This window comes from Megascapheus bottae, chromosome 16 (genome assembly GCF_031878675.1).
Source record: "Megascapheus bottae isolate mThoBot1 chromosome 16, mThoBot2.hap1, whole genome shotgun sequence".
Lineage (NCBI taxonomy): Eukaryota > Metazoa > Chordata > Mammalia > Rodentia > Geomyidae > Megascapheus > Megascapheus bottae.
In genome coordinates, this window is record NC_143524.1 from 15,519,359 (window position 1) to 16,400,128 (window position 880,770).

At 36.7% G+C, this 880,770-nt stretch overlaps 2 long non-coding RNA genes and 2 pseudogenes across 2 annotated transcripts; 3 read left to right on the forward strand and 1 right to left on the reverse strand.

The window, feature by feature from the left end:
- The first annotated feature begins 116,135 nt into the window (after positions 1-116,135).
- On the forward strand, positions 116,136-742,851 carry LOC150052943 (uncharacterized). The gene is made up of 4 exons (XR_016538137.1): positions 116,136-116,221; positions 219,625-219,715; positions 729,453-729,558; positions 742,742-742,851. It is a non-coding gene; the product is annotated as an uncharacterized LOC150052943 (long non-coding RNA).
- Positions 158,094-158,195, forward strand: LOC150052944 (U2 spliceosomal RNA; annotated as a pseudogene).
- Positions 626,658-628,305, forward strand: LOC150052945 (uncharacterized). Its single transcript, XR_016538136.1, has 2 exons — positions 626,658-626,991; positions 628,174-628,305. It is a non-coding gene; the product is annotated as an uncharacterized LOC150052945 (long non-coding RNA).
- A 99,508-nt stretch (positions 742,852-842,359) lies between the features above and the next one.
- Positions 842,360-842,822, reverse strand: LOC150052946 (adenosine 5'-monophosphoramidase HINT1 pseudogene; annotated as a pseudogene).
- Positions 842,823-880,770: the final 37,948 nt, after the last annotated feature.

An 880,770-nucleotide genomic window follows, 5' to 3' on the forward strand; every position in this document is an offset into this window, starting at 1 on the left:
TGTTGAGTTTTTGCCTGGGTGATCTGTCCATAGGTGAGAGTGGTGTGTTAAAATCACCAACAGTCACTGTGTTTCGATCTATGTATGGTTTCAGTGAAAGTAAAGTTTGCTTGATGAAGTTCAGAGCTCCGGGATTGGGTGTGTATATATTTAGGATTGTTATGTCTTCCTGGAGGAAAGATCCCTTTAGTAGTATGTAGTAACCTTCTTTGTCTTTTCTCACTAATTTTAGTTTGAAGTCTATTTTATCTCATATGAGGATGGCAACTCCAGCCTGTTTATGGGGGCAGTTAGCTTGATAGAGTTTATTCCAACCTCTCACTTTCAAAAGATGATTGTTTTTGGGGGGTAAGATGTGTCCTGGAAGACAGCAGAACGATGGATCTTGCTTTTTGATCCAACTAGACAGTCTATGTCGTTTAATTGGAGAGTTAAGTCCATTGATATTGAGAGTTAGGACTGAGAGATATTTATTAGTTCCTACCATTTTTAAAAGCTTTTATTAGGGCCTGTGTCTTGACAGTTCTTGTGGTCCTTAGATGGTATGCTGTTTAGGTGCCATTTCTTTCCCTATATTGCATTTATTTTCATTTTCTGTGTATAGAACATCTTTGAGAATTCTCTGAAGTGTTGGTTTTGTTGCTACATATTGTTGCAGCTTTTCCCTGGAATGGAATGTTTTTATTTTTCCCTCAGTTATGAATGAGAGCTTAGCTGGGTACAGTATTCTTGGTTGGTAGTTATTTGACTTCAGGGCATGACATATGCTTCCAGTCACTTCTTGCTTGCATGGTCTCTGCTGAGAAATCCGGGGTTATTCTGATTGGTTTTCCTTTATAGGTTACTGAACCCTTTTCCCTGGCTGCCTTTAGGATCCTTTCTTTGGTTTCTATTGATCCAATTCGGATTATGATGTGGCGGTGGGATGTTCTTTTCTGGTCAGGTCTGTTTGGGGTTGTAAAAGTGTCTTGTATCTGGATGGGCTGCCCTTCTGGATATTTGGGAAATTCTCTGAGATGATTCCCTGAAGTATATTTCCAATACCATTGACCTCTTTCTCCAGACCCTCCTCAATACCAATTAGCCTTAAATTAGGCTTCCTAATTTTATCTTGGACTTCCTGAAGCGCTCTCTCATATTTCCTAGATTTGGATTGACTCATTTTCTGTTCTTTCTCTATAACAACTAAATTATCTTCAGCCCCGGAAATTCTCTCCTCTGCATTGTCTAACCTGCTATCAAAGCTATCTACTTTATTTTTCATCTCCCTTGCTTCTAATTGCTCATTTTTGTTGCCTGGCATCTCTTCTTTTAGATCATGTATGGATTTCTTTAGCTCCTTGATTTCCATTTGAGTGGTTAGCTCAGTAGCTTTTTTTTCTTTGAACATTTCCTGGAGTTCGGTCACCTTTTTATTTGTGGATTCTATGAATTCATCCATTTTTCTTTGAAAAACCTTTATTATGGCCTCCTTTATGGCTTCTTCTTTTTCACTTATCACCTTGTTTATGGTTTCCTCTTGTTTAGCTATTGCTTCCTCCCTTTTCTCTTTTTTTATATTTTCACATTTTTGATTAATGATGTTTATCAATTGCATTTGTATAGCACTTGGAAGACTCTCCTCTAGGTTTGCCAGAGACTGCTCCATTGTCTGTTTATATTGGGTGGGGGATGTTGTTTCTTGATTTGACATTTTTCTTGAGTTTCTTGTTCTGCCCATTTGAAAATGGGAGCAAGATTAATACTAAACACGATTGTAGTTTTTCAGATATAACCAACCTAGATCTCTGTAGCTGGTAGACACTAGATGTTCACAAGTTTTGATTGGTGTTATCACTCTTTCTTTTTGTGCAGTTACCGACCAGTCTAATACAACCACTGATAAGCGATTTATACCCAAAACAATAAGCCTCTCAATCCAATCCCTATTGTCTTTAAGTCCCTGTGAGCCTAGAGTATAATTGAACACCTTGATATACAGTATTGCTCAACAGCCATCAAGTGTAGGTCCATGCATTTAAGGGTTTAAAAACAAACAGAGGACCAGAGATAGAAAAATAGAATGAGAGAGGTCAGGGGAGGTACAAGAGGATTAATGTAGGAGTTGAAAATTATTATAGTAATGAAGAAAAGGTATAGTGTAAGGATATCTGACCTAAGTTGGTAAGTAGGTAGCGTATTTGAGTACAAAGTTTGGAAAGTATTAGAATAAAACTTATGTGTTGCTGCATGACTAGCTCTTAGCCCAACCAGTGGCCTCACAGTGGGCCACAGGATGGATCTGCGAGCTTCAATCTGAGCGCGCTAGGCAGACGTTTTCCTGTGCTGCTTCCAGGAGTGGCCCCCAGCCAAGGGTCTGAGGTTTGAGAGTTTCCAGGGGCTCTCAGCAGGACCAGCAGGAGACCGCTTTGTTCCCAGGGGTGGTGCCCAGCTGAGGACATGGGCTCCAAGGGCGGAGCCGTGCCTTTTTGGTTCTCAGAAGGGGAGCTTGGCTGCTGGTCGGCCCTTCAGATCCCTGCTGTGATTCCACTGCTTTGTCAGAGAGTCTGTGACTGTTGGGCGCCCCTCGGTGCTGTCTTGCTCAGGATTCCCAGCTGGAGGATGCCCCTCTCAAGAACTGAGGGGGGACAGATGCTGGCTCCTATTTTCCTGCACACCCCACCTGCTGTTGTAAGCTAAGGTCCCAGCGCCCTCCAGTCTCCAGATCCAGTGGCCTGGGAGAGGAGCCTGGTGGGCGGGTGGGAGCTGGGACAGTTCCACCTCCCCTGGTGTGGTCCTGAGTCTTAGTATAGCCCGCCTGTCAGTCTCCAGTCAGAGTGCTGGGGCTTAGGTAGCCCACCTGTCAATCTCCAGTCAATGGCCTCAGGGAGGGGGCTGTTGAGGGAAGGGACAGGATTCTAAATTCCCTGCCCCCCTGCTCCTGCCAGTCTTGCTCGGGTGGGCTGAAGGGGTCTGAGTTAAGTTCTATTGCTTGGCACTGCTCTGCTTTCCCGATGTGTTTGGGGACCAGCTGTGTTACTCATGCCTCTGCGTCCATCTGCGGGTGTTCCAAGGTGGTGGGGAGTCTTTCACTCCCCTCAGGTCTCCTCCGCCGCATGTGGTCTGCGTCTGGGTTCAGCTGCTTGGTGTTCTGGTTCTGAGTCCTGGTTCTGCTGCTTCTGCAGCTCGCTGGCCCAGTCCAATGCTGGTTTCTGCGGGTTGGGGCTGCCCGGCCTAGCGCCCTCCGCCATGGCTTTTTGCGGAGCCCGCGGGGAGGGGTGGGGGAGGCATCCTCACTTTCCGAATTCTTTGAGAAAGTTGGATGTGAGCTTTATCTGGATTTCTTTTCTGGTTTGAGTCCTTCTCCGTTGCTTTTTGAGTTTGTTGTTGTGGATTTCTTAAGGTAGTTTGCTCGTGGGACTCCCTGGTTCTCTCTTTTTTTGTGAGAGAGAGCTAGGCAGCGTCCCTATTGTCTCGGGGCCATCTTCTGTTCCTCCTCTTATATGTATTTTTCCTTATAAATTTTGTTGTCAGATTTAGTCATCAGATTAGTACTGAAGGCCTTCATTCTCTACAACATTTTATAGGACTTTGTTTACTGTTGTTACTGTATTTTTTACATAGGTGGATGAATTTCTTCATCCTCAGTGAAGATAAGGTATGTCCACCCTCTACTGACAACTGTTTTTATTGGTATTATCTTCTTGGCAACTATAAGCTTCTGAGTTATTATGTCCTTCAGTAAACTGAAATTTAAATTAAAGTAATTGAACACCAGTTGTGTTAGTTTCTTTTAGGTAGAACTGGGATTGGAACTCTGCTTGCTAGGCTACTTCAATAGCCATTGTGGTCCTCTCCTAAAAAAATCGTCCTTTTCAACCTTTTGATTTAGTAGGTGGTGAAAACTGAAGTGCAAATTGCAATGGTTGCCTAACAACTTATGTAGAAGTAGAAGATTCTCTCTCTCTCTCTCTCTCTCTCTCTCTCTCTCTCTCTCTCTCTCTCTCTCTCTCTCTCTCTCTCTCTTGATCAGATGCTTTCTTGCTATTTCATTGTATTGCTAGACCTTGTTACTTCCACTGCAGTGCTGGTCATCATACCTGGCAGTACTTAGCAACAAAGTTGTTTCATCTGTGTAATCTTTGGAATACCAAGGACTTATGGGCACCAACCAATCTGTCTTTTCCTGCCTTTGCTTTTGTTGGCACTGAGATGTAAACTCAGGGCTTCATGCTTGACAGGCTGGTAGTTGACTGCCTGAAGCCACACTTTTATCCATTTTTTTCCTCTCTGATTGATTAGTCTTGCATTTTGCCAACAATGGCGTGTATTGTAATCTTCCTATTTATGTTTCCTTTAATAGAGAATGGTCGACATGTGACACTATACTCAGAGTAATCTGTTGAAATGGGGTCTCTTGAATTTCTTTTTTTTCCATATATTTTTATTGTAATTAATAGACGGGTTACATTATATTTGCCAGATAGAAGGTGCATTAATTCACATACATTGATACCCTTTCTCATGTCTTGGTCCCCATTTCCCTCCACCCCAACCCCACCCCTCATCTTGTTTTCCCCCCTTCTCTATCCAATTTCAAATAACCAAATACAAATATATCTGATATATCAGATAACAAAGTGAGATACTGTAACAACATGAGATAACCAAGGGACAGCAAAAGAGATGAGAGGTAACATAGTACATTAAGGACAACAATCACTCTTTCTATGGCTTTTGTTTCTATATCCTAGAGGTCCTTTCATTTAACATCATACTATGTATCTAGGTTTTGCTCTATTGCAAATCTCTGCTTTGAGAGCCCAAGGTTTCTACTGATTATGACGAATGAGGGAAACCATTGATCCTATGTTCCTTTGAGTCTGGCTTACTTCACTTAATATGATTTTTTCTAAGTCTTTCCATTTCCTAACAAATGGGGCGATGTCATTCTTTCTGACAGCCGCATAGAATTCCATTGTGTACAAATACACATCTTGTTGATCCACTCATCAACTGAGGGACATCTGGGTTCCATATCTTTGTTATGGTAAATAGTGCTACAATGAACATCGTTGTGCTAGTGGATTTAGTATGTCCTTGTTTCTGGACAATTGGGTAAATGCCTAGTAGTGGAATTGCTGTGTCCTAGGGGAACTCTATGTTTAGTCTTTTGAGGAACTGCCATACTGCTTTCCATAGTGGTTGAACAAGTTGATCCCTCCTGGCCACATCCCCTCCAGCATCTGTTGTTATTAGTTTTCTTGATCCTGGCCATTCTAACTGGAGTGAGATGGAATCTTAGAGTTGTTTTGATTTGCATTTCTGTTATGACCAGAGATGTTGAGCATTTCTTCATGTGTCTATAGGCCATTTTTGTTTCTTCTTCAGAGAAGACTCTGTTAAGTCTTTGGCCCATCTTTTAATGGGATGGTTGTTTCTTTGGAGATTAGTTTTGGAGTGATTCAATTTTTTGAGCTGTTGATATATTTTAGATATGAGGCCTTTGTCCATTATATGGTTAGTGAAGATCTCCCATTCTGTAGGCTTCCTAATTAATTTACTAGCTATGTCCTTTGCCATACAGAAGCTCTGCAGTTTAATGCAATCCCACTAGATACCTTAGCCGGAAATCTGGCCCCAGCGCTGCTGAAGTCCGTCCCCTGCTCTGAGCTACAGACCTGGTAAACAAAGCCACCTGCAAATCTTTCAGCTTTGTTTTACCAATCAAGCAATCTGATCCAAAAAACTGCAAAGCCAAATCACAAGAGAAAAAGACTTTTTGAAGTGTGTGGATCCCGAATTTAGTGGAGACACAAGTTTCCTATCCTGCCCCCCCAAAAAACTGAATACCTTTTTTTTTGTTCTTCTACCCTTTTCATTTGCATTTTCAGTTGTTCTTATTTTCTCTTTGCCATTTTACCTACACCTTTTTTTTCTAATGTTATGATTCATTCCTTTTTTTTCTCCTTCCTTTTCCTGCATTCCTTCTGTCACTGTGGTTGTTCCTAGAAACACAGTGACAGCTCTGGATACAGTCTGAATAAAAATGATATCTATATTGAATATTGATACAGTCACCTGCTTTTTAATCTCCTGGTTCTCAACCCTAGTATCTCTTGGGTAAAAACTCACAATAGTGAGGAACCTTCCCCCACCTTTTTTTTTGATGTGTTTTGTTTTGTTTTATTTTGTTGTTGTTTTATTTCTTTTTTCTTTTTAAAATTTGTATCATTGAAATCTCCTATATCTGCCTCCCTCTTTTCTCTATATATTCTTCTTATTACTCTTCTTATTTTCATAAGTTTTATCTAAGTTCTTCTAAACTTTTTACTTAAATATTCTACCTGTCTATCAACTTAGGTCAGTTAACCTTACACTATACCTTTTCTTCATTACTATAATAATCTTACACTCCTGCATTATTCTTTTCCTACTCCCTTGTTGTCTTTCATATTATTTTTCTATCTCTGGTCCTCTGTTCATCCTTCAACTCTTATAATGCATGGATCTACATTTGATGGCTGTTGAGCAATGCTGTGTATCTAAGTGTTCAATTATACTCTAGGTCCAGAGGGACTTAAATACAATAGAGATTGGATTGAGGGGCTTATTATTTTGGTCATAAATCTGTAATCTGTGGTTGTATTAGATTTGTATGTAAGTGCACAAAAAGAAAGAGAGAGTGATATTACTAATCTAAAAGTGTGAACATCTATTGTCAGCCAACTAAAAAGATCTAGGTTGGTTATATCTAAAAAATTATAATCTTGTTTAGTATTAATCTTGAATTTCTTTTTAACTTGATCTAGTCTGGAACCATGATGCCCCTGATTTCAGCCTCCTATGCATCTGGGATGACACACATGCATTATCATATCTGGATGACAATGTGTCTTCATGTATAATCTACTCAGGATTGTATCTTATAGTCATCCTCCTTGTTAGAAAATTTCAAGACCTTTTTTCTGATTTCATTGTTCTTCCCATTCTTTCCTTCCAGGCTCCCATTCAAATCAAGGGAAAAAAGGTAAATTTTATCACCTGGTCTTATTTCTCTTTGTTTCTTAGTTCTCCCTTTTATCTTTGATTCCCCAAGAAAGACTTGACCTCTCTTGATACATAGAATTGGGAAGCAACTTATTTTTTTCTTCAGCTATAGTGGAAGTTCTTAGCTCTTGGGCTTATCCACAGTTCAGCTATTCTTATAATTAAATACCATTATTTTTCATTTTCTTTTCTCTTTTTTTCATTTTTTTTTGCATTTGGGCCATTTTATGCTGTCCTCATTTAAAAATATGTTTTCCTGGGATTATTGCTTTTATAATATCCCTCTGTGCTTCCCAAAGTCACTGTATTTTTTTCTTTGTAATTCTTTTTCTAATCAGAAATATCTTTTCTATACTTAAGCTGCTGTTTCTGCTAAGCTTTCCACTGCACAAAGTAGTACTTAACAAAAGAAGGACACTTTCAACACTTCATTTTGGTTTTTCTGTATCTTTGTTGGCCTGAGAAGTGCTCTACTGAGCCACTGCTTTCAATGACACCCCCTGCCCCACATCAGCCAGTGGATTTTTCTAGAGATGTCTTACCTCCTGCCAGGGTTCTCTGGACTGTGATCCATCTATTTTAGGTTTCCTGTGGTAGCTATGTTGAGAGACATGCCATCATCTCTTGCTATAGGTTGTGGAAGGTCTTGAAAACTTTCCTGCCCAAGTAGCTAGGATTACATGTGCAAGCCACCAATTCAGCTCCAATGGACAGCAGTTCTGTGTGTGTGTGTGTGTGTGTGTGTGTGTGTGTGTGTGTGTGTGTTTGATCTGGGTTGACCTGGGGTTTGTTGTCCTTGGGGCTTAGATGATACCCTTGACCCCTTTTTGGTCAAGGCTAGCAGGTTATCTCTTGAGCCACAACTTAACTTCTTATCTTTTTGGAGTATTTAGACGCATGAGTCTTACTGACTTTCCTGCCTGAGCTGACTTCAAGCTGTGGCCCTCAGATTTCAGCCTTCTATGTAGCTAGGATTACAGAGGTGAGCTACCACGCCTAGCCTTCCAACAGTGCATTATTAAACTCTGCAACATTTGCTGAAATCTACTTCTAACTTCTAAAGGTGGCTGTCCTTTTCCCAAAGATTTCCATCGTAAACCATTAATTCAGGAAAACGTGTAGTAAGCTTTGACTTATTACTAAGAATACTTTATTTTATGTAGAATTTTATAGTGTGAATTGTGTCATAATAAAAATAATAAAGTAGTGTGGTAAGCATATGCAAATCATATCTGTACATACTTGGATACATAAATTGGAAATTATGTTTGTAATTTGCTATAAAAATGCATTACCAATCATTCTTCTGGCAAGTTCATGGAACAATTTTTTTAAGGAATATTTTCACCACCACACAAACATTACTGCTGTTTCCTTTCCTCTGTTCCAGGAGGCCAGTTTTTATCTATGCCTTCAGATTTTTTGAAATGAAATTGTTGCAAGATCTATCTGAAACAGAATATTCTGATCATAGTTTTTCATGTAGTACCCACGAAAAGAAAGTACAAAGAATAAAAAGATAAGAAAACCTCAAAAATTCTGTGGTGGGTTTTGACTAATTGTCTTCAAGGAAAAATATCTCTCAATGCATAAATCAAGCAAAAAAGTCTGGTTATTTTAATGACAGAAGTCTTCACCAATAATTCATTTAAATATTTCTGTATGTATTTAAGGATTTGGAGCTGTATGTACAATCACTATCAAGCGAGGAGGTCATGGTAGACACTGAAGTTTAGGTAAATCTGTAACCAGAGGAACCTTGAGAAAATGTCTTCTCCAGCCCATATTCCAATAAGCCTCTCAATCTTCTGTGTTTGTGAACATGGTTTAATATAATGTTATTTGTTTAATATAATGCTATTTGCTATTTGACTAGAGGACTTGAAGAGACACAATTAGCCATGAAATACCATTTGATTTAAGATCCTAGTGCTAGGCAACTGCTGTTTTATTCTTTTACTGTAACTAAAGGTGCATTCATACAATGTGAATGTTTTATATGGAATTTCCCTGATGGCTCCATTCTCAAGGAGTTTGCAGTTTCTATGTGTGCCCTGAGTATGGCTTGTGGCATTTCATAGAGTTCTAACTTCAAGTGATCATATTTCTCATAGAGAACCAAAATATGTTCAAAACATTTATCCCCTGCATTAAAACTCCTCTAAGCCTTAAAAAAAGCAACTTAGAAGTCCTTTAAATAGCCCTGTGGAGATCTGGGTTTCAGAAAATTATGATCAAGGAAAATGCAACTAAGTGTCGAGTATAAAGTTGTAAATTTCTTATCAGAGGCACCACTTCAATGCAGCTTCTATTCAGAAATAACTTGCATCTTGCAGGATCAGGAGAGACCAAGTGAAAGTTAGACTGTTTGAAGTGGGTTTTCAATAGATTGATAGTGACAGTTAATGATGAACTGGAGACAGTGTTCTGCTACATTCTAGGAGGTAGGGATGTAGTGGTGAGGAGCATGAAGGTTCGTCTCTCAGCAGCTTTGCATTGAGTGTATTTGGACATTGGTATGTGTCTTATTTTGTTCATAGGAAGATTCTAAGGCACAACAAGGGAGTAAAGATATGCACAAGATTTTTAAATCTTAATAATTTATGCAATATAAATTGACAAAAATGTATTTATGTATTATGGACAAAGTATCTTTGCGAACATGTATGCATGTATTCCAGTGTTTAACACAACTAATTGACTTTACCTAATGAATGTTTTGCTTTTGTGATGAGGACACTTAAAAGTCTACATTTTAAAAGTAGTGTGAAAGTGTACAATGTGTTGTTAGAAAATATCACCATTTTATACAACAGACTCCTTGAACTTATTCCTATCTAAAATTTTGTGTGCGTCTACTGCCTCACCCAGCTGCTCATGTACATGAATTCAGTGTCAAAGGTAGAGAAATGACCTAAAACAACTTAACATTTACTTAAAGTCAAACTATTAGTGAGTAGGAAAGTCAATATTCAAACGAAGGGCTGCTTGACTAAGGGGCTTGAAATCATTAATCTTTGAAATGAGACATTTACTTTGAAATTAGCATTTCTTATTAATCAGTCATCTATTTTTTAAATTATGTTTTTAGTCTCTTTAAGTACTTGTACAAAGGAGTTGCTACTTAACAAATAAGTTTATAAATATACTGCATTTTGATTAATGTCACCGTGTTCATCATGTTCCCCTATCGCTTGCAATCTAACCTCTCCTGTCAGTTTTCTTAATTTCATAGGATATGCCTCTCCTCTCTTCATTCATCTAACCTTCTCCCCTTAAGCACCCTATCCTAGCACCATTCACGTACCAGTTTCCTGGAATATAAATTCATTCTCCCAAGAATTGACACTTTGAATTCCATCTGTTTTATTCAAGGTATCTTTCAATCTCTGTGGCAAGTCCAATGAAAATGCAGAAGTCTGATATGATACTATTTATACATTCACATATTTTAAAGAGAATCCATAAAGTAAGGCTGCACAGTTTGTATAAATACACATAAAGAATGTTTGACATGTTGAAGCATAACTCCTTTGTACAATTACAATAAAGACAATAAAAATATAATTTCAAATAAAGAATGTCTGGAAAGACACAGAAGAAAGTGGTAACATGGGTTACATTTGAGGGAGGAATAAAGATGTGCAGCAAAGTCTTAAAACAATTTGTGTCTAATGTTTTAATCATTGGAATATATGTATGTATTATTTGTATAATTAAAATTTAATTTTAACATGAATATTCTAACCATAAAATGACTTCTAATATAAATGAACATGATGCAAGGAATTTGAATTAAGTAAATGAAGAAACTGGATGAGTTTATGGAAATTACTTAAAATAAATTTACTAAGTGCAAGGTATAATTTTGTCTCCTCCCCCTCCCACCATGCCATGATTGGTTAATAAAGTTCTTTGAAAAAAAAAGTCAGGCAAGTTCCCATTCACAACTCCATAAGATATAAAAAGTTAGGCAGACCTAGATTTTTGAGTCGTACCAAACATAGGTGGGTAGCTTGAGAGGGTAGTCAATAGCAGGAGATGGCGTTCAACATGCCTGTTCTTGAAAGAGTGGTGTCACTAAAAGTCAACCTTCTATAGATGAAAGAGGAACGTGAGCTCAGGCATGCATTTGAGGCTCTCTTCTGTTGATCCTCCTTACTGAGAACCTCCACGGGAAACCACTGGCTTTATTCATGTCCCTACAGCAAATCAAAGCTGAAGTCACAGTCAGCTCCTGCTAAGCCATCTTGTTTAGAACCCATTAGCTTTTCAGGCTGGCTTAAACTGACAAGACTGAATGACTTACTCACTAGATAACTAGCCAATCAACTACTCACCCACTGGACTAATAAGCCAACTAACTAATTAGATTTGTTCATAGCTACTTATCTCTTCTTAATTTTATGTTTCAGCTTAAATTGCACTTTTCCCAAAAGGTCATCTGTATTCACCACCATGCAAAGTAGATTGGCTGTTCTTTTTTTTTTTTTTTTTTTTTTGTATAGAGGAATCACCATTACATTCACCAGACAGTGGGTACATCACCACTCATACATTGACACCCCCTCTCATGTTTCTGTCCCCATTTCCCTCCCCCACCCTTTCCCAATCATCTTGTTTCCCTCCTTCCCTTTCCTATTTCAAATAAACAAATAAATGTGTACATATAATATAACAGGTAACAAAGTCTGATACTGTAACAATATGAGATTAACCAAAGGGCAACAAAAGAGAAGAGAAGTAACATAGTACATTAAGGACAACAATCACATAATACAAAGCTCTCCTTTCCACATCCTGAAGATCCTTTCATTTAGCCTCATCCTATATGCTAGGAGAGTCCTAGGTTTGTACTAATTATTACAGATGAGGGAAACCATTGAGCCTATGTTCCTTTGAGTCTGGCTTACTTCACTTAATATGATTTTTTCCAAGTCTTTCTATTTCCTTATAAATGAGGCAATGGCATTCTTTTTGATGGCAGCATAGAATTCAATTGTGTATAAGTACCACATCTTCTTGATCCATTCCGAGGATCAAGATGATCCTGAGGATGCCCTACTGAGGGGCATTTGGGTTGGTTCCATATCTTTGCTATGGTAAATAGTGCTGCAATGAACATTGTTGTGCTAGTGGATTTAGTATGTTCTTGTTTCTGGACCATTGGGTAAATGCCAAGTAGTGGAATTGCTGGGTCACAGGGGAGCTCTATGTTTAGTCTTTTGAGGAAAAGCCATACTGCTTTCCATAGTGGTTGGGCTGTTCTTTCTTGTGTAGCCATATTTCTCTATCTTCTACACTTCCCTCTCTAAGGTCCATGCTGGATGTACATCTAAAAAACTATATCACTTTAGACCTGTTGTACTTCAAATATGTGTGTAATAAATTCATCATCTAATTTTTGCTAATATTTCTTAAGAAGGAGGTGTATGCATATGTGTTAGCATTTCTGTGTGTATATGTGTGCTAGTCTTGGGTGTTGAAATTAGGGCCTGAGCACTGTTCATGAGCTTTTTGTGCTCACGATTAGCACTGTACCATTTGTGTCACAGCTTCACTTCCAGCTTTTATGTTGGTTAATTGGAGATCAGGGTCTCATAGGCTTTGAGGTCTGGGATGGTTTAGAACTGCAATCCTCAGATCTCAGACTCTTGAAAGTAGCTAGGATTACATGCATGAGCCACCGTGGTTGGCTCACACCTTTTGCTTTGACTAATACTGAACTCTTTCCCACTCTGCTTAGTAGCTCTGGCCTGATTGGAATTTCTGCAATGATATCACAAAACAGATATCAATTTGGCTTGCTCAAGTTAAGGCAAGTCTTTTGATATTATAAGCGCTGTTTACTGGGTCCTGGGAGGTAGACAATGGGATGTTTTAAATGAAGTTCATAAAAATAAGCACAAATGCTGATATTCAGCAGTCCCTCGTTATACTGCTGTTCAGTATCTGTTCTAGTTAAGTCCCTTCTCATCACCACATCAACCCATATCTGAAAAGAGCTTTAGTATGGAGACAGAGAAGGTAGTAAAACATGCAGCTTTGTTAATCATGATCTCAGTTTTTGTCATTGGGTTTTGTATACATCATCATTTGATTGGCATTTTTGGCATTTACCTAGATATTCTTAGACCTAGAAACCCAGAATACTCTTGGTGCCTAAGGTATTATTACTTAAAATTATGAGCATCTTCCCAAACTCACCATCTATAGATGTACAAGGAGCAAAAGAATGTAGCAGTTAAAAGCCCAGCTTCCTGGAGCCTCGTTCTTTGTGCCTTCTCTGGTTTTCTCATTTAGGTTAGTTGTGTATCTTTATCTTCTTCACCATTGCTATCTATACAATGTGGAATACATAGTATACTACTTCATAAAGTAAAAGAAATTAAATTAATATGTAAAGAGAGCTTTAGGAGATTGCCTAGCAACCTTGTTTTAGACAATTTTAAAAATTGGGCACTGAATCAAATTATGTAGGTACTACAGGATAATGTATTTGCAAAGAAATAGATGAACCTGAAAAAAACTTCACGGTAAATGAAGTCAGGCCCGGAGAGACAAAGGATGTATATTTTCTCTTGTATAATCTAGAACTAATTTATTTTTTATTTTTTGATTGGTTTTTATTTATTTATTTATTTATTTTTTAAAAATATTTTTATTGTAATTTATAAAAGGGCTATATGATATTTGCCAGATAGAAGGTGCATTAATTCACATACATTGATTATGTAGGTACTACAGGATAATGTATTTGCAAAGAAATAGATGAACCTGAAAAAAACTTCACGGTAAATGAAGTCAGGCCCGGAGAGACAAAGGATGTATATTTTCTCTTGTATAATCTAGAACTAATTTATTTTTTATTTTTTGATTGGTTTTTATTTATTTATTTATTTATTTTTTAAAAATATTTTTATTGTAATTTATAAAAGGGCTATATGATATTTGCCAGATAGAAGGTGCATTAATTCACATACATTGATACCCTTTCACATGTCTTGGTCCCCATTACCCTCCCTCCCATCCCCCCATCTTGGTTTTCTCCCCTTCCCTATCCAATTTCAAGTAACCAAATACAAATATATCCAATATATCAGATAACAAAGTGAGATACTGTAACAATATGAGATAAATGTACAACGAAACAAGGTTTTATGCAAATATACATGAATGTATTAACCCAAATGTGGTATTTGCAGAGAGAATTCAAATGGAGTAATTCCTTAGAAAAACTAACTTTCAGTCCAACAAAATAAATACCAGGAGCCTGGTACTTGAAAGGTGTGGAAAAGGTCAAGGGGAGGGAGGTAAACAAATAAAAAGAGGACGAGAGTGAAAAGAGAGAGAGAAAGCAGTTAGAGTATTCCACGCATATTCTACAAAATAGAGAAAAATAATGATGAAAGGGTTGACAGCAATCAGGATATACTGCATTCATAAACTGATTTATGGAATGGTAATTACTTTGTACAACTATTTTATAACAATTAAAGTATGATTTAAAAAAGAACCAATTCTTCCCAGATGCAATGATACAATGGTAAGACAGTACAAAGATACCATTTCATACATTGTAGAACATTAAAGTACTTCAATTTACTAATGAGAATACAAAAAATATAATTATAATTCTTAGTCACCTCTTAATAGAAGTCAAGAAGGTCTTAGTGATTTTGTACTGGATTTTTTTTTTTGCCTGTATTAGAATTTGAATGGAAGGCCTTGTACTTGCTTGGTTTGAGCTCAACTACTGCTTGAGCTGTGCTGCCAACTCAGTTTTTTTTTTTTGCATTATTTTGGAGATAGAGTCTCAGATTTTTTTTTGTTCCGGGGCTGGCCATTCATATCCTCCGCTCTCAGCTTTCTGAGTAGCTACAATTACAAGTATGTGTTTCAAGCACCTGGATTTTAGTCTTTTTTTTTTTGCCAGTCCTGGGGCTTGAAGTCATGGCCTGAATACTCTCTCAAGGCTAGCGCTCCACCATTTGAGCCACAGCACCCCTTCTGGGTTTCTTTTTTTATTTTCTGTGATACGGAGGAATTGAAATCAGGTCTCCTTGTATGCTAGGCAAGCACTCTATCACTAGGCCAAACTCTTGGCCCCTGGCTTTTGTTCTTAAAGATTTTACTCTAAATCTGTAAACTATATTTTTCAAACTCTGGATTACCTTCCAAATAAAAATAAAAGCTGAGGCTGGGATTTTGGCTTAGTGGTAGAGTGCTTGCCTAGCATGAACAAAGACCCGGGTTCGATTCATGGGTACCATATACATAGAAAAGCTGGATGTGGTGTTGTGGCTCAAGTGGTAGAGATCTAGTCTTCAGAAAGCCCAAGGACAGTGCTCAGACCCTGAGTTCAAGCCCCAGGACCTGCAAAAAAAAAAAGCCACTCTTAAGGAAAATGACACAGAAGAGGAACTCAGGCCAAATTCACAAGATACCATACTAAGTGCAGATTTTTTGGCTTTAAATCTGGAGCTCAGAATTTATCATTTTCACGTTCCCCCCACACCCCCAAGGGTCTTTTACCAACGTCCTAAAGAAATCCATTTATGTACAGATAGGTTAACCCTTACTTTTCCTGTTAATTGCTTTACTCTTAAAATATGAGAAAAATTAATTAACTGTACTGATGGAGAAGAAAAGCTAATAACAATTTTAATGAGTGTGACTTTAGCAGGATTTGCAATAACTCTTAAAAGATGGTGAACTCACTTCTTTTTTACTTGACTCTCTTACCTTCTCTTAATGGCCCTAAGTGCTCATTAGAAGTGATTAATTGTCTCCTGTAAGGCTTATCTCTAAATCATCCTCTTATCTTAAAACCAACTATGACCATAAGGCTCTTGGTTTGATCCCTAGTGCTCCAAATAAAACCAAATTAAACTTTTAGATGGAAATCAAGACCTATGTAAAGAAACAACAGTAATGAAAAAGAGAAGTGGAAACCTTGGGCTCTCCTAGCACAGATTTGCAATATAACAAAACCATATAGTATGATGCTAAATGAAAGGACCTCCAGGATATAGAAACAAAAGCCATATTATGAGTGATGGTTGTCCTTAATGTACTATGTTATCTCTCATCTCTTTTGCTGTACCTTGGCTATCTCATATTGTTACAGTGGTTCATCTTGTTATCTGATATGTTGTATATATGCATTTTGGTATTTGAAATTGGATAGGAAAGGGGGGAAATCAGGATGAGGGGCTGGGGTAGAGGGAGGAAAATGGGGACCAAGACATGAGAAAGAGTATCAATGTTTGTGAAGTGATGCACCTTCTATCTGGTGAGTATAATGTAACTCTTCTATTAATTACAATTACAATAAAATATATGGAAGAAAGAGAAGTAGGTGGGTAAATTACAGAAAAATCATAAAATGAATTTATACACCCATGTATAGAAATGAATGATAAGAAAACAATGTGAAGATTACAAGTAGAAGTATACTTTGTAAGTAATTGTAAACAAACTGGTATATTATTTAAAATCAAAATGTGATACATGGAGGCAATAATCAGGAAAGTAACTCCTTTCACAATAGCCTCAAAGAAAATAAAGTACCTAGGAATTAGCTTAACTAAGAATGTAAAGGACCTTTTTGATGAAAACTTTAAAACCCTAAAAAAGGAAATTAAAGCAGAACTAAGGAAATGGAAAAACCTCCCACGCTCCTGGATTGGAAGAATCAACATTGTGAAAATGACAATCTTGCCAAGGGCTATCTACAAATTCAACGCAATACCCATCAATATCCCAATGGCATTCTTTCAAGAAATAGAAGAGGCAATCCAAAATTTCATATGGAATAATAAAAGACCCCGTATAGCAAAAACACTTCTTAGCAGAAAGAACAGCGCTGGAGGAATCTCAATACCAAACTTTAGACTCTATTACAGAGCTATAGTCATCAAAACAGCTTGGTACTGGCACAAGAACAGGCCTGACGACCAATGGAATAGAACTGAGGACCCAGGTATTAAACCACAGACCTATGGCCACCTATTCTTTGACAAGGGAGCCAAAAAAATAGAATGGAAGAAAGACAGCCTCTTCAACAAGTTGTGCTGGCAGAACTGGTTAAGCACCTGCAGAAAACTAAAGTTGGATCCTTCTTTGTCACCTTGCACTAGAATTAACTCCAAATGGATCAAAGACCTGGAGGTAAAAGCTGACACACTGAAAACTTTACAGGAAGGAATAGGAGATACACTAGGCCTCCTTGGCACAGGTAGAAACTTTCTTAATAAGGACCAAGAATCACAACAAATCAGAGAAAGGCTGGATAAGTGGGACTGCATTAAACTGCAGAGCTTTTGTATGGCAAAGGACATAGCTAGCAAATTAATTAGGAAGCCTACAGAATGGGAGAAGATCTTCACCAACCAAACAACAAAGGCCTCATATCTAAAATATATCAACAACTCAAAAAACTGAATCACTCCAAAACTAATCTCCAAAGTAACAACCATCCCATTAAAAAATGGGCCAAAGACTTAAAGAGAGTCTTCTCTGAAGAAGAAACAAAAATGGCCTATAGACACATGAAGAAATGCTCAACATCTCTGATCATAAAAGAAATGCAAATCAAAACAACTCTAAGATTCCACCTCACTCCAGTTAGAATGGCCAGGATCAGGAAAACGAATAATAACAGATGCTGGAGGGGATGTGGCCAGGAGGGATCACTACTACACTCTTGGTGGGAGTGCAAACTTGTTCAACCACTATGGAAAGTAGTGTGGCAGTGCTAAACATAGAACTCCCCTATGAACCAGCAATTCCACTACTTGGCATTTACCCAACCATCCAGAAACAAGGGCATACTAAATCCACTAGCACAACAATGTTCATTGCAGCACTATTCACCATAGCAAAGATATGGAACCAACCTAGATGTCCCTCAGTTGATGAGTGGATCAACAAGTTGTGGTATTTGTACACAATGGAATTCTATGCTGCTGTCATAGAATGACATCGCCCCATTTGTTAGGAAATGGAAAGACTTAGAAAAAATCATATTAAGTGAAGTAAGCCAGACTCAAAGGAACTTAGGCTCAATGGTTTCCCTCATTCGTCATAATCAGTAGAAACCTTGGGCTCTACTAGCAGAGATTTGCAATAGAGCAAAATCTTGACACATAGGCCATATTGTATGAAGGTAACTGAAAGGACCTCCAGGATATTGAAACAAAAGCCATATAACGAATGATTGTTGTCCTTAATGTACTATGTTGTCCCTCATCTCCTTTGCTGTCCCTTGGTTATCTCATATTGTTACAGTATCTCACTTTGTTATCTGATATATTGAATTTATTTGTATTTGGTTATTTGAAATTTGATAGGGAAGGGGGGAAAACCAAGACAGGTGGGGGCGCTGGGGGGGAGGGTAATGGGTGCCAAGACATGTGAAAGGGTATCAATGTATGTGAATTAATGCACCTTCTATCTGGCAAATATCATGTAACCCTTTTACTAATTACAATAAACAATTAAAAATTAAAAACAAACAAACACACAAACAAAATGTGATACATGGAAGTCAGATCTTTTAAATCCTCCAGAAACTATTAACAATTAGGCCATTAACTTTCCACCACCGAAGCTTAGTCTTTAGCTCCCATTTTCCTACATGGGGAACAGAAACTATTCTTTTCTCAATTTCTTCCTTAATTCTATTTTTCAAAAAACAAATCAGGGCCAAAACCAAAACCAAAACAAAGTAAAAAAAAAGTAACAACCCCCCACAAGTTTTATCTAATAAAACCTTCATAGTTAAAACACATTGTTTAAATATGTCTTACTTAATGAAAAAAAAACTGGAGAAAAATTAAAAATAGGCAACAATCAGCACAAAAATGGCACAGTATATTGGACATGGTCAATCATATGCATAAATATTTTAATATAAATGAACAAATCACTTCAACTAAAGAATCAAGATTCTGAAATTATATAAAAATAAAACCCAACTATACACTATGTACAATTAAAAAAATGAATCCTACACTATCCAAGGACTATAAATTATAAACCTATGGTCAAGTATATTTATATTACAAGAAATATTCCTCAGAATAAGAATTATTATCAGATATTATGAGGAATATTTTGTAATGATAACATGGATAATTTATTAGGATAAAACAACATGAAACACGTGGGACCAGTCAGCAATTTAAAATACATGAACATAGGAATGCTGTTGGCTCATGCTTGTAATTCTAGAAACTCAGGAGACTGAGATCTGAGGATCATGGTTCATGCACTAGTCCTGTAGGAAAGCTTGTGAGATGGTTTTCTCCAAGGAGACAGAAAAAATTGGAAGTGGAGCTGTGGATTAAGTGATAGAACCCAGTCTACAGCAAAAACAGCTAAAGGAAAGTACTGTAACAATAAAACCAAGAAGCAAAACCATTGGGAATAAAAGGACAAATAGATTGCAGTAGCAGATTTAGTATTATTCTCTTGATAAGTCATGTGATAAATATGTAAAGGATTTGAAAGATTCTGCCAGTCTATCCAACCTAGCAAGTATTGGTAGGACACCTTACCTGACAGCTACAACATACACATCATTTGTTGAAATCCTATAAAAGATATATTAGAAAATAAGATCATTTACTGAACCATAAAGCAAGTTTAAATAAATTTAAAACTATTAATATAAGGTAGATTAGGTTATCTAATGACAACTGAAGGAACATGAAAATTAAATATTCAAAATACATCTTGAAAATCTCCAAGTATTTCTAAATTATAAACAGACTGCTAAATAACTCAAATAAGCAGTCATAAGGAAAACAAGGAAACGTTTTTAATCTGATTAAAAATTAAAATGCACCATATCAAAGTTTGCAGGTTGTAGCTCCGCAGCTTTTGCAAGACAGATTGTATCTGCAAACATTTACAGCCAAAAGAAAGAAATGTTAAAAATCAATGTTAAAACCTTTTCCCCTAAAAGGTTTCATAGCATATTAAACACAAAATTTCAAGAAGTTAAATAATACAGATAAGAGTAAATATAATAGTTCAAGAGTAGTTTCAAGGGAAAATAATTGAACTTCAAATTCAAAATATTCCCATAACAAAAATTTTGAGCCTAGATAAATTTAAATATAGGAGTAGAAAACAATGCCAATTTCTTACCACATTGTATTGGTTAGTATAACACTGATATCCAAACTAGATATTATGGTAAGAAAATCACATTATAGGATGATATTCTTCAGATGTTCAGGTGCAAAGCCCTAAGTAGTACTTAGCAAATTCGATCCAGGAAGACATAAAAAAGGGTAATATGTAAATCTCAAATGGTCTTTTACCCAAGTCATTCAAGACTTGTTTAACTTTTTCTTTTCTTTTTTTTTTTTGCCAGTCCCAGGGCTTGAACTCAGGGCCTGCTGCACTATCCTTGGGTTTCTCAAGGCTAGCACTCTTCCACTTGAGCCACAGCATCACTTCTAGCTTTTTCTGTGTGTATGGTACTGAGGAATCAAACCAGGGCTTCATGCTTTCAAGGCAATTACTCTACCACCAGGCCACGCTTCCAGCCCTATGCAGTGAATCAAGAAAAATTGGTGAAATTTTCATTGTTTCTTGTGTTTAAAGTTCATCAAATTTCCTGAATCTATGATTTAAATTGTGAAAAATTTTGGCTATTATTTCTTTAAAAATTTGGGTTTCCCCCCTCTATTTTTCTTTTCCTCTGGATTCTTATATACAAACATGTCAGCATGCTTTTATGTTGTATTTTTCTGTAGCTCATGGAAGCTCTGTTCACTCATTTTTTTATCCTTTTTTCCCCTCTGCGTTTCATTTTGAATGGCCTTCTACTTATTGCCATATCTTTTTTGTTTTTGCCGGGTCTAGGTCTTTGAACTCGGGGTATGAGCACTGTCCTTTGGATTTCTCAAGGCTAGCACTCTACCACTTGAGTCACAGCACCACTTCCGGCTTTTTCCATGTATGTGTATGCATCCGAGGATGCATGCTAAGCAAACACTCTACCACTAGGCCAAACTCCTAGCCTTATTGCTATATCTTTAAGAGCAGTAATTATTCTTCTATAATGTGTAAATATTATTAATCCTATCAAGTATTTATATTTAAGATATTGTGAACAGACAAGGTAGTTCAGGTGTTTAATTCTGACTAATTGCAAAATTACAATTCAAGTTTAGCCCATGCAAAAAGCATTGAGAGGCTGGGTGCTGGTGGTTCACACCTACAATCCTAGCTACTCAGGAGGGGTAAGATCGGATGATTGCCATTTAAAGTCAGCCTGCAAGAAAGTCTGTGAGATTCTTATCCAATTAACCCCAGAAAACAGGAAGTGAGGAAGTGATGCTGTGACTCAAATTGTTAGAGTGCTAGCCTTCAGTGATAAAGCTCAGAGACAAAGCCCAGGCCCCAAGTTCAAGCCCCTTGACTGACAAAGAAAGGAGATGGAATGGGGGGGAGAGATGTGTGTGTGCGCGTGTGTGCGTGTGTGTGTGTGTGTGTGTGTGTGTGTGTGTGTGTGTGTGTGTGTGAGAGAGAGAGAGAGAGAGAGAGAGAGAGAGAGAGAGAGAGAGAGAGAGAGAGAGAGAGAGAGAGAGAGACTCCCATCTTAACCAATGAGCTGGGCATATACACATGTTTTTGTCATCATAGTTTCTCCAAAAGTATAATTGGAACAAATTAATTATTATCCAGGAATGTGGTTTAAATGGTGGAGTGCCTGACTTTTAAGTGGGAGTAAGGAGAGGAGCTGAGTTTAATCTTTACCACCAGCAGGAAAATAAAAACATGATTATAAAATTTTGCCTGTTATGCTTCTTCTAAGAATTCTTGAACTTTACTGGGATATTATAGATTCTCCTGTCACCCCTTTTAAAAAATATACCAGGGACCTAACCTGCCTATTTTTCAATGCATAATAACTAGTGTTCCATATGGGTTGTCTTTTTTCTTTTTAGTTTTATATGGTACAAAAATAAGTATGTTTCATATCCATTTATGGATAAAAGCATAGGTAAAAGTGTCTTTCAACTAGATTTGTTGAGAAAGGTGTTAAATTATGATAATGGATGATTGGGTAAATGCCAAGTAGTGGAATTGCTGGGTCATAGGGGAGCTCTATGTTTAGTCTTTTGAGGAACTGCCATACTGCTTTCCATAGTGGTTGAACTCCCACCAACAGTGTAGTAGTGATCCCTCCTGGCCACATCCCCTCCAGCATCTGTTGTTATTAGTTTTCTTGATCCTGGCCATTCTAACTGGAGTGGAATCTTAGAGTTGTTTTGATTTGCATTTCTTTTATGACCAGAGATGTTGAGCATTTCTTCATGTGTCTATAGGCCATTTTTGTTTCTTCTTCAGAGAAGACTCTCTTTGAGTCTTTGGCCCATCTTTTAATGGGATGGTTGTTACTTTGGGGATTAGTTTTGGATTGATTCAATTTTTTGAGGTGTTGATATATTTTAGATATGAGGCGTGAGCCACCGTGCTTGGCTTTGTTTTCCCTTTATATAGGATTTTTATTTTAACAAAAAGCCTCATTCCTATATTATGGGGGTAGGTGTTGATAAAAAGATTTTATTTTGCTCCTCATGAATGTTCGGTATTGGAGTTATTCTGTCAGGAAATACGTACTGGTGAGCTAGAATCTTAATGACTAAGTTATATGCCCCTATGTCTCTTCTTTTCCCTAACAATGGAAAAATGTGTGTATCAAGCCTTCCAGAACAAAGGTTCAACAGTGGAAATAATACCTTCCTTCTATGATAAATTGGAAATCCATAAGAATTGACTTACGTTTTCCATTTTTCTCCTAGACAAAGGACATCTTACAGGCATCACTTTAGATCTCTGTGATGATCATGTGTTAGGTCTTCAAATGTGTGTGTGTGTGTGTGTGTGTGTGTGTGTGTGTGTGTGTGTGTGTGTGTGTGTGTGTTTAACTCCCCTAAAGAATTCTGGGTGGGAGTAAGAATCTGATAGAATTCTCATCCATCCACATCTCAGACTTTGCCTAACTTTAGAAGTCAACTGTCTTTCTGACACCTTTCACAGCCCTTACATAACTTATGATCTGACTGATGATGAAAAGAAGCAACTGTGCAGACAAAGACTTTTGGGCTCTAGGCATTGACTGGCTGCCTCAGAGTCTCCTTTCAATCTTGGCACCTTTCAGGGTTTTGTTTGGTGTTGATACAGCTTTTCAGAGACTTAATAGCCTTTCAGGACCTGGTGTAAGGAAAGGGACATGGCTGGGATTGATTACATGTGAGCTGGCTGGACTCAAAGTCACTGCAAAACCTTCTGCCTCACTTAGCAGTTTAACCCTTTGTAGTAAATAACATCCTCACCTCTCAATGGAATTACAAGTAATGTCTATACCAGTTGCATGCTGTTATAGATAAAGAGAGATGTGGATGTTTTTATAGTTGGCTATGACAATTGTTGCTTTTCCTCTGTGAACTTTGAGAGTTTTTTTTTAACATAGATAAGAGAATTCAGTGGGTTAAAATCACAGTGGGGTAAATTCAGGAGGTGCTACTGTTTCAGGGCTTTAACTTTATACCTCCCTGAATTCAGGACTCTTGCTATGGATCTTATTTCACCACAATGATGCTTTTTCATTTCTTCCATCTCTTGCTTCCTAACAGCTCTGTCCACATTTGCCACCCAATCTTAATTACCCAGAGCAGCAACTGACAAATGGAGAGAGTAATGGGTAATATTTCTTTTTCTTTCCTGCTTTCCTTAGTATCTGAAAAGACTTGCTATTTCAGGTAGATTTTAGTAACTTTATGTTTCAAGTACTGGGATTTTGTGGTTTGCTGTTATATACCTGACAGGGTAAATCTTTGTAGCAACTGTACGTGTTGAATAACATTGCTTTGTTGGTAAAAACTCCATATGATACATCAGGACTGTTGTCTTCCTATATAGGAGAGAGATATTTCTAGAAAAACTGAGGGTTGTAAAGAAATGCAGACTCTTAGAATAGAGGAGATCTTGTGCAGAAAGAGGAGACACATTTTCTTTCAGTGATTGTGCTGCTAGAATTCATATTGCATATAAAATAAGTTCTTGGGATCAATGAGTACAACAGTGTAAGAATAGTCAACTTCAGACTGCAAATTAATAACAATGCTGACTATGAAGAAAACTTATTAAAATTCAGAACATGAAGTAGATCAAAATGCAGCATTTAAGCAGGTTAATAATCCTATTTGAGAAAGTAATCATTGTAGAAAATAGAAATAAACAAAATGAGCTTATGCAGGATCTCTCAATGTCCCTACTAAAAAAGAGAGCATGATTCTTTCTTCCAGGTTGGTAAGTAAATTATTGAGTAGTTTGGTTCACACATGGATATATGCTCATCAAATTTTAGTGAGGTCAAGAATCCACTTAGAGATGCAGGAACATTTAATATTGACTTTCTAAAAGGAAGAAAAATCCAAGATGGGTGTGGGGTGTGGGGGGGGGAGGGAAATGGGTACCAAGACATGTGAAAGGGTATCAATGTATGTGAATTAATGCACCTTCTATCTGGCAAATACCATGTAACCCTTTTACTAATTACAATAAAAAAATAAATAAAAGGAAGAAAAATTTCTTGCAAACTATATTACTTAGTTGCACTGTGCATGTGTTCATATATCTGTCTCAGAGACACTATACCTTTCAGCATGTTCAACAGGGTGGGAATCTCTTCTAGAGATCTGTCCCCTCTCCTGAGTTCACCTGTGAACATCTATCATCTGTCCAGTGCTGAACATCTCTCATAATCATCGAGATACTGTGGCTCTGTTCTAGTAATAGTAAAATGAGAATGTTTGCATCGGACCTTGTTACTTTCCCTGTATTACCCTGGACTAATAGCAATTGATTTTCTGCTTGTTTTTGCAAAGATTTCTGTATAAATTCTTTGTTCTTCCACCTCTAGGTTCTCAAAGAGAGAGGGCTTCTGAAAGAGATGTTGGATTTTGCTGAATAAAGCAAAATCTCCAAATAACATTCCTATTATTTAGGAAACTCATGCATTAGTAACAAGAGGAAAAAATTCTAGATTGAGGATCCTTTTTGAAATAAAATAGGAAACAAATATATGTCCATGCAGGACAGAAAACTTCCTCCAACAATGTGCCTGACAAGTGATGAGCCAGCTTTTACCTCTTTCTTTGCATTAATCAGTTGCTTCTTGCCCCTGACTCCATCTAGACTAGGACTGGACAATCTAATTATTGTCACACATTATGTGATCAAAGCAGGTGTCAAAAGAGTTGAGGACAGGGACATGGAGAAATTCTTTGCATGTTCCACAGGTCCTGAATAGTGCATGTTGCGCCGAGAATTCTCAGTAACTGTGTGTTGAGCTATTGAATAAATGCTATTTAGGTATGCTCTGCTCCTAGTTCCTTTGTATTATTATTATTATTATTATTATTATTATTATTATTATTGTAACCTAGTTGTACAGAACAGTTTCATTGTGCTATTTCCATACAAAACTATGATGTACTCTGACCACTTATACTTCTTCTATTACTCTTTCTTAACCCTCCTCCCTCTACTTTCAAACCGGTCTTAATGGCCTTCATTGTGTTGTTTTCACACAATATAAAAATTCTAATCGAAGACCTGAAACTTGTAAACCACTATAGGAAAACATAGGAGAAACATTTTGAGATAGATATAAAGGCAATGACTTCCCAGACTCCAATTGCTCAGAAATAAGAACAAGTATTGACAAATGGGATTGCATTTAAAGTTAAAAACTTCTGCTTTTTTTCTGACGAGAACGAAGAGGCAACACACAAAATGGGAGAAAAATCTTCTCATTGGATGAAGGATTCATATGGAAAATAAATCAAAAGCTCAAAAATCAAATGCCAAAAGAACAAATAACATTATTTCTAAATGGGCAAATAATTTAAGTGGTTCTCAAGAGAAGCACAAATAACAAATAAATACATGAAGAAATGTTCAAGGTACTCACCCAGAAAGGAAATGAAAATCAAAACTATTCTAGGGTCGCATATCACCCCAGAATAAATGGCTACCATCAAGTAAACAACAACGCATGCTGATGAGAACTGAGGAAAAAAGGATGCTTGAGTATCACTGAGGAAAATGTAAATGAATACCACTACTATAGAAGTAAGTCTGTCACCATAATTCTTAACTCTCATTCCTGCTTCTCAGTATTACAGTTTGTCATTCTTCAGCCATATGTAGGCAGATTTAAACTTTATTGTGGACAAGCTAAATATCTATTTCCCTTAGTTGTGCTTAAGGTGATTTTTCACTCCATTATGGTCACTTTCACTTGAAAACATTAAAGAGAAAAAATGGAGCACAGGCTTGTAGTCACAGTAAATGAGATAATCCATTAGCAGTAGATATAAGGAAGTTTAAAAGAGAAGAGGGAAATCTTAATGTAAGAGCAAATGGCTTGAAAACAAATATGCTAACTGGTAAATAGAAAAAGGTATGAAATTAACAACAGGCCCAGACTGTATATTTGGATGTTCATTAAGAATTTGTTGTAACATCTCATAAAATTATGCACATAGACTTTAATAAAATTATGTTAGCTAAAAGCAGAATCCATTGTCTCAAAAATCACTTGAAAAGTGTTAAGAAATGGTAATGAGAAGACGCAGTCTTTCAGATTAGGGCTGTATCTCAAGCCACAGGGAAGTATCTGAGTGAAATTCTATAAAGTTCTGTGCACAGCTTTGTGAATGTTGGAAGGGAGGCAGGGAGGGGATAGGGCAAGAGAAAGGGGGACAAAAACATGAGAAGAGGGGTATCAAGGTTCGGGAAGTAATGCACCCATTACCTGATGAATGTAACTGTAACTCATCTATACATTATCCCAACAATAAAATATAATTTAAAAAAGAAGTTGAAAACAAAGGTCAAGTAAATGTTCTTTAAGAGCTGGAAGATACAACAGGATGGATACTAGTGAGTCAAGATCAAAACAGAAAGCCTTATTACAAATAATTCACACTTGCCTTAAGGTTTTCATCCTGTGCCTAGGACTCAGCACCTTCCCTGCTGGCTGTAGTGCTGGTTAATAAGATATCTAGTCAATAAACAGTATGAACTTGTGTGTTAAGAGTCTGACTCAGACTGATCACAGCCTCTTACACGCAAGTCAGTATTTGATCTGGTGCCTCTGGTTAATCTTAAATCTCATTCTAAAAATTAAAATCAATAGTAATAATTAGGAAAACATACCAGAGTTTTCTTCCCTAGACCCTAATGTATTCTTTAGAGTCTTATAAAATCTTTATGGCTTTGATTTGCTTTATTCAATGTGCACCTAAACCTCTTAAGACTCCTCTCAACTCTTATTTATAATGAGAAAGCATTACAAGTAAGAGCCCATCTCAGTGTCAAAAGGCAGTTAGTTGCCTTCTTTATATTTATTTGTACTTGGAAGCAATCCTGTATTTGAAGTTTTCACATTTGTCTTTCAGAGGTGCTGGCTTCCATGAATCTATGTTTTGGAGAATTACCTTGTAGCTATAATTACATGATGTTACATCTGTCTAAAATGCTTGAAAAATTTCCATCATTCAACTTGTGGTGTTCACTGTCTAAGATGACCCAATGAAGATGCTCAGATTAGAACATACTTGAAATAAAAGGAATGGCTCTGTTGGGTCATGGAACAATGCACACACTCTCCCCCCCCCCTCTCTCTTCCATTGTCTTGGAAACACTGTATGTCTCCTATACATCATTCATTGTAAGCACCTCCTAGGTGCTTTAGGGACCAGATAAGTAGTTGTAGGCTCTTAAATTCTGAGGAGAAAATAAGAAAACTTCCTCCATTTTTAAAGTCTATCATTTAACCAAAATCCACATGATAAAATATCTGTGTGTGTGTGTGTGTGTGTGTGTGTGCGCATGTATGTATGAGTTTAAGCATTGAAGTATTCTCTTGTCACAGAGCTGAAGTTGCATGTCATGTGGGATTCCAGCAGACTTCCATGTGCTGCTCAAATAAGAGTATTGCTGAGTACATCTGAGAAGTAAGTCCTGACAGTGGAATGCATTTTGGCAAGTAAAATATAAAGAGCACTGTATATTATAGAGGCTAAGCTAAGCTGTGTGCGTACTAAAACAAAAGAGGGACTTGCCTTATGAGTTTTGTTGTTGTTTATTTTTCCCCTGGGTTCCTAACTATTCATGAGTTTGATTACGATAGAAACCTGTTTAATTCAAATTATAATGCAAAGCCAAAGGACAACTGAGTTCATAAAGCAGTGACAATAATGTGTTCTCTTGTTTTTGAATATGCATATATTTAAAATTGTCATTTGTATTTTAATCTCCCTGAATTTATCATCCAAAATCCTATCTTGGAAGCAGGTGATTCCATATCTATAATCCTAGCTACCCAGGAAGCTGAAATCTGAACATTGGGGTTCAGAGCCAGCCCAGAAGGGAAAGTCTGTAAGACTCTTATCTCAAATTAACCACCAAAAGCTGAAAATAGAGCTACAGAACAAGTGGTAGCATTCTAGAGAAAAAAAAAAACTCAGGCGCAATACCCTGAGTTCAAGCCCCAGAATTAGCTACATGCAATTTTTTTTTTTAATCTTAGTATTCGTAACTGAGAACTATGCATTTGAACTCCAAGGAGTTAAGACACTCAACAAAGTGAGGTGTTGAAAGTCAAAGGATTCTCAGAGGTAGGGTTTACTGTGTCTTTGGCAACATTAAGAGTGCCTTGTGCCTTTGGACTGTAAGAGATACAAACAGGATCTTCAGGGAGATACAAGTCTACCAGATGTCTCGGCGTTCCATAGGGGACACAGTGATATTTGCTAATGAGTGAAGCGTATTGAGCATTAATTAAAGGGCCTGCTGTATGTACTTAGGCTAATGCAGATATTCTCATACTGCAGAAGAGAACATATGCTGTACAGGGACCAAGGGGAAAGAGCCTGGGCTGATGGTCTCTGAAGACAAAAAAGGACACTCATTCTGCTCAGGCAGCTGCCTCCTTCATGCCAGGGCAGACATGCCTCATGGTATTACTGGAGAGAAGCACAGGCACCGATGACAGAGTAACAGAATCTTCCATTGCCATTCAATGCTCAAATACTTGCCCCAACATTGACCTTAAATTTTGTTCTGTCTTCTGTATTTCTTTATGACTATGATAGCTGAAAAACTTTACTGCTGTAAGAAATGAGAGGTGAGTGACCAGGATAGACTCCAGGTGCTATTGGGAGCCAGACTTACAGGGCTGCTCCAATCAGGAGTGGAGGCAGTAGTACTGGAATTTAAACAAAATTTGAAGGGGTCACAGTACTTGGATTGTGGGAATTCAGGGGTGGGTAGAGTCAGTTATGAGAAAAAAGTGTTCTGGAGGTGTTCTGTTGGCTACAGGAACTGGGGGGAGTGAGTTGCAACTGGGGCAGGAGTTTGTGTCGCACAATACAATACAGCATTAGGGAAATAGAAAACTTAGCAGATTTTTGTAAACATTGGAGACACAGGGTGAGCACTTAATCCACAAGCTGACTGAGACCCTAGAACTTCCACTGTCTTAACTCAGAACCCAAAAGCCCATAACTATTTATTTCAACTAGTTCTTTGAAAAGTTTTTATTGTTGTTTTGTTTTTTATTTTTTGGTGTTGGGGCTTGCATTCTGGGCTTGGACACTGTCCCTGAGCCCTCCAGCTCAAGGCTAGCGCTCTACCATTTGAGCTACAGTGCCGTTTCTGGTTTTCTGGTGGTTAATTGGAGATAGGAATCTCATGACTTTCATCCCGAGGCTGGCTTTGAACCTTGATCCTCAGATCTCAGCCTCCTGTGTAGCTAGGATTATAGGCGTGAGTCACTGATGCCTGGCTGAAAGATGTTTTCTTTCTTTGCTGGTCCTGGGGCTGGAACTCATGGCTTCAGATAACACTCTATCATTTGGGCCACAGCATCGCTTCAGGCTTTTTCTCAGTAGTTTACTGGAGATTAGAATCTCAACTTTCCTCTGGGGGCTGGCTTCAAATTGAGATCCTCAGATTTCAGCTTCCTGAATAGCTATGATTACAGGTGTGAGCCACTGGTGCCTGACTTTTTTTTTTTTTGCCAGTCCTGGGCTTGAGCTCAGGTCCTGAGCACTGTCCTTGGACTTTCTCAAGGCTAGATCTCTACCACTTGAGCCTCAGTACCACTTCCAGCTTTTTTCTATGTATGTGGTTCTGAGGAATCAAAACCTGGTCTTCGTGCATGCTAGGCAATCACTCTACCACCAGGCCAAACTCCCGGCCCTGTTTTGTTTTTTAAAATCATTTTTAAGTGATTGTATAAAAGGGTTTCATTTCAACATGTCAGTTTGTGATTACAATGCATTCTGACCAATGTCACCCTTTGAAAGGTGCCTTAATAAATATTCAATTGCTTGTTTATATCTGAATGAATTTTCTAGACAGTAAGGTCCATGTAGTTATCTTATTCATCATTATTCTCTCACCTACCACAGTGCCTGGCTCATAATAAGTCAATTTATCTAAGGGTCAAAGTCAACGAGAATTAAGTTGCCCTTAATCTTTTCATGAACACATATCTACCACTTCCTAGCCTTTATACTGGCAGTTATAGAATCTAATCCTCTGCTTTCTTATCAGATTCCCTTCCTCTTTTCCTCCCTCCCTCCCTCCCTCCTCCTCCTCTTTGTGTCTCTCTCCTCCCTCCCTCCCTCCCTCCCTCCCTCCCTCCCTCCCTTCCTTCCTTCCTTGCTTCTTTCCTTACTTGCTCACTGACTTGCTCAGAAAAATTCAGTGCAGCTCATGGGCTCAAATGTCAGTTCATTGTCACTTGATTCCATTGCTGTGGTCTTGTGGTCTAGGTTGAGATGGAACATCATAGGAGAAGGATGTGGTGGACTGTAGCTTCTCATCTCATGGCAGCCAGGAAGGGGAGGGAGGGAGGGAGGGAGGGAGGGAGGGAGAGAGAGAGAGAGAGAGAGAGAGAGAGAGAGAGAGAGAGAGAGAGAGAGAGAGAGAGAGAGAGAGAGAGGAAGAAGAAGAAGAAGAAGAAGAAGAAGAAGAAGAAGAAGAAGAAGAAGAAGAAGAAGAAGAAGAAGAAGAAGAAGGGAGGGAGAGAGGGAGGGAGAGAGGGAGAGAGGGAGGGAGGGAGAGAGGGAGGGAGGGAGGGAGAAAGAGAGAGAGAGACATAGGAAGAAAGGAAGAGGAGGAAGAGGAGGAGGAAGAGAAAGAGAAGGGGAAGAAGAGGAGAGAAGAGAGAAAATGAGGAGAGAGAGGAGAAAGTTGTCTTCTGTTAGAAACTTATGGTGTTTATGAACCCCTAGTTCTCTGAAACAGTTTTTGTCATTTGGTGGTTACTTGATTAGCATTTGGCGGATGGAGTCGTGATTGAATGTATCTTCTGTTTGGGTAGTGTGCAAAGCATTGTACACTTCAACTAATGAGTATATAGAGCAAGGATCTTCAGCCTTATACAGTGGTTGAGAGAAGGCTGCTTCATGTGGTCAAAGAAGTGTCAGAGCTGGGATTTGAGCCCAGCTGAATCAGACATCTTGCCATACTCATCCTCAGCTTTGGTACCATTCAGCCAAGTGAGCTCTTCTAATAGTAAAGGCATCAGGGCACCTGAACATCAGGGAACAGGTGGGTTACATTGCTATTTGTTTAATCTATTTATTTGTGGAGTTGGAATTCAAGGCCTCCTTTTCTGTGTTTCTCTGTGGCAAACACTGAACTAACACTGATCTATCCATATTTCATTGATCTTTCCTCTCTCTCTGTTTTTCTCTCTTCTTAGGCAAGTTGAAGATTTTCTTTTTCTTTTTTAAAAATCATTATTGCTGAGTTGATATATAAAGGGGTGGCAGTTACATGAATCTAGGTTCAATTCTTTTTGAACCATGTCTCCCCCTTCCTCACTCTCTCCCAGTTTTTTCCCTCCCATTCCTACCCACAAGATGTACAGTTCATTTTCCACATACTGTTGAGTGAGCATCTATGCAAGATTTGTTTACCCGCTGTTCCACCTTCTCTGAGCCCCTGTTACCTGCCCAAATACAAATAAACTAATAAGACAAAAGGAAAAGCAAACAAATGCAGAAACAATGGCAACTAAAAACCATCTCTTGTTTCCTTTCCTTGGAGTTCATTACACAGAAAATCAACCCAGATATCCCTTGGTGGACAAATGGATCAGGAAAATGGGGTATATATGCACTATGGAATGCTACTCATCCATCAGAAAGGATGGTATTGGTACCACTCATAAGGAAACAGAAAGACTTGAAAATTATATTAAGTGAAGTAAGAGCCAAAGAAACATAGGCTGTATGTTTCCTCTCATTTGTGGCGACTAGAATGTGCCTATAAATCTACAAGTAAACACACTGAAAAATTAATACACATATATGTGTGTATATACATATGTATGCACCATGTTGGGGGCTTGATAAATTACACACACACACACACACACACACACACACACACACACATATCTATCTATCTATCTATCTATCTATCTATCTATCTATCTATCTATCTACCTACCTATACTTGGACATGATAAATTATGTGGGATTCTAGTCATTCACATACCAAGGCCAAAGGAGGATAATGCTCAAAATGCATGAGAATGGTTGATAAAGTCTCAATGGCTGTGTGCATATGATCCTATAAAATTATATTCTGTGAAATGAACTCCCACTCCCCTCCTTTTTTAACAGAAGACACTGAGTCTTAGAGACATTAAATTCTTGCCTAAAGAATAGCACAAAAAATTCAAAACCAGAGAACAATTTGGCTGCAGTGACCTATTCCAGTATTTCCTTTGGAATATTGACTGACGTGGTCACATATGCTTCAGGAGACATGGAGGATTGTTTTTGCTGGTTTTTTTTTTAATTCTGGATATTTGTTGGGGAGGTGGCACCCTCGGGGCAGTGAGGGCTGGCATTTGCCTACCCACAGTCCACACACAGATGTTACCTTGCTTTCCTGGACTGGTGAATAGTGAGGATACATTATCAGAGCTAATAAGACTCAAATGAAGAAAACTGGTGAAGTGAAACCCTGTAAATTGGTTTGTGTGCTTCCTCTGTCTCGCTTAGTACCTGATGCTGGGGATTTTCAGCCTTGTCCAGCCAGGCTACAAGGGAAAGGATTAGCAGAAATAGCTCCCTTGGTGGTGATAAGGGTGCAGCCAGATGCTTCCACGGCCCATTTATTAACATGACCAGAATTCAAATCTACAAGAGAAGAAAAATCTTCTATTTCCTCTTGAGAACTCTGCTTTGCTTCAGAAAAAAAAGTGTGATTGAAATTACTTTTCTCTCTCTCTGTCTCTTTCTGTTTTGTTCTTTTCTTAACGCTTCTGTCTTACTCTGTTTGGGTTGCTATAACGGAATACCATAGATGGATGGCTTACAAACAGCAAGAAATTGCATCCTCACTGTTCTCAAAGCTGGAAAGTCCCAAATCAAGGCCAGTTCATGGTTCGGTGAGGATCCATTTATGGTTCCTTGACAACTTCTTCATGGTATGTTCTCACCAGGGTAGGAAGACGAGAGGTATAGTGCTCAGCTGTGTTTTATAGACGCCTTAGCCTCATTCATGAAGGTTCTGATTCCAGGATAAAAATTACTTCCCCAAAGCCTGCCTACCTCATGTCATTTTCTTCATGATTAGGTCTCAGAATATGAATTTTGTGTCACAGCAGCTTCCTTCTGTCAAGTTGGGTTTGTTCTGGTCTTCCTGAGCCTTTTGCCTTTTGATGAATCTAAGTGTGAATGCAAGGAGACAAACATTCTTGGCTTCCCTCAAGGGACATTAGGATTTGGTGGAAAACCAAATTTTCTTGATTCCCATCTTAGCTTTTCTGTAGTCTTGGTTGAATATTTGATTCATCCCTAATCTCTAGATCTTATAGATTGTTATGGTTTACATAAACTGAAAATCTTCCAGGATTTTGAATGTTCAAATATGATCCCCATTTTGAGATAGTATGGTGGTAAAGAAACTTCTTCTGCTTGTAGTGTTTAGAGATTAGCTGGTAAAAAGTGGTTAGAGTTAGGAAACATTGTTAGAGCAGAGCTCCCATTGTTAAATACTGATGGCTTTATAAGAAGAAGACAAGTCAGGCAGACATTCACATAGTCCACTCAGAGGTCAAAGGTCTTTGTCAACCAAATCCTGTCTCTCCATAGCTATGCCTGAGAGAGGTGTCTGATAAAGTAGAAAGTTGTGTAAATTCACAATACTCTTAATTTTTCAACATTTTATTCCATCCTCTGTGTGAACTTTTTGTCAGTGGAGACAAGTGGCAGGCTGTTGATCATATTGAAGAAGAAGTAGGGGAGGGATTTTTGTTTTAATAGACTGAAATTTATTGAACAAAAAAACAAATGTAAAAGAAAAAACACACTCTCCTGATTAGTTGAGAATGGGCAATGAGATTGAGCCTTAACTTCTCGGATCTTAGGTACAGGCTATAGTTTTGGTGAGCCAGAGGGGAGTAAAGATAATCTTTGACCCAACTAACTCTTTAAGTGTTTTAAATAAAAATTGGATAGTTTTTTTAAATTTTTTCTCTCTCCTCCCTCTGTTTGCTCACCTCCACCTTCCCCCATCTCTCCTCTCCCTTTCTCTACCTCCTTCCTTTTCAGGTCATTGATTATATTGGATTAGGATGCTATTCTTTATTTAATTTATTCATAATTACCTCACAGAAGCCCTCTCTCTAAATATTATCACAATGTGGGTTAGAACTTCAGTTTTAAGAGAACATAATTTGGTCCATCATAGGCTGTCTTGAATACTGAAATGAATTGGCATATCAATCAACTTAATTGGCCTAACTAAGCAATTGTATAGAGACATATAGCTTCAACTCAGAAACTCAGAATCCTTTTTTTTTTTTGCCAGTCCTGGGCTTGAGCTCAGGGCCTGAGCACTGTCCTTGGACTTTCTGAAGGCTAGAGCTCTACCACCTGAGCCTCAGCACCACTTTGGCTTTTTTTTCTATGTATGTGCTACCGAGGAATCGAACCTGGGTCTTTGTGCATGCTAGGCAAGCACTCTACCACTAGGCCAAACTCCTGGCCCCTCAGAATCCTTTAGACCAAAGCTCATTGTGGACTGGATCTCCCAAACCCTTGAGTTCCATCAGAAATTAGAGATATTTATTTTCTTGGGGAGTGGATATCTGGCCTTCCTAACAGAGGGGAATGCTGACATCAAGGAATTTGGAATTAGTCTTGAGCTACTTTTTGTCATCTCAAACAATAGGGACCCTTAGCTGTATCTTATGGGGGAAGTGTTCAGTCCTCTTTGATTCAAGATAGAAGTGCCTTACTTGGGCTACATAGCAGGGTCTCTAATTGGTAGGAAATTGTTCATACTTTCACATAATTTTCATTGACCAGCTATTTGGGGAGAGATCATGGCATAGTGGTTAAGAACATAGAACCAAACTGCCTGAGTTGAAATCATAAATTCACAATTACCAAGTGAGAAAGTCATCTCTTTTCTCTAGGTCTTGGTTTCTACAAATGAATGTAAGAATAGTCAATCTGTATTAAGGAGGAGGCATCAGGATGAAATGATATTAATAAATACATAACCTTTAGAAGTGTATGTTATTTAATATCTGTTTAATCAATGTCAGTTGATAGTAATAAATTATTAGAACAGACCAGTTATTTTTTTTCCAGTCCTGGGCTTGAGCTCAGGGTTTGAGCACTGTCCTCGATCTTTCTCACAGCTAGAGCTCTACCACTTGAGCCACAGCACCACTTCTGGCTTTTTTCTATTTATGTGGTACAGAGGAATCAAACTCCGGGTCTTTGTGCATGCTAGGCAAGCACACTACCCCTGGGCCAAACTCCTGGACCCAGACCAGTTATTTGTAAGTATAATATCATTTGTATGTGTTGGCTTGTTGTTATTAGGCTCAAATGTAAGCTGAGAGTAGTAGTGTATGCCTATAATCATAGATTTTAGGAGGTTGTGATTTCAAAGACAGGGTGGGCTATATTGCAAGATCTTGTCTGAGAGAGAGAAAGAAAAGAAAGAAAGAAGGAAAGAAAAAGGAAGGAAAGGAAGGAAAAACTAATAAACATGTGAAGAGTTACTTATGACATATGATGTAGTAGAAAGAATGCTGGCCCAAAGATATATTTGACTGCATTCTTAGAACTGTGCTGTGTTATTTGATGTGACAACTAGACTTTGAAATGGGATTATTGTGTATTGGCCAAGTGAATTCCATCACGCACACAAGTCCTTAAAAATTGAGGATGCTTCCTGGGTATAATGAGAAAAGTAAGGAGCAACTGAAGATGGGTCAAAAAGATAACAAGGAGCTTAACCAGTTCTGCCAGCACCACTTGTTGAAGAGGCTGTCTTTCTTCCATTCTATTTTTTTGACTCCCTTATCAAAGATTAGGTGGCCATAGGTCTGTAGGTTAATATCTGGGTCCTCAGTTCTATTCCATTGATCTTCAGGCCTGTTCTTGTGCCAGTACCAAGCTGTTTTGATTATTATAGCTCTGTAATAGAGTCTAAAGTTTGGTATTGAAATTCCTCCAGCGCTGTTCTTTCTGCTAAGATTGTTTTTGCTATACGGGGTCTTTTATTATTCCATATGAAATTTTGGATTGCCTCTTCTATTTCTTTAAAGAATGACATTGGGATATTGATAGGTATTGCATTGAATTTGTAGATAGCCCTTGGCAAGATTGTCATTTTCGTGATGTTAATTCTTCCAATCCAGGAGCATGGGAGATTTTTCCATTTCCTCAGTTCTGCTATAATTTCCTTTTTCAGGGTTTTAAAGTTTTCATCAAAAAGGTCCTTTGCTTTTCTAAAATGCGAATAATTGTTTATTCTAGTTACCATTTTTTTTTTTACTTTAACCACTGCATGGCGCTACAGCATGGGCTGGCCTTATTAGTGAGCAACTATGTGATGTCTGTCTCAGTTATTTATCATTATAACTTGACAATGTGAAAACAACTCCATGAAATCAGCATGAATACAAATGATATCCTGAAAGGGTTCTAGAGATGATCTACAATAAGCATAAATATTATTTTTATTATTAAAGGAGGATGCAAAATTAAATAATTCTCAAAAAGAATTCATGGTCCCATGAGAATACAGTTTTTATTCTAATAGCTTGAGAAATAATGTGTAGTTACTACACTTTTATCTTTATTTGCAGATAATTTGTTTCTCTTTGTAAATCCCTGTTCACTCTCCCTTTTAACCTCAGACCATTCACTTATTCCTAAGAAAGTTTGATGAAATTTCTGGTGGCTCATGCCTAGAATTCTACCTACTCAGGAGGCTGAGATCTTAGGACCACGGTAAGCCATTCTTGGAGATTCTAATCTCCAATTAACCAGCAAAGAGGCAATGTAAAGGTGTGGTTCAAATGATAGAATGCCAACCTTGAGTGAAAAAGTCAAGTAAGGGTATGAGCATTTGAGGTTAAGTCCCAGTACCAGCAGAGAAGAAGAGCAACAACAGAAAGAGGAAGGAAGGAAGGAAGGAAGAAGGAAGGAAGGAAGGAAGGAAGGAAGGAAGGAAGGAAGAAAAGAAGGAGGGAAGGAAGGGAAGGAAGGAAGGAAGGGAAGAAATGAAGAAAGAAAGAAAGAAAAGAAAGAAAGAAGAGAGGACTAGATAAAGGAAGGAAGGAAGGAAGGAAGGAAGGAAGGAAAGAAGGAAAGATGATGAGTGGTCAAAGCTATGGATGTTTGAAAGACGAGGCCAGGTGGCTAGGTAAGAAAGAGGGAAGGAAACAGAAAGGTATGGAGAGGTAGGGAAGGAAGAAGGGAGGGAGGGAGGAATAGAGGGAGGGAGAGAGAGAGAGAGAGAGAGAGAGAGAGAGAGAGAGAGAGAGAGAGACAGAGAGAGAGACAGAGAGAGAGACAGAGAGAGAGACAGAGACAGACAGAGACAGACAGAGACAGACACAGAGAGAGACAGAGAGAGAGACAGAGAGAGAGAGAGAGAGAGAGAGAGAGAGAGAGAGAGAGAGAGAGAGAGAGAATGCTTCAGTGACACAGAGGGAAGGTAACTAGCTGTGAAGCCAGGAGAGACCCATCATCAGAAACCTAATCAGCTGACACTTCCATTTTAGATTTCCCAGTGACCAACTAGAAGGGACACCTTTCTGTTGTTTAAGTCACCCAGTCTGAGATACTTTGTTATGACAGCTGAGTTAATGAAGTTATGACAATTATTTTGCATTTCAAAGACAGTCCATAAATGTCTATGGGAAGAAATGGAAGATGAGAATCTCTCCAAGATCATTTTCAGTCTTTGCACATTCTTCTATACCATGACACACTAGGAAGGCTTTGAAGTAGCAAACCCATAAACTAACTTCTGAGAGTTCTCATGAACATATTATTGAAGTACCTGTTTCTTGCTCTGTTCCAGCCACTTTGGTTTTATTTTATCTTGCTTTGAGAACTGATTAGAAATACTCTTGCTTCATATCTTCTCTTTGCCTAAAATGCCCTTACCCTAGGGGAATCTGACTCCTTACGTAAAGTCCTTACAAGGGCATTCCTTTTTCTATACCCATACTACTTGAAATTATGTTCCGAATCCAACTATTCTTTCTCTTCACACTTAATAACCCCTATCTCTGTCTAGTAAACTGTATATTTTTATTTCTTATAGTGTTTATTACCTGTTTCTTCTCAACAGTATGTATACTCAAAAAGCCATCTGTCCACTGTTCCTGTGCCTAGGACCTTGAACAGGCGCTGAGAGATGGTGGTGTATTTAGTGGGTTTTAGTAGAATATGTTCAGTTCTAGGCTCATGTGGTTTTTTATGTGGAATTTCTCGTTAAACTATCATTATAACGTTGTGAAGTGGATTCATTTTTATGATTATCTCAATTTTACAAATTGGGAAATTGAGAGTTGGAGAAATTAAGTAGCTTATCTCCACTCCCACTGCTTTCAGAACACAGCACCAGATTTCAAACCTAAGAAGTCTATTTTCAGAGCCCATACTTTACCCACATGTAATATTTCTAATCCTTATTTTTTGTGGTTACTTGCTGATAAATAACTGGCTTATATGTGTATATATTTATTTATTTATTTATGGACACATTTGCTGTGCATAAGTAAAACTCAGCTGTAGAGGCCTATACAGGCAAGAAGTTTTTTTTTTTTTTCTTGTTTGCTGAGAAAGTCTGGCTGGAGATCTTTCAAGTAAAGACTCGGGTTCCTCTAGTTCACTTTCTGAGCAGTTGGAGTTCTGTAGCTACCTGTGGACATTTAGCCCACATATCAGGAAGGAAGAGGATTGATAAAAGACAAAATATATTGGCATATATCTTCCATTTATATATAAATGTGTGTGTGTGTGTGAATAAAATCTGAGTGCAAATGGATCACATCTGTAATTCTAGCTACTCAAAAGACTGAGAATTGAGGAACATAGTTCAAAGGCAGTCAGGGCAGAAAAATCCATGAAATTCTTAATGCCAATTACCCAGCAGAAAAGCTAGATGTGGAGGTGTGGCTCAATTGATAAAGTGCCAGTCTTGAGCAAAAAAGCCAAATAAAGGATCCAAGAATAGACCTCCATATACATCTCAATGTCTATGAAAACAAAAACATTGAGTAATGTCAGCAAGGTAGAGTGCACAGACAGCATATATTTATAGTTATGTTTACTATGCTCTTATAAAACTCATTAAGACCTTTGTATTAGAGTGCTTTGCCTTGAAATTATCAGAAGGCCTAAGTCTAGTTGGTGTAAAGCATTAGGAAATACATTAATCTCACACAAGGATGTCCACAGGTAGGAAAGATTACAAAGATGGCTAACTCAGGGGTTCAAGAACGTCTTCCAGAATTGGGCTATTTCTTCTCACTTTTGCTGCAGTTGGCAGTGTCTTTGTCCTTAAACTGAAGACAGCCAGCTGCAGTGGTTCCAGAAGTCAGAGTCACACACTAAGCATGTGCTGCAAGTAAATAGACTCTTTTTTTTTTTTTTTTTTTTTTTTTTTTTTTTTTTTTTTACAGATTGACTTTTCTGGAAGCTTTTTAGTGGACTTCTCATGTCTTGGCCAGGATTATGTCACGTGCCCATTCACAATGAAGCAAACTTGAAGTCCCTAACGTTGATGGCCATACTTGAAGCTCCTGGATGAAAGGAACTGAGAAGAGGCTGTTAGGAGGAAAAGAGAGGAGAATAGAAATTAGATAAATAGCCATTCATATCTGCCAAAATAAGAATCATTCTAATCACTGGCGTTTGGTTCTTTCTTTTTTCAGATGGTTTTTGAATAATGATTTCCTTGACATTTGTGAGACATGTTTCTAAAAATTCTAAAACTTTTAGAATCTGAAGCTTGAATTAATTTCAAATTCTATCTCTCATAGCATCTTTGCACTTTCCTAGCATATTTCATTTTGGGGTGAAAACCGGAAGATTGAAAGAAACTTACAGCCCTTCCCGGGAGGAGCAAGGCAATTTATTTATGCATTCATGTCCTTGCAACTCAAGATTGTTTCTGTGTTAGTCCTTCCATTATGCTCTCTTTATGTGAGGGAGGTCGTCAGAATGATCCATCATTGCAGCATCAGATTCTCCAAGACAACTCCATATAACCTGAAATATTTTTCAGGGAAATTGATTTCCCAATTTATATTTCATGGTTGACTGGTCTTGCTGTTTATAAACAAATGGCATGAATAATTTAGGTGAAGATTTACTGTGAGTTGCAGATATCATTCTTGGTGTTTTTCTTTTGTAAAAGTTGCTTAAAAATAGTATTATCAAGGAAATAGTATTGTCAAAATCAGATCAGAGACTATTGGAGGTTGGTGCAGATTTTGCTATGTTTGGTAACAGCTCATACCAGGCTTAGGAGCATTGGAGGTTAAATATAAATGGATGAAAAAGTGTGTTCTATGACTCGAGGTAAGCATTGTCCTACACTCTTTGACGCACATTGTATAACAAGCTGGAATATCTCATTTTATGCAGATGAAGAAAATGTAGTTCAGAGAAGTTTAAAGAATTTGACCTTTGATGATGATAATAAAGTACAGATTCAAACCAGGCACTGGTGGCTCATGCCTGTACTCCCAGCTACTCAGGTGGCTGAGATCTGAGAATCGCAGTACAATACCAGCCCCAGCACAAAAATCCTTGAGACTCTAATCTCCAATAACCACCAGAAAACTGGAAGTGGCGTTGTGCTTCAAGTGGTAGTGTTAGCCTGGAGCTGAAGAGGTCAGGAATGGTGCCCAGTCCAGAGTTAAAGCCCCATAACAACAACAACAACACAAAAACCAAAAAAACACAAACACAAAATCAAATAAACAAAAAAATTCAGCAGCATTTGCCATATCTGGTGTAATTGCCACACTACTGAGCAAGATTGCTCTTTATTTGTGCAGGCTCTTGCTGAAGCAAAAACACTTCATTATGGAAAGTATAACAGCTAATAATTCCCTTGGCTACGAATGACTAAGTCTTGTTTTCTTGGTCTGTTGGCCTATTTTAAAATGTTCATCAAATATTCATGAGATACCTACTCTGTGCAAACTCTGGACCATAACAGCTACCATGTTTTTGGTGGTCAGTAGAGCTGCTGAACAAACATTTTTGTTTCCTTTCTATACTTCCCTTCTACATAACCCTCTGTGGTTGAGACAATTTGTGTGATTAGTCATTGACTATGAGCAGTTATGACATATGCCACTTCCTGATGAGGCTTTTAATTGCTGGTGAGAAACTCTGGCATGACAACTGGAAACATTTGAGTTAGCATTTGCTCCATTAATCTGAGTCCCTGGATGACAGTGAGCAAAGCTCCCTGGCCTATGTGATATGTACTTGTAGTGTGAGAAAAAAATCAGTTCTAATTATGTCTAGCTACTGTGACTGAGGAGGGGTGGTTGATTATTATAGTAACTAGATCCGAGTGGATATTGAGAAGTTGTTATATACTAGTCTAAGTAAGTAAATGCACTTCAAGAGATGACATAGTTATCCCCATTTTACACTGTAGAAAACTGGGCCTTAGAGGGTTTAAGTGGCTTATATAAGGATATTCAGACCATCTAAACCTTCTGAGATCAACTTCTGAACTTGGACTCATTAAAATATATGAAACTGAAATTCTTCACTTTAGCTTTTTTTCTTTTTTAACTAACCAAAGACATTTGTCACCTTTTCCTTTCTCTTCAATGCACAGTGAACTCTTTTTGGGTCAGATTTATGTTATTACTGAAAATGGGAGTGAATACTTATTTCAGGATTACCATTGCTTAATTAGATAGGGGAAGTTGGTATCAGGCTGAGGCCAATGGCGTGGATGAACCTGGGAGAGAGTATGCTAAGTGAAACAAGCCAGGCTCCAAAAGAAAACTAGTATTTGACTTCATTTATGTACAGAAAGTGAAAAGGTCAGACTCACAAAAATAGATCAGAAGGACAGTTATAAGTGTCTATGGAAAGGAGATGGAGAAAGAAGAGATGTTGGTCTAAGATCAAAAAGTTTCAATTAAGGAATTAAGTGGCAGTTAAATATTGTACTACAGTAATGGGCATAGTTGCTAGGAATATGTTTCAAAATCATTAAAAGGAGCAGATTTTCAGTATTTCACCAATTGAAATGCCTCTACCAACAAAAAGATAAAGAAACTAGGTGATAGAACTGTATACTTGACAATTCTTCAATGAACACAAACATCAGAATATTCCATTGCATCCCATAAATATATAATTATTATTTGCTGATTTAAAGTAACATGTAAAAGAACAAAATGCTACTAGCACCCACTAGCATTACCTAGTTCAAACTGAGTAGTATGTTTTACTCTGAGAAATTATCCTTTCACGTAGGTAAAGAAGCTGAGGTTCAGAGAGCTTTATAGAAATCTGATTTAAGATAGTGATAACTAACTTCAAGCAAAATGCTGGTAATTATTCACAACACCATGCAGCAAATTTTAAACACACAGAGAAGGTGTCATTTCTACTGCATTGGAGATTTGAAGATTCTAGCAAGTCTTCTCTAGAATAAAGTCCCTATAAGAGTCACTGTGATTCTCAAGGGTTCCACTGTCAAATTAATTTGGCAAGTAAAGCATATTAAGTCACCACTTTTGGAGACTCACAATGCATATTAGCATAATTAAATCCCTAAGAAGTTCTCCAGTTAATAAATCTATTTAACTTTGTGTAGCATAAAGTCCCTCAAATTTATTTCACTACTAAACACTCCTACTAAATTCTGCCAGAGATTTTAATCATACCCCTAAATAAGCACTTTTATTTGAACCCCTGAGAGATTCTCTAATAGAAATTAAGTCTAGAAGTTAATTCTATGTTGAAATCAAATATGAAATGAATGGATGTTTGTTTCTTCCTTGGTGAGTTCATACAGCAAGAATTTTACCCACATGGCCTTGGTTCATATATTGTATTTCTTATGGGGAGTTAAAAAGACATCACTGTGTTTCTTGTGTGTCTTTTGTTTTACTGCTAACCAAAGACAGTTCCTGATTTTGCTTTTTTCTTTTCTACTATCTTAACATACACATCCTTGCTTCCTATGGTTTCTGGTTCAAGATAGAGAATCTGACCAATCTTGGCAAATAGAAACTTCCCTAAATGTTATTGGAGATTTTGTTTTGCCCAAATTGTGTTAGGATCTGTACTGGGCTGCCAGCAATCACAATGTGTATGCACATGGACAAAGCATAAGAACAGATCACTGGTGACAAGACTTGAGTCTATGAGTTCTATACAGTTTCAAGACACATGTGTTATGGAAGATCTGGTTATGAGCAAACACTTTTTCTCTGTTCCTCTTCTTTTTCTTCTCTTCTTCCATTTCTTTCTCAATCCCAGCATCCCTCTTCCTTTATCCCCTTCTCTGTCTCTTCTCCCTGTCTTCCTTCCCTTTTCAGTAGTTTGAGTATCCTGCTGAAATTACTAAAGAAAAGGTTACTAATTAACATTAATTAGTAACCATCTTCTTAAACTCAGAAAACTCTGAATCCCTCCAAATCCCTGCCTCTCATACCGCCAAAGTGCTGAATAGTAGTGGATGTGCTTAGACGTGCTATGTAAGCTAGAAATTCTTCATAGAATCCATGAGTCAGTCCACTTTTCCAATGTAGTAGTAGCAGAACTAACACAGTTTCTGGATATGATTAAAAACATATCCAGGGTAGCAGGAGTTTGGCCTAGTGGTAGAGTGCTTGCCTAGCATGAACAAAGACGCAGGTTTGATTCCTCAGTACCACATACATAGAAAAAAGCCAGAAGTGGTGCTGTAACTCAAGTGGTAGAGCTCCAGCCTTGAGAAAGACCAAGGCAGTGCTCAGGTCCTGAGTTCAAGGTCCACTATTGGCAAAAAAAAAAGAAAGAAAGAAACATATTCAGGGAATATTTATTGGTAAATCTAAAGAATACAAGTAGTTACATCTTTAAAGGAACACTTTTTACTGTCCATACTTGTCATGAAATATCTGCCAGAAACTTGGAATTCACAAAACAGCAACAAAAAAGGAGCTCATACTCTGAAAGGGTGAGTTCTGGAAACAAATATAGAAAAGAAAATTCTTAGAAGGAATATACTGATTGGAAGAACGAAGAATTTGTAATATTTATGGATGCAAGAGTGCACAGTAAATACAGTAGAGCCCCAAATCTGAAACCCTACAAACTATATTTCAATGGAGAACCCAATCAAACATTCAAACGTTTTCACATAAAATTATATATTTATGTTGTTTCTCTAAATGTTTGAAAATATGGGCTCGTGTGTCCCATGGAAACAAAGTTCAAGAGTTGAGTGACAGCTCTGCCTTCTGAGTGGTATGAAAACATGTTCATGCCAATTTGGCCCAGTTTTTCCCACATGCTATCCACTTACTTCAAGTGTCACCTGGAGTCTCCTAAAGGTATTTGTCTTTGTGATTTTGACATCTAGGAAGCAGATAAGGAATCCCATACTCTACCTGTTCATCCAAATACCTTTTGAAGGATACTTTGTATAGAAACAGAAAAGATAGAGAAGTGGCTTGATAATTCATTCAGAGAAAGTATATCAGACTCTATTTTCTTTTCCATTAAGCCTCATCTGGAAAAGAGAGATGTGATGGTTCAATTCTAGGCAAAGCCAGTGCTCTTATGTGTGGACAGTTGAGTTGAATAGCTGTTCTAATCATACAGATCTCTTTAATCTGCTCCCTTCAGGGTAGATGATTAAATGGACTGGAACCCAGCATGGAGTAATTGAACAGTCTAACCCAAAGTCAGGAATCTGATGCTTGTATCTTAGTTTTATGATTAAATAGTTGGGTGTGTTTTGTGACTTTTTATTCCTATTCTATTTACTAATTTTGAGGTGGGATGGCATGGGGCTTGAATTCAGAACCTTATCTTTTTCATTCAGTCCTGATTATCATTTTAGCCACAGGTCCATATTCAATTTTTTTTCTGGTTAATTGGAGAAAAGACTTTTCCAAGACTTTTCCTGCGTGAGCTGACTTGGAACTTTAATTCTCAAATCTCAGCCTCCTGGGGTAGCTAGGATAACAGAAATGAGCCATCAGCACCTAACTTACTATTTTATATAATGAAATATTTAGATTAAATACTCTTATTTCAAGTTCCAAGAAGTTCAACATGGTATGTAATCTTCTAGCAACACACCCTCTGGAATCAAGGATTTAAATTCTACTTATCCCACCTATTACTCATATGTCTCTAGGTACATTCTCAAACTCCCTAAGTGTCAATTGCCCCATATTTATGATAACTGAGTGAAGATGTCATAAAGTAGAAGAGAAGGTCCCTGAAAGGTATTAACACCATGCCTGGCATAGTAAGCATTCAATAGGTAATGATTTCTATAGAATTACACATGATTGCTTCTTTTTTTTTTAATGTCTGTGCTCCTATGTATTTCTAATGGTTCTCTGCTTCTTTGTCACACACGTGCTTTACTGGTGAGCAAATTGATAGCATGGAGTCTGAAGCAGGAGACCGAAGTCTTTCCTTTGAAAGTACATTGATTTATTATGAGAGAGAATTTAAAATTTAATAGAGTTAATGGCTGGTCTTAGTGGCAGTAATTCAAATAACTGAAAGGCCTTTTGATAGGCTCTTTGGCTTGTGTAGCTATCTCCAGAGTCTAGCATTTGCCTCTACACAGAGAATGATGAATAGCTGCTCCCTGGCTAAGTTTTTTACCGCCTACTGGAAGGTTAATTTTCATAACAACTGGTGGTTGTTGAGTACTTAACTGGGTCCAACAATCAGTATTAAATGTGTACAATTGTTCTTCTATGTCCTTAGGTTGTACAGTAGTAGTTTCAACCAACTGCTGATACCAGATATTTATTGTAGAATTCATATCTGTACAGGCAGTATTTCTTGTCTTGCTGAACAACCCACTATGAACCCTATTCACATAGAATTTGTATTGTCTGGGTATTATAAGGAGCCTTTAGGTGTTTTAAAGTGGATGGGAGGTTATATGCAAATTATATGTAAATATTATATCATTTGTAGGGAGACTCAAGCACCTACAGACTTAGGTATTTGCTAGGGTCTTAGAAACAATCCTTCATGATATGGAAGAATACTTGTAGAGGCACTATTCTGGTACTATTTCCCTTCACTGTACTCATTGTACTCATTGAAGGCCTAGAAATGTAATTCACTCAAGGTCACCCAACAGGTGAACAGCCAAGTTACAACAGAGGTCCACAGATGGCTTTCAGTCCCTTGCTACTTCCTGATGGAGCAGTTCTCTTTGACCCATAGACAGATGAGGTGGTGGAATGAGTTTTTCCTCCATTACTAGACTGCTGGATGATTATAGCTATTGGAGCTTCTGTCCCTGGAAAGCCAATGCCATTCATGTGAGTTTTTTTACATTAGTAACTATTAAGATTTTGGTTCAGTAGTCTACCAGACTGATGGTTTATCTCTTGTGATTTGAGCAGTATCTAGGAATTGTTGGGGCCCCAATTATGTTCCTAGTAGTGAGGTTATGGATAGTGACAGGGACGGTATGGTGCTCTACTTTAAAAGTATGCTGTCAGGCAGATATTTGAAAGCAGATGAATGGCTTCAAAATGCCATAGTCAGCTCCGCTGAGTTGTATGAAGAAATAATCTCTTCTCCCTTCCTCCCTCCTTCCCTCCCCACCTCTCTCCTTTCTTCCTTCCCTCTTTTCTTTCTCCTTTCCTCTTAAGTACTCTTTGGCTTTTAAGACAGCTTGTATGCTAGGCTAGGTGGTGCTTGCCTTTAATCTCAGAAATCATGGCGGTAAGAGGAGAATCACAGTTTGAGACCATCTAGGTAAGAAAATTAGTGAAGCCCTATTTCAAAGTATACTATGTGGGGTAGCAGACAGCAGTGATTCCAGGAAGGAACAGAAAGACTATGGCCCAAGGCTAGCCAGGACAAAAGTATGCTACCCTATCTGAGGAAAACAAACAACCCCCCCCCAAAAAAGGTGAGGGATATAGCTTATGTGGTAAGGTGTGATGCTCTGGGTTCAAATCCTAGTCTGGCAATCTTGTGATACATCTAGAGAGGATCAGTTATGACACATAGGAATGAGGGAAAGCTGGCTTCTCTCCTGCCAGCATCTAACTGGTTCTGTTTTTGTATCTGGCTGGGTACCATTTCGCTTCCATTTGCATTATCCAAAGCTTCTCAATATGCTTGACCTGATGGAGGATGCCCATTAGCTTCGGAGATAGCTACCCTGTCCCTCTCTTCAACTCTATTTAATGAACAAGTATATCTTATTTGTGTGACATTTAATTTTATACAATGTTAATTTAAGAAATGGATTAGTACAGTGGATATATTAATGGCTATGTTCTCTTCAATCTATTACAGAGCTGTCGGTTTATCCCTGAGAAAATATTGCTGGTCCCGATCCATTGCTCAATAAGAGTAATTTTGCATAGCCCTGGGTATGCCCTTGTTTTGTCAAGGCAACATTACAGACATTCTTTATTTTCTCAAAGTCCAGATTGGGTTGTTTAGGGAATACAGCTGATGCAGATAGCTTAAAAAGAAGAAAGGAAGTGGTGAGAAGATATAGAGATAGACATAGACATAGATGTAGACATGTTTCTATCTCTCCTGGCATTATCTATCATTATTTGTATCATTGGGGCCATCTTTTGGGTAGAGGGTATTCTTCTCTTCGTGTATTTGTTTCTTTGTTTGTGGGTTTTCCCCCATTGTCTTTTTGATCCTCACTTGACAGTATGTTGAAGAATGATACTTCCAAGTTCATAGTTCATGATTCTCATTACTCTTTGAAAGACCCTTACCATTCTCTTCATTTATCTCCCCACTTCTATCTCTCCTCCCTCCCTCCATTCCCCTCCCTGCAAATAGCAATCATTCTTACTCTTCAATTCACACTACTTTGCTGTGCACAGTTATCTTTTAAAATATGCATTGCTATTCTATGTATGTGTAATTTTATTTTGGGGGGAAGACAAATTAATTGTATAGGGGTGGACATTACAGAATATATTCATCATAACTAGAAAGCTAAGAACAAATTAGGTCTTGTTTTTAATCTGAGTCAGATATTCTTTTCAAAATCAGTGTGGCTAATTTTAAGATCTATTTATGTTGCCACATGAACATTAATATCTCTCTATGTCTATATCTATGCCTACATCTATCTTTATATCTTCTAACCACTTCCTTTTTTCTTAAGATCTATCGCAATTTCTGTGTGTGTGTGTGTGTATGTGTGTGTGTGTGTGTGTGTGTGTGTGTGTGTGTGTGTGATGACAGTGAGACTCATACTCAGGGCCTTGAATTATCATTTGGCTATTTTTCCCAAGGTTGGCATTATACCACCTGAGCCATACCACTTGAGCCACCCCGCTACCTCTTTCGGTGATAGTTTTCTGCCTGGGTTGACTTCAAACCATGAGTCTCTGATCTCAGCCTGTTGAGTGGCTAGGATTACAGGTATGTGCCATCTCTGCATCACTCCTTGAATGCTGTAAAAGGAAGCAGTGGAAGCTGGCACATGCAGTCACTCTGATCACTCAGCTTGCTCATGCTAGGTTGACATGGGGATTGAATGGTGATATGCTGACCCTGGGAAGGCCCTGTTGTGTTTTATGCCAAGGCCTGATTTTATGACATGAGAGCAGGGGAATTTAAGAATAAATGTCTTGCAAGTCCTAGGGGCATGTTTTTTTTAATGGTGAGGTGACAGCAAAATTTTACTCTATCATGGAAGCGATAGAAAATAAAATCCTTATGGTGAGGGAAGGCCTCATTTTCTTTATCAGTAATATGGAAATAGTAATAGTATTTACATCATGGGTTGCTGAGGTTAATGTGAGATAATTTATGAAATCTGTTTAGTACTGTGCCTGACACATTGATAAATGGCTTGCAATTAATATTGTAACTCTAAGCCCTGCGTTCCATTCACATTCCAATGCACTGCCTTACAGCCGGAAGAGCTGCTCTTTTATTAATGTGGACATTACATGGGTTATCTGAAAAATATGGGATAAAACTAGGGATGGATGATGATACTTAATTGTGAGCCAACATACTCATGCTTCATATGCAACCAACCGTGAACACTGAGCTTCTGACCACAGCTTACAATTGTAATCAAATACAACAAAAATCTCATCTCTCCATCAATATTCACAATTGTTCCTGTGTTGCATGGGCATTACACATAAATGGTACGCAGATACACATCACCTAGCCATTATTACTCTTACCGGCAGGAATACACAGAGGGCTTCCTACAAGGGGGTTATGGAGGGTGATATTTGAGGTCCCATATTAAGGCCCAGAGGCTGGGCAGTGAGAGAAACTGATGGCTCTGGATTCTTTTGTGTTCTCAGTGATAGTTGCCCAGCGAGTTCCTTTCAGTTTATGCCCTGCTTGGGTGTGTTAGGGAGTTTCCTATTGCTCTAGCAGATATCCAAGATAATCAATGTATGTAGAGAGAAAGGGTTATCTTGACTTAAGATTTGGGGAAATTTCAGTCCATGGTAAGTTGACTCTATTGCTACTGGACACATGACAAGCCACATATCTTGGTGGGGAGGAACAAAATAAAGCAAAAGAAAGGAGAGGAAAGGGTCAATCTATCCCCTTCAAGTTCATTCATGTTCTTTGGACCTCCTACTAGGTATCACCTAGGAAAGATTTCAGCAGCTCTCAATAGCTCCATGCCAAGCTCCAGATCATTACCATGTTGTACTTTAGGAGACACTCAAGACCTAAACTATAGAATCAAGACAGCAAGGTCTGGAGTCTTGGGTGCAAATTTTACCCTCTGGGACTTGTTCAGCAAAAACTTTTAAACCGCTGAAGCCAAGTCATGTTTTGCTGAGCCTGATGGTTTGTTTTTTTTTTGTCTTTGGCTTGACATTACTGCCCCTCAGGCGTTTGCATTATGATGCTGAGGCTATTCTGTAATGAAATACATGCCATTCTGTAATGAAACAGTATTGGCATGTGATCACAATCACTGGTTTACCCATTCCTTTGTGGTTGTTCTGACTCACTCCACAATAGCAGACCGAAGAAGCCATGTCAGGAATTTCATGGTGGGTAAAGTCTGAACTCTTTCCTATCTTGATATGTTCATAAAGAATTTTCTTTAGCTCTGTATAGCACACTCTCTGTGGATGAATAGTAGAGCATTAGAGCAGTTCAAAGGAATGGCAGGGAGTGTGCTCAGAAGTCAGTGAAGCTGAGTCACTGGCTTGCAGCTAGCTTTCTGTGTGTCTTCAAGTTCCCATCTCCTCCTCTGTAAATCAGAAAATAAAGGATGGTGTCTGTGTCACAATGTCCTTCTGAAGAATTAAATGATAATGTGTGCTAGGTGCTTAATCAAGCCTAGAGTTTGGGAAGAATTAGACATATATTAGCTATTTATTAGAGCCAAAAGATTGATCAGTAACTGAGGATGAAAAGTAGAGCACTGCGAGTGAGGTATAAAATAATTCTAGGACATTATCTGTGTGTTGGGAAAGCAGGTTGTAATTAATTATATAAGAATGATTTGGGGTGGGGAGGGCTTAGGTTGTTAGAGGTGAATTATGTTCATGTATTTCCCAGGACCCTGGCCTTGGCCTGGTTTTATGAAGTTCCTGGAGATATCAGGCTCTCTTTCATGTCCTCTGGCATGGGACTTGTATGGGGCCCGTGGCTTATTCTCAATCAACAGAGGATGTCTTCTGTCCTGTATCTGTGGGGCTCTGGTCAGATCGGATCCCCCTGAATGCCAGCCTGTTATCACATCCACAGCCATTCACTTCGGGAACTGGAAGAGGTGAGAACTGCTGCTGCTGTGTTTCAGGTGGGGAAGTTAATGTGTGTCCAGTGTTTGCCCTCACAGGTGTTGAAAGTCTGATCTGGGAAGTGTTTGACAAGATGGGAAATGAGAAATTAAAGTTCCATATTAGTAATGCTCCCTTCCATTTTGAGTGGCTCTGAAATCACTTTCTGCCCATCTCACTCCCAGAGTCACAAAGGCTTGTGCAGTTGCTGATGAAGCAGTGGAAAACCAGGTAGCTTAGTCCGCTGCCTGGAGGGATTTAACTATTGATTTGCCACTTGTGATTTCCTACATGGCCACACTTAGTATACAGAGCATTAACATTTAACCTGTGGTTGTTTGTCCCATAGGACTCACCTACGTCTCTGTAGAAGCAAGCCACTTAGCTAGGCTGCTGCCACTGAACCTTTTGTGAGCACTGACTCTTCTATACATTGGGTGGAGCACTTGTGTCCTGGTGGAAGTGCAGTGTAATCCTAACATCTATCAAGTTATCATTTGTTGAATGAAGGCTGGTAAAACTACAAATGCATCAGATGTAGTCGCTGTGTCTATGGACTTTGGAGTGTGGGGGCAGCATCTTGGGCTCTTTCTAGGATGGCAAAATCTGAATTTGTACAGCAGTTCACCACATGTTAAAAAATATACATTGGGGCCGGGAGTTTGGCCTAGTGGTAGAGTGCTTGCCTAGCATGCATGAAGACCCGGGTTCGATTCCTCGGTACCACATACATAGAAAAAAGCTGGAAGTGGTGCTGAGGCTCAAGTGGTAGAGCTCTAGCCTTGAGAAAGTCCAAGGACAGTGCTCAGACCCTGAGCCCAAGCCCAGGACTGGCAAAAAATAAATAAATAAATAAATTTAAAAATATATATATATATATACATTGAAGTTTAAAAACCACCACTTAAAGAGATATACTTGTCAAAACTTCAGTTAGGGGAACGGAAGCCATGCTATGCATTTTGAATAGGAAATATTAAATAAAGGGAATTAAAAGATTTCACTACCATTAATCAGACTGGGGAGTAAAAGCCAGCAAGGCCATCTACACTTTCAAGAATTTTAAAAGTATGGATATTATAGGTAAGCTACTGTCACTTAGGCCAGCAGCCTGCAGCTTCTAAGCATGAAATAGTCAAATGAAACCCCAGCAAATGAAACTCTAGCAAAACTGGTGCCTGATCTAAGGCACACAAGCCTATATCAGCACTGGCTTCGCCTTCTTTCCTTCCTTCTGGTATTTCACATTAGGGTCTCTTATTGGCTATATTCTACTGGGACTGATCACCAAGGATTTCTGGGCAACTTAATTGCTAACTCTTCATCCTAAAGTATAGAGGAAAGGGTATCATGGAAAATGAACATGTCATATCTTACATACTGGCTAAAACATAGGCCTCTATTAGATAAAATAATAACCATGAACAGTCGAGAACAGAATTCTTGAAAAAGATATATAGGTAGTAATAATGTGTACAAAGTGATCTTGGTAATTTACTCCATCATCATCATCATCATCATCATCATCATCATCATCATCATCACAATAATGTTTCTAGCAAAGAAAAGCCTGGTTCTGCTATGAGCCCTTCTCATTGCTTGGGCACTATGGTATACCTCCTTTGCTTTTGAGCCAGATCTTTAAAAACATTTTTTCCTTGGGTTCCTGTGTCTTCACTTTGTCTTCATGCTTCCCTCTTTTTATTATATTGTGGTCTTTAGTGTCAGATCAACCGAGCTACTTTCCTATAGAGCTCAGCATAGTTGTCTGTGTACAATCTCTTGAGGTTTGGTTGGATTCTCACAGACACTCCCTACCTGGACCACATAAAGTATATCCATATGTATAGGTCTCTGCTCATTGGGTTATAGCTAAATGAGCAACCAGGAAGGGGAGATTTAAAACCAACTTCTCTGATCCCATGTATAGAGGTTAATCCATGGGGAGGGAGAGATTATCTGTAATTGTTAAACAAGTTCTACAGGTAATTCTAACATGACCCAAATCACTGATGAATAGGAATCTATAACAGTAAATGCTCAGGGAATTTTCCCCATAATGAATGTCTTCTGTGATTATGATAGACATGACTTTTAAAAACTCCCTACCTTTAGCTCTAATAGTAGATTTTTAAGCCAAGAGAAGCATTCTCTACTCCTTGGGAATTTTCTACCTGTTTTCTTTTACTTCTTTGCTTTTTATTGCCACCTCAGCGCTCGTCAAGTTGCCAATACCTACTTTAATAACATTAAACAAGTTCAATAACATTCAACATCATTCAAGAAGTACTGAGTTCTACATTGAATTACTTTTATAGACATAGATATAAAAGTCCTGTTTCTGAGCTGGGTCTGGGGGCTCACAACTGTAATCCTAGCTACTCAAGAGGCTGAGAGTGGAGGATGGAGGTTCAAAGCCAGCTAGGAGACTCTTGTCTCCAATAAACCATCAGAAATCCACACATGGCTCTGTGGCTCAAGAGATAGAGCAGTAGCTTTGAGCTTCAGAACTCTGGGACAAGGCCCAGGCCTAGAGTTCAAAGTTCATTACACATTCCCCACCCCCCAAAAATAGTCTTGTTTCTGAGTCTGTGTGACTAAATGCTTCTGATAACTTGGGGCAGCAGGGATGGGGTGGGGGAACAGGGTCTTCTCATTCTAGCACCTTCTGTTGGAGAAGACATTTGATTAAAGATGGGCAAAATTTGCTCTTTTGGAAATCTGAAATAAATCACATAGGTTGATGTAGTTGGTTAGAATTTGTCTGGTACTTCATATTATGTGGGGTGTAGCTTTGAAGTCCTGGAATCCCAGACTCTTACAACTGGAAATGTCAAATGTGGTACTTCATTAAATAAAAGATAGCATCAATTATAACACTACAATATAGAAAAGTATAATTTGCTTCCTCCATTACAGAATAAAAATAAGTTCGACTATTTTATGCTTAACGAAAGAGCTGTGTTAGACTCCATTGACCATAATTGTTTTTCTATATATCATGCTATCACATTTTCCTATTTTTTGTAAATAGGAAAATATAAGTAAAATGAACTTTTAATGTGTTCTTAAAACTTCATGGTTAAATTCCAACTCTTTGAAACCTGGTGCCAGTGGCTCATACCTGTAATCCTAGCTGCTCTGGAGGCTGAGATCTGAGGATCATAGTTCAAAGCCAGCCTGGGCATGAAAGTTCATGAAACATTTATCTCCAATTAACCACCAGAAAACCAGAAGTGGTGCTCTGGCTCAAGTAGTAGAGCACTAGCCTTGAGCTGGAGAGCTTAGGGACAGCGCCCAGGCCCAGAGTTCAAGCCCCATAACTGACAAAACACACACACACACACACATCACACACACACACATCACACACACACACACAGACACACACACACACAAACATGCACACCTAAAACAAAAACCAACAACAACAACTTCCATCTCTTTGAAATCACTTTTTGTGGTTAGACTACTTGCACAAAGACTTCTGGTGATATTTCAGATTTTCCTCTAAGGTAATGACACCAGGTTTACAACTTGGGGCTGTGTTTCTCCATATGAATATTCTAGTCCCAACTTGGTTTTTATCAACTGCATCATTTATCATTGAAATTAATCAATTCATGAGAATCAAAACAGATAGGAACCTGGGAAATGTGAGATTTAGATCCCATGAAATATGATTTCACTTAGGAAGGAAGCTGAACTGGTGGGGGCAGAGGGCAAGGACCTTAGGAGGAGTGACAGTTCATAAGGCTTGAGGAGAGAGACTGAAGGCCTTCCAGTTCCGATGAGGATGGGGAGAACTCTCCTTGTCCTCTTTAGGATGCTGCTGCCTCTGCTATAAGATACACTTCTCTCTCTTCAAGCTTTTGAGTGGGGCTTTTTTTTTCCTTCCTACAATTAAAAATCCATGACTAAGATACCCTGGAGGAGTTTGTGCCTATTGGGGAATGTGAGCATGTAAACAGAGACAATTACAACGGTGCACGATTTGTTCCTTGAAGAGGATTGTGTACCAAATCCTGTGGGAGAGCACAGGGCGGGCTCATTCACATTCACCCGCCCATGTGTTTCTGAGCTGGGGACCTGCTTCATTCACATATTTCACCAGTGATGCTCATTAAGACGCAAGGCATTGCAGAAATGAAGCGATGATGTTACACTGTAGAATTCTAAAGAGGCTGTCAACTAAGGTCTAGGCTGGTGTATCAGTGCTGAGTCAGGGGCTCAGTCCTGGCTCCATTTATTTTTGGTAGGTCATGGGACTTGAACTCTGCCTGGGCTCTGTTCCTGAACTCTTCAGCTCAAGGCTACCACCCTACCTTTGAGCAGAGCCCCACTCCCATTTTCTAGAGGTTAATTGGAGATAAGAGTCTCAGGTCCTTCTGTGCCTGGGTTGCCTTTGAACCTTGATCCTTAGATCTTAGCCACCTGAGTAGCCAGTGTTACAGATGTGAACTACCACACCTGGCTTCTCTGGATCCCTTTTTATGACTGGTCCCTTTTTTAAAAAAATATGGTTGCTTTTTAAAGCCCTTGTCCTGGGTTCCTCTGGCTTTTCTTAGTCTCTCTGCTTAGTTTCCCTCCTCTGCTTTAGCTCACCCTCCATTCTGCAGAAATCATTCTTCACTGTGTTGGTAAAGGCCCCATTTTCTCTTCCCTTCATTGCTGTCTTCTACCCATTCTGTCTCTATGCAGATCAGAAAAAGCCTCCCCAGCACACTTCATCCCTCACTTTGACAAGAAGCATTTCCTAAATGTACCACTCTGATCTATAGCAACTTTCTCTGAACAATTTTCCTTGTCCAAATCATGCTTAATTATTTTAATGTCATTTTAATGCTATTTGTCCTGATTAGATATTCCATTCTTTGAAGCTTGTACCATGTCCTAATATTTTTGTTCTACACACGAATACTAAGCTATAGCTTAGACACAGAGCCCAGTGATGTGCTAGAATAAAGAAATGTGAGTGAGCAAGAAAAAGATAGTTCAATAATAGGTATATTTCGTCTACATGGTTGAAGTAGAGGTAGCACCATAATGAATCATGATCAGGATCTTGCCATAGTGGTACTCAAGGCTAAGGAAAGTTTGGCTGGCTGGCATCTGCTCTGCCAACATTACTCCAACACTAAACAACCAGTACCCCAGGAAGGCCAGCTCAGGGGCCACAGACAAGGTACACTTGCATCAACATGAGGCTGTTTGTTCTGCTGCTTTTCTTTTCTTTTTTTTCTGTTTTGATCATCAGCTCCACAGAAGCATTGTGTTGTTCACAAAACAACAAAAAGGCTGCCTAGGCTAGCAGCACTAAATTGATTTTCTGATTCTACCCATCACCTTTTCGTGGTCTCTAAAGAGAGCTCAGGGCTTTTGAAAGCACTCTATGTGACATGCTGCCAAGTCAGGGAAGATGGAATAATTGTGGACCTAAACCTTCGCCCCAGATCACAGCAATGTCAACAGAATTCAGCACAACAACAATGTCCTTGTGAGTGAGAGTGGGAGATGCTCTGAAGTCTCAGGGAAAGCACTGCCAAGGGTCAGAGTGGCTTCTTAGAGACCCTGGCTGAACTTTTGCTATGCTCAATTCAGGAACCTTCAGATAATTCATACTTCAAGGCACGCCTGGCTAGCTACCCCTACCGTATAGGTAGGAAAAGGACGCTCTGGGATTTGTGGGAGTTGGTTCCAAACTATCAGGTGGTAAACTCAGGATTTGAACCAAGGTCTGCCTGGTTGCAAATGCTCCTCTTTCTGTTTTAGAATCTATTTCCTATCAGCCCCTTTTTCTTATCACAGAAGCCACATACCCTAGCTTTACTCTTAAATGACACTTGTGGTGCCAATAGTGTGTTCTTTCTAGCTTCCTTGTACCAGGGCTGAGAAAAGCCAAACAAGTAGCTACGGATTATGCAATTTAATGCGAAATGGAAGGCTAGGATTCTGTTCCCAGACAGTATCTTAAGGCATTTGGTTCAGTGTATTTAAACTTAGATTGCAAGCAAGAGGGAAACATTTTTAGAAGAAATGGGTGAATGGATCTTTTTATTGTTTTCCTTTTAGGCCATGGTATTACCAGTTTTTAGGGATACCAAAACAAAGTGGCTAAAATTATTAAGTAAGTTGAGAAAAGCTTGGGGTGAGTTTTCCCAGTTCAAACACAAAACTTTTTGGTTATGATATGATAATGAGAATTCCTTAGACAAATGGAACTAATACAGATGTATATGTGTGTGCACACATATAGACATACAAACACACACACACACACACACACACACACACACAGGAAGAAAAAAAGTGATCATCTTGAAGGAGTTGACTCAAGATTATGGAGGCTGGCAGGTCTGAACTCTGCAGGATAAGCTAGAAGGCTGTCAATTCATTGAGGAAATAATATTATAGCCCAAGTATAAAAGTAGTCTAAATGCAGAATTCCTGTTTGTTTTGGTTATCTCAGACCTTCTTCTTGGTTTTTTGTTTTGTTTTGTTTTTTATAAAACCAACTGATTGGATTGGGCCTACCAATACTATGACAAGTAATCTGATTTACTCAAAGTCTATGGGTTTAAATTTATATCTCATCTAAAAAAATGTCTTCAGAGTCACATTTAGATATTTAGAGGTTTGATCCTCTTCCTGGGAACTACAGCCTAGCCATGCTGCCACTTAAAATTTACCCCCACACAATGTGAATATTCCCAAGGAAACTTTAAACACCTACACCTTGTTTTCTTATCTATTAAATGAGGATACCAGTGTGCCTTCAGTTCTTATGCCTCTTCAATAAGCTCATGCGTATACTTTCCAGAATGTTGGCAAATGGCAAGCACTTAATGAAGTTCAGCTAATACCATTGCAGTGAGATGAGGAGCTTCCCTTAATACTGTCTAGTTAAAAATCTAAGATGCATAAAGAATTTTATGGATTGCCTTGAAAATGTCCTGTTGCTGCTTTGTAGGAACATTGAAAATGACCATTTATTAAAGGAAAAATGAGCAGAGCCAAGGGAGGGATGGAGGTTAAGCCATGAGTGGAGCAGAAATAGTTGAGGGTTTTCAGCCTCTGTTGGACACTTCCCATTAGAGTGTCACCATTTATCACATCCTATTTACTTACCAACAGAGCTGTTTCTCCAGGGTATTTTCTGGGAAATTCACATGTAAATCTCAGTGAAGGGTTCCTTTCACTCAGCTCCCAAATGTCAAAGCCATTGGAATGCTCAGGAGGCCAAACTTTCTTAAAGTTCAGAGCAATTTTGGTCTCTATGCTTAAATTTAGAGAATACAGGCTGACTCCGTTTCAAGGATGAACATGAGTGTTGTGTAGGTATAGAATGCAGGCTTTGGAGCCAGTGTGCTGAGTTTCAAGTCTTGGATGTGTTGAGACTTCTTAGGCAACTTACATCACACCTAAGAGTCTTACCTCAACAAAAACATATTATAGAACCACATGAGGGGTATAGGTATTGCTATTGTTTGAATCTTGCTTTTCTTTCAAAGACTCATGAGTTAAAGGCTTAGTTTCCTGGCTAGGACTCTTGGGCATTAATGGAGCCTTTGGGAGATTGGAATTAGTGAAAAAGGTTTTGTAAGGTGCATCAGAAAGGAAACCTTCCACATGATTCAGACAGAAAAGTTTATTGGAGGGGGTGGGGGAGAGCAAACTGCCACCTCAGAGGAGATGGAGGCATGTGGAGATGGAGAGGAAGGAAAAACAGAAAAGAGGTCCTAGGTTGAAAGGAATTCAGATTTCTATCCTGGCTGTAGGCTAATTCAACCCCAAACTTGGTGTGATCTAGGAGATAGACAAAAGCCTATAGAAATTGTAAGTTATTTACTGCTTACCTCTACTTCCTAAGATAAGGAAGTCATTTATCACTTGAATTAGACTGTATCACATGACTGGTATTTGAGACTTCAAGAATATGGTGACCTCACTTTCTACATATATGACCTATATCCTGCTCAATAATCACCTTATATAAAGGACCTTGGGCACCTAAAGTTGGCAGAAGGCTTCAGGCCCCTGGTGCCCCAAACCTCAATTCCAAGGTCCAGAGTGCCTTACTGCGTTGTTCTGGGTCACAGCAGGTAGCAGGTTATGACACTCACTGATGTACGAATGTATAGTTCTTTGTTACTAGGGGAAGTGGACAGATGCAAAAATTTTAGGAGCCAGGGCTGTTTGTGTATAATTTTAAGGACCATGTAGGGCTTCTGATCTACAAAATTCCTCAGAATTTGAAGAGTGAGAATCACTACAGGAAAGCCTCTCAACACCATGGATTTTCATGCAAACTACTGGGAAAAGGCGAATGGGACTTAATGAAAAGTGAAAATTATAGGCTGTTCTCAGAAATACTGTTTTGCAGATGAAGTACATAATTAAAAATTAATAACAAGTTTAGTATTTTCAGGTAGACCTTTGAGGAATCAGCACCAACAAAATTATAAAGATTTATGGGTATTATAAAAGTTGTTGGAAAAGAGTTTTGTTGAAGTGATTAAAACACTTATTTTCTTTAGTAGGTTAAACATTCCCTTTGAGATCTTGTTTAAAACTTGAAATTTGCTGAACAAAAGAATTTTGAAGAAACGAATGCTGAGTGAAGCCATGAGACCAAAGTGGAAATAACTTGAGACTTTAGCATTTTTGGAAGTGAATAAGGAAAGTGGCCAGGGGCCTCTTGATGCTATATTTAAAATAGCACTCATTCCACGTATTTATAGTATGGTACTCTGATCTTATTTATGTCAGGTGACTCCAAATACAATATTTTTTCTCAGTCTCTCCAGAGAGTATATCCCTTGTTTTCTGCAAGCATGGTAGAAGATTAGTACTTGGCTGGTGGAATTGGAGGGTGTTTACTTTTTACTTTTTAATATTTCTTTGTAACTGTGTTCAAGCAATTTGCTTTCTGAACTGCATGAACTTCCTTCTTTAAAATGAGAGAGTATTTCTAATTCTTGGTCATTTTTTATCTAGTTTGTTTTAGATTCAGTTGGATTCCAAGAGAGTTAACCACATAGTCCCTTTACCATATTTCACAATTCTGTATCTTTTCTTTTCCTTTTGTCCCTATGACTGTTAGATTGAAAAAACAACATCTACTTTATTCATAATGTCTTTCAGTGGTAAACTAGAACTTGTCACTAATGTTTTACATCTCATCACCTAATTTGTAAATGTCTTTCTAGATTTTAATATTCAAGGCTACACATCAAATTTGATGTTACACAAAAGTTTCCCAATAAGACATGAGTCATGTACGTAATTCGTGTGCTTGCTACATTTTTATATACAAGTTATTCCCATTCTTGCAGTTATGAAAAGTAATGTAGTATGGTAGCTGCATCTTTGTGAATGTAATCATGTCTGTGGAATGCAATATAACACCTCAGAGATATTTGGTGCATGTGTGGGACGGAGTGTTTTTAATCTGTGCTCTTGGATCCCCTAGAGATGGTCAATTATTCCTTTTTGTCAGTGAAAGAAGTTGGATGAGAGTTTAAGAATCATGACTCTTTGGGATATGAGAATTCACAAACATACAGAAAGTTAATCACACAATTGAAGTCTTGAGACCTAGCTCTAAGTCTTCTTATAAACATTGACACAAGCTATATAAAACCAGGAAGCATTAGATAAGAACATGAGTGTGCTTTTCCTGATGTAAAGTGGATCAGATTAGTGAATAACTGAATCTTATTCAGACTTGATTTCATGAATCAAAGTGGTGTGTGCCCAATGATTTACCCATCTTTACATGAACTATTTTTATTAACATTTCTTATATGGCAGACATTCTTCTGGAATCAATCTCCAAAGTTAAATAGGCCACATTTGGTCCACAATTGCATGGAGTATACTACTTTAATAAGACAGAATCTGAGAAGTAGAGAAAATTTTAGCTGATACATAAGAATTCACTGGTTATGAGATTGAGAACCTCTTGTATGAAAATCCCAAATCTTAAAATCTCTAGAACCCTACACTTTGGCTGTTGGGAAAATGCCACAGGGATGAACAGCACACCAAAAAAGTGTTTCATGAATAAAAATCATAACAGAATTATACAAAATTACCTTCAGGCATTGAGCACAAGGCGCAAGTGGAACATGAATGAGTTCTATGTTTTGACTTAAATTCCATTCCTACTGCCAATATTTATAGATATTGAGAAATTCCACATGTGAAACACTCCTAGATACTCAACATGTGGGTTTGAAGAATTTAAGACAATTTTCTGAGATTCAGAATTGACAAATGGCCTAGCTCTGTTCATCCTAATTTCCCATGGACATGAAGAACCACTGTCCCAAACAACCTCTCCATCCCTGGGTGTAAGCAACCACTTATCAGCAGATAAAATGGACTCAATCCACTGGAAGAGATAGTTGTGCTTCTCAGTTTCCACAAATTTAATACATAAGTACCTGGAGGTACTATTTAAATACAGTGATTTTTTTTTGTGTGGGTCATAGGGCTTCAACTTAGCCTGGGCTCTTTAGCTCAAGGTGGCCACCCTACCCTTGAGCCAAGCCCCTGTTTTCTAGGGGATAATTGGAGATAAGAGTGTCAGGTCCTTTTGTGCCCAGGCTGGCTTTGAACCTTGATCCTTACATCTCAGCCTCCTGAATAGCTAGGATTACAAGTGTAATCCACCACATCTGGCAATACAGTGAAATTTTTATGCTGTAAACTCTGCCTTTCAAATGAGACACAAAGGAAAGACCAGCTTCTCTTTGGAAAAGGTCCATGGCTAGTCCTTGAACCAATGTTAACTGGAAAGAATTAAGACCTTAAGAGAAAAAAATATATCATTTTGCTTTCTTTTCCACATAATGGAGAGATAGGATTTAGTCCTACATATATTTGACTCCAATACTTCTTCCTGTATATTAAGATCATAGATGACTCAGAGACTAGGTGAGAATTCAAGGACCTTAGAAATATGGGGGTGGGGGTGGAGGGGATCTGAAAGATGAAATGCGCTACCTGATAGAGTTTCTATTCCTTATTTTGTCATCAAAGAGCAAATGGATACACTTTACCCCTTCATTATGCCTCTAAAGGCTTTTAAAATTGTTTCGCTTGTCATATTCATCAAGAAACTGGGAAAATAGGGTTGAGCTCATTTTTTCTGTTAAGTACGCAGCTGGCTCAAATTGAGAGTATTTGTCAATGGGTCATTGTGATTTGAAAGTAGGGAGAAAAGACATTTTTTGAGAAGTCATGCTGTGGTACTTAGAAATTTCATTAAATCCTTGGATAGTAGAATCAAGTATGCTTATTAAATATCCCAATTGACAGCAAGTTGGATGTGTTGACTAATGCCTTGGAAACAGGATTGAAATTGAAAATGACTTTAACAATTTGACGAAGTTGGAAGATAGAGGAAGGGTGAAATTCAATAGCTAGAAAAATTAATGGTGGAAAGAAACATCAATATGCTCGAATGTTTCATTAAATCTTTCAAATGAAGAATATAAGAGCTGCTGGCCCTTGGGAATATTGCTGCTGATTGTTATTAAAAGTCACATCCTGAGTTTTCTAGGAGATAACAATAGAAATCAGTGGAGGAATCATTGATTTTTCTCATGCTTGTGTGAAAGACTTGGTTGATTTAAACATTGGCATAGATTGCTTTGCTTTCCATGGCAACATGTGACTGAGTTATGGTTAACAAAGTCTATCTAGTCATGGTATTTAAGTTGGATTATTTTCTCTCTTGCTCTGTCTCCTGTTTTTTTTTTCTTTCTCTATCTCCCTCTGTCTCTCCATCACTTGATTTCTTTATTGCAATCTCTCTTTCTCTCTCTCTCTCTACCTCTCTCTGTCTCTTGCTCTCTCTGTTGCTGTCTCTCTCTTACTTTATCTTCATCATTGTCTCTATCTCTGTTTCTTTGTGTCTCTTTTTTTAAATGATTTTTATTGTGATTAATAGAAGAGATACATGATATTCACCAGATAGAAGGTGCATAACTTCACAAACACTGATACCCTTTCTCATGACATGGTCCCCATTTCCCTCCCACCCTCCTCCTGCTTATCTTGATTTCCTCCCTTCCCTGTCCAATTTCAAATAACCAATTAAGCACATATAAAATATATCAGATAACAAGGAGAAAAATTATAACAGTATGAGATAACCAAGGGATGGCAAAAGAGATGAGCGATAATATAGTACATTAAGGATCACAGTCACTCATTATATGGCTCTTTGTGTCTCTTTTTCTTTGTCTGTCTGTCTCTCCTCTCACATGATTCATTGGCCTAAAAACTGTAGATAAGTTCCTAAACCACAGGCATAATCTTCCCTTTTCCATTTATGAAATGGACTCCCTTATTTGGCTACCTGAATGTTTCAGAATTCTGGATAGGAGGTGGGAAGGTTCATTCCTATATAAAATTAGAGTGACATATTAATGTAGCATGAAATGGGATCATCTTGTTCAACTCTTGCTTTTTGAAGTACTTTGCTATTTTTCATTGGAGGTAGTATGTGGGGTTTATTTTTTTTGCTATAATTCATTTTGGGGGTCATTTCAGGTTTGAAGACTAATGGACACTTATGGCAGCCTGTCTGTGTGTGTTCCAAACACAGATGCCTTTGGGAAATTGCTCGTGGAAAGAGGGGTCATTGTACTTAAAGGCTTTAAAATAGCACAGTGTGACAAGTTGAATGGAATTGAATGGAAACTTTAACCTCCAGAAAGTGTCAAAGTTTCCTATAGGACATGATCTGCAGTCCTTTGAGAACTGCCTGGTTGTCCAATGTTAGAAGGCATACCCCTTCATCTCAGAAACACAAAATCTATGTTTGTGTTTGTGAGATGAGAGACTCCTGTGAGCAAAGAGAGCAAAGTGAGCTCGGGTTTTGCGTTTAAAAGCAGACATGGTATAGTGTTAAGAGCAGAAGTGAAGGGACAGAATCTTTGCAGAATTACCATGGCATGTGCCTCTCACCTAGATCTATCTACTGTTATTATTTTCATCTTTCCATTATTACTTCTCTCCATACTTTTTCCCTACCATTTTGTTTCTCTATACCCACATATACCTGTGTTTGTTTTATATTACTGTCACAAATACCTGAGATTGTCTGTTTATAAGTAACCAGGTTTATTTGGGCTCATAGTATTGTGAGGTTGCAGTCTATAATTGGTTGGCCCTATTGCTTTTATGAGCTGGTGGTGCCAGTATGTCATGGTGGCAGTACTTGGAAAAACCATTTTACTTTATCACTGCGACATAAAGACATAAAGAGGAGAGAGAAAGAGAGCGAGAGCGAGAGCGAGAGCGAGAGAGAGAGAGAGAGAGAGAGAGAGAGAGAGAGAGAGAGAGAGAGACAGACAGACTATGGTCTGCTCCATTTGAGGGGCACACCCTTCATGACCTAAACTTCCTTTACAAGGTCCCACCTCCTAAATAATTCATAACCTTTCCACAGTGCCACAGATTGGTAAGCAAGCCTTGAACACGTGGGCTTTAGGGAATATTGAAGATTCACATTCTAGTATGTATGTGTGTGTGTGTGTGTGTGTGTGTGTTTGTGTGTATGTATGTGTGTGTGTGTTGTGTATATATTTGTGTTGATAGTAAGCTACAGACAACTTGGCATAAATGCTTCAGCAACTATCTTCTACAAATATTCTTATGTAGCTACAATACAGTGATGGCACTCAGGGAATTTTTTTTGACAGTCCTAGGACTTGAACTCAGGGCCTAGGTACTGTCCATGTGCTTTCTCAAGGCTAGTACTCTCCCACTTGCGTCAATGCACCATTTCCAGCTTTTTCTATGTATGTGGAACCAGGGTCTTCTTGCATTCTAGGCAAACACTCTACCACTAGGCCAAACTCCTGCACCCTGCACACAAGGAATTTATCAGTGATATAAACCTGAAAATTTCTTCAAGTATTTCAATATTGGTTTTTAGACTTTGTCTTTGATATAAGATCCAGTGCAGTGTCACGCTTGATTCTTTATCCTTTAAGCCTCTTTAAGTACTGTCATTCCCAAATATTTTCTTATATTTCAGGACTATGATTTGTTTGAAGAGCCAAAGCTGATTGTTGACTGGATGTCTTGATCTGAGACATAAGCATTAGATTTATTTTTAAATCACTAGGCTCAAGTTCATTTATATGTAATTATAGCTGATTAACACAAGATACTAGTTTGTATCATAAAGAAATTGAAGGTTATAATAAAGTCAGACAGTTGAACTGAACCATCTACTTCAAGGAAGTATCCTAAAAATGAAATTAGGAATAGGTGGATGGAGCCAGCTGCAGTGGTGGCTCATGCCTCTAATCCTATCTACTAAGGAGGCTGAGATGTGAGGATCAAGGTTCAAAGGCAGCCCAGGCACAAAAGGACCTGAGGCTCTTATCTCCAATTAAGCTCTAGAAAATGGGGAATTGGGGCTTGGATCAAAGGTAGGGTGGCTGGCTGCCTTGAGCAAGAGCTCAGGGACAACAGCCAGGCCCAGAGGTAGGGCAGTAGCCTTGAGCTGAAGAGCTCAAGGAAAGCTCCCAGGTAGAATTCAAGCCCCATGACCCACCAAAAAAAAAAGAATAGGTGGAGTGGAAAATGAGGGATATCCAGAACATGAGAGGCAACAGATAGTTTTATTGAGATTGAAGCAAATTATGAAAATAAACTTTGTTTCAAAGTGTTTGGAAACTGTAGGGACCTACTACTAAGAAAATTGTGGGAGACTATGATGAAAAGCTTTAAACCAGAATTGCTATTAGTTATATATTTCAAGTTGTGAAAAGCATTGATAACTTGGATATAGATAGTTTACCTAGATTTCTAAAAACATTACAAATAACTAGAAACCTGAATCTTTAGATTGCATTTTAATTAAAAATATTATACTGGGGCCTTATGCTAGTGGCTCACATCTGTAATCCTAGCTATTCAGAAGACTGAGATCTAAGATTTGAGGGTTCAAGCCAGCCTGGGCAAAGAAGTCCATGATACTCAGATTAAACTTCAGAAAAGCCAGAAATAGAGCTGTAATTCAAGTGGTAGAGTGCTAGCCTTGAGTTCAAAAGTTCAGAGTAAAAGGGCAGGCCTTCAGTTCTAGCCACAGGATTGGTGTTTCATTTGCATCCCCCACCCCACTACACAGATCATACGGGCATAAAATATGGCCTTTATGATTATGCAAAAAAAGCATCAAAGATGAAGACCAGGGTAACCTTTGAGAGACAAGAAGCCATTGTGACTTCTGCTAGAAACAGCTCAGTCGTGAGAGGGTCTGATGTAATTAATTCTTGTTTACAAGATATTCTTCCACACTAGACATTTTAGTTTTTGGCTTTTCTTTTGATTGTAGTAAAGTTAATTCCAAAAGGCATTGTCAAATAGACCAGTGCCATCTTGTTTAATGACATTGTCGATTTCCAAAAATTTCCCCTCTGTTTTAATGATTTATTATTTAGAATCTTCCAAATCAACTCCTTTGTTCATACTATGAGTTATTTCCTTATGAAATAATAATAAAAATGACATCCATAGTCTTTTTTTTTGTCACCTGTGGGACTTGAACTCTGGGCCTGAGTGTTGTCCATGAGCTCTTCAGTTCACGGTACTGCCCTACCGTTTGAGCCACAGCACTACTTCCAGTTTTCTGGTGGTTAGTTGAAGGTAAGAGTCTCCTGGACTTTAGTTCCTGGGCTGGCTTTGAACAGTGATCCTCAGATCTCAGCCTCCTGAGTAGCTAGGATTACAGGCATGAGACACCATGCCCAGCCTAACATCAGTAGTCATTAAGGATCAAATACGATGCTGATGAAAAATCTATACAGTTCTTGTAAATAGCAACACCTATTGCTATTTATGCCATGCATTTGTAGAATATTACTGACTTGTATACTGAGTATGGGTGAAGATACAGAGTCTTGAACACTGATAGTTCCTTGACTTCAGGGACTTTATAGTTTGGTAGTTATTATTCGTTCAACAAGTATATACTAAACAACTTAATGGGAGGTTTCAGTTCACTGACTAGAACTTCAAAGTGGCTTCTAGAGACTGAAAAGGGAGTCAATATACTACAAAGTTTCACTAGGGAATATTTTTTCTTCAAGAAGAGAAGGAAAAAAATGTAAAAAGCCTAATCTAGTGTGGACTCCATATGTAAAACTGCTGAGATTCCTCCTCTATATGCACAATTTTTCTCTTTCTTTTAATTTTTGCTCCGTCTTATCTAAGTGTGTGCAAGTAGTCCTCTTCATATTATAGTAGAGATGGCTGAAGTAGCGGTAGCAAATCTAATATTATTTGAAAAAAACATTTTCCCACATTCCCCTCAGACTCCATGCAGTAATATAAATCTCTGATAATGTGTTCAGGTTAGCAGAGTTACTTAAAAGAGTGGACAGTCTGGGTGGCACATTTATTAACATCATATATAACTGGGCTGTAACTATATGGGAACTTTCTATTTTGTCAGAAAGGTGGGGGGAGTGTGCTGCTGAGCTTTATGAGGCTGGCTCTGGACTGGTGAGGTGAGTTATGGACTCAAATAGCTATTGTGTATCATAAGCTGGAAGCTAATAAACCATCTTTAAACAGTACACTGTCTCTCCATTAGAAGAAATGAATCTATTATTTCCCGACTTAGGAATGGCATAATAACGATGCTCCTAAAAAATATAAAACCTCACACAAATAAAAAATCAAATGGAAGGTCTTGGAAAAGAAAAATCATGTTATGTGAAATATACCAAACCCATATAGATAAAGGATGTATGTTTTCTTCCATATGTAGAAGCTAGAATTTATAAACATATAAATAAATACTGTGAGGTGATATTCTAACCTACCTAAGTGTATCGATGGAAATATGGCAGATTCAGGGGACAACTCAATTGATACAACTCATTAGAAAGGCTAATTCATGGTCCAATAAAGCTGAGGGTAGACGAATGAAGACAGGAAGAAAATGCAGTCATAAAATTCACTGCATAGGGCTGGGAGCATGGCCTGGTGGTAGCATGAAGCCCTGGATTTGATTCCTTGGTACCATCTACACAGAAAAAGCTGGAAGTGGTGCTGTGACTCAAGTGGTAGAGCACTAGCCTTGAGAAAACCCAAGGACAGTGCCCAGACCCTGAGTTCAAGTCTCAGTACTGACAAAAAAATAATTCACTTTATCATCTATCAAATTAGGAAAATTGAAGGAAGGGATGGAGAGTGACGCAAGGAGTGACAGGGATCAAGGCTGTTTGTATTTATTGAATAGAAACCCTTCATAGAACTACTTAACAATAAAAATAAAATAACAAAGAAACAAGACCAATGTTGTTAAAGAAAAAAAAAGATTCTGAAAAACTGAGCAGCTTCTGGCTTTCATTTAAAAGAAGTGGCTCTGGCTGTGTGGATGTGGGGCTAGACATTGCAGGAAGAAGGAATTTCTTTGGTGCTGGCAGGAGCTGATGCAGTGTATCAATGAGCTACTTGTGATGACACATGGTCATTTTTGTTCTCAATGGTACACTGCTGGTGGGAGTGTTAAAATGGTTCAACCACTCTGGAAAGCAGTATGGCAGTTCCTCCAGAATTGGGTCCTCTAGGACCCAGCAATCCCACTCCTGGACATTTACTCAAATATCCAGAAACAAGGGAATACTAAAGCTATCAGCACAATCATGTTTATTGCAGCATTCTTAATCATAGCTAAGATATGGAACCAACCCAGATGCCCCTCAGTAGATGAATGGATCAAGAAGATGTGATATGTATACACAATGGAATTCTATGCTGCCATCAGAAAGAATGACAATGCCCTATTTGTAAGGACATGGAAAGACTTGGAAAAAAATCATATTAAGTAAACCAGATCCAAAGGAACATAGGCTCCCTCATCTGTAACCATTAGGATTATTACATCTAGGATTCTCTAGCAGAGGACCACAATAATTTCAAAGCTATGCTCATATGGCCATATAAAATGAGGCTAAGCAAAATGAACTCCAGGATATGGAAGCAAGAGGTTTATCTTTGTGATTGTTGTTCTAATAGTACTAGGTAAAGTTATTTCTTTTCTCTTTTTTTCTCCTTATGGTTTATCTCATGTTGTTACTGTATATGATGTTGGTACCTGTTATATTGTATAGATGTTTATTTAAAAAAGGGAAGGGAAGGGAAAAATAAGATGATTGGGAGGGGATGGGGGAAGGAAATTAGGAGAAAAATATGGGAAGGGGTATCAATCAATGTTCAAGAAGTAATGTACCCACTACCTGATGAATGGAACTGTAACCCCTCCATGTATCACCCCAACCATAAAAATACCATAGCAATTGGTAACAATAACCTTTGACAATAAAAGCAAATTGAAAACAGAAAGTTGGTTATAGTATCTTAATGAATGGAAGCAGTAGCCTTCATGAGGTCATGTAGCCCTTATGACAGCCCATCACTGTCTTCCAATGACCAGATTACAGAGCTATCTTCTTCCCTGGACCATGAAGTGGGACCTATATATATATGCTTTGAGGGTATGGACTGAGCCATATTCATCTCTGTTTCATATTCTCCTACAACTTATCATGTCGAGGCTCATGCTTGTAAATGCTAGTCATTCAGGAAGATGAATTATGAGGATTATGGTTCAAAGTTAACGTGGGAAGGAAAATATATGAGACTTCAATTAAGTTCCAGAAAAAAAAGTCAGAAGTGGCACTGCGGCTCAAGAGGTAGATTGCCAGCCTTGAGGGGAAAAAGCTAAGGGACAGCAGTTGGGCCCTGAGTTTAAGCTCCAATTCTGGCATCAAAGATTGTAATTTATCCTAAATGTGCTTTTAAATTTTTCTCTCACCTCCTCCTCCCTGTGGTGACTCTGCCCATTACACACATTACCCAACCCTAATTCTACTACAGTCTATCTTGCCCATCATAGGGGAAACATAAATATGCATTGGTATGAATTGATTCAAATTAGATGTACATTTTATCAGAAGAACATTTACAAAGAGGGAGGCCAGGACTCTTGTCTTTGAAGGCATCAGAAAGGAAGTTGCTGATCGTTAGTTTCTGTAATAGTAAGTACAACTAATAAAAGCATCCTTAGGGGCCGGGAGTTTGGCCTAGTGGTTAAAATGCTTGCCTAGCATGCATGAAGACCCAGGTTCGATTCCTTGGTACCACAAACATAGAAAAAAAAAGCCATAAGTGGTGCTGAGGCTCAAGTCCAAGGACAGTGCTCAGACCCTGAGCTCAAACCCAGGACTGGCAAAAAAAAAAAAAAAAAAAAAAAAAAATCCTTAATAAAGTGACCTTTACATGCCATTAGTCGATGACTTAGAAGAGGAAACTTGGGGCATCTCTAAGTGAAAGTTAGCTATACGGACATGTTCTTGGAGTCTCTTCTCTTTGTAGTGTACAAGTTTCAGATAACTTGCTTTTCCCCCAACCCCGTACCAGACGATGGCATGATATTATGCTACATGAAATGGCCAATATACTAAAAAATATAATAAGGAGGTTTAGTTAATATCAAAGATGGATTCTTTGTATTATAAAAGTACCTCCAAGAAATTCTTTTAGATAATTCCCATAGCATATTTGCAATATGGCTTAACACAGTTTAAACGTACAAACCATGGCCTCCATCCAACTTATCAAGCAACTTCTAAGATTTTTTTTCTCACAGTGTAATCCCTATGTAGTTTGCAATCATTCAAGTAATAAAGAACTATAACTATAACTTAGACTTGATTCCAAACCTACTGGTCCCGTTGCTAGCCTTGTAACCTGTGGTTGAAAAGTCTACATCATGGTAGAACTCAGAATCACTCCAAAAATATTGCCTTCATCACCATTGACCAGATCTAGTACAAATGCATAAGATCATCTGTGGGTGATGTTGAACATTGTCTAAATGTGCTTCAGAATATTAAAAAGTGTCCCTGATCCTGGTGATAAAATGTGTCATGGCAGAGAGACATAACATCTCAGGGAGTTATGGAGAATGCATTTTAATGTTAGACTTTGGTATGGGAGAAACATTTGATGAATTTATTCACAATGTTTTTGTGATGAATTTGTCTCTTCTGTTGAAACTTCTTTGCTTTCTGCCTTGTGGGTTTTTTTTCCCTTTCTACTTTTTAGATCAGATCACAAGTTCTAAGCAGTTGACAACTGTGTTCTTTTCTAGAAACAAAGACACATGGTGAGGTTCTCATGCTAACAGGAGTTGTAGCAGCATTTCTTTGGTCAGAATGCACAGGGAGGCTCTCCTATGATGGATCCATCAAAACTTATTTGAAAGTCTCTTTAAAAGAAAGGCTGTGAGTTTTTATTTACTTTTTGTTTGGCTGGGGATATTCTGAAACAGCTCATGCTTTGAGTTCTGTCAGGTTGGGAATGAACAATTTTTCCTCACCATCAGATGCTAGAGTTCAAGCTGTAATCCAATATCTGGATGTTCTTTCTTTGACTCCATGGGGATAGAACAGAGTCTCTAGAAGGCTAAGGAGCTCTTTTTAGAGCTCTGACTTTGTTCTAATTTAAAAGTGAAGAGTCAACATAATAGTAGATGTCAAAGTGATGGACAAAAGTGATTGCAGCAGGTAGATGCAGCTTCTTTTGATATCAGGGAAGGGATCCACTAGGGGTAAGTTCTGTGGTGGGTAGAGAGAGAGAGAGATGAAGGTAGGAATGACATGTGAACCCTTGCATAGCCCCAGGGTAATAGCTGTGTGTATCTTGAGCCGTGTCCCCACATTTAAAAATTTTTTATTTTGTTTTGGGGGTATTCTGGCCTTGAACTCAGAATCTTATCTCTGACTCATGAGTAACAAGGATAACAGGCATGCACCACCATGCCTGGTAAATTTCCAGACTCTTATGTGTCACTCAGGAAGTGAGAGAGTCCCCCAGCCCCCCACTCTACTGGCTGAAATGAAACTTTCATCTGGTGAAAAATATTCAATTAAAATAAATATTCAAATGGGAATTTGTCTTGCCTTAGTATTGTGGAAGAAACATTATATGTACCACAAATATCTTTGTGAAGTATCCAGTAGATGCCTCAAAATGATAACCAAATGATAGCTCTTAGTTTTCTTAATTAGAAAATTGCCCCCAGAGAACTAAATTCTTTCATACAATTAAGATTAAAATGCTTTCTTATAAAGTTGTTACAAGAATTCAAAGGTTAGAAATAGCTATAAAAGTGATTGATGTAATGTCAACATATAAAATTATGCAATTCAACATATCTATGCATAGTTATTTTTATTATATTTTTATTTGGTGGCTGATTCATAAAGTATGGAAGAATACTCTATAATAAATCATGCTCTGCAGCTTATTTTGCATCCTAAATGAATTGTCAACATGAAAATCTGATGAACATAGTGATTGTATTTTTTTTTTCTTTAGCTGGGCAACTCATAAGTGTTTTATTTCCTAGATGTCTGCATTTTCTCTTAGTAAAGGTTTCTGGCTTTCTTTTTTGTATTGGGGAAGTAGGATCTTGGGTTTTTTTTTTAATGGTTTTCATGAACATATTGTGTACTAAAACACACTTCACAAAAACAGCAAGTCTTTTTCCTTAATCCAAATAATCGGTTTCTATAGACCGAGTTAATAAAACTTGGATAGAGTTCCTGCCAAAATCTTGTTGCTTTCTAGAAAAAAATAAACTTGAACTGTGGAAACCCTGGATGTGGTATTGACTTTTTCTAGAACTCAATGGATACTATAGGTTGGGGATAGTGATTTTTTTTTTTTTGCCAGCCCTCGCTTGCGCTCAGGGCCTGAGTACTATCCTTGGACTTTCTCAAGGCTGGAGCTCTACCACTTGAGCCTCAACACCACTTCCAGCTTTTGTCTATGTATGTGGTACTGAAGAATTGAACCTGGGTCTTCGTGCATGCTAGGCAAGCACTCTACCAATAGGCCAAACTTCTAGACCCCAGTGATAATTTTTCTTTCTTTCTTTTTTTTTATTATTTTTTGGTAGTGGTTTTGGGCTTGAACTCAGGACCTGGGTGCTGTCTCTGAGCTCGAGGCTAGTATTCTACCGCTTGTGCCAATTTATGGCTTTTAGTGCTTATTTGAAGATGAGTCTCATGGATCTTCTTGCCTGGGGCTGACTCATTGAACCTTGATTCTCAGATCTCATCCAATTGAGTACTTAGGATTATAGGGATGAACCATTGGCATTTGGCATCTTCAAACATTTTTAAAAGTAAGCTAGAAACTTATGAAAACATAAGACAAAAAGAGATCGGAGCCATACAGATCAAGGGATGCTTGCTTGCTTGCTTGCTTGCTTGCTTGCTTGCTTGCTTGATTTATTTATTTATTTATTTATTTATTTATTTATTTATTTATTGCCAGTCCCAGGGCTTGAACTCAGGCCTGAGCACTGTTCTTGGGATTGCTCAAGGCTAGAGCTCTACCACTTGAGCCTCAGTACCACTTCTGGCTTTTTTCTATGTATGTGATACCAAGGAATTGAACCCGGGTCTTCGTGCATGCTAGGCAAGCACTCTACCAAGAGACCAAACTTCTGGCCATGAAGTTTATTTTATTTGTTTGCTTGCTTATTTATTTATTTATTTATTTATTTATTTATTTATTTATTTATTATTTATTGTCGGTTGTGGGGATGAAACTCTGGCCTGGGCACTGTTCCTGAGCTCTTCAGCTACCACCCTACCCCTTGAGCCACAGCACCACTTTCGATTTCCTAGTAGTTAATTACTACCAAATGGTTTCTGACCTGTTTCCTGCCTTGTTTTCCAGGTTTTCAAGAAATAAGCAAAACACTAATTAGGCAGGAGGGGAAATTTTGGTGGTTTTCAGGGTTCAAAGGAGCCCCCAGAGACAGCCTTGCATGGCACTCTGAAGTCCTGATCTCAGGTATCATCCTGATGCATCCACCATTTCTCGCTCAATAAAGCATCTTTTCCATTCCCAATCATAAGTTGAGTGGTCTCATTATTTGCTAATTCAGAGCCCATAACAGATATACGGAATCTATGGAATCTGTCTATTTATCTATGACTTTTTGTCTTCTCTATTCTCCCATTTTTCTTTCTTCCTTCTCTTCTTCATGGTTAGTTACTAAGATATGGGATAATTGTATCTAAGTATATGCTGGTTTTTGTATTTAATTGTTTAAGTAGTTGTAAAGGAGATGCCACAACAAAGCAGGTTATATATACAGTGCATTTTGATCGTGTCAATTCCCTCAACACTTTCACCAACCTTCAAACCACCCCTCTCATTACTTTTCTTAATTTTGTAGTACATACACTGAATTCTTGGCTGCATTCTTCTTTCCTTCCCCTCCTCATTCATTTGTCCCCTTCATTTTATATTATATATTATATGTGTGTGTGTTTAAAGATATACTATATGTAGTGTATTACATTATATCTTATATATACTATATGTGCTATATGGTATATATAAGATATACTACATACTATATAGAATACTATATATATTGGATCTGATTTTGGAGATAGAATCTTCTTATATATCCCAGGTTTTACTTGTGCAGAATTTACTATGTATTGCCTACTGGCCTCAAAGTTTTGATTCTCCTGCTATAGCCTCCCAACTGTTGGGATTACAAGTATATGTCATCATCAGTATTAATTTTTTATAAGAATTAAAAATATATCCCCAAGGAACCTATTTTTCTTTCGGTCTGGCTTATTTCACTTATTATGATTTTTCCAAGTCTTTCCATTTCCTTCCAAATGGGGCAATGCCATTATTTCCCACCTTTGTAACAATTACCATATTTTAGGATTCTCCTAGCAGGGATCATAATAGCTCAAAAGCATATTTATATATGTCCATATTGGATGAGGCTAAGCGAAATGAACTCTAGGATATGGAAGCAAGAGGTTTATCTTTGTGATTGTTGTTCATAATGTACTATGTGAAGTTAATTTCTTTTTTCATATATTTTTTATTGTAATTAATACAAGGGTTACATGATATTTGCCAGATAGATGGTGCATTAATTCCCATACATTGATACCCTTTCACATGTCTTGGTCCCCATTTCCCTCTCCCCCACCCCTCATCTTGTTTTCCCCCCTTCCCTATCCAATTTCAAATAACCAAATACAAATATATCCGATATATCAGGTAACAAAGTGAGATACTGTAACAATATGAGATAACCAAGGCACAGCAAAAGAGATGAAAGATAACATAGTACCTTAAGAACAACAATCATTCATTATATGTCTTCTGTTTCTATATCCTAGAGGTCCTTTCATTCAGCGTCCTACTATATGGCCTTTTGTATCAAGGTTTTGCTCTATTGCAAATCTCTGCTAGGAGACCCCAAGGTTTCTACTGATTACGACAAATGAGGGAAACCATTGAGCCTAAGTTCCTTTGAGTCTGGCTTACTTCACTTAATATGATCTTTTCTAAGTCTTTCCATTTCCTAACAATGTCATTCTTTCTGACAGCAGCATAGAATTCCATTGTGTACAAATACCACGTCTTGTTGATCCACTCATCAACTGAGGGACATCTAGGTTGGTTCCATATCTTTGCTATGGTAAATAGTGCTGCAATGAACATTGTTGTGCTGGTGGATTTAGTATGTTCTCGTTCCTGGATGATTGGGTAAATGCCAAGTAGTGGAATTGCTGGGTCATAGGGGAGCTCTATGTTTAGTGAAGTTAATTTCTTTTCTTTTCTTTTCCCCTTAAGGTTTATCTCATAATGTTACTGTATCTGACTTTGGTACCCGGTATATTGTATATATGTTTATTTGCCAAAGGGAAGGTAAGGGAAAAACAAGATGAGTGGGAGGGGGTGGGTGGGGAGAAAGTAGAAGAAAAACATGGGAAGGGGTAACATGTTCAAGAATTAATGCACCTATCACCTGATGAATGTAACTGTAACCCCTCTGAACATCACCCCCAAAATAAAATAAAATTTATATATATATATATATATATTCCCAATGTGTTAAGTCAATTTATATTACCAAAATCATCATATGCATAGGAATTTACTTTCTTTTTTTTTTGGCAGTCCTGGGGCTTGAACTCAGATCCTGGGCACTGTACTTGGACTGTTTTGCTCAAGACTAGTGCTCTGCCACTTGAGGCAGAGCACACTTGAGGATTTTTCTATTTGTTTGCTTTTTGTTTTGTTTTGTTTTTGTTTTTTTATTCTTCTTTTTGCCTGTCCTGGGTTTAGGCTCAGGGCCTGAGCACTGTCCTTGGGTTTTCTCAAGGCTAGCGCTCTACCACTTGAGCCACAGTACCACTTCTGGCTTTTTTCTGTGTATGTGGTACCGAGGAATTGAACCCAGGTATTTGTGCATGCTAGGCAAGCACTCTACCCCTAGGCCAAACTCTTGGCCCAGGAATTTTCTTTTTTTACTATTCCTTGTCATTGACTTTTCAAATATTTATCAGTCTATTTTTCTTTTTATTTTGGAGGGGGCTTTGAAGGAGCTGTCACATAAGTTTGCATTTACATTTCTCTCAGTACTAGTGGCACTGTATATTTTGGCTAATTTTAGTTCTTTAAGCTACTTCTTTGTAGAATTTTTACATTGTTCCCTTCTCATGTGTTCTTTAACATACTAAAAATTTGTAGCTATTTAAATCATAGCTTCTTGATGTCAAAACCTTTGGCTTTCTAGAAACACTATTACCTTATTTGTCATTTACAATTTAATTCTGTTTAAACATTTTATAAATAAATTAAGTTTAAAATGCTCTATTGTCTTCTGTTTAAAGCAGCACATCTTATCCCACTATACTGTGAATGAGTCTGCATACATACACTAATAAAGAAATAAGTAATACTGGACACCAGTAGCTCATGCCTATAATCCTAGCCATTCAGGAGGCTGAGATCCAAGGTTCACAATTCAAAGCCAGCCCTGGCAGAAAAGTCTCCATGAGGCCCTTATTTCCAATTAGCCACTCAAAACCAAGAAGTGGTACTATGCCTCAAATGGTAGAATGCTAGCGGTGTGCATGAAGAGGCTCAGTCAGGGACCACGCCATTGTCCCAAGTTTAAGCCCCACACAGACAAAAAGAAAGAAAAAAGAAATAAGTAAGTACATTTATATTAATTTTCTGTATTTTAGTTTAATGCTTTGATATTTAATTTCAGGGATCATTAGATAGAGTTTTTACTATGGTATATTTATTATGAGCACAAAATACATTTCAAGAGGCAATGAAACAGCAGGAAGAGTTGGTGTGCTCAAGACAAAGAGAAGCATTGTCATTCCTTGGATGTTGAGATTCCCTTAACACCTAGGTGTTAAAGCTGTGTGTTAAGCCCAATGGGGTTCACCTGGTGGTAAGGGTGGTGAGTTCTTTTAGAGGTGGGCCTTGCAGGAGGCTTTCAGTTCATTAGGCTTGTGCTCTCAAAGGGCATTTGTTGTTTTATCCTCTAAGTTTTACTGTTCAACATGTCCCAGCCCCAATGTGCTGCCTCAGCATGAGCTCAAAATAATGGGGCCAACTGATCAAAGACTGGAACCTGCAAAACCATAAGACGAACTTTTCTCTTTATAAATTATGTAAGTATTTTGTTATAGTAATGGAAAACTGACAAATACAAATATCTCAGTACTTTGTCTTTACACACAATCAATGTCACAGATCTATATGAATGGCTTACAGAGTGGATATTTGAGTTTGAACTTTTCTTTTTTTTAATGTTTAGCTTTTAATGTACTTCCTATATATTTGGTTTCAAACAGATAATTCAATATCTGAACACTGTTCATACTGTTTAATATGCTTATCTTTTAATATTGGAAAACTCAAGCTGAACTAACTATCATTGTATTTGAACTATTTCTTTTTTCTGACTTGATGTCAGTATTGGATAATTGAAATGACTTATATTTCTCTTTAAAGCCTTTCATTATTATAGGAGTAGGGTGGAAAGTTATTAGTTGCAGCAAGACTGTCTAGAAGAGAATGCTGTCAAGCTATAAGATGTCAGATTCAGGCATATCTTGGTGTTCAGTCTCTGCACTGTGGGCTTTTTTTTCTGACAGAATTTGACCTTGTCAGAGATGAGATTAAACTTCAACTCGTGTGTGTGTGTGTGTGTGTGTGTGTGTGTGTGTACACGCACATACCAGTTCTGGGATTTGAACTCAGAGCCTCACTGTCTCTGAGCCTTTTTGGTCAAGGCTAACACTCTATCATTTGATCTACAGCTCTGCTTTTGGCTTTATGTGATTAAATGGTGATGAGTCTCACAGGCTTTCCTGCTTTGGATGGTTTCAAATTGTGGTCCTAGATTTTAGTCTCTTGAGTAGCTAGTATTATAGGTATGAGCCACCGGTGTTTGTCTTTAAACTTTAACTCTTACTAATTTCCAATTTCCTTTATTTGTCGGAGTTGTTATGTGAGTTCGTTGTTCAGTACTCCTCTCATCATTCTTGGCAAACATGTAGAAGTTTGTGTCTTCTAATTCTAGAGGAAGAAGGGATAACATTGGAATGGATTCATAGGAATGTGGGGAAAGAAAGAAAAGATGAAGGCCACTCTTTAAATAAGTAAAAGTTCTGCTATTTCTAAAGGAAAGATGATCAAACATTGAAAATGTTGTGGGTATGCTCTAATATGTAATGGAAGGTGCAAGGAAAATATTCTAGATGTTAGACTTCTGTGGTCCTTTAGTAAAGATGATAAAATACGAGCTGGAATAAATTGGAATTTATTGACTAGGAAGCATGTGCCCAGGTTAGGGTTGTCAACTCTTGAGCAGAGGCCTCAGAGAGTGTATAAAGACACTATGAGAATGAGGCTCGGGAACATGCCAGAAGAATGGTTACTGATCATCAGTAAGGGGAAATATTTTGAATTGCCCTGGAAGAGGTACAGAGAAAAATGAAGCGATAATTGAAATTTGTCTAAGGCTGGGAGCTGGTGGCTATACTGTAATTTTACCTACTGAGGAGACGAAGATCTGAACGTTGCCAGGCCAGGCAAGAAAGTTTGTGAGAGACTTATTTCCAATAAAGGACTCGAAGATAAAGAGAAAAGTGGCTCAAGTGATAGAGCACTAACTGTGAATCAGAGAAGCTCAGGGACAGTGGCAAGGTCCTAAATTCAAACTCTTGGACCAGCACACACACACACACACACACACACACACACACACACACACACACACACACACACACACAATTATAAAGAAATTGATCTATAATATGAGATCAGAAGACCCAGCAGAGGATTATAGTTCATAGAAAGTCTCAGGTACTACCATTCTCCAAGACCATCATCCCTATACAGGTGTTAGGGGCACCAGATGCTTTAGGAAAGCCAGTGGTGGCTCTTTTCCACAGAGTGATGTGGAAAAGTTTGACACAGCCTTGGGTTTCCTCTTATCCACAGGATGAGGCATCCCAGAACTTTACAGATCCCAGGCAGTGGGGCCTAATGATCTGGTATTAGAAGATCACAAATGTAACTGGTTGGCAGGATGGCAGGAAGGTCTTGACGCCCAGTTACTTACCCATATGACCAAGAAGATATGGGTCTGCTGTGTTTAAAGAGATCGCCGGTATTAAGTATAGGATGCTTAACATCCATAACAAGAGCATGTAACACGGGGGTTACAGAATGCTGACGGCTCCAAGCAAAAGTCATAATAATCTTGCTTGGTCTCAGACTTAAGTCACTTTTTATGTATAGAGTCACTGAGGCATAAGGTGACCAGTTCTCTATGAGGAAAGTTCTGAAATATTGTCCAAGAATTTATTATTTAGAATTTATTCTAAGTAAGAATTTATTCTTAAAGTAGTTCCTGGAAGGACTTTGTGTCCATTCTCTATTTCCATGTGTGTCAGTAGGCTGGGTAACTGGTCTGAGGTGATAGTGCTGTCTGAACGTGGAAATGTCAGTAGCAAAAGGGAGGCAGTAAATGGAGTCTGGGCTATGGAGTCTGTTCACAGTGAGACTTCACAGTGCCCATGGACAAACCTTAGGGTCATCCTTTATTTCCCCTAGAGACAAGTGTATATTGGAATTTATGTATCTGGCATACGTGAATTATGAAGGAAAGGGCCAATGGGAACCTGTAAAACCTTTTGATTAAACAATATTTTAAAGTAATAATTAGAGAAGTGATTCCACAGACATGAGAGGCTCTGGATTGACATGATAGGGGGTTCTCTTTCTGGGTATCATTTTCACTTTTTCCAGTTTTAAGCAGACAAATGGGCATGTACAGATGGGCATGGTTGGAGGAGCCCAGGTCTAGCACAAACCAGTGTGAATTCATTTACTATTCCTGGTGGATTTTTCTCCTCTCCTTTTCATACACCACATCTCCTGAGTCCTCACCCTGGACATGGCTTGCTGATTCTGAAGTGAGACCACATGGATTCTTGTGGTAGATGCTAAGCCTGAGAAATGACTGTGATTTCCTCTGTGGATGTATGCTATTGAGGGCTCTGTCCCTGAAGAAAAAAAAAAGAAAAAGAAAAAAGAAATAAAAGGAACGGAAACAGCTCAATTAGCAATTGTTTTGAGCATTCATTTTTGGACCCAGGGATATTTGGCTAATTTTACAGTTGGCATTAGCTGAAGTCATTACTGAATGTCTCCCACATAAATTATGGCATATTCAAAATGTGAAAATTCTCATTTCGGCTGTAGCAACTCAAGTGGAAAACCGAAAATCCCCAAACAGAAAATTAGCAAACATTTGTTCTGTCACAAGCATGTGGTGTTCTTTTCTCCTCCTGAACAAAATTATATCCTGGCCTTCTCTAGCCAAATGCATGCAACTATTTTACAACCTCCCAGGGGAAAGCATCCGATGTCTACCAACGAGCTGATTATTCAATCAAGAAAGACAAGGGCTTAAGTAAGAGAGATAAAAAATGTCTTCGGGAAGAGTCACTGGGGACACCAGGACTTGGATAGCTCTTCACATAACTCAGCCCTACTCCATATTTCAAGCATCACTGACACTGGGACCACAAAGCCAAGGGGGATTTGTAAATGCTGATGCTACACTAGCTCATGCTGTGGTCCTATGTCGGCATCACAATTCATTTAGTGACTTCATATGACTTGGTCTGAACCAAGATTGTGGACCAGGAGGATACTTCTGAATAACAGGTCCCCTCCCCACCCTGCCTTTTCACTCCTTAGATTGTGTTGTTGCTTTTTTCTTTTTCTTGTGTGTCTGCCAATACTAGATCTTGAAATAGGGACCTTGAACTCTGGCTTGATATTGTTTTCATTCAAAGGTGGTGCTCTATCACTTGAGCCGCATCTCTACTTCTGGATTTGGCCAATCAAGTTGAATAAAAGAGTCTCATAGACTTTCAGCCCAGACTGGCTTTTAACCATGATCCTCAGAGCTCAGCCTTCTGAGTAGTTAGGATTACAGCCATGAGCTACCAATGCTTGGCTTTGTTGTATATTTTAAATAGCTCCATATAATACTAGCTCTCTTCTTTCTTTTCTGAAATAAGGACATACCTTCTATCATTTTTTCTTTCTCCCAATGATTATGGTTAATATTTAAAATAAAAAGAAGTTGATGCTTGTCTTTATATTTAAAAATTAATTTTTTGAAGAACAACATTCAAAGGTAGTGTGTGTGTGTGTGTGTGTGTGTGTGTGTGTGTGTGTGTGTGTATGTGTGTGTGTGTGGTAAGAAGCCATTTTTAATTCTTGAGCATGAAAACCCAAACTTATGCCTTGCAGTGTAAGTGTAGGGTCAATTGAGAAGAAGTAAGAGTATCTCAATTTTTTCTTTTTTTTTTTTTGCCAGTCCTGGGCTTGAGCTTAGCACCTGAGCACTGTCCTTGGACTTTCTCAAGGCTAAAGCTCTACCAGTTGAGCCTCAGCACCACTTCTGGCTTTTTTCTGTGTTTGTGGTACCAAGGAATCGAACCCCGGTCTTTGTGCATGCTAGGCAAGCACTCTACCACTGGGCCAAATTCCTGGCCCCAAATATCTCAATTTTTGAAGTCAGATTAGGGCTGACCTGCTGGCAAGAAACTCAAAAAAAAATAATGATATAAATTCCAGTGACTGTGTTCCTTCAGTGCTGTAATCTCCAGTTATGAAGAAATTGATGATGATGATGATCATGATGATGATGATCATGATGATGATGATAATACACTTCAACACCTTTTTGGAGAGAAGTTGTAGGCAGAAATAACCTGTACTCAGATCTTGGGAGAAGCCCTGAAAAGTGAGCCAAGATTTAGATTAGAGATAGAGTAACCCTTTGTAGAAAGAACAACACTCTATCTAGTAATTAGAGGTTCCAAAGGAAGACTTTTGAACATTCCTTCTGCCTCAGGATAGAGAAGAGAAGTAACCACACACTTCTATAGGGCAGGGAAAAGAAGTAATCAAGAAAGACTGGCAGTCCTGATGGAGCTAGATGGGAAAGAATCAAAGCCTTCCAGCAGGAGAGCATGAAACTTTAAGAGTGAGGTAGACAGAGGAGACTCTTGTTCCCCCTTTCCCTCCCACTTCTTAAAGGTGCATAAGCACCATCCCCTACAAAGTCCTTAAAGAGCTGACAGTCCAAAACTGCCTAACCTTAAACCTAAATTGACTGAATTTATCCCAGAATTGACTGAGTATACCTGGAAATCACTAGATAAAATTTCTATTACTAAATAAAAAAGGAGATATTTGGGTCAGAAAGTAAGTGCACTGGTCGGAAAAAAGTATGTGAGAAAATTGGATTTTATTTTTCATATTTGTATTTGTGGCATTTGAGACTGACAATCATTTGAATTGGGTTTAATATTCATATGAATATTCTTATTCATGGCTGAAATTGGCACATCCTTCTAAAAGCCTTCTCATTCTCTCCACCCCAAGGCAGCAGTTCAATTTCCTCTGCACTCTGGGATACTCCATGATTCAATTTACATTCCTTTTACGGTGTTTATCACTTCTCATCTTCTGCTGTGGCAAGTTATATGTATATATTATAAGTGCATCATTTACGCATTATAGAGTAGATTATTTAGAGGCTGAGCTATTGATAAATGGTGAACCCCGTCATATCTGTACATTTTCTTGTTTTTTTTAAAACTCTGCTTTTGTGTTTTTCCCTTTCCTCAATACTAGAGTTATAGTGGTTCTCAATACTAGAATTGTATTAGAAACATCTAAATTTGGGGGGGGGAGGGGCTTGAACTCTGGGTCTGGGCGTTTTGTCTCTGAGCTTTTCAGCTCAAGGCTACTGCCCTGGCCCTTGAGTCACAGTGCCATTTCCAGTTTTCTAATGGTTAATTGGATATAAAAATCTCACGAGCTTTAGTGCCTGAGCTGGCTTTGTACCTCGATCCTCAGATCTCAGCCTCCTGATTAGGTAGAATTACAGGCATGAGCCACTGGCTTAGATTATTTTTAATTAGAAAAATACTTAAGGCACTAGTACATCTGGAACCAAATAAATCAGTGTTCTAGGCATTCTATTTCTCTCTTTCCTGGCTACAGCTTCCCTTACTTCCTTTCTCATGGCTCAGTCTTTGTCTCGGTCTCTTTCTGTCCCTGTCTTTCCCTTTTCTCTGCAGCCCCGAGAGTAGCCATCTGACACCATCCTGTCTGCTACTTCATCTCTGTCCATTGTTCTTGTGATGACATGGTCTAATGCCTACCCTATCAGCATTTTAGACAAGACAGCCAGCAAAAGATTCAATATTGAGTTGCATTTGATGGAGGAGCTTCTGAGTATTTTTGACTTTCTTGTTCTCTTATTGCTTGAGGTCACCACAGGCAGAGTAGGAATAACATTTTTGCACAATAACTACAGACGTTGGATGAAAGAATTATGTTAGGCTACAAATTCATAGTGACTGTCCCGTGAAAGACATGAAGGAAGGGGACTGCAGTTTATAATTAATAGAAGCAACCATTAAACCAGTTCAGTTTCAGGGATTATTTCTTCTACTGATTCTTCTTTTAGTGTCAGGATCCATACTTCTGGGAAGACACACCAATAATTTCTTTTTGTCTCTGACTAGTCAGAATTGGGTACTTGTTAGATCTCTATGAAATATGAGCCTTTAGTGGCTATAGAATATCTAGTTCCTTATGTCCTTATGTCCTTATATCCAAGTTGGGTGAGGGGGATAAGTGCTCGTGAGATGAGGGGAGGGATAGTGAGCTATAAAGGAAAGAGGGAGGAAAGATGACAAAATAGGTAGGGAAAAATAAATAAAACACCTTTATCCTCATGGACATAATACTTTGATTCTAGCCACCCCCCACCCATTCTTCCTGATCGCTGCATCTTGGGAATCAATATAAAATCTCATCGTTTAGTACTTTGTTACATGCCTCTTTGTGGGATCCTACAGCACCCTAGGCTTTTCTATGTGTTGTGGGTCTAGGTATTCTAGAATCTTTCATGTCAGGTATTAATTGAGTGGTTTTTGAGCACATGAGAGTCTACTTGTGAAATCAAGTTTCTTCAGTGGTCAGATTGGGAAGGTCGAGTTTTCCACCATGTGACCTGGAGATCTCCCTGTTTCCCTTTGCTGATGGAGCCGAGCCTCCCTCCCATAGATTTGGCGATGTGCTGGATATGGGCAATGCCACAGGCTTCAACAAAGCTCATTTCTTCTTAGCATATTTTAAAAAGGGTTCATTTTTATTATCCTGAAAGGAGTTTCAATCCAACATGTCAGTTTGTAATTATAATGCATCTTTATCAGTGTCATCCCTTTCATCATTCTCTCCATATCTCTCCTCACTTATCCTGAATTTATTCAATTTTATTTATTTATTTATTTACTCACTCATTCATTCAGTTATGTTTGTTGGTTGTTGGGCTTAAACTCAGGGCCTGGGTGCCATCCCTGAGCCTCTTTGTGTTCAAGACTAGCACTCTACCTCTTGAACCACAGCACCACTTCCACTTTTCTGGTGGTTCATTAGAGATAAGAGTCTCATGGACTTTTTTGACTGGACTGGGTTTGAGTCACAATCCTCAGATCTCAGCCTGTTGTGTAGTTAGGATTACAGGCATGAGCTACTGGTGCCTAGCCACACAATTTAATTTATACATTGACTAAAAAGGTTGCATTATGGATTCTGATATTTGCTTTCTGTGTGTGTGTGTGTGTGTGTGTGTGTGTGTGTGTGTGTGTGTGTGCGTGCACGTATGTGCATGCTCCTGTGTATGTGCACATGCATGTATGTTCTGGTTTTCTATTCTTTCACAGAAATGCAGAGTTTTTATGTTAAAATCATTTATATTTTGTGCTGAACACAATCCTAACCCCATTGGGGTTGATTTTTATCAATGGAGTTAACTTAAACCACTAAACAATTGGCAAACTAAGTGACCGTTGGTGCCAACTACTTGTGGAAATTTTATTGGAGTAAAGCTGTAGTTCCCTTAGCATATTTTTTTCAATTATAAACACACTGCTGGGTATATCTTATTTTAATTGACCGGGGTCTCTTATTTTCAGTCTCCAAGCACATCTGGAAAGAATTATGCAGTTAAACAGCATAGTTTAAATTTATAAGGAAATGTGTCAAAATCATCCAGCCTATCATGAGATGCTTCATTCACAGTGTGGATGTTGGCAGTTTTTAAGCTCAAGTATTTTCTCAGTGACAGATCTGTGTCTGGGACTGTGTGTAGTGGATACTCTAGCCTCCACCTACAGAGTGTTTAAAGGGCATTTTCCTTCATTATGTGGCTTCAAGATCCAGATCCCTTTGAGTTATACACCTGTCCCTCTAGACAACATTCTCACTGCTTGGAGCAACATGGCATGGCAAGCAGCCTGAGGTGTGGTTGAGTTAGACTTGGGGAAGTAAAGCTAGAATGATTTCAACCTAGGCTGATTCAGACATAAAAGTAACCTCTACCTCAGCAGAACACTGGTGACTCAGGAGGCCCAGGTCTAAAAATCATGTTTTCAAAGCCTGTCTGGGCAGGAATGTCCATGAGATTCTTATCTCCAGTAAACTTCTCAGAAAAGGCCAGAAGTGGTGATGTTCCTCAAGCAGGAGAATGATAGCCTTGAGCCAAAGAAGCTCAGGGACAGGGACCAGGACCAACATGCACATACACACAAATGAAGAACCTGTCTCGAAATTAACCAATGTGAGGGGACTGCAGGTATGACACACGTAGTGGGGTGCCTGCCCAGCAAATACAAGGCCCCAAATTTAATCTCCCCTAGTATCTTTAAAACAAAGCCATTGTTGACTTATTGTCAACTTAAAAAGGATTTTTGGTCCTATACTTCATTCAGTGTAATGTATCTGCAAGAGTTAGGTGACTCATGCCTGTTAATCCTAGCTACTCAGGAGGCTGAGATCTGAAGTTCAAAGCCAGCTGAGATCAGGGTTCAAAGCCAGCCTGGATGCTAAAGACTGGTGAGACTCTTATCTCCAATTAACCACTAGAAAATGAGAGGTGGTGTGGTGGCCCAAGGGGCAGGGTGGTGGCCTTGAGCTGAAGAGTTGCAGGATAGTGCTCAGGCCCAGAGTCCAAACCCTATGACCAAAAAAAAAAGTTAATTGTATGGCAATGGCATCTTTTATTTTTTGAAGGTATAAAAAAGAAATAAACTCCAAAATATTGATGTGGAGTTACATATCTGATAAAAGCCATTTATAAGATCAAATACCAAAGAATATAATCCATGGACAGTTTGTGGGCGTTCCAAGGAGACTTTGACTGAAAACATTTGTTGTATAATGGAGTGACTTCAGTGCTTGGTAGTCATAACAGAGGTGACTTCCCTACGCAAGTAATTCCTTAGTTTGCCATTTAAAAGAAATTTTCTTGAATTGATGTGAAATGCGCAAAGAAAAGGCTCACATGTTTTCAATGTCAGTCCTGTCTCGATTTCTACGACTTTATTATTCTTGGACTACTGTCAGGGTCAATGTCAAGTAACTACTTTGAACTTAATTTCTTATTCCTCAACAGGCAACCCCTTGTGGATGATTCTAACATCATTGATTAATTGATTCTATTTGACAGCCAGACAATGTAGTTCTTCTCTCAAGGAAGTTAACTGAGGGTGGAAGTAGGTTACAGCAATTTTTGTAGCATCAGAATTGGAAAAAGTATCCATGAATTTAGCCCCTTCACTATACAGGATGCTAGAGACATCATCATCATTTCTCTCTTCTTTTCACCAGCCAATTCAAAGATGAGCAATTATAAGCTGGGCACAGTGGCTCATGCCTATAATCCTAGCTACTCAGGAGGCTGAGATCTGAGGATATAGGTTCAAAGCCAGCGCAGGCACAAAAGAACCTGAGACTCTTATCTCCAATTAACCTCTAAAAAATGGGAAGTGAGGCTTGGTTCAAGGTTAAGGCAGTAGCCTGGAGCTGAAGAGCTCAGGGACAATGCCCAGGTCCAGAGTTCAAGCCTCATGACCCTCCCCTGCCCCCACACACAAAATAATAAAATAAAAAGAAAGATGAGCAATTGTGAGGGAGTAAAGTACCAAAAGGCCTTTCAGAGACACATGACTGGAACAAGTATTACAGAGGAGAACTTTAAATGTAGAAAAGAAGTTTTTTTTCTAAACCATGAACATGGCTGTCTCTTCACTTCCATAAATCTGCTGTGGTTGGGACAGAATAAGGACTGGGTGTGTGAAGTCTGCCTTTGCAAGTGTCCCCTGACATTACCATCATTTTACTGCCCTAGTGCTGAGATCATGGAAGGCCAAATTAGTAAATGACTATAGAGGAGAGAGAGACAATAAAGAAGGCAACTTGACTTACCTGGAATATATAATGTGCGACACATATGTGATCAATGCCATTGAAGACTAGCTGGTTCTTCTAAGAGTCATGGGGATAAATATGCATAGTAAGCTTCTGTGGTTGCTAGTACCATGACAGGGTTTCCATCACTCAGTAAGTTTCTCCATCCAATAACGTCCTCTGCCCCAATAATGCCTTATCACCTGGGATAGAGCTCGTTCATACGGTGCAGCATGCTGTGTTTTTTTTAACTTTAAAAAGTGTTCTAAGGTCCATTTAAATGGCCTAAATATACGAATTTTTAAATATAATATTTATATTTTTGTGAGTAGAATTTTGGAAGCTGGAAAAATGTGATGCTATTTGTTGCCCTTGGTTATTCTGGATTCTTGTCCCATTAGGGTGTGAGGGAAAAAAAGGTTTATTCATTATACAGTATGTGTGTGTATGTGTGTACAGTGTTCTTCTATTCCTACTAATAATGTTATAGATTGCAGTGATTTTGGTCATCATTTCTAGGTAATGAGATTAGAAGAAATTTATTTCTTTCTTTTTAAAAAATATATTTCTAATTTTTTTTGTTGCTCATGGGTCTTGGAATCTGGGCCTGGGTGCTGTCCCTGAACTCTTCAGCTCAAGGCTACCACCTTACCCCTTGAGCCACAGCACCACTTCTGGTTTTCTGGTGGTTAATTGGAGATAAAAGTCTTCACGGACTTTAGTGCCTGGGCTGGCTTTGGACTTTGATCCTCAGATCTCAGCCTCTTGAGTAGCCAGGATTACAGGCGTAAGCCACTGAGAGCTGGTTATTTCTGTTTTTTTTTTAATTCTTCTTTTACAACAATAATCTGATGTTTTCAACACACAAAAATTAGGGCTGCTAATGGCTCATGCCTATAATCCTAGCTACTCAGTAGGTTGTGATTTGAAAATTGGAAGAAAAAGCCAGCCCAAGCAGTTAAGTCTCTGAGATTCTTATCTCCAATAAACTCCCCAAAAAGTAGAAGTAGAGCTGTGCTGTGGCTCAAGTGTTATAGTGGTATATTGTTGAGAAAAATCTCTAGGGAGAGTGTCCAGGTCCTCACTTCAAGCCCTCTACTGGCACAGAATAAAAAAAAAATCCTCCAAATGAAACAACAACAAAAGCCCAATTGTTTTGAAAGGGTCTTATTATCGCTCTGAATTTCAGCTTGGAATAGAATCTGATTTTTCTAAGGTTATATTTGGATTTCCAACTTATTCCTATTATTATTAGGCTTGAACTTGAGGTCTAGATGCTGTCCTCAAGCTCCTTTTGGCTCAAGGTATCAAGGCTAGTATTCTACCACTTTGAGCCACAGCTTCACTTCTGGTTTTTACGGGTTAATTGGAGAAAAGAGTCTCATGAACTTCCCTGCCTGGGCTGACTTCAAACTGTGGTCCTCAGATGTCAGCCCCCTCAGTAGCTTGGATTACTGTGATGAGCCATCAGGGCCTGGCTGATTTCCCACTCCTGTTTGCTGTGTTTATTACACCATGACAAACAGGCCTCATTATAATAAAGAGATCAAACAAAAATCTTCCTAATGTCCACTTCCCTTAGGGACCTTTTAGGCCAGGGCTATACCATGGGCTGTTCCAAAGCCTTATCAAGATTGGTTCATTTGCATTTTATGGCATTTATGAATTCAAGATTGGGGGAGAGGGATATGGAGGAGGGCAGTTAAAGGATCCAGAGCATCTTAGGTATATAAAAAGTCTGACCTTCTCTTAGCTTACTCACAAGCTTATGTTCTTTTTCTGTTGTTGTTGGTTTTAAAGCTATTATTTCTCCGAATACATTCATATGTACCAAGAAAGCTTTTTAGAATTCAGACTCTACTGTGAGCAGAAAGAACATTTACATGTAACACCAGCTCAGACACTTCTTCTAATTCATGTGAAGGTCATTGTAGGAGAACAGCAGAGTTTGTATTCAGCTGCGGTCCTCACTGGTGCTTGTGAAGGTGGCTTTATAATTTCATGGCCCTGCCACTTATCAGGAAGGCTTACTGGGGTTCTTACAGAGAAGGCACTGTGAGGCTTGAGGGAAAGGTGAGCCCAAGGTTGGCAGTTAGACTTCTTCTTGTCAAAGAATTGTTGCTGATTGGGCAGGAATGGGCCACACCTAGGCTAAATGCCACTACTGCTGGCAGGCATTGCTAATTGATTTTTTGGCTGTGCTTGTATGTAGTCTCTGCACCCTTGTCACATTGCCTTAGGAAGTTACAACTAATTTATTACATGCATCCCTCAACAGGTTGAAACATACCGTTACCCCTGGAGACAAAGCAGAATGGCCATGGCAGCAGAAAGTGCTTAGCTCAGTCTCTGCATACCTTCCTATAACTCCATAGCCACCAGGTTTCATTTCGTGTCATCATTCCACATTTTCAATCTTTTTTGACTGTGATCCAGTTTCTCTGGGTTTTCATTAGTTCATTTCGTGAAGAAATGGGTACAAATCTTTAATGATGTGAGAAACACCCGATGATAACAAAATGATAAACCACTGATAAAAGAGCTGGATTCTTACCTCCCTCAACCTCAAAAAACTATCCCATTCAAGAGAACTGAAAGCAAAAATAGTTTGAATCCACATGGAAAGTGATGCATTTATGCCCATCTGATCAGATCTGATCCATGGATTAACATTTGGTAGTCATTTGATGGAAGATTTTGTTGCCATATACTTTTTCTTTTCTTAAAAGCTTTGCTTTCCTGTGGATTTCAGGAGTTATGCCATCTCGCTTCATTTATGACCCATTCATAGCATTGAGTGTTTCTACATTCCTTCACGCTAAGAAAGTACAGATAATCCTTCTCCTTCTCCATTTAGTTTTCAAACTTTAGGCAGATCTTGAGTATTTTTCCTTGGGAAGGTTTGCTAAGCTCTCAACCTTACTACTTTACACATACACATGACACTGATGGGTGAAAGACCCATCTGTGGGCTGAAGGTTCTAGTCTTGAGATATCTTCTGGATTTGCAGACACCTCAGCTGCAGTGTATCATATTAGTTTCATCCTTTAGCTCAAGGCATCAGTGTGGCTTGTCAAATGGTTTTCCTTTCAAATTACTACAGGGAATAGGAAACTGCAATGATCTTAAATAACGAAATAATAAGAAGTACAAAACTCCTTGACATAAGTTTCAGGGTGTCAGGATTAAAAACAAATTTAAACCAGAACCGATGAAATAGTCTGCCAGTTTTTGCAAATCATATATATTTTTCTCCTTTCAACCTTTTTATTTTGTCTTCCTTGATATTGCTGACCACTAAATACACACACACACACACACACACACACACACACACACACACACACACACACACTTTCATATTGGCTGCTAAACCATGAGAGAAGAGATCCAAATTTTTCTTCTCAGGGGATAGATCAAGTATTATTAAAGATACTGACAGCAAAAATGGTAATTTGAGCCTCAGAGATCCAGGTTGGAAAAGAATAATTTAAGTTGTGTTTCTGTTGTCGGCATAATGCTAAATCACAGTGAGTCCTTTCATTTGTTAGGCATGTTTTCGGTCTTGGATAAGAGCAAGTCTATCAGGGTAGATATGTTTTCCCTTTTTCCCTGATTTACAAATAACATTTTGATTTTTAGAAATCTAGGACCAATAAAAAGCCTTTCAAGCTCCAATATGAACACTTTGACTATTCTTGGACCACCTCGGAATAAAGCAGAGGAAGCAGGGAGAGGAAAGGGTGAGGGTGAACTTAAAAGCAGGATTCACAGTTGGAAAATGACAGTCACTTTTTCTTGCCTTTCATTTTCAGAAAGCCACAATCAATAACCCACTTGTATCTGCACCAAGGGGCATAGAAGCAGAGAATCCAATACAATGTATTAAAACCTTTAAATGTAAAGCACAGAGGCAGATAGATATATTCTTGACATCCAATTTCTTGCATCAAAACAATGATTCCAAATCTCATGGGGGAAGTAGGGAGTGATTCTGAAGCAGAAGGATTTTCTTTCAGGTTTAGCATTATCTTTTGGGCTCTCCGAATTTTATATTTTCTTTTTACAATTGTTTTCTTCTCGGTTGTTTGTGAACAATAATAATGATCTTGGAAATCAGTTAGACTACTTTTAAAAAAATGTTATCATGGCAGAACTGGACCTAGAAATGTTCTGCTGTGTCTTTGTCCAGATTCAGCCTTGAAGTAAATCTCTTTTCTTCTGAACAGGTTCACATGACATCATCACTGTGGAAAATTAATGCCTTTTATATTTTAGAATTAGAGGAACTGAGCCCTGAAAAGCAAATGAGCCTGTCTTAGTAGGATATGGTATTTCTTATAGGTTCAAACATTTCTTGATTCATTAGTTTATAGTATTCTGAACTGAACATTTTCTAAGACCGAAAAATCCCCATGGTTTAAGAAAGTTAGGGGAAAAAAGAAAGCAAAAATAACACAGGTGTGGCAAGGAAAACAACACATAGACATCATGAGTAAGCACTCTACTTTTGATGATGTCAAGAGTTGTTTGTGATGCTTAGAAAAATTTAATTTGTTCTGAGTAACAAGATACTATTTTTCCTTTTGACATTTAAACCAATCCATTTCAGTAATGCTGATGTATTTTATGCTACCATCCTATTTTGAGTATGAGTCAATGAGACCACCTGATGTTCATAAGATAGACAGATAACTATCTTTAAAATAAAGCAAATTTTACTGATAAATTGCCTTTAACTCATTTCTCTCGGTCTCTACCACTTTGGCCTTTACTGTGATTCTATCCTATCCTATCACATAAAATACTGGCATTGCTGCATATTATGGTAGCTTTCTTCTTTGGCAAAATTGGAGGAATCGAGGTATTACTAATGAAACAATTGAACCATCCAATTTGCTTTCCTTTTCCATGTTCAATTTTGATTAAGATCCTTGACCTGTGGTTGTCAGCCAAAGAGAATAAACCATAGAAACAAGCCAGAAGAAAGCCATAATCCAGAAGAGATCAAAACAGACCAGAAAAAACATCTACCACCACTTAATCTGTGAACATAGCAACCCAGCTAAAAGTTGAGGCTGCCAAGAACTGACTTGAGAGCCTGTTGACTGCTCTCTTCATAGACAGAGTGCTACAGATGAACAATCCTCAGCCTTTGTTACCATACTCCTTGCATTTCCTCCACTGCTTGCCTGTAGACTGCTTGCTATGAAACAAAGTTCCTAACTCCAGGGAAGTGCTTTACTCCCTCTGAAGCTAGAATCCAAAGAAGAAAAGGCTCTACCTGAGCCCTACAGACCCCTCACGTCTCTGTACTGTCCTCTTTTGTTATCCGAAGTGAGATGCTACTCCCTTGAACTAAGAGCAGGGAGTCCCTGGAAAACCAGATTTTATCATACTTCCTTGTTAGTGTCACATGGTCTCCAGGGCACAATCTGAGCAAAGTTTTCTAAAGACATAATCATGTCACCTGCCAGAGTTTGGATACTTTCTGACACTTTTTAATGCTTCCTTCAGCCATCCCTACTTCTTGAATACAAATATGAATGATGAATCTTTTATTTATGTGAAAGGCAACGTTGACATCTTAACTCTTCTGGAGTAGCTTTGGGACAGGACTGACAAGGCTCAGTAAAATATCTGTTTTTTCCTCTTGAGAATCAGGAACTTTTTCTTTGTATGTAAAGTTCCTTTGTAAATTCTCCTGTGGCAATTTTTGTGGCAAGGAAATGTCACTTTTGCAGGAAAAGATGAGTAAAGTTCTTGTGTATAGTTATCTTTTAAATGTCAGAGTTTTAAAAATATCAAAGACAAACAAGTAATTGGAGGGAAAGAGAAACTTAGAAAACTTAGAAAGCCTGCAGAATGTTGAAATGGTTTCATTGCAAGTTAAGGTTTTGTCTTCCTGTCTTATTGTTGAGTCTGGCTGTATCAGACTTGTCTCTGAAAAGCAGACTGGGGCATGCAATATGAAAAGAAATTCATTGTATCTATATCTGTAGGGTCATAAACAACAAGATTTTCAGATTATATTTGGAAATAATTCAGTTATTAGATCCCTATATATTTTCTATCTTTTCATGGCTGTACCTGTGTGCATACACATACTTTTAAACATGTGCCCGTGCGCACGCATGCACAAACACACACACACACACACACACACACACACACACACACACACATTCAGAGGCAGGCTTTCTAGTTCTAGCAAAATGTCTGAAGAAAAAAATGACCTTGCAAACAGATGGCAAGGAGAATATGTAAATTGTAAATGGGATACTGAATCTAGACCCAAGCCAGAATGGGCAATATGTTTTTTGTCTATGTTTTTTGGTCAGTTAATCCTCTTTTGTAGTTATTCATTTCATAACGGAAAAGACTCAGAAGCAGCAGCAGCTCAGGGTTAAACAATGAAATATTTTCAGGAAGCAGCACAGCTTTCAATTAGCAACTGTTGTCCACACTTAGCAAATATCAGCATACTATTTATTATCTATTTAACACCAGTAACTGCCAAGTGTCATAGAATACCTGCTTTATCCCAGTTGCATGTCTGTGAAGTGGCTTATAAGTGAGAGTAAAAAAGGGAAAAATATAAGTCAGAGAGAAAAAAGGGAAATACTTTGGGGAGAAAGCTGAAATAGTTTTGCCAGGTTCAATAATGCATGATACAGTACTGTTGATTCTGGCTATGTTAGAAGTGTCTTGAGGATAAAGATCTTGATGAGAAGGATCTGTTTCTAGGAAATAATGAGTCTTAAGTCTATATGATAAAGTAAAAGTGGACCTCAAAGTCAGACACCCCAGAGATATGAATGTATTGATTCATAATTCGTATGGCTCCATAGGAACGGACTAACCTGAATTCTTGATATTGCAGAAGTTTTGAGCAACTTTTATTCACAACTTAGTTTGACATAGGTATCTGGAGAGCATTTCTCAGCTCCTATCTCACTGCACAGATTGATACACTCCTAGCTCTGTCCGTAAATACTTTGTGCTTAGACCTAGCATCATGTTTATCAAAGGAGCTGATGTTTTTACTCTCATACCATCAAAACACACTTCAGATTTCTCTCCTTTTCTGACTAGGAATCACCCATTTTAGCCTTGGAGGTGGAAGGGGCAGTTTTTTTTATCCTTTAAGACTTCAGCATGATAATATCCAAATTTGATTTACACTCTTCTTCAACCTCCTTCTATTCATCCCACTCCCTGCAATTTTCCCTGCAAAAAGGACCCCATAAAATTCTGGCTTCTCTGCATCCTAGGTACACAGTCTCAATTAACTTCTCTGAACTTCCCTCTCTCACATCCAGATGCCCATAGAAGTATAAATGTACAAATAAAATGTGATATATACAATGTTGTATTATTCATCCTGAGTAAAGGATGCTGGCATGTACTACAGCATGGATGAAATTCAGCCATGATATACTAAATAAAATAGACTAGACATAAAAGAGAAATACTGTATTACTCCGGTTAAGGATAATGAGAGTAAGGACATTCCTGGAGACAGAAAGTAGAACAGTGATTCTGCACATAGATGATGATGATATTTCCACAATTAAACAAACATGCTTAATGTCAATAAATTATACATTTCAAATGGCTGTCATGGTAAATTTTGTATTTTGTGTATCTTTCCATGGTAAAAATTATAGCATTAGAGTGACATGAATGAAGTTCTATACAACGAACAAGACATAAATTTTTGCTAGGAAAGCACCAATAGTAACCTGAAAAGGTATTATTTAAACAAAATTTTGAAAAATTACAAGGATTTTAAAAAAATCAGCTTAATTTGGATCTAGTGATTGCAAAGCTGAGTAAAATTGTGCACTTACTTAGTGGAAGTTGAAAGCTGGCCCCAAATTCATTTTTATATTCAACAAAAAATACTAAATATGGGGAAATTTTATTAGCCATTGGAGATTCTGTGGGGAAAAGCCCCAGATCTCTACCATATAACCTGGGGTTCTATTTAATGAGAGGGTTTACTAGGAAGAAAACTGAATTCAAATGTGCAAATGGAAGCTGGCATTGAATGCAAGCTTAAAGAAATTGAGATTGACAGAAACACTGAGATGACACTTTTGATTATCCCATAAAGTATAAATTAGCCAGATAAGGCTATAGGAATACCAGTTAGGAAGTGACCCAGTGGAAAGTGATGAAAAGTTGGTTTAAGGAAACAGTGGAGGAATAGAGAGGAAAGGATTTGAAAGGTGCAAATCCAGCAGGAATGCCACAGGGACAGGAAGAGAGGGCTTTACAGGAAAACAATGCAGATACATTTTAGCATGGTTGCTTGAGAAGAATCAGGAGTGTAGCCATCAAGTATAGTAATTCCTTTGGAAGTCCAACAAGATCATGAAAGAAAGCTAAATGGTATCAAAGAAACAGTAACATGAAACCTTTTTTTTTAAAAAATCATTTAGCATGATGATACTATCCAGAAGTTCATTCATAGCATTCTGCATCTTTTATTTCTTTCTTTATTCTCTGCTAATCCTCAGGACCTGAACACTATTCCTGAGTATTTTTAGTTAATGCTAGTGCTCTACAACTTGAGCCACAGATCCATTTTCAGTTTTTGGTGGTTAATTGGAGATAAGAGTCTCACAGACTTTCCTGCCAAGGCTAGATTTGAACTTTGGTCCTCAGATCACAGCTTCCTGAGTAGCTAGCATTACTGGCATGAGCCACTGGTGCCTAGTTTCAAGTTCTATATTTTAACAACCAACTACTTCTTGTAGGAAAGTATTATTTGTTTGGCTTTTTGACATTTTTTTGATTCTCTCATTATATTTTTGGCAATGTTTTGGAAGTTTAACTAAGAGTTGTATTTGATGAGGATAATTTGGTCTAATTATTTGAGCTATTTGATGACTCATTGGACCAGTGCAGTGAGGTCATATTCTCATGAATATGACAGATAAATCAGAGAAGTGAATTAGGCTCCTGCATGATAATTGGGTGATTTCTTTGCTTCAACTCTGGGCAAATGTTTTAGATAAGTAAATAGTGAATTCAGCTCTGTTTATGGTCTCACACAATCACTTGCTTAATGATTTAACAGCCATGCTCAACAATTGAGCCTTTTAAAGAAGCCATGTAAGATGAATGTTAATACAGTCTTATAATTGCCTTTTCAAATGTTAGGGAAAATGCTGATTAAAGTTTGCATTATGGTTCCTAGTAGAGCTTGGTAGAAATTAAAAATATATTTATAAATATTTTAATATCATAAGCCACATCTCAGCAATCAATTTGAACACCAGAATGAATATGGCCTCCATTACTTTAAAGGTTCATCGTTTATTTAAAAATGTCCTTGGAATGTCACCTCCTCATATCCATTTCTTCTGCTCTTGTACAGTATGTCTCTATAGCTAGTGGATAATTATGGTGCCTTTAGCTCTCTGGGTACTGGGTAAATGTTAATTGCTGGGAGCTGTTATTCTGCTGGCTCTGACTTACTAAAAATGAACACCAAATGCTAAAGTCAAGAAACCTGATTTTGATCTTGATTTTGCCTTTGTTTGACCTTGAGGGTATGATATAAATCAAGGGCATTTAAAAAACTGTAAGACCATAAAATCTCTCCGACAGGGCACCAAACTGGGTGTATTGTACCTATCAATAGGGTGGCATAGCAAATTGATGCTGAAAAATTCAAAACAACTTCTCAGAAATCACTGGATCTAGCAGACTTAGCCTCCCCATTATTGGAGGCTTTTGTATTCCCAGTGTGTGCATCTCATCATCTTCTCCCTGTACTGATCTGATCTTCATGCAACCATGACTCAGAGGCCTTAGTGTTACCCAGTGGTTAAGAGCCTAGGATGAGAAGTACAATCCTCCATTGGTTGCTTGATGTGAAATGCTATTTTACTTACTATATACATGTCAGTGGGAAGGCTAGCTATTCAGTGTCTCAGTTTTGTTGTCTGTGGAATAGATATAACCAAAGAACTCTTATGTGATTGAAATGAAGATTAAACAGCATTATTTGTGTAGAATTCTTCATGTATCTGAAACAGAGTCTTTTTTTTTTTTTGCCAGTCCTGGAGCTTGAAATCAGGGCCTGGGCACTGTCCTTGAGCGTTCTTAAGGCTAGCTCTCTGCCACTTGAACCACAGCATGACTTCCAGCTTGTTCTGGACATACGGTACCAAGGAATCAAACCCAGGGTTTTGTTTATGCAAGGCAAGCACTCTCACTAGGCCACATTCCCGGCCCCCAGAGCAGTATTTCTTAATCTGTTTTTTTTTTTTTTCCCCATGATGGCGGTGATGAGGAGAACAAAAAAGGGGAGAAGTGAAAAAAAGAAGATTGGGCTTGTTACTAACTACATATCTTAACTATTATCTCTATGGATTCCTCAGATCTGTCCTAGTTTTATCTTGCCTTCACTTCAAACAGAGCTCTTCTAGGTTTGATCTTTCTTGACTTGGAATATGGTTCAATTTAATATACGTGAACTGTTTCAAAAAATAAAATCATACATCCATGTGGCTTAATGACAGTTATTTTTACTTTTAAAAATATTTTTATTACCTTCTAGTAGGCATAAAAAGGAGTTGCCATTCCTCAAAGCAGTTAGCGAATACCATGAATCTTGATCAATGTCATCCCTTTCAACATTCTCACCCAATCCTCCCAAAACATGCCTTCTGTCACTTTTCTTAACCTTTTAGGATATGTATTGATTTTCTTTGCCACTTAGCAAAGCCGTTTATGTATAAAATGCATCTTGTGCTTTATCATCCTTTCAACATCTACACCACCCTTTGACCCCCCCGAACTTGTTTTTCTTGATTCTGTTGTCTCTGCAATGAATTGTGGACTGCACTCTCCTTTCTTCCCCCTTCATTCATTTATCCCTCTATATATTTTCCTTCCCTTTCTCTTTCAAGTACTCATTTCCTGATGGTAATTTTGCTGGGCTTTAACTTAATCAGTCTAAATATTGTGATATTTGAGCTCTCCATAGACTCTTCAGTTAATTCATTTGTAACCACTTGCATACAACCAGTATGTTTACTTACACATTTATATTCTCCCATTCTGTTTTCTTCTTGTTTAGCTTATTAGCTATGTTCTTTGCTGTGCAGAAACATCTAAGTTTGATGTGATCCCATTTATAAAGTTTTCTTTGAATGTTATGTTGCTGGATTTTGACCTAGGAAGTTTCAACATGTACCTGCAAAGTGTTTCCATTACCCCTTCTTGTAATAGTTTCCTGTTTTAAGTTTTATATTAAGGTTCATTTGAATGGATGATGCAAGCTGATTATATATACATATATATATATACACATATATATGGATCTAGCGTTAGTTTTCTGTATGTGGATCACTTTTTTTTGAAGAAGCTGTTTTTCTTCCAGCCAATGCTTTTGGGTCCCTTGTTGAATATTAGATGGCCACATATCTATGGATTCATTTCTGGGTCTTCTATTTCTGTTTCATTGGTCTTAAGCTATAGCTTTGAAATTTGGTATTGTTATTCCCCCAACACTATTGTTCCTGCTAAGGATTGATTTTTCTATTCAGGATCTTTTGTATTTTTTTTTGTTTGGTCAGTCCTTTTTTTGAACTCAGGGCCTCGGCATGATCCTTGGGCTTTCTCAAGGCTATAGCTCTACTATTTAAGCCACAGCACCACTTCTGGCTTTTTCTTTTTTTTCATATATTTTTTATTGTAATTAATAGAATGGTTACATTATATTCACCAGATAGAAGGTGCATTACTTCACATACATTGATACCCATTCTCATGTCTTGGTCCCCATGTCCCCCTCCACCCCTCATCTTGTTTTCCTCCCTTCCCTATCTGATTTCAAATAACCAAATATGCATATATACAATATATCAGATAACCAGGTGAAATACTGTAACAATATGAGATAGCCAAGGGACAGCAAAAGAGATAAAAGATAACATAGTATATTAAGGACAACAATCACTCATTATATGGCTTTTGTTTCTATATCCTGGAGGTCCTTTCATTTAGCATCATCCTATATGGCCTTATGTATCTAGGTTTTGTTCTATTGTTAATCTCTGCTAGGAGAGACCAAGGTTTCTACTGATTATGACAAATGAGGGAAATCATTGAGCCTATGTTCCTTTGAGTCTGGCTTACTTTACTTAATACGATTTTTTCTAAGTCTTTCCATTTCTTTACAAATGGGGCAATATCATTCTGATAGCAGCATAGAATTCCATTGTGTAGAAGTACCACATCTTGTTAATCCACTCATCAACTGGGGGGCATCTAGGTTGGTTCCATATCTTTGCTATGGTAAATAGTGAAACAGAAATCCTTTTAAAAATCCTTCTTGCATTTTCCATTCTCCAGGGACAAGCAATTTCAATCATTGAAGATGAAATTCTTCATTTACTTCCATATCTGTAAGCAGAATGCTTTTATTGAAGTTTACTAATATTCCATTTTCAGGCATACTCTCCCTATTCCCAAAATGAATGATGAATACTCAATTGTCTTTGAACATCTCCACCCTACCATTATGTGCAGATTTCTTATGTCTACATTGGCTCTAACAAGATTGATTAGAATTGTACTTACTGTCACTATTTGGTATTAACAATGCACAGTCATTATTCAGTATTTTCTCTTCTATGAGTATGTAAATTATACATATAGATAAACTCTATAATATATGTGGCTTCTCCTCTTTTTTTGCCCAACTACTTTGAGTCTTTTTGTCTTTTTTTTAGATGTTGTTACACATATTTCTTTTCTAAGACCATATAGAGATTTCATCTTACTTTCTAATATTATCAAAAAAATTCTGAATATGTTCAAGTATAGAGTTTTAACTTATTCATCTTTTTCCCTAACATATTTTTATCAAAATCCTTGAACCAAAGAAGTTTTAATATCATTATTGAATGATCATCCTGCTTCCTTGTCACCTTGGGACAGTATGAGCTAATAAATTGTTGTTTTGGTTTCTCTTGCATCCTTTTCCTGTTTTATCTCCCCATTTTTGTGAAAAGTGATCTCTAGTCATTTCCTACTAGAGGAATGAAGCATAGGAATTTTTTTGAGAATTTGTACGTCCAGAAACAGCTCCACAACAGCTATACATAACTGATAGCTTGGCAGATAGATCATGCAATTCTTGGTGTGAAGTTAATTTTCCTCAGAATTTGAAAGATTGTTCTTTCTTGGGGAAGGGAGGGAATCCTAATATTGATAAAAATCCCAATGTTGAAGCTGTAAGTTCTAGAATCTTCACAGGAAAATTCCTTATTTTTCCTTTCTGGAAAACTTCTGGATGTTTTTCTTATTCTCTGCGTTCTCAAACTTGATAGGTCACAGAATGGGCCTACTTCCAATAACTATGTCACAGAATAATCAATTACTCTGTAAGAATTTATTTTCTCTTATGTTGGTATTCCAGGCAATTTTTCTTCATTCATTCAGTTGATGATTCTCTCTCTGTTTCATTTTCTCTCCACTCCCCCACTTTTCCTCTTTTTGAAGCATCTATTACATTGAAATTGAGGCTACACTATATTTCCCATGGTTTTAACATTTGTTTTTCTTTCTATTTCCTTCTGTTTGTGCTTCGTTTTCAATGTTAGTGATTTCATGGAGTTGGCTTAAGATCTCCTATAATATTTTTATTTTCAAAGCTCTTCATTTTAACAGTATTCTTCTCCTTTGTACCACATTTCTGGATTCATCAATGAAATACTAATTTTTCTGAATTCAGAATTTAAATACTGGGCCTTTGTTCCATTGTTTAGTAGCTTAGCATCGACTTACATTATCATTTCCTATTCTTTCTCCAAGTATTTCATTTCTTCCTGTTTGTTTTGATCTTTCAATTATTATGTTATTTTGAAGGCATATAATTCATCAATAATTATTGTCTGCATGCTCATGTCTAGGACTAAAACATTTAGAAGTTTCCTTGTTATACCCCTCTTCTTGCTAGATATTGAAGTAGGTGTGAATGCATGTTCAAACTGAAATAATGGGGTGGTCTTTTTCTCTTGGAATACAGAATCAGGATACCAAGAAACATGAACATGCTGTATGGATGAAATCCTTTGGCTTTTGTATTTGTCTACATCAGTAATCAACTTGAAAATGATGCAACTACAGGGCGAGATGAATGGCGTCAACACACATCAATGAGTAGGAATCACAGGGTCTTAAGGGGGTGAAAGAGAGAGAGAAGAACCTTAACATTTGATGATGACTTTTCAGATGGTGATTCCCATGTTTGGGATATACTTTCTTTCCTTCTATAAGATGACCATGCATCCTTACAACAGATTTCTCTTTACAGAGTTTACTAGAATGGATTTTGAATTGATTGACTCCTGAAACAGAAATCTGAAACAGTAATAATGATAGTATTATAACATGTGATATATTAACACATAATAAACTTGATGTTTCAAAGTAAGTATGGAGCCTTTGCATTACATGTGTCAGGCATTGCACCACTGCATTTAATCTTCTCAACAACTGTATAAGATACTGCCACTACTATGTCCATTTTATAGTACAGAAGTTAGGTATAATTAAAGACATTACTAAGCTTACCTACTATCAAATCATCAAAGTAACAAAGCTAAATTTTAAATGGAGGCAATTTATTTTTAGTGTCTAATGATAAGTATCAAGATACACCAACTTTAAGAGTGGTAGTCTTATAGACTGGTATTCAGTAAATGTTAGAAACAAACTCACTTAATTTCATTTGACTATCCTAACATACACCAGCTTGTTGAATTGAACATCTATTAAGATAATTTAAATGTTTTAAAATTCAGTAGTCTTATTTCCCCAAGCTAGCTACTTGTATGTGGCAGAATTGGAGTATGTCACAGTTGGACATTTTTGGTCCTCTTCACTGTTGCTTTCTTTATACTGGGTAGATAGTATTACTTTCTAGATTATGACATAATTGTCACATCATTTATAGCCTTTTTATCCATATTCATAGGTGAATTCAGGTAGCTATATATTAGATTGCTACCTGCTTGACAATAGTAAGCAAGTGACAAACTAAAGAGAGACTGTCAAATATGAATTGGCTTTTCAGCCTTTTTCAGAAGCTGCTGTACCTGGCTTTGGCACAAGATCTGAGGCAAAAGAGGCAAGGTTGATGGTTATGGGGTGATTACTAAGAGAACTTAACCTGTCTTCAGAGTGCTTAATGTCAGGAAGAGAGACAACTAGCATTCCATGGAGGAATCTTTGTTACTCTCATTAGATTTCAGAGAGCATCACAATATAGGTATTATGTGAATAAACTTGTATTGTAGGCAGGGTGGGTATTAATCCTAGGTTGATTACATATTCATTTCATAACCTTGAATTTGTTTCTTATGTACTGAGCTTCATTTCTCTCATAAAATGGAGGTCAAATAAAGTGTGTTGTATTCTTTAGAATTCTTGAGTGGATTAAAAGTGATAATAGAATTATATTGAAAACTTCGGGGCACTTAGCAAGGCATCATTAAATGTTAGCTATTATTGATGACACTATTTGGATACAAACAATAAGGGTCTTTGGAAGAGGTAGAATCCCATCCCTTTCTATTTTCTTTTACTTTCCACAAAGGGCTTCGTCCTCCTCCCCCATCTACCAACATCCTCAGCAACATGGCTTTGACCTTTTCTTAATAAGATAATTTTATTCTTTGACATTAGCCTCAGGTATATGCTGAAACTTCTTCTGAAATGAAAGCTTGATTACAACCATTATCAGTATCTTAGGCTCTACATCATCTTTGAATAATTATGCCTCCGGGGACCTAATTGATTACTTTGTAGATTTACTGAGGTTTATAATAAAGGTAAGAGTATGCCAATGCTGCTCTGGTTTTACAGGTCTGTGGTGTCAGGTGGGAAGGAGGAAGACTATGTTTAAATGTGTGTGTGTGTGTGTGTGTGTGTGTGTGTGTGTGTGTGTGTGTGTGTGTTGATAATGGGGCTTGATTTCTGGGCCTGAGTGCTATTCCTTAGCATTTTTTGCTCAAGGCTGGTGCTCTACTGCTTGGATCACAACTCCACGTTCAGTTTTTTTGTGTTTAATTGGAGATAAGAGTCTCAAGGATTTTCCTTATTCATCTATCTTAGCCTCTTTAGTAGCTAGGATTACATTTGTTAGCCCCAATGCCTAGTTTTGTTTAACTAGCCATCTTCTTCCACCCCCACCCCCTGGACTTTATGTCAAAGTCTTTCTGTCATATATAAGGTAAGGATACAATTTCTGGGAGAAAGGTAGTATCCAGTCTTGAAATGGAAGTCATTAACTCATAGAATGTGAGAACTGGAAAGGAGGACATTTAAGATCATTGTCCTTTGAATTCCTGTGTTGAATGAATGTGCGATAAGATTGATTATCAAAGGCGTAGATGGTTGAATGTTATCAGTCTATTTTTTCTTTCTTTCTTTTTTTTGTGTGCTTTTACCCTCTGTGTTTTCTGCCTGATGTGTGTGGGTTCAGGAAACGACTTCTATTTGCAATATAACTGCTTTATCATCCTGAGCCTATTAGCCCTCTTCTGTTCTATCCAAATCTTTTTGAGAGATTAGTATAAAAATTCCCATTAAATCTTATTTTCATTCAAGTAGAATAGTTTAACATGGCTGAAGAGAATCCTCACTCTGTAATTATGCCAAGCTCAGATTAATAATATGAAACCCTTTTAGATTAATACAAGTTTTTTGGCTCCCTTCCTATGAAGAGTTAAATTGAGGAAGAAAAGATTAAGTTTTAAGAAAATGATCATTACATACTATCCTGATTTTTAGGCAATGAGAAGAAACTTGAAGCTTCAGACTACCACAGCGTTTTCTTCTTGTTAGTGAACACACTGTGACTGATTCTCGTATCCTACTCTGTTATATTCCCTTGGTGGGGAACAGAGTAGAAATTTATGGCTTACTATACACACTGATGTGTGGGTGGCCCTGGAAGACTTTTTTAATAGAGATGAACTTGACTTGACAATGTTTTCTTTACAGTTTGAGAACTCTCTATTCTGTACTGTTAGATCTCAGATAAAAAAAAAATCAGTTGCAAGAACCTCTTCACACATCTTCTGTTTGACTCCACATGGTTATAGTCTTGTCTGTATCAGATATGTTTGACCTTCATTTATACAAAGGAAATAAGTCAGCTTCAAAAGTCACAATGACAGCTGAACATTAAAACAATTTCAAGGCATTCTGATGTGCCGAGCAAAAGGAAAGTGATTGAAGGAAGAATTTGTCAGGGACTGACAATGGCAACAAAGTCTCAGGGACTGACTTTGCCAAGTAAGAATTACAACAGCTTTGTGTTGAACTGTTCAAGTAAAAGTCCATATGTTATTCATTGCTCAGGTTCAGGGAGACAGGAGATTATTGTTCATGCTCTATTTCTATATGCAAGGGGACGTTTGTTTTGCCCATCATTACTCTTTTCCAAATTATTGATTATAATCATGTCATTTTTGCTTTAAAAGCAAAGATAAATTGATACAGTACTAAATTATCTTAAATAAAAAATAGAGGTTGAAATTTGATATTCTATATTTGTCTACATGTACTACATGTAGGCGTTTTTTGATTCTTTGTTTTGTGCCAGTACTGGGGCTTGAACTCAGGGACTAGACACTGTGTTTTTAGCATTTTTGCTCAAGGCTAATGATCTCCTACTTGAGTTACAGCTTCATCTTTTTGCTGGTTAACTGGAGATCTGTGTTTCATAGGCTTTTCTGCCTGAGCTGGCTTTGAACCATGATCCTCAGATCTCAGCTTTCTGAATAGCTAGTATTACAGTCATGAGCCACCAGTACGTAGATATCTATATGCCATTTTTCGATATGCTTTTTAATAATGCATACTTATCTCTTTATCTGTTTGCATATCTAACCACAAATATCACAAATTCATATCTAGATTAGAGATATGCATGTGTTCATATCTAACCCTATAGCTGTATCTGAACATATAACACACGTGTACACATGTGCACACGCACACACACACACACACACACCTCACACACAAAATATAAACAGAGCCAAAGAGAACTAAGGCAATCCAGACTGGCTGTGCTAAATCTGAGGTTTTAAATCTGGATAGTCAAGTGACTTGAAATGTTATCTTTTTCCAAATGAATATGATGAGACTTTTCGTTTTAATTTGACAATGAGGTGGGAAGTTCTTTCAGGTAGCGTACACCTCCGTTTTAACCCTATTTTATTCCTCTTACTAACTTTAAACCTTGTGAGCCTCAGATTGCAGGTACATAAACTGGAGATATCGATCATACTAAGGTTGTTTTACATTTCAGAATGACATGCTATGATCCAGATGGAATGAGGAAGGATGGAATACAGAACAGCCAGAAAGGAATCTATGCAAGTCTGCTGATCAGGTGGACTTTCTTCCATTTTCTCCAAACTCATTTCTCATTCTTGCTATTGCTAGTCTTCCCGTCCACTTTGTCCCCGCTTTAGTCTTGCCTGGGGCTTCACATCTTAAGAGCACACTACTTTTTCCCCAGATGATTGGACATCCATTTAAGAAGCAGGAGACTCAATGGCTCACTCAATAAAAGGCTGTTGAATGGGCCAGGAGTTTGGCCTAGTGGTTAAAGTGCTTGCCTAGCATGCACGAAGACCAGGGTTCAATTCCTTGGTACCACATATGTAGAAAAAAGCCAGAAGTGGTGCTGAGGCTCAAGTGGTAGAGCTCTAGCCTTGAGAAAGTCCAAGGACAGTGCTCAAGCCTTGAGCTCAAGCCCAGGACTGGTAAAAAAAAAAAGGCTGTTGAAGAAGACAATGTAGTTAGAAAAGCAAACATTAATAGACAGTAAGACGGACCCCTTTAAAAAAGCCCAAATTTCACTTTGAATCAAAGCTGAGGCAGAGAGGGCAGCTGTGAAAATAATTCCAGCTGATAGCAAACTGCAAAGGCATTATTCTGCTCATCAGAATAATTTAAGTGTATGTTTAGAAGTTTAATTAAATAAGAAGCAAGAATGTCCTTTGTGTCAACACATGAAGGTTTGAAATTTGCTTTTACCTTCCCTTTTGGCACAATGCCTGTCCATTCTATATTAAATTAGCGTAACCATTATTAAAAAGCTGTCTTCTTTGGAATAAACCAATTTCTCTAATAGTTCCAGGGTTAAGGAAATATCCAAGAATATGGACTTTCATTTCAGGAGGGGAAGTATATGCTCCTAGTTTTAAGAGAGGGAGTCTGGTTGTCGTATCCCTTTGAGAGTAAATGAACACTCAGAACACTCAAAAACTCAGACAGATAGAAGGTAGAAGGATTGCATGCAATCCAAGCTACTCAGAAGGCTGAGATCTGAGGATCATGAATTGAAGCCAATCCAGGAAGGAAAGCCTGTAAGACTCTTATTTCCAATTAACAACAAAAGGCTGAAAGTGAAACTGTGGCTTCAGAGGTAGAATGTTACCCAGGAGCAAAAAAGCTCAGGGATAGTGCCTAGGACCTTGATTCAAGCTTCACTACTGGCCTAGCAATGAAAGAAAAAAGAAAAAAGACACCAAGTAAGACTACCATCTTTCACTTTGTCTAGTACACATGTGCCAAAATTTTGCCCTTTTATATAGAACTTGATTAGTGATTTCCCTTATTGCTCCCTCAAAGGAATTTTTGATCAATTAGGTCATTTTTTCTTTGTAGTGCTTGAACTTGAGGTCTGAGTGCTATCTCTGAGCTCTTTTGCTCAAAGCAAGCACTTTAATGCTTTGGGCCACCGGTTCCAATTCTGGTTTTGAGTGGTTAATTAGAGCTGGCTTTGAACCACAATCCTCAGATTTCAGCTTCCTGAGTAGCTAGGATTATAGGCATGAGTCACAGCGACTGGCTCAATTTTTTATTTGTGTAGCCACAAATTACAAGATTCAATCCTTTTAATAGCTGAATAGTCTTACATTGTACACATACATCCCTTTTATTTTTAATATTTTATTTATCCTTTGGTAGACATTTAGGCTGATTCTGTATATTGACTATTGTGACTAGTGCTCCAATAAACATGGAACTAGAAAACAGGTCTTTGAATGTTGAGTTGGTAGGTATGTCAATTGGCATGATTTAATCTTTATAAAATATATATGAATGCATAACCAGCATCATACCATACCCCATTAATACATATAATTTTATCTGCCCATTTAAAGCAAAAACTTTAGTAACAGAACAGATCTCTCTATCCCAAAATACCTGAGTGTGTGTGTGTTCTTTCAGTGAGAATCAGTAGCTCTGCAGCCATTGTCTCTGTCACAAGAAAAAAAACATCTTGTGCCACGCACAGTCTTTTTTCCTTGATCGTCTTTGACAAGGTTGTCTTTTTCCCCAAGACAATCAAAGAAAGAAGTTCATTGGAGCCATTTTTGGCTTGCTTTTACTGTTTCTGGGAAACTTGTAGGTTTCACAGTGAGAATAAAAATGTAACTTGTATTTAGAGTCATACCTGCTTCCATGACAACCAGCACCATAGCATGAGATCAGGGCTCAGCACTGGTGAGCAAGGTTCATGAGTGTGGGCATGTAGGTGGGTGTCCAGAGGTTGGGGGCGGCATGGTAAGAGGGTACGCTTCTTTGAGCTTTTCTTGTGGGTGGAATCAATTTATATTCTAGTTTCTGGAACTAGCAACTTCTATTCATAAAATGGATATTAATTCATTTTCTTCCTATTAGAGAATTGTATAGGAAAAAGGGGAGACCAGGAGACCTTGTTAAGAATTCAAGTCATGGCATAATGACTTGAATGCCAACCAATTTCACAGGCTGGCTTATGGTAAGGAAGATATAAATTGCAAGGGTAAAACATTTGAAAAAGCATCTGATACACAACATACATGTGGACTACTTCAGTTATTTGTTTTTCCAATCATCTGTCATCTTCGTCACAGACCCTGGACTGTCATTTTGACCTCCATAATATAGATGGCCACTCTTCCACTTTCTTTTGCAAAGCTGGCAGCAGAGAGTCCCAGGTTTCAAACATCATTTTTTTTCTATCTCAAGACAAGCACATGGGCCCTTTGTCTTTTACATGCTTTACTGCTTATCCTTGGAAAGAGGCAAGAAAAATACACATGACGAACTAGCATAGATTTAGGGATATTACACAATATGGGGAGTCCTATCCTTGGGTGAACAGTCCCTAAATCCCCTCTTTATTGTAAGAAATCCCTAGTTAGGCCTCTGCTCTTTAGTTTCACTGCTGCTCCTGGAATTCAGATAACTAAGCCTGTTGATAGTCAGGCTTGAAGCAATCCAGGTGTTCCAGCAGATGAATTCTTGGCTACCTGTGCCCAGAACATTCTTTGTATTTCTAAGCCCTGTATGATTTTCAACTGGGCTGGATTCTTAAATTTCTCACTATCTGAGTCATGCTAATGTTGTTCTTCCTGCTTCTTTGGGAAACTTCCTTTTTTTCTCCTTCATTTGTAACCTAGCTGCGACGCATTGTTCAAAGTTCAAAGGAAGTCACCTATATCATGATGCTTCCTCAAAATTTCAGCCTTATTAAATGTAATTCTTAGTATTCATTACATACAATACTACTGTCTGCTTCTGGTTAAATCTAAAATCAATCTTAGTTCTGAAACCCTGTAAGATTTAGCATTTTTTCCGTATGAGTTCATTATATAATAAGAGTGAATATTTATATTGTATTATATGTTTTGTTTTCCTCAAAACCTTGGCATTTTTGAGCTTACATTTTTTTTCTTTTTAGAATCCTTATCCAACCAAGCAGAATGATTATTTTTATTTCTAGTTGACAAAGAAGTCAAGTTCCAAGAAATGTGTTTTATGTTTATGGGGTATGGTATGTGTGTGTGTATATGTGTATATATGTATACTCACAGGTGTGTGTGGGGGTGTGTGTGAAAATAACTTGAGTAAGATCCTGTAATGAATCTAATGTCAAGCTGGATCTGAAGTGAAGTTTGCTTTTCTTCCCACCATCATTTTCTCTTGAGATCCTCTTACCCATTTCCTATGCTACTGTGTCCTTTGTATTTCAGTCTGGGAATATGATTTGTTCCAAATGACTCCCCCTTCTAGACTGACACACCCCTACAGGGGAAGGTTATGATCTATGGGCTTTGAAGTCCCATGACAATTAACATAGAAACTGTTGTGTTTTTCTAATGAAAACTTTGTTCCATATTAAATTGGTGCCATCAGGAATATGCATCCCTAATTTTAGACAGTAGATGAATGTAAGCTTTATGGTTGCACTCACAAAATATAAACTTCTCTGAAATAAAAGGAGCTTTTTGGAGGCAATAATAGCAGTTCTTACCTTACTTGTTGATTAGAGACATTTGTACTTTAGGATAAAGTGGTCGAGGCATTCTGGCTGTGTTAGAGTTACAGTCGCACAATATTTTTAAGTTTAACACAGAACATTTGGCTAAAATTATGCATTTTGACATGAGAACATGATGAACAGAGAGTTACCTGTACCACAGACTGCCACTGAGCATACATCAGTCTAATGGAAAACTTGACACTCCCATCCATTGAGAGTTTACCTGGGCTAGGCCGTTGGGCTGTCAAAACATCAGTATTGGAGTTTCATCTTGGGAGGTCAAGTGTAAATTTAAAATCGTCCTTCTTGGAAAGGGAAGAAATTCTCTTCCTCTCAGAGTTTTTCTAGACTAATTTCTTTAGAAAATTCATAATTTATATCTTTATCTCTTTGAAATATACTTAAATCTTATAAAGAGCTAAGTCCCTTCATAGTTGTACAAATTAAAATTACCTTTCTGAAGGATCTAGGATCTACCTACTAAATATATAAAGAAAAAACATCCCTCAGTGTCTTAGGAAAGAGAGGAGCTTAAGTTGAATGATAGGTGTCTCACTTCCAGTTACAAAATGACTGATTAGAAACCTGAGTTTATATTTCCTTTAGATAAAGCAAATTAGCTAGTGGGAATATTCACTCTTACAAACCAAAGGAATTTAAAGTGAATTGTAAGTGCAAATGGAATTGTCATGTCTTGATGCCTGAGGACTATTTATTTGTTTTTTTTTTCCCCTCTCCTACTGGGGCTTGAAATCAGGGCTTCTAGCTCTTGCTTCTTTTTTCCTCCCTTCTTTTTCTTAGTTATTGGAGATAATAGTCTCAGACAGACTTTCCTTTCCCAAAATGGCTTCTAACTGTGAACTTCCAATTCTAAGTAGCAAGGAGTGACCCACCAGTTGCCTGGCATTATTGTTTATTTTGAGAACAAGTATGTAATGGATTATATCTGGTTGACTATATAAGAGGGACATATTTTATTTTTTTTTCAATTCTTGGGATCTCTTGGTGGATTTTCTGTGGTGTGTGTTACATACTGATTGTAACTACTCAAAACAATATTTTAAAATAATACTACTTTCTACTAGAAGTTTCGTTCTTGGGAGAAAACTTCATTCTTAATTATATTTGCTGACTCTATGTATGTGAACCTTAAATAAGCAAAAATTTGTAGACAGAATACTTGTATGGAAAATTTGACATTTCAAGGTCCTTCCAAAGTTTTAGTACCTTAAAGGATTTTACAGTATCTTCTATCCATATTTTTGTATGCCGATAAAGCACTGAAAATACTATTTAATACCACCACAAGGCCCTTGATTAATAATACTTCATTTAATTTGTCTCATCTAATATAGCTAACTTGCCACAAAATCACCACAGAAAATCATACCATGTGGATGTTGATTTGTTGTTTACAGGATAAGTAGCCCTTGTTTGAAGACTGAAACTGGGACAAGGTCAGTGCTTCAAATCCCATTGTTATGTTTACAGAGAAAGTTGCAGTATTAGCTACAAACACAATCATCCCTTCTACCTCTACTGATAAACCTGAAGAAGAATCATTTGGGTTCAAGGATCCTCAAATTGAGATCAGCTCTATAATCTTGGCCCTATCTTAGATATGGTTTCTTTCAAGAGAAGAGAGAATAATATCCAATCTGCTTATTTTTTCCTGTTTCTCCCATGAACAAACATTATTTCTTTTAAAGATATTTTTGGAGGCACAGTAGCATATCTTATACTTCCTATAGCTTTTAGTTCCTTGATGGATCCACTACCCCATCATCATCCATTTAATGACCAAAAGGATAGTAGAGAAAGCTCAAGCTGCGAGCGCTTTTTGAATTGTTGGCTAATTGTCAAACACAAACTCCACGAAGCCACAGACACATAAAACCTGAAAGTCAGGGCTAATATTCCTAAACTCTGATCCTGAGAATAGAGAGCTTGCACAGACTGGATGGAACAAAGAAGTCCTTTTTAGGACTGTGAAGTAGGTCTGACAAGAAGCAAAAGGAATTATGAGTTGCAAGTGGTTGCTTTCATTGACTTACCACAAACTGGTAGTAAGCTATAAGCTTTGAAGATGTCTCTTACATGTCTATCCTCTACTATGTTTTGCCATGAAATTATGTTTTCAATCAAATTTCATGACCAAGGGGAAAAAATGAAATGAAACAAAAGAGAGCATATTGCAGGTCAAAACTCATTGCATTCAGGACAACTGGGCTAAGAGAGGGTCAAACGCATCTGGACAATTTACAAATGAGATGACACTATGAAACTTGGGCACAATAATCTTGATTAGTGATCACAGCTGCTCAGCATACAGAACTGTCTTCATCTGTCTCCATTTCAAGCTTATTGTTGCTTTCCTCAAGTCAGGATGTCTCATCATTGAGTTCTTCAGTCCTGTTTACAAGTAGCAAAGGGGCAAATCTAACATCTATACATTCTCAAATGGCCAGCTCACATTTGATTTTTTTAAGGCTTCAACAACATTGCATCAGTTTTCTGATCGTGCTGATTCCTCTTCTCTCCTCTGCCTTAGCAACTTTCTTGATGATATTGTAAACATTGAGATAAATTCATAATAGGAGTCTCTGCACATATTTACTCCTAAGAATCCAGGGTAAAAGAATGCCAGAGTGTGTCTGAACTTAAAACTAGATGGGCAGGCACAGCGGCTCATGCCTGTAATTCTAGCTACTCAAGAGGATGCGATCTGAGGATTGCAGTTCAAAGACAGGCTGGGCACTAAAGACCAGAAAACTCTTATCCCAAATTAACCACTAGAAAACTGGAAGTGGTGCTGAGGCTCAAGGGGTAAGGCTGAAGAGCTCAGGGACAGTGCCCAGGCCTAAAGTCCAAGCCCCACGACTAACAAAAACGAAAACAAAAAAGCAAAAAACAAAAAAAATGAGATAGGCCTGACTTTATGTAACATTTTTTTTCAGGTCTTTCCATGTCTTGACAATATCATTTTGTAGCAAGCTATATTATATTATATACATAATATAAAATATCATTCTTTCTACTGGATGAGTAAAATTCATATATCTACTATATTTTCTTGATCCATCTATCTAATGAGGGGCATCTGTGTTAATTCCATATTTTGACTATAATGAATCATGCCACAATTGACTTGGTTTTCTGGTGGCTTTAACTGTATCCTGGTTTGTAATCTTTTGGGTAAATGCCCAGGAGTAAAATTGCTAGACCACAGGGTAGTTCTGTATTTAATTCTTGTGGAACCTCCACACTGATTACTACAGTGTTTGGACAAGTTTGTGTTCTCACCAGCCATGTATTAGGGTTCCGTTTAGGTGAATCCTCCCCACATTTATTATTGTTTGTTTTCTTGATGGTGGCCAACATCTAACGGGGCTGAGGTGGAATCTCAGATGTTTTAATTTGCGATTCCTTTATGAGCATAGTTGTTGAGCATTTTCTTCATATAAATCAGGCCCATAAAAACAAAAAGATCTATGTTTTCCCTTATATGTAGAAATTAGAGCTGTAAACTTATAAGAAAATATGTTTGTTGGTATGCAATTATATATAAAGGTATTAAATGAAATACCATAGATGTAAGGGAGGTCTCAAGTAGTGTAATTCCATAGAAAGGCAATATCAGAGTTCAGCAAAATGAAACACCAAAAAGCATTGAGAGGAGTGGGTTCAGTTCAAGGAGAAAAGGGTAGAAGAATGAATAGTAGAAGAGAGAGAGAATGCAATCAAGAGTCCAATGTATATCCTACAAACATTAAAAAGAGTGAGGGAAAGAGTGGGTTGGGAGGATGGAAGGAGAATGTGACGTTGATCAAGATATACTCATAAACTGCTTTGGTAAATGGCAACTCCTTTATACAGCAACATAAAGATATTATTAAAAAGAAAAGAAAAACTAGATTGGTATGGATACTGTTAGGAAAATGGAAAAGGAATAGTCTGTAGACTTGATTGTCAACAGTCTAGGATTGTTTATTGCCAGCGAGAGGCACAGAACTTCCTGCACGTTTGGAGGTTGTGTCAGAGACTGAATTTGGAGCCAGGTTTATATGGGTCTTAGGGAAACAAAGGAGTAAAAGATAGGCTGTAATTACTTGAGGAGCTAGGGATGAGTACTTTTGGTTAGGTCCAGAATGGAATGCCCTGCCTGGGGTGACAGGAACTTTCCACAAAGCCTAGGCTGGAATAATGTGCCTGTGGACAGCACAGCCAAGCCTGTTTGTGTGCACCTGGTGTCTTACTGAACCTTGGGGAATGAGTCAGGCCTTTGTGTTCCATCTTTAAATACACAAAAATATTGGGCTGAGATGGGAGAGGCAAATGCTTCAGATAAAAATTCCAGCTTTACATGAAATTGGATAAGCTCTCTGTAATGGCAGAGAGCTAAAGGAGTTTATTCCAATTGGTGATACACAAGTATGAAAACATCTAATTCCCCTTGTTCCCCTCCTCCTTCCATTCCTCCTCATTTTTCTTCTTTTGTGTCAGTACTAGGACTGGGATTCAGACTTTTTGCTCAAGGCTCATGGTGTGCCTTGTAAACTACATCTCTAATAAATATATATATATACACACACATATATATTCATATATATGCTAATTTTAGACCAGAGTCTCATGAAATTTTCTTCCAGGTCTGGTCTTGAACCACAGTCTTTTTGTTCTTAGCCTCCATTATAGCTAGAATTACACAAGCGGCCCATTAGTGTCTGCACAGAATGAGAGATTTCTAAACAAAATATAGGATTATTGTGCAGCATACTCAGAGGGCTCTAAGGAGAAAAGAGGCACAAGAGGCTAAAGAGAAACATCTCAATCTAACAATAAAAGAAGTTGACCAGACAAATCACTGTACAGAAAACTTAAAGAAAAAAGCCATTGAATGTGAAAAATGCCTGTTATCAATAGTCTCCAGGAGGATGCAAATTAGACTCCAATGAGGTATAATTTAGTCCCATTGAGAGTGATGAAAAGAAAATGATTAATGATTTCATGGACTGTACCCTGGAACCACAGGCGTTCTCCGAGATGGTGTGCAAATACATGGAATGACTTGGGAAGCAATTGACAACCCCTGCTGAAAGAGTGCCTATCCTATGACTGATGTATAACGTGTTCATTGAAGCATTGCTTGTAATGCAGAAAAAAATTATAGATAACATACATGTCCATCAAAAGAATCAAAGATAAATCAATTTTAGGATATTCCTATAACAGAAACTTTCACACTGATGAAAATTAATGAACTGGAGATAAATGTATTCATATGAATAAATCGCAAAAACTTAAAGCTAAGTAAAGAAAGCTAATTGGCAAAGAATAATTTCATGATAGTTAAGGTCCTCTAAAATGCAGGCATGGAGACAAGATTAAATGTACAAGACATATACCGTGGGGTGGGGCAGACTCTTAGAAATCAGAAAGAGGAAGTGGAAGGTTAACCGCTGGACCAATGTGCAGCTGACACCTCGATGGAGGCACCAGACAGAGTTCAGGAGTCAAAGCCATCCACTTGCAAGGCTGCACTTGTATTAGAAGTTCTTGCTCTCAGTTATTGGCTAGAAGCAGTCTGTTGGAAGCTGGGCGGAAGGCAGGGATGGAACAGGTAGCAGATATGGCAGTTGGGCAGTTATGCTTACTACCGCCTGTCACTAGGAGATGGAAGTCAGCCAAGGTGAGGTTCATATAGGGTCTGGAAGCCATGATACAGACTTTACTACTTATTCATGCTTGGAAAACATATATAGTTACTGTAGAGGTCATGTCTAGTGGGGTTACCGTTATTTAGGTGAGGTAATGAATGAGTGTATTCTTTATGAACCATGTAACCCCTTTCATTGCTCTTCCCAGTTTTTCCCTCCCATCCCCATCCACAAGTTGTATAGCTCATGGTCTGCACAGCTTCTAGTGAATACCAAGGCTGCATTTGCTCTCCTTTTGTCCCCACTTTTCTGTGCTTCCCATTTACCCTCTCAAAGGCAAACTAACATAGGAGATAAAAGGAAAACAACAAGCACAACAACAACTACAAAACCTCTCGTTTCCATTTCTTGGGGTTCATTTTGTAAAACATTATTATGTGACATACACGTAGCTATTGAGCCTCTGTGATCTGCTCTAGGCATAGGCTCCTTTCATCTCACTGTGTAACTGTTGGCTAACTTTTTTTTTTTTACTGCCCACCTGTTTTTATTTTTCATTTATATATAGTTCCTTCTTAGATAAAATTGAGATAACACAAAATTAACCATTTTAACTATAAAAAGTGACATTTAGGATATTTACAATGCTGCACAGCCAACACAGTTATCCTGCCAGTTTCCTAAGTATTTTCATCACCCCAAAAGAAGATACCATGCCTTTTTCTTCTTTTTTCAATTTTTTAAAAGCACTTTATTAAAATGTTTCTCACAAACTAGGAGAGATCTTGTTTGCCAGTAACAGAAAAATCCTATTGTCCATAATAAAAAGCACCCAAGAGAATGTGGTACAGCTCATGCTCTCCAGTTCTCAGAGCTCTGGAGACCACGCAGTCCAGGCAGTCGTGTGGCGGCGCCCAACACACGAGCAGGGCCTCACCAATCCTTCATATCTCCTGCAGTCACACACGTCACTACTCCTGTTCTCTACTTTCTGTTGTATAATTTTATGCATATAAACAAAACCATACAGTATTTTACTATGTGTCTGTCTTCTTCCACACCATAATACTTTGAGGTTCATGTATACTGCAATACATGTCAGCGCTTCATTCCTTTTTATGGACAAATAACATTCCATTGTCTGTATATATCACATTTCAGATATTTGGCTTCTTTCTATCTTTTGGCTATTGTATGGAGCTGCTATGAATATTCATGCAAATTTATTTAAATGCCTGTGTTCTCTTCCTGTCAAAAATATTCATGACTATCTTTGTGACTGTTGTTCTTCATGCACTGTGTGAAGTTATTTCTTTTCTTCTTTTCCCCCTTATGGTTTATCTCATGTTGTTACTGTATCTGACTTTGGTATTTGGTATATTATGTATAAGTTTATTTGTTTATTTGAAATAGGTATTTGTTTATTTGAAATAGGTATTTTTATTAATATATGAATGCTAGTGGTAGTATGTTACAGAGATATCTAATTTCAATAGATCTCGTTTGCAACCAGGAAAGAGAATTTAACTTGACATCTAAGCTTTAGCCAATTTAACTAAGAGAATTGAACCGAGAATCTGAACTCTCACCAATGATGGGTGAGTCATAATAAGGTATCATATGTTGCAGTGGAAATAACAACATAAATCTTTTATTGTTCTTAGTATGTGCCTGGAATTTTTGAATTACTTGTGTAATTTTTCTCTCACTTTTAGAAGCTAAAGTTATTTCCTAATTTTGAACATAAAGATACAAAGAGTTAATAAAAATCAAATAAGCCTCTACCATAGAGATATACCCTCAGCCCTATTTCTTCAACTAGTTTTTGTTTTGTTTATTTTGAAGGTCTTGTTATTATATTTCTTAAATATTTAAGAAACATTCCATGGATGACAGATGCCTTTTACATTTTGAAATGACACACTGTACCTGATTATATTCTTTCCTCTGTATCAGTTTTGTTTGAGAAATTTAACTGTCATTTGCTCCATATGATCTATTCTTTTTTTTTTTACCAGTCTTGGGGCTTGAACTCAGAGCCTGAGCACTGTGCTTGGGTTTTCTCAAGGCTAGAACTCTACCAGTTGAGCCACAGAATCATTTCTAGTTTTTTGTGTGTAAGTGGTACCGAAGACTCAAACCTGGATCTTGGTGCATGCTAGGCAAGCACTCTACCACTAGGCCAAACCCCCATCTGATGTATTCATTATTCATACTTTTAATTCCATTTTTTCTTGTAGAAAATATAAAATTTTCTATAGTTTTAAAAATCCACTTTTAAAGCATCCAGCTTTACAATCCAATGCAGAGTCCCCTCTTTTTCAATTTGGAGGCTTAAACCATTCTTACTTAATTTTATATTTAGTTTGATCATTAATTAATACAGTTAAGCTCAAGTCATTATTGTACTATCAGCTCTTATTTAACCTGTTCTGAATTTGTTCATCTTTTTTAAAAAATCAATTTGTAGCTTTTGTTGATTTACTTGTTTCAGTGTGTATAGAATACATCTTTAATTTATTTCAGTGCATTTTCAAGGACTTATTACACTCTTATATAGTGTAGATGAAACAGACAGAAATTTTACTTCCATTTCGTCCACTCAGATTTTGTGCTATTTGGGTCATACATTTTACTTTTCTGTTTTAATCCCGTAGGATATTATTATTCTTCTTCAATAAAAGATTTAAAATAAGAGAAACTTAATATGTACTCACTTAATAAAACTGTCTCTAGCACTCTTAACACATGTTAAGTCACACTTTTGTTAGAGTTTTCTATTTTTGCCTCAGAACATTTTAAAATCATACATTCATGGTGTGAGTCTATTGGTGATGAATTGTTTTGACTTTTAAATAAAAATGTGTCCTTTTGTTGTTTATGAAAGATTATTTTAAATTTTTCACAAGGAATAAAATAATCAGTTGACAGGAGCTTTTTCCATTTTCCTTTCAGTAATGTACAGTTGATATTTTTCTGTCTAATTATGGGCTACTGTTTCTTGCTTCTTTGTATGCCTGTTGGTTTTTTTTATTGAATGATAGGTGTTGTGGTTTTACATTGTTATGTGCTGAATATTTTTGATTCTTTATTAATATTCTTGAGTTTTGTTGTGAAATGTAGTTAATTGACCTTAAAATAGTATCATCCCATCAAGATTTTCTGCAGTGGGTTTGTTAGCAAGGCTAGGGCAATTTCTATTCCAGAACTAATTCTGCTTCATTATTAAATCAATGCTGTTTTGAATACTTTATCCTATGCCTGGTTAGTTATGGGATTTCTTTTTTCCTTCATGCTCTGCTCTTTGGAGTTGAAAGGGGTTCTTTTGCCTGAACTTGTATAGTTTCCTGTATTAGTTAGGACTCATTTAAAGAATTGCACTGTCTCCAAATTTCTGAAATGTTCTCTGAAAAGGTTTCTCCTTGCTAGTACTCTACTCAGTGAATTCTAGCCTTGTTGACAATTCTGAACTCCTGCCTTTCTCCTTCACTTAGAGAGAATCCTTGTTCTGAAACCTGAAGTCTTTCTCAAGGCAGTAAGCCAGACAACCATAGGTCTTATTTAGTTATTTTATTTATTTTCCTTTTCTCTGTGATGTTCCATGTTCAATATCTGAAAATCTTACTTCAGTTGTTTCTCTTTAGATTCCTTACAGGATTTGAAATCTCACAGGCATTGTGGCCTTCTTATCCCAGTGTCCTCTTCTATTAACCAGTCACTCTGAGTCCAGACTATCTGTGAGGCTCATCTCTGTCTTCACAATGACTAATACAGTACTTGTATTCCAAGGGCAACTTTTTTTGTATTGTGCCTGAATAAATGTATTCTTTTGATAGTTTGTACATTTTATTGCACACAATAACAGGTCTCATTATATCTTCACATACAATGTATTTTGATCATATTTATCACCTCATTACTCTCTCCTCCTTCATCTGCTCCCTCTACTACACTAAAATTGTGACTTTTTTCTTTTTAAAAATTCTTCCCTCTCTTTGGAATTTCTCATAATTACTCAATTTGTTTCTTCATTAAAATCTCCAAGAAAAATTGGATAGAAATAAGTAAAGTTTCGGGTTTAGAAGGATCAGAAGTGTTTAAGATGTAGTCATGATTCAGTCCCAGGTAGCAGCACATGTGCTGGGCATGCAGGTGGAAATATAAGAGTTTGAAAGTTACAGTAGCAGGTATGCTACAGCAATGGGTAGGCTTATTAGTGGAAATTATAGTACAGGTATACTATTAACTCTTACATCTCTGGAAATATATTTGGGAATTACTCTGTAGATAGCCTTTGCGTATGAATACAAATATATCCAGATATCATCTTGCCTTGTGATAGCCTACATATTCCCTCAGGCAGGGACACAACTATGCTTGATTATTGGGGAGAGACAAATTAGTGTTTAGTGAGAGAGAACTCTATTGGGAATTTCTGCTTGCATGTGGATTTAGCAAGGTGTATAGAAGATTGCTTGGGTTGTGGGGAAGTATCTCTGGCTGGTGGTAGATTCATCTGGGAGAAGAATTTCACACAATACAATGTGGTATATGTGTTTGTGTACCTAGTGTGAATGAATAAACCTCTGATGAAAAAACTATTGTTTAAGTTTATTCTGAAGTTTTTGGTGCCAAGAATAAGAATAGCATAGAATAGCATAGAAGTTAAACAAATGAGTCTTTACTTAAGATGGTCTAAGTAGGAATATTGATTCTAAACCTCACCCCACTGGGAAAGTTACTTAACTTTTTTCTTACCTCACTTTTCCTCATCATTTTCTCATGATTAAAATGGAATTAATATGAGCAATTCATCAGGATTTTATGTGATAATAAATATAAGCCACTTATAATAGAACTATGGGAATCATAGGTATCTTACATATTTAGTCATTATTCTTAACACTTGGAGAGGCTGAGAGAGGGGAAATGGAGATTATGTACAGATATCCAAAACGATAGTCACACATAGAGTTTCCCACTTATTCATTTCTTAGTGTGCCTTTAGCAGTACAAGTTGTTAGAGGCAATGTCCTAAAATCATGTAAAAGATTAAGGCTTTCAGAGATGTGGAAATGTTTGGTATGGCTACCTTTGCATTGGAGCCTCAGTTTCCTTTCTTTCTTGACAGGATTACTAAACTTTCCTCTTCGTCTTCCCTCACAAGGTTGTCACAAGATGGAACACTTTATAAATTATGGAGTGCTATGGCTGTCTCATATCCTTTTTGGGAGCAGCTCTGTATAAATTATAAATAAAAAGCACTATGCAAATAGAAGGAATTATTACTGTTGTATATTCTGGATGTGCCATTTTGATATATGCATCCACTTAAAATTGCTGTGTTTGTTGGTGTAGGGGGAAAAAACCTCCAGTGTTGAAGGATTATGTGTGTTATGTGTTGCTTGAGAGAATGAAATACACATATATTGAAAAATGTAATGCCTTGTGACAAGTTGATTGTCTCTTGGAAGGAAAAGGAAAAGAAATGTCTTGAGTTATCCTGAATACCAAATCATCTCACAGAGTCTACTGGAATACCTAAGTAAAACTGACTGAAATCATAGCAGCCATTCATCAGTCCTAAGAGGCGTGACCAAATATGAATATATAATATAGGTTGATTGCAAGATCAGTTCTTCCAATCCAGAATTGTCTTGGAAAGATAATTTCAGGTTTATGTGTAGTTATCATTTTCTCATTAAAAATAGTGATAATGTCATGGTGTACAAGTTTTGACTATGTAAGGACTATATTCTAGCTGTCTCCCTTTCTGACTTAGGTTTAAGAGTTAGAGAGGCCTTAGAGATATTATTTTTTTTTTGATGAGAGCTGGTTTTGTGAGAGGCCTCAATTATTTTATTACTAAATCCCATATTCACATAATCAGTTTATTTTATTATTAAATCCCCTATGTCCAGATTTAGTATATTAAGTCTGTCTTGTTTGGTTCTTACTTAATCCAGGATTTATTTTCCCTCCTGCTTTACGGTAGTAATTTGCAATCTTGCCATTCTGGGCAGTTTTTAGCATTCTCAACAATTGTGCTGTCTCTTCTTATGAATTTGCTGTTCCTCTGCCTGAAACAATCACTCTTGAAGCACAGCCTTCACTTTTCCCCAGTAAGGCTCATACATTCATGAGCAGGAGTCCCACAAGATGGCTGTTACCAGTGAGGTGGATAAGAGCTGAGTCTTAATTTCTTGGTTCTTTTGGGGAATGCCAGCATCTAATAAATCAGATAAAGAAAGGGGATGCTCTCCACATGTCCACAAAATTTTTTCCAAAATGCTAATCAGATTAAGTGTTTTTGTCTCTTCAAGGGAGGATTGTATCAGATACCTAGAGAGTTATACTAATTAAGCTTATCCCTCATAGAATAAACAAACACCAAACAAAAAGCAAAGTAACAAGGAGGAAAGAAGCATTACCTATTTAACACAAATCCATCTGCCAGTATATTTCTCGTGGGAGCATGGCATATTTTTTTTGCCATTTCTAATGGATTTTGTTTTTCTTAAGTCTTGGCTGTGTGATTGGTTTACTAAGGAGTAAACCGTGACACCATCACGTCTTGCAGATATCAAGATTCTAGAAAAGGAAAAGAAAATCTTATAGGCCAGGTTTTTTTTTTTTAAAAAACAAAACAACAAAACCCTTTCTGCAACTCTCTGTGGGTTCTTTTACCATAATAGGAAACTTAAGATCATAATTATATATGTATATGTATACCTATATATGTATATACCTAGGTATACATGTATATATATTTACATATGTACATAATATGAATATATATGTATGCATATATGTATAAATATCTATATATCCATATAAATATACATATGTACCTATACATATATATGTGTATAGGTACACATTTATATATATGAATCATAACTCAAAAAATAAACTTGCTCTGATTTGGTCTTTATTGTGACAACGGAATAAAATTAAGTCATAAAATGGAAAACTGAGTTCTTCTTACAGCTATTTTCTGACCCTGGATGTTTATGGATAGTGTATTGGTGCCCACATTCCTTTACAGTTGTATACTTTTGTTTATTGATAGTGTAGATGATTCACAGAGATAGGAACCTCTATTTGTATACTTCAGTGTCTACTCTATGTACTATCCATGGGTTCAGAAAGTCTTTTGACAAAATGGTAGAACAATCATAATTTATTTTCCAGTATGTTGGATTTCTTCCTTTTCTTCTCTTTCTTTCAGTTGCTTAGATGTCTCACTCAGGTGAGGTCACATGATATACACAAACATTAATACTTCCTGGTTGCTCTCAGGATGTGGCCAATGAGAAGATATCAAAATATATCTTATTACTTACTAAGAGGTCATCTAGGGTTAGCTATGTCTGTAACTCAAGGTCATTCCTTTTTATTTTTTTTGCCAGTCCTGGGCTTGAACTCAAGGCCTGAGCACTGTCCTTGGGTTTCTGAAGGCTAGAGTTCTACTACTTGAGCCACAGCACCACTTCTGGTGGTTTTTTTTTTTTTTCTATGTGTGTGGTACTGAGGAATTGAACCTTGGGTCTTCGTGCATGCTAGATAAGCACTCTACCACTAGGCCAAACTCCTGGCCCAAGATCTTTGCTTTTCTTAAGGTATCCTGATCTTCCTGAGTCACATTCTGAATTATTTAAATGCCCTTTCCTATTTTGAATACTTTTGGCTAAGAAGGAATCATAACTCTCTGGCTTCAGGTTCCTCTCCTCTCCCTATGGTTCACTACTATCTTCGTAATTAGTTCCTATGTAAATCCCCACTTCCTAATACAAGTGTTTTATCTATTTCTGCTTGGAATATCAAAGGGGATACTTTTATGCAAGATAACAAAATTATGAAAAAATATATTCATGCCAGAATAGTTTTCTCCTGATTTGATTTTTTCTGTGGTTTCATAACCAGCTCATGAGATTGGAAAGTCAGGTGACATTATCCCCATTGTGTGGAGAGAATCAGCAGTGGGATAAGACAATTTATATCCAGGGTCACATAACAAATAGTTACCTTTGAGTCTATGCTTTTGGATTCCAATTGATGTGTATGTGTTGATTTTATCTTCTTTTATATGAAAATGAACTAACTTGATTAGAGCCATTCTATTTTGCTTTTTCTCATTTTTCTCTAAACCAATAGATAGTTCTTACAGGAATAGATAAAAAACAGAACTAGGAACAACAGGCTTGTGCTATTACCTAGAGATTAGAGAGGGGAAAAAAACGTGTTAACAAATAACGTAATTTAGCTTTTGCATATGAATAATTACCTTTGATAAATTGCAAAAAATGAGGAAAATTTATTATGAACATGTTTGCACACCTTAGATCAACAAACAGTTCAGTATGATTTATGTAGTTGGGATAGGCTAAAACCTCACTAGTATAATAGCTGAGTCATTTGTCTTTGCAAGTATCTTGTTATTGGCAATCAATAACACACTGAGATGACTGATGGCTTTGTTTCCTTGCGGTACCTCGGCTGGTCTAAATTATTTATTTGACATATTGCCTCCCAGCAGATATAAGGAAAGCAATGATAATATGTTTGCATTGCTTAGATCTATATCAGAGGAGGGGAAAATGGGCGTATTCTTCTCTTAACCCTGATCTGTGCACATTATATAGGCAAGGATATGTTTTGTACAATTGTTCTATCCTTAGCTACTTAGGTGGAAATGAATGAGGAAATGATGTTTATGAAGTGCTAGTCGGGTTTTCAAAGTGCTAAGTTAACATGGCCTCAACTTCATTATTATTAGGAATACTATTCCCAGGCACACATCCTTTCTCCTCCCAGCCACTATGAATGTATGTGGGCTCAAGAGATCCCACAGGCTGCTGTGAGTTATCTGCTAGGATGAGTTTCTTTCCCAATAGACAAGAAGAGCTTTGAAGACACAGACTTGGGGTCATTTATCTTGGGAATTCTAATGTCTGGCACAGAGTCTGACTTACAATAGTCATTCACTTAGTAAGTATAGGTGACTGAAAGACAGAAACAAATGAATCAGGCAAAAAAAAAACCCAAATAGCATTTCTCTATGTTTTCAAGTTATTAACAGAAGCAGGCAAGAATGTTCATGAAAGAAGGAGAAGGGGAAAAAAGAAGAAAGGGATAGCTACAGGAGGTATGACTGTCTAGGAGATGCAGGGACATTCATTAAGGCAGGAGGTGAATAGAATTGGAGTGGTATGGCCTTAGGTAGTTGTAGGACTCCACACACCTCTTCCTTTGGGACTCTCTGAATTAAGTGTGGCCATGCGGCTTGCTTTGGCCAATGTCAGTGATGTCAATGTGATGCTTCTCTTTTCCAGGAGGAAGTTTTATAAATCAGTACAGGGTTTTCTACTCCAATTCCCCACTTCCTTGGCAACTGGGGACATTAAGAAGAGAAGGCTGTATAAGCCTGGGCTTCTAGACCAGGGCCTTTCTGCTGATTTGTGAAAGCTGCACCACCCATAGAGAAACCCTATCTTTATTCTGATTTTCCTTCTCAATTTCTTCCTTCTTCATTTTAATTGATGTAATAGTGACACCATATTTGTGAGGCACAGTATAACAACTTGGCACATGTTTATAATATGCAGTGATCATATCATCATATCAGGATAATTAGTATTTCCTTCTCTTTAAACATTTAGCATATCTTTTGGTGAAGCTTTCAGAAAATACAATTCCATGGGGCCGGGAGTTTGGCCTAGTGGTGGAGTGCTTGCCTAGCATGCATGAAGACCCGGGTTCAATTCTTTGGTACCACATACGTAGAAAAAAGCCGGAAGTGGTGCTGAGGCTCAAGTGGTAGAGCTCTAGCCTTGAGAAAGTCCAAGGACAGTGCTCAGGCCCTGAGCTCAAGCCCAGGACTGGCAAAAAAAAAAAAAGAAAATACAATTCCAGGCATGGTAACACTATGGAGGGGGAGGCAGGGGATTAGTATATATACATATATATGTGTGTGTATACATATATACACACATGTACATGTACATGCATGTACATATATACATATGTATATATACTTACATATTTCTAATATATATGCATATATTGTGTGTGTATTCACATATATATTTCTTTCTTGTTGTATGTAAGCTGTAATTATTCTTTTTGCTATGGAACACTAGAGTTAATTCTTTATAGAGCACTATTGGCCCCTGTTATCCAGCTCTTTCCATTCTCCCTTCTTATTTTTCCACCTATCCTTTTATACTCACTAGTCTTTTCTTTCTAATAAAGTGAACTCCTTTAAGGACCCTCGGTATTTTAAAGGTGAATCTATTCTTGAAAATTATGCTCAAACTTTTCAGTGCACATAGTATGGTGTTTCCTTGTCCATTTGTTTAGGGGGGGAGGGGGCGGGTGTCAGCATTGCAACCAGATAGAAGTTTCTGGAACCCAGTTGAACTGATTAGGGAAAACATTAGTGGTTACATTGCTTTCCTCCCTTGGTAGGATAACCTTGGGCTTCGAATTACAGTGATTGAATGTGAATGAGATCTGGGACTTTTTATTTTTATTTACTTTTCCTGTTCAAATGAAATGAATATGCATTGTACCAGGAAGGCAGACAGGGCTATTACCAGTGCAGCTGAGAGCAATTAGTTCTTATTTGCTTAACACCGTTTCTTAATGTGCAATTGTAAAACTTTTCACAGGATGTTTTAAATGTAATCAATTTTTCATTGCTGTTCCTAATAATTCAAAGAGCCTGACATTTGCAATCAAGCCAACTGTGGTCGATACCCATTTTCTCTTAGTTAAATAGGAATTTAACTCAAGGACAGAAGTGGTGGCTACTGGAATGGATTCAGGGTATTATTATTTTGTGAGAGCTTGCACCCAAATTTAGGGGGTTTGTGGAAGAGACTGGTGTTAGTACCAGCTGAACAGGGATCTGGTGTTGGTCCCCTCAGAATTTCCAAGCTGGCCCTACTAACCGCTTTTCGGTGAAACAGTTTCCTCCTTAGTAAAATGAGTTTCTTTCATTGGGTTGTGCTAGGATAAAATGAAATAATGAATTGTGAATCAAGACACATTTTGTAGTACATAATAATTCAACCCCAACCAAAGTTAGAAGGGAATTCAGGGGTTCCCATTGGAAGCACCTGTGTCCTTAAGTGATGTCATGATACTGTACTCTTTGTATCTTTGTGCATTGGCATCATTTTTTTGTTTTTAGGAGCAGATTCTAAAGAAAGGACAATAGGTTGAGAGCCATAAAGAAAAATAAGAGTATTTCAGGGTTGGTTTGGGGGAGAATAGATGCAGAAAAGAATAAGCACATGAAGTAGCTCCTCCGCTTTTTCTCTTTTAAAATTTCTCTTTTATATTGAGCTGTGGTTTGAATGCAGAGCCTAGGGCTTGCTGGGCTTGTTTGCTTGGCTGCCCCTCCTCCCACCCCCTAGCCTAGAATTTTGCTAGTTCTTTTGGGTTTGGAGAATTCTGCCTGGCTTTCAATTGCTATCATCTGTATTTGAGTCTCCTGAGTAGCTAGGATTATGGGTGTGATCCAGTAGTATCTGGCTCTGATTCCTTTTTCTACAGCTCTCATAGGCTTTTCTTCTCACTGCTTTTTAAACACATCTTTTCATCATATTCTACGACAGCAATGGGCAGCTCCTAGCCAGCAAGAGGTGGTAACTGGTTGGCTGCCCGTGTTTGTAAAGTGAAATTTTATTGGAATGTAACCACTGCACTTGTTCGTTTATGTGCTGTCTATGACTGCTTCTGTGGTCACAGAGTTTCTTCGATAGTTGTACTAGAGACTGTGTAGCCATGAAGGTGAGGGACTGACTGTCAAGCTACTCATAGAGAAAGCTTTCTGACATTTTCTTTTCACTTTTTAAAAGTTATCTTTAAGCAGTTTGAAGGAAGGGGACTCACTTCAACATGTGTCACCCTTTTCAATGTTCTCCCTCATCGCTTCCAATCCCAACCATCTCAAATTCCCTGGTTCCATTTGCACACATTTACATTGCATATTATGACTATACTAACCTACCCTTCTTTCCATTCACCTGCTCCTTTCCCTCAAACTCCCCTCCTCTCACTGGCATATACCACATTTTAGACAATATAACTGGCATTTAAACAATATGACCCATCTATACCGTATTTTAGATAATATGACTCTCTACATATATATGTATATAATCTCTCTCTACAGTATACATTTATATAGATAGATGATAGATAAGTAGGATATACAGATAGATAGATAGATAGATAGATAGATAGATAGATAGATCTATAGATATATAGCTAGATAGGATATATATTTTCTTATATATATATATGCTTAAGACTATTAGTTTTCAAAATGGCTTGTTTACCAGGTGGTTGGCAAGGTTACTCACTACGAAAACAAGGAAATTATATATATATATATATATATATATATATATATCCACTTGTATTCTTACTCACGTTGTCTAAAATGTCTAAACATCATTTGATAAAAGGAAGTTACATCTATGCACATGTGTATAGGTGTGTGTTTATGGACAGTTTCAAAGTACAGTGGCTTGACTTGACTTTCGGCTTTACTTGGTGAATCTTACCCTTTCTAGGTCCAGTGATTGTAGTACTGTCTTCTCAAGCCAGGCAGCACAGCAAGCTGCAGCTCCCAAGGAGCCAGTGAATCATGAGCTGGACCACTGAGACTCTGCACTGTGCTGTGCTGCTGAGTTATCTTTGGCAGCTTAGGTGTGCTAAGTGTACTTTACAACTTATGTTTAGCTTGGGATAGATAGGTTTACAAGTATGTATATCAAGGGTCTATCTCTATATCAGTTCGATCCCTTACCTATTTAGGTAGTATCTCTTTATGTACCATATATCATTCATCATTAATTATCCAATCTATCTTATCTATCTATCTATCTATCTATCAATCTATCTATCTATCTATCTATCTATCTATCTATCTATCTATCTATCATTTATCCATATAAATGCATGCAGAGGAGGCAAGGAAGACAGAGGCAGACACAGAGAGACAGAGACAAAAGCAGAGTGAAACTAACAATTGTATACAGATTATTATATGTGCCCTGCAGATTTATGTACTGCTAAATCTACAACTGTCAGGTCTACAACTGTTATGTTATGCATCATGATAAAGTTTTGTGAAGACGTCACTTTAGAAGAATGTACCTTATACTTAAGTCATTCTGTCCCCTTGTAACACAACTCTTGAGGTATTTCTGCTCCTATGTAGATCTGAATCTCTTATTATGAACAAAGATTTATATTATACATAAATGTTCATTTAAAGAAAGATGTAAAATATGATAAAAATTCAACAGAAGAAAAGAATAAGGAAAACTTGCTGGGACTCTGAAGCAAGACACATTGTTAGAAACTTCAAAAAGAATAAGCAATCAAATCTGCCTTATTTCTGAATTTTAAAAGAGAATGGAATTTCTCTTCATCATTTGTCTTGCTCAGGATTTGAACAAATACAGGATTTCTGGGAGCAATTATTGACTTTTTGGTATTTATAGAAAAATGACACATGTTCTGCCAAAAGTGAGGTGAATTCTATAAATTTGAAGTCCTGGTGAATCTGCTACCAGAATGATGTGTAAAATATGCTAATGTTGATGAATAAGAAACAGACATGTAAATGAGGTACTGAAGGGAAACAGTAAGTAGACTCTACAAGCAACAGGAACAACTTCAGCTTGATTCTGCTGGGACAGGAGGGGCTGAACCTAGAAACCTTTTTGGCTTCCTCAGGTCGATGTACCCACAGACCAAGAAGCTGCCATTGGCCACAAAGAAGGTGTGTGCGTGGAAGGGAGGTGTTCATGGCATTCTGGCAATCTGGTAACTTTTGCTGTAGAATTTTCAGCATGGATATGTTGGATTTCTCCCTCATGTTAAAAACATAGGAAGGAGGCCGGGAGCTTAGCCTAGTGGTAGAGTGCGTGCCTAGCATACACAAAGACCTGGGTTCAATTCCTCGGTCCACAAACATAGAAAAAAGCCAGAAGTGGTGCTGTGGCTCAAGTGGTAGAGCTCTAGCCTTAAGAAAAAGTCCAGGGACAGTGCTCAGGCCCTGAGTTCAAGCCCCACAACTGGCAAAAATAAAACCATAGGGAGGAAGGGTGAGAAAAGCTAGTCATCCTTATGAATGACTATTATGTAAAAGTTGGACTATATCACTTGAGGACAGGGATGCAAAAATGGAAGAGAAAGATAGAAAAGGTAACATTGGTCAAGATACATTGTACTCATAATATGACTTATGAAATTGTATATTTTATATAATATATTGTACACAACTATACACATGTATACATACATAAATGCATATATGATATATAGTACAACACACACACACCTCCCTACACACAGGTAAGTTGTGCTCAGTGACTCATGTGAGAAACCCTATCTATTCAGAAGGCAGAGATTCGAAACATGGTGTGTGGAGGACAATCTGGGCCATGTCAGTACCGTTACTGGGAATGGTGGCCATGTCATCTCAGCTATATGAGCAGAGTAAGTTGGAGGCTCATGAGGGTGGACAGAGGCAGTGACACTAGACTCTACATGTATATGTGTATATGTGTGTCTGCACATGTATGCTTCATAAACATGTATACACAAAAAAACGGTGTATGCATCTGAGGAAGTATCTTGCTGTGTTATTGCTATATGGTAAAGGTTTTAAAGAAATGTAGATTGCCTCAGGAGTTGGGAGAAAAGATGGATATACTAAATTTTCACTCTTAAGATGAGAAGTTTCTGGAGCCTCTTAAGGTATATTACATTGACTCTGACCAAGTCTGGTGTAGGTGTTACCCTTAAGACTTCTCACTAGACAAGAAGAAAGACTGGACAAGTAAAGTGGATCTTGTACTGATTATACTGAAAGGACTGGAAAAAAACAAAAAGTTTGTCCTTGAGGAAATGATATTCCAGGCACTTTGCTATCACGGGCCATTTTCCTTTAGCAAAGCTATACCCTGGATCATTAGCCTACTAAAGTCTTGTGGTACTGTAAATCAGAGTCAGGTTGGTCAGGCTTGACCCAAAAGTGCTAGTAGGTCTGCTTAGAGGCAGTAGCCCTGGAAGAGCACCCAGGTTTGATGCCTCTTCCTCAAACAATAGTGGTATAGGATATAACCTGGAATCTGAGTAAATGGTTTGCTTGTTTCTGCAGACAAAATCCTGTGCATCAACCTCAGATCTGATCACTGACATAATGATGATTTAAAATCCAGTATCTTTAGCTTCTTGACCTATTCATCCTTAACCAATATACTAGCTTTATAACTAGTCATATGCATAATTTTCTTACAACAAAGTGTGATCCTTAGTATGGAGTACTTACTGGATGAGTAGATTTCCAGGATTCAGAATAACTTCCAGCTATACATGTTTGGTAAATGATTTCTTTTATTTGACAGCATATCACAATTTCTCTCTTTATACCTCATGTGGCTAGACTTAAAAGTGTATTTTTTCTAAGAGTACCTTTCCTTATGATCAGTTTGTGAAAAGCAGTGTTCTGGAGATCAGACTAGAAGAATCAGCCTCTATTATATCTTGCTAAAAGCTCTGAGAAGTCCTTTGGGAAAGCATCTGGCGTTGCCTCTCTAAATTATGCTTTTTCAAATATACCGGACAAAAGAATTTCTAATGTAAGCATGGTATCTATTATATTATTGGCAAAATTAGATTTTAATGTACTATAGAAATTTCTGCCTTATGTGACAATATTTATAATTACCAGATAACTGATGGTCAAATAGTTCTTATGTTTATTGACTCTTTTGTTGTTCTTAGGTAGTTTTCAACCTTTGGCACCTAAGAACAGACAAATGATATGCTGAAAAATTGAAGCAAATTCTATGCTTAAAAATGAAAACTCGTCAACTGGGCATGGAAGCTCACACCTGTAATCCTGGCTTCTCAGGAGGCTGAGATCTGAGGATCAAGGTTCAAAGCCAGCCCAGGCACCAAAGAACCCAAGACTCTTATCTCCAATTAACCACTAGAAAATTGGCTTGTGGCTCCAGGGGTAGGGCGGTAGCCTTGAGCTGAAGAGATCAGGGACAATGCCCAGGCCCAGAGTTCAAGCCCCATGACCAAAACAAAGAAAGAAGGAAAGAAAAAACAAAACAACAACAATAACAAAACCAGAAAACCAAAAAATAATTCATATTAAACATTCATGGAAAAATGCCCAAGAGTTGATGAGAGTGATAAATGGTATGGTATTCAGATAATAAGGATGAATGAAATACAGACCACAGAATGTGGGAATTTTGTTCTCTCTGATACACTAGACCAGGCTTATGGCTGGCTGGGGCACTTGTTGGATAAAGTAAGGCAGTAAAATGCCACTGACCCAAAAGAGTTAATGGTCTCAACAAATAACAGATGACAAGGAAGAATGAGTTCGTGGTTATCCACAAAGATGTGCCTGCCCCATAAAGCTGTTGCATAGACCTGTGAGATGCTCTTGAAATAGCTCCTCACATGGAACAAGTGCTCCAACTTGCTATTTTTTTGCTACTGTGGTTTTATGCTTGCTACTATGTGAAGTGGGAGGCAGTCACAATGACTAAGACTCCTCACCTGCTCTTAAGCTCTCAGATTAAGATGAGTGTACCACAACAACTAAAGGTGAGAAATAGGACCATGGAAGAATGTAGGAAAGGGGTTGCACGATGCTTACCAGAGAGTGATTCCCAGGATCAAAGAGATGTGGGTTCAGATTTTGGCTCTGCTACTTGCAGGAGCTGAGGTAAATGACCACATCCAGGCCTTCTTTAATTATGTGAAAAGTGGGATCATATTGTAGTAATGATTAAAAACACTAGCTATTATTCTTATCACTGTTATTCATGATCATCATTGTTATTATTAAACTAGCACAGAGGGAAGTAGAGGCAGAGCTTTGTGGAGGAGACACCGTCAGATGTGGTCTACCCACTTACTCTGGGGAGGCCTTTCTAGCAGGTGCCTTTCTAGCTGGATGCTGACTGCATGGAGGGCAGAACTCAATGAAAACTCAGCTTGGTGACTGAATGAGGGGTTGGTAAGTCCTCCTCTTTCCCTTTGTGAGGAGACTCACTTAGAGCAGGGCTTGTACGAGTACTTGCTTCTGGCTTAGAAGGTTGACAGGAAGGAGTGAGGGATTTTTTTCTGCTTTCTTTGAATGGAGCTGCCATAAAAAGATCACTCGAGGTGTGAGAGGTGTGCTGTGACTCTTCTCTTGTGATTCCATGGAGAGGTCTCAACTTTCATTTTGTGCTATAGATTGAGCCTTGGTGGAGGTCTTCTCCAAACCTAAACGTTATCCCAGGCTGCCAATAGAAGACAGGCCCTCAAGAGATGTGAGCTCTGGAGAGTGGTCCATACTTGAGATCTGAGTGGTTCAGGCTAACTCGATTACATTGGTCTCACTCAGCTATTCCACAATCATCTCTCAACCCGGAGGTTCTTTGCTTGATCACATTTGTGTAAGACACCATATTCATAACTTCTGTGAGTCATACATGACATTTTGAGATGTAAGCAATCTTTATTCATTTGTATTACAGAGTTCTTGCTCTTAAAATATTCATAACCTGGTGGGTTGTCCATTTACTTGATGGACTGCAGTAGGTTGGTGGGAATCATGGCTGAGAAACATAAAACAAAGGAGAGAAGCATAACCCAATGTAGAGTTAGGGCTAGTTCATCAGAATTATATTCAAAAGAGCATGTAGATATGGGAAAGTCAAAACTGAATACTGGGTGCAGACATGGAATAGTAGCAAGAGTAAAAGCTTATCTGCCTATGGTTTCTCTATCCATCTCCTTCGTTTTTACCTCATTGACTTTTGCTCCTTTTCTTTCTTCAGTTTGTAATGCCTTTCTTCATGCTCTACTTGCCCTTGAATGTCCCTTGAGGGAGTTTATATCCGTACTTTATTCAGTGAATCACCATAGGTATTCATCGCTACTTCCCTCAACTCAGTTTTACTTCAATATGCACGCTAGTGGCTCAAAAATGCTTGTTAAAATTTTATTCTCCTTTTCCATTTTGACCTTCTGATTAGAATCAATAGGAGTCTGTGTCTGTTCCTGCTTACTCCATACCTCTGGCCAACTGTTTACTCCAACACTAGGAACATAATACACTATTAGCAAATACCTGGCAGACAATTGCATGGAAAACAGTGCATCTAAATTCAATTTTATGTTAGTTTCTCTGGCTCCAGTCAGACTTAGGATACCTGGATAAACATGATACATTGATGTTTCAAATGCCATTTTTAGAAAAGAATACAGTCAAACTGTTCACCCAATTTATTAAAAAGTGACTATTATAATACATATAATAGACAACAGCCAAGACTATGTGCTTTATGGATAAGGATTCATTATACCTGAGGTTGATTCAAGAGCAACCTTAGAAGTGTGTGAATTCGCTAATGGGTCGTAGAGATACACAGGGGATAGATGACGGAGAGTTGGTTGCAAGGAGAACACATATCTATAGCTATCATTATTCATCCTTACCTAGATGTGTTAATCAGCTTTGCATCACTAAAACAAATACCTAATCCAACACACTCACCTAAGGTTTTGCTCATGGTTTCTGAGGGTTTTAACCCTACCATTTATTGGCTCAGTTACTCAGGGGACGAGGTGATGTGTTATTTGCGGGGAGGGGGGGAGGTATGGTAAAGAAAAAATTATTCATGTCAGACCCAGGAAATGAAAGAGAGGAAGAGACCAAGGTCCCACAGACCCTTCCAAAGGTACCTCCCTAGGGACCCCAAAATCTTCCTGTAAGGCCTCATCTCCTCCTAAGATTTCTGTTACCTCCAGATAGCACCTGACTCGAGAGCAAGCCTTTGCCACATGAATTTTGGTGGACCCATATGATTTAAATGCTATCTCGGTGATTTAAAACTCAAATATCAAATAAAAGCCCATTGAGAAGATCTTGCGTGGAAAGAATTAAACATTTTAATTATGTACAGCATGACATAATTTCCATCGATGTGAGATCACAGTTTTATTGTCCTTACTACTAATGTGTGTCTCAATCTGCCAAAAAAAAATCTTTCCTATCAAATATGCTATGGTGGATAAAATAAGATTCTTATTCCATCCCCAATAAATTACTATTTAGGGAAGCTTTTGAAATCAAATAGTGCTTGTGATAAATTTTTCTCTGCTTGGCTTAAAAGTTTTCTTTATTTTTAGATCAGTATAATCAGTGTGTTCTGGCAGTGTCTTGTGAATTGGGGCTGTTACAGTCTTTGAGACTAACAAAAATATCACTTCCTCTTCTGACCATTTCTTGCAGGCTGTGCCCACTCACAGAGTCTAACTTGCTTAGGTCTTCTTATTTTCTGAAAGAAATAAGAAACCAGGCAAAACATTCAGCGGTTGTAGCTCAGATAATCACTTAGAAATCAGTATCACTCTTGCCTGTTTCTCATTTACTCTGATATTTTTTTTTTGCCAGTGTTCCTGTGGTTCCTACAAAAATATGCTAGACGATATTTGCTTTCCTGTGTAAAACTACCTGGATCAATTCCATCATAACTGGTTTCTCCCTTTATCCATCATTAATGGATGATCAAGAAATCAAGTAAATCTAGGCACTGGTGGTTCACCTCTGTAATCTTAGCAATGTAGGAAGCTGATATCTGAGGATTATGGTTTAAAGCCAGAGTTGGCAGGAAAGTCCCTGGAACTCTTATTTCTAGTATACTACTCAGAAAAAGCTAAAAGTGGCACTGTGGCTCAAATGTTAGAGCACTAATCTTGAGCACAAAGAGGCTCAGGCATCGTGCCCAGGCCCTAAATTCAATCCCCAGGACTGGATTGGGTGTGGGAGTAGGGGTTTGAAAGAATTCAAGCGACTAACTTATTCAGATAATTGAAATTGAGTCTCAGTACTTCATGAAATGTCTTACAAAATGAGAAAACCAAAGAATTTTTTCACTATGATCTATTGGGTATGCATTTTTGATGCTATTTCACAGATATCCAGCTTACTTGTCTTGAATAATTAGAAGCTACTTAACTCTATGATCTCTCCCATGAAATCTAACTCTTCTTGTTCCTTATTTAGTGAATGATTTCATCATCAATCCAATTGTCCAGTCCAGAATTCTGGCATTAATCCTTGCTCGCTGCCTCTCCCGTTTTCCTCACATTCAAAACAATACCCTGTCATGCTGATTTGCCTTCTGAATGTGTCTTGATTTTCTCATCTTATCTTTCATGTTGACCTTTCCAGAAAAAAAGGGTGGTTATTTTGGTCATAACCACAATTTCTTTTCTTCAATCCACTCCTTACTAGTCAGTCAGAGTGACCTTTAAACATATTCTAATTACGAGAACATTTCGCCTACAAATAGACAATGACGTTCAGCTGCTTTCAGGATAAAAGAAAAAAATGCTAACATGGTTTACACTGATGTGCATAGTCTGAGAGCCTCCCCAGTTATGACATGAAGTTAGTCTCCTCGCTCTGTCTGCTACCACTACAGCTTGCTCTAGCCACATGTGGGTAGTGCTTCGTAGTTACTGTTCTTTCTCTCCTGGCTCCTCAACCAAAGTATATTATCTTTTTAGTGCTCGTGGCAAGTGATATCCTTTCTATCCTTCTCATTGTTTCTTATCCTTGTGCCTTCATCATTTGCTTGCAGAGAAATCCCCAAGTCACTGAGTGAATCTAACCTTCCCATGGCTAGCAGAATATAGTGAGTTGTTTCATAGCACTTGTTAGAGTCGACGTTTTAGATTGCCTTGTCCAAATGTGTAACTCATGTCAGTTTTTTTCCCCTTAAATAAACTATAAGTTCCCTGAGACCAGGGCTGTCTCATCACTGTTTCTCCACAGTTTGATATAGAATAGAAATGGAATGGATGAATGAATGTCCCTTACTGAGTCTAAATGATTCATGTCTGAAGAAAAATAGGCTTTATTTGAGATAGTGATTAAAAAAAAACCATCTCTCGGTAGTTTGGAAGAACAAAATCACATGTAACAATATGAAGGGGAAGGGATGGCAGAGTGACTTGCAGTTCAAAACTTAGTAGAAAGAAAGGAAGAAAGAAAGAAGGAAGGAAGGAGGAGGAAGAGGAGAAGGGGAAAAAAGGAAGGAAGGAAGGAAGGAAGGAAGGAAGGAAGGAAGGAAGGAAGGAAGGAAATAGGGAGGCAAGAAGAAAGAAGGAGAAAAAGAAAGAAAGGGAATGAAATAGAGGGAGGAAGAAAGAGAGCAAAACAAGAGAGAAAGAGAAAGAGAGAAGAGTTAGGATTGAAGGAGGAAGGAAGAAAGAAAAAAGTGAAAAAAGAGAAAGGAAAGAAAGAAAGAAAGAAAGAAAGAAAAGGAATTTCAAATGCATTTCTAAAGGTATCCTTAAAAAGTGGTTAAAATAACAGAGACACTACAAAATAGGTGAAGTGCAGGGTTTTTTTCTTTTCTTTTTTGATATTTTTTTATTGTAATTAATAAAAGGGTTACATGATATTTGCCAGATACAAGGTGCATTAATTCACATACATTGATACCTTGGCTCTCCTAGCAGAGATTTGCAATAGAGCAAAACCTTGCTACATAAGGCCATATAGTATGACGCTAATTGAAAGGACCTCTAGGATATAGAAACAAAAGCCATATAATGAATGATTGTTGTCCTTAAGGTACTATATTATCTCTCAGCTTTTTTGCTGTCCCTTGGTTATCTCATATTGTTATAGTATCTCACTTTGTTATCTGATATATCAGATATATTTATAATGGGGAAGTGCAGGTTTAATGAAGACACCAGCACATATAAAAATGCTGAAATGTTGTAGGCTCCAGGAGGTGTACTCTAACTAGAAGATCCCTTCAGGCTAAAGTTCTGCCTGAGTCAGATCATAAGATCCTTGGGAGAGGCTGGAGAAATGCACTTACAATAAAGAGGGGTCCCAGGCAAGTTCTATTTAGCTACTGGGTCAGTAGAGCACAGTGCTGAGAGGAGAGTTCTGACGGATTTCTGCTGCTTTTCTGTTCTTCGAATCTCCTTTTAGTCCCTCTTGTTGGCCAACTGACTTGGACCCACAGAGATACAGGTGATGGTGGTGCTGGCAAGTTGGCAATGGAGAGTGCAACCCACAGCAGATACTGATCGATTCCATTCCAGAACTTTCTCAGAGAATACCAATTTGATGCAGAACTGAACGAAAACTGTAGTCATGGAATTCACTCCAGAATATACCTCTTTACCCTTGAGGTTTCAAATTGTAACAAAAATGAGTTTAATTACCAGAGGTAGAGCCTAAGTCTTCTCATCTTTGGTGATTGTTTTCAAATAAACATGGAGGATGTGAGACTGAAAGGGCCATGAGAAAGTAATGAGCCCGACTGTTCTTGTAACTACATTAAAACGTGTAGTCTCTTTGGTTTAGAGTTTCCCTATTTATAAAAGAAATGAAATTCCTCTCCCCCCATGGTGCCACAAGGGTAATAACTATAGTGTTTGTTTATGAGATGTTTATCATGGATCATGCCTAGAGGGCTGGGTGCATTAACTCTTATCCATACAATCTCCCACAGAGAAGAGACTACAGAAGCAATAATGGAACTTTGGCTTGTTATGAGATTTAAATGAGATATTTAAATGTGGTTTGCATACATTTGCCTAAGACCAAGATATTTGCAGACATTTGCCTAAGACTTGCTCTAATGTTATATGACCAATAAAGGGAAATATAAGGTTTGATATTTTATTCATCATAGAGATATGTATAAAAGTATTTCATAAGGTATAAAATCTTTATAAATAAGGGACACAAGTAAAAAAAAACAAGGAATAAAATTACAAATGTTAACCTTTAGGTTTTCACTTATTATCAATCACTGCTAACACTGTAGAAGGGTTGACAATGAATAAAAAGGACAGCATGCAACTCTAATCTTTTTGTTGGATTTTCACTTTTCAAAGTATTTTATTTGTTGTTGTTGTTTTTGGTTGTGGGACTTGAACTCTGGACCTAGGTGTTGTCCCTGAGCTCTTCAGTTCATGGCTAGCATTCTACCACTTGAACCACAGTGCTATTTCCTCAAAGTATTATCATGTGTATAATCTTATTTTATCTTCTTAACAACTCCTTAAGATTATTTGGCTAATAATTATCATTATGGATACATAAATTGAACTATATATGGTATGTTTACAATGTTTAGGCAATTTTCATTCTCCAGTATAGTCATGAGGTTTTCTTCTACAGATATAAGTAGGAAATCCTAATTAATGTAATCAAGTATCTTGACAATTGGCATAAGTATTATAATCTTGCAAGTCAGGACTGAATAATTCTAAGCTATTATTATTTCCATTATCTTCTGTTGCTTAAGTCTCATCATTAACCAAAGGCACAGCTTCTACTGGACCATTGTACACTTGACTCTTCTAAACAAGTATTCTAGTCCATTTTTAATGAAAAAATACTTTAGTTTTAGTAAATACTATGGAATTGATTAATAAAAAAGAGAATTGTCATCTATATTATATCTATGTGTCATTTAACAGTTTTGTAAAAAAGGCAAAGATCATTCAAATATTGTCATGCTTCTTTTTCGTCAATGAAGCCTAGGTACTACAACTTTAGTGATTTAATGTTTGCTTTTACTTACTTATCCTTTTGGCTCCTAAAAGGATCCTGTTGTATTTCTTTGTTTCTGTATGTGTGTATTCACATATAAATGTACATCAAATCAGACTTTAAACATGCCTATTTTTTTCAAAGTCAAGGCATGAAAGATTACAACAGATTAAACTGGTGATTATCTCTGCTTTCTGTCATGGGAACCAAAATTTTTAAACATCCACAGTTTCTTCCTACCTAAACTTGCACCTTTAAACTTGCTGAACAATTTACCTCAATAATATCCTTTGATTCCGAGTTCCATAGATTAATTTTCACATTATATAAAGATCATTTTTTTAATCTAAATGCTGCCTTAGTCTTGTATTATGGGACAAGTTTAATCGGATCATGGCATTAGTTTTTTTTTATATCATTCTCATTATTTCATATATCTTTATCTCATCTTCTCTTATTATTCCCCTTTCAGAGTCTCCTAAATCATGTGCTACATGCACAAAGTATTTCAAAAATTCCTTGAAAAGCTAAATTGCTCTGGGTTTAGAAATTGAGATAAATACTATTAATAGCAGCTTCTCCATGTCATAAGGAAGTCTACCTTAAGTATGAGCACACATACAATAGGAAGAACTTAAAGTCACAGCATTTGAGTTAGAAGTGAGTGCAGAGGCTCTTTCAAGCAGATATGATTCAAAGAAAATGTTTGGCTCTGAAAAATAGAGTCATTGGTGTCCAGTGGTGGAGTTGTTTTGGTACGAAGATGGTAAAGGCAGATACCCTCACAATGAAGAGAGCTACTAGGATTGAAAGAGAGTGGATTCTAGGATTATGCTTTTACAGCATGTTCTAGAGAAGTCATGCTACTTTACAAAGGGGAGTTAACAAGAAGACCTTGAAGAAGATAGAAGGCACCCATGGCACCTCTTGAACATACTTTATTATTTCATAGACAAAATGTTTTAAATATTGGGTTTTGATCATTTACTGATTTACCTAAAAGGACTGCCAAATACTTTTTAAATGTGATCTATCCAATTTCAATTACTTTCCTTCCTGCCCTCAAAAACTTAGTCCCTCCCTCCCTTCTCCCTCCCTCCTTCCTTCCTTCCTTCCTTCCTTCCTTCCTTCCTTCCTTCCTTCTTCCTTCCCTGTCTCCCTTGCTTCCTTCCTTTCTCCTTCCTTTACTCCTTTCTTTATGGATCTGAACATTGAGGAGCAATAGTGCTGGTGACTCAGTAAAGGGTATCAGAAACCAGTTGGAATGTCAAAGTACCAATGAACAAAAATAATCACTTGGTGCTGGCCATGGGTGGCTCATGCTTATAATCCTAGCTACTCAGGAGCCTAAAATCTGACAAGGGTAGTTTGAAACCAGCCTAAGGAGGAAAGTTTAAGAGACTCATATCTCCAGTTAGCCACCCAAAAATAAAAAAAGCTGAAAGTGAAGTTGTGGTAGAGTGGTAGCCTTAAGCAAGAAAGCTCAGGGAGAGTGCCTAGGCCCTGTGTTCAAGTCCCCTGGAGTAGTGCGTGTGCACACACACAACGCACATACATACACATATGCACACACACACACACACACACACACACACACACACACACACACGCATGCACGCACGCACACAAATTACAAAGTACAAGAAGAAGCCTGGGAGCTACACTGTGATTTGGTGGCAGAGAGTAACTCATGTTAATTTCCCAGATTTGATCATTGCAGTTCTATCAGATAACCTCTTTCTAGCATATTCTATTTTATTCAGAGGTATTGAAGCATCATGTGAGCAATCTCTCACATAGAAGGAAATTCTCTTTGTAAATCTTATGAAAATATGAGTTTTCTCAGAAAAAATAGCTGAATTATTGTAACTGTTTTATTTTCAGTGTATAGGTTATTTGTCACTGTCTGTTTACCTTTTAGTAAAGAGAATGATCTGGAATTGGGGAACAGAGATGTAAATAAACAAAGAAATGGTTAAGTGTCTCTAGGCCAGAATGAATTAGAAAATAGAAGTCTGAAAGATACATTTGCAGAGTCACTGTCTGTAAACTCCCAGGACTTGAAGTGAAGCCAGAAGAAGAAGAGTAGGGAGATCATTCTCCCCTAGTGGATTTGGAAACTACTAGCCTCTAAGTGAGATGCTTATTTCAAGCAGAGTTTTGACACAGATTATTAAAGATATAGCCCGAGGCATTTAGAAATGACTGTAGATGTTGTTTTGAGCCACTTGCACTAACTTAAGCAAGTGATGCTTTTCTTTTCTCTCTTTTTTTATGCATGTAGTTTGTAGATCTTCTTGGAGATTTTTATACTCACTGAGGAGATGCACTGTTTATTAACAAATTCTGTCATAATTAATCTGCATGAAAAAGACTCTTAGATAGTCTTCTTCATGTTAGATGAGTTATGTACCATCAAAGAGAAATACTCTGCAGAGATAAAGCATGGTTAGCAATAATTGTTAAGGGCAGAGAGTGTGGGGGCAAGAACAGAGCAACGGAAGGAAAGAAATGAAGAAAGGAGGGGATGTCAGCAATTGTGTTTGAGTATATCCAGGGCATTCATCTTTCTGCTTTCTCAAGAAAATCATTGGCATCATTCTCCAGCTTTTTCTTTCTTTTTTTTTTTTTTTTACCATATTTATTTGTTTTGTAGACCTGAGAATGGAACACACAGGGCCTTGTACTTGCTAAGCAAGTGCTCTTCCACCGAGCCAAATCTTCATATCCTATCCTCAGCCCCTCTAATTTTAAGACCTGGTAAGAAAAATATCCTTCTAAATCATATTGAAATTAGGTTGTCATGGTATTTTTTTCCTATAAAAATTGTCTTCTAGCCAGGCAAGGTGTAGCAAGCCTGTGACTCCCACTAAACTACTGAAGAGAATGAGTTAGGAAGATTTAAATTCTAGGCCATTCTGGGTGACATAGAGATACCCTGTTAGATGTAAGTTGTTTCCTAAGCTGAGAGCCAGTGTCTAATGCTACTCTAATCCTAGCTACTCAGGAGACTGAGATGTGAGGATCAAGACTCAAAGTCAGCTGAAGGGAGGAAAATCCATGAGATTTATCTCCAATTAAGTACCCCAAAATGCTGGAAGTAGAGTTTTGACACAAGTGGTAGTGTGCTATCCTTGAGCAGAAAAGCACCCAGGCCCCGAGTTCAAAATCCAGGACCAGCACATACACATACAAAAAGTTGTTTGGGATCATCTGTTTGGTTTCCTGACCCTATTCTACTCTGTAGCATTCTTGTTTTTTTTTAAGTGAGGCAACTGAATGATCTTGCCAAAATGAAAATAATGTTATGACTTCCTGTTGTCCTTGGAATAAAGTCCAAATTTACTAACCCAGACATGTGTAGGTTGCTGACCCTGCATACCCTTTTGAATTCATTTGGTAACTTCCACTTCTTAATAAAGTCCAGCTATTTATTGTCTTCAACTCCCGAAGCATGCCTAAGTCATCCTTGTATAGGCTTTGGAATTGCCTCATGCACTTCAGCATGTGACTTGTTTCTCTCTCTCTCTCTCTCTCTCTCTCTCTCTCTCTCTCTCTCTCTCTCTCTCTCTCTCTCTCTCTCTCTCTCTCTCTCTATTTTCAGGCAACCATTCAAACATCATTCATCAGCAGGTCTGCCTTAACCACCCAAATTAAAATAGTTCCACTTAGTAGGCTGTGACACACAACAATTGTTTCTATAATTGCTATGTCCCCGGGGTCTGGAAAAAAATGCCTGACACAAAAGTGTATAATAGGTGTTGCTGAATTATTCCTAGTAGTGTCTGATTTCATTACACTGTGTTCCTCAGGTATATGATCAGTGCTTCTTTGTTTTTTTCTCTGTAAATATAAGAAAAATAGGTATACATAAATATAAAAATACGTAGGCTAAAATATCTACTGTTGTTTTTCAACTTTTTAAGTATGCACAGACATTGGACAATTTTATATAAAGATGAAAGGATGGACTTGTTATTGATCACTAAAAAAAAAGAGATAAGTTCATAGACATAAGGTAATAGCTAAGTGGTAGAGTTGGAACTTGCATGTGTGAGGTTCCAGAGTGAATCTTCACTGTGTGTGATGCATGTGCACATACACACACATACACACACACGCACGCAGGCTTACATAGATTAGTAGAAAGTGAGGAAAGCTGAAAGTCATCATATATTAGAGTGAGGAAAATTTAAGAGAAGATTTAAGGTTTAAGGGAAAACGTTGAGGTTTGACTCAGACTAGCAATAGTTAGATTGTCACCAGAAGCACTATTTCTCTAGCTCTGAGCTAATCTGAGATCTCCCTGTACCAGCTAACCAGGACACACCTGGATGTCTCTTTCATAAATTCACCTTATTGAGTTTTCTTTTTCCCTTGTGAGTGTTTAACCCTGTGAACCTACAGTGTTCCTTTGAGATTTTTGTATGAGACATGTTACCCTAAATTATAGATTAAGTATATCATAATGTTCCATTTCTTATTTGTTTGCAGCCTATATAATTCACTTCTACACATCCAGAGTTACCTGCTACCTCTCTGAATTTCTCTGATTCCCAGATTCCAAATGGATTCATCACATCCCAGTGCTGATAGTTTCCTCTAATTTCTCTAAGAGATAAAATAGCCAACAAGAGGAAGGACTGACTCTCAGGACTATGTTCCTGGGACAATGAGACTTTTACAAGTCTCAGCCTCTTGAGCTTCTGGAACTCAGCTGCCTTATTTATTTTATACCTAAACAATATAAAACATATGAAGGACTAGATGAATGATCTACTTTAAAAAGTATTGTCTTATTTCCATGCACATGCTAAGCCAAAGAAAACATTTCTTGACAGAGTTGAAAATTGATTGATGTAGCCTTCTAGTGTTCTTTAAAGTAAACCAATTCAAGTTAAAAAAAAAGTAAGTCTGAAACTACAAGTCAAAATAGGAACTGGTTAATTGGTCGGAATATTAAGCCTCATCAGAATATTATTGAGGGAGATTGTGGAAGAGAACTTTGGCTGTTGACTACAGGATGGATTGGGTGTGCCAGTGAAGAAAGTAGGCAAAGAAGCCAGTCTAGAGGCCATGTCAGTCATTCTGATGGTGGATGAGTGATGATAGTTGCTTGGATAGTTTTGGTAGAGCTGGGCGAGGGTATTTCCAGGAGGGCTGGTTCAGAGAGACTGTGAGAGCCGTGTACAAAGTAAAATGGATGTATGTTTTCTCTTTGCCTCCTATTCTATCTTGCACTCCCAATATATTCTGACACCTGAAGGTCTATCTTTATTTAGGCAAATGAAAAGAGCAAATACTTTTAATAATCAGAACTCCATGGTCCGTTTAGGAAAGCCAACGAATTATCTGAATGACATCAAATCTTGTGTGTATACCCTTTTATTAGGAATAAAGTCCACAATTTTTTAAATTGTAGCTGCAAAGACTAGTCTTTGAAAGAGAAACTATTAAAAGATTTTATCATCTCATTATCATGCAAATTTTCCGTGTAATAAATCATCCCCAAACAGAGTGGCTTAAATTCCCCCTAGTCATTCTCATTTACAAGCTTGTGTTGAACCAGACATGCTATCCATTGGGATTGGATGTTTTTCTACTGCAGGTCATAGGTTCAAGTCACATTCATTCCTTGTGTCGCACACAGGTTGTGAGTATGGTGAGCCCCTAGAGCTATGCCGTTTCTATGGTGATACTAGAACACAAGATTGGAAGTTCATCCTTACAGACACACTTCAGGCTTCTGCTGACATTCCGTTGATGAGAGGTAAGGCACATTGCTTCTTATAGTAGGAGACACTGTAAATCACATGGCAAAGAGCAATAAGATCTTTTTTTTCCATATAATTTTTATTGTAATTAATTGAAGGGTTACATTCTTGACGTTTTGTTTCCCTTTCAAAACTCATACCTTCATTGAAGTCAATTTGGCATTTTTCTGGAGACTGGATACTCTTTGTAGCCATTGTTTGCCTGGTCTTTGTCTTTGAACTCTTCCTCAGGTAGGAATCTGATCATTGAATGTGGCTTGAAGAGAACTAATTTGAGACCTGGAGATTTATCACTCTAAATAAACCTAACTCACTATCTACCCTCAGGACATATAAGATGGAAGCATCTCATTTGTGCTTCCTTCTGACAGTTTATGTTAATGCCTGGGAGAAAAAATAATTCAATAAAGCCAATGTACAACAAATCTGGAGAGACATGTATCTTCCCCTTGCAATGTTATTTCAGCTGTCTAAAAACTAGATAACTCAGAGCTAATGTGAAATGGTCTCCACATTCAGAATGCATTCTCTCTTACTCCAGCTTCAACACATTCCAAGCAAGAACTATCTTATCCTGCATCTTTTGAATCGAAATGCATTATGAGATGATTTTCATAGAAAATCAACTAGTGAATCTCCACTCTTGTCTCTGTCTGCCAGTGAGATTTTAAAGCCCATTTGTGGGATCAGGGTTCACCTGTTATCACATCCAGTGAAACTTCCATCAAACATAGGAAAGCCTCTTAGTTTCTGATGTATTTAAAAACATTTTATTTCCATGTCAGAACCTTTTAGAAAGAAGTAGTTTTGCTTTCATTAAAACACATGCAGATCTTATTTTTTTTTCTTTCTCACCAGGGCAAAGATTGAAGCAATCTGTAATTAATGTCTGATAGGATTTTTAAACAGACACTTAGAACAGTAAAAATAAAAGTTACACTTATGTATGTGCCTCCTTTAATTGAAGATCTTGGACAGTCTTGCAAATATTGCTAGAATGCTACAACAGTTCTGTGTTGACCCATTAAGGGATATGAAGGTCAGTCTATCAGTACCTTAGCGGCTTTCCTGATAGTCTCAAGTTAATCAATAATTAATCTTGGATGTTTAAGGTATATTTTTATTTTGTAGCAGAGGATTCACCTGTGTGACCTCTTTGCCTCTCTTCCAATTTAGACCAAACTGAGTTGACTTAATTAAATGGGATTCTTTTTCTTTCTTCAAAGTTATCTGTGTCTAGGGAAAATGGATATAAGTGTATGTCTGCCTATTGATTTCTTTCCTTGTTGAATTTGTGAAGGGAGAAATATCCTATAAGAGCTTCCTTTAGCATAGGAGTAAAGGAACAACCTAATTTCAAAGGCATCAAAACATAGGAGATAAATATGGGGCTCAGACTGGTATTTGTATCCTGACTTCCTGGTTTGCTTGCTCTGTGACTTTGGGGTTCAGGAGTAAACTTAGTTGGATGTAAAGGGTTTTGTGGGGATCCTGGCAAATTATGCCTATGTCATCTCCAATTCCTGTCATAAAGCAAGGATTTATATGTCTGTATCTGCTGTCCTTGTTTTCCTCTTCAGAAACTAGAGGGTATGACTAAAAAGATAAGTGAAATATTGGTTTGACTTGCTGAACCAACATAAGAGCAAATATACTCTATCCAAAGACTTGGTGCACCTTCTAGCTCAGGTGGCATTTATTAATGGTAGCCTAAGGAGGTGACAACCTTAAAGGAACTGGTCAATAAGTGCTTTGTTTCCAAGGTCTAGCACATAGCTTTTCTTTATTACTTCTATTTTATTTATCTTGTAGGTTGTAGGCTCCATCCTGGGTGCACTGAGAAATAACAAAGGTATTTTTTTTTTTAGAAAGATAAAAAGAAACCAAGGGTGTGGCCAGAATTTCATTCTTTGCTGAGTAGCTGAACATCTGTTCTTTAGTGTCCATCAGATGTGAGAGAAGGGACAGAAGATGATGCTGGTGACATGTATATGAGATGCAAGGCTCTCAGAGACTATTCTGAGAAATCTGAGAAATGTTTAGTAGACGAATAAGAGGCACACTCCACATTCTTGCTTGTGTTATTGTTTTCATTGGTAGGTGAGAACAGATGAGCAACATGGTATTGCAGGATGCTTGTTGGACAAGTTATAAAAATAATAGTTTAGGGGCCAGGAGTTTAGCCTAGTGGTAGAGTGTTTGCCTAGCATGCACAAAGACCTGGGTTCAATTCCTCAGTACCATATACGTAGAAAAAAGCCGGAAGTGGTGCTGAGGCTCAAGTGGTAGAGCTCTGGCTTTGGGAAAATCCAAGGACAGTGCTTAGACCCTGAGCTCAACCCCAGGATTGGCAAAAAAAAAACCCCAAAAAACAAAAAAACAGCAATAGAATAGAGGCAGAAGGGGATTGATGTTAGTAATATCTGTCTATAGCTAAGTCTGTCAATCAATATATCTCAAAGACGTGCCCATTAATTAGACTTCCATTCTCAAGAAAATAGAACATCCTCTCATTTGTAGAGCATGAGGGGGCAGTTTTAGTAGTCAAGAAACATGAAAGAATCATGAGAGCCAAGCACCAGTGCCTCAAGCCTATAATCTTAGCTACTCAGGAGGCTGAGCTCTGAGGATCATGGTTCAAAGCCAGCCTAGGCGCAAAAGTCTGTGAGACTCTTATCTCCAATTAGCCACCAGAAAACCAGAAGTTGGAGCTGTGACTCAAATGGTAGAGAGACAGCACTGAGCTGAAGAGCTCAGGGATAGCACCCAGAGTTCAAGCCCCACAACCAACCAAAAAAGAAAAAAGAAAACAACAACAACAACAACAACAACAAAACCCACGAGATTAGTATAGGGCACTACCAAGGCTTTTTTTTAAAAAACAATCCTATTAACATCTTTTCAATATTGAACTTATCATCAATTACTTTTCAAGTACCTCTGACTATTTTTCAAGTCTTAAGTTAGTGGCACACATTAAATAAGATGAATGAAATACTTAGGATTTTATCTTCAATCTGTATGTGTTTGACTCACTTACCTGTTTTTGAAGTGGATCTTATCACAGCCAGCCAGAGAAGCTGGTGTTCAAATATCTTGAAAGCTTGAAAAAAATATAGGTGTTGACTTTGGAGAAACAGAGTGAGTGAGAGCAAAAAGTGGATTACTGTTATTTAGAGCTATGGCAGATTTTCTGTTTTCTAGCGAGTTTCTCAGAAAGCCATATTTGGAATGCTGAACCTTTCTGGAAATACCCATTGAATATGGCTTCCTAATGTAGTGTGGGGAGTTTCTAACTTCCTGTTTGCTTGGAAAGTTCAGTATAGGACACACGGGTAATTAGAAATGGAAGCTTTTAGGCAGGCTGTTTCGTGGGTGGCATTAAGGAAGCATTTGGACAGAGGGCAGGGGTATGTCTCATATCAAGGAATGTGTCTGGAGTGCTCAGCCACAAAGCAGCTATTTGCCATTGGGCTTAATACCTGCTGTGAGCTTCCCAATGGTTCCTCTTCATAGTTTCTCATTAGGTTTCCTTCCTCTTTTCTGCCCTTGACTCCATGAATGTGATAGGTGGGTACTTGGTAAATAATTAGCTTCAGAGTCATGAAAGGAAATTCTACCCAAGAAGGATCAAAAAGCAGTCCCCCAAAGATATTGCATATTAGCATCTTGGGCTGTTTTGTTGAGAAAGAAAGGAATGGTTTTAGTTCTGATAGGATAGATTTTTTTTTCATGCTTCAGGAAATATGTGTGTGTATATCTATCTGAATTCATTCTCAGAAAAGATTTCTAAATAATGTATTTTTCATGTAGGATCAAAAGGCTGCAGTTTTACATTGTTTTACATTTTGACTGGAACACTTGAGGGTTTTTTTTTTTTTTTTTTAACAGCCTATGACAGAAATATTATCCTAGGTCAGCAAAAAAGAAAAGGTCAGAATGAGTAAAGTGGGTCGCCTCAGGTGGTGGGTGACAGGATTGCCATTGGAATTTGTTTTCAGTCAAAGGTCAGGATCCAAAAACCATGCTACAAGATGGGTGCTGGTGGCTCAGGCCTATAATCCTAGCTACTCAGGAGTTGAGATTTTAAGATTATACTTCAGAGCCAGCCTGGGCACGAAAGTCCATGAGACTTATATCCAGTTAACCACCAGAAAACCAGAAATGGTGCTGTGGCTCAAGTGGTAGAGCACTATCCCTGAGCTGAAGAGCTTAGGGACAGTGCCCAGGCCTAGAGTTTAAGTGACACGACTGAGCAAAACACATACAACCCGCCCCCCCCACCCAAAACAACCCAAAACAGTGATACACTAGACACTTACATACTACTTGAACAAAACAAATCTGTGAATCACAGAGGACAGCACCCCTACTTGTGCGAATTTCTTTTGAAAAGAATAATAATTTTTCTTAACAATAGTTCCATTAGCCTCTGATTTTATTTTTAGGGCAATGATTACTTTTAAGCATGGATACATGAAATGGTCTTAGGGCTCCACTGACCATACTCCCTGGGATTACTAAATTACTGTGTGTGTGTGTGTGTGTGTGTGTGTGTGTGTGTGTGTGATGGGCAGAGTCACTGCAGGTCTATAGGATTTCTTAGAGGATGCAGGTATATTATGTCTGATGATTCTACAAATTGTGAGATCTGAGTTCCTGTCACCATTGCTTATTTGGGTATATTTTTAGGCAAGCTAATTCACCAAGTGCCAACAGACAGACCTCACTGATCCTCACTGATTCCAGTCCTATTATGTCAGGATCACACTGCTATAAATTCATTTGATTCACAGAATTTCCTTAGCCTCTTTTCCAAATATGGCCACTGGGAGGTTAAGATTTTAGGAACAAAGTCTTATCCAATATGGATTCTACTTAATAAAGCCCAGATCAAAGTTCACTTCATGTGTGATTTTAAAGGCATTGCTTTCAAAAGGAAGGAAAATATGTCCTTTGGTCAACATCATGGGTTGCTATCTTCATCATCTTTATTACAAGCAGATAAGATAAACTGTATCTGCAGCAGTCATCAATGTTTGTAAGGACTCTATTTTGTCTTGGGGTCATAGTTATAGCCCTTTTTGTGAACTGATGTCAAGTGAATGTCAGAAGGAGCTAATGAATTGTGACCACAGGGCTGTCTGGTAGGGAGAGAGTTGGTGGACTCCAGCTATGCACTCTCCTAATGACAGCAAACCTTTGATCCCAGAAACATCGCATACAATTTGTCAGAACCCTCAAATTTGATCTCATGAGTGACTTGCATCATTTTGGCTGGGGAACCTTCTTATCTTTATCTGGGCTTGGTCATTGTGGGTCTCCATTTTTCCTTTAGTTTTACATCATACTCTCCTTTCTGTCTCTTTCGGTTTCAAGTGAAATTTGTAGTCTTGTCTGAAGCTACCAGCTCACTTCACAGATGGTGAATTGCAGTTGAGAGTAATGGGCCCATTCTGCTCAGCCCAGAGAGTATATTAGTGTCTTATAGCCTATAACTGCAGAACATTATACATCGTTCACACTGCTCCAAGGTCATCTGTAGGGCTTCCTCTCCCTCCCCTAAATCATTTCCTTCCATTCCTCTCTCTGCCTCCATCAGATCTGAATTATGCCAGAGTCATGAGACCAGTAGGAGCTAGTCTTGGGACTATAGTGCAATGAGTCTTTGTTACTGGTCTGGGTCAGTTTTGCTCCAACTAACTGAGCCAACTGCCTGAACACTTGAAAGGGAACTCAGTGAAACTGTAGAGCCAAATACTACCACTAAGAGCTCCCGGGTCTGCTCACAGAGGGAGTGTCAGCCCTGTGCTCCAGGAGGTATCGTTTCAAACAGAAAAATCAGAAATCTAGCAGCTGGTACAGTGTGTTAGAAAAGCATGAGAAATATTAGTTACTGTGTGGACAACATGGTACTGCCAATTCAGATGCTACATTCTGATCTTAATCCTAATTAAATTGGGCAATATATATGAATATGCCTGGATTAATAGTTTGCCACACAATAATGTAGATGATATCTTTTTTTTCCTTTACCTTTTTCTTCCTGCTCTGTCTTCTTCCCTCTCTTCCTCCCTCCTTCCCTTCCTCCCTGCTTCCTTCTCTCATTTTCTTCCTTCCTCCCTCCTTCCTTCCTCCCTCCTTCCTTCCTTTCTCCCCTCCCTCCCTCCTTCCTTCCTTCCTTCCTTCCTACCTTCCCTCCCTCCCTCCTTCCTGTTTTCCTTCCTCTTCTCCCCACTTCCTTCCTTCTTTCTCACTCTCCTTTCTTCCCTTCCTTCTTTCCCTTTTCCCTCCCTCCCTTTTTCCTTCCCTCTTTCCTTTCTTCCTCCCTCTCTCCCTCCCTCCCTCCCTCCCTCCCCCATCCCTTCCTTCCTTCCTTTCTTCCTTCCTTCCATCTCAATGTCTCCTTTTCTTTCTCCTTTTCTCTCCTCACATTCCTGAGCTGCCCCACTGATTAAGAGACACAAAGTGCCAGAAAAGTCTTTGATTCTATTCCTTAATTGAGACATAGCTGGATATTTTCAAATTTATGTTTATGCTTTATTTTTTATATCTTTGACATACTTTCATAGGAGGACCTGACAAACATTTGGGAAATATTTTGAAATTTGACTGGTTAAGATACCATGCTATGATGTGGTCAAACCACAGGAAGACCTTGGCCCAACTTCAGTATGGAGGGTAGTTTTTCCTTTCATGTTCCAGGCTGGGATTCTGTCACTCTGAAGAGCATGGAAAAGCAGAACAAAGCAACCCACAGTGAGAGCATCCTCTGTGGTCCCTGAGTATAATAGTGCATTCCACTCCTGAGAAAACTGAAGGAGGTTGTACTAAGAAGAATCTGTAGGTCTCTCTCTTGCACTATTAGAGTGTTTGAGGATTTAGGGATTCCTGTAAGTAACATTCAATCCTTGGGCACTGCAAAATAATGTATCTCAAAAGTTTACTCTTATACAAGAGGGTTTGAAGGATCTGATCTCATGTGGAAGTATACTGACCTTGTGTGTGTGTGTGTGTGTGTGTGTGTGTGTGTGTGTGTGTCTGCATAATGGTGTAGTTATTATTACTTGTTTTCTAATTGCAGGGCTATGATCTCCAGTATATTGTACTACACACTTTTGATAGTAGGTGTAAGTAAGTAGGCCTTGGTGTTTGATATGCTTCTTAGTTGGAAAATCAAGTTAGGACTTGCCATTAGTTGATACCACATACTTTCTAAGTGACATTAAGGACACAGGACACTAAAGTTCTGACAGGTTCTGGCTGATAATGTTAGAGCTCCTCTCTGTACTTGGAACGTGACTCTTACAGAGCCCAGCTTGGGTTTTGCTGATGCCTATAGCTGCCTTCTCCTCCCTTTCCTTCTACTTCCTCAGTGTTTCCTTCCTCCCATCTCCCTCCTATCTCTTTTGGGAGCAGCACCAGCTTTAAGCTGCCTGAAATTGATAGAGACATTTAAACAGGAGCAAGATCTGCAAATAATTTGTCTCCTGACACTGCCCGTCAGCTGAATTGGGCCTAACAGGTAACCCTGTGAAACTTCTTTTGTCTACCAGGAGGGTGGGAGGGGTCATAATCTCACTTGTTAGGGTTTTTGCCCTATCAGCTTCAATTAAGCTGAAACTGGAACACGTTTATTTTATTTGTCTGTGTAACTTTGCTAGTACAGTAGAGTATAGGAAGCCAGCAGTCAGAGTTCAGACTTCTGGGCAGAGGCAGCTACATAGCTTAGCATTCAGAAAAGCCCTGGGGTTGGTCTGAACATTTTGCTGTTGATGTCTTTTTATTTTATTTTATTATTTTTTTCTGTAGTCGTGGTTATATAGAGGGGTTACAGTTGCATTCGCCAGATTTAATGTTGATATCTTGAAATTATTAGCCATGTTTGAAGAAAGTAAGCAATGCTTTCAATTGAAACAGATTCTGTAAACTACATTGACTTTCTTGCTTCAGTAAATTTGGATGCTTTGTTCACCCAGGGTGCAGTTTTTCTTTTCTTTCATTTTCCCCCTCTCCTCTCCTCTCCTCTCCTCTTCCTTCCTTCCTTCCTTCCTTCCTTCCTTCCTTCCTTCCTTCCTTCCTTCCTTTCTCTTCCTCCTGCCCTCCCTTCCCTTCCTCCCTATCCTACGGAAGACAAAGCACTTTCTCCTTGAAATAAGAATGTTGATTGTCTATTCCCATGGGAGAGACAAGACGGGAGGGAGGATGAACAACCTGAAGGAAAACTGTCAGTAAAGATAAAATACTCTTAATCTGTTGAAATTCAGCTATGTATTTGCCATTTTATAAGTATTATGTTATATTTATATCATTACTTCCTCAAAAAAGTAACTCAAATGGTACAGCACCAGCCTTTTATTTCATAAAAGTCATGAAAGTTCAGTAAGCTTGAGTCCAGGCCCTGTTATTGTCACAAAAAGAAAAATTAAAGAAATAAAGGAAAGGAAAGAAATATGAAAGAAGGCTAAGTAACAGTTACATACCCAGTAAATGTGATGGATCTATATCATTTTATCCTTAAATGTAGGCAAAAACACTTTCTTATGAATACAACAGGTTATTTAAGACAAAGAGGGGTAAAATGATAGTATAGAAAAGAAGTAGGGAATTGAGAATGGTGTAGCTTTAAAATCTTAATTTTGAGATGGTTGAATAAGTCAGATTATGACCCAAAAATTGGTTGTAAAAAGACCGGTGGAAGTGGGACAAAATTGTTAACAGTGGATTCAACATTCAAGAGTAAGTGCAAGATGTGTGTTTGGTTACTTCTTCAAAGTAGGCAAAACACTGACTTTAAAATTTGTGGGTCCCCTATCCACACCAGCTGTTCAAGGTAAATCTGAAAGAGTGAAGATGGAGAGACTCCTTATAAAGAATCCAGGTCGGGGGTGGGTGGAGAACAAAGTTCAGGGAAAATGTTTTGGTGTATTGTGAATCCTGCCACATCCCTCGGAATAAGATGGGAAAGACCCTCTCTGAATCTCAGATATTATGACTGGTTTCAACAGTCAGCACTGAAGGGCTATATTCTTTGATTAGGGAACACAGAGACTTGCTGCTTGAAACTGCCTGAGAAGCCTCAAAGGCAAGAGGCTAGTCATCCACCTTTGAGGTGGGAAAAAGTTACCTAACTACAGCATAGCCACTGTCCTATAATCTCAAATTATTAAGCCTGAATATCTTATGTGCAACATAGGCAAAATTACTAAATCTGAACATCCAACATGCAAATACTGTATCTTGTGCTTGAGTGGTAAGCTTGCCACCAGGGAAGATATCTGCTCTTGCTCCTCATAGACACAAAAAGTAATTGACAATGTGAAGTTGCACATATGTTAGCTTAGTTATGATAATCATTTCACAGACGGGCTCATATAAAATTAATTTGTGTGCCTGGCATCTACTTAACTTTTTCTTTGTGAGTCTTATTTCTGTAAGTCAGATAAAGTTGTGGATAAGAACACCTCAGTAGAGAATGGTAAGCTTTGGAGAAATTCATGAAAGTATCTGGAAGATATTTAAGTCATCAAGAGAATACAGAGGGCACAGAAAGAACCCACCAGGGTGCCAGCAAAAGGTCATGCTTTCCACCTCACTCATTTCTTCTCCCTCCTCAACATAGGCTGGGAAGAAAATCAACCAAGCTTTTTTTTTTTCTCTCTGACATTCAAGTGCCTAACCAAAGGGGAGTAGGCAGTTTGAAAATTGCGTGTCATTTTGACTGTTAGGTTAGGAATATTAACTTCTGGTATGTTGAAAGATGGAGAGAAAAGTCTCAGGATCCCATCGGAGAACTATGATCTTAGAAGCAATTCAAAACACTCCCTTTTGTGTACGGTAAGTTGGATCGTATGGTGAGTACCTCCCTGACTCATTCTCAGCACCCTGCTGGCTGATGAGGCATGCACCTTAACTATGGCAGGTGCTGAGGATGTGCAGGGCCAGTCTGTATTGATCGCATAGGCAGTGGGTGGTGTTTGCAAAGTACTGTGAAAGGCGTATGTGGGAGTCTAGGCTGGTAGCCAACAAGGTAGTTTATTACTTAACTTGAGGGTAGAGTACAGTGATGAGTCTCTGGGAACTCGTTTCCTGCAGTAGAGTCTTTTGGTAGGTAGCCCATCGTGATACCATTTACCAGATTGGCATTCCCAGTCTCTGGTTATTGGAAATATTGTCTGGTAAAAGTTCACACTGGCTTTGACTTCCTGAAAACATATTGGCTGTTATAAGACTGTTTAGTAATGTATAGAGCATACCCTGATCTCATAAGTCATTTCTATATGCAATATTCCCCAAGGAAAGGTTTCAAAGACCTAGCCACCTTGCTTCAAAGTCAAACAGCTTTCCAGACCTGTATAAATTCTAGAGTTCTTCAGTTTAATTCTAGATTTCAACAAAATCCTCTAGAGTCCTTTTCCTTTTTTGAATTTTTAATTTTATTGTCAGGTCAGGGTGATGAATAGAGGGGCCATAGTTACATATGTAAGGAAGTTAAGTATATTTCTTTTTTTGTGTGAGTCATGGGACTTGAACTCTGGGCCTGGGCATTGTACCTGAGTTCTTCAGCTCAAGGCTACTGACCTACCCCTTAAGCCACAGCCCACTTACCATTTTTAAGTGATTAATTGGACATAAGAGTCTTAGGGCTTTTAGTGCCCAGGCTGGCTTTGAACTGTGACACTCAGTTCTCAGCCTACTGAGTAGCTAGGATTACAGGTGTGAGCCACTGAGCCAATAAGTATGTTTCTTCTTGAACATTGTTACCTCCTTCCACATTTTTCCTCCCACAAAGGCAGACCCAGAGAAACAAAAGTTGCTGTTTCCCTCACTTGTGTCTATATAGATCTGAGTAAACATACTGGGTGGTACCCAAGTGATTGCAGATGAATTAACTACAGTACAATAGAATCTATGGAGAGGTCTTTTTAATTTTGAGCTCAATTTGAAACCAAGATTTATTTTTTCTCTGTCTATCTATCTATCTATCTATCTATCTATCTATCTATCCATCTATGTTTTTCTACACACCTATCCATCCATTCATCCATTCTTCCTTTCACCCATCTACCCATATATACATACATACTTACCCACCTATATAATTACTCAGCTTATTCATCCACTTATTCAACTAACCATATTTCCAATTATGTTTATTTTGAAAAAAAAACACATTTCATTCAATTGCATTCCTGGGCAAAAGATGATAAACCAGCATATAGTAAAGCCACCAGTATAACCATGCTTATTGCACCACTATTCACTGTAGCCAAAGCATGAAGTCAGATGCCCCTCAGTGGATAAATGGCTCAATAAAATGTGATATATATAGACAGATATAGATAGATATACATATACACATATGCACAATGGAACTTTACTCATCCATCAGAAAGAATGATATTGTACCATTTGTAAAGAAATACAAAGACTTGGAAAAATGTTAAAAATTATGAAGTCAGGCTCAGAGATAGAAAAGATGCATGTTTCCCTTTATATTGAGAAATATAAAGGTCATCTGACTCTGAAACACAGGAAAGAGGTAATAAAGTAAAGATAAAGGAGATGTCAATAAGGGAATAAAGCCCCTTCAGAGATGAAAATTCAAAAACAGTCCAAGTTGGATAAACTATGCTAATTATTTCCTAACACGCCACTCCATTTATGAGGTATTTTCTCCTCCTCATTTTATTCATTGTACACACATTTTCCTCCATCAGATTAGTTTAGGGGATACTTCTCTGTCTGGTATAGGTCCCCTCAGTCCCACAGTTTGACTTTGGATTATGCTCCTTTGTGGCTTCCTTTACTTTGATTTTCTCCATAGTGCTTTTTTAAAAAACATTTTTCTCTATTTTTAATTCTCTGTCTACAAGTAATTTTAGCTAAGTGGAGACTTGATTTTCTATACCTCGTGTCACTATATTTCAACCTTAGCTAAGTTCCAAGTGCCTAATGTAGTCATTATGTGTTGAATGAATTAAAAAACTAGGGGAAAACATGAGGAAACCTGAGTAGTTAGTGATAAAGAAAAGGCAAAGGATACCGGCAAATCACTACACTTTCTTTTGTTCTTTATTTTTCAATTTAAATTTTATCATAAAGGTGATGCAGAAAGGAGTTACAGTTGCATAAGTCAGATAATGGGACACTTCTTTATGAACAGTATCATCCCCTCCCTCAATTTTCCCTCTTGTCTCCCCAAGTTAGATAGCTCATTTCTAGCATAGTGTCTAATAAGTACCACTGCTGAACTGGTTCATCCTCTGTCCCATCATTTCTGTGGGTCCCCTTCCCATCTCCAAATCAGATACATTTATAGACACGACTAAAGGTACAGAAATTTTTTTTTAAAAAAGTGATAAAAAGGAATTAACTGAAGGACAACAAGAGAAAAAAATAATTGCACATAGCACAATAATAAACTTCCTGTTTACACTTCTTGGAGTTCATTGCAATAAGTGTCATTTTATATGGTCATACACACATGGCTATATTGCTTCTTGGCCTTTTGGCTTAGGATCAAGTATAGTATCTGTTCCTATCAGTTTAACCACTAAATTTTCTAAGGAATCCACTTTCTTATTAGGAATATAAATATGTTCAGTAGTGATATTTAGGTTTGATAGTGAGTTCTACTCTAGCAACTATTTGACTTCTGCATTGCAGTAAATATTTTTAATTTGGTGAGAGGCTCATTCTCTTCCTGTCTACCTAGATGCTTCCTCTGATTTTTAAATGGGTGTTGCCTGAGTCCAGAAAGTATTGCATCTCTGTCTCTTGCAAGTCCTTGTTTCTTTTCTGTTTGATGAGACATTCTGAGCCTAGTGTGGTTAAGACTCACAGGCCTGGGAATACCCTAAATACATGTCAGCAGGTGTTGAGAGGCTGCGGATGAGAAAGTGCCATCACTTTCTTGGTAATTGGAACAAGGCAGAGGACAGTGCACACAGCGATTTGACAAAGGATTAACCTGTCTCCTCCACTGTAAAGCAGTAATGGGATCATTTGTTACTCACGGTACTGCTTGTCACCACATGATAGGGGTAACAGTTTCTAGCACAATGTCCCAGGATCCCCTGACCAAAGAACGGAAAAATGGAGATGTAAAGGATGGAGATGTAAAGGCATGACCTAGAAATTGATCTATTCATAGGACACACTTCAAAGTTCCTTGGTGGTGTTTTGCTCTAGCCACAGACATGAGTACAGCCCAGGTGTTTAGTGGCTCATTAAATTCTAGGTAGATAAAAAAAAAAAAGATGAAAAACCGACTCAAGTCACACCTTTCATTTCATCTCCCTTTTTGTCTGGGTGTCATGGTCATTTATGATTGGGAAAAACTTGAGCATATTTGCTTTGTAAGGTAACAGTGAATTAAGAATACTGGCAGAATCCAATGTAATTTATTTTTTCCCTCCTAGAATTGAACCTGTTACTATAGCAATTGAATCAGGGCCTCCTGGAAATTGGTAATCATGACACATGATTGATTAAATATGAATATTCCTATATAATGTGGTCTCTTTTTGCTTTTACATTGCTACAAGCTAACAATGGTTACCTTTTCAAATATTTTTAAAAATACTTAAAAATCCACATATAAAAAGTATTCGTTACATTACCTGCTAGCTTTCTTTTCCTTCCTTTCTTCCTTTCTTTTCTTTTTCTTTCTTCCTTTCTTTCTTTTTTTCTTCTGTACTTGCTTTTTTTGTCAGCCTTGGGGATTGATTTCAGGGTTTGGGTCCTGTCCCTGAGCTTTTGTGCTCAAGGCTAATGGTCTATCACTTTGAGCCATAATGTAATTTCTGGATTTTCAGTAAATTGGAGATAAGAATCTCTTGGACTTTCCTGTTCTGGCTGGCTTTGAATGGTGATCATTCTATCTCAGTTTCTAAATCATTAGGATTATAGGCCCGAGTCACCAATGCCCAGAGTATGGTAGCATTTTAAATTAGCATATGTTAGTGGTACAAGGGGATTTCATTGTAATATTTTTACTCATGCAAAAACTCTACTCCAATTAAACCTCCTCTTTCTCTTTCTCCCTCTCCCTCCCTCTTTCACCCTCCCCTCGCCCGCACCTCAGTTTTTAATAGGTTTTATTGTTCTATGTTTATAGTTACTTATACAGTACAAAGGCAATATTATGAATCACTTTTTTTAAAAAAAGAATGGTAATAAAGGTTACTTACAACCTTTGGTAAGGTTGTTGCTCTATAATCACATGCATATGAAAGAAAATAATTCTAAGTGTGGTAATATGGTAGTGAGTTTTCCTGGTATACAGATGAAAAATTGAGACTCAGACTGTATATTTACCCACATATCCCTACTAGCCCTAGTTCTGTGTGGTATCTTAAATTCAGAGCTTAGGCACTTAATTCCAGCTTTCCCTTGTTTGTAAGTCTTTAGTGTTTTATAGTTGTTTTAAACAGGATGATCTACCATGTTTTGACCAAGAATAGAGAGTTAGAACATGTGTATTTCACGGTTTATCTTGCTTTCTTACTATTGTCTCCTTGATTTTAGAACCTTCTGGATTGCTTTTCTCTTTCACTTTCTGTCAGGTAGAAAGTTTTAAAAAAAGGTTAGTTTATTATAGCCTCCACATTTCAATCCTCACTTTCTTTTAAAACCCAGTTTCCAAATACATGCTTTATGTTATGTAATGAGAGTGTCTGAATTTCAAAATGCAGCTTCTTGACCAGTTCTTCCCTTGGAAACAAATGAATATTTATGTACTTTGAAAATGTCAACTTCCAGAATTGATGAAATCGTCAGTTTCTCTTAGATTTCTTTTAACACGTATGAATCATTCCTGAAGCTGCCTGATTTTTTAAGTGAGAAATGCTATAATAGAGAAGATAAATTCCATTATCCATCTACCTAATCTCTCCCCCCCCCCCTCTCTCTCTCTCTCTCTCTCTCTCTTTCTCTCTCTATTGTATATGAATGGTAGTTGGAATTAAAGATATTGTGCATGAGTGCTAATACACATAATCAATTATTTTTAAACACTTAACAAATTAAATATGGTAGAGCACAGTGTGGGCCGTTGTGATACACAGTCAAAACAACATAGAACATGCTTGATTCTTGAGAGAAAATGATCCATTTCATACAGAGACCAAGTTAATATAAGAAAGTGAGCAGAATAATTTAAGATTCAAATGAGTTAGGAACCAAAGACTTTGACAAAAGGCTGAGGAATTTCTCCTCTTTTTAATATTCTTTTTCAAATTGTAAGTAATAGAAGGGTTACAGTTATATTTACCAGATAGAAGGTACATTACTTCACAAACATTGATATCCCTTCTCATGTTTTTGTTCCCATTTCCCTACCCCCATGCCCTCCCCACATCTTGTTTTCCTCCTATCCCTATCCTATTTCAAATAAACAAATAAACACATATACAATATACCAGATAACAAGGTAAGATACTGTAACAATATGAGATAACCAAGGGAAAACAGAGATGAGAAATAACATTGTACATTATTAAAAATGGTGAAAATGTGATTGTATTTCCAGACTAGTTGGACCTGTGGGAATTTATGGGTAATAGTTTCTATTTTCTAATGACATATGAAATAAGGTCATCAACATAAAAGAGAACTGAGCAAAGAGGAGAAAATGTTAAGATAATAAAAAGATAAAAATAATAGTTACACAGGGAGTTCTATGTTTAGATTTTTGTGGAATCTCCAAATTGCTTTCCAGAATGATTGTACCAGTTTATATTCCCCACTAACAATGAATTAGAATTTCTTTTCTCACACATCTGTGCTAGCATTTGTTCTTATTCGTATTCTTGATAATGGCCATTCTAACTGGGGTGTTGTGGAATCTCAATGCTATTTTGATTTGCATTTCCTTTATGTCCAGAGATGTTGAGCATTTCTTCATGTGTCTATTGGTCATTTTTACTCCTAAGAACTTTCTATCTAGCCTGCGTTCCCATTTATTAATTGGATTGTTTATTTTTTAAGGGTTTAGTTTCGTTAGTTCTTTATGTATTCTGGATAGTAAGCAATTGTTTGACGTATAGCTGGCAAAGATCTTCTCCCATTCTGTTGGCTGTCTTTTATCTTGTTAACTCTGTCTTTTGTCATGCAGAAACAACTGAGTTTGATATGATCCCATTTGTCAATTCTCCACTTAATTTGTTGAGCCCCTGAAACTTTACTCAGAAAATTCTTCCCTGTGCCGGAAAGTTTGAATGTTTCTCTTATTCCTTCCTGTAGTAGTTTCAAAGTTTCAGGTCTTAGTTTGAGATCTTTCATATTTTTTAATAGATCCAGCAATATTATTCTTGGATATCTATCCAAAGGATTGTTAATCAGAGTACAGTAAAGTCACTTGCACAGCCATGCTCCTTGCTCTTGTATTTACCAGAACCAAGGCATGGAAATAGCCCATATACCCATCAATGGCCAAATGAACCAAGAAAATGTGGTATACATAACACAATAGAATTTTTAACTCATACATTAGGAAGAATTCCATTATATCATTTGAAATAAGTAATGGGCGAAAATCATAAAGTGAAGCTGAGTCCATAGAGGCAAAGAGCACATATTTTCTCACAAATTTGGAAGTTAGATCTAATTTATAAATAAACACATACTGGATCATATTTGAGTGCACACAAATGTACTAACTGAAACATGGTATATACAAGGGAGAATTCAAATGGCATAACTCCGTAGAAAAATTAACTCATAATCCCACAAAATGAATGACAAGAAACTGGTACTTGAAGTATATGTGGGAGTGGTCAAGGGAAGGGGTAGACAAAAGAAGAGAGGGATGAGGGGAGAATTGCATGGGATATGTAATGCATATCCCATGAGACTAGGAAAACTGAGGAGGGAGCTAGGGTTGGGATAAATGAGGGAGAATGAGAAAAGGGGTGACATAGATCAAGAGGCAATGAATGGAAACATGTTGAATAAGAACTACTTTGTACAACTACTTAAAAATAATTTAAAAAGAAATAATAATTACAGGTGCTAAGAACGCAAGGACATCCAATACACCGTCTGAATTTGATGCTATTTAAGATCTTCCTGAGTTCTAGATGCTATTCTTTTATTCATCTATAGGATATAGGGATGAATACTTTCTAGTCATTACCATTTGAAGTGTGACTGTTTCCAGAAGTGTGACTGTTTCCAGTTTTCTCTACTCTATCGAGACATCTCCTGTGTCCTTGAAGATCTGGATGGCTTGTCATTTTTGACTCATCATTTTTTCCCTTAATCTTTCTAACTCAATGAATAGAGAAAATGGATTGCTTTGTAACACTCTGTAAGTGTTCCATTCATTATCCTATCTCTTTCTTCCGATTCTGTTTCTTCACATTTGACTATTTCTTGAAGCATGTGAAAATGAGATGTTAAACAAATGTATTTCAAAAGATGCTAAAGAACTCAATTAAAAATACACGCACACATGAAAGAACAGTAGCTACAATTCAGTAGTAGAAAGGGGTACAGACATTATTACAAATGGGCTTTTACTTATCCCACCATTTATTTTCATGATATTTAGGGAATTGAAAACTGCGGGCCTTTAGGTCAATCTTTTCTGGCTTTGGGATAAACATAAAATTTTGCTTCTTTGGCTTAATTATTTAAAAACTATTAAATCCTGACTTGTTAGATCTTTGGGACTAGCTATCTATGAACGAACCCCCTATTTCATATGTGAGAAAACCAATAACCAAAAAAGTCATATGATTTACCAGTCATGTGCTTTATCTAAGCAATGTATGAGTTAGAACTGGAACTCTTAATTTCCCATTTTCTAAATGGATGCATTTTCCAAGACAGTGACTTACTCTGAAGGCCAGGGGTACTTGCAAAAGAACTGTTCTGTGACACAAAAGATGCTATCTTTAGGTGGTACAAGAGATATATTGGTGCCATCTTGTCTTTTCTATTAGCCCCGATGTGTTATTCATTTAATTTGCTCAGTCTACTACTCCATCAGCTTTATCCTATGGTGAAGTTGGCCCATTTATCCCCGTTTAAAATTTAATCAGATGTTTCACTGCTCATCAACATTTTAACAGGACCATTTAGAGCCTGAGAAACTCCACACATCGCGACTTAATTACTGCTCGTTGACAGATGTAACTTTCACCGTCCTCTTTTCCCTCTCTTATTCAGTTGCCCAGACTTGGAGAAGAAATGTGCTCTTTAAATAAGCTTTAAAGAAGAAATACAATCAGAGATTAATAGAGACAAGGAGGCTCCATGTTTCTGCCTGATTGGAATCTAATCACTTTGGGAAGTTAAAGGTTGTGTCTAGTATCTCGTCAAAACATGAAGCTCATTCTCTATCTTTTTTTTTTTTTTCGTCTTTCCACCAAGCTTGGGAAACAGAAGAGTCTCAGAATAGATGGCAGGGATCCCACATCTGCCATGCTTGTCATTCTTTTCTTAGGCTACTCTCTGCCCAGGCTTGTTCCTTACTGAACTGTGAAATTGGAACTGCAAGAGGAATGTTGCATTTCCATTGCCAGTGCTCCTCTTGTAATGGAACACAGTGAAGGGCAACTGCCTTTGGAGCTGGAAAAAGAGACATGGCAGATGACAGACATTCTTGGCATGCAACAATAGGCTCAAATTATTCCGTATTATCAAATCCCAGTTTTTTCCAATCATGCACAAATCGTGCCCCCCCCCCATAATCATATAAACAGTATTTTCAAGAATACTATAAACATTATTGCATGCTCAGGGCATACAAGACTTCATTTCAAATGGAATTAACATGCGACTTAAATGTTCTTTGAAATTAAAAGTCTTTATTTTTTTTCTTTGAAATTTGCACAAAGAACAGAACTATATGCAATGCTTTAGAAGCACATAGGAATGTCAGATCTTTGGCACTGTTAGATTGAACAAGATGAAATTTACACAGACTGGTTCTAATGTATAGTATCAGTTATGTAGTGCTACAATAATGCTGCATAGCAAATGATCATAAAATTTCAGTGGCCTTGAACAAAAAAAACATGTGAACCTCAGCTGCTCCAACCTGGCTTGCTTGGGTACCTGAAGTCACATACAGTTTGTGGGTGGTTTTGCTGGTTTTGGCAGGATTTTCTCACATGTCTGGAGGTCACTAGAAGGTGGAATTGGCCAGGATGACAAGAGTAATTTGGCTTTGCTCCACATGCCTTTCATTTCTTTTTTGTATCAGAAGAGCTTAGTCATGTTTTATGGATGTGGCAAAGGGCAAGGGAACCTGTGGGAAAACACAAACATTTTTTGTCCCAGCATCTTCCAATTCGTGTCTATTTAAATGCATTCAGCAAAAGTAGGTCACATAGACATCTCCAAAGATGAAATAACCGTATCAGTTATCTAAGTACAACGGAGCAGTTGTACTTAGATGGAAGAGTTAAGAGAATTGGAGCAGAGAATATGAGAAAGCCAGTATACCTAAGGCTGAAAGACTGAATGGATCCCACCTAATATTAAGAGCAAAACAAGATATTTGCTCTTCTTTTTTTATTGAACAATGTCTTGGAGAACCTTGACAGTGCAATAAGGCAAGAAAAAAAAGGCAAATGTATTGAGAAGATAGAAGCAAATCCATCTTTTCTTATGGTCGAAAGAGAGAATGTGGAGGAATATATTGATGTGGTAGTTGGTGAAAAGACTCAGTAAGATTAAAATATGAAATTGATTGCGTATACTGTCATTAAAATTTGGAATGAAATTATACAAACAATACTTAGGTATAGACTTTGATGTATAAAGTTGTATTAAGATAAAGTTCTGAATAGATGGAGGGTTATATACTGACCTCAGAACAAAAAGATCAGTATTAATAGGGTAGCATAATTTCTCTCATGATTGGTCACTAGATTTGAAGCTATCCACATCAAAGTTTTAGCAGAATTACTTTTTCTTTTTCAAAAATTATTTTAAGAATTTAGTCACATTTTGTCATATAAATAATGGGATTTATTTATTGTCAGTCCTGGGCCTTAAACTCAGGGCCTGAGCACAGTCCTTGGGCTCTCTCAAGTCTTGAGCTCTACCACTTCCAGTTTTTTTTCTTTTTTTTCATATATTTTTATTGTAATTAATAGAAGGATTACATTATATTCTCCAGATAGAAGGTACATTAATTCACATACATTGATACCCTTTCTCATGTCTTGGTCCCCATTTCCCTCCCCCGCCCCCACCCCTCATCTTGTTTTCCCCCCTTCCCTATCCAATTTCAAATAACCAAATACAAATATATCAGATAACAAAGCGAGATATGAGATAACCAAGGAACAGCAAAACAGATGAGAGATAACATAGTACATTAAGGACAACAATCATTCATTATATGGCTTTTGTTTCTATATCCTAGAGGTCCTTTCATTTAGAGTCATACTATATGGCCTTATGCGTCTAGGTTTTGCTTTATTGCAACTCTCTGCTAGGAGAGTCCAAGGTTCCTACTGATTATGACAAATGAGGGAAACCATTGAGCCTAAGTTCCTTTGAGTCTGGCTTACTTCACTTAATATCATCTTTTCTAAGTCTTTCCATTTCCTAACAAATGGGGTGATGTCATTCTTTCTGACAGCAGCATAGAATTCCATTGTGTACAAATACCACATCTGGTTGATCCACTCATCAAGTGAGGGACATCTGGGTTGGTTCCATATCTTTGCTATGGTAAATAGTGCTGCAATGAACATTGTTGTGTTAGTAGATTTATTATGTCCTTCTTTGTGGACAATTGGGTAAATGCCATGTAGTGGAATTGCTGGGTCATAGGGGAGCTCTATGTTTAGTCTTTTGAGGAACTGCCATACCGCTTTCCATAGTGGTTGAACGATTTGCACTCGCACCAACAGTGTAGTAGTGATCCCTCCTGGCCACATCCCCTCCAGCACCTGTTGTTATTAATTTTCTTGATCCTGGCCATTCTAACTGGAGTGAGGTGGAATCTTAGAATTGTTTTGATTTGCATTTCTTTTATGACCAGAGATGTTGAGCATTTCTTCGTGTGTCTATAGGCCATTTTTGTTTCTTTTTCAGAGAAGACTCTCTTTAAGTCTTTGGCCCATCTTTTAATGGGATGGTTGTTTCTTTGGAGATTAGTTCTGGGGTGATTCAATTTTTGAGCTGTTGATATATTTTTTTTTATGTGTATGGTACCAAGGACTCGAACCCTGTTCTTTGTACATGCTAGGCAAGCAACTCTACCACTAGGCCAAACTACCAGCTCTTATTTTTTTAATTTAATTTTGTTGTCAAGGTGATATACAGAGTGATTACAGTGTGATTACAATTATATACCTAAGTAATGAGTACATTTATTGTTCAATATTATTACCTTCTTCCTCATTTTCTCCTACTTGCCTCTTCTGTCAACCCCTTCCCCCGAAGTTACAATTTTCTTTTTTGTCATGGAGCCTGAAGTAGGCCTGGGCTGGCTCTGTCCCCGATCCCTTCATCTCAAGGCTACCCCCCTACCCCTGGGACTGGGAGTTGTCAGTGAGCTCTTCAGCTCAAGGATACCCCCCTACTTTTGAGCCAAGCCCCACTTCCCATTTTCTAGAGGTTAATTGGAGAAAGGAGTCTCAGATCCTTTTGTGCCGGGTTGGCTTTGAACCTTGATCCTCAGATCTCAGCCTCCTGAATAGCTAGGATTACAGGCGTGAGCCACCATGCATGGCATAAAATTTATTTTTAACATATTGTCTTATGAGTAGAACTATCCTTACCATTTAGGAGGGGAGGTGGGAACAACAAAATGGTAAGGATAGTTCTACTCAAGGTTCAAAGCCAACCCGGTACAAAAGGATCCATCCAAGACACAAATCCAGTGACAACCAACAGGATAAACCAAAGGGGAAAAAACTGAAAGAAAAAAGAAATAATTTTACACAGTACATTAAAAACAACAATAATAAAGGGAAATTTCTTCTTTTCATATCTTGGAATTCATCTTATATGATCATATATACTTAGCTATTGAGCTATTGTGATCCTCTGCTAGGAGTATCATAAACATACACCAATTATTACCAATGAGGGAAATCATGGAGTCTACATTACTCTGGATCTGGATTACTTTACTTAATATGATTTTTTCCAAGTCCTTCCATCTCCTTACGAATGGGGTGATGCCATGCATTCTGATTGAATCATAGAGTTCTATTTTTTAAGAAAATATATTTATTGTATTTAAGTAGTTGCATAAATGAGTTGCCATTTAACAAAGCAGTATGTGTATACAAGTCATCTTGACTGGTTTCACCCCTTCCACTCTTTTCCCCACCTCTTTGCCTCACCCCTTCCCTTATTTTCTTATTTGACTACATTTTCCTTACTCCTCACCTACCTTCATCTATCCTTCTTCTCTTGGCCTCATTCCCCTCTACCCTTGTCTTGAAAGTAGCCATTTCCTGGAAGTTATTTTGTTGGACTTTGACTTAGTCTTTTTAGAGAATTATACTATTTGAACTATCCGTATTGTATACTAAACTTCCATTAATTCATACCAAACAGTATGTTCACTGTTAGACTTGTAGTTGCATTCTAGCCACCTCAACTGAGAGAAATCATGAAACCTTGAAAAATTGGTCATAAGGTTTATATGGACTTGAAGGTATCCAGAGTAAGCAAAACAGCTTTGGAAAAAGGAAAGTTGGGGTCTTAATATTCCTGATCTTCCAAGTAATTTCAGAGCTATAGAAATTAAGATGGTATGTTTCTAATCAGTCTTTTGATTGGCATAATCTTTATGTACATTTATGCTACAATGTGACATTTTGATTCATGTATATATTGGGCAATGATAATTGCCAGGATAATTGTCAGCATAATTAGCATACCAATCACCTTGCATTTTTGTTGTTTCTTTATGGTGAGTACTCTGAAATTTCTCTCGTTTAAATCTTCGAGCTATACAGTACATGATTGCTAGCTGTCTTCACCCTACTGAGCAAAACAAGATTTCTTGTTGGTGACTATGATATTGTACTGACTGCCGAACATTTTCCTACCTCTATTCCCTCCATTTTCTGGTACTATTCTTACTTTGTAAGATTCAACCTGTGAGTGAGTTCATGTGATGTCCATCTGTGCCATATGATTCCAGTGCCTGTCATCCTACTTCAAATAATATCTTCCATTATATCCATCCATGTTGTTATGAAGAGCAAGACTATACATTCTTATGACTGAAGAGCATTTTGTTGTGTATATATACCTCATGTTCTTCACCCATTTGTCCACTGATAGATGTGTGTGTGTGTGTGTGTGTGTGTGTGTGTGTGTGTGTGTGTGTGTGTGTGTATGGACTGGACTGGTTCTGAGCTTAAATTTAGCCCTGGATATTATCCTTGGATGTTGAACCACACAATGGAGATAAGAGTCTCACAAAATTTGCAGCCCTGGGCTGGCTTTGAACTGTAATATGCAGATTTCAATACCAGAGAACCTAGGATTCCATAGCCTGGCTATTGTGAATGCATGCTGCAATGAACACAGGAACCCAGCTGTCTCCTTCAAGCACACTGGCTTTATTTCTTCTGAGTATATGGTTTTGACAGAACACTAGGCATACAGGTTGGTGGAACAGAATTGAGAATCCAAAAATAGACCTCAGCTCATAATGGTCAATTGATTTCTGACCGTCGCCATCTGGAGGCAGATGGGCCTCTTCCTAGGAGGGCTGTGGGGGAGGATGGCACTCTACAGACATATCAAGAAACATCTGAGGGGAAAGGAACTCCTGAGAAAAGTTGGTCAAACATCCATTATTTTCTCCAGTGCAAACTTCTAGCCATCATCAAGTCTATTGGCTGGCTTGAGTGAGTCCATAAGAGTGGGCTGAGATTGACAATGGTAAGAGTGAGGTGCAGGGGGGAAGTTTCTGCTGGAGCTTTGAGGGATTTGAATTTCTCCCCAGCACCTGGGGAAGGGCCAGTGGGACCTGAGAGCTGCTATCATTGGAACATCAAAATCAGAATCCAACTCTTGATGACAAATGTAGCAATAATTCAGCACGGAGAGAATTGTGTTTTTAATAAGTATCCCTGGAATAACTGGCTATTCACATTAATAAATGAATCTTGACCCGTTTGTATCAGCTGATAGAAAAGAATGAATGGAGATTAGTTCACACGAAGTGTGTTAAAGAGTAGAAACAAATAAGAGATCTATTGTTCAATATGGTGAGTAAAGTTAAGAAAAGTAGGATGTATTATGGGAAATTGCAAGTAGATTATGGAGTTCACACTATGAAAATATGTGTGAGATGATGCATAAGTTAATCACCTCTTTATCATTTCACAAAGTGATAGAGAACGTGTTCTTGCCTGTGTGAGAATTGAGATTTTTCTGGTTCCTATGCTAATATTCTTACCACTATACAACCAGATTATTATACTTCAAATAAAAATGCCAACACGCCAGGTGCTGGTGGCTGATGTTTGTAATCCTAGCTGTTAAAAAGGCTGAGATCTGAGGGTCTTGGATCGAATTCAGCCTAGATTAGAAAGTTTGTGAGACTCTTATCTCCCAATTAAGCACTAAAAATGCTGGAAGTGGAGCTGTGGCTCATGTGATTAAAGTAATAACTTTGAGCACAAAAGCACAGGCCCTGTCAGCATCATTGAATGTATTATCTACCTATTAGAAAGAAGATTCTCCTGGAGGAGATTGGTATTAGTGCCTTACATTCTACTGCCTTGTATTCATTCTAGTCAATATGTGTGGTGTTCAAAGGAACTCACATTTTCAGGCAGACATTCTTATTTTGTTTGAGAAGAGGTAGAAAGTACCTGAGTAGGAGATTGAAATAACTCCTGATAGTAAAACAGAACGACAACCTTATAGAATTTGATTCTGTTTTTAATATTTTATAACAAGACCCACTTTGCTTCAAATAAGTGGTGGTTCATATGGTGCTAAGATGAATTTCTTTCATAAAGGTTCTTACTCTTTAAGAAATATGGACACAGCCATAAAAACAATTCAGTATTTTACCTCATTGCCTTCTTTTTTCAGCTGGAAATAAATTGCTGGCTGAGCCTCAATACACCCATAACAGGTAGTGGGAAAACTCTCCATCAATGAGGAGATTTATCTTTGGTAGGCCGAGAAGCATTCCTTTATACAATAAATACTAGAGCTGCAAGATATGGGCCAATGAGGAATGCATTGCCTATAAAGAGGCATTCATCAGGACAATGGTCAGTATCAATTTTCAGAAATGGAGAATTCCATAAACCATACTCGATTCTTGAATTTTTTTTATATGCTACTTTTAACAGGGACCTGCTTCATACTTTATTTCCTTCCATAAATTTATCCTGTAATCCCTAGAGATTTGGTCCACAACACATCTCTTTATCTTATGTGGAAGACTGATAATGTGTAACATAATCTACATTTGGGTCATTTGATTTAGTTAAGTTAGAAATTTTCACTTTATTTGATATTTTTTACCTGACAGGTTATTATTCAACAGCAAGGAATTTCCCAGCAATCTTTTTTTTTTTTAACAAATAGGTCTTTCTTTCTTTCTTTCTTTCTTTCTTTCTTTCTTTCTTTCTTTCTTTCTTCCTTCCTTCCTTCCTTTCTTTCTTTCTTTCTTTCTTTCTTTCTTTCTTTCTTTCTTTCTTTCTTTCTTTCTTTCTTTCTTTCTTCCTGCCTTCCTGCCTTCCTGCCTTTCTTTCTTTCTTTCTTTCTTTCTTTCTTTCTTTCTTTCTTTCTTTCTTTCTTTCTTTCTTTCTTTCTTTCTTTCTTTCTTTCTTTCTTGCCAGTCCTGGGCTTAAGCTCAGGGCCTGAGCACTATCCTTGGACTTTCTCAAGGCTAGAGCTCTACCACTTGAGCTTCAGCACCACTTCCAGCTTTTTTCTATGTATGTGGTACCGAGGAATCGAACCTGGGTCTTTGTGCATGCTAGGCCAAACTTCCGGCCCCATCTCTTAGGTAATCTTTTGGAACATACTGAATGCAAAGAAGAGAGTCAGTAATTAGTTTCTGATAATTTTTTGGAACTTGCTGTTCTTTGCCTACATGATGGTTGAGTTGTTTATCTAAGTAATAATTTGAAAAAAATATTCACTGACAGCTAGTGGCTTGTGCCTATAATCCTAACTACTCTGGAGACTGAAATTTGATGATTGCAACAGAACCAGACTGTGCAGGAAAACCCATGAGACTAATCCCCAATTATCCACCAATGAGCCAAAGTGGAGCTCAAGTGGTAGGGCAGCCTGGAGCTAACATGTTAAGGGACAGTGCTTATCAAATACTGAGTTCGAGCTCTAGTACTTCCCCCAACATGCACAAATGTTACTATTGGTTATAGATTCATATAATTCTTCCTTCTCCTGTAGCTCAATCCTTTTTCCTTCTTGACACCATAGAAAGATTTTTTTTTTTCTGGAGAGTTGTGTATAGATTTTGTATTCCGTCTTTGGTGGTTTGCTCATTTCAGCAACATAAGAAGCCTAAATAGTGAAAGATTCAGTTCTCACTAAGAGCTGTATTTGGACTCATCACCTTTCCTGTGCCTTCTTTACTCTGAAATTGAAACTGTAGGACATCAGTATATTTTTTGCTAATCAATTGCTTAACTTTTCTAGGAATAGAAATGCTTGGATTTCTACAAATATAATTCTATAAAATGCAATTCCTGATTGCAATTAGGAAATAGTAACTTCCGGTCCAGTAGTAAATTGACTTATTGTATGGATTGACTTTAATCAACAAATATTTACTGGGTAACTTCTATGATTTTTGTCTAGTAGATTCATGTAAGCAAGGGAGAACTAATGTTTACCCAGAACTAAAACCCACTGAAAACTAATTATGTACTTAACACTGTTTAGAAATGTAAATGCCACATTTCATTTAATCTTCACAGGAATATTGAAGCAGATATTGTTATTACCTATAATTTATGAATAAAAGAATTGTGACTGAAATAGGATAGACCATCATCCTAGCTCATTCTTGTATAATAATTGGAACTTGAACACACACCTATATTAATCTAGATTCTGAATGAGTCTGATCAGAATCTTAAATGCTGTGCTAGCATCAGAGTGGAGAGGCTTTTCTTTTGCATGGGGTTTGAATTCATTGTCTCACACTTGCTTGGCAGAGTCTCTACCACTAAGTCACACAGAAACACCCCCCCTCCCTTTTTGTACACAGGGTTATTTTTATGTTACAGTTTTGTTTTCCTTCCAGGAATGCACCTGGATTGTAATTCACTTATTTTAATTTCCCTAAAATAGTTGGAATGACAGGTACGCCCTCTCTCTCTCTCTCTCTCTCTCTCTCTCTCTCTCTCTCTCTCTCTCTCTCTCTCTCTCTCTCTCTCTCTCTCTCTCTCTCTCCATGAGACCCTCATCCCTAAATCTTTTCTAGCCGGCCTGTTTCAGAACTATGATCCTCTTGGTGTTACCTCCCATCACTGGGGTTACAAGCTTCTGGTATAGCTGAGAGATTTGATGGGTCTGACAACACTGTCAGGTTTCATTCTGCAGTAGGGTTAGGAAACCTAGGTTTTATCCTCTATTTCCAGGTAATTGGAAACTTACTTGGTATTTAGTGTATGTTCAACAAATGCTAGCTGAATGAATGCATGTGTGAGAAGGAGAGGCTCTGCCTTGGGGTTTGTCCTCTGCCCTTGCATGCCTTCTCCTTTCATTTGTTAAAATGCAGATGATAAGGCAGAAGTGCTAAGAAGGACAAAGAGGATCAAATAGCCAAGTTAAAATGTTTTTCTGCAAACACTAATAACCTAACATCAGCATGAAAGTGCCAGTCCTCCTAACAGATAATTTTCTCCTCTCCCAAAGCGTATAATTATTTATGAAATGAAGGACAAAGGCATTTTATAGCATTTCCATGATAGGAAAAAAAAATCATGTATCAGAGGGCATAATGAAGTTTTAGATAATAGAGTTTGCCTTTATATGCCAATCTCTATCTTGCAACATACATTCTTAATGAAGGAAAAAGATCAACAAGCCACAAACAGATCTTTCTGTGAGAGATAACATAATTAGGAATTGCAAAAGAAAAGAGGAGGAGAAAATGGCTCCAACAAACTGGAACAATTGCAAGCCTTATGGGGGAATCAATAAAATCAAACCTACTCTTAAAGACAACAAGTCTAGTCAGGCATTGTTATAGACAATCTGATCATTATAAAGAAATCACAGTCTGGAAGATGAGAGTGGAATTATATAAAGCCACATACCTCAAAGGCTCAAAAGAAGCACTTGGGAATCAGCTTTTATACCTTGCAAGGATGTGACCTCAGTAAACATATGCAGTGACATATGCAGAGGTTCCCTGGAAGAATGGGTTCAGAAGAGAATCAACAGCAATTGGGATTCACACCTTTCAACCATGATACTGGTTAGTCATTTCATTCTTATTCATCTGTCAATAATGCTGAGTTACAATTGCAGGCATAAGAATGTGCTAGCAATAAGGGTGGGAAAAACTGCCCTCAAATACTTCTCCCTTTCAGTCTTAGCCATTAGGAGTCAAATCTATTACTACTTCTTCTGGAAGACTCTCCCTAATAGTTGAATAAGAATGGATTGCTCCCATTTGGCAGGGAGAGGTGGACAGCAGTTTTATGTGATTATAAATCCTGTGAATATCTTACAGTGGTCAAATCTCTGTGCTTTCTTATGGCTGTCTCATCAGATAAACCAGATTTTTATTCACAAAGTCAGCTCTGAAGTAAGTGGTCAAAGAAAACACTCTCTGGATGAATAAATTAAAGGAATATTTACCTAACCTCCTAGCTCTCACTTGTTGATACTATTTATGAGATGGGATGTGTATCACTGGCTCACTCACACATTCATTCATTAACAAGTCTTTGTTGAGAGTCCATCTTATCTCAGGCATGGTGCTAGAGACGTGGAATATGGAGATAAGACATGACAACTCTAGAGATCTCTGTTGGAGAAACTGGAGAAATTAATCAAAATATTAGCCTACATAAAAAATTTAATTCTGCAGATTCTGTTTTCTACAACTAAAAATATTACTGATGTGTTATTTCCAAATGGGTCAAAGATCACAAAATGTTTACAAATTCTCTGACATGGAAAGAAAGGGAAAAATAAATGTGAAAATAAAATTCCATGCCTAACTCCACAACTGAATCCTTCTGAAGATCTGTATTCCATGGTTGAAAGCCTTCTGCATTCTCCCCATGAACAATTGCTATCAATTTCTTTCTCATCCTTTGGGTTCAGTAAAAACAGACCACATATTAATAAATTATTCTCTCACACATTTCTCCCTTTTCCTTCTACAGTAGTTAATTCTTTAAGTCTAATCAACTGTAAGTTCACTGAACATCTAGCTTGTGAGACACAATAATCAGGACATTTTGTCCAACTGACAAGTTTGATGAGGACTATAATTCTTTCAGTGGCTATCTTGTATACCTCTCATTAATATTTGATGAGTGAATGTATTTCTAAATACATTGGCCCTGACGTTATTTTGTTTTGTTTTGTCCCTCCACGTTCTCATGCATGAACACACGTGTAAATGACAAGCATCTGTGTGGCCAGGAAAGCAATTTAGCCATTTCTTAGGCCTAGCAATGCCAAGAGCAGTGGGTGTTTCGGATACCATCTTTTTTCAGTTGATTTCAACTTCTCTTTTCTTTCCTGCAGAGTCTAGCTCCAGATGTTGCTCTAATGTGTAACTCACCCAGGCATAAATACCCCTTATTATGATAAAATTCTGCCAGCCGCAGTGCTTACCTGGCTTTTCCTACTACAGTATGATAACTAAATACACCCTGCAATTCTGCCATTGGGATCATTTAATCCCTTCATTATAACATCCGGAGTAAAATTGTTTAATTGGGCCTTTACAAATACTTTATTTTAATTGCCAACATTTGAATGCATGTATACTACAAGTAGATGACATTCAATATACTCATTTTACCTGATATTGTGGTATATACCTTTGAGGTTGAAATTCACCCATTTTCATTATTCTGGAAGATAGAATGTATTATTTGTCATTTCACTTAGAAGTAAACTCATAAAACAAGATATTGGGGTAGGGGTGAAGGGAGGGAAATGGGGATAAAAACATGAGAAAGGGACATCAATGTGTGAGAAGTAATGCACCTACTACCTAATGAATGTAACTGTAACCCTTTTATACATTACCTCAACAATAAAATAAAATAAGTAAACTAATGCTTTGGGTGTTATTCTCAAGGTAAGAAGAATGAGCAAATGAAAGAACTGAATACTCTGGCCTTAACATTCAGGCTTTGAAGCATGATATTTTATTGCCTCCTACCTGAGACAATACGTGCACACCTTTAGATGAAATTCACTGCAGTTCTCTACTTAAAACTATTAGCGGATTCCCTAGAGGTAGCATCTCTAATCACTCCATATTTGACTTGGTCTCATCAGAATTACTGGTATATATTTTAGGGTACTTTTTATAGTTTATAGTGAACTTTTGTTATTATCCATATATAACTTTTCTCTAAGTGATCTATCAGCTATTATCCTTATCAACTGGTTTCTATGAAAATTGGTTATTTCTTTTACTAAATTCTTTTTTTTTTTTATGGAGGGGGTCATGGGGCTTGAACTCTAGCCTGGGCGCTGTCCCTGGGCTCTACAGCTCAAGGGTACTACCCCACTCTTTAGTCAAGCCCCATTTCCCATTTCCTAGTGATTAATTGAAGATAAGAGTCTCATAGGTTTGTATTACACAGGCTGGCTTTGAACCATGATCCTTAGATCTCAGCCTCCTGAATAGCTAGGATTACAGGCATGAGCCACTGCTTCTGGCTCTCTTACTATACTCTTGTCCCTAACTATTCATCATGGGGATGCTTTAATTGTCACAAATCATGACAAACGTGTGGCCAAAAGCAGTACAACTTTGTTTGACATGGGTCACACAAGGTTATAATCAAGGTGTCAAAAGAGCTGTGATCCTTCTGGAGAGACTCAAGTGGGTGCTTCTCTCCCTTTCCAGTTTCTAGAAGTAGCTACATTGTTCAGCGCATGACTTTTTCCATCAGAAGTCTATGTTACTCAGCTAAGCTTTCTGCATTCCCTGTCACTGTGGGACTGATTTTCACAGTTTATTGGAGTTATATAGACTTGCCTGCCCCAGCTACCTTCCAACAGAGATCCTCAGTTCTAAGCCTCCTGAGTAGCTAGAAATACAGGCTTACACTACAGATGCCTGGCTAATTGGATAAATTTTAACTTTCAATAAATTTTTCATCCTGTCCCTTTTCTCTCTCTTCCTTGTACCCCTCCCCCACTCTCCTCCTGAGGTGTGTTACCCACCAGAATTAAGTCTAACCCCAGAATACTACTGTGTGAGTAGGAAGAGGCATGAGACTCAAAATCCTTTTATTTATTTTAGTTCTGGAGTATTTACTCCAGAACTAAAATAAGTATCTGTCTAATTGGCTTCAAGTTTTTGCTGTCATCCTACATGATATTTTGTCACATGATTTGCCTTTAGTACTAGTGAGACACATTTTCTTTTCTTCTCTTTTCTTTCTTATTCCTTCCTTCCTTCCTTCTTTCCTTCCTTCCTTCCTTCCTTCTTTCCTTCCTTCCTTCCTTCCTTCCTCTTTCATTTTTTTTCTCTCTCCTTCCTTTCTTCTTTCCTCCCTCCCTCTCTCCCTCTCCCTCTTTCTTTTTTCTTTCTTTCCCTCTCTTTTTTCTTTCTTCCTTTCCTTCCTTCTCCCCCTCCCTCCCTTCCTCCCTTCATCTCTTCTAATTTCTCTCCTTTCTTCCTTCCTGTCTCTCTCCTCATTTACTCTTTCTCTTTCAGTCGTTATTTTTCATCTCTTCCTTATCTCCAACTTCAATGAGTTTTTTTTTGTTACTTGCTTGCAAAGAAGGTTCATTGAAGTGCCAAACTTCTATTTTCATATCGCCACTATTTTTTTTAAAAAAATGCTTGTTTTATTTTCTCTTTTGAAAATATTTTATTTTTTGTTGGTGGTTGTAAGGCTTGAACTCAGGATCAGGGAACTATACCTGAACTCTTTTACTCAAGGATAGTGCTCTACCACTATGAACCACAGCTCCATTTCCAGTTTTCAATTATTAATTAGTGACAAGAGTCTCACTGGGACTTTCTTGCCTGAGCTGGCATTCAGCCATGATCCTCAGATTTTAGCCTCCTTAATAGCTAGGATTACAGGCATGAGCCACTGACACCAAATTTTCAACAAATATCTTAAAAAATGAAGTGGCTACCTGTTGATAACCAAAAACTGCATATAGTTACAAGGGGATTTAAATTTTTTTTATTGTTGGAGTAGTGTATAGAGGGGTTACAGTTACATTTGCCAATTAGTAGGGACATTACTTCTCACACATTGATACCACTTCTCATGTTTTTGTCCCCCTTTCCCTTCTCCCACCCCTTCCCAATCATCTTGATTTCCCCCCTTCCCTTTCCTATTTTAAATAAACAAATAACTATATATGCGATATACCAGGAAACAAAGTCAGATACAAGAACAATATGAGATTAACCAAAGGGCAACAAAAGAGAAGAGAAATAACATAGTTAAGAACAACAGTCGCATGAGATACAGCACTTGTTTCCATATCTTAGAGATCCTTTCATTTAGTTTCACCCTGTATTACCTTATGTACCTAGGCTGTGAGCTATTGTATTCCTCTGCTAGGAGAGTTCTAGATGTGTACTAATGATTACAAATGAGGGAAACCATTGAGCCTATGTTCCTTTGGATCTGGCTTACTTCACTTAATATGATTTTTTTTCAAGTCTTTCCATTTCCTTAAAAATGGGGAGATGTCATTCTTTCTGAGGTGATTGGTTTTGTATACATTCTTTTTTTAAAATCTTTTATTGTAATTAATAAAAGGGTTACATGATATTTGCTAGATAGAAGGTGCATTAATTCACATATATTGATACCCTTTCACATATCTTGGTCCCCATTACCGTCCCCTCCAGCCCCCGCTCCCATCTTGGTTTTCCCCCCTTCCCTATCCAATTTCAAATAACCAAATACAAATAAATCCAATATATCAGATAACAAAGTGAGATACTGTAACAATATGAGATAACCAAGGGATAGCAAAAGAGATGAGAGATAACATAGTACATTAAGGACAACAATCATTCATTGTATGGCTTTTGTTTCAATATCCTGGAGGTCTTTTCAATTAGCTTCATAGTATATGGCCTTATGTATCAAGGTTTTGCTCTATTGCAGATCTCTGCTAGTAGAGCCCAAGGTTTCTACTGATTATGACAAATGAGGGGAACCATTGAGCCTAATTTCCTTTGAGTCTGGCTTACTTCACTTAATATGATTTTTTCTAAGACTTTCCATTTCCTAACAAATGGGGCGATGTCATTTTTTCTGACAGCAGCATAGAATTCCATTGTGTACATTCTTTGAACTAGATATTACAGAAACTCAAAGACATACTGCATTGCTAAAACTCAATATATAGTTCTAGCCCTGCCCTTCAAAGTTCTGCATAGTTCTATAAACATATGTACTGCTTTTCCTGCTCTTTCATGTTAGCCAAATTTAAAAACAAAAATATTTTAGTAAATATGTCTTGCTTCATGCAATACTTCCCAGACAAAAGCCATCAGTGCTCTAAAATACTTGTGGTAACTCATATTTTTTCTCCAGAAAAGCAGATAATTTTATTTGAACACTATAAACTCTTGAGATTATTTGGACTTTTCTTCCTTATTTCTATATAATTAGTTCCAAGAATGCTTACCCAACTATACAGTATAAAACTGGCATATGCTAACCTTTTATTACTATTTACGGCTGACAACAATTACTTACTTATGCTGTCAAGAGAATTCTATAATAATAAGTTTAAAAGGTGAATGTGACATGAATGCGGATGGAGGTAATTAAAAGCAAATTTGCAGGCTGTCACCCAATATATTGGCTTTCATACAAATATATTTATTTTCAAAATTCCATTGAAAATATATAAAAGCTATGTTTTCTATCATCATTGTTTATCAACAGATGGCTTCATTTATAGTATAGTAAATGTTAGGATACTGTACTATTTGAAACTTAACTTGAGACAAAGAATAAGCCTGTCAATTATGAGTAAGTGAATTGAACTATAACAGCTTAATTAATTGAAAAAATCAGTGGTCTGGTGAGTCAGGAAAAACTGCAAACACTTTCTATTTTCTTGGCTCCTGATAGGATGTTATGTCAATTTTGGATCTGAAACAGATACAGATTCCAATTCTTTATCTACCATCAGCCAGCTGAGTGATGATGATGACGTATTAGTTTTTTTTATCTACAATATGAATTTCAAACTGCTTCTTTTATAGAATCAATAAAGATTAAAGTAAGAAAGGTTTTTCTTCCTCCTGACCTCTTTCTTTTTTGAGATAAGTCCCAGGCTGCCTTGAACTCATTATACTGCTTAGATTGTTACTGTACTTGTGATTCTCCTTTCTCATGTGTTGGTATTACAAGCATGTGTCATTCTGACTGCTTTCTGAAACATACTGGCAAAGCACAGGCACTGTAAATGTTTGGTTTCCTTTGCTCTACTCTATTCTTTTCCATGTATGATATCTATAACTGACAAAAGTAAACAAAGATAGTAGTCAGAAGCTCACTGCCATGATTTCCTAGGAAAATATTAAATTGGTGCAAAGAGGCATAAGGAAACTTTCTAGGATTGATGGGAATACTTTACATCTTGGCTGGAAAAATGCTTATGCAGGTATATACACTTGTCAAAAACTTGTCAATATATTAGTCTGTAGGAGTGAGTTTTACTGTTTGTAAATTGCTCTTTAAAAGGTGAAAAATAAAAATGCAGAGAAAAATGCAGAATGAAACATTAAAGAAGAAACATTTGTTTCTTCTGAATGGTCTGGAAAAGCTTTTTAAGGTTGTTCCATAGGAACAAAATTTTATTCTGTTTGATACCTATATATTACATTGATATATTTACTATATTCTATATATTTATTGTATATATTTATATATATAATATATATTTGTTGTTAAAAAAGTATATTATATAGTTTTTATATATATTAAATAAGCTATGTTATATATTACATGATCACATAATATAGTTACAAATAAGGTATTTAGATAATTATAGAAATAATATATGGATACATCAATATACTGATATAAATATATTTGTATCAATATGGATGAACAAATATAGCTTTATATTTGTTATGTAATTAGATCCTGTATTAGATTCTGTAGCTGTGAGACTTATAGAGCTGAAGAAAGACTTGTAGCAAGGAGCTTCCCTTCCCCTGTGGTTGTAATGCTGCTCATGGGCCATGGAGTCTTCCATCAGCTCCTTCTGTACCTGTCATTCAATCACATCTAACAGTACCTAAGTACTTTTGTTTTATTTATATTTATTTATTTTCCTACTTACTTTTTTATTTATTGCCAGTCTTGGGGCTTGAATTTAGGGCCTGGGCACTGTCTTGAGTTTTCTCAAGACTAGTGCTCTACCACTTGAGCCACAGCACCACTTCCAGCTTTTTCTGAGTATGTGGTACCGAGGAATCAAACCCAGGGTTTTGTGCATGCTAGGCATGCAGTCTACCACTAGGCCACACTCCTGGCCCAACTCAAGTACTTTTGAAGATGCTTCCTTCTATTAACTTACTATGAGCATTTGCTACTAAAACCCTTTCTGAAGATTACTTTACTAGAACTATATTCCATTGCATAGTATATAGTCGTTTAGCCATCCATTCTGCAACTCTAGGTGTTTAGATGGTGTTCATTTATTAATATTTATGAAGAATTGTGATAAGCAGCTTTGTCCTATAATTTCCAAGTTTTGATCAAGGTCACACATGCGCACATCTTGGAGAGGCTAAACACTTATGCAGACATAGTGAAGAAAAAAACAAAACCATTTTTCTGTGCACTATCTTTCTTCTTCATTATTGCCAAGTTGTATCTTTTGGAAACAGTCACTTTCTACCTGTAGCTTGTCATTTTAGCATTTACTTCCATGCTTTTAATTAATGTGCTTATTTCAGCACCTACTGATAATTTTGAACTGTTGTCAGCTTTATTAATAATCCCTTGGTCTTTAGCCTCGTGTACAAGGTTTCAATGCTTGAGAAGAGTGAATTTTGAATAGGATTGGTTGAATTCCCATGATGGAAAATGAGATTGATTTATCTTTTATATTGCTCCTTGCAGTGTATGATACATACCTTACCTATGCATCATCTCAATAGAACCGGGAAGGTCTCGAATCCATTAAATAATACTTTGTCTCTCTTTGAAAGGGTGACTGTGGCTAACAGCAGGAGTTTAAAATTCCTCAATCTTGTAATTAAGTACTATCATAATGTAATCTTAATGATACTTGAAGTTTCATTATGACTTTTGACATGTATGAACATATTTAAAGCTATTACGTATTGACAGATAAATCAGTTTTTATAGTTTTGTATGACCTCAGACTTTCTGATTGGCATTCCATAAAAAAAGAGTTGGCTTTCATCAGGGTTTTCCATGGCTGGAGTACAGCTTTGAAGCTTCATTTATATGAATAGAACAAAGGGCAGGGGAAAAAACGACCATAACCTTACAGGTATGTTAGTATGTATATATATATGTATATGTGCATACGTGTATGTATATATGCTGTGCTTTTAATGTGTTCTTTCAAAACGTGTTGAAAAGCCATCATTGTAACATTACTAGGATATGAAGGCTGAAAAAGTACTTAGGCCATGAGTGCTCTGATTATGAGTGGATTTATGTGGTCATTTTCCCATTATCATGGCATTATGTTCATTTCTGTGGGAGTGGCTTCCTTATAAATGGCTGAGCATGCTCCCTAATTGCATGTTGTCTCTTTCTTTCACCCTCTCTCACCCTTCCATCTTCTTAGAAATTGTATTGAAGGCCTTCACAAATGCAAGCCTCTCAGCTTTCTGAGAAATAATTCTGCTCCATATTAAAAAAAAGTAACCCAGATTCCATGTGTTTTGTCACAGTAAAAAGATGGGTTTCCCTTAAAATAATTAAAACCATATATGACAAACCTACCACCAGTATTATACTAAATGGAGAAAGACTGGAACCATTTACCTAAAAATCAGGATCTAGACAGGGATGCCCACTCTCTCCACTTCTCTTCAATATAGTGCCTGGAACCCTTAGCCAGAGCAATAAGGAAAGAAAAGGACATCAAAGGGATCCACATGGGGAAAGAAGAAATTAAACTATCCCTATTCTCAGATGACATGATCCTCTATCTGAGTGATCCAATAAGCTCCACTCCCCAACTCCTAGAACTAATAAATCACTTTAACAAAGTGGCAGGATACAAAATTAACCTGAAAAAATCAGTAGCCTTCTTGTATGCCAACAGTACGCAAACAGAAGGCCAAATCAAGAAAATTATCCCAATTGCAATAGCCCCCAAAAGAATAAAATACTTACGAATTAACTTAACCAAAGATGTGAAGAAATTATTTTATGAAAACTATGAAAGCCTAATGAAAGAAATTAAAGATGACACCAGGAAATGGAAAGACACAGTCATGGGTAGGGAGAACCAATATAGTGAAAATGGCCATACTGCCAAAATTGATATACAAATTCAATGCAATCCCCATCAAAATCCCAAAGACATTCTTTACTGATATAGAAGATATAATCCAAAGGTTCATATGGAACAAGAAAAGACCTAGAATAGCCAAAAGAATTCTAGGCAAAAAGAGCAATGCAGGTTGTATTACAATACCAGACTTCAAACTATGCTATAGAGCCATAATAACAAAAGCAGCATGGTATTGACACAAAACAGACCAGAAGATCAGTGAAACAGAATAGAAAATCCAGAAATAGAACCACATACCTATAGTCAACATACAAACCCTCAGCCTAATTTCAATTATAGTCTAAAATCTAAGTGCCAGTGATTGTATATAGAGATTCCCGAATACTTTTGTTAAACATGTCATTTGAAATATCATATAAAAATCAATGTTTATAAATTATTTAATAAAATAGTTCCAAAGAAAATGGATTAAGGGAGTCCATATACATAGTCTATGAACATATGTGTCGATGTACCTGGTCAACTTTGACCTTGGCAAGTTAATCATTTTTCATATGGTTACTGTCTGAATGTCTTCTTCTGAAACTTGAAATCCAGTGTTTAGGCAATTGGAAGTAAACTATGACAGCTTAGAGCCCAGGAAGAAACTTGATAATTCTGTGGTTCTTGGGCTTTATTTAATTTATTTATTTTTATTTTTTATCAGTCCTGGGGCTTGAACTCGAGGCTTGAGCATTGTCCTTGGACAGAGCTCTACCACTTGAGCCACCACACCACTTCTGACTTTTTTCTATGTATGTGATACGGAGGAACTGAACCTGGGTCTTTGTGCATGCTAGGCAAGCACTCTACCACTAGGCCAAACTCCCAGCCTGCTGGGCTTTATTTTAGAGCTGTATAAACCCTGAGGACTCTGGACATTTCACCATGATACTAAAGACACACATAGGTTTAGGGAGCAGAGAAGCTGAAGGAAAATTCAAGGGAAGGTAGAGTGAATGAGATGAAGTTTTGGATCTGACACACCTATGTGTGTGAAAACTGGCCGTGGTTTCTACAGCTGAGAGACAGCACCAAGGGTGTCCTTCAGTGAAGCTGTCTCACCAGCACAGGACCAGGGTGCTGTTCTGACTCAGGCTTTGAACTGAGTTGTGGGGAGGTTTGTGTTAGATGAATTTTGAGACAAGCATTGCTAACAAAGTTTGTTTGGAAAAACCCCAAACAAACAAACAAAAAGAGCCAGCAGATCGCATGAAAAGAGACCATGAAAACTTAACAGAAAGAGTAAGATTAGCTTGTTAGACAGGATATTTTTGAAATGGTATCTTAAGTGCAGCAGTGACACAATGGATAAGGGGACAATTTTAAAGTGAAAATAAAAGCTAGTTGTTTATTAAAAGAAAACTAGTAGCATGTGTGTTACTGTTCTTCTGTCCTTCAAATCTTCAACAAGACCTTCCTTTGTGTCCCACCACTTCCTCCCAACTAGAAACATAGAGGAAAAAGATGTGTGGGAATGCTGAATTTCCAGACACTTAAGATAGTTGATACATCATAGAACCAGGTATTCTTTTCCTTATGAGGTGATTTGACTCCAGCCTTTGCTCCAGGACTACAAGCTGAGATAATAGCTCCCTGTGTGTTCGAGAGCCAAGACACTGGAAGTTATTTCAGGTGCTGAGTGTGATGTATTGGGGACTATATTATCCAGGACTTAGCTATCTTCTCTGCTTTGCAGTTACAAAATCCAAAAGATCTATGTGATGTACTGCCTTTGAGAAAACAATGCTAAAGACAACAACAAAAATTATTTTCTTGATGCTTCTTTCATTAAGGAGAGCATGCTGCTAAAAACTCATTTATAACATCAAATTGTAAGACATCCTGAATGGGAAATTGTTTTTGTTGTTGTTGTTGTTGTTGTTGTTGTTGCTTTGGTTGGTCATGGGGCTTGAACTCTGGCCTGGGCTCTGTCCCTAAGCTCTTCAGCTCAAGGCTAGCACTCTACCACTTGAGCCACAGCACCACTTATGGTTTTCTGGTGATTAATTGGAGGTGTCTCATGGGCTTTAGTGCCTGGGCTGGCTTTGGGCTGTGATACTTATATCTCAGCCTCCTGAGTAGCTAGGATTATGAGTGTGAGCTACCGGCACCCTGTTTTGTTTTTTTTTTCATATATTTTTGTTGTAATTAATAGAAGGCTTACATGATAGTTGCCAGATAGATGGTGCATTAATTCCCATACATTGATACCCTTTCACATGTCTTTCATGGTCCCCATTTTCCTCTTATGTTATCTCTCATCTCTTTTGCTGTCCCTTGGTTATCTCATATTGTTACAGTATCTCACTTTGTTACCTGATATATCGGATATATTTGTATTTGGGTTATTTGAAATTGGATAGGGAACGGGGGAAAACAAGATGGGGGGGTGGGGGGAGGGAAATGGGGACCGGCACCCTGTTTTATGTATAACTTTACTTAGTCTTCAAAACACAGGAGATACTTGTGCATGTGTCTCATTAATGAGAAACCATAGCTGGTCAGTTCTGACTACCCACATCCAATAAGTGTTAGGTTAGAACCAAGGTTGAAGTCAAGATTTTGGCCCATGTGATATGAGTGCATGTTTTGCTTATGGGAATAAAATGACTGTCCAAAAGAAATGTACTTATTACCTGGCTTATGTAATGCAACCCCTTTGTACATCACCTTTACAGTAAAAATAAATTAAAAATAAATACAGTCCATTTCTATTGTCATAAAACTTTGTTTTGCTCATCCTGAGGCTTGAATTCAGGTCTTGGGCACTAGAGCTTTTTTTTTTTTTTTGCTCTAGGCTGGTACTTGACTATTTGAACCAAGCTCCGTTTCCCTCTTGTAAGTGCTTAATTGGAGATGAGCCTCATAAACCACAATCCTCACATCTCAAGCCTCCTGAGTACCAACGATTATAGATCTGAGTCACTGGCACTCAGTCTTCCAAATTGCTTTTCAAGTTAATTCATTTAGTCAAGTCTTTAGTGGAGCCTTTTAATGGATTACACCCCCATTGTTTAGGAACCAAGAGAGACTATACATTTGCACCACACAATATCATGAATCCAAATTTTTCTTATACTGTCTTGGCTGGTATTAAGAATTAACACAGATGAAACTATCAGAAATTTCATAACATTTCATTCTTTCAGACATAAGTTGAATGGAGAAGTGTGGACATGATTGCCCTTCGTGTTTGTAGGGAAGAACCCTGCTTTAAGAACTCATGGGATACTTGAAATTGTAACCATCTGGGCTCTCCAACAATATCTTTCTTCCTTTCAGCCTTCTTCAGACCATTGAAGGAGCTTCTATCTCTATGTGCAGCAACACACAATAGAAGTAGAAGTAACAGAGAAGTAGCATAGAGATTAGAATTTGGGGGGTTTAGAGTCAGGATGACCTCAGGTAATAAAACAAAAAAAATCTATTACTAATTAGCTGTATAACTGATTTTATAATTTGCTAAGCTGTTTGCTCATCTATTAAGAAATTGATAATGCTGGCTGCCTCGTAAATTTGTTGTTGGAATTCTGTGACCTAATACATGAAAAAAAATGTAATGCAATAAGTGACAAATAATAAGCAGGATCACTAGAGCTGTCATTGTCATTGTCAACATTAATGCTATCATCATGTACTATCAGAAAAACTATCTTGAAGAAAGAATGAGGTCCCTTAGCTCCAAATGAGCTTTGCTGATTAGGACTTGCCTTTGTAGTATGTCATCTAGACCCATTCATAGAATACACCCAGGTTGAGTAACAGACGAGTATTTCTTCTGTGGTGGTCAAAACACTGGTCTTGATTATTTTAAAGATGATGAGTCCTATGGTTAGTTGATCCTCAGGCATAAAATAAATGTCTCATTTTGAACAATGGAGAGAATCCATTTGTTTACTCAAAATATATTTGTGGAGTGCTATTATGGGTTTAAAATATATGATACATGAATCTGTGGTAGGTTCCTCAGTTAAAAGACAAAACTCTACAACCTGAAGCCATTTTCATGCATACGGGAAAGTAGACAATATATCAAAAATAATAAGCTGTATGGCATGGCAGATAGTTGTGTGTCAGGAAAAAAATGAAAATGCATGAAGTGATAGGGAGTTTTGTGGAAAGTCAGATGTACTCACAGTATCAAATAAAATCGTAATATTGTTTAAAAGGCTTTAAGTTTTTTTATGCAGCTTAAAATACCACAGCCACGATGTTAAATAGGTGACAGTGTGACAATCTGGACTTGAGGAGATGCATCAGGGCTGGGGAAATACATCAACATATACTTGGCATTTAGAACATGGCATTCAATGAAGGAGCCATACAAAGAGAGGCAGATGAAAAAGACAAGATGTTCAAGAGATGAGATTTAGGATATTTCAGTATTTAGACGTCAAGTTGGTGAGGAATCAGTAAAGAATTCTGAAACTCATAGAAATAGGAGGAAAAGTTCAGGTTCGTGGGATTTAGGGAGTCAAGTGAAAAATAGATTTTAAGGAACAAGGACTATCTTCTGAATTTATGAAATGTGAAGGTTTTTGTTGGTCTCTATAATACTAAATGAATTGGAAGCTGATTTTTTTTGGTGGGAGGGGAACATTATGCTGATTTTATCCCATTCTGTTGTAGGATGGCAGGTGGGCATGTTGAATGAACTAAGTCCTAAGTCAGAGGCAGAAATAGGGTCATGGCATCTGACTTGTCCAGCCATATTGATAAAGTAATGAGAAATTAGCCCAGAGGAACTCACTGATGAATGAGAGCTAAGATAGTTTCAATAATCACACAAACATTCTACATCATATCCTGAAAAGTTAATGATAGTGCAAAATACACTTTTCCTTATTGGCTAATATGTGGAATGTTTATACAAATTACTATTTATTCTTTTATTTAAAGGTATAGCCTATATATGTAATGCAAGATAGAGTGCTTTTCAGTCTATTAGGAGTGAATCTATCTCCCTTTATGTCTTCCCAAAGCAATTCTCTTTGCTTCTCATCTCATCAAACAGCTATCTCGGTAGTTTTGTTTATTAAATGAATTAGTGAATAGAAAAGAATGTGGCTACTTATTTTTTTACCTCTGAGACAATACGAGCCTTTCATTTATTCCATTTATTGAGTTTCATTGAGTAATATAACTTGGGATTTTTCAACAAAGCGGATTGGATGTCCCTATGCTTCCTGTAACATAGAGATTTGAAAGAAAATCAGTTCTCTTACAGTTTGGATTATACCTGAGATATGATTTCTTTCATTTCCTTGTATGGCAAATTGTTTGTGTTTAGGAATTTAGAAAAGACAATTTAGATAATTCTTCCTAATTCTCAGCCTATTTCTGGGTCCCTGACAATTGATTCTCATGATATATAACTTTCATTGTGAGTGAAATTGGTGATAGAACTTCACCATGGGCATTCTCTGCAATTGGATTACTTGTGGAGGTATTGCTGGGATCAGATTCCAAGGCAGAAGGATATAATCATATTATTAGCAAGGGGATGAGGATCCCAAGGTGTTAGTGGAGCTGCAAAAGGCTTCTGATTACAGTATTCAGGCAGATGACAACTTTAGCAAACAGCTCCTTTTCTTCTTTTAGTCAATGTACACTTTGCACGTACAATAAATGTACTGCCTTATTCTCCATAAAGGTACCACTCTGTATTCTTCCTAGTAATGCTTTTACTATCCATTCACCACTTGAGGAGCAATGTCTGCAAAAATAATCCCACAATATGTTTTGTGAGCTCAGTCTCATAAATTTGAAAATGTAACTGTGAGATTTTTTTTCTTTGCTATTATGAACAATGTGACCTGGGCTGGATGCTGGCTCTTTCAGAGACTCACTGCATTTACTTATAAAATGAAAATAACATGTGTTTCCCATAGGGGGGTACACAAAATACTTTACCTTCAATAGGTATTTTTCACAAATGGTAGAACTCCTTCCTAAAATATTGTATTTGTTCTCAATTACATTGCAAGTAGCAGACTCAAATATAAAATCATGAGCAAAAATACAAATCCTCTTTTAAAGGATTTGTCTTACCTGCAGTCCTTTAAAATACTACGTGCTAGAAACATTTGGTCTAAGAACATTATTTATGTAATGTAGGGTGGGATCTGCTTTGAGGATAAGATTATTGGAAGCAATCCTTACTTTACATGCTTGGAAGCTTTTCCACTGACCCCACAATCACCATCAACACCTCTCCCCATATCTCTTCTCAGAAAACTTTTGGTCTTATGGTTGTCTTTAGGGTTCTGCAGAGAACCATTCTTCAAGGATATCATGATGGATGCTAGTGTTATCTGTTCATGCACAACAAATCTTTCTCTTGCTCACCCATGAGGGGATATATTTGGACACAGGTACAGGCCCTATCTTTCTTCTGGCCACCAGGGATACTAAATAGTGATCCTTCTCAGATAGACTAGATTCTCTCTCTATTCTCATCACTTCCCTAGCTCTGGCCTCTTAGGACTTCCTATTTCCTACCTATATCTTGAATTGCTCCCAGTCTCCCATGTTCATGTCCTTTAACCCTTTACACTAGAGCTTCCCATACTCCCAACCTTACTGTGTGTCTCATTTCCTTTTTCTTCTTAGTGGAGCCTCTGATTCTAGCCAAGAAGTACTTGAGCTTATATCATGACTGAGCTCAGAGTAGAGTCAAGGTGGTAAAACTCAAAAAGAAGATTGCTTAGGTTGAGTTGATTCCTAAGTGACATCTCCAAACAAGCATATCATAAAATATCTGGGTAAATAATCTGTGTGTGTATATGTGTACATGTGCTGGGCTCTGTCTCTGAATTTATTGCTTAAAGATAGTTCTTTATCTCTTGGTTTAGAGCTTCACTTCTGGCTTGTTTTTTTTGTGGGGATGGGGTCATGGGGAATGTATGGTACTCTTGAACTTTCTTGCCTTGGCTGGTTTTGAGCCATGATTCTCATTCTCATGTTTCCAAATAAGCATGAGCCACCAGCATGAAGCAATGTAAATAATCTTAAATGACTCCTTTCCCTATCGATAAGACGATCATTTTCAAGACTCAAAGTATGTCTAATGTGCTATTACAAAACATGTAGAGAATAACAAGGCTGTTTTTCTGACACACTGAGAGTAGATGGTTTTGTGTCATAACTCACCTTTGTCATCACCATGTCTTATATTTCCTAGCCTTCTATTGTATATCACTGGTTCATGCGTCTGCTTTTGTGCCAGTAGTATGCTGATGTTGTCACATATGGCTCTATAGAATAATGTGAAGTCTGAGAAGACAAGGATGCCCACTCTCTCCACCCCTCTTTAACATAGTATTAGAATTCCTAGCCAGTGCAATAAAGCAAGAAGCAAGCATAAAGGGGATCCAAATAGGGAAAGAGGAAGTAAAACTCTCCCTCTTTGCAGATGACATGATTCTGTATTTAAATAATCCTATAGACTCCACTCCCAAGCTGCTTGAGTGATTCAAAACTTTGGAAAGGTAGCCGGGTATAAAATTAACCCTCAAAAATCAACTGCCTTCTTCTATGCCAACAGTGAGAGGAACAAGGCAACAATCAGGAAAGAAACTTTTTGCAATGGCCTCAAAGAAAATAAAGTACCTAGGAATTAACAACTAAGAATGTAAAGGACCTTTCTGATGAAAACTTTAAAACCCTGAAAAAAGAAATTAAAGAAGAACTGAGGAAATGGAAAAACCTCCCATGCTCCTGGATTGGAAGAATTAACATCATGAAAATGTCAATCTTGCCAAGGGCTATCTACAAATTCAACGCAATACCCATCAATATCCCAATGTCATTCTTTAAAGAAATAGAAGAGGCAATCCAAAATTTCATATGGAATAATAAAAGACCCCGTACAGCAATATCAATTCTTAGAACAGCACTGGAAGATTTTCAATACCAAACTTTAGACTCTATTACAGAGCTATAATAATCAAAACAGCTTGGTACTGGCACAAGAACAGATCTGAAGACCAATGGAATAGAACTGAGGACCCAGATATTAACCCACAGACCTATAGCCACTTAATCTTTAATAAGGGAGCAAAAAAATTAGAATAAAAGAATGACAGTCTCTTCAACAAGTGGTGCTGGCAGAACTGGTTAAGCACCTGCAGAAAACTAAAGTTGGATCCTTCTTTGCCCCCTGCACCAGGATTAACTTCAAATGGATCAAAGACCTCAAGGTAGAAGCAGATACACTGAAAACTTTATAAGAAGGAACAGGAGATACACTAGGTCTCCTTGGCACAGGTTGAAACTTTCTTAACAAGGAACAAGAAATACAACAAATCAGAGAAAGTCTGGATAAGTGGGACTGCATTAGACTGCAGAGCTTCTGTATGGCAAAGGACATAGCTAGCAAATTAACTAGAAAGCCTACAGAGTGGGAGAAGGTAGATCTTCACTAACCATACAACAGACAAAGGCCTCATATCTAAAATATATCAACAGCTCAAAAAATTGAATCACTCCAAAACTAATCTCTGAAGAAACAACCATCTCATCAAAAGGTGGGCCAAGACTTAAAGAGAGTCTTCTCTGAAGAAGAAATAAGAATGGCCTATGGACACATGAAGTAATGCTTGACCTCTCTAGTTATAAAAGAAATGCAAATCAAAACAACTCTAAGATTCCACCTCACTCCAGTTAGAATGGCCAGGATCAAGAAATCTAATAATAACAGATGCTGGAGGGGATGTGGGCAGGAGGGATCACTACTATACTGTTGGTGGGAGTGCAAACTTGTTCAACCACTATGGAAAGCGGTATGGAAGTTCCTCAGAAGACCAATCATAGAGCTCCCCTATGACCCAGTAATTCTACTCCTTGGCATTTACCCAATTGTTATCTGATATATTGTATGTATGCATACTGGGTTATTTGAAATCAGATAGTGAAGGGGGGAAAAGAAGATCAGGGGCAAGGGTTGGGGTAGGGAAATGGGGACTAAGACATGAGAAAGGGTATCAATGTATGTGATGTAATGTACCCTCTATCTGGTGAATATAATGTAATTCTTCTTTTAATCACAATAAAAATATATAGAAAAAAGAATAATGTGAAGTCTGGTAAAATAACATGTTCAACTTGTTCTTTTTGCTCAAGGTGATTATGACTATTCAGTGTATTTTGTACTTCTATAAAAATTTTAGGGTTGGGACTGGGAGCGTGGCCTAGTGGTAGAGTGCTTTCCTAGCAGGCATGAAGCCCTGGTTCGATTTCTTGCTATCTCGTACACAGAAAAAACTGGAAGTGGCACTGTGGATCAAATGGTAGATCATTAGCCTTGAGAAAGCCCAAGGACAGTGCCCAGGCCCTGAGCTCAAGTCCCAGGTCTGGCAAAAAAAAAAGAAAAAAGAAAAAGGAAAAGAAAATTGAGGGTTGCTTTTCCTATCTGTGAAATAATGCCATTGGAAATTTGTTTGTGATTACAATTTTATCTATAAATTACTGTTGGTAGTATAGTCAGCCTGCCCAATTCATAGATTTGTTCTGCACATTTTTCTTGTGCGTCTGTGCACAGTTGTCTGGGCACATGCTCTAGTACTGGATCTTGAACTGGAGACCTGGCCACTGGACATGAAGCTTACTTGCTCAAGGCTAGTGCTCTAACATTTCAATCACATGTCCATGTTTTGGCTTTTTGCTTTTTGCTGGTAAATTGGTGATGTGAGGTTCCCTGAATCTCCTGCCCAGCCCCTGTCTTTGAACCATGGTCCTTAGATCTCAATCCCCATTCCGCTAAGATTGCAGGTGTCATTCACTGGCACTTAGCTGCTATTATACACACCTTTCATTGAACCTGTTAAGAAGGATACATTTTAAAACTCAAGCTAAATGTAAAGTCTGAAATCTTATATTCCCACATGAACAGGTAGAATTATGCCTCTCAGCTGAGGCAGGAAGCTTTGTCTTATTATCTTTTATTGGGGGGGGCATTATGTGTGATCTGCCGAGAGCTCTCTTTCCCTCAATTTGAAAACATGCCTCCCTAAAAATAAACGCTAGTCCAAAATCAGGGTAATGGCTAATGTGCTTAATTTAAGTGAAAATACATTTAAATTTGTGGAAAGGACATTATCATTAACAGAAAGTTGGGCAATATTTTGGGAAAAATAAATGATACATCCCAGTACAGCACTGGACTATGCATTCTGAGCACCCATGGTTTTGCGTACATGGAAGTATCCTTGGAACCAAATACAGTGGATAATAAGGGCCTATTTAATAACCATTCTCAGAGTATTAATTCTGTTGGTTCACCAACAGAAATGATTTTTCTCTCTTCAAGAATCTCAAAGGGGTATCAATGTGTGAGATGGAATGCACCTACTACCCGACGAATGTAACTGTAACTCCTCTATACATTATCCTAATAATAAAAAAGAATTAAAAAGAATCTCACTCTTTGAAACAAGTATTTCATGTCTTCAGCTAGTTTTATTTCTAGGTATTTTTGTGATTAGAACGGATGGGATCGTTTTGCTAGGGTATTTATCAGCCGAGCCATGGTTGGAATATAGATAAGCTATAAACTTTTGTAGGTTGTACTTTATACTTGCTCTAGATTATTTAATCAGACCTAAGAATTGTTTTGTGAATAGGTAATATAGACTGGAGCCAAATGGTGTGGATATCTGGTTAATTCTGACTTTATATCAGTGGGTGCCCATTGAAACAAGCCCTCTGGTATTTTCATGACATAGAGCCTTTCAGGAGCTTCTATGAAACTGGGAAGTATCTGCCCAGGATTCATCCCACCTTTGCCTCCATTGTTTCTTTTGTGGGTCATGGGGCTTGTACTCAGCCTGGGCCCTGTCCCTGAGCTCTTTAGCTCATGGCTACCACCCTACCCTTGAGCCAAGCCCCACTTTCCATTTTCTAAAGGTAAATTGGTGATAAGAGTCTCATGTCCTCTTGTGCTGGGGCTGGCTTTGAACCTTGATCCTCAACTCTCAGCTTCCTGAGTAGCTAGGATTACAGGTGTGAGCCACTGAACCTGGCTGCCTCCATTGTTAACTATCAAAGTGTACCCAGATATTTTTAGGAATTAAAAAGAAAAACCAGGTTGTTTTACTTCTTTTTCTTTTTTTGCCATTTCAAGTCAGCATCTTTCCACAGCAGTGAAAAGCCAGCAGAGCTAAGAGGACTCCGGTAATTACTTTCCTAATTGGTTGTGCTGTGTTCTGGGCTCTCATTCGTTTCTACACTACAGTCTAAGAACAAGCCCCAGATGGTTCTTCTAAAACTAACCTTTGTGCTCCAGGCATTGGACCATCCATCTGGCATCTTATGAGTATTAATAGTTTTTCACCTGAGCCCTTGAAGTCAGGAATGGAAATGTACTTGTTTCATGGGTTCCTGAGTTGCCAAGAAATAAATCATTGGTGAAACAATAGTGCCTTTTTCCAAAGACAGCTATCCCTGGCTGCTTAGGATTATGCTACCATCCTTGTTTCATAATGCTTTGCAAAAATCTGAAGATTTATCAGGGCACTTTTTAGATACCTTCACTTTTACTTTTCATTCCTTTGCATTCCATTGAATTATAAATGGTTCTTGACATAGGATGGTTTGACCTATGATTTTTTTTTGCTTTACAATGATGTGGAATATACATGCAGAAGTCCTACTTTGAAATTTGATATTATTCTGTGTTAGAAGCATGCTGTGTGATGCGTTCCCTTGAACCCAAGCTACAGGTTCTAATCTAGCAGGTGATCCTCAAGGCAAATGACTGATACTTTATAATGCATTGAGTGGCTGAGCTGTGGTGTGCAGAATGTTGTACACTTGAAACGTATTTTCAATTTATTATATTTTTAGGCTACAACGAGACTATAGATCTCACAATGTGTTTTCTTTATGAACATCTGTATTTGCGTATTGTACTGCCAGTCACAACAACAAAGCATTTCAGCACAAGTATGTACATTACATCACACTTGATAATGATCAAAAATAATGATGTTGCTGACCTGTGTATGCTGACAGGCATTTTAGGGAAGTCCTCCGTATGAATTCATTCCCATGTAATAGTGTGATAGCATGCCATTAGTTACAGCAGTAACTAATGTGTTTATTGACTTTTTTTTCTTTTTGAATCCTATTGATTAAACCTAGGATCTCTAGCCTGCAAGCCAATTGCCCTCTGATTTGAGCCGTGCCGGAGTCACTTTCATTGCATTTTGTTTTGGGGAGAGACTCTTGTCAACTTTGTTTAGTCTAACCTCAAATTTGTAATCTTGCCTTTCGCCCTCCATTAGCTGGGATTACAGAGTACAGCGTGTACTGCATCGCTTGTTTGCATCATCTTTTCTTACAGTTGATTTAATCTTCTCTTACTTTGTTCCTCCTGATTCTTGAAGCAGTGTGCAATGATAGTTTATAGCATCTAAATGAGCATAGGATATTCACACAGTCACAAAGTTATTTAATGATGCGTTTTCCAAAATGCCACACAGAATGAAGCAACATGTGGACATCTCTCCTGTACCTCTCAGCAATATTTCTGCTCTACACAGAGCAGGTCCAGACTGGAGGGTGATCAAAGTGAAACTAGAGCATTGTTTTCTACATTGTTGTTATTAAAATCCATAGCAGTAGCTGTTGTTCCAGCAATTTCATATCGTCTTGTGATAACTTATGAGTCTTTTGAATCCAACTTTGCCTTGAAGTAAAGAGAAAAGAACAGGACTCAAATTAAATGTCAGTGGAATAAAAGACATGAGGGGGGAGGGGGAACACCATTTTACAAGTCACAGAAGGATTACAGTGAACATAAGAACAAACAACAAAAACCATGGGGTGGGGTGGAAGGAGGGAGGGAAATAAAGATGAAGGCAAACATAGAACATGCACTCCAACTAAATATTTTGTATATTTTCATGCTCTCAAACTTATTATTTAAAAATGATTTATTCCTTAAAGAATTTTTATTCCTTGAAGAATTTTGTACATCAGAAATCTCTAAAGTTTTTAATCACACATCAGTAGTACAGAAGTTGAAAAGTTTATTATAATACATGGATATATTTTGTATTGACTCATAGTTTGCACTGCTCTGTCAGTAATAGACCCCCCACTGAGTATATATTAAATATTAGCAAAATACATTTTTCTTTCCTGTCCTTTCACATATAAATAAACATTGGACTATCGGACTAATTCTAATAATATGTAATCACATCCTGCTGACTAACTTTGTGTTCCATGACACTATTTCTATAACAATCTTATTAGGTTTAGGTAATTTGATTTTATTTGCCCATTGTCCATATATGTGTAGATGTATGTGTATATGTATATGTATTACATAGACACATATACATATATAATGTGTGTGTGTGTGTGTGTGTGTGTGTGTGTGTGTGTGTTTCCAGGCCTTACTATCACTTAGTTGCTGCCAAGCTCCTCATGCCATCTCAATGAAGTTGAGATGAAGATCTTGATGAATGCAGAAGGTGTGAAGTAGTGAGATGGTTTCTATGGATTTATGAGTTACGTTCGGCTCTTCCTTCATGCATAGCCTTCCAAGGGCCAGTTACTGAAAGCCTTTTCTGTTTTCTTGAGCAAGGCTAAATGGAGACCATTGCTTGAAGACTAATCATCAGCTCTCCTAGTGTTTCTCAGGAACTGGTTGTAAATGACTCAATGAATAAACACACTAAAGCAAAACCATGAATTTTTTTTTGGTAGGTTCATATAGCAGACCGTAAAAAAAAAAAAAAACCCATATACTTGGCTAGCAGTAAAATCTATCAAAGTTTTTCAACAGCCCCATATTTTTTACATTCCTTCGCTGCCACCGGCAGATGCCTGTACATATGTTCCTTGATTTTATGGGTGCATTACAACAGCATCAAAGCTGTTGTAACATTGCAGACACGTTTTTATGGGGAGTGATTTCAGCCTCATGCCATCCGGCTGGCCCACCCCAGCCTTCTGTTACAGGAAAGGAATAGCAAAGACACTTAATGACGGGGATAAAGAGTGACAAAAAGGGTGGGTGGCTGAAGACATTTTCCTTCCTCTTTGTTAGAGCAAGGAACTAGAAGATTACATTTCTTCATAGCTCATCTGGGCAACCACTTTCTTCCAGATGGCCTAAGAGCCAAAAGTCAATGCACCCTCATATCTGCAAGGAAATGATATCCCCGAGGAAGCAATTTGTAAGCTCCATAGTGACAGCAGGACACGTGTATGTGGTTAGGTGATGTGCTGACATTCCCATAGGGTGACCGTGATAATTATATCATTCCTAACATTGCAGGTAATAATTATGTCATTAGTATGAATCATTTAGGCTGTAACGGTGAGGGAAATAGTCCCAAGAGGATTGCAAGTAGGGACTCATTCTTTTTCTTTCATTTTCCCATAGATCTAGATAGCAAATGGTATGGAGGCCCTTTGTCTCCCCAGCCAGAAGGTCTACCAGCGTGATTTTCCTCTAGCTTCCAGACTTGTCTTTGCTGACTACACAGGGAAGTGAATGGCACATGTCTCCCCTCTTGCTCCTGAGAAATAAGTGCCAGGCTGGGATATAGGAAGGACTAGGGAGGAAGCTTGCACCAGGTATGAGAAAGAACACACATGATGACCACCTGATGGAGTCAAAGAGAGAAACTCAGGTCACCATGTGAAGGCTTAAACAAGGACTCTATAAAATGTCACAGGGGAGCCTCAGATTACATTTTCACTTGAAAGTTTGCAAATCTCTGGGTTTCAATGTACATTAGGTCTATGTTGTGAAAGTCATTTTCTTAACGATGATCTGGATTTGAACTAACCATTGGGGATGTTAACTAGGCATTTGCCTACCAACTTCACAGTGAGTGAGTGCATTTTTGGCATATTATCTTAGTCAATGTCTAGTGTTTCAGGCTCCCCGTGCTAAGGCAGAGTCTTGTGTAATTTGCTTAACTTCTTGATGTAAATCAATTTTGAACATCTTGGACTGGAAAAAAAAGCCCTGAATCAGTTGATGTTATAAAGGATGTCAAAAAAAATTCCCCCATGCAACCCTCATCCCCTTTACAGATGGGAAAGCCGGGCCAGAGAGGGAGACAGAGAAGTGATTTGCACAAGGTATAACAGAAATGAAAGGGCAGAAGTGAAAACTGTGTTTTCAGAGTTTGAATCTTCAACTGGAAAGTAAGTGTTTTTAACCCAAACTCTGTTACTTCTTGACAAAGCCATCAGGCAATCAGTCCTTGGAAGGATGTATGCAAGGCACTTATGTCTTAAGGCACTTTTCCATGAACAATGTTGATGATATGTTTTTTTAAATCGTTATTATGAAAGTCATATACAGAGGTATTATAGTTACACGAGTCAGGTAAAGAGTTTGTTTCTTTCTGGACCGTAGTTCTGATGGATTTTGCATAATGATGTTAACCTCTTCCTCATGATACACTGTGTGTGGGCTCATGGCAGTTCTGTTCCTGCTCCTATCAGTGCTGCTGAGGAGATCACGTGACTTGGAACATGTTTCTTCCACTTAGGCTCCATAGTATTCTTTCCACACTGCCTCCGCGCTGCCCAGAACACTTGACTCCTTTCTACAAGACCGTAACACCTGTTATCTCATGAACTGCTGTTGCTGGCCTTTAGGACAACAATCACAGAACCACAGGGGTTCTGCATCATGGTACTTTTCATTATCTTAGGTCACTGTCTCAGGAACATTAGTGACATTAGTATGGAAAGTAGTCGTTATGTGAACTCTTTTGGTATCATGTTTAATTATCCTTTGTAATTTGTCTTCTCTTTATTTTTTTTATTTTTATTTTTGTGCAAGCAGTGAATTTTTTATTTGACAACCATCACCTAAATTTATGGAAGTGTCATAGGAACATGATGTATTTGAATGGCAATTTGGATTTCAACAAGGGTTTCTCAGAGGTTATCCTTTTTTGAACTGATATACAGGAACCCTGACAGGTACAATCTGAGACCCTACACATCTCAATACCCAAGTGTGGTCCTGGTCAGGAATTAGGGAGGGATCTTAGGCCATTAACGACACCGAATTTCACAAGACCAGTGAATTTTTCATTATGCCCAATGCATACTTGTGGGACCCATAAGGGGATTTAACCTACCCTGCAGAAATAGAATTACCAGCAGGCTCTGAGCCTTCAGTACAGCATCTAAGCAACAACAGACTGCCTTCATTGATATGTTGACAATGGTGTCAGATGTCTGAAACATAACCTGTGTCGAGACATTTCATGGAACTCATACCTGCTGACAACTGGACTTCCTGAAAAGGCAAGATGGTATGTCTCTTCAGGCTCTTGCTCAAAATGTCTTGTACTATATGCTGTATGTATTCTAGTACACATACACACATTGCCCAAAGATATGGTTTCAATCTTCATAATGAACGGGGCATCCGTGCAGATGGTGTTAGTTGGTACCACTAATGAAGCTATCTTGCACTTTGAATATTCTTTTCATAGTCCTGCTTATGGTGGTACCAATGAGGGTCTTAGAAATCATGCATATCCATGTTTGTAATGACAGCGAAGCAGAGAATTTCAAAGATTAATGTACATTTGTACTGAAAGTACTGTGTCGCATCTCAGCCCAGAAACACTCAGCAAAGGTGGACTGTTCTAAAGCACATCTGTTGTCAGGCTAAAAGCACAACGGGAAAGAAACTGACCTGCACTAAGTAGAGCCCCTATGTATTCGGCAAAATTTACCATCTCCATTGTGCTGAACCAATACTTTCATGAAGGATCTGATAGTCCATTCCTTCTCAATTTTGATGAGGAATCCACTTTGATTACACAAAAAAATTAATGAGAATCTTTCCACTCATATTCATAGCTGTTCTACATAAAGGAGGGTGCCACAATTCTGCTGAGATAACAGTTTCATGAATTCCATGGTGACTTCCAGTTCCCTCCCGAACTAATAACATGGGTGAATGAGAGCTATATGTGGCTCCTTTGAATAGGATTCTGGCCACCTGTTCAAAGAGATTTGGGAATGAGGAGCTAAATTGTCCCAAATGTCCAACTTCATTCTCTGGCAGAGGATTGGCTGTTGTTCTGTTGTCTAGGCTGCTGCCAGTACAGAATATGTAGATATTTCCCTGTAGACTACTGGTTCCACACCATGCCAAGCCATGATTGCATCATGATAGAGTTCACCCATCGGGCTGCACTTGCTGATCAGACTATCGGAGGAATCCCACAAGTACTGCTCATAGTAAAACCCAAGGAACCTTGGTGGCAAAAAAGGGTCATTCCCAGAAGGAATCACATTTTAACCATGAAAATTAGAGAACCAACGAAGATCAAATTTTCCTTGGTGAACACTAAACTTCTCAAATGCACTTGTGATGAGTATTTTCCCATCTCTGAACTTCCAAAACCTTATTCAATGTCTTTTAACTGCGAAGAGTAATCCATTGCACCAAAGGAGTGCAAAGGAATACCAGTAGAAGAAGAATGTGGTGCAATTTAGACATATGCTACAATGGAAACTAGACTGAGCATGTAAGGCATGATGAGAGAGTCTTGGGTTACTGTGAGTGTACTCTACCTTAAGCACTTTGTAGAAATACCTGTGCATGGTCAAACACAAAAACTTTCCTTTCCCCTTGAGAGCCGTGTACTGGTCAGATTCTCACCACTTAGCTGTAACCTGTCATGGAAGTGCAACTTTTCACTACACTCAATCAATTTTGGATACCATTTTCTGTCAGGTGTTTCCTTGCAGTTAAGTGTCACAAGCAGTCATACACAGAGTGGGGATTATCAATCTCTCATGCAAAGTTCAACAGAGTTATGCATGACAAATATTAGGCCAGAAATGTTTCTCAGACTGTTGACAACTTTCCGAAGAAGGAATTGAGAGGACATGAGTTGCAACAATGTTCTCATTTAGAAGAATAGGGTTGAAACTGCCTGTGGATACTCAAATACAAACCTGACTGCACTGGAAAGAATAGAGTGGTTGTCTTCCCTAAGAGAAACCTAGGCACTTCCTTATGTTCACCATCAGGTTTTCCTTACCTGTATTTTCCCAGTCAAACTAAAAGGGGTAATGTAAAGGCCCCTGGGTTCTGTGATGAGGATTCAGGGCGAGCAAGGTATTTTCCAAAGAAATTGGTGAGAGTTGACAACATAAATGAAAATCTATTCATGTCCTGAGAGTCATAATACATTTAATGTTGTAACTCATTAAAACTGAAGTAAATGAACCAATGTACTTTGCCTGATGAATCATTTCCTCTACATAGATGTATCTCAGGAAACTTTCTAGCTATTCCTCAATTCCTTTTGCTTTTGCTTGAGGAATTCCCTGTGCCCCAAATGAAACTTGGGCTAGGATGTTTCAAGCATTCTTTATCCCAGTCTTCAGCACAGAAAGGAAATTGCCCTGTGGTTCCAGACCACTCATCATGAATCTCGGTGGGAATGATGTTCACCCGGTTGTCTTCAACAGATGGTTTGTCCATACAAATTGCCATATGGCAACTGAGTTGATCACGGGGAATAAGGTGGCGAGCATTGAAGGGACAAGTAGCTAGTTTGGCAGCTATATCAAGATGATTCTTTTTGCATTTTACAAGGTGGTATGGGAATCTGCAAGACCTGATCATGTGGGTTTGATCATAGGGGCACTGCAATAACCTTTCAGGATCCACAGATTCACCTTCTTCCATTCTGACAGGCAGAGTATTCTCCCCAATCCAGTGAACCTAGCAGTGTGGGATCCCTTCTTCAATGGGAAGGCAGTAGCTCTTCTCTTTATTTTCTTAGGTGGTTCTGGGGTTTGAGCTCATGATCTTGCACTTGCTAAGCAAGCTCTCAACTAACAGCCCTTCTATTTTGTCATTTATTTACTTCCTAGAGGAAATTTTCTAAACTTCATAGTTCATAAATTTATACTCAGTATCATCTTACGGTGTCTGTTTCTGCCACCAGCACCTTAGTAGAAATTTAGAATTAGGAGATTCTGTTTCCCCCGCCCCCCAATAATATTGTACTGAGGTAAAGCAAAACATAAATTTGTTAATTTGGCAACATTATGGACAATTCAAGAGACAGGTTCTGTCTTTCTTTTTAATTTGGTAAGCCACATTTCTAGACTTTGTAATAAAAATTTACGTTTCATATATTTTCCCTTTGGCAAATGAGGAACATGAAACTTAGTATACGTGAATTAATTATATAAATTTTCATGGATAAGTAATAGCAGAGTCAAGATTCCAATTCTTTCATCTTTTTTCTGCACCATGTGCCTGGGCTATCCATGATGTTATGATAGCATAACATACCTGCACATATCATACTGCACATTTGTTAGGCTTCGAAGTAGTTATCTCAGGAACCCGGTCCAAGTCCATTTTGTAGATTAAGAAACTGAGGCTGTACAAATACCACATCTTGTTGATCCACTCATCAACTGAGGGACATCTAGGTTGGTTCCATGTCTTTGCTATGGTAAATAGTGCTGCAATGAACATTGTTGTGCTAGTGGATTTAGTATGTCCTTGTTTCTGGATGATTGGGTAAATGCCAAGTAGTGGAATTGCTGGGTCATAGGGGAGCTCTATGTTTAGTCTTTTGAGGAACTGCCATACTGCTTTCCATAGTGGTTGTATTTGTGCACAATGGAATTCTATGCTGCTGTCAGAAAGAACGACATCATCCCACTTGTTAGGAAATGGAAAGACTTAGAAAAAATCATATTAAGTGAAGTAAGCCAGACTCAAAGGAACTTAGGCTCAATGGTTTCCCTCATTTGTCATAATCAGTAGAAACCTTGGGCTCTCCTAGTAGAAATTTGCAATAGAGCAAAACCTTGATACATAAAGCCATATAGTATGATGCTAAATGAAAGCATCTCTAGGATATAGAAACATAAGCCATATAATGAATGATTGTTGTCCTTAAGGTACTATGTTTTCTCTCATCTCTTTTGCTGTCCCTTGATTATCTCATATTGTTACAGTATCTCACTTTGTTACCTGATATATCAGATATATTTGTATTTGGTTATTTGAAATTGGATAGGGAAGGGGGAAAAACAAGATGAGGGTGGGGGTGAGGGGGAGGGAAATGGGGACCAAGACATGTGAAAGGGTATCAATGTATGTGAATTAATGCACCTTCTGTCTGGCAAATATCATGTAACCCTTCTATTAATTACAATAAAAATACATGAAAAACAAAACCACATATAAAAAAAGCAACTGAGGCTGGGAGAGGTTAAGTGATCCATTAAATATATGCCTGATACGTTGCTAAGCAGAGGTTCAAATTCTAGCTGGCTTGTATTCAAACTCCAAATTCTTTCTATCTTTGCCCACCCATGACTTTTTAGTGAAATGTAGTTGTTGATTAACTGTTCTATCATGCTGTCAAATCTCAATTACTTGCTTATGAACTTTTTTTGCTAATGGTTCTTTTTCAAGTTCATTTTTTCTCAAAATATTTCTGCTCTTTCAGTGGTAGAGAATAAAAGAATAAGAAAAGATTTGGGACAGTCCCGCCAGAAGCAATATAGCAACCAACAAAAGATGTGACTGAGATTTCTAATTTTTTTTCAAGTTTTGCCAGATGGAGACAGGATTAGGTCTTGTTCTAAATGACTTACTAGATTAGTGTTATGACACATGATGAGTGTAAGCCATAGGGGGAAAAATATTTTAGATGCGTATAAGGAAAGATTTCTAAAAGTCCCAGCTGTCTAAATATAGCCTGGGCTGTCTTATAATGTGAGAATATTCAGTAGCAGTGGAATGACCTCTTGGCAGGGTTTATCTAGATGGGATCAGATGACATTTAAGGTCCTTGAAACTGGATGATTCTCTGACAGGACTTGGCATTCCTGCATACTCAACCCTGGATTCTTGCCTGCTAGTTCTGCCTGTCTGGGATGGGTTCCCAAGCAGTTGGCACAGGTAGCTTTGCAATGTGGAGAGCCAGGAAGGGAAGGTCTCCATCTCAGTCTTGATAAACTCTGGGAATGCCAGTCCACATCCCAGGGAGATGAAGCATATCAGGGCCAAGTATCATTACTGGGTTTTTGTCAAAGTCCTACAGGAAGGGTGAAAGAGAATGAAATTTGCAAAAATTCTTTCCATTTGTGTTTCCCGGTATCTTTGTGTTACAGTAATTGGAAAAAAAACTTAATGAGGTTGTTATTTTGAAAGAGCACAAAAGTGTTAATACTTCACATTTTGAGAAAGGTTACTATATGCAGTATGGATAGTTTTTTGAATCATTTAAATGGACGTCATTATGATAATGCTAAGATAGTAGTGCTTATTATTGGGAGATTGTTCTATTATTTATATGTATATTATTGCCATTTTATGGGTTAACAATTAAAATGTAGAAAGCTTAAAAAACAAAGTCACAGCTACAAAATGGCCATATTACTGATCAAATATACATTTATTTGGTATCACACAATGTTTGTTCTTACTTTTCTTTTGTTGCTGATAGTTTTTATATTCATATTTAGGATCCCCTTTATATAATAGTGTTTGTTAATATTTTTCTGTCGCTAAGCTGAATCTTCTGTTTTTTTTTCTTTTCTTTTATAAGATGTTCAAAAGGAGCACAGATGATCCTTTCTGGGTAGATTTTGCAAGCCTGTGAACTCTCCATCAGTAGAATGGGAAGAGAGCACTAGATTCAACACTGACCTTCGTTCACTGACATTGTGTTCTTCTCAATTAATTTACTTATCTTTAAACAAAAAGAGTGTTTCATTTTCCATCCTGGCAAGCCAAGCTTGTGGCGAGTACTTGGGTGGGAAGGATATCTTGGAAGTAAACCAAGGAAGCAGATATCAAGGAGAATGGAAGGAAGGTCAAGATCAAGATACATGATTATAAAGCTTACTGGTCTAGGTAACTTTTGGAGTCTCAGACAGCATGCCAAATGCCTCTGAGAATGGAAATATGGCACACTAGAGTGCTTACCCCCTCCACTCTTGGATCTGTTTGGTGGGAGTTATCCATGGGATTTTCTTGACTGCTCAGAAAAATGGCTTGCCTCAGCAATTGACAATGCAAAGGGAGCTTGGGCATTTCCAGAACCATCCACAATAGTTGTAGCTAAAATCATAGATGATATATTCTTTAAAAGAAATCATTCAATACATAGTATATAAATACCTTTGTCAGGTTTTTTTTTCAGTGTGAAAATTGACGTCTGAAAAAAATAACTGTTTTACTTAAGACTCCCTGATGAGTTAGTAAACCTCGAGTTGAGCCATATACTCTGTAGCCTTGGTACAGCATGGTCCTTTTCTGAGCTGATACTATTAATGGCTAATGAATGACCATTTCTTTCTGGTAATAATCTTGCAGTCTAAAGATGGGTATTTCCAGTAGCTTTACTGAGCCTTTTCAAAAGTTATCCCATACAACTACATGATTGTCTTTTTGTAAGTCAACAAGAAAGGAGTTATCCAAATAGTATTTTTCCCAAGGGTCTACAGTAAGAAGTTTCAGGGTAGTAATGAAAGAGGCCAGGCAATGCCTTCTTGAGAACTGGGACTATTTCACACTGTTCATTTCTATGCCTTATCATCCTTTCACACTGCCACTGCCAATTGCATTTGCATGCATCCATCTTACACAAAAGGCTCCAAGAGTGACGGGGGAGGAATTGCCAGAACATGAAATCCAATAAGGACACCGAGTTCCATCTTCTGAACTAAGGAGTGCGGTAATTAAAGCAGTATTTACAATGCAATAAAGGCAGAGCTAATTACTGGCAAATGAGAGCAAGACAATGCACTTTCCCAGTGAAACTAGACTGGGATCAGCCTTTGTTGTAAATCCTCTAAATGTCTCCTTCATTAATTATGAGCCTCATAATCCCCTCCATGGCAATATTTGCTTAATTTATAGCTACTCGATGACAAAGGATTAATAAAAAAAAACTGATGTGGGAGGAATAGACAGGGCTCAGAACAACTCTTAGGCCCTGGGACTTCTCACACAGGAGGAAAGACCTGAAAGAGAAGCAAAGGGAATAATTGGGAAAAACTTAAATGAAAACGAAGGCATTTATTTTAGCATACAGTGATACTTGATCCTTTGTCAAGGGACACAGGGTTTGGGTATCTAGAGAAAAATAAGATGTGACATGATGGAAGGTCTCTTTTCCTTTCTTTCTTTCTTTTTTTCTTTCTTTCTTTCTTTCTTTCTTTCTTTCTTTCTTTCTTTCTTTCTTTCTTTCTTTCTTTCTTTCTTTCTTTCTTTGCCAGTCCTGGGCTTGAGCTCAGGGCCTGAGCACTGTCTTTGGGTTTTCTCAAGGCTAGATCTCTACCACTTGAGCCTCAGCACCACTTCCAGCTTTTTTCTATGTATGTGGGACCAAGGAATCAAACCCAGGTCTTCGTGCATGCTAGGCAAGCACTCTACCACTAGGCCAAACTCCAGGTCCCTCCATATCTTTATTACTAAAAACTAGAACTTGGATTTGGGGCCTCCATGAGTGGAGCTATCACTCATACCACTATCACTGTTACCTAAGGAGAGTGCCCATTGCACGGGCTGTGAATTAGTTGAACCACAGATGATCAGGGTAGGTCAGAAATGTTTGCTGTGAAATAAGATACTGGGCTTTGTACAGATGCATGAAATTGTCAAGTATTTTTCTCTTTGCCCTCTTCCACATCTTCACAATCTCAACCTTCCCCTACCCCCCTTTATCTATGGGTTGTACAATTTGAATTCAGGGCCTGGGCTCAGTTGCTGAGCTCTTTTTGCTCAAGGCTAGCACTCTCTCACTTTGTGTCACACCAGTCCTGATTTTCTGGTGGTTAACTGAAGATAGGAGTCTTACAGACTTTCCTGCCCAGGCTGGCTCTGAACTGTGATCCTCAGATCTCAGCCTCCAGAGTAGCTAAGAGTACAAATGTGAGCCCTTGGTACCTGGCTCTCTCTTATCTTTTGTGACAATTTTTTTTTAGAAAATATGAAGCTCTGATTAATGTTAACATTGAGGGAATGTTATAGTTTTCACAACACATCATTTGGGAATGTAATGTGGTGGTCAGAGGAACTAGGGATGGTAGGTCTGCATCCGAAAACAATCATAGGTCTGTATAGAAATGACAATTAATTACCATGCCCTTATTTTTCAGTGGAGGAATATCTTGAGTTTTTTTTTTTCTAGACAGGAGCATGGCATTAGATTCTTGATCTCATTCCACTAAAACTCAGATCAATTCTCCATCCCATGTGACAATAGCAATATATCTTACAGCTTCTTTATGTCTCTAAAGCCTACTCTTCACACCTCTACCCAGGAATGATTAGTATCTCTCAGGGCTGAGATTCACTGCATTATCCAGCCCAGTCTAACAATCTTGCTGGAGCTCCAGTGGAAAAGACTGTGGCTCTAGGCAGGTTTCCTAATGATGGGCCACAAAGCTCAGTGCCAATGAAGTTCCTCTACTTACATTTCACCCTAGATTACAATCAGAAGATAACATTCTTGCAGTAATATCTTTACCAGGTCAAAGTGTAAGGAGGTTTTCTTGCCTGTGTGCTTTGACAAATCACATGACTGGTGTCTTGCCTGTCCCCTACTAATTAGTGCAGATTAGCCCCCTGATATACAAATGGGAGAACAACTGTCTGGAATACAGCAGCTGGGAGGGACAGATTCCTCACATTTCTGAGAGTGGCTTGATTACAGTATGATGATGTACAGTGTGGGTTTCTAATTTCTAAAATGAGATTGTTTGCTCAAGGCTAGGTGAGTCACAGGTGGCCTTTCTCCAGTAGTTCCATTTGCCAAGCTGTTTTTGTTATTGGTCCTGGGGCTTGAATCCAGGCCCTGGGCATTATCCCTGAGCTTTTTCCACTCAAGGCTAGCATTCTACAACCTTGAGCACAGCATCACTTCCATCACTTCCAGTTTTCTGGTGGTTAATTGGAGAAGAGCATCTCATTGACTTTCCTGCCTGAGGTGGTTTGGAATTGCAATCCTCAGATCTCAACCTCATGAGTACCTGGGATTATAGGTATAAGCTACTGGCTCCCAGCTCTCTGCTTCTCTCTCTCTCTTCTCTCTCTCTCTCTCTCTCTCCTCTCCTCTCTCTCTCTCTCCCTCCCTCTCTCTCTCTCTCCTCTCTCTCTCTCCTCTCTCTCTCTCTCTCTCTCTCTTCTCTCTCTCTCCTCTCCTCTCTCTCTCTTCTCTCTCTCTCTCTCTCTCTCCCCTCCCTCCCTCCCTCCCTCCCTCTCTCTCTCTCTCTCTCCTCCCTCCCTCCCTCCCTCCCTCTCTCTCTCCTCTCTCTCTCTCTCTCTCTCTCTCTCTCTCTCTCTCTCTCTCTCTCTCTCTCTCTCTCTCTCTCTCTCTCTCTTCTCTTGTGTTTTGGAGTTTGATCACAATGAACTTGAAACATCTTTTCTTTTTCTTTTTCTCTGAATCTCAAGCATGAAAAAATTCTTGCCTTGTGGGGTGTGGGAGATGATTCCCTATACATGAAGCAGTCTTGCCAAGTAAGCCTAGAATGTACGCTAGTTACTATTCACTGTGGACTGTGGACTGCTATATGTGTGGGAGGTAAGATGAGCATTTTCCTTTCTTCTCATTGAATGAAGTGAAGATCACTCCTTTTCTCTCCAAGCCAGCATCTTTCTCCATGGGGCTTGAAACCCCATAGATTACAAGTGGGCTGCATGTCATGTGGGTTAAACCTAAGGCTACCCTAATCCCAGGTCTGTTTTGCCCAGTTCTTATCTTTAGAGGGAGGTATTTGAACCCTAAGAGGACCTTCCTTTTTCTCTGTAATATTAAGCGCTCTAAATGAGTCTGAAAAATTGTAGGCATTAAGCACACAAAAAGGGAATTGTATGCCACTCAGGCTCCATGTTCCATATAAGTAGCTTTTCTGTGTAAGGTTTGTCCTCAGGATGGCATGCAGTTGACGATGTTTATCATCCTTAATTTGAGTTCCTTAATTCTCTTCACTTTCCCTGTTTGGGAAAGTGAGGCACTCCCAAATAATCCCTTCTTATTAACTTGATCACATTTCTTACTTGGCCATCTTTTTTGATTAGGTAAAACCTGCTTTCATTACTATTTAAGAGGAAATACATAGTTCATGACGACAGAAATTGTGATAGTGTATCAGGGTTCACTATAAGAGATGCCTTTGGCCATTAAGAACCAATATGAAGCTGCTGGGATGCTCAGTTACAAATAGGGACAGACCAGTGTGATGCAGATACATGAAAGCATTGATAACTCCAGGGAAACCACACATACTATGAACCCAAATTGGCTATAAGCAAACCCTGAACAGTAAACCAGAGGAGGAAAAGAAGTAACAGTGATAGGATCTGTGTAGCTCCTCAGGGAATTGTGGTGCTTAGCAGATCCACAATTCAGTATCTAAAACCCTTGAGGCAATGTACTCTGGAACTCAACATCCTTCAGATGTTAGGAAGGTGTTAAAGTACATATCTTGCCTCTACACATTATGTAACACCCTCAGAGAGGTCTAGGGCAGGACCCCATTATGAGACATTTTTGTCAGCAAAGTGGATAAATATTCACACCAAAGTGAGTACAAAAAAGATTAAAAATAACTAAGTCAGTCTAGGTCAGATTTTTTTCCCACTAAATGAGATCAAGCCAGGTTATATTTTTTGACATCAAATGAGTTAATAAAATACTTTGGGCTTTAAGAACTTTTGTATTTTTGCATTGCTAATAGTAGACTGTGAGCCTGAATTCAAAAGCAAACAAATATGAAATCTGGGTCCTGCTACAAGTCAACAAAACGAATGATTCTCACATTCTGTTATCCTTGCTCCCAGAAAAATATTTGGTGAAAAATATTTGTTCTTTTGGATGGCTGAAACAACTTCAGTTTTCAGTGTGAATGAGTTATCACACACACACACACACACTCACACACTCACACACACACACGCACACATGAAGATTAAAAAAATGAGTCCTATCCTTTTCTGAATGGTTACCTCTCTTCCAAATTCTTAAAATGAAGTAATGAAACAGATGTTTAGTACCACACGCCAGCCGTTAATCAACAGAAGTGCTGATAATTTTACCTTTTCCTCCTGACTTAGCTCTACAATATTACTACCCTTTTGTACTTTTGGATATTAAAATCATATTAATAATCAAGAACTATATTAATCTGTCTGAAAGTTAAATAATGCAGTGCCACATTTTCAGGCTAGTGGCAGCCAATGGGTATAATTTACTGAGCACAAGCTTAGCTCCTTTCTTCTCTGGAGAATCAAGACTGTTTTCATTTTTCTTTCTTTTTTTTAGAGTAATTATCATTATGATGTCTCAGCATATGTCATAAAAGTCAGTGCCATTTGGCTGAGTAGCCCTTTTAAGTTATGTATTGAAGTTATAGGAGTGAACTCACCAGAGGCAGGGTATAAAGGCTATCTTTTTGGAGTAGATATCTCCTTCCTTTCCATGGGGTTCTATTTGGGGTGCTTAGAAATAAAGGTCAGAAAAATTCTCACACACTAAGTTTGGGGAATTCTCTTCTGTGGTGCTTCCTGTCTAAGTATCTTCGGGTAATTTACCTTTAGGGACTTGGTGTTTCTACCTGCTGGAGAGAGAAATGGTTTCCCTTTCTTGAATTTTCAACTGTATTGAGAAGTTGAAAGTAGTATTTCCTGAGAACTTCTCTTCATGTATGAAGTCAGTTGTATATACTGGAGAAATTTAGGCATCTCCTCTGCTATTCATGTCTAGGGCCCCCTTCCCAGGTAATGTAAAAGCTGGAGTTCTGAGGTGTTGATTTGATTAAATGTGCCAGTTGGCTGACTTCCGTTCTTCCACATAGCACATTCCTGAAGACTTTAGTGCAAGTTGACTTCCTTAGCACAGTTTACCTTTTCTGTTGTTATTCAATCATATTCGTTCCTTGTGACCTGCAACAGCTGTTCTTTCACCAATTACGCCATTTCTTCCTGATAAATTAAAAACAATTCTAATTAAGTGCAATAATGAAACTATCAATCTATGTTACTGAGGCAGAGCTGTAATGTAATTAGTTATTGATACCACAATGCAGGGTTTTGTTAGAATGAGAGTAGAATGGGTGGCTAACTCTCAGATTCTTGCAAAACAATTAGTCATGGGTGGATATACATATGTAATTTATCTGGTTGTTTTCTCAAAGGACATTTGTTTGGTTAATATGATCCACTGGAGAAGTATAATATTTTTCTGTACTATTACACAATGATTCTCAATATTACTAATGAAGTTTATTTCTTTCACATAACCTTAGGAATAATTAATTTTTAGGAAAAAACAAGTAGAGAAACTCATAGAAAGTATGGAGATATAATTAAATGTTTTGTTGTTTGGATTCTTCTAAATTATTATTAATTTTGTGTATTTCTTTCTTGATACTCATTGGATCCAGGTACTATTTAAAAATTACTTAGTAACTGCTTACTTTACACGCTTTGTTTAGAGTAACGGTATAAAGCAGCTGAATATATTTCCCCAGCACTTTATTAAAATGGAACACTTTATTAAAAACTATATATATGAACATTCTTTTAACAAGTAAAAACCACATTCATTGAATGTCTGAACATTGAAAAACAATCTGCAAAATCTGCATTCACATTGTGTGCCACCATATCCCTTGAATAAATAACAAATGTTTCTTGAATCTCTAGCTAACATGAACGAAATTAGTTTATTTTTCAGACAAAGGTAAGATTGTGTGACTGTTTAGTTTTTCAGTAACTCTAAGTGTTCTGCATTGTAAACATTTAACTTAACCAGTGAATGAATTTTTAAAAGGGTCCTTATAAGTTATGGCTCTTCAGGAGAGTGAGAAAGATTCTTGAATCAGCCAACCAGCAACAGTTCTTAGTCAGCGTCCTTTTTCGGGCTGTCTAAAATTCTGCCCTGCTCCTTGCAAGGAATCATATGTCTCATGAAAACCGACTGCTGAACTACCAGTGTTTCCATTTTCACGATCATATGTTGGTCTTCAGCTCCTGTGTGTCCTTGTGCATGTGAATTCTGGTGTCAATATTGAGTTTATTACGTTAGTAGCAGGTGTACCTACTACTGCAAGTTTCTTGGCTTTTGGGGAACATAGGCTGCTTACAGGTAAAAGGGGACCAACATATAACCACTGCTGGGGGCATGTTGATGAATGTTCACTACACAGAGGCAGGCAAGAAGCTTACAGACTTGACATGCTTGACAAATTTTTAAAAAACAGAATAGAAAATTGACCAATTTAGGAATTAAAACTCATCAAGTTATCCATCATCCTCCCAGATGACTGAAAATTTAGATTTTCATTGAAAATGGTAGAAATAAAGGATTTTGTCAATCGACATTCCTGGATTATATAATGTAAGAAACACACAGATGACAGTTTCCTGGTGAGGAATCTATAAACTGTAATAGGAAGAAAGTACTAAGACTTCTTTGGTTTGGATAGGATGGAGTTAGAAAGGAGGATGAAACAACTTAAGTTACACGACTTAACCAGCTATCCCAGGGCAAAGTCAGAACGACCAGTGATTAGCACAACATTGATTTCATAGAAGGAAAAGTTTCATTGTTTAGCAGTGAGCTCTATTGAAGAAGACCAAGATTTATCAACATGTGTCAGGCTGTACTATGATGCCTATAGAAGAATATGCAGCAGGGAAAAATGCCTTTGTTGCAAGTCTCTCTATTTAAAAGGGATTTAAAGTTCTATAGGATTGCTGGATGGCAAAGAGATCAGCAAAATCAGAGAGCATTATTCCAATTTATGCTAATTTCTTCTACCTAACCTCAACTTTATGCTAATTTTCTCCCATATAACCTCACAGACATTTTCCCCCTATTTCTTGGTGAAGTTATAAAATATGTGTTTTCACTCCTCCTAATAATTCTATTCTCTTGAACTTCTTTTTATTCAAACAGTGAGGGTATCCTGAGCAATTGCCTTGAGAAATGGATGTGACAAACCAGAAAGAAGAAAAAAATAACCGCTAATCTCTTCCTAGATTTAACCCACCAAGAGAGCACTAAACTTAGACAATGATGTTTGGGGAAATAGGATGAGACTGATGAAAAATACTTTTACCTCTCTAACACATTCTGCCCCTTCTATTGCTATGGCCATATTTCCTCCAGCAGACTTTTACCCAACCTGAACTCTAGCAAGCAGCAAGATCACCAGAAAAGGGTGCCTGTTGAATCCATGTGTTCTCTCCAAAGTCTCAGAGGCCCAGAGTGCAGGGAGACTAGAGAGATTCCCACACATGGACTTGCCACCTTGTCTCATATAGTCTGTGCAAACTCTACTCGTCACTTGAAAGCTTACCCAGGGAGATAATCTCTTGAGATTTCAAGGTATCATATAAGCTATGAAAGATAAGTTACACTTTTTTATATAAGTAAACAGTGTTCATTCACAGGAAAGTGGAAGGAATTGTTCTTGTGGCCTTTGTTTTTAGTTAAAATGTGCTCAGTTATTTTGTGGAACACAACTGTATTTACATGCCACTTACAGAACTAAGGATTCTAAATAGATAATGATATTTCTTCTTTACTCTATACACTTCCATGCAAGAGATGCAACTTATTTTTATGAAAGGGAATAAATCCAACAGCAAGTGGATTTAATGACCTATATGGTTAGAATTTCTAGGATCATTATCATTGACCTTTTGTTTTCTACTTTTGTCTTAGTAATTGCGCACACATGTATGTAGTATTTTTCTTCTATATGAGATGAAGGTAAAATAATAAATATCATCACATTTTAAAAATAGGAAACTTCACTATAGATGTGGAAGATACCCATGCATTCAGCCATTTACTTACTTGGGAAGCAGGCATCAATGAAAGCCAGGAATAATATACAAGTGGTTATTCTTATATTATTTCTTCATATAAAGCTGTTTTTAATTCTGATTTTCTTGTATATACAACCAGTTCTTGTGTTTGAGAAGCATTTTTTTCTAGAATGTAGTCATTTCATCTTAGCTCAGAGGTCTTGCAAGGTATTTATCTCTGTCTCTGCCTTTTTCTGTGAGTTTGTATGTGTGCTTCTCTCTTCATTCTAGAATTTAATCGCTGACTACAAAAGTAAACCTACAAACAAATTTAAAAACTGTCTAATTTGCTGAGGTAAAAGCCACTTTTAATTTAAAAATCTTCTCATCTTATGCTACCTTTCTGTTGCAAGCTGAGTAAGATAAATATGAAAACAACAAAAATCTCTTGGTGTTGCCAGCTGCATAAAATACTGAGATCAAGAAAAATAGGAATTTCCTTCTCTCCATACAACTAAATTTTCCTTGTATTCCTAATTTTATCAATATATTTAAGAGATATTAATTCAGTTAATGAACTCATTTATATGTAGGAATGAATTTGAATTTACACGAAGGACAAATTTCTTCTTTGAAGTCAGAGAAGCAATGGCATTAACTTTTACAAGTTACTTCTAATCCAACATCCTTTCACCAGTTTAAAAAGCTTTCTCTTTCCATTCAGGTTTACCCTGAATGGAGAAAACACCCAAACATTTTTTTCTATTCATCTAAGATTTATGGAACACCCAGTATCTACAAGCTACTATATGTCCTGCCTTAGATACAAGGATAAACAAAATCCCTTTCCTCAAGGAGGCTGCATTCTTGTAGAGAAGATAAAACTTATACACACGTAACAAAATCCACGTAGAAAATGATAAATTTAGCACGAAAAGTGCAGATAAATTGTCATGGGCATGAAAGTCTGGGGAGATTGCAGAACATAACAAGGTTTTAAAGTGTTATTCATTTGTAAACATCTCTCACAGGTGGGCTCGTGGCAATAATGCCCAGAGACTATTATTAACACTTTACCTGGAAGGCACCATTTTCGTATCTTGGGCCTGTTTGTGCTCTGCTAGAACATGGAGAATACCAACAAAAAGGAATTACACTATGGTAAGCACCATGTGAGCCGGTAGACAAATAACTTGGTGGTACACTGAATGACAAATCTCTCTTCCAAATGCAACTACCTTAAGAGGAAAATTTTATAATGTGCTCGTGAGATGAAAATTTGATTGTCTCCCTTTGCTTGTTGAGCTTAAGGAGTTGGGACGCTTGGCACTGAAGACCCTGAAAGCAAAGGGTATTTGAAACACACACAGAAAGAAAGCCCTCTCCATCAGGAGACAGATGGCATGATTTGCTTTAATGGGCCATGTGTTCCTGTCTGGCCTAAGTCCGACAATATAAGCTCTCTAGGCTCATTGGTTTATCCTGAAAAAGCATTTTCTTTTCTTGTAAAAAAAAGACTCTGGGCTGAAAACTCAAGCTTAGTTTCTATCGTATGTACTCATTACAGGTAAGATTAACTCAATACTACATAAGGCAAACTTTACTCAATCAGAAAAATTATGAGTAAGAATTGATTTACTTATGTAACTCAAAAGGCCATTGTACACCCATGAATATATACAGATACAGGGTCTCAAAAATTATCACCCACTCTCATGGTGGTCTCTAACTCTCAGCAAATTGGCTCCTTGGTACCCTTCCCATGTCTATGACACTTGAGCCACTTGCAACAGCAAGGGAATGCTTTCTTTTGATTGCTGGTACCAGGTAACATATCCTCCAATCTGAATGAGGAATAACATTCCATCTAAAAGTTTATTGACAGAGAATAGGAAAAGATTTTTAGTCAGAAAAAAAACAACAAAAAAACCCCACTGTATCACAGTGCTTTAGAAGTCTTGCTACATTTTATTTAATATCAGATGCTTATCCAATTGCTAGAAGACCCCAAGATCTATCTGTGCCAAGTAGTTAAGAACAATAAACCTCACAACTTGGAATGTAGACTATGTGTGTGTATGCTCATGGATGTGTGTATACACAGAATGGGAACAAGGAAATAGAGACACATATTTATTAGGAAAATCTGACCATCAGCAAATATATTGAATAACTGAGCCAGCAGCCACTGGAGAATGTATGTAACCCTAGTAGTTTGAGATGCCAGTCTGTGCAAACACCTCAGCAGAACTCAGGGCATAGCTGGATGCAGTGGTATGTGACTACCATCCTGAGGTATGTGGATGAAGGCAGGCTTAGGCAGAAAAGCTTTTGAGACTCCATTTTCATGGAGGGAAATTGGATATAATAGAAATGACTCATTCCATCAATAGCAGGGAACCAGAAGTAGATACGTTGCAGTTCAGGAAAACACGCAAGTGAGAAATGAGACTGTATCTTAAAAAAATAACCAGCAAAAATCAAGACTAGAGGTATGATTCAAGTGGCAGAACACCATGTAAGCACATGGCTTACAGTCCAAATTCCAGTTCATAAAAATCATCCTGAAATACCAAAGAAGTTTATGAGCCCTGCTTAAGACCTTAATATAGTCAATAATCTCTTCTGAGACTTACATAATGATTTGGGGGGTCAAAATATTGTTAAGTATGATGTACATAAACCATTTATTTTGATGGTACAATATATTCATGGATATAAGCAATTTATGATTTAGGAAATAGTGATAAACAGAGTTGCTTCTCCCACTGCCCTTGGGATATAAGGAGTGTCTGTGAACAACATAAAATCAAAGCAGTGTGTTTCGCTTTGAAAAGCCATTATTCTCTTCAAATCACAATTTTGCATGGCTGTTTGGAGTAGGCACAAGCAAGACTGCTTTGGTTCACGTCTCCTACCATTTCATTGTAATTCTATCTCATAGCTTCTAGATTTTCTTTTGATGTTTTCCCTTTCTAATTTGTAAATGTGGGTACTGAAGGAGATCCCAGTGTTAATAGGGGCATTCATTGTTCCTGATGTCTAAGGAGCTTCTGCAAACCTAAACTGCTTCGGAGAGGAGAATCCTCATGTCAGAAAGACAGCTAGGAGTATGATCACTCAGGGTACTGAAGACCAAGCTGACAGTGTAGTGACACTTGTGTATGTTATAATAATATTAAGATGGTGGTGACCAAGGTAAAACAATCCGATGATCTTTCAACTTCTTTGGACACAGGTTCAGGTGAGAAAAATGACACTCTGTCTCTTCAAATCTTCCCAGAATCAGGGAAGTATGCCAGGAAAAGTTGAAGTCCTGTGTGTACTCCTTTGCCTTCCGGTCCATAGGTCTGCCCAGGGGTTCCCTCTCCTGGCTCTCTCTGGTGTCACCTTCTTTGGCTCTTCCTGCTCTGCCTCTTGGCAGGTGGTGGAAATCAATAGGCAATAATAGGTGGGAAATGGTTGTGTTCCTTGGAGGAATTTCTGAGATAAACGGGAGGCCTTGTAGTTATTATATGACTAATGAATGCTGTTTTCCCTCACTGCACTCAGATATAGGCAGTGTTATTGAACCTGGCCTTGGCCAACTGTGGTATTGATTTTCTTTGCTGATTTCAAATTCCCTTCTCAAGGAACCTTAACTAAAGACTTGAAATAGGGAAACCAATTCAAATTAGACAAAGTGTGCACTGAATTTCAGACCTAGATTTTAATGGATGGCTTTGGGTAAATGCTTAGGTTGGCCTTTTCTAATATGTATTTATATTTTGTATAGAATTTTTGGTCTTCTTTTTACTGCAAAGAGTACCTGAATAAGGCTATATTAATATGTGGCCATTCTTCCTGATCTTTTGTATACGCTTAAAAAGTAATTACCATTGTATATTCTGTTGCTATAGAGTCACTTGTTGTGGACATTTAATAGAAATGGAATCATGCACCATGTGTTTTTCATGTTTCACTTTTTTTGTTACAAAATATGTTATCAATCAGCTCTTTAGTATGATTTCTACATTTGAATGGCTTGTGACAAAACCCTAAAATTATGACTAAATTTTCTATTTTCTTGGCTCTCACGCACATTGGAAGGCTTTTCACTGTTTATATTTTAGGCTTTTTAATTATTATTGTAAAGATAATACCCAGTTATATAAGCCGAGAAAGAATACATTTCTTTTTGGACACTGTCACCCCTTCACTCACTTTCCCAGTTTTTCCTTCCCATCCTCACCCACAAGTTGTATAGTTCACTTACAACATAGTGTTAAGTGTGTAACCACTGCTGCATTTCTTCCTCTTTAGCCTTTCCATTTCTGTGCCCCTGCCCTGCCAAAGAGAGAGATATGCAAACAAGAAAGTTGGAGAAAAAAAACTTGGGAAGGTGTAACAATGTTCAAGAAGTAATGTACCCATTAACTTATGAATGTAACTGCAACCCCTGTGAATATCACCCGAAGAATAAAATAAAAATAAAAAATAACAGCAACAAAACCCTCTTGTTTCCATTTCCTGGAGTTCATTTCAATAACTATTATTTTATATGATCAGATGCACATAGGTTTTGTATTTTTCTCATAAAAATATCTTCTTTTGGTCACACTGTGTGCGAATGCAGAGGCCTGTGTAATTATGGCCTGGTGTGTGTGTGTGTGTGTGTGTGTGTGTGTGTGTGTACCATCTAATGTGTTTACTTGTAAATTTATAGGCACAATCTAGCTACTTCAAATGAGGGAAACCTTATAACCTATGTCTCTCTGGTTCTGGCTTATTGAACTTACATTTCCCCCCAAGTCTTTCTATTTCCATTCCTTCTGAGGTCTTATCCTGATGTATGATGGAAAGGGCTCTCACATGTGAACACCTATTTTCCGTGGGTTCTTCTTTTGTTGCTAGCAGAAATTTTCTTGTGTTTGAATTATTTTTAAAGGAACCATTTTAGTTTCTAATCTAAAGATTCCTAGAGATGTGGTGCAATGAGTTTCTCCTTTCTTATATCTCTGACTTTTACAGAACCTGTGGACATGGTTGAATCTCCTCTTGACAATGAGAAGGCTAGAATCTGTCTAGGGAGTCAGGGGTCTCTGTCTCTAATGACAGAAATCTCCAACGTCACTTGATGGGGGGGGGCGGAAATACAACTACTCACCATGTGCATTGTTGCTAAGCCACTGGCTTCAGAAATCAGCCATCTTACTTCACCAATTGGTATTTATGTTATCTTAATCAGTCAGCTAGAAAGTCAGACACTTTTAAGTAGTAACTCAGTAAAAGCTTGAGACCAAAATACAAAATCTATTGAACGACACTGGCATGCTTGCTCATGTACAGAACTAATAAAGATAATGTTTGTGGTAGTCCCTAATATTAATATGTGGTAGTCTAATATTAATATGTATTTACACTCTGGTGGGTACAGTGTGAAGAACTTTACACACAGTGGTTGCATGAGAATGTAGAATGACACATGACCATCCAATAACATTTCATTACTGATCTCAAACCTAATAAGAGTTTTCCCCAATTTCATAGTGACTGGAGAGTTTGCAGAGATGGAAGTAATCATCGATCTAAATTCCGTGCTGAGATCGTGCAAGTAGAAATCCTGGCCAATCTGTGAATAGTAAGTAGCAAGAATGGGGGGGGGGGAAACAAACATTTTATTGTTTTAAATCACCTTCGTATGCATTTGTTTAGTAAGAGATTTGCATCTGCATCCTAAGTAATTTTATCCCTACTGATTCAGTCAAGTGGAAATCAGACATGCAGCAAAGTAATATAGATAATGTGGTCCTAGAGCTTGATTTCCTAACTACTATTCCCATGGTCTTACCTTAATATAAGTAGCCTCTGTCTCCACATTTAAAGATAACATTATTAGAGCTCTGAGAACTTGCAGTCTTGGTTAATTTCTTAAATCTATGTCTTGAACACGGTTCCACGATGCCAAATTTTCTTCTATAATGCCTATCTAAAAATATTATGTAGGCTCTATTCTTGACCTTGTTGTGTGAGTTATTCTGTAACAGAATTAAGTGCATTGCAGTATAGCAAAACACATAAAGGAATATCTCCTTGGTTGTGTATGTGGAATATTTTGCAGAGGAAGTGGAGTTTGTCACACACACATATACATACATAGAGGTGGAGGCAGAATTTTAAGAGTTCCTGAGTTTTCTAGTGTATGTTATTGTTATAATCTCCTTCTATTGAATATGGATGGGCCTGTGCATGTGATGCATATTTCTTCCTTGCTTAAGGTTAGTTACATGGCACAGGTAAAAGGATTTTGAAGGTATAACCATGGGCTTTAAATCAATGGGATGAGTATTCTTGATTGGATGAAGGGTGGGAGTGTTTGGGCAATATGGATGAACAGGAATCTAATCTGCACTCCACGGCTGGTAAGTCTTGCGTTGAACCAGGATGAAATGGCAGACCTCGTGCAACTGCATTGTCGCCCTTCCAGGTGAGTTCCTTTAGCATTTAGAACTGATTCTACTGCACAAGGACTTCTGAGTTCTCCATTCTAAGTCTACTTCCCAAAGAAGAAAACATAGAAAAACTTCACCAAGTCCCCCTCTCCCTGCCCACCCTGGCCCAGCTATGCAAAGAGGGAATGAATTTTTTTTTCCTGAAATCTTCTACTCCTTTTAGAGTATCTCTTTGGCAGAGTTGGGATGTTTCTGCCTTGAAATTTCTATTTGCATTTTGCTTTTCCTTATGGCACTAGCAGCTTTCTAAAAATAGGATTGATGTCTGGTCTATATCCACATAGCCTCTAGTTCCTAGTCTTTTCTATTTCTTGCACGTATCACAAAATATCTGCTGAGCCAACAAATTTAATCTAGGTTGCAACTTGAATTGTCATCCCAGATCCCAGGATAATCTCAATAATCGTATGATTATGGAACACCCAGAGAGTAGCAACCTATTTAAAGAAGATAGTGTATCTGCACAGATTAAAACTAGGGTTTCAAGCTTGATTACTTCCACAAGTGAAAAGCTAAAGCTAACAGGGATGGTAAAACAAATCTAGGACAACAGGTTACTGTTGGAGTGTGAGAGGAGAGGGCTACTATCCAGATAGTATCAGTTACTGCTGTATGAGCTTTTGGTTGTCAGGTACTCCAGATTTTTCAAATTTGAGACCATGAGAAATTTTCAGTACTTTCAAGCACATGCAAGCCAAGCTAAAACCTCCCCCCTGCCTTCCTACTGATAAATTTGAATTTAATCTAAGTGGGGACGCAAGTGTACAGCTCTTGGAAAGGCATTCTTGAGCTCAGTCACTGCCAATTTTCTGAGTTATATGTATTTGTCTAAAAAGTTGTAGGTCCTGAACAAATAACAGACTATGTGTATGTGTTGGATTCTTTTTTTCTTTCTTTTTAAAATTCATTTACTTCATTGTTATCATAGAGGTCATATACAGATGGATTCCAATTCCATAAGTCACATTATGATTATATTCCCTTCTGTACAGTATTGTCTGTTTCCTATAGTGAAAAAGGATGCTGATGAAAGTGGAGGTCATTTTTACTCAGTTATGTTGTTATATTTTTCATTGAGAGAAACAACTGAAGGAGAATAGCTGTGTGCACTGTACAGCATTTGGATAGTAATTTCCAGAATGTTTAAAGAATATCACAGGAACGATGCCACACAACTCTAAGACAATTGTTATTGCTTTGATGCTTCTCTTTTTATTTCTTCCTCACTGCTAACATGGGCCTGCAGAGTGGCTGGCTTATCACAGTCTTGCTGTTTATTGAAAAAGGCAGCCAGATAATTTTGTGCCAGTATCATTTCATTTATATTTCTAGGCTATAAAAATAGATACTCTAGACCCAAGCCCAAATCCTTTCTCATATAGAGAGCACTAGATCTCATTTCCCTCCCATCTTCTGTATCTCAAGTAAATATGGATTAAATAAGAGCCCAGGCCCTAAATTTCTTTTGTTATTTTTAAGGCATGAAGTAGATTATTATGCATGGGTAAGAAAATTAAAGGCGAGGCCTGTGTGTGAATACATGGCCACTTAAAGATGGCATTTCTTATGAAGGATACATGTGTATGTGTATGTGTACATAGCTCCTTGTTGCAAATGCAAGAAAATCTAGTAGTCTTTCCTACAAAATGCTAGAAAATTCTAGTGTTTTGCTGGTGGATAATTTAACTGTTCAAGTTTCCTTTTGTTCATTGAGGAGAGAATTATTAGGTTAGTGTCTTATTTTCTTAGCTTGAAGCTTTAGAATGAACTTAAGCAACTAAGAAATGAGACTGATGACTTACTGTGATAAAGCTGTCTGTACAAAAGCAGTGAAAAATTTCCAATATAAGGTATGTAATTATTTTATACAAAGAAAAAATCACATATTATTATGAGCTGTGAACATTTGTATGGATTTAGGCTCTGGCTTATGAGTATCAGTTTGGGGAAGAGGACAGCAATTAGAGGTAAAGAATCTTCTTTAAAATCAATTTTAATCATGTGCCTATTTAAACTAAGGTGTTTTTCTCTCGACCGTAAGTACATAAGAGCAAAATTCAATAAACAAAATAAACTTAATGTATTATTATCTGAAGATATTCTTACACTCTACATCTTGCTTTACAACTGGGGATTTGGTTTCAATCAATAGTCTTGAGAAATCTTTTCTTTTGTAAATTGTTTAAAGGTATTAATTCAACTAGCAAAATTTTAACTCATATCATAAAGTTATTGACTCCCATCTAGTAACTGTGCTAAATGGCCTTACTTATTTTGTATACAACTTTATTGATTTTGAAGAAAAGATACACAAATGTCTATGAAATAGATCTATACATGTTATTTAAAAACTGTCTATTGAAAAGCACCAGGCATTTTCTCTCAGTGCAGTTTTGGTGGGGTCATGGCCTCCATTTTAGAAAGTGGGAGAGAAAATTGGCTTCCAGAAAGAGTGGAAGCAAGTATTTCAGACCAGATGAGAGATAGAATCCCTGAGCTCACTACCCTTTCCCCCACTCAGGTCAACATACTTTCTACCTCTGTGGTTCTTTAAAGCAGCATGGATGGTACAATAATGTTCCTTTTAGAAAAAAAATAGTCTATTTCCTTAATATTTTTCAGAAAATAGGAAGTGAAGAGAGGGATGATTTTACTTCAGATTATCTTCGACCAGTGTTCTTATCCTATCTCCAAGTTTTTGTTGCTTATACACACAATGTTGAGACACTCTGTTTAAATTTTCTATATACTTTATAGTTTATTCTAAGGTAGCTTTTTTGTCTTGGCTAGATTATGACAATTGTTTCTAGGATCCCTTAGATATCAAATTCTGAGAATGTTAAAAGTTGCTCACATAAAATGGTATGGTATTTGCATGGAAGGTATAAACATCTGCAAGTGTATTTTAAATCATTTCTACATAATTTACAATACTACAATGTAAGTACTATGAAACTAGTCATTATATTAAAGAATACTAAAATGAGAAAGCCTATATGTTTTTTCATATTTTTTATTGTAATTAATAGAAGGGTTACATGATATTTGCCAGATAGATGGTGCATTAATTCCCATACATTGATACCCTTTCACATGTCTTCATCCCCATTTCCCTCCCCCCCACCCTCACCCCTCATCTTGTTTTCCCCCGTTCCCTATCCAATTTCAAATAACCAAATACAAATATATCCGATGCCTATATGTTTTGTACATGTATATTTTCAGTACAGGCACAGTCAGATTTCTCTTTGTGTTTCATGTGCAATTAATTCAACCTAGAAGTTGGAAATAATGAGGAAGGTGGTGATTCAAAATCACCAGAAGCCTTTCAAGAGCTTTTTCCATGGATGAATGGGATTTCTGTAGTAAACATCAACAGAAACTTTGTTATAACAATTGCCTTGGCCCTGAACTAAGGTGCTTAAATCATTGAAGCTTGTTTGATCTCATCTACAGCTCCCTCAAATAGCCTGGGTCCTTTCTTCATCTTTTCCATGGAAAAAGCAAAGCCCCTTCTCAGGTCTTTCCTGCTAAGCTTTGTCCTGGTTCATCATTAGAAGCCACTTTCTACCTGGATCATAACTCTGAAATACCTTTCTCCAGGAACCCGGGACCTAAGCACAATACGTCTCCAATTTTCTCATCAAAGTACCCTTATATAAAAAGGAGAGTGAACATATATTTCTAACTTGAATGACACAAGATAATTGTGATATCTGAATGTATATTCAAAGTCTTATTTTGAAAAATATATTGCAATTCATCTTATAAACACATCACAAGGTAACACTTACATTCCTGTAGCATATACTGTGGTGCATAATTTTAATATTTGACACAGTTGGGTACTTTTGCATGAGACATTGCTATGGATAATAATGTAATTCTTATATCACATACATTTAATCTCCAAGCAATTGAATAATAATGATTTTTCAGGACACTATATTAACTTTACCCAGTGCTTTTGTGTGTGTATAGATGCTCTCTTTCCTAGCTTTGTATCCACAACTACTCAGAAACATAAGGAATTCCTGATGAGATAACATGTCTTCTCAGGCATTCTGGTTAGTTACCTCAATCACTTTAGATACTTTCTCAGAGATCAGAGCTTTTTACATTCTTAGTATAGTTTTTCCTTTAAATATAATACCTCCATTTCATCTTGTTCCTTTTTTAAAATGTCCATAAAGAGCAACAGAATAAATTCACAATTAGAAGTGCTGTCAAATATAATTTCCCCGGTACTGTAAGGCATAAAAAAGAATATAGACCACAGCTGTTTGAAAGGGATTGGGGGGTTATTTTCTCTTTTTATCAACTGTACAGAGGTTAGAATTTCATACAGAATAGGACAATAATTCTAGCAAACATTAATGTATAGATAAACCAATATTGATTATTTAGAGTAAAAATATTTTATAGGAGGCAGTAATAATCTTTCTTAGGACCTTGGCAGGAAAACGCAGTCATAAAAGTGGAACAAATTACTATGATTTAATCACTTGGTAAATATGATTAGTGACAGAGAGCAGCATATTTCTACTAAATCTAGAACATGTGAGTGATTTGGTAATGATAAATCATAGAGGAATGCGACGGGAACCATTGCTGTCCAAACAGCTATGATCCCTTCCTGATCTCCTTATGCTCCTTTATTATATATGAGTCTATTTAAAATGTCCTCTGCACAGGAAACTATACATTTTATTTGACAGTATTTGGGGCTTCACACCTACTCAGCTTGCTCAGTACTCAATTGGTCCTTGACCACTTGCACCACAACTCCAACTCAACTCCTTTGCTATTTTTTTTGATAAACAAAAATTTCACAGGCTTTTCTTCCTAGACTGGATCTGAGTGGTGACCCTCCAGAGCTCAACCTCTTGGGTAGCTAGAACAACAGGCATGAACCCTTAGGGTTCATCTAAGCAAAACCTGTACATTTGAAGGGGCTAATTGGATTCTGAAATATCTGTTTAAAAGCCTTACTTATCTGGACTGCTCACATTGCTGGTGATTTTCATGGAACCCACGTAAGACTCTGGTTGGCTTTACTCCTGGGGTTGGGAGCAGGGGAGAGGGACATCCAGGGCCTGCCTTTTGGCTCCAACATCATGGCTTTATGAAATACCAATGTGCTTTGAGATGATATTAGTTATGAATTGTAAAAAGTGGCAAAAATAATGGGTGCTTGTGACACGGAATAAGTGTAGGAAGGTCATAGGTTAAATACATCCAGTACTTTACTGAGGCTTCATGAAATGGAAGCAAAACTACAGATGCATGGCTACAGGGAAAATGAGGACATCAAGAAACCCACTGGAGAACAACAGGAGATGGTTAGCAATGCCATGAAATTCTGGTACACTGGGAATGCAGGGAAAGGAAGATATTCCTCCTGGGGCTATAAATAAAGAATATAGATTCTTAGTGTATTCCACAAGCACCGAATCTAGCACCTTGCAAACACAATGGATTTTCAGACATTTTCTATTTTCTGCTAGCTTTATACAGAAAATATATCAATCTGAAGTAGAGAAACTAGGCTTGTCATAGAGCTTCTCCTCTAAACCATAGCATGGCAACGCTGAACAATTGCCTTCAATAAGAAAAGTAACCCAGTTGCGTTGTTTTTACTAAAATATACTATGGAGTCTCTCCTAAGCAATTCTAAAATTTGAAAAATATTTTTGCATTTATATCTCCTTTGACCCAATTTACAATTGACTAGAAAACACTGAGACAGATTAAACCTCAGCAAACCATATGACAATGTTTTAATACTGATTTATACTCATGACATATGCACATACTTACATTACAACAGCACATACAAGCAAGGACAAGATGCTAAGAAAAATATTAGTAAATTGCATCATGGTCATCTTATGATAATACTTTTTAAAAAACCATGTATTCATTTGCAGTAAACTTGGCCTTGTTCTTATTTGTAAAATGACCCTACACCAGATTGAAGCACAATCCAATTGTAGAGATCTAAGAATACTAGTCCAAGTTCCACTCAGAAAAATAGGACCAACAGGAAATAGAAATTAACCATTTCATGCTTAGATATAGGCTTATGTGATTTTGGGGACTGGCTAGGGAAGCATGAAATCACAGAGTAGGCAGCAAGCCAGAGTAGGCTGCAGGCAGGCAGAGTAGGACTCTCAGAATGGCCTGAATCTTCTGTCTGTAGGTGGATTTTCTTCAGTAGTTTCTTCAGCCCTCTTGACTTTGATTTTCCATGGACATAATGAGTTCAGTTCAAATGATCTTCTTACTTTTGGTCAACTGGTTATGGACTTCAGTTGCCAAATAGCTTCAGAGCAAAACTTCCACAGATGACTGACAAGGAAATGAGGGGACACAGCCCATTTATTTGGACACATCAAAAATCCATCAGACTGATCCTTTTAGGTTACTAGAAAAGGCAAGTAAATGTGACTTTTCAGGTTGTTTTTCCTGTACCTGCACAAATTTTCTATTGTAGGATTTCATAAAATTGCTGAAATTAGGACCCATCAATTATAACTATTTGATGCTTCCTAGATGTTTTTCCCCTAATCCTCCTACATCATATATGAATATTTTTATAATTATTATTATTTCAGTAAAAACCTATAATAATTTTGAGACTTGTCTCTTGTTATCTTTTTTTCTTAAAGAAGAAGCCAGAGATGTGGCCCAGACTCTTAAATTGGGCCTCAAGGGAATCCTCCACGGTGTGGCTAATAGAATAGATTTTGCAAGATACAAATAGGAAATCAACAGGGGCTCTTTTCCTTGTGTCCTGTATGGCCTTGGGTAAATCACTAAAACTTCTAGAATTCTACATTTGCTCACCAAGTGTTAATATACAACCTCTAAATTGCAACGTGGATTGGATGATGTCTTAGATGAGATTTCCTGTAGTAATAAAGCATGAGACAAGGGCAGGAATATAGGTAGATGATTTCTTTTTCAGAGCTGATTGCAAGGAATAGAGCAGTGGAGGTTGACCTAAGGGAAGAGACCATGCTAGCCCACGGTAGATTGGTGTGCGCACACCTATCAAGGCCAGCTGGGACTTCATCCCATCAAAGGTTTGTTTTCTGTTTTAAAGTAGGGAGTAGTTAGCTTTTACACTCCCACCTCACACTGGCAGTGGACGAACCAGTCTTTTCCCATTTCCGGGTTCTAAGAGCAGGGGTGACGAAGAGGTTTACCTGAGGTAGTCAGAGAATCTCACAAAGACAGCCAGTGTTGTTGCATGATTTGTTGCATAAGGCCAGGCTGAGGCTATATCTGTGTGTATCTACTTATTTCAGTAAATGATGGAAAAATATGGAGAAACAAAGCAATTTCCAATACAGAAATACTGGTTCTTTAATGGCTTTAAATTATACCTCAGCCACAAACTGGTTGTCACATATAATAATTTAGTTTCTTTCTGGTTAAGTTTCTTGACTGCAATGTGAGGATAACATTGCCTGTTTGTGGGTTATTGAAAGAACTAAAGAATGTCTCTTGTGTAATGTATATCAATAAGCATTCGCCAGTTTTTATTTTGCTTTGTTTCTGTTATTAGAGTTTAGAATATGATTTCAATTCCATTTTGAATTTGCCTTGGTGTACAATGTCTAAGTCATTTCTTCTAAGAATGTTAGTTGCCACTTTGATAAACCGACTATTTTGTTTCTAGAAGAGTTCTAGGATTCAGTGTCTCTGTATCAGTCATGAATTTTATCCTGTATCTTGATACCCATGGACTTTTCTTTGATGTTTCTACTGAGCCAGCTTTCATTTTCTGATACTGTACATGCTCCCATTTTTTAAAAAAAATATTTTACACCCAATAAAATTATAAAAAATTTATCTATACAATCCCTTAAAGAAAAATGTCTGCCTTTTAACAATACAGTTTCTATGCCATTTGGCTTGAGAGCCCAACAATAAACAAAACAATACTTCCAATTCCTTTCTGATCTTGAAGCAACCACATCTCAAACTGTGTTTACATACACAAATGGATCCAGTTTGTCTCTGTTTAGATTAAGCAAGATGCCAACCTGGCACCACTCACAACAAGAAATTATAAAGCAATGTTTGACCTTGTGAGAGAATCAGCCTTTCTACAACAGGGTTAGTCAGTGGCTTTTTCCTAAAAGAGAAACAAGAAATAGGGCATCAGTAATCATTCTTTACATAGCCTTCAGAAACCTTGAAGACCTAGCTGTGATGTTTGGTTTAATAAAGCAAAGGCACCAGCTTAGCTAAAGGGAGATGGGTAGAAATGTCAGCAAAGGTGATGGAAAATGACAAGTTTAAACTTCAAAATAAAACAGATGTTAGAAAATGTCACCTCTACAAGTAATTGATTGTCAGTATGTAGTTCTGCTTGGCACATTGAGTCAGTTTGTTTCCACCCTCGCTGAAGTTACGAACATTTCAGAGTAAATTTGCATTATTGTGACAAAGTATGTATCTGAATTTTTATTATTATTTTCTGCTACATGCAGAAAATAAATTGAGTCAATAAAAGGCTATTATTAGCTTTTTAAAGTATATATATTATATTTATTTTTTTGCCAGTCCAGGGGTTTGAGCTCAGAGCCTGATCACTGTCCTTGGGTTTTTCTCAAGGCTAGAGCCACAGCACCATATCTGGCTTTTTCTATGTATTCGGTACTGAGGAATTGAAACTGGGTCTTTGTGCATGCTAGGCAAGTACTCTACCTCTAGGCCAAACCCCCGGCCCTATTATGAGCTTTTAATCCTCAATTCTCATTGCAGCACTGTGTGAAGAAAATGTCTGTCTTTAGCAAAACAAAGATTGTCTTTGCTTGCTTTTCAGTGTAGTTTGGGGCCTTTCTATCCATCACAGCATGATGGAACCAATGTAGACCTGGCTAAGCCAAGGCATTGATGTGAAAATTCTAGAATGAGGTCCAGGGATTACTTGAAGAGGCCTTGACCATCCTTGTTAGGGTAAGAACTTTCATCCTACTGTCTCTGCCAAAGTTTTTAGGATGCATAACCTTCCCTAAGGGGTGGTCTTTGTCAGTCTAGATATGAGCATGGAGAATAGATTAAGAAAAAGCTTTCTTTTGATGAATCAAGAACCATGCATCAACAAGCCCTAATAATAGTAATCATGTTTAATAGCACTTAAACATTAAGTCTTAAGGACCGGGAGTTTGGCCTAGTGTAGAGTGCTTGCCTAGAATGCACGAAGACCCAGGTTCGATTCCTCAGTACCACATACATAGAAAAAAGCCAGAAGTGGTGCTAAGGCTCAAGTGGTAGAGCTCTACCCTTGAGAAGGTCCAAGGACAGTGCTCAGGCACTGAGCTCAAGCCCAAGACTGGCAAAAAACAAAACAAAACAAACAAAAAAAACAAAACAAAAAAACAAAAAAAAATTAAGTCTTAAATCTATTATATGCCAATATCCTATAAGAAGGGGGCTACTGTGCTTCCTCTGTAGTAAAAATAAAACAAATCAAAACATTAAGCTTCTTAATATTAAGATGCTTGCACTCCATTTGAGCTGTTTTGTGATCAATTGAGAATTTGGGCTAAGATATCTAAATTCAGTCCTGTTTTCTAAACTCTACTGAGCACTGAACATCTTTGCTTCCAGCCACAACAAAGATCTCAGTCTCCTAATATATGTCTTTCTACCTCCTTGGGGTCTGCTTTCTCTGCTGGTCTCCTGACTTGCAGAAGTGACTGTCTTTCATTAGCTCTCAAAATGTCTGCAAAATATCGCCTCTTCTTGTATTCTTTTCCTTTGTCCACAATTTAGGTTTTACATTCTATGTGTGCCTACAGAGTCCCACACTATATTCCAATGGTATTGATTTCTTTTGGGGGGTTCCCATTGCCATTCTGAGCTCTACAGAGTGGGGAGACTTGAACAACTTATCTTTTGAGCTCAATCTCCAGATCATGCATCACAGAATTTTTGGCGCATGAATTAGCAACACATAGTCAGTCTCATCATTTCATGTGGACTTTCTTTACTATTTGTGGAATATCTCAATTGATATTAACATCCACAATCTATATCTATATGTTATCTATGTAAGTAATATGTTTATTCTTTTTGTAATTTTGTGGCTATCTTGATCATTTAATGATTTTGGCTAGTTGCAAACAGAGCATGTGGAAAAACATATGACTAAAAATGGAGAATTATCTGCTTACGTTGAGATGTGGAATCGTGGAGGAAAGAATAGAACAATTTTACCTTTCTTCTTTTTCTATGCGGACATCTTAGCTGCTTTATTTCCTACTTATTCCAACTCTTCTCCTTCCTTGAGACTTCCATTGTTCATCCACATGAAGATACCTCCTTGATGAAGGGATGTCACACTGGTCATTATCACACTGTATTATTGGTTATCTTTGGTGAATATCATTGGTTAGTAATTGCTGTCACTCCTGGAAGTCAGAAATGTCCCAGCAAGAAGTACATGGAGTTATTGACTATTTGTGACTAAAGCTATTATTCAGAGATCTTCATGATCTCATGGTTGATAGAGTCCCAGGAAACACTAGAAAGTAAGTAGCCACTGCATATCATCTCCCCGCCTGCATTCATTAGTTCTTTTTTTTTTTTTCCAATGATGGGACTTGAATTTGGGGCCTGGGTCTTGTTCCTGACCTCTTCAGCTCAAGGTCTACCCCTTAATCCACAGTGCCACTTCCCATTTTCTGGTGATTAATTGGATATAAGAGTCTCACAGACTTTTTAGTGCCAGGTCTGGCTTTGAACCCTGATCCTTAGTTCTCAGCCTCCTGAGTAGCTAGGATTACAGGCATGAGCCACTGTACCCAGCTCATTAATTATTTTTAAGTTTATTTTTAAATTATCTTTGAATCATCATACAAATAGAATTCAACAATATACCTTGATCATGTAATACTTTGATTTATGTTTTCATTGATGTTCATCTGAGTTGGAACTATTCTTGAAACTGAATATGTTCTTCATCAAATTTCATGTAGATGGCAGGAAAAAGATCCCTATTTGCTACGCCTATATTTTATAAGTACACAACATATGTTTGAACAAATACACAACAGATGAAAAGTTAACTAAAACCTGCATCCATTTAATGACATTTATGAATTATGTCTAAGATTTTTTTCTATTGATTGGCAAAACAGTTTCATACAGATGGGTGTATTTTTTCCAAGTATTCAAGGAGTGTTCAGTTTTTAGGTATGCAATTACCACACTGAAAGCAGGGCACAACATCTGGAGTGAGGAAAAGAGCTACAGTGAACAGAAATAGAAGCTCATTTATTTCCAAGCTGGAAGGTGGTCAAAGGAAAGTACAACATTCACACCTGGGTGTGCAAATCAATACCTATTACTCTCCATTCAAAGTGCTGGCAGTCTCTCTTGCCAGGTTTTCCTGAATGTTGTAGGAAACACCTTTTCCTGTAGGCTTTTGGTATTATTATTACAGCTATATAACCAAGTACTTAATATCTAAGGGTACAATAAGAAACTCTCAAAAGAATTTTTACTAACTATATATGTTTTGAGTCAAGTCATAAAATATACTCTCATATCATCCAATCATCACTTCTGTTGCTGGCAGTCTAACCTCTGCCTTGGGAAACACTTTACTAGAAATCACTACTGTCGTTGCGTTTAGGGACTAATGATTGAATTGGCAGGCCTTATGGGTAGACTATAAGTTATAGGAAACTAGATAAAGGTGTAAGTAATGCTATTCACTTCGGGGGATACCTTGCTAAAGGTTAGGGGCCTCTGACAGGAAAAGCAACTGTCAAGGTTCTTGTCTACTTTTATTAAAAACTAGTTGTCAAACCCTGAAGGACATCTTTCCTTTCTTTTGTCAAAATAAAGCTGAATTCCTTTATGATCCATGTTTTACTTGTGTCTCCAGAGCTGGCTGTTGTTTAATTATGTATTGCCTAAATATTATCTTGACAGCATAAATAATATATAGGCAATTGGCCTGGGGTATTTGCTGAGACTGGAAAGGTAATATTGATCAGAACTTCCACTGCATCTACATTGTCCTAAAGTTTTATTACATACTTGATGGATTCCAGGAAGTAAATGGCTCCTTTCTCCTGATTACTTGGAGTTGGAGTTCAGGCTACATATATATTGCATATATTTTATATAAAAATTATGCATAGGATTACAAACTCTCTCTATATGTATTTATGGAGAAATTATGGGAAATACAGCAACTCATGGAAAGAAATGGAAGTTGCCCATAAATTCATTACCCCATGCAAACATTTTGTAACCGTTATTCAATATTCATTCATTTATCAAATATTTACTGAATACCTATTGTATACAGGCATTCCTCCAGGTGTTGGAAATGCATTAGAGGTCCAAACAGAAAAAAAAATGCCCTTGTCCTCTTGGATATTATAGTTTAGGGACAGTGAATCAATAAACAAATAAGTAAACCTTGAGGCTGCTGAAGATTAGCCACTTGGACATTTCCATGGATATAATTCTTTGTCTTGTGACTTCCTTTGGTATTGGTGTTTGAACTTGGGACCTGTGCTTGTGGGGCAAGGGCTTTATCCTTTGATCCATGCCCCTGACATTTATTGCTTTTGATATCTTTCACATAGAACCTTATACTTTTTCCCCTTGGACTCAGACCACAATCCTCCTATTTATACATTTCTAAGAGCTGATGATAAATAACTCACATGCCCAGCTGTTCTCCTGAGATAGAATCTTTGCTTACTTGTTTGCCTAGAATGAATTGGAGCTATGATCTTCCTGGTATATCTCCCAAAGCTGGCATTACAGGCATGGGCCACCCATCCTGGTTATCCTCATTTCTAAGTGGGTTGAAAGAACATGAGACATGGAAAATTGTTGAGGGAGAGAGAGATAAAGGTATTTATGCTTGCTAGTCTATAGACTCACTTAAGGTTCAGTTCCCATTCAGCATCAATAATTATAGCTTTCTTTCCTGCTTCTGTTATCAGCTCTCTTCTAGTACACATTCATGCCAAGGATAATATTGGCTTCATCATTGTTGCTTATCCTGAGATGAGGTTAAGATTGTGTTTTGTTTTCTCCAGTCACTCTGCTCAAACCCTTGTATATGATCTTTCCATTGACTTTTCTCAATCACCACATTCCGCCAGCCATCTGTTATGGTCCAGGTCCTTGATGGATATGTTTGCTATGCCACAGTTATAAATGCAAAGGCTGAAAAATAAAGGGAAAGGCATTGAAAACTTTTGAGAAGAGCATGGAACTTTAGATAGGGTGTTGAGGTTAAGCTTCAATTGAATTTTCTGCAAGATCTTCTTAAGGAAGCATGTGGACACTAGGTGGGGAGGAGAGAGAGAGAGACAGAATGGTAGAGAGACAGAGACAGAGACACACAGAAAGAGACACAGAGAGAAATATCTTGCCAAAACTGAATCAAAGTCGTTTTGGCACATGGTGTTCAGCAATTTTATGGTGCAGGACCAATAAAATCACATCAAAATTGCTTGTATTACTTGACTGCAATGAGTATGGAACTTCATTTAAGTTTATCACATGCTTTATTTAATTGACTCTTGATTTTAGATAATTAGTTTGACTTTAAAACTGCATTACAACTGAATCCTGTTAACAGTCTCTACTTGCTGAAAGCATTTTAATGATTTTTCCAGGCCTAGGTCACCTTTCAGGAATTTCTAGTCCCGTCTTTCATAAGATGTCAGGAGGAGCTTTGTTCTGGGGACAGGTAGCATCCATCTTTAGAACATGCTCATCACTGATGTGCAAAGCGAAAAAATTTTGCAGGTCAGTGTAAGGCATATAGCTGTGTTTAGTAACAAGAATTAATATATGGAATAGAGAAATATAGCAGAAGTTACTACCTCTTTGCTTGTTCTAAGCTAGTGGAAGACTAGTTCTTATAGCTGAAACTTCCTTTACCAGATTAAATCCTTGCCTGCTCCACAAGCACCCTCTCCTGAAAACTGGTCAGAAACAGGAGAGACTCTGGACTCATCAACTCTCCTATTTCATTGGCTAAGCTCTTTTTCTTGAAGTGCGGAGCACAAAGATTTTGTCAGCAGGCATGCGTGTACAGGTGACTGAATTGGGGCTAAGAAGGGCTTGGCTGGAGGCTGTGTTTGGAGTCTTGAGTGAAGATTGAGAGCAAGGCATTGATTTGCCTAATTCTGTGAGTCTTACTGAGCTACCTCAGGTTTTCTTTTTTTCTTTTCTTTTTTCCCAGTCCTGGGCCTGAGCTCAGGGCCTGAGTGCTGTCCTTGGTTTTTTTTCTCAAGGCTAGAGCTCTACCACTGTAGCTACAGCACCACTTACGGCTTTTTCTACGTATGTGGTACCGAGGAATTGAACCCAGGTATTCGTGCAAGCTAGGCAAGCACTCTACCACTAGGCCAAACTCCCGGCCGTACCTCAGGTTTTCTGCTGGCCTCTGAACATAGGAATTTTCCAGAGTCAAGTTGTCACTGAAGTAAAGTTTTATCAGAGGCCTGAGTCTCCCACCCTCTAATTTTTTTCTATGACAGATACTCTGGCACTGTTTTGTTTGGGGAAATAAAGAATTAAATAATTAAGAAAGTAACCTTCTAAAAATAGATATTCAGCAAATATTAGTTAAAATTTAATCCCTAAAGATTGTAGGCACTTTATAGTTGATGTTTTCCCTCTCTGTCTCCTTCTCTGAAGTTTTTTTCTGTTTGTTTGTTTTGGGTTATTTTCCTTAGTGGTGTGGTACGGAAAAAAGGGGGCTCAAAAAGTCATTAGAAGTCAACCCAAAGTGAAGAGACAAACTCCCACGGTTACTTTGGCTTTTAAAAGTTCTATTTTCTCTTGTCTTTCTTCATATCTCAGTCACACCTCTAGAGGCTCCAAATGCCAACATAAATATAAACACCAGTCACTAAGTTTCTCAGGCACTGACACAGAATGAATCAACAATGGCAAAACTTGCACAGTTCAGACCCAAGGAGGCTTCCTTGTTAAGCCAAGTTTGGATCAGAAGTTTTTCTCTCTGAGGAGACTTACCATTTCTTTCCTACTATGGAGTGGGTTGTTATGACAGCTCTGGGGTATACAGTTCATGCAATCATGAAATCCCCTATTCTCACAAGTGATATCTTTGCAAATGTTCTTATTGCCTGTTTATAAATAAAGAAGCTGGGATGCAAGGAAACCCAGAATTACACAAGTCTTAAATGTTGAGACTAATTCATACACCTGGATGTTCACAGCATTCTTCATGATGGCCTTGTGTGTATTTAATCCCTGCCCTACTGAAATGTTCCACAGAAAAGTGGAGAGGAAGAGGGAAATCTACCTTATAAGTGAGTAATGTCATTTTGATGGAAATACAGAGACCTCGAAAATAAAATTGTGTCAAGTGAAATAAATCAAGCTCAGAGAGACTTCCATTGGTGGAAGTTAAATTGTAAATATATATGCAAAAATATACAGGATCATGTGTATATGTACACAAACATGTTAACTAAAGCCTGGTGCATTACACTGGATTCCAGTGTAACACCTTTGACCAACTAACTTAACATTTTAAGCAAATGAATTCCAGAAAGGTGGAGTTTGTGTTGTTTGGACAGTTGTGAGATCAATGGAGGAGTAGATAAATGGAAAGGGGGAATGACAGCAAATACAGTTATAACATTCATGGTACATATGTGAAAGTATAACCAGGTAAATTAAGGAGACAGATGGGTGGATTGAGAGAGATGGGGGGAGAAGGATGAAAAGGATGACTAAGATGCATTGTACTCACAAACTGATAGGATGTATTGAAAAGCCCTTTGTAAAAGTACTTAAGGGTAATTTAAAAAAATAATAAAAGCTAATCACACATTCCATATATTCTTCATTATGAATGTTCTTTATTCATAATGAAATAGTTTCAAGAAGTTTCTAAGTCAAGATGTCTAGGTCTGCTTTTCTTGCAGCATACCTGGGTGGGGGTGGCAGGAGGAGGGAAGAAGGAAAAACAGTTCAGTGACCTTGAATCTTAACATTGTATGCCTATGCTCCCACATTATTTGGAGTTCATCTTCAGAGACTAAAATTGCAGACTTATTATGTCATTACACTAAATTGCTGAAATACTTTTACTTTGCTGAATGCTTATCTGTGGTTACATCTTTCCACAGGCTTTCTATCCTCTCACCACCACTCCCTACATATGCTTATACATTTTACTTGTTCAATTCCTTGTAGTTCTCAGTTCAGGTCACCTTGCTTAGTGGAGTACATATCTTCTCTCAGCATTTGTAACACTGAACTCATGTTGCCTGTGGTAGCTTTTGTCCATCATTGATGGAAGGGTCTATTGTCCATATTTCCCACGACATTGGATATATATACAATGAGAGATATAATCTGACATGTGTACTGCTGTAATCCTGAGAATCAAACACAGGACTCAGGCAGAAACAGATGCCTGGTAAATCTTTCTAGAATGAATGGAAGGCCTGCTGTGAGTGAATGAGTCACCAGAATAAGTGAATTACTCCTTTGTGCAGTTAAAGAGTGGAGCATAAGAAAAGAAAGGGAAAGCCAACTGCTGTTTGCAGACTGATATCACAAATGTACTCCATTTTTTTTTTGTAACCACTGTTGTGTAATCCTATCTTCCTGACTATAAATGAGATCTGTAACTTGTTTCAGATGATGAAAGGCAATGGATGGTCCCCTTGAAAAACCACTCCTGTGCTATGTTCCTTTGATGAGACTCCTCATTGTATTGCATCTAGAGTTGGGGTGAAGTAAGTGGCCAGGTTGGATAGGTGAACTATAAGTGGGCCTCCAGTAACTGCAGGGAGTTTCAACACGGACATCAGCTTCTAGTCAACAGACAGGAATAGTCCACAGTGTCTGCTGGAATTGACCCCAGCTGAAAACCTATTCCCAGCCTTGAACTGAGCTCTCAGTAAGCCATGCACACACTAGTAACATTGATTAGGAGATAATAGATGTGCTGTTTGAGATAATAAATTCAATAGGAAACTACTATCATTCCCTCCAGAGAACTGTTCTGCCACTATTACATTTCTGTTGATATCACACTCCCATCGTACATCCTTTCTACATAGTGACTTCTGAATCATCCAGTTTCTAAGCCACTGTGCTGAGCAGATATGTCTTGGATTTTTTTTTATACTCTTCTAAGACTTAGATGCTGCCCTGAATCATTCAAAAGAGTGAATGATAAATTAATAATGGCTTACAAGTTGTTGAGAGGTTTCTTGTTTGAATACAGAACCTTGTGCTTTCCATCATTACTTTTGTGTTTCCCCAATCCCTCAGCCCTTTCTTCTCTTGTTATTTTTCCAAAAGTTCTTACAGTTTATGCCAAGCCTGCCTAGACAGTGATATTTCTATTTAACCTCCCAAATAGTTGGAATGAAAAAGGCATATACTACTGTAGCCATGCTTTTATTGGTTGAGACGATGAACTTTTTGTCACAGGACTATACATGTGAGTCATGGTGTCTGGCTTGTTTATGTGTTTGGGGGTATGGTTTAGCATATGCTAGTTTTGAACCCACAATCCTCTCACCTAAGCATCCTGAGTGTTTACTACCATAACTGGCTTAACTAAGGGCTTTTAATGGCAAGTTTGAAACTAATTTTATGACTTAATTTATTTAGTTTACTTAATACTAAACACACAGCTACAAAATGAATGCCATTTGTATGTCCCATCATACAGACAGGGAATAGAAGCTCACAGTACATTTTGAAGGACAAATAAGTCAACTTGGGTTTGGAGACATGGCTTAATTGGTAGAGCTCTAATCAGGAGCAAAAGCATCGAGTACTGAATTTGAGTTCTAGACTTGGCCCTAAAAACAAGGCACAAACAAACAAACAGCAACAGCAACAAAAACTCGCCACCATCAGATGTTGGATTCCAGAAGATGTTATATGCTTACTTCAAACATTCTTTCTCTCTCTTGTGGGTGAATTTAGGAAACCTCTTTCTTTTGATGACACAGCAAGTTTACAATAACTTTATAATCTGAATCCAATATTTCATCTACTTTTTAAAACCTGACCAATTTTACCTGTAAATCTTAGCTTTCCATACACAAAAGAATTCATTGAAGAAAGTGAAGCTAAAACTTAAAAAAAAAATGAAATCAAAAGCACAGAATTTTGTTTTCTCTAATAAGGGACAAATTTGTTTTCATCACAAGAACACAGCTTCTGTGTTTTCATTTTGGGAAAACAAATATTTTCATGCATTTCGCTGTGTATTTTTTTACCCAATTATTTATTCTCCTGACTTTAGGAGACATGGTACAACACGCTCAAAGGAAAATGTGAGGCAGAAGCAAGCTGGCAATATTTTACAGGAATTATTAAAGGAGACCAGCTGGAACTAGGAAATTTTGAGCAGATTAATCTTTTTTTTTTCCAAGTGATTCCTTGTATTTTCCAATACCTGGGTTAGAGATCTATTTGTTCAACAGTATTAATACAGGGAGTTAAGCAGGCTCTTCCTTTGAGTCTCTGAGAAGCAATACATTTCTTTGTTTACCCATTGTGCAATTAATTCAGGCCTTAATTGCAGCTGGTAAGGGGTAGAGCATTAAAAATAAAAGCTTAAATGATTCTGGGATCTTGAATTTAGTACTGATAAAAGAGCTGTCTCTCCTTCTCTCCATTTTCTCCCATTGCATCTCATCTCTAATAAATCACAGGAGTGGGACCTGGCCCCTTGGTTGAGAGCAATGCCTAAAATGCATGCTGTAGGTACCTCATAAAGAAGCACTGAGCTGAGGACTTCCATTGTTGGTAATGATATAAAATGTATGTTTTCCTGTGAACTGATGCCTGCCCCCCTTTTTTCTGGCCTTAGTCTTCTCCCTTAGACTCACAGCGTAAATAGGTTTTCTGTAGTATTCTTGGACATAAGGCCCAGGAAACCTGTCACTCTTATCCTAATAAAAGAATTCTCATAAAAATCCTATGCTATCCTCCTATCTTAATAAAAATCACATCGTATTTCCTGAAATCATGAGGGTAGACAATTGATTAAAAAAACAATTCCTGAGGGTCTTCTATTCAGTCACCACCCCTTTCAGTCACCTATCTTGCATTTTTTCCCATTACTCTTTCCTAGCTGGATGCATGATGATCTTTCGCACTGCTTTACCTGAAGGCCTACACAACCTGAATTTCTTCTGATTTTGCAATCCTTCTTCCCTGCTCTGTGTGTGTGTGTGTGTGTGTGTGTGTGTGTGTGTAATCAATAGCTAAGTGGCACACAAGTTTGAAAGCTCATTTCTATTCCTTTTCCTAAAGACAGATGCACAAAAGGAATGGGTGGTAATCTGAGGTGACTTTGATACTACCTTCTCCAGAAGGAAGAGACTAATGTAGACCTCTTTATGATGACCCTTTGTTTGACTTCTTCCTCTTTCCTGTCTTGTTTCCACACTTGATTTGATTTTGGGAACACACATTGTGTGTGTGTGTGTGTGTGTGTGTGTGTGTGTGTGTGTGTGTGTGTTGGCACTGGGGTTTCAACTTGGGGCCTCAGTCTCTCGATTCACCTTTTTTTTTTTTTTTGCTTAAGACTGCTAATGTTCCAGTTGGGCCAAGTCTTCTGGCTTTTTTCCAATTAATTGGAGACAAGAGTCTCTGCCCTGGTTGGCTTTGATCCTAGTCTTCAGATCTCATCTTCCTCAGTAACTAGGATTAAGACAGGGTTGACTGGCAGCACATTTCCTTGTTTCATAATTCCCTTCTGAAGCGTCCACCCAAAAGAGCCATCCACTCCTGAACTCAGCCTGTAACTTCTGCCCAGTCACATTCAATATTTTAATGCTCACAAAAATCCTCTGTAACAAATGTCAGACAAACAAATCAATTTACAAAACTAATTAGTCAATTTTCCCAAACAGCTAGTAAATGTTACAGGCCTGAATCGAACCTTTATTTGTGACCTTAACAGCTGCTCACTGAACCTTGTGACACCTACCTCTCAACAATGAAAGGCTGGTATTAAGAGTCAAGAGTTTCCACATAAAACAGTAACCACAGAATTGATTTACAAGTAAGACACCTGAATTCCCACCAGCCTTTTCCTCAGTGTGCGAGTTAGAGGAGGTCCTTTGTTTCTTTAAGCATTTGCTTATTTTTTATTGCAACAGAGCAACTGCTACCTGTTTTTAATATCCGCAACTAATACCTGGCAAAATTAGACTCAGATAATACGATAAAGTGTGGATTGTTTGGTAATTGTAGAGAAATGGAGGAGAGAATTTAAGCTTTAGATAGGGATTTAATGTTTGATTTAATCAGTGGCTAGTAGTATAGTTTGGGGCAAAAGAATTTACTTCTGTGAACAATGCTGGTGGTTTCTATAAAGTGGAAATAATCCTGCCTTTTCATAAACATGTTCAGATTCGATGAGATGAGCACTCCATACATTCTGTCATGCATGTCATCTGTGCTGAGTGTCCACACAAGGTAGGGAACTGGAAAAATGTTCGTTATTTCCACTTTCTTCATTATATGGATATACAAATTCATACCACCTAGAATTGTCTTCCTCCCCCCCCCCACTTGCTTACTAAGTAGGTGTGTGTGTGTATGTGTGTGTGTGTGTGTGTGTGTATGTATGCATGTTTGTGTATGTGTGTTTCTGACAGCACATATTTTCTCAGTGCATATTTTGATTAAGTTTGCCTTTGCTTTTATCAGTTGGGGCACTTTGATCTGCACTGTCTTTTTATGTATATTTTATTCCTGATCCATGTCAGGAACCTTATGCAAATCCCTTGCTTGTTAGGTCTTTCTTCTTCATTTCTCTGTTCAGATCTGAACCTTTCTATAAACTTATGGTGTTGTTGTTGTTGCTTGCTAGCTTCTCTTAATATCTATTTGTTTTTGGTTAAGCACTAAGAATAAAATGTATGTTCAGTGTGAGTGTGTGTGTGTGTGTATGGGAGGCAAGTAGCAGTGACTCAACATGATTACTGTCAAATACTACATATTTAACACCAGTCTCCACAGGCCAAAACCAGCTCTCTGGGAAGCATTGAATCTATATTCCAACAGGGTGACTGAAAGACTCTTCACATTTCTCATTTACAAGCAGAAAAGCTCACTGAAGGCAAGAGACTAGTGAAGACCCAGGCTCAGCACTTACTGAAATCAGATCTGAACCCTTACCAATAAGCTTTTCATTAGACAAATAACATATAAAATTCTTGTAATAAGAATTTTAAAAATAGTTGGTACTAAAATTGTATAATCTTGTTTCTTCTTCCTTTTTATCAATAGCTCAAGCTTTCTAAGGACATCGCTGTGGTTCAGTTACATTTTTGGTCCTTTAGTTCCTCCAGTTATCACCTTTGCTAAGAATTATGCAGATTCAGAGAAGAAAGCTGGTCTTTAACACAGTCCTACCTTGGTTTCTTGGTCATGTAAATTTGGAAGTTTATTTTGTCTTCTGGTTTATTCATTCATAAGCCCAGAATGGTATCTATCTAGAAGAGTTATTGAGAAGGAAATTTTATAATAGGGGGAAATAATAGCAGGAAATACAAGTAAGCACTTTGGGGTGCTTATTGAAGTATAGATACACACACGCACACACACACACATATATATATATATATATATATACATACATACATACACACATATAAACTGAAATATGGTAGACTCAAGAACTCCAATCATGTGATTCCTTACAAGGGCTAACTCACAATCCAACAAAATAAATACCAGGAAACATGTACTGAAAGGGGGGAGGTAAGACCAAAGGGAGGGGGTAGATGAGTGAAAAAAGGAAGTGAGAATGCTGCTGAAAAATTCAAGAATGTAATTACAAAATGAAGAAACTTGAGGAAAGGGGGGCTTGGAAAGGATAGGGAAACTAATGATGGATCAAGATGTATTCGGTTCATAAGCTGCTCTGTTAAATGATAACATCTTTGTATGACTACTTAATAATAATAATAATAATAATAATAATAAAAGAATGTTACACCTTTCTTCAAGTTACAGATGGTATTTGCTCTCTGTGGTAGTGAGGATGCTGATAGACATTCTAGAGATAGATAAGCTGTCTAGAGGAGGTTTTCAGAATGCACTGAACCATATGAGAATTAGACTTATTTTATGCTTAGGTAAATGGGCTGCTTTACCTTACAACAGTAATATTAAGATTAGGGAAGGCCATCTCTCTGACTTTTTTCATCTTCTGGATAAATACAATGAGAAGTAAAAGGTGTCCACAGGCTGCTTCTTTGTTTTTGGGTTCTAGGAGCTCAGGAACATGTTTCTTTTTTCTTCTTCAATATTTTTTTTATCATCTTTAAGTACTTGTATAAAGGAGTTGCTATTCAACAGAGCAGCTTATGAATCCAGTGTGTCTTGATCAATACCATCCCTTTACATGTTCAAACCTACTCCTCCTAACCCATACATTCCCTCACTTTTCCTAAGTGTCAGCATGTATATGTATATGTATGTATATATATGTATATATTTGCCATTTAACAAAGCAGTTAATATATACAATGTATCTTGAACTGTTTCATCCCTTCAACATCTTTATCTCTTCCCACCCACTCCTTCCCTTAGACAGTTGCTTGGTACATACAATGAACTCTTGACTGCATTGTCTCTTTTCTTTCTGTTCATTCCTCTACTCCTTGCCCATTACCCCTACCCCTTGCAAGTACCCATTTTCTTTTTGTGATTTTGTTGGGCTTTGACTTAGTCTTTCTAAAGAATTATACTATTTGAGCTCTCCATAGAGTTTATTATACTTCAGTTAATTGATTTATAATCACTTGCATACTACCCACTGTGTTTATATGTAGATCTATAGGCCCATTCTAGCTCCCGACAAATGAGGGAAACCCTGCAACCTGTGTTTATCTGGGTCTGCTTTACCTCTATTTCTACAATGATGAGTTCCTAGTCTTTAGAAAGGAAATGGAAAGACTATGAGGTTGTCTTTGTAGAAAGTGGGTGAGGAGGCTATCCTTGAAGAGCGTTATTCTTGTCAATGTCACACTGCCTCAGTCGCTGTTATCCAAATATACCTCAGTACAAAATAACTGAGGTATTGAAGTTGTTTTGTATGGATCATCTATTATATGCAGAAAATTGATCTTTATGCTTTACAAGCATTATTGTACTTAACTTTTATTGTCATTTCATCATTGTTGCTGCTGCTGTTGTTGTTTGCATTTTGCTAGTTCTGGGGCTTAAACTCAAGATGTCTTTTGCTCAAGGCTAGTTCTCTACCACTGAGCCACAGCAGTACTTGTGACTTTTTCTGAGTAGTTTATTACAGAACAGTGTTTCATAGACAGCTGCTCCAGCTGGTGTTGAACCACAGTTCTCAGATCTCCGTTTCCTGAGTAGTTACGATTACAGATATGAACCACCAGTGCCCAGCCTTATCACAGTTTTGAATTAAGCATTATATCTGCGTTTAGCAGATAAGAAAAAAGGGAAGGGGTTCAAAATATTGTTTTCTCCAAAGTGCCAGATAACAAAGTATATATGACTTTGCATACCAGGAAAGATGTCACTTGCAACTACTTAGTGTTGCCCCCTAAAATCTCTAAGTGTGTATGGCTATATTTTAATTTGGTTTTCAAAAACAAGGAAGTGATTGATTTGGCTCACAATTTTAATTTTGCAGTAGGCTCAGGGTAAAAGCAGTATTTGAAGTAAAATTTGTCTTTACATCTATGTACTTTCTACTGATTTCTACCATCTCCTTAATAAGTTAGATAAGAAATGTTGCCCCATGATGGACTCAATGTCTTAAATTTTGAGGAGAACCCATAGCTTATGAAGTGTTACTGTGTTGTACTGAGAAGTTCCTTGATTTAGAGGTTTGCGGCTGAGAAGTGGCTTGTCTCTGGGAGGTCTTACAAGGGTGGTCATATTAAACAATGTGAAGTGTTGACATCAATGAATCAGATACATGGATTTTGCTAGGTCCTAGAACCCCATTTAAATTCATTGCTGGATCCATTCGTTGATGAGGTCAGAGCCTTCGTGATCCAATCACTTTCTCAAGACTGCTACCTCTGAACTTTGTAGCACTGGAGACCAAGGTATCTACATAAAAGCTCAAGGAACACTCTAAGCTACACAGAATGGGTTAGATTAGGTTAGTATCTTAATAATGACGTTGGCAAGAACAGTTGGTATTTTTGAGCCCTTCCCTTTACTGTGACAAGACTCAAGCAAACACGTAGCATCCCTTAGGCTCTCTCAACATTAGATAAACCATTCTGCTCTTCTGTATTTCAAAGTTAAACTCAAAACATCTAGAGAAAAAGATATCTTGTCTAATCTTACAGTTGCTACGTGGTCAGACTGTGTTTGAAACCTCAATTTTATCATCCATCTTTATAATAAGGAGAATAATATCCTCTTCCTCTATGACAAATGTGTCCCATAAGTGGTAAGATATGTAAAGTCACCTGGAAGACTACAAACATCACAGAAGTGATAGCTAATCATTATTATTCATCTCTCCCAATGTCAGGTTTTATAGCTACAAAATTTATTCTACTTAATCACTTTACATGGTAATTCAAAATATTTATGTGTAGTAGGGACACAGTCATGAGAACAAACAGTGCTGGATATGCCTGTGAATAGCAATGTTTGGGAAAAAACACAACACAGAGCTGAGAGCCTGGGAGGGGGAGCTATGTATCTTATGATGTCTGTGAACAGGTGCTTGGGCTGTAACTATTGGAATGGGCATCATTTTTCAAGTGTCTGGCCCAATCCCTACACAGGTCTCAAGACCTAAGGAAATGGGAAGGATGAACTTGTGTGGCTTTTCCTTTTTTAAAAAAAAAAGATAGAAAATTGCTGTATCACATGCTAGGTGTTACTGATGTTCTATTATGCTTTCTCAATCCAGGGAAGATCCAGATATATTTTTTTAATGGGAGAATTCAGATTGATATATTTTTGCTTAAAATTTATACCATATAACACTTGATTATGAAACAAATTCAGATTTACAAAGTGAATCACAGCTTTATTTAATGCTACTGGGGATGCAATTCAAGACCTTAGGAACACTAGGCAAATGTTCTGCCACCTAAATTATGCCCTCAGCCAGCCATTTGATTTGTATTTTGTTTTTGAGATCCAGTCTTGCTAAATTTGCTCAGACTAGCCTCACATTTATTCTCCTCCCTCTGTCTCCTAAGTAGCTGGGATTCATTGATGTGAACCACTAGGTCCAGTTACATGGTAGGTTATTTGGTTAATTCACAGACTTCTAGGTTATTGATTGATATTAGGAAAATCTCTCTCTCTCTCTCTCTCTCTCTCTCTCTCTCTCTCTCTCTCTCTCTCTCTCTCTCTCTCTCTCTCTCTCTCTCTCCCTCATGCACATGTACACACATACACACACAATTTCACCACTCCTGATGGCTTTTCAACACAATGGCCAGATTTCACTTTTCACTTTCTCCCTTCCATGTTTCCTTTGATCTCTCTCACTCGGGTATTCTGTCTTCTGCACTGCATCTGCTGTCTCTTTTTCTTAATATATTTTTTATTTTAATTAATAGAAGGATTACATGACATTTGCCAGATAGATGGTGCATTAATTCCCATACATTGATACCCTTTCACATGTCTTGGTCCCCATTACCCTCCCCCATCCCCCACCCCTCATCTTGTTTTCCCCCCTTCCCTATTCAATTTCAATAACCAAATACAAATATATCTGATATATCAGGTAACAAAGTGAGATACTGTAACAATATGAGATTACCAAGGGACAGCAAAAGAGATGAGAGATAATATAGTACCTTAAGACCAACAATCATTCATTATATGGCTTATGTTTCTATATCCTAGAGATCCTTTCATTTAGCGTCCTACTATATGGCCTTTTGTATCAAGGTTTTGCTCTATTGCAAATCTCGGCTAGGAGAGCCCAAGGTTTCTACTGATTATGACAAATGAGGGAAACCATTGAGCCTAAGTCAGTCCCCTGCGCCGCCTGCAGACCTGGTAAACAAAGCCACCCACGGATCTTTCAGCTTTGTTTTACCAAACAAGCAATCTCATCCGAAAAACCGCAAAGCCAAATCACAAGAGGAAAAGACTTTTGAAGTATTTAGATCCCGAATTTAGTGGAGACACAAGTTTCCTATCCTGCCCCCCCACCAAAAAAAAACTGAAGAATACCCTTTTTTAAATTTTGTACCCCATTTCATTTGCATTTTTAAATGTTCTTATTTTTCTCTTTGCCATTTAACCTACACCTTTTTTTCTAATGTTATGATTCATTTCTTTTTTTTTCTTTTTTTCTTTTTTTTCTCCTCTCTTTTCCTACAATCCTGCTGTTCCTAGAAATGCAGTGACAGCTCTGGGTACAGTTTGAATAAAAACGATATCCATATTGATACAGTCACCTGCTTTTTAAACTCCGGGTTCTCAACCCTAGTATGTCTTGGGTAAGCACTCAGAACAGTGAGGAATCTCCCCCCACCTTTTTTCTTTTTTTTTGTTTTTGTTTTTGTTTTGTGTGTGTGTGTGTGTGTGTGTGTGTGTGTGTGTGTGTGTGTGTGTGTGTGTTCTGTTTTTTTTTTTTAATTTTGTTGCTGTTTTGTTTCTTTTTATTCTTTCTTAAATTGGTATCATTGAAATCTCCTATATCAACCTCTCTCTTTTCTCTACATATTCTTCTTATTACTCTTCTTATTTTGATAAGTTTTATCTAAGTTCATCTAAACTTTCTACACAAATATTCTACCTGTCTAACACCTTAGGTCAGTTATCCTTACACGATACCCTTTCTTCATTACTATAATATTCTTACACTTCTGTATTATTCTTTTCCTACCTCCCTTGTCGTCTTTCATATTATTTTTCTATCTCTGGTCCTCTGTTCATCCTTCAACTCTTATAATGCATGGATCTACATTTGATGGTTGTTGAGCAATGCTGTGTATCTAGGTGTTTAATTATACTCTAGGTACAGAGGGACTTAAATACAATAGAGATTGGATTGAGGGGCTTATTGTCTTGGTCATAAATGTACAAAAAGAAAGAGAGAGTGTTATTACCAGTCTAAAAGAGCTAATATCTATTGTCAGCCAACTAAAAAGGTCTAGGTTGGTTATACCTGAAAAATTATAATCTTGTTTAGTATTAATCTTGCTCCCATCCTCAAATGGGCAGAACAAGAAACTCAAGAAAAATGTCAAATCAAGGAATAGCATCTCCCACCCAACAAAAACAGGCAATGGAGCAGTCAGTGGCAAATCTAGAGGAGAGCCTTCCAAGTGCTATACAAATGCAATTGATAAACATCATTAATGAAAAATGTGAAAACATAAAGAAAGAGATAAGGGAGGAAGCCATAGCTAAACAAGAGGAAACCATAAACAAGGTGTTATGTGAAAAAGGGGAAGCCATAAAGGAGGCCATAATAAAGGTTTTTCAAAGAAAAATGGACGAATTCATAGAATCCACCAACAAAAAGGTGACTGAACTCCAACAAATGTCCAAAGAGAATAAAGTTGCTGAGCTAACTACTCAAATGGAAATCAAGGAGCTAAAGAAATCCATACATGATCTAAAACAAGAGATGCAAGGCATCAAAAATGAGCAATTAGAAGCAAGGGAGATGAAGAATAAAGTAGATAGTTTTGATAGCAGGTTAGACAATGCAGAAGAGAGAATTTCCGGGGTTGAAGATAATTTAGTTGTTATAGAAAAAGAACAGAAAATGCATCTGCTGTCTCTTGTTTTGAGATGAACTCTGCTAGAAAGGTAGCAGTCATGGTAAAAGATTAGAGTCCTCTTCTCAGTTGCTTCAAGAGCAGAGAAGGTACTTCTCATTCTAGTTTTTGAATGGGTTTATCTTTCTAGTGTCAGGTACCATTCATTTGCCATTGCTCCTCTTACTGAACAACCTCCTACATGTGGAAATTAACTTACATATTACTTTTTGCATGAGGTCTTTCCATAACTCCAACCACTACAACCTACCAACCTGATTTTCCCCCTTCTATTTTCACAGTGTTCTAGATGCTTATTTATATCATTTATGCTTATTGTATTTGTTAGCTCACTTGTGTACCTTCCCACTAAAATATGAGCTTGGGAGAATGATTCCCCCTCTGGATATGTCATGGTCTGATAAGTCACCATAACTTTCCATCAGCTATTTCCTTCTCCTCAAATACCCTTTTCTTCCTGAAGTGCTCTTTTAGCACAGGTAAATGCTGATCATTTTTTTTCAAGCTTTTTATTTTATTTTATTTATTTTTTTTGCATTTTTTATTGTAATTAGTAAAAGGGTTACATGATATTTGCCAGATAGAAGGTGCATTAATTCACGTACATTGATACCCTTTCACATGTCTTGGTACCCATTTCCCTCCCCCCCACACCCCCCACCCGTCTTGGTTTTCCCCCCTTTCCTATCAAATTTCAAATAACCAAATACAAATAAATTCAATATATCAATGCTGATCATCTTTGAGGTCTTCTCATATAGTGTCTTTTTCATGAAACTTTCTATGAAGTTATTGTACTGGTCCGGTTCCCTAAACCTATACTATCATAATGCGACTCTGGCTCAGAATATCTACTGTGACATTGTGCCTGTACAATACTGCCTCCTTTACCAGACTGTTATCTTCTTGGTAATCAGGAAGATTCTTGAAGATTCTCTGTAATATCAGCATTAAGTAATATGCCTTGGACAAGATAGACTTTTCATATGTATTGATGTATGCATATACGTACATATGTAGATATCATAGTTTATACTCATATTGAATGAATATACACAAATGCATATGTACATTGAAGAAAGGAAAGAAGGAAGATGAGAGGAAGGAAAAAGGGAAGAATATAAAAGGAAGGAAGTTATTTCTTGGTGATACACTTATTTTTTTTTACCTATGTTTTGTTTAAATTTCTAGAGTTATTCCGTATCCTATCTATCTGACTCCTCATTCAGTAGGACTGCTACTTATTTTTCCTTTGAAGACCCTTAAATTGCTTGGACTTTTTTGCTTCCTCATTGTCTAGTAATTTATTATGAGATACTCTGGACGTGTTTTATCTAGTCAGACAGTTTCTGACCGAATGATTTTTCATTTTCTCATGGTCTGAGTCTATTGTCTTTTTCTTTTATATGTGTTTACAGCATGTGTCATTATGTTATACACTGAAAATACAAAGATGAATGAGAGCTTATGGCAACTATTAATGTATTCATAGACAAGGACAAGGGTCTCACATAGAAACAGTTAACCTCATTCTAGAATAATTCAGTATTTTCTCAGGAATCTGCTTAAGGAAGGAGATACCTATGTGATACAAAATATATTAGAAGAGTCTTAAGTAGAAAGGTCTAAATAGAGTAAATTCTAACTCCCATGAGTAAGAATATATCAAAGGTACCTATCAAAGCTACAGTATTTAGAAAAATAATCTGAACAAGCAATTGGTAATTTTTGAAAGGGACATATAAAGTGTACATGTAAACACATTATGTTAATAAATGGCTTGGTGGCTTTGGAAAGTGAAAAGCCACTTAACATTTTTGAGAAAACAGCACCATGATCAAAATACCTCTTTAATTTTTTAAAATTTATTTTTATTTTTTCAGAATTAGGATTTGAACTCGGGACCTTGCACTTACTAGGCAGGCACTCTACCTCTCAGGCCACATAAACATCACAAAATAAGATGTGAAGGGATTGAAGATAAAGTACATGTTGGTATTGCTGCAGATGGAGGCAGTAGATTACTGTGAGGTGAAAAGAGACTAATGATGGGTTTAGAAACTGCTGTAGCAGTGATCACTCTCTCCTTTAATTTTTATTACATTTCATAGCTCTTCAGGGACTGAACTTACATTGCAGTTTTGCTACATTGTTATGTTTCCAATTATACTGCCAGCTCTTTGAAAATGGGAATGTTGCTCATTGTTTGCATTCTCTGGAGCCTAGTACAGAGTCAAGTTTAAAGTGGGTTCTAAAGATATACTTATTGGGGCCGGGAGTTTAAATGCTTGCCTAGCATGCATGATGACCAGGGCTCCCGATCCTGGGTACCACAAACATAGGAAAAGCCAGAAGAGGTGCTGTTGCTCAAGTGATAGAGCTCTGGCCTTGATAAAGCCAAAGGATGTTGTTCAGGCCCTGAGTTCAAGCCCTAAGACTGACATAAAAGCCAGCAAGCAAGCAAGCAAGATACATTTATTGAACAGAGACAAAAATCGATGGAGTAGTAGAGCCATGATTTAATGATTCCAGCAAAGTAGTCACAAACACCCAGATATCTTGAAAGTCCCTAGCATTTGTTCAAATCTTGAATATCGTACAAAAATGGGTCATCTCAGTGTATGTTTTCATTCTTACTTTCTGAACTGCATAGATGTGTACAAGCTCCTCTCTTACTTGAGACTATGCTTTCCTTTCCTTTCTTATTCTCATTATGGAAATGAAAAGGAACAATGTCTACAAAAGCACTTAACTCATTACTCATATCAAGTGTGACCTCATTAAGTATTATAACCTTATATGTTTACAGGAGGCTGCTAATGGCAGAGCAGGCAGGAAATAGTCTCTGGCCTTTTCTCATCCCTTTATTCTGCCATGCATTTCTTTTTCAGTTGCAAAGATTGATATATTCCTATTAGGCACTAAGGACTAAGAATGAAAGAAGTGTTTTTGAGTGTATCCTACTCAAAGAAAAACTCACCATGTCAAGAAGGATATTAGGAAAATATAGTCACCACACATTAGGATTCAAAAGATAGTATTTTGAGGGTATCATCTTAAAGCATACCAATACAGTAAGAAGGACCACTGCTAGTCCAAAAATTATGAGTAATTCACTTAGCTGGTGTCTCAAGTGCAAGGAAGAATTGTCACAAGGACAGAGAAGTCAGGAAAGTCAAGATGAAGTGGTTTTGACCTTGTTTCCTAGCTATATGGCATTTCTCTATGGCACAGCTTCTTTTATCACAAATATCTTTTTTACTTATGTCTAATTCTTTAGGTTCCTTTTAATTCTTGCTACTGTAAGTAATAAACATCACAAGATATGTATATGATTCTCAGAGAGCAATGGTTGCCCAGATTAGAACTGCTTGTTCTTTGCTGAAGTCAGGGTTCCTCTTCAGGTTCACGTTTTCAACAGGAAAAAGACCCGTACTGTGACTGATTTGAGTTAACTTGTAATACTCATCACTCACATGCGTTCTTTGGGAACAGAATGAGGAGACGCTCTCGCTGGTGGTGTTAAATATATTCATCTGTTGGGTTGAACACGGGAGGCCTGGATGCTGATTGTGTAAAGAGAATTTGAATAGCATGAAAAGATCATTGCTATCAAAGGGCTTCTCTGAATACTGAGAGCCATTAAAAATTAAAGTGATGGGTTTTTTGAACCTTAATTTTCTTTTTTTTTTAAAAAAATTTCCCTTTGCTTGGTTGTTGGTGGCTCACACCTGTAACCCAAGCTAATCAGAAGGGTGAGATTTGAGGATCATGACTCAAAGCCAGCCCAGGCAGGAAAAATCATGAGACTCATGCCCAATAAACTACTCAGAAAATGAACAAAACAAACCAACAGAGGCAGTAGCACTGTGACTCAAGTGGTAGAAGAGTAGCCTTTATCAAAAGAAGCTCAGGGACAGTGCCCAGGCCTCGCATTCAAGCCCAAAGATAGGCGCTATATATATATATATATATATATATATATATATATATATATATATATATATACACACATGTATGTGTATACATATATATGTGCATGTATATTTGTGTGTACATGCATATGAATGTACACACATATATATGTACACATATATGTATACATAAAAGAGTAAAAATTCCTCTAAATTTGTTATTCTTTATTATTAAAGATGGGGATGACTTTTTATGGCCTCTTGCTTCCTCCTGTAAACCCTCCATGATGTCATAGTTTGGCCCACCAGGCCATTCTCCCTGCTTTAATTTGGAAGTCTTTTTGATGAGTTACTATGATCATTAAATGGACCTTTTGTGATAAACCTTTGGTTTATCTGAGGTATTTTTTTTTTATCAGCATGAGTGATTCAAGAAAGCAGGACGGGATGACAGTGGTGGGGGGTAGACATGCCACATTCCCTCACTGATTTTCCCATCCCAGAAAAGGACATCATCTCCTCCCTGATCACACCACATCTGCTTCACATCTGTCATCTTTGCAAAATGGCTTTTAGAATAGGTGGAATAGGTGATACAGTTATTCTCTGGTCACCAGTGCCAGTATTTCTGAATATGCTTGAATTAGTGTTAGGTAATTACATGTTTCAGGTTGCCCTTCCAGATGGCCTGTAGAAGAACATGAAGGTACTAATCATACTGACATCTAATTGGTGAATCCTATTATGGATCACAAAGATGTACAATGAAGAACAAGGAAAAATAATGTAAGGAATCAATAATAAAAATATTTAATAGGGCCAGGAGTTTAACCTAGTGGTAGAATGCTTGCCTAGCATGCATGAAGACCTGGGTTTGATTCCTCGGTACTACATTCATAGCAAAAAGAAAAGCCAGAAATAGTGCTATGGCTCAAGTGGTAGAGGGCTAGCCTTGAGAAAGCCTAAGGACAGTGCCCAGACCCTGAATTCAAGCCTCAGGACTGGCAATATATATATATATATATGTATATATATACATATATATACACACACACACACACACACACACACACACACACACACACACACACACACAAATTTGTTACCTAATCTAAAATCCAAAAATGCATTTCCTCTCATACTTATTACCTTTCTTTCCATTACTATGGATCAGATGCAAAGGGAATTCAAAAATTCCTCTGAAACATACAGAAAACTCTTCAAAATCAGCACTTGCCTGTATTTCCCCAGAGAAATGCAAACCTTCCCTTTCAGTTCCAGTAATGCTGAATTGTTGTTGTCTGCGTACTGTCTCCTTTACAAATTCCTCTACTGTATGAATACTATTTTATCTTATTCTATTGTAAAGGTGATGTACAGAAGAGCAACAGTTATGTAAGTAAGGTAATGAGTACATTTCTTATCGTATAGTGTTTTTCGCTCGCTCCATCGGTTTCTCCCACTTTTCTTTCTCCGACTCCCCCCGCAACAAGTTGTAAAGTTCATTTCCAACATAGTGTCTTGTGAGGGCTGCTGTTGCATTGATTCACCCTTTGTCATTTGTCTCACCATTTTGTTATTCCCCTTCCTTTACCCAAGTCAGATAAATGTATATACAAGACACAGAGTATCAGAATTACCTGACAGCAGGGTATAAAGCAAAGGAAAAATAAATGAAAAAAAAACAAGGCATAACTTCACACAGTACATTAAAAACAACAAAACAAAGTCACTTTGGTTCCATATTTTGGTATTCATTTCACTTAGCATCATCATTCTATATCATCATGCGTACACAGTGATTGAGCCTCTGCTAGGACAATCCTAGACATATATTAATTACTACAAATGATGGAAATCATGGGGCCTGTGCTTCTTTTGATCAGATTTAACTCATCTTTCTGTGCTTCCTTATCTCCTTCCTGTCACTCCTGGGCCCCCCTCTCCTTCCAAGCCATCAGACAAAGATAAAATAGGCTGCCATACACGTTTGTTGATTGAACAAAGAGGTATAATGATGTTTGACGGTATCTCTTTGAGAAAAAGAAAAAAGAGCAAACAAACAAAAGGGAGTTGGTATAGTGGGCCATTTGCACTACCTGTTTAGTAGGGTTGTTAAGAGAATCAAATGAGTCCAGTCATACAGTGCTCCTATGTGAGCTGTAAAACACTGGATCACAAGGAGAGAGCATTATTAGGCATATGTACTCTACGAGTGTCTTACAGATTGCAGTCACCTGTTGTGAGGAAATTTGTCTTTTAAGCCAAAGCTGAAACTGTAGGGACCTCAGAGGCTCTAGAAACAGTGAAGTATCTGCTATTGCTGCCCCTCTTTGGCTCAGGTTTTCATTCACTGTGTACATTTGCTGCTGGGAGCTATGTTGCTGCTATTCTTGCTGTCTTCTGGGATAGAGCAGCCACCTTGTTGTACTGGGCCAGACACCTTCTTTCACGAGCTGTGGGTGGCTCTCTGGAGTGTTGCCTTTGGTTGCCCAGAGCTCTGATTCTGTCTGTGTCATGTGTGAGAAGCATTTATGTGTTATGTCGTTTCACTATGGATACTTGGTCTGATCACTTTGATAAAAACAAACAAAAATAAAAACAGAAAAACAATAAGGCCCGCACTGAAATAGAACAGAGCTGAATAGACATTTATCTTTCCACGGGTAAATCAATGAGTAATTTTCTGCTTTGAATGGTATAGTTAACACTCTGTCTGGAGAAATGCTGTCAAGCACGTCCTCTTCCAAGGTGGCTTTAATAAAGAGATGTCGTAAAAATCAAAACAAATATGCCAAAACACTCATTTCAGACATTCTAGAATCTGGAGTAGCTGTTTCTCACTGACCTGGTCCTGCTGTGTAGTCCTCTTGGAATTGTGCTCACAATATACGTTGTGCTGGCAGGCAGCATGTGCAAATGTCAGTGATGGAGGAATGCAGACAGATATAGAGAATCCAAAGCTCTCTCTTCTATTGTATGTCAGACTAGATTATAGACACATGTCAACTTGTCCACCATTGACCTACTGCTTGGAGCAAAGGAGAGAAGAGAAGTCCACAGAAATAGATGGAACTATGCCTAGCCATGCTTCCTGGGGAGTAAAGAGTAGAAGAGTCCATAGTGGAATCTCATTCAACATCTGAGATGTTTCACTCTTCAGCTAAAAAAAAAAAATACCTGGTTTCAAAGTCTGTCTTGATTACAACTTCTGTTTAAGCATTGTTATCACACCTCATTATCAGACAGAAGAAGAAAAGAAAAAGAAGGAGGAGGAGGAGGAAGAGGAGGAGAAGCAGGAGGAGGAGGAGGAGGAGGAAGAGAAAAAAAAGACTCTCAGAGAGTTTGCAGAACTTGTTCATATTCAGAGTGGAGATGGCATCCTCTGTTTGTGACCTTGTGACCTTCCTAGGGGACAAGCAGCGGTCAGGCAAGCAGGCAAGGGAAATTTTATCAATAAGGCCCAAATGGGAGACTTATTAGTGGTCCTAGAACCTTGAAGGAGCACTTACATATCCTTGAGAGAAACTCAGACTTTAGCTTTTGACCCCCAAACTTTGAATTTTGGTCTGCATTCAATGTGATCAAGCCCAGAAGTTATTTCCTTTGGTTGTCTTGGCGCTTCAAGCTGTACAAATACGAGCTTGGCCTTCATCTTGTCCCGGATCTTTGAACAATATGACCCGATCATATATGAGAGAGAGAGAGAGAGAGAGAGAGAGAGAGAGAGAGAGAGAGAGAGAGAGAGAGAGAGAGAGAGGGAGGGAAGGGAGGGAGGGAGGGAGGGAGAGAGAGAGAGAGAGAGAGAGAGAGAGAGAGAGAGAGAGAGAGAGAGAGAGAGAGAGAGAGAGAGAGAGAGAGAGAGAGAATGCTTGGGTGGTCAGGAGCTGGTTTATCTCCAGACGATCTCACGGGAACCCCTTGTCCGTGCAGGGCTCAGTTGGGGCACTGGGCTGGCAGGACGACACATTCTGCTGGTCCAAACACCCAGGATGATGGCCCGGTGCCTTGGTAACCCAGGCCCTGTTCTATCCATCCATCAGGTGGCTGGAACAGAGTCGGTCTCCGGGACCTGAACGGGCCTGTGGACTGTCCGGCGGCAGTTCTGCGAGTGGCCTGTAGATGGCGGTGTTGCACCGAGAACCTCCCTTGCAGACTTGGTGATGGGGTACCAGAGCATCCAGCTGTGGCCTGCTGAGTCTGAACTCTGTGAATCTGGCTTTCTAAGTTCCTCTGCTTGGTCCTAACCCAGCAGTTTCCTCTCCTGGGTCTCCGACTTTGCCCATCATTCTCCCCCGTCCCCCCCCCCTGCTAGAGCCAAGGTGGAAAAGGAGGGGAGCGCTCTCCCTTCCCCTCTACGTCCTTCCTACTCTCTTTTCCTTCGCAGAGGTGCTGTGATTAATGGCAGCTCCAGTGAACAATTGAGAGGGAGAAGGGGGGACTGGCGAAGCAGAAGCGGTTAGATTAAATGTAACTGGGCGCCGAACCTCTTTAGTGAGAGCATCCTTGCAAATTTGTTTTCCCTTCCTTCCCTCCCCCCACCCCCACCCCCAGCCCCACCCCGTGCAGGCTGGAGGCAGGCACAGTGACTTCATTAATCAAGGCGCTTCAAGGGGGCTGATGAATTTTAACAGCAAACTGTCACTTACAATCCTTTACCGTCTCATGTATCCCTGAGCACTGGTTATTTCGTCCTCACCAATTAATCAAGGCAGCCACAAAGCCACCCTGGAGTTTATTAGCAGAAAACAGGCTGTCTCTTCCGCAGAGACAGGCTTTGTCGTTGCTCTTTCAAATGTTAAGAGTTTCCTTCCTTCCTTCCTTCCTTCCTTCCTTCCTTCCTTCCTTCCTTCCTTCCTTCCTTCCTTCCTTCCTTCCTCCCTCCCCCCTCCCTCCCTCCCTTTCTCTCTTCCTTTCTCCCTTCCTCTCTTCCTTCCCCCCTTCGCCCCTCCCTTCTTTCCTTCTTTTGTTCCATTCACTCCTTCCTCCTCCTTTCCTATTGTTTTGTTGCTGTTGAGAGACACATGCCCAGTCACCGACATACAAATGTCAGGCTCCCTAAGACCTTTCCAGTCTTTGAATCCTATTACACTTGTTTGCTGAGGCCAGAGTTCCACCAGTACTTTGAATGAATGGCTGAGGGAAATGAACTGGAAAAAGGGAACCTCTGCCTTTGCAATACTTCTAAACCAGACTGCATAGCAGAATTAAGTTAGAGAGATTTGCAAAAAAAAAAAAAAAAAAAAAAAAAAAAAAAAAATCCATGCCCTTGGGTTGCCTTCAACACGAATTATTAGGGATTTTTTTTTTTTAGTTTATTGTCTAGGCATGGATATATTAGAAGTTTTTCCTGTCCAGTTTAAGCCTGGATTGACAAGATATCCAAGAATCCCTTGCTCACCTGGAGTGAGTAAACTCATCCATAAAATAAGTGATGGATATGTAATAACTAAGTTTTTAGCTGTTGCATGGTTTGAGGAGCTGTGCTGGTTAAAGCAACAATGTCAATTCAGAGGTTTAGTGATACTCCAGTGATGATTCAGTGATATCATCTGCCCCTCTCTTTACCACCCCAGACAGAAAAGCCGTGGTAGACAGATATTTGCATGTTGTGTTCATTCAAGGAAGATTTATTGATCTTTGTCCTCTGAGCCAGATTAGTGCTCTGACGTCTTGATCCTTCTTCATATTCAACAAATACACACATTTTGTTTCAGTAAAGTTTTGGTGACTTCAATGAAGAAAGAATGCCATGACAGGATTTGACACAGAATCTTGCCTCTGAGTTCCCGGGACAGGCGGGGGGGGGGGGGGGGGGGGGGGGGGGGGGGGGGGGGGGGGGGGGGGGGAATCTCTCCAGGAAGTGACATTTCCAGGGAGACCTGGAGCATTGATAGAAATAGCCTGGCAGGAAATGGAATGGGGAGAGGAAGAGGCTACAGGCACAGCAGAAAAATCTTTGCAAAAAGTCAGTAGGAAAGGTAGCTTATTGTAGGTATTGAAAGGAGACCTAGGGGGAGAATGATGGATTTAGAGGTAAGAGGTAGGTAAGGACCGGATTACATGGCCTTTATAGGTCATTTTGTGACTTTATCTGAAAATTAAAGGTAGAGCTATTGCATAATTTTAAAAAGAGGAAGTTAAATACTTACACTGGTGCTTTAGAAAAATATTATTTAGGAGAAGAATTGTAGAATGGCAAAATAAAAGCCTACAAAATTTATTCTTTTATAAATGGAGCAAAAGCACAGATTGTTGAGATCATGCTGCTGCTGTCTTTTCTTCTTCTCCTCCTCCTCCTTCTTCTCCTCGTCCTCCTCCTTCTTCTTTTTCCTCTTCCTCTTCTTCTTCTTTTTCTCTCTTTCTCTCTACTGTTTCTCTCTCTTTCTCCTTCAGAATTCTGGAAATTAAGTAAAGACAGAATAATTAGAGGATGAGTTATTTAATAAAAAAATTGCTGAAATCAGTAAGAATAGTGTTTTTTTGTTTGATGCTTTGTCCCTTCCAGTCTTTCATATACCATGTCCCAGGTATTCAAACAAGAGTAAATTAATATATAAAAATGTATCTTATATCCATCTTTTTATTACAGATCTGTTCACAATAGTCAAACTGTGAAATCAAAGTACTGATTTCAAACAATGAATAAATAAGATACAATTTTACACACATAAATGCCCCATAAAGCATTATTCAGCCACAAATAGAAATGAAATTATATCATTTGTAATAAAAATAGATTAAATCGAAGATTCTAATTTTGAGTAAGATAAGGCAAGCTCAAAAGGCCAAATTTCAGCTCAGTGCTAGTGGCTCACATCTGTAATCCTAGCTACTCAGGAGGATGAGATCTCTGGATCATAGCTCAAAGCCAGCTTGGGCAGTAAAGTCCCAGTGAGACTCGTATCTCCAATTAACCATTTAAAAATGGAAGTGGTGTTGTAGCTCAAGTGGTAGAGCATTAGCCTTGACCACAAATTGGCTCAGGGACAGCTCCCAGGCCCTGAATTCAAACCCCACAACCAACAAAAAGAAAAGACCTAGTTGCATGGGCTTTTACTCATACATACATACATACATACATACATACATACATGCCTACACACACACACACATATACACACTATTGGAAAGAGTAGATGGAGAAAAAAATTATAGAAGATGAATAGTATTAAAATGCATTGTGTCTTTTTAAAGATGACATAAGGAAATTCACTGAATGTTACTGAACAATATGTGTCAGGGAGTTCAGGAGAGAGCAATAATGGAGTTTAATCTGATTAAATATAAACGCATCTGAAATACCATGATGGAAAGGCCTTATGCAATTAATATACCCTAAAAACTGAAGAAAATAATGTCAGGAAGAAAACCAGGCTCTGTTGGAATAAAGGACCAGAGGGAGAGGGCGTCCCAGTGAGAGTGAGTGAGAGAAAATGTACAAATGAAGACTGATCAGGAGTGGCTAAATTTGGTCAGGTTGCATTGAATATGTGTAGAAATGGAACCTTCCTCATGTATCTAATATGTGGTTATAAAAACATGTTAAAATCATAATGCAAAATATAGAACACGTATAATAGCATCTTATTTCTTATAAAATGAGCACATAGATTATGTATTATGAGAATACTTTATTTCTGTAAATTCACAGATGGAGTTAGGGTAATGCCAAGCAATAGATGCTTCCCAGGATTGATATTGGAAATTAGAGGGGGTGGAAATGGTGAAGGTCCTTTTTTCCCCTGCTATCTCTGTATATTTCTATAGTGTTTGAAATTTTATGAACAAGATTGTATATTTTTTCTGCATTAGAAAACAAAAATATTTAAATGTGAAATAAGAAGAAGAGAAGAAACATGATTTGGTTTTATTATTCTGCCTGGTTGAGGGGAATAGATTGCAAAAGAAAGCAACTCTGAAGATTAGAGTGAAATAAAAGATGAATGGAAATGGAGTATCAGTGACATGGGGTTTCTATAATGCGCATCAAATATTGTAAGACGGCTGAAGAAGACCCAGTCAAAAACAGAGAAAGCAGGCTGAAACATTTACTTGAAAAAAATAGTCATCTGAAACTGCCTCAATTGTTAAAGAAATTTAAAGACATGTAGAATTCAAGTATCTCCAACTGTGATGTGATTCAACATTTTCATACCTTGACATATTTATATTCACCTGCTGAAAGACAAAGAGAAGTGGTGAGGGGAAAAATGAGATTTCCTGTGTAAAAGGTGGATCCTCAGAAAGAGTAACAATTGATAATCAGCAGATGACATGAAGTTCTAAAAGCAGATAGATGCGTAGAACAGAGAAAAGCATCTATCCATAAATGCTTACATTTATATTTGCCAGTTTTTGACAGACAACCCAAAAATGATATCCCAGTCTTCTAGACAATTGGATGCTGGATCAATTGAATATGTCGGAAATGATGGAGTTAAAGCTTCACACCATATTCAGGACAAATTTTCAAAAAAAAATGGGTTGGTTTTTGGGGTGACACTGTGAGGAAATTGAATGCTTGAACATTTTTTAAAGGCATTGGAAAATGACATAACCACTTTGGAAAATGGTTAGTACCTCAGCAAGTTGAATAGAGTGACCTCTCTGTGTAATTCCACTCTTAAGTATACACCCATGATAAAGAAGAACATATGTCCAGGGCATAGAACCCTTCTATCTACCAGACAAAGATTTTCTACTCACTAAGAGATGAGCAAAATGTGACTCATTCATACCAGAGAACATTATTTGAGAACTTAAAGAACTGATGAACAGGTCTACACTAAAATACAGATCACTCTTGAAAATGGCATGTTACGTTAAAGAGGACAGTCACAACCATAGCCCATTTAGTCCAGCATAGACCAATGGAAATTATAGATTGTCCAAGCCTGCATAGAGTGATGGCTGAAGTGATGGATGAGGGAGAGGAAATTTCTGTTGGAGGTGATAAAAGCTGTGCTAAAATTATAAGGGCTGAAGAAATTTTTAAATTTGATTTGCTTTCCAGTACATCCCAAGTCATAATTAAACAATATCTGCTGCATAATAGGTGCTTCATCAATATTTATTGAATGAAGATGTATTACTTCTATGTCCAAATATTAGTATTTATGGAAGAATGCAATGAAATTTATTCTGGAATGTAGACTTAAAATTTGATCTCCAGTTTTATTTTGGGAAACACAAGAGAAGAACTGGAGACGAATTGGATGATTTGCTTTTTGTATGTTGTTTGCAGCAGGGTGTGGGGCATTGAATTAGGGCCACGTGTGCTTGTTTTGCTTGTGGCCCTACCATTTGAGCTAGCTCAGCTAGTTTGACCTGGGTATTTTAGAGATGGGGTTTCATATGCTTTTCTGCCCAGGATGCCCTTGGACTCTAACCTTTCTCTTGTCCATATCAGATTATTCCAGGCTAGCATGGTTTATATGTTACTTTAGGTGTACAAAAGACTTTTCTTAGGATTGGAGTGACATGACAAAGAGAATAAAATAATGTGAGTTATATTTGTTGGAAATTTCTTAATTACAAGTTGTCATAACTAAATTTGTGTTCACCATTAATCCCGGAGGAATGATAAATGATCCATTGGGCAAGCAGGCCTCAGAAATATCTTAATCAGTACCTTAAATGCTTTCAAGAACTTCTTAATTGTTTACCTCCTCTCCTTTTTTTTTTAAAAGTGTTTTAGGGAGATATTCTTCATTCTTTCCTTTCCATTTTGCTTTATTTACCTCATGGGAAACCTCCTTGTGGACAAATCACAAAATTCATATTTTATGGGTTTATTTTTCTCTCTGCAAAACATAATTTCAGTGAAATTATTCTGAGAGTCTCTTTGATTCAAATACTCTAGATTGACAGGAAATATCTAATCATACTGGCTGCCTACCTTTGTAACGTGTGGTGGGGTGATTTGTGCACAAAAACAGCTGCTCCTGTTGAAAGCCGTAGATGGAAGCTCACCTTTCCTACACATATAAGGGCTGTTTAGATGAATCAGTGTGCATTCTACCTGGAACCTATAATCACATATGTGTATTCTCAGAAAAAGATCAAATGCTAATTGAGAAAAGTATGAATTTATCATCAATAAATCTATGTAGGAGGATTGCTAAAACATGAAGCTATTGTTGGCTGCTGATGTGAAATTGAAGTGCCATGAAAGGTTGATATTAAGTCAGTAATCATGTAAAGTTGTATTTTTAGGAAAAGAGAAAGGACCTAGTTTTCCAGTGATTCCCCCATAATGTGTTTGTGTCCTTTATAATCCTGAAAATGGGGAAGAAGCTTCTCAAATAGCTTCTGTTTCAATATATTTTCATCCTATTAAATTTATTTTCTATAATGAAAAGAAATAGCAACATCAATTTATTTTCTGCAATGAAAAGAAATAACAAAAAACAAACTGCTATTTACTGCTATCGCATGTGTGCCCCCCTCTCTCTCACACACACAAACACAAACACACACACACACACACACACACACACACACACACACACACACGACCCCTACAAATAAAAAGATATAATCCTTCCTTCCATGAGAACTGTTACCACAAAACAACATTGTATTTTACGTATTCCTTTGAAACTTGATTTTCTTTTATAATACTATGTCACAGTTATCCCACCAAGTCATTAATTATAAGTCAGAGCATTCTTTCAGGGAACTGCAAACTATTTCACAGTGAAAAAGCACTGTAATTTATTTAACTACTCATTGATTATGTTAGTCATATCCTTCTCAGGTTTTCAAATTTGCAAATAAAGATCCACTTTTTTTTTTTACTATGGCTTAGTAACTTTATTTTAACAAAATAAATCCTTAAACTTCCCCTCCCCATATCAAATGTAACGATTTCAAATCTTAATGGATATACCATTAGACATTTTACTGAAAGGTTGCTGAGATTCATTTTCATGCCAATAGTCTACAAGAATACTCTCTTCTCCATGTCACCAAAGATGTGGTGCTGTTTTCTTTTAATAAGTGGAAATGAAATTTTGTTACTACTTTGCTCTGGTGAGTTGAAATTTTCTTCTGTGAATTCACATTCCTTTTTTTGTATTAACCTACATTAATTGTACATAGGGAGATTTTATTGTTGCATTTCCATATATTTATGGTATGTTCTAATCAATGTCTCCTCTATTTCAGTCTCCTCTCTCCTTCAGTTCCTTCCATATTCTTTTATAATCTGTCAATGAATGTCATTGTCTTTGTTCATGACTTCTCTTATCTATTTCTTAAGACTTTTCTCTATTCTTATATAGATAGATTTTTTGTTTCTTTTGTTCCATGAAAATGTATATAAACATATAGAAAGCATTCAAATTATAGATACATAGCAATAAAGGTATGTATGTATAAGTATGCATAGGTATGTTTTTTACTTAGAGTCTTCAAGGTTTTAGCAAGAAATGAACAAATGTAGCTTAACAGAAGCTCTCACTTACAGAATATACATACAAATTTAATAAATAAGAATTGTGAGCTAATTATCTATTAAGTGAATTGTTTTGTTTTGTTTTACTTTCATAGATTTTTGTTTGCTTGGTTTGTTATTTTAGTGGTTTCCTTCTCTTGAGATACAAAGATTACGGTGAATTCTTACCTGAAAATGCTAGGAAATTCCCTGTGTAATACAACTCAGTCATTGTCTGGTAGAACAAAGAAACAAAATAATAAAATAACTTGTCTTTGTCTTTGGTATTGAAGAACAGATGAAAAGCTGCTGAGAAGAACAAGAGAAATATGACTCAGCCTTTCCACTGGCTTCTGCTTTGATATGTATTTCTTCCCATGTTTTCATGAAAAGAGCTATTCTGATTAACTGGCAGTGTAAAGTACTAATCCTTTAGGCTCTGAAAGACAGAATAGGCCAACGAGCTCATGAGTTGAAGGTGTGGATATCCAATCTGAGAATGATTGAATCATGAACATGAAAATCCCATCAATACATTAGTGTATTGATGAGTTTAAAGCCTAATAGACTTGAAGTTAGGGCCTGGTTGGAAGAAATAAGCCAATGGAAGCATGTCTTCTGAAGGTATGTTGTACCTCCCCTTTTCCTGCTTTTCTCTTTGCTTTCTGGTCACCATGAGGTAAGCAGATTCACTTCTTCACAGGCTCAGTATTCTTTCTCACTTTGTCCCAGGAATAAAAGAGCCAAGGAAGCATGACTAAAACTTATAATACTGTAAGAAAAATAAATAATACCTCTTTTATTTTGGTTTTATTGAACATTTTTTCACAACAACAGCAATAACCAAAAAAAAACTCTAATAGACTCCATGATTAAAAATAAAACAAAATAGTAGCATTGTGATACAGCACAAAAGAGACCAATAGACTAAGTAGAAAAGAAAAAAAACATAAAAAAGAAATGAATGCAGTCTTTATAGTAATAGGGAACCAAGTATTTCCAAAAAAAATCTGTAAGGAATGAAGATAATTTATGGACAGTAAATGTTGTATGTGAGAAAACATTGCAAACTCCAGTCCTAAGGAAACATATTTTGCTACAGTCTTATCCTTTAGAAGAAAAATGCTGCAAGAAGCAATGTTAGTCTTAAAATTTCTTCACTCTATGTACTTTGACCAGGCACATTACAGAAAAACTAATAGGAACTGAATTCCAAATGTTTGAATCAAGCTTTTATGACTTTCTTATCCACCAACTTCAAGTCATTTAAGGACAACACGGTATTTCTCAGAAGAATGGTCTAAGATTCAAGACTAATGGAAAGCAGAACTTAAAGCAGAATTAATGCATCTCAAAGATGAGTCCGGTTTTAATGATGACCAATCTTAAAGATATTTCTCAAGCTTTCATTTGAATTATGAGTTAATTCTGTACATGTGTATCTATAAAATGTACTCATTCAGTCTCTTAGAGGCTCCATTTTTTTTTTTTTTTTGCCAGTCCTGGGCTTGGGCTCAGGGCCTGAGCACTGTCCTTGGACTTTCTCAAGACTAGCACTCTACCACTTGAGCCTCAGCACCACTTTCGGCTTTTTGCTATGTATGTGGTACCGAGGAATCGAATCCGGGTCTTCGTGCATGCTAGGCAAGCACTCTACCACTAGGCCGAACTCCAGGCCCAGGGGCTCCATTTTTTAGGTAGCCTTTTAGGCATAGTGTTTTCTATCTCTGTAGGACATTTTACCATAAGTTACTGTAGGTAGCAGATGGAAATGGTTGAATTTCTTGTGGGTCTTTGGTCATAATGCAGAGCATTTTGGAAGTGGAGGAAACGTAATGTGATGGGAGATTTTTTTCTATGAAGAATCATATGTCTCTCATTTTTGTCTATTTTATCATAGCCTCAAAGAATTTGTGTTGTAGCTGCCAAGATTTCTTTTGAATCTTTGAAATAGTGGCTAACACCTCCTTGGAGTTTTGTCTGATTCCTCTATTGCCATTACCCAGAACAAGCAGATCAGACATTATAATGTTTAACTTAGTGCAATAGCTTCTCTTATCCTTTTTTGGTTTTATCCTGGGATAGGTAATAGAAATCTTGAATGTTCCTTCTTTTGGTGTGCTATTCAAGCTGTGTAAGACGTTCCATTGTAAGAATCCTCTTAGAATTTTTGCCAGGCCTGGGGCTTAATCTCAGGATCTAGGCACTGTCCTTGGGCTTTCCATCTACCAGTTGAGCTACAGCACCACTTCTGGCTTTTTCTGTGTATGTGGTCCTGAGGAATCGAACCCAGGGCTTCATGCATGGTAGACAAGCACTCTACCACTAGGCTACACTCTCAGCCTTTAGGAGACCAACTCCTGCCACAGCAGATTCCTTAAGGCAGTACCTTATTGTTTCAATGCATCTTAAGACAAGCTTGAGGAACCATTCCTGTTCCTCAGGATGTCATACACAACTCATAAATATTTCCATATACTTTGGGGGTGTTTTGTGTGTGGATGGGTGATATTGTCACTGTAAATATATGAACCAAATTTTGATGGGAGATATAACTTCAACGAGGTGAGAATTCAGAATTTAAGTGAGAACCTATGAAAACTTGAATGGCAGAGACAGCATTAGGATAAAGAAGTGCAAGGACTTCTGAAAACCTTTTTTTTTTTTGACTAAGGGTGGTATTTTCCCTTTAGGTACACAGAAAGTCATACAGACCTTAAACAACTTTTTATCATTTACATTTGATTCTCCTCTGCCAGGAACCTTCCCTTGCCCCCACTCTACCATGTTGCGCTCACACAGATCCCTCTAAGTTGGATCACAGCTCTGATCCTATTGTAATTGTCCTGTCTTTCTATAGGTATCAAGGCAGCTCAGTGAGGAAGATGGGGTCTGACACAGTGTTGGCATTTCATAAATCTCTATCAGACCAGTAAATGAGAGAGCATGCACTGTGAGATACTGTGACAGATGGGTGTAAATAAAACCTCCAAGGCTTACAAGAGTCTAAGCATCACACAAGTACTGCCAAAGGTCAGGGACCGAACAGGAGGATTTCCTTTAATTACTGCGGTAACTCCCGAGAAGAATGATCAGACCATCTTCATGGTAATGATGTGGAAAATGGAAAGGGGCATATCAATTGAAAAAGGAAAATAGTACCAAATTAGCTCCAAAAGAAAGCTAACTGGAGAGAGGAAAGCAAGTTGACCCTGGAACAAAAGGATTAAACTCACTGGAGTACAGAGCAAGTCCTATGGCTTCATACAGGGATATTGCAATTTTTTTTCCATTTTCTTTTTTCCCATATAGTTTTTATTATAATTAATAGAAGGGTTACATTATATTCGCGCTTTTCCATTTTCTTAAATTCTACTTTAAGCCTGGACTGGTATCTGTTTAGTTCAAGTATTATTTATTATTTGGTACCCTAAACACACACACACACACACACACACACACACACACACACACACACACACACTCACTCACACAAAGCGTTGAATAATACAGGAATGGAAAATTACATAAAACTGAAGTTTCTGATTCAAATATGGTTTTTGCCTTTTTTTTTTGTCATGGGCCTTAAACTCTGAGCCTGGGCATTGTCCAGGCTCTTTTGCTCAAATCTACCACCCTACCCCTTGAGCCACAGCACCACTTCCAGTTTTATAGCAGTAAATTGGAGATGAGTCTCATGAACTTTAGTACCCAGGCTGGCTTTGAACCAAGATTCTCAGATTTCAGCCTCCTGAGTAGCTAGGATTACAAACATGCACCTCCGTGCCTGGCATTTTGCTTTGTTTTGTTATGTCTCTAACTTCAGATCTCTTGGACACTCAAAAATAATAGAATGGAAGAAAGATAGCCTCTTCAACAAGTGGTGCTGGAAGAACTGGTTAAGCACCTGCAGAAAACTAAAGTTGGATCCTTCTTTGTCACCCTGTACTAGAATTAACTCCAAATGGATCAAAGACCTGGAGGTAAAAGCCGACACTCTGAAAACTTTACAAGAAGGAATAGGAGATACACTAGACCTCCTTGGCACAGGTCGAAACTTTCTTAATAAGGACCAAGAATCACAACAAATCAGAGAATGGCTGGATAAGTGGGACTGCATTAAACTGCAGAGCTTTTGTATGGCAAAGGACATAGTCAGTAAACTAATTAGGAAGCCTACAGAGCGGGAGAAGATCTTCACCAACCATACAACAGACAAAGGTCTTATATCTAAAATATATCAACAGCTCAAAAAATTGAATCAATCCAAAACTAATCTCTAAAGTAACAACCATCCCATTAAAAGATGGGCCAAAGACTTAAAGAGAGTCTTCTCTGAAGAAGAAACAAAAATGGCCTATAGACACATGAAGAAATGCTCAACATCTCTGGTCATAAAAGAAATGCAAATCAAAACAACTCTAAGATTCCACCTCACTCCAGTTAGAATGGCCAGGATCAAGAAAACTAATAACAACAGATGCTGGAGGGGATGTGGCCAGGAGGGATCACTACTACACTGTTGGTGGGAGTGCAAACTCCTTCAACCACTATGGAAAGCAGTATGGCAGTTCCTCAAAAGACTAAACATAGAGCTCCCCTATGACCCAGCAATTCCACTACTTGGCATTTACCCAATCATCCAGAAACAAGAACATACTAAATCCACCAGCACAACAATGTTCATTGCAGCACTATTTACCATAGCAAAGACATGGAACCAACCTAGATGTCCCTTACTTGATGAGTGGATCAACAAGATGTGGTATTTGTACACAATGGAATTCTATGCTGCTGTCAGAAAGAATGACATTGCCCCATTTGTTAGGAAATGGAAAGACTTAGAAAAGATCATATTAAGTGAAGTAAGCCAGACTCAAAGGAACTTAGGCTCAATGGTTTCCCTCAATTTTCATAATCAGTAGAAACCTTGGGCTCTCCTAGCAGAGATTTGCAAGAGAGCAAAACCTTGATATATAAGGCCATACAGTGTGATGCTAAATGAAAGGACCTCTAGAATATAAAAACAAAAGCCATATAATGAGTGATTGTTGTCCTTAATGTACTATGTTATCTCTCATCTCTTTTGCTGTCCCTTGGTTATCTCATATTGTTACAGTATCTCACTTTGTTACCTGATATATCGGATATATTTGTATTTGGCTATTTGAAATTGGATAGGGAATGGGGAAAACAAGATGAGGGGTAGGGATGGGGGGGAGGGAAATGGGGACCAAGACATGTGAAAGGGTATCAATGTATGGGAATTAATGCACCATCTATCTGGCAAATATCATGTAATCATTCTATTAATTACAATAAAAATATATGAAAAAAATAATGTTATAAAAGTATTACTTTAAATTCTGTCCAATTATAAAATTCCACACAAGTTATGGCATTTACCAGGATTGTCTTATTGGCTTGGTGATGATGTAACAGAGAGCAATTTTTCCCCTCTAACTCACCATAATTTTGCTTCAACTATGCAACATGTTTGCTTGACTATATAGACCCACCATGGAGTTGCAATGATTGGAATGATGATAAAAACATAGACCTGAGCATGTTGTAGGCATATGCACTGGTCTTTGTGTGTATGTTCTTGATAATTTATGAGTTAACGATTTCTACAAAGTTTTCAAGTTACAACGTGCTGCTCATGTCATCCCTTAAAGTATTATCAAATGTATTAGCTATTGGTATGACGTATTACCAATAGCTATACTTTAGAGAGGAGCACCACGGGACCAGTAGATACCATCATGAAGCTAGGTAATTTGATCAAGCTGTATCTAAAGACTGAACCTAGATTCTCTGGCTTCTCTCCTGAAATTGTTTCTCTAACTTCAGAATATTGCTACAGGAAAGATGTTACACATAATACATTATAAAATCTCTGAGTAGTCCTATGACATAGTTTAGAATAAATCTCACTGTCCATAAGAAAAAGATTGTGAACTAAAAGTAAAATGTGCCCTGGCTCGTAGAAATATAAAGTAAATAAGATGGGAATCTACACAAGCCTAACTCCAAAGCCTTCCATAACGGCCTCTTTTCCTATGTGCTGTGGGCAATGCATATCAAAACCGTTTTAGGAAATTTATATTTATATCTATATTACACTAGGGTAAAAAAATTATGAACTCAAATTTTTTCTTGGTATATTTTGATGAAGCCTTTCTGAGCATGCATTAGACATGGTAACCTATCTATTTATCTCTGTACTTTCACAAAGCAGAGATATCTAAACCTAATTTAGAAATACATAAAAGTAATGTCTGTACCATAAGGATATGTAATATTTTATATTTAGGGGATGCATCATTCCTCTCAGGAAAAATCTGCAGGTATATATGATTGTGAAATATGATAATGTTTTCTAGTCTAATGTTTTTTTTATATCCTGCTGCCTTAATGCTGATGGTCTATCATATGCTTATAAATAGTCCACGAACTAAAATTCTTAACTATGTAGTTGTTGTGATGTCCCATTCTCCCTTTGTTAAATGTCAAGCTACCTGATTAAAATTACTTGTGAGTGATTTGTTAAATTCACTTATTATGTTTGGTGAGGTTCAGGACCATTATATCCAAATTCAGTGGTTTCTAAATTCCATACACAGTATTTATTTTTTGCATTCCTAGGCCTTTTCCTGTATACTCACTTAACTTCTTTCATCTTTTCTCAGAATATCATTGAACAACAACAGATATTACCCAGAGGGAAAAGTGACATCTTTTTCTTTACTTTTGGATCTTGGGCTTGAGTTCAGGGCCTAAGCACTGTCCTTGGACTTTCACAGGCTAGAGCTCTACCATGTGAACCTCGGCACCACTTCTGGCTTTTTTTTCTATGTAGACATAGAATCTTGTGTCTTCGTGCATGCTAGGCAAGCACTCTACCACTAGGTCAAACTCCCAGCCCCCAGTTTGTCTTTTTAAAAGTAGAAAAGATATTAATATATTTTTCAAGAAAAACAATGAGCTGATGAAAATCCATTTTGTGTCTCTAGATATACATTCTAGGAATCTCTTCCAGTTTATTAAAAGATGGGATATAAACTCACAATTGTCCAAAATTTTGCAGAAAATGAAGAAGTTTGTGCAGTGCTCAAATATAAGTTGATAGCATGTTGATAAATGAAACCATTAAATGTAGCAAAATTATGATGAGAGGAGTTACTTATCCATCTTAAGAGTCACTTTTTGCTCCCTCATTGGATACAGGTGCAAATATGAATTTATATTCCAGTGGTATTCTGCAATTGCATATACAAGTGTAACTTATTTCTGTGGCTGCTTCCTGAGGAGTTCGCTGCATATGCACCTGTACTCCCCCAAATGTGCATGCTTCTACACACAAGCTGGGATGTAGCTCAGTGGTAAAGTGCTTCTACACACAAGCTGAGCTGGGATGTAGCTCAGTGGCAAAGTGCTTGCCTAGAAAGTGCAGTATCCTGGGTTTCATTCCCAGTTCCAGAAAAGAAAAGATAAATTATGCTTTTTCTTTTTCTTTCTTTCTTTTGGGAGAAGGATTGCAGTTTCTATTAGAGACACAAAAGGTGTGTCGCTTATATATACTTAAGGAATTGTTGCTCTTTTGCTAAATATTTTCTCCTATTTTATAAAACAAATCAGAATTCAAGTACATGGTAGCTGACATAATCAACAAGAAAGAAAGAAAAGCTGCCTAATTTCTAAATGTTTTGAAAGCCTAGACAAATCAATAACTTCCTGATAAAACTTCCCAAAATTGATAGATAATTTTCAGTTTACAGCTACAAAATTTGAACACTGTTTCTTTGGAAGCCACCCAGAATCAAAGAAGCCTGGATTTTCAGAGATGGCTCTCAGGGTTCATTTAGAAAAGTAGATAGCCTAGATTCTCCTCTGTAAGAAGCACAGCACAAGCATGTTCTCAAAGTATCATAAAAGCATCCAATAGATAAAACGCACTAGAGAGAAACTGCTTTGATTAAAGTTGCATGAGACTTTACACTGTCCCTTCTCAGACTCCTTTTACATCTCTCATAGAGTAGAGATGGTCACCCCAAATTTTATTTCTTCTATAATCAGTGCTTTGTGCTGATTATAGATTTTTCAGTGTTTTGTTAGTCAGTATCCAAGTGAGAATTATTGTCCTATAACTTATTTTCTTACCTTTATTATTTATTTGTTTTATTACTTTTTCTGGCAGGGGTTTTAGGGGGAGACACTGTTGTTAAATAGCCAGGAAGGCTTCAAACTCAAAGTTCTCCTACCTCAGCCTCTCAGTCCTAGGGTTACGACTGTGTGCCATCCCATATGAATGTTATTTCACAGAAGTCCTAATGGAGAGTTAGAAATTAGAGCTTTTTGTTGAGAAAATGTTGTTCCTGTTGGTCTAATGCTGTGAATATTGTCTCTGGTGTTAACCAAATTTGGGGTAGAATCCAAGCTCGGTCAGTCACTTACCAACTGTGAAGTCTCAGAAAAGTCCCCACAGTTCTTCTGCTTCAGCTTTCTTCTCTTGGGATTATGATTAAAAAGAAAGCCATTACAGTGATGATTATGATTTTAGCAATGGTGAGGGAGATAATAATAATAAAAGCAGTAAAAATGGTAATACATATCCGCAGGGTTGCTGCGACATATAAATGAAAGAGCTTGCCTGAAAGGTCGTTTTCTTAATGACCTTAATTCGACTGTGATAACCCTTCCTTACTGAAAAGCTATTACATGTAAATATAGTTCTATTTGTTTTAATGGGGAAATTATGATCCTTTTCATTCTCATCTAAGAAAGACTATTTTCAAAGATAAGAAAAATACATTAATTGCACAGTGAAAATGAGTTTGTAGAGGTGATCAAAAATGATTTGAAAGTAGAGTAACAGTGTTTGCACGTACAATTGAGTATAACAAAGGTTTAGTATTCACCAAAGACTTTAAGGGGAGAGATAATGTAAACAAAAATAAGGAGAACTGTTCTTTCATGGTACATCATATTTAAGTCATTATCTTCCATCAATTTTCAACCTTTTGGGGCTTATGACTGTCCTGGGTTTTAAACTGTACTCAATAAATTTTCATCACAGAAAAACTATTTCAACCAAATAGCAGCTACAACCATTGTTGTTTATTAATTTCCAGTTCTTCCTGCTATTCCTTGCAGAACTGATACAAAACCACCCAAACTTTTATTACCTCTATCATCAGCTATCTATTATTATTTTAGTGTTTGTTAGTGATTATTTTAGTATAAAAGTATGAGTATGTCAAGTGCCTCTGATAACACAACTAGAAACTTGAGGTCCTGGTTAATTTTCTAGTATGTTTCTTTGAATTGATCGAATAGCTTTGAAATACATGTGAACAGCCTGCACACATTGCTTATAGAAGTGTTGTAGGTACTGCTCCTTTGAGGTCTTCCTTGGCCAAAAAAAAATGTGGTAAAGCAAAGTCATTTAAGTTCATTCCAAATGCAACTCTATTCAATTGATTCTTTATGATAGTCTCTACCCGTAGACTTCAATGTGTAGTAAATTGGTAAAGATTTCTTCACCTGGAGCTATCATGTTGAAATAGTACCTTCTATACTATATTTATATAAGGTGTTTTAGGAAATAAATAGAATCCTCATACTGAAAACAACAGAATTGTTTTGAAAAACAACCAATATGAGTTCTCACAACACGACTTTTTTCTTTCCTAGACAGTCATTATCTGTAGGAAAGGTTGTATTTAGCAGACTATACTATGCGGGTAGGAACTTAATTCAACTTGTTTTTGTTGTCTGGAAAAAATTTTCTGTTCTATTTTTTCTTCACACATGACTTCTATCTCCAGATACTATTTTTAAAACTCCCACTGGCAGAACACCTCACAAAGGAACTGCGATTTCTATCAACTGCCAAACATGCTTCAGAATCAAGCAAAAAAAAAAAAAATCCAACCCAAGAACAACAATGTCCTTTACCTCTGCAAGACTCAGCCTGACTTCAAAATTACATCTAAGATGTGTAATTTTCCTGGGAGAATGAAAAATAGTTCATTGGCATGTCATACTCTTTCCTAACATCTCTGTGAAGTATAATATGGAATATGTACTATCATTTCTGAAGAAGAGACCCAGCAAATGAGCTGTCTGAGGTTGACAAAAGCTAAATCCCAATAATGTCACTTCCTGTCCTGGTTACCTTGTTTCTTTGTATATGTTCTTCTCAGAAAAATACACGGAAATAGTGAGATTCAGAAAAAAATAGATATCTCTCCTCATTGGTGTTCTCGGCCTTAAAAATGAAACAAAACAAAAACAAAAGAAAGTTATTTTCTCGGTGTCTTTAAGTGTCTTTTTGAGAGTCTCTCAGTAGATAAAGAATAGCAATTTGTTCATTTGGAATTCTTACCATAGTATATTTGTAGTCCTGTATAAAGAAGAGTCTGTACTTAAAGATTGTACTTGTTAGTCAGTTACATTCCAGGGTACATTGATCTATCTAGCAGTGGCTCGTTTCTGCTCTTGTATGGAAAATGGTGTTTGGGAAGTCCTTGGGGCTAAAGATTGGTAGTATGAAACTTGTCATAGCAGCTGTGAGAATGTGTTTGTGGATTCTGATTTTAGGTGGCAGAATATACTGGTTTAGGTAGCTCAAGGATTGTAGCAATACAGTCTGAAATGCTTCTGTGTGTTTGAGCCTAGAGTATGATTTCTATGCACTACTTGAAATTCTTCAAGGTGTTTGAGCCCTGACCACAATTCTTAGGCACTGCTTCCAGCCAGTGGTTCAGCACACATGGACACTTAAGCAACTTTTGTATGGAGGACACTTGCCTCCTCTTCCAAGCGTGGTTTGGGAACTTCGGCTTGAGGGTTTTACCAAACACATCTTCATAGACTTCTTCAAGAAGTCTACAATGTCTTGAAACTCTTTCCTTTTCTTTCTCCCTCACTTTGAGGCAGAATTCCAGCCCACCGAGAATCACCCCTATCTTAGTGGTGTCAAGCAAGATATTAAACTGGGCATACAGAAGGAAGACTTTATTCCAAAAGAGTATTGCAGTGAGGGGGTGGGGTGGGCCTATTGACATGATGACTCTTTGATCATCAAAGCTGGAAGATCAGAATAGAAAAGAAGACTTGATGATGGGTGTATTCTAGTGCTCAAAACTGAGCTAAAGCCAAGCACTGGTGGCTCATGCTTGTAATCTTAGCCTTTGAGGAGACTGGGTCTCTTCTGAAGATCACTGTTCAAAGTCAGCCTGGGCAGAAAAGCCAGTGAGACTCTTTCTCCAATTAATCACAGAAAGAGCTAGAAGTGGTGCTGTGGCCCAAGTAGTAGAGTGCTAGCAAAAAAAATGCTCTGAGGCAGCAACCAAGCCTGGAGGACCAGAAAAAAAATATCGAGCCTAAGTGGAGAGACCTGGAAGAAAGAACTTTATTAAAATTCAATGATGTCAAACAAGAAAACATTTTAGCCAGTTGGATAGTGGTAACAAACAGTTTAACTAATAATTTATCATATAAATTATAGAAATTTTGTCTTGCTTTGTCATTGGTGAACAAATTAGTGTAAGTCAACAGGGTCAGTAGTTTTCCTTTGCAGAGTCTAATTCTTGGGATAGAAAACAGGAAGAATGATTCCGAGTATCATTCCTTTTCAAACAGAGAAGATTCAAGTAAGGAGTAGAGTTCGGATTTATTTTGTCCTCTTGTAATTTTGTGTCACATTTAGAGATTTTCCTATAAAATGACCTTTTGGGGGGAATTTGTGGTCCTTTCTCAGCTTTAATATTTCTTTTTTTTTTCTTTTCTTTTTTTTTTTGGCCAGTCCTGGGGCTTGAACTCATGATCTGAGCACTGTCCTTGGGCTTTCTCAAGGCTATACCTCTACCATTTGAGTCACTGCACCACTTCCTGCTTTTTTTTTAATGTATGTGGTACCAAGGAATCAAGCCTGGGCATTTGTGCATGCTAGGTAAGCACTCTTTCATTAGGCCCTCAGCTTTAATATTTCTAAAACTTATTTCAAAACTAGTATTAAGATCAATGGAATAGTGCTCATTTCATCCTGGACATCAAAGCATGGAGAATATAAAGATGGATATTGGCAGAACTGGGGTTCAAACTCAGAGCCACCCCCACTTACTACGTATGCCTGCTATCTCATGAACCACATCTTCAGCAGTGTTTTGCCTTTTGTTAATTTTTCTGGTAAAGTCTCACATTTTTGCCCATGGCTGACCTTTGACCATGACTGTGCTGTGGCCTCCTGCATAGCTGAAAACACACAAATGGACCATCATACTGTGCTTGTTGATTAATTAACATGGAGTCTTACTAACTTTTTTGTTCAGGTTACCATTGAACTGTGAACTTTCTGATGTCCACCTTCTGTGTATCTGGGATTACCATTATAAACCAATGTACCCAGTTCCTTAGAGGAATTGTCTAAAATTCATAACATCTTATTGTTCAACTATAGCTTGTAGTAGCTGATACAACTAGAAAAAAAAGAGCAATATAACTCTTCTTTGTAAGAATGTTATTGAAAATACAAGCTGTTAATTCAACATGAACATATGAGACTGTAATGGACAAGTAAAATCAGAAGAACTAATAAGAGGGAAGAGGAATTTATTTGATTTTAACCAACAGATGTTGCATTGTCTTTTTAATTCATTTATTTATTTTTGTATTTATTTTTATCCTGCTAGGAAACTTAATGCAAAAAAAAAATACAGTCCATCTATTTTTTTTCTGCCAGTCCTGGGCTTGAGCTCAGGGTCTGAGCACTGTCCTTGGACTTTCTCAAGGCTAGAGTTTTACCATTTGAGCCTCAGCACCACTTCCAGCCTTTTTTCTATGTATGTGGTACCAAGGAATCGAACCCAGGTCTTCGTGCATGCAAGGCAAGCACTCTACCACTAGGCCAAATTCCCGGTCCTACAGTCCATCTATTACAAATGTGTTTTCCTTTTGATCTCCTGAGGCTTTTACTTACCTTTTAGCAAGTGTCATGGAGTACTTATACTATGGAAATTCCTTTGAGCTGAGCCCTATTGGTACTATCAGTGAACACAACCTGACCTAACTGGCTTTGATTTTGCTATGTTCCAAGTCATTGCACACCTGTTCCCCTCTACTTCTGAGACTATTTCAGGATAGTAAATGAATTACCATCCCATGCTCTCGATATTTGTGTTATGATGAGTTTAGCTCATGATATCAAGGAATGTAATGATTGTATCCCAAATGTAATAAATATATCCTATCTAATATTCTTCTTCTTAGGTAAGTCAGATGTTAATTCCACAAGCTCTGCAATGTTCAGGTTAAGGTTAGGTCTCAGCAGGAAGAAGAAAGTGGGGTGTTCACTGATTATAGACTATAGGAAATGTTAAAAGATGAAACATAGAATTTTCCCCACCACGAACAAACCAACAACAGACAATGAGCATAGTTGATTAGTAAATGTATTCATGGTAGAACTTAGTCCAGAAGTTATATGTAAATAGTAATTGATCTGAGGTTCTTACATTCTTTGGCTTTTCCAAGATGTGGTTTAGGACAATATCAGAATATGAAACCTTTAAATATAAACACATGGTAAATAAATGTCTGCATGTGTACATTTGTATACACATATGCATTAAACATATGGAGAAAATTTTAACAAAGGATAATTTATTTCTCATTAGTCCTACTAGCATCATCTCTATTGCCAACTGCAAAGAAGTAGTATCTAGCAGTATAGTGATATCTTCAAACCCACCCACTTAAAACTCATAAAGAAATAAAAAAAGTACTAAGAATATTCTTCTATCTTTTCTCTATTTTAAATCTCATTGACTAAAAAGTACTTAACAATGATTTCCTCAAAAGATCTCATGTTTCACATGGTTTTTCTGGAGTCCTTATCTATTGTTCAAGTATTGATGTATGTAAAACAGGTGAAGAGTCTGAGTTGGATCAAATGGTAGACTCACTTAGGAATGGCCAGGCACTACTTCTCTTCCCCTTATGTCTTGACATAAAACTGAAGGAAAGAGAGAGATTCATTCCTATGTAGCATTAGAGTACTGGCTTTGAAAAGAGTTCCACAAGATAGGTTTACCCACAAGAAAACCTTTATGGAATATTTTTATATCCCCACCAATCACTTAGAAAACAGAATTTTGAGAATTTTCTGCTAAGAGAAGTATTATTTTTAGGTGGTCTTTTCTACAGTTTGTGGTATTCCAGTGTGCTATGTCTTTTACTTATTACCTCCAGTTCATCTTAACATGTTCTTATTTGTACTTAAAATTAATTTACAAAAAGATAAAGGTAGCCAATGGTTGATTTCTACTTGAGTATGTTGCTTTTTAGTGAAGTCTTATCATGAAGGAAAACATTGGCTGGCCGGCTCATAGCCAGTTTGCAGTTGTATTTCACTGAGAACTAAGTCTGCCGTAAGAGCACCATTATCCAAATATACTTTAATCCTGAGCAAGAATCTCATTTTAAGTCAGTCCTCTTTGAATGTTGGGCCTAGAAGTGGAAGATAGGCATATCTATGGACGTCTGTAAAATGTTAGGCAGCTGTTTTCCTAGTGTCATACATTTACTGCAGTTTTAATCTTCTAAAAATGACAATGGGAAATTTCTAATCATAGAAATGCCCCCTTTGTTTACATCATCTTGCCTGAAATACAGCTGGATCTCCCACAACTGACAGTGATGTTGCTTGATCTTTGCCTCTGCTGTTCTTCTAACTTGCTTGGGGAATGCTTCTATGACTTCTTCACAACTTCCCATTTAAACTTCATTAGAAAGATAGATACTGTTGTCTGCTGGGGATGCCCCGGTTTAAGTGTGTCTCTTGTGACACCCTTGCTCATTCTAAGAGTCACTGTCACAGTATCATAAACTCCAGTGGTCATTACATTTTAACCTCATTATAAGAGGATTTGTGAGAAGATGTCATCAGAGGTATTCTGCCTGGCTTTCTACGTTTTACTAGTAGCAAAAGGCGTTGGGAAAATAGAATGATCACAGAGGAACATTGAATTAGTTCAGTGAAAGGGGAAAAACTATTATCTAAAAGGTCAAATGGAAGCCAAGAAGTAGGAACACAAATTTATGGCAGAAAGCAGGCCACAAGGCTCTGTGGTTCTGATGAGATTTTTGTCTTAGGACCATTAGTTCTTCTCCTGCATTATGATTTTGAACAAGGCCATTCTCTATTCCTTGGAGTCCACTCTCCATCGGAGTGAAGAGTTAGAATTCAGCTGAATGTTAATTGAGGCAGAGGGCTTATGAGTCTCTTATATCTTCATTTCTGCATGTGTTCTAGATCACATATATAATTTGACACTTCTTTCTCTGTATGCTGCTGTGTATTGCAGCTGTATAACTCTCTAATTTCTGAAAAATAGACAGTGTCCTTATATTATTATTAATTATTATTATTATATTTTAAAAAGGAATCTCAGAACTACATGTACCACTGTAGCAATATATTCTTCATGGAAGCATAAAGAGGAAAAGAACAGCACCAGCGGTACTTAGGAACTTTCAACATTTTCACCTTTATCAGCTCATGTTATATAAAAATGCCTAAGTGGAACCTTAATTATGCACTCAGATGATACTAAATTTGGATCACTGCAAACTCAGGGAAGGAAAGCAGAATGATACTTGCAGAGAGAGAGGAGATTTAACTATGTGGGTGGGAAAAACCAAGAGACAAAATCACTCCAGAAAAAGTGGTATTGTCCATTTGTAAGGAAATGGAAAGACTTGGGGAAAAATTCATGTGAAGTGAAGTAAGCCAGATCCAAAGAAACATAGGCTCCATGGTCTCCCTCATTTATAACAATTAGTATATGTCTAGGATTCTCCTAACAGAGGATCATAATAGCGCAAAAGCTATGTACATATGTTCATTTAGAATGATGCTAAGCAAAATAAACTCCAGGATATGGAAACAAGAGGTTTATCTTTGTGATTGTTGCTCTTACTGTACTGTATGAAGCTATTTCTTATTTTCCCCTTATGGTTTAATCTCATGTTGTTACTGTATCAGAGTGTGGTACCTGGTATATTATTTATACATTTATTTGTTTATTTGAAAAAGGGCAGATAAGGGAAAAACAAGATGAGTGGGAAGGAGTGAGGAGATGGAAAGGGGGAGAAAAACATGGGAAAGGGTAACAATGTTCAAGAAGTAACATACCCACTACCTGATGAATCTAACTGTAACCCCTCTGTACATCACCCCAGCAATAAAATTTAATAAAGGAAAAAAAGAATAAGTGGTATTGTAAACTGTCCTGTTCCTCCAGGCTTATGTACAGATGGGGGTTTCTGTGCATTCCTGTTTTATTAGATTAACTGAAACACACAAAATAAGGTCAGTTTGATCATCACAATCTAGGTTACCTTTTACTTTTGCATAGGTGCGGTGATTTGGCCTTAAAAAATGCCTATATCAATTTTTTTGAAAAGGCCTGCTTTTTTTTCTTATAAAATGAAGAAATAGCATAAATTTTAAAAGGCTCTGCATCTTTTAAGTGACCATGAATAAATATCTGAGTCATGTTTTCTTTTCTTTTTCTATGAAAACTGAAGTATAGGACCCGAAGCCACTTGAAAACAAATAGAAAATTAACTAAAATTTTTCTATTAATATTCTTATTATTCCAGAAAGTGGCCCTCATGAATTCTCTATATCACTTCATTTTTGAAAATGAAATTGGATTTGTCTAGGTTCAAATCACAATAATGACCTCAGCCAACAGGCTCCTCTGTCTTTGAGGTGCATGCCATCTGTAGATGAGGATACACTTTTGAAGATTAGTATGGAAGACATGGATCCCAAAGTAAATAACCGTAAGTTGATCTTGATTTACCCAATGGTAAGGAAATCTTGCTGAGAGGAGGGAACCTTTATATAGTAGGGGATTCACCAAGGCACCCATTACCTGGAACTGAAGGGAGATAAATGCTTAAAAATAAGCATGCTTCTAGGACAATAAATTCACAGATAGACTGATTCATTTGACCCTGGAGGGAACCACCCACAATGCATTCGATATTCTTATCTCTGAGTCATAGTCTAATAAGGTTAGGAGATTAGAGAGCTTGTCTTAAATCTGTAATTACTGAAAAAAAAATTCAGCATCCTGGGCAGTCACATCTTCCCCCATCTTCCCCCATCTTGACATCCAATTCTGGAAAAAAAGGGAAAAGAGTGGTCTACTGTAGCAGTGGGCAATAGCTTTGAGGGGCCCATAGTTATAGACAGGAGGCTTGAATCTATATATTAATTAAACATTTGCTATTGGGTGAGTAGGAATGAGGCAGTCCCTTTAATAGACTAAGGGAACTCTGGGGGGAGAATGAGTTTGGGGATTTAAACTGGCCTATTTGCTCCAACAATGTACAGTCAGCTTGGAAGGAGACACTGCTTTTGTTGTATGTTTATCCAATTATTCACTAATGCTAATTAGCCCTGTGATGTTTCACCACTGGGTTTTTTTTTCTTGCTGTTACCTGAATAATAAAGATGAGATTAAAAAAAGAGCCATCAGATATCCAGGTGTTTGCTCTATTCCAGGCATCTGGAAATTAGGTTAGCCAAGGCCAATAGCACAGAACTAATGAAAGAAGATAAATTTTAAAAGTTCATTAGAATGAATGCTTAGATAGCATTAATGACTTTCAATTGCTCAGTATAATCCATGCCTTTATTACCTCAGTTGACTTCCATGTGAGAGCATCACAAACACATGATATTATGCATGACGTCTTTGTGTTTTTTATTTTAAAGGCAACTTTCAGTTAAAAGAATAATAGAGAGTAAAGATTGTGACAGTATTCCTCCTCTTCATTTTCCCATATAACGAACAATCTTTCAGCACCTCATTTAACCAGGTAATGTAATTCAGATCTCATGAAAGTAAGCAGAGAGTATAAAGAGAATAGGAAAGGACAGGCCACTGGTTAAGGCTGGCTGTTGTTGGCAATAAGGAAAACAAAATGGAAATGCAAGCCAAGTAGAAGAATAGACCAAACATGTTTTCTTTCTCCTTCCTTCCTTCCTTCCTTCCTTCCTTCCTTCCTTCCTTCCTTCCTTCCTTTCTTTCTTCCTTGGGTGGTGATATTCGCTTTCATATTTCTCTCCACTTTTATCCTGGCTTGGGATTATAGGACTTGTAAATATTATTAAATTGGTAAAGGGCCAAGCAAAGATAAGAGAAAGCAAGAAAAGATGAATATATGCTGGAGAGACGAGAGGAGATATTAGAGTAGACTGTTCTTTAGAAATGAATCACAATCTTCTGGGCCTTTCCTCTGAGACTTGAGAGAAATTAGTAAAATTGAACAGTCATATAATTGATATGAAAGGGAATGGGGGGTTTTAACCACACTGGCCTTGATTTGGAGGTATAGCGTGTATAAAGAAAGGGGCTGAGAAAGGAGCAAATGGCTAGTAGAGAAACATTTCCCTGGCAACAAGGAAGATGCAAAGTGACTGTGCTTGGTGGAAGAATAGTCAAGGTATTTTTGGTATTCTGGAAAATGGAAGTTTCCAGTCAACACATGAGATTTCTGAAAAGTAATTGGTGTAGATTTGGTTTTTTTGTTGCCAAATAATGTAGAGGAAAGCCTAACCAGGAGATACAACTTCATCTAGTGCTAAGGATAATTAGTGACCATAGTTATCTGATGTCATGATCTTAAACTTTGATGTTCATGTAGGAATGTTTAGGACAGAGACTTTTGCAGGTCTCCAAGCTGCTTGCTTTGCGTAAGTGGCATTTTGAAATTCTCACATTCTGAGAACATGAGAATGAGAACTGGGCAAGCAGGCTTTCTTTGGGAGATGATTGTGTGTGTGTGTGTGTGTGTGTGTGTGTGTGTGTGTGTGTGTGTGTGTGTGTGTCTGTGTCTGTGTCTGTGTGTGTCTGTGTGTGTGTGTTACTAGGAATTGAACCCAAAGCTTCATGCAGGAGACAAGCACTCTACCACTTGAGATGGACACTTTTCCCCACACGTCAGCCGGCTTGTTTTTGAGTTAGGCACCTGCTAGCTTTATATCACCTGGCCTTGAACTCCTGATTCTGTAGCCTTTGCATCCCAAATAGATGGGATATATGAAGTATGTCACCATACTTCTCAGTAGGTTCTTCATGATGGTAAGTCATTGTGGATTGAGTCCATTGTCTTAACCCACACCAACACCAAGACCAACAATGATGTAATAATAAAAATAATAAGTTATATGTTTTACTTCATAAGCTATCATTTGAATAGCTGATTCGGAAGCTGTTTTAGCCTCCTAAGTCTTTGGTGGCATATTAAATCATGATTTTAATTATCCATTCGCTTTCCAGTTTCTTCAGTCTAATTCCATTATTATAATTAAGGTGTTGTAGGGGTTCCCATTTCATAAGTCAGGTCATGAGTTCACTTTCTTTTTGGACCATTTAAACCATGTCTCAGACTTCTTGTTTTCTAGGTTCCTGGCTGCTTCCGCTTTTGTGTGTCTCCTCATTCTCTATTTTCCTTTCCCTACTCATTGGTACATAGCTACCGAACCCCCTTCTGTCTGCAAGAGGGATAAGAGTGAGGAATGATGTCTCTGTTGAGTACATGGGATACCTTTTCCAAGCAGGTCAGATCTGTAGATGTGGTGATGATGATGATAATGATGAAGGGAATAGTGGAGATACTTGGGGCTCAAGAGTATATGGGAGGTACCAGTAACACATCTAAATACTGTGATCTTTGAGGCTGAGATCTGAGGATTGTGGTTTGAAACTAGCCTGGGCAAGAAAGTTTGGGAAATGCTTCTCTTAATGAACTCCAAAAGAGCCAGATGTAGAATTGTGGCTCAAGTTGAGCCTAAAAGCTCAGGGACAGTGTCCAGCCCCAGAGTTCAAACCCCAGAACCAGCAAAATAAATATACAAATATATGTCATATATAATTTTACCTTTATGTATCTGTGTCTCTATCTATATACCTATTCATCTATTGGTTGGCTATCATCTTTCTATCCCATCTATCAGTGTGTTGGTCTATGTACATGTAGACATGCATATCCACATATTTATGTCTATGTACATATATACATTTACATATATGTACACATATGCATGTGTGTGCCTAAAACCTTGAAGTTGTGGAACTGTTTGGATAGATGCAAGGGAGCTGGAAGAAAAAGAGGATGTTGGAAGCTGAAAAACATTGAAGGACTTTGAACATATACATGAAGATGTTGCAAGGACACTCACTATATCTATTGAACAATAGGGAGGTAGAGAGATAGGAAAGAGACTTTGCTTATCATCTTTTAAATCCTAGAAGGATAAATGTCCCTAGTGGCCTTGATAATAATATTGGCTCCATTAATTACAAACCCAGGAAGTAGTACTATTTCTACTCATCTTTGAAACCTAACTGAAATGACTTAATCTATATATTAAGTAATAAAATTCTGATAACAAAATGTTCTTTGTATGTTTAGATGGGACAATACATTATGTTTTAAGGCATTGCCATTGTAAAAAGCCAGTGCATTATATTGAAGGCATTACTATTATAAAAAAAAAAGCCAGGCAATTCTTGTTAGAAAATTGATTGTGACCATTTGACAGCTAAAGAGCTAAATGTAACTGTTGGGGTATGAAATATTATCTATCAATGTCTTCAATAGCATCAGTTCTGGTCATTGAAGCTTCAGAGATAAATTATGTTTTACTGGTACTTTTGTTGACTAATTCTGAAGCTCTCTCTACTGATAAAGAACTGCAACTTAATTTTCATACCAGCAATACTTCTTCACTCCATCCCAAAGTCAAAAAAAACAAGTAGGGTGATCCTGGCATGATTTGGGTTCAAGAAAAGCCAACATTATTTCAGTTCTCAAGACTGATGACAGTAGAATTTATAGAAAAGGTATCAAAGTTACACGGAGAGTTACATTGTTTACCTGGTTTCATTACTGAAAGCAAGAAAAAATGAAAGTATTCAGTTTAGTAAGATATAGACATTCCAGTGTTCCTTCTATGACACTGCATCCTACAGAGGACAGAAAATGGACACACTGGAATCATGGCTTTAAACCATATTAGATAGAGAATCTGATCACAAAGACTGAAGAGTTTCTAGGTTTTAGTGAGTGACATGAATTTGGAATATGAAGGAATAATACCCATTTTTCTAGGGCATAATTTTCTTATATTAAAAAGAGAGAAATATTATATTAAAAATAAAGAAGTTCATATTTACCATACTGAAAAAACTATGATTAGAAAATTATAGAAGGTCTAAGAGTTTGCTACTCATTGGAAATGCACAAAGCTCGTGCAAACTTTATGTGTTTGATAATTAGTATTGGGGGCTTATTACTTAAAACAAGTTTTAGTCTCAGTGTTAGGAAAATTAATCATAATAGGAAAAGTCATTGGCCCTGAAGAGCTTGCATGCTGGTAGGGAGAGAGTCAATGTTATTATTCAAAGATTTAATTTCAATTATAAATAAGTTTGGGGAAAATAAAACAAATTGATTTAAACAGGATCATTCACTTAAGTAAGAGAGGTTTTTTTTTTTAATGAGATGGTAACAATAGAGATACAAATTAAACTATTGAGTAAATTTTGCCATTGTTTTAAACCAGAAATCCCTCTAGCAAATGCAATATGCCTGGGGCAGGTAGATATGTGGTGTGCATTAGGAATTGCAAATAAATAGCTTGATGACATAACCAAATCCGGATATTACAAAAAATAGTATAAATTAATTCTGTGGTATGTCATAGAAAGGTGAGGAATTAGTCAGAAGGTAATCTGAATAACACTTGTGATAAGATCTTTTCCTTATTCTCTTATCTCTGCAATAACCAGGATCTAGATCATTTATCTCTTTAATTTCTGCCCTTCTAGAGTGTAGTCTGAGACACAGGTAGATAGTTGTGAAGACCAGAGGCTTTGAGCCAAACTTCACCAAAAAATAAAATTAATCATATAATTCCAATCCTATCATTTTTCACACATTCCACATTAAAGGACATCAGCCATTCCTCCTGTAGACTTTTCCCTTGGACTATGGCTTCTTCTCTGTTAACCTCATTCTTACCTTAGGTATCCAGCCAGGTCAGACTACTTGCTGTTTTCTAGAATGTGATAGTCGCCACATTTAAAAAATCTGTGCTCTCTTATCTTTTTGTTCACTTTATTGATGTAGTTTGGGAAGAGCTAAGATTGGTTTCCCTGTCAGGGCTTTGTCTTGAATCTCATGCTGTTTCTACAGCACTTAACATGTATCAGTGAAATTCCTTTTGATTCTTCCATTCCCTAGTAGACTGTGAGATCCCTGAGAATATGGGTCATGTTTATGTTTCCCTGTGTGCTCAGTGCCCAGCACCAGGTTCTGTTATATCTTTCCCAAAGTAACACATTTGAAGCATATTATAGAAAAAATATTTAAACACTAGAATGTTTATTTAAAGCAGTTGATCATGTTAGTCCATTTATCTTTCCCTTTCTGCTTTACAAATCAACTGTCATGTTTAATTGTCCAAGTGAGTAATCAACAACCCTGGTATGAAATAGACCAATGAAAAATTCTACTAGTATCTAAAAACACAGATGACAAAATGCTAACTATGGAGAAATATGACAGAAACAACACACATGTCTGAAATCACATATTTCAGAAGTGACATGTGTCAGAAAATGACATGTATGTAAGAAACTACATGTATATCAGAAATGACAGTGAGGATATGGAGTGAAGCTATGTCAGTAAGGATATGGAAAATGGGGAATCTTCATACACTGCTAATGAGAATGTAAACTTGTGTATTCACTATGGAGAATAGTAAAGAGGTTCTACAAAAATTAAAAATAGATCTAACACATGGTCCAGTAGTCCCACGAGAATATATTAAAAAAATGAAATCAGTGTGTCAGAGAGACATCTGTATTCCCATGTTTACTGCAGCACATTTCATGTGGAATCAATCCACATGCCTGTCAATGAATGAATGGATGAAGAAAATGCGAATGTGTGTGTGTGTGTGTGTGTGTGTGTGTGTGTGTACTTTAATGAAAACAAAGCATACCTTGCCTTAGCATTTTAAATGTATAACATAGGTCTTAGGTAATCCATCAGAAATATTTCCTTCACTCACATAAATACCTTTAGAATAAGTAAAGCTAAGAAAATTCTCATCCCTAATCTGCCATCTTTTGGGTTTACATTATTTCTTCTGATCATTAAATACTACTTATTTCTGTTTGTAAAACAAAGTACAAAACAAGAGAATTGAGAGACAACTGTAGCTATTTTCTAGTGCTCATTGAAACCCGTGAGGTAGAATTTGCCCTTGTACAATGAGATCCAATGAGGTCCAAGAGAATAAACATTTTGCTCAGCAGCTAATTGAAGAGAGAGGTAGGACCAAAACCAACTCTGATAGTCACTGAACTTCTTTTTACTCTACCATGTTCCATCATTAATATTTGACCTAATTAAAAAGGTTCCTATTACAGTACCACATGAAATGAGCACCAGCACCTAATTAACTACATTGTCTGAATGTCAGAGATTGCTTGTTTAGAAAATTTGCAGAACTAGATTATGGGTATAAGCTTAATTCCTCAAAATTGTGTGGGAATGCTGTTTAAAAGAAAATAAATGCCTAGCCTGCACAGAGCCCTGGTAACAACTCCTCCAGACCACATACACAGAAAAAGCCAGAAGTGGTGCTGTGATGGAAGTCATAGAGCACTAGCTCAAGGACAGTGCCCAGGCCCTGAGAGTTCAAGTCCCAGGACTTGGCAAACAACAACAGGAACAAAAAAACAGACTTAGAAACATAATGTATGCATTATTTACAGGAGAAATACAATTAACTTATTTGAAACAAAGTTTTCTTTCTAATTATTTCTTCAAAATAAGGGAATGTATGACTGTCTTTGCTGCTAGTTCATTCACATTGGTCAGTGATATAATGGCCCAAAGTTCAGTTCTTGAATTGGAAGCTGTCAGTGAGGACTCTAATAGCTAACACGTTTTTGTTCTTTATTTATACTACTTATTGTGCTTGAATTTCAGTGTATTCTTTTCATATAGGTGCTCTCAGTCATTTTCTATAAATAAACAAGAATTTAAGAGTTATAAGCAAAGTAGAAGCAGGAGGAACATAGTTCCAACTTGGGCCCAAATGAACACATAAGCCCAGATCTCAAAAATAGCTAAACCACTATGTACATATGGCCATATAGGATGAGGCTAAGCCAAATGAATTCTGGGATAGGAAAACAAGAGGTTTATCTTTGTGATAGCTGTTCCTAATTTCATATGTGAAGTTATTTCTTTTCTCTTTTTTCCCCTTATGCTTTATCTCATATTGTTATTGTATTTGACTTTTGTTACCTTGTATCTTGTATATACATTTGTTTATTTGAAATAGGGAAGGGAAAAGGAAAAACAAGATGATTTGGAGGGGGTCAGGGGAGAGAAAGTGGGAGAAAAACATGAAAAGGGGTATCAATATTTGAGAAGTAATGTACTCAATACCCGATGAATATGACTGTATCCCCTCTATATTTTACCCCGACAATGAAATCGTGATTGTTGTCCTTAACGTACTATGTTATCTCCAATCTCGTTTGCTGTCCCTTGGTTATCTCATATTGTTACAGTATTTCACCCTGTTATCTGATATATTGTATATATGTTTATTTGGTTATTTGAAATAGGATAGGGAAGGGGAGAAAACAAGATGCGGGCGGGGGTGGGAGGAGGGAAATGGGGACCAAAACATGAGAAAGAGCATCAATGTTTGTAAAGTAATGCAACTTCTACCTGGTGAATATAATGTAACCCTTCTATTAATTATAATAAAATATATGAAAAAAATAAAAAGTAGCTAAAGTAGAAAAATCTGGGAGCATGGCTTAAGACATAAAGTCTCTGTCTATCAAGTAAGAGACATTAAGTTCAATCCTCATACCAATTACAAAAAAAGAAAGAAAGAACAAACAAATAAAAGACAAGGAAAGAGGAAAAAAAGTTCCAATTTAAATCCATATGTTTTGGATCAGGAATCCTGGGTTCCAATTTAACTTTATTACTGGTTATCATTCTTCCAGGTCAGTATTTTGAGGCTGTGAAAGTTTAGGCAACTACCTTTCTGTCTCTGGGAAGAGTTTGCTCTGCTTTTTCTCCTGTATTAAAGGGATTGGATTATAAAAATGATGTCTGAAGCTTCTTGCAATTGAGGAATTAAATGATTGAAATTTTAGAAATGAGAGCTCACAGCAGGATGTTTTAATTTTCTATTATCACCGTGGTATAAATATCAGTACTTAGTGCAGCATAATACTTTCAAATTAGGTTTTGTTTTACTTAATATTTCAAAACTATCATTTCCTATAGCATTCTATCAGAATTCAGATCAGATTTTCTTAACCCCAAATGAAGATTGACTGCCAAGCATGCAAATATGTCTATGGAATCATAGGACAGGATGTTTAAAGTGAAAACTGCCCTCTAAAGCAGGCATTCTGTTCTACGTTTTGCTAATTGTAGAAAGTGAGTCCTCAGAAGGGCAATGGAAGATGTAGAAAATCACTTCCATTGATTTCTTACCTGAGATGGCAGTATTTCCTAAGTAACATGTTTTATTTTCTAGATTCCTTGACTCACCAGAACCTTCCTTTGTGGGTTGGAGAAAAATGGTTATTGTATTGTGTTTGTCAACTTTCTACTGGTATGAAAAAATACTTGAAAGAAATCATCTTCCTTTCCCTTTTTTTTGGATTTTGATCTCATGGGGCAGGATTTGTCTGTGGCTGCTTTCTGGGGCTACTTTCAGGCTTATGGTGAGGTAAAACATGGTAGAATCAATCACATAGAAGAGAAAAGCTGCTCACTGTCCTTAAATGTCTCCATTACTAAACTATAAAATGATACAAAATTATTTCTGTCCTTATTTGATGATCATGACTATTAAGTGTGTATAAGTCCTACCCATAATGGTTCTTTTTTTTTCCCCAAGAGTTCCTGAGTATACAAGGACCATCCATGCACTCAGCTAACATGCTGGCCTCCCAATGCTTGGAATAAAGTAGGTGCTATGTCTGACTTTAATATCTATTGAATTAAGAACATGATGACAGACCACTATTAAAGCATCAATTTAAACTATGCCAGAGCCAGCGTTCTAACCAAGATGCTACCTGCATTTTTGTCCACAGGAAAGAATAATCAGACTGCTTTCAGATGGCCAAAGTTGAATGGGTGGGTATAATAAAAAAATACAGCAATTATAGCCTCAGGACTAGAAATAGTTAGCTGGACTTTCATTAAAAAAGAAAACATTTAGCCACCAAACATTATATTTGAAAAAAAATAGTCATAATTTGTAATAAAAAAATCAAACAAATTGAAATGTAAGAAAAACTACCATGCATGAAAACATTAAGAGTGGGAAAAAAGCTCAGGGTAAAGGAAATATTTGTGAATAAGAATATTTGATAAGGAATTGGTATGAAGGCCTTATAGGCAGAACTAAAAAAAATCTGCTAATTCAGGAAGGAACAAGGCAGATATTCAAATGGGTAATAGAAAAATGAATGATGCTCAATAAAATTAATCATTAGGGAGCTACAAGCCAGGATCTCAATGAGATTCTGCCTCTGACCCATTACTATAGTTAACAATAAAACATTAAAATAAGAATAAACACTCAGAAGATAGCAAATATTTGGGAAGAAACTTGAACTCTCACATACTATAGGTGACAATATAAAATGGTACAGCTTTGGTGAAAAAGAGTTGCACCTATTGCTTTATGAATTAATTATATAATCAACATATCCAGCAATTCTGGTACATTCCCCAAAGTACTGAAACCAAAGTCTTTGGGGGAAGATATCTGGATGTCCACCCTCACGGAAGCACTTATCACAATAACTAAAATGCAGAAACAATCCATATTTCCAAAGATAGTAAATACATGAACGTATAGCATCATATGTCATCCAACATTAAACATATATACTTATACACATACATACACACATATCTACACAATGGAATGTCACTCAGATTTTTAAATGAATGCAATTCTGACATGTCATAATATGCATGAACATGTTTTGTGAGACAAATATTTCATGTTTCTCCTTAAATATAGTACATGAAATTGTCAAACCTACAGACACAAGAAGAAAAATAGTAGTTGCCAGTGGTAGGAGGAATGGATGGGGAGCTATTTTTATATTCTAGCTGAATTTTTATTTTTTCAAGATGAGATGCGTTTAGAAGATGGATGGTGGTGATAGCTGTACAATGATCTGAATACAATGATTGCAGTGGTAAAAATGTTCATTGTCAAAAATTTTATTGTGTGTTTTATCACTGTAAAATAAATGTTGAAATTGCACCAGCAAGTGTTTTTAAAAGTGCTGTAAGAAGAATATTCACTTAGCATGTTAGCAATGTGTTTCACTACATCCAGTATGAAACTTACCAAATTTATCCTTATTGTGTAAGGTTGAATAACTCCTCCGGTCTTGAGAAAAGATGATGAAAATGGCAGAGAATTTATTATGTAGAGCCCATTAGGTAGTGAGAAAATGTTATATTTAAAATGAGCTCTTCCCTTCATGAGAATCAAAGGGGCAGAAAATGGTGTTGGTATCCTCACTTCACGGGAGTGTTTAAAATCTTTTAAAGTCTCCTTTCAACGCTATGAAGGTAATGTCTATACTGTAGAAATACTGGAACATTCATCTTATTTTTTTCATGATATCTGTCTCCTTTATCTATTTATCTATCATCCATTTATCAATCTATCTACCTCCCTCTATGACTATATCAGGGTGCTTATGTCTTATGGGTATAATCCTAGCTATTCAGGAGGATAAAACCCTAGAAAAGGATGGCTTGCAGCCAGATAGAGCGAAAAAGGCCTGTAAGATGCCATCTCCGGTGAATGAGCGAAGCGCTGTACAGCACATGTGGCTCAAGTGGTAGAGCACTATCTGTGAGCAATATAAGCTAGCATGCCAGATCTTTAGTTCAAGTCCCAGTGCATGAATACGTTAGAAAGAGCAAGAGCAAGAGCAAGAACAAATGAGAGAGAGAGAGTGTGTGAGAGAGAGAGCCATGAAGATGATCTAGACAGAGAAAGAGAGAGAGCTTCAGCGCTCTCTCTAGGCTATAAAATTGGTGCAGAAGCATACGAGCTAGGAAACCAGAAAGACGATCAGTAGAATACAACTGAACTTAAAAGTTGCCATTGTCATATCAGTGAAGGGCTAAAGCAATCATGTAGGGAGGTGGGCTGTATTTTTGGTGATAGCTGGTGTGATGATGGTAGAATCATGTTTGGGGTTGGCTGTAAATGGATTTTGCTGGTTGCGGGTGGTTGATCTTGATCTTCTGCTTCCTAGGATTGAGACATCTTTAGGAGTATATGCCTCTGTGTGTGTGTGTGTGTGTGTGTGTGTGTGTGTGTGTGTGTGTGTGTGTGTATGAAGGTATTTCCAGGGATGATTAACTAAATGAAGAGACCCATCTTGATCTTGAATGTGTGTAGAACCATCAAGCAGACTGAGAGTTTGAATGGAGTAAAGAGGAAGCAGAAGGAAGCCTGCAAGCATCGTCACATACTTATTTTTTTTTCCTGGCTGCCATGATGTAAATAGCTTTGGCCATACTCTCACTGCCTCGGCGGGTGTTCTGCCAAATCCTGGCATGGCAACAATGAAACCAGCTAACCCTGGACTGAAACTTCTGAAGCTCTGAGCTGAAAAGAAATCATTCCTCCCTTAGTTATTTGTCACAGACACAAAAACAAAGTCTGACTGACACACTGGTCTTGATTCATTCCTGGTAGTAGCCTTGACCAGGGTCATTTGAATTTTCAGAGAAAACAAAATGCCAAAGTATGGCAATGAGGATTGTGAAAAAACAAATTTTACCAGAGAGCTATCTTCCCAATAGCTGGAATAGGTGCTGGAATTTCACCTATGAATGGTCAGCTGCCCTACCTGTGGTTGCCAGATCTTAAAATTATAGGGGAGTCTCTGAATTTCTTACTAAACAGGGATGCTCCAGCAGAAAGCTGACATCTCTTTAGGTCCACTTCCTTTCTGCTTTACAGTGGCCTTACTTTAAGGAAAACAAAGCCAAGGTCTAAGAGGTTGCTCAGCTGTTTAGGTATGCACATGTTAAAGGCTTTCAGACATAACAAGTTAAATTCATCCTCCCAAATGAGTTCTGAGAGATCCTTGGAAATATGAGTGATACATGGTTCTATAACTCACTAGGGCATCCAAATTCATTTGTAAGCGTGATGTCCAATAACAAAACTTAGAGTAGGTGGAAGGGGAGTGAAATGAAACCAGGGGATTCCCGCCTGACATCTTCATATTTTCAATCATTTGTTGACTCTGAAAGAGAAAGATCTACGTGGGAACAAAGCAGTAGGTGGTTGGGTCATGAGCGGAATGCATATTTGGAAAGAGTACATATGCTGGAATCAGAAAGCTTTGGTTTGCATCCACATGTACAATCTATGATAAGATACTCACTGGACAAGAGTGAACATAAAATGGAAATGAAAACATCATAGAATGTTGACGGGAATTAGTTCTATTATGCATTCAGGCTTTTTCCTGTCACTTAGTGTGTGCTTAATGCATGCTATTGTTTTTTGCTATTCCTGACTTCAATTTTTTTTCTTAATTAATTCTCAAATTTACATTAATTCCTTCACTTGCTTCTTGCTCTCTTCTCCTCTCCTATTGCCCCCATCCCTCCTACCACAAACCATGAAATAGAAACCAGAGCCATCCCCAGTGCTAGAGGATAAATCAGCATATTTTAGCATAAGTATAAATGTTAACTAATTCCTCAGACTGATTAAGGCTCATGTTTTGGGACAGTCTACAGGGACACAAAGCCTGCCTTTGGTCTGTAGAATGTGGATAACTGCTTTCAGCAGTGGAAGGAATTTGCATACACTGTGCCAGGAAAAAGATTTCCTCATCCCTAGAATGGTGAGCCAGGATTTCCAATGGCTCATCTTCTCCCCACACAGGTAAATGAAACCAATCACAGTTTTCCGAAGCATTTGTTTCTTCTTTTCCTTTCTTTCTTTTCTCATTACCATGTTTTAATTCTGCCCTTTGATTAACTTGACACTCAAATGTCAAAAAGATTAAGGTCATTTCTAACATTTTTTTTCCAAATTGGCACCCAATGAGAATGAAAAAGAGAAGACAGGACAAAAGAATCATCTGCTCATCCTTCCTTCTCAGTGGTAAATCACTGTTAGACTCAGCAGAGTGGCCTTGAAATCATAGCCTTTGAAGTCACAGAGAACTAGATTCTGATGCTACCACCTTGAAATCATGTGAGAAGTTGTATAGGCTTCTATGTGTATATCTTCAACTGTTAACTCAACATTAGTACACCCAGTGAAAGAGGTACATTGAGGAGGGGCAGGCATAGGGTAATGTAATTATTCTCAAATGAACCCTAAATGCTTACATTTTCTACAAGTTGTGTGATTGGTTCTGTTGTCTATCTAGAATTGAGAACCTGTGTACTAGGTATAAGTAAAGTTAATTACTTTGTACTATATTTCTATGTGAGTTAACGTGTTAAATCCTAAATACTCAGGAAGCTCAAATCTGAGAGTCTTGGTTTGAAGACTAGCATAGGCAAATAAATCTGAGAGCTTTTTTTTTTTTCCTGCTAGTCCTGATGCTTGAACTCAGGGCCTGAGCACTGTCCTTGGACTTTCTCAAAGCTAGTACTCTAACACTTGAGCCACTGCACCACTTCAGATTTTTTTCCTATGTATGTGATACCAAGGAATCAAACCTTGATCTTTGCGCATGCTAGGCAAGCACTCTACCACTATGCCAAACTCCCGTCCCCCAGCAAAAAGCTTTAAGTGGGGATATGGCCTAAATGGTAGAGTGCTAGTCTTAAATAAAACAGATAAGCAGGAGTATAAAACCTTGAGATAGAACCTTAGTACTGAACACGCACACACACACACACACACAATTACATATCACCCATCTCACACGTTTGTGTGGCATATTTAGATATATTTCAATATACCTTGAAGCTAATATACCCTGCCCTTTATCTTTATAACTTCCTGACACATGGTCATCCAACTTTTGCTGTAAATGCCCTCAATGATTCAACATCTACTGTTCTGTCACAATTATTTTATTTCCTCTAATTTGTAATTTGGCTAGGGAGCTTTTCAGATCCTCAGAGGAAGTTGAATCCCATTTCTGCAAGTCAACGTTTGTAAATTTAAAGATAGCACTATGATCCTTTTGAGACATCTCTTCAGTAAGCCACAAGTAATTTCCAAGTGGGCCGATTGTCAGACCTCTGAGAATTTCATGAACTACATACAGCTTTCTGTTCCTGTTGACTCAGAATCTCTACAGTAGATCCCTGGAGTCCATGATGTTAATAATTTCTTTCCATGATTCTGAGCATAGGGAATCTTTGCTTCCAAAGATCCTGGTTTGTAACAGGAGTAATGTCTGCATTCAAGGCGCATTTGGCCATGGATGGAGATATTTTTGATTGTTGCAACTCCAGGAGACTACTGCTGGCATTTAATGAACTCAAGTCAATAAGTCATAAGACATTAACATTTCATAGCAATTAACCAGTTCAAAATGTCAGAGAGGCTTAGGTTCAAATCTTTCTTGTTTCTATGACATTGCTTTGGATTCCTTTGCCAAAGGTCATGGTTCACCTTTGGCCCACTGTGTAAATGTCTCTCAATGGAGTCATTTTGCAGCCTTTACAGTAAGAAAAAGATGTCTCTAAATTTCCATAGATCTTCTTATTTCAGGAGAAGATCCAAAATTAGTTATATCAAGGCAAACTCCAAACTCAAGTGGGACACATCTATAAGGATATAAGCTTTTAAAGCACATGGCAGAGTTAACTTCAATTGCCCTCCACCCATCACAATTTTGTTGAGCTTGTGTTCTTGTGACGTTTAGAACCCTAAGTGAAATACAGATGGAGGAAGTTTGTGATGTGATAGAGAAGAAAAACAATATATTGGATTACATTGAATTGATATATTGAACATATTAAAGACTTGGTATTCTCAACAGAGTGAAGTATATCCTGTTATGAAGTGGTGTTCTGTGGAAAGTATTGAGAACTGAGGTTTCTTTTTATAAATATTTGGTATCTTTAGTGTTATGGTGAAAAACGAGGGCTGGTTATAGTTACATTAGTAAGGTAGTGAGTAGATTTCTTTTTAAACACTGTTAACCTCTCCCTCTTATTCTCCCACTTACTCCTTCCCACTCCCTCCTGCCTAATTTGTAAAGTTCACTTCCAACATAGTGTCTTGTATCATTGATATATTAGTTCATCCTCTGTCCTGCTTTTTTTTTTATCAGTCCTGGGAACTGAACTCAGGGCCCATGGGTTTTCAAGGCTAGCACTCTACCGCTTGAGCCACAGTACCATTTCCAGCTTATGTATTTATGTGGTACCAAGGAATCGAACCCGGGTCTTTGTGCATGCTAGGCAAGCACTCTACCACTAGGCCAAACTCCCGGCCCCTGTCCTGCTATTTCTGTGATTCCTTTTCCTTTCCACAGATTAGATAAACTTATACACAAGACAAATGACACAGAAGACAAAAAACAAACAAACAAACAAAATAACTGCATAAGGACATAATAAGGACCTCTTGTTTCCAATTACTGGTATTGACTTTGCTACACTTCATAAACTATGGTTCCAAACACTGAGTGACTGGGTGCTGAGAGTGTCAGAATGTTCAGAGAAACTTGAAGAGTTCATTGACTTATCTTGGCATAAAGCGTTCCATTTCTTTCTTACTTTTTCTATTTCCATTATCTTTGCCTCCTGTTGTCCTCCTCCTTTATTCTCTTCATATTTCCCTTCCTTGCCTTTCCTTCTTTTACCTCTTTCCTGTCTTCTCTTCTTTCCCATTTGTTTATTGCATCCACAGAAAAAATCAGAAAAAGGACATTCGTACTTAAATATAAGGATCTCCCTTGATGTTAGTAATTTGGTACTATGTTCTGTTGCAAAGACATCTTCTGAAATTAGAGACTTTGTTCTCCCTTTGTAAGAGCTGATATTAGAGGTTGTTGTCTTTCTCTAGAATTTATAGTCCCTCTTAAATATTGAAATCCATTGTGATATTTGGTCAGGGTTGTTCAGGTAAATCACATATAGAAGAGAAAGGAAAACTATAGGAATGAGAGACTTAATGTATAAATGGACAGTGTCCAACCCATGCATAAAAATAAGATTCTGACCATGACTTTTGCCCCTGTTTCTAATTTAGAACAACCAGACTAAGCATGACTATTTAGCTAATACATAGAGGTAGCTTCTTAATCTATCTATAGCTTTGGCATGCTAGCGACCTCAAATTTAGCACACATATGAAACCTTTTCTTTTCTCCACTACAAAACTCTCTCTGTCCTCTGGCTGTCTTTGAGTGTCCACCAAGAATGTCATTATTATGATCAACTTCTTGGGTAGGAGACACTCCCAATAAAGTTTCTGGTTATTCTCATTTGATTAGTTTTTCCCCTTGTTTCCAAGGAATTTAATTTTTAGACAATATTTTTCCTATTATTTCATTTAATCCTGTCACATTAGAAGAAAATAAAACTCAACCCACAGGGTAAAAAAATGAATATTTCTAGCAACTAGGAATATATTTAAGCATTTATGGTTAATCAACAGTCCCTCTAGAATTTGAACCCCGGGTATATGACCTCCTTCTTTCCTCAAAAGATTCATCTCATGTATTTCATTTTCTGTCTTCTAACTTCTGGATTAGTATCATGTTTTTGTTTCATCCATATTCCTGAGATTTGAGGTTTGGGCTGACTTTCTTGCTGAAGATCTTAGATTCCTTATCCTCTCTTAAATCTTACCCTGTACCCCACAGACATGCTAAAGCCCAGACTTTCTTGGGGAAGCCATAGATAACACCCAATAATAGACATAGCCTGTCTGTAGGGAGAGGTGGGACAGATTTGCATTTACTGCCAAGGGAAACAAAGTGAAAGCTCTTAGCTGGGAATAGGTTGTTCAAGTCAGTAATCCTACCTACTTTGAAGGCTGAGAAATGGAGAATTGCATTTCTTTCTTTTTTTTTTTTTTTTTTTTTTGCCAGTCCTGGGCTTGAGCTCAGGGCCTGAGCACTGTCCTTGGACTTTCTCAAGGCTAGAGCTCTACCACTTGAGCCTCAGCACCCCTTCTGACTTTTTTCTATGTATGTGGTACCGAGGAATCGAACCTGGGTCTTCATGCATGCTAGGCAAGCACTCTACCACTAGGCCAAACTCCCGGCCCCGAGAATTGCATTTCAACAGCTAGCCTTGATGGGAAAGTCTATGAGACTATGTCTTCAAAATAACCAACAAAAAACAAGGCTGGAGGACTGATCTAAGTGGTAGAGTAACACCAGAGTAAGCACAAGGCTCTGAGTTCAAACACTAGTACTGCCAAAATATGAAAAACATTCGTGCCCTTGGAAGCTGTTTCACATGTACACATAGGGGTACATTTGCCCATGTATTTTTCTTTGATTATTTGAGGCCATCCTTCTTTAGTCATCTGAGGCCATTTGAGATGAGGAAGCTTTCTCTATAAAACTATTTTTAGTTTGTTGCCTGAAGTGATGTTACAAGTTATACATATATATGTATTATTATATGTATATGTATATATACATATTATATGTATTATATATGTACATATATACATATGTATACCTATATACATATTATATGTACATATATATACATATACATTATATGTATATATGTGTGTATATATATATATATATTACCATTTCACTTTGATCATTCTCCACCTACCACACTTTGCTGAGCTCATTCTCCCATCATATTAAAATTGCCGAATAACATATGCAACTGGGAAAGTCATAATGAGACAGAGAAGAGGTGAGCAGAATGCAACATCAACGGTAAGGTTGAGACCATGGCAGCCAGCAATGAGAGGAAACCAAAGTCTGTAGAATTCAGAAGTGAGCAGTGTCCAGCAATGTCAAATAAATAGGCAATGGGTCACAAAAAATTGGGAAAGACTTAGAGACAATGACTCTACACAGAGGCTCTTAGAAGAAATTTCCTTCTTCATCTGCGATAATGATATGGAAATGTCTCTGTTTAGTGAGACACTCCTGCTGCGGAAGAGAAGGGAGATGGAGAACATTCTGAAAGATTACAGTCCTTCAGTTGATAGCCTGATGGTGCTCCCTGAACTCATTACAGTGCAGCAATTTTGCCCTTTAAAGTTTTTTTTTTTCCAGTGCTGATGGCTAAACTTGACCTTTTTTAGTTAGAGTACATGAAGTTGCCAGGACTCTACTGCTGTTGACTTAAAGCAATGGCAGAGATGGGATTTAAAAAAAAAATAATAATAATAGCAATCGATGTGCCTTTAATCATTTTGCATTCTACAAGCCTACGCAATAAAAAATGCTATCAGTCTTCAGGAAAAGCACACCCTGGAAAGAGGTACTACATTAAGAAGTAAATATCACTGGTTTTATTGGGTGCCAACTTTTGTTACAGCCTAGTTCTAGAATCGACTTCACAGAATAACACTCTGCAAGGTCCCAAACAAGGCATGTCTGCTAAAGGAAGTCAGCTGCTTTGATGGATTTCAGATGCTGAGCTTCTCGCTCTGGTGCTGTCTGGAGGAATTTTCTTTTCTTTCACACAATCAGCAGAAATGAGAGGGAAAGTCAGACTCATAGTATTTAAAAAGAAAAGTGCAATGGAGTAGCGACTTCCCTGTACCTGAAGATTTGTGTATTCTCCCTTTCTCTATTATCTATGACTCTTTTCCTTTAATCAATGGTTATGTGAAGTCTTCCTTCCACATAGAAAGATTATGATTTTGAGGCCTAATCCAGGAGAGTATTTGAAGACCACAAATCACTCCCTTAGACTACACAAGTTAGAAATCATTGAACTTAGAAATAATTGAACTTCTATTTGAGTAAAAGAACAACAGAAAAATAGTAAAGGGGAAAAGGAAGAAAAAATACAATAATTGTTTAATATACAAAGGTTATTTCTTTCATTTTCTATTGATGAATTTGTTCAGAAAGGGGAAACATAAATGAGGCCTATTAGATCTTAGTAATAATGAAAGATGTAGCTGGCATTTAAATGGTAAGTCTCTTCTATGGAATTCTAGCTACCCTTGAGTTTACACATGGCTGGCAACACAGTTAAAACGTTCAATTTTCACTCTATTAAAAAGTAAACAGGAATTATCACTACCCTCCAAATGGGGTGACAGCATATGCTGTTTGAGGCCAAATCCTCCAACTCCAGAAAATACAGGGGCTATAAATGTTTACTTTATTTGGCCTTTCAAATGGAATAGTTTGAAGAAAACAAACAGCAAATGTACAATTGCAAAGAGAAATTACCATTTTGCTTGAAAGAAATGGCAATTAACAATGATGACAATGTGATTTATACTAATTGAGATTAAGTCAGACAAAATGGCAACATTAGTAATCATTTGAAGTGCTGTATTACTCATTATACACTGCTTTGTAAACATCTCTCTCGAAATTAAAAAGTAATTAGTAGCATTTTAGTCATTTAATTCAGTCTAATTAGGATTTTCAAAAATCTACAGACCTGCTGTTGAAAGCTTTATTTTTTTTTTCATTTTGAATTGAAAAAACACATTCCTTGAGAAGGAGGCAATGTCTGGTGTTGCTGACTTTCTCAATCATCACTCTCCCCCAAAAAGGAGAAAAATCATATAATTAGAAGTAATAAGTAGATAGCTACATAAACTGGGCTAAATTTAAAAATAATCAATTCAACATAATTCAAGAAAGATACATTTAACAGGAATTTCTTTTTATTTTTGTTTTTCTGCCATTTTCTCTTTATTGTGAAAGAGGAAAGCATGTTTTGTTAGTTGCTAATAGGAATGGAATATATACACATATATGTTTATTATTGGTCTAGTCTAGCAAATTTTCAAAATATGTCTAAAGGTAAAATGTTTTTCTGGGTGCATTTTAGGATACAGACAATTAAACTTATCACTGGAATATACATTTGGTGCAATAAGACTCAGACTTTGTAAGAAAGAGTGCCTCTGGTTCAGCAAATACCTGCTGGCTATGTATTTTTTTTATTTAATGGTAGTGCTTATGCTGAAAGTCTTAGTTGCTGGATATATTAATTTCTTATGTCTGTGGTGACTAGTTTACTTGCTTTAAAAAAACAAATTTATTCATTCCGTCCTACTGGTCAGAAGTTCTAGATAGGTCTTCATAACTTCAGGAACATTCAAGGTATAGCCATAGTTGTGTCCTTTATGAAGACTGGTAGAAAATTGATTTTCTTAACTTTTCTGTTCTGTATAAGTTGCTTGTAGTTTTTGTTTGCTTGTTATTCACCCTTGGCTTAGTGGCCTCATTCTTTCTATAAAATCAAGGTCTTCGGATATTCTCTTTTTCTATTATTCTATTATTCTCTTTTATTGCCACCTCTCCTTTTCTGATTCTCACTGTCTTTCCCTCTTCAGTTGCATAGGATCCTTGCGTACTAATAATTAACCTACCTGTGACCTTGATTTCCACTCATAATATATTCACAGCTATAAAGAAATAAGATGAAAATATCTTTGTTCCACCTACCACAGTGTGATCTGTTGCTATTAGGTATAGGCTAGGCAAAGCAGGAATTCTTAGGTCCTGTTCAGATAAAAAGCTATGTGTATGTATCTCAGAATTTTCCAGGAATGCTGTAGCAAATGCTCTTTAAGACGATGGCAAATGCCAGGAGCCGATGGCTCATGCCTGTAATCCTAACTACTCAAGTGGCTGAGATCTGGGGTTGTGAATTTAACTACCAGGACAGCCAGAAGTAGAATGTGGTTCAATTGACAGGGTGCTAGCTTTCAGCAGAAAAGCTCAGAGTCAGTGCTGAAGCTCTGAGTTCAAGCCCTTGGAGCACAACCAAAAAAAAAAATAGTAAGTGAAATAAACAAAACAAGAATACAAACAAAAACAATTTGGACTTTTGCTCCAAACATCTCTGTTTCAAGGTGTGTTTTAGGGAACAGTGACCTTTTCCTTCACTAACTAAGATAAAGTAGGTTCAGGCCAAAGTATTCCTCTTGTCTTTTTGTTTTGGATATTTTTTATTGTAATTAATAAAAAGATTACATGATATTTGCCAGATAGAAGGGATTCCTCTGTCTTTATGTACTACCTAACTATGTGTAAATCTACATTCTCCTTGCTCTAGATTTTGGAGTTACAGCAGTGAGTACAATAGCCAAACACATCTTATCCTCAAAGACACACAACAAACAATGTGACTATAAAATTGTAAGATGGTGATGGGGTACTTGAACATACCAAATGGAAATAAAGATAAAAATCTACAATGAAGGCACGTTGATGATTTTTTAATGGGATGTTCAGGAAAGGCTTTACTGAAAAGTTGACTTGTGAAAAGATCATGAAGAAGTGTTAAGAGTCAGGGGAGCACAGCCTAAAAAGGAACAAGTACAGAGGCTCTGATGATGGTGCTTACATGGCATAGTCATAGAGAGGGAAGACTCACAGCAAATGAGTCAGAACCAAAATGAAAAAAATCCTTTGCTTTTATTCCAATTGAAACAGGAAAGAGGAGGCACATTTCCTCAATAGAATGGCAGAGCAACATCATTGGCCCTAGGTTTCAAAAGAATGGCTTTAGCCATTCTGATGGGAAAGGGAGCTGAAATGACAGTATGAAAGTGGGCTGATAATTAAATAATAATGTCTTGAGAAAGGGGGAGGTGTGAAGCAGTAGTTACAAAGATATCAGACAGAAGGGAACAAATAGCAAGGGCAGGCCATAGGTTGAAGGAAAAGGATCAGAATGGAGCTAACACATGATTAATTATTCATTCACTTGTAAAAGGAGCCAGAAAAACCTGACCAGGTTTGATTAGTATTTTCCTCTCTGAGGGTTAACTAGCAGAAGAAATGGTATATAATACCTGGGAAAAGACAACAAACAAACAAAAAAGATACTACAACAAATCTGTAGAACTTACTCAGATATTTCCCTGCTATAGTCTATCGTCTTTCAGTTGCCTCCCTGGAGGACCAAAACATTACATGCAAGATTGTGTGAGATTGATTGATATTATTTACAAAAAGAAATGCATAGAAGTCAGAATGAACCCAGGACTTTCAAAACTATGTCTTTTTTGTCAGATATATTCACTTACCATTTCTGTCAGCATCATTCATCAGTAACATTAATGTTAAAAATGTGGTAAATACTATCTTTTTCCATATGGGATATTTCTTTGCAAGTATTATTATTAAATCTTCTTTGGGTTGAAATAAACTGAAACAAGAAAAATATATCACCTGGCAAGTCAGGTGTGCTTGGATTTGAATACATGCAACATACCTCTCTCCAATGACCAGCATAACATCTAGGAGGTATGATAAGTTTTAAATTTGGTTTTGTTGTTGTTTACAGCACATTGCATTGTAGTTCTGTGTATGCCTTTAGTGTACAGGCTGCATTCAGTACACTAATCGGTGTTGTTAGAATTGAGATTAGAGTGGTCTGAACTCTGTTCTTATGTGGCTTGGATAAATATTAAAAGAGGTGGGACAAGTGAGATTCATTCATCTGAAGCTCCAAAACGGTAAGATGGCGTTCCTCCCATCACTGTGTCAGAAAGCATACCGTATGATGTGCTTGAACATAAACTTAGATCTTGTTTTTTTTTGCCAGTCCTGGGCTTGAGCTCAGGGCCTGAGCACTGTTCTTGGACTTTCTCAAGGCTAGAGGTCTACTACTTGAGCCTCAGCACCACTTCTGGCTTTTTTTCTGTTTGTGTTATCAAGAAATGGAACCTGGGTCTTTGTGCATGCTGGGCAAGCACTCTACCAGTAGGCCAAACTCCTTTCAATCTGAATCATTTCCCTCCTACTTACTCTTTTGAGGAATGCTTCGTGTCTCACAGACAATCTAGGGTCTCACCATTTCTGTTACTTTCTTCACATTAATGAGGACAGAGGTGAAAGTCCCTCTAGAGAGGAAGGGAAAAGAATTCCTCTTTTTATTTTTTCTTGCAGTTAGGATAAGGCCCTCTTTTTAACTTCTGACTTACGTTTGGAATACAAATCAAGAGAGGAAGGCTGCTCACAGAATTCCTGCCTTATCTTCCTTACTTGTCAAGGATTTCTCCTCACGTCCTTTTCTTGACCTGGTTCCCTAAGCTCTCTCTTTAACCAGGAATTCTCCATTGTTCCTTGAGACTGAAAATAGACCTAACTTCTTCCATTGGATCCTAGAATTTTCTTCACACCATCAAGGTGTGACACTAATTTGAACCATTCAATGGGTTTCCCTGTGTCTTTCCTGCTTGTTGATACCTACCCTACTAGGCATTGCCTGAGGATGGAACTAGGATCTCCTAGTAACTTAGTAGTACCATATATACTTTCAATATAAGTGTTCATAACATAGTCAATGTAATGCTCACTGGTTTCTTTATTGCTTTAGTTTTAATAAGACTGCTTGTTAACTTGGATGCCAATTTTATTACCTTGTTGGTGGTAACACAATAGCTAAGAATGAATATCCTCTACATATGCAACTTCCACAAGTGTGGTACTTAACTTCTCCTGATAAATCAATAGTAACCTCTTGAATTTCGTTAATAGTAAAAATGAGAGAAGGGACAACATCAGAGATGAAATTGAAGGGATTTGCTGTAACTGATGAGTAGAAAAGCCTATGAACAGTTTAATCTAGGTAGAATAGATTTTAAGGATCATGAGGAGAGACACCGAGAGTTGAGGAGTGAAGGAATAATTTGGTTATTTCAACAAAGGGAGGCACAGATGTTCCAGACAACAGCTAGTATACCAGAGTGAGCATGTGTGTTTAAAAATGAGATTATCTTAATAGATCTTCCTTTAACTTGTTTACTCACATTGTTGTATACGTATATGTTTACACACACACACACACACACACACACACACACACACACTTCCTTTCTAAAGGTTATTCATGAAAAGTAATGAGATTTTCACTTTCTAACAAACATTTCGTCAGCAAGCATTTTTTCTCAGTTTTCATATTTCTGTGAGTAAGTCAGTAGAATTGACATTGCTTTGTCTGGTGAAAATATACAATGTAATGTTATGGATTTTGAGGGAAAAAAAACTTTGGCAGTTAGTGTCCTCACCAATTTGTTATATGAATTCCTTTCACCTTCAAGAAGATATTTCATTGTTGCTTTAATTTACATGAATTTTTAAAGTGAAGTTAAAGATCATGCTTCCATCTTATTTTATCTTCTACGATAAAATCCATTTACCCTTTGGGTTTTGACAAGTTCTACCATCTACAAATGGTTTACCTCTAATAAAGTAAGAATTATTTTGTCTTTTATGACAAAAATATTTCCTTAGCCTCTGACTAGGGAATATTTTATAGCCTCTGACTTTATTGCCTTATTTAATCACATTTAAAATTGCTTTCTTTGCAGTATTTGCATCTACTAACACAAAAAATTGACTCCAAGAACATGGAACTATTCTCTAGTATTTTGTTCTAGTGTTTTTAAGGATTTATATTTTTCCCTTTTGAATTCTATGTGGGAGTATGGCTGAAAGTTGGCTTCTAGGATAGCTTAAATGGACTCTGTATTGGACAAGGCAGGTTTCAGAGTTTAATCAGGAGCTAAGTGGACTACCTGATGGAGAAGACTGAATCTGATGTTAAGGTAGTTTAGATTGATTTCTGAAAAAACAACAACAGCAGCAACAAAAAGAAAAAGCATGCTCTGGTACAAATCATGACCAGGAGCCTGTTTGCTAGATTTTTTTTTTAATTTGAACTAGCTTAAAGCTATAAATTATTTCACAGTTGTTAGATTTTCAGTATATGGTTGCAAGAACTTGGAACAAAAAACACACACACAAAAGAAATCTATCTCAAGCCAGATCCCATTTTTGTTTAGTCCAGAAATTATGCTGTTGGGTTTTTTAAACTTTCTCTCTTTGAATAGTGATTTTCAGTATAATTTTGAGTGACTGAACCAGTGTCTTGTTTCTGGATCTGCTTCTTAGATTGAGCCCCGAGAATGTTCCCTCTCCAAGTACCCTTTGAATCCATTTCAAGGGCTTTTTATGCCCTTGATGAAACTGTGGCTTTAGATCGCTAGAGGCTCTGAAGAATCAATGGCTATTTGCACAGTGTCTAGTTCATCTCAGCTGTTGTGAATGATTCTTGTTTGTGCTTCAAGTTTTGCGAACGACTTCAGAATCCCTCTGGGCTGAGAAGGGCTAGCGTAATAGAAGAAGATATCAGTGACAATAGTAATAACTTTTTATTTATCAAACACCTTGCTTGCAAGGGAGCTTGAAGTGCCTTATGGATATTATCTCATGAATCCTCCAGATATTCCTGTGAGGATAGAAGTGACGATTCTGCCATCCTGGAGTGTCAGGCAGAGAAAATGGTTATGTAGAGATGAAGAACACACTACAGTGTTTAACAGAGACTAAAGGTAGCACCAAATCTAGTGGTCGTGTGGTGTATTGTGATAGGCAGTGCAAAAGCCATCTTCTCAATGATGATGATGATGATAGTTAATATTAATTGAATGTTTAATAAGTGTCAAGTACTTTTTCAAGTATTTTGCTCATATGAGGGAATTAAACATTCCCAACATTGTAATAGGACTGCTAATCTCATTAAAAGCCTTTTTACATACTAGGAAGTTTGTAGACACAAGTGATTTGTTCAGAGACACAGAACTAGTAAATTGCAATCCAATAATCAAACCTAAATAGTTTAACCCCCAAAGCTTTTAATTGTTTACTGTGACTGGAGAGGGAATTGCGCTTTTTAAAAATATGTAGTATTTGCTTTGTATTGTGTACACTCTCTTTTATACTCTTGTATGGACAGAAGGAAGAACTATACGGTACTGCATGTTTGATACAGGTAGATTTTCTTACTTGATATCTCCAACAAATTTTCAGGTAGGTAATAATATTGTCAGTTTTGCTAATGACGACCTGTTGATTTAGGCCATGGAGCAGAATGTAATAGAAGAGGTCAGGTCAAGACAAACCAGGACCACTCGCCCCCGACTAATATTGTACTTACCAGTTATATGTCTTAGGTAAGAGGGAAACGATGCATCAGCACAAAGAGCAAGAGAGGAAAAAGGAGAGATGGAAGGAGAGTTGTCAGGGTGAAAGGGCTGGCATTATGCAGCAGAGTTTGGGAGTGAGAGAATAGACTTTGAGCTTGGCAATGATCAATAATGGTAGATGAGAAGTCCGGAAGGCTAAGGACTACAGAGTGACCTTTTGACAGGTAAATTGTCATTGGGTGCTTAAATGAATCAATAGAATGATAGGGAAAAGTCAGGTTGAACTGAATTTCATATAGAATTAGAGAAAATAGATCAAGCCATTCCATATAAAATCTAAAATAGATTGAACATTTCTAAGTATTCGAACCTGTGACATATATATTATATATATATAGTCATTATAATTTTTATTTTGCTTTTTGTTTTGCAGTGGTCTTTTTTAGAGATTCTATTATTATTATCACTATTTGGGAAACAAAAGGCCACATGTTGATAGTCATTGATATGAGTTAATATTTAGGAAAGCTAGGATTCAATTAGAGTCTCACTGATTTTAAAAACCATATCATTTTCCACCTTACATTTCAGAAGATACAGACTCCTTTTTGTTGAAGCCTGACTGAGCTGCATTCTTTCACAACTCTTTGGTATTTACTAGTCATCCTTACGAAAGGATGACACCCTCCTGTTTCTTAGATATAGGCCCTATCCATGTAATTTGTATTGGCCATTAATATGGACACAAACACAACATACATGTGTGTGTTATATTATGTACATATATGTACACACATGTGTATGCATAATACATATATATATAACTTTCAGATAGCACCTTGATAAAGATAATTGGAGCAGAGTGAACCCAGACTTTAATTGGTTTGTGGATAAAAAATAAGTTATTGAATCAACATAAAAGTATTTAATTTTGCCATTATTTGTAACTACAGCAAAATATTTATTTGAGGTTTTCTTTGTTATTGTCCTATAGCCTATCTTTTCCAATTGATTAAAAGAAGGCAAAAAGTGTAAGCCACAAGTGCAGACAATAACAAGGCATTAACTGTGTCTTCTCATTGCAAAATCAATTAGGAAAATACTGAAGCCTAATATCTGAAGGAAAGATCCTTAGTATGGTCATGTACAAACACAGGAGAGTATAACCGAGAATATCCCCAGGGCAATTCAAGAATGTGAAACTGTATGACTCTGATATGGATTACTTATGTCTCATATACAATATGTACACAGAAAAAAAAATTAAATGAGAAGAATGTGAAGTTTGTCATATGCGTACTATTAGAATAAGGGAAGGAGATTGGAAAAGGTGAAGAAAGGTGAATATGTTCAAAATATCAGGTATATGTAAAAATGGAGCAAGAAAACTTTTGGGGATTGGTTTGGCAAGGGAGCAAAGGGAATATGGTGCAGTGGTAAAGGGTGTGAATCTGAGCCACATAAAATATTAGTGTGTATGAGCATATCAAAAATGAAAGCACATTGTAGAATTAAATGATGCCAATAAAATATGTGAGGGGAAAGTAAGGGAGGATTGTGGGAAAAGTAGGGTTGTGGCAGCCTCATGGGAAAACACACAGGTAGGAAATAAGATTATATTGAGATACAGAGCTCAGGGAAATAGAGGGTAGTAATTGGACAGCTGAAAATTGATCCTTCTTCGTCTCTCTATCTGAAGTTACAAGTGTTTCCTATCTTTGTCCTTTAGTGTGATGATAGTGTGCTATTGCTTCCATCATTATCATGGCTCGTAATGCATAAGGATTTTAGGTGTTAGGAGCCTCGTGAAGATTCATGAATTTTCTTATTTCAAACAGAAACAGACAATTTTTTTCTAAGCAAAAAATAGACATGGTGATTCTCAAAGAGTGATGGAAGGACACTAAAGTCTCCATAATCTTTGTCAAAAGGTGGCTCCATAGGGTCAAAGGATTTTTGATACTACTGAGACATTCCTTGCCTTTGTATTCTCATACTCACACAACCTTATGAGGAGTGGTTGTGTGAGTATGAGAAGCATTTCACAGAAGTCACACAATATGCTTTTCATTGGCATAAAATGCATGAAGAGGCAGATATCAAAATTAAATTGACTTCAGGAGTATGAGAAATTAAAAGGAATTCTGAGTAATTACTTCTTTGGTCTTCAAAAACATGCTAATTTCATAAATGTATTTAGTTTGCATAAATGTAACTCATATTTCTACTAGCTTTCAATGGATACCTTATTGATAATTTAGATGAATTTATAAATACTAAAATTTTAGGTTAATTTTAATATAGTGAACTACTGCGCAGTAAGTCATACAATCAAGAGACTTTGGAGGAATCTTTTTATATTCTTAGGAAGATAAGGACTTTGAGAATGCACAAGGAACTAAAGTAAGAATCACTGTAAAATCAACACTTATTAAGTTGTAGGACTGGTTGAACATTAGGCATGTCTTCAACCAAAGTAAATATATACATAAACAAATAATGCATAGTAGGTCCTAAATCAATATAGTTATGTATGCTTTATATGATCACTTATTTAAAAATCAGAGGTGTTGAATTGTACCTGTAGTGAATGACATTATACCATTAAAATTCTTGAATTTGTCTTTTACACAAAATGTTCTCAAGACATAATTCTTGAACAAACTTCATGAATATTTAAAAATCCATGGTGTGAAAAAAAACTGCTGTATTGGGTTAACCTGAGATAGTATATGAAGCATGCTGATGAGGTAAATTTTTAGATTGATCACAGTGGGATGGATCCTTATGTCTACATAATATAAACCAGAGCTAACTGAGACAAAGTCTGGTCTTCATAAATAAAAGTTTGTGATATGATGTCTACAATTGGAGGATAAGCTTACCTTCACTTTTATTTCATGGCAATAGATTAGCAAAGAAAATTATGGTTTAAAAACATACCAACTTCAGGGCTAATTTTTTCCCAGATCTCTGGAATTATTGAGAAATGCATACATTTAGTTTTCAACTAGAAAAGATTTCCTTTTTGTGCTTTTTCACCTAGGGCGTATATAAAGAGAAATGAACACAAAGAGGTAGGAATGTTACTTAAGGACCAAGGAAAGATCTCTGAAGTTTAAAAGCAACATCTTAGTATTATTGAAAGGAGTTGAAAACTGTTTTGGATCAGGTACTCTAGAAACTTGTAAATCTTTCATGAACATTTGATGGATTCATAAATGACCTCAATCTCTCCTCTTTTTATCTCTCTTACCATCATTTTATCACACATTTGCATACCCCACTTGCTTGTGATTTCAGAGCCATCTCCAATGTGTCAGATAATTTGAAGCCTTTTATAATTTAAATTTTCCAAGTTCTACAAGGTAGAATTGGTCATGGAATTTCTGCCATGCCTTGGAGAAATTGCCTTTATTTGGTTACCCACATGATATATTTTAATATATTGTGCTAGGCAATGTTCAACATGTTTGTTTTAATAAGACTCTTTCTACTTACATTCAAAAAGTTATGCCAAAAAATATGCTGCTATTAAGTGATATAGTTTTATATAAAACTTGTATCTCAAGCATTTAAGCAGCAGCAAAAATTTAATAGGTGATTGGTATGTTTTATTAAATAAATGTAATCATGGCCACCTTCTGGAGATGCACTCTTGACTCTAACCTGTGTTGTTTAGTTGCTATGCAACTCATACGAGTGAAAAATGTCTCATTTATAGTTCAGTTTCCATGTTCATAAATAAATATAATACTTTTCTCCCTGTCTATGTCTGGGGCTGGTTTGAGGCCCTTTGAAAATATTCTCAAAGGACTTTTTAAAATCCTAAACTACAGAGTGATTGTAAAGATTTTTTTGGTAGTTGTTAAGGATTTTTTTTATTGATATACCAACAGTGAATCACCAGTGAATTACCTTTCTTTTAGGGATTGATTACTGCTTGAGCACTTTTAAGCTAAGCACTTTGTGGAGAGAACTAATTCTCAGTAAACTACTGGCATGTGAAAATAGATATATTTCATAGTAACATGCATTTGCACTAACACAGTTTTGATCACCTTTACCCAAATTAGCCAACACACCCATTAAATGTTCACTGCTACAGGCTCACTAACAGATATAAACTTTGTGGACTCACCACTGCCTTTGTTTAGAGGCAACAGGATATAATTGAAGGGAGGTGATTTCTCTTAATTGCCTCAGGGAGAGAGAAATAAGGAACACAATTCCATTTACAATAGCTAAAACAATTCTACTTAGGAATAAATTTAGCTTGAGAGGTAAAAGACCTCTACAATGGAAACTATAAAAACTCAGGAAGAGAAAGGGAAGAAAACACTAGAAGATGGAAAGATGAGCCAGCAGAATTAACATTGTGAAAAAGACAATGCAGTTAAAAGTCACCGAGATATTGAGTGCAATTACCATTCTAAAAAAACCTCCAGATTTATTTTTTATGGAAATAGAAAAGTCACTTTCATAATTTATAGGGAAGCATGAATGACCCCTGATAGCAAAGGTAATCCTGGGTAAAAACAAGCAATGCTGGTGCTATCACAATATCTGCTTTCAAATTACACTGTGAAGTCATAATGGCAAAAGGCATAGTGCTAGCATAAAAACATTGGCTCTAGGCCAATGGACTACTAGAATCAGAATAAACCCTCACTATATCCATATGAATTTTGACAAAAGATCCATAAACTTACACTGGAAAAAAAGAACGAAATGATGCTGGAAAGACTAGGTAGCCATACCAAGAAAACTGTATCAGTTTAAATGGATTGCATAGCATCCTGTATGATCTGAAAGCTTTGAAAGTGATATAGAAAAATACGTGAAGTTATAGGAACAGATATCTACTTCATGGCTAAAACTCAGAAGACAAAAGCAAGAATTAGCAAATGGGATTGCACAAGAAAACTCTTTGTATATCAGCAGAAAGAGAATGAAGAGACAACACACAGGCTGAGAGAAAAATATCTGAATGCAGATTCATAGAGAATATGTAGAATCCTATCTTAAAAGTTAAACAAGAAAAGAAGAAATAAACCAGTTAATAAATAAACAAGGGAATTGGCTAGGTCTCAGAAGAAAGAACACAAATTGCTGCTAATCACAGGAAGAAACATTTAACCTTGCTAGTCATATAGGAGATGCAAATCAAAACTATAGTGTGATTCAATCTCATCTCAGTTAAAAAGCAAAGGATGAACCAATGTAACAGCAATACCTGACACTATGTTAGAAGAGAACTTTACAATTTAAGAGGAAGGGAAGCCAGGGGGAAGGAAAGTGGGAGAAGAAATGTACTCATTACCTTACTTATGTAACTGTAATGCTTTCAGACATCATCCTTACAATAAAAATAAAATACAATCCTTCTTAGATGAAGAAAAAAGTCTTTATCTCTTTTGTTGTCCCCTCGTTATTTTCATATTGTTACAGTATCTTACCTTTTTATCTGGTATATTTATTTGAAATAGGAAAGGGCAGGGGGGGAAGACAAGATGAGGGGAAAGGGTGGGAGGAGGGAAATGGGGACAAAACATGAGGAGTATTAATGTGTGTGAAGTAATACATCTTCTTTCTGGCAAATATAACTGTAACCCTTCTATCAATTACAATAAAAATATATGAAAAAAGTACTGGTGACAACGTAAATCCAAAATGAATACTGTTCCACATTGTTAGTTTAACCACTAGGAAATCTGGATGGCAATTCCTTGAAAAAGTAAAAGTAGAATTACTTGGGCCGGGAGTTTGGCCTAGTGGTAGAGTGCTTGCCTAGCATGCACGAAGACCCGGGTTTAACTCCTCGGTACCACATACATAACAAAAAGCTGGAAGTAATGCTGAGGCTCAAGTGGTAGAGCTCTAGCCTTGAGAAAGTCCAAGGACAGCGCTCAGGCCCTGAGCTCAAGCCCAGGACTGGCAAAAAAAAAAAAGTAGAATTACTTTATGATTACTTTATGATACTGTTACAGCATTCCTGGGCATCTATTCAGACTGTAGGGAATATACAGCAGAAATATGTGTACACTCATGTCTATCAAAAGATCACTAATCTATGCATTATTCACAATAGTCAAGCTATGGAATCAGCATAGGTAGGACATGTGATTAATATCTCACCTGTGTTTTTATATGTATTACTCACTCATGAACAAGACTGAAATTATTTGACCTGTAGGAAAACTGATGGATTGGAAATCATATTAAGATTAGCCGAACTCCTAAAGCCAAATATCCAAATAACATATAGTTTTCTTTCTATGCAGAATCTGAATCTAAAATTCTAGTAAAGTAATGGGACATGACTGGAGAAGGATTGTGTGGCGGTAGAAACTAGTAGGAGGGGAAGAGGAAAAGGAAAGCTCATCTATCTATCATCTATCTATCTATGTATCTATCTATCTATCTGTCTGTCTGTCTGTCTGTCTGTCTATCTGTCTGTCTGTCTATCCATCCATCTAATAGCATAATGAAACTGAATAAGTGTAGTTTGAAAGGGGAAACAGTAGGAAAAGGGGCTAAGAGAGAGTATCCCAGAGAATTTTATCAGAATATATTGTACACAGCATGAACTAAGACAGTGACCCCTTATATATAATTCATTTATGTTAATTTAAAAAACAATTCCTTCATGGAGATTTTTTGGAAGTCTGTCAAGGACTGTGCTGAGATTCTTGTTTTCCCCCTCGATAATAATAATTATAGTGGTGGACATAAGGAACGTTCAAGACAATAATGTGGAAATGTACCTTGTGCCATGTATTGTGAGAAATGCTAGGGCAATTGGGAGCAAGATTGCATATCATATCATTTGATTGAGCAAAGGGTCTTCTTTCCTTGGCTTTTTCTTGTCTCCTTGGAATTGTCAGGGTTGATATAATCCTGACTAATGAGCAATATTCAAGCGAATAGTCCCATAACCATAGCCACAGCACAAACTGAATTCACTTGCTATTTCATGTTTCAGAGTTGCCAAATATTTTTTCTTCTGTATTTTTACATGCATTTGTGTTTATATTCTTTTTCTTTTTGTTAAGCCATTTTTAGTATAAATAAATAGACTCTCCTATGTTCCCGTATAACCATCTCAGGAACTTGCTTGAGTGCACTGTACTTTCCCTTGAGATTACTGAGGGCTTTATAATTTCAGAGAATGATATAACCTCTTCTGGATCAAGTAGGTTAATGCCTTTAGGAGGCATTCCTCAGTATCTTAAAGCCATGATGTATTTGTTGGAAGAGATGGAAACACAGTTGTAACTGCATTTGGCATTAAAAGGGATTTACTGGATCAGATATCTGGAAAGGGAACTGGCACGTAAATTTCAGCCAGGGCCCAATCCAGGGGCTTAACTGATATTATCAGGACACTCCCTCTCTATCTCAAAAAAGTAAAGAAAGAAGAGGAAAGAGAATCTCTCATGAATAATAGGCAGGATAACTCCAGATGCCATGAACCTACGTCTTATCAGATGAGTAACATAGTGGAAGACAGGTTTGGTTTTTGTTTTGGTTTGGTTTGGTTTTTTGTTTTGCACATTCTATGAAGAATTCATATAGCAATTTGTTTTATATAGATAGATTGTATCTATTCTGGGTTTACGGAATATTCAGATAGGTTAAAGCCTACATTTATCCATATTCTCTAGGGTTATCTCCAAGCCAACATCTGAGAATGAGTTTCCCCTTGGAAATAAAGACCAGGAAACAAGTGTCCTTAACATGGTCAAAGCAAGAGATGGTGTTGAACATCTGTGGTAAAATTATATCCTGTATTTTAAAAGCACATTCAGAGTTCCTGAGTCAGGCAACTTTTCTAAAAAAGTCATAATGTTAGAATACTACCTGAGGCATATAAAACAAGTTCATATTTTAAAGATAAAGATACATAGAAGAGTAGAGAATTACTGTAAGTTTTTCTTAACTTTCTCCATGCAGTTTTACTGTTGTTTCTGCTTTAAAAATATACAAGTAAGGCTGGGCATGGTGACTCACGCCTATAATCCTAGCTACTCAGGAAGCTGAGATCTGAGGAGAACAGTTCAAAGCCAGCCCAGGCACTAAAGTCCACTGGGCTCTTATCTCCAAGTAATCACTAGAAAACAGTAAGTGCGGCTGTGGCTCAAAGTGTAGGGTGGTAGCTTTGAGCAGAAGAGCTCAGGGACAACCCCCAGGCCCAGGGATAGGGAAGGAGCCTTGCTTAAGAGCTCAGGGACAGCGCCCAGGCCCAGAGCTCAAGCCCTATGATCCCCCCCCCCCAAAAAAAAACATAGAAATACCTTTGCTTGATAAAAAAACACACTGGGGCATGATAAAGTATACAGGTCTTTAAGTATGCACATATGATGAGACCAATGGAGAATATTTTTAGGAGAGAAACACAAAGATGAAATACATATGTGCATCTGGACATAGAAAATATTTATCAAAATGAGCTCTATGAAATGGAAACAAGAAAAAATTTTCCCTTGTTGATATTTTTGTTTTTTGTTTTTTCATTTGTCTTATTGTTTATCTTTCTTAGGGAGGAAATGAGGTACAGAAATGGAGAGAGGGCCGGGCAGGTTGGCTCATGCCTGTAATCCTAAGCAACTCAGAAAGCTGAGTTCTGAGGACAGCAGTTCAAAGCCAGCCTGGCCACTAAAGAACTAAAGAACAGGAGATTCTTATCTCCAGTTAGCTATAAGAAAACAGGAAGTGGGGCTGTGGCTCAAGGGTAGGGCGGTAGCCTTGAGCTGAAGAGCCCAGGCCCAGAGTTCAAGCCCCATCACACACACACACACACACACACACACACACCGCATGCATGCACACACACAAAAGAAGTGGAGAGGGAAAGGGGAACAAATGCTGCAGAGCTACTCACTAGACACTGTACTGAAATTTAACCATATAACTTATGGGTGGAGGCAGGAGGGAAAAACTGGAGAGAGGGAGGGAAGGTGTGACAGTGTCCAAAAACAAAGATATTATTTATCTTATGTATGTAACTAGAATCCTCTGTACATCACTTTTGTAATAACAATAAAAATGAATGAAATAAAAATATCAAGATAGTCATTAGTCAGCAGCAGAGGATATATACACAAAGTTCAATCCTGCCTTCATTTTTTTTCCTACTGTGGATCAAACCTCTAGCCCTGCATATGCTAAGTTGTTTCAACTATGGCCCAGTCCCAACTGCTGCTGCTGCTGCTGCTGCTGCTATTTCTTCTTCTTCTTCTTCTTCTTCTTCTTCTTCTTCTTCTTCTTCTTCTTCTTCTTCTTCTTCTTCTTCTTCTTCTTCTCCTTCTCCTTCTCCTCCTCCTCCTCCTCCTCCTCCTCCTCCTCCTCCTCCTCCTCCTCCTCCTCCTCCTCCTCTTCCTCCTCCTTCTCCTTCTCCTTCTCCTCCTCCTTCTCCTCCTCCTTCTCCTCCTTCTCCTCCTCTTCTTCCTCCTCCTCCTCCTCCTTCTTGTTCTTCTTCCTCTCCCTCCTCCTCCTCCTCCTTCTCCTCCTTCTTTTTCTTTGCATATAACCTAATAGTACAGAGATGTTTCCTTGTGATATTTCCATATATTCAAATAATTTATTTGATCAAAATGACCATTTCTGTGATTCTTAACCCTTAATCTAGTAATTTTAAAGTTTTTAGTGATTTTATTATGTCATTTGTATCCATCACTCTGTCTATTATTTATCATCAATCTTTCTATTGATCGATCCATCTTACTCTGGACATATTCACTCACATAAAAATCTCCTATTCCCTCTTCTATACTGTTGGTATTTCTTCGCAAATGTTTAAAAAGAAACATGTTATTTTTGCCTTTAGATTTCTATTCCTCATATGAGTGAAAACATACAATATTTTATCTTTCTGCTTTTGTCCTGTCTCATCTCATGCAATACAATGGTATCTAGTTCCATCCATTTTTATTGAAAATGTCATAATTGTATTTTTCTTTATGGCTCAATAATACTTTACTATGTATATGTCACATATTGTTAATCTATCAGTTTGCTGTTAGGCATTATTACATTCATGGTTTTACCACAGTTACAGTAAAAATGAGAAATAAAAGTAAAAAACCTCACTACTAAAGAATGGACTCTATTTTAATATTTCTATAACTGCCTGAAGGAAAATGTATTTTACAATATCCATTCAGTTCACCTGGTTTTAAATGGCTTGTTTTTTTAACCTCTTTAGCTAGTTATAAAATTATAGTTGTTAAACTTCAATTCGTCCTTCAATTTTTTTTCCTTGCTGTGAAAACACATTTGAAATTTATCTCAATTCGATATCTGGGCTCGACATTCTTCCTTGTTATATGGGAAATCATATTGAGTCGTGCTATCTTTTCAATGCCTACCTACCTTTGGCTGACCAAACCCTGGTAGGAAAAAAAAATCCTACAGGTAAGTCACACTGGTAGGTGCTGCTGTCTAGTCTCTTCAGCGTCTTTGTCATTTTGGGGAGACTCCCTCTAGGTTTTATCACTCTCTTATACACTGTTTCCTGATTGTCTACTGTCTGACAAGAACTCTGCTTGAACCACAATGAGCCTTTCCTTTTAAAGAGATACAGCCTAGTCTAGTGGGTAAGGAAGATGTAAAACACATTGCCACAGGTCATAGATACAGGTGAATCAATGACGGTGACACATATGGTAAAGGAAATGTTAGGGGATGCCATGAGAGGATTTTTCTCAAGAATAGACAGCAGGAAAGATAATTCCAGAGGATCACAATGTTCTTCTTTTTCATAATGGCTGTCCAAAACAGCCAAAGAAAAGTCTGTCAGCTAGTCATTATGAAATTATATCTTACATGCATTTTCATTTGTTACCATTTATTTTTGTCTTTTATCCTTTTGATATTCCTATAATGTGTAAGGGTTTCATATAACTTCTATCCAGTCTCCACGCCAGCTATCAGCAGTACAATATCAGAATCAGAACAATTGGGATACGGAAGCTTAAACCAGTATAATAAAGACTCTTTTGTAGCCAAAGCCATTCCTCCATGTCCTCACACATTCCTAACTCCTAGACACTGCTATCCTGCATTTGAAGAAAGTTCTGATAACTGGGTTATTATATAAATAGAAGCATACAGTTTACTACATTAAGGTTTACAGTTTTTCAATAAGTATCTTTCTCTGCAGGGTCACTCAGGTTGTTGCATTTGTTAAGCATTTTCTAATTTTGTTTATGGATGGGTAATATTTATGGTTGGGAAGTATCATAGTTGATTTGATTACTCATCCATTGAGAAACAGCTAGGTTGTCTCCAGATCTGAGCTATTATGAATAAAGCTATACATTCATGTACAGATTTTGTATAAGCATAAGCTTTCATTTTTCTAGAATAAATGCTCATAAGTGCAATTGCTGGATTATCTGCTTAAACAAGTTTTGGAGATAGTGATTGTGGTAATAATACTAAAGAAAATATATGTTTTTTCTCAATTCTATGCTACCCATAACATATTATTTAGAAAAAATAGCACACTTTATACTTAACTATAATGCCATTTTGCCATAACTTTCTTAAATTTAGACAGTCAAGAAAAGAAAAATTGTTGCCCTGGTTTGATGCATTTGTCAATCTTCATGCATAAAGAATTCTCCATGTCCCATGTCAGTCTATCAATTTGATACAAATGTACATGGAGTTGTAAGGGGTGCTAAGTATCAACAGCAATATCTAGCATTTCTGCCAAACTAGTATCATAGACCCAATCTCAAGAATTTAGATAACAAGTAAATGGGGATTTTGTGTTTATTGACATGATGCATTTAACTGTGGAGTTCTATTTGGAAAAAATTTGAGTGAGAATTCTGCTCAACAACTAACTTACAATGTTCTGAAAACATTGGCAATCATCCCTTGAAAACTCCTATGAAACTGGTGCTGGTGGCTCATGACTGTAATCCTAACTACGTAGGAGGCTGGGATTTGAGGATCTCCATTCAAAACCAGCCCATGCGGAAAAGTCTGTGAGACTCTTATTTCCAAAAATTTATTCAGAAAAAGTCAGAATTGGTGCTGTGGTTCAAGGCATAGAGCTCTAGCCTTGAGAGTAAAAAAAAGCTTAGGGACCATGCCCAAGCCCTGAATTTATGACCCATACCTGACAAGAAAAACAAATAACAAAAACTCCTTAGAACTGGCTGAAGAATCAAGCCACTTCACATTGCTGTTATGAAACAGAATGAGTCACCAGCACCCATTTTCCTGTTATCATACATAGTATTTTATCCATCAGGATAGCTCTTAAAATGGTCTAGTTTCTCCAGCCATTTTATTGGGAATTTTTTTTTTTTTTTTTGTCGGTCATGGGGCTTAGACTCTGGGGCTGGGCATTGTCCCTGAGCTTTTCAGCTCAAAGCTACTGCCCTACAGTTGAACCACAGCACCATTTCTGATTTTTTCTAGGGGTTAATTGGAGATAAGAGTCTCATGGACTTCAGTGCCCAGGCTGGCTTTGAACTGAGTTCCTCAGAGCTCAGCCACCTGAGTAACTAGGATTGCAGGCATGAGCCACTGTGCCGGGCTGGGAATGTTTATTTTCTAACATTATAATGTGTGTTATTTCTACATTATAGACCCAATACTTATTCACTATAGAAATTTTGTAAATATGAAGAGGAATGTAAAACTGTAATAATTTTATCCTTATAATAATTCTTAGAGTACACCAAAATTTTATATCTAGTCTTAGCTACAGACAGCTACATAATGATTTGATATTCAATGATTTCTTCATTAGCTTCTTAAAACTCTCCTCTCTCTCTGTATCTCCATATATATATGCATATATGTATATATATTACTTCAGGGGACATACATATGTATTAGATATACATATATAAACCAATACTGATTCTCACATATTTCTTTCCATACTGAGATTAACTTATCACAGCAAAGTACCTATCTGTTGGTGTCATAATGCTTAATGCAAACAAGTTATGACAATCCTTTCTTTGTTTTCTGCATCTTCTTGTGACAGGGAATGGCCTGGTAACCCATGTTAAATTATAATTCCTACCATAGGAAGGGAGGGGGATATTTCTCAGAGGGTAAAATCTATTTTCCTGATAAAAACCTGAGAGCTCTATAAGAATACATACATTTTTCTAGCTTCCCAGCTTAAACCTGGATATCTGGGGCTGTCTTGAATACCTAGTAAAGATGAGATGGCAACAACAGAAGAACAGGAAAAAGAGAATTTCAGACTTGCCAACCTTGACATCTTTGAGCTTCTGAATAGAAGCCAGAGTTTCCTGCCTCCACAATCTTTTTCAAGAGAGAAGAAAAGGCCTTACATGTTTAATCCACTGTGAGTGAGGCATTCCTCCCTGGTACACCTGCTTTCCTAGCTGCCTGCCTTCCCTTTCATAGCTTAAATTCCAGACATACTGAGCCAGACTCTCTTCTGCCTCTAAGGTTCTGCTCACGAGGGGGGCCTCTGAATAGGACATGCTTTTTCTCCTTGATCATGTAGCTTTTAGAATAAGGTAAAATGTAATTTTCCATGTAACTATTTTGATTCTACATTTAATTCTCTGTCTCTGTAGGTTTGGAAATGCTTCCCTTTTTGGTCCTTATTATATCCTATATATTTCTCTACCATTGTGCCTGCTGCAGCTGCATTTGTTTTGTACCTGGATCACTGTGAACTTAGTTATCTGGCGTATTTCTTAATATTTCATTTTTTATTAGCTTCCCCTGGATTCATTTTTAAGCAGATTTCCTACCTAAATGTCCTTTACCAACACTAAATTTTAATACTATCAATATACCACATATTGGTTTGTGCATTGAAGGTATTTCTGTACTGTTGCATAAAAACAGCAGTTTTTTTTTCTACCACAAGAACTTGTTTTTGTCCACTTTAGACAATGGTGCTCCTGCCGAGAATGCATGTTTCAGCACATGGCCTGAATCATAGTTATCATTCTGTAGACATTTGGTGAATTAATAAAATACTTTCGACTTTTAGAAAGTTTGAGGCAATAGCTTTATTTGCATTGGTTGAAACAGTTCAAAAAATAATAAATAAACTTTCCTAATTTAGTTTTGCAACCTAACCTTTCATAGATGTGTAGAATTACAAGTTTGTAAAGGAATTTGTCAAAATAGGAACGTGAGAAAAAACAAAAGTTTATTAGCATACCTTTATAAGAGTGTCAGAAAGCAGCTAGATTAAAAAGCATGGCATTCTGACACAGAGTGAATGGAGCTGCTGCCCTCCACTTGACTGTATTTAGTTGATTATGTTCCTTTTTTCCGATCTGATGACTGGCTGTCATTGTTTCTGACCATAATTTGAATGGCATATGTACAAAGAATGCCCCCTTTCAGAAAACATTTATATACTTGTACAACTTTCAGTTCAGTATGTTAAGAGCTCACATTTGGCACATATATTCCAACTGCCCCATTTTGCCATCTGACTTATTTCTGTATTCTATGTGGCCTGATTTGGCTCACTTCCACATCTCTTCTGGCCCTGGTTACTTCTACATGTGTCATGTCTCATGGTATGGGGCCTTTCCACTGGCTCCTTAGTTCTTTGGATATCTTTCAGCTGTAGGAATCCATTGTCCTAATCAGGATTCCTTCTGTCAGATATTTCAGGTAGTATGCCCTCCCATTGGCTAAGAAGGAATGCTTCTAGTGTGATATTGATTAAATAATTGAGTGTCATTTTGGCTTCAGGCACAGCTTGATGGAGAATCTCAAAAAGTATCACTAATATCTAGTCTCTGTCTTTCATGTTGGTCATATTCTCAGATTTGCCCTCCTTGGCTTACAATGATCTCACTGACTATTTCTTACCTGTGGATTTCTTATTTGATGGAACTGAGTGTAGGACTTTGTTCTACCAGATGAATTTATATCTTGTCTTATTTTAATGCTGGGGTCATAAGATGATCTCTGGATAAATACCCACATCTTGGCAGTAAAAAAAAAAATCACAGTGTCATCAAAGATGTAGAGTGGGGCAGATTTGAATGGGTGGGGATTATGGAATACTATTGAGATGCAATTCAGGATGCAAATTAAAAAGACAACTTTTGGAGTTTTAAGGGTTATTTAAACTGGGAAGTGTTATGAGGTGGATTTTGTAACTGAAATTCATATATTAAATTCCTAACTCCAGTATTATTTATATTTGGAGATAAGCTCTCTCAAGTTGTAAGTAAGGGGGGAGGTCATTTTAACTCCATATGACCAGTGTGATTCTGAGAAGAAGAGATTTGGATGCAGACACACCCAGCCTGAAGGAGGATCCTGTGTAGATACAGGGAGAAGTCAGTTACCCGCATCTGAGAAGAAAGGCCTAATGAGAATCATCTCTGCAGATACCTTAATCTTGAATTTGTAGCTTTACAACAGTGAGAAAATACATTTCTGTTGTTTAAGCCACCTAGTCTGTAGTATTTTGTAATGGCAGCCTAAGCAGACTGATACAGTCTTACAGAGAAGGGAACACACTCCGGGGAGGAGGGAAAGCATGCTTTCACAGTATAGAATTAATTTTCCTCTTTACTGTGTGAGAAATAAGGAGACATTAACTATGATTCAGTGGTGATCTTGGCCAAGGGAGGTGATTGCAGTGGGATATGTTCTCTCCAATTTTTGCTCCAAGCTATTCTCCTTGCAAAGATAAATTGACATTTAAGGCCTTTTCTGAGGTGAATTGTTATGATGAATTTTGACACCTCAATTCACTTAAATTGGAGTCCCTTTTAATGCAGCCAGAAAAGTGGAGATTCTTTTTGGTCAGCTTTTCTTTTATAATCTCTGAAAGGTTGAAATGGCTGTTTTGGAGAGTAGGTACCACTGCCAGTTTTAAGGGTAAGACCTCTAGTTTTATAGCTAAGAATGGATGAAGGGATTCCTACTTAAAACTGAAGACTAGAGATATAGGAGGAAGAGCCTCTCCTGAAATGTTAGAAATTGTCCTGGCAATTTTCTTTAGTGTGCCCATTCAATGGAAATCTATATTCCTAAATTTTTTTCTTTTGAGTCTTCTCTAGGAATTGTGGCTGGTAAAAGGTACTCACTTCAATTTTCATGGTAAAGAACTTATTTGATATTGGTCTGTTTTCCAACTGGTTATGTAATTACCTTAAAGCTTTTTCTTCCTTATTAGTCTGTAAAACTGTAATACAACTCTCTTGATGGACTGAATTCTTTTTTTTTTTTTTTTTTGCCAGTCTTGGGTTTGAGCTCAGGGCACTGAGCACTGTCCTTGGACTTTTTCAAGGCTAGCACTCTACCACTTGAGCCTCAGCACCACTTCCGGCTTTTTGCTATGTATGTGGGGTACCGAGGAATCGAACCCGGGTCTTCGTGCATGCTAGGCAAGCACTTTAACCACTAGGTCAAACTCCCGGCCCCGATGGACTGAATTCTTATAAGGATGAAATTTGACAGTTTTCCCAAACCTGTAATGTAAAACTTGGCTATGGTTCTCAGATGCTGTTCGAATCAAATGGTGGTTAATACAAGAGCCTAGGATGGCATAGACAATTTGGGTCACCGTGGTGAATGGAAACGTGTGTTTTTAATTTCGCTAGCCTGGGGGTGCTCATGAAACATGCACTTACATCTAGAAGGAAGTCTGTTTCCTTTCAGTATAAAACAGTCCACAGCTATCATTTCAAGGGCTGAGTAAAATAAAGCTACTATAGGCCCATGCTTGATATGACATTGGTTGGTTTTGTTTATTTTATTAGTGGTTGTTGTCCTGAATTCCAATTATTTTTTGGCAGTGCTCAGGTGTGAACTGAGGGCCTTGCATTTCCTAGACTGGCACTCTACTAGTTGAGACATGTCTTCCATTCTCTATTTTTTTTTATTAATTGGAGGTAGAGTTGAGCAAACCTTTTCTTTTGGGGGAGGCCTTGAAGAACTTTCAGATCTCAGATTCCTGAGTAGCTCGGATTATAGGTATGAATCACTAGAGTCTAGATTGAATTGTCTACTTCTTAACTATTTTCCTTGCAAATCCAGAAGGTTTTCTTCCAGGAACTTTGACCAGTCTGCCACTTCTAATGGAGTAGCATTTTGAAAGTCTCAGTTCTGTTTCTTGCTAGCTTTGATGATTTGAACTACTTATGGCTATATACTTTTTTTAAAAAAAATATTTTCTTTCTTTTTAATATATTGAATTGTATTTGAATGTAGTGTAATTCTAATCAAGAATTAGCTGGGTGTGGTGGCTCAGACCTGTAATCCTAGCTACTCAGGAGTCTGAGATCTGAGGATCGCAATTCAAAACCAGCCCTAAAGTCTGTGAGACTCTTATCTCCAATTAACCACTAGAAAACTGGAAGTGGCACTGAGGCTCCAGGGGTAGGGCAATAGCCTTGAGCTGAAGAGCTCAGGGACAGTTCCTATGCTCAGAGTTCAAGCCCCATGACTTACAAAATAAATAGTCTTGGTACTAAATTTAGGACAGCTTGGACAAAGAGGAAAAAAAATGACTTAGAATTCTTTAGTTCTGAGTTTAGTGATACTGTATTAGAAATATAAACAGAAAACAGGAGTGTTAAAAATAATTTTGACTAATGTAAAACTACAGAGAAGGATTAGCCAGATGTCTAGTCCTTGAAAGTCTGAGAAGTAGCATACTGCATATATAGAAAATATCTGCTATGTTTTCTATAGAGTATGCATCGGGGGTAGGTGGGAGGGAGGGGATAGGAGAGCTCCAATCAGTTGTTTTATAGAAATGAGTTTGTGAAGTCTTTCTTTTCTAAATTCCAGTTTCTTGATTCATTCATAGTAAGTCCAAGCCAAGGATCTGGGGCTTTTCTGGGTCATACTGCAACACCTTACTTCACAGTGCTGAAGGATTCCACCTTAGTGGACATGTTGGCATTCAATGAATGACCATGTGGATGCAAGACATTGAAAGGATGATGATGATGAAAGAGGCATTAGTTAATATGTTTATCTTGCAAGCCATTTAATAGTCTGGTATAGCAAAGGGTTAAATCCAAGGTGTTTTTTTTTTTTTTCAATTAGGAAGAATCACATAATTTCTTCCACTTCACTTTCTTACCTGTAATTGGTTCTTTCCTGGTTATAGGATCCCACCTCATTCTAACTCCAGTGGTCATGACATCTGTCTTGAAGTTGCTGAGTCTCCCAATTAAAATGGCAGAGATGCAGAGTCCCCACACCTGATTGGGAAAAATAGAGGGTGATAGGACCCACGACTGACAACTTGTCAAATACTGTTTTGGCCATTCAATTAGACCTTTAGAAATGATGACTAATTTTTCTTAAGGAAAATAAGGAGGTATGAGCTTACCCCACCCAGCACCATTCTCTTCATACTGTAGTTTCTGGCTGATTCCATTCAAGTGTAGATATGTAGGGCTCATGTTAGGTAGTATTATCTGTTCTAATCTTAAAATACAGAAGGTCAACTATACATCTGATCCACTTCATATACTTGAGACCTCCAGCATACTGGTGCCATGAATATAAAGATGCTCAATAAATGTTTATTGAGTAAACCATTAGATAAAAATTTTTCAAAGGGCAAATGAACCCCTGCAGAAGCAAATATTTTCAAAGCACATTAAGTACAGGTTACTTCCTATTTTTATTTCCACAATGTCAAATATTCAGAAGTGTATGGTTTAAGTGGCTTTCTTTCCTTTTTGTTTCTTTATTCACACAATAGACATAATAGATTTCAGGCTTCTGTTTTCAACATGGAAAATTTCAGAGTATTCTACTAATAAATCCTGTGAAAGGTTTTGACCATTATGGCTTTTCAAAGCTTCCACACAAAGAAACTCTGTTAAGACCAGGCCATAAATAAGACCTCAGTGCTAAAGCAGGGGAAGGCCCTGTATATCTAAACCCATTAAATGAATCATTTATTTTGTTACTCATCTGTCATGTTTTGAAGGTCACATAACAATACTTATTTCCTACAGCCCATCAGCAAGCTGTAGAATCAGAGACTGAACCTAGTCCTTGAGTCAAATACTTGAGAAGGATAATTGTATTTCCAGGACTAATACTTGCAGTTGTGTTCACTGAGTAAAATCAAACCTCCTGACTTGGGAAGGCATAACAATACCTACAAGAGGAAAAAAAGGATTTCACCATATTTCATCTCACCTCTGAATAGTTATGTCATATTGAAATATTTCTGCAACATCATTAGCTCTTTTCTTTCCTATCTCCGTATATGTGGACAAGAGAATTTCTCAAGAAGAGCCAATGTGCATGACAGTCAGAATGTGTCTGTTAATATAATGGATTTGAGATTAAAAGTCCAGTTAACCACTTATATGCTGGCTGTCACTAGACAAATGGCTTAAACTCTCTAGATCTCTTTTTTTCTGATCTCCAATTCAGGCTGTTTACAAAAAATGTTATGAAGATTCACTGATTCAACACATGTACAATGTGATTTCCCACACTGCCTGGTACAGAATACTCAGTGCACATTAACACTCACAATGTTTCCATTTTTCCTTATAGCTGGAGTTACTGAGGGTTAGAATCCACCCCTGAGCTATGCAAGAAATCGCTTCAGATGAGCCTTGCTTCTCTTATTGCTTAATGGTCTTTTTACTCTTTTGAACTCTTACAACAGTATTTATAAAATTTTTAAAGAGCACAGATATTATGGACATAGCTCAACTGAGTTTAGCATAGACATACACCTGTATTTAAACATCGTTCTAAGATATCAAGTAATTCCAACCTCCAAAGTTTCCTTGCTCTCTCTTTTTAGCTAGTAATTCCATGACCTGTTACATCCTTTGCAGCTCACAGTCAAACAGGAAATACTTGACTCTTTTAATAAATGATCTAATAATTAAGAGTGAAAATGAAGTTTCATGCAAAGCATGGAACCTTTCTAAGTGTGGGAGCTCCTAGGAAGCTAGGAACTAGGATGATATTTCCTCCCACAAGGATTAAGTACTATTTCAAATCTTTTGCCATCAGTTAAGTGAACTTCCTATAAATGGAATGATCCAACACATACACATTTGTTTCTAAATCCTTCATCAAAACACTTGAGATTTATGCATAATGTGGCCTCTTTCAGTAGATTTTATTTTTCTTGCTCTGCATAATACATTGTATAAATATATTCAGTCTGTGTCCTTCAGATGGATATTTAGATGTTTTCTGTTCTTTTCTGTTTATAAATACACATATATGACATGCACATGTATACACATATACACATGTATACATATATTGACATAGGCATTTATTTCTATTGAGCATATACTTATCCCTTGAGCCACAGTGCACTACTTCCAGTTTTCTGGTGGTTAACTGGAGATAAGAGACTCATGAACTTTTTAGTGCCTGGGTTAGCTTTGAACCGTAATCCTCAGATCTCAGCTTCCTGAGTAGCTAGGATTACAGATGTGAGCCACCACACCCAGCTTCAGTATCTACCTTGATTGAAGTGAATTTGATGTTATTAACAAACTATTCTGACATCTCATGTAAACTGAATATCAGAAAAATGTAAATAAAAGCACAATGAAATCACATTAAACATTCATCAACAGGACAGAAATTTCCATATTACTCATAAGGATGCAAAAGAATAACAATTCTTCATGCCAAAGAGAGTGCAGATGGGCCCCACGGTTTCTAGGTCAGCATTTGGCTGCTTCGAGGACACAAAGTTTGAATTGGATTCCTCATTTTCTAATATTTTCTATATGCTGCATCAGCCATTTGTAGTAAGAGTTAAGTTTCTGGTTGTATTCATCAGCTCTCTGTCAACGTAGTGAGTACCTGAGATAATCAGTTTAGGAGATGAAAGTGTGTAGAGTTTGGTTTTAAGAGATTTTAGTCTCTGATCCACAGGCCTGATTTGCTCTGGACATGCAAAAGCACATCATGAAAAGAGAGTGGTAGTGCAATAGAACAGCATCTTACATGGCCAAGTAGTGCAAAAGAGAAAAGCAAACAAAGGAATGGGGACCACAATTTTCATGAAAAATATATCCCAATTACCTAAAGACCTCCCCTGCTAAGCCCTGCCTGTTAAAAACCTTAACACCCCCCCCCCCACATACACACAATAGTGCCAGGATGAAACCAAGCAATTAACCCATAGGTTTGGGGAACATCTGAAATGTAAGCTATAGCTTTGGTGCTGATACCGAGATTCCAACCTGACACAGTGGTACATAGCCAATAAAAAGCCACTTCCATGTAACATCTGATCTCCCATCTGGCAGGCAAGAGGTGTACTTCTAGGCCATAGTTGTTGATGACACAGCAAAATACTGAGAATCATCTTTCATTTTTTAAGGTTTTGCTGGCAGTTTGCTGGAGACAGGCTGGGAAAAGAAACACAGGAACTTGGTATCCACAGAGACAAGGTAGACAGACTCACACAGTAAGGTTCCTAGCACAGGTTACTAATAGAGTATGGGGCTCATGGGGCTTACTGATTTCCAAGTGTGAGCCTTAACAATTTCTTGAAGCATTTTTAAGAAAATTTTGGACATCTCTGCACAGAAGGTCTGCATCAGAACCTGAACACTTTACAGCTTGTGTAATGATGCAAGAGCAGGGTATCTGTTGCCCAAACTGTAAATACTAGCTGAACCTGTTTCATTCAGCCAGTTGCTTGGTTGTGGGCCTTGAACTCAGGGCTCTGCAGCTCAAAGCTACTGCCCTACCCCTTGAGCCACAGCACCACTTCACGTTTTCTAGTGATTCATTTGACATAAGAGTCATTAGTGCCCGGGCTGGCTTTGAACCATGATCCTCAGATCCTCAGATCTCAGCCTCCTGAGTAGCTAGGATTACAGGCGTGAGCCACCACACCCAGCTCCTGAACACAGATTTTTATTTTAGCCAACCATTTGTCAACTCCTCCTCCCCAAATGGTTTTTTACCATTTTCTTAATCTCTGTGAATGTCTCAAGTTACAGTTTTAAGAGTAGAGTGATGCCATCATTGTCCCAACAGGGTAAAATCCAAGGCTTTGACCTTCTCTTTAGTAGGATTTGCTTCTTTGACATGAGTTTCTTTTGAAAAAAAAAATGGCTGACTTCCTAAGCTAATCACCATGACCTTGATCCTCTGGGGTGCCTTTGACAGAGTTAGTAATGGTGAAGACATGTCTACTGACATATTTCCTTTGGGCCAGTTCCTCTGCAAATATATCTTTATTTAATGTTTGCAGTAACTTTGAGGAACTTGGTGCTTCAGTTATGCTTACTTTATAAATGAGAAATCAAACACTCAGAGTAGTCTGGTGACTTGGCTAATTAAAGTTATAATAAGTAGTGGATGATTTCTATTAGGCCTTGTGGTATCCCCTTGTAATCCCAGAGGTAGCATGTTGTATATTTGATCACGGTCTTTTATTGATCAGATGGAAAATATTTGATGTGGCAATTGTGGGATTGTGAAGGAAAGAGTCACTACTCGTTCCTACAGAGCCAAAGTGGTTTTCTTTAAAGTTCAATATCCATGGATGTAGACATATAAGAAGCAGGGGTTATTTCATAATCAATCTTCCTTACAGTGCCAGAATACACTGGGTCGTTCTTCTTTTGTTTTCCTGATGCCCACAGCAGGTTGACCAGAATGAATAGATAATTACTCAGGCTGTTACAAACATCCCAATCAATTCATGATCACTTTATTAAGTGAAACAGGTCCTTTTATTCCATTTCTGATACTGCCTGTTAATAGAATAATCTCAAAGCTATTAGCATTTAAAGAGGAATTAGACAAAGATGTCCTGAATTGTCCTTTCTCCTAGCTCTTGGTGCTCATGGGATCCTTGCTTTAGTTAATTAGCCTGAAATGAATATTAAATGCATTGATCTCTATCAACCATATTATGAGAAGAAAGCTTTTGTTAAAGTCACTCCAATTTCAGTCTTAGGTAGCTTATACCTAAAATGCAGAACAAGGACAAGGGCAATGAAAATGTTTCAGAAATTAAAATACACACACACACACACACACACACACACACACACACACTAGCAAGAGAGTGAGATGAGTTTCTGCTTTCATTTTTAATGCCCTTGTATAAGTCCTAAATGTCTATGGTTTAGCTTTATTTTCATAGGAACTACCCAGAAATAAAAAATCTCTTTTTCTTCAAGAAAAACATGTGAAAGGGTATCAATGTATGTGAATTAATGCACCTTCTCTCTGGCAGATATCATGTAACCCTTATATTAATTACAAGAAAAATGTATGAAAAAAAAGAAAAAAGTTATTAAGTCACAGTTATTGTGTCTCATGATGTGACATTTGGGAGGAAATATTCTCTTCTGGAAATAGAGTACTGGGTTCAAATATTCAGTGAGAAACACTATACTAACAAGACCTTCAGCAAATAATCTTCTTAAAACTCAATGCACAACCTTGAATATAAACAAAAATATTTAACATATTTCCTATGGAGAATATATTGTGTTACATTAAATACAATGAGTCGAATGTTATTGGCTAATACTAATAATGAAGACTGGACCAGGAGACCTAGAACATATTATCAAAAGGCAACAGGTTTTATTTTTTCTTGTCAATCAAATATCAAAGTACTCTAAGTGGGCCAGGAGTTTGGCCTAGTGGTTAAAGTGCTTGCCTAGCATGCACGAAGGCCCGGGTTCAATTCCTTGGTACCATATACATAGAAAAAAAAAAAAGCTGGAAGTGGTGCTGAGGCTCAAGTGGTAGAGCTCTAACATTGAGAAAGTCCAAGGACAGTGCTCAGGCCCTGAGCTCAAGCCCAGGACTGACAAAGTACTCCAAGTGACAAGAGAATATTTTGACATGTTTTTGTTCCTTTAAGGGACAATGAGACACAGTTTATAATAAAGCATAAATTTAAATCTACATTCTGTCCTGGATCTAATGTAGGTAGGGTTCATTGGTTAAGCTCTTTGAAATTCAACATCACCTATAAAATGGAAGTGGCTGAGATAATGTTCATGAAATGCTCAGTACAAACATTATATTGAGTTTTTGAGGCTTTGGCGATCTTCTAATTTTTTTCGGGACCAGGCATTAATATTCCTTCTACTTGATAGAATTGGAGAGACATCAGGGGAAGGGTAAGAGAATGATGAGGGACAAAGAAGCCAAGGAGCTATGTGGAGAAAAAGGCTGATGGATAATTATGGCAAAGGAGAGGAAGTTAAGACTACACTTGATTTTTAATTCTGGTTTCTTTTACTTTTGCAAACCACTCTGACACCCTACTGGGTAGTACTGAGCAGATAATTCCTCAATTGTTGAGAAATTTGAAGCTGCTTCTTAAGGAAAAACCAATCAACATACTAAAAAGCCATGGATGTTCTTTTGGAATCATTTCTGTAATTCTTGCCATTAGGATTAGATTGCATAAGTTTCTTTTCTGCCTTCTAACTCACTCCTGGAGGGAGTTGGCGGGGGAGCGTTTTTTCTGCAATTGGAAGTGTTGGAAGTGAAATGAAGGAAGAGAGTAGTATTCTATATATGCTTTTGTTCTGAGATGGGAAAAATACCTTCCTAATCACCGATGATGCATTTGGGCTCTGCCTCTACAGATTATGCCTCTTTAAGCTTCCAGCCAGGCAAAGCCACATTGGGGAGGGAAATTGGGGGGAAGGGAGAAACTTCTCTCTAGACATTTTGAGTTGGATTCTTGCACTTCTCTGAGCTTCTCAATCCTCACACTACTGCCTAGATAGAGCCCGGCAGGGATTCTGAACCTTCCTGCAGGAGACGCAGGGCCTCTGAAGATCCTCTTTAATTCCCCTCATCATTTGAGTCACACGCATCTCCTTCACAATAAGGCAGCTGCACTAGTAGTGGCCTTGTCACCATGACAACCGGCACACGCTGAGGATTAGGCAGACTGCACAGAAGGAGGTCCATTCTTAGGCTCTCCTGCTGGCAGTGCTACTGCTATATAATCCTTCCCATAGCTACAGCTGCTGTCTTGGTGGCCTTGTACTTCTACTTCTGGGACAGGGGTAATGGGGTAGAGGTGGATCTGGGGCTTAAATAAAATTCCAAAAGGAGATCACATGGGATGGAGGGAAAGTTTTCTAGGCTTTAGGGACACAGAGGGTCACCTTTCTTTTCCTGTTAGCACTATCTGAACTGTAGCTTTTTTTTTTCTTTTTTAAATATATGAGGTGCTTTCTTTACAAGCAGGAAGAAAAAAAGGCAATTTAATTAATTATTGAGTTTGGTTTCCTGATGCTTAATAAGCACTTGTGTGACAGACCTGCACCTCCCAAACATCACTGTCAAGGAAATACACAAGCCTGAGACAGTATAGCAGAGTGAAAAATTGGGAAGTTGTTGAATAGCAAGAGACAAGATCTGATGTCAGGTGAGCTTTGTCATTTCCTGAACTTGTCTCTCATATTAGGCACTTATTCCTAACCAACAGATCTATGACTAATTTGCTGATAGGGTAAAGAGAAAGTAATAAATGTATTGTGCCAATAAATGCATTCCCAAGCAACATATGCAATAAATCTAGATGACTACAATCTGAATAAATGATGAATGATAGCTTTAATTACCACTGATAGAGAAGCACCAACAAATCAGGTTTAAGGTTTTGAGCATCTTTGATGTTGAAATACTGAACATGGAATTGAAAACGTTTCTCCAGTTTCCTGAAGCAGATAGTTGAATCCTCAGACTGGCAGTTGTTTTCTTAAGTTTACCACCTGTGCATAGCATCAGCTTCACGTATGTGTGTTGTGGGGGATCGTGGCGGGGGGAGGTCTTAAGAGACAAATTATTTGATACCACCCAAGATCTAGTGGCAGACAGTAGCAGTGGAAGTTAGGAATCTGTGTTCTAAACATGACTCACTTAGTTTGAGAACTGATGGCTCCCATGAAAGTATAGCATGTTCTGTGGGACTGACAAACAAATTTTATCCAAAAAATAAAGAAAGAAAGAGCTCCATCAGGGATCAGTTAAGGAGGCTTGAGGCCTCATTGTGTCCTTCTATCTTAGACAATTTTCCATTTTGCAAAATAATGCCTACAGATGAGTTATGTAGAAAGAAAGGAGGTTTATTTGGCTAAGAGTTTTGGAGTCTGGACATCCAAACAGCATGCTATCAGACCTCTGAGGAAGGCCTTGAAGAGGGTGGAATCAGTGTGGGAAGGCATGCCAGAGTGATCCCACAATGAGACAGAATGCAGGCAAGGGATAGAAAAGCCTTGCTTCACTCTTACAGAAGTTTGCTTTCTCAGGAACTAACTGGGGTTTCCATAAAAATGCATAAAACACTACCTTCATTATTAGCCCAGAATACCCTTCTATTCCATCATCATCATCACCATCATCATCATCATCATCATCATCATCATCATCATCATCATCAACAACAATATTATCTAATATCAGAATGCTTCCCAAAGATGATTCCTTAAGAGGGAGTAGTACAAGATGCCTGTTGACCAGTTCTTCAAATTGAATAGAGATATACATCCAGAAAAGAAGCAACCTCCTCAACTGGGAATGCCATTTAGAGCCCTAGGGCCCATTCTATAAATCAAGTCAACATGAAAACTTTTGGGGACCAGTTTTTCTTTTTTCTTTTTTTTTTGCCTATGTATTCTTGATCTATTTTAGTGAAAGACAATGGGAGAGTAGGAGGAGGCGAAAGAAACGTTGAACATTAGAATTATTTATCCAAAATGATGAAATAGTAATTGAAGCAATCATGCTTGAAGTTTATAGAAGCAGATTTTAAACAAGCAGATAATAAACACATACTGGGTAAAGGAAGAAGCTTAGTTTTCTCTGTGTATTTGAGTTTAATCAAAGTTTTAGCTAAAGGCAATTAAGATAGATTTCTTACATCTACAAATTATAGAGTATAAAGATCATCCCTCCATTGTTTGAGCATGGCACAGTCAACTCAATTTTTCTTTTTTTTATGTTTTAAATTTAATTTTATTGTCATGGTAATTCACAAATTGGTTACAGTTGCATATGTAATGAGTACATTTCTTGTTAAACATTGTTATCATCTCCCATGTTTTTCTTCTCTTCCCCAATCTCTCCCACCATCCCTATCTCCCTGGTGTAAAGTTTATTTCCAACATACTGCCTTGTGAGTATTTCTGTTGCATTGGTTTACCCTTTGTCCTTTGTTTTCCCATTTTCTTTTTCCAGATTTTTTTCCACTTAAAATGATACATTTGGATAAAAGGAACCTATCATATAAACAATATAATCTCTGCTTTCTGACACAAATGAGTATTTAAAAATAATTATAAAAGAGTAATTTAACTTATTAGGCATTTGATGATTTAAAAATTGCTCTTATTGAGGCCGGGAGTTTGGCCTAGTAGTAGAGTGTTTGCCTAGCATGCAGGAAGATCCAGGTTTGATTCCTCGGTGCCATATACATAGAAAAAAGCTGGAAGTAGTGATGAAGCTAAGTGGTAGAGCTCTAGCCTTGAGAAAGTCCAAGGAGAGTGCTCAGGCCCAGGACTGGCAAAAAAAATGCTCTTATTATTATTATTATTATTATTATTGTCTTATTATTATCTTATTATTATTCTGATGTTCTAATTAATTTGAAATATTAAATTCATAAAAATATTCAAATGATAAATCTGTACTATGTCTTAGCCAAGAAAACTATAGCTGTCTGCTTTTCAAAATACTCTCTGTGTTTTATATAATTTACTTACAGTTTTATCTTAACAAGTAAAATATTCACTTAATTGGTAGATTGATTGCAAGATTCTCATCTTGGAAGTATGTTAGTTCAGACTTTGTAACTTATACTTCATACATAGCTTTGTCATTGTGTTTCTAAACCCCAGACATTTTACTTCTTGTTGGTTTTCTAGATATGATCTTATTTTTTTTTTCTGGGGATGGTCTTAGACTGAGAATGTTCTGTCTTGGTGTAGTTGGGACCTCAGTTGTATATCACTATTCTGGCTTATTGATTGAGATGGGGTCTTGCTAAATTTCGATTGGGCTGGCCCTGAATCAAAATCTTCCTGGTATCTGTCTTCCAAGTAGTTGGGATTCCATAATGAGTTCTACTGTGATTCACTTTTTAAAATGTGTTTTTTAAATATACAATTTAAATTAAATAAATAATACAAGCACTTTAGAGCAATAAAGAAAGGTGTTACATAAATAAATTTCATAATGTTGGGAGTTTTTATCTGTAAATCTACCACTCCTTCCAAAGGAACCTAATTTTGTTCAACCTTCCTTCATATATTGAGTCCATGTGTCACAAGATACTGATGTGTGACATGATTTTGTGACATCTGGATCCCATAATAACAATGATTGTTAAAGTTCTGGACTTTGAAGACCAGGTGCATATCAAAATTAATTTTGGCAATCCTTCATTATTGTCAACACTTAAAATAATCAGCAATGCAATCCAATATGACCTTTATTTCTTTGGACTACTATGTCCAAAAGAAACATTGAAAATCTTGAAATGTATAAGGTCAAAACACAAGAGCTTTTCCTCTCACATTCTGTATACATTTGATGCTATCTGAAAGACCCTTTTGAGATCTCTTCACAAATTTTGAAGATTAAAATTTCAATCATCCAAGTAAACTATTGGTTTCAGAATCATGACTTCTGTATACAGTTATTGTTTTGTTACAACTTCTTGCAGAAGTACTACAGAAGAGAAATGTGGAGGTTTGGATGCTTTGCTCCCATGTAAAACATCTAAAATAAAACGCATGCCTCTCCATATTAGGAGGTGAGATGAGTGTATCTTTCACTAGTTAAAAAATTCACTTTTCCATAGAAAATATAGTTCTCAATTCTCTATTGGACAGGACATGCTCACAATTCAATTTTTTTAATGGACTAATACAATCACAAAGCCACAAACAACTGAACCAATGGCAGGCAAGCTTTCAACATTTCTTTTTAAACGGGAGGTATGAGTCTATGCCATAGCAAATGATCCATACAAAGAAGCTCATTGGGAGAGAATCTTAAGTCCAAATCTGATAATACCTTATTTCTGTATTTTCTGTTCCTATCAGAATACTTGGAGCAGTGATGTGGTTAAATGATTACATGTGTGCATTTATCACAAATACCTGTGATATAATATAATATTATTATGTATTCCTAATCAGAATAATTGAGATATAACATTGGTTAAGGTCTCACTTTTCACTAGAATGAAAATTTGATATTATTCTTTCATAACATCCAAACTTTCATAACATACGAGTCAGATACTGTCAATCCTCCATAGTGTCTTCCTTGGCTCACTACTTTATTTATTTATTTTTTATTTATATTAGAGGGGTTACAGTTACATTCACAAGATAATAGGTGCATTACTTCTCACACATTGATATCCCTTCTCATGATTTTGTCCCCTTTTTCCTCCCGCACTGCTCCCAATCATCTTGTTTTCACCCCCTTCCTTTTTCTATTTCCTATAATCAAATAAACATATATAAAATATGCCAGGTAACAAAGTCAAATATAGTAACAATATGAGATTAGCCAAAAAGCAACAAAAGAGATGAAAATAGCATGACATTAAGAACATCAGTCACAGAAGATAAAGCTCTTGTTTCCATATCCTTTCATTTAGCCTCATCCTATATGGCCTTATGTGTCTAGGTTTTGAGCTATTGTAATCCTCTGCTAGGAGAGGCCAAGGTTTGTACTAATTATTACAAATGAGGGAAACCATTAAGCCTATATTCCTTTGGGTCTGGCTTACTTCACTTCATATGATTTTTTCCAAGTCTTTCCATTTCCTTGTAAATGGGGCGATGTCATTCTTTCTGATGGTAGCATAGAATTCCATTGTGCATAAATACATCTTTTTTATCTGTCTATGATTTTGATACATATTTCTGAAAGACTCATGTTTAAAACATGAATGGGAGCTGGAGAAACTTTCAGGAGAAGGGGTCCGCTGGGAGGCATTTAGGTCATTGGGAGGTGTGTTCCTGAGGGGATTATGGGACTCAGGTCTCTGCCTTTCTCTTTTACTTTCTTTTCATAAGTTGAGTAGTTTTTGATTTGCCATGCACTTTGCAGCATGATGATGGGCTGGCATCCAACACGACATAATATGTTAGGACAATTTAGTGATGAATTAGACTTTTTGAAAGGCCCAGATGAAGGGCCAAATAATCCTTTTGTCTTTGGATCATTAATCAATGATATAGGGTATCTCCTAAGTATAGATGTGGATACATCATTGTACATTTCTGTATAAAGACAGAATTTTCAAGAGGCATGCATGTCTCACTCTCCTTAAAACTAAACAGCCCAATCACTTTGCCACAGAATGCCTTATTTTTTCCTATTGCATGGAACATCTTACAGCACATTATATATGTATATCCTTTTTTTGTGTGTGTGTTTATTGTTTGTTTGTTTTCCCTCCATATTGTAGAGTCGATACTCTATAAAGTCAGGAGTCGTTATTATCTGCTTTGTTTAAAAATTGTTTCAGTAGAATAACTGTAACACAGTAGAGAAAATAAGTATATGCCAAATGACTGCATGAGGAAATCAGTGAAAGGTGGATAGTGCAGTCACTCAATGAACCTCGTCTAGCTATCTTTTCTAAATGTTGGCAGTAATTAGTTCATAGAAGACTGGAAAAAAAGTTTTAGAAATGAATTCTTCATTGAAGATATATGACTCGGAAGAATGGATATTTTGACCTATTGCCCATAAAGAAAAGATGATATTCCCATTTTGAGGGGAAAAAGCTATTTGGTTACCATCAATAGTGATTGGCTCGAAGAAATCTTTAGTGTGGAGCTGACATTTACCTTTGAAAGGTGCTGCCAAGCTTTCATTGGGATTCAAGGGAAGATGTGCCTATAAAAGGCATCTAATAAAGAAATTTCCCAGTAAAATGCTCACTGGAGACTCGGAGTCTTCAAGACCTCATTAAAGTGTTATGCATGCAATATGCTTCTTCACTGCTTGGGTCGCTTTGCTGCCAAAGTACATCAGTAGGAAAACTGATAAATCTTACTTTTTCCTCTTTCTATCTTAACGTAGGTCTATTAGGAAGAATGTCCTGCATCCAATGCTGATCCGGTTAGTCTAAGAGGCCATGATAGTACATTCAAAGGAAACCACAGCAGCTCTTCTCATGTAGAGTCTTTCTGAGATGTGAATACTGGGGACCTTGGGTCCTTGGGATACTTTTGTTACCAAAGAAACTGAGTGTCTTTCAAGTGTGGTTATACTGAAAGGAGGAACAGTGTTGGGGAGCCATTGTTAAACCCTCCTAGACCAAATGTGCACAGCTTTCAAGTTATAACTGTGTATTTGAAAATCTAAAGGCTGTCTCCACAGGCCTTTGTATTAGAAACCTTCTATAATAGATGGATCAGTGGGAGGTTTTGGAACCTATGTGGATTGTGCACACATGAAATAGGCCAGACCCCACCAGGGGAATAAAAAGAAGTGTAAACCGTCCATATACTTGTTAGGGTTGTTGGGGGTAGGAAACAGAGAGAGATACTCAACTATTTCAGAGGACTAAATCAGAAAAGCAAACACAAGGACATAAAATATTATTAATTAAAGAGAAGGAAAGTTATTTAATTAGCATGCCAGCTCTTTGGATATTTCTCTTGTTGTGGTCATGGTAGTGGTGGTGGTAGTGATAAAAATAAGGGTGTTGCACACAATTAGTCAAGCATATAACCACTGGGCTTCATCCCCTGTCCCAGATATGTGATTTCTTATAGAAAAATCCATTTGATATAATTATTCAATGTCATTTTCTTAAAGATGAAAATATGGGTTGAAGTTTAGTTGTGTAAAAAGCATTTCTATTGCAGTCATCTGTGCATTTCAGTATCTGGGGAACATTGGCAAAAAATAAAATAAAAATCCATTACCCAATCTAAGCTGTCTTGATAAAGCCCCAACTGGAATAGCTATTATCATATGTATATATGTATATATATATATATTTCTCATTTGCTTTTCACATTTTATTTATGTATTTTAACATTCAGAAGGCATTCTCAAGACCTAAAGTTGCTTGGGAAAAAATAAACTCTTTCTTAAACACTTACTGTAGGTCAGAATCTTTTCTAAATGATGAAGATTTTATTTTGTAAAATTTCTATGGGTTTAAGGAAGCTGGTCTCAATGATCTGTAAGACAAATTTTTGTATTTCTTTTATTTTCTTTCAATGTTTTATGTTAAACTAGTTATACAAAGGAGCTGTCATTTAACAAAGCAGGTATGAATACATGCATCTTGATTAATGTCACCACTTTCAACATTTTAGCCCATTCCTCCTACCCCACCCCTTCCCTCACTCTTCTTAATTTTGTAGGATATATATTGAATTAGTGACTGCACCCTCCCTGCTTCTTTCCTTTACTCATCTCTCCCTTCCCCATCGATCCCACTGTACCCTTTTCAAATACCCATTTCCTGGGATTGGTTTTGTTGAACTCTGATGTTGCTTTTCCAAGAAATTATAATGAGTACTCCCTTGGATCCATATTTTAGTTAATACATTTCTAGACACTTGAATACCACCCACCATATTTATTTATGTGTTTTCAAACTAATTCTTGCTTCCACAGATACAGGAAAACACGCAGCCTTTGTCTCTCTGGGCCTGATTTCTTTTAACACTTTTAACATATGTTTTCCCTTAACATTTTTCCATTTCTGTGCAAATGATAACAATGTGAAACTATAGAAAGAGTTTAAAAAGCAACTAATAAATGAAATAATGAGCTAATGAGTAAATTGGCAGGCGAAAAAATAAAAATGGCCAATAGATACATGATTAAATGTTGAACATCTCTGGACATAAAAGAAATGCAAATCTAAACAATGCTGAAATTCTACCTCATCCCAGTTAAAATACAGTTGTCACAATTGTGGACAAAAGGGTATCCTAATATATTGTTGATAGGAATATAAATTGTTCAACCATTCTAGAAAACAGTATGGAGGTTCCTCAAAACACTAAACACTCCTCAGTATTTTTCCAAAAGATTATAATCCAAGGCATGGTTTTACAGTTTCTAACAGAGCTAGCAAGTATAAAGTCAACTGTTCTGAGTGCTATAACTAGGCTCCTTGACTTTGGCACATTCATACTGTACAATATGAAAATAAATTTATTGCCTGATAATAGAACCAGGCTGTCATTTTATCCCAATAGGAAGTGGAAAAGTAACACAGTAACATTAAAGTTAAAATAAAATGTTCTCCTATATCAACAGATCAGAATAAAAAAAAACCTAGATGTTTATGTGAAAACCTACACAAATATATCTTTATGTAGTCATTAGTATGAATGAAGAGTTTCACAATCTTTTTTTTCTCAAATTTTCATGTGCATGATGTAACAAAATTTTTAAATGGATTCAAATATCTCTATCACATTCCAACGAATTAGCCCATTTTCTGTTAATATAATGAAACACTAAGAAATGGATAAAGAAAAGAGGTTTGTTGAGATCATAGCTTTGGGGGCAAAAAACAAAATCCAAAAATCAAGCTGATATCTCTGCCAAGGCACTCCCTGGATGGATTACCTCATGGCTGATGGCTGTGACAAGGAGAAATTACTTGCGTAGACAGAAAGCCAGAGGAGAACTCTATTTTTACAACTTAGTCTCACAAGAACTACCCTTAGGTTCCTTGGTACTACTAGTATTCCTTCTGAGTTTCCAATAATGGATCGACTTTTACTAGATTCCACCTCTTAATTAATATCATTAGAACCAACATTGCTTAACTCTACCATTGCTTAACATTGCCATACCAAAGATTAAGCTTCCAACATAAAAACTCTTGTAAGGCACACTGAAGTTCTACTTGAGGCTTAGCACATAGTGTTGGATCGTATTTCTTATTTTGTTAGGAATTATAGCCGATATACAGAACTCCAAACAAATGGTTTCCTCCAGAAAATAAAATAATGAAATACCTTTATTCTCTTGATATACCCTGGTAATATTGCTTTCTACACAGTCCCACATCGTAATTAAAAAAACTGAAGATAGTTAAAATTTTATAATGACATCATTGTTGGTAATTGTGATTTAAGTTTATCTATGCAATAACAATTAAAAATAATCTCAGAATTTTAATTTGCATTTTTTCGATTATTTGGGAAACTGAGAAATGACCTGTATATCACTTTAGGGATTTTTAAGTTGTTACTACTGAGGAGTTATGCAGAGGGGTTACAATGCCTAAGTGAGGCGATGGGTGTAATTCTCCTTGGTCTTTGAGCAATGATCTGTATATACACTTAGGATTTTGTTTTTTTTAATCATGAAATTAAGTGGCATATAAAGACTTGCTTTTTTAAATTACTTCCACTATTCACAAAAGATAGACCGATGTCAAAATATGCCTAATTTTACGTATGTATTTTAAAATTTATATAATTTTATAAAAATGTACTCTGCAAGTATAACTTTTAATATGTGTGTGTATTTTTCACTTGTAGGAAAGAAAGTATCATTATAGAGTCATAAAACTTCAACTGCTCCTTTTCCCTGAAAGGATACTAAAAATTCTAATGACAATGACTTTAGCATATACTACTTTTTAATTCTTTCCTAATTTACTTAAATGAGATAATCTATCATATACCCTTTAACTCTAAAAGTTCCAATAACTCTGTGAAACAATTATCTTTGTCTAATTAATGAATTGTGGTTAGAGTTCCACTCACTTCCTATGAAGAACTCCTCTAAACGAGAAGGATAAAAACAGATAATAAGTGCACCTTCTTCTGCACTATTGTTTACAGTACATTATGGTCTGCATCAGACCTGAGACAGGGAGTCAGGATTAAGTCTATACCATACTCCTGGTTTTTGGCCCCTCTCTCGACATGTTGGTAACAGCAGCTGTCAGCTGGGGATCTAATATTTCATTGAAGGCAGTTTGGGATTTCCTAAATTCATGTGAAATTATGCCCAGGGAATCTGTGTGTATGGTGTTTAATCCATCAAAGGCTATAGGGGCAACTCCAGAAGGGGAAATACCAACTGAAGCTGAGCCCTTTGATTTTATCTGTAAGCACAACTTTACTTGGCCACATTTCAAAATATATGTGGAGCAGCACACAGGCCAGAAAATGTTATGATAGCAGGGGAAGCCGCGGGATCGTGGGTGCTTGCTTCTCCTTTATCCTTCATGGTAGATTTTCTTTGACATTATTAAAGGTCTTAGCACCCAAATACCATCCAAAAGATAGAAGGTCTGAGAACTGATACTCCATACAGATATAAGTTCATTTTTTTCTTATCACCCTTTCACTAATTGGAGAGTTATGGCCACAACATGGAACTTATGTATTAAAGTCTTAAACTTTTCCGCAGCTTTAGTCAGTATCTTTCACACATATATGCAACATATCTGTGACAAAGTCTCTTACTTTTGAAATAAAGAGATAAATTAAATCACAATATTTTTTCCTGTTGTCGAATTTGGAGCTTTTGCAGTAATATTCCATTATGTACCTGATGCTGCAATAACATCTTTCAGGCTCAAGTGGGGAAATATGAAGAACATTTTAAGACACATACCCTGATATGCTGGACTTTTTTTTTTTTTTTGCTCAGTCATGAGGCTTGAACTTGGCCTGGGCACTGTCCCCGAGCTCTTCAGCTTAAGGCTACCACCCTACCCCTCGGCCTGGGCACTGTCTCTGAGCTCTTCAGCTCCAGGCTGCGGACCTACCCTTGGAGCTAAGCCCCACTTTCCGTTTAGAGGTTAATTGGAGATAAAGAGTCTCAGGTCATCTTGTCCCTGGGCTGGCTTTGAACCTTGATCCTCAGAGCTCAGCTTTCTGACTAGCACTGCCCCCCAGCTTATGCTTGAACTTTTTACCAACTTTCCTCCCCCTTCAGTCTATCATACATTCAGATAAAGACACAAGGGCAAGAGGTAGAGTAGACTGTCTACATAGTGGCTCTGCTAACTGCAGTGTACTCAGTGACTATATAAGGAAAGGGAAGCACACAGTATACAGATGCTGGAAAGAGAGGACAGTCAGCTTGAAGTCATGTAGAACTAAGCTTCAGACTCCATCCCAGCATTGCTTACTGTTTTGCTTTAAAAAAGAAAAGAAAAAAACCTTGGAACTTTTAAGGTTGAGCTTGTCTCTTTAAAGAAAAAGAAAAGTAGTAATTAGAGCCAGTAGTTAATTGGGCAAGGGGTTCAGAATGAACTGCACAAGTTGTTACAAGTACTCTGATATGTAATAAACACTAAAATGGTAGGCAATATAGAGATAAGATGGAGAAAAAGGACAAACATGGGAGCATTTGAAATTAGAGAATAGTTTGTGTATGTGTTTGTATGTATGTATTTGTGTGTGTGTGTGCGCGCACATGCACGTGCACGTGTAAGTTGAACCAAGAAATCAGTAAAATAGGATGCTATGTTTGTATACAATTTGCATCATGGAGATTAATGTTCTTATGAGCTCAAAATGAGAGGGATGAAAATATATCAGTGTGTGTGTGTGTGTGTGTGTGTGTGTGTGTATGTGTGTGTGTGTAAGTAAGAAATAGCTGAATGCTTTTCCAGACATACATATCAAGCTATAATATCTAAAATGATTTATTCTATTCACATATGGCACAAAGTTCAAAATTGTCCCATCCATTTGTTCTATTCACATATGGCACAAAGTTCAAAATTGTCCCATCCAGTGGGACGTCAACTAGGGCCAAAAACCTGGAGGGAGGAATGAAAGGGACAGGAGACACGAAGAAGGCAGCAAGACAAGCATCCTGATCAAGCGGCAGATTTTATTTTTCACACAGGGGTTTATATGCCTCTTCAGGAGAGGCAGGAGGGGTTGGGGTATAGGAACCGCTTGGGGTATGGGATCCGGTAGTAGGATGTTTGCTCCTGCTCTGGGTAGAGGCCAGGTGGTAGGATGTTTGCATATCAACACAAGCAGGCATGTGTTGGTTAGTGATCTAATTACAAGATGCAGGCACATTCTTACACTAAGAATTCAGGGAGGGGGAGAATGTCTCTGACATCTCCTCCTTTCATCTTAAAATAAGTGAGGGGTGAGGATTTAGGCAATACCGATGGCTGTTTAGGCCGTCTCCTTGCAGTCTTAGCTGCACCTCCCGCAGATGCCTGCACCTGTCAACTGCAGGTGCGTATCCCTCGGGTGGGGATTACGGTTCCTCTGGGGGCTCCATAGTCCTCATACCCATTTAGCATCTCCCACGTCTAGGCTGTTCAGCACTGGATGGAAAATTCACCCATCCAGTGTCACCATAATGGCTACAACCACCTAGGGGACTTTGAGTATAGCACAGAATGTCCCATCACCAAGAGTTTTTGGTTGCAGTCCTCTCAGGAAAAAGCTGTGCGGTGGTGGTGGAATCAGGCAGGGCAGAATATGTGGCATCAGCTTCATCTCTCAGGAACTCTAATGGAATGTCACACCTACTGCTGGATTGCCTGCAAATTTCTGCGCAAACTCAAGGAAGGCCCTTTGCCTTCAGGCCTCCTTTTAGAAGAAGCAGGGTTGTTTGTTTTTTTTTTTTCCCCCCTGCAGTTTAGGTTACTGCCTATAACTCCAATAACAGTTTAAACTCCAATACATTTTTCCTTAGTGCAAGAACTACAATCATCAGTGCACCAAAAGTACAGACTTAGTTTCCTTCTTTTTCTAAAATACATCCAATTGCAATCCAGTAGCATGAAACCAAATCATACAGAGATAAACTTTTAAACACTCTTTTCCCCAATTTAATACATTTTTAGTGGCAGTTTAAGAAATACTAGTTACATCACCCACATTTTATTATCAGATTTCCAGTGTCAGTTTGCAAGGAAAAAGATAGGATGAAGATGGTCCACTCTGCCGATCTGACCAGGTTTAAATGAACAGCCTTTATGCAAGCTTACTTTTTTTTTTTTCACCATGCGTGGACCCTCCCTAGGGCCTGTCCCACCATGGAAACCCAGAGCTGCACCTTTGCCCATTCACCTCTCACCCCCCAAAGATGGCCACCCAGGACTATCCTAAGTTTTCCCATCCTTTCTCTTGACATTTGACTACCTAAACAGTTTTAAAAGACAGGCAAAGTTTTTGACATTGATAAACAAATTCACATTTAAATCTCTAATACATGTCTCCAAACTTTAAGGAAATAAATTCCAAATTCCCTAATGCCTCTGTGCTGAACAGGATACAATGTTTACAATGTAAACAGCTGTATGCATTGCAATACCAGATTTTTAAAATGCAGATTGCAGGATCTTTAGAAAAATACTTTTTACCAGTTTCTCTTTAACACAATGTAATAATCCTTTGAGACATAGGAAACATTTAAACCTAATACTTTTCTTGAAGTTTAAACTTAGAATTACCCAACTGCCTTTGTGTTTAAGTATAAATTTATCCATTGTTTTACATAGCATGCTGACAATTTAACCTTGAACAATGTTCACTCATACCCATTCACACACACATTCATACTCAAAGATCTTAAAGCGTGCAAAATTAATATCGGCCATTCATATTCCGGAAATTTTAGTATCAAGAGGTTTTTTTGCTAATCTTATTCTTGCGGGTGACAACCAAGTTTTAAAACAAAGCTTTTTAACAAAGCGACTAGTTGAAATTTATTTTTTCAGAGCTAGTTCCTGATATTAGACATATTACCATAATACCTTTTACAGATGAAAGTTGGGTGAGAGTCTTAAACTTAGGAGAACTAAGACTGAAGTTTGTGTCCTGCCACCAACTGTCTCCAGACTGTCACTGCAGCAGGTTGTAGGAAAAAGGAAACTAGAAGCCTGCAGCTGCTTTGTCTGGCCTCTGCTCACCTCAACTGATTGGGAGGGGCCTTCACAGGCCCGAGTGGGGCCAAAACTTTTACTTCCCAGAAATATTCAAATAAGGACAACACGAACAAGACAGAGAAGCAGAGACTTTAAAGAGACTCCTAAACTTTTGATGGCCTGCCTGGCCTTAAACTACCAGCTGGCAGACGGAGGCCATCCTAACATACCTACAAAAGGCTCTGAAATAAAATCAGACATTGACATATAACAAGAAAATTGGACTCAATCAGATACACTTAACACACAAAAACATGAATTCAGCTATTTTTAGATTTAGACATGTCTTGCTGTTGGGACTCTCAGGAATGCCCTGTTACCCACAAGAAACTCAGAAAGGGGGTCAAGGCGTCCCTTGACCACCTAGGCCTTAGAGAGCATGCTGCGTTCAGCCTTCTTTTCTCTCTGTTTTAGGCCCACAGTGCACTTTCTTAAAAACAAAACAAAACAAAACACAGACAGGGGGTCGGCTGACACTTACCTCCGGAGGCCTTTGCTTTTCACCTGGGCATCTTTTACAAAAAAAGTTGTTAAAGGAAAACCACTGTTTCTAGGGGAAAAAAAGCAATCTTTTATCTCAATAGCATAAATATACAAATTATTAGGAATTGATGAAAGATTTGGGAGCCCTGGTTGGGTGGTTCCCATGAGCATATTTACTGCGGGGAGATCATGAAGAAACCTGTATTTGAAACTTGTATTTGCCTGATCCTTATTAATTTTAGTAGCTCCAATTGTTTTTCCGGCCAATAGGCCACTGTTCCCCATGCGATAAGACTGTGGCCTCTAGAATTGGGGGAGTAGTTCTATGCCAATTTTTTTCATAACTAATGCAGTCATCATAGAATGTCACAACATCCATATCTTGTCTCTCCCTAGAGATTATAAGGCAGGTCCTCTTTAAGAGCAGTGGCTGGATGGCTCTGGCCAGAACAAGGGGCTTGCCAATTGCTAAGATACTGCTAGGCCAGCTGCACCCAGGAGCTGGGGCTTGCAGTGGTTTCTAGGAGCTGGGAATTTAAGGCCTGAGAGGCAGGCGATTGTAGCTCCTCAGGGACAGGGTGTGGAGGCAGTCCTGCTGTAAGCTTGCCGGGGGAGGAGGGGTCAGAGTCTCCTCGCAGAATATCATTGAGGGGCAAAAAGATATTATTAGGCAATTTTAAATAAGGCTTGAGCCATGGAATATCTAAGGGTATGGAGGCAGTCAACACGAAATTGACTTTATCAGGAGCTATTTGCAAGCCAAGGCTAAGAAAGGCTTTAGAAAGTAGATCTGGCCTGTCCTGAGCCACCAACAAAATATCATCAGGGTGTAGGGGAATTGTAAAAAAGGCAATCTTTAAGATCAATGATCATTTTATCCACATAAAAACAATTCCTTGTCAAACCCATTTGGTAAAGGCTATTTACAGTATACATGGCCAAGCATGCACTATGCTGCATTTTCAAGCAGAAAATGTTCCTTATTTGACCACAATTGCAATAATTACATGAAAATTCTTATAAAAACATGAATCTTCTTAATAAACAATCTCCAACTCTTTGCCATTTAACCTCATTAATTGTTCCCTCCTTGAGGAACCAAGGACATAATTCTCCTAGGTAATCAAAAAACACCTTTGAATCTTTCTTTTTAACCCAAGTTCCTCGTGTCTTGAGAGCCGATGAACAATTCCTGTGATGATGATGCCTGTCCCATGGTCAGTCACTTACCTTGCACCCTCTTCACTCTCAGCGTTGACCGAGATGTCCCGGGTGGGCCACTCTGAGCTGGTCACACAATCACTTGGATCCAAGTTTTCCAGGAAGACAGCGTTCCTCAGCCTTGCAGGCACTCGAGCCCCACGTTGGGCGCCATTTGTCCCATCCTGTGGGACGTCAACTAGGGCCAAGAACCTAGAGGGAGGAATGAAAGGGAGAGGAGACACGAAGAAGGAAGCAAGACAAGCATCCTGATCAAGCTGCAAACTTTATTTTTTACACAGGGGTTTATATGCCTCTTCAGGAGAGGCAGGAGGGGGTTGGGGTATAGGAACCGCTCGGGGTAGGGGGTCCTGTAGTAGGATGTTTGCTCCTGCTCCTGGTAGAGGCCAGGTGGTAGGATGTTTGCATATCAACAGAAGCAGGCATGTGTTGGTTAGTGACCTAATTACAAGATTCAGGCACATTCTTACACTAAGAATTCAGGGAGGGGGAGAATGTCTCCAACACAAAATCACCTGCAATTATAAAGAATTTCTAAGTGTGTGGTGTGTGTGTGTGTGTGTTATGTTAAATGTTGAAGGATACTGCTGTTATTATGTCTAAAAGGCATAACATTGAAATAAATACATGCTTGTGAAATGTGTTCTTTCCTTTGATAGTGTTTGGTTTTATGTCATTGTTCCATATATAACAATTCATATATAACAAGATGGCATTGTGCATTATTGGGGGTTAGGGCAATAACAATGAAAATAAAAAATGTAAAATAAGTGTAGCCTTTTTCTTGTAATGGAACTCTTTCTTTAGTTCTTCCAAATCACTAAAATATCAGTTCTGATGGTAAAGTACTTTGTATTTTTATAGGCTCTCAAGTTCACACTTTTATTTCTCCATTTTTATGTGACTTTTTTTGGGACAATTCTGAAGAGAGGTAGAGACAAAAGAAGGGAAAGAATTGTACTTGAAATTGTGTAGTCAAAAAGACTGGTGTTCGAATCCTAGTTTGGATACACATTCATGAATACCTACATGCCCATATGTACATAAAATGGTACATCAAGTACTTAGTTTTTTCTAAGTACTTTATACATGTTATCTTAAACTTAAGGATATACTGGCTTTATCTGATTCATTTATTGCAAGATGGTACCTTTCAAGGGAAATAACACACTTGACAAATATCTTATTTCTTGACTAATCCCTTATACATAAGAGATCCATAACCATAAAGCATTAATGCCTATGTAATATACCTACATTTTATGGAAACTCCTTCATAGTTATAGGTGATTTTGAACTGAGCACATCATGCATTTAAATAAAAGTCAATGAAACTTATGGAGGGTTAGTAACTTTTTCTTCTGTATTCATTAAAAATTTTTAATTTTATTTTCCTGATGCAGAAATTCTGCCATTCTCTAAAGGTAGATCAATTTCTAGGTCTCTAAATCCATGGCCTTTTTACAACTCCAGAAAAAGGCTCCTGTTAAAAGAGTTGCCTGGCCAGAGAAAACATTTTTTCTTGTTTCTTAATGGGAAAGCAAGCCTGCTGATTAGAACAGAGTAATAGTTTGAAAAGCTTCCTCTTGACAGAGCATTTGCTTTTTCATTTGAATTACTCCCCAAAGAAATCCTTTAAATTTCCAGGTACAAGGCTCCCGAGAGCCCCTTCCACAGCCTCCATTCAGTTCCTACAATGCTCATCATTTGCAAACTTGTAAGACTTACCAAATTCATTTAGTAGATCCCCAGGGATTTCTTGCTTCACCATAATTCTTTGTTCTATATTATGATCAAAAGAATCTTTGCCCTCAGATAAATCAAAAAGAGAAGCTCTTAACTACAGAGATGAATTTTTTTCTGATGAGATGGAACGTTAGAATAAAAATGTATTATATTATTGTTATTATTACTATTAGAACTGGAATAGAGGTGGGGTTTATGGCTCATTAGTTTAAAACAAGAACAATACCCAATCGATATCTGACTTTCCCATGGGGGAATAAATGCTATTTCCAGCAACTCTATTTTGTAATATTTTAGGGTTCTTTCTTACATTAATGCAATTGCATCATTTTAATTTAATTTAAAAATTATCTTTATGTAGTTGTATAAAAAATTCTATTCAGCATATCAGTTTATGAGTACATTGCATCTTGATTAATGTCAACCCTTTCCATTTGTTCTCCCAAACTCTTCCAGCCCTACCATTCCCCAATTACCTTTTTCCATTTTAAGGGACAGTTTTTCTCATTTTAAAGTGGTGACACAGTTCAAAAAGAAATGTAGTTATTACCAGACTTAAATAACTGTAACCCCTATGTACATCACCTTTACCATAAAATTAGCTTCAAACTTTATTTTTAATTTAAATTTTATCGAATAGGTGTTGTACCCACAGTTCCTTCCCTTGTTGCTTCCCTCCTCTCCCGTAAGTTCATTTCCAATGTAGTATCTAATGAGTATCACTGTTGAATTAGTTTGCCTTTTTCACACCATTTCTTTGCTTACTCTTTTCCTTCCACAAATCATGTGCGCTTATATACAAGATACAGGATAGAGAAATAGAAAAAAAGTCACAACAGGAAATAAACTAAAGGAAAAAATGAAATAAAAAAGAAATAAATGCAAACAGTAGAACAAAAGAACCTCTTGTTTCCATTTCTTGGAGTTCATTTCAACAAGCATCATTTTATATGATCATATACACATAGTTTTTGAGCCCTTATGATCTCATAAGAGTGGTCTTCTTTCTTCTAGCTAAGTGAGAATGCTTAATTATTTAATCTTTTACTCTCCATTGAATTAACTTTTAGATTTATAGACATATTCTAGTTATTACAAATGGGGGAAATAATGCAACCTATGTTTCTTTGGGTCTGGCTTACTTCGCTTAATATGTTTTTCCAAGTGTTTTCATTTTCTTACCAATGGGGCAATGTCATTCTTTCTGCAGGAAGCACAGAATTCCATTGTGTATAAGTACCACATTTTCTTGATCCATTTTCCCACTGAGGATCATCTGGGTTGATTCTATATCTTAGCCATGGTAAATAATGCTGCAATGAACATCATTCTGCTAGTGGCTTTAATATAGGCTGGTTTGTGATCATTTGAGTGGGATTGCTGGATAATAGGGGAGAGCTATATTTAGTCTTTTGAGAAACCTGCATACTGCTTTCCAGAGTAGTTGAACAGATTTATGTTTTTTTAAAATTATTATAAAAGTGATGTACAAAGGGGTAATGAGTTCATTTCTTTTCGAACGGTGTCACCTCTTTCCTTATTTTCTCCCAGGTTTTCCCTCCTGACACCTGTCTTCCAAATCTCAAATTCTTATCTAAAAGTAACTCTCCTTTTCCTTCCTTTATGTGAAACACTCCTCTTTCCATTAGGTCATCTGACACAGGCAAACGTGGTGCTAAAGTATGGCCTCTCCTCTACACAGCTTCCTTCACTGTGGTTGTAACCTTCTATAGTGGAGTGAAAGGTAGAAGTACATATGTAACTCCTTACTCCTCCATTCCAGGCAGATTAAGGCTACTTTACTACCTTGTTGACTATTGGTGGGGTAGGCATGGTTGTAACCTCTCATCAAAAGTTCTCAAGTCCAAGCAAGCCTACATGACATTGGGTCCCTCATGAAGCTCAGACCCTGTGTTCTGCTGTTGCTGGCATGACATCTTTCTCTGATGTGCATTCGGCCTTGCCTCACACCCCACGGTTCTCTAAAAGCACCTATCTGGGTGGTCTCATGTCTGGTGCCTGGGGAACTGGTAGAATGGGTCTTCTGTACTTGAATCTTGTATCATGTCATTCCTCTGGCTTTTCCTTTGCTCTGGGCAGGTCAGACAGACCGCTAGATGCCTGGTTTAGCAGTGCTATTCTCTCTTTGTTTCCTAACAAATTGCCATAAATGAGGACAGATTAATACAGCAGAAATTCCCAAGGCTAGCAGTACAAGATCAAGGTCATGATAGGTGAATCTCTCTCTCCCTCTCCCCGCCTGTTTCTCTCTGAAACTTCCTTTCCTACCTATTCTTAGCTTCTGATGGTAGCTGTTGATCCTTATGTTGCAGCTACAATCTACTTCACCTAACTTAACTACTATAATTACATTTTGGCTGGCAATGAGTTCTAAATAAGAGCACTTTATGAGGTGCAAGGAATGAAGATTTTGTATATATTATAGGAGAGGACATAATTTTCCTTTCAGGTATTCTTGTACTGTCTTTGAAAATACGAAGCAGTTCTGGTTTCATGACCCCATCTTCTCCCAAATAAGTATGAGGAGGAAAAGAATATCTTCATGGTAATATTCAAATAAATTTTTCTTCATTTCAAGCTCTTTTTTTCAGGCATGGATGGGTAGTAAGAAGATGGTAGCTGTAGCTGTTGAAATAATACTTCTTCACAAAGCCTGAAGAGATATGAATAACCTAACAGCTCACAGATCTACTTACTGATGTCTTCTGGTTTTATCTGCTGAAATGGGTTTTAGCGTTAATATAAAGAAACAGCAAAAAAATTCTATCCAGTATTTCACAGCATCTTCTTAGATTAATATATTTATATAGATCAGAATGATGGTGATAGTGATATTAATGATGCTTAATATGTGTACATTTACTATTACAATGTTTTGGGGGTCAGGGTGCTTGAACTCTGGGTCTGGGTGCTGTCCCTGAGCTCTTCAGCTCAAGGCTACTACCCTACCCCTTGAGCCACAGCTCCATTTCCAGTTTTCTGGTGGTTAATTGGAGATAAGGGTCTCATGGTCATTAGTGTCCAGGCTGGCTTTGAACCTCAAGCCTCAGATCTCAGCCTCCTGAGTAGCTAGGATTACAGGTGTCAGCCACTGCACCTAGATTACTATTCTAATTTTTGAAGCAAGATTTTAAACTTTTTTTACATTTTCCCTTTGAACTAATTTTAGCCTTACAAAAAATAATAAACATAGATTACATTGCTTGCCATCTCTTTTACCTTTACCATGATCAGTCAACTTACTTTATTTCTCCTTTTCCTTTGGCTCTTTGAGCATTCCTTGCTAATTTACATGTGGCTTGGAGGAGGTAGGCTAACAGAGGAAGGGAAATACCTTACAGAATTATTAGAAGACCTTCCTAAGAGTTTGATAGTTATAGAGTATGGTTTGTTCTTATCACCATTATTATTTGATAATGATGCAATTATTTCACACTTTACATCAGTATTCACATATATTTAAAATAAAAATGCTTATCCTCAACAAATCTATTTTACAATATAAATGAAATGGCAGAACAGGAGGCTTCATAGTTACAAAGAGACAAGTTGACTCTATAATACCTATGAAAGTTGCCACTTGTTTATTTTTAGTAGGTATAGATATTCAACTTTCACATTCTTCAAGTTACCTGTACAGAGAGCAGTGAAGAAAAGAAATTAATTATATGTCAGTGTCTTCTGACAAATACCATTTCTAAACCTTTTGTTTCTTAAAGTTGACTTTAGATAATATTTTATTTTTTATACTTCAAGCCAATTGTCCACTGCCAGAACTCCTAGGAAGATGTACCAGCAGCAGTGTTGTGTGTGTGTGTGTGTGTGTGTGTGTGCCATGTGCATGCTAGAAAATGCCAGGAAGTACCCTAAATACTTTCCCTAGATGTGGACAATGTCATCCTTTGAGTGTAACTGTCCAGACAAGTTGACACGTTTATTATCTGCTTTTCCATTCTCATTACTTGCCTTCTCCTTCATCTTCCCGTTTTTCATCTAGCATTGGCTAGCTGACGACCTTTTTAAACTTTGGCATAGGCATATCGGAAATGGTAGGTTCAGGCTCCAGGTCCAGGTTGCTGGGCTTCTACATGTCAAATCCAACCACTTGCTCCTACATACTAGATAGTGGTCATGGTTATGGCAATGATGAAGGGAAGAGAAAAAGGATAGCCATATAAAGATAGCCCTTCAGTCATCTTCAAAGATATAGACATGAGGAACAGGCTTAAATAGATTAATATCTGGGGTCAAGTGGAGAGAGTTATGAATAAGTATTAAATAGCCTCAGTTGCATCTGTGTTCAGTTGGTCAGGGATGGCACCAGGTAATCTGTTTGAGGATTAGTTCAGTGAGGACTGGTTGACTATTTATCTCAGTCTTTGTTCTATGAAATACTTTCAATTTTTATTGTATAATACTTTCTCAGTTCAGAAAGTATCAAGGAGAATGATCTTTGATGCAGATACCATTAAATTAATAGACTTTCCTGACATAGCCAATGAATGAAGTGCAAAGACATTTTGTATTGCCAGTGTTTGCTCTACTTGGCAAAAATGTAGAACACTTGGAAAGAGTTTTGGTGGATAAAATAAAAAAATAACTCTCTAAAGCAGTTTAAAAACCAAGTAAAGGAAAAACAAGAAACTGATTTTATTCTTCTCCTTTGGTATTTATTTTTCATTTGACATTTCTGAGAATTGAACAAAGGACCTATCCATGTTAGGTTAGCACTGTGTCACTGAGCTACATTCCCTTCCCAAATTACCATATTTCTCATTCCCTCTTATTCAGTCTTGCAAGAAATAACCCCTGTGTTCCCTGACTTCCTATAGCTTTGATAATTGCTGAAATCAGATTTCCTACCTGTACTGGGCATTTTTGAAAGGGTCTTATAAATCTCTTCTTGATGATTACACATATAGGTTTTTGAGTGATTAATATGTGCTAGGTATTGTATTAAGAAGCTTATGTTCGGGTGAATATCTGTCTGTCTATGTATTTATCTGAAGTAAGGTGGCTGACCCTAAGTAAGGAAACTGAGTCACTGTCATGCCAGTGCCTGGCCAAGTGCTGGGGGAATCTTGACTTCTCAGCTATCCTGGTGCCTCTTGCTGAGTGGAGGGAATTCTCCACCCATTGCTGGAAAGCCTAATGGTGAAAAAAAAAAAAGGCTATTCTTTAAATTCAATGTTGAGCCTCCGAGGGAACAGGAAGGCTTGTACTTAGGAGAACACAAAGCTTTATGTGGAGATTAAGGTCTGGCCTCTTCACCTCTTGGTTAGGGAAGGTAAATTCCCCTCCCCACAGGTGGAACCTGCATCCCTGCAGACAGGGGCGGGCCCTTGTCTGATAGGTTACTAGACCTGTCAGTCCAGTACTTGAAGCTGGGAGTCTCCTGTGACCCTGTCCCCCTGCCCCTGAGTCTATTTAGGCCTGAACCAGCTTAGGCTCCTGGAAAGCCTGCCATGTGTCTCCATGTTCACATCCTGTGTCCTATCTTTTGGCTGTTTTCTGGTCACCATGGTGTCCCAGTTTAGCTTTCCATCAAAGCTGAATTGGCTTGTTGGTATTTTGTCTGTTGTTTCTGTCATCTCTGGCTTGGTTCCTGACAGTATTGAATATGTTTTCTGCCTGCTGGTCTTGGAGAGGATAGTCTGCTATGCAGTCACTGGCCCTTTAATAAAGACGCCAAGGTTCGAACTGGCAAAGAGTGGCTTCTGTATATTCTGTATATTATTCTTGCCTTATTACATATCTATCTATTTATTTATATCACATTAGTTTACTGTTCACAATATGTTTTTTTTTTCAAATTTAAAGAAGGAAAACTGAGGCAAAGGTTAGTCGAATAACTTCCTTTCTCATAATATAAGTGTAAGAGGCAGGTTAAAACACGTTTTTTGGTTAGTTTCTGTCACTTAACTAAAGCTCCTCAACTTTATATCTCTGCCCTTTGATCTATTTTATGCTGCAGTCACTTTACAATCACCTTGGCCCTCAGGAAAGAAAATTCAGTGATAAGTTCCTTGTATGGGAGGCAAACTCCCCTGCAAACAGGCAATGTCTTACCATCCTAAAGGAAACAGTCAAAGGTACAGGCTACTTGTCCCAATAGTAAAGTGATGACAACATCTCTAGAACTCCACCAGATACAGACAGAAACTCATGGTCAGTCAGGCTGTACCTATAACTTGAGACTATTTGAAAAGAGCATGGCTTTCTCACCCTTGCTTCCAGTTTTTCCTATTCTATCTGAATCCAGTGTAGGTGCCTCTGAAGAAGTACTGGCTCTGGTATTTTCCCATACTGCCTTGTAATAAATCTTCCTCTGTTCTTCTCAGGTCTCTTTATTTGGCATATGGAGATCTGGAATCTTAAAACAGATTTCATCAATGGTAGAGAAAAGATTCAGACTCAGGATATAAAACTCCTGGCTGTCATCTGGACTCCTAGATTTCTAACATTCATGATGCACACACTTCTAATCAGAGGCATTTAAAAGCCACCCAGTGTAAGCAATAAGCTGATCGTTTCTAAAATGAAATCAGATTCCTGCACACACACACACACACACACACACACACACACACACATACACACACACACACACGCGCGCGCGCGTGTGCGTATGCTCCTTTTAACTTTGGGAGAGATGACTAATGATTTATCTATCTCTTACACTGGACTTATTTTATCTTCTACTAGGAAACAAAGCTTCCCACTGCCCTTCATTTAAGAGAAAAGGAGGAAGAGTTATTCTGTCCGAGGTCCCTATGTATTAGTTATATATGTCCTTGGGATGCCTTCAAAGTGTCTGAGCTTCAATTTCATTTTCCTTAAGGCAGGTAACTTTATTCCCTGAAGGTGGTTAGAAAGACCATGGGAATATTGAAAGCAATTGTAAATGAAAGACACAACGGATAGCTAATTTGTTTTCTATCCTCTGCATTGTCTTTGCATCTCTCCTTGAAAAATGAGTTTTCCCTTGGTCTCCCATTCCCTGCCAATACTCTAGAGTTTAAGTAAATAATCTAAATTTCTCACACAGTAGCTTTATCAAAGAAGTAAGAAATATTTACTTGAAAGCAGAGGAAAATGAGGCCAACAAATCACCCAAGGGAACTGGAAACAGACTCAGTTCTACTTCATAGCCTAAATCCTTTTCTTTTAGGTTGTAGGGTTACTTTTTCCTCCTTTGGTGCTTTTTCTTTCTTTCTGTCACAGGTTGTGTTTTAATCTCTCTTCAGAGAGAAAACAAAACAAAAATAATTCAACCTGCAATGCAACAAGCCTTTTCTTTTTGTAAAATCAGACTTTCAAATTCCTCGTTCTATATGTATATACTAAGACTGTAAATTTCTAAGAATTTAAATTTGTATAGGTCTCCAGTTTTTTTTTCAGTACACCCATGAAGATAATATGATGTAAGGCAAATGAAGTAGATTAATTTTTCCTCTACAAATAATGAAGCAGCGTCTCAAAAGAACTTGAGAGGACAAACCACTGGTGTAAGGTTTACAGCATAGAATGAAAGGGAAAAATCTTCAAAAATAAATCAGAATGGATCCAAAGGCCTTCTTAACTTTTTAACTAGCTTGATTAGAGCTGCTTAATGGAAACTCTCCAAACTTTGGCCAAACAACTGATTATACATGAGATGTACCCTCCCACTTTATTGCAGTGGAATAAATAGAATCCAGTTTATAGTTTCTGGCTAAAACTTGAATTTGACAGGACATCTTAGTTGCAAAATGTTGATGTGGTCTCCAAGCATTTCCTTGAAATAACCTGGGACAATGATGTTTCTGAAGGAAGGAAGTGATTTCCGTGTGAAGGTTAATCCTCATATTCACATACATTTGACTATTTGCATATACTTTTGGCCTCTAGCATAGGTAATTGCTTCTTCAGATTACTAATTATTTTTTTTTGTTTGCTCTGTTTCTCCCCCTTAGTGCTACCACCAATTGTTATGTTCTTAGATTTCACTGGTCTATGCAGAGCTCTGTCTGTGGTCTGGATTTCTTTAAATTCTCAAACAGCTTCATGTACAATAGAAGGGACTTCAGAATTTAAAAATGATCTCTCAGCTGTGAGGTCCTGATAGAGTACATGGCACTCATTAATACCTGTAGGTATTATAAATCACGGTGTCTACAGTGGCTGGGAATAGCAGAAAATAATGACAGCTCACAGTTAATGACTTTACTAAGTTCCTGTGACATAGTCTTAAAAATGATCATCCTTGTACATGGTAACAAACCAACATTGTATCTTGTTTTGCTTAAAATTTTGAGCAAATAGCTTGGCATGCTTTAAGGGTTAGTACTAGTCATAAATTCTTTGTATAGATGATGCATCTCACATGAACAATGTGGTGAAGGTGCTTAATGATAACATGAAATTTTGATTTGGCTTGACTACGTAAAGATGTAGCTAACTGTGAGTTAGAAAGTTCAATTGGATGGAGAAATTTGGATTGGAGATATTCAATTGCAGAGATTCTAGAAAAAAATGCTGAGATAAAATTCAATCTGGAAAGGAGAACCAAGCCCCCAAATAGGGAAGAATGAAGCAATCTTATTTCAGTCAGTTTCCACATACCAGTGCAAATCCAATCTATTTTCATGAAGCCTCTTTCTGTGTCCTGGGGCATAAACTGGGTATCAAAAGGAAGCTTCCTGCCATACCAACTAAAGGGAAAGTCAGATATCAAACAACTATTATTTTTAAATATTTAGTAATCATAAGTATCAAAATGATAGAAAACAGAAGATTCAGGTTCTAAAATGTGGTCTCACAATCTAAGGGTGACTGTGGGAATAATGAGGGTTTTGGATGCAAAAGTAACTTTCAGCAATTCTAAACTAATAGTTTCACGTGTCTATACTTATTATCTTTTAGATTGGAATACCTAAAAAGTGAAAAAAAGAAAAAACAAAGTAACAAACAAACATACACACACACACACACACACACACACACACACACACACACACACACAAACAGTTTTTAATTTTAAGCACTGATCACCTGAGTTTCTTCCTTTTTTTGTTAGCTGTTTTGGTTTTTGTTCCATAAACCAATGTCTCACATCTCAAGGAAAATAGTTCCCATATGAACTGAATGTTCAGAGATGTCTGGTGACATCTGTTTTCCCTGGAATTCTAAACAATATCTAACTGGATGCATTTACTCAATGACCCTGTACATGTGAGACATTTCACGTATTTCGAGATATTGCTCTGCTTATTAGAAGTATAGGGGTGTATCCTAGAAAGCAATACAGAAAAAGGAGCACTAATGAACTATACTTGGAAAGAATAAAATTGAGGGCAGAGGAGATCATGCCCCACCTGAGACTCCTGTTCTGGGTCCTTATTCACTCACTCATTCATTCATGTCAGAATGCACAGCCAAGACTGTGGTGACATTCTAGAGGAAAGTGATATTAACAGCCTTCTTTCTTCCTCTAGGAGTCTGCAATGTCACCAGAATCTCCAGATACAATAGAGGATTTCGATGTAGATTTGGGCATAGGATTCTTTTTCATTATCATTTGGATTATTGTTTATTATTCATTTCTATTAGCTTTTCACCTTGAGCTAATTGTGACATTTCAATGTTATGGAAAATGGATGAATTTTCTATGCTACAAAGACAATTACTGTTGATTTAAGTTCAAAGACTAACCACCACACAGACAATACAGATGCAAAGATTAAAATGCACATGAATACATATGATCCATTATGAAGAATCTTTTAAGTGTTTTTCAAAATTAGTGTTTTCTGCTGGGAAGAAAAGATTCCCTTATTGAATGACCATAACCTGAACTGAAGCTTGCTTTCTGCATAATTAGCTATGTCCTCACTTCTGATAATGATAGCAAACTTTGGATTTAATTAGACTCTAATTGCTGTTTTAAATTGTCTCCTGCCTCAGACTTTGCTTGCTTTGCCATCTCATTCTATTTTTCCCCCCATTTTCTATTTTCATTCTGGTATCAAGACCACAATACCTAACAAGTTTAGTTAAAAAAAACTTTCAACAAACATTATTATCCTACAAGAAAAACATAATTGTGTTTGTCCAGAAAGCTCCCTTTAATACCAGTTTCATGTGACAGTCCATGATACTTTTTCAAGTACATGTTAAGGTTCTTATGAGAAATAGCTGCAATGACACGTGATCATGTTATAGAGCCCTGGTTAATGAAAATGTGGATCATAGAGTTCAGGCCTCATGGAGTGTTTTGTATAATCCTCCATTCTCTTTGTTTCCCATTGACAGGGGTGGGCAGGTGGAGATGGCTATGTGATCTAGAAGCGTGTGTATAGTTTCTAAGTTTCTGTTAAGCTGTGTTTAGCTCTCCTGTTCCTACTTATTGGATTTCGATTCTATGAAGGAGAAACAGTTCAATGGATTAAACTCCAGATATACAATGCACATCTGTTACAGCAGCGAGCACTACCTTGTTTCTTACCAGACACAGGCAAATGGTGTTCAGATTTGTTGGTTATTCTCCCACATGGGGTCCCAAGGAAACGCGTAACACGGCCCTGCCCTGAAGCTCCCACCGGATCCCTCCTCTCACCTGATCTCTCTACCTAGCTGTCTCCCTTCCTCTTTCCTTCTCCCTTATAATTTTCCTTCTGGCTAGCCTGTGCATGGTACTGTGAGATGGTTTGCTTATACAATTCTGTTTTGGTTTGGTTTTCCTTTTTGTGCTAGGACTAGGACTTGAAGTCAAGTCTTCATAATCTTGTTTGACTTTATTCTCTCAAGGTTGGAGCTATACCACTTGAGCCACATGTACATTTCCTGTCCTTTGATTTTTCATTGGACAGAAGCATCTCTTAGAAATGTCTGCTTGGACTGGTTTCAAGCTTTGCTCCTCAGATCTCAGCCTCCCTAACAGCTAGGCTGACAGGCCAGGAGCTGACCCAGGACCTGACACTGCTTTTGTTTTTTACCCATCCACAACATCTTCCTCTACACGTGAGTTCATTTTTTTTTGTTTTTGTTGTTTGTTTTTCCATTTGGTCTCCTTAATTCACTCTTCATACTCCTGTCAATGACTCATTTGGCTTTTCCACTCATTAATAATCACTTGATTATAGCTTTTTACTTGATTTCCCAAGTAGTTAGTGTGAAGCTTAGAGGGGACCCTTAGGTTCTCTGTTCATGGGCAGAAGCCTTTCTTCCCTTCTCTCCAACTCTTTTTTTTTTTTTCTTTTTTCAGTTACTTAGGCACTTTAGAAGAGCTGAAATAAAACATGGGAAACACAGTTAAACAGGAAACGAGAGAGATTGCTTCTGAGAGGTGGTTAAATTGCCTAGGTCAGTGTCTTTGTGTGGAAAAGCTAAAGACGTCTTTCCCCAAGAAAAGACTGTTTTTCTTGCAATAAAAAAAATAAAAATAACAATAACAAAAAACATTTTAAAAGACCTTCTCCTGCCCCACTAGGGTGACAAATCCTGTGTCTCTTCATTTAAAATGCCTGCCTTACTTAGGCGCTCACCTATTGTGTCATACTGATGGAGAAATGCTTTCAGTCACTTATTTTGGGCAGATTTTTTTTTTTTTTAATGAAGAGACTCTCAGCTCTCAGGCCAAGTCCTTAGTGTTGTCTAGCGCTTGCTGCCCAAAGATTTATTTTATCTTATTTAATTTAATTTATTTATTTAATCTGGGAGGCTGCTATTCCAGCACTGTACTTTTTGCTCGTTTGTTTTGATTACTTGGGGGTGGTTTAAATTTCCATATGAATGTTTTGGTCATCTTTACATTTGGTAAATACAGGATCAGATCGTCTTCAAGTAATGATAATTTGACTATTTCTTCTCCTATTTGAATCACTTCTATTTTATTCTCTTGTCTTTTTGCTCTAGCTAAGAATTTATATACTATCTTGAGTAAAAGTTGTCAGAGAAAAAAAATGTTACCTCATTCATAAGTTTAAAAGATAAAGGTCCAGTTTTGTTTCCCCTTTAAGTAAGGGGTTGGCTGTGAGTCTGTCATAGATATCATATATATATATATATATATATATATATATATATATATATATTTTGCCAGTCTTGGGCTTGAGCCCAGGGCAGGGCCTGAGCACTGTCCTTGACTTTTCTCAAGGCTACAGCTCTACCACTTGAGCCTCAGCACCACTTCCGGCTTTTTTCTATGTATGTGGTGCCAAGGAATTGAACCCGGGTCTTCATGCATGCTAGGCAAGCACTTTAACCACTAGACCAAACTCCCAGCCCCGATAGATAGCTTATATTATGTTGAAGTAGAAATCTTCTATTCCTAGTTTCTTCAGAAATTTTATTGTAAATTTATCTATTGAGATAATCATGTGATTTAAGTTCTTAATTTTATTTATGTATTGTGTATGTTAATGTGCATATGTTGAACCATTCATTCTTGGAATGAAACCAACTTGATCATGGTATATGATCATTTAAATGTGTCCTCTCTCCCAGTTTGCAAGTGATTTATTGAAAGATTTGTGGTTATTATCATCAAGGAAATTGGTCTACAGTATATTATTTTCAGCATGTTCTTAATCAGTTTAACATTGGTTTCATAGTTAAAATTAGTTTCATAGAATTATTTTGTTAGTATTAATTTCCTTTCTGTGTAATGGAATAATTTCAGGATTGTTACTATTAAGAATCTGGTAGAATCTAATAATCTTTCTGTTCTTGGAATTTTTTTAATTGATAGGAAACTACTATGCCTTTCAATCTTTTGCATGGTATTTCCTCAAAAATTCATTAGGTGTTTTCTATTGTCTTGATTCACTTTTGATATGTCATGTGCATCTGGAAACATAGATTTCTTTTTTTTCTTTTTCTAAGGTATTCAATTTTCATTTTACTAGAAGTTTTTGAAGTATTCTGTAATGATTCTCTGTATTTCTTCATTATTTATTATTATATCCCTTTTCTCATCTTTTATTCCCCACACCCCTCTGTCTCTGGCCTAGCATTGTCTTTCTTGTTTATCTTTTTTATGTGAATATTTATAACAATTTTATTCATAATAACTTACAAGTGTAAAAAACCAGTGTTCAACCATTGATGAATAATTGAGTGATGATATATCTATGACTAAATGGATCTCCATTTAGTCATAAAAAGTACAAACTATCGATACACACTACCCAAAGAGTAAACATCACAAATAGTCTTCTAAGTAATAGAAACCAAGCATGAGGAATTATAGGTTGTATGATTTGATTTATATGAAAGGTTCACAGAAAGCTAATCAATGGAGACAAAAAAGTAGCTACTGACTGCTTAGGGCTGAGAATGGAAACAGTCATGGAATTCAGCGGACCACTTGGACTCTGTGGAAGGTGATGGAAATGTTCCAACCTTAAAGTGTGGCAATAGTTGCACAACTTTGCACAGTTGTTAGAAAGTTATTGATTAGTACAGTTAAAATAGTTGAATGTATAAAAATGATACTTCTATGAAGTTGTGAAAGACAACAAAAACACCAAGTCGATCAATACAGGCAAGAAAGGTAAAACCACCACCTGCTGGATATTTCTCAAGTTCATAAACATCATGAACCCCTCTTTCTCACCTGTGGATTGGACATCTGTGTATGCTGATCCTGGGGCTTGAACTCAGGGTTCGGGTGCTGTGGCTGGGCTTTTTTTTGTTGTTCAAGGCTAGTGTTCTACCAGTTGAGCCACAGTTCTACTTCTGGCTTTTTGGAAGTGAGTTTGAGATAAGAGTCTTAAGGACCTTCCTGTCTGAGCTGAGTTCAAACCATGATCCTCAGACCTCAGATTGCTGGGTAGCTAGGCCACCTACATTCCAAGCTGGGCCACCTACCTTTTTATTTATTTATTTATTTTTATTTTTTCCATATATTTTTATTGTAATTAATAGAAGGGTTACATAATATTTGCCAGATAGATGGTGCATTAATTCCCATACATTGATACCCTTTCACAGTCTTGGTCCCCATTTCCCTTCCCCTCACCCCCACCTCTCATCTTATTTTCCCCTGTTGCCTATCCAATTTCAGATAACCAAATACAAATATATCCAATATATCAGGTAACAAAGTGAGATAGTAACAATATGAGATAACCAAGGGAAAGCAAAAGTGATGAGAGATAACATAGAACCTTAAGAACAACAATCATTCATTATATGGGTTATGTTTATATCATATTTTAAATGACAAGTTTAACAAACAAGTGTTCAAGGAGGGAATCTCCAATTACAATTTCTGGGACTTAGTATTTAGAACTTAATCAAAATTAGGCTAAGGGTTTTTATGTCATAGAAACATATCAATTTATGAAATAAAACATTATGTCTATAGAGTCATAGGTTTTTATGTCTATATAGTTATGTTTGCATTTCCATTACTATGTCCGTAGCTTTGGGTATGCAGTTATTGAGTCCTCGCTCTTGTACTCTTTGGATTTAATAGCCACATATTAAGGATACCATGTGCCTTTTGTTCCTTAGGTCTTGACTTGTCTCAGTCAACATGATTCGCTCTAGACTCATCCACTTCCCTGAGAATGCCATTATTTTATCTTGTCTGTTGACTATGTAGAATTCCATTGTGTATATATACCACATTTTCTGTATCCATTCATCTGCAGTAGGGCATCTGGATTGTTTCCATCGCCTGGCTATTGTGACCAGTGCAGAGATGAACATAGCTGAGCAGGTGTCTTTATAATATCCTGGGTCATTCTGTTCAGGATAGATGCCCAGAAGTGGTATGGAGGGATCATAGGGAAGGTCTATTTTCAATTCTTTAAGGAACCTCCACACTGCTTTCCAGAGTGGCTGAACTAGTCTACATTCCCACCAGCAGTGTAGTAGGGTTCCTTTTTCTCCACAACCTCACCAGGAATTGTCATTGTCTGAGTTCAAGATCTTGGCCATTCTTGTTGGGGTAAGGTGGTATCTTAGGGTTGTTTTTATTTGCATTTCCTTTATGACCATAGATGATGAACATTTTCTTTTTTTAATATTTTTATTGTAATTAATAAAAGGGTTACATGATATTTGCCAGATAGAAGGTGCATTAATTCACCTACATTGATACCCTTTCACATGTCTTGGTACCCATTACCCTCCACCCCCACTACCCACCCCCTGTCTTGGTTTTCCCCCCTTCCATATGCTTTTCTGCCATTTTAATCTCTTCTTCTGATAGGTCTCTTTTTAGTTCCCTTGCCCATTTAGTGAATGGTTTATTGGGTTTTTGGGGGATTAGTTTCTTGAGTTCCCTGTAGATACTAGATATTAAGCATTTGTCAGATGTATTGTTGGTGAATATCTTTTCCCAGTTGGTTGGCTGTCTTTCCACTTTTGCAACTATGTTTTTATCTGTACAGAAACTTTTTATTTTTAGGTAGTCCTATTTATCGAGTCTCTCTCCAATCTGTTGTGACCCTGGGATTCTGTTCAGGAATCTGTTGCCTGTGCCTATGAGTTCCAGTGTCTCTCCTACATTATTATCATGTAGCAGTTTCACAGTTTCCGGTCTGACATTGAGGTCTTTGATCCACTTTGAGTTAATGCTTGTGCATGGTTAAAGGCTAGGGTCAATTTTTAGTTTTCTGCATGTGGCTGCCCAGTTTTGCCAGCACCAATAATTGATTAGCCTGTGTTTGTTCCATTGTATATCTTTGGCTCCTTTGTCAAATACAAGTTGCCTATAGGTATGTGGTTCTATTTCTGGGTCTTCTATTCTGTTCCACTGATCTTCTGGTCTGTTTTTGTGCCAGTACCAAGCAGGTTTTGTTATTATGGCTTTATAGTAGAGTTTGAAGTCTGGTATTGTAATACCACCAGCATTGCTCTTTTTGCCCAGAATTGTTTTGGCTATTCTAGGTCTTTTCTTGTTCCATATGAATCTTTGGATTATATCTTCAATTTCCATAAAGAATGTCCTTCTTGTTTATCTTTTTTTAGTTTTCCTGTATCATTCTTCTAGTATTCACTTTGTTAATTACTACAATGATCTTACTGCTCTTTTCTGACTACTACTTTCAGGGCTGGCTTATTCTTGTATTGTTACTTAGTTGGATATTCCCTGACTTGTTTTGTGCAGGTACTCAGAGCTATAAACTTTTCTCTTAGCACGACATTCCTATGTCCCTGATGTCTGACAAGTTGTGTTTTTTTTTTTTTTATTTCATTCTGGGAAGTTTGTTTTCTCCCTCTATGTCTATGACTCAGTGGTTATTCAAAAATGAGATGTTTTTCCCTCTCTATGTGTTGAGTATTTCTGAAGTTTCTCATATTATTGATTTCTAGTTTCATTCTATGCTCTTTTGATAATATATAGGTTATTAAATTGAGCTTATATTTCTTAAGACTTGTTTTAGACCATGGAATATGAACTCTTCAGAACAAGTTCTATGGACTGCTAAGAAGAATGTATGTTCTGTGGCTTGTAAATGGAATATTCTGTTCAAGTCTCTGGAATCTGTTTGATCCCTAATGTGTAACTCCCAACCGGAAGATAAGAGACATTTTATACTCTTTGTTGAGGCCTGCTTTTTAGACATTTTCTGATCATCCCCTCGCTCCTTTCCCTGGAGAGTTAGAATTATCTACCAGAATATGAGTTGATGGATGGCTTGCTTATTTGCCAGAAGTGGATATTAGGTATTAGTTTTGCCTTGAAGTAAGATTCTACTTCTACAGGAAAATTTCTACACTCTGCTCTTTTTCCTTCTTGGTCTTTACACAGTAGTTGCTCTTTTTAGAAAATCTTGCAATTTTCACATACCCTAATGTACCTTTATTAGTTTAAGCAAGCACTGTTTTATTATGCCAAGTTTTATGATACACCAAGAGTATTTCTTTTTAATGATCTAGTTCTATTGGCAGCTACTGCTTTAAGGAAGCTCTTTGTTCAATATATGCACTTATTTTTTAGAAATAAAATCTTCTCCAGCTCTATGAACAATTTCTATCTTCCATCTATATTTCATTTTACTATCTCTCTTAACCTTTTGTGCTTCATTGTGCTGGGAAAGTATCCAGGCTCACCAAAGGGAAAATAAATCAGGACAAGTTGTATTTCCATGCCACCCACACACATGCCAAACATTGTAGAAAAATAATTACAAACCCAATGGGAAAATTGTTAGCATACTCATATTAATTTTTTACTACAGCATAAAATTTGGATAAAGTTATATCTCTTTAGGGTATCAAGCAGTAGCAAAACTGAGTAGGCTAAGGACAAGAAGCCATTGAAAAAGATTGATGTTTTATTTATTTGTGTTTCTTTCTCTCTCTCTTCATTTGTGCCCATGTTTGTGTTTTCTTACTGTTTTGCAATTTTTATCTCACCATGAGATACTTACTTAATCTTCTCTATAAATGAATTTGAATTACTCATCATGATTCTTGTTGAAACATAACAAAATGCTGAATAAGGGTTTTAAGAAAGGTATCTTTAAGCGGATCATCTAAATTCACCTTTGCATTTAAAAAAGACAAAAGCTGAGTATCAGAGATTGTAAACAATCTACAGAATGTCATTGTGACAATTGCTGTACTGACAGAATATTTTAAATTTTCAGTCAAGGGTTTTTTCCACTATTCCTTTCTTTATATAACAAGAAATAAAAAGTCCCGATACCTTTTACACAGTGGGAAGTGACCAAACTAAAATAGAAAGAGCTCCCTTACTTCTCAATATAGTCTCTATTGTACTAGATATTAAAAATATTTATGTTAAGCACAGTCTCTTTTTAAAATTAGGAACAATGTGCAACAAACTCCAATATAATAGGTAGCACTAACAAATTTGAATCAATTAATTTTGGGGGCTATACCTGTACTGGGTTTTGAAATCAAAACTACTTAATTGGCTTTGTTTTTCCTCTCAGCTGACACTCTACCACTTGAGCTATGCCCCTGTTTCTGGCTTTGTGTAGGACAATTTTTGAGATAAGACTCTCATAGATAATATTCACTCAGACTAGATTCGAACTGCAGTTCTCCAATTTGAGCTTCCCAAGTTGTTAGGATTATTATTGCAAGCCATGAGTGTTTTACATTCAAATGTATTTTGAAAGAATATGGTTACTGTAGTGACTGTATGAGAAAGAAAGTGCTCAACTTGCCCTGATGTGTTAAAGAAAGCTCTTGAGGAAATGGCCATTGGAATAACAAACTAAAATGAGAATTAAAGAATTAAGTAGCTGGAGAATGGTTACACAAAGGTCTTGTGGTATGCCAGAAGGTTCTGTTTGAAGATCTCGAAGAAGGCTTATAGACCTGTCATGGTGGTTGTAATGTAATATACAATTGGAGCAGCACTTAGGGATGAGGCCATGTTAAGGTATTTTGTCTCAATCTTACCATGACAGAGAAGAGCAAAGCAAATCTACCAAAATCGAAAGACTGACCTATTGCCAGATCTGCCTTCAGAAAATGAGACTGAAAATCTAGTTACAGGTAGGAGAATGGTTTGGTGCTACCTGAGAGAATGTTATGATAACTTAGAAAGATCTGAAGTTATTTAAACGAGGTTAATGGCAATGATAGAAAGAGAAATTAATGTATTCAGAGTATTTAGGAGGGGAGGGCACATAGAATTTTGAACTGAGGAGGAGAGGGGAAGTTGTCACATATTCCTCCCAGACAACTGACATCTAGCAAAGGATTTAATAGTACTGCCATTTATTGAAAGCCAGGCAAAGAGGGGGGAAAAAGGCTTTTATGATGTGGGGAAACAATTCCAGTCAGGCTGCCTTTGGTGTGAAGCTCTTTGTAATGTGTGAAGAATGTATCTGCATTGTATTTATTGAATCCAGAGACAAGCATTAGGAGTCGTCAAGAGTGATGTGGAGAATGAAGCTGCGGGTATAAATGAGTTTTAATTTATTTACTCTACTTTAGATGAGACAGGCTTAAGAGGATTTAGTTGATATTGAGAAACTTGAAGTTTTGAAGGTGAGACAATATATGTAGAGAATGTGGGATTCATTCTTTTTCATTTTGTTCCCCTGCACAGTAGGCAGAGAACAGGGATTAAAGCACAGAAGAGAACCTTGTCTATTAAGAAAGATGTCTCTAAAACTATAGTAAAGGGAGAAAGTGAGGCAAGGGGGAGAAAGAAAGTAGGCTTGCAAGAGGATGATGAAGGAGTCCTTTGTTCTGTTTTACATTTTCTCCATTTATTAACTACTCAAAGTGAAACAGAGAGCTCCGTGATAGAAGTTCAGAGTTTAGTAGGGAACAAGAATTGAGCAGACTTATATGGGAAAATAGAATAATGAAGCCCATCATATTGTTTAAAAAACAAAAAGGAAGGAGAAGAATTTGTAAAAAGTCATAGAAGGGGAGTGCTTTCTTACATTTTATTTTATGATTTTAACATCTTGTTTGTTTTCTTTAAGAAGTTGTAAAAGGAGTTTACATTTAATAAGCATTGTATGGGTAAAATACATCTTGATCAATGTCATCCCTTTCAACATTCTCACCTGTCTCTCTCTCTCATTCTTCTTAATTTTGTAGGGGAGAATTTGATTAAATATCTAATATACATATATGGACATAACACAATACATTCCTTTGTACAATGTGTGCTAACAACCAGATGATAATTGTTACAGAAAGTGGAAAATATTTGTTTACTAGGGAAATAACTCATTGCTAGCAAGCTGTGGGCTTGTTTTAACTTGAAGAGAGTAGATAAACCACATGGTAATTTGCAGGAATGTGCAGTTTTCTCAGGTAATATTAACCTGCTAGAATAAAAGTAGAAGGGAGGAGAAAAGTTGGTTTTATTGAACTATTTTACAAAATAGATTCAGTAGAAAATAGATGTATTCATCAAGAATGATTTAGAAATGATGGACTAGATGATATAAATTGAATACTGAGAAAGTCGTTGTTCTAGGTACAAAAGTTCCAAGTACTGTGTGTGTGTGTGTGTGTGTGTGTGTGTGTGTGTGTGTGAGAGAGAGAGAGAGAGAGAGAGAGAGAGAGAGAGAGAGAGAGAGAGAGAGAGAGAGAGAGAGAGAGAAGAGAGAGAGAGAGAGAGAGAGAGAGAGGGAGGGGCGGGGGGAGGGAGTATTAACTAGACAAGCAGACGTGACAAACCATTGAAGGCAAGGCTATTAGATAAAACAGGGTAGACGTAGATGTGAAACAATGAGAAAGGAAGAAGTTTTGTAATAGAAAAAAAAGCAAAAAAAGGATGTGATGTGGTCCACAGTGTGGAGTAAGTGTGTAGGAGGATTTGGAAAGGAAGACGCTCCAGCTGATGAGAAATTGTAGGATTTCCCTCTGGGAGGGGCTGACATAGGGTGAAGAAGATCATTGCAAATGAAAAGCTTCATAACATTGAGGCTAATGATCTGGATGGGTTTATCACACAGATGACAATCAAGTAGTGACAAAGTGGTTGGTGCAAGAGAAAGCTGTGACAGATCATTGAGAATGACAGTACTAAGAAAGGGCAAATAATCAGAGTGACAGGGTAACCATAGTAAAGAAATAGACGTTCATTTTTATCACCACTGATGGCTCACCCATTGTTCTTCTTTCTCTTGGTTACTTAGGCAAACAACTTTTCTCAACCTTTTTATATACAGCAAAATTGGGAAAGGGGCCTGAGTCTGGGCCCACTGGCATTAAAAAAGAAAGATGCTGTTAAATTTTTCAGCAAGATAGTTGAGTACTCACAGTTTTCCCTATGCTTTCTCCCTTCCATCCATGTAAATGGTTGTTTTCGGAGCACACATAAAACCATGAGCTGTAAGAACCACAAGACGGATCAGTTATATCTATGAATCAGTTCCTGGTGAAGGAATTATCAGGCTACTTTTATTGACAGACTGAGTGATATAAGAACAAACAATCTCCCAAATCAAGGAGGCCAGGGGTTGAGGGAGAACCACGAACAAGCCTTAATGGCAGAGCTCTCATTGTGTATTTGCCACAATATAATTTCAGACTTGTTCAGACTAGTGACTGCAATGATTTTATTTCTGTTTTTCACCTCTCTAAAGCAGAATTATTTTTAGCCAGTTACCATGTTACTGCAAGAAATGTATCTGTATGCACCTGTGTAGATGTGAAGAGGGACAAGTTTTAATTTAATGAAGCTTACTTGATCTGGATGAGAAAAATGTAAAGTGACGGGGATGCAGAAATATAATACAGTGGAACAGAAGACAAAAATTTGTTATATAGAGCGCTGAAGAGTAGCAGAAATTAGCTGTCTCATAAGTCTTCTATTTCTTCAATCTTTTAGAAGACTAAATTTCACAGCCTCCTTTGATATCATAGGAATAAGATTTTATTACTTATACACAAATAAATATGGGCAGAAAATATATGGGCTATTAGTGAAGCCTGACTTATAAAACATAGTTGAAAACTCATTGAAATTATCTACTTTATCCTGGTTTTATGACTAGGAAAACAATGAATCTGAAGCGATGAGGCCAGGCAATAACAAGTTGGTACAGAAATAAGAATCACCATTTAGAAGATAGCTATCAGGAAGCTATTTGATCTTTTACCTTGGATATGATGGGAGAGAGCACTAAACTTTATTGTGTGAAGTCCATTACTAATTTGAATACTTATCAATGGCTGGCAGGTTCACCTGAGCAGAAGGGAGTTGATATGAAAAAATTTTACCAACTACACGGCACAGAGTTGGTAATAGGAAAATAAGTTGAAAAGAAATACAATTGGAAGTTTGGATGGACACAATTCCTATTAGTTTGGGGTAAACTACTTAGAAAAAGTCCTCTCTGCTAACATTTTGAATTCAGACAATTTACTTCATTGATCTGACATGTCTAGAGAAAGAGTTTTGAAAATACCAAGAAATTGTGATGAGTTTGGCTAAATTATGATTGGTAAGTTTTGTAAGAAAAGAGCAAGATCAAGTAAGATAAGCCGGTTTCTGGCAGAAATGAAGTTGCCAATGGAATCCAAAATTTTGGGGTTGCACAGGGTCTTAATGGCTTTTGAGACTCCAAACAGTAAGAAATATGACTGATATTTTCTTTTCCTTTGAATATGGAAGTCTAGTTAAGGTTTTATTTTAACCTAAGTGTTTCCGGTAAAGTTGGAGTGTATGATTTAGCATGTTTGTTTCCTTCAAGAACGTCTCAAAATAAAAGTCATTACACATAGACAAAGGTATAGCTCAAGAATCAGACCTACCAAAAACAAAAATAACAGCAATAAAAATAACGACCAAAACAAGCTACTGTAGGTGTGAGTTTTGGGATAATCAGAGTGACAGGGTAACCATAGAAAAGAAACAGACTTTCTTTTTTATCCCCACTGATGGCTCACCCATTGTTCTTCTTTCTCTTGGTCACTTAGGCAAACAACTTATCTCAACATATATAGTGAAATTGGGAAAGGGGCCTGAGTCTGGGATCATTGGCTGACTAGAAAAAGACAAAGCCAAGCTGAGGGGGTGGGAGGAGAGAAAGTGGGAGAAAAGCATGGATATGGCTAGCAATGTTTAAGAAGTAAAGCACCCACTACCCGATGAATGTAACTGTAACCTCGCTGTTCATCACCCCAACAATAAAATAAAATTTTAAAAAAGGGAAAAAAGAAAAGTAGGTTGCCAGAGAAGCCCCAAAATCATACTAAAAAATAAGTTATCCTGTTCTAGATGTTAAATAATTCCAATAACCTAAATGTCCACAATAAAAGGGTGGCTCATAATATCACAGCATCTCAAGGAGACCACTCTTATCTTCCTTCAGACATACATAAGTACAATTATGGGAAAGAGAACATTTTAAAAGGAAAGTATTTGAGATTAATTGAGAGCAGGACCAAGAATTCTGTCTTGGAAAAACATGGCCAATTCATGGAAACTAAACTACCTCTAAGTCAAGAAAAACTTTCAGTGCCTTGCTTTTTAGATTTCAAAATTGCTGTGTCCTGTGATGGTTATATGATTGTCATGATCTATATAACTGAAATATCCATGCAAGAAATCTTTCCACAATCCAAACTCATATATTAGATTATATATGATAATATGTGTGACAATCTATTATAACATATATTATATATTATAGATAATAAGTATATTATTCATATTTACATATGAGTTTATTATGGTATTTAGTTTGGTACATTATTTTATTTATAAATATGATGCAAACTCTACTTAGGCAAATTTAAAATTATGTGAAAAATAATATTGAAATATACAAATAAATGAATATATAAGTTGAATATTTTATAGTTCATTTGCATAGCCTAAACTATCTTATGTATGCTTGTCTAACTAGCTAGTATCATAGGGTATGTTTTTAAAGTAATTATATATTTTGTAAACATAACACAGAGACCTGTAGGGTTTTATGTGGAATATTAAGAATGACCTAGGGAACTTGATGTTGTGCTGGAAGTAGTTGATCCTATGGTCATTTCAATAGTCTCTTTCTTGTAAACACAGCAGATCTTATGTGTGAAAGTATAAAAGGTATTTGTACACCAGGACATTAAAGTTTTGCAGATGCTAACCCAGCTTATTTCCTCTTCTTAGAAACTTTAGAAGTTTGTGATTCTAAATGTTATTTTGTTGTGGCTGAGCTTACACAATTGAGGTTTGGCAGATAAGATATAAGAAATAATCTATCAAACATAGTATGAGGGGTTTTTTTTGCTATTCTTTCCTTTCTTTGTTGGATATTGAATGCCAAGACAACCTGGCTGCCAAAACATGTTGAAGCTACTGGCCTAAAGAAAGCCACCTGACCTTCTCATCAGATTGTGTTATAAAGAACAATTACATTTCATGTTACAGTGTAAGCTTTCAGTATCTCTGTACCTGTGCTTTAGTTTAGCTTATATCCTGAATGACACAGGAGATATGAAGGCTGAGTGAAAAACTTTCTTAAGCCCATTTTACATGGGCTTGGAGAGAAGGCATAATTATCATGGAGTTACATATCTTCATGTAGTAACAGTCATTAAGATTAACCTGCAATAAGTTCAAAAATTTGCTAAATAAGAAAAATGAAAGATAAGTATAATCTTACTTAGAAGATGATTTCCACAGAAAAGTGTGGAGAACTTAGAAAAACAAACAAACAAACATACCTTTTTTTGTTGTTGTTGTTTTGTGGGTCATGGGGCTTGAACTCAGCCTGGGCACTGTCCCTGAGCTCTTCAGCTCAAGAATACTGCTTTACCTTTAAGCCACGCTCCACTTCCCATTTTCTAGTGGCTAATTGCAGATAAAAGTCTCAGGTCCCTTTGTGTCAGGGCTAGTTTTGAACCTTGAGCCTCAGATCTCAGCCTCCTGAGTAGCTAGGACTATAGACATGAGCCACCATGGCCGGCCAACATCTTAGGACTGATTAGAATAAAGGAAATTCAGAGCATCTTGATGACAGAAGCACTAGGGATTTGAGAGCCATGGGGCTTAAGAGGAACTTACAAATAGAAATGCATGGCCTGCTACATCCAGTGTTTGTCATGAACCCAATCACATGGGTCATAGGCCTCAAAGGAATTGTGTGACTCCACAGAGGGGTGCTAGCTGCTGGCTATTTATGCTCAGTGCAAAGGGAGTCTAAAATCCTGACAATCCCTGCTGCAGTTATGGGTGACAGTTGATGACAGTGCCAATGATTTTGATCTTTTATTTTTTCTTTTCTTTCCTCCTTTCTTGAATTAATGGTTACTCCTGACCCTTCTCCTGAGGCTACTCAAAGGTCAATGTGTCATTGCAATGGTCACTGGTTCCTTGAAGCGTCTTCAGGCTGATTACAATCTTCTTGATGATGTCATTAGAGATTTCTGGTTCTGACAACTGTTTCCTGAAGACACTGTCCATAATATTCTGAAACCGGAGGGTAATCTCTAAAAGAGACAAGACTTTCAGGCTTGTTTTTCTCTGAAGCCCTTCATGTTTCATTTCCTCTTAGCTATAAATATCTGTGTCTCTAGAAGCCTTGAAGATAGCATTGTTGATGGCATGGCACAGTGTTCTGCTTAGGAAGGCCAGCTGTAGGGAATCTCTCTGACACTAGCATCAGAAAAAAGAGGGTTTTTCATGCCCCCCCACACCCAGAAATCCAAATTGCTGTTAAGTTGCTGTCTACCATATGAATCATATAATATTCTTCTTATGGTATTTGGAGCTAGGGTATTGTTAAAATTTTTTTTCTGTATAGGTTTCATTAGTTTTAGCTTAGTTTAAAATTTTCTTCGGACCTCTTTTGGTCTTTCTCTCTCTATCTCTCCCTTAAGAGATAGATCTCTCTCTCTATATATGCATATATACATCATGTATACAGATATAGAGTAAGACCTCTATATGCATATATCTGTATATTATACACAGATATATGTAGATATATGGATATATCTACAGGCATGTATTGATATATAGATAGAGATTTATAGATATAAATATATCTACATACCTCTATATAGCTGTAGGTATCTATAAATATATCTCAATATAGATATCTAGATCATAGGATAGGTGGATATATATATATATATTAATAGATAGAGATTAATAGCTATAGCTCTAGATATAGCTATGTATACAAATGAATTTGATTTTTGCTTTTGAATTCTTTGAACCTTGTGCTTGATAGGCAACTCATCTCTTCCTTGAGCTATTTTAAATCCTCAGTCCTATTTGATTTCACTTTATTGTTCAGACAAGCACTTTTGCTTGTGTTGTCCCTTGATTGTGATCCTCCTACCTCTATCTGTCTCTCAGTTAGTAATACAGTCATGTATAATCACAACCAGCTCTTAAACAAATAGGTGGTTATAGCACTAGAAAGAAGGAGACAAAGAACTATAGGAGGAAAAGAAGGAAGAAAGCATGAAAGGAGTAGAAGAAAGAAGAAAAAAAGGAAAAGGAAGGAAGGTATAAATAAAGAAAAGTAAAAGTGAAGAATATTTATTGTTAGTCTCCTGGATAGCCTTCCAAGACTGTACAATTTGGTTGGGGGTTGGTTGGCTTCCAGTTAGTGAATATGCTAAGGTTCTTTATGTCTCTGATGTAAAGTAAGTGGCAGGTGCGTGCAAATTCCCACACATCTAACTCTCCTTGTGAACCTATCAGTGAGTCACAGGGTCATGGTAAAAATTGTCCGCTTTCTGCATCCTTAATTGGGAAATCTGTTGCTCCGGATTGTTCCAGTCCTTGGTTTGTGTAATTTTCTTCTATCCGCTGGGCTGAGGTCTGTACTATTGAGCTGACTTTTTGTCCCCAAGAATGAGCTCTGTATTCTTCCATCTCGTTAGTAACATCTTCTACAAGATGGTACTGCATGTGGAAGTACTTTTCAAGGACCACTCAAGATACTTGTTATATCATTTCTACTTCTTACAGTATCAGTCTTCTTGAGTGGAATTTAAAACCATTAACCCACATAACAATTAGTTGTGTCTTTCAATACAGGTAGTAGAGAAGTGTTTGAATGCGCCAACAGAAAGAAATATATATTTGGCATTAAGGACATGAGAATGCCCTAGCTATATCTATCTATCTATCTATCTATCTATCTATCTATCTATCTATCTATCTATCTATCTATATATCATGTTCATGCCTTGAGACTTTATATAATTTTTTTGTTTTTTTCATATATTTTTAGTGTAATTAAAAGAAGGGTTACATTATATTTGCCAGATAGGAGGTGCATTAATTCAAATACATTGATACCCTTTCTCATGTCTTGGTCCCCATTTCCCTCCCCTCCTCCCCCACCCTTCATCTTGTTTTCTCCCTTCCCTATCCAATTTCAAATGACCAAATACAAATATATCCAATACATCAGATAACAAAGTGAGATACTGTAACAATGTGAGATAACCAAGGGACAGCAAAAGAGATGAGAGATAACATAGTACATTAAGGACAACAATAACTCATTATATGGTTTTTGTTTCTACATTTTATACCATAATATATTTTTGAAAATCTTACCTGAATTTGAATGTTGATATTCTCTGATTTAGACTCTGTTTCAAAATGTCAATAGGATTTTACTTTTCTCCCCCCTACACACACCATCTTCCCTCTTTCTCTCTCTCTCTCTCTCTCTCTCTCTCTCTCTCTCTCTCTCTCTCTCTCTCTCTCCTCTCAAGGTTAGCACTCTACCACCTTTGTTCTGTTTATGTGGTACTAAGGAATCGAACCCAGGGCATCATGTACTCTACCACTAATACACATTCTCAGCCTCTCTGTGTATGTTAATAAAAGTTTTCACATTCCCTGGCAATGTTGTTTATGTGTGTCTATCTCTTGGCTTAGATTTATATTTCTCTCACATTTGAAAGGAAGTGCACATCTTAATTAAAGTCATCTATGGTTAAAGGGAAAAGTACCATCTAATTCAGTTCTTATTACCTATTTATTTTGAACAATCTGAGGATAATATTTGAGGATGCATGGTGAACTTATACTTAAGGAAAAAACATAATCACAATGGTGCATTCATTTAGTTATTTTCCTTACCACAAAACACCAAATTGGATATTTAACCATATACACTTAATTGTGTAGGAACACATCAGACATGGCATGACTTCAGAAACCCACAGCATATTTGCACCCAAAGACCTACCTGAGAATGAGAAACTATTTGTCATATTCCACAACTGGAAACTCAGGAAATGCACATGTGCTGGAGGAAGTATAAGAAGCATGTGGTGTGGGGGGGAGGGAAATGGGTGCCAAGACATGTGAAAGGGTATCAATGTATATGAATTAATGCACCTTCTATCTGGCAAATATCATGTAACCCTTTTACTAATTACAATAAAAAAATTTAAAAAAAAGAAGCATGTGGTACAATCACAAAATTAAACATAATTCAGATATGAGGCTATTTAAAGCACAGGTACGTGAAAAAAATATGGAAGGAATCTCACAAATATCCTCCAGACACACTAAACACAATTGGTGCATTCTTTTGTTATACTTTATTTAAAGTTCAAGAACAGGCTATCATGTCCCAAATTAGGACTATAAATTGTGTTAAAGGAGTAATGATAGAAACAGAATAAATACTGCATTTTTATGTTCTGATAAGTTTTCTTGTTGATTCTTCTTCTGCCTTAATGTTTATTTATAATTTTCACAGTTCTGGAATCAAACAAAGGACTGTATGCATATTAGCTAGGTAAGCAATATCTGCCTCACTAAGCTTTCTCCAGGCTTTAATTACTTTATTCCTTGATTTGGGTAATAGTTTTGTGAATATTTCTTAGCAGTCTATCACTTGAGGTTTTGTACATACATGATATATATATCATATAGTAATATATACAGGTATATATATCAGATATAAATACGATTCAAGGAACTTGCATTTGCTAAAAGAGTTGTGGCATAGAAACCCACCTTTAGTTTCCCTGACTAAGTATCACAAATGGTAAAAGTCACTGAGGCAAAGTGTCTCAGAATGGAGGATGAGAGAATTTTTCTACCTCGGAAAAATTCAAGTTTGAGGGTGTTGATGAATTCGTTTTCAGATCTGTCTAGAAGGAAAAGTAGCAGTTCACCTGTAACTGGGGACTGGAATAGTCTTCATGGAAGAAGCAAGAAGAAAGTGCAGGCCTGCTCTACAAACAAGGGTCTTAATGGCTTGAGTTGCACAGGTGACAATCCAGAGAGAAATTCATGCAGAGTGTTGACATGGCTGGGAGTATCGGTAATTTTGTTGAATGCCAATGTTCTCCAGAACAGTTGATGTGACCGGAGCTGTGGCTAGAAGTTATGTGAGAAGGTTGGTGTTTTTTTTCATATATTTTTTTATTGTAATTAAGAGAAGGCTTACATTATACTTGCCAGATAGAAGGTGCATTAATTCACATACATTGATACCCTTTCTCATGTCTTGGTCCCCATTTCCCTCTCCCCCACTCCCAACCCTCATCTTGTTTTCCCCCCTTCCCTATCCAATTTCAAATAACCAAATACAAATATATCCAATATATCAGATAACAAAGTGAGATACTGTAACAATATAAGATAACCAATGGACAGCAAAAGAGATGAGAGATAACATAGTACATTAAGGACAGCAATCATTCATTATATGGCTTTTGTTTGTATATCCTAGAGGTCCTTTCATTTAGCATCATACTGTATGGCCTTAGGTATCTAGGTTTTGCTCTATTGCAAATCTTTGCTGGGAGACCCAAGGTTTCTACTGATTATGACAAATGAGGGAAACCATTGAGACTATGTTCTTTGAGTCTGGCTTACTTCACTTAATATGATCTTTTCTAAGTCTTTCCATTTCCTAACAAATGGGGCGATATCATTCTTTCTGACAGCAGCATAGAATTCCATTGTGTATAAATACCACATCTTGTTGATACACTCATCAACTGAGGGACATCTGGGTTGGTTTCATATCTTTGCTATGGTAAATAGTGCTGCAATGAACATCCTTGCGCTAGTGGATTTAGTATGTCCTTGTTTCTGGACAATTGGGTAAATGCCAAGGAGTGGAATTGCTGGGTCATAGGGGAGCTCTATGTTTAGTCTTTTGAGGCACTGCCATACTGCTTTCCATAGTGGTTGAATGAGTTTGCACTCCCACCAACAGTATAGAACTGATCCCTCCTGGTCACATCCCCTCCAGCATCTGTTGTTATTAGTTTTCTTGATCCTGGCCATTCTAACTGGAGTGAGGTGGAATCTTACAGTTGTTTTGATTTGCATTTCTTTTATGACCAGAGATGTTGAGCATTTCTTCATGTGTCTATATTTCTTATTCGGAGAAGACTCTCTTTAAGTCTTTGGCCCATCTTTTAATGGTATGGTTGTTACTTTGGAGATTAGTTTTGGAGTGATACAATTTTTTGAGTTGTTGATATATTTTAGATATGAGGCCTTTGTCCATTGTATGGTTGGTGAACATCTTCTCCCATTCTGTAGGCTTCTTAATTAATTTACTAGCTATGTTCTTTGCCATGCAAAAGCTCTGCAGTTTAATGCAGTCCCACTGATCCAGCCTTTTTCTGATTTGTTGTGATTCTTGGTCCTTTTTAAGAAAGTTTCAACCTGTGCCGAGGAGGCCTAGTGTATCTCCTATTCAATTTTAAGGTTTCTCTGTTGAGTTTTTGCCTGGTTGATCTGTCCATAGGTGAGAGTGGTGTGTTAAAGTCACAACAATCACTGTGTTTCAATCTATGTCTGGTTTCAGTGAAAGTAAACTTTGCTTGATGAAGTTCGGAGCTCCGGGATTAGATGTGTGGATATTTAGGGCGTTTATGTCCTCCTGGAGGAAAGATCCCTTTAGTAGTATGTAGTAACCTTCTTTGTCTTTTCTCACTAATTTTAGCTTGAAATCTATTTTATCTGATATGAGGATGGCAACTCCAGCCTGTTTATGGGAGCCGTTAGCTTGATTAAGTTTATTCCAACCTCTCACTTTCAAAAAATGTTTGTTTATTTGGGGTAAGATGTGTCTCTTGAAGACAGCAGAACAATGGATATTGCTTTTTGATCCAACTAGATATTCTATGTCATTTAATTGGAGAGTTAAGTCCATTGATATTGAGAGTCAGGATTGAGAAATATTTATTAGTTCTTGCCATTTTTAAAAGCTTTCAGTAGGGCCTGTGTCTTGACAGTTCTTGTGGTACTAAATGGTATGAGTTTTAGGTGCCATTTCTTTCTCTGTATTACATTTGTGTTGGTTTTCTGTGTGTAGAACATCTTTGAGAATTTTCTGTAATGTCGGTTTGGTTGCTACTTAATGTTGAAGCTTTTTCCTGGAATAGAATATTTTATTGTTTCCTCAGTTAGCTGGGTACAGTATTTTTGGTTGGTAGTTATTTGACTTCAGGGCATGACATATATCCTTCCAATCTCTTCTTGCTTGCATGGTTCTGCTGAGAAATCTGGAGTTATAGTAATGAAGAAAAGGTATCGTGTAAGGATAACTGAGCTAAGGTGATAGACAGGTAGAATATTTGAGTAGAAAGTTTAGATGAACTTAGATAAAACTTATGAAAATAAGAAGAGTAATAAGAAGAATATATAGAGAAAAGAGGGAGGTAGATATAGGAGACTTCAACGATACAAATTTTAAAAAGAAAAAAGAAACAAAACAACAACAAAATAAAAGAAAACAGAACACACACACACAAAAAAAAAAGAAAAAGAAAAGGTCGGGGGAGATTCCTCACTATTGTGTGTTCTTACCCAAGAGATATTAGGGTTGAGAACCAGGAGTTTAAAAATCAGGTAACTGTATCAATATAGATATCATTTTTATTCAGACTGTACCCAGAGCTGTCACTGTGTGTTCTAGGAATGACCACAGTGACAGAAAGAATGCAGACAAAGAGAGGATAAAAAAAAAGGAATGAATCATAACATTAGGAAAAAAGGTATAGGTAAAATGGCAAAGAGAAAATAAGAACACCTAAAAATGTAAATGAAAAGGGGTAGAAGAACAAAAAAAGGGTATTCTTCAGTTGTTTTCTGTTTTTTTTGGGAGGGGGGGCAGGATAGGAAACTTATGTCTCCACTAAATTCAGGATCCAAACACTTCACAAAGTCTTTTTGTCTTGTGATTTGGCTTTGCAGTTTTTCGGATCAGATTGCTTGATTGGTGAAATGAAGCTGAAAGATCCGTGGGCGGCTTTGTTTACCAGGTCTGTGCCTGGAGCAGGGGACAGACTTCAGCAGCGCTGGGGCCGGATTTCTGGCTAAGGGATCTCTGGGAAATCCTTTGCCAGTTAGAATGATGGCGTTGCCAGCATCACCTCTCAGGCTCCAATTGCTTTGGCTAGGTCTTTGTCAGCAGTAAAGATGGCGCTGCTCTCAGCTTGTGGGGGAGGGGCTCCCTCCCAATGCTGTTCAGTGAGTAGAAGTGGAAACTTCTCCTTGGAGGTACTCACAAATTGCTGGATTCTCGGGTTCCATGAAGCTGGCCGGTCCGTGCACAGCCGGGTGTCGGCTCTGGGGTCACTCAGGCTCTGTGTGGCTCTGTCTGCAGCCAGCAGGTCTGCACTGCTGTGAAGCGCTGTCTGTTCCACGTCTGCTGGGGCTCCACGCTGTCTTCTCGTGCTGGTATTCTGCCTTTTTCCTCTCTGACTGAGATCTCTGTGGTGCTAAAGCTTACGTAGGATCAATTTTTCTTAAAGAACTGTCCCCTACGCTGCCAGATCTAGTATCTTGGTGGGCGCTCAGAACGACTCACACTGAACCGCCGCCATCTTCTGCCAATCTTCTTAGTTTCGGTTGTTGTGTTTTTGAAATCCTAGATGAGGGATGCCAGAATTGATATATGGACTGGATATAACTCACAGTTACTTGACAGGTGGTTTTAGTTTTAACAAGGAGCCCAAATTGAACTTGTGGTTTATGGTTGAATGATTGAGCTTTATGGAGAAGAAAATCATGTGAGTTCCTTCTGGGTTAGGCTGAACTTGAGTGTTTAGCAGGTTCTTTAGAAGTCTGGCAAGTATTTTGTAAGATAAGTTGGAAAAAAGCCTGGGTCTAGCAAATCAGAGTTGGGAACCAATGTGATGTGGGGATTAAGAATCATAGTTAATATGGAAATACAATTAATAGCACATTAATTAATGGCATGCATGTCTTATTGACCAATGTATTTCTCATCCTTTCACTGTTTCTGGAAAATAGTATTCATCAATGAGCAATTATTTTTTTTCCTAGGACTAATTTTTTTACTATTATTTTGCTTCATTTTCAATGTTCACAGTATCTGAGTAGTTTTGTCATTTATACTGTATAAATACATTTTATGCTTGTAACTAACATGTTATTTCTCACTATAGAAAGAGAGAATCATATCCAGATAATTTGCTATCCTTATGGATGAACCTTTTTCCTTTTATTATGCATCTCGTATTCCTGATGCATCTATGATGGTCTTCCTGGAAGAAATATTGAAAGAAGGGGAAAAGCTACACTTCACAATATTTGTTTGGGGGAGATTAATATCTAAGGGCATTTATTATCAGGATGCAGTGGGCACTTTTATAGTGGCTTTAAAGAAGTTTCTACGTGGTGTTATAACCTCTTCAGAAAAAATAGCCATAATGATAGGAACTTCACAAGATACTGTGAGGAGTCAGAGGAGCAGTGTTCGCAAATACCAAGTGCTGTGAACACCAGGAAAAGTGATGAAAGTGTTCATTTTCTCTCTACCCTTGGTAATTCTTCAGTCTTGTGGATGATAGGCAGTAAAACCCTTGCAAGAACCAGCTATGAATACTGGTCTTTAGGGAGACCAGAGCTCTCATGTGAAATGTTCTCAAACCTTCCTTACACCAGGGATATGGATCATTAGCTTGCTGCTTGTTAGAATTCTAATGACAGATACAATTTCCTGAACAGAAGTCTGTCCTGTGCTTAAATGTTGAAGCCAGAATATGCTGTGACTAGCATACATCTGAGGATCCAAGAACAAACCCATTCATAGTAAACAGTGATTGTATTTTCATTCTTTTAAAGACATGCTTCTGTTTCTACATTATTTTAGGCCCTTAGGATAAGATTTAAATGTTTAGCCTTATAATCTCTTTTGATTATTACCTATTTTTAGAGTATTAGTGTGAGAATAAATTTTCATTTCTATATTCATGCAACCACACAAGTCAGAATGGCAGCAAGGAAAATGCTTCTTTGATGTCTTGAATTATTTTCCTGTCTATCTCCTTTTTACTCTGTTTGCTTTTATCACTCTCCCTTAAGGTCTTGTTGCTTTGTTTCTAAGCTTCTAGTAAGAATTAATAGAATGGCTTTCTTGTATCTTACTTGCTGAAGATGACATCAATCAGTTGATCAATCAAGCTATATGTAGACAGAAATATAGATACATAGAAGACCATAAAATAGACATGCATGTGATATACACTATAATTTATGTACAATTGTTTTTAATCATTTAAAACATTCAAATCATAGATGTATAGAATATCTTCTTCAATGTGTTTATCTTATGTAGACTAACATTTGAAAAACAAGGAGAATTCCTATAGATTCTATGAAGGTTATAGGACACATACCATTAGTAACTCCTGATAAGTTAAAAGTACGGATTACTTACTTTTAAGGATTAGTTCCTTAGCAAAGATTCATCATTGATCAATAAGGACAATTTCATTGCAAAAACTTCAAAGGACAAAATGAATTCCTAAGTCAGATTTGGAAGCCCTCTCAGAAATTTCAGGAAAGCTGAAGAATCAAGGTATGTAATCACTTCAAATGTCTTAGTATCATCATCACACACACACACACACACACACACACACACACACACACACACACACACACACACCACACTTCAGGAGTATTCTTGAAACAAATTATTGTCTAGTATTTTATCTGTTTCTATTAGTCAAGATTCAAAACATGTAGAGATGGGTCTTATGAGTCATTTTGCAAGGTATCTCTATTCTTTTTTTTTTATCAAAGTATGCGTGGTTAAGAATTCTATGTAATTGGAAAAAGGAAATTCTCCTAAGGAGATAGAGAAGATGCTGGGTAGCCACAAAGCCAAAAATGTCCCTTCACATCTGCATATCTTAGATTTTTCTGTCTATAAATATATTTGCTTTAATGGAAGTAAATTTTGCTTTTTAAAATTGACAGCCATTAGAGTTTCAAGTATATTGACAGCCAACTTTAGCAATCTGTATTATGAGCTAAAGAGAGGGAGGATACCTTAGTATTATGTCTAAGTATGCAAACCCCGCTTTTATCAGATGATTTCCTCAGTACCTGTCTAATTTTCATGCTTTTACTATCAATCAGATTACTTTGGGTAGTGTTACTGTAGATGCATACATAATATTTACCAGCAAGACCTAGTCCAAATGCCACAGTTTTCCTATTTCTTTTTTTCTTTTATTTTTTACGGTATGGGTACTGGGTATTGAAACCAGGGCCTGGACACTGCCCCTAAACATTGTTTTCCTCAAGGCTAGTGCTCTGCCAGTTGAGCCACAGCTGCACTTCTAACTTTTTCATAGTTTATTGGCAGGTACAAGTACATTCTCAAGTACATTCTTACCCAGGATGGCTTTGAACCATGATCTCAGCCTTCTGGGTAGCTAGGATTACAGGCAAGAGCTACCAGTCCCATTTTTTTTTTGTCTGTTGTGGGACTTGAACTCTTAGGTGTGGGCATTGTCTCTGAGCTCTCCAGCTCAAGGCTACTGCACTAACCCTTGAACAACTGTGCCACTTCCAGTTTTTTGGTGGTTAATTGGAGAGAAGAGTCTCACGAACTTTTTAGTGCCCATGCTAGTTTTAAACCATGATCCTCATACCTCAGCCTCCTGAGTAGCTAGGGTTCCAGGAGTGAGCCACCATAACTGGCAACAGGGCATTTTTATATAATTATATTGCTGTATTTTAAATCTCATAACATTTTTACAGATATATCCTAGAAATCAATTTGATGCATGTCTATCTATTAGCTTAGTTAGATTTAGATTTCTCTCCCATTTGAAAGGAATCTAGACAAGTGCACATCTTAACCAAAGTCACCTATGGTTAAAAGGAAAAGTACCATCCATCTAAAGGCCCACTATCGTCACAAACACAAGGTGCTTTCAGACTCTTTCATCTGATTATTTCATCCTCTTGCCTAGACCAATACCTCAACTTTAGTGGATATCAGTTCCAGTGGACTTTTAGATCTATGAAGAAAATACACTATGCTCTATTAAAAGCACCAACAATATTTGATATAAATTGATATTCAGTAAAAACTTGGATATGAATAAAAAAATTGAGTGAACCAGAGTCAACTGGGACTTGATATTTGACATGAAAAGGAAAATAAGCAGGAAACTCACTCTTACTAGAATCAATGACTCCAGCAATCTTCCTTTCCTAATTGGCAGCTCAGACAGGCAGTTTGAACAGACCTAATAACTGGTTTGCTCTAGCTCACACCTGAAAGATGCTTTCTCTAACAGCAACTCTCACTGTCCTCTCAAACACATATAGAATGTACACCAATGTAAATGATTTTGCACTGGGCTGGAGAATCAACAATACCTGAAACTGCTCTTATGATGTATTCTCATAGTTTTATCCATTACAATACAATTAAGTGCAAGTCAACAGTAGATGTGTACAAAAATTGTTTCCAGATTAAATGTCACAGCTTTTAAACTCTAAGTAACACATATGACTAAAATCCCCTCATAAATAAAAACAATGTCCAGAATGGAAAAAATTATTTTCATTAACCGAAAAAGAAGACACAAATTTGAAAATTCTAGGACATTAAAAGCAGTGCTTATGGTAAAAGTTCATAGCACCTTGGATATATTAAAAGAAATAAAGATCCAAACGTGACATACATAGTAAGCTAATGTTCCTGAATAAAAACCAATGTGTGTTCTTTTGTTACGGTATCTTAAAATGAAAAACACATTATAGGTACCAGAGTATTTTAGAGTTGAAAACTGATTAGTGTAACCTATCAACACATTATCATAATATCAACAAAGGCAGAGAAAAGCATTTGAGAAACTTCCATACATATTTATAAAAATATTCATGATGTTACACAACCAAGCCGGAAGTGGCAGAGACGAGACACAACCAAACCGGAAAAGTGGCAGAGACAAGACTGCGACGGCGACAGAGAGCGAAAGAAGCGAGCTGAGCTAAAGTGAACAGAGCCCAACCGAGTGGTGGCCGGAGCGAGCAGCGAGCGGGGCCGGAGCAAGCGGGGCCAGAAAGAGAAAGGGCCCCCCCCCCAAAAAAAATATTCATGATGCTTAGAATACGGGGTAACTGACTTTACTTGATGAAAAATCTTGAGAAAAACCACAAAAGATGTTCTACCCAAAAGCAAGCCAAAAACTTGCTTCTTTGATTATGGCCTGAAAAGAATGTTATTCAAACAGTTCTTATGCAACATTACAAAAGCTTATTAACAAACACCCAAGGACATGAAATTATAACTATAGATTGAGATGTGGGAAAGTGAAACAGTTTGCGTGTGATGGGTGAAAATGTTGAGAAAGGGCAACATTAATCGAGATTCACAAACTGATTCATGAAATAGCAAATCTTTGTGCAACTATTTAGAGTTATTTTTTCATATATTTGTATTGTAATTATTAGAAGGGTTACATTATATTCAGCAGATAGAAGGTGCATTACTTCATAAACGTTGATACCCCTTCTCATGTCTTAGTCCCCATTTCCCTCCATCCATCCCCATCCCTCCTCTTGTTTCCCCCCTTTCCCTATCCTATCTCAAATAACCAAAGGGACAGCAAAAGAGATGAGAGATAACAGTACATTAAAGACAACAATCACTCATTTATGGCTTTTGTTTCTATACATATGGCCTTATGTATCTAGGTTTTGCTCTATTGTAAATCTCTGCTAGAAGAGCCCAAGTTTTCTACTGATTATGAAAAATGAGGGAAACCATTGAGCAAATGTTCCTCTGAATCTGGCTTACTTCACTTAATAAAATTTTTTCTAAGTCTTTCCATATCCTTACAAATGGGGCGATGTCATTCTTTCTGAGAGCAGCATAGAATTCCATTGTGTATAAATACCAAACATTGTTGATCCACTCATCAACTGAGGGGCATCTGGGTAAGTTCCAGGTCTTTGCTATGGTAAATAGTGCTGCAACGAACATCGTTGTGCTAGTGGATTTAGTATGTCCTTGTTTTTGGATGACTGGGTAAATGCCAAGTAGTGGAATTGCTTGGTCATAGGGCAGCTCTATGTTTAGTCTTTTGTAGAACTGCCATACTGCTTTCATAGTGGTTGAATGAGTTTGCACTTCCACCAACAGTTATTTACAGTTATTTTTAATTATAAAAAGATAGTGCCATTGGATACAAAACTCTTCTATACCAACCATGAATAGTTAAGGATTGCAAAGAGAGAGAATATCCATTGCAATAGTATGAAATAATGAAATATTTGGGTATACATCTGTAAGACAGAGGATCATTATGAAGGAAAAAAGAGTGGTCTATTGAAGACATAAAAATGCTATAAATTAAATTAAGAGTTATTCAATGTTTATGGATTGAAACAGTGCTAAGATTTCAAGTCTTCCCATTTGACTTTATAAAGATATTATTTGTATGTACAAAAAAAATCTAACATTGTATATGGAAAACAAAAGTTCTAATAGAGTAAATTCAGTATTGAAAATGAAAAAAGGTGTGGAACTGATTAAGAATTACAATTAAGGAAAGATAATTGAGCTGGCATGGTATTGGGAAATATTTATATACATAAAATCAATAAAATTGAAGAGACCAAAAATTATACCACATAAATGCAGTCTATTGATCCTCGAGAAAGAAAGGCCCTTGAATGAAGAAATGAGAGCCTTCAGGAAAGCTTTGGGAAAATATTTATATACAAAAGGATGACTGCAGAAATAGAAATTATACCCTTTATAAAACTTGGCACAAAATGGGCCATATACTTAAATGTGCAATGCAAAACTGTGAAATGTCTAGAAGGAACATAAGTGGAAATTCAAGTGACTTTGGATATGATGAGTGTTAAGCTGCAATATTAAATGCATGATATTAGAAAAGGAACATGTATAAGTGGGAATTAATTGATATTAGAAACATTTGCTCTGTGAAAGGTAGTTAAAAAGAATAGCAATCTATGGATATGAGGGAAAGATTTAAAAATGTATCATATATAAATTGGTTCAAAATATTAAAAGAAACCTTGTCTCTGGAAAAAAAATACAGAAAATCAAATTTAAAATTATAAAGTGAAGCAAAGTTCTGAGAAAAGGAAACTCTACAGCAGAAAATGTACGAATCAGCAAATTTGAAAAGATATGCAAGATTATATGTGATTAAAAAATTTCAAATTGAAGCACCATGCCATACTACTGCATATCTACCCAAATAGCTAATGATATCATGGATTGCCTTCTAAGATGTGAAACAGAAATTCTCAGTTGTTGGTGGTGGAAGTACAAATTGATATGGCCTTTTTTTTTTTTTTTTTCCTTTTGTCCTTTCTGGGCCTTGAGGTCAGGGCCTGAGCACTGTCCTTGGGCTTTCTCACGGCTAGAACTCTACCACTTGAGCTACAGCACCACTTTTGGCTTTTTTCTATGTGTGTGGTACTAAGGAATTGAACCTAGGCCTTCGTGAACGCTAGGCAAGCACTCTACCACTAGGCCAAACTCCCTGCCTAGATATGGCCATTTTTAGACAACACTGACAAATTCATAAAAAACCAAATCAAATACCGTATGTTTGAGAATTATCCTCCTAGTTATTTAACCAAGTTGAAACATCCACACACACATGCTCACACACACACACACACACACACACACACTCACAATAGCCCTCAGTACATGAGTACATGTCTGCAGTATCGCCTCAACTTGGAAGTAGCTGAGAGGCTTTTCACTGCTGACGTATCCACAACTGTGGAATGCCATTCATACTGAAAAGTAATAAGCTATTTAAACCTAGAAAAACTTCAAATGGCAATCTTCACTTGAATAAATGGAGTCTGAAAGGGCCACATGTTGTGTGGTTGCAATTATTTCACATCCTGGGAAGAGCACACTTGTGAGGGCACAACACACACCAGGGTTCAGCCAGAGGGCTGAAAAAGTGAAGAACACAGGAACTGAGGATGGGGAAATGATTTTTATGATGCTAAAAAATACATTTTGTCTGACAAGTGCTGTGCAAAATATATAAATCTTTATGGCATAAATAGTGCACTTTAATGTGGGCAAATTAAAAAGTCATTTAAGAGCTCATGGGATCCTAGGAAAAACTGGAGGCTGTGGAAATAATATCTGTTTGTATTTCAGATGTATAAAATACTATTAATGAAGAGGGTGGGTACTTGTCTGCAAATGAATGGAGATTGCCTAGTCAGGATTTTCTGGTATAATAGAATCAATATCTATCTATCTATCTATCTATCTATCTATCTATCTATCTATCTATCTATCTATCATCTATCTATCTGCTACATATCTAGAATATGATTTATTATACAATATTGAATCATTCAATTAAAGACACTGAAAAAGACCATGATTTTCTGTCTATATTGTAAGGCTTGGGACAGTTGGTGGTATAGATTCCAGTTTGAGTAAGAGGAGCTTAATGCTAGTGTCAGCTGTGCCAGTTTAAGGAATCAGGTAAAGAGGGAGAATTTAACTGTTTTCACCAACATTTTTGTTATTGTTCTATTTGAACAATTCACAGGTAGTGTTAATACCTATCAGTTATTTCACTTGTCATATTGAAAGTTCAATGCTGAATTCTTTTCCTCACTATAAAGCTTTCATTTCCATCAACAACCCTCACATCAATAGACCTACCATTCTGTGGCAAGGTAATGGATGGTTTATGCATGAAACATATTAAAACAATATGATACACCCAGACTAAATGACACTAGACTCATTTGTGAATCCTTACAGAAGTGTCAGGGTCTCATAACACGATCTTTATAGCAGCTCTACAAGTAAACAATGTATGACTCTCTTATTTTTTAGAAGTACAAATTAGTTTATGAATAAACTTGAGCTTTGAAAACTGCCATGTTCATTTATTATTTGGGTGACCTTTGTCCTTTAACCAGTTCTAGCTTGTATCATCATCTGTAAAATAGAGCTATGTTACTCTTGTACCTAGCCATAATGGTAAGGTAGGTAATCAAGTCTTGAAAAATACTATCTTTTATGTTTGTGCCTAATGCTGTGCCTTAAGCAGATAAATCTAAACATTAAATATTTATTAGTTTAAAAGGGAGATGAAAACAAACAAAACACATCTGGAGAGTATTCTAGTTAAGAATAGATTCTATCCTTTTGATATTCAGTAACATATCCTACTTTTGGTACAGAAAAAATACATGTTTACAAAGTAAATACATAAATGAAACACACTTGATTAATGCATATTTATGTCATTTTAAGAAGCAAAATGTATTTGAGAATATTTTAGTAATAATTTTGCCAAGATATGATAGGAAATTTAAATCTCTCTAATGGCAGATTTCTATTCCCTTAATAATAGAACAGAAATTACTGAGAAGTTCCTTCTGTCCTCATAATCTTAGAATTTGAGACCAGATAATGAGAATGTATTCTCAGCCTTAATGTAGTAGTTCCCACTGGAAATATTCACACTTTTAATTATTTAACAATGTCATTTAAATATTATCTGTCCTCTATAAATATTTTATGTTCATCAAAAAATTCCCTGAAAAAGTAAAAATAACCTGAAAATTTGTTTTAAAAGACGGTATCAATAGTGGCATCTAAAGGGCATTCCATTATGTTTGGCAGAGGGAATAGTTTTTAATCCAGTGATGCTAGTCAGTGATATAATTGTAATGCACACACAGAAACAATAAAAGGATGTTAGAATCAAGGTTGAATAAACAAAACAGACATGGAAATGAACTTGGTATCCAGGGCCTTTGTTGCTATTGAAAAAGAACACAGAGATGTATATAGGATGGAATCTTGCTCATCCATTAGAAAGAATCGTATTGTACCATTTTCAAAGAAATGGAAAGAGTCAAAAAAGAACAATATTTAAATGAAGTCAGGCCCAGATAGACAAAAGTTGCATGCTTTTCCTCATATGTGAAAGCTGGAATTATCCTATAAACCTGTAAGTGAACATACTGGGTGGTATTTACACATGAACTAACTGAAATATGAATGATCCAGGGGAGAACTCAACTGACATAATTCTTTAGAAAGGCAAAGAAAAAATACCAAGAAACAGATACCTGTAAGAGGTGGAGAGGGAGAGAAGGGAAAGAGAAAGCAGTCAGAATTTAATGTATATACTACAAAAGTATGAAAACTAAGGGAAGCGGGATGGGTGGGGAGGAATGGATGAGAAAGGGGTTGAAAGGGTGACATTGGTCCAGATGCATTGTATTCATAAACTACTTTGTTAATTAACAAATCCTGTCTGCAACTACTTAAAGATAATTATTTTAAAAAGAACTCAGAGAGGAAGTGGCAAAACTGAACTGTCCCTATTAATACGGTGTAGTTTTATTCCACCATATCAAAGTAATGCAAACTTTGCCTATATATAGAATGAACAATATGAAAATTTGGCATTGCCACATTTGTTTTGTTTTGATTTTTTTGCCAGTCTTGGGCTTGAGCTCAGGGCTTGAACACTGTCCTTGGACTTTCTCAAGGCTAGCACTCTACCACTTGAGCCTCAGCACCACTTCTGGCTTTTTGCTATGTATGTGGGGTACCGAGGAATCGAACCCGGGTCTTCGTGCATGCTAGGCAAGCACTCTACCACTAGGCCAAACTCCCAGCCCCCACATTGCCACATTTGTAAGGAAATGGAAAGACTTAGAAAAAGTCCTATTAAGCGAAGTAAGCCAGACTCAAAGGAACATAGGCTCAATGGTTTCCCTCATTTGTCATAATCAGTAGAAACCTTGGGCTCTTCTAAGCAGAGATTTACAATAGAGCAAAACCTAGATACATAAGGCCATATAGAATGATGCTAAATGAAAGGACCTCCAGGATATAGAAACAAAAGCCCTATAATGAGTGAGTGTTGTCCTTAATGTACTATGTTACCTTTCATCTCTTTTGCTGTCCCTTGGTTATCTCATATTGTTACAGTATTTCACCTTGATATATTGGATATATGCATATTTGGTTATTTGAAATCGGATAGGGAAGAGGAGGGGCAGGGGTGGGGGTAGGGAAATGGGGACCAAGACATGAGAAAGGGTATCCATGTATGTGAAGTAATGCACTTTCTATCTGGTGAATATAATGTAACCCTTCTATTAATTACAATAAAATATATGGAAAAAAAAGAAAATTTGGATTACTATGAGTAAATCTTCTTTCAACTTTTTGAGTATGTCTCTTTTGAGCATACATTTTCATTTATCTTCAGTTAAACAGATGCACAAGCTACCATGGTGGGACAAGCCTGTAATAACAGCTAAATGTGTGTGTGTGTGTGTGTGTGTGTGTGTGTGTGTGTGTGTGTGTGTGTTTGGTATTTGTTGATTTGTTTTTTCTTTTTTTCTTTTTTTCCCCCTCAGGGCTGGGAGTCCGCTATGTTAGCCACAGTTCTACTTCTGGCTTTTGGTGGTAAACTAGAAAGAAGAGTCGCATGTACTCTCTTTTTTGTTTTTGCCAGTCCTGGGCTTGAGCTCAGGGCCTGAGCACTGTCCTTGGACTTTCTCAAGGCTAGAGCTCTACCACTTGAGCCTCAGCACCACTTCCAGCTTTTTTTTTTCTATGTATGTGGTACCAAGGAATCGAACCCGGGTCTTCATGCATGCTAGGCAAGCACTTTAACCACTAGGCCAAACTCTCGGCCCCCGCATGTACTCTCTTACCTAGGCTAGCTTTGAACTATGATCCCCAGATCTCAGACTTATGCATAGCTAGGATTGCAGCTGAGCTTTTAAAACTTGTTATTATCATCATAAGGGTATAGAGGAATTTCTCCAAAGCAATTTCATTAGTTTATTTATAGTTGCACAAACACTGCTTTATAACTTCCTGTTACCCCAAATACTTGCAAACTTTTGGTATTGTCAGTCTCAAAATTTGCAATTCTGGTAGTGCTATAAGTGTATGGTTTAGTTTCCTGAATTTAATATTATTTAATTTTGCTTTGTTACAGAGGGTTATTAAACTATTAATCTATTTTTTACTAATTTTTCTGCATTTTGTTTTGATTTGTAGGATGTCTTTTACTCAGCTACGTATCGTCTCCTAAAAAGTGGCTTTCTTCTTCATTTTCTGAATGATACCCTCAGTTTAAAGTGTTTAATTTTGAAGTCCTATTTGTCATTTTATTTCATGGTTATTGCTTTAGGTGTCCTGTTTTTGCCTCTTCCAAGTTGTAAAGATACTGTGTTAAATTTTATTTCTAAAATTTTATTTCTAATGTGTGGGAGAAAAATTAGATGAACTTTTTAAATCAAAATCTTCAGTTACTCCCATATTTGGTGTTATTTTGGAGCCTTGATTAAAATATCTGAATGTGTGAATGTGGGTCTATGTCTAGATTTTTTATTCAGTCATATTAATTTACATGCGTATCTTTTGGTGAATCCTTATATTGATTGTGCTGATTTTATGAAAGTCCTCAAATGACATAGTGTAATCTGTTCAACATTTTCATCCTTTTTCAGTATTGCTTAGGATAGTGTTTGTTCTTTGAATATGTAACACTGATATTCATCTTATAATTTTCTAGAAAAGAGACAGAAAATTAGCAGAATCTGCAGATACATTTGTGGGCAGCAGACTTACAATAGTATGCAGTTGTGTTCCTGAACCTTGTAGAACTACACTTATTTTGATCTTTTTATTTACCTTAAGCAAAAGCTTGAGATTTTCAATGTAGAAAGCTTCACAAAGGTGTGTGTGTGTGTGTGTGTGTGTGTGTGTGTGTGTATGTCTGTGTGTCTGTGTATGAGAGAGAGAGAGAGAGAGAGAGAGAGAGAGAGAGAGAGACAGAGGGACAGAGAGAGAGAGAGAGAGAGAGAGAGACAGAGGGACAGAGAGACAGAGAGACAGAGAGACAGAGAGACAGAGACAGAGAGACAGAGACAGAGACAGAGAGAGAGAGAGAGCTACATACGTGAATGTGAGCATGCTTGTGTATGGATGCAGTCCTGGGGCTTGAACTTAAAGTCTAGATGTTACCCCTGAGCTTTTGAGCTCAAGGCTAGCCCTCTACCACTGAGATACAGATCCACTTCTGGCTTTTTGGTTAGTTCATTGGAGATAAGAGTCAAAGTCAGCTTTAAACTGCAGTCCTCAGATCTTACCCTTCTTTGTAGCTAGGATTACAGGCCTGAGCCATGGGCCTCTTGTCTTCTGCTTTAAAAAAAAACATTGCATATGAGATTATTTTTATAATATTTTCTATTTCTTTACTACCAGTATATAAGATAAAAGTTGCACATTAAGTTTTTATATACCTGCTATATTAACCATTCATTTCTATTACTTTTTGTGGATTCATTATTATTTCTATGTAAAGTTATTTTATCTTCAAATAAAATTTTGACCCACTTTCCTTTCTATATTTAACCATTTAGTTCTGTGTATTGTCATTTTAGGAAGACTAGAATATGCAGTATATTGAACAGAAACGACTTACCCTTAATACTAGACAAAGTATTTAAAAACCTTACTATTAGATTTATAGTAGGTAGGTTGGCCACAACTGAACTTTATTAATAGATAAGTTGCCTTTGAATTCTATCACTTTCTTTAAAAATGTTTTGAAAATCTATTCATCAAGATGATGTGGGCAGGGGTTACAGTTATATGAGTCAGGTTAAGAATACATTTCTTTCAAGTAGGCCTAATCTTGTATCTTGTATGGAAACATATTTTATCTCATGATAAATGCAGTAGATGGGTTATTAAAAATTTATTATATCAGACTACCAGTAGAGATATTAACCATGTCTTCTTATATGAATTCTATGTGCATACTTAAACAAAGAAAAGTTATTTTCCCTTCCTCCAAAAAAAAAAAAAGAATACATTTCTTTTTTTTTTTTTTTTTGCCAGTCCTGGGCTTGAGCTCAGGGCCTGAGCACTGTCCTTGGACTTTCTCAAGGCTAGAGCTCTACCACTTGAGCCTTAGCACCACTTCCAGCTTTTTTCTATGCATGTGGTACCAAGGAATCAAACCTGGGTCTTTGTGCATGCTAGGCAAGCACTCTACCCACTAGGCCAAGCTCCTGGCCCAAGAATACATTTCTTTTTGAACCATGTCTCCCCCTTCCCTCTCTCATAATTTTTCTCTCCTCCACTCACAAGATGTAGAGTTGATTTCAATGCAGTCTCTATTCGGTTCCACCGCTGTATTTTTTTCATCCTTTGTCCTTCCATGTCTGCGTTTCCCCTTACCCTTTCAAAGCAGTTAAATGAATAAATAAGACAAAAAGAAAACACAGCAACAGAGAAACAAACAAAACAACACCTTCTTGTTTTCATTTCCTAGGGTTCATTTTGACGAATATTACTTTATATGATCTGATACACACAGCTATTGTGCCTAGATGCTACTCTCCTAAGAATACCCTCCTTAGATCTCAGTCTATGTGAATATCTAGGGGATTGTATAATTTATAATGTTCCAGACAATACATATTAATATATATTATATAATTATTTTATATTATATTATTACTTGTATAATAATATAATATATACAAATATATGTCTTTTCATTTTCTAATGAATAGCACAATATCATTCTTTCCGATGGATGAGTGAAATTTCATTGTGTGTATATACAACATTTTTTGTTTCCATTCATCAACCTTGGCTGTCGTAAACAGTGAACATAATTGTGCTGGTGTGAGATTGCTGGGCCATGGGGAAACTGTTTAGTCTTCTGAGGAATCTCCTTACTGCTTTTCAGTATGTGGTTGAACAAGTTTATATTCTAACCAATTCTGTCATAGCATTCCCTTTTGGCCACCTCCCAATCAGCATCTGTTACTGTTACTTTTTTTTCATGGCCATTCTACCTGGGGTGAGGGGGAATCTCAGTGTTCTTTGGATTTGCATTTCTTTTATGGCCAGGGATATTCAACATCTCTTTATGTGTGTTTTGGCCATTCTTACTTCTTCTTCTATGAAATCTCTTTAAGTGTGTTTTTGAGGGTTTATTATTTGGGGTTGTAATTTTGGGGGCTGTAAGTATATTTTAGATATGAAACCCTTGTCTAATACATAGCTGGTAAAATTCTCCCATTCTGTGGGTTATTTATTTTGCCATGCAGAAACTTCAGTTTGATGCAATCTCATTTATGCAGTGCTTGGTAGGTTGTGATTCTGGATCTTTATGTAAGAAGTTTCCACTAGTGCCTAGAAGCCTCCTGTTTCTCTTGTCCCTTCCTGTAATATTTTCATGGAATCTGGCCCCGCAATGAGGCCTTTATTCCATTTTGAATTTACTCTGGTGCAGGGTAATATATAAAAATCTAGCTTCAGTTTTCTCCACACATATAGCCAATTTTTCCACCACCATTTTTTGAAGAGGCTGTCTTTTTTTCCAACCTTTGTTTTTGGCTCCTTTATCAAATATTTGGTGGCTATAGGTGGTTGGGTTAATTTCTGGGTCCTTTATTCCATTTTGAATTTACTCTGGTGCCAGGTAATAAATAAAAATTTAGCTTCAGTTTTCTGCACATGTATAGCTAATTTTGCCACCACCAATTTTTGAAGAGGCTGTCTTTTTTCCAACCTGTGTTTTTGGCTCTCTTATCAAATATTTGGTGGCTATACGTTGTTGGGTTCATTTCTGAGACCTATTCTTGTGCCAGTACCAACTGTCTTATTTATTTATTTATTGCTATGTTTTGTAATAGTTTGAAGTTTTGGTATTGATATTCCTCCAACATTGCTTTTTTCTGTTAAGGATTGTTTTTGCTATTTGGGGTCTTTTATTAGTCCATATGATTTTTTTGGTTTGCTTTCTAAAATGTTTGGTAAGCATTTGTTTTTACATTGCTCAGAATAAAATCTCAAATCTTACACACACTACACTAATATTGTCTACTGAGCTTTATCTCCAGCCTCAAAACATGAAATTTATTAGGAATTTTGATTCATGATCACAAGGTATATGAGTCTGAAGTTTACTTTTATATTTTACTTTGGTATTAATTTTGTGTTATTTCATGAGTTGATAAAATCTCACCTATTTATCTTATGAAAAAATATACTGAATCAGTGCCATTTATTCTGTCATGCATGATAGAACCCATCAGAAAAATGGAGAGGCCTTAATATTTTTTACTGGAAAGTTCTGTTTTCACACATGAAAAGCTGTCCAGATTTTCACTTTGGCTTGTGGTAGTTTTAGCCAATAGTATTTCTCATAGAAATTTTATAATTCATGCAATTTAAAAGTTTGTAATAGAAGGAAACAATATTTTCTTAATACTTTTGTAATATTTTTAATGTTTTCTTAAGACTTAATTTCTTAATAATGTTTCTTAATATTTTCCCCATTTGTATTAATAGTGTCTCTTTTCTGCCTGTTATTGGTACTATATATCTCTCAGACTAGCTTCCTAAACTTTAACCATTTTTGTTGATTTCTTAGACATTAAACCATTTCTAATTACTAGTCTCTTCCAAAGTTTACTTTTTTATTTTTGTTTTCATGAGATGAAGCCTTTCTATATTATCCAGGTTGGGGCACAGTTGCCGTCTTCCTGTCTCTGCCCCTAAGAGATGGGGTTAGAATCAGTGCCACCGTGGTCATGTTCTCATGCGTACATCTTTTTTTTATTAGAAACATATTAAATATCCTTAATTTATCACATATGACACCAAAAGAACTAGAAAACAGAAACAAGAACTTTGGTGTTTGCTAAGCAGGTATTCCTACCACTTTAGCTATACTAACAATTTGCTTTCACGTTATTTTACTGGTAAGATTTTACAATTTTTCCTAGAGCTAGTATTGAGCCTATCCTTTTACCTATTTTTCTCCTGTCACTGGGATTACAAGTAGGCACCACCAAAACCAGCACAGCTGTACAAGTGGCCTCCCTGTCTAATATTTTTATTTCTAATTTTTTCTCCTAGCTAGCTTTGAATCATGGTCTTTCTGAAAACTACAGGCAGAAGCCACCAACCACGTCAAGCTCGGTGGTTGGAACAACTTGCAAACTGCTGGGAAAGGAAAAGTGAACTTTAGGGAAAAACTGAAAGGAGCATTTGGAACTCCAGGGGGGTTCAAGATCCGCTTTTGGAACAGAAATGAGGAGGATAAAAAGTGGGCAGGTACTTAGGTGGCTTCGGAGTTAGATGGACTAGGAGAGTCTGTGAGACACGCATCTCTGATTAACCACCGGAAAATCGAAGTGGTGCTGTGGCTCAAAGTTGTAGAGGTCTAGTACTCCGTGGAAAAGCTCTGGGACAGCTCATGCCCTGAGTTCAAGCACACCTCTGCAGCTCCTCCCCTCCCCCACCTCCACCCCCCGCCATACACACACATGAAAAGGGGACCACTGTCTCTGAATTAGACATGACATAGAACAGGTACAGATAGGCAAGCTTGACAATTTATCACAAACTTATGTCTTTAATATAAAGGAAAAACATTATTTGGGTGTTACTGGCATTTGAACTCATGATCTCACTTCACTGGTTCTCTACCATAGGAACATTGTACTCAGCCCTCTTTTTTTTTTTTTCTTCCAGTCCTGGGAATTGATTTCTGGGCCTGGGCACTGCCCCTGAGCTTCTAGTCTTTTTCTTTTTTTCTATTTATAAGGTACTGAGGAAGGAATCCAAGGCTTCATGTATACTAGGCAAGCACTCAACCATGAAGCCACTTACCTAGCTCCCTCTCCCCCTCTTTAGCCATTTATGATACTATTTTATTCTAGGTTGCCCTCTCCTGCCCTCAACAGTATGACGTACATTTATTTGCAGAACAAAATAGTTCTACAAACCTAATAGTTTGTAAGTAGAAAAGCATGGATTAATCAAAGTCCCTAAGAATAATGCCAGAGGGTCAAGTTAGAACCTGTTAGAATAACAAGCACCCATCACATAACAGGTTTTAATGCTTGCAATTAGTTGGCAATACATATCTTCTTATATTAGAAAACCCAGATTTCTGTGGAAGTAGACACAAGGTGGGTTTAGATATCCTCTTTGCTTAAGCACTCTCCATGGGTGATGATTTCAAGTACTTAGGCATGAAGTAGTCATAATGTTATTTGATGGTCTTTGACCCATGTAACCACAGAGAATAATTACACACAGAGGGAAATATCAATGTTTAGAATGTGTAATGATCGAAGTAATGCATGAGCTTAAAAACCAAAACCAATTCTCTGTTTCTGACTATAGCAATTAATTATCTGAAAGATCCCAGATTAGTGTATCATTGGACTCTAGACTTCACATTGTAGATATTGTTACTGCTTACTTCAGATGACTTTTAGTAGCTAAATCAAATGTAATTGAATGTAGATGCTCTTAATATACTTTACAATTTTCATTAATTAAATTATTAAAACTTGGATTACATAATTTGCTTATGTATGCAAAGTTACAGCTATAATTACTATTAAATACCTCATCAAGAAGTATGACAAATACAAAAATTTTAAATGAATTACCAGGGACTAAAGGAAACATAAATGTTAGATATTTATATATATTTATAGCATTATGATCTCATAGGTGAAAATAATTCATACTTATTTTCAGTTATTGAGGATATTATGCTTTGAGAATTGACTTTCCTAACATGTGGACTTCTGGCTTTTGCAAAACCCCAATGAAGGTTATAAATCCTCAACCGAATTCTTTATGAGTTCTGTAATATTTTCCTTGTTGGGTACTATGGTGAAATTAAGTGTGTGTGTGTGTGTGTGTGTGTGTGTGCGTGCACATGTGCACATTTACATGTATAGTCACATTGGCTTAATTTTTTTCTAGGATATGTTTTTTGTTACAGAAGTTCACAGATGTATTAATATTGACTAACTGTAAATACTATTAATAATTCATTATTGCCTGGTCTGGCTTTGAACCTTGATCCTCAGAGCTAAGCCTCCTGAGTAGCTAGGATTATAGGTGTGAGCCACTGTACCCAGCTGGATTATGAATTTTATTTAATATTTCTGTCTTCAGTCAAGCAAAAAGACTTTAAAAATAACTATTGGGTCAATATGAAAAATAATTTTTGTAATAAACCATCTGTAGCATAAAAGTTTAATTGATTAGTATAACTAAAATAAAATTTTACTTTTTTTCACCAAACTAGTATTTATCCTAGCAAAAACATTTTCAGTGGAGCAATTATTGATCAGATCCCAAAGTGATACAAATTGTTTCTGTAGTAACTGAGGATTGAACTTGGGGTCTTGTGTATGTGTGTGAAGAAAGTGCTTTACCACTTGAGACATTTTAAGTTCATTTTCTGTCTTGATTATATCCTAGTCACAAAGCATACTAACATAGTAATCAAGAAAACAATGTTAATTTAAAAATGAAACCCCTTTGTAAAATGCACACTAGCTAATTTTTTCCTCAAATGGAAGAGAGGTACCAGAGACACCTCAGTCTACACTAGGAGGTTCAGTAGTTTTCTGATAGGCCCTTTGGTGAGACTTAGTCTCCAAGTCACATGTGACAAATGGCTCCAGGATTACATAAGCAGACCTCATAGCATCACCTTCTATTCTAAGCCCACTTAGAAACCTGGCAAGGAAAACACAGCCACAGCCAAAAGCACCCCCACAGAACCTCTGTATGCCTTCAGGTCTTTCTCCTCTGTCTTTGCACGGAACCAGGCAGGCGCTTAGTGTCTAAAAGGGCACTAACACACAGTAAATCAAAGTTTAAGAAGAGGAGAGGATTCTGAGCTCTCAACTCTTTCATTGCCAGGAGGCAGTGCTTCAGGAGACTGCCACAGCTAAAAATAATGTTGGGAAAAAGGAACATTCTTTTGTCTCAGCAGTAGTTGGAAAAGTACTTTTGGCTCAACCCCCTTCCTGAAAAGAATACCTTTAAAATCATCTCCAGATTGTGGCTTTCTTATGTAAATTTCACCATCCTCATTTTTCTGTAGTAAAGGAGCTACTTGGTTTTCTTGCCTATGTGAACTCTGTCTTCAAAGGGCGGATCAAGAGAGGAAAAGTGTGCTCAAGAGATGATTCTGCTCTGCAGGACTGATCTCAGACTCCTTCCATTGAGTATATGAGTACTTACTACTTGTGACTAGTGCCAAGACTAATGCTTAGAGAAGAAACACACAGATAAGACTCAGCCTTTAGCCTACAGAAACTTATGGGAGAAAGTAAATGACATTTAAAAAATAATCACACTAGGTCTTTCATCTGTCCTGTGGCAATATTAATTGCCCACTTTATTAATTTGTGAGTTGTCTCTTTCTTCGTAGTAGGTGCTCCAGTATTCTGCCATAATCTCTGTGGCTCAGTTCAGGTCAAGCAAACTAAGAATGTTTGCCTCTGATGCAGGTTCTCCACAGCCTCCTGTGGAGGCTGGCATTGTCTGAATACTTATGCCCATTGGACTAATTGAAATCATTAGTTCACCACCGCGGCTTTTGTTGAAGTATTGACTGGGCTCTGCTTCAGAACAGGAGGTTCTTTATATCATGATGGATTCCAAGAGCAGACACGACCTGAATGAGAGCTACCTTACTATGGTGATTAAATCAGTTAACAAATAATAACATGTTAGGTTTACTATCTGTCACATGCTGCTTAATGAGAGAGAAAGAAGAGGAGAGAGAGAGAGAGAGAGCTACTTTTATCATTATATTATTAGCAGAATTACTGACAAATTTGTATGTAAAGTACATTAGCAGCAATATTTTGTATATTCCAGGATAGCCAAATCGGAGTGCATCAAAAAAGGAGGGGCTCTTATCAGCCTTTTTGGATATCATTTATGAACATCAATTGTTGATTTGAGTACTATGTCTCTATTCTTGGCTAGCGATTAGTGGTGTCAGTGAGATATTTTAGCTGACATAGAATTGTGCAGTGTAATCCAAATGCGCTATCATATTTTTGTGTTCCAGTGGAAGAAAGCTTCTACAAGGATTGTCAACAATGCTATCCCAATCACAGAAAGAATCAGACTTGGAAATTCTTAGCTCTGTGTCTCCAAGTCTTAACATAGTGATTGAGTCATAGACAATGGAAGCTCTCATTATTACCGCTCATTTGTGAATGTCCATTTAATATGGTTTGAAAACTGTTATGTTCTAAATGACAATATAAACATTCACAATTCTCTTTGTAATTAGAAATAACATATGTAAAGTAATTTAGAAAGGATATTGTTTGAGAAATAGTATACAAGAACAGTTTTTATCTAAATGGAATATTATATTGTATACTATATAATATAGTATTATAATTATATGTATTATATATATCTGTTATATTATGGTTGAGCTCAAATGGTTAATCCCTTTCCTTTCACTAATTAGTAACTTACAGTAACTAACTATATCTTCCTCACCACTATTTTGTACTCATGTTTCTAAGTTTCTGTGACCTGAATCCATGAAATGAACTATTTAAGGATGACTCTACCTTAGCCTGGAGAAGCATTTGTTTTTCCAGAATGAATCTTTCCTCCAAGACTGCATTTACAGTGTTCTTGCTTTCCTTTCATGTACTATTACATAACAGAATAACTCATACAGCCCAGAATTACAAAACACTCAAGTGGCTTTAAGCACCAACTATCATACTTAACTCTGATAATTCCAGGAATTCACCGAACTAAGCTTGTTGGTTCTCTCTGTTTTATTCAGTTAGAAGAGAAGTTGGCTTAGGTAGAGCTCACCATGAAAACGTGTTCCCTCTCCTACTCAGCATCAGATGCTGACTGCCAGATGGGACCGCAACTGGAGCTGTTGTTCTAACACCTACATAAAATTATTTTTACAAGTAATACAAAGAGTTAGGGAAAAAATGGAATAAAAGTTACCTCCTCATACTTAAAATATGTTTATGTATGCCTATGAGGTTTTAATTACCTTCTCACATTCCATGAAATTCTCATTTCTTATCTATCTTTCTACCCTTTAATTTTAGCTTTCCTGGCTAATTCATCTATCAGTTATTTCAACTTTCTTTTTATGATTCATGACTCTCATGATTTATTTATCATTACTGTTCAAAATCTTATTTATGGGAAAAAGTTTGATTGAGTTCAGTACATCTATTGACAAAAGTACTCAGTAAACTAGGATTAGTGGGAAATCAGGGTTAGCTATGAAAATAACAACAGCTCTATAATATGCCATAATGAATGCCTATAAGCTTCCTCTTTTAGATCAGAAATAAGAAAAAGATGAGCACTTTGCACTTGTATTTAATAGTGTACTGGAAGTTCTAGGCAGAACAATTGGAAATAAACAAGTTAATTAATTAAAGGTAAACAAACAGTATCCATATTGGAAAACCATTTATATAAATATCTCTTCATCGATGAATGGTCCAGAAAATTCACATGGATATTATTTCACACCTAGTAAACTGTTTTTGACTTTTAAAATTACAAAACAATGGTTTTGGTAAAAATAGAAAGAAGTTGCAGCCATTGCTCATGTCTGCTGGTAATGTAAAATGGAGAGTCTGTCACTGAACAGCTTAACAGGGTCTCCACATTTTTAACCTATAACATAAGACAAAGTTATCCCACTCACTCCTAACTGAAAATAAATACTGAAATAAATAACTGCACGTTTGTATGATCTCTGTTAACAATAACTCAAAAGGTAGGAAAATTCAAATGCATATAAATGAACAAATGAATATGAAATATATTATAGACATACAGTAATATATTATTTATCATAAAAAGGCAAGATGAGCTGGGCGCAGCAGCTCACGCCTGTAATCCTAGCTACTCAGTAGGCTGAGATCTGAGGATCAGGGTTCAAAGCCAGCCCAGGCAAAAAAGGACCTGAGATTCTTATCTCCAATTAACCTCTAGAAAATGGGAAGGAGGGCTTGGCTCAAGGGTACGGTGATAGCTGAAGAATTCAGGGACAGCGCCCAGGCCGTGTTTAAGCCCACTATTCAGTTAAACATTACTGTGTCTAGGAGAGAATTTCTTGAGATGATTTGACATTGAAATCAGATGGAATAATATATATTGCCTTCCCTGATGTTGGACCTGCCTCATCCACTCTGTGAAAGGCTAACCACCTTTGAGCTGTAATAGTCGTCTTCTCCTATCTTCCTATTCAGGTTCAGACTGGATTCTAAATCAGTAACTTGCTCAAACTGCAGTCCTTCCAACCTAAACTGTAGCCACAGCATCTGCTCCCCTGGGTCTTTAGCTTCCAAACTGCAGATCATAAGATGTCACAACTTCCATAGCAGTGACAGCCAGTGTCTAGATGTAAATTTTGTTGGTTCTGTTTCTCTGAAGAAACCATGGTAAGAAGCGACTGACAGATCTGTATGGATCTTCATTGGGGGAGATGACATTTTTTGCAACTGGCCTGAAAGTACATAATGCTCTGGAGTGGAGCTCTACCACTTGAGCCACAGCACCATTTCTGTTTATTTTTTTTTCTATGTATGTGGTATTGAGGAATCAAACTCTGGTCTTTGTGCTTGCTAGGCAAGCACACTACCACTAGGCCAAACTCCTGGCCCCTCAAATTGTTGCTTTTATGTGAAATTTAACCTAATGAAAAAAAAATCACATTGGTGTGACTCCAAGTGGTAACATATTTGCTTTACTTTCATAAACCAGTTTGTCAATTCCTTAATGTGATTTAAAAAATAATGAAAAGAAAACTGGAGTTGGAATAAGATTAGATGTGAATCATTCTGAGTTTCTTCCAAGATCTGTCATAGTCCTTTTATAGATAAGTGTGTGAAAAAAAATCTTAGGAACATATCTTCTCTATGATGCATACTCTCAGAAGAAAATAATTGTATGTACTATCTCTAGAATCTTGTGTGTGTGTATGTATGTATGTGTGTGTGTGTGGTGTGTGTGTGTAAGAAAGAACTGTAGATATAGACAATCTTATTATTCCTTTGACTTCATTATGCAGTTCATTTTGAATGGAAATAAATTACTCTCAAAATTTAAAACAACTTCATTTTCCAGAGAAAATGTTCTGTAGAAAGTCTTGACATAAAACAGATGGCTATTGTTTTGTTTTGTTTTCTGGATCTTTTCCTTCTGGTACTCTGCTCTTTGGGGCCTCATTAAGGTGAAATTACACCACTTGATACTACCAATAGACCTAGCATGTATCTTAGCAATAGACCTAACATGTATTTGTTCTCCCTTTCTGCCTCACAAAGCCATGTAATTCTCTTGTCTGAAAAGATTTGGAAGGTAAAGGGGGTGCCTTAGTAACTGCACTGAAAGAGCAGACTTAACCTTAGGCTACCCTTGCCAAATTGGAAGATAGGATATCCTGTTGATGTGGAGGGTATGGATAAAGTTTTTGTTTATTAGATTTTACAAAAGCCAATAATTCTGAATTTTTCATTTTAATATGGAAGCGTCTCAATCCACATTTCAATACTTTCATCCAAACCTTGATGAAAAATCCTGGCTCCATGGCAAATGGGCTGACATTGATCAAGATGCATTGTAGTCATAAATGGATTTGTTAAATGGTAACTGCTTTTTTTCAACTATGGAATGATAATAAAAATTTTAATAATTAAAAAAAACTTCATTTTGAGAAGTTCTGAAGGTTTGTTATTGCACCCAGCCAAGTTCAGGATTCGAACTAACAATGGTAAGGGTCAATGCATTGCCATGTATATGTTAATGCAATAGATGTAGTTCTTTCCACCGTTCCAGGAACAATAGTGTCCAGTCTGTTATTTCTATATTCATAGTCACCACCTAGACAAGTTTTCCAAAGGTATGAATGTATTTTTGTGCTGAGGGTAAAAGATGAGATATCAGTATAAATAGGGGAAATAAATTCACTACTCTGGGGATGAGAGTGTTGGAAACCATTCTTGGATGCTTATATTGACAACATTCCTTCAAATGTTCCAAGACCATATGTACCTATTGTCTATTTCTTCCTTCCTTCCTTCCTTCCTTCCTTCCTTCCTTCCTTCCTTCCTTCCTTCCTTCCTTCCTTCCTTCCTTCTTTCCTTCCTTTTTCCTTCCTTCCCTCCTTTTCCTTTCCTTTCTCTCACTCTCTCCCTCTCTCTCTCCCTCCCCACTCCCTCCCTCCCCCCTCTCCCTCCCTCCCCCCTCTCCCTCCCTCCCCCCTCTCTCTCCCTCCCCCCCCTCTCTCTCTCTTCCCCTTCTTTCTTCCCTTATCATTTTTCATCTTCTCTTTTTTTGTTTTGTTCCTGCTCTTCCTCCTTATTTACTTATTTAATTTTTGGTGGTACTATTGATTGAAAATTGGCATTCTTGCTTGCCAGGAAAGGGTGACACATACTCTACCACTTAAGCCATGAATCCAACCCTTTTGCTTCAGTTTGTTTTTGATAGGGTCTGTTTTTGATACTTCTGCTCCCAGAATGCTTGAAATTAGTGCTACATGTCTGTCATTATTCTCAGAATTCTATTTTTCTATACCTCAAAAGGGTGTATAAGATATGTGATATGGTGGTGAAAACACACACACAAACACACACACACACACACACACACACACACATACACACGCACCTTTTGCCATCCATTTACCTTATTCACATTAATAACATAAATTAAAGTTTTCCTTCCTTGAGCAGTAGGAATTTGTTCAGAAAGTTTAGGGGAAAGTTTCCTAAAACTTAAATAGCAAGATAAATATATACAAACAGATGAATTAGGGGAAAATGAAAGATAGGTGAAGGGTTTGTTTTCTATAGACATTTAGTCAAACTTTTATATGGTCAATGTTCTGTACATAGAAGGATATACTAGCATTTCATTGGAATGGAAATCCTGACACAGACTGGCAATTCAGTCTATATCTCTGCATATACGACACCCTGGAAGATGCAAATTTGAGATTTTAATCCAATAAGTAAAAAAAGACACAGTATTTAGTGAGTGGTGATGCCATACCGCATAAAAATAAATGCTGCCTCTATTATTTTAGTGTACAAAGAATAAATTACAAATGGAATAAAAACTTGCAAGAACAACACATAGAGTAATTAAGAGCTTGCATGAAAATGTAATAGAAATTTACACTGCAATGTTACTCCCAAGCTGTAAGATTTTTTAAAGCTGGGCTGTAGATAGAGCTCAAATTATAAAACTCCATCTGAGAAGCTCAAGGAGTATGAAAGCTATATATATATATATTATATACACATATATGTGTCTATACATAAATATGTATATATATTTATTAGGCTCTAACTTGAAAATGAATAGGAAAAGATTTGGATAGTAGGCAAAGATTTGGAACGACTGTGTTCTTGATGACTAAATTTTTCTGGCTATAATAAACAATTAGCTCTTACCAACTTTCAGAAAATGCAATTAAGCAGAAAACAGGGAAATGTAGGAATAGAAGAATTCTAGTGACTTACAAGCAGAAAAATAATTTCAAAAGCCATGGGAATTGCAAACACAGCAATTCATGTCTTAAATATAGATGACTTCAATAAAGAGCAATGACATATAATTCTCCTAGAATTATAAACCAAAAGATTGCTCTTATGATATTGCGAGATTAATTAGAAGTTTTCCATCTATTATGGAAAGCAAGCCAATTGATCTATTAAATTCTATTAAATTTTATACTACAGATATGTCTTCATCCACTAGTGTTACTATATGAGAATGCCATATCATGACAATTTATAAAAAAAAATTATTTTTTCATAGGCCTAATAGGAAATTTAAGATAAAATCAACAGCAGCTTTATTTGCTCTTTTAAAAGATGAGATTATGCCTTGCAATACATTAAAACTAAAACAATTAACCTGGAAGTTTCACTTCTGGAAATCTATCCCAGATAAGTAAAAGCATTTATAAAGACACAAGTGTATTTATCATATTTATAGTGAAAAAATCAAGCAGTATTAAAATGAATGCGTACTCAAAAACAATTCTTAGCAGAAAGAACAGAGCTGGAGGAATTTCAATACCAAGCTTTAGACTCTATTACAGAGCTATAATTATCAAAACAACTTGGTACTGGTACAAGAACAGGCCTGAAGACCAATGGAATAGAACTGAGGACCCAGATATTTAACCACAGACCTGTGGCCACCTAATCTTGGATAAGGGAGCCAAAAAAATAGAATGGAAGAAAGACAGCCTCTTCAACAAGTTGTGCTAGCAGAACTGGTTAAGCACCTGCAGAAAACTAAAGTTGATCCTTCTTTGTCACCCTGCACTAGAATTAACTCCAAATGGATCAAATACCTGGAAGTAAAAGCTGACACACTGAAAACTTTAAAAGAAGGAATAGGAGATACACTGAGCTTCCTTAGCACAGGTCGAAACTTTCTTAATAAGGACCAAGAAACACAACAAATCAGAGAAAGGCTGGATAAGCGGAATTGCATTAAACTGCAGAGCTTCTGTACGGCAAAGGACATAGCTAGTAAATTAATTAGAAAGCCTACAAAATGGGAGAAGATCTTCACTAACTATACAACAGACAAAGGCCTCATATCTAAAATATATCAACAGCTCAAAAAATTGAATCACTCCAAAACTAATCTCCAAAGTAACAACCATCCCATTAAAAGATGGGCCAAAACTTAAAGAGAGTCTTCTCTGAAGAAGAAATAAAAATGGCCTATAGATCTATGAAGAAAGGCTCGACATTTCTGGTCATAAAAGAAATGCAAATCAAAATAACTCTAATATTCCACCTCACTCCAGTTAGAATGGCCAGGATCAAGAAAACTAACAACAGATGCTGGAGGGAATGTGGCCAGGAGGGATCACTACTACACTGTTGGTGGGAGTACAAACTCGTTCAACCACTATGGAAAGCAGTATGGCAGTTCCTCAAAAGACTAAACATAGAACACCCCTATGACCTAGCAATTCCACTTCTTGGCATTTACCCAATGGTCCAGAAGCAAGGACATACTAAATCCACCAGCACAACAATGTTCATTGCAGCACTATTTACCATAGCAAAGTCATGGAACCAACCCAGATGCCCCTCAGTTGATGAGTGGATCAACAAGATGTGGTATTTGTGCACAATGGAATTCTATGCTGCTGTCAGAAAGAATGACATCGCCCCATTTGTTAGGAAATGGAAAGACTTAAAAAAAATACTAAGTAAAGTAAGCCAGACTCAAATGAACATAGGCTCAATGGTTTCCCTCATTTGTCAAAATCAGTAGAAACCTTGGGCTCTCCTAGCAGAGATTTACAATAGAACGAAATCTAGATACATAAGGCCAAATAGTATGGCACTAAATGTAAGGACCTCCAGGATAAAGAAACAAAAGCCATATAATGAGTGATTGTTGTCCTTAATGTACTGTTATGTCTCATCTATTTTGCTATCCCTTGGTTATATCATATTACAATATTTCACCTATTTCACCTTGTTATCTGATATATTTTATATGTGCTTAATTGGTTATTTGAAATTGGATAGGGAAGGGGGAAATCAAAATGATTGGGGGGAGGGAAATGGGGACCATGTCATGAGAAAGGGTATCAATGTTTCTGAAGTTATGCACCTTCTATCTGGTGACTATAATGTAACCCTTCTATTAATTACAATAAAATAAAAAAATAAAAAAATGAATGCTTATTGATGAAAGAAAGCCTGATTGAACTTATTTGAAATTATGACATAGGCAACAAATTAAATGAATTTGAACATTTCAATTAGATTTGAGAACTATTGCTATAAGAACTCACTGAGTTAAAAAATTAGATTATATAAAGTATTTCTGTGTTCATGAAAGTGAGTTTAAGTCCATTTGTATGTGTTCATACACATACAACCAAAGCATTTTTGATTGTAAAGCATACTAAAATTTTATGTAGTATAAACATATTGAGATTAAACCATGACAGAAGGCATTTTATTACTTATACATTGAAATTTCAGTTAAAGAGCTTCCTTAGATTTACCTAAACCTCAATTCCAATGTGTATCTTTTCTTCATACCTCAAAGAAACGTGTCAAAGGAATAAATTCGTCAAGGTTTTCTTACCATATCCAGAATAGGACTTTTATTTCATATCCAGAATAGGACTTTTTATTGCTAGTCTTTTCAAAGTGATATTATAAGTGTTTTGTGTTTGTATAAGCTGTGTTCCTAAAATTAAGAGTACTTGGTTTTCTTAAATGAGGACTTGATCATTGTCTGAAGGATTTGAATGCATATAGATACACACAAACATGCGCGTGCGTGAGTGTGCACACATACACATATAGATACTTGTATGATTATAGAGGGAAATAGGGTAGAATATAAATTAGACTGTTAATATGTGGTATCTTCAGGGGAAATGTTAAATGATGGGAAAACATATGAAGCCCCATTACAAAAGAAAAGTACTATACTAAAGATAGGTTAAAAATGTTTGATATGATCGAATTTTAATATTACATTATTTTTGTATGCTAACATTCACATATAAAAAACATTTTAAAAGTCATTTTGAGTCAAGGAAAGATAGTTGATGAGTGGCTTATATGTTCCCTGTGCACTCTCAGTTCTCTGAAAAGTTACGGGAACTCAGAAACATTTGTAAGGTTCAAGAAAGCATATAATGTAATTGTAGTTATTAAAGTTATTATATCATGCTGTGTAACATGCTATAAATTCTTTTTCTATTTGCTTTTTTCTTTTTGTAAAATTGCAACCATTCAAGAGACTCTGTTAGCTTGAGGTAAAAACTAATTTGAGCCGTAAGTGCCTCATAGTTTTGTGATATCTGCAGAAAAATATGTTAATGTACTGATTATTTCTTTGTAAAACAATGAATCACTTTGTAAAAGTTATCTTCTAGAGTATGCATATGTGTGTGTGTGTATGTGTGTGTGTAAGAGAGAGAGAGAAAGAGAGAAAGAGATAAAGGAAGAGAGAGAGAGGTAATGTTTCACAGCAGAGAAAAAAAACTAGTTGAGATTGACAACAGAAAAATAGGAAAATATGGCTAGATCACATTATATATCTCTATGTACAAAATGACTTTTCTTTTCTTTTTTTTTTTTTTTTGCCAGTCCTGGGCTTGAGCTCAGGGCCTGAGCACTGTCCTTGGACTTTCTCAAGGCTAGAGAGCTACAGCACCACTTCTGGCTTTTTTCTATACATGTGGTACTAAGGAATTGAACCTGGTCTTCGTGCATGCTAGGCAAGCATTCTACCACTAGGCCAGACTCGTGGCCCCCAAATAACTTTTCTTTTTAACATTTTTAGAATAATAATTAAGGAAAGCATTGGTTTACATTGTTGAACTTCAGCTTTTAGCCATTTTTTTTTAGATCTTGAAAGAGGAGACACAGCAATGAAATAAAATGAAGTTAATAATGTTAGCAACAATAAAGGAGATCGCTTCCATGCATGTGATATAGTTCTAATATTAATTTCTGTCAGTCTTGATATTTTGAGAAATTGTGGTGATTCATTTAAGGATCTTAGGAAGAAGCAGCTGTATTTGAGTCTCTGCATGAATGACCTTCTCAGGAAACAGAACCTTTTGTGTTGTTCATCTTTGTCTTTTTAAAAGCCAATCAAGCCCTATTGGCAAAGAGGAGTGTTATAAGCAGACTTTTGTGATAAAGGTTAAAGAACAAGATGTTTTCAGAGAAAGGACAGGAGAGAACTGGAAACTTTAAAAAAAATGGACGTGTTATTTTTGATTGTTTTTGTTTTATCCAAGCTTTTTCTGCCTCATTGGAAGTCATCAAGCTTCTTTTCTTGAGAGAGAGATTTAGAAGGCCACTGTTTTGTTATGGGATGGAAGAGTAGACGTGGAAATAAAATAAGATATAACTTCCTCGGACTTCTACAGGGGTGATGGAAGTTGAGAATTAAAAGGGAGACATAGTATCAAACATACTTTCCTCAGTTCAATATCAAATAATCTAAGTCACTTTTCCTTAATGTCCAGAAGGTCTACCCTAAAAATGATCAACTCTTATTATCAATAAATCTAATTAGAGGGAAAAGAGAAAAAATTCATCAGTGGCCTACTTGGAATCTATTCCTCTTCCATGTTATTTCATAAGTAAAAACCAGTTATTTACAAATACCTCAGCTTGTTTGTTTATTTTTCAAAAACAATCTAGTCTAGAGGAAAATATGACAGTTCCGACTATAGGCAAGCTTTTGAATATTCACTTTTCATTTATTGCTGGCACTGGGACTTTCAACTCCCTGTCACATTCCAGTCCAGTTTTAAGCTTTTAATAATTCAGTTCTCAGGAGGAAGACAGATGAGACTATAAATCCTCTCCATGTAGGTGGGATGGTTCATAATGCCTGTGGTTTCATTACTGATTATGGACTGAAATGATCTGGGCAAATGATTTAAAATCCAAAGCCCACAGGTCTTTATCATTATTGTTGTTGCTCTTATTCTTCTATCAGTAATTCTAGAGATGGTGATCCAATAGAAATAGTTTATTTAAGAAGCTTCCTTAGTGTCAGTGAGGGAGTTGACCTGGGGGCTGAGATTTGAACAAATGACAGCTCTGGGCCATTTACCTTTCAAATGAGGATAGAAATGGAATATGCACTTTGTCCTGATAATTACTTTTGTCTGTCTAATGATCATTTAGATGGAGCCTGTTGGTTCCTGAAATGACTGAGTACCACTGTCATATATAATTTTAGAATATATTCAAAGTTAAAACCATCATCATTTCATGAGAATATAGCAATATCTCTAAAGCTTGACTATGAAGAAAAAACATACAGGGTCAACCAGGAAAAGGATTAGTTCTGTTCCTTCCATATACCTAGATTAGCACCCCAAGTCTAGTGAAAGGACTGGATTTTAGATTTTAACAAAACCAAATGTCCTGAGTTAGGGTTATGATTCCACACTTCTACCTGTGTGACCAGGGAGAGTGATTTCAGCTCTTAGAAACATATTTTGCATGCTTGTTAAATAGAGATGATATAGATGCTCTGCCTAGAGGTTGCTGTGTGGACTGTATGAGATTAAATGATGCTAACAATTTTGCAACAGGCTCTACTCTGAAAAAGAAGAGCATCTTCTATCCCCAAAGGGGTGAGCAACATCTCATGCTCAGATATCTAATTGCCTATTTTCTGACAATAAACAGAGGGCCCAGGGGGTCTGAATCAAACTGATCTTTTCTGCTTTTTGATATTTTTATGCGTGATTTCCAAACTTCTAGGGATGCACCATGGCATGTTGAAGTTGTTAGGAAAATGTAATGCTGTTTGACTATTGTCAGACAAGTTGTGAATTACTGACTGGAAGTAGTTCACATGTTCCACTATCACTTTACATTCCTTTTTCAATGGTGTCATATCTTGGCGTAGAGCTATGTAGGTTTTACAATACAGACAAGCTCCTAATCTCTTAAATTATAACTACCTAATACATGGAACTATTAGGTATAAAAGAACCATTCTAGTGTGTTTTGTGACTTGCCTACTCCAGAATCTCCTTGGAAGGGGGTTTCTATCAATATTCCCCAGAACAGAATTTCTGTTACCTGTCTTCATAATAAATTCTCCAGCACATTCACATTCGCATATATATGTATGTATATATTAGTGTTTTCAAACAACCCAAATTTACATTTTGTTCCTTTCTCCCAGGCAACAATCTGTTCACTTTTATTAAGGATCTCTTTAAAAATATTTAACTGATCATATCTTAATTACACTGGGGAAAAGAGGCCCTACTGTGATAGTTCCATACACACATGTGTTGTCTCTGAAGAATAGTTTTACTCCCTCCTTTATGTTTCCCATCTTCCCATCTTCCCCTTTCTTCCATTCCCTTTTCTCAAACCTTGCTTGGTGGATTCCATTATGCTGTCTTCCAAGATCATTTTCCTCCATAGATCTGTGTGTATCTTCAGCACTCATAACCACAAACAGCTAAAAACAAAGAACAACCCCAAAGAATGCTTTCCATCATTTTTCTCTCTTTAAAGAACTAGTAGATGTAGAAAAAAAAATAACCAGGAGGAGAAGGGCCTCAAGTGGAGTTCTCCCTGTTATCGTTGTTTATGGGAACAGCCAGGTAGTATTGATTTGTCACCTGGTGATGTTAATTACCAGTGAAGCATTCAGATTGTTTCTTTCTTCTCTGCTCTCAGCTTGATCTCTGAAGTTTCAGCGTGGAGTCAGGAAGCATTTAATGGAAAGTTAATCAGCCAAATCCTCCTGGTTCAGAAGTTACTCCCTAGTCCTGGCCCATGCTTTGAACATCGGGGTATCGATGTAGAGAAGGGAAGCAATTATTTACCAAATGCTTCCCAGAGGGCCTGAAAGAGGTAATGACCCTCAACAGGAACATTCTGGGGTCCCTTGGAGGTTCCTAGACAACATGCAGAGAATGTCCTGATTCATTTTGTTTTAAAGGATTTGTTTATTATTGTCAGTGATTTTTTTAAAAAACAAATAAATAAAAGTTAGCTTGCTTCTGAAATGAGAATGAGAATGATTCCCTTGCCCCCTTTTCGAACCATCAACTTTCCTATCTGTATTCATTCTGTTGTGTATTGGACATACAGGTAATCTAAATTTGATTTGCATGTTAATGTTCATGCTTTTAATCAATAACTACTTTACAAAGTCTCTAGCTAAGCATTCTGAAATTGATTTTCAAAGGTGATTTGCATTTGATAGTTTGATGTATTTCACACAATAGTAGTATTTGGGAGATGAAACAGAAGGATCTATGATGGGATTCAAGTGACTTGGGATATTAAAGGTGGTTGTCAGCAGAGATCAGAGTTTTCAGTGTCTGACCAAGTGAGTTAGGGAGGTGGTATCTTCTGCTGGCAAGAGTAGAACCTGGCATCCATCTGGCTACAGTTAATCCTTGATCTTCAAATACCACATTCTATTTGTTGTTGCTGGTGGTGGTGGTGGGGTGGTCATGGGGCTTGAACTCTGGGCTTGGGCTCTGTCCCTAAGCTCCTCAAAGCTACCACACTACCACTTGAGCCACAGCAGCACTTCCAGTTTTCTGGTAGTTAATTGGAGATAACAGTCTCATGGACTTTCATGTCTGGGTTGGCTTTGAATAGCAATCCTCATATCTCAGCCTCTTGAGTAGCTAGGATGACAGATGTGAGCCACTGGTACCCAGCTATGTTCCTTTTTTTTAATCAACCAATTTATGTGTAAATTAGACAGAATGATACTCATTATACAATATTATTTTATGAACATTTAAAAATATGTCTTCTTGTTCTGTCCTTACCCTCAGTCTCTTACAAGGCATTTTTACTGAGACATAATAGAAGTATCTAGATAATGTGAGTGAAGAGCATTTAATAGTTCCTCTGGATCTTAGATTTTATGAGGTATTGCTGATCTATTACAGGCCAGATCTGTCACCTATAGCTTCTTTGTCTTCCAGCCACCCAAAATGTCCATGTCCATGCTCTTTGTAGGCATGCCAAGCAAACATGGAAACACGCTTTCACACCCATGATTTCCTGTTTCTGGGATGCTCATCTACTGCTCATGTCCTCAGCTTCTTATTTTTTGGTATCAGTATAAAAGTCATTTCATTTTGATCACTTGATTTTTTATACTTTTTTTTTTCTTAGTTCTTGGGGCTTGATCTTCGCCTGGGTGCTGTCCCTGAGCACTTCAGCTCAAGGCTACCACCATTACCCTAGAGTCAAGCCCCACTTCCCGTTTTTTAGAAATTAATTGGTGATAAGAGTCTCAGGTCATTTTGTGCCCTGGCTGGCTTTGAACCTTGATCCTCAGATCTCAGCCTCCTGAGTAGCTAGGATGACATGCGTGAGCCACTGTGCCCGGCTTTTCATGCATTTTTGTGGGTTAATATTCTCTGGCAGTACAGATATAAAAGCAGGATCAATGAACTCAGTTATGATAAAGTAGCAAAAAGTTTAACAAAGAGAAATTAAAGCCACTCAGAATGGTAAACATTGGGGCCCAGAAGCAGTTTGTCCATCTTGGAGTCTCTGGCTTTTGTGTTACCTCTACTCCTCCCTATTTTCTTTTCCTCCCTTTAGGTCATTTGCCAGTTGTAATTGCTTGTCTTGAACAGGCAAAACTCTCCAGCTGGGAAACAGCTACAGGATGGTAGGCTGGCCTGAGACATTGTGACACTTCTGCCTTTTCTCTTCCTTCCCTTCAAAATTCGTTCCTTATTTATGGAGTTTTAAATGTTATTCCAAGTGTATCATAACACCTTGCACATTGAGTTTCTGCATGTGACTCCTATATAAGAATTTACTTACAGTATTATCATTTCTCACCGAGAGAGGAGACAGAGAGAAAGAGTTTGTGTATGTATGCGTGTGTACTGGGGGCTTGGGTTCATGTCTGGGGCACTGACCTTTAACTTTTTTGTTTAGGCAGAAGCTCTACTTCTGTCTTTTTGCTGCCTAATTGGAGATAAGAGAGTCTCATGGACTTTCTTGCCCCAGTTGGCTTTGAACTGTGATATTCAGACCTCGGTCGCCTGAGTAACTGAGGCTATTGTGAGTAGGACCCAGCATGCCGTGTTTATTTTGAAGTACCATACTAAGTCCTTTGTAGACACTACCCAACTTGATTTAATACCACCATCTATATGTGATTACTATTCTCCATCAATGGAATGGGCCAAACGTTTCCTTTATGTTAATTTATTTGAGATCTTTCAGCTAAGCAGTGTGTCTCTGACTCCAATCCAAAGTTTACCCCATTGTAAAATGTATTTTTATTGTGGCTATTGTGATTATTCAGTTCTATTAAGCTTCTTCTATTTATTTTTTACATGGATGATTTCTTACATGCTCATAATATATTTCCATTCACCATCCATGTATCTGCTCTTTTATCTTCTATTTACAGACATTTTCTTAAAAGGCTACTCAGGAACATACAAAGAAAAGGGGACACATAATGTTCCTGAACCCGAGTCACCAGGATAGAAGACACAGTCTTCAAGGACATTAGTCCTTCCTACTCTTAGAGACTTTTGCCACCATTCTGGGATTTCAAATTCATATGCTATGACTCCCTAAAGTGGAATGACTGTTTTAAAGCTTCACTCAGGACATCCCATCTGTATTCTTTTTATAGATTCAACTACTGTTTTTATTCTTCAGAGCCCAATATTCCAGTAGGAGAGAAAAAAAAGTCTCATTAAAGAAAACCTGTGCCTTTCTCCCACTACTCCAAGGAACAACCACTCTCTTCATCACAGTCACTTTTTTCTTTTCTTCTCTAAGTACAGGATCCAGCATTTATACAAATGAAAAAAAAAAGCTGTGTCTAGAATAATAATTTTTTATAGGCTCAGCCAGACTTTTCTTCAATGCATTTGTGTTTGAAATTGCAGTCAAACTGGGTGAGCTACGTCCTCCTCCTCTCTGACACAGCCACTGCAGATGGTGAATTATGGCTAAATACTGAAGTGTTATTTAATGCAGCCAGGAAGGAATGATGTGAATGATAGCCCATTACCACTTTATACTCAGAGATCAGACTCCAAGTTCAAGGCTATTCTCTTAGCCATGCCAGAAAAATTACACCGGCTGCTACTAGATTTTATAACCCCCTTAGGCAATGCTAGAGCAATAAACATGATGAGAACTGAGTCTTTCCATGTGTATCTAACAGCACCAAGGAGAGTGGCTAGCTCAGTGCTGACACAGCATCGAGCTCATGTTAAAGGTTTAACACATTACCTACTTCTCTCTTTGGGTTCCTCTCTGGGCAAGAGCCAGTTCTGTGTTCATGTTTTTCACTCCCCAGACATATCCTCTTATGCAACTGAACTCCTGCTGTCATTTAAGAGGGAAGAAAACCTTTATAGTACAGGCCAAACCACAGCAATATGGGGCTAATTTCCATGGCCTCTGAATAAATAGGTGTCCTACGTAGACTAAGACATAGATATCAGCCATGCTCAAGTTTACCTTCTGTAAGGTTTCCATCTGTAATGCCTTAGTCTTTAGCCATTTTTATGTGACCCAAATATTGTACATGTCTACTTTGTCGATGAATGAACACTTGTGTTGAAGAAAACTCAATTTGTGGATCCAAAGAGGGTGAACTGAAATCAAAGCTCTGTCAACCAGGTCTACTGGATATTCAATGCCTCGTTTGGAGTTTCTTTGTGGAAGAATTACAACTTTAGATGTGTAGTTGGAGACTGGTAGAAGTAGACATGCCAGAAAGAGAACAAGAGAGCTTATTTAGTGAAAAGATGGAGATTGTCAAACAGTTGCTGTGGAAGTGCTGAAGAGTTATTGAAGTCAATACAAGAGATGATTTGAATGTAGGCTGACTTCAAGTTGCGATTCCAAGTTTTCACCTAGTCAAAGTTGGGACTATATGACTTCTATTAGTTTTTCTTTTTTAAAAATATTTCTTTTTAAAAAATACTTCTGATTGCACATCTCTGTTGGACATATCTCATTTACGACTATGTGACCATCTTCATTGTGAGATTTGGTGGCATAGCTGAAGTTTTGCCTTAGTTGCTTTTTTCAAGATGCCTGTTGTCAATTTTGTGTAGAGCACTTTTTTTAAACACCCAGTAAACACTGGTTGCGTAACCTGAGTAACTCCTAGATTTTTGTAACCAAAACAATCTCATTAACCTTGGAAAGAAATATGTGGGAAGTTGTAGCCATGCACAATGGTTTCTCTCAAAGGTCTGCAATGTGGCATTTCAGTTGATATTTTGTCCCTTAGAAATCCATTATGAGATGGTAAGTGGTCTTATTGACAATCAGATTTGGATTTTTTTTCCATATTTCTGATGAGTCAAAGGGCTCCACACAGCCTAATACTGGGAAATACAACCACCTGCAAGAAGGTTGACGAAAGACTACAATAATCTCTCCTTAATGATAAGAATGTATTCCAAATACCCATGTAATGAGTGAAACCACAGAAAAATACCAAACCCTTCATACTATGTTACGTGCACATATACTTAGGATTAGTTCTCATATTTAAATCATACACAGCTAAAGATTAAGAATGCTAGCTAATAGTAAAATAAGAAAATACAAATAGCATATACTACTATATTGGAATTCTGAATGACATGTTTATGATTATGAATTATTAATTTCTGGAGTTTCCATAACTGCTTTTGAAACATCATTGAAACAGCAGGTGGTTATCTGTGGATAAGGTTGTACTTAAAGATAAGAGGGAAGAAATGCCCAGCAGAATGAGTCATGCTCATTTTCCTTTCTCTGATTTACCAGTGCATCTTGAGCAATGAAGAGATACATGGTTCTTGGTTGCATTAGACTCCACTCTAATGCTGTGATTCACTTCACATGAATTGGTCTTTGTTATAAAGGAAAAAGGTCCCTAATTCGCAGGATTAGCAGCTATTTTGTGGGAATGTCCCTGGAAGAATGTTGGAAAGAGGTGAAAGGGGGAAATTATAGTTAAGAACTTCAGATGCTTGGAAGAGAGATACAGTAACTGGGAATCTCCCAGGTCTAGAGAGCCTTGAAATACATAGTTATGAATGGACCACTCTTTTCAGTAGATTGATAGGACAATGAGGGAGGGCGGGGAGAGGGTGTGATAGGTTGAAAAACTCTTTCCTAAAAATACCAAGACCTAACTTATGTAAACTGTAAATGCTACCTTATATGAAAAAGGGAGTCTTTCTAAATGTTATCTGATTTTGCATATTTTGACTCAGGAAGAGATTATCCTGGATTGTCTGCCTTGACTCTAAGCATAATCACAAGTTGTGAGAGTACAAAGCAAAAGTGACCACCAGAGAACAAAACAAAACAAAACAGAAACCAGGTGTTGGTGTTTTGCAACCCTGCCGGCAGTAATGCCATTGGAAACTACAAGTGGCAACAAAACAGATTCTCTTCTCCACAGCTGAGGAAATACAGAAACACTGTATTCCAACACAGTAAAGCTGAATTTGGGCTTCTAGTTCTCCAGAATTGTAGGGAAATAAGTGTTTTTTGTTTGTTTGTTTGTTTTTTTGCCTGTCCTGGGCTTGAGCTCAGGGCCTGAGCACTGTCCTTGGACTTTTTCCTCAAGGCTAGAGCTCTACCACTTGAGCCTCAGCACTACTTGTGGCTTTTTTTCTATGCACGTGGTACCGAGGAATCGAACCTGGGTCTTCGTGCATGCTAGGCAAGCACTCTACCACTAGGCTAAACTTCTGGCCCCGTTTCTATTGTTTTTAGCCACACAGCTCCTGCCAATTGGTCATAGCAGCCATAGGAAACTACGAGAACAGAGAGTCACAGCCAGGAAGATGGATAGGAAGGACAGTGGACACTAATGTGTTGGTGGGAGTGGGTGACTTGCCTCTGTCCTTGTGTCCACTAGAGAGGGACTTCATTTGGAAATAGACATCTGCTTAGAGGAGCAGGAAAATGCACATAAGAATACTTGATAACATTAGGAATAGAAATCTGCAGAAAGCCTGGGCATTTTGTTAGGTGAATATTTGAGGATTGTGTGTAAATTAGTGTGTAAAATGCTTTGAACCATAATGGAATGATGCTGGGCTAACTTATTGTGTCTTACCTTGCTAAGAGGGATAATTTTCATCTTTTATTTATGTTTTTTTTTTCCTGTTTGATGGTACTCGAAGTTGAACTCAGGAATTGACAGTAGCATACTGTGTAGTCCAGTATGCTACTAGTTGAGTCCCAACCCTTTAGTTACTTCATAGATAGGGTCTCTCATTTCTTTCTCATTGTTAGCATCAGAGAGCAGTGATCCCCTAAACTGTCGCTTCCCATTGGGATCACAGATATGTGCTGCCATGTCCAGCTTATTGGATGAGATGAAAGTTTCACTAACTTTGGCCTTGACCTAACTCAAAATCATGGAACTCCAAATCCCTGTCTTCAGAGTAGCCAGAATTACTGGTGTGAGAGACCATATGGGCTGGGATTATTTTGTTGTTCTGGGTAGTGTTTTCCTTACCATTGTTATTCATTAATAAACAACAACAACAAAAAGAGAACTGGTTGGAAAAGGAAAGTGGACCAGTTTTACTAAGTCTTTCTTTGTAATACCTGGCAGTGCCTAAATCAAGTACATGGATTCCCAGAGGAAGTTGACAAGTGTGCCAGCTTTTCTCGTGCCTTAGCTTCTTTCACCCAGTGTTTGCCATGCCTGCTGCTCTGCTCTGAACTTTGTGGCTTGATTTATGCTACTTGACCTTCTTCTCATAGGCTTGCTTAGTAAGTTTAGCCAGTCATTCTAAACTAGATCTTCCTTCTATCATTTCAAAATGCTTTGATGCTTGCCCATATTTTTGAAATGTAGCCCTCTGCATTTATAAATTCAGACTTTTAGACATGTGTGAGGCAAAAAGAAGTATCTTTCTGGCATAAAGAAATATCAAACATGGTACTGTCTGTTGGTTGGGAATCCCAAGAGATTTGTAAAGGAGAAAATGTCTTCATGTGCTCATTATGTAAACATTCAAACTTCTGTTTCTTCTCTTTACAATAACTCAACTGTGATCTAGTTTATAATGGAAAGAGAATAGGATATTTTGGGAAAAAAATATGAACAGTCATAAGACTGTTCTCTTCAGACTTTACCCTGGGGCTCCTCAATAAGTTTCAGCTTTTGATTCCCAAGATAGAAGTTCCCATGGCTTGTTCTTTCCACCTTCATTGCTAATCAGACAACCTCAACATTGTAATAGGAAAATCTCTGCTGTATGATATTGCCTGGGGACATGTTCCCTGCCCACCTTCTCCACCATTAAGCAAAGCACTTGAGCATTTTCGGCACCTAAAATAGTGGCTGGAACAAGTTAGAAGACCTGTGAATGTGTACAAAAAGAAAAACCAGACCTCAAATTTACACACAAAATTTTTACTTGGCTTAAATGACTTATCCTTTCCTTGTTTTCTTCTCTTTTCTTATACTTGAGCTTGAGGAACACACATCTTAGATTTATACTCTCAGGTTGGAAGGAACTTGCAAAAAGTCATTGCAAAATTGTTTTACACAAAATATTATTGTTAGCGGTTTAAGGAATGATGAGTTAATTCCAAGCAGAAACAAAACCAGGGGCTTGTTTCTTTCATCTTAGGTTATTCTTGAAGGTCATTGTTTTCTTCCCATAGTAATAGCTTATGAATATTTATCAGTAAATATTGTGGAAGACAATAACATATGTATTCCCAGCTGGGTCCCAAATTAGTCAAAGGAGACTCTCAATTTTGTCCCCATGTGCTTGGAGCAGCTCAACTTTACCATCTCAGATGTTTACATCTTGCTTCTTGTTCACTACTCTTAAGAACTCCATGGGAAACTTTTTGTTACTATTAGGGTTTGAGCTCAGGGCCTTGCAGTAGGCACATAGCCACTTGATTTGTGTTTCTAGCCCTTCTGCCTCCATTATGTTTTGAACAGAGTTTTACTTCTGGTCTAGGACAGCCTGGACTGACATCTTAGTTTTTAATGGGAGGACAGTCAGATACCACACTATGTTTTACTGGTTTCCCTGAGTGTCTTTCAACTACGACCATCCATTTCTCAACCTATTGATTAGCTCAGCATTTGCCAGGGGAAATTTTGAATTATTTCTAGTTGTTCTTAATGAAAGAATTGGTTTCCTCATTTCATCCAGAAGATGAATGAAAACAGAGGTGTGAAAAGAGTGATGAGTGAAGAGGATATAGCTAGCCAATATGGTTAGAAATAACTGTATCCCTTCCACCTTCCCAATATCATAGTCATTGTACTCATACACACTGATGGTCAATAGATTTAACTGAAATAGATGGATCTGGGTGGAGGAAAGCCTTTGAATTTATAAAATAAATAGCTGGATTTTGTTTTGAAAAATTATGGCTGTGATTAGTCAGTTTATAACAAATCTAATTTAAAGGAGGACAAATTCATGTTAGTTCATGGTTGATTCTGTTAGTCCATTCTGATGGGAAGGCAGGGGTAAGGCAGAGCTATCCTTGTTATGGTCATCAAGAAAAAAGGAAAAAATCATTACAGGAAGAGGCCAAGGCAATTATAGCAATCCCAAGGATCGCCAATAAGCCAGTTTTTCCAATTAGACTCTATAACCTACCATTTACCGAATTTCACTGATGCCACTATGTTAGTTTTCTATCAAGAGATAATGTAGTTATTAGATCAGAGTCCACTTGAATGAATTGTCTCAGGAAACACGTACCCAGAGGAGTACTTCACTGAACCAGTGAAACTAATAACCAGAGTTAACCACCACTGTAACCTTTTGTGATGTACTCCTGGTTCACAGCTTTTTCTGCTCTAAAACCTTGGAAAATTTTGCAAAGAGATTTGCTTTACCAACTCTAACTTCAATCTTCATTCCCAAATCTTGTGTCACCAACATTCTTCATTCCTGGTTATCTCCGGGTTTTTCAGAAGGTTGACCCTATCAAAATTGTTATAGTGGGGATAAGACTAGGTAATATGTAAAAGGCCTTCCTAAACCTACTACATTAGGATGCTAAGTGAGGACACTAAAATAAAAACCCTAGTAAAAGACAAAATGGCATAAACTTTCACAGCAGTTGATGCACACATATGAAAATGAAGCCAGGTAATTTGAGGGAATGTGTGGGATTGAGTTCGATGAAGGGGAGAATGATGGAAGGGATGACACTGATCAAGATGTATTATGCTGATGAATTGACACACTGTATTGAAACCCCTTTGCACAATTAGCTAAATGCCAAAAGTACCCTTTAAATTTTTCTTTTCTCACATTAGGGAAAAAGCTTGCTAAATGTATCCATCTCAAAAGAACTTTATAATGAAAAAAATACTACTATCTCTACTCTAAAAGTTGTTTCAATGCAATATAGATATTCATTAATTCAAAGCTATATTTACTATGTATGCTATTTTAATGTTCCTTGCTGGCTTGTGCATAATACTCAGAATGTAATAAAATATCCATCCTATCTGACCAAAAAACATGGTAAACTTAGAGAGCAACCCCAAGGATAGGTATTTAGTTTTAGGAAGTAAACCTGAGCATGACTACAGTTAACCATATTACTGCTTCTTTAGGCAACTGAATGGGCTCTGGAATAACAGCATATTAAAAAAGATAATATCTTACATTTGAAGTGATTTGACCTGTATGACAACAATGGAAAGAATGTTGGTGATGGTAACTTGAGGGTAGAACTTTGGGTTGGAGATTTGAAATTATGAGAACTTTAACCTTATGTTTGTACTTAGGACTCTTTATTTACATGGGATTTGGGAGACTTTATTTGGCTCTTCCACCAAGCTAGAACTGACATACTACTGCTTGTGAAGTTGAAAGTAAGCATTTACTAGACACTGAATCTACAGGAACTTAATGTTGGACTTCCCAGTATACAGATATGCAATGTATGGTAGTTCATTAGAACAGTCTAAACCAGTTAAGGCAATGTCCCATTCTACAAAATGGGCTCAGCAACTATTTTCTCAGTGAGCTCCTGTGAGGCTCACATGAGATGAATAAAATTTTACCATTAAATAACTGGCCCAAAGGTTGCTGTAAAGGATGCGTGAGAAGTTTCTGCCCTTTCCCCTTCTCGTTATATTTCCTTTGCTTCTCCTTTCTCCCTTTTGTGAGTTTATCTAAATGATCTAACAAACAATAATGAATCCACTCAGAGAGGACTCAAAGTGTGACTACTGGGGAGAAGAGTCAGAATCAATAAGTCACCAGCGTGTAGCTGGGGGAGGCAGAAAGCAAAGGGGAAGCTGATGCAGGCATTCAGCTTCTGGTTAAAGTTTCAAGTAGAGCCACTCCCCTGAGACTCCTGGAGCTAGGAAATTAGATGATGCTCTTTGAAGTGATTTTATTCCACTATCTATCCTAATTTATTAACAGCTTCTCAATATCAAACACACATAGTCCCAGAAGATGAATAAGGATTTTAATTCATTTCAACCACAGAAATAGACAGATAGGTGAAAAACATTGTTCAAGGCAGACCAACAGGAAAGAAGAAACAAACAGAAGTGATGGCCAATATTTACATTTAATTAGATTATTTATCCTTAGGGAGAGCTGAGGACATGTAAAGCAAGATTAGACATCAATAAATAAGAAGGATTAAAAAAAACTGAGCCCCAGTGGCTTGGCTTGTGCCAGTAATCCTAGTTCCTCAGAAGGCTGAGAAATGATGATCACAATTTGAATCTAGCCTTGACAGGAAACTCCATGGCACTTTTATTTCCAATTAAGCATTGAAAGATTCAGAAGTAGAGCTGTAGCACAAGAGGCAAAGCTCTAGCTTTGAATAAGAAAAGCTCAAGGACAGAGCCCAGACCCTGAGTTCAAGAAATAGTAGGATATTATGAAGTAAGAAGGTGGAAATTTAAAAGAAAATATACTACTGGGTGTCAGTGGTTTACTCCTATAATCCCAGCTATCTTGTTATTTAGGTGGCTGAGGTCCAGAGGATAGTGATTCCATTCCACCTTGGGTAAAAATGACTATAAGACCCCATGTCCAAAACTACCAGTAGAGAGCATGGTTCTGGCTCAAATGATAAAAGTGCTAGACAAGTACTGAATTCAATCCCCAGTACCATGATTTAAGAGGAGGAGGAAGTAGAAGGAAAGGGCAGGCAGGCAGGCAGGCAAAGACAGAAGAGGAGGAAGAAGAGGAGGAGGAGGAGGAGGAGAAGGAGAAGGAGGAGGAGGAGGAAGAGGAGGAGGAGAGCAACAGTAGCAGCAACAAAAACAGGAACAAGAACAAGAACAAGAGCTTGACTGAAGAACACCAGAAATAAAGAATGCCTGAAATATAGGAAGTAAAAATAATCAAGACTCTAGAGATACACAGGAACACATCACAGAGGATGCATGATATATAAGGCATCATAATTTAAAAAATCTGATTACTCTTACAATCATAACACGGATCCCCAAACTTTACCCATGTATCCCTCAAATTTTGTTCTTGCTGACCTCAACCCTCTATTGTAACAAGGATTATGGGAGTAAGCTCTGTGGTTCCAGTTACTATCCATATTTTACAGACCCTTATGGTTTATGAATAATTTAGTTATTCTTTTTTTACTGGCTAGACTTTTAAAAATATTCATATTATTCTCAATTGGATGCAATTTTCCTCCACAGGTGACAGTCGATGATATCTAAAGAATTTTTTTATTATCATTAATTGAGAGTGAGATGTTATGACTATCTAGTAGGTCAGAGAAACTGCCTAAGTATTTGGAAATGAAAAGAGAAACATCCACAAAGAGAAATTAGTGTGACAATTGAGTAGGCTTTCTCTAGAGTTAATTATATTTGTGAACTTTGTTCCCTAGATCCTTGCAGGATGTAAAGGCCTAAAGCCCTGGTTCCTACTCTGGCTCAACCCATTCAGAGGCTGCTTCTAGATATATCTTGACAGAAACATTAACTTTTCAGATAAAAATGAAATAAAGCCCATGAGGCAGCTTGAGAAGGCTTCAGATAAATGCAACCTTCAAACCTCTAGGTTTTTAATTCTCACTGACTGAATGCACTTTGCATGTCTATATCCAAAATATACACACATTTCTTTTTAGTGCTTGGCAAGCTTTTTAAAAATAACTTAAGGTGGGTGCTACTGAAGGTTATGGCCTGTGATCGCTCTCTCCTCCTTGTCTCTAACTTTCCCTGCCTAGACATATCAATCTGATACACAACAAAACGTCCTAATAAAGATCTAGCATGTTAAATCCTTCCTATCCATTTGATTTAGTTAGATATTTATTTTATGGCAAGAGTTTGCTGTCACATCTTTAAAAATGCTGACTTATGTAGTTTTAACAAAATCTCTCTGAAATGATACTACCATATTTTCCATACTGCCTGTTGAGAATCTGAAACATGGAAAAATTGGATCACTTGCCTAAGGTTATGCCATTAACAGGCCATCAAAGTAATATGGTAAAATATCTCCTACTTTGTCCTACTTTTCTGTATTTTCTTTCCCAGAAGAAAATGAGCTGACTTAATATATCATAACCTAAACCCATCAACATGGGTGTTCAAAATTATTGTACAAGTTCAACCCTATATTTTATAATATTCAAATACTCCTTTAAAAGAAAAGTAATAGATACTCAGTTTTCCTCCCCCCCCAGGAAAATAAAAATAAATCTGAAGTTAAAAATCTAAAAATTTAGAAAGCCTATCTACTGAACATTACTTTTAAGCATCAAAAATGTGAATAAATATTATCTTTGGGATTGATTGGACCAGAAGTCCAAGTTCATGTGGCAAGTTAGTGAGACTAAGAGATGAAAGCTGATGCCTAAGAATGGTACTTGCCAACTAGGAACCAAGACATTCTTCAAGAGCAAAGGAGGCAGGCATTCCTTAAAGATGTAGGAGTCTCCTTTGAAAAGGAACTTTCCACCTGAACTGAGTGCTGGTGGCTGACTACAATCTACTCTGGAGTCTGAGATCTGAGGATCACAGTTCAAAGCCAGACTGGGCAGGAAATTCCCTTTATCCCTGAAATTCTTATCTCCACGTTTAAAAAAGAAAGTGAGAATTGGTACTGCTGCTCAAGTGGTAAAGTTCCAGCTTTCAGTGAAAAAGGAAGGAACAGCACCCAGGCCTGGATTCAAGCCCCAGTAAACATTCTCCCTCCCCTATCCTCCCCCTTTCCCTCTCCCTCTCCCTCTCCCTCTCCTTTCCCCTCTTCCTCCTCCCCCCCTCCCCCTCTAAACTCTCTCTTATACACACACACACACACACACACACACACACACACACACACACACACACACCATTTTCAAAATCCTATCCTAATAAAGGTCAGCTATCACACTCATCCTTTCTTGACCTCACCAAAAGGGAAATCAATGAACAAATAACCCTAATCAGAAAGCATTAGCTAAGGAGGGGATTTACTCTTGCAAATAAAAATAACAAAACTGTTAACTGTAGGGAGACACTAAGCTGCTTTCAACAGTATTTGTTGTCATTATACCCATCTAATCTGAGCTGTTTCTTTCCCATTGTTTACTCTGTACTCCACACACATGCAAGAAGCTTAGCTGTGTGTGATTTCTGAATTTTAGTGCTGTAAACTTGAGAATCTAACTTGGAATTACAGGAATATTTTTGTTTAATTATGGAGGCTATACTAGTTCCCATCTACTAATTAAAATCTAGCATTTGCTTAAGTTGTTTGAGATAACAGTGAAGGCTTGTAGTTTTGTATTTCATTTTCTTTTTGATTTGTAGTATTGTTATTATGGTTAATATGTAAAAGTGTGCTTAATCTTCTGTTTAAATTTTTTAAATAATGATTATTTTGTTACTTTTAGGAAAGTTCTGTGGCACAACTTTATAATTCTGCTCTTCTCATTTACCCAGGAGTAGGAGTTTGTACCAAACTGTTTATGGTGCCTGAAATATTATTTGATCTTTTTTAAAATTGTAATTAATAGAAGGGTTACATTATATGCAGCAGATAGAAGGTTAGAAGGTGCATTACTTCACAAATATTGATACCCTTTCTCATGATATGGTCCCCATTTCCCTCTCTCCTCCCCCAGCTCATGTTGATTTTCCCCCTTCCCTATCCAATTTCAAATAACCAATTAAGCAAATGTAAAATATATCAGATAACAAGGTGAAATATTGTAACAATATGAGATAACCAAGCGATAGCAAAAGAAATGAAAGATAACATAGTACATTAAGGACAACAATCATTCATTAAGATGTCTCAAACCATGGTCATTCATTAGCTTGTGATTTATTTTGTTGGCCTAAATTTCTCAACTTTTAATGAAAATAATAGTTGGAAGCTGGGCGTGATGGCTCAGGCCTGTAATCCTAGCTACTCTGAAGGTTGAGCTATGAGGATTGCAGTTCAAAGCTAGCCTCAGCACTAAAGACCATAAAACTCTTATCTTCAATTAGCCACTAGAAAACTGGAAGTGGCACTATGGCTCAAGGGGTGGTAGCTTTTAGCTGAATCACTCAGGGACAGCATTCAGGCCCAGAGTTCATGCCCCATGACAACCATCACCACCAGCAACAAAATATAACTGGGACTGAATGAGATACAATTAAAATAGATCTTCACAAAACCAGTTAGTACATTACAATGAAAGGGAAAACTGATGGGACTAGAAAGTACATGAAAGATTAGATAACTCAGTTTCCTCATCTCCACTTTGTTATTTCCTGGTGAGTTGGTCTAGATGTCTAACACAATCTTTACCTTGTATTTACTTGAGTTTCCCATGCTAATCACTTATAGGAGAAAAGGAAAATTGATTGTCTATCTGCAACTTTACCAGATGAAATATGAAGACATGTGGTTTATAACTAATCGTACATGTTTCACTCAGGTATCTGGTGTCTGGCCTTGAGGTTGAATGTTAAGCTAGTATTTAGACATAAAGGAAAGGCTCACAGCATCTGTGATTTCTGCCTGGGAAGCCTCTTATGTAATGCAAAATATGTTCACAAAGTGAAGTCTTCCTACAAAGGAAAGTGATTTATATACACAGAATAAAATCTAGGCATAAGTAAAGGTAAGTTTCTGATACATTTGTGAGTGGAGGGAAGGCGTTCAAAATATATTCCTTCCATGGAAAATTAGAACATTTGTGCACATGTAAAAAGTGTCAGCTAGAATAATACCTGCCTTTTACCTTGTCGCTCACCTAGTCGAGTAATTTTCTACCTGGAATACAGCCAGGCATATGGGAAAAGCTATTTGTCAAAACTTCAATCTTATGGCAGCATACAAAGCATATAAATAACCTCTAAATATTTTATGTAATACAAGGTAAAATGTGCTAATTATGAAAAAGCATCTGAGTATTTCATATTTCCATTGAAACAGAAGAAAAAATGAGGAAGAGGAAGAGAAAGAAAAGGAATAAAAGGGAAAAGAGAGGGCATGGGAGAGGATAGGGGAAGAGAAAAGATGAGAAGGAGAGGGAGAAAGAAAAAGAGCAAATCACAAGGAGGAGAAGGAGCAGGAGGAAGACCTGGGACCCCACACCCAGGCTGGACGTGCTAAAACCAGAATTTCTTCTTCTGAGGCAAAATCTAACTAAATGTTGTTGATTTGTATTGATTTTTCCCACAAATGTGCACACACACACATACACACACACACACACACACACACACACACACACACACACACATCAAACAGAGCTTTGAAAAACCACAGGAAGATGTGTTTTCATAGGAAGGATGTAAAGATATGTGAAGGGATAGGAAGATCTTATTAACTATTCTATTCATATCTATGAATAAAGGTATTCCTAGTAGCTACAATAAGAAATAATGCAGGGGCCAGGAGTTTGGCCAAGTGATAGAGTGCTTGCCTGGCATGCACCAAGGCCTGGGTTCGATTCCTAGGTACCACATACATAGAAAAAAGCCGGAAGTGGTTCTGTAGCTCAAGTGGTAGAGCTCTAGCCTTGAGAAAAATTCCAAGGACAGTGCTCAGGTCCTGAGATCAAGCCTCAGGACTAGCAAAAAAAGAAAGAAAGAAAGAAAGAAAGAAAGAAAGAAAGAAAGAAAGAAAGGAAGGAAAACATTTTGAAACTAAAGGAGGTTGAATAGGTAAGTAAAACCAACCAGCTCCTCAATAGAACAGTGTATAGGTATTTGAATTAAAACCTTATAAACACACAGTTACAGGTTTTTATCCCTAAAGACAAGTGGAATAGGAAAGAAGCAATGATGTGTATGAGAGGACTCACCAGGATTACATAAAAATGGAAAGAAATACAAGATAAACTTGCATGCAAAGAAGGTGACAAGACAAAATAAAATATACTTATTCATTCATTTATAGCTCATTCTATTCATTTATTTGCCTACTAACATGCAATATTTCTATAGGTATTTAGACATTAGCAAGTAGTTACTGGGAATACAATTAAAGAGTATATGGAAACCCCCAGTAGCACTATAAGTGCAGTTTTAATATTCTTGCTGCTAAACTTGCTAACCTTTCTATAAAACAGGCAAAATAGCTTTATAATGGAAAATGACTAAAGTGAAAAACATATATAAACTCACACACTATCATGGTCTTTGCTAAACATAGATTTTGTACATAGATTTGCTAAATATAGATTCTGAAGCTGATTATGTACAGGTAAAAAAAAATCCCAGTAGCAAAGGAAATGACAATGTTTCATTGTCAATATGTGTTGCAGAAGAAACTTGGCATGTAATGCTTAAAGTAAAACAAATTCATATTCCCTTAAATTCACATCTTACTTCGAATGGAAAAAAAAAAAACGCTAGAAACTTTAAAGAATACTACATAGTAGTGGGCATTTAGCCACATACTGATTGGCTATGGGGGGAGGTGTCTTTTTTCTAGTAATAGTAAACCTATCACAAAGAGCCAAACAAACACTTAGTATTAAAATTTACTCAGTTTATCCTCATATTTACTGATGCATTTCTATCATTTAATGAATAATAATTCTTTTATAGATTGTGCTATCCTGTCTTGGTTCATAGTCCAGCTACTTCCTAAGCCCTCAGGAGTCTTGAATGAACACTTCTGGCCCATAAATTCCAAGTCCACTTTGAAAAAGTATTTGTAGACTCACTCTTTTTTTTATTTTTTATTGTCATTAATAAAAGGGTTACATGATATTTGCCAGATAGTAGGTGCATTAATTCACATACATTGATACCCTTTCACATGTCTTGGTACCCATTACCCTCCCCCCCACCCCCCCCCCACCCACCCCCCCCCACCGTCTTGGTTTTCCCCCCTTCCCTATCAAATTTCAAATAACCAAATACAAATAAATTCAATATATCAGATAACAAAGTGAGATACTGTAACAATATGAGATACCCAAGGGACAGCAAAGGAGATGAGAGATAACATAGTACATTAAGGACAACAATCATTTGTTATGTGGCTTTTGTTTCAATATCCTGGAGGTCCTTTCAATTAGCTTTATACTATATGGCCTTATGTATCAAGGTTTTGCTCTATTGCAGATCTCTGCTAGTAGAGCCCAAGGTTTTTACTGATTATGACAAATGAGGGAAACTATTGAGCCTATGTTCCTTTGGGTCTGGCTTACTTCACTTAATATGATTTTTTCTAAGTCTTGCCATTTCCTTACAAATGGAGCAATATTGTTTTTTCTGACAGCAGCATAGAAGTCCATTGTGTATAAATACCACATCTTGTTGATCCACTCCTCAACTGAGGGGCATCTGGGTTGGTTACTTCTATTCCTTTTATACAAATGTCTTCATTTTCCCCAGTCAGGAAACAGTGACTCAGAAGGCAAGAGAGCCAAGAGCTTCTAAGTTTCTTTTTTCCGAAGTTGCACACTTTTAACTTCTGGATAAAATAATCCTATCATAGCCAGGTGCTGTGGCTCACGTCTGTAATCAGGAGGCTGAGATCTGAGGATTGCCATTCAAAGCCAGCCCAGGCACTAAAGACGATGAGACTCTTATCTCCCACTGACCCCCAGAAAAGTGGAAGTAGCGCCATGGCTCAAGGTGTAGGGTGATAGCCTTGAGCTGAAGAGCTCAGGGACATTGCCCAGGCTTAGATTTCAAGCCCCAACACCATCAACAACAATAACAAGAAAAAATAACCCTATTACAAGTAAACAAACACTAATCACAGTACATACATTCAGCAGGATCTGGTTTTAATTGTGCTGCTGTTTTTATTCTCACCAATGTTGTATCGTTCTTTACTTACTTTTTCCTCTTCACATCAACGAAATTCTCCCCCCCCCTTTTTTTGTGTATTTGTATTTTCTTAGTACTGTGGCTAACTCTGGGCCTGAATGCTGTCCCTTAAGCATTTTTACTCAATGCTGTATTTCTCTACCACTTGACCACTTCTAGCTTTTTGATGCTTAATTAGAGATTAACTAGACTAAATTGTTTGAGCAGGTTTTGAATCACCTTTCTCAGATCTCATCCTCCTAAGTGGCTGAGATTAGAGATGTGAGCCACTGGTGTCTGGCATGAGTAAAATTACTGTTACTTTCCTAGCATCTCTCAAAAGATGTCTCAGAAGAGATAAATTGTCATATTTAATATAGAAAGTTTTTTGACTGTCCAATCTTTCTCTCCCCACATATTTTACAAGTATCAATTATTTATCCATAGGAAGTTCATTGTGACATACTCAAATATACATACATTGTACCTTGATCAGATCATACCTCAGCACTCTTTCTCATCCCTCCCTCAAAATCAGTTTCAGCAAGCTTTATTTTTAATCATAACGTGTTTTGACTGTATGAACCCTCCTTTACCATGTCTGTTCACTTTCTTCCATTTGTGTACATTAGTTGTTCAAGAGATGTATAAGAAATATTTTAATCAGATTGAACCCTTGTTTTATCTAGCTTTCCTCCTCTGCTCTGTCCCTATTGTTCATCAGCTTTCAATGAGCTTCTTTTCCATTTCTATTTACAGATGCAATCAAGAATAAAAGTCACACTGTTCTCTTGTATGGACCCAAAGCATAAACATAGACATAAACACAAGCATATATGTATATGTATAAATATACATATCAGTGTGTGTATGTATGTATGATGTGTTGTAATTATATTTAATTGTGTTACTACCTAATAGGATTAGAGGGAGGGAGCATACAAGGAAAAGAGAAGGTTAGGGGCTGAATGATCCTGAAATACATCGCATACAGTTCTTTTTAAAAAAGGCTCTTTCTACCCCCACACCACTAGATTTTCTAGTTTTGAAAACTGCTGTTACTGTACTGAAGTAAAAGGAAAGAATGTGGCTATGTGTAAATCTCCATGTTGCACTGATTTCTTCTTACATAATCTTGGCTTTGTTTTGGTTTTCAAATTGCCACAGAAAATGTTTATTGAGGATTTACTATGTTTACTATGCACTACATTTAGTGTTTTATTGGATCAAATTTAATTGATAATGCTGAGAAATAGGCAACGTTAGCATTCCTATTTTACAAAGGAAGAAAACAAGGATCATTTCTAGGATTCGATGTTGCAAGTACCCTGAATTTGGATTTTCCATTTCCAGAAATGTGGGGCATGAATTTCTGTTACTTAAGACACACAGTCCTTCTTCATAGCAGTCTGAATATGCCAAAATAGAACTGTTGGATCATTTGCCTGGATTTAAATATGATCTTCTAGGAGCTAGTTAAAATTGATAATTGTGTTTAGGTTTGTTACAGAGACTATTGCATATAGGAGATTTATACAAGACAGTACCTAATAACAACTTCTCATTTGCAATGTCAGGTAAGAGCCAACAACATGCAAGGTAGTGGCTTTTCACAGAATCTTAGTGATCTGGCTTCAGGTGTTGTAAGACCTTCTCTACCTGAGCTTACAGTTCACTGCTAGTAGGAAAAGTTGTTTCCCTGTGGTGTTGTGTCAATTCCATTTTATGCACCACTCCAGTGCTAACCCATCTTGCCTGGACTTTAATTAAATAACCTTCAAGGATGAAAGACCACAGGGGGCAAGATCTCAGGAATAGCTACAATTATTTCCTGCAGCTATTGATTTTACACTAATGATCTTAAATGATGCATAGCTCTGGATGTAGCAATCTCACTCAGAATGGCAGGTGGGGACTTTTGCGTCAGGTCCCACTGGGGATCAAAGCAATTTGGACAGATTTAAACTTGTTGATGCTGTTTTCTGAGTGTGAAGGAGGTTGCAAGTCTGAAATCTGGAGGGTGCATAAATTTAATAGAGGCTATAATATAAATATGACAGCCTTTGGATTTGGGAAGGACTGAGTTCAAATGATAGTTTATTCATTATTGCTCTTGAGCAAGAAACCCAGTGCCTCTGAGTCTGGGATCCTTCATCTATAAAATAAACATGACTTGTGTTTGAGGATTTTGAAGAAGTAGAAGCGATGATTTCAAGTTACTCAGCATGATCTACAATACTTGGTGCTTATTTCCTGTTTTTGTTTTTTAGACACAGCTTTTGTTTCTAGAACTATTTATTCTTTAATTCCATAAGCAACAAAATGTAGAATGTAGAAAATGTACAAGTACCAAATAATCATATCTGCTTTTTTTCTGATGAGTCATAGGGATTGAACTCGGCCTGGGTGCTGTATCTGAGCTTTTCAGCTAGGGGCTACAGCACTCTCCTTGAGCCAAGCCCCACTTCTATGAGGTTTTCTAGAGATTAATTGGAGATAAGAGTCTCATGGTCTTTTGTGAGTGGGCTGGCTTTGAACCTTGATCCTCAAATCTCAGCTTCCTGAGTAGCTAGGATTATAGGCATGAGCCATCATGCCCCGGCTCAAGTAATCATATCTTTAAAAGTGTGATTAGGGATCTTATCATGAAGGGTCTCATTCCAGACATGTTAAAATAGAAAGGACAGCTGAGTGCTGGTGATACACTTCTATAATCCTAGCTGCTCAGAAGGCTGAAATATGAGGACTACGATTTAAAAATCCAGAAACATTGCCATCTACTTCTGATTAGAGCCTTGGCTCAGCAAAATTATGTTTTGAGATGTGTTTTTGTAGAAGACATACAAATTGTCTTTGTATAGTAGAAGGGATAATTGTAAAGGTTATGCAGAATTTTACTCCAGCTGCCCTTCATTCAATACCTTTACTTAATCAATTTCTCTAACTCTGACGATTCAAACCAACTTAACCATCCTGGTGTTTTCTTTGATTGATGAGCTAATGAAATCCTTACATGAAGCATGTTTGTCATTGAAAACTAGAATAATTTTAAAGTGACAAAAAGCAGAAGCTCTTAATGAGTTAACCTGGTGTGTTTTTTTTTTTTTACTAGTTCTGTTGGTAGCAGGATACAAATACAATTTTTTTTCTTTTCAGCTTGTGCTTTGCATAAGAGAACATATTCTGTGAATGCTGAAAATAGATGTTGAAAAATGTAGAACCTTGTTCATTTTTGGCACTGCTAAATAACCTAAGGAGAATTTTAGAGACACCTTTTCTTCATACTCTAAATATTTTAAGTCTTACTCCACCATATTGATGCCAAAGTATATCAGTATTGCTACATTCATTATAACCTAAGCTGCACAAGTATATTAGTAATAAAAAATAAAAAATAATAAAAGAAGAAAAGAGATCTATAATAAAAACAATCTATTTTAATAACACTGTATGTTTGTTCTATTTTTCATTGTGTGGTATTTGTGTAAGTGGCACACAAAAGCAATTAAAATACTTTAAGAAAGATTTATGGTGTCAGAATGGTGTGACAGGAAGATCTTCATCCAGTTACACATTTCTGTTGAGAAATTATATTTATATGAGATTATCTCCATTATTTGAGAAGACAAAGAATGAATCTTGATATTGTTACCTTTTTATTTGACTGTAAAGATTTGTGTGTACTAAACATTTTCCCTAGGGATAAAATTCAGAGGAGCATAAAGATTAAGATGTTTATGTCATTGATCTTATATGAACATATGTGCTTTGAAAATGTGGAAATAGATTCTCTGTATAATGAGTCCAATGTAATCTCTTATTATTTCACATGCATCTAATCTACTTTGTAGAAGGGGCTTGAGAAAGCACCAAAAGCATGCTTATTCCATAAGCCTTTGAGGTATTGTGCATTGTATTTCATCTGCGAAGGGTTTGAGAACAGAAGAATCCTGAGTTATTACCTGAATAATCACAAATATCACATTTTCTCATAAAGTCTACTTTTAGAATATATACACATTCAAGAGAATATAAGAAATGCAGTTTTGCCATATTTTCTCAGCACTCTGGAAGTAGTCCAAAGCCAGTTCCAGTAGACTGGTGCCAAAAGGAATGATTTTGTATTGCTAGCTTCTTTAGGCACTGGCATCACTGGCTAGTGACCCCTTTTCACATCATTCCAACCTCTAGCTTCTGTTTCCCTTTCTTTGACCTCCTTGCCTCATTCTTTTAGGTGAGATTATCAAGGAGATTCTTCCAATCCATTTACACTGCTATGAAAATTGCACTGGGTAATTTATAAACAATAGAAACATGTTAGTCATACTTCTGGAGTCTGGAAAGCCTAAGAACAATATACCAAGGGCTGTGTCTAAAGGAACCAAGTTCTTCATACATGGTGCCTAAAACATGTTCTCATATGGTGGTGGTGGTGGTGTTTTTGCATGTGTCATCTTACAATAGCATTAAACCCATTCCGTAGAGCCTTGCCCATTTAAGCTAGTAATCTCCATGAAGCCCCATATCCTAATACCAATACTTTGGGACTAGGTTGCAGCACCTGGAGTTTGGAGGATACAATACTGATGAGAGCAAATTCATAAAGCAGCATCTGTTTCTGACTAGAACAGAACACATTAATGAGTGATGTCATGAAAACTGTTACTTTCTAACATTTGCACTGAATTATAGGAGGAAAGGAAAACAATTGTTCATTCACACTTACAAGAAAGGATAGACATGAAGAACACAGATAATAAAAGTACTATGGCTAAAGCAGAGAAGCCTCTAAAGAGATTTTTTAATTATCTGTATTTTAGAATAGTCCAACAGGATAAAGATTCTATTTACTATTCTTTTATACCACTCTTCAGCCATTCCTAATAAGAAAATAGAATCTATCAAATCCTGAGTATATTTATGTATGAGAAGTATTGTTGTTAAAATCTTAACAAATCACATTGAAAATCTCTTACACTATTTTCCTTCATGCGTTATCTCTAAATTGGATTTCTTATTAAGAGTTTTGCATAAACCAGCAGGATCTTAGGCACTGTGGCACCAGAAATTGAACAGATTTCACCTATGCACTCAATGTACCATGCATACTAAGTCTGTCACCCTGCAGTTACGTGTTTCAATTTAGGTTTAGATACATCTCTGCCTCATTCTCAACTCCAAAGGAGACCCAGGGAACCAGCTATTGTCTATTTAGCTGCCCCTGTCCCATTGATTGCCTAATTTCCCCTTGAGAACCAGGGTGTGGCAGAAGAGATGCAAGGCAATATGCCTGAAGCCAGTGGGGGAAGAGTTTTGATCTACTTTCATAATTTTGTAATCTAAGGGGTGGTATGTATTTCAATTTTCCTCTTCTGGTCTTGGTCTCCATAACCTGCCACCTGCTCAGATTATTTTAGAGCAAGGACTTCACCTCATGTGAACATCCATGTGTTCTTGGCAGGATTAAAACTTACTGCTAACTGTTGGGTGCCGAGTGCAGGGTCAGGCTGGCCCATGAATCTGCATCACTAAGATAACCACACAAAGAAATGAGCTGTCATATATGAACATCATGCCTAACTTTGAGCTATATCATCGGTATTGTGAATCACTTTCTGCTAAGACTTGATTACCATTGGGTAGGAATGTGTTATTGCTTTCTGTTGAGACCTATAGTGAGAGTAAACACGTGGACTTCTCACGCCCTGACCACCTTTGTGCTGATAGGCTCCTGCATCCTATTTTAGTTGAATGTATTTCCTCAATAAACGAGTTCCTACTTTGACAGGTCTCCCTGACACCTCTGATTGTCCTCTGGCGAGGGAGGGCTGGGTGTTGGCGGTCAGTCAGCCCTCTCCTTTCTTGGCTCGTCCTGGTCAGGGCGTATTCTCTCTATCCCTACTGTGGTTCGGAAGGGACTGAGGACTAAAAACCCTAACAGCTAACCCCATGGTAAAAATTGCTTCTAATATCAATGATCTCATCATTATTATTATTAGATAGATAATTGTATAACACATGATACTCTAACTGATGACTTAGACCTTTCCCCTCAGTGACCTCATGTTTTATTCATCACAAACTTCTAGCAAGTACCTCTTACTTCTTCTTACAAATGAAGAGACCAAAGCTCATAGAAAGTAATATTCAGCACAACTCTAACCAGTAAATTTATGTTTAATATTTGGACTCTTGAACTCAGGCCACCTTAAAATGCATTCCCCCCTAGCCACCTATTTATTTAGAGAAATGCAAAATGATAATAGGGATTTTATTTCATAACATTAGCTTGTTTTTTGAGAGAAACCTTAAACTTAGAGAAAATTAGCAATTCATCTTTTTCCCCTGCAGATTTCCATGAAGTAAACATGGCAGCTGATAGCCCATCTTGTTCAGTATTTCCAAACAGCTCCTTGGAAGGCTTGATTTGTTTACCTTTATTATTTTAGCATATCTTGTCCCAGCACCAAAGCTCCTGTACAGTTTGTGTATACACACCTAGACAGGGATGTTATTGTCTTGTGGCTGTAGGATTCTCAATGAGAGAGGAAATTAAAAAGGAATAGCTGAGGAAAACAAGAATGATTGCATCTTCCCTGAGCATAAACGTTGGCAACACCTAATAATCTTGAAAGACATTTAGTTCTGTCCAATAAATATTTCTATCTATCCAATGGCAACATAGTTCATTATTTTCATAGTAGACGTGATCAGATTTCATACATAAGTAAATTGAATGCTTGTTGAGAAAATCAGATCTGGAAACTATACAAAAGTCTTGTAATTGGCTTAGTGTTAGGCTCTTTTATTTATGCTGGAGGAGATACTTTTGCAGCTTCCATTGAAAATGTGACCACTGTCCTTTCTGAATCTGTTCCCTCAAAGACATTTCAGACCCTTAGATTTTTGTAAAGAAATATTTAGAATCCAAGAGTATGCTTCGGCATGTTGATATGACCCCTTCTGAGACCAGGCTTATGGAAAGCTAACATGCTCGTACCTGAAGTCTCTAGTTCTTCCAACAAAACAGCTCTGGTGCTTACGTGTCATCCTCCTATTAACCTCTGGTCGGGCAGGGAGTCTGGCTCCAGCCCCAAATGTTGTCATAAACCCTGTGGTAATTGCTTTCTCTTCTTCTCATAACCCTCGAGTGGTTATAATGAAGTACAAACCTGTTTTCACAGTTTGTCAGCAGGTGATGGCTGAAGTTCATGAAGCGAAGCAGAACTGTACAAAGCTGCTGCTTTTGTCCTTTAAGCAGGTGAGAATCAATGGAGAAGGCAGAGATCTCACTAGGCCTTTCACTAGCTGCCAAAGAATTGGACACCAACTGGATCTAGGACCCTTCCTATTTCACTCACCACTACTCCATAGTGAAGTTGAAAATAGGACTTTGCTCTTTCCATTTGAATGAGGAAGACATGGGGGTCATAGTGGTTTGGTTTAAAAAGTCTTTCTGAACTTCCTAAAGGACTTAAGATAAAAGCTGAGCTTCTAGGGTTGCTCAGTGGAAAGATACTTGCCTAGCACTTGCCTCAGTGTCACAAACAAAACACACTGAAAGTTTTCCTCTATAAGGCCTGGTTTAACTGTTCTCTTCCATCCTCATCCCAGCACTGTCCTTTCTTCTCATATCCCAGATTTCCAGCCTTTTAAGGGTTTCTAGGGACCAGCAGGAGCCATCTGGATAATGTCTGTGTTTCCTTTTCTCTCTGCTTTCATTTCCCTTCATTCTATGTCATTCTACTCTGTTCCCTTCTCTTCTACAAATAGTTGATAAGGACTTTTATATTTCAGTGATGTGGGAAATGGCAGAATTTAAAAAAGAACAAAAGCATCATCTTCATATCTCTTACAATCTAGTACATATCAAGAGTAATTTTCCTATGTTTAGGAATAGCAAGAAGTCAGAGTTACTGGGCAGTGAGCAAGACAATAGTAAAGAAAGAAGTGTAATGAAAATAAGAAAAAAGCTATGGTAAAGTGTTATTTTCACTGTAAGTACTCAATATTTATTCTCTGGGCCAGCTGCAAGTTAGTATTCAATGTCTTTCCATTTCTTACTTCCATTCTGACATATTTATTTATTTATTGCCAGTCTAGTCTCAAGGCTAGAGCTCTACCATTTGAGCCATTGCACCATTTCTGGCTTTTTTCTATGCATGTGGTACCAAGGAATCAAACCTGTGTCTTGGTGCATGCTAGGCAACATTCTGCCACTAGGCCAAACTCCCAGCCCAGATTTTTATTTTTGTTCCTGAGTGATACAGGTGGGGAGTGGATATTTTGAGTAGAAAATGGCTATAACTTCTCTGGCTGCTGTTGAGGATATAGTGAGAAAATGTAAGTGAAGAGGGATTTACAGGAGATTTGCTACTGTCCCTGTGAGAATTGTATGGATTGATAGAGATGAAAGATAAGTAGTTGGATTATGAGAATAGTTGAAAGTTAGAACAAGTACATTTTGCACTACCACAAAAACAAAAGATTCAAGATTTTTAGATAACCAAAGCAAGTAAACTATGGGGTTATTTGCTAATATTAATGAAGGGATATGTTTGGAGGAAAACATGTACATGTACTTGAGATATTTATTAGATATTCATGTGCTAAGTCCAACATACCATCTGGAATTCCAGAGGAATTGAGGGATACAGTTGTACATAAGAGTTTTTAGAATATATCTGTGCTTCCTACCTTGAAAAGTTCTCTTTTGCATCTGTCTAGAATATTCTTATTTTTATTTTTTTCAAATATGTTGGATTTTTTCATCATTAGTGTAAATGTTACCTTCAAAAAGATCTTTGTCGATTACACTGTCAATATTGAGCATCTCTTCTTCTTTTATTCTCTCTCATAACCTGAATGGAATTTATCTGTCTGCCTGCCTGCCTGCCTGCATATCTATCATGAATCTATCTACGTATGTTTCTATTATGTACTTATCTCTCCTCTGACTGCACTATTTTCATAATTGTGGTTTTTACTTCAAAGCACATGGTCAAACATATCACAATTTGCATACTCTGCTTTCTAGTTTATAATCTATACCCCCCTCCCTCCAAACAGAAGCTCTATAAAGTCACAGCCCATGCCTATTTTATTTGTTTCATGCCCACTCTTCTGTGTACTGAATATTTATTTTATAAATGAGCGTTATAAGTTCTACTGATGTTTTACTTTTTTATCCCTTGACTCCCAGTTATTACCAGACCCTGAGTACATCATTTAGAAATTCAGACAGAACATGAACATTTTGAAGCTGACCTTACTGTCAAAGTCAGAATGGTCCATTAAATCTGAGCCTGGAATTCTGTGTGCCTGGTATGGCAAGAACACTTCTGTGGAAATCTTTTTTCTTTCCTTTAAGGTTGATAAGAGCCTCCTCATTCATCTTGACTTATTCCAGAGCCTCTGTGGTCTCTCTGTATGTTAGTGACATAAATATACAGTTAAAAAAGAATGTCAAAACTACTAAAACATTGATTTTTACTCAGTTCAATTGAGGATTGAAGAGAAAACATTCAACCTAATTATGGGGAAGCAATACTTCACAAACAAGTACCTCTTTGGCCAACCCTAGAATAATGAGATGTTTTGCAGGTTAAAAAAAGTTAAGTGTACTTCAAAACATGAGTTCTGTGTCACAAAATTCTTAAATTCTCACACCTCTCATTTACAACTTCTAGTCTAGTTCAAGCATCTTGATTTTTTTAAAAATCAGGTTTTTCTCATCTATAATATGAGGATAAAAGTGCCTGGTTTGGGGTTTTTTTCTTCCTAAGCATTGAGATGATTACAGAGTAGCTTGCATTAATGGAACATGGTTAAGAAAATGCATGTAAGAAAAATTTGCATGTTAATTAAGAACAAATAGTAAGTTCTTCGCTCATGGAAGTTTTACCCAGTTTGCATCATTTCAGGTTCCCAGACAGTATCTGTAAGTCTAAAGAAAGGTGATATTCCACAGTGTAAATAGCTGATGCTTTCAATTATAAGTGAACTATGTATGAACAAATTATTTCACTTATCTGTGTCATTTTGATCAAGATGACAACTTTGAGTTTCTTATTTGTAAGCTAAATGTAACAGTACTTAGTTCATAGAGTTATCTTATACTATTAGATCTTACATAAATGTCATTACCAGTGCATGGCACACAGTATATTCCTGCTATGCCATGTATTCAAAGTGGAGTAGTAGTATACCTTGAACATTTGACATTATTTTATACTTTTATCTGTATAGGGGAGGTGTGGACACAATTTTCATGATAAAGACTTTTAGTGCTAACTCAGATCTCGCTCCCTTTGCTTCTAGATTCTGAGAGCAGGATTGTATTCTCGATATTTTCACAATTAGGTATGATAAGTAGTAAGTCTGGTCATTAAACAATGCCCCGAGTTCATACATTTGGTGACCACACCAAAGCATAAGAGAGCCATCTGGTGATCTACACATTCTCTTTTCCTCTGCTAGAGTGATAGTTTTGGCCCATTTGTGGATGGAGTGTAGCTTAGATTTCTAAGTAGGACAGAACTACAGCCACTTATAAGAATTATGTGTGAGAAACAAACACACTTATGACATGCTGTGGAAGTAATATTTGAGGACGTTTGTCACTGCAGCCCTACTTAATCCATTCTGACAAATATAACTTAGTACAAATAATAGTCACAATAATTGCTATTTGGGGGGATTCACTTTTAATCATTTCTCTTCTAAGAAGGCCTTTATGGGCAGTAATTCCCTGATGACTAATAGAAAGGTAAGGCAATTTACTTCAATAGCAATGAAAAGAAAATATGTCTTGCTCTGTGAACCCTAGAAGCAAGTGAGAGACAATGCAATTTTAAGAACTGATGAGGAGTCCAGGTAGTATAAATAGATTATTACAAGGAAAATTGAGTTCACATCACTTCTGTTCTTGTTTAAAAAGCCTAAATAATGTTGGATTTAAAGGAATTCATCTATTTTTTTTATTTGCGGCATGGTTAATAATGCAGGGACCTAATAAAACTAAAATCTAATAAACTAACCTAATAAACCAAAATGTAATAACTACTGGTAAAGGTTGGAAGTGAGAGCACTTCCTCTGTAAAAGGCACTTAAATACAGAATAGTGTGACTGGCATGAAGTGACCACTAATTCCTGTGCACCTGACATTGTGTCTTGTTTGTCACCACTGTTGTAAGGACTGTCTTTAAACAACTCAGATGTAAGACTCTAATCCGTTTGAATTTCTAAGAACTAACATGCTTTAGTGATTAAACTCTAGATCTTAGAGTCTGATGGTATTTTCGGATACCATTAGTTTGTGACTGCCAGCTATGTGACCTTAGGCAAGTGACCCATAAATGGCTACTCTGTTTTCTCATTTGTAAATGGGCTACAAAAAATGACTGTGCTTTAAACTTATGTAGGAATTCTATGAAGTAAAATGTTTAAAGCACTTGAAATAGTACAAGATGTATACTTAGCAACATGTGATACTTTTAAACTGTTTCTATTAATTGGCCCTCAGTTTTATTTCCCACAAAAGAAAATATTTACACTAGATGACCCATTAAAGTCTTGCCTTCTGCTTTAAAAAAAATATACAACAACCCCTCCCCCACAAAAAAACCCAAAGGTCTTTGAGTAAAGTGACATCTCGGTATTATTTATCCTGGTGTATCGTTATAACTAATGAATTCCAATATAAAAATGGCTAGCAAATATTTGCAGATGACATGCATTATTGACTTTCTAACAATAGCTAAGTGCAAGGGCCTTATGCCTCTAAGAAGCTACTCAGGGAGGCTGAGACTTGGAAGGTTGTGGTTGGAAGCCAGCCCAGGCAAAAATTCTGTGAGACTCTATTTCCAACTAACCAGCGACAGCCAGTGGCATGGGTAAAGTAATTGAATGGCAGCAGTTAGTAATCAATGCTGACAATAGCACAGAACAATGAGTTCAGCTACGACAGCTATATACATTATTCTAAATGTTGTTATTTTAAATTCTCACAATAAACTAATAAACTATTACAGATGAAAAATAATGCAAAAAGGATTTATTTATTTATTTATTTATTTATTTATTTATTTATTTATTTTTGTGGGTCATGGGGCTTGAATTCTGGGCCTGGGTGCTGTCCCTGAGCTCTTCATCTTAAGGCTACCGCCCTACCCCATCCCTGGAGCCACAGCCCCACTTCCAGTTTTCAAGTGATTAATTGGAGATAAGAGTCTCATGACTTTTAATGCCTGGGCTGGCTTTGAACGGTGATCCTCAAATCTTAGCCTCTTGAGTAGCTAGGAATATAGGATTGAACTACTGTGCCCGGCTGATGCTTAAATAATTTCCAAGGTCATACAGCTTAACAAGTGGGCAGCAGTGGAAGAATTGGATTTGAATTCATATCTGCTTAACTTTTAAGCTCCTAAATAAACTTTTTCCCCTAAGTATTTTATGAAGAAAATCTATGATGCAACTGAAAGCTTGATGCAGAAATCTGAGGCCAACTCTTAAAATAGTGTTTCCATTTCATAAACTCTACAAAATGAAACTTTTCTTCATGTGTATGTGCACCATTAATTCAGGAGTCATTTTTTTCAGAACAAGGATTATCTTTATTTTGTCTTAGCATGATGCATGATTTATAAGAGGGTAGTAGTATATGCTGATAGTTAAATGAGTAGTAACTTATCACTTGCCAAGGAAGATTTTATTGTCTTATATTTCAGAGGTTGTCTTAAATCAAAATACAAATGTCATGTTAGTATTTGACTGGAGTTTTTGGGTATTTTGTATTGTTTTCACATTAAACATCATGAGAATATTTACAGTGGAAAGTACTAATGTAATTTTACACATAAGTGTATGTTTATTGAAAGAAATGCCCCAAATTTTAGCTATAACACTAACTTCTTTCTATCTTAGTCTCCTTGTATAATATAAGGTTTTCATGTGAAGCAAAGCAAACAAAGTAGAAAGGGAATAAAAGGGAGAGACAGATAGCACACAAGGGAAGGAAGGAGAATGAGAGAAAAAAATAAACAGTGTAAGTTTGCACTTCCCTATTAATTACTCCAGGTGTCCTTGGAGTTGTAATCCCCAGAGTAATCTAAGGATCTTAGTAATCATGTAGGGAATGATTCACATGCATCTTCATGTCATTTTTTATTTCTTACATACTGAATGGATGTTAGAATATCCATGTAGGAATATTGAGTGGTTTTCAATATCCAGTGGCCATTCAGTCCACTTCAATTTACCAGCCTCTTGAATATGAGACTGTTAAGGGAAACAATGCACTTTTTTCCACCATTGTAGTCTTCTTGGCCCTGAATATCTGTGGTGCCAGACCATGGAAGCTGAGTGAAGGGTTTTGGAGCACCGCAGATATCAGTCTGCTGAGGTAGCCATCCTTTCACATGCCATTTGTGTTATCTTCTATATTTGTGCCTTAGGGTGTTGACCCAGTGTGGTGATATACAAGCTGTAACAAATTGGATGGATCAACACTTTGATTAAAGGCTAGAGATTCAAGCCAGACAGGGCAGCAAAGATTTCTGGTTCTACAAATACCTTCCTGAAATTCACTGAACCATTTGGTCAGCATACAAGACTTCTGGCTTAGAGAATAACAAATACATCTGGCTAGTTGGTAAGGAATTCATTTAACCATACTGCAGGGAGATTGTTGGACTATTTTTTTTAAAGCAATGCAATGGGAAAGCACCATTCTGATGCTTCATAATATCATTTGTGGAGTGTAAAACAATTTAGTTTATCTAACAGAAGTAGCACATTAATGTGGAACTATTTTCACACCAAATTCATCTTGCTGTAAAAATAATGGCACAGCGATTTTGTGAAAAGATTCACATACTTATGAATGAGTGATGCAAGCTATACTTATGTTTTTTTCTACAAAATATATTGAGTGATTAAAGTATTTAAATTCTGAGTTACATTATAAAATAAGTTCTTTGTACTGTTAACTTCTCATGCAGACTATTGAAAGAAGACAGCACTCTGATTCTCAGGACAGTATGTATATAAACAAAAACATTGTTTGTGTATAAAACAGCAAATATAAGATGCGATATTTATACACAATGGAATTCTATGCTGCCAACAGAAAGATAGTATCACCCCATTTGTAAGGAAATGGAAAGAACTGGAAAAAATAATATTAAGTAAAGTAAGCCAGACCCAAAAGAATGTAGGCTTAATGATTTCCCTCATTTGTCCTAACCTGTAGAAACCTCGGGCTCTCCTAGCAGAGATTTACAATAGAACAAAACATAGATTCATAAGACCTTATGGACTGACGCTAACTGAAAGGATATGGAAACAAGAACTATACAATGTATGATTGTTGTTCTTAATGTACTATGTTATTTCTCATCTCTTTTGTTGTCCCTTGGTGATCTCATATTGTTCCAGTATCTTGCCTTGTTATCTGGTATATTGTATATATGTTTATTTAAAATAGGAGAGGGAAGGGGGAAACCAAGATGAAAGGAGGGAGTGGGAAGAGAAGAATGGGGACAAAAACATGAGAAGGGGTATCAATGTACGAGAAGTAATATGCCTACTATCTGGCAAATGTAACTGTATACCCTCTATTAATTATAATAAAAATATATATGAAAAATTAACAAATACCAGAGGTAAATCTCATCAACTACAAGCCACTATAATATGTACAACAGCAGAAAGCCGTAGCCCTTTAATCTTTGCCTCTCCTTGTACTGGGTGTGTGTATGAGAGAAAAATGTTTTCTGAAAGTTGGATCTTACATCTTTAAAGACAGTTTAAGGATATCTCTGGAATAAGAGCAGACTCTGTCTCCACCTTTCTAGCATTTCAAAAATGCAAAGTTCTTACTTATTTGAGGGGAAAGGCTGAGGTTTGCATAACAAGCCTATGAAGAGAGACACATTGCTAGTTGGTACTTATTTAATTCATGTTCCTATGCACCTGCTCATCCATTGTCATTTCTTTCATGGAATCTTTATACTACACTCAAATAGTTGTAACTTAACTGAAGTAATGTCTTAATTTGAGACTGGAATAACATGCTCTGGAAAAGGAAAAAATGATGCTATTCAGATTCTGGAAGTCTAGGTTAATTTAGCTTCCTTCCAGATAGTCTTTGAAGGAGAATGAGAAAAATGGGGATACTTGAGAATAAAACAAGAATCATTTAGTATGCAGAAACAGTAAAAAGAAGTATAATAAGAGTTGAAAAGTTTAGCACTTTTCCGTATGTTTCTGACAGATCTTGCAACTAGAAATTGTGATTTTCTTTTTGCTGAACTTTTGCTCTGACCTTTCTCCAACAAAGTCAAAAGACTCTCAATATGTATAAATTAAAATTAAGTAGAACTCAAGTATGGAGAGGCAAATTAAAATAAGTCACCATTATCTAAAATCCAATGGAGTAATGGATTTAGATAAATGCTAATAAAAAATAGTAAGTCTAATAGCTGAAATACTTAAAGCGAATAGAATACTCACATGGTCTCACTCTGTTGTTCACCTAATACTTCCAAAGAAAAATTAATTTTGATATGGATTGATCTTGTGGTCATATCACCAAGAGTCAATCAGCATGATCAATAAGTAGGAATAAGTTACTGTGTATTTTGGTAAAACAAAGAAAGATTTGTGTAGTAGAGAATTCCTATTATAATTATTTAAGCTGGATCAAGTGATGAAAAAACAATGTGAGAATGGAGCAAAATTCATATCACCTATGTAATTTACCTATGTAGGTAAATTCCTTCTAGGAAAACACATTCTATCATGTGTTCACCCCATTGACAATTAATGCTTGTGATTTACCACACTTCAAATATTCCTGTTGTTGTGATAATTGCTTTAAGCTTGGATGACTTTTCATCCTCAGGGTATACAAGGCACAAAAAGTACAAAATGATGTTGATTCAGATTCTTCTTCAATAATTATTGTAATTAACTTCAACTTGTCTTTTAGAATTGATGTAGGATCCACCAGTGTAAAGAATGCCTTATTCCAAAAGGAGACATAACTCTTAGAGCTCGATAGAACCGTGCTCTTAAGATATTTCCCAAGAGAATGTATACTTCATAGGCAAATCATAATTCTTGAGCACATGGATAGTATCAATTTTGAGTATTTCTAGAGCAAAATATTGTCTCCCGCTATTTCTTCTCATGATCTGACTTTACCATTTTGATCTGACTTTATTTGTTCACTAGTGAGCAATTAATTGCAGTCTAAACTTTTCTAATAATAGTGTGTCTTTATTACTCTGAACGAGGCATTGAAAACATCTCATCAGACTTAGTGGATTAAAAGGTGAGGGATCAATGAACCTGACTAGAGAAGGCTTCACTCTTTTCCTATCCATTGTGTGTTGAAATTTCCATGGCCTTCATCAGATTTCTTTAGTTGGTAGAGATTCATTTATGTGAGACACTAAATAAAAACATGTCCATTATGATTTCTCTAGGGATTTGAATGTACCACTGTCCCTCACATCAGAAGCCTGGGACTTAAAGTTCTTTAAAAGAATTGCCTGATGTCATGACTAATCTGATCTAGACATCTTAGGTTGTTTTGAGGGCTGTCGTTTGAAATCAGAAGCTTGTGATTGCTAGTCAATCTCTCTACCTTTTGAGCTTTACCCTCAGCCTTATGTAGTTTAGGTTTTGATTTTGTTGTTTTGCAGATCAGGTTTTACATAGTTTTACCATAAGTTTTTTATTAAATCTCAGACTGTGCCTCGAGTGTAGCTGGGTTGCTAGATCACTTAAATTGTCATACATGTGCAATGAGATAATCCCATAAAAGTTCAAAACCTAGATAAATCAATGTATAAGAGAGAAGAGAGAGAAGCTCAATTCTGTAAAGAAATTTCAAGGGAGTTTATTAAGCCTTGGAAACTATTATATGAGTCGACATCAGGCATTTAGGAAAATCTCTATTACCAGCACATTTTGTGATACAACCTACTGACAAAAAGAAAATGTTACTCCTCTTCTATACAACTTGGGGAATGGGGTGGCATGCTGAGAATATTAGGCAAAATAAACAACATGAGTATAGATTAGGGAATAAATCAAGCTTGATTTGTCCTTGGAAAAGATAGAACCATTGTTTCAAGAGCTTTGTGAATAAGGAGGGATTTACATAAGATATCAAAGAAGCTGCCAAGCATCTGAGGATGTAAGCCACGGCACACACTTAGAATAATAAATGCAAAGCAAGTTAATGATACAATCCCTTTTCCAATCTAAAAAAAAATCATTTGAGCAGTTGTGTGGGTCACTGACGGAAGGATCCAGAAGTGAGGAGAGCTACAAATGTGGAGAAGTTTCATATCCATAACTTTCACCCTCTTTCCCTTTCAAATCTCAGCTAAATTTCATCTCCTCCAGATGTTTCTGTGTATTTAGGGACAATATTTAACTGCTAGTTCCTTTGGGCTTTCTCAGTGCATACACAGTCTTTTAACATAACATCTATTGTACTAGTTAATTAGAAAATTAAAAGGCTTCTTTCCCCATTTCCACTGGAGTTTGCAAAGAGAAAGCTTGTGCCAAGATACTTCCTGAAACAGAGATTTCATCCACACTTTCTTCATAATAAAAAACCAGGCTACCCTTAGTTGCAACGTGTTTCTTATGAGTCTTCCCAGATTTCTCTAGATGTTTGCTGTGTTGGCTTTGAGCATGTGATTACATATTGTCTGCAATGGTCTCAACACCTCAGGCATCTCATTAACCAAAGTTTGCTGTAGTACTTGGAGGAATAACTTGTCAAAGTCAACAGATTGTGCTGAAGGGCAGATTCAGCTCTTCTAAAGGAAGAAAGTAATCCTTCGAGAATATGCAGAGAAGAGGCTAAAGTTACATCTTAAACAAAATTGTCTGCCTATAATGTTATGATTATAGCCAACTCAATGCAAAAAATTTCTATTATTTAGTAAACAATTGGTAAGTTTCTCTCTCTCTTTCTCTCTTTCCTGCTTGCTCGCTTACTCACTTGCTCTTACTCTCTCTGCATGATATAGTGCTATGCACTATAGATTTGAAGATGAATGACTGAGATATACTCTGTTTTCACAATGCCCAAGATACATCAAGGTAGGCTCAATAGTTAAATATATTTTGCTGAATCATTGAAGCAAGGATTCCATTTGATTTTTTTTTTTTAAAGTGAGTCCTGGGGCTTGAACTCCAGGCGTGGGTACTGTCCCTCAGTTCTTCAGCTCAAGGCTACCACACTACCCCTAGAGCCACAGGCCCACTTCCCATTTTCTAATGATTAATTGGACATAAGAGTCTCATGTTCTTTCTTTAGTGCTTGAACCATGATCCCCAGATCTCAGCCTCCTGAGTAGCTAGGATTACAGGCATGAGCCACTGTGTCTGTCTTCTATTTGATTCTTTTACTTTGTTATTGTATGTAACAGTTTCAGAGACTGTGATTTTTTTTTTTGCATATATGGCTTGAACAAATTAGAAACAATGTTACAATGGGCTATCAATGACCTATGTCTGTAATCCTAGTTACTCAGGAATCTAAGATATGGAGGATCAGGGTTCAAAGCTAGCCAAGACAGAAAATCTTTGAGACGCTGTCTGCAAAATAACCAGTGAAAAAGCAAGGTTGGAGGCATAGTTAAACTGATGGGCTGCCAGTGGAACAAGCATTCTGAGCAATCTTGAGGCCTTGAGTTCAAATATAAGTCCTAGACATGAACAATAGATTAATGTATAGCTGGACCATCCCCATCCACCACGCTTGTGAACTGTTGTAGAATTGAGAGTAAAGGCCTCCAGAGGCTTCAGAAAAGCTGGAAGAGACACTAATTTGAAGAGTATCTCCATGGCACATGGTAGGATATGGATACAAATCTGTAAAGCTTCAAAATAGTAAGGTGGAAGGTGCTGAGAAGAAAAGTGGCTTGAAAAATATGTAGAAAAAGAAGGAAAAAGAGACCTATTTAAAAAAAAAATGAGTGCCCTAACCAGACATTGGTGGTTCACACCTATAATTCTAGCTACTCGGGAAGCTGAGATCTGAGGATTGCAGTTTGAAGCTAGCTGAGACAGGAAAGTGCTTGAGATTCTCATCTCCAATTATCCACCCCCCCCCAAAAAAAATCCAGAAGTTGAGCACTATCTTTGAGCACAAAAGTTTAGGGCCAGTGTCTAGTCCCTGAGTTCAAGTCCTAGAACTGGCACACACACATAAAAAGAGAACAATGCTAAACTGTCTAAAGGAACTGGACTTCTTTTGAGTGGGACTAATATAGTGATAGCTCCTTCATTTTAAGAAGATCAAAGTTGTATGATACAAAGTAAGATCCTTGTTGAGCTTCTTGAAACTGTTGTATCTACTCTGGATTAAGAATTAGGAGACCTAGGGTCTCTATAAGAGGGGAAAATTGTGGCTACTACACTTGAGGTCTGGGACATTTGCATTCCAAAATGGTAATTGGGACCAAAACAGCTAGTTAGTTTCCTTCACTGTTGGACTTTACAGAATCACTTTCACTGATGAATAAATTGAGATGTAACAAGTTTGTGGTTCAGGGAATGTATATATGCTATGTTCCTGTAGCTTTGTAAGCGTGCTCCTTTGTTTTATCCTCCAGTGAAGCCTTAGGCAGATAATAGATCCATCCTCTTAACAATGTTACAGACTAAACAAAATGGCAAATTAGAAGCAACAGTGATGTGGTAGAAAGAAATGGGCTATTGACATGAAAAGATGTAAGGGCAAGATTCCTATTTTTCTAGTTTCTGACAATGTGAGTCTTTGAGTTTCTCAGGGTCACAAGTTCTTCAAACATAAAATGGGGATAATAAAAATCTGTTCAAACTACTAAAAGAACAAAACCCTTCAGATACAGAAGTTAATTGTATGTGATTTCCAAGGGGAATGCGAAGAAAAGGTAGGAGGGGGAGGCATGAAGATATAAGAGTTGACTCTGATACAAAATGGGCTGTACACAGGGAAGAACGTGCTAAATTTTCACCTGATACAATCACTTGAAAATTGAAAACAACTGGAAAAATATACTTGATGTTATAATATATATGTTTACCCTGTTTTGCCGTATCTTCATCCTGTTAGGTACTTTTGTATTTATTAGTTCACTTCATCTTGTTAACATACTCCCTGATATTGGTATTTCTTGTTGTCATTATTTGTAAATGCCAAAAGCAATTTTAAAGAGATAATCTTGATAACATACAACACATATATATTTTATTAATCAATCTATGATCATGTTTCTTTTTATGTAGAATAGAGTATTAGGGAACAAATCCTAAATTTGGAAGAGCTCTGATTCTGAAAAGAGATTCTGCAACTCCCAGGGTTGTACAGATATTAATGAATAGTAGTCGATATTCGTTGAGTGGTTGCTTCCTATCAGATGTTATGCTAAATCATGTAAATAGTTATATCAGTTACTCAGAATAACAAATATATAATATTCTGTTCACTGTATCTCCCCACTAGGAGAATACCATTACTATATTTAAGAAGGGAAAGATTCAAAAATGCAAAATTTCTCACTGTCAAGGAAATCATGGAAGAAACAGAATTCTCCCCTTAGAGACCCCAGCCTAATCACAGATTTCCAATAGAGTATTATCACACATTGCTTTTACAACAACACAATATTTAGACAGTTTTCATGTTTTCCCTGCAGCACTTTGTTCATCTGCATGTCATCATCCGTTATGCAATAATCAACAAACTCTGTTAGATTTTTTTTTGCCAGTCCTGGGCCTTGAACTCAGGGCCTGAGCACTGTCATTGGGCTTTCTCAAGGCCAGAGTTCTGCCACTTGAGCCACAGTACCACTATGGCTTTTTTTCTGTGTATGTGGTACCAAGGAATTGAACCCCAGTCTTTGTGCATGCTAGGCAAGCACTCTACCACTAGGCCAAACTTCCGGCCCAGATTTTTTAAATTGTATCCTTTATTAACTATCTATATAGGGGCAGGATGGGTTACAAGAGAATTAAAAGTATGTCTCCTGGAGGTAAGTCTATAGCAATAGTCATTCTATGGTTCATTTCTGAACTATGTTCTAATTTACTCAAGAATATGTCAAATTGGAACAGCAATAGTGGCTCATGTTAGGGTTAAATGTATATGGTAGAAATATATGTGTGTATGTGTTATAAATTTGTTTACCTTTTGAACAAAAAAATCTGGTTTGAACAAAAAAATCTGAACAAAAAAATTCAATCTGGTTTGTGCTTCATTAAGTCTATACCTATTTTTTTCTTGACCATTTCAACCATGCATTTATAAACATGTAGATTTATCAGACATCAAACATCTTCCCCTTATGTCCTTCCCTCAAAAAGTGTGACTCAAATATTCCTTTTATGAAACCACGCCTTTTCATTTATTTTTGCCAGTCCTGGGCTTGAGCTCAGGGCCTGAGCACTGTCCTTGGGCTTTCTCAAGGCTAGAGCTCTACCACTTGAGCCTCAGCACCACTTCTGGCTTTTTTCTATGTATGAGGTACTGAGGAATTGAACCCAGGCTTTCATGCATGCAAGACAAGCACTCTATCACTAGGCCAAACTCCCAGCCCTAGGCCTTTTCTTTTACATTGCTTGGTTACCAAAATAATCAGTTGAACGAATGTTCACAGAGGTCTGACATGAGTCCGGTAAGAATAGATGGCAATGTGGGAGGAATGAAGACAAAAAAGTTAATAAAGATACATTCCATGAATGAACCATAATATAGAGCAAAAGATAGAGAAAAAGTGAGGGAGCAGAAGACAAGTGAGAGCTGAACTAATTATCTCATCAGTGAGATGGAGCTAGTCTGTGAAAATGAAGGTACTAGTGTTTCAAGCATAGATAGAATCAAATACAAATACCAGAGGAGGAAGAAAGCTTAGCGCCCTGGGCCCTTAGTTCAAGCTTCACAACTGACCAAAATTCAATCAATCAATCAATCAATATTAGAAAAGTGAGGGAAAAGGAAAGTTACTATCTCTGGAATTGATTTGCTGTTGGTCCGTGTATTAACTATAACCGCAGTTCTTGTTAAAGAAGCAGTGATGAGAATTATAATCTCAGGAATTGTCTTATTTTTCCTTTCTCTAATTTCTGTCTGTGGTCTCCTAAAAGAAATGAGCCTTCAAAGTCATCAAAGATTTAAAAAGGGGGCAATGAGAGGGCTCATGAGAAAGAGGACACAAGAAAATTATTTAATCACTGAAATTGAATCCCATGGAATTTCTCATTCACAGTAGTTACAAAAAAAATTCTTGTATATGTAGTCTTCTCTTTCTGAAGCAATTGAAAATATCATGTATCTTGCAATTAAAAGGATTCTAAAGTTTTAAGTTTGGGATCTTAAAAACATGGAGTAGCCTCTCCTGCACAGAAATCTTTTATTACAGTATATCTTGCTTCACAGAATGTCAGAGTGATCTTGAAACATCTAGTTATGCAATTAGTAATTGAAATGTACACATTGTTCCAATTCTTTCTGCAGAGACCAGCTGGAAAAAGAGACCATGAGTCAGTGAATTGTTTCAAATCTATTAGACCAAAATATTAATAGAATAAGTGGAGTGGTTGGAATATTTTCATGTCTAGTTTAATGCGGATGGGTAAATATTCATATGATAGCAGTTTCTTTTCACACAGGGCTCAGTGGGAACATTCCTTCAAATTAAATGATTCCAGTGGGGCATTTAAAGTTGGAAAATGAGGTAGGCATTCTGTGAGAAAGAGATCAATGAGTGCATATGCTATAGTTCTCTAGACCCAAGCAAGCAACCCGTTCTGATTATCCCCAATATTGTTCTGTGCTGTAAGATAGAGGTAACATAAAACTAGAAAGTGAATCTTACCTCTTGTCTTCTAGAAGTCTCAAAGTCAGTTTCTTTTATAGTACAAATGAGGAAAATATAAATCAGGGAGAGGAAGTGACTTGCTAAAGATACACAGTTACAGTGAAAATTGAATGTCCCCAAATCTTGGTATTATAAATTTCATTCTCCTGTGTAATATCTAGTTCTGAATAAAAACATATGGGATTAATTTAAAATCTAGCTTTATGCCTTTGCCACTTAAATGATAAATAAATGAAGTTGTTCTCTGCGCTATGGTGAAATATATCTAGCCATAGAGTATTTTCCTTCCTGAGTCTCTTATCATAGATATATCCCCAGAGTTCAAGCTGTATTTTGCTGTCAAATCTACAAACATACATTTTTTCATATATTATGATGATCTTGTCTAACCATGCTAATCTTCTAATCACAGGATGATGTTCTAAAGGACCTTTTGAAAGGGTTCTGGGAATTGAACCTGAAGCCTTGTGCTTTCAAAATATGTGTACTACCACTGAGCCACTAACCCATCCCCTCACAAGGGCACTTTCCATACATCAAAGTATTCAAATTCTGAAGCCCATCTTGCTATTGAAGTTATCATCCTAGTGAATCTATCACCTTTCTTTACTCTGAAAAATGTCAGCAGGAAGCCTGACAGTGACCACTCTTGCTTGTCATTGATTGCCGTTGTTACAACAACTCGACCCTGAATTTCAGGACAAACTCTTTAAAACTACTTTGTACAGAGTTAATAAGTAGACATTGATTTTTGCCTTTGATAATTAACTACAAACTGTCTTAGGTAATCCAATTAAACTGCTGGCAGTATTCAGGAATACCTGCCTTTAAAAAAGAACCTGTAAAATGCCCTGGTTTCTCCTTTTCTTTTTCTTTTTTTTCCTTTTCTCTTCTCTGTTTTATCCCAGAAAAGCAATAGGGCTTGGCTGCTTTATTTGCCCGTTATAAGTGTTTTGGCCTCTTCTGATCTGACAGTAACTTTGGGCCAGCAGGTCAGATTTGATTTACTCTGTAATGAGACTTTGGGGAGAATTTTCCTCTATTAATCCCTTACCCCACTTGAGAAGTAGCAACTGTGGTTTATAAATGTTGACATTTTGTAACTCCCAGAAAGACTTGCTGATCATGTGAAATGTCAATGTCACTGTTATTTCCTTAAACTTTGAGTTATTGTAGGCTTGTACCTCAAGCCCTAAATGAAGTTCTCAAACAATAAATAAAGGTAGTAATTGGCAAAAGAAAACCCCACAGTCACAATGGTCACAATGGCAGGTGTTTGGTATATTGCTAAATAGTCCTATGCTCCTGCTAGAACCCAAACATTTCTGAATGGGATGAGAGTTTTATTTCTTCCTCCTCTGCCTCGTCCCTGTGGTTGCATGCCAACTTAGGTGTCAAAGTTCACCCAGTACTTTGATAAAGAAAAATGGTTTGAACTGCCTTCCCCTCATCTTGTGAAAGTTCAGTCATTTCCCAAAGTTTTTTGCAAAATGTACCCATATTTATATTCTTATTTTCCTTATAATTAGCCTCTTATCTTAATTATAATTTTGTTTTCCTCGTTTGACAAGCATATGTCCATTTTTAAAAGAGTAGGGTTCTGCATATGTAGTAGTTAGGCCTAGGGTAAAAGCACATGAAAAGACTATACTGTCATCAGCATGTATCATAAGCAAACTGATGAAAAGACTGCTAATCTAAATGAATACTAGGAAGCTGAGGAATTTCTGGACTGAGAGGGTTTCAGGTAAAGGAGAGTGTAGCAGATGAATGGAACTAAGAAACTTCAGGGGATGTTTAGAGATGGCATAGATGAGTGACACCGATTAAGTACTTTGTAAGCATAGTAGATATAAAGGAACAGGTTGAACTGAACCCCGGTGTAACTATTTGAAGGTAATGCAAATCAAAGGAAAGACCTTCTGATTTTATTGACAGTGTAGTTTAATGAAGTAGTTATTTTACTATTGACTATATCCCCCCTTCATTCTTTCCTCCCTTCACTTCCCCCTTCCCTTTCATCTATTCCCCTTTCCTTCCTCCCTTAGTCTTTCCCTCCATCTTCTACCTTCTTTCTCCTTCTCTTTATTTCTTTAGAGAAGGTCTTTTTGTCTGGCCTCGAAGTCACTATGTACCCCAGCCCATCTCTAACTCACCATGTTTCTGCTTCAGCTTCCTCAACGTTGAGACTACAGATATTGGAATCCAGAATGTTTACCAAAAGTTATTTCAAATCTGTTGGGCAAAGATGTGGTATATACCAGACAACCTTTTGTAATACACAAACAGCATCTTATTTCTAGATATAATTTTAAAAAGAACTGAAAATACTTAAATGAAAACAAAAAGATAGTCACAGTTGCATTAGAGAATTGTGGTGTTTATATATGATTTGGTCTAAGGTTGTTTTTTTTCATATTTCAAGGCAGACATTTAAACTGTGGAATTTACAACCCATATATGTAATACTGCCTCTTGTATCTTAACTAATTCTGTGATTTCTTCATCCTGCAACAGATTCCAGAAAACTCAGAATATAAGCCTTTAGGAAACTCTATGGGTATTTCTTTTCCCCCCATGGATTTGAATGCTAATAATACAGATGATAATCTACTGTAGATCCAAGAATAGTTTGATCAAAGGTAAAGAAATCACCACTTTATAGCTTAGCAGACAAGGGTGGTCCCAATCTCAAGAATATTTGAGGAAGAGTGGGCTGGGGGTTTGGCCTAGTGGTAGAGTGCTTGCCTAGCATGCACGAAGACCCGGGTTCGATTCCTCGGTACCACATATATAGAAAAAAAGCCAGAAGTGGTGCTGAGGCTCAAGTGGTAGAGCTCTAGCCTTGAGAAAGTCCAAGGACAGGGCTCAGGCCCTGAGCTCAAGCCCAGGACTGCCAAAAAACAAAAAAACAAAACACAAAACAAAACAAAACAAAACAAAAAAACCAAATAAACCCACAAAAAGCAAAGAACAAAAAACAGAACATGAGGAAGGAGTGAGGGTTTGAAAAAATACAAATTTGTTTCTTAAGAACACTGTTGGGCTCTAGCAAGTATCTCTTGTATAGGTCCTGTGAACATCTCTAATGGTTGTCTTTTCTTTTTGTAAATATATCAAACACTAAACTCAGGAAGAAATTTTTACTAATATTTGATAATTCTTTTCTAAAGACACTAAAATATTATAATTTGTTTTTCCCCCAATAAATTTTATTATATTTTAATTTATAGTTTTGTTAAGTGTACCTTAAATACAAAGGAAAAAAACCTCACAGGCAAACTCTCAGTGAGCTTTACATCAGACAATATTACAGCAAGAAAAATATTACCAACCAATTAGAAGCCTTGTGAAGTTCCTTCTCAGGAAATAATCTCCCTAAGATACTGACATAGTCCAACATCTAGTACTATGAGTTTTCCTGCTCGTGAATATTGTGGTGTTTAAATGCAGCAATATTTTGATTTAGTCCAATTCATCTCACTCAGTTTACTTTTAATTCACTCACTTTATTACTACATGTTATTCCTCATGGAAATTTCTGCTACTTCAGCTGGTTGTTAGTAAATGTACATTAATTCATTCACTTACTCATTTGATATTCACTTATAAAGAGCCAATATGCTAGACAGAGAACAAGAAATAGAGCAAAGAGATCAATTGTAGGTACTGCTTGAGGGAGAATTTTGGCCAAAGGAAATATGTTAAAAAATTAAATCTAATAAATAATTTCAGATATACAAATTCTATGAAAATGTGGCCTAGGTAAAATATCTTTAATTTTTACTCAAACAATTTTTATTGCACTAAAAGGACTTATCTTAGATACTAACTGGATGAATACATTTAGAATTCAATTTAACAGTGTTTGCTTTTTCAAAGTCTAACAACTAAAAACCAGTATTTTCCTGTGAAGCCTTACAATGAGCAATAAAGCATTTATTGTTAAGCGGGGTGTGGTGGCTCATGCCTATAATCCTAACTACTAAGGAGCCTGAGATCTGAGGATCAAGGTTCAAAGTCAACCTGGGCATAAAAGGACTTGAGACTCATCTCCAATTAACCTCTAGAAAATGGAAAGTGGGGCTATGGCTCAAGGGTAGGGTAGCCTTGAGCTGAAGAGCTCAGGGACAGCGCCCAGGCCAATTTCAAGCCCCATGACCCACAGAAAAGTAATGAATAAATAAAATAAAAAGCATTTATTGTTGGTAATTGGATCAAGCCAGTATTATGGGTTTGCAAAACCGATAATAGAATATCTTAAAGAGAAATTGTTCTTACTTGAATGGATTAATTTCATGTTACCAATACATTTAGAGTTTTAAGAAATTACATATAAATGACTTTTGTTATCAATAAAGAAACTTTGGATTAATTCTTCCATTATCTATGAAATTTACTTTCACATAAATATTTTTCCCAATTATTGCTACGAATACAGCATCTTAGGGGAGTAAGTCAGTCTTATATAGGGAGATCAATATAACATTTATATTCTTTGTGATTTTACTTTACTATCTATGCATTTACCCCTCCTTGAATCTTATTATCATAACTTTGCATAGAATTTAAACATCCAAAATATCATGACCACACAAATTAGTATTTATTAGTGAACCCTTCAATTTTTCTTACATTAATTTTGATGTTGAATATGACATTATTGTTTCTTGTTTTATCATGCAGACATTTGAATGTTACCCTGCCTAATGTCACATGGTTAATCCATAGAATTTATTAAATTTGAATTAATTCAGACTGCTTAAGTCAATTTAGTTACCAATTCCAATACCCCCCAAAACAAATTAATAACAGATTATTATCTCTGCCTTTCTTCTGGGAACAATAAACTATCATGAACAGAGCACACACAGAGGAAGAAGACAAATACAAAGAAGATAGAGGGAAGCATAAAACAAAAAACACAAAGAAAATTGAGTCGAGCAGTTTTCAAACTGAATCACCAGGATTCCACTTTCACTTCAAAGTTAATATACTTATAGAAGAACATTTCTGAAATGATGGTGCAGGTTTTTGGAGTGGTGAGACAAACTGGGTATAAAAGTCATATTAATAAAATTCACAGATACAAATATTCAAGTGTAATTTTGGTCAAAACTAAAATAAGCAGATATAACAGAATTCTTCAGTCTGACTCACTTTGTTATCTTTAGTGTAAAGAATGTTAGAGGGGGAAAGAAATTTAACTTGCCATGGAGTCCTTCTGATTTTCCCCCATAAATTGTGTAACATAGTGTTTAACAGAACACACCCAAGAAAATATGTATTCAGAAATTTTCCCACTATATAGGGAAAAGCAGAAAACTCAAATATATATATATATATATCTGTCTCAAATATAACTACACAATGTAACAAAAATAGTTTTAATCCTTAGTGTTCTAATTGCAGAATATTTTTTTATGTTTGCTCCTACTCCTTTCATTCATCCTGTCCCTTAAAACCAGACCACGGAATTTAGAGGAGACTGTACGATGGATCAACTCTAGAATTCTTAGTGTTTGTGTGATTAATGCTTTGTCAAAAAATGTCATTGGGCGATGAAATGTACATTTGGAAAAGTAAAATAACAGATTTTCAGGAAAAAAAATCAAAGGTTTGTTTGTGACTATATTTCCAAGGTGATCTGCTCTCTCAGAAACAAATGTTCTAGAAATTGGCTACAGGATTCATGATCTATGAAGAAACTTGACACAACACTTTAACCCGTCAGCACAAATGGGCTAATAGTTAGATATTTTTTGACCTCAAATGATTAAATAGACAACGTCGCTCAATAAAACATTGGACCTATGCCCTGACCTCTCTTTTGGTTCATCTCGTATTGTTTTAATTTACCACACTATTGGGATTTCTGCCTGGTATGGAGTGATTGGGTTTGTGATTCTCACTCTCTCTTTTCTTTCCTTCCCCTGTTTGTCCTTCTTCCCTTTTTTTCCCCTCCCTCCTTTCTTCCCCTCCAACCTCAGGTTCCTTTCTTTCTTTCTTTCTTTCTTTCTTTCTTTCTTTCTTTCTTTCTTTCCTTCTTTCCTTCTTTCCTTCTTTCTTTTTCTTTCTTCTTTCTCCCTTCCTTTCTATCCTTCTCTCTCTCTCTCTCTCACTTTCCTTTCTTCCTTCCTTCTTTCCATTTTCCCCTTTCCTTTTAACATTCTTCATCCTCTCCCTTCATTTCCCTTCTCTACCCTTCTTTCCTTCCTTCCTTCCCACCATTTCTATCAGTGTTGAATTAATTTCTAATATAAAAAATCTTATAACCATGTTTTAATAGGGAGGATGATTTTTCTTTCTGTCATTCTTAGGAGGATTTAATAGAAATGTAAAAAAATAAGGAGTGTTAGAAATAGTTGCAGGATGCTAACTGTCACATCCAGTTTCTAGGCATTTTATTCACTAACTTCACTGTGGTACCATTGTGTTGAAAGGATTGATTGGTAGCTGAGACCTTCATCCCCTAAAAATGTCTTTGAGAGGCCAAAATTGACATTTTGAAAATTATTCAGATCAAGTGTTATCCATATATTATTACTTTAAGAAAAAGCAGACCCTGATGTGGTGTAGACTTCAGAAGTCCCGGGGAGATCACATTGAATGTAAATTTCATTATGAGCTTTCCCTTGAGCATCTCTCTCACTCTAACTAGCTTTTTCCTGAGATCCTTCCTATAGTAAATTATACACACAGATGACACCAGGCTTGGTCTATAGATACATTCTAGGAATGATGATTGAACAGTCTTCATTTTAGAAGCAATAAGTCCTTTGGAAGGGTAGGAAATCCAAGTAATTTTGTAGGAGAAAATGTCAGATCCATATGTGAGTGAAGGGAGAATGACTTCCAGAGAATTAACAGTGCTAAGGACAGCCCAACCCGAGAATGGAGATTTAAATAGAGACAGAACTTTCAAAGGTTCGGAATTGATAGTTCAATGAAAATACAAAAAAAAAATGTTTTACTTTAGCAATTCACAAATGCCTCTACTTTGCCTAAAAGGACCATAAAAAGTCAGGGATTAAAGGAATATTTATATAATAAGAATAATAAGTTCAACATTAAGAAAATAAGGCAAATAAGGTTTTTAAAAAAGATCAGCCAGGCACGGTGGCTCACACCTGTAATCTTAGCTACTCAGGAGGCTGAGATCTGAGGATCAAGGTTCAAGGCCAGCCCACGCACAAAAGGACCTGAGACTCTTATCTCCAATTAACCTGTAGAAAATGGGAAATGAGGCTTGGCTCAAGGGTAAGGCAAAAGCCATGAGATGAAGAGCTCAGGGACAGCGCGCAGGCCCAGTTTAAGCCTCATGACCCCCCAAAACCAAACCAAACCAAACAAAAAATATCAATACAAAAAGAACATTTTTTCTTTTTTTTTCATTTACTAACAAGAAAACTGGATTCAGCACTAAAAAGTAGCAATTACTTGAAATCTGAGTTATGGACTTGGTTTCCTTTCCATAGTTATTTCTGATTTGTCCTGTGAGTTTAAGCTAGGTAATTTATTGTTTATATGAAATTGAATTTTCTTTTCTAACATGAAAGATATTTGGAGAGGAATATTGTAGACCCCTATACCTATAGGATGTCATGAACTCAATCAAGGCTCTGTAAATTAGCTGAATGATTGTCTCACCCCCCCTCTCCTTGCATAGATGGAATTTTATCATAACACATCTCTCCAATGTTAAAATATGGCTGTTTTCAAGATGCAGTGGAAAAGATGAGAACGTGAAACAACAACTGTAGCCTTCGAAGTCTGAAATATTCTCTGTCTGCACCTCCAGAGAAGCAGGCCATCAATCCATTGGCTTATATGAATGGAAAGTGAACCACTCAAACCCAACTGAACCCCAAATTGTCCACAGGAGAATGTATTATTCATCACAGCAAATTGTAAAGAACAATAAAAAGGGTTTCTAAGTTTCATCATGAGCTGAACATGATCTTGTTTTAATTCTTTAATCTCCTCATTCCTTCATTGTACTGTTCAGGCATATTATAAGCCACAATTTCTTCCTATGGACTCTTGAAATAGTCTCTTCCTAAGTGCATGAAATTTCTAAATGTTCCTTTTCCAATGAGGTAGTTCTTGTCCAAAATATATTCAATGATTTTTAAACGTGAATTTGATCTTGTTATAATCATACTTCAAATATTGCATGCTATGGATTAGCTAAGTCATCTTCCTCCTCCTCCATCTCATCCTCCTCCATCTCCTCCTCCTCCATCTCCTCCTCCTCCATCTCCTCCTCCTCCTCCTCCTCCCCCTCATCCCCCTCCTCCTCCTCCTCCTCTTTCTTTTTCTTCTTCTTCCCAGTTGTGGGGCTTGAACTCAAAGCCTGGGCACTGTCCTTGGACATTTTTGCTCAAGACTAGCACTCTGTCACTTGAGCCACATCACTACTTCCAGCTTTTTCAGTGTATGTGGTGCCAAGGAAATGAACCCAGGTCTTCATGCATGCTAGGCGAACACTCTACCAGTAGGCTATGTTTCTTGCGCTATATGTCCTTTTTCTATTATCTGTATACCGATGTTTTTTTTTAAAATATATTTTCAATTTTTCTTCTTCACAAAATATTGATGATCAATTCATTGTAATTTTTACCTCCCTGCAATATTTATATTTCTCCATCATACCCTATTTCCTCTGCATGGTCATTTTTCTAAATTTGTAACTCCTTATGTTTTATTTGAGAACATACCTGCTATGTTCCCTACTATGTCACATGCTATTTAACACCAATGTGTACTCAATATACATGCAAATGAGTGCATAAATGTAAACTAATAATAAATACAGGAGTTTAGGGGTGACTCCTTCTGGTCTTGGTCCTTTTATAGACTTCCCTTCTGTACATAGCCTTCTTCCTTCTAAAACTAATATTGTAGACTCAGGTTTTAAGTAATTTTGTTATTAAAAGCTGTGCAGAGCAATTATGCTCAGTCTTATATTTTCTTTATTTCAAAGTTGCTATGTTATTTTCTGATACCTTCTCAAGGCTCCAAAAACTCTTGTTTATAAAATATTTTGTTCTAAAATTGACAGACTCTTAGCAAATATTACCAAAAAAAGAAGAGAGCATACCGAAATAAACAAAATCACAGACAAGAATGGTAATATCATGACAGAAATTAGCAAGATCCAGAGCATCATGAAGGAATACTTTTCAAACTTTTATGCCAACGAATTTGAGAATCTAGAAGAAATGGATGAATTTCTAGCCAATATTAACATACCCACATTGAACCAAGAAGACCGAATCCAACTAAACAAGCCTATTTCAAGCACAGAAATAGAAATGGCAATAAGAGACCTTCCACCTAAGAAAAACTCAGGGCCAGCGGGATTCACAGCTGAATTCTATAAGGTCTTCAAAGCAGAGCTCACACCAATACTTCTCAAGCTCCTCAACGAAATTGAAAACGAAGACTCTTTGCCAAACTCATTCTACGAAGCCACTATAACCCTCATCCCAAAACCAGAGAGATTCATCAAAGAAACAGAACTATAGACCTATTCCTTTGATGAATATTGATGCAAAACTACTCAACAAAATACTGGCCAATCATCTAAAAAATTATACACTATGATCAAACAGGACTCATCACAGCGATGCAAACTGGTTCAATATACTCAAGTCAATTAATATAATTCAACACATCAACAGGAGTAAGGACAAAAATCACATGATTGTCTCAATAGGTGCAGAAAAGGCATTTGACAAGATCGAACACCCCTTTATGATAAAAGTTCTGGAGAAACTAGGAATCCATGGAACATTCCTCAGTATAATAAAGGCTGTGTATGACAAACGCACAGCTAGTATTATACTTAATGGCGAAAACCTAAAGCCATTCCTCTAAAATCAGGAACAAGACAAGGATGCCCGCTCTCTCCACTCCTCTTTAACATAGTATTAGAAATCCAATTCAGAGCAATAAGGCAAGAAGCAAGCATAACGGGGATCCAAATAGGGGAAGAGGAAGTGAAACTTTCCCTTTTTGCAGATGACATGAATCTGTATTTAAAGAACCCTATAGACTCCACTCCCAAGCTCCTTGAGCTGATTCAAAACTTTGGAAAGGTAGCAGGCTATAAAATTAACCCTCAAAAATCAACTGGCTTCCTCTATGTCAACAGTGAGAGGAAGGAGGAAACAATCAGGAAAGCAACTCCTTTTGCAATAGCCTCAAAGAAAATAAAGTACCTAGGAATTATCTTAGCTAAGAATGTAAAGGACCTTTTGGATGAAAACTTTAAAACCCTGAAAAAGGAAATTAGCGCAGAACTGAGGAAATGGAAAAACCTCCCATGCTCCTAGATTTGAAGAATCAACATCGTGAAAATGACAATCTTGCCAAGGGTTATCTACAAATTCAATGCAATACCTATCAATATCCCAATGTCATTCTTTAAAGAAATAGAAGAGGCAATCTAAAATTTCATATACAACAATAAAAGACCCCATATAGCAAAAACACTTCTTAGGAGAAAGAACAGTGCAGTAGGAATTTCAATACCAAACTTTGGACTCTATTACAGAGCTACAATTATCAAAACAGCTTGGTACTGGCACAAGAACAGTCCTGAAGACCAATGAAATAGAACTGAGGACCCAGATACTAAACCACAGACCTATGGCCACCTAATTTTTAATAACGGAGCAAAAATTATAATGGAAGAAAGCCTCTTCAACAAGTGGTGGTGGCAGAACTGGTTCAGCACCTGCAGAAAACTAAAGTTGGATCCTCCTTTGTCACCCTGCACTAGAATTAACTCCAAAGGGATCAAAGACCTTGAGGTAAAAGCTGACACACTGCAAACTTTTCAAGAAGGAATAGGAGACACACTAGGCCTCCTTGGCACAGGTCAAAACTTTCTCAATAAGGACCAAGATACACAACAAATCAGAGAAAGTCTGGGTAAGTGAGACTGCATTAAACTGCAGAGCTTCTGTAAGGCAAAGGACATAGCTAGTAAATTAATTAGGAAGCCTACAGAATGGGAGAAATTCTTCAATAACCATACAACAGACAAAGGCCTCATGTCTAAAATACACCAACAGCTCAAAAAATTGAATCATTCCAAAAGTAACAACCATCCCATTAAAAGATGGGCCAAAGACTTAAAGAGAGTCTTCTCTGAAGAAGAAATAAGAATGGCCCATAGACACATGAAGAAATGCTTGACATCTCTGGTAATAAAAGAAATGCAAATCAAAACAACTCTAAGATTCCACCTCACTCCAGTTAGAATGGTCAGGATCAAGAAAACTAATAACAACAGATGTTGGAGGGGATGTGGCCAGGAGGGATCACTACTACACTGTTGGTGGGAGTGCAAACTCAACCACTATGAAAGCAGTATGGCACTTCCTCACAAGACTAAACATAGAGCTCCCATATGGACCAGCAATTCCACTACTTGGCATTTACCCAATGGTCCAGAAACAAGGGCATACTAAATCCACTACCACAACGATGTTCATTGCAGCACTATTTCCCATAGCAAAGATATGGAACCAACCCAGATGCCCCTCAGTTAATGAGTGGCTCAACAAGATGTGGTATTTATACACAATGGAATTCTACGCTGCTGTCAGAAAGAATGACATCACCCCATTTGTTAGGAAATGGAAAGACTTAGAAAAAAAATCTTATTAAGTGAAGTAAGCCAGACTGAAAGGAACATAGGCCCAAGAGTCTCCCTGATTTGTCACAATCGGTAGAAACCTTGGGCTCTCCTAGCAGAGATTTATAATAGAACAAAATCTAGAGATATATGGACAAATAGTATGACACTAAATGTAAGGACCTCCAGGATAAGGAAACAAAAGCCATATAATGAGTGTCTGTTGTCCTTAATGTACTATGTTATGTCTCATCTCTTTTGCCATCCCTTGGTTATCTCATATTGTTAAAATATTTCACCTGTTATCTGATATATTTTATATGTGCTTAATTGGTTATTTGAAATTGGATAGGGGGGAATCAAGATAAGCGGGGGTAGGGTGGAAGGGAAATGGGGACAATATCATGAGAAAGGATATCAATGTTTGTGAAGTTATGCACCTTCTATCTGGTGAATATAATGTAACCCTTCTATTAATCACAATAAAAATATAAAAATAAAATATTTTATTCTAGAGAATATACAAACATGTCAGAATACCTATACTGGCAAAGTCGATACAACATGAAAAGTAGAATATTTCCTCCTCAGAATGACTAGTACTTTGTAACATAATTGTTTTTACAAAACCCCTGCCATACACAATTATTACATACCTGCTATTTCAAAACAAGATGGTGACAATGAAAGCATAAAGGATGAAGGTCCAGAGAAGAAATTGCATTAGAAATTTATAGTTTAATAGAATTAACACATTAGCATATTAATTAGCATAATATATAGCTGAGACTCAAAATTGCTCATTTCACAGGTTTTATTAAACAAGAAAAATGACAGATGGCTCTTGAAGGAAGGTGACCTCTTGGTAGAAATTAAGATGACATACTTAATAGGCAATTTCTGATGCTTATACCTTCAATATATTATAATAAGAAGAGAATTTTAAACAAAAGTAATATCTGTGAGTACCTTCTAATGTTGTCCCTTGGTTATGATGTAACACTCTTAAAGACCATTTTCATAATATGAGACTGTGGAAAATTATTGGTCTTAAGAAGAAATTATCTTGATGATGTAATGTGGTATAAAAATTCAAATCATTTAATAATCAATGCCTTTTAAAAAATAATTAGTAACAAACATTACATTGGTCATTATATCATGATGCAGTATACAGAGAGAATAGTATTTTGTAGTTAGAATTACCTGGAAATGTTTTAATGCATTATTCTTCTGTATTATAATTCCCCCACACTAATATGTCTATCAGGAAGAATGACAGTTTAGTATACCACTTAGAATATAGCTACAGTTAAAAAAATAGAAATCGTTTTTTGAATAGGTTTATAATATCACAAGAAAAAGTGAGGGACACATCCCAAAGCCTTAAATTTGTGACCTAAGTTACTATTTCTTTTTTCAAAATGCCATATTTATTTACTCTGCCACAGGCAAAATAAAGCCATTGATTTTCCAACATTTCAGTGCCATAGATCATATATTCTAATTTAGAAATACCTGAAATGGAGGGTTATATAAGTTCTATCTATGAAGTCATGCCAGAAAAAATGCAGAGGAAATGTATATTAGATTGATATATGCCTTGATATGCATATTGGATGACAGGGATAATAATCACAAGGATTTTCTCTCTTTCTTGTGTATGTCTTTTTCAGTCAATATTTTTCAAGTAGAATAATGCTAGTTTCTATTTTAGATTGAACAAATTCTTTTGTGCCCCCTGGAATCTAAATAGTCCTAGTAGAATTAGTAGTTGAATTTAGAGAAAAATTGTGAAATCAGATTTTATTTTAAAAAATAGACAATAGTAACTATCCTTCTACATACTCTTCTTCAATGTGATTATAGTATCTGTATTTTTCAGTCAAGATGAAGGTCTATGCTACTTGCCTTGAAACTGCAGGTGCTTGTAATCAATAGCATGTGGTAGATAGCATGCTTTCAACCCAGAAAGTGAGATCACTATCGCTGATGGAACATCTGCTTTTGACATTTTGAACCATTAACGACAAGTATGAAACTTTGTGGAAATGTGATACCCTGAAGCCATCATATTCCTAGGAAGTGTGAGCTACAGACAAGGGCCCCGTTAAGGGTGTAGTCACCAATCTGTACAGATTTAGCTAGTATCTAGTATCAACTGCCGGACCCTCATATATAATAACAGCTCACCAAAACTGTCAACTCTACCATTGAGTCCCAGATGTCATGAATCAGTCATCAATTCTCTGAAATAATTCTGTAGTCCTCACCTGTTGATCTGAGTATAATGTAACATATGTATTCTTTACATCAATAAATTATATTCTCTGCTGCAGAAGAAAAAATAATCTGTCGGCTATGGAGCTTGAACTCTGGGCCTGGGTGTTGCCTCTGAACTCTTCAGCTCAAGGCTAGTACTCTGCCATTTGAGCCACAGTGCCACTTCTGGTTTTCTAGTGGTTCATTGGGGATATGAGCTTCATGGTTAATGCCCAGGCTGGCTTTGAACTGCGATCCTCAGATCTCAGCCTCCTGAAGTAGCTAGGATTACAAATTTGAGCACCCAGCCTCAGACTAAACCCAAGCTTTTGTCTTCTCCCTTCTACCATGCTTCCCACATCTACTTGGCTTCCTGTTCTCCCCCACTTTCCTTGGCCTCTTTATCTTACATATTTTCCTTTGTATCTATCCTTTGCTATTTCTTTCTCTGGATATCATAGACAGGAACAATATCTATGTGAACATGAATATTGAGTTATTGAGTTCTTGTTTCTTATGTTGAGCCAAATTATTAGGCATGTTAGCAATCAATAGCAAAGGAAAATGAAACTAAGCAAAACAAATACATAGTCAGAGGGAAAATTCAAATCATCTTTGGAAGACAAGCATAGCATTGTAGTGAGCAAAGTCATGGTGAATGTTAGTTCCACATGGCTCAGAGAAACCATAGTGGGAATAAGAAGCATGTCATACTCACATACAAGCATTAAGATTTTCTGAGGAAGTATGGTAAATATTTCAAGAAAATGGTACAAATTTGAAGGAATCACATACCATTAAATATTGAAAAATACTGGTTGTGTTATGTCAAAAATAGATCAAACCTATGGTCAAAAATTTTTGCACTAGACACAAGATATTTAAACTACTAATTTTCTATTTATTCTTGGAAATCATCTTATTCTTTAGTGAACTAAACCACTAGATGCTTCCATTGAATTATAAATTTTATAAAATTATAATTTTATAAAATTATAAAATGTATCATTAAGGTCACCATAATTCCTTCAGAGAAGCTGATTTTCCTGAAATGCTTTGATGAAATGTAGGTCTTGCAATGATTTTCTAGAACTGATGCTATTTTGATAGTTAAGTGCCAACAAATCAGGAAAAAAAAATTACAATCTTTTGCATTATTCTTTCTGATAGAGAAGACATTTTGAATACTGAAGAATTGAAGAAAATGAAAGTTGGTACCACTCATTAGGATTAGTGCTAAATTTTAAGTATATTTACTTGTAAATATTTGTCTTTAAATCAACTATATGATATTTTTATCTACCCAATATTTCTTCAGTTATTTTAAGCCCAAGAAAAATTCAACTATGAACATTTTCATAAAATAATGTCTCAAGCAATATCTAAACTATAGGCTTCCTAGAATTAGGTTCCCTTTATGACTAAAAGTAAAACTAAAGGAGCCAATTAACACAGCTCTTCAGATCTTTTCTCTTTAATTAGAAACTTAAGAGATATATAATATGATTCTTAGTAAATTGTATCCACAGATAAAGAAAGTCTAGGCCGGAAGCAGTGGCTCATACCTGTAATCCTAGCTATTCAAGAGGCTGAGATCTGAGGATAAAGGTTCAAAGCCAGACTAAGCACAAAAGTACCTTGGGACTCTTATCTCCAATTAACCTCTAGAAAAGGGAAGTGGGGCTTGGCTCAAGGGCAGGTTGGTAGCCTTGAGCTAAAGAGGTCAGGGACAGTTCCCAGGCAGAAATCAAGCCCCTTGAACCCCACCAAAAAAAAAAAAAAGAAAAAGGAAAGAAAAAAGAGTATAAATGTTGACTGTAAAATCTACAAGTACTGGTAGTACTGGTTATTAGTGTAGGGATTATGAACATAGTGTTTGCAACTGAAATCTCAGCGATTAGGAAGGAGGCTGAGGATGGAGGATCACAACTTTGAAGCCCTCCTGAAATACATAGTGAAACTTTCTCTGTTTCAGATCTCTCCCTATGAAGACAGTTAACTATGCACTTCAATGAAAAGCAAATAATAAAAAAAAACAAAGATGCTTTTGCTCATTTGCAAACAATAAGCTTTGACATATAATTTATCTTTCCAAATACTTTACAAATTTATAAAGTTGGAGGTCCTACTAAAACAGAATTTTGTAGAGTTAGTGTCCCTTTACTTTATATTTCCTCATAATCATATGACACAATGTTTGCTTTCAAATAAACTGGAAACATGTTTATTATTGTATAATACATTGGTACATATTTGAAAGTTAAAAATGATTATACACACATTATTACACAGTTTCTGGACATTGAGACGAACTGGACCCTTCTTAAGAATGCAATTCAGTGTTAGGTGCTACTCAGGAGGCTGAGGTCTGAAGAGTCCAGATTGGGCAGGAAAGTATGGGAGAGTCTTATTTCCACTTAACTACCAAAAAAGTCAAAAGTTTAAGCTGGGCATGGTGGCTCACGCCTGTAATCCTAGCTACTCAGGAGGTTGAGATCTGAGGATCCTGGTTCAAAACCAGCTGGGCACTAAAGATTGAGAGACACTTATCTCCAATTAATCACCAGAAAACTGGACATGGTGCTGTGGCTCAAGGGGGAGGGTGGTGGCCTTGAAATGAAGAGTTCAGGCCCAGACTTCAAAGACCCATGACCGACAAAAAAAAAAAAATCTGAAGTGTAGCTGTGGCTCTAATGATAGAGAGCTATCCTTAAGCAAAAGCAGCTCAGGGCCAGTGTGTAGGGCCTGAGTTCAAGTTCGAGGATGGCGCACACACACACACACACACACACACACACACACACACACACACACACACAAATTCAGTTCTCTTCCAAGACTCAGATCTACTCTAGAAAGCCAAACACAGAGATATTATCAGAATAATTTATTTGGGGTTCTGTAAGACATATGATCTTGATTTCTTCCTAGAAATCACATTCAAAATTTCAAGTATGCTGAAATTTCCTGCAACATAGACTTCTTTTTTCTTTAAACCATTGGCGGTTTTTAAAATTTATAGTATTTTATTTTATTTTGAAGGTGATATAAAGAGGTTACATTTATTTGCATGTGTAAGGTAAGGAGTACCTTTCCTGTTGAATGTCATTATCTCCTCCCTTCTTTTACCCCAGTTTCCCTACTTAACAACTCTCCTCACCCTCAAGTTTGTAAAGTTCATTTCCAACATAGAGTCTTGTGAGTATCACTGACCCTTGGTTCACTCTTTGTCCTTTGTATCACCATTTTGTTGTCCTTCCTTTCCCCAAATCAGATAAGCATAAACAAAACACAGGGTACCAAAAAAAAAAAAAAGAAAGAAAGAAAAAAAACAAGGGGAACAGAGGATAAAATAAAGTAAAAAAACGTGTAAGAATAAAGAAGTATCTTCACACAGTGCATTAAAAAGCAAAACAAACAAAAAAACCCTCTTGTTTCCATATCTTGGAGTTCATTTCAGTTAGTATTATTTTATATGATCATATGTAAATAGCTATTGAGCTATTGTGATCCTGTGCTAGGACTGTCCTAGACATATACTAATTACTACAAATTGGTGAATCATACAACCTGTATTACTTTGGGTCTGGCTTACTTCACATAATATATTTTTTTCTGTGTCTTTCCATTTCTTTACAAATGTGGTGATGTCTTCTTTCTGATGAAAGCATAGAATTCCATTGTGTATAAGTACCACATTTTTTTTTTGATCCATTCATTTACTGAGCGGCATCTAGATTGGTTCCATATGTTAGATATGGTAAACACTGATGAAACGAACATGGCTGTACTGGTAACTTCAGTGTGGCCCTGTTTGTAATCATTTGGATAAATGTCCTAGAATAAGATTGAATAGATAATTCACAGATTGGGAAAAGATCTTGACTAGCTATCAACAGAAAAGGGACAGAACAGGCTTAGCAAGTCCAGTATGGATCATTTTCATTTGTTATATATAAGAATCAAAAATAAACTTTTAGCCGGGGATAGTGGATTATACCTATAATCTTAGCTATTAGGAGGCTGAGATCTGAGGATCTTGGTTCAAAAGCAATCCAGGCACTAAAGACTGTGAGACTCTTATCTCCAATTAACCACTAGAAAACCGGAAGTATGCACAGGGGGTAGGGGATAGCCATGACCTGAAGAGCTCAGGGACAACACCTAGGCCCAGGGGTAGGGTGGTGGCCTTGACTGAAGAGCACAAGGACAGAGCCCAGGTCAAGTTCAAGCACACAACTGAAAAAACATAAACTTTGGACTTAGAACATACCAATCATATAGGTTTCCACTATATTCAACAATTCTTTCTTCTTAACACCATCACATACCAAAAGAGATTATTTTTCACATACTTTATTTTTAAAATTGAGAAAGACAGCCTCTACAACAAGTGGTGCTGGCAGAACTGGTTAAACACCTGCAGAATACTAAAGTTGGATCCTTCTTTGTCACCCTGGACCAGGATTAACTCCAAATGAATCAAAGACCTTGAGGTAAAAGTGGATACACTGAAAACTTTACAAGAAAGAAGAGGAGATACACTAGGTCTCCTTGGCACAGGTCAAAATTTTCTTAATAAAGACCAAGAAACACAGCAAATCAGAGAAAGTCTGGATAAGTGGGACGGCATTAAACTGCAGAGCTTATGTATGGCAAAGGACATAGCTAGCAAATTAACTAGAAAGCATACAGAGTGGGAGAAGATCTTCACTTACCATACAATGCACAAAGGCCGCATATCTAAAATATATCAACAGCTCAAAAAATTGAATCACTCCAAAACTAATCTCCAAAGAAACATCCATACCATTAAACCATGCCATTAAAAGATGGGCCAAAGACTTAAAGAGAGTCTTCTCTGAAGAAGAAATAAGAATGGCCTATAGACACATGAAGAAATGCTCGACATCTCTGGCCATAAAAGAAATGCAAATCAAAACAACTCTAAGATTCCACCTCACTCCAGTTAAAATGGCCATGATCAAGAAATCTAACAACAGGTGCTGGAGGGGATGTGGCCAGGAGGGATCACTACTACACTGTTGATGGGTGTGCAAACTAGTTCAACCACTATGGAAAGCAGTATGGCACTTCCTCACAAGACTGAACATAGAGCTCCCCTATGACCCAGCAATTCCACTACTTGAATTTACCCAATGGTCCAGAAACAAGGACATACTAAATCTACTACCACAACGATGTTCATTGCAGCACTACTTACCATAGCAAAGATATGGAACCAACCCAGATGCCCCTCAGTTGATGAGTGGATTAACAAGATGTGGTATTTATACACAATGGAATTCCATGCTGCTGTCAGAAAGAACAACATCGCCCCATTTGTAAGGAAATGGAAAGATTTAGAAAAAATCATAAGTGAAGTAAGCCAGACTGAAAGGAACATAGGCCCAAGAGTCTCCCTCATTTGTCACAATCAGTAGAATCCTTGGGCTCTCCTAGCAGAAATTTACAATAGAACAAAACGTAGCATACGGCCTTATAGAATGACGGTAAATGAAAGGACCTCCAGGATATAGAAACAAAACCGTATAACGAGTGACTGATGTCCTTAATGTACTATGTTATTTCTCATCTCTTTTGCTGTCCCTTGGTTATCTCATATTTTTACAGTATTTCACCTTGTTATCTGATATATTGTATGTATGCGTATTTGGTTATTTGAAATTGGATAGGGAAGGGGGAAAACAAGATGAGGGGTGGGGGTGGGGGGAGGGAAATGGGGACCAAGACATGAGAAGGGGTATCAATGTATGTGAAGTATTGCACCTTCTATCTGGTGAATATAATGTAACCCTTCTATTAATTACAATAAAAATATATGAAAAAAAAATTGGAGATCTGGCTAACTCTCTGGCAAAATTAAAGAATTAATACATTACCATACAGTCAATGAAAAGAAAGATGTAATAATATACAGTTAGTAGTTACCAGGCTCTGATTAGCTACATGTTTCAAAGTGTCTTGAAATCTGGCTTTTGCTGTCTGAACAACAGATACATACCAGGTACACTCCTTTAGTTTAATTTTGTTCACATGTTAACTTACTCTTTCAGTAGCAGTTTTTTAAAACAGGAAAGACCAGGTTGTTTATTGTTCCACATGTTCATTTTAGATAATTCCTTTGATAGTAAACAATTATTAAAGCTGATACCACATATAAGCTTTACTGTTTGGTATTTACCAGTTACGTTATGCATGCATATATATATTTAGTATTTTTTTCTTTATGATTCAACAGTGATGAATTTCATAAGTACTGGCTATATTCCAATGAAGCCATATTTTTTGTGTGTGAAACTGCTGGTTTATCATTAAAATATTTTTAAAAACTCTATAACATCAATTTGGTGGCTTCAATAGTCAGCCGCCTCAAGGTCAACAATCACTCTAAGGGATACTTTAATTTATTCTAAGTCTGCTTCTAGTTCAGACAAAAAAAAGTAAATTTTCAGGGGAAAGAATTCGTACTTGGTGAATGCCAGTAAATGTTCAGACATAGTATTCATTCAATATATATAAGGATATTACACATGAAATACTGGAATCACCCAAAATTCCCATCAATAGAGTATTGCTCAAGTTAATTATAGTATGTCATAATAAAATATCACACTGAATCATTTGGATCACTTCCATTTTATAGATCAAATTTAATTGAATATGGGCAATTACTTGTGGCTCAATATTATCCAGCAAATTAAAGAAGATTCAGATGTGTTTATAGGGAAAATGGCCCTAAATATATTTAACTCTACCAAAAGGCAAATTGCAGAACAATATGAACTCCATAATCACATTCATTTTACGTAGAAATATGTATGCTTGGGGCTGGGAGTTTGGCCTAGTGGTTAAAGTGCTTGCCTAGCATGCACGAGGACCTGGGTTCGATTCCTCGGTACCACATACATAGAAAAAAAAAAGCCAGAAGTGGTGCTGAGGCTCAAGTGGTAGAGCTCTAGCCTTGAGAAAGTCCAAGGACAATGCTCAGGCCCTGAGTTCAAGCCCAGGACTGGCCAAAAAAAAAAAAAGAAATATGTATGCTTGTAAAATAAGTTGAAAATTCTGAAATTATACAAAAATGCACAAATTCTAGAAAGGGTCTGGGAACTGGAAAAATGGAAGTACTTTTTAATTTATGTGCTGATTTATTTGATGCTTCATAATAAGCTAATTAAAGTATGTGCACACAAATACTATGTATTTATGGAAATTCATGTCCTCAAAGAAAAATGGAGAATATAGTTTCCCTTTTCCCTTCTCCATTATCTCCATAGTCCTCCATTTCTTACAGCTGATGGTACATTCCTTAAAATTGATTCCCATCCTAACTGACAAAAGTCCTTATTTTGTGTTACACTTGATGTAACACATTCCATGAGTGTGGACAAATCTTTGGCATGGACCTCATATTATAGTGTAAGTAGTTTTACTCACCCAACAATTTTCTTCCTCTGTATTTTCATTTCTACACTTTCTAAACTCAGGAAATGCTTATACATTTTTAACTACTTCCATATTTTGTCATATCCTCAATGTCATATGGGCGAAATAACATAGCATGTACACTTAGTAACATCCATTTAAGTTTTTTCGTGTTTTTTTCATAGTTGGATAGTTTATCTCTTTTAGTGCAGAATAATATTTACTACATACTTGTCCATATGTTTATTGATTAATTCACTTACTAAATGATACCTTGTCCATCTCCAAGTTATAGCAGTTATGAAGAATGTATTGAGTTTTGTGGGAATATAAGTTAAGTTTTCACCTCCAAAGGGAATTGTGTTACAAATTTCACTTTGTAAGATTCTTTTTTGTTGTTGCCAGTCCTGGGGCTTGAACTCAGGGTCTGAGCACTGTCCTTGGTTTTTCTCAAGACTAGAACTCTACCACTTAAACCATAGCACCACTTCAGGCATTTTCTATGTATGTGGTTACCAAGGAATCAAACCCGGATCTTTGTGATGCTAGGTGAGCACTCTACCACTAAGACAAGCTCCCGGCCCTAGTTTTGTAAGATACTGAAATGACTGTTCCACATAGCTTTCATATGAGTAAGTATGGACACTTACTCTTCGCATGTGTCTATAGGTCATTCTTATTTCCTCTTCAGAGAAGTCTCTCTTTAAGTGTTTGGCCCATCTTTTAATGGGATGGTTGTTTCTTTGAAGATTTGTTTTGTAGAGATTCAATTATTTTAGCTGCAGATATATTTTAGATATGAGGCCTTTGTGTGTTGTTTGGTTAGTGAAGATCTTCTCCTGCTCTATGGGCTTTCTATTTACCTTGTTAGCTATGTCCTTTACCATACAGAAGCTCTGCAGTTTTATGCAGTCCCATTTGCCCAAACTTTCTTTAATTTGTTGTGTTTCTGAGTCTTTATTAAGAATGTTTTGACTTGTGCCAACGAGACCTAATATATCTCCTATTCCTTCTTGTAAAGTTTTCAGGGTATCTGCTTTCACATCAAGGTCTTTGAGCCATTTGGAATTAATCCTGGTGCAGGGTGACAAAGAAGGATCCAACTTTAATTTTCTACTGGTGCTTAACCAATTCTGCCAGCACTACTTGTTGAATAGGCTCCTTTTGTACTTTTTAAAGCACATTCATTGTGAATATGTATGGTTTTGGTAATATTTGTTAGTTACTTAAAAAACAGCTCTTTATTTTATTCTTTCTATGTTCATTTTTATTCTCTCATGCATTTATTTCTGATTTAAGTTTTTATTATTTGTTTCCCTCTGTGGGTTTGAAGTTTAGCTTGCTTCCCTTTTTTAAGTGGTGGCTTGGTACAAAATACTTCTTCCAAGGTCACTCTGATGGGTTCTGTGGGAACTCTGTGTTTTAATTACACAGTAAACCTGGCCAATTTGGTGCTTGGGAGGGGAATTTTGTTTCTAGATTCAATGAGAAAATTAATCAATGGCCATTTCTACTTCCCTCAGATATTGATATTGTTAGAAATCACTTATATGTTCAGAAAACATAAAGTAACATTCTCTTAGACTTGATGAAAATGTCCAGTGAATATTAATATAGCAGCTCAATGATAATAATAAAACCTCAAATGTCATTGCTAATTCTCTAAGTAAGATTATTATCACAAAAAATGCTTCAGGAAAGAATGTAGAATTTATCACAAAAATAAGAAGCTGCATATTTTACTAAACACTATCATTACTTGTAAGATTTCAGAAGAATTATATAAATGCACATAGCTCCTTACTCAATTAAGAAGGAACCTGGGAAATGGTTTTTTGGAGAAAGTGAACTAGTGACATTCATGGCATTACAAACAGTGAGGCATTGAGTTCTCCTAGTTAAATCAAAATGTTTATCATAAAAATGAGATTACTAGCTGGGCTCAGGAACAGTGGCTCATGCCTGTAATCTTAGCTACTCAGGAGACTGAGTTCTGAGGATCATGGTTCAAAGCCAGCCTGGGCACTGAAGTCCATGAGACACTTGTCTCCAATTAACCTCTAGAAACAGAAATGGGGCTGTGGCTCAGGGGTAAGGCTGTAGCCTTGAGCTGAGGAGCTCAGGGACAGCCCCCAGACCCAGAGTTCAAGCCACACAATGTGGCAAAAAAAAAAAGGGATTCCTTTACTAACTAGGCACAGTGGCCCACGCCCGTAATCCTAGCTACTCAGAAGTCTGAGAGCTGAGGATCATGGTTCAAAGCCAACTGCAGCACTAACAAACATGAAACTCTTATCTATCCACTAGAAAATAGGAAGTGGTGCTGTGGCTCAAGGGGTAGGGTGGTAGCCTTGAACCGAAGAGCTCAAGGCCAACGCCCAGGACAAGGGATAAGGGATGTGCTGAGGAGCCCAGAGTTCAAGCCCTACCACTGACAAGAAAAGAGAGAGAGAGAGAGAGAGAGAGAGAGAGAGAGAGAGAGAGAGAGAGAGAGAGAGAGAGAGAGAGAGAGAGAGAGAGAATCACTAACTAACTCTTATTTTCCTCTTGAGGCTTCCAGAATGCTGGTAGCCAACTTAAACTTTTAAATTGGGAGGAAATATTTTATGTAGCAGTAGACACCTGTCCTAAGGAATTGTCTCAGAAGAATACTCCAAGGGACAAAACCCCCTCTGTTTTGTTTTGTTTTGCTTTTTGAATTTTTTTATTGTAATTTATAGAGGGGTTAGTTACATTCGCCAGATAGAAGGTGCATTACTTCACACACATTGATACCCCTTCTCATGTTTTTGTCCCCTCTCACTCCCCCCACCCCCACCCAATCATCTTGTTTTCCCCCTTCCCTTTCCTATTTCAAATAAACAAATAATTGTATATACAATATACCAGACAACAAGATAAGATACTGTAACAATATGAGGATAACCAAGGGACAAGAGAGATGAGAAATAACGTAGTACACCCCTCTGTTTTGTGTATAGTGTTTACATTTTATATAGTAGTAGAGTGCGGGTGCCAGCAGGCAGCGAACCGGGATTCCTGACCTTGGGGGTGAAGACTGGGAAAAGAAGGAGAAGACAAGAAAAAGATGGGGTTGAGAGGACTACAGCCCAAGTAAGCAGCCCCAAACTCCAGTTTAAGGGAGCTTAAGACTATAGCCTAAGGCCGTGAGCTTAAGACTGTAGCGCCCTTTATTTCAAGTTCCAACCTTAAATACCTTTCTTAAAACTAGGACATTGCCAGGGGTTACATTCATACAAAACAGCGATCTCAAATAGGTTAGATGAGAAGCGATTAACAGACTAAAATCATGATAACAGCTTACTTCGTTGTGTACTCACTTGTGCAGGTCCAAAGTCACTGACCCCCATACTCGGTCCCCAACAGTAGAATCCTAAGTATCACCCAATATTTGAGAAAATTCATCGTCTGTTGAAAAGAAAAAAAAAGGAAGCAGGATTGGATAATATTATTCATGCAATCATGATCAGACCTGATTTAAAACAAAAAAACAAAAAAAACAAAACCCCTTTGTTAACAAAAAGGAACTGTAGAGCCAAGATTTCCCCTTAGAGAAGTCCCACTTTGGGAAAATAATGGATAGGAGGTTTTCCGATAAGTACCTTCACAAGTCATTTGTTCAGGCCACCATAGGAGGAGTATAAATAACCCCAGCTCAAGAAGTAAAACTGGAAGTTGAAAGTTTATCTAGTGCCATCTGGAAGCTGTCAGCTGACCACAGTTTTTGCAGCTGGGTATCAGGCCCTTTCTTGAAAGGAGATTAAAAGTGCCACATCTCAATAGCTCCTACATTTATCAGACTCTTATTGGAGCTTACATTCCAAATATACGGTCCTCAATTAAGCTATTCAAACATCTTGATACAACCCCTGATCTGGCGAATATCTTTTGTCCCAATAAACTGAATATAATTGTTCTATGGCTATTTGGTTTAGGATGGTAGTGCATTTTAATATCATATTATGTTTGAGACTTTTTTAACCTCATAAAAGTTAGGTGTGCTATTATATGTCTAGTTTTGATAATTACAAATGAATGCAGTCAAACTTTCCATATCAGTATGATTAATGCTTGATCCATGAATTTGGGTATACCAAACAACAAGTATATTTGTGGAACGGTAGAAAAATAAGAGATAATCAGATAAAGTATGATTTAGAAGTAATATCTTACATTGTTGGTAGATGATACTATAATATTTGTAACATGCAGTCTAGGATATATACATAGATTTCGAAACCGAAAGTGAACTGTCTAAATCACTCTATCTTTAACCAGCTAGTGACATTTTTGACTGAATAGCCTGATTCTTGGTCTTATAGGTGGAAAAAGCTTAATACAATTACAATTCACTATTATTCCAGAAAACTGGATCAACTACACTTGTCTAAGTTCTACCTACTTATATACTTTTCTGTTAGTAAGGAGGCATATGACACAGAAAGTTGTGCATAATTTTGATTTTCTATCTAGTCAGGATAAAATGAAGTTACTGATAAGTTAACGGACATGTGATAGTCTATGAACCAGCCTGATTATCCAGATTTTGTTATTTCATACTATTCTGTTCAATGTCAAAAGTTAGTACAAGAAAGTTGGGTGCTAGTAGCTCAGGCCTGTAACTCAAGCTACTCAGGAGACTGAAATTTTGAAGATGGCAATATAAAATCAGACTGGGTAGAAAAGTCCACAAGACTTCTTCTCTAGAATATAATCAACAAAACTTCAGGCTGGAGGTATAGTTCACATGCTAGAATACCAGTTGAGAAAGCAGCCAGCCGAAAGTTCAAGCCACCTTACTGAAGGAAGAAAAAAAATAGTGTAAGAAAGCAGAAAGTATATATATATATATATATATATATATATATATAAGAATCATTAACATAAATCTATCAGAACAGAAGTTGTACTTTCTTAAGATTACATTAGGAATAATTACATTGTCTAAAACCTAAGGACTGCCACACTCTACTGAATGATGTGACCAAATGGTAGATGTAATATTGCGTGTGAACAGGTTGAGAAGACATCATCTATCGTTAGAATATACTTGTTCTGGAGTAAATAACTATTATAAAGGCTTGACTATTTCAGTTCGTGGAAGCCATAATAGGATCATTTCTCACCTGCCTACCTGGCATGGTATGTTCAAGAGAGAGACAGGCAGACTTTGAGACTAAAGCTATTCTGGCACCTTCTTTTATATAACTTTGTCAAAACCAAAGGTATAGTGAAAAATGGACCCAACTAGTGATGGGGTGAAAAATAAGCTGGGGAGTTTTGAGGTTCAATGGAGTCTGATGATGTCTGGGAGTCATTATCATTATGGGGTAGATTATTTGGGAATGGCGAGTGCCTCTTACTTTTGAAAAATACTTTGGATTTTTTTCTACTAGTGATGCAATACTATTGGGTACCACCCAGTTTTTGTGTTTATATGGTATACACACAGAGCCTCATGTTTACTACACAAGTACCCTGCCACTTGAACTTTGGGAATCACCTTTGAAATTCAGTATGATTGTTAGAACTTCAGGAGGAAAATTTGAAAGAGTTCCTAAGGGATTCTAGTCATACAATCACCAATTAGATAAAGCAAACCTGCAATTGTAAGTCAATTTGCACCTTCTACTAGTGAAAAAGAAAAAGAAAAAGAAGAAATGAACTACATTCAAATATCTTATGAACTACATTCAAATATCTTTTGCAAATAATGTTCTTTCCATTGATGCATCTATCTCTCTGAATAACAATATAGTGATCAACCAGCCATGTAGCTAGCCAGTCACTATAATTAAAGTTATGTGTTTACTTAAAGATCACAGTGCACTAACAATTTGTAAGCCTTTGGGGAAATATGAAAAGGAGAATCATAAGTTAAATAAAACTCTGAGTTTTATAGGGAGATTCATCTGTCCCAATGTCATCTCTGCAAGTTACAGCACCTTCACTAAGCTACTATTCAATCATTACTGAATTTTCCAAAGTAGAACTATATATAATTTTATGCTATTCACAATTAAGCTCTAAAGTAAATTAATAAAAGATTCAGAGTAAAGTCCCATACTGTTAGCCCTTATGCAATGTATCTACTCTTCCTGAAACTATAATTCAATTCTATGTATGTACATATTTCAGTCTGCATCCCAACATAAATTAAATAATTCAAAACAATGAAATAAACTGCACTACAAATATATTCTCGGTATCACAACAGTGTTTTGATTCATCTCATTTTGCTATGTATGCAAATATTGTATATAATGCTATATATTAAATTAATTATTAGAATATAAAAAGTATGTGAATGTCACTAATACACAACATACCCCGTAATACTATACGGGGTGGTCTGCCCAGTGTGGCATGCCCAGAGATGGATAGTTTTGGCATTATCGAGAAAGTGAAGATAGTAATAGTCATAATAGTATATAATTCTAATTTGGGGGTTAAATACTATGAGTGGATTTTCATATAGGTTGTTTTCTTTTAACCTTCCCAGTTTTGTTCATTTTTTTCTTTTGATTTTATTTTCATGAGCTGTAGAAAACTGTGTTAGTGCATCTGTTTCCAAGTGAAGATTTTCCATGAGAAGTGTGCACTGATGGAGTGGAAAATGACAAAATAAGAAATAAGCAGTAAGCAACGAAGGAAGAGCTCACACTAGAAGTCAAGCAGAGTCACCTCTTCAGGCCTTCATGGACAGTTTTTAACTCTCTCTCTCTCTGACTCTCTCTCTCTCTCCTTTTCCTTGCCAGTCCTGATGCTTGGACTCAGGGCCTGGACACTATCCTTGGGCTTTCTCACTTAAGCCACAGCACCACTTCTGGCTTTTTTCTGTGTTTGTAGTACTGAGGAACTGAACCCAGGGCTTCATATGTGCTAGGCAAGCACTCTACCACTAGGCCATGCTACCCTCCCTTCATGGACATTTTCTTCCACTGCAATTGGCTAGCTCTTTTCCACTCAGGTTTCTTCAATATGTACTGGCAAATCTTAACAGCGTTTACCCTTGTTGATCTTCATGGCAGACCCCTACTAATTCCTAAACTGTAAATTAAATGTTTGGAGTTGAACAGAGATCAGATTCAAAACTTCACACTTCACAGACACTAGCTCAGTAGGGGTAGTCAAAGTCTTTAGGCCATCTTGAAGGAGTGAAAACAGGCTGCTCTGCCTGGAAATCTATTAAAGTAAGACCTAGAGGAGCTGTAATGAAATGTTTCCTTCAGGTTAGGGGATATGTTGGACACAATAAATAACTAATAACAACAATGATAGGAATCTTATGCACATATTAATATGACTGATGCAGTGATTACTAAAAATAATGTTTATGATACTCTCTGACATTTTTTCAGAACTGAAGAAATAAAATTACTATTAGTGTCAGAGCACTTTCTAAAAGGCTTTGATTCAGTATGACACCAGTTATGGCAGAGTAAGTTTTCCTGAGATCTAATTGTTCCTAAATTGTTTTAAATCTTATTGTGATGCATCTTGCTAGTAAAACCATCTCTCTGTGACAGCAGAAAATAGATTTCAATTTGTAATTGGAGAATCCATAATTTTAAATTTTTTAAAAAAATTAAGCAATACTTAATTGATTTAAGTGAAAAATTCCCAACATCCGGCAATAAAGGATATAGCTACTTTGCCTATGCTGGGTATATTAAAGGCATTGTGTGCCTGAAACTATTTTCTGAGACTTTCAGTGTTTCAAGAAGTTATTCCTACTGGCTTACTCCCCACTATGGAATGTAGTTACTCAACAAAATTCAACTCCTGAGGAATGAATGCCTGAACAACCTACAGCGCTATTGTATCATACCTAATACCAAAGCCCCTTAACAGGAACTGAGTTTCTTTGTCACTCAGTACAATACATGCCAGTAATTGCTTAACCATCCAGTACCGTTCTTCATATTCAGTGCTAACAGAATATTTTTTTAAAGCAACGCTATGCCCATTGTCAGAACTGAAATTCTACTGATCAGTTGGGTTTGGCAATTCTGTTCTCTTCATTCAGATGGACTAAAACCAAAGTCTAGCCAATATTGAAAAAAAGTCCTCTAGGTGTTTTTAAACAGGGTGTATCTTGCCTGTCAGGGACTTGTAGAGATGCCTTTGCACTTTCTTTGATTATATGGATATTTGAATAAGTATATAATGTTTGGTACTATGGTAACAGTTGGAAGTGTACAAAATAGTATAGTACTATGGATACAGATGTCCCAGCAAGTTCAGTAAGACACAATGGGTTGGGGCAAGAAGGAATAATATTAAAAAAAAGGTAGAAATCAGTAAACACTCAAGTAATATTTCAGTAGGGTTCAGCAACAGGACTCGAGATTTGGCAATGTAATAGAAATAAATCAGGCCAATTGACCTAATAAATCAAAGACAGACATATACAAAAGAGAAAAGTGAGTTTTGTATAAAATCTCCTAGTACCAATTTAAATTTCAGGTAAAAGAGGACGATACTCTAAAAGAACTAAAGGGCAGGCGGAGTATGGGTAGAGTGTGTTGGCAAAAGTGAAATAAAGAGATGGTTACAAGTTGATGAGAACAGTCAAAACTGATAAGTCGTAGTTAAGAAATGATTAACAATTATAATTTTCAGATGCCCTAAATGGTACAGGAAAGATGTTCTTTTTTTACCTTGACATGAGTAGTTTATTTTTGAGGCTCTCTGGCTGAGAGTTACCAGACAATTTGAGGGCTCAATTTCTTCTCTGAAGGTGACCTTTGATCTCTTGAATCATCCCAAAGAGTCCATTAGAAATATTCTAATATTATTGTTTACACAATTAGTTTTGAGGCCTGTGTTTGAAAGAGAACATGCTGAGAATCCTTGATAACAAAGATACATGATTAGGAACCAAATTTGAGGATGAGTTCAAAGAAACAATGAGCCATGAGCTTGGAAATGTAAAGACTATTCAGAGTAAATATACTTCAGAATAGGAAACATCAGTAGGAATAGGACATTAGGGCAAATGTTTGCAATGCAATCAGATTTTCATTTCCTCCTATATTCTTTCTTTCCTCATGTAACTTTAATCACTATTTTCAGTTATGACACCATATTCCCTATATCTTTTTATTTGAGCTGTAAACTTGTGTTTCTAACTGCTGATAGGGCTTTTCCTTTTAAATGTTTTATTAATGTAAAAAAAATAAACATGCAGAATGAATTATAGGTCTTTTTTAAAAAATATTTTTTATTGTAATTAATAAAAGGATTACATGATATTTGCCATATAGAAGGTACATTAATTCACATACATTGATACCCTTTCACATGTCTTGGTCCCCATTACCCTCCTCCCCACCCCCCCATCTTGGTTTTCCCCCCTTCCCTATCCAATTTCAAGTAATCAAATACAAATATATCCAATATATCAGATAACAAAGTGAAATACTATAACAATATGAGATAACCAAGGGACAGCAAAAGAGATGAGATAACATAGTACATTAAGGACAACATGAATTATAGGTCTTTAAATATAGTTCTTTTATTTCAACTGATGATATTTGAATTTATCTAGTTGGTCCAACAAGAAATAATTTGGCATGTGTCTTTGTGTCTTCTTGCCCAGATTAAGCAGCACTAACTCTTACTGGTTCAATTTCCTGAGTACCTCTGTCCTCCATTCACTAATTTGAATCTTCCTTAATATTACTTCATTGTAGGTCGTCATTACCCCTTAACCCATCACAATTCCTGCTTACTTTTCTGTCTATCACCAGAGATCATTCATGACAAATCAATATGCATATAATGTGGGATAGCTATTTAAGATGCATAATTAATTTTGTCACTCTCCATATTAAAACACTTCAAAGGTTTTCCAGTGCTCTTAGAAGAGGGTCTATTTTTACTAATTTAATTGTGTTATTGCTAGATATTCAAACCCTGCTTGTTTTGGCAGTGGAATTTCGCATTGTTCTTTCCTTGCTTCTAATTCTGGCCTCACTGTATTCCTCCCAATTCCTCGATCTGAATGTTTAGAAATTACACCTCAGGTAAATATTCTTGATCTCTCTAAATTTTGATTTAGCTAATCATACTGTGTATTCCTATTACTTGTAAATTTTCTCAAGGAAATCACTATATCCTATTATATTTAGACTCCTTTGCTTCTTTTATCTAGGCTAGAAGGTGAAGATGCACTCTTACCTTCTAATCAATGTAATCTCAGGATATTGTAAAACAGTGACACAATAACTGAGTCACTGAATGATAACAAGCTCTGCCCTTGATTTATCAAAGGCTCATCAGTACCCTAATCCATATTTGGCATTTCACAGCATCTATTGTTGCTGAATTTAAAGCAATAAGTCCTAACCAATGATGTTAGCCTTCCATTCTGAATCTAGATGACAATTTAGAGATCTTCTAAAGAGGCAGTCCCTAGCAACTATCTGGAGTTTATGTAACATGGATCTTATTTCTCTGGACCATATAATTTCAGATGAATGAGTTAATGTTCATGAATCTCTTTCCTGCTCATCTGTTCACACCTTTGCTTGATATCCACATTTTGATAAATTTTGAAGCATAAAACACTGCTTATGAAAATATATAACTTGAAATCTTGATCTTGAAATGGGAAAATATCCAAAACTTCTCAAGGAACCTAATGAGTAAAATCTCAATGTCTATGCTTGGTCTTATTTCTGATAACCTAAACTCTTCCCCCCAAACAAAGAATAAAGGTATTAAAACAAAATTAGTCACACTGATTCCAAAGAAATATATTATTTAGTGGGTGTTCAAAATTTTCTGTTTCCTGTAATGGGTGTACTGCTACCCTTTGAATCTTTTACATGTTACCCAGGGAGAAAAGTCTTGAAAGAGAACAATTATAATAATGTGAAAATGATGCAGAAATCAAGGTGGCATTAAATAGGAAGAATAAACTGATAATGCTAGGGGAAAGCAAATAGGAAAGCTCCATTGAAATTCTCATTGAGAACTGAGTGTCCAAGAACAAAATCCCTTAAAAAACTGATTTCTTCCTTTTTCTTCTCCTAAATCTCCATAACCTTCTCTTTCTTATTTACAAATAATTACTTTAATTTTTATTTCACTGAAAAATTAATTACCTAAAACAACACCCAGAGGTTTCTAGTACCATTTAATTTATTTAAAGTATTTTATAGAAATTTGATCACAGGATATAGAGTAGCCACATTTTGAGAGTCAGGAGTCTTCAATTAGAAACTGTGAATGGACTCCTGTACCCAAGACTTGCAGCCTCAAATGTAATTAATACTATTAGTACACTGAGCCACAGGGGTAGTAGAATAAAGAAAAAGCAAAAAAAACCCTCAACCAACGAGATCAGCTTTAATGGATAGCTGAAGAAGGATGCCATAGTGACCTGAGGGGAGTCAGAAACCGTGGTGGGATGTATAATGGTGACAGAGGCCAAAAGGCTTAAATAGGAACATGGCTAGGAAGTTACAGATAGCTTGAGAGTCTGAGAGTCTCATGAGTTCATGGTACAGGTCTGGCAGGTACCTGGGGGTGGGGGGTGAGGAAGTGGATTTTACCTCTAAGAGTTTTTATAAAGTCCCTCATCAACCACCAAATTGCCAAGATGTGCCAATGAGACCCAGTTTCCATAGTTTACAATCTGCCCCCAAGTCCAGTAATTCTGTGGTGTCTATTTGATCCCATCTGAATCTACTGCCCTGGCTATGCACCCCTCACTGTAAGTACAGGATCCTCCTCATTATTATTCCAACTCACCATGTACATGAATTACTGCCTTCTCACAGCTTCTGCTTGTGTTTCCTCAGTGTAAAGTCCTTTCCCTAAATATCGGCAGAATTCACACTTCTGCATCTTTAAAGCCACACAGTTCAGTATCTTGTATTAAAATCACACAGGACTATATCCTCGATAAAATCACATTCAAACCTGCAATGTTATTTTTCCCCCAAACCTGTTCTGATTTTTTCCCATAAGTTCAGTTGTAAATATTATATTCTCGATAAAATCACATCCAAATCTGCAATGTTATTCCCCCCCCCACAAAACCTGTTGTGACTATTTTTGTCAGTCCTGGTCCTTGAACTCAGGCCTGGGCACTGTCCTTGGGCTTTCTCAAGGCTAGATCTCTACCACTGAGCCACAGCATCATTTCTGGCTTTTCTTCTATGTATATGGTACTGAGGAATCAAACCCGGATCTTCGTGCATGCTAGGCAAGCACTCTACTACTAGGCTAAACTCCTGGCCCCTGTTCTGATTTTTCCCCCATAAGTTCATTTGTGAATTTTATATTCTCTCTCTTGTTCATTGTTTGTCTCTCACAGTAGAAAATAAATTTCAATGAAAATGGGCATATTGCTGGATAACATCCAAAAGGATCAACTATCTAGTTTGGTGATAGTCTCCCTTTGCCTAGAACAATATTACATATGTGATATAAAGTTTGAAATTTGGGAATGGGTTGGAGAGTTAGATGTAGCAAATTTATTATGTTATTAAATGAATATTTCTTGAATTGTGTTCAATAAAGCTGGCTAGTGGAATGCATTAATACTGGTTAATATAATATATTACTACTGAACAACACAGCTGGTTAACATAGTAAATTAATAGTAGACAATTTCATGCTTTTGAGAATATCCAAAGGTCATACTGCAACCTGAAGAAAAAAGTCAGTGCCTTAATATTTTTGTGGCTCCAGTATCTACCACCATGTGTGGAAAACAGATTCCAGTAAGTTAAAGAAAAATAAATAAATCTACTAGATCCTGTAAGCTCATTCAATTTTACTTTTATATTTAATAATGTGAAGTCACATTTTTAAATAAGTATTTTATGGGATATATTATGGTACCTTGTGCAGAGTATATGATTCCAACATAAAAGAATGTGTCCCATAACTACATCAAAAACAATGCAACAATGGTTATTTTATGTTATAATGTGAACATGGGTCATTTTATTCATTATTTTGTATTTTCTAAAAATTCTCATGCTAATAGCCACAAAAAAACCTATGAAATAAAGCACATTGTGGAATAGAAATAGAAACAAAAGAACTAGAAAGAGAAGGAAAATTAGTGATCTAGCACCTGAGATTGGCTTTCCCATTAGTGCAGGTTTATGAGCCATTTTAGTGGCTGGTATTTATATTTTGTGCACAGAGGCTGAGCAGCCATCAGCAGTTTTCAGAATGTCACTTGAACTCCTGTCAAGTAATAGGATATACATTCATCTTCATCAGCTATAAATTTGAAATCCCAATTCAATTTAAAAATATTTATTGAGCCCTTAATAGTTGCCAGACATTTTGCCAGGAGACACTATGACCTCATGAACTAGAAAAGCAATCCTTCTTTTTTTTTTTTTAAAAAAAAAAGTGAAACAAGATGAAAAACAAACACCTAACTCCAAACTTCAGTGTATTTATTATAATGAAACATGTATGTCACAGTGTCCAGGTTGATCTGGTCCACTTACACACTCTTTAGTGCCCCAAATGGAAAAACCAGTTTACAGATGCTTGTTCTACTTTGGGCTAATAAAAGTTAAGTGAAATTCTAAAAGTTATCCTCAAAGCAAGAACTAGTGTGAGCCAGAATGCCTTCGTCAAATGAAATACTGGTTTCCAGCCTTAGAGAACAGTGCATGAATATTAATAACTGGATGTGATTTTCTGTTTACAATGTAAACATCTCACAAAACACAAGCTTTAATCAGCAGGAATCACAGAGTAACCACAGGCATAAACTACTTGGAAAACTGTATATTAGCCTAGATGTGTCATTTCCTCCTTCCCATTCACCACCATTCCATACATTGCAGTATCAGTGAACTGGAGAGATAATATGAAAAGCAATGGAGCATGGATTTTGAATCTAAACAACTTGGGATTTATCTACACCTCTCTAGCATCTAGGTAGATTATCTGATTAATTTACTTAATCTTTCTTTTTTTTTAGCCTCTCAATTTATTTTATTTTTTTTAGTTTTTTTCATATATTTTTTATTATAATTAATAGAAAGGTTACATGATATTTGCCAGATAGATGGTGCATTCTAAGCATTTGATTCTCCACTTTTTTTTAAAACAAAATCTGGCAGATGCATTTCAACATTATCCTAGAAATAAACAAGTCTATAATATTTTACACAAAAATTAGAGATGGTACATGTGATATGTTCTTTTCTTGAGATAACATCAAAAAGGGATACAGGTGGGATGATTTAAACATCAAAGAGGTTGTTTTCAATAATTTTAGGAATTATAAATCCAAGCTCAAGGCTTTGGCATATTTGGTATGTTGGTAGGCCTCTGTTTGTGGCTCAAAGATGCCCTTCTCCTGCATTTCCACGTTGTGTTCTCTTACTGTGACTCCGGTCCTAATCACTTCTCATAAAGACACCAGTCATACGGAATTAGAATATTCCAATACTCTGTTAACTTAGCCATGTGTCTAGAGATCAAATCACTAAAATGATTCACATTCTGAAATATAGAAGATTATTACATCAGCATATACATTTGGGTCATCATTAGTGCATAGAATATGTTTCTCTTATTTTCCCTTCATTATGATTTTAGTAAGGTTTTGATATTTAAAAAGCATTGAAAGCTGCCAGTAAATGAATGATGCTACTCCACTCCAAAGCTAACCAAGAAACATGAATTAGACATGATTTTGTAGAAAGACTGAGTTTTTTGGACTGGGAGAGGTAAGTATGTATTCTTTTTTCATATATTTTTATTGTAATTAATAGAAGGCTTACATTATATTTGCCAGATAGAAGGTGCATTAATTCACATACACTAATATCCTTTCTCATGTCTTGGTCCCCATTTTCCTCCCCCCCATCTCCACCCCTCATCTTGTTTTTCCCCCTTCCCTATCCAATTTCAAATAACCAAATACAAATATATCCAATTTGGCCAGGAGGGATCACTACTACATTGTTGGTAAGTATGTATTCTTAAAAACAAATAGTTTTGTATGGATATATCATGACATTATATATCTAATACAAAGCAGACAAATATAAGAGCTACTTTAAAAATATTTTGTGTGTTTATATACAGGAAAACTTTTGAGTAGCAAGAAATTGGGGTTCATGGCCTACTTTCAATTCATTTTACTTTCCTTAAAATTCTCTGTTTTCCCTAACCATGCTATATAAACCAGAAACAGAGGTAATAAAACTAAGTATATAGATGCTCTGTGTGGCAGAACTTACTGATTGTCCCAGCCAAGCTCAGACAGGTACAATATTACCAGTGTCATTTTCTGTACATAGTAAAATTGATATAAAGAGCAACTCAATAGAAGAGATACAGTCTGAAGTGAAGAGTTTATAACACTTGTCATAATGGATCTGTCAGAAGGAAAAATGTTTACAGTTCATTGCAGAATATAAAAATGTTTGCTAAATCAGCAGTAAAAGTCGAAGCTCAGATAAATTTGTAGCAAGGGTAGCAACATAACCTGGCATCACATAAATACACCCAGCAGGACTGGAGGAGGGGAAAGAAAGTGGTGACGACTTAGTTCTGAGCCAGATTTGATTTATGTCATAAAGAAACATAAAGGCTATTAGGGAGATTAGTGCATTAGAATGTTAACACAAATCAAGGTGTCCTAATTCAAGCAGGTTCACTTACACAATAAGCTGCCAGCACCAGGTAAATTGCTGCAGTTTCTTACTGTGATCATTTCACATTGGTAAGTTCTCTCGGTATGTGAGGCAGAAATGTAGTTATAGTTAATGTTGTTAGAATAGCCTACTGAGTCTTATTTATTTATTTTTTTGTTTAAACTATGGCCTGCATATAGGATCAGGCTAAATGACAGGACCTCCAAGATATAGAAACAAGAGCCATATAAGGTGTGACTGTTCTTAATATACTATGTTATATCTCATCTCTTTTGTTGTCCCTTGGTTATCTCATATTGTTACAGAATCTTGCTTTGTTATCTGGTATATTGTATATACGTTTATTTGTTTATTTGAAATAGGATAGGGAAGAGGGGAAACAAGATGTGGGGAGCAGGAGGTGGGAGGGAAATAGGGACAAAAATATGAGAAGGGGTATCAATGTTTGTGAAGGAATACACCTTTTATCTGGCTAATATAATGTAACCCTTTTATTAATTACAATTAAAATAATTCAAACTGTGGCCTGACCATTAACTCAGCTGCTCTGAGAAAAGATGGAACTTCTGATTCTAAATAATGGATGGAATAGAGAAAGGAGAAAGACTCAGAGAAGGGAAGGCAGACAAGCTGATTCTGAAGGTGAACAGTACTTTAGGAAGAGATTCTTTGTTATCGATAAGGAGTTAGAAAATGCATCTCAGAGAATCCAAGGTAACAAGAGAGGAATCCCTGGCTTCCACGTGGACCCTCAAGAGCTGCCTATAGTTTATCAGGAGCAATATATCCTCACAAATTAGACTTGTTTTTTTAGAATTGAGTATTGGCTTATGAAGGAAGATAGTCTCTAAGTATTAAATCTGTAGTGCAGAGTGAGAATGCATCTCCTCCTGAAATAATGCTTCACCTGCAGGTCACTGCTGGTCCTGAAGTAAGGTTCATATAACATTCATGATCCCGATGGTTGCTTCCAAACAAATCTCTCAGCCCTTGCTTCACAGCAGTGCAGTTGTCACTCCCCAGCCAGCTTGACTGTCCTCATCTCTTGACTTCTAGGTTATTCCTTTACTCTTTGATAGTTTTAGCATTTGATTTGTTTTATTCTTCTTTGTTGTCCTGGTACCAGGATTTGACCTCAGGGCCTCATACTTGCTTAGTTTTCTTGCTTAGCTGGCCCTCTACTACTTGAACCACAGCTTCAGCCTAGATTTTTGGAAAGAGAATGTCTTGGACATTCTTGTCCTTGAGATCTCAGCCTCTAGAGTAGTTCGCATTAGAGGTGTGAGCAACAAGCACTTGGCTCAATATTTCACTCATTAACATTGTTCCTATCAGAATTATTGATGGTAGCAATGTCTATATATTTATTTTCATTATTTTGGCATTTTAATTCTTGACCTGCTGTGATCTAATAATCTACTTCTCCTCCCTTTATTAACTGCTCACTAGCACAATCATATCCTAAATTTCAGATATCCCACAGGCAGAATCTCACCTCTTTCCAAATCACATACCACATTTTTCACCTTGCCAATTCTTTCAGTTTTTTAACCAACTCTCTCTTTTGCTGTTCATATTTCCTGCTTTCCAGGGCCTCGTGTTGCATTTGAAACAGCTTGAATTTCAAGGTTCTTTCTGTAGGGACTCTCTGGCGTGCATCTTCAATTATCTTCTTTTTCCTCTTTTCATATAAATTAAGAGTTGAAGATAGCTAGAAAAAATATTTACTTCCCTTACGTCTTTTCTCATGGGGTCTTTTACTTCTTTTCAGCAGTCCTCGCTGCTTGTCTCTATCCAGTGACTTTCAGCTCTGCCCTCCTTTTTCCTCCCCACTTTGATCTGTTTGCATTTGCTCTATTTCCCTAAGAACACAGATATAGACGAAAGAACTTCCTTTTTTTTTTAAACCCAGCTGCCTTCTTTCTGGCCCAGATATTTTCCTTTTCTCCTGTGAAACGGGAAAACCTTTCCCTTCTCTAGAATCATCTCCTCTATGTGTGTATCAGAATCAAGCCTATGACAGATGTTATAAACTGCATTCTAGAAATTTTTCTTCCTTCTCTCTTCTCATTATGTTTTCCTCTTATCTATTGGGTCATTTTTCATGCTTACAAATCTATATCTCCTATCTTAGGGAACAACAACTAAATCCTCCCCATTGAGTAAAATCTATCTGACTATGGTTACAATATTTTTCACCCTGCCATGTGTAAACACTTTCATAAATATCAGGATTCACTTTGTGATGGTAGCCCATAGTGATCATTCTAGCCCACTTAGTCTATTCTTCCTTCTGAATGCAGAACCAACTGTAGTTATATGATATTTTTCCTATGTAGTCTTGTAGAACATCACAAACTTTACATTCTCTGTTATTTTTACTTGTCTTTGCTCTGTGTCCTTTAACTATTTTTTAATCTTCCCCAAAATATAGACTTCTCTGTATTCATTCTATGGATTTCATGATCACAAAGAATCATATCTTTAAACGCCATGTATCTATTGTTAGTTGCATAGCTATCACAAATTTCTCATGAAATTCAGATTCATGCATCAAATTTCAAACACAACCTTTCCAATTAGGTCTGTAAAAAAATCTCAAAATTTCATATTTCCAAACTAAATTCTTTTTTCCTTTCTTTTTTCTTTTTTCTTTTTGTGGGTCAGGGGACTTGAGCTCATCCTGTGCACTGTACCTGAACTCTTTAGTTCAAGGCTACCATCCCACCCTTGAACCAAGCCACACTTTCCATTTTCTGGAGGTTACATGGTAATAAGAGTCTCAGGTCCTCTTGTGCCAGCTGGCTTTGAACTTTGATGCTCAGATCTCAGCCTCCTGAGTATCTAGAATTACAGGCATGAGCCACCATGCCGGGCTTTCCCAAAGTAAATTCTTTCTGTGGCTTCCAAGACTAGTTTATTCACATGAAATGAAAATTCCAGGTTTATGAAAATCAATTTCAAGGTCCAATCAGTAACCATTCTGTATAGATACTTGATGAATCAAAATCTTGTTCAATTCTTACCATACCAACTCATTAAGCTCAGAGGACTATAATCCGGCCAACAGAGATAATGACGCAAGGTTTTTTTTTTTTAATTAAATTTTATTGTCACAGTGATGTACAGAGGGGTTTGTTACTGTTCCATATGAAAGGTAGTGAGTGTATTTCTTTCAGAACATTGTTACCTCCTTCCACTTTTTCCTCATACTTTCCCTCTCCCCAAACTTCCCCACTCCAAGTTGTCAAGTTCATTTCCAACATATTGTCTTGCAATATGGCTGCTACTTTGGTTCACCTTTTGTCCTTTGTCTCACCATTTTGTTGTTCCCCTTCCCATCTCTAATTCCAAGTTTTAATATAATGGATTCATCACTTGACCTACATTGTTGAGATTATCAATACACAATAAACCAGAATTTCTAAAATACCCTTGTAAAAATTATAAAAGTTAAAGAAACCCGAGGGTTCCTGAATAGCCACCAACCTTTTCCATTCTGCCTCCTCCAATAATGAACATGAGCAGGGTAAGTACAGAGTGATGATGGGTGGATTTCAGGAAATGCTCAGGGGAATCACAAGGTCTCTGAGACACTACTGCCACGAATTTAACCCTGATGCCAATTCCTAACTCTTCTTAAAGATACTTTGTGTGAAAATTATTGTACCTGATGAATGTGGCAATCTGAAGCCGAGACCTATGTGGCTGACCAATCTCCACCCCCTTGTCAAACAGCATCTAATAAACCATGCTAGCTTCACAATAAACTCAGAACTGGGTAAAATCCCACCAGTCTCATGACTCTCAATTCTGCTTAGAGCCATGGTTGACAGCTGATGCTGGTGCCAAAAGAGCCTTCTAACCTGTGTGTCCTCTCTATTGTTCCTCTATCCACCTCATAACTATGCTCTTCTCAAGTCTCCTTTTCATGATGTGGGGACATCCTTCTGTCATGAGTCTTTCCAGTGATTTTCCTATTGCATCATAAAAATTAAATACTTTAATCCATAAAACTCTGATGGCTTTCTGATTTTATCTTTTACTTTTGCTGTACAAAGGACCAGAACTCCCATCTTAAGAGTTTTGCACCTGAATTTTCTTTTCTTTTTTCCTTTCCTTCAAAAAAATTTTTTTTGCTGCAGCAAGATCTCTCACACTATCCTCATTATTTTCTCTAATACCACCCCAATGAAGCTTTCCATATTAACAAAATTTAGACTCTCCTTCTTGTGATCAGTCTCTCAGAAATTGTTAACAATTTTCCTTCTCTCTTCTTTTGCAAACTGCTAAATTTGCATATAAAACAGCTTCTGTAGTACTTAGATCCTTTCAGTAGAATGCAGATTCTATAGGGCTTGAGTATTTGTTTCTTTTATCTATATCCATATTTCTCAAAGGAAGAATACCTCAAAACTTGTGATGCATGAACCATTTAAATAAATGCAAATAATAAGCTATTAGCAACACCTGATTGACTGGATACAGGTATAAGCACTCATTTACCTTGTGCTTGCTATGAGTTCACTGTTCCTGGTACATGGGCAATTCCTTTATTGAACATTGACTCTCACTACTAGGTCATGATTTCTTGGTTAAAGCTGTTGGGCAACATAATGGAGACCCGATAGTCCCATATCCATCAGGTATTGTGTATGAGCTATACAATGGATTAGAACTGGATCCAGGCAGCTCTTTGCAGGTGACACAATCACTGAAGGAACTGAGAGCTGAAAGCTGGAAGATGGCAATTTTCTCAGAAGACCTGAGTTTAAAAGTTGAAGGGAATTCTAGTTGGCACATCACAATGATTTCTTTGAAATCCTGGTATAAGAAAATAGAGACTTCTATTCTTTCATTAGTTCATTAACCTATGAAGTATCTATTGAACACTTGTGATATGTGATCCTCTTGTGATCAGATGAGGAATAAGACCTTGTCCTTGACCTTTAAGAATTAATAAATAAATGGTGCAAAAGATTTGTATGGACCTTAGTAAGTAGACAATAAAGAGCACTTCCTCAGAAGTGAGAAGAAAGGGCTATAAAAGAACAAAGGACAAAATAAAACATTCCCTCAGCATGGGAATTTGGGGAATACTTCACCTCAACTGCACACTCATTTATGTTTAAGTAGCTGAGTTGTTTCTATAGACAACTACAAAGAAATTGCTTACACAGTCCATCATTTTGAATAGATGTTCACCTCTCTATAACATTTTAAACTGGTGTTTAGGGCAATTTTCTGTCTCTAGACAAACGTGTGCCCCAAACTACCCATTTAGCCTATGACACATAGCAAATTAAGCTTGGGTTAAAAAATTATAGGAATTTAGATATGTGTATCAAGGGATGGGTATCAGTTGACTTGAAATTTTTAAATGGTTGAAGGTAAAAAAAATTAGGAAAATGTATGTGGGAGAATAAAGAAATGGGAATTACTTATTATCAAATTAATTCCACAGAGTGATCAAAGTACTCAACAAATGATTCTTGATATTTAGTAACTCAAGAAAATCCTTAAACAAGCAAACACATGCTAAGGATTTACAATGACTAGGTTTTACTGAGATTATATAAACTCTATGCTCATTAGCAGTGCCAATCAGTCATTCAGTGAGATAAATCACAAAGTTTTGATTTGATTGCTATGAACAACATTGACTTTAATAAGTGATGTCAATATACATGTCTGAAATTTTGGAGATGATGTGAAATAAAAATTTAGCATACTGACTTAAAATTCAAAGAATTTTAAGCTTGAAGTCTGGTTTGGAGGTTTGCTCTCAGATACAGTACAGAGTATTGTGAAAAAGAGGATTTAGGGTTCAGAATCTGTAGCTATGTTCCTAAGCCAATGAAATCAAGAGAAACCATTCTATTTCAAAAGTTGAAACATTTAAGTAAAATATTTTAACACAAAAATGTAGTCCAGAGTAATTACTTACCAATGTCAGTCCTTTTACCCTGAAAATACCTCCTAGGAAATTTACTACTGGGCTACAGTATTTATGTGGTCCATCAATAAACGGAAATGTTATTTTCAGTATTCAGAAAGGTTAAAGACAATGATTATTATAAATAACTCTCATAAATATTGCATTGCTAATGACCCATACTCTCATTTACATAAATTCATGAGAATAAAGTGCAGTGTGTAAACAGAAAACTTTGTGAAGCTGTATAAAACAGCAGGAAGACAATAGACATTGCCACATGGAGCTTGGAATTTTAATTCCACTAGCATTCCTGCAGTATGACCCCACATGACCTTAAAGAAATAATTACTTATTCTCTTTGAGGTGTTTTCTTTCCCATAAAATTGGGGATTAAATATCTCAAATCCCCAGGACTTCAACACAGAGTGAATAAAATAATGTTCATTAAATATTAGGTGTAGTAATTTTTTCCCAGTCATTTAATGAACACAGAGTCTAATGGAGCCTTTAAAAATCTGATGCTGCCCTAACCTTAAGCTTATACTGATTAAATGTTCAGCACGTAACAATGTCTGGCTACTTCTCATTTCATGACAATGTTTTCTTCCTCTTCTTCCTCCTCTTTCTCTTCTTTCTCTTCCCCCTCCTCATCTTCCTCCTCCTTCTCCTTCGCCTCCTCCTCCTTCTCTTCCTCTTCCTCCTGTGATGGGGCTTAAACTCAGAGCATGGGTACTGTACCTGAGCTTTTTTTATTTAAGGCTAACACTCTACCACTTGATCCACAGTGTCACTTCTGGCCTTTTCTGAGTAGTTTATTAAAGATGAGTCTTACAAAATTTTGCTGCCCTGGATGGCTTTGGACCACTATCCTCAGATTTCAGCCTCCTGAGGAGATAGGATTAGAGTCATGAACCATGACCATTCAGCTTCATGATACAGTTTTGAAAATCATTTCTCCAGTGGGACCATCTCATTACCTATAGTTTATTTCTATTTGTCAGGTAGCATGGGATACTGTTATTAATGATATAGAAACAGAATTCCAGAACATATGCATCCGTAAGACTGCAGATTGTTAGAACATGAGGGTGCCTTAGAATGGTTTCCCTACTCATATGACAGACTCAGATCTCAGAGTGCTTTTTTTTCCCTCCTGGGACTCAAAATAGTGCTCACAAAAGGCATCGGCTCTATACAGGGATTAAATAAGAGCTTCTGGTAAACTTAGAATTTAATTCTATCCAGGAGGTAGTTCTTTTTGTTGTTCATTGATACTAAGAAAATTTTCGGTATCTGTGATTTATCATATGAATTTAACTGTGTGATTGAATTTCAGTGTTCTAAAAGTCATTACCAAATGGCGACTATTGACTACTGGAAGATGTCAAGTAATGGCTACACTACAATATTGTTCAATTTTGGCATTTCTCTTTATTTTGTATTTATTTGTTTATTTAACTTCACAGTATTAAAATAAAATTCAGGGTCTTAGACAACCTCAACAAGTTGTTAACACTGAGTCCTAGATTGTGGAAAGAATATGGCTGTAAATTTTAGGTTGGCTATATACTCATTTTCCTTCTCTAGTGATGGAATTACAAAGTTGTGACAAATCGTTGGTTCCTCCTTCCTTTCGTTTGTTACATGTAGTAACAATTTTGTGTCTGAACAGTAAGTTTTTCTTATCTTTGACACTCCAGATAACAATAAATGTTAATTTAGCATCTTAATTAATAAAAAAGCTAATAAATGTTACTAAATGGTTAACTCAGCATGTGTGGAACACTCTGTGTAACCAAGCACTATTCCTTGTGCTTCACACTTAAGAACACTCCAGACATTCTAATCAAAACATGAAGTAGCCTTTATTTTTATGACCATTTTAAAGATAAGAGTACTGGGTTTTAGACTCAAATAATTTATCTCAGGATTATATGTGCAGTAAGTAGAAATGCAAAGATTTGAACTCAGGCAGACAAATCACTCACTGACTATATAGGTTACAAATAAACTAGAAAGAGCTGAATGAATGTTTCATGTACAAAATTACTTTTATAAAAAGCCAGGACAAAAATAGCGTAGACATAGCAGGGTGCGGTGGCTCAAGCCTGTAAACCTAGCTACTCAGGAGGCTGAGATCTGAGGATCATGATTCAAAGCCAGCGGGGGCACTAAAGACCATGAGACTCTTATCTCCAATTAATCATTAGAAAATGGGATGTGGGGTTGTGGGGCTCAAGGGTAGCCAAAAGTCTAGACACATTTTCTTCATTGTTTTGGTGGTGGCAGTGGAGCTTGAACTCAGGGCCTGGTCCCTGTTCCTGAGCTTTTCTGCTCAAGGCTAGCACTCAACCACTTTGAGCCACAGCTATACTTGTGGCTCTTTTGATGTTTAATTGGAGATAAGAGTCTCATGAGTCTCATAGACTTTTTTGCATGGGCTAGCTTCGAACTGTGATCCTCAGTTCTCAGCCTCCTGGCTCTTCTTTTTTTTTTTTGCCAATCCTGGGCCTTGAACTCAGGGCCTGGGCACTGTCCTTGGGCTTTCTCAAGGCTAGAGCTCTACCACTTGAGCCACAGCACCATTTCTGGCTTTTTGCTATGTATGTGGTACAGAGGGATCGAACCCAGGTCTTTGTGCATGCTAGGCAAGCACTCTACCACTAGGCTAAACTCCCGGCTCTATTGTTTTTAATTCTTCAATTTTTTGGGGGGGTCCACTGTGGGGCTTGGACTCTGGACCTGGGCACTGTGCCTGAGCTGTTCAGCTCAAGGCTACAGCCCTACCTGTTGAGCCACAGCTCCACTTCCCATTTTCTAGTGCTTAATTGGAGATAGGAGTCTCATGGTCTTTAGTGCCCGGGCGGGCTTTGAACCATGGTCCTCAGATCTCAGCTTCCTGAGTAGCTAAGATTACAGGTGTGAGCCACTGCATCTAGCTGTTTTTAAATTATTTCTTCATCCTCAAATCTCTTGATACGCATTATAGAAGCCATGCTGTACATAGGTCACTGTAATGCAGTTCCACGAGATGAGGCTAGGGAAAGGCTCTCACTCTGCTCTAATAGGTCCCAGTGCCTTCTGGTACAAGTCTCTCCTGCCTACCAGCAGAATCAGTAGCTATAGTCAGTAAAGCAGTTTGATGATCTATAAATATGTCTGTGGAATCATATTTAAGGTAAACTTTCCAGGTCACTATAGTTGAGAATAAAGAATGATTTCCTATTTTTGAATGACATTAATTTCACAATAAATAAGGCTGAAAACTGGAGTATATGACACCTGTGGGTACACTGAATCCAGATAGAAAAAATATATTAAAAATGGTTTAAAAAATGTACCATGTGGGGCCGGGAGTTTGGCCTAGTGGTTAAAGTGCTTGCCTAGCATGCATGAAGACTTGGGTTCGATTCCTCGGTACCACATAGAAAAAAGCCAGAAGTGATACTGAGGTTCAAGTGGTAGAGCTCTAGCCTTGAGAAAGTCCAAGGACAGTGGTCAGACCCTGAGCTTAAGCCCAGGACTGGCAAAACAAAACAAATTGTACCATGTATAATATGCTCTAATATCTTTTGGTTTATCTTCTCTCTTAAAAATATACCAGCCAGAAAGTTGCAAGGGAAACTCTCTAACCACACAGTTTTTAATGTGAATAATAAAAATAGATAGACAAGTGTTAAATTCACTGGTGCCTGTGTTCAAAGTTTTTCATAAGCATGGGGGTTTTAAGAATGATTTGAACTGGGCAACTGTGGATAATGCCTGTAATCCCAGGTACTCAGAAGGCTGAGATCTGAGGCTCCAGATTCAAAGCCAATCCAGGCAGGAAAGTCTGTGAGACTCTGAAATCCAATTAACCACCAGAAAACCAGAAGTAGTGTTATGGCTCAGTGATAGAACACTAGCCTTGAGCAAAAAGGCTCAGGGACATCCCCAAAGCCCTGAATTCAAGCCGCACAACCAGAATGAAAAAAAAAAAAGATATGAGGAGATGGCTAGTTCTGTCTAAAATTAAGAATCCTATCCTTTTACAAATCTTCCTTTATTACCACAATAACCGTGGCCATACCGGAATTAATAAGCATGAGAAAGGGAAAGGTAAAAATGGATGTAGGGTAGTTTGAGGTCTTGGAACTCAAGGAATGAAATACTAGTGAGTGCCTTGAGTTTGCTTATGGTTTTTCATAGGACTCAAATGAAGTGTTGAAGAAAGTTCAGAACTTCCAACATAACAGAAGAAACTCTTGAAAAGTCTGTGACCACCTCACTAAAACTTGAGAGGGGTAGACTAAGTATTTTGGAATTTACCTAATTCAAGCCAAGCATTCACAGGAAAACTAGCCCCTTTCACTTTCTTCAACTTTGTCAGTGGGATCCTGTGAGGAGAACTTTTGGAGACATATGTGTCAGTTTGAGGAAGGGATGCTTAGAAACCCAATCAAGCCTCAAAATGAACTAGTATACAAATGGGCTGCAGACATGGCTGACAGGCTATCCTCTACTAATGACATTTCCTTCACTGGATACTTTACTTCTCAACTTATGCTTCTCTCCAGTTTTCAGAGGGACTATTTGGGTTTGCTTCAGGGCTAACTTCTCACAGAACCAAAGATATCATTCAGTGAATATATTTTTCATTCTTTCTAAATTCAAGCATCGTAGAAATTTCTCTGTTTTTACAAAAAGTATGAAGTCTCTCACGAGGCTGGCAAAATAAAGAGAAAAGGGATGACACAGGGAAAATCTAGAGCAAATGAGATATTTTACACCCCTGGGAAATATCATGGTGCCATCTCATAATCCAGATTTGAAGCAAACTTCTGAATAGTGTTTCTACACCCACCAAATGTCAAGGCAACACACATGGTCTCAGCCATTCATCTGCCAAATGAATCTTTATTAAGAATCTAATATGTGTTGGGACTTGTCTTGTAAAATTGATATTATAGTGGCATCATGAAGTATTGAATCAAATGCAACATAACAGCAGTCAGAAAATGAAATGTTGATCTAAATAGAAAAAAAGAAAAAGAGAAAACTACTCAGAAGCACATCTCGGCTTTGAAGAAAATTACAGCTACACAGAGAAGGGAGGAAATGTCAGGATATGAGAAAAAAATATCTTTCCCCTTTTATTTTCAATTCCACACTGGAAAAATTGCTAGGCTTACAGAAAAAGAAAAAAAAGAAACGAAATAGAATGATTTTACTTTTAAAAACTTAGCAAATACATTTTGATTCCTTTCAACTCTTGATATATAATCTCTCTTCTCTAAATAATTAAAAAGATGAAGAGAATAGGAAATAGTTCATGTTTCATAATACATACATATTATAATATAATCTCATACATATTGCTCTTATTCCCAGTTTCAGCATGCTGCTGAAACTGTCCCTGTTAAATCCTGCTGAATCCTGTCCCTGTTGAGACAATGGCCAATCAGCCTAAAGGTCATTGTGTTTGGCAGAAAAAGGTTTAATATTCCTGTAGACTCAGAGTAGAGTCTAGTAACTGTTTCATAGAATCACTTCTACCTAAAAAGAGAGGAGAACCCAAACCTAAGACAGTAGGGCCATTCCATATATTACTTTCCTTCAATGATTTGTTTTCATGAAAAATCATCTTCGGGGTTACATCAGCATCAAAGAAATCAATTTTGTTCTGTTCCCTATGCTCCTCCTCCCCCTAACATTTTGTGAGTTTTACTAACATTCTTAATTTTTCATATATACAATCACAATGTCAAGATATACCAAATAAATCATTAATTTCCCTATCACATTGTCTTCAATACCTGAGATTTCTATTTATTTATTTATTTACCACATTCGCTACAATTGGAATGAAATCGTTCGTTGAAGAAGTAATTATTTCAAGATTTCTGTCGATAAACTTTCCTCAGCCTTGTAAGAGCAGATTGCAAGTATATCTTCTTCATAACTACATCTCCAGTTTTCAGAAAAGTATTTTGCCAAACGAGAAGTGAAATGTTGCAGACATGTTTTTTTTGCCTTCTAGTAGGCCTAGCTTTTAGCATATACAGTAAAAACAATCGTTGTCTTGCTCCTTTTCCTAGCCAGACATTGAGATTAATAACGTTGTATTGGAGCTGATGAGTGCATTTCTAAAATCAAAACTGAAGGGCATGTTTCACTGTAACCCCAAGTGCTTGAGAGATGGAGACAGGAACACAACCAGTTCACAACCAGCCTGGGAAAATTTGGTGGGTGAAACTCTGTTTCAAAAACAGAAGTACTAGGGGGCATGGTCAAATAAAAGGATTGCCCCTCACCCCACAATATGTGTAAGACTATGGGTTCAATCCCCTGGACCACACATACACACATATAAAACATGTGAGGATGTTTTTGATTTGGCGCCCTACTCCAGACAACTTAGGTATGCATAATATCAGATCTTTGTAGAGTATAGTGAAAAGAAATGTGTGGAAATGTTCCAGAGCTGCACTTCAAACTACGTGGCTTCCATAGTCCTTTTGAAATAGATGTGAGGATTACAGAATTTGGTACCTTCATCTAAAGAAAAAAAGTCGTTATCTACATGGTCTATTATTAAATAGCAGAGTCAGTTACAACAAGGGATCAAGAAATCCTCTAGAGAATGTTATTCTGTACATAGTTGTTTATAAAACTTATCACTTCAGATAGCCTTGGAACAAGGACACTTTCATTATGTTCTACATTTCTTCTGTTTCTGTAAAACTCTACTCCTCTGCAGTTTAAATAGTACCTTCCTCCTAGAATTTACTGGTGTGATTTGTTTCAGAAAATTAGAGGACAGTTTTCCAAAGGACGCAAATCTCCTATTGACCCATTTCTTACCATCCACAGACTGATGGCCAATCACTGTATGTCAGGTTAGCTCTGCTAAAAGTTGCCAATGTCTATCTTCAAGACACCATAATGGGCTCAGTCACCTGTCAGCACCTTTTTCCATCCACCATACTCACCGTGTAAAGTTATAGAGAAATATAACTCGGCTACTAATATCCATAATTCTGGGGAAATTGTCATAGCAGCTGCTTCCTCATTACTAGTTACCGTTGCTAGAAGTAGACTGGGAAAAAGCACCTCTTCTAGAAATCAAGGAAGACGATGGACTCAGCATCCATTCTCATACCAATCTTCAGCTCTTTTAGCTCATATTCACTTGGTGCTGTGCATCCTTCCATGTCTCCCTATGGAGACTGGGGATTTGGCAACACAGTCAAGCTTTCTTAGCCATCAACTGACCTTTCCTGGCTCATAGGGTCCCATTTCTTTCACACTGCCTCTAAAAATGTTGAAAAGAAACAAAACCAGAACCAAAACCAACTAACAAACATTTTTTTTTAAAGCATATTCATTCGCTATTATATTTGGCAAATGAGGAATTGAGAGAAAATAGATTTGGAATTTTTCTTCCAAGTTCCTTGTTTGGTTCTTTGTACAACAATATTTTCTTAGAAACTACATTATTTCTCCACACCCTCACAGAACTAAGAAGCAGGCTGCTCCATGCTGAAGGCTTTCATAGGTAACAGATCCTGTCATAGAGAATTTATCAGCACTTAATTAAGAATTCCTGCTGGGCATGGTGGCTCACACTTGTAATCCTAGCTACACAGGAGGCTGAGATCTGAGAATCTCAGTTCAAAGCCAGCCCTGCACTAATGACCATGAGACTCTTATCTCCAATTAATCACTAGTAAGTGGGAAGTGGGGCTGTGACTCCAGGGATAAGGAAGTAGCCTTGAGCTGAAGAGCTCAGGGACAGCACCCAGGCCCAGAATGCAATCCCCATGACCCACAAAAAAGAAAAAAAAAATAGAATTCCTCCACCTCCATGCACAAGCATAATTAAACAAGTAGTAGTTGCCCTTTTTAGTATTTATTTATTCATTCATTTATTCATTTATTTATTTATTTAGTCAGTAGTGGAGCTTGAACTCTGGGCCTGGGCGCTGTCCTATGCTTTTCAGCTCAAGAATAGTGCTCTGCCACTTGAGCCACAGTGCCACTTCCCCATTCATGTTACGCCTCTATTGTGTTTCATTGTAATTTCATGTTGATTTTTTGTACTGATTCTGAAACTTGAACTCGGAGCCTGGGAGTTGTCCCTGAGCTTTGGTGCTCAAGGTTGGCACCCTTCAATTGGTATTGAGCCAAAGTTCAAAGTTCTGGCCTATTTTGTAGTGGTTAACTGTAAACCAGGGGTCTCAAAGATTTCCTGGTCAGGACTAGCTTTGAACTGTGATCTTTAGATCTTTACTCTAGGATTACAGGCATGAGCCACCAGTGCCTGGTTTCATGTTGTCATTTATACCGTGGGTTGGTTGGTTTTTCTGCAGCTCTGTTCCTATCTCCTCCTTCATTAGTATTCTTTCTTCCTTTGCTTGGTGGATGCTGATGATTTCCCACTCCTGTTTGATTTGTGTAAGTGCACAGCTTCCTTTTCTTCACCTAAAGACAAGTTATCACCACTTAAACATATGTGATCTTGAAATATGTGACCCTGACTGCCTGAGAGTTTTCTGGGAATAAATAGTTGCTATTTCTGTCACCACATGCAATTCACTGCCTCTAAGAGAAGTTTGGAAAAGTAAAGTGCTAGGAGAGCAGCAGCAAATCTGTGTGGTACCTGTAGAGTCCTCACTCATTAGCATTGGTACCAATGTAATTTTTTTGAATGTGTTTTTTTCAGTAAATATTTCCTGGCTGAGAAACGTAAGTGTCCTCATTTAGCAAGTAGTAGCCTGTAATGCAGAAGAATACAAAGGCTTTCTTGATAAATGCACTAGAATGAAGCATTACTTCTCTTCTAAGTGCTCAAAAATATTTATTAAATTGGATAACAGAGCAAGCAAGTGAGTTTAAAACCCTGGGAAAACATCTGGAGGTCTAGCTCAGTGAGTTCTCTGTTGCAGCTACCATTTGTGTACACAAGCAGCAGAGCATAATCAGAGAGTAGAGGCTGATATGACCACTTGTTTGCCTCTCCCTGTATGAACAAGGACACCTACCCCTGTCTAATAGAATTGCCCTAGGATTTTGAGGTTAATACAAAGAAAATTGCTCCTTGAAGCAATGAGATATGTCAAATGGAGCTCTGTGGCCACAGTGCCCAAGCACAATGCTTGGATTTCAGCAGGTATATGATGGATACCCTCTGGATGGGAGGCATTCTTTAGGGAAAATTAAAAAAAAATCAAAGCTAAGCATGAACTGTCCAAATCACACCCTCTCCATTCAAATATTCATGAACTGATGAGGCAGAGAAATTGTTCTGCTCCATTACAATATCTGTCCCCGTTTACCTCTTCCACACATGTAAGCAGCAAGCACTTACTGTCAGATTGTGACCCTGGGGAAGTCATTCATTTCCACTTGAACCAGCTGTTTCAAATAACTTGTGCATGTTGCGTTTACCAAAGGAAAATTATACTTTTTTCCCCACTTTGATTCACTGAGGGATTTTTACTTGGAAAACATTTACTTGAATCTTTCAGCTGTTGTGATAGATTTCACAGTCAGTTTCTCATTGTGAAACAAGAACCCCTGCAAACGCCTAACCTTCTTCAAGGTCTCATTTGGTGCCAAGGACAAGAGGAGTATGGAGGAAAGTAGGAGGGGAACAGAGGGTTCTTTTGGAATCAGAACTCATCGGGGGCCACTTCTGAGGGCATGGGTTGATAAGCTGTTCCTCCCTGCAGTCTGAGGAACAGCAAGGGGTGAGCAGTCAGAACAGAGTTCAAAATATTGGTTTGGAAATTTAAAGTTGTTGACATTTTCTATTTCCAATTCTATAAACTGAAAATAAAGATATATTTTATACATAATAGATTGTTCTCTCCCCACCCCCAATTTAGCCACTACTTTAACCATCCAGGGAAAGAAAATCATGTGTTTTCTTTCTTTCTTTCTTTCTTTCTTTCTTTCTTTCTTTCTTTCTTTCTTTCTTTCTTCCTTCCTTCCTTCCTTCCTTCCTTCCTTCCTTTCTTTCTTTCTTTCTTTCTTTCTTTCTTTCTTTCTTTCTTTCTTTCTTTCTTTCTTTCTTTTCTTTCCTGGCAGCAACAAAAACATTTATGGATCACAGAGGGACCACAGTAGGCTTGGAGAGCTTGTTTTCCCATGGAGGTGACAGAATTTTCCAGAAGAGGCAACAGTTTTCCTCATCTTGCTTGCTAGTTTGAACTTACAACAAATTGATCCAATTTGCACTAAAGAATTTTAATTTATAGAGAGCAAGCTCATTGTAGTTCTTAGAAATAGTACGGCCCAGCATGCATATCTCATGAAAATATGCTTAGTTATGAAAAGCATGGTTTATGACACAACTTTTGATCAGATGTGCTTATTTCAAGGCAACAGAGCACACACAAGGCTTCAAGAGTCCTGGAAGGAAACTGAATGAAAGTAGCTTCTGCATCCACTTGGCACTGTGTAAATCGCAGCAGATTTTGAGAGGTTTGAGGCTTAATGTTACATATATTTGGAAATGTGGGATGATACAGTAAACATACACACACACACACACACACACACAAACACACACACACACACACACGCACACACTTTGATGGTTTCTCAGAAACCATCAGAAAAGTGTGATCCAGAAGAAAATTGATGAGATGCAAGAATTTAAAGGATATTAAAATGGTCTGATTTGCATTTTTTTCAACTATAACAGATATGATACAATGGACTGAGTGACAGGGCCTTGAGATCTATAACTTTAACTGAAATTGGTCTATATATTGCAAAAATGAGTAGTCTTGGCAGGAAGAAGCAGATGACAACAGGTACACATTATAAACAATAACAGTTTACAATTTTATGAATGATCTTAGGATGAACAAGAAAGAAAATCAAAATGCTTGTGTTATGATTGAAATTAAATTGACCAAAGTGTGGGAGGTTGGGGGATGGATTCTAGAGAATGAGAAGGCATAGGTATATCAAGAAACAATGTTTGAATACATTGTTTTTCAACGATCTAAACGAATTTTATTATTAATGCATGAATCAGGTACAACACAGAAAAGCACTTCAGTGAGCTAAGCAGAGAGTCCACTTTATAGACAGAAGAAGCTGAAGAAGTAGAAATGAGGAACAATGAGGAACAAAGAAGATGTTGCTATTTTCTGAGTTTCCTTCCTAATAAGTTTAAAGCAGAGGAGACTTACTTATAACAAACTTCCCCCCACGCCCTCCCTCCTCCTCAGTTTCTCTGATCACTTTGATCTGATGATACTAAATGTCTTGTTTTTGTTTTTGTTTTGCCAGTCCTGAGCTTGAGCTCAGGGCCTGAGCACTGTCCTTGGACTTTCTCAAGGATGGATAGAGCTCTACCACTTGAGCCTCAGCACCATTTCCAGCTTTTTTCTATGTATGTGGTACCGAGGAATTGAACCCAGGTCTTCGTGCATGCTAGGCAAGCACTCTACCACTAGGCCTAACTCCCAGCCCCATAAATGTCTTGTTTTTAAAACTGTCCGGCTGCCCTAATTATTTTTCCATCTTTTACTTTTCATGCCATGTCTTTATATTTCCCATTCCTTTTTTTCCCTTCCCTTTCCTTTTTTGTACCTTATCTTCCCCTTCTCTTTCCTTCCTTTCCCTCTCTTTTTTTTTATTCTTCTGTGTGTGTGTGTGTGTGTGTGTGTGTGTGTGTGTGTGTGTATTACTGAGATTCGAACATGAAGGAACATTCCATGAGGAAGTCCTTTCAGATATTCCTACCTGCAACTTTGCAAGTAGCCTTACTAAATGATACCTTTGTCATTAGGGTAATGTCTATCATGGCATCTCCTAGTAAAAACTGTTTGTTGAGCTTTTATTAGTAACATTTACCAATCAGCAAAGCCAATTCCTACAATGGGTTTCTTCAACCAGTGATTTTTGTTTTAAAAAGTAGGTTCCAAGCCAGGTGACGGTGGCTCACAGCTGTAATCCCAGCTACTCAGTAGGCTGCGATCTGAGGTATGAACAGTGTATTTTGGCAAAATTATTTTGGCAAATTCATATATTCCTGATATTTTTTCATGTCATACAACCAAAGTCACAATTCCTTTTGTATTGTACTATCCTTTCCAGGATGATTGTATCACCAGTTGAGTTGCAAAATACAGATAATGTCTCCCTACTAATACAGATATAGTTTGTTTTTTTACACAATAAAGATGAGATCTCCAACTTAGACAATGACCAAGCAGGCTCTCTGTTATCCAAGATTGGATTTCAGTGAGCTGGGTTTCATATTCCTTTTATTCAGGTATATTTCCATGAAATTCATGACTCTGAGAACTTGCATGCTTCTGTATGGAGCAATAGCAAATTTTTTCCTCTCTGATATAAGATTCTAAAGTGGTCTCCTTTCTTCATGAAAACATGCAGCTACCTTCATCATACGCGAACAGAATAAAATATCAAACTATCCGGATTTATTGACAGAGTATAGACAGGGTGGTTGAGTTATATGGGGAAATTATTTTATCTTTGCATTTTATTTGCATAATTATACTTTGACGATAGCTCATATATCTGTGAGCAACAAAATTATACTTGCAATGTATTTTACTCAGTGTAAAAATTATCTTCACCTTGGGATCACAGTGGATAGTTGTTTTCTTCTCAGTAGGAAAATTGTTGTGTTAACAAATTGCAACAATTTTCTGATATTAAAAGAATTAGGTCAAAAATATGTGCTACCTCATAAGGACAGATTTATAAGAAAATAGGTACAATTTATAAACCTTTCACAGCATACATATTTGTAGACATAAATCAGAATTATTCTCTGACAACAAATAACCCTAAAATTCTAGTGGCTCAGTACATACTGTTTATTTCTTACAAACTTTTTTTTCTGACAATTCCTTGGGGCAAATTCCTTTACACCATCCAGGATTTTAGATCTAATGTTTCCATTATGGCCTTCACACTGGCCTTTAGAATGGAAAAAAGTATGGAGGACTGTATATGTCACTCTAACGTCAAAGTGCTCTCTGAGTCAATTTCTCTTAGTCTATCTATAAGATTTAGGCACATGAAGGAATTGGAAAAGAATCATAATTTTCCACATAGATAGGAAAGATATCATGTAACTTTCTACAAAAAATTGAAAAATAATCACCTTCACATTGTACCCCAAGAAAGCAATTAGTGAATCATTAGTAGTTCACAAGATTAGATAGGAAAATTAAAAAGCAGGAAAGAAAATGTATTCTTCCTAAGAAAAATGGTCACTTGATTATCTCTGCACTGGGTAAATAACAGGCCTGGGATGGGGGTGAAGGGGGCAACACAACTTTTGGTGCAATACACAAATGACAAAATGTAAATACTCAACCTTAGTCTCTTGGTATAATTATCTCAGATACAAATTGAAAATTTTTTCATATATATTCTTTCATTGAGTTAACTTGAAACACAGCAAATTAGATTTCATCCTATTCTCATTTTTTTAAAAAGTGAGACAAAGTTGGTAAGAGTAACAAATGTCTATAGATTAAAACTGGAGCTTGACTAATATAAACAGTTGAGCTCTTGAGACCAGACCATTTACCACTTCAGTATACTGTCTCTATGTCATAACCATACCTATGAAGGTACACATTTCATCGATATTACCAAATGGTGATGCCTCTTAGAATGTTATTAATACCACCTTCCACTGTTAATAGAAACATAAAATTTGGTCTCAAATGTATAGACAAGACTTCAGTTTTATAAACCTAGAATATAAATACTGTAAAAGACGTTAAAGACTTTTTGTGTGTCGGTATGGCTACATTTCTCCTTATTGTGCTTCAGAATATTTTACACAGAGATTGATGAGCTCACCCTGAAGATGGCAAACTGTGTTTGCTCATAAGTTTCTCTGTGACTCAGGAGCAGAAAATTAAGAAAACAGCTTCTCAGTGAGGTTTGAGTGTAAACAAACAAAACAACAACCCAGAGTTGAGTCACTCACTACCTGTGTGGCACCACCACAAATCTCAAGTGTCAGAGTTGAGCTGGAAGTTTTTTGGGAGTGAAGTAGTTACCCATTCAAAGAGATAAAACCAGGAAATTGCTCTTGTTTGAGGTCCATGTGTCTTTGTGTAAGCTTCCAGGAATAAGATAGTATGGCCCCTCTCTATGGAAAAGTATTTATGATTTACTTTCAGTTTGCTTACCATTAATAATAATTTCCTCTGCTTTGTTTTTCTAATATACCTCACCTACTCAGATAAGGCCATAAAAGCTTTGTTAAAAAAGTCTCCTTAACAATCAGCTTCATTTACTATTTTATTATCACATTTGATTATTTTATGTAACAATGCTTACATCTGTATGCTCTAGTAAATTCTTCCTTGTGACATCTGTTTGCTGTTTTAGGAATATGGCCCAGAAATTATGGGGGAAAATGCCTCAGGTCTTTAGGGAAAAAGAGTTAAAATTCTCAGAAAATAAGAAATGAAAACAGAATCCATAATTTTACATGGATTTGGGAGAATTACCATTTAGATTCAGTGCTGACTTGACTCAGGAGATGTGTTTTGATATGAAGGAAGCATTTTTGTATCACCATCATCCCTTCAAGCTAGGGTGTTATTGCATCTTTCAAGAAATTGCAAACTAATAAAATCTAAGGGAATTCTTGAGGCTTCTGGATAGTTTAAATTCCACACATAGAAATTGTCAGCTTTAAGTAAGTCATGCAAAACTGTCTTTAAATGATTCAGCCTTTCCCTGAATATGGGAAATGGGAAATGTTATTTGGTAGTTAGAATAAAATGCTTTGAATGGAGAGAAATAGATTAAACTGCTCACAGTCACTGAGCAGAGATAATACAAGATGATTTGAAAGTGGAAATAGTCATTCGCAATGGGCTTTCGCTGTTGACACACTAGCATGTGTGATTGTGTTAGAGTGCATGGGTGAGACAGGCAAGCACATTCTTCCTTTTCTGCAAAGGAAGTGCTCACCAGAAGGCTTCACTCCTGCTAGAATTCTCACAACTTGCCCTTGACTCCCATTCCCCAACCAGTCCACAAAGAGTATAATACAGAAACACATCTGTGAAGCCAAATCAGGAAACTCCTTGGAAAAAGTCCACTGAACAGATCGTAGCTGGTGATTCCTGACAACCAAGACTCATGCAAAAGAATGCCAAGGGCATTCAGATATAAGTGACTTCGTGCTTTAAGGAATATATGTAAAGGTTTAAAACAAGGCCTGGTCTACCATATGCTTTTGAATAAATATTGTTTTTAAGTCAGGAAAAGGATCCTGTCAAACTTAGCTGTCAGTCAGATTCTTGGAATATAGAAAATGCAACATATGGATTGCGATTAATATTTAATGAGAATTTAAAATATTTTGGGGGAAAGTATTTGTTACATCCTCATGGTGTACCTGGTTTTGACCGTCTACGACTACGAACCTGAAAGTCTCACACATGAAGGTAAGACATACTTCTCCAGACACTGGATAAAGTCTATCAAGCTTCCATATCTCTGATCTTTTGATAGCTTATCCTTCATGAACTATGAAAATTCTTCTGTACCACTTCACATTGTCTGAGGAAACTGTCTGTATTTTAGTGGTGCTTTTTATATTTTTTTCCAACTGTTTTAGAATGCTTTCTGGAATAAAATGTTTCCTGTAGCTGACAAATGTCCTTGTCTGTATGCATGGGTTAATTACCTTACAAAGCATCTGTTGCTTGTCAGGCAAACGTGTTCTACATGTTCTTAAAAATAGCTTTTTCTTTATTAAAAATTCAGTTTAAAATAATTACTTTTCACTTTCCTTCCTCCCACTCTTCTTCCTCCTACCCCTCTTCTTATGTAAATTAATACAGTTCTTTTCCTTCATTTTTTCTTAGTTCCTGAATTTGAACTTGGGGTTCTCTCTTTCTCATATTTCTTAGTTGGCTGGTGCTCAACCATTTTAACAATGCCTCCAGTTCAGTTTTTTTGTGGGTTATTCCAGAGATGGAGTTTACTACATTTTTTTTTCTGTCAGGATAGCACTATACCATGATCCTCTGTGCCTTAGACTCCTGAAAAGCAAAAACGATGGGCAAAAATCACCAGTGTCTATTGTATTTAAAACATTTTCTAAGCGATTTCTTTCTTTTCTTTTAAATTGGTCATGGGGCTTGGACTTTTGGCTTGGGTGATGTCCTTGAGCTCTTTAGCTCAGGACTACCACCTTACCTCTTGAGCCACAGCACCACTTCAGGTTTTCTAGTGGTTAACTGGAGATAAGAGTCTCATGTTCTGTAGTGCCCAGGCTGATTTGAACCATGATCCTCAGATCTCAGCTTCCTGAATAGCTAGGATTACAGGTGTGAGCCACTGTGTTTGGCTTTCTAAGACATTTCTAAGACAATACAATTTGCTATACTTCTATAGTTCAATAGGTGGTTCTCTAACATTTTCCTCTAATTCTTTTAAAATGCCAGCAGAATAGGAAACATCATACCCATTTTCCATATCAGGAAAGAAAAGTAGTATAGTATATCATAGAATCAAATAACCTCAAGTATGGTTTCCAAGACTACTGTCCCTACTAGTATTTCCTGCACACCTCCACCCTCTAGAATGTAAGACTTGTGCATGTAATAGGTGATCATATCTTTGATGATGTTGCATTATTAGACATAACATGCATTTCAGAATTTGAGTTAATAAAAAGGGAGCTAGTCCTAGGTAGATGTGACTTACCAGATGACTCCTCCAGTGAGATCAGAGATGCAAGTGAAAGAGGTTCCTAAGAATATTTGGAAAGGAAAATAATGATTAAATGGAATTGGGCAGAGATTCATGTAGCAAAAGACTGTGACCTACATCAAGGAGCTGAGGGAATTTCCTGGCTCCTAGCCAAAAAGGAAATGAGAAGTTTCTTTCAATAACTGCAATGATCTTAATGCTGTGAATAACCACTCATTTTGGAAGAAGACTCTGAGCTTCCATTTGAGATTCCAGTCCTGGTTGATGCCTTTGATATTGCTCCAGCAGAACCCTGTGTTATAGACCCTAGCAGAGAGATTATCCTGACTGAAAGAAAAAAAGTTTATGAAAGCAAGTATGTTAAGAAAAATTCCCAATGAGTGATCATGACAAGTCACCATGACAAGAGTTCAGCAAAATAGAAATCTATCAATCTAGGGATTAAGAGGGATGCTGAGATGGCTGCAGCATCTTCCACTCAATGGTGATGATATGCCTTATGGTCATTCTTTCTGTGTGTTATGAGGTATCATCTTCTTAGATCAGATCCCCAGAAACAAACTCCAAATCATGAAATCCTTTGTCTATGATTCATTCTGGTCAGGTTATTAGGAAATCTGGACAGAGAAAGAGAAGCCCAAATGAGGTCAGTTATAGGTGAAAATCTTAGCTTGACCTGAGAATCCCACGGGCAACAGGCAGCCCAGTGTACCCTAAACTCAATTGTTGTGAGGTGTTCTGAGGATGCAGATCCTGCCAATGACTGCATGTATGGGCCAATGAGAAATCACTTCAGTAACATAAGGGCAGTCCATAGAAAAAGGACACATATGCAGCTAGTTAGAAGAAAAAGTTCATGAGAATCCCCCAATCCTTTGTAAAAGATTGCAAATGAATCTGGGTAATCTAGCAGCAAAGTATGCTGTAATTATGAGCCATCAAGTAAGTTGAGATTGATAACTTAATGACTATGAATTCCTGTTTAATGGAAATAAAAATGCTGTAGTTGGAGACCTGGCTCAGGTAGTAGAATGCCAACCAATAGACCCAAACTTATGATGATCAAATCATTCTCTGACTCAGACAAGAAACAAAATACAATATAAAAATAAATACTGTAAATTAATTATGAAAATGTGTCTCAGAAATATTATGGTCATTTATTAAGTGACTCCAATCTTGCAGTCACCATTTCATTAACTACTTAGTAAAGTGTTATGATATTATCTTGTCATAATCCTCATTTTGTAGATAGACTATTTTGATTCAAGGCGTTTAAATAGCTGGACAAAATGGACAATACTGTAAGCTGTTGAGCTAAAATTAAATTTGCTGATCCAAATTGCACCTACTGCATTATTCTAAGCAATTATGGCTTTTGGGATTTAAAAAGTTGGCAAGCTACTTGAAAATCTTTAAAAAGTAGTTAATATGTGTCAGTCTTCCAAACACTTTACACAGTTGAGGCAACTCAATGCATATTTTGATAATATGCCTTTATTATTGTAGAATCAAGATACAGACGTATGTCCTAAAATCCTTTTGAGCTGGTGCTTATAAGTTATCATTTTCCCTTCCATTTAATCTTTTGTCTTTTCTCTTTTACTGATTTTTTTTAAATTTAAAGATCTTTTATTTGATATCACGTTTATATAAACACCCATGGGTGGTGTTAATGGGTTACAAAAGAGTATTTAATTATGAAATGTACCTTCCAGGAAATTCACAGTATTTCAGAGAAAATCCTTTAAGTGCATAATGCTTACAACATTAATATACAGAGAGGTTCAAAGAGACTATTGTATGGACATTCAAAAGAAACAAATTATTTGAAATTATTGACAATTGAGCCAGACTATTAATTGGGACTAGTCTGGCTTCAATGTGAAGATAGTTTGAACAAGCTCATGAAGATAGAAAAGAGTGAGTATTCTAGTATTTATGTGGTTTAATCTTGGGGGATGAATCTGGAGGTCCACATTTAAGTTCTAAACAGCAAATTAAAGTTATCTTATCTTTTTGGTGATAATTATAATTTTTGGAATGGTTTATACATTTTTGACCGTGATTTTTTAAAATCAAAATTCAGAGTTCTAATTTCTAAAATACCATTGTATAACCTAACCATCTGATTTTGGATCATACTTAAATATATGATTCTATTCATGAATTTTTTTCATAACTTAGTGTAAAACTGAAGGGAACTTTAAAGAGTTTATTTGTTTGACAGAAAAGAGGATTATGTGAACTGATGCTTTTCTAAAATATTTTCTTATGGCCACAGAACACCTGCCATGAGACTGTGTTTATTTTTTAATGGCTTTTTAATTTGCTTACCAATTTACAGTTAGAAAACAAAGCACTGTATTAAAATTTTGGAGTACAATAATCCATACCTCCTTCTTAGATCACCATCATTTCTATTGAACAAGTTTCTTTGTTCCATTTGGCTTTCTTTGTCCCTGTTCAAGAAGACAGACAAAATCCTTACTTATAAAAGTTTCACTGAAGTGGTGAGGGTTTGTTACCACTTTGTGTTTCTCAGATCCAATTATTCACTTATAATGCAGTATGTAAAATTGAACACAAAAACAGCAGGAAAATACCATTTGCAGTTTCAATGTAAGCAGCAGCTGTAAAATCTCAAATAGAATTCCATCATATGCACCTAAAATATCCAAAGGAGTATGGGGTTTCGCCTGTCTTCCAGACAATTAAATAATCCAAGGTTCAGTTTCCTTCACTGGGAAGTTCTAACAATAACAGCTACTACCTACTCTGTGTTGCTAAGTGTTCATAATAAGGATGACTTTGTTATTTGTTGCCCAAAGTCAAATAGTTATGACAATAAAGAGAGTCTATTACCAGTGTGGGAGAACAGCCACTGTGCCTGTAAACTGTCCTAGGCAAATAGGAACAGGTTGACAGACAATTTATATGGAAATCCAAAAGAAGCTGCTTATTCATCATGAACTTTAGCAGTGGATGTTACCGCTCATTTCTACTAATTCTCTGGACCCCCTTTTCCCCACCAAAAAAAAAACCATATATGGGTAGAGCTTATTGGCAGAAAAGATTGGGAAATCTCAAAATTTTCTTCATTCTGTATTGACATCAAGAGTTATGCATAAGTCACAGGAAACCATAAACTTGATGTCTTATCTGTTTTTTTTTTAAATACTGATATTCCAGTGAATAGTGCCACTGAATATGAAATGAGAAATTTCTTGTCGCTGGGGCTCAATGAATATGAATATATTTCATCTCTTCATCTCAGATCTATGGCTCATAGGAATATTGGGGAAACAAGTCCTAGGAAATAGAGCCACATTACCCTGCTCCACTCTCGAGGGACTCATTCATTAGAGAGCTCATTTAATGATTTACAGTGGATGGCTATCTCTTTCCTTGGCAGGAAATCTATTTGGAAATAAGAAATTAAGATCAGTTTCTTGATGCATTTGTGGGACCTGATCCAGGAAAACCTATCAAGGAATTACGTTGTCACAGTCAGTCTCTTTCAACGATCTAAGCTACTTTTTTTTTTTTAATGCTTCTGATTAGAGAAGATCTTGAGGCAGACTGTCAGTACCATCACTGTTAATGAAAATAACATTAGCTCCTTCAAAGATATGAGAATAATGATGTGTATAATTCTTTGGATTTCCAGATTGAGAATTTGAGTCTTTCATTCATGGTAAAATCAGTACCTCCTTATAAAATGAGAAATGCAAGGATGTGGAAAAATTGGACACTTTATCCAGTGCTAGTAGGAATGGGCAGTGATGTACCCACAGCAAAACACAATTTGGCAATGTTTCAAAAAGCTAAACGCCAAGTGATCATAAGAACCAGAAATTTCACTCTTAGGCATTACAACGAATATAATAATAATAATATTTTTTAAAAAGAGGGATCCAAATCATATTAAGTTCTATTATCTGCTACAACAAAGATTGCCTTTAAAAATCATACTAAATATAATAAGCCAGTCACAAGAATAAGTATAGTATAATTCTAATTTCTATGAAATATCTTGAAGAGGTAAGCTCACAAATATATACATTAGATTAAGTTGGAGATTAGATAATGACCAAAAAAATGGAGATTTCTTGCTTAATGTTTACTGAGTTTCTGTTTGGAATGTAGAAGACATTTAGGAAATAACAAACAGCGGTGGGCTGTGAATGTATTTAATGCATCTACACGTGCACTGGAACATGGTTAAAATGTCAAATTTTGTTACATTCATTTTTGCACATTAGAAAACAGAAGGATAAAACAGTGAAGCTTTTCCTGTTTTCCTTGCACCAAATGTAAAAACTCTTATAAAATAATATGAAGTAAGTTGAGTTTTTTTTTTTTTTGCAGGGAAATAACAGGCCATTTTGTGAAAAATTGAACTCTAGATAGATCTAAAAGGGCACTGGACTGTGGCAAAGAAAATATATATCCTTCTATGGGGATATGATAGATGAGAAAGCTTGGTGGGCACAGTTTTACTTTCAAATTTAAAGATTTGTAAGATGTCTCAAGAGATATTTCACCAGTGAATATTATGGCTGTACTGTGCCACAAAAGATCCCAGAACTAATATCATTGTGATGGTACTGCCTTGTAAAAAAAAAAAGAAAGAAAGAAAAGAAAAGAAAAGAAAAAGGAAAAAAAGGAGCATTTGAGTAAATAATTGGTAGAATTTGGGATTACGTAAACTAAGTAGGCCTCTAAACTGCAGTGCCATTCTCACTGTTCAATATACTATGACAGATTATAAATCAGTAATTGTCAAACACAGTGTTCTGTAGGTTTATCAGTAAGACAAACTAGAACATAAACATAGAAGAAACTAAAACTTGGGGAGCTGGCATATGTCGGGTCTACTTCCTCATCAAGTAGAATTCAGGTGTAATAAACTATAGTTTTGAGAAGAAACTATTTATATACAGTAGCTCCTTGCATAAGGATTATTCTTTCTACATGTTGTTTTTGTTCCATTTCTTAATGCTATTTTCCTGGATACTGAAATTTCAGTGTTCTTTCTTGAGAGAGCTCAGAGAAAGAAATCACTGGTAGGCAAAGCATCCTATCTGGAAGCAACTTTGTGAAACTCAATTAGTGGAAGACGAAGGAAGGTGAATACTAGTCACCAGAAAGGTGAAGTGAGAGAGTGTGTTATTGGTTAGAAAGATGCCTACTTCTTCTGGTGGAAGAATTACATTTCTCTGTTCCTAAAATATAAAATTGGCCCTATGATTCTTTGGAATAATGACATGTGAGCAGAAAATGATGTGTTTGACCTATAGTGAGACAATGTGATGGATATATACTTCTTTCCTTATCTATAAAGTTGGATTAATTATAGAAGCTATTTTATGAGTTTGAGTTTAAACATGATGTAGAATAAAACAAGAGTTAATCCAGTATCTTACTGTAGATAAGCAACTGAAATTTGTTATTATCTCATTGTAGATTAGCTTAGATTAACTAATGAAATAGAAATCCCAGCATAAGCAAAATATACACCCATAGATACTATAAATGTCCTGGGAATCAATTCACACTAAAATTATGATCCAGAAATGTTCTGCTTAGAAGAGATAGTTTCAAAATAGAACATATTGAACCCTATCTCTGTAGTTATATTTGAGACTGTCTTCATTATATAGCCCAGAATGATCTCAAATTCACTATGCACTCTAGGTTTCCTTAGTGCTTAGATTGCACTTGTGGACCATAATGCTCAGATAAACATATTCTTTTAGGACTCACTGTTTGAAAAACTGAATTTCTAAGTTTAGGACAATAGTCTTTTATGGGAACTATAATTTCTTACACGAAGGAGACCGAAATTAGGTGCCATTAATGTCAAATTATTAATATACATAATTCTTCACATAGCTAGCTTTTCTTCCTAAATTTGGCTACATGAACCAATAAACTGCTCCCCAGTCATACAATTTTTAATTTTTCTTTTTGTTTATATTTAAGTTATGTTACCCACTACTGTAAAAAAAAAGGCATATTAGACACTGAAGATGATAAAATGTTAAGTAGGTTTCTTAGCTACAGGGTCTGTCAGAGATTTTATATAGTAATATATTCTGTGTTTCTCCAGGAGGAAACTGTACTATACATAGTTATTCCCTGACTTATTTTTATTGCAGAATCTATCTCTAGAGATTAATGTTTAGTAAAATATATTTTGGGAAACTCTCTTCTATATAACTAGCTATCAGTTTCTAAATAACTTCAATCACCCAAGATGAAAACTCAGCTTCAGAATATTCAAAATAAGCTTTAAAGCAATTATTCAAAATACTAATTAGAGATGTACGTCATGACCATTATATGTGAGTTCATAGAATGTAGAGTATTGCCACAAGAACATAATAGTGAACAAATAATTAAGTGCTACTGGTCACCTATGAAACTAGTGAGTTAAAAGTTGAACCTTTATTTAATAATAATGAAACTATAAAATTATTTTTAGAAAGACATAGTTTACATTGCATGGAGCTTTTTAAAAAGCATTTTTATTATCTTCAAGTAAGTATGCAAAGGGGCTGCCAGTTGACAAAGTCATTTAGGAATACAGCACATCTTGATCAATGTCATCCCTCTCAACATTCTCACCCACCAATTCCAACCCACCCTTTCCATTAGTTTTCATAATATTGTAGGATGTGCATTGATTTTTGCCACTTAGCAAAGCAAATTATGTATACAATGAATCATTTTTATATTTTTTTAAATTTAATTTTATTGTTGGACTGATGTACAGAGGGGTCACAGTGAGGATATTTCTTGTCAAACTTTGTCACCCCACCCCCCACCCCCGACTTCCTCCTACTTTCCCTCTCTTTACCATCTCCCTACCAAGTTGTAAAGTTCATTTCCAGCATATTGTCTAACTGAGCTTTCACCAAATAACCAGTTTTAGCATACAATGAGACTTCATTTGAGTCCTTCCTTCAACCCTCCCTTTCAACTTACTCTTTCCTTCTTTTTTCAAAAATTTTGTAGTGCATTCAGTGAATTCCTAACTACATTCTTCACTCTTTGCCACCTTCGTTCATCTACCCCTCTCCTGTTGGCTCCAAGACAGACTTCTTAGAAGAAATAGTGAAAATGAACAATATACACATGAAGAAAGCTCAACATCACTACCATGCAGGAAATGTATATGAAAACAACACTGAGATTCTGACTCACCCCAGTTAGAATACCTATTATCAAGAAAATTAACAATAAGAAATGCTGTCAAGGATGTGGCTGAAATGCGATTCTGATACACTCTGGGTAGTCATATAAGCTTGCTCAGTCACTCTGGAAAGCAATATGGAGGTTCCTCGTAAAACTAATCATAGAACTACCCTATAGCCCAGCAAAATGTCGTGAAAAATCTTCTGGAAAAAGCCATATGAATCATGAATCATACATACATGATTTTATTTTTATTGGCATCACTCATACAAGGGAGTTCATTTTAATCTATTCATTTATGTATATCATGCATCTTCCTCAAGGACATTTTCCATCATTCTGTCTCTTCCCTTTGCCCAAATCAGACTAATTGAATTTACTTGTACCCTTTCCATAAATAAATGTTAATTGTTCTAAGTGTATGCGCTTCTGTGGACTAATTCAGGGAAATGGGGTCTTTGATGTCCTATTACTGATTTCAAATAACAAATGAAAATTACCTTAATAATAAATTATTTTATCTCTAATTTTCTAAGATTACTTCTTAGACTTTAAAAAATTATTATTATTCCAAGAAGTTTGGCACTTTATATAAGTAACAAAGTATATATAAGTAACAAAGGTCACAATAACTCTATTTTATGTCTAATAAAGATGTTCTATTTAGAAATCTTGACGTCTAAGCAGATCAAGTCAAATGAAGTTGGGAACATTTATTTATTTATTTACTTATTTTTAAATCACCTTTGGCCAGGCACTGGTGGTTCATTCCTGTAATCCTAGCTACTAAGGAGGCTGGGATCTGAGGATCAGGATTCAAAGCTAGCCTAGGCACAAAAATCTGTGAAACTCTTACCTCCAATTAACCACCAGAAAACCAAAAGTGGCACTGTGGTTCAAGGGGTATAGTGCTAGCCTTGAGCAAGGCTGAGAAGCTCAAGGATAGTGCCCAGGCCCAGAGTTCAAGCTCCTTGACCAAAAAAATCACATTTATAACTATTTGCTTAATATACTTCAGCATAAAAATATAACATTTGGTAGATTCTTAGATTCTAGTGATAATAATCTATAGAGTAATATCTATTTTTTACTAGAAAATATTTTAAGTGTTTTTTTTCTTGATAGTGATCATTCAAACTGGGGCAGGATGGACTCTTGTTCTGATTTACATTTCCTTTTTGACTAGAGATGTTTAAAAGAATTGTGTTAAGTAAAGAAAATGAGAGCCAGAGAGACATGTGGGGAGAGAAAAAAAGAGGAGAGAGTAAAGGAATAAAGAGGGAAAGGGAAGAGGAATGCAGTCATAATATTCAATTCATATGCTATGGAACTAGGTAAAAGGAGTGGAGAGGTATTGGGAGTAATAATGAAAAGAATGAAGAAGAGAAAAGCAGGAGAATTCAGAAAATGATCCAATTCATAGCATACAAAATTAAGAAGAGTGAGGGAAGGAATGGTTAAGGGAGAGATGATGTGAATTTTGAAAAGGATGACATTAATCATGATACATTGTATTCAGAAACTGCTTTCTTAAGTAGCAGCTCCTTCCTACATCTACCTAGGTAATGAGAAGAAGAAAGACAATTAAAAAAATACTGTCAATAAGAAAAAATTTTATGAGATGAATAGGAAATTTGAAGAATAGCTATAACACTAGTGAAGTATGGAGCTGGAAAAGTATCTGGATAAGCACCAGTTAGTTTGAAGGCAATAAGTTTCACTAAACTGGAAAGATAAGAATGCAAATGACTTCTTAAGTATTGTTACTTCTAACACAATCTATAATTAAGCAGGTATATCAGTTAATTTCATGGCTTTCTCTTCCACATGAAGAGAACTAGAAATCAGAGATCCTGATACGATGCATAAACTCACAGTAATACAATTTTTGGCCACAGAGCTGTAAACCATGTCATGAAGAAGAAGGTCAGTATTAGATGAGATAGATTAAAAGTCACAGAGCAATGAAGAGAGAGAAAGAATTGGGCTGATTTTTGTCAAACTTCAAGTGGAAGAGTTTCAAGACATTTCCCAAAGGATAGTTAACAATTATTAGCTATTTTACATTATGAAGCTGTAGTAATCTCATCTCATCGGCTTGCCAAACCAATAGTAGATTTCTCATTCTTGTATTTGAAGGCAGCTGCAACTATCTGCTTCATACCTTGTTTTTGTTCAAAGACTTAGACTTAAGAAACAATCAAAGTCAAGAAATATGAAATCTGTTGTTATTGTTTTTATGGTAGGGAGAGAGAGCAAGATGGCTGGCTCTTAAATCTTCAGTGGCTTTTAAAACATGAACTTAGTTATGCCTGTGTCAAATACAATCATATCACATTTCCTAAAGTAGACCATAGATCAAACATAAGATCATCAGCATAAGGGGATGTGTATAACTGCCTACATAAGAACAATAAATCTCACATGACAGAGGATTTACATTTTGATTAAGGGATATGAATAGTTAAGAACAATGCAGGCCTTAGACTGTAGCTCAAGGGATAGACTGCTTGCCTAGCAAGTGGAAGCTCTTGAGTTCATACCCCAGTGCCAACACAATAATGGTGCCAGGTACTGGTAGACCTTGCCTGTCATCCTGGCAACTTGAATGGGTGAGATCTGAAGGATCATAGTCTGAGATCAGCTAGGCAGAAAATTCTCAAGGCTGTATCTTACCTAATAGCTGGTTACAGTGGCATGCACTTACTGTTTTTAGCCATTTGGCAGGATAAAATTGGGAGAATGTTGTTTTCAACCAAACCCAGGCATAAAAGTCTGCAAGACACTATCTTGGTGTAGTGGCATATGCCTGGCATTCTAGGAATAGTGGGAAGAAAATAACTAGAAGGATTGAACTGGAGTTGGTTAACTATTTGCCCATGGACCACTGAAAGAAAAAAGGAGAAGCATGATGCCTGATACCAAATAATTGATCTTTCAGCAAACAGAAGTATGTATGTTCCTGAATAACATACACAAGGAAGGACAGGAAATACTGAAATAACAAAACTTGAAAGAGAATACTTCCTGGTGTGAGGTGGAATCTTGGAGTTGTTTTGATTTGCATTTCTTTTATGGACATCACCCAGCAATTCCACTACTTGGCATTTACCCAATTGTCCAGAAATAAGGCTATACTAAATCCACTACCACAATGATGTTCATTGCAGCACTATTTACCATAGCAAAGATATGGAACCAACCCAGATGTCCCTCAGTTGATGAGTGGATCAACAAGATGTGGTATTTGTACACAATGGAATTCTATGCTGCTGTTAGAAAGAACAACATCGCCCCATTTGTTAGGAAATGGAAAGACTTAGAAAAAATCATATTAAGTGAAGTAAGCCAGACCCAAAGGAACTTAGGCTCAATGGTTTCCCTCATTTGTCATAATCAGTAGAAACCTTGGGCTCTACTAGCAGAGATCTGCAATAGAGCAAAACCTTGATATATAAGGCCATACAGTGTGATGCTAAATGAAAGGACCTCTAGAATATAAAAACAAAAGCCATATAATGAGTGATTGTTGTCCTTAATGTACTATGTTATCTCTCATCTCTTTTGTTGTCCTTTGGTTATCTTATATTGTTACGGTATCTCACTTTGTTATCTGATATATTGGATAAATGCATATTTGGTTATTTGAAATTGGATAGGGAAGGGGGAAAACAAGATGAGGGTGGGTGTGGGGGGAAGGAAATGGGGACCAAGACATGAGAAAGGGTATCAATGTATGTGAATTAATGCACCTTCTATCTGGCGAGTATAATGTAACTCTTCTATTAATTACAATAAAAATATATGAAAAAAGTGAACTTCCAAAATCATTTTTTTGTTTTGACATTTGCTTGTCCAATGACTTTCCTGCACTATAAACCTAAAATAGTAAATCAAAACATTCTTTTGTCTATCTAGCAAAGACTTTTGTTTTTCTGTATGAGCTCAGTAGTTAGTTATGTGATCTATTCTACATTTACTCACATCCTTGAAGAGAAGAGTGACCAAGTAAATAAAATCTCTCTGACAAGATTTGAGGCAAAGAAAACTTAATTATTCCAGCCTTGTCATCCAATCTATGTATCCTCTTACATGGCCCTTCCTTCTTCTCAGGGTCTTGGCTACTATTGAAGAAGCCATCGACAAGTGAAATGTCAAATGCAAAAAAAATGGCAGACTACCATGGTTTATGCCATGAAGCAACTTCTTCTGGATCCTTAATGCTCTTTCCTTAACCACACCACACGGGAGTAGAAAGTTCTAGATCATTAGTATGTGAGTGCTATAATGTCATATGCTCTGAAACTTTAAATATCAAGTCTTTTTGTTACAGAAGTTTAGCAGATGCTAAGTGATACCATCTATAACAACCACACAAAGCAGTCAAAATATAAATCAGCAGAGATTTTTTTCTTACAATAATATATAGTCGTGCAGAACTCAACTAATCCATAAACCCTGTCCTCAAATGAATAACAAATTACTGAACCTCTAAACTGGCTTGTCTTGTCACATTCCAATATCCTCTGGTTCTCTCCATGGAAAATCTTTATTGAAAGAAGAAAGATTATCAACAGGGGGAGGCTAGAAGCTATCTTAGTCTGTTTCTAATTTCTACAATTTGGTAAATCATGAGAGGAAAAGAAAAAAACATATTAGAGATGATAATACAGGGAGAAAACTAAAATGGCAGAGAGGAAGCAGAGAGTTGTTTTTTATGGAAGAACAATGTCCAATGCTGTTCCTAAAGAATGGTGACATTTGCCATTGGGTTTTTATTCAAGCGTTTGTGATGGGGTACATTTGTCAATTATAAACTCTGGGTGTCATGCTTATGTTGAAGCCGTGTCATAGTTATGAGTTGTAGATTGTTACAGGTCATCTCAAATCTACTGATACACTTTCCTTGGCTTTATTTTAAGTTAATATTCTAATGGAGACCTGCTGTGGAATTTGCAATCTCACATTTGTGGAGAAGGAGCAGTAGGATTACTTTTGACAGCCTTCCTTTCTTTTATGCCATATAAATGAGTCCCTCTCAACTGCTTGCTCCCCATAATTAACTCTGTGCTAGGAATCGCTGTTTTATAACTGTTGCAAATCAAAGTATTATGCCATAGAAGTATTCACTTGTGGGGAGACCATGGCATCTCATTATATTAAAAAGATGATGTGGAAAAACAACCTCTTCTAATTTTCTTTTCTTTCTTTTTTTTTTTTAAAGATGATTTCATTGAATGGACACTGACTTGAGTTGGGGTGAGGGAAATGGGAGTTCAACGAGCAGCACTTGTATCACATATAACTCATATTACTCTGATCCTGGGTACATGGGAATTTGCATGGCTTAGCAGACCAGGGTTTGTAATGATAGAACTGAGTGGGTTGATAGCATTGGAATGTCTAAAAAGGTACGAGGCCCACGGTTGTTATATTTCAGTCTTCATCTGTGAAGAGGCAGATGGTGCTTTTGAGGACAAAGCTAATAGTCCTTAATCCCTTGAGTGTTTATTGTGAAAGGCTATTCTCCATGCTAAGGTAATTTGCTGTTCATATGGCTATAATGCACAATGCCATCAAAATTTATACTGTAATGCAGGCATCCTTAATGTGTATTTCCTTTCTACCTTTCTTGGTCTGCATCAGCCTCTCTGAAGATGAGACAATCTTATTCTTCACAGTTCAGTGTGGCATAGCTACAGATATTGGAATGAGTGTATCTTAGTTATTCAGTATGGATGAACCCTTTATCTCATGAGGAAGCATAGGATATCTTTTCATTAACTAATGAAAATAAAATACATGCAACCAAAAACTTGCTTAATGAATCCTTTGTTTTAATGCTATTGGTTTCACATGTTGAGCATAGATGGTGACATGATTCTAGTCTTTATGCCTGTAGAGAGAGTAGCATTAATTTGTCCAGCCAGATTTTACCATCAAGAATGAAGAAGTTTTCAATTTGCATGAAAGTAATTTTAAGCCAGACAGTGTGGCTAATACCTGTAATCCCAGCTATTCAGAAAGCAGCGAACTGGGAGTATTGCAGTTGGAGACTAGCTCAGGAAAATACTGAAAATTTTCTCTCCAACCAAGTTTTGTTTTTTTCTCAACATATGTTTTTGGCAACTTTGGAGAAAAATGTATAGCTTTACCAGTAGGAATTTATTTCTGGGTCCTGTGTTTTATTCCATTGGTTTCTTCTTATGCCAGTGACATGCTGCTTTTTTTTTTCTATAGTTCTATAGTATAATTTGAATTCAAATATTATGATATTATCACACGCTATTAATTGAGATTACTATATGTGTGTGGGGGGCATGTGTGTTTGTGTTGGTACTGGGGTTTGAACTCAAATGGTATGGATTCTGTCCTCAACCTATTTTTCTCAAGGCATATGCTCTACTTCTTGAGCCCCAACTCTGTTTTGTAGCATAGAGTCAATGTCTAAAACCTTTATTTCTGAAAGTTTAAGTGTTTCAGATTTACACTGGCTGTTTATCAATCATTGTTTTAAAACTAAGTAAATATATGCTGATTTATTAAACAGCTCACCTGCTCTATTTATGCCAAATCTCTTCCAATTTTCTTAAAGTGTAGATTTATGGGTGTTATGATTGATTCCCATATTGGGGGGTGGAGAGTGGGTTATTACTCTTGGCCTTTGCCTATTATTCAAAGAATGTCACATAATTTCTTTCTGTCAAGTTTGCAAAAATTGGTCAGTAAAACTATTGACACTTGGCTCACATAAATCCAATGCATGAATGGTATCCAAATTTTGATATGTAGAATATGCTCCCATCCTATTTTTTTGGCAAAAATAAAAAATCATCCTTGGCCTGAAAGTCATCGTAAATGAATGTCTTAAATTTGCAGATATTTGCTTGGCAAAGCACTAGATTTATTTTAATGCCATGACTTAAACTTACTTTAATAGATTCCTATCATAAAAAAGAGACACGAAAGTGTTGTTTAGCTTACTCAAATGATGAATAAATAAATATAATAGCTAATAATAGAAAAAATATGACGTAAATAATGGTAACCTGAGAAGTAATTGTAAAAGTTTATGGTTCTTGGGCTGGATTTAATATGATCTTAAATTTCTACTGACATTTCTAGAGCTATCCTAATTAATCACTTGGTAATTGCAGCTGTGATTACTGGCTGTGATTATGATTAATTGGCAATACTGATTGATCCTCCACTAATTCTGGCATGTTCTTCCATATAGAATCTCTCTGCTGCATTAAGTAGGACTGTGAGGCACAGTTATTAAAAGCACATAATCAAACCCTTCACTCATTCTGAATCTGTCCTCAGGGGACAAATTTTGTAATGGTGGAATCATGGATAGATTCTTAGTAGGGAAAAGCCGTATGAGGACAGCATTCTACCAGAGAATATTTTAAGAAAATAGAGCCATTGTGGAGAAAGAATGTATGTTTTATAATGATTCATTTATTTTAGGATTACATTCATTATAAACCTACTGGTTGAGCCTTCTTTAATTTATCAGTATTATCTTTCCAGCCCAATCCAAGGGCTACCTCTTTTTGTCTTATAGAGAGGGTGAGAATAAATATCTTTGGGCTTTACAAACTGTTGATTATTTTAAAGCCAATTCTTTAAGAAAATATCATGTACTTTAGGAAAATATTATGCACCTAAACAGAGTATACATATATCTTATATACATATGTATATCATGAATGAAGATGTCTTGGATGCTATTTTCTCTTCTGTATCATGTGTCTGGTGCCATGTGGAAGTACAGAGCATTGGCACTATGTGGCATGAAAGGGAGCTTATTACATTGATAGTCCATGAAATCACAAGTGGGGCTTCTCATAGCATGGCTTTAAAATTGAGGCTGCACCAGTGGCTTCAGAAAAGGTGATCTCATTGTAGGATACTGAAAAGAAGATGCATTTTCAACATGGAAAAAAAGAGACTAAAATATCTGATCAAGTCAAGAGTGTCATTTACTATGAACAGCTGTAGTGTTTTTGAAGTGTATGTGGTTAGAGATAAGTTGAATAATCCTTAAGTGAATGAACAATGAGGAATGGACATTCTGCTTATATGCAAGGACTGAGATTGGCATATACAAGGAAATATCTTAAAACTATTTGCAAAGACAAGTGTCGGTGGATCATGCCTGTAATCCTAACTACTCAGGAGGCTGAGGTCTAAGGTTTAGAAGCCTGCTGGGGCAGGAAAGACCCTGAGACTCTTACCTCCAATACACTAAGAAAAAGCCAAATGTGGTGCTGTGGCTCAAGTGGTAGAGTGTTTGTCTTGAGTAGAAAGAGACTCAGGGACATAAGCTAGGTCCTGGGTTCAAGCACCAGGACCAGGAAAAAATATATATTTGTATTTATTTTATTATAACAAAATAAAAATTCCTAAGAATTCTATGAAGCAGATACAGTACTAACCCTATTTTGAAAGTGCTAAAATTTTCAAAAAGTTAGTAGCATAGTCATATTACATGCCTTAACTTCTCCCTCCGTTTCTCTGAGTCCATCAGCCTGTCTCTCTGACATTGCTACTCACCTTTCCTAAGGGACTCTGTTCTCAACTTCATCACACCAGAAAAATCTCTCTTGCGCTGTAAGGTAATGTTAATGAGTCTGGGTGACATAATGGGTCATCCATACTCTAGGGAACCATTGTCTAGCTCCTATAACCTGTATTTGTTCCCATTTCAGTGTTTTTTGCTTTTCTATGGTCATTTCCCTTAAGTTGACCTAACTTACCACCCTTCTTCTCACTCCTCATAATTCAGATACTTTCCTGATAGTATTCTTCAGGGCTGGAAATCCATGGAGAATTATCATGATTGGATTCCATGGTATTGATATGATAAATGGCACCAGTCTGGCAAGCCATTTTTGTTCAGCAATGTAATCTAAGATTCCCAATCTCAACAAAGGCGCATTAGGCACCTTTAGATATGATAGAGTAGTGCAAAGGACAGATTAATGACACCTGAGAGAGATCCACTGGGTCTGTGAACACATGACCCTCTTGCAGCCCAGAGGAATTGAAGTTACAGATGGGATTAAGGTAATTCATCAGCTGATCTTACAAAAGGGCATTCCCTTGGATTTTCTAGGTAGGCCCAATAGCGTCTCAGGCATACTTCAGTGAGGAAGAAGGAGGCAGAAGAAAAGGAAGGAGAAATGTGACTATGAAAGGAAGACAAAGAGAAATGCAGTATCCCCAGCATCTATGAGAGAGGAAGTACACTATAGATCAAATTCTCTGGAAGGTAGAGGAGATACAGAAAGAGATTCTCCCTTAGAGCCCCCCACTGGGAATGCAACCTTTCCAACATCTTGATTTTAACTTGGAGGCACCTAGGACTGAACTTCTGACCTCCAGCATGGTAAAGTAATACATGTGTGTTGCTTTCAGTCACTCACTCAATTTGCCATAATTTTTATAGTAGGTACCATAGGAAATTCATATATAATTGCAAACCTACCAAAATATAAACAAGGAAGATATAATGGAGTAGAGCCATCTACTTAGATGCTGGATTTGTGACAATATCCAACACCCTAAATATGAACCTCTAAGATTCTGGAAAGTTGAGGTACAGGCAAGACTGTATAAGTAGTGAGCCTTAGGTACCAGGTTCACCCATTAAAGGTGCTTTAGCACTCATCCATTAATTTTAAATTACAAAACTCTCAATTTTCAAAAATTAGTTCCTGGCATTTTTCTACAGAATAACTGGCAAAGACCAACTCTTCCAATTTTCCTAAGATTAGAAAATTCCTGAGGTGAAGGGCTTTCAGGTTCTCAAACCAGAATAGTCCCAGGGAAAGTGAATGCTTTGTTCACTCTAATATGACATCATGCTTTATTCATTTAAGATAAGCTATTCAGTGAAAATTTTCAGCATAAACAGCAAGAAAAGGAAAGTACAATTATGAAAAACCAATCTATGATTATTAAAATTCTAAAACGTTGTGCCAGAATGTTAAAATATATAATAGGCTACTTTTAGACATCTCCATGAAAAACAGAAACCATATAATAAACCCAATCTTGAGAAATCCATTCCCCATTTAAAATTTTTGTATGTGTGCTGTCTTCTTCTAATAGAGAACATGAGAAAGAAATGAGCCAAATTAGCATTTTTACTTATGAGCTTCAGGAATTCTTCACTTGAAAAAATTGTATATGTGTCTAAAATGTATTTGCAAATGAGTTCTTTGTGGGAAGAGTCAGAGCCCATGGTAATGACCAGGGCAAGTCTAAGTGGGCAAAATTTTTCTCCCTCCCTCCAGATACCCAGAAAATTTGAGTCTCTTTTGTTCCTATTCACATCTACCAGATACATATTTTTTTGGTTATTAAGACTTCTTCATCCAAATCACAAATAAGGAAATAAAGGCTGCTAAAATGAAGTCACTTGTTTGAAGTCACATAGCAAATTACAGACCAAACCCTCCCAGGAGATCCAGTCACTTCACTCCCTGTAATTAAATTAATTCACTTAATTAATTAGCTGAAAATAAAATTCTTATGTAAAAGTATCTTATCAGAACTCTGAAGAGAAGAAGAGATACTTAATAATTAATGTTCCATCATAAGGCTAGAAGTTCCCAGGATTGGGTTATTATTATATAAAATCATACCACTATTAAATGTGACTGTCAGAAGGAATGGTTCACTCCTCATGTTCTTATAGAATTTGACTACCAGGAGATTAGGAGAACTTTGCAGAAGTCCTTTAAGTAATTAAACACCAGCATTCCACTTTTTGGGTATTTCTGCTCTACTATACTGTTTCCCCTTGTATAGTTTACTGTTTTCATTTTACTATATCAAATAAATACTTATTGAGTTTGGACAATGTTATAGTAAATACTTTCCAGGGAAGAGTAAAGCATTTATTATTTATTCATTTATGTCTTTATTTGTATTTATTTAGATGCAAGGGAAGAGATTTAAAGCCTCAGGTATACTATGAACTTTATATAAGTGTATCACCAAATTTTAATTTTTCAATATAATTAATAATAATTAATCATTAACTGGTCAGCCATTATAAAATCAATGAGTCTTTGACTGAAAACAGAAATGAAGTATTGTATGGAGATTAAGAACTATATTTAACATGCTACATCATAGTAACATATTCTATGATTAATTTTCTTATTAGGAATTTTTGAGGTACAAATGAGAAAGTCGAAACACAAGCTAAGCACACAGGCCAAATGGAAATTCTGTGGGGTTGAATTTTGGGGGTCTTAATATTCTTAAGGAACATGAATCAAGATACTTAGGTTTTATCTCTCTCCTTTTCTCTCTTCCTATGTATACAAGGTAGATTTCTGGGCTTAAGTACTATTGAGGAACTACTTTAGGAGCTCAGAGCCCACTCCATTGGTCAGCCTGACTTGGGTCATGTGACATTCCCAGTCCAACCTCTATAGCTATGGGGAGAAATATTAGTCATGACCAAATCTAAATTAAGTGGGCTATTCTTTAACCAAGGACTAGAAGAATCCTCTATGAGTAGATCCCTGGAGTTTATACGCGGGGACCTATATGAGTAGATTACTGGAGATTGTAAGTAAGGAAAATATGAAGAAATCTGTTAAGAGAATAGAGAGAGAAAGTGAGGGAGAGAGAGAGAGAGAGAGAGAGAGAGAGAGAGAGAGAGAGAGAGAGAGAGAGAGAGAGAGAGAGAGAGAAAACCTTGAAAAAGCAAATTAAAAAAAAGGCATTAGAGTGTATCTTCATTTAGAGATGAGAAATAATACTTCCATACATGATAGAACAGAATCAGAGCCTGATTTTATCCAATTCCAGAGTTTATTTGTTTAGGCTGTAAGTTTGTACCATGGCAACATTAATAGACTCTTGGAAGGTTTGGTTTGCTTTTCTAATATTAGAGTTATTATATTCAATTTAAAAATAGAATTCAAAATAGCACTATTGAATTGTAAAAATGATTATTTTGAGGGATGAGAAAAACGTCTGCCTCCCTGGAAATTATTAAAGCAGAGCATGCTTCTTGTGTTTTAAAATGTTTTCAATCTTTTAAGGGCATTAGATGAATATTTTAATGGATTGAAACATGCAATCTGCATATTTTTTCTCACCTTCATCCCATTGCCAGGAATGACAATAGTTCAAAAGGCGCATTTCCCATGTTGATTCTAACTTTCTCTATCTTTTACTAGTACAATATACATCTTTAAAAGAACTAAAATAAAACAGGAAGAAGGAGGTAGAGATAGTCAAAGGACATAGGAGAGAGGACCATTTTTAATGGTGTGTAAGCATAGTAGCATATCCATGGTGGATAGAAAAAAGAAAACCTAACAGGATATTTCAAAAGAGTGGCTAGAGAAGATAAAACCATTCTATTGGTTTTATCATTACACTTATAGATGTACTAAAAAGTTATTCTGGTCTCCAGAGATAAGTAAAAAATACTACAAATAATTGACAATGTAAAAAATGTTTCTTAAAAAGACAGGAAGTAAGCAAAAGTGAATAAAAAATAACATTCAAAATAATACCAGTAATAGGCTAGGCATTTGTATCACTTACCTGTCATCTCCAACAGTTATTCATTTTAACATCTAGTACTCTAAGGTAGAAAGATCATAAGTTTGACATCTCTGGTCATAAAAGCAAATCTAAACAACTCTAAGATTCCACCTCACTCTAGTCAGAATGGCCAGGATCAAGAAAACTAATAGCAACAGATGCTGGAGGGGATGTGGCCAGGAGAGATCACTACTACACTGTTGGTGGGAGTGCAAACTCAACCACCATGGAAAGCAGTATGGCAGTTCCTCAAAAGACTAAACATAGAGCTCCCCTATGACCCAGAAATTCCACTACTTGGAATTTACACAATCGTCCAGAAACAAGAACATACTAAATCCACTAGCACAATGATGTTCATTACAACACTATTTACCATAGCAAAGGTATGGGACCCACACAGATGTCCCTCAGTTGATGAGTGGATCAACAAGTTGTGGTATTTGTACACAATGGAATTCTATGCTGCTGTCAGAAAGAATGACATCGCCCCATTTGTTAGGAAATGGAAAGATTTAGAAAAAATCATATTAAGTGAAGTAAGCCAGACCCAAAGGAACTTAGGCTCAATGGTTTCCCTCATTTGTCATAATCAGTAGAAGCCTTGGGCTCTTATAGCAGAGATTTGCAATAGAGCAAAACCTAGATACATAAGGCCATACAGTGTGACACTAAATGAAAGGACCTCCAGGATATAGAAACAAAAGCCATATAATGAATGATTGTTATCCTTAATGTACTATGTTATCTCTCATCTCTTTTGCTGTCCCTTGGTCATCTCATATTGTTACAGTATTTCACTTTGTTATCTGATATATTGGATAAATGCGTATTTGGTTATTTGAAGTTGGATAGGGAAGAGGGGAAAACAAGATGAGGGGTGGGGATGGGGGGGGGAGGGAAATGAGAACCAAGACATGAGAAAGGGTATCAATGTATGTGAAGTAATGCACCTTCTATCTGGTGAATATAATGTAACCTTTCTATTAATTACAATATAAATATATGAAAAAAAGAGAAAGATCATGTGTTCAAGGCCAGCTTGGCCGGTGTAGTAAGATAGTGTCTCATCACCAATTCCCTGTACCTTTGACATTCATTTGAGAAGATTTATTTTAAAGATAATCAGACATGAATATGTAATACTAATTTACAATAATTATTTTTAAAAAAATAGATGTAACAAAGAAAACAACACAATTCAAATATTAAGTTGTATGGAGCACAGGCTAAATGAATCACAACAGTCATAATGAATAACATTGATTATGCCCACAGAATAAGCATGTTGTGAGCACTCTACAAGGAACTCATTTCTCACCTTTCATCTTCACAGTAAACAACTTAAAAGTTAGAGATCATCACTATTATCACCATTATGTTCTTCTTTATTCTAAAAGGAAAAAAAAGCCAAACACAAAGGGACCTGTAATTTACAAAATCTTTTATTTTTTTAAAATTTTTTTAGGCAGTGAAAAGTTTACTAGAATTAGACTTTACAGGAGTTTCTAAAAACTTAAAGTTTTTTATTTTTATTTTTTTAAAGAATTTATTAATGTTGATTTTTACATCATATTCTAAATGACAAGTTTAACATACAAGTGTTCCAGGAGGGAATCTCTATTTACAATCACTGGGACTTAGTATTTAGAACTTAATCACAATTAGGCTAAGGGTTTGTATGTTATAGAAACATATTAATTTATGAAATAAAACATTATGTCTATAGAGTCATAGGTTTTTATGTCTATATAGTTATGTTTGTATTTCCATTACCATGTCCATAGCTTTGGGTATGCACTTATTGAGTCCTCGCTCTTGTACACTTTGGATTTAATAGCCGCATATTAAGGATCCCATGCGCCTTTTGTTCCTTAGGTCTTGACTTGTCTCACTCAACATGATTCGCTCTAGATTCATCCACTTCCCTGCAAATGCCATTATTTTATCTTGTCTGTTGGCTATGTAGAATTCCATTGTGTATAAAATCTTTTATTTTTAAAGATGAAAGTCTGGACATCCAAATATCAAGAATATTTGCTTTGTAATTATTAGAAAGTGGATTATTTGTCAAATATGTGAACTTAACAACTAAATCTTTCTACTTATCCATTTCATGGAAAAATTAGCTCAGGATTTACCACTAATCAGATAAACCTGATCAGTGTTTATGGATACTGTTACATTAAAAAGCAGAAAACTTATCAATATGCCATATGCATACATATGTATACATGATGGATCAATGGATAAGTGAAGACATACTACTTAAAGTGTTTATGTGAAAAACTGAGCAGGAATCTTGATTGTTTGGAGGGGAAAGGGATAAATAACAGGAGGTAAAATGTGGGAAGGGGTGACTGCCAAGATGAAAGGGTACTATTGATCAAGATGAATTGTGTTCACAAACTGCTTCATCGAATAGCAACTCCTTGGTACAACTACTTAAAGATAATAGATTTTTATATAAAGATGCATAATACATGTAATTGGATATATTAAAACTTGCACACTTTTATTACAACTTTTACAATCACATGAAGATAATTTTTTTGAGGAAGGGATGTAATGAAAACATCACTTTTATGCTCCTTGTTTTACCTTTTTTTTGTAATAAAGTGTTTACAATAGATTATAAAATACTTTGGTGGTAAACAGGGTAAATTAAGCATTTCCAGTTTTGAAAAGTAAGAATTGTTATGATCTTTCCTATCCTGTTTAACATAAAAATTCAGTTTTAGTACTTGGAATACTCTCTTCTTCCCATCTAGAAACTGTAGACAGTGTCCTGTTCTTCCCATCTAGAAATCTTGAAGACATAAGATAGAAGGTGCTTGGTCAATTTACTAACTAAATATAATTCTCATTGTGGAAGGCTCTAGCTTCCAACTAAATCACAATGCTTCTTTCCATAGGAAAATACCAAGAAGGGCTCAAAATAATTTTTATAAAAATGAGTTAATCAAGTAGTTTCAACCTCCTGAAAGATCCAGCATTTACTATTCAACTGTAGCAAATGATTAGGCACTCTCCTTAATTCCTAGCTACATTGCTATCTTACTAATCCTGTGATGTTCTCTGAATAACTTTACAAAGCTCCAAGTAATTAATGCTCTAGTAAAAGAACAATGATCATTATTCTCTTGACTCAGAGTAGTTTTCAAAAACTGAAAAAAAATACTGTCCTTTATTTTAAAGATGTAACAAAAGCCATAAAACTGAAATAATTCTCAGGATTAGATTTCATGGAATCATATACTCACTTAGAAGCCATTTTTGAAGGGTTTTCTGTAGTACATATCTACATAATTACAAAAGAGAAGCTCTGGGTTGTTTCCGACCTCCTTCTTCCAAGTGCTGTATTTATTAGAAAGATCAAAGGAGATCAAAATCACAAGCATGCTCCACACATTGCTCTGACAAACAACTAATGGATAGGAAGCATGTTTATTTCATGATGCTCAAAAGCTTTCAAACAGGATGTCCAAACCAAGCAAGGGTCTTAGGTTTCACAGTGACCTTCCATACACTGATCCCCTATGATTCAAACCACTTCACTCCTTCTGATTCTGTAATTCCTTAGGGATTCTTGCCCCAAATCCTTGAATAACAAAATAGCTCTTAAAATGTTCCTAAAATTTTTGGTCTAGTTGTTTAATCTGTATCTGTCATTTGGTGACAACTGAAAAGGACAAGCCAGACATTTGTAAACTCATCAGCTTGAATTCTGAAAATTGTACTCTCTTTTTTTCCCCCAGCCTTGGGGCTTGATATCAAGGCTTTCCTGCCCAGGCTGGCTTTGAATTGCAGTCCTCATATCTCAACCCCTTGAGTAGCTAGGATTACTGGCCTGAGCCATCAGCACCTGGCTACCCTTCCTTTTTTAACTCTATTCCCTTTACAGTTCCCCAATTTATATTTCCTTCCCACAAAGGGAGGAATATTGCCATCAGGAAACTCATGGCAAATACTCTGTTCTAACTGAGATTAATGGTGAGATTATATATGTTTGTATTAGAATGGAATATACAGTTGATTGAGTTGATTTTTTAAAAATAAAGGTAAAGGTAAGAGCAGGGGTTAACCAATGAATTGGAGCTTTAATGCCTAAAATGTTTAAAACAGCATTGACACATCTAATTCCTGTCTATCAAAGTCTCTCCCAGATCTTACTTTTATTATAGGCAATTATTAACTACTTACAAATTTATTGATCTCATGTATGCAGCACTGGAAAATGTATACTTTTCATTGGGATATTTTGGATAAAATTATCTGATGATCAAATTTACAAATATGAAAGGACATTGTATAATTTTTCCATTTTAGAGATGACAAATATTTGATATACTTCTATTTCTAATCAATGATAAATTCAGGACTAAACCGTTACTTAACTCCTGGTTCCAATGACTTTTTTCCTCTTTCTTGTCCAGCTCTAGCAACTAATAGCCAATAGATTGTGTGTTTCAATCAGGTCATTATTTTGCAAATCAAGATCTGTAGGGCAGATCATGAAAACAATGGACTGTGTGGAGTCACGTTGAAGGAAGAATAGCGAAATAAGAAGATATAGCTAGGGCCGGGAGTTTTGCCTAGTGGTTAGTGTTTGCCTAGCATGCACAAAGATCTGGGTTCGATTCCTCGGTACCACATACATAGAAAAAAGCCGGAAGTGGTGCTGAGGCTCAAGTGGTAGAGCTCTAGCCTTGAGAAAGTACAAGGACAGTGCTCAGGCCCTGAGCTCAAGCCCAGGATTCTCAAACAAACAAATAAACAAACAAACAAAAAAGAAGGTATAGCTAAAATACTTGAAATACCTGGTTGGCCCTTAGAGAAAATATCAAAAGGTGTAAGTTAGGGGAAAATGATCAACAGTTATAGAAAATTATATTAAGCAGTGAACTATAACCAGAGAAATGTTAGTGTATCAAAGAATATTTTACAATAACTTTGGTGGGGTTTTTATTTGCTTGTCTGTTTTATTTTTTGGTTTGGGTTGTTATTTCTGGTGGGATGCTGCTAGCTTTTAGAGGGGAGATGCTACTAAACCTCAATAGTTTATGGTCTAAATGTCAACAGAGTCCTGTTTGGAAAACTTTGCTCCTGCATGTCATTTCAGAAATAGGCTCTTCCCATTTCTCTCCTAACAGTTTTTGAGCTCCTGTAGGTTTTCTTGCTTTCATTTCCATTGTTGTCTTCCACACTCTTCAGTGCCCAAAGCACTCTTCTATACTTCCTCCTTTCAGCTTGCAGTCTATTTTGAATTTATATCTTCACCTTTTCATTCTCTTTCTCTTACTCTCATCCTGTTGCATTACCATACCCTCTTAGCCATGCAATAAAATGGAAGTCTTCTCAGAAACATACACACACAGACCCAACCCAGCAGAAAGGCTTATCTTGAATGAACAAAAGGAGAGAGCAGAAACAAGGATCAGTGAATGACATCTGCAGGTTTATATGTCTCATGCTTGTGACTGAAATAGAGGTGTTCTATGGCTTTCATCCTACTCCTAAATATCATCTTGAAATTGCAGATGGAATTCTAGAATTTCCCAACCTGTTTGGAGAACATAGTCCTTATGTGTGTGGCAGAGATTAGAAAGGGAAAAGAAAGCAAATGGGAGAAGGTAATTTTACACTAGACGTGAAAATGAAATGTTCAGGGTGGTGAACTCTGAATGTCTCAAAGCTTTGTAATGTAGCCCTTAGCAGTGTTGGCTCCATCCCCAGCCTCACTGTGGTTAGGAACTAAAGGTATCTTCAGGAGTGGCAAATGCCTTGAACTTGTGTCCTCCTGCGAAAACAGGTAAGTAAAATACTTCTACTAATGGACAGTTGGATGGGGAAATCAAACCTCATTTCTAGAAAATAGAATAAAAATTGACTGTGTATTTTGTTTGGAAGACAATAGGGTATAAAACAAAGATCTTAAAATACTTAGGGGCCATTCAGTCTTGATGCAGGCGAAAGGCTTGTTAGATCCATCTTAGACAGATAGCAGCAATGCATGTGCAGGATTTGCAGCAACATGGAATCTATAGAGGCGTATGTAAAAGTCCACCATTTTCAAATTGGTGAACATTTTCCTTTTGAAGTTCTGGGGTTTGATCTCAGAGCCTCAAATTTGCTTCTGGTAGGTTGGCACTCTACCACTTTAGTCAAGTGTCTAGACTTGCATTGGGTTGGAGATTTCACAGATGACATCTTGCAGATTTTTTTCTCCTTAGGTATGTTTTTCATTCTCATCTCCTGAATGTAAGTTTCTTGTCTAGCTACAATGACAAGTATGAGTCACTAATTCCAAACTAAACCTGTTACCATCTGACCTGATACTACTGTGTACATTTATCTTGTCATAAAATTCTAGATGTTAGAGCTTTTCTCTCTCTCTCCTTTTTTCTGTTTGTAAGAGAAAATTGGCAAATAGGAGTTGCTAGGAGAAATTACAAATTATCCAACTGTGAATATGCTTATCCAAGAATAGAAAGTTACTTTCAGAAACAAACTAAATATTAGACATATTACAGAATGTTCAGTGTGCTATTACACATATATTTAAATATCTTTTTCAAACTCCATGGCTTTTGAACTTTTTTTTAGGTATGGGGAAGTTTTATTGGATATGGGGAAAAAGCAAGATGCAAAAATTTCTTGCTTAGGATAACATGATGGTGCCTGACTGTAATCCTAGCTACTCAGGAAGTAGAGATCAGAATGATTAAGGTTTAAGGCTAGCTTAGGCAAGACATGATTGAGACACTCCCCATCTCAAACAACAAATAGTATGTAAACACAACATGCATGAATCCTGTGTAGATGGATCACAAAAATCCTAAACAAATATACTAGACCCGAGTGAATACAAAAATTATCTAATTCAGGGCGGGGAGTTTGGCCTAGTGGTATAGTGCTTGCCTAACATCTGAGAAGACTGGGGTTTGATTCCTTTGTACCACATACATAGAAAAAAGCCAGAAATGGTGCTCTGGCTCAAGTGGTAGAGCTCTGGCCTTGAGAAAGCCCAAAGACAGTGCCCAGGCCCTGAGTTCAAGGCCCCAGACTGACAAAAAGAAATGTAACTCAAATTGTAATTAAATATATGATATGATCTGATATGATGGTGCGTTTCTTTAATCCCAGATGGCAGCAGGATGATTGTAAGGTTGAGGATAGAGTTGGCAAAAGTGTGTGTGTGCGTGCATTTGTGTGTGCACACGAAACAAAATAAACACACAAAATGGTAATGCTTAATCTTAGGTTGAATGATTATGAATGATTCTAAACTTTTCATTTCTATATTTCCAAATTTTTTGCAATTCAGCTATTTTATTATTGAAAGGGTAATGGACATCATTTTGCTTTATTGGCTACATTGCTTAAATGTTATTAGTTTCAATCACCTATGTTAGAAAACAGGGAGGAAAATAGCACTGCAATGAATGAAGACTACAAATAATATGTGACCAAATCTATAAGCCCCTTTGGCTTAGCAAAGCAATTTTTGTGGCTGCAACCTTTGGAATCAATTACTTTAGATTTTCATATTGTAGTATCGGCAAGATCTCAAAGTCTGGAGTTGGAGCTGGAGACAATGTCACTTGCACTGGATTGAGGGACTAAAAAGAAAGAAGAAAATTATTTGATCAGAAATGACTTCATTTCACGAATCATTATGCTGTTGCCCTGTGCTTGAAGATAAGCAGTTTAGGCAGGGTCATGACTTAACAGTCTCTTGAGACTTTGCTGTCTAATTAGCATGACTCCCAAAGAACTGAGCTCAGCTCATTGCTCACTGGGCCTGTAGGAAGGGAAGGCTTGTTTTCTCTACCATCAGCATCATACCAGCTTCATTAGTCCTGTGGCATATATAGTACAAACAGAAGTTTAATTCTGACTCAAAAAAATACTCAGTGGGTAAAGATTTGTTCTGGTAATAATATTCCCATGAGCTGAGAATAACATAACTCTAGTACAAAATAATAAAAATAATTTAAAAAACACCTTCATGGTTTAGTTTTGAAAAATTCTCTTTAGGTTGTTTCCTATCTGTTTAGGCAGAGTGGCATATGTAGCCTGACAGTGGATCGCATCAGAATTTTCTCACTGTGAAAGTCTCTTATCCATTTGAGATTTTATAGATGTAACCGTTCTTCCTTCCTTGACAATTAGACATGTAAAGCTGGACTAGAAATGTATCAAGGAGGACATATGACTAAGGAGAGTCCAGGGCGATCTTCTAACATGTAAACTTTTGCACCTACTAATTACTAGAAATCTCCACATGGTGTGTCATAGATTTCCACTCTGAACAAGCTGTAAAGTGGACATTTAACGTGGCATGGAGGTATGCGGGGTGTCCCATATCAAAATCACACTGGAAGTCTCTTTTGTAATGCTCACCTTTGCTAAATGATCTCTACTACTGTGAATGCGGAAGTATGGCTCTGCTAGGATTTTGGATTTATTATCCTATCAGTACTGCTCATCTATGGTGTTAGAAATAATTTCCACTTTCTAGTGTGCTCTTTGTTTAATCTGGTGACTCAATAAGAGGAAACTTTGGGTAGAACGTGCAGTTTAGTTTTATAGTGATTTATTTTCTTTCAAAAGCAGGGCAATGCTGTTTCCAGTGCTTTGGCTACTACATTTAAGTCTAGGAATGAAAATAAACTGTTCTTTAGCACCTGCTTAAGTTCTAGCCCTGATGTTGTCTGAGCAGCTCCACCATAAGTCAAAAGCTCTGCTGCATTACATAACCTGCAGAGTTTGATATAGTCAGTGCCTATAGATACAAACATATTTTTATAGGGTGTTTTCCTTCTGTATTATTTCCACTCCTACACTACTTACATATTTATAGAACCCTCTGGTGATTCTTAATGATATTGTTCTGTTTAGTTTCTTAATAATTTCCTTGATTTTATGTTCACATTCCTGCTGTTGATTGTTCCCTTATTTTAATTATGCAATATGTGAAGCATTGCTTGTAGGAGTGGCTGGAGTTTTTACTGCAGTTCATTTAGGTGAAAATCATTTTGAAGCTCTCATGGAAGCAAGAGGGGAAGTACTTTGTCCTTCTCAATCTTAAGAGAGGTATTTGGGTGTTCTTGCCATTAGCAACACTTTGAAAAGCCACTTGTTGACATGAATGCTGGTTGTCAACCTCAGAATTGATCTCAGGAGCTGATGGCTACTTGCAGTGAGTTAGCAAATAGAAATTGTGGTAGCTTTAACCTGTTGGACACTATGTGAAACTGGAATGGTGCTTTATATTCCCTCTTTCATTTGATATTTTCCATAACTTATGAGGTATATGTTGTGAGTAAGACCAGCAGGATATCCACACACATGCATAGCTGAGCAGTGGTGAGAAAGGAGGTCATATCTGAATCAAACCTCTAAGCGCTTTTTTTTCTTTCAAATGAAAGCAACATTCCATTCTATTGTGAAAATATGAAAAGAGGACACTACACATACAGTCTCTCTCTCTCTCTCTCTGTCTCTCTCTCTCTCTTTCTCTCTCTCTCTCTCTCTCACACGCACACACACACACACACACCCCTTGTTTAGATCCACCAAGGATATTTTTAAATTATTTTTCATAGTTAGGGAAAGCAGTTTAAAAAGAGATGGCTGAATTGTTCAGAGAGCACACAGAAGAGGACTCAACTGAAGCACTATGTCATCAAAGACTGTAACTTTGGAATCACAGAGTCTGATTGAGAGGGATGAATTAACATAGTCTCAATGACATTTGACACTTTCTTGAACTTTGCCAGTTCTCTCTGTAGATGGAAGTAATAATAGGTAAGAGTTATAAGTACCAAACACTCAATATTAGTCTCCCTTGGACTCTATTTCTTCTGATCTTCAGGACAATAAAAAAGTAATTGTATATATTTTTCTCTGATAGATGTTATCAAGAACAAACAGACGTTTCTAGTGCTGTCTGCTAGTCCCTTCACTGACCCGTACTCTTACTCAATAAACTTGGGCTTCCACTTAAATTTTCAGGTGTTAGACTATTCTATCATAGGCCTTTGCCTGATATCATTCTTACCTAGTCATTCACTTGAATTACCCTTTCACCTTCTTCAAGCTTTCACTCAAATATTAGTCTCCACCAGGGCTTTCATAATCATACTATTGAAATCTGAACATATACTCTCATATTCTTTGTACCTGCTGGATTTTGTGTTCATGCATATGTTACATAATTTAAGTGTTTTTTCATTGCTGTTTACTGTGAATCTCAGCAATTGGAATACAAGACCTTTAAGATCAGAAATGTGTTTTATTTTCTTTTGTTTATCTATTCCTGGCATTTTGTATGCTAAACACTGCTCAATAAATACTTACTGAGTGAAAGACTAATTTTGGGGTGAAAATATTTTCAATATAAAAATCAAAGAGGGAAAACCTCTGTTGAAAGCATTTAACTGAATGGAATTGGAAAGAGATTGAAGAATTGCTACTATAAGCAGAGAAATGTCATCATGATAAGCTCATAGAAAGCAGTGCAAAAGGGGCACCTCATAATTTTTAATTCAATTTTGATATTGATACTTGATTAATTGCAGTGAATGTCAACAGTAAAGGAATCAGACATTCAGAAATGTGTCTGCCCTTTGTAATTCCACCACAATTTTGTCAATATATATAACAAATAATCTTGTCAGTGAACTAAGACCATTTTCCTGATTTCTACTGGTGGTGTAGTATAAACATAGATATAAAAACTTGAACTCAGGATTCAAACAAAATCTATAAGACTTACTCCCAATTTTGGAATCTTCACTTCCTGAACCCTTTAAAAATGAAATTTGTAAACTCAGTAGTTCCTCTTCTGTGAAATAGAAATAGAAGCTCATCCCAGTATATAGAGTCACTGTGAGGAACCAAAATGGGGGAAATTTACGTGTTCAAAAGAAGAATTTGGCTCCTAGGGAGGTACAATCAGAATATTGGTAGAAATATGGATGGTGAAAGCTACGAGATGAAGAGTAAGGCAAGGTAAGTAGAAACTTCAGGAATGATTATCTTTATTCCAAGTGTCAGCACTTGCCTGAATTATGACTGCATCCTAAGATTTTGCGGATGTCAGTAGATAGAAGAATGCAGTTGGATATCTGACAAAAGAAATCTGTAAGCTGCCAAGAAATGCCAAGATATGGAGTTTTAGTCCTATAGTTCCTTTCAGAATTCTTTCTTTTAGAAATATTTTATTTATTTTTTAAAATCGGATGTTTATTTCTCCCTTCCTCAGATTAGTTTAGGAACAAATTAACAGAGATGTATACATTTATGGTGTACAGTGTATAGTGTACAGTGTTATATTTTGATATGTGTATGTTTGCAAACATGATTAAGTCAAGAAAAGTAATGTGCCGATATCCATAGTTTTTATCGATGAAAACCATTAAGATTTAATCTCTCAGTCTAAAATATAATCTCAAATATAAAAATCAACATTAACTATAATTAGCTTATTGTCGAACAGATTTATGGGAATTATATATTCACTCTACCCAAAACTTTGCACTACTTAGTATTATCTCATTTATTTCCTCCTCCCTCCAACTCTTAGAAATCAGTTCCTACTCTGTGTTCTTGTGAACTTAATTTTCTTAGATTTCCTGTGTAAGTGAGATTGTGCAATGTTTGTCATTGTTTGGCTTATATTTCACTAGGCATAAGCTCTTTCTGGTTCATATATGTGGCCTTTGTATACTTAACACAAATACAATTCCTTTGCATGTTTATTAATAGCCTACCAATAGATGAACACATTTACATGTATATACAAACTGCATATTCTTTGTTCATCTTGGAACAGGTGTTTAGATTTGGGTCAGGATCTAGGCTATTATAAATCACTGGCAATAATATGAGTGTATGGGTATGTCTTCAATATACAAATTTCATCTGGGGTAAATATATATCCAAAAGTGAGATTGCTATATCATATGATAGTTTATTTTTTTCATTTTTTAAAACAATTTCACATTTTTTCACAATTGTTCAACTAATTTATATCTACAGTAAATAATGTTGGAAGAACAAAAGTTCTCTTTTCCGAATTTCAAAAACTGATCTCTTGTCACATTGACAACAGCTATTCTATCAACTATGAGATAATATCTCTGTGTGGTTTTAAATTTATCGTCCCTATGGCTAGCAGCATTGAGCACTTTTTCATTTACTTGTTGACCATTTATATTTCTTCTTTTGAAAAACACCTGAACAATTTCTTAGCCGCTTTATAATTGGGCTTTCTCCAACTTTTCCTGAACTTTCCTTTTCTTTTCTTTTTTTTTTTTTGCCAGTTCTAGGGCTTGAACTCAAGGCCTGGGCACTGTCCTTGTGCTTTCTCAAGGCTAGAACTCTACCACTTGAGCCATAGCACTACTTTTGTCTTTTTCTGTGTATGTGGTACCAAGGAATCGAACCCAGGGCTTTGTGTATGCTAGGCAAACACTCTACCACTATGGTCTGCTCCGAGCATTCCTTTTTATTTATTTTAAATAAATTTGTTTTATAATTTATCTGGCTCTACAGTTGAGCTAGATGTCCTGATTTCTTTTCAAGCTTGCTTATTCAGCATTGGCATTCCCTCACTTTCAGTTATGTTTCTAGTTCAGCTTTTTGCTAGCTAGACAGTCTTGTGGGATTTTCTGCCATGCCAGACTTCAAATAAAGATTGTCTATTTTCTGTCTCTTGGGTGGTTTGAATTATAAACATGAGCCACTGATATCCATTGGGTGTATCTTCTTTATTCTTTCTTTATTATTTTCCATATATTTTTATTGTAATTAATAGAAGGGTTACATTATATTTACCAGATAGAAGGTGCATTGCTTCACAAACATTGATACCCTTTCTCATGTCTTGGTCCAATTTCCCTCCCCCACCCCCACCCCTCATCTTGTTTTTACCCTTTCCCTCTCTGATTTCAAATAAACAAATATGCATATATACAATATATCAGATAACAAGGTAAAATACTGTAACAATATGAGATAACTGAGGGACAGCAAAAGAGATGAGAGATAACATAGTACATTAAGGACAAAAATCACTCATTATATGGCTTTTGTTTCTATATCCTAGAGATCCTTTCATTTCGAGTCATACTATATGGCCTTATGCATCTAGGTTTTGCTTTATTGCAAATCTCTGCTAGGAGAGTCCAAGGTTTCTACTGATTATGACAAATGAGCGAAACCATTGAGCCTAAGTTCCTTTGAGTCTGGCTTACTTCACTTAATATGATCTTTTCTAAGTCTTTCCATTTCCTAACAAATGGGGTGATGTCATTCTTTCTGACAGCAGCATAAAATTCCATTGTGTACAAATACCACATCTGGTTCATCCACTCATCAACTGAGGGGCATCTGGGTTGGTTCCATATCTTTGCTATGGTAAATAGTGCTGCAATGAACATTGTTGTGGTAGTGGATTTAGTATGTCCTTGTTTCTGGACAATTGGGTAAAAGCCAAGTAGTGGAATTGTTGGGTCATAGGGGAGCTCTATGTTTAGTCTTCTGAGAAAGTGCCATACTGCTTTCCAGAGTTTGCACTCCCACCAACAGTGTAGTAGTGATCCCTGTTGGCCACATCCCCTTCAGCATCTGCTGTTACTACTTTTCATGATCATGTCCATTCTAACTGCAGTGAGGTGGAATCTTAGAGTTGTTTTGATTTGCATTTCTTTTATGGCCAGAGACGTCAAGCATTTCTTCATGTGTCTATAGGCCATTCTTATTTCTTCTTCAGAGAAGACTCTCTTTAAATCTTTGCCCCATCTTTTAATGGGATGGTTGTTTCTTTGGAGACTAGTTTTAGAGTGATTCAATTTTTCGAGCTGTCGATATATTTTAGATATGAGGCCTTTGTTCGTTGTATGGTTAATGAAGATCTTCTCCCACTATGTAGGCTTTCTAGTTATTTGCTAGCTATGTCCTTTGCCATACAGAATCTCTGCAGTTTAATGCAGTCCCACTTATCCAGACTTTCACTGATTTGTTGTGTTTCTGGGTCCCTATTAAGAAAGTTTTGATCTGTGCCAAGGAGACTTAGTGTATCTCCTATTCCTTCTTGAAAAGTTTTCAGTGTATCTGCTTTTACCTCCAGGTCTTTGATCTATTTGGAGTTAATCCTGGTGCAGAGTAACAAAAGAAGTTCCAACTTTAGTTTTCTGCAGGTGCTTAACCAGTTCTGCCAGCACCACTTGTTGAAGAGGCTGTCTTTCTTTCATTCTATTTTTTTTGCCTCCCTTATGAAAGATTAGGTGGCCATAGGTCTGTGGGTTGATTTCTGCGTCCTCAGTTCTATTCCATTGGTCTTCAGGCCTATTTTGTGCCAGTACCAAGCTGTTTTGGTCACCATAGCTCTATAATGGAGTCCAAAGTTTAGTATTGAAATTGATCCTGCGCTGTTCTTTCTGCTAAGAATTGTTTTTCCTATAAGGAGTCTTTTAGTATTCCTGGTATTTCTTTTTTTTTTTTTTTTTTTTTTTTTTGCCAGTCCTGGGCTTGAGCTCAGGGCCTGAGCACTGTCCTTGGACTTTCTCAAGGCTAGAGCTCTACCACTTGAGCCTCTGCACCACTTCCGGCTTTTTTCTATGTATGTGGTACCGAGGAATCGAACCCAGGTCTTCATGCATGCTAGGCAAGCACTTTAACCTCTAGGCCAAACTCCCGGCTCCCCGGTATTCCTTTTAATCTATAATTTTTTGGGGGGAGGAGTCTTCAAAAAGATGGTCCTAAATATGCTTCATAATTTATCCTACTTTATGTTTAGTGTTTTCAAGGTCTGTAGCCTGACATTAATTGGAGCATGTCCTCAGTTATTATTGTTTAAGATATTTGTTGTTTTCCTTTTTGTTTTTTTCTTAATGGAATTCCATTGGTGCGCAGTCTAAAAGATGTACTATATATTTGGTCATTTTCATAAAGGATCTGTATATTGTATTCTTTTGTTTTATTTTGTTTAACTTGTTATGGGATTCCAACACAGAGCCTGTGCACTGTCACTGAGCTTTTCATTTCTTTTTCCCCCCACATTCACTGTGTTTAAGGTTTCAGAAGAAAGATTCCGTTCTTTGATTTACCACTTGAACAACATCTCTCTTTCAGCTTTTTTAAAATTTAATTTTAGATAGATATCTCAAGTGTTTTCTTCTTCAGGCTGCCTTTGAACTGTGGTCATCAGATCTCAGCCTTCTGAGTAGATAGGTATCAGCTTCATTTTCTGTTTAATTTTTGGTCCTAATTTCTTCTACTTTTCAATTTTGGTGTCTTTTGGAGTCTTTCCTCAGTCCTATTCAGTCTTCTAATAAACAAAGGAATATTTTTTTTGTTTCAGTTGGTGGTTGTCTCTAGTTTTAATTTTCCTTTCTTTCTTGAAACTTCCATTACTCAGATTAGCTTGCTCCTTATCCCAGCTTGTTGTCTATTTTTTTCATTATAATCTGTAGTATATTAACCTAATTGATATTTGTAACACCCTTGCATATCTGCTTTCTAATGCTTGCTTTTTTTCTCTTCAAATTGTTTCATGTATTTTTGTGTTCCGTGTGATGGTTCTTGATAGGTTGGTATTATGTATTAGACAACAAAGAGATGTTTAGTAAAAACAGTGATTATATAATAAAATGGGAGATTAGAGGGACAGTATTCTATTGTCCCTTGATGTCCTATGCTCTGGAGATATGAGTCTCATAAGGATTTCTCAGTCTACCTTGCTGCCTATCAGAATAGACTACCATAAGCGTTTCTATTTCTCCAGATTAGTTACATTCTCATAAGGTTTTGTGTGGTGATCTATAGTGAAAGTCACCTTCATAAAGAATGGAATGCTTTGCTCATGTTTCCTTTTATCTGCCAGTATCTTTCCAGGATTTTCTTCTGATATTACTGGGAGAATTTGCTTTAGCTCCTGGAGGCAAAACTCTCGGGAATCTCAGAGTTTCTTTAGATTGAGTACTTACAGAGTATGTAAGTCTCAGGCTTGTCCACCATGGATGCTGGAGTAAATTGTCTACTATAGTTTAGATCCTCTTAGCTCATTACTAGCTTTTGGTGGAGTAGTGCAGGAAAGGGAAGTCTTTATGGTCACATTTTACAGTAATAATTTCTTACCAGTAAAAACTCTTCAGACCATAGAGAAGCCTCTGAATAGGTTCTGTAGAAGAAAGAATAGAGATAATTCTATTCATATCGGTCTAACTGAAAGTCTCTTTGAAACAACGCATTCAAGGAGATAAAATTTATTATACTTCTCCAAGAGCCCATCAGGAGCTTGACAACACAGGGATATGAGAGGGAAAGGAAAGAAATGAATAGACCTGCAAAAAAATGGAGGAGGAAAAAAATACCTTGCTTAGAGGCTCATATTCACACAAAGTTTTAATACTCAGTCATTAACATCACAGAAGGGTCCAAGTAAATACAAAGCACACCACAGGGATATTTGTGTTTCTGCATGAACATTTTTGAATGATGTCACAGAGAAATGTTAACTAATTTCATTTTTAATTACTTTCAAGTTGCAGAAAAATTAAAAGTGGTTAAATTTAGAACTTCTTTAATTAAAATGCATAAACTATATTTCAAGTGCAGAATATAGATAATCTCACCAAGGTCTACTCCTGGCTATACTACTCATTTAATTAATAGAAAGAGATGCAGAAAATTAAAGAGGAGAAGGAGGAAAAAAAAAACTTTGCCATCTCCATTTATTTATTTATTTATTTACTTTGGTGTTACTGCAAGCCATTCTAAGTGGTAGTTTATATTAAAGGCAAGCAATGTTTATTATTCAATGCAGTAGGCTGCTGTGACATTTCTTATCATTTCAGCATAACTGTGCCAGAGGGTCTGTAAATAGTATTTGCCAAAGGCAATTTTACACATTCATAATATTCTTTGATGTCTAGGCTAGGCCCAGTTGACAGAGTCCCTGAGGCTATCTTTCTGCTTCCCTGCCAGGCAGATAAACTAGTGGGTGTGTTCAGAAGGAGGGAAAGGGGATTATGTAGAAAGGAAACACTCCCTCCCATTGGATTTAGTAATTTCTGGCTTAAATTCACCTTAAGAAAGCCAATGTGCATCAGGAAGTGGCATTTAATAATAAGTTATTGAGTGAGGAGAGGACAGGTCACACCAAGGTCATCTAGAAGAGTCTCCAGCGGGAAGCTACCCTCAGGAAACCACATGGGCAGATGTGATTTTGTGGTTCTGCATAGGAAAAATGAAAATTGAAACCTGAGTTGTTAGAAATTTCAATAACAGGTAATAATGGATTTACATTTATGGAATTCTTATTCTAAAAATTGAAAAGGGAATTTTTTTCTTTTTTCCATATATTTTTAACTGTAATTAATAGAAAGGTTACATTATATTCACCAGTTAGAGGGTGCATTACTTCACATATATTGATAACTTTTTTCATGTCTTGGTCCCCATTTCCCTCCTCTGACCCCCGCCCCTCATCTTGTTTTCCCCCCTTCCCTATCCAATTTCAAATAATCAAATATGCATATATACAATATATCCGATAACAAGGTGAAATACTGTAACAATATGAGATAGGCAAGGGACAGCAAAAGAGATGAAAGATAACATAGTAAATTGTACATAGTACATAGTAATCACTCGTTATATGGCTTTTGTTTCTATATCCTGGAGGTCCTTATGTGTAGCATCATACTATATGGCCTTATGTATCTAGGTTTGGTTCTATTGTAAATCTCTGCTAGGAGAGCCCAAGGTTTCTGCTGATTATGACAAATGAGGGAAACCATTGAGCCTATGTTCCTTTGGGTCTGGCTTACTTCACTTAATATGATTTTTCTTTCCATTTCCTTACAATTCTTTCTAACAGCAGCATAGAATTATATTGTGTATAAATACCACATCTTGTTGATCTACTCATCAACTGAGGGGCATCTGGGTTGGTTCCATATCTTTGCTATGGTAAATAGTGCTGCAATAAGCATCATTGTGCTAGTGGATTTAGTATTTCCTTGTTTTTGGACAATTGGGTAAATGCCAAGTAGTGGAATTGCTGGGTCATAGGGGAGTTCTATGTTTAGCCTTTTGAGGCGCTGCCATACTGCTTTCCATAGTGGTTGAATGAGTTTGCACTCCCACCAACAGTGTAGTAATGTTCCCTCCTGGCTGCATCGAGGGGATTTTTTTGTGTGTGTGCTTCTTCTCTTTCAATTTTAGCATTTACTGACTTGTAAGTTTGGTGAAAGACACGAGTCACAGGTTAGGTGCGAGCACTTACCCTCCTAATTCGTAGAACGTTAAAAGGGATAATATTGTATAATTATCCTACATAAAATGCCCTACATAAGAGATGTTTGCTTTTCTTTAAATTTTCTGTATTGTTTTTATTATTTGTGTCTCAAGCAAAGTCTGAGTTATATGATAATTTGGCTTTCTCTTTTTTCTGCTTTTGCCACATCACTAATAAGATGTGCTGGCTCAGAATAAGTATATAGATATTGCTTGCAGCATTTGTTAATTATTGCATAACAATGTGTATCACAAAGTGGCCTCAAAGACATGATGGGTACTTTATCTTATCCTGAGCATAAAATACTGACCCCGACATGACATTTAATTCTCCAAGTAGTGGCAAAGTATGAATCCTATAGTCTATTTCAAAACAGCACTTCCTTGCTTTTTGAACAACCCTGCAGAAGAATAGCATCTGACAGATAAGTTTTCTTACATCTTCGTCACGGATTGGCATAGCCAGCGGGTCTTTGCAGATTGTTGTAGTTTCAGTTCTCAGCTCCATTCCTGCTTTGTTCTCTAACTTGGTACAATTTGAATTATGTTCTCCTTGGAGTCTCAGTTTCTTTTTATGTGTCATGAAATGTTGCCTTTCTCATCCTGGTAACTTAACCAGGAAGTCAGTAACTGACTAACAGACTTACCTTTTTCAATTTATTTTCTATCATTGTATTCTCTATCCTTTCAGGTTAGTTTGTAAGAGGCTGTCATTATACGAGGTCTATTCTGTGCACTATGGTTCTATATTTTTCTTAGAATAATATCCAGCCTATTCAGTCCTGCAATAAAGTCATACTATGGTCATATGCCTCTTTATTTAATCAAATTCACCTCTTCCTGCTTTAAAATTAACATCCTCATGATCTTGTCTAGGTTCTTTTAATTGCTTTATCCAGGCATGCACGACCTTTCCTTGTGCACTAATGGAATTATTCCCACCTTCCTGTTTTACCTAGCTCTACTGTCAAACATGAACACCTCTTATCCTGGGCCTTCTTCCTTGTTGTTTTGCTTAATATCTGTCACGAGCCCATGACACTAATTTTCTTTTCCTTTGCTACCACTTTGCAATGTTCTGCTTTGTAAATTGGCAATGCCGTGTGAATTCAATTTACTTCCTGAGAAAAATTGTCCTGTAAGGGTTGGGATTTCTTTCCACTACATGCCTTGAGGACTGGGTATGGAATATGTCACGAGTAAACAATAGAATTAGAGCTACCTACAGAGCTTTATAAAATTCATAATAATAATTCTCTGTTAATGTAAAGAAAGCTGTGAGATGTTTCCTAGAAATCTTTACAGAAATGATGAAATGGTGACTTCTACTGATATAGCAGAGTACAAAGAGTAAAGAGCAATGGGCCAAGTTTATAGATTGCGTTTGCTGAAGAGAACCATCTTGCCTGCTTCCTGGGCAGCCAGTATCCATGCCTCTTTTATACCAGCTCAGAAGAGCCACACCCCTGCTCCACTCAGAGCAGTTCTGAACACTCACCCACTCTTCAGAGTCATGTATTCTTAGCGCCAAGTCTCTGCTAAAACTTCCTAACAGTCAATTTTTCTATCCAATTCTTCATTCTACCCTTCCTTTGGTGGGCATCCACAAATGCCTCTTCTACTTAAAGTCCTGGTAACTATAGTCTGATGGAAATCTGGTTCCTGAGTAGCCCAGTAACACTCACTAATCACATTTGGGGGAAAGGAACAGGGGATCTGAATGGAATAGTGGAGGAAAGGAGAAAATTAATGATGAAAACTGCTGGGAATCAGTGAAACCTTATTTACACATCATGAGCATTTTTATTTTGTTTGTCAGATTTTGTTTGTCAGATGTCTGTTTACAAAACTTCTGATCTCTGTTGTCATCCAGGTTGATCATTACTATAAAGAACAATAGCTAGGAAACACTGAAGGGATGAAATTAAAAGCCATTTGGCTGTGGCCTTGCACGGTTGCAATGGTGCCACATGCATGGTGAGGACTTTCCTTATCACAAAAGCCAGTCCCCAGCCTTAAGGGGAGATGATCCTATGATTTTGTTGACACAAGAATAAAGAGAATGTTGGAATTGCCTGAAATTACTCCTGTGTGGTTTTATGTAACTCAGAACTCAAAACTCTGAAAAATATCCAGCAACAGAAAGAGTATGTCATTGCCTTTATAAGATACTTAAGTGTCTGTGGTTGAGAAATCAGAAGAAAACAAAAATCCTCCTGCAGCATGCATGAAGATAACATTTACTCCCTTTGTGGAAGTGTGTAGTTGCTCTGACAGTGCCAACTAATTGGGTCAATTCTGCCAACAAATGCATAGCCAATGATGACATGTTTCAGTTTTATAAACATTCAAAAATATTCATTTAAATTGCTTAGCTCCCTAGCAACCATCTTTGTAAAGAGGAACACCCTCAGTGCTGAAAGCAAGCAATTCCACCCTCTTGAAAATGGCAGCAGAGATGTTTTCCTCCCCAATGAATATTAAACCCCTTTTCCTTGAAAGGAAAACACAAATCAAGCACAGAATTTTTCATTTCTCAACTTCACATTAGTGGCAATGGCAGGTTGGAAAGTGTCTTTCGGGGCAGACTTTGTGCTTGTTTTTCTTGCTGCATCAGACCAAAAAAAAATGCCCCTGAGATTTAATTATCTTTCTATATTATTTTTCACTACAAAGCCACTTACTCTTTTATTGCGTTTCACTGTTAAAAAAATCTTTAGGAGCCTTTTTTTTTTCTTTCTTTTTCCTCATGGTAAAGGCAGTATAACTTCAAAGGTAAAGAGCTGCAGCTTTCTTGTTTTTGACAAAAAAGAAGCTGAGTGCTTTGAATAGTTTGAAGGTGATATGAAGTTGTAGGATGAGGACTGGTGGAGACAAGTTCTAGGATATGAAATTTGGCATTTGTTTTTTATCCCCTCAGTTGTTCTGACTCTTGTCTTTGCGTTTAGACCTGGTTTTGGTTCCTGGGAACATAAAATGGGATATTGAAAAGAAGTGCTTCTCTGTGAAAGGACAAGTTGGTTTTGTAGACATGTGTGATAGAATGAAAATGAGCACCCAAACTAGGCTGATGTTAAGGGAAATGAAGTGACAGGGAATCAGGAAGCATCACTTTTGTACTTATGCTTCAACTGGCCTGGTTGTTGAAAGCCATACAATGAATGATTGTTGTCCTTAATGTACCATGTTATCTCTCATCTCTTTTGCTGTCCCTTGGTTATCTCATACTGTTACAGTATCTCACTTTGTTATCTGATATATTGGATTTATTTGTATTTGGCTATTTGAAATTGGATAAGGAAGGGGGGAAAACCAAGACGGGGGGCGGGGGTGGAGGAGAGGGTACTGGGGACCAAGACATGTGAAAGGGTATCAATATATGTGAATTAATGCACCTTCTATCTGGCAAATATCATGTAACCCTTTTATTAATTACAATAAAAAAAGAAAGAAAGAAACAAACAAACAATTATTCCTTCCTAAGTTATTAGTTCCTAGCCTACCTGGTAAGACATGGCTTCAAGACACAGCTTGAGCTAAAGAATGAATGTTTGTGATTCTCCTAAAATTCAGATGTTGAAATTCTACTCCACACAATGATGTCACTCGGATGTGCAAGGCTTTTGGGTTGATCAGATCACCATAGTGGGCCATTTATAGTTTGGCTCAGTGCTTTGCACTTTCAATTACAAGACAGAACTGTAATAGGGGCCATCTACAAATCAGATCTGGACTTCTCACCCAGGGAAGTTACTACTGGCTTATGCAAAAGTCATTATGCCATTATTTCTCAGAAACACTTGTACAAAATAAGTAGATTTATGTTTTCACCATTTGACCATACAGAAACTGTCTATTCTCCTATTTAAATTTCTAGGGAACTTTTGATTGATCTTACTAGAATGTTGTTATCTGTCTGTTGCCAATGTATCATATGCTGGAGTGGGAATCAAGCTACAAAATCACGGTAGCTCTCATTTCAAGTGTATGGTGCAGGAGAAAATACATGAAGAAAAATAATCAAGACAGCTTCTTGAGAGATAGGGCTTAGGAACAAAGAGAGGCAGAGGCAAAGCAGAACTATTAATATTAAAATCAGGAGCACATGAGGAGAAATATTTAGGAATCAAGCCAAATAATTTAATTATTTGTGTTAAGTATTTCAAAAAATTTAAGATTAGTCTATCTTGAAGAGTATGGAGATCTATATCTAATCACTAATTTGTTCAGTCTGTGTTTCCTCAGATCAAGGCAAAACTCAATCTTTATTCTCATTACCACAATCCATTTCCGATATGGAGAAGGAAGAGCTCTCATTCTTTTAGATACTGAAAATTGGAAAGTAGGCCTTTCCAATTAAAGGACTCCTCCTCCGTAAAGCCCCTCAGAATTTTGTGGGATACATGGAGAGAAAGCACAGGAGAATTCTAATGAGAAGTTTCAAGGACCAAACTTAGAAATGGCACTATTTACCTGTGTTGTTTGACTGCTCTGACATAGCATGGCTCAGGGTATTTGCATAATTCGGTTGAAATGCTATGGGGTAGCTCATTTGAATCTTCACCAGCACTCAAGCAAATGCAAGATGGGTGCTACCCTCAAACCCCAAACACAAGAAGAGAAAAACATTTGCTGTGGGCCTGGCTTCCTAGACAGATACTCAGTGTTTCCCTAGGGACAACAGTCTTTAGAGGCTACAAGAATGTGAGGTCAAGGTACAAGGAAGCCTAGCATACTCTGAGGGAAACATGTTCCTCTAGTTGTGTGTACTGCCTAGTGCCTCAAAATCTTCGCTGCTTGGAAGGCTAAGATTGGGACGATCGTGACTCTAATTAGCCTGGGCAAAGATTTCTCATGCCCATGTCTCAACCAATTATAATTGCTGGGTACCACATTCTAAAGCTCCATCCAGGAGAAATAAGAGGACCACAAGCCAACCAGCCTAGAGAAAAGGAAAGACTCTATTTGAAAATAGCATAAAGTTAGAAAGGATGAGAGACATGGCTTAAATGGTAGAGTGAACGACAAGCAAGTACAATCCTTAGTACCACTATATATATGTATATCTAGAAAGATGTATATCTGTATCTATATAGATATAGATCTATCTCTATTTCTATATACATCATTTTACATGTATAAAGAGATGTATGTCTATCTATATATCTATATACATTTCTCTCTCTGTATATATATCTCTATCTCTCTATCTACATATATAGATATATAGATATAGATATACCTCATATATCTATAGATATCTATAGAGATATATCTAGATATCTAGCTATATATATATATATATACCTAGATATTTATCTATCTATCTATACATATATATATAGCTAGATATTTAGATATATCTCTATGGGTATATCTATAGATATCTTTAAATATTTCTATGCAGATATCTATAAAAATACAGATATATATCCATATAGATCTATCTATCTATAGATATCTCTATAGATAGCTGTATAGATATATCTATAGATATCTCTACAGATATAAGAGGTTTTATCCTCTTAAAAGATTAATCTTATTCCTTAATCTGTATCCTAAGGGTAGTGAGAGCAGAGGGCTCATGAGGAATATGATCAAAATCTGAATGAACAGGGTGGGTGTACAAGATGTAGTTCTGGGTAGAGGAAGAAAGGGGGCCCCATGACAGTGAGTGGGGTTCTGGGCCCAGGTATTCACATACCACTGTTTGCTACCATGAAACTCTGCAGAGCTTCAGGATTCTAAGTTGAAGCCATTCTCCTGGTTGTTGAGAAGGTTGTTGATAATGTGGAGTAACACACTGTACATCAGATATCAAATGGTAAGCACGAGTCATAATTCTTGAACCTGGTGACATCTTTTCTTTGGGCTTCTACCAGTATACTTGTGCTGGACCCTGAAATTCTTAAAGACATACCTTGTCTTAGTATTTGGCAGATTTTGCTCAGCAAGCAAGCAGCACATTCAACAGTCCTCTTTTCTTCTGAGAGCAAGGGAAAAGCTAAAAAACAGCTAGCTTTTATTTGACAAAGTAAAATTTTAATTGCTATATTTCACTGAGCCTTATTCAACAGGCTATTTCTGTTGATACCACCCTAAGCACTAATAAACTCTAAAAAGAAACCAATAAAATCCCAAGTTTAATTTAATTATAAATACCTTGAAAAAAAACTTGATATGTGCTAGATACAGTGCTAATAAACTGCAGGCAGTATTCTTCAGTTTAACTCTAACAAGTGAGTTGAGTATTATTCCCACTGGAGAGATCACAAAACATAAGTTGAGGGAAGTAGTAGCATATTTATGATGTAAGTTTCTCCCCATCCAAAGCTGTGTTGTTCTTAGCAATGGTATCTTAGATGCAAAGAAATCCAGTGTCCTTTATGCCCATTTTGATTCCAAGCTAAATTAGATTGTAATCCAGGCAAGTCCCTGATCTGTCTTCAATAGGATATCTCCATCCATAACTGATTTATTTGTCTGTTTACTAGACATTAGCACTTTACCCAGTGTTCTTTCATTTATGAAAGGTGATACATCTATGTGACATATTCAGTAAGGTAAAAAGTGGTAATAGTGCAGTGAGTGGACAGGACTTAGTTATAAATCATAATCCAGTTTATGTATGTTGTCAAGATCTCTGCATACCAATGATTTCCACTCATGCATCTAAACATCAGGCTAGAGAAAATAAGTGCATATGAAATGCAAGGATTCAAACATGTTGAATCCTCCATTTTTATTATGCAGATGGAGGAAGAATTAGAGAGATCATTGAGGAGTACAGGAAGATTTTGTTGTCATTGTTGTTTTTCTGACATGGTCTTGAATCAGTTCTTTATGAGGGTGTGAGTGCGCATACCACTGTAAACAGCAAAATGCTCTCATTGATTATTCAGATTAATTCACTTTTGAGAATTAAAGTGGGCACTGTTGAAAATTCTGCATTAACTGAAGCAATCTCAGACAAGTCGGATCATTATTCAGGCTAGTTATAAATAAAAACACCTTTTTGTTGTTTTTAACCAGAATGAATATTTCAATGGCATTTTCAAAAAGTCAGAATATACAGACAGAACACAGATTAGTAAATGCCAGAGGAAGAATGGAGGTGGCAAGTTGACAAGAAAGGGTCGCTGGAGAATTTTGAAGGTGATGGAATTTTCGTACATCTTGATTGGGGTGGTTCTTGTACTCCATACCATGAAGTGAAATTTACTGAAGGTAAATTACATATCATTTCCCCCCGACAGGTGGTTAACAAACTGCACATCCTCTAATGGCCTGTAAATGCCAGACCTCCCTTTCTTTGTTTTCCATCTCTCCTCTTCAGTGAAAGGTATACAATGATTTCTTTTTAAAGTAGCAGAGTTAGGGGACCTTATAACAAGACTTAACAAAACCAGACTTCACACTTTGGTTATTAAGGAAATATAAAAGGTGACATTCAGTCCACTTTGTGACAAAGTTATACCACTTTGGAATCATGGTAAAGGAGCTGATCTTGACAAAAGAAGTCTTGCTTTCTTCAATACCTATATTCTGTTCAGATCAGGAAATTACAGGAAGTCCTCAAGCATCATGGTGACAACGTTGGCTTGGCATGTGGTCATGGGTTCTTTTTTGCATCTTAACATGGCAGACGACATCACACAGGGAGAGAACAAATGTGCTAGTTTGGATCATTCTATCTTTTTCTTACAAAACTACTAATACCATCACCCATTCCTGATGACTTTACCTGTTCCAATGATTCCTTTAAGATCCAGCCTCCATGGGGCCAGAATGGAATGTGAAAGATGACATCAGAAATGAATAACCCTGACTGGGGCCACTGAGCTAGCCCACAAGAGAGCTGATTCCTGCAAGTTAGATACTGGACAACCCAAAGAGCAAATGCTGAATGGGGCAGAAAGTGATGAATTAGCTACTCTAACAAATCAGGGTTGTTATTAATGAGAACATTTGAGACTTCCTCTAAACCATATAAATATTTGGGGACTGTTCCTACACATGACTAAGTGAAAATAAGAAGCACTTCAATGCCTCAGCAAATACTGAGGTAACAGTATTTATATTGTCAGATTGGTGAGGACAAGAAAGCTGGGTTGTATAAGATTTCAAGCAATATTATATAGAAATGACTGAATTATCTTGTTGAATGTGGTCCTAATAGTTCATCTCAGACAATATCACTGTCTTACCCTCAATAGTAGAGGCTGAGTAATTCATAAAGAAAAATGTACTTATTTCTTTTAGTTCTTGAAGCCAGGAAGTTCAAAAGGACCATAATGCCAGTATTGGCTGGGTAATTGGCCATGATTTGGTTGTTGCAAGTAAAGGTAATGTGGCAGATAACATCACACAGGGAGAGAACAAATGTATAGCTTGGGTCTTCCTTTTTTTCGAGTAAAGTTACTAAGACAATCATGAGAACCCAAATCCTTACAAGTTTACCTAATTCCAATTCTTTTTCTGAAATCCAACCTCCAAATGCCATTGATACCCACATTTCAGAATTCAGCTTCCAAATCATGGACATATAGCTTGAACAGGGCACATTTCAATACACGGCAGCTACTATTCAATTTAAATAGCACTGAGCTCCCCAGGAACGTAAGAAATACTGTGTATGTTTACCCGGGGTTCTCACTGACAATTCTTTATCCTATTTTTCCATTTCAAAGTGTTTTAGCTATCCCAGACAACAATGGGATCTCCATGACATATGACAGCTCCAAAATTCAGAGATCCTACAACTAAATTTTCACCAGAAGCTAGGCTTTGTGCCATAATTGATACTGATGAAAAGCTATCTATACACACTGCATTGAGAAAGGCTTCAGATCCTGACACTAGACCTCTCCATCAGGAAGAATTCCAGCATCATTTCCACATGTGTAATAAAAGAGATTACATAGTAGGTTCCTACCAGAGTAGGCTATAAGGAAAAAAAAATACACAGACAAAACCAGAAATGTACTTAAGTACTAGGACAACATATAGCATTTAGTCTCTGTCAACTCTGTGGTGCAAGGCTCAAAAAAATACTGACACTGGAGGTGAGAAACTCTGAGATAATGCCAAATAACTGAGCCAAATAACTCCATCACCAAGACCCCCATGCCGTGCCGGCTGAAGTTAGAGTGGAATGCTTTGGTTACCTGTTACTGTGCTCAGTTAATCAAAACAGCCATCCCCCCATGGGACCCAGGGGTTGCCTCATTATCTTATTACGACAAGTTCAGCCTTGCACAGCCATTAGTGGGTCTCTCTGCTCCAGTGTGTAGCATTCTGCAGGAGGCAATGAAGGACAGGCAGTATCCATCTCCCCTGAGTTAAGTGACTAATGAACGGCTCTGCGTCTCACTTGTGCCAGGGGTAGTCTTGCCTCTCACAGTGAAGAGCGCATGCTCACTCACTAACAATGCCTAACAGCAGCATGGGCAGTGTAGTTCATATCAATACCATTAGGGTCCCTGCAAAGATGTCAAGTTAAGAATGGTAAGTAACTACACAGACTGCAACACTGAAGTGGGTTACAATAAACCCCCTGAGACTCGTACTTCGAAATTCCACAATTCTTATGATGCTGATTCTGACCCAAGAGATTAACAAAACACTGTGGTTTACACAGAATCATCTACCACATAGGCTTGAATGAGCAAATTTATTGCAGTATTTCTAAGTTAGTAGTCCCCAAAGGCTGTTTAGAGAAGACTGACTGTAGCTCCTTCTCTGAATCTTGTGAATTTAAAGCACATATCTGAGGATTTAAGCAAGAACAATAGATACACTACCTAGGGATTGTTTTTTTTTTTCATATCTACTACTTGTTAGGCGCAATGTAACTGAAGGCAAATTGAAATGATAATAGCCAAAGAAGCTTAGGAAATGGGGAAGATTGTCTCAGTTGTGCCAGCTACAACTGTGAATGCCAAGACCGTCCTGTGACCACTCACAAATGTCACTTGGCTCTGAATATGTCCCCTATTTGGTCCCCTCAGACCCACCACAGAATCCCAAGGGAAGCAACCTCATTCCCAAGAGATATTTGTGCACGGTCTTGTTCCTCTTTAGTATTGGCACACAATTTTCCTTGTCTAGTTACTGTCCATTGGTTGTCGTGGCTCTTGCTGTCACCTGTTAACCTTCTTAATAACTTTTGAAACTAGCTTTGGATATTTTCAGCCTTCAATGCTATGGTGATGGAATGTCGCCTGGTTTTCTGCAAGTTTCATCTTAATGGAGTTATGCTGAATTCATTTAGCCTAGCAAAGTCTTGTTTCCATTTACATCATGACTGGTTCATGCCCATCATTCAAACCACTGGCTTGAACATTAGTTGGGCACTGTACTCTACTACCTGTTTCTAGGCAAGGACTGATTGACCATCCATTTTTTTCCCTTACTTTGATGAAACTAACCTAGGAACACCAAATCCTCAATGTTTATCTGTTGATTCACTGGTTATCCATTGACATGTCTAGTATGCTCAGAGCCTTACAATGTCAGATCTAGAGAGTAGCCAAGCACTGCTAACAGCTGTCACTTCTTCCATCAATCTTTCATCCTGTCCATTAACATATTGAGTCATATCTTGAAGGATTCTGTGTGATTTATTATAACACAAGGGTGAGCAAAATACCTCTGATATTTTATGTAATTTACAATCTAAGCCAAGTTATATTTATGAATATCAGGATCAGGTAAAAATATTTCCTCAAAAGTATAGAATTCTAAGCTGGGAATGAGTGAGTGGCTTATGAGAATATTGCTACTTACTCAGGAAACTGAGATCTGAGGGCTGCAGTTGGAAACCAGTCGAGGAAGAGAAATCTGTGAGACAATTATCCACCATTAACAAGTAAAAAAAAGTCAAGTAGTGGAACTACGTCTCAAGTGGTAGCATGGGAAGAGTGCCAACCTTGAGCTAAAAAGTTAAGTGAGAGTGCCAGGCTCTGAGTTCAAGCTGGATTAACATATGCAGATATGCAGATATGCAGATATACCCATTATATATAAACACATGCATGCACACATTATATATATATACACACATTATTCATATACTGTATGCATATATATTTTACATACATGCACATACATTTCTGACCCTTTTATTGAGCCAAAATTCTCTCCTCAGGCCAAAATTATGTAAATTATGTCCACTTTTGGGAGAAAGATGATGGCTGAAGGAACTGGAATTCTGTTTCTGGAGCTCTTAGCCAGAAAGTGATTGTGGTGAGTGTCGATTGTATGGTATGGGATGCTGCTGAAGAAGACAACTGAATCATGCAAGCATGTCATACCTCATGAAAAGACGGAGCTGGTTAGAAATTCCCCGTTTGACCCAAAGTGAAATTGGCCTTGTGGAGGTTTGGAGATTTTATCCAAATTATCCAGCTTCTTATCTGAAGGAAAGGGCACTGAGACGCTGACTTGAGAAGAAAGCCACCAAGGTACAAAACATTTAGCTATCCAGTCTCTCCACAGCAATGCTGTGAGACCCTCCAATCTGGATAGTCTTCACCCTTCTGATCAGCCTACTGGAAAAATGGAGCCCCCAGAGAGGCATTGTGGAAGCTATCAAAGATGCTTCTCCATTCACAAACTGGAAGCCCTGTCTGCCTCTCAGGCAAGACACCTGGCTGATTTTTCCATCACTCTTTAATAGTTAATCCCCACCTTGTCGGTTAAAATATTTCAGCAACTCCCTCAGGCCAGATAAATCCAAGTAAGTTTAAATTAGATGCCTTGGCACCATCAGTCATTCAAAAGGCTTCTAGACAGAGGAACTGCTCCATCTCCCTCATTATAGATGGAGAGTCTTGAATGAAACCCCTTAATGGGCTTTCCTCATGACTCTGGGGTAGAAATAGGATACATTTGTATTACACTTCCGTTCTCATTTTCACAGCTCCACATTTTATATTAGCACAAAACCTCGACATTTCTCAACATAGCTGTAAAATTCAGCTTTTAGCAGAGTGTTGTTGGCAGTGCAGAAACCTGGTCGTGTCACTTCAGTGCTAAAACACAACCAAGGACTGTCACCATCTCCTGCACTTGTGTGGCTTGTCTTCTCATGCTAAGGTATAGCATTGGCTACAATGTTGTCAGAACAATCTTTCCCAGTCTTCCTTCCAGTTCCTTCCCCAAACACTCTTACCTCTCCAGCCAAACATGCCATGTGCTGATTTCCAGAATCTACTCCTTGCACACTGACCCATGCTGGGGCTGCCATGTGCCTTTCTATAGAGAAGTCCTCTGCACTAAGTTTTCTTACTCAAGTTCTAGCTATCCTTCAGACTTATTTTTGAATATCACCTTTTTCAGTATATCTTTCCACATTTGAATGTGGACCATGTAGCTCCAATAGTTTTCATAATATGTTAGACTTCCCTTAGTAACTGCAATTATGAAAAAATCTGTTTGTTCCTAGTGCCACTCAACTTTGTATTGGTGACCCATCTATAGATCACTGTGATCTGTATAAAGTTTTCTGAATTACATCTTATTCCATGGATGAGCTTCCTTTTACTTTGCCACTTTCTAGGACCTAAACCCCCAGTACAGCCATATGGTTTATTGTGTAATATTTTATTTCATTTAAAAAAAATCACTTTCAGATGTCGATTTGTGAACCCCCTTCAAGGACAGGAAGGAGAGTAATCTTCAAACAAAATTTCAAATGTTATAATGTCTGGGGGACGCAGTTTGCGTTTAGCTTGGTAGGATTAGAATATGCTTTAAAGAACATTGGAAGGGGAAAATTTCCCCAAGACTAATTAGTTGCTATTATTATTAATGATCTCCATTCCTGTAGGAAGTCTTAGAGAACTAACTAACACCCAGAAGATACTGTGCTTGGCAAACTTGGAAACTGGTGATAGAAGAACTGTTATGTGCAGATCCTCTTCAGGTTCTCGTGTCAACCCTAAGAGTAATGAGCTTTTCACAGCACAAACATAGAAGTGATATCTGCTTTGAGGAAGACAAAAGAGTATGTTAAATAGTTCAAATTGTGGTTCAAATTATTTTCATTTCCCATTCTACGAGTCTTTTTCTGTTGCCTTTGTTTCCTTTGCACTTTGTTTTCATTGACGTCAGAGCTGAAGATTTCTTCTCCACTTTTTCATATTCATCATTTCATCTTTCACAGGAAGTGGACAGAAATGAAATGTTTTACACTTAATTCTGCCTCAATGCTGTGTTTCAAGAATCTTTCAAGATAGTAAACTCTAGAAGATATTATACATATGTTGTCAAAATTTACATAGAGTACATTTCAGCTAAAGGATTTTAATAGTATCTCCTTTAAACCCAAAGTAGAAAATTGTTAGTCTTGTATTTTCCTTGTCATTGTGTCCATAATATTACCAATATGTATTCCACTTCTTCAATGATTTATTTTCTTCCCTCCCCCTTTCTTGATATGCTCTCATTTTTTCTCTCTCTCTCTCTCTCTCATTAGTTTTCTCCCATTTTTTAGGAAAAAATGTTTCGCTTTAAGGATTTATGGATACAGTTATTTACTGTAAGAGTTTCATTCATGATGACATGTTTATCCTCTCTAAAATAAAGTTGTATAAAACCTATTTTTGAGTTGGGGAGGGAAATGGGTACAAAATCATGAGAAGGGGTAGCAATGATTGTTCTATCTGGGCGAATATAATGTAACCCTTCTATTAAAAAGTAGTGGTTCAATTTTGCTTATATTCATGAAGATTATAAGTAATTAAGTTTCATAGTAGTGGCTTTTCTTTTCTTGTTTGTTCTTACTATACTATTGTTTGGTACTTAATGAACATTTTTGTCCTCTTAAAACTAATTAAGGGACTGCATGATGATAAATCCAGGATGGTAAACTTTTGCCTCTATCAAGTTCTTTTAGTAATTTGCCTCAGGAGGCCATTTTCTGGAATTGTGCAGCTAGTGTCAGTTTGCAAACTGCGTAGGCTCCCGTGTGCTTCCCAGGGAATCAGTGCTGCAGTCAGCGTTGAAGGCTCTTATTTATCTTCCGCAAAGACAGTTAAACAGTAGGCATCTAGATAAAAGAAATGTGACTGAAGTAAACCATGAAAATGTACTTTCAAGTTGTTCAATATTCCTAACTCAAGAGACTCAAGGAGTTGAAAAACAGCGATAATCTTTCTCAAAATATGGTAATTCCTGTCGGTACCTATTTGGCAGGAACTTGCAAGAATAAGCAAATGTAAATGTTATACTTTGGGGACAACCAGAATCAAAACCATCAAGCAGAACTATGAAGAAATTCATACACACAGAGACTACACACAGCTGTATCAATCGCTTATACATATGTTACTTCCAATTCCAGATTCCATGTAAGTCCATTTATAACTGTAAAATTTTCAAATCTCTATGAAGTACTATAAATTATTTATTCTTTTTTTGTTTTACTTTTTATTGTAATGTATAGAGGGGTTACAGTTACATTCGCCAGATAGTAGGTGCATTACTTCTCACACATTGTTGTTACCCCTTCTCATGTTGTTTTACTACTCAAAATTTTGGCATACTATCAATTATTAAGGTGTACATTATAGTTAAAGGACTATGTGATATCTCTGATCAAGGACAATTCTAATATAGTACATTTGGAGAGCTCAATCTACCCCACGTCCTATGTAAATTTGTTTATATTAATTCATTTAGCAAATATAATCTAAATACTTTAATTTGGGCTTTATGCTGACAGTAATAAATGATAGTACCATATTCTGTCCTCAAGGCTGTTATTTAAAACCCTAACCTGAAACCCGATCTAAGCCCTACCAAACATATAGTATATGTAATAAGTCATCCTGTTAAGAGGAAAAACAGCATTGAAAAGGGAAGAATAGCCCATAGGAATGGGTGAATTTTACCCACCAAAACCATGAACTTTCAGCTTATAAGAGATGCTCAGAACAATACATTTGGAGAGTGGAAGAAAACAGAGAGATAGTTTTATGTTTGTTGTTATTTGGTATTATTTACTTATGTCTTCACTCCATGATCTCAAGGATAAACAATTTGTGTATGACAAAAACAAATAGTATATGAATCATAAATTTATCCTCTGTTTTCAATTTAGAATATACAAGATAAAAAAAAACTTACAGACAGCTTGCCAGTTGGTAGGAATTTGAACTTGTCTATTTTAGGGTTAATGGGTGATTAGATGGGTTAAGTGAGGAAGAGTGAATATTATAAAGATATGGCTGAGAGTGATGCACTTCTCAAAATGTGTAGAGTGAAAATAAGGAGAAGATTTATCTGAAGTAAGGATGAATCAAAACAGCTGAATGAATATGGTTTGAAAAGAAACCATAGCCAAATGTCTTTTATTCACTGACTCAAGGGATGATATATTATTATTTTTCATATATTTTACTGTAATTAATATTATTATACAATGGTATATGATATCATTAATGGTCCATATTAAATTAAAAGTATTGTTAATCCTTTGGGGTAAAACAAATTGTGTTTAATATTTTAGTTTGTCTATGTGTGGGAAGTGTCTTTCTAGGTAGAGACGTTTAGGTAACAGTTGAATAATTAAAAGAGAGACCAGATGGTGATTCAGATGTATGAGCACTTTTAAACATAGATGTGAGTGGAGTTGTTTCTCTTTCAAATAAAAAGGCCAAATTTAGATTTCTTAGAAGCACTGGAGTCTTGGGCTCAGATGGAAAAATTGCTTTCATGGCATCATTTTTTTTAGTTTTAGAATAGTTCTTCCTGAGGCAAATAATTTGTTGGACAGGCTTGAATTTTCTACGCTGAAAAAGGAAATCTCAGAGCACATACAGTTAATTGATTGAACAAGATGGTCAATAGCTTCAAAGAACAAAACTGGACCACAGTGGTTATAGAGGTTGGAATAGGATAGAAAAGGCAAGAAAATGGAGAATTACTGAGAAAAAGATACTGATATTTGGTCCAGAGAAGAAGAATAAATTTTGAGATCTGTTGCACAGCAGGGTAACATCAAACAATACTAATATTTTAGTGTGGCTTTCAAAACAACTTAAAAGTAAATTTCACCACAAAAACAAAATGAGATAAGTGAGATGACACACATCGAGGATGAATATCTCTCTTCATGGTGCATTTGAATATAATCACGGTGTGCCGATTACAATAATTTTAAAAGAGCCAGTGTCCAATCACAAGAAGCAAAGGGTAAGACTTCAGTTTGAGGAACCAAGGTCAAAATGGTATCGTAGTTAGAATTAGGTATCAAAATAAAATAAAAGTTTCAGAACTAAAAGTATCCTATATCCTTCTGTGGTTCCCTTTCTCTACAGATGATCTTTATGTTATGGAATTTTACTATTGCTGATGTGACAAAATTAACAATGGAAGAAAATTATACATCACAAGATACAAAACCAATTTATTCCATTTAGTTATTAGTGAATTTTGACTCAAGAGGCAAGATCTTTCAAATCTGTTTTAATTTACAACTAACAGATACATTGAGTATTTTTTTTCCAGTCCCAAGGGCTTTATCTCAGACCCTGAGAACTGTCCTTGGGCTTTCTCAAGGATAGAGCTCTACCACTTGAGCTTTTTCCATGTATGTAGTACCTAGGAATTGAACCGAGGTCTTCATGCATGCTAGGCAAGCACTCTACCACTAGGCCAAACTCCTGGCAAATTGAGTATCGTATTAGATTCCAGTAGCTTATTTTTTTTAAGTTTTGAAAAACTTACCTTCCAGGGATCATTAGTTTAATAATAAATTGTTGGAATTTTTAACTATGCATTTTATGTAATCTTGTGTTTATGAATGAATTTGGGGATATGAGTAGATACAAACCCTATGATTTTCACAAAAATGGGATTATAAAACTTTATACTAAAACAAGGAGTTGGTTCTTTGAAAGAATTAAGAAAATTGACAAACCCTTAACAAATCTTACCAAAAAAAGAAGAGAGCATATCGAAATAAACAAAATCACAGATGAAAATGGTAATATCACGACAGAAATTACCAAGATCCAGAATATCATGAGGGAATACTTCTCAAACCTTTAAGCCAACAAATTTGAGAATCTAGAAGAAATGGATGAATTCCTAGCCAATATTAACATACCCACACTGAACCAAGAAAATCTAACCCAACTCAACAGGCCTATTTCAAGCTCTGAAATAGAAATGGCAATTAGAGAACTTCCACCTAAGAAAAGCCCAGGGCCAGATGGATTCACAGCTGAATTCTATAAGGTCTTCAAAGCAGAGCTCACACCAATACTCCTCAAGCTCTTCAACGAAATTGAAAATGAAGGTTCCTTACCAAACTCATTCTATGAAGCCAGTATAACCCTCATCCCCAAACCAGACAGAGATTCATCAAAGAAAGAGAACTATTTAGACCTATTTCTTTGATGAACATCGATGCAAAACTTCTCAACAAAATACTGCCCAACCGTCTACAACAACTCATCAAAAAAATTATACACTATGATCAAACTGGATTCATCACAGGGAGGCAAAGCTGGTTCAACATACACAAATCAATTAATATAATTCAACACATCAACAGGAGCAAGGACAAAAATCACATGATTGTCTCAATAGATGCAGAAAAGGCATTTGAGAAGATCCAACACCCCTTTATATTAAAAGCTCTGGAGAAACTAGGAATCCATGGAACATTCCTCAATATAATAAAGGCTGTGTATGAGAAACCCACTGCTAGTATTACACTTAATGATGAAAATCTAAAGCCATTCCCTCTAAAATCAGGAACGAGACAAGGATGCCCACTCTCTCCATTACTCTTTAACATAGTATTAGAATTCCTAGCCAGTGCAATAAGGCAAGAAGCAAGTATAAAGGGGGTCCAAGTAGGGAAAGAGGAAGTAAAACTATCCCTCTTTGCAGATGACATGATTCTGTATTTAAAGAATCCTATAGACTCTACCCCCAAGCTCCTTGAGCTGATTCAAAACTTTGGAAGAGTACCAGGCTATAAAATTAACCCTCAAAAATCAACTGCCTTCCTTTACGCCAACAGTGAGAGGAACGAGGCAATAATCAGGAAAGCAACTCCTTTCACAATAGCCTCAAAGAAAATAAAGTACCTAGGAATTAGCTTAACTAAGAATGTAAAGGACCTTTTTGATGAAAACTTTAAAACCCTAAAAAAGGAAATTAAAGCAGAACTAAGGAAATGGAAGAACCTCCCCTGCTCCTGGATTAGTAGAATCAACATTGTGAAAATGACAGTCTTGCCAAGGGCTATCTACAAATTCAACGCAATACCCATCAATATCCCAATGGCATTCTTTAAAGAAATAGAAGAGGCAATTCAAAATTTCATATGGAATAATAAAAGACCCCGTATAGCAAAAACACTTCTTAGCAGAAAGAACAGCGCTGGAGGAATTTCAATTCCAAACTTTAGACTCTATTACAGAGCTATAATTCTCAAAACAGCTTGGTACTGGCACAAGAACAGGCCTGAAGACCAATGGAATAGAACTGAGGACCCAGATATTAAACCACAGACCTATGGCCACCTAATCTTTGACAAGGGAGCCAAAAAATTAGAATGGAAGAAAGACAGCCTCTTTAACAAGTTGTGCTGGCAGAACTGGTTAAGCACCTGCAGAAAACTAAAGTTGGATCCTTCTTTGTCACCCTGCACTAGAATTAACTCCAAATGGATCAAAGACCTGGAGATAAAAGCTGACACACTGAAAAATTTACAAGAAGGAATAGGAGATACACTAGGCCTCCTTGGCACAGGTAGAAACTTTCTTAATAAGGACCAAGAATCATAACAAATCAGAGAAAGGCTGGATAAGTGGGACTGCATTAAACTGCGGAGCTTTTGTATGGCAAAGGACATAGCTAATAAATTAAATAGGAAGCCTACAGAGTGGGAGAAGATCTTCACCAAGCAAACAACAGACAAAGGCCTCATATCTAAAATATATCAACAACTCAAAAAATTGAATCACTCCAAAACTAATCTCCAAAGTAACAACCATCCCATTAAAAAATGGGCCAAGGACTTAGAGTCTTCTCTGAAGAAGAAACAAAAATGGCCTACAGACACATGAAGAAATGCTCAACATCTCTGGTCATAAAAGAAATGCAAATCAAAACAACTCTTAAGATTCCACCTCACTCCAATTAGAATGGCCAAGATCAGGAAAACGAATAATAACAGATGCTGGAGGGGATGTGGCCAGGAGGGATCACTACTACACTGTTGGTGGGAGTGCAAACTCGTTCAACCACTATAGAAATCAGTATGGCAGTGCCTCAAAAGGCTAAACATAGAACTCCCCTATGACCCAGCAATTCCACTACTTGGCATTTACCCAACCATCCAAAATCTAGGGCATACTAAATCCACTACTACAACAATGTTCATTGCAGCATTATTCACCATAGCAAAGACATGGAACCAACCTAGATGTCCCTCAGTTGATGAGTGGATCAACAAGTTGTGTTACTTGTACACAACAGAATTCTATGCTGCTGTCAGAAAAAATGACATCGTCCCATTTGTTAGGAAATGGAAAGACTTAGAAAAAATCATATTAAGTGAAGTAAGCCAGACTCAAAGGAACGTAGGCTCAATGGTTTCCCTCATTTGTCATAACCAGTAGAAACCTTGGGCTCTACTAGCAGAGATCTGCAATAGAGCAAAACCTTGATATATAAGGTCATATAGTACGAAGCTAATTGAAAGGACCTCCAGGATACTGAAACAAAAGCCATATAATGAATGATTGTTGTCCTTAATGTACTATGTTATCTTTCATCTCTTTTGCTGTCTCTTGGGTATCTCGTATTGTTACAGTATCTCACTTTGTTATCTGATATATTGAATTTATTTGTATTTGGTTATTTGAAATTTGATAGGGAAAGGGGGAAAACCAAGATGGGGGGGTGGGGGGGGAGGGTGATGGGTACCAAGACATGTGAAAGGGTATCAATGTATGTGAACTCATGCACCTTCTATCTGGCAAATATCATGCAACCCTTTTATTAATTACAATAAAAAATTATAAAAAAAACTTTATACTAATATCTAAGCTTCATTCACCAATTACTTTCAACGTCACTTATTCTATATTATAGCATTACTACAATTTCCAAAAGTAGAAGTCATTCATGTAAACCTCCACTTTCGTAAATGCTTCAGCGAGTTAAGTAGTAGTTTTTAAATTATAGTTCCCAAAGAAATGATATGGGTTATATGATTTCTCCATATTAGACCTTATAATTGTCAATATAGCATACTTACAATATAATTGTCTTAGGGAATAACAGATTTACTTTTGCAATTCACAATCATTCTAGGGCAGGAATAAATTTAATTTTTGTATGTGTAGGAATGAATCAACATGTATGAATAAAGGAATCAAAGTCATGTGATGTTTGTACCTAACATAAAGGAGAGAATATGGATGCATGTGATATGAATGTGAGTAATATGTAAAGGGGGAAATTTCTTTTTTATTATTATTTTTATTGTGATTAATAGAAAGGTTACATTATATTCACCAGATAGAAGGTGCATAACTTCAGAAACATTGATACCCTTTCTCATGACATGGTCCCCATTTCCCCCCTCTTCTCCCTAAAGGGGGAAATTTCTACATGATTACTACATGTCTCCCTGTTACTATAAACATTGGTTGTGACATAAGAGCATTGACTGAATCTTAGTTGAACTGAAAATTTCTGCTTATAAATATTTTGTGCCCTTCCAAAATCTTCTCAGCGACTACCAAACACAAAGGAGCTATCAAAAAACATACCCTTCACTTTGAGCTAGATTCGGACACAGAATGGTACCAGTCTATGGTGTCCTTTCAGTTTTCTTCTTGAGAGCCTTTGCAGGTGTTGTGTGCAGAACTTGGTACACAGCAGATGTTTACGTTTGTAAACATGTGTTTGTTGAAAACATGAGCTGCATTATCCTAACAAATACTGAATAGATTTTTTTGTTTACTTGAAGTATCAGAATGAGTTTGTTTATCTCAAACGCATGTTGCATTAAGAATAATTGCTACAACATTAAGGCAAAAATTAGCATCTGTTATAGTTTCAGAATATGTCAAAATTTACCTTCATATTGTAAAATTGAGAGCTAACACTATTGTGTAGCTTCATGTTTTTATTTAAGTAAAAGATTAAGTACATTGTTTATTTAAGCACAAATTGTTTGAATAAGAATTTTGATAAGTGGCTAATTAAAATCAATAGGCTAGTGTTCAGTTAGAATGCAAATTAAGTGTTTTGTGGAAGTATGTATGGAAAGGTTTGTGCTACTATTTATAAATTACTCAGCTCTCCAAAGGTTACAGCATCATGTTTTTTTCCGCTTCAGAATCTCATCCCATGCCTTTTTAACAACACTAGTTAAAAAAAAAATCTCACAATTAAGTCACAGGTACCTGAAATGGGTCATTGTCTACCACTGTGGTAACATCAGGGTCAAAAGCAAGGAGTGCACAAATGGACCAGGCACTAGGCCCTGAAACATGATAGAGACAAAAATATAACTTAGCCAGTATGTGCCTTAAAGCTCAGATTTGGGGCCGGAACATCCTCGTGAGATTGTAGAAGATCTGAAGATAATATGATAACTTCATAGTCTTCAAAGTACTGACCATCTGGTAAAAAAAATAATTCAGATATAAATGGGGGCAAATTTGAGAGTATCCCCTTACTCCTGGGATATAGTAATCCTCTTGGTACTACAAAGAAACTCTACAACAAACACTCTGAAAGTATTGTGCCAAACTATTCCAAAGGGAAGTCTTCCTAAAAGACTAATATTGATCATTTTGTGTAGCAGAAGATAAATCTGACGTACATTCATTGGAAAATGTAAAAGTAAAACAGAGTAACCAGCTGTGAATCTAAGCTGTCATCAGCCTTGAAGACAGAGTTATGGTTTATTCTTTATGGTAAAACCACAAGTGCTGTCATTATTGAGACTTACTAGTCATAATTCTCACTGTGGAGACCTAAAGTATGCGATTTAGAAACTCAAGTGGAACTTGGTTCTTTCCATCAACTTTCTTGTCATCTCAGCTTCAAATGTTGTAATTATAGTATAAAAATAAAAGTCCCAACAATGCCATCTGATCTATCATACAAGTTGGCAGAAATTTTACTTCCTCATTATCAGAGCTTCTACGCTGAATTCATTCCAGCTGACCATTTTGAGATTTACCATTTTCAGGTCAAAATGGTCAAGTAGCCATATGCCACTCATCTCAAACACACTGTAATAGCTATCAATGTCTGTGAATATAGAAGACAGAGGAAAAAGCAGACTTTTTAATCTTACACTGTGATACTCGGGTTTAACTTAGGCAATTCATTCTTCATTGTCAGTGGCAGGTAAACTTTAGCCAAAGTGTCATGAAGGTTTTATCAGTATTGTCTAAATTAATGAAGTTGAAGTTCAGCATTGCTGACTCCTTAAAAGCATTGAGTTTTTGTGGGAAGGACACCATATAGAAAGATTTCTCTCCTGTATTTACTTACTCCAAATTCAAATAATACTGACTTGAGCATATCATCTTTGAGAAATTGACATAATTAAGCACTCTTCAATGACAAATAGACTCTGATGTCTCCAATACTATTAAATATTTACTACTCACATCATTGCAGTAAATTCCCTGACAGAAAGCGATTCTACCAAGTAGATCAAATAGGAACATTGTGGTGCCTTGTAGCAACTGTATCTGGCTCTTTAAATTATTCAGCAACATATATCTGTATGCATAAAATATTAATGTTGGAGCTGCCTAGTGTGGAGACTGAAGAGCCTGGGAAAGAAAGCATGTCAAGAATATGTTTCTCATTGTCCTTAATTCTCAGCTCTGGCATGAGGCTTACTTATACTTTCAGGCAGGGATTCCTTTATACTTCATGCTTGTGCGCTCTCTCTCTCTCTCTCTCTCTCTCTCTCTCTCTCTCTCTCTCTCTCTCTCTCTCTCTCTCTCTCTTTCGCGCGCGCGCGCTCTTTCTCTATCTCTATCTTTCCCACACTCTCAGCTGCAATTAGAAAGGAAGAGATAATTAAATTATAGGTGTGAATGCAAATAGTAATAATAATCAAAATAGCCAAGAAAGCATAATGAACTATCAGAACCCAACTCAACTTCTATTAGAGATCTTTACTAACTCAGGCAATGAAGAGGAAAATAAACCAGAACAAAAAAAACTTGGTCAATGTCTGTTGATCATCTTCTCCTGTAGCAGAGTTATCAGATTGATCTAATCATATTAGCTCAACTAAATCTGTTGAAATAGAATTAAAATGTAAAACTTTTCTGGGTTTCAGATGCAAAGTCACAGTGCTTTGTAAGAGGTCTTTGAAATAAAAATTATATATATATATGTATATATATGTACACACCCACATATTCCTTAAGAATTTGAATAAACATTGAGAAAGGGTAGTCAGCAGGTTTGAACTTCTCAAAATTCTGTATTTTGTAAATCACCTGAAGACATACACCTTTAGCCATATATGAACCCACTTCACACCAACTGTGATTCTATCTGGTTAGTGCCACAGTTCTCCCAAAATGCATTACTTCAGATTACCAACACAAAAAAAATAAAAAGATTGTGTAATGTAATCAATGTAGGTCAGACACCTGTCAATTACTATCAGTGGTACTTTACTTATTTGCACTGTGAGAGAGAAAGTTGAGCTCAAATACTGTGCTTGTGGTTTTTGGACAAGAAAACAAATTAATGCAACTAGGAGAAGATTTGATGCACAATCACACTTCTTATGCTTTAGAGAATTAATTTCCTAAAACAAAGAGAATGCCTGTACAGCCAAAGGGCAAAGGAGAAAGTGGATCCCAGAGATCAGGGAGGAAGTTGCAAAACTTAAAACAGAACATTAACATCCAAGCAGACAATCATTGTTAAATAAACAATTTAAAGTAAACCACTTTCGGATCTAAACATAAGCACGAATTATCAGAATGTTCTTCTAAGCTCCTGTCATAGCTTCTTATCAATGTTATCATCACCAGAACTGGAAGCAGGAAAAGTTCAAGTACAAAATAAAATCAAAACATGATAAACTGGTTGTTGATGTTGTTGAATTTAGTTTAAAATTCTAGCCCAAACATAGAGTGGGATTTTCTTTAAAATCATTTAGTACATGCATTTTTGTTTTATTGTAGTGTATATTAGTTGTGCAACAAAAATAGATTTCATTATTATAATTTCATACATGTTCTAGGAAATACCCCTATCACTCTCTTCCATTTGCACTTCCCAATGAGTCTGTTGCCCCCTCCCAGAAGGCCTGTTTTTGTGTGGTTCTTTTATTAAGTCCAAATTCAACATATGAGAACAAAGGTGATATTTGTCTTCCTATTTGTAGCTTATTTTACTTAACATGATCTCCAGTTCCATATTTAAAAAAAAAAATGTTGGTGTACAAGAAGGCTACTGACTTTTGCAGGTTAATTTTGTATCCTGAAACTTTGCTAAAGTGTCTTATTAGTTCTAAGAGTTTGGGTGTGGAGCATATTGGGTCACTCAAGTAGAGGATCATGTCATCTGCAAATAGGGATGGTTTAATTTCTTCTTTCCCTGTGTATCCCTTTGATGTCCTTCTCTTACCTTATTGCTGTGGCTAAGGGTTCCAGCACTATATTGAAGAGAAGTGGAGAGAGTGGGCATCCCTGTCTAGTTCCTGAATTTAAAGTAAATGGTTCTGGTCTTTCTCCATTTAGTATGATACTGCCTGTAGGTTTGTCATATATGGCTTTAATTATTTTAAGGAATGAACCTCTTATTCCTATTTTTTCTAGTACTTTTTTCATATATTTTTATTGTAATTAATAGAAGGGTTACATGATATTTGCCAGATAGGAGGTGCATTAATTCACATACATTGATACCCTTTCACATGTCTTGATCCCCACATGAATAGATGTTGCATTTTGTTAAATGCCTTCTCCGTATCATCCAGAGAAACTATCATGATTCTTATCCTTAGCTCTATTAATATGATGTATTACATTAATTGATTTGCAAATGTTAAACCAGCCTTGCACCTGTGGGATGAAGCCTGCTTGATCGTAGTGTATAATTTTTAAAATTTGTTTCTGGATTCTGTTGGCTAGTATTTTATTGAGGAGCTTTGCATCTGTGATTACTAGAGAGAGAAAAAAATGCTTTGTTTTGGTAAATGATGCAGTTGTATTTGTCTTTAGGGTTTAATATGACTTCTTTGTTGTATGTAAGCATGACATTTTCTTTACCCATTTGTCAGCTGAAGTACATGTAGAGTGACTCCATAAGAAACATTGTGATTTTATGAGCTAATTGTGAAGTGTTGTTATATGTATGTATGTTCACATATCTCTTATTGGATTGAGACTTAAATATCTTCTGATATATTTCCTGGAATGGTACAGTACCATCATATGGCAATTCTATTTCTTTAGATTTTTGAGGACTTCCATACAGATTTCCATAGTGGTTATAATACTTAGCATTCACACCAGCAGTGCCTGCGAGTTTCTTTGTGCAACATCCTTCCAGAGTTTATTGTAGTTTATTCAATGATGGACATTTTGGCTGGGATAAATTTGAGATGCAATCTCAATGTTGTTTTGATCAGCATTTCCTTTATGTCTGTGAATATTGAACTTTTTTTCATATGCTTATTGGGCATTTATACTTCTTTTGAGAATTGATGGAGTGGATTTTCTATTATCATACTGATGGTACTATTGAAAAATTCCCCAAGCAGTTATAATCCAACTCATTCTATAAATATCACTCTTAGTAAAAATGTTTTTAGTAATAAATCTTAAGTATTGTGAAATGCACTTAAAGATCTGATGTTTTCATGAATTTGGGGGAGCATAGTTCAAATTTTTCATATGCTAAATCAATTGCTTCATCAGGGCAGGCAAAATGAAACTCCAAGCTACTTTGCTCATATTACCTAATTGCTTTGCTGAAAATTTTGTTTTGTTTGCTTTTTTTTTTTTAGCAAAATAAACACTCCCATCAATTATATCTTCATTAACATGCCTTTGTCATCAACAGGGAATATAGTTTAGGAAAAATATTTGCCTACTTATAGACTGAGGTATAAACACTAATAAGTAGATTTCTTTATATTTTTCCACTGATAAGAATCAAACCGAAGGCCTATTTTATCCTAGGCAAATACTAGCACTGAGCTATAGTCCCAGGCTAACAAGGTGGATTTACATATTTGTATTGTAATTTAATTCAAATAGGGAAATAAGAAAAACCATAAGATAATTTTTATATTATGAATCAAACTTCTGATTCATGTTTGTTTTTGCATTCAATCTTCTCACCATGGGAAACTACATTACTTGTAATGAACTGGATATTTACTGCTACATTTATTTTATTTGTGACTTCCAAATATTGATGTGACTTCTTACTATGAATTAACTAGCAGGAAGCAATGGCTCACGCCTGTAATGCTAGGTACTCAGGAAGCTGAGCTCTGAGGATCAAGGTCCAAAGCCAGCCAGGGCACAAAAGGACCTGAGACTCTTATCTCCAATTAACCTCTAGAAAATGGGAAGTGAGGCTTGGCTCAGCCAGGGACAGCACGTAGGATGAGTTCAAGCCCCATGACCCACAAAAAAATTAATAATTAGCTATATTTTAATAATTTGGGTTGTTGAATATGCTCTTCTACATTTTATATACATTTAACCTAGTTTAACACTCAGAGTATTTATTATCAATGAGAATATTAATACTTTATGTATAATTATTTGAGAACTCTATATTTCACAGCAAACTATGTACCTAGAAATTCTATTTGTAACCCAAACACTAAACTAACTACTTCTTTTGATTCATGTGTAAGTTGTTTTCTCAAGAGCTATCCAAATAATCAGATACATAAAATATCAAGTGATGACTTTTATTACATTTACAAATAAGTGAAATTTACCTAGGTATAAATTTCTCAAGTCACAATTTTTATTCACCCAAAACTCTGCAGAAATAGATTTTTAAATAATGTATTTTTTGGCAAAGCAGGTATTCACATAAAAACAACATTTTATGAATTAATAAATATGATATTAAACAGATTATTGGTTTTGTTTTATTCATGGGTCAGAAAACATTTTTTCTGAAAAAGAATATGTAGTAAATATATTCAGCTTTATGAGATGTGCATTCTGTCTGTCCTCACTGTTGTTATATTGTAAAAGCAAAATGTAGAAAAACCGGAGTGACTTTGTTCTAGTAAACTGTTGTTTAAGTACTAAATATTCAGTGGGCCATAATTATGATGCATGATCTCAAGATCTTAGGCTTTGCTTTAAACATCTTGGGTCTCAGAGTGTTTAACCTCTTAGTATATATTGTTGTCCTCAAAGAAATCTTACAGAGGTTATAATTTATGAACTATCTGATTGTAGAATCATTTATAAATGAAAACATGAAATTAATGGACACTTTTCCTCCTTATGTCTTGTTTAACATTTATGGAAATTTGAAAGCTAATACTCTTTGCTCCTTGAAGAAAATTCTCTTATTTCTCTTTGCTTATTTGCTTGTAAGAAAGAAGACATTTACCTAGGAATTTGTAAATGATGTTCAGCTTTATGATGTTTTCAATCTACACCTTAGGCAAGTTAAAGTGCTGTATGCATTAGATAAGGTGCTGTGGTATGCAATGCAGATAAAATCCCAATTTGTTGTTGCTTAACTCAATAATAATAATAACACATTGCTCACTCACATAAAATTAGGTCTGTCAATCAGCTCTGACAAGAAAATGTGCCTTCTTTTAGTCACTCAGGAAATCTGGGTTTCTTCCTAACACTATAGTTCAAGGTCATCCAAGGTCACTCAGTCTGAAAAGTGGGAAGAGAATCTTGAGTGAAGTTTACAAGTTCAAAGGTACAAAAGTTGTATATTCAAATTACATTTGTTTCCTCATCAATCAGAAAACAACATCCAATTATTATAGAAGATGGGAACTCCATTTTTCTGTATATGAAGGAATTTTTAGTGGACAGATTACAGTCTCCATGAAAGTCTGTTCAGAGTGTGATTTCTGTTCTCGTTCTATCAATTTACCTACAGTATGCCTAGAATGCTCTTGAGTCTTGTGTTATGTAAGAGATATCCTCCAGGCTTACTAAGTTATACTAATGGTTAATTTTATTTTAATTAATTAATTCATTTATTTTGACAGTTGTGGGGCTTGAGCTCAGGGCGTGGGTACTATGCCTGAGCTCTTTTGCTCAAGGATAGTGCTTCTTCCATATTGAGTCTCATTCTATTTCTCATTTTCTGCTGGTTAATTGGAGACAAAAGTTTCATGAAGACCTTTCTTCCCAGGCTGGTTTTGAAACACGATCCTTAGATCTTAGCTTCCTGAGTAGCTAGGATGACAGATGTGAGCCACCAGCGCCTGTCCAGTTTTGCTTTTATTATTATTTTTAATTGTCTGAATAATGTATAGAGGGATTACAGTTACACTCGTCAGAAGAATGAGCTTTTTGTGTAGGATCTTACAAATCATAATCACTGTCAGCTAGGCTCTCTTCTCTGGAGGGTCAGCAGGAAAAAAGGTAAGTCATAGCACATCTCCCCAGGAACCCAAGTTCTGGTCAAGAGTTGGATAGGGCTGCCTTCAACAATGAGAGGCTGCCTGCAGTTTCCTTCTCCATGAGCTTTACACTATAAATGAATCCAGCCAGCAAGAAATTACCTTATGTATTGCAGTACCATCATAGGCTTAACTCTTTCATACTTCAATGTTCAGAAACAACTCTTGGTCCTCTTCATCAAAAAGAGCACATTATTACAATGGTCTGCATAACCAAGACTGGTAAATTTGAGGGTTTCCCTGGGTTCTGATTGGTCCCAAACTCTAGGCTTGAGAGTTCTTGGTGGAGCTTTGTCTTTTTCCCATTATCCCTCTTTTGTGCAAATGAGTGTATCCTGGGGCTCAATTTAATTTGCTTGTAAAATACCATCAAGTGGTTTCTTGGTCCAATAAGTTGTTGTTTGCAATATTATCTTTAATTCATTGGGAATAAGAATGTATTGCCTCTTTCTAAGTTCAAGAATGCTTAAAATATATGTAAAAAACACTCAGATACCTGTTAATTTTCTTTTGAGCTCATGTTTCTGGATAATATGTTTAGGATATCTAACAATCATGAGGAAAAATTAGTATGATTCCATTGTGCTGTTCTTTGGCTTCAAGCCTTCTATAAATATGATCATCAAATGAACAGAAGTCATTTTCATCCCATATTCATTCAGTTGATAGTGCTGAATTTGTTCCTTCTCAATTTTTGTTCTTTCTCTATGTGAAAAATAATATAATCTTCCATATTTGAGATGCTTCTTCAGCAAGATTTCACTTTAAAGATAATCTTTGAGACACAGGTGAGTTGAAAAGAGGTATTATCATTGTTCAACAGGGGTGTTTAATGGTCACTTGTTAAAGTTTGCAAATAGTCTCTTAAGAGAGAAATAAAGAAGGCAGTTCTGGGCTCCTGTGGCTCATGCCTGTAATTCTAACTACTCAGGAGGCTGAGATCTGAGGATTGTGACACAAAGGCAGCCTTGGCAGGAAAGTCTATGAAACTAGTACTCCAATTAGCCACCATGAAACCAGAAGTGGACTCATGATTCCAAGTCCTAGAGTGAAAAATCTCAACCATAATGCCCAGGCCCTGATTTCAAGCCCTACATTCATCACCAGCAGCAACAAGTAATAATAATAAAATAAAATGAAGATGAAAATGGGAAGGAAATAGGAAAAATGGTAAAGGGTGAGTTAAAATTTTCATTTCCAGGAAGTAGTAAAATATGTTAATATGTCTGTGTTTTATGTAGATGAATCTCTATGTTTATGTACATGCATGTGTGTTTATGCATACAGAAAGATAGGTAGATGATAGAAATGCATAGATAGATAGATATTGATAAAAAGACATTTGGACAGACAGACAAAAATGTCTCCATGAGCAGACATTGGAATACAGTAGCAAATCATAATCCTTTTAGAGCTCTTTTTGGCAATTATGTCTCAGAAAAAATGTTTTACCTATATAGTTAAAAAATGTACTTTCCTATGTTATCTCTCATCTCTTTTGCTGTCCCTTGGTTATCTCATATTATTACAGTATCTCACTTTGTTACCTGATATGTCGGATATATTTGTATTTGGTTATTTGAAATTGGATATGGGAAAACAAGATGAGGAGTGAGGTTGGGGGGGAGGGAAATGGGGACCAAGACATGTGAAAGGGTATCAGTGTATGGGAATTAATGCACCATCTATCTGGCAAATATCATGTAACCCTTCTATTAATTATAATAAAAACATATGAAAAAATGTACTTTCTATACCCATTTTCATTAAGTGGTTATTATTTTCCCCATACTTTGCTCTACTCTGTTTTTTTTAATTTATGCTCCAGTTGTTAGCTTTAACTCTCTTCTATAACTTTGTGAATAGGTTTGTACCAGTAATGTGGCTAGATGACTAGAAATTAGACTCTCTTTATTTCCCATTGTCTCTGTCTCCTCTCTCTCTGTCTCTCTCTCCCACTCTCTGTCTTTCTGACTGATGTATTTTTTTCATGTTTAGAACTCTGTCACTTGAGGTGGAACTCTACCCCTTGAACCACACCTCCACTTCCTGCCTTTTTGGTGGTTCATTGGAAGCATGACTCTATTGGACAAGTTGGCCTGGTCTGGCTCTGAACCTCAGTAATCAAATCTCAGTCTTTTGAGCAGCTGGGATTAGAGCCTTGTGAAAACTTTTTAGAAATTATTTTGGAGAGCATGTTGAGAACCGCTGGCATGCTTCTATACTAAACTAGATTTATTTTTCCAATATTTTTGGAGAATTGCCTTTTGTCTTTAAGAAAATAATGCAAACAGGGCATTGCAGGTTTTCCCTTACAATGGTTTGCTTAGTTTAAAATAGAATTACAATCATAGAAGCAAAGAGATATTGGGTTAGTAATATTGTTGGTAGCCATAATAATTTCTTAATTGTTGGTATGTTTGAAACTAATGAAAAAGACTCCGGGGGAATGGGGGTACTAGCAGAGTCTTGGCATTGTATATAATACTTCATTTTCTCTCTGACCCAGTACATGCTCCTTTTGTGGTAGGAAGATGCTCTATAAAACTGTGCCTTCTTCTTCACCAGGAGACAGTATCATACTGTATGTCAAGGAAGATTTATAGCCTGTTGAATTTACTTACATTTTTCCCCCGCCTTTGGAAAGAGCTAATGTGAGCAATAAAGAACACAAGCTCATGAAAAGACATAACTCTTTTTTGTCAGTTCTGTCACTACGATTCAATACACTTACACACAAGAACATAGTAGCCCTGTTGGCGGTGGTGGAGTTTCACAAACTCTCACCCTTCCCCTCCCACGCCCATCCTCTCTCCCTATGTCAATGCACAGGGAAAACAGTCATTTTGTCATATTCAAATTTCATAATGACTAGGACATGTTAGCTGAGGAGTGAAGTCTTCCACACAAAACATAGCAGTGTCATTAGGTGATTTATGCTCTCATTTTCAGGATCAAGCATTTTTCTGCAGGTTGAGGAGCGATTGGATCAGCAATTGTGTATACATAGACACATATGTCGGTGCATATGTATATACACGCATATATATGCATGTATATACATGTGTGTATATATATACATGTATTTCATTTTTTCTTGTTAATGTTTCTATTTGCCAGTCAGAACAGATGATAATTTTGGTAAGTGAAAAGGGCAAACATAAATGATCATTTTCTTTTTCTTTTAGTATTTAGCATTTATTGGTGGAGATGTGTGAGTGTACTATTTCCTATTCTTTTCGTAGTAAACGGGACATTTTCTTTTTTTAAAAAAAATCACTGTTTCCTAATCACATTTTGGCAACTTTTATTTCCCTCTCTTTGGTACATTAAACACCACAAAGAAATCTCAGAATACATGGTGAAAAAAAGCATAAACCAAATATAATATAAAAATTATTTTATCTCTGGAAGACTTAAGAGAAAATCCTTGCATTTTAAAGGATAACATTTAATTTTTTTTTTAAATTTCTGATAAAACTACAGTCAAGGTCCGGGAGCATGGCCTAGTGTTAGAGTGCTTGCCTAGCCTCCATGAAGCCCTGGGTTCAATTACTTGGCACCACATACACAGAAAAAACTGGATGTGGTGCTATGGCTCAAGTTCTTGACATGAAAAAACCCAAGGACAGTGCTCAAGGCATTAAGTACAAGCCCCAGGACCGGCAACAACAACAACAACAACAAAAAGCTATACTCTGTTTTCCTCAATACAGAAAGGAAAGGAGAACCATGAGGTGAAGAATTAGTAAAGAAAGAAAACTGAGAATGGATGAATTTAAGTAATATAGAGTATAGCATGTTGTAAATAAATACATGAAATTTACTTGTCTGAACCTCTATCTAAATGATATTAGGAGCATTATTACTCCCTAAAATCTTAGAGAGCAGTGTGGTTAGAACACTGGAAGGTGTTTCTAATTTTTCCTCTTTTGGCAAGTACTATTGATGGTGATGAATCATTTGCCCATGTTTTTCTTTTAGATTTTCATGCTGACACTAGCACATTTTTTTTGCTGTCTTTGTGTGTGTGTGGGGGGGGTGGTCATTAGCAATGACCTTGGTGTTAGCATGATTACTTCAGTTTTGAAATACTAGATAAGATAATGAGACCCCAGGAGTCACTGATAAAGAGGAGAGAGAAGTAGATGGGCAATGGTTCTGTTCTCTCTCGGGGAGATTCCCAGTAGTTGAAAAGCTGCTCAAATGTTCATTCTATAATGAGTCTGATTTTCTGGATTTTAAGTTTGGCTATGCAAGGTTGATTAAAAGGCAAAGCATAAGTTTACAGTGAGGAAAAAAAATAAACACTTGATCTCTACCTATGGAAATTAACCAACAATTCCTGTCTGATAAGGTGAAAAAAACTAGAAAGAAGGAAGCTAACAGTTTAGCTAAGTGTTTTATCTCAGGGTTAATTCCAACTAGTATCTTCTGCCTGTCCTACACCTAGAACAGCTGAAAGGCGATCATATTAAAAAATATTTTACCTAAAAATGACTGTATGCAATAGAGCAGGAGTACATTTCAGATGCTAGCATGTACATTGTTTACCTTTAATGTGTCACGGCAAAGCCTCTTCTTAATTACTTAAACATGGTCTTTAATGAAATCATCATAGCATTAAAGGAAGTATAGGTAGGTTATAACTGGAAAGATATATATACACATACGTATAGGTATGTATATATGTATAAAAGGTACATATGTACATAGATGACATATATATATAAATAACATGCATATCATATACACATATATATGACAAATGTGTCATAGTATAATAATTTAATGTTTACATTTCACTTGAGTAGGTTTTGACTTCAAATAGGTTTTTCTCCTTTCTGGGCCTCAGCCATCTCATCTTTAAAGTGGTTATATTAAGAAATTGTTGCTTATTCTCTCAGAATTATTCTCGGGATCAAAAGAGATTGTAAAAAACATGAAAGCAATTAAATTATCAACTATAATCAACTATTATAAACTATATGTGCATCTGCAAATATTAGCCTTTATGACATCAATTGAGTCATCATTTATTGAACTTGTATAATGTTGATTCTATAATAACAAAAATTACAAAAATGACTAAAGATTTAGGTAAAGACATAACTATGAGTAATAGTTTCCAGAATTCAAGATTTCAGATTCCTGAAATCTTCACTTACATTCAATGACTGAGAAAGTAGATAGAATTTCAATCACTTTGAAGATACTTTCATTTTCATAGTATAAATATTGAACTATTATTATTTCTTCTTAAAGTATAATGTATCCTCTCCTCCCAACACCAGATTCTTTTTTTTTTTTAGGTAAGAGTAGGTCCTGCATAACTCCTATTATTTTTATAGAGTAAATGAAGGTAAAACGTTCATACAGCTAAGTTCTGTGCAATTCAACCAATTGGGCCAAACCACTTATCACCTTTCTCTTCCCAAACACCACCCGGAGAAATCAGAAAACATTTCTCCACAGCTAAAAATCTTCAATTACTTTCTATTGAATAAATCTAATAAAATCCATCTGACCATGTCTCAGGTATAGTTGCTAATACTTTGACCCTGTCACCTCTTCCCCAGTCTCCTCCCTTCTCTCTGCCACACAGGCCTGCTTCTGATACCCTTGCTCTCACTTCTGAGGGGAATACAATATCCCATATTGCTATAGTGCTTTCTTTATCTTTATTTCTCATGTCTTATCCTTGTCAAAGGGCCCTTCTTAGGGAGGTCATTTGTTTCTTAATCTACAACAGCATTAAATACCTTTGCCCTTATGTGCATTTACAGTTAGTTACATACTATTGATATACTATTACATTACAGTGTTTACATCCCCAGTGTGTACTGTTTGTGGCTCCATACAGTATTTTCTACCTATTGCATTCTTCCCACAAACGCTGCCTTTGGAAGCTGATACACATGGGAGTGAATTACCTACAGTCACTCCATAAGTAGTACAAAAACAAGTACCTCTGTAAAAATTGTTCAATCTCATTGCATTAACTATGATTTTATAAATTGATGGAAGACAGAAAATGGATGTGAATGGAAGCCTATAGTTTACTAGATTGTTTTAAGAATGGCTCACTTTCAGTCTTCCCTGTTGTGCTCATGGATTCTAAGTGATGTTAATTGGATATCCCTTCCCCCATGTAGATTATAATATATTTCTTTCCATTGTCAACAGCATCCGACGCATTTTAACAACAGCAAAGAAAGGCAGCGAAAGCTCAGTATTCCATTCTAACCCACAGATGCTTGATTTGCAAGATGCATTTTAACTTTCCAACAGTAACCTCTTGATAAGATTATCTCACTTAATAGATGAGAAAGTAAACTCAAAGATACTGAGTGACTGGTCAAGCCTTGACATCTAGACCTGTGTATTTTGACTATTGATATTATTCCATCCTCTCCCTCTGGATACTTCAAAATCGAGACATGAACCTGACATTTCTCAAATAAATTCAAAATTTTAGTAGGCTAGATGCTGGCACTGCAACATTACATATTTGAACACCAAAATAAAGTAACTTCCAGGCCTTCTGAGACCAAAGTAGTCATACTTCAATAGACCTACATCAAACAAACTTGGCTAGAAGACAGAGGTCAGGACTTTTCTGCCACGGAAGGATTATGTTTAGATTTAATGTTGATGTATCAGTTAAGTGCTCACTTTGAAAATCAATACAACCCTGTATGCCCGGCACAATATCTCTCTATCAACATTAACAGAAAACACCCACATACATACTATATATCTTTTTATTGTTTGTTTCCCCTGGATCTCCAGGCCTCATATTTATTATTCAATCATAATTATACCTTTTATAAAGTAGCAAGAATATAGTTCACTAAATAAATGGTAAGTCAAAGCCAGTTAACCACTAGCAAAACATTCATGAATCTCCATTTCATCAACAGGATATCAGTAATGTTAACTTAATACATATAGCATTAAGAAGAGGCCAACTCCACTAGGAGAATAATTTAAAAAATATATTTCCTCACTCTAAGATTATCCTTATAGGTTAATGAGCATGAAGATGGAGCAGAGAACTATGGGCAGGTACCTTCATGGTCTGATATTCCAGTAGAAAGAAGCAAGAAAACAATTTCAATAGTTGGTGTAGCCATGGAGTTTTGATATATGAGAACTAGGTTTGTGTTTCTTCAAGCTAAACTGAGTTAAGTGTTAGTGTAGAGGTAAGAATACTGGAGCTGCTTTCGTGGATGAGTTTGACTCAAGCATCAATTATTTGATGGACAGGAACTCTCAAACCTTATTTTGTGCAAGGGGATTCGGAAGTTACTCCTGTTATTATAGTTCCTAAGTTAGAACTCACTCAATCACAAGATATTTTCATCAAGGCAATGAAGACATCCAGGAGAAAGCAGTAACAAAGGAACACTAATATAGTAAATGAAAACCCTGATTATTAGATGAATTCCACAGCTGGAATTTAAACATAGGTACATCTTAAAGTCAGGAGATACATTCAAGGTCTTATTAGTGCTTTCTGCAAAAAATCCTTATTAGATATCTTTGGAGAAATAACAGTTTTCCTTTTGTAATTCTTTCTGGATTATAATATCTCTATGAAGATTTATTTTATTTTATTTGTCTATTAGCCTGCTAACATTTATAGAGCATTTATTAAATGCTTGATATTTAGGTACCATTTTCATAACTGAATTTATACTTCAATTTAAATGTTTAAATCATAGATTTACTCAGAGTTTTTCTTATTCAATATCTCTAGAATACAAATTCTGTTAGCATAAGGATTAATGCTAATAAGAACCATTTAATTTAATCCCTCTGACAAGTAAACCACAGCACCTCTGGATAGTGCCTTTGGCTACTACCATTGATATGAACCAGTTCCTAATATTTTCAGTCTTTTAAATCACTGTTGTTAAGTTGCAGAGAAAAAGAACACAATTATCCAAGCTTAAATAATCTTCTATTTTTGATGTGGCTGGGAAGTTCTCCATGTTTGATACTTTTTCCGCCAACTATATTTTCTGTAATTGGAATGAAGAATGAGAATCCTTAGAGCCTGAAGTCTTAGTTCACAGAGGGGCTATTTGGAAGAGGTGAAATCTTTGAGACCTAACCCTAAGGAAGGCTCTTAGGTAATTAGTAGCATTTCCTGGAAGAGGGGAGTTTGGAGTCTCTAGTTTTTCTTTCCTATTTGAGATATGACTTCTCCTTCTTAATGACACTTCTGCTATCATAAAACACCATCAAAGATGATGCAGTTATCTGATCTTAGATTTTGACTTTGTCTAAACTATAAGATAAATAAACCTGCTTTTCTTCATAAGGAGTCAGTGTCAGATATTTTATTATGATAATGATTATAGATACTGATACAATAACCAATGTTGGATTGGAAGCAGTATCAAAATCAAGTAAGTATATGCAAATGCTGTAAGAAGTATAGTACGTTGAGTAGGCAGTACAATATCATACGGCCATTATTAAACCTTGATTAGGTATCCTCTTGAATGGCAATATAGCTGTAAATGGCAATCTGGGTAACTGGAGCAGATAAAAATGATCAATTTGGTCCTTAGACATCAGGCTCTGTCAGTTTATCAATAAAAGCATCTCCAGATCACTGCCACGTATTTTCCTCACTCATGCTCTATTTTTTTTTTTTTTGCCAGTCTTGGGCTTGGGCTCAGGGCCTGAGAATTGTCCTTGGACTTCCTCAAGGCTAGAGCTCTACCACTTGAGCCTCAGCACCACTTCCAGCTTTTTTCTATGTATGTGGTACCGAGGAATCAAACCCGGGTATTCGTGCATGTTAGGCAAGCATTCTACCTCTAGGCCAAACTCCTGGCCGCTCATGCTCTATTTTTATCTTCTTGTGTGTACTAGGATATCATGGCAGATATAGTGATTTCAATAGAATTTCCAGGGTTTCTTTTAGTTTCTTCTTTGTCAATTTTTTAAATTTCTTTTGATATACAGAGTATTGGTATATAATCCATGCTGGCCTCAAAGACATTATACTCCTGCCTAATCCCCCCAAGTACCACTACATAAGTTAGTCTTCATGATATTAGGTGAGAAGGAATGAACTTGACCATAAGCAAAGTTGATCCTTAGTCTTTTGAAGTTCATAAGCTGCAGAGACTGGAAAACGGATTCCACATTGAATATCTAATTTTCAATTTAATCTATAAGTCAAAAACAGCAAATAGCATTGAGAGTAGTTTTTAACAGTTACCATTTTATCATCATGTAGTTTCAATCTGAGAATAATTTCCCTTTTCCTGAATTAAACATTTTGATTTATTTCCTGCTATATTAGTTATGGTTCTCGATAGAATCAGGAGTACCAGTGTGGAGGGCCAGAGATAACAGAGATTCTGGTACAAGAAGAGAGGAATTTCTCTTCACCTATTTGTGACATTCAGGCCCCCACCAGGGTTGATAATGTCCACCCATAGTAATGAAGAGTTTTTATTCAGTCTTTTCTCTCAAAATGCTAATCTTTTCTAGAAAAATCCTTACGGACATACTAGAGACATTGTTTTATCAGCACTGTGGACATCTCTTTTCAATAACAAGTCGACAGATAGTGTTATCCACATAAGCTGATCCTGACCATAACTTCTGGAGAAGGGGATATATGTGTTTTACATACCTTATGCATATGCATATAGATATATGATCACATATGCATGTGATCCCTCATCCAGATAAAGTTACTTAACTATCAAAAACAGAAAACTGCAAGTACTTTATGGTCACATTTTATATATGTAAATAGTTCTTAGTAATTGAAATGTAACATAAAAATATTTCCTGATAAGCACTTAGAATTTCATACAAGTGCATTAGATGGCAGACTCTCATGGGGTATTCTGTTGTGCATTGGCTAGTTAGCTTTTGAGGGCTCCTGACATGCTAAAATTAGCTCCCTATTTAGGAATGATTGTAGAATCAGCTGATCTTTCCAGTTATTTCAATATCCTTATCACATTATTTTTACTCATGAGAACCTATAAACTAGGATGATGGCACAGAGAGCAATTTCAGTAAGCAAACCAACCCATCTATTCAGAAAATATTTATTGAGTACTGAATGCTGAACCTTTTCTTGGGATATACAAGTTGTATGGACTCACACGTAATACCCTGAAAGGGTAATTTCAAAGGAGTTATAGTGATTCATTATCCAATATCCACATATGAGGTATCAGAAAAGATTTATATTTCACTTAGCTATGAAGTGTGCTTTGGGAGATACTTACTCTCCATTTGTTCTAGTGAACTTTATGAATGTTATTAATTGTTTTGTGTGTCTTTTCTTGCTGGAGGTTTCCCAATAAGTTTTCATAAATGTCTGAGGAATGGCACTCCCTTCTTGTTTTTACAAAGATGCTATAAAATAAAAAGGTTAGACTACATATATTTTTATGTTCATGGATTATAACTGGTAACTAGTGAGAAGGTAACAATATAAATGTAGTGCTCTGATTAATTACATAAAACAAGCATTAGAATTCCACATTGGATAATGTATCTAAAGGATACATTCGTATATTCATACTGAAATCATTATCCACAGTAACCAATATTGTAGATTGTATCTAATACAATCTTTCTCATATTTATTATTTTTTGACACAGGCTTTTACTATGTCTTCCTAGCTAGTTTGAAATTTGCTATGTAGCCCAGGCTGGTCTCTCAAACTCACAATCCTGCCCTTGTATTTCCAATCCCAAATGATGTGGGGATTCCAGGGGTGTAACACAATGTCTAGTGCTCCATTATATTAAGGTAGATGTTTCTCTTTTCTTAGGAAAGTTTTGAAGAAAGCTTTTCAATGAGAAGCATTATTTTCCCTTTGGAAAAATATTGTATGTCTCATTTATATAACTTCATAGTGTGAACAAGTGCATATTGGGTGAAATTAAAAATGAACAAGCTTCCACCAAATAATAAGCCTTATTTTTGGTTAGATATTGAGTGTTGCTTATGCTAGTACCATGGATGAAACCTCAGAGTGCTATGTGGTAGCCCTCTTCTCTTGTTAAATTGTATTTGGCTCTGAAGTATGTGTAAGATGTTGGACAGATGTTATCAAATATGCTTCAATGAGAGGGAATCATAAAGCTCTTAAGTCATTTATGCTTCTAAATGTCAAGTAACTAAATTGATATTCCCATCTGCTTTAAACCTTGCTGGGGAGAAAGGAAAATGAGGAATGGAAATTCTAATTTTCTTTCAAAATGACTTCAATGTGTTATCATGCCAGGGACATCTATTTTTGATGTTTTAAGCTTAGTCGAGAGGGATGAATAACTTTAGTGGCTCTTTTAAATTTATGTTTTTTTAAAAACGCCAAATAATTGTGGGCATTATCCATGCTCATAGTCCAAAGAAATGCAGGTGTTGTTTAAAGAAAATATGACTATAAAAAAATGGGGGAAGAATGGAGATTGCCCTGACATCCTTATGAGTGCTGTATACCTGGCTTGAAGTATAATGCTTTACTTACTTATTACTTATTTAGTTTTTGTTTTGTCCTCTTATTTTGAGATGATTTCCATTCAAATTCAAACTAAAAATCAACACCTGAAACATGTGTGAAATACAATAGACATTTATTAGATACATAAGAGAAAATGATCCTCAGCAGGAATCAGTCTTACTTTCTTAGACTTTCCTTAATAGTAATAAAAATAAGACAGCAGCATTCAGGAAATACTAAAATTTCTTTGCATATAACTTGTCATTTTCCAAAATCAACTCAACATATATTATTCTCTTTTGCTTATTACTTTTATAATGGATATAGAAAAAAGACAACCTTGCATGTGTTCTGGTTATGGTCAGAGAATGGCGCAGTTCTGATTGGAAAACAATCAGAATATCATAGATATACACAAAAACAGATGACTGTGTTGATATGCATGTATTGGTTTTAAATACGTATGTAAAGGTATGTAATCATTTTCTGTACTATAACAGCAGAAGTAAACTTGAGGAACTATTTGTGAAATTTATCATCTAATGCCTTGGTTTAGCTCAGCCAGTCTGCCAAAATAGGCTAATAGTTATAGGTTCAGTGGTATTGCTGACTGTGGTCAGATGTTATAAAATTGTTGACCTTTATGTTTAGTGTGTCACATAAAAGTCAGGCAAAGAATAATGAGATATGATGCTCATGAAAAAGCAACACATGGTCCAGGGAAAAAGAAAATGAATAGTCAAGGCTCAGAGAAAGAAATATATTCAAGACAGTGGAAATAGAAATTCAAGAACTTACAAAAATCACAGGTAGATATATAGATACATTTGGGTATAATTTGTTAGTGAGTCTTGAACTCAGGGCCTTGTGCTTTCTCTTGTCCTTTTTGCTCAAGGCTGGTGGTGCTCTACTACTTGATCTGTATTTTTTTGCTGGTATTTTGCTCATTAATTGGAGTTAAGAAGCACCTGAGATTTATCTGCCAGGGATAGATTTGAACCACAATCCTCAGATTTCAGCCTGCTGAAAAGAGCTAATATGATAGCTGTGAGCTACTGGTGCCTGGCTAAGAAATTATTTTTATGGTTACATATTTTTTAAGGATTTTATATAAGAAATGAAGTTCATGCAACCACTTTTCTCCAGTTTCTTCAGAGTCACACTGATCAATAACAATTAATTGGTATTCTTTTATATATATATATTTATATATATATCTGAAACCAACTCATACATATAAACTTGTAATATATCCTTTGTATTCAATAAAAGTATATGCTGACATGTATATATACACATATATACATTTTTATAAATTGAACTATTAACTCAAGTTATCATATATTATGGATCTTCTTCAATAAAAGTATATTAAGCCCTCCTTTTCAAAATCTTGACTACAAAACAATACAGTACAGATATATTCAATGAAATTTAACTTCTACTTTATTGCATATGTATATTTTTCTCTGACAATGTATAATCTATAAGGGATGTATAACTAGTGATTTGGTGTGTTTTATTTGTGTCCTCTTCCTTTATTTTTTATGAAAGTCTCACACAATATTTTTTCTTTTAAAAATTATACAGATTAATGACTTACAATGTAATGTATATGTATATATTTAGTATGGCCACACAAATTAGAATATCTTTTGGTAATCTATTGTTAACAAATTTCCTGTGTATAATACACTATTTTTTTTTTGCCCGTCCTGAGCTTGAGCTCAGGGACTGAACCCTGTCCTTGGACTTTCTCAAGGCTAGAACTCTACCACTTGAGCCTCAGCACCACTTCTGGCTTTTTTCTATGTATGTGGTACCGAGGAATCAAACCTTCATGCATGCTGGGCAAGCACTCTACCACTAGGCCAAACTCCCCGGCATTATAGTCCTCATTCTGTTTATTAGATTTCCAGACCTACGAGATAATATATAATTCTAACTCTAACCCCTGACCCACAGACACCATTTATGGACTTCTCAGTTGAGCTTTGCTTTAAGATAGCCTGAGATGAGAAGGGTAAAATCCATGAATACATGAGAAATATAGTTCAACAGGTAAACAGATAGATACATGAGTTGAAAGAAAATGTTAAGGTTTATGTTTTTTGTGGTATATATGTATATATGTACATATTCATATGTGTGTGAGAGACAGAAAGAGAGAGAGAGAAAAAGAGAGAGAGACAGAGAGAGAGAGAGAGAGAGACAGAGAGAGAGAGAGAGAGAGAGAGAGAGAGAGAGAGAGAGAGAGAGAGAGAGAGAGAGAGATGATTGTTAGAAACCAAAAGTGACTCAAAGTGATAGAGCATTAGCCTTGCACATAAACCTCAGGAGCATCAATCAGACCCTCAGTTCAAGCCCCATGACCAACCACCCCCCCCCTCAAAAAATAAAATATAAAAGAAATGACAGCTTTAGTAACACACTGTCTTCTCTTTCTGCTTCTCTTCATCTAAGTACAACTCCGATACTTTCAAGTATATGCTCTGTCAAGTTTGAAAAGCATGATTCTAATTGGAAGGATACTGTTTAGCTTTGTGTAATCTGAACCTATAAGAAAGTGTGTCATGGAAGGAGAGAGAGTTTGGTATCTGTTCTGAATCCTCCTTTACTTTGTCTGGCTTTGGGGAACAGAATACCCAGGGTTCATTCTGTTTACCAACATTCTGTGACACCAAGTACTTTATGTCTAAGGCACTTTTCATTAAAGAGTTGTCTAAAGGACAGTGCCAAAATACTCATTGATCATTCAGTAATCTGAATGATCAGTTCTCTATGTTAATAGCTGTTCAGGGGCCCTTAGAGTTCATTGAAAACAGCACTTTCTGGCTGATTTTGAGGAAAGAAATAATGAATTCTTGCAGCCCAAGTTGTCTACATCTCTGTCACCAGATTTTAGATTCCAGGATAATTTTGTACCTTTCATTCAAAGGAGTGCCACTAGAGCTCAGGGTTAAGAGCAATACACCTTTGATGGATTCTCCAGAGAAGTTGAGATGGTAAGTAAAACATTGTGATGTGGAAAGCTGCATTTCCATTTATAGGAAAAAACAAACAAACAAACATATGTCCACACTATTGAATCCATGTAATTCACCAATAATGCACAATAATATTTTTTAAATTGGAAAATGGCCCAGTTACCCGTGAAACCATAGAGACTTGCACATATGGTCCTGTTTTTGCCTTGGAAGGGCCACAGATAAACAAGATCCTGGGAAGGGAGCCAGTGAGCAAGAGCAAGAATAGACTAAAGGTAAACACAAAAGAAATATATAGAAACTCTGTATATGACAATGCTTATTCCTAAAAAGGAAAGAAAGAACAGATGAGGATGGGTAGAGTCAAAAGCCAACTTATAAAATTCAACCAATCCCAATAGATATATAAATTTGAGTTAACCAATAGAAAGTAATGTAACTTAGGCCGTGTCCACTTGAATTTAAACTCCATAGTACTCATGAGGAGTGGGGAGAAACTTTTACAAGCAAAGGATAAAGCTGCTTGTATCATTACTGAGAGTGTGCCTGCCTATCAGAAGTGGGATCTCCGGAGATCATCATGAAAGTCTTGCTTTTATTGACCTTGTCTCTGAGTCCATGCTTTGAGAATGGACAGGTGAATGTGCTTCTGACCATGGGTATTATGATGGCCCCCAAGTTCTGGTGGCTTATATAAGAGCCATCCTTAGACAAAACTGCACAATTTGGAATTCAAAGTTCATCTTAGTGGCTAAAGGGTTTGGACACGTTGCTTAACTTCATGTGCCTGCGTTAATGTAATGAAACGAGATCATTATAACACTTAACTGTTTGGCTGTTGGACATCTTACATGAATTATCCAAGTCAAGTTCAAGTGGAACACCAAGTCAGTCATACCAGTGCTGTCATGGGAAGGTGTAGGATGAAGGTAAGACATGCTGCTTTTATGGAGAATTGAAGTAAAATCCTCACTTTGCTATGCATTTGTCAACGTATATATTTTTCCCTTGCTTCATTATCATCTAAGGTTCTGTTTTTGAATTTGGGTTGTGAAAGGGTGAAGAAGAATGGCACCAGCAGGAAGATCATGAGCTGGGGAGTAAGTCATGGAACATGAGTGGAATCAGCCCGTAATACTTGGTTTTTCTTTCGAGACTGAGCCAGGAAATACCAACTAAAGCTTAAAAAGTGTTCTACATACCAATTTAAACAATATAATATCCTAGAGAATCAAGGGACCAATTTTTAGCAAATACTGTATGAAAAAAACATATCTATATATCTGCAGATTTTTTATAATATTTTTACTCATGAAATAATTGTAAGACTCTGTTTTGTCTTCGCTTTATCTTCTTTCATGTCCTTCTGCCTCCCATTTGCCTTCCCCTTAACTTTCTCCCACCTCCATCAAAGAATTACCCCCAAAAAGCAAAACAAAATAAAAAAAAAACAAAAACCCCATATTTTTGTTTTCAGTTATTTTTGAATATTTTTATCGTCTTTAAGTACATGTACAAAGGAGCTGCCATTTACCACAGCAGTTCATGATCACAAGATCTCTCCTTTCAACCTTGTCACCCACTCACCATTCCTGCCCCACCCTTCTTTCCTTTACCTTAATTTTAGATTCTGTGTTAGATTTTTACCATTTAACAAAGCAGTTTACATATACAATGCATCTTTTTTTTTCTAGTCCTGGGGCTTGATCTAGGTCTGGACTCTATCCCTGAGATCCTTTTGCTTAAGGCTAGATCTCTATACTACTAAGAGCCACAGTGCCCCTTCCAGCTTTTTTCTGAGTAGCTTATCAAAAATAAGATTCTCATGTACTTTCAACCCAGGCTGGCTTCAAAAACCATGATCCTCAGATTTCAACCTACCAAGTAGTTAGGATTACCAGTATGAGCCACTGGTGCATGAAACATATTTTTGTTTGTTTGTTTAAAACAGATTTTATTGATATTATAGAGGAAGGGTTACATTAACATAAGTCAGATAATGAGTACAATTCTTTTTGAATCATGTCATCCCTTTCTCTCTCTCTCTCTCTCTCTCTCTCTCTCTCTCTCTCGCTCTCGCTCTCTCTCTCTCGCTCTGTTTTCCCTTCCCTTGCTACACAGTATTTCATTTCCCACATTTTTAGTGAGCACCGCTATTGATTTTGTTCACCCCTGGTCACATATTTTCTGTTCCTTGCTTCACCATCCCCAAGACTAACAAACAAGACAAAAAGAAAAGACAATAAAGACAACAACAACAAAACTCTCGTTTCTTGTTTCTTGGAGTCCATTTCAAAAAATATTATTTTATATGATCATAGGCACATGTTATTGAGTTTTTTTGTGTGATCCATTTCTACAAATATTCTCCTTTGGTCTCACTGTGTGAATTCTAGGGACCCAGTGGCACAATCAATTAGCATGTGATACTTACAAGATATACAATATATCTTAATCTGTGCTATGGCTTCCACATCTTCAATCTCTTCCACCCACCCCTTCCTTTACATTTCTCAATTCTGTGGAAAGCAAGGAGTTATCAATGAATTAACTGAAGTGTAAGAGACTCTTTGGTGAATACAAATAGTATAATTCTTTTAAAAAGACTAAATCAAAGCCCAACAAAAGAAGTATCAGGTAAAGGGTACTTGAATGAACAGAGGGCTATAAGAAGAAGGGTAGAAGGATGAAGGAGCAGGGAAAAAATCAAGCCAGAATTAATTGTATCTACCAAAATAAAACTATCTTAAGCTGAACATGTTGTGGAACAGTATTAATTATAACTAAAGGCAAGTAAATACTACTAATGAAAAGTACACTTCAGGCTTTGTGTATAGTCATTAACAAACAGTGGTTCAAGGAGGAATAGGTAAATAATTCTAGGCTTTCCATCTCTGTTGATTAAAATGGGAATGATTAGAGATGGGATTATAGGATAAATTTGATACAATTGTGTATCTGCTTGAAAAATAAGAAATAGAAATACTAATGGGAATGTTTTAACAATTTAAAGAAAAAGTTAATGTAGTAGCTAGCCCCAAAGTAGAACCATTTATTCCTGTCTTGGTATATTCTGCAGTCTCCCAGTTGCTACAAACTCTGACTTTTACAAATGTAGGTTGTCTCTGCTTTAAGCAGGAAGATGCCTAGACAGGCAGACCAGCTTGAAACCCATTGATTAAAGAGCCTGGAATCTATTAATAGAAACACAGATGGAGACAGATGTTTTAATTCAATTAATTCTCAAGACCTAAAGAAGTATCTTGTATTGATTCTCCTGACTGGCGCTTAAGGCTTCTACAAATAAAAAAAAATGTATCTTTCTTCTCTACTTCTGGATTCTTTAATGATTACTCTTTACTGAATGCCTGTTATGTGTTAGATGAGTCACAATTATTCTAATCATAGCAGGGAATATTTTAATAACAATAGTCATGTGCAATAAGTATTGTAGGAATATGTTTCTAATCATATAGGTAATCATTTTCTAGGAAGAATGGAAAACATAACCAACTAATTAGTGACTTGAGTATTTGGGGACAGTAAATTTGTAGACTGTATAATAAGGCACAATCTAAGACTACTTGGCTATTTCGAGAGAATGCCCCGAGGCAGTAAAAAAATTTTAACACTCATTCAATTATGTCAGATATGGAATCAGTGGAATGATTGCAGGCCAGTGATGATGACATTACCATTGTGAAATATAATAGTGATGACAAGATAGAACAAGTAAGTGTGGCATATAATCCTTGCAATTAAAGTAAATTAGTGAGTCATGGAAATTTCCCTGGAATATGTATTTTTTGCAAGACTATCACATAAATCCAGTAAAAAGTATTTTAGGTTTTAAAATTAAAAGAACTTGAAGAAACTCTTCAATTCAGTTGGCTCAAAACCTACCAGATTATGTTACTTCCTTAAAAATCTACCCACTAGCATGATAATGGGATGGCCCTTATGGAGGAATGATGTCATAGAAAGGGCCATGGAAGATATTCTAGAAGTGTGGTTGTGCTGGCATTCATGAGTAAGAAAGATGCAAATAGTCAAAGGAATGGTGAAGTTGAATAAGGCAGAGGAGACAGGCTCTCATGAAATTATGCCTCCAGAAAAGGAAAATACAAAAGGTCCAATGTAAAAAGCTGCCAATATGAAGCTAAAGGCAGTTCTGGGCTTGATTGAATGGTTCATGCTAAATGCGGAGAGAAACCTTTGAAGTGTTATGAATTTGGAGGCACAGGATCCAATTTTAATTTCCATATTTTAGTTAAGGTGGCCCAGATAGGATTGAAGGAGGTCAGTCATAACTGGTTGGCTGGCACACATGGTAACTATAAAGAAGTAAAAATATATCAGTCATACAGTACAATAATAAAAGTTAAATTGAAATAAAATTTGCACATGCAATAGTGCAATCATTAGAAATGCTGGAAAGATACAAACATACCAACATACAGAATATTTTTATCACTCCCAAATTTTTCTTATACTCTTCAGAGTCAGAACTGGCTTGAAGCACAAGCCTTCCATTATCTGCTGGTACCAATTAGTCTCATCTATTCTAGATTTTCCTGCATAAAATTATACTGTATGTAATTATTTGCATTGTTCCTGTGATCAGAATAATAGTTTTGAACAGAATCATATTCTTGCCTGTATTTGTATTTTCTTTTGTTCTCAAGAGTTATATAGTATCCATATGCTATTATTTAAAAAACATCATTTACCTACTGAGAAGAATTAGACCTGTATCTGTTTTCAGTATAGGTCCACAATGGCTAGGCCTCTCTGAATAATCTGCATAATAAACATAAATTTTGCATGTTTAAGGGTATTTTAAATGGCAAATAGTGGATTGTGTGTTAGTATATGCACTAATGGTAAGAAATAACTCTTTTCATATTTTCATTTTTTAATTGGTATTAACATTTTATGAGCATTCCAGTTTCCCCACATGACATCTAAAATGGATGCTGTCTGTCCTTGAAAATTCTGGTCATTCCGGTAGCTATCCAGTCAAGTGTTCAAGCCCAGAACTGCTTTTAGCAACTACTGAGGGGCATCTGGGTTGGTTCCATATCTTTGCTATGGTAAATAGTACTGCAATTAACATCATTGTACTAGTGGCTTTAGTATGTCCTTGTTTCTGGATGATTCTGTAAATGCCAAGAAGTGGAATTGCTGGGTCATAGGGAAGTTCTATGTTTAGTCTTTTGAGGAACTGCCATACTGCTTTCATAGTGGTTGAATGAGTTTACACTGTTTCTACCGTGTGTGTGTGAGTGTGTGTGTGTGTGTGTGTGTGATTCCTGGAATTTGAACTCAAGATCTGGTGCTGTCCCTGATCTTTTTTGCTCAAGGCTAGAATGGCTAGCACTCGACTACTTGAGCCACTGCTCTCCACTTGCAGCTTTTCTAGTAGTTGTCTGGACACAAAAATCTCAGGGACTCTCTTGGCTCAGCTGTAATTATACCTTTGAAATTTACATTTGTTATTCTTCATTTAATTTTGTAACAAATACAAAACAAATGATGTAAAATAAATGATATACATACTTACTCAATTTTTAGAAATGATTTGTTGGCAAGGAAGTATTTCAGTCATTTAATTACAATGATATATTTGTCAAAGTTTTTTTGATTCAAACAGTACAGGCCTATTTATGTCATGTGACTAGTTTTTAAATTGACATATGATATTTATATTTACTGATAGTTCTGTGCTATAATTCAATATTTGACTAAATGTAGAAAGATAAAATTAAGGTCATTAGTGTCTTTATTCCCTATTTTTGTGTATTTGAACTTCAAACTATGCTCTAATTAGTGCTACATCTGTAATGAGTTGTCATAGACTACAGCTGCTGTATTTCTAAACTTAAAAATTCATCTATACAACTATCGTATGGCTAAAGCATAATTGTCTTCATTACTATACTTCAAGTGTATGCTGTCCCAAAGTATTTTTATTTTATCAAAATTTTTCTCTGAGGTTCTTTTGCATTTACATATAAATTATAGAATAAATGTCACTTAAAAATGAACTGAGCAATACTGATTATATTTGTATTCCATTATGGTAAAGATTATTAGGAGAAGGTATGAGACACTGGATATAACTGAGCCTTAAAATGCATAAACTTGGGAAAAGGTTAAGAATATAATGGTCCAGGTCTGTCATTTCTGTTACCTGGAAGCCATTGCAAGTAAAAAGCTAGTGAGACCACATCAATAACTAAATTGAGTGTGGTGGAAAACCCCTGTGATCCCCACTGTGTTGGAGCCTGTAAATTGGAGGATTATGATCTAAGGTCAACTCTGGGAAAAATTCAAGATCTTGTTTTTCCTCTCTTCGCTATCCTATTTCAGATAACCAAGTAAACATATATACAATATACCAGATAACAAGGTAAAATACTGTAACAATATGAGCGGATGGGTGGGTGTGGGGGGAGGGAAATAGTTACCAAGACATGAGAAAAAGATATCAATGTTTGTGAAGTAATGCACCTTGTATCTGGTGAATATAATGTAACCCTTCTATTAATTACAATAAAAAATACATGAAAATAATTCAGGATCTTCATGAAAAAGTAAAATTAAAGAGGGCTTTAAAAGGGGTGCACTCCAATGTTAATCTGTATAGGTTACACTCTGTATTGCTGGGGTTGCATGAGAGAAACTTGTTATTGATATTTTCTATATGTATAATCTCAATTTAATTAATAAAATAAATTTAAGGTATTAAAAAAGGGTGTACACTCAAGTGGTAAGAGTTTCTCCGTAGTAAGTACAAGACTCCAGACAAATTCCAACTCCAGACAAATACACAAAATGATGAATATGAATGCATATGTATGAAGGCATCGTCCTATTTATTTCTTCAATAGCCTATGAGAGCCAGGTGCGGTGGCTCATGCCTGTAATCCTAGCTACTCAGGAGGCTGAGATCTGAGGATCAAGGTTCAAAGTCAGCCTGGGTGCAAAAGGGCCTGAGCCTCTTATCTCCAATTAACCTCTAGAAAACTGGAAGAGAGGATTGGCTCAAGGGTAGGGTGGTAGCCTTGAGCTAAAGAGCTCAGGACCAAGCCCCATGACACATCAAAAATAAATAAATAAATAAATAAATAAATAGCCTATGAGGCAAGTTCTACAATTATCTCTACTTAAGGAGAAACATTCTTTAAAAGATGAAAAGCAAATTATGGATAAAAGATAGAGCCAGATTATAACAAATAACTATTACACTCCAAAACTCAGTTTCTAAATTATTAATCTCCATTGCTTTAGAAATGTGGTAAAAGTGATTATACATTGGCGTTTTAAGTTTCTACTTTTCAGTTATCTAGCATTCTCAGGTGTTTCTTTGGATGTTTCAACATAGATAATCCTTGCTCTGAATATTCTTAGGACCTAAAAGAGAAGAGATTACTTGAAATAATCTAAAGGGCACAATGTTTTAGGAAATATTTCCTAAAATGTATTGATTTTTCATATATTGATTTTTTTCATTGTGGTTGAAAAACCATCACAATGTGTTTATTTTAACATTAAAGGTTATTAAAACTTTCAGTTCTTATTTATTTCTCTGCTACAGAGTTTTCTATCACAATTTGAGATGCAAGTTCAAATGAAACAGTTAACTCAAAACTCTCAATAAACTGCAGCTACCAAAAAAGAGTTAGCATGCACAACTGCAGTCTGTTGTGTTCTATTTCCTGTCTCACTAGTTTTGTTCTATAACTCTGCAACTTTAGCTATTTTTCTTGCAGAATAAATCTCTGGCATTATGATAACTTGCCAGCATTAATTTTGCCATAAAATACATTTATTTCCCAAGTGATGTTTCTCCTTCTGGAACTCTGACCTATGAGACCCCGCTCAGCTCATTATTATTGGCAGCAGCTGACATCCAATACTCATCTGAATGCTGTGACAGACACTTCTCTTTTTGCTTGACATCACACATTTCACTTTCTGACATCTATGATTTTGTGCGAATTTCTGTGGCTGCCTTAAAACTGCATTTTATCCCCATCAACAGCATTAGTGTGAAGCAAACAAGAATGTCTATCCCTCTAACATTAATGAATTAATGAGATTTTTCTCTTAAATACATTTTTGGTGATGATACTTGAGGAAACCATATTAATTTCACATTACTTCTGCTACCAAATCCACAGTATACAACTATTTTCCCAAGAGCTCTATTTATAATTTTCATCACACATGTCTCCTCAATTAGATTTATTTACTTCTTTCTTCACCAACTACTTATCATTCAATTCATTGCTACAGATTGTGAATAATACAAAATAATATAATAGGAATGAGAACTGCATTTGATGTTAGAGGCTCTAAAAACATTTGTTAAAACTACAAGTGAGTGAATTACACAATAATGTGACAATGATTGCATTATGTTATACCTTTTTGAAAGTTTGCCTGTATTTCTAGTAGGAAAGCCCCAGCATTTCAAAAGCTCAAGGACAAAAAGCATAAGAAAATGACCCACTTGTTGAATCAGCAAAACAAAACAGAGAAAATGGAAACACTTGGAAATTGCCTCATAATTCTAATCTAAGCAAAGTTGTCAATGGTAGAGAAAGTAGAATAATAAGATTTATGGGTTCTGACAATGTGAATATTAAGTAAAAGATGGTAAGTGAAATAAGGCTGGCATTGAAATCCAAAAAAACACGTGAATTCACTTGCATGTGTAGTTTAGAAGAGTAAATTCAGTTTCAAAAAGCATAAACTAATTTTTATAAGAGATCTGAGGAAATGTTGGCCAAATAATACCAACTTTTAGTTAGACAGGAAGAATAGAGTTGAAAGATCTATTGAGCACTTGGGGACTATATTTAATAACAATACATCATATACTTAACAGTTTCTAAGACAGTACATTCTAAGTGTTTTTACCCGAAAGAGGTATGAGAGATAATAATTAGCTTGACTTAACTATTCCACAATTCACATATATATCAAAATATCACATTGACCATCATACATAGCTACCTACATAACAACTTGTATTTCTCAACTGAAAATAAAAATAAAATTATGGAAGTGTACAAAACAGGTTCACATAGGAGCATAAATGTTATGCCCTGTCTAGTTAGCCAAGAACCTTATAGCCTTCTATCCTCTTTGGTAATATTACAGAGAAAATGAGTTATTAGAAAAATGTTTGAGCTACCATGTTTAGAATGTAATTCGAATTGAGTAAATGAACATATAACATAGTTGATTAGTATCTAATAAGACGGAAGGTGGTAACTCATATTTAAAGCACTTGAACTCTACTCTATTGAAAATTCCTTCTACAGTGTCGACTGGGCATGGCAACCACACTGGGAAACAGGGCCAATTGCCTGTGAGTTGTTGGAAATGCCTACTCTAGTATTTATATCCCTTTCTACAGTTGAATTTATTTCTTAACCCACAGCCTTTAGCTGCTGATCCTGACAATGTGCTGAAACAGCACTGAAAACTGATTTCTGTAACTTTTTATTTGTATACTTCCAAACTATCATCTCAGTTCTCATTGTGTCTATTTTTTCTGCAATATGTTTGTTTTTGTTTTTGTTTTTCAATTTCTTTGTGCACTGGTTCTGAAGCTTGAACTCAGGGCCTTTGAACTCAGGTCTTAGACATAGTCCTTGAGTTTTATTTGGAGTGGGGGGTGAGGAGGTTAGCACTCTATCACTTAAGCTACAGATGTACTTCAAGGTTTTTTGTTGTTGTTTTGGGGTAGTATTTTTTTTAGTAGTTTATTGGAGATAAGACTGTCATGGCTGGCTTTGAACTGTGATCCTCGAATGTTAGCCTCCTGCGTAGCTAAAAGCCCTCATTGACCATGTCTTGTCTCAAACTTTTCATTTCCTTTGGCCTCGATAGCTCCAATCAATATTTATTACATGAATATTGGCTGCTTAAAATTTGAATCTCTTTTTTCTCTGTAAAGCTTCACTTTTGTGGTACTGTTTTGACATTCTGAGAACTGAAAATTCCAGACCATTATTTAGTACCATATATGTTAGTATCAAGAACATTTCCACCACTTGAGAGATAAAGGGTGAAAAAGTGCAGCAGTGGAGTTCACTGGACCGTGATGACAAATGAACTAGACAACTTGTGAGTGGAGGTAGGGACTGGGAGAAAGAGAGGGAACAGAAGGCACTGCATGAAAGAAATGCACCCATTACCTAACTCCTGTAATTGTGATCCCTCTGTACATTAACTTTACAATAACTGTAAAGTAAATTAATAATACAAAAGAACCTTTCTACTTATCACACTCAGACACATCTGTTGTGAACTGTATCAAAGTTAGTGATGCCTCCCAGCAGGAAATGGTGAAGGCCTAGAAGGATTTTCAGTGTATCTCACTGGAACAATTCCATTATAATTGTTCTTTAGATGTACAGCTCACATGACATATGACATACAAGTTATCTCTTTAAAAAAATATATTCACTAAGTGTAAGTCCTTGTACAGAAGAGTTGCCATTTGTCAAAGTAGTTTATGAATACAGTGCATCGTGATCAATATGTTCCCCCTTTCAATATTCTCACCCACCCTGCCCAAACTACCTTTTCCTTGTATGCATCTTGATCTGTGTCGCCACTCCTACACCTTCACCCCCTGTCAAACCATCCCTTCCCTTACATTTCTCAATTCTGTGGTATATACAATGAATTCTTGCCTGTGTTTGTCCTCTTATCTTAATTGGTAATGGGTCAACAATGAAATCATAATACATAGAAACAAGTTCAACTTTCTATACAAAGAGCAAACTTTCCTCTTGAATTAACTATGCCTTCACTAATATATCATTAAAGTGGGGATAAGAATCTGTTTAGGGAGCTGGGAGCAGTGGCACACGCCTCTTATCCTACCTACTCAGGAGGCTGAGATCTTAGGATCAAGGTCCAAAGCTAGCCCTGGAACAAAAGAACCGGACTCTTATCTCCAATTAACTTCTAGAAAATGGGAAGTGGGGCTGTGGCTCCAGGGGTTGGGTGGCAGCCTTGAGCTGGAGAGCTCCAGGATAGCGTCCAGGCCCAGTACAAGCCCCATGACCCTCCCCCCCCCCCCCCACACACAAGAATCTGTTTCAGGTTAAAGCAACTGACTCGTAGGGTAAGGAGCAAAAATCTTCCACACATTTAATTCTATCTACAATTGATAGCAGGAACTCCCATGACAGTTCTGAGACCTTGTACTTCCTATAACCATACCTCAACTGTTATAAAAATGAATTAAAATTTGAGATCAAGAAATAAGCACAAAACACATTTCCAACACCACCACATTACTAAAGACAAAACTTAAAAACAACCCACAAAACAAAAGCAAGGCCACACACACAAAAAAAGAGAAGATAAATGATCTTCTTTTTGGGTTCACTGCTCACTCCTGAGGCATCAGTAGCTGCCCTTGAATACTAGAACATCTTTCCCTCTAATAAGCTCAAATTTATCTCTCTCAGTCCATCTTGCTCCAGTGGTACCTAAATCTGTAGAGAGATAAAGAATGAGGTTAATCTCTCCTCGAGAAGATTATTATGCTTTACTTTGTGTAGTGTCTTTGGAAAGCTTTCTCCAGGAGGAGGACTTCCTTAATTTGTTCAAATTATTCCTCATGTACTGTCACTTTTTCAGCCACCACCATCATTATTCTTGGCAGTCATATTGCAGTTTATTTTCCCAGTAATAGCGAGATGTACATATGACATTTATGTTTCACCCTCATCAGCTTAGGAGTTGTCTACTCAGTTCTCACAAACAGTGAAATGTCAGTGTCTGATGTGAGTCATCAAGTCTTGGAGGGAATCTTGGCTGGGTGAATGCAGTCTGGTAAGGACAATGCCAGCACAACTGCCTCTGAAGCAGAATTGGCAATGCAGTCCTGAAAAATATCAGTTTATTGGGCTACACCAGAAACTCTAACAACTTGTGGAACTTGAGAAAGTCACTTAAACCTTTTGAACCTCTGTTTGAACTTGTGTTTAAAAAGCCATGGGTGGGCAGGGAGTTTGGCCTAGTGGTAGAGTGCATGCCTAGCATGCACAAAGACCCAGGTTCGATTCCTTGGTACCACATACATAGAAAAAACCCGGAAGTGGTGCTGAGGCTCTAGTGGTAGAGCTCTAGCCATGAGAAAGTCTAAGGGAAGTGCTCAGGCCCTGAGCTCAAGCCCAGAATTGGCAAAAAAAAAAAAAAATAACTTCTATTAAGTGGTCCCTAAGGATTTCGCAAACTGGTATATTAGAAAGAGCAATGAAGTTTTAGCTTTAAGGATCCATCCATCCTTCCATCTGTCTACCCATTGATTACTTTCATGCAGATCTTCACCCATTCATCCATCCATCCATCCATCCATCCACATACACATGCATCCACACATGCGAATTTACATATGCATCTGTGAACTTGGACCACTAACACATGTATTAAGTCTCAGTTGCATTTTGGAAAGAATAGATATGTGGTAATGGAAAGTGGAAAATAGATATGCTATGGGAGTTTTATGGTGCTAAAATTATACCAGAATCAAGGAATCTCTCCTTTCAATTCTGTATAATCCACAATGCTACTCAGCAACTCTTACCTCCTGTAGAACTAAAGCCCTATTTCATGGGAGAGCCACATTCCTTTCTCAAATATTCTGCTGATTAAGAGCTTTATTAGACCTTGATTGGGATTAATAGAATTATATTCTGAAGCATTTCCACAAGCTCAGGAACAGATTCTTTTATGCTGCTGTCATAAAAAGCCAATGGCCAAGATTTCTTAACATGCCTTTTAGCAATGAACTATTCCTAACTTTATTCACAACACTGGCTCTCACCCCACTAAGCTGCTTTGAAGAGCAGGTGGGAACATCAAAGACCATTATTGATTTTGTTCCCTAAAACCTAAATTTGAGCATTATCAACCAAGCCAGTAGAAGATAGACCAGCAGTAAATATTTTTCTTCAATTTATATATCAAGATGACCTAACTTATGGCAGACTAATTCAGCTGAAAGAGGGTATTTTTATGTTTCTAACAATCCAAAGCACCTTAAATTGGCTGCAGTGCAATGGACTGGTCCATCAATTATTTATAAGAAAGCAAATGTTTCTCACTCATGAATCTCTTCAGCTGTGACCTGTCATGTTCCTTTCTAGATAAAGTCAAAGGCTATGCATATTCAGCAATTTTTAGAATATGTTCTAGGAATTGTCCGCCACACCCCCCCCCCGAGAAAATTGACCAGATATCTAAAGGGTAGACAAATATGGCCTTACTCATTTCAACAGCTATTATACCATGTGCTTAGAGCAGAAATCAATAAATGAACAATTAAAGAAAAAAACTGATGCATATAGAATGGGCATAATAGACATCCATTCTTCAATTGTCACAATCAAATCACAATTAAGGACACACAATGCCATGTAAACTAATTGCTCGGGAGGGTGCAAGCTGATTTTTCATAGTCTCTGCTTTTCTTGACCTTAACCTCACACCTTAGCAATTTTTATTCCTATTGGAAATATAATGGGGTAATACTATGAAAGTTATTCAATAGTTTCACACATCCAGGTATTTTAACAACTGCTTTAAAGCAAATGATCAACTATGTTTCTTTTATGATTCGAATCTCTAGTGCAAGCATTCAGTGGGTTCTTGTTTTAAAAATGAACAAATGAAATGGAGAAATATCTCCCTGGGCAGCAAAACTACGAGCCTAGGCATCTTGGCTTGAATATTTTAATGACACTTGTTTTTGTGGTTGAGAACTTGTTACTTGCTTCTATGTACTTTGCCCTTCTTATTTTACCGCATAATCGACAAGAACAACTCTGCCCAAAAAATATTACTATTTCTATTTTGTAGGTGAGAACAGATATTTTGATCTAAGTAATTGAATGCAGTGGAACCACTCTTGTAGTTTTTATAGTCTTTTACTGAAAATATCAACATTCCACTGTAGCAAATCATACCCGTTTTGCTTTCACCCAGACCTTAATACTTTCAAAGTTAATGACACTTTCTGCATAGCCTTGTGCCAGCCATGCTTTCTGGAATTTGGTGATGGAGTAATGGTAATGTCTACCTCATATGTCTAAAGCACTTGGAACATACCTTCGGTTTTTGTTATTGCTGTTGTTTCTACCTCTTCCTGTGTAACATAGATTATGCAGAAAGTCACGTTTTTCTAAAGCCCATACCTTGTTCAGCAGTTCAGCAGTTCAGCAGGATCTATTTTTGGTGGACTCATTTTATCTGTGGTATTGAAACTCATGACATTCTTGTGAACAAATCCTGGGAATATTGGCCACATCATCCACTTGCCCTTTATCCTATTCCCCAGGTGCTCCAAGCATGGGACTTCTCAAGGTGGCCTTGTTATCTGCTTCTCTTCGTTCCCACACTTTCTTCCTGAGTGTCCAGTTGTCACAGTGAAGCTGACAAGCACTGACAGGCTTGTGGCTTCCCCGGGGAATCACCAGCCAGCTGGGCTCTGCCATTAACAATCGCAGTGTGAGTGCTATGCATTGTCTCCTGCCTGCTGGTTACAAGCCAGTCAGGTCCTTGCCTCACAGCCAGTCAATCCCTGGAGTCTGCAAACTGACACAACAGAATGTCCCCTTCTTGCCACAATCCAATCAAGCCAAAGGCTCTAAATATTGAATTAGGGTTCCTTAGGCCTACAGCAATAGAACTCATTTTTTTTCTCTGCCCTCTCTAGGGCATTAAACCTGCCTGTCACATTCATCTGCATATCATTCTTTCTCTTACTTGTCAGGAAGATTCTTAAGGGAGAGGTGAATCAGACTGAGAGTAAAGAGTTTGAATCTTTGGTATGACAAGAGTCAAGCATGAATTCTCATTTACTCAGTGAAATAGGTTTTCCTGTTTTTTGTTTTGTTTTAAAGCCTATTAATACAGTACACATGGATCATTATGGCATGGGTAGCAAGGAATGTTAAATTATTTGTTTCAATAACTTCTCCAAGGTAGTTAGAATTGTGTGTGTGTGTGTGTGTGTGTGTGTGTATGTGTGTGTGTGTGTGTGTGTGTGTAATCAACTTAGTCATGCTGTGAAATTTTTCTTTCTAGATGCACCTCACATGGAAAATATTTAAAGTTTGTATGCCAATCCTGACCTTGAGGATTGCTATTATTCACAACATTGCAATTATGAGTTAAACTCATTAGCCCCTTAAACCTCAGAGAGCTCATGCCATCTTCCTATGTTTGAGACTTAAAAAAAAATCAGTTTCAATAAATTTAGATAATGCTATACAGTCACATGACTGGCTCGAATTCCTTCCCCTCAATGGAGTTTTGCCTGATCCTGTAGCATTCATCTTCTGCACCTGCTCTGCCTGGCTTTTCTTCTTATATATATCATAGAAACATGTATTCACATGTAGTAAATGAAAGCATCTTTTTTTTTTACTTATGTGTCCAAACTTGCTTTAGTCTCCTTTTAATCTCTCTCTCCTTTCTCTTCCTCCTTTTCTACTCTGCCTTCTTTTCTTACTTTCCCTCTCCCCCACCTCCTCCTCCTCCTGCCCCTCCTCTTTCTTTTCTTCTTCCTCCTCTTCTCCCTCTTCCTCCTTTTCTCTTTCTCTTTTCCATCTCCTCCTTCTTCTCCTTTCCTCCTCTTGATTTTCCTCTTTCTACTTAGAACAGTGCCTGACACAGTAAATACAAGTTGTGAAGAGATAAAAGACCATATATTTACTGTAGTCCCTGTAAAACAAATTGTCATCCACTTGGTGTTTGAAGAGAACAACACAAATTTGCTCTCCAGAGAGTTTTTCAAACCTAAAGCTAAAATCAATAACATTAACCGAACTCAAGGCACAGGCTGGGCTGTACCTTCTCTGAGCCTCTAGAGATTATGGCCCCATCATTCTCATTTCTATCTGAATGTCTTCTTTATTGGAGTTTCTCGGCCTCCTTTACTCTCTCCCAGTTAGGGGACGATTACATAAGCCAGGTTAGTTATCTCATTACTGGATCAGCATGATAATTTCTGAATTATTATTATCTTTTTTCGTATAATTCTTATTGTAATTAATCGAAGGGTTACATTATATTAACCAGATAGAGGTTCATTACTTCACAAATATTGATATCCTTTCTCATGTTTTGGTCCCCATTTCCCTCCTCCTACCCCTGCCCCTCATCTTGTTTTTCCCACCTTCCCTATGACTTATTATTATTTTTATCTAAATACAGTGTTGGCAGGTTACAGGGATTGGTATCTAGACTTAATTTGAACATATTCAGCTAACAAAATCATTATTAAATTTTAGCAGCTCTTATTTCTACTTTTTCATTTGTAAAATACTATCAGGACAGTCACCTCTCTTCTGTCCTTCTGTGTTTATTCCCTGTTTTCCTCCTTACCTTGTTGGCTTCCTTTCCTAACTTGCTTCATTATGAGAGGAAGTTCTAGAATTTAAATAAACAACTTAATACTCTACTTACTCTCAGTATGTTTTCCATATACTGTATAACACAATGTACGCTATGCTCAAGGTAAATGCTAAATATTGAGAGCAAGTGATTGGACCTTCTCGGGACTACTACATATTGGGAGAAATATGTGTATCTTTTTTTAACTTCTTTTTTTAAGGCTATGATTATCATTAGTTTTCAGTGTTAACAGACTTCCTCTTAACAATGCTCCATGAATCTATAAGTAATTATCAAGGACAATCTGTGTTTTAGTGAAGAGGGCCAACATAATTATAACAGTAATCTAAGATGCCAATTGCTAGGTAATTATTCAGCTACCACCTAATAATTAACCTGCTTTACCTGTGCGATCAACTGGCTAAGTTTTCAATTAGGTTACTTAATGTCCTTGAAACCTAGAGAAAAATACAAAAAAAATCAACCCTAGAGTCTTTATTAATATTTAATTGATTAATCATATTAAATTTGACTCATAGAACTTCAGAGTAATTTGCATGATAGGTATTTGAAATGATTTCAGTTAATTTAGCACATTTTTAACCTTGAGTATACAACACAGGAGAGGAATTGGCACCATTATAAGTGGCACTATGGCAAACTCCCAGCCATCTTGTACATTCAGAATCCTGAAGCTTTTTCCTCTGTAGAGGACACAGCTCCTCTACAAAGAAGGTTGAGTATTGTCCAAAAGTGTGTGTCCTTGGCCAGGATTTCTGCAAGGCTGTACCACTTCGTGGCAGATAACTAAGTTTCTCAAAGCCAGGTTGACATAATCAACAAGAATAGGTTGAATGTGAGTTATCCATAAAAAAAAGCCCTTAAAGTTGAAATGCTATCAACATTATACTTCTTTCCTCTGGTTATCTTTCTTAGTGGGACAATAGAACTAAAGAGAATAAGTATAAAGAGGGTTCTTTCCTAGCCCAACTACCAGTAGGCCAGAATCTACTCTTTTATTAGTCCAGTTGATTCATTTCATAATATGGAATGGATTTCCTTTGGAACAGTGAGAAAGTACAGCATTAAACTTTAGCTTAGGTTGCTTTCATTGAACACAGAAGAATTAAAAGCTTGAGACTTGCAGAGACAAAATTCTGGAAAAGAAGGAATAGCCATCTCTTTGTTTGCCCTAGTGTACTACCTTGGATCAAAGGGATAAGAGGAAATGTGCTGTTTAGAAGATAAGAGATTCCTAAGGAACAGGTGAATTTCTAAGGAACATGGCACAGCAATTTAGGTCAATTTTGGTCTTAATATAAATCTTTTTTTTCTTCATCTACTTTCTCTTACTCATTCTTTTATGGAAATTTTTTTGTTCTGCACAATAATATCTAATTTTATATGCAATGAAATAAATAATATAAGTAACAGAATTTTTAAAAGTAAAGTTAACCATCTCAGGACTCTAGACCCAAGAAGCTAACATAAGAAAGATGGTTCTGTATGTATGGCATAAACCCTCTGAGTCTGTCTTCCAAGTACAGGTCCTGAAGCAGTGATTATTGCTTCAAATTCCAGTTCTGCACCTTACCTCCTGTGTAGCATTATATGAATTGTTCAGGCTTGTAGTTTTCCCATTTGTAAAATACCTAGCATCAGCTATAGTGAAGAGTAAATCAATTAAGTATGAATTGAAAACTAAATGAATGAAATACAGTTAGGGAATGTCTCAGAATTAAGCTTAGTATGTATTAGTAGTTATTGCTATTAAAATTCTCATTGTTTAATGCTAAACTCCATACATGGTGGTATATCTAAAATATTGATTCAGATATCAGTCATAGAGTAAGGGTTTAATCGATAATGTGGACTGTATATCTAGACTGGTAGGATCATTTGTGCTATCCAATGTTGATGCCACAAAATTAAGAAGATTAAGGGAATAAGTAGGGGAAGGAGTGGTAAGACCATTGAAAATGATGTAATTAATCAAGACTATATTGTATTCATCACCTGTTCCGTTAAATGGCTTCTCTTTGTACAATGACATAAAGATGAAAAGAAGACAAAACAGAAGTATGTGTACAATTATAGCACTTTTTAAGTTATTTTTCCCTTTTATGAGATCCTTTTATTTTTCAAACTTTGTTTTATTATCTTTATATTGCTGTATAAAAAAGTTGCTATTGAATGAAGAAGTTTATGAACAAAATTTATCTTGGGCTGGGAGTTTAGCCTAGTGGTAGAGTGCCTGCCTAACATTCACAAAGATCTGAGTTTGATTCCTTGGTACCTCGTACATAGAAAAAAGCCAGAAGTGATGCTCAGGCTCAAGTGGTAGATCTCTAGCCTTGAGAAAGTCCAAGGACAGTGCTCAGGCCCTGAGCTCAAGTCCAGGACTGGCAAAAAAAAAATCTTGATTTATCTCTTTTGTTCAAATAAGTTTTCTAGAGAATACCAATTTAGAGCAGTAATCTGGAGCCATCTTAGATTTCTGAGGCCAGCAGCTCATATATTCTATCTATCTTTTTTTTTTTGCCAGTCCTGGGCTTGAGCTCAAGGCTAGAGCTCTACCACTTGAACCTCAGCACCACTGGCTTTTTTCTATATATGTGGTACCGAGGAATCGAACCTGGGTCTTCATGCATGCTAGGCAAGCACTCTGCCACTAGGCCAAACTTCCAGCCCATATTCTATCTATCTTATATTTACATTTTAATTTAAGATTGAAGAAAGCAAAGATTTAAGGACTAAAGAAACATTCCCATTTTCTCCATCTACAAAACAAAACAACAAAAAATTGAAGACTATTAATGGATCAGTTGTAAACCACTGTAAAACAAGCTCTTTACAGGTTTTTCATTACTAACATTTAACAATTTCATAATTAGTGCCTAGAATAAAGTAATAAGAAAGTGCAGTGATATATCTCTTGGTAGGAAATTTCACTAACAATTTTCATCAACTATGTCTTGAAATCCTTCATACCTACACACAAATTTTATGGTAAATTTTAAGGAATATTCAACCGTTCACTTAAAATGAAGATTGTAACTGAATGATTTAGCATAGCATTCCAGACTGAGGCTGTATACATTTGGTTCCTCATATTTGTGCTTATAAAGTTTACAAGCCTAATGTTTCTCAGCTAAATAAAGGGAATAATGAGAAAACAAACAGGGAGAGAAAATATAAAGGCTTCATTCTAGTGTGTACTGTACAGTTAGTAATTGTTATTCAATACACACACCAACTCTGAGCTAATTACATCACTCCTCCATATATGGGATAGGTCCAAATTCATTTACTTTTGGAGCTTCATGGAGTTCAAGGACTTTGTTTCCAAGAGGACTGCTGCTTTCATGGAAGAATAGCTATGCCAATTACAACCATAGGAGTCTGTGTCTGCTAAGATGCCAGGGGAAGGGGGGCTGTCGGGATAAGGAGTGAGGGGAAGTATTATCAGTAGAGTTGTGGCTGCATACTCATTAGTAGCATATAACTATATTTTAGAGGAGGTTTGCAATGTTGTAAGTCATCAGCTAACTCATAGATTAATGAAAAGAATACCAGGAAGTTGAAATGTGTTGTTAGGAGGTACGAAGGCTAAAAGAATTGGAGTGGGGAGACAAATGAAAAACAACTGGCAAAAGCAGTCATACTATTCAATGTACATGTGATAACCTAAGGGAAGGTTGGGAGAGATTAGGGAGAATTATGGAAGGGGAAATAGTGATCAAAATGTACTTGTCTCAGTGTTGAATGGAAACCACTTTGTACAACTACTGATATATTAAAATACATTTAAAATCTAGGTGAATGACAACATCACAGCACAATCATATGACTTAAACTATTTTGAGGAAAGAATTTAATGCTGGTAAGTTAACCAATGTAGAACAGTTTTGGACTATGATGCATTGCTCAAAGGAAATCAGATTCAAGGTTATCTCCCTCATAACCTCTTTTGCCCTCATTTGCATTCAGATACCTTTCCTTGGGTGGTTGCAAAATGGATAATGTGGGAGCTAATTTGGGAAATCACAAATGGCAACCTCACATGAAAACATCACCTGTCAGGTGTATCTGATTAAGTACAGCTTCTTGATGGGGTGATGAGGATAGAACCAGTCTCTTCATAGCTCAGGCCACCACTAGAGATAAACTTCTCAGAACTTTACTTTGCTCTTCAGAATTTATATTCCCCTCCACTGCCCCCCCCAACACATCTTCATCTTTACAGGATCCAAGTGCACCCTCAAAGCAGTTATGATGGGCAGCCGCTTACTCTGATCAAACTGCTGCTGCAGCCACCAGAACCATGTCCCTTGTCAAGACTCAGCTAGATAAGGGACTCCCAGAGGACTTGTAAGTGTGGCACCCCTGAGCTAACTGGAAGCTGATTGCAATGAGCCTCTGGAAAGAAAAAAAAAAAAGAAAAAGGAAAGTGCAGGAGGAGGAAGGGGAGAAAATAGTGTTACGCAATCTGCACCAACTCCACTCTTTGAAATCCTAGGCACAGGTTTCCAGCAGAAGATTGGAGTGACAAGGAGAAGGCTGCTCTGACATATATCCTGGAGGTGCCTTGATGGTGGCTGACAGCTTGTTGTACAAAGGTCTAATTGAACCCGATGGCCTCATAAATGAAAGCCAAGTGCTCCAAGCCAAAAGGAAAGGAAGTGGTTGTTGGGCTTACTGTCTTCATTTTCACAACAGTGGCCAACAAATTGCCATTTTACAAGGGGCTTCTCCTGCCAATGGGTTTTACTGATCCTGTAATTAATTCCTGACCCTGAAGCCTCTGGCATCTACTAGCTAAGATTCTCAGCAAAAGGCAGATTATGTTAAAGAAGGCAACGGGGCTAAGAGCTAACCCTGTAGCCGTTTTAAGGAAATACATTAATCCAGACTGGAGAAGCACTCTCCCTTCTTAAACCGAAGCTTTCCCAAAGAGGGATCCTTAAACAATGGAAGATATAGGAAAATCAGAGTAATCCTGTCTCTGTAACAAAAGCTAACTAACATTTACCAAGTAATCACCAGAACTGTTGGGTGCTTCATATAAATGATTTCCTCTGAATCACAAAGGAGAATCTGAAAATAGATGTAAAATAGATTATCCAAGATATTTATCTGAGTGAGTAGAGGAATAAGGATTTATAATGTAAATGAGTTGCATAATGCATGGTATAAAGAATGACATTTATGACATTATTGCTATGGGCTGAGGATTTTGATAAATACGTTGGGGGAGGGATTTCTATCCATCATGCCAGTATTAATAACTATTGTTAATGGAGAAGACAAAGGTGAGACCAAGACAATGATAGTAGCGTATAGTTTATGATAGCAACATGGGCTTGTTTCTCTTCCTTAATCTTTCTTTCTTTTAATTTGGTCCCAGCAAAATAGCTTTTCCTGAAAGGAAACTGCAATTCTAAAATCAGAAATCTTTGTACATTTGATTTTTAAGAAGTCATGGTCCAGATACAGACATATAGGAAAAACATCTTGGACAAAAGGAAAATAGGTTAATTTTCCCTTGAAATAAAATGAAGAAAAGGAGGTCACTGCTATAGGATAGAATGATGATTGGATGGCAGTGAGAACCAGAGAGGAAAAGGTCTCTTGTGACACGGAGGTGGGAAAAGAAGCAGTCTGAGAGTTGTGGTTTGAACGTGCTCCTTGTAAGTTCAAGTGTGAAAAAAAGTGATCTCAAAAGTTAGGTGGTGGAATTTGAAAGTAGATTTTTGGGAAGCAGAAAAGTTAGATGAAGCTATGAGGTTGTAATTCTTGCACCGAGATTAGTGCTTGGAAATAAAAAACTTTATACCCTTCTGCTTCCTTACAGGAAGAAGGCATCTATACAAAAGCATCCAGCTGTTCTTTCATTCTGTGCTTAGGAATAGGTAAAGAAAAAGTCACATTGTCCACAGTATCTGAAATTCTCTTGCCATTTTTGCTGAAAATGGAACCAGCTTCCAACAGCCTTCTGCAATGCAGCTAAGCTGTCTCAGTTGAACGGTTTAGTGAATTATAATCATAACTGGGAACCATTCAATAAACGGAAAATGAAACCTGGTGCTGGTGGCTCATGTATGTAATCCTGGCTACTCAGGAGGTTGAGATCTGAGGATCATGTTTCAAAGCCAGTCCCAGGCAGGAAAGTCTATAAAATTATAATTTCCAATTAACCACCAGAAAATGGAAAGAGGCACTGTAGTTCAATGTGGTAGAAAATTATCCTTGAACAAAAAGAGCTCAAGAACAGCCCCCAGGTCCTGAATTCAAGCCCCATGACTGACCAAACACCCACACCCACACACAAACTAAAAGAAAAAAATAAAACCCCCCAAAACAAAACAACAACAAAAAAGTGCCATGTACTGCCTGGATTTCAGAATGTTTACTTATATAAACTTGGAGACTTGAGTTTGCTGGGCAGATGTTCTACCAGTTGGGCTACACCCTTACCTCTTTCATACATTTTTTTCCTTTTAAATAAGGTTCTACATTTATTCCTAGTTAACCTGGGCAATGATCATTCTATGTAGACTTTTCTCGTAGTTAGATTGCAGGGGTATACTTACACAATCAGCTTTTATTGCTTGAGATTTGGTTTCAGTTCACTGACTTTTTGCCTAGACTGCCCTTAAACTATGAACCTCTCAGCTTCGACCTCTCAAGTGGTTAGAAACACAGGCCTTGAGACAGGGCACACCTGACTCTCTCTTCCCACTTTCATTGATCACTGTTCGTGGGTAAGCCATTTAGTGTGACTAGGTTTCCCCCTCTTCCATCTACAAAAGATAACATTTAAGAAAGACAAAGGACTCCTGCTCATCTCAGACAGGACAATTTGATCCTAAATTTTATAAGTTGGAAAACAGTCATGCGTTTATCATAGGTGTACATTTAAGAAAAGTTTAAGTTTTGAAGGTCTTAAAGGATTTTATACTTGTTTTCCAATGCATTTACAATAAAACAAAAAAAAGCTTTCTTCTGCACAGTGATTTCAATGTTGAAATTTTCTCAAGGAAAAGATGTGGAGTTCAGTCTGCTATTTTAAGCCCAAATCTACATATACATACATTATAATAAATACATTTTGCAGAGACAGACTTACCAGCCTGAAATCAATGAGGCACAGCTGCTTCACTGAGTTATTTTGATAATACTTATTTGTAGTTAAAGAAGCCTTTGTTTAATGATTGAATTATAGGCCTTGAAGAATAACAGATTTCATCCTCTCTAAACTACTTTTCTTTTATTTAATCGTATGTCTCCTTGGATATTGCTGAAGTTGAGACCACTGGTTTTGCTGCGTCTGTTGTCATAAGATGAAGTGAATGCTTTCATTGGCAGGGTACTATAGTATGCTAAACACTGTGGCAGGAATTTTCTTGGACTCTCTGTATGTCTCACAATTTCTATGCCAAATGGATGTTGATGCTAGCCTTTCCCCATGAAGGGGTTGAAGCTCAAGTGTCATCTCGGTTGAATTAAGCACACAGTCCCAGTGTTTGAAATTGTCCTTGATCATTCGAGTCCCCCATTCTGTGTTTCATCTGCTATGGCCAATATTCCATTGTATGTTGGTAGGCCAAAGGTTGAGCCCTCTGGAAGCTAACAGGGAAGATTCGATTTCTCTTTCTGATTCTAGCTTTCCCTGGACTTGAATCCATTTCAACTGGTGAGGACTGTTCAATTTGATCAAATCTTTAAAGGATTAGACAACCACTATCATATCCAAGACTGTAACTGTGCAAACACATTTATGTAATTATTGGTACCTCGAATCGTATTTGTAATCTGCCATATTGTAAAAAAAAATAGGAATAAAAAGGGGTTATTTTTTTTCTTTTTACCATATGCATCAATTAGTCTCAACCAGATGGTGCTTTTCTACATGGAAATAGTGGAAAATTCTGAAGGTTCCTTTCACGCCTCGAGCCCTTGACCTCGTGAAGGAAGCAATAGCTGTGGGCTTCCCACATTCAGTATGCAAGGATGATGGGCTTCCTACCATAGGAAATACTGTGGCCAGATAGGATGCAGCAACAAGGGTTCCAACATCTACCTAGGATTTCTGCTCATGCTCAGTTTGCCTGCCATTTTTCCTGTCATAGCCCCACACTTCACCATGAGATAAGGAATTATAACTCCCTGTATGTCTAGAAGAATTAAAAAAAAAAGATAAACCACACTCAAATCCCTACATTCCAATAAAATGAGACAAATGGGAAGAAAGGCTTGCAAAGGGATCCTGAAGACAGAAGGAGGAAGGATTATGTGTTACATGATTCTCTGTATTTCATAATAATGGTGAGGATATTTGGGGATCTGAGCTTTCTTTCCAATAAGAAATTTCAAAATTTAGACACTTGGTAGGCGTGGAAACGTTTTGCCATGAAGAGCCAGAATGCACCTATTTTCACCATTGTGGGCCATGCTTTTCTGTCACAACTAAGCAGCCTTTTGGAATACAAGAAATGTGACCTTAGATAATTGATAAACACATGAATTTGACACCAATTTGGCTCAAATGCTCTGCTTTGCAGACTCCTACATGAAAGTGGGTGGGGTAGCTCCAAAATGTAGTCCCAGCTATTTAGTAAGGGGAGAGAGGTAAGATTATTTGAGACTAGGAGTATGAGGCTAGCCTGGGGAAAATACTTAGAATCCCTTCACAAAAGAAAGCAAAACTATACTCAACCAAACTATATACTCAACAAAAATTGTACAGCAGACCTCACTGGTTACTGGTCAAGAGCAATTTTTATGAGTTATGGGAGAAAAATTAAATTTTTTATGTAAAGTGGATATTTAGTGATAAATGGACATCATCAAAGTTGTTCTGGCCTGTATATGATTACATTCTAAAGCACAATGTGGCTCTTGCCAAACAAATCCTAAGGCAGATTACAATTTTAGAAATGAAAATACATGCTTAAATTCAAATCTTTCTGGTAACCTAGGTTGATCAAGGGAAATATCTGAAATAAAGTAATTATTCATTATTGTTAACTTTTTATACTTTTAACTTAAAAAATAAAACTGCTAATCTCTGGCAATAGGGTCAAATTCTTACTGGGAATCTGAGACTCAGATCTGTAATTCTAACTGCTCAGGAAGCTGCATTCTGAGGATCACAGCTGGAATTCGGCTGGGCAGGAAAGTCTACAAGACTCTTATTTCCAATTAATCGCCAGAAAACTGGAAGTGGCCCTGTGGCTCAAAGTGGTAGAGTACTACCTTTGAGTAAGGAAACTCAAGTAATTTCCCCAGGCCCTGTATTGAAGCTATGTGACCACCCCCCAAGCCCCCACCAAGAAAGAATGTCAATTTCAAAAAGAAAGTCAATTTCTAAGAACAGGTATTCTTGACATCACAAGGCAACTTTGTTTTTAAGTTCAAATCCCTACTATGGTCTACCTTGAAAGATATTAATTTACCAAGATCCTCACCTTTCCTTTGTCAGCTATTGCTGAAGTGATGCAAATACTTAATTACAAAAAATGTTTAAATTAGAAATTGAGCCTTCTTTTGTTCAATTAGACACTTGCCTACTCAGTCCATAGGTGTCTTTAGAATTGTTCCTTGGAAAAAAATGTAAGAATGAAATGGCAGTGTTTTTCATCTGGACTTCAAAAAAATACCGTCATGTTATAATTTATTTCATTTTTATCTTAGTCCTATCATTATCTGGAAAATTAAGACATTAGTACACAATGTTGAGCCAGAGCTGTTTTTAATCCAGATTGTAAACATATCAAAACTTCATAGTGTGCCACAAAAACTCATGCAATTTTAATTCACCAAATAATACATGAAATAAAAAAGAAGGAATGAATCCTAAGCCATATAAAAACCTCTGCACAATTGCTCACAGGTAGTGACTAGTCAACGAAAAGGATAGCCATTGTGATTCATATTAGCATTAACTTCTTCATATTCATTCCTGTGACATGGCAGCAAGCAGATCATTTGTCAGAGTGATTATTATCAAATGAAACAAACAGGATACTAAGTATCAGTGAAGGCATGGAAAAACTTGAACATAACTGTGTGGTTGGTGGGAATAGAAAATGCCATAATCTTATGGAAAACAGGATGGAGGTTCCTCAAATTATTAAAAACAGAACTCCCATAGGACACATCGAGTAGGTATCAAAACCAGTAGAAAATTATGCTTATCTCCAAGTCATGAGAACAAGAGGTCGTATTTCTACCTTTTTTATTCTTTTTGTACTATTTGTGGTTCTTTTTTCTTTTTCTTCTTTCTCTTTTTTCTCCTTTTCTTCCTGTTTATCCCTGTTTTTGCTTTCTGTACCTTTGTCTTGAGTATCAGTTTATCTGATTTGGGGAAGGGAAGGGGAAGCACAGAAATGGTGGAACCAAGAGTGAAAAGTGCAGCAGTAACAGTCTTTAGGCACTATGTGGAAAAGGAACTATACAACTTGCTGGGGAGGGGCACTGAGGAGGAAAAAAATACTGGGAGAAAATGAGGGAGAGGGTGACACTGTTCAAAAAAATGTACCCATTTCCTGACTTACATAACTGTAACTCCTCAGCACATCACATTTAAAATGCAAAACAAAACAAAACAGTCAAAAATAGATCCAGTGTATACAGTAGCCAAGGAAGAGAAACAACCCAAGTAACCTTTAGATAGTAAATTTTTGAGCTTTTGAAAAATGAAGGAAACATTACCACTCATGACAATGTTGATGAGCCTGGAATATATGAAGTCAAATAAACCAGTAACAAAGGGACATGAGTAATCTCATTTATATTACTAATCTAATATAATCAGATTATGGAAGTAGATACAAGAACCATAGCTGCTTAGAATTTGGGGGCTTGGGAAAATAGGGAGTTGTTTACTGAATATAAAGTTTCAGCAATACAGAATAAAAAAATCTCTAAATATTTTTCTGTATAACATAGTATGATTGATAATAGAGTACAGTGGTAGATCTCTTGCTACGTAAGTAGATCTCATAATATAGGTTCTTACCATAAAACATAGAGAAAATATCACACAGAAAAAGATAAAAACAATGAAACTTTTTAAAGTTTCAGATTTATTTATTATTATCTAAATTGTCATGGTAGGTATGTATACGAATCATGCTAAATTGTATATACTAAGCATACAAATAGGCATTTATGTAGTAAATTATAAGTCATCAAATTATCTTTTAAAAATACTAAATATTTGAGTATTATTTGTTTGCATACTGCCTGTTATCTCACTTGTAAAACATGTGAACAAGATTACCAGGAAGTACATAGACTTTATTGCCTGGATGTTACATGCACATCTACGTGTGCAGGTATGTGTGTGTGTGTTTGCATATTCATCTTTAAAATCACTGTATCTGGTCAGAGAAAACAAGAGTAGCTCAAATTTGTGTGAGTACTTTTTAATGGACAAATTGGCAGCATTATCATGAATGTTTGCTTTTTTAAGTTTCTCATCTTAGTATCTATCACCAGCTTTAAATTCTAACAGAACACACACTCACACCTATGTGTACCCAGCTCACGTGCACAGAGAGCACTGAGGTCCAAGGAAAGATTCTGAATCCTTAAGTCCACTCAGCTGCACAGCAGGATGGACATGGCTTCGCTTAAAACATCTGTGGAGTATTTAATGGACACCAGCCGCTTTGCGACCACCCAGGAGGTTAGAAGCTTCCATTTATTATGCCTTATTCTTGGCTTTCTGGGAGTATATCTATAAATGTTAAATGAAGACTGTTCTGGAAGGAAACAAGTGCTCCTGAGTTGCACACAGAAATAAATGGTCACGGGTTTTTTTTTTTTCTCTGCCCCAAAATCGGTTGCATCATTTTCACAGTGCAATATATAATTGAATATACAAAGCAAACTCTAGAACTAGTTGGGCAAACATCTTTGTGTGGGGGCAAAAGTAATCTTCCTCTATGCTTCTCACAATCACCCTTCCTTCCTTCCTTCCTACCTTCCTTCCTACCTTCCTTCCTTCCTTCCTTCCTTCCTTCCTTCCTTCCTTCCTCCCTCCCTTCCTTCTTCCCTTCCTTCCTCCTTTCCTTCCTCCTTTCCTTCCTCTCTCCCTTCCTCCCTTCCTTCCTCTCTCCCTCCCTCCTTCCCTGCTTTCTTTCCTTCCTTCTTTCTTTCCTTCTGTCCTTCCTTCCAGGAAAATAACAGTTGAAGAATAATTCCGACTCTAGATGCCAAGTTCTTTTTCGTATTGTTTCTACTTGCTCTTTAAAAGCTATTAGCGATGTCTCCTCCTGGCTGTTCTTTTGCATCATTACCAAGGGCTCTTCTTCATGTATTATTCTTCCCATTACCCCAGCCACACATTCAGTAGATTCTACATACTTTCAACTGGGAGTTAGAACTGCATCTAATCACTTGAAAAAGACAACAGTGAAGATGGAGATTAGATGCATAGGTGATGGAATGTTCACGCATTCATGTATATGTGTATTGGTCTCTGTGCTTCAAGTTGGAGTATGGTTAGGAAGAAAAGGAGAATGGGGTTATGGCTCTCCATCATCCTAAATTAATTCAGACTGTCCATCTAATGGTCAAAGTATTCATTGAGTGGGGACAACATAGTGCATTTTATTTTTTTTTTATTTTATTTTTATTTTTTGCCAGTCCTGGGCTTGAGCTCAGGGCTTGAGCACTATCCTTGGACTTTTTCTCAAGGCTAGAGCTCTACCACTTGAGCCTCCAGCACCACTTCTGGCTTTTTGCTATGTATGTGGGGTACTGAGGAATCGAACCCGGGTCTTCATGCATGCTAGGCAAGCACTTTAACCACTAGGCCAAACTCCCGGCCCCAACATAGTGCATTTTAATTTGTTAGTTTACTCTAGGCATATGTAGTCCTGGTTTTGTATTCTTGCCCAAGATTTGCAAATATTTAGTCTGGACATTTGCTGTCCATGAGACTTCCTGTGATCTTCTTTGCCACCTCTGATGCCCTATTTCACTGGTCCTACAGGCTGCATATAACACTTAGTTGTAATATGGGAATATTCATGAGCAGACATCTCCATTACTATGTTACAAAGTTCTTAAAAACAAGCTCTTAAGCCAGACTCATCTCTAAGTCCTCAGTACATCTATAACACTGTAGATAATAAGCTGTGAATAGTTGGTATTTATTGGATTGAAGGAAAAAGTATTTTCTTGGAAAAGAAACCCTTACATTTTCTTTTTTCTAAAATGTCCTAGCAACATGATAATTGTTCTTGCTGATGGGCAATCTGGTTGTGACAAACATATTTGAGGGAATAAAAAGCACTCTAAAGAATGAAGTCAGACTGGGACTTGAACACCAAATCTCAGTGTTTGATACTGTGACTACCTGAAGACCTCTAGGTCTACAGAATGTTTCTCTGCTGCCTCTACTCACCAGGTTTTTGTTTGTTTGGGTTTTTTTTTTTTGCCAGTCCTGGGCTTGAACTCAGAGCCTGAGCACTGTCCTAGGACTTTCTCAAAGCTAGAACTCTACCTCTTGAGCTTTAGCACCACTTCTGGCTTTTTTCTATGTATATGGTACATATATATGGTACCGAGGAATCGAACCCGGGCCTCCGTGCATGCGAGGCAAGCACTCTACCACCAGGCCAAACTCCCGGCCTACTCACCAGGTTTTTGTTGTGGTTCTTGGGATTCTGTTTCTCCTGTTCCTGCGGAATGATAGAATACTGCTTGCATCACCCAGAGAACCAATCAACAGTCACCCAGACAATCAAACCAGCAGGAGATCCATTTTCAGAGATGCCCTGTGCTAACTGGCTCGACAGGATTGTGAGTCACTGACTAGACATATCCCCAAATCTGATCTGTAAAGCTTTACATCTTCAAGAAGATCAGGCTGGATATCCTTAGGCACAGGCTGGGGCTGCTGTCCTCAGAGGGAAAGTTCCTTACAATGAGAAGCCTTCATTCCACCCTTATAGCCTTTCAATGGATCTGGCCTACTCTCATTATACAGGGTTCTCTCCCTTCACATGACTGATGGTGTACCTCAATTGCGTTTACAAAGTACCCACATTGCCACATTGAGGTTAGTGTTTCGGTGAATAATGAAGAGTGAGACATCAATTTGGAGAGAAAGCTATATTTGCGAGAGAAACTATATTGTCTAGCCTTTACTTTGCCCAACCTTTTGCTGAATTTCTTGCATTTAGGCAAGCCTAATTCTTTCAACTCTGTGTTGATACTTGTAGGTGGGGGAGAGAAAAGTGGGAGTGGGCAAGGGAAAGGGTGACATTGCCCCAAAAAAGCAATGCACACTCTTTAACTGACTTATGTAAGTCTAAATTCCTCTGTACATCAATTTTATCATAAAAAATTTAAAAATAAAAAAATAATCTAATTACAATTCATATTAATTGTTGACAATCAGTGATGAGGAAACAGGATTCTGATAACAGGACATAGATCAGTTCCTTCTAGAGACTGTAGTGGGATTTTTCTCTAGGAAGTATGAGGATGGGTCTAGGAAAGAACCATGTATAATGTCCACTTTTCCTTATCTCTGTTTCTTAGCCTCATAGATGTCAAGAATTAGCTACCTGGTTCAAGACAAACTCGCAGTATCTTACTTTCACAGAGAGCTGCCTTACCTAAAATAAAACTTTGTAGAGTTAAAATCTATACAGTTTACATGGAATGAGAACGTAAGAATTTTTCTCATGTATAACAGCTTTAAGAAAAGAGACCAACCAGCAAGCTGTAACCTGGTCATAAAACTCACAATTTCCTTCAAATATAATAATAATAATAATAATAATAATAATAATAGTAATACTTGCATGAATTTTTTTACTATCTTTTCTGAGTGACTTATAGACATATTCATTTTCAAGGTAAATACCAACCTGGCTTTCCTCACTTTTCAAGAATGTATCTTTGATGGGAATTATAAAATTTTGCTCACTTACTGAAGAGAGAATTTTCTCTTTCAGTATATCCAATTTAGTTTTCATCCTAAAGCACAAGCTTACAAGTCACAGTGGAAACAGACAGTTGTCATGGGCTGTGGGTGAGTTAAATGCCAATCACGGCTGGCTTCCTATGGTTGCACTACAAGCCCGTATTTTACAGTGACATTCAGGATGGTAGAAATGAACTAGAAATTGCATTTTCATTCTCCAGGCTCCACTTTACAAATTCTGACTATGAGTTATGCATCTGTTTGGCTTGGCATTGAAGATACAGATTGCTGCACCCTGTGTTTTTACAGATCCAAACTCTCTGGATGATGAGTCTTTTGTCTTCAATGGAAGGGAGAAAGGACAGAGGTGCAGAGGATGTGAGTTTCTGAAGACATTCAAAGTGGACATGCAACAGAGAATAAAGTGTGGGTTTGGTGTCATCCATATGGATTTATTCACTTATTAGGAACCTATCTTTTATAAATGCCTTGAGCCATAGCCCCACTTCCTGTTTTCCAATGATTAATTGGAGATACGAGTCTCTTAATTTTGTATTGCCCGGGCCCACTTTAAACCTTGATCCTCAGTTCTGGGAATCCTGAATAGCTAGGATTACAGGCATGAGCCACTGCGCCTGGCCTGTGGAGTATTCTTATAGGACACTAAAGATGGTCTTGCTAATATGGAGGCAAAAATGGGGGAATACGAATTGAGGAGACAAGGAGACACTTGGTGTTAATGCCAAGATAAGATCATTGGACCCAGGGTATGAAAATCCTTAGAGGCCATGAATACTATATATATGAATAATACACAGAGGATGTTAGAATTTTATATATACATGTAGTGTAACATACACACACTCATAATGTAAGACATAATTCATTAAACATATACCATAAGCAGTTTCATGTCAAAACACAACCCTGAAGGGACTTGTGTTCTTATACATGGCCCATCAGTGTTTCATCAAGGGTTTCTCTGATAATCTTCTTGTGTCCGACTGGTGCACACCTAGGTAAGTTAAATATTCAGAAACTTTAAAAATAATCTTCTGTTGCCAAGAATAAACATATGGTTTCATATTCTTCAATGATGGGTTAGAGAAATAATTCAATCTTCATAAGATACTCCAGTGTCCCCCTAACAGAGCACTTAGCATATCTTTAAAGCTAGAGCCAGGAGCGTAGCCCAGTGGTGGAGTGCTCACCTTGCACGCATGGAACCTTAGGTTCAATTCCTCACTACCACATACACAGAAAAAGCCAGCAGTGGTGCTGTGGCTCAAGTGACAGAGCACTAATCTTGAGCCAAAGTGTGTAATGACAGTGCCCTGGCTCTGAGATCAAGCTCAAGGACTGGCAACAACAACAACAACAACAACAAAAATCTAGATCTGGAACTTCTGTGTTTCTCTTGTACCCAGTCGCCTCATCATAAGTGAATTTTGATCTTGACATTTCAGTATTGCATCTTAATCCAAACCTGCCAAGACATAACCATATCACACCATCGACATTAACCTGATGGAATCTAGAGCAAGATCAACAAATTATGGGCCATGGACCAAATATAGTTCCTTATCTGTTCTGCAAGTAAGATTACATCATCCAAATCAGTGCTTATTTGTTTACATTCTAGTCACAAACTTCTTTTATACTATAAAAACCATGTTGAAGAGAAGCCATACAAATATCACTGTAACCCTTCTATTAATAACAATTTTAAAAAAAAGAAAAAAAATTGAAGACAATAAAAAAAGAGAAGCCATACCACTGAATGGTCAACAAAAACCTTTTTGTTGTTGTTGTTTTTTGTGGGGCTTGAACTCTGGGCCTGGGTGCTGTCCCTGAGCTCTTCAGCTCAAAGCTGGTACTCTACCACTTTGAGTCACAGCACCACTTCTGGTTTTCTGGTGTTTAATTGGAAATAAGAGTCTCACAGACTTTTGTGCCAAAGCTGGCTTTGAACCATGATCCTAAGATCTCAGCCTCCTGGGTAACAGCTAGGCACTGGGGACCTGTATGACCCACAAATCTTAAATATTACTAACTAGACTTTGTGGAAAATGATTAACTCATAGATGAAAATTGTGCAGTAGGTAACTAGGATCTCTATTTTCCTGGCATTGGAAAAGTCTCAAGAGGACGGTCTAAATCCCTTACCCAACATTTTTTACTTGGTTATAGAAGAAATACATTTTGATGAAACTGTGATTTTTTCCCACTTATCTCTAGGAGACCATATCAGATTTCTATGCTAAAGACAATGATGGCCACTTAAATCAACAACCACAATTATTAATTTATATTTTGTATTACATTATTAAAATTTTTATTTTATATTTTCGTTTAATTATTTAGCAGCTTTTTGGACCTCTAAAAGCCTTAGAGTAATAAAAAGAAGATTTTTTTATCAGATGTTATAGTATCTTGGATTAGTTGATTTGGAATCAAGGAAAAATGTTAAGCAAAATTATGTTTACTCTGTATTTTTCTTATATATTTGTGTAGTGTTTATGATTATGAGCATACCTATGCCACATTATCAGCTACACTGTATACTTTGCCACACTCAATTATATTCTCAGAAGAAAAATAATCTGAGGAAGATAGGAATTAACTCTGCTTAAATCCTTGATTAAATCTAAGAAAAGCACATTTTCACTGTGTAGTGTAAGCATAGAAGAAAATGTCCCCATTGTATAACTAAAATTGTGCTTGGAGAAATTATATAACTTGCATGCAGCATTGTGAAAGAAACTGTTTTTCAGTCTAAGGATTTTCCTTCCCATTTTCCTGAAGCTTGATTAAAAATAAATAAATAAATAATACTATGTCAGAGCACAACTTTAGGTGAGCAAAGGAAATTGAGTGAGGACTGAGATTTTACAGAGGTATAAAAAAAAATCTTAACCTCAACATAGAAAAATCAGGTAGGAAAACAATACTTGTCATATATGTGTGTGTGTGTGTGTGTGTGTGTGTGTGTGTGTGTGTGTGTGTGTGTTTGTGTGTGTGAAAAATAAAACAATTGGAAAGAATGATGGTGGGTAGAGACAAGGTTTAAAGGATTACTGCATATATTTTGAATAACAAAACAGATCCCAAACTTTCTGGTGTCTGCACACATATACTATGAATACACATCATCAGCAGTGAAACACAATGTCTGCAACCCACACCTAAAAGAAAGAAACAAGTTGTAAATTGTCCTGTGGCTCATGAGGATCTGCTTATATTCTGAAAGAAATTCACATACAAATGTTTGTTGCTCATAAATCCAGTCACTGTTGAATAATGTTTGCAAATCACTAAGAACTTAGAAATGTATATTTATTTCACTGGAACTCAGACTATTCAAAGTCATCCCAAGGATATATTTTATTCAACTGACTTTTAGGACAAAGCATTTTTTTTCAAGTCTTTTCTACTGACTTTTATGAAAAATTATGTCTCTGACAGCCCATCTCTCCCTCTCCACTCCCCTCTTCTTCGCCTCCTTCCCTCCCCTTCTCTGCCTCCTTCCCTTTACCTCACCCTCATCCTTTCCACTCTTTCTCTCTTTCCATTCACTTTATATATGATTGAATGTAGATGTGATAATCATTTATGCATGCAAATGAAGGACCAGAAATTCACATAATGAATTAATACCTTACTACTTTAAAAGAAGCTTTTGATTCATAATGTAACATAAATATTTTAAAAGATGAACATAGATTTTTTGTTTCTGTGTTTTCCTGTAGTAGTTGATGATTTTATGGCCAATTATGACATTAGAAGGACCAAATTGTCTACAAACACCCAGGAAGCTCTTGATTACCTCCATAGGTTCTAGAATTCTGACATGCCTAGATTTCATTCCTGTAGCTTCATTCTCTATTATTATCACCATGATGTTGTTCGTTCAATGACTTGAACCAATCTGTTGGTTTTATTTTTCTTACCCCATAGAAATGTCCATTTTTCTCCATTGCCTTGCCTGGGTGTGGATAACCACTTACCAAGGAGTCACTGTCACTGCCTTTGATTCATTCTTCCTGCTCACGTTTTGTAACTATTCAATGCATTCTGCATGCAACAAGCAGAGTGTTTTCCTTAAAATGATGACTTGTGTCTTATCTATTTAGGAAATTGACTATTAGAATTAACTCTAGACTCAGGAACTTAACTGATTTTATCTCTCCTGCTTCATCTCTTACCTATTAGCGGAGCTACTTAATATAGTTCATGAGAAGTACCATTTTGCCTCATTTCCAGATTTTATTTGAATTCCTTTTCACTTGGCATGTTATTCTATTTGTGTGTTTGAAGAATATGTATGTATCCTTTGGGATCCAGTTTAGAATATGATTCCTATAGAAACTAAGACTGATGTCACCTCAAATGTCACATGACACTTTTCTTCCTTGCTTTGACATAGTGCTCTAATTCTCAATAGAGAAACTTAAGTCGGGCTTTGATTGATATAGGAATCAAATGGCCTAAATATTGGCCTAAAACCAATAGAACTGTACTATCTGGTAGTTCTGGATTTCAATAATGGCCTGGGTCTCATTGGCTAAAATGAAGGTTATATTGATTATGGAAATCAAGAGGACTTCAATATTTTGTCCTCCCTAGCTTGGAGATCTCACCTGCTTTCCTTGATTAACATATGTATCCCACTATGATCAAGTCATAGCAAGTGCTTACAAATCAGCTCTTTCTCCCCTCCTCCCTGTCTCTTCCATATTCAAATATATTACACATAGACTCACCTGACCTCAATCCTGATGGAAAAATCAATGGATTCACAATGTAAGTTCTATCTACCCCCTTAATTCCCTTTCACCATATTTAAGAGATCTGAGTATTGACTTTTTTGGATGTACTGGAAACCAGTCTTCTTGTCACAGAACTCTCTAGTATAGTCATGCACCATTTTATCTGTGAACTCCATTGTCCTCCCTGCTCCCTTCCCCACAGTCATAGACAGGTTATGTGAGGAGTGGCATAGTGTATCTTCCGTCAATTCCCAGATGCCTGGAAATGTGTCATAGGGCAATAGCATATAATGTTATGTAATGCAAATGATTATACATTTTGAGGTGGAAATGATTGACTTTCTGAGCTCCGAATCGGAACATGGATACTCATTACATTCATTATTTATTATTGTATACATTTTCAATCTTTGCCTGTAATAAGTTCTTTTATTACCTATTCCATTCGCTTTGCTCTCTGTCTGGACTCCCTATGGAAAGTTATTAACACAAGGTCCTGGATCAGGATCATGCTTTTCTTCCTTTTCCTTTCTGTACTTCAGGGAAGGCACTTTGATTAGCCTCTGATTTGTGTCCATATGCCTTTGTCATAAATAAGAGAATAACTTTCTAAGGTGACTGACAAGAAGCAATCCTAACACAGTGGCATCTCCTGTTTGTACTAAGCTCCTTGTTCTTCAAGAAGTAGGCAATTGATCCTAGTCTACGTTATTTGCTTATGTTGATTATCTAATGAGCAACTCAACTGCCTGGTAATTGGTTTTATTGGTTTTTCTGCAGTGTTGCATGGACTGTAGCCCCCTGAAAGTGTTTACCTGCTTCCTGTGTAAATCGTTTTTAATTTTTTGTGTTGCCTGATAAGCTTGTGATGAAGAAATCTTTCAAGCACATAATCCTAGAGCCTATCATTAGGAATGCTTTCAGTTCTTATCTGTTGGTGTCCATTTCCAAGCAGTTTGTACTTCCAATCAATAGTTTGTAATCCCATATAGGGAAAAAAATAGGCACTTTTAACATTGTTCATGTATACAGACCTGCTTTTTGTTTTTTTAATAAGATAAGTTTTCTGGGTGGGTCTATGAATTACGTACATAATTTCTGGGAATGGTGAAAGAATTTTGCATCATTATATCTTATTGTTTCTTATAGTCAAACAGATATTCATGTCTGTGGCACAATGTTTTGTCAAATTAATCAAACCTGGATGAGCTATGCTGTGTTAACTATGATTTTAAGAGTCATTAGTGATAGGAATAAGAAAAAAAATATAGACCAACTTTTATTTTTTTAAAGATTTTTTATTGTAATTAATAAAAGGGTTACATGATATTTGCCAGATAAAAGGTGCATTAATTCACATACATTGATACCCTTTCACATGTCTTGGTACCCATTACGCTCCCCCCCCACATTCGCCACCCATCTTGGTTTTCCCCCCTTCCCTATCAAATTTCAAATAACCAAATACAAATAAATTCAATATATCAGATAACAAAGTGAGATATTGTAACAATATGAGATACCCAAGGGACAGCAAAGGAGATGAGAGACAACATAGTACATTAAGGACAACAATTATTCATTAGATGGCTTTTGTTTCAATATCCTGGAGGTCCTTTCAATTAGCTTCATACTATATGGCCTTATGTATTCAAGATTTGGCTCTATTACAGATCTCTGCTAGTAGAGCCCAAGGTTTCTACTGATTATGACAAATGAGGGAAACCATTGAGCCTACGTTCCTTTGAGTCTGGCTTACTTCACTTAATATGATTTTTTTTTAAGTCTTTCCATTTCCTAACAAATGGGGCGATGCCGTTCTTTCTGACAGCAGCATAGAATTCCATTGTGTACAAATACCACAACTTGTTGATCCACTCATCAACTGAGGGACATCTAGGTTGGTTCCATATCTTTGCTATGGTGAATAGTGCTGCAATGAACATTGTTGTGCTAGTGGATTTAGTATGCCCTTGTTTCTGGATGGTTGGGTAAAGGCCAAGTAGTGGAATTGCTGGGTCATAGGGAGTTCTATGTTTAGCCTTTTGAGGCACTGCCACACTGCTTTCCATAGTGGTTGAACGAGTTTGCACTCCCACCAACAGTGTAGTAGTGATCCCTCCTGGCACAACCCCTCCAGCATCTGTTATTATTCGTTTTCCTGATCCTGGCCATTCTAACTGGAGTGAGGTGGAATCTTAGAGTTGTTTTGATTTGCATTTCTTTTATGACCAGAGATGTTGAGTATTTCTTCATATGTCTATGGGCCATTTTTGTTTCTTCTTCAGAGAAGACTCTCTTTAAGTCTTTGGCCCATTTTTTAATGGGATGGTTGTTACTTTGGAGGTTAGTTTTGGAGTGATTCAATTTTTTGAGCTGTTGATATATTTTAGATATGAGGCCCTTGTCCGTTGTTTGGTTGGTGAAGATCTTCTCCCACTCTGTAGGCTTCCTAATTAATTTACTAGCTATATCCTTTGCCATACAAAAGCTCCGCAGTTTAATGCAGTCCCACTTATCCAGCCTTTCTCTGATTTGTTGTGATTCTTGGTCCTTATTAAGAAAGTTTCGACCTGTGACAAGGAGGCATAGTGTATCTCCTATTCCTTCTTGTAAAATTTTCAGTGTGTCAGCTTTTACCTCCAGGTCTTTGATCCATTTGGAGTTAATTCTAGTGCAGGGTGACAAAGAAGGATCCAACTTTAGTTTTCTGCAGGTGCTTAACCAGTTCTGCCAGCACAACCTGTTGAAGAGGCTGTCTTTCTTCCATTCTAATTTTTTGGCTCCCTTGTCAAAGATTAGGTGGCCATAGGTCTGTGGTTTAATATCTGGGTCCTCAGTTCTATTTCATTGGTCTTCAGGCCTGTTCTTGTGCCAGTACCAAGCTGTTTTGAGAATTATAGCTCTGTAATAGAGTCTAAAGTTTGGAATTGAAATTCCTCCAGCGCTGTTCTTTCTGCTAAGAAGTGTTTGTGCTATACGGGGTCTTTTATTATTCCATATGAAATTTTGAATTGCCTCTTCTATTTCTTTAAAGACTGCCATTGGGATATTGGTGGGTATTGTGTTGAATTTGTAAATAGCCCTTGGCAAGATTGTCATTTTCACGATGTGGATTCTTCCAATCCAGGAGCATGGGAGGCTTTTCCATTTCCTTAGTTCTGCTTTAATTTCCTTTTTTAGGGTTTTAAAGTTTTCATCAAAAAGGCCCTTTACATTCTTAGTTAAGCTAATTCCTAGGTACTTTATTTTCTTTGAGGCTATTGTGAAAGGAGTTGCTTTCCTGATTATTGCCTCGTTCCTCTCACTGTTGGCGTAAAGGAAGGCAGTTGATTTTTGAGGGTTGATTTTATAGCCTGCTACTCTTCCAAAGTTTTGAATCAGCTCAAGGAGCTTGGGAGTAGAGTCTATAGGATTCTTTAAATACAGAATCATGTCATCTGCAAAGAGGGATAGTTTTATTTCCTCTTTCCCTACTTGGATCCCCTTTATGTTTGCTTCTTGCCTTATTGCACTGGCTAGGAATTCTAGTACTATGTTAAAGAGGAGTGGAGAGAGTGGGCATCCTTGTCTCGTTCCTCATTTTAGAGGCAATGGCTTTAGATTTTCACCATTAAGTATAATACTAGCAGTGGGTTTCTCGTACACAGCCTTTATTATATTGAGGAATGTTCCATGGATTCCTAGTTTCTCCAGAGCTTTGAACATAAAGGGGTGTTGGATCTTGTCAAATGCCTTTTCCGCATCTATTGAAACAATTATGTGAATTTTGTCCTTGCTCCTGTTGATGTGTTGAATTATATTGATTTGTGTATGTTGAACCAGCTTTGCCTCCCTGTGATGAATCCAGTTTGATCATAGTGTATAATTTTTTTGATGAGTTGTTGTAGACGGTTGGCCAGTATTTTGTTGAGAAGTTTTGCATCGATGTTCATCAAAGAAATAGGTCTAAAGTTCTCTTTCTTTGATGAATCTGTCTGGTTTGGGGATGAGGGTTATACTGGCTTCATAGAATGAGTTTGGTAAAGGGACCTTCATTTTCAATTTCGTTGAAGAGCTTGAAGAGTATTGGTGTGAGCTCTGCTTTGAAGACATTATAGAATTCAGCTGTGAATCCATCTGGTCCTGGGCTTTTCTTAGGTGGAAGTTCTCTAATTGCCATTTCTATTTCAGAGCTTGAAATAGGCCTGTTGAGTTGGGTTAGTTCTTCTTGGTTCAGTGTGGGTATGTTAATATTGGCTAGGAATTCATCCATTTCTTCTAGATTCTCAAATTTGTTGGCGTAAAGGTTTGAGAAGCATTCCCTCATGATATTCTGGATCTTGGTAATTTCTGTCATGATATTACCATTTTCATCTGTGATTTTGTTTTTTTGGTAAGATTTGCTAAGGGTTTGTCAATTTTGTTAATTCTTTCAAAGAACCAACTCCTTGTTTTGTTGATTCTTTCTATAGTTTTTTTGGATTCCAAATCATTTAATTCTGCTTTGATTTTAATAATTTGCTTTCTTCTACTGGGATTAGGGTTGGTTTGTTGCTCTTTTTACAGGAGCTTAAGGTGAGACATTAACTTGTTGGTTTGCGATTTTTCCAACTTGTTGTTGTAGGCACTCAGCACTATAAATTTTCCTCTGAGTACTGCCTTTGCTGTGTCCCAAAGGAGTTGGTATTTTGTGTGCTCCTTACTGTTAAATTTCATAAACTGTTGGATTTCTGCTCTGATCTCTTCGATGACCCATTGGTGATTCAACAATGTGTTGTTCAGTCTCCATGAGTTACAGGGTTTTCGTTGGTGGAGATGTGTGTTCAGTTCCAGTTGGATGCCTTTGTGGTCTGAGAGTGTGCATGGAATAATTTCAGTGTTTCTGAATCTGTCCAGGTTTGTTTTATGGCCTAAGATGTGGTCTATTTTGGAAAATGTTCCATGTGCTGCTGAAAAAAACATATATTGGGATGTTCCTGGGTGAAATAATCTGCAGATGTCTGTTAGATCTAGTTGGTCTATATAGTTGTTCAGTTCTAAGGTTTCTCTGTTGAGTTTTTGCCTTGTTGATCTGTCCAGAGGTGAGAGTGGTGTGCTAAAGTCACCAACAATCACTGTGTTTCGATCTATGTATGGTTTCAGTGTAAGTAAAGTTTCCTTGATGAAGTTCGGAGCTCCGGGATTGGGTGTGTAAATATTTAGGATCGTTATGTCTTCCTGGAGGAAAGATCCCTTTAGTAGTATGTAGTAACCTTCTTTGTCTTTTCTTACTAATTTTAGTTTGAAGTCTATTTTATCTGATATGAGGATGGCAACTCCAGCCTGTTTATGGGGGCCGTTAGGTTAATAGAGTTTATTCCAACCTCTCACTTTCAAAAGATGATTGTTTTTTTGGGTAAGATGTGTCTCTTGAAGACAGCAGAACGATGGCTCTTGCTTTTTGATCCAACTAGACAGCCTATGCCGTTTAATTGGAGAGTTGAGTCCATTGATATTGAGAGTTAGGATTGAGAGATATTTATTAGGTCCTACCATTTTTAAAAGCTTTTATTAGGGCCTGTGTCTTGACAGTTCTTGTGGTCCTTAGATGGTATGCTGTTTAGGTGCCATTTCTTTCCCTATATTGCATTTGTTTTGGTTTTCTATGTATAGAACATCTTTGAGAATTCTCTGTAGTGTTGGTTTTGTTGCTACATATTGTTGCAGCTTTTCCCTGGAATGGAATGTTTTCATTGTTCCCTCAGTTATGAATGAGAGCTTAGCTGGGTACAGTATTCTTGGTTGGTAGTTATTTGACTTAAGGGCATGACATATATGCTTCCAGTCACTTCTTGCTTGCATGGTCTCTGCTGAGAAATCTGGGGTTATTCTGATTGTTTTTCCTTTATAGGTTACTGAACCCTTTTCCCTGGCTGCCTTTAGGATCCTTTTTTTGGTTTCTATTGATCCAGTTCGGATTACGATGTGGCGGTGGGATGTTCTTTTCTGGTCAGGTCTGTTTGGGATTCTAAAAGCCTCTTGTATCTAGATGGGCCTGCCCTTCTGGATATTTGGGAAATTCTCTGAGATGATTCCCTGAAGTATATTTCCAATACCATTGACCTCTTTCTCCACGCCCTCCTCAATACCAATTGGCCTTAAATTAGGCTTCCTAATTGTATCTTGGACCTCCTGAAGCGCTCTCTCATTTTTCCTAGATTTGGATTGACTCATTTTCTGTTCTTTCTCTATAATAACTAAATTATCTTCAGCCCCGGAAATTCTCTCCTCTGCATTGTCTAACCTGCTATCAAAGCTATCTACTTTATTTTTCATCTCCCTTGCTTCTAATTGCTCATTTTTGATGCCTTGCATCTCTTCTTTTAGATCATGTATGGATTTCTTTAGCTCCTTGATTTCCATTTGAGTGGTTAGCTCAGTAGCTTTATTTTCTTTGAACATTTGCTGGAGTTCGGTCACCTTTTTATTTGTGGATTCTATGAATTCATCCATCTTTCTTTGAAAAACCTTTATTATGGCCTCCTTTATGGCTTCTTCTTTTTTACTTATCACCTTGTTTATGGTTTCCTCTTGTTTAGCTCTGGCTTCCTCCCTTATCTCTTTCTTTATATTTTCACATTTTTCAGTAATGATGTTTATCAATTGCATTTGTATAGTACTTGGAAGACTCTCCTCTAGGTTTGCCAGTGACTGTTCCATTGTCTGTTTACATTGGGTGGGGGATGTTGATTCTTGATTTGACATTTTTCTTGAGTTTCTTGCTCTGCCCATTTGAAAGTGGGAGCAAGATTAATACTAAACACGATTATAATTTTTCAGATATAACCAACCTAGACCTCTGTAGCTGGCAGACACTAGATGTTCACAATTTTTGATTGGTGTTATCACTCTTTCTTTTTGTTCACTTACAGACCAGTCTAATACAACCACTGATGAGCGATCTATATCCAAAACAATAAGCCTCTCAATCCAATCTCTATTGTCTTTAAGTCCCTCTGAGCCTAGAGAATAATTAAACACCTAGATATACAGTATTGCTCAACAGCCATCAAGTGTAGATCTGTGCAGTATAAGGGTTGAAAGATGAACAGAGGTCCAGAGATAGAAAAATAGAATGAGAGAGGTCAGGGGAGGTACAAGAGGATTATCGTAGGAGTGTAAGAATATTGTAGTAATGAAGAAAAGGTATAGCGTAAGGATAACTGACCTAAGTTGGTAAGTAGGTAGCATATTTGAGTACAAGGTTTGGAAAGTATTAGAATAAAACTTATGTTTTGTTGCACAACTAGCTCTTAGCCCAACCAGTGGCCTCACAGTGGACCATGGGATGGATCTGTGAGCTTCAGTCTGAGCGCGGTGGGCAGACGTTTTCCTGTGCTGCTTCTAGGGGCAGCCCCAAGATAAGGGTCTGGGGATTGAGCGTTTCCAGGGGCTCTCAGCAGGACCAGCAGGAGACCCCTCTGTTCCCAGGGGCGGGGCCCAGCTGAGGATGTGGGCTCCAAGGGCGGAGCCACGCCTTTTTGATTCTCAGAAGGAGAGCTAGGCTGCTGGTCAGCCCTTCAAATCCCTGCTGTGTTTCCACTGCTTTGTCAGAGTCTGTGACTGTGGGAGGTCCCTTGGTGCTGTCTTGCTCAGGATTCCCAGCTGGAGGATGCCCCGCTCAAGAAATGAGGGGGAGCAGATGCTGGCTCCTATTTTCCCGCACACCCTACCCGCTGTTGTAAGGCAGGGTCCCAGCGCCCTCCACTCTCCAGATCCAGTGGCCTGGGAGAGGAGCCTGGTGGGCGGGTGGGAGTTGGGACAGCCCCACCTCCCTTGGTGGGGTTGCTTGGTCTTAGGTAGCCTGCCTGTCAATCTCCAGTCAATGGCCTGAGGTAGGGGGCTGTTGAGGGAAGGGACAGGATTCCTAATTCCTTGCCCCCCTGCTCCTGCCAGTCTTTCTCAGGAGGGGTGGAGGGGGCTGAGTTAAGTTCTATTGCTTGGCACGAGATCTGCTTTCCTGATATGTTTGGGGACACGCTGTATTACTCACGCCTCTGCGTTCCATCTGTGGGTGTTCCACGGTGGTGGGGAGTCTTTCGCTTCCCTCGGGTCTCCGCTGCCTCCTGTGTTCTGCGTCTGGGTTTGGCTGCTTGCTGTTCTAGTTCCATGTCTGGGTTCTGCTGCTTCCGCCGTTCGCTGGCCTGGTTGTATGCTGGTTTCTACAGCAGTCGTTCTCCTGGCCTGGTGCCCTGTGTCCGCCGCAGCTTTTCGCGACTTGGAGCCAGCTGAGAGAGGTGGAGGAGGGGCCCTCAAAAATTCTTTGAGAAAGTTGGATGTGAGCTTTATCTGGATTTCTTTTCTGGTTTGAGTCCTTCTCCGTTGCTTTTTTGAGTTTGTTGTTGTGGATTTCTTAGGATAATTGGCTCGTGGGACTCCCTAGTTCTCTCTTTTTGTGAGAGAGAGCTAGGCAGCATCCCTATTGCCTTGGCGCCATCTTTCTTCCCCCTAGGCCAACTTTTAATAGGCACAGAAAAGAGTAAAACCTGAAAAGAGAATTGTAGAAAGTGTTGTTGACTGCTTACCAGAATGTTGCCAGGGAGCTCCACATATAATATTGTTATGTTTTGTCAGATTGAGTAAGTGCTAATGTACATGTTCATCTTTTGTGGATACGACAGATTAGGGAGCATGTAATGTTTTGTTTTGTTTTGTTCTGTTGGTCTGGGGGCTTGCACTCTGGGCCTGGGTGCTGCCCAGAGCTCTTCAGCTTAAGGCTAGCACTCTACTACTTTAAGCCACAGCGCCACTTCTGGTTTTCTGGTGGTTAATTAAAAATAAGAGTCTTATAGACTTTCATGCCTGGGAAGGCTTTGAACCGCATGCTTAAGCTTCAAATGTGTATAACTTATTACTTAAACCTCACAATTTTATATCACTGATAATATGGATTCAATTTTTATAGTGCATTAACAAAAAGGTTATGAAAACTGAATTAGACCTACTAAAGATGCTACAACATTTCGTACAACTCAGCCCAGGAGATGGCAAGGAATAGCTATTTTTAAGAAAAAATTCTATTAAAATTAAAAATCAACATAGGAATGCAAGTAATTCAAAATAGTCAAGACTAAGCTGGGCATGGTAGTTCACTCCTGTAATCCTAGCTACTCAGGAGACTGAGTTCTGAGGATCGAGGTTCAAAACCATCATGGCACATTAAGAACCTGAGACACTTATCTTCAATTAATCACTAGAAAATAGGAAGTGGAGCTGTGGCTCATGGGTAGGGCAGTAGTCTTGAGCTGAAGAGCTCAGGGACAGCCCCCAGAGTTCAAGCCCCATGATCCACAAAATAATTAAATAAAACAAAATAAAATAGGCATGACTAGTAAATAAACTGCGGTGATCCTCAATATTCTTTTAAAATAGGGAAGATTGTAAAGGGCTCCCTCCTCTACATCAGCCTTTGGAGAGAGGAAGTGTGGGTCTATTTTTGGAGAGACCCATAGCGACACCAAAACATACTGCAGAATAGTATATGGCAGGTGACATGCTACAGCACTGGGGTTTGGGAAGTACTGGGCACACAGGTGTGGAGAGAGATTCTTATTCTCTTGGCCACTTGGGCCTGATGGGAAGAGCCTTAGCTGCCCTGATGCCCCCAGGGAGTGTGTCAGCAGCACTTGTTAATGCTAACCAGCATTAGCAGTACTTATTCTCACTCACCCCATTCAAACTATTAGGCATTGGCTCATCCCACCTAACAGTCACAGATCTTCCTTCTCCTTCCCCTCTCTGCTCCCTTCCTTTTGCATGATCTAGAGTATGCCTCCCTCTCTGTTCTCTCTTGTGGAAAGGATGTTTAAAGGAGAATTCATGATCACAGGATTTTGTCTGTATGGAAAACACAGCAAATAGGATGTTTGACGGCAGTTCTGAGGAAGAGCAGTTCTCTTGTGTTGGAAGGAAGATCATAGACGACTAGAGCTTAGGATTTGACTCCTTCTCACAACCCATGGAAGACAGATTTTTCTGATTTCTCCTGAGGGATGGGACCTCCCTGCCCCAAATAAGCAGATGCTTGGGGAAATAGTACTGTGAAAAAGAAAGCATTCAACAGAACCAGGTTGATTATATACTTTGGGAAGGGAGGGAGATAAATCAATAATTTAAAGTAACCATAAAAGGATTTCAATGGTGTAAGTAAGGGATATTGTTGATGAAATGATGTATGACAATTGAAGAATTAGTCATAAAAAAAATATAGTGGTTGTTACAGCCAACAAGGACCCTGAGGAGGCGTGATGGTTAAATGTAATGTGGAATTCTGGACTAGATCCTGGAGACTGGGGGAAAAATAAAAGAAGAGGAGGTTAAAAAATAACACATGCACTTTATTTAATAAATAATGATCTTCCGATATCAGTTTAGTAATTGTGGCAAAAATATCACACTAATGTAAGTTGTGTGTATGAGGAGAAATATGTGATCCTCATTGTAACCATAAATAAAAATCTGAAAAACTGCAAAATAAGTTATTTTTTGATCTTGCATAGAACTGCAATCACAGGGGATCACCCCCTCATCCATTTACCCCTTCCCCCTCAAAATATTGGAAAGACAGGTGAAGGTAGAGTATCACAAATTAGTAAAGCAGAAATCCAAGTGCAAATGTACTACTGGTATCAATATCAGGTTAAGGAAATTGAAACTGTAGCTGACCAATCGCTGGACACTCAGAGTAGACTATCTGAGCATTACAAATTCCAGCATTCCTCAGTGCTGGCACCTCTCGTCCATTGTCCTCTTAGTTCCTCAAAAGGCTGAGTTTCTAAGGATCACAGTTTGAAGCCAGTCTGAGCAAGAAAGTCTGTGAAACTCTTATCTCCAAAAAGTCGGTAGTAGAGCTCTGGCTCAAGTGGTAGAGTGCCATCCTTAAGTAAATGGGCTAAGGGACAAAGCCCATTTCTGAGTTCAAAACCCAGGATGAGAGGTGGCAGGGGATAGTCAGCATAATCTGATCATGGAGGCTCCTATCTGTTTTTAAATTAGATGCTCAGGAGTGTAGCTAGATTCTCTAGGTGAATGCTTTTAAAAAGTTCTACACACTTGCTGATGCTAGGGCAGTGGAAATGGGAGATTAGCTATTTGGAAATGTATTGGAAATCAGAAAGAATGACATCTCCCCATTTGTAAGGAAATGGAAAGACTTAGAGAAAAAAATCATATTAAGTGAAATAAGCCAGACTCAAAGGAACATAGGATCAATGGTCTTCCCTCATTTGTCATAATCAGTACAAACCTTGAGCTCTCCTAGCAGCAATTTACAATTGAACAAAACCTAGATACATAAGGCCATATAGTATGACGCTAAATAAAAGGACCTCCAGGATACAGAAACAAAAGCCATATAATGAGTGATTGTTGTCCTTAATGTACTATGTTATCTCATATCTGTTTTGCTTTCCCTTGGTTATCTCATATTGTTACAGTATTTCACTTGGTTCTCTTAAGAGAAATTATTTCCCAGAGTCTAATTGATTAGGGTTTTATCAGAGTCTAACTGATCTATGAAAAGATAAATGCCCAACTTCAGATTACTCTAGTTTCCTCTCCTTTATAATGTGGGAAGCATGAGCAGCACTCTTGATAGTCCAGAGAAGGATCATTAACATACACAGAAGATAGAGAACATTTTTGTTCCCACTACATCTTATTGCCGCATTATCAACAATACATTCACTCTAGATCATATTACCAGAGCTATCCTGTCTAGCTAACATGAAAAACATACAGGACATACTGAAAGATACAAGAACTTTTAGAAGAACCACAGCTCTCAGCAACATATCAAGTGTCACATCCACACTCAGCTATGGCAGAGATATTAGAATTACAGATCAGGAATTTTTTTTTTGCCAATCCTGGGGCTTGAATTAAGGACCTAAGCACTGTCCTTGGGCTTTTTCCTCAAGGCTAGAGCTCTGCCACTTGAGCCACAGCACCATTTCTGGCTTTTTCTATGTATGTGGAACCGAGGAATCGAACTGGGATCTTCGTAAATGCTAGGCAAGCACTATACCACTAGGCCAAACGCCTATAGATCAGAAAATTTTAATGATTAACTTTACCAAGGATAGTGATGAATACAGTAGACTGCATTCAACTTTCAGTTATCCAATGCCAACAAATGGATAGAAATATTGAGAGACTAAAAAATATTAAATATTAAAGTTATTAACAGAAAGGCATACATTTACTGAGAAAATGGATGCCCCTTTGTGGATAAATGGATCAAGAAAATGTTGTATATATACACAATGGAATTCTATGCTTCCATCAGAGAGAATGTCATCACTCCATTTGTAAGGAAATAGAAAGTTTTTTTTTGGGGGGGGGAATCATATTAATTGAAGCAAGCCAGACCCAAAGAAAAGTAGGCTGCATTATTTCCCCCATTTGTAATAATTAGTATATATAGTCCTACCTGGAGATCACAGTAGTTCAATAGCTATATACATATGTTCACATAAAATGATGCTAATCAAAACGATCTCTACCATATGGAAACAATAGGTTTTTCTTTCCTTGTGGTTGAGTTGTTTTTCTTTTTTTCTTTTTAGTTTACTCTTTGCAGTTATTTCTTTAGACTTTCTTTTTTGTCTCCTCTGGTTTATTCCCCAGGATCACCATTTCTGATTTTGATACCCTTTGTCCTGTACATAAGTTTATATGATTTGGGGGAAGGAAGAGAAATCACAGAAACGGTAGGACAGAGGATGAGTCAATGCAGCAGTGACACTCATGAGACACTATGTTGAACGTACAACTTTCAACTTGGGCAGGAGGGGAGTGGGTTGGGGAGGGAAGGTGGCAATTCCATTCAAAAAGAAATGTACTCATTAGGTAACTGTAATTCCTCTGTATATCACCTCTACAATAAAATAAAGTTTTTTTAAGTGAAGAAAACATCTCAGATTTTGAGATTTTTGTCAACAAAAAAAATCAAAGGAAATAAAGTGTAAGGGTAGGAGGAGGAAAGGAACAAAGTTTCTAAGAACAGTTATTTATGTATATATATGCATACACACAAATATATTGAAATATCAGAGGGAAATATCAGTAAATATCAAATATATACTTCAAATATCAATATATAATTGAAATATCAGAAGAAGAAAGAGTTGAAAGAACAAAGAAATATTTGAGACAATAATAGCAGAGAATTCCCCTTCCCAGTAATATCAAACAGTAAACCGCAGTGACAGACAGCTTAGAAAATTTTAAGCAGATTAAATCTATTCTCCTTGCAAAAAAATAGGTCTAGGCATATCACATCTAGAAAACTCAAAGAGAAAGAATAAAAGAGCTTCAAAGATGTCAGAGGAAAAAACAACATGTTATCCAGAGAGTAACAAAAGTGTGAATTGCATCAACTTTCCTCAGAATCTATGCAAGCAAAAAGACAGGAAAATGAAATATCATAAAATATGTAAGAGAAAAATGGTATCAACGTAGAAAATGTATAAAATTAACTTTCAAATGTGGAGACAAAGTAGGTGGCATTAATTTCTTCAGTGAAACCCATTACATAGCACAACAAATATATAAAATTAAAACCAATAGAAAGTGTAGTGAGTAAATGAAAATAACAGAATTAGCATGAAAACATAATCAACTAATGAAGCATAATGAAACTAGATGTAAGCCCATAAATATGTAGTGAAATGATAGTTAGCTAATCAATTATTTAATGTGGAGAAAAGGCAACTGTTTTAATTATTTGTATTATACATATCTATGTATGTTTATTAATATTATGCATATATACTGTTATTGTTGTATACATACATACATATTAGTAACCTATATGCATGCTCATGGAAGACTGTGTTTCCATTGGAAACACAAAAGGTAGAGAGTACAAACAAAAAAAATGGGAATAAGATAAAGCCAATAGTAATAAACTCTAGTAACAGAAAATAATAATAGAATAGATCAAACACAGCAATAAATATGGTATATTTTTATGCACTACATCAGTAATCAGTTAAAATGTCAATGATATAAGCATATTAATTAAACAAAAGAGAGTGTCAGGCTGAGATTGTAAAGTGAAATTTTGATTGACAAAAGTTTTCTTGGACAATAGTCAAAACCATGGTGTCAATCAAAATGTCACATTGAAATAGAGAGACATGCAGATTATGTAGAGAAAGGCACTAACACTAATCAAAATAAGGCAGAAGTAGCTAAATTATTTTCACCAATAATAAACCTCCTAGCAAGTCAGAAAGAACGACATTGCTCCATTGGTAAGGAAATGGAAAGACTTAGAAAAAAGTCATGTTAAGTGAAGTAACCCAGACTCAAAGGAACATAGGCTCAATGGCTTCCCACATTTGTTATAATCAGTAGAAACCTTGGGCTCTCCTAGAAGAGATTTACAATAGAACAAAACCTAGTTACAGAAGGCCATATAGTATGATGCTAAATTAAAGGACCTCCAGGATATAGAAACAAAAGCCATATAATGAATGATTGTTGTCCTTAATGTACTATATTATCTCTCATCTCTTTTGCTGTCCCTTGGATATCTCATATTGTTACAGTATTTCACCTTGTTATCTAATATATTGTATATATGCATATTCGGATAGGGAAGGGGGGAAAACAAGATGAGGGGCGGGGATGAGGGGAGGGAAATGGGACTAAGATATGAGAAATGGTGTTAATGTTTGTGAAGTAATGCACCTTCTATCTGATGAATATAATGTAACCCTTCTATTAATTACAATAACAAATATTTGAAAAAAACTCCTAGTAAGAAAACTTATCAAGAACAATGAGAGAAGACTGTATTACATAATGAGAAAAGAAACATTCAATAAAGCTAACAGTCCTTAGCATGTAACAACATCATGTCAAAATTCAGGGGGTGAAAACTGGATGGGCTGTGAGGAGAAATGCATGATTCTATTGTAATACGAGGAAGAAACACTTCCCTAATAAAAATGAACAAATCCAACAGACAGGAAATCATTAAGAACATAATTGAATTCAACAGCACCATCAATCAATTGAATACAATTGACATGTATTCCCTTCACTCAACAGTAGCACAGCACACATATATGTCAAGCTTGTATGGAACATTCGCCAATACAAGCTACATCCTGGGACTTTAAATACACCGTAACATATTTAATATATAGAAATTATAGTATGTTTTCTGGCAATATGAATTGGAAAGAAGCTGAGAATGTAGAAGGGGATACACTGATCAACATATACTTATAAACTGCTTTGTTAAGTGGCAATTCCTTTGTACAAGTACTTAAAATAACAATAACAGGGGCCAGGAATTTGGCCTAGTGGTAGAGTGCTTGCCTAGCATGTACAAAGACCAGGGTTCGATTCCTTGGTACCAAATACATAGAAAAAGCTGGATGTGATGCTATGGCTCAAGTAGTAAAGCTCTAGCCTTGAGAAAGCCCAAGGACAGTGCTCAGGTCCTGAGTTCAAGCCCCAGGACTGGCAAAATAATAACACTAATAAAACAATGTTGGATAATCTCAGGCTACTTGTTGATTTTTCAGTGCATTTCTAAAGAACATCTTTGATTTAGAAATCGTGAATGAAATGAAAACCTACATTTGAATTAAATGAAACTGAAACTACAGCTTGTCAAATGCAGGAAATAGTAAACAGTTAAAGGGATAACTATTTTCAAAAAGAAAGAAAATGCCAAAATCAATTAGGGAACTAGAAAAATAGCAAACTAAATTCAAATTGAGTATAAGGAAATGATTTTTTAAAACAGATGGTAAATCCAATGAAAAAAAATCAGTGAAATAAAAAACTAGTTATTTAAAAAGGGCAGTAAAATGCCCAGCCATGAAGTAAACAAAGAAACAAAATAAAACAAAGAGAAGACACAGGGGCCAAATATTGAAAGGGAATTTGTGTGCATCCACACTAAATCAATAATAAAGGAATCACAGGAACTACACTTTCTTTGCCTACAATCTTGATAACTTAGATTAATTCCTTCCTTAAATAGGTAGCTTGGTAAAACTGATTCAAGAAGAAAGAAATCATTTGAATGTGCCTATTTCCATTAAGAAATGTAAACCAACAATTCACATTCTTCTAAAATTGAAAGGAAAGGTCCAGATGAGTTTACTATCAAATTCTATCAGATACTAGGGGAAAAAAAAAGTGCCAATTCTATCCATAAGACTCAGTAAGAAAGAATATTTTAATTTATTCAGCAAAACCAGATCTTTTCTAATAATAAAACCATATAAAGATGTTATAAGAAAGCCATAGACAGCACCAATCTCTAGATAATCTTGGTTTACCTAGACTTGGCTTTGGAGATACAGCGCCAACAGAATGATGTATGAACAGAAATTTTGGTTGAGTTTGTTAACATTATAAATACCCACTTTTCATAAAGTATTATCAAGTGAAGGTAAGGCACAGACTGGCAGAAACTATGCAAATAAGATATATTTAAACGTCTTACCAAATATATTTTTAAGAATCTTAAAACTGAACACAAAAAAGCAACCAAAGGTATGGAAGTTTGGTCTAGGAAAAAAAAAACAACAACTAGAAATGGTGCTGAGGCTCAAGTGGTAGAGCTGTACCCTTAAGAAAGTCCAAGGATAATATTTAGGCCCTGAGCTCAAGCCCAGGTCTGGCAAAAAAATATAAATATATATACAACTGACTATACTGAGAGGAGTAACTATTGAAAGGGAAAACAAACAAAGCAGTACAGTTTCAATGAACAAGTGAATTAGTGACTTTATAGTCTGATGGAAATATTCCCAAAAGGTGAGATTCAGTAGAAAGAGAAGAAAGGAGCTGAAGAAAAATTATAACCTTTAGAATAAAATGGTCAAATTATGTGCATGTATTATTATGTCATGATGAAAATTCAACTGTGTATAATTTAATATTTGTAACAAAATATTTCCAAAATAATATAATTATATAATATAGTAATTAACCAAAGTTTTAGATATGGATAAAATTTAGATATGGATAAAATATGTATATGTAAATGCACAGGCACAGGCATATGTAAATATAAATTGTAAAAGATATATACACACACTGATATACTTATATACATATATGTATGTATGTCAAATAAAAGAGATAATATTGATGAAATCTTATTATGATTAAAAGATGTAAAAAGGAAAGACCCCAGACTGAAATAGTTCACAAGGTCTCAAATATGATAGAAATGAAAAATTGTTCATGCAGACATCTTAGAAAAATTACAGCTATCAAAGAGAAACTGCATTCATAACATTTCCCAGAAAAAATAACAGATCACATATGTAAGAAAAAATGAGATTTCTATTATACTGGAAGTAATATATCTGATGATGAATTAAGGCTTCAAATCATTGAAAGAAAAAAAACTTTGGCCTCAGATTCTTATCTGCCCAAATTATTAATTAAGGGAGAAGGTTCAGTGCACACATCTTCGTGTGTATTATGATCAGAAGATTGCTACACAAAAGGTTTTTATCATATAAAATTGAAAGCTGAGGCAAAGGGGAAGGATTTCATAAAGGTTCTCTGTCTGTGGGATACAGTCTTTGGGGCTCATACAAAGACAGAAGAAAGACCAAATTTTGTTTCAATCTCTCTCTTCCCATATTTCCTATTTCTTGTTTTTTTTTTCTGTCTTTATCTCTCTCTTTTTCAGTAGTAGTGAAATTTATACTCCCTTTTGCCAGGCAGACATTCTAGCATGTGAACTAGGCCTATGGTCTTCACTGAATCTTTACTAAATTACATCTTTCTTTATTGAATGCCAATCATACAAGCAATTTAACTTTTACTATAGAACTTTTCAAATAGAAAAATAAATATATCTTAGATAATGAGATGGTCTATAGCTGCGGGCATAATACCTTTATCAGCAAACAATGTTGGTTCTACCAAAGATGAATAGAAATAAATGAAGAAACAATTTTTATTTTATCCAAGATTTTGATATACCATAAATATGTTGAAGAATGTTTTTCTAATTATGCATAGTTTGGAAAAACTGCATTGCAAACCAGACTATGATGTAAATAATATTAAACGATAAGCCCATTTCATTACAAATATAATGACCAAAATGCAAAATAATTTTTAGCTGGTAGTATACAATGAATAAAATAAAATATAGATAACCCAGAATTAACATTTTTTCTCATTTATTAATTAATCAGTGTAACTCAGCATTTTCTTTGTCAAATAAATAATCATTTTTGACAACAAAGAAAAGAGGGGAAAAAACATTTGGGTAAAAATAAATGTTTGCTTCCAATTTTTTTTATTTCTTTCTTTCATTGTTTTGTGGATACTGGGTCTTGAACTGGGTCTGGGCATTGTCCCTGAGCTCTTCAGCTCAAGGCTACTGTCCTACCCTTGAGCCACAGCACCCCTTCCTGTTTTCTAGAGGTTAACTGGAGATAAGAGTCTCAGGTCCTTCTGTGCCCGGGCTGGCTTCGAACCTTGATCCTCAGATCTTAGCCTCCTGAGTAGCTAGGACTACAGGTATGTGAGCCCAGTGGTTTTCTTCCAATTTAAAGCTCATCAACCTTTAGGAATTCAGTCAGAGGATACACAGTAATATTTCAATATATGATGGTGATTCTATCAGATGATATTTGAGCATAAACATTTTTATCATCCCATGACTCTGACCATCATATCTACACACAGCACATTACTTTCCTGTTTGTGGTGCTAGTATAAACTATCCTGCTATGTTTGCCTGTCATAAAGGCAGAACACATACACTCAGAGTAGATCACCTTTGATATAAAAATAATATACAACAGTATCAAAGATTTATATTTTCACTGTACTATATATTTTATTGTTACATTACAGCACACTCTTTGCATTTACTTTTGAATTTGTACCACCAAACACCATGCATACCACACTCTTTTGGCCTTGACCTCATCCCTTTTATTTGATGTCTCTTCATCGCATTAAGAAGCCATGTCTAGGCCAGGAGTTTGGCCTAGTGGTTAAAGTGCTTGCCTAGCATGCATGAAGACCCGGGTTCGATTCCTCGGTACCACATACATAGAAAAAAGCCGGAAATGGTGCTGAGGCTCAAGTGGTAGAGCTCTAGCCTTGAGAAAGTCCAAGGACAGTGCTCAGGCCCTGAGCTCAAGCCCAGGACTGGCAAAAAAAAAAAAAAAAAAAGAAGCCATGTCTAGTGATTGACCTATGCCATGTCTTTTTGTGTAAGCCTATTCTATTATGTCCCCACAGTGACAAAAACCACTTTAATGTCACATTTTACAGACTATTTTGTTACCATTAAGTGATACATTCTTGTTAATGGCCAAAGGCTATTTGCCAAAATCATGGAGGGAATGTTCTTGGTGGACAACTTTAAAGACCGGTATCTACAGTGGTACAGGTTAGTACCAGCCTGACTACACAGACATCACACAATAAGACTGATGTATGTGGCCTAATAGAGGACATGAGCACAACACAAATTCCAGAAGTCTATGCATTCATGTTGAATTTAATCTCACTGTGAGTTGCTGTGTGAAAACTGTAGTGGTTTGAGGTGAGGTTTAGGGAAATGATCAAGATGACGTGAGATTAGCATAAAGAGTCCCCATAATAAATATTCTACAGACACAAGAAGAAATAAACCAAACAGAGCTATTGAAATGAGGAAACTTTCTCTACAATAATTTTAACACACAAATTGACAAATTGACCATATAACTAAAAATGTGGGCAATCATAATTCCTAATAAAGGAGAAAATCAAATTTTCCACCATCCAGATATACAACATAACATCTATTCAGTATATAGATTTTACATATACATCATATATAATATGTAATATTATATATTTAACATATATATGTAATATATGTTATGCTATATTACATATAAGCAAAATCTTGCTAAGTTATAAAGTTAAGTACAATGTATTATGCATAATCTTTTCTCATCATATGTTTATATTGTATGAATTGGGAAAGGCTTCTCATTTATCACACAAAAGAATAAACTATATATCAAAAAATTTAATTACACCAAACTTAGGGGAGTTTTATATTATAAAAATGTGACTAAAGTTACCATATGAGAAGCTATGAGAGGAAAGAAAATTAAATAAAGCTTACAGAGTGCATCAAGTGCTAAGTAAATTACAACAAAAATAATAATGAGAGGGCTGGACCTGATAACAAAAGCCTATGATCTTGGCCATGTGAGAAGTAGAGGAAGATGATTTCTTTTTTTTCATATATTTTTTATTGTAATTAATAGAAGGGTTACATTATATTTGCCAGATAGAAGGTGCATTAATCCACATACATTGATACCCTTTCTCATGTCTTGGTCCTCATTTCCCTCCTCCCCACCCTCCACCTCTCATCTTGTTTTCTCCCCTTCCTTATCCAATTTCAAATAACCAAATACAAATATATCCAATATACCAGATAACAAAGTGAGATACTGTAACAATATGAGATAACCAAGGGACAGCAAAAGAGATGAGAGATAACATAGTATGTTAAGGACAACAGTCACTCATTATATGGCTTTTGTTTCTATATCCTAGAGGTCCTTTCATTTAGCATTATACTATATGGCCTTATGTATCTAGGTTTTGCTCTGTTGCAAATCTCTTCTAGGAGAGACCAAGGTTTCTACTGATTATGACAAATGAGGGAAACCATTGAGCCTTTCCATTTCCTAACAAATGGGGCAATGTCATTCTTTCTGACAGCTGCATAGAATTCCATTGTGTACAAATATCACATCTGTTGATCCGCTCATCAACTGAAGGGCATCTGGGTCGGTTCCATATCTTTGCTATGGTAAATAGTGCTGCAATGAACATCCTTGCCATAGTGGATTTAGTATGTCCTTGTTTCTGGACGATTGGGTAGATGCATAGTAGTGGAATTGCTGGGTCATAGGGGAGCTCTATGTTTAGTTTTTTGAGGAACTGCCATACTGCTTTCCATAGAGGAAGATGATTTCTAAGAACAGTCCTGACAGCCCAGAGTGAATGCGCAAGAGTTTGTCTGAAAAATAAAATAAAACAAGGACGATTTGGGGAATGAAGAACAGGTGACAGAGCATTTTCCTAGCATGTGAAAGTCTTGAGTTCAGATCATAGCCAATACCACCAGTACAAAGAAAGGAAGGAAGGAAGGAACGAAGGAAGGAAGGAAGGATGAAAGGAAGGAAGGATGAAAGGAAGGAAGGAAGGAAAAGAAGGAAGGAAGGAAAGAAGGAGGGAGGGAGGGAAGGAAAGACAGAAAATGCAGAAAACTAAACAAATAGTGGCAAATAAAGAATTGGTTTTCTAAGTATATTATCATTTACAATAAATTGTTCAATAAACTTTTAGAAGTATTGATAGTCTGCCAACCATAACCCTGGAGATACACCATTAAACGCAATGGTGAAAAATCCTTATCTGATCTATTACAATCTGGAGACCAGTCTACTTGCTTATCTCTAGCTTGACTCTGTTCCTTGTTTTCAGCATGCAGCACTAACTCCAGGCTCCTGACCTACATGGAAGCAGCATTTTAAAAACTGTAGATGGTTCTATACAAATCAAAGCACCACACAAAACACAAAAAAACCCCTCAAAACAAAACAAAAAAACCAAACTCAAAATAAAACACAGAACTGAAGTAGAACAGCATCAGTTAGAAAAAAAAATAAATACAATGCAATGTTGGTTGTGTCCACCCTCCCCTCCTGTTTTCGTTTTAGTTAACTAAAGCATTACCTTTCAGAAATGTCAAGTAAACAAAACCTATAACTTCAAATCTAAAAGTTAGATGAAAAGAAATTATATTTGCCCATAAGGCCGATGAAAACTTGAGTGATGCTCTTTACCAGCTAAAAGAATTGCACAATAATACAGTTTCTTTTGGTGTCAAATAACATGCATGTACAGAATAAAGAGGGACTGTAATTTAGCATAAAGAATACAAGCTTCACTCTCAGATAGATAATGATTTGATTGCTGAATCAGAACAACCCAAGTCACTTGTTACCTGTATCTCAGTTTCCTCATGAGTAAATTAGTTACAGAAAAATCCACCATGTTATGTTTGTGTTTGTTCATTTGTCCTGGGGAGGACTGGATAGCCTGCTATTTATGAACTGCTCAATAGGAGTAAGGGCTTTTATTACATAGAAGTGATTTGACATGTTGAATACTTTTTTGTGGGAGATTGTGAAGCTATTCTTGCATATTTTAATAGTTCCACCCATGGTAGTGTGATCCCCTGATTTATTTAATGTTAAATAAATTAACAGAAGGTACGTATTACAGTCATATATTTTGAAGTTGTAAATATTCCTAGGAGGAAAAAAAAGTAAAATAAGAAAAGCTGTGCATTTATACAAAAGGCAAAGGGGTCTTCAAATTTTCAAGCCAGTCAATTACAGATAGGTTATCTTAAGCTGGAATGTATTTGCCTAATATTCTGACCTTTCTGCCAGAGTACATATTATTATTTTGGTTTGGGGTACATGAATGAGGTTTCTTTTATATGCATTCTCTGCAAGGTACCTCAGGTATGGTAAAAAAGTGAACACACACTTTTTTTAAAATAATGAAGAATATTTTAAATGTCATGTGAGAGAGGTACAAATAAGATCTTCCTGCAGGCCCAGGACTTCAAAAAAACTTTAGAGTAAGAATAAATATATCAGACAGCTTTAAATTGGGACATCTTAGGATGTACATAGAAAAATAAATAGTATGCATGAGGTAGGTCGCAATGACTCTGGAAATAATAACATATGATTACAGAGAGATAGTACCTTATTATGATGGGAGAGAAGAAAGAGAGAGAGAGAGAGAGAGAGAGAGAGAGAGAGAGAGAGAGAGAGAGAGAGAGGAAAGAAAGTAAGGGAGAAAAGAAAACAAACATTTTAATCCCTTTGAAACGTCATAAATATGAACCTGAGGTGTTTGAAATTCTTTTTTTTTGCTTGAAATTCTTGAAGACATATAGATTTAACTAAATGTTATTTGCTTGCCAAGATTTTATGCCAGTTTACTCTCATTCTGTGAATTCAGTTCAAAATTGGTGGCCATAGTTGCACATACATGTGTTTTTATACTTATTTGTTATTTTAGATAGATTACTATTTAATTATTGACATAGAATCTATGACTTTAGCTTTTAAGGAAAAGAAAAAGCCTGTGTGTGTGTGTGTGTGTGTGTGTGTGTGTGTGTGTGTGTGTGTGTGTATGAGGTACAGATAAATTTTAAGTCCAGTGAGAACCTAAGAAAAATAAACAATGTTTCTGAAACACAAGTCATGACCAGAATGAATGGGTGAATTATTACTCTGGCATTTGCTTTGTTATTTATGTCCAGAAATCAATCATTAGCTGAAAGAACCAAGTAATTTATAAGTCAGGAGCTGGTAAATACTTGCAAGTCTCAACTGCCATGAATCCTATAAGATTTTATGACAATAGAAAATAACCTTATTATGAGTCTGGCATTAATAACCTGCTACATGTTATTCTAAGATGATAAAAATATGAATTAAAAATAAAATATTTGTTACAAAGTGTGCAGTGATCATATGAAACCTTTCTTACCATACCTTATTTAATAAAAATAAATGTAGGTGATGGAACATTTATTATGGAAACAAGTTAACCAAAAAGACCTGTCATTTTGATGGAGGAGGTTATTTGTTCAACAAAATATCCGAGCACATGAGGGGATGTGGAAATCCAATAGGGAAAGCAGAGACACATGCTTCCTAGCTTTCCTTTTATCCTGCCAACATCTTGGTCTAGAAATAAATGTCTGAAAAATATTGATTAGAAATATAGACATAGTTTTAAGAGTATACTTGACATTTTCAAACTCAGAACTAGGAAGTGAATGGTCATCTCGTGAAAACAGAATTTAGAGCCAAGATCTTATTCTAATAAGATACAGTCTCTTTCTTTCTCCATCTTGTCTGTCTGTCTCTCTGTCTGTGTCTCTTTCACATATAGATCCACACATATTTATAAGGTCCCCAAACTCATTTTAATCAACAGGCATATAATAAGTCATTTATTTTATCAAACAATTACTTTAATCATGTAGGCAGAGCAAATGCGTCATCAAAAACAGCTTTCATATAATAGGGATTTAGGAGGGCACAGAATTTCAGGACAAAGGTATGCAACCTTTATTCACCAAAATCATAGCAGAGAACTTCCCCAACTTCAAAAGGGAAAATACTCACATTATTGAAGGTTTCAGGACTCCAAACAGGCAAGATCCTAGAAGGAACTCATCTAGACATATCATAGAAGACACTAGACCCGAATACCAAGGAATTGATCTTAAATGCTGCAAAAACAAAGAAGGAGCTATACTACAATGGGAAAAAAATTCGAATTACAGCAGATCTCTCCATGGAAAACCTAAATGCAAGAAAAGCTTGGAAAAACATCATTGATGTCCTGAAGACCAATAACTTCCAACCCAGACTGATATATCCAGCAAAACTAGCATTTACATTTGAGGGAGAAACAAGAATATTTCACTCCAAAAGAGAAGCTTTATGAATACGTGCACATTAAACCAGCGTTACAAAGAATACTAATTCTAAGGATGGAAACGAATTTTCCACTCCAATGCACCATGCAAAAAAGCAGGAGTAGCAATCTTAATCTCCGACAAAATTAACTTCTCAGTAAAATCAGTACACAAAGATAGAGAAGGCCATTATATATTAGTAAAGGGTACAATCCATGCCCATAATATTACAGTTATAAACATCTACTCCCCCAACACGGGAGAACCCAAATTCGTCAAACTCTTTTAGAATTACAGAACAAGATAGACTCAAACACAGTCATAGTGGGAGACCTCAATACACCACTCTCAACAAAGGACAGGTCAATGCATCAAAAATTAAGCAAAGACACCATCGACTTAAACGACACCATAGCCCAGCTGGGTTTAACAGATATACGCAGAGTCTTCTACCCAATGGCGAAACTTTTTACATTTTTCTCAGCAGCACATGGAACACACTCCAAAATAAATCATATAATAGTTCATACAGAAAACTTATGCAGATACAAGAGGTCTGATATAATCCCATGCATTCTATCAGACCACAGTGGAGTCAGACTAATTCTGAACAATGCCGTCAAAGTCAAAAAACATTCAATCACTTGGAAACTGAACAACACACTTCTGATTAACTCTTGGGTAACAGATCAGACCAGAAATGAAATTAAAAACTTCCTTGAAGGTAATGACAATTAAGAAACATCACAAAGGAACTTATGGGGCACAGCAAAAGCAGTTCTAAGAGGCAAATTTATCGCACTAGGAGCGCATATTAAAAAGACAGAAGAAGAGCACATGAATAACCTTAAAAAAAAACCTGAAACACCTAGAGGAGAAAGAAAAAGTTAATTCTAAAACAACTAGAAGGACAGAAATAAAAATAAATCAGAAATTTCAGAGACTGAAATAAGATCTACTATGCACAAACTTGATAAATCAAAAAGTTGGTTCTTTGAAAGAGTCAACAAAATAGACAGACCCTTGGCAAGATTAATCAAAAAAAGGAAAGGGGAGACTCAAATAAACAAGATTAGAGACCCCACAGGTACAATCACAACTGATTCCCAAGAAATTCAGTCCATAATGAATAGGTACTACCAGGGCCTACATTCAAAGAAACAAGAAAATCTAGTAGAAATGGATGATTTCTTAAATAAATATAGGCTACCCACACTGAACAACGATAAGGTAAAAAAATTGAGCAAACCAATTTCTTACAACGAAATTGTGGAAGCAATCAGGGAAATGCCAACCAAAAAGAGCCCAGGTCCAGATGGATTCACTGCGGAATTCTACAAGACGTTTAAAGATGAAGTAACACCTATACTCTTGAAACTCTTCCGAGAAATAGAAACAGAAGGAGTAATACCAAACTCATTTTATGAAGCCATTATTACTCTCATCCCCAAACCAGGGAAAGACCCAACAAAAAAAGAAAACTACAGACCTATCTCTCTAATGAACACAGACGCAAAACTCCTCAATAAAATATTAGCCAACAGAATCCAGAAACAAATTTAAAAAAATCATACACTATGATCAAGTGGGCTTCATCCCACAGATGCAAGGCTGGTTTAACATTTGCAAATCAATCAATGTAATACATCATATCAATAGAGTTAAGGATAAGAATCATATGATAATTTCTCTGCATGCGGAGAAGGCATTTGACAAAATACAACATCCATTCATGTTGAAAGCACTAGAAAAAATAGGAATAAGAGGTACATTCCTCAAAATAGTGGAAGCCATATATGATAAACCTACAGCCAGTATTATGCTAAATGGTGAAAGACTGGAACCATTCATCTTAAAATCAGGAACTAGACAGGGATGCCCACTCTCTCCACTTCTCTCCAATATAGTGCTGGAACCCTTAGCCAGAGTAATAAGACAAGAAAAGGACATCAAAGGGACCTACATAGGGAAAGAAGAAATTAAATTATCCCTATTCGCAGTTGACTGACCCAACAAACTCCACTCCCAAACTTCTAGAATTAATAAACCACTTTAGCAAAGTGGCAGGATACAAAATCAACCTTCAGAAGTCAATAGCCTTCTTGTACACCAACAATACACAAACAGAAGGCCAAATCAAGAAAATGATCCCATTCGCAATAGCCCCCAAAAGAATAAAATACTTAGGAATAAACTTAACCAAAGATGTAAAGGAATTATTCAATGAAAACTACAAAAGCCTAATGAAAGAAATTAAAGAGGACACTAGGAAATGGAAAGACATCCCATGCTCATGGCTAGGGAGAACCAACATAGTGAAAATGGCTATACTGCCAAAATTGATATACAAATTCAATGCAATCCCCATCAAAATCCCAAAGACATTCTTTACGGAAATAGAAGATATAATCCAAAGATTCATATGGAACAAGAAAAGACCCAGAATAGCCAAAACAATTCTAGGCAAAAAGAGCAATGCTGGTGGTATTACAATACCAGACTTCAAACTCTACTATTGAGCCATAATAACAAAAACTGCTTGGTATTGGCACAAAAACAGACCAGAAGATCAGTGGAACAGAATAGAAGACCCAGAAATAGAACCACATACCTATAAGCAATTTGTATTTGACAAAGGAGCCAAAGACATACAGTGGAAAAAACACAGTCTATTCAATTATTGGTGCTGGCAAAACTGGGCAGCCATATGCAGAAAACTAAAAGTTGGCTCTAGCCTTTCTCCATGAACAAGCATTAACTCAAAGTGGATCAAAGACCTCAATGTCAGACAGGAAACTGTGAAACTGCTACATGATAACGTAGGAGAGACACTGGAACTCATAGGCACAGGCAAAAGATTCCTGAACAGAATCCCAGGGTCACAATAGATTGGAGAGAGACTCGATACATGGGACTACCTAAAAATAAAAAGTTTCTGTACAGATAAAAACATAGTTGCAAAAGTAGAGAGACAGCCAACCAACTGGGAAAAGATATTCACCAACAATACATCTGACAAATGCTTAATATCCAGTATCTACAGGGAACTCAAGAAATTATTCCCACAAAAATCCAATAAACCATTCAATAAATGGGCAAGGGAACTAAAGAAAGACCTATCAGAAGAAGAGATTAAAATGGCAGAAAAGAATATGAGAAAATGTTCATCATCTATGGTCATAAAGGAAATGCAAATAAAAACAACCTTAAGATACCACCTTACCCCAACAAGAATGGCCAAGATTTTGAACTCAGACAATGACAGTTGCTGGCGGGGTTGTGGAGAAAAAGGAACCCTACTGCACTGCTGGTGGGAATGTAGACTAGTTCAGCCACTCTGGAAAGCAGTGTGGAGGTTTCTTAAAGAACTGAAAATAGACCTTCCCTATGATCCCGCCATACCACTTCTGGGCATGTATAATGAACATCATGACCCAGGATTTTATGACACCTGCTCAGCTATGTTCATCTCTGCACTATTCACAATAGCCAGGCAATGGAAACAATCCAGATGTCCTATTGCAGATGAATGGATACAGAAAATGTGGTATATATACACAATGGAATTCTACATAGCCAACAGACAAGATAAAATAATGGCATTCGCAGGGAAGTGGATGAATCTAGAGCAAATCATGTTGAGTGAGACAAGTCAAGACCTAAGGAACAAAAGGCACATGGTATCCTTAATATGTGGCTATTAAATCCAAAGAGTACAAGAGCAAGGACTCAATAGTGCATACCCAAAGCTATGGACATGGTAATGGAAATATAAACATAACTATATAGACATAAAAACCTATGACTCTATAGACATAATGTTTTATTTCATAAATTAATATGTTTCTATGACATACAAAACCTTAGCCTAATTTTGATTAAGTTCTAAATACTAAGTCCCGGTGATTGTAAATAGAGATTCCCTCCTTGAACACTTGTTTGTTAAACTTGTCATTTAAAATATGATGTAAAAATCAACGTTAATAAATTCTCTAATAAAAAAGAAAAAAACAGCTTTCAATAGACTATATTCAAATGTTCTCACTGAAAGTCATTTTGTAAATAAATAATGTAAATAAATAATTACATATAAAGTATTCAGTTAAGCAAGCAAGATGAATCGTGCTAAACTGTTTTGAACACTGTGGTGGCAATGAGATGGTTTCATTATGCGGACCCTCCTTTCTAGAATCTGCAGTTTATATTACATTATTTCAGATTTTGTATTTCCATCCTTTCACAGCCACTGGTTTGTGGAATGGTACTCTCTCAGGGAGGTTGGGGTACAACAGTGACCCACAGTGGGTGAAGTGATCATAAAAGCAAACAATAGATACTGCACTGTAAATTGGGTTGCTAAGCAGCAGTATCTAGTAGGTCATGTGTGCTAAATGGTATTTATTATTTTTACCATGGTATTTTCAATTTAATATAGGTTTATTGAGATATCATCCCCATCATAAGTCAATTGACCATCCATATATACATCAAGAATCACTCCATATTTTAATAATTAGTTGGTCCAGAGTGTTATCACTGTGGGAAGTTAAAATATACTGAGATTGCGATAACAGCATTGCTGCATTTGTTAGTATTTCTTAAAGATTTCTATCCAGCTAACACTTATTTCTTCAAATTGCTCCTCCAAATAACACCACCAAATGTTGAAACTTATCATAAAAACTTTTAAAAATTCCATATTAGGGGTATGTATTATATAATTCCAGACAAGTATAGTATAGAGAATAAGCAAATGCTGTATATAGATAGATATCAGAGCAGTGACTGTGGTTATCAAAGCCTGATGAGAGAAAAGACTGACTTGCTAATGTATACAGGTTGTTCATTTCTTTGGTGAGATGACAATGTTCCAAAATGAGATTATAGGGACGGTTGCACAATTGTACTAATGTATCCAAGGTCATTGACTTAGGTACTTGAATAGATGAATTGTGAGAATATTTGAATATCAATAAATCTATTCTTAAATTAATTTTTTTCCATCCTACACTTACTAATTTAAGAAGAGAGAATTTTATGTAACAAAGGAAAACATCCATAGATCTGAGAACCATCTCTATATTCCCTCTAAATAGGACATCTGGGCTCACAACGTTTCTCAGGCTTTTTTCCTGCAACCCTTTGGTGGGACAGCAACATCTGCCTTGAAGAATAGTCATTGGAATGTGCCTAGGAATCCTGGTATAATATAAATACATCACTCCGTATGCTGGAGTGAGTAACAGCCAGCACATTAGCCCTTGAAGACTGGTGAAGTCATTGGGTCTGTGGTGATATTTGTTGCTTCTTGTCATGCTTATGAACTGTCTGCCTGGATTAATAATTTTGCATGGACTGTAATAATATCACAATGTCCTAATGGCCTATGCAATACCAAAGTTTCCTCATCCTTGGTAGAATTTACATTTCAATGGGGACTAGAATGAAGCCAAAGCAATTCATTGTGTGTTGGGATGGATATGCTAGGCATAGGTCACCAATACTATTAAATGTGGATGGGAATCTAGTTGCTAGATAGGAGGACAGTTTGATGAGAGTGAGACAAAAAAGAAGAGATCAGCAATGACATCTGAGTAATAACAGGATCCAGTGACTAGCTTAGGAAGGATCTTTGGAAAGAAAATGCCTTTGGTATTGTGAATAATGTGAAGTCATGGGAAGTTTCTTGAGCAATTGGATGATACAATCTGGATAACTTGGAAAATACCATCTTGGCTTTTGTAGAGAATGAGAAAGAAGGAATAATTAGCCTAAATGAAACACCACTACTCCAGGGTGGGCAAGGAAGGATAATGGCATGGAGTAGAAGTATACTCATGAAGGAAACGGGGAAGAATTGGAATGTCGGATCTGGTTTCCTTGTTTGTTAAAAAGAAGCCATGGAATTGATGCTGGATGTGATGGAATGTTTGTCTTAATAATAACAGAAATGAAAGTGAGACAAAGGGCATGAAATTGATGGGTATTGTGGAGCTAAGTGGAAAGATATTTGTCTGAGGAGTGAGGACAGCGTTATCAGAGAACATACTGACAGAGAAAAGTTATAGATATTTTGACATACTATAGATTGCTGGAATCTGCCTATGGTTTAGTAATTTTCCATTTGTCATGAGCCTGGACATTTTATTTTATTTTTCCATATATTTTTATTGTAATGAATAGAAGGGTTATATTATATTCACCAGATAGAAGGTACATTAGTTCACATACATTGATAACCTTTCTCATGTCTTGGTTCCCACTTTCCTCCCTCTCTCCCCACCCCTCATCTTGTTTTCCCCCCCTTCCCTATCCAATTTCAAATAACCAAATATGCATATATACAATATATCAGATAACAAGGTGAAATACTGTAACAATATGAGATAGCCAAGGGACAGCAAAAGAGATGAGAGATAACATAGTACATTAAGGACAACAATCACTCATATGGCTTTTGTTTCTATAACCTGGAGGTCCTTTCATTTAGCCATACTTTATGGCCCATGTCTCTAGGTTTTGTTCTATTGTAAATCTCTGCTAGGAGAGCCCAAGGTTTCTACTGATTATGACAAATGTGGGAAACTATTGAGCCTATGTTCCTTTGAGTTTGGGTTACTTCACTTAATATAATTTTTTCTAAGTCTTTCCATTTCCTTACAAATGGGGCAATGTTGTTCTTTCTGACAGCAGCATAGAATTCCATTGTGTATAAATACAATATCATGTTGATCCATTCATCAACTGAGAGGCATCTAGGTTGGTTCCATATCTTTGCTATGGTAAATAGTGCTGCAATGAACATAGTTGTGCTAGTGGATTTAGTATGTTCTTGTTTCTGGACAATTGAGTAAATGCCAAGTAGTGGAATTGCTAGGTCATAGGGGAGCTCTATGTTCAGTCTTTTGAGGAACTGCCATATTGCTTTCCATAGTGGTTGAATGAGTTTGCACTCCTACCAACAGTGTAGTAGTGATCCCTCCTGGCCACATCCCCTCAAGCATCTGTTGTTATTAGATTTCTTGATCCTGGCCATTCTAACTGGAGTGAGGTGGAATCTTAGAGTTGTTTTGATTTGCATTTCTTTTATGATCCTGGACATTTTTAAAGATTTGTTTTCTTATATTATAATATCTGTTTTCCATACCTAAAAGACTTATCAGCAGTCAGTTTGTCTGTGGAGACATCAGAGTGCCCCCTGTACTTAGCTAGTTTTCTGCCGGCACTAACAGTAGCACATAATGAAATGGTGAAATCTCAATCCATACATTGTTGACAAAGGAGGTTATAGACTATGGCCCAAGATTCTATCCAGCTCTGCTGTTCAGAAAGGTAGCTTGTCTACATCCGGCCCTGAGAATGAGGAATATTGTCCTACTGGGTTTACCCAGCATAAGCTGAGAGAGTAAAAATGTTGCTTCAGGAAGAGGCTTGCTTCTAGAATATTATCAGTATTCCAAAAGCTACATGAATTCTGTAATCCTCTCACAGGTTGAAGATGTGGTTCAGTTGGACGAGTACTAGCCAAAGAATGGAAATGTCAGGTACTGAGTTTGCATTTGAGTCCTGGTCTTAGATATAAAATAATAATAATAATAATAATAATAGTAATAATAGTAATAATAATAATAATACCATATCAGTCATTCTTTACAAGGTCCTGGTTACAGACAACTTTTAAAATTTTTATGATAGCATCAAATCAGCACATAAGTTCTAAATTCTTGAATCCACTGGACAACAGTCTATGCTAAACTGCAAAAGCAAAATCAAAAACAAAAATGCTTGTGCACTATCAGGGCTATTTCACACTCTGAACAGATGTTCAAATAAGGCCTATTTTCCTTAAACTCACCACAGAAGCCATAATGCTCAATGTGTTAGTTCTCACAAATATCAAATGAGAAGAAAATTAGATCACAGGAATTTATTTCCAATTTTCTAATTTTTAAAGTTTTTATTTGACAATTTATACTTGTAATTCTTAAAAGCAATTTGGTATTGCCATTGTCGCCATAAAGAATCATTATTTCATCAACATGGTTGTAAGGAACTTTCCAAATACTTCTGAGACAAAAGCATTTGATGTATATCATTTAGATTTGCAATCTAACAATGCAAAACATGCCTATCAAACATTCTTGAACATTCATCTCACAAAGCCAAAACAAATATGAATTTGGGTATTTTAGCTCAAAGAACAAATATTTATTTATTATTATTATTTATTTTTGCCAGTCCTGGGCTTGAGCTCAGTGCCTGAACACTGTCCTTGGACTTTCTCAAGGCTAGAGCTCTACCATTTGGCTCTCACCACCATTTCCGGCTTTTTTCTATGTATGTGGTACCGAGGAATCAAACCTGGGTCTTCGTGCATGCTAGGCAAGCACTCTACCACTAGGCCAAACTCCCGGTCCATATTTGTTTATTTTTCTTATCTATTTATTATTAGCTTTATTTATTTATTTATTTATTTTTACTGTTTCTGGGGTTTGAACTCTGGGCCTGGGTGCTGCACTTTACTACTTGAGCCACAGTACCACTCCTGGCTCTTTTGAGTATATTGGAGATAAGAATCTCATAGGCTTTTCTGCCTGAGCTGGCTTCTAACCAGGATCGTCAGGTCTCAGCCTTATGAATAGTTAGGCTTACAGGCATAAGTCATGGATGTGCAGCTGTTTGTTTCTTCTATAAGTGTTTGAGCATTCCATGTTCAATTGTTCAAACTGCTTAATTTTTACCATTTATTTCCATCCTCTACTTCTTGTAAAATATAAAATTGGTGAAGTTAGTAGAGATGAAAGCCTTGTTCACTTCTTGTGTCAGGAATCCACATAGCTCACAGGAGATAGTCAATAATACATGTTAAAGTGGGCAAGAAAGAGTCAGTGTAGACCAAACACAGGAAAATAAATACTGTCTAAACTAATGTAACCCTTCCATTAAAAAAACTTTAGAAAAACAAAAAACTGCATGTACTTAAAATTGGATGGGAGAGTTATAAAAATAGCAAAAACTTATTAAGCCTTATCAAAATATGTTAAAAATAACCTCAAGAAAATGATAGAAATGAATATATAAAGTTGACAACTTATTCTAGTTTTTACAAATGAAAGTCTTGCTTAGTTCCTTATTATAATTTTTCCATTTCCTTAGGAATGGGGCAATGTCATTCTTTCTGATGGAAGTATAGAATTTCATTATATATATATATGCCATATCTTCTTGATCCATTCATCTACTGAGGGGCATTTGGGCTGGTTCTATTTCTTAGCTATGGTAAATAATGCTGCAATGAACATGGTTGTGCAGGTAGCTTTCATATGACCTTTTTTGTGGTCATTTGGATAAATGCCCAGGAATAGGATTGCTGAGTAGAAGTAGGCAGGGGTAAGCAGGAGAAAAGGAGGGATGGGATAACAGCATTTAAAAACAAATGTACTCGTTACCTTACTTATATACTGTAATCCCCTGCACATCACCTTTTAAGTAAATATTTTTTAAAAGTTGACAACTGGATCTTTAGTGAAAAGATACATGTGGGCAAAGCAAGCTAAACAGCATGCCTACTTATGTTTTATCAGACAAGTCACTTCAAATTCATCATCTACAAAATTAGATATTATATTTAATGATTTACTGGAAATCTGTTCCCTGCCCCCATAAACTTGCAAGGGTTAAGTGCTCTAGCATGCCTCAGTCCTTTCTGATTTAGGTTATTTTTTAGAGATGGCCTTGAATTGTGCCCAGGCTAAGCTCTGACCCCAATCTCTCTCCCTATGCTTCCTGTACTTTTACAGACCTTTATGGAAAAACTTGAGTAACAAATTAATGTCAACTAATGTTTGATTTATTATTTATTCTTTTAGAAGATTTTTAAATAAAGACCTTCTAGTCTTTCATTTGGTTGACTTGTATGGGAGAATTTTGACAATATAAGCCAGTTACTAAATGCTTCATTGCATATTGAGATGGCAAGTAGAAATGAAAACATCACCAGTGGTCATTTCTAGTACCTCCTTTCTAAAAATGCCTGTTGCTATGGGTAGAAATGATTTTGACTTCAGAGCTGAGAAAGGAAATAAAAGAGACAGCATTTCAATTCTTATTACCAGTAGTCTTGTCTGAACATCCCATAAAACGTGTCTCTCTTACCAGAGGAAAAAATTCAAGGCAGGTTGAAAAGTTATATGCATCTTCCCATAAAAGGATGATAGCCACTATAATTGAATCTGGACTAGAAAAATGGGCAAAGCAACCAACTTTCTGATGAAATATTTAATGGAATGATTAGTGGGTAGGAAGAATTGCTGATCTGAAGATGCAGACCTCAGTGAAGTATTGCAGTATGTGCTCTGATGAAACTGAAAAGACTTTGAAGCTTTTCTCCCCCACAGATTGGAAACCATCTCTAAAAAATAACCTAAATCACAAAGGACTGAGTTATATCACAGCACTTAACCTTTGCAAGCTTATGGACCTAAGTTCAATAATAGAAAAAAAGAAACAGTTTCCACCAAGTTACTAAAATAATATCTAATTTTGCAGATAAGGAGAGCAGTGCTATGTAATTTTGAAGGAGAAAATCCACAGTCATGATCCCTTTCACCAGGATTCTTTTTTTCTCTTTTCATCTTTTTTATGTTTAAGAAAATTGTTTAAATCATAATGAACAATGCCCCATTATTTGGCATACTTAAAATATGCTTTCAGCTAAATAACACTGGTCATCAATTCTTAAAGGAATTTAGTAGGTAGATATTACTGTATTACTGTATTCTCCCTCTGAATCACATCTTCTTGATTTGAATTTCTTTCCTATACATAAGTGTGTGCATACATATATATTATATACATTCTCTGGGCTTCCCTTCAAGTTTTTTAATTTATTATGTTATGTTGAATTCTAAAAATCATTTTGCAGAGAACCCAGATACCTTTCCTCTTAAAGGCTTTTCAGTCCCTACAATTACCATCGAACCTGCAGATTATGGCCAATAGCATCAGTAGTTCTCCAGCATAGTCTAGTGGTTTCTCGAATGAGTAGGAAAGAAGACTGCCAGAAAATGGAATGTGTGTGTGTGTGTGTGTGTGTGTGTGTGTGTGTGTGTGTGTGTTAAAATGTATTCATTAGGGACTGGGAGTTTGGCCTAGTGGTAGAGTGCTTGCCTAGCATGCACGAAGACCCGGGTTCAATTCCTCAGTACCACATACATATCAAAAAGCCAGAAGTGGTGCTGACGCTCAAGTGATAGAGCTCTAGCCTTGAGAAAGTCCAAGGACAGTGCTCAGGCCCTGAGCTCAAGCCCAGACTGGCAAAAAAAAAATATATATATATATATAAATATATATATATATTCATTAGGCCACCTTCTCTGCCTCAAGTTTATATGACTCCCTTCATTGTAAAATAACAGGGAGGAAAAATAAACTCATTGGGTTGTAAAACTGGCTTTCAGCTGAAGGCTTGAATGAAGCTGATGCACTGGTACCAGTTGTTGACAAGAGATGCCAATTCGTTTTTTATTAAAGAATTTATTAACATTGATTTTTACATCCTATTTCAGATGATGTGTTTAATAAACAAATATTCAAGAGGGGACTCTCTATATACAACCACTGGCACTTAGATTTTAGAACATAATTGAAATTATGCTGAGGGTTTGTACATCATAGATACATATTAATCTATGTAATAAAAATTATGTCCATAGAGTCATAAATTTTTATGTCTATGAAATTTTGTTTTTTATTTTCAATACCATGTCCATAGCATTGGGTATTAAGTCATTGCAAATATTGAGTCATCACTCTTGCACTGTTTGTTATTGAGCATTTTTGTGCTTCTCACTGAAGAAAATTCTACAAGAGAAAAAAAAGGGCAAAGGTTTTCATGGCCAAGACTCATAACTTGTTACAATTTGCATTTTTATGGTATTTTATTGTTGGGGTAAGGTATAGAGGGGTTACAGTTACATTCTTCAGGTATTGGCTGCCTTACTTCTTGAAAATTGATACTCCTTCCCATGTTTTTGTCTCAACCCCTCCCAATCATCTTGGTTTTCCCCTTCCCTTCCCTATTTCAAATAAACAAATAAACATATATACAATATACCAGGTACCAAAGTCAGATACAATAACCCTATGAGATAAACATAAGGGGAAAAAAAGAAATAACTTCACATAGTATATTAGGAATAACAATCACAAAGATATACTTCTTGTTTCCATATCCTGGAGTTTATTGTGCTTAGCCTACATCCTACATGGTCATATGTACATAGCTTTTGAAATATTATGATCCTCTGCTAGGTTCAAACTCAGTGCAATGCCCATCAATATCCTAACATCATTCTTTAATGAAGTAGAAGATGTGATCCCAAAATTCATATGAAATAATAAAAGAACCTGTACAACAAAAACAGTCTTTAGCAGAAAGAACAGCATTAGAGGAATATCAGTACCAGACTTCAGACTCTATTATAAAGATAGCATTAAAAACAACAACAACAACAACAACAACAACAACAACAACACTGGCACAAGAACAGACCTGAGGGCCAATGAATTAGAACTGAAGACCCAGAAATTAACCTGAAGACCTATGGCCACCTAGTCTTCGATAAAGAAGTCAAGAATATAACTTGGATCTTAAATAGTGCCCAAATGAACACATATTGGTGGTGTGGTCTCCAGACAGACACTAATGGGAGAAGGTAGGAATTTTAAGAGGTATGCATACTGCATACTGGGAGGTCTTTCTTTTTCTTTCTTTCTTTCTTTCTTTCTTTCTTTCTTTCTTTCTTTCTTTCTTTCTTTCTTTCTTTTTGTGGATCATGGGGCTTGAACTTGGACTGGGTGCTGTCCCTGAGCTCTTCAGCTCAAGGCTACTGCCCTACTCTTGAGCCAAGCCCCACTTCCCGTTTTCTAGTAATTAATTAGAAATAAGAGTCTCAGGTCCTTTTGTGCCTAGTCTGGCTTTGAACCTTGATCCTCAGATCTCAGTCTCCTGAACATCTTGGATTACAGGTGTGAGCCACTGTGCCCTGCCACACTGGGAGTTCTTAAGTAATTGGGAGTGTATGGGATTTGTATACTCTGTTTACTTTTCTTACTCCATTACTTTCTGATAATGAGATTTTGTTCTGACTTCACCCACCATGATATGCTGCCTTTCCATAGGTTCAAATCAAGTGGTACTAGTCAGTGATGAACTGTAATCTCTAAGCAGGTGCATCATCTCAGGTATTTGTTAAGGTTATTAAGGAAATCTGTCTCACAGAGAAATCATATACCATTGTTATTGCTAATTCTTAATTGCTTGTATATGTCTGCACTATTTATATATGCTGGGAATTATGACATAAGCATATTAAATGAAGATCATTACAGATCATCTTTAAAGATCGATAAGAGGAATTCACGTATTTTCTGTTAAGAATGGAAGTTTATCATTTGTGAATAAAATGAGACTGGTATATTGTGTTACTTCCTAAAAGCCTGTCTTTCCAAACCTCTACTCATTATGTTTGTTGCAAACAACCCCAAACTTTCAGTGCAGCAGCCTTTCTATCTTTCTTACATTATTTTTTTAGTTGGACTATGGATCCGCCTGTTTGTCTACGTCATTTTTTCTCTCTAATTCCTGTACTTGTTCCTATATAACTATCTAAGCAAACTGCATATTTAGCTCTGCTAATGTGATATGAAAATATATTATGCACACAGAACCTGGCAGGGTTGTCCATACAACTTGTAATGACAGAATAATGGGCCTCCAAAATGTTCATGTCCTAAGCCTCAAAACCTGTGCCTATGCCACGTGACTTGGTAAAAAGAAAGAGAGTAAGAGCTGCCCAAGGGACTGATGCAGATAATCAGCTGCATTTCAAGTAGATACTTCTTCTGAATTTTTCCAAAGTATCTTCTGAAATCACAAGATCATTAGATTTGAACAGATAGACTGAATAGGAAATTCATAGAGAGTACAATGAGAAAGAACAAACACAACATTTGGCTTGGAATGAACATGATCTCAAAAGTTAGAAAAAAAATAACATCAAAAAATAAATAAACAAGCCCTAAGCATATAATTTCTCCCCCAGACACCCAGGAAGAATACAACTCTGTCAATACATTGGTTCAGCCCAATGGGACATAATTCTGCCTCCTAGAACTATAAAAACTGTCAAGATTCTTTTAGAAGTTTGAAGTTAGTTGTTTATTAAAAAATGTTTTTCTTTTTAAAAGATTATTGCAAAGGACTGAAAATAACTATTTTATTAGAGTGGGGGGTTATTTTAATGGAGGTTATTTTAATGGAGAGCATACTTCTGGTTATTACCTGCTAAGCTTATGCCAAAAAGGCTTTCTTTTGTTGTTATTGTTATTTTTATTTTTTGTTGGTCCTGAGGCTTTAACTCTGGGCCTGGGAGCTGTCTCTGAAGCTTTTCAGCTCAAGGCTAGTATTCTACCACTTGAGCCACAGCTCCAGTTCCAGTTTTCTAGTGTTTAATTGGAGATAAGAGTCTCATGGACTTTAGTGCCCGAACTGGCTTTGAATAGTTATCCTCAGCCTTCTGAGTAGCTAGGACTATATGTATGAGCCACCAACGCCTGGCTTGTTGTTGATTTTTTTTTAATGCACAAGGAAAGTAGTTTGCACAGAGCCCACTGTGACTAAGAGGAATGAGTCCTGTGTCCTTAGTGAGGAGTGAATAGTGACAGTGCTCTACCCTGGTTTCAGCCCATTTCCAGAGAGAGGTTGAGGATGGGTCAAAGTTAAGGAACTTGATAAAAGGAGTAAGTTTCAACCAGTTTTGTTTTGATTGATTAGTGAGGCAACTTGACCTCTGCATTGTCAGGGAAAGAATGAAGATTAGGAGAGTATATGTCTGGCCTCATATATAAGTAGGGAAGGAGAGGCATTGCTACATCTTGTCCTAATCATATTGGAAAGGATGGCTCTCTGAATCCATCTCCTTTCTGGAACATAAGGAAGGGATGGACTCCTGAACCCTCATTGCATTGTGTTGAGAGTAGAGGAGTGGCAAGGGCTCAGTAGCTATGTGCATTTGATCATATAAAATGACCCTAATTCAAATGAACTCCAAGAAATGGAAGTAAAAGTTTTCTTATTGTACTGTTTTTGGTTCTTTCCTTTCTTTTCTTCTTTCTTTTGTCTATTCCCTTCTGGCACTGTTTTTTGATTTGGACAGGGAAAAGGAAAGCATCAAAACAGTGAGATAAAGGGAAAACCAATTCAACAGTGAAACCCACTAGATACTACATTGGAAACAAACTATATAAGTTGGAAGGGACAGACATCAGGAGGGGTAAAAGTGGGAAAAAGGAGGGAGGAAATGACATTGTTCAAAAAGAAATGCATTTATTATCTGACTTGTGTAATTGTAACCCCTCTGTATATCATCTTTATAATATTTTTTTTCTAAAGGAAGAGTAATCCAGGAGCCAGTGGCTCACACCTGTAATCCTAGCTACACGGGAGATTGAGATCTGATATGATGGCTCAAAGTCAACCTGGGAACTAATATCTGTGAGAGTCTCATCTCCAGTTAACCACCAGAAAACTAGAGCAATAGCCTTGAGCTGAAGAGCTCAGGGACAGCTCAGAGTTCAAGCTCCATGAGCAACAAAGGAAGGGAGGGAGAGAGAGAGAGAGAGAGAGAGAGAGAGAGAGAGAGAGAGAGAGAGAGAGAGAGAGAGAGAGGGAGAGGGAGAGGGAGAGGGAGAGGGAGAGAGGGAGAGGGAGAGGGAGAGGGAGAGGGAGAGGGAGAGGGAGAGGGAGAGGGAGAGGGAGAGGGAGAGGGAGAGGGAGAGGGAGAGGGAGAGGGAGGGGGAGAGAGAGAGAGAGAGAGAGAGAGAGAGAGAGAGAGAGAGAGAGAGAGAGAGAGAGAGAGAGAGAGAGGAGAGAGAGAGAGAGACCAGAGAGAGAGAGACAGAGAGAGAGAGACAGAGAGAGAGACAGAGAGAGAGACAGAGAGAGAGAGACAGAGAGAGAGAGAGAGAGAGAGAGAGAGAAGAGAGAGAGAGAGAGAAGAGGGCTCAGCAAAAATGCCACATGGCAAGAAAAATGAACTTGCATTAAGATATTTAGTTAGTATTTTTGCAACATTAAGAAAGTGATCCATGGTACTATACAGTATAACTTGAAATGGTTTTCCTATCATAGATATAGCCAATGTGTGAATATCAACATTTAACAAAGGGAAGGGAATAAACCTTTGTTTTCAGTAAATATTGAGTTTTTTCTTTAATGTAGTATTAGCTAAATGTTGACAGCACAGTTTTATATGAACTATGCAACTGTCAGCAACTTTTACTAACCTTTGGTTTTTGGTAATGATTTAAATTTGCTTCTATTTAATTCACAATTATAAGTATGCTTAATTGTCAATTGAATTAAGATTATGTTTCTGGATATCAAATTCCAAGTGTCCTATGCCTAGAGGTCTCTCGCTATTCCATGAAAAACTAGTTGAGAGGATTTGGATGTACTAGGACTATAAATTCAAGGCCAGCCTGGGCTACGTAGCATATCTTAAAAAAAAGAAATGCTAAGCTAATTCTAAAGTAGAAGTAACTGATTCCAAATAAATAACGATGGCTATCATTGATAAGAATGGACAAAAATATCCTTATCTATTTGGTTTACTTAACAACCCAGTAAAGAAGAAATTGTTGTCTCTATCTTATTGATGAGAAAGTTCAGACTTGGAAAGTCATAGATAGGAAATCTCAGCTCCTCCTGGCTTGAAAGTGGCAGAGGAATATGCAAATTCACTGGCATATACCAGTGCCACTATTAACCACTGGGCTGTGCTCATCAAAACCCTGAACTATTTGTTCAATGAGATTAACCCCCAATAAAAACTATAGGTCTATTCATTGATGCCTGTCAAAATAGGTGGCCCACAAGCTTACCATTCAGATAAGAGAGGAAGTAACAATACACACACACACACACACACACACACACAGAACTTTATAGCAATATTGCAATGCAGTCATATGCCCCAGGCTAGGTGAGAGAAAAAGTCTCCCTAACACTCACAAATTTCTGAAAAATAATATAAAAATGCATTTTTGCCATATTTTATGACTATCTACTCTCTGTTTAAGTGACTAGAGCTTCATTTGCAGAAATTTTTGAAAACTCTGTCTTACAAATCTCTCTCTCTTTCATAGACACACTATACCACATATACTACATATATTCTCTCTCTCTAAAATTCAATAGAATCTCCAAGCAGCACTAACTCTAAGCCTCAAGTCTTACTGTTGACCCAAGTACTATTGAATCACAGTGGCAAAACAGTAAGAAGCAAAGATTCCATTGCAACTGAGTTTACAGAAGCACACACACTGTTCCCTTTGTGAGAGAGATTTCAAGAACACTGGCCAAACCCTCCAGGAATTAAAGTGTTTGTCTTAAAATTTTGTGTGTAATAAAAATGACTTGGTACTGGCAAAGAACAAGGCCTGAGGACCATTGAAATAGAACTGAAGACCCAGAAATGAACCCACAGACCTATGACCACCTAATCTTTGATAAGTGAGCCATAAAGATGGCAAAAAAACAGCCTCTTCAGTAAATGGTGTTAGCAGAACTAGCTATACATGTGTAGAAAACTGAAGTTAAATGTATATATATCACCTTGCACCAGGATCAACTCCGAAAAACTCCAGGTAAGAGCAGATATCCTGGAAATATGAGAGGAAGGGATAAGGAATACACCAGAGCTCCTTGGCATACATCAAACTTCCTAAATAAAAATACAGAAACATAACAAATTAAAGAAAGACTGGATAAATGAGATTGCATTAAACATAGAAGTTCTGCATGGCAAAGGACACAGCTAGCAAGATAGAAAACCCACAGATTGGGAAAAGATCTACAACAAAGAAGGCCTTCATATTGAAAATATGCTTAGAGCTCAAAAGATTAAACTCTAGAAAACAAATTCTCAATGAAACAATAACCACATTAATAAGTAGGCTAAACAAATAAAAGAGACTTCTCTGGAGAGGAAGTAAGACTGGCCAATAGTCACATGAAGAAATGCTCAACATCTCTAGCCCTAAAAGAAGTACAAAGCAAAACTACGTTGAGATTCCATCTCACACCAATTAAAATGGCCATTACAAGAAATCTAGTAATAATAGATGCTAGCAGGGTTGTAGCCAAAAGGGAACAGTACTACACTGTTGGTGGGAATGTAAACTGGTTCAACCACTCTGGAAAGCAGTATGGACGTCCCTCAAAAGACTGAACTTGAGCTTTCCACTGACCCATCAATCTCAGCTCATGTTTGAGCTACTAGCTGAAACATGTTCACTTACTTGCTAAACCTAAGTTATGGAATCAACCCAGATGTCCCTCAGTAGATGAACAGATCGAGGAATTGTATTTACACGCCCCATTCATAAGAAAATGGAAAAATCTGGAAAAAGACAGACCCAAAGAAATGTAGGTGGAATGATGGCCCTCATTTGCAATAACTAGACTATGTCAAGTAGAGGATCACAATAGCCTAATCACTAGCTATGTAGGACCATGTAATGAAGCATATCAAAATGAACTCCAAGAATTGTAAATAAGTGGCTTTTCTTATGTAGGTTGGAGTTACTTCTATTCTTTTCAGTTTTTTATATTTCAGTGTTCTGCACACTTTGTCCCGTGTATAAGTTTAACTGATCTGAGAAAGGGAAAGGAAGCCACAGAAATAACAGGACAAACGGTGAATTAATGCAACAACGATACTCACTAGATACTGTGGGAAATGGAGGAGAAGGGGAATAAGGAGGGAAAAGAAAAAGCAGGAGAAAATGAGGGAGGGGGGTAACAATGTTAAAAAAAGAATGCACTCGTTCATTCCTTTTACAATTAATGACGTGAATTTTAAAAACCTTATGTGTGAATACTCTCACATGTCATCAATTCTTGACTATGGCATATTTTTCTACTCCAAGATCAGAAAGCATAATTTTTAACTTCTTTCCCAAATCCAATGGGCACTTTTACCTTACAGGTCAGTTAATTTTTCAAAGATTCTAGTGAAAACATAAGGTTAGACCAACAGACATCTGATTTTCATCTGTACAGCATATATACATACTGGACACTTGATATGCATGCACATGTGTGTGTACATGTGCATATGCATACATGGGTATATGGAACACAATCCTAAAGGAGAACAGAGACATAGACTCCTATCACATTGTTCCTTTCTACATTTAAAAAGTAATCTCAGGGATTCCTTAAGTCATTTCATCTGGACCTGTTTTATACTCTTTACTAGACTGGGCTTAGGACAGGCAGTGTGCATTTCTTCTGAACATAGGTTTTTTTCTTTTCTTTTTTATTTGAAAAGCAAAATTTAGTACTTGTATATTTTTAGAGACCGTCTGTTTCATCCTCAAAGGGGTCTGTTCTTGGCAGAAATTTTAAATGTCCCATTAAAAAACTGCAGTTTGCATTCATAATGCACTTTTTACATCTGGGAGAGAAGGGAAATATCCTGGCCAAATTTTATAAAATAATCGATACTGTGTAATACTCTTGTCTGGCAGTAGAATGATGTCAGTGTTGTCTACAACAACCTATATTTAGTTTCTTCGTCAGTATTTGCTTTAGTCTTGCATACTTTATAGTTTGGGGCAACAGTCTGAGAAGAGAACAGTTAAATGTCACCACAGTCCCAAATTTGGAAAAAGGAAAATTTGAATAATTTCTTATGAAATCCATAGCAATAACAATATATTATCTGACTGTTCTAAAAATCACAGAATAAATTTTCTGTGCTGCTGGTTACAAGCAGCTCAAGGCAGTGACTCCAGTGTTTTGGAAGAATGATGGTAGAGTGAACTGATTGGCGGCATCTTGCTTTAGGAAGTGTTTCTTCTAAGAATTTGTGGTGTGCCTCACTTTATCTTTTCAACAAATCCAACTACAATTTAGGAGAATGAGAAGGGTATTAAAAAGAATTGGCCTCTTTTCCATTTTAGAAATTGTATTTAGTAAAGTCAGACAGTTATCAAATCTAGATTTCTGCTTACTCTATTTTGTCTATTTTTTATGCTAAGTTTAGCCTTTCCCACTGTAAATGTTTGCCTGAATTTTACTTCCTTCCTCTTGATCACATAGGCAATAAGTTGGTCCTAAGGTTAGGACAGTATACACAGAAAATAGTTCTTTTCAGTACTTTAAATGCAATAAGATGAAATTCACTCCACTTCAATGAAAGCTTCTGCCTTATAGACCTAGTTTCCCTAGTGCAGGGCCTTCTTTCTTGGCTTATCCTCCCATTTAAGAAAGTCAGCTCAGATTCACAATTCCCACCCATCTTTTGTGTTTTCCTAAAAGCCTCAAAGGATAAAAGATGATCTCTGGGGAAAACGCTTAGTTTATAATCTATTTCCTGCTGAAAATGACTTCAAAAGTAAATTTGAGTCAATTTCAAAAGGCAAAGAAAAATCTGTCTGTTACTTCTCAGTCAATATTACTTGTGACTTACCATTTCTTATCTGAAGCTTATCTTTCTTCTGTACTCCACTATTTGAGGATCAGACTCCAATCAAACAGAAGCGATTAAGGAGAAACAGGTGATAATTGCAAAAGGAAAAAAATGCACACAAATTTGCATGTACCTACATATGTATATATACATATATATGTATGCACATATTTGAAGGTCCCATGTGTGTATGTACATAACTATATAATGAATATGAACATTTGATAGATGTAAATAAGAGCTTCACACATTCAAAGCACAGGATTTATCACCCCTTGTCTCACATTTTAATTTTTTTGTAGGTAGAAGTTTATTGTATATTTTCTTTGATCATGACTATTGAACTAATTCATTGAAATAAAAGTATGTTATGCATTGCTATATTCTTCTGAAGTTTTCTGTTTCTCCTCTCCCACTTGATATAAAATATTAATATAGGAGGTGGCTTATTTTTCCTCTTCTATAAATCATTTCACATTAAACTTTTCAATAGCTATTACCCAAAGAGAAAAATAAGTATACATAACCAGGGATCATTTTGTTGATGAGATCAAAATATAGCAGACTATTGATATCTTAGTCTATTTGCATCCAAACAGAAAACTATATAGAAGAAATCTGCAAATACTCAAGATATGGAGTTCTGTACTCTAGATTCTCTAGTCTTCTGCCTCCTAGTCATCAGACTTCTCAATTTTTAGTAAAGATATCTATCTTTCAACAAATCTAAATTTTTCAGTTATTACTATTAACCATTTTAACCCCTATCTTGATTCTTTTTTTAGTCACTGATATTTGGGAAATTTTCAGTAAGAAAGGACAGAGAAACGCACACCCTATAATAAGTTAAATGTATGCAACACAATGTATGACCAACAACATTTCTCTACATTTATTGAACTGTTATTTGGAGGTGGCAGGAATTTTAAAATGCTTTGTTTGAAAATTTTAAATTAACTGCATTTATTTATTATCCATATTTATCCATATCTATTTATTTTTCATATATTTTTAATTCTCATTAATAAGTTTACAGTTATATTTGCCAGATAGAAGGTGCATTACTTCACACACATTGATACCCCTTCTCATGCTTTTGTCCCCATTTCCCTCACAGTCATCTTGTTTTCTCCCCTTCCCTTTCCTATTTCAAATAAACAAATATACATATATACAATATACCAGGTAACAAGGTAAGATACTGTGACAATATGAGAATAATAAAGGGACAACAAAAGAGATGAGAAATAACATAGTCCATTAAGAATAACAATCACACATTATATAGCTCTTGTTTCCATATCCTGGAGGTCCTTTCATTTAGCTTCATCCTATATGGCCTTTTGTATTTAGGTTTTGAGCTATTGTAATGCTCTGCTAAGAGTCCAAGGGTTGTACTAATTATTACAAATGAGGGAAACCATTGAGCCTATATTCCTTTGGGCCTGGCTTACTTCACTTAATATGATTTTTTCCAAGTCTTTCCATTTCCTTACAAATGGGGCGATATCATTCTTTCTGATGGCAGCATAGAATTCCATTGTGTATAGACACCACATCTTGTTAATCCAGTCATCTACTGAGGGGCATCTGAATTGGCACCATATCTTTGCTATGGTAAATAGTGCTGTAATCATATTTTAATTTTTACCTGTACCCTTTCCCCTTGCTTATATAGTAAGCAAGATTTCTTTTTTTTTTATCCTATTTCAGTGTTAGGGCTGTGCACATTTGTACAATTTATATGCTCATCTTTCCAGATAAAATATTTGGAAATAATTTTTCTATAAGGTCTCCTGTTACAATCGAAGCACGAGGTAGTTTCTACCTCTTCAGTACAGATTGGCTATGTTACTTAACAATATTTCAAATTGGTTGGTGATGTATACTATGTGGATAGGGGAGTGCATGTGCTTGACTATTATCTTCAATTTCTTTCTTTCTCTGGATGTATACCTTTGGTTTGACATTTTGCTTGTAGTAAATACCCAGTGTTTCACTAAGACATGCTATAGTGCTATATTCAATATTTTAATAATACACAAACTTCTTTCTTCTTTTTATATTTCTCTATCCCAAAAGCAACTGCTTCTCTAGTGACTCAATTTAAAATGGTTCATGATAATAATATTTATTGGCAAGCTGACTCAGTTTGGTGTATAGGGTATTTTTTCAAGGTGAGTCACTGACTCTTGTGCAGTCTAACTCAGATTGACTTCATATTTCCTGAGAGAAACTGAGTCAGTTCTTTGGGGTTTCTGTCAAGAACGGAAACTCATTTCTGCTGAGAAGGAATAATACTTTTCCAAGCAATAATGCTACTGAACTCCTTGGGCTGAGTAAATAGCTCCATTCTCTCCAGGGTGCATTGTAGAAACTTCTAATTCTTGTCATGGATTATGACAGTTTTCCCCTTGATAAGACAAAGTAGAAAAGTCTACCTGGAATTTAAAACAGATTTCGGTGTAGTTGCATCCAACATGCTTTATTATTTTTCCCTCAGAACTCCTGCTGGATAAATTCACCTATGTACTTCATTATTTGAAGGCAGTGAATTATTTAAACTATAATCATAAGAAAGGAACTATTTATTTTCTCTTCTCTTTCAACTCAACCTTTCAGAATTTTGTCAACTTTAGAAACGTCTTGTTGCAAATTAAACTCAAATGCCTATATATCTCCTGAGTCAGGGCCTAATGATTAAAAGACAAGCACGAAGATGCCCTGAAACACTGAATCAGAATTAATATTATTATTATTATTATTATTTCATTCAAAATGTCACTATGTATTCCAGGCTTCCTTCCCTTGACCTCACTATGTATCCCAGACTGTCCTTTTACTTTTGATACTCCAACCTCAACTCTGGAGTTCTGGGATTAAAGGTGTGATCCACTTCACTCAGGCAGATCAGAACCTTTTATGATGTTTTAATTTCATTTCAATGAATAAATGTCATTGTTGTATGGGAATTCCGTCAGTGAAATACAGGAGTGCTACAATTTAAGTGGCTGAATTGGGAGTCATTATTAAAAGGCCAGCACCTGCAGATTGAGTCCTTTCCCAAAAATCTTCAGCCCTCGAATATACTTAACACTGACAGAAAACTGAGCCAAGAGCACCTGAGAGGAAAGAATAAGCAGAAAAACAATACAAACAAACCAGACCAACTCCAATAGAGAACTGAAGTGGGATGCCAGGATGACTGGAGAAGAACCAGGAGACAGGAGAAAGGACACAGACATGGGAACATGTAGCATGGCCCAATGGCTTCTGAGTTGGTCAGGGCCTAAATAAAGTCAGGTCAGTGGATAGGGTTATAGGGAGCTTGACAGTTCATACCTCAAGCCTGGCAGGGTCCAAAACCTTTTGTTCACATCCCTGTCTCTGTCTCTAGGAATTCAGGCAGGACCATCATCTGGAGGTAGGACTTCCCTGCCTCTACCATGAAAACAAGATGGCAGTCAAACCCAATTCCTTATCATCCACCATGCAGCCAAGATGGCAGTGATTAGATTTGGCATGCCAACTTCACCATGATTATAATAATAAAAATTGGAATTCAGGAATTTGCTATAGGACAGCGAAGATATACAACCTCATGTGTTGATATCTTGGAATAAACTTACTAAATTTCATGTCACATCCTTATAAAGAGCTACTTTAAGCTTCATTAAATGGGAGGTGATATGCCAAGATAGTGTGTACATTTCACTTTACAAATTTACTTATAGAAATTTTAAAGAGAAGAAAATGGTGCTCTATAAAATAATCTGTCCATTGTCAGCCAACTAAGAAACAATGAAGATGGGGTTGAAAATATTTGAAATTCATCATACTTTTTACTGTTTATTTCCTATATTTCCTTTAGGGAGGTGAAAATCAACATGCTACTTTTTAATGAATTACTATTTTATAGAAGCCCCTTGATAAGAAGAGTCTAGTTACAAACACAGAGCTGTCTGACCTAAGGGATAAATGTTTCCAGCTAAGTGAGGACATCTGAGGAATTCTAGGAGTTCCCAGAACAATGTCCTGTCTGCAGCCTGGTGTGAGGATCTGGAAGTACAAGCATCTGACCAGACAGTCCTCTGTCCCTCATAGTCACAAAATGATAAAGTGTTTGATGGAATTCACATATCCAGGAACATGTTTCTCACATGTACATTTTGTACCTATCCTGGGACTTCTCTCTCCCCACCTTTTTTTGTTTTTAACAATCCAATTTGAGCTCCCCAGATTGCAGGAAGCTTCCACATTTCCACATACCCTAGCAATTCATACTTTCAGCACCTTTCAGCTGCCCTTGCTTCTTTGACAAGCTGAACCCATTGCTTGCTGATGCTGGAGGGGTTCCACGGAAACCACTTCTTCTTTGACCCAGTGTTCCTTGGTGCTTTGTCTGATCTCTTGGAAATTACCAACTGAAGAGCAGCATTTATGACTTCCCTTCTGGACTGGATGAATTGTACACAGAACTTAAGAAATATTTTTTTCTATATTTTTCTCCTTTCTTTCAGCCTCAGTGATAGATATCTCTTCCACAGATGGAAGCCAGTGCATGTGCAAAGGGTCAGAAATCATCTCTGCATGTGCTCCTCTGACATTCTGATAAGAGCACAGGGAATGGAAGGCACCACCTCTCCTCCAACTGCTCTTAAAGTCATACCTTCACAGTGCTCCTCAGAAAGCTCAGTTGGCCTCCTTTCTGCCTGCTGTAGCAGTTCCAACCCACAGAAATGCCTTTTCAGGAGGTGCTGTAATGTTTCAATACCCTTGTGTATTTTCACATTTACCTTTTTTTTTTTAATACTTCTTTCCATTTCCATTGAAAGGTAACCTTTCATGGCAATAATTTTTGCTTTAGAATCTTGTGAGGAAATGTTTGGTTTAAAGTGTTTGCTTGCTTTTAGAACGTAGATGCCTTTTTAGATTTGAGAAAATGACTTTAAAGATAGGGAGGTGATTTCAAATTATATGGATTGTAAATTACATGCTATCTTCTTAGTGTATAAATATCCCCCTCTCTATCAGCTAATATGTTGTACAACTATTTTGGACCTTTTTCTTCAAATAGAGGCTTGCACCTACTTCAACATGACAGAAGAAATCATCGGGGCTACTTTATAGGAAGGACAACCAGAGGGAGGGCTTGATCCCTTCGCGTCTTCTCAGTCCAGAAAGAACTGTACAAAGCCACTTTAAACACAGTTGAATTTAGCCAAATTGCCTCACAAAAAGTCACCCAGGAACAAAATAGTCCCTTGAGCACATCCACTAGCTGATGACAGGAATGACTTCAAAGTAATTTTCATTTTGTTCTCTGAGGTTATGCCAATTTCTTTGTCTCTCTCCCTCTCTCTCTCTCCCTCCCCTCTCCCTCCCTCCCTCTCCCCCCCCCCTCTCTCTTTTCTCTTCTCTCCTCTCTTCTCTCTCCTAGAAGAAAGTAAAAATACTTAAAATGGAGATTACTGAAAAGAAACTAAAATGACTAAGCCTCCCATGGCTGGGTTATAAATAATGGATGAGCTGACAGAGAATAGCTTCACAATTATTTGTAGGAGTACTCATGCATACATTAATCTATAGCAGAAGTAGCATGCTCATGACAGACACTTGTGCTGTTTCAGTGAAATGGTTTCTGCTTTAGCTGCTCCCCCTGATTTAGAGAGCATACTTTGCACACACCCAATGGATCTGTTGAACCTCCCAAGATACTCAAACTAGGACTGCTTAATGTTCTCTTGCCTTTCATGTGCCCCAATCTGTATGTGACAAGTTCCCTATTGCTCGGGGACATCAAGCTTGGGTGCAGGTTAAGAAAACTTTATCTTAGCAGTAGATCAGTCAGTTGAGATAAAGAAGACAACAAAGACCATTTGTCTAGTCATTCTAGACCCCAAAGAGAAAAATTGACTTTTGCATTGTAGATGACAAACATATAACAGCTTTTTTTTCATATTTTACACTGAGTTTCATGAGGGGGTAAAGAAGTAAAAGTTCATAGAAAGAAAAACTAATAAAAGATCCATTGATTCGCATACTTTCATGAATGAAGGGAAAAGGAACTGAGTTATTTATCTATCTACTTGAATTTCTCATTGACTATCCTTCCTGTGAGTTTCATTTCCTGATCCTTCTGAACTATCCAAGGTGTAAGCCAAGTATTTTCCTTGTGTCCAAAGAATTGCTTTAGGCAAAGAGATAGGGAGCTTTTGTCATGAGAGGAGGCAGATTGAAATAATCTCATTCCTTTTGCAGATTAATAGTAAAAGGTACTGTCAACAATTACTATGCCCTTTTCCTTCTTTTGTCATTTTTTTCTTTCTTCTTTCCTTCACTGAACAACATTTGTGTACTCACAATAAGCCAGGTGCAGTTCTAACGTACAGGGAAAGTTAAGTAGACATGGTCTCAACCTTCTTATATATTGCAATGGAATCTATTCCAAGTAAGGAAAGTGGTTATCAATTCCATAGCAATAAAATAAAAATTTAAGATTTAAATTGAGTCCTACCCTAAGAAGAGACACATAGGGCTATCAAGGTTGGTGGTGGTATGCGCTCTGCTCTACTACCCAAGGTGTAGAACAACGCTCTGAAAAGATGAGTGAAGAGTCATCCAGGTCATAGAAAAAAAAACAGATATTCAAGTATTGAAGAATATCTGAAAGGATAATTTGACTGAGATGAAGGGAAGACATGGAGTGACTTGAGGTGGAGCCAAGATATCCACATACCTTCTCCCAATGTGAATATTTACATACCATTTTGGTGTTATAATAGCACCCTAAGGGAGCATCATTGCTCACATCTTAAACCTAAGAATGGTTCCTAAGAAAGGTTATTCTTCTAAGCTGTTCTGAAAAGCAGAAGGCAGTGAGGTTACCTAATGGATGTTACTTGGATATTCTCCTACACATTTCCTTCTCCTGTTTTATATTTTAAATCATGCTCTATGTTATGTACTATACTTAAATATAACAAATTGATTTATACCAATCCTACTAATGATTTAAATACTCACCTACATTTAATTTTTAAAGGATTCAGATAGGTAAGACCCTAAGCAACATAGCTGAAAGCTATTTTATCTATAATGGTTAATATCTCAAGTTTCAAATAAAATACAGAAATGAGGACAGGAACAAGCTGTTGCCTTACTGGATGGATGGCTTTGGGCAGCTTCATTAAACTTTCTTTGACCTGATATATCCTCACCACAGTTACCTAGCTCAAAGAGATAGAAGATGCTAATGAGTGCATGTAGCAGTTGCATCAGGTCTAGCAGTTAACCATCTATATATGAAATTGACCCTTGTTATAATGATCTCCTTATTATCATTATGTTTGTCACCATTGTTACTATGATTTCTCTTTCTGTAATTAATTTGAGTCATCATTCTGGGAGGTGCATGTGTAAGGAAGGACTCATACACAAGCACATTATCTTCACACTGCTTCCAACCCACAGTCTAATGGGCTCAACCCCACATTGCCTTAGGGCCCAATAGAGCTGGAGCCCAACAGAGCTGGTGCTGTGCAGGCAGCAGGATGAATTGCCTCTGGCACAGCATGCACTAATCAAGAGCATTGGTAGACTGAGAGGAAGCAGGGAGGGAGCTGAGGGAGAATGTATTAATGATGAACCTCCTGCAAGAAGGGGAGAGATCAGGGAAAGATTCACTGAACTGCTGATCTTGCATAGGGAGGTCAGCTGTGAGAGGTTAATGGAACATTAGGAGAAGAGAGAAATCCAAAGACAACCAGCTGCTACCTGGAATGGTGGCTTTGAGTCATCAGATTCCAAAGTGCCATGCACAACAGACAGCCACAGTTGGAGGTGGAGCTCTGACCGCCCCCCATCCCTGCAGGATGTGCTGAGGGGGCAGTTAACACTGCCATGCAGGGAGTGGAGGGGACTGCTGGCTCCAAGAGACAATGTGCTAATTCACTAGGCATGGTGCCATTTTTTTTTTTTTTTTTGCTTGCTGCCTTTTCTGAGTAAGATGCATGGAAAAATGTTCCAGACATTAAAGAAAAAGGTTTTCAGGTATTCTATCCTCATGCTGAAGATATAAAGACTTCAACCTTGATCCAGCAGAAAAGGAATGGAGGAAGATTCTCTGATATCCAAAATCCAGCTACCCTCGCTTTCCAATATTTCAAAGAATTAATTCTCAAACTTTTGTTAACTCCCAGCTTTGCAACTGACTCATCAGATGTCTCTATCCCAAGCACAACAAACTCCATCCATCAGACTTCTGCTGTGTCAGCTCCATTCTCATAAGCCCCACACACAATTTGAAGGAAGCATTGAATTTCAACTTGATGTTGTTCAGGAAGAACACATTCATTTGTCTGGCCCCCCGCCCCCCATCTACATAAGAAGTAACCTGTCATCAGAGGTAGACTAATTTAGAAGCTTGTTCTCTGGAAACTAAAATTGAAATCGAAGGAAAAGAATCATCCATTTTGCTTCTTTGTGATGTTGTGGAGAACAGCCTATCCCTACTAAAATCTGTTACACTTCTGCATCATACTCAGTTTAGCTGCCTCTACTACTACCTGGTTTAAAGCCTGGTTCTCCAAGTTCTCAGAAACTGTGTGAACATATTTTTAGTTATATTTGGTTGTTAGCCAAGGAAGTATAGAATAATGAATAATTCTTGAGACTCTAGGTGCAATTCTATATTGGTCTAATTAAAGAGAGGAGGTACAAGTTCAGTAACAACTTTAAATCTGCTATTACTTTTTAGAAAAAGACTTCCTTAGATGACACTATTTGATTATTTAAAACTATTTTTAAAGCAACTTACAATTAATTATAATGCATTTGTGGTAATATGTTTTTTTAAAGCTGCAATAAGTTTTCCATCTTTCTATGCTTACTCCATGACACTTTAATCAATGTGACATCATCAAGCCAAGGCCTTGAAAATTTCACGACAAGCATGATAACCACTACACTATGGAAACAACCAGCCTTGAACATTGTATGGATATGAAGGCTTACCCTCTTGAATGAGATATAGGAACACAAAGGCCAAAATGAGAAATTTCAAAACTGGACAATCTTATGAACCTTTAGTAGGTTTATAAGACTGATCATTCTTACAGATCATTCTGGTAATTTATTTAAGATGAATGGCAATTTCATCCCAGACAGCTCTCAAATTTGTTCCTCAGACCATACATCTACCCAATTGTATTTTTTAAATTATTGAATTCATTGGGATATATTATTCGAAGACATCAATTATCAAAGGAAATAACTTGATAGGGACCATTGTACCAATAACCAGTTGATGATGAAAATACTATAGCAAAAATTATAGGAAGTTACTATATGCAAGTAATGTTTTATAAACTCTCCTTTCTCTCAAAGCTTTCAAACTTTGAAACACTGTATAAACAAGTATTATACTCTCCACATTCTGGGAGGGGAAATCTGATTAGAAAAGTTAAATAATTTAGCCAAGATCACAGCCAGAAAGGGCTTTAAATCTAAGCTTCCTGGCAATACTGTTTATTGATGTGGTCCTTAGGCAAGTCATTTTTAATTTATCTTTTTACTGTCCTCGAGAGAAAACAAAGAATATGTTTTATTCTCTCTCATTTATGATAATAACATTTGTGACTCCAGTTTCCATTTATCTTTAAAAAAATCTCCATTTGAAAAGGAGGAAACACTTTGAGTCTATGACTTTATAATATGGCCTAGGAAACTCATGAAGTGACTAAAGCACCCAAGGTGAATTCATGCTACCATGTGCTGGCCGATGAATAAATATATAAAATGAAGCTTAGAATATGAGCTTAGAGTCAAATACTTTCTGTTGCAAACAAACTTGTCACATCAGTGCAAATATCCAAAAAGAAGTGCTACTTTTTTACTGGTGGCACAGCCTTTCTGGTCCTTGCTAGCAAGGGGTGTTCATCCCACTGCCTTAACAACTGTCTTCCATATCCTGTGGTACTAATAAACCATCAGCCTCTGATTAAAGAACGATGTATATCAAACATTAAAAAGTTTTATCTTTTTTCATTACCTTTCTCCTAGTCCTCCAATCTGTGTTCATCTACTTCCTTTCACCTCACATGGGTAGGAAAAAATTACATGTATATATTTATTTTTTTGAAATTTAAATAAATGTATATTTAAAATTTAAATAAATGTGAATTTATTTACAGAGGAGATAAAACTGTCTTCAAGGATTACTACTGTTTTCATTACTTTCCCTATTTACTTGTGTAATTCTCACACAAACATAGGAAGTAAGGCAATGTTGTTGCCACAAACTTCTCATAGATGATGAACTGCTTTAAACAAGGAAGATAGCAAAAGCAGTGATTTGAATCCTGCCTGAATTCTGACCTGCTCTGAAGTCAAAACAATTTCATCTAAGTTAAAAAAGCAAAGTAAAGCAAAGCAAAACAGAAAAAAACAAACAAACAAAACAGAGAAAACCCAGCAAACTATACAGTGTATCTGAGTAGTGTAGAGATGTATAATAGATGAGTATTATTAATGATATGGAAATGGAATGGGAATCAGTAGTGTTAAGAACTAGTATTTGTTTACATGACCAAAAACTCTTTGGGAAAAATACCTTGTGCTTATGATTAATATCAGATGTTTAATTTGAAAATGAAGTTTGATGCATTGATAACCAACCTTCCCAACTTTCCTTCCTTCCTTCCTTCCTTCCTTCCTTCCTTCCTTCCTTTCTTCCTTCCTTCCTTCCTTCCTTCCTTCCTTCCTTCCTTCCTTCCTTCCTTCCTTCTTTCCTTCTTTCCTGTATGGAACAACATGACTGTATTTTGATGTGTGTTTCAGAATTCATTTTTTTTTGTTTTTTTGCCTCTTGCTCTCAGGTGTTAGAATCCTTTTCCATGTCATATTACAATAACACACACACACACACACACACACACGCACACACGTGCACAGAGAGAGAGAGAGAGAGAGAGAGAGAGATTTAACCAAAACCATTCTTTATTTTTAATCGTTTCTAATTTTCTGATTTATCCAATAGATCTGGTCATAAAGTAGATTTGCCACATACCTACTGAGCTTAGTTTTGATATTTATACTGAAAACAAATATGGAGCATGGCGCTTTCTGGATTATGTGGTTTGATATTTCCAAGCGATTATATTGAACATGAATCTTCTAGGATTGTAAAGGGCTCATGGGGAAAATAAAGGGCCAGCAATTTCATGTGCTATCTTGTGTAGTCAGCAGGACAACAGTTTCTGAAAGCAGACCATCTTGCTTCTAAACCTGTCTCTAGTATTTACTAGAGGAAAACCACCCTAAAATTCACAGCATTTACTTGTGCTTCCTTTTCCGCACCTCTAAAATGAGGAGTATTATAATAACAAATTTGCCATCCAATTAGAGCTATTATAAAATTTCATCTTAATTAGTATGTATAAATTGATGACAACACTTCCTTGCCCAAGAAAATATGTAAGGAAAATTAGCTATTATTACTATTTTGCATCAGGGTTTTAATTAAGTGATGATTAGCTTTGTAAACAGCAATATGAATTATAGTGAAGACTAGAAGTAACTTTCAATAAGTGACATTCAGATAATTTGGTGTTTGTGAATAATGAAGCTAAATGTTTCCATTAGAGAAATCTTCTTGTTAAACAGAAGTGAATGAACTGGGCATTATACTGGCTGAGTTAAGACAACAGCAGGACATTGAGTGTGGCTGGGGCTTAGTTACCATTTTGGCTGTCCAGATGAGGGAACTTATATATCCAAAATAATTTCACACAGCTACAGAACGACAGTTTCTGATGTCTTGCTCTGGGATTTTTCTCTTGGTGGCATAAGCCACCAGCACTTAGTTCACTATTTTTTTTAAGTCTCAGAAGACTATGCAAACCAACAGCCCCAATCATCCTGAGTAAGTATTGACTGATAAAACTGAGGTGGCTTAGAGTAAAGACTGATCTCTATAGAAGTTTGGGACCATAGCTCAGTTTTACCTCAACAATGTTGCAGGAACAATTTCATTTTCATGCATTGGAATGTCCCATATCCTCAAGTACAGTTCCAGGGAAAAGTGAAGACAGATCCAAACAAGTTTTTACTTAATTTTTGGATTCAGTCTCTTTGTGGTTAAACCAAAAAACTCCACCCCTCAAAAACAACAACTAACTTAAACCAGTTAGGACCTCTCTTTGTAGCTGCAGGTGGAATGATTTTCCCACTAAACTGCAAAGTCATACTAGAATCATGGAAAAACAACTGACCCAAAAGGAAATTCAAATGCTCATAGCAGAAAAGTAGAGTGGGGAATGGAAGCTGTAGATACACCCCAACAAAAGTAATCCCATATTTTTGTGTGAAATGAAGGATTAACTCAGAAGTGGAAGAATAGGTAACATCACTTTGTAAGAAATCATGAGGCGGCAGACTCCAGGAAGCAAGATAATACAGAATCCTGTGGTACAAAACCTGGAATGAAAAGGAGTAAGACTGTTCTCTACCAGATGGAGATACTCTTTAGCAAAGGGCTAGGAAGGTGTGAACTATTTCTGTTCTTCACAAACTTACATGATTTGCTTTCTTTCACAAAGCATTTCTTTGTGCAGTGAAGGACCTTGAAGCTCTGGTCACTTCACTCTGTTTAAACTGACCACCCATTTCTGTTTCACCAGAGAGAACACTGAAACTTGCAGATACATTATGGGATTGGGAGAAGCCAGAATGGATGAAATTTTCTATTAGCCTGTGGTGTAGTTGTCTTCAAAGTGAGACAAATTTTGAATGCTGATGTTACTTTTATCTAGAAGTAAGCAAAGTTAGTTTCCTCTCCAATAAGTTGCAGCCATATTGCATACATCCTAGAAGTCAAATGTAATTGTATATATGTACATGTATATATGTATATACATGGACTGTACTATATCAACACATATATATGTATTCAACAGATATTAATTATATATAAATATGTCTTGCATTTATATTTTCCTTCCTGAAATATGGATTGAGGTCTTCCCACCTACAAGCTCTCACCTAAATACTAACCATACCCAGTATATACCAAATGCATACAGCAGAACGACTAAATAGATTGACTGCCATTATGCCTGCGTTAGAATGCAAAGTCTTCCTGTAAAGAGTCAGTGACATTTGACAGCAAATGTAGCTTTTTATCTCCCCTTCATTTCTCTCATCTATAAGATGAGCATACAAAGATTGCATGTCATCTATTGAGAAGTTACCATATGCCAATCATTCCTCTAAAGGTTACCATGTATGATATGATTTATCCTCACAGAAACTCTACGTTGAGGAAATACCACTTTCAAAACTTTGCAGATGAGACTACTGATGCACAGAATGGTTAAATATCCTAAACAACAGATGAAGCTGAAGTGGTTTTTTTGTTTGTTTTTCTTGTTAAGCATTTGCACGGACTTCCTTGTGATTCACTGACTCTGTATCTCTCTATATTTTCTTCTTTGCCCATTCTGCATATTAACTTCTTTGATTCACTGAAAAGAGCACTTAGACTGTTTCTATGACATGATTTTCAGAGCAGAAATAAACAACATCAGATAAATAAACAGGTCAAGTTTCCATGGTGGGTATGTGTTTCTGCCTGGGTTGGAAAAAATCTCTTAATATATTTTAAAGGCCAAAACCATGCAACCATACCAATTTTAATAATGCCTGGAGACTAAGAACATTGCAAAAAAATACAACTCACAAAATTACACATGATCTCCTGGTTTAATTGAGACATTTTGGAGTTCAGCAGAATATTCTTTGCACCCACACAACTCCCACTACTCTGCTACATAATGTGCTCTAGAGACTTTTGTGAGTAGATTCTCCCTCCACTGCCCCTCATCTCCTCTGCGGCTGGCCCCGGGTCTCAGAAGCTCAATTTGTGCCAACTGAGTGGAGTGATTGGCAGAAAGTTAGTTCTCGCTGGCAGCCCCCAGTTTTTCTGTGCCAAGATTTGCTCGCAACCAGAAGTTGTAAGTGGTGTCAAGATGAGAGCTCTATGTAACTTTAACTTTATTTTTTAACTTATCTATGAAGCATACCCATTAACAATTATCATTTACATTTTAAAATATTTGCAAATCCTTATACAAAAGGTGCTATATAACAAAGCACTGTATGAATACAATTCATCTTCATCAGTGTTACCCAGTTCAACACACTCTTCCTTCTCATCTTGACTTACATTTTTTTAAATAAATTTTTATTTTATTTATTTATTTTTGTCAGTCCTGGGGCTTAAACTCAGGGCCTGAGCACTATCCTTGGGCTTTCTTGATGCTAGAGCTCTAGCACGTGAGCCACAGCACCACTTCTGCCTTTTTTTTTTTTTAATGTATGTGGTTCTGAGGAATCAAACCCGGGTCTTTGTTCATGGTAGGCAAGAACTCTACCACTAGGCCAAACTCCCAGCCAGACTTACATTTTTATAGCACTGTTCACAATGTTTAGAATGAAAACAGATGCCTTATAGAATACAATTTCATGCAGAAAACTAGCAAGGAGATTGTCAAGAGTATGTGCAGACTTCTTGAAAATAGATAGGATTAGCAACCAGTAGTAGTATAACTGCTTACAGTTTGTCCAATTGCTTTGTTATACATATGCATGTATAGTGTTTGTAGCTGGTGTTCTGTGGTCTGAATCAGTTTTGACACAGTCATTGATTACTGGGCTTTTATCAGTCATTATTCCTATTGCATTATGTCACCTCCTTTATTCCCAACCTACCACCAATTCCATAGAAGCATCTTGCACAGTATTTATATTTGATATGTAAACACTCTAAAACTTTCAAATGCATCTGAATCAGAAGCTTTTGTTTCTCCCATGAAGCCCACAAGAGACAGTAAGAGACAAAGTCTGTTACCTACCTATACATCATAGGTTTTTTTTTTTAGTCTATAATTCAGTAGTATAAAATTTGTTTCTGAATTCTGTTGGCTAATATTTTATTGAGAAGTTTTGCGTCTGTGTTCATTAGAGAAATAGGTCTGTAATTTTCTTTTTTTTTATTGTAATTAGTAAAAGGGTTACATGATATTTGCCAGATAGAAGGTGCATTAATTCACATACATTGATACCCTTTCACATGTCTTGGTACCCATTTCCCTCCCCCCCACACACCCCCCACCCGTCTTGGTTTTCCCCCCTTCCCTATCAAATTTCAAATATCCAAATACAAATAAATTCAATATATCAGATAACAACGTGAGATACTATACCAATATGAGATAACCAAGGGACAGCAAAGGAGATGAGAGACAACATAGTACATTAAGGACAACAATCATTCATTATATGGCTTTTGTTTCAATATCCTGGAGGTCCTTTCAATTAGCTTCACCTTATATGGCCTTATGTATCAAGATTTTGCTCTATTGCAGATCTCTGCTAGTAGAGCCCAAGGTTTCTACTGATAATGACGAATGAGGGAAACCATTGAGCCTAAGTTCCTTTGAGTCTGGCTTACTTCACTTAATATGATTTTTTTCTAAGTCTTCCCATTTCCTAACAAATGGGGCGATGTCATTCTTTCTGACAGCAGCATAAAATTCCATTGTGTACAAATACCACAGCTTGTTGATCCACTCATCAACTGAGGGACATCTAGGTTGGTTCCATATCTTTGCTATGGTGAATAGTGCTGCAATGAACATTGCTGTGCTAGTGGATTTAGTATGTCCTTGTTTCTGGATGGTTGGGTAAATGCCAAGTAGTGGAATTGCTGGATCATAGGGGAGTTCTATGTTTAGCCTTTTGAGGCACTGCCACACTGCTTTCCATAGTGGTTGAACGAGTTTGCACTCCCACCAACAGTGTAGTAGTGATCCCTCCTGGCCACATCCCCTCCAGCATCTGTTATTATTCGTTTTCCTGATCCTGGCCATTCTAACTGGAGTGAGGTGGAATCTTAGAGTTGTTTTGATTTGCATTTCTTTTATGACCAGAGATGTTGAGCATTTCTTCTGTAATTTTCTTTTTTTGTTGGGTCTTTCCCTGGTTTGGGGATGAGAGTAATATTGGCTTCATAAAATGAGTTTGGTATTACTCCTTCTGCTTCTATTTCTCGGAAGAGTTTCAAGAGTATAGGTGTTACTTCATCTTTAAACGTCTTGTAGAATTCCGCAGTGAAACCATCTGGACCTGATTCATGAAGGTGGTAATAGAATACTCAGTATATTGCCTTCCTTCTTCAAATGGCTTAAATACAATTATATTGAGTGCTGTTCCTTAGTATTTCTTTGTGTACTGGCAACCCTTCCCCATTTCTTCCTTCTTCTCAAAGAGGGGAGTGAGTTACCTGATTGATGATATGCTTATCTCCTATTTGTGTTCATCAGACTTGTAATTGAGATTTCCACTGTGCAACACAGAAAGCATGCTCTTGGTATCATTTGCTCTTCAGACCTGAAGTTGTCCTTGGTTCAGTATCTGAGCTTGAAGATAAGGTGAGCCAGGAACACCCTTTCTCTAATTTACCATATGAATGAAGTTTGACTTTGGTGCTTCACCTTTCAGTTCTTACTAAGCCAAGAAAGAAAAGAAGTATGCTGTCAAAGAATTAATTTGAAATGCAAAACTGTGCTCTGTTTTGTCAATATCATATTTAGGTGCCTTTGTTTCCAATCTTGTCTAGAAAAAAATCAGCTTTGTATATGTTTACTCTTGCTCTTTTCTTAATGTTGTAGAATATTTTCATTGCATGTAGTCTATACAACAATTATCTATCTCTATAAATAAGTTTAATAGAAGTGTAATAAAAATTTGAAGGGTATTATGTTACTAGCCTGCCCAAAGTAACAATATAGGCAGCACCTCTTCTAATTCTGAGATTCCATCAAATGAAGAATTCTGAATGGATTCTTTTGCCTATCATAGGAATATTTTTTAAATTGTATTTTATCGTCATGGTGACGAATAGAGGGGTTACAGTTACATTCGTCAGATAGTGGGCACAGTACTTCTTGAACATTGATATTATGAAGGGGTATCAATGCTCGAGAAATAATGCACCCACTACCCCAACAATAAAATACAAAAACAATTGTGAGTCCAACACAAATACCTCTAGCTATGAGTCCTACTCAAATGAGCAACCTGTATCAAGAAGTCTGGTTTTTGTCACACAAGCTTTGTGTAGCTATTGCTCTTATAGAGAACTGTTCGTACATCAAAGCCATACTTGTCCACAGATAAATTAGGTCTCGGAATGAACATATTAGTAAGGTTATTCCAGTATTGCCAAGTCTAACAAGATTAGTTTAAATAATTATTTAAATGCCAAGTGGCCAAAATACATGGTGGGACTGTTTATCTCTTAGAATTAACTGTTTTTCCTGTATAAGGTATACTTCAAAAAAAGTAATATTTATCTTCATAATTCTGTCCATATTGCCATTAGGTTGTTAAATAATTGCAACATGAGGACCACTATGAACCCAAACCATGTTATGGATACCCTCGTGTTCATGTTATCTTGCTGGCGTTTGGCTGATTTCCACAAAGATATTTACCAATAGCTTCAAATTACGTGTCATTTTCCTCTTGAGAAATGTGCAAACTGGTAGGAAATATTTTCACAACTCAGAGAACCCAATGGTTATCATCCTCTGTGATCATACATATCAATTAACTGACAGAGGGTCAGAATCTGCCTATGAGTAAAAGATTCTAAATATTTGTTTTCAAGTGAATGAAAGACATTTTCCCATTCTGATTTGTAGATTTTTCTGTATTATGCGTTACACATTCTATTTAATGACACAACTACATTTCTCTATAGTATTATACATGTGTCATTCTCTTACATTCATTTTGAGTTGTAGTGACAATGTTTAAGTGATCATTATATGAAACTAAAATCAGAATATAATTTAGATGAATTCAGTGATGAATTTGTTCTGCATCTAACTTATTATACTGTCCTGTGTAAAAGTCATCACTGGTGTCTTTTATCACTTCATAAAATGTCCCTTTTTCAGATGAAACTGCAGATTCATGCGAAAAGCCCAGCATTTCCCCCCAATGCCGTCATCCATCAAGGAGACATGGCTGAGTTGCATCTGGCCTTGCTGGAGACATCATTAGCTGCCCAGCTAGCTCTCTGTGTGATTCTCCTCAGCGTTCAGCTAGCGTTCCCACTGGCACCAGAAATACAACTCAAGGAAAGAAACAGGGAAACAGAAAGGAAATAAAAAAAAAAAAAGAATGAGGGGCTGGGACTTAAGCCAGCTGAGGTGGACTGACCAAAGCCCTGAGAGAAATAGAGTCTAAGTTTAAAGATCTGCTGTGTCACAAACCATATCTGGGAGCATTGGACCCACTGTGTTCATCATTCTCCTCATGCCCTAAGGGTTTTATGACAGAGGAAATTCAGTTGAAGTCTTATTGCCCCAACACTTTCCCCCTCCAACATTCATTCCTATGGTTTCTGTGACTTTGAAACAGATTCCTCTATTTGCATCTGGATGCACTGGCCTGAGCCAAGTAAAACAGCAATTGGCCTCAGCTTAGAATTTACATTCTTACCATAGAGAAAAGGACATTTATGAAGGCCTAAAGGAGAAGAGAAATCATGATTTAGAGTATATTGACTTTGGGACTGGCATGCTAAAGGATAAATAATCATGAATATAAGTAAATATTATTATTATTATCAAAGTATAGGACTGAAAGTGTGGCCTTGTAGTAGAGTGCTTGCCTAGCATGCACGAAGCCCTGAGTTCCATTCCTCAATACTGCATATGCAGAAAAAGCCAGAAATATGTGGTTCAAGTGGTAGTCTGCCAGCCTTGAGAAAGCTGAAGGACAGTGCGTAGGCCCTAAGTTCGAGTCCCAAGGCTGTCAAAATAAAATAAAATAAAGAAGTACATATGAATTCTTTCCATTTGAGTCTATGTATCGATAGGCATATACATGTGTATGAACATAACTTATGTGCACACACAAACTATATATGTAGAATAGAAATAGAACAATGGATATATGTATGCCAGAATAAAACTTATAAAACTATTTCATTCAGTATTATTCATATGCAATCTCTATGAAAGAAAATTGATATTCATTCTAGAGAAATTCTGGGATAGTCATTTCACAACCTCATGAAATTGCTTTAGTACTTTTGTTGAAATTAATGAATTAGTATGCAAGAGCTCTGTTTCTGGACACTTTCTGAAACATCGATTTATTTTTCCATCTTTATATGATCAATAAATGCCTCATTAACTATAATTATATAATAATGCTTAATACCAGGTATAACAAAGCCCTCAATTTTATACTTATAAGATTTACTGTATTTATTATTCTTGCTTTATAATTCCACATAAACATTAAAATAACTATACCAATTTCTATGAAATTCCTTGATAAAAGTAGTTTGGAATTTTGTTGAGTCTTACAAGAGATGACTAGCTCCATTTAATTAGGTTTCATTGCCCACTGAAAGGTTGCCATTTTAAATATAGAGAATCAAATGAATTTTGATAGATTTATTCTTAAATATTTTATACATATCCCAATGGATTGTTGCTCATGCATAGGAACACAATTATGTTTTCTATGTTAACCTTTATCTTAGGAATTTAGTAAAGTTACTAACAATTGTAATGGATTTATGGATTCCTGGGGATTCTCTCTGTAAACAATTGTATCATTTTAAAGGGAAAGTTTTGCTTATTTATTTTCAATCTTACAACTTTAACTTTTTGTGCCAGTCCTGGAAATCAAATTTGAGTCCATATACACTTGCTCTGTTTTCTTTCTTTGTTTATAATTTATAATTTTATTGTTATTTTAAGGTATTGTACAGAGGGACTATCATTTCATAAGTCAGGCAACAAGTATAAATCATTTTTTGGACAATGTCACTCTTTCCTTTCCTTTCCCCCAGTTTCGTCCTCTCATCCCTACCCACAATAACATAGGTTATTTTCCACACAGTGTACACTGAATAATGATTGCCTTTGTTCAGCCATCTTCCCTCCTTTTCTGCATCCTGCTCCCCAGCCCTAAGTAAAATCCCTAAGTGAAACCAGACACTACCACCACCAACAAGAGCAACAATAAAACCCATGTTTTCATTTCTTAGAGTTTAGATAAATAGTCTTTGAAATGTGCTGAAAAGTTCACATTGGGTCTCTTCTCCTAAGGGTATTCTCCTTGAGCCTGACCCTTTTAGGTGAATGTCTAGTGTCCTGTATAGATTATCATGTTCAATTATATCTTAGATATAGTTTCCACATAGGGAAGAAAGCATGTGCTGATGTCTGTCTGTTGCTTAGCTTTCTTATTCATGGTTGAACCAATACCATTTGAACTACAGGCTCACACTTGTCATCTTAGCTCCTTTGGAGACTAATGTTCGGAGGATCATGGTTCTAGGCCAGTTTCAACAAACAAGAGCTAGGTGTAGTGGCATAACTTGATCAGTCCACCTGTAATAGGATGTGTAAATAGGAGGACTGTGAAGACTGTACCCAGGCCAGTGTGGAGTAAATACTGAGGGCCAAAGAGGCTGAAGGCACAACATATTAAATTCTAAATCTACTACTGCCAAAAAAAAATCACCCAAAATGAAAGAAAGTGTGGTGAAAGAAAGGGAGTGAATGGGAGGGAGGGAAGGAAGGTGGAGAGAGAGAGAGAGAGAGAGAGAGAGAGAGAGAGAGAGAGAGAGAGAGAGAGAGAGAGAGAGAGAGAGCAGAGAGAATTGTTGTACTCTACATTTAAGTTATGCCAGGGTTGACACTTGTCTATTGTCTTAGAGTTAAATAAATCTTTGCTTCTTTTCATACTGAGTAATTTTTAGTGTACCTTGCACATCATGAAACTTGAGTTATGTGAGTTCTTGGGGCCTATTATAATCTTATGTAGAATATTGTTCCAGCCTGTTTAGATTGAGGCTGCAGATCATATCTCACATTTCAAATGATAGTTTAAATCTCATTCTTTTATCAAAACCTGTGCTTTACTGAACTGAATTTGCCCCAAATGGGCTTATTAGGGGATAGACTAACAGTTCATCTTCAGAGTTGTGCTTTCCTATTTTTCTAGTAAGGAATACCCACATATCCTAGATGGCTGAACCCTTTCACTCTGTACACGACTCACATGCAGGGAAAAGCAAGAAGGGAAATACTGGGAAATTTCCATTCGTGTAGGCTGCTTCTAACACTACAATCCACTTGATTGTGTTTGTTTTCACTGTCTTAAGTAGTTTGTCACTTTTATTTATTTTTAATTGTATTTTATTGTTTAGGTGATGTATAGAGGGCTTATAGTTACATTTATCAGGTAGTGGGTACATTACTTCTTGAACATTGATACCTCTTCCCATGTTTTTCTCCCACTTTCCCTCTCCTGACCCCCTCCCAATCATCTTGATTTTCCCCTTCCCTTTCTTATTTCAAATGAACAAATAAACATATATGCAATACTCCAGGTATCAAAGTCAGATACAGAAACAACATGAGATTTATTTTGCTAGAAAATCTTGTGGTAGTTAGGAGTACTTGATAGCAGAGGATAATACAACAATAACCATTACTTTTAGAATATTGGTTTCATATCAAGCAACCTCAGTGAAATGTCTAATTACATTCATTTTTTTTCTGCCAGTCTTGGGCATTAGCTCAGGGCCTGAGCACTGTCCTTGGACTTTCTCAAGGCTAGAGCTCTACCACTTGAGCCTCAGCACCACTTCCAGCTTTTTTTTTTCTATGCATGTGTTACCAAGGAATCGAACCTGGGTCTTTGTGCATGCTAGGCAAGCATTCTACCACTAGGCCAAACTCCCAGCCCTAATTACATTCATTATTATGTATTTCAATATTCCTTTTGTGTGAGTACATTGTCATAAAGTAGACACAACTATATTATTGTAAAGGGCATGTGGAAGGACAAATTATTTCTTCAATTTTCAAATCTTACTATTTTCTTGTTTACAATCTCACAGTGAATCCACCAAAATATTAAACAGGAGACAGTGATAAGAGCAGCCTTGAATAGTGAATTGTTCTAGGCAATATTCTAGACAATGCTTTGTTTATCATGCATTAATCTAATATTTGGAGTACATTGTGGAGTTTATATAAATGAAGTTGAGAAGGTTCTTGTCTGCTAAGAATTTCTTCTTTTAAATAACAGTTTGGTAGTTACGATTTTCTTTTCTTTTTGTTTCGCATCTTTTTGTTGTTGTTCATGGGGCTTGAACTAGGCCTGGGTGCTTTCCTTGAGCTCTTCAGCTTCAGGCTATCACCCTACCCATGAGCCAAGCCCCACTTCCCATTTTCATGAGGTTAAGTGGAGATAAGAGTCTCAGGTCCGATATCGGTTTTGTTTTTTGTTTTTTTTTCTGACAGCAGCATAGAATTCCATTGTGTACAAATACCACATCTTGTTGATCCACTCATCAACTGAGGGACATCTAGGTTGGTTCCATATCTTTGCTGTGGTGAATAATGCTGCAATGAACATTGTTGTGCTAGTGGATTTAGTATGCCCTAGTTTCTGGACATCGCCCCATTTGTTAGGAAATGGAAAGACTTAGAAAAAATCATAAGTGAAGTAAGCCAGACTCAAAGGAACTTAGGCTCAATGGTTTCCCTCATTTGTCATAAACAGTAGAAACTTTGGGCTCTACTAGCAGAGATTTGCAATAGAGCAAAACTTTTATACATAAGGCCATATAGTATGAAGCTAATTGAAAGGACCTCCAGGATATTGAAACAAAAGCCATATAATGAATGATTGTTGTCCTTAATGTACTATGTTACCTCTCATCTCTTTTGCTGTCCTTTGGTTATATCATATTGGTATAGTATCTCACTTTGTTATCTGATATATTGGATATATTTGTATTTGGTTATTTGAAATTGGATAGGGATGGGGGGAAAACCAAGATGGGGGTGTGGGGGGAGCGATAATGGGGACCAAGACATGTGAAAGGGTATCAATGTATGTGAATTAATGCACCTTCTATCTGGTAAATATCATGTAACCCTTTTATTAATTACTATAAAAAATATTAAAAAATAAAGTGCAACATGTTTATTGTAGAATACTTATAAAACATTTAAATAAAAGAAAAAAGACCATTCAACAACAACAACAAAAAGAGTCTCAGGTCCTTTTGTGACCCCGGGCTGGCTTTGAATCTTGATCCTCAGATCTCAGCTTCCTGGGTAGCTAGGATTACAGGTGTAAGCTACTGCACCTGTTTTGTATCAAGTGATGTGACCAACTGTTTTGTCACTTTTGGATTGATACTTGGTGAATGACATCAATAGTTTCTAATTCAAAGTCCGGTGCTGTAACTCTGTCATACACTGTGTGTGTGTGTGTGTGTGTGTGTGTGTGTGTGTGTGTGTGTGTGTGTGTGCATATGTGTATGTCCACACATGCAGTTTTATTTCATAGCTGCATTTTCTGAGTAATATGTTATTTAGGATTTTTCTTCCCCTTTTGTAGATACTTTTCTTCTTGTTACCTTTGTTATTCTTTCTAAATAACTTACTCTTGCGCATTCTAGAAACTTTCTAATATCTTACCATGTCTCTTCTGGGTAAACGTATACTAATTAGTTTATTCAAATTAAAAATACAAGTTGTATTTTTTCATGTTGTTTTTCATGCAATTATAATACTATAATCAACATATATTACTTTATTAGCTTTCTTGATGAGAACAATTACAACTCCTTCTTCATAGATTTTCAAGACTAAGAGACATTATAACTCTGTAGGGGCACCCTGATGAACAGTTGATTTCTTGAGATTATTCTTGTTAACTAAAATACTGTACCTTATAAACAATATTTCCTCAACACCATTCTGGTAACCTCCACCTTATTCTTTGCTTCTAACCATTCAGCAGTATAAACATCAACGTTTAAGTGAGGATATGTGGTGTTTGTCTTTGTCTACTTGGCTTATTCTATTGAATATAATGTCCTCCATCATATTTGCAAATTCAAACATATATTCATCTATAGAAACCATACCTTGCTTCCTTTGAGCAATGTTGAAGTGAACAGGGGAATTCTGCTAGCTTTTCAGCACACTTCTTTCATTTTCCTAAAATGTATTTTTAAAAAATTCCTAGTTATAATAGCTTCTTCAAGATACATTGTACTTATAATTAAATCAATATGCTAAATTACAAACACTTTGCACAATTACCTAATTTTTAAATACCCAAATAAATATACTTGAGAGTAAATTTAACTATGAAATGAGTTTACATCAACAACTGTAAAATATTGATGAAATAAAGATATAATGGTGCAAATAAACAGAAAGTACCATGTTCATAGATTGGGGGGAATTATATTCTTTAAATATATGTGACCCAAAGAGATCAATGGACATATTGCAATTTGTATCAACATTTCAAAATGTCTCACAAAAATTGTAAAATAAAAATTCTGATTTTGTGTTAAAAAAAATGCCAAAAAGGAAAAGTAGTTGTACACACACACATACACACATTTGCACAAAGCTTCAGGCTTTATGTTTTCTTTCAAAATGGCAATAGCATATTTAATCACTAGGACAGGATGCAAAACCAGAAATAAATCTGCATATTTACAGTCACTTCAGTGACAGTATCAACAGCATATAATAGACAAAGACAGCATCTTAAGTAAATGGTGGTGAGATTACCACACACCCATATGCAGAAAATGAAATCAACCTCTTACCTAATATCATATAAAAATTAAACTAAATATCTCAATGTATGGGTTTGAGTCTAAACTAAAATTTGAAAGGAAAACAAATGAAGTTGTTTGAAGAATAACTATTTTTGTATACGAACTAACAAACACAGATAACAAAATCACAAATAAGTTCCAGCAAACTGAAACCTGTTAGTATAACTAATGAAACAAAAACAGAGTGTATAAAAAGTTTAAATGAAAAACTTAAACCATGTACCATAAAAGTTCATAGCTAAAACATAAATAACAAAGGAGGCCTCTTAACAGCTAATTATATTAAAAATGAGGAAATACAAAACAAGAAAATGAGTACAGAAAATTTTCAAAGCTATCAAGGAAATATAAATTAGAACAATGACATATTACTTAACATCCATTAGATTTGCTACTCGCCAAAAGAATGAAGAAAAATAAGCATTAGAACATGTAGGAAAACTGGAGTACCTCTGTACATTGCTGGTGAGAATGTAAATAAATTATTGCCACCATTATGGAAAACAGTAAGGATTTCTCAAAAAATGTTAGACCCTTTCTTTGACAGTATTCAATAGGGCTCTTGAAAAGTTAAAAACAAAACTACTGGGGCCAGGAGTTTGGCCTAGTGGTAGAGTGCTTGCTTAGCGTGCACGAAGACCAGGGTTCAATTCCTTGGTATCACATACATAGAAAAAAGCCAGAAGTGGTGTTGTGGCTCAAGTGGTCTAGCCTTGAGAAAGTCCAAGGACAGTGCTCAGGCCCTGAGCTTGTAACCAGGACTGGCAAAAAACAACAACAACAATAACAACAAAAAATAAAACTACTGTAGATCTAGTAATCTTGCTACAGAGTGTATATGTCCTTTTCAAGATGATATTATATCTCACATTCACACACTTTATTATGTGTATATGCTTCTACATTTTTCAGAAACCGACTACATAAGTATTTTCCACACTCCCCCATCACCTTGCTTTATTATTTCCCATCTCAATATTTTGAGAAAACTTTTTACTGTTTAAATATTTATTGGTGAACTTCAGAAATTTTTGCATTGAATTGGAAGAAGATGGATGATAGGAAAATTCCTAGAACAAATATCAAGGTTAATGTATACACATAGCAACTGCATATAGATCTCTTGACTTAACCAGGAAGACAGTAAGGGAGAACTTTGATACAACCATATAGTCACTAATTGTATGTATTATAAAATTTTCCATCAGTCTCAGTGGGGAATTTGTTTCAGGAAACTCACATATAAAATCCTGTGGCTGCTCAAGTCCCTTATATAAAACAGCATAGCGTTTGCATATCAGCTAACCAAACTCTTGCATTTTACAACATTTGTAAGACCATGCTAGGTATGTATGACAAGTAATAACTAAAACTAATAATAATAGCTGTTATATTTATTTCAGGGAAGAAGACAAAAATGTGGGTTGTGATGCCTAGTAAAAAATGCTTTTTTTTCAGGGTTGGTTGAATCTGAGAAGATGGAATTCATGGGTATGATGGACATGTAGGACATACACAGAGCAAGTGATGAGTTTGTATGGTAGTTTCCTTACCTGTGGGAGGGCCTTGATGATGATAATCACATAGAACACTGAACTGTGATTGACACATTGGAATAATAATGAAATGGGAATAAAGTTGGAGTTACAATACAAAAAAATAAACCAGAGTAAGAATTTTTTCTGGAGCTTCAAATGAAACAATTCATGAAAAAGGTTATTAGGCTTCTCTAGATGGATGTAGAAGGGAGAATAGCATCCCAGAAGGAAGGAATTACTGTCCCATAATGTCTTGACGTTTATAGAGTACTCACAATGTACTAGACACTATAGCAGAAGTTGGTAAACTCTGAGAATGGACCATTTCCTACCTTGCAGGCTTCTTGGTTTTGAAAACAAGCTCTATTGAAACATGTCTGTGATCATGTTTGTGGGTAGTGTATGGCTGTTTTTACATACCAACACTATTGTAGTTGTGACTAAGGAAATTGGTCCCTAATTTGGAAAAAATGTTTACTGTCTGGCCTTTAATAGTAGTTAACTGAACCTTACAATATACCAATGACTACCAGTAAATTTCCTCAATTAATTATTAGAGCATTTAAAATTAAGGGAAAAAAAGGAAAAATGTGGTTGGTCAAGGAATAACAATTACTCAAAACTGGCTAAAGCATATCAGAGCTGGCAGAAGACAGTATGTGGTAAAAATAAAAAAGGACCAGCAAGAAGAAAAGGCAAACTGCAATCAGATTTCAAATATGTTTCATCTTTTTATGTAGATAATTTAGTTGTGTAATAGAGTTAGAAATTAACTATATCAACTGCAGTACAATTTTCCAAAATTATGTTTGTAGCTACTTGCGTAGGTGGCCAAGAATAGACCTTTTCCTATTATTTTTCCCATTATAATTTATTTATACATTTATTGTTTTGTTTTTACTTCCTGAAATTGCCTTCTTATTCTTATCATTTCTTAGATTTTAGTTGCAAAAATAAATTCTCTTACATTTTCCAATATGTATTTTTACACTCTTCCAATCTCCTTCCCTCACCTTCGTGATTTCTATCTCTTTTTCCCCCTATTATTATATCTGACTTAAATTTCTTTTAATTTTTTTGATGGAGGCATAAGGGAAGGTGGGTTGAACTCAGGCTTGTTTTCTAAACTGGCATTTTATCACTTGAGTCATGCTTCCAATCTGACGTTTGGCTCATTATATTGGAGATGAACTCTTACAGATTTTTTTTTTTTTTTTTTTTGCCCAGGCTTGCTTCAAACCTCAATTCTCTGGGCCTCAGCCTCCAGCATAGCTAGGTCAACAGGCACGAACCACCAACATCTAGTTTATCCAAACTTTGTAATTTTGAAATAGCCATGGCCTATTCAAACTCTGTCCTTCTGATATATTTTTTCAAGATTCTTCCAAGCCTGTAAATCACAGTTTAAAATAAACTACAGGTTTAAGATGGTAATTATCTTTAGAGGTTTTGGTCTCAAAAAAGTGTTGCTATTACTTAGTATGGCAGACCTATTTAGGGGATGAATATTAACAATAGATCAAAAGTAAACTTGCCTGATTCCATCTGAAACATGGCATTACAAGTGCTTATGAACTCCTCATTTTCACCCATGAAACAAGAATATCCAGCTTTTGAGGAAGGGAAAAATCAAGATGGCTTGATCTCATTGGGAAAGGAATCCCAGAGGAGAAAAACTGGAATTGAAATGGGACTGAAAAAATGCATTATAGCTAAATGAAGTTATAACAAGAACAACATGTATATCTGTCAGGTCTGCCTGAGAGAAGACCCCCTCCTTCCTTCCTCTTTTCCTGCCTGAAACCAGTAATTATCTGCGATTCAACAAAGGATCCCAGGCTCAGAGGTTATTTCCTGGACCTCACTGGTCATGTCTTCCTCATACAATGAGAGGTTTCTCAGGCTCTGAGATCACTTCCTCATCGGATGTAGTTTCCTCTCTCTTCAGCCTTTCCCTCTATAATCTGGTGACACATGAGTCCCCTCCTCTTTTTCCTTTCCCTCTGTCTCCATTTGCTCTCTCCCCAATGCACTCTTTTCTGCCTGAACTATGTGGTGGTTTTCTTTTCTAATAAACCTTACAGTCTCTAGGACTAATTAAGTTTTCTGAGCACCTAGCTCTCTCAATGTAATCCAATCCATTTGATCTGCCCCTTCTGCACCTGTGTTCATTAATTGAGCTAGAATTTTATGCATCTCATCACCACTCAGTAATCATTCCTAGCAGAGTGCCTGTCAAAGATTACCAGACAAAGAATTATTGGAGTCCCAAATTCAGTGTGACCAGCTAAGCACATATATACATATATATGCCCATACAGATACACGTATGCACCTGAATATGTTACTTATAAACACATAATTATCATTTACCAAATGTCTTCTGTTACTGTGATTTTTATACCATGTACAAATGTGCAACCTGGCAAATCTGAGGTTTGAGAAACTATAAGAGCTCATAGAGCATAGCCAAATTCTCCATGCTACCCAGTTATACACTGGAGGCATTGAAACTTAGCCCAGCGTGTCTGTCTATAGAGTTTACCTTCTGTGTAGGCCTTTTGGGGAGATTTGAAAATAGACAAGAGAAACATTAAAGGCACAGATGACATGGGAGAAAGGTATCCAGAAATTGGTGATTCCAGGAGGGTAGTGATAGGGTTCTCAAACGCATTTATAGTAACTCCTACATGATTACCTCAAGCAATAGTCTTTTATTGTAGTAGTCTCTGATATCTAAAATTACAAAATCTTGAAGAAAATGCTCTTGATATTGGTTTGAATCCCTTGTCTGATTGTCTCTACCATGTAATAGGAAGACTAACCAGAAAAATCATTTGGACAGGATTCCTCTGTACCTTAGATAGGAGTTAATATGGGATAAACAAATCTGCCTATATTAAATTGAAAGGACTCAGGGTAATTTACATTTGAATCTTTTCCAATCTGAATTCCAGGCAGGCATGACAGTTCTCTCTTGTTCTCTTCAAGGAGTTCTGCCACAGAAGTAGCAAAAGGATGCTGAGAATAAGTTTAGAATCAAAATGAATTGAAGTTGGAGATTTAGGTGGATGGTGACATTTTTCTTTGTGAGTTGAAGTCCTGGTTAATGAAATGTGCTGCATGTTGCAATAACGTTTTTATTGTTCATGTCACTCTTAAAACTCCACAAGGTTTCCTACAGTTTGATAGTCCCACAATAGTGCGGGCTAATGCATCTCAAATTTAATGTGCATACAAATCACCTGGAGGTTTGGGTTTAACTGCTGATTCCGACTGCTTAGCTCTGAGACTCTGCATATTTTCACCAATGCCGTGTGATGTCCACACATATGCTTAGCCATGCTCATGTCCTGCACACTGGGGAAGTTTTGGGGCATGACAAAACACAAATGTGGGTGGAATCTGCATTGCTAGCTATTTCCCTTGCCTTTGTGTTTTGGAGTATGCAAGATACAAGATACACATATACATATATATCATAGGGAAAAATATCAGGTATGGGTGACACTGTGTAAGTTCTCAAAAAGGAAACTTCATTGTCTTCCAAAATACAAGGAAAACAAATACAAAGCGGATGAAGAAATAGTTTATATGCTTAGTAATGCTTCTTTAATATTCTCTGGTGACACCAGTTTTTCTCTTATTTTTTCTTTGACCAAAAATGAATTTCTTCAAGACAGACTTGAAAAGACGGATAAGATTTAAGCTTCAATTTTCAAACTTTAAAAATTTTTAGATTCAAAACACATGGAGCTACTTGGACTTCATTAAAATTTTTTTTTTCTGTGCTGACTCTTCAGTATCTTGTAAAGCTCTCTTCAAAGACTGTCCTGGGAGGTCAGTACCACCACAAACAGTACAGAAAGACACATGCATCTACCATTCCTCACATGACTGCATGTGACACATGCATAATGTTCTAAGTGCCATCAAAACTGACAGCTTGATAGCATCTCACTGATTATTCTGAATCTTTTTCCTAGGAGTAATATTAAAGGGTTGTCTTTGTATTTCCTTCCTTTTTAGGCTCTTCTAGTTTGCTCTCTCTGACCTTTATAACCCCAAATTCATCTTTACCTAATTGCTACTGAAGTGAAGGACTACCTCTATTGTCTGAGGAGGTAGCTATAAAAGTTTACTATTATTTTAGTAGAATTTGACAGCCTGAGAGCTAGCCAATAGTCACCACATTACGGTGCCTCTTTGTTCTTGTTTTGTTTCTGAGTACTTCATACCAGAGAGATATGTTCAAATGAGAAGGGAATAGAAGTGTCATGATGCTTTAAGTATATTGGAATACTGTTAAAATAGTCATAGAACATGTGGCATGTTCTACAATATTGAAGGAGAAAATGATAAAAAGCAGATAGACAAGAGCAATATGTATGAGAGAAAATAATTCATTAAATAATGTGAGAGTTTTAAAATAGTATAAGTTGTTGGGTACAGTGGCTTATGCATCTAATCCTAGCTACTCAGGAGGCTGAGATCTGAAGATCAAGGTTCAAAGCCAGCCCTGGCACAAAAGGACCTGAAAGTCTTATCTCCAATTAATGTCTAGAAAAAAGGAAATGGGGCTTGGCTCAAGGGTAGGGAGGTAGCCTCGAACTGAAGAGCTCAGGGACAGTACCCAGGCCCAGTTCAAAGCTATGACCCACAAAAACAGAAATACTGTAAGTGATGGTGCTATCTTGCCATGGTAAAGAAAAAAGTGGGTGTGGAAATGAGATCAGTGGTTCTTATAATATAGTGTAGACAATGTGTTTTAACTCCTGCTCAATAGCAGAAGATTGTAATAAAAGCTTCACATTGCAAATACCATTGGAAAGGCCACTTTTATCAAATGTGTTATGCAAAAATGGTGAAATATGCATTTTGGCATGGACAAGCATGCCAGTGTATAGAATTTAGGTATTGCGGGAACATTCTCCCCACCTGCTTAAAACTCTGACATGCTACATATAGTTAAAATAATTACTGTCTCTTTTTAACTTTTTGTCCTCTGATAGTAGCACAGCATAGAATTAAAAGGAATGTGTGTGTGTGTGTGTGTGTGTGTGTGTGTGTGTGTGTGTATTACAGAGAATACTTTTCCAGAGGGTCTACTGAAATCCATGGGAAATTGTCTAGTTTTACATTTTCATTTTATTTTTTTGAAATATAAAAAATATACAACTAGACAATTGAATAAGATATAAGAAAATATAATATTTTAGAATTATACAATGGAACTAGATATTTGAAATGTCAGGAAAATATACAGACTATCTTTGAATATACAACTACCTTATCAATATACATTTTCTTCTTTTTTATTATTTTCTATTTTATTGTTTTTTCCATATATTTTTATTTTAATTAATAGAAGTGATAAATTATACTCACCAACTACAAGGTGCATTACTTCACAAACATTGATAACCTTTGTCATGTCTTGGTACCCATTTCCACCCTCTCAACTTAGGCCCTCATCTTGTTTTCCCCCCTTTGCTATCCTATTTCAAAAAACCAAATAAGCATATATATACTATATCAGATAACAAGGTGAAATACTGTAACAATATGAGATAACCAAGGGACAGCAAAAGAGCTGAGAGATAACATCGTACATTGAGGACAAAAATCACTCATTATATGGCTTTTCTTTCTATATCCTGGAGGTCCTTTCATTTAGCGTCGTACTGTATGGCATTATATACCTAGGTTTTGACCCATTGTAAATCTCTGCTAGGAGAGTCCAAGGTTTCTACTGATTATGACAAATGAGGGAAACCATTGAGCCTATGTTCTTGAGTTTGCCTTACTTCATTTCATATGATTTTTTCTAAGTCTTTCCATTTCCTTACAAATGGGGTGATGTCATACTTTCTGACAGCAGCATAGAATTCCATTGTGTACAAATACCACTTCTTGTTGATCCACTCATCAACTGAGGGGCATCTGGGTTGGTTCCATATCTTTGCTATGGTAAATAGTGCTACAATGAACATGGTTGTGCTAGTGGATTTAGGATGTCCTTGTTTCTGGACCATTGGATAAATGCCAATTAGTGGAATTGCTGGGTCATAGGTGAGTTCTATGTTTAGTCTTTTGAGGCACTGCCATACTGCTTTCCATAGTGATTGAAACAGTTTGCACTCCCACCAACAGTGGTAGTATGTGATAACTTTGTTTGTCTTTTCTTACTAATGTTAGTTTGAAGCCTATTCTCTCTGATACGAGGATGGCAACTCCAGCCTGTTTATGGGGGCGGTTAGGTTTATTCCAACCTCTCACTTTCAATCAATGTGTTTTTGGACAAGATGTGTCTCTTGAAGACAGTAGAACGATGGATCTTGCTTTTTGATCCAACTACAGAGTCTATTCTGTTTAATGGGAGAGTTAAGTCCATTGATATTGAGGGTTAGGATTGAAAAATATTTACTAGTTCCTGCCATTTTTAAAGGCTTTCATTAGGGTCTGTGGCTTGACAGTTCTGGTGGTACTTAGTATGATTTTTAGGTGCCATTTCTTTGTCAGTACCATGTTTGTGTTGGTTTTCAATGTGTATAACATCTTTGAGAATTTTCTGTAATGCTGGTTTGGTTGCTACGTAATGTTACTACTTTTCCTTGGAATGCAAGGTTTTTATTGTTTCTTCAGTTATGAATGAGAGCTTAGCTGGGTACAGTATTCTTGGTAATTATTTGCCTTAAGGGCCTGATATATATCCTTCCAATAACTTCTTGCTTGCATGGTCTCTGCTGAGAAATCTGTGGTTATTCTGATTGGTTTTCCTTTGTAGGTGATTGTTCTCTTGTCCCTGGCTGCTTTTAGGATCCTTTCTTTGGGCTCTATTGATCCTGTACCCATTATAATGTGGCAGTAGGATGTCCTTTTCTGGTCAGGTCTGTTTGAAGTTGTAAAAGCTTCTTGTATCTGGATGGGCCTGCCCTTCTGGATATTTGGGAAGTTCTCTGAGATGATTACCTGAAGTATATTTCCAATACCATTGACTTCTTTCTCCAGGCCTTCTTCAATACCAATTAGCCTTAAATTAGGTTTCATAATTGTATCCTGGACCTCCTGAAGAATTCTCTCATATTTTCTAGATTTTGTTTGACTCATTTTCTGTTCTTTCTCTATAATAACTAGATTATTTTCAACCCTGTAGATTCTTTCTTCTGCATTGTCTAACCTTCTATCAGTACTTTCTACTTTATTCTTCACTCCTTCCCTTCCAATAGTTCATTTTTGATGCCTTCCATCTCTTGTTTTAGATTGTGTATGGACTTCCTTAACTCCTTCATTTCCCTTTGAGTGGTTAGCTCAGAAGCTTTACTCTCATTGGATATTTTTTGGAGTTCGGTCAACTCTTTGTTTGTGGAGTCTATGAATTTGACCATTTTTCTTTGTGTAGCTTCCTCATGTTCACGTAAATCTTTTATTAAGTCCTCCTTTATGGCTTCCTCACATTCACATATCACTTTCTTTATGGTTTCAACTCTTTTAGATTTGGCTTCCTCACGTATCTCTTTCTGTATGTTTTCAAACTTTTCATTAATAATGTTTATCAATTGCATTTCTATAGCATTTAGAGGACTCTCCTCTAGTTTTGCCATTGACTGCTCCATTACCTGTTTATATTGGGTTGGAGATGCTATTCCTTAATTTGACATTTTCTTGAGTTTCTTGTTCTGCCCATTTGAAAATGGGAGCGAATTTAATACTGCACAAGATTATAATTTTTAAGATATAACCAACCTAGACCTCTTTAGCTGGCCAGACAATAGATGTTCATAATTTTATATTGGTATTATTACTCTCTCTCTCTCTCTTTTGCACTTACAGACAAATCTAATACCACCATCGGTCACCATTTTATGACCAATCCCCCCATAATCCAATCTCTATTGTATTTAAGTCCCTCTGGGACTACAGTATAATTGAACACCTAGATATACAGTATTGCTCAACAACCATCAACTGTAGATCCATGTATTATAAAATTTGAAGGATGAACAGAGGACCAGAGATAGAAAAATAGTATGAAAGACAAAAGGGGAAATAAGAAAGGAATAATGTAGGAGTGTAAAATTAATATAGTACTGAAGAAAAGGAATAGTGTAAGTATAACTGACCTAAGGTGATAGAAAGGTAAAATAGTTGAGTACAAAATTTAGAAAAAATAAGATAAAACTTATGAAAATAAGAAGAGTAGTAAGAATATATAAACAAAAGAGGAAGGTGTATCTAGGAGAGATAAATGATAAAAAAAAATTTAAAAAGTAAAAATAAATAACAACAAAAAAGAAAAACAAGAAAAAAGGTGGGGGAGATCCCACACAATTGTGAGTTCTTAGACAAGAAACTTTTACGAACCAACAGATTAAAAAGCAGGTGACTGTATCAATAAAAATATCATTTGTCTGTAGCCAGTGCTGTCACTATGTTTCTAGAAACAACCACGATGACAGAAGGAAAGTGGGGGAAAAAATGGAAAGGATCATAACACTAAACAGAAAAAAAAGGTGGAGGTAAAATGGCAAAAAAAAAAAAATAAGAACACAAAAAACGCAAATAAAAAAATTAGAAAAGAAAAGAAAAGGGGGTTATTCTTTCATTTTTTTGGGGGGGGGATGGTGTACGAAACTTGTGTCTCCACTAAATTCGGGATACAAACACTTCAAAAAGTCTTTTTCTCCTCAAATTTGGCTTTGCCGTTTTTTCTAATCAGTTTGCTTGATTGGGCAGGGAAAAAAAAAGCTGGTGGAGCTGTGAGAAGCTTTGTTTACCAGGAGTGATGTCCCACCCAAGAGGAGGAACTTCTGTTAGCATCAGGGGCAGAGATCCAGCTCAGCTGCCTCTGGGAAAACCTTTGCCCTTTTGAATGATGGCGTTGCCAGCACCACTTCTCAGGCTCCATTTGGTTGGTAGGTTATTTGCCAGCAGTCAAGATGGTACTGCTGTCAGCTGGTGTGTGTGTCAGGGGATTCCTTCCCAATGCTTTCCTGAACAGAAATGGAATTTTCTCCACGGAAGTACTCACAAATTGCTGGATGTTATGGTTCCGTGAAGCTGACAAGTCCATACCACAGCCGGTTGACGGCTCTGGGTGCATGCAGGCTCTGTGAGGCTCTGTCTGGAGCTGGCAGATCTGCGCTGCTGAGCAGCGCTGTCAGTTCAAGTGCCGGAGGGAGGCTTTGTCTCTGCAGCAGCTCTGAGCAGGTAGTGCTCTTCTTGGGCCGGTTTTCTGCCTTTTTCCTCTCTGACTGAGATCTCTGAGGTGCTAAAGTTTACTTAGGATGGACCTTTGGGTATGAACTTGTAGAGAGCTATTACATTCGCCATTACAAGATGGCGCTGGCATCCGCCTTTGTGGTTGCGCCACTGAGTTGTTTGTCTGAAAGTTTCCAGGAAAAGATGTGATTGTTCATGAGCTTTATGCATGATTGGAAGTATGTGTAATGCCATATTGCTACTTGTTTAGAATGTGCTATAGAGGTGTACTTATATTATTGGCTATAGAATTGTAAGAAAGCAAATGTGATTGGATGATGGGCCTATAAAAGCCCAGGGTTTTGAGGAAGTCGGGGTCGACCCGGCATAGCTGTAAGCTTGCTGAATAAACTGCTGCTCGAGAAGAAGTCTCACGTGTTGCGTCTTCCTTGCCGGCCGAGGGGACAGCGACAACTGGTGGCCCGTACGGGGACGCCCGTACGCCAAGACCTTCACTTCCAACAGACTTCAGAACTCGAGGCGGTGCACCAGTAAGTTTCCCAGGTAAGGGGAACCAATTAAAGTCTCAGGTAAAAGAGACCAATTAAAGTCCCGGGTAAAAGAGGGACCAATTACTTTTGCTCTTTTCTGTAGATAAAGAAAGAGTGGGGAAAAGCTCCGGTTTTGAATTATGGGAGCCTCAGAATCATCTCAGCTGCTAAAAAGCGCAAAGGAACTGAAAGTGAAACAAAGTATCTTGAGACTTTTCCTCCTTAAGGTGGAGGAGGTAGCTCCCTGGTTCTCTGTGTCAGGTAATCTATCATTGCCTGCATGGGACAAGCTAGGGAAGAATTTAGACCATGTTGCAAATCAAGGAAGTCTAGGGCCCGGAGTAAAACCCATTTGGAAACTAGTTAGGAGCTGTTTGACTGATGAGCGTTGCTCCGGCGCACTAGTGGAAGGAAAAATAGCATTGGAGGAATTTAAGGAGGAAAGGTCAGAATCAAGGAGTGAAAATTCAGGGGAGGATCGAAAGGTTCCTTCTATTTATCCCCCCTTGCCGCCTGCAAATAGGCAGGAGGAGTCTAATTTAGAGGAGCCTGTGCTAGGCGCAGTATCTCGAGTTCGTATTACATCAGACTGGAAGAGGTCGCGCAAGAAAGCAGACCTTAATGCAGGACAGGAAGTTCCTTTTTTTTCGAGGCGCTGCCCCCCCCTACGTTTTGAATGGGTGGTATTGCCTCAGGGAATGGCCAATAGCCTCACCTTATGTCAACTGTATGTACACGCAGCTTTAATCCCCCTGCGAAAGGAATTTCCATCAGTGAAATGCTTATACTATATGGATAATATCTTGTTGGCTTCCAAAGACCAGGAAATGTTGAATGAGCCTTCTAGTTTATTAGTAAAGTGCCTTGAAAATAAAGGATTATTTATAGCCCCTGAAAAGGTTCAGAAAAATAGAATATCACAGTATTTAGGAAGCATTATAACATCTCAGAAGATAAGGCCTTTAAAATGGCAACTACGAAAAGACAACCTTAAGACCTTAAACGACTTCCAGAAATTGTTGGGAGATATTAATTGGATTAGAACCTCCCTCCCTATGAGCAACAGTGAATTAAAGCCCTTATTCGATATATTACAAGGTGATTCTGCCTTAGACTCACCAAGAATGTTAAGCCCTGCAGCCAGAAGAGTTTTAGAAGTTTTGGAAAAAGATTAAATTCAGCATTTTTACAAAGAACAGAACCAAGACTAGAAATTTCTTTAATTATTTTGGCTTCTTTTAAACAGCCTTCAGGAGTCTTGTGGCAGACTGGACCTTTAGTGTGGGTTCACCCTAAATTGTCACCTGCAAAATCTATTGAATACTATCCCACAGCCCTTGCAAATTTGTCCATTTGGGGTATTAAATTTAGTATACAACACTTTGGTTGTCAACCTAATCTTCTTATAGTTCCTTATACTTCTGATCAAATTCAGGTTTTAAGTGCCACCATCGATGAATGGGCTATTTTAAATTGTATGTTTACAGGAAAAATAGATAATCATTATCCTAAGAGTCCTTTTTTACAGTTTTTTAAAGAACATCCCGTGGTTTTTCCAGTAGTTACAGCAAAACAACCTATTATTGGAGCAGTTAATATTTTTACCGATGGCTCTAAGAATGGATTAGGGGCCTATTTAATTGAAGGACAGCAACCAGTTTTATGTCACTTTCAACCTGGATCAGCACAGAAGGTGGAGTTACAAGCTGTTATTGCTGTATTTCAGAATTGTTCCTTTCCTTTTAATATTATTTCTGATTCCCTTTATGTAGTAAATGCCTTGAAAAGTTTAGAACTTGCTGGGGTTATCAGCAAAAGTAGTAGTGTTTATAAATTATTTGCACAATTGCAGGAATTAATTTGTGCCCGCAAAGCTCCATTTTTTCCAGTTCATATTCGTGCTCATACAGGATTACCCGGACCAATTAGTTTGGGTAATGATGTAGTGGACAAGTGCACACGTGTGCAAATGGCCTTTACTGTTTTTACCCCGGAACGACAAGCTCAGGAATTTCATAGTCATTTTCATGTTAATGCCCGTACTTTACAATCTAAGTTTAAGTTAACCCGGCAGGCGGCCAGACAAATTGTGTTAAATTGTCCAAAATGTGTTACCCACCTACCGGTTGCGTCATTGGGTGTTAATCCTCGTGGTCTTCTTCCTTTAAAAATCTGGCAAATGGATGTTACCCATGTTATGGAGTTTGGAAAGTTAAAATTTTTACATGTTTCAATTAATACATGTTCAGGAATTATTCATGCCACTCCTTTAAGTGGAGAAACAACTCATCATATAATTACTCACTGCTTGGAAGCTTGGGCTTCCTGGGGCATACCTTATTTAATAAAGACTGATAATGGCCCCGCTTACACTAGTAAGCAATTTCTTACCTTTTGCCAGACTATGGGAGTACAATTATTACATGGATTGCCTTGTAATCCTCAAGGACAAGGTATTGTGGAACGTGCTCATCGCACCTTGAAATTCTATTTACAAAAACAAAAAGAGGGAATTGGATATAAGAAAACACCTAAAGATAGAATTTCCCTTGTTCTTTTTACTTTAAATTTTTTAAATTTGGATATTCAAGGCCATTCTGCCGCTGATAGACATGTTTCACCAGCTATAGGACTGCATAAAGGACTTGTGAAATGGAAGGATGTATTAACTGGCCAATGGAATGGGCCAGATCCCGTGCTCTCTTGGGCACGAGGAGCTGTTTGTGTGTCTCCACAGAAATCACAGGATCCCATTTGGGTGCCGGAACGTTTAGTGAGGAAAGTGCAGAAGGATGAGCGTCATGAAAATCCTGTCGATGATGCTGCTACTGATGATGCTGTTGTGGCCATTAATGGAAACTCGAGTATTGTGGGCAATAATGAAGACGTTTCCTCTACCAATGCCAGTGACTAGTACTTCAAACGTATACCCATATATATTCACCACTAACAGTTCCTTGATTGTTCCCTTTCTGAATGTTATTTAAGTCAATGTTGGAATGTTAGTGAATTTAATTCTGCTGTGGTTATGCGCATGCCTACTTTTTATTTCTATTCCAGTAGAAGCTTCTGAAAAGAATTTAATAGTGAAATTGAGAAGAAGACCAAAGCGTGATTTTGGAGTGACTGCATTAATTGTTTTAGTGTCTTCATTAATTGCAACTGCTGTTGCATCTGCTGCCGCTATGGTTACCTCCATTCAGACTGCGACTGCTGTAAATACACTTTCCGAAGCGGTTTCACAAGCTATGGATGCTCAAGTGCAAGTGAATCAGCATTTAGCCCGAGGACTTACGATTTTAAATCAAAGAGTGGACTTGTTGCAAGAACAAATGGATTATATGTTTCAATTTACTCAATTAATGTGTGTAGGAACCACGTCTGGTTTATGTATTACTTCCTTGGATTACTATAATTTTTCACATGCTGCAAATTTATCCCGAGAATTGGGTCATATGCTTCAAGGATCTTGGACTCAAGAATTTGAAAATCTTACTAATCAATTACGACAGGAAATTATAATTGTTATTTCCACCCGAGTAAATATTACTACTGTGGGAGAATTGGTAGATTGGATTTCCCAATCCCTAAATTGGGTTAAAGAATGGGCTGGAAGTGTGTCCTTAATTGTTATTTTATGTGTTGGATTAGGATTATTGTGCTGGTTTGTTCTTGTTTTGCGCAGACAAATTATCAGACAAAGGAAGCGCGATCACATGGTCATTAAACAAGCTCTTATGGCTCTCCAGCAACATGAATCTCCCCAAGCATGGCTGGGTATGCTGGGTCAGTAGTCAACGACGGGTAAGAGTAGAGATTGGTCTTGGTATCAACCTAAGACAGACTCCGATGCTCGAGTATCGGATGTTGAAGACGGGTAAGAACCAAGAGGCATCTCTCCAACCTAAGACAGGCATGATCCCTTACCCTTTGAATGAGAAAATTGGGAAGGCGTTTGGAGACCTGATCAATCTCTGGATTCCTACTCAAATTCTCTTCACTTTCAGCCAAAAGAAAAAAGGGGGAGATGTAGAGAGCTATTACATTCGCCATTACAAGATGGCGCTGGCATCCGCCTTTGTGGTTGCGCCACTGAGTTGTTTGTCTGAAAGTTTCCAGGAAAAGATGTGATTGTTCATGAGCTTTATGCATGATTGGAAGTATGTGTAATGCCATATTGCTACTTGTTTAGAATGTGCTATAGAGGTGTACTTATATTATTGGCTATAGAATTGTAAGAAAGCAAATGTGATTGGATGATGGGCCTATAAAAGCCCAGGGTTTTGAGGAAGTCGGGGTCGACCCGGCATAGCTGTAAGCTTGCTGAATAAACTGCTGCTCGAGAAGAAGTCTCACGTGTTGCGTCTTCCTTGCCGGCCGAGGGGACAGCGACATGAACTTTTCCCTATGATGCCAGAGCTGGTATCTTGGTGAGAGCTCAGAAAGACTCACACTAAACCACCACCATCTTCGACCAATCTCCCATTTTCATTCTTGAACTCCCTGGAATCTTGTAGACTCTTGAAAATTTCTCTTTCAAATATGACATGTAAATGTTTTCATTGTTGGTTAATGTTAAACATAATCTGATTACTATACTTCTCTTACAAGATAAATTTTTATTATGCAAATAATAGAAATTTTCATTTCTCTTTTACATCTTCATTTTAGGTCTGTTAAAATATGATGAACCACTAAGTTATTTAATGCAAATTTGGAAGAATCTGTTTTATGTAAAAATTTCTCTTAAAACTATTTTTATGAGAAAATAAATGAGAGTGATATACTTTTAAATAACTTATATTCCATTGATCTGTAGAAAATTAAACATAATTTTTCTAGTCCTGAATAATGCTGAAGTTAAAATATTACTCAAACTATGCCCCTACAATTGACCAGCTTTGTCACCTTGGCAAAGTTACTTATCCTCAATGAAATTAAGTTTTCTTTTCTTTAATAGTATAAAGTATACTTTTTAATAATACATTTACATTATAGAATTTTCTTGCATCAAATGACATAGTATTTCTTAAATTCCTTGTGCAAAGTCTAGTATTGGATAAACATACTCCCATTTCTTATGAGTAATCTTTTTTAATCATCCATGGAATACAATTCTTTAGAGTTTAAATAATTTCCAAGTTTCAGAAGAGTTTCACAACTTCACTAAGAGTAGATATTAAAGCTCTATGTAGTATTTTAAAAAAAAACTTATTTTGTTCAAATTTTCTAATGCCATTATACAGAAGTAACAATGCTGTTATATCTGGCTTTGTGTATGAATACATTTCAGTGTCTTAGAGCAATAAAAATAAATAGAATTATGTATAAACAGGAAAAGAGATAGTGATTGCCTTATTATTTTTAGTTATACAGAATGCTGTGTAATTACAAAAAGCAATGATGTCTCACTGTTCACTAATTAGGACAGGAGAATGAAGAGAACGAAGGGAGGTAGAACAGAAGAAAGTTCTACTGCATTTCTAAATTTCACAAATTGAGAAACTCATTTCAAGAACAAAAAAAAATACAGCACTTTCCTCCAGGGTTTGTGGAAAATGGGCTGCTGGCCTTTCAGAGTTCTCATATTATGGTTTAAAGCTGAATCTTACTCTTCATCACTCCTCCACTTTTTGTTTAGTGGCAAATGAACAAGAAGGGGCATAACTTACTTTGATATTGGTGGCATCCTTTCAGCTCTTCAATACCATCCTGTCCCTGAATGTATGCAGGGAAGCCATAAGTGAATGTGCCACCATTAGAGTACTGAGAAAGTGAAGAAGACAAGACCCGGTGTGTTTGTCTCATGTTAATTCTCTGCTGAGAATTGGAGCGGTCTTCAAAATTCAACTTCTTATTCCAACACTCATTATCTACTGAGTTAAAGGAATTCACTTCTTTATGCTGATCTTTAGAATTAGAGAAAACATTATCAACTCTAACCATATCACTCCATTGAGATCTTTTGATGGAATGCCATCAAATATTATCTTATTCATTTCAGTGTGTTCTTTTTAACCTTCATGCTATTTGACATTGCCTCCTTCCTGTAGTGCTCTTTTTTTCATTTCTGTGATAACCTAGGCTCATAGTTACTTTTTGTCAGGTGTATTAAATGTGGCTCTTACCTCGTTTCATTTGTCACTCTGTCCCTGACTATGCTAGATTTAGTTACTATGAGATCTTATCCCTGCCATACCCTGTTATTGATGTGTTACTGTTTCCTGAAGTTGGACAAATAGTGTCCCCCAAAAGAAACATTACCATTCTAATTCTGTTTACCTCTGAGTATGAGCTTATTTGGAAATACAGTTTCTGTGAATGTCATTAATTTAAGTATCTCAGGATGAGATCATCTTGGAATTAGAGTAGGCTCTAAATTCAATGACTCATGTCCTTTAGAGAAGAGAAGAGGACAAAAACACACAGAAATAAAGATGGAGTATCGTAATCTATAAACAAAGGAAGTTAAAAACTACTAACAATTTTCAGAATCTCTGAATGAGGTTTGGTGCAAAATTATTGAAGAGATCCACCCATCAGAAGAAGCTAATTTTATTGAAATTTTGAGTTGTAAATGACTAGTTTCTAGAAAACAAAACTCTGTTAATCCACCTATTAGTTGGTAATTTGATAAAAAAAACATTCTTGGAAATTAATATAAACACTACTAAATCCAGCATTATAAACCATATTATTGGCTCCATCAATAGGGCTCACTAAAGACACATAAATATTAATATAGTCGAATCAGAAATTTTCAAATGGGAATCCTCAATCTTCTTGGTTTTCCATGTTAGGAAACAGCAAGATGACTGTTATCAAAAAAACAACATAACTGTTTTATGTTCCTAAACTTAATTTAGAAGTCTGTGCTCAAGATTCTTAAGTATGTCTTGATAATCCTGATATGTGCTTTTAGCTCCAATTCAACAAAATCTAGAGCCAACTCAATACTTCTGGTTGGTATAATCCAACTATAAACAGAAGTACCACACAAAATGAAGCATTTTTAATTTCTTACAGACTCTCAACGAATAGATCCGTTTATATAATTTTTTAAAAAAATCCCTTAAAGCCACTCTTCATAAGTAACCCTCCCAAATCATTTTGCAAAATGCAGTAAGTTCATCACTGGTGCCAGGTGTATTCAAACTCCTAAACATGTTCATTTCTTCATATCTCTCTATCAGCTCAAGATATATTTCTGTCATGACATATTTCTAACATCTATTCCTTGCATTTTTCTAACAGCCTTTTAGTTACTTATCCACAAGTATTTTTTTCTTCTTCTGACTCTAAATTCAACATCATTCTGTGTGTGTGTGTGTGTGTGTGTGTCTGTGTGTCTGTGTGTCTGTGTGTCTGTGTGTGTCTGTGTGCTGGTCCTGCAGCTTTAACTTGGGGATTAGGCACCATCTCTGAGCTTTTGTGCTCAAGTCTAGTGCACTACTACTTTGAGCCACAGCTCCACTTCCAGCTGAGTTTAGTGGTTAATTGGAGATGAGTCTCATGAATTTTCCTGCTCAAGCTGCCTTTAAACTGTGATCCTCAGAGCTCAGCTCCCTGAGTAGCTTGGCTGTCACACCTGAGCCACCAAAACCTGGCAACATTTTTTTAAAATATAGAAATGATTTTTTCCTAAGACTTTCCATTTCCTAACAAATGGGTGATGTCATTTTTTCTGACAGCAGCATAGAATTCCATTGTGTACAAATACCACATCTTGTTGATCCACTCCTCAACTGAGGGACATCTAGTTTGGTTCCATATTTTTGCTATGGTGAATAATGCTGCAATGAACATTGTTGTGGTAGTGGATTTAGTATGCCCTAGTTTCTGGATGGTTGGGTAAATGCCAAGTAGTGGAATTGCTGGGTCATAGGGGAGCTCTATGTTTAGCCTTTTGAGGCACTGCCATACTGCTTTCCATAGTGCTTGAATTGAAAAGACCTCCAGGATATTGAAACAAAAGCCATATAATGAATTATTGTTGTTCTTAATGTACTATGTTATTTCTCATCTCTTTTGCTGTCCCTTGGTTATCTCATATTGTTACAGTATCTCACTTTGTTATCTGATATATTGGATTTATTTGTATTTGGTTATTTGAAATGGGATAGGGAAGAGGGGAAAACCAAGACGGGGGGGGGGGTGAAAGGGAGGGTAATGGGGACCAAGACATGTGAAAGGGTATCAATATATGTGAATTAATGCACCTTCTATCTGGTAAATATCATGTAACCCTTTTATTAATTACAATAAAAAATATAAAAAATACACAAATGATAATGACATCTCACTCCCACATGTACACTTTAACTCATTGAAATAAATGGAATAGATAAATCACTTCTCACTAGAAACCTAACTATGACCTTAAAACTCTGTTGAATATGATTGGTTTTTCAACACACTACTAATAGTCTTGCAAATGTATAACACCCATCTTTCTTCTCCTTCTCGACTTGTAATATCTCCTATCTGTTACACCTCAACCTAGATGGTATTTTAGTACTAGATCTCTCCCTATACTCTTCCCACAAGTCAGGCTTATTTCTTGTACATTCTAGTTTTATAGGAGCCTGTGGAGAACTCTACATTTATTTATATTATTACCCAATAGTATCAATCTAATCGTTCTGAAAATATAACTCTACCCCTTTTCTGTTTTGGTATCCTCACTGGATAGCTAACCACAAAGCTTCTGCAAAGAGAAGACAATACTGACTCAGTGAGCAAGTCATGCTTTGCTTGGCTATCCAGCCATAAATTCATTGATCAGTATCTCTATAATCATAAAACATTTGCAATACCAGTTTTTATTTCAAACGTGTAAAAAGGGAATCTGATTCAAACATGGAGGCATAGTTCTGAACAGAAGAATGAGATATGCAATAGATTTCCAGTTAGCTGCTTTACTCAGCAATGGAGGGGTGCAGAGGGATTGAGCTTCTCTAGGGGAGCATATGTAATTTACAGAAATGTGTAAAACCTATGCCTACTAGTATATCTTTATGAGATATATTTATTACATTTGGTGAAGAATAATCCTACACAAATAATTATCCAAAAACAAATTTCTTTGGTCAAGGTTTTTTTTGTTGTTGTTGTTATATTCTATTTCTTCTGTCGTAGATATTTGTGTTTAAAATAAGTACCTTTCTCTGTGAACACTATATTGTGCTATACTATTCTTCCATCATTTCAAACCTGAGCATACAGGTCACCTACTCAGATTGAAAAGGCCCAACATACCTTCATAGGAACTTTTACTTCAAGTAGATTGGAGCATTACTTTTTATGAAGCTAAACTCTATGTCTTTTTATAGTACATTCTCTTTCAGGGGAAACAAAAACCCTGTTAATTTAGGGTAAAGCATAAATTTGGATGCTTCTACTTACTAGGCCATAAAATGCATCATCAACAAGTCTAGAGAAAGAATATTATAACTAAATCAAGCCTACAAATGAACAAGTTGGTTTCATCTGAATTTCTTACGCTGTCATAATGAAGAGAATTTAAATCCGGATCTAAAGCCGGACCCCTGATATGTTTTAGTTCTTAAGACTTTTCTTCTTTAAATATTCTAGACCTCTTTTTGTTATTTTCTTTCAGCTGTAAAAAGATGACACTAACTCAAGGCCTGTCCATTCTCTTGAAGATCCTACAAAAATTAGATAAGAATATGCATGTTGATTGCTAGTCTTTTTTACTATTATCAGTTCTAGGCAAAAACACTATATGATCCTATAGAACAACCAAACAACATAAAATAGAAATGGTTAAAAGATGGCTTCTAAATGAAGTAGCATAAAATACTATGGTCAGAAAAGTTATTTTATTTTATTTTATTACATTCAGCTAGAAAGTTCTAAACTTGGCACACCAAGATTGATGAGTCATATCTTTGAATATTTACTCTTGCAGAGCTATCTACCTATCAATATCTAATGAGACTTCTTTCCTTAGATGCAGGACCTCCCATGCTATTTCTTTAACTACAATAATTTTCACAAAGGAATTAAAGGAATGCTCAGCAATCACACTGAAATGGTGAATGACATAATCATTTTGGAGGAATGTTGACCCTAACCTTGGGGGTAATAAAGAAATATTGCTCTTTTTATGTCCGTTCTAAGTAATTCCTCTACTATTGCTTCTTTATTTTAGTCATTTTTTTTTTGCAACAGGGCAAAATGTAGTTTGCAGTAACTAATATTTGCAGAGATACTACCTATCATTCCATGTAAAGTGACTGCTGTGGGATGCTCTGGGATGATCACTGCCTGAAAATGTGTTGCAAGGAGATGCTGAGTGGAAATAAAACTGCAGTTCTCTCCGGAATGTAACAATTTACACCAGGGAAGTATGTTTTCTCAAAATAGCCTAAAACAACTTCCTTCGAAGCAAGTGAAACTTGGAGAGTGGTCACAGCTATATAAAAAGTTTATTGTCACTCTCAGGAACACAATTCTCTGCTGCAACCTGTTCCTCTGGGGAACGGGGAGCACATAAGTACAGTTAATGTGAAATTCTGGGCTTTCCAAAACCAAGGTAATTTTATATCCTTCTCTGTATGAATATGTCCTGGCTGCTGTGATATGAGTTCCCTCTGTGATCTCAGTCCAGACATCACTCAACAAACACAGAATATTTCATCCTATATCCATGCTCCTGCTACCTCTTCCTAAAAGTCAAAGTAGTGCCTCATACACAACTTTATTTCCTTCTTCTTGATATTTTTGTTTTTGCTTTGTGTGTAGTTGTGTGTTGTTGTTCCCTATCTTTACTTTAAAAAGTACTGCTGATCTAGGCACCTCTGGCTCATACCTATAATCATAGGTACTCAGGAATGCCAGATCTGAGGATCATGTTTCATAGCCAGCCTGGACAGGAAAGTTTCTGAGACTTTTACCTCTAAAAAAGGCAGAAGAGGAGCCTTGGCTCAAGTGGTAGAGCACTAACTTTGAGCAAAATAAAGCTCTGGGACAGCATCAGGCCTTGAGTTCAAGTCTTTTGATAGCAAGAGATTAGATAGAAGAATAAATAAAGGAGTGCTCTTTCTTTAAAAAAAAAAGGTGGGGATTTTTTAAAAATTTACATTTTATCATAAAGTTGATATATAGTGGGGTTATAGTTGCATAAGTCAAGGAATGCTTTTTCTTTAAAAAAAAGGGAAGATTTTTTTTCATATTTTTATTGTAATTAATAGAAAGTAATGAGTACATTTCTTTTTGAACAGTGTACTTACTCCCTTATTTTCTTCCCTTTTCTCCCCTCCAAATCTCTTCCTTGCCTCCCTCCAAGCTGTACCGTTCTTATCAAAATGAAAATCAAAACATGGAAACAATAGGATTTTTATTATCCTCTTCACATTTATTTCTTTTTTATTAGGTTTATTTCCTTTTGTCACTGTTTTTTTTTATTACTGTGCCCTTTTTTATATTTATTTATGTGGGGAAGGGAAGGGAATCACAGAAATGGTGGGACAAAGGATGAAAGAATGATACTTACAGTGATCCTTACTAGACACTGTTGAAAAGGAATGTGCCTTCTGTATTCTTAGTTTTTCTCCTCTAAATCACATCATGGATTCACAGAATCATAGTATATGTTCACCTAGTAGAGACATTCGGAGGACGTCATTTAACAGATGAAAAACTAAAAGTGTACAAGGTGAGAGGATTATCGCTAGTGCCAATACTACCACTACCACTGGCATAATAGTGATGTTATTGCATCACTATTCTTGTTTCCTGTCTCCATAATGAGAAAATTTGCCATCCTTCTTCCTTGGGAAAATACAACTATTCTGAAAAAATAAACCACACACATATGGTCATATGATACCCTCTAGTATCTCTACTTCTCCAGAATATTTACTAGTCCTCTACGTAAAGTCACATAGAGACTTCATGAAGGCTTTTAAATTACTGGAGTTTTAAATTGCTACTCACTGAGCATCTGTGCAAGTGATCCATCTGTAATTTTGGTGTCTCGATTCTTTGCCTCAATTCAAACTTGATTTTCCCCTACATCAGCTTACATATTTCTTTCCATAAATACTGAATAGAACTTACTGTGATCTATAGCAACAGGAAACATCAGAAATATTCATTTCAAGTGTCAAAATGTATGGTAAAGACTCCAACTCATTTACTTTCCCTTCCACACTCTGGCAAATTTTCCAAGCCTATGGTTACTGAAATTCAATAATGCTACTACTTATTTTGCCTGCTCTGAATTCAGTATCTTCAATTCTGTCATTACCTAATTTATATACTATAATTTCTCATGGAAACCACTTCCTAATAGACATTATACTGTCTCTGTCACATCTCAGTGATTTCCACAACTATTTGATAATCAAAAAATATTTATAAAAATATTGAGAAGTTACGTAATAAGATATACATCTCTGCAAACTGGTTTCACTATAAACAACTATATCATAAATATTATCCTAAAAGTATACACACCACAATGATTTTATTATTAATAAATATTAGCTGAAACTAGTGATGAAAACTCACACATATTGTAATCAAAATTATCAACCATATTTTTAAGAGAGTAGAGAGAAAGAATATATACTCATCTACTTGTTTTTCTTTACAAGTGATTAATTCTTCAAATATCTGCCATATCTATACAGATTGGAGAGAGAGAGAGAGAAAGAGAGAGAGAGAGAGAGAGAGAGAGAGAGAGAGAGAGAGAGAGAGAGAGAGAGAGAGAGAGAGAAAGAGAGAGATCAAAATTAGCAGAATATGGTATTCGCATTGACTTTTAAAATAGAACAATCCCAGGCAAATTTGATCTCTGATGTTGGAGCTGATGAATGTTTTATTGTTTATCTTATTGAATTATATTGTAAAGGTGATATACAGAGGGATGTACAGTGATAGGATTGAGGTGATATAGATAGATAGATAGATAGATAGATAGATAGATAGATAGATAGATAGATAAATTTTTTTGCCAGTTCTGGGTATTGAACTCAGGGGCCTGAGTACTGTCCACGGGTTTTCTCAAGGCTAGCACCCTACCATTTCAGCCACAGCATTGCTTCCTGCTTTTGCTGTGTATGTGGTACCAAGGAATCCAACCCAAACCTCATCCATGCTAAACAAGAACTCTACTTCTAGTTCATGCTACTAGCACAATATTTCCTTTTGAACAGTATCATCCTCTCCCTCATTCTCTCCCAGGGTTTTTTTTTTCTCTCCTGACTTCCTTTCCCCAAATGTAGTTTATTTCACTTCCCACATATTATCTAGTGAGGATCATTAGCTTTACCCTTTGTCCCATCATTCCCTGCTTCTTTTTCCCTTCCCCAAATCAAATAAAATTATATACAAGACCGAGGATACAAAATAAAAAATAGTGACAGGCAGAAGGGAATAAATCAAAGGGGAAAAAAGGAATGAAGAAAAGGAAAATATGTACTGTAAACGGTGTAATAATAATATTTAAAAAAAACCTCTGACTTCCATTTCTCGGAGTTCATATTGATGAACATCATTTTATATGATCACAAGCACATAGAATGAAGGATAATGAAATGCACCTGGTGGTTTGGAAATTTCAGTGGATGAAGTCAAATCCTTTTTTTTCTGGAGGGTTCACACTCATGCCAAGTGTGGAGAGTTCATTCCTGAGCTCACTTTGTGTTGTAAAGAAAGAATGAATCTGACAAGGGGAAAGGACAGGGGCCAGAATCCTGTCACTTTATGTAAATCCTAATCACACCACCTCACTTTGCAGCTCAGTGCCAAGAACCAAGGCTTGAAGCAACTGATACTGATAATACATATGATCCACCTCCAAAGTGGGTTTCAGGACTGGAAGTTTTTAAAGATTCATTGGTTACAACTCTAGAAGTTGTTGTTGACAGTTCCTTTCTCTTTATAGAGAGATTTTAATTTAGAGGACAAAAGTAAGAATCAAAGAAAGAACAAAAGAGGCACATGCATGTCAGAAGTTTGGAGGCAATTCAAAGGGGGATGGTAAACCAATTATTATCACTAAATTTTATAGATACCTCCATAAAGGCAACAATACAACTTGTATTTTACTTTCTATTTTCTATTTAAGTTGATAAACATTTTGGGAACTGTGAAAGAAAGGTTAATTTCAGTGCCACCCAATCGCACATCATAGGAACAGAAGTCACCATTGTCTTGCAATTCAGAGTCCTGTGGACTTTCACCCACAAACTCCAAAACATGGAAACAAGAGGGTGTGGTTTTTTGGGGGTGGTATTTTGCTTTTTTTATTTTGCTTTTGCTTTTTATTCACCTTTGTCCTGTGTCAATTTTTGCACAACTCTAGTATCAATAAAGGAAAATGAAGAAAAGACCCTAGACTTTAAAAATGTTTTCTGTTGCCTTTTATCAACATACTCCCATGCTTTTATCTTGCAGTTCTTCTCATTGCCTTTCCTCTTGGTATTGAGGTGCTAGTAAAATTGTTGTCCCCTCACATGTACATTTACACTTCTCCAAACAGATCTAACTGAAAATTCCACTTCAGAATATTCAATAATATGTTGTTATTTATTACTTTCATCATTTAGATTTGTCTTTGCTTCCAAAAAAGGCAAAGTTACAGCACTACTGTCAGTGAGGACTTGCATACTTTCTCCTGCAATGATAATAAGCTCACAGGCTCTTTATTTATTTTCTTATGGAAACATAGCAAATTCAAAGTGCAAAAAATGGAAAGGTGTGGCTCTCTTTAAAACCCAAAAAGGTGGAACAGTCAATAGAAATTGGAGGTTGTATGTATGGGCATTGTGTGTGAATACTGGTCAAACATATTAGAGCGATTCCCCTGACCAGATGGGCTTGCATACTAACAACTGTAGAATTCTCAGGTACCAACCATCAAAATATACATAACTAGAGTGCCTGATGGGTAATAAAAGATTTCTTTCAGGTATTCACAGTATATAATAATGTGACCATTATAATCACACTGACAAAGCAAACCACATCTGCCACATGAACACTTGGATCCTGTTCTGACTATACCTCATCTTGCACAAGTAAGTTTTGAACTTTTGCAACTTAATTTGCATGGCTACAAAAATCTTCTTTAAAGTTATTAGCACTGTCACATCTCCAAGTGTGGACTGGCTAGGTTGTATGCTACTATATGTACATATAGCCTCTTTTTTACTTCTTACGGACTGTTTTCATTATATGTTGTGATCATCTACAGAGGGTAAAACAGGCGTTTGACAGATCAAATGCTCTGGTCAGGCTTGCATTGCTATTGCAAGGTAGCTGAGGCTTAAAAGAAATTGGGACCACATCCAAACAGCATCCTATAACCAAGAGGTACCAGTAATCTTTCCACGAAACTGAATGGGATACTATATACACTCTTCAGTTTTAGAGGACTCTTGGCTTAAGTTCTTTTTTTTTCTTTTCTCATATTTTTTATTGTAATTAATAGAGGGGTTACAGTTATATTCATCTTGGCTTAAGTTCTGACCCATTTCTTCCCTAAGCTCTTTACCAGTTTCCTCTTCTGTAAAATGGGGATATACACAAGCCCTGAAGTGAGGTTATTGGTAGACTGAGGTAATTTATGCAAGGTAAGTATTACAGTATTGCTCCTATATTCTATAAATACTGTCATTCTTTTCTTATTATTGTAAATCTTAAGGTTTTACTCAGCCCTCATAAGAAGCTTCCCAGAGTGACTGAGAAGATGATACTTCTAATAATATCGTGACTGGATCTCACAAGGAGGACTTGAGAAAATCTTCAAGGTAGCTTACTGAATAGCAAGAAAACTAAATCCATTAAATCACAATCTTTATTCCACAGGATCTTCCCCAGATCCTATTTTTTTTGTCAGAAAAACTTTTAAAAGAATATGTGGATTATATTTAAAAAGAAAAGACTAGTGATTTTATAGAAGCCATAAATACATACGCATTTGGAATTGAAAAAGGAAACTTAAAACATCAGAGCATCTGGTCTTAAAGGAAAAAACTAAAAATAATTTACAACCTTACACATCTAGACAAAAGTAACACTTGATTAAAGAACTCTCAGTTTAGGAATTTCCTTCTTTTTCTCCCAATGTGCCATGTGCCTTCATTAATATTCAGATGTGGAGAAAGATTTTTTATCCCCTAGTCACCTTCAAATCTCAAGTATCAAAACTATTGCAAAGAAGAGATCAGAAACACATATCTTGGCTTTCAAGTGTTAGTTTTTAAGTGTTTCATGAAATATTTTCAGTGGACTTGATATAAAACATGATTTACATGGTGAAAGAAGTACATGGTTTTGCAGCTAACTTTTCTCATTTATGAGAATTCTCTCCAAATTATCTAGCTGCCTCTCACTGTCATAAAAAATGGAAACAGAAGAGGCCGCCAGGTTACCACTCAATCTTCAAAGAAAACTGAGGCTTATAAGAAGTTGAGAAAAGATCAGCAGTAGTATTTTTTTTTCACCAGAAATACAAAATAAAATGAGATTATCCAACTTTAATACCTAGATGTACTTGTTCTTATGTCAAAAATGATATGACCTTTCATTTTATTCTATACCTATAAATTTTGTAATTATAACACAAAACTATATATAGAAGAAAAAAACATCAATCTACAAAGAGTTTAAATCAAAGTATGATTGGCTGGGCACCAGTAGCTCACACCTGTAATCCCAGCTACTTAGGGTTCTGAGGATCAAGGTTGCCTTGATGTACACCTGAGCAGAAAAATTCCTGACAATTGCTATGTCCAATTTACTAGCAAAATGGCCAGAAGTGGAGCTGTAGACTTGAGCCTTGAGGGAAAAGGTTAAAAGCTGGTGCCCTGTCCCTGAGTTAAGGTCCCAAGAAGACAGATAGACAGACGTACACACACACACACACACACACACACACACACACACACACACACACACAAAATGTGATTATATGACTGAAATTCCACAAACACTGCTGGATATTTACAGGATGGTTCCTGACACTCTTGAGCTGCTTGAAATTGTAAACATCCTTATTTATGAACTCATGCAGATGTGGTTCCATTGTGATTGTTTCTAAATTATAATCAAATATGTATATGTTTGGGAATTTTCAAAATAATTCCTTTCTGAAGTGAAATATATACTTTGTAACTGATTTTTTCTGTGATTTGATCAACTTAATAGTTTGTGAATTACAACTTTTAGATAAATACATGATTAATTTTTTTCCCAGTTGCTACTTTTTATAGCTTTATGAATCACTAAAATACTTGAAAATGAGAAAGTTGGACAGCAAATTATGGTTAAAATTAATAATAATTATTATATATATACACACTGATTTTAATTCTAATTTGTAATTTATTTGAACCTTATTGATTATCTAATCAAGAAGGATGGAGAAAGGGAAGAACAGAAGAATATGGATTTTTCTAAATGATACTTAGGATAGTAAATTTAAAAAAAAAATGACTCTTTTTGGTCAGCTCTAGAATTTGAATTTAGAGCTTCAAGTTTGCTAATCTGGCACTCTACTAATTGAACCATGCTTCCAGCAGTGCTTTTTTTTGCCTTCTTGCTTGTTAGTTTGTTTCTAGTTATATTTGAGATGGGGTTTTGCAAACTTTTCTATCTGGGCAAACCCTGAACTTTATTCTTTCAGCCCTCAGTCTCCAATTGTAGATAGGATTAGAGGCATGACCCACTGGACCAGAATTAAACATATTACCATTCAGGAAGACAAAATATTACTTTAGCTAAATTATTAATAAGATCTTCACAAATCATGCGCTGTTTTTCCCTTTAAGCAATTTATGTAGTTAAGAAATTCTAGAAGAGTTTTGTTGTATAATGCCCAGAAACTTGAAGCCCCCGGGAAGGATCACCAGAGACCGAAGATCAATGCAAATTGCAATGAGTCGTTTATTGACGAGCTCAAGTACGGGTCTCTGCGCACTGATAGTCGAGTGCAGACCAGAGGCCACGTGCACAAAATTACAGCACCTTTAATACATTCTTCGGTAGGGGGCAGGTCCCAGTAATCATTCCATTAAATGATTGGCGCAATACAAAACGGGAGAAAGGTTGTGACTAGTCATTGGTCGGTTTAGCAAGCTCTTGCACTTTGAACTGATTGGCTAATGGGTGAAGGGACAGACCCACTATGTGATCAGTGGAGAAAAACCGACAAGGGGCCTGACTAACGGGTAAAGGGACAGACCCAATATTTGGAGAAAACCTGCGGACAGGCTAACAGGCTTGTGCCTAGTTCGCTGGCCCTGGCAAGTCCGACCTTGTACAAATGAATACAATTATAAAAATACAAATGGCTAATCCTAGGTTTATAGGAAATATATAGATATTTTCTATGCTCCTCATTCGTTTTTTTTTTATTATTATTATTTTGTTTTGTTTTTGCCTCTCCTGGTGCTTGAACTCTGGGCCTGGACACTGTCCCTGAGCTCATTTTGCTCAAGGTTAGCACTCTACCACTTGAGCCACAGCATCACTTCTGACTTTTCCTGTGATTCATTGGGGATGAGTCTTTTGAACTTTCCTGTCCAGGTTGGCTTTGAATAGTTATCCTTAGATCTCAGCCTCCTGGGTAGACAGGATTACAGGCGTGAGCCACAGCTCCTGCATCTAAGTTTTTCAGATGAGCCTTACATAACTTGGCATATACTAAATATCCTAACTATTCATATGACCTCGTTTGTGTGTATTAGAAGATGCCATCCCAAGTATTCATTGATTTTTGCAAGAAATTTTTAGAGGGGAAATAAGAAAAAAGTGAAACTTTTACCTAAGTGATGAGATTTAAGAAATATTTTATATGAAAACCTTCCATTCAAAATATGCAAGACCTGAAGTCTATAAAAATCATAAACCGAATAGGAAGTTATTGAATAATTTTAATTCAGTTCTAAGTGTGAGTCCTTTTTTCTCTTACAGACTTTTAATTTTTTAATTCGATATTTATCATTTATTACTTATTTATTTTGGTGATACTGATGTTTAAATGCAGAATTTTGTGCCTGCTAGGCAATACCATTGGAATTACACCTCTTTTACCATAGATCATTTTATAGGCAGGGTCTTCTACTTATTGTTGGGAGCCACTCTGGACTATAACCCTTTTTCCCATATCCTTTTTGTAGCTGGTACTACAGGCCACCATTTCTGGTTCATTTGTTTTGAAAATGGGGAAATCAGTAGCTTTTGACCAAGTTAGCCTTGAACTGTGGTTCTCTTGACCTGCATCTCTGCTTCAGAATAGCTGAGATTATAAAATGAACCATCTTACTTTGGACTTCTGGACCTCTCATCAATTGTTTGTGACTTGGAATTCTGAACATCTGGAATTTTTCAACTCACTACCACCCATAGCTCTTATGGGTGGCTTTTGTGTCTTTAGGGGAAATCTCAGCTATCAGTCAGATTTTCTGGTTTCAGTTGGTGCAAAGCACTGGAGAATTGATTGTTGCTCTTTTTCTTCTAACACTTCAGATTTTACACCCAAGAGAAGGAATGAACTGAGAACTACAGTCTGACTGGAAGAATCTGGCAATGAAAAAAACAAGTTTCCTCCACTCCCCCAATGAATAACTAATCCTTTTGGCAGCTGCTCTATCCTTCTCAAAAGTATCAGGAGAGAGCCTTTGTCATTCCAAATTATTTTACAGTAAGACCTCCTTCAGAGCACCAAGTTAAATCACATTGCTAATTTGAACTAAGCAAACAAGATTCCCCAGCAGAGCTTTAACTCTTAGGAATTAACATGCTTTGTGTTTCTATAAGGAAGCTGCCATTTGTTTGGCATCCTAATAGGAATGCTTGAGAACAAATATTCAGGGAAACAAACAAACAAAAAACTTATGAAAAAATAGTCAAACTTTTTCATCTAACTTCCCTAAAAGACCTTCTTCAATTTCCATGAGTTTTGCTGTCCACTGGGAAATGCAAAGTATGGGAAGGAAGCAGAAACATTTTGAATCCTGTCTGTTTTCAAACTAAGTGAGGAAGCAGTGCCTCTTTTTTTTTCTAGCTTTTCTATGTTTTACATGTGAATGAGGATTGGGTTGTGTTTTTGTTTGTCTTGAAATCTGTTCCTAATTCCTATTCCGCCAAGACCATAGGGATGTTTTCAAACAGTGAGCCTCTTTGCATATGTTGTTTTTATATAAACAATAATAGTCAAACCTGATTCAGAGCAAATGAACATCAATCACAGTAATCACAGATGTGCCATTAGCAGTTGGTCTTTACCTTTGCCCAGGAATGCAAAGAATTTTAAATCAGGACAGAATTCACACAAGTTTATTGTTTGGAGGACTAGTGTTCTGCTATAAATTTAGGGTCAAACTATTGCCCCTAAATGCCAGTGATTTTATATCTTAGTTATCCCGTTTAAAGCCATAGTTCAGAAGCAACTTCGTGATTTTTGTTATTCAAGGAAGGATCCTTTGTTATGAAATACCCTATGTTATGAAAGGTCTTGCCTGAGTCCCTAGTGAATTTTCTTCAAGGTCAATGAGTGCCACAGGATACAATCATCGAGGTTCCTTGATAATAACTGAGTCATCTGAAATCCTAGTGGATGGTAGAGTTAGGATCTGAAGTTTGATATATTTAACTTTATTCTCTGTAACCGTCTCAATAAATTAAATTGCATGGAGAATTTCTCCTCTTCCCAAATTTCTACCAAGGCCATTGCCTGAGATTTGGCTCCCAATTTCCAATTACCTCTATATCTAAATATGTCTGTGCTCACTGGATAGGAGTAAAAGTGGCTTGTATGTTCCAAGGAATCCTAGCTGTGTACTCCATATTGATGACAGTACTCCACCAAAGAAACCTGTGTACATGTGAGTCTTATATGTTTTGTTTAAAAGGTACTAAAAAGAAAGAAAGAAAGAAAAAGTTAAATGAAATAATGTATGTGAAAAAGAAAGAAAAAAAAAGGTACTAAGATCAAATGACAAGCAGATAACAGCCCAACTTCCTTCCTAGGATCTGGAAGGCACAGTGTAGTAAGAAACATAAACTCTCCAGTTCTTTGTTCTCTGTAAGTGGGAAGCCTTTATGCCTTGTTAACTTCCCCTGTGTCAGAGAAGCTTCCATATTGTTTCTCTCTCTGAATCTTTCTATCCGTCACTCCCTCCTCTTAAAAGTGTATGGGACTCATACCATCCCATCCCCCAGGTTGAAAGTTATACATGTCACCTTTTGAAGAGTTTAGCTCCTCCACTATTGGATTCAATTATCTTCCTCATTCTTTGCATATCTTTTACCACATTCAACCTTATCATTTTCATTTATGTAGATAGTGTCTTTTCCTCATACAAGCTGTAGGCATGGAAATGGCTTTTTATTTAATTGGAATATCCTCAGTTCTTTAAAGAATGATCTGGCCATAATAGGCAATCAATAAGTATATGTTGAAGGAATGTGTGCATGAGTTAGTCAGCTAAATATTTAACTCAGACCAAATGCACAAAATATCATTTCTACTGACATAATAGCAATGTACTTCCCAAGGAAACACATTGTTCATATCTTGTAAAATAAAACATGTAATTATCATCCAGTGTACCAGTTGCGTATTTGGGCATTTATCCCACAGTAAAAGGAAATTTATGTTTGCACGAGAACCTGCACGTTAACATTCATAGTGGTTTTAATTCATGAGCAATGCCCTTTAGTGTATTAATAGTTAAGCAAACTAGTATATCTGTATCATAGAGTACCACTGAACAAGAAGAAACAAAGTTTAGATTACACTCATTCACTTGGATGAGTCTCTATAATTTTTTCTGAGTGAAATCAACCAATGATAAAGGTTACACACTGAATAGTTCTATTTGCATATAATTCTGAAAGGATTAAATTATAGAGATGGAAAAACAGAATATCAGATGTCAAGGTTTAGAGACAGGAAAGGAAACAAGGACATAGGTAGATGGAATTACAGAAGGACGAATGAAGAACCCTCACAGTGATAGAATAATGTGCATCTTATTTATAGTGTTAGACACATAAATCCATCCAAACCATAAATTTGCCTAGAGATAAGTACATACATGATAACACACAAAAATGAGTACAGGTAAGGTCTGAACTTCCTGGAAGATTAGTAAATTGTATTAGTGACAATATACTGATTGTTATACTGTAATGTAATTTTGTATGATATTACCTTTAGGAACAAATGAGATCTTTCTATTATTATTTCTTAAATTTGTAAATAAGACTATGAAAAAGTCAACATATGAAATACAAGCACTATATCTTTTTTAAGTTTTAAAATTTTTCATTGTAATTAATAGAGGGGTTACAGTTATATTCACCAGATAGTCACGGTATCTTTTAATTGTGAGTAATTTTAAAAACTAAAAACATCACTAGGTATAATACAGCTAGCAGTAAATACCATCCAAAAGTGTGACAGAAAGACTTGTATTGCTTTTCTAAATTCATAATTTTATTAAGCATTTATTTAGCAATGATCTTATTTTTAGCTAACTCTCACAACTTATGCATTACTTAGCTTTGTGATGATGACAATACACTACCAATTGTACACATCAGTTTGTGAACTATTTTTTTTTTTTTGAAAAATAGCACTGGAAATCTGGTTCTAAGGTAGTCCTTTAATCTAGACATAAAACTTTTCCTTTGGACACCTCAAGTAGTTTTAATTACTGTTCCTTTCTAAGTTATCATAGGGAGCAAGACTTCCTATGGAAAAGTATTTGCTTTGAAGTTAGAACTGGGTCTGAAACTTAGTTCTGTCAAAAACCACAGGCAAGTCAAGAAACTCCAGACCTTTCTTGTCATATGTTCCCCTAGGTGATCTTATTTCCTAGTGTGTCTCAGCTACTTGCTCTCACATCTTCTTTATCCATTCATCCATTATAGTGCACATTCGCTGATTTCTTAATTGGTTATTATAAATTAAGAAGCAATAGACACAAGTGAGCATTTACTTATATTGTATACTGGCTCTTAATTTAGGTACATACCCAAGAGTGGTATAGAGAATCTTCTGGTGGTTCTTTATTATTGTTATTATTATTATTATTATTATTATTATTATTATTTACTTGTTCGGAGAAATGGCATACTGTTTTTTTTTTTTGTTGTTCATGGGGCTTGAACTCTGGGCCTAGACACTGTCCTTAAGCTCTTCAGCTCAAGGCTAGTGCTCTACCACTTAGAGCCACAGAGCCACTGGCATACTGATTTTTATAGTGAAGTTGATTCATTGATGAATATTTACATTCCTATTAATGTGTCTCAAGTTTACTTTAGAAAAGATTTCTTCATGGAAAATATTTCAAGATCTAGGAAATAACAGTGACTTCCTAGATAAGACTCCAATGTCTCTGGAATGAATAGCAACCAATGAAAAATGACATTGCCTCAAATATTAAAGAGTTTCTACAGAGTTAAAGGACATGGTTGACAGAATGAAGGTACGGGATCAGAATGACAATCAACTGCCTATCAGAGACACTAACTGCCAGGTATTAATTTGAAAAAAGGATTAACATTCCAGAATATATACACTGTGATTGTGTTAGTTACGTGGTGTTTTTTATGCTTCCAAGTGAATTTTGAGTTTCTATTTCTGCATAGAATTAAAATTTTGAAGGCTTGGGAGTAAGGGGCGGGAGCAAAGCCTAGTGGTATACTGCTTGCCTAGCATTCACAAAGCCCAGGGTTCGATTCCTTGCTACCATACATAGAAAAGGCCAGAAGTGGTGATGTGGCTCAAGTGGCAGAGTGCTAGCCTTGAGAAATCTCAAAGACAATGCCCAGACCCTGAGTTCAAGCCCCATGACTGGGAAAAAAAAAGTGCCAGAATTGGAGCTATAGCTCAAGTGGTACAAGTGTTAGAGACCTAGCCTTGAGCAAAAAGTATCCAAGGACAGTGCCCAGACTCTGAGATCAAGCCCAAGGACTGGCAAAAAAAATTGGAATGGAATTGTGTTGAATCTGTAGATCATTTTTAGCACAATAAACATTAATATTCATTATGCTAGTATATGAACAGGGGAAATCTGTCAATCATTTTCCAGTATCTTCTTCAATTTCTTCAGTTTTATTTTATTTATTTTTTTACCAATAGAGATCTTTTCACCTCTTTGGAAAGTTTTTTTCCTTAGTATTTTTTAGACTATTTATAGTAAATAGAACTGTTTTTCTGATTTCTTTCTGAGTTATTGGAATGTAGAAAGGTTATACATTTTTATAAGTTGGTTTTGTATCTTGCTATTTTGTTGTGCTTATCAGGTCAAAGAATTTACTCATTAAATCTTAAAGGGTAGAACCACAGCATTTTTGAATAGGGGCTTCCTTCCTATTTTTATCTTGTATTTCCTTCTCTTACTTTATATTCAAAATTGTACTAAATTGGGGAAGTTGAAACAATATGTCCTTTGAATTCAGGAACAAAATATCTCTCTTCACTCCTATTCAGCATAGAATTAGAATTGGTTTCTTTATTTTTTTTCTAATTGATTACAGTACTATTACACTTTTTCTTTGTTTATCCCAGTAGTTTGCTAATGAGATAATAATGTGTGATTCTTTCTTAATTCTCATTTGCTTCTATATTTCCCTCATGGAATTTATTCTTTGCTGAGCTCCTGTGTTAGAGACTATCTTTCTTCCTTTTTTATGTATAGGATCCCTTTAAGTATTATATGCAGTGCTGGCTGAGTAGTCTAGAAAAAGTAGGTTTTGCTTATCTGTGAAGATTTTTTTATTTCCTCATTGATTTTAATACATAACTTCATTGGACATAGTAATGTTGGCTGACATTTGCTTGTTTTTAGGGCTCAAAATGTATCATTTTACATTTTCTTGGCTTTTATAGTTTCTGCTGAGAAGTCTGATATGATTCCGATGGCTTTGCTTTTGCAAACAAGCTAGTATTTTCTTGCAGCTTTCATTAATCTTTTTCTTCTGTAGTTTTTGCATTTTTAACTGTAGTGTGGCTTAGAGAAGTTCTTCTCTGGTCATGCCTATTTGAGGATCTGAATGTTTTCTGTATTACGTCCATGCTTGTTTCTAAATGTGGAAAAATTACTTCTATAATTTCATTGAGTTTTTCTTTGTCATGCATTTGCATTTCAGTTCCTTCTTCTTCCATATAGAATCTCGATCACATCACCAGATTTCTGAAAAATGGGGTTCTGTAGTTTTGTTTCCTATATGGCTTAATGAATATATTTCTTTTACCTCATCTTCAATCCCTGAGATTCTTTCTTTTGCTAGATCTAGTGTGTAAATGTCACTTTCCAGTATATTCTGTATTATATTTTTCACTTTTTATTGTAATTAATGGAAGGGGTACATTATAGTCACCAGATAGAAGGTGTATTACTTCACAAACATTGATACCTCTTCTGATGTTTTTGTCCCCATTTCCCTCCCCCCCACCCCTTTCCATCATCTTATTTTGTATTATATTTATTAAAATTTTTATTGTCAGCAAGGCTGACTCTATAGGATGATACAAAGTTGTGCTCTTTCAGGGAAATAATAGTAAAACCAAAAATTGTACTCACATTAAATATATACAGAATACCTTATTCTGATCCTAGTGTATGTGGGTTTCATTTTACCAAGCCATTTTCCATTTGTCTGTGGACAGTTGCTTATGTCTGATGTTTCAAAACAATTCTGACTCTGTCTTCCATCAGCTGATATATACCAAATAAGTTAAGGACTCAGAGTGATAAGATTATGGCCTTCAACCTAAAACAGATGCCAACCAGAAGACTAGAGCTTCTTGTTTACTGGCCATACTCCAGAGAGTCCTATAATCCCTTTCTGGGCTAAGATCATGCTCTAGAAGAGCTTGAAGAATTCAGAAAATGCTATTAAATATTTATCTAGGATATGTACAGAAATAGACAGCTAGAAGCAATATACAAGTTATCTTGTAAGGGAAAGGGCAGAATATGCACATGTATGTACGACATAATGTCTCTGTCTTGGGAACTTTATTGTTTTAGATTTTTGTGGAAGCTTTACTCATAGGTGATTAAATCATTATTTGAAAAAAGAACATCAAAACTTCAACTCAACAGGTCATTAAGCGAGAGGGAGCTGGAGGTTCCTAATTGCTCTAGTTCTGAACTTTCCTAGCCACTCATTCTGATGTCACTAACCAAATTGCAACCTTCAAAGGAAACCCTTTCAGGTAGAACTGATGGCAGTTATCAATCCAGAGAGCCCCAAATTGTTAGGAACTTTGTACCAGAAAACAGGTTATAGACACACACACACACGCATATATATACATATACTTATACAAATACATATATGTCAGTATTTCATGACAAAAAAGTTATTCCAAAAGTTCAAGTGTTCAATAAAATGTATAATTTGGTCATCTGACTTTCACATTCTATGAGAATGTGATATTTTGGATTATTTGTGCTCGGATCATTTTGGATGCTCCCATCCCTTCAATTCCATTTTCCTCCAGCCACTTATGGCAGGCATCTGCAGTCAGCAATCTCCACTAATATGAAAACCCAGCTGGTGGAAATTTAAGCAAGCCGTCAGTCAATTTTTAAATTAAAGCAATAATAACGAAACACCTCTAGCTTTAAAAATTACTGTCATTAATCAGTACTAGGAGCAGCAGCAAATAATAAATGAATCTTAAAATACTAATTGTAAAGATGAAAGTTTATGATCCTGTTTAGGAAGATTTGTCCTTGAAAGTCTTCAACCAATTGAGAAAGAATGTACCATTTGCCTTAGGACTTGAAAAGATAAAAAAAAAAAGTAGCAACAGAGAGTGTTAGGAGGAAAATCACCAACTTAAATACATTCCTACACATGTCAGACATGAACTGACTTTCAAAAGCTATTACCTGTTAATTGGAAAATCACAGAGCAGATGGAACCAATTAATCTACAATTATAGAATCACCACAATCCAAACAAAAATAATTAACTCATTTTCAAGATATAAATTTTTTTGGAAACTCTTAACATCTCTACAATTGAGCAACAGTCACAGTGTTTCAGAGTTTAGGTTTGTTTAAATAATTTCTTTTGGTTAAGTCTCCCTTTAGGATAAAAGTATTAAAGTGTGCAAGAATAACTTTGAAGAGAAGAATTAAATGGTGAAGTATGTTTAAAAAATCATTGACTTAAGAATGCTCATTTTTTAAAATTCACATGTATGAGAAGTTCTTTGAGGTGTTGATTAGATACTAGTCTTTAATAACATAAGGATGCGCTTATAGAGCGCACAGTGGAGAATGAGATAAGTACAATCATCATCCAAGCAAATATCAAGTGGCAGTCATAATTCGCAGAATGGAGAAAGGCTACATGACATGAAACTGAATGGTGGAGAGAGATTTGGACAAGATTCCTACAGGATTCCTCCCAGAATAGAATTTGGAAAGAAACAAGCTCTTGGACGGGAAGAATATTCCAGACATATGGAAGAGCTGTGCTAAAACCTTGCAATGCAAGTAGATATTACTGTGTGGGGACCTATAAAACCAGTGTTGTAGAAATGCAGAAAGCAAGGGAGGGAACATTGTTGTTAAGTAGAGGATAGGCTTTTTAAATACTTAAATAAACAATTTTGGTTACCCATAAATATTAGAAACATCAGTGAAATATTTCAGGGAAATGGAATGAAGATATTGAAATGATTTTATTCTCGCTTTGATAACTGTCTGGAATGGTAAAAATGATTAAAGGACTTCAGAATTTATACTGCATATCTTTTTGATACCAACATTTTCTAAACCAGGTTCATCTCAGCTACTCAGAAGGTAAAGACAGGAGGATGAGATGCCTAAGCAAGTTTAATGGAACCCTATGTAAAGAAGAAAAGGAGCCTGGCCAACCACACTGGCTCATGTCTATAATCCTAGCTACTCAGGAGGCTGAGATCTGAGGAACATGGTTCAAAGCCAGCCTGGGCACTAAAGTCCTTGAGAGTCTTATCTCCAACAAACCACTAGAAAACCAGAAGTGGAGCTGTGGCTCAAGAAGTAGGGTGGTAGCCTTGAGCTGAAGCACTTAGGGACAACATCCTGGCCCAGGGGTAGGGTGGTAGCCTTGAGCCTGAGCTGAAGAGCTCAGGAACAGCGCCCATGCCTAGAGTTCCAGCCACACAACCAACAAGAGAGAGAGAGAGAGAGAGAGAGAGAGAGAGAGAGAGAGAGAGAGAGAGAGAGAGAGAGACAGAGAGAGAGACAGAGAGAGAGAGAGAGAGAGAGAGAGAGAGAGAGAGAGAGAGAGAGAGACAGAGAGAGAGAGAGACAGAGAGAAAGAGAGAGAGAGGGAGGGAGGGAGGGAGGGAGGGAGGGAGAGAGGGAGAGAGGGAGAGGGAGAGGGAGAGGGAGAGGGAGAGAGACAGGGAGAGGGAGAGGGAGAGACCTGGGCAAGGAAGTCCCATTAGACTCATCTCCAATTAACACTCAGGGAACAGGAAATGGCACGGTGACTCAAAGTGGTAGCAGTATCCTTGAGCTGAAGAGCTTAGGGATAATGCCCAGGTCCAGAGTTCAAGTCCAATGACTAACAAAAAAGAAAGAGTTGTTCTAAAAGCAGAAAACTGGCCTACCATGAAGTAGGAGACTTGGTCTTTGTAAACACATATTAATATAATTCCCAACCTCAGGATAATGCCGTAGAACTTTAGTGATTCAAACAAAAATGAACTTTCCAGTTTGATCTTTCATCTTTTCTTATGTGTATATAGTGTTACAATCTCATTAAACTTCTAATAATTTCTGAAGTATAGCATGCTTTTCTTATATATATTTGTAATTTTTATTGTTATGCACATGTCTAGAATATCCTTTGTTTCTCCCTTGCAAGTTAAACAACTTACCTATACTGTTTTTGTTTGCAATTACATCTTTGGCATTTTTGCCACCTCTAGATATAAACACTAATGTATCTTCTATTTTTCTTCAGTGCTTCACGTATACCACTGTAAAGGGTACCAGCTCTACCACTTGATGACATTGACTTAATCCTGGATCTTTGGGAAGTATATTGTTCACTTTCGTATCCAAGAACCTACCATAATGCCTTAAATACAGTCATGTTTTCACAAATACTGTTTCACCTTGAATTTTCCTTTCTTAACAAGTTCTCTACTGGACATGACATTTAATGATGCCCACCAAAGAAACTGCACACATAGGGTAATATTGCTTACTTGAAAGCAGACATATAGTTTCAGTTTACTGGGTACATCCAGGATAATCACAAGTGGAAGAAGGAGACAGAAGTCAGAAGCAGTGCAATGCACAGTGAGATATACTTCACCAAATGTTACTGGCTTTGAGGATGGAAGAAGGAAGCAGTGAGTCAGAGGTAAATGACCTTTGAAAGCTGCAAAGGGCAATGAAATGTTTCTTCTCTGCAGCCTGAAGAAGAAATGCTTCTCTGCTAATGCCTTGATAAAGGCACATTGAGATTCATTTGCTATTTGTGACCTCTAGAACTATCATTTAAATAACTCCTGTTGTTTTAAGACACTGTGTTTGGTAGAATTTGCTACAGTAGCCATAGAAATTAAATAGGCCCATGGTTGATTGCTGTGTTTTCTTAGCAAATTAAGAAAATTACACAGATACAAGAATCGTGTAGTGCAGACTACAATTAATTTATTCTAATCCATTAAGTCTTAATTACCATAAAAGTTATCATGTAATATGTTAGTAAATACAGCATGGTCCATTTTGTGAAATTTAGTACTTTATATTACTAGAGGCATTCATTGTGCATTTTCTTTTGTGCTAATTCACAAGAAATGCTATGGAGCAAATTCTTGTTGAGTGATTATGTAATAAATAAATTCCTTAAGTTATATCATTCTAAGAATTTCAGTGTTTTTTAATCTGTTATTATAAAATAATGTCCAGAGATTACAATTACATAAGTCAGGTAATGAGTACATGTCAGCTCTTTCCTTGGTTTCTCCAGATTCTCCCTTCTGCCCCCACCGACAAGTTGTATGGCTCATTTTCAACATAGTGTTTAGTGAGTCCTACCTCTGGACATTATGTTTTGAGAATGATTAATAGCTTACAGGAGCAAACCAGATACTACTTTATGAGAAAATTAAAGGACTTCAAAATAATATAAAAATCTAAAATAATATAAATGCTTGTCTTAAAGAAAAGTCAGTTATTTAAGCTTCCTTCTGTCAAATTCACATTGAATGTAGGAGCCAGCCTTGGTAAAACAATACTTTCTTCTCCATCCAGTATTTGCTGGACGGACTCAGCACTTGAGTACTCTGCATCCTATCAAAGTGGGAGAATATTGCTAAGTGAACACAGTATATGAATTCTTAAATCTACTATTGAAAAAAAACACTGAAAAAAGATTTATGTTGAGTCCATACAAATTATGTGCTAATGATGGTTAGCATAAAGCACTATAGAATGGAAGGATGAGAGTTTAAGTACAAAAAGTTGAAGAATAGATGTTGCCATCCAGTCAGACTGAACAAGATGGCACTTGCAAAAACTTTGAAACTAGCCATCCATAGATGCTGCCTCCAAGAATTCATACCAGCTACATGCTGAAAAGTTACTAAAACAAACAAATAAACCAAACACATCTCACCAGCAAAAGTCAAGATTTGTTTAACTGGTTATTAGTCATTAAACAGCTCAACAACTCTTTGTACAGCATTTGTATTGGCCTAATACTGTAAGTAATACATAGATTATTTAAAGTATGTGGGAGGACATGTAAAAAGTATACTTTATAGACATTTTTATATCAGAGATTTGACCATGCATGAACTTTAGCATCTGCAATGGAAGAAGAATTAAATTCAAGTTTTCAGACATGAAGCTCTCAGAACTACATTTCTTAAAAATGATTGAGGTAGAAAAGAAACTGTAATATATGGAGAGAGTTTATGCCTCCGGGTGGGGAGTGGAGGCAGATGGAAAGAGATGGAGCATATGGAAAATTATCCCTTAAGACCTTGCCATGGCTTCAGATGTGAGAAACTTCATAAAGCTTATTAAATAATGTTGGACTTCATTGGCTAGGTATTCCTGGCTATGCAGAGGTAGGGAATCTGGTTTAAGGTCTGCCTCAGACAAAGGTGTTTAATTCTGTATGAAAAATAAACTAAAGCCAAATGGGCTGGTGGCATGGCTAAGACAATGAGTCATTTCTTAGCAATAAGGATTCCAGTTAAGAATACAACTACCAGAAGGAAAAGAAAAAGTTGGATTTCTAAAAACCACCAGAGAATTTGTAAGTAGACACATAACATGGCAACTTTGTTTCAAAGTAATCTAAACGTTTATGGCAATTGACTTGAGGGACATAATTGAAATGGATCAGAATGATGATACTACTTTTTGAGTAATCCTTCCCTGGTGTTTTATTTTGCTGAACTTGGGCTTTTTCTTTTCTGAGTAATTACAGTAAATGATTTGAATTGTCCCTTGAATCTACCATATTTCAGTTAATACATTTGTATATACTTGCATACCACCCAACATATTTGCTTATGTTTGTAAGCTAAATCTAGTTTATGCATATAAAGGAAAATATGCATCATTTCTCTCTGGGCCTGACTTCCTTCAGTTACTGTAAGTTTTTTCCTATCTTTTTATTTCTTTACATACAGTACCATATAATTCATCCTAATGGATGACAAAACCTCAACATATATATATATATATATATATATATATATATATATATATATCACATTTTCTTGATCCATTTATCCATTGAGGAGCATCTGAACTGATTCTATTCCTTGGTTGTGATGAATAGTGCTGCAATAAATACGGTTGTGCTGATGACTTTACTGTATCCTGGTTTGCAATGTTTTAGTAAATGCCCAAGAGTGGAATTGCTGGATCATAGAGTAATTCTAGGTTTGGCTTTTTTTTTTTTTTTTTTTTTTTTTTAAGGAAACTCCATACTGCTCTCCAGCGTGTTGAAAATGTTGATGTTCCTACCCACAGTGTATTAGGGTTACCCTTTACCTGCGTCCTTGTCAAATCTTTAAATAAACCTCTAAAGTTCTGCTATGATTTGGGCATGATTTAATTGTGCTCTCCTAAAATTTAGTGCGAGTGAAGGTTTGATTCCTAAGGTAACTGAAACTTTTAACAGGGAGGTCCTATGGTGATTGAAGGTGGGGGTGTATTTTCAAAAGTTAGTCTTCCTGCAAGCACCCTGAGTTCTTGCAAGAGGGTTGCCATGAAAGGAATAAGCTGATTCCACCAGCTCTCTCCATATTTTGGCTCAGGAACTGCTTATTTGTCCTAACAAAAGCTTTCATCATAGCCATTCAATACCTGCCACGAGGTCCTCACCAGAACTGACCCAATGAAGGCATCATATTATTTTTTGTTTGTTTGTTTGTCTGTTTTGTGGTGTTGGCTATAAGGGTTGCCAAAAGGAGACCCATACATGGTTCAGAACAGAAAAAACTTTATTGGAGAACCAAACTGCCGGGCTGCGCTCTAGGACAAGATGCAGCAGCTGGAACTAATTGCAGAGAGAGATGACATAGGGAAGAATAAGAAAGTGGTGTGACTGGAGAGAATGAGGAGTGACCTCAGAGCCTGGGGGCTGCCCACTGACCCACAGGTGTGCAGCTAACGGTACTTATGGATTTTTGGGTGGGGACATCTTTAGAGGGCCACATGCAGTTTTGCATTGAAAGAGAAGGTGTCTACAGTGTGAAGAAAAAGGGAAGGGGGCGTTTTTTCCAGCAGACCTAACATCAATGATTGAATCTAGGGACTCATGCTTGCTAAGCAAGCATGCCATCCCTTGAACTATACCACCATCCATTTAATTTTTATTTACTTTTTGAGAAAATGTCTTACTAACACTGCCCAGGCTGGACTTCAAATTGTTACCTTCCAGTCTCTCTTCCTACAGAGTTGGGATTACAGGTGTGTAACACCAACCTAGGCTAGACACTATGTTGCTAAATCTACAACACTGGAAGGCCAATGATTCTCTTTTCCTATGTAAACAGGGTCTTGTTTATAATGACATAAAGTAGCCTGATGCAATCCCAACTTGACATTTCAGGCTTTGGGGACCCAAAGCTGGCAATAATTCTAGGTTTTGCTTTTCGATTTAGGCATGAAGAGTAAAGAGATGAGTTTAAGGAAGAATAAACATTATTTTTGGCCAGTCCTGGGCAGTGAACTCAGGGCCTGGGCACTGTCCTTGTACTTTTCTCAAGGCTAAAGCTCTACCACATGAGCCATAGCACCATTTCTGTATGTGGTACTGAGGACTTGAACCCTGGTCTTCCTGCATGCTAGGCAAGCTTTCTACCACTAGGCTACTCTCCTGACCCAGGAAGCAAAACATTATTTGCCTCCAGGATCCGCCCTGTTCCTGTAGCTCTGTTCCAGCAATGATAGGAGGGGCTCTAGTTTCGCTTCTATTGATTTTAGGAAAACTCCAGGAGGGCAAAGTTCCTTGTTTAGAGATAGAGTTTTTAATGCTTTGGAAGCATGTGAGAGGCCTATTAATAGAGGCTGGAATTAATTAAAAGAAAAGGTCAAGAGGGTTTAAACACCAAGTGCTCTGGAAGGACAGCACAACCACAGATGACTGACTGTTATTGATTTTGCATTTCTATCATCCCGTTGGATAGTTAATCAATACTGAACAGTCAGACTTTTTCAAAATATTATACAATATGATGACAGAGACTTTAGCTTGAGAAACGAATTCTTCAGGCTTCAACATCTGTTTATAAGAAGCCTCTTTGTATCCACATGTATACAGGGGTAACTGGAGGTGGAGAGAGATTATTGAGTGGATTGAAAAGCAATCTTGTTGCCAGTGACACTGGTAAACTCATGCTGACAACACATCTTGAGACCTGTGGTAAGAGCAGGTCTGATGTAATGGGTACTTGTTTTGTTTTTTTTTTTTTTGTAGCATATTTTTTCATTTGAATTAAAGGGCAAAAAAGCAGCTGCTTATTGGGAATCTTATTTCAGATGTTGAAGAAAGTGGCAGCAATGTGTTGTTCTAGTTTTTGACTGAAAATGGCAAGCAATCATAAAAATAAAATGTGTTAGAAGCCGGAAACAGAGGCCATGGCAAAAATGAACAATTATGATATCACCACCCTTAGAGAGAAGAACCTAGTTTATATGGTATTTAGTAGAGGCGATATTGACTCATTTGTGATCAAAATAAGCCTCTTAGAGAGATAGTCACATTATCCTCTCTTAACAAGAGAGGCCACCAACTTAGGTTACTTTGCCTATGGTCCCTCAGTTGATAATGGCAGAACTATTAATTGAATTTGAAGTCCCTGTGTACAATTGCTAAGGAAAGATTTTCAAACATAGAGAGATAGGATAGATCTATGTAACTACATATAACTATATATAGATATATGTAAAACTACACATGCATAGTATATATCACAGTCCCTCATAGACTTCTGAGTCCTAACCCAGGACCTAAGATTTTAAAATTTATCAAGATCTGAATTCATGCAGATAATGCCATTGTAGAACTTGTCCATTACACTTGACAGCAGTCCTTGGTATGTAGTCCGACTTCCTAATCTAAGATTCTCGAACAGTCATATTATAAATAGTACAATACAGCAGTAACCTTTAGGTTACATGTTTCATTCTGAGGTTACATCACAATTTATCACTCAAGCATAACATCATCGATATGTGACTGTGTGTGTGTGTGTGTGTGTGTGTGTGTGTGTGTGTGTGCATATGTGTATGTAGTAGTACTAGGGCTCAAACAGGCACTGGGAACTCTCTTTTAACTTTATCATTCAAGGGGTAGCACTCCACCATTTGGGGCACAACTCCACTTCTGGCTTTTTCATGGCTAGTCAAAGTTAAGAATCTCACAGACTTCCTTGCCCCCAACTGGCTTCAAACTGTAATTTTCAAACCTCAGCATCATAAATAGCTAGGACTGCAAGTGTGAGCCACCAGTGTCCAGCTACATTACAGGTTTTGATCATGAAAACAAGTGGCAAATAAATATAAATGTACACCATATGTGAATTATGAATATTATATCTGGCTATTTTCTCTCAATTGATGCCAATTATCCGTTGTATTTTGAATTATTTGGGGATACATATTTTCATATTCCTAGATCTTTTCAAAATAAAAGGTCTCCTAAGCTCTTTACCCTGAGTAAAATGTAAATAGCATTTTTATCCTTCAAGGATGAAAACTTTGCTATGTGATAAGGGCATGAAATAAGTCTTTTCAACATAATGTCATGGCAAAGCCTTATGGAACTTGATATCCTGATACCATTAGAACACCAGCGTCATCCATTCCCCTTGGCTGTCACAGCTAGATGTCCTCAGATCGTTCATCATTCAGTGTTCCTTTTTGGTCTTGGGAACAATGAGTGCCTTCAAGTTAGACACCAGATAAATTCATTAAATGAATGTTTGAAGTCTTGATTCCTGAAACCACAACCAATATGTGAATCTAAGAAATGGCTACAAGACTTCTCAGAAAGACTATAAAATTTTCATTAATTCTTCCAGTAATTTCAGTCAATTTAAAGGAGTTACAGGGCACTGGGGCTCACATCTGTAATCCTAGATACTCAGGAGGCTAAGATCTGAGGATTGGGGTTCACAATCAGCTCGAGTACTGAAGACTGTGAGAGACTTTTATCTCTAATTAACCACCAGAAAACTGGAAGTAGTGCTGTGGCTCATTGGGTAGGGCAGTAGCCTTAAGTTGAAGAGCTCAGGGACAGCACCAAGGCACAGAGTTCAAGCCCCACAACTGACAAAAAAATAAAAAATAATAAACTAATAGTAAAATAAAAGAGATAGCAATAACAACAATGTCCAAACAAACACAAACCTGTAATTTAGCATCCAGCTAAATTAGAGTTCCTGTACCAGTGCACTTAACACTAATGTGGTATTAAAAAATAGAGTTTGGGGCTGAGAATATGTGTTGAATGGGTTTTTCTGGGGCTATGTCTTTTACCAAGTATATGTCCTGATGCTTACTTGCCTGGCCTATGACTAAGAAGTTCTCCTATGGGAAGTGTGTAGTAACGGGAGAGTACCTCACTGCTGTTAGTTTGACCTATGTCTAGTTTATGCTTCCTGACCATCATTCTGGCATCCATCAGCTCTTCTGCCCACTCTTCTTCCCTGTCACACTCTTCCTCCCTCATTTGGTGTTGTAACTGGCCTCTTAAAGAGAACTGTTCTGAAGTAGCTTTTATCTTTTCAGATGGCAGATGAACTTTTGATATACCTTCCCCAAAGAAATAAATTCAAAGATTTATTCCTTATAAAACTTGGACAGAGAATATTATGAAAATCAGCAATAGTCAAGGGAGAAGGGAGAGGACTAAATTAGACTTGCATATAAGGGAATACAGTACAAGTTTCTATAATATTTCACACCACTGCCTGGATTTTCCATTTAAAGAAAATCCAGCTATGGTGGAGAGAGAAATCTCTGTGTACTTACTTCACACCAGAGTCTTACACCATTTAGGTGACCCATAGAAGCAGAAAACTGTCTAAGCCCTGATTCTGGAATCAAATCACTAACCTCATATTCAAAATAGAATCTGAGAAACAAATGCTTAATATCCAGTATCTACAGGGAACTCAAGAAACTAATCCACCCCCCCAAAACCCAACAAATCGTTCACTAAATTGGCAAGGGAACTAAAGAGAGACTTCTCAAAAGAAGAGGTTAACATGGCAGAAAAGCATATGAGAAAATGCTCATCATCCATAGTCTAAAGGAAATGCAAATAAAAACAACCCTAAGATACCACCTTACCCCAATAAGAATGGCCAAGATTTTGAACTCAGACAATGACAGATGCTGGCGGGGTTGTGGAGAAAAAGGAACCCTACTGCACAGCTGGTGTGACTGTAAACTAGTTCAGCCACTCTGGAAAGCAGTGTAGAGGTTTCTTAAAGAACTGAAAATTGACCTTCCCTAGGATCCCACCATACCACTCCTGGGCAACTATCCTGAACATCATAACCCAAGATATGATAAGGACACCTGCTCAGCTATGTTGATCTCTGCATTATTCACAATAGCCAGGTGATGGAAACAATCCAGATGCCCTACTGCAGATGAATGGATATAAAAAATGTGGTATATATATATACAATGGAATTCTACATAGCCAACAGACAAGATAAAATAATGGCATTTGCAGGGAAGGAAAGTGGATGAATCTAGAGTGAATCATGTTGAGTGAGACAAGTCAAGACCTAAGGAGCAAAAGGCACATGATACCCTTAATATGTGGCTATTAAATCCAAACAGTACAAGAGTGAGGACTCAATATTTGGGTACCCAATGCTATAGACATGGTACTGGAAATATAAAGACAACTACCTAGACATAAAAATTTATGACTCTATAGACATAATGTTTTATTACATAGATTAATATGTATCTATGACATATAAACCCTCAGCTTAATTTTAATTATGTTCTAAAATCTAAGTGCCAGTGATTGTATAGATTCCCTTCTTGAATACTTGTTTGTTAAATATGTCATTTGAAGTATGATGTAAAAATCAATGTTAATAAATTCTTTAATTAAAAAAAGAAATAAAATAAGTTTAAGCATTCTAAAAAAGTAGAATCTGAGAACTCACCCTTCTCACATCGAAAATGGTACTGGGAGCAGAATATTAAATCTCAGAGTACTTTTTTTGACTATTAATGACAAACTTTAAATATTGATTATTTTATGCAAAAGATATAATCTCCAGGGACATCCATTTTCACACATTTACTAGTAGATATGGAAATACCCATATTGGGCTGGTGAATAGCTCAGTGTTAGGGTACCAATATACCTACCATAGAGGAGGCCAAGAATTCAATATCTAGCAGTACATTCATGCACACATATGCATGTGTACACATGTGCACACACGCACATGCATACATAGAGGCCATCTGTGAATGCTTTCTTCTACGTGTGTTTTCTGAGTTGTATGCACCCTGAACTGTGGCAGATTTAAGAGAAGATTCAGTAGTGAAGAGAGCAGGCAAGATGGAGCTGCCCTTTCCTGTTTCAACTCTTGCCTGTCAGTCTGGGTGGCTTTGTGGCATGGCTTCTCCCTCTGAATATCAGTTTCTTGCCTGATAGGTGTTGTGAGGTTCAAAGGAGATGATGCCTATAAAATTTTTTTAACGAAGGAAATAATGTGTAACAGGCAAAAGAAATAAATGCTTTCTAAACTCTGAAATGAAAAATTGTGGATGCTGCTTTAGAGATGCAGTATCTATCGAGATCTTGAAGGGGAAGAGAGAGAAACATCTTTCACACTAAGCATTTTGCTTGAGGATGTAAATAGGGTATTAACAGAGGAACAACTTCTTGAGGCCAGCTCTCTAGAGGCTGCAATTACCAAGAACAATTAAGTAGAGTTTTCACCCCTGTGGCCAGAGAGCTGAGACTCACAGACGCTCACTCTCTCTGACATGGATTCTGCTGACAAGCTTTGGAGAGAGGATTACCTGACAGAATCACCACTAGGGACAGAGATATCAAATGCTGCAGCTTTTCAGCTTGTCCTATTAAAACCTAGAGCCACAAACCCGCTTCTTGCCTGTGCTGAGTTCATGCAGTTGGCTTTGTGTCTCATGAGTCATGAAATTCTAAGCGTTTTAGGTCTTGTTAGCAATCCTTCATGAACTTGATTTTTTTAATTCCCCGGTGTTGAGGTAAGCCAGACACATTGCTTAAATAATAGCTTCTTAAAGTATAGCGCTCCAGAGTGCTTACTCTGTGTGCTAAGAGTTACATTTTCACAGCTAATCACCAGAATTGTCTATCCTTTTGAGGCCAAAGTATGAAGCTTATTTGCATTCATACATTCATTCATTCTCTGTGGTTCCCAATGAGAGACATTTCTCCAAAATACAGTCCACTTCTAAATGTTAGCAATGTACACATATCCACTTCCCTACTGCAGTTGCTACAGGGTAGGCTCAGTGAGATTATTATTTCTCAGTGATACATTAGAACCTGGCAGTGACTGTGGAAAATGTGTAATGGCATCAATAGTAAGCCATGGCACCTAGTCTGGAAGTGGCTCCAGATATCAGGCATTGTGATATAACCACAGAGGCAATCTGGCAATTGAGAGCTTTCTTTAATCCCTAACCATTCTTTATGAAGTACCCATTAGAATTTCAGTTGATTTCCTTTCTGTGTTTGGTAGAAAATTTGTCCCATTACTGATAAAAAAAGGTTGATACAAATATTGAAAGAATAGAATTCGTACAACCAGAATTTACAAAGAACAAAACGATGATTCATGAACATGTTAAGAAATGTTTTCGTAAGTGAAAACAAAAGACATGAATAATTGAATTCTCCTCCTTCTATTTAGATTTTGTATGTTCCACAAAAATATCTCATTGATTCATAGAATTATAGAACTGAGAAGACTATCCTTAAGGGTCTTTGGGTCTAAGCAGCCCGTTTTAAGCTGAACACGTTTGTATGGTGATATCAGCTCTAACAAATACCAGTTCCCTTTTACCTTACTATGGTGGTCTTTCAGATGCCAAAATAAATTATTTTATTTCTTGCTTATACTGGGGCTTAATTCCAGGTGATCTGCCATCGATCCATAACTGTGCACTGGTTATTTTTGAAATAATAGAGTCATCCACAAAGCTGCCATGAGAAATACATGCCACTTTGTGTAGTTATTGATGTAGAGGGATCTTGTAAACATTTTTTTTCTCCCCAAGGCTAGCCTTGAATTGTTATCCTTACTTCAGACTCCCAAGTAGCTATGAGTAAAGTTATGAGCCATCAGAACCTTTCAAGAATTGAGGTCTGAGAGTGACTATGCAGATCATGATAGAGAAGATTGACCTTGAACTAGATGGGGTAGAAAGTGCCCTGTGTATCTCTTCATCTGACTGTTCACTTGTCTCTCACAGACTCCTTTTACTCTGTTTCCAAGTTCAACCTCCATGCCCAGCACATGACAGGTAGAGTCTCCTGTATCACGCTCTTGGTACAGAGTCTAATGAGAAATGGTTGATCTCTTGTTTATTTTGCTATGTCTCCAGCATCTCCAGCATCCTTCCATGAAACCCTCAGGATAAATAAGAGGTGATGGAAACTTCATGGTAAAGTCACATGTTATGTATAAGATGAAATGTATCATGTGGTTATCTCTGGAATATATATTCCTTTCTGGAACCCTGTCTTCTGCCTTCTTCTGTGGAATAGGAAAATCCCCAAATATGTTCTCAACAAATCTAAAAGTTACCAGAAAAATTGTATGATTTGAGATTCATTCTTATCATTATTTTTTATCACTAAACTGCTTTGATGGGATAATCTCTATTCTAAAAAGCATCATATTTTCATAATATTGAAGTTGAGAGATGAGTAAGCATGTGAAAGATTTTTTTTTTGCCAGTCCTGGGCTTTATTTAGCTCAGGGTCTGAGCCCTGTCCTTGGGCTTTCTCAAGGCTAGAGCTCTACCACTTGAGCCTCTGCACCACTTCTAGCTTTTTGCTGTGTATGTGGTACCAAGGAATCGAACCCAGGTCTTCGTGCATGCTAGACAAGCACTCTACCACTAAGCCAAACTCCCAGCCCCTGTGAAAGATTTTTTAAAAATCTCCAGGTGTGTAATTTTACTTTGTGATATCTAGACCTGAAATCTAATCATTCAGAACCTCTTCCAGAGGGTGCCCTTGCCTAAACCTAAGCAAGATTTTAGTGGTAAATTTTCATTTAAATTCAGTCTGTTAAATATGAGAAGTCATTACTTTTGTAATACTGTAACTGTTTCAGGTGCCCTTTGGAAATATAAGTACTCTGTGCCACAAAAAGGGGCAGGCTTTTGCAAATGATATTGAAAGAAAATAATCCAAGACTCAGGGCATCTATAAGTGTCACTCAGATATACCCAGGACTGTCTTGCAGATAGCTGTAGGGGAGCAGAGCTAACATAACAAAATGTTCATTCATGGTACAGGCATTGGTCAGCATCCACGCAACCTGCAGACTTCTGGCTACCTCTCCATCTTCAGTAGTTTTCTTTGGGTGATTCGATTCAATCCCCAGATCTGCCAATATGTCCCAGGGATGTGATATGATAATCTTCACATTTCAGTTTCATACTTAGCCAGACTAATCTGCATTAATAGTTACCTTATTTTCTTTTACCACTTGATATAAAGGCATTCATCTTTTGTATATTTTCTATCGATATTTTCTTTTATATATTTACATAAACTTTTCTTTGCTCAGAGCAACTTACCACTTGCAAATAAAATTTTCTATTCAAGATACTGTATTTGATAGAGCCTCTGAAAAGCTATATCCTAAAATAGATAGATAGATAAACTAAATTATTTCCCAACTTAATATTGACCTGGTAATTTAATGGTTTAATTCTCCTTAAGGTTCAGAGTAGCATGTAACCTATACATTCAAAGTGTTAATTATTATAAATTATCATTATTACTGATGATGGTTTTGAAAAGTATTTAAAATAGAGACAAAGAACAATTTTAGGCCTATTGATTCTAAATTCAGCAATTATCCCAAGAGAAAAGATGTTGTTTTAGAACAATTAAGTTTTCAGATGAATTCTACATGGGCTAGAGGAAATAGAGACAGGAAGAAATGTCTACAGATGGTGTCACACATACTTTCTGAATACATAGAGTTGTACTGAAGGATAAAAAATAGATTAATATCTTGTGGGAGGATGTAGACATAATAATATAAATATTTAAGAGAGTAAAAATATTTCAGTTATAGATTAGCAAAGACAGATACATCCAAAAATACATATCAAATGGCATGTCAGCTATTATACTCATGAATATATAAAACAGTGAAGAAAAGATGAAAGTAAATAAAAGAGGACAGAAGAAAAAAAAATTAAAAATGTGGAGGATGAAACAGAAAAAAGAAAATGGTATTGAAATAGAAAAGATAATGAGACCAAATGATTATTTTAAAAGAAAAAAAGAAATCCTAAATCTACATATTAGAACTTTTTAAATTGTATTACCTTTTTACACGATCATTTTATGATTCCTACTAGATTGTCCCTTCTTAAGCGAGCAATAATGTTACTAGATTGGCCTATGTAACTTCCTTTTCTGAGTTGTCTGAACTATGTACTTCCTGAACTGATTGATGTGAGCAAAGCAAGTTTTTTTTTTTTTTCCCCAAATAGTTTGTATCCTTTCTGTTAATCCTGGGAGAATTGTTTTTCTGAGAAGTCCCTGCTTTGGCCCAATGGGTTAACCATTGTTAATTGCATTTTATTTACATCCTCATTGAATTTTAGTTACATTCTGTCCATTAAAACACATACTTTGCAGAATGTGAAGCTAAACTCAACCAGTGTGAGCACAGAGACATGGCCTACTTGGTTATGGATAAAAGAGGAGCAGCTTGTCTGTTCTCTGTGATTGCTTTCCAGATTTTTGCTGATGGTGTAACTTTCTGCAGAAGTAAACTTTGCCTTTGCCTTCGCAGAGAGTGAATAAGTAAATGAATCTGAGAGTGAATGAATAAAGACTAATGCATGAAAAGAAGCAATATAGTAAAAACACACACAAAAATAATTTTTCTAAGAAAAAATATTACCAAGCAGGAATAGTCACAGGAATAAGGCCATTCTCACTTTTTAAGTATGATCCAAATGCTGTCTACAAAGCTTAAAAAACAAATATTTTGTTGCTTATTAAAAAGCCTAAAGTAGTTTGGTATTAGAATTCAAAGCTTTGGCCTCAAGGGCTTTTGTGCCTTCAAGTGTTTCTGTTAAATTTCTGATATCTCTGGGATTCCTTGGAGATATATCAAACTTGAAGCTATTATCACCTTGATCCTCAGCAGGAGATTAGTTGATGACTGGTTGTTAAGAAGATATATGCTTAGGAAGAGGAAGAAATAAAAGAAAGGGATATGCATTTATTGAAAAGTTTAATACATTAAGAGTTTTACCTATGTTATCGTCTTTAATCCTGAAAACAAATAAATAAACCAGTAAACACACTGCATTACTAGATGTACTATATCCATTCTTATACTGTTAAATATACTTTACATTAGTTACATTACTAGCTTTAGATGATTCTACCAGTGTAGACTAGAGCTGAAATTTGAACCATGATTTGTCAGGCTGCTTCCTCTTATTAGCAGAGGGGGGACCAATACCAGTACCAGACCACCAAGAACCCCTCACTTTTCTATTTTCCACATGCATGGCCCTCACAGGAAATTAAGAACCATAATGAGGAGGAAGGGTGAGCAAATGCAGTCATTATATCCAATTTAAAAGAAAGTAAACTATTCCAAGTAATGCTCACAAAAGTGTGTCTCCTCTGGTAAGAGTTTAGCAAGCATTTATACTAGCAAGACAACATATAAGCAGGAGAAATAGAAGATCTATACAGAGGAATGAACAAATTCTTCTTGAAATGCAGGAATTGGAGTTAATAGATTCTTTTTCTTGCAGATATTATATTCTTTCAGCTAGGGGTAACCATGAGGTCATGGCAACCTGTTCATTAGAAATAATGGGTTCTTGGTTCCCAGGTAACTAAGATGGATATTGTTTATCATTTTGAAAACATGGAGAGATGTCTAGCTTTACCCAAAACACAAGAACAATAGGTGAGTTCCACAACTTCCATTTGCCAGACAAGGGAGATTCAATTCTCTATCTCTTACAGCTACAAGTCTGGAGCTTCTACATATCTCAAAGAAGAAGATAGGCACAGAGATCTTCTTTATACTTCCTTATTAGTGTAACTTACCATATAAAAGCGAACGATAGGAGGGAAGCTTGTTGCTCTGGTTGTAAAAATTTACTTTCTATTATCTGAGTTTAGAACTTTGGATATTAATTAGTTTAATTTCCCTGACATTTATCTATCTATCTCTGCCATCTATCTGTCTGTCTGATGTCTGTCTGTCTATCTGTCTATCTATCATCTATCTATCTTGTCTCTCTTTTACCAGGTAGTCAATGAGGCAATGAACAATATCAGAGGCCAGAGGGAAATTTTAGATCTTGAAGACCATCATCTAGAAATATTATGGTATATCTCAGTTTCTTTTCCTGAGAAGAAACTATATATATATATATATATATATATATATATATATATATATATACCACAAACTGGGTGCTTTATAGGAAAATCTTACCATATCTCAATTAGAAAGCTAGATATTAAAATGAAGGTATCATCAGGTACCTATACCTCTGCAGTCTGCATGGAGAGGTCCCCACCTGTCTCTTCTAGCTTCCCAGAGACCATGGATTCTTGACCTGTAGCATCATAGGTTAGCAGTGTCTGCCTCTGTCTTTACCTGATCAATTCCTTCTGACTGCTACTTTCTAGTTCTTTATATGCTATTCACTATCCTAGTTCTGTTTTTCTCTTTAAATAAAAACATTACCCCTTTTAGACTGAGATACACCATCAATCAAATATACCTTCATCTTAACCAGACTGCATTCACAAAGAAAGTATTTCCAAATCAGGTCACATCACAAGAATTAGGGTTAAGACTTCAATATATCTTTTTGAAGAATACTTTTTATGTCATAGTATCATTTATCATACTTAATTTATTCAACAAAAGGAATATGGAGAGATGTACTTCCAGCATGAGGATCTCTTTCAATGGAAAGAGACTTTCTGAGCAGGGACTAAAGCAGAAATGTGAGTCACAAAGTGTTTCTTCCAAGAAAGCTTTTCTATGGCTGCAATGTCCCAAAGGGTCTCCTGCATTTGCATTTTGCACATGGAGTTCCAGGGGATTAGTGCCTCTGAAAAGCTTGGCTGTCTTTATGGTATAAATAAAATGTTGAGCAAAACCATGTTGGCTTTATTTCAAGGCTAAGCAACTCAATATATTGCCATTCTGGAGATGAGAATGCTTCAAATGAGATTATCTCTGTACTGAATCCATTGTGGTTAGAAGGAGATTGTTCTTTCACATACCCATCACATTTGCAAGATCCTTTAAAATGACTGATTTTTTTGATGCATATTCATTTTTTCTTGGTGACAATGATAGATTTCCAATTTCATATGACAAAGATTTTCTTAAGAGAGTATAAGGCTACTTAAAAATATTTTTCAGGGGCCGGGAGTTTGGCCTAATGGTAGAGTGCTTGCCTAGCATGCACGAAGACCCGGGTTTGATTCCTCGGTACCCCACACAGAGCAAAAAAGCCGGAAGTGGTGCAGAGGCTCAAGTGGTAGAGCGCTAGCCTTGAGAAAGTCCAAGGACAGTGCTCAAGCCCTGAGCACAAGCGCAGGACTGACAAAAAAAATTTTTTTTTCAGAGTTGTTTGAATGTTTATGTTTTTGCATTTGTGCGGATAGTTTAGTGACTGTCACTGCTGGCTTTATTATTTCTGGAGCATATTATTTACACTCAATACCTTGGAGGTTTCAGTGATAGTGCCTCATGTTCCTTTGGATACGTAATTAGCCACAGTAAACAATTGTGTGTAGCAGCCTCCTTTCCAGGGAGAAAACTTACAAGTTTCCTTGTACTGCTCTGATTTCAAAGGCTGATATTTGAGAAGATTTTGAAGGGTCTCTTCTCTGTGAAGTGCTTTTCTGTTTCCCTACAAACTGCCTCATTTCACACCTCTTCACAACGCCTTTATGTGAGAACATAGAAGTTACTTGTAGAGAAATGTAAAAAAAAAAGGTGGACAATTAGTGTGTAGATTGTTAGTGTAGTTTTGGAGAAGAAAGAGAGCAAGTTCTTCAAGTAGTGATAGATTCCAGTCTCCATGCTTTAGAAATCAAATGAGCTCCTCAGAAAGGACAGAAGGTGGGTAAATTTGGACATTATCCTCTCTCAACCCACCCTCCCAGTTAGCAGCACTTAGAAATGACTTTGATTCTATCTGCACACTTTTTAAAATTATAATGTTACCATAAAGACATACGAAAGAACAGGAAGGTACATTTCAGACAGATAATCTTGAAACATCCAATGCAATGAAGTAATAATGATAGATGGATGTCAAAAGAATAAAAGCCGACACACTGAAAACTTTACAAGAAGGAATAAGAGACACACTAGGCCTCCTTGGCACAGGTGGAAACTTTCTTAATGAAGACCAAGAATCACAACAAATCAGACAAAGGTTGGAGCTTTTGTATGGCAAAGGACATAGCTAGTAAATTAATTAGGAAGCTTTACAGATTGGGAGAAGATCTTCACTAACCATACAACGGACAAAGGCCTCATATCACTCCAAAACTAATCTCCAAAGAAACAACCATCCCATTAAAAGATGGGCCAAAGACTTAAAGAGAGTCTTCTCTGAAGAAGAAATAAAAATGGCCTATAGACACATGAAGAAATGCTCGACATTTCTGGTCATAAAAGAAATGCAAATCTAAACAACTCTGAGATTCCACCTCACTCCAGTTAGAATGGCCAGGATCAAAAAATCTAATAACAGATGCTGGAGAGGATGTGGCCAGTAAGGATCACTGCTACACTGTGGGTGGGAGTGAAAACTTGTTCAACCACTATGGAAAGCAGTATGGCAGTTCCTCAAAAGACTAAACATAGAGCTCCCCTATGACCCAGCAATTCCACTACTTGGCATTTACCCAATCGTCCAGAAACAAGGGCATACTAAATCCACTAGCACAACGATGTTCATTGTAGCACTATTTACCATAGCAAAGGTATGGAATCCACACAGATGCCCCTCAGTTGATGAGTGGATCAACAAGATGTGGTATTTGTACACAATGGAATTATATGCTGCTGTCAGAAAGAATGACATTGCCCCATTTGTAAGGAAATGAAAGAGTTAGAAAAAATTATATTAAGTGAAGTAAGCCAGACTCAAAGAAACATAGGCTCAATGGTTTCCCTCATTTGTCATAATCAGTAGAAACCTTGGGCTCTTCTAGCAGAGATTTACAATAGAGCAAAACCTAAATACATAAGGCCATATAGTATGACCCTAAATGAAAGGACCTATAGGATATAGAAACAAAAGCCATATGATGAGTGATTGTTGTCCTTAATGTACTATGTTATCTCTCATCTCTTTTGCTGTCCCTTGGTTATCTCATATTGTTCCAGTATCTCACTTCATTATCTGGTATATTGGATATATTTGTATTTGGTTATTTGAAATTGGATAGGGAAGGGGGGAAAACAAGATGAAGGGTGGGGGTGAGGGGAAGGGAAATGGGGACCAAGACATGAGAAAGGGTATCAATGTATGTGAAGTAATGCACCTTCTATCTGGTGAATATAATGTAACCCTTTATTAATTACAATAAAAATTATATGAAAAAAAGAGTAGACAAAGCATTGACAAAGATGGCATTACCATTTGCTTCAGCATGAATAAACCATATTCAGGTTTCTGTCTGCCTCTAGAATAATGCCCTACCTTTCATATCAGCCTTTATAGAATTCAGATGGTCACAAACTCATAGGATACTTGTTGTTAAAAGTCATTGTCCATTTTTACACCACAGTATTATTTTTCTAAAAGCCCCAGGATTCATTTGTTAGGAATGTAATGGTCAAGATTTTGACTTTTACAGGTTCATACTTGAATGAGTTTACCTTAAGTTTCCTAGGAGATGTTGGACTTGTAGTTTTAATTGGTGCAAGAACAAGTTAAGACTTTGGGGCTCAATAAGATGGAATAGTTTCATTTTCCATCATGAAAAGATATGAACCAGCAACAAAATGCTACAGTTTAAGTGTGATTTGAATGTGTTGAAGCTTTGGTACCTAAGGCGGAGATGTTGAACTTTCATGAGAACTATAGATAGACCCCTATCCTTACTGCTGTGTCCTACGCCACCATGTGATTTCTCCTTTTCACATGGACTCCTCCCATAATGATGCCATCCATCAGCAAGTGTTGGAGATTAGGAGACATTTTCTGGGAATGGCACCATAATTTTGTGGTTTCAGTTTGTAAAATTGTGACCTAAGTAAACACATTTTTTATATTTCTTTAGAGTAAAAAAACAATAAAACAATAGTCTAATACATAATTTTTTTTTAGTATTTCTCTCTTCTTCCCATCAATATTCTTATTCTACTATTACCTGCCAGTTTTGGACCTTCTTCTACATGCATTTTTCTAGTCCTTGTAGTAAAAAAAAACTTTAAATACATTTTAGACCAATAATATTTGCTTTCTTATTTATGCTTTTAGCCTATTGTAAGTAAAGGGGATAATGTGGGAAAAAAGAACTTGGCAGGGTGGATATTATTTTAATCACTCACTGGTTGTTCTTTGGAGGGAGACTCCTTCCCCAGATAGAGCCTCAAAGCGGGTCTGTAAATCTGGAAAGTCAGGCCTAGAAGACGTTATAATGTGAAAAGAAATCTATGTAACTATAAATTCTAGAAATGGTCACAGCTTTATGAGAGGAAATGTGTTTTGATGTGTGTATGTGTGTGTGATTGTGACTGTGTGTGTGTACATGCAAGCATGCAAACTGAAATATGGTATGAGCCAAGAACATTTTAATATGAATCAATCAGTGAGATAGAATTTATGAAGCTCTTGTAAAATTTGACCTTATTAATGATAGTAGCCTTATAACCAAGTAGTGATATGATGAAATATTTAAATAACTATACATATACATGTGTTTTAAGCTGTCAAATCTAGACAGCACCTGTTCTCAATTTGTAGATAGTAGGAAAAAGTCAGCATATGCATCATTGCTGAAACAGGTCCCTTTTAAGGATCCCAGAATTTCAATATCATGACCCAAATCAGGCAAATAAATGAGTCATAGTAGCAAACTGTAGACATAGCAGGTGAGCTTTGAAAAATGCTTGATGATTAATGGCACAGTTCCTGGGATTAGTGGAAAATGTCACCATTAAGGGACTATAAAATGGTCCAGAGATCTGACCATATGCATATTTTCACATTCTGTGACAACACCATCTAGAAACACACCTTGCAGAATAAAAGCAATTTTGTCAGAAGCAAATGAGCAAGAAAAGTACATTTATTCCAGTAATTATGAAGCACCTACTCATTTTCATATTTTTTGTATTAAATATTAGAAACATATGAAATAAAACAGATTAATAGAGGAGGTATGGGTTCTTATGAAACTTCTACAAAATACAGAAGAAACAAGATTGAACTATCAACTAAGTAAATGACCAATCTACATTGTGATAAGTATTACTTAAAATTGCATATTATAAGAAGCATTGACTTAGACTTTATCTGTTAAGTAGGGAAAATAGTGCTAAACATTTTTAAATGGTTGCTTTAAAATTGTTCTGAATGCTACTTAATGCAGAATATTAATTTCCAGATAAGTTTCCTCTTTGTTGTAAGATTCTGAATACTTATGAATAGCTTTATATTTTTTAAAGAATTTATTAATGTTGATTTTTACATCATATTTTAAATGACAAGTTTAACATACAAGTGTTCAAGGAGGGAATCTCTATTTACAATCAATGGAACTTAGTATTTAGAACTTAATCACAATTAGGCTAAGGGTTTGTATGTCATAGAAATATATTAATTTATGAAATAAAACATTATGTCCACATGTAAAGTCTTTTTAATATATATTTTTATTGTAATTAATAAAAGGGTTACATGATATTTGCCAGATAGAAGGTGCATTAATTCACATACATTGATACCCTTTCACATGTCTTGGTACCCATTACCCTCCCCCCCCACCACCCATCCCCCATCTTGGTTTTCCCCCCTTCCCTATCAAATTTCAAATAACCAAATACAAATAAATTCAATATATCAGATAACAAAGTGAAATACTGTAACAATATGAGATACCCAAGGGACAGCAAAGGAGATGAGAGATAACATAGTACATTAAGGACAACAATTATTCATTATATGGCTTTTGTTTCAATATCCTGGAGGTCCTTTCAATTAGCTTCATACTATATGGCCTTGTGTATCAAGGTTTTGCTCTATTGCAGATCTCTGCTAGTAGAGCCCAAGGTTTCCACTGATTATGACAAATGAGGGAAACCACTGAGCCTAAGTTCCTTTGAGTCTGGCTTACTTCAATTAATATGATTTTTTCTAAGTCTTTCCATTTCCTAACAAATGGGTCGATGTCGTTTTTTTCTGACAGCAGCATAGAATTCCATTGTGTACAAATACCACAACTTGTTGATCCACTCATCAACTGAGGGACATCTAGGTTGGTTCCATATCTTTGCTATGGTGAATAATGCTGCAATGAACATTGTTGTGCTCCATGATTTGTACATGCACAATACTCACTTTCATTATCTAAAAAGCTATCTGTGGGGGATAAGAAGAGGAAAACTTTCCAAAAAAACCCATGGAAAGGGGTCACGACGTTCAAGAAGTAATGAGCAATGACTCACTACTTTATGAATATAACTATAACCCCTCTACATATCACACTGACAATAAAATCAAATAAATAAATATTTGGCACCTTTCATAAAAGGTGTTTAAACAAAAATGGCCACAAATGAGTTTATATAATCACTTCATGTATAAAAAGGAGGTGGAGGCAAATTGCAACTGTGTGGAAAAATTAGGAATGGAATTGTGAAAAAATGAACTGATACTCAGTGGTAAAAGAATTTTTATTTAGGTTTGATGTATTTCTCTTTGAGGTGAATAAATAATGAAACAGGATCAAATAAGTTTTTAGTAACTCACTTTTTAAGAATTTATGTGGCAGGTAGCCTACCCCCCCCCAAAAAAGAAACAAAGCTGTCTTTCTTTTTTATTTCTAATTTTTGAAATAAGGTATGATGTAATGCACTATGAAAATGTAAAGTAAGGCAAATGAGAGTCTGCTTGGTATGATGGTGTTGGGGAAAGATAATATGATTTGTTGTTCCTTTGTTTAAGAAGCAGGCAAGATAAGGCACCTATACATTATAACCTACTGCCCATTCCATGGTGATTACTGTGGATATGGAAATGAACCTGAAATCCACATGTCCTACTCAGCTTGCTCAGCTAACTGAACTCAACAGACTAATGCAACGAAATGTCATAAGCTTCAGTGATGGGACACACTTGGAATGTCTTGCATCTACTAGTGGGAAGACACTGCAGCACAGAAAAGCTCTGGACAAAGTTTTTCATTTTCCACATCCAGTGTTCCTAAAGTGTGGCATGCCTTAGGGAAGGAAGTGAAACATAAAGCTGGAAAGAATCTTTGTAGACCATATGGTTTAAAACACTGAGCCCCTTAAGGGAATCTAATGGTTGGCATATAGGAAAAATTTGGGAAGAAAGCAGTCTGAGAAGGTTTTGTGTCATTTGTTCCTACCAACTCGCTACTTCCCATCCTTCAGACAAGAGCGGATCCTCTAAGATGCTGGATAAAAATGGGATTCAAAGAAAATATCAGAGGATGGAGAAAATCTTAAAGGACCTAAGCTCATTGTTGGACCAAGATTTAATGGGTGATAATCCATTGCATAGATGAATCTCTAGAACTGGAAATTAGTAGTGTCTTATGCCTTACAATGGATAGGAAGGAGAGGGTCTAGATGTACCTTTAGCCAGAGTGGCTGTAAATATTTTTTTTCATCCCATGGATAGCTTTTGACAACTGGTATCCGAGAGGACATTTTACTGCTGAGAACTAATGTTTTTATTTATGCATTAATTTATTGTTTTTTTTTCTGAGTGCATTAAGAATCCTGGTCTGCCTTGTGGATACAGAGAAAGGTTCAAACCAGATAGCGTATTAATTTCCTTAAAACTCTATTTCTGTTATAACTTGCTGATCCTCTCAGCATGAAATTGATTAAGAAATTCACATCACTTAATTCTTTTCATAATCACCTAGTGTGAAACTTGCAAGGAAGATCTTTACCAAAAAAATGGGTAATGAGCCAACTGAGGCATGCAGAAGGATAGCTTGGACATTCAAATGCAAGTTTTTACTTTCTTATGAAATGCTCAGATAAGCGGTTTCATTTGCTGAGCTCTACAGATTGACCAGAACTCTGGGATTTGGTAAAGACCATTGGGTTCAAATAATACAATGGCTAAAAGGTGGCAGAAAAAAACATACAGGGAAAACTAAAATATGTTTTTCTCAATGATTCTTAAAGACAGCAATGAACAAAAAGTGATAGAGAACCCCTAGGAGAAGAGAACCCCCCTTTAAATAGTTTTCTAGGAAAACAGAGAACAAAAAGATCCAAGCAACTTTCTAGTATAAGATAGTTTCCAGGAAATGGCACTGTGGCTCAAGTGGTAGAGCACTAGCCTTGATCTGAAGAGCTCAGGGACAGTGCCCAGGCCCAGAGTTCAAGCCCCATGACTGACAAAAATGTACAAACAAAACAAAAAAAAGATAGTTTCCAATGAGTTTGGAAGATGGCTGTGAATGAATCTCCTCCACTTACTTCTAGTATGTCTTCAGGCAACTTATTAACTCCTCTTACTCTTTGTCTCCTTTTCTGTTATTAGGTATGTTATTCTCTCACTTTTGGATTATAGGGTGAAAGAAAATGTTCCCTCTTCCCTCTCAAGATCAACGGGAGTAACCGGTGAAAATTAAATCAGATTTTCTTCCTTTCCTTGGCCAAAATGAAACTCTGGCAGTTACTGTACTCTTACTTTAGCAATCATCGCATTTGACAGGCTGGTTGACAGGTCATTCATCACTATCGCTTTCACATAGGGTGGGCCTTACTTCATAATCATTGTAACTCAGGCTGTCCGAAACAGACAAATATTTTCAAGCTGAATTGATCAAAGTGGCAGATGGCAGCTGTGGGCTACTTTATAGTTGAGGTGTTTTCCCTTTAAAAGGCCAAAGAGGGAATTAAATGAATTTGCAGGTAACTTTGAACACTGTCCAGTATTGCAGATGCAGTATTCTGAGCAGCTGTACAAGTTGTATGAGGATGCCTTATCATGAATATCTTCTTTTAAGAAAATGGAATAAAAGTAAAAAGTCCCTTGTCCTGCTTTGAAAAAAAGAAAAGGGTCAAGTCATTTACATCACCGAATCAATAGGACTGGGAAGGAGTAGAAATGTGGTAGAGAGAAATGTGTAGAGTGTGGTCTAAGGATTGGCATCAATATGCAAATTGTGGGCTTGTGTCCCCTGATGATATGGGCATAGAAAGTAAGAGCCTTTTATAGACTGTTCTAGAAATTTGATTATGTTGATTTTCTGATTTCAAAAAGAATGATGTAAATGATTTTTTCACCATTGAGAAACTGAAATTGCTTTAGACTGCAGAAATTTGATTCATTTGGTTTTCAAGTTACCAACTATTGTGAGTACCTGTTATAGCCCCATTGTTGTAATAATGAGTGGAGATAGAAAATGATTATTTTCCCTCAGTACACTACAGAGTTCACTTGATTGTTTAGCTATTAATCACATTTGTACATGGGTACAAAAGAGTGATTCTGGAAAGGAGATATACAGAGTTATATAGAACTGATTAAGGGTTTCCTCAATAAAAAAAAATAATCTGAGGTTGTATACACTGGATAAGATGAAAAAGGATGTCCCAAATGGGATAACCAATATAAAGGACCTCTGGCTTAAGACAAAAAATAACAGGTAAGAAAAAAGAAAATGTGACTTTTGATTTAAACAGAGAACTATGAAAAGGCAGAACATAATGCAGGAGAGAAGCTGAGAAAGACTAAGAAGACACTGATAGTTCATATACAAGCACTGCTGCTTTTATTCTTGAACTATTAGAACATTATGAATAGTTCCTAAGTACAGAAATGAGCTCCTAAGGGCTACGTTTTAGAAACGATTTCTCTGGTTGCTTCATGGAAGTGGATTGTTACACAAGTAGAAAGTAGCAAAGAGGTTAAATTCTATCACAGATTGAATTACATAGAATGACATGCGGAAGATTTAACCTTCAAAATGTGTTCCTGAATGTGATCTTGCATGGAAATATGGTCTTGAGGAAAGTAATCAAGTGAAAGTGACGGTATTGTGATAGTCTCTAATTCATTTGGACCACTGTGTGCGTAAAAGAGGGAAATTTGGACAGGGAGATTCTCTCTCTCTCTCTCTCTCTCTCTCTCTCTCTCTCTCTCTCTCTCTCTCTCTCTCTCTCTCTCTCTCTCTCTCTCTCTGTGTGTTTATTTGAAGGCAGACTAGGAAGTCACTCACACGACTAAAGTGGTGATGCCTATGACAACGATTGCCAATAAACCATCAGGCTAGAAATTAGAAACACATCTCTCCTACTGCCCTCAGAGAAAGCAATGCCTTGTCTGACACTGGATTTCCCATTTTCATTCGCCCTATGTGTACCTGTATATGCATGTGAGTGTGTGTGTGTGTGTGTGTGTGTGTGTGTATGTGTGTGTATGTGTGAATTTGTGGGTAATAGATAACTACGAAAGCTGAAAGTTGAAGCTATGTTCTGGACTACAGACAGCTACATGTCTTACAGCACAACCAAATGAGAAAATAGAGAAATGACTTATTGAGGTCTGCAATCGTCAATTGCATTTTTGAGATATTCAAAGTAAGGCAGAAGAATGGGAGCACTTCATGCTGAAAAAAATTCAGGAAGATTTCAGGTATGCTCTGACTGGAAGCTGCTGACATGGGGAAATTAGTAGTAGGCTAGTAGTAGAACTGTTAGAGATTATGAATTCCTTCCTTTGATTAATACAAAGCTGAGAGCAGGAACAAAAATTACTGAAGCTCTTATTGTAACTCAATTCCGGATTCATTGAAAATGTTGATTACACAAGCTCTTGTTCACTTTCTTGAATCATTACTGGAGATATGAATTCCCTACTTATGATCCATGTTTTTATACTCAAAATTGTTCTTCAGAAAAAAATTAGCTGAAGATATGTGAAAAGTCTGAATTATTTTTGCAATGTTTCTGTAAACTACCTTAAAATAAAACTTTTTAGTAGATATTTCACATAAAATTTTATTTCCTTTCATTAACATCTCTGCATTTTTAATTTTTTTCAATGAATTTTTACTTCTTTTGAACAAATTTGTTTTTCTCCATATATTTTTATTGTAATTAATAGAAGGATTAGATTATATTCACCAGATAGAACGTGCATTACTTCACATACATTGATACACTTTCTCATGTCTTGGTCCCCACTTCCCTTGCCCTATCCCTCTCATCTTGTTTCCCCCCCTTTTCTATCTGATTTCAAATAACCAAATATGTGTATATACTTTATATCAGATAACAAGGTGAAATACTGTAACAATATATGAGATAACCAAGGGATAGCAAAAGAGATGAGAGAAAACAGGATATTAAGGACAACAATCACTCATATGGCTTTTGTTTCTATATCCTGAAAGTCCTTTCATTTAGCATCATACTATATGGCCTTATGTATCTAGGTTTTGTTCTATTATAAATCTCTGCTAGGAGAGCCCAAGGTTTCTACTAATTATGACAAATGAGGCCTATGGTTTTTTGAGTCTGGTTTACTTCATTTAATATGATTTTTTCTAAGTCTTTCCATTTCCTTACAAATGGGGCGATGTCATTATTTCTTACAGCAGCATAGAATTCCATCCTGCATAAATACCACATCTTGTTGATCCAATCATCTGCTGAGGGGGATCTGGGTTGGTTCCATATCTTTGCTATGGTAAATAGTGCTGCAATGAACATCATTTTGCTAGTAGATTTAGTATGTCCTTGTTTCTGGACGATTGGGTAAATGCCAAGTAGTGGAATTGCTGGGTCATAGAGGAGCTCTATGTTTAGTCTTTTGAGGAACTGCCATACTGCTTTCCATAGTGGTTGAACAAGTTTTCACTCCCACCCACAGTGTAGTAGTGATCCCTCCTGGCCACATCCCCTTCAGCATCTGTTATTAGATTTTTTGATCCTGGCCATTCTAACTGGAGTGAGGTGGAATCTCAGAGTTGTTTTGATTTGCATTTCTTTTATGACCAGAAATGTCGAGCATTTCATGTGTCTGTAGGCCATTTTTGTATTACTAACTATAAGTATGTACTAAGTGTATGCCTTATTTAGCATTTCTTTTTCACATTATTAATAGCAGTAGGTAATATAGTGGAATATTATTTTGTATTACATAATACATAGAGATGTGTATTTCTCCATCCTAGCAAGACATTCAAATAAGTATATAGGAAGTACAAATTGATTAGAATATATTTCAGAATATGTCCAGAACCTGCTAGTTGTTTTAGGAGACTTTTGAAAAAAACTGTACCGAATCTTTTACTTCAAAAACTGTAACAGATATATTAATAAAGCAGTGTGTATAAGATAAGAAAAGAAACTGTAATGCAGTGATAAATTAAATGTGCTCATATGTTCTTTGTAATTAGTACCCTTTGTAGTAGTCAGTGAGAAACCAGAGTTGAATAGCGTTATTAAGAAAGGGTTATAAAGTACTTGCCAGGAATTCTTCCACACTTTGACCAGTTGTTTTTAGCTAGAAAAAAAGGAGAAAATAGAAAATAGATGCTAAAAAGCTTCTCATATGTTTTCTACTGTATTTTACATAATGATGATTTACCAAACGTTGAATATTCTGCTACAATAAATTCAAAAGCAAGAGTGTAATGTGATTACAGGTCCTATTCAGTGTTTCCTTGTCACATTATTATAATAGTAGCTAATATAATGGAATATTATTTTGTATTATATAACTCATAGAGATGCATATTTCTCTAGCCTCACAAAGCCATTCAAACTAAGTACTATTATCACCATGTTAGAATTAATGTTACCCGAATTTCAAAGAAGTGAAATAACTTGGTAAATCAATCAAAATAAGGAATTGATTCCATATTTATTTATGAATAGAAAAACAGCCTGTGAACTCTTCTCTAATAGTTTGTAGTGCTTTTCTCCTCTTTTGACACTGCCTTAGGAACAGAGGCATAATGCCAATGGTCTATTTAATAGAGAAGATACCTTAAACAGATGTTTTGTCTGCCCTCTATTTGAGTTCAAAAACGGATTGGCTTAATCATATACTTATGTGTTCAACTCTTGACCAGCTGTTCCTCTTACAGGAAAGCTGTTTATGCAACTTGTGTCTGACATGTGTCTAGTTGTCTGTGTGTGTTTGCTTGCTTTTTTTTTTTTTTTTTTTTTGCACAGTTGTGAGGCTTCAAGCCAGGGCCTGGGGACTGTCCTTGAAGCACTTTGTCCTCTAGGCTCTAGCACCTTACCACTTGTAACATAATGCCACTTTCAGTTTTTGAGTGGTTTATTAGAGAAGAGTCTCATGGGAACATTTCTGTTTGGTCTGGCTTAGAACCACTATCCTCAGAGCTCAGTCTCCTGAATATTTAGGATTACATGCATGAGTCACTGGTAGCACCCAGTTTTTTTTTTTTTTTTTGCACTATTATGGTAACTACTGTACCACTATGTTGGAAGTCCCGACTAGAGGAAAGTCAAGTTTGGTCTTTCAATCATAGAAGAGGCAATGGAGAACAATATACTAAATACCAATGCATTCATGAGTGTCTGATGTGCTCGCGCAGGGGTGTGTGTGTGTGTGTGTGTGTGAAAAAGAAACAGAGATGGAGACAAAGACAAAGAAAATCTTGAGACTTTGCCTTCACTAAAGTTTATGAACTTTATATTTTTCTTTCAGTTTTAACCAAGGGATTGTAGAGTGGCTAGTACAAAGAAAACATGCATGAAGAAGATTTTAATTACACAGTGTTGAGTTTAAACATTATGTTTTATTGTATTTTGTTTACAGAGAAGAGGACAAAGCAGGTTTTATTACAAACAACCACTTAAGCAAAGGAATTTACAACAAATCCATAAGTGACTACTTAAAGAAAAACAACTTTACATCTGATCTAAAACTGAATGCCAAGTCAGAGACTACATAAACAGATTTATCACTACTAGATTTCTGTGCCAGATAGTTTTTACTGTTATAACTTAGGACCCTTCTCTTTTGGCCTGATCTTTGAGCACTTCAAGTGTTGTATTTATATGAACTGTATTTGGAATGAAAAGTTTGTTTTTGCCGGTGTGGTGGCTCATGCCTTCCTAACTACTGAGGAGGCTGAGATATGAGGACCCAGGTTCAAAGCCATCTGGAGCACAAAAGGACCGGAGACTCTTATCTCCATCTAGCCTCCAGAAAACAGGAAGTGGGGCATGACTCAAGGGTAGGGTGGTAGTCTTGAGCTGAAGAGCTCAGGGACAGTACCCAGGCCAAGCTCAAGCCCCATGACCCACAAAAAGAAAAGGAAAGAAAAGTTTATTTTTATATGGACTTTGTTATATGGATTTCCTTTTGACCTGTCATATTTGCTGACTTCAGAAATCATTCAAATTGGAGATGATAGATGGCAAAAGACTTATCGTGAGTTTGAACTTGTATAACATGCATATTTTTTCAGAATTAAGGCAATTTTAGACTTTCTAAATTCACACTTTACAGACAATTTCATAAATATTAATGGCCTACATTAAAGGTTATTATTACCCTTTTATATCAAGTCACAATTGGGAAGACTGACACAATGATACAATTATAATTAATACTGGCCTCACCAATGATTCCATGTTTTGACTCTCAATGTTTCCTATTTCACTGATGTCACCCTGTTATATTCTGTATGTAATGCTTCAGAGTTTAAATCCTGACAATACTGAACAAGGTCTCCCATCATCAATGAGACATTATACTAGCCAACATTAAATGCATTAAATCCCTTTAAGTGAAAGAAAAAAAAACATACTTGTGCCCCCAAGTAACTTAACGAGGAGATTTGTGGTTTATTAAGAAAAATATATTAATGCATTCAAGAATTCTAAACTATGATTCACAAGTATGTTTTTTCTTCCACTTAGAGGAATTTGGTGCATTTAATATTGCTTAATATAATGTCTATGTTCAAATATCTATGTTTCAGGAATTCTTTATTTATTTTATTTTTTGCCAGTACTGGGGCTTCAACTCAGGGTCTGGGCACTGTCCTTGGGCTTTCTCAAGGCTAGCACTCTACCACTTGGGCCACAGCACAACTAGATTTTTCTGTGTGCATGGTACCAGGGAATTGAACCCATGGCTTCATGCATGCTAGGCAAGCACTCTACATACCCCAGCCCACCAGTCAGGAATTCTTAAAGGTTTTTTTTTTTTTAAATTTCTGAAACAAAGGAAAATACAAGATATTCTGAGCCAGAAGTTTTGGTATGGTATAGAAAATCTTGGAGTAATGAAAATCTGGTGTCATTTACCAAATTCAACAAAATACCTAATTGTAGAATTAGCCTATGCTCAATAATGATGTAATTCCTTCTTTTGACAATAAGGCTATTATATAACAATTTTCTTAACAAATGAATGTCAGGAATACTTTGAAATTATATATATACACACTATATACATGTATACCATGTATATATATTATATGTACACATAGATATATAATATGATATATATGTATATATTTGTATATATACATATATACATATTTATCTATGTGTAGCTTAAATGTACCTTTTTCTACATAAAGATGTATGCTTCATTGTTTAAGCTCTGTCAGTGTATCTGTCTTCACACTGAAATGAGAATAAAATAAGTATCTATACTTAGAGGATTTGTGGAGGGTATAATATTAAATGCCTTGTTAGGTAAGAAGATACATGATATCGTGATAATACATGCTTTGTGATAATGCCTTATTTCTGAGGTCATAAATGTACTGTTTATGTAAATTAATTATATTATCCAACTCGACCAGAAGTGAAACAAAATTCCTCTATCTCCTCTATTTCTCACTGTACCAAATCAAATTCTGCAACAAGGTAGGAGCCAGATCCCTTGGCTGACATCTTTAATCTTAGCTACTCAGGAGGCTGACATCTGAGTATTGTGGTTTGAAGCCAGCCTGAGCAGGAAAGTTTATGAGACTTCAATCTCCAATTAATCACTGACAAGCCAGAAATGGAACTGTTACTGAACTGGCAGAGTGCCAGCTATGAGCAAAAAAGGTGAGACACAATATCCAGGCTCTGAGTTCAAGCTCAGTACTGGTACACACACACACACACACACACACACACACACACACACACACACACACACACACAGAGGAAGAGACATAAGCACACTTATTCAAAGAACAAGATAAAAAAAAGTCAGTTCAAGGGATTCTATAAGAAAATGTAAAAGTTCCAAAGATCATGGTTTCAAAATTCTAAGAAGGGACATAAGGAAAAAATGAAGTTTACTAATGAGGATATATAAGAGCCTCGAAGTGATTTAAAAAATCCAGAAGAATTATGATCTATGACAGTAATAAAACTCTAGTTGTATTTCATTATATAACATCAGAATCTAACACTTTTAGTGAATACTGTTACGGTATGCCAATGTGAAACTGTACGATGTTACAGTTTAGTTTCCTGGAATGATTCCCTGTATGTGCTTGCTTCCATCCTTCCACTTTCCCCTCCACTCTCAAATCCAAACTTCCATTGCCTGAGAACCAGTTTCCCTTTAGTGAGGATTTATAATCATTGCTCTGACGCATTCCATAGCGGACCCTAGGAAGCTCATTTTCCCCCACACATCGAATACATACATGCTACAAATCCAGCTACCTAGTGAGTTAGAGCCCCATAATTGCAATAGCAAAGGGGAAATTATTCAAGCACATTTGGTTAGCCACAGTAACAAGACTTACAACCTTTATGAAGGCCTTTGGGCCTTAATTATTCAGCAGCTGCTGCCAAGGCTAAAACATACCCATATCTCCAGCTGCTAATTTGTATTTCCTTTTTCCTTAAGGAAGCTAACTTGTTCTGTTGAGTAACCTGATCTATTTTTGAGGCTCCCTACCCTATCAATAACAAAAGCCTTTCATTTTCTTCTCCAAATAAATAAATTCAGTTTTCTTTTGTTTGTTTATTTTCAAATGCGTCTCATATTGCCTAAGTTGGCCATGAAACACTTGGGTCTAGATATTTTCTGTCACAATTTATCGAGTAACTAGGATTATGGGCAGACTTCACTTCAATGACCTATTTAACAAACCCGGGGATACTTTAGAAAAAATAAGGTTGAAGAATTATTCATAAGAATAAGCCAATTTTATAGGGGCCAGGAGTTTGGCCCAGTGGTATAGTGCTTGCCTAGCATGCACGGAGGCATGGGTCTGATTCATTGATACCGAATATATAGAAAAAAGCTGGAAGTGATGCTGTGGCTCCAAGAGGTAAAGCTCTAGCCTTGAGATAAAGTCCAAGGACAGTGCTCAGGCCCTGAGTTTAAGCCTCACGACTGGAAAAAAAATAAAAAAAAATAATAAGCCAATTTCTTGATACATAGATATATTATGTCACTGGCCAATTCTTTAATGTATCCAATGTTTAGGGGTCTCTAAAGAAGGCATTGATATAAAGGCTCCTTCTGTGATAAGTGACTCACTGACAGTGCTTACCCATAAGTAACTTAGGGTTAAAATCTTGGCTGTTTGTTGCTTGCTATTGTAGGAATGTCAAATAGGGTGATGGGAATATTCTTTTCTGTTCCTACCTTGATTAAGCATTTGAAAAGCAAACCAAAGTGAGAAATTTTGTGCTTATTTTTGTTAGTATTATTTGATAGGAATTGTGAGGGGATTGGAGGCAAGATCATTACACAAATCACTGAGCAGATGAATTCCTGGATAATACAAACTCCTTTCGAGATGAAAACTATTGCTCCTTCCCATTAATGCTGAAAGAGAGGCCAGCATATCTGGGGCTAACGTGAAATTTACATTATCAGGAGATAATTAGAGTGCAGGTACAATTTCTGTCTTCTCAGATGCTTCTCAAAAAGTAATATTTTGTTTCCACTTTTCTTTTTTGAATTGACTACAGAAAAGCCAAGATTAAAGAAACCAAATAAAAGTTTAAAAGGAAAGTTTGTTTGCTATTCCCTTCCACTGCATTTGTGGAGATGAAGCACCATATACGTATGTGGATGTATTCACTTACCCATATCTGACATATCTTGGTATAAATATATGCATATGTAAACAATATTACAGAAATAAATAATAAATAATAAAAATAAATAAATAATAAAATATGACTATTTTAACATTTAGTGGTAGGAATGGATGGCACACTTTTTACTTCTCTAGGCAAACTAAAAACATGAAACCTCCCATTAAAGAAATTTAAAGAGCTATCTTCATAGCTCTATGATTGTGAGAGCAGCACAATAAAGCAAGTTTCAGGAACTGTGTGACTGTTTAGGTTGTATAGGCACAGAGTCATCCCTCCATATTAAAGACTCAGTCAGTAGTAGATAAAGAGATTGGATCAGGTCAACTTTGCTTTCTTCTTTAGTTTGCTCAGATAAGTGGTACGAGTTCAGTAGAAGTGTGTTCTGTAGCCATCCTGCTCAGTATCGACTATAAACTAGGTCACTTAAAGAAGGGTAAGAGAAGGCCATTTTTTTAATCTTTTTTTTTGTAAGAATCAGTTTTGTTTGGAGGATGGTAAGCTATGTGCAAGAAGATGGAGGAAATATAAGGCTTGTGTCGCCTTGTCGGTGATTTAATTATTTTCCCATCTATACTTGTTTTTGAAGCTTACCGGAGCAAAGCACTGTGGGCAGCCCAGCTGTCACTGTGATTATCGTGGCGGTGTTGTATGTAGTCTTGCTTCCCATCGCAATGCAATTAATCTTTTGCGTTGCATTACTGGATGAACAAGTATATTTACTGCAGCATAAAATCCTAATTATTTTTAAACAAATGCATAAAGGGAATGTAAATTAATGGCAAATGACAATTGTGATGAATGTCTACTATATCTTTAAATGTCAGGATTCTGTTGGTGTAAACTGAACCTGAGCCTGGATATGAAAGCTACACTTCTTTCGATGACCTGTGTAGCACACCTAATCATTAGGCTCAAAACTCTGTTCTTAGTTGGTGGATCATAGTTTTCTAACACAGAGATTAGAATTTCTATGTCCTCAGGACTATCCACAATAGAGAAATGTTCTATTGAGCAATAGCTCAAAATTTTAAGTAGCTTAAAATTTTAAATTCTTTGAATTTACTGTAACAACAATTACTGTAACAATGGCAAACTCACCCATTTTCTATGCTGTTGTAGCAACCTTCACAAAAGTTTTTCAGTGAAAACCCTTCATAGCGATATCAATAATGAAGAAACTTGGCAAACGTAATTTGATCAAAAGAAGCCAAAGATGTATGATTCCACTTGTATAAAGTTCATTCGAAGCACAAACAGGTTTATCCTGTGAGAAGTTAGAAAACATTTCCCTCAGAGTGAGAAGTACATGAGTTGCTCCTGGATCCTGGCTAACATGTCTTGATTTGGATGCCTGTGACACAGGGGGGCTCAGTTTGCAAATTTTTGTTGAATTGCACAGTTCAATATTTACCCTTTTATTGTGAGTATTCAGCAAAAGCTTTACAAGAAATGCTTCTCTGTCATTGTTTTAATGATTCATTTATCATTAATTTTTATACAACTGGTAATCCAAACAGAGGATCTCACTCTACTAAGCAATCTTCTGAGTTGCATCTCTTTCATCCCTAATAAGACTTAAAACATGTGATGAGCAGTTCATCATATATGTGGTAATGTTGAAAAGAAACAAGCAGACAGATGCTGGTGGCTCAGACTCCTAGCTACTCAAGAGGCTGAGAGAATTGCAGTTCAAAGCCAGCCCAGGCAGGAAAGTCTGTGAGACTTACATTAATCACTAGAAAATTGAGAGTGGTGATGTGATTCAAAGTGGTAGAGCATTAGCCTTGAGCAAAAGAACTCAAGGAGATTCCCAGGTCCCCAGTTCAAGCCCCCACAGCTGAAAAAACAAACAAAACCAAAACAAAGAGCAACACTTTGAAGCATGTTTCCTTCAACTTTAAGAAGCATCCATATGGCCGATAGTTGTTTTTCTTTTTTTTTCCTGGTTGTTTCTTCTGTCTCTCCATTCTCAATGATGACCAGTAGAAAAGAGCTAAAAAGGGTATTGAGTGTGCCATGGAAGAAAGGTAATGCAGTTACTTGAAGTTAAATTTGCAATTCCTGAACTTTACCTTTGGCACATTCCTTACCATGGTATTTCCACCACAAGAAAAAGTGAACTCCTTTGTAAAGAGAAAGCTGCAATATTTGGTAAGATCACTTTTGCTAATAAACAGTTTTATTCCTATGTGCTTTCTTTTTTTTTTCCAAGTTTGTCATCCTCTTTATTTTTTTTTTATTGTAATTAATAAAAGGGTTACATGATATTTGCCAGATAGAAGGTGCATTAATTCACATACATTGATACCCTTTCACATGTCTTGGTACCCGTTTTCCTCCCCCCCCACACCCCCCACCCGTCTTGGTTTTCCCCCCTTCCCTGTCATTCCTATGTGCTTTCTTAGTGAAAGCACTATTCCCTAATCTCTACTTCTTGTCTCTCTCCATTCTGTCTCTCTCATTTCCGGTCTTTCCATTTCTGGACTTTACTTCCCGTCTCTCTCCATTTCTAATTTCTATTTCCTGTCTCTCTCCACTTCTTGCCTTCCACAAGGTGAGTAGCTTTTTGCCAGATTATCCTAGTTCCAGGTGTGATAATCTGTGTCGCTGTAGGCTTTACAACAATTCAGCGGTGGTCTATGGACTGAAACCTTGCAAATGTGAATCAAAATAAAGAATTCCTTTTTATTTTTAAATTTTATTTTATTATCACGGTGAAGTATAGAGAGGTTATAGTTTCTTTCTTCATGTTATTCTCACAGATACTTTGATAACTGTGGAAAATTAACACAGACAGAAAGTTCTGTTTACAATCCAGAGTTGTAGAAGATGCCTTAGTACTAAGTGCATGTCATTGAAAAGTAACTTTTGCTTCTTTATGGGTATACCATTCCTTTGGAGAAACCAGCCAGATAAAGTCAAGTGGGTTTCTGAATGCTTAATAGTACCTTGATAAAAGGTGCACGATATAATATTAATTACATTGGAATGGACATCACTTCACAAATAAAGTTTCTTTGCTACTGTTCAGAGAGTTTTTGACTTTCCAGTCTTTCTGCTAAGAACTCATCAGTGTAAAACTGAATTATCTTATTTGCTACCTTTTAGAAATATTTCAAATGAATTTGGGACTGCTAAAGAATAAGAAAAACTTGTTTTAACCTGAAAGTGAGTTAATTATATTTTTTACAATAACTTAATGTTTCGTTGGAATATTTTAGAGCATGCAAGAAATTTTGAGTATATATGTCAGAGATTGTTCATCTGTTCTCTTTTAAGATGGAGGTTATAGAAGTGAAATTGTTTTTGCTACCCATACCTACACAGAGAACCCTATATATACCCAAACAGAGAGGGAGGACTAATTGGAAAAAAATCATTTGTGTCTCTCATGTAAATTCGCATGGATAAATATTCCCTGTTGTTTAGAATCCCAAATCTGGCACTATGGTGAATATGCCAATCTTTTTCAGCCACATTTGCCTGCCGCCTAACCTCTCTTCCTCAAAGGAGAAGGAGCTGGGGTGTGAATGTTAACACTACACAGGAAGAACTCTGAATTTCCCATACTTCTTAAGAACTTTGGAAATATACTTGACAGAATGGATGTAGTTGGTGGTTGTATTTGATGATGTCTCTTTGAAAGAGTGAGCTGCAGAATCTTGTCCTCTTCTATATACCTTGTCCACGTTAGTTCTAAGTGACACCTGCAGGATGGGATTTAGTTCTGCACACGAGTACAGGGGAGGATTCTTCCTCCAGTGGTCAGAAATGGATCACTAAAATGAGCTTATTCTTGTCTGTGAAAGTGAGGCTCACATTCTTTTCTGGTAGATTGGATCGCTCAGTTTACAAAAAAAATTGAAGGTTTTTCAAGTAAGTGTCATATTGAAAAGATATTGTTAGATCAGCTTCTTTACCACTTTCTTTCGCAGAGTAGAGTTCTTTTGCTATGTGAAGAATTCATTAGTATATAGAAGTTATGTTCGTGGTTTCCTTATTTGCTTATTTTCAGCCTAAATGCTGTCCTCTTGATCACAAATAAACTATGATCTAGGCAGTATAAGATATATTCTATTTCTAAGGCAAAATTTAAAATAATTACCTGAAGATAACAATGTGATGTTTTGCCTATGACATTTTCTTTTATGATTATGTGTGTTAAACATGACAGTTGAAATATGATGCAAAAATCAATGTTAATAAATTCTTTAATAAAAAATAGAGGTTATAATTTAGAGGTTCACATTCCATAATTAGTCATGATAGTCTCTAATCTTTGAAGTTGTGTTAGTCAGCTTTCCATTACTATAATCACATGAAGGAAATACCTGAAACAATTACCTAAGGAATAGGAAAGGTTTCTTTTTTAATTTGTTGTTTAGGTTCATGTCGAAGATTGAATAACTCTATGGCTCTGAGTTGATAATAGCAGCATAGCATCTTGGGTCAATGTAGCAGAACCCCACCTCTCACCTTAAAATCAGGAAGGGAAGAAAGATGCCAAGATCCCACAGTCCTCTTCTAGCTATCGCATACTCTCTGTGAACTAAACAACTCCCACAGAATGTTACTGTGTATCACAGATCTTCTGTCACCTCTTAACAATGCCTCCCAGGGAACCAATTTTTTTTAATCACTTGTGCATCTGAGGAACATTCAAAACATAAAACACAGCAGAGGCCAAGCGGAAAATAACTTGGAGGAAAATAACCATAGTTATTAAAAGACCAGAGAAAGATCATAAAGTAAGATTTGTCATAAAGTATGAAGGAAGTGATGGTTTAGTCTAGAAAAGTGAGTACTAACTGGTCAAAAGAAAACAAATGTGTCTCTTATCTTCATTTGTTTAATGACTGATGAGAAAATTCTAAGCATTTTTACCTGGTTCATGCCCTTATCTTGACTTAAAATTATTTAAGTGGGCTTAATGTTTTGAGTAAATACTTTACTTTAACAGATTACTTTAAAGTAAATACTTTAACAGATAAGTCATGTTGCTCATTTTATACATATATGCTGTGTTATGGCACTGGGTGTCAAATACAGCATCAATTATTACACAAAATACTTAGTTTTCCAAATTTCAAATAAAACCTTTAATAATATAAGTGGATACAAGGATTGTTGGCCATTGTTATATTTTAACAAATGAAAGGAGGATAATTTTTCTTCAAAAACCAGGGGAGAGGAAATGTGAACAAGATATTCTCTGTGGACTGACTGAAGTTATATGTCATTGTAAAATCACATTTCTTTAACTCTGCAAATGGCCATCTGGACCCATTCACACTTCACGGACCCATAGGTGATGACTGAATTGAACTGAATAGGGTCACTTGCACTCAGCACTAGGTTTCAGTCAAGTGCTAGCAGTTCTGTCCATGAGTAAAATAGGAATCTTGACCTGGAAGGAGCTCAGACCTTGGTGTAGTATAAAACTTCAGAATAGGTTTGAGAACAATGCATGCTCTTATTCATCTGTTAATTAACCTGAGTCATAAGATCAAATGAAAAATATACAATTGGTAAGCTTTTGACCCACAGGTTGTATTAAGCATACTACTTAAGGAAGACACATTTATGTTTGAAAGGGTAGCCTTCAATACAGAAAGAAACATTGTAATGTGCTTACATGAATAATATTTGTATGATCCTAAGGGCAGGTTAATAGCTACTTGATATTTATAAAGAGAAGTAGCTATGAGAAAAAATATATTAGTGAGAAAAAAATTACAACTCACAGAATATGCTTCACTGAAGAAAGAGTGCTATTACTTAATTGTACTTTTTATCATATAATATAAGCTAGGTCCACAGTTCCCGTTAGTAACATGTTATATGCCAACCTCCATTAATTCTGTTTTTAATCAGTTTTTATAAAGCAACAATTTCAGGCACATTCATCCTTCTTTATATTTTGTTTCTCTATGACCATTATTTTGAAAATTTGGTATAGGATTGTATTAGTATTTGGCCTTATATTGGTATGGGATTTTATTGATATTTATCATTTTGTCATTGCATTGATTTTGTCCTATATCATAAATGTTGGGAATGATATTGTTATTTTATCACATACTTTTTATATGTTTCAAACCCATGGAAATCCCTAAGGTGTATACTTTACAAAGTAATTTTATGACAACATTAAAATATTTATATTTTGCCTAACTATGAGCTTAAGATAAGCTTTAAAAATATATCATGCAGAGCAGATGTCAAATCCCAGGATATCACTGTAACTTCATATACTAGAATGATTGTCATGGGTTTATGTTAGGAGACTGAATCTGTCTCTATTTTTGGGACATGTGAGTTCTCTTCTCTTTCTGTAGTACTTTGTCATTCACCGGCTCTCCTTGGAGCTGTATGGAAATAAGAAATATCTTTGCCTTCCAGCTATTTTCATTTGTCTGTCTCTTAGCCCTCTCAGCAAGCTGCCATGCAAATAAGAGGTTAAGATGATTTAATTATAACCTAAGCAAAGATTCATAGGGGAATATTCCAATGATTAAAGTAAATTTTGTTGAATATTTTTTCTTTCACAGATGTAACTTTAGAACTTGAGATATGAATTTCAGATTTGAAGAGAGTACAAAGAAAACATTTATGAAGTGTCATTGAGTTATGGAGGGAATAGCAATGAGTTGGCCGTTGATAAGATGAGAAAATAAAAGGCATAGATCTAGATTGGCTTGCAACAGAGCCCTTTAGCTACAGCTTCCTGACATTTAAAACACGGAGAGCCTGTTTCCCTTTCTATTGCTGTCTCATAAATGATTATTTTTTGCTCATCCTGTGACTTGAACTCAGGGCGTAGGCACTGTCCTTGGACACTTTTGCTCAAGGCTAGTGCTCTACCACTTGACAGTGCCACTTTTGGCTTTTTCTGTGTATGTGGTGTCAGGAATCGAGTCCAAGGCTTCCTGCATGCTAGGTGAACACTCTGCCACTTGGCTATGCTCCCTGCCCTCATAAACTGTTATAGATTCACATGAAACTATTTGAAGGAATTCTTGAAAAACAAACTATGTAGCTACTCACAAATTCATCATTCAATTAAGTGGTTGTTTAAAACTAGAGTTTATGCTGTGAAAGTTACATTAATATAAATAGAAAACTGGGCAGGAAAGCATCATGTTAAATGAGATAAGCCAAATCCAGAAAGAAAATATTTTTAAAAACTCATATGCAATATCTATACCTACAAAAAATAATATGACATGATAATAAAAGCGGATTGATTTGGAACAAATTCATAGTTGTAACATGGAAGGAGAGAAGACAACTGAGGAATAAATATTATAGAAGTATAATATACTTAACATTTTTCTCTTTCATCTGCCTGTGTCACTCCTTATATATGTGTGTATATATATGAATATGTATTTACTGTGTGTGTGTGTGTGTGTGTGTGTGTGTGTGTGTGTGTGTAATGGAACCTACCAAAGACAAAAAAAGAGGAAGGTAGATGAATAGGGGAATAGAAGTAATAAACAGTGAATTTAAAGTTGAGATTTAGAGTGAGTTCCAGAGTTTCTCTAGTGACTAGTGTCCTTTAGTAGGTTACTAATTTTCCTATCTTTGCTGTAGCCATATAACAGGGATGCTACCTCTGGATTACAGAGACTTATGGAACTGATGCCTGTCAGCAGATATACCATCCTTAGTACAAACTGAGCCAATTGATTTTTAAAGAAAATTGAGCAAAATATGTCCGGCTAAAACATTTTAGGTAGGTGAAACAGAAGCTAATGATGAGTTAGAAGGCCTTTGAAACAGATAGAGGAATAATGATTCCATGTTACAAAAATTTGTGAGAGAGAATCCAAGTTAAAAGTCAGAACCAGGTACTGGTGGCTCACATCTGTAATCCTAGCTACTCAGGAGGTTGAGATCTGAGGACTGTCGTTCAGAGTCAGCCCAGGAAGGAAAGTCGGTAAGACTATTATCCCCAATTATCCAACAGAACACTGAAATTGGAGCTGTGGCTTAGAGTGGCAGAGATTAGTCTTGAGCAAAAGAACTTAGGGCCAGTGATAAGGCCTACTTAAAAAAAAAATCAGGCACAGTCACATGCTTCTTTGAAATATTTCCCTGTACAAAAGTGGGCACAGAATAGCAGGGCTAGAAGATACAACTTTATTGTTTATGCTTGTTTTATAATAAAATAGAGTGCTGAAAATTATCATAAAGTTCAACTGACTAGTCTGGCATTGTCTTGATAGCCTTCAATTGATTAATGTTAGAAAGACAGAATATTGAAAAAAATGCTAAAATAAAATCAATGTTTGGGTCTCTCTTTATTTTGTAGAGTTACACAAAGTATATAACTCACTCAGCTACAGACGTGTTTTGGGGGTGGATGAGATGAAGTATGAACCTATTATCTAATTTTCTTGTAATGGTGACTGTTAAATTAATGGTGCATAAAAGGGATGCTTAACATTATTTATACTAAGTTGTGAAAAACAAAGATTGTGACTGATGATTTTTTAAAGTCTGGTTTTAAATGCATTGCGTGGCATTAAAAAGTACAAATAAAAATGATGACACTGACACTGTCTATGTTGAGTTCAGAAGCATCCATCTACTCTTAATGGGCTGAGTTTGCAATCCAAAAATTAGTCTTCCTAAGCTACATTGCTCCCTGCTTCACAATGAAACTGTCCAATGAGGAATCTTTAGTCCACTTGCAGAGATTCAGCTATCAAAACTGTGCTGACAATCCTAATGCAGATTGGAATTTGGTGTTACTAGCCCATTGCTTTTCAGAATTTGCAGTGCTGGCAGCAGAATGATGTATTTTTGTAGGTAAAGTCAGCAATTGTAACACGGAACCACACTTTGGAACAAATAGAAGAGTGACACTTTTGAGACTATAACTGCATTTTAATGGCATCTTTTCGCTCTCTTAGGATAGGCCAGATCTGAAAATCAAAACCAGAGGGAAATTTTAGAAGAATGGATCATAATATCTGTTAATCTTGTGTTTACCAAACAATTGAACTCAATCTTGTTTTACTTGTAAAAGGAATCAAGAATTGCATATACATACAAATATATGAATTTGTCTTTGTCTCTATCTATTCCATCAATATCATTATCTACCTACATATTGAAAAGCCCCTGATACATAACTCTGCTTATATTTTATACTCAATTATATTTATAATAAATATAACTTGGACTCTAAGATGTACTTGTATCATTTTATTATTTTAATGAAACATCGTGTTAGGTATAAGTAAAATGATCTGAATTTGCTATGGGGGTAAATGGTCCATATTATTAGAATATGATAGAAGATCCTTCTCAATATATATTGCATTCCAATTATAATCTTTAGTAACCCTGTGTATCTGGGAGATGCTAGACATGAAAAATCTCCGATCCAAGTTTTGACTTAGTGAATTGGAATTCTGTTTGTACATCCAGTATTAGAAGCCCTGCTCTTACTTGTATATTCCAGATACACATGCTGGGACTACCTTTGCTGCAGGATTCTTATGACAATATGGTAAAACATAAAAATGCCTCTTTAACTGAAAATTTGGGAATCAGCCTTACGAATGGAAGCTAGCAGCTCATGGCTTATACCTGAAAATGTACCTATATTTGAGACTGACCTATGCAAAAGAAAATAAATTGAAACCCTTTTTCAAACTATAACTGGTCTCCATGGCATGCAATTCCCATCCTATAGGATCTGTGTGATTGAGATTGGAATAATTCTGATTCTAAGCCAACCAGGGAAGAAAGTCTGTAAAGCCTCTATCTCAATGGAGACAAACTGAATATTGTAGTGTTCCTGCACTTCCCAGCAATCATTGGAAGTAACATAGGTATATTGTAGTTTAAGCACATGCTTGGGTAGGAAGTAAAACCATATTTCAACATCTAACCAACACCAAAAGAGCTGGTAGAGTGACTCTAGTGGTATAAGGCTTGACTAACAAGAGCAAAGCCAACATTTCAACCCTACTATAAGCCACTAGAGGAAAAACTAAATGAGGAATAGAAAATAAAATTAAGGTTCACGTTGTTATTGTGTGATACAACAGAAAATATTGTTAGATTTGAGTTTGGGTTAGTTTCTATGTTTTTGGTTTTGGACTGAAAATATGTAAGAGACTGGAATTCTTGTTTTGCCCTAATCAGTTGTAAGTTTTTTCTGATGGCAGCACTAGTAAGAGAAGAAAAATTGGGGGCAGAATAAAGAGGACTTCTTGTCAACCTCTTTTCCACACGAGAAAGTAGTCTTCAACTTCAGCAGCAGTTGCTGTTTCTATATTGTACTTTTATTTTTCTTGTAAGTTTTATTGTTCCTGGGGCTTGAAATCTGGGCTTGGCTTCTGTCCCTGGGCTTCTTTTACTCAAGCAGAGTGCACTGCCACTTGAGCCACAGCATCACTTCCAGTTTATTCGGAATAGTTTATTGAAGATAAGAGACTCATGGATTTACCTGCCCATGCTGGCCTCTAATTGTTGTCCTCAGAATTCAGCCTCCTTAGTAGGTAGTATTACAGGCATGAGCCACTGGCACCCAGCTCTCTCCAAGTTTTTATAACTACAAACATTGCTCTTTATTCTATTTTTTCCCTTAGGAATGCTGGCTTCTTTCAGTTATTTGGGATTATTTTTTTCTAATTATTATGGGATTATTTTATCAGCAAAAAGAGTAGTTTCCATTTTCTCGAATAGATACTAATCTCTTCAGAGTTCAACAAGCTAAGAGAGTGAATTATGATAGCGAATGTTTAACATACTTTTGCAGAAAGCCTTCTATTTTATTGGGATTTTGTACTTTTACAGGATTTGTAGCTTTTAACAGGACTGTGATTTTTCTGTTGTATTACAAATTTTAAGACATTATGATAGTCTTTGCTATCTATTTATAATACAGAAATGATAAAAATAATAAAAGAGAATAATGGCTCACATTTGTTAAGCATTAACCTTATTTCATGTGCTCTAAATGGGTTTTCACATTTAATCCTCACTACAATCCTACAAAATTAACTCTATTATAATCCCAATTTGATGGGCAAGGAAATTTTAGGGCTCTTGCATAATAAGTAACTAGTTCAAAGTCACCTAACAAGAAAATAGTGTAATTGTGATTCAACTTATTATCTGAGTGAAAGCCATAGAACCATAGATCTTTCCTTCTCTAATTTTATCTTCTTATTTTATATTAGTGTCATTCATTTCATTCACTCAGTCATTCATTCCTTCCTCTTTCAGCATGCCACCCAACTAATAATAAAGGAGTAATAGTTATGCCTAATGTACTGGAAAAATGCAAATGACCTCCAGCCATCAAGAATTTAGTGCTTATTTGGAATTAGTTTTAGAGTGAAGAATGCAAAAGAGAAGCCGGTATTCTTGTATGTATTAGTAATTGGAAACACTGAACAGTTTCCTAGTGAGTGAAATTTTGCTGAGATATAAAGCTTAATAGTGAACTTAGAAAGAACTTGGAAGAGTTACTCTCTGCACCTGCAGAAGAGTATATAGCATTGCTAACATGGCAATTTTGGGCTCACGAACCAAGATACATTTATATTACTAAAGCTTTCTTATGTGGAAATGCACAGAATTTGTATATTAATAGCACAATTATTGTGCCCTAGGAATTATAATTATTTTTATGTATTCCTAATCTAACTGAATTTAATTACTAATCTAATTTTCTGTTACATTAGTAACATTATTTTTCCCATTTTATAGGTAAGTAGAATGGGGATACAATTTTAAAAGACACATGCACAGAGCCACATGCATAGACACATAGTAGGACTAATAAAGCCTCCTGCTCTTGCACTACTTATTTTGTAGAATGGTGAGGAAAAGAGAAAGAATATAAAGACAGAACCTCCATAGATATTGGAGGGATCAAGAACAGATTTTCCACTGGCTGAATAGTGTGATTGGTGGTTTCATGTGTCTTTTGAAATGGTAGTTTACTAATGTCATTTGACTATTGATCTTCACAGGCTTCTTCTCACCCACAAGTATTTTTTTTGCCAGTCCTAGGCTTGAGCTCAAGGCCTGAGCAAGGCTAGAACTCTACCACTTGAGCCTCAGCACCATTTCCAGCTTTTTTCTATGTATGTGGTACTGAGGAATTGAACCCGGGTCTTCGTGCATGCTAGGCAAGCACTCTATCACTAGGCCAAAATCCTGGCTCCCAACCCCAAGTTTTGAAATATATGTTTTATCCAACTAAATGCAGAAATAGATCTAACTTTAAAAGGTATTCTAATTGTGTGTATGTGTGTACATGTGTATGCATGTGTGTGTGTGTGTGTGTGTGTGTGTGTGTGTGTGTGTGCGTCTGTGTTTGAATGTAACCCATACATGCCAGCAGTACTATAATCCTGCTCACACTTTGGACCCACCTGTATTCTTTACCCTGTAAACAACATCCTTCCTTCCTCAGCCGTAGAGCATATGATCTCTTCAGGCTTGGTTAGATTCTTTCTTTTATGAGATATAACAATCTACTTTAGCCATGTTATAAAAAGAGGGTTAATGGTATGGATTCAGTTCCACTTTTGATAAAATGAAAGCCATTATACATTGAAGTGTTTTCCCTGTCTCTATTTCTCTTCTGTGTTCTCAGTTCCCTGGCTTTGCTCTCTATTCCCATTTGCTCTCTATTCCCATTTGCCTCATTCTTTCTGCACTTACTAAACCAGCTGGCAGATGGAGCCAAAGAGATATGTAAATCTCACTGCCATCACTTCAGTTTGGCTGAACCTTTCCTGGCAGGCCATATCTTAGACTGTAAAGTATGGGTCATCTTTCATTATCACTTCGCTCTGCAAGCCCTAGGATACCCCTGAAAAGGCCTCTCAGGAACACAGATCATATTTTACCATCACTACTCTCCTGAGGGCCACACAAAGAATAAGGCAAATTTTGAAACCCAAGTAGATAACTGTTTTGTCCCTGAAATATCACCACTCAGTTCTCAACACTATGTGTTCTAGAGTGCAACATGCTCTGGGGACCCTCTGATCAAGTAGTGCAACTTAGATGATCCTGCTACCTCCCTACAAACTGATCACATCTCTTCCTCTGTCTTCCATGAATATATTTCCTGAAGGAGAATGTACCATCTTTCTTCCACAGAATAAACCTGCCCAGAATGAAAGGAAACTTTGTTTATATTCTGAGATCTTGGGACTGGGACTGTGGTACTTTGATTGCTCCCAAAATTACCAAGTCCAAGCATCTGAGGCTCAACATGTAATCTTGACTGCTCAGGAAACTGAAATCTGAGGATCATAATTCCAAAGCCAGCCTGGACAGACAGATGTGAGAAACAGTTATCTCCAAATTATTAGCAAAAATCCAGATATGGAGGTATGGCTGAATTGGTCTATTGCTAACCTTGAATGAAAACGTTAGAGAAAGAATGCAAGCCCTGTGTTTAAACCTCCAAACAACAGCCATGAAAACAACAAATCAATATTAACTGAAATAATGAGTGAATCCTGCATATGAGCTGATTTGTTGCAATTTGATTTCCATCATGAAATACAGAGATGTATCAACCACATCCTTTTCTGCATATGATGAGTGAATTTGAGAAAATGTAGAGAAGGAAGAACCCAAGGATGTCTAGCAAAGGCTTTACAAATAATAAATGCTCAATGAATACCAGTTAACTTGAAGTACACCATCCATTGTAGGAATTTCCTGTCTTATTCACATCTTCCTAATGTATAGAGTTAGAAATGCCCTTCAAAGCTGGGTGTGGTGACTCATACCTGTAATCCTATCTACTCAGGAGGCTGAGATCTGAGAATCAAGGTTCAAAGTCAGCCCAGGCACAAAGAATCTGAAACTCTTGTCTCCAAATAACCTCTAGAAAATGGGAAGTGGGGCTGTGGCTCTAGGGTAGAGTGATAGCCTTGAGCTAAAGAGCTCAGAGACATCGCCCAGGCTGATTTCAAGCCCCATGACCCACACAAAAAATGCCCTTCAAATATTGATCTTGTTATAGATGTATTCAGACACAAGGTTCCCCCCTTATAATTGATACTTGCTGCTTTCAGGTCAATTATTCATTAGACATGTACAAATTCATCTACTCCTGCACAGTTCTTTTATTTATTTTTCCATATATTTTTATTGTAATTAATAGAAGGGTTACATTATATTCGTCACATAGAAGGTGCATTACTTCACAAACATTGATACCCTTCCTCATGTTTTGGTCCCCATTTCTCTCCTCCCACCACTGCCCCTCATCTTGTTTTACCCCTTCCCTATCCTGTTTCAAATAACCAAATAAACATATATACAGTGTATCAGATAACAAGGTAAAATACTGTAACAATATGAGATAACCAATGGACAGCAAAAGAGATGAGAAATAACAATGTCACCTTCCTGTCTTTTCTTCCAAAACATGAACTACCTTTCATAGAAGAGATAGGCCATGTTGCTGCCCCCATGGTAGACATGTTTCCAAGCTCTATTATATCTGTGAGATAATATAATAGCAAATTGATGGACAGGGGAAACTGCTGGAAAAGATTCATCAGTGCGTGCTTTCTGTCTGGAATGCAGCAGGAGTGTCAGACCTACAGAGATACTGCAGATCCCCAGATAGGAAAGAGAGAAGGTCAAGACAGAAGCGAGAAGGTCAAATTGTAGTTGAGTCACTGGCCACTGGTATCTCCAGCTTTATGAGCAAAAGAACTCCATCAGCTACATTAGCCTCTATATTTCTTGTTACATTCCATGCTACCAAACCATATGATGATTAATAATTAATGTGGGCTTATGCAGTCACTAGATCACTTCTCTGCAATTTTCCATCACTCTTGTGATATTTTTTCGTGTTAGAATTCCTTGATTGTCTGATAGGCAATAAATATAACATTTTCAATTCAACTTATCAAATGTTTACTATCTCACTCTTCCACAGTGAGTTAATCAAGGACAATGTTTTATTCATCTTTGTGTGTCTAGTATTTTAATGAGGGAATATAATGGGTAGTTAATATCTTCTTCTGGAATGAATTATATTTCTTTTCTAGCATAGGGTTTTCTTAGAAACTAGTGACACAGATATGACTATAACTTGCTGATTGCAGTTAATGATAATTTTCATAACTTAGATGGCATTTGCACAAATTTTCTCTACAAAAACCTGTAGGACTTTGAAAGAAGTGTGTGTGTTTGATTCTGTCTTGTATATAGCTCATGAAGTTCCTACTGTGCATACAGTAACTAAACTATGGTATTCAGGAGAGCATTCCAATGCTGTAACTCCTTCCGAAATGAATATCAGGAATCCAGACCTTGGCAGGCGGGTGTGTGTGTGTGTGTGTGTGTGTGTGTGTGTGTGTGGAAAATGAGGTCAAGGAAACAGGAGATAGATGAATGCAAGGGTAATATTCAGTATGAATACGAGAAAAATGCACATCTGAAAATGGAGGGCACAGGTAGATTTGGCAGAGATGAAGAGAATGACAAAAGGGGTAACACTGATGAAGATGCATGAACTCATATGCTGATACGGTGAATTGAAAAATCCCTTTGCACAACTACTTGAAGATAATCATTAGGAAAGTTGTATAGCTCCATACTAATAAAAAATGAAAATGATAGGAAGGTCTCTGAAGTCTGGTAAATCCTAGGTCGGGTGCTGGCAGGCTTCATGTGTGATATGGGCGACTTGTAAAATGTTGCCTGGTTGCTGGTCTGGAGAGAATGAACACTTCATTCTTACTAGAGAAGGAAGATAGGCACAAGATCCTAAGCCACTTTTATACGGTCCATTGACAATCCTTTTTCTGAAGGATTTAATCATTTTCCTAAAAGGTTCTTCCTCTTAACCACAGCAGAGTTTTGCTATGAATTTTGGAGGGGATACACTTCAAACCATAGCATTTGAGTTACTTCTATTTCTTCTAGTTTTGTCACATATCCCTGTTCTTTTCTTATTCTCTTCCTTTTTGTGTGTTTTCCTCCATATACCACAAGTTGTCACTTCTATCTCTTCTAGTCAAGCTATTCTATGCACATAGTAAGCTCCTTTTAGTCTTGGTAGTCCAATACATGTGTCTCATAACAGTTTGTGATACTTTCTTACATGCATACTTTGAAATCAGCCTAGAGGAATCTAAACACGTATACTATTCTTGCTTGGATATTTTTTAATATAAATGAAACTTTTATTTTGTATTTACGTTTATTGTTTCTTATCCGGCCTAGCACTGTTTGCAGCAGATAAGAGCTGAGTGTAGAACTTGTTAAGGAATGGGGGAATATGGGCTGGGTGTTGGCCTAGTGGTAGAGTGCTTGCCTAGCATGCATGACAACCCGGCTTCGATTCCTCAGAACCACATACATAGAAAAAAGCCGGAAGTGGTGCTGAGGCTGTCCAAGAACAATGCTCAGGCCCTGAGCTCAAACCCAAGACTGGCAAAAAAAATAAATAAAGAAAAGAATAGGAAAATGTCCAGAAGTGGCTGGAAATGACATTTGATTGCACTTGTCTATGATAATAAAGAAGAAAATAAGTTGTTCCCACCAAAAGATGATTGTACCTGACAAGCAAAGCTTGTGGTTTATTAATAATTAAAAATATTTCTGTGTTCTGCTACTGATGGAATATTTAATCGCTTGTTCAGTCAATACCAATGTACCATTTATTATTCATTAAAGATAAATGCAGTGTAATGGCCTTGAATTGCAATGTGTTACATTGAGATTACAAAGGGCACAGAAAGTTGATTTATTATTTAGGAATTGATTAAACTTCTCCACTGATCTCAATGACTAGGACAAACCCTCAAAACTCTACAATGATATAGAAGTTAGTTTTTAGCTTTAATAATAATACAGAAAATATTGGGAGCAGTATGTACCTAGCTGGTTTCAGTATACTCAAGAGAGAATTGAAATGCAAACTGTGCCTTAAGGTTTATCAAAAATTTCTTAGGAAAGAAAGAGTGCAACACCCAAAAATAATACCTACATTTTCTACGAGCTTTCCCCTCCCACCCCCAATTTCTAGTGTGAAGCAGTTTTAGGCTCTTGCTTTTAGCACATACAATGTCAGGTCATTGAAGCTCAGCTAAGTTTCATTCAAGAGCTTTAATTTCAGATGCCTACATTTCCTCTCTCAGGTAGACTCTGTAGGGTTTTTTTTTTTTTAGAACGTTCTGAATGATTTATTTGACTCTTTCTTGGTCTTTTGAATTCTATACTGAGATTAAACTCAAATATCAGGAAAATTGGATTTTATTTTCCCCTCCAATTCCCATCTTTTTCTCCCTGTTCCAGTGTTACCAGAAGTAAAAACTTAAAGCTGAGAAATTACTTCTTCTGCCTTTGCAACCTTAACAGTCTTTTTATTAGAGAGTATGGATGATACCTGTATATTTAAAGAGTTTTAATTTCTTTTTTATTTAAGAACTGTCAGGAAAAATGGTGGGGAGAAAGAGAGAGAGAGAAGGAGAGAGAGAGAGAGAGAGAGGGAGGGAGATAGGAAGGGAGGGAGGGAGAGAGAGAGAGAGAGAGAGAGAGAGAGAGAGAGAGAGAGAGAGAGAGAGAGAGAGAGAGAGAGAGAGAGTGTTTTAATTATGGATAGAGAACAGGACTTTTTCTGTGCATAGTTTAGCTATGAAGACTGAGTGTAATGAAGGACCATTTGCTCTTCCCTACATAGAAAAAGAGGACTCAAGCCACTGTATAAAAAAATGTTTAGTATGTGGGGGTGTTAATACTGAGAGTAAGAGTTACAAGAAAAAAGCATATATTTTTGGTATTCAAATTTCTTTACTATAGAGAAGTGTTTGCATGTATCCTGATATATAAAGATGATATTTTGTAAAGGACATCATTATGTCCATCTATAACTTGTCCCTTAGTAGTGCTGAAAGTATAAATAATTATGTCCTTCTAAAACTTATCTGTAGAAACTTCTCACAATGGTAATACAAGGAGGTAGGGATTTGGAAGGAGGAAGTTCACAAAGACTCTTAAGTTCAGGGATGGGTTTAGTGCTTTAACAAAAGAGCTTCCAATTTTGGAAGGACAAAATTTCTGTGACTTACAAATTAACAAAAATACTCTCATTATAGGTGCAGGCATGACCTCCAGGCAAAAACATTGACACTCAAATACAAAGTTGGGTAAGATTTTTGATCTTAGATTCTATTACAGATTGACTTTTGTGTACTAAACAACAATAGGTCTGAAATTTACCATGTGAAAGGAAGAATGACACATAATTTGTGGAAATAAGAAGCCAAATAAAGGTATAATCACATTAAAAATAAGGATGATTTGGGCAATTTTCCAGGGATAGAGGTTCATAACTCTTTTGCTCTCTTTCTAAGAGGAATGAGCTTTTTGCAGTGCCTTGAATTCTTTTAGAGCTTTCCAGAAAGTGGTCAAATGCATGGGTTTGTTTTGCAACCTTTTATCTTACATGCCCCAGTGTTAATTGGGATATAGCTGAGAAATTCGGAAAGAGCAGAATGTTCCACACTTTCAAGCTGCCTCTCTTATCCCATGTTCTCATTTATTCAGAAACTTGATAGTATACTTTCTTCTTGGGAAGATTACCAGTTAGATACTCCAATTGGTTATTGAAATAATTCAAAGAAATTGAAGTAACAGTTGTTTGATATTCAGGATTCCACATTTACCCTGACCTATATGACTTCTCAACACAGATTTAGCAGTGTTTCATTTACGCTAAGAAATACTTTGAATACTTTTCCATGACCAATTTCATTTCTCCAACCTTTTGTGTGTGTATGGTTCCTGAGACTTGAACTCAGTGCTTAAACATTCCCGAACCTTCTTTTGTGCAAGGCTAGTCCTCTACCACTTGAGCCATGTGAAGGAGTAAGAATGAAACAGCACCATTAAAACAATAGCCTATAAACAGTGACCCATGGGACAAAACACAGCCTATTTCATGTTTTAGAAAATGAAATTGCATTAGAATATTCATTTATTTTTTCCCTTGTCTGTGGCTCCTTTGCATAACCATGACAAAGCAACAGGGACCTTCAATCTTGCAAAACCAAAAATAATTACCTGGCTATTATCAGGAAAGAGTTTGCTGAGAACTGCAATATAATATTCTTTCTACAGTGTAGTCAGGAACATTATCTTGCCATGGCTGTCTGCTTTCTCCATGATGTAACATTACAATAATATTAATCAATACAGAAAAAACCCCTCTGTTTGTGATATAAATTGTTTTAAATTCATAGTTTTACGTCATTTAAAAAATTACACCCAAATATGAAAAACATGGTAGGGACAGTAACTACATCTGTTAAGTGTATTAGTTTTGTTAGAATTACAAAAAAACCCAGAAAATTGTAGAAATTCATAAGCTGTCTCAGAGCTCTTGTTTTAATGATGGGTTTATTATTCCACTTCTATTCTGTTGGCCAGTATATGCCATTTAGCCCTACCCAATAGAAATGTTTTTTTTTTCTGTGAGATATTCTGTGTTAGTGTAGATAACAAAAATCTCCTACTCAGAGTCAAGTAAGTTATATTCATCCAGCAAGAACTATCGGGAAAGGGTAACAGATGAAGTGTCTGTTATTCATGATATTGGAGCTGGACCCGGTATATATTCAGGCAGCTCAATCAGGGTTGACCAATACAGGGCACTGGAGTGCGACTAGCAAGAAAGAGCTAGGACAAGCTGTTTCCTTCCTGAAAACATTGCCTAATTTGACAAACTAAATAGAAGATGGCCATGGAAATTTGAATTTCAGATAAATAACAAATGGTTTCTTGGTAGTATAACCCTGCCTCAAATATTCCACAGGACAGATTTTACACTAAATATACCATCCAAAGTACATTAGATGGCTTATCATCTCTTAGGCATCTTTATTCTGGATCCAATGGGTTGAGTTTGGGGGATGATAGTTGAGTTCAGAGCATTATAGCAGTCATGATTGAGGACCTCTGTTCAGCTTTGCTTCATCACCAACCGGGCTCTCTCTACATAGGGAATTCTTGACAGGCTTCCTCAGCATACACATTCCCATTCCTGTGGTGTCAGGAGGTGGAGGAGGGAGGGGGAAAGATGCAAACTTTCCCAAGCATAGACTTGAGTTAAAGAAAGGGGCTCTACTATGTCATTCATTATTTCCTAATTAGATTTACTTTAGCATTCGAGGTAGTACTCACCTTTGCATTGGCTACTTCTGTGCCCTCTGGGGTCCTATTTCATACTTTTCTTAAGGAAATCTCTTTTATTAGTTAACAGTTCATTTATGCTAAAACATTCATGTACAAATCACTGGAACAAATCCTTTTCTTGTATACAGGCCCTGATTAATACAGATAGGATGATGATAGAATCTTTCATATAACATAATTTAACTGCTAAGCTATCATATGAGAGAATAGTTTGCACCATTTTACAGGTATGTATCTGGCTTAGGAAATTCAAGTAACAAGTGAGAAGTCCCACATCAAATGAAAAATGGAGGCAAAGCATGTCTCATGTCCATACTTTTGCACACTTAAATTTTCCACGACTACCTTTCCAAGTGTTCCTATCATTAGTGATTATCAATAAAGCACTGGATAATTTAATATATACTCTTAAAATTATCAGTGACTTGTAAGCTGCCAGATTCTTCCATCGAAGCCCAATAACTGGAATTAAGTAGTTACTTGGTTGTGCATTTGTCCCATTTTACAGAAGACTTAGATGGAATGAAATTCTGAAAGATTGAGTTGTATCAATAAAAAAATTCATGTATTGAACATCTAATCTCTGATAATTACAAATGTTACCTGTTTAAGAGATAGAGACTTGTAAAACTGAATTCACATAATGTGAAGTTTTTGACTGTATCCAATATTTCTTCCTTCGGAAGAACTCAAACCTGACAAAGCTTGATTTAGGCTTTTGTGAAATGACTAGGTAAAACCTTTCCATTGTTTTAGCTTACCCCTCTTACTCAGTCTACTGTACTTTGCTATGGCAACCCAAACAAATTGCTATAATTACCAAGTGTTACTCTATGACAGTTTGAATACATTCTTTCAAGTAATGGGGAGGAATGTTAAAATAGTTGTATATTCTGTTATTTTATGAAAGTGTGAATTGTTATAGAATTAGCGGAGGGGATGGATATTGTAAAGAGTTAACATCAAGAGTGTACACAACACAAAGTAGAATTAGGTCAGGTCTGATACAAGAACTGAAAATGTTTACATACTTGGTTCAGAGTGTTTTCTTTATACTTTCATTATTGTAGCTACGGTCAGTTAAGTATAAGCTTGGGCATCACGCAGCAGTTGGTTAGCAAGGCAGAGTATTATTGAGTTGGAATCCCCCAATTTAGCAAAATCCTTAAGTAAACAATATGCAAATTATTCACCAGCAAACCCTGTTTACCCTAAGAAGAAAAGAAAGGAATAGTTTCTCAGAGGTTGTCTCTCACCTTTTTCAAAATTCCTAAAATAATCCTCTGGACTACTGGAGCTTGATTGTTGGAAGCAATAGGAATATTTAGCAGGTCAGGAGCAACATCTATTTGATTCACAGCTGGTTTGAAATCAATTACCTGAAACTGAAATGCCTCTCAAATCTCAATAATGTGATAATTGCTCTTAATTGTTTCAATGTGACTTTTTTCCTGCCTACTTGTTACTTGGATCTTAATAAATGGGCTCTCAAATCTAGGAAGAGCATTTTGCTTTAGCATTGCCAGATGTGAGGAGACGTGAGAAATATGTTCAGTGATTCTGTGAAGATTTGCACACAGAATAGACAAATGAAATCAAGTTTAGCTGACTTCCTAAAATGAAGCATGTGTGCACACGCGCACGTGCACACACACACACACACACACGCAGATGCATAATTCTTCGAATAATCAACTTTTATAATTTTTAGATTCACTTTCAGTAAAGTTAATCAGCAGAATTCTCACAAAACAGCACATTTTTTTCCCTGCTAGAATTAGTATTGAAAACTAGTTCCAGTGGATTCCATTTCCTTTACATTTTCTTATTTTCCCCAACTATAAGAGAAATCGGTCTGTCATTTAGTGTTACCTGATTTTTATTTTTATTGGGGACATAGGAGTATTGTCCTGTACTTTCTGGTTTAGAAAACATGAAAAGAATTAAAGCTCATCACATTTGACTTTTGGATTTGGATAAATAAAATGTTACGGTGATATTCACTGCAGGTGGATGCATACATCTGGGAAATGAAAAAATTGGAGATAGTTTGGCATTTTTTTAAACTTATGATTATATATAACTTTACTACTTCAATTAGACTTCTCCAACTTATCCTAAAGATTTACTTCTATAAGTTCAAATTTACATGTATATAAAATCATTTGTTGCAGAATTATGTATGAAGACAAATAACTGGAAACACTCTAAATTACTATCTGTAAGAACTGACTGTGGAAGTTTTAGAAAGCAAGTATTTTTGTATTGAGAGATTGGGTGCTTTCACCTTTTAGTATTTACATGGACTTTATTTGGAAAGAGACAAGAGTAACAAAAGTGTTTAAGTGAGGCTGAGAATTCTTACCTTGTACAAAAAATTTTGAATTTGAAAGCATTCAAATAAAAAATAAAATTGTAAGCTTGGATGGCAGCTCAGACAGTAGAGCACTTGCATAATAAGTGCTAAGTCTTAGATTTGATTCAAGCACAAAATAAACACATATGCAAACAGACAAATAAGACAGATTTAAATAATAATTAAAAAAACCAGCAATGGCAAAGATCCTGTTAAACTGTGATAGCAAGAAACCCATTCTAGTATCTTGTACCAATAAATCAGTACTAGAAGGTTGTTACTGTAGAGTCCGCTAATGCCAATGCCACAATTCCTTTGTCTCAAGTTCAATATCAAGACTAAGTAAGGCATTTGTTTTAATCTTGTGCACAGAGAAGGTACACATTGTAAACTGCCCAGGGATAATTTTGTACTTGTTCTGAATGGTGATGAACAGAACTTTCTTAATCTATTATGCTTGTTTAGTTCCCCCAGTGTTTGTGTTTGCACTACCAAGCTATTCTACTGGAATAAACTGCCCAAATGATGAGAGATGCTTACTGTCACAAAGAATCTAAACATGGTACTATTTTATGCCTGAGGGCCTCTTGGTCACTTCTTATTCTCCAGTCATTAAATTCTCCTCATACCTCTTTTTCATCCTGGCAACCTTGCAGGTGTTGGCTACCCACAAAATACCTTCCTGTGTGATCAGCTATCACCAGCTTCATTTAACAATATTCTCCATAGACCATTCACACCATTAGTCAAGATGGTAATAATAGATTTCCATTAAAAAGAATGCTTTCTAATCATTTCTAAATATTGCTAGAAACAAATCAAAACACATAAAGTGATAATACTATTTTTAAAAAGGGTACTTGTGACAGTGTAATAGATTGCCTTGGGATTAGTGTCAGATAGAACTGCTGCCTTGCCTTAATCAAGACATATTGTCCTGCGGATATCAATCAATGGTTGGCTTTCTTCCAAACCAACCAGGATGTTTTATCTCTGTCAGGCCTTGAATGTTTTCTTTACTGTAACAGAAATGCTTTTCTTCTTCCATAAAATCTGAACTCTATCTTTCACTGTAGTCTTCTTGATGAAGTCTTACTGAATTGGATACTGTCACTCCCAGAATCAATCCTTCCTTCAATGATGGTATCTGAACATAGTCCAGCAGTCATGGCTCACCTATATAGTAATTTGTTCAAATGTCTAAAGAATACATTTTCTTTCATCTTCATAGGTTAGTCTGATAAAAGATGTAGTTTTCAAATGCGTGCACTTGACATTTTGAAGAAAGCTTTGCCTAGCACCATGCGATCACACTAACTTTTTTTTTAATTAATAAGTGGTTTAATGACTTAAACAGAAACTTCTTAGAAGAAGATGCAAGTATAGCTAAGAGATATAAAAAATGTTCAACATCTCTGGCCATAAAGAAAAGGCAAACTAAAACAAGACTGAGATGCCACCTCACCCCAGATAGAAGGTTGTTATTAAGAAGACTAACAATAACAAATGCTGGCATAGATGTAGCCAAGAACTGGACTACAATGTTGATGGGAATGTCAGCTTGTTCAACCACCTTGGAAAGCAGTTATGGAGGGTCTTCAAAAGCACAAATGTAGAGCTTCCCCATGATCCAGCAATTCCACTCCTGGGTATCTATTCAATAGAGTACAAAATTTCAAACTCTTATTTATTACTTTTATTTATTTGATACAGCACAGTGGTCTTGACCTTCATCCATATTGGGAATTGGGTACCGTCTGCGTTTGTGTCTTTTCTTCCTAAGAGTACCTGATTCTAACTTTGAAATTTTGGTATATAATGAAAAACAACTTTGTAAATGTTTCAAAGACATTTGCTGCAACGGATTTTTCTCACATGAATACTATGCAACACTCTCTGTCAAATACAGCAAGGCATATCTTGAACCCAGAGAATGAAAGTTTTTCTGTGATTTAGTTCCTAGTCATTTCTCAGAAATATTTTATGAATAACATTGCCCCAAAATTAGGACTTCCTAGGACAGACTTCATAAAGTGGATAGTTGGCCGTGTTCTTCAATGGCACTAGAATATTACCTACTTTTTGTTGCTTTCAATTAACCTGATGAGCTTGGAATGTCTATGCTTTTACTGGCAATGTGAAGCCTGTGTTGATTCGCCTCCCTCCTTTGCAGTGTTCTCACCAATATTAATGAAAATCATTTAAGAACACATTAACTTTTACATCTTTTATGAGTCACATTAATAGTTTTTTTTGGGATCTGTAATCCCAGCTAAGCAGGAGCTATAGACAGGAGTATTATAATCCCAAACTAGCCTCTAGCAATAAATGGGAGACCCCATAAAAAGTATGTGAAGGCATCAAAAAAGGGTTAGTGGTGTGGCTTAAGTAGTAGAGCCTCAGCCTATGTTCAAACCCTAGTAATACAAAAAAAAAAGAAAGGAAGGAAGGAAGGGAGAAAGGGAAGAAGGGACGGAGGGAGGGAGGAAAGAACATAGAGAAAAGAAAAAGAATGTGAGTTCAGTTGTTCACTTGTATGGAAGTAGGATTCTCTGGTACAAATATGGCTCACATGGCCACAGATTTATTCATCACTATATGTGTACACATATTCATGCATGTTTGCTTGTAATGTAACTGTCTTGCAGATGAGAGAATCTACCAAGGGGTATGTTTTCAAGGCCATTCTCATGTACTCCCATCTTTACTTCTGTCCTAGAGATCAAAGGCTATTTTAGTCGGGTAGATTCATAATACTCAAGGGGATTCTGCTCATGAGACGAGGGAACAACTGCACGTGGACTGCAAACTGTCAACCACAGCAGTGGATATCCATTTCTGACTGTTGGAGCCTTCATGATGTATCCATGTGTTTTAATTTGGAGTTTGCTCCCAGGCTCAACCATTATGTATAATCTGGCTCACTAGAAGTTTTCATTGATTTGGGAGCCTCAAAGATAACATGTGAAGTGACATTTATTTGTTGTTATTTCTTCTGTTTTATGTTATTCTAGTATGTTGCAAAGCAGAGAAACAAGATGGCCTGAGGCAAGAATCGGGAATTTCTGCACATCTTTGTCACACTATCTTCTAATGGTACCAACAGCTCCTACATTATTTCCTGAAATGCAGATACTCTTTTTACATGTATGAAGATCAAGTCTTTTCCTATTTCTTCTTTATGATGGCATCATCCTTTCTCCTTGAATTTGGTACTTTCTGCAAAGTTTATATTGACATGGCACCATTGCTAATAGAGCTTATCAGCCTTGATTTAGTCTATGATTTTTACAAGCATACTGAATTAGAGTATGGGTTTTAGCATGCTTGGCATATTGATTTATAAGAAAGGAAGGAAAATGGATAGAGAAACCCTGGAATGTATGTTATCCATTAAGGACTTTTTTTTTTTTTTTGGCCAGTCCTGGGCTTGGGCTCAGGTCTTGAGCACTGTCCTTGGGTTTTTCTCAAGGCTAGAGCTCTACCACTTGAGCCTCAGCACCACTTCTGGCTTTTTGCTATGTATGTGGGGTACCAAGGAATTGAACCCTGGTCTTCATGAATAGTAGGCAAGCACTCTACCCCTAGGCCAGACTCCCGGCCCCCATTAAGGACTTTCTTAAACCCTTTCTCAAGTGTTCAGGCTTCAGACGATAAGAACTTGAACGACACTTTATTCTCTGGAACAAAGCTGAGCTTAGAATAATCATTCAATAAAACAATATTTATTGAATACTTAATCTTTTAATCACCTGGTCCAAGTACAGGAGAGTTTTATAATTTAAAATGTTTCAATTGTTTTGTTTATTTATTTATTTTTGCCAGTCCTGGGCTTGAGCTCAGGGGCTGAGCTCTGTCTTTTGGATTTCTCAAGGCTAGAGCTCTATCACTTGAGCCTCAGCACGGCTTTTTCCTGTGTATGTAGTACTGAGGAATCAAACCCGGATCTTTGTGCATGCTAGGCAGGCACTCTACCACTAGGCCAAACTCCCGGTCCCTTCAATTGTTGTTTTGGTTTTTTTTAACCATTTCCTTTAGGAAATGTAAACTACCAAGGAATCAAAATACTTCAAGATTTTGGTGGTAATTTAAACCACCGAAAGTCAGGTTAACTTACTTCAAAAACAAAAACATATCATTAGTGCAACCCCATATAGAATGCAAAGATCAGTTGAATATGAGAAGCTTATTTGTGACTTTGGTCTAGACAGTAGTCCAGGAGGCTTTGACAATAATGCACCTTTATCAAGCAAGGATATGAAATATTTTTTTTAAAAAATCCCTCAAAGTGACTTTAATAACCCACAGGCTGATGCATGCAACACATTTTAATATCAAACCACAGGTGTAAGTGAAAACTCCAAAGCAAACATCTAACAACAAAGCACTTATAAACAAGTCAACATGAAAAATCGGAGGATACAAATCCTCCTTGGGCAAGAAATGGCCTTCTGGTGTAAAACTAGGAAAGTCACAAAGGTGGCAGAGTACCTGAAAGGCAGTAATGTTGTTTTGGAGACTGTGCTTGGGTTTATAATTTAGACCAGGGATATTTTTGCAGAAATACTTATACATGAGTATGCAGAGATTACAAACTGAATGTAGCCTACTTAAGTTTGTCCGAAATTGAAATCATTTCTGATTCTGCAAATATTTAAGAATTTGGAATTATAGTCTCTCTCTCTCTCTCTCTCTCTCTCTCTCTCTCTCTCTCTCTCTCTCTCTCTCTCTCTCTCACACACACACACACACACACACACACACACACACACACACACACACATTTCTGACTACTTAGGCAAAAGAAAACCCTGTGATATTCCTTTGGGAAATCTTAAATTTCCAGCCTCCAAATAAATGAAAAAAACTTTGTTTTTCTTTAAATCTAAAGAATTTGTAGTTGTTTATTACAGTACTTTTAGGAAACTGTTACCACCTTTAGTCATAAATTATATTTCTAAACCAACTTCAGGAATTGCTAACCAAACACATTGCCACTTGAACCAGGCTCTCAACTCCTTTGCTGGTGATTTTCAGAGTCTTGCATTTTTTTCTGGTCTGCCTGGGATTAAGAAATCTTGCTATTTCTCCCTCTGCAGTAGCTGGGTTTATAGGCATGTAACAAGCTTTTGGGGCTCTGATTCTTCTTCTGTGCTGGGGCCACCGGCAGTGAACCAGGGTTCGCAGATTGGGATTCCTGAAATAGGGGGCAGGGACTAGGAAAAAATAGAAGAGAGACAAACAGATGGGGTTCGGGAGGGCTACAGCCCAAATCAGGAGCCACAGCTTAAGAAGCCTGTAGCCCAAGACTGTAGCCCACTTTATTTCCAGTTCTGATCTTAAATACACTTCTTTAAACTAGGGAACTTCCAGTGGCTACATTTGTACAAACAGTATCAAGTCCCAAATAGGTCAAATGAGAAGCTATCAAGTCCCAAACAGGTTAAATGAGAAGCTATTGACACAGCCCAAAATCATGATAAGAGCTTACTTCCTTGTGTACGCAATTGTGCGGGTCCAAGGTCACTGACCCCACAGTCACGGTCACTGACCCCACAGTTGGTCCCCAACACTTCTGTTTTCAATATTTTATTAGAATAATCTATTCTGTTGTCTATCTCTATAGTTAGTAAGTACCACTTATTTAATATGTGGTACTAGTGGGGAAAATAAAACCAAATCAAACTCACTGTGATTGCTATATGTTAAAATGTTTTCATTCTGTAAAGCTGTATAATCAAATCATTGATAATAGATTATTTTGGGGGCATTTTTGAGAAAAATTGTATTCTGACAAAATTTCACTGATGTTAGAAAGTCATTAACTGTTTTGAGAACAATTCCTTAACGTTTGAGTAAGACTTTGACTATGAAAGCTCAGTCTTTCCATTTGTCTAATTACAAAAGAAAGACATGTTAGCTCTCACGTGCTTTAAATTTTTGCCTCTTCTTTTTCACCGTATACTTCAGAGAGCAATGAAAAGGTTGTAATTTTCATTTGCTTTTGAAATTTTAAAAGCAAATGGCCCATCTGTTCTGCAGATTCAGATTTGTTAATTTTGATTGATTTCCTCTACAGCATTCAATGTGTATGTTCATGCAAACACACATTCATACTTACCTAGACACACCATGTTTACACTACAAGTTAATTTTTATTTGCCAAATGACAGTGACTCTCCCCTGTAACATAAGTACTCATAAAGCTTAGATATGAAGGATTATGATTCAAAGGCAGTCTGGGAAATGTCCATGGAGGTTCATCTTCAACAACCAGGAAAATCTGGAATGGAAACATAACTCAGCTGATATAACACTGATGTAGGATATGAGGTAAGCAAAAAAAAAAAAGTCCCAAAGTTTAAATTCAGATGCTAGTGGAAAAAAAAGTTGCATTTTAAAATTCCCCTATTGATTTAGTTTTTATGGCAGCTCATAACTAAGTCAACTCTAATACATTTTCCATAATCATGAAAGTATTTTAGTTTTTATTAAATTCTTTGTGGTAATGTCCTCAAGCTTTGTTCTTCTGCAGCCATGCTTTAAATTATTTTACAACATTTAAATATCTTTTAACATTCCATCACTGAAAATTTCTACCCTTACCTTATTTGATATTTAGCTAAGCAAAACTTTCTCTCACTTTTATCTATATGAGATAATCACATCATACAGAATAGCCTCATAGTTTTTCACCCAAATTATGAATTTAGTTGATTTATGTTTTTATAAACAAACTTGAGGATAGGAAGATATCATTCTGTAACAACTGATTGTGATGACTGACTGCAAGGATTTTCTGTGGTCTCTCTGGCATATGCTAGTGCTGGTACCACAGATGAGAAATTATTCATAAAGGAATCTCCTCTCATCCACAGGAATGCTCCAGCATTCCTCACAGGATAAACTCAGCCATTTTTTCTCAGGTGAAAGGAGCTCAAGGACCAATCTAAATCTCAATGTCAACCTTGCAAGTCCTCTGAAATTTCACTGGCTACTAGCTTCTTTTTTGTGTAATTGGACTGAGGTCTAGCTGTCATTACTCTTTAGGTAGGCTCCATAGAGAATTGCTGTTCAAATTGGAAAGGAGTTTCCTCTCATTAGGAGCAAAAGAAATCACTGTAAATACTATGGCTATTAGGAATGACCTTGACCTCCAGTTCCCGAAGCTCATCTTCTATTCCACAGGGAACTGTGGTTAGAGTAGGATGTGTGTGTGTGTGTGTGTGTGTGTGTGTGTGTGTGTGTGAGTGTGTGTGTGTGTGTGTGTGTGTGTGTTGTATACATAGCTTCTTTCCTTTGCTTTATATTCCAATTCCAATTCATGGAGTCCCTGAAAAATAAAATGTTGAAAACACATAGGTTTGGATAAGAAGAAAATCATATAAAAGTTTCACAAAATAATGTGGGGGGAAAAACCCTTATTACTCATATTTCACTAAAAGTAATTCTATGGACTTTTTATATTTGCACATCAGTACTGCTGTTTGTAAATTCAAGTATTAACTGAGAACATTTGATACTGTTTAAGTTTAAGTTGTTTAAGAAGCATTTTTCTACTTAGTCACAACTATTGGAAGTGAGTAATGTGACATTGTACTTGAAGTCTTCAGCTTTGAAGAATTTCTGTGATTCAGATCTCTCTGAGTACTTAGAAACTACTTACTGATCCACTTGAGTCATTTTCCTCTGTAACAAAGTTTCCTCATTAGCAGAATTGGTTACACTTGCCTCACCAGCTTATTATAGATTTGAAATGAAATAATCCATATAATATATAAAATGATGTCTGGCACAGATTAATCATGGCAATGCTACTTATTTTACTATCTCAATTTTACAGGCAAACCAAGTGTACAGATGAGAATTAAATTGAGGTGACATTTTCCTAGGTCCAACTCTGGTGGTGATTCATAAGGGTTTAAATAGACTCTCTTACTCAGATATTTTAAATATTTATGATTTTTGTGAAGATTAAAAGGGGCAGTGTATACTCTGAGTGTCCACTAAAGTGCAATTTCATTATTTATCTACCGAAAGGAGATAGACTCTCCTCCAGCTTAAAAAGATATTTCATTTGAAACCTAATATGTTTTCAAATTTCTTTTCCATTGCGGTAGTGATAGAATACTAAATACAACTTCCCTTATGGTCTCGGCCAATATTCAAAAGGTTAACCCAGTTATAAATTCCTCCATGATGCACATGTAATTCTGGACTCAAATGGAATGAGCCAAAACTTGAGCTATTACTTTTTAGCCATTTGTAACCTCCTAGTGTAAATGTCAGTATAAATGGAGAACATACTTATTAGCTGAATATCAGAAAATCTGAAAGACCAATAAACAACTTTATCTATGAAAATAAATTAGCTTACGTAAGACATCTACAGAGAAAATGAGAGAAAGGATAAAACATATTCTGCTAAACTTATTAACTAGTAACGTATTTATAGGTACCTGTCTGATGTTGACTGTGTTTACTCTAGTTCATGATATCTGAAAGAGAGAGCATGATTTCTTTCCTTATTGATCTTCACTGTTGATTCTCTATCAATCTCGTTGAGATTAGAGATACAATCGAGTAGTCCAGGAAATGATCAGCTCAGTAATTACACTATTTAGTGACCACTGAAGAAATATGAGGATATTGATATGGTTTACACACTGTCCTTTGTATATTATAATTTCTATTTCGGCGACTCTCTGGGTGACACTACTTTCATTCAGAAAAGTCTTATTGACATTGCAATTATGCATACAAGCTGAAGGTGGAAAAGTTCCTTCAATGTCAACTTTTCAACATTACACACTCTGTATTGTATCCTCACATATTAATCCTGCTATCTAATTATATGAGGTAGAAGAAAAATTAAATAGGAAAGTGATTATTGCATCACTGTTTTTCATTTGCATAGAAGGGAATTGCCACTGGTAACTAGAAATATCTAATGGGTTAAATTATGAACTCTGTACACAAAGACATGCTGGTAAAATTTTTGTGGCTCCACAGCTAGATAATTAACATAGTTGCTCTGTCACAACCCTTACACAATACATTCATGCATGAAAACTTAAGTCTTTTATCTCATGACCCTTTCCCCTTTTGCCATTTTATAATACTTTTCCTATAGCATTGATATGAATGCCAGAACTGATATTAGAGACATTCCCTTTTGCTTTTCTTGTCTCAATAAGCATATGTGCTACTTCTTCCTAATCCAGACCCCAGCAAGCATCACAAATACTTTATGAAATTTAACTATTTCTGAATATAGGTGTGGTTCTAAATTATTTTCTCCTCCTCTCCCTTCCTGTTCCCGGCCCTCTCTCCTCCTCCCTTACTTCTCTCCCTTCCCCTTCCATCACCCTTCTTCTTCCCCTCCCCCTCCTTCTCCTTTCCCCTTCTCTTCTTCATCTCCTTCACTTTTCATTTTCCCTCATAGTGTCAGATACATTGAAGACTTTAATCTATTTTAAGCTGATATTATTACAGGAGACAGATAGGAATCCAGTTTCAGCTTTCTGCTTATGGATAACCAATTTCTCCTGGTTGAAGTGAACTCTATATCTTTCTACCTAGGTTTTTGGTGCCCTTATCAAATATTAGATGGGTAGAGGTATGGGGTTTATTTCTAAGCATCTATTCTGTTTTATTAGTCCTCGGGCCTGTTTTTGTGCCAGTACCAAGCTGTTTCACATCTATAGCTCTGTAGTAAAGTTTGAAGTTTAGAGATGTTATACCTCCAGCACTACACTTTCTCCCCCCAGGATTGATTCTGTGATTTCGGACCTTTTTTGGATACATATGAATTTTTACATTGCTCTACCTCAGTGAAAAAAATGATAATGGGATTTTGATGGGCATTGCATTGAATTTGTAGTTTGTTTTAATCTTGCCATTTTCATGTTTAAGGGTATGCTTGATTTTCATATTGTATAGCTTAATGATCTATTATTGCTTAGCCATATTATAAAAACTTTAGTGACATATGTACATGCATGTGCATATACATATCCATGTACATGTACACAAAAGCATACAAACACATACACATGTACACACATAAAGTTTTTCTTGGCCAGAAGTCTGGCCAGCTGAATTGGTTGTAATAGTCAGTTTTCCATTGCTGTGACAACAGAGACATATTTTAAAGGAAGAATGATTTTTTATTGTATTTTATTTTCAAGATAATGTATAGAGGAGTTACATTCATCAGGTAATGGGTACGTTACTTCTAGAACCTTGATACCCATTCTCATGTTTTAATCCCCATTTTCTTTTCCTCACCCCCTCCCAAACATCTTGTTTTTGTCCTTCCCTTCCATATTTAAAATAAACAAACAAACATATATACAATACACCAGGTAACAAAGTCAGATACAGTAACCACATGGTTTAACCATAAGTGGGAAAAAAAAGAGAAAAGAAATAACTTTTCATAGTACATTAAGAATAACAATCACAAATATACCACCTCTTGTTTCCTTATCCTAGATTTCATTTGGTTTAGTCTTATCCTTTATGACCATATATACATAGATTTGGTTCTCTGCTAAGAGAACCTTAGATGTGTACTAATTATTACAAATGAGGGAAACCATGGTGCCTATGATCCTTTGAGTCTGGCTTATTTCACTTAATATCATTTTTTCCAACTCTTCCCATTTCCTTATGAAGGGGGCAATGTTGTTCTTTCTGATGGAAGCATAGAATTCCATTGAATATAAGTACCACATCTTCTTGATCCATTCATCCACTCAGGGCATCTGGGCTGGTACCATATCTTAGCTATGGCAAATAATGCTGAAATGAACATCATTGTGGTAGTGGCTTTAGTATGTCCTTGTTTCTGGATGATTGGGTAAATGCCAAGGAATGGAATTGTTATGTCATAAAAGAGCTCTAGGAACTGCCATACTGCTTTCCATAGTGGTTGAACAAGTTTCCACTCCCACCAACAGTGTAGAAGTGATCCTTCCTAGCCACATCTCCACCAGTATCTGTTGTTATTAGATTTCTTGATCCTGGCCATTCTAATTGGAGTGAGGTGGAATCTTGGAGTTGTTTTGACTTGCATTTCTTTTATGGCTAGAGATGTGGAGCATTTCAATGTGTCTATAGCCCATTCTTTCCTCCTCTTCAGAGAAGACTCTCTTTAAGTCTTTAGCCCACCTTTTAATGGGCTCGTTGTTTCTTTGAGTATTTGTTTTTGAGAGATTCAATTTGTTGGCCTGTAGATATATTTTAGATATGAGGCCCTTGTCCATTTTGTCCAGTTTATAATTGATCCGTGATTCAGTACCTGATTCTTTTGAGGCCTGATGTCAGCAGAACATCTTAGGAAGGTTCAACAGAGCAAACATGCTTACCTCATGGCATCTAGGAAACAGACAGATGGAAAAGAGCCAGGACAAGTCATTAACCCCCAATCACATATCCCTAGTGACCTCCTCCCTTGATTATCTCACAGTAATGCCAACTAATTGTGAATCCATAACTGTACTGAAACATTAATTGGATGAGAAATCTCATGACGCATTCCATTGATTGAATTCACTAACTGGAGACCAGGCTTTCAGCATATCAATGTTGGTGTGTAGCTCGTCTACTCATATGCATGCCACTCCACTGTATCTCCTTCTGTATCTCACAGAGCCTATTGGACATTAGAGAACATATTGGAGGAAGATTTGCTTCCAAGTTTATGTGATTTTTGACAGTCATTTTTTCCACATGAACAAAATTCAGATTGAATCCTTAACTTCTTACTGACCATCTGAGGAGACCCTTAGGTTTTTGTTTGTTTGTTTGTTTGACATATGGACTTTGCTAACACTAAAGCTCGTTTCTCAAAGGCAGTAAGAAAAAGAGACGCTCCTTGCAAAATTGGTGCAGCAATCTGATTTAATGAGTTGCACATATACTGTCACTTCTGCTATATTTAGTTAGTTAAAACAAAAGACCACAGCACACTTATGAGTAGGAGGTTAGATAAGGGAGTAAATTCTAGGTTAGCTGTGATCACAGAAACCACCATATCTTCTGTTTGGTATATGAGGTGACAGTCTATAAAATTCTTAGCACATGCTCAGTATTGGCAGTTATAAAGAAGTAGGATTGATTTTGCTTGAAGGAAATATTTTTAACAATGACAGTAACATGTGACACAGTATTTAATAAGGGACAATTCAAATGAAGGCAATCCAAACCATTAATCAGAGTAAGTTTGTGTGAGAGAGATGAATTCCAGGGTCAAGAAAAATCCATCAAATGCATGCTTTAAGTGAGTAATTTTCTCCAAAATTTTGACTCATCAGTTGATGGCATTATTGATTAGATCACAGCCTTTATCTGTCTTATCACCTCTGGAAATGATGTTACAAACATGAATGTAGCATCAATACCATGGAGGAGAAGATCCCTGTTAACTATCACTTTTATCTTAGTCCGTTGGTGCCAATATACCATCATTGAGAATGGGTAACTCATATAGCACAAAAACTTAGGACTTGCAGTTCTTAAATTTGTATATACTAGCTGATTCAGTATCTCATTAGCGTGTTCATTGTTTCTGAGATGATGCCTCCTTGCTGTGTTCTCTACAAGACAGCACAATGGCAGAATAGAGGGTGGAAAATGGAAAGTAGAAGATGGAAGAGACCAAAAGCGTCGAACCAATTCCCTTTCTATGTATAAATACCTAATCCCATTCATATGAGCTCTATTCTCATGATTTAATAAGATTGGTAACTTCCTATTACTTGACACATCACAGTGAATTTTGAAGATGATATGAATATTTAAATTATACCATAAAATAGCCCACATTTATAGCTTTCAGTTTATTGAAAAACTAAATTAACTTGATCAGTATGTATAATTACAGAGACCTAAGAGTTACCATATAAAAAGATACTTTTCCTAAAAGTACTTTTTGATATCTACTCTTTGCTTAAAGCTGTTTTTCAGTGGAAATATGGAATAACAAAAATTATAGTTTTGTTTTTTAAGATTGAGGTTCACAACACTAAAATAGGATAATATAAACGAGAAAATCAATTTATGTACATTTGTCTGTTCCTGTTTTATTCCTTTCAAAAGAAAAAAGCCAGTGATCATATACAAATCAAAGTCCAAATCAATGAATATTCTTTGCTGGTGTTAGTGATGAGAATCATTAAAATTACCAGGGAAAGATACACTTCAAAAGATACCCTTCCCATCTGATTGTAGGTGACTCATGTTTGTAATCCTAGCTATGGAGAATGCTGACATTTCAGGATCCAACAATTGTATCATCTCCAAATAACCAGGTAAAAGCCAGAAATGCAAGGGTGATTCAAATAGTAGATTCCACTTTCTCAAACCTCAAATCACTGTAAAATATGTGAAAGGAAAAACTATAATGTTATTGGTTAAACAGATATTTGAATATGTTCATCCTCCTTAGAGTACATTGACTCCGATTTTGGATCTATATTTGCATTGAAAGGTGTGGGGGAAATTATTTGCTCCTGCACAAATTGTACTGAAACCTGGGCTGCTGGGTCTGTTATTAAACATAGCACTTATCTTATTGAGCACATGTCACTCTTTTCACTGTGCAAACCCTCTTCACATAACCAAAATAGCCCAGTGATTGACCACACTGTTGCATCCTGAAAGACGATTAGTCTCTGTAACAACGTGTAGTTTGAAGAAAAAAAATTATGCATTTATCTTCATGATTCAGAAAAGTGGCAGGTGGCTCCATTTCATAGAAAATAATTTCAAGCTAGAATGTGTGTGGAGGAATCAGTTATCAGAAAGAGGTTATACATAGTAGATCACAGGAGTTCCTTCAGACTTCAGAATCAACTCAATCCTAGGTAGGTATGACAATGGCCAGAGAACTCATTTGGTATCTAAGAGGGGATAAAATGTGTCCCCACAGATAATATATTGAAGGACTCACACTTGGTATTTTGATTGAATTTATTTGGAGTTAGGAGCTTTGTAGTTAGAATTAAATTGGAATGCAATCATACTAGATCAGATTGGGGCCTAAATTGTTTAATAATTGATGTTCTTCTAAAAAGACAGATTTGTAGAAACAGAAGATGTGGAAGGAAACTGTTCATAGGATGACAGAGGTAGAGATAGGAAAGATGAAACAGTAACTCCCAAATGGCCAAAGTTTACTAGCATACATCAAGAAAAGTATCTTACACCAGAAAAGTATCTTATCTAGAGCCTAGAGAAAAGGCATACCCCTCCCTTACTTCAACTATAACATATGACTTCCAGAATAGGGAGATAATATTTTGTTTCTTGTTTTAGTCCATGAGGACATAGTGAGTTGTTTTGGCTAGGCTCATAATCCTTCATATTGTCTCAAGTTGAGTTAAAGAACCTTGTGACAGGAGATTGTTTTCTGAATAATCTCTCGTACTTCGATACTATAAGCCCATTAAAAGTAAATAGCAAAAATAAACAAATGAAAATGGCCCTATATGTAGAGGGGTATGCTAGCTTTCAAAGTCCCATTAAAATATTATATTGAAAAATTTTAGATGAGGCAAATTATCTTAGTCATTTTAGGATCCTACAACGAAGATGTTATAGAAGGGACAGTTTGAAGCACAAGTATTTAATGCACAGAGTTACAGATGCTTGGAAGTCCAAGAAATTTGGTGGTCTGGGAGGCCCTGCATCATAAACAATAGTGTGTGTGTGTGTGTGTGTGTGTGTGTGTGTGTGTGTGTATGTGCATGTGTCTCATGGCAGAAGAGGTGAATAATCTTTCTAAATATGTTTATATATATATATATATATATATATATACTAAATTCCACTTGCAAGAGCTCACTTGTATGACCTAATACTTCTGAAAGGCCTCACCTCAAAATATCATAATAAAGTAAGTACAACAGCATAATAAATTTGGCAGATAACTAATATTCAGTGCACAGCATTAACTCAAATCTGCAACAAAATTTTATGATGAAGCTCATCTAAACCTTAGTGGACATAGTATGAATTTTCTACCTTCCAGAGTAGGAGAAAATAAATTTGTATTATTTTGGCAACCTACTTTTTAGTGATTTGTCATGGTAGCCAAAGTAAACTAATACAGGCCCTACACAAGAAGAAAAATAGAAATCATTGACAATAAACAACAATGTATGAAGAAAATACTATTCCAATTTCATTCTCCCATGCATACATTAGTTATATTTTATCACATAAGTAGAAATATATTTAAACAAAATAAATTTAAAGTGGAATATGGTAATCATATATACAGTATTCAATAGTGCCAACTATTCTGACAACTATGCTGTGCAGGGCAGGCATAGACAATTTTGACCATGGTAGATTGAGTTGAATAGTTCTCCATTATAGTCGTAGACTTATGATAGAACAAGTTGTAGCTAAACTCCTGAACTAGACCATATTTCTCATGCAAGAACAGCTGGGAATATTATCATTCTACTTTCAGAATTATGCAGATACACACTTCATAAAAAATCAAGTAAAATAATATCTATAATTTTCTCAAATATCCAGAAAATCTGGTATGTTTATAGGATAGACACTACATGACAGGAGCCTCTCAGAGAGAGCTAAGAAATAGTAGCAATATTTTTTTTACTTTTTTTCTCCTTCTTAATTTTATTTTCCTAGTGTTAGGAATTGAGTTCAGTTCTGAGCCTGCAAGGTTTATTCTTAGTTTTATTTATAGGCCCCACATTTAGAATCCTTGGAGAAAAATATCTCTCAAGGTGTGAAGAATGAGTCGTAAAATGCAGGTCTTTTACAGAAAAGATGACTACTGAAATGTACATAAAATATGGAAAATACTTTGGGAGATTCTGATAGCATTTTTAAGGTAAAATCATGGAATTATGGGATCCTCTTTTGAGAGAATATTTCCCCCAAATGTTAAGATTTTGAGTGTCAATAAAAGGTCAAGCAAGGAGGAGGCACATTTTAGGACATACAAACATGATAGATTGTTTGCTGGTTGAGGTTTAATATTGGTCAATATAACAGTTTTTCCTTTGAGTTCTCACTCACTCTAGAACCTAGAAAAAAATGGGTAAAATTCAACAATAACCGATTTAGGCCAGTGGAGCCAGCATCTAGTTTTCACAATGGGAGAATCTACTAGAAAACCCCTGGAAAAGGATGTCAGCCACAAAGCAAAAGCAGAGCAAGGAAGACAAGTGTGCCATACCAGCAAAAGCCAGACCAGCTGTACATGTGGTAGAGAAGAAAAAATCAGATCTAGAAGCTAGTTACACAATGAGGAACTCAGTGGGGTGTCTACAAAGGGGTGGGGGAACAGAGAGAAATAAAACAGCAGAAGTCCATACCAGTGAATCCAGAGAGATAAAATAGGACATCCTCTCACGCCCTGCACCTTCCTTCACATTTCTGATTCTCCTCAGTATTTAGTAGAGTTAGATAGGTTCCCTTTCCTTCCTTCTCCTAGAGGTACAGAGCTAAAACTCATTGAGTATTTAACTCTTGTTTCACCTGTGCCCAGAATACTCAGATTAATTCATACTTAGCTTACTTAAAATCTGCATATATCCCTATCAGTGAAATTGTTATCCATGTCTGTTTCATGCTGTTTCATTTTTTCTTAAGGATGTATTTTGAAGAGAAGTTTTAAATACTGCTGCATTTTCTTTTGTTTAATTATGGATGATGATGATGGTGTTGGTTTACATAATATGGGGCCAGGTTGCAGTTTTCCCTGTTTGAAGGTGGATATCTAATGCCTATTTGTGGAAAATCCTTTTCTTTGATGATGAGATGTTACTGAGAACCATTGTCTCTTCAGATAGGAGTCTACTGACATTCTACATGGCTTCATTGATCTGTGTGATACAATCATTTTCTTCATGACTGTAGCTTTAGGCTATGTCTTCAGTAAAGTTAGTTGTCAAGTCTTGTTTTGCTCCCTCCGGCTGATCTGACTATTTTACTTCATTTGATTTCATGGTAATCTTTAAATCAGCTTTTCAGTCTTTGGGGACAATTTCTAGTATATATATTTTAACCTCAACTATTCCAGGGATTCTGTTGAGAAGAGTAGAATTTTTTCCAGCTATAATTTTCCCCACTGATTTCTTACAATGGCTAAGTCCTTAGATTCCTTTGAATGCTTTTGTGTTTTGTGGGATTTTTGTCATCATGACCTAAGGTGAAGGAAAGATGTTTCTTCTTGATATTTTGTGAGATATATACTTAAATATTTCAATGTTTTGAAATTATTGCAACTTCATTTAAAAATTTACCTTCATATACTGATTGACATTGATTGGATGAACTTTGAAACAATATACTCCCAATTACTTGTCTTCTTTTTGTGTGATACAATTGTCTCAAGTCTTTTCTCTTAGTGTGTTTGTGTGTCCTTCCTTTTAGACTTATTTCTGAATATAATCATGCTGAGGGACAGAATTTCAACAGATACGTTTTGTTTGGACACTATTCAGCCTATAATAGCTGGTTTGAGTAAACCATTGCTATTAGTTATATATGCTTCAATATTTTTTTCCTTTGAGGCAAATCTCTTTGACCTTCCTCCTGCTTCAAATTTCAGTAGATTCCCTACAACCATAATTTAAATGTAATGGAGAAAAAAAAAAACCACCTCTCCCCCATTCAGGGAATTCTCTTATTATAATGGATGCCCTTATTGTAGATCAAAGTGTGTGTGTGTGTGTGTGTGTGTGTGTGTGTGTGTGTGTGTGCGCGCGCGCACGCATTTTAACCTCTTCTCTGCTACCAATGTTCAAGAAGCTTCCTACTAAAAACAAAAAAAAAAAGGAAAACGGTCAGGAGTGTGGTCTAGTGGTAGAGTGATTGCCTAGCATGCATGAATTCCTGGGTTCAATTCCTCAGCACTACATAAACACACAAAAAAGCTGGAAGCTGCGCTGTGGCTCAAGTGACAGAGTGCTAGCCTCGAGCAAAAAGTGTCCAAGGACAGTGCTTAGGCCTTAAGTTCAACCAACAGGACTGGCAAAAAAAAAAAAAAAAGACAAAATAACAAAAAAGAGAAAGACAAGATACTCCTAAAAATGTATTATTTTATGCTATTTGCACCTCTTATTAAAATTATGTTGAATAGGCCTCTATGTTGAAGCAAAGTTTCTTCTGAGCTGCAGTGAGCCCATTGTCTCATGTCTTCCAGTTTGCAGTCCAAAAGTTTGAAGGTACCAGGATTCTATTATTGGCTTGTCACATCAGGTTTTTGATTTTTAGAAGTGTTAAATACCCATTAATACTATTCTTAATTTGCATGATTAGGCAGATAATAGATCTATAGTTTTATGGAAGAAGTCAACAAGGACAAGAAAAAGATGAAAAAACACAGCTGAATTTCTCTCGTTAGGAAAAGTAAAAGTGTCACAAGAAAAGAATAACAAAAGTAGGCTGAAATCTTTTTATTTTATTCTGAAAAAAAGATTTTTAGGTATACAAAGGGAGTAATTTTCTAATTATCTTGGTCATAAATAACATTTTATCTTATTCTTTGCTTGTTTACCGAGAAATGCTTTTATCTTTACTTTCTAAAGCATCTTTAGAATTTTAATAATAGCATTAACATTTTAAATTTTAAAACAGGCCATTTTTGTTCTTTCTAGATCCCTTCGGTATAGTATCATATCCTGGCTCATGTGGGAGTAATGTCAGATTTCTGATACCTATAAACATAGTTTTGGGAGGCATTTTCATAATATATTTTTTTCTACCAAGCGTCTTTTATTTTGTTTGGGTTGTTCTTTGCTATAACATCAAATGCCTTTCTCTTCAAATTATCTGACACTAACAATTCATAAAATTCTGAGTTTGACAGTTAAGTGGTTGGTTTCAAGATTTTATTTTTCTCTTCTTCTACATTCTCCACCTTTTCTTTTGTCTTTGTCTCCTTTAGTAAAAGAAATTTACTATTTTGTCCTAGTTGTTTGTATACTGTTTGCCTCACATCTCCTGATAATTTAAGATAACAAATGTATCTATTTGTCTACAATCAAAATTAATTAATTAATTAATTAATTAAATGAGTAGCAAATACTGGTGATTTCATATATCATGCTGCAAATAATCTCTTAGAGCAGTGTTTTGTTAATGTTTTATTTTTTTGCCAGTCCTGGGCCTTGAACTCAAAGCCTGGGCACGGTCCTTGATCTTTCTCGAGGCTAGTGCTATACTGCTTGAGCCACAGTGTCATTTCTGGCTTTTCTGTGTATGCAGTACCCAGGAATCAAATCCAAGGCTTTGTGCACACTAGGCAAGTACTCTATCATTAGGCCAGTCTACTGGCCCCAGATTTTACATTTTGATCCAGTATTCTCTAGCAAAGAGTAGAACTACTAAAAGTATTTCTTTTTGTTCTTTATGTAATTGGTGGAAGGACAGTACTGAGGCTTGTACTCAGGCTGGGCCCTGTCCTTTAGTTAAGGCTAGAACTACGTCATCAAGTCATCTGATCTCATTACACTTCTAATTATTACACTTGATGGATGGCACATTTTTAACAATTGAAAGTTCATTCCAGTCTGCAGGAGGTCTGTCACATACATGTTTCCAGCAACAAATGCTGTTTTCATATTTCTATGATACAAGTTATTTCCCACAATATTTTAAGGTGTGACACCATTATGTATCTTTCATAACCAGTGGTCTGTACTGAAACTCTTGCAGCTGTTTGAGAGTCATAAATTGCAACCCTGTAAGACAGTGAACCTACTTTCTATTCTCTTGTCTCGTCCCACTTTTCCTAACATCTCCATAGTTTCTGAGACACAACAGTTTTGAAATCATATAAAGTAATACCACTATAATCATAGTTTTCAAATGTTTAAGAAAGATTCTCAAATTTCTGACTTCAGATAAAAGGTTAGAAATTATTGATTTAATGAGGAAGTTTGTACAAAGCCAAACTAATCCCAAAGTAGGGCTTCTTGCACTAAAATTCTTCACCAAGACACATTCAAAAGAAAAGTTGTTTTGAAACTACTTGTAGTTGGCTCATGAGGTTTGAGGAAACCTCTATAACAGAAGAGGACAAGGTGAAGAGCATGTGCTGATGTAGAGAATATTCAGGAAGTTATTGGGAAGATTTAACAACAACAGTTATTCAAGATGGGCACCAACAGTGCCGGTGAAATACCATTGCATTGAGAAATGATGCCGTGGAGAACTGTCTTATTTAGGCAGAGAGATAAGTGTCTGGATGCAACACTTCAAAAGATTGGCCAATCTCTGTTTGCAAGAACACAACTGACATAGCTGAAGTGATTGTTCTTAGCAATTCTGAAAATACATAGGACCGTTAAAGAATCAGACTAGGTCCATTGTGTCTGCACTCTTGAAATGAAAGAACAAAGCCCTTATTCTGGCATATCTGTTAACCACATGATTTACTGGAAATATTGTTTCTCATTTAAATCTGTTTCACAGGACACCACCAACAACACAACAACAAAAGATTTATTTCAAAAATCTCCCTGCTCACTAACAATGCACAAGTTAATCTAAGAGTACTGCTGTTAATTTACACTGAAGGTAATGTTTTCTGTGCCTCCTGTCACAGTATTCATTCTACAGCCCACAGACCAAGACTAATTTGGTTTTTAAAAAGTCTGATTATATAAATCAATATATTTCATAAGACTATAGCTGTCATAATGAATTCTCCAATGGGAATGGGCAAAATAAATTAACTTTATGACAAGCATGCACCATTCAGTGTGTCATTTAAAACAAGTTTTGGAAAAGTGAATTCCAACACTCATCTGTGGCCTTGAGGAATTTAAGTTGTTGGAGAGGAATTACAGATGTGGTGGAAATAACAGCAGAATTAAAATGAAAAGTGGAGGATGAACATTGAATTGCTGGAGTCATGTAGTGAATTTTCAAAGGATGATTGGATAATTTGGGTGTAATCAAAATCTTGTTGACTTGAGATCTACTTCTGGTGTAGTTGCATAATTTTGAAACAAACAAATAAACAAAGGATTCATAACATTACATACCCAGAGTTTGATAAAGAATTTTTGAGAGTTTGGGATTTCCTTTTGAAAGAAGTTCTTCCATGGACAAAATTCTAACAAGTAACATATACCATTAATTTCTACATAAATATGTTTTTATTTTTCATGGAAAGAAGTTTGAACTGATGCAACAAACTTTGTCTTATCTTGAAAACTTGCTAAAGTTACTCTAGCCTTAAGCATTGCTGTCTATTGTAAGCACTTTCAGCAATAAGATAAATAATTCAACTCATGGTATAGGACACATAGTTACACATAATTCTCTTCATTATAATCCTATAAAATATAGTATAAATGTAACTTTTATATGAACTTGGAAAATAAAAAAATTCTTTATTGTGGCATTTTTAATAGAAACCATCATATTTCTAGGGGTATCATACAAAAATCATGAAATTTAAAAACACATAGCTATTCAGCTACAATACTCTCTGGAGTTTTTCAACAACAGACCTGATCCAACTAAAGAAATGATTAAAAAGCTCAAAAGTCATTGAGAATAACATATACAAATGAGAACAAAAGAAAAGAAAGGATAAAATAGTGTGAAAGAAGCTTTGCAGAGGTATAGACTGCTATCAGGTATAAAACTATACATACATATATATATATATTAAAATGGTAATGATATCCTAACAATGAAAAGGGAAATGGGTACTGATACAGGACATCTAAAAGACAGAAAATAAGATCAATATAATCTACATGGTTAAAGATTTAGTTTAAATTGTCAAAGGCAGGGCAAATATTGAAAGCAGCAAGAGAAATATTGTTGCCCACATTCTAGGACAGTACTCATATGAGCATATGATTGGATATGTCGGCAAATGTTTGCCTTACATTCATGAAGGAAGTTATATGATACACCTAACATGCTGAAAGAAAGCAAAACAAAAGTGCTCATAAAATACTAACCAATACTAATACAATAACCATTAAAAAAATCTTCAAAAATAGCAGTGAGATAATGTCCTCCTAGAGAAACAGAAATTGAGAGAAAACTTACCACTGCCAGACTTGTCTTAAATGCTAACGGGATTGGTTTGAAATGAAAGAATGCTCAAAAGCAACGTGATAGCTTAAAAAATACATTGATTGTTAAAGATAAGTATGTGTGACTTCCAAGCAAAGCTTGAATTGAACGTAAAAATCTAATCAAATAGACATTCTTTCCTTGTTAAATACTCTACTGCTTCTGTGTTTACTACCCAAACTCTTGTTTGTCCTGTTTACAGAGTTTATTTTTCCTTTCTAAGTTTCATATAGTTACATGAAAGAAGTGGTTGTTGAGAAGCATTTTTCATGTTTTTCCTCCTCTCCTGTAACTTTATTGAGAAGTCCTCTTGAATCCGTGGTGCCTCCAGCATATTTGAAGCCCCCAGAAGAAATAAGAATGCCTTATTCCAGGACCTCTGCACTTTCCTATAAATTCCTTGCATTGATCTTACCACTAATTTCAGGGTGGCATAAGAGTTTAAATCAGGACTTTGCTCTCTCTTGACTTGCTTAGTTGACACTGTACTACTTGAACCATACCTGCAGCCCCGCATTTTGCTATATATTTTGGAGATGAAGTCTTAACAGACTTCCCTGCATAGGCTGGCTTTAAACTACAATCCTCTGAATTGCACCCTTCTGAGTACCTAGGATTCCAGGCATTAGGCACTGGAATTCAACTTGGTTTTACCATCCTGATTATTGAATTGTGTAAATATTTAAACTACTTTCTTATATTTGATTTGCCTTTGCATGATAGAAAAGCATTTTAACATCAGGAAACATATGAGAGCTGTCATGTTGCTTTTCATTGGCCAGCAAACCCCTTGGCAGATCTCAGCAATTATATTTATTTTGCCAGGTGTAAGTTTTAATAAGACAGATCCTAATTAACTAAATATTAAGTTGACTAAATATATACCTCATCTGCTCCATATAACTAAGAGATAAATTTGCATATGTATGTGGGTATCTATAAACAGAAATATTTTATTAGTATCTTCTATAATCATTGTCATACCAAATCCCTGAAGAAGTGTCTGCCAACAAAACTTAATTTAGTCATGGAAAGAAAAGGGAATTTCTCAGGAGGCTGAGATCTGAGGATGTTGGTTCAAAGCCAGTCTGGATAGTAAAGTCCATGAGACTGTTATGGTAGTATATCTCCAATATACTACCCAAAACGAAACAAAACAAGTTAGAAGTGGAGCAGTGGCTCAAGTGTTTAACAACTAGGGTTGAGCAAAAATGGTCAGAAACAGTGTCTAGGCCTTTAGACCAATTCCTAGCACTGGAACCAAAACAGACACACACACACACACACACACACACACACACACAGAGACAGACAGACAGACAGACAGACAGACAGAGACAGACAGAGACAGTCAGAGAGAGAGAGAGAGGCATATGAGAGGGGAGGAGGGAGGAAAGGAAGGGAGAAAGGAAGAGAGATGGATGGAGGGAAGGAGAGAAGGAAGGGAGAACATTATGTATACATTTGCTGGTAAACAAAATTAAGAAGAAAATAAAAGAAAAATTATGGTTTAAGGCTTTGTAATTCAAAATTCTGAGGGAAGTGTCTAATTAATTTACTTAAAAATTTCTGATCCCAAAAGGATTCTATAGGCTTGTGTTTCCTCCCTGCGATGAAAGTCATTAGGAGGGTACTCTAATAAAGACAAAACTGTCATTCTTTATGTCGATCTTCTATACAATAAGTACTGGTTTAAATAATCTCTAACTTGTTTTACTCTTTCAATTGTATGTTTCTATAGTTTTAAAAGTGCACTACATGCTTATTTTAATTGTCTCCAAAAAAGAATTATATAGATCAAATTGTATTCAACACAATTTGTCTTATAACATATAAAAAGATTCCATTATTCTATAAATGTTCATACAGGACAAAAAATTGACACGAGAGAAATGCTAGAAAGCATTCAAACTTCATTCTTACTCCATTAACAAAACAGAACCAGAATTTGATGGTTATGGATGAATCCACAGTCTACTCTGGACCACATGCACAATGGCAGAATTTCACTCTGAAGAAGGAGGGGGTGGGGGAGAACTCAGAAGATTACCTTGGAATCCGTGGTGATGGCCAGGCTGCGTCTGGTTGTTGTGAAGCACCAGATGGGGACTTTGCATGTATGCATACCTTATTTCTTATTTTAGTTTTGTAATAACTATTTGTAAATGTTATTCCTGTGAAGAGGAAGCGTTGGCCTCAAGCTTGTACAATGTGGTTTTACATGTTAAACACATAGAGGTTAACGACGTGTGTCTAGTTATTTTTCTTTGTACATGGAGAGCCACTTGACCCAATATCATTAATTTGCAAGACTTTGATTTTCCATTGCACTAATTCTACCTATAGTTAGAAGAAAGAAAGGAAAACAAATGATGGCCCTTCTAAGTATTTTTGTACTTATGTTGTTATATTGTTTTCATAGATACACACTCCAGTGTCTTGTAGTGTGCCAGCCTTGTAACTTTACATTTTGATAGCATTATATTTGCAATACCCCCATCACTCTCCCAATATAACATCTGGGATTTCAAGTGCATTCATGTTAAAATCTATAAACTAATTTGAAGAATATTAGTATGTGTAAATATGGAGTCTTCTATTTCCTAAACACGGTATGTTGTATTTATTTATGTTTTTAATCTCCCTTGGATATTATAATAACTTTAGAACAAAATTATTTCACATTTTTGTTAACTTAATTGCTATTTGATATTAAAAAATTTACATTTGGTGAAATTTTTATGAGATTTTAAAATTTTATATTACTGTATATTACTATATGCTATATTATCATGTTTGTCTTCTACTTATCAAGCATATTTTTCTACCTAGTTATGCAATATTTGGTTAAATGCTTTACATATATATTTTATTCTAGGCCTACTATAATTAAACCCTATGCTCTGTTCTCTTTTTTCCTTGATAATATTGTAAAGACAAGTTGTGAAAAATGTTGCAAAATGTTTAATAAAACAAATTTCCAATCTTTGTATTGCATATCTATAAATATGAATTTACATAGATTTTATATGATCTTTAACCATATAATATTATTCCAATTGCATGACTGTTGATAATATTGAGATTTTTATTTAAGCAAGCTATCTTCAAATGATGGCAGTTTTTATTTGCACCTTTAATACCATAAGTAATTTAATTTGTTCTTTCATTAATATCCATTTTGTTTCATTTTGCTACATCAGTATTCTTTTAGCTGGCTTATAAACAGCAAACCACTTTCCTTACTACTGCATTTGACCTTTAAATATCTTCATGCTTAAGTAATGGTTAATGTAAGCATCACACAGAAGTCAGTTTTTTTTATTAAATATGACTCACACAGCCTTTTAATTGCAGCATTTAATGAATTTACATTTCATTAAGTTGCTATCTTAGATGACTTTATAAGGAGGCCGTGAAAATGAGCCTCTGTGTACTAGAAGTAAAGGGTGCATAAATGACCAGGAGTTAGGCTGTTGTGCAACAAAATTTCAGGATTTCAATGGGGCTGTACATCCCATAAGCTTATTCCCAGCCTGGTACAGAGTGTGGTGAGAATAACAGCTGAGGTTCATTTGTGGGAGTTGTAGGACTTATGTTGGGTAACATGTAGAGCTGTTGGGAATTCAACAGCTTTTGTAAACATGGGAAAGAGTTCTGGAAATTCTAAGGTCATTCTCCACAGATTCTTCTTTTGTTCATTCTGTATTCCCTTTAGGCAGGACTTAACCTGTGGTCAAATGGTTCCCTCAGATTCCGTACTTCTTCCCTCTCCGCAATTCTCTTGTAGGTGTTTCTCTTTATACATGTTTTGCTTTATAATCTTGTTTAGCAACTGCTCTTAGGAGGATCCGAAATTGACACCGTTTTGATCTACCATCGATCTAGGTTTCTTCCATCACTCCAGCCTGTCCTTATGTTCTCTGCTCTACTGCTCTTGCATTTCATGTAAAAGTATAAGATGGAAGAGAGTGCATATGGTAAATATGGTAAAAAAAATAACGTGTGCATAGATGAAAATTGAATAATGAGGATGATTGAGATTGGTTGAGAAGGAGAAAGGAGATAAAGGCAAAGGTTAAGTGTGATTAGGGTACATTTATGTGTATATAGGGTCAAGTGAAAATGGAATCCCTTTGTATAACAAAAAAGAGATGAAAATATATATTTCACTGAGTTACTCAAACTTAATATTTAGTATATTTTAGTTTTTATTTTTGGTTTTAAATCACTGATTTTTTCCAATATGAATACTTGATGTATTATAATCAATTATAAATGGTCACTTTTGCATTAGCTTAATATTAGAATATTAAGCTTTAACCCCATGTAATGTAATTCCAACCTATTTGTTATTGTGGCTCTGAGGTTCAGTTTATTTAATAAGCTGTTAGAAGATACAATTCACATATGACAAAATCGAGCAATTGTAGTGTACAAATCAAATCATATTTTGACAAATATGAGGAATACAGTCAATCCTATTCATGTTCTATAAAAAACTTTTCTATCGGTCTCAAATTCACTTTTGTCTAAATTCTTATTTCCTTTGCATGACTTTTCTTTTTCTTTCTTTCTGTCTTTCTTTCTTTCTTTCTTTCTTTCTTTCTTTCTTTCTTTCTTTCTCTCTCTCTCTCTCTCTCTCTCTTTCTTTCTTTGCTTTCTTTCTTTTGTGAGTCTTGGGGGTTGAACTCTGCCTGGGAGCTGTCCCTGAGCTCTTTAGCTCAAGGCTGTTGCCCTATCCCTGGGCCTGGATGTTGTCCCTGAGCTATTCAGCTCAATGCTACCACCCTACCTTTGAGCCAAGCTCACTTCCTGTATTCTGGAGGTTAATTGAGATAATAGTCTCAGGTCCTTTTGTGCTGGAGCTGGCTTTGAACTTAGATCCTCAGATCTTAGCCTCCTGAGTAGATAGAACTACAGGCATGATCCAACACACCCAGCTCCATGACTTTCTTCACCCCCATCTATTTTGGCACCCTGTGATGCTCTATATTCTTTCATATCACATAAATGGAAACAAAGGATGTAGCTTTGGGGGCAACACTGAGGTTTGAATTCGTAGCCTTTGAACATGCGGCCTTGAACAACCATTTGGCTTGCTTGCTTGTTGGATTGGCACCCTATCACTTTATCCACATCTCCAATCTTTTATTTTTTTTTCTGTATATTATCTTTCTTTTTGTTTGAGTGTGTGAGTTGGGGGAAGATATGGTGGGATGAAGTTTTGTGCCCTAGCTAGCTTGCAATAACTAGGATTATAGGCAGAGACACGGACATCTGGTGAGCATTTAGATATTTATGTTTGTTCCCCCTTTGGAAAGTATTTATGAGATAAATTGATGTTGTTATATAAAAACAGTTTGTTTCTTTTATTTCCTTAGTCTATTCTCTGAGAGTAATACTTAGTAAAGCCACTCCATCTCTTTGTCCTATAGCAAAGGTCTTATGAATTCTCACTTCTAGATTCAATAGACTTTTTCCTCCCAACAGCTAGAACCTTTAAATATCTGAGAATAAATGTAATTCCAGGGCAAAGTGATCTTTCTGAATATGTGTCTCCACTCTGTTCTGATAGATGTTTTTTCATATTTTATTCATCTTATATCTTTTATCAAGGTAGGTTAACTAGCCTGCTATCAATTATTCAGTGCTATATACAAGTAGAAAGTCTTTATTCCATGCAATTTATCATGAAAATATATTTTGTCATGTTATATTAATTGTTTCCTTGTACATTTATTTGCAGGAAGGACTGTAAGTCCATGCACATTTTTTCTTCTGTTTTTTTAAAAATTTATTTTATTGTTAGAATGATGTATAGAGGGCTTACAGTTACATTCGTAAGGTAGTAAGCACATTACTTCTTGAAGATTGTTACCCCTTCTCATATTTTTCTCCCATTTTCCTTTCCCCCACACCCTCCCAAATTGAGAGATAATTTCCAACATATTGTCTGGTGACTATTGCTGTTACACTTGTTTGTCCTTTGTCCTTTGTTACATCATCTTGCTTTTCTCCTTCCCTTCCCTGATTCAAATAAACAAATAAATGCATACACCAGGCACCAAAGTCAGATACAGCAACAACAAGGGATAAACCATAAGGGAAATAAACAAGAAAAAGATAAAAAAAGAAAGAGTAAAGAGATAACTTCACATAAACACTAAGAACAACCACCATAGGATGTGGTGCAGTGGCTCAAGGGGTAAAGTGCTTAGCTTTGAGCCAAAGAGCTCAGGAATAGGGCCCAGGCCCAGAGTTTAAGCCTCATGAACAACCAAAAAAATAAAACAAACAAACAAACAAGAAACAACAAAACAAAGAACAAAAATTAAAACAAAGCAACACAAACTAGAAGGATAAAACTCTTGTTTCCCTATCCTGGAGCTCATTTCTCTTAGCCTTTTCCTATTTGGCCATATGTACATTCCTTTTGAGGTATTGAGCTCCTCTGCGCCTCTGCTAGGAAAATCTTATATGGGTGCTAATTATTACAAATGAGGGAAAACATGGACTTCTTGAAGGTAGGAATCCTTTTCAAGTGAATGTTTAATGCAACATGTAAAAATTTAAACTTTGAGGAATTAATTATATTATAGATTCCTTTGGTAGTCTAATGGATAACTTTAACACCAACTAGAAAAATAAATTCCTTGTAAACAAATACTCAAATAATTGAATTGTAATTGATATGGGCATATAGGCTTCTAGTGAACTAGAAACTTCTAAAAACTGCAGATTAGAAATGGTGCAGAATTCCTTATTTGTACATCCACACTGTTGAACCTGTTGTCATTATAGCAAACTATTAGGTTTGTACAACTCTTCCTTACCAATTAAAAATAACTGACTACAAATATTCCTTGGTGTATAATGAGGTAAAAAACACAGTAAATCCACCCTAAATTGTATATAGAGTGAAAAATGCACATAACACACTCAACCTAAAGTACATCATGGCTTAGCCACACACTGACTTGTGAGTTTATTGTTTGCCATTATGGTCTCTGGGCTCACCAGTGTCTGTGGTTCACTGCTGCTGATCAAGTATTACAATAGCAAATTTTACAGGATTTGGGGGATTTGATCATCCAAAATGCAATTTGTCATGTTGAGGTTAGCTTGACATGTTTGGGGGAAATTTTGTCTTTTTGTTTTTGTAAGTCTGTTAATGAGTCAACTCATACCCTACAGGCCTCTCTATGGGTTAGCCCATAGCTTTTGTTATCATGTGAATACAATCTTTGAGGACTGATTACTGATAAGAAAGAGGCAAGAATAGCATTGAGTAGAACTGGAAATGTCAGCTGTTGGTACCTAAGACTTTCTTATTTCCCAGTGTAAGTTGCTGCAGGATTTCTGCAAATTTCTCCCTGTATGTTTTGGATAATCTCTCCATTTTGCTTCCATTAGTTGATGAGCATGCTAGATCTACAGACAAACACATATAATCATACACTATGCTTCATTGCAGCAAGGAAATTCCTCATTCTCTCCTTCCCTTCCCAAGGAAGCAGAAGTACATGTAGATCATCAGGTCCTGCAGCAGGAACATTGTAACTAAGGGATGAGCCCATGGAGATGACTGTCACACCAGGTACCACACAGAGGCAGCAGACATTGTCATACACGGAAGCAAGTAACTCATTCTGTGAACTCACCATTTCTCATCTTTAGGGCTGATTCTGAATTTGACACTTCAGTGAGTATCAACATTGCCATCATCTTTTCCTCACTTCCTATCTGTGGAGGGTAAGGCAGATATTTTTTTTAAAAAATTTCATATGTTTTTTATTGTAATTAATAGAAGTGTAACATTATATTCACCAGATAGAAGGTGTATTACTTCACATACATCGATACCCTTTCTCATGTCTTGGTCCCCATTTCCCTCCCCCTCTTCCTCTGCTCATCTTGATTTCCCCCCTTCCCTATCCAATTTCAAATAACCAATTAAAAATATATAAAATATATCAGATAACAAGGTGAAATATTGTAACAATATGAGATAACCAAGGGAAAGCAAAAGAGATGAGAGATAACACAGTACATTCAGGACAACAATCACTCATTATATGGCTTTTGTTTCTATATCCTGGAGGTCCTTACATTCAGCATCATTCTATATGACCTTATGTATCTAGATTTTGTTCTATTGTAAATCTCTGCTAGGAGAGCCCAAGATTTCTACTGATTATAACAAATGAGGGAAACCATTGAGCCTAAGTTCCTTTGAGTCTGGCTTACTTCACTTAATATGATCTTTTCTAAGTCTTTCCATTTCCTTACAAATGGGGTGATGTCGTTCTTTCTGACAGCAGCATAGAATTCCATTGTGTATAAATACCACTCATCAATTGAGGGGCATCTGGGTTGGTACCATATCTTTGCTATGGTAAATAGTGCTGCAATGAACGTCGTTGTGCTAGTGGATTTAGTATGTCCTTGTTTCTGGACGATTGGGTAAATGCCAAGTAGTGGAATTGCTCATAGGGGAGTTCTATGTTTAGTCTTTTGAGTAACTAAGGCAGACTTTAAAAAAATTATTTATTTCATTTTATTTTCTTTTTTCTTATAATTAATAGAAAGATTACATTATATTCACCAGATAGAAGGTGCATTACTTCACAAACATTGATACCCTTTTCTCGTGACATGGTTCCCTTTTCCCTCCCCCCGCCCGCTCATCTTGATTTCCCCCCTTTTAAGCAATTTCATACATTAGCAGCCTGCTTCTATTTGGTAAGAAATAGAAATTAGTGTTTGTATATAAGGTTTACATATGTTGAGATTTGGATTTGACAATCCATTATCTTGCATGTTTTGGGATCTCAGGCTTGCATCTTTTCTAAAGTTCAGATCTTTATCTTTGGAAAGGTAATGTTTAATGTAAGTAGCACAATTGTAGGTAGACAATACTGTGGATTTGGCTCAATATATTGTGGTAAGAACTAAAGAAAAGACTTGGTATTATATATATTTTTAACTTTCCAGCTGAATAGTAAGTAAACCTTCATATCTAAGCTTTCAAATATGAAATATCTATCCAAATTAACAAATGAAGTGGTTAATAAATTGAGGTCACATATTTTTGACTCTGAGTATAGAACTTTGCTATCATTTATAATGCAATGTCCATTAATTAGTATCTCTAGTACACATACAGAATGACTAAGATTATATAAAAAATGAGGCATTTGCCTACCAGAATTGAGTTATTATTCCCAAAGGGAAAGTAATCTCAGAGAGATAAATCTTTATGAGAATGTTGCTTTTACATCTGTACTCTAAATATTCTCCCAGGAAAACACATTATTGAGTTTTGCTGAGTAGATCTGGAAATCCCTACAAATGAAATCAAAGCCTTCCAGAATAACTGTGTATTCTTGGAAATATGAGACAAGCCAGAACACTTTTACTTTGAATAAATGTTTTTTTTTAAATGCTTGAGAGACCACAGAACAGAAAAAAGGATCACCAGATATGAGAGGGAAAATGTGTCTAGTGCATTAAAAACCATATATTCAGTTTACTGTAGAGGAGAAAAATATAGTTGCCAAACCTGTGCTTTAAAATGACTTCATTCATTCAAAAGAAGCCATTTAAAAACCAATAGTTCCTTGTAATGAGCATCAAGAACTGGCCCAAGTGAGGACCCAAGTGAGTGAAGGATCAGATTTTGTGAAACACAAGCCATTTCTATGAAATTTTGGAGGTAGAAATAAAATTAGAGATGTTAGCCTATTTTTACTGTTAAAGATGAGAAAATAGGGCCGGGAGTTTGGCCTAGTGGTTAAAGTGCTTGCCTAGCATGCACGAAGACCCGGGTTCGATTCCTTGGTACCACATATATAGAAAAAGCCGGAAGTGGTATTGAAGCTCAAGTGGTAGAGTTCTAGCCTTGAGAAAGTCCAAGGACAGTGCTCAGGCCTTGAGCTCAAGCCCAGGACTGGCAAAAAAAAAAAAAAAAAAAAAGATGAGAAAATAGAAAGATTGGAGCTGCGTGTGTGTGTGTGTGTGTGTGTGTGTGTGTGTGTGTGTGTTTTCACTGGTCTTGGGGCTTGAATCATGAGCTTTGTCTTTTAGTATTTTTTTTTCAGGGTTGGCATCTATCAATTCACTCACAGTTTCCCTTCCCACATATTTCTGGTTAATTGGAGATAACATTCTCTTCCGCAGCTGGCTTTGAACCATGGTCCTCTGAGTAGCTAGAATTACAGGCATGAGCTACTGGTACCAAGCAAACCTGCATTTTGAAGTCCACACAAAATCCAAATGCCCTGAGTCCTGTATATTATTGTCTAACTCTTAATAGATCACTTTTCCAACTGCATCTCTGTTAACACTGAATATGAACTGTGAAGATTAGATTTTTATAGCATCTTCATGATTTTTTATTTATTATTTATTTTCATTGTTATTGTTAAGTTGATATACAGAGGGCTTACATTTTTATGTTGATTCATTTGCTGCTTCTTGGTGCCTAGAACATCTGGTCATTCGATCAACATGAGGCTATATTTTCCTAGTTATTCAATTATCAAGGTCTCTCTCACCATCCCACTTCCTCCATACCTTCTCTTCCACCATATACGCTCTATCCCACAAAACATTTTATTGTCTGTATAACACACTACTACATGAAATTAGCTTATTTAATTCTAAATGTGTGCCTGTCATGCCTTCCTCTCATTGAAAAGTATAATATTTCATGAGGGCAGAATCCTATTATGAATTCTGTACCACATATGTCTTTTACAAAGTAGAGGGCTTGGTTATATTTGTTACACGAATGAACTTAACACTTTTGAGATATCTGCAACTGCAGCATAATTCTAGTTTCTTCTTGAGGCTTCTAATTTATAATTCTACACCTTGTAGAGTAGTGATTGACTTACTTAAAGGCTTATATGAGTCTGATTAATAGTTACCTAAGGAGAACTTTTTCTGTATTGGCACTATATATTTCAAGAGGAAATTGAGAAAGCAGTATGGTTTTATCCACCTCCTGCAATCTCTCTGATTACATAATTACAATCTCCTCCTTGGGTACTTCATTCTGTTAAATTTATTCCCTCTGTTACATCTATTGGTAATTGGACTAAGGGACATTTTAAATTAAGATACTATTTATGAGGAAATGGGGATTGATTGCTGATGCTTGATCTGTACTGAAGTAATTCATGCTTATATTCATCTTTTGAAATTTGGGAAACAGAACATAGTAGTCTCATGTAGCTTTTGAACACATTGCTACAGACTTGGTAGACTTGTTTTAAAGAGTAAAAGTAAGTTAGGTATGGTGGCTCATACCTTTTAAGCTATAGAGGAAACATAGTATTGGGGAAATCTCTATTTGAAGCCCTCTAAATCAAAATGTGTGTGAAACCATTTCTCAAGCAACACAAAAGCTTTGTGTAGTGTGCCTATTACCATAGCTATGTGAAAAGCATAAATAGGAAGATCACATCATCTAGACAAAAAGTGAAATTCTATTTCAACAATAGCACAAGCAATAAAGGATCCAGAAGTATGGCGGAAGTGGGAGAGAGCAGCTGCTTAGCAAGCACTAGTTCCTGAGTTCAAATCCAAGTACTTCCAACATGACAAGGACAAAAGGACATAGAAAAAAAATAGATTATTTCAAAATTTTCTCCAGCTGTCAACAACAGCTGGGGATTCCAGATGAAGACATTGTTTGTTCCTTCTTGTTCTGGATGGATGTTGGAAATTTCCAGCAGACGTGTGGCTATATTAGTGTGAATCACCTTTACATCATCTTCTTTCTTTCCTTCTGTGTGCTTGAAAGTGTGTGATTCAGACACCTGTCTTCTTTGTGGAATACTTGTGATAATAATTTGGAGTCTTCAGGACTCTTCACTTAATTACAATCAGAAAATATTGCCACATGAGGTACAGGCTTAGTTTCCATGGACTAAGACATGGTTTCTTTGAAGAACCGACTCATTCCTTAACACAGTGAGGAGTAATACAGAAAGCCTATGGGTTTCTATCTTTATGACACGTGATTGTGTGCAACAGCCTTGCTAGTCAGCAGCCCTTTCAGGTCTGTGTGACGTTTCCAAGAACAGAGTGATGACTAACTCCCTGAACATTTACTCTATTCATTCTTTATTATTATTATTATTTTTATTATTGTTACTAGAAAGGTGATGTATAGAGGGGCTACAAGCGAATAAGTTAGTATTGAATGCATTTCTTTTTGAACAGCATCACCTCTTTCTTCATTTCTCCCAGTGTTTTTCCTCCCACATCCCTCGCCTATAAGTTGTATAGATCCTTTTCAATATAGTGTCTAGTATCACTGATGAATTAGTTCCCTTTTTATTCCATCATTTCTGTGTTTTCCCTTCCCCTTCCCAAATCAGATACACTTACACACAAGATTAAAGGTACAGAAATCGGAAATAGGGGGCCGGGAGTTTGGCCTAGTGGTAGAGTGCTTGCCTAGCATGCACAAAGACCTGGGTTCGATTCCTTGGTATCCCACATACATAGCAAAAAGCCGGAAGTGGTGCTGAGGCTTAAGTGGTAGCGTGCTAGCCTTGAGAAAGTCCAAGGAGCTCAAGCCCAGGACTGGCAAAAAAAAAAAAAAAAGATAAAAGAAATCGGAAACAGTGACACAAGGAGGAAAATGATGCAAAAATTAAAATTAAAAAAAATCTCATTTCCATTTCTTGGAGTTCATTGCAATATGCATCATTTTTCTATGATCACATACACATAGCTACTGTGCCTTTATGATCCTCTCCTAAGAATATCCTCCTTTGGTTTCATTGCTGAATGTTTATCATGTCCAAGTATAATTTTTCCTACTATCCATTGATTTTATTTCTAGATTTATAGGCAAATTCTAGTTATTATCTATGAGGGAAGCCAGGCAATTTATATTTCTTCAACTTATTTTGCTTAATACAATTTTTTCCAAGTCTTTCCATTTCCTTATGAATGGGGCAATGCCATTCTTTCTCATGGAAGCTTAGAATTCATATATATATATATTCTTTATATATTTTTTTTCTTGATCTATTCATCCACTGGGAGTCATCTGGGTTGATTCCATATCATGGATGTGGTAAACAATGTTGCAGTGAACATGGTTGTACTGGTGGCTCTGGTGTAGCTTTGTTTATGGTAGCTCGGGAGTAGGTTTACTGGTCAAGGCAAGCTCTGTATTTAATCTTATGAGGTGCCTCTACACCATTTTCTAGAGTGGTTGAACAAATTTACTTTCCATAAACAATATATTAACATTTGTTATTGTTAGTTTTCTAGATAATTCTCATTCTAAATGGGATGAGATTAACTCTCAATGTTGTTTTGCTTTCTTTTATAGCCAAAAATGTTGAACATCTCTTCAGGTATCTACTGGCCATTCTTACCTCTAACACTTTGAGCTACAGTACCACTTCTATTCATTCTTAGTATTAAAAATGAATTTCCAACAATGACCCAGAATCCCAGTGTGTATGCCTCTGTGAAATACCACAGTAAAACCCACATACAATTAATATATACTACAATATAAAAGCAGAGAGGGTGAAGAAGGGTGAATATAGTCAACACACTTTATGTACATAGGTGAAAGTGGAATGCTGAAGTTTAATGAGGTAGATTTGGGAAAGGAGAGAAAGGATGAGAGAGCAGGACAGAGAATGCATCTTATCAAGATACATTGTATGCATATGAACATTTCAAAATGAAGCCTCCTATGCAAATAATGCTAACTAAAATTGTGGGACAAAAGTGAAATGTATTTGTAAGATTTGAAATTCTTTGAAATTCCCCAAAATAGTACATGTTCCCTAGAAATCAATAACGATTTCTTCTGGTCTTGTTTATATACATCTGTCCGCATGTATGTCTCTCAATTTGTCTACATAGTCTTTGTAGTCTTTGGGGTCTTTGTGTGTAGACAGATTGGTAGCTATCTATCTATCTATCTATCTATCTATCTATCTATCTATCTATCTATATCATCCACCTTTGTCTATCTGTCTGACAGTCTTTAGGAATGAATGTCAGAGCTATGCTTGCTTGTAAGTGTGGCTTGTTACAATGTGTGGATGTGTTTACAGCACACGTTTAACATCATTTGTCTCCTAGTATAGATGCTACACACCTTGCTTTGTGGAAGAGGTGTAGATGCAGGTTGGAAACTGCCATCCAAATAAATTAGTAGTACATAGGCAGATACCAGAGCCTCATGCTGCTGTTGCAAAAGGATGACTTGAATCCTTGAGCTATGCATGGGAGGGAACATGACAGTTTAATTTAAATACTTCTGCAGATGCATGAAGTTCTGAGAGACATTTTCTCTGAAGAGCACTCCTGCCTTGTGCTGTCACTCTAGCTGCTCACTCTCACTCCTTGCAGTCCAACAGAGGGGAGAAGAGATTATCCATGTTCCAAAGCAATATTCTGTATACTTAGCACAATGCGAAAGAGCTTGGTGTCTGGAAGCAGATGCCTAAATTCAAATGCTGACCTGGGGTGATTGACTGAGAGCCTTGGATTTTCTGTGAAGTTGGAATAAGCTCGATGGGGAATCATCTTGAGGATTAACTTGAATCTTCCAAGTATTGTAGTTAAGAGCACTTCCTAGAACATGTAGTGACTTACTATTAAGTTAAAACAATCAATATTAGGTAAGGAATAAAGCTTAAGAGGAGCCATGTGGAAGCCCTAAATGAGAATAGTATGTAAGCAAACTAATAGAAACCAGAATGGAACTAAAGGTGTATAAGCAATAAAAGTGGCTGCAAGAAAAATTCACAGAAGGATGAGGATAGAAGAGACAGATGCACCAAATTGGAAGAGTCAATTTAACTGAGATCTAGCAACTTATACTGAAATTGAAAGATGTAAGAGGTATCATCATTCTACACAAAACAGGGAATCATTAAAATTACTACTCTTAGTATGAAAAGTTCAGAGGCCTTTTATTCTCATATCATTCATCTTCTTACTGAAAAATGCAATGTTCATCTATGGTCCTGTGAGAACCAGGTCCAGTGAGAACTAGTGACCCTAAGAGCATTCACCAGATAGCCAACCAAACAATTAGCTTCTAGGAAAGAGGGTTTATGTTTACACTGTACAGAGGAGAACACAGAGCACAAGACATAGAACGTGAGTTGGTTAGATAGATCAAATGTCACTTAGCTGTAAAATCTGGATGTAAATCCAGATATAAATGGCTGTATCTTTTGCCTTATTGCTATAGCATCTATCTGCTAATGGATGCTGAGTTTCATTTTTTGCGCATGGACCTACATTCTAGATTCCAATTTAGGGACAAGATTCATATATCATATCCATCCTCATCGAATGGCAGGTATAGGTTATGTGTCTGATTATTTATTATTATTATTTAATATTTGTCAAAACAATAGGTGGAACAGATGAAGTCACTTTTGATTTCTAGTTGTCTAACTCCTGTGTAGGCTGAAGACATAGGTATCTAAACACATTTTTTTTGCTCTAGGCTAGCATCCTATCATTTGAGCCACAGTGCCACTTTCAGCTTTTTCTATGATTAATTGGAGTATTATAAACTTTTTCTGCCATAACTGTCTTTGAAACTCAGATTCTCAGATCTCAGCCTCCCAAATAACTGGGATTACAGGCATGAATAGGTAGCAGTGGCTACCTGGCACATCTTTGTTCTTGGAACACTTGACCCTTAAAAGTCTGTGGTAAACTTTAGCCCACTGATTTCCTCTGGGGTTTACTCAACTGCAGGGAGGCTTTGGCACATGGCTCTGAATGGCACTGAAAGAGTCAACAGGAACCCTGCTGGGGAAAAAGCCACCAGCAATTTATTTGTGACATGGCTTTGGTTCTGATATAGTAATAACTTGAGGGTGTTTCCCAATTTTTTTTTTACTGAAATTTAATTCACATTGTGGAGCATTACAGGTATGGAGGCTTTGTCTGATGTTGAGATTCTAGGTCAGGGCCCTGAGGATATTGTAGATAAGGTTATAAGGTGAATGAATAGTGGAGGCTTTCTAAGAAGATAGTGAGAGAACAAAGAGACCAAGACATTTGTGTCATCCCTGTCTAAACTTGAGACTCTACAGGTAAAAAGGCCATCCATCACCTGAAGAAGTCCCTCATCCTTGAACCTCCAGATCCACAAGGCCAAGGAAAGTACACTTCGTTATCACTCTGTGATATTGTCTGACTGTACACTCACAGCTACACAATCAAGAGACCCACAGGGAATACATTCCAGACAAATGAAGATGCCCTGTTTGCAGCCCTCTCACATTTGATAGTACCATGGAACACCATATGCACAGTATTTACACAGCAGGAATGGTTTTGATTAAAAGGGAAACCTGTACAATCAGGATTCACATTATTGTACATGATGGGGAAAGATCACCTTGTCTTACTTCCCTAGCTTTAGGAAAATATTCTTTGTATTTCTTACCAGTCATCAGAGGGAGCTAGTATTTCTACATTCATGGCAATTGTTCCTTGAGGGGGTTTAAGGTCTGGCATATATCTTATGTGGGCTTCACCTTTCTAATTGAACAGAGCCACCTTTAATTTTTGGAATATTTATATTTCTACCTCCATGTGCACTAGGGAATTATTTCATTGTCATTTTGAAGAACCTGTTTAATTTATCAGGCCTATTTTGCAAGGCCCAGCTCTATACTTTGCATTCAATTGTTATCCTTTGACCATCTTCTGCACCTCAAGCTGACTCATTTTATTCAGGGCTTTCTTTCATGTCCAAATTGGAATTTTATTCTGTTCCATGGCTGACACATACAGACACAAATCAATATACACCCTACCATGTGCACCAAGTGTCCTAGCAAGGACAAAGTCTCAGAACCCCTGCCTTGCTTGGGTGAGTGACATAGGAAATAGCAGGAGGTACAGTACAGGGAAGCCAATAATAATCCCTATAGTGGTAATGGGGAAGTGATTGTACGAGTTAAGTCTGTTGATTTCTTATATATCCCACTTTATGAGTCAAAGAAAAAAGAAACTTTTACATGCTGGGCTATCATTTACACATTCTGCTCTGTCTTTGGATCTCAAAGTGCTGGGTTTTATGTTTGCTGTCTTGCAGCTTCAACAAGATTATTTCCTATACTGTACTTCAGCTGGAATTTGTAAGCAACAACTATGGACCAAAATTCCAGAAATATTAGTGTTGTCTCATACAATATCACAAGATCTCAGGGAAGGCATTTTTGTCTCAGCTAAGAAGATTCACACATTGCAGATTCACTTATTGTGATTGCAGTGTGGCAAACTCAAGTCACAGTTGAGGTTAAAGGATATTCTACTAGAAATGAGTAAAAGGGACTGGGGACAAGAGACTGAGTTCCCCAAAAAGATTATGATAGAGATGGAACTTGTAGTTTATTTGGACAGTGAATGGTAAAAGGACAAGAAATGATTTCATTTGTAGCAATGGGTATTAAATTTGGGGCTTTGTACTAGGCAAATGCTCTTCCACTTGAGTCTGACCTCTGGTCCTTTTTATTTTAATTTTTTTCAGATAAGGCCTCAGTTTTTATCTGAGGTAGCTGGGAATTATGATACTCTTACCTACAATCTATAAGTCTGTGATGACGGGCATGCCATCATCCTTGTCTTGTCTTGCTGTGATGATGCCTCTCTAACTTTTCTTCCTTGAGTGACCCCAAACTTTGATTCTTTAGCTCTCTGCCTCCAGAAAAGGATTCCATGTAAGATCCACTTACCAGGCAAACATTTGATGTTCTTAATAACAACAGCCCCAAAGCTGAACACTTGGCTAAATATAATCAATGTATTAATACAGGGAGTGTGAAAGGTGCGAATGCCTGTGATTATAGTCTCCAATATATTAGAACATGGAATTAGAAATTGTAATATTTCAATATCAAGACCAAAGTAATGATGCAATAGGTAGGTGGAATTCTAGAGACAGACAGTAATACTAACCATGTTGGAAAGTGATTCTTGCACATACTTTCTAGGTGAGGAAGAACTTAGGGGAAGGAAGGAAGTAGAGGTACAGAGGAAATAGTTGGAGTAAAAGGGGAAGAAGAGGAGGAGAAATAGCCCCAATATGGGGGCTTGAACTCAAGACTGCACACTTTTTCTTTCTTTCTTTCCTTCTTTCTTTCTTTCTTTCTTTCTTTCTTTCTTTCTTTCTTTCTTTCCTTCCTTCTTCTTTCTTCCTTCCTTCCTTCCTTCCTTCCTTCCTTCCTTCCTTCCTTCCTTCCTTCCTTCCTTCCTTCTTTCTTTCTGTCTTTCTGTCTTTCTTTCTTTTTTTCTCCTTCCTTCCTTCCTTCCTTCCTTCCTTCCTTCCTTCCTTCCTTCCTTCCTTCCTTCTTCTTTCCTTCTATTTGCTTTTGGCTTAAGACTGTTGCTCTACAATTTTACCCATGCCTAAACTTCTAGTATTTTGATGGTTAGTTGAAGATAAAAATCTGTCAGGTTTGTCTACTCAGCTGGTTTCAAACAGGGATTCTCAGATCTCAGATTCGTGAGTAGCTGGGATTCCAGGTGTAAGCCTGAAATGCGGGATGGGATGTTCTGTTTCTTATGTGTACTCCTCTCTCAGTTTTTTTTTAACCTACCAAATACCCCTGTCTTCTTCAAATAGCTGCTTAAATATAATAGTTATAATACATCTTATTAAAATTTTACCCGGGACCCACTCCAAGCCACACAATCCTCACATTCCTTTCTCTTATTTTACTTTACCCACTATCCCATACCAATTCCTGATGCCCTGCATATTTTAATTTTAAAAATCATCACTTTATTTCCCTTTTTTATAATGAAGTATTGAAAATAGGTCTTTCCAGTGATATGTTCTTGTGGAACAATATTTTGAATGCAATAATTACCTAATAAATTGGTATAAAATGGGTGAATGAGTAGAGGCATAAGCTGATGATTCTTAGCCATAGATGACTCTATGCCATAGATGACTAAAAACTGCATATAATCTTTGGCATCTAAAAAGACTAAATTTGAGACTCTCTACTGCTATTTCTTAGCAGTGCAAGCTTGCATAAGTTAATTAGCTTTATTATGAAAATTGTCCTAAAGTAAATTCTTAGAGTGGAAAAAAAATACAAAAAAGTCACACAACTTATCACAGTTCTTGGTACAAAGTAAGCACTTTGTAAATACTTGTTGCCACTTTCATTTTTGGATCTTCTTCTTGCTTCAACAGGAAGAATAGTAATAGTGTTGCTTTGTGACACAAGTCAGAATTTTTCATGCATTTGGGGCTTCCAAAAAACTTCTGATTGGATTGTGTCAGTAGCGCACCTGAATTTTAATGGACAAGTACATTGTTTACCTGGAGAAAAGCAATTGTCTTCAGTATGATGTTTGTATCTGATTAGCAACAACAATTTCTTTTCTGTTTTCAAACTCTAGTACTATCACAGTAATGTTTCTGCTGTGCATATTTGATGAAAATGAGATGGTTTCCTTTCTCTGACAGCCTGAGTACAAGCTTTTTAAAGATACAAACAAAACACTCCTACACAGACATGAGTTTTCTTTCATATGATTGGTTTTCATACAACAAAGAACACAAAACAACCCCAGTATATAGAGGTACTTCATTCTTTAGAGTGGCAGGCAAGAGGGGCACAGAAATAATGAAAAGTATTCTATGTTGGTTAGGCAAAACATTGGTATGGAACATGGGCCAAATTAAAGGAACCATAGTAAACTTTCAAGCAAAAATAGAATCTGTATCTCTTCTATAGCCTTTCTCCCCCCCCCCCCCCTCTGTCTCTCTCTTACTCTTATTTCTAATTTACATCAGTTGAAAAAGAGTTAAAGACATGGTAGGTATTTTCTAAACCAAACAATCCACTTGAAGTTTTGAATATGCTAATGTGTGAAAACAAGCTGCAAATAAAATATAATTTTACAAGAATATATGTTTATATTCCTGACGAGAGCAACAAGGAAAACTACTTTTTTTTTAAAAGTTTTTGGAGAACAGAAAAATGTAATCGAGAAATGGATTCATTTCATCAGGTTTACTTGAGGAAACTGTTAGCGGTTTTGAATGCGTTGTCCAGTATCACATGGCAGGGTAAGCCAGGGCCCAGTCCTGGAAACCTACATTCAGGGCATTTATATCCAACTCATGTTTCATGCTGACAATAATCAAGGAGAGGTGGTGATGTTAATATTTTGACTTCTTAAACGAAAAAAATGAAAGGACAAGCGTTATTATTTTTTAGCTTGAAAGGAGTCCATAAAAGTTGGTCATGAAACATTAATGTTTGAGCTTAAGAAAGGGAGGAAATTTTACTCAGAAGGGTGACTGGCATGAGGACTCAAGTCTGAGCCTTAGGAGTTGCAATAAACATATACACGCAATGGGCTGGACAATGTTATGCTGAGATGACTGAGAGTGTGATTGATTTAAAATCCTTTAGGCTTGAATAAAGTAGGTGATATGTATCTCTTAATTATCTCTTTTTAAAAACATATATATATATATAATTTTATTATTATTACCATAGTGTTGTACAAAAGGGATAGGACTCCATTAGTCAAGTAATGAGTGCGATTCTTTGACCATATCATTCTATCCTTCATATTCCCCAAGTTCTCCCCGCCTGACCCTGCTCAGAAGTTGCACAGTTCATTTTTACATGGTGAATTTACATAGTGAATACTGTGACTGCATTTGTTCACCCTTCCTCTCTCCATTTCTGTGTTCATATTCATTTCTTATATGCGCATGGAATTACATCAGCCCTCATCATTTTTTTTCCCTCAGAGCTCAGTGCTTTCATATTTATATCACTTGCAGTCTTGGCAAGAGACACATGGAGTACGGGTTTAATGAAGAAATTGGTATTAAAAGATGAAACATGTTAATGAAAACAACAACAAAAAATGGTGTAGAATGCCTTGAACAGCAAATTGCATGGATTTATGATCAATCCTATACCTATAAAGGAACCCTATACAGGAAAGTGACATTTTAAACCCGATTAAGAGATAATGGCAGTTATTGTAAGAATATGGGAATAAAAAAAGGGCAACAAAAGAAAAGAGAAATAACATAGTACATTAAGAACAATAATCACACGAGATAAAGCTCTTGTTTCCATATCCTGAATGTCTTTGTTAACTGGTAAATTGTATATAGGTTTATTTGTTTATTTGAAATAGGAAAGACAAGGGGGGAAAACAAGATGATTGGGAGGGGTGGGAGGAGGGAAGTAAGGGTATCAATGTGTGAGAAGTACTGCACTTCCTATCTGGTGAATATAACTGTAATCCCTTTATACATTACAATAAAAAAGATAATGGTAGATTTGTGCATGTGTATTTGTACAAAATAATACATAGAAAACTCATGTTCTACTTATAATTGTCTCCAAAGAAAACAATTTGTATATTTAATACAAGTTCATAAATAGACTTTTGGTTGGCATTGGTAGCATGAAGACAAATCATTATGACCTCACACAGGAGGTTAAAGCCAACAAGCACAATGAAAAACTACTTGTTTCCTTATCTTGGAGTTCATATTGCTTAGCATCATCTTGTATGGTCATATGTACATAGCTATTGAGCTATTACGAGTTTCTGTTAGGACTGCCCTAGACATTTAGTAATTATTACCAATGACGAAAAAGATGGAGTCTGGCTTACTTCACCTAATGTGATTTTTTTTTCCCCCAAGTCTTTCCATTTCCTTAGGAATGGGGGGCAATGTCACTCATTCTAATGGCAGCATAGAATTCCAGCTTTTTTCCTTTTGATCCCCTCCCCCTATTTTATTTCCTGTTTTTATTGTATTTGCTTTTTTTAAAAAAAATTAGGCATAGGTTTTTAAATGTCTTTAGTCATACACAGGAAAACAAATACCTGCCATTTAACATATTGGAACTTGAAAGCCTCATCTCTGCCTAGAGAAGGAAAATTAACGTGAAGCATGCTTAACCAGGAGGCCACTGCATCTGTCGACCCCCGAGGACATGGAGATGGACACCTTCTTTCACCACCATCCGATAGCCCTTCTTTAGGCCCAGATCAGCAGCACATTTCTTGCCAACAATCATCAAATGTCCAAGAAGACTTTCATCATCATCTTCAGCTACAGAAATCTGGGATATGTGTTTCTTGGATATCACTAGAAAATGGCTTGGTGCTTGAGGAGAAATGTCATGGAAAGCAAAACACCAGTCATCCTCAAAAATGATTTTGGCGGGAATTTCCTTGCGGATGATCTTCCCGAAGATTGTGTCACTGCCAGGCCTGGTGACCTGAGCCTTGGCAATCTCATTGGCCATCTCGGCCTCCCTCCCCACACGGTGGCCATGGGGGAAGTCTGTATTTGCTTTTGGTACCCTTGTCTTGTGTATACATTTATCTAAATTAGGGAAGGAACAATAACGATGAAATGGTGAGACAAAGGACAAGGTCAATACAAGATGCTATGTTGGAAGTGAACTTTGCATTTTGCTGAGGGTTTGATAGGGAAATAAAAGTGGGAGAAAAATGAAGATACAACAATAAATATGCAACAAGAAGTGTATTCACCAACGTATGTATGTAAATGTAACCCCTCTGTACATCACCTTAACTTTAAGGCCACACATCTCCACTGATAATTCATGACCCTTGTGATCTTACTCAGTATTGTGGCATCACAGGCCCATCTTGACCTCTAACCACTGAGATCTTACTCTGTCTGCATTGCGACATTGTAGACCTATTATGGCCTCATGTACCCACTGTGACCTTACATCCTCATTATTACCAAATGTCCATTGTGCTCTCATATTGCCATCATGATATCACTGACCAATATCACATTGTGTCCTTAGATCCTTATTGTGATCTCAAGACCATGTTTCACTTTATATCACCACCAGAACCTTATAAATCCATTGTTATTTCATAGGACCATGATGAGCTTATGACAATTGAGAACACACATGCCACTGTGACCTCATGACCATTGTATCCTCGTATTGCCATTAGGTTCTTACATCTCTTTTGTGAACTCACATTGCAGTGGTGACATCTCAGACTTGTAATCTCATAGTGCCACTGTGACCTCCTGATCATTGTGATTTCACATTTCATTGTAACCTCACACTCCCCTTGTATTCTCCTGTGACATCACATCTTCATTGTGTTTTACTGGGCCCTGTGCATCATGAGATCACAGACCCATGAGGAAGCTCACATGCATGTTGCCCTATCATGAACATCATGCCTTCATATTGCCATTGCGACCTCACAGACACATTTTGAATTCACAATTCCATTGGGAACTGGTAATGATAATTCCACATTGTGTTGTGATATCACAGACCTATTGTGGCATCATATACACCCATTGTGGCCTCCTAACCTCAGTGTGTTTTCATGACCATTGCTACCTACCTTTACCTTTGTGAACTCGTATCCTTGTGACCTCAGGACCGTTATGATTTCCATTTTCATTGGTGCCAGACCTATTGTGACCTCATATACCCATCATGACGAACCATTGTGATCTCACATCACAGACCAATAGTGACTTCAAATATCCATGGTTTACCTAACAACCCTCGCTGTGACCATTTTACCTTCATTTTGCCATGCTGCTATCATAAGCATTGTGAACTCACATTGCAGTTGTGACATTGTAGCTTCATTTTGACCTCACATTCTCATAGAGACCTCTCAACCACTGTATCCTCATGTCCACATTTTTTCATCACTGGCCCATTGTGATATCACATCCCCATGGTGACCTTGTGAATCATGGTGCTTTTATGTTGGCATTGTGATATCAGATATCATTCCCATTTATGATCTTCCGTTTTCATTTTGTCCTCATGACCACTGTATCCTAGTATCACCATTAGGAGGTCAGAGACCCATAACCTTTTTTTATATCCTTGTCAACATTGTTACCTCACTTTGCCATTGTGATCTCATATACGTATTGTGACTTTACATGATCACTATGTCTTCATATCACCTTGGTGACCTCACAACCATTGTTCTCATATATGTTTCACATCTGATTTTGTCCTTCTGAGATGATGTTTAAATGAAATTTTTCAATGAGTATACTCTGGGAATTGACTTTTCATCAACAGTTATCTTGAGATTCTAATAACAATGTATTTTCTAAATTACAGAAGGATACTCCAAATTACAACATACCTTTGTCGTTTTTAACCGTAATTGTTCATTGTATGTAGCCAACTGATGGGTTAACTGTTGAAAGACACCTGGGCTCTTTCTACTTATGGAATATCTTGTACAAAACCATTGTGAACATTTGTACATAAGTTTTGGACATGAACAACATGGGTTCATGTCTCTGGATAAATGCCCAAGTCATAGAATAGTTGTATGTACAATTTTTAAAGAGACCAGCTGTATGTTTTCTAGACTGTCTGCAAAGCTTCATATCCTAATTGCCGATGCAAGAGTGAACAGTTGATCTACATACTTACTTTAATTGTCATTTGCTATTTTATCTCAGTTATTCTTAAGGTGTACACTGAAATGTAATTATGGTTGCAATTTGCATTCTTTGAACATCTTTTTAGGTTCTTAGTTGACTTCTGTACATTCTCCACATAAAGTATCTCTTCCTGGTTGTTAGCCTATTTCGTAATTAGATTGCTAAAATCAAATTTCCATATGTCTGCATATCAAGTCCCCACGTCAATTGAGGACCAAACCCATTTGATTTCAAATATATTTTGGATAACAACTCAAAATGTAGTTCCATCTATTTGGGGGTTCTTATACTCGTATTTTCTGGAATACTCAACCTGGCATTCCCAAAAGTTACACCATGAATCAAACTCTATTTGATGCCAAGAGAGTAGTGGCATGATTCTCAGAAAGGAAGGTATTCCCAGAAATGAAGCACCTGGGAAATTAAAGCTCCTTTTTAATTTAGTACTTCAGTGAGAGTCTTACAAGTGTAATACAAACTTCAAAATGTCCCTACTGGAAATAAAGAATGTTCTTTGCTATTGTTTAAGTCTATTTCAGAGGCTGTTTACATTCTCTTGATTGAGGAAGAAGTAAAGACCCTTCAAATCTTCCAATTAGATTTTCATTTTATTTTACATTTCAGTAAGGAAAAACACAGAGTGACACCTCTGGTAAAGAATACATTTAATCTGGAAGGAGCCCTGCATCATTTTTATGATTATTCAGGACAGAAACCATTTGAAGACTTAATTATATGCAGTTAATTTTGGTAAATGAAACAGTGAATATTAGGTATTAAAAGGAGATCCTTCTGCCCTCCCTCCCTTCCTTCCTCCCACCCTATCTCTCTCTCCCTCTTGCCCCTCCTCCCTCTTCCTTTCCTTTTCTGCTTCTCACTCTCTCCTTTCTCCTCCTCCTCCCCCTCCCCCTCCCCCTTCCCCCTTTTCTCTTTGGACATGGGGCTTGAACTCCAGGCCTGAGTGGTATCCTTGAGCTCTTTTGCTCCAGGCTGCACTTTAAGCCACAGCACCATTTCTGTTTTTTGGTTTTCAGTTTGGGGGGTTTTCTAATTTTTATTTTTTGAGTGGTTAATTTGAGACAAGAGTCTCACTGAGACTTTTCTGCCTGAGCTGGCTTTGAACCATGATCCTCAGATCTCTCAGCCCCCTGAATAGCTAGGATTATAGGCATGGGCCATCAGCACCCAGCCAATTAAAATAATTCCTTAGAAAAAAGATGAATTTCATTATTTTACAGGAAGGAAAATTAACCTGGAAAGATCTGTTGTGACCTGTATATTCAATCTATTAACATTTTAAGAATTTGAAAATGTCTCTGCTTACAAAGTTTATTGATTAGTATAAGCTGCTCATGGGGTGAAATCTCTTTCTCATCAATCCAAGCCTGGAGACAGACCATAACTTGCCTTTTAAATATTTGACTAGACTGCACTTTTTTGTGTTCTTTATTTCTGTGTATGTAGGGACATTTATCCTTTCTATCTCTTTGTGTCTGGTCTCTGTTGCCTGGGTTCTTAATGGCAATGCCCTAGGACTTGGTGGCTCTATGGATATAAGGACAAATCCAGCACATTTTAATATTTATTCCATGTTAAGAAAACACTTGAATGCATAGGTTGTTGCCTATTTCTCACCTATATCTGAAAAATGGCTAACCTAAATCTTCCATTGAGGAAAATTAGAATCAAGTACCCAAAATAATTGTACTTTCTTCTTTGTCATTGCCTAAATGATTATTGTTCCGGAGGGTTAACTAATCTTCCTTCCACCCTGAGATTCTGGTCTGGAGGGGCACATAAGCTCAGATTGTGAGCAAATACAAAACTTTTCCTTTCTTTCTGTCAGCTAGCATCTTGAAAAACTTGTCTGAGCTTTTATTTTGGTTTTTATTTCTAAATCGGCATTGTAATGCAAAGTACCCAGCAAAGATATTTTGTGATTTTGTGGTGGACATGTATTTGTGAGTAGAGTTCTATTTTTTCCCTAGTGATTTCCTTGATATTTACTTGTGTGTGTGTGTGTGTGTGTGTGTGTGTGTGTGTGTGTGTGTGTGTGTGTGTGTGTGTACCAGTACAGGATTTTGTAATTAGGGCCTAGAGCTATCCCTTAGCTTTTTGCTCAAGGCTAGTGCTTTACCACTTGAACAACACTTCCATTTTCAGCTACTTTCTGATTAATTGGAGATCAGTCTCATCGTGTTTTTTGTCCAAGCTAGCTTCAATGGAGATTTTCATACTTTAGCCTTCCGAATAGCTGGGATTATGGGTATGAGCCATTAGCACCTGGTTATTCTCTTGAATTGTATTGAAGAAAACACACTGAGGACATGTAAATACATGGTTCAACATGTAAATGAATGCTGAAAAAATTATTTTTGATCAGGGGTTTGGACTCTGGACCTGGGCACTGTCCCTGAGCTCTTCAGCTCAAGGCGACTGCCCTACACCTTGAGCTGCAGCACCACTTCCAGTTTTCTAATGATTAATTGGAGATAAAGTCTCACAAGCTTTAGTGCCTGGGCTGGCTTTGAACATGGATCTGCAGATCTCAGCCTCCTGAGTAGCTAGGATTAAAGGTATCAGCCTCCACTCCCGGCAGTATTAGCCCTGACTTCCTATTAATGGATTCCTTTCTTAAAAAAAAACAAAAAAACAAAAAAACACCCACACTCTTCTAATTAATATAAGATCTTAAGCAAACTGTCAATTTTTTATTCAAATTGCAAATTTATTTCCTGATTTCAGAATCACTAGTTAATGCAGTAGTTTTGATTCTGTTTGTAATGCAGGTTTATGATTAGGACTTAGCTCATAAGGTGAGTATTAAATGAGTTAGTGTTAGAACAACACCTGTCCATACGGAAACACCTCCCTAAACAAACTTATATGCATTTATGTTTCTGAGAATCCCTTTAACCTTGTTGTTCTGGTCCCGGAAATTGCATGAGTTAAAACTTTCTCCTCTAATGTGGAAACCAAGATATGATTCTATTCTTTGCTTATTTTAATTACAATTGGGCCTATCTATGAGCTATATCCATCTAACTAAGGACTGGAGGCTCAACATTTCTTTTTCTAAGCACTCAGGATGTATATATTTCCTTGACCACCACCAATAGCAATAGCAGAGTCCATAATTCCAGAAAAATTGATCCAGCCCATCACAGCCTAATATTCTTCAGACACCAGTGTCCTCAAAATTAATTCAATGGTCTTTTATTGCTAAGTCTTTCTTTTTTTCTTTTTTTTTTACATTATGACTTCAAAACTGTTGCCCATAAGTGAATGCAGCCTTTATATCTCTGAGGAAACATTGCAGAGCATATCTGTCTGCCTGGCTCTGTCTCCCTCCTGCTATTGATTCACATTTCCCTATGGTCCTGAACCTGTCTCCAAACAAGGATATGCTTATGTGATAGTTTACCTATTCATCCTGCTCCATGTTTTCTTAGTTAACTGTACATTTTATCAGTGCGTGGGCCAGTGCTTGGCTAGTACAGGTTTCTGAGTCAGCAGTAAGTTAACAAATCAACCTCCAAAAGTGACCTTCTCTGTAAAGTAGGCTTGCTTTGTGACCATAGACTGAACATAATGGGTAAGTAAAATAAAAGATTTCTTATGAACCTGAAATTTCAGATAAATGCTACATTTTCCATATAATTGACAAAGTAGTATTTCATAGGATAGAGTTATCTGAGATTCAAATTTAATTTGGAATTACTTATCAGTATTTTTTAAATCTGGCAATCTTAAACTTAAATCAAGTCAACTTCCTGAACTCTAGCACATGGAAATGAAGAGGAATGTTTACAGTTCATGGTATTAGTGAAATGTTTATTCCAATGTCACTTTTTCCTAGAAGTTGACAGTTAACTTGTTCAAACTATTAAATGCTCCCTTTATCTCAGATACCATTTTTAGCTTTCCTTTTGATCCTTCTATACATGCTGTATTTTGTGTTTGTTGATCTTTTGTTCTTACCAAAACAAAGATAGGTTACTGTACATCTTCAGTGGAGAGAAAATACACAAGTTGCTACTGTAATTTTATTTAGCAGAGTACTTATTGTCCTAGCTCAGTAAATATACTGGTCCTATAGGAGCCACTGAAGTTTGGTGGACATAAAAGCAACATATGCATACACATACATTCAGAGATTTCTCTAGCAACCAGGATGTGAATAGCAGAGGGAGGGATGTAAAGGAGGTGCAGGGATGTATACAAGAATAAGGTAGAAAAAAATTAAAAATAGATTTACGGAGGGCAAATCTAGTAGCTGTTTTTGAAGTAGTCTAATCAATCCCTTTGTCTACGACCATAGATACATAATTAAAATACGCCGAGCCGTTTTTCATTTTCAAAAACAGTCCAAAACTGAATTAAGAATTTTAACCAAGTTCACAATTTAAACAGGCTGTAAGTTCACCTTTTTCTATGGTACTGCACACACATGCTTCATTTCTGTGAGGAGCTCTGAAACAAATGTTCCCCAACCCTTTGGCAGATTCATAAGACTACATTTTACAGAGTCCTTATCCATAAAATGGGATAATGTCATAATCTGCCTCTGAGGGGCAATTAAAGAGATTTACAGGTCAAGTTTGCCAGATGCTTTGGGGAGAAAAAATGCACCATGTTGCTTAGTCATGAGATCTTATTTTGTAAAACCTAACACCTGAAACCCACAATTTCTTGGAATTTATCTTATTCTTTCATTGACCAATGAGCATTGAACCTAATGCTTTCTGCTTCCTGGCAGAAAAAAAAACCAACATGCCTGAGAAATTCAGAATTATTTATAATGGAAACTGAGCTTCCTGAATCCTTCTGTGATATGAATCATTGTTGTGTATACGTGATTATATACATTTATATTTCCAATGTACAGTAATTTCATCACACTCTCAATTTGATTTATAGTCTTTAGGCAGTTTTATAAATGTCTCTGTCACTTGTACAGAATGGATAACCTCTGTGGGACTCTTTCTTATGGCTTAGATTTCCCATGGACTCAGTCCTCTGCTGTTTGCATGGGGGCCTGACCATATAACTGTTCAATATTTAATCAGAATGGAATTCTTTATATGTATAAAGCTACCACAAAATGTGATATCCATAACTGAGCAGAAGGATAGAGGAGAACGGGAGAATGTGGTTGGGCAACAGAAAGCAGGCTATGTCTGCCTGCCTGAAAGATACAAAGAAGTGAGAAAGAAGCACTTCCATTCCACACTCATTTACCAAATTATTTTTTCATTCCTTTCTTTTCCTCTCTTTTTCCAATACTGTCAAATTTGGCTCTTTTTTTGAGGAGGAAGAAAAAAATGTGAGCCCTCCTTAAATATACTCATTTCTGTCCATACACAAATAAATGTGAGGGAACTTAACTCTCTAGATCATAACCCATTAAGTCCATTAGCAGGAAACTGTCCAGCACAGACTGTCTTGCATGGAATGGAATGGTTTTTATGTATAATAAAAATCTACGTGTATAAAATAAGTGAAGCTTAGGAGATATTTTATTAACAGCTGGTATTTTATATGATTTATATGACATCCAATGACCTGATCTCATTCATTAAATTATTTAAAGACAGGCATTGGTGGGATTAAAATTACTTAAGAGGCTGAGATAAGATGATCATATTTACAGGCCAGCCATGAGAATGGGGAAATTCATGGTATCTTTTCTGTTTTTTTTAAATGATAATAAAGCAATGTAAGCCAACTTTCTTAATAATCAGTGTAGGTCAGACAGCCCTACAAATAACTTTATACAAGTATTGAACAGTATAGTCAGAAATTTACAAAGTAAAATACATCATACTTAACTTGGCTCAGCAAATATTCAGGCAGACCTGAGGTTCACAGTTGTGTTTCTGGCTCTAAGTCTTTGTATCATAGAGCTATTCATAGAAAGCTATGATAGTAATATGAATGTTGATGAGGGTATACACTTTAGTAATAAAAACCAAAACGCTGGGCAACATGACAGGAATATAGTGCTAAACTTTTTACAACCCACACGTGAGCCGTCTCTGGCTCTGCTTCATTCACTTACGCCATAAAAAAACAGTAGTTTCTTTCCTTACCCTTTTTGCATGAACATTCCAACATGGATGCTGCATGACAGGGTTAACTTGAACACAGGCAGGTAATCTTGCACCTGTTTATATGTGCAATTTCTGCATAAATTGACATCGGTATTTTCTGAGTCCTTTGAAAAGGAAAGTCGTATTTCTGTGTTTAAAGCTGTAGAAACTTGACCAGGGCAAAAATGGAATAACTAATGAATACATCTTGGTCACTGTATACCATGAGACCTGTGTACTATCTGATTCACATGGAAAAGAATGGAAAGGAAGAGTTCTTTTCAAAGAACCAACTCCTTGTTTTGTTGATTCTTGAGAAAGGGTATCAATGTTTGGGAAGCAATGCCCCTTCTATCTGGTGAATACAATGAAACCATTTTATTAATTACAATAAATATATATGAAAAAAAGAAAGGAAGTGTTCTTACACTAATCATTGTGATATACCCTGCAGAACAGTCACTGTCCAGACTGAGCAATCACCTTAAATTTGATGAATGGAATTTTCTGATTTCTTAGCTTTAGGCACAGTCACAGTCATGGTCATTACCAAATGGTAGATTTCTTGTAATCGTCTGTCATTATATGTTGACTTTGAACTTTGTTTTTGACAGTCCTGGGCCTTGAACTCAGGGCCTGAGCACTGTCTTTGGAGCTTTTTCAAGGCTACAGCTCTACCACTTGAGCCTCAGCATCACTTCTGTGTTTTTTCTATGTATGTGGTAGCAAGGAATGGAACCTGAGCCTTCGTGCATGCTAGGCAAGCACTCTACCGCTAGACCAAATTCCTGGCCCTGAGTTAGATAATTTTTATGTTCACTCTATAATTACCTGAAGAATATAACTGTAACCTCCCTATACATAATCCTGATAATAAAATACAATTAAAAATGTTCTTCTTATGTGACTACTCTGATCTATTGGCAATGTCAGGTGGAAGCATGACATTGAGAGTAATTATATGACCATGTGTGAGTTCAGAACTCCCACGATCAATTATAACAATGCCTATCTTGTTTAGGAAACTGGAAGCTGGTGCCATGTTGACCAGGTATAGACCTGACTCAGGACTAAATTTTCCTGAACAGCGATATTCTTTAAGTGGAAGCCTACAGATAGCCTGGCTTTTTCTATATTGTCATAGCTTTCATCCATGTTCAACGAGAGTATATTATGTGAGAATTCTTCCTGATGTCTAGGCAGGCATAGATTTGGTGTTATTCAGAGCAATTTCCCCTTATTCAGCTAGATTCAGAAGTGAATTTGCCATACAGTCGCGCATCTTACATATGAAGGCTATTATTAAAGGACAGGCCTGGGGATTGGCCAGGAAGGGATGGAGCCTGCAAATTGGGACAGCCACAATTGGGATGTACATTGTGCTCTTTCTCCAGGCTAAGAGATTCATCTGTTTTCAGGAAAAACACATATTCCTGTTTCATCACAGTAGAAAGGAGTGGTTCTTTCTGAACAGAATAAATGAGTACAATAGCACTACCTTACACAATGCAGACTCATAATGGAAAACAAATTTGACCCATTTTATAACAAAAAAGAACCCCACTCCCCTCAGTGCTTCTGTCGTCCCATTAGCTATCTTTGGGTAGCCAGAAATTAACTACACCCTATCCCCCAATTATTCCCCTGTCTCTTTCAGGAAGGACTGGTCTGGGTGGTAGGAGTTGAGAAAGACTGTAACATCATTTGTATCTGGACTAGGTTGGACAGAGATGATAAAATTAAAAAAAAAACAACTTGGGAGTTTGCAAGATTGTAATTGCTGTGCTATTTTAGCCCAATGAAATGAAATATAATAGAAGACATAGAAAAAGAACTCGATTTTCATCTGGGTGAATACTTTTCAAATCATATGCAAAGGAAGTCTGGAAGAAAAATGGCCATTGAATCTGTATGACAGATGTTTCAGCTTCAACTATAAGGGAATTTAGATTCATTGTTGGCCCCTGCCAAGAATTTCTGCATGTTTCCTCTATGTGACCATTGGAGCTCAAGTGTCTGAAATAAAACACATCCTTCTTTACCAAGCTAGGTTCAGAAGTAATTGAGAGATAGCCAGAGGACTGAGAGATGGAGATTTGCACAGTAGCTTTGTATACATCAAGTTGCTGAGGGATGTGGGTATTGGAGGGTTTGTGGACTATACCTGCAAATACACCCAAGGTAAGCAGACCTCCTTCTAAACTAAAGATCTTGTTCTGTGGAGGAGCCTAGAATGTGATTATAGAAGAGTCCAAGGGAGAGTGAAAGGATGTGGGGATCCCTGCTGCTTCTTATAAACTCAGCAAGTAGAGTGTGTGAGGAAATCAGGGGTTTTACTCCAATGAAAGATACTTAACCTTGAACACACAAAGGACAGTTTACAAAGGACAATAGTGTTTCCTATTAATATTTCTTTTCATTTTGCTTCTGAAATACTAAAAGTTTCACTTAAAGGACAAATTTCATGTTGTCAAGAGCCTGATCATGAATCCCTTTATGTTAAAAGCTCTGGAGAAACTAGGAATCCATAGAACATTCCTCAATATAATAAAGGCTGTGTATGAGAAACCCACTTCTAGTATTACACTTAATGGTGAAAATCTAAAGCCATTCCCTCTAAAATCAGGAACGAGACATGGATGCCCACTCTCTCCATTACTCTTTAACATAGTATTAGAATTCCTAGCCAGTGCAATAAGGCAAGAAGCAAGCATAAAGGGGGTCCAAGTAGGGAAAGAGGAAATAAAACTATCCCTCTTTGCAGATGAAATGATTCTGTATTTAAAGAATCCTATAGACTCTACCCCCAAGCTCCTTGAGCTGATTCAAAACTTTGGAAGAGTAGCAGGCTATAAAATTAACCCTCAAAAATCAACTGCCTTCCTTTATGCCAACAGTGAGAGGAATGAGGCAATAATCAGGAAAGCAACTACTTTCACAATAGCCTCAAAGAAAATAAAGTACCTAGGAATTAGCTTAACTAAGAATGTAAAGGACCTTTTTGATGAAAACTTTAAAACCCTAAAAAAGGAAATTAAAGCAGAACTAAGGAAATGGAAAAACCTCCCATGCTCCTGGATTGGAAGAATCAACAGTGTGAAAATGACAATCTTGCCAAGGGCTATCTACAAATTCAACGCAATAACCATCAATATCCCAATGGCATTCTTTAAAGAAATAGAAGAGGCAATCCAAAATTTCATATGGAATAACAAAAGACCCCGTATAGCAAAAACACTTCTTAGCAGAAAGAACAGTGCAGGAGGAATTTCAATTCCAAACTTTAGACTCTATTACAGGGCTATAATTATGAAAACAGCTTGGTACTGGCACAAGAACAGGCCTGAAGACCAATGAAATAGAACTGAGGACCCAGATATTAAACCACAGACCTGTAGCCACCTAATCTTTGACAAGGGAGCCAAAAAAATAGAATGGAAGAAAGACAGCCTCTTCAACAAGTTGTGCTGGCAGAACTGGTTAAGCACCTGCAGAAAACTAAAGTTGTATCCTTCTTTGTCACCCTGTACTAGAATTAACTCCAAATGGATCAAAGACCTGGAGATAAAAGCTGACACACTGAAAACTTTACAAGAAGTAATAGGAGATACACTAGGCCTCCTTGTCACAGGTCGAAACTTTCTTAATAAGGACCAAGAATCACAACAAATCAAAGAAAGGCTGGATAAGTGGGACTGCATTAAACTGCGGAGCTTTTGTATGGCAAAGGACATAGTCAGTAAACTAATTAGGAAGCCTACAGAGCGGGAGAAGATCTTCACCAACCAAACAACGGACAAAGGCCTCATATCTAAAATATATCAACAACTCAAAAAATTGAATCACTCCAAAACTAAAAGTAACAACCATCCCATTATAAAATGGGCCAAAGACTTAAAGAGAGTCTTCTCTGAAGAAGAAATAAAAATGGCCTATAGACACATGAAGACATGCTCCACATCTCTGGTCATAAAAGAAATGCAAATCAAAACAACTCTGAGATTCCACCTCACTCCAGTTAGAATGGCCAGGATCAGGAAAACGAATAATAACAGATGCTGGAGGGGATGTGGCCAGGAGGGATTACTACTACAGTGTTGGTGGGAGTGCAAACTCGTTCAACCACTATGGAAAGCAGTGTGGCAGTGCCTCAAAAGGCTAAACATAGAACTCCCCTTTGACCCAGCAATTCCACTACTTGGCATTTACCCAACCATCCAGAAACAAGGGCATACTAAATCCACTAGCACAACAATGTTCATTGCAGCACTATTCACCATAGCAAAGATATGGAACCAACCTAGATGTCCCTCAGTTGATGAGTGGATCAACAAGTTGTGGTATTTGTACACAATGGAATTCTATGCTGCTGTCAGAAAGAATGACATCGCCCCATTTGTTAGGAAATGGAAAGACTTAGAAAAAATCATATTAAGTGAAGTAAGCCAGACTCAAAGGAACTTAGGCTCAATGGTTTCCCTCATTTGTCATAACCAGTAGAAACCTTGGGCTCTACTAGCAGAGATGTGCAATAGAGCAAAACCTTGATATATAAGGCCATATAGTATGAAGGTAATTGAAAGGACCTCCAGGATACTGAAACAAAAGCCATATAATGAATGATTGTTATCCTTAATGTACTATGTTATCTTTCATCTCCTTTGCTGTCTCTTGGGTATCTCATATTGTTACAGTATCTCACTTTGTTATCTGATATATTGAATTTATTTGTATTTGGTTATTTGAAATTTGATAGGGACGGGGGGAAAACCAAGACGGGGGTGGGTGGTGGGTGGGGGGGAGGGTGATGGGTACCAAGACATGTGAAAGGGTATCAATGTATGTGAATGAATGCACCTTCTATCTGGCAAATATCATGTAACCCTTTTATTAATTACAATAAAAAAATTATAAATTAAAAAAAGAGCCTGATCATGAAAATCTCCCCAAACTGGGAGATATTTTCGATTGTTTTGCCTCAAATTGGGAGAGAAAATGGTTAGACTACTTCTGATATCCCTTCCTAAGAATTATTTCCAAAAGGATGAGAGGTAAATAATCTGACTGATGAATTTTAGAACAGGAACTGAGCAACCATAATTTAACTTCATCTGGCTATTTCTTCCCCATTGTATAGGCCTGTCTTCAGACGAAGTGTTCATCTTAGCAGCAACATTGAGTGCTTGAGTAGGTTCTGCCCTTGCCGGTCCTGGGCTTGAGCTCAGGGCCTGAGCCATATCCTTGGACTTTCTCAAGGCTAGAGCCCTTGCTTGAGCCTCAGCACCACTTCTGGCTTTTGTCTATGTATGTGGTACTGAGAAAACGAACCCAGATCTTGGTGCAAGCTAGGCAAGCACTCTTACCACTAGGCCAAACTCCAGGCCCTAGGTATATTTTTAATATGAGGCTTTTGTCTGTTGTGTGGCTCATGAAGATCTTCTCCCAATCTGTGGGATTTCTCTTTCTTTCTAGTGATGTCTCTTGCCATAAAGAAGCTCTACAGTTTACTCTGATCCCATTTATCTATCCTTTCTTTGAGTTGTTGTTCCTGGATCTTTCTTGACTTATGCCAAGGAGTTCTACTGTATCCTCTAACCCTTCCTGTAATATTTTTTCAGGGCATCGTCTTTTACCTTGAGTTCTTTAGTCCGTTTGGAATTGATGGTTTCCCTCATTTGTAATAATTAGTACATGTCTAGGATAGTCCTAATCCTAGAGAATCACAATAGATGTGTACATATGACCATATAAAATGATGCTAATCAAAATGAACTCCAGGGAAAGGAAACAAGAGGGTTTTTTGTTTGTTTTATTTTGTTTTCACTTGTTTTTTAATATACTGTGTGAAATTATTTCTTCTTTCTTTTTTGGACTTTGTACCCTGAATCTTGTATATATATTTATCTGATTTGGGAAAGGAAAGGGGAATAACAAAGTGCTAATTAATCAATGCAACATCGATACAAGACACTATGCTGTCAATGAAGTTTACAACTTGCGGGGCCGGGGGCAGGGAGTGTGGGAGAAATGGGAACAAACAAGGAAGGGGTAAGATTGTTTGACAAGAAATCCACTCACTACCTTACTTACGTAACTGTAAGCCTTCTGACATCACCCTTACAATAAAATAAATTAAAAATGAAATAGTGAGAGAAAAAGTGATATTTTGTTTCACTACCTTGGAGTTCATTTCAGTATGTATATGATTTTTTTTTATAAATGTGAAGAGGCACTTAAGTGTTGTACCTTTGAGTGTCTCTCCTAAGAGTATCACTGTTTGGTCTCACTATGCGTGAGTCTCTAAATTTTGTAAATTTTAAATTTCATCATATGTCGGTATATTTTAGATCTAATTTTCACATATCAGAGAGAACAAAGCACCTACTTTTTATTTTTTCTCCATCTCTGTCCTTCCTCATATTTGATAAAAATAAAGTGTTTCTTGAATTAATTTTCTTTTCTGAACTCCTTTAGCAATAGCAAGTTGCCTATTATAGGCTTGCCTTAGGGAGATAAGAAAGATGAATTAAACGATATCTCTACCCTCAAGTTGCTTATCATACAGTCGATGAGCCATGACTAATCCATGTGAAGCAAATAGTTTGTAATTAAGTACTAAGGAGATATGATAGATACTAGAATATGTCAGACTATGGAGTAGAAACCACACATTAGAATAAAACAATTATTGAACTTATGCTGTGTGTCAAGTTTTGTTTGAGATGGCGATGATATAATGATTCCTAAAGCAGTTTCTACCTTCAGAATTGAAGGTCAAAATTGAGGCATCACTTCAAAGAAGTGATCGTATTTATTTTTGCATGATGCAAAATAAAATAAATGAGAGATAAGGGAACACAAATGAGGGACCCCCTCCCAACCTAGTTAAAGCTTGAGGATTTAGGACCCTGAAGGTTCAAACTGAAATAGACCTTTACATTTATGCATAATCAGTGCAATGAAGGACATACATGGGAACACAAACTACGAGTCTAAGCTAGTCAAAAGGAAGAGACTTCTGACCTTCCAGATGTAAACTTGAGCTGTGCATGGCTTGGATGTACTCAGACAGAAAGAAGCAAAATGTCATGTAAGGATACTCAGGAACAAGAGTTGTGGTCTATGGGAGAACTGATTATAGTTTGGAAAGATTACAGGATAAGCAAGCAAGAGAGTGCTCACAGGGAGAATCTATCAGTTCTTCGTAATTCATAGGGCCTGAAACATCATATTCAGTTGTTTTGACTTTATGTTGAATCATTCAAGTGTTGGCAGCAGTTGGATGGTTCAATTCTATTTGACTAGAGGAAAAGTACTGAAAGGGATCATGAGTGAAAACTGGAGGTAAGATGATAGTTTTTAAAGAAGAGAGACAGATTTGGACCTCAATAGAATTTCCAAGAGGAAATTAAAACATACACACAGGCAGTATGAATAGAGCTCATGAGTGACAAAGAAAAATAAGGCCTGAAAATTGGTTGCCCACATTATTTCTAATTCTAGTGTTGCAACAACTTATAACTGTTGGCTTGGTTAAACCATGTAAGTAGGATCCCTCTGTTCAAAATGAACATATGAAAAAAAATACAAAATATAATCTCCAAGGATGGTTCTTTCTCCAACTTGATTAAATTATAAATTTCCCAGTAAATCCCTTACCTTGCTTAGCAGGGGTGGATGGGTACTTAATGGTGACTAAGACTGAATAGAAAGGGTGGACAAATGTAGAGGGCAAGAAGGTGACAATGTAGTTAGGAATTCAAGGGTGGGAAACTGGGTGCAGTGGCTCACTCCTGTAAACCTAGGTACTCAAGAGGCTAAGATCTGAGGATCACAGTTCAAAGCCAGCCTGGGCACTAAAGACCATGAGATTCTTATCTCCAATTATCCCCTGGAAACCAGGAAGTGGGGCTGTGGCTCAAGAGGTAGGGTGGTAACCTTGAGCTAAAGAGCTCTAGGACAGCACCCAGGCCCAGAGTTCAAGCCCCAGGACCAACAAAAATATTCAAGGGTGGGTAGAGGAGTGATTGGTGGGAATGTTGAAAAGAGTAACAATTGCCTGGTATATTGTATATAGGTTTATTTGTTAATTTGAGATAGGGAAGGGAAAGAGGGAAAACAAGATGATTGGGAGGGGGTGGGGGAATAGAAATGGGGACAAAAACATGAGATGGGGTACCAATGTGTGAGAAGTAATGCACACCTACTATCTGGCTAATATAACTGTATCCACTTTATACATTACCCCAACAAAATTTTTTTTTTAAAAAAGAAAGTAGTAACATTGACCAAGACACAGTGTAAATCATAATTTGCTTTATTAAATGGCAGCTCCTTTGTAGAACTACCTAAAGAAATAAACATATTTTTTTCTTTTTTTAAATATTTTTTATTGTAATTAATAAAAGGGTTGCATGAAATAAACATATTTTAACAAAGGAAGATCATTTGAAACTGAAAAACATTGATTCACACTTTAAATTTTATTAAGATGGATGTAAGCCTTAAAAAAACACCAGATTTAAATTTTATGAAAATATTAGTTTACTAGATAAAATTTTATTATGCCACTTTACATATAATTATTATAAACAAAAGGAAAACTACTTCTCACATTGTAGATCCCTTTCCAGTATTTCCTAAGTTAAAATATTACCTAAGTGATCACTAGAACCTGATTGTAGGTGGAGAGTTAGTCTACTAAAGTACGATTTTCTTCACTCTGATATTTTTTTTCTAAAAACATGTGTTGTAGTAGTTGTTGGATAATTTGTAGCTTGCTGTAAATGTTAACATTGCGTGTCTTTGGTAGCTGACTAATGTGCTTATTATAGGTAGCTCATATCTTTGATGGTAAAGATTATGTGCTGAGAGATATTGAGTGCCAATTTTGTGCAGAGATATTGCTTATGCTAATTCCTGTGCCTGGGCATTTAATTTGGTACATTTATAGGTCTGTGAAATGACTTAGCTTTTCTTTTCTGGTGCAAGGGGGAATAGATTTCTACAGAGTTTGACTATTATTAAGGGTTATAGCAGCTAGAAGCTAATAATAATAATAATCAGTGCCATTCATCAACTACTTACTGTGTGCCAGGAGTTATTCAATGCACTTTTGTGTAATTTTCTTGTGTGTTTTTTCCCTCACATAACATTTTCAGTCTCTCTAGAGGCTAGGTGCATTACAATTCCCACTTCAGAGATGAGGAAACTGAAGTGCATGAGTGCTTGAGTTCTATTTTATGACTTCAAAGGTCTGGCTCACTTTGTGTTTCCCATTCTTCTTCTTTCTCTTATTGTTCACTTCTTTATCATCTTCCCTTCTTTCCTTCCAGGCATTCTGTTTATTTTCTCCCTTTCTGGCCGTTGTTCGTGAGATAAACAAAATCTATGAAATAGTATAAATTAACAAAATTCAAGAGCTCATTTAAATGTTTTCATTTTCAGTATATTTAGTGCTGATTAAATTATAAACATTTTCTCCCTATCCCATGTATGCACACATTCTCTTTTTGTCTTACTTCAGGAAATCCCATCACATGTTATATGATGCTTAAATATTAATTGATGATGAATGGGCATATTTAAGATGCAGAACACAATCACCCTTCAATCTGGAAGTTTTATGAACAGATTTGACTTTCAATTTACAGCCCATTATGGAACACTCAAAGTGTATCTTTGTACCCACACTTGATATCAAATAAGTAATTCTGTCCTCGAATTTACACACGGGGATCCTCTTATAAATATCTTCCTTTCTTTTCTATGTTGCAACAATATAATCTGTGATAGGTACACTTTTTCTCACCATGGCGAGCCATTCAGGGTTCAGAATATTATTCATCCATACCAAGGAGCACTTCTGTATGTTTCTCTCATCTAAGTGCTGCAGCCCAAATCCAGCCATGAGGTAAGATTTTTTCCCCTGTATTGTAATGGGACTGGTGTTACTTCCAATGCAAATGTGTGAGAAAATGTGCATACCAGTTCCAGGCAAACTGGCAGGCCCCTGAGAGTTAGGCTAATGCAAGCTATCCCAAAGTCCCAAAATGAGCAGGATCCACTGTATATTGCTGAGAATATGAATGGCATTGAGGAAACACAATCCTGTGGACTGCAGATAATGGAAATGGAACTGTCAGCTCCACTCTTACCCACAAAGGTTTCACCATCAGCTGACTTATATCCATTTTGCGTTTTCTCTTTGATATAATATTTTTAAAGAGCTATTTAAAAATGAACTTGTTTGGAGGGTTATGATTCTATGGATGTGAGTCTGCCTCTGGATTGACTGCAATGGGGATAGTGTTGTCTTTAGAGTCTACTGCTTGAGGTTAAGTATTTTGCCACTGCCAATAATTCAGCTGCTAATAACCCAGTTTGTCTGTTTTTAAGATGGGAACAATATGTACTTGGCCAGTGTAGATTTAAGCAAAAAGATTAATGTAAGCCAAGGATATCATGACTGAAAAAAGATTGAAATTTGGAGAGGGGGGTTGCATATTAAGTATGAAGAATTGACTGGGGGGCATAAAATACACTTGCCCCATTGGGCATTATATATAATTATATATACATATATACACATACACACATACACACATACACATATACACATACACACATATACATATATACATATATACATAATGCCAGTCCTGGAGCTTGATCTTAGGTCCTAAGCACTGACCTAGGGCTTTCTCCTCAAGGCTAGTGCTCTACCTCTTGAGCCACAGCACCACTTACAGCGATTCAATGAATGTGGTACCAAGGAATCAAACCCGGATCTTCATTCATGCTAGGCAAGTACTCTTACCACTAGGCCAAACTCCCAGCCTGTATATTGTTTTGACAGACCTTTGCTATCTCAAAATTAGTACACTGCTATTAATTTTTTAAATTAAATTCAGTGGTAGTATGATTTCCTAGCATGCAGGGGGCTTGCCTTTTTATTCCATAGAAAAAGAAACTACAGCACAGTAGACTAGTACATTAAAGGTAATTGTACTTTCTCTAATATTAAATTACTTTGTATTTCAATTCAAAGAATCCTTTATGTAAATATGTTCTTATGTACAGCATCTTCTGCCCTCTTCTGGTTTCAATGAGCAATTCAAGTATATGTGTAAACTACATAGAGAATTTATTTTATTTTATTCAGTGGATACTAAAATTGATCATGTTTCAAGTTCTGAGTGAGAAATATACAACTGAAATATTTGGCATGTATATAAAAATTGCCAGAAATCTCTGAGAATATTTTCAGCTGCTTTCTCACGAAATGGACATTTTATTCTGCTAGTTTTTTTTTCTTGAAGTCCCAACTCTAAATATCATGGTCACTAGATAACTGATTCATTACAATGCCTGACATAATCTGATGTTTAAAATAAAGCTAGTAAAAAAGACTTTGATTTTAGAAGAAAGTATAGGGCTGAAAGTTCTACTTCTCTCAGAGTTTGTACTGGATATGAACTAATTTCCCTAATCTCTCTTGAAACAAATAGAGTATGAATTTGGTGGGGTACCAGGGGTTAAAGCCACAGTCAAGCATAATATTCAAGGTGGGACAATGCAGTAGTCTGACAGATAGGGACAATTGTTTTTCTTTTTCAAATACTCTAGTTTGCACAACAGTGTACCAGGTTGCCACAGTTTTGAAGAGGCAGCATTTGAAGTTATCTGTATAATCTCACACCCAGCCAGAGATGCCATAGCATGCAAAGCTTTTCTATTAGAATGCAACAATAAACAGAGGTTTGTGTTGATAAATACAAAGGATCCAGGGATCAACTTGCTGGCACCAGACTGACTGCTTCACTGTGAGTAGAACTCAGCTGATAAAGGGTTGTCTTACACGTACTTGAGAATCCTGCAATTGGAAAAGTTTAGCCATATAAAATGAAAAGAGATTTTGATGGCTAATCCCAAAGGGCTTTAGGATAAAAGTGAAACAAATAACTTATTATAAAAACAACAAAGTATTTCTGGTATCATCTGTGATATTAACATTTACATCTCAGATGGTATAATAATGCAGCTGTCTCCACAGTTGAAGTTGATAGCCTGAACATATTTTCCAGTCATTCCTGAAGTTATGAATTATATCATTTATATCATTCAAAGATCCATAAAAGACCAACAACTGCTGTGAGGATGCTTAGTCACTAAAATGCTATTGTGCATAAGAATAAATCTTAAATCCAAGCAAATGATAGCCTTTGTGACTTAAACAAAGAACAGTCACAGAAGTATTTGTTTTAGTAAACATCAGGGCATGTTGTGGTCACAAATCTTGAAAAATCTTGAATGTCAACTTGGTTGAATTGACTAACGCCCTAGAAGATTAGTAAAGCCCTCCCTCTGTGTCATCTCTGAGGGGAATTCCAGAGACAGTTATGAATGCTGTAACCTAAACAGTGGATGGATCCTTGATGGATTCATAATATGATGGCACTATTGGGAGATGGTGAAAACAAGGAGAAAGAATGAAGGTCCCAGGGGCATGTAACTGGGACCCATGTTCTAGAGCCCCTTTACTCTGCTTCCAGGCTGCTGCAGTATATTATATTCTGTCATGTTCTTCCTTACCATAATGAGCTGAAATTTCTGATACTGTGAAGAAAAAAATGAACCCCCTCCTCTTTAACTTGCTCATACCAAGCATTCTATCCCAGCAACAAGAAAGGATTGCTAATCCACCTGAGAATGAGTCAATGCTTAACAATACTGAAGTTTAACAATCTTTTGTGTGTTTATATATCAGTTATCAAAGACTCAAAACCCAAAAGTGTATCTATTAGATTTGGGGAAGAGCAACAGGTAGCTTATTTGGTTTATTGTTTTCTAAGTCCCTGATACACCTACATTAATTTTTAAGGAAACAAGCAAATGTTTCCACCTTCAATTTCATTTTAAAATCTATATGTGCAATATTGGATTAGAAATGGAAAGCAGAGTAAAAATTCAAACTAAAAAACCCCCTCTTGCTTCTTATAACAAAATCAAGGAGAAATGAAAATAGAGTTGTTTTTCAAGATTACACACTTTAAGACTAGTGATTTTGCTGTTTCATATGAAGGTATTTACTTTATGATAAACAAGCAATATGATATAGCCAATAACATTATTTTCTATAATAATTTCCAGTGACTTGGAATTTACCATGCAGCACTCTAAGAAAGTAGAAAAGAAAACACAGTACTTGTTAATCAGGTTATTTGGTTTTTTTTTTTCAGTAAGTACAATTAGTTTTTTCATTCAATCACTTTCATAGTTGGGAAATGTAACCCAACATACTAACATTCTCTTTCAAAATCCCATTAAGCCATTTTAGTCAAAAGAGCCATCCACATAGAATTATTCCTTATCAGTATGCTGACTTCCATGAGAAGATATGGGTTAATTTACATGAGAGATACTCATGAAAAACATCTTCTTAGTGTTATAGTATAGCAAAGTTACTGTAATTTGAGGACAGAAATTGTTTTCTCCAGGACAATGAGTTACAAAAAGGGAGGAGAGAAGTATGACTTACCTCTGGTGTACAGAACTATCCAGAGCCTCTCAAATATTTCTGAGATAAGTTCAGTGTTTAAACTATAATGAGCCTCAGGTAAATACTGATTCAGGGAAGACACAGATGAGTATTATCTTTATATGTCATCTTTAAAATAATTATGGTCTCTTATCTAGTGTGTGCTTCTTGCCAAACATTATGTCAGGTACTCTACATATCTTATTTCTATCTTGAATGCCTTTTGAAGAAAATTTAGAGGTTGACAAAAAAAGCCTACACTGCATTTTCTCACTGCATTTTACTGCTCATCTTGAAAGACCATCCCCAACTTCATCTGCAATCTCCCTGGCATTGCACAAACTCTTCCTCTGCTCACATTAAATTGGGCCAGGTTGTATAGCTTACTGGGCCAGATGCAGTAATATTTTCTCTCACATAAATTTGGGAGTGGAAAGACTCAGGAACTATTAGTAATTTCCTGGAAGTTTATAGAAGAATAGTGAGCAAAGCTCAGAACTGTGACTTTTAGAATAAGAGAGCATAAAAGGAAGCAGTTGTAGAGAAAGGCAAAGAGCCCAGAAGTATTTTAAGTTACCCTCATTAGCACTACTACCTACAAATAGCTTCAGGCAATTCTTTCTTCTTTTTATTTTTTTAACTGAGTAGAATGGCATTTGAAAATTAAAATCAAGATTAAATGCTACTATAACATATGAGCAAAATATGTACATTTATATTGATATCAGCTAAAATATATGGCTCACATCCTCACAAGAAATCCAAAAGGTAACCCTTACTTTCATAGACAAGCAAGCACTGAGAGAGTCAGCAGTTTTCCAAAACCAACTATTCAGAATGAAAGCTGAGTATCTGTTCTGAGTTTGGGATTACTTGAAACCCTGTTCTCTTTCTAGTTTACATATGATCCCATGTAGAGATATATCCAGTATTTTTAACATGCATTATGAAGATCCATTAAGTCCCTGGCACTATGTTTCTGTGGTTTCCTAGGGCTGTCAAGTTGTTGTATTTACATGATGTTGCATCCATGCCAAAGGCAGGACACTCAGCTCAGCATTCAGGAATAAGTTCCGAAATCCATTATTCATACACTGTGCTCTTAGTAACGCTATTTAAGGTTAAAACTGGCTTCCAAACACATAGGCAGTGTTAGAGGCCTTCAGAATGACTAAAAACCCCTGAATAATAAACACTTAAGAAGCTACCATGTGTATTTAACCTGATCCAGTGCTATGTAGTTTGATTAGTTTTGCCCCTGGATTTCATGCAGACTGCAGTTAGAATAGTCACTGAATTAGTAAAGCGTATCCATCAATAACAACATTGTTGTTCAATCAATGTTTTTGTTAAATATGTTGCATAAGCAGGTGTTATTTAAGAGCCCATCTGGGCATAATCTGATATGGCGTCCTGGGATGGGAAGGCTATGATAGTAGATGGCACTATAATGTCTCAAATTTCCTACTAAACCAAGGAAAGCCATGTAACTCTAATGTCTCAAATTTCCTACTAAACCAAGGAAAGCCATGTAACTTCTCTCAAGGTCAAAGTTCTACTTGGTAGCAGAGGTGAAGTTAGCCACCTAGTATAGACTTCCAACAAAAATACTTTAAAATAATTTAGGTTATTCATTTTTTATTCCTTCAAATAACAACACATGCCAATTAGATTCATGTCAGAAACCCTTATACATTTTACCCCCACAGCCTGACTTTCTCTAGATTTCTGAAATGTAAAATGGGAAAATTACAGGTTTTACCATTAGAATCTATAATACATAGGGTATGATATAAAAGCATCTGTATTAATTATATACATTGAAGTGAATTGTACAATTCTGCCATTCTGCTCCAGGACTTGAAACAGCCTGAAATGCTGAGAATTAAAGTAAAACACAGTCATTAATGTCATTTCAGTTAGAATTAAGTTTTCAAAAATGACATGAGCTATAGTTATGACACATAGCACATTCTTTAAAAAATAGGATCATGCTTGCTATCTTTTGAAATATCAGAAATAGACAAATAGAATATCAACAGTATGGGTGATTATTTTGAAGATGGAAATTATTCAGGCTTGCAAATGCAAAAGAGATTTTCTGGGCATTGTTTCAAAAATAATAATATACCAGTATGTACAGAATGCTTCTACTGTTCTGAATGTTTTATTCTGTTTTGCCCCCAACCAATACGATAACCTCTGAGCTACAATGTCTAGTAAGCCATTATACAGATGAGGAAATTGAGGCATAGTCATACCACTCCATTTGGCTCAAGCATTTCTCAGCTACTTTCCAAATAGGGAAATAGATCTTGTATCTATCACTTTTTTTTTTTGCCAGTCCTGGGGCTTGAACTCAGGGCTCGGGCACTGTCCTTGGGCTTTCTCAAAGTTAGAACTCTATCACTTGAGCCACAGAACTACTTCTGGGTTGTTCTGTGTACATGGTACCCCGGAATCAAGCCCAGGGCTTTGTCCGTGCTAGGCAAGCACTCTACTTCTAGGCCATGCTTCCGGCCCCTGACCCACATCTATCATGTTTTTTAATTCATTTATTTTCTTTCTGTTACATGTATTCCCTGTTGTCATTTTTCTTTTGTTGTTATTGTTGTTCTTGTATTTATTTTTGCCTTTTGAGATCTCTTCCCAGACTGGTCTCAATTTCTAATGAATTCCTCTTAATTAGCTGGGATTATAGACACGCATTACTGTGCATTATTGTATGATTCTTTCCTCCATAACATCAATATATAGATAAGGATACCAACTCACTATACCCTTTTTCTGTCTTCTCTCTACCTTCCATTTCAGCTGATATCATCACATCTGAATGTTCTTTTGAAAATACCTTACTGTCCTCTGAAACCTTTCAGTGTTGCAGTATTACCACATAATACAATTATATCTTTAATTATACCATATAAATTTCCCTGTCTAATTTGATCCCTTCCTACATGAATAGGCTCAACTAAATGACTTTCTCAATTTGTATACTTTATTTCATACAGTAAGTTCTTAGGCAAGCAGATATCCCTAAACCCTCCAATAAACACCATTAAGTTACCTTTCATTCTAAAAACAATGCTAGAAATTTTTAACCCTGTTGTTAAGGGAGAAAGTCTTTCCTGATAATTTTCCTGATGAGTTCACTTTTGGAGAACATAAACTATTTGAAAGAAGACTGACTATGTACAGAGACCAAGATTTCAAGAGAACCCCAATTTTGTTTAGCAGATGAACTTATTTTTCTAAATATGGCACATAGATCATGCATATAAGTCAATTTTACTAAAAGAAAATTCAGGTATCTTAATGTACAGATTAAAAATGAGAACTAGGTAGTCATGGACATATTTGCATTAGGTTTGATTGTAGTAAGCATTTTACAACACATAGTATATCAAAAAGCATATTGTAAACTCTCAGTTTATACAACTCTTATTTGTCATCAGACTCTAATGTAGCTACAAAACTACAATCCCTAAAATCTCTTGTAGCTTTTTAAAAATATACTTTGAGTTGGGTGTCAGTAGGTCATACCTATAATTTTAGCTACTCAGTAGACTAAGATCTGAGGATTGTAGTTTGAAGTCAGCTTTGTCAGGGAAGTCTGTGAGACTGTTATTCCCAATTACCAACCAAAAAGTTAGAAGTGAAGCTTTGTCTCAAGTGGTAGAACACTAGCCTTGAGCACAAAAGTTCAGATACAGCACTCAGGTACTGAGTTCAAGCTCCAGGATCAACACACACACACACACACACACACACACACACACACACACACACACACACACACACACACTCTCACCCTTTGAACTCTCAGTTTGAGGAATTGTCCTAAGGAAATAAGTTTTAGAAAGTGATTAAAGCACTGATTCTTAGTTTTCAACATTATCTCTAGATGGGAAACTGATGGTTAGGCTACACATTGAATAATCTGTATTCATTTCAAAACTGAGAGAGAAAGAGAGAAAGCAAATATTATTTCCTTCTTACATTGTCACCTTAAGCTACTCCTCTTCTATCATGGGAGAGTTAGGGAGAAAGCAGAATATGAATACCAGATATATAATTATAATCTGACTTCATTGGGCTTTTTATGTTTTCCAATTTGCAGAGTAGAGGAGAACAGAAACTTCATTTTCTGTAAACCAAATCATGGACCTGATTACCTCACACTCTTGACAAGCTTGGTGACAGAATTTTCTTGAGGGGTGAGGGTGAGCTGATATCGAAACAACATGGAAGTCTTAGTGTTTAGTCTGCCTTCATCTCTGCTTCCCTCTCTCCCAATTTCTCATTAGACAGACTCTTTCATGACTGTGCCACAAGCATCTAGCAAATATGCCAGGCTCATTATGAAAGAGCTCCACTTAGCCCCAAACTCTAGTAAAAGTTTGAGATTACATGTCATACCTAATTTAGGCAAAAATAAACTGAAAGTGAAATAATAGGGTTTTGATTTTCTTGCTTGCTTTTTCTTTCTGCCTAGGGTTAGTCATGTCACCCCAATGCAACTGTGACTAAAATCAGGGCTAGTAGTATTGAGATAAGGAGGAATGGCTCATCACAGAGACAACATGAGATGCTGTTTCGGAAGGCAGGAGCTCTGTTGGGGATATGCAGCAACAAAAGTGTCCACATATGCACAATTCCATAGGTGAGTGGAGTGATGGATCTGCCTAGACAGGTTGTCCACCATCAGCAAAACTGAGCCAACATTAAAAAAATGATACTTTCTAGATTAGCTTATTGTAATATGCTACTTTTCCTTAAATGCTACTAGAGGCAACCAAGACTTGAGGTTCATTTAGCTGATAAATCAACTTTTGAAATAGGCAAATGGAGAAATCTTTCTGTTATACAGGAAATATTGTTGTGACAATAGGGGCAACAGAGGAAGCCTGTTAGAAATGAATCAAGAGGTAGAGAGAAAAAATAATAATAGCCCAATTTCTATTGTGGAAGAAAGGGAGGGTGAAAGAAACACACACACACACACACATAGACACACAGGCACATATGCACATCAAAGGTCCATTTAAATGAAAATGAAGAAAAAATATCCTAGCTTCAATTGAACAGAAACAAAAAAAAATGTCTCCAACATTTCAGCTTAATGGTAGGTATCAGATTGTATTGACTCACTTATGAAAGAAAAATTGTGGTGTTCCTCATGCTGATTTAAAATAAACATATTTAAAGGTCTCTTTGATACGTGATGATCAGCAAAACAGAACCTTTGTGCTCTACTGCACCCTGGCAGCAATGTCTGTTGTGAGCCCTGCCAAGGTCTGGCTGTGCTGTTTGTTCTAATATGTCCTAATTTTATTTTTTATTTCTCTCTCTCTCTCTCTCTCTCTCTCTCTCTCTCTCTCTCTCTCTCTCTCTCTCTCTCTCTCTCTGTTTTTTTTTTTTGCTTGATAAATACACTAGAATTGTCTTCTCAGCATGGAGATAGCTCCATGTGTTAAAATTACATTGCATCTTCTATTTTAAACTCTCTTTTTAATTTAAGGTACTTGTCAGAACAACATGCCATTTCTCCCTCCCAATTCTCCTCAACCTCCTTAGAGAATGCAAGACTGTCCAAACCTGATCTTGAATGAGGCCACAGCCAACTTAGAAGAGAGGCTAGGAACAAACAATAAGCACACAAACAAAAGTGAGGAAAGACCTGATTTGATTTGAGCCAAAATCTCTCTTAGGGATTCGATGTGAAAAATTGCAAGGCAAAGGAGTAGCATCAAGGACACACATGGGGAAAAATCAGGAGAATTTTCCTGTCTGGATATTATTAGACAAGGCTTTTTACTTCTTTTTTAACTTCAGTTTCCTGGAAGATATTAAAATGAATCTTTCCTTGCTAATAACAACAAGCAATTAAAGAAAATAGCTGAAGTTTATTAAGAAAGTACATTTGTGTAAAATCCCACTGCAACTTTATCCTATGCTGTTTTTGGGAGGGGGGTTACATTCATAGCATGATTATATTCATGCTCATGCACTATTGTATTTCTAGTTTAGTTTGGATCTTAATTGTCCCCTAATGTTTCCTGTGGTTCCAGTGTGATTCTCTTGAGAAAGTGCGGAAGCTGTTTAAAGGGAAGACCTAGAGGGGAAGTCTGTAGTGTTTTAGTTGTGGACTCACTTCCTCTTTTCTCCGTGGCCACGAGTTGAACACTTTTTTCATGGTGTGCCTCCATGGATCCTAAAATGCACAGATGCATGATTATGGTTGGAATAAACCTTTCAATGAACCTTTCCCCCTTCACGTTAATTATCTCAAGTGTTGTTTACAGACACAGAGCATTGATGATAACATACAAAGTTGTGCTGGGTTATTCTCTCTGTTTTATAAATGAAATGTATCATGTTGATTCAGAGCCCCACCTGTGGTGAATGAGATATGTTACCACATAGGCACAATTTACAGATGCCCATTTTCCTAACTCTCTGAAATAATACCTCCCACAGCTCATAGCTGAGTTGTTCTGGGGGAAATTCTCTTATAAAATGAACAAACAAAGCAAAACAAAACCCTCAGGATTCCTAATCATACTCCAGAGTACTTGCTGTTTGGTAGAAGACTATAAAGACCTAAGTCTTGTTTTCATATGGGACACCTGATCCAAAAGGGGCTGCCTCTGCTCAAGAATTCCATGAAGGATTTGTGCAACTAGAGTGACACTCAGTTTCACCTTTTGAACAGTTCTTTTTATATCACTTCTTGTGGGGGTTGATTAGTAAACCTTCCTAGGCATCATGTATGTGCCATTCTGTTTCTGGTGTATATAAATATTTAATCATAGATTATGTCAGATGCAGGAAAAGACAGGCACCTAGAATAGACACCTATTAATTACAATTAAATATATAATGTTCTAGATACACACCGACAAATAACATGTTGTTCAAAAGAGTAGGTTAAGTGAGGGGGGAAATGATGAATCATTGCCACTTTATGCTATTTCACAATTGCACTGACTACTCTGCATGGTTCCCTCAAATAATGCTTAATCAATTAAATTGTGGTCATTTTATCTAAGAAATATATATATAGTCACACACACACATACACACACATATGTACTTATATCTATGTCACCTAAAGTCAGTCTTGCCCCAAATACTGTTAGCTTAAAAGTAAAACTAGTGATTTTATTTATTTTTTTGTTGTGTTATGCAATGTTTAATAAGGGAATGTATGGTTGTGAAAGCTGGAATGTCACTTTCAGTAATAGAAATGCCTTCTGGGGAAATAAGATTGGTGCCAGGGCTAGAATATGGAAGCAAACTAAAAATTATTTTATTTCTATTTCAGAATTTTTTAAGAAAGAAAAGGGAAAAAAGCAACAGAAAGATCTTTTTTAGGGCTGTCATAATATTAAGAAATCTGAAGTTCCTAGGTTGGCATGTCAGAAGTGCCAGCTTACCTTACCATGTGTCATCTAAAGTGGTCATTTGTAAACTCTTTAGCTAGATTAGGACTTACCTTATTCTTGAAGAAAACTAAAAACAAATGCATAAATCAAAAATAAAATGTTTTACCAAATATAGCATAAGCTAATTCTACATTTCCTCACCTACTAACTCTAACATTCTAGACACACACACACACACACACACACACACACACACACACACACACAAACTTATTAAAAATGAAGTAAAATGGGCAGATTGGGAAGAAGAGTCAAACATTAAAAGAAGCATTTGGAAAAGACATGAACTTCCCATCGTTTTTGTGCGTATTTGTGTATGTGCACACGTGTACAAGCATGGGTGTACATGTATAATCTTTTTTATATAAGGTGCTCATTGATCTGTGGCATCAGTATGATGAACAGCAAAAAAATCATTGTATTTTGTTTGATTGATTTATTTGCTTTTATTTTTTCTTTGATTTTTTTTTTGTTGTTCAAGCATGATAACTAAAAAGAGGTTAAAAACTGAAACATGAGCAGAAAACCAGAGAGAAGATATCTGTAGAATGAAATTCCCTGATGTTGTATTATACAGGTATACATCCGTGATTGTACCTGATGAACCATCACATGCAAGACCCTGTGACGTAATATAGAAACAGGGTTGAAAGTAAACTAGCATCCTACAGGAGAGTGTTACGTAAAAGTTAAAGTTTAAACATTGATGTTAGCCTGCCAAAAAAAAAAATAACAAACACACAGTAAAAAGAAAAAGATGAGAATAAGGAAAAGAAATCTCAAAAGCAGTTGGAGAGAACTGACACATAGCATTTGACAAAATCATATGGCTTCTTATCTCTCATTAGAAGCCGTCTAGGCCACAAAATAGTGGAACACATTTAAACTACAAAAAGAAAAGAGCTGTCAGCTTAGAGTTATTCATACATTGAAAATAACCTTCAGGAAAGAAAATGGAAGACATGTTCACAGATGAAGAAAAATAAAAAATTTGTCACCAGTAAATCTATTTCAAAGAAATGCTGGAAAACATTTCCTCAGGCCAATAAGGAATGGTACAAAAGAAAAAAAGAAACAAAAAAAAAGGACTTGTAAATTCAGAAGTAAAAAAGACCAGGAGAAAATGGTAGGTATCTGTGCCAACAACAAAAGCATTTTTCTCTCCTAGAATTCTATAGGAATATAGATTAATATTGAAACAAAAACACACACCATAGTAAATGAAGTTGTCAGTGTTTGTGGGTATATGACAACTCTATCATGAAAAAGGAAGAGTAAAATGAAATGATTGATTGTAAAAATGTTTATGTTTTATAGAGTGTAAGGTGAGAGTTGTATACATTGTGCTGCCTAGAGCCCTCATGGAAGGATTAGTACAATGAAATATAGTAAAAAAGACAGTTTGTGGCTAAAATTACAGTGTGGAAAAGAATATATAAAGAAAATGCAATATATGCCCTTAAAGCTCTCAGAATACTAGAAAGAAGAGACAATACCTGGGCTGCTGGGAAAGTTGCTCAGTAGTAGAACATTTGCTTAACCTGAACAGTGCCTGGGTTTGGTCCCAAGTATATGAGCATACAGGCACACACACACACACACACACACACACACACACACACACACACACTTTTAATATTAGTAAAAATATCTAAAAAGTTAAACATAATGAAGACTGTATATTTTTCACAAAGGACAGAATCTGGATGAGGATGCCAGTTTTTACCACCTCATTTAACTTTACACTGAAAGCATTCACCATTGCAATAAAACCAGAATTAGATACAAAAGCCATAACTAATTGGAAAAATGTAATAAAATTTCTTCTATAAGTAGATTGTATTAATTTCCATATAGAAAGTCTATGGGCTCTAAAAATGCTCTTAGAACTAATATGTGAGTACACTGGGTTCTGGGAAACAATAACCATATTAAAACAACTCATTCTGTTGACTGAAATCATTGAAAGTTAAGCACTTAAAAGATATATATCATGGCACCAACCAACAGAAAATAGGCGTAAGCAACACAAGCAGATATAAACCTATGAGAAAAAAGATCTTTCTACTGAGACTTACAGAACAGTGATGAGGGATTAAACAAAATTGAAATAAATAGAAAGGTCTACAAGGACTCAGTTTATAAAAATGAGTCCTTGCTAAACAGGTTTTTAAATTCAATGCAATTCTCAAAAGCAAATTCCAGTAAAATTATTTGCTAGAACAAAAACATTCATGTAAAGCAGAGAGGGCAAGGAAACAGGAATAGACAAATGAAGGTGTGAAAGGGAAGAGAATTCAGTCAAGAATTTATTGTATATACCACAAGATTCAGCAAAGCAAGGAAAGGGATGGATTGAAAGGGGGTGACACTGAGAAAGATGCATGATATTCATGAACTGCTTTGTCATATGGCACCTCCTTTGTACAGCTACTTCAAGATTATTTAAAAAATTAAGAAACAAGCTTTTTCTTAAAACATATCTGGGATATCAAAAGAAATAGAACATCCAAACAACTCTAAAATAATAATATCATTCAACTCATCTTACCTACTGTCAAAACTTACAAAACTACAGTAATTTTGATTGTGGTTCTCATGGATAGCATAGTATGGTATCTTACAAAATATCTTCCCTAGTAGAAAGACTGAGATATGTAACAATAAATATCCATCTATGTATTTACATATATATACATACACACATGCATATGTGTATATAGCTATCCATATATACCCATATTTATGGAATATTTGTACATTTCTTAGTAGTTGATAGTATATATTGATACCTTTGTATGTTTATTTTTAATTAGTGTTTCTCAAAATTCTATGAAGAATTAAAAACATGTATGTTTTAAGAAATTGTGTTAGAAAACTTGGTAATTTAAATTAAAATAATCTCATTGCATAGTTTTGGATTTTGTAATTTAGAATAAATAATGTGTTAAACAACTCAACCTAAAATTATAAATTTCAAGCAAGAGAAACTTCTAACTTTATGAAATGTTAAGATCTTTATGACCTTACATGAGTGGTCCTTGACAAGTTGTAAAACTCATTTCCCCCTAAGAGAAAAGAAGAGAATACTGTTGTATTAAAGACACACACTGTGGAAAAATTCTCTTGAAAATGAAGAGATCCAGAAGCCAATGGCTCCGAGAATTGAGAATTGTGAATCTAAGAATTGTGGTGCCCCACAATTAACCACAAAAGCTGAGAGTGGAGCTATTCCTCAACTGGTAGAGTAAGAGCCTTGAGCTAAAGAATTAAGGGACAGTACCCAGATCCTGAATTCAAGCCCTAGAAACAAGAAAGAAGAAAAGAAAGAAAGAAAAAAAAAGTAAAAAGAAAAAGAAGGAACAGACTAGGACATCTTGATATCCCGTTTGCATTTGAAAAATAATATGCATCCAAAATCATATAGAACTCAACATCATTCTCAGGTGTCTGGCTGCATCATAATAAAATGCCAAAAGCTAGGTAGATTAAATGAAGGGGTCTACATTCTTTTTTCTAACAATTCTGTAATCTAAAAGTAAAAAGTGAAGATACAAATTAGTTTGGAAGGGTTGGGGTGTAGTACAGTACTTAATCAGCACTTTCAAGACTCTGGGCTCCATTCACAACACCAAAATAAACCAAATCAACCAACCAACCAAGCAAACAAACAAACAAACCAGCTGGGCAGTATATACAGTTATATATATATTTACCACATGGCCAAAGTATTATTCTCCTACAAATTGACTCGTGAGAAATGAAAATTTATGATCATAGAGCAATGTTTAGATTCGTTTCTAATTGTCCAAAAACTAGGAAAAATACAAGTGTCTTCTGATGGTTAATGGGTAAACAAACTGTTGTACATCTGTAGAAGAGAATATAATTCAGCAATAAAAAAGGTTTAATTAGTAATACATACAATAGTGCAGAAGAAACCAAAATGTAATATGCTGTCAAAAAATTTCAAAAGGCAGCATCCTATGTACTTTCCTTATGATAGACAAGAAAAATAAAACCCTAGAAATAATTATATGACTGGTCAATGCTACCAGGGGAGATGGCAGGAAAATAGATTTCAAAGGCCCTCAGGAGAAAGTGATTACCATGTAGCAGCTGTGCATTGGGTATCTTGGGTATCTCTGTCATTTATCAAAACTTGTAAAATTGTATATCAAAAGTAACAAATTTTGTAGTACGGAAGTAAATCTAATTTAACAAATAAAATGGAAAAATAGTGTTTTTCCTGTGATTCGATGACATAGATGTTTGTTAGTTCCTTTTATTGCCTCAAGCCTAAAGGCTTTCTGACGGCTTTCTTGCTTGCTTATGTAAACATTTGTTTTCTTTGGAAAGATTTTATCGGTCTTCTTCCTCCGCTTTCAGTACCTTGATATATTCAGCTAATGCTTCTTGTGTGCTTATAATATGGAAGTTTCTAAACATATAACAGGGATTTGTATAGACAGAAATTCTTCCCCTGAAAAAGGCTATGTTCCATATGGAGAGACCCAAAATAAATTTCAAATGAGTCTTCATTATCTGTAGACATCTACACACTGACAATTATGTCATATAACTAATATCTCACTGTTCTATCATGCTTGGATATTATCTAGTTACCTAATGAATATACACTAATTAGTTCCATTTAGTAGCTGTCAAAAATTTTAGCTGAAGTTCTTGGAAATTATCTTCAAACTTGAACACTAGGAAATATAATTACCCTTGAAATAGTTTGTTCCACTAATAATTCACTTCGATGTAAGCTCAAAATAAAATATTGCGTAATACTAAACATGTATGATAATGTTATGTATAATAGATAGGAAAATGATATGCAGCTTATTTGATCAGTAAACCTGTAAGATTAAAAGAACACACTCAGCAGTATAAAAACATGTTTCTTGCATTGTAATTATATGAAAATTCAGAGAACATATAGATTTATCTTAAGCCAGAATAATTAAGCTGGCTTTGTTTTGTGAAAATTCCACTGAAATGATGAGAATGTGTAAAAGATTTTCTTGATAGTTTCTGTAAAAATATTTCTTTCCCCAGTGATGTTATTGAGATTTAATTTCCTTAATTTCTTGGAAAACATAGAGGCTTACCTGTCTCTGAACCACTCACAAATACTGCTCCAATTTAATGTAAGAATTATTCAAATCAAATTACTAAGTATACCGGATAGTAAGAAACCTGTTAATATTCACGTGATTAAAGGGAAAGACTTTTCTAAGCTTTAGGCAAACAAACATATAAACTATTATAGATAGTCCATAGCTTCAATTCTAGCACTTAAATCAGATTTTAAGCATATTTACCCAAATATAAAATAAAGTCCATATCAAACACATGGTGGCTTTCCTTTTCAGTGAGTTCTTTTCAGTGAGTTCTTTGTCTGCTCAAAGCAGACAAAGGAAAAGATTAGCAAATCAGAGTCTCTTCTCTGAATTATTTTAAACAACAGGGACAATTGAATCTGTAAATTATTAATTTGATTATGGAGATCATTAATGGTCAGATTAAGTGAAAAAGGAAAGATGCATGATCCCTATGAGAATCGCCAAAGAGGATCTGATCTCAGAATCTGGAAAGTGTAGTTTTATTTATCTATTTAGTTTTGAGATTATCCATTTTCAGAACTGAACAAAATGGGACTTTTTTTTCTTATTTAAACCAAACCTGCTTTGCATGACACAAAGATCAGATATACAAATGTGGTTCATAATTACCATAATTATTCTGAGTAGATTCTGCTACAGCCCCCACATTGTAGATAAGTAAAGTGTCACACAAAGATTGTAAGTAACTTTCCCAAATTCACACTGATGCTAAACTCCTGAAGTCTCATACCAGAGTTTCAGGTATTCATCAACATAGAGCTCTAAGTCGAGACTGAGGTCCTTCCTAGTGGTTCTATAACTATTTTCCCACATAATAATGTGTTGTAAGTATCTTATGGATGAATAAATAGAAGACAGAGTGTCATAAATAGTGTATAAATGAAGAGAGACAGGGAGGAAAATAAAGATACAGAGAAGGATAGAGAGAAAAAGGAATCTAAATTTATCCTGCTTTTACTCTTGGATATCTGAGATATCTAAGAAATACAGTTTTTATACAGTTACGTGAATATTTTTTCCAATGATAATATATATATATACATATATATATGTATATATATACTTTTTTTTTTTACTTTGCCAGTCTTGGGTCTTGAAGTCAGGGCCTGGGCACTGTCCTTGAGGTGCTTTTGCTCAAGGCTAGCACTCTATCATTTGAACCACAGCCCCAATTCCTGCTTTTTCTCTATATGTGGTACTGAAGAATCAAACCCAGGCTCTATGCATGCTAGACAAGCACTCTACTACTAAGACCCATTTTCAGTCCCAAGATTTTAATAGTTTCTCTTTTTTTCTGTTTTGATTTGGACAACTTTTACTGAAACTTTTCTAATTCCATTCATAAGAATCTCTGAATAGTTGCTATCCATAGTATTGAGATAATATGTCAGCTTGATCTCTGTGGGTACATTTGTGTGTTGTGTGCCCTTTGGATCTAATGTCTTTTAAAGTATAACTTGGATCACAAACTACAAATCATGGAAAACTGTATTAAGAAGCTGTAAGGAAAATACCATTTTTGTTGGAGTCTACTTTGATTATAGATCATATCAACCCAAACTAATTATTATCTTCTCCTACTTTGAAAGGGAAAGGCTATTGAAATATGCTTTTTAGGGGGAAGTCATGGGTCTTGATCTTGGTCTGGACATTGTCTTTGAACTCTTTAGATCAAGGCTACAGCCCTACCCTGGATCCAAGAGGTTTTCTAGAGGTTAATTGGAGATAAGAGTCTTTTGTGCCCAGGCTGGCTTTGAACAGTGATCCTCAGATCTCAGCCTCCTAAATAGCTAGGATTACAGATGTGAACCTCCACACTGGGCTTCAAATATTCTTATCTCCTACATTTGTGTATCTACTATAGCATACACAGACGCTATGCAAGATAATTTAAAAAAGAAGAAGTTATATCAGATAATGACTGTTTATAGATAAGCAAATTTGCAAATTGATTAATGTGTCTTAGTTTTTGTTAGAAATAGTACCAGATTATGTATATACTCTAAGTCGCAACAATTGTCCTAATTCCTTCTTAGTCTGGAAAGTTCCCAAGACACAAAGCTATATTTATTAACTTCCTGGTTTGCCATAGTGCAGAAATGTTTTACTGGGAATTATTGATCAGATTTTTGTGATTAAAATTCAGATTTCCATTGCTTAGGAATAATAGCACATGATTCATCATCTTTAGTTAGAAGTAAATATTTAATTACAGTTTTTCAATTCCAAAGATAGTTATTGGCATTTATATTTCAACTCATCAGCAGGATAAGGCTTTTTAGATTATCAAGGGAAAATCCAAAAGTATTATTAAGCTGCAATTAATATAGTAAATGAAAATATATTGAAATATTTGAACAAAAATTTCTTCATGATGTCATTTCATGCTAGGTTCCAGGACTGAGTGAGAAAAAAGTTTTGGAGACACTCTAGAAATTGAACTTCCTGCTTATTTTCCTCTGTGTTAGCTAAAGTTTTCAACTAAGTTAAGCTGAAGGGTTTCCTTGGTCCCTTTCTCATTGTAAAACCTTTGTAAAATAGATTTATCAGAAACAATGCCCAGAAAAATAAAGCATGCATCTCTCTCCCTGACCATGAAAGAACTGATTCAAGATAATCACCCAAGGACTCCAGTAGCATGAGGAAGGTATATGACTTAGGGCTTTCTCAAGTTAAAAAAAAAAATCACAAATTTCCCAGTTAGGTAGAAGAGAAGCAGAAAAAGGAGGAAGAGTAAGAGGAGGAAGGAGGAGATGATGATAAGTTTTTTTTTTTTTACTCCTGACATCTATCATCTTAGTTTAGTTTCACTATTTCTTTTCTTTTTTTCTTAAACAGAAGCAAATAATAGAATGGTATTTAAACAGGCACTTTATATTTTGGTAGATGGAATTCTGCTAAGGAAGAGATTTTTTTGCCTTTTGTCTAATAATTAATTATTCTTAGATCCAATGTGTCTTTGCTCTTAGGTGTTCGTGTCTATGGACACAGTTAAATTCATTTTAGAATTCTGAAAGACTTCCAACACTGTTAGCATGCCCTCCATCTCGGGATCTTAGCCTCTCCACCAAACCAGCTAGTCTGGCTATTCCTCCCAAATCACTTCCTGGAGCCATGGGCTATTCCCCAGTGCCCAGCTGCAGCAGCTGCGCGCTGCCTAACTGTAATGGTAACAATCCGAAAACCCCACTTTTCGTCCCCTGGCTATAAAATTGCCCCTAAACAAAGGACAGATCCATTTCTTCCTCTCTCTTGTGAGAAGTTACCTTGTCAGCCCCCGACAAGGAAAAATTCTTTTTGCTATATGTGGTTTTCTGTAACTGTTGCTCTCAAATTTTACCTTCATGTAAAAGTTGCCTGTCAAAATTAAACATTTTTAAATCTAGAAGTTTGTTTTTAACACTGTGGTAACCTAGAGTCAGACACTACTTTTTAACTCTTTCTTATAGGACATAAATAGTTAGATCATGTTAGCAATCAGAATTTAATGTAAATAAGAAATTGTCTGATACTTTTATATTTTACTTGAGGATTGCTCTGTGGCAGAATTTCTGGA